The sequence below is a fragment of the Balaenoptera musculus genome, chromosome 1, assembly GCF_009873245.2.
Source record: "Balaenoptera musculus isolate JJ_BM4_2016_0621 chromosome 1, mBalMus1.pri.v3, whole genome shotgun sequence".
Classification (NCBI taxonomy): domain Eukaryota; kingdom Metazoa; phylum Chordata; class Mammalia; order Artiodactyla; family Balaenopteridae; genus Balaenoptera; species Balaenoptera musculus.
In genome coordinates, this window is record NC_045785.1 from 140,321,478 (window position 1) to 141,474,910 (window position 1,153,433).

The window sequence follows — 1,153,433 nt, forward strand, 5'->3', positions numbered from 1 at the left end:
ATTGTACTGAAGATGGCGTATGCATCCCTTATTTACTGCTGTGTAAAAAAATTACCCCTAAGACTTAGTGATGTAAAACAACAACCCCTTATTATTGCTCATGAGTCTGCAGGTCAGCTGAATAGTTCTACTGATATGAGGTAGGCTGGGCTGATCCAACCTAGGATTGCTCATATGTCTATGGTCAATTGGCAGGTCAGCTGGGTTCTGGCTTGTCTTACTACAGCCTTACTCATCTGTCTAGTGGTTAGCTGATTGTAGGCTGGGGTGATGGGGTTGACTGGGCCATGTGGTTTTCATCACTCAGCAGGCTAGCCCAGGCTTGTTCACTAGACACTAGCAGGGTTCTGAGAGGGAGAGTAGAATGGAAGTGTGTTCGGCCTCCGGCAAAACATTGCTTTCAGTGCATTCTGCGGGTGAAAATGAGAGTCACAAAGACATGAGATTCAAGGGGTGGGCAAATAGACTTCACTTCTTGGTGGAAGGAGTGGTAAAGTCACATTGTAAAAGAGTGTATTTCTAGGAGGGGTGGGAAATTATGGCCATTTTTGTGATCCACTGCAAATCATATGTATTTTTTCTATGTATTTAAATGTGTTTATATTTAGAAATAATATTTCCTATTGTTATAAAAATTAGCATAATTAATATCCTATTCAATATATGGCTTTACACATTTTTTAAAAAAATTCATAACTATTATATGTTTTTGAAATTTACTGTATCGATGAATTTAATGCATCACAACTTATCTATACCTTCTCTTGTGGATGGACACAAATTATTTCCCATTATTTTTTGTAATCACAAGCAAAGCTGCGATGAACACGCTTGTACACAATTTAGTGTGCATATATGAGAGTTTTTCTAGGTTCATTTCTGAAAAATGGATGGATTGGGTTGTACGATACATACATTTTCAATTTTATTAGATATTGTCAAACTCATGTCCAAAGTAGTTAGACCTGTTTACACACCCCATCAGGGAGTAGGACAGTTTCATTTCTCCTACATTCTTATGAATTACACTTTGTGTTGTCAGACTTATTTTTATATTTTGTGGAGCCAGTTGGAGAACATCATCATTTAAATCACATATTCATTTAGCAAGGTTAAACATATTTCATATGTCTACTGGCCAGATAAATTTCCTCTTCTGTGAATTAATTGTCTGCTCATATATTCCAACATTTAAGTTTTATTTTAAACACTAAAAGTGTTTCCATTGAGTTATTTGTCTTTTTTTATTATTTACAGTTAAAATGCATATAAATACTGGAAACCAGTCCTTTTTCAATTATATGTATCATCTTTTAGATTGTGGCATTTATTTTAACTTGGTTTATTGTGTCTTCTATTATACAGATGCTTTTAAATAGTAGTATAGTCAAATATTTCAATATTTTCATGGTTTATGGTTTTTTTAATCTTGTTTATAAAAACTTTATAAACACTTTTCCTACCAGGATGTCATAAGTATATTTTTCTGTATTTTCTTTTAAGGTTTAAAAGTTTTTCTTTTTGTTTAGTTTCTTAATCCCTCTGGAATCTACTTTATGCATGATGTAAAATGGGGATCTAATTTTATCTTTTTCCAAATAGAAAACCAATTGTCCTGGCACAAGTTATTAAATACGCAGTCTTTTCTTTCTCAATTATTTGTGATGCTCATGTGTCATATCTCAAGTTCCTATGTAGACATAGATTTATTTCTGGGCCCTTTATTCTTTTAGATTGGTCTTATTTTTCCATCTCTGTACCACTGATATGCCCTTTGAATGACTGCAGCTTTACAATAAGTTTCATATTTGGTAGGGGTAATATCCTTTCTCATTCTCCTTCAAAACTGTTTGGCTCTTCATGGCCCTTTGCTCTTTCATATTAAATTTAAGAGCAGCTTATCAAGTTAAAGGTGGAAAATTCCATGCAACAAGAAAAAACAGAACAAGGTAAGGGGGATTGAGAGTGCAGGGGGAAATTTATACTGTTAATTAGGGTGATGAAGATAGGCCTCACTGAGAAAGAAGTAGAATTTGAGGGAAGACATATAGGAGGTAAAGAATTTAGCCAGTTTTCTGGGGGAAGAGTCTTGCAGGCAGAAGGAACAGTCATTGCTAAGGTTCTGAGCCAAATATGTCTGAGAAAGAGGAAGGAGGCCAGTGAGACTGAAGCAGAGTGAACAAGGGGGAAAGTAGTAGAGTTAAGGTCAGAGTGCTTATGGGGACCAGTGAGCCACTGTAAAGATATTGGCTTTTGTTTTGTGTGTGATGGGAAGTCACTGAAGGGTTTTGAGTAGAGTTGTGACATAGTCTGACTTAAATTTTAAAAGAATCACTCTGGCTCCTGTGTTGAGAATAGAATGCAGGGAGTAGGTACAAGAGTAGGAGACCAGCCTGCTTAAAGATGGTGAAGGAGTAAGACGTGGAGATCATCTTCCTCCCCACAAATACATCAGAAATACATCTACATGTGGAACAACTCCTACGGAAAACCGACTGAACGCTGGCAGAAGACCTCAGACTTTCCCAAAGGCAAGAAACTCCCCACGTACCTGGGCAGGGCAAAAGAAAAAACAGAGACAAAAGAATAGGGATGGGGGGGCTTCCCTGGTGGTACAGTGGTTGAGGGTCTGCCTGCTGGTGTGGGGGACACGGGTTCAAGCCCTGGTCTGGGAGGATCCCACATGCCGCGGAGCAACTGGGCCCGTGAGCCATAATTACTGAGCCTGCGCGTCCGGAACCTGTGCTCTGCAACAAGAGAGGCTATGATAGTGAGAGGCCCGTGCACCACGATGAAGAGTGGCCCCCGCTTGCCACAACTAGAGAAAGCCCTCGCACAGAAATGAAGACCCAACACAGCCATAAAAAAAAACAATAATGAGAAAAAATAAATAAATAAATTAAAAAAAAAAAAAAAGAATAGGGATGGGACCTGCACCTCTGGGAAGGAGCTGTGAAGGAGGAAAAGTTTCCACACACTAGGAAGCCCCTTCGTGGGCGGAGACTGTGGGTGGCGGGGGGAGAAACTTCAGAGCCACGGAGGAGAGCGCAGCAACAGGGGTGCGGAGGGCAAAGTGGAGAGATTCCTGGAGAGGATTGGTACCGACCAGCACTCACCAGCCTGAGAGGCTTGTCTGCTCACCCGCCGGGGCCGGCGGAGGCTGGAGGCTGAGGCTCGGGCTTCGGAGGTCGGATCGCAGGGAGCGGACTGGGGTTGGCGGCGTGAACACAGCCTGAAGGGGCTAGTGCGCCACAGCTAGCCGGGAGGGAGTCCGGGAAAAGGTCTGGAGCTGCCGAAGAGGCAAGAGACTTTTTCTTGCCTCTTTGTTTCCTGGTGCGCGAGGAGAGGGGATTCAGAGCGCTGCTTAAAGGAGCTCCAGAGATGGGCGTGAGCCGCGGCTATCAGCGCGGACCCCAGAGACGGGCATGAGACGCTAAGGCTGCTGCTGCCACCACCAAGAAGCCTGTGTGCAAGCACAGGTCACTATCCACACCGCACCTCCCAGGAGCCTGTGCAGCCCGCCACTGCCAGGGTCCCGTGATCCAGGGACAATTTCCCCGGGAGAACACATGGCGCGCCTCAGGCGGGTACAACGTCATGCCGGCCTCTGCCGCCGCAGGCTCGCCCCGCATCTGTACCCCTCCCTCCCCCCGGCCTGAGTGAGCCAGAGCCCCCGAAGCAGCTGCTCCTTTAACCCCGTCCTGTCTGGGCGGGAACAGACACCCTCAGGCGACCTACACACAGAGGCAGGGCCAAATCCAAAGCTGAACTCCAGGAGCTGTGCGAACAAAGACGAGAAATGGAAATTTCTCCCAGCAGCCTCAGGACTAAATCTCCACAATCAACTTGATGTACGTTGCATCTCTGGAATACCTGAATAGACAACAAATGATCCCAAAATTGAGGCGGTGGACTTTGGGAGCAACTGTAGACTTGGGGTTTGCTTTTGGCATCTAATTTGTTTCTGGTTTTATGTTTATCCTAGTTTAGTATTTAGAGTTTATTATCATTGGTAGATTTGTTTGTTGATTTGGTTGCTCTCTTCCTCCTTTTTTAAAAAAAAATGTATTTTCCCTTTTTCTCTTTTTGTGAGTGTGTACGTGTATGCTTCTTTGTGTGATTTTTGTCTGTATAGCTTTGCTTTTAACATTTGTCCTAGGGTTCTGTCTGTCCGTTTTTTTTTTTTTTAGTATAGTTTATAATGCTTGTTATCATTGGTGGATTTGTTTTTTGGTTTGGTTGCTCTCTTCTTTCCTTCTTTCTTTCTTTTTTTTAAAAATTGCTTTAAAATTTTTTAATTTTTTATTTTAATAACTTTTATTTTATTTTCTTTCTCTCTTTCTTTCTTTCTTTCTTTCTTTCTTTCTTTCTTTCTTTCTTTCTTTCTTTCTTTCTTTCTTTCTTTCTTTTTTCTCCCTTTTCGTCTGAGCTGTGTGGCTGACATAGTATTGGTGCTCTGGCCGGGTGTCAGGCCTATGGCTCTGAGGTGGGAGAGCCGAATTCAGGACATTGGTCCACCAGAGACCTCCCAGCTCCACATAATATTAAGGGGCAAAAGCTCTCCCAGAGATCTCCCTCTCAACGCTAAGACCCAGCTCCACTCAATGACCAGCAAGCTACAGTGCTGGACACCCTATGCCAAACAACTAGCAAGACAGGAACACAACCCCACCCATTAGCAGAGAGGTTGCCTAAAGTCATAAAAAGGTCAGAGACACCCCAAAACACACCACTGGATGTGGTCCTGCCCAACAGAAAGACAAGATCCAGGCTCATCCACCAGAACACAGGCACTAGTCCCCTCCACCAGGAAGCCTACACAAGCCACTGAACCAACCTTACCCCTGGGGACAAACACTAAAAACAGTGGGAACTATGAATGTGCAGCCTGTGAAAAGGAGACCCCAAACACAGTAAGATAAGCAAAATGAGAAGACAGAGAAACACACAGCAGATGAAGGAGCAAGGTAAAAACCCACCAGACCAAACAAATGAAGAGGAAATAGGCAGTCTACCTGAAAAAGAATTCAGAGTAATGATAGTAAAGATGATCCAAAATTTTGGAAACAGAATGGAGAAAATACAAATGTTAAATGTTTAACAAGGACCTAGAAGAACTAAAGAGCAAACAAACAATGATGAACAACACAATAAATGAAATTAAAAACTCTTTACAAGGAATCAATAGCAGAATAACTGAGGCAGAAGAACAAATAAGTGACCTGGAAGATAAAATAGTGGAAATAACTACTGCAGAGCAAAATAAAGAAAAAAGAATGAAAAGAATTGAACACAGTCTAAGAGACCTCTGGTACAACATTAAACGCACCAACATTTGAATTATAGGGGTCCCAGAAGAAGAAGAGAAAAAGAAAGGGACTGAGAAAATATTTGAAGAGATTATAGTTGAAAACTTCCCTAATATGGGAAAGGAAATAGTGAATCAAGTCCAGGAAGCACAGAGAGTCCCATACAGGATAAATCCAAGGAGAAACATGCCAAGACACATATTAATCAAACTATCAGAAATTAAATACAAAGAAAATATTAAAAGCAGCAAGAGAAAAACAACAAATAACATACAAGGGAATCCCCATAAGGTTAACAGCTGATCTTTCAGCAGAAAGTCTGAAAGCCAGAAGGGAGTGGCAGGACATATTTAAAGTGATGAAAGGGAAAAACCTACAATCAAGATTACTCGACCCAGCAAGGATCTCATTCAGATTCGACAGAGAAATTAAAAACTTTACAGAGAAGCAAAAGCTAAGAGAATTCAGCACCACCAAACCAGCTTTACAACAAATGCTAAAGGAACTTCTCTAGGCAGAAAACACAAGAGAAGGAAAAGACCTGCAATAATAAACCTAAAACAATTAAGAAAGTGGTAACAGGAACATACATATCGATAATTACCTTAAATGTAAATGGATTAAATGCTCCAACCAAAAGACAGAGACTGGCTGAATGGATACAAACACAAGACCCGTATATATGCAGTCTACAAGATACCCACTTCAGGCCTAGGGGCACATACAGACTGAAAGTGAGGGGCTGGAAAAAGACATTCTATGAAAATGGAAATCAAAAGAAAGCTGCAGTAGTAATTCTCATATCAGACAAAATAGACTTTAAAATAAAACTACTACAAGAGACAAAGAAGGACACTACATAATGATCAGGGATCAATCCAAGAAGAAGATATAACAATTGTAAATATTTATGCACCCAACATAGGAGCACCTCAATACATAAGGCAAATGCTAACAGCCATAAAAGGGGAAATCAACAGTAACACAATCATAGTACGGGACTTTAACATCCCACTTTCACCAATGGACAGATCATTCAAAATGAAAAGAAACAGGGAAACACAAGCTTTAAATGATACATTAAACAAGATGGACTTAATTGATATTTATAGGACATTCCATCCAAAAACAGCAGAATTGGGCTTCCCTGGTGGCGCAGTGGTTGAGAGTCTGCCTGCCAATGCAGGGGACACGGGTTCGAGCCCTGGTCTGGGAGGATCCCACATGCCGTGGAGCGACTAGGCCCGTGAGCCACAACTACTGAGCCTGTGCGTCTGGAGCCTGTGCTCCGCAACAAGAGAGGCCACGACAGTGAGAGGCTCGCGCACCGCGATGAAGAGTGGCCCCCACTCACCGCAACTGGAGAAAGCCCTCGCACAGAAATGAAGACCCAACACAGCCAAAAATAAATAAATAAATAAATAAATAAATTTATTAAAAAAAACAAGAACAAAAAAAAAACAGCAGAATACACTTTCTTCTCAAGTGCTCATCAGAGGGAGGAACACTCCCAAACTCATTCTGTGAGGCCAGCATTTTCACAAAGAAAGAAAACTACAGGCCAGTATCACTGATGAACATAGATGCAAAAATCCTCAACAAAATAAAAGCAAACAGAATCCAACAGCACATTAAAAGGATCATATACCATGATCAAGTGGGGTTTATCCCAGGAATGCAAGGATTCTTCAGTATATGCAACAAGAGATTTTCAGTGATTTCTTGGTTCAGTGATCTCTTCAGTATATGCATTTCTTCCAGGTTGTCCATTTTATCGGCATATAGTTGCTTGTAGTAATCTCTCATGATCCTTTGTATTTCTGCAGTGTCAGTTTTTACTTCTTTTTCATTTCTAATTCTATTGATTTGAGTCTTCTCCCTTTTTTTCTTAATGAGTCTGGCTAATGGTTTATCAATTTTGTTTAACTTCTCAAAGAACCAATCAATGTGATACACTATATTAACAAATTGAAGGAGAAAAACAATATGATCATCTCAATAGATGCAGAAAAAGCTTTCAACAAAATTCAACAGTGATTTAGGATAAAAGCCCTCCAGAAAGTAGGCATAGAGGGAACTTACCTCAACATAATAAAGGCCATATATGACAAACCCACAGCCAACATCATTCTCAATGGTGAAAAACTGAAACCATTTCCACTAAGATCAGGAACAAGACAAGGTTGTCCACTCTCACCACTATTATTCAACATAGTTTTGGAAGTTTTAGCCACAGCAATCAGAGAAGAAAAAGAAATAAAAGGAATCCAAATAGGAAAAGAAGAAGTAAAGCTGTCACTGTTTACAGATGACATGATACTATACACAGAGGATCCTAAAGATGCTACCAGAAAACTACTAGAGCTAATCAATGAATTTGGTAAAGTAGCAGGATTAAAAAGATTAAAAAAAAAAAGAGTGGGAGACCAGTAATGGGGTTATTGCAGTAATCCCAGTGAGAGATGTTGTGGCTTGGACCCAGGTAGTAGCAGTATAGGTATGAGAAATAGCTGGATTCTGGATCTATTTTACAGGTAGAGTCAACAGGATTTCTTGATGGATTGGGTGTTCGGGTGTAAAGACAGATAGGAGTCAAGGATGACTCCAAGGGTTTTGGCTTGAGCAACTGGAATAAAGAATTGCTATTAACTGGTTAGGGAAGACGGTGGGAGGAACAATTTTAGGGGAAGATCAAAAATCGGTTTGGGGCATGCTGAGTTTGAGATGCCTATTAGACGTCTAGGAGGAGATGAGTCTGGAGTTCAGGGGAGAGGTTCAGGGTGGGGATATAGATTTGGGACTCATTAGTATATGTCTGGTATTTAAAATGTGGAGACCAGATGAGATCATCTAGGAAGTGAGTATAAAGACAAGTGGTTCAAAGACTGAGCTCCTTGCTAAGTCAAAGAAACACATACAAGGGACCTTTTGGGGGAAATGGAAATGTTCTAAAACTGTATTGCAATGGTGTGGTCGCGTGACTTTGTAAATTTACTAAAAATCATTGAACCGTACACTTAAAACGTGAAGTTTATGGTATGTACCTTATGCCTCAGTTTAACAGCCTTATTCATATACATTTAAAAAAAGACGTCAAAGAGATGAGAAGGCACTAGTAAAGGCTATTTGAGGAGTGGCCAGTGTTAAGGGAAAAAAGCCAGGAAATTACGGGGTTCTGGCAAACAACTCAGTATGACTTTCTTTCTTTCTGTTTGTCCTTCCTTGTATCATTTCTCTATTGTATGTTTCACAGCTAAAGTTGGATAAAAGAAATGAAAAATGGTGTTACTTGCATTTGCTTGAATACATTCTTAATCCAGGTTCATGTCCCTGTTCTGCCAGCTTTTTTTTGGATCGAGTGAAAAACTTTCAAGCTTTGCCAGATGGAATTCTCCCAGACTAAAGGAACTGATAAATATTGGAGAATAGGGGTAATGAGAAGGGGAAAAGGTGACTTCACACAGAAGAATCTTTGCTTAGGTGAGCTCCGCAGGTATATGAACAACAGTGGAGAAAGGGGTCATCCGGATGGGAGTCCTGGAGCCCTGGGCATCCGCCATAGTGGTGGTGGCATCTTTGTAAATAGAGAAGCAAAGTCCACAACAGTTTAAAATGACATTAAACAAATGTGGAAAATCCTGTGGCAATGGCTTTTCCTGCTTTTATATGAAGCCTAAGACATGTGGGTCATGCTTTGTGGCTTTGGGAACCGATAGAGTAAGAGACACTGGCAGATGCCTATCTTCTCATATAAGGGCTCCGGTAGCATTGTGCAAAGTAGTGTAGGGTTTAGTCATCGTCCCATGGAAGCCTTTGCTTCATTTAAAGGGTGTGGTGTGTTGCAAGATGCATGAAGTCACTTCTTAGAGGTGTACTTAACAAGGGAGGATTAAAGAGAAGCAAATACAGTTCTGCAGATCAGAAGAATAACTTGTGAGCAAGCACATATTTTAATTTTTTTCCTCCATGCTCAGAAATTATGAAAAATTTTGTAAAAGATTTTCAGAAATTGTGTAAAAATCTGAGGCCCAAAGAGGGAAACTGAAAAATGAACTCAATATATTGAAATATAAAAATTAGGAGGTGAGGAAGTAACCTATCATAGGTGGCAAATTAAATCGGAACAGATTCATGCTAGCCTTTTATATCTGCTACTAGATAACGTGAATCAATATGTTTCTTGAGGATGAAAATAAATGAGCTAAAGATCTCGAGTGAAATACTTGTATTTTGATAGATTGGAGCTTGGAGCATTTCGCTTTCGCTGCTCTATTAGCATGGGAGATAATATTTGTTTTAGCACATCTCATCCAAGAAGCTCAAAGCTAATATAAGTGGATTATTTTGGTTAGAAAGAAACCGTTTTTTCCCCCTAATAAACAACAGTTTATTAGATGTGGCTAATCCACAAATCACGGAAACCTTTTCAAATTAATTTGAACATGTTGCCATTTCATTTTTAACTGGTGAAGAGGACCTGCCCTCCGGAAGGAGCAGGAAAGGTGGTCCATTGGCCTCTCAGGCAGGGTCTGCTAGGGCTGGGGGTGGGCAGAAAGGAGCTGGAGGGATTAAAATGCTCGTTTCTGATAGAATGGTGCTAGTCGAAGAGAGCTGGCTCCCTTTGAAGCGCGGTGATTGCACTCCTGTTCCTGCAGCCGTGGGAGAAGGAACAGAGTGGCCGCCCAGAGATACGGCTGCTTTGTTTCCTGAGGGAACGGTGCTTCTAGTGGCACTTGACTCATAAGTGAATTTCTCTTCTATGCCAAGCCGTAGGGACAATAAATAAACTGTCCTGTTGAGTGGGCGCCTCCTGACCACGGGTGAGTCGCCTGAGACGGTCAGTGGGATCAGGCAGCATGGAGTAGCCCGGGGGATGAAGGTAACCATTGGCTCACCCAGCCATTTAAAATGTTCCGTTGAGCATCATCTAGGTGCCAGGAGTGGTAGTATGGTAGTAGGTGCTACAATATAATAATGAGCTAAGTAGACATGGATCCTGCCTCCGTTAGTTTAGTCAACTAGTGTAGAATTAGAACCTGCGCTAAGTATACTGCAAAGGAAAGGCACAGGAGTCTGCGAGAGAGCACGATGGGGTGTGGTGGGGCAGGAGCGGAGGTGGTAGGATGGTCAGGGGTATGAAAGGGAAGAGAAAGGGGGCAGAGAAATGGCCTTGCGGCCTTGCTCAGTTTTCCAGGAGGTGTGAGGCCTGCCCTGAAGGAGCCGGAGGCCAAGAGGAAGGGCCACTTCGGAGAGTGGAAGCTCACCTGGGTCAGAGCGGGGGTGGGAGTGGGGTGATGGTGGCAGGGATGGGGGTGAAACAAGGTCTTCAGAACAAAGCTAAGGCACAAATGCATCATGCACGGGGGAGGAGGGAGTGCTGCCGTCGGTGTGGCCTAGTGGATGTTAAAAAATGAAAAAAAAGCAGTTACCTGCTTATTTGTAGGCAAAAAGCCCTTAACACAGTACAGCAGTCCCCCCTTGTCCACGGTTTTGCTTTCTGCACTTTCAGTTGCCCACGGTCAACTTCGGCCCCAAAATATTACGTGGAAAATTCCAGAAATAAACAATTTATAAGTTTTAAATTGCGCACTGTTGTGAGTAGTGCAATGAACTTTCTCACCGTTTTCTTCATCCCACCCAGGATGTGGATCGTCCCTTGGTCCAGCGTATCCCACCCGTTTAGTTACCTAGGAGCTGTCTCTGTTTTCAGATCGACTGTCTCCGTATAGCAGTGCTTGTGTTCAAGTAACCTTCATTTTATTTAACAGTGGCCCCAAAGCACAAGAGGAGTGATGCTGGCAGTTTGGATATGCCAAAGAGAAATTGTAAAGTGCTTCCTTCAGGTGAAAAAATGAAAGTCCAGCTAGAAATGAATCCCAATGTCTCTCTCCCTGGACAGGGCTGGGTAAACCCAGATACGCTCTTATTCTTGTGCTATCATTTTCTTTAAGTCGTCATGAACCACCATCCTTCAGTTAGCCAGTTTACATTTACCATTAAAACAACCAAATACTTGGCTTCATGGCTCTGTAAGGCAGTTTTAAAAAGTCAAAAGTGAGCCATGACTTGAAATCATTTAAGGAAAAGGAATAAAAAGTTAATGAAGGACAAAGACCCCAGAAGGACATCCTCCATATTCATGACGGTCTTACTTTTTGTTCCTCATTTAATTCCCGTGTTTTTATTTTTGAAACAAACTTCTAAGATTTTCTTAACATTGTCTTTTTTACTTTAACTATCCACCCCCTTTTTAACCTTCCTTCCCAATTTTAATTGACTGCTATTTTTATTTATGCCTTTGGACTGCAAAACTCAATTGGGATGTTTTCTTCTTTATTATTTGAATATTGTACTGTGCTTCCATCTGTGTCTTATATTTTCTCTCTTATTTTTCATGATTTGTCTCAAATCCCCTTGATACCTCAAGCCATTCAGGACCCTCACCCATGCACCTTTCTTCCTTTTTACTTTTTGAATTACCGAATGACGTTTCACCACTCACTCCCTCTCCCTCCTCCACAGGTGGTTGTGATACCAGAGTAGAGTTCTCCATTACGGACTTCGAAGAATTCATCAGTGCTTGAGTGGCTGCTCTCCTGATGGGCCGTGGCCATCTCGTGCACTTCTCTTATTACTAAGAGACAGGGTGAGGCCACAGTCTTTCTCATATTTTATTGACAGATAAATTGAAGTGATAGAGGTTAAATAGCTTTCCCAGGAACAAACAATGGGTCAATGATAAATGTTTTGCCAATTATGTCTCCATTAGCAGTTGGTCCATTGACAATATTCTTCTCCCATAATAAATCTCAAATAAACATAATAAATACTCTTCTAAACAGAAATGACAGCTTTGTGAAGATCCAAATGCAGGCTCTTGGAAGGGTTCCCTGTTTCTCTAGTCCTCTGAAGCACCCTCTTTTTCTCACCAGGCTCAGATGTTCAACCCAACTGCTATCCAGCCCAATCTTCCTTCTAAGCTGAGATCCTGTGACCTACTTCTCCTCCCCTTTAACAAAGCAAGTCTCAGAGGTTAGAGTTTCCCAAAGATTACTGAGCGCTTAATTTGTTCCTACATGCTTTGCTTAAGGTCTCTGCTATTATCTCCAGTTTACACACGTTTAATACCATATATTTAAGGCCTGATTCAATCCCTGGAACTGTATCTCTTGGTTCTCCCTGTTCACACGTACAGAATCTCATAGAATATGTCTTTCAGTTAACGTGTTTCCAGTTTAGATGTCTTGACTGTTCTGATGGTGACATCAGTGTGGTTATATCTGGACACTGGGTATTTATGTGTGGCAAGATGGGAGTGTTGCCTAAGGATTGGATGAGGCCTTCTCTCCAAACATGTCTGGATGGTTCATTGCAGTAAATCATCTTCCTTTCACCCCAGGAAGTATCACAAAGAAATTTCCCTTTTGTGTTCACAACACTGGATCTATTTCTGCTGCATGGCATGAGGTGGTTTTACAAACTTAAAAATAGCCTCTTCTGTTTTTTCTCATTCTTCTGTTATTCCACCCCTCTGCTCTTCTTATCCTTGTTTCTTCTCTTAGCAAGTTATTGTATTTGCTGAAGGATGTAGAAGTCCCATGATGGGTGCGGGGAAGGAGGTGGGACTGTAAATTGGAAACACAGCTGCAAAATGGAGGGAGGTGAGGACAATGCTTTTCTCTAATTAGAAAAACAAAACTGTTTCAAGTTTTCAATGATCGTATGGCCATGCTTATTAATCATCATCACAACACAGATAATAGTTAACAAAGTGCCATGTGCTTTTACATGTATTAAATCCTATGCGATATTTAAGACTTTTTTTTTTTTTTAACCTTCACTTTACAGGTGAAAAAACTGAGGTTTAGAGTTTGTACAGGTTGCCCAAGGCTACACAGGCAATAAATAGTGCAGCAAGTTTCAAACCCAGGTCAGGATGACACCCAAGCCCACATTGTGCTGCTTCTCTGCATTCAAAGGTGGTGCGAGAGGTCCACTGGGAAGAACTTGTTGCTATAAAATAAAACATATATAATAAAAACACAAAATCTGTGCAACCTGATATGTTGCAGTATAAATGTAAATGGAAGCACACACAAATGGTTCTAATTAGTATCACTCTTATGCAGTCAAAGCAAGTTTTTACTGTTTCTTTCCTCATTTTGCTAGTTTTCACATATCTCCAACCACTTTTCCCAGATGCCTGGAAGGTCATTTCCTATCTTCCAGTGATATGCATGTAATGACGACATCCAAGGCTCTCTCTGTTTGGGAGGTCCTGAGTGTTGCCAGGTAGGTCCTAGTTCATCTTTTCCAAGATCAAACTGTAAATAACTATTATCTCAATCCAAATGTATTAGTTTTTCATGCTACCAGAATTTTATAGTGCAGTGATGTAGTGATTGAGAGGTTGAGCTTTGGCATTTCATAGGCCATTGTTTGCAATTCGCTCTCTGCCATTTCTCTAGTTCTGTGACCTTGGCTATGTGCTTTCTAAATTTCAGTTTTCCTGTCTGTAAAAGCGATATAACAAGAGTACTTAGTGTGGTTATTAGGATTAAATGAGCTAAAGCTGAGAAGCACCTAGTACAATCCTTGATGTAATAAACACCCAATAAATGTTAGCTGTTACTATTAAGAGTAGAATACTAGTCTCATACTTTATTATGCAGTGAGAGAAGGCAAGAAATGGCTGAATGAATCCTCTGAATTGTGTAATATTAATTCAGATTTTTTTCAGGGGCAATATTATGTTCTATAAATCCTATAATGTAATAGGAAGTATCCATTCTGAAAGGATCCTTCTGAACTAGGAGATTGAAAATATTAGTGAGCAGCTTTCAGATGGATTCAATTCGTTTTCCCTCATTTCTTTTAAGTTTTATTTCTATTTATTTTCCCCAGTTTTATTGATGCATAATTGACAAATAAAATAGTATATATTTAAAGTATACAACATGATTTTTTAATAACTGTATATTCACTTTATTTTTTGTTCAGATTAAGGTTTAATTGACAAATAAAATTGTAAGATATTTAAAGTGCACATCAGAATGATCTGATATACATTGTGAAATAATTACCACAATCAGGTTTATTAACACCTAGTCACCTCACATAGTTACCATTTTTTTGTGTGTGTGATGAGAATGCTTAAGGTTTATTCTCTTAGCAAATTTCAAGTACCCAATACAGTATTATTAACTATAGTCACCATGCTGTACGTTACATCCCCAGAATTTATTCATCTTATAACTGAAGGCTTGTACCCTTTGACAGCATCTTTCCATTTTCCCCACCCTTCTGGTAACTAAAGTTCTACTCTCTGTTTCTGTGAGTTCAAAATTTTTGTTTTTTTAGAGTCCACATATAAGTGAGAGCATACAGTATTTGACTTTCTCTGTCTTATTTCACTTAGCATAATGTCCCCTAGGTATATCCATGTTGTTGCAAATGACAAGATTTCTTACTTTTTATGGCTGAGTAATATTACATCTTATGTATGTATATTTGTATATATAGATAAATCTCTCTCTATACATGTATATCATGTTTTCTTTAGCCGTTCGTCTTCTGATGGACACTTAGGTTGCTTCCATATGCTGCCTGTTGTGAATAGTGCTGCAGTGACTGTCGGAGTGCAGGTATTTCTTTGAGATGCTGATTTTATTTCCTTTGGATGTATACCAGAGATGGAATTGCTGGATTGTATGGTAGTTTTTATACTTTTAATTTGTTGAGGAACTGTCCTACTGTTTTCCATAATGACTGTACCAATTTGCACCCTCATAAACAGAGTACCATTTTTTGGTGTGTGTGTCAAGTATTTTCATGTGAATGTAAGAGGATTTCAAACTCAGTTTTTAAATCTGACTGAGCACTGCTCTTTCTTCCCAGAGCTTAGGGTTAACATGAGGAGAAACTGTATTTTCTATTCCGGATAGTTTTTTTTTTTTTGGAGATGTTTCCAGGACTTGTTTCTGTGTTTCAGAGACAGCCACAAATGTTGTCTTTGTACCCTTACAAACCAGCAGACGTCATTTCCCAGGCCATCTCTAAACAGGGACCTGGTGTACAATTTTGATGAACAGCTAAGCTCAAGTTATTTATAAGGCATGTGGAAATATGCATGAAGCTTTAAGGATGCTGCAGAAGGCACTTAAAACACAAGACTTGATTGTCTAATGCAATGAGAAGGCTGTGCTTTAAGCAGAAAAGGGAAATCTCTCTTCAAAATTGCACTAATTGTTTTCAGTGTTCTTTTAATTTTACCATCCCAGATACTTAAAGTCTGTAAGCTCTGCCAGTCTCATACCTGAGAAGAGTTGCTATAGGGATATTTGTGTCTGGTAAAAGATTATAGGCAGATCTTGAGATTAATTGGCAGGAGGGCATAACTCATGATAAATTCTTTTGAGATGTTCGTTCAGAATTGCATTGATTATCTTAAAGTTGTTTTTATACAGGAACATGGGCAAAAGTACTCTGTAAACTGTAAAGTTATGAATAACTCTTACAATAAACGATATGAAGGTCTTAGCCTTAAATAAATGATTAAACTTATTCTGAATAATCTTAAGGAGAGTGCATAAGACTAATGAGAGAGAAAATCTAGCATGGCAGAGAGAGGAACTCTATCAGAAATGTTTTGAGGGAGAAGTGGGCTTTATTGGGAACTAGTGAGTTTCCAATTACTGAGCATGTTCAAGTGTGACCTGTGTGTCTACTTGTCACGGGTGTTACAGAGAATGTTGGCGAGACCAGCGACTTTCATTCTTACTCTCTTACACGGGTATAGTGGAGTTCTCCAGAAACTACAAGATCTGCGATTTCACAAGTGATTAAATGCAGAAGTAGATATAAGAATCCAGCTATCTTCCATTAAAGTAGACATAAAAAAGATTTGTAAAGTTGCAAAATGATGCCATCCTTCTAACTAAACAATTTTTGTTTGGGAAAATTGTTATTTTTCATAAAAATGTTATTTATGTTAACATGTATTATATTTATTAACATTATTTTTAATGAATTAACACAAATATTTTTAACACTTTTCACTTTTTATTTCTAATAAGGTAAATATAAAGAGTTATAATTCATATCCACACCAATTGTTTGAGATCCTCATATTTGTTATCTGTTGCCGTGTAACAGATCATCCCCAAACTTAATGGCTTAAAAACAACAAATATTTATTATCTCACAGTTTCTGTTGGTCTGGAATTCAGGAGCAGCTCAGCTGGGGAATTCTGAGTCTCACGAGGTTGCAGGCAAGACCACAGCTGCCGTCATTGGAAGGCTTAACTGGGACTGGAGAATCTGCTTCCAGGAAGGCTCACTCACCGGCTGTGGGCAAGAGGCCTCAGTGCCTTTTGTTATGAATCCTCACAACATTGTAGCTGGCTTCCTCCAGAATGAGTGGTCCAAGTTGGAGAGAATAAAATGGAGGGCACGGTGTCTTTTGTGACCCAGCCTCAGAAGTCAAACTTTATCATTTTGCCACATTCTCTTCATTAGAAATGATTAAGTACAGCCCACATCCAAGGGGAAGTGCATTAGGTTCCACTGATGGGATGAGTATCAGAGAATTTGCGGACATATTTTAAAACCACAACTGTCCTCTTTAAGGACCGCTGGACTGGATGATCTTAAAGGGTATTTTTAACCCCAAGTTTCCATGAGGAAGGGAAATGAGGTAAATGTTTAGGTCAGAATAAAGATCCAAGAGGCCCTCTTGAAAGGATTTCCCTTATTACCTACCTGGCAAATAGCCATAATTCTTTAAAACTAAATTTGGAAATTACTTCCTTCTGAAAATACTTAGGCCTCTTCCTCTGTACTATCTCTGTACCTATGTATATGTCTGATATTATGCTTTTCACACTGTACTGCAATTATTTTGTTTCTTATTCTCTTTTCTTATTGGACAGTGAGATTTGGAGGTCAGGGATGTTATCATATTTCTTTCTTTCTCCAGTATCTAGCACTGTGTCATACTTATTCATCTTCTGAAGTCACATTTACTCTATGTCTGTTCATTTATTCTTTCCTACTGTTCCATCTTTAGTGCCTATACTGTGTTAGGCTTTGGGACAAGATTCCTGTTCTTATGGTATATTTTACTAGGAAGACAGACAATAAATAAGTAAACAAACAAACAAGATAGTTTCAGAAAGTGACCCATGCTATGAAGAAAATAAATGCAGACTTAACTATGTGGGTTGCATGGAGTGGGGGTTACTTTAGGTGGGGTGGTCAGGGCACACTATAAGTCTACATGTCTGGCCTTCACTGGCCCAGCCTAGTGTCTGAAACTGGGATGGACCCAAGTCCCCCAGCATGGGAAAGAAGTGAACAGACCTCAGGGTTCTGGGTGTAGGGCCTTAGGACATTCAGAAAATGTCAAATGCAAGGTCCCAATGTAAAAGCAAGAAACAGATCTGAGGTGAAGAATCTGTAGGGTCAGTGTGGCCAGAAGGGGCACATCTGTCACTTGCCTCTGGCCATATCTACAGACTGAGAGAGAGTAAGCAAGGTTGCCTGGGCAGAAATGTGAACACAGCGGAGGCTGCAAATCATCCAGGGCCACATAGAGCCCACAGTAAGTAGTGGAGTTGAGCCTCAAACCCAGGCCATGGGCTCAATACAATTACATTCTTGCTGTCTCCACTAAACTCTGCGAACTTAATGGAGGGGTATGAGACTTGCCTATTTTAGAGGATCAGAGAGTACAGGTGGTGGTGTTATTGCAGTGTGTGTGGGACATGGAAGTGCAAGGCAAGGTGATGAGTATGGGAGTGCAGAGCTCATTCTAGCCTTTTGTGCTTGGGCTAGTCCCATCCCTTCAGGCCAGGTACCCTCATGTTCTTTTCCTCCCCTGTCCAAACCTGCTCTCAGGGAAAATTCCCTAGTCCAGGAAATGTTCAGCTGGTGCATAATACAGGTGTGGTCCAGCAGGTTTCTGCACAGCAGACATGCTCAGTTCCCAGAATCTACCGGGGGAAAGATTCTGAAGATTTCTCGTGACTTTGAAAATATTTTCAAAATTAAGTCTTAATATCCTACAAACAAGCAATTAACAAAGTAACAAACAAAACACCCTCTAAATCCTCAAATGTTGGCTCTTCCATGAAACCTCCCCTGAGTGGTCAACCTTCTCTCCTTTCTGTGGCCATAGCATTTTGTATATGCCTCTTTTCAAGCCCTTCTCATATTTTAAGCAATTAATTGTTTACAGGTCTCTCTCTTTTGAGGACAGGGACTGCCATTTATTCACTTTTGGTATATTTTACTTGGGTAGATGTTCAATAAACAAAAGGGGAAAAAGGAATCTAAAGCCATGCACACGAAGGTGCCATGGGCTGGTGTCTGCTTGAGACATTGTCGCTTCCCCCAGACGATATCAGTGTACTGTCACAGGAGGCTGGTTAGCTGAATGATGGCATATCTTTCTTACAAAGAATCCCTAATAAGGGAAATGCTTATGTTATAATATTAAGTAATAATAGAGCCAATTGAATTGAATGGAATGTATAATAATGCATAGGAGGAAGATCTGGAAGGAAATGAACCAAAATGTTGAAATCATAATCTCTAATTGGTAGCATTATTTATGATTTTATTTTCACCTCTCTAATTTTATGTGTTATCTGAAGTTTCTAGAATAAGTATGTGTTAATATATGTACGATAAGGAAATTTGGTCCCCCCCCCACACAGATATCTCTCAGGAAAGAGGGAGTCTCCTTACATTCTAGTCCTTCCGGTGTCCTTTGCATTATGGAATGCTCTCTCTGACATTTTTTCATCCACAAAGTCCTATCTGGGGAAGACACATTAGTTTTAAATGACCTCAAGAAATCATAAAATTTTAGATGATTATGGTGACCTTCTAAATAAAAAAAAAGAGAGCAAAGACACTTAACATGAGTTTAATGAATTCTTCCCTAGGAATAAGATCCCCAAATTGCAAGCCTTAGATGTCACTGTAAGTCAGCTTTCTGGAGGTCCCTTTACAAAGCAATAATGTAAGTGGTTACACTGTTAAGATTATGAATATACACCTGTAGGATAAATGGAAAAACAACTGTCAGTATTTTGTGAATAGGTACTTGTGGCTTGATATAAAAATTCCAATGGCAGCATCATAGTTAAAAAAACACACACATACACAACAGATTAGATGAAAGAGAAGATTATGTCTGGAAAACTGTCAGATGACTCGCAAGTGTCTCTCATGATATGGAGGACACTTGCCACTAAAGACACATATAGCAACTTTGAATCAAATACCTTAATGGATGGAAGAGTAGGAGAAAAAATACTCCTAAATTGAATGTTATTTTATATAATATGATTTTAAATATGTACACTTAATTATATTAATAAGTTGAACATTGAAATTAGATACATAACTATTTCATTTATATTCCTAAAGGCTTATATTCAAGTTAGTCAAAACCATTAAATATTTTTTTTCTCTTTGGGAAAGTGACCTTATGTTAGGGTCACTTTCTATTCCTGTACACTTTTTTTTTTTTTTTCCTGTACACTTTTTAATAAGAGAAAAATCACTGCCGCAACAGTGAGAGGCCTGCGCACCGCGATGAAGAGTGGCCCCCACTTGCCGCAACTAGAGAAAGCCCTCGCACAGAAAAGAACACCCAACACAGCCAAAAATAAATAAATAAATAAATAAATTTATAAAAAAGAAAAAAAAAAAAGAAAAGAGAGAAAAATCAAAAGCACAAACTTGTTATCCCTTCCAGGGACTCTTAAAATTTAACAGGCATTTATGCTCTTATGTAAGTAGTTAAACTTTAACGTTGAGATCCCAGTCATCAGCTGGTGGATGGGGAAGATATTTAGGGAGGCAGATGGGTCTCAGCGCCCTCAGAATTGCACAAGGCAGGACATTGACTTGAACCTGAGTGAGGCTGGCTTTGCAGGGGAAGTTTCCACCAGGGGAAACTTCTTGGAGGAGTGACTTTGGAGCTCACTCTACAAGTAGACGGAGGACATATTAGGAAGAAAGGAATAAAAAGGTATGTGTTAGTGATCTACTGCTGCATTACCAACCTCCCCCCCCCCCCAAAAAAAAACCTAAGGGCCTAAAACAACACACATTTATTTATCACTGTTCTTTGGCTTGGCAATCTGGGCAGAGCTCAGCTGGGACCGCTCAGCTCTCTCTGTTGGCACCTGTTGATGGTTTAGTTGGTCATGGAGAGCCTCATTCTCAGCTTGCAGTCTGGGGCCTGGGTAAATGGTCCTGTAATGGCTGGACTGCTGGGCCTCTTTCCCCATGTGGTCTCTTTCATCCTCACAGATGGTCTTGTTCACATGGCAGCAGTGTCCAAAGAGCATGAAAGCAGAAGCTTCAGGGCTTCTAGAAGCCAAGGCTTGGAAGTCAGAGGATGCAACTTGTGCCACAAACTATTGGTCAGAGCAAGTCACAAAGTCAGCTCAGATTCAAGGCAGTGGGGAAATAGTTTCCACTATTTAGTTTTGATGGGAGTTGCTGTAAAGAATTTGTGGCCATATTTAACTTATTGTAGGGCATCATATGGGGAGAAAGCAGCTTCTAGAAGGGAATAGAGACAAGAAAATGTAAACTGTGTAGCAGGAATTTTAGGGAGTTGAGCTTGATTAAAATAGAGGAAGCCTTTTGGTGAACAGCTCGAAATGACACCAGGTAGGCATCCTGAAGGGCCAAAGGGCTGTAAACTTAGAACCAGGACTTTGATGTGAAGGTTAGCAAATCCAGTGCATGTGCCCTCTCCACTGCCTCAAGTGATTCCTTTTAATTCATCTTCAGTATTGTTTTCACTTTAAAAGTACTTTTTGCTTTGAGATCTTAGATGACCCTGTGTCATTAAAGTGCCATGTCCAGGAATGGACTTGACCAAAGTCCTTATGGACTTTCAGAAGACAAGAGAGCACAGAGGCAGTAAAGGACAGTGGTTAAGCACCTGAGCTCTGGAGCCAGACAGACCTTGGTTCAAATCCTGTCTTTACCACTTGGAAACCATATGACATTTGATTAGTCATTTAACCATTCTGAGCCTCCGTTTCCTCCAATATCACATGGAGCTAAAATAGTACCTACCTCACAGGATGGCTGTGATGATGAGATAATATTTTTGCAGATTTACCTTAGGATCTTAAGCATTAAATATGTAAGTTCTCAGTTACTGTCAGCTGTAATTATTGCCTTTGGATTTTCACTCTTCATCCGTAAAATGAGATACTACTACTGAAATTGCAGGATATTATTCTTAAAATAGCTAATGAAACTGAGCGTAAAGAGATTTGCAAATATAAAGGGCTATGCCCGTTCCCATGGATAGTGTTCTTTATTGTGATCTGCGTCCGAAGAAGGTCTGTTTCAAACTAATTGCTTCTCTCCCCTGAAAGAAAACTGACCTCAGGACAAGCATGTCTTACACAGAGTTGATGCTTTGAAGAATAAATGCACTTATTCTCTATTTGAATGTATTATATAAGATGCATCAGGATGCTGGAGCCTGCTAACTTTTAACCACATATTTCCCCTATTTAATAAAATTTTCTATCTCCTCCTGTCTTACAGGCCCTCTGCTAGCTAGGCACTGGAGATAAAATGGTGAGCGAAATCAACCTTGTTGCTCTCAACAGCTCTGCATTAAATCAAGCCTAAGTAAAAATATACATAATTTTTTTTCTCCAGGGAATATTTACAGATAGATCCCTTAATTTTTTGTCCTCAATCCTGGGCCATTATTAATATTAATTTACTAGAAGTAATTTAACCTGGTTTAAGAAAAACAATTATTTTGATAGAAAATTCTAGAGCCAACCCTAAGTCAGACAGTCCATCTGTCTGGCAAGTAGAGTGACAGCTCCATTGACTAATAGTGTAGGGCTTCCCTGAGTCCATCACCCAGGGAAAGAGAGAACAGCTTCTAGAAGGGAATAGAGGCTGATTGGACCCCTCATAGTTTTGGTGGTACAACATATAGTAAGGGAGATCTTTAACCACAGGTACATTAAAAAAAATAATCTGTACTAATCTGAGTCAAATTAATGCCTCGCAGACCATTTTATTTGGAATTTATCCTTGGTTGTATTCATGTTTTTCACATATCTACAAATGAATACCCTTATTGACTCAATAAATAGAAAACATCATAGTCACATATAAAGGGGCTCAATTGAGGTTTTAGAAGACTTCAAACTCAAGCTCAATGTCAGTGAAACATAAACCATTTGATAGATTATGGAACTAGGTTCAGCAGAAAAATAGGCAAGGTTCTGGCTTCATTTCTGTTCCAGGAAAGTGCGTGGTACCTAATTGTGGATGGATCTTGGTCCCAAACTGGAGGTCACAGCCAGAGAAAAGTGTTCCACATCATCCTGATTATTTCATTCAGAGCATCTGGAGAAGGAACAAGAAAGATCCTGGCTTCTCCACTCTATCTCACTATCATTTAACTTTCCAAGGCTCTACTTGGAAGCATATATCCACCACTCCTCGTCTCTTTCTCCCACTTCTGATTCACCTTTGTAATGCTTCTTTAAACCATTTCCCAGAAAATAGTTGGATCAGTTACACTGTTTTATGTCATATGCTTTAATTATAATCCAAAAAGCAGGAAATGGAAAGTATTGGCATACAGCTAATTATCAGATAAAAAGGAATGTTTCTTCAAATGTGATGAATAGAATAACATGTCATCTCCTGTCAATTAACTATGAATGTGCCCATTCCAGCACTTTTAAAAAGAATCCCTCAAGAAAACTGAGAAATACATTTTTAATGGAGTCACCTGTGCCTCTGGGCCTTGAGAACTTTAACAAGGATCACTCCATGAAAAAAGTTGCTATAGGCATGTATAATAAATTAAACATGAATTTTAAATTATTCACTGAGTCTTCCTAAGGGACTGAGATGCTGTAGGGATAACGAAAATGCAATGTTAATAAGCAATCAGTAGTGGATTTTAAAATGGGCTGAAAAAGAAGGGTCCATCTAAATTTCACCTTTGCTGAAAAATGAGCTAAAAGGATAACTTCAAATTAGTAGTACTGATTAATGTAAACTTGCAGTGCAAGGCATTACTTTATTTTATGTACTAGTGCACTTTCATTGGTTCATATTTTTACATGTTTAATCATGTAAAACAATGTAGCAATAGAGCTGAGGGAGAAAATAATAATAATAACATAATAATAATAATGACAGATGCTATTTATGAGTTACTTTGATTGGACTTTTTGGTAAATTATCCCCAGGCTGTATAGGAGACAACTGAGTATAGAGAGATTAAATAGCTTGCCCATGGTCATTGAGCTAGGATTTGAACACTGGCTTTTGTGACTGTTCCTTGTGTTTCCTTCCAACTACGCTATTCTACCCAAATCCTATTGCCTCCTGAAGGTGGATTGATGAAGAGAAGTAGCTAAGGGCTCTGGTGTCAGAGTTCTTAGTTCAACTACCATCTCTTCCTCTTACTAGCTGTGTGCCCTTGGATAGTTTCTTCCTATTTAAAATAGAGAAAATAATGTAAGGGTTAAGTGGGAAAATGTATACAAAGCAATTAACCCAATGCCTGCTATTCAGTGAGAGTTCAATATGGGGTATTGTTATTGTTACTGAAAGTAAACGAAAGGAAAAAAGAATGGTGTGGTTGCCTTTGATGACAAACAGCCCCAAAGTAACGCCATATGTTCTTGCTGGGTGTGGGAGAGCAGCAAACTGCTCACTCTGTTGGGTCATCAAGCCTGGGTGATCCCAGCCTGTCTCACTCATGGTTTACTGTCCAAAGTCCCCTAATGCATCTGAGTGGATGGTGCTCGTTCCCATCCTGCACCATCTGGTGACAACGAAGGAGATGCCTCAGCTCCCTTTGGGTAGTGCATGGCAAGTTCATGGTCAGGATAGTTTCTTTCTTTTCTTTTTTTTCTCATGTCCTCCTCCTGGAGCTGAGCCAGCAGGGAACACTCCAACAGGTTTCTCCTTTTTGAAACGTCTCTTCCATCCCTGAGTTGCTAGGGCTTTTCCCTTTAAAGGAAGCCTGATTTAACACTCCTAGCTAAATCGAAGAACAACATTCTGTGGCTTTTTGAAATTCCTTTCTGAAGATGGGAGGAGAGTGTGACGGGTTGAACTGTGGGCTTTCAAAATTCATATGTTGAAGCCCTAACCTCAAAATGTAACTGTATTTGGATAAAGAGCCTTTAAAGAGGTAACTAAGGCAAAATGAAGTCATATGAGTGAGCCCTAATGCAATATGACTGGTGTTTTTATAAGAAGAGGAAGTTAGGATGGATAGATGACCATGTGAGGACATAATGAGAAGGTGACTATCTATCTGTAAGCCAAGATCTCAAGAAAACAAACCTGCCAAGTGTTGGACTTCCAGCTCCCAGAATTGTGAGAGAATTAATTTCTGTGTAAGTCACCCAGGCTGTGGTGTTCTGCAATACAGCTCTGGCAGATGAATACAGGTAGAATGGTCTTCAGGTGGTCCTGAAGCAGGATATACTGCCTCAAGTGCTCTCTGGTGAAGCCTGAGTTAGAGGAAGAGCCTTCACTGACAGGTCACTGAGGGTCTCAGTTTGTGAGGGGCAGTGGAGGGACAAGAGTGCTGGGAACTTTGAAGTCACCCTCTTGAGAGGGTCTTCCATCTTAAATATCTTTCTCCACAGGTCTGAAATTATATCATTAGCAATTTATATGGAAGTCTCTTTTTTAATATCTTAAAATTTTATTTGTCAATTATAATTCAATAAATCTGGAAAAAAAAGAATTACATTTACAAAAGGAAAGAACCAGTAAGGCAAGCAGATCCAAATACTCGGATTGCCTCATGGCTGGCATGCAGTCCTGGGGCCAGGAGTCCTTGTCCCAGGGTCAGGCAAGTCTTTTTTTTTTTTTTTGGCTGCATTGGGTCTTTGTTGCTGCATGCGGGCTTTCTCTAGTTGCGGCTAGCGGGGGCTACTCTTCGTTGTGGTGCACAGGCTTCTCATCGCAGTGGCTTCTCTTGTTGCAGAGCACGGGCTCTAGGCGCATGGGCTTCAGTAGTTGCAGCACGTGGTCTCAGTAGTTGCAGCACGTGGGCCATAGAGCGCTCAGGCTTCAGTAGTTGTGGCATGTGGGCTCAGTAGTTGTGACTCACAGGCTCTAGAGCACAGGCTCAGTTGTCGTGGCGCAAGGGCTTAGTTGCTCAGTGGCTTATGGGATCTTCCTGGACCAGGGCTCGAACCTGTATCCCCTGCATTGGCAGGCAGATTCTTAACCACTGCACCACCAGGGAAGTCCCAGGGTCAGGCAACTCTTGAAGCCTTCTTTTTTTAGTTCAACAAGCTCATGACAAAATCAGAATGCAGTAGATCACTGGGATACTATTGATAGACTATGGATGTGGGATGTGGATTTTGGAGAAGGGTTCCGGGAAAGGGGCAGTGAAGGAGAAGATGCAAAGGTACAGATCATCAAGCCCTTTCCCTCCCAGCTCTGCCCAGAGCCAACCCTTCTGACTGGGTTTACAGAAAGAACGGTGGAGTTTTGTTTCTTCCTTGGTACCTCATTCCAGGAAAGTGAGGCTCTCTGGACTGGGGGCACAAGGCTGTGGTGATTGCTTCATGGTCAATGGTTGAGATGGCTCTCCTTCAAGAACCTTCTTTTGACCTTGCAGATGCTGCAACATTTTGATCAGAAATTTCTGCTTTAAGTGTAAGGGATGTGGTACAATTGAGGAAGGAAGTATGGTGAACAATCAAAACAAAACACTGTGGCCCCAGTTCAGTAAAGCAGAACACATTCCTGCCTCTTGCCCTCAACCAAAGTGTTTAACTTTTCCCTTTTTATTCTTACTTCTGATTCTAGTGTGGTATAGTTTATAACTTTGATATTTTTATTTGTCATCATTTTGCCTTAAACATGGACACAAAGAAGACTTCAACAGCAGTAAACAGTAGTTTGTGGAAATGCGTTTGTGTTTGAAGTTTGATTAAATTTGTCCTTCAATAAGATTTCTGTTCCTACCCACACTCTCTCTCCTTCCTTCCCTGAAATCTTCCCCCCAACACCGCAGCCCATCCTCACACCCTCAGGATGTTAGCAGGTTTAAAGGAAAAGGATTTACTTTTTTAATGAGACTGCTGAAGACTGAAAAAAGCATTTAAGACTCTGCAAAATGAATTTCTAAGTATATAATTTCTGACCAGTATGGCAGATTTTGTGAGGCAGGAGACCATCCCAAAGTTTCCAGTAGGTTAGTCTCTATACTTAATGAGAGTTTTGTGTGTGAGATGTAAAATTATGAGCTGTTACTTGTCTTTTTTTTTTGCATATTTTAAATTGTAAACCATGAATAATCAGTTTCCTAACATGTATGTTCACACTCAACCTTATAGCAAAAACAAAAAACAAAAAACCAATCCTGTACCTATTAGAAAGAAAATTATTGAGTATTTATAGCATTATTTAAAATGGATGTATATTATTTCATTTTATATACCATACTTTATTTAACCAACCCCCATTTCTGGACATTTCAGTTGCCCTCATTGTCTTTGCCATTATGCTTATAGCACCCACACCTGTGACTTCATGGGGTGTTAGCTTCATTCAGGTAAAGGGGAAAAGCATGAGTCTAGTTTACAGATGGCTCTGCTGACGCCAGCTGGACATGGACTGCTGAGGTGCCAGCAGAGCCACATGCCCTGGAGGTTGGAGGTGGGAAATCCTCCCCACGGGCAGCACTTTGAGCAGTCCACCTTGTGGTCCGTTTTGCCTGGAAGGAGAGAAGACCTGAGGACTGACGGCAAGGAGGTTTAGGAAGAGTCAGGTGGATGATGCTCTTGAACTTGTGTCCCACATGAATGCTGTCCAAAGATCATCTACTCCAAAGGCGACTCTCCAGAAAAGGGTGGACATGGTGAGCTGCTCTATGGATGTCACTCAGCCTTGTCTCCAGCTATACCTGTGCTTGCCCAGTGTTTTGTGAACAAGGTCAGAGTAAGAGCTGGAGGCTGTGAATACCTGCAACAACAAATTTTCACCTTACAAAGACTGACTTGGTCATTGGCCCCTTTGAGTGTCAGGTATACTAAGCAATGTCCAGTCCTGAACATTTCATATGGTACCATATGCTAAGTGAGGCATGGAGGGATTAACCACCTGTTTGGGTCATTTCTGACCTAGCAGCACCAGTTGTGGAATACTGAACTACCAGGACCTGTATCACTTTTTGGAAACAATATCACGGCTCAGTGAATGGGGTGGCTTGGCTTTCTACAAGGATTTATCTGTTGTCCTGATTGACTCTGCTCCAGAGAGCCATCCTCTAAGCACTAGAGCACTCTGAAGAATCCATGGTGGGTTCCAACACCATTCTGTAGGTATTCTGCACTAAGTGAACTGGTGACAACCTTTGACTGGTAGGACTAAGAGTTGAGTTTTCACCATCATTTCGTGTGGGTTTGTATTCACTCTTATCTAGATCCAGCCTTGTAGGAATGAGCATGTCTTGCTATAGAGCATGGGTGACTAACTGTAATAAAGTCTTAGGGTATGCATATGCTCTTCTTCAAAGAGCAGGCTTGGAGGGCAAAGAATCAGTTGGTTTCTATGGAAGGCTTTGCTAGTTTTCTAATACACCCCATGCAATACTTGTTCCCTTGCACAATATTGACTTGTTAATCCAGGAGATGGTTAGATATTCTGTGGCTTAAATTTTTTATTGTAGTAAAATACATATACCATAAAGTTTACCATTTTAACAATTTCTAAGTGTACAATTCTGTGACATTAAGTCCATGGCTTTTTGCCTCTAAACTTGAGCCCACCTTTCCTTTCTATGGAAGCTTCATTCTCTCCAATGCCATGACCATGTTTCCTTTATGCCAAGATGCCATTAATTGTAAAACAAGCCACTATGTTAATAGCAACATTTCATTAAAAAGGTTATTCCTGGCAGGTTTCCTTGAATGTCAGTTATAAACCACATTCCTATTTCAGAAGAATTAATATGTATAAAATGCACATGACAGAATTGAGGGAATGTGTAGGTTCTCTGTGTTCTTTGGCAATGGCAGGAGTTAAAAAAAAAATGTTTCTGAGGGGAGAGACAATTTCTGTATGGCATCTATGAGGATCAAACTGGAAACCCATAGCTTATTGGGCAGTCATAGGAAAACCATGACACTGCCAGTGCAGGGGACCTCTGAAATAAAAGGAATGTTTAGGTTTGTGGAGAATAACAGGCTGTCATGACAATCTCAGAAAAAACTTTTTTGAAGACTAAATAACCACTACCACAGGAAAGGTTTTCATACTTATTGAGCATCTACTTTCTGCCAAGAACTTTACATACATTTCTCACTTTACCCTCAGTGCAATCTTGGGAGGTAGGTTTGATCCATATTTTACAGAGGAAGATAAGCAGGCTCAGACTGTTTAAATAATTTCCAAGATCTGATGCCCGGCAAGTGGTGGAACTGGGGTTTGACATTTGGACTGTATGACTCTAGTACCTGCGTCCCTCTCCTTCATACCAGTTACTTACTGGGTTCTAGCCACTCTGTAACATGACAGAAACAATGGAATTCCCTAGTCTCCTTCTAGGCTTGCAGTTTTATTATGATCTTCTGCTTTAAACCCGCATGGTGGCCATTCCTATAGAATCATTTGTTGACTGATCATGTGCTACTTTGTGATGGGTTTCTATTTTGACCCATATTCAAAACTTTGTTATTTATTTAACATTTTATATATTTTTGTCCTTTCTCTCTCATAGACTGTAAACTCTGAGAGGACACTGATTTGACTGTTGTATCTCCCACAGCATTTTACAAATATTGGTGGTCAATTACTACCTATTGATTTGATTTTAATGAATGTTAGGGAGACATTTTCTGATATAGTTGATCTGAAATAAAAGTCATTGTCAAGATCATTTAAGGCATTAAGGTGTGGTTCACGGGACTTCTGACAATTCTTACACCCACAATGTCAGAGATTCAGGGAGATTGATGAGGGAATAAATGGAATTTTAAAATTTGAGAATAGCTTTTTTGTTAAGGATTTCTAGAAAATATTTGCACTACTTTCAATCTTTGCGGTTAAAATCCCTGTAGGTTTTGATCAGCATTTTCATTATATTCATATTTTGTCCTCAATCAGATTATTGCCCACTTTCACCAGGGAAACTTCCCTTACCAAACAGACAACCTTATTATTATTATTTTACCTCTGAGCCATACCTTTTTGAATATTTCAGAAAACTAATACTGAAAAATTTTCATGCTGATATATCTATCAAGATCAAAGCAGGGCAGGAAAACATAAGCTAATTTTATTCAGAAGGCTCTATTCTCTCTTGGCCTTGGCGATTGTTTCCTGCTCAGGACACTTCCCCTGAGAGGGTGACACTGGACAGCAGCCTTGAGAGTCAGTGAGAATGGTCTCAATGAACAAGAGAAGAGATAAACAAAACTCTCTTTCACTTCATGGTAGTACTTATTTTTCATTGGAAAACACGCATAATTCAAACTACTACAATTCCCATTCTTATGCCAAATGTAATCCTGGAGGAGACTATTGCTGGCATGAGGTCTGGAGTTTGTACTGCCTCAAAGCCAGTAGCTTGTTTTTCCATCTGGGCTAGGCACAGAGTTTGCAAGCTTTTTTTTTCTGATTTATTCTCTGGTAAATTCCAGCCTTGGGTTACTATAGGATATATGCAAGGCTTTGCCCCAAGAGCTGGAAATGTACTATGGCCCTTGTTTAAAAATGTTTTGTTACTGGAAGTACAAGTAGTTCTTCTGAGGTTTGTGTGGCCACCTCAGGCTTGTGGGTTCAGTTCAGAGTTTAGATTTAGCTCTACAAGCTTTTATGGCTTGGCTACCTGAGCGGCTGGCTCTCACACTATTCCTTCCTCCAAGCTGGGAAGATCTGCTGGAGTACTTGTCTAAAGATTTCCACATTTTGCTGTGGAATAGTCATGGTGATGGCTCAAGTGTTCTTGGAGGATGTTCATATCTGGAAGGCCCCTATCTGGTCTGACACTTCTCCAGTGGTTGGCTTTTCCTGATGGAGAGGTGTTTAAGTACTCCATCTTAAGAATGTACTATCTGTTGCACTGAATTGATTTATGTAGGTTTTCTCAAAGTTTGGAGCCTGTGTTTGTTTCCTGTTGCTGCAGCAACAAATTCCACAAAGGTAAAACTCTGCAAATTTATTTTCTGGTGTTCTAGAGTTCAGAAGATCAAAAGAAGTCTTAAGAGGCTAAAATCTAGGTGTCAGCAGTCCTGGTTCTTTCTGGAGGCTTCGGGGAGAATCTGTTCCTTATCACTTCCACTTCTAGAGTACCCAAGCAGTCCCTGGATGCATCACTTCAAACTCTGCTTTCAGGGTTACCCTGTCTTTTCCTCTACTGTAGACAAATTCACTCTGCCTTCCTACTACAAGGACTCTGATTACTTTTGGGGCCCACTGGTAATCCAGAATAATCTCCCCATCTCATGATCCTTAATCACATCTGCCAAGTTGCTTTTGCCATATAACGCTCTGGGGAATTGGACGTGGACATCTTGGCGGAGGTGGGGGTGGGTGGAGGAGGGGGCACTAGTCAGCCTACCACGGAGCCTGATGCATCTGAATTTGAATCCTGGCTTGAACAGTGTTAAACTTTCTAAAGCTTAGATTGCTCATGTCTAAATGGTGATAATAATGCTCATCTCTTACTAGGTTGATGTAAGATTTTGATGAGTAAAGTAAGTAAAGCATCAAGGACCCCATATGCTTTTGGTTAATGTTAGTTTTTTTTTTTTTCCTGTCTCCTCTTATAATATCTGAAAAATTAAAGATTTCAGTTTGAAGGCAAATGAGTCTTTCAGCTTTATAATTATTGTAGCACAAAAACAAAATACTAAAAGTACTTCTGCTGAAGTGATTGTCACACAGACAAAATACTAGTGAATACCCAGTTAGGGATGCAAGTCAGCATGAAACTATAATGTAATGCAACAGAGAATGTATTATTGTGTTAGAGATGTACATATCGTAATATGAATGGAATTAGAAGCTTTCCAACTTAAATATCATATTGAGGATTTTCTCCTTTCAATGTCTACTCTGCTTTGTTTCCACAAATCAGACCACTTTGTGTCTGGGGGAAAGAGAGTGAGAGGGGAAGGCATATCATTCTTCAAATGCTAGTATGGTTTCTATTTTGGCATGGAATAAATCAAAGCAATGATAATTTGTTTAACAAATATTAATTGAGCATCTCTGATAGACAGTGGTCAAGATGTTGATAACATAAAGATGAAAAGCCGTGATTTCTACCTTTAAGTGGTTTATAATCTAATGGAGAGACAGAAAATAGATAACTCTAATAAATTAGAAAGAATTATAATTGGTATAATGGAAGCACTGGGGAAGAAGTACTTAAGTCTGCTGGAAGAATTGGGTAAGATGTGGAGGACAAGTGGTCATTCTTGAGCCAACTCTTGAGGGAGGGAAGGCATTTTCCAGGTGAATATGGGGATAGAGTAATGTAGGTAATGGAAGCTGTCTCTGAAAGTGTATGAAGGACCATAATAATACATGCTCACAGAACCGTCACTAGCTTAATGTGGTACGGGCAGATAGGTGTAGAAATTTATCTTGAGAAACAAACATCCCTGACATTGAATTCAAGGATGAATTCAGGTTCATTTTGTATACGTAACCCTGGATAACCTAATATTCATTTACTCAACAAATATTCATTGGGCAGCTACAGTATGTAGGAGAGAGTGCTCTGGGCATACAAATTTTAGAGGACTCCATTCTTGCCCTCCAAGTCCTTAGAGTCTAGTATAAGAGCTTGTGATCAGTGTGTTCAAACTAGAAATTTGAAGAGTTTGCAGTTAAATACAAGTGGATGTTTCTTGGGCTAAACCTTTATGAAAGTTGAGAGCCTTGAAAACTGGAGTTAAAATAGAACTTAAAGCCCATTTATTTTATTATCCAATGGCAGTAGTGATGACTGGCTCTTCATTGAACATTTTCATTCCCCTTTCAGAGTGAGGAGTAGTTACTGGGCGGTGGCTTCTTGGAAGTGACCAAGGACTGCATTTCCCAATTCTTCTTACATTTCAGTGGAGACATACGACTAGCTTTCACTATTGGAATCTGGCGCACATAGCTTGTTGGCTGAGGTGGTTAAGAAGCAGGTGCTTTTTCCATCTTCTCTTTCCTCCCTCATCTCTGGCTGGATTTACAAAAACAAAAAAACACACAAAACAAAAAACCCTGTATGTTTCTGAGGATGGTGTTGGTAGAGGCACAAGACAGGACTTGGTCCTTGAATCACCACTTCCAGGAAAGCTACCAGTTGACTAGAAACACTCTCATTGATTAATACAGGAGTGAGACATAATATTATATTGTTCAAAGCTACTAAAAGTTTGGTATTTATTTGTTTCAGCAACTTGTATTACCCAAGTTATCACAATAAGGGTTCTCTTATGCAACATACCACAATTCCTGGGATTGGGTCTTCATTGTATCATGGAGGGCCAATGATTTTATTTGACAAATCTAATTGTTAGACATAGCTCCCTTTTATTAAGATAAAATCCGATTAAATTCTGTCTTTTTAACCATTATTTCTGTAGCAAGGCCAGGTAAGAAAATGTGCATGTGTTTGTGGTATGAAGGGGCTTCCTTATTACATCATCGTAGAGGGAAGAGGCAAGTTTCAGAGGCCAAGTCTAGTTGGTAAACACGTTAACTGGAAAGGGATTTAAGAAAAAAAATCCAGCTGAAGACAGTGTGGTCAGAGGCAGAGACGGTCTTGAGAAGGGCTATCTAGAAGCTCAAAGTGAGCCTATGAGCCTATGAAGGTCAAGAAGACCCTCTCGTGATAAACACCATGAAGACTGAGAGTTCAACATCTAAATCCAATGATAGGCATGAGGGACTAGATGTATCTTTCCATGGATGGTGGTGGGGAGCTTGTTCTCTAAAGGAATAAGAGTAGATGAGACAGGAGCAAGAGAAAATAATTTACCCTTCTCTTTATGTCCTTCATGAGTTTTATCTTTTCCAACCTAAGCAAACTCTTTTTCTCATGTTTTTCTTATAGACTTTATAAAATTATTTTTACTTTCTTCTGGATTCATTTTAAGTATGTGTAGAATTAAATGCAGTACTTCACATGTAGCCAGTTTATTGCAGAGGTCAGCGAGAAGATTATTCTAATATCTGAATGTTATATGTATGGTAGAGTGTTAGGAGGCTGGGCTTTGAAATGAAATAGGTTGGGTTTGACTTCCCAGTTTGACTTACAAACTTGATGCTTTTGGGTAAAATACTTCTTTGAGCCTGAATTTTTGCATTTATGAAAGAAAAAATAATACTGTATCATATGACTATTGCCATGTTAACAAACCACTCAAAACTTAATGTCTAAAACAATAACCACATATTATTTCTCAAGAGACTATGGGAGGGTTGGTTGAACTTGGCTGGACTCTCATATATCTGGACTCAGTAGGTTGACCGATCTAGGATGACTTCAGCTGTGATGACTTAAATGGTCTCTTATTTTCTAGCAAGCTGGTCTACACTTGCTCGTATGGTGACTAGCAGGGTTCCAAGATGAGGAGAATGGCAGCACACAAGGCCTTGTGAGACCTGGTTCAGAGCTGGTATGATGTTACTTTGGTTGCATTCTTCTGGCCAAAGAAAATCCAGCAAAAATTCGGGGGGTGAAGGTTCCATCGCTTGATGGGGCAGAGAGGGGATGGGAAAGGAAGGAAGAGGTACAAAGTCACATTGCGATGGATGTGGATAGAGGGAAGCCACTGAAGCCAGTAATGCAACCAATCTACCACAAATACTTTCCTCCAAGAAATTTAATCAAGGGTAAACAAAATATACATATAAACTACCTAGCACCCAGTAGACAATCAATAAATTCTAGTTTTTTCCCGTTTATTCCTCTCCTTTACTTCTTTTCTGTTAATGAAGTCTGAAAGTTTATTAGTTTTCTTAGCTGCTACGTTATTATTCTTGGACTTGAAATAAATCCCAAACTAATTTTTTTTGGTATGAATCTGTCTCTCACCTTCTATATTTATATAACATGTTATATTTTCTGTTCCTCAATTTAAGGTTTAAAACTTATCTTTAAGTAAATTAAAATTTATTATGTGCATAGTAATGGTCCATATATTGTGTAAAGTGTTGTACATAATAGTGTGGTGATTAGGGGCACCCACTCAGGAAACAGACTTCCTGGTCTTGAATCCTGGCTGTGCCACTCAGTAGCTCTCTGACCTTGGGCAAGTTAACTAACCTATTTGTTGTAGAGTGGGAATAATAATAGTATATTTTATCATATGATTGTTGTGAGAATAAAATGATTTAATATTTTTCAAGCTTTTAGAATGGTGCTTGGCACATAGGAAAGTTTATATGAGTAATTGTTAAATAAATGGGTGAATAAACCAATCTCTTCTTTCACCTTCAGTTTATCACAGTTTACTGTGTGATCTCAACTCTACAGCTCAAGACATTGTTGAGTGATTTTAGCACTTTCCCCCTGAACACATAGGAAACTTATATAGTTATTAAATAAATGAATAAATGAATAAAAAATCCCTAACTTCAAGATATTGCAACAATACACTGTGTTGAAGGGATGTAACCACAAGATATTGTTGACTGATTCAAGGCTCTTCTCCCCAAGGCCTGTGTGCCTTTAGAATTCTTCTCAACACAGTATTCCAACAGCTTTTACAAATTATTCCAAGCAGATACCCAAGAAGCAAACTATTTTTCCTACCTTGTCTTCTGGGTTGTCTGACCCTGCATTCTAACTTGGCAAGATACTTTTGAGTCTTGATTCCTTTGTTTTTTTCTATTATCTCCCAGTCTGATTCATCCACAAATTTGAAAATTCTATTATCTTATTTTTGGGTAAAAATATTTAAAGATTACCATTAAACAAACTCTGTTGCACCCAATGAGGAACCACTTTCCGTGTTGGCACAATTGTGTCTTAACTATCTTGAGTGTTTGGATTATCCAGCAAATTTATAATCCACACAGGTTAACTTTCATCATTTTATCTACACAGATATTATGAGAAGCTCCAACTGTTTGCAGAAATCTGTTTACATGGTGTCCATTGCACTTTTTAGCTCACCAACCTAGCAGTTCTATCAATAAAAACAGTGCAGTTGGTTTGAAATCACCTAACTAATAGTAAAATTTTCTATTAATTATTAATAATCACAGTCCAATTTTTCACAAAAACACGTTTAAGATTTTTCTCTACGTGTTTGTCAGGGAGTGGTCTATATTTTACAGACTCTAACCTTTTTCTTCTAGTTATTCTTTTTTAATTGATTAGAATATTTGGACAGTATATTTTTCCTTTAAAATAGCTTCAAAATTACTATAGTTATACATATGCATTGTAATAAATACAGATAATATTAAGAGGGAAACAAAACTTGAAAAAAATCACTATATATAATGGAATATTATTATATATAATACTTATAATAATATATTATATAATATTATATATATATATTTGAATATTATTCAGCCATTAAAAGAAGGAAATCCTGCCATTTGTGACAACCTGGATGAACCTGAGGGTATTATGCTAAGTGAAGTAAGTTAGACAGAGAAAGAAAAATGCTGTACGATCTCACTTATATGTGGAATCTAATAAAACCAAACTTATAGAAACAGAAGATTGGTGGTTGCCAGGGACTGGGGGGTGGGGGATATAGGGAGATGTTTGTCAAAGGGTATAAACTTTTAGTTATAAGATGAATAAGTCCTGGGGATGTAATATACAGCATGGTGACTATAGTTAATAATACTGTATTGTGTACTTGAAAGTTGGTAAGAGAGTAGAGCTTAAATGTTCTCAACACACACACACACACACACACACACACGTAACTATGTGAGGTGATGGATATGTTAACTAACCTTTTTGTGATAATCGTTTTACAATGTATATTTGTATAGGATCATCACCTTGTATACCTTAAACTTACATGATGTTCTATGTCAAATATATTTCAATAAAGCTGGGGAAAAAAATCACCCAAATTTCTACTATCCCGAGTAAACTGCTATTAATATAATGGTGTTTCTTCATCCCTTCCCTTCTCTTCCCTTCCTTTCCCTTCCCTTCCCTTCCCTTCCCTTCCCTTCCCTTCCCTTCCCTTCCCTTCCCTTCTCTTCCCTTCCCTTCCCTTCTCTTCCCTTCCCTTCCTCCTTTTATGGAAAAATGCTATCCATACTGTTTCATAGCTTTTTATCACTTAACAATCAATTATTAACATATTCCTATGTTATTAAATATTCTTCCACAGCATCATTTTTGATGGTTGCATACAGCTTTGTTGTATGAACGTAACATAATTTAATTAGCAACCCTCTATTTTGGGGCACTTGTTTTCAATTTTTTATATTATAAATATTTTCATTTAGAACATTTTTATGGATAAAATTTTGTGTACAATCATGATTATTTTATTAGAATATATTACAAAAAGTAGATTTGTTGAGTCCAAAGATTCATCATTTTTAGCTTTTTAATAAATTTGTCAATCTCCCCTCTCCCTCCCAAAATATTGTTGCTGTTTGTATCATACTGTTGTCTGTTCTGGGCATTAACATTAACATTTTTTTTTTAGTGATTTTGATAGGTACAAAGTTATCTAATTGCTTTAATTTGCACTTATTTGAGTAATAGTGAGGTTTAACTTTTAAAAAATAAATATTGTCCCTTTAAATTTTCTCTTTTGTGAATTTCCTACTTATTTCCTTTGTCTGCTTTTCCATTACTGTAATCAGTTTTTCCTATTTATTTGTACGTGTGCTTTATATTTTAGTGTCAGTGACTCCTTGTCTGTCATGTATGTTACCAAACTTTTGTTCAGTTTGCCATTTGTCTTTAATTTTGATTTTGTTGTATACGTACAATTTAAAATTGTATGTAGTCAAATCTAGCTACGACTTGAAAAAATTCTTTGGCATTGTCTTCCAGTAATTTTGTATTGATATAATTAAATATTTAAACCTTCTAGAACTGATTTTTTGTGTATTACTGAAGCCAATACTTCACTGGATTGGTTTCTTATTCCCATCCTTCCACATTCATGTCAGTGAGAGCAGTCACGCTCAGGGCAGGAGGCTGAGTTGGAAATACCATTGTTCTAACTAGTGTGGCATCCACAACATACATATCAGTGAAGCCAGAGGAACATTCTGATAGAATTTGTGTTTACTCTGATCTCATCTTATTTTCTTCTGAATTTTCATCATCATTGTTTTTTTTTTTCCAGTTGAGATAACCACTGCCTTCCCTTTTTTCTGAAGTTCACTTTAGTGAGCTCAGTGGGTGCTACAAACTGGCTAAATCTAGTTTAAAAAAATCTAGCTGGGCCCACAGGCATTCCTTTCTATTATAAAGGCCTTAATATTTTTATTATTTTAGCTCAACAGCATTTTTTTTTTTGCTTATTAATATTAGTTTATGGGAAATAGGCAATTATACAAAATACAGGATCGGAACCAAAATTTGTTTTCAAAATGTGAGTTTTGAGACTTGGAGGATTTCATTCGAAACTTTCAATTATATAATTACAAAAAAAATTCATGTTTCAGGAAAACATACTTAATTTTAACATTATCACAAAGTTAGACAGTCAAGTATTTCAAAGGGAAACAAAACAGAAGCATTATTTACAAATTTAGACTACATGAGACATTGTGGAGACTCTTTTGTTAGTCAACAACACAATACATAATTTTACACACTACACTTCAAAAACGATGCATCTGTGAACAATATGATAAAGGTCATAGTGCTGAAGACTTTAAATTCAAGGTTGGTAGAGTTGAAGACTAAATTCAAGGTCACAGTCATACTAACAGACTTTAAATTCAAGGTTGTTGTGATGAAAACTCTAAATTCAAGGACAGATTGTCTAAGAAAGGACAAACAACTAGCATTCAAGCTATTTAGTCAATTAGTTCCCTGTGAGTACAAAATATATAGGAATCACTAAATGGATTAGCCTAATTGCAAATTCTGTTCATTTCTAAATAACTTATAAGTCTTTTCACAGAATCATTGTCACATATTTTCTCTCTATCCTTGTGTAGGTATTTCTGCCTCATTTTAAATCCTTATTCAAAACAATTCTCTCCCATTTCCATATTTTTATAAGTATAAAATATTTTTAAACAAAGAAATGTCTGTTCTAGACATTTCTAGAGAACTATTTTCCCACTAGAGAAAAAAAAGTTTACCATTTCCTCCTCTACCTCAAAAACACAAAGCAAACCCAAACAATCCAATTCCTAAAGGAGCATCTCATAGAACCCAGGGCCTGGCACGATATTTCATGCTAGTTTTCCTGCTATAAGCTGAGAACAATTTGATTATTTACATTATTGAGAAATTTGTTTAACAGGCTGGATTCATCCCAGGGTTTCCATCAGCAGAGGCTTGCTTAAAAAAAGACGAGAGCAGTGGCATCTTTGAATGGGAACATCAAAGATTCTCCTCCATCTCTCCTCCTCGTATTCTTCATCAGATTCATCCATATCTGCCAAATGGTCATAATCGTCTACTTCCTCCTCCTCCTCTTCTTTCTCTTGCATCTCTTCATATTCATTAGGACCCATTTCCAATCGAGCTATAGACACCCTGAGTGTTGGACATGCCATATGGAATCAGGGAATGGTGACATTAGAGATCTTGTCTTTAAAGTAAAAAAAAAAAAGGAAGATATAATATCCTTCCATATAGCATGATGTTATATATGAATATACAACTTGTGTATTCATATACCCAGCCTGGACTGATGATTGGAAATTTACCAACAACCCCAGGTCCTTGAACTTCCTCCTCATCACCTTTATTTTTTTATTTTTTTATTTAAGATTTTTAAAGTCTTTATTGAATTTGTTACACTATTGCTTCTGTTTTATGTTTTTGGTTTTTTGGCTGCAAGGCATGTGGGATCTTAGCTCCCTGACCAGGATTCGAACCTGCACCCCCTGCACTGGAAAGTGAAGTCTTAACCACTGGACCACCAGGGAAGTCCCTTCACATCACCTTTAGCATTTGTTATTCTCCAGTAGCGACTGTCTAACTGGCAAGCCTTCTCAGGAAGTGCGTCTTTTGACATTTCAGTCCTGATTCGGTATGTGAAGAAATAGTGGGGTGGGTGTACAGAGCTGAGTTCCTGCAGAAACGATGTGGAAACTGAAACTGTAATATCCCCAGTCATTGCTACACACTCTGGATCATAAACATATCTGAAAATTTGGTCTCTGATGATAGGGAAGCCACCTGATACAATATTGTTGACATAAGAAGTAAACCAGTCAGTAAAAGTAGCACCTATGATAAACATGTTAGTAGCAGCTGGACTCCGAGCCATTTGGTCTGGACATTTGGTAGTGAGGTAGGAGATAGATGGGCCCCTGGGCTGGACAGCTGGTGTTTGTCAAGTGGAGTAAAACTGAAGCTTTGTTCTCACGCAGACGCTCCAAGGACAAAGCTAGTGGCAGAAGCTGAGCTCTGCTGAAGTAAAGAGATAAGATGACCACTCCTGAGGTCAAGGAAAACTTCCCTGTCTGCACATGCGCAGGATGCCTCCTTGGGGGTCAAAAAGGGAGGGGACGCCACCCCATAATAAGTGTGGACATACCCCCCACAGGCCTCTGGGGTGGGATACATCTTAGCAAAATGTTGCGCACGCATGTTGGGGAGGGTCCTAGGGCAGGTCAGGTGTGAAGAAAGAAATAAGAAAATTGGCCAAAGGTAAACAAAAACCCAGAAGGACTGTCCTATATAAGTGATTTAAATCACCTCTTTATTGTGCTACTCATTTAGGACGCCCATACTCTTTCTCTCTGGGTGTGTATTTCTGCCTTGCTTCTGACTTAAATAAACAAGCTGCTTCTCTGCATGCTCACCCACATGTTATGCTGTATCTCTAATAATAAACTTTGTACCTGTTTTTACAATTTTTGCCTCCTTGAAATATTCTTGCTTTCAAACAGGGGAAAGAGCCAGGGCCACTTTGCTGCTAGCCTCTAGTGCCTGGTGGTCTAGCGGCTAGGATTCCTGGTTTTCAACTCAGGTGACCCGCGTTCAATTCCTGGGCAAAGAACTAAGATCTCTCTTCAGGACCACACACTACTGTCTCTCCAAGATCAGTAGAAGACTTCATTTTTGTTTCAGCCCTTCCACTGCTATGTACCAACTCAAACCATTATGTATGCAAAAAGTTAAAGGGAGAAAATATTTCAGTCCCTGTCTCTGCTGGAAGCGTCCAGCAGCTGTATAGATGTCTAACAAATCCTCAGAAAGATAGTGATTAGACAGCACCATGCTTCCCAACAAGCCAGGAACCACTAACTTCTGCCCGTTGTGGATATGATAGTAACATCGATAATCATCTGGAACTTTGCAGCCCATCTGAGCTTCTGCAGCATCTAGGTCTTCCTCTTCAGTACTCTCTTTCAGAGAGAAAACCACCTGGACATCTGGTTTCCAAATATTTCTTGAGATCATCCCAGGCCTTTGTAATAGCAGCATAATGGTCAATATATCTTCCTATATCAGAAAAGTATCAATGAAGAGGGATTTCCAACACTGGGTCTTCTGTGTTTTCTCTTCCTCAGGTATCAGCCAGTATGTTTTGCAATGTCTTCTCCACAGCGGATCGTGACTTGATAGCTGACTAAGTCTCTGACTGATATAGCAACAATTGATTAGGTCTCGGTAGTCCAAGAAGGATAAGATGAGGAGCAGGGGATTAGTGGGCAGCGATTCCAGGGTCAGGGGCGCTGACTGGTCTCCATGGCCGCCATCTTGCCTGGCCCCTTGCAGGCCTGGCTCCACCCCCACCCACCCCCCTCCCCCGGCCCCCGCGGCCACCATCCGCCTCAACAGCATTTGTAAGCTGTGCATTCTATCAATGATGGGTATCAGATGGAGGTGGCTCGTCATTAGCTCCAAAGCCCTAGAAATCTTTTTTATCTCTGAAGAGGCAACATATAAGTGAATACTGTTGTGAATACCCAAGTGAATCAGTAAGCAATTGTGATATGGCGGGATCTGCCACTGATTCCTGATATAAAATTGTGCAAGGGAAAGGAACTAACATTTATTGGGAGCCAGATACTGTACGTACATTTACATAATTAAGTCCAAACTACAGTTTTGCCGAGGTTACCTATTAGCAATCTGATTTTCAGAAGAAAAAATTGAAGCTAAGGGATTAATCAAATTGCCTAGAGTCATGTAGCTGGTACAAGGTGGAGCTGACATTGAAATAGAGCTCTTAAAACATTTAGGCCACTCAGGATCATACCTGCCTTTATCATAGTTCAGTAATCAACTGAACTCTTGGCTCAAGAATATACCTTAAATGCCAAGATCAAGTAACAAATGGATGTGGTATTGGATAATCTACCTCTATGTCCTCTGAGGTACCCAAAGTTAGAACATAGTTATTTTGTGGTCCCTTCCTCTGTACCTAGTTCAATGATGGTCAGTAAGTCTCAGGAATCTGACTGCTCCAGTACTTCTTTCTTATGTAGTCTCAGAACTTCTGATAAAAAGGAATTAATACTTACTAGCCACAGATTTATAGTTCTAGAACCACTGACTTAGATCATCTAATAATCTTACTTTTAAGTTTTAACACACATACTACTCTAATGGGAAAAAAAATTGACCTTACCAAAATTCATTGCAAGACATACTTCTTAGACAAGACAGTAATGAGGCAATGTCTGGTTCCTGTTAATAGTGAAAAATAAATGATTCATAACCCCAACAAAAGTATAGACTTTATCATAAACGTCATTACCCAATGCATTGTCAGTAGAACATGCTATGAGAAATATGAAATGAGACCTTTCTTTATACCTTAATTTAGTTGTCACTTGAATCCTTCCTGGCAGTTTAGAATCCAACCTATTTTAAAGTGGCTAGAGAAGGAGAGGTACATTACTCGCAATTGGAAAGAGTTGCCATATTTATCCAAAGTTCACACCAGGAAGGGACCAGTGTGTTGTTTGTTTTGTTCATAGTTATATAGTTTTGTCTCCATAGCAATTTGAATTTCATGCTCAGGATTAAAAGTAGTAAAGTGCCAACAAACATCAGTGTTTCTGAGAAAGCTATGTAATATTTCAAATCCAAATGTTGCAAACATTGTTCCCTTCTTCCTTGTTTGCCTTAATCTGTTTTCCCTTCTTGCGGAAACTAGCTTTTGTTTTGAAATCTGACATAGTAATAGATTGTTGCAAAGGAAAACAGGAGAAAACAAATATTGTTTTAAAATATTGCTTATATGCCTGAGTATAAAGTGTTTATTATTTTTAAGCCAAGCATTTGTTTTACTTGTTTGGAAAAATAAACTCTGTGCCACAGTGCATTGCCTGCTAGTATTTTATAGAGCCGTGTATGGCTGGTCAGTTATTTTGGGGGGTGATGGGTAGAGGATAAGAATCTCATGCAAAAGACATATATAGGGTAGCATAAAATGAAATTTACTTATCAGTAAGAGTCTGAGGGGCAGCCTGATGTAAAGGAAAAAATCCTGGATTCAGAGTCAGGAGATCTGTGCAAATGAGAGGTGGTTGTGTTGGATTTCACTTTGAAATATTCTGTGACAGGAAATGGACTTGGGAAAGGAAGGAAGAGGGACTTCTGGAGCTTCAGAGTGGGACTGTGAACATTAAACAGAAAGGATAGCTCTGGACAATACTGTGTGATGTCCTGTCCTGTGGAAAGACTATTACTTGGGGAGAACTGGGCATGTGAGTGAACCTGAGGATGTGACCTTGGAACCCTGTCTGGTTTTGGTGGGGAGTATGCTTGGTTAAGTACAACCTAATTTCTTCCTGGAATCATCCTTGCTTGTCTCTAAAGACTATGAGGCCAGTCAGGGATCTATACTCTGCTGGTGGAAGTGACTGGAACCAGAGACTCAGGTGACGTCACCTGGGAAATAAATGTAGGTTGAGAAAAGGAGAAAATCCAAGGTCACCCCGAAGTTCAGAGCTTGAGTAGAAACAGAGGAGCTCAAGAGTGAAAAGAAAAAAGTCCGGTGAGGTAAGAAGAAAATTAGGAGAGTGGGTGACATTAAGGCCAAGAGAGGAAAGTGTTTCAGGAAGTCGGAGTTGGTCAATAAAGCTACATGTTGCTAAAAGTCTCAGTAAGATGGAGGCTCAGGTGTGTCCATTAGGTTTGGCAACATCAGGTTATTGGTGACCTGACTAGAAAATGGAAGAATCAGAAGCTTGACTGGAGTGATCAAGATGAGATTGGGAGGTTTGAAAGTGGAGACAGGAGGTATAGTTATTCTTTTGAGGTTTTTGCTGTATAGAGAAGGAAAGAAATGTGGTGAAAATTAGAACGTACTTTGGGTCAAGGGAGGGTGATTTTTAAGACCAGGTAAACTACATCAGATGAGACGGATTCAGAAGAGTGGAAAAAATGGATGATGCAGGAGAGAGAAGGCAAAACTGCAAGGTAATGAGAGGATGTGGATCAGGAGGTCCCAGTGAAGCAGGTGGGCTTTTTTTTTAGAAGAAGAGACGCATCTAAGTAATGTCAGGAAGGAAGGTAGAAAGAATAGGTACAGAAGAAAGTAGATAAACAGAAAGACAAGGGGGGGCTTCCCCGGTGGCGCAGTGGTTGGGAGTCTGCCTGCCAATGCAGGAGACATGGGTTCGAGCCCTGGTCTGGGAAGATCCCACATGCCGCGGAGCGGCTGGGCCCGTGAGCCACAACTACTGAGCCTGCGCGTCTGGAGCCTGTGCTCCGCAACGGGAGAGGCCGCGATGGTGAGAGGTCCGCGCACCGCGATGAAGAGTGGCCCCCGCTTGCCGCAGCTGGAGAAAGCCCTCGCACAGAAACGAAGACCCAACACAGCCATAAATAAAAAAAAAAAAAAGAAAGAAAGACAAGGGAACACCATTTAAATTGCTTCTTATTTCTCAGGAAAATATGAGGTAGGGTCAAGGGCTAAGGTGATGTTTGAAGAGAGAGGAGGAAGTATGTAATAGTTGTCTATGAGAGTTGGAACGCAATGTACTGGGGAAGTGTAAGTAGAGTACATGTCGGGAAGTATCAGGTATCCATTTGTGACTCTGAGTCATGAATTTATTGTGGAACTAATTAGGGGTATTAAGTCGTTTTCTTTTCTTTTTTTGTGTGTGTATTAGTTTTTGCTTTATAACAAAGTGAATCAGCTATACATATACATATATCCCCATATCTCTTCTCTCTTGTGTCTCCCTCCCTCCCACCCTCCCTATCCCACCCCTTTAGGTGGTCACAAGGCACGGAGCTGATCTCCCTGTGCTATGCAGCTGCTTCCCACTAGCTATTGATTTTACATTTAGTAGTGTGTATATGTCCATGCCCCTCTCTCACTTTGTCCCAGCTTACCCTTCCCCCTCCCCGTGTCCTCAAGTCCATTCTCTAGTAGGTCTGCATCTTTATTCCTGTCCTGACCCTAGGTTCTTCATAACCTTTTTTTTTTTTTAGATTCCATATATATGTGTTAGCATACGGCATTTGTTTCTCTCTTTCTGACTTACTTCACTCTGTATGACAGACTCTAGGTCCATCCACCTCACTACAAAAAACTCAATTTCGTTTCCTTTTATGGCTGGTAATATTCCATTGTATATATGTGCCACATCTTCTTTATCCATTCATCTGTCGATGGACACTTAGGTTGCTTCCATGTCCTGGCTATTGTAAATAGAGCTGTAATGAACATTGGGGTACATTGTTTTGAATTATGGTTTTCTCAGGGTATATGCCCAGTAGTGGGATTGCTTGGTGGTATGGTAGTTCTATTTTTAGTTTTTTAAGGAACCTCCATACTGTTCTCCATAGTGGCTGTATCAATTTACATTCCCTCCAACAGTGCAAGAGGGTTCCCTTTTCTCCACACCCTCTCCAATGGCATTTTTCACAGAACTAGAACAAAAAATTTCACAATTTGTATGGAAACACAAAAGACCCTGAATAGTCAAAGCAATCTTGAGAAAGAAAAACAGAGCTGGAGGAATCAGGCTCCCTGACTTCAGACTATACTACAAAGCTACAGTAATCAAGACAGTATGGTACTGGCACAAAAACAGAAATATAGATCAATGGAACAGGATAGAAAGCCTAGAGATAAACCCATGCACATATGGTCACCTTATTTTTGATAAAGGAGGCAAGAATATACAATGGAGAAAAGACAGCCTCTTTAATAAATGGTGCTGGGAAAACTGGACAGCTACATGTAAAAGAATGAAACTAGAACACTCCCTAACACCATACACATAAATGGTTTTCTCTATCAAACTTCAGTTTCTAGAATATGGCCAGAGTTGAGTTTAATCAGATTTGATGTTCCAGGCAAGTAGGAAGGAGGGAGAGAGGGGGAGAGTGATTTTCTGGGCATGGAAGATAATGAGGACATGAAGGGTGATGAGCTGAGAAAAAAGTCATTGGTAAGTGGGGGAGTGATCAGGACATTGATATATGTGCTCTATAAGGAAGTGGAAGTGAGCGAATTGTAGTCCTATGGTATGGGCTTCAAACGAGCTGGGTATTTTAAAGAAAAAAAGGGGCAAATGAAAGCTTTGAAAGTAGCACTGGGAGCTAGGAGGACACCAACCAGCACCTGAAGTTCATGGGCTGTAAAGAAAGAAGCAAACTCTGCTTGTGTCCTTAGGAAGAATAAGATTTCAATTAGAGAAAGAAGGTGAAGGAACCATTCAGAGAAAGGGAAGACAGACTGGGGGTTCCATATGGCCCAGTGAAGAAGAGGGTAGAGGAGAATGGAGAGGGTGGACATAGGACTATGGGATCCAGACTGGAGGGCAATGGGTGGATGAATGATAGGACATTAGAGTTCTGAGAGTGGTTGAACAGAAAGGGATATAAGGCATGAGAGTTTAGTCTTGATGGTCTCTTAATAGAAGGCCCAGCAGTTCAGATCTGTCTCATAATGTAACTAGAAGGAACAGGGAACTGTGGACAAAAGATACTGTACAGGCTTCCTTGGGTTTCTGGACTCTCTTGGGGTTATTACTACTAACTAGCTGCATGCCCTAGTTTTGCATGGGCAAGTTCTCGTCTGGCTCTCACTTTATTCATGTACAAAGTGAGTCACTTCCCAGGACTCATGTGCTGTTTTCATTTTCTGAAATGGCCCTTACTTTGTTGCCAGGCTGTTGAAATCCTAGCCGTTCTTTAAGAATCTTCTCAGAAGTCATCTCTACCATTAGGCTTTTCTCAGTTTCATCACCCATTTCAACCAGATGTGAGCTTTATGTTCTCAGAATCACCGTAACACTGTCTGAACCATCCCAATGGCAGATATCAGTCTTCCAGATAATATAGTTATTTGTGTTTATCTCTCATCCTTGTCAAAAACTCCATGAGATAGGAAATGCAATACATTCTTTTTGCTCAAGTTGATGCTCAGTAAGTGATTTTCGAATGAAGTCACTTACTGAGTCAGTAAATCATACTTCTGGAGGACACAACAGTATTGAAGTAACAGAGACTATTAGAAAGAAAAAGTGAAAAATACCTTGTATGATACTTCAAATTTGCATGGGACATTTCGGTAAGTAGAAAATGCAAATTTACTATGTCTAAGAGTTGTTTGTATGCCTCTTGCTACAAACTTGAAGCAATTATGGATACAGTAAAGCTGTTAATAGAGGCTTAAGGAATCCTGTCATGTTAAATGGAAAATAACAGAGGAAGAAAGGAGGTGAAAATTCATATATTTAAAGACTATTGGAAGTACAAGAAAAGCTAACTGAAAGAAATAATATAATTCCTAGACTTTAAAAAATGTCAATGTAGAATTTGTACTAATACAAATTAGTGAAGAATTTCTCTAGGCTAATGGTTGCCTAAGAATGTATCTGTATTGGGAAGCGTATTAGTTATTGGTCTGTGAAATTGCATGACATGATTTGGAATGTGATGTTGCTTTGTCTGTTAAGCAGAGTATTTTTTTAAAAAATTATTTACAGGCTACATTTTAAAAATTGAAATATAATTGACAGTTAAAAATAGCATATGTTTAAGGCATACAGTTTGATGATTTAATATACATGTACATCAGTAAATAATCACTGTAATCAAGCTAATAACATGTCCACTGATACAGGCTACCTTTGAACCAAGGCCAAATCTATCCTTTTTTTGGAGGCTGGGTGTGGAATTCATTAGACTTAATACTGACAAAAATAGGGTGGGACTATGTAATTTTTTATACAATTTTTAAAGGTTATACTCCATTTACAGTTATTACAAAATAGTGTAAATGGATTATTTTAGTAGCTGTATTTTTGAATCCAGAGTTGAGTCACATGATCTGACAAAAAAAGTAATGTACTTATTGGAACCAATGGGACATAATGTTGGAAACTGGAAGTGTTGGGAAATTCCAGAAGTTTATGTTGTGTAACAATTCCACCACCATCACTACCACCACCACCACCACCACCAACAAAAATTTTCTGAGCCCTTACTATGTGTCAGTCTCTATTCTGTTTTACATGTTCAGTTAGAGTTCAACCAGAGACACAGAACCAGTAGGAGATATAATATATATTAAGAGATTTATTTTGAGGAATTGCCATATGCGATTGTGGGGGGTCCATAGGTTGGGTTGTTAGGAAGGACAAGCTGGAACTCTTGGGTGTGAGCTGAAGCTGCATTCCACAAACAGAATTCCCTCCTTCTCTGGGGTGAGTCAGGTCTGCTCGTAAGGCCTTTCAACTGATTAAATCTGGCCCATTCAGATTATCGAGGATAATCTCCCTTTCTTAAAATTTCTTAGTTATGGACTTTCATCACATCTACAAAATGACCTTCAGAGCAACATTTAGATCAATGTTTGCTTGAATAACTGGACACTGTAGCCCAGCTAAATTGATAGATAAAACATATATAATCTGATTTAACCCTCAAAAGAATTCCTCTGAAGCAATTCACACGAATGACAAATCTTGGAGCAAGGGTTTGAACCCAGGGATTGATGTAGGGCCCGGGGATTATATACCATGCTGGAGTGCATTGTAGCAGAGAAACTAAAGCCATACATAGTTTCTCCTCTGAAACATCTCTTGGGACAGGCCCCTTGTATTTCCTAGAGAGCAGTCAATCCCTTATAACTAGGGTTGGTGGTTGCTCTCAGGCTGTCACATGGAGGATATTATTCAACACCCAAGCTACAGTGATAAAAAGAACTTAAATTCATTAGCTCCCTGAAAAATTGCTTAGTTCCCTTAGTTTCATTCAAAGGGTCCAAGGGAAACCAAGCAGTTTGTCTTTGTCATCCTGTTTACCCCTCGATGCATTTTACTAAGACCATGAATGTAAAAATTGATATTGAGACGAGTATTAAGCTTAAGTTAAAATTTAGGTGATGACTCTAGAGGGTTTATTTTAACCTAAATCTTTCTTAGCTATAATAAGAAAGAGCAGACCATCTGGTAGAAAGAGTAGAACAAGCTGGAAATGCAACCAAACTGTGAACGGAAAGGGCAATCCAGTAACTGAAGTGCAGATGGGGGCGGGTCGGCACGCTGTGGTGACTGTCTCTGCTTGAGCCTCTGGCTGCATACGAGTCTTGGGGGTCCTGGTGGAGAGGCTAAGATTGGCTGGTGTCAGGGTGGACCCTTCAAAACCCATAGGTAGGTTTTGGAAAGTACTGTTGGTTTCCAGCCCAGTGTCCTGCTGAAGCTGCGATCTATCACCCCTGGGCTTGCCTGTGACCACGCTCTTTCTCTCTTACAGATCCCCTGCTGATTGGATTTTACCTCTCAGGAAGTGCATTCTCCTTCAGGGTCTCAGTTAGATACTCTGACAAACAACAAGGGCAACAAAAACACAAACACTTTGCTCCTGTGTCTGTGACAGACTCTGCATGCCTTACTTTGATTGCAAGCTTTCTTGAGCACTGCTCTTCCCAAAAGGGAAGAACTCCGTGAGTAGGCTGAATATTGACCCCCAAAGATAGCAGATCCTAACCTCTGGAACCTGTAAACGTTACCATAGATGGAAAAAGGGTCTTTGAAGATGCGATTAAATAAAAGATCTTGAAATGTGAGACTATTCTGTATTATCTAGGTGGGCCCTAACTCCAATCAGAAGTGTCCTTATAAGAGAGAAGGAGAGGTGACACAGAGAAGGAGAGGGTAGTGTGAACACAGAAATGGACAGGAGTGGTGCAGCCACAAGCCAAGGAATGCCAGCAGCCATGGGGAGCTGGACAGGCAAGAACAGATTCTCCTCTAGAATCTCTAGGGAAGGCTCTAGGGAAGATTGTGCTCAAGTGATACTAATTTTGGACTTCTGGCCTCCAGAACTGTGAGAGAATAAATTTCTGTTGTTTTAAACTGCCAAGCTTGTGGTATTTTGTTACAGCAACCACAGGAAACTAATACAGCACCCTAACTTTTCCTTCAGATGACTCCTAATATCTCATCATCTCCATTAAATCCTCTGTGAAAAAATAAAGAATCCTAATAGCGATTCTACCCCTCATCCAGTGCTCTATTTACTTGATCTTCAGGAGAAAACTCAAATGTTTATTGGTTTGTTGTATTGTATTTATTCTTGGTTTGTTATAAGCTAAAGAATGGAAGGGAATTTTTCATTCGCTTTGTGAAATAACCAACATAATGCTCTAGAGACACTGTTTTAATGATAAGAACATGTGGAAGACTTTAAAAGAGAAAGAATTATGAGAATAATGGTGTTTGGCCTTCCAATCAATACCCGGAAAAGGCCATCTGTCTCTTTCTTTTCTTATTGCTGCTACTGATTCCTGGCTGTTACTTATGCTGATAGAAAGGCTTCTATTGTTCATCAATTATTACAGCTCTTTTAGCTTAATGGCTTGCTTAGTATTACAATTGTCTGTATTAAATGCCTTGAATCAGTTTTTAGGCCAATGACCCAATGGTAATAACAATAATAACAACAACAATAATTATGTAAAAGTGGGCTTTATACTATTTTATGTCACTTACCACAATAACCTATAAAGGAAGTACTCCTGTAGCTGAGAAAACTGAGGTCAAAGCATTTAAGTGACTTATCCAAGGTCAGAGCTAGTAAAGGGCAGAGCTGTGTGCTTAACGATGACATGATGCAGTTTTTTAATCTTAAATCATTCAATCTCATTCAATAATGATCACAAATCAGTATCCCAGATACAGCTCAGGCACTTCAACTCACTCCACCTTGGAAAATGGTCTCCCCAGTCCCTCTTTCTACTCTCCACTTTCCAGAAAGGCTGGGACAGCGGTCTCTGAGACCTAAATCAGGTTCCAGGCATGAGGTCTAGGGCGTCTTGGGAATACGATATAATTTGTAGCAACTGGTCCAGTCCTCTCCTCACCCTCCTTTTCTCAACTCTGCTTAAACCTCTTTCCCTGAGGATTTGCATGTATCAGTGTACATTATGATCCCGCTTGGACTATTCTACAGCTGAACTTAGAGCTAGAAGAGGTCTTAAAAATATTTAGTTCAACACCTCCTTTGACAGATGAGAAAAACCACATTAAAAAAAATACAGAAGACTTTAAGAGAAACAGGATTATGAGAATAAAAAGTTAAAAAAAAAAAGACAACTCTCCTCTTTCATTAGAATGGATTTCGGATTAGAATGGCCTGCTTGTCCAGTTGCTAAAGTAAGTTAAAGTGGCAAATGTAAAGTAAGCAAGGTTATTCTATGACGTTCAGAGTTTTCTGATTATCAGTACAATCTTTTTTTGCAGATCAATGCATTTTAGCATTTTATTACAACATTTAGAGTGTACTTAGATCCTTTAATTATCCAGCTTATCTTAAAATCTTAGGCATGCTTTAGGATACAGATCTTTGGAACAGCTAATCTGTATACCAATGATTTGGTTAGGGTCTTAATTCCTAGAGAAGATAGGTTCATTTGAATTTCCAATTTAGGATATAATTTCATCTTGTTTTGTTTAAAATGTCTTAATTGGTAAAATTTGTGATAATTTGGCTTTTCTGTACTCCCAAATTAAAGAATTTACAAGAGAAGGAAAAGTCAAAGAGATGTGTTCAATATATGAGACAATATTAAAAATCAGTTCATTTTAACAGCAACATTGAGAATTTATAGTATCAGCAAATAACACTTTATTTTTCTCAAATCTGGATTTGATAGACGACTTGGCCACATCCGTTACTCTGCATGAGCACCCCTAACATGAATTCTGTCTTACAGGAAGGGAGCCACTGATTTACTGTACATTTAGAGTGGTTTATTACGTGTACAGAAAGTTTTACGTAAAAGGATGTTAATTGCAAAGGCTAGGGAATTGCCCTAGTGTTCATTAATAAGGAACTGGTTAATATAATATAAATCTATAAAATGGAACATTCCATTAAAAATGCGGTAGCTATATGTATGTATATATGTATCTGTGTATATATATGTATGTATATATATTATACATATAGGTGGTGTAATCCTCAAGACATATTTTTAAGTGAGAAATGAAAGATGGAGAAAAGTATATACAGAACACTGCTATTTGTGTTTTTAATTAAAAATTTACTTTTCATTCTGAAATAATTTTATATTTACAAACGGTTGCAAAAATGGCATGAGAATTCCTGTTTATCCTTCACCTAGTTTCCCCCAAAGTTAACACCTTACATAACTGCGGTACAATGATCAAAACTAGGAAATGATCATTGATGCAATTCTATTAACTAATCTGCAGACTTTTTGCCATTTTTTTCAGTTCTTCCGCTACTGTCCTTTAGGGTACTTTGATCTGGGGCAGCATCTCCAGTTCATCAGTCTTTGCCTTTCATGACCTTGATCCTTTTGAAGAGCAGTCATCACATATTTTGTAGAGTGTTCCTCAGATGGGTCTTTCTAATGTTTTCTTGTGATTTGACTCAGGTTACAATTTTTTGGGGGCCAGAATACTGTAGAAGTGGTGTTGTGTACTTCACTGTTCATATCTGGAGACACCTCTCCTTGCTGGAGGTGCCAACTTGATCACTTGGTTAAGGTGGGGTCTTCCAGAGTTCTCCATGGTCAAATTATTATATTTTCCTCTTTTATTAGTAAGTATCTTATGGGGAGTTAATTTGAGACTGTGCGAATATCCTGTTATTTATCATACTTTCTTGTCTACTAATTTGAGCATCCATTAGTGATTTTTGCCTGAAACAATTGTTACTGTGATGTTTCCATTTGTGTTTTTAAAAGTGACATACACACCCATGCCTGTGTCTACATAAAATATCTTGGGAATGATATATCAGAAACTGCAAAAAGTGGTTAGCTCTGGGGAAGAGAACTGGGGAAGAGGGCAGCTAGACAGCCAACTCAGGGAGATGTTTCACCATGTAACCTTTTATGCAGTGTGAATTTACCAGGTTCATATCTTATGATTTGGGGAGGGATAGTGGTAGGCTCAAATTTGTTGATTTAAAAAGTAAAATTATCTTTTCTAAAGAGTACTGTTTGCTATCAAATTAATTTATGATAAAAATTACTGGGAGAGAAGAGAAGTGAAATTCTACTTAACAAAAAGGATTTTGCTATTTTCTTAAATACAAATTAGAGACTGTTTCATAATATTACCTGAAATCATAACTACTTGGGTTTGTGATCCAGAGCTGAAGCTAGCTGGTAAATTTTATCCCTAAAATATAAACAGCATTAACATTTTACTTATTGAAACTTGTGATAGATTTTTAAACTAGGTCTGTATTGTATAATCGTCTTTTGGTATAAATATTAATTCTAAAGAAACATCAGTTCAGCAACAGAATATGGCACTCCTACTATTGAGAGAAGCCATGCTGAGCAAGCGTATTAGAATTTTATTTGTAACGTTCTGATATATATTTCTTTACACAACTAAGAAAAAAAATGCTTTAAAAATTCCAGGTCTTATATTAACTATGATTTCTTACCACAATCATTATTCTAAGAGAAGTTTTGGAACCGTTCAGAAAATTTTAGAAACACGGACTCTTCTTGAGCTCTGCTGGTCAAATATGCTATGTCTATGCTACTTGTATAACTGATGGAATACCCGTCTTCCCAGTTTGTGAGCAAAATGGGTCACATTTATATTTGTAACATGGATATCTATGCCTTTCTTCAACAGAGGGCTCCTCCTTTAACATGTGAAATTAAGTAGGAGGCTTGATCTAACAGATTTCTTGAGTTATCCACACAGAAGTCTCTTCAATGCCTTATGTGATTTCCCACCATTCCAAGTTCCTCCATGACCCCCAATGGTGATACTGTTGACTCCTGTTCTGTTTCTCTCTTGTCATCCTTGGCTGTGATGATGATCATCTCACTAAAACCACTAGAGAGCCATGAGGGGAAAGTATGTGAGTGTGTGTGTGCGTGTGTGCACACGCAGTTACTTTGTTTCTTTAACCTTCCTGAGACTTGTGTAATAGTTAAAGTAACACTGTCAAATAGATTTTTCTGTAGTAATGGGAATGTTCTATACAACTGGCACTGCCTGATACAGTTGTCACTAACCATATGTGACTAATGAACACTTGAATTGTAGCTAGTGCAACTGGGAAAATAAAATTTTAACTTTATTTAATTTTATTAAAATTTAAGTGGTCACACGTGGCTAGTAGTTACTGTAGTGGACAGCACAAATTGAAAGCATGGTTTCTGGAATCTGATTGTTGCCAGCTGTGTGATCTTGGGTCAGCCTAATTTTTCTCATCTGTTGGATGGAGGTAATTATGTACCTCCTTCCTAGGCTTGGTCTGAGGATTAAATGATATGTGTGGAGCACAATTCTTGCTTTATGAAAAGGGATCAATAACACTTAGCTGCTGTTTATTATACAGATTACCATGACTCCAATCCTTTTTATTCACAGGGGTGTTTCATCTTTTTTGAAGATTGCCTGCTCTAAGTATTTGTAAGGTCCCCTTTGATGCACACTGTGGCCAAGAATGAATGCTTTTAATGCTTCTTTGCTACCACCTTGCTGGTGGGGTTGGGAAAGGAAGTTAGTGAATGTTTCTTAGTGAACTGACCCACCTGCAGGTCTTGAAACCTCATTTGCTTCCATGGTTCCCTCTGACCCTAATGTAGACTTGCCCAGGTGTCCATGGTGAGAGAAAGGTCATATTCCCCTTCAATACTAGGCCCAGTCAGAAGAATCCCCAAACAAGGGTATTGGGGCCCCAAATGAGCACTTTAATACAACAGCTCTTTCAGTTTATACACAGACACTTTCTCCAAGGCACTTATACAGAGGACAACTTTTGACAAGTTCTGGCAGCTGCTGCATACTGTGTCCATGCCACTATGCCCATGGACTATGAAACCCTCAACCACCATGGTGAATTTCCACTTGGGATGTCTGTTTTTCTGTCTTCACACTGATGTCCTAACATCCCTGGGGGTAAGCCCTGTGACTTTCAATGGAGCGAATATGGGTCCTAGGCTTTTTAATCCCATGAGACTTCTCATCTCTAAATAATTTAGAGCAAAATGGATTAAGTGGGAGGAGAGACCGCACCTAACTCTACCTGGTAGCGTCTGAGGCCCAAATGCAAATGGCTCTACTGGGGAAAGATGAAGAGCCTTAGAGCCTTCACATCCTCTAACGTTTGACCTTTCTTGACTTAGTTCCTGAGAACCTTAGCCCCGCTCTTTTGTGATTCCTTCCACTAAGCAGTGAACTTCCCTAAACAATTACCAAAATAGGAGGGTATTCATCTCACGGTAAATTCTTCTTAACTTAGGGGTTTATTGATATCTGAATAGATTTCAAGGCAGTCCTAGAGAGAATATTTGCTTTACAGGGTAATTGTGAAATATTAAATATGAATTCACTGTGCTAGTAATAGGAATTCTGTCTGTTCAAAAGAAGGAGGTATATATGTTTCAATGACTTTTTTAAAAAAGTGGTGGTGGTATGTTTCCACCTATTGGTTTCATCTTCTCATAGACACTTAGCTTTCTGTTTAGTTCACCTCCGTATCCTTGACAACAATTATGTGCCAGCTCAGTGACTCCCACTGTGTCAAATGGCTTGACCTGACGACTTTGTGGAGTTAGATTCTCTGAGTCTGTGTTTTCACTTTGCTAATTGCTAGTTGACTGGTTTTTTGCTATTTATTTTCCTTGAGTCTCAGTTTCTTCATCTGTAAAGCTGGGAAACTGATGCAAAGTTGTTATGAGACTTGCATAGAGAGATTCATGTGTGTGCACCTAACCCAGTGTCTGACATAACAATAGGCACTAATAAATGTCTCCTCCCTTCCCTTCCCTTCCCTTCCCCTCCGTTCCTTTCCCTTCCCTCCCCTATTTCTTTGCATGGTGGATATTCTTTTCCCTTGTTTCATAGATGAAGTAATTGAGGTATAAAGAAAGATATGTGACTTACCAAAGTTCACTTTTATATTTAGGAAAGCACCAGAATTAGACTCTAGCTCCCAATCTCCTAGTCATGTTTCTGCTATTAGATCATGTCGCCTTGTGTTTGTTTAACAAAGTCCATAGATTGGAGTTGGGGGCTCAAGACCAAATGAAGAAATAGATAACAAATTTCAAACAAAAAGACAATGAGAATTTTATTAATTTATAGCAATGTTTCTTCATTGTAGACTCAGTAAAAAGCTCTAAGTTTAGTCTTACGTAAGGTTTGAGTTGAATGTGGCAAAGTTACTGCCTTAAGGAATCTACAGGTGGTAGAAATAAAAAGACAGGAATCCAAAGGATGATAATCCAATACAGTGCATCATAAGAGCCTCATGAGCCCTGTAAAGCACTAAGGGGATTCAGAGAGGTGGGAGGGGTCTTCTTGAAGGCAGCACGTTTGGGCAGGTGTAATGATCTCCTCTCCATCATCGTGGGTAGGGTTGAAGAGGACTCCGGCACTGCTCATTTTCAACTTCTTCTGCCAGTGCTACTTATTCCTTGTTTTACGTACTGTCATCATAGAAAACACCTGGATTTGGGTTCAAAGAACCCAGAACTCTTTATAAAACCAGTTGTGCAAATATTTTTGTTGCCTTGTCTCTATGTGGAACAGCTGTCCTGGAAAGTATTGCATTTGCTTCCCACATTTAATTAGTCACTAATGACCAATATGGGCTATAAATGAGTTCTTTGCCTTTGTTGATGATTCAGGTCAAGCATGGCAGATGGTTCCTTATGCTGAATTCTCCAACAAGCATCTATTACAAGAAGATGGACGCCTCAAGTTCAGTAGAACAGCCAAGAGCAAACAGTTCGCAGATGGCCAGCATTCCTGGCATGGGGATATTTCACCACAGGATGCTTCACCACAAAGTTCAGCCTTCCTTTCAAAGCTGGCCTTCCTTTCTGCTTTCTTCCTACTCCTTCCTTCCTTGCTGCCTCCTTCCTCCCTTCTTTTTCCTTTATTTTTTCTTTATTTCTTGTGTTCCTACCCAAGAGGAGTATACCAAAGAAACAGAGACTATGGTTTTGTCCCAGGTGGAATTGACAATAAATTTAAGGAGACAAAAATCTGAAACATAAAATGATTTGTGGATAGAGATAAGTGTAGGGTGAGGAAGTCCAACCTATATTCTTAGAGGTGGAGAGAATTCACAGTAAGTGATCCATCTGAGGTGGGGTTTGCCAGGAAAGTTTCTTGAAGCCAATTTGCTTACTTTCTTTCCTGCTTGCTCTAAAGCAAGTTATTTCAGGTTCTAGTCATTTGATTCCATATGCATTTTGTTCTTTATCCACATCATCAGCATATCTACATTTTTGGGGGTTTGTCATCCAACCCAAGCTGACTGATGCCTAGTGTTCTTATCTTGTTTCCTACTGTTTATATAGTGTTCAAACTTAAGGCCAATTTATGATCAGTCTTTTTATTCTCCATATATTCTTACATTGGTCTGACTACAGCTTCCCGTGGGATTACAAGAGCGATGTACAGGTGATGGTGATACCAAAAGGGCTTGTTTTGAGCACGATTTGATTCCATACTCCAAATTAAAACTTCCTATTGGCCAAACATTGCCAGGGAAATCTTTGGTAGTACAAAGGCAAAGAACAAATATTTACTGAGGACATGCTATGCTAGATACGGTGCTATGTATTTTAGACAAATCCATTCAATTATTACTCACAATGACTTCAGTTTACAAAGGAAGGAACTGAGGTTTACAGAGATAAGTCAACTTGCTTAAGATCATACAACTCGTATATGTTGGAGCTAGAATTCAAACTTAGGTCTCTCTCACTCCCAAGTCCATACCTTTTGCACTATGCTAAAAAGCTTCCTTAATATAGGGCTTGTAAAGGGTTCCCAGATACTTGGGAATGCAACAGAATCCCAGACATGCCACTGCCGCCAAAGCCACTGTCACTGCCCCAGTGGGAAGAACTGGAATCAAGGGCTCGTGGGTGCTCCAGGACATGCTGTGGAAACTGAGTGATGTGTGTGAAGATGGCTAGCGAGAGAGGAAGGTAAGTGTGTAAAAGATGCTCCTCTATCATCAGTTTTATGTTCATCTATGAACACTCTGCCCTAAAGAAGGTCTGTGTTTCCAAGGTTACGGCTCTGTAGTTCCACTGGTCTCTCACCCTGCCTACTGTTCATAGCTTTTTGGGGAGAGTACCAGTGTTGCCTCTATGGGGTCTAGGTAGTGTCATTCACCTTGTAGATCCAGAACTAATGTCCCCTCTGATTGTCTTAGGGCAGGGACCAGTCATCTGATTCAGTCTCAGTCAACTGTTATGATGTCTTATTCCCTCAAGGGTCTCATTACTTTTTTTGGCATCCAGCCTTGGACAAAGCCAATGCAGTCTGTCCCATTAGCTTTTATAACTTTAAATCTCTGTGGAAATACGTAGTAATCTTAGTTCCTTTTCCTTAGGAGGCTTTGGGTTCTTTATATATATTGCACACGTAATTTCCAGAAACCTCCATACCCACTTCTCAATGGTATGAGAGAGGGGTGGCTTGCTCTCATCTGTTAAATATTGAAGCTTGGTCTTTAGTTCACTCAAAATGTGATTTCTGTTTAATCTCAGAAGGAGAGTAACCAAATACATGCTCCTTTCTAAATGAGATGACAGTACTCTCTGTGGCCTGGTACTTCTAAAGCTCAGCCCCAGTTTCGTATCGCCTAACTTCCTCATTCTGTTACCATCCATGAACCAAAGCTGACTGGAGGTCAAAGAAAGGCAATAGCAGGAAAGCCTATTTAGAACAAGACACAGACATACGGGAGCTGAAGGAGGGAAGTGCATGAGTGATGGATGGGGGAAGGGAAGTGAGGGAGTGAATTTTTAATATAGAAGAGTTTTGATTTTGAGGCAGCTTCTTCCTTGTGACAGGGACAGATACACCAGTTGAAGCAAATGAAGCTTAAGTTTCAAGCCTCTCACTTGCATGGGACTCTTCCAAGGCCCTGGCAGAGATTCTATAAATTTTTGTCTATAATTTTATGCTTTTTTTTAAAAAGGAAATTCCCCTCCCTCACATTGTATAAACTACAGGCTCCACAAAACCTGGTTTCATTCCTGCTCTTTTAGAACGGTTCTTGCTAACACAGAGACCAATCCTAGCTTGACTAGTCAAGAATTAAGACTGAATTGGTAATTATAAACCCTGGCTGAAGGGGCCGCTTAGTGGGAAGAGGCAAGCTGGAACTTCTGGCAACCCATTTTGTTTGGGCCAGGGTTGCTAAGTAAGTTTCACTTCAAGTGTCAACCTCAGCCACAGTCATGGTAGTTGTTATGTTGAGAAGGGTTCTGAAGCCAGGTTCATGAGAGGCAAGAAATGATGGCCACTATGGATACCTACCCAATACTAGCCTTGATATGGGTTGGACTCCGTCTCCCTGGTCCAAGTGGGAAGCTGCAGTGTTACAAATATGGCTGGAAAAAATAAAGAGCAAAGGGAGGTCTTTTTCTGTGGTGTCTTTCAGAAAACACAAAAGAATTCTTTTCATCTGGCTTCATGAATCATACAAAATGTTGGGACACCTGGCAAAGAAAGAGTCTTCATAAGACATGTACTGAGGCTGGCTAATGGCTGTCCCTTGAAAGCAGAGCCGTATGCTGAACAGAAAGTGGGCTAGTGCCTTTGAGTATTTTCTGCCTCTGTCATGAGTTTGCATGTCACATGGAGACTTAGTGGTCATTTTCCATATGTGGAGTGAGGATGTCAAATGCTGTATTCTGGGCTTAGCACATTCAAAGAATCAAAAATCATGGCTCATTAAACAGTTAATAGGTTACAGCAGATTTATACCATGTACTTTTCCTAAATAGTGTGTGTTGTGGGTTGAATTATGTACCCTTCCCCCCAGCCCCCACCATCCATTCAGTATCTCAGACTATGACTGTGTTTGGAGAGATGGGCTTTAGAGAATTAATTAAATAAAAATGAGGTCATTAGGGTGGGCCCCAATCATGACTGGTGTCCTTATAAAAAGAGAAGATTAGGACACATATACACATAGAGGAAGAATGCCATGTGAACATGAAGATGGCCCTCTGCAAGCCAAGGAGAGAGGCCTCAGAAGAAATCAAACCTGCACCCTGATCTGAGATTCCTAGCCTCCAGAGCAATCAGAAGTAAATTTGTGTTGCTTAAGTCACCTAGTCTCTGATACTTTGTTATAGCAGCCCTAGAAAACTATCACGGTGTGTTTGCAACGTTCCTTTGGGATTTTGTTCTTTACCATATACTGTGAAATTTCACATATTTTTCTGTATTCTGTTGTATTCATATTTATTGAAAAGTTCTCTCCTCATTTTTCCTTTTTTTTTCCCTTTGACCATGCAAGCTCTGGGCAGAACATTTAACAGTGGTGACTTTTGCCACAAGCTAGACTGACTTGATGATATTTCTATTTAGACTGCCAGCAAGATTTATTGAGAAGCTGGTGAAAAGGAGGACAATTCAAATTAATTTCACTGAAATATACTGGAGGATGTAAATAACCCTTGGTTTGAAAATCTGGTTAGCAGTCCTGCGAGTCCCGAAAAATGTTGCTGGAGAGAAAATAGCAGAGAAGATTATAAAAGTACAGGCTTATCACAAAAGAGGCTGTTTTGATCTATATTTTGAATAACATAGTTGAGGTTAGTAATATGTTTATTTCAGAAACAAGATGATGAATTTCTGTAATTATTTGGTGTGTATCATAATCAGCTGTAGAGTCAGCAAATGATGTGCACTGTAGCCCTCAAAGGCTGAGATCACAGGGAAAAAAACGCATCTTGATTAGCCATAATTCATTAACCAGAGTTCATTTGCAATCTGCTCTTAGGAGAAAAATGTGCAACAAAAAAAACCATGCAAAGCATTTGAAAACAAATAATCAAATTTCTAGAGTGTAGAAATTCAGGCCAATCTTATATACCATGTACATCTATATCTAAATGTTTATTTAATATGAATTATTGGCTATTGGCAAGAATTAGGATACTGAAGTAATGCAAATCTTCAATCATCGAAAACTGAGTTATTTTTGTTCATTATACAGCATTTACTAAGGCAAGGAAGTAAGCTGGTTATATTAAGAAGGCATTTTCCATAGCAAGGGTAAAAACAAATGAGCTTTCCTATTTACTTGTCATCTAAGCAAGAACTTCAAAGAATAAACATCAGCCTTTAGAAACAGAGGTATTGTGTTTCCAGTTTCACTAGCAAGAGCTCTTTCATACTAGTCACTCACATATAAATTTTGACTTGTTGGCTTTCAAAACTTTCTGATATTTTTTATTAAAGACAATAGATTTTTTTAAAAAGGGTTTTCTAAGAAAATTTGACTGTCAACCCCTGGCACTCATCTGCCAGAACTGCTGGGTGGGTAGCCATCTGCAAGGAGTCTTTCACCGTGGGTGCTGTAAACCCCTGGTCTGAGCCTCCATCCTCTCTTGCCTGGACCCCTGCAGTAGCTTCCTATAGAGTCTACTGCACCTTAATCCTCTGTAGTCTGTGCTCAACACAACAACCAGCGTGTTAATTTAAAATATGTGTGTCACAAATGCTGGAGAGTGTGTGGAGAAAAGGGAACCCTCTTGTACTGTTGGTGGGAATGTAAATTGATACAGTCACTATGGAGAACAGTATGGAGGTTCCTTAAAAAACTAAAAATAGAATTACCATATGACCCAGCAATTCCACTCCTGGACACATACCCAGAGAAAACCACAATTCAAAAAGACACATGCACCCCAATGTTCATTGCAGCACTATTTACAATAGCCAGGTCATGGAAGCAACCTAAATGCCCATCGACAGACGAATGGATAAAGAAGATGTGGTACAATAGCGAGGTCATGGAAGCAACCTAAATGCCCATCGACAGACGAATGGATAAAGAAGATGTGGTACATATATACAATGGAATATTACTCAGCCATAAAAGGGAACGAAATTGGGTCATTTGTAAAGATGTGGATGGATCTAGAGACTATCGTACAGAGTGAAGTAAGTCAGAAAGAGAAAAACAAATATCGTATATTAACGCATATATGTGGAATCTAGAAAAATGGCACAGATGAACTGGTTTGCAGGGCAGAAATAGAGACACAGATGTAGAGAACAAATGTATGGACACCAAGGGGGTAAAGTGGCGGGGGTGGTGGAGGTGGGGTGATGAATTGGGAGATTGAGGTTGACACGTATACACTGATGTGTATAAAATGGATGACTAATAAGAACCTGCTGTATAAAAAATAAATAATTTAAATTAAATTTAAAAAAATAAAATATGTGTGTCATTTCATGGTTCTCCTTAGTTCAAACCCTCTATGACTTTTGATCTGTTTCAGAGTAAAAACCAAAGTCCTGACAATGGCCTCTATGGCCCTCCATGATTTGCTCTGTCCCTCTGTCCCTTCTGTCACTGGCTTGACTTGTCCTGCTCAACCCCTCTGCTCTAGCAGTGCTGACCTCTTTGTTATTTCTTAATCCTGCCAAGCCCATTCCCTCTGTCTGGAATGTTCTTTCTGCAGTTGTTTACATGACTCCTTCCTCCACACCTTTGGGTTTTTGCTCACATGTCACTCTCTCAGAGAGACTTTTCTCTCGCTTTAAAACTGCCAGCCCTCCACAGCAGCACTTCCCATTCCCTTGCCCTGATTTGTTTTTCTCTATCAGTCTTATCACCTACGATTTAGTCTCTACTTGTTTGTTTTATTGTCCTTCTTCCTCCACTAGGATAAAACCTCTGTGAAGGCAAGGACTTTAGTCTATTTTGTTCACTGCCTAGAATCCTGTTTGTCCCATAGGAGAGCCAATAAATATTAGTTTAAGGAATGAATGACGGATGAGGACTTTCCCCAGTAACTTATTTACTTATTTGTCAAAGGGGCCAGCAAGAGAACTCAGAAAGAAACTAAATGAAATTCTAACAATAGGTTAGGGCTCAATGAAATGGAATGAAATAGAGGGAAATAGCAAAGCATTTTGTCTAGTGCCATCTTGCATTCTGCGGGATTTGACAATAACATAAAAAAGCAAAAAGAGATAGACTGATATTTCCATAATAACATCTCTTTCTATATATTAAGACCATAAAAGAAACAAGTAGGCTACAAAACATTCTCTTTCAAGATAATAATATTTCTTCCATTCTTTCTTCCTATTTGTTTTTTGTTTGTTTGCCTAATCACATAAATTATAAAAATTAATGACAGAGATGGGCCATTTTCCAGAGGTTTGACAAGTGAAAAATCCACTGATGCATTTTTTCTTGTTGCTGTTGAACAGATTTTTAAATGAAGAAGTTTAATTACTTGAGTTTTATCATTGCAGGCATCTGCTAATTACAGCTGTTCCTACGAACTGGATTGGAATATACTTTTTTCCTTTCTCCTCAAATTAAAACCTGACGTAAAAAGCCATTGCTAATTTGAAGATGATGATTTCAGCAGTTCACCATTTTGGCTCCCAATTATTTAGCATCTTACAGAAAAGCACTTGCTTGACTGCTCATTGGCAAAGATAAGTGAAGCATTTAACCAATGTAAAATGATGGGATAAGATTTACATATGCTCTCAAAGTAGTAACCTACTTCCTGGGTGAGGACAACTTTCAAAATAGATGTTAAGTACCAAAATATATGATTTCCCCTTCAGATAGTGATATAGAAGTCCTGTATTTCCTCATAGTGTATATTCTGGTTTTCGTCCAGTCCCCTACCAGTTCTAGCACCTATCAAAAGCCTGGCTTGGAGAAGTAATGTTTAAAGACATCAAGGGGAAAGGAAGTAAAAGGCAGTGAGTATCTGTGCATTAATAATTTTTTCTCCATGACACAAAACACAATTTCTTACCAGTTGTGTTTCCCTTTTTGCTATGGCTGCCAGGAAGCTCCAAGTCATGTTTATTAATAATTTTAGTAACAAAATTGGCACTTGGGGCTAGCATATTTGCTTCTTCCAGGTATTCATGGCCTCCAGATATTTGTGCTTTTTCATTTACATTGCATTATTGTGTATGTCTATGGTGAGCACCTTCACATTGATTTGTAAAATATATGGATTATAAAAGAAACAGAACCTTATTTTAGTCCTAAATGGCTTCTTTGTCCTCCTTTCCCCTTTCTTCCTACCCCAATGCCAGCAGCCTGATAAAAAGTTGACATAATGAAAAATAATAAAATTACTTTGTTTAGATTGCATTATGGTCTAGGCCTATGTAACTAACAGCACTGACAATATTTAGAGGCCTTCTATTAATAACTGAATTGTATTGGATTACTTAATTATGATGAAACAACCAAACTGAAGTTTCTGCAGTCTGGAGGGAATTATTAATACATAAATAAGAATTATTAAAACATAAATAAAACAATGTCAGCAAATTGCAGTGTGACTATGATACTGTGTTCTCATGTCTGTGAATAAGAGGATCAAATGCTGGAAGTGAGCTCAATGGGCTTGTTAGAGAGGCTTGTCTGTTTTAGCAAGTTTATCCCCAGTGTCTGAAACATAGTACAGGCTCAATGAATATTTGTTGAATGACTATTGAATGAATATAATTTACCATATATGATGTTATATAAACTGTACGTATGAGATGAAGCCTCATTCAATTGTATTTCTAAGTGGAACATAGACTGAGTGGTGATGGGAGGGAGGAAATAATGGAGAAATTTCTCTCTAGAACCCACATAGTTACAATTTTAGCGTTCTTCTTTCCTTGGATAGATCTAGATTTCCATTAGGTGTTATTTTTCCTCTGCCCAAAGGATTTCCTTTAACATTTCTTGTAGGGAAGTTTTGCTGTAGATAAATTCTTTCAGCTTTTGTATGTCTCAATAAATCTTCATTTCACCTTCATTTCTGAAGGCTATTTTTACTGAATATAGAATCCTAGGTTGACAGATTTTTGTCTTTCAGTGCTTTTTAGATGTTGCCCCATTGTCTCTTGGTTTTGCTGTTTACAACAAGAAGTCTGCTGTCATTTTTATCTTTGGTCCTCTGTACTTAATGTCTTTTCACTGGTTTCTTTTAAAGATTTTCTCTTTATCATTGGTTTTAGGTGATTTGATAATGATGTGACTTGGTGTAGTTTTATTTATACTTCTTGTACTTGGAGTTTTTTTTGAGCTTCTGGATATTTTTGTATTTCTATAAATATTCTTGAGAGTTGTTCTGGGATTCAGTTAAGTTACTTGGAAACAGTTTGATCCTTTTAGTCTTGCTTTTAGGTTTTGCTAGGTGGGAGCAAAACAGTCTTTTGTCTAGGGCAGATTTTGCCCCACTATACAGGACAAATTCTTCTGATCACTCAATCCGATGTCTCATTAATTATGTGTTTTTCCACTCTAGCTGGTGGGAACAGGAACTATTTCTGGCTCTGTCTGAGCTCTGGGAATTATTCTTTCTAATCCTTTTGGGCAGTTGTTTCCCAGACCTTCGATAGTTTTCTCACACACGTGTTGATCATTACTCAGCTGAAGACTCAAGGGTGACCCTTTGCAGATCAGAGCTCTCTCTGGTATATTGCCCTGCAAATTCTAGCTTCTTTAGCCTTCCTAAACTCCCAGCTCCAGCTCCTTAACTCAGGCAAATTGTGGGTCCCAGCTGGAAAGGTTTGATCCTCCTCCATGTGTTTCTCACATCCACTCATCAGGCTAACCTGAGCATGATCTCATGGTTAAGGCCAAGGAGCATGGTTGGAAAGATAGCAAGCTAATTGGACGAAGAAGATTACATGAGTGAGCCCAGAATCAAGAGATGAAAAACTGAAGGACTGTTTACTGCAATGAGTCTGCATAACCAGTTTTATGGCCCTTGATGCATGTTGTCAACTTATTCTTTAGAAAGAATATACAATGTTACCAGCAATATATATGTATACCTGTTTTTTATACGGTCTATTCAACTTTGAGTTTTACATATTGATTTATATTTTCAGTGCTTGGTCATATACTTGATTTTTCTTCTTGAGGAAACTGGTTCTGAGTCGTTTACATCATATTACTCTTCTCTTGTTTATGAATATATATATATAGTATAATTTCTTTATTGATTATCCTTGCAAATAATCATCTAAACTCCAGAAATATTGATTAATGTAAATTTTTTCTCTCTCAGTCATTGGAATTATATGAACACTTTAGGAGATATAACCAATACTAGCCTTTATTTTAATGGGAAATTTCCATATGATAAGACCAGTTTACTTAGAGATGAGTGTGATCGAGAAACAATATGGAAGTTAGAAATGGATTTAAAAGCAAAGACATTTAGAACTGCAAGGACTAGATATTATCTAGTACAATGTCCTCTTTATAAAGATATGTACAAATAAGAAAACTGGGGCATAGAGCAGTTTAGTTACTTGTCCAAAATGAAAAACCTATTAGTGATGCAGGGTCTGGTACACAACAGGTATGTAATAAGAATTTTTTGAGTGAATAAATAAAATACAAGACTGGAATTTATGTCTCCTATGTTTGGTACTCTTAATAATATGATCATAGAGGTATAATGTCTCTAGGATTGAAAACTAGGCTCAGCTAGAGGACAGAGAGAAGCAAACTGGATCCATTTAGGGAAGCACAAACTTTCAGGGTATTAAAAAATATTTCCTCAGTAAGAGATTGTGATGGCTTTCTACAAACATCCAAGTAGAAGATGTCTTACTGTTCTCCAGAGGTGTGTGGGTCAATGAGTGAAGATGTGAATGAGGGAGAATGTCACACCCTAATGTCAGCAAAGGTGATACCAATGAGGCAGCTCCCCAAAGCCTTGGGAATGTGGAGACTTAGACTAGATTAGGGGAAAATAGTCTAAGACAGTGGTACAGTTCAGGTCTGATAAATTCAGCTGTGTGAATGATGAATAGATAGAATGCAAAAAAAGTATATCCATTCTCAATGTCAGGATGTAATTATCGTATGGAATTTGGTCTATTTTAACTTTATGATGCTTTTAACGTCTAGGATGTCAGCTCATCAGGAATGTCTAGTAAAGTTTATCCCTTTGTAAATTATCTCTTTATCAAGTGAAGTATTAGAACTTTTACTAAATGACTAATCTGGTACCAGGTACAAGCCTGAGGGTATTAACAGTGTTTCAACATAAAGTAATGAAAAAGACAATCCTCAGTTGTTAACTACTGGTTTCCCACAGATCAAGAAAGGTAATCACTCAGCACAGCCATTTAGGCTCCTGGGGACAGGATGAGACAGGGTGAGGGATTGGACACATGGTGGTTTTGCAGTAATGAATGGCCCAGCTCCCCAAGAACTGGACTAAATCTCCCGCAGTCTTGTTTAGTAAGAATTTTATGGTTGACTGACTTGAAAAATGTTTTCCGTGGTCTGTTGGTGTTAATTATCAACAGGTATTGCTGGGCATTTGCAGCTGGCCCTGACAGGAGTGCTCCGGAGAGAACCAAGACAGAACAGTCCTGGAAATTTGGCAACTGTGGTGATAAGGGAGATAGAAACTCATAGATGTGATTTGCATTTTTTAGTTCACAACAATTAAGATGGACAGGATTTTTGTATAAAGTTTATAAAGTCATGAAGAAGCATACACAATGGTGAGCTCTCCAAGGGCAGGAGTGCCTTGGTCTTTTTTCCACCTGAAGACTTTGCATTCACTATTTCCTCTGCCTGGAATGTGCATGCTTGCTTCTCGGTATTCAGGTCTTAGCTAAATGCCACCGTCTCAGAGAGGCCTTCCTTGATAACCCAGTCTAAACTAATTTCCCCTATACCCATCCACTTCACTTTCTCACACATCATTCTGCCTGATTGTCTTCACGGTATTTATCATTATCTGCAATTAAATGCTTTTGTGTTGATTGTATGTCCTATGCTGGTGTTTAAGTACCAGGAGAGAAATAATACTGTCTGTCTTGGTTGCCATGATATCTCAGAGCTCACTAAATGTTTGTTGAGTAATTGAATGGAGCAAACATAGCTTATTCAGTGAGTCATAAAATCATGTCTGAAGTAGAGTATATATCCATCAACAACCCAATCAAAAAATGGGTGGAAGACCTAAATAGACACTTCTCCGAAGAAGACATACAGATGGCCAAGAGGCACATGAAAAACTGCTCAACATCACTAATTATTAGAGAAACGCAAATCAAAACTACAATGAGGCATCACCTCACACCATTTAGAATGGGCATCATCAGAAAATCTACAAACAACAAATGCTGGAAAGGGTGTGGTGAAAAGGGAACCCTCTTGCACTGTTGGTGGGAATGTAAATTGATACAGCCACTATGGAGAACAGTATGGAGGTTCCTTAAAAAACTAAAATAGGATTACCATATGACCCAACAATCCCACTGCTGGGCATATACCCTGAGAAAACCATAATTCAAAAAGACACATGCACCCCAATGTTCATTGCAGCACTGTTTACAATAGCCAGGACATGGAAGCAACCTAAATGTCCATCAGCAGATGAATGGATAAAGGAGATGTGGTACATATATACAATGGAATATTACTCAGCCATAAAAAGGAACGTAATTGGGTCAGTTTTAGAGATGTGGACAGACCTAGAGACTGTCATACAGAGTGAAGTAAGTCAGAAAGAGAAAAACAAATATCGTATATTAACGCATATATGTGGAATCTGGAAAAGTGGTACAGATGAACCGGTTTGCAAGGCAGAAATAAAGACACACATGTAGAGAACAAATGTATGGACACCAAGGGGGGAAAGTGGGGGGTAGGATGAATTGGGAGATTGGGATTGACATATATACACTAATATGTATAAAATAGATAACTAATAAGAACCTGCTGTATAGTACAGGAAACTCCACTTTGCTGTACAGTAGAAACTAACAGAACATTGTAAAATAACTATACCCTAATTAAAAAGAATAAAAAAGAACTTTGGGTACAAAAAGTCAATGTTTTTTGATGATGGTAATAGGTAGGGTTGACTATATAATTTATCATCAACCAGCAAAGCTTTGAAAATTGAACAGGTTTTAAAAATATAATACAACTATGAAATTGAAAAAAAAGAAGTAGAGGGTATATCTTGACACTAAAAGTTAGTTTTCATGTTCATTAGAGATATTATAGAACATCTATAAGAGTTTCTACCTTGGTAATATTAGTTGGTTCACAAAGGCATGAAATATTAGTGAATGATAGATCCATTAAAGTTCATCAAAAGGCAGTAAGGATTGTGGCATGCAGCTGTAGATGTCTTTTTAAAAAAAAAATCTTTATTTATTTATTTTTGGCCACACCATACAGCTTGCAGGATCTTAGTTCCCCAGCCAGGGATCGAACCCATGCCCCCTGCAGTGGAAGCACAGAGTCCTAACCACTGGACTACCAGGGAATTCCCTGTAGATGTCTTTTACGAAATGTCCTTTGTTTTTTCCTGTCAGAAAGCAGAATACTGTACAGAGTAGTTTGTGGTCTGATCCAGAATAATGTTTTTAAAATTTTCTGTATCACATCTTTATTGGAGACCCCAGAGAGAGAACACGTCTCTCAGTTAGAGATGGGATAAGGCAGGAGGAGACTTTGGGATATGACATGGAGGGATTTCTTTTCTACCTGAGAATCTACCTAATTGTGGTGACACCTTGGGGCTCTGATCAAGCAACATTTATATGACATTAGACAATGTAAAGAAGAAGAAAGAAGAGGGAGAGAAGGAGAAGGAAACAGGCTGTGATTTCACAAGGGTTTATTATATTACCTGAAAACACACTTTATACAAAACCGAAAATAGACACTCTGTGGTCTGAGGTTTGAGCAAAGAATCAAGGAAATTTGACAAGTGCTGACTGTTGGACCCATACACTGCCCAAATTGGAACCCTGACTCATAACCTTTCTGAGCCTCAGTTTCCTCACCTGTAAAATGGGGATAATAATAGTAGCCACCTTCTAATTTTGTCATGAATGTTAAATGAGCTAATACAGTGGAAGTGCTTAGAATGGAATGGGGCCTGACACATAAATGTTAGTTTTTTGCTTTTTTACATAGAAGGAGCCAAGTAGCCAGTTACATAGGAATTGGTGGTAGAGGAGTCAAGTGTTTAATGGCACAGAAAAGGGTATTAGGAAAGAGAGTTAAGGGGAAAACAGAATAGGACTAGAGTTATTGTTCAAGAAGCCTGAGGAAGCTAACAGAGGAGGCTGAAAAACAGGTCAATTTTCAGACTGTGGAACTGCAGTTGTGGGTGGTTGGAAGCTAAAAAGCCTTTGCGCTTGAGATTATCATGCACCCAGGAGAGCCACGTGCACCTGAGTACTGGAAGTGGGATTGTAGAATGCCTACTTGGCAATACACAGTGGTTTATCCAAGCTTAGCTAAAGCTTTTATCCTCTCAAGCATCTATGTGCTTCCTTGTTTAGGAGACCATGTTGGAATTTAAGACTCAGAGTCAACAGCACTGAGCTATAAGATCAGATAGGCATCAAACACTTGGAGGCATATAAAAACACACCTTCTGGCAGTACCTGGATTATTTGCCTCAAAGCCAAATGAAGTTGCAAGCAGCTTTACTAATTACAGGGTGGGAAACTCTAGAAGTTTTCTAAAGAGCAGGGAGTGGTAAATGGAAAATAATACCACAGTAGTCATAATGACTAATTATAAGGTCTAAATGTCATTGAAATGACATTGAATGTCATAGTTTTTATTCAGCAGGTTGGATTATGGCTTCATTTTACTGTATTTAAAACAGTTCAGGTTTAATGGTGTCCTCAGTTCCCTAATTTTGTTTCCTCTATAATGTCTGAAGTTTCTCAACTGCAGATTTTCTTACCATAGAGGCATTCAGAGACTGGGGCAGCTCTACTGTGCTATAGTAGAGATGGATACTCAGTGGGTAAACTGAGAGGCTTCTCAGAATATCAGGGATTTAAGTTGGGTCTTAAGAAAGAAAAGAAACTAGCATTTATTGCATGCTAAGTGCTTAACACCTAAGCATACCGGGAACTTTATACATATCTCAGCCCTCACAGTAACACTATATATTAGGGGGGATTATCCTCATTTTACAGTGGAGAAACTGGGGGTCAGAGATATTAAGTGACTTAATAAGGTGATATTGTCAGCGTTTGAATCAGAGTTGTCTAATTCCAGAATCTGTGTTCTTCCTTCTATACATCTCCCTTCTATTACTTTCACAAATGAATACGATGAGAGGGGTGGGCAGAGATTTGTGGTGGGAGAGGAAGGAAAGGGAGACATGGAAACAGCAATTGACATAGAACAATTTGATAAAATGAATAGAAGTAGAAAAACTCATTCCTTCACAAATCTAAGTGAGCCCTTATATTATATGCAAGACACTTGTGTAAAAAAGTTAGTTGATTAGTGAGCTGGAGAACATCTGGGGGACATTGGCTGTATGGCTAGAGGGCAACGCGTGAGAGGATGGGAGACCGTTTAGGTAACTCTGGCCTGGAAAGGTAGGGGAGAAGGAAAACTTGGAGGGCCTTGGGAGTGCAAAGAACTTAGCTGTGTCCTAGGTAGCTTTTGGAATTGACTTGATCTTCTCTTGCTTTTCTGATCATAGGCAACCAGGAGTCACATGAGCTTCTCTGGGTTATTGTGGGTGATCTTGAACCCTGTAAATTTAAACTAGGGTTGACCCATACTTTGAAGGTAGATGGGTGGGTGAGTGGGTTACTTGGAGTTGATGAAGTTTGTGAGTCTCTCTCTCTGTCTCTTTTTTTAAATCATTTTGGGTCTTATGACCAATTGAATTACTCACTAAGTTCTTGATAGAAAAATAAATGGTTTTAAAATGGTTTTCAGGAAAGCAGTTGAAGAATGGTAGTAACCTCATTATTTTGCTGTTAGCACTATTAATGTCCCTTTTAACAGTCTAACATTAGATGATTGATAGTCTTCTTTGCTTCTCCTGAATCTACTGTACTCTTCCTACTTTTATTATAGCAATCATCACAGTTTAGCAAAATTATTACATATCTGTCTTCACCACTAGATTGAGATTGTTAGTTTGTAAAGGCAAGGTAAGTTTAATTGCCTCTGTCCCAGTTCAGTGCTTGGAACCTAGTAGGTGCTTAATATGAGTTTGTTGAGTTAATTTAAAAAATTACAAACCTCTCAGAGACAGTTTGGTAATAATACTGAGTAGTGCAGGACTGCCTAAGCTTCCACTATAAGTAAGTCTGCTCTAAATCCTAAGTGGCAAAATATGCACCTTGTTGTATCAGGCAAACGCTAATTATCACCTGTGGTACCCTGATTGTGCTAGATAGTCCCCAAATGTGGAAAGGCACTTGAGGCTTATCTTTTAATCAGTACTAGTATGCTGGTATGCTAGTATCATTTTTCATTTTTAGTGGAATTTTCCACTTAATGAAAGGACACCTATGAGCCTTGGAATGGGTGTTCTCACCACTGGGCAGCTCACACAGGGAACTGGCCCTTGTTTTGAACTATATGCATCCACAGCTTTGTAAACCACTGAACTGAATAAATGCACAAAGTCCTCTGATGCTGCCTTAGGAAAATAATCTTTCTCAAAGTTCAAGTTGTTTTTGTTTTTGTCTCAAAAATCTCATCTAAGGGAGTCAGCTACATGTATCCTTTTATTATAAAATATACAAGAAATTTTGCTTCTAATTTCTGGACAAAAGTCTTTTGGAAACTTACTGCCCCTTACCCCAAGCATGCCTTGCTTTTCAACTGGTAATTGAAAAGAATCCTCCTTTCTTCTGTGGAAATTTAGGGGTACTGGAGATTTAGGTGTTAGCGGCATCTCAGCGAAGAGGATAAATATTTGACCCATAGTCGGAATCCTTCTTGACGTAAAAATGGTTTTAGTGTCATGCTGACCCAACTATTTGGACTCGTAGACCAAATTCATTGTGTTGATAGAGTAGAAACCACTTAGGTAATTTCTCATCATAGTAGACCGCTACATAGATCCATTGGAAGTGACACCAAAAAATTTAGTCTTTTCCATCTCCCCCTTGAGAATAGTCAAGAACTTTGATGACTAGGTAGCTTTGGGTGGTGATTTTGTTCTTCTTTGCTTATTTAAACCATGTTACTAAACAATAAATAGCAAGCATTGGCTCTTGTCAAGTACTGTGCCGGGAAGAAAGACACAGACCATCAGAGGCTGCTTTTAAGGAACAACTTGCAATCTAGCTGAGGAGAAAGGGCATTTGAAACAGTACATATATTACAAGCATTGACAAGGCACATATGGGATGTTTGAAAACTGGAAAGAGCTATGTAAATGTAAGTTTTTAAGGCAAGACATGATGAATTGCCAAGTTGTGCTTTGAAGGATGAGGAGGACGAGGGACAGGGTAGGAAGGATATTCCCATGTGGCCTTTGGTGAGGAGACAGAAAAGCACGGCGTGACTGTGCTTAGAAAAGTGGTCAGTTTTCCTGTTTTACATAAAGCAAAGGGCTTATACAGAAAAATGTCCTCCGAATATTAATCCGTCAGCTCAGGGACTTCACACATGCAGTCACCTCTCCTTTAGAGTCATCCCCTTACCTTTTCCCACGTTTCCATCTGGCTAGGCTTTCTCATCTTCAGATTCCATCTTAGACCTCACTTTCTCTCACCAGTATTCTTGAACTGTAAACCAACACTACCTCCCTTTCAATTTCAAACGTCTTTTCTCCTCAACTAGACTGTAACTTGCAGTGTTAGGCCCTGTGTCCCCAGAGCCCCAAATATAAGTCTCTTTCCATTATAATTGACTGTTTACTCGTCTCAATGCTCACAAAGACTCTAAGCAGACTGAGGGCGACATCAAATGTATGTTCTTGACTGTTTCTGGTCCTAGACTAAGCACAGTGTCTCACACCGGCTAAGGGCCCATACCTTGCTGTCAAGTACATTCAGTGAAGAACAAAGAATTGAACAGATTCAGCCCACTGAAGGGGTAAATATTACCAGTATAAAGAGAATGGAAGGTCTTTCTCTCTTCAGAAACTTTGAGAAAATGTTTGTCAAAGGGCTGGGGATTAGGGAAATGTGGGGTGGGAGAACAGGGAAGAGAAGTGATTAGAAAGTAAGAGTGTGAGTGTCAGGAAGGAGAAAGGATATTGTGTTATAACCTGGTTCCTAGTCCCTTACCTTCTTAACAGTTTCATTTGGATGATAGCTCATTTTGTATCAGTCATCTCCCAGCCATCAGTTGTCTTGATTTAAATTATATATATTTAATGTCTAATACTCAAAGCATATTTATATCTTGTTAATTCTTGCAGTTGAATTTCCTTCCCTCTCTTCCTTTCATCCATTGACTCTCATTCACTGGTTAACTCATCTGAAGAATATTTGAGGAGCTAATTTATGCTAAGCTCATAAAAACTTTGGTAACTGGATATATCCTGTGAAACACAGTAATCCAAGTTTACATGCTTAAATTTTTTTCTCTTTGCAATTTAAGCCTGAGCAATTGTTTTCATCCATTTGGGTTTTCTTAGCAGGGTGTAAGGATTTAGATGGAAAATCCTGGCTGCCGTGACTATATTAGTAATGTAATCTGAGTCAGGCCCTTCAAGGTTTTCTATACATGGTTACAGGGTAATTTTTTTTTTTTCATTTTGGTCAAATTCTCCCCTACCCCCATCTTCTTCAGCTGTTACCAGGGAGTAAATGGCTGAGAACTCCAAGTACAAAAGATAGCTTTCACACTGCACTAATCCTTAACAATCTTTAAACAGGAAGAGTAAAGGCAAAGTGAAAAAAGGAACTTTTTCTTCCCCTCGTCATTTTCCAGTTCTATATTAGATAGAGACAAGAAAAGATTTTTACTCTGAAATCTCAGCCATTTCAGAGGCTTCCCTTAGCATTCAATGATATACAGCAAGTGTGTGGGGCTGCCGCAAAACCCCCTGGGCATCTGAGTTGGTGTTACGTGAGAGGCCGAACATCCATTCCCAAATCAGTGACTGGAATGGCATCAGTTTGCTCTTTCCTGTGTCCACTGATAAACCTCAATAAATGATACTAAAGGTTATAATAGTGATGGACCTTGTTCTAGAACTGTGTTATAATCTGGGACCTAGGAAGTCACTGGCAAAATCCAGTTAGTGACTACGGGGTGGTGGTCAGTGTTTCAAATTACCAGAAAAATCAAGTTGGCATAATTCAAAATAGTGGATTACCTGTTAAGTACAAGCACATTTTAATGGAAAGAAACCTCGAGAGAGATGTTTAAGACAATTAAGACATGCTTAATATACTTCCCATGGTCCTTCCTGATCTGGCCCTGGAACGCTCTCTCTCCTTTTGTTCTGGCTAGTTCCACTGTCTTTAGGTCTCAGTTTATGAACAATTTCTGCTGAGAAGTCTTCCCTGACTCTCTTGTGTATAGGTTCACTGCTTGTTATGCCCACATCTATTATAATACTAAATGCATTCCTTCTCTCTTCCCTCTCTCCCTCCCTTCCCTTCCCTTCCCTTCCCCTTCCTCTCTCCCTTCTTTCCTTTTCCTCTTTTACCTCCTTCTTTTCTCCTTCTCTTATAGAATCATCCATCCTGTTGAGAAGAATCTATTAACCTGGTTCTGGTTAGGACGATACTGGTGAGAGCAGTCATGCCAATTAATTTTTTCCTACTCCTTCTAGAGGAACTCAGGTTCCACTGGGATTCTTTGCTATACTTTCTGAAATATGTTAATACATGATTCTCTTGGCCATTTAAGAACTATTGTACAAAAAAGTTTTTTGAGTATGTACAGATTTCATAAATCAACAAAGTGTAAATATACTATTGCTCTAAATATAATATGAATGCATATTAATCTAGTTTTCTTCTTTTAACTCCTGCTGGAGAAAACCTTCTAATGGCCAAGTAAATTGGCCTTTTTTAAGGTATTCATCCTGTTTGACCACTTCGTGGTAGTCTTTGGTCTCAAGTTGACCTTCCTATCTAATCTGCTTTCCTGGTTCTCTTATTAATTCGAACAACAGTAGTTTGTTTGTTTCCTTCATTGCCCCTCTTCTTCCATCCACACTTTGAATGCTATATCAGCTAGGATTGTGTTTGGCTGTACATACTGAAAACCTTACAACAGTGCTTAAATTGATTCAAATTTATTTGTTATCAAGTGACAATAGATGGGAATTTATTTGCTATTAATACATCCTGGGGCAGTGCTTTTCCATCTGCTTTAATTTCTTAAACCTCTCCCAAATATAACATATATAAAGTGTATAAAATATAAATATGCCTGTTATCAAATCATACAATGAACACCTGTGTAACCATCACCGAAGTCAAGAAATAAAACGTTGTCAATATCCCCCAGAGACGTCCCATGTATCCCATTCCAATTCCTACCCCCTTTCTCCACCCCAAAGATCAACCCTCTCCTAATTTTTGTGGTAGTTGCTTCCTTACATTTCCTTAAAGTTCTACAGTGGTAAAACTGTATTATTCCTAAGTATACCAACTATAGTTGAGCTTTGCCCATTTCTGGCTCTTTTATATAAAAACCATACAAAAATGTGTTTTTGTGAGTTTGGTTTCTTTTGTTCAACATTTATTTGTAAAATGCATTCATATTGTTATATGTGGTATTCATTGCTAAATGAATTTTATTGCATGAGTATGCCCAAACTGATTAATCTAGTCTGCTTTTGATGAATATTTGGGTAGTTTCTTATTGTTGAGTATTATGAGCAGAGCTGATATGAATGTTCTCATCTGTCTCCCAAGGTGCATTTCTTTAGATATGCACAGAGGAGTTGAATCGTTGGGCTTCGTTTTTTTTGGAAATAGACGTTCTCTTCAGTGATGTGACAGAACCGGGTAGAGCTCACCCAGCACGACCCACAGAGTCACCTCCCAAACGGATTTTGTCTCAGAGCAGAAGAGTCAAAGTGAGGCTGACCCACATGTGGGTGGGATTGCAGTTGTTTGGCTCATTTAGTTGTTGAGAAAAGCAGCTGATCAGAAAGTGAGGGAGGGGTGTTAGTTAGATGCTAGTGAAGGAATCCCTCTATCTCTCGGGGATGTTGGGGATCAAAGGAGGGGCTCAGGATTGGCTCTATTTGGAGACCTCTTAGTTGTTCACCCAGGTCTAAGTAAGCCTCAGTGGTATATTAGAATCAGAAATTTGGGCAGGTGGTCCTGGAAAACTTCTCTCAGAAGGTGACATTTGAAGAGAAACCTTAATCATTTGGGGGGAAGAACATTCCAGTGAGAGAAGAGCATGTACAAGGCCCTGAAGTGAGGACACTGTTGGAGATGTTAAGGAAACACAAGATGGCCCGTGAGGCTGGAGCACAGTGGGCAGGAGGGAAGAGGGGCAAGGCTGGAGCAAGATGGGGGAGGTAGACCAGAGGCAGGGCTTGTAGGACTGTGGCCCACAGAAGGGAGTTAGTGGACCTCAGTGTGAGGAAAGGAGTATTAAGTTGGGCAGTGAACCAATCTGATTCATGTTTCAAAGAGATCACTCTGGCTGGATTGCAGTGTTGGCAGGAGTGACAGCTGGGAAACCTGTGGGAGGCTATTTCTCAGGGAGAGATGAAAGTGGCTTGAAGTAGAGGGTAGTGGTGAAGGGATGGGTTAGAGCTGGCAGGACTGAAGGCAGAAAAGTTGACTGTGTTTCTGTGGCTTGAACAACCAAGTGGAAGACAGTATCATGAACTGAGACAGGGAGGGCAAGGCTAGGAATCATTTGGGGCAAGAGGATGAGGAGGCAGTTGTAGCAAAAAAAGTTCTGTATTGACCATGTCAAGTTTGAGAGGCCTGTTAGGTATTTCAAGGAAGCATTCAGATACATGAATTTGGAGCTGAGACAAGTGTTCCTTACAAACTGTGAGCAAATCTTTGTACCTTTGGGCCCTATCACATGGCCTGGTACATGGTAGGCACTCAATACGTGTTCAGTGAATGAATTTATTTAAAAAATATACATGGAACTCTTACCCTGTGCCAGGCACTGTTCTAGGAGCTGAGAATATAGCAGTGAACAAAAATTCCTGTCTCCCTAGAACTTAAAATGAATAAATGCATGCATGCATGCATACATGAATAAATAAATGAATGAATAAATGAATGAAATGTATATCCAGGTAATAAAAGTGTTTCTTATTTTATTTTTTCTCTCTGTCTTAAAAACATCTTTGAAAATATTAATTAAAAATGGAACTCTCCAGCAGGATTAATTATAAGGATCACGTCTAGAGAGACTTACTGATAATAACCTGTTTTGCTTTCTCTTTCTCTTTTTAACTTGGTTTTCTTTACCTTTATGTGCCCGAGACCTGTGTATCGGTTGGTGATACAGTAATTGTGTTAGATGGGTGTTATTTACAGTTGCTTCGGAGTCGATTTCTAATTTTCCCTTGAAAAATGTTATTTACAGTCACCTTATTTTCACTTGCAGGTGTGAAATGGCTCTGTGACACATGAAGCGGAAGCAAAATGTCACTTCCGAGGTTTGTGATAAAATTTCTTGTTAGATTCTTCAGGTAGAGCGAGAGGCCTTTCTCAGGGCTGTGACATCCTGTGCTGCCGAGGCAGAGAAGCTGAAGGGAAAACTTGTGTGCTTTAGTGGGGAGTGCCTGTGGTCTCACCACTGTGCTAAATAGAGTTCCAAGAAGTTTGGTGTTAGTTAATATTTTGTAAATGGATTTAGCATCTTCTGAGCTTTCAGGGAGTTTGTAACTTAGAACAACCTGCAGTGATTCTTTTTGCCCAGTGAGGTATTCATTAAATAATACAAATAATTAATTCCCATAAAACATCTTTATATATTTGGATTCTTATATATTAAATATCATGTTAATTCCCAGAACGGATTATTCAGTTTTCTACACTAAGCCCTACTCGACATGATGTTAAAAACTGTTTGTTTGTTTGTTTTGGACCCTGGTTTTCCTTGATAACAAAGAGGAATATAAGTAGCAGGTGAGGTTTTGCCTCATCAACAAAGTGGATATTTCTTAGAAAGTTCATTTTCAATCAGAATTTCCCTTTTTGATTGCCTTAATCAAGGAAAAGATAGCCTCTCTAAATGAAATACCCCAATCTCACCAGAATTAGAAAAGGCAAATACCGAAAATTAAATTTCCAAAGGCCTGTACTTAAAGAGTGCTAAAACATTTACATATTAAGGGATGTGTTCCTTCATCTATATTATGTGCTTGCAAGATAATTGATAGTTGCTGATTTGGGAGAGCTTGAAAAGAACATTCATGAATGTATGTTTTTTGTTTTGTTTTGTTTTGTTTTTTTAAAGAATAGGGAAATGATTTTTTTTTTTAATTTATTTATTTATTTTTGGCTGTGTGGGTCTTCGTTTCTGTGCGAGGGCTTTCTCTAGTTGTGGCAAGTGGGGGCCACTCTTCATCGCGATGCGCGGGCCTCTCACTATCGTGGCCTCTGTTGTTGCAGAGCACAGGCTCTAGATGCGCAGGCTCAGTAGTTGTGGCTCACGGGCCTAGTTGCTCCGCGGCATGTGGGATCTTCCCAGACCAGGGCTCGAACCCGTGTTCCCTGCATTGGCAGGCAGATTCTCAACCACTGTGCCACCAGGGAAGCCCCTGAATGTATGTTTTTTGATTTAATATATGCTCTCCGAATTTTTTTCTTCCTGTCCAGTGTATTCCCTTTTGAATCTTGGGACTCCCCATACCAAGTCTTCTCCAGATTAAGATTAGGAAGCTGGTTCAGAGACATCAGAGTCTGCAAAGAGAACTCTGCTGGTGCAGCGAGCGTCCTTCCCTTCGTCCAGTACACTACACAGTGGACAGGAAAAGATGAGCTTTCAAACGTGGGTAGGTTATGAAGCGCATGTAGTCCATGCTAAAGATCTTGATTCACTTCCTGTAGGTGATGGCAAATAGTTGGAGGATTTTAGTGGAGGAAGAAGAGAATCAGGTTCGTCTTTTAGAATGTGACTGGTGGTGGTAGTGGGGAAGATGATGGTGAATGGCCTGAATCTGGGAGCAGGAAACCCGTTAGGAAGTCACTGCAGGGGATGGCTATTTTCCACTCCCACCCCAGCTTTGTGCTGAGTGTTCTCTGGACATAGGCTTAAGTCTCTGGTTCTAGCCACTAGTTTGGAGTGCAAAGAAGTTGCAACAGTTGACAGAAATAAAGATTATTCATCATCTGCCCTCTTTCCTGCAGCCCTGGTCCCATTTCCCCTCATGGTTAGTAGGAAGAAAATCTTCACAGGTGTTGCCTTTCTCTATATTTTTTCTAGGATTGGTTATCTTCCACCATTACAAAGTTTAGTGCCTTAAAAAAAAATCAGCAGAATTGGAAAATCTCACTTTGGGAGACGGCCTGGTCCTTCACAACCTGTTCCTCCAAACAAACTTGATTTGTTTGTTAAAATAGGCATGAAGAAGCTCTTCTGTGAAGCTTCCTTTTCAATCTGACGTGTACTAAAGGCTGTGTGTTTCAAGAACTTGGCTGTGATCCTCCAATAGGTGAAACTCCCCAATCCCCGCCCCCCCCAACCTTGCACTGGCTCTTGGTGCCATCACAGCTTCCTGGGGAGGGCTTTGAGGGGCATGGCCTGATACGTGAGGTGTTGAGTCTTCCCTGGGGTCAGCTGGCTCTTTTATTGGGTTGGAAAAGAGATGAAACTCTTGGTGTATGCATTTCTTAAGCATATGCATTTCTTAAGCATGTCTCTATCACTGGGGATTTGTCTTCCTATTTTAGGACTGAGTCTCATTTCAGTGTAAGTATGAGGCAGGAGATAATATTTCAAGCCAGATTTCCTCCCTAATTGTTGCTTCAAGTAAAAGGAAAATTGGGCTGGGAGTCCAGAGAGCTAAGTTTTAAATGTACTCCATTATTAATTTAAATAAAAATGAAATAACATTTTGTAGTACATAATTTTTTATGCTAATTCTTGCAGCTGACTTCATTTATTTGATTTCTCCTTTGATTTTAATATAGAGACATATCTCAGAAAATCTTCCCATCAGCCTATCCATATCTATTTTTCTTTCCACACAATGTCTCTAGCTTGAATGTCCTCAAGCTTTCGTTGACTAATTTTTTAAAAAATGGCTTGAGATCTCATCTCATCCACTGAAAAGAACTCCAGAACTGTTCCACATCTCTGAGGGGATGGAAGGTGGGTATATTAGTGAGTCTACCTTACAGCCGATAGTCTACATAAATAATGTAATGGAGAATGCTCCTGAATTTGGATCCAGATTGCCTAGAATTGAATCCCAATTCTGCTGCTTCCTCTGTGACTTTGGCCAAGTTACTTAACTTCTCTGTTCCTCATTTCCTCATCTTAAAAATAAAATAATTACAAACGAATCAATGGACAAAGGATTAATCTCCAAAATATATAAACAGCTCATGCAGCTCAATATTAAAGAAACAAACAACCCAATCCAAAAATGGGCAGAAGACCTAAATAGACATTTCTCCAAAGAAGACATACAGATGGCCAAGAAGCACATGAAAAGCTGCTCAACATCACTAATTATTAGGGAAATGCAAATCAAAACTACAATGAGGTATCACCTCACACCAGTTAGAATGGGCATCATCAGAAAATCTACAAACAACAAATGCTGAAGAGGGTGTGGAGAAAAGGGAACCCTCTTCCACTGTTGGTGGGAATGTAAATTGATACAGCCACTATGGAGAACAGTATGGAGGTTCCTTAAAAAACTAAAAATAGATTTACCATATGATCCAGCAATCCCACTACTGGGCATATACCCAGAGAAAACCATAATTCAAAAAGATACATGCACCCCAATGTTCACTGCAGCATTATTTACAATAGCCAGGTCATGGAAGCAACCTAAGTGTCCATCGACAGACAAATGGAAAGAAGATGTGGTACATACATGCAATGGAATATTACTCAGCCATAAAAAGTAACGAAATTGAGTCATTTGTTGAGACGTGGAGGGATCTAGAGACTGTCATACAGAGTAAAGTAAGTCAGAAAGAGAAAAACAAATATCATATATTAACGCATGTATGTGGAACCTAGAAAAATGGTACAGATGAACCGGTTTGCAGGGCAGAAGTTGAGACACAGATGTAGAGAACAAACATATGGACAACAAGGGGGGAAAACTGCGGTGGGGTGGGGATGGTGGTGTGCGGAATTGGGCGATTGGGATTGACATGTATACACTGATGTGTATAAAATTGATGACTAATAAGAACCTGCAGTAGAGACAAACAAACAAACAAACAAAAACAACTAATACTAAACTTTCTTTGGGTTATTTGTATGGAAATATGTTAATATAAATGTTTCAGACATTACATGAAATTTCTAAAAATCTTATATGTTCTGGTATAATGTTATAAGTCATAATTCTAGTTATTACTTTAAAATGTATATCTCAGAAATAAAAGAAATAAAATAAAATAAAATAATTATTGTCTCCACCTCATGGGCTTGTTTTGAAGGTTAAATGAGTCAATAACTTATAGGGTTGTTAGGAAGATTGAGTAAATTAATATATATATAATACTTAGCACAGTGCCTGACCTATAGTGAACATTATACAGCTGTTTATTATTCTTTCATGGCTCATTTTTCCTTTGCTCACTGGCTCCTACCCACAATCGTCTAGCCAGCTATTGCTGCCATGCCCTTTTCCACACAGTTTTGCCTCATGCCAGGCACCAGCCTTCTTCCTTCATTCTTCTGAAGGCATTGCACGAATAAGGCTGCTGTGAGTAATAACAACACTTAATAATAACAGGTAACACTTACTGAGTGCTCACCTATGCCAGCACTGTTATTAGAACTTAACATCTATTAGCTCATTTAATTCTCATACCAACTCTATGAGATAAATGTGATCATTTCCCTCATTTTACAGATGAGGAAACTGAGGCACTAATCAGTTAAATAACTTGTCCAAGGTTACACAGTTGGTAAAGAGTGAAGCTAGATTTTCGAACATCATTTACTTACCATTCTCCAGGCCCTTGTATGTACAGGGAAGTACCTTTTTTTTCTTCTTCTTCTTGTGAATGATATCCTTAGAGTGTACTCCTTTGGCAGGTCAAATTCCTCATCAGCAATAAATGAGGGGGGGTGTTGCAGGAGGAGAGGGAGGGAGTCTCAGTATGTAATGGTGAGCCTAAGGAAATATCTGGAGTATACTGAGAACCAAGTGTGTGCTGCCGTTGTCTGAAGCCCTTGACATCATTTTCTTAGGGAATTCTCATGGCCACACTCACTTTCTATTATGGTCATTTACATAGTTTTAGGAAGGCAGGGACTTGCCTTCAGGTTACACATTGCTCATGAGTTGTTAAGACAAATTTGAACGCAGGTCTATCTGGCCCCAGAACATTACAGCGCATCTTTTCACCGTACCATCCTGCCTTCCTCAGAGCTGACCCGAGCGTTTATGCCTTCAAGCATTTGATGCTGTGTGACTTTTCTTTTGGCAGTCCTCTTCCCCTCTTTTTTAAACCTCTCTGATTTAGCTTTTCTTTTCAACAGCTCAATCATATGAACACATATTTGAGTGTCTATATTGTTAACATTAAGTAGGAGTAGTTAAATGGATTAAGGATGCTTATTGAAATATTTAACCTTATCACCCCAAGGAGCTGTAAATGTGATGCCAGTAAGTATCATTAAGCTTTGTTCATCTCAATAACAGCTGTTATTATAGTATTATGAAATGTTAAAGCACAGTTTCTGCCCTTGAGATAGTCGCCTTGGGTGGGAGGAATGTATGTGTGTGTGCTGCATGCAAGTACCATTTCTCCTGATGTTCTCCCATCAGGACCCTCTCTAGGTCTACTCAAAGCAGCCACCCTGTCGAACTGCTTTGCCTGCTGTCCCAGATTATTCTGGGAATGTGTTTTAAGGATTTGTGTCAGACAATTAAGACAGTCAATAGGCTTGAATTTTTTTGTTTTTGCCTGGCTGATCAACTTAATTGCAAGGCAGTTATTGGATGCATGTTCATATCCCTGGTGGTGGGATGTTACTGGAGAACTCTGGATTGTCTACCTTTAAGCCATGTACACTCACCTGCTGGGTATCTAGAACTTGCTGGTTGACAGAATGGTCAGCTTCCAGAAAATGATGGACTATAGTCATGACTTTCATGTTAATGTGCTCTAAAGGTGACTTTCTTTAAGCTTTTTGATTAATATACTGAAAAAAAGTGTCCAGATAAAGCACTGTGTAACAAATTACTGCAAACTTTGTGGCTTAAAAAAATATCCATTTATTATCTTGGTGCTGCAGTTCAGAAGTCTGAGCAGGCTTGACTGGGTTCTGTGCTCAGTGTCTCACAAGGCTGAAATCAAGGTGTCATGAGAGATTGTACATGAGAAATATTTTCAATTCTCTGAGCTGTAGATTATATCACCATTTTAAGGACTATCTCATATGACTTGATACTTACACCAGACAATTAACTATAGAGATTTGAGAGGGTGAACATTTTGGCATTCCATTTAATTTGATACAACTGGGCTTCAGTATTTTTTTAAATTGCAGTATAGTTGATTTACAATGCTGTGACAATCTCTGCCGTACAGCAAAGTGACTCAGTTATACACATACAGACATTCTTTTTTTATATTCTTTTCCATTATGGTTTATCACAGGATATTGAATATAGTTCCCTGTGCTATACATTAGGACCTTGCTGTTTATCCATTCTAAATGTAATAGTTTGCATCTACCAACTCCAAACTCCCAGTCCGTCCTCCCCACCTGCCCCCTGGCAACCACAGGTCTGTTCTCTATGTCTATGAGTCTGTTTCTGTTTTGTAGATAGGTTCATTTTTGCCATATTTTAGATTCCACACATAAGTGCTATCATATGTTATTTGTCTTTCTCTTTCTGACTTACTTCACTTAGTATGATAATCTCTAGCTGCATCCATGTTGCTGCAAATGGCATTATTTTGTTCTTTTTTATGGTTGAGTAGTATTCCATTGTATATATGTACCACATCTTCTTTATCCATTCATCTGTCGATGGACATTTAGGTTGTTTCCATGTCTTGGCTATTGTGAACAGTGCTGCTATGAACATAGGGGTACATGTATCTTTTAGAATGATAGTTTTGTCTGGGTATATTGGGCTTCAGTATTTATTCAAGCAACACAACTTCTTCTCTTAATCAACCATTGACCATCTTTTCCCTGACTAAAACACTGTATCGGCAGTCAGCGTATCCAAGTTGGGCTTTTAGTTGTGCCACCTGAACAAATCATTTTTCTGTCTCTATTTCTTCCTCCTAAGATGACATTAATGCTACTTTTTACTCCCTAAGTATATTTCATCTTGCAAAACCTGTGCTCAGCAGATGCCCAGCAGGTGGTATACAGCTTCTTGATCCCACTTTCTTCTGAAGCCAGTGTTCATCTCAGATTTTCACACTGGGAGAAGTATGAAAAGAGGCCACCACACAAAGAGGTGACTGTGCATGCTTCACCTGTCTGTTCCATTAGTCCCCTGGTTACCTGGTGCAAGAACATGTAACATTTGTATTGTACTTTACAGTTCACAAGGAGGACGTGACCCATGCAGTATCTGCAATGGACTGAATGTTTATGTCTGCCCCAAATTTACGTGTTGAAATCCTAATCCCCAAGGCAGTGGTATCAGGTGGAGGGGGCCTTTGGGAGGTGATCAGATCATGAGAGAGAACCCTCATGAATGGGATTAGTGTCATTACAAACGAGACCTCAGAGAGATCCCTAGCCCCTTCCACTGTTTGAGGTTCCAGGGAGAAGGCGGCCGCCAATGAGGAAACAGGTTCTCACCAGATGCAAATCTGCCGGAGCCACGGTCTTGGACTTCCCAGCCTCCAGTACTGTGAGGAATAAATTTCTGTTGTTTATAAGCCTCCTTGTCTATGGTATTCTGTTATAGAAGCCCAAATGAAATAAGTGTCTTATTTGATTCTTTCCATAATTCTGTGAGGTAGATATTATTATGACTTCTATTTTACAGGTGGAGTGAGTAAGGTTCAGGAAATTAAATGACTTATTGAACTTCACATAAGAAACAGAGCCAGGACTGGCTCTCAAGTTTCTGTCTTCAAATCCTGTGCTATTTCCACCTCACCTCAGCTAAGCAATGAGAGCTGCATGTAAAACAATTTCAGATATGAGGAATGACTTCAATATTTGGTCATTCTTTATTTCTTGTGCTGTTTCAACTCTAATTTTTGGCTCTTTTAATTTTTTTTTCTCAAATGTATCTTCCCAGAATCCAAATCAGCATATTGGCATCGTCCTGCATGACTATTAGTATCGTCCTGGGGCACAGCCATGCGTGGTATGGAAGAAAGTAACTGAGAACAAAGGATTATTTATAATGTTGCCTCAAGGTCAAAAGGAGTTGTACCGTTTCCATATTGGCCTCAAATGTTTATAATTTACATGTTTTAATCCAAGTCTGAAAAGGGAGGGAATTTTATTGTAGGAGATTCTCAGGTATATGGAGATCTCTAAGATTTCTGTCTTTGAGACTCTGAGAATCCCCTTCACGGAACAATTAACATAAGAACTTACATACAAAATTTTCTGTACAAATCAAGGAATTTATTCATCCTTAGCATTATTTCTTAATTCCATTCTTAATGCAATTATTCATGTATCCATTAATTCTAGAGATAGTCAATTGAGTAGCAATGTGTAATAGTGGATAGGAGGTAGGATTCTGAGGTCAGGCTGTCTGCGTTGAAACCCAAATCCTGCCATTTATTTGCTGGGTGACCTTGGCTAGTAACTTAATCTCTCTGTGCCTCATCTGTAAAATGGGCATGATAATAGAACCTACCACTTAGGGTTGCTGTGAAGATTGATGAATTATTAAAGGCAAAACACTTGGAACCATGACTTCCTGTGCAGGTAGGACTTCTCAAAGAGCCCTCAAAGATGTCCTGCCCTAATCCCCAGAACCTGTGACCATGATGAAACATCACTGCCACAATCGTGTTATGCAGGCACCATTGACCTTAGACAGGAAGATGATCTGGTGGACCTAATCTAATCACACAGACCTCTTCAAAAGCAGAGAGCTTTCTCCAGCTGATGGCAGAAGAGGAAGTCAGGGAGATTCCAAGTGTGAGGAGGACTTAACGTGCCATTGGCAACATTGACAACGGAGCAGCCCAACTGAGGAGGAATGTGGGCATCCTTAAGGAGTTAATAGAGACCCTGGGCTGACAGCCACCAAGAAACTGGGGACCTCAGTCCTGCAGCTGCAGGGACTAAATTCAGCCAACAACAGGAATGAGCTTAGAAGTGGATTCTTCCCAGAACCTCCCAATAAGAGCCCAGCTGACTGATATCTTGACCTCAGCCTTATGATATGCTATGCAGAGAACCCAGTCAAGCATGTCTGCACTTCTGAACTACAGAACTGTGAGATAATGAACGGGTGCTTTTAGCCACTAGGCTTGTGGTAAATGGTTACGCAACAATAGAAAACTAATAGAGTTACATAGAAGTGCTTAATAAATATTAGCTCTCATTATTATATTTATTATTAGACATCTTCAGTGAAGGATGTACTGCGTGCCTCACTGGGGAAACAACGTTGAACAAGATATGGTGCAGGTCCTCAAGGAGTTTATAGTCAAGAAGATAAATCATTTCATTTTTTTCTGACACCCAGGCTCTTTGAAGATCAATCGCTACTGAATCTTGTACATATTTCTTCTTACTTTCCTTGCTTTGGTTCACTTTCATCATAAATATTCATTTTTTAGTTTTTTTCATTTTTAGCCAGTAGCTAGACTATGTTTAGCCACCAGCAGCAACTGTTTGCCATGAGGGAATTGGGACTAGGATTTATTGTTGTCTCCTGTGCATAACCATTAGGGGGTCTGGGAAGCTTCTAGGCTTGTGCTCAAATATTGTAAGTCGTACCATGGGGACAGCTGTTTCTAACAAAGGATCTATATAATCCTTTATCTCTAGAATCTACCACCTGGTGTTCTCAACAGCCCTGAGCACAGAACAATTCCCAGTTTAATCAAACTGGAATACAAAAGGAGCAGTGGGGGCCACACTGTGAGATACCCTTGAAGTTGTTCCAAGGGAAAGGGACCTTTTGTTACAAAGACACCTCATTTTAGAGTTCAGTGACCTGTGACACTTCCCCAGCTGGCAGCTCAGCAGGGACCTTCTGATACCTTCCTACACTCCAAAGCCACTTTTGGTAGGCAGAACAATGAAAGGATCATTAAGCGCTACTTGGTGGGAGGCCGGTGGGGGAAGAATGAGAACAATAATGGAACAGTGGTATTAACGAATATGCCTGCAGTGATTTTATGATTTTTATTCAAATGTGAGCTGTCTTCATTTTCTGAGTCTTTGCTTTATGATAAGGTTGGTGGGCGTTTGTGTATATTTACTACAGGTAATGGGGATAATACCATTGGACTTTTTTTTTAACATTCATTTTAAAGGTCTTTGAATTGGAGCTAGAGTGGAAAGGGGGAACCCATTTGCTGCGTGTACTAATTTTGAAGCACCCAATCCCCTTCCTGAACTGGAATCTTGTTCCTTCCTACTGAGGTTTTTCAGAAAAAAGACATGAACAATTCCCAAAGCCATTTCGATATCAAAATAAATTTTATGGAAACCTCGAGTTGTAAAGCTGGGAAGCATCTGAGTCATTTGGTCTCACCCAGCCAATGTAGGCGGGAGTCCCCATGACCACATCCCCAGGGGAGATCATGCAAGTGTTTGAACAGCAAGGCAGTCTGAAGAACAGGAGCTTAGGGGCAGGCAGAGTTGTTTTCAAATCATCATTCTATTACTTCGTGGCTATGTGATCTTGAGCCAATCATTTGGCTTCCCTAAGCCTCAGTTTTCTTATCGATAAGGGGGATAATCGTATTTAACCTTCAGTCTAATTGTGGTGATAAAAATAAACAATGTAAAGCGGCTCCTAGTAATTTCCATCCAACAGTAGTTTTAAAATTTCCATGGTTTAAGTTATTACAGGAAATGACTTAGGCAAACCGAGGTCTAATCTGGAGAGGCTGTAGGTTAGGGAAGAGGAGGGGGTGTTAGATGAAGTCCCTGAACTCCAGACCCTTATGTCCAACTACCTTCTTTTTTTTTTTTTTTTAAGTTTTTAATTAATTATTTATTTATTTTTGGCTGTGTTGGGTCTTAGTTTCTTCGCGAGGGCTTTCTCTAGTTGTGGCGAGCGGGGGCCACTCTTCATCGTGGTGCGCGGGCCTCTCACTGTCGCGGCCTCTCTTGTTGCGGAGCACAGGCTCCAGACGCGCAGGCTCAGTAGTTGTGGCTCACGGGCCTAGTTGCTCCGCGGCACGCGGGATCCTCCCAGACCAGGGCTCGAACCCGTGTCCCCTGCATTGGCAGGCAGATTCTCAACCACTGCACCACCAAGGAAGCCCTCCAACTACCTTCTTGATATTTCCTGACAGGGGTCTAATAGGCTTTTCAGACTTAATATATTCAAAACCAAGATCCTATTCTTTTTTTTTCCTCACACTTGCTCCTTGTCTTTACATCTCAATAAATGGCAACTCCATCTCTCCTTCTAGCAGTAACGGTCAAAAACTTTGAAGACATCCTTGATTCCCTCTCTTTCTCTTGCCCATTCAGTCTGTCAGGAAATTCTGTTGACTCTACCTTCAAAATATTTCTAGAATCCAACTACTTTACACGACCTCCACTGTTTCTGAATTTGGTCCAAGTCATCAGCATTTTTCAACGCAGGAGTCAGAGTGATTCTGCAAAAATGTGTCAGACTAAATCACTCTGGCTCAAAACTCTCCGACGGGCTCCCCTGTCATTAACTAAAAGTCAAAGACATTATAATGGCCTACAGCACCTGTGTGTGTCTGTAAACTGTCCCTAGTCCATGAGGAGATTAGGAGCTTGTGCCAGAATGTAAATCAACTATGTCACTGTTTAATTTGTTTTGGGATTCTCTTTTGAGAGAGTCTTTCAAGACCCCTGTCTTGTTCTGTTCTTAGTTATGCTGGTCTACTTATTGTTCTTCAAACATACCAGCCATGCTCCTGTCTCTGCACAGACTATGCTCTCTCTGCCTGGAATGCTTTCCTCCCACATGTCCCAGGCTTATTTCCTCACCGCCTTCAAGTCTTAACTCAAATATCACTTCTTCAGTGAAGTCTTCCGTGATGACCCTGGCAGTCCCTATATCCCACTTTTTAATTTTATTTTTCTCTATAACCCTATCACCTTTCAAAATCCTAATATAATTTACTCATTTGTTTTAAAATGATCATTCTTGCAACACTGGAATGTAGACTCCATGAAATGAGGAACTTTTTATACATTTTGATTTCTGTTTTACCCCTGGTATCCAGAAAAATGCTGGTAAGTAGTAAACACTTGAAATATGTTTAGAGAATAAATGAATGCATTTGAAATTAGTTAAATGGCTTGATGGAAGATATATATATATATATATATTGTTTGTTTGTTTTGTTTTGTTTTATGGGACCATATTTTTAAAGCTTTTAAAAAATTATCCAGAGGTAGTAGGGTTTGAACTATGGGTATGGCCTAAGACAGGCTTGGATGGAACTTGGAATGTCCAGGAAGGCAGTGAAAAGACATATAAATCAAAGGCTTTGTCAAACAAGCAGTAATGACGCTGAAATTTATAAGTATCAGTTTTTTTCTGAGTGTTCATTATTATTTGGTGTTATTATTACTGCCATTTTTGCCAGTTGTTAGGTAAAAGTGACATCATTTTACTGTTTTAATTTGCTTTTCTTTAACCACAAATAAGGGTGAATATTAGTTCCATATTTTTGCTCCTTCTTAAAATTTTATCTTGTGAAGTATCAGTATTTATTTTTCTTTTATTTAAGGATTGGTCTTCTAATATTTTAACAATTTATATCAATTTGTATAAAAATTTCTCTCCCTATATAAAGATACTAAACAACCTTAGGCTTTTGTATTTGCTGTACATATATTTTTGTCAGATATTTATATTTTTTATCTTTAAGGTTTACATATTCAAAGTTTTGAAATTTCATTTAGTTGAATATATTGGTCTTTTAAATTTTTAATATCTTCTGTCACTTTTGGGTTTAGAATTCAACCCTCCTTCAGACTTTTAATTTTCAAATGATTTCTGATTAAAAGTTGCAAATATAACATAGAGAGTTCCTATGCACTCTTCACTCAGCTTCTCCAAATATTAACCTCTTGTACAACCACAACCACAGTACAGTTGTCAAAAAAAAAAAAAATTGACATTGGTGGGATACTATTAACTATTGATTCTATTTGTATTTCAGTAGTTTTCCACTAGTGTTCTGTTTCCGTTCCAGGACCTAGCTCAGGATCCCACATCTCATTCAGTTGTCACCTCTCCTTGGTCCTCTCTGAGCTGTAACAGTTCCTTGGTCTCTCCTAGTCTTTCACAACACTGACACTTTTGAGGAGAACTGGTCCGTTATTTGGTAGAATGTCCCTCTATTTGGTTTGTCTGATGATCTCTCGTGAGCAGATTGAGGTTACGCATTTTTGGCAAGAATCCAGCAGACGTAATGTCAGTGCCCTTCTCAGTGCATCATAACCCAGGCTTCATGATGTATCACTAGTATGTCATTACCGGTGATATTAACCAAGATCACTTGGTTAAGGTGGTATCTGCTGGGTTTCTCTTCTGCGAAGTTACTATTTTTCCCTTTGTAATTAATAAATAGCTTGGGGGAAATATTTTGAGACATTGCAAATATCCTGTTTCTCCTCAAACTTCGCCCACTAATTTTAGCCTCTGTCTGTGGATCCTGCCTGCGGTAATTATTACTGTGGTGTTCTAATGGTGATTTTCTACTGCCCTTGTTTCTTCTACTTTTATTAATTAGAATTCTTTGGTAAGAGAGAGCTGCCTTTTCCCCTCTATTTATTTATTCATTTCACCGTGGACTCATGGATATTTATTTTATTCAGTGTGTTATAATCCAATACCATTATTATTTGTTTTGTTGCTCAGACTGTTCTGGCTCAGTACCATTGATTCATTTCTACACGCCTCCATCCTTTTGAAGCCAGAGTTATTCAAGTTCTTTTCTTTCCTCTAATATTACTATAAAAGTGCGTCTGTTTCTACTGGGTATGTGGGGGAGACGTGGACATAGGGTTGGTGAGGTCTCATGGAGGCTAAAGTGTCCTGTTGGGTCTTGAGGCCTTCCAAGACTTCTTTAGGGTGGAAGAAGACCTAGACCTAGGGAAGCTGAGTGCCCTAAGTTATATAACAGCTGTTGCTGTTTAATTCATTTGCTGTGAGCTGGGTCCCAAGTGCTGTGTTGGTTCCAGCTACGGACAACAGCAGGCCTAACATGTGTCATCTCAATGATTTTGAAATTAATACCTGATAGAAGAGCTAGGAGTCCCAACTTCTCATTTCCAGTCCAGTACTATTTTTGTGTTCTTGAGAAAGTTTCAGGCTGACTGTGGCACTTCTGAGGATATACCATCTGGTTGTCTCTCAGCTCTCTGGATTTTGTATCACAAGGAAAGATGGAAAGAGTGGTAGCCTCCTGGGAGTGTGTAAACTTTACTAAAGTGATAATTTTCATTGGGGAACAGAGTGATACTGCCAACTTAGGAGTGCTTGATGCCTCGATAAAAATGGGTGTTTGTGTCAAGAGTTGAGGGGTTGGATTACCTTCTCAGCATCCCGGCTCTCAGCTGCCTTCTTCTACTTGTCACCTGATGCAACTGGCGGAACAGCTTCTACTCCCTGTGCTCTTGTCCGTGACTAACCAGCATGTCTCTTGCTGGATTAGTCTTCGGGGATCACAGGACAGCTTGGCTTCTTCCTTCCTCAAGTACTGCTAATGCCAACTACGGAGAACTTATAATGCAATACAGATACTTGGAATCGCTGACTCACTTCACAGTGACGTCCATGCCCATGAATGTGAGTGAGCAGCATGGAACTAAAACAGTCTTTAAGGACATTACTAGACTTTTTAGACACTCCAGTCTGTCCTACATTTGTTTTAAATGTTTTGCCATATAACGGATTCAGGTTAAGTCAAGAAGAATTTTCTGATACCAAGGATTGAGATAAGTAAATGAGATATGACCCATGAGATCATATTGGTAGAAGTGGCTTAGATCAAACAAATAGCCCTTTAATCCTTTTTTGCTATGTATGTAGATTCTTTTCTTTATTATTTTCTGTTTTGGCAGTCTATCCATAATTTGAAAGATAAATTTCAGGGATGGGGGCAAGGGGAGGGATGGAGTGGGAGTTTGGGGTTAGCAGATGCAAACCAGTGTATATAGAATGGATAAACAACAAGGTCCTACCATATAGCACAGGGAACTATATTCAATATCCTGTGATAAACCATAATGGAAAAGAATATGCAAAAGGATATATATATGTGTGTGTGTGTGCATGTGTATAACTGAATCACTTTGCTGTACAGCAGAAATTAGTACAACATTGTAAACCAACTATACTTCAATTAAAAAAAGAAAGATGAATCTAATTGATTAGTAGTTTTAGATGGATATACTATCAGTTTGAGCCAGTGACACACTGTCCCAATCTGATAGTTTAGACCCTAACTCATAACTAAATGTGTAAGGCTGAAAGAAGCTCTGATGCCCATGGCAGGCAGAGAGCATGCAGTGCTGGGGGGTGAGTTTCTACATTCCCTTATCTCTAGTTGTTTATCTTTGATTCCTCCTTTTCTATAAAGAAGAATCCTACACTTAAATCCCAATTGTCTAGACAAATTTCTTTCAAACATGTTTACTAATCTTGTTACTATGTGCCAGGCACTGTGTTAAATATAGCTGGGTATACCTTCATGAACAAGATGGCCTTGACCTCATGGAGCTTAAGGTCTACAGCAGCACAGCCCAATAGAAATATAATGTGTACACATGTTGTGACTTAAAATTTTCTAATAGCTACATTAAAAAAAGATAAAAAGCAGGTAAAATAAATTTTAATAATATATTTCACTTAGCTCAATGTATCTAAAATATCATCATGCCAACATAACCAACATAAAAATTATTAATGTGATAGTTTACATTTTTTTATTGTACTAAGTCTTCAAAACTTGCTATGTGTTTTATGCTTACAGCACATCTCAATTTAGACTCACCACATGTTAATTGCTCAGCAGCCTCATATGGCTGGTGGCCACTTGACTGGGCAATGCGGGTTTACCGACACCAGATACATAATCACACAAGTAAACATTTGAATTACAATGGTAATAAGCACTTGGGAAGAGCTTGGGAATGCTAAAGGTGAGACTTGAGGGATGAGTTGGAGTGTGTGAAGCCAGGTGTGAAGGAAGATTAGAGTACTCCAGGCAAAGGCAATGGTCTGTGTGACAACTTTGAGTTGAAAAAGGAGTGAAAAGGAGGCCAGCATTCTGAAATTTGTAAGTGAGGGGGGAAATGATGGCACTAAGAACAGAAAGAGAGAAATCATCCAGAAGAAATCTATTTTCAGAGAAAAGATAAATGTGATTTTAAGATGTTGACTTTTGGGTGAAAAAAATAGAGATGTGGGATAGGAAAATGGGAGAAAGGAAGGACCAGAGATTTAGCCTTTAGAGTTGGTGGAGCTGGCAAGTTACCTCTTTTGTCAAAGTCCTAATGTCTGGACTTCTTTTCTGGGGCTGCTTGTAGGTGGGCTGGAGACCACAGCCGGGAGGGAGTGGGGTAAGTTGGTGAAATAGATCAGGAGGGGGAAGAGATAGAGAATGAACATAAAGTGTATCCTAGAGAGGGCCAAAGGTCATGAAGGGAGATTAACTCAGTGATGAAGTCTTAGGGCCAATGGGAAAAGGAATGAAAGTTTAAATCGAAGGGATGAAAGCCTGGGAGAGGTGGAATGGAATGGGGCAGCAGAAATAAGAAGAGGGGGGTCAAAGTCAGCTGGTAAAAAGTGATTGGTGGACAGTCACTTTCTTCAGGTGGCGGCCAGCAGCTTAAGTGGGTGGTGGGTGAGCCAGGTTTAAAACAGAGGTAAAAGGTCCAGTGCACACCTTAAACAACTATCATGTTACCAATACTTCTACACACTGCCAGCTGCAGAGGAAGTGACCCAGAGTCTGAAGACAGGCCCTGGAAAATGGGCTGATCCTTCTAAGGGTCATAGCAAGCTTCTATGCCTGGAGAGAAAGCTTACTTGTCTGGGCACTGTGGAAACCTGCCCCAACTGTTACCTCCCATGCTCTTATAATCTGGCAAGCAAGGTGTCTGGTGCTCTCAGCAAATCTGAAAGAGATGGCAGTGACGAAAACTGGTGTTTATCTCTCAGATGGTGAAGTCTCTCTTCCACCCATCACCAGGAGAGAAGGCAGAGCATTCCTACATCACTAGGCCTTGGGTCAAAACACACAAATTTTAAAGCTCGAACTCCATCATGAGTCTCTTAAAGCTTGCTGCATCTGTGCTGAGATCACCTGAAGAAGTCTGATTCCCGGGTTCCCGGAGCTTGTGTTTTCCACCCTGTCACCTGGAATGCTGAAACAGCAAAGCGTTCTCTTGGCTGCGTGAGAGAATGCAGCATTTGGTAAGATGGGCAATGAGCCTGTTTGAAGACCCAATCATGAGCTGGGCACCGACTGCAAATGCTGCAATTAAAAACAAAGCAAAATAAAACCATCCTACAGACCAGATGCCTTTTAGCAGGAAAAAACTGTGCTCTGTTAAAATAATGGGATGATGGTCTGCTTTGGAGGTGATCCTGGCTTTCAAGGACAGACGTTTTCTCAGTGATGTTTGTGGAAATGTTACTGTCTACTCTCTAGGTCTTAGCTCTGATAGTATTCTCCCCTCATAATTCCTGAAAGTTAAGGATGATAGGTGCATGAATATGAAGGGTAACAATGTATGGGATAGAGATCATTTCCAAGACCGGGAGAGTCATTTTTAATCTAGGCTTGTCAAAATAACTGTGCGTCTACATTTACTGATCATGCTGATTAAATAATGATTAAGGGCTGTGTTAAATCATTCTGGAACCATACAGGCTTAAACAATTTTGAGTAAATTAAAAGAAAATATGCTTAGGTGTTTGATTATAAGCCATTCTCTTGGATGACAGCGCACTCAGGTCTTTTGTGGGTGAGAAAAGGGAAAGAAAGGATAGGTGACTGAGGAGGTCAGGAGCTCCATGGGACCAGACGGCTCAGGGCTTGGAGGTCATGACAAGGAGTTTGGGTTTTATTCTAAGAGTAATAAGAAGCTAGGGGAGTGTTCCACAGAAGGAATATTCACAAGATCTGATTTGTGTTTTTAGAAGCTTACGCTGGCTGCCTTGGGGTGCAGCCATATTGGATCTGGGGGGAGAGTGAAGTTCCCATTCTAATTCTGCTCATGTAGCTGCTGAAAGGCCTGATTCCCAAGCGATGTGGCAACAAAGAGAAACAACTCAGAGGCAGGAAAAGAGCAGGCCATGCAGAGGGGAGATGCACAACTCATCTTTGTCAGCTGATTTTAGCGCAAATTTCCTTTATCACCGAGGGACATTTCAGGGTACATACAGATTCCATGCGATTCTTCTTCTCCTCCTTTGGAGTCAGTTAACAATTAAGAAGCCCCTCATTTTGCCCCTCTGCCTTGGCTAAAGGAAACCAGGGCAGGCATACTCTGGTAACCCCTCTGCAGAAGTCTGAATGCAGTAACTGCATTCTAACCGTAACAGAATTCTTCTGTTTCATCCTGACTCTCGCCCTCCAGAGCTGGACTGGACTTGCTCAGCTGATGTCTTTCTCTCTCTTTGCTTCTGAGGTTTCTGGAGAAGCAAAGTCCATTTCAGTCTGGGGGCAGACTTATCTCTATAGTTGTTGGCTGGGGTGGTTTTCCTTGAAGCTTCATGAATCCCCAGGCAGTTAACAATCTCTGGATTTTGTCCTTGGCCCTTGCCAGGCACCCTCCCCACCTTTTTTTTTTTTCACAGGCCCCTGGCTCCCTGGCCTGCTCTGCTCAGCTGAGACTTCTGTCTCTATCCACACAATCTCTTCTCTAACGAAGCCTCGGCTGATCCAGTCTGCCTTCCTCTGTTGAGCCTCCTCTCTCTTTACAAGAAGTCACCACCTAACCTTTCAGACACAGGCTAGCATGCCTCTTCCCATCAGTTTTCACATCTTGAGCCCTGGCTCCTGATACATGTGGAACAAACCTGTTTTCATGTCATATCCCAGGCCTCTATGCAATAAATTTTACAACGTTAATATTTTGAAAATTCAACTCAGTTATTTTAAAGGTTGTTTCCGTGGAGTCTTATTAACCAGATTTCTTTTAAAGTTCTTTTGTTATATTTTTATTTCAAAAATGTTACCCTCTATATACAATTTTCTAAGCATCTGGGCCCCTCAAATTTATTAATATATCTCTCTAAATATCTACTGTTTTTCTTAATGAATATTGTGATATATATATGTACATATATCTAAGATTAAATGGCTTTTATAAAAAGCACTCAGAATATTCTGAAGTGTACATTTTGAACTTTAAATTGAAATGTGACAGATTTTTTTACTTTAGTAATTACAGTTAAAAGTAATTTTAGCTCTAATATTTAAAGAAGTAGACCCTAATAACTACATCCCTTTGTACATTAGTAAAAACTGATACTCCCGTTACAGAACAAAGGTTCATTGGAATTGCCTCTTTGCCCAGCATTCTGGCTGGTTGCAAGTACATGAGGAAGGATTAAGGTAGTGAGGTAGAGTCTGTTCCTTAAGTGTCCCACGAACGCAGACTTAATGGGCTGGTAGGGGAAGAAACAACATTTGCCTTGGAAATTGTTTGGGTCAAGCTTTTGGGAACTATAAGGCCTTCTCAGAACTTAGTGAGGGTAATTCAATGATCATTCTAGGATCTTTTGTTTTTCCAGTTATAAATTCTCTTGTGGCTTAATTATATATGAAAATGTAAACAGAGAAGGGTCATTAAGCAGCCTATAATGAGGGCAAAGTGCCTGTGGATTCTCCACCTGCCTTTTGTTGGATTACATATTACTATTTCCTGGTAATGGACAATAAACTAGGTGTTCATAACCTTTTAGGACTCAAACAGAAAAGTGTTTGCATAAAATCCAATATTCATTGGCTTCAAGGTGGGCTCATATGAACATCTCCCTCCTGTCTTCCCTGACTTAGAAAAGCAGGTGCCTTTACAGTGGTCCAACCTAGAGTCTTTGTGGAATTCTATGTCTGCACTCTTTGCTTCACCTTGACCTATGGCTTTTTACAATTTATGCATCAATGGAGCTTATTATGGGAGTCTTTTCTTTTTAAAAAATTGAGAACAAAGGGAATACAGTTTAGAGGTATAATCCTTTTTTCTCTCTATTAATATTCCTCCCGTCTGTCACTGTTTCCATCAAGTTGATTTTTTCAAATTATAGGAGCATTCCACGTTCACTGTGAAAAATTAGAAAATACAGAATAGCAAAAGGAAAGAAGAGTTACCTCAAATTCTACCATGCAGAGGTGGCCAATTTGGTTTACAACAATGTCCTCATTGGGGGTGCATTGGGGTGCACACCTGTTTCTATGAACTCTTCATGGGGGTGCTGTCTACTGTGGATCTATGTATGAAAGTTACTATTACTAGAACCAGGAGAGACAAACTGTTCTTGAGATTAAGTATAACAGGATAATGAGAAAGTGGTAATACTACAGTGTCATGTGCAACCAGGGCCAAAGAAATATGGCATTGATTGCATGTTTGCTACCCTGTGGAACCACTTGCCTGTGTGAGGACAGAAGAGGTCCCTGTCAGGGCAGTAAATGGTTTATAGCTCAAACAGACTCGGACTGATTGCAGCATGACACACTGAATAACATGGGATTACTCTGGGATTGCTTAGTGCTTTTCTTCTTTAAAAAGTCTTTGAATTCTTTTAAGCAACTGGCTTCATTTATAATTTAAAAAATATCAATTGAAACAACTCTGAGCTCTACTACTAGTTATTAAATTAGCAAAAAATTAGTAACAATGGCATAATCCAGTGCTAGTGGAAGAATACAGTCGTATGTTGCTAGTGACATTTCAAGTGCTCCAGTGATTCTGGAGTACATTTTGTTCAATTTTCATAAGAGCAATAAAACTGATTTTGTGCCCTTTCACTCAGTTATCACCCATGTTATGAGATAGAGGTCAAGGAAATAATAATAATAAAAAGGAAGCCATTTATATAAAAAATGTTATAGCTTAAATTATGGGTAATCAGGAAAATCATTGTCAAGAGACTCTCCTTCTATTTTTATCATTTTCAGAAATGTGTTTCATCCACTTAGGAGAGCTCTTCTAAGTATTGTAGTCTTTGAGTGGTGACTGAGCCCAGGGCTGTAGGAGAGAAACTTCTCTTGATTAAGTGGAAGGACACAATTGGTGACTTTCTGCACAGAAAAACCTGCTTGTGGATTTCCTTTACTCCTGCCAAATTTTCCCAATATATACACTAATGTTGATTGGTAACGTAACAGAATGCAGAATTAACAGGGATCTTAGAGGACATCTTATTTAACTCACTAACTGAGGCAAGTACCTCCTCTAAGTATGTGGGCAGATGTCTGCTCATTGCTTCAGCTCACTACGTCTTGGGACAATTTGTTGGAAGCTCCATTATTTAGGAAGTTCTTCCTTATGTTGAAACAAAATCAACCTACTTGCAACTTCTACCTGTTAATTCCACTTCAGTCTTCTAAAAACATGTAAAATAAATCCGGTTTCCTTTTAAGTCTTTTTTTTTTTTCTCCCCAGGCTGAAAATAGTTCTTTTAGACTTTGCTCAGATGTTCAACATATGGTTATTTTTCTCTGGAAGGATACCAATTTGTTGATGTTCTCCTTAAAGCACTGCAGGAGAAAATGACTGCAATACCCTGTGTGTAGTCTAAACATTGCAGAGAAGGCCTAGTAGGATTGTTCATTCTTGACACCACACTTTTATGAATATTAAGACCTCATTAACTTTTATTCATGCATTTACCCATATTCTGTGTGTATACAACTAAAAGCTATTAATATCTTCATTTATGTGGTTGTTTGGGTTCTCCTCTATTCTGTAGAATTGCTTACTTGAATCTAAGTGCAGTTCTTCATCAAAATATATAAATATTTTGATGAGGAATAATTTAGAGACAGTAACAAGCACTAATCTGAATTTTTGCATATATAAATGCCCATCTAACCACCACCCAGAACAACATATAGAAATTCTACAGCACCTCAGAAGGTTCTCTCATGCCCCCTCACAGTCAACAGCTCCCCAAATGTAACCATTATTCTGACCTCTGTAACTGTAGATTAATTTTGCCTGTTTGAACTTCATATAAATGGAATTGTGGGATTCCAGTTCTCACACTGGTGTCTGTGAGATTTATTCATATTGTTGAGTAAAGCTGAAGTTTACTCTTTTTTTCTTGCTATGTTGCATTCTGTAGTATGAATTATACCACAATTTATGTATCTATTCAACTGTTTGTCTTTTTTGAATAAAGCTACCTTGACAATTCTAGTACATGTCTTTTGGAAGATACAAGTACTCACATCTGTTGGTTATATATTCAGGTGTAGAATTGATGAGTCATGGGGCATATATATGTTTTGCTCAGTATATGCTAAGTTTTGTTTGGTATACACTGACAAACAATTTCCAAAATGGTTGTACTAGTTTATATTCTCACTAGTAATGTATACGGTTTCAATTCTTCATATCTTTTCTTGCACTAACTATTGTAAGTTCTTTTAATTTTAGCCATTTTAAAGAGGTGGATGGTGTTATCTAATTGTTGTTTTATTTTGCATTTCCCTGATGACTGTATAATTTTCATGTAAAATTAATTGCATGATTCAGCTCTCTTGAATTCATTTTGGATCGCTATTTCATTATCCCAGAAGTTTGCTATTCCACCTAGCTTCTTGTTATCCACTCATTTTAGTTATGTCATTTATCCTCCAAGTCCCCATAATACAGGGATGTGTACAGAATATGGCATCAAACCCCTCTAAGTTGATATCAATGTTTTGACTGGTATCCTTGGGTAGGCCCTTCAACCAATTATGAAATCAGCCTAACTGTATGATTATCAGCCAACATTTCACCATGTTCTCAATAAAATTATCTAGAAATCTTGAAATTCAGATCCTCTTATGCCTATACAATTCTTCTTATCTATCAGTCTAGTTGGTATTCTTATTGAAAAATGAAGTAAGTTTAAGTTGGTATTCTTTGTGAATCCAGAATGGCTCCTATTAATCATTTATTCCCTCTCTGTGAGCTTACAAATTATCCTGTTGATTTCCTAATGATATATCTTCCACTTCATAAATGTAAGACAGCATTTTCAACTTCTTACTTAAAACAAAAGTATGGTTTATGATGTCTCCTTGTTTCATTCAATTGCCATGTTGAAGTTGATTTTCTTTTTTATAAATTACATCCTTCCTTAATGATTTTAACATAGCTCATTAGTTGACAAGTACATAATCAGTACTTTTTTCTTGGAGGATGGGAATTAAGAAGTATTTCACAAGGTAAGTAATCATTCATTAATTTATCTCTAAACTTGAATTTCTAATTATCTGATTTTCCTAATCCCATATATACTAAAGTACTGCTTTACTTTTGCAAATGGGCAGAATGATAGAAAAGATGGATAGTGGGAAAGATTTTTCTAGAAAAGAAGATAATTCAAAACTTAAAACCACTGTAGATCATTTAATGAAATTATCTTGGTCTATTAACTGGATCTCAGTGAGATTAAAGAGATCGTCTACTTTTAAAGTAAGAATCTGGTCTAGCCTTGAGAAATATAGAAGCAATAACAGAAATAACCAATTTATATTATAGGGCTACAGTTGCTTGTTATATTTCTTTGTGATTTAAGCAAGGAAAGTAAAGATTTCATGGAATATATTCAATTAGCTAGAGCAGATGCCTTGACTGATTGGAGAGTTTTTGGCCACTACAACCCCCAATTAGCCTTGTCTTTTATGCTTTTCACTATATTGTAATAAAATGAATCAAAGAGAAAATAGAGGTTATCTAGTTCAGTGTTTAAAAATTGCCCTTGAGGAAACTAAGACCCAATGAAACTAAATGATTTGCTTAAATTTTACCACCCAAGTAGTGGTTGAAGAAGCAGATGGACAATGTTTCTGCTCTCTCGAAGATCACATTTTAGTTGGAAGGGGACCTGGAAGAAGCAAAACACAAACACTAGAACAGAGTAGATGGTGGTAAATTTTAGACAGAGAGACTGGGATACATCACATTGTGTGGCCAGATCTTTTGCAATTTAGTTCTCTTTCTGCTTTACCAAAATTCTTCTTGAATGACTGTTTCAAAGAAATAGAAGAGATAAATGACACAGTACTTTGCATGTGTATTGAAAGTCAAAAATACAAATTTATTTTCTTTCGATTAACATATCCCCATTTGTGTGGGTTTATTTGCAGGGGGGGTCTTATTATTGTTATTGAAGTATAGTTGTTTGCAATATTGTTAGTTTCTGGTGTACAGCACAGTGATTCAGTTTTTTTTTTGTAGATTATATTCCATTTTAGGTTATTACAAGATATTGGGTATAATTCCCTGTTCTACACAGTAAATCCTTGTTGCTCCCCTTGTTTTTTAAGAAATACAAATTCATAAAATATTTCCAGAATGAAGATATATGTAGATGAAAAATATACTCAAGGAGCTCAGAAAGTCCAGCAGTGTTTCTTAGGGCAAGTGAATCATATAGTTTCATCTTTGAAACTATTTTTTCCAACATATTGATTAAAATCTTCCCAGAGGGGTTTGATGAAATGGTATGACTAACGACTAATCTAAAAAATATTCCAGTAGCTTTTCTAAGGAAGATTCGAAAAATACTCTTAGAGACCTCCTCAAATCCTAGTCAGTGTATACTTTATCTAATTTGGCTGTCCTTCTGCTTTCCTGCCAACAAACAGGGAAAACATTTAGTGTCAAGAACTACATTAAACTTCAGGGAGATTTTTTAAAAATGTCTGAGATAGATAAGATCCTGGCCCTCAGCGCTGCCGTACTCTAATTAAAGAGATAACAGTACCAAGTGGTTAGCATGTTGAGCAAGTGGTACAGATAAGAGATTTGATGGATATGCAGAGGAGGGAGAAATGCCTTTCTGCAGGAGGAAGGCTTCCTGGGAGAAGTTATGAGTTGGAATGAACTTTGAAGGATGCATGCTTTGAAAAAGAGAATGCTGTAATTATAGCAGCACTTGTGAAAGCTTTCCCAAATAAAGCTTCTGCAGGGACTGGGGCAGGGATTATTGTTCCCCAGTGACATAGATCAAAAGAGTCCATTTGTGATGAACAAGCCTGGGTGGTTGGAAGAGGTGAATAGGGTAGGGTAGAGCAAAGGAGGAGGTGAAGGATGACTTTGCAGTCTGAGTCTGGGTGACAGATGGCTTCATTCATACGACTGAGAAGTTCTGAAGGGAGAGCAGGTTTGGAGGTAAGGTCATATTTAATGTTAGCAGCAAATCTGACTCAAAATGTCCGTCAGATAGTAGGAGTGAAGGACTGGGCTAAGAGTAAGGTGATGGTAGTGTTGAGGAATCACCTATGTGAGCACTGGTCAATGAGAGGGGGGGATGTGGGCACTCTAAAGTGAAACATTGACCAAGAGCCATTGATGCCTTCCACTGGGGCATTTCTAATTGATCTCCTAGATTTAAATGATTCCTTGGAAGCTTAAAGGAGCTGACAGTTATTAAACCAGTACTCAACTCACTCAATACTCGATGTTAATGACAGCAAATGGGGCAATCTATATTAGTACACACATAGTCCTACTCCTGCTTATTGATAGGATGAAATATATATGCTATATGCCAAGTATCTATCTCATATCCTTTGTGATCTAGACCAGGGCATATTGAAGGTGGAAGGAGGCACAATTCAATCATGCCAGGACAACATGTGTAAACCAGGACTGCCCCAGGCAAAGCAGTAAGTATGGGCAGCCTACATATTGAGGAATTATAATTACAAAAAAGCATAAGGTAAAAAAGAGCAATTTTTAATGTTTTATTAGCTAAGTAACCCTGAATAACCACTCAACCTCTCTAAACCTTCATTTTCTCATCTGTAAAATTTAAAATACATTAAGTCCCCTACATAAGAAAGAGTTCTGTTCCAAGAGCTCGTTCCTAAGTCCAATTTGTTTGTAAGTCCAACGAAGTTAGCCTACGTACCCAACTAACACAATCGGCTATATAGTACTGCAATAGGTTCATAACACTTTTCACACAAATAACACATAAACAAACAAACACAAAAAATAAAGAAAACATTTTTAATCTTACAGTACAGTACCTTGAAAAGTACAGTAGTACCAGCTACATCACCGCTGCTTTTATGCTTGCTTCCAGACATTCTGGGCTTGAAATAAAGATACTGAACTACTGTACTCTATACAGTATTGTACAGTAAAGTACACAAAAACACAACCACTTGTAGAGGATGCACGCACCTGATAACGTACACAGACACGTGAACTAACAGGATTGGACTTGCGAACACATGTTCGCATCTTTGAAAGTTCTCAACTTGAAGGTTCTTATGTAGGGGACTTACTTAATACCCTTGTCCCTCTACAGTTCTTTTCAACACAGCATGCAGGGTGATCCTTCCAATATGTACACTAGTTCTGAGTACATGGATGAAAGCAGAGAGACCAGTTAGAAAACTGTTGCAATAATCCAGGTCAGAGGTGATTTTAGTTTAGACTGGAATGGTAGTAATGAAAGTTGTGAGAAGAGGTTAGATTCTGGATATAACTTGAAGAAAGAACCTACAAGACTTTTTGCTGAGAGAATGAGGGATGTTAAGGAAGAATATAAGTTTTTTGGCCTAAGTAACTGAAAGAATAAAATTACTATTCATGAGGTTGGGAAAACTGTGAGTGGAATAGATTTTGGAGGAAGATCAGGAGTTCAACTTTGGAAATTTTAAGTTTGAGATGTCAATTAAATATCCAAATAGAGGCGTTGAGTAGGATATTGAAGTCTGTAGCCTAGGAGAGAGTTTGAGCTGGAGATATACATTTGGAAGTCACCAGATGACATACGCAAGTATGTGATGGTCCAAGAGAAGAGGAGAGGTCCAAGGTCTGAGCCCTGTGCATTCTGACTGAAAGAGAAGGTAAAAGAGAAGGAAGGAAATAGCAAAGCATGTTGAAAAGGAGCAGCCAGAGTGGTAGGAGGAAAACCAAACAAACATGTCTTGGGAGAAACCAGAGGAATATTTGTTAACTTGAAGGGAATTATCAGCTCATATGAGCAGTCATCTGCTGATAGATCAAGTCAGATGAGGACTTAAAATTGATCATTGGACTTAGCAACATGGAGGTCATTGGGGAGGGGTGGGGTCAAAAGCCTGAAGTGGAAGGGTTTAAGAGAGGAAGGGAGGAAAGAAATTGGAGACAACAAACCTATACAACTCTTTTAAGAAGATTTTCTCTAACAGCGAGAAGAGAAATGAAGTGATAGTTGGAAGGGAAAGGGAAAGGAAGAGCATTTTTTCCACCAAGATGGACAAGGATCAAGTAGAAAGAAAAATGGAAAATATAGCAGTAAGCAATGAAATTTGTGGAAAATAGAGCTAGTATGCAAATTGAAGGGGATGGTCTTCGCTTGTCTAGTAATAAGAGCACATGACAGCAGATAGATGTGGAGTTGATGTGGAAAGAGGTCAAGTCCCTGGTTTGTTCTGAGTGTGAGCCTGGTCATTCCTCAAGTGAGCTAATGTCTGCCCCGTGGCTTTGCGGGAGAGAGTTGTGTGTCTACTGTGGACCTTTGAGTAAGGCTCACTAAAGTGTAGTATAGTAATACAAGTTTGGTGCTTTCAGTGTGTGAGACATTGGAAGTCTAGGGTTTTACCTCAGTTCCATGAGAATTTCTCAAAGTGAAGTTATTTCTCTGAACTTCATTTTCTTCATTTGAAGGAGAGAGAGAGAGAGAGAGACAGAGAGAGAGAGAGAGAGAGAGAGAGGGAGGGAGGGAGGGAGAGAGCACTTCTCTTCTTCTCTTTCTTTGGTCAGAAGCATTTATTACTTCTTAATCCTATGTTTCCCTCATTCTGCTTCATTAAATTCTCCAACCCTCTCTCTTTAAATTCCCCTTGTTGAGAAGGCAAAGTTAAACCACTCTTGAAAAATTTCCTTTTTGTTTGGTAGCAATGTACTTTTGTTACTGTCCAATGACACTTTGCATCGGAGGAGCATTTTTATGGCTCACAAGTACTTTCTTATAAGTTATATCATGTTTATGGTCAAGAAAGTACCTATTTAACATTTAACATATTGTGATTTGGGGAAACAGAGAGGTTAATTGACTAGCTAGTAAGTGGTAGACCTGGGCCAGAAATCAAGGTATTTCTCTAATAGTAAAGTGAGTACCTCTCACAGTATTAAATTGCAATGTTAGAATGGAGGCTTATACTTGAATATAAAGTACAAAGAAACTAAATAAAGAAAATATTCAAAATATATTCCACCATTTCTTTCTTGTTAAAAAATAAATTTTCTTTTTTTAAATTAATTTTTATTGGAGTATAGTTGATTTACAATGTTGTGTTAGTTTCTACTGTACAGCAAAGTGAATCAGTTATACATATACATATATCCACTCTTTTTTAGATTCTATTCCCATATAGGTCATTACAGAGTATTGAGTAGAGTTCCCTGCACTATACAGTAGTTTCTCATTAGTTATCTATTTTATTTATAGTAGCGTGTATATGTGAATCCCAATCTCCCAATTTATCCCTCCCTCTCTTTCCCCCTTGGTAACCATAAATTTGTTTTCTACATCTGTGACTCTATTTCTGTTTTGAAAATAGGTTCATTTGTACCCTTTTTTTAGATTCCACATATAAGCGATATCATATGATATTTGTCTTTCTCTGTCTGACTTACTCAGTACGACAAGGTCTAGGTCCATCCATGTTGCTGCAACTGGCAACAAATTATTTTCTTTATACAAATAATAGAAGAGTATATCCTTGTTTTAAAGAATTCTGACAGTACAGACAAAGCAAGTCCCCATTTACTTACCCCAGTCGCACCACCTTTCGTGGAGGTGACTACTGTTAGTTTGTATGTATCTCTCTCTTTTAAAAAGTGGCCTCTAGTGTTGTTTTATCTGGTTTGAAAAGTAGTATGTTGTCATTATAAGAAAAAAAGGAGAAAACAATCAACAACTCGTTATCTCACTAAACAGAGATAAATATTTTAGTGTATTTCCTACTAGTTTTTATCTATGCAAATATTTATAGTCATGCATATTTTACATAATTGTAATTTTAGTGCATGTACAGTTGCCCCGCTTTTAAAAAGTTTTAACATTATAAAATGGACATTTTCCCATATTGCTAATAATTTTTTGGAAACATCTAGTTTTTTAAAAAATTTTATTTATTTATTTTTGGCTGTGTTGTGTCTTCATTGCTGTGCACAGGCTTTCTCTAGTTTCGTCAAGTGGGGGCTACTCTTCATTGTGGTGCGTGGGCTTCTTATTACGGTGTCTTCACTTGTTGCAGAGCACGGGCTCTAGGCATGCGGGCTTCAGTAGCTGTGGTGCACGGGCTTAGTTGCTCCATGGCATGTGGGATCTTCCCAGAGCAGGGCTCGAACCCATGTCCGCTGCATTGGCAGGCGGATTCTTAACCACTGCACCACCAGGGAAGTCCCAAACATCTAGTTTTTAATGGCAGCATATTTCTTTAGTTAGGTGTGGTCCCATAATTTAACTATTTACTATAATATTGGAAGTTTCCAATATTTTTGCAATTATAAATACTGTTGAGATAAATTATCTCCTTTATAAGGTGAGAATGTTTCTTTTTCTCCCTAATAGTGTGCATCTTCATTTATGGACTCTACTGAGTGTTTTTGTAGGAAGAGAGACCAGGTACCATGGTGATTATTGATTCTCATTGTCTGGGTAAGTGCCTCACATCTACTGAGGCACTTATATCAAAACAATAATAGTGGGGACAATAATAATGAACATGCATCTTTGGTTACTCATTAATGCCATCTGTTCAGTAAACCATTAATGAGCTTACACTTTGACCTGTGAAAAGTGTTTTTATTTTATTTATTTTTTTGTAATTTATTTATTTATTTATTTATTTTCTCTCTCTCTCACACACACACACACACACACACACACACACACACACACACTGTATTTTATTTTTACAAGAGATAAATAGACTGACACCAATAGGAAAAGTGTTTTTAATTACACTTTTTTTTTTCTCTTTTTGCTGTTTGATTCTACCAGACTGCTGGATCCTTTGAACATGCTGTCTATTGTTTGGAGTAGCAAATGAGCTCTCTGGTTTTATGCTGACCTAAACATGATGGTAGAAAAACAACGATTAAAAACAAATATCTCTCTAAGCTTTGGGTGTTGCACTGAATATAGGATGAATGTTTTGGGGTTAAAAGTTCCTACAGTCTATTTGATTAATGAACAAAGCACAAAACTTTTCAGTAATAATCACTCGATGATTACAAATAAAACAAAAACATAAAATGATGAACCTAAATAGTAATCAAATAAATTAAAATAACTACTAAAATTAGATAACCTTTTAAACCTATGAAAGTAGCAAAGATTTTTTAAATGAAACATCCAATTTTGTCAGGATATAGAGGAATAAGCATTCGTGAAAAGCTTCTTGGCCAGTGAGGATGTAGACTGATTCCATTTGGTCAATTCGGAAAGAAATATTAATGCCTTAAAATATGCCTTCTCTTTGAGACAGTGTTTATACTTACAGAAATATATCCTAAAGAAATAATTATTACTGTGGGATTCTGGTAAAGATTAATGACAAAAAATGTTCAACAATTTTTATACTAAGAAATAAAGAGAAACAGTCTCAACATTCATTTATTCAGTCAATATGTATTTATTGAGTCCTGTTATATGCCAAATTCCATCATTCCTCAGAATCTTGGGGTACAGTGGTGAACAAGGCATGGTTTCTCTTATCAAATACCTATAGCTCAGTAGGTACATCCATTCAATGAAATGCTAGGCACCCATTTAAAAATTATGCTGTAGACGTTTGCTTCAGTTAAGATGGAGTAACAGGGTTTAGATTTACCATACTGTGTTAAACAACAAAATACGAGAGAAATTATACAAAGTAATGATATTCAGGCATTGGACAACAGTGTAGGACTGTAATCTCTGAGAGAAAGGAAGTTTTAAAAAAAGAATACTAAGATTGCACCAGATTACTACCTAGAGGAGGTTTTGGGGAGGTGGATGTCTCTGCTAGCCGTGCTTAATTGAAGAGATAGAGATCAGAGTTTAGGGAAGTCAAGGCTGCTAGAATTTTCAGAGTGGAGTACTCGGGAGGAAGAACTCCATAAAGAGAGAGCTTCATAGATTTCTAGAGGGATCCCCTTGAGTCTTCGACTGAGTGCTGATCTGTACACATGTGAAAGGAAGTTATCTGGACCTAAGGAAATAACTGCTAGAAGGAATGGGTAGAAAATATCTGGATCGCACAAAGTTAGGAAATATTCATGTTTCCAATAGCCAGAATACAAAGATTTTATAGAGTACAATCCTTAGAAAATAATCACTTTATTAGTGCAAATGAATTGGCCTTAGACTAAAGGCTACTCTGGATCTGCCCTAACAAAGCTTAAAAGCAAGACTCAAAAAATACAGCTGATTGCTAATAACTTCACTGCACACCAGAACAAAATCCACTGCTGTTTACAGAGTTCAACAACCGATGATGTAAAATTCACTCTTTCTGGCCATCAATCAAAAATTATCAGGTGTGCAAAGAAGCAGGAACATAAAACCCATAGTCAGGAGAAAAATCAGTCAATAGAAAGAGATTCAAAAATGACAGAGATGTAGAAAGTAGCAGAAAAAGGACATCAAAACAGCTATTATAAATGTATTTGACATGTTCAAAAAGGTAGAGGAAAACATGATGATGATAGAAATCGAAGATATAGAAAAAGACCTAAATGGGACTTTCAGAGATGAAAAATAAAATATCAGAAACAAGTACATTGGATGAGATTAACAGCAGATTAGATACTGCCAAAGAAGAGATCAATTTGAAGATATAGCAATAGAAGCATTCCAAAATGGAGCAAAGATACAAACAATTTTTTAAAGGAACAGAGCATCAGTGATGTGTGAACCAATATAATGCAGTCTATCACATGTGTTACTAGAAACATAGGTCCTAAAAAAGAGGTGGACAGAACAGAAAACGAATTTCTGGAAACAATGGGCAAATTTGGGGAGTTGATTGTTTACAAAGGGAAAGAAGGTAATTTTTGGGTGATGGAAATATTTTATATCATAATTGTGGTGGTGGTTACACAATTTTATTCTGATGTCAATACTCATTAAATTATACTTAAAATTGGTAAATTTTACTGCAAATCTACCTCTATAAAAATTATGGTCCTCTTCCCAAAAATGACGTGGAGAATAATAAAATGATGATGGAAGAGGTAGTAAGGTTAAGAAAAAAGCTTATAAGTTTACATTACATTTTGTTTTTGAAAAAATGCAGAAAAAGGCTGAAGAGATAAATAACAAATATTAGCCCTACAGTTTGCTGTGTAATAGGAAAAATTTTTTTAAGTAAATTATTTTTTCTTCTTTTTACTCATGTTCAGTTTCAATTTTTAATTTTTTCCCAATCAAGAACATGTATCATTAATGTACAAAAAAAGAAATTGACATTTGTTTGACTTCAAGAAACCTAGGAGTTTGGGCAATGGTCAGAACTGGCACCTGCCAATGACTCCTGGGAGAAAGGAAAATATAAATAGTGTCCTTCTGAAATGTAAAAGACAGAAACATCTTTGTAGTACATCTATTCCACAAATTAGTTGAGTATGATAATCCTGCATCATGGCTGTATAAAAGAATGCTTTTTTGTAATGTGTTTTAGTAAAACAATTCGACCAGTGAAATCTGAAAAGAGAATTTATTGGCTCTTATAACTGAAAAAGCTGGATCTAGGTTTTCAAGTGTCAAGGCTTTTCTTCTATCTCCACAGCTTTTAGCTGTTTTCCTTTTTGATGACTTTATTCTTTAGTTTCCAGATAGCTTTGATAGGTATAAGTTCATACTGTTGAGTCCATGTACAGTTTTCACTTCTGCCAACATTGCTACATTGCTCATGAACTTTATCAGCAAACACTGGAGTGGCAGTTGGAAGACAGTGTGGCTGTCATTTGGTCAATTCCTCAGTGGGATCTTTTGGTGACCATTCATATGAGCCACAGATATTCTCACAATCTGAGTCCATTCAGAGAGTTACATACCTTTCTCCAAACCTCACCTTCAATCCTGCAATGTCATTCCTTCCAAAAATTTGGACATCTGACATTAGCGCATTCCAATAAATCTGTATAGATTTAACCTCAAGCCATCAGTATTTATAGGCATACTGGACTAAGAGATCTCAAGTTTCTACTCACAGTGGGGTTTCTTTTCTTCGTTGTCCCTCAGGGACAATGCCTCTAGAACAGCAAGTACAGTTAGAGATGCTACTTGACTAAGCTGATGATAATCCACAGTTATTTTGTAAGACCCATCTTCCTGATACAGAGATCAAAAGGTAAGGTAAATGGAGATGTGATAAGAATCACGAGCCCTGCATCTTTCAAGTCTTTGATGGGTGGAACCTAGCCTTTGTGATAGCAGTGGGGAGTTCAAAGAGTTTTTACTTGTCCATTTCTATCGTAATACTCCACAGTTCAAGAGACTAATGTGTAGATTCTGCACAATTCTGGGTACACCTACTCAAGCTACACCCTCAGAACTGGGGATATGATCACAGAGTAGGTTTATGGCCACCCTGGGCCTATGAATAGGTGGGTTTATCTGTATGATGATCTCTAACTATAAATGGTGTACCACAGGATGGGTCTCCAGGAATTAGCACATTTTGAAGCCAATGTCAATAAAGATTCAAAGGACCGGATGTTTCCCTCTCCAATGCATAGTTATCTTGTCAAATGATCATGCCTCCCACAGTTTTCATAGGAAAAGTTAGAAAGGGGATGTATAATACCTGCTTTCATGTGCTTGCAGGTTTCTTCCTCAAAAGTGCCTTGCTTTCCTTCCAGGTCTATGAAATGATTCCAATCAGAGAATTGGATGAGGAGAGTGGCTGTTATAGTAGCTCAAATCAGCCCTTTGTTAGCCAGACCTAAAGTTTTTAGTTATATAAATCAAGTAGGACCTTAGTGGGCTACCCACTGTTTCAACCTGAGGGGACCCACAATTAATTAGCCACCAAAAAGGGTCATAATTGAATGTCAGACAGTTCTGCCCATTAGGTTATCTTGCATTTGTGTACCTTGCATTTAATCATTAAATACCAATACTCGGCCTCTGTGACCCCAGAATCCTGGTATTTTTCAATGAAATCAGTGGAGCCCATTTCCAATGCAGCATTTCTAGCTCACAGACAATAACTAGGTGAGGTCATATGAGACCTTCAAGCAAGGCAAGGACAGTTTTATTAAAAGGAGGATTTGAGGCTTTTTCCACTGGTAATAGACTACTCAGCTGAAGGTAGTCAGTCATCTGAATCTTCCCATATGTCCTTATTCCAAATCTTGGGGCTCTAGTCTTTTATTACTGCTGCCCTTAGTTTCACCTAAGATATTTGCCTAGGCTGTAAATTACACTTATCGAACATTGTAAATTGGCAACATCTAAGATCAATCTTTAAGTTTGTTTTGGGGCTATTACAGGCCTGCAGGAGCAAGAGGTAGGAGACTCATATAGGACCATTGTAGAAATCCCCTGATTATTGGTCTGTATTTTTAGCTTTGAAAATTTTAGCTTCTCTTTCTTTAAGCTATCAAATGTCCTTGCATTTCTTCAGTCCTTTTATACAGTAGTTTTATGCTATTGGGTCTCCCCAAACCTGGCTTCAATGAGTTCTTCATTCCAGCTGACCACCATTTGCCCTTGGCTGCCGTGGGCTACCAGAGTTTCATCCATTTACACCAACTGTGTTTTTATTCTTTTTAGCTGCAATCAGGTCAGATGATAGGTTCCAGATTGCCCCTGTTTCATTAGGCATCTGTTGCTTGTACCTCATACCTGATACAGATATCTGCTCATTTAAATTCCGTGATAGGCAGAACAATGCCTCCAAAGATGCCCCTGTCCCAATCCCTGGAACCTGTGAATGTGTTAAGTTACATGGCAGAGAAGAATTAAGGGTGCAGATGGAATTAATGTTGACAATCGGCTGAATTTAAGATAGGGAGACTAGCCTGGATTATCCAGGTGGACCCAATGTAACCCCGAGGATCCTTCAAAGTGGAAGAGGGCGGTAGAAGAAGGGAGAGAGTCAGAGGAAGATGTGTCAAGGGAAGAATAGTCAGAGAGATGCAATGTTGCTGGCTTTAAAAATGGAAGAAAGATGCCTCTGAAAGCTGGGAAAAGCAGAGAAATGGGTTCTTCTCTGGAGCCTCCAGATAGAAATGCAGCCCTGCTGATACCTTGATTTTAGGACTTCTGACTTCCAGAACTGTAAGAGAATAATTTTGTGTTAAACTACAAAGTTTGTGGTCACTTATTGTAGTAGCAGTAGAAAACTAAAGCAGATTCTTAGTTTCAAGCGCAAGAAACTAAATGGCTTTTAAGTAGAAGGGATTTATTGAAAGAGTTTTATCAGATAGCTCTCAGAATCTCCGGGAAGGGTTGGAGCACAGAGGCTCCCTGTCCGAAGCAATACCACAGTCTTCCCGAGGACATGATTCACTGAACTGTTGCAGTGCCCTTAGGGGCATAGCCACTGAGCTTGCACTGTTGATAGAAACGCTGGACGCTAGGTATCAAACACTGTTGCTAGAACTTCAGCCTCTCTCTGGAAACTGAATGTATCAGTAGATGCTATTACGCATCATCTTCTCTAGAGGATGTAGATTTTGTGCAGTCTCCACGTCTTTGGGTCATTAACATCTAATCAAAACCTGGAATCTAGATGTATGACTGTCTTGGCTTGGCTTTTATGCTTGCACCATAGCTGCAAGGGATTTTGAGAAAGTGAATATCTGGCATAGTTGACTTTTCTGCTCTGCTTCCAAGGTGGCGGATTCCTCACCTGAGAAGGCGATTCAGCTGCTGGTTAACAAAAAGAATGACTAATGTCTGCCACAGCATTTACAATCCTAGAAGAGGAGAGATTTTGTCTCCCAGGGTCTGTTTCAATCTCTGAGAAAGATTCTGATTGGCCTTGCTTGGGTCCTTTGCTGACCCCTGTAACAAATTATTGTGTAAGATGAGTAGGAGCTTCACGGATAAGCTGGTTTTTTGGTGGGGATCCTTGACTGACAGCCCTTTATGGAAAGATGTAGGTACCCAAAGGAAAAGTGGTTCAGTTATAAGACAAAAGGAAAAAGGAAAAAAAAATCACGATAAAAAGAGTTTATGACTGTAGCTAGACCCATTTGAGTTAAATCCCAGCTATACTGCTTGCTGGTTTGCAAAGTCCAATTTACTCAAATGTACCTGTATTCTACCAGAGGAGTTGAGTCCTGATTCTGGTGCCAGGTTGCCTGGTGTGTGTCCAGGTTCTGTCACTACTAACTGGGTGAGTTTTGTGTTTCAACGTCCTCATTTTTAGAATGGGTATAAGAATAGTACTTCATAGAATAGTTTTGATTAATACATGAGTTAATAAATGAGCTTAGAATAGTGCCTGGTACATAATAATTGCCATCATTAATTATTATTATTATTTTAGTACAACTCAGACACACAAAGAAAGGAACTTAAAATTATTTTTATATAACTAATCTAGTTTTCAAACTGTTATTTCTGCTAATGGGGGTGGGGTGTGGGTGTGGAGGGGAACTGAAAATTGCTATTAAGAGGTAATTTAAATAGCATCTTTTAGATACAAAAGCAATAAGTTTAAAACTCAAACTCCTTATGAAACTGTCTCCCTTCTCTCATGAGGTCTCACCCCCCCTCTCCTTTCCTTCCCTAATGTGAACTGGGTGCAGGAAGAAAATGTAGATCATCATGGCACTTGGGCGGTCTCCTGTATCTTCTCAGATGTCCATCTGACTGGTGTGGCTGGTCAGATCTTGTCCCTGGAATCTTGAGCCGGTGGCCATTGAAGTATGGCTGGGCCTGCCTAGTTTTTGACATCAAACTGTTATCTTCCCCCGAAGAATTTGGGTCCTGCCATAGCCTCCATATACAAAGTCCCTGCTCATTGTGGCCCTTCCTCCTGACTCTAGGCTGCTTGGCTTCAATTTTCCTGGAATGCCCAGAATTTCCATCTGTTTTATCTCTAAATTTTATGGTATGAGTTATCACCCTCTACCATTCCTACACTGTTAACCCTGTACCCTGTTGAAAACAGCATGTAAAATGCTAACCTTCTTTAAGGAGTTTGCTTTTTTTTTTTTTTAAGGCTATTCTTTTGAGAAATGAGGATTAAGTTCTTCTGTACTTGGATTAATTGGGTGTTTCTATTCCCACTTGCATCTCCTCCCCACGATTTTGACTCTTAGAGGCTGGTCAGGATGCCTGAATCTGAACTTCTTCCTTTTTTTTTTTCTCACTCTCTCCTGTCATCTCCAGCTCCCCCAGTGACAAAGATTTTTTTTTCTCCTTCTTCTGAGCATTGTATCATATCCTGAGTTCTTTCTGGCTTTGTTTCCCTGCTTTATCTTTCAGATCTGGTTCTTAGTATTTCAAGGAAAGCCTTCTGAGTTTGCAAAATTCCACTCCTTCTCAACAGAACCTAGTGATCAAAACTAAAAATGGAACTAAAACTGTATAATTTGCAAGTTGAAGCTGAACAATAACTTTATTTCTCCTGTGAAAGTGTTAAATGCTCTTGATTTTACTGGGTAGGGAGCAACAAGGCAATATACCAGTTTAATATTTTTAAAATATTATCCTTGTTCCACCAGCTATGCAGCAGATACTTGATAACAAGCTATTCTTATTTTATGTAAATATACTTGTTTAAATGAAGCCAGGAAATAATGCTTACCTTTATGCCTAAGTATTGGAGTTGCTTAGCAATATACTAAAGCTCTATACCATTCATTCATTCATTCACTCAACAAATATAGATTGATAGCCTATTATATTCTAGGACTTGCTTTAAGTGTTCCACAATTTCCTTTTTAGAGTTTAGGCCAAATAAGTGACATTGCTTTTAACAGTGAAATTTTCTACAAAGCACCCCCAGATTCTTCAATAAGTTAGGTGTGGCCCAAGATGGATCACGTATATACCAAATCCACCAGTTAACAAATAATAATTTTTCAATATAGTGTCCCAGTTCAATGAGGTTAAATTGCTTCTTTTGACCCCACTCAGAATTAGCTAAGTATGGGATGGATGATCAAGTTGTTGGGAGTGGCACTGAAGATCTTTCTGTCTGACCAAACCCAGCCCAGCGCTATTGCCAGTTCATGGATCTCCTGTTGGTTTCCTTCTTCTTTTCACCCAACCCTGGCCCTGAGCTCTGACATTGGCCATGGCAGCAGAGGAGCGTTAATGGCAGTGATGAGTTATACTGATTCCAAGGAGAAGGCCCTTAGCTCACTGATATTTTGGAATGGGAAGCCTGTGGTAAAATTGATGTCTGTTACTGAGGAGCAAAAGACACTATTGCAAGTAGCAGAGTCCTGACTATGTCTTTTTGACCCTCTGTTTTCTATTTTTATGTAAACATGGTATGATTAGACTTTAAATCATGAGAAGCTCATGGAGAAAGCAGGTAATTGGAAACATTTTGGTTATACTGTACATATCATGTATAGATCATATTTACCATACCTAGTTAATGAGATAATAGGTAAAGCTATAGGTAAGTTTACTATAAAAGTAAACTTCTATAACCTTATACCAGTTCTCAGTAATGATAAAAATATAACCCATTTTCCAGAGATCATATGACTCTTTTTGTACATGTCAAGTATATTTTAAAGTGTTTTGCTATATGTGAAATGGCAATTTTTCATGTGCAAAAGCAGCTTTTAGAAAGATAGGAATAGATATGTCAAGATAAAACTGAAGATGCTTGCCCATGCAGGAAAATGTCATATGTAGTCAGATTGGTTTGTAAGTGCAAAAGCTTCTTATAACTCTTGAATCCTCTGAAACGTGTTTTTTCCCTGTGTGCTAAGAAAACTCACATAGGTAGCTCACCAGTTGTGACATGCCTACTATGAGGACTATTTCCTTGGAAAATGATCTCAAGTCACCTATGCTTCTGGGACTAAGTCAAATGCCTGAGAAATTTTTTGGAACCAAGACTGAGATATTTTCCAATTTTTGAGCTGATTCTATGTAGCATATGTGTTCCTAAAAAGCTGCCTTAAACTATGTATTTGTCAATAATTTCAGTGCACTAAGGAATCTTATTATTTAGAGGAACTCCCAAGCAAGTATCCAGAGCAAAAATCATCTTGTGCTCTAACCACAACCTAATTTAGCTGTTTTATAACTTTTTAAAAAAGCAGGACATACCTGGTTTATATTTCACTTATTTAAAATAAGGTTTTGAAAATACTAGATTTGTATTTACTAATGTATAAAGTACACGGATGTTATCAGTACAGTTTGATGGGTTTTGACAGATGTACGCACCTAGGTGACGGACATCCCAATAAAGATGTAGAACATTTCCACAACTTGTAAAATTTCCTTATGTGCCTTTGCAGTCAATCCCCTTCCTCCCTCCCAACCATTGTTCTAATTTTTATTACCTCAGTTTAGTTTAGCTTCCTCTTGAACTTTCTATAAATGGAATACTCTCCGGCATCTGGATTCTTTTGCTCAAAATGTTTTTGAGATTTATTCATGTTGTTATGGGTATTAGTAGTTCATTCTTTTTTATTGCTCTGGAGCATTCCATTTAGTGATTATGCCACAATTTGTTTAACCATACTTCTATTGATGGACATTTTAGTGTCCAGTTTTCAGCTATTATGAATAAAGCTGCTATGAACATTCTTAAAAAGTCTTTGTGTGGAAACGTTTTCATTTGTCCTGGGTAAATTATTAGGAGTGGAATTATTGGGTCATAGAGTAGGGATACGTATAATTTACAAAGAACCAAAAAATGATTTTCTGAGGTGGTTGCTGCATTTTTCTCTCCTACCAGTAACGTGAGAGTTCCAATTGTTTCACATCCTTGCAAATATTTATATTGTCAGTTTTTAGCTGTTTGCGTGGTAGTTCTCATTGTGGTTCTAATTCGAATTTCCCTGATGACTAATAATGAATACTTTTTCGAGTGATTCTTGGCCATTTATGTCTTGTGTTTCCTCTTTTTTATAAGTATATTTTCAAGTTTTACATCTTTAAAAAAATTGGATCATCTTTATTATTAATTTGTGGTAGTTCTTTATATATTTTGGATATAAGTTCTTTATCAGATACATGGGTCACAAATATTTTCTCAGTTTCTGGATTTTTTATTCACTTTCTTAATATGCTTTTGATGAAGCATAATATGTTTTTAATTTTGGTGAAGTCCAATTGATTACTTTTTATTTATGGTTAGAACTTTAAAAAATCTTATCTACAAATTCTTTTTCCATCCAAGATCATAAAGATAGTCTCTTAAATTTTCTTCTGGAAGCTTTATAGTTTTAAGTTTTATGATCAATCTCTAATTTTTTGTATGGCATGAAATGGAAGTTCAGACTATGTCTTTTTGTGCATGGATATATATTTTTTTCTGGCACCATTTGTTGAAAAGACGTTCTTTCCCCATTCAATTGCACTGACACCTTTTGTCAACAGTTTTCCATTTAGCATGGATCTATTTTTGGACTCTATTCTACTCCTCTGATCTATTTGAATATCTGTACATTAATATTTTACCATCTTAATTACTGTGGTTTACAGTAAATCTTGAAATTGGGTAGCATATGTACTTTAATTTTGTTTTTCTTTTTAAAGATTGTTTTGACTATTTTCAGTCATTCTCATTTTCATATAAACTTTTAGAAATAGTCTTTTAATTTCTATTTTTAAAAAGCCTTGTAGGGTTTTTAATGTGATTACTTTATTTACTTTTTATTTCTTTTCTTTTTTTAAATTGAGTTATAGTAGATTTACAATGTTGTGTTAATTTCTGCTGTACAGCAAAGTGATTCAGTTATACATACATATATATATATATATATAATTATATATATATATATATATATATACATTCTTTTTTAATATTCTTTTCCATAATGGTTTATCATAGGATATTCAATATAGTTCTCTGTGCTATACAGTAGGACCTTGTTGTTATCCATTCTATATATAAAAGCTTACATCTGCTAACCCCATCCTCCCACTCCATCCCTCCCCCAACCCCCTCTCCTTGGCAATCACCAGTCTGTTCTCTATGTCCATGATTCTGGTTCTGTTTCATAGATAGGTTCATTTGTGTCATATTTTAGATTCCACATATAAGTGATATCATATGGTATTTGTCTTTCCGACTTACTTCACTTAGTGTGATAATCTCTAGTTGCATCCATGTTGCTGCAAATGGCATTATTTTGTTCCTTTTTATGTCTGAGTAGTATTCCATTGTATATATGTACCACATCTTCTTTATTGAATGTTATTACTTTAAATCCAGAGATAAATTTGGGGAAAAAATGCCATATTAACAAACTTGAGTCTTACAAACGCATGAACATTACGTATCTCTCTTTATTTAGGTCTTTAAGTTCTCTCAGCAATATTTTAGTTATCACTACAGAAGTCTTTCACATCTTTATTAAATTTACTCCTAAATTCTTTTATGATATTATAAATGGCAATAAAATTTTTAAATTTTTGTTTGCTTCTAGTACATAGAAATAACTGATTTTGTTATATGGACCTTGTAACCTGAAATCTTGCAAAACCATTTATTGGTTATATTAGCTTCTTTATAGATTCCTTAGGATTTTCTATGTACAAAACAATACCATCTACAAATAAAGACAATTAAAAATTTTCTTTTCTGATATTTATGCCTTTTATTTTTTTCTTGCTGTATTGCACTAAGACTTCCAGTTCAAAGTTAAATAGAAGAGCCATTATTAGGAGAAATTGTTTCTAATCTTAGGACAAATATGTTAGTCTTTCACCACTAAGTATAATGCTAGCTGTGTTTTCTATAGATGCCCTGCAAAATAATATTATCTTATATTATCTGCCACCAATTCCACACACAAAACTCTTAAAACCCTTGTAATCTCCTGAGTTATAGGGATGATGGGAACATCTTTTGTTCTAATATTTGCTCTTTGACACCAGTTCCTGACACAGAGTTCCTAAATCCCTTGGAATTTCCTGGATGATAGGAGCTTCTTTTGCTCTAATTAAGTGACGCTTGGTGGGCTCATTATCATCTGGATAATCATCCAGATAACTTCAGGATTGGTCACCAGAAAGACCAAGCCATGATTAGAAGGTTGAACTTTAGGCCTCCCCTCCAATCCTCTGAGAAGGGGAGAGGGGTTAGAGATTGAATTAATAATCCATTATGCCTACATGATGAAGCCTTTACAAAAATAAAGTGCAGTGTTTGGAGAACTTCCACATGCCAGGAGAGTGGTACATCCCAACTCCACAGGGACAGATTACTCTGAGGAAGTTTCCAGACCTCACCCTATTTACCTGTTCATCTGTATACTTTATCATATCCTTTATTATATGAACTGGTAAATGTAAGTGAGTGTTTCTCTGAGTTTTGTGAGCCATTCTAGAAAATCAATCCTGAGGAGGAGGTCATGGGAACCCCCAGTTTAGAGCTGGTCAATTAAAGGTACAGGAGTTCTGGAAGTTGCATTTGGCATTTGAAGTAGGTGCAGTCTGTGAGACTGAGACCTTACTTGTGGGATCTAACATTAACTCCAGGTAGATAGTATCAGAATTGAATTGTAGGACACCTAACTGGTGTCAGAGAATTGGTCAGTGTGGGAGAAAAACTCCACACATTTGGTGTCAGAGTGTTGGTGAGAGCAGAGGAAAGAAAATAGTAGTTTACTTCTATGCCCTTTATTAGATTTAGGACACTGTCTTTCTATTCCTAGTTTTCCAAATTAATGAATTTGAATTTTGTCATATGCTTATGCTTTTAATGAGATGCTATTATGGTGAACTACAGTGAATGACTAATCTGGCATTCACAAGAAAGCCTATTGGTTATGATACATTATACTCTTTATATATTACTAGATTTGATTAACTAATATTTTGCTAAGAATTTTTTGGGAATTCCCTGGAGGTCCAGTGGTCAGGATTCAGTGCTTTCACTGCCGGGGCTGGGTTCAGGCCCTGGTCAGGGAACTAAGATCTTTCAAGCTGCACAGCATGGCAACCCCTCCACCCCCCAAAAAAAGAATTTTTGCATTTATATTCAATAGTTATTAGTATGTACTTGTAATATCCTTGTCAGGTTTTAGTATCAGGTTTATTCTGGCCTCAAAAAACACATTGGGATATTTCTTACTCTTTTATTTTCTGAGTTTGTATAAAATTAGTATTAGTTCTTCCTTAAATGTTTGATAGAAATCACCAATGAAACCATTTAAGCCTGGAGGTTTCTTTTTGGGAAAGTTTAAGTGTTCCCACGCACAAAGTTAAATGTCTTGAAGAGTTACAGGACTATTCAAATTATTTCTATTGGTATCAGTTTTCATAATTTGTGTTTTCAGTCAATTTTTTTCATGTCATCTAAGTTGGAAAATTTATTGGCATAAAGTTTTTTGTGATATTGCCTTATTAATCTCTTAAGGTCTATAAAGTCTGTATCAATGTTCTTATTCCATTCCTGATATGGTATTTTGTGGGTTTTATTTCCTGGTCAGTCTTCACAGGATTTATCACTTAAAAAAATATCTTTTCAAAGATCTAGCTTTTGACTTTAAAATTTTTTTTTTTGACTTTAAAATTTTATCTATTGCTTATCATTTCATTGTTTTACATTCTTTTGTATTTTCTGTTTGCTACTTTGAGTTTAATTACCTTGTTTTTTCCAGCTTCTTTAAGTAGAAGCTTAGATCATTATTTTTAAATGTTTTTTCTTTTCTAATATAAGCATTCAAAGCTAGAAATTTCCCTCTAAGCACAATATAGCTACATCCCACAAATTTTGACTTCATAAATGTTTTGCTTGAGATATTTTCTAATTTACATTTAAATTACATCTTTGACTTATGGATTATTTTTAGACATAGTTTTGGTAATTTCCAGATTCTGTGGTTTTTCTATTGATAACTGATTTCTAATTTAATTCTGTTGCAGTCAGAGAAATACTGACTAAATTCTTTGAAAATTTTGAGATTTGATTTATGCCTCATCATATAGACCCTCTAGGCATTTGTTCCATGTGCATTTGAAAAAATATTTTGTGCAGTTGTTGTTGTGTTTTATAAAAATCAAGTAGACCTAGTTGGTTGATAGCATTGGTAAAATCTTCAATATCCTTATTGATCTTCTCTATTTGATACATTAAGATAATGACTGAGGGAAGAATATATACTCCAGCTCTGTCTGTAGATTTGTCTTTTTTTCCCTTCAGTTCTGTTTTCGCTTCATGTATTTTGAAGCTCTGTTAATAGGTGTTTACACATGTAAGACTGCCATATGTTCTTCATGAATTGATGCTTTTATCATTATGGAGTGTCCCTCTTTATCTCTGGTAATATACCTTGTCTTGAAGTCTACTTTGTCTGATACTAATATGGCCAGTAAGAAAATGATAGATTTTAAAATGCTTTATGTTTATTTCTCTCATCTGCCAACTTACTGTCCCTCCTATTGTCCTTTGCCAGGCAGTATTAGTACATTGGTGGGGAGTTACAGATGGTATTGGGTTTATTGCAATTTTCTTAAAATTGGGCAGTATTGAGACAAATACAGGGCAAAAGCGCAAGTAGTTTGTTGGTCTCAGCCTATATTAATAGGATGACAGGCTTTATATACATTTGGAAACATTTTTGATCTTTGTCTCCACCAAGCTAGAAGAGGTATTATTTTGCCTGAAAGAGATTAAAACTGAAAAAGTATTTTCAGGTGGTGTCAGCTTGCTAAGAATTGTAGAGTTTACTTTTCTTCCGTTGTCTTTATTTTCAATATTTTTACACAGTAGAGGAATTCTATGGCATTTTGATCTGGAAAGTTTAATAAGATTCACTGGTCGGGGATTCCAGCCTGGGAGTCAGGAGGATGGTATTTTTTTGTTTGAAATTCCAAATGTCTGACTTAAGGCAAGTCTTCTAAAAGCTATCTCCGCCTCTTCCTGCCAAAACAAAGGTAGTGATGCTTATCATAACCTAAAACTCATGGAATTTTGTAATTGGATATGACCTTATAGATTACCTGCTCCTACCTGGTAATTTTATGTATGAGGAGACTGGGACTTTGAGAGGCTGAGTGATTTACCTAAACAACATTCAACATTCAGCATGTTCATAGCAGAGCTGGAATTTGAACCCTAGACTCCTGTTACCAGTCTAATGTGTTTTTTACTCAAATGCGGTGTATTTAGAGAATATTTAGAAAGACTCCTAGATTCCAAAATAATGAGTCTATACAAAATTTGACTAATAAGAGTTAAATGATTTAAAATATTTTAAAAATGCTGTTACCTGAATTTCAAAGAGCAGTGTTTATCTTCTATAGCTGAGTTTAAATTTAAGCAATCATGTCAGAAGAGCCCCATAAATCCTTGTCAAGTACCAAATAATCTGATTTAAAGGAGATATCATTTTTCTCTTTATTTTTGTCATAATAATATCAATTTGTATAGCTTTATTTTTCACACACACACACTGTATTTTATTTTTACAAAAGATAAATAAACTGACACCAAGCATTGTAAATGGATGACCACAGCAAAAGCAACAATGATTGCAATTATCAAACACGAAACATACTCATACTATGTCATAATATTGACATTCAGTCCAGTAATCCTCCACTGTAACAGCTCCTTTACTTTGCGGTGAAAATTGATTTGTATATTTATTGCCTCTGAGTCCTTGTGGGATTTTTTTTTTAATTCAAACAGAAAGTCACAAAAATTATAATCATCCTCATCAGTTCACTCAGTCCCATGTAATTAATTTTTTTTTTTATCTTGATCTTTTGTTAGCACTTTTATGAGTTCATCAGTTTTCCATTAGAGTTCTGAAAATGCTTATTCATTCAGTTCAGCAGTCTAGTCAGTTACCAGAAACCTGTACTTGTCAGAGTCTTTTCCATGAATTCCTTGAAGATGAAACCCTTTTATAGGAACATATTTGCAAAAGCATCAGAGTACACCCAGAACTGTCTGTAAATGACAAAAGACTTAAAAATGACCACGTTTAAAGATTTGATGAAAGTTCATAATAATGCAATTGACAAGGAAATTTAGTTATTTCTAAGATATACATTTTAAAGTAATAACTAGAATTATGACTTATAACATTATACCAGAACATATAAGATTTTTAGAAATTTCATGTAATGTCTGAAACGTTTATATTAACATATTTCCATACAAATAACCCAAAGAAAGTTTAGTATTAGTTGTTTTGTTTGTTTGTTTATACTGCAGGCTCTTATTAGTCATCAATTTTATACATGTCAGTGTATACATGTCAATCCCAATCGCCCAATTCAGCACACCCACCACACCACCCCCACTGCGGTTTTCCGCCTTGGTGTCCATACAATTTGTTCTCTACATCTGTGTCCTCAACTTCTGCCCTGCAAACCGGTTCATCTGTACCATTTTTCTAGGTTCCACATACATGCGTTAATATACAAATTTGTGGTTTTTCTCTTTCTGACTTACTTCACTCTTCACTCTGTATGACAGTCTCTAGATCCATCGACGTCTCAACAAATGACTCAATTTCGTTCCTTTTTATGGCTGAGTAATATTCCATTGTATATATGTACCACTTCTTCTTTATCCATTCATCTGTCGATGGGCATTTAGGTTGCTTCCATGAGCTGCCTATTGTAAATAGTGCTGCAATGAATGTTGGGGTGCATGTGTCTTTATGAATTATGGTTTTCTCTGGGTATATGTCCAGTAGTGAGATTGCTGGATCATATGGTAATTCTATTTTAGTTTTTTAAGGAACCTCCATACTGTTCTCCATAGTGGCTGTATCAATTTACATTCCCACCAACAGTGGAAGAGGGTTCCCTTTCTCCACACCCCTTCAGCATTTGTTGTTTGTAGATTTTCTGATGATGCCCATTCTAACTGGTGTGAGGTGATACCTCATTGTAGTTTTGATTTGCATTTCCCTAATAATTAGTGATGTTGAGCAGCTTTTCATGTGCTTCTTGGCCATCCGTATGTCTTCTTTGGAGAAATGTCTATTTAGGTCTTCTGCCCATTTTTGGATTGGGGTGTTTGTTTCTTTAATATTGAGCTGCATGAGCTGTTTATATATTTTGGAGATTAATCCTTTGTCCATTGATTCATTTGCAAATATTTTCTCCCATTCTGAGGGTTGTCTTTTTGTCTTGTTTACAGTTTCCTTTGCTGTGCAAAAGCTTTGAAGTTTCATTAGGTCCCATTTGTTTATTTTTGTTTTTATTTCCATTACTCTAGGAGGTGGATCAAAAAAGAGATTGCTGTGATTTATGTCAAAGAGTGTTCTTCCTATGTTTTCCTCTAAGAGTTTTATAGTGTCCAGTCTTACATTTAGGTCTCGAATCCATTTTGAGTTTACTTTTTTTTTTTCTTTTTTTTTTTTAAATTAATTAATTAATTAATTTATTTATTTTTGGCTGTGTTGAGTCTTCATTTCTGTGCGAGGGCTTTCTCTAGTTGCGGCAAGCGGGAGCCACTCTTCATCACGGTGCGCGGGCCTCTTACTATCGTGGCCTCTCTTGCTGCAGAGCACAGGCTCCAGACGCACAGGCTCAGTAGTTGTGGCTCACGGGCCTAGTTGCTCCGTGGCATGTGGGATCTTCCCAGATCAGGGCTCGAACCCGTGTCCCCTGCATTGGCAGGCAGATTCTCAACCACTGTGCCACCAGGGAAGCCCATTGAGTTTACTTTTGTGTATGGTGTTAGGGAGTGTTTTAATTTCATTCTTTTACATGTAGCTGTCCAGTTTTCCCAGCACCACTTATTGAAGAGACTGTCTTTTCTCCATTGTATATCTTTGCCTCCTTTGTCATAGATTAGTTGACCATAGGTGCGTGGGTTAATCTCTGGGCTTTCTATCTTGTTCCATTGATCTGTGTTTTCTGTTTTTGTGCCTAGTACCATATTGTCTTGATTACTGTAGCTTTGTAGTATAGTCTGAAGTCGGGAGTCTGATTCCTCCAGCTCCATTTTTTTCCTCAAGACTGCTTGGCTATTCAGGGTCTTTTGTGTCTCCATACAAATTTTAAGATGATTTGTTCTAGCTCCGTAAAAATGCCATTGGTAATTTGATAGGGATTGCATTGAATCTGTAGATTGCTTTGGGTAGTATAGTCATTTTCACAATATTGATTTTCCAGTCCCAAGAACATGGTATATCTCTCCATCTGTTGTATCATCTTTAATTTCTTTCAATCAATGTCCTTATAGTTTTCTGCATAACAGGTCTTTTGTCTCCCTAGGTAGGTTCCTTCCTAGGTATTTTATCTTTTTGTTGCAATGGTAAATGGGCGTGTTTTCCATAATTTCTCTTTCAGATTTTTTCATCATTAGTGTATAAAGAAATTCAAGAGATTTCTGTGCATTAAGTTTGCATCCTGCAACTTTACCAAATTCATTGATTAGCTCTAGAAATTTCTGGTGGCATTTTTTAGGATTCTCTATGTATAGTATCATGTCATCTGCAAACAGTGACAGTTTTACTTTTTCTTTTCCAATTTGTATTCCTTTTATTTCTTTCTCTTCTCTGATTGCTGTGGGTTAGGACTTTCCAAAACTATGTTGAATAATAGTGGTGAGAGTGGACATCCTTGTCTCATTCCTGACCTTAGAGGAAATGGTTTCAATTTTTCCACCATTGAGAATGATGTTTGCTGTGGGTTTGTCGTATATGGCCTTTATTATGTTGAGGTAGGTTCCCTCTATGCCCACTTTCTGGAGAGTTTTTATCATAAATGGGTGTTGAATTTTGTCAGAAGCTTTTTCTGCATCTATTGAGATGATCATATGGTTTTTATTCTTCAATTTGTTAATATGGTGTATCACATTGATAGATTTGCATATATTGAAGAATCCTTGCATCCCTGGGATAAATCCCACTTGATCGTGATGTATGATCCTTTTAATGTGTTGTTGGATTCTGTTTGCTAGTATTTTGTTGAGGATTTTTGCATCTATATTCATCAGTGATATTGGTCTGTAATTTTCTTTTTTTGTAGTGTCTTTGTCTGGTTTTGGTATCAGGGTGATGGTGGCCTCATAGAATGAGTTTGGGAGTGTTCCTCCCTCTGCAATTTTTTGGAAGAGTTTGAGAAGGATGGGTGTTAGCTCTTTTCTAAATGTTTGATAGAATTCACCTGTGAAGCCATCTGGTCCTGGACTTTTGTTTGTTGGAAGATTTTTAATCACAGTTTCAATTTCATTGCTTGTGATTGGTCTGTTCATATTTTCTGTTTCTTCCTGGTTCAGTCTTTTTTTTTTTTTTACATCTTTATTGGAGTATAATTGCTTTACAATGGTGTGTTAGTTTCTGCTTTATAGCAAAGTGAATCAGTTATACATATACATATGTTCCCATATCTCTTCCCTCTTTCATCTCCCTCCCTCCCACTCTCCCTATCCCACCCCTCTAGGTGGTCACAAAGCACCGAGCTGATCTCCCTGTGCTTTGCGGTTGCTTCCCACTAGCTATCTATTTTACGTTTGGTAGTGTATATATGTCCATGCCACTCTCTCACTTTGTCACAGCTTACCCTTCCCCCTCTCCATATCCTCAAGTCCTGGTTCAGTCTTGGAAGGTTATACCTTTCTAAGAATTTGTCCATTTCTTCCAGGTTGTCCATTTTATTGGCATAGAGTTGCTTGTAGTAGTCTCTTAGGATGCGCTGTATTTCTGCGGTGTCTATTGTAACTTCTCCTTTTTCATTTCTAATTTTATTGATTTGAGTCCTCTCCCTCTTTTTCTTGATGAGTCTGGCTAATGGTTTATCAACTTTATCTTCTCAAAGAACCAGCTTTTAGTTTTATTGATCTTTGCTATTGTTTTCTTTGTTTCTATTTCATTTATTTCTGCTCAGATCTTTATGATTTCTTTCCTTCTGCTAACAATGGGTTTTGTTTGTTCTTCTTTCTCTAGTTCCTTTAGGTGTAAGGTTAGATTGTATAGCTTTTAAAGATTACAAATGTTTCATCCTCACAAATAGCAGTATAAAAATAATAGCTAGTATTTACTGATTGCTTACTATGTGTCAGGAACTCTTCTAAGAGCTTTATATCTATTAACTTTGTCCTTAAAACAGCCCTAGTGGGCTTCCCTGGTGGTTCAGTGGTTGAGAGTCTGCGTGCCGATGCAGGGGACATGGGTTCGAGCCCTGGTCTGGGAAGATCCCACATGCCACAGAGCAACTAGGCCCGTGAGCCGCAGTTACTGAGCCTGCGTGTCTGGAGCTTGTGCTCCGCAACAAGAGAGGCCGCGACAGTGAGAGGCCCGCGCACTGCGATGAAGAGTGGCCCCCACTTGCCGTAACTAGAGAAAGCCCTCGCACAGAAACGAAGACCCAACACAGCCATAAATAAATAAATAAATAAATAAATAAATGGATCATCACGTTTAAAAAAAAAAAAAGAAAAGAAAAATTTTGTAACTCAGGAACAGTCAGATGGAAGGGATGCACAAAAAACAGAACAAACAAAACAAAAACAGCCCTAGTTACTGCTATTGTACTCATTTTATAGGTGCAGAAACCAAGACACAGAGTTAAAGTAACTTACTCAAGGTCATACAGCCTTGAGGAAGAGCTGGGACTGGGCCTAGAATGGATACTTTTAGTCATGTTACTCTAGAGCTGCTTAGGTAAGCAGGGTAAAGGTACAGATTGTTCTTTATCTTTTTCCCATGAAGTTGTTTTTTTTTTTTCCCCCAGTGCTGCTATTTACCTGGAACACTTTATCCAGGTACATTTTTCCAAGGCCATATGACGCATTATACAACTTGGCACTGGCCACGTCTAAGGCGTTAGGGAAAATATTTCTCAAGGTATTAAGAAAAATCATGATAAATTTTCTTGTAATGAAAATAAAATCTTTATTTTTTGACCTTGCTGTATTTGAGACTTCAGATTACAGCAGTTAAACCTGTAGACAATACATCTTGTTTTCTACTTCACCTCTTTTTTACAGATAGGTCTTTCCTGTTACACTATTCAGTTTGTCAGACTTATTTTGGGAAAAAATTTATAATTACATATAATTCTCTTTCTATATGCTAAAAAAAAAAATCAAGAGAATGAGAAGACAAGCCACAGACTAGGAGAAAATATTTGCAAAAGACACATCTGTTAAAGAACTGTTATCTAAAATATACAAAGAAATCTTAAAACTCAATAATAAGAAAACAAACAACCCAATAAAAATATGGGCCAAAACCTCATATGAAAAGATGTTCCATATCATATGTAATCAGGGATATGCAAATTAAGTGAACAATAAGATACCACTGCACATCTATTAGAATGGCCAAAATCTGGAACTCTGATAGCACTCAATACTAAGGAGGATGTGGAGCAATAGGAACTCTCATTCATTGCTGGTGAGAATGCAAAATGGCACAGCCACTTGGAAGACAATTTGACACTTTCTTACAGAACTAAATATACTCTTACCATACAACCCACCAGTTGCATTCCTTGGTATTTATCCAAAGGAGTTGAAAACTTATGTCCACACAAAACCTGCACGTTATAGCACCTTTATTCATAATTGCTAAAACTTGGAAGTAACCAAGATGTCTTTCAATAGGTGAATGGATAAATAAACTGAGGTACACCCAGACAATAGAATATTATTCAGTGCTAAAAAGAAATATGCTATCAAGCCATGAAAAGGCTAGCAGGAAACTTAAATGCATATTACTAAGTGAAAGAAGCCAATCTGAAAAAGCTACGTACTGTATGATTCCAATAATATGACATTCTGGAAAAGACAAAACTATGGACACAGGAAAAAGATCAGTGGTTCCTAAGGGAAGGGATGAATAGGTGAAGCACAGAGGATTTTTAGGGCAGTGAAAATACTTTGTATGATACTGTAATTATGGATACATGTCATCATACATTTGTCCAAACACATAGAATGTCCAGCAACAAAGAGAACTGTAATATAAACTATGGACTTTGGGTGATTATGATGTGTCAATGTAGGTTCATCAGTTTTAACAAATGTACCACTCTAGTGGTAGATATTGATGACGAGAGAGGCTGTGCATGTGAGGGGAAAGGCAGTGTATGGGAAATCTCTCTACTTTCCTCTCAACTTTGCTGAAAATCTAAAATTGCTCCAGAAAGTCTTTTAAAAAACCAGTTATAAGTGGAACTAAATGACCCATTGGATGTAATATAGATGGAAAAAAATGAGTCTAGGGGGATGCGACTAGGTGAAAGATAGAGATTTGCAGGTGGAGATAGTGAGTTCAGTTTTGTATTTTATAATATTTATTTATTGAGCACTTACCATGAGCCAGGTACTGGTTTTTCCCATCCTATAGATGTGAAACTGAAGCTTAGAGAAGAGTCTGCAACCGAAGTCTTATTACAAGCAAGAGATAGAGCTGGGGCTTGAATCCAGATCAATCTGGTGCATTTCTTATCATCCTGCCATACTGCCTGTGAGATGCTTGTGAGACCATCCAGCATAAAATAAGTCTGGAATCCAGGATTAGGTATGAATGTGGCCGTTGAGTTGATGAACTGAAAAGAAGACAAAGGAGATGACTTGCCACTTTGGATGAATCTAGGTGAGAGAGACACTTCATGACAGGGAAGGCAAGAGGCAAGGAAGCATGCCAACATAATTGTGGTACAGGCCCAGGAATGTGTTAGTCATCTGTTATGGGTGAGTTGTTAACCATCTCCAATCAGGTGACCCACACTGAGACAAGTGTAATGGATAGGAATGTATTATTTATATTTGTCCATAGATAGCAGCTGCCTTATGCACATTGAACCTTTCACCATCCTCCAAGCCATCTTCTCTTATTTGGGGATAATGTTGTAGAAAAATACTTGAATCTGGACAAGCACTCACTGTGCACCAGTGCTGTATGGAAAAAACAACCTCAGAGTCCTGGTCTGCTGAAAGCTCAGACCCTATCCCCAGCTGGGACCAGGGCTCTGTAGCCTTGACCTTAAGATGAATAAAATAAAATGTGAAAATAAAGAAAGCATCTTTTATCTGGTTATGTTCTGTTACTTTAAAATAGTTTAGTCTTGAATGTCAGTGAAGCCCCATGACTTTTTCAGCCGCCCACCTCCCATTAAACTAACCCAAAGATAGTTTTCTTCATTTCTCTGTGCTGTTGTCATCTTATACAGAGTTTCAAGACAGTCAGAAACAGCACCCAAATCATATTTTTTCATCTATCCTATTTTTAAAGAAATTTTTTATATCCAAAATCATGTGAATTTTATTTCCAAGAAACAACCTGAAATGATAACTTCAACTTTCTTTCTGCTTTTCTTCTTGAGAAGAGCTGCCTTGGATCAGAGAGTCCTAGGTTTCACTGTAGTTCTGTCAGGGAATAGCAGTGTAACAATGGCCAAGATACTCAGATATACTGATCCTTAATTTCCTCATCTGTGAAGTGAGGACAACACCAATGCTTTAGACTGTGAAGATGCAATGAGATGTATCTTCCATGTCTAGCATGTTTCCTGGTCTACAGTAATCATCCAATACTTGCTTGTCTCTCTTGTCTTTTCTCCCTCTCTTTATAACTTATACTTCTCTTTCTTTTCCTCCTGCTGAAAGGGAGAGAACTGGGGACAGTCATTTTGTGTCTGGATAGGTCTTCAGTAGAGCATGGGAAAATTTTCCTTTGATTCTGCCTCTTACATATTTTCTTTGCGCTCCATTGCAGCCTGCCCTGGCCTCAAGCCTCCTGGTTTGAGGTTGTGCTCTACTGGGCCGTTTGCTTATTTCTCTCAAATCCTCCTTTCTGTTGCTCCACCATTCCCCTACTTTTTAGAGCAGTCTCAAGGATTAGTACATCTAAGAAGGTAAAAACAGTAAATAAGGACAGATAAAGGGGTGGGATAAAATTGTCCTTTGACACCCTCTACCACAATTCTGCATATGTCTAGAATCTAGGAGGTAAATGGGCATATCGCACAGTCTTTGCCTGGCAAAGTAGTTCTGTAGAATGGAAATCTTCAGCCTTTTCTGTGCTGAGGTAAACACCTGAATGACATTCTCGTGCTTGACATACTTCCTTGGAGGCAGAGGTGAGATGGGTTGCAGGTTATGGACAACTCTTAGAGCCTCTCGCTGTATCTTTCCTTATTCACCCCAGTTTCTCTCCTATACAAGAAATGCAAGTGAATTTGAGATGATTATGGAAACAGCCTTTAATCAATCCTTGTGTATAAGAAAAAAAGTGAATCATCTTCACTGTTTAGTACTTTTTATTAATAAGTTTACTGCCTCCTCATTCACAACTGATTGTACCCGGGGCCTCAAAACTGCAGTTGATTGGTTGCAAATTGCTGCTTTAGAAAGATCTGTTAATCATCTATAAAATCAGATGGTCCAGTCTGGTGATTTCTGAGGTTGCTTCGAGCTTTAACATTTTATGTTTTGCTCACATTGTGCCACAAAGTCCCAGATCGTACTGGTAATAGATGGCCAGGGTGCTTCTGAGAGACCTGGTGCTGTGGGTTGAGTCGTGTCCCCGAGAATATATGTTCACGTCCCCAAGTACCTGTGAATGTAATCTTATTTAGAAATAGTGTTTTTTCAGATGTAGCCAAGTTAAGATGAGGTCATACTGGGTTGGGGTGGAAGCTAATTCAATGCCTGGTGTCCTTGTAAGAAGAGGGAAACTTGGACTTGGACACAGACAGGGAGAGAACATCATGTGACAGTGGGAGCAGGGATTGGAGTGAGGCAGCTACAATCCAAGGAGCACCAAGTGTTGCTGGTCACCTCCAGAAGCTAGGAGAGAGGCCTAGAACAGATTCTCTCTTAGAGCCTCCAGAAGGAACCAACCCTACTGACACCTTAATTTCAGACTTCGAGCTCCCAGAGCAGTGAGGCAATACATTTCTGCTGTTTAGGCCACCCAGTTTGTTGTAATTTGTTATGGCAGCTCTAGGAAACGGATACACCTGACAAACTTCAGCTTTGGCTGATCCTGACCGATGTTTAAAGTTTGGCATTCTGTCATCCCTGTCATGTGCCCTGTGACTGGACATATCTCCAGCGGGCATGTGCACGAGGCATGCAAGTGGACCGTGGGCCTGTTTCTCCTGGCCTCTCCCCACGGGGAGCCTGCAGTCTGTCTGGTCTTTCTAAGGTATTTGTTTTTCAGTTTCCCTGGCAGCTGATTCCCCTGGATTCTCTTGACCAGCTCCTGCTGTGGTCTTTCTGAGAGGGTGACTTCAAACCTAGACTAGAACTGAGAAGAGATTTTAGAGAACAATTCTTGGCTTCCATTAGCTGATGTAATTTTAATTTATAATTTTCATGTCAGGGTGATCACCAGGAAATTAAAGAAAAAAAAGGCATTTTCTGATAATCTCATGACAGTGTCATTTTATGCTGATGGGGTAATTTGTCCCTTTAGAGAGAGCTATTTCTTGAGTAATAATTTTGGGTACTAAGTGACAGGCTCAGACTATTTTAGGCCTCTGTGGCCTTGTCTCATGACATGCACTTACCTTGAGGATAACGCGGGTGGCAGGTCTTGCCCGTGACTCACTCCTCATCCAGCAGTTTGCTGCACTGTTCATGTCTTTAGCAGATAGAAGCATATGACAAAGAAGCCTCGGAAGATTTGCTGCCAATGTGATTTTTATGTAAGACTGGCATGAAAGATTGTTCTTGTGCCTTACTAAGCATCTTTTCACTCATACTAGACTTCTTGGTGACAGCCCAGGAAATTCACTAGATGTGAAGAAATATGTGATAGCCAAGTATTACATTTGATAGTTTTATAAAAGTTTTCCAATTTGAAGCTGCCTCACTTAAACTAATATGGGTTTATATAAAGTTATCTTCATTTATGCTTCCTAAAATGTATACTTAACTAACTATATATTAACTTGTACTAAAAAGAGTAAAGAGATATAGACTATTTAAATTTATTTTAAAATATTTAGAAAAACCCTTCCAACACTTACAAAATACAACACATTTCAGGGTGATGACATATGCATTAAAATAATGTTCAAATCTGCCAACTGCTAGCTACCTTGTCCTCTCCTTCACCTAAAGTGACCAACATTAAAGAGTCTTTGTGTATCCCGTCTCACCTTTCCATGGCCTGGGTTGTAATTACAGCTTTTCCACAGATTCTCTGTTTCAGATCCACAGCTAAAGTGCCAAGGTTTTTCAGTGCTTAAGAGATGGAAATGCTATTTTAGTAATATTGCTTTTTGAATATACAAAGCTCTGTGAAGATAAGGGTGAAATGTCCATTGCCTATTGTGCCCAAAAAGGGTGTGCATGTTCAGATTTATAATTCTTATTATTTACCTTTTGTATATGAAGAAACTGAGATTTGGATAAGTTCAATGACTTGCTCTCAAATATTTAAAATGACAGCAAAACAGGAAGATCGCCCTGTTACAAAGGCCCACTGATTTCATATCAAGAGTTTGAGAATCTGCTCTTACAAAAATACTGGGACAAAATCATAGAGTGTAATGCAATCCTACTAATTAAAGGATTTAAAAATTTTTGGCCTATCTACAATTTAATTACTTTACTGGCTATTAGCTACAAACCTTTTAGCTCCTTAGTGGTTTTTAAAATGTGAAGAAAACCTCAAGTCAAAGAGCCCAAAGCAAAACACACTGTTTTTTCCTGATAATGACATTTTCCAGACGTGATTTTTCCTGCTGTCAGAGTGTGATAAAAGGCTTGGGTTTATAACTTGACCTAAGCCTTACCTTGGTCTTGTCCAGCAGAAATATGTGTTTCACTAAATTAACAAAGGATCTTAAGGCAGAGAGTCAAGCTAATCCCCAAAGTCAATATTTTGTCCCTATAATCTGCAGGTGTATAAGGACCACAGAAATCAGTTTAACATAATTTTCCCATTTTTCTCTGTTCAGCTTCTGAGATGCCAACTGCTGTTTTCAGTTTGTCTGGGGATTTCATCTTTCAGAGCTGTCAAGAACTTTAGTGGCTACAAGGAGAGACCCTGAAGATAAAGTTTATTGATTTATTACTGCATTCATATAAAACACTTGTGGACTCTTGAAAACCAGGAAATATAAGAATGATCTTTCTTACATTCAAAAAATGAGAATTTGTGTATGATGAAAATAATACCAAATATTAATATGGTACTTTTCAGTTCAAACAGTGCTTTCATTTCATTCCTGCAATAACCCTATATATCAGATAGCTGAGTTGTTGAGCTACAGTGACACCCAACACACACACTTACACACACACACAAACGTATATACACACAGACATACACATATATGTTCAGTTTTCTCTCACATAAAAAATACCCCAACACTACCATCTCCTCAAACTGTAACCCCCATCTCACAGTTGATTAATTTCTAAAATTCTTGAAACGGTAAAAAATGTTCCCATGACTGTCTTCAACTCCTTACTACTACTCCATTAAGTCTGTTTAATCTTTACCATTATAGAAAGCTTTTAGTTGTGAATGACTTTCTTAGTGCCAAATCCAGTGGATTTTCCTCTGTATTTATCACCCAAAGCTCTCTGTAGTTTTGGATTCTATTGATCAGCTCCATGTTTTCTCTATCTAGTCTTTTAAGTGTTCCTCACCATGGCTTCTGTGGCAATGACATTTTCTTCCCAATTCTATGGCCAGGCCCTCTCTGATGTCTTTGCTGGTTCCTCTTTCCTTTCTTCTGGAAGATGTGTACATTCCCTAAGGTTGTGCCTGTGACCCTTTCTTCTTTCAGGCTCTCCCCTCTCAGCCTCAGGCCCCCCTGAGCAATGATTTTACCTATTTCTGTTCATCCTCCTCCCCCACTTTCTACAACAGCCATCGTGTTGCACCCTGACCCCTTCCCTCTCAGCTGATGATCATGACCCTCCTATAATGAGAAAGCAGGGCTGGGAAAGCTGAATGGGAATCCCTTTGGCTTTCTGTCCGCAACAAGCTGACCTCCACCTGTACTCACGCTTACATCCTCTCCTCCAGCTTATGAGGAAGAGAGTGCCTCTCGCTGCTCAAGACCAATCCTTACTCACAATCCTACCTCTCTGTCCTTTCTGGGAATAGAACCTTGTTCTATTGATTATTTCCTCCCATTTTCAACCTCTTCCTCTTTATGTTTGGAGCCCATACACATGTTCATGTCTCTCCAGTCCTTAGAAGTGCCTGCCTTGACCCAGGGCCCTCTCTAACTACCAACCTATCTTTCTCTTTTCCAGCAGGGCCAAGCATCAATAAGTGGAGTCTAGATGTCCTTCTATTTCCTCTCCTTTAACTCTTTCTTCAATTCAGTGTTTAATGTCAGCCCTCTGCTTTTACCGAGGTTTTCAGGGACATTTAATTGGCTCACGTCACCAGGGTAACAATTTCTCAGCAGCAGTTGACACTGCCCACCACACCCCCCTTTTCAAGACGTTGCTCTCTTGGTTTCCATGAAGCCACTCTCTCCTGTTCTTTGATTATTCTTTGTTTCTTCTGAGCTCTCCTCCTTCTTTCTTATTCTTCAAATTGTTTCTCTTTTCCTTTTCCACTGCCTTCGGTCTTCCTCCTCCTCCTCCCCCCTTTTTTTCTTTTCCCCCGTTGATGCTCTCCTTTGAGCTACAAGTTTAAGTCCCATTTTTACTCCGTGATACAAATGACAGACATCGTTCACATGCCAGACACTTCCGATGGTAGTGTCTGAGTCACTGGCCTCAAAGTCTTCTTTCTTGCTCATCAGTAACACATATTAGAAGGCAGGTGATTGAGAGTGGTTGTTATCAAGATCACCTTGCATCCATTTTAATTTCTGGGAAAAAAAAAAGTAAATAATTTGCAAACTTCAGTACTTTAACCTTTACTAGTGATAGATTACTGGAAACACACCTCACGATTCATTGGAACACATTAGTGTATCATGACAACTTGATTGGGAAAGGTTGCTTTGTTAGGTGTTCAAATGATTGTTGAATCGATTTGGATTTAATATTAATGATCTTAGAATCACTTCCTGGAGAATTTTAAACCAAAAAAAATTTCCCCCCCAAAAGACTCATTAACTTATCTACCTATTTATCTTACCAAAATGTAAAATTCTTATTCTGGAAGCATACTGGATTGGAGCAACCCTGTTCTTAAATTCTTAGAATTGAGCGGTGAGAAAAAATCATTCTGGGGGGTCTTAATGGTTTTATGTATTCAGGAGTCCTATATTACAAAGAACAGTTTCTAAGGGAACTAAGATATCATTCAGGTATTAAAGAGACCCCTTTTTCTGGAACCTGCAAAGAATGAACTGAATGGAATGGCACATATTACCTTGAGGTGCTCTGATAAGTTACATCTAAAAACTTGGATAGGAAAAGATTAGAGATGTATGTGAATCAGGGCAGCTTAAGTCCTGAAATATTACATATCGTCTCATAGTGGCTTTTAAGATAACTTTGCATTTCATGACTTCAGTGATTCCAAAATCTGAATGGAGTGATAATATTCTCTAGATATTTATAGCAAGCACATTCTTTTATGTTTATTTTATAATAATTTGAAGTAAATACTCCAGTCACAGTGGACTATTAAATCTGCTTTGCCATTAATAATTAAGGCTCTGAAGGCCAAAACTTAACCTAAAAATTTACATTGACCCAGCTCATGTTTACTAATATTACCTTTTTTCCCTCTAGCTGTCCCTACCTACTTCTATTTTTAGCTTATTTCAGTAGAAGTATGCAACAACCCTCCTATAGCAAACCCACCAATTTACTTCAACAACATTAGATTAGAAGCTTTGTAAAAGGTGGGAACCATGGCTCATACTTCTATTCAAGTGCTTTTTACACAATTGACATGTAATAATTTTTAAAAGTTTTAGAAGTTTTGTCATATCAGTAAGTAAATATAGGAAATATAGATTGTAGGAAATATAGATTTCTTTGAAAGAAAAATCATTTATTATCCCATTAAGCAGAGATAATTACTATCAACAGTTTAGTGTGAACCAAAGGGTGGCAAACTTTTTGTATAAACAAATAGTAAATATTTGAGGCACATTTGGACCTTGCATTCTCTATCCCAACCACTCAACTCTGCTGTTGTGGCGTGAAAGCAGCTGTAGGCAATAGAAGACAAGAAAATCCGTAGACAATGTTTGTGACTGAGTTCCTATAAAACTTTATTTGCAGAAACAGGCTGGTTGGATTTGGCCTGCAGGCTATAGTTTGCTGACCTCTGTATACACTATCCTTTAAGCCCATATATATGTAATATGTATAATAATGTATATGTAACATATAACATATATATATGTATGTATATGGTGGTTTTTAAAAATGACATCATAAAGAGATTACTAGATATCCTTTCAAATCTTGGAGCCACTGGGGATTGTCTGTCCTATAGAGCATGGATATTTAATTGCCCCAAAGGGGGAAAATATTGGTTCTTTAGGGGTGGAAAAAAAACCCTTAACTCATAATATTTGTGGCTCTCCAAAGTTCAACTCTATCCAACAAAATCTTATTTTTTAATGTTTAATTTGGGGGAGGAGAGAGTTAGGTAAAAATGTCTAAAAAGTCTCCTTAGGAAGATAACAATACAAAAAAAAGTATTGTACAACATTGTTATATGAATCTTTGTCTTTGATTAGGATATTTTTCAAGTCTATAGTTTTTTAGATAACTGACAAATTATTGCAAATGCAAATAATTCTTGTCTATAGACTTGCAAATGAGTTTTGTACAGTGGAGAGACCATTCCCACTACTCATCACTAGGAAAAAGCCAGTTTTGTGTCCATTTGTAAATTTATCTCAATGTTCATTCACCCTATATAAATTTGTGGTTCTCTAATTGTTCCTTTGAATTGGTTGAAACACTTGCCTAGTTCCCTCATTTTATAATAATGAGTTAAATAAAAATCTTTGACAAGTGTATATTTTATATCTTATGAGAGTCATGGTTTCACCTTTTCAAAAAGATACAATTAACAATCTCCATTGGTTTGTAACAGTTCTTTTTCACTTGACAGTATATCAAAAATCTTTCCATATCATTACATATTTAAAGATTGTAAATATTCAATTAAATGAGCATGTTTAAAAAATGATCTTTTATTGTTGGAAAACAATGAACTATCACTTTATGAACAAACATAGATTCCTCTCATAAACATGCAGAATATGGAAAGTCATAAAGTGTGTCAAAAGCCTGTTGCTTAAGTTTTTGGGCATACTGCTTGTTTGCTTTCAGTTCCATGTTGACTTTTTCGAGGACGTGGGCCAGTGGACGTAGAGGCCAAGCTATTTTCATGGCTCTGTTTGTTGACAGAAGGTTGCATGTGTCCCTCCTATGAATCTAAGATCATTCTGGGGAAAGCACTGTGCCCTGGTCCTGTCAGAGGTACACACGAGATGCAGGACACTGAGTATGCTCCGATGCTTTGCTTGGCTCAAAGTACCTAGTCAAGATTCTGGTTTGGCTTGCAATTTATTTCAGGAACATGGAAAGGCCACTGTTTTTCTGGGCTTTATGTTACATTGCCAACTGTGAACCTCTTTACCCTCCTACTGCACAGACCCTAATTTCTAGCTCCCATGTAAATGTTTTATATTCTTTAAAAAGTTTAAAATTTAATCCAAAATTGGAGAAATGGATCTTCTCAGATTTTCATCTATCCTGTTTAACTCTTGTTAAGGTTGCCTCCCTCGGACCCTCCCTCTCGCTCTCTCCCTCAGCTTCTCTCCCTCTTTACAATTGCCAGGTGAGTGGGTAGCAAGTGCCAATTCTCAGAATAATGTTTTTAACTTCCTTTTAGGAAACCAAATAAATAAATGTTTTATACACAGAGGGAAAGGCAAAAGATAAGATAAAGTCAATTTTACAAAGTGGATACTAGTTATACGATCGGAGTAGTGAGACGGAAGTCACCTCATCCAATATCCTATAAAACAAGCCACTGTTATACATCTGCAGCAGTGGTATAGCTAATCTATTAATGTTGTTTTATCATTGCTAGAAAAAATATAAAATGCAGCACTTTCAAGATCAACCAGCATTTTATAAAATGGTGCCAAATTACATCAAGGCAAGAAAGATGATCTCTGATTTTTAAACTGAGGATCTCTGATTTTAAAACTTCTAAGTTTTGACTTTTGGTAAAATCTATTTAACATTTCAGGATGCAGTCCTTTGATAAATGTCTGCAGTTCCTTTAGTAATCTCTCTGCCTACAACAGCATCTAAATTAAGGACTTACTTTTTTTACATGATAATGGGTTTTATCTTTATTATATAATTGCATCTTGAAAATTCATAACAAAATGGCAATTTCAATTAAAAAATGAGCAAAAGAACTAACCACCCTAAAGTCAAAATGCATATTGCAAGAATATGCAACCTCACTAACAACACAATTGCCAATTAAAATGTGGGTGTGTGTTTTAACAACTTAACCATTTTTAGGTGTACAGTTCAGTGGCATAAAATACCTTCATATTATTGTGCAACCATCACTATCATCCGTCTCCAGGAGTTTTCATCCTCTCCTCAGCCCCTGGCCATCACCATTCTACTTTCTGTCTCAATGAATTTGACTACTCTAGGTAATTCATAGGAGTGAAATCATACATATTTGTCCTTTTGTGACAGGCATATTTTACTTAGCGTTATGGTCTTAAGGTTCATCCGTGTGGTAGTATGTGTCAGAATTTCCCTCCTTTTTAAGACTGAAAACTATTCCATTGTGTGTACTACCTTTTGCTTATTCATTCATCTGTTGATGAACACTTGAGTTACTTCCACCCTTTGGCTATTGTGAATAATACTGCTATAAACATGGGTGTACAAAAACCTATTCAAGTCACTGATTTCAATTATTTTGAATATATACCCAGAAGTGGAATTGCTGGATCATATGGTAATTCTACTTCCAACTTTTTGATGAACTGCTGTGCTGTTTTCTATACTGACTGCACCATTTTACATTCTCACTAAGAGCACAGTGAGTTCCAGTTTCTCTACATCTTTGCCAACACTTGCTATTTTCTATTTTTTGGATAGTAGCTGTCTTAATGGCTGTAAGGTGGTCTCTCAATGTGGTTTTAATTTGCATTTCCCTAATGATTAATGATGTAGAGCATCTTCCCATGCACTTATTGGGCATTTGAATCTCTTCTTTCTATTCAAGTCCTTGGCCATTTTTTTTTTTTTTTTTTTTTTTTTAAATATGTGTCTGGTGCTTTTATGGTGTGGTTTTTTTTTCTGTTTTTTGTTTTTATTTATTTATTTATTTATTTATTTATTTATTTATGGCTGTGTTGGGTCTTCGTTTCTGTGCGAGGGCTTTCTCTAGTTGCGGCAAGCGGGGGCCACTCTTCATCGCGGTGCGCGCAGGCCTCTCACTATCGCGGCCTCTCTTGTTGCAGAGCACAGGCTCCAGACGCGCAGGCTCAGCAATTGTGGCTCACGGGCCCAGTTGCTCCGCAGCATGTGGGATCTTCCCAGACCAGGGCTCGAACCCGTGTCCCCTGCATTAGCAGGCGGATTCTCAACCACTGCGCCACCAGGGAAGCCCTCCTTGGCCATTTTTAAATCAGATTGCTTGACTTTCTGTTGTTGAGTTTAAGCACTTGCATTTGTATGTACATGTGGAAGATTAAGTTCAAAGAACTGAATTTTTTTCACACAATAGCCAGATAAATCCTTGGGGTAGTTTAGAGAATTACCCAGTTGATGATTGGGAGAACTCCCTTGAAGATATAAAAATAATACATGTTTTTTGTTCGAAGATAAGATTCATTTATTTCCAGTGAGATCACCCATCTATAAAATTCATCTATCATCAACCAAAACAAGATCAGCCACTTAAAAATATATAGGTTAATTTATAACAAACTTTTATGAATATGACTAGGCGATTGTTGACTGAAATAATTCTGAAACACATCAGGTAAGTATTACCAGATGTCAAATGAAAGGCTAGTCCTTGAGTGGTAAAGAGATGAGACCTCTCAGTAATTTCAGCAAACAGTCTTTCTGAGGATGGTTTGTTAGTGTCCAAGTGAGGAATGCTAAAAGTGCCGGCTTCTCCTTAAGTTGTGGAAAAAAAGTTTGAGGATGAATTTTATAGAAATCTGAGCAGGCTTCACGGTGACCCTAGAGGCCAAACAGTTTGGCTTTATGCACAGGAGCTTAACTCATTGCTTTAAATCGAAGCTCCTCTCCATCATTCAAAGTCCACTATATTCTGGTCTCACCTTGCTCACCCAACCTAATTTCTCATTCTCTTTCCAACATCTTCTCCCCAAGCAGGCTAGCCTCCTCTTCATCCCAAACACCGTCTTGTGGCAGGTGTTTATCTCAGGGCACGAGGTATGCAAATAATGTGACTGTTTTTCTAACAGCTTGACTTTCATTTCAAGCCATTTTTCTGAAGGGCTATGAAAACTCATTTTCATTAAAATCATAGTTTTCCTCTATAAAAGTCCCAGGGGCTTAAGGTGAGCCAAGGTATCAAGTAGGGAGCCCATATTTCCTTGGAGTCCTTGGACCAGTATTTCTTTATCTCCCTCCCTCCTCTGAGCCCAGAGAATAATTTTCTAGATCTACGGTGGAGACAATTTGCTCTCACTCATTCCAGGTCTTTTCTCCATGGCCTAGTCCCTTCTCTATTAAGAGCCTGAACTTTTTTTTTTTTTTAAACATCTTTATTGGAGTGTAATTGCTCTACAATGGTGTGTTAGTTTCTGCTTTATAACAAAGTGAATCAGCCATACGTAAACATACATCCCCATATCTCATCCCTCTTGTGTCTCCCTCCCACCCTCCCTATCCCACCCTCCCTATCCTACCCCTCTAGGTGGTCACAAAGCACTGAGCTGATCTCCCTGTGCTATGCGCTGCTTCCCACTCGCTATCTATTTTACATTTGGTAGTGTATATATGTCCATGCCACTCTCTCACTTACCCTTCGCCCTCCCCGTGTCCTCAAGTCCATTCTCTACATCTGCGTCTTTATTCCTGCCCTGCCCCTAGGTTCTTCAGAATCATTTTTCTTTTTTTTTTAGATTCCATATATATGTGCTAGCATATGGTATTTGTTTTTCTCTTTCTGACTTACTTCACGCTGTATGACAGACTCTAGGTCCATCCATCTCACTACAAATAACTCAATTTTTTTTCTTTTTATGGCTGAGTAATATTCCATTGTATATATGTGCCACATCTTCTTTATCCATTCATCTGTCAATGGACACTTAGGTTGCTTCCATGTCCTGGCTATTGTAAATAGAGAAGAGCCTGAACTTTTGAAAGTCAAAAAACCAGAAGGAAACTCCTTTCTCTTTGTTGCTACATACTTTTCCCAAGGCAAGGCACATAGAGCAGCCCTGCTGACTGTATGGGGGAAAAGGTGAAGAGAGGGGAAGGAATGAAACACTAGGGGGAAAATAGTCAGTTAATATACAAAAATTTATCTCACTATACTAACTTCAATGCTTTTACATTTGCTCAGGTTGTTCTTGCTTAGAACATTCTTCCTCCTCCTTTATCGCTCTCCTGCTGTACTTTTCCTTCAAGCTTTGGCTTAAGTCTTCCCCCTTCAATGTATTTATTCTCCTTTACTACTGCTCTTATAATTTATATCACATGAATTAATATTGAATGTCTTATAATTGCTGTAGGACTGAAAGAAAAGTCACCTAGTCCAAGCCCTCATTTCAGGCTAGAATTTCTAAGGCATCCAGATGTTTCAATAGTTCTCAATGTGATTCCCCTGACCAGCAGCATCAAGTGCGAACTTGTTAAAAATGCAAATTCTCAAGTCTCTTTGTAGATCTACTGAATCAAACCCTGAGGTCAGGTCCAGAATCTGTGTTTTAACAAGCCATCCGGAGGATTCTGTTACTTACTCTGGTTTGAGAAGCACTGATTTAACCTATGTTAGCCGGCGGAAGGAGACAGTTATTAGTAGAAACGATTTCAATATTTGAATGCCTATTGAATGTACTTAAATACCTCTAATGGGTGGTATTGATGGGGCACTCATAACTTATAAAGCATCTTTGGAAAACTGACTTACATTGGTCTGAAATCTAAATCTGATGTCTTCTACCCATCGCTCAGATTTAGCTTCCTGGAGTCACAGGAAGAAATCAAATCTCCCTTCCACGTGACAGTCTTTAAAATATCTCAGTATTACTATCATTTGCCTCTCTCTGCTCCTCTCTTATCCAGTGGCATGACTTTTGAGTCCCTTTACTGTCTTGCTTGCACACAGCTGAACACAATCTTATTTGTTTACAATCCTCTTTAATGAGCTCTGCACAGAGCTGAACCCTGCTGTTCAAGGTCGGACAAACTAGAGGAGAGTGGTTATCAGTTTCTTGCTTCTAGGAATTATATTCCCATTAATGTGAGCTAATACTGCCTTAGCTGGTTTTTTGGTGGCCACATTGTTAATTCATACAAAGCATGTTGTTAACTGAAATTCTTTGCTGTTCTTCACTTCTTCTTTTAGAATTGCTTCCAGACCCCACTTCATGAATCACACAAAAGAAACTCATTTTATAATGGTGGCAAGACTTTTTTTTTTTTTTAAATCCAAATTGGAATTCTTCCTGTTGATATCCATCTGAGCCCCTAGGAACATATTCCAAATAGCTTTTGGTTGTATATACATATACTCTCACTGAAGGTAGTACTTGGCAGAAATTCCAATAAAGACTTTTCGAAGAGCTTTCCAACAATGGCAATGTCCTTGGGAGGTACAGGTAACACATAATTGGACATATACATTTGTGTGCTTGCTTCTTATGGTGACTTTGCTTCACATATTTGTTGCATCAAATATCCACCCTAATATAAGAAACCACAAAAAGAGATTTGACCTCATAAAACAGAACCCAGATGTTTGTAGATCAAAGTAATGATGCTCCTTAAAATGTTAGTAAGTAAAATATATTCAGTAAATAGTGTAAAATGTACTCAAATTGACAAGACTAACAATTCAGCCATTAAGTGAGAAAGGCATGAGCTTATTTATTCAACAAAATGTATAGAGCTCCTTATGTATAATGCGTAGGAAGAACTAATATATATTAGACTCCTGGAATATACCAGTCATTTTATGTAGAATCCCCATGAAGTAGAACTGATTATCTGGTTTTACAGGAGAGAACTGAGACTCTGAGAGGATAAGTTGTCCAAGGTCACAAAACAAGTAGCAAAATAGATACTTGAACCCAGGCCTTCAGGCTCCAAATCTTGCTCCCTTTCTACTATATTATATGAGGAATATGAAGAACAAAAAGATATAGTTTCTGTACCCAAGAAGCTCAAGGTACTTCATAGAAAAATAAGTAAATATGGATTTTTTAATTCTCTGTACAAATCAAAGAAAGCTAAGTTAAAATAAAAAATTAGTTAATTGAATAAAAAATAATTTTAAAATGGCAATGCTTAATTTTGGCAAGAGCTGAGTAAAATCAAAACTTTTCCTACAACTTGGTTAAAATTTATTTTGAAAGAAATTTAGCAATATAGATCAAGAATGATAAAAGTATGTATACCCTCTTTTATACCCTTTATTATTAATCCATTTCTGGGACTTTAGTTTAAGACAGTATTCTAAATGTTGAAAAATGGCACAAAGGTATTACTGGCGGAGTTGGAAAAAACACTTCTGTGTTTCCCCTTTACCCTCACACTGCTACCATATGCACAGTACTTCATTTCTGACACCAGGTGTGTGGGTTTTCCACACGTCAAGTAATTCTCCATGACACCAACTGGATTGCCTAAAATTCCCTTTAATTCTGACACTATCTGCCTGGAGTTAGTGTCCGATCCCACAAGTTAAAGGCTCAGGCCCACAAGACTGCCCCCAACTTCAGATGCCAATTGCAAGTCCCAGGTTGTCATGCATACTTTTCATCAATTAGCTATAAATCAGGGTTTCCATGACCCTCTTCTCTTGGGTTTGATAATTTGCTTAGCATGGCTCACAGAACTCAGGGAAACATGTTTACTGGTTTATTTTAAAGGATATAATACAGGATATGAGTGAGCAGCCAAATGAAGAGATACATAGGACAGGGTTTGGAAGGGTCCGGAGGCCAGGAGCCTCTGTCTCCATGGAGTTGAGGTGTGCCACCCTCCCAGCATGTAGATGTATTCACCAACCCAGAAGTTCTCTGCACTCCGCACTTTGGGGATTTTTATCGAGGCTTCATCACCTAAAAGTGATAGATCATTAACTCTATCTCCAGCCCCTCTCCATTATCTGGAGAGGGGGTGGGGCTGAAAGTTCCAAGCTTCTAATCATGGCTTGGTCTTTCTGGTGATCAGTCCCCATTCTGAAGCCATCCAGGAACTCACCAAGAGTCATCTCATTAGAACAAAAGACACTCCCGTCACCCAGGAAATTCCAGGCAATTTAGGAGCTTCGTGTCAGGAATCAGGGTCAAAGACCAAATATTGGAACACCAAGATTCTTTTAGTGCTCATGTCACTTAGGAAATTACAAGGGTTTTAGGAGTTCTGTGCCAAAAATTGGGGGCAGGGACGATTATATGTATTTTTTCTAGTTTTACATTAGCAGCAGTAATTTTAAAAACAGGAAAAAATAGAAACAACCTATATATCCAATTTATTACCTAAATGTTTGGGTTAAACAGTTTGGTCTGTCTGTGGAATATTATGCAACCATTAAAATAATGGTTATAAAGACTATGTAGCATTATAAAAACATGCCAATAATAAACAAACACACATTTGGGTATACAATATATCAAATACTTATGATTTATGTTATAAGAAAGATATAGCATAAAGATGAAGAAAATACATGAAATACTGATGTATTGCAGTGGAATAGTTTTAAAATGTTCTTTTGTTTCAAATTTTTTATTAATTTTATGATGAAGGGAAAAAAATCTCCAAACTTTCCTGGCATTGTTTGCTGTTGCAAGACATAATACACTCTTTTTTTTTTTTTTAAACTTGTGCTTTAGTTCCAGTAGAACTAAGTTTTTGGAAACTAGCTTTGTTTATTAAATTGTAATCAGATATTTCTAGCTCAATCTTCAATAGTTCTAGTAAGGGAAATACAACACATTTGACACTTAAGTGTAACTGTCACAACTTCTCCATTCATTGTGAATCTGTACAATTAAAAATTTGAAGACATTATGGCTCCTAGGATTAGTGGTTGAGATTGGGGATGCAAGGTCAGTCTCTTGGCTTCCAAGGAAAGTACTTCCTTTCATTGTGCCCTGAGTGTGTCTACACTGTGGGATGGAGAACAGGATTTAGAGCTTGCTATTGAGATATGAATTCTCTTTGGCTCTGGCAAGGCTGTTGGGACTTCCTTACATATTTTTGAAAGAAATATTTTGATAGGGGAATGGTTCCTTAGTTCTGCTGGGGCCTCAGCTTGGGACTTGGTGACTCTCTGGCTGTCACAGCAAGGTGGGGAGCTGAGCCAGCACAGATAGCTGGACAAGAGTTGGAGCTCACATCAGATGTAGGCAGGCATGAGCCCAAGGCCTAGGGAAGGAATAAGTAGGATGTGGGGTTGGTGGGGGATTGGGTACTGGGAATAGTACAGGGAGGAGCTGGGAACAAAGGCAAGGCCAGGGTAGAGTTCCATCCAGAGATGGAGCTGACTCAAAGCAAGAGTCAGTGCTCATGGGACCAAAGGGCGGACATAGGCTTGAACATTCAGCCTTACCAAAGAAAGCAAAGGCAAGAAACAGGAGCCACAGAAGAAGTTGGGCTGAAGCCTGAAGGAAGTCTGGTGTTGTAAATAGGAGCAAGGAAAGGGTGGAATTCTGGGGGAGACTCTTTCCAACTCCAGCTGCCTGTTATTATGGCTCACACGTTCCAGGTACAGAGAATTCAGTGTCCAGAGTGCCCTGAAGGAACTCGACAGCTTATAACCAAATGCCATGTGGGCTTCTGGATAAGCTGTCCCAACCAGCATCCTCCTTAAGATGCCACCACTGCTCCAGTGTCTGTAGCCTGGACTTAAAAGATCATTTGACTGCTGGGAAGCCCTTTCTCTCAAGAACTATGGCTTACTGAGAAAACAGGATCTCTGCCATAACTGCCCAGATAAGCAATACAGAGTTCAAATACTTCTAATGCTATTGGTAAAGCATTTGTCATTTCAAACTATTGGGGATAGATTCTGCAATCTTTACAGATGATTTTTAATCCTGGAGGATATATGTACACAGACACACATCTCATTCCTCATTTAGATATTTACAATATGTATACAGTTGACCCTTGAACAATGTGGTGGTTAGGAGTGCCAACCCTCCATGCAGCTGAAAATTCATGTATAACTTTTTTTTTTTTTTTACTAACAAGTATTTTATTTGAGTAAAACCATTATAATGGCCATTAAAATGGTTTGAAATACAATGATCACTCTGAAAGGAAGTTACAGCATCACTGGATTTACAGAAGAGGAAGCAGCAAAGGTGCACATTTGGAGGTGAACATAACATTGTAAAATCAACCCACATTAAATACCATAAAAGTAAATACAAAATGCAGCATTATTTACATATGATTGAAAAGGAAGGGAACATTGCAGAGTTAAACTTTTGTATAATGTGTGAATTTTGACCTGGTATGTTTAAGTTAGCAAAAAACCTTAGAGTTTGTATAAAATTACTGTGTGCCTTAATCCCACCTACCACTAGATCAAGACATTGAAACTGAGAATGATTCCTTCCTGATTTTACAGCTTTATTCTTGATATCCCTCTAAAAAGAGACCAAAATGATTGTGAAGATGATTCATACCTATAGAGTAATTACAAAGTACCACAGTCACATAATAACAAAAGCCAAATGAAATATACTACAACAGTTTTCCTTTCAACTACTACTGTGTACAATATGTCACAAGTAAGCATAGTTGTGCATTTAGGAGCTGATTGTACTATTTCTGTAAAATATTAAGAATGAGCACATCCGAGTTTAGGGATACTTGCTTACCTTACAAAGTAAAAGCAAGCATTTTCTATGTAAAATTTTCATTTCTGTGTAAAACAAAGAACTCCTGAAAGTCAAACAAGGAAAAAATTCACAACATTCAAAGCACTATTAAGTCATGAAATAAAGAAGAATCTGAGGTAGAAGTCAAGCGATATAATAATCCACAACCTTTTTAGGGGAGTATTTATTGATATTTCCAGCAGCCATCATATCTCTCCAGTAAGATCTAATTTTTAAAAAGTCTCAAGTTCCAAAAAATCAATCCACTCTCTACAATCAGATGTAAAACTATGACCAACAGAAAACACAACATAAACTTTTGTCATGTTAACAGAGTAAATGGTTTTACTAAAAGCTGCTGACATTTCTATCAGTAGTAGCCATAGGGAGGCCGTTGGTTGTAACCATAATGTCCATATTGATGGGGGTAGTAAGGTTCTTGTCTGTGCTGCGGGTAATTGTTACCCCAGGATCGTCCATGCCACTGATTGGATCGATTGTCACTTGTCCACCCCCGTCTGCTATCCCTACCTCTAAACTGTCTGTTATCTTGCAACCGATTGCCTCTATTTCTTTGGTTCCCACCAGCTCTGCTATTCCATTCCTCAACAATTGGAGGGGACTCAGGAGGGCGTTTTCAGGTATTCCTGGTACTCTTTGTCATCTTCTGTGAATCTTATGGCAAACATCTCTTCAAAATTTGGAACAGCTTCAGAAGTGTCAGTCCTTCTGAAATTCCCAGGGATTTGAGGCAGCTGTACTGTTTAATGTTTAGATTGTTTAGATCTCCGGCCCAGAGCACTGTCACAGGATCTCCAGACCCCTTCAGCTCTCCAAGGTAACAGGGCCACTTTCATGTATAACTTTAATGTCAGCCCTCTGTATCTGCGGTCAACATCTGCAGATTCAACCAACCAGGGATCATGTAGTACTGTGGTACATATTTATTGAAAATATAAATGGACCTGTGTGGTTCAAACCCATGCTGTTCAAGGGTAAACTGTTTGTATAAATATATTTATATATCTATATCTACATATATATGTATACACACATACATTTATAATGCCTATCTTCTTTTTTGGTTTGAAAAAGTATTTTACTTTTTATTGAAATATATTTGACAGATAACATTGTGCAAATTTAAGGTGTACAAGATGTTGATACGATACATTTGTATATTCTTATATGATTGCCACTGTAGAGATAGTTAGCACCTCTATCATGTCACTTAATTATCATTTTTTTTGTGGTGGGAATAATTAAGATCTAGTCTCTTAGTGAGTTTGCTGATTATAATACAATAATGTCTACATTCACTGTACTCTGCATTAGATCTCTATGACTTATTTATCTACTAGTTGCAAGTTTGTCCCTTTGATCAACATCTCTTCTATTCCCGCCATACCCCAGCCCCTGGCAATCACCATTCTACTCTCTTTTTCTATAAGTTCAGCTTTTCTACATTGCACATATCAGTGATATTGTACAGTTTTTATCTTTCTCTGACTTTTCTCACTTAGCATAATGTCCTCAGGTTCCATTCATGTTGTTGCAAATGGTAGGATCTCCTTCTTTCTCATGGCTGAATTTTCTGCCTATCTATCTATCTCGAATCTTCTTTAACCACTTGCCTACCTTTTTCTCTTAAAATTTTCTTATAAAATATGGTGCCTCTGGATTAAGGTCACCTTGACAATTTTTGTACTCTATACGTGTCTTTCAGCTTGTCACTGGATTTAACATAGACTAGAACATGGCATGTCTCATGGAAAGTTTTCATAGGCTCTGCCATTCTGTGGTCTCAGCCAATACTGTACTGAATTGTTGGTGGGAGCACAAAGCAAGGTGTCTAACAATCCAGGCGACCAAACAGCTCATAGACAGTGGCAAGTGTGGCCCATTACATGTGACTTTCTGCTCTAAGTCCTCTCTGCCACTAAGAAGTTATTGAGCTTCAGAGTCACTGGCTGAGTCTTGACAAAGGCTCTCCTTGACCAAACCTTAGTTAGGCTCCTTTAAACCCTTTAGGCCTTGACCTTGGTGTCTGTCCTTGTTGGGCCAGCATCACCCAGTCACAGCAAGAATCTTGCTAAGTTGGTTTAAAGAGAGCCCCCTACCCTTGATATCTGGTCATCCTCAATATAGAAAATTCCACATTCCCCAGCTTCCCCCAGGTGATATATGATCACCTTGGCTTGCCTTCAGCAAGAGTTCTATCAAGTCACTTTAGGCAGAAATCCCCCTCACCCTTGTAGATAATGTAAGTAATCCTTTCTGTAATTTTCCACCCCCTGACCTCCACCCTTGACTAGAAATCCCCACTTGTGCATGCTGTTTTGGAATTGAGCCCAGTTCTATACTGAGATCTCTTTCCCCCATTGTAACTGTTTCTGAATAAAATATAGTTTTACCACTACAGCTACCATCTAGCTCTGACTTTAACAGTCTTAGGTTTAAAAATTTCTGCCACAGTTGCCTTTTAAGCCCTTTGGCTTACATTTTGTTTGTGCAGAATTCTGTAAATTAAGATGATATAGGCATGAGTTACAGAATCACATAGACCTGTTTTGAATCCCAGCCCTTTCATCTGCTAGCTGAGTGACATTTTGCAGAATACTTTATCCGCTGCACCTCAATTTTCTTATTTGAAAAGTGGGCATAACCATACTGATCTAATAAGATTATGAGGAATAAATGAAGTAACACTTGCAAAAATGCTTAGGACAGAATAGTAACAAAATAAATGATATTATTATCATTTTGGTGGGATTGCCCAATGAGAAGAAACATTGGAATGTTTTATAGCAAGAATAACTGCTATTTAAAAGTGTTTCTTTTTTCATATTCTTTTTCATTATGGTTTATTATAGGATATTAAATATAGTTCCTTGTGCTATACAATATAGTTTATCCATTCTATATATAATACTTTGCATCTGGTAGATCCCAAAAAAGTGCATTTCTGGTTTTGGAAATATCAGGTCAGCTTGGACCAGACCTTCTTTTTCTGGAAAGAACCACTTAATGGCTTTTCTCAGAATTGCAGATATTTAGTAACAAGCTTACCTGTTTATGTAGCAATATGAAAATTCTTACATTATAATCAACAAAAAGAATATGCAATTGAGTATACAGTAGAACCAAATACTTATGATTCATGCTATAGGAAAGATATAGTATAAAGATGAAGCAAATATATGAAATGCAGATGTATTACAGTGGTGGAATAGGATTTTATTTGGTCAGACAATGGCAACCCCTCTCTATGTTCTTGGTAGATAGGGATTGCTGGTTGGTGTATGTGGGATGGGAAGAGGGAAGGCATATTTACACGGGGTGCCAAGAAACTTTTAGAAATCAAAGGGATTGAGATCCTCATCTCTTCCCTTTTGAAGTTCAATATTGTTAGAACATCTCTGACCTCATGGACCAAGGTGTTTCCAGTTGAAATCATTGACCAGGAAAGGAGACCAGGTTTCTTCCACCCAAGGAAGTTGCTGTGAAGAAGGGGAGGGTTTAGGCTTGTGACACATGTCCCAAATAAGGTCCTAGATGGTGATGGGGAAGACTGGGTTGGTGTTGCTCATCTAACCCTCAGAAAAACTCTACAAAGCGGGACCTGGTGTTTATCCCTGTTTTTCATTACAAAACTTAGAGAGGTTAAGAAATTGGCCCAAAGTAAGAGTGCCAGGAGATAACTAAGAGCTGAGACTTGAACTTGTCTGTCTCTAGGGTCCTTGCATCTCACCACTATACTCTATGTCCTATCTGAGACCTTTATATGGTTTTTCTCCTCCTCAGGTGACAAAATAAAGAAATGCTAGTTGGGGTTGAGGATTAAGACAAATACTCCAGTGAGAAAGGTACTGGTAATTAGAGAAAGAGAACCCAAAAGGGCTTTGTGGTTTCCTGGCCTCCTGCAAGAGGGTAATGATTATGTGATGTAATCCACGTTCTTGCCTGACTTCTGGAAATAAAAAAAACAAGAATTTTCAAGATGATTGCCTAAGATTAAAGGTCATTCTGTGGCCATGTTTAGTTGTTGGTTTTTTTCCTATGAAAACTTGATCTTTCCGGACCTTAATGATCTCATCAGTAAAATAAAAGGGTTGTACTAAGTCATTGTTTAAGGTACTTTTCATGCTTTAATGTTCGTGAGTGCCCGAATTTATAAGCTTTTTCTGGTATTTAACATTTGGCCTTAGCCTCTTTAGCACTATGATCAAAACTGATAGACTCAAAGTTTATGTGACAGGTAAGGAAGCCAGGACAAAGGAATTAAGGAAGGTTATGAAGCAGGGAGTCTGGTAGCAAAAGGTTTCACAGCTATTTATTAAATGGAGTTGAAAGGAAAGAATTCAGGATCTCAGAAACCAGTGGATAAAGCCGAAAAGGTTGAAGTTCAGGAAAGGCTTTCAGAGGGATTACATAGAGAAATGGATAAGATTTTGTTATGCCTTAGATGTTAGCAGGCTGCAGTTAGATTGGCCAGTGTGAGTTAGAGGAAAGGATTAGCCAACACAGGGGTGTGAGTGAGTAACAGATTGCTGTGCAGCTCCCCTATCTCACAGCTCCAGCCCCAATCTCTTGGAAGATGGCGTAGCTGCTGACACCATCACCAATAACTCTACTCGCAACTACACAAAGCTTTCTTAGTCTTAGTTCAGGTGAACCAAAGAATAGATACCAACTGAGTAAAAGAAATGTTAAAAAAAAAGTCACGAAAACACAGTTGGGAGCAGTTTTACTCTGATCTGTTTGAGAGAGTAACCACTTTCTCGTCCTCCTCTTCCTTCCTTCTTTCTTCTCATCTTCCTTCTTTTTGCTCATCTATCCACTTCTTTCTCCTTCCTTTCTCTGAAGTTCCTTTCCCTCACCTCTTCATTCTTTCTTCCCCCACTCCCAGCACTTACAACACCATGTTTAAAAGTCCATGCTGGGCATTGTGGCCAACACAAGATAAAGGAGACATAGTTCCATTTTCTCACATTGCTCTCAAGCAACAAGAGAGACAGACACAGACAAAGAATGCAGTAAACCAAATTTGTAAAAATCATCTCTCGGGTTTCTTTTCCTCACCTCCACCTTGTCTGTACAGACCCATTCCAAATCTGCTAAAGTTCTCTCCTCCTCCTCCTCTTCCCCTCCCCATCCTCCTCCCTTCTAAAGCTTGCTCTAAGGATTAGATGACTAATGGCTAATGATTTTCGCTAAGCTAGGAGAAAAAAATCTCCTAAGATTCACTGTGTCATACCAAGCAAATTCCAGACATATGACCAGTCACTAGCTGGGTCTTCCTTCTCTTTTTATTAAAACAGATACACAAAGTGTTTTAAAAAATAAGTTTCAGCATTTGGTCCTTTTATTGAGTAATGATAGTATTTCCAGGACTTTACTGAATGCTTACCATGTGCTAGGTACTTAACGTTATTTCTAATCCTTGCATTATCACTCCGCTGCTAACATCAATTCATAGATTGATAACTCAGAGAGGTTAAGTGACTAGTCTGATGTAAAACAGCCAGAAGTGGAATTAGAACATAAATCTAACTCAAAAACCCAAGCTCTTTTCACTACCTCTGTGCTTTAATGACAAAGGGGGTTGCATACAATCTTTTTACTCCTCTTCCGAAGAATTCTATTTTCAAGTACTGTTTTTCATTTATTTTGTTTTTGTCTTATTTCTTAAACTTACTCATGAGGTAAGGCATGTGTTAAACTTAGGCTAGTAGCTTTGAAATACAATTGGATTCCTTCTAGGTTATACGAGTATCTGATCTGTTTTTGTTATCAATTGGAAACTCCACTATGATATTCAATTAAAATTTTTAATAGTTAGAAAAAGTACCAGAGTGGCATAATTTTTTAAAGTTAAGACTTTAAAAGTCTTATTTCTCCAAAGAAGATATACAGATTGCCAACAAACACATGAAAGGATGCTCAACATCATTAATAATTAGAGAAATGCAAATCAAAACTACATTGAGGTATCACCTCACACTGGTCAGAATGGCCATCATCAAAAAATCTACAAACAGTAAGTGCTGGAGAGGGTGTGGAGAAAAGGAAACCCTCTTGCACTGTTGGTGGGAATGTAAATTGATACAGCCACTATGGAGAACAGTATGGAGGCTCCTCAAAAAATTAAAAATAGAACTACCATATGACCCAGCAATCCCACTACTGGGCATATACCCTGAGAAAACCATAATTCAAAAAGAGTCATGTACCACAATGTTCATTGCAGCACTATTTACAATAGCCAGGACATTGAAGCAACATAAGTGTCCACTGACAGGTGAATGGATAAAGAAGATGTGGTACATATATACAATGGAATATTATTCAGCCATGAAAAGAAATGAAATTGAGTTATTTGTAGTGAGGTGGATGGACCTAGAGACTGTCATACAGAGTGAAGTAAGTCAGAAAGAGAAAAACAAATACCGTATGCTAACACATATATATAGAATCTAAGAAAAATGGTTCTGAAGAACATAGGGGCAGGACAGGAATAAAGACACAGACATAGAGAATGGACTTGAGGACAAGGGGAGGGGGAAGGGTAAACAGGGATGAAGTGAGAGAGTGGCATGGACATATATACACTACCAAATGTAAAATAGCTAGTGGGAAGCAGCCACATAACACAGGGAGATCAGCTTGGTGCTTTGTGACCACCTAGAGGAGTGGGATAGGGAGGGTGGGAGGGAGATGCAAGAGGGAGGAGATATGGGAACACATGTATATGTATAGCTGATTCACTTTGTTATACAGCAGAAACTAACACACCGTTGTAAAGCAATTATACTCAATAAAGATGTTAAAAAAAAAGACTTTAAAAGTCTTAAATTTAATGCTTATTTATAAAAACACATGTAGTTTTATACATTAATGTTCATTGTGCAAAACACATGTGGACTTACAGGCATTAACAAAAGCCGAAGGAAATTGTAAGTCTTCTTACCGCTTGGTGTCATATACAACTTTAATGTATATTCACTTGATTTATAGAAGTTGCCAGAAAAAAAAATCTCACTTTGATATTGTATAGCTTAAAAATAACATTATGAATTTTATAACCAATTTAGTTCAAAAGACTGTAAGAGATACCTAATGGATTACTAATTTTTTGTATCTTGGCATTGATTATATCATTCCTGCTGCATTAACATTAATTTTCATTGAGAATATTTTGCCAGTATGCTTCTGTTACAACATAATAATCAATAGGGGAAAATGTAGCATTGATCTGAGATCAGTTGTAATAGATTGTGACATTAATTTGTGCTCATCCTATTATGAATTTGTATCAAATTGAACTGATGCTGGTCATGTCCATATTACAATAGAATTTCATGCCATGTCTATATGGTACCTAGATATGAGAGGCAGTGTTTAAACAGCGGTTCCTTTAACCCCTCTGGGTGTCAATGCTTTCATCTGTAGGTACAGATTATATTGCATCAAAAGAGTGAATGGCACATTGCTAACATTTGGTGTGGGTTTACTATTATAACCTATGAACCCTATTTTAGGAGTGACAATGCTATTAGTAATGTTGCCTGTAACAACTGTGCTTGAAGCTAAACCCACCAGTAGTCAGAGATATTAAACTCGTTTAAATGTGGACCTAATACAGCTTACAATCCATGAGAGAGGTTTGGAGAGGACTTTGACCATGTTTGAGGGGTGGGATCTTCTAACAGGGGAGAGCAGGGAACAACATTCTGATGTCAGTCATCAGTTAAGCTCTTAATTTTCCAGGTTTTCCAAACTGTGCATCCAGGGCATGCTCCGGGAGAAACTTCAGTGCTCCATCCCAATAAGCTTTAAAAATATTGCATAACCTACTCTCATCTTGGAGATTCACAGTATTCATTTACATAGCAAAGGCTTAGAGGTATGCAAAAAAGAATCCTGTTTTTACTTAATTCCACCTCGCTTTTCTCAAACTTATTTGTTAATGGGACCCTTTAAAAATATACCACCTTTAAATAGTCTGTATAATTAGTCCTCCATGGAACACATCTAGAGAAATGCTGATTCACAGAAAACTCAAAACTCAGCTACTTTTCCCTTTTTAAAATTTAAGAGTTTAAGGGACTTCCCTGGTGGTGCAGTGGTTAAGAATCCACCTGCCAGTGCAGGGGACACCGGTTCGAGCCCTGGTCCAGGAAGATCTCACATGCTGTGGAGCACCTAATCCCATGCGTTACAACTACTGAGCCTGCATTTTAGAGCCTGCGAGCCACAACTACTGAGCCCACGTGCCACAACTATGGAAGCCCGTGTGCCTAGAGCCTGTGCTTTGCAACAAGAGAAGCCACCACAATGAGAAGCCTGAGCACCACAACAAAGAGTAGCCCCCGCTCGCTGCAACTAGAGAAAGCCCATGCGCAGTAGAGAAGACCCAACGCAGCCAAAAAACAAAAAAAATTAATTAATTAATTAATTTTAAAAATAAATAAAATTCATGCGTTTAAGACAAATTGTGCTGACAAATAGCTTTTCCAATTTACCTTTTCATACATATTTAGTTGTAACAAAAACGTAACCATGTAGTAGGTAGTGAAATCATAAAACCCAGGTGAGGAGATCAGAAGCCATGTATCTATACATGCCAGATGTGTCTCTATTTAATACTTTCTTTTTTTTTTGGTGACTTCCTTCCTCCCTCCCTCCATCCCTTCCTTCTGTCTTCCCTCCCTCCCTCCTTCCCTCTTTCTTTCTTTCCTTCCTTCCTTCCTTCCTTTCTTCTCTCTCTCTTTCTTTCTTTTCTTTCAGTTTTATTGAGATATACTTGACATACAGCCCTGTATATGTTTAAGGTGTACAGCGTAATGATTTGACTTACATACATCATGAAATGATTATCACAGTAAGTTTAGTGAACATCTATCATCTCATATAAATACAAAATTAAAGAAATAGAAAAAAATTTTTTCCTTATGATGAGAACTCTTAGGATTTACTGTCTTAACAACTTTCAAATGTAACATACAGCAGTGTTCATTGTATTTATTATGTTGTACATCACATCCCTAGTACTTATTTATCGTATAACTGGGAGTTTGTACCTTTCATGCAGTTCCCCCTCTCCTGACCACCTGCCTCTGGTAACCACAAATCTGATCTCTTTTTCTCTGAGTTTGCTTGTTTGTTTTGAAGTATACTTGACCTACAATGCTATCTTAGTTCCTGTTATACAACATAGTGATTCAATATTTCTATACATTACAAAATGATCACTGTGATCATTCTAGTTACCATCCGTCACCATACAATGTTTTTTCATTATTGACTATATTCCCCATGCTGTACATTTCATCCCTGTGGGTCATGTATTTTAAAACTGGAAGTTTGTACCTCAATCTCTGTCACCTATTTCTTCCCTCCCCCGACTCCCTTCTCCTCTGGTAACCATCTGTTGTTTTTTTGTTTCGTTTTGTTTTTTTCCTGTAGCTATAATGCTGTTTCTGTTGTGTTGTTTATTCACTTGTTTTTTAGATTCCACATATAAGTGAAATCATACAGTATTTGTCTTTCTCTGTCTGACTTATTTCATTTAATATGATACCCTCTGGGTCTAGTCATGTTGTCACAAATGGCAAGATTTCATTATTTTTTATGGTTGAGTAATATTCCATTCTATATATATACCACATATTCTTTTTTTTTTTTTTTTTTTCACAAATAAATATATCATTTTAAATTGTGATATTATGAAGGAACAGTATGGGGCACAGGGAGAGGGAAGGGGATATAATTTAAATGAGCGTGTTGGGTGGGGAAGACCTTTCTGAGGAAGTGACTTTAATGCCTAAAGGGGGCAGGAGGGAGTTAGGGGCCGAGGGGAGAAGGAATGCTGTGTCCACATTATACCACATATTCTTTATCCATTCATCTATCAGTGGGGGCAATTAGGTTGCTTCCATATCTTGGCTATTGTAAATAATGCTGCAATGAATTGGGGTGCATATACCTTTTCCAACTAGTGTTTTTGTCTTTTTTCAGATAAATACCCAGGAGTAGAATTGCTGGATCATATGGTAGTTCTATTTTAACTTTTTGAGGCATATCCATACTATTTTCCATAGATGCTGCACCAATTTACATTCCCACCAACAGTGAACAAGGATTCCCTTTTCTCCACATCCTTGCCATCACTTTCTACTTGCTGTCTTTTTATTAATAGCCATTCTGACAGGTGTGAGGTGATATCTCATTGTGGTTTTGATTTTCATTTCCCTGATGATTAGTGATGTTGAACATCTTTTCATATGCCTGTTGGCCAGCTATATGTTTTCCTTGAAAAAATGTCTATTCACATCCTCTGCCCATTTTTAATTGGGTTGGTATTTTGTTGTTGTTCTTTTTGTTTGTTTGTTTGTTTTGTTTTTTGTTGATGTTGAGTTGTATGAATTCTTTCTGTATTTTGGATATTAACCCCTTATTGAACATATTGTTTGCAAATATCTTCTCCCATTCAGTAGACAGCCTTTTTGTTTCTTTGAGAGTTTCCTTTGCTGTGCAAAGCTTTTAGTTTGACGTAGTTCCATTTGTTTATTTTTGCTTTGTTTCCCTTGCCTGAAGAGACAGATCCAAAAAAATATTACTAAGACTGATGTCAAAGACCTTACTGCCTATGTTTTCTTCTAACAGTTTTATGGTTTCAGGTCTTAAATTCAAAATGGATTAAAGACTTAAATGTATTTTTGTGCATGGTGTGAGAGAACAGTCCATTTGATTCTTTTGCATGTAGTTGTCTGGTTTTCCCAACACCATTTAGTGAAGAGGCTGTTTTTTTCCCACTGTATATTCTTGTCTCCTTTTTCATAGATTAATTGCCCATATAAGTTTGGGTTTATTTCTGGGCTCTCTAATCTGTTCTGTTGATCTATGTATCTGTTTTTGTGCCAATACCATGCTGTTTTGATACTGTACCTTTGTAGTATAGTTTGAAATCACGGAATGTGATGCCTCCATTTTTGTTCTTCTTTCTCAAGATTGTTTTGGCTATTCATGTTTTTTTGTGGTTCCATACACATTTTAGAATTATTTGTTCTAGTTCTGTGAAAAATGCCGTTAGTATTTTGGTAGGATTGCTTTGAATTTGTAGATTGCCTTGGGTAGTATGGTCATTTTCACAATATTAATTCTTCCAATCCATGAACATGGTATATCTTTCCATCTCTTTGTGTCATCTTCAATTTCTTTCATCAGTGTCTAAGAGTTTTCTGAGTACAGATATTTACCTCCTTAGTTAGATTTATTTCTATGTATTTTATTCTTTTCGATGTGATGGTAAATAGGATTGTTTTCTTAATTTCTCTTTCTGATAATTTGTTGTTAATGTATAGAAATGCAAGATTTCTGTATGTTAATTTTGTATCATGCAACTTTACAGAATTCATTAATGAGCTCTAGTGGGGTTTTTTTTGGTGGCATCTTTAGGATTTTCTATGTATAGTATCATGTCATCTGCAAATAGTGACAGTTTTACTCCTTCCTCTCCCATTTGGATTCCTTTTATTTCTTTTCCTTGTCTGATTGCTATGGCTAGGACTTCCAATACTATACTGAATAAAAATGGCAAGAGTGGGCATCCTTGTCTTGTTTCTGATCTTAGAAGAAATGTTTCAGCTTTTCACCTTTGAGTGTGATGTTAGTCATGGGATTGTCATAGATGGCCTTTGTTATGTTGAAGTATATTCTCTCTATACCCACCTTGTGGAGAGTTTTTATTATAAATGCATGGCGAATTTTGTCAAAGCTTTTTCTGCATCCATTGAGATGATCATATGATTTTTATTCTGTAATTTGTTAATGTGGTATATCACATTGATTGATTTGCAGACATTGAACCATTGTTGTATACCTGGAATGAATTCCACTTGATCATGTGTGATCAAGAGCCGGCTTGCTAATATTCTTTTGAGGGATTTTACATCTATGTTCATAGTGAAATTGACCTGTAATTTTCTTTTTTTTTGCAGTATCTTTGCCTAGTTTTGTTATGAGGATGATGCTAGCTTGTCAGAATGACTTTGAAAGTGTACCTTCCTGTGGAACTTTTTGGAATAGTTTGAGAAGCATAGGCATTAACTCTTCTCTAAATGTTTGGTAGAATTCACCTGTGAAGCCATCTGGTCCTGGACTTTGGTTGTTGAGAGGTTCTTTTTTTTTTTTTAATTACTGATTCAATTTCACTACTGGTAATTTGTTCATATTTTCTGTTTCTTCCTGGTTCAGTCTTGGGAGACTGTACATTTCTAGGAACTTGTCCATTTCCTTCAGATTGTCCATTTGATTGGCATATAATTGTACATATTTATCTCTTATGATCCTTTGTATTTCTGTGCTGTTGGTTGTAACTTCTCCTTTTTCATTTCTAATTTTATTGATTTGAGCCCTCTTTCTTTTTTTCTAGATGTGTCTGTCTAAAAGTTTATCAATTTTGTTTAACTTTTCAAAGAACCAGCTCTTAATTTAACAGTTTTTCTATTGTCTTCTTAATCTCTATTTATTTCTGCTCTGATCTTTATGATTTCTTTCCTTATACTAACTTTGAGTTTTGTTTGTTCTTGTTTTCTAGTTCCTTTAGGTGTAAGGTTAGGTTGTTTATTTGAGATTTTTCTTGTTTCCTGAGGTAGGTTTGTATCAGTATAAATGTCCCTCTTAGAACTGCTTTTGCCCCATCCCAAAGACTTTGGATCATTGTGTTTCTGTTTTCATTTGTCTACAGGTATTTTTTAATTTCTTCAGGGATCCATTGGTTGTTTAGTGCATATCATTTAGCTTCCTTGTGTTTGTGTTTTTTGCAATTATTTTCTCGTAGTCGATTTCTTGTCTCAGTGTTGTGGAAGGAAAAGATGCTTGAGATGATTTCAATTTTCTTAAGTTTTCTGAGGCTTGTTTTGTGGCCTAGCATGTGATCCATCCTAGAGAATGTTCCATATGCACTTGAAAAGAATGTGTATTCTGCTGCTTTTGGAAGGAATGTTTATATATATATATATATATATATATATATATATATATATATATATATAAAGTTTATCTGGTCTAATATGTCATTTAAGGTTAGTGTTTTCTTATTGATTTTCTGTCTGGATGATCTATCCATTGATTTAAGTGGGCTGTTAAAGTCCCCTACTATTATTGTGTTTCTGTCAATTTCCCCCTTTATGTCTATTAATATTTGCTTTATGTATTTAGGTGCTTCTATGTTGGGTGCATATATATTTACAATTGTTGTAACTACTTCTTGGATTGATCCTTTGATCATTATGTAATGTCCTTCTTTGTCTTTTGTTATAATCTATGTTTTAAAGTCTATTTTGTCTGGTATAAGTATTGCTAACCTGGCTTTCTTTTCATTTCCATTTACATGGAATAACTTTTTCCATCCCCTCACTTTCAGTTTGTTTGTGTCTTTAGATCTGATGTGAGTCTCTTGTAGAGTCATATATGTATGTGTGTGTGTGTGTGTCTGTGTGTGTGTGTATAGTTATTTTAAGTTACTGATCTCTTAGGTTCAAACACATTTTAACAACTCTGCATTCCTCCCAACCCACATTTCCTGTTTTTAACATCATATTTTACATCTTTTTGTTTGTGTATCCCTTAACTACTTCTTGTGGTTATATATAGTTTTACTACTTTTGTCTTTTAACCTTTCTACTAGCTTTATATGTGGTTGATTTACTACCTTTACTGTATATTTGCCTTTACTAATGAGTTTTTCCCTTCATAATTTTTATATTTCTAGTTGTGGTCTTTCCTTTTTTGCTTAGGAAGTCCATTTAACATTTCTTGTAGAGCTGATTTAGTGATCCTGAACTCTTTTATCAATAGCTTTTGCTTGTCTGTGAAATTTTTGTTCTTTCCATCAAGTATGAATGAAAGACTTGCCAGGTAGTCTTTGTTGTAGGTTCTTCCCGTTCATCTCTTTAAATATATAGTACCACTCCCTTATGACCTGTAAAGTTTTTGCAGAAACGTCAGCTAATAGCTTTATAGGAGTTCCTTGTATGTAACTTGTTGCTTTTCCCTTTCTGCTTTAAAGAGTCTCTCCTTATCTTTATTTATTTCCATTTTAATTACAGTGTGTCTTGATGTGGTCCTCTTTCAGTTGATCCTGTTTAGGACTCTTCCAGCTCATGGATCCGCTCTTCTGTATTGTCTTATCTCCTGTCGATTCCTTCTAGTGTATATTCTATTTCCACTATTGCGTTCTTCATCTCTGTTTGTTACTTCTTTATATTTTCTAACTCTGTTAAAAACTTCTAACTTCTCACTCTGTTCTTTCAATCTTCTCCTGAGTTCTCTGAGCATCTTTACCTTGAACTCTTTATTGGGTAAATCACTTATCTGCATTTCACTTAGTTCTGGGATTTTATCTTGTTCCTTTGTTTGGAATATATTCTCCTGTTACCTCATTTCACCTAATTTGCTATTTTTATTTCTATGTATTTGGTAGGTTGGTTATGTTTCCCAGCCTTGGAGAAATGGCCTTTTGTAGGAGATATCCCATGCATCCCAGCAGTGCACTACTTTCTGGCCAGCAGAGCTACATGTTCTAGGGATGCCCCCTATGTGGGCAGTGTGGGTCCTTCTTTTGTGATGGACTGAGTACTGTGGGTGGTCTTGTAGGTGTGACTGGCTCCCGGTCTGGTTGGTTGCCAGGCTCTGTCTTGTGCAGAGTCTTTTGGCCACCAATGGGTAGGGCCAGGTCACTAGGCTGTTGGCTGCAGAGCTCTGGGGGCCCCAAGGATAGTGCTGGCTCACTGGTGGGTGGAGCCAGGTTCCAGGGTAGGTGGTTTCAGGACTGGGATTCCTGGATCTAGTGTCACCTTACATGTGAGTGGGGCCAGTTCCTGACATGGCTGGCTGTGTGGTCCAGGGTGTCTGCCCACTGGTGATTGGGACCAAATCCCAGGGCAGCTGACTGAGGAGCTCAAGGTGTTCCAGAGCTGGTGCTGGCTTACTGATGGGTGGGCTGAGTCCTAACATGACAGGCTACAAGGCCCAGGGGATTCTGATGCTGATGCCCACCCACTGGTGGCTGAGGCTGCTCTTGGGGTAGTGCTAACCCACTGGGGGCTAAGCTGGGTCTTATGGTTTCTGGGTGCAGGGCTCTGGGATCCCCAAAGCTAGTGCCAGTGCACTGGTGTGCAGGGCCAGATCCTGGGCCCTCTGGGGAACAGGGTTGTGTCTCAGGGTGGCAGTGGGCTCAGGCAGTCTAAGGCAGCTAGCCTGCTGGTGTGTGGGGCTGTGCCCCTGACTGGCTAGTTGCTTGGCCTGAGGCATACAAGTCCTGGTGCCAATAGGCTGGTGGATAGGACTGGGTTCAGTGCTAATAGGCTAGAGGGAAGATTCCAAAATTGTGCTTGCCAGCACCAGTGTCCTCATGGTAAAACCAACTCCCCCAAAATGGCTACCACCAGTGTCTACATTCCCAGGGTGAGTGCCAGGTGCCTCCTTCCTCTCTGAGAGGCTCTCCAAGATCAGCAGATCATTCTGACCCAGACTCCTTTCAAATTACTGCTTCCGTCCTGGGTCCTGGAGTGTGTGAGATTTTGTGTGCACCTTTTAAGAGTGGAGTCTCTATTTCCCAAATCCCTCTGGCTTTCCCAAAAGTAAGCCCTGCTGGCCAAACAGAGCCAAACAATCTGGGGAGCTCATCTTCCCCATGCAGGCTCTCTTGGCTGGGGAGCCCGATGCGGGGCTCAGACCTCTCACTTCTTGTGGAGAACCTCTGCAGTTGTAATTATCCTCCCATATGTTGGTTGCCCACCTGGGGGTATGTGTCTTGACTATACCTCCTCTCCACCCTTACACTTGTCTTACTGTGGTTCCTTCTTATATCTTTAGTTGTAAGAGATCTTTTCTACTAGTCTTCTCATCTTTCTCGTCAATAGTTGTTCTATAAATAGTTGTAATTTTGGTGTATGTATCTATGGGAGGAAGTGATCTCAGGGTCTTTCTATTCCACCATCTTGGCCACTCACCGCTAACTGATTTTTCAGAAAAACATTTTAAGACCCTGTAACCATGTTTATATTCTCATTCCAATTTCTTGAGGACAACAGAGACGAATCTGGGGAAAATTACCACAGGGGAAAAATCACATGTTACACCTGGATAAATTTGCATCCAGTAATCTAGGCTTTGGTGTTACTAAGACGTGTTCAGTAAGTATTTAGCGCTTTGTGCTAGGTATGCTCTGGAAACACATAACTGTCATGCACTTCATAATGTATGTTTTAAAAGTAATTCTTTTTCCATATTATATTAGTTATCTATTGCTGCATAATAAATTACCCCCAAATTTAGCACCATAAACAACAACCACTTATTATCCTTACATTGTGGGGGTCTAGGCTGCAGCCAAGGTGCTGACAGGAACTGCAGTCATCTTGAGGCTCGACAAGGGGAGGATCTGCTTTCAAGCTCACCCACGTGGTTGTTGGCAGGATTTAGTTCTTTGTAAGCTGCTGGACTAAAGGCCTCTGTTGCTGACTGGCTGTTAGGTGGAGGTCTCCCTCTGTCCGCTGCCACATGTGCCTTTCCATAGGGCAACTCACAGTATGGTAGCTGGCTTTCATCAGCTGAGCGAGTAAGAGAACAAGAGAGGGTGTGCAAGATAGAAGCCGGAGTCCTTTTGAAACTTCATCTCAGAAGTGACATCCTATCACTTTTGTCACATTTTGTTTGTTAGAGGCACGTCACTAGGTCCAGCCCACACTCAGGGGAGGGAATTATATCAGGACATGAATACCAGGAAGTGGGGATCATTAGGAGCCATTTTAGAAGCTGTCTATCACACACATTAAAAATTTGTGGCATGAGGGTGTTGTTGCACTAAATGGGTCTGGTACTTAAGGATATGTTGATGTTAGTCTGACTCAGAGATTATAGGTTCGTGCATTAAAATCCAATAAAATATTGAATGATGAGATGGAGAAATTTGTACTTACCTCAATTCCTTTCCAGATAAATACAGAACACTGTATTTACTTGGAAAGAATGTCTTGGTAATCTCTGGTTAGGTGGAAAAAGAGGTCTGGAAGGCAAGGGTCAGTACTTTGTGTCCAGGTTGATACCACAGAGTGGAGTTCAGAGTTCACAGCTGTGGAACTGACTGGGCTCTGAGCAGAGTCAATTAGATCTAGACATCTGAAAGACAGATGCCGATGCTGACATCTGAGTTACACTTGTTTGTGATGTGGAGAGTTAAAAATAACCTTGGAACTTTAGGTTTTTATTTAGACCTGTTGATCAAAGTACAAACTTGAATTACTTATCTATTGCTGAGAAACAAATTGCCCCCACATCTAGCAGCTTAAAACAACAAACATTTTAACCCATAGTACCTGTGGGTCTGAATTGGAGAGTGACTTAGCTAGATGGTTCTGGCTCAGGGTGTCTCATGAGGTTTGACTCAAGATGTCAGCAGGAGCTGCAATCATCTGAAGGCATGACTGGGACTGGAGGATCTTCTTCCAGGACGGCTTGCTTCCACGACTGTTGACAGGAGTTCCTCACCAAGTAGACCTCTCCATAGAACTGCTTGAGTATCCTCATGACACGTCATCTGGTTTCTCCCAGAATGAGTGACCCAAGGCAAAGAAAAAGGAGGAAGCCACAACATCTTTTATGATCTAGTTGAGGAAAATATACACTGTCACTTTTGCTATATGCTGTGCACTAGCTGTGAGTCATTAACTCCAGTCCACACTCAAGGGGATGGAAATTAAGCTTTACTTCTTAAAGAGAGGAGTATCAGAGAATTTGTGGACATATTTTAAAACCATCACAATACTCTAGATGTTTTTCTTAGCAAAACAAACCATCAAAAACAAGGCAAAACCAAGTGAACTTCCTAAATATAAATAGCCCTTGTTATTCATTAGAAGAATGCATTTAAGAAAAAATTTACCTATGTCTCCTTTCATTAACAAATAAATTATTCACAAATATTCAAAATGAATACATGCCTGAGAGTCCGAATTTCAGGATATTATATTTGAAGGTCATTTATCCAAAGAGCAAACTTTAACTTACCAACTCTGAAAAAATTGAGGAAAGGACACTAAGATAAAACTTCTAATTCAGCAGTGTTTATAACAAATAGTTAGCTTTTAAGAATTAAATGAATCTGGGCTTCCCTGGTGGCAGAGTGGTTAAGAATCTTCCTGCCAATGCAGGGGACACAGGTTCGAGCCCTGGCCCGGGAAGATCCCACATACCGCAGAGCAACTAAGCCTGTGTGCCACAACTACTAAGCCTGTGCTCTAGAGCCCGTAAGCCACAACTACTGAAGCCCGCGCACCTAGAGCCCGTGCTCTGCAACAGGAGAAGCCACCGCAATGAGAAGCCTGCGCACCGCAACGAACAGTAGCCCCCGCTCGCTGCAACTAGAGAAAGTGCATGCGCAGCAATGAAGACACAACACAGCCAAAAATAAATAAATAAAATAAATTAATTAAATTTAAAAAAGAATTAAATGAATCAAAGTGACTTACGATATGATATTTTAGCGGTCTAGATCCCAAAACTTTTTCTTCAATTGCAAAGCATCACTCTTTTGCCACAGAGCATGTAAGAATCGCTACAAATATACAGATGTAGCAAAAAAAGCAAATACAAATCCCAAACAGAATTTACAGTAATCTACTATCTTACTGTTTTTCAGGAGTTCCTAGCCTGGAGGTTGATCTTTTTGCCCTGTCTCTCAATTCCTGAGATGGAGCACAAAGGCAGAATGAATAAGAAATGCTAGGAAATGCTCAATAACATTGTCATTAAGACCCTTCCTTTCTTTTAGGGTCCACCTCTATTAGGACTGCTTCTGAATTCCTAGGTTGTCTTGAATTTGGGACACCTTCCCAGATGGGAGAGTTCATATCTTGCACAGAAAGCTTCTTTTCTTCATCCAAGCGCTTTTGAAGACATCTCCTACCCCCAGAGAGATTTGGAAATGTGGAGAGATGTTTTTGGTTATCACCATTGACTAGGAGCTGATCTTGGCTTTTAGTGGTAATATGCTCCTTACCACTAAAGGATAATCTCACAACACAAATAATTGTCTGGCCTCAAGTGCCAATAGCGTCTCCAGTTAGGAAACATTTCCTTCTCCTCTCTCGAGTTCTACCTCTAGTTTAGGTTGTAAACTCTGGGAAAGAAGGAATGTGGACCCTGTTCATCGCCCTAACCTCAGTGCCTAAAAGAGTACTTTACATGTAGTAAGTGCTCAATAAATATTTGTTGAATGACGTGCCACCCATGATTGATTGGTGGACAATAAGACAGGTATACAAAAACCTGCTGACCAAAGTTCAATTTCCTTAGGCCTTAAATTGAATGACCTGGTGTTGGGATCCTGGAAACACCTGCTTTTCAAGTAAAGTTTCTTTTAGAGCTTTGTGTATGTCAGCTTGGAGTCTGTCATTTTGGGGGATGGTTACCCTGTGTGCCATAGTTTACTGTGAATCTGGGATGTGAATATAATCTCAGAGGGCTGTGTGGAATCATGGATTTAATTTTATTTTGTGTCTCTGTATTTAGGGGAAGTTGAAATACAATACATACTTTTTCTGGTAACAGTTTAACACCAAATTTATGAAGATATTAACTTGAAATCATGGTTCCCTAGATTTCCGGGAAAAGTTTGGAAATCTTTTAATTAAGCTTTCTAGTGATGGAGTGTTTTCAGTCGTAAAGTGTTATATTCAAGGTTAAAAGGGGTAAAACAGGTTTTGAGGCTTTGGGTAGGTATAACTCTTCCTTCCAGTAAGACTTTCCAAAAAGCAAATTGGCTGTAAATGTTGGACTATGTTTCCTAAAAATAAACAAAAATTTATCAATTATCAGAAATATTGTTTACATGTAATTTATATTGTATAGAAACTACATTAAAAGATTTTCTCATCAACATTTCAAAGAAAAAATTTCCTGTTTACTTCATTTGTCCTTTCTCTTCTTTTTTCTCAATGTTAATTTTCATATTATATGAAAATTGCTCCCTTAATTAGCATTTAAAGTCTCTTCTCTGGGGATGTATTCGTTTTGCATTTCTAGCTATTTATACCATCAAGGAACAACATTTTTTGTTTTTTTCTTAAAGCATTAACTTTATCGCAAAAGAAATATTTACAAATTATTTTTTCTCGTGGCATTTAGTGTTTGTTTCACCTTCTCACCTCCTTCTGTATTTATAGTATATTCACGCATTGAGTATTTAACATTCCTTCATGATTCCACAACAGAACTTCTTTCCCCCCAGACATCTAATTAGTATTTTCTGTCACAACAGCATATTTTTTTGTGGCATAAAATTGCATACTTTTTTTGTACTGCAAGCAGCGTTTTAACTGGGGGGAGTTGACAGACTCTGTGGACCTATCTTCAAGGCTGGGTTCAGAGCAGCTATTTCCATAAACAGTCCCTGATGAATTCTAGCTTCTGGTTTCTTTTTATATATAATAACAAGATCCTTGGAAAATAATGATAGCCAAATAAAGAAAACCACTCCTCTACAGAATCACCGGTTTCCTGGGAGTGATTGCCATCATTTATAGGCTGATGTTTGTCTGGTTAAGTTGCTTTTGCCAGTGCACACAGAAGCAAATCTCATCAGAATCTGTTCTCTTAGGTATTTCTTCTCCCTCTTGATTTGCAGAATTGTTCCCTTTTAGTAACTATTTTGATGTTCTGAAGCAAGCTCAATTAACAGCGCTTTATTTTTGAGTTGGGGATAGTTGAGGCGTGTTAACGCATGTGTGTGTGGTTGCGTTGTTCTGCCCTTTCATTTCCTCTGAAACCACCTTTTGGAAATAAACCTTACATGGGGAGAGGATTTGGAGGAGGAAGGTGCATTCACAGTGTATTTATGTTTGAACCAAAAAAATTTTTCAAGGCAGAACCTGTGGTGGGATAACAGAGGATGATTCTGAGAAATGTCTGTGGGAGAGCCTTGAGTTGGAAGATGCTCTTGCTGAGATGGCCATTGGTGTATCTGTGCAATACTTTTTTTTTTTATTGAAGTATAATTGATTTACAATATGTTAATTTCTGGTGTACAGGAAAGTGATTCAGTTTTATATATATATATTCCTTTTCATATTCTTTTCCATTATGGTTTATTATAGGATATTGAATATAGTTCCCTGTGCTATACTGTAGGACCTTGTTTTTTATCTATTTCATATATCGTAATTAGTATCTGCTAATCCCAAACTCCTAATTTATCCCTCCCCCACCCCTTTTCCCCTTTGGTAACCATAAGTTTGTTTTCTATGTCTGTAATTCTGTTTCCGTTTTGTAAATAAGTTTATTTGTATCATATTTTAGATTCCACATATAAGTGATATCATATGGTATTTGTCTTTCTCTTTCTGGCTACTTCACCTAGTATGATAATCTCTGGGTCCATCCATGTTGCTGCAAATGGCATTATTTCACTATTTTTTATGGCTGAGTACTATTCCATTGTGTAAATATATCATATCTTCTTTATCCATTCATCTGTCGATGGATATTTAGGTTGCTCCCATGTGTTACTGTAAATAGTGCTGCTATGAGCACTGGATGCATGTATATTTTCGACTTATAGTTTTCTCTGGATATATGCCCAGAAGTGGGATTGCTGGATCATATGATAGCTCTGTTTTTAGTTTGAGGAACCCCCATACTGTTTTCCATAGTGGTTGCACCAGCCTACATTACATTCCCACCAACAGTGTAGATGGGTTCCCTTTTCTCCACACCCTCTCCAGCATTTATCTGTAGACTTTTTAATGATGGCCATTTTGACAAGAGTGAGGTAATACCTCATTGTAGTTTTGATTTGCATTTCTCTAATAATTAGTGATGTCAGGCATCTTTTCATGTGCCTATTGGCTATCTGTATGTCTTCTTTGAATAAATGTCTATTTAAGTCTTCTTCCCATTTTCTGAATGGGTTGTTTGTTTTTTATTATTGAGTTGTATCAGCTGTTTGTATATTTTGGTAATTAAGCCCTGTCGGTCACATCATTTGCAAATATTTTCTCCCAGTCTGTAGGTTGTCTTTTCATTTTGTTTATGGTTTCCTTTGCTGTGCAAAAGCTTATAAGTTTGATTAGGTCCCATTTGTTTATTTTTGCTTTTATTTGTATTACCTTGGGAGACTGACCTAAGAAAACATTGTTATGATTTACGTCAGAGAATCTTTTGCCTATGTCCTCATCTAGGAGTTTTATGGTGTCATGTATTATATTTAAGTCTAAGCCATTTTGAGTTTATTTTTGTGTCTGGTATGAGGGAGTGTTCTAACTTCATCGATTTAGTCTTGCCTTCTTTGTTGAAGATTAATTGACTGTAGGTGAGTGGTTTATTTCTGGGCTCTATATTCTGTTCATTGATCCATATGTCTGTTTTTGTGTCAAGCTGTTTTCATTACTGTGGCTTTGCAGTATTGTCTGAGGTCTGGGAGGGTTATGCCTCCAGCTTTGTTCTTTTTCCTTAGGACTGCTTTGACAATTCTGCATCTTTCATGGTTCCATATAAATTTTTGGACTAGGTGTTCTAGTTCTGTGAAAAGTGTCATGGGTAAATTGATAGGGATTGCATTAAATCTGTAGATTGCTTTGGATAATATGGCCATTTTAACTATATTAATTCTTCCAATCCCAGAGCATGGGATATCTTTCCATTTCTTTAAATCATCTTCATTTTCCTTTATCAATGTTTTGTAGGTCTCAGTTTATAAGCCTTTCACCTCCTTGGTCAGGTTTCTTCCTAAGTATTTTCTTTTTTTGATGTGATTTTAAAAGGGATTTTTTTTTTACTTTCCCTTTCTGATATTTCATTGTTAGTATAAAGAAATGCAACAGATTTCTTGTATCCTGCTACTTTTGTGCAATTCTTGATAAAGGCTTTTGCTGATTTTATAGGAGAAAAAACAGCACTAAGTAAAATTAAACATCTAGATTCCTATCCCTTCCTATCACTGAGGCTTGGGAAATGGGAAATATGGGAGTTGTTCTAATTTTTTTCTCAGCTAAAGTTATTTCAGAAACAAAGATTAGAGTGAACTCCTCTCTTCCCTGCTCTCTGAGGGGCTTTGGGTACAAAGTTTCAGTTATGCAAGATGAATAAGTCCTAGAGATCTACTGTACAGCAGTGTCTATAGTTAACAATACTGTATTGTACACATAAAAATTTGCTAAGAGGGTCGATTTTGTATTAATTGTTCTTATCCACACATATAAAACATAACAAATAAGATGTTGGGAGGAAACTTTTGGAGGTGATGGATAGGTTTCTGGCATAGTTTGTAGTGATGGTTTCATGGTTTTGTATTTATCTCTAAACTCACCAACTTGTATACATTAAATATGTACAGCTTTTTGTGTGTCAATCATACCTCAATAAGAGGGTTAAGGAAAAAGAAGTGGGGGTGGGATTTGAATTTGGGCCTTCTCTGTGTTGGCTGGTCTTTTTGCTATCCCCAGCTTCCCGTCTTATCATGGCTAATTCACTAGGAGTGAAACGGCAGAGAAGGTGTCCCTCTGTTATAGGAATTTTTTAGAAGAAGGAAGTCCTGATCTATCTTATACCTTCAAGTATGTCAGGTATAGCAGGTGAGTCTTCTGAGATTTATGGAGGGTAGGTGTGCCAGGGTTATAACAGTTCAGGGTGGGAGGGAACAGAGCCTTAGGTCTCTCACAGTACTGCATAAAAATGGATGTTATCTTGATTATATTAGTATTCTCACCAGTTACTAAAAGCCCTCCTGATGTTTTGGTGGCTTTGAGTGAGGGTTCTTTTCGTCCTGTACCAAGGAAGACATACCTCTCTGTAGAAATTTGGATCAAAGTTCTAGTTCTCAAATCATGGCTTCTGGATGGGTGCTTCAGGGGTCCTGTGAACATTTGATTCAAATATTATTTCCATATTTACCTTAACCATTATATTAGTAAGAGTAAATAACGCTAGCTGCCATAACAACGTTCCAAACCTTACTTGCCTAACACAGTTAAAGTTTATTATTGCTATTCCAAATCTAGTAAAATGTTCCTGGTCTGCAAGTGGCCTTCTACATGGTCCTTAAGGAGCCCAGCCTCCTTCCAATTTGGGGCCTCATCCTCTTCTCTGGATCCTCAGAGCCCTTTCTAGCCAGGAGGCTGCTGAGGAAAGGGTTGGAGGGTTGCCTGTGGCGAGTTTGCAGGTGCGGGGTCTGGGAGTGGCGCGGATCAGCTCTGTTCACATTTCACTAGGTAGATCTCACACAAATAGCTCCAAAGAAGGCTGGCAAACATGGTTGAGCTGTATACCCAGGAAGAGAAGGAAAAAGAGATGACTTTTGCTAAGAACACACCACAATCATTTTTTAAAAATCTTTTAACTCTCTGGAGACCACAGCTTCTGAAAACATTGCCAGTGTTAACTTGTTTTGGTGAAGACTTTGGGAGGAAACTTCATTTGCTCTGTTTAATGATAGAATGCCCTAAAGTTGCCAAAAAGAAAAAAAAGAAAAAAAAGCTGTTACAAAACATCCTCACCGTCGGCAGCAATTTATCTGTGGGAGCCACTGTCATCAGTCCCAAAAGTAGTTGCAAAGAAAATACGAAAAAAAATTCGATTCTAGAACTGATATGTCTGCAAGTCATATCTAAATCCAGATCACGTCCACCCAGAAAACTTCCTTGCTCTTAGTGACTAAATTTATAGCGTTGGAGAGAAATGAGATCTTATAAATTTATGTCAATAAAATATTTCTCTCATCTGTTCTAGGTATATTGAGGTTGCATGAAAGATTTATCTTTTTAAAAAGGGTTCCTTTGCTTAACAAATTAAAAACAGTGCTGTCTAGTCTCTTCCAGCTCTAACATTTATGCTATCTATTTTTATATGCCATTGAAAGGAAGACTAACTCTTGATTGCATATAAATGGTTCAATGCAAATTACTAAAGTTGTTTTCCTTAATAGGAAAGTTAAGTTACACTAGAGAAACTCTCACACAATGTGCTTCCCCAACTTGTCTTAAGTCAACTATTTCTAGAAAATCCTAGTGGCTTGAAATCTCCAGAGGTACCTACCAGCTAATAATCCATGCTAATAGTTGCCACCACTTATTTGAGATTTTACAATTGAAACAGGCTTTTGCTTGTTGAGAACCACCCTCACCTCTCTTGCATTGACTGTAATGTCAAGTCAAGGGTCTGTTAAATTAAAGAGCCACAGACCTGCCAAAGACGAGCATTGATTCTCTCTGCCCTTAGATTTCTTCTTGATTAGGTTTGGACGTCTGCTTCGGGACTTCTGGCTCTCCCACTGCCCCTTTAGTGGAGTAGCCCTCTGCCTACCTCACTCAGGGGCTGCCTGGGGTCTGAAATATACAGGCAGGCAACTCAGCCATAAATTAGATGTTGCTGAGGCTGGTGGTGCTGTGGCTTTTGTTTTCAGTGTTGCAGTTTGAGGTGAAGGTCATAATTCCTGTTCCCATGACTGCTGGCAGCAGCCGCAGGGTTGCTAAGGGAGCAGCCGCAGACCAGACTGTGATGGGAGAAATGAACTCAGGGGACCCTGCCTGCCTGACACAGATGAAGCCATTCGGAGCCGTGCCTCCACTGGGGAGTCCTTGCAGAGGGCCAGGCTCTCCTAGATCTACTGTTCCCCTCTACTGCATGGGCATAGGCGTCCTAGATGCATCGTGAAGACTTTTTTTTTTTTTTTTTTTTTAAGCTGTGTTGGGTCTTCGTTTCTGTGCGAGGGCTTTCTCTAGTTGCGGCGAGCGGGGGCCACCCTTCGTCGCGGTGCGTGGACCTCTCACTATCGCGGCCTCTCTTGTTGAGGAGCACAGGCTCCAGACGTGCAGGCTCAGTAGTTGTGGCTCACGGGCCCAGTTGCTCCGCGGCATGTGGGATCTTCCCAGACCAGGGCTCGAACCCGTGTCCCCTGCATTGGCAGGCAGATTCTCAACCACTGCACCACGAGGGAAGCCCCATAGCGAGGACTTTTGAAGAACAGAGTGTTAGCCTTACAGAACTGAGCTCTGAGGAGGTGGAGACCACACAACTTATTCCCAATTTCACCTGCGTGTAATTAGCCAGTGACTGTGATTTGCTCGGCTTGACCCCTGCTTGTACTGAAACTGGTCACATCTGTAAGATCTGCTAGGTTTGGATTGTACTCGATCTGGTACACTTGCAAAAATTCCCATTTTGGGTTTGAAAGCAGATGCGTTTAGATGAGAGACAAGAGAAGACAAAGTGGTTTCTGGATGCTGGAAAGGCCCTTGGCAGCTCTGAAATGATGTTTCCATTCAGGGCTGACTGTGTATGTCAAAGCAGATGCAGGAAAGTCCCTTAAAATTTCCCTTAAAATTACTATTATTTCAATAACATTAAAAAAATAAATGAAATGCAAAAAAATTACTATTATTTCTATTACTATTAGTCGTTAATGAGCATACAGTGTGGAGCTGGGGCAGTGACCCTCAGACGCCTATTTTCTTTAGCCACCAAGTGTGTCCTTTATATCCCCTGCATCACTCCACAGGTTAGCCTTTCCATAATTTCTAATTTTCCCTCCTGTTTATTTTCAATCTTTTTTTCTCACCCACACGTCTGCAAAGAATGACAAACTTGAAATGCCACAGGAGAAAAAGAAACGTAAAGCTATGGAATACATGTTTTACATACTCCTTGGAGAAAATATAGAAAATTCAGATAAGAAAAAAAAGGAAAATTAAACCACCCTGTTTGTTTCTCCAGATCTATGCTTCTCCATGCTGCGGAGCGCCTGGGTGGCTCACCTGCATCCAAAGGCCCCCCTTGCCTTCTGACTTCCCCTTGGGTTTTGCCAGTGTGAGTGAGGTTGGGTTATTTATTTCCTCCCTGTGGGGTTGCTGCCAGCTGGCTGTGGGCCTTGATTGAAGGGCACAGCTCCTACCAAGCAGCCCCCTTAATAGAATTCTCTCTCTACATGTTCAGGAAACCACTTCCTATCCCAGCCTGTACCAGTGTAGGCTGGTAATGGGGTCTACTCTGGGAACCTGTACCGTTCTGCACCCATATCTTGCAAAGAGTCCCTTAATAAACTTTCCTTAAATTACTTAAAGAGTTTCATCTCTTTTCTGCTGAAACCCTGGGTGGTACAATTATAATTATTACCCAGAGATAAGCGCTGATAAGCATTTTGGTATATTTCCTTAGCCACCTTCATTTATGATCCTATGTATGGGCAACAGGTTTAGTATAATTCTGTATATGCATCTTTATATCTCTTTTCCCCCATAATTACTTATGAGAGTGATCCCTTACTAGTAAAGTCTTCCATACCCTAAATCGTGATTTTTATTGGCTATATTTTTTTCCACTGTATGGGTATAACTTGAATTTATTTTAGAATTCCAGAGTTTTATGATCTATCTTCTTTTTATTCCCTCAAACTTAGTAACTCCCTATTTCTTATGTGTGTTCATTTCACTGTTTCACTTAGCAATATAGAAGATTTGACTAGATCAGTGTTTGACCACTATTTCAAGGACACACCTTTCGGGCACAATCTTAAACCAAGTTTCCTCATGGATAATTAAGCCTATTTATGTTCAATCTTTACTCACCTCTGTGGTTAAGTGACTTCTCCAAGGTCTCATTCTAGTAAATTGCAGAGCTGGAACTTGGACCCATGACTGCTGTCTCTAAATCCAGGGCTTACCTACTCCAATATGTTATGTTTACCAATTTCTAAAACACAAACTCTACCTCTAACCATGGACATCACAGTTCTAAGTTAAGGAAGAAAGCTCAATTAAAAAAAAAAAAAAGTGTGGTTCTAAAGAAATGAGCTATCAAGCCATGAAAAGACATGGAGGAATCTTAAATGCATATTTCAAAGTGAAAGAAGCCAATCTGCAAAGGCTACATACTATATGATTCCAACTATATGACATTTTGGGGGAAGGCAAAACTGTGAAGACAGTAAAAGGATCAGTGGTTGCCAGGGGTTGGGAGAGATGAATAGGTAAAGCACAGGGGATTTTAGAGCAGTGAAACTATTCCGTATGATACTACAATGGTGCATACGTGTCATTATACATTTGTCCAAACCCATAGAATGTGTACCACCAAGAGTGAACTGTATGTAAACTATGGACATTGGGTGATGATGATGTGTCAGTTCAGGTCCATCAATGGTAACATATGTATCACTCTGTTGTTAGATGGTGGTGGCAGTTGTGTATGTGTAGGGGGAAGGGGTATACGGAAATCTCTCTTTTTCCTCTAAAAACCTAAAACTACTCTAAAAAGTAAAGTCTATTTTTTAAAATGTGTTGTTCTTTTAAAATAGGCATAGTATTAGGTTTTAGTGCAAACAGATTTGCCATGTCTGACTCGTTTTCCTTTAAGAAAAACGACCAGATTTCCCCTTTTATCACAAATGTCTGCAGTAAATTGACGTTCCTATCTCTGGGGCTTTCCCCACTGGCAACCAGTTTTCCTATTGTTATTTTAAAGCAGCTTCAGCATTGGTGTCCTATATTCAGGTAATGTGGACACACAATCAATTATAAAATATATCTAGTTTTAAGGATGTTTTCCTGCTGGAGAGTTTCATACGTGAGTCTTATAGTGAAGATATAAGAGATCATTTTTATCTAAAGCCTTGGAGATTTAGAGGAATAAACTAGAAGCTTAACTTGAGACTTTCAAAATCCTAAAATCTATTCAGGCATCCATCAGACATGACAGAATGATTATATTACCTCCAGAATTAGATGTAGGACTATATGTATGTTGGATGGAATTAATCTGACTCTCAATTCCAATGTACACTAAGTATATCTTTTCTCCAATATATCAACAAGTATGTAAACTTAAAAAAGTCAGAATTCTGAAATGTTTATGCATTAACTTCTTTTTGTTGAAACAGTTTAAGGAAATATTCTTTGTTAGAAAGGGTCATAATGAACATATGTGGATAGGTTGCCCTGTTGGTTGCTTAAAAACTCACAATTGAGACCGTAATGTAAACAAGAGTCTTCATGTGCACATTTTCTGAGACTGGGTGAGTTAAGAAATGCATAAAGGATCAGTGACTAATTTGCAAGATGTGAGTCCTATTGTGTATATTGACTATTTGTACTTCTAGAGTGCCCTTTCTGTTGATCAGGGATTATGGCAATTATGTTTTGGAAATTTGATCACTTCCTGGTTTGTAAAATCAGGTTTCCCTGGGCACAGAGTTTTGTTTTTTTCCTTTTGTCTTTTGAGATAGATTCATAGGCAGCTCTTGTATTTACACGAAAGGGAGAGGAGAGAGATGGAGATGTGATAAAATTGAATTATCCGAAAATCATTTCTATTTGGATTTAGAATTCGTTGTTTTTTTATTTTTATTTTTTATAAAGTTATTTTATTTATTTATATTTGGCTGCATTGGGGCCTCATTGCTGCGTGTGGGCTTTCTCTAGTTGCGGCGAGCGGGGGCTTCTCACTGCGGTACCTTCTCTTGTTGTGGAGCACGGGCTCTGGGTGCGCAGACTCAGTAGTTGTGGCGCACGGGCTTAGTTGCTCCGCGACATGTGGGATCTTCCTGGACCAGGGATCGAACCCATGTCCCCTTCATTGGCAGGCGGATTCTTAACCACTGTGCCACCAGGGAAGTCCAAGAGTTCATTGTTTATTTTTAGATAGAAGATATACTGTCTTACCTCATTTTCCTTGGGCCAATTTAAAAATTATATTACATAAGCATACAGTGGTAAAAGGCAGCAGAGGCATTTCTGAAGCGTGCAGGGTGAGGAGAATGAGATTTAAGTTTTATGGCTATTGCCATGTTGCTCATACGTGCTTAGATAACTTAGTTCTGTGATTTTTGCTCACAGAGCTGTCTTTTTTACCAGTCATATATTAGATAAGGAATGAAATAAACAAGATTCCATTTCTGCCATCAATTTCCTATGTGCTCAGTGTAGACTGGGAGTGACCAGCTATCCTTGTTTGCCTGGGACTGAGAGGTTTCCAAGGATGTGAGGTTTTCAGTTTTAAAACCAGGAAATGTCGTTCACTTTAGCTCAAGGGAGTAACTGTGGATAGGGGATGGATGCGTGCTCCCGGTGACCTAGGCCAGGTGTATAATGTGAGGTATAGAACGCTGGGGATAGTGAACAAAAATAGTGGGTTAAGGAAAGGACAAGAGCAGAGTTAAGTAGAGAGGCTGAAGTTAACAGCCAAGTCAAAGTTTTAGGGAGTGAGGGGCGTCCTTGTGTAGAGCCAAAAGAAATTAGAACAAGCTACACCCATTCTAGGTGGTTAATGAGGATTGCTCCCCCCAGGAATTACAGAAGAGCTGGCTTCTATCACGGTCTCCTCATCTGATTCCTTCTGCTGCAGGCATGGGCGTGTCCAGACACTTACAAAGCCAGCAGAGGAAGCCAGCACTGTCCTTTAGGGCAGTAGGCTGTCTCCATCCTATCCAAGGGATAAAGTAAATATTTCATCCTAATCATGAACTCTAGTTTCTTATTTTCATTTTTAAAAAGTGCTGAGTATTTTATTTTATGATTGTACAGGAGAACTGAGTGGTACTTTATGACACTCCAAAATGCATTCCCTAAAAGTTACCCTCCTATGGATGAGATGGTCTGGTTGATGATGGTGGCCTGTGATTTTAATGTACTCTTTCTCGATGGGGAGAAGAGAGGCTCAGACTCCTTTCTGGGTCTGCATGGGTAGGATAGGATTCCTGTCCTACCCCAATGTAGTGCGCTTGCCTCTCTCCATCTGTGAGGAGGAGATGCGTTGTCCTAACCCGTGGTACTTTTTTTGAATATTAACTAATTCAAAAATTTTTTAAGTGGGAATATTTGAATGCAGAGAAAATAGGAGGAGGGAAAGAATGATGAGTCCAGGAGTGAATCCACAAAAATGTATGCTGTGAGGTTCTGTATGATGGACAAAGGCCACAAGTCTCTGTGCCCAGAGAGAAATATGGTCTATTATATGAGTCAATGTCCATAAGAAAAGAAGTACAACACTTCTTTGTACCAAAGCAAGAGGGCATTTTTTTCCAGGGGGTCTTCTTAGGGAGCACACTTTGAAATATAATGAATAACATTCTCAATAGTATCTTGATAGGAGTTTCATAGACCTGTTTCCCATAATGTTCCTCAAATAAAGGCTAATGGTATCATTCCACAGTTCAATTTAACAAAATTCCTATCTTAAATTTCTTTACAGAACAAAGTGAACTACAGATATATATATACATTTTAAAACTAAAATAAATAAAATTCATCAAAAGAGGGAAAGAACTAAATGAGACCATCTAGATATGAAGATCTCTACTGGCTTGGATCACTCCAAAGATAGATTTTAGAGTGTGCAGAGGAATGTCTGGATTTTCTATCCTTCAGGTAAGGCGCCATAATGATGTTTCCCGAGCAAGCATTTGAGGTACTGAAAGCAATGAGTTTGATGAGATTCTGCCTGACAAATACCTCCTGGAATGCACACTCCTCTGTGGCCAGTTATGTCTAGAACCCATCAGACAGAATTCCTCAGGCAAATGTTGAGAATTCAAATATGGATGCCACCTGAGTAGAGACCTTTTATGGGCCAAGGAGGGGGCCAAGGAGGGGTTGTGACAGTGCCAAAGCTCTCCTTACCATTCTGGTTCTGTTCCAACACATGGCTGAATGGAAGGGCTCTAACATTCTATATCTGTAGAGCAGTATGTTAAGAATGTAATTATGTAAAAACGTTTAAGCTCTCAGTCATGGAGAACTGAGGTCCTTTTATGGCTAGGCCGCAGATAAATCTCTTTGGCTTCATTTTGACACTGTTCTCAAAACTGCCTTAGAGGGCTTCCCTGGTGGCGCAGTGGTTGAGAATCTGCCTGCCAATGCAGGGGACACGGGTTCGAGCCCTGGTCTGGGAAGATCCCACATGCCGCGGAGCAACTGGGTCCGTGAGCCACAATTACTGAGCCTGCGCGTCTGGAGCCTGTGCTTCGCAGCAAGAGAGGCCGCGATAGTGAGAGGCCCGCGCACCGCGATGAAGAGTGGCCCCCACTTGCCACAACTAGAGAAAGCCCTCGCACAGAAACGAAGACCCAACACAGCCAAAAATAAATAAATTAATTAATTACTTAAAAAAAAAAATGAAGTTGTCTGGAAATGAGATTCCTCCTTTAAAAAAAAAAAAAAAACTGCCTTAGAATGATACCTGGAATCTCTGCTTTCCAGAACTCTCTTTCTTTTCTTTTCTTTTCTTTTTTTCTCCCTCCTTTCTTATCTCCCTCCCTGTCTCCTTCCCTCCATCCATTCTTCCTTCCTGCCTCCCCAACCCCTGCTCCTTAATTCATATCTAAATTCAAAGACTCTCTCAGAGCTTGAAAGTAAAATTCTATTTGTCTTCTCCACCTGCTTCTCAGCCTGTCAGGGGACCCACAGCTCCAATTTCTCAAAGAGTTTCCACTACTTTCCTTAGTTAAATTTTTATTTATTTATTTATTTATTTAATTTATTTTTGGCTGCATTGGCTCTTCGCTGCTGCACGCGGGCTTTCTCTAGCTGTGGCGAGCAGGGGTTACTCTTCGTTGCGGTGAGTGGGCTTCTCATTGCAGTGGCTTCTCTTGTTGCGGAGCATGGGCTCTAGGCGTGCGGGCTTCAGTGGCTGTGGTGCACGGGATTAGTTGCTCCATGGCATGTGGGATCTTCCCAGACCAGGGCTCGAACCTGTGTCCCCTGCATTGGCAGGTGGATTCTTAACCACTGCGCCACCAGGGAAGTCCTCCTTAGTTAAATTTTGACCCATATTTTCACACAGTTTTTTCTTACTAAACACGTATGAACACAAACATAACTGTTTATATAATTTATTTCAGTCCAGTTACTCTGATTCTAGATAGTCTGAAGACATCCCCAAATTCAGAATGGTTTGGGAGTGAAGTAAACTGTGTTATTATATTCTGTCTTTGACAGGTTTCAGAAGGAGAATTGGACAGTATAGGAGTTATATGCTCTTGTTCGTAGTGTTATGTCGGGATGCTAATCACATTCTATGTAATCGCCTATTGATTTTTCTAATGTTTTTTATAATCCTTGCAAGCTGTATATTTCCATTTTATTGGTGAAAAACTGATATATGGGAAAATATTTTTAGTTTGGGAGTTTTCCAGAGATAGAGATTTTTTTTAATCTTATGAGCTATGAGACATTTTCTTTACATTGCAATTTTTCAGTAACTCTTTTAGTGATACTCCCTATTTTGTGTCTAAATTTGTTAAGAGACATACTCTTAAGAGCACTGTTGACCAAATTTCTGGAGTTCTACTGATAACCTTGAAGCTGACCTCTTTTCTGTTACAGAATTTACATTTGGCAATTAATACAGCCAAAATGTCATTTTCCATATCAAACAATGTCTTTCACTTCTTTGGCATTTCTAGCTACTATTTTTTTTTTAATTATGTCTTTGGGGTAGATCCATTTATTCTGGATCTTAAATATCAAGCTTTCAACAGTTGTCCTTTTAGAGACTGTGTCACGAGGCTGAACTCTAATACTTGAAAACAGTTAGCGTTAAATACTTTACAACTGTTTGGATAGTTTATCACCTATTCTGCTTCCAGCTGGTTCTAAACATTCAGGTATTTAGTACCTGACTCTGCATCAAAATGTTCTGAAATATTTTAGTAACTAAACAAACCGTGCAATGAGGAAGAGGTTCAAACAACTTGCTTGTGGTTATGGTTGTCAAGGAAACCATTTCCTTATATAATGTTTGACAGCAGCCCTGTTTTGTTTTGTTTTGTTTTGTTTTTAATATAAAAACAAAACTTGTCTAGTAGTGTGGAGAAGTAAGTGTACAATGAAATGAGCCACAAGCCAACTGGAAGTGGTGAGAATGTACTAGATGCAAAATGCTAGATATTAACTGATATGTTGTTTGTTTGATAATATAAATATGAAACTCAAGAGGGATAATATGTTGAAAGTGTGGTAGAATGGGAGTGGGAGTAAAATATCCTCGTTGAAACAAGTTCAAGGTCCCACTATGTTCTCAAAATATACGGTGTGCATTTTTAGGGGAAGCGTTTCATTTAATGAACAGGTGATCCCATCTTTGCCAAACACAAATTCAAGGGATGGAATTTTAAACAGATTTGATTACATAATTAGTTGGAGATTTGAATGCATTGCCCAGGGATAGACTAGACTGCTAGAGGCTACAGGGGCTGCAGGAAATGGAGAGCCTATTTTGGGGGTTTGTCCAGTTTATGCTGGGTTTTGCTTCAAAGGGAAAGAGAGAGTTGTGGAACACGGTGCTGCTAAAACTCCTTATAGGGAAAAAAAAAGATCCTAGAATGTTGATAATGGATGAAGTATATTTTTTAAGCCTTGTCTCAAGGCCTATACATGTAGAACAAGACCCTAAAGAGAAGAAGATGGTGCTGGTTTGGACACTGTAGTCTTTGATTCTGAAATGTTGGGTTCCCATGTATAAATTGTCAGCGTAAAGTGTGACAAGATGATAAGAAAGGTGAATTGTAAAGTGAATGACTTTACAGAGACAAGGAGTAAATTGAGCCTCATTTGAAGCTATTCAACCTATGAAAAGGAGTATATTATTTAAGAGATATCTGACTTGAAATGTTGAGAGTCAGATGAAAGTCCAATTGGAAGAGACAATTTCCAAATAGATTCTGATGTCTAGAAGAAATTGTTTCTTTCTTGACTGAGCAATGTCTTTCCTTATTTTATAAGCTAATTATACTATGTATGTAAATTTAAAAATGAATTTATACCTCTTCACTCCTTTACCTTCGATGTATAAAAATAACTGCAGCATATGGTACAGTAAAAACACTCACTCTTTTTTCTTTACAACTTGCCACAAAGGAAATGTTTGGATGAGTTAAGATGTCCAAAGATAGGGCTGGCTCATCGTTGCTTGTGGCCTCACATTTAAGTATATCTTATTTCTAAAAGACTGTGAAATACTTATCTCACTGCCCAACACATTATTTTCATAAGTAGTTTCGTACAAAAGAATAGGAAAAGAAAACAGAATGAATATATTTTAAGGACATGATAACTGACCTAATAAAGGAGAATGCTTATAAGAAAGTAAATGGTAATGAACTGGAGGAGGAGAATAAGGTGTCATGGAATTAGCTTCAGATCCCTGTGGCATTTTAGTTTGTATAAAAAGGTCCTAACCTAGTGCTTAACATGTAGGTGAGTAATATTTCCTCTTCTATTACCATACCTCCTAGCACTGCCAACCATAATTTTCAGATTCCTTATCTTTCATATTCTCTTAGAGTTTCCATTTTCCAATTAGTCAATCTAGAGGCATGAGGATGGGGAAAAATGGTGAAATGTATGAAAATCATATATGAACTTCAGTTAAAAGGAAAGGAGAGCATGCATGTAAAGGGCTATCACATAGAAGAAGAATTTAACCTATTCTCTGTGGCTTTCACAGGTGGAACTAGGATCAATGGGCAGAAGATATATCAAAGTAGACATTAAGTTCTCAGAGTTGCTAAAAATGGTCTAGGCTGCTTTAAAGAGGACTTACCATTATTGGAGGAATACTTTACTTATTACCTACCTTGTCTTTGGGTCTCACTTTGTTGGGGGGGGGCCCTTGAGGGTTTTCACTATATCAACTATCTCCTTTCTCTCGAATGGCTTTTCCCCTTAGACTAGAATTTCTTATGTCTCTCCCTTTATCAAGCTCTTCTCCTAATTTCCTTACCATCCATTCATTCCATCTAAGTGAGAAATAGGTATCCAGTCCTATTGGTTTTATGTCCTCACTGTCTCTGAGTCTGCCCTCTTCTTTCTATTCCACTCTCCCTCCATCATAGATCTTGTCTCCCCCTTGAGATGTGATGTGAGCTCCTTGAGTGCACGTGTTGCCTTTTATTTTTTTATCCCTAGTTAGTTAGCATAAGAGCTGGGTGCTCAGTAAATGTATACTGAATGAATACATGACTGTCAATAGTTTACTTTGAAGCCACTTTTGCTTTGAGTGGCACATTGGTCTATTCATTCAGTAAGTATTTTTGAGCATCAACTATGTGCATTGGGGATATATGAATGAATAAGACATAGTAATTTTCCCTGAAAAGATCATGGTCTAGTTGAGAGGAAAGTATGTGAACAAAATTTGATTTTGCTCAGGCAATGTTTTGAAAAGAAATATATACCCAGTCAACTTAATTGGATCTCCAGAACATCAGATTCCTACCACTTTGCAGGGACCCCACAGCTAGCTTAGGCAGGTGATTTTTGAGAAGCTAGGGTCAGGTTTGGGTTTCATGGGGCTGAAGATAGCTCCTCCCAGAGGTAACAGAGGACATCAATATTTGAAAGGGTGAACTAAGCAAGTTTAGGAGGGCAAACCATTGTTCCATAGTTTTGATTCTGACCACCAGTCTCTTCTTGCTAGGGACTATCTTCCCTTAGGCTAAAGATTCTCATGTTTTTAATTTTCTTCTTGGGCCTCATCTGCTCCACATCAAACCCTTTTCCACATTGGTTCACCATCAAACTGGTCACTTAGAATTAGAGTGCACATATAGTTACAGAGCTTTTGATTTTTCAGTCTGCAATTGTTTAAAGTTCAGGCTTTCTGCTTGGCTTCACCGTTATGGTCCCCCCGTCATTTATTTTCCTATTTCCAATTTTATGAATCCAAGCAAATGTACGAAATGTTAGACATGGGAGGCTCCTCCAATGTTATATATTCTGTTAACCAGTTCATTGGAAATGCTTGTAAATGCCTATTCCTTCCCTCTACCAAAAATGCTAGTCAAAGTTTTTTCTGAAGCTTTAATGAGAGTGGTTTTATAGACCACCCTGGATTTAAGAAGGAAAAGAAAACACATTCTTGGCTGAGTGTATCTTGGAAGACTTTCCCTTATTACTGTGATACCCTTCTCTCTCTACTTATTCTGGTCTCTAACTTCTGAATGTCCTCAAGTGGTAGTCCTCCTGCAACAAAATGTGATTTTGTTATTTTATCTGTTTCATGCTCCTCCCACATAAATAGGATGGATATTACGATTTTAATAGCGGAAGAGGAGAAATATAGGAACCGTGTATATGTGCATATCTATGTATATAAATATGCATACATATGTGTGTATATGTACACGTGAAACAGAAAAGTCAAGGGATAAATGTCAGAAGAGCGAATAAAATGAATAAATAGAGAAATAAACTTGGTCTTCATTTGTGACCTCAGGTTTTCCCTTCCTTTCTTTTTGTCTCCAGTTTCCCTCCGTTTAATCTTTACTTGTCCTGACATTTGGAATGGCAGATATCTGAAATGAGCTTTGTCTCATGAACCCTGATTCCCAGCTCTGTAGCCTGTGACCAACACCGTGTGTGCAGCTGGCAACCTGTGACACACCTAAGCCATGTGATGCCATCACATCACAGTCAACTGAGGAACAGGTGAAGTCTAAAGTCTGTGAGTGGAATCATGAAAGATACCCTCAGGTTACTTTCCAAAAGCATTTGACTTTTTAAGAAATGTCTGTGTTCTGATTTTATGATCTAGCCAGTTACTCATTCACCAAAAATGTTATATGCCGGTGAGGCAAAACTTACTTTATCAAGTTATTCCACTGCTGCCTCGTAATGATTGAAGGTAGGGTGGGGTGGTATGAGAAACCACAAAATAACATGTGTTCAACTCTTTCCAGCTCATTTAAAAGTTCCAATTAGTCTAACAGGCATTTGTTTTGGTTCTTACTTTCCAACTCTTAAAATCTTCTATCCAGTGCCTATACTAATTTGGTGTTTCTCTTCCATCTTTCCCTTTCAATCAGAATTAAACAATTAAATTCTGCTATCATTTATTGTTCATCCTCTGCATATCAACCTTAGTATCTCTAGTGCTTTCTGGATTCACAGGAATGGATGTGCCCTTGAGAAAATACCACCTTCAAACCTTGTGTTCATGAAAGGCTTAAATCCAAAACTTATTTAGACCTCTCTGGCTTAAGATCACGTAGATTTTTCCTCAGTAGTTCATTCCAGAGTTGGATAGTAAAGAATTACATGCTTTAGACAATGTAATATGGCCAACTCCAGATTATTAAGAAAAAAGATTTTGGCATAGATAATCTCAAATTTAAAATATGTCAACTTGTATAATGAAAATTAAGCAGAACATTTAAGTCAGGCACAAACTAATCATCTTTCTAAGCTTATCCAGCGCTCTCTGCCAACTCTTGATTATGTTGAAGTTGCTGATCTGTTTTTCAGATTCTCTCAGGGGGTCTCCTAAGGTCATGGTCTGTTCTAGGATTCAGGTTTCTGTGCTTCAACAGAAGACCCAATTCCAGGCTGCTACTTCTAAAGAGGGTAAGGAAGAAGATCCCCCCCCCCCAAGTCCCCCGAATCGTGAGAACCTGGTGTAGGCTAGCTCTACCTTGGGTCAGATTAAGTGGCAGCTAAACTACCTGTTTTTGGAAACCTCCCTGAAAGCACTACCTTCCCTTGGTCTGAAAATCTCCTCTAGTGTATTCTATGAGAAGACTATTGTCTCCAGAAGACCATTGTGAAAACAGCCGAGGGAGGACCAGGGCTTATCATTGATATATGATATATACTGAGTTCCTGGCTCAGGGCTTGTATATATTTGTCCAGTGGATGGATATTCCTTGTAGGAGAGGAAAGGTCCTGACTAAGTTTATCTGATTAGCTAAGTAATGTGAATAGATAGTGTTTGTGACCAAAGACAGTATGACTAGAGGAAGACATTCATGATAGGCACATGGTAATGAAACGGAGGGATTGTGCTGCACATCTCCATACAGATGCTGAGAACCCCACTAGAAATACTGAATCAGGATTTTTGGAGAACAGGGCCCAGGAATATGCATTCCCCCACCTTCCCACCCCCAGACTCCACAGGATATTTAGACACAGCCACCATTGGGAATTATTCCAACAAAAGTAAGTTTCCTAGAACAGGCTTGAATGTAGTGCTTCCTGGGTATGTGGAGAGACAATGAATGCTTATTGACTGACGGACTGAATGAATTAATTAATCAGGGACTACCTAGAACTTGAGTTCTTAATTATAGTTACAGCCTTGCTGTCCCCATTGCATTCAAGCCTGGATGTCTTTACCAGCACTACCAGAGCCTCAGCTGTAATCTGGAGCATCAGGAGAAGACAGGAAGAGCAAGGAGGAGATAAGCAGAAAATGTCAACTGAAATAGCATCTTGGGATGTTTAGGGTTCCATCTAGCCTCCCCCTCCTCCCAAAAAAGAGGCAGATTGACATCCCATCTCCCCAGCTGGCTGATGGCATGTGCATGACTGAAAGTAATTAACGGCTTCTTACCAGGATCAGCCTCAGAGCAGGAAAGCTGATGATAAAATGGTGCATGTGACAGAAATGTGGTCTTGCAGGACCCCCAGAGGAGCTCCAAATCAGATCAGCTGTCCTTCATTAATCAAAAGTTGGCTGTAGCTCACTCCTCTATTTGGAATGAGTCTAACCTTCCATCATTACGGATGAGCGGCAGGTTCATGAATAAGGTTTTAGCACGAAACTGGGTACACGCTTGTTATTGTAATCTCAGCCTGTGAAAGGAAATGTCTTAAAGGCCGAATCAAGCTCATGATCTGCAGTCCCACATTTAGAGTGCGTTAGCGCCTTCTCCTTTATTCTTGGATTGCTTTCCTCTTTCTTCCCATGCAAATTGTGGCTGGTGCTCCGTGAGTGTGCACTTGTGCATTCAGCTGGAATCTCCAGCGATAAGCCAGGACTGGGGATGGTCTTCAAGGAAGAAGCACTGGCAGAGGGGAGAACTTGAGATCCGTGCCATTTCGTTGAGCACTGTGGAAGCGCTCTGCAGCAGAGAAATTCATGGAGACATATTATTAACCCCACTTTATAGGTGAAGAAACTGAGATTCCAAGATGCTGAGAAATTTGCCTAAATTTACATAGGCAATAATGTAGGGGAGTAATCAGTAGAGGGTGAGGGGTAGAGGAGTGGAGGGGAAGGCACAAAAGAAGAGAGGGTGTGAAAGGTCAGTCATAAAGCAAAGGACATTGAAAAGAATGAGGAGAAGAAGGATTAAATGAGTGCAGGGGTTTTTTCGTTTCATTTTGGGGTTTTTTTGGGTTTTTTGTTTGGTTGTTTGGTTGTTTGTTTGTTTTACTGTACCCTATTCACCTGGAGTTCAGTTATAAATCATCTGAAGTTTTGATCAGTTATCTCTATACTCATTGCTGGTTTAGAGTCTTGTCTCTAAATAACACAGTCCCAGAAGCCCAGTAGGGGAAATTCTTTGGGTAGAGCCAGCTAAGGTCTGTGCCAGATCAAACACACATAGAATTAGATCCAACCAGGGGACTAGACATTCTCTACTGCTGGTGTCAAGTCAACGTGCACTCAGTCTGGATAAAGCTGTTCCCTGACCCAGCCCCTCCCTCTTATACACTCACCAGTCAAGGATCATGCACATTCCAGGAACCATGTGTCTGTGACCTCCTCAGCCTGTCATTGCTCTGTGTCCCTTGCTTCTCACTGCAGCAAGTTGGACCCTGAGTCACATCACATGAGGCAGTCAGAAAAAATGTTCTGTTTGACAAACGTTCCTGCCACATACTATGCATGCTCTGCTATAGATAAAAGAAATGTGACAGGAAAGTACTCAAAATAGTAATGATCTATTTCTTCCTGGATTTTCTTGTACAGGTTGAACTCTAAAAGTAAGTTTAAAATAGCTGCACTTCTTATACACCTGGACTGAGATTTACTACCTGTTAAATAATCTTCAGCCATTAAGGATTTTGTGCTACACCTGTGAAATTTTAAAACTGAACAAGTCTAATAATTTCAGAAGACTAATAGTTATGCAAACATTAGAGGGGATTAGAGTTTGTTTATGGTACCTTTACAACTCCCTGGAAAGTAAATATTAAAACTGTGTTTTCAATTAGGGACCTTGTTTTCACTAACCAGGTCCTTCAAGAGACCATCAGGGAGCTGACTGTACATTTAATGAAAGTCTGTGAATTGCCATAGCTTGCATTTCTAGAGAAATTTTTGTCATCTGGGACCACAATCGTGACAAGAGACTAATATGTGTCTTAAGGTCCCAACCTTTGAATTTAACTGCATTATGATTATATTTTTTCTTTGGCAGTAGGGAAGAAAGACTCAGAAATATCTCTTCTAAGAATGACAGTTTGTATTGTGCTTTTTAAAAAAATCATGCTCGTATTGTTGATCATAATGTTCTCTGCCTATCTTCTCACAGCTGTCATCCATCCTGGAAACTACCTGCTTTGATGAGCACCAGTTAAGAGGCAAACTAGGTCAGAATTTTGACTGGGGATTGTGAAAAGCACAGCAAAAGCTGTGTAACTCAAGAAACCCTAAATAAAATTAATCCTCTATAAATAATGGCATGCAAATATACCTGGTAGCGAAATACTATAGTTGCTCTATGAGAGCATTTGAAATAGATTTTTTTTTTAATCTTCCTGGTCTCTAACCCTATATCCTTCTGAATTATTAGTGTCACTTGAAACCTTACCAGAATGTCTGTCTGCTCTCTGTAGGAATTGGTTCTCCAAAGTAATCAAATAAACTCCCTTAACTAGAAGAAGCTGGTTAACCATTATGTGGATAGAACATTGTAACCAAGATGGCACAGCTTCTCTCTGTCCACCAATGTCTGCCACCAGTAGGCCTCTGCCTTTTGACTACGACTTCCTATCCATAAATGGAGTAATCCAGCTTATTTTATTTAAGAGAGTTTGTATGATTATTTTGGAGACATTTTCAAGTGCTATGATCTGTCTCTCCATCCATCCATCCATCGATCCATCCATCCAACCAATAAATATTTACTAACCATTTAGTATGTTCAAGCCACTGGGCATATAATGGTGAGAAAGACAGGACAGACGGGGTTTCTGACTTCAGGGAGCTTATAATGGAGCAGCAAAGGAACACAATTAAAAAAGCAAATATAAATAATAGAAGAAGTGTTCTGATAGAGGAAGAATATGAGACCGTGGGAACACACCGCATAAACACGTAACCTGTGAGACGCTCTCACAGGGGAAGTGATGTCTGAGTTGAAACTTGAGGCTGAGCGGGAGGAGGTCAGCCCAAGAGCGGGCAGAGCCTTGTTCTGGCAGGAGAATTAGCCAACAGGGAGAGAGAGTCATGGGTGGTTGGGGAGCTGAAATGTTGGAGTTCAGGGAGAGGAGTAACAGGAAATGGACCTGCAGAAATAAGGAGGTGTCTACCTACCTCTCCTGAGGAGCCTTGAAAGAAATGCTAATGAGACTGGACTTCATCCTAAGACAGTTGTAGGGTTTGGAGTAGGGAAACAACACAATTAGATTTCCGTTTCACAAGGATTACCTTGGCTGCAGTGTAGGGAATAGAGGCAAGACTGAAGGCAGGGGGACCACTTGATCATCATAGTCTTGACAAAGGACAGAGGTGGCCTGGACAGTGTAGCCGTAGTAGGGAATGGAGAGGAGTAGGGAGGCAAATAACAGGATTTAGTGGCAGACACTATGTGGGAGATCAGGGACATGATAAATCCTTATGATGCTGAGCCCAGATTCTCACGGGAAAAGATGTGAGAAGCATGAAGTGCAGGGATTTTCTGGAGCTTGGAACCAATTGTCACTTGGATTCTGTGTTTGACCTTTTCTGTTTTGGACTTGAAACTCCAGGAGGATAGAAATCATGCGGTGTACTTTCTCCCTACCCAATTGGTATCATGAAAGAAATCACAGAAAAACTGGGTTTGAGTCACAGTTTTGCAATTCAGTAAATTTGAGATATCAGGCAAAATACTTAATGTCTAATCAGAGCCCACTTCAGGCCCCAGGAAGACAACAGTGAACAAGAGTGAAATCTTTTACTTTTATGAGCTCTAGCTGAGAAGACAGACAATAAGCAAATAAATAGAAAACTAGATAATTACAAATTGTGATAAGTGCTATGAAGGAAATAAAAAAGGATCATGAGATAGAGCTAAAGAATAAGAATTGGTCAGTCACTAAAGGGCTGGCGGAAAGGCATTACAAGCAGAAGGGACAGCAAGTGCAAAGCCTGCCAATGGGAAAGAGCTTGGTGGGTCAAGTAACAGGCACTCACGGAGGCAGGCCTTGTAGGCTAAGAGGAGATTACATTTTATTCTCAGAGCGAGAGAAACCATTAGCGCATTTTAAGCAAGGCAATCAGCATGTCCAGATTTACATTTTTATAGTGTCATTCTGGCTGCTAAATGGAGAATGAGTTGGAGAGGGAGAAAGTAAAGAGATCAGCTAGGAGACTATTACAGCTGTCCAGGAAAGATAAAAGTAGCTCAAATAATAATAAGTAATGGGTCTATAGCACTTACACTCTTTTAGAAATTTTTTTTCATAGATAATTTTGGGTAAGTTTTGGATAAAAAAACACTGAAAATGTTTTACTTAATTTATAAATTTCCATCACTTTATTATAAAAATACAGAAAACATGAAAAAAATTACAGAGTGTTACAGTACATACCTACCTCAAAGGTTCTAAAATAACCATTTACTAGTCTCACTTTGTCACATGTCTGTTCCTCTAATCATCCCTCTATCAGGTCATCTTATTTTTTTGATGCATTTCAAAGTAAGTGCAGGTATCAATACACAACCCATAAACACTGCAGCACGAATAAACTTAACTAGGAATCTGAATTTTTTATGATTCTTTTTTTCTTTTGTGATGAAACATACATATTTGTAATGCACAAATATAAATGTACTATTTGACACATTTGCCAAACGCATATAGCAATGTATGCCCTATTTTCTCACCTTTTCTTTTGGCATCCCAGTGACACTTTATGAGACTTTTGATATTATTCCACAGGTCCCTGAGGCTCTGTAAACTTTTTTCAATCTTTTTTGTCTCTGTTATTCAGGTTGGATAACCTATTGATCTATCTTCAAGTGCACTTTGCTTTGTCATCTTCAATCTTCTATTAATCTCATTCAGTGACTTTTAAATATTTTTAGCTTTTTATTTTTCAGTTCAAGAACTTCTTTTGATATTTTGTTACAGTTTATGTTTCTCTGCCAAATTTTCCTGCTCTTTTATTCATTATGTATTTTTCTTTGTAATATTATGCATAATTGTAATAGCTGCTTCAAAATCCTTGTCTACTAATTTGAACATCTGCATCACTTTAGGGTTATTCTCCATTGATTGCCTTTCCTCTTGAATTTGGTTTGTATTTTTCTGTTTCTTTGTATATAAAGTAATTTTGGATTGTCTCCTGGATATGTGGATAATATTTTGTGTAGACTCTGGATTCTGTTAATTTCTTCAGAAGAGTGTTGATTTTTTTCAACTTAAGTAAAATAAAAACAAGAGCTACCTGTTCCTAACCTAAAAACTCCAGTTTCTTTTGTAAGCAGTCTACATATGTTGACTGATTAATTTTCACAACCTATCAATCCTATCAGATAGGCCATTTTGTAGGTGAGGAACCTGAGGCACAGAGAAGTTAGGTAACTTGCCCTTACAGCTAGTAAGTGGAGGAGCTCCAGAGTCTGACCTTCCAATACTTCTTAAAGTGGGGTGCTAGCAGTGGATACAGAAATAGGTGCACAGATCTGAAAATTATTAAGAAGTTAGAGGACTTCCCTGGTGGCTCTGTGGTTAAGAATTCACCTGCCAATGCAGTGGACATGGGTTCAAGCCCTGGTCCGGGAAGATCCCACATACCGCAGAGCAACTAAGCCCATGTGCCCCAACTACTAAGCCTGCGCTCTAGAGCCCGCGAGCCACAACTACTGAACCCATGCGCAGCAACGAAAACCCAATGCAACCAAATAAAAAAATAATTAAAAAAAAAAAGAAGTTAGAGTCTCTCCAAGACTTGGAGAGATTATGTATGAGAGAGTGATGGAAAGAGAAGAATCTAAAAGCATTCTGGACTTTTGGCTTAAGCAATGGATAAATGGTGATAAAACTTACTGATGTAATGAAAACTGGAGGAATACCTAGATTCCATTGTTGTTGGGAGGGGTATAGTATTTTAGATTTGTTGAGTTTGAAATTTTATTAGACATTCAAATAGAGTTGTCTAGTAGGCATTTGAGAATATGAGTCTGGAGTTTGGGAGTGGGTTGATTAGGGCTGTAGATACAACTTTGGTAGGTTGTCAGCACATGGGTATCCTTTAAAGTCACTGGATTGAATGAGGTAAATAAGGCAAAAGTACAGCTAGAGAAGAGAAGATGGCTGGGGGAAAATTCCCAAGACACTTAAACACTAAGAAACTGGGAAGAATTTGGCAAAAGAAACTAAGAAAGAGCAGCTAGTAATTCTGAAGGAAATCCAGGAAAACGTAGTGTCCTGGAAGCCAGGAGAAGAGAAAGTTTTCAGAAGAAAGATGTGGTAACATGCATGAAGTACTGCTGGAATGTTTACAAAAGATAAGGACAGAAAAGTGTCTATTGGATTTAGCAAATGGAGGTCCATAGAGTAAAAAGGTCGGGCATATTGGAGTGGGTTGAAGAATCAATAGTTGAATGAGGAAGTGGAGATAGCAAGTTCTGAATCATTAGTTAATAGGTTTGTAGCGAGTCGAGATCAGAGGAATGAGGCAGAATATTTTATGCAGGCGGGACTGATACAATAGACCTGGAGACATTTATCAACATTAATCATTAACCAAATACCTGATTTAGCCAATTCTTTGGATTGTTTTGAAAATCAAATGATTTCTGCAGAACTCCTCTGTAGACTGTGAACTACTTCAAGAAAATTTTTAGGAGTATTTTTTTTAGGCTTTGTAATTTCTGTGGGTTTTCTTTTTATCTTATATAGTACATACCTTTTGATCAAGGTCCACATTGATTTAACTTCTTTTGTGTTGTGTTACATAAAAATTGATGTTTAATGAATGCCTTTTCTAAACCATTCCCTTTGAAACTTTGACTAGTTGTTTTATTCCTCTGGATTTCAGTTTTCCCATTTTGAAAAATAGATGATAAACGATGAAGAAATATATTCCTTGTCAGAGATGTCTGAACATATTGCTGAGTGGAATAAGGGTTTAAAAAATAACATATAGTGTATAATTCTGTTTTTGAAAATCTATATATATACATCAATGTATTTATCTCATTCAATTAATTTATTTCATATATCAATGTCTGGAAATATTTTTAACAGAATAACAAAATGGAATTGTGTTTACCAAAATTTAACAATATGAAATAGTAAAATGAAGAGAATAAAGAAAACAGAACTGTGCAAACATAGATAATAATATTTTATTTCATAAGGTAGGACAAATTTTATCATTTGTGAAGGGATAAGTATCAAAATCAAGATGGCTTATATGGAGTGAAATCCGGCTCAGTTTATTTGACCCTGAGCACATCAAAGACCGTATTAGTTCTGAACTTTCTACTGTTCCTATGTGAAGAAAAAGTCAGCCTGAATCCAGGTGTCTTTTGATCCTTCCTGAAACTTTCCCATTTTCTATATGCCCATCCTTCAAAAGAACCTGCCTCCGTCTATGTTTGCTAATAGTACCAGCTCCACTTCCTGACCCATTTCTATCAGTGACTTCTTTCAGTTCTGGCTTTGAATATTTTGTCAGCTGAATCCTACAGGCTTCCTTTTATTCTGTGCTTTATCGAGAGTATGCTGAGTCCCAGCTCAGTGTCAGTTTTGGAACACAGACTTCCTGCCTGGCTCTGTAGGACAAATGCTACTGTGCCAGGTTTTTTTGTTTTGTTTTGTTTTTGGTGGCTGTCTTCCACTGTATCTGCAGTGACCAATGGTAAGCATCGTGTTCTGGTGCCCCCTGATGCAGTCTGCCACTTGCCCAACTGTACCTTGGCTTACATCCCTGTGTTCCAGTGTTTTTGTGATTGTCCTTTTTGGATTAGAAGTACCTTATAGGAAATTGGTAACTCTTGCTTATTTTTGACTACTGGGAAAAGAGTCATAAGAGCCTCAATCCAAAAAAAATAAAAATACATCTTGTAATTTTTTCAGTGGTTTTCTTTGTTTTTAAAGGTTACCTGAAGGTGAAGGAGTTGAAGGACATTTTCTTGGGCTGTTTACTCTGCCTTAGGTGCCGTTTCTTCTCCTTTCTCCTCATCTAGTGCAGTTCTAACTTCAAGGTCCAGTTGAAATCTCAGCCACTCCATGAAGACTCACCACCCCTGCCTTAGGGATCTGCCCTTTCTCTGTGTTCTGGTAACACACAATGTCTACACTAGTTTTTTCAAACTTAACGTGTGCTGCCTGTCTGTCAAATATAAGCTTTGTCTTCCCAATTAGACTATCAGCTTTGTCTTTCCCTCACTGATTCTAAGTACAGGCTCTGGTATAAGAGTGCCTGGACTCCTGGCTGCATCACTGGTTAGCTGTATGACCTTGTTCAAACCATTTACCATCTCTATGCCTTAGGCGCCTTCATTGTTCAATGTGATAATAGTATCTATCTTTTAAGGTTGTTGGGAGAGTTAAATGAAATTATACACGTAACATGTTTATATAGTGTTTGGCACATAGCTAGTCTTCAATAATTGTTATATTTGTATGGTTACTGTTATTTAACTCCTGAGATTAAAAGAACTGGAGAAACAGTTATGAAACAGGCAATATTCTACAGAAATGATTTCTGCCATAGTAGAGTTTAAATTCTAAACCTTAGTAACTAATTACTCAATAATTTATTTAAATACTACTCTTTTAATAAGTACAGGGTGCTCTGAGCACCCTGGAGGGTTTGGGAAAGTTCCCCTGAGGAAGTGATAAATGAATTTAGATATGGAAAAGGAATAAGTGTGAACCAGGTGAATGTCAGGAAGAATATTCCAGGCAAAAGGAACAGCACGTGTGTGGACCCTGAGCTGGAGGAAAGCACGGAGTATGTGAGGAACTGAAAGAAGGCCAGCGCGGCCAGAACACAGTGGTCGAATGAGGAACTGGGTTTTATGTCTTGTCATTTTCCTGATATCTTGTGCCTATATATTGAAGAGCTCGATTAATACTTGTTAATGGCGTAGGCTACATGGGTAAAGCTGGTTCATCTGATTCTTTGAGGCCTCACATGAAAGCGGTTTTCTGGGTAAGTGGTGCATCAGTAAGGGTCCAATCAGGAAAATAGAAACCACATTGGACATTTCAGCAGTGAGAATTTAAAAGACGAGTTGGTTACACAGGTACTGGAGAAATGAGTAGGAAGAGGGAACACCAGAGTAAGAGAGGGGGTGACTATAAGAAGCCACTGCATCTCCAGACCAGAATCTTAAACTTCATCTTTATTGCCTCTCTCTCCCACATCCAGTCTCTCACAAAGTCCTATCTTTATAGCTCAGAGGAGCTAGAACTCAGAACCACGTGTGTGAGGAGGTGAGGGTGGAGGCAGAGGGGCTCTCTAGGTGCTGCCAGCAGGTGCTGGTACCTCGGGAGCTTGGAAAAGCTAGGAAGACTTCTCAGTTGGTGCTGGTACCTATACCTCTAAGAATGAATCGTTCACGTTAGTTCTAAGATTACTGAGATAAAGCAGGACACTGAGGCCATATGCCCATCCCAGGGTGGAGCGCCACTGCTAAGACAACAGTGATAGAACAGGAAGAGAGCAGAAAGGAGCTTACCTTCTAGGCTCCCTCTAGCGGCCGCTATTGGTGGAAAATGATAGGGGATCAACAGGCAAAGCAGAAATGTGATTTGCAGAATCCTAGCCCCAGCATCAAATAGCGTAGTGTAGAAGGGTGGATGTCAGTTTTTATCTAGGTAAGAACAAAGGAGGTGAGCCTTGATAATCGGACATCAAGGGTGACATGATTTTGCTTTGGATAGCATCTGAATCTCTAATTTCTGACCTTTAGCATATAGCAAGTTATTTTGAAAGACTGCAGACAAAAATATTCCATTAACTCTTTCTTTGGAAGTAATGAAGATGAATTCCTCTGCTAATGCAGAAACATAGAGAAAACGTCTTTTAAGTTTATGCCACTCCAGTCTCTGAAGTGGAAATGTATGTGTATATGTATGCATATATATGTATACGTATGTATATCTATACATATACATATGTATGTAATACATACATATACATACACATTCATATTTAAGTGTATGATATTTAAGTGTATATTTTAAATTATTGAAAAAGAACAAGATCTCATTCCGGGACTTAAAGCTATTGGAAACTAGCACACACATTCATTAAAATACTGAAGGTGATTACACAGGTTGCTTTCAGATACCAAAAGGTCTTGCCATCTATCAGATCTCTTGCTTGTATACTCCGGGGAAATCTCTGCTTCCCCACTTTTCCCTTGGTGGTTGACTGTAGAATCCCTGGGATTTGGAGAATCACATGTGCCTTTTCTCCCAGTCTCTGACCTAGGCTTAATTAAAGCCAATTAGGCTGATGAAGCTGAGCAGGTACCACCTAGAGACCTTTTTATTACTCCCCCTGCCCCGAGCCCCATGGTGTGGAATATTTTGTCACCTAAACCATGAACAATAGGTTATCAGTAATTTCTCAATATTTGTGAATAACAATATTCTTAAAAGTTAACCACCGTTTTGATACTAAGTTGACTGAATTCAACTTAGCAAATGGATGTTTTAGTCATCCCAAGCAGTTCTAACAAAGACTAAAAGGTGATGTTCATTGGATATTTTGGAATATTAAAAATAATGATTGGATTGCCCAATACTACTTTGAAGTACCTTAAAATACACAGTTTTAGACATAATTAAGTTTTTTCATGTGTCCTATATTAAAAGATGTGTTTGCATGGAAGGTCTATTTAATGCAAAAGTGCGACTTTTGATCAATTCCTCTTGGTCAATGACAATAATTGAATTCAGTTCTTTAGTTCCTTTATTTCAACTCCTATATTTCTCCAGAGAGTTAGTGAAATAAGTACTTAAACTGGTGTGGAAAGAATGAACTTTCCACTTAAAAGGGGCATTGAAATGTTATTTATCATTCAAATTGACTCATCCGTCTCAAACATTCATTTCCTGAAAATAATCCCTTGGTGTTGTTTGTGTAACTGAAACCTTATTATTTTATTTCACATACTTTCCCTGTTCTGATTTTCAGCGTTAGAAAGCAATAATAACCTTGATGAAAGATAATTCCTGTAGATCATTATTCCATGGCCAGTTTTAGCTGGCCATTAATCCCTCAGTAATGCCACATACTTTGATTTTGTTGCTTAAATCAACACAAACCAGAATTACTGGCAGTCACAAAGGTCTGAGAATTCAGTGTTCAACTGTAAAACAAAATGCAGCTTTTATCAGAAACACAAAATACAATAAACAGATAAATATATTTATTTCTCAAAAATATGGTCTTGTTATAGGTTCCTGAAAAATTACCCAGATAACAATTTTTAAAATAAGCTATGCATTATTTATGTGTTTGTTTCTCTGCTGGTAACAATATTTATGTGAGAAACAGGAAAAAAAAACCCATGGTGCAAACATAACATAAATCTTTGATGGGGTTTAGACCTCTTTCCATCTTTAATCTGCATGACATTTGCTGCCTCTTTACAGGATCAATTATGGGTTTGAAAGACCAGTCATCAAAAGTTACCTCATTTATTCTGGATGCTTTGCTTTCTGTTGGAATATATGGCCAAAAAGTGCTGGCTAGTGCCTTATGTTATACAGTTGCATACTTTGATATTAGTGTGTAAAAAGGTAACTTATTAACATAGTGAAGTATAAACATTGGCCTGAATTATGAAACATCATTATTATTTTTTTGTTTGTTTGTTTGTTTGGTTTTTTTCATCATTATTATTTTTAAAGTAAGTACCAAATTGAAAACAACTTTAAAGTATGTTAATAAAAACCTAGGCACATTTCCGTACCTTTGTTGATGATCCTTAGCTGTTGTCCATCCAACCTCAGCTCTAGTCTGTTTCTAGTCTGGGAAGAAGCTGCTCTTCCTTAACTTGGCCAAAGACCTTTCTGGGGCTTTCTCACTGTGCTGAGGTTTTTAGTAGCTTCACTGGCTTCACTTATATTTCTGCTACAAGATTTAACTTCCTTACAGATGCAGTCTTCCATTTGTCTTTAGCTTCCTCACTTAACACTACTTAGTTTTCTTTTTATCTAAGTTCCATGTATCAGTCTCTTACTTTCTCCTTAGTGGGGTAGAAAATTGTCCTCCAGATTCACAAGGCTGTTGTTGATGGAGAGAAATTACAGATATGATGTGCCTTTCCCAGGCAGCAGCACACCCAAGTTGACAATCACATTTCTCCCCTCAGCTACATGAAGACTTACTAGTTTCATTTGCCTCTTTTTTTTTTATCGTTTATTAAATGCTTATTAGTGTATTAAATATTTACATGCATCATCTTATTTAATTCTCCAGTAATCCGTTTCAGTTGGTATCATTGCTCTCCCCATTTTATAGGTGAGGAGACAGAGGCTTACCTACTACTAGCAAATATATCTCAACCTCTTCTTATTCTTTTTCTTTTTCTTTTTTTTAACATCTTTATTGGAGTATAATTGCTTTACAATGTTGTGTTAGTTTCTGCTTTATAACAAAGTGAATCAGCTATACATATACATATATCCCCATATCTCTTCCCTCTTGTGCCTCCCTCCCTCCCACCCTCCCTATCCCATCCCTCTAGGTGGTCACAAAGCACCGAGCTGATCTCCCTATGCTATGTGGCTGCTTCCCACTAGCTATCGGTTTTACATTTGGTGGTGTATATATGTCCTGGGACAAAGTGAGAGAGTGGCATGGACTTATATACATTTGCCTCTTCTTAAAGAAAACTACTCTGAGCTTCTTTTCTCCTTTCTTGACAAATTGCTTAGTTGAGCGTCTGTAAAATGAAATGTACATCACATCAATCCCATAGCAACCCTCATACCCAAGATCTAATATGTTTTCCTTCTGGTCTTACTGAGACCATATATTCTAAGTTAATTATCTAAGTAATATCAGAGTGTAACTTTTAAAACCACTTTGAAACTCTTCCAGAGAGCCAACAAAAGATACAAAGTGGTTTTAAGACAAACTCAAATATTGGGGAAAATATAACTATGTGTAATGGTAGTCTTGGTGGCTAGATTAAGGCAGCTCCTCCCAGTAGTTGTTGGTAGGCAGAGTTGACCTTTGGGGAAGAGGTAGGAAAATTTGCATAGGAGCTAAGGGAATTTATGGGACCGAAGAATCAAGAACCTGGCCCCCTCTCTTCTGAGTTTCAATGTTATTAGAATATCTTCAGTAGACAGAGTTGATGCTAACTGAACTCTTCCAGCAGGAAGGACTCCAAACGTTCCTAAGAAATGTGCAAAAAATTGTCGTGTCCCAATTTTAACACCAAGGTTGCATGTTGGTGGTGCATATCCACAAAATGTACAAAATGTGGATATGGTAGAAGCTACTCTTAGCCCAGCCAGAAACATGCTGGCGGTCATATTTGGATGCAATGACTGAAAATTTGATTATGAACTAAAAGAACTGCAGCAAGAGCCAGCAAAGAAATCATTACAAGTGGACAAGCATCCTGTGGGCATCCAGTGCTCAGTAGTTAAGTGATGGGGCTGCTACTGAACAATTACACTAGTGGTTTTGTTTGACCTACTGGTTCTCTCCATGTGATATTTGGAAGTAGGAATAGCCACATTGGGCTGAATAAGTAAATTTGAGTAAGTAAACTGAGTAAGTAAACTTGGATAGTTCAGAACAAGTAGTGGTTCCTAAAGGGAAATATTGAGATTCTTGCTGATGAAATAATTAGTTGGTATTACAAAGGAGATATAATTACCTTTGCATTCCAAGCTTGGAAAAGAAGGTCGTATTAGTAATGTATATTTGAAAATGTTAAGATAGTCAAAATTTATTCTGAACTTCAAAAGAATTTGTCCTACATTATGACATTTTTCATATTTGTTATAGTAAACATATTTTTGCAAAGGGATTGCCTCTCCCTTCAAAATTTGTTAATTAATGGCCCTGATTTATCTTTATCTCAACTCTTGCTTCACCCCCCATGGAGTACAGCAAAGCGCCTCATGCAAAATAGGTACTAAATTACACAACTCAATATTAAATTACAGAATGAAAGAACATTTGGAACACCCAGAATATTTTAAATACTGAAAGATTCACACATCTTTACGAGCAATATTTGTTTTATTCAAGAAAATAAATGTTTGGCCCTGAACCAAGATAGCAGAGTAGAAGGACGCGCTCTCACTCCCTCTTGCGAGAACACCAGAATCACAACTAGCTGCTGGACAATCATTGACAGGAAGACACTGGAACTTACCAAAAAACATACCCCACATCCAAAGACAAAGGAGAAGCCAAAATGAGATGGTAAGAGGGGCTCAATCACAGTAAAATCAAATCCCATAACTGTTGGGTGGGGCACTCACAGATTGGAGAACACTTATACCATAGAAGTCCACCCACTGGAGTGAAGGTTCTGAGCCCCACGTCAGGCTTCCCAACCTGGGGGTCTGGCAACAGGAGGAGGAATTCCTAGAGAATCAGACTTTGAAGGCTAGTGGGATTTGATTGTAGGACTTCGACAGGACTGGGGGAAACAGAGACTCCACTCTTGGAGGGCACACACAAAGTAGTCTGTGCATCGGGACACAGGGTAAGGAGCAGTGACACCAGGGGAGACTGAACCAGACCTACCTACTAGTGTTGGAGGGTCTCCTGCAGAGGCGGGGGGTGGCTGGGGCTCACAGTGGGGACAAGGACACTGGCAGCAGAAGTTCTGGGAAGTACTCCTTGGCTTGAGCCCTCCCAGAGTCCGCCATTAGCCCCACCAAAGAGCCCAGGTAGGCTCCAGTGTTGGGTTGCCTCAGGCCAAACAACCAACAGGGAGGGAACCCAGCCCCACCCATCAGCAGTCAAGAGGATTAAAGTTTTAGTGAGCTCTGCCCACTAGAGCAACAGTCAGCTCTAACCACCGCCAATCCCTCCTATCAGGAAACTTGCACAAGCCTTTTAGATAGCCTCATCCACCAGAGGGCAGACAGCAGAAGCAAGAAGAACTACAATCCTGCAGCCTGTGGAACAAAAACCACATTCACAGAAAGATAGACAAGATGAAAAGGCAGAGGGCTATGTACCAGAAGAAGGAACAAAATAAAACTCCAGAAAAACAACTAAATGAAGTGGAGATAGGCAATCTTCCAGAAAAAGAATTCAGAGTAATGATAGTGAAGATGATCCAGGACCTTGGAAAAACAATGGAGGCAAAGATCGAGAAGATGCAAGAAATGTTTAACAAAGACCTAGAAGAATTAAAGAACAAACAAACAGAGATGAACAATACAATAACTGAAATGAAAACTACACTAGAAGGAATCAATAGCAGAAAAACTGAGTCAGAAGAACGGGTAAGTGACCTGGAAGACAGAATGGTGGAATTCACTGCTGTGGAACAGAATAAAGAAAAAAGAATGAAAAGAAATGAACAGAGCCTAAGAGACCTCTGGGACAACATTAAACACAACAACATTCGCATTATAGGGGTCGCAGAAGGAGAAGAGAGACAGAAAGGACCAGACAAAATATTTCAAGAGATTATAGTCGAAAAATTCCCTAAGATAAGAAAGGAAATAGCCAACCAAGTCCAGGAAGCTCAGAGAGTCTCATACAGGATAGACCCAAGGAGAAACACGCCGAGACACATAGTAATCAGACTGGCAAAAATTAAAGACAAAGAAAAATTAGTGAAAGCAGCAAGGGAAAAATGACAAATAACATACAAGGGAACTCCCATAAGGTTAACAGCTGATTTCTCAGCAGAAACTCTACAAGCCAGAAGGGAGTGACATGATATATTTAAAGTGATGAAAGGGAAGAACCTACAACCAAGATTACTCTACCCAGCAAGGATCTCATTCAGATTCGACAGAGAAATAAAAACCTTTACAGACAAGCAAAAGTTAAGAGAATTCAGCACCACCAAACCAGCTCTACAACAAATGCTAAAGGAACTTCGCTAAGTGGGAAACACAAGAGAAGAAAAGGACCTACAAAAACAAACCCAAAACAATTAAGAAAATGGTCATAGGAACATACATATCGATAATTACCTTAAACGTGAATGGATTAAATGCTCCAACCAAAAGACACAGGCTTGCTGAATGGATACAAAAACAAGACCCATATATATGCTGTCTACAAGAGACCCACTTCAGACCTAGGGACACATACAGACTGAAAGTGAGGGGATGGAAAAAGATATTCCATGCAAATGGAAATCAAAAGAAAGCTGGAGTAGCAATACTCATATCAAATAAAATAGACTTTAAAATAAAGAAAGTTACACGAGACAAGGAAGGACACTACATAATGATCAAGGGATCAATCCAAGAAGAAGATAAAACAATTATAAATATATGTGCACCCAACATAAGAGCACCACAATACATAAGACAACTGCTAACAGCTCTAAAAGAGGAAATCGACAGTAACACAATAATAGTGGGGGACTTTAACACCTCACTTACACCAATGGACAGATCATCCAAAATGAAAATAAATAAGGAAACAGACACTTCAAATGACACAATAGACCAGAGAGATTTAATTGATATTTTTAGGACATTCCATCCAAAAAACAGCAGATTACACTTTCTTCTCAAGTGTGCATGGAACATGCTCCAAGGTAGATCACATCTTGGGTCACAAATCAAGCCTCAGTAAATTTAAGAAAATTGAAATCGTATCAAGCATCTTTTCTGAGCACAACGCTATGAGATTAGAAATGAATTACAGGGAAAAAAACGTAAAAACACACAAACACATGGAGGCTAAACAATACATTACTAAATAACCAAGAGATCACTGAGGAAATCAAAGAGGAAATCAAAGAATACCTAGAGACAAATGACAATGAAAACACGATGATGCAAAACCTATGGGATGCAGCAAAAGCAGTTCTAAGAGGGAAGTTTATAGCTACACAAGCTTACCTCAAGAAACAAGAAAAATCTCAAATAAACAATCTAACCTTACACCCAAAGGAACTAGAGAAAGAAGAACAAACAAAACCCAAAGTTAGCAGAAGGAAAGAAATCATAAAGATCAGAGCAGAAATAAATGAAATAGAAACAGAGAACAGTAGCAAAGATCAATAAAACTAAAAGCTGGTTCTTTGAGAAGATAAACAAAATTGATAAACCATTAGCCAGACTCATCAAGAAAAAGCGGGAGAGGACTCAAATCAATAAAATTAGAAACGAAAAAGGAGGAGTTACAACAGACACTGCAGAAATACAAAGCATCCTAAGAGACTACTACAAGCAACTCTATGCCAATAAAATGGACAACCTGGAAGAAATGGACAAATTCTTAGAAAGGTATAACCTCCCAAGACTGAACCAGGGAGAAATAGAAAATATGAACAGACCAATCACAAGTAATGAAACTGAAACTGTGATTAAAAACCTTCCAACAAACCAAAGTCCAGGACCAGATGGCTTCACAGGTGAATTCTATCAAACATTTAGAGAAGAGCTAACACCCATCCTTCTCAAACTCTTCCAAAAATTTGCAGAGGAAGGAACACTCCCAAACTAATTCTATGAGGCCACCATCACCCTGATACCAAAACCAGACAAAGATACTACAAAAGAAGAATATTACAGACCAATATCACTGATGAATATAGATGCAAAAATCCTCAACAAAATACTAGCAAACAGAATCCAACAACACATCAAAAGGATCATACACCTTGATCAAGTGGGATTTATCCCAAGGATGCAAGGATTCTTCAATATATGCAAATTAATCAGTGTGATACACCATATTAACAAATTGAAGAAGACAAACCATATGATCATCTCAATAGATGCAGAAAAAGCTTTTGACAAAATTCAACACCCATTTATGATAAAAACTCTCCAGAAAGTGGGCATAGAGGGAACCTACCTCAACATAATAAAGGCTATTTATGACAAACCCACAACAAACATCATTCTCAATGGTGAAAAACTGAAAGCATTTCCTCGAAGATCAGGAACAAGACAAGGATGCCCACTCTCATCACTATTATTCAACATGGTTTTGGAAGTCCTAGCCAAGGTAATCAGAGAAGAAAAAGAAATAAAAGGAATACAATTTCGAAAAGAAGAAGTAAAACTGTCACTGTTTGCAGATGACATGATACTATATATAGAGAATCCTAAAGATGCCACCAGAAAACTGCTAGAGCTAATCAGTGAATTTGGTAAAGTTGCAGGATACAAAATTAATGCACAGAAATTTCTTGCATTCCTATACACTAATGATGAAAAATCAGAAAGAGAAATTAAGGAAACACTCCCATTTACCACTGCAACAAAAAGAATAAAATACCTAGGAATAAACCTACCTAGGGGGACAAAAGACCTGTAGGCACAAAACTATAAGACACTGTTGAAAGAAATTAAAGATTATACCAACAGATGGAGAGACATACCATGTTCTTGGATTGGAAGAATCAATATTGTGAAAATGACTTATACTACCCAAAGCAATCTACAGATTCAATGCAATCCCTATCAAATTACCAATGGCATTTTTTATGGAAGTAGAACAAAAAATCTTAAAATTTGTATGGAGACACAAAAGAACCCAAATAACCAAAGCAGTCTTGAGGGAAAGAAACGGAGCTGGAGAAATCAGACTCCCTGACTTCAGATTATACTACAAAGCTACAGTAATCAAGACAATATTGTACTTGCACAAAAACAGAAACATAGATCAATGGAACAAGATAGAAAGCCCAGAGATAATCCCATGTACCTCTGGTCAACTAATCTATGACAAAGGATGCAAGGATATACAATGGAGAAAAAACAGTCTCTTCAATAAGTTGTGCTGGGAAAACTGGACAGTTACATGTAAAAGAATGAAATTAGAACACTCCCTAACACCATACACAAAAATAAACTCAAAATGGATTCGAGACCTAAATGTAAGACCGGACATATAAAACTCTTAGAGGAAAACATAGGAAGAACACTCTTTGACATCAATCACAGCAATCTCTTTTCTGATCCACCTCCTAGAGTAATGGAAATAAAAACAAAAATAAACAAATGGGACCTAATGAAACTTCAAAGCTTTTGCACAGCAAAGGAAACCATAAACAAGATGAAAAGACAACCCTCAGAATGGGAGAAAATATCTGCAAACGAATCAATGGACAAAGGATTAATCTCCAAAATATATAAACAGCTCATGCAGCTCAATATTAAAAAAACAAACAACCCAATCCAAAAATGGGCAGAAGACCTAAATAGACATTTCTCCAAAGAAGACATACAGATGGCCAAGAAGCACGTGAAAAGCTGTTCAACATCACTAATTATTAGAGAAATACAAATCAAAACTACAGTGAGGTATCACCTCACACCAGTTAGAATGGGCATCATCAGAAAATCTACAAACAACAAATGCTGGAGAGGGCGTGGAGAAAAGGGAACCCTCTTGCACTGTTGGTGGGAATGTAAATTGATACAGCCACTATGGAGAACAGTATGGAGGTTCCTTAAAAAACTAAAAATAGAATTACCATATGATCTAGCAATCCCACTACTGAGCATATACCCAGAGAAAACCATAATTCAAAAAGACACATGCACCACAATGCTCATTGCAGCACTATTTACAATAGGCAGGTCATGGAAGCCACCTAAATGCCCATAGACATATGAATGGATAAAGAAGATGTGATACATATATACAACGGAATATTACTCAGCCATAAAAAGGAACGAAATTGGGTCATTTGTTGAGACGTGGATGGATCTAGAGACTGTCATACAGTGTGAAGTAAGTCAGAAAGAGAAAAAACAAATATCGTATATTAATGCATATATGTGGAACCTAGAAAAATGGTACAGATGAACCGGTTTGCAGGGCAGAAATTGAGACACAGACGTAGAGAACAAATGTATGGACACCAAGGGGGGAAAGTGGCAAGGGGGTGGTGGTGGTGGTGTGATGAATTGGGTGATTGGGATTGTCATGTATACACTGATGTGTATAAAATTGATGACTAGTAAGAACCTGCTGTATAAAAAAATAAATAAAATTCAAAAAAGAAGAAAATAAATTTTTTATAGTTAAAGTTTAAAATAATGGTTATGATGTTCTAATATACAGAGAAATGATTTGAGGATATAAGTCTAAGTGAAAAGAAGAATTAGCTCTCAGCTGTGTAGCCAGAAATTCTGATTTATGTTTGGAGTTTGTTGTTATATGTTTTGGGGAAGTCTTTTTATCTCAATTCTTTAATTTTTTTGTCAGTTTTATGTGTCTTTATATATTTATATGTGTATTAAGTATATGCAGTAGATTTATTCTCAATATTTGATTTTTAAAGGTTTACATGCCATGCCACTGTCTTAAAAAGTCCATATCCTGTTTGTAATGATTAATTTTATGTGGCAACTTGGCTAGGCCATAGTACCCAGATATTTAGCCAAACATTATTCTGGATGTTTCTGTGAGGCTGTTTTTGGATGAGTTAACATCTAAATTGGTGGGATTTGACTGAAGTAGATTGTCTTCCATAATGGTCATCTATGAACCATGAAGCGGGCTCCCGCTAGACACTGAATCTGCTGGCATCCTGATCTTGGACTTCCAGCCACCAGAAGTGTGAGTAATCAATTTCTGTTATTTAAAAGTTACCCAGTCTATGGTATTCTGTTATAGCAGCCCAAGTAGACTATGATAGTATGTAAGCAAAAATGTGAAACTTCCAGCAAGTGTACATAAAAGGAGGGGTTGCACCCTTCTTCCCTTCTTTTTCTAAAAATGGTTGGAGCCTTCTTGGACAAAGAGGTGAACTTGGGAATGAAAGCCTAGTTCTTGGCATTGAAGAGCTCCAAACCAGCCCTGAACTATCTATCTCTGGATTTTTACATAAAGAAGAAATAATCTCTTAATTTGTTGATGCCACTGTTTTTTTTGGGTGTTCTATTTCTTGCAATGGAATGTAATCCCAGTTGATACATGATTATTAAGGATTTGGATGTTGATGCTCGTATTTGCTCTCAAAGTGATATTATACTTAATTTTGTAATTTAGGATTCTCTCTTGAAGAACTCAACCTTTAGAGTGGGACACACTGTTCTAGCAGATGGAACAGAAAGTTAATGTGTAGTATTGGCTAAATTTCTAATCTTGTTATTTAAGTTTCTTCATCCACACTGTAAGAAAATAGGAACAGGTATGAAAGAGTTGGTAATTATTTGACTTACCACTTCTGAACAAAAGTAAGTTTCCTTTCAAATTATATCTGTCCCGTACCATCCTTCAGATTGAAGAGTTTCTCTGGCTCATTTAGATTTTGTGTTTTCACTGTCCTAGGGAGATATAATATTGGTTTCACTTGGATTCACTTAGAATTGAATTTAAACTCACTGTGCCTAAAGTCTTGCTTTGGCGCCATTCTTTTTTTTTTTTTTTTTTTTTTTGAAGCAGAATAGGACATATTTATTTAGTGCATAGGTAGAGAGGAAGTGTAAGTAACAAATGGTTGTATCCTCTACTTCTTTTTCTTAATTAATTTTTATTGGAATATAGTTGCTTTACAATGTTGTGAGAGTTTCTGCTGTACAGCAAAGTGAATCAGCTATATATATACATACATATATCCCCTCTTTTTTTGGATTTCCTTCCCATTTTGGTCACCAAACAGTACTGAGTAGAGTTCTCTGCGCTATACAGTAAGTTCTCATTAGTTATCTATTTTATACTTAGTAGTGTATATATATCAAACCCAATCTCCCAGTTCATCCCACCACCCTCTTCCCCACCTTGGTATCCATATGTTTGTTCTCTACGTCTGTGTCTCTATTTCTGCTTTGCAAATAAGTTCATCTGTATCATATTCCTAGATTCCACATACAAGAGATATTATATGATATTTCTTTTTCCTTTTCTGACTTACTTCACTCTGTATGCCAGTCTCTAGATCCATCCACGTCTCAACAAATGACCCAATATCTTTCCGTTTTATGGCTGAATAATATTCCATTGTATATATATGCCACATCTTCTTTATCCATTTCTCTGTTGATGGACACTTAGGTTGCTTACATGTCCTGGCTATTGTAAATAGAGCTGCAATGAACATTGTGGTGCATGTGCCTTTTTGAATTATGGCTTTCTCAGAGTATATGCCCAGTAGTGGGATTGCTGGGTCATATGGTAGTTCTATTTTTAGGTTTTTAAGGAACCTCCATACTGTTCTCTATAGTGGCTCTATCAATATACATTCCCACCAACAGTGAAAGAGTGTTCCCTTTTCTCCACACCCTCTCCCACCTTTACTGTTTGTAGACTTTTTTATGATGGCCATTCTGACCAGTGTGAAGTGATACTTCATTGTAGATTTGATTTGCATTTCTCTAATAATTAATGATATTGAGCAACTTTTTATGTGTTTGTTAGCCATCTGTATGTCTTCTTTGGAGAAAAGTCTATTTAGGACTTCTGCCCATTTTTGAATTGGGCTGTTTGGTTTTTTTTGGTATTGAGCTGCATGAGCTGTTTGTATATTTTGGAGTTTAATCCCTTGTCAGTTGTTTTGTTTGCAAATATTTTCTCCCATTCTGAGGGTTGTCTTGTCTTGTTTATGGTTTCCTTTGTTGTGCAAAAGCTTTTAAGTTTCATTAGGTCCTATTTGTTTATTTTTGGTTTTATTTCCATTACTCTAGGAGGTGGGTTAAAAAAGATCTTGCTGTGATTTATGTCAAAGAATGTTCTGCCTATGTTTTCCTCTAAGAGTTTTATAGTGTCTGGCCTTACATTTAGGTCTTTAATCCATTTTGAGTTTATTTTTGTGTATGGTGTCAGGGAGTGTTCTAATTTCATTCTTTTACATGTAGCTGTCCAGTTTTCCCAGCACCACTTATTGAAGAGACTGTCTTTTCTCCATTATATTTTCTTGCCTCCTTTGTCATACATTAGGTGACAGTAGGTGCGTGGGTTTATCTCTGGGCTTTCTATTCTGTTCCATTGATCTATATTTCTGTTTTTGTGCCACTACCATACTGTCTTTATTACTGTAGCTTTGTAGTATAGTCTGAAGTCAGGCAGCATTATTCCTCCTTCTCAAGAAGGAAGGAAGGAAGGAATCTTCCTTCTCAAGATTGCTTTCGCTATACGGGGTCTTTTGTGTTTCCATACAAATTGTGAAATTTTTTGTTCTAGTTCTGTGGAAAATGCCAGTGGTAGTTTGATAGGGATTGCATTGAATCTGTAGATTGCTTTGGGTAGTAGAGTCATTTTCACAATGTTGATTCTTCCAATCCAAAACATGGTATATCTCTCCATCTGTTTGTATCATCTTTAATTTCTTTATCAGTGTCTTATAGTATTCTGCATACAGGTCTTTTGTCTCCTTAGGTAGGTTTATTCCTAGGTATTTTATTGTTTTTGTTACAGTGGTAAATGGGAGTGTTTCCTTAATTTCTCTTTCAGATTTTTCATCATTAGTGTATAGAAATGCAAGAGATTTCTGTGCATTAATTTTGTATCCTGCTACTTTACCAAATTCACTGATTAGCTCTAGCAGTTTTCTGGTGGCATCTTTAGTATTCACTATGTATAGTATCATGTCATCTGCAAACAGTGACAGTTTTACTTCTTCCTTTCCAATTTGGATTCCTTTTATTTCTTTTTCTTCTCTGATTGCCTTGGCTAGGACTTCCAGAATTATGTTGAATAATAGTGGCGAGAGTGGACATCCTTGTCTTGTTCCTGATCTTAGAGGAAATGCTTTCAGTTTTCACCACTGAGAATGACGTTTGCCGTGGGTTTGCCATACATAGCCTGTATTATGTTGAGGTAGGTTCCCTCTTTGCCCACTTTCTGGAGAGTTTTTGTCATAAATGGGTGTTGAATTTTGTCAAAAACTTTTTCTGCATCTGTTGAGTTGATCATATGGTTTTTATTCTCAATTTGTTAATATGGTGTATCACATTGATTGATTTGCATATATTGAAGAATCCTTGCATCCCTGTGATAAATCCCACTTGATCATGGGGTATGATCCTTTTAATGAGTTTTTGGATTCTGTTTGCTAATATTTTGTGGAGGGTTTTTGCATCTATGTTCATCAGTGATATTGTCCTGTAATTTTCTTTTTTTGTGATATCTTTGCCTGGTTTTGGTATCAGGGTGATGGTGGCCTCGTAGAATGAGCCTGGGAGTATTCCTCCCTCTGCAATTTTTGGGAAGAGTTTGAGAAGGATAGGTTTAACTTGTCTCTAAATGTTTGATAGAATTCACCTGTGAAGCCATTTGGTCCTGGACTTTTGTTTGTCAGAATATATTTAATCACTGTTTCAATTTTATTACTTGTGATTGGTGTGTTCATATTTTCTATTTCTTCCTGGCTCAGTCTTGGAAGTTGTACTTTTCTAATAATTTGTCCATTTCTTTCAGGTTGTCTATTTTATTGGCATAGAGTTGCTTTTAGTAGTCTCTTATGATGCTTTGTATTTCTGCAGTGTCCTTTGTAGCTTCTCCTTCTTCATTTCTAATTTTATTGATGTGAGCTCTCTCCTTTTTTTTCTTGATGAGTCTGGCTAAAGTTTTATCGATTTTGTTTATCTTCTCAAAGAATCAGCTTGTAGTTTCATTGATCTTTGCTATTGTTTTCTTAGTTTCTATTTCATTTATTTCTGCTCTGATATTTATGATTTCTTTCCTTCTACTAACTTTGGGTTTTGTTTGTTCTTTCTCTAATTGCTTTAGCTATAAGGTTAGGTTGTTTATTTGAGATTTTTCTTGTTTCTTGAGGTAGGATTATATTTCTATAAACTTCCCTCTTAGAACTGCTTTTGCTGCATGCCATAGGTTTTGCGTCATCGTGTTTTCATTGTCAATTGTTTCTAGGTATTTTTTTACTTCCTCTTTGATTTCTTCAGTGGTGCATTGGTTATTTAGTTGCATATTGTTTAGCCTCCATGTGTTTGTGTTTTTTACAGTTTTCTTCCTGTAATTGATTTCTATTCTCATAGCGCTGTGGTCAGAGAAGATGCTTGATATGATTTCAATTTTCTTAAATTTACCAAGGCTTGATTTGTGACCCAAGATGTGATCTATCCAGAAGAATGTTCTGTGTGCACTTGAGAAAAAGTGTATTCTGCTGCTTTCGGGTGGAATGTCCTATAAATATCAATTAAATCTCTCTGGTCTAATGTATCATTTAAGGCTTGTGTTTTCTTATTAATTTTCTGTCCGGATAATCTGTCAATTGGTATAAGTGCAGTGTTAAAGTCCCCCACTATTATTGTGTTACTTTCAATTTCCCCTTTTATGGCTGTTAGCATTTGCCTTATATATTGAGGTGCTCCTATGTTGGGTGCATAAATATTTATAATTGTTATATCTTCTTCTTGGATTGATCCCTTGATCATTATGTAGTGTCACTCTTTGTCTCTTGTAATTGTCTATTTTTTAATAAATTTATTGATTTTTTATTTATTTATTTTTGGCTGCATTGCTTCTTTGTTGCTGTGCATGAGCTTTGTCTAGTTGCAGCAAGCAGGGGCTACTCTTCATTGTGGTGCACAGGGGCCATTCTTCGTTGGTTTCTGCAGGCTTCTCATAGCGGTGCCTTCTCTTGTTGTGGAGCATGGGCTCTAGGCGCATGGGCTTCAGTAGTTGTGGCACACAGGCTCAGTAGTTGTGGCTCATGGGCTCTAGAGCGCAGGCTCAGTAGTTGTAGCGCACTGGCTTAGTTGCTCCATGGCATGCGGGATCTTCCCAGACCCGGGATTGAACCTGTGTCCCCTGCATTGGCAGGCGGATTCCCAACCACTGTGCCACCAGGGAAGTCCCTGTAATAGTCTTTATTTTAAAGTCTATTTTGTCTGATATGAGTATTTCTACTCCAGCTTTCTTTTGATTTCCATTTGCATGGAATATCTTTTTCCATCCCCTCACTTTCAGTCTGTATGTGTCCCTAGCTCTGAAGTGGGTCTCTTGTAGACAGCATATGTATGGATCTTGTTCTTGTATCCATTCAGCCAGTCTGTGTCTTTGGTCGGAGCATTTAATCCATTTACATTTAAGGTAATTATCAATATGTATGTTCCTATTACCATTTTCTTAATTGTTTTGGATTTGTTTTTGTAGGTCTTTTTCTTCTCTTGTGTTTTACACCTCAAGAAGTTCCTTTAGCATTTGTTGTAAAGCTGGTTTGATGGTGCTGAATTCTCTTAGCTTTTGCTTGTCTGTAAAGGTTTTTATTTCTCCATTGTATCTGAATGAGATCCTTGCTGGGTAGAGTAATCTTGGTTGTAGGTTCTTCCCTTTCATCACTTTAAATATATCCTGCCACTCCCTTCTGGCCTGCAGAGTTTCTGCTGAAAAGTCCTCTGATAACCATATGGGGATTCCCTTGTATGTTATTTGTTGCTTTTCCCTTGCTACTTTTAATATTTTTTCTTTGTATTTAATTTTTGTTAGTTTGATTAATATGTGTCTCAGCATGTTTCTCCTTGGGTTTACCCTGTATGGGACTCTCTGTGCTTCCTGAACTTGGGTGACTGTTTCCTTTCCCATATTAGGGAAGTTTTTGACTATAATCTCTTCAAATATTTTCTCAGACCCTTTCTTTTTGTCTTCTTCTTCTGGGGCCCCTATAATTTGAATGTTGGTGTGTTTAATGTTGTCCAAGAAGTCTCTGAGACTATCCTAATTTCTTGTCATTCTTTTTTCTCTATTCTGCTCCATGGCAGTTATTTCCACAATTCTATCTTCCAGCTCACTTATCTGTCCTTCTGCCTCAATTATTCTGCGATTGATTCTTTCTAGTGTATTTTTCATTTCAGTTATTGTGTTGCTCATCACTGTTTGTTTGTTCTTTAGTTCTTCCAGGTCCTTGTTAAATATTTCTTGTATCTTCTCGATCCATGCCTCCATTCTATTTTCGAGATCTTGGATCATCTTTACTCTCATTACTCTGAATTCTTTTTCAGGTAGATTGCCTTTCTCCTCTTCGTTTATTTGGTCTTGTAGGTTGTATACCTTGCTCCTTCATCTGCAACATATTTCTGTGTCTTCTTATTTTGTCTAACTTACTGTGTTTGTGGTCTACTTTCTGCAGGCTGCAGGGTCATAGTTCCTCTTGGTTCTGGTGTCTGTCCCCTGATGGATTAGGTTGGTCCAGGAGCTTGTGTAGGCTTACTGGTGGGAGGGACTGATGCCTGCACTCTGGTGGGTGGAGCTGAGTCTTGTCCCTCTGATGGGCAGGAACACATCACGTGGTGTGTTTTGGGGTGTCTGTGAGCTTAGCACGACTTTAGGCAGCCTGTCTTCTGACAGGTGGGGCTGTGTTCCTGTCTTGCTGATTGTTTGGCGGGAGGCATCCAGCACTGGATCCTGTAGGTAGTTGAGTGGAGCGAGGTCCTGGTGTTGAGATGGAGACCTCCGGGAGAGTTCATGCTGCTAAATATTCCCTGGGGCTGGGACTTCTCTGGCGGTCCAGAGAATTCTAGTCCTGGACTTCGCCCTCCCACCCCGGAGGCTCAGGCCCGACCCCAGGCTGGGAACTAAGACTCTGCCAGCTGGGTGACGTGGCAAAAAAAAAAAAAAAAAAAAAAAAAAAACCAAAAAGAAAACAGACAAAACCCAAGACAAATAGCAAAAACAGAAACAAACAGCAACAACAACAAAAAGAAGAAAAGAAAACAAAGAAAACCCAAGACAAATGGTGAAAGCAAAACCAAACAAAAACAAAGTGACAGACAAAAAGAAACAAACAAAACAAAAAACAAGAGAACAGCCAAACAACCAAAAGAACCCCAAAATGAAAACAAACAATAAAAGCAAAACTAATAAAAACAAAACAAAAAACAGAAAGCAAACTTAAAAAAAAGCAAACAGAACATAAAACAAACACACAAAAACTATCAAAAGTATATAAAAACAAAACAAAACAAAGAACAAAAGCAAGAAAAAAACAACAAAAAAGTGAAGTAAAAATAGAAAAATTTAAAGTATATTAAAAATTTTTTAAAAGAAAAGAAAAAATAAATTAAAAAAATAAAAACAACAGAACAAAACAAAACAAAAAAATAGTAGTAATAATAATCTTTTCCTGGGGCCGCAGCTATCAGTGTCTTTGCCCACACAGTGAGACACAGCCAACACCTGCCTCCCCAGGAGGCCCTCCAATACCTCTAGGTAGGTCTCTGGACCTGCTGTGGGCACTGTGGGGGCAGTTCAGACTCTGACCTGGCCCGACTCCTGCATGTACTTGCCTCCAAAGTCCATTCTGCTAAAGCTAGACCAGTCTCAGTTGTGAGAGCACTCATTGTCTATTCAGATATCCCACAGATGCAGAGTTTAACCAAGCCATCATGGGGTTTTAAACTGAGGCTTGTGCAGCTTCATGAAGAGATTTCCGTTTCTCTTCCTTATTCGCACAGCCCCTGGGGCTCAGCTTTGGCTTTGGTCCCAACTCTGCATGTGGGCCACCCTCAGGCATCTGTTCCCCACCCAGGCGGGAGGGGGTGAAAGCAGCAGCTGATTGGGGCACCCTTACTTACTCAGACCAGGGAGGGATAAGGCGGCCATAGCTGGGACACGTGCAAAGTGCCTGCAGCAGCAGAGACCAGCAGGAATTTGCAACAGACGGAACATGCTGTGCACTCTCCCAGGGACGTTGGCCCCAGATTGCGGGACCCTCGGCAGTGGCAGGCCACGCAGGCCCCTGGGAAGGTGAGGGCAGTGATCTGTGCTAGCTCACGTGACACTCAGTGGCAGTGGTGGCAGCAGTAATGGTCTGCGCCCGCCTCTGGGGTCTGAGATAGTAGTCGCGGCTCATGCCTGCCCCTGGAACTCGTGTAGGTGGTGCCCTGTTGCCTGTGAGCACACAGAGAAAGAAGCTCCTATGGTGGGCCCGCCCCTCTCCTTGCCCACCTCCCACCAATGGTCCCTTACCTCTTTGGCAGGCCCAGGCTTCTTCCCGGACTCCCTCAGTTGTGGTGCACTACACCCTATCTCCCTCAGGCTGTCTTCACGCAGCCAATCCCGGTCCTCTCCCCAGCATCTGATCTCCAAAGCCCGAGCCTCAGTACCCAGCCCCAACCTGCCCCAGTGGGTGAGGGGACAAGTGTCTTAGACTGGGGTGTGCCTGTTGGCACCGACCCTCTGTGCAGGTCTCTCTCCACTTTGCCCTCTGCACACCTGTTGCTGTGCTCTCCTCTGAGGCTCTGAAGCTCCCCCTCTGTCCCCACCAGTGAGGGGACTTCCTAGTGTGCAGAAACCTTTCCTGATTCACAGCCCCTTCCCTGAGGTGCAGGTCCCCTCCCGATTCCTTTCTCTCTCTTTTTTTTCTTTTTCTTTTGCCCTACCTAGTTACATGGAGATTTTCTTGCCCTTTTGCAAGTCTGAGATCTTCTGCCAAAGTTCAGTAGATGTTCTGTGAGAGTCGTTCCACATGTAGATGTATTTTTGATGTATCTGTGGGGAGAAGGTGAGCTCCACGTCTGACTCCTCCGCCATCTTGATCTCCTGACTTTTTTCTTTTTCTTTTTTCTTTTTTGCAATTTTTGCCGCAAACATCCATTAGCCTGGTAACCAAACAGTAAAGGCTAGATGTGGATTGGATACCCCAAAGTTGCTTGAGTTAATTGCTTCGGATAATTTCTGCTTGTTACTGGCATACTTTGGCTCTTACTGGACTTAAGTATTGTCTTTACAGATTTGGTACTGCCACTGGCCCTTTGGATTAGATGTCCATAATTGGTTTTTATGTCATTTAATTATTCATTTACCCTAGATGATATTTAGCTTATTTTTACTTTCTACCATTCATATTCTGAGTTGACTTGACTAAAAATTTCCCCTCGGTATCCTGGTTGTTCATGAAGCAGGAATAGCCAATCTGGGAAGCAGGGAGGAAGTTGGAAATATGGGGAAGGTTGGCCATTTTGTCACAAGTCTCAATTTTTCCTTTGAGAGAAGATTCATAGCTTTCATGAGATAAGGGGACATTGAAAGATAAATATGACTTTGGTGGCCATACGGAGGATGGAAATGAAGAGGCAGTATTTCAGAGAGTAATAATGGTTAGGTGGTGATTATAACAGACTGGATGAGAGATAATAAAAGCCTAAATTTAAGCACTAGCAATGATCATGGAGAGAAAAGAAATTTAAAGGACTATTTAGGGCATACAGATAAAAAGACATAGAGATCAGATGTATTGTGAAGGGGAAGTAAAAAAATCTAGAATGACCACCCCCCCATTTGTAGTTTGAGAAACCACTGTGTGATGGTCTATTTCCTGAAATGACAGAAGAGATGAACACGAGTAAATTTGGAGGAAGATGATAAATTTATCTTGGGAGCCTCTTAGTTTGAGAGCCTCTGAGCCATCTAGATGGAAATGCCTGGCAGGCATTTGAAAATACAAACCAGCCAATCAAGACAGAAATATGGATGGTAGAGATGGAAGTGGAAACCCCCAGCTGCTGAAGCCAGGAAAATGGACAAGATCACTGAGGGAGAACACAGGCCAAGAAGAGATGAATTCTTGATCAAGGATGGAGTCACAGAGAACACCGAATCATGAAGAAACAGAAGAGAGTCTTGAAAGAAAAAGTGAGAAAGAGTGGTGAGAAAGGATGGAAAAATTAGGAAGGAAAAAAAGAAACTCTGTTGTAATTTACTATCATTTCAGGAAAATAGGTTAAGCAGCTGTGGCAGACACACTGCTCTGTGTTCAAAAATCTGTTCCCATCCCGCCACACCCTAGGTTCCAGGAAGACTACATTTTCCAGTCCCCCACTGCATCCAAGTGGGACCAAGAGATTGAACACTGGCCAATGAAAAGAAGGTAGAGGTGGAAGGAATGACGTAGTCTACTTCCAAGCCAGGTCCCTAAGATATTGCAGGTGATCTGTGTGCATCTCTCTCTTACCTATCCATGTGACCAGATGGAGGGGTCATACGAGAGAGCTTCCTGATCAGAAATATTTATATCAGACTTTGCTTGAATGGGAAATAGGCCTTTATTTTGTTAACGTACTGAGACATTGAGGTTATTTATTATAGCACTCAACACACTTTGATTGATAAGACAATTTAAAAAATATTTTAAATAGGGATATGTCATTTTAAGTTATACTTTTGGTATTGCTGACACACTTTAAAAACACAGCCATCCTAACAATATGCATTTTTCAGATACTTTATTTACTGTCTTTCAGCAAGAATGTAAGTTTCAGGATCATTGGAATGGCATCACATCTTAAATTTATGTTTAAAACAGACTAATAATAGATGGAGGAGCAAAAGGTTAATACGTGCATACACTCAACGATCTTATCCTGATTATGTTATAGCCTGTCGAGAACACAAGCAAGCCTTTTCTCAACCACCCTCCTGGGGCTATCCAAACCCTTAGAGGGTAGGGCCTAAAAATCCCAAATGTCAGGGGCTCGTGACATTCCATGTGATTTCTCTAGATGGAACGTCTAAGCAATGGTTTACTACCATAACAGAAGCCTCCTGGTACCAGGATTATGAACAAAATATAATAGGTACCTGAGTGGAGAAAGTAACAAGAGCATACAAGGAACCTCTTCCAAGTCAGTCTTCTGAACTAATAGAAAAGGCCTCAAAGGCAGCCTGAGGAACTATGAGCTCCTCAGGGCTTGTGTTCAAGAAAATTAATTCAACCACAAAAAAGAATGTAGACAGCAAAATGAATAACTTTGGGATTATAACCCAAAGTATAAAATGGGTCCATACTCATATAAAAAAGTAAATAAATGGGAGGAAGAGACAAATCTCCCATAACAAGAATTCCAAATAATTTATGTAGATACTACCCCTTCAAGGAGGTGCAGTAGAACTCTCCACCCCTTAAGTGTGGACTGAGCTTAGTGGCTTGCTCTCAAAGAGTACAGAAAGGAAAGGGGAAAATAACGCTACAGTGGAGAAACCTGGCAAACACTGCCTTCGCCAGGTGAACAACACCATCAGCGGTGAGTCATGTCGACAGCCTGTACCCTTGACGCGATGTGATAAGAATGACATGTTATCTCTGCGGTCTTCCTTCCCAAACCAGTAACCCCAAGGAAATCTTGAGAAAAACATCAGACAAAACCAAAGTGATGATAGATATTCTACAAGATATCTGAGCAATACTCAAAACTGTCAAGGTCATCGAAAACAAGGAAAGTCTGAGAAACTGTCACAGCCAAGAGGAGCCTAAGGAGACATGACAACTAAGTGCAATGTATCCTGCATGGGATCCTGGAACAGGTGAAGGCCATCGCAGAAAAACTAGTGACATTTTAATAAAGCATAGTTTAGTTAATAATGATGTATCCATATTGGTTCATCAGTTGTGATGAATATATCACAGCGATCTAAGATGTTAAAAGGGGAAATGCGGTGTGGGTTACATGCACACTCTCTGTACTATTTTTGTAACTATTCTATAAAGCTAAAACTATTCTAACATAAAAAGCTTTTTTTTTAAAGGAATCTAGAAATAAATTATTTATTTCTTTTTTTAACTTTTTATTTTATATTGGAGTATAGTTGATTAACAATGTTGTGTTAGTTTCAGGTGTACAGCAAAATGATTCAGTTATACATATACACGTATCTATTCTTTTCCAAATTCTTTTCCCATTTAGGTTGTTACATAATATTGAGCAGAGTTCCCTGTGCTATACAGTAGGTCCTTGTTGGTTATCCATTTTAAATACAGCACTGTGTACATGTCAATTCCAAACTCCCTGACTATCTCTTCACCCCCACCCTTCCCCCCTGGTAACCATAAGTTCGTTCTCTAAGTCTGTGAGTCTGTTTCTGTTTTGTAAATAAGTTCATTTGTATCATTTCTTTTTAGATTCCACATATAAGCAATATCATACAATATTTCTTTGTCTGTCTGATTTACTTCACTCACTATGACAATCTCTAGGTCCATCCATGATTCAAATGGCATTAGAAATAGATCATTTATTTCTTGAAGAAGAAATCTAACCATATAATTCACAGCAAAATTGACCACAATCTTCTCTACTTCTCCAGCCCTCTGAAACTCACTGATGGACTCTCTCCCCAAATCTATATTCATCCCTCATCTCCATCTGTCTCCCTGGTCACTTTCCTGCTTATATGCCTTCTTTAAGCTCCATCTTCCTTAATACAAGATATTCCTTATCAGACAGAGCCCAGTGGAAATTTAGTTTGTCCTGTTACTACTATTTATCTTGGAGAAATTAGGTGATCCGGCTCTTGTCCTCTGCACCCCTTTTCGTCTTTGCTTCAGTTCTGGTAGAGGGCTGGGGTGAGCTATGGACGTGTTGATCATTCTCAGTCCCATTGTATGCACAGCTGACATTAATAAATTAGCAAATTAAGGGGGGAAAAGGTAAGTCTCTGTTTTAGAAAAGCTACTGCAAAGTTACTGAAGGAGGAAGTAAAATGGACCCTTAACTACCATGCTTTTCATATTTACCCCCCCAATATCATATATTTAATAAGAGTCACTGACTATTCAATTTGAAGGGAATTCAGTAAATATCCAATTCTATATTCTCAAGTTGCACATTAGAAAAATAAGGGCCAGGTGGCCTCAGTGGCCACCTCTGCATAATACCGTTAATGACTAGAGGATCCACCACTATTCATCTCTTCTTCCTTGCTTCTTTCATGTTCTTCAAACACCAAGTTCAAATTTTTGTCATGATGCAGGAGAGCTACAGTCTTTGATATGGTAATTCTTCTTTCTTCTCAAGCAAGAAACATGGAAAGAAATAAAATAGCAAATGAATATACTAAAAGGATCAGACTAGCCAAATACTATGTTATACTCTCTTTGATTTGAGGACATATCTAGAGATATGTGTCCAATAAAAGAGTTTGAATGAGCAGCAGATCAACCTGCTTGGTCAGCCAGCTGCCACTGCCTTCCAGCTCTTGGTGTTCAGATGCGTGGGGCTTCTCAGCCCCATCTCTTAGGTACGTTCCTCATTAAATACACGGCAACCATTGTTCTCCTTAAACCTTTGAGAGCTTCAGAAAGCTAACAACTTGTTTAAATACTCCTGTCTTTATCATTTTCTTCAGTAGTCATTCACTCATTTGTTCCAGTATGTGTTTGTTCATCTCCAAGTTGCCAGACACTGAGCAAGGTGCTGGAAATACAAACATGAAAAGGTATCATCCCTGAAGTCCAGGTGCATACTGTCTACTAATTTAAGTGTTGGTGAAAAGAGTCAGACAGTGTTTCATGTCAAATCTACAGAATTTTTAATTTGCTATGCTCGTTAATTAGTGAACATTATTTCATGACATATTAGGTAAAGATGTGGATGGTGTCTGTAGAAAAAACAAGCAAAGAAATTCTTAAAAACCAAAGGGTTCAAGAAAAGAAATCTAAATTGTACACTGTTTATTTTTATTTTAAGTGTGAATGTGTATACATATATATGTGTACACAACATATTTTAATTTCTATACATCAATCAACAAAAATTCAGTATTGGAATGATGTTGAAACATTATCCTGCCAATAATTATAAGTGTATCAAATCCTCTGTTTCTCTAGCTCTCTGACTTCCAGTTTATCAATACTTTGTATGTTCTTTATGCAACCATAGGATACCAGGGCTATCTCAAGGGCTAAATCAAGCCCAGACAATTTAGCCCCTATTTACAATAGAAATCAAGAAATATTTTCTCACTCAGTTACACAAAAGGTATGGGATTGAATATGCAGCCCAGGTTGTAGAAGGAGTTATTAAAGAATGAAGTCATTTTACTAACTTTACTTATGCAGAGTATAACTGTAATGCCTTGTCATAGATGCTCTCTCAAAACTCATTTCTTTAGTTCACTACCTATTGACTTTTCTCTGAAAATCCGGTGTCATTGCAGGAATTATAAATAGTAGCTCTGTTTGGCACAGTCTCTGAGACTAAATAATTTTATTGTCCCACAAAATAAGAAATACTTCAAAATAATATTACATAATTCCCACAGCTAATCAGTTGGTTCTGATGTCACACTCTGTTCACGGTTGCTTTTGAAAATTACAATTTCTTGCATAGACTTTTGTGCTAATGATTCAGTCAAGGTATAGTGAAAACTAATTTGTTTATTATCAGTCACTATTCAGAGTAAGACGCAGAAAAAAATGCTGCAGCAGCTTTCCAAACAAGCTCATTGCCTGAGATCTAAGACACATTCTATGAGAAACTCTTCACAAGAATAAAAATAACAATAGCTTTAAAAGTAGCTAACACTATGACATTGACTTTGCATGCATCAGCTTTTCTCAGCCTCAAAAAAACCCTATGAAGCAAGTATAATTATAATCCTCATTTTATACATGAGGATTTTGAAGGTCTGAGAGAGAACTTGCTTAAGCTCACACACCTTATAAATGGTGGGGCTGAAATTAAACCCAAAACATGCTGCTCTTGTAATAACTTTTAATAATTTTATCTTTCAAAAAGTATTGTTTAAACAAACAAACAAAAGATACTGTTTAGTTTTGGAACAAGTGTCTAGATTAGTCATACTTCCAAAGTTGAGTTACAAATTAGAGCTACTCATTGGCATATGCCCTAAGTTCTATTTTCAATTCTGCCATTGATCATGACATATGTAACATATGTGTACAGACACATACATATCACATCATTTACCAAGCTTTTATCTTAATATTTTAAGTTTCAAGCTGTGACTCTTCTATGTGCTAAGCTTTCCTGTTTTCCTGATTTTCTTCAGGATCTTCTCTTTACTTGGAACATTTTTTTCTTCCTTCTTTACCTAGTTAATGCCTTCTAAAACCTCCAGATTTGATCAGTTACCTCACCTGATCCCCATAAGCAGTATTTCAAACTTTCACCACTGTCTACTGAACCCTCACCTTATGTTAGTTTCTAATTGCTGCTACAACAAACTACCACAAACTCAGTGACTTAAAACAACACAAGTGCAATATCTTGCAGTTCTGGAGGTCAGAAGTCTAAAAATAAGTCTTACTGGGTTAAAATCAAGGTATCAACAAGATTGTATTCCTTCTGGAGGCTGTAGGGGAGAATATGCCTCTTTGCGTTTTCCAACTTCTAAAGACCACCTACATTCCTTGGCTTGTTGCCCCTTCCTTCATTTTCAAAGCTAACAGTATAGCATCTTCAAATCTCTCTGATTCTGACCCTCCTGCCTCCCTTGTATAAGGACCCTGTGACTTCATTGAGCCCACCTAGGTAATCCACGATAATCTCTCCATTTTAGTCAGCTGATTAGCAACCTTAATTCTATATGCTGTCTTAATTCCTCCTTGCCTTGTAAAATAACATTTTCATATGTTTCAGGGATTAAGACATGGGTATTTTTTATCTCAAAGACATATCTGTACTGTCATGTTCAGAGCAGCATTATTCACAATAGCCATGGTATGGAAACAACCTAAGTGTCACTAATGGATGAATGGATAAAGAATAGATAATGAATACTATTAGCTTTAAAAGAGAAGGAAATCATGTCATTTGTGACAACATGGAGGAAACTGGGAGGTATTATACTAAGCAAAATAAGCCAGACAGAGAAAAAAATACTGTATGGTATCACTTAGTGCAGAATGTTAAAAAAAAAAAAAAAAAGTCAAACTCATAGAAACAGAGTAAAAAAGTGGTTTCAAGAAGCTGGAGGGTGGGGGAAATAGGGAAAGGCTGGTAAAAAGAGTACAAACTTTCAGTTATAAGATGAATAAGATGAATAAGCTCTGAGGATCTAATGCATAACATGGTGACTATAGTTGATAATCTGTACTGCACAACTGAAATTTGCTAAGAGAGTAGATCTTAAATGTTCTCATTTAAAAAAAGTAAATCATGAATGTGTTAATTAATTCAATGGTGCAAATCCTTTCACAATGTATGCATATATCAAATCATCACATTGTGCACTTTAAATATCTTGCAATTGTATTTGTCATTTATACCTCAATAAATCTGGGGGCGGGGGGGAAGAAAGAAACCTCCCTTGATCCTATGACCTTCTCCAGTCACTGGCCTGTCATTCCCTTCTTGAAAGACAGTTAACATTTAGGCTTCATTTGATTGTAAATAGTCTATTTTAGGACTCTCTATTCTGTTCCATTAATATATATATGTCTATTCTTACACCAATATCATACTCTCTTTATCATTACACCTTTAGAATAAGTCCTGAAGTCAGGTAGTGAAATCCTCTAACATTTTCCTGTGTAAAATTGCTTTAGCTATTTTATATTTTCTATCCTTTGCATCTAAATATAAATTCTAGAGTCATCTTGTCAATTTCTGCCAAAAAAAAACCACACAAAAAGCAAAAAAAAAAAAAAACCTGCTGGGATTTTGATTAGGATTGCAATGAATCTGCAGATAAATTTGGAAAGAATTGACATCTTAACAATATTTAGTCTTCTAACCCATAAACATGGTAACCTTCATTTATTTAGTTTTTAAATTTCTCTCAGCAATGTTTTATAATGTTAAAGGTACAGTCTTTGCATATATTTTGTTAAATTAATCCCTAAATATTTCATATTTTAGATGTTTTGCAAATGGTACTACATTTAATATTAATTTCCAGTAGTTTCTAATATATAGATATGTTTGATTTTTGTATACTTACCTTGAGTACAGTGACCTTGCTAAACTCAGTTATTGTTTCTAGTATCTACCTTTGTAGATTCTTTAGGATTTTTCACATTGTTCCTGCTAGCTGCTATTAGACAGTTTTACTTCTTTCTTTCCAAGCTGTATGGCTTTTCTTTTTCTTGCATTATTATATTGAGAATTCTAGTACAATGCTAAATAAAAGTGAAAAAGGAGACATCTTTGTCTTGTTCTCAAACCTAGGCAGAAAGCATTTAGTCTTTCACCAGTAAGTATAAAGTTGTTCTTCACAGTGCAATTTGTTCCATAATGTTGTTTCCACAGATACCCTTTATTGGATTGAAGAAATTCCTTCCTATTCCTAGTTTGCTGAGATTAAAAAATATCGAACAGGTATGAAATTGTTCAGATGCTTTTACTACATCTATTGAGATGATCATATATTTTTAATTTTAGTTTATTAATATGGTAGGTTGAATTATTTTTGAATATTAAATCAACCTTAGACTTCTGGTAAAACCCACGTAGCCATGACGTATTACCTTTTAATGTATATCTTAATTCAATTTGTTAAAATATTAATCATGAAGGATATTGGTCTTTTAATTTTCTTTTCTTGTAACATCTATCTGATTTTGATATCAGAGTAATGTTAGCCTCATAAAATGAGTAAGAAAGTGGTCCCTCCTTTTCTGTTTCAAGAAGAGTTTGTATAGTGTTTGTATTATTTCTTCTTTAAATTTTTGATGACGTTCACCAGTGAATCCAACTAGCTCTTGTATCTTTAACTATGAATTTCATTTCCTTATTAGATAAAGGACTATTCAGAGTAAATATTTTTTTATCGTTGTTAAATGAGTGTTGATAATTTGTGCCTTTTAAGGAATTTGGTCATTTGGTCTAATTTGTAGATTTTTTGTGCATAAAATTATTTATGATATTTCCTTATTGCTCTTTAATGTGTGTAGGAGTTGTAGTGATGACCCTTTCATTCCTGATATTCCTCATTTGTATTATCTCCCTTCTTTTCCTGCTTGGTCTGGTTAGAAGTTTATCAGTTGTATATCAGTACAGTTCTTAAAGGTCATTTCTTTTCTTTATTGTTTTGCTTTCTAGATAATTGCATTCTTTTTTATTATTTCTTCCTTATTTTAGGTTTAATTTGATTTTTTTAACTGTTCTTTTAGAGTGGAAGTTTAGATAATTAATTTGGGAACTTCTTTTCTAATTCAAACATTCAAGGCTATAAATTTCCCTTTAAGAACTATTTTACCCATATTCTACATGTTTTGACATGTATTTTCATCTTTAGTCAAATCAAACCATTTTATAATTTCTGTTGTGATATTCCCTCTATCATTGGGTTATGTAGTAAGTGTTGTTTAATTTTCCAGTATTTGGGGGATATCCTAGCCATATGTTTGTTACTGATTTCAAATGTGGTCAAGGAAAAAATTTTTATGTATTTTCTCTTTAACTTATTTGGACTTGGTCAATATTGGTGAATGTTCTGTGTACATTTAAAAAGAATATGTATTCTGTGGTTATTGCTTTCTTAATATTTAGACTCATTTTATCTCTTCACATATCATTTTGCATATTTTCTGTTACTTTTCCCTCTAGTTTACTAATATTTTCTTTTTCAGAATTCAATCTGCTGCTGATCTCATCCAGTATATATTATTTTCAGATATTGTATTTTTTCATCTCTAGATGTTCATTTGAGACTTTCAGTAATTTATTTCATTTGTCTTCTCATCATGTTGAGTTTTCCTCTATCTTCTTAAACAAATTGAATATATCTATAATAGCATTTTAAACATCCTTGTCTGCTAATTCCATCATCTGTCATTTCTGGGTCTATTTCTATGAAGTGAGTTTTCTCCTGATTATAGGTCATATATTTCCGCTTCTTTGTATGCCAGGTACTTTTTGTTTAGATGCTAGACATAGTTCATTTTAAGGAGTTGGTTACTGGATTTTGTTGTATTCCTTTAAATAGTGTCAGATTTTATTCTCACATGCAGTAAAGTTAGTTTTAAATAATTAGACCTTTTCAGCACTTTCTTTTAAGGTTTGTTAGGGCACTTACAGAATAACCTGTGGTCTAGTGATAAGTTAGCTTCACTAGCAAGACAATACCCTTCTGAGGACTCTATTAAATGCCCTGTGTATTACAAAGTTTTTCCACTTTGGCCTGTGAGAACATAAACTATTTCCAGCCTTTACGAGTTCTGGGAATTGTTCAGTCTATTGCTTTCTGAAACATCTTTCCTTTGCCTTGTGTCTTTTCCTCTAATGCAGAGTTTCTTATCTGTGGCACTACTGACATTTTAGACATGATTATTTCTTGTTGTTGGGGATGTCTTGTACATTGCAGGAAGTTTTTCAGCATTCCTGACCTCTATCTACTAGGTGCCAATATCATTCTCCCAGTTATAAAAATCAAAATTGTTTCTAGACATTGCCAAATTTCCCCTGGGAGGCAAAATTGTCGCCTGTTGAGAACCACTGCTCTAGCATACTCACAAATCATTCCTTAGCCAAATACTCTCTGCAATTAACCAGAGTTCTTTTCCCATGTAACTCACACAGATGGCTGCTGTCTCACATGGGTGGGAGTGAGGAAGGGGGGGAGGGTGGGGGAGAGAGAGAGAGACAGAGACAGAGAGGGACAGAGAGAGAGGATATCTTCCTCTTATAAGGCTACAGTCCTATTGGATTAGGGCTCCATACTTATAACTTCATTCATCCATAATTATTTCCTAAAGACCGTATCTCCAGATACAATCACATTGAGGATTAGGCCTTCAACATATGAATTTGGGGAGGGACATAATTCATTCCACAGCATTCCACCATAAACCCCCCTAAATTCATGTCCTTATCCATGCAAAATATAGTTATTCCACCCTAATAGCCCCCAAAGTCTTAACTCATTCAAGCATCAACTCTAAACTCCAAAGTTTTATCTAAATGTCATTGAAGTCAGGTATGTTTGAGATTTGAAGTATGATTCATCCTGAGGCAAAATTCCCTCCAGCTGTGAACTGTAAAACCAGACATGTTATGTGCTTCCAAAATACAATGGTAGGCAGGTATAGGATGGATATTCCTGTTCCAAAAGGAAGACATCAGAAGGAAGGAAGGGATGACAGATCTCAAGCAAGTCCAAAACCTAGCAAGGCAAATACTCTTTGATCTTAATTCTCAAAAATAATCCTCTTTCATTCAATACTTTGCAAGGCCCCCACCTCTGAGGCATAAATGGGGTCATGCTGACCCCCTGAAACTGGAGAGATGGTCCTACTCTTTGAAATGGTGGAAACAGTCTTGCCCCTGAACCTGTGGTAGGAGTGACAGTGACACAATTTGGTACATAGCAATGATTTTTTTTTTTAAATTTTATTTATTTATTTATTTAATTTTGGCTGTGCTGGGTCTTCGTTTCTATGCGAGGGCTTTCTCTAGTTGTGGCGAGCGGGGGCCACTCTTCATCGCGGTGCGCGGGCCTCTCACTATCGCGGCCTCTCTTGTTGCGGAGCACAGGCTCCAGACGCGCAGGCTCAGTAGTTGTGGCTCACAGGCCCAGTTGCTCTGCGGCATGTGGGATCTTCCCAGACCAGGGCTCAAACCCGCGTCCCCTGCATTGGCAGGCAGATTCTCAACCACTGCGCCACCAGGGAAGCCCCATAGCAATGATTTTTTAGAGATACATACATAACTGACACATATTAAACAAAGTAGAGTGGATATCTGTATAACAGGCAGGAAAATGGGGATGTGGATAGGGGATGAAGAGAAAAAAAATATTAAACAAGGATGAGACCTTTCATGAAGCTGTGATAGTAGCATGCAATGAACAGAGAAATACGATTACTCCATCTTTGTGCACTTGAGATACAAAGAGGAGAAAATGAATCTAGCCTCCCTCTTTTTCACCTTGTACCTGAGTAATTAGTTCCAGCTCATAAGAATTCTCCTTGTTTGACCTTCTGCCATGGAAACTGAGAAAACAACTCCTATGAAATGTTGAGGACTTGGCTGGATTTTGACTTTTCCAGATGAGCCTCAGAAACAAGTAAATTTATTTATGGTAAGAAAGAACAACAAAATGTTGATTATTCCAAAAGGAAAAAGAGGCAAAGGGGAGATTCTGTCAACAACTCATTTGGTTATTTGGCAGGAAGTGGTAAAAGCAGTGAGGAAGGGAGAGTAGGGTTTCCATTTGTTGACTGGTTCGTTAGGGTTCTTCTTGCTCTGCATTAAGTCTGTCAGAGGCATATTTAGGTTCTAGTCTCATTCCCAGCCAGGGATGTCTTATCCTGCCTTACAGTCCTGAGCCTTGGAATGTATCAGTACCACATTAACCACTCGGGCGACAACTGACCAGAGCAATTTTCCAAGAAGCCTTAGCCCTGCCAGGAAATACTACAGCTGCAGCATCTGAGCCAGTGTGGGTGGCCTCTAGGATGCCAGAAGCCAAGTTTGAATACTCTATTTTCAAAATAAAGGACCATCTTTGTTGAATTCTAGCCTGGCATCTAGAGTGTATAAATTCTTCTAAAAACAACGAAAAATATCTGTGCTTCTGTTGGCTGGATGGAATTATGTGTGAAAAGTTCTCAGCACAATAATAAAAACTTTTCATACTTTTTTTTTCAGATGTAAGGTTCTAATCTTTTATTAACGCTTGGACTTTTAATTTTAGCATTCTAGACTAAGCTCACCATATTTGGGGATTCAGTCTTTTCAATGGCTCTCCTACAATGTGAAAATCTCTTCTTTGTTGGGTCTGAGGAATAAATTGTATCTTTGTTTCTCATTCTGAGATTAGGACATACTGATTTATTTCTGTGGCTCACAGGGGATTTAGTGTTTATTTCTTTTTTTAATTGCCACTAAGAGACTAAGCATAAACTGTTAACTTCTAACAAGAACCATAATGAAGAAGCATTAAACAAGAAGTTTAATAGCATGATATTACTTAGCAGCCATACTTATTTGTGTTTGGGGGCATATAAATGAATGTAAATATTATTTGCTAAGAAATAAACAATGATACAGAAAAAATAATGAAGTTCCTGGAGCAGGTTCAGGACAAGGCACTTTTTCTCCAAAAACCAAATTATAAATTTGCCATGCAGTTTTCTTTGCAGACTGAGAATTATGTGCCAGGCTTTTAGATTTGTGATCTAACTGTCTAATCTCCTTGCTCCTGAAAAGGAGATAGAAAACTGTGTGGTAACCGAACCAAGGTTTGGGATGCAACTGGAACTTCCAATTTTTGCTTGGATTTGAGAATTACAGCAAATTCAGAAAATAAAATGGAGACAATAGAACTGGTTTCAGAAAGAATATGATATGTTTGATTTGGGGCACATGGAGCTTAAGATGCCTGTAGAATCTTTAAGTGTCATTGTAACTGAGCCAGAGCAATTGGCTGAACAGGACAGAAGTGTCAGATAGAATTTCTATATGGGGAGTCATTGATATTGAGCTATTATTATATGTCAAAGAGTACTGCACATTTATTAATTCATTTTACAGGTGAGGAAACTAACGTCAGAAAGGTTGAATAAACTGAAGTTCCAGAGCTAAGTAAAAGGCAAGCTGGGATTCAAACCCAAACAGTTATTGAGATGTTGTACGGTTATCAATGACCTTGTTGAAACAAAAGAAATCCTAGAGGGACAGAACATATAGAAAGGATTGAATGTTTTTTAGAGTCTACCAACCTATACTTTCTATGGGTATGGAAGCAGTTAATAAGTTTGGAGCCATGGTATGACACGGTTTCAGTTGAAGAGGTATTTTATTGAGCTACTAGAAGAACAAATCTGACTTAGTTAAGAAGTATAAGGGCTCCAATATGAATTCCATGCAGTGGGTAATCTTGAAATGCATTATTGGAGAAATTTCCTAAATCAGATTGCTGGGATGAAGAAAGTAATTCTGCAACATGAACAATAATGCTTTCTCCATGCTGTTGATAACATTTGTGAGAAATGCACCTTCAACAATCTCACGGGTTCATCAAATTTCTGGATTTAGGTGAATCAGTTTTGGGGCCACACCAGCCCTTTAAATACACCTTGGATAAATGGATCCTTCCGTGACAGGTCAACAAATGTCCCTTTTCCCATTGCCAAATTTTAGTAGAAATATTTTAAATACCTTGGAGTCTAATATCTCACTTCTACCTCTATATCTTGAAGACCTCCTTCTGCCCGCACTAGGGACAGGAAACAAACCTCTGCTCCTCAGACTTTCAGATTTGTTATTTTAGTTTCCCCTTCCTTGGCACCCATGCCAATGCATTTTATGAGAACTGGCTGTACAGTGTCAGTGAGAACTTGAGGACCTATATTTGAGCCAGTAAATTTTCAAAAGTTTAGTATTCTCCATTTTGCTTGTTTTCAGATAGGATACAGACCTCTCACCATCTGAATCCTAGGCAGTAGCCTGGGCAATATTGAGCATTTCAGTGCCAAGCTAAATAAACAAAAGATCTATTTAGATACTATATCTGTTCCAGTTTTAGGAGGAATTGTTACCAATTGCTTTCAATGGTTCTTTATGTTTCTATTGCTGGTAATTATTACTTTTTGCTTACAGAAATCTTAATCATTTCTGCCAGGGATTTGAGAATGAATAGGTCTTCTTAATAATATTTCTTAATTAAATACACATAAGTAAAAGCCCAATTTAAATCACTGACACGTACAGTAATAGAAACTAAAACTATCAAGATAATAACAGAAATCAAAAGGCACAAAAGCTCCTGGCCTATGTAGCTGAAAAACTCCAGTTTAGTAGTTTCTAATGGATTCACAGTTCTTCACCTTTATGATTTTTTGACATCATGTTTAATATTTCTACTTCAGTTTTTAATTAAAGCAAAAGAATACATGCAAAATAAAAAAGCATATTTTAAAGTGGAATAGGAAGAGGTGACTTCTGAAGTGGAATCAGTATTTATCAATTAAGAGCTATGTGGGAAATTCAAGAGTTGTGAATTTAGTAGAGAAATGTACTGTATTCTTTTTTTTAAATTAATTAATGAATGAATTAATTAATTTTTGGCTGCGTTGGGTCTTCGTTTCTGTGCGAGGGCTTTCTCCAGTTGTGGCAAGTGGGGGCCACTCTTCATCGCGGTGCGCGGGCCTCTTCACTATTGTGGCCTCTCTTGTTGCGGAGCACAGGCTCCAGACGCGCAGGCTCAGCAATTGTGGCTCACGGGCCTAGTTGCTCCGCGGCATGTGGGATCTTCCCAGACCAGGGCTCGAACCCGTGTCCCCTGCATTAGCAGGCAGATTCTCAACCACTGCGCCACCAGGGAAGCCCTGTACTGTATTCTTGCCAAAATTATGAAGTAGTGATACTGTCTCACTTGCATTCCCTGTAGTTCCTCAAGACAGGTATCCATCCATCCATTATTTTCCAAAACACAGTTATTGTGGGCCTAGTATATTTCAGGTACTGTTTGAGTGCTGAGAATACAAAGACACAGATTCTTCCCTGCAGGGGGAAGGCAACTGAACCAAAAATTACAGAACAGTATTCTTTAGCTGCCCAGAGTCCCTTGTTTCAAGGTCAGATCCAGGTCTGACTCCCCAGGATAGTAAACCAGGACCTGGATCTTTCCTTTTTGTTCCTATTAATGCTATTTATAGAAGACAAATGATTTTTCTCTCATACGGAAGGTAGAACTCATTATCTCAAGAGGTGTCACAAGCTAAAAATATAAACAAACTACCCAAAACAAAAAGATTAAGATAAATTCATGTCTGATAGCTACAATTGACTCCAGATGGAAACTAGGATACCTCTAACTTCTGAAAGTGATGGCAAGAACAGCCATGTTCTTCCATGTTCCTTTGGAACCACTGTCACCAAGAAAATATGGGGTAGTATGGAAAGGGACGAGAGAAAGAAATAAATGAAGAGTTTCAAATATAGTTCAACATGCTGGGCTTCCATACTGGGAAACTTAATTGACTTTTTTTTCCAGTTGTGATCTGGGGACACTTTGAAATTACCATGTCCTTTCTTCTGGAGAGAAAAGTATACAAAAAAGAAAATAACACTTTTGAGAAAAATTGGAAGATGGCCTAACTATTGTCTGAATGATGCATAGACTTGAGTAATCTCTTTATTAGAGTCTTTATTGCCTCAAGGAAGGGAAACAAAATCTGAACTAAAGGATGAACAAAGGCATGTATTTTAACTGATAAATCTAAATGCAAAACAATGCCAACAACATAACCTTTAAAAGGTTGCTTCCTTTTAAGGCCGTAAGCTTCATAGTTGGTTGAATATGTGTCCTTTGTTGGTGTACAGCTATGCCATCTTTCCCAGACACATAGACCTCCCAACACCAGTGTGTACATTCCATCTGACTAGATTTAGAGTGCTAATGGATAAAGCTTCTGGATTTGGGACCTGGCAGGCTATTTTTCATGTTTCCTGATAAAACATTGAAAAACACCTCCAAAGTCTTCCAAAATAGGACATGTGGTAGATGCATTCAATTTTCCACTCCATTGCAACCACAATATAATATGACTAGCCATGGCACTGGAGATTGGTTTAATACCATCCCATCCTCTAGCCAATGATTTTTTTAAAAATAAACTTTATGTCCAAACAATTGTAAAACTCATGGCATGAGACCTATGGATATGATAGTGAGGTCCCAGTGAACTAAGAGTCACTGTGTAATTCCTAAGATTTAAAAAGCAAACTTTTTCCTCTGTGGAGTATAAGAGTACACGATTTGTGGATATGGGCAAACTAATGGATTTAGCAGTCTGCCTTTTTTTCCCTTGGTCAAAAATTACTCAAGTTCTGAGTGGAAAAAAGAGGCGTCAGCTGTCTCGAGTCCCTGAAGCACTGCACATGGCAGCTTCATAACCAGCATAATATCATATGCATAGCATAATAGCATAATGAGCTATCCTGGTTTCCAAATGTTATGTGGGATGCTCAGAATTTGACCCCAAATACTGTCCTTTTGGCTTTAATTCTTTCTGGACCAGATAAATGTCACGGTGAACAGGAGAATCAGAATGAAACAAACTTGCATTTCTGCCAAATAGTGAATCAATAACTGTTTGGAAAGAAACCTTTGAAGGCTATTGATTAAAGAGCCAGTAGGGGAACAATGATGTACCACTCATTAGGCAAATATTTTACCAAACTCTTAAGGGGGCTTCTCAGCCCAGATTCTTCTCCTTTCAGACAAAGCCACCATTTGGGCTTCCTTGCACAGTGTTTAATCTCTGTCCTTGAAGTTCACAAATTAACTTGCTCTGTGAATTCCTCCCTGTGACAGCCTCTGGCTGTGTTTTTACTGCCTCAACAGCTACTGGCAGGCAGCTTGTCTCCCACATTCACTACAAAGTAAACAGGAATTTGGTCCCAGGGTAATTGGCTGCTCTCAGCTTAAGAATGTAAGTTATTCATGAGCACAGTGGGCTTGCTTCTGCTTCACCTAGACTGTTTTCACTAGGGAGCCCAAGGACAAAAAGAGCTGTGAAGGTTTTGAATCTTGAGGATTATTCTTTGCAAACATGTGATAACCTGTGTTTATTTTCCCCAACATTTGCTAATCTTCCCCCACCTCTTCTACCATCTTTCATCTCATGGTGATTACCAGAAATTTACCAAGGAAACGGCCATAAAATGACATATTTCTTTCAGAAATGTAACTGATGCAATAACCACATCTGGGTGTGTTGTTGTTTTGGAGAAAGAATTTGTTTACACAACTTTTAAAATTAAATCTTCATGAGAACGTTGGGGTAAATGCCAACTGAATTTGTGAGCACCTAGATTAATGATAATTCAAAAAAACTAAGAAAGCAATGTAGAAAAAACTTACGGTTTCAAGGATAGGTGTATATATCCTTTGAAATTTGAGTTGGTGAATACTAGACTTAAAGTCTACCCGAAATTAAGATATTTAAACAAAATTTAAAAAGACAAAAAGAGTTACTCATTTATCACAGTTGGAAGAAGGCAAGAGTTCTAGGCTCCTTTAAGATAAGGCCCTTAAAAAGCTTTATTATCTTATCTGAAAGGTGCATACTTTAACACTGGATACCATGCTTTCTAAATTCCGCCATGAACGACACTACAAACAAGACTCTAGTATTTGATATTATAGCCCTAAAATCTGCTTAGCAGAGACACTAACAATTGTTTGAGAAAAAGAGAAAATTTTTAATTCCTTCAGTTTACTCAGAGTCTTGCAATGAATGTACAAAAGACAGAATATTAAATATATTATGCACCCTGAATCATTTAAATATTCATTATTATTTGCTGAAAACTTGAATGGAAAGATTTTGTGGTTTTGATATATAATTTATAAGAGTATCAATTCCTTCATATTTCAGTTCCCTATCAGAACTGAAATGTGGTACCATTTCTGTCTTTCTTGGTGTTGAGTCTGCCTTTTGATAAGCACTTGCAAATCGTGCAGAATCTTCTGAAACAGACACATGTAGATTTGCAAAGATCTATTTTTATTAGATGTGTGAGATATAATATTAGTTAACTTCAGCATGCCACTTGTAGCTTTTAAACCCAGTATATTTCAAAAGATCAAACACTTGCATTCCAGGCACTGGAGCTGTAAAGATGAATGACGTATGATTTTTGCCCTTAAGGTGTCTTCAGTCCAGTGGAGAATCTCGAAACACAAGCATTAATGATAAAATATAAGTGCAATAAAGAGGAATGTGATCAACTGCCATGGAAATACTGATGAAAAAGCAGTTCATCCTGAAAGGGAGATTGGTGAAGGCGAGTCTTGCAGAGACGGTGATATCTGAGCTTGACCTTGAAGCGTGTATTGGAGAAGGTGGAGGGAGGTGCAGGGGAGGGTGCTTCAGGAAGAGGGGCAGTGTGGACAGAGGTGTGCCGTGTGAACTTCTGGGTAACGGTGAGAGGAGAGAGCCTGAGGCAAGAGGTCTCCTGTGTGAAGGGTGTCTGTGTACATGATATAGTTTCAAAGTCCTTCTGTAGACAGTCAGGAATCTTCAGAGAAAGTAGCAATAATCAGGTCCAGATGCCATTTGGGGTTTTACATGTGAAGGATCTAAGCATTTGTTAAATGCTTATAAAGCATATACCCATCTGGTTTGTACATTTGGATGTGGACTATTGCCACAGTATGACCAATCTTATTCCTTAAAGATTGAGAAAATTCTTTGTAACTAAAACACTCTGCCTTGGGATATATGAAGAGCAGGATAAAACTAACCAGGCTTACAATGTATTTCACTACTACCAGCTTGAGCAAGATTCACCTTCTCTCTTCAGAGCAGCTGCAGGGGCATCAGAAGACCCAGATGTGAGTTCCAGGGTCTTATTGCAGCTGCCAAGCCAGCTATGCTCTCTTTGGCAAACGACTTGACTTCTTTAAGTCTCAATTGCTTTATCTATAAAATGGCAGGGTGGGTGGGGGGGGGAGAGAGATGATTACACCTACTTTTCCCAGAGCCTTATGAAATTAAATGATCTAAAAGAAGCAAATTTTTTTGAAACCATGAAGTATCACAAAAGATATGGGGTTATGGTTATACTATCAAAAGCAGAAGTCCAACTGATTATAATCATACAGTAATGACAACAATTATTTATTAAGGATTTGTTTCGTGCCAGCATTGTTCTAGTTTCTTTACCTATGTGGTCTCATTTAATCCTTATAGCCATCCTATAAGGGAGGTTTTCAAAGAGAAGGGAACTGGTTTTGGCGAGGTTAAGAATTTGTGAGCAATAGAGCCAGAAGTCAGACCCATGCCTTCCTGACTACAAGCCTAGACTCTTAAGGACAACTCCTCCATCAGTCTTTGCAAAATTTTTGCTTCTCCCTTTAAAGTCTAGGCAACTGACAAGAGATCAGCAACAAATGATAATTTCAGAGTTACTAGGCTAAAGTTTATCAGTGTTTCTTCTTACTATCTGAATTAGAAATCTAGAGATGGAAATAAAAAATGTGATCCCTTGCCCTTTATTCCAGATAAGAACACAAGGTCTTGTTGTTGACTACAAACATATGCTATGAGTTTTTGTTGCCAAAATACAACTCAGGGAAGAATATAACATGGGAGTCAATTTTTCAGGGAGGCAAAAACATACAAGTTTTAAAGTTATGTTCTCCATTTTTTTGGCCCTTTAAAGACAACATTGCTCAAGAATAGTGGAGCACACAGAAAACCTGGGATGCTCTTTCCAATACCCTATAGCAATATCTGAAGATCCATCTTCCCTTAAAGAGTGAGTAAAAAGTTTGTCACTTTCAGATCCATGAGGAAACTAAAAAAGGTACAGCTATCATTCCACAATGTTGCTGAGCATTCAAAGATGTTTTATAGATTGAGTTTTTACTCCAAGAGTGGTGAAGCTTTAAAAAGGGGTGGAATATAATGTTATATATTTGATATAGATACATTAGAAACCCCGGCTTGGTTTATTCGCAGGGTTAAATTAAACCCAGTATCTGTTATTTGTTGATGCAAGCCTTGTTGCATCTCCTGGGCATTATCTCAGTGGCTTCTAACCCATCTTTCTCTAAATGGGTGTTGGTGCTCTAGCAATGACCCTGGGGACTGGAACAGACTCAGGTCTCAACCATCCATGGTCTCTGCTCCTGGCAGTAGATGGCAGAATTGAGCTTGGCTTTTGTGATTCTTTCTTACGTGGCCTCATTGGTGAAGTTGAAGTAGTCTCAAGCTACTCCCTAAAATACCTTTATTTTTTAAGCAAAAGAAATTCAATTTGTCTCTTTTATTCTATTGGAATCTCATATATTGCATGCTGTATAATGCCTTTAAAAAAAAGCTTGTAGTAACTCTGGGGCATCTCTACCTCATTGAGAGTTTATCTACTCTAAAAGGGATACCACCCTCATTGCTGTACTTTTTCTTCTATCTAATTTAATCAAAATTTCCTATTTACTTCCCATTCTTTTAGTAAATCTTAAAATCAACACTAGGTTATTTTCTTCGTGTCCTTCAAGTCACTCAGACAACTCGACCAGTCTTAAGACTCTAAGAACTTCTCCTCCATAGTATGTGAGAACTAAAGCATACTCTATCAAAGGAAGCAGAATCCTCTTTGGATATAAGTGTGGGTTTTGAGAAAGCTAGTGTTGTAAAGAACTGATGACTTGAAGCCAAGGAGAGACCCTGAGGACAAACTATAGGAGTTGAGTGAGGAAGAATAAATGGAACTTTGTGAAAACAGGAATCTGAAAGCAGGACATTATGGTCAAGGGTGAGAGTGCCATGGAAAAAGCCAGAAGTCATTTGACTCAGTTTTGTTAGGAAAGGCTGGAAAGCAGAAAATAGATATTTTAGAAAATCTTCCTTTGGGGTAGTAGAGGGAAATGACCGAAAACTGTGTGTCCTGCAAGAGCAAAAACCAGCTGAAAGAATACCTCCATGAGAACTTCTTGAGACCACAAGGGGTTTTGCTGGGCTTAATAATCAATGTAAATTCTAGAGAGACTGTGTAAGTGGATACTTACTATTGATACTTTAGCAATTAGTAGAATTAACAGAAGGCTCTTAAATTGGTGTAGGGGTAAAACAATGGGTAGAAATAAACTGCAAAAGATCTATCTTGAATCAAACTAAAATAAATAGTCAAATGGTTTAGTTACCTATATAGTAATATACACCCTATATTTCTTCATGCCAGTAGAAAATATGAGCTTTGCAGTTTATCTGTCTGATGAAACATTATATGGAAAACCCCATGTAGGAAGGGTACTTGGGGAAGCAAATAGATGTAAGGCCCAGGTATCAAGGTGGGGATAGTCAAAGAACTAGAAAACTTTTGTTATAGGACTGTGCAAGGCCTATTTCTTCACAAAACTTAATATGACAGAATCCAAGATTATCACTTGGATTATTCCATTGCCTTCCTTCTCTTCCTTTCTTCCTTCCTCTCTCTCCTTCTTTCTCTAACAAAAAAAAAAAAAAAAAAAAGGAAAAATTACTGGCTGTTGACATGGCTTCAAATTACTTTTGAGGTTGAAGGGAACTATTTTTTTCCTGTAACCCATGTTGCATTACATAATTTAGATACATAAGTGATGCAGAGAGTAGCTCGCCATGTGGAGAAGCCGCTCGGTAGTAGTCAGAGCTACATTTACTGAAGAGAGGCTGTGGACCAAATGAGGTACACACCATTTCTAACCCTCACAATAGCCTTGGAATGGAGGTACTATTATTTCCATTTGTGTTAGTTATCTATTGCTGTGTAACACCCCACCCCACCCCCCAAAAAAAACCATAGAAGCTTAAAACAACACATGTTTATTTAATCCATAGTTTCTGTGGGTCAGAAATGCAGGCTTAGCTCGGCCCTCTGCTTCAGGGTCCCTCACAAAGCTGCGCTCAAGGAGTTGGCTGATGTAGTAGTCATCCAAGGATCAGCCAGGGGAGGGTATACTCCCACACTTCCAGGAGATCGTGCTTCTACCTCACATGGCTGTTGACAGGCCTCAGATCTTCACTGGCTATTGATCCTAACAGAGGGAGAAAGGAGAGAGAAAGATGGAATATGAATACGGGAGCACCTAATCTTGCAACTGATATCTGATCGCTTTTGCCATACGCTATATTCTAGTCATTAGATGCAATATACTAGGTTCAACCAACCCATAAAGGGAGGGGACTACACAAGGGTGTGAATACCAGGAGGCCATCACTGGGAGCTATCTTAGAGACTGCCTACCATACCATTGTACAGAAAGAAAGAAAAGAGACACAGATAAATTAATTAATGATGCGACTGGGATTCACACCCAAGTCTGTCTGATTCTGAATCCACATTCTTTCCACCACATTTTGTAGCTTTATGATGTTCAACAAATGATTGTTGCTGAAATGATTCTAACATCACAAACCGGTGCCCTAAAATAACCAGGTATTTTCCACACCCATAAACTAAACTACTAATCTTGGCCATTCATTTAACAATAGCCTACAATTGTTCTGAAGAAATGTCTGATTAGATCATCAGTATAATAGAAAATCATGCCCAGCAATGCAGAGAGTGCAGCCTAAAAGCACTGGGCTGTGACATGCCTGAAAGACATATCTAATTACTACTGTCGAATCATAGGAATGTTGGTGTGGCTTCTATCTAGATAAATGGTAATTTAGTCAAAGAGTTATTGACCCAAGTATTCAAGTAGCTAATGACTCCACAAGTTCCTGCTTGGTGGGAGATAAATCTACCAGAGAATGTCTCCTAGAAGATTATTTCTTTTATTTCCATTTTCTTCTGTTCAATTTTTGAGTACTATTCATTGTGCATTTTCTGTACCCCAAGGTTGGAGATAACTAATAAAGAAAACTCACTCTTGCATAATTCTTTCTTACTTTAAAAAAAATATATTAGATTCACTCAGGTAGACAAAAGGTCAATTTTGGGGGACTTCCCTGGTGGTCCAGTGGTTAAGACTCCGTGCTCCCAATGCAGGGGGTCTGGGTTCGATCCCTGGTCGGGGAACTAAGATCCCACGTACTGCAACTAAGCCCATGTGCCGCAACTACTGAGCTCATGTGCCCTAGAGCCCACCGCAACTAGAGAAGCCCTCGTGCCACAATGAAGAACCAGTGCGGCCAAAATAAAAATAAATAAATAAATTTATAAAAAAAATAAAAAATAAAACTATGTGCATGTATACCTTATACATATATACATAAATATTAGACAAAGGTCAGAAAGAGTAAAGTAGTAAGGGTGATTATCTAAAAATACATAAATAAATAAAAGCTTTTGGGTGCTGACCACCAGAGGGAACAGGGAATGACAGGCAACCTTATCACCACCCCTCCTCTGTCCCGAACTTTTGTTTCTCTAACATTCTGCCTCTACACTCCCAGAGGCTCTGGAGGGGGTGAGCTGCAGGAGTTGCCAGGCTCTTCTTCCCAGAAGTATTGATGGCTTGAACTCCAGACATTAATAGACTTTAAATCTTGGGAGTTTCCTGGTGGTCCAGTGGTTAGGACTTGGCGCTTTCACTGCCATGGCCCAGGTTCGATCCCTAGTCAGTCAGGGAACTAAGATACTGCAAGCTGCACGGCCAAAAAAAAAAGACTTTAAATCCTAACTGTAAAGGTTATTCTTCACATCATAAAGCTAGTCCATAGCTGTAGATTTATGCCTGGCTATAAGAAGGACTTGCTGAAACAAAATGGACATGATATTGTTTAATGTCAACTACATGGTCTCTAATTGTCTTGTAAATTTAAGCATTTTTTAATTTTTTAGGATCTAGGGATAAGAATCTTAGTAAATTGACATTTTGTATTTCACATACTTTTTCCTAACTCTTTTAGAATAAAAATGCAGCTTGGTCCTCATAATAACCCTTCAAAATTCTCCTCTCAATGTCAAACTGCAAAGAACTAGCTCTTATCAGATCCACTGAATGGTCTCTAGATCATAGAAATAGAAGAAAGGGCAAGGATTCCATGCTAATCTCCTATTCAGATCTCATCTGGAAGAGATAGCTTAAGTGTAAGTGAAAAGAAAATTAGTGCCTTTTTTTCTGATAAGTGTCAAAGTACATGAGCTCCTTGTTAACAATAAAGACCAGGGAAACAAGATAACCATCACCAGCTTGATGGCAGGTAACGGGCCCTGTGTAATTTGGCTTTCTTTGAATTTTCTTTTCACATAACTGCTTTAAAAAGCACTCCGGCAACTGTGCAACTGAATTGCCAGTGCCTTTTTATCTTGGACGAGAATGACTTCGTCTGATTCATGTGACAGTCAGGAATAATGAAGGAACACGCTAAGCATACTTAACTCCCATGAGAGCACTTTATCAAATAGCTCTACAGGTCATGATTAAGTTGGGGCCAGAGAACATCTTTTCTTCCTCTGCTGAGTGATACATTCAGTGGTATATGAGATACGGTTGTATGATGGGCAGTGGAGCTTGTAGAATTCTCAGTACTGGCCCTAATATAATTTAATCACCAAAAGTACAGAACTCCCATACTGGCTAGAGTTCTTAAAAGACCCAAGCAATTCTGGAAGAACTGGTGTCTGGTCTATCCATCTAGAAGGCACACATACATGTTGATGAGTGAATGAGAAGCACAGGTATTGTGTTAATATTATGTTTATATCCCTCACTGAAACTGCCCTAATGGCATCAAAGAATTTTAGAACTGGAAGGGAGTTTAGACATATAGTCAAAAATGGTCATGTTCATAAATAGGTCATCTAATTGATCCCAGAGTGTTTAGGTGAGCCTATCAGTCTGCTGATTAATGGTAGAGCCCAATTGGACTCAGTAGGATTCTTAGTTACTGGTACTGAAGCAAACTTTGAATGATTTAGGCAGAAAAGAAATTTATCTAGAAGACATTGGGTGGTTCACAACATCCCCAGGAAGGCTGGAGAAGGGGTTGGGAGCAGGGGATGCTGGGCAGTGGACAGGACCACATTTCGCAAGCAGTCCTGCAAGGTTGTGCCACAGCTGAGGCTGACCTCTGGACCCTGCGTGGTATATCATGCTGGCGGCACTGCCCCCCTTGGAAACTGGATTTCAGCTGGGGCTTCATCTGCCACCAACACGGTAGAAGCTCCAGGGTCTCAGCTTGTCAGGGTCATGATGCCCCAGTTTGAAATGTGATTGGGGGATTGTGTTTACCAGGGGCTTGGGGAAGTGAGTATCTAGCTTTATACAAAGGGACTCGTATAAAGCTTTAAATATATGAGGGAGGTTTAGACGATTGGAGACCAAAAAACTGACAATGTCCACTATATAAGATGTCTTGTGTTATAGTTCACCAGACCATATTAAGGTCCACTCCATAGTCTTATAATAGTTAATTCAGTATAATTTATGGAACAGTTAGAGTGTCCTGAGCCTATAACCATGAATTAGGCAATTTCTGTCTTTCAGGGTTTCACAGGTAATCAGACCTGTATAGTCATAAATTACAGTGTAGTAGGAAGAATATATTAATGCAGTGTCTTAGTCTGTTCCAGTTGCTATAACAGAATACCCTAAACTGGGTGGCTTGTACAACAAACATTTATTCTTCACAGTTCTTCAGGCTGGGAAATCCAAGATCAAGATGCAGGGTCTGCTTCCATGTTCATAGACAGCATCTTCTCACTGTGTCCTCACAAGGCGGAAGGGGACTAGGAATTCTGGAGTCTCTTTTGTAAGGGCAATAATCCCATTCATGAAGGCTCCACTCAATATGTCCCAAAGGCTCTACCTCCTAAAATCATCATATTGGGGGTTAGAATTTAACATATGAATTTGGCAGGGGACACAAACATTCAGTCTATAGCATACAGGTATGAGCAAAATGTCTAAAGAAAAGAATTTCTCCCTAATCTAGTAAATAGACAATATTCTTCCTTTTATCCAAGAAATTAAGTAATTCTAAATAATTTTGCAGGTTAAAATAAATTATATATATGTGCTATAATTATATTTGTCTGCTTGGCGGTAGTTTAGAAGTTCTTCTGACCAAAAGCCCTCAGAGAGACAGATTATGTTGTATCCTTATTGGAAATAAATTTCTTATTTTTTTCTCCACACAGAACAAACTTCACTCCTTTTTTTTTTATCTCTTCTTGTCCAACGAACATTTAAAAAATCAAAATACTGGCTTGTACTGAATTTTAATTGGTTTCAAAATATTATAAACTTGACTTTATTTTCGTTTTGAAATTCAATAATAAAGCTCAAAAGCAAATTTTATTTTTTTGTTTTTCTATACAAAAAAGTATACATAATAAAGTTTTTATCAGTTGTGGTCTCTGCTCAGACATTCTTATTTAAAACAGTTTAGAAATAAGATCAGACGTGTTTTTAATACACAGAAAGGAAAAATATTTTATTTACTCAAGACTGACACATGAGAAAATTGTGAAGGGAAGTTTGTTTTCAGGGTCACTGCTCCTGCCCCCGCCATCCCCATGCCCTTGGAAAGCCTTTTTCTCCCACCGGTGCTTCACCCCAGTGCCCTGTGTCCTGAACTTGACCACGGTTCCAGGGGTTCCTCTCCTACACAGAGGTCGCTGCTGTTGCTACCTTTTTTTTTTTTTTTCTTTAACGTCTTTATTGGAGTATAATTGCTTTACAGTGTTATGTTAGTTTCTGCTGTATAACAAAGGGAATCAGCTATACACTTACATATATCCCCATATCTCCTCCCTCTTGCGTCTCCCTCCCACCCTCCCTATCCCACCCCTCTAGGTGGTCACAAAGCACCGAGCTGATGTCCCTGTGCTATGCAGCTGCTTCCACTAGCTATCAATTTTACATTTGGTAGTGTATATATGTCCATGCTACTATTTGTAGTGAGGTGGATGGGCGTAGAGTCTGTCATACAGAGTGAAGTAAGTCAGGAAGAGAAAAACAAATATCGTATGCTAACACATATATATGGAATCTAAAAAAAAAGAAAAATGGTTCTGATGAACCTAGGGGCAGGACCGGAATAAAGACGCAGACATAGAGAATGGGCTTGAGGACACGGGGAGGGGGAAGGGTAAGCTGCTACCATTGTTTTTACTTAACAGATTCCATATTTTCTGTTCTGAATTGGGCTTAAGGTGGTATTTTGCTGAGCTGATTAAACATACTAATTTTGTAATGAATGAAAAGTGTGGTAGAGGGGCACTTCTTAAAGTAATTACGCTCAATATTCTTTCTTCTGTCTTCTGATAATAATAGTTACCACTTACTGAATGTTTTTGACAGACTGCCGAACCTTTAAAAATTCTTACACCAACCTCTATGGAAAAATAGTATCATTGGTGTTCCCATTGTACAGAATCATGAACGTTACATGACTTCTTTAAAATCACACTGATGTTGCTGGGTTTTCAATCTAGATCAGTATGATCACAAAGCAATATATTTCCATTAAAGGGTAATATTCTGAGAACTGTTTTGCTTTTCTTCAAATTCAAGGTTATTTATAATAAACTTTACAAGTGACTGTATATTCTTTTTTCTTTCCTTGAGTTTTAAGTATCCCGTTTCATTTTTTTTTCAGTAGAACTCTATTCAGTTGCTTCTTGTCTATAATTCCTTCCCTAGTTATATGTAATAGTAAATGATGAGCCAAATTTGAAGTAGCCATTGGCAGATCAATCTAGTTTTTGTAAATACACAGGGGCAAAAAAAAGCAAAAAAAAGCCCCAAAACAGCAAAAAATCCTGGCCTTTGCAATAAGTACTAGGAAGGTAGGCTGTGTATCGGTTTCCTAGGGCTGCCATAACAAATTACTACAAACTGGGTGGCTTAGAACAACAGATATTAATTCTCTCAGAATTCTGGAGGCTAGAGGTTTGAAATCGAGATGTCACCAGGGCCATGCTCCCTCTGAGGGCTCTAGGGGAGAATCCTTCCTTGCCTCTTCCTAGCTTCTGGTGGGTGAAGGCAATCCTTGGTCTTCCTTGGCTTGCAGATATATCACTGCAGTCTCTGCCTCCATTGTCACGTAGCCCTGTGTGCGTCTGTCATTCTGTCTCTTCTCCTTATAAGGACATGAGTCACATTGGATTAAGGGCCCACCCTACTCTAGTAGGACCTCTTTTACTTTTTTAATAAATTTATTTACTTATTTATTTTTGGCTGCGTTGGGTCTTTGTTGCTGTGCGCGGGCTTTCTCTAGTTGCGGTGAGCGGGGGCTACTCTTCGTTGTGGTGCGCAGGCTTCTCATTGCAGTGGCTTCTCTTGTCGCGGAGCACGGACTCTAGGTGTGCGGGCTTCAGTAGTTGTGGCCCGCGGGCTCTAGAGCGCAGGCTCAGTAGTTGTGGCGCACGGGCTTAGTTGCTCCGCGGCATGTGGGATCTTCCCAGACCAGGGATCAAACCTGTGTCCCCTGCATTGGCAGGCGGATTCTTAACCACTGTGCCACCAGGGAAGTCCCTAGGACCTCATTTTAACTTAACTGATTATATCTGCAATGGCATATGTTTTCAAATAAGCTCTGAGGTTCTGGAGGTAAGGATTTCACTGTCTTTTGCGGGGGACACAAGTCAGCCCATACCAGGCTGTAACATTTAAGCTAACATTAATTTTCCTTCTTATTATTTCTTAGGGGTTTGAGTTTGTGCTGCCATTACTTAAAAAAAAAGAAAAAGAAAAAGAAAAAAATAGCCATAAAATACAATTATCTTTATATTGGAAAAAATAAGCAAGCACTTGAAAAAATACTTCATTAGCATCTACTTGTGCCTGGAGCTAGGTATTGTGGAGGAAGATACAAGAGAAAAAAATTGTTTCAATATCACATAGCAACTGGTTAGAGATGCAGGTTCTCAGGGTCCACCCCGGACCTAAAGAATCAGAATCTGCATTTTAGCAAGTGTCCCAGGCTGCAACAAAGATCAAAACCACCAGAGCATTGACTCCAGAGCAGTGATTCTTAAACTTGGTTGCACATTAGAATCATCTGGGAATCTTCAGAAAAATCCCTATGCCCAGGATGCACCCCATACAAATTGAATAGAGATTTCTGGGACTGAGATCTAGGTAACAGCAGTAAAAACAAAAAACAAAAACAAGTCCATGTGATTCCAGTGTACAGCCATAATGTTGCTTCTCAAACTCTTAAGCACATACAAAGCACCTGGGGCTCTGGCTAAAATGCAGATTCTGATTCATTAGGGCTGAGGTGGAGCCTGAGAATCTGCATTTCCAGTCAGTTCCCAGGTGATGTTGATACAATTTTATATCTCTTGTATCTTCTGCAATGTTTAGCTCCAGGCACAAGGAGACGCTAATTAAACAAATAAATTTTTTGAAAGACAAAATTGTCCAAATATAGAATTAGTAAATATGTCAGATATGAAGGAAGAAATAGTCTTCAGCAATGTTTAATTTGTAAGTACTTCAAAGGGATTTTTTTTTTCCCCCCTCAAACTTGAAGAAGGCAAAAACACTTCAAACAAGATGTCTTTTGTTTTCTCAGGATTCTCTGCGAGAAAATAGCCTCAGTAAGAGATAACAGCTTGGGTTGTTTTCCTGTTCCTCTTACACGGTTGCTTCAAGTTTCATTATTAGGTTCCCTGGGTACAACACTCAGAGATCTTTCCCAGAGTGTATTAAGTTCCTGTGGAGTGATTATTTCATTATGACCCATGTACACAGACCAGTGGTTTGATAAATAATAGATCACCCAAAACTCCTTATTGAGGTTCATGCCACTAACGGATTGTTTTCTGTTTCATAGGAAATACATCCCAGATTTGTCAGAGAGATGTTTTTTGGGATAAAAGCTGTATGATTTCTCAGTTCCTGATCAAAGTTTAAAGCATTTGACTCGATTAAAAACAATACTTCTCTAAAACAGAATCCATTGCAAGATAATCTCAGACTTTGGTGTGATAAATTTGTTTTTAGATATTCTAGAAATGAGTATAGAACTATAAAGCTCTGTAGATGTGATTCATTCTTGCTTCCCTCCTTCTCACTGCTTCAAACCTCTAGTCTCTTCTTCTTGTTTTTTTTCTGTCCTCTTTTTAAAGGTGCTTCTTTACCTCTGCCTTAAATCAAGGATTGTGTGATTCATATAGTTTCACAGGAGATTCAAACTACACACAATAATAATCTACTCAGCCCCGTGTGTTCAAATTCACTTCCTGCTTAGCACTTGGTTCAATGCTTCCTCCCTCTCCCCTTCCATATATGCCCCCCTTCATCCCACAGGCATTCCTCCAAATTATTCTGTTTGTCTAGCTACTGACGTTCTATCTGTTCTAGGTGCTGAGCATAGGGCTAAGTATACTGTGATGAATAAATCACACCATTCCCTGAAACCTTTCTGATTTTTCCCTTTTGCTGAATTCCTCATGTACTTTAAGTACAATGTCATTTTGGATTAAATTGTTCTGTAATTTTTTTTCCTGTGAGTTATTTTTGAATTGCTAAGTAGATCAAAGGCTTGTTGAAGATTTTGCATTGTTAATATTCACAAAGAAAATGCATACCTGGACGGCTGAAGAGGCTCTGGAAAATGATAGGGCATACCTGTCCTAACTTTTAGGGTCATGGAAGGCTCATTGGAGGAGACAACATTTAAAGCTGAGTAGGGTGAGCGAGAGGTAGCTCAGCCTATGTCCCTCACATGCAGGGGATAATACAAAATAGCATAATTACCTGTCAAATTGTGCTATAGTCACAAAATTCTATAAAGTAAGAGTTCGCTGGTCTTCCCAAGGCCTTTACAGGCTATCAAAGTGCTATGAGATAGATGAGAGATGGGTGAGAGTTGGAACAGTATCTATGGCAGAGATGGCCTTAAATTGTGGGCTGACTTAGAGAGCCAGAGAGGAGGGTAGTAACACTTCAGGCTGGGAATACAGCCTGGACAGAGGCCCAGTGGTTGGTAGTCGTGCTTTATGGGCCTGCTGAGAATAGGGATTTCTTCTCAAAGGTAAAGGAGAGGGAAATTTGCCCAGTGATACATTGGGATGGCTGAAACAGGACCACAAACCAACTATCCATTTCCTAGAACACAAAATTATTTATTATGCCCAAATATCAATTTTCTTGCATCACTGAATATGCTTTCTTCACCTTTTCATTATTCCTCATTAATAATCACACAGCACTGACATCATTTATATCCAAGTTTGCAGCTTAATAGACCACGTAAGTTGTACAAAGAACAACGAAGTTATATACTGAAATAACAATGATCTTATCTTTAACTACATCATCATCTATTTGGGTCTCAGAAATGTTATAAATCATGAACATTTTATTACTCTTATTCTTTCTTTTATCTACTATCCTTTAAGTTCTTTTTATGTTTCAAGCACTGTGGTGATTTACAAATTGTAAGATAAAATGGATTTCTTAATGTCTAGCATCCCTTCCCTCTTCTTCCGAAAATAATTTTTTTTTTTCTGTTTGGAAACCAACCTTTCCTCATTCTAACTCCTTGCATCCACACCACTGCCCGTAGGCTTTGTGGTCGTAGTGGTCATGGCCTGGCTGAGCCCACGGTGACTGGTTACAAGTGGGCATGTATCCCAAGGTGGACTGAGCCATGCCAGGACCTAGGCTTTTGCTGGAGTTTTTAGAGAAGAGCTACTCTCCTTCTGGTGGGGTCATTAGGTGTAAGAGCCATTTAACCTGGAACTGACCAGGAGCACCTGCTACAACGAGAAGAGCCCCTACCTGACAGTGAGGTCAACACACATGAAAGCAGACCCAAGAGGTGAAGAGGGCACAACGGCATCCTCAAGACATGAAATTCTGAAGCCTGCCATTCCTGAAGGGAGTATTCCGTTGGGCCTCTCTATTCCGTGGCCCAAGAAATTCCTATTTGTCCTTATTAAGCTAGTTTGAGTTGGGCTTTTGTTCTTGGCCACTGGAATAGGCACGGACCTTACAATTTTTTTTTTTTTTTTAAGTAAAAATCTCCTGTTCTTAAACACCAATATCTCCAAGGATGCGTGCTGGTGAAATAATGTGAGAAATTTAAAATAGAATCGCTCTCCACCTGCCCCCATATTTTGGGAGCTTCCCTTTAAAGAAAAATATGTTTAGTACGGCAACTTAGCAAAGTGTTAGATTGTCCACGGGAAAGCAAGTCCATGAGAGTGCTTACTTTCTTGTGAGTGAGGCCCGTAATAGGACAGGAACAGCTGTGGGGTGTTGGATTGCTGTTTGGGGGTGCCCTGCACTGCTGCCAGAATTCTCCCGGTCCTCACAGGGGGGATCACAGGCTTGAGGCACTCTCCCAACACAAGCTGCAACCAACAAAGCATCCTGGCTCTTCTCATTTGCAACTGGTAAGCAAGTTCTTTTCACCACCAGGTGGGAAGCCTTCTGGTACAAAAAACAGTTTTGCTTAATTATAGTCAGGCTTGAAATTGATGAAATGGCCCCCTCTGGTGGTTAGAGAAGCTGCTGAATTCTCCTTCTTCAAGAAGCTGCCTTCAGGTAGGAGACCTAAAATGAACCTTAGAGGACTTACCTGTAGAGTCCACTGTCCCCTCATATTTACTGTGTTGGTAAAAACTGTACAAACTAGCCTGCAGTGATAACAGTACAACTTAGATGGCATCGTTTAAGAAATCCCACTTTGAATGACTTCTAAGTACTAGGATGGAGCTTCTTATATTCTGGAAGGGTTAATTTCACACTCCTTTACAAGGGGAGGCTCATAAAATAAGTATTTTCAGGAGTAGATATTAAATTTAAAAAAAAACCCTAACATGGTAGATTAATTTATCTATGTTTAGTCTCTGTCCTTTAGAAGGGCAAGATTAAAATGGAGGTACTATATTAGAAGATCCAAAAAAATGCAGGCTTATTGTAGTCCTTGAACATTTGGTCTAAATACTTCCTGGCTTGTTTTTAAATCAGGTGATATGAATGACAAGTTATAAATAATCAGAGAAACAGAGTGCCCTGCACTAGAGAGAGTTGAGCTTTGTGTTCCCTGAACATCTGTTCTAGTGTTCTCTAGGGAATGCCACCTGAAATTAGAAAGAATAGAGCTTATTATGATGTTAAGAATCATTCTGCTTCTTTTCTTTCTTAAATTTCATGGGACTTAAAGTGATTCTACAGTTATTAAAATGAACCTTTTAAATATTTTCAGAAATATTTTAACTTTTCATTTTGCTGCTGGATTGGTAGGCCCAACTCCTATAAAATTACTTATTTAGTTTGAAAAATAACTTTATAGATGTCACTGCAATGTTGAAGTCTTGATCTTTAAATCCCTTTCTGGTTCTAAAATTTTGATAAACATGTATTGTTAATGGGAGAGAGACAACTCACACCAAATAGATAATGATGACTCCTCTTTTTGTAATGTTCCTGATTCCCCTTGTATTTCTGTCCCCTCTCTTTCTGCTGGCTCTTCATCTTTAGCAAGTGCCTTAAACATTGTTCACCTTAGTGCCCTGCCTGTCCTTGATTCTCTTCTTAATATATTCACCTTCTCCCTGGGCAATTTCATCCAACCTCATGACTCTACTTAACTACCCACACATTACGGTTTCCTAAATTAGTATTGCTATCAAAACTCCAGAACTCAGCCCTGACCTCCGGACTTATACATAATACTGACTGCCAAACATCTACCTGAATGTCCCATAGGGACTCAAATTTAATATACATAGTAATTTAATATAGTAAAACTGAACTTAATCTAGTTGCTCCCAGAACCTAGTTTGAGTTCATTTCATGGCACCAAAACCTGGGAAACATGCCAGCATCTCTCCTGTCCCTCTCTTTCCTCAACCAATCATTTACCTTCTGCTAGATTATCTACTTCTTTGATGTCTCTGGTATTTGTCTTCTCCTTACTACTCCCACTGATGTTGGTCATTTAGGCATTTGCCATCTCTTACCTGAACTATTACAAGAGATTCCACTTTCAACTCAACCTATGCATTGTAACTAGAGTTACTTTTCCAAAATGCAAACTAAGTCATGTTTCTCTCCTTTGAACACCCTTCAGGGGTTTCCATTTCATAAGCATAAACTTAAATTCCTCAGAGTAACATATATGATCCTCCACATCTGGCTAAGGACTACCTTTCTGTATCTGTTGTCTATTGCCACAACAATGTTATGTAACAAACAACCACAAAATCTCAGAAACATACTTAGGAAACTTTTATTGCTATCTTGTCTGGGCTGGTATGCTGGGTGGCTCTCTTGATTTTGGCTGGAATTGCTCTTGTGTCTGGGGGTTGGCTGGCCTTGGCTGGTCTAGGATAGACTTAGCTGGAAAAACTGGGACAGCTTGGCTGGGACTATGTGTCCCTCATCCTCCAGCAGGCTAGCCTGGGCGTGGTTTATGGGGACCACAGAGGTGCAAAAGAAAGCGTAATCAGAAACAAACAAGGTTTTTTGAGGTCTAGGCTCAGAATCGGTATGCTCTCATATCTGCTAAATTTTATTGACCAACAGAGGTCATAAGACTGGCCCAGATCAGGGTTTGGGAAACAGATTCCATCTGTTTAATGAGAGGAATTACAAAGTCATTTGGTAACAGGCTTGAATACGGGGTGGGGGAAGGTGAAGAGGGGAGAATCGGAGCTTTCATTGTATTCTCCATCTTTATCTTCACTAGTCTATACCTCTACTCTGGCTGTTCTGTAGAGAATGGATGACAGTCTCCTAAATATGTTCAGCTCTTTGCACTTCTGTTTTGTTTAGCTCCTGCATATATTAAAAAAAAAAAAAACAGAGCACAGTGAAAAAAGAAAAATTAAAGGAACATAAAATTTTAAAAAGGATGTCAAAATAAAAAAATCAGTGGAAATGTTGGAAGATAAAATTGAGGCATATCCTGGAATGGAGAATAAAGAGAGAACAATAGAAAGGGACAATAGGAAAAGAATTATAAGAAGATCAGAGTCAATCTAGAATATTCAATATCTGATTAACAAGGGATCCAAATAAGAAAAGGACATTATCAAAAGTATGAGAAAAATGCAGATGCCCAGGGTTTATCGCTGGAAAGCTCTGATTCAGAAGGTCAGTAGGTTGGATTAATGAATTAATTTTGTACCTTTCTTCCAGCTTCTTTGAAGCACTAGGTATGAACCACAGACAAAGCAGAATTCTAGAACTGATGAATTATTAGAAGTTGTTTAATTTGAAAATGTGGAGGCTGATTGTGGGAAGAGGGCATAAGGATGGGGATAACTATGATTAAAACTTATTTTGAAAGTAGAAAATAGCTACACATTAGTGTTCAGTGATTACAGGAAGTGGAAACAATGCAGCTGCTAAATGAGTCCCTTAAATATTGACATGATTGATTCTGGTGTGACTTGTTTAGTAGGAAGTGGGAGAGGAAGCAAAAATAGACCAAAGCAAACATTTGCTCAAGATAAATGAAGAGAAATACATCCTCTCTGTGCTCCTCTACCCCTGTGAAAACATGACCATAAGCTTATGACAAGTTTTTTCCTTACGTTTCTATTGTTATCATTTATAAGAACATAGTAATTTATAATATACTAATTATATTATTTCTAAGTCATGGTTGTGATATAGCACATTCTAATGACTTATTTGTGCTTGTCTGTCTGACCAAATGCTAGATAAATACTTTATGTTTACATTGTCACAACTCTTCAGGGATGAAGGTTACTGCTTTCCTTCATCAGAGACTGGAAAGAAGTATTCAGCAGTAGAGTCTTTTTTAAGATTATTTTTAAAATGCAATTTCAAGGGATCTCATATTTTTTTAAATCTCATCTACTTTGTAAAAATATTTTATTGAAGTATACTTGATTTACAATGCTGTATTTAATTTCTGGTGTACAGCAAAGTGATTCAGTTATACATATATATATATATACTTTTTCATATTCTTTTCCATTATGGTTTATCACAGGATACTGAATACAGTTCATCCCAAACTCCCAATCCTTCCCTCCCTACCCCTCTCCCCCTTGGCAACCACAAGTCTGTTCTCTATATTTGTGAGTCTGTTTTTGTTTTGTAGATATGTTCATTCATGTTGTATTTTAGGTTCCACATATAAATGATATCATATGGTATTTGTCTTTCTCTTTCTGACTTACTTCACTTAGTATGATAATCTCTAGTTACAACCATGTTGCTGCAAATGGCATTATTTCATTCTTTTTTATGGCTGAGTAATATTCCACTGTATATATGTACCAAACCTTCTGTATCCATTCATCTGTTGATGGACATTTTGGTTGTTTCCATGTCTTGGCTATTGTAAATAGTGCTGCTGTGAACATAGGGGTGCATGTATCTTTTTGAATTATAGTTTTGTCTGGGTGTATGCCCAGGAGTGGGATTACTGGGTCATATGGTAATTCTATTTTTATTTTTTTAAGGAAACTCTATACTGTTTTCCACAGTGGTTGCACCAATTTACATTCCCACCAACAGTGTAACAGGGTTCAAGGTATCCCATTTTAAAGGTTATGGAACTATGTATAGACTACTACAAAGTTAGTGGAAGAAACTGAGGCAACCACTTAGGTGATTCTGAACAGATATTGTTTTTCTGAAATTTCAGATTATTGAGGCAAATTCAGCAAAATCTGACATAGTTGGATGATTGCTTAGTTCTCCACTGTGCCTTTATGTGTAATGTAGGCACCTGGAGAGTTTAAATCCCCTGCAGAGAAATCTCAAAACAAAAGAATGGAGAGCATACAAAAGAAGTTTCTTTTGTCTCTCTTTTAATGAATGAGAAAAATGTGCTACAACAATTAACTCACTCAGGCTATATGGAGTGTTAAGCAAAAGATTTTTCCATGTAAAGTAAATTAATTCATTATATCCCATCTCTACTGATTGAGAAAACATTTCTAGAGACAGGTGGAATTGGTATAAGTATGTTGAGAAAGGTCTATTCTTATTGTATTTGTCTATCCTTACTGTGCTGAATAGATGCATTTAGAATTAGATTGATTTTTTCAAAAAATTAAAATTATAGGCATTTATTGAGTGAAATAAAAATTCTTATTCTCTATTTGACCTTCTATTTTATTCTTTATTTAGACTGCACTTTTCATTTAAAACTATGTACCTAAAAATGAACTATGTATTGGTGGTAGTGTTAATACTTCTATCAAAATTTACAGTGGTAAGAAAATATATTCTATAATAAATACATTGAGTAATAAATTTTGAGAATATATTGGAAGTGCTGTCCTAATATAAATCCTGCAACTTAAGCAAAATTTCTCGCAAGCAATTGCTGTAGTAAATCAAAATATTAATTGCCCGTGTCATAAAGTTGTACTCTAGGTCATCAGAAAACTTCTTCAAGTAGATTTATTTAGCAACATCCTACCATAGCTATTCAAATGTGAAAGATTACTATGCTCTTCCAGAGATTCTCCTCATGTTTATTAACAATAACAGTTGTATGAATTAAGCCTGGACCAATAATAAGCCAATTACAGAAAGAGCCCACCAGTAGAATTCAGCAAGAACTCTGCTATTCAAGTGTACTTGAACATTTTTAAAAATTTTTTAGAGCCTATTTAAAAAATTTTTTAAGTATTATGAATTCTGATTAACTTTGACAAGTCATAGTCCCCATATCTTTCTAAATAGATTCAATACAATACTCTTGGGCAATAAACTGAAGCAAAAAGATAAGGAATAATAGTTCTTTGGGATAATAAAGACCAGCGTATATGTATTCCCTGGATTTCAGAAATCATCAAAGACAGGCTAACATTTCTTTCTAATCCTTAACTTCTTTCCCTAGAAGATCTGTCGAAACAAGTAAAATGAATGATTTTTTATTCTGTATAAATTTTAATAATTGTGCATTTTTAAGGGTCTATTTTTTCCTACCATCGCCATACTTTCTTACCTTTTCCTTCTGCTTTACTATAGTCCAAAATTGCAATGAAAAACCCGTCTCAATGAAAAATACCAATTCCAAAAATACCAAAATTCCAATACATGGTATTGGAAGCCATGTGGCAGAAGCAGAAAGAGAGTGAGGTTTATTAACATATTAACAAATATATTATCCACATATGGTTAGGAACTTTAAAAACATTGACTGATTTAATCTTTGCAACCAACCTATGAGGAAAGAATGAATTTCTCCATTTTATAGGTGAGAAAACTGAGACTCAAAGACTTTACATAAATTTCCCAACATTACATTGCAAGTAAGCAACAGAATCGTCACTGGGAACCCAAATTGCATGATTCCAAAGTCCATGCTCTTTTTATTCTACCACCTAGACCTTGGGGTCAAAACAAAATAATGCCAAACCAAGTCAATTAGAGCAGTGTTGCTCATAGCCTGTCTGTGAACTGTTTGTACCCATCTGCAGTGAGGTAAGGAGTTTGCACCAGAATGTAAATCTACACACTGCTTCCTTCGTCAAGAAACTCTTGCCTTGAAAGCAAATGTCAGCTGAACTAAAGAATGTGCTTAATGAGGTAGTTGATTTGTTTTCTGGAACAAGCCCCCTATCACAGACCAATAACACATAGTTTGGGAGTGGCAGGACTACACTTTGAGTAACACAGCTCAAAGAAGAAACCACAGTGAACTAACCAGGGTCACCAGTGAGCCCCTTTGAGGGTGGAATCAATTCGGTTGCATGCCTTGCACCTGCCTAGTTTATTACATTGTTATCCATAGCAGAAATCAAAGTACTTACTCTAAAGAAGTTCAACATTTCCTATACAAGGAGAGAGAAATGGTTCTGAAATATAGACAGAATCCTGGCTTAAATCCTGGCACTTTCTGGAGCTGTGGTATGAAGGAAAAAGCAGAGTTCATGTTTGAATTACTGGAACTTTGGTAATTGGATGGACTGGTGAAGGTGTGTCATAGTGAGGTTAATAGCATAGGCCTAGAAACTAGACAAATTTGGTTTGAATTTTAAAAGGGTCTACTTTAAAGGGCTGTTGTGAATAATGAAAAATGCTTACCACAGCCTGGCGTGCAGTGCTCAATAAATGGCACCTCTATTATTAGGATCAGCTTCCCAAGGAAGATACATAAGTGAAGTAATTTGAGCATCTTATTCACAGTACATGAAATGTCATCTTAAATTGTAATTTCTTCACATCTTAAAGCCTTTTAATCTTCCAAAAGCCAAATTTAAAATGCAAATATTCTGGACATCTTATCATCTTTGACTAGTATGACTAGAGGTCAGTTTAATTTTCTACTATGTATTTGGCAAATTTTCAAAATGACATTCATAATTATAAAAAAAAGTATCTTTCTGGAAAGGACACATCTTAGGTAAACTCATAGGAATTAGCTTCTGTCACAGTGTTTCCCAAATTGTGTTTTTTTAAAAAATAAATTTGTTTATTTATTTATTTATTTTTGGCTCTGCTGGGTCTTCGTTGCTGCACATGGGCTTTTCTCTAGTTGTGGTGAGTGGGAGCTACTCTTCATTGCAGTGCGCAGGCTTCTCACTGTGGTGGCTTCTCTTGTTGTGGAGCACAGGCTGTAAGCTCACGGGCTTCAGTAGTTGTGGCTCGTGGGCTCAGTAACTGTGGCTCACAGGCTCTAGAGTGCAGGCTCAGTAGTTGTGGCTCATGGGCTTAGTTGCTCCGAGGCATGTGGAATTCTCCTGGACCAGGGATCAAACCCATGTCCCCTGCATTGGCAGGTGGATTCTTAACCACTGCACCAGCAGGGAAGTCCCCCAAATTGTGTTTTATTTTATTATAGTGTCTGTGACATATACTTTGTTTTAGAAAACAACAAAAATGATGTATTAAAGTTGGGATATGAATATCTGGAGATATTAAAGGCTGGGAAAAATTTATTTAACCTAGAACTTCCAAACCTAATTTGATCAGAGACCACTTTTGTAAGGCAACATCTATTCCTATGCCATGGAACACATTTTGGTTTAAGACCACATAGTGGCTTAAGAGGTTTTTTTTCCAAATAATAGTTAACTGGGAAATCCAGACTTTTTAGGAACAGGACATAGCCTAGGCACTTGGAACAAGGGGACATGAGGGGGCGTCCTAAAAGGGGAGGTGGGAGGATGACAGTGACCTCTGTCCTACAGACAAAGAGCAGAGAAGAGAGATTCATGTGATTTTTAGTCTATCTCTAGTTTATTCACATATTAGCCACTGACCCGTGCTTACTTCTAAGTCGGTTAACTTATCTGGTGTTTAATTTTCTTTCAAGAACTCTAGACTATCCCAAAGGTCAATAAAAATATCTGATAGAAAGCACTTTAGTAATTTTTCTATAGTTTGAAGATTGTTACTTACAGTTCAAAGTCTCTGTCTAGTCTCTGAATTAATATTAAATTTTTTTTTTAAATAATGGGGGTTATTTTAGATGGACAGATCAACTCATGATTTCATTGCCTCCTCTCTTATGCCCACTCATTCAAACTGAATGAATCTCTAAACAATGGAAGAACTAGAGGATACCTCATGCTCAGTGGCTAACTGGAATTACTCCGTAAACCAACAATTGTATTTCACTAATGTGCTCACTGTTGACTCAGGTTATCATGGTCTTAGGGAGGGATTAACGTATTTTCACAAAACTAGGCCTGGATGTCAGGTGGTCAACTTTTGTTACGAGATGAGCTGTAGAGGATTCAGAAGCTTTATGGACTTAATAGTCATAAAGTGAGTTGGCTGACAAAGGTGGAGAAGAAAAAGAGAGCTCTAGAGGGCATTACTAACCTCTGAATAATAGGTATGCATATCACTGGACTTTTAGAAGTAGCAGGTGGTCATGAGTCACTGTGTTTAAACTTGTCCACTTTTCTGTTACATAAGGGAGGTGTTTTGGTAAAATACATGTTATATTGAAAAATAGCTATTCATCCATGATAGCAATTCCAATGATACTGCTTTGGATATAAATTATATTGATATTGTTTGTAGGCAAATTTAATACTGGTACTGTAGCAATTGTATTTCCACTTAACAACTTGGGTTTTATCCCTCCTTTTAATTCCTGGGGATGAAAAACACTTTCTGTAAAATTAAAGTCTTTTCTCTTCTTTAGACAGCATGATTATACAGAACATGAGGTCTCTTTTATACCAAGTAGGAAGTGCTTTAAGCTTGTTGGATGATGACATGTCAGCAGTTATTTTTGATGAACTTCTCAAGAATTTTAAATAGATTTGAATTAAAATTCTTTAATAATTTTCATTTAATATTTATTCTTTGGAACTGCAGTCAGCCCGGAGAAATAAAATCTTCACTCTAATAATCTTTCATCTTTCTAATTTAATTAATATATATTTGTTATCTTCAGATCTCCAAGAGAATGACCATACCTTTCCTTGGTAAAATGTCATCGGGATTAGATACCTTAATGGTAGAGTTTAGAGAAGGTGGTAGCTATTATTCAGTGCTAAAAGGTATATAGTTCACAATCAGAGAATTCAGATTCCCTATGATTTTCTAAGAAGTACTGCTCAATTTAGCAAAATTGTCACAGTTTTCCAATAATACTTCTTTTCTTGTTAGGTGTTAAACTGTATTTAGGCTTTTTTGGCTGAACAAGACAATGATTTCAAGTGGCAAAGAGGTAAGTGATGAACACACTTACTTAGTTAAATGAAAACAAAGACGTTTCAAAATGGAAAATCCAACTACCTAAGACAAAATAAGGTCTGAGGAAGCTCTAAGGTCTCGGAGGCAAAGGAAATCTCCATCTTTTCAAAAATTCCAAAGACTTGCTTTTAAGCTAAGCTTTTAAGTTAAGAATAAAGGCCAAATGCAAAACTGAAAACAAAAAGCCTGTTTTGAAATGTTTAAGAAAATATGTGGAAAAATATCTTTCAATCTGCATACTGGTTTGGAATTTTAATGTGAAACATGTATTTCTAAATATGCAGTTTTGGAAGGGAGGACGTGCAGTGGACTAGAATTTTCTAGAGCACAGACTTGGACTTTGAGGAATGGAAGACCTGTATTCTTGTCCTGGTTTTCCCTCCATGAATTTTGTCACTATGTACACATCATGTCAACTGTGTGGCCTTGGCTTCTTCACTTGTAAAGTGACAGGACGGTATTGACTATTTCATTCATCTTTAAGACAATTTTCACCCTATTATTTAAAAATTCTATGGGAATTTTTTTTTTGGCTAGTTTTTCTCTAGACCCTATTTTTCTCTAGATCCTATTTTTCTGATCATAGCTCCTTGGAGATCTAATATTTTTGCACTTAAAAATAATATATGGTATCCTTTCAATTGTCTGAAGAAACATAAAGGTTTATTGCAACTTTAGGAAGCCTCATTTTTTAATAATCCTGAAAATTTGAGGAATTGAATATCACTAGACACAGGCTAGATCATGAACTGGAGCTTTCCAACATTTTGCTCTTTGGAAAGTTGTATCACTAAAGCATTTGTGTGATGACGTTTCAGGCAACATGGCTAAAATCCTTAGAGAATAACAGAAGTGAAAAGGAATAAAGTAACTTCAAATCCCCACCATCCATCCCAATAAACACCTTATATTTCCAGAGGTTCTCACAGACTCTTTCATAGATACAGGCCTTGATCTCATCATCATTCCAGGAAAAAACAAAATGTACGTGAAATAGCTTTGTGACTTAATCATGACTCCTGAGTTAGTGCTTGCGTTAGGGAAGCCCAAGTGTGAAAAGACAATGAGGATTTCCTTCTATTCAGCAGGACAAATCAGTTTATAGAGTCAATCCATTGACGGGGAAGAGAAAACAAGCCTCCTTGACCCTGATTGAACTTCCTCAGACGTCTCCCCTCTAGGGGTGAGGAGCATCTAGCTGACAGATTCCCAGCAACACAGCCAAGGACGGAAGCGGCAGCTCCAGGAGCCCAGTGGAACAGCTCCGGGAAGGACCACGTGCACACACCCAAGTTGGCAAGGCGATGAGTGGGAAGATCATACGTGCTGCTGAGCATCAAGTGACCTTGCCGTCCCTCTAGGCTTCCTCCTCTATTACGTAACACCCTAACAAGGCTTCAACAAGAACCAAACAGCATTTATTTAGCTGTGAACTGTAAAACCACTTGAGCAATTTCTCCACTGGCAAAAGGAAATGATGGTTAGTCAATTTTTACTCGGCCTGTGGTACGGAGAGAATTATTACACAGCCAGATGGAAATCACAATTGATTGTTTCTGAATCAGGTCTTTTGCTATGACTTCCCTAAAAGTATCCAACTTGATTGCTCAGCTTCATTCCCTTTCTTTTTTGGTTTATAAGATTCAAAAAGATTTTTATGTTCGGGGAGAGTCAGGAGGACCAGGAGGGGAAATAGGGTAGTAGAAAGAAGAAAAGGAGCTAGATTATCTGTAAACTGGCCAACCAGGACAGAAGTTGATAAGAATTACTGGTTTAAAAAAGTACTCTGGGGGCTTCCCTGGTGGCGTAGTGGTTGAGAATCTGCCTGCCAATGCAGGGGACACGGGTTCGAGCCCTGGTCTGGGAAGATCCCACATGCCGCGGAGCAACTGGGCCCGTGAGCCACAATTACTGATCCTGCGCGTCTGGAGTCTGTGCTCCGCAACGAGAGGCCCGCGCACTGCGATGAAGAGTGGCCCCCACTTGCCACAACTAGAGAAAGCTCTCACACAGAAACGAAGACCCAACGCAGCCATAAATAAATAAATAAATAAGACTTAAAAAAAAAAAAGAAAAAAGAAAATACTCCTCATGGATCAGACCAGTTAAGTCAGTGTTAAAAGCAAGACAGTCATATTTATTACGTTACTCAGCAAATGTGTATTGAATGCTGTTTGTTTGCTACAACCTGGAGGGGAACTTGTGTCCAAGACACTTTCCCTCTTTTCTGAACAGGTTCAACACCTCACTTGGCCTCCCCTTGGGCTCAGCCACCAGAAAGACTCCCTGCCCCTGCCACACACTCTCCCCATGTCCTGCTGCCTCTGTACATCTTCCCAGGCTGGTGTCCTAAACTCCACTGGCTCTTCTTTTCAGTTCACTGACTTTGCTCCTGACTCTGGTTTTGGGTCCCATTCTTGTCTTCCACAATTTCCTTAAACTTGATGACTAGATTAACAACCCTGAAATACATTCTTCTTAAAACCCTGTTTTTCCTTTCTGTAACATTCTCTCACTTGTACTCATGAAGGATCTTCTCTACCACGAATGTAATAGCACACTGGCTGCTATGGACTGAATTCTGTTCCCCAAAATTGATCTGTTGAAGCTCTAATCCCTCAATGTGATAGTATTTGAAGAGGGGACCTTTGGGTAAATAGGTTTAGATGAGATCATGAGGGTGGGGTCCTCATTATGGAATTAGTGCCTTTATAAAAAGAGACAAGAGAGCTTCTTCTCGCCCCGCCCTGACTGGCATACACTGAGGAAAGACCATGTGAAGCCACAGCAAGAGGGTAGCCATCTACAACCCAAAGAGAGAGATATCACCAGACACCAACCCTGCTGGAACATTGATCTTGGAATTCCATCTCCAGATCTGTGAGAAATAAATTCCTGTTGTTTAAGCCACCCAATCTGTGGTATTTTGTTTTGGCAGCCCAAGCTGAATAAGACACTGGCACGGTGCTTGTCACATATTAGACACTTAATGTATATTTGTTGAATAAATTAATGAGTACTATTCCTGGTTCCTGAGCCATAGATTCAATTACCCTCTGCTCTCACCCTGCAGCAACGGCTCGCCCCCAGACTCATTCGCCACACCCTCCTAACTCTGGAATTCTAGCTGAACCAAGGCCCTGTCTCCTCTTACTTAAGAGAGGAGGTCAGACCTCTGCTCTCCCAATAGCATAAACAGAACATTCCTGACTGATTGCCGTCACTTGGCTCTGTTAAGTAGCTTAATATTCCCCATGTATCAGAATCAGGTAAATGTTAGCCTCTGACCACCAATATTTGTGGCAATCATTCTGGACCCTCTTCCACTTTCTAACCTACACCCACTTCTGTCTTTCCTCCATCTTCCATATATCAGTTCCATCTCCAGGTACCATTTTAATCTGATCCCTTGATTCTAGGGCATTTCTGATCTCTGATTCCTGATTTATGGCTCCCTCTTGTGGATGTTGGCTTGGGTTTGCCCCATCAGTTTTTTTTTGTTTTTTTTTTTTTTAATGCCCCATCAGTTTTATCTAGTCAGAACTGGCTCTGATCCACCCCATTCCTGAGAGGAGGAGTTCAAATAATGACAATATTATAACATATGAATATGCTGTAATAGAAATATGACTAAGGTACATTAGACATTAGGAAGGCCTAAGTCTGTCTGGGAGAGTCAGTTTAGGCTACACAGAATTATGAATTGTGAAGGAAAAGTAGGAGTTTTCCAAACAGACAAGAGGAAATGATGGTTAGATCATAGGCACAACACACTTTGGTAATCAGGCAGATGGGACTAGGAAAAAGGGAGAGTCCAAGATAGAGTTCAAGCCAGGTTTCTGGCATCAGCACCTGCGTGCCATCCTCCATATTGGAGAATTAATTGGTGGGCATTTCTCTTGGTTTAATAAACTATTTCTTCATAGATAATGGAAATTGATGCTGTAATTACTATACTGAAATATTTTAAACACATACTAGAATATATAAAGGTATTTATATTTGGATAATTAGTCAAAACATATTTTTGGCTATCATTATTAAAGGAGTTTCTCTAAAGTCTTTTATCTGGATACAACTTTGGTACGTTCTTAGAATAATAACCATATGTATGTATATTCTTCTATAACATAGGCTTTTACTATTTGACTCTGCTTCATTAGTCCATACTGATGAGATTCATTCACTTACTCATTCAATAAGAATACATTCAGCTTCCATGGGGTGTGCGCCCTGTGTGATCCTATGATAGTGAAGATCGCAATAAATTGGCTCCACTTAGTACAGGTGTACTGGAAATTTTGCAACAGCAGTCCTGGCTTATGTTTTTTATACCCCATGGCTCATTAATAGCTCTTGCAAAATATATTTTATCTTAAATTGATGGAATTAAATGTGTGGAAGAATATTTCTAGCTGTCAGACTGAGCCACCACTGAGCAAGATTTTCACAGGTTTCTGAAATATTGACACACTTCAAGCACTTAACAAAGTTAAGGTAAAAGAATGAAGTGAGTTAAGTATATATTCCTTGAGAATTACGCTTTATGTGATGTGAATTTTTCTTGACAGATGATTTGGTTTTACTCAAAGAAGGGTAAGTAACCTCCCAAGGAGAGAGGACGATCTCAAAACTAGAGTGATTTATCCATCTTACCTTATCATAAAGTGGATTTTATTATTTATACTTAATTTGGGATTGGGAGAGATTGAGTAGAGACTCATATCACCTACCCCTTACTGAAATCTGTCAGGACTTAGCAAGTTTCATATTATTAGTAGAATAAATAACATACATATATATTTTGTCTTTTAATTATTTTAAGAAAGAAATAAACCCTGGGGGAAAGACCAAAGCTGTTTTTATCCTTAGCTAACTTAATCTTTATTAAAGAGGACTAGAAACTATTTTAAATAACAAAGAATCTTATATTGTTTATCAATATGGTACATAAAATGAGCAAACAGAAATGCTAAATATTGCTATAGGGATACTAAGTTTTTTTTGTTTCAACTAGACCCCGACAAAAGAACCAACAATGAGAAAATAACTAAGTATGTGTGCATGCATGTGCGCATATGCACGGACACCCCTGCATCTTCCCCCAGTCTTTCATGGAGACCCCAAAGGAAAACAATCAATAATAGGGAGTATATGGTCCCCAGCACCATGTCTTGCACACAATAGGGGACTCAATAAATATGTGTTGAGTCAATGGTATTACATCTGCCAGATAATTTTACTTAGGACAGAAGACAGCTACCAAGTTTCGGTTTCCTTAAAACCAGTGTCACGTGCATTGAAATCTGATTTTTATTCTTTGGTTTTTCATTTGCAGAGATGATGTCTAGTGTCTATTTTTTCTGCCAGGCACTGTAATTGAAGCTGATGAAAGAATGATTAGACAGACACAGACAATTCTTGCCCTCAAGCAGCTGACTGTCTCATGGGGGTGATGCAGATAGTCATAAAATGGTGTAATGATGAGGTGAACTAAGGGGCTAGGAGAGCAAAAGGGGTCCTTGGGTTTCAGGAGTGGAGCTGGGATTGGGACTCCAGGGAAGGCTTGTTGGAGGACAGGAAGTCCAATATACCCTTACCTTTTTTTTCTTCCTTTTAAAATATCTTTGTATAATGGAAATTTTCAAACATATACAAATGTAGGGAGATAATTTAACAGTTATCTACAAATGGCCAGTTTTTTAAAAATTCATACTCTCTTCACTCCCTCTAATCCCTCACTGGACTGCTTTGAATCCAATTTCAGACCTCATATTGCTTTATTTGTAAGTATTTTAGCATGTATTTTTAAAAGATAAGGATTCTTCAATATAGTGAAAATGACTATACTACCCAAAGCAGTATACAGATTCAATGCAATCCCTATCAAATTACCAACAGCATTTTTCACAGAACTAGAACACACACAAAAAAAAAATCTTAAAATTTGTATGGAGACACAAAAGACCCTGAATAGCCAAAACAATCTTGAGAAAGAAAAACGGAACTGAAGGAATCAGGTTCCCTGACTTCAGACTATACTACAAAGCCACAGTCATCAAAACAGTATGGTACTGGCACAAAAATAGAAATATAGATCAATGGAACAGGATAGAAAGCCCAGAAATAAACCCACACATCTATGGTCAATTAATCTAAGACAAAGCAGGCAAGACTATATGATAGAGAAAAGACAATTTCTTCAATAAATGGTGCTGGGGAAACTGGACAGCTACCTGTAAAAAAATGAAATTAGAGCATTCTTTAACACCATACACAAAAATAAACTCAGAATGGATTAAAGACCTAAATGTAAGACTGGATCCTATAAAACTCTTAGACGAAAACATAGGCAGAACACTCTTTGTCATAAACCACAACAATATCTTTTTCAATCCATCTCCTAGAGTAATGGAAATAAAAACAAAAATAAACAAATGGGACTGGAAAGCTTTTGCACAGCAAAGGAAACCATAAACAAAACAAAAAGACAATCCACAGAATGGGAGAAAATATTTGCAAACAATGCAATGAACAAGGGATTAATCTCCAAAATTTACTAACAGCTTGTGCAGCTCGATATCAAAAAAAAAAAATCCATTCAAAAAATGGGCAGAAGATCTAAATAGACATTTCTCCAAAGAAGACACACAGATGGCCAAAAAGCACATGAAAAGATGCTAAAAATCACTAATTATTAGAGAAATGCAAATCAAAACTACAATGAGGTATTGCCGCACACCAGTCAGAATGGCCATCATCAAAAAAAAATGTATAAACAATAAATGCTGGAGAGGGTGTGGAGAAAAGTGTACCCTCCTACACTCTTGGTAGGAATGTAAATTGGTGCAGCCACTATGAAGAACAGTATGGAGATTCCTTAAGAAACTAAAAATAGAGCTACCATATGATCCAGCAATCCCACTCCTGGGCATATATCTGGAGAAAAACATGGTTCGAAAGATACATGCACCTTAATGTTCATTGCAGCACTGTTTACAATAGCCAAAACATGGAAGCAACCTAAATGTCCATTGATAGATGAATGAATAAAGAAGATGTGGTCCATATATACAATGGAATATTACTCAGTCATTAAAAAGAATGAAATAGAGACTTCCCTGGTGGCACAGTGGTTGAGACTCTGCACTCCCAATGCAGGGGGACGGGGTTTAATCCCTGGTCAGGGAACTAGATCCCATGTGCATGCCACAACTAAGAGTTCGCATGCCACAACTAAGAAGCCCCTCATGCCGCAACCAAGAAGCCCAAGTGCCGCAACTAAGAAGCTGGCAAGCCACGACTAAGGAGCCCACCTGCCACAACCAAGGAGCCCAAGAGCCACAACTAAGAAGCCCGCAAGCTGCAACTAAGGAGCCCACCTGCCGCAACTAAGACCCGGTGCAACAAAATTAATTAATTAATTAATATTTTTTTAAAAAAAGAATGAAATAATGCCATTTGCAGCAACATGGATGGACCTGGAGATCCATACTAAGTGAAGTAAGTCACACAGAGAAAGACAAATATCACATGATTTTGCTTATATGCAGAATCTAAAAAAATGATACAAATGAACTTATTCACAAAACAGAAACAGACTCACAGTCTTAGAGAACAAACTTATGGTTACAGGTGGGGTGGGGATAGATTGGGAGTTTGGGATTAACATGTACACACTGCTATATTTAAAATAGATAACCAAGAAGGACCTACTGTATAGCACAGGGAACTCTGCTCAATACTCTGTAGTAACCTAAATGGGAAAAGAATTTGAAAAAGAATAGATACATATATAACTGAATCCCTTTGCTGTACACCTGAAAGTAACACAACATTAATCAACTATACTCCAATATGAAACAAAAATTTTAAAAAAATTTAGAGTGCACCTTGGAAACAGTATACCTGATTTCTATAAGAGGATAAAGAGCTTGTAAGGACTTGAGATGGTAAATACAAAAGGGCATTTCTCAATATGGGATCCCTGGAACAGTGCAGAATTTTTCTCTATTTCAAGGGGAAAATATTAGTGAAATTTATATTTGCAGATATAAGAAAAAATTAAACACATCAACAGCACAGAAGGATGATATTCAAAGTGTGTATACTGATACAGAGGCAGCATTTACCAACTAACTACCACATGTATGCTCTTTTCAGTAAGTGGTTTTTGTTATATATCTTGTCATAATTTCAAATTTTTCTGTAATGATATTTAATATTTCTAAGTTTTTATACAGTTTAAGATATATGTGTATCTATTGCTGAAAATAAGTGTGTACATTTAATTTGCTTTATTATGCAGGAAAATACTATTAAATAAATGATAAATGAAAAACAAAACAAAAAAGATAAGGATTCTTGTTTTATTAAAAAAAACAAAATGACAATGTTATTATCTCACCTAAAAATTAATAATAATTATATTTTCAAATGTCCAGTCAGTTTCAAATTTCCTCTATTGTCTCATGATTTTTTAAGATGGCATGCTTGATGAAACTAAGAGCTGGTTCTTTGAAAGATAAACAAAATTGATAAACCTTTAGCTAGAGTCACCAAAAAAAAAAAAAAAAAGAAAGAAAAAGAAAAATAAAGAGAAAGGGCTCAAATAAAATCAGAAAGCAAAAAGATGTTACAACAATACCACAGAAATACAAAGGATCATAAGAGACTACAATGGACAATTATATGCCAACAAATTGGAAAGCCTATAAGAAACTGATAAATTCCTACAAGCATGCAACTTACCAAGACTGAATCATAATGAAATAGAAAGTCTTAAGAGACTGATTACTAGCAGGGAAATGGAATCAGTAATCAAAAAACTTCCAACAAATAAAAGTCCAGGACCAGGTGGCTTCAATGGTGAATTATACCAAACATTTAAATAAGAATTAATACCAATCCTTTTCAAACTCTTTCAAAAAATAGATGGGGGGAGGGACTTTTCCAAACACATTATAGGAGGCCAGCAAATCCAGAGAAGGACACTGCAAGAAAAAAAATTACAGGTCAAGATCCCTGATGAACTTAGATGCAAAAATCCTCGGGAAAGTATTAACAAACTGAATTCAACAACACATTAAAAGGATCATACATTGTGATCAAGTGGGATTTATTCCAGGGATACAAGGATAGTTCAATATCCACAAATCAGTCTATGTGATATACCACAATAACAAAATGAAGAATAAAAATCATATAACCATCTCAATAGATGCAGAAAAACCTTTTGACAAAATTCAACATCCACTTATGGTAAAAACTCCAAACAAAACAGGTATAGAGGGAATGTACTGCAACATAAGAAAGGCCATAGATGACAAGCCCACAGCTAACATTATGCTCATTGATGGATCTGACATCAAAAGCACAGGCAACAAAAGCAAAATTAAACAAGTGGGACTATAGCACTGACAAGGGGCTAATATTCAAAATACAGAAAGAACTCATATAACTCAATAGCTGAAAAACAATCTGATTTAAAATGATCTGAATAGACATTTTTCCAAAGAAGACATATAGATAGCCACAGATACATAAAACATGCTCGACTTCATTAATCATCAGGGAAATGCAAATCAAAACCACAGTGAGCTATCACTGCACACCTGTCAGAATGGCTGTTATCAAAAAGACAAGCAATAACAAGTGTTGGTGGAGAAAAGGGAACCCTTGTGCACTCTTGGTGGGAATGTAACTTGGAGCAGCTACTATGGAAAACAGAGGTTCCTCAAAAAATTAAAAATAGAATTACCATATGATCCAGCAATTCCATTCCTCTGTATGTATCTGAAGAAAACAAAAACAATAACTTGAAAAGATATATGCACCCATGTTCACTGCAGCATTGTTTACAATAGCCAAAATATGGAATCAACCTAAGTGTCCATCAACAGATGAATAAATAAAGAAAATGTGGTATATATATACACAATGGAATATTATTCAGCCATTAAAAAAATGAAATCTTGCCATTTCCAACAACCTGAATGGACATTGAGGACATTATTCTAAGTGAAATAAGTCAGAGAAAAACAAATACCATTGGATCTCTCTTCCATGTGGCATCTAAAAACAACGACAACAACAACAGCAGCAGCAAATGAATAAACAAAAACCAAGCTCATAGACAAAGAGAACAGGTTGGTAGTTTCCAGAGGCGGGGAGTGAGGGGTGGGAGAAATGGATGAACTATTCTTTTTAGTTTAAATACATTATATAAAAAACAAAACAGAACAAAGATGGCATGCTTGAAACAAGATTCAAATGGGATCCACACACTGTGTTGCGTTGAGTTCGGAGTGTGTTTGAATGGCATAAAGAAGTAGCCAAGATAATATGTGACTTAGGCAGGACTTTTCTGTGTGTTTTGTTCACTGTTTTGTAATCATTCTTGTAGTTGTTCACCGTTTTGGTCACTCCGTGCCTAGAACAGTGCTTACACATAATAGGTTCTCAACAAATATTTATTGTATAAGTGGACGAATGAAAGAATGGGTAGGGAGGCATTTCAAGCTGAGGGAGCAGCAACGAGTGTGAAGGTCTGAAGCCCTGTGAGATCACAGAGCTATCCATTTTATGTATGGCTGGAGCTTAGAATTGGGGTAACGATAGGCAATGTGGCTGAACCAATAGGGGCCAGATCATGCAGTGCTAAGCAGAGTGGTTAGAAACTTTTGGAGGACTTTCAGGAGGGGAGGGGCATGATCAGATTTGCATTTTGGAAAGGTTGTGATTTCCAGTTCTGCCTGAGAGATCAGTAGATCCTTGCAGATGGTGTCACATTCAAGACCACACCAACCTAGCAATGAAAATTATTTAAAGGGAACCTAATATTTATTGCAATGTCCCAAGAAAATTTCCTGGGGAGATTCATCGTAGGGAATGTCTTCAAATGTTCTCTCCTAAGTCTCTCTCCTGCTAAAATTTCTCTCATGCCCTGCGTTCACACAGGCTGTCTTCGATCTTTCATCTCTTAGCCTTTTCTCGTCTATTTTGTTTTCCTGTCCTCTAATATAAATCCAGGTGGACGTCAGGCCTCTCCTGTTCCCCCCGAGCCCAGCAGGCCAGATGGACATATCCTCAGCCGGATGGGAGCAGAGAGGCGGTTATACAGTAATGTCTTTTCTCTGTCATTCTTACATGACACAAACTTTTCTAGGTTCTTCAACACCTATTTGGGTGATGATGAGACCCTGACTAATGCTTATTTCCCAAAAGACTGAAAATCCTAATTATTATATTTAAAATTGTTCTCTCCTGTTTCACCAGAACAGAGCTCTGCCACATAATAGAAAATTCCAACATCAGTGCCTTCACGGTGTGTACAGTTACTTGGAATGTCACTGTTCACAAGTCTCAGAATTTTGCCTGGATTCCCCCCATGGGGTGAGAGGCACCCTGGGGCTCTTTCTTGAAGGAGCTGCTCAGCAGGAGGGGTGGCAGGCTGGGGAGGCGTCAGGCTGGAAGCTATGAGCAAACTCCCAAGAAGCTGTTTTCTGGGAGGATTCAGATTTTAGAAATGCGTAAACGTGCATCCTCCTAGTATCAAACTTGTTTCTGGGGACTGGATTGTTCTGGATAAAATTTCGAGTTGTTAGAGGCAAAATAGCGATTATCTAGTCTGGGCCAGTTACTTTATATTTGTGTAAGTATTTTATAGTCTACTAATTTGTGTAGTAGGAATGAAACCTTGATACTTATTTTAGAGTTTTATTTAAGCAACATGGGCTTCTTAGAAGAAATTTTTATAGATCAATTATGAGGTTTTATTTTTCCTTTTCTATGCAGCTGCTGCCATCTTTGCTTTTATTGGATTTCTTTTAAAAGCCTATTTTGAAACATGCTTATTTTGAAAACCTTTGAGAGAACTCACGTATTTAAAAATTCTTAATGTCACTGTGAAAGACACCAAAAATATCCTCTGATGAACTGCTACAAGGAAGGTTTCCTTACATTTTGAATCAGCACAAACTTGAATCGCTTCAATAGGATATATTATCAAAACAACTATTTGCAAACTTACTGAAATTTAATGGATTTTTCTCAAACAAATATTCAAAGAAACAGATGGGTAAAGTACCAAACTTAGAGTTTTAAAAACGTTTACGTTCCAATAAAATAAAAGAGATCATGAGTTTTACTGCTTGCTTTCCACTATCAAAAAAGTCCTTTTTCCACTTTAAAAAGATATCAGTGCTCAAACTATTCTTAGCGATTGCTTCTTAAATTTATGTTAATCCATGACACAATTCGTAAGGAAAGAATAAGAGGTGAAACAGACCAATCATAAGCCCTGTTGACATGCTAAGCAATTCTGACAATGAAGTAGAAATTCAAGTGCGTTAATAAATTGTTAGCCTCACTATTGATTGCAGCTGTTGTGTAGTTTCTCTCACAGTTTCACAGAGGATGAAAAGTACCCTGTATGAAGTTAGTGGCAAAATGGATGCTAGAACATCACGCCCTCCATCTCTCAGAGCAGTGCTTTCTCTTTCTTTTTTATATTATGTTTCCACGTGCTCTTCCTTGTTTTTGAAACGAGTACTTAAAATATATATTGATTTGTTAGTTTTGAAAGGGTCAGATAATGAAGGGACTTGTAGGACATGTTAAAGGAAGTTGTATCTTAAAGGTGATGGGGAGTTACTGATCACATTTGAATTTTAGAAAGTTTTATCTTCCAAACCTAATTATTCTTCACTTGTATAATTTGTGCCATCTCTCAATAACTACATCTCCTTATTTGTATATTATGTAGTAAATATATTTTTATATTATTTAGTAATATAAGTGATAGGCTTGCTAATTATATCATGTGGAAGTTGGTTCAGAGGTTCCTACACTTAGATTTTAGACATACTTGTAGCATATGTGTATACTTATGTCTTTGAAGTTCTCTCTTCCACCAAGAAGGAAGTAAATCGCAGAATGGTATATAGCTTCTGGCAAGAATACCATTTCAACTGCACTCTTTTGTGTGTGTGTGTACAAGAATCTTTTTTCCTGAATCTGGTACAAATTATGATTCCTAACAATGGGATTTATTTTTATAGAAAGCTCAACTTGTCTTGGAAACTACCATTAACAGCAATAAAAGCTAAGGCCAAATACTGATGCACAGTATTTCAATGGCAAGCACTCTATCTTCCCAGCTTTCAGTAAAATGCTACATGATCTGTTGAATAATGTTGTTACTGAAGATGATGGGAAGATGATGGAGAATCGTGGTCAGATACTGGACTTTCCTGAGTAATTAAGGGGTTTCACACGGACCTTATAAGTTAACAATACAAAAGAAGGTCATACTAACCTTCTTCCATCTTTTCCACTTTGGATTGTGTTCAAATTGGCAAGCCCTAGGGAAAGATAATCTTATTAATTAATCCTTAATCACTCATTTGCACTGATTAAATCAATGTAAATCTGAAACTCCTAGAGCTACCTAGAATAAAACCAGCAATGTGCTGAGGATTTTATGTACACGCTCTTCAGCGACATAGAAACACATATATTGTTTTCAATGCATAGGACAAAGAGAAGATTCTATAGCAAATATTAAACATTGGATCCATGTTCATTATAGGGGCATCAAAACTGAAGGATTCTTCACCTGGGATATTACTGGCATTTGGGCAGCACAATTCTTTGTTGTGTGGGAGGCCCCCCAAAGGCAAGAGATTTAGCATCTCTGGCCCCAGACCACAAAATGTCCATAGCACCCATGGGTCAACAATGTGACCTTCCCACCTACATTCCCAAATGCCCGGTAGAGGGGTGGTTCCATCCCATGTGGAGACGAGATGATAACCATCCTCCCTGTACACAAACCTCACCCTAAAAAGAATTCCAGAGGAAAGATCACAACCTTTTTGTCAGAGGCGAAATTCCTGACCAACCTACTTGACTGACCTCATGAATGGAGCTCTTCAGGCCACGGCATGGGTGAGGAAGGCTGAGGGTTATGTGCAATCTACTCCTTTCCCTCCCATTAGCGAGAGACTCAGCAGTGCATCCATATAGGGTGGTAACATAGCTGCCATAGAGCAGTGGTTCCTAAACTGTAGCATGCTAGGAATCACCTGGAGTGTTTATTACAGTGTAGATTTTGATCTAGTACATTTGAGCCAGGGTTCAGGACCTGCATTTTACAGAATCACTCCATATAAATGTGATTCAAGTTGCTACCTCTCTGCCCTTTCTCTTCTTTTCTTTCTTTCTTTCTTTATCTATTTTTAATTTTTTATTGAAGTATAGTTGATTTACAGTCCATGTTGTGTTAGTTTCTGGTGTATAGCAAAGTAATTCATATATATATATTATATATATATATATGAAATATATAGTAGGACCTTGCTGTTTATCTATTTTATATATAGTAGTTTATATCTGTTAATCCCAAACTCCTAATTTATCCCTCCCCCACCCCCTTTCCCCTTTGTTAATCATAAATTTGTTTTCTATGTCTGTGAGTCTGTTTGTTTTGTAAATAAGTTCATTTGTATCATATTGTAGACTCCACATATAAGTGATATCATATGGTATTTGTCTTTCTGGCTTACTTCACTTAATATGATAATCTCTAGGTTCATCCGTGTTGCTGCAAATGGCATTATTTCATTCTTTTTTATGGCTGAGTAGTATTCCATCACATATATATATATATATTATATTCCACATCTTCTTTATCCATTCTCTCTACCCTTTCTATAGATAGTTCCTTAGAAGATTTCAACTCCAGGAAGAATCTTACAGACCAACTGACAATAAAACTCCCTATAATAACAGCATGTAGGGGATGGGAAAGGTTCTTAGTGGAGGTTGAGGACTATATTAGAGGAAGAGAAAGCAGTAGTCTTGACTTTCATATGTAAGTCAAGTGGGCCAGGGTGCAGACTTATCTGAAGGGAGAAGAAATAAACAGCCTGGTCCCATGGGAGTGGCCAGTTTATGAGCCCTCCGTATCACCCTCACCAGAGAGGAACCATGTAGAAATTTATGGGGATGCCTTCAGCACAACAAATGGATGGAAATGGAGAAGTAGTGACTTCCTGAGCTGTGGTGGACAGAAAGGCTATGTTCATGGACATATCCCTCTGCCTTTACTGGGATCATTTCCAATAATAAAGGGTCCGATTAGAAAATGTGTTACTGGGATTCATCTTCACTCTTGGCTGTTATTCTATAGGGGGAAGATATTGTGTAAAACCAGTTTAAAATGGCAGCCTACTACCTGTGGTAACCTCCCATAGCTTCTCATTTACAAGGCTGGCCCCAGGCAAACTTGAGGAAGAGGTGAAGTTTGTCCTTAGTGTCCCATCCCCTCTTTCCCAACCTACTTCGGCACCCCTTCCTCTTTCGCCACCTCAGGTCCACTAAAGCAGACCCTTGGTCCTATTTTTCCAGAGACTGATCCTCAGCTAGTTGCTATGTAATCCTCATTGGTCACTTAACCAGAAAACAAATTAAAATTGTGCATTCAGATAGTTCCTGAAAAATGATAAGCCTTTACCACACAAAAGATGAAATGCAAATGGTGAGGTCAGGCACCAAGGTGACGGGCCTTTTGGGCAACCTATTGAATAGCCCTGAAATACAATGGAATATCACTCATAAGGCTGGTTATGTGACAGTGTGAATTAGAACTTCACTAAATCATGTCAGAGTATTAGAAGGGATTTTGAACGATCATGTGGTCCCTTTGTAAGCTTTTTAGGCACATCTATACTTTGACCCCCATGAGAAATGACATTTTTTTCTTCTTTGTGCAAATTTCCACTAAAGAAGGTTATAGTGAATACTTTCTCACCACGAAGTCCAATCTACCATCACTTCTCTCACTAGACTGTAACTGCCCTAAACATCACTGACTCTTGCCGCAGCTACCCCTTTGCCATCTGTTCCCCCCCTCCTCATCCCTATCCCCACATAGCTGGTAATCTGTTTGGTACACTGAAGCCCAAGTGACCTTTTAAAAATGCTAATTAGATCATGCCAATTCCCTGCTTAAAACCGTTTTGTGGCTTCCCGCTGTTGCTAGGATGAAGACCTGCATGGCCTACAAGGCCCTTCATAATCGTGACTTAGCCTGTCTCTCTTCCTAACTCTCACCTCCAGCCTCTCTAGTCTCCTTTCGTATCTCCTTGCACAGGCTGTAATAGCTCCTGTAGGCTTTCATCTGTGCTTCCCCAGCCCCACTGTCACTGTGTTATTTTAACCCATATTTTTGGTCCATTGCAGCTATCACTGTTTCTCTTTATTAATATGTTGTGTGCTTATTTGATTATTGTCCGTTTTCCCAACTAGACTATAAGCTCCATGGGATGAGGACTTGGGTCTCTTTTACTCATAAGTACATTCCCAGTATATTCCCACAGAGAGAGACCATAGTAAGTTCACAATGAATATATGCCTAATAGATGAATGAACTGTTTCTTTTGTCTACCAACCAGCTCATGCTTTGGATTGAGCCCATTTTTAATCATTGGAAGAGATGGAGAACTGCTGATCATTTTCCTCTAGTTCTCCCTTTGTTTTGGGCTGTAATAGACTATTACTCTGATGGAAATGCACAGATGCCTCATTAAGATGGAAACTAGGCAGTACAAATTAATTCTAACGTCACTAGAGTAGTTTATTAACATATGTTGTTAATTTCCTTCATTTTCTTCAATTTGTTAATTATCCCTTTGTGTTCAAACTCTAATTTGGTAACTGGAGAGGGTTAACTCCACTACTTAAGAGTTTAGGGCTCCCAGACCTTTTCCATATTAGAAAAAAAATTCTTTTGGGGGGAGGGGAGGTGTAAACAGCAGGGTAGAGAAATACAGCAGCAAGAGACGGAATAAAAAAGTAAATGTTAGAATGAGTTTTAAGATGACAATAAGAAATGAGAATTAAAAATAGGTTTCAAGAACGAACCACGGATCTTATGAGAGATTTTATTTTAAAGGAGAAATGTTTTTCTTCAGATTATATCAATCTCTTTTTATTTAATCTGAATCCAAAACAAATACATATTGTATCCTGACCAAAGTTTCCCCTGTATTAGATCTCAGAGATTATTGCCTACAAGTGAACTGTTTTTTTTTTAATAATTGTGTCTAATTTTTAAAATAAAAATAACCACTTATAGAGTACTATGTGCCAGACACCTTACATACAGTATCTCATTTGGTTCTCAGAGGCAGATATGATTATTAAACCTCATTTTACAGATAAGGAACGTATGGGTCAGGGAGGTTAAGCCATTTGCCTGGACTCACAGTTTTGGACAGATTCCAGATTCAAATCCCAAGTGTGACTGGTTCTAAACTCTGTGCTCCTGTTTTGTCTCACTTCCTCTTTAAAATGAGATCTCAACCTTTGCTAAGGTTTATGTTTTCCCCATTTGTCACAGGTAAAATCACTCAGAGCAGTGGTTTTCCAAGCGGAGGGTGGGAGGGAGGGAGATGCAAGAGGGAAGAGATATGGGAACATATGTATATGTATAACTGATTCACTTTGTTATAAAGCAGAAACTAACACACCATTGTAAAGCAATTATTCTCCAATAAAGATGTTAAAAAAAAAAAAGAAGAATCAGAGTCACCTGGTTAGAAGTGCAAATTCTCTGACCCCATCCCAGACCTACTGAATCAGTGACTGGGATGGGGATGGGATGAGCCCAGTAATTTGCATTCTAACCAGCCCTTCCTGCGATTCTGTTGCACACGAAGGTTGAGAACCACTGCCTGGAGGAATTAAGAACTGAGCAGCCCTTAGAGCTCGCTAAGGTTATAACTGATCATAAACATTATAGCCCACACATCACACTCCCTTCCCAGACACCACTCCTGGAGAATGTTTCTCACTCTTTCAGGTTCCCCAGGGAAGCAGCCAAAGCTGAAAACCTACAGATTTTGTTTGGGTTTGAAATGGTGTCACATAAGCGTACACAGGGTTAAGTAAACAGGCAACATTTGAACAAAATTTTACTTGGATGTTGTGGTGGCTTGCAAAAGGTCATTGTTCTTTTCGGTTAACATGTTCATGTTTCTCCATTTCTGCTTTCCTTCAGAACAGGAAGCGGAAGTTCTAAATACTACCATGAAGTCTGCTCTTGGTATTTCCGGACTGGCTGAGCCCAGAAAGTAGCCGGAAGAGACAAACCTTTCTTGTTAGAGTTCCAATTTAATTTCCAAATCAAGGTGCACAGGATCAAAGGTCTTTTAAGTACAGATCAGCGTCCCACACTTTGATGCTTATCTAAATAAACAGTTTGGGACTCTGTGCTACTAGTTGTAACATAGGTGACTGAGATAAAGAGATAAATCAGCCCTAAGGAATGAGGGGGAAATTCCCACCGAATAGCTGAAAGCAACAATCCTTGAGCTTGTGGTTGCCTTCCTTATTAATTTTCTAAGTGTAGGTGATCAAAACCTATAATAAATTGAAGAGTAAAAGTCTTAGAACCTGAGTAAACTAGGAGGAAAAACAATTTCCACAAATTGGTTCTTTCATTATGATAAAAAGTGGCAGAAGAACTTTAAGGAGCTACTCTGCCAAGAATTTTAGCTGCTGTTGAGACTGGTTAATTTACTTCTGTTATATAATCTCTAAAATAAGTTAAGGCATATGGAAGTAGAAGGAACAGAGTAAAAAAGATCATACCATGTTTTCTATTTATTATATAGCTTAGATTTTTGCTTTTAGTCTTTTGTTTGTTTTTATAGGAAGAATAATTGTTCATACTGCAAGAAACCAAAGGAAATTTAGATTATTTTTTAAATAATGAGACTTCTAGATGAGTAAATTTGGAAGATAATCTGTGAATCAAACAAGTACATTTGGTGTGTAATTTCGGAAACTGATAAAACCCACCCATCTAAAAAGAAGGTGAGGGGCTTCCCTGGTGGTGCAGTGGTTAAGAATCCACCTGCCAATGCAGAGGACACGGGTTCGAGCCCCAGTCTGGGAAGATCCCACATGCCATGGAGCAACTAAGTCCACGCACCACAACTACTGAGCCTGCACTCTAGAGCCCATGAGCCACAACTACTGAGCCCGTGAACCACAACTACTGAAGCCCGCACCCCTAGAGCCTATGCTCTGCAACAAAGAGAAACCACTGCAATGAGAAGCCCATGCACCTCAGCGAAGAGTAGCCCCCGCTCACCACAACTAGAGAAAGCCCGTGCACAGCAACGAAGACCCAACACAGCCAAAAATAAATAAACTTATTAAAAAATAAAAAGAAGGTGAGGGTTTTCTGCTGTCACCAGGGCTTCACTTGGTAAGTCGGTCCTACTACCATATGAAAATGAAATAAAACTAGAGGGGTCTTTGAGTCATACTCTTGGCTTAGAATCTTCAGAATCATTAGTCTAGCACTGCTATCTGTCAAGGTAAAGGGATTTAGTTATTCAATACCAGCCATAAAATATCTGGACTAAAATAATCACATTAACCCCTTGTTATATGTGCTCATGATCAAGTGATAAAACGATGGTGTTCTCCCTACTTTAGACCTAAACTTGACATTTCTAAACAATATCTCCACTTTGCCACCTGAAATTGTGCTTAGAACTTCCTGAAATACTTGCATGCCATGTATATTTCCAATCTATACAAAACAGCAGTGATACATAAGCAATGTTTTCCTTTAGCTTAAAATATTTCAAGTCAATTTCTGACAGAATCTGAGAACATGCACCACTCTAATCTTAGGTGAGAAATTCTGGATTCTAAACTGAACCCTGGTGTGAAAGCTAATCTTTGCTTTAGATCTCCACCTTGTGGTTAGATGTTTAAAATGTAAATTCCTTTGGATTTTATGATCTTGGCTTATAGATTCTTTTTAAAAGGAAGTCAGAAAGGATGTTGTCTGAAGATAAGTTAAATGAGATGACATTGTCTGAAAATAACGGAGACTTATGATTGGGTATTTAGAAATTTATAATTCAGATTTAGTTTACTCCAGCATGAGTTTTTCCTCTGAAGGACAGATTTGCCACTTTTGGTTCAACTACCTTGAGAAATTAATTTTAAGTTTCTTAAGTATTGAAGAGACATTCAGAGATCAGTTTTTGTGTTAGAGCTGGTAGAGAAGGAACCCATAAGAGACACCTCATTATTAATATCTTCCTTTGCCTTCAGTAAACTCCAACGGGTAGATTATAATGGTTCCAGAGTTTACAACCTCCGAACTCTGGGGAAAAATGTACAAAATACTCAAACATGTGGTTTAACGTGGTCCAAGAAAGCAGATAGGTGACAGCTAGGAATACTGTGATTTCATTTTCTAGGTTTCTTCGTTACCATTACAGAAAAGCTGTATGACATTCACCTGCTGTACAGCATGGCTCTGTGCAGCTTACAGACCAGGGAGTTCCAGCATGAAGTCCTGCTAAGGGTAGACCTGATGTGCTGGGATCAAGATTAGAGCTCTTTGGATTTACATGAGATTTGATTTACAGAATGTGATTAACAAAACACAATATTTTACGATACTTATTTGGTTACATATCATCCTTGACTCCTATCTTTTTGTCAGAATCTAATAGCACATGGTGACTCTACCTGAAAATCATATCTGGAATCTAATAACCTTTCCTTACTTCCATTGTTCATTGCAACCAGACATCCTATTAGAACATAAGTCAAATTCCCATCACGCCTCTGCTTAGAATCCTTCCATGACTCCCTTTCACTCAGAGGAAAAGCCCAAGTCCTCACAGTGGCCTTCAGGATTCACACTACCTGGGTGGTGTTACCTCTCCAACCTCACGTCCTCTGACTGTCACCTGCCATCCTTCTGCTGCGGCTACACGGTGGCCTCCTCGGTGGTCTGGGCACAGAAAAGGCTTTGCATTACTGCCCTGTCTGCCTGGAGTGCCCTCCCTCCAGACACCCACGAGGCGTGCTCCCTCACTCCTCATTACTTAAAATTCATGTTTCTTTCCTGGCTACCCTATTTAAAATTGCAACACTCCCCATACATCCCCAATCCCACTTCACTGCTTTATTTTACTTTCTTAGTCTTATAATGTATTTTACTTATTTATCTCGTGTATTATCCATCTCCTCCACTAGAATGTAAGCACCGTGAGTAGAGATTCTGCTTATTTTGTCAGCTTTTCTATTCCTGGTGCTCACGACAGTTCCTGGATCCAGGGTGGGTAACACTAGGTATTTCCCGAATGAATGGCTGTCTCACCCATTGGTCTTTAGTTCCTTGGGTCCACATCTTGTTCGTTTGCATCGTGGCACCCAGCACAGTGCCCAGCACTTCGATTTTTTTTTTTTTTTAAGATAGTAGTCATCTTTTCTTTTTAAAATTTATTTATTTATTTATTTATTTTTGGTTGTGTTGGGTCTTCATTTCTGTACGAGGGCTTTCTCTAGTTGCGGCAAGCGCGGGCCACTCTTCACCGCGGTGCGCGGGCCTCTCACTGTCGCAGCCTCTCTTGTTGCGGAGCACAGGCTCCAGACGCGCAGGCTCAGTAGTTGTGGCTCACGGGCCCAGTTGCTCCGTGGCATGTGGGATCTTCCCAGACCAGGGCTCGAACCCGCGTCCCCTGCATCGGCAGGCAGACTCTCAACCACTGCGCCACCAGGGAAGCCCCCACTTCGATTTTTAATACCTGTTTGGTGGATAAATGAATGACTGTTGAGGTAACTTCCTGAAAGCTCTCAACTTATTGAACATATAAACATGGAATGATTGTATTTTTTCTTATTACTGATTCCAGATGATCTCTGTTGCACTGCCCCTTAAAAAACATCTTGGCCACTTTCCTATTATTCTTGTCAATCTAATTATTGGGTCAGTCTTTGAGTAGCTACAACTGTTCATTTGAAAACTTCATTTTTAAACTTTAAAGCTTTTCTCCTCCCCTTTCCCTGACACTGTTTACCTGCTGAAAACCAAGCTATGTGGACTGTCTTACGTACTTTCTTCTTTCTCTTCCCTTTGGAACTTCCTTCTCGCTTCTCATCAGACCCTGGACTCCCACAGGTGCCCACTGCAGAGACTTAGCAGGAAGGGAGCAGAAGCTTTGCTGCCCTGACTGGTGACAGATTCTTGGTTTACAGCACTGTTACTCAGACTTTCATGTGTAGGTTCAACTCCTACTGGTTTTGATAAAAAGCAGATCCTGATTCAGAAAGTTGAGGGTGGGGCCTGAGACTCTGCATTGCTAATAACTCCCAGGTGATGCTCAGACTGCCTATCAGAAGTCACACGTGAGCAGCAAGGCACAGAGGAGTCCTCTGCTCATTCCAATTTCCCTTGTTTCTGCCTCATGCTGGAAGCCTCTGTTGATATGGTGGTCTCTGCATAGGGACTATTGGTGGCTTTTAGGGGTCACAGTTTAGCTTCTTTTTGGCCCCTTCATTGCTGCCAGGAGGAAAAGTTCTAAACTCTTTTCTACATTGGGTTGCCTAGGCAGCTCCCAGGGCTTCTACCCCTTTGCTAATCTCTGGGTACCTTCTTATGGAGTCGAGGAATGAGAAGGGTGATAGTACATACCCTCTAAGGGCCCTGGGGAACTGGGATTGGGTAGGGGGTCACCCCATCTTCCTCCTAGACATGTCACAGAACAGTCCCATCAAACCTTGCAGATGTAGCCTCCTTCTGGGATCTCCTAACATGGGAACAGATGTTAAGCGACCCTTCCTTCAGCCCCAGATTGAGGAGGAGACTGTAAAGGCAAACATGGTACAGGGGCCACTTCTCTGAGAATGCGTTGCCTCCACCCTGAGGATAGTCTCACCAAGCTTGGCTCCTGTGCTGAGATGAATGTGGACCCGTGGGCTCTGCAGCCCAGTGTGGATCCAGTGAGGAAATGATGCCCCTTTCTGTAGGCACCTGCTGTCCTTTGGGGATTTTTTCAGTGCTTTCCTCACTTGCCTTCTGGAAGAAAAACCTCCCTCTACCTCCCCACTAGAAAGTGGGGGAATAGCCCCCTTCCCCCAGACGCTTGACCCTCAAAACCATGGACGATGACCTCTTCTCTCAGTCTTCTTCTTATAGGACGTGGCAAGGCCCCATGCTATGGACTTGGCCTCCATTTGGGGCCCTTCCTTTTCTCCTCATTTCTCTCTGGCTTCAGCCTGGGCTCAAAATTTTAAACTTGGGAAGATGATAGAGGGCCCTTCCCAAGCAAGGAGCCAGGGATGGGTAGGAGGGATGGTCCATCCTCCTTGGTTCCTGCTCCAGGGATGAAGTAACAATCCCCCCCACCCCCACCTCTCACAAACTGGGCTTTTCCTCTTCTTTCACCACACCAGAGATGTGAGTTCTGCCCTTCTATCTCCAACTCAGTCTCACCTGACAAAGACCACCCCCTGACCTGGCTCAAATTCAAATCTTTACCACCACCATCATCCCACATTCATCATTTCTGCACCTCTCCAGCCAGGCTCCCCATCTGCAGTCTCACCCCCAAGATTCTGCACAGGTCAAGGCCAGTTATGTCCTATTCTTAAACCTTCCCCTTACGCAAATTTAAAATCAAGCCTAGACTTTAAAACTGCTTGTAGGGCTGTGCACGTCCTAGTTCACCCTCTCACCCTTTGGGGACTCCACGACACTCCATCAACAGAAGGCTCTGCACAAGAGAAAACTGAATATATAGATGAATTTTTTAAATTATGATGGAGTTTGGTGGTGGTAGGGCTGACCCTAAATGCTGGCAGTTCTAGGAACTTGAAATGTGGAAGTGTGAAGTGCCTTTTACCCTCAGCTCTGGACTTGAGACTTAAATTCTATTGTGGGATGATGGGAAAAACCACATTCCATATCCTAGTACAGTTGAATGAATGAATTGAAACAACCCAAGTCTCTCTCCTTCCATTTCCCTTCCTTTCCCAGGGGTGAGCCAGTAGATACAGCTTGTATAGGTAGGAAGGTAGGGTAGAAATGAAGATGAGAGGCTCCAGAGCCTTACGGTAATCTGTTAATGAGGAATGTGATGTGGTGGAGAAAGCACAAATTTTAGGTCAAAAACTACAATGAGATATCATCTCACACCGGTGAGAATGGCCATCATCAAAAAATCTACAAAGAATAAATGCTGGAGAGGGTGTGGAGAAAAGGGAACCCTCTTGCACTGTTGGTGGGAATGTAAATTATTACAGCCACTATGGAGAACAGTATGGAGGTTCCTTAAAAAACTAAAAATAGAACTACCATACGACCCAGCAATCCCACTACTGGGCATATACCCGGAGAAAACCAGAGTTCAAAAAGAGTCATGTACCAAAAAGTTCATTGCAGCTCTATTTACAATAGCCAGGACATGGAAGCAACCTAAGTGTCCATCATCGGATGAATGGATAAAGAAGATGTGGCACATATATACAATGGAATATTACTCAGCCATAAAAGGAAACGAAATTGAGTTATTTGTAGTGAGGTGGATGGAGTTAGAGTCTGTCATACAGAGTGAAGTAAGTCAGAAAGAGAAAAACAAATACAGTATGCTAACACATATATATGGAATCTAAGGCAAAAAAAAAAAAAGGGTCATGAAGAACCTAGTGGCAAGACAGGAATAAAGACACAGACCTACTAGAGAATGGACTTGAGGATATGGGGAGGGGGAAGGGTAAGATGTGACAAAGTGAGAGAGTGGCATGGACATATATACACTACCAAACATAAAATAGATAGCTAGTGGGAAGCATCTGCATAGCACAGGGAGATCAGCTCGGTGCTTTGTGACCACCTAGAGGGGTGGGATAGGGAGGGTGGGAGGGAGGGAGATGCAAGAGGGAAGAGATATGGGAACATATGTATATGTATAACTGATTCACTTTGTTATAAAGCAGAAAGTAACACACCATTGTAAAGCAATTATACTCCAATAAAGATGTTAAAAAAAAAAAAATACTTGTAGCCCTGTAATTTGAAGGCTCTGCAACTGTGGGCAAGTCACTGAACTTCCTTGACCTTGCTTCCCTGTCCAATAAATTAGGGAAATAATGTTTACTTTTGTGGTTGTTAAATTATGTATATAAATATTAAATTAAATGCTCATGTACTCAATAATCTCAGACCCATAGTGAATGCTCAATAAGAGGTAGATATTCTAGATATTCAATGGACTGTAGTATTACTGTTTTCACCCTCTTTTTATGACTTTGAAGGGTTATTTTATCCTCAAAATCTAAGTGTCCTTTGGACATAATGCCTTGAAGAAAGATTTTTTTCCCCTTCAAAACAGTAATAAGCTCTATACTAGTTGGAGAGTGGTAAATTGGAGGGAGGTATGTTATTAAATAGACATTAGTATACAGTAACTAAAGCTGAAATGTTACCAGTGTTAAGCTTAGAATAATTTACTGCTTTAGATGATGGTCACAACAAACTTTTATAAATGAATCTGTAAAATTTGGCAGTTAAAGTGAATTTCATGTTTTTTGAAATCTTAGGCATGATGCTTAAAATTTAAAAGTTGAAGCTCAAATTGACTTCTAAAAGTCCATACTGTTCATATTTTTCAGGGCTTATGAACAGTAACATACCATTTGAATTAATATTAATACTGACATTGTAAAAACATTTTAGAGGCTATTTCAGATGAAGACTTTACAGTTTGCTAAGGAAACTTCCTTCAACAATTATAGTTTAATCGTAATCCTCTGTAATTGTCATTCTGTCTCATTGTTGATGCAGATATTTTTACTTCTTTTAATACAATAAAAAGCCTTGGACAGAGATGTAGTATTTTCCATTTGCAGGGTAATAAAATATTACAATTATTACTAATCTTTACACACTCATGAGAGAATTATTGTGAAATCCAAAATTTAATTTCAGTTCTAGACAGGATATCTTGGTGTTACTCCGAGTAAGTGAGTTACTCTGAATCAAAAAGGGCATACACAGCTTTGAAGATAAATTTTTAAAAATAATTATGCAAAATTTTTCCTTCAGCTATGAAGTCTTACCAAATCATGGCTACAACAGTAAAAATAAATGCTCTCATTGAGTAAAACTGCATAGTAGTTACTATATCAGGCATTTTAAATATACTTAGCCATTTAGCCTTCAAAATATATGCTATAAGTAGTATCTGTGTCCCAATTTTACAGATAAGGAAACTGAGGCTTTGCAAGTTTAAGTGATTCTCCCAAAGTTACACAACTTGTGAGCATCAAAGCTAGGATTCATGCCCCTAAAGCCTCTTTGTAGTGCCAATAAATGAAAAATGTAGGTTTGATCTAGCTACCCTTGCAACTAGCTAGATATCTGTAAGTTGGGTAGATAATGAAAAGTAGTGCTGGAAGAAAGATCTGGTCTGCGTCCTCATTTTACAGAGGCAAAGTGACATGCCCAAGGCCAGACAACTAGTTCTTGGCAAAGCTCTGATTGGAACCCTTAAAACTTGCTTCTTATGGTGTTCTTTTCCACTCTGTTTCCTTAGACAAAACAAGATAGCAGCGTGAGTAGGTCCATTACAGGACACTGTCCTTTTCCCCTTAAGTCAAGTGAGCTGAGGCTATGCAAGTTTTCTGGCGATTATTTTCCTCATATTACTTTAGGAATGTCTTATGTAATGTGTCCTCTTGAAAGTTGTCTGTAAGTCACGAAATGAAGTTGGATGGAGTCTTAAAATTCCATTAGGCCCACTCATTCATTCTTGGATAAGGAAATCCTATCCAAGTGAGATGAATAGGTTCCTCTAAGGTCACACACCGCCAGTAGTACCAAGGCATTGCTCATTCTACAGCACTGCTTTAAGCATTTGTATTGAGAAAGAGAGAAAAAATAAAGGAAGGAAGAAAAAAGTTTAGAGCCCCGAGGAGTTTTGCTCCTAAAAGGTCTTATTATGAATTGCTTTGTACAGTGGAGAATCCTTCTATGAAGAGAATAATTCTCCCCATTTGTATCTTTTCTGTTTTTCTTATTTTAAGTTTGTTGAATTCATTGTATACCTCAACTTTTGTCCATGGAAATGTGAATCATTAGACTCAATTATTCATACAAATTTAAATTCAAGTCTGGATTGTCCACATCTTTCTTTCTTCTAAACCTTCGGTATGTGAACCTATGATAATTCACATGGCTTAAAGTAGTCATAAACTGAGGAGAAAGTTGGCTCCAAGTTCTGCCAAATGGTTTCTGTGTTGATGAGTGTTACATATTAACAAGGTGCAAAACAGCTTAAACCAACAAGCCCACTCCTTCAGAGTCTGGCGTTGTTAGTTCTGTTGGCAGGAAAACTGGAATGAAACTGTATTTTGTATGTGCGAAGCTGGCCAGACATTGTGAGTATGTGGTAACATGAGCCTTATCTCTCAGACCATTACTAAAGATTGGAATAAGCAAGAAAGGGAAGCCAATCGCAATTGCTACAGTGATTTTGAATTCATTGCAAATACAGTTGTATGAGACTTACAACTTCTGCCAACTTATCTTGCTGCGGCAAGTGGCTGCTCTGCTTGATCATGCCAATGGCCTGAACACAGGAATGCCCAGCTATAGGAAAATATGCAGAAAAACTCTGAATTGATTTAACAGATGAACTAGAAAATGATCATTCACGTTGCCAAATAATCTCTCATTATGTAAAAGATGATGGTATTTACTTTCCTAATAAGCTTTCTTGGGGCTGCTAACATAATTTTTAGAAAAGTAAAGCCATGACTCACATGAAAATATAAAATGAATGCATGTCAAAGATTTAATTCACTCATTTATTAATGCGGGAATTGGGAAGATGTTAAGACTCATTCAAAGAGCAGTTGAGGACTTAGATTCTTACAGGCAATTTAATAAAAGAATGTTAGGATATGATTGCTGGATACCCAAAAAACTGGTTAATATCCTACAGGGCAATAACCATGACCTTTGGGATTATTTGTTCCACAAAACAGACATTATTTGCATCTCTACCGGACAAAAATTCGTAAGTTTCATGGGAACATCACTAAGTCTAGGACCTTTAATCAGTAAATAGTAAATTAAACAATGACATCCCCTAGATATCGCTGGGTGGGTCTTCAACAAAAATGATCCTGACAAGACTTACCATCTACTTTTTTTCCCTTTTTCCAGTGTTGGATACTTTTCCTTAACAAGATGTTCAATTTTAAACAATTAATTGTATATTTTTAGTAATATAGACATTATATAAATATGTGTATAACTATGTGGGAAAGTATTTGAGGAAGCCTTGAAATGGGGCAGCATAGACTGTAGGCCCCCTTGGATTTACTACTACTATCTATCAAATCCTTACTGTGTACCAGGTATCACATTAGGTGTTTTATTAGCACTATGTCTAATTCTCAGATAATGACCCTAAAAATAACTCTTTTATAATATTAGATAACTTACTTGAGGTCACACAGTTAGTGAATACGAGTCATGGTCTAAACCCTCAACTACTGGGCTCCAATAAAGCTTGTGCTTTAGGGAGTTTACTCTATACTCTGCCACTTCTCACCATATCATTATGGGTGTAAGGATCTTGAAATTTTACACATTTAATTTTAAGCACAAATATGGACTCTCAATCCTTTCCTCAGTATGAAACCTAGAACTGATATTTAATGGAGATTTACTGATTGCTAGCCAGTGTGCAAGTGCTTTGCCCTGGTTGTCCAATTATCCCAACAGCTCCATGAGGGTAATTAAAAAGTACCCTTACTTTACAGTTTAAGGCAAAACACAATGATATTTAATTAAATCACCATTTGCTCTAGTTTTAAAATCTCCAGTTGTCTTATGGCATAATGTAGCTGTAAAATAGAGTCTCTTTCCCTCTCAGAGTGTATAATCCAGGAGATACTGTGTAAATGTAAGAAAATACTGACATTTATAAAACTGTGCAAATACTGAACAGAAACATAGATTAAACAGAGATATAAATCATGTGCCTTTAGTAGCTAATGCTCTGTGAACATTTCATAGAGAAAAATATGTCAGTGGTACCTTCTACCTTTTGGAAAATCATGAGCTTGCTTTATTATGGTGGTACAGAGACTAGTTCAATAATTTGGACTTTCTTACTCCTGGTCCTCAATTCAGAAAGTAGAATTATATACCCTGACATTCTTTCTTTATATTTCTTTATTTCAAAAAAATCTCGAGGCTGGAGATTTCTTGGCAGGACACAAGGCTTGAGAAGCACAAATTTGTCATATCCATATTTTATTTTTTACTTTTATTGTAGCTAATAATCCCAAATGGCTTTCATGGGATTAACTTATTACTATTCCCTTCTTATACCTCGTCAGAAGAGAATGTTGGAACTGATGGGTAGAGATATGTGGACACCTATGGTATTTTGGGAAGCTGAGCACATCTAGTTTTAAATCTATGGGGTTTAAATGAATTCACGTGTTAAATAGTTTGTCTGACCTTTCTAACCCTTTAACTGCAATTTACATTTTTATTGGCATGAAAATTTTACTGGATGGGTACGTTGAGAATCTCAAAATCAGGAGAGATCTTTCGAGATCATCATATCCAAATTCTCTTTCAATGAAGATATCTGTTTCACAACATCCTTGCCATATAATTGTCTAATAATAGGGAATTGTCTATACCTCCTTGGGCTCTCAGTGATTCATCGTGTATTAGATTCCTAGGGCTGCCATAACAAATTACCACAAGCTAGGTGGCTTAAAATAATAGAAATTTATTCTCTCACAGTTCTGGAGGTTACAAGTCTGAAATCAAGGTATTGGCAAAGCCATGTTCCCTCCAAAACCTTTAGGGGAGGATCCTTCCTTGTTTCTTCCCACTTCTGGTAGCTCCAGATGTTTCTTATTGTGGCAGCATAACTCCAATCTCTGCCTGTCTGTATCTGTCTCTTCACATGGCTGTCTTCCCCTCTTATAAGGACACCAGTCATATTGGATTAAGGGCCCACCCTCATGACCTCAACTTAATTTTGTTACATGTGCAAATACCCTATTTCCAAATAGGTTTAGGACTTCAATGTATTTTTGGCAGGGGCGGGGCTAGGGTTGGGGGGAGGGTGTTATATTTCAATCCATAACCCATAGTGTATCTGAAAGAGCTAAATGAGTACCCTGGGTAGGTCCCATTACTTGTGCTTCTGTTCTTGGCTTCTTGGCTAAGAATCTTCCACATCTATTCAGTCCTGAAGCCTAGCCCATCATTCTTTCCTTGTGACCACCTACCTGCCTGACCTGGCTCTTCAGGGAGATTCCAGACCCTCACAGATCAGACTTACCCCTGAACCAGTCTTAACTCAGCCATTCCAGGAAGCTTGTTCTATTTTTGTATAGGTTAAATTGTTAAGAGTTCTTTTTTATATTTCGTCCTAATTCTTTTCTTTTTTCTGTAGTAACACACAAAACAATATATCTATTTGAAAAAATAATGCCATGTTTTACAATGAGAAGTCTGCAACCTGGAAGAGGGCCATCACCTGACGATGCTGGCACCCTGATCTCAGACGTCCAGCCTCCAGAACTGTGAACCGTAAATTTCTGTTGTCTATTTTAAAAAGTCATATTTCTATATCACTGTAATTTACAAAGAGATTTTATATTATCACATTAAACCTCAAGAAGAATTTCTTAGAGATTAACAAAATGAGTTGTCCATGGTCACACAACCTTTGAGCTGCAAAACTTGGACTCCCCTGAAAGTCATCTGACTCCAGGGCTAGTTCGTTATATTGTGCCTTAATTATTGTAGTCCTCTTCCTTACGATGCTCTTTTAAATATTTGACCAAACATTTACATCTCCTACTTTCAGGTAATCCCATTCTCACTTATATTCCCCAGATCAACCTTTGTAAAAATTCTCCAGGAGACATATGAGAATGTTCTTGGCAGCACTATTCACAATAGCAAAAACCTGGGACAGCCTAACAGCCCCATTGACAGGAAAGTGGATGATCAACTTTGTATATTCATTCAATGGAATATTATTTAGCAGTAGAAATTATTGAACAAAAACAATAAGGATGGATATTACAAATGTAATATTAAGTGAAAAAGTTCTAAAAGAATATATTAAATATGATCTTTTTTATAAAGTAAAAATCAATTAAAATTTAAAATATACTTTTAAGCTTACTTGCAGATGAGATCTTACTAATATAAAATGAAAGGAAGGGCTGCATAAACACAGGGTACAGATGGTGGTTACTTTGAGTGTAACAGGGAAATGCAGTGATGATGACCACATTCTGGTATCCAGTTACTGTTGCTGAGTAACAAACAACGCAGAAGTTAGTGTCACAAAGCTACCATTTAATAATGTTCACAGATTCTATAGATCAGAGATTTGAATAAGAAACAATGGGGATATCTTGTGTTTGCTCCATGATGTCTGAGCCTCAACTGAGAAGACTTGAAGGATGGGACTGACTTTCTTGGCAGTTGGGACCTGGAATTATCTGGTGATGTCTAGCTGTTGATGCTGGCTAATGGTTGGACCACCTATATGTGGTCACTCCTCATGGATTCTCAGTGTGGACTAATTGAGCTTCTTCACAGCATGATGACTGGATCCCCAGAGTAAGCATCCTAAGGGAGAAAAACAGAAGTGTGTGACATTTTTATGATTTAGGCTAGTTGCATAGTGTCACATTTGCCAGACTTTACTGGTCAAGGTCATTACAGTGGTCCTCCCAGGTTCAAGAGGAAGGTATGGGGACTATCTATGTGGCCATCTGCCAGAGATATATCCTTGTGGCCTCTGTCAGAGGTGGAAGTAACTTATTGCCAAGGTTCTTATTTTCTTTTGGGGTAGTGATTCATGGGATGGTGCTACATTATTAAAAGTAGGTAAGGAGACAATGAAACATAAAAATAAATCATTAAGAACATTCATGGGCTGGTGATGAGAATGTGTCTTAAATAAAGTATTATGATTATCATACTTTGGTGCACTGCAGTCCAGTGAAACAAATACAAACAAACCTGAAGGCTACTATTTATCTACCTCATTTGGATGCCCTAGTTTTCTTAGATTTTTCTCATCTGATGTGTCTTTAGAGCTTCTCACCATCTTGGTCATTCTCTTCTCAATGCTCTCCAGTTAGTCGGCATTTCTCTTAAAGTGTCACACCAGAGGGCAAACATGGCTTCTGTCTAATGCAGGATACAGTGGACTATTTGCTCTTATGATCTGTATAGAAGACTTCTATTATTACTAAATTTTACATTAACTTTCTAGTAGCCATCTCACATCATTGGCTCATACTGATCCGTGGTCATCTGAAACCTTTGTTATTATGTTTTCATACCATAACTACCATACCATATTTTTCTTACCATTGAGTCCAGATTCTCTCATCTTACATTTTAAAATTGTTTTCATGAATCTAAAAAGTCATTTACATTTCTCTTTGTTAAAATTTTAAACATTTGGATTTCAGTCCCTTTTTCAGATCTTTGAGATAAAGTAGAATCTCCATTCTGTTATCTAGTATATTAACTTTCCTCATTAATTTTGTAATGTTCACAAATTTGATTAGTATGCTGATTATGTTTTGATCCAAGTTGATCAGGACATGGCAAAGAATAAGATCCTGGTGGATTTAGCCTGACATGATTTGTTTTTAGTGAATCCAGGCTCTCTTTCTAAGGGGTCACAATTCATCTACATATTTCTCACTTCAAGAGGAGGTAGATGTTATATTTGCCAGCCTGTGGTTTTCAGAATCTATTTGGTTTGCCATTCATTCATTCATTCATTCATGTATTCTTTCATGTTACAGATGCTGTACTAGGTGCTGACAATAAAAAAGTAAATAAGATGTAGCCTTTCACTTCAAAGACCTTATAAGTTTGTTTTTCCTGTTCCCCATTCCTTTGAAGATCAGGGATTTGCCTATCTTTGGTCTTCTGGCACAGCTCCATCATTTCTTTAAAAGTGCTGACCATGGGATCAGATTTATAAATGTTATATTAAAACAAGGATAGGGTAAGAGGGCAGGAAATTGCTACCTTACTCAGGCAAGTCTTTGTGGAGGAGGTAGAATTTCAAGAAGTCTTAAAACAGTTGATGAATTTTGTTTGAATATTGACTTAATTTTGTTAGATTGACATAATATAGAAATATAGTCGAACTCAGGACTAATTATTAACTTGTCCTGAACCAGATTGTAAATATGAACATTTTTTACTACTGTTGGAATAAATCTTAGAATGTGAGGACTAGCATGCATCTCACACTAAAACTAGTTTTCTTTAAAAAAAAAAAGTTACATTATTAAGTTTCCCACTTAAAGTTTTATTTTGATATTCTGTATGTACACATACAGGCTAGGCTAAAAATCTTCTGGAAACAGTACCTCGGGCACCGAAGAAACAAAGTTTACAATTTAATGTAGAATCAACTTTTTCTCTTCAAAGTAGTAACTTTTTACTGCCTGGTTATACTCCATTATTGTGCTAATAAATCTATAGGGTTAAGAAATTGAGATTTTACTAGAAGTGAGCCAAGTATAACTTTCCCCCAAAACTGTGTGCTATAATTGTCACTTCATTGCTAACATGGACTTCATCTTACCATTCAGTTATTCTTTACAACGAAAATTTTGACCATTATGCTGTGTTTATGTGTGTGCATTTTGCTGCTGTTTCCTTACTTGTCCATTCCTTTTCCTGTACCAAACAGTTTCTTTTTCAGAGAGGAAGAGGGAAAAAACAATAAAGATTTTCTCAGTTCCCTTTTTTTAGTGCTATTCTTTCTCTTCTCAAAGACTCTCATTTTGGCCAAATTGAAGGTGGTGAGAAACATTGGATTTGAGATGGCTTTAGTGACAGAGTGGGTTTTTTTAGGGCTTCTTAAAAGCAATAAATATTGAGAGATTCTTAAGAGAAAGGCAACAGAAGTAACTTAAAGAAGGTGGAAATGGCAAGGCGGTAGAAATTGTTGTCACATATTCAAGGATATTTCTTCAATTATTATATCAGTCAGTCCTGGGCTGACTCCTCTGCCCCCAGAGAAAGTCTACTCTTAATGTCATTTTTTCCCTTTTTTGGGGGGGAAAGAGGGTGAGGGGAAGTGGGCAGTAGAAGCAGGGCCAGGGAGGAATGTTGAAGAAAGAGGGGGAAAGAATAACGGTGTGGGTGGGATGCCTCGTATATCAGTAGGAACTTAAACGAGATTTCTTATTGAATTCCGAGTTTGAAGGCAACTGGGGGAATACATTGATGAGTTTGGCCAATACTGTATCATGTTTTGGTGTTGGGCATAGTTAGGCAAATTCAGAACTTCTGTGATCTTTTCTATTCTATGATAGAGAAGCAAGATGGACAATGGCTTTGGACTGGCTGCTTCACTTGACAAATGGGAAAGTAAGCAGAGAAAAACAGTGAATATTGGCAAATTATAATCTGTTGATTTATAAATGATTATTTATTAAAATTGGTTATGTATTTTCTTTTTGGATGCAGCATGAGCTTGTAAACCTGAAAGATGACCTTTGCCTTCCAGAAATCCTCTTCCAGAAGTTTTTACATACACTTATTGTTAATATGTTGACTAAGGTAAAATTATGGTAGAAAAGTTTCTATTTTATAACCTACACTTTACAAGTAATTCATCGTCTATTGCCTATTAACAAATAACTATTTGTACTTAAATTTCCTTTCCCATGTTTGTCCCTACTTTATTTAGTCTTTAGCTTACCCCCAGAAGTCTCCCATTGTTGATTGAAGTTTTAAGACGAGAAATAAGTATTATTGTATTTCCACTGAAAATTAATATAAAGGGGTACCTGTCTACAGTCAATCTTCTTTATTCCTTTTCTGAATAACAGACCCATCTGAAAATCCATTGAAAGTATGAGCTTTCTCTTCATCAAAATATGCAAATCCAAATTTGTATACAGTTTCAGGGGGATCCAATTCCCTTAAAGGTACAGGTATCCCAGTTGAATATACTTTATTTGGGATGTAGGACAGCAAGGGTAAGAATGAATTATACTGTTAAGGTCTAGGCATGGAGATAGATTTGATACAGGAAAAGTGACAGGAAGGTGTTACACATCTTTACACAGAATATTGCTTGATGGTGTGGGAGCGTCTTTAATTAAAATATTATGAGAACAGCTGGCCACCAGCTAGCACTGGCAACACAAGAATGTCAATAAATCCATCATAGAAGAAAACTGAAGGCACAGCTGTTTCAAATGGAGACTCTGAGTCTGTAGCCCTACAGACAAGAGCTTCAACTTTTCCATTCTGCTCACACTTGCTGTAGCATATTTAATGTTGAAATAAGCTGAGAACTTCCCCAGAATTGTTTAAAAATACCACCAAAGGCATTTAGCCTTTGTAAAACGCTGGAAAAGTAGTTAATTCCAAACAACTCACCAGATATCTTGCTGTGAGTTACCAAGAAAACAAAAACAAACAAACAAACAAAAAATGAGCTCCAGGACTCATGATTCGGGTGTCTCCCTTGACTAGGAGATCACAATCCCACTGGCAGCAGGAAAAGTCTGGGTTCCAGGATGCAGTGCCCAAAGTGGAGGGCAGGGAGCGCTGGCGAGCATGTAATGGCAACTGCTCGGGAGAACACATGAAGCAGTGCAGCCCAGGTGGGTCAGGAATGATCCCTGGACAAGTCAGAACACATGGTTTCTGGTTTTATTCCCCATATTTGGCAGCCCCCTTTTTTTCTCCTCCCAGTTTCCTTAGCTTTAAAACGGAGGCTAATGTGAAACTGAAGTGAGAGAGTATAGATTAAAGTGTTCTGGAATCTGTAATTTTCTCCACTTTTACTTAATTGGAAAACGACGGTAAGTAAAATAAATTTCCTTAGTGCCTTTTCCAATTTAGGTAGGCTCTTTTGATGTTGGTAGAAGCCCTAAAGCAGGCAAAACATGGGAGATTATGTATACATCTTCTTATTGCTGGTGGGGAAAAGAAAGGTTTGCAAATTAAATAAATAGTGTGACTATAGCACATTTTCTTTCTTCTCTTCTCAAGACGTATCTGAGCTAAATGTTCTGTGATACTGATTAAAAAGAAAAAAATGACAATTTATCTAAAAGGAAAAGGAAGAGAACTAAAATTTTGAATGCTCATTATGTGCCAGATACTTCACATACTTTATCTCATCTAACCTCTAAAGTGGCACAAGAAGAAATATGTTTCTTATTTACAGATGAGAAAACTGCAGCACAGAGAAGTTAGGTGAATTTCCTACCACACAGCTGAGTATCAAAGCTAGGATTTAAATCCAAGCGTGTTCAACTCCAAAGCATGTGTTCTTCCTACACACCATACCGGATTCTACCCGAAGCATATTATTGAGAAACAAGGCTTAATTTGATTAAACATAATAAATGTAATTGACCAATTCACTTATCTATTCAACAAGCCTGCCTTAAATATGTATTAATTATGGGACACTGTGCTAAGTGCTAGAAATACAGAGATGAAATTGAGTGCTTGCTCACAACCAAAGCTTCTTGTATCCATCTATACGCACTAAAAAAGAGAAATTCATTGAAGAATGTTGGAATCAACTTCCAAGTATGATTCAAATCTTTTTAACTAACAAGGAGCTTCTATGTCCTAATGCCTCTCAATTTATTAACATAGGATCATCTAAAACTGAGAGTTGATACAAATATCTTGAGATAGTTACGTCCCCAGATCTCATGCTGCATCTGAAGTTTGAACAGGAGCGAATTCATACACCTCGATGGTGAAAAGAGAGGCATAATTGTCTGTCACGTGGACTGACAAAGCCTACTCAAATGTCAGAGCTACCTAGTTCTCAGGAAACTGGAGAGCCTTGGCTCATTAGGTTCAGGTTCAATAAGATGAGATGAAGATACCCCTGAACCGCTATGCTGTGAGACAATGTCTTCACATGATGTGGCTAGAACTATATTTTTTAAAGTATTTATTTTGGTTGGTGCTGACTGTGCTTATCATTCTTTGCCTAGACATTTTGGACTTTGTTTCAGAAGGAATTCCAAGCATTACTTATAAGAAGCAAACTCTAATCTTTTAATGTCAAAATGTATCCCCAAAGATAGGAATAAGGTAAAATGGCAAAACGAACGCAATTCTTTTCACTTGAGGAATCTGCCAGCAGAGGGCAATATTAGTTTTCACACTTTCCTAATACCTCTACTGATCCTAAACCATTAAGTATAAAATTGCTATTTAGTAGAAATCTTAGGCAAATAATGCTAGTAACATACTAGAAGCAAAGATCAGGCAACTGTTAATTATCAAAATCTTAACATCTCTGGTAAGAGTTAAGTTTATTTATCTTGCCATGAAAACTCTAGATATTGGCTGATTATAATGTGGCTGGAGGGTTGCCATCTCTTTATGGTATTTCTCTAGTGTCTAGCATATAGAAGTTTCTCAATGACTATACATTGAATGACTTATGAACAGATAATGCTGACCAAATATATCCATGTGTGGGTTAGGGTAGAGACTGAGGGTAGGGTGAAAACTTCCCACACTGCCTTCTCATTGAGAATGTAATCATTTTTGTGCATGGTTTCTCTAAATGTTTCTGGTAGCACCTTGGAAAGTAGTTTCTGGCCATTTTGAAAATTTTAGGGTAACCTTAAATCAACTAGCTCTGCGTTAGTAGAAGACAAACACAGTTGCTGAATTTTCCATGGAAGGGTTCTGAGTTTTACTTTATTGGTAAAGATATTTGGCTAGATTGGATTTGTGAAGAGCAAGCTTTGGAAAATTAAACCATTGTTGATCAATTTCTGGTTGAACTAAATGAGCCGCTTCATAAGAACTGAAGTCAGAAAGAGTGAAACTGTGACTTTTTTAGGATGAATTTAGTTGAGAGATATGATACAAATTGTAAGTCATATGTTTGCTGGATATGTTTGTATCTTATTTTGTCAATTTTGGTGTGCAGTTATTTTATTATTATTTTTTTTTCTTTATATAAGTTGATAGCAGCAATGTTGGTAGTTTGAATTAGTTGGAGTAACACCATTTTTTTTTTTCAACATCTCTTAAATATGGTTCTAATTTTATACTCAGTTTCGGCATATAGCTAAATATTTAGCATTAAAGAATGCTCTTTGGGGATGACTGAATGAGTTTTCATGCTTCTAATAACTCATTGTACATTTGTGTTTAGAAAATCAACCCTAAGCCGTAAACTACAAGCCCAGTGGGAAGAAACCTTTGTCTGTGCAATCTTAATGTTCAGTTCCTTGGCCAGCCTATAAGTCACAGCAAAAGAAATTTGTGGAGATGTTTTAAATGTAGTACAGAAAATCCTCTATCAAGACGTCTGGGATAAGCTGCAGTGTGAGTGGAAGGATTTTGCTGAAATGTGTCTGTCAAATCTCAGCAAAGTTCTCCCACTAGAGTCATTTATGGTAGAACTTGCTTTGCCTCTGCACAAGTTCTTTCCCAGGTTAATGCAGGTCAGGTTCCATAGATAGTAACATACCTGATCTATCATCAATAAGGCATTCGTTTATCCAGGGAAGGGTTTAGGTTTATGCTGATCTAGGCTCACTCTTGTCTCACATTGACTAACGACTGTAAGGCAACAAGCTGTTATGGGGCTAGAGCTTGTCACCAAATATAGTCAAACTAAATGATACACGTGCTAATGACTTTGGGTTCATTAGCAAGCTGTTCTGATTGAAATAGCAGTTGCAATTTATTATAGATAGGACTTTTTTTTTGAAAAAGATAATCATGAATGTCTTCCACCCTTAATGTTTCAGTAACACTATAGCCTTGCTTAAGTGGCAGAGATTTGCCATACGGCAATAAGCAACAGCAGTATTTTTGCTTTAGGTACATTTTTCAATGCTTATTTATGCTATATAATGCCTTTTGTCTAATTTCCAATAGGCCCAGTAGAATTTCTTTCAGATGTTCTGTCTTTTAAGCGCAAAACATTATTCTTCTTGATAAAATACACTAATGAATTACCATGAATTATTTAATTCACTTCATTGTATGGATGACAAACGACTAATAAAAATTACTTGTATTTTTTGATGCTATCATATTCATGCCTCATTAAAAATGGTTTCGGGGCTACTTTTGCTATTTACTTATTTATTTTATTTTATAAATAACCTTTTATTTTACAACAGTTTTAGATTTATAGAAAATTTGTGAAGATAGAACAGAAAGTTTCCATAAACCCCATATCCAGTTTCCCCTATTGTTAATATCTTTCATGGGTATGGTACATTTGTTGCAACTAGTGAATCAGTATCAACTAAATATTAATTAAACTCCACCATACTGTATTCATATTTGCTAGGTTTTTTACCTAATGCTCCTTGTTTGTTCCAGGATCCCATCCAGGATACCAAATTGCACATTAGACTTCTCTAGTCTATAACAAGAAGTCTTGGGGGGATTCTTGGACAGAAAATGACAGATGCTATTCTCATCATGTCATATCAAGAATACATGCTGTCAACACGATTTATCATTGTTGATGTTGATTAACCTTGATCAGCTGGTGGAGTTAATGCTGGTTAGATTTTTCCTCTGTAAAATTATTTTCCCCCTTTATTTACTTTATTTTTGAGGAACAAGTTACCACATTTAAGGGGTGGGTATTTATCTTCCATCTCCTTGAGGCTGGTGTTTCTACATATATTATTTGGAATTCTTCTGCATGGGAGAAGAACCCCTTATTTATTTATTTATCCAATCATTTATTTGTATCCTTCTAGACTGAAGGATATTTATTTTATACTTTGGGTTATAATTTAATATTATGTTTTGTTGTTCAAATTGTTCCAGCTTAGACACTGGGAGTTTTTTCAGTTGGCTCCTGTGTCCCTCTGACATTTCCTATTTGTGTGTGTGTGTGTGCGTGTGTGTGTGTATACCTTTTTTGTTTTGTCTTGCATTTCCTTCATTTGTGGCCCAATAAGATGCTCTAAGCTCATCTTATATATTTCCTGTTCCAGCCTTAGAATCAGCCATTTCTCCAAGGAGCTCTGGTTCCTTTTACTGGAAATTGCCACTAGAAACCAAGATTTAGGCACTAAGTGTGTTCATTGCTATTGGTGTATCATTGCTATTGGTGTATCATCGCTATTGGTGTAGCCTTGTTTTTAATTAAAATTTTTCAAAAAAAATATTGATTTTAAACTAAGTGTAGGCTGGAAATAAAAATGAAAGAAAGAAGATTGATTTTTATGATATATTTCCTATTTCTTCAGAGGAACCTGGAATTATTTATCATATTTTGACTAATATGATTTGAATAAGACTAAGGTATTAAAAAAAAGTAAAGGCAGAAAACCTGGATCTAGGTAATTATTATTGAAGCTAACACCTTTACCCTTTCATGACTTTATAGAGAAAAAAAATATTTGGAAGGCTGTGACCAGCTGTAGTACTTCTGAAAACAGAACAAGAAGAAAGAGGCTTAACTTATATTAGAAGAAATGTAAGGAGAAATATTCTGATAAAGAGAGTTACTGAATGTTGGAATGTAAGATAAGAAGTTAGAATTTCTTCCTCTGTTTGAAATTAGGACAGATTCCCAGCTGTCTAAAACAGTAGGTGTTTTCTGATTTTCATAGCTCTTTTCCTCCCTGAATTCTAGGACTCCTTTACATCCATAATCAAAGCCTTAGCCTAGGAAAATCCCTATTTTGAAGACATGGAAGGGAAATCTGCAAGAAGAGAAGAAAGGATGTTTCATCCCTAAAAATATATCATAGTTAGACTAACAGTGAAAACAGAAAATGGGTTATATCTACCATCTGAACTGTACTCTAATACCTTCTCATATTCTTTCAGTATCAGGTAAATCCATATTAGAACATTGATCTTTCCCTTTCCATAAAAATAGATGTTTTATGGATGTTTCTAATAAACAGATGAGTAGCTAAATAAAATATTCACAGCTTCATACTATTCCTTTTTTTTTTTTTTCTCCAAAGCTACATCCTGCTAAATTGTCCTCACTTCTACAACTCTTTGATTAGGTATCTGGCGTTAAGTAAAGATAGATTCACATAAGCAAGATGATTTAAATAAATATTTTGGCCTTAAAATGAATAACTTTCTCTGCAGAACACTTATTTTTCCTAGAAATGTCAGGTTCAGGCTAATAATGAAATTATTTTGCATGGTGGTAATGGAGTGTATTGGAAAGAGTCCTAAAAGACCTGGGTTTAACTCCCATCTATACCATGTACTACCAATGTGATATTGGGCAAATTGCTTGCCATTCTTAGTTTAGTCTGATCATCTCTGAAATGATTATAGAAATATTTCTCTTACAAGATTATTGCGAATATTGAATGTATTCATTTTACCTATGTGCCAGGAACATGGTTAAATTACCCCTTAAATGGCAGTGGTTATTATTACTGCTGTCATTATTAGAAACATTATTGAATTCCTACTGCATGTTGAGCACAATGTGTTTATAAAATTGACTCAAATACAGCCCTTTTTCTCAAGGAATTCATGGCATCATGGGAAAAATATAAAATTAGTTTGAATTGATAAATCATGAGGGAGAAAGCTCAAAAGTAGGCTTAGGGGCAGGAAAAGCTCATTCAAAGCCAAAGACTGCTTCATGGATGATTGACAAAGCAAAAGAAATCAAGACTGTAGTATCTTTTTTTTTCTCTGAAAAGGCCAATATAGTATGTTTATTATATTATTAATAAAACTTTGAAATATACTATAAAGTAATTATATACTTCAAAGTTTGATTATTAAAATTTTCAGTTTTACTGTAAAATAATAGGGAAAATGTGGACTGAAGGCAAAAGGAAGAGAATAAAAGTGAAGAGAAGGATGAGCTGTGAGAACCAGGTCAGATGACCTAACCTCTTTGTGTGAATTTCATCTTCAATTTCCTCTTCTGTGAAATGGGGATCATTATGTTAGCTACCTCATAGTTTTGGAATGAGAATTGAAGATGATTCACTGTGTTCATACATAAAAAGTACTTAAAAGAGTGCCTGGTAAGTCCTCAATAAATATTAGCTAGTACATTTGGTGAGATAGAAAAGTGATAATTACAGGTCCAAAATATACTTCCAGCCTTACTTCAAAATTTTGTAAGACCTTGGACAAGTCACTCTCTGGGACTCAGTTTTCTCTCTGTAAACTGAAGGCCCTGGAGTAGAAAAATGATCTCTAAAATCTTTTCCAGCATTTGAATTGGGATAAAGGAGCAGAAAAGACTGGGTGTGTGAATATTGCCCTGACTTTATGGGGACAGCATCCACCTGTGAAAGAGGATGGAGGTTTGAGAAGACATCTGGAGAGAGGTCATTGAGGAGTAATGTTAATTTCTTCCATTCTTTTCAGAAAGGGAAGCTGAGGCATTCTTTGTTCAAGGCTCTCTTCTCCATTAAGCATTCAGTTAAGCTTTCAAAACTTCTCCCCAAGTAGTCTGAGGATAGCTTGTAGGTCTCTTGGTCTTTATTTTAGGAGAGGGTGGGTAGCTGTGGTCCTTATGAAGAGCTCACAATTGAAATGCAAACCAGAATCATGAGTCCTAGAGAACTGGGGCAGCCGCTGAGCCAAAAGTGGGGCTCCCTTTGGATAAGACACGTGTTCTCTCTTCCTCAGGCAGCGTACTTCCCATTCCATTACAGACAACAGGAGTTTTGCCTATATAAGGAGTAGAAGACTTGGCCCCCGTGCTTTTCCCTCTTCTGGCTGTCCCCTTGGCTGACCACAGGCTTTGTGGCTCCATTAAAAAAGTTAGAGTGTTCCATTCTCCAAAGCACACCATGACAGAGTTATTCTGTGCTTTCTTCTCTCGACATTCGTACCAAAGGAGAATAAGAATATAAACATCTGTTTTATATAAGCCAATTCCTGACTTATAACTTGATTAGTATAAGAGAATATTTGATGTGATTAATTTTCCAGTTACAGCATGATGGCTTTCTGTCCTTTTATTGCCTTCTTAAGGGAGACAAGAAAAAATAAGCAAACTTTTTTTTTTTTTTTAAGTTTCATAGCGGTGCCAAGTACAACCATTATGGTCGGTGTAGAAGTACTCTACTTTTAATTTAGTTGTAATAGCACGTTACTTACCCTGTAGAAATGTGCTAAGTAAACATAAAATAATCCTGGGCCTCATTACATAGAGAACTAGACATTTTAGGAAAGATCATTGAAGATAATGTCAAACCATCTAGTGATTTGCAGGAGGCAGTTTACAATAAAGCAGTGTATGGACACACTACTTTATAGCAATCGTCTTGAGAACTCACTCTTTTAAGGCAATGTTTTTCTGAGCTAGGCTTTATCAGGCCTAGTGTGATAAATGCTTCCAATTAGGTGATCTCTTGAAATACTTAACCAGTGAGCAGTGTCTGATCTTCTCGAGGGCAGGTCAAAGAATTTCAAGGGAGAAAACTGAATTGAAGAGAAGATTTTAGTGTTGACGTTGCTGTAAATGTGCTAGACTACTTTTTAAAACACATCACCTTTTCATATTCTCCCCCTAAAATATAACAAAGATGAGAATCTATGTAACGAGACTTTCAAGAGCTAATTTGGTGATTGTTAGCATGAAACTGGAGCTGTTCTGTAATCTACTACGTGTCACTGCAAAGCCTGCATTGTGTATTAATTTCCAGGAGGAGCTACTCCCTTCTCTACTCCTATTCCCTACCTCCTAGGATCTTCTAGGACATCCTGGAGGTTATCTAGAATAGTGTCTAGGGTAGACCAAGGAAGGATAGGTATCAGCTACCATTAAACTTACTTTTTCCTCTCATCCTTGTCTCTGTCCATAGAGACTTTAAAGGGTGTTTCTGACTTGTGCTTGTTTGGAATTACCTATGCAGATCTTTTATAAAAAGCAATGGAAAATTACCACATGCTTTTTTTTTTTTTTTTTTAGTTAATTAATTTATTTTTGGCTATGTTGGGTCTTCGTTGCTGCACGCAGGCTTTCTCTAGTTGCGGCGAGCGGGGGCTACTCTTCATTTGCGGTGCGCGAGCTTCTCATTGTGGTGGCTTCTGTTGTTGCAGAGCACGGGCTCTAGACGCACGGGCTTCAGTAGTTGTGGCACACGGGCTCAGTAGTTGTGGCTCACAGGCTCAGTAGTTGTGGCTCGCAGGCTCAGTAGTTGTGGCTCACAGCCTCTAGAGCGCAGGCTCAGTAGTTGTGGCGCATGGGTTTCGTTGCTCCGCGGCCTGTGGGATCTTCCCGGACCAGGGCTCGAACCCTTGTCCCCTGCATTGGCAGGCGGATTCTTAACCATTGTGCCACCAGGGAAGTCCCTACCACATACTTTTGATAATTTTTTTTGAAAAGTAAAACTGTCTTTATTTGCAAACAGCATAATCATATATATATAGGAAGTTCTAAGAATCTGCCTGAAAAACCACATCTTATTATTATTTTTTAAAATTTTATTTCATGTTCAGAATATTCTGATAATGTCAGTGTTTTATTAATTTATTTATTTTTGGCTGTGTTGGGTCTTCGTGTCTGTGCAAGGGTTCTCTCTAGTTGCGTCAAGCAGGGGCCACTCTTCATTGCGGTGCGCGGGCCTCTCACTATCGTGGCCTCTCTTGTTGCGGAGCACAGGCTCCAGACGCGCAGGCTCAGTAGTTGTGGCTCATGGGCCTAGTTGCTCCGCGGCATGTGGGATCTTCCCAGACCGGGGCTCGAACCCGCGTCCCCTGTATTGGCAGGCAGACTCCCAACCGCTGCGCCACCAGGGAAGCCCAACCACATCTTATTAAACTAATAACAAATTCAACAAGATTGTAGTATACAAAGTCAATATATTAAAAAGCAATGACATTTTTAAAAAATTTTTATTTTATATTGGAGTATAGTTGATTTACAATGTTGTGTTAGTTTCAGGTATACAGCAAAGTGGTTCAGTTATACATATACATGTATCTATTCTTTTTCAGATTCTTTTCCCATTTAGTTATTATAGAATATTGAGTAGAGCTCCCTGTGCTATACAGTAGGTCCTTGTTGATTATCTATTTTATATATAATAGTGTGTATATGTTAATCCCAAACTCCTAACGTATTAACAGTTTCTCCTTGTCTTATCCATTGCTATTATTTTAGTTTGGAACTTGGAGCCTGAGGGCAGCAGTGCAAAGCAGTGAAGAGCCTGGGCTTGGGAATCAGCTTGCCTGGGTCCAAATCGTGATTCTGCTGCTCACTAATAATGACCTTAGGCAAACTGCATAAACTTGCCAAGTCTCAGTTTTGCTAGATGAAGGATGTTGTTAATATTATTACTGCAGCCTACTCCTATTTTTGTCTTTTTCCCCAACTTACTTCCCTTATTACACTCATTGTCTGATTTTGCTGAAGTATTAATCTTTTTGCTCTTCAGCTTAAATTCCTTCAGTGTCTTTTCATGTCTTCAGGATATAATCAAGCTCCAACCAACTTCATGCAGGTGCAACCTGACAGCATCTTGAGCATCTTGTCTCAGGTGTCTCGTGTGCCTCTCTTGTCTCTGTCCTGGGCTTTTCTATTGACACCTTGGAGCAGGATGCCAAGGAAACAAGATCAGCACCCATATAAGTGGGACCCAAAAATTTGGGGTTTTTTAGCCTGATGGGTTAAGCCTTTGACCAATGAGGATGCTTGCTGATAGTAGGTACTTTGCCCTTTTACCTCATTCACTACTCTTTCTCCTTCACAGTCTTGAGGCACCTAACATAAGGGTTTTCAGTCAGTTCCACAGGACCCAGTAACTAGTAGCTCACAGAAGAGGCCAACTTGATAATGCACTTTTATACTGGCTCCCCCTTCTCTGCTGCTTCATTCCCCCTATCCCTCATGCCTGCACCCTGGAATCACACCCCAGCCCTTCATTTCAGGCTCTGCTTTCTGGGGAACTTCAGCTAAGACCATCGGAGAACGTTACAGCTGGAACAAATTTTAGAAATTGTTTAGTATGACTCGCTTGTGAGTGACAGAACTGAAACAATTAGTGGCTGAAGAGACTAGTTTCATAAACTAGTGTTCCTTCCAACATCATAGAGACTGTTTTTAATAACACAAGCAGGAAAAAGCCTAGGATATATTGTTATTTCTGGGCAGTACTTTGACTTAAGCGTCACTGTCTTTTTTGCCCAACCCTTCCTACCCCTGTCCTGGGCCATGCCCTCTTCCTAACCCAATTACTTTCTCCCATTTTACATTCTTGGTGTTCTCAGCTGACTGCCTGCCAAAATCTACTTTCAGGGACTCATTTATTTTAAAGTGTAAATAAGATTTCTGTCCACAGGGCTACTCTGTCCCCAGAGACCTGCATTTCAACAAAGATCAAATTTTATTGAAAAGGAGTGGGAGAGCCCATGTATGTCTCTAATGTGTTCCAAATCATTCAGTTATCAATTATATGAGACTGAAGTGGAGAGATGCACTGGGATTACGGAAGTTAATGTGTATTTCTACATATATACATATGTAAGTAGAAATGCCTTTTGAGACATTAAATATTCCTTTTCTTTGTCACCCGTCTTTCCCTGTCATGGTACCTTCTGGACCTTAAACATTAAGTTCTTAAGTGTTACCACCCACTTAGATTTCAGGATGTTAGTGAAGCTACAAAAGATCTTCTATAAATAAACAAGTAAAAAGCCTCCCTAGTTATCTGTCCCTTCCAAAGCATTGTTTCCTCAATGCATATACACATAGCTTCAAACTTTCAGTGCTGTAACTTCAAATAAATATAATGGTAATAATAATACCAAACTTTACTGAGTATTTATTGTGCCAAGTGCATTGTAAGCATGTTTTTCATTTTACTCTCAGGCAAAAAAGGACAATGATTCCACAGAGTTGGGAAACAAATGAAGCAAGTCCTATAACTGTCCCAGTTTACCATCTTCAGAGAGATTTTACAGGCCATGGTGTGTGGAGGTGGAACCAAGGTGGAGGGGGTCCCCCTTGTATATTCAGCTGAGTACTGACCAGCTTGTGCATGTGAGGAAAGAGCCACTTGAAGGAATAAAGGTGACAGTGCCCACACTCACACAGGGATGGGGATAGGTCTGTACCCACCTGCCGGATTGGAAAACCTCATGATTCAAAGAGCATTGGGTAGAGTACTCAGAAGGGTTTTTTCCCAGCAATGGGGAATTCATTCTAGACTGAATACTGTTTTGGTCTGACCTAATAAGTTTTAAAAGTGAGTCTCAAAAGGATCAAACTCTTTCCAAATAACTTTACTCTGTCCCAGAACAGAGCTCAAGAATATTTATAAAAGCACAAAAATATCTAGTATAAATTCATCATGTAAAGGCAAAATTCATAATGTCTGACATCCAATCAAAGAATATGAAGTCTGAAAGGAAGCAAGAAAATATAACCTATAATAAGGAGAAACACTGATTAATTGAAACTGATGTGTAATAGAACTGGTACAGATGTCAGAATTACCAGTCAAGGACATAAAAAGTTATTATAACTGTCTTCTAGATATTCATACACTTAAAATGAGACATAGGAGATATTAAAAAAAAAAAAAGAGATCCAAATAGAAATTCTAGAGATAAAAACTGCAATGTCTGAGATGTAAAGTACACTGGATGGGACAATTGGCAGAATAAACAGTGGAGAAGAAAAGATTAGTGAACTTGAAGAAATAACTATGAAAACTATCAAAAAATGAAACACAATGAGAAAAGAAAATACTAATTTAAAAAACTGAACAGAGCATCAGTTTACCACACAACAATTTGAAGTGGCCTCATATGTGTGAATTGGGGTCTGCAAAGGAAAGGAGGTAAATATATTTGAAGAAATAATGCCCCAAAATGTACAAATTTGATGAAAACCATACACTTACAGATGCAAGAATCTTGACAATCTGCAAGCACAAGAAATATGAGGGGAACCACATCAAGGCACACCATAATCAAATGGTTCAAGATCAGTGATAAGGAGAAAACTATTAAAAGCATCAAGAGACAAAAAGATATGGTTCATATAAAAGGACAAAAATAAATATGAGAGACATTTCTCAACTGGAAGCAATGCAAGCAAGAAGACAGTGGAGTGACATCTTTAAGGTACTGAAAGGAAAATAAAAACCTGCCAACCTAGAATCCTCTATCCAACAAAACAAACAAACAAACAACCCCAAAGCCCAAACAAAACAAAACCCCAAAACTTTCAGAAACAAAGGTGAAATAAAGAATTTTTTGAACACACAAAAGTGAAAGAACTCATCACCAGCAGAACTGCACTACAGGAAGTATTAAAGCAAATCCTACAGGGAGAAGGAAAATGACATCAGATGAAAACCTGGGTTTACACAAAGAGATGAACAGCACCAGAAATGGTAACTACATGGGTAAATATATTAATTTTAGAATTAATTAAATCTTTTAAAAAGATAATTGACTACTTTAAAAATTACATTAATACAGTGTGGGGTTTAAAATACAGTAATGTAAAATAAAATGGATGACTAACCAAAAAGGTTGGGAGGAAAGTAATGGAAGTATATTATTCTGAGGTTAAGTGGTATAATATTACTTGAAGGAAGACTGTGATAAAGATGTATACTATAAACACTATAGCAACCACTAAAATAAAATAAGAGTTATAGCTAATAAGCTAGCAATAAAGATAAATTGGAATCATAAAAAATATTCAGTACACCCAAAAGAAGTCAGAAAAACAGGAAAAAAGAAACAAAGAAGAGATGGGACATAAAGATAACAAATAGCTAGATGGTACATTTCAACCCAACCATATCCATAATCACATTGAATGTAAATAGTCTAATAGTCCAATAAAAGGCTGAGATTGTTTGCATGAAAAAAGCAAGACCCAATTGTAAGGTGACTACAAGAAACACACTTTAATATAAACACACAAATAGTTTAAAAGTGACAGGATGGAAAATGATATATCATGCTAACGCTAATCAAAAGAAAGCTGGAGTGCTATGTCAATATCAGACAAAGCATATTCCACAGCAAATAATATTACCAGGGATAATGAATGTAACTTCATAATGATAAAAATGTCAGTCAAGAGGACATAATAATCCTAAGTGTTTATGCCTCTAATTACAGGCTTCAAAATGCATGAAGCAAAACCTCATAGAACTACAAGAAGAAATAGACAAATCCACAATTACAGTCATAGATTTCAATTCCACTCACAATAACTGATAGAACAAGAAGGCAGAAATCAGTAGGATACAGAATGTTCGAGCAACACTATGAAACTTGACCTAATTGACATTTATGGAGCATTCCACCAAATAACATTCTTTTCAAGTATGCACGGAACAATTACCAAGATAGATCATTGAATCCTTATTAGGTAGGTACTGTCATTATTTCCATTTACAGCTGAATCAACGAAGGCATAAAGAAATAGGTAACTTGCTGAAGATACACAGTTATTAAGTGTCACAGCTGGGTGTTGAACCCAGATTATCTGACCCAGAAGCCTTAATCACCAGGCTCTACCACCTCCCTTGAACACCTGGAACAGCTCAGGTCTCGGTGAAATCTCCAGGATTTAGAATGCAATCCCTTTTAGATAAACAAAGGAGTAGGTTACTCAAATAGCATTTTCTAAATACTATTTAGAAAGGAAGAACCTTCCCCCTTTCCTCTCATATTCCCACTCAGTCCAAATGGCCAGGCTGCTTCCTTTAAATGACGTGACTTATAGGTATCATAAACTCAGGGTCCAGAGCCCCTGGGTATGAAAGAGAAGACAGTTGCAGACTATAAAAGGCTCAGGGGAGCTGGCTCTTCCTCAGGCTGCCTCCGTGTTGGATGGGTGGTCTGACACACATTCCAACTCAGATCAAGATGCCTGCTGGCCCCTCTTTAAATGCCAGGATCCAGACAACAGCTCCTTTTGCAGGATGTGAATATGTTTTTATTACAAAGAGGCAAGGAATCCTTAGCTTATGGTTGACTTTCTTTGTCCCCCTTCTTATCTCTGTTATTAGTACCCAAATGTGTATAATAATTACAACACGGGAAAACTTTGTAGTTTTACAGGGCGAGGTTTCCTTACTTATCAGCAAGAAAATGCCATAGAAGGGAACACCTTTTCAATGGATCTTTGGCTGAGACTTGGCACATGGGTGTTCTATGGAAGGAAGTGTGAAATGAGGATATTATTCTGCCACACCATGCTGAGGCGAGGGTTCATATTGCTCAGCAAACATGAATCTTGATAGTGAAATTTAAAAAAATTAACTTTTCTCTTCAGTATGATCTCTCTCCCCCCCGCACCCCCTTCCTTTCCCTCTCTCCCTCCTCATCCTTTGCACTGAGCTTCCACCCTGTATTCCACACCCAGCTGCTTTCCCTTCTACCATCTTTCCTAACTACAATCAGTGACTACCCAGTTCCAGCTGTCTCTCTCTCATTTCCCTCAACAGCCTTTTCCCCTTCCTCCCGTTTCTGGCCCATCCAGCTCTGTCCTCGCTCCCTTCCCCAAAGCTCCACAGTCCCTGAGGAGATCAAAGAGTGAGAATGCGGCTGCAGCCCAGCCGGGAGAACTTTCCAGCTCCCCCTCCCGGCTGGGCTGAGTTGCGGGCTGAGAGCGGGAGGCTGGGCTGGCGAGGGGGGGAGGTCTTGGCTTCTTGAGGGGGGGGAATTATGATAGAGGTGTCTGAAGCAGCGTTGTGCATCGTAGAAAAATACAGTTCCCTTTGTGCTGGTTAGCGTGGTGTCCCTCGGTTCGGGTCCTTGCCACACATTCTTGAAAGCCATTGTTTACCTTGGGGTTTTGGAGGTGAGAAGCAACGCGGGTGGGTGCGGAAGGGATACTGGGAGCGCTTCCCAGGTACTGAATTGACCCGAGAATCAGTGGAGAGAAGTCGGCCTCCAGGAGTGGGGGGGCGCACAAGAGCAAAGGAGGGGGGCGTCCACCGGCCAATCAGGAGGCGAGGCCGAGCCCGGCTTCCCCTCCCCTCCCAGCTCCCGGGCGGGAGGCGCGCAGTGGAAAGTTGGGAGCCGCGACGGCTGGTGCGGTGGAGAGCGGCGCGGCGGCGGCGGCAACGGCGGCGGCGGCGGGGAGGGCAGCGGACTCGGTGCGGCGCCGCTGGCTCGGAGCGGCCCCCGGGGCATGGGCCGGGCGCGCCGCCCGCACTCAGCCACACGCCGCCCGGGCCGCGGGCACTCGGCTGTCCCGGAGGAGGCTGCGTCCGGACAAAAGCTGCCGCATCTCTGCCCGCCCGGCCCCTGCAGGGTTTCGGGTTTGGTGCTTGTCCCCATCTGATTCTCAGCCCCCAGTTTTTTGCGAGTTCAAAGAGGTTTCGGGAGTCGAATGAATTGCCCCGAGAAGAAACCCGCTGCCTGTTGTTGAGGAGGACTCAGCACAGTGCTTAGGCGCTCAGGAAAAAAAAAAAAAAAAAAAAAAAAAAGGAAAGAAAGACAAAATGATTTCCTGGGGCACTGTCCGCACAGTATTCCTGTTCACTCTTCTTTATACTTCCCAGGCTCAGAATGCAAGCCCCCAGTCAGAGATCAGGGCTGAGGAAATTCCCGAGGGGGCCTCCACGTTGGCTTTTGTGTTTGATGTGACGGGTTCCATGTATGATGATTTAGTTCAGGTTATCGAGGGGGCTTCCAAAATTTTGGAGACGTCGTTGAAAAGACCTAAGAGACCTCTTTTCAACTTTGCTTTGGTGCCTTTCCATGATCCAGGTAAGGGAAATATTTATTCTTTGTTATTCCTTATGATTACATTGTTTCTTATGCTGTGAAATTTTGTGTGAGTTTCAAAACAATTTTTAAAAAATGTGTAGCTGAATACAGTTGTAACAAAGAATTGCTCGCCTGTATCTGGGTTTGCTCTCTGATACCTACTCAAGTCTCAGCCATGGAGACGGCTTGTTTAGGGTGATTGTACGGTGGTACCCAAACCTGGAAATGTGGAATTATGAAAATCAGAACCAGAGCAGAGACATCAAAAGCAGTTAATTAACTTAAAATTAACTTAAAATTTTTAGAACTAAAGAATGTTTAATTAAGGCAGATTGGGACATGGGTATTCAGCAACAATAGTTTAAGAGCTAACATCCAGCTTGAGAGCATACTCAAGATAACTCTCACGTAAGGGAGAGAAAAACCTGTTGTGTGAGACCCAAGGAAGCTTGTAAGCAATGACTACTAATGAATTGAAGAGATGAAAATAAGAAGAAGCCATCCATTTCTTAATTGAATCTATTCAAATTCTTTGCACCAGATCATTCTTAGTTAGGTTCACAGATGGTAATAAATGTTATGTCCATGTCTCATCCAGTAGAAATGCATGAAATTTGGTATGGCAGTGCTCTTTAAAGGTAGTTGAAGCACAATCACTTTATTTTTTGCCCTAAAGCCATGGGTTTCAGCTGATCCACTGGAATTTGATCCTCTTTACTTTTTTCTCTTTAAAGTGGCACCTTTCTGTGAGGCTCATAGGAGCCTTCATTGTCATTGCTGAGGGTAGCACTGCTGGGGGAGCCCTGGGGTTGGCTGTCTAACATCCACCTGAATTTCATTAGCACAAGTGGCTGCCCAGTTGAAGAAATAAAGCAGTGGTTTCTTAAAAGTCCTCCCCCACTGTTCTCCCACATTTCTATTGAAATCCCTCTCTTCACTGGAAGACCTTGACACGACCTCTTCACAATGAGAGTTTGATACTGAGAATCTCAAATTCTTTCCTCATGCATTTGACAAGCATATATGAGTTCAGGTTATTGCTGGGTATTAAATGTGACAGGTTTCAGCTATTAAAAAAATTGGCAGGGGGAGGAATTTAGAGGGAAATAGAACTCTGGGATTTTTGTTTGTTGTTGTTCTTTAAATGATGAAAACCATAACCGATCCTACTCTTCCGGGATATACATATATTTTAGTAATTTCTACGTTGATCAAACGTGATATGTTCTTTATATTTGAATAAAGAATTGAATGATCATTTACTGTGTTAGCTGCCTCCGTGAGATACCTCATGTGTTATAATGTTTTAATTTATTAAATGTCAAGATGCCAATTGTGATGTGGTCCAAGACTTTTGTTATTTTGGAATAGGCTAAATATGTTTCTTCTATAGGGATGAATCTGAAATCGGGTAAAAAATAAAGTAAAAAATGTTTTCTCTAACACCACAATTTGCTTTCCTCCAAAAAACTGTTATGAAATGATGTTGCTGTAAGCAGAACACAAAAATTGCCTCTAGTCATAAATGGAAACTAGATCACCATGATATTTTGATGCGATACGAAAAATTATTGGAATAAATTGTATCGTAGTGTGCCGCCTTCCAGTTGTTAACCAAATGGGGAAGTTTGTTGTAGTTGACTTTCCTATACTTTGGCAATCATGATTCAAAGTAGGGGAAAGGTGGTATGCTAATAACAAATGGCCAAGAAATTATAGCTATTTTGAGTTAAATAATATGAGAAAATGATTAACTTAAATTGGTTCCATAAAGTTAACTGTATGGGGGCTTCCCTGGTGGCGCAGTGGTTGAGAATCTGCCTGCCAATGCAGGGGACACGGGTTCGAGCCCTGGTGTGGGAAGATCCCACATGCCGCGGAGCAACTAGGCCCGTGAGCCACAATTACTGAGCCTGCGCGTCTGGAGCCTGTGCTCCGCAACAAGAGAGGCCGCGATAGTGAGAGGCCCGCGCACCGTGATGAAGAGTGGCCCCCGCTTGCCACAACTAGAGAAAGCCCTCGCACAGAAACGAAGACCCAACACAGCCATAAATAAATTAATTAATTAATTAAAAAAAAATTAAAAAAAAATTAACTGTATGTATAATTCAGCAAAAATGATTAATTCTAGTTCCATTGTGATTCAGAGTAGAGAGGCTAAGACCAAAGTGTTTTTGAAGATAAAGAGGGAAATAAAAATGAAAACATGCTAATAACCTTTAGTTAAGTTTACTAACTCACTGTAGTGGATTGTAGTATTATCTTTGTGTGTCATTTTCTGTGTGTGTGTTTGTGTACAGGCATCAGGAGTTTCTGATTCCCTTGTACTTCTGGTTGGTTATCAGTTTGGACTCACCAGTGGACAGAAAGGGCCTTGAATGGAGGTTTGCTGGCTTACTGAGTGACATTAGAAAAGTCTATCTACATTTTTGTATCTGTTATCTCAACTATAAAATGGCAGAATTGGATCTGAACATCTCTAAGGTCATGTCCAACTGTAACATTTTACGACTGTTGTCCATGTGGCGGTTTTTCACAGTCCCTGACACAACTGACAGGCAAAGAAAAGATGTGTGTAATTTAATATAATTATATTAATCACCTCGACTACTTACAGCTTTTCAAAATCCTTTGACATCTGCTTTTGCATTTAGCTAGATGAAATAATGGATAAGATCTGGGCTATAGTCTCAGGCATTCGACGAAGACCTTCAAGCCTTTACAGATGATTGCTTTGGACCTCTGCGTTACAGTTTGGGGCAAGGTGTGTGTTTTCAGGTGGGGGTAAAAATGAAAATACATGGAAAATACAGACATACAAGAGGAATAAGTCTAACAAGTTGACAAGGAGGTGATAAAATCATTCAGAAAATGTGTATGTAGGAAGCTAGTGTTAGAGGGGCAACAGCATAACCCATGGTAGGAGGAAGTACCAGAGAGGACCAGGGTCATGGCAAGTCAAGTCAACTTTTTGATGCTACCTCTGCTTAAGATGGGTTTTTCACTGCCAGAATCACATTTAATGTATTAATTTTTAACAGCTTTATTGAGATATAATTCCCTTACCATACAATCATTCTTTTAAAATGTACAGTTCTGTGGTTTATAGTATTTTCAGAGGTATATATGCAACCGTCACCTCAGTCAAGTTTGGAACATTTGCCTCACTGCACAGAGAAGCCCTGTGCCTTTTAGGTATCAGTCCTCTACCTCTCCCCTCCACTGCCACATATCGTCCTCCTCCCAGCCCTAAGCAACTACTAATTTACCTCTTGTCTCTGTGGATTTTCCTCTTCTGGACTTTCATATGAATGGAATCATATGAATCATATAATATGTGGTCTTTTTTGACTGGCTTCTTTAACTTTAGCATAATGTTTTTAAGGTTCATCCACGTTGTAGCATGAATCAGTACTTTATTAATTTTTATGGCCAAATAATATTCCATTTTATAGATATACCACATTTTGTTTATCATTTAATCTATGATGTATATTTGGGTTGTTTCCACTTTCTGGCTAGTATGAATAATGCTTCTATTAATGTAAACATTTGTGTGCATTTTTCTGTGTGAACATATGTGATATTGTGATTTGTAATACAAAATCAATATTTGGTCTTTGTCACCTTTTCTGGCACGGAGCTCTTAAAACGCTTGAAATTTCCTAAGTGAGGAGAACCATAAAGGTATCTTATGTTATGTTAACGAGGTGACTTTTGGACCCCACTGAAGGATGGGGGCCCATTGCCAGGAGACTCATCCCTGTGATTAGAGCATTGGAACTTCCAGTCCCACCCCTAACCTCTGGAGAATGTTCTGTGTGTACTTAAAAAGAATGTGTATTTTGCTGTTTCGGGCTAGAATGTTCTATAATAGTCTATTATGTCTAAGGCCAACTTTTTCTTATTGATTTTCTGTCTGGATGATCTATTTATTGATGCAAGTGGTATGTTTCAGTCCCCTAATATTATTGTATTACTGTCAGTTTGTCCCTTTATATATGTTAATATTTATGTATTTAGGTATGCCTGTGTTGGGTGCATACAAGAAGTATTATAATCCTCTTATTGGATTGATCCCTTTATCATTATGTAATACTCTTCTTTGTTTCCTGTTACAGTCTTTGTTTTAAAGCCTATTTTGTCTGATATGCGTATTGCTACTCCAACAATTCTTTTTGTTTTCTTTTTGCATGGAGTATCTTTTTTCATTCCTTCACTTTTAGTATGTGTGTTTTTAGACCTGAAGTGAGTGAGTCTCTTGCAGGCAGTGTATATATAGGTCTTTTTTTAAAAATCCATTCAGCCACCCTATGTCTTTTGATTGGAGCATTTAGTCCATTTACATTTAGAATAATTATAGGAATAATTATAATTCATAGAATAGTATTAATAATTATTATTGCAGTTTTGTTAATTGTTTTCTGGTGTTTTTGTAGTTGTCCTCTGTTCCTTTCTTTTACTCTTGTTCTCTTCCCTTGTGATTTGATGACTTGTTTTTAGTGCTGTGTTTGTATTTCTTTCTCTTTATTTTTTGTGTATTTGGTATAGGTTTTGTGTTTGTTGTTACCATGAGGTTCATATATAACAACCTATGTATATAGGAGGCTATTTTAAGTTGATGGTCATTTAAGTTCAAGTACATTCTAAAAGCACTACATTTTTACTTCCCCACCCTCAATGTTTTATACTTTTGATGTCATATTTAAATCTCTTTATTTGTGTATTGCTTAACTGATTATTTTAGATATCAATGATTTTACTATTTTTGTCTTTTAACCTTCATGCTAGTTTTATAGGTGGTTGAACCACTACCTTTGGTATGTTTGCCTTTACCAGTGAGATTTTCTGTTTCATAATTTGTTTTGTTTGGTTTGGTTTGGTTATGGGCGTTTCTTTTCCATTTAAAGAGGTCCCTTTAATACTTTTTTTTTTGTAAGGCCAGTTTAGTGGTGATGAACTCCTTTAGCTTTTGCTTTTCTGGGAAACTCTTTATCTCTCCTTCAATTATGAGTGATAACCTTACCAGGTAGAGTATTCTTGGTTGTAAGCTTTTTCTTTCAACACTTTTAATATATTGTGCCAGTTTCTTCTGGCCTATACAGTTTCTGCTGAAAATTAGCTGATGGTCTTATGGGGGTTCCCTTGTATGTAACTAGGTGTTTTTCTCTTGCTGCTTTTAAGATTCTCTCTTTAACCTTTGACATTTTAAGTATAATACGTCTTTGTGTGGGTCTGTTTGGGTTCATCTTGTTTGAGACTTTCTGTGCTTTCCAGACTTGGATGTCTGTTTCCTTTGCCATGTTAGAGAAGTTTTCAGTCATCATTTCTTCAAATAGATTTCATGTCCTTTCTCTCTCCTCCTTCTTCTAGGACTCCTATAGTGTGAATATTACTACACTTGATGTTGTCTCAGAGGTATCCTAAACTATCCTTTTATTTTTATTATTCTTTTTCTTTTTGCTGTTGTGATTGGGAGATTTCCACTACCCTGTCTTCCAGATCACTGATCTGTTCTCTTCATCCTCCATTCTACTGTTGATTCCCTTTAGTGTATTTTTCATTTCATTTATTCTTCAGTTCTGATTGGTTCTTTTTAATATTTTCTATCTCCTTGTTGAAGCTCACTGAATTCATCCATTCTTCTTCCAAGTTCGTTAAGCTTATTTATGACTATTACTTACTTTAAACTATTTATCTGGTAAATTGCTATCTCTGTTTTGTTTAGTTCTTGTCTGAGATTTTTATCTTGTTCTTTTATTTGGAAGGTATTCCTTTGTCTTCTCCTTTTGCCTAACTCTTTGTGTTTGTTTCTATATATGAAGTATATCAGCTGTGTCTCCTGGTCTTGAAAGAGTGGCCTTATATAGAAAGTGTCTTGTGGGACCCAGTGGCACAGTTTCCCTGGTCATCAGAGCCAGGTGCAGAAGAGGACGGTATATCTTGGGTAAAGTTGGTAGTTGGAAGTTTTGAGAAATAGTTGGATTCTATGTATATTTTGGAGATTAAACCAAAAGGATTTAATGATGAACTAGATGTGAGAGAAAAATAACAGAAGATAAGACAGATTCTGAGGATTTGTCTTGAGTGAATAGAAGCATAGCATAGCGATTTACTGAGATGGAGAACAAGCATGAAGCAAGTTTGAGAAAGAGTGGGAGACTGAGGCTATTATTTTGGGGTATGTTTAAGTTTGAGATGCCTTTGTTACCCAAATGGAGATATTACAAAGGCAGTTGGATATATAAGATTAGAATTCAGGGGGACAGGTCTGGGTCAGATACATAAATCTGGGATCCAAAAGCACATATAAGATGGTAATCAGGGCTGTGAGGCTAGGTAGGACCACTAAAGGACTGATTAAATGAAGAATTAATAAAGGTCTAAGGACTCAGCCTTGGAATACTCAAATGTTTAGCAGTCAGAGATGATGATAAAAGAACAAAGTAGCCTGAGAAACTGAAGATAGAAGAGTATAACTAGAAATCAAGAGAGGAAAACATTCCAAGGAAGAAGCACTAATTGTTTAGTTAAAAAGAGGACCGAGAATTGGCTAATCTACTTAGCAACGTGGAAATCATTGATGTCTCAACAAGAAATGATGGGAGTGAAAGCCTGTTTGGAGAGAATTTAAAAGAGAATGGGAGTAGAGGAATTGGAAATCTTTGGAATTATATTGCTGTTTCCAGCTACTGGAAAGGTTGTTTTGTTCATGAAGCTAATAGAACAAATATAAAATAGAACAAAATAGAAACTAGTTTTGATAAATGATTCAGCCAGTATTTTACAAAATGCCCATGTGATGTAGTAGAAAGAACGTCCAATTTGGAACAGATTTGTGTTCTCTTCCTTATTCTTGTATTTAAGCAAATCGTTTAACCTTGCCAGACTTCTGTTTCTTTATCTATAAAATCAGTGCATTGGTAGATTATTACTGAAGTCCATGGTTTTAATGATCATAATATAGTGAAAGATAAGGGACTGCAAAGAGACTCAAAGTGACAAGGACTTGATTCACTGGGAGAAATAGCAGCATTACATGTCTCTGCGCTTAAGAGTTTCATTGTAATAAAACTGAGCCCTCAGTGACTTTGTATGTTTCTCCAGGACCTACACAGTGTTAAAAAAAACTCTAGGACTTCTTTTATGAAAAGATTCTCTTAGAATATTTTTCTGAGCAATAGAATAGAAAGATTTCTACTAGGAAAATTATTGCACATTCAGACCTTGAAAACCTATACAAATTTACATGAACTAAACTTCAAGTTGAATGTTTTCAGTTTCAGTATATGTAGAAAAGGGAGCCAAGAAGCTATTAGTCTCCCTTTGCCTCTGGCACATCCTACAGGAAAAGGGTTTTCATGAGGAAATGGACTGGTCTTTTAAGTCAAAGAGAAATCTAACTAAAGGAAATGAACTAAAATTTAAGAGTGAGAGATTTTGGTTAGACAATGATAATGATAACTTTGTTTCCTAGGATGATAGACTATTTTAACCTGAGAGTGTAGATCCCATGTCACTGGTTGTTTTCTGAGGATATGGAGACGTTTTGCTCTGCACAATGAAAACTTTTAAAGTGTAGGAATCGAATTTTTTTTTTTTTTAATGGGAGGAGGAGCCAATGTAATGGCTAGTTTTTATGGGAAAGAAGAAACTTTACATCACTTTTTTTTTTTTTTTTTAACATCACATTTTGAGTGAGTTAGTGCAGGGGCTCAGTGGGCCAGCTGGTGGGGCACCAGCTTGTAATGGGTTCCACTGGGCCTCGCCTTTGTGCAGCCAGAACCAGATGACAGCACTGTTGTCTTCTTCACAGATGCAGTCCACTATCTGCTTATTGGTGATGGAGGGGACTAAATTAGGGTCTTCCTTGGTACCTGAGGCTGCCTTTGGGGCGAGCATATTGTACGGGTCCAGTCCCTTGTGTGCAGCCAGCATGACCTCCCTCTCCAGCCCAGTTGCCTGCTCGTCATCAGTAGGAACACCACCTCCAGACGCCATAGAGGGCACCATGGAGACTCCGTTGGGACCGCAGGCCGTCAGGGCCTGCACGGCCAGCGCTTCAGCTCTGCGGAGTGAACTTGAAGCCATCACGCCAGCTATAAACACCAGCGTTTGGAATCGAATTTTGATATATCAGATATGTTAAGTGCGTTAGGGATGCTTCTATTTTGAAAAATCGTCTATGACTACCACAGGATGAAGGTGTTTTTTTTTTCCTTATTAAGTTGAGGACAGCCTTTTAATTGATTGATAGTAAATCAGAATTTGGTTTTGCTTATAGCTTGTCTCTTGTCAGACAAACAGTAACCATTCTCGAGGATGTTTGTGACTGCTTATCTCTATTTATAGGTAGTAAACTCGATGTTTGTCAAGGACTGTGCTAGGTGCTTTTGATTCAAAGATAATGAGGTATAGCTTACAAGAAGTTAACAGTCTTTGGGGAGAAAGGCAGGAGAAATAACAGTATTATATGCTGTGAAACATTTTATAGTGGGGAAAAAAGCATGGAGAATTGTGTGAGCTGAGAGCATGTCCCTGATCCCGAATTCAAGAGGGTGATGGTCAGCAGAGGTTTTCTGGAAGAAGTGTTACCTGGAGAAAGTGCATGAGTAAAAGCAGTTTAATCGAAAATATTAAGGAGTTTGGATTTCATCCTGAAAGCTTTTGGGAGGCTGAAAGGATTGTAAGTGAAAAGTGACATGATTGGGTTTTCATTTTAGATCTTCATCTCTTGGATGGATTGGAGCAAGGCAGTCCTGAGAGCTGAGAGATGAAATCTGAGGCCATCATAGCAATTCAGGGAGGAAAATTGAGGGGACTTGGGCATAGGAAGAAGGGTATGGATTTCTGAGTTATTAGTAAAGTCCAAAAGACTGGACTTGGCCCTTAGAACATGGAAAAAAGGGAAATATGATTGCCTTCTGTAGATTAAAATATGAAATTGGCATACAATGAAAGAGAAAAGATATGTAAAGTTAGCTTTAAGATGCACTGTTACTCTCAGGGTGGTAGTCTTTGTTATAAGTTCCTTATACATTAACTTGTCCAAAATAAAGTCTCAACCAAAAGTGTGGGAGGTCAGCAATGAAAAAAGAGTCACAGAAACAGACTTAGACATTGTACAACCAAGTTCCTTTAAAAAAAAATTGTGGCATAATTGACATATAATATTAGTTTCAGGTGTAGAAGATAATGATTTGATATTTGTCTGTGTTGTGATATGGTCACCATGATAAGTCAAGATCTGTGATCATACATGTTACAAACTGTTCTTTTCTGTGATGAGAACTTTTAAGATTTACTCTCTTAGCATCATTCAAATATACAATACAGTATTGACTGTAGTCACCATGCTCTACATTACAATCCCATGACTTACTTATTTTATAATTGGAAGTTTGTACCTTTTGACCCCCTTCTCTCATTTTGCCCGCTGCAGCCCTTGCCCCTGACAACCACCAGTCTGTTCTCTGTATCTATTCGTTTTTTTTGTTTGTTTGTTTTAATTTATTTTATTTATTTTTGGCTGTGTTGGGGCTTCGTTGCTGTGTGTGGGCTTTCTCTAGTTGCGGTGAGCAGGGGCTGCTCTTAGTTGCTGTGCATGGGCTTCTCATTGCAGTGGCTTCTCTTGTTGCAGGTGGGCTCAGTAGCTGTGGCATGCGGGCTCAATAGCATGGGCTCAGTAGTTGTGGCTTGCGGGCTCTAGAGCACAGGCTCAGTAGTTGTGGCACATGGGCTTAGTTGCTCTGTGGCATGTGGGATCTTCCCGGACCAGGGCTTGAACCCGGGTCCCCTGCATTGGCAGGTGGATTATTAACCATTGTGCCACCAGGGAAGCCCTGTATCTATTAGTTTTTAAAAAAATTTTTTTAGACTCCACATATAAGTGAGAACATACGGTATTTGTCTTTCTCTATCTGATTTATTTCACTTAGCATAAAACCCTCAAGGTCCATCCATGTTGTCGCAAATGTCAAGATTTCCGTTTTTTTTTATGACTGAAGAATATTCCTCTGTGTGTGTGTGTGTATGCATGCCACATTTTCTTTTTTTTTTTTTTTAATTTATTTATTTATGGCTGTGTTGGGTCTTCATTTCTGTGCGAGGGCTTTCTCTAGTTGTGGCAAGTGGGGGCCACTCTTCATCGCGGTGCACGGGCCTTTCACTGTTGTGGCCTCTCTTGTTGCGGAGCACAGGCTCCAGATACGCAGGCTCAGTAGTTGTGGCTCACGGGCCTAGTTGCTCCGCGGCATGTGGGATCTTCCCAGACCAGGGCTCGAACCCGTGTCTCCTGCATTAGCAGGCAGATTCTCAACCACTGCACCACCAGGGAAGCCCCACCTTTTCTTTTTCCATTCATCCATTAACAGACACTTTGGTTGCTTCTGTATCTTGGCTATTGTAAATAATGCTGCAGTAAACATGGGGGTTCATATATCTTTCTGTGTTGGTGTTTTTGTTTTCTTTTGATAAATACCCAGAAGTGGGATTGCTGGATCATATATATGGTAGCTCTAGTTTTAATTTTTTGAGGAACCTCCATACTGTTTTCCATAGTGACCGCACCAATTTATATTTCCACCAACAGCGCACAAAGGTTCCCTTTCTCCACATCCTCACCAACGCTTTTTATTTCCTGTCTTTTTGATAATAGACATTCTGACAGGTGTGAAGTGATATTGTAGGTTTGATTTGCATTTCCCTGGTGATTAGTGATGTTGAGTACTTTTCATTTACCTGTTGACCATCTGCATGTCTTTGGAAAAATGTCTCTTCAGATCCTCTGCCCATTTTTAAATCAGATATATATATTTTTTGCCAAGTTCTATCTACGGTTTGGAGTGTTAGTTCATTCTACACTTAAATAACTAGTCCATCATGAGCAATGTTCCAACTGTGGTGATAGACTGTTTATCTTTATAAATAGGTAATGATGTCATTACATATTTGGATCATACTATTAACTCCCCTTGTTTTGGTTCCATGCTCACCAAACAGCCTCCAAATAATTTAACCTCATGAACTTTACTTATGGTGAGAGAATGCTCTGGTCAGACTGGCATATACCTCAGATTCACAGAGAGTTATATTCCTCGTTGGTAACTCATATTTTGGCACACCAGTTTTATACATCTGCCTCTACTGTTTAAAGTATTCTGACAGTGTCAAGTTAAAGTTTCTGAGTTTGCAAGTCTGAGAGCCAGATCTTGGTTAATGGTAAATTTATGAAAGTAAATGTCTCCCTGTGTGGATCTGTTTGGGTGGCCTGTCAATCTCCAGGTTCCACCCCTCAGCATTTCCAGCTGTCACTGTTAGTGTCAATAGTGCCAGGTAACTGTCCTCTCCACTTGAAACTTATATAGGTGATAGCTGAAGCCATCGGAGTGAATGAGATCATCTAAAGAGAGGATGTAGGCTGCGAGAAGAAGGAAGACAGGCAAGAACTACGGTGAACACAAGCATTTAAAAGAAGGGACATTCATAAAGGATTCTGGAAAGGAGAGGCCAGGTAAATAGGAAGAGAAACAGGAAGGAGCAGGGTTTGGAAATCTAAAAAGTTGTTAGTTTAAAGCAGGAGAAGTTGTCAACTCTATCCATTTATAAGTTACTGAAAACAAAGGCTTTTAACCAAAAGATTAAAATAAAATAGACAGTTTCATTGGAGTTGTGGAGTCAGGAGGCTGAAATGACAGGTAAGAAAATGGAGCTAATGAATGCAGTGTGTTTCTGTCATGAAACATAACATTGTGGTTTAAAGCATAGGCTCTGGAGTCTGATGCCTGGGTTGGAAGACTGGCTCCACCAGTTACTTGTTGTGTGATTTTAACTTCTTTGTGCTTCCCTTTCAGTAATTGGGGATAGTATTATCTATTCTATAAGGTTGATGTGAGGAGTGAAATACTAGATGTCCAAAACTTAGCACAATCCCTTTCACACAGTAAATTCTCAATAATCATTAGTTATTGGGATTTAGAGTTGAGAAAGGACATTTTTTTAAGGTGAGAGAGAGGAGAAATATTTAAATACTGCTAGAAAAGTCAGTAGAATAGAAGAGATAAAATATGCCAAAGGGAGAACAGATACTTTATAAAACCAGGACTTTGAGGAAGCAAGAGGAGATAGAATGCGAAGTAGAAGGATTGGCTGTTGGCAGGAGAAGACCTTTGGTTGAGTGTGATAGGAGAGAAGCAGACCGTTGATAGGTATAGTCATGGACAAGGTGGTAGGTGAGGATGCAGGATGTTGGGTGACTTCCTGTCTGATGGACTCTTTTTTTCTCAAACAGAAAGGAGGGTCATTTGTTGAGAGGAGGGAAGTGGCAGAACGGTAAGTGAGGGATTTTAGAAAAATGGTGGAGTTTTGGAGGTAGAAGGTACCTGTGGACACAGAGACAGTTTCCCAGGATGAGTTGTGGTTCAGAAGATGAATTTGTGATGCTTGAATACTGCCTACCTTTGTGATTTTCTCCAGTAGCTCTCGGCAGCCTGGGTATAATTGCTGAGTTTAATCACTTGTTTGACCTAGGACTGGGATTTCGTTGAGCAGGTGTGGCTAAAGAAATAAGATATGGTTGAGAAGAATATTGATAAGAGAGAGACTGAAGTGACAGATCATAGAGTCAAATCTGGGTGTACTGGACTGACAAGAGTTGAGATTTTGCACGTGAAGGACAATATAACAAGGAATTTGGGATTAATTGGTAAGAATAACCAGAGTGATTGATGATAGAATTCAGCTTGAGTAGAAATGAAGATTGTGGGATTGAAATCAAGGAACTTGAGTCTGCAGCGTTGAACATGTGTGTTAAAGTAACCTGGATAATAACAGAGCTTAAAATGCTGAGGAAGCCAGTGAGTCAGGCATCAAATTTTTATTTAATAAGGATTTATTGAGAAGTCTGCAGATGGGAGATGACCATGATGAAGAAGGTTAGAGGGTGTCATAGGTGGCACACACCTCAAAATGGAAGGTGTTTTCTCTGAAGGTAGAGAAATGGCAGACTGGACGTGGGTAAAATGGTGATCCACCTCCTGACCCTCATGTAGCTGGCATGTTGAAGAATGATCAGACTGCACTGGGGAGGGCTGTAGGAGAGGTGGTGCCATCCACGGAGAACCTTGTTTCAGCTCAAGTGGGAATTAGATGGGGAGTTCCTGTGAGCAGGTAGTTTGGAAGGCCACAGGATTTGTGAGGAAATAGGATGTGAATGAATGGGTCAGGAGAGAGGAAACAGGATGAGAGGAAGAGGGAAGAGGAATGGTTTGCATTTGAGGCAGTGACCACAGATGATGGTGATGTAAAGCAGGGCAGGATATGCTGGTTGCAAAGTCTGAGACTTGGATATAAATTTAAGATAACCAGTTCAGGCCCTGGGAGAGTTGGAGCCTGATGAAGTCAGGAGCCTGATGAAGTTCCTCCTGAGGGAACACTTCAGCTCACACATCTTAGCGACACAGGCTTAGTAGAATCATTTTTATTTCTAATAATAACAGCTACCATTTTATTTTTTTGAGTCATTACTATGGACCAACGCGGAACTAGTTACATTGCGTGGCTCACAAAAAAATCTAACTGGTCGATGTTAACTTTATTTTATGTAGGAGGCAACTGAGGCTTATATGAACTCTCACATTATGTACAAAATTTCCTGAAAAAGAATAGCTTTCTACAAGTTATTTTTTGCCACCTTCTTCTGTCTTGAGAAATGTGTGAAATTGAGAAGATGTGCCCAGGAAGGCATGGCGAAGGGAACACCGTGTTAGTTTGTGAGGGCTACCCACAAACTGGGGAGCTTAAACAACAGAAATTTATTGTCTCACAGTTCTGGAGGCTAGAAAGCTGAAATCAAGAAGTTGGCAGGGTTGTTTCTATCTGAGGTCTGTAGGGGAGAATCTGTTTCATGCCTCTCTCCTAGCTCCTGGTGCTTTGCTGATGATCATTGGTGTTCCTTGGCTTGTAGATGCACAGATCTCTGTCTTCATGTTCACAGGGTGGTCTCCCTGTGTGCTGTGTCAGTTTTTCCTTTTTTGATAAGGATACCAGTCATATTGAATTATTGGCTCACCCAACTCCAGTATGACCTCATCTTAACTAACTATATCTGAAACATCCTAATTTCTAAAAAAAATAAAGATCACATTCCAGGGTGTTGGGAGATAGGACTTTAATGTATGAATTTTGGGGAGGACACAATTCAACCCATATTAAGACCATCCAGTGATTTACACTGAATAAAACTCTTTAACTCTTTTGCTAAAGACTCAGTTCATTCTATAAGTTTCTAATAAAAATGTTTGCATCAGGGAGTATCATGGACTCTAAGCTCTGACCTCTTTTTGGATAGGAACAGGGTTCCCAGTGGGAGTTACAGAGAGAGGTATTAATATGTTTGGGATGCTATTTAAGTCCTTGAAATAATTTGAATTTAAAAAATTGTGAATTTTACTCTTAAATCACTTAATACTTTAGAGCATTTACTCTTAAAACATTTAATAAAGCTTTATTTGATTTTTTTTTTCCCCTTCGGAGATGTTGAGACATTTACTTTTATTTTGAAATGGGGGAAATTATACAGAAGCTAGGAATTCTGGGAATTATGTGTGTGTTCCAAAATATTTTGGGTTTGTATACCTATGGATTTCTTTTCTAGGAAACTTCAAACACACAAATTGGAGCAATTTTTCCATTAGCACTAAATCTCTGAGAGGTTCCCTTTAAGCATTGTTTTATTCTTAGGTGGGAGGAATTCCTTGAAGTTCCCAGGCTGGAAGTCACTCTGTTTACCATTGAAAATGCTTCAGGGCAACTCAGTAGCTGTTCTGGCCTAGATCAAACTGGGAGAGGCTGGTTAAATGAGACTGATTGTTGATGGGGAAGAGATAGATACATGAGATGAATATTTAATATTTCTTTTTCTTTCTTTCTTTTTTTTTTTAAACCAAGTAGAAGGTCCAGAAAATACATTATTTCATTAAGCAGTAGAGAACAAAATTCTAAAAAGATATTGTACTACTTGGAATATTAATTTTTTAGGTTCAAAGTGAAATCTGTTTTGCTTTTTGTTTAGTTCATTATTTCCTCTTCAGAGTCCTTTCCTGGAACACACAGAAAACCTCATTTTTATTGTTTCACATTCCCCAGAGAGTCTTCCCTGCTTTTCTTAGGTGAACTTGTTCACTAGCCCTTGGGTCAGGTGATCACACTTGTGCCTTGAAGTTTTCTCCTAAGCCACACCCTATGTTGGAGTGTCTCTCTGTGTGCCAGACATTTTCTCTTCTGTAATTAAAAGATTTTTCAAAATTTCACCTCTTCCAAGGAATTTTTCTGGAGTATTGGAAAAGTGTCATTCAATATGCCACCTATCAATTGTACCTTATATGGACTTAATTTGTTCCTTTGATAACTTCACTTGTTTTTTTCCCTCTTCTACCTTATAACAGATATTAAGGTATTTTTTTCCATCCTTTCTTAAATTATTTACACTCTTTAGTAGTTTTCTTCAGGAATTGTATATAAGTAGGTGTTGGTTCACAACCTCAGGAGTTCCCAGGAGAAATTTGAACCCCCCCGTATATACAGAGGGCAAGGAGAGACCAAAGAAAGAGGAAGACCACTCTGGATTCATAAGTGGCAGTTTTAATAAGAAAAGGAACTTACATACGAGACTTGTCTTGGGTAGCTACAAGATGAGTTGATTTCTACATCCACCAACTGGAGTTTATGTGGAGGCCTTAACGGGGTTCAGTCATGTATACAGTACAGAATGATCTCAAAAACACATTAGTCTCTCAAAGCTTTGCCCCTGAAGTAGCTCCTAATGTGGGAACAGTGGTCTGAACAAACGTACATTCTAAGGAGAGAAAAAGGGGTGAGGAGCCTCCAGCTCAAGGTCACGTCCTCTCAGTGACCTCCTCCAATAATAGGAAATCCTTTTGGTCTTTTTTCTTTTTTTTTTGAGAGTCTATTTATAGCACCTTAATTTTTGATTAGTAGGTAGGTAGAATTCTGTACCTAACTTAGCCCATTGAAGATATTTTATTGTTTTCTGACTTGTTGATGAGAAGTCTTCTTTCGGTTTGTCATTCCTTTTTAGGTAAGCTGTCTTTTCTTTCTGGTTATTTTAAGATTGATCTCTTTTGCCTTTCTGTTTCTGCAGTTCTTTATTGTCTAAGCTTGGATTTGATATTATTTTTCCTGCTTGGAACCTGGTTGGCCGCCCCAACCTGAGGACTTTAGTTTGTATTCATTTCTGGACAGTTCTTATCTTTCAAATATTTCTCTCTTTATTCTGTAATATCCCCTTCAAAAAAATCTTATTAAGTACATTTTGGATCTTCTCATTTGATTCTCCAAGCCTCTTTATCTTTCTTTCTTTCATAGTTTCCTTTTTTTTTCTCTCATTGCTACATTCTGGATGATTTTCTCAAATCTTTCGTAAGTTCTCTTCAACTCTTTCTAATCTACTCTTTAAGTCATCCATTCAGTTTTCAATTTCAATAACCATAATTTTTTTTTTTTTATTTCCAGAAGTTTCATTTGGTTCTTTTCAAATCTGCCTATTTTGTTTTGTGTTGTAGGCTCTTCAATATTACAGTCTCTTTAATATTGTTGTATTATTTCTACCTCTTAGAGTGGTGCAGATTCTTCCAACTGTTTGGTCTGCTGACTCTCCCTCATTGTGGTTTGTTTCCTTGTATGGTTGCTGATTGTTGACTGTGAGTGCATCCTTAGCAGGGAGTCTAGTGTACTCTGGATTGTGTACTTACTAGTGTTTCTACAGAGAGGTTTTGCATTTGATTTTGTTGAGGTCCTAAAATTAGCTTGTGGGCAAATTTTCTTTGGCTTTGGGTTCCTGCACTATGCAGTTAGTACAATTCCTACTAACCCTTATGTTTCTTGCTTAGGGTTTCAGTTTAGCCTCAGGAGATTTATTCCCCCAATTATAGACCTGAATAGATAGTAAACTTTCTTGCCAATTTTCTAGGTTAGTGTGAGGAATTTTTCCTGATCACTGTTTCACTGATAGGACTTGGCTTTAAACAGGGTACTCTGACAACTGTACTCAGTGGGCATTAAAATCTTAGCAGCCAAGCGCTGTATCAGGATCTGACACCCTCTTTTGCTGGCATGGTGACAACTGAAGTTTACTTCTGGTTTGAGTTCCTTTTTTATTTTAGGTACTTGGGAGATTTCCCTTTATTTTTATTATTTGAGCTTGGCTTTTTATTAAAAAGGAAATTTTATGTTTTATCCAGCATTTCTGTTTTGTAGGGCGAGGGTCTTGTCAACTCAGTCTGCCATGTTGCTGAAAGGTCACTTCTCATATCTTCATACTTTCCTTCTGTATTCTTTTCCTGTATCCAAATTTCTCCCATTAAAAAAGTTTTATTTATAGTAAAATATCTGCCTACAAGGAAAACTCTAGACCCAGATGATTGCTCAGGAGAGCTTTACCAGGTATTCAAGGAAAAATAATCCCAATTCTATAAAACCACTTCATGGAAAAAAAAAAAAAAAAAAAAAAGGGAACACTTTCCTTGAGGCTAGCATAACCCTGGTACCAATATCTGATAAGGCTAATACAAGAAAGAAAAATTATAGGTCAACTTCCCTCATAAATCTAGATGCAAAAATGAATATTAACAAATCCATCCAACAATATATAAAGAGGGACATCTGTAATGACCAGGTTGTTTTAATCCCAAGGCTAAGAAGATTAGTTTAACACTAGAAAATAAATAGCAATTTATCATATTAGTAAATAAAAGGAGAAAAATATGATCATCTTAATAGATGCATTTGATATAATTATATATCTATTCATTATCAAATAAGGAAACAATCAACTCTTAGAAAACTAGGAATATACAATAACTCCTTTAATCTAAAAGAAAAAAAAACCTCTTCAAAAACCACTAAAGTTATCATCATGTTTGATGGTTAAACTAAAATTTTTCCCATTGAAATTGCAACCAAGGTAAAGATGGCAATAAAGGAAGTTTAACTCTAGTGTATCCATACCAATGACTCAGTTTTTATTTCCAATGTTATTTCTTTGTACCTTCTCTTTCTTCATGATCAGTTTGTCTGTTTCAAGGAAATGGCCTCTGGTTTTTTGATCATCTCTATTTTTTTGTTTTCTACTTTATTAATTTGTGGCCCTATTTTTATTATTTCTTAGCTTCCACTTTCCCTAGTTTTGTTCTGTTGTTCCTTTTTAACTTCGAAATTTATATGTTTATTTTAACCTATCTTATTCATAATACAGACATTTAAGGCTTTTAACTTTAATTCATACTTTTTTTCTATTTAAAAAATTGTAAAGACTACGTTTGTGAATGAGCCAGTTTGGTCAATTATTATTTTCTAAATATTTTGAGTGTGTTTGAAAAACAGTATTCTCTGCTTATTGGATATGTGATTCTTTATATATAATTTAGATAAGTTTGTTAATTATATTATTTAGAGAGGCAATATAACATAGTGGTTAAGAACATAGGTTCTGGGGTAGACTGCCTGGGTTTCAAGCCTGGCTCTGCTACTTACTAGCTCTGTGAACTTGGGCATAACCTCTCTATGTTCAGTTTCTTCATCTGTAAAATAGGCATAATAATAGTACCCTTTCATAGAATTATTTTCAGGGTTAAATTAATTAATATGTAAAGTGTTTATAATAGTGCCTGGCACATATTAAGTGCTACAGAATATGTCTAAAATCCTGTTGTTCAAATCTATACTTCTAATTATTTTTATTTGCTTGCCCTATACATTTGTGATAGAGATATATGGAAATCACACACTATCATCTGTTTTTTTCTTCTTGTACTTTGGCCAGTCTTTACTCTCTTTGTTGTAACGCTATAATGTTGTGTGCATATAAAATTATTTACCTGGTGGATTTATCCATTTTGTTATTACATAGTAGTATCCTTCTTAATCCAGGACCTGTACCTGATCTAGTTGCCTCTGTGGAGATTAGAAAAAGCCACATCCTGTGGGTCAGGTAGCTTGGCTGAAGGCCAACTCAGCAGGTTGTCCAGGGTGGTTTGGAGATGTCTAGGCCAAACAGCATCAGGATTGGCCAAAACCTGGAAGGCTGTCTTTCACTGGTTTTCCAGTGGACGGTGCTGCTAAGCCTCAGGGTGCAGTGCTAGGGGAAGGCTCTAGAACTCATCCTTGGCCACTGTGAGACCATCATGTGCTGCTTTGGACATTCCTGTATGAGGCTGGGAAACCTAGAGTGAAAAGTCTCAAGTGTCACCTCATCAGCTGGCTGAGGAGATCACAGCTGCTCTGTAAACCATGTCTGGGGTTCAGGAACGGGCTGAGGACTGGCAGGCCAGGGCAGCCATGCCTGATGAGGGATCACAGGAGACTGGGAGCCCCATTATTCTCTCTGGGGCTGGTGAGGTTCCAGAGAGATGGGAATAGGAGCAAAGGGGCTCCCCATGAGTGGAGCAGAGGAGAACCAAATTTCTTATCTCCTGTGCAGCACTCAGAAAACATGGACTCTTCAGAAAATCATATCCAGAGGATGGACAGAAAATGCTCACAAATGGAGTTTTGGCAGTGGAAGTCAGTAAGTGTGGATGGCTGGGGAGGTGGAGCTGGAGAGATGCTTTAAGCCAAGAGTTTTACGGGACATCCATGGTGAAATTCTGGGAGAAGAGAGAGTTGTTAAAGGCTGTAACCAGTGCAGTTTCTTACTGTTCCCCTATGAACATTCTCCAGTCGCACTGAGAAACATTGATGTTTCCTGTGCATACCTTTACTTACCTTGTGTCTTTACTGACGCCTTTTCACAGCCCCAGAGAGATACCAGGTCAAAAAAGGACACAGGTTTTGAGTCAGATGGACCTGGATTCGAAACTGTTCTCTCCTAGTCATGGGGCCTTGGACAATTTACCTAACATATTTCTCCCTTAATTTTATCTCAGCAAAAAAAGGGAGGGGTTATAATATCTACCTCTGCAATTGTTGTGAGCATTAAATGAAGTAATTGATATAAAGTACCTAGACATAGCAGGTGACCAATAAGCATGAATTCCTTTCCACTTTTCTATCTTTCTCTACCTTTTTCTCTACCAATATTCTAAATGGTCAAGTCAGTCAATTTTACACACACACACACACACACACACACTTATTCAACATGTTTTGCTCTAACTTCAAAATACAGCCTGGACCTGTCCATTTCTCTCAGTCGCCACTACTGTCAACTGTTACCAGCATCTCTCTTAACTTTGTAATAGCTTTCCACCTGGTCTCCGTGCTGTCAGTCTTGCCTCCATCCACACAAAAGCCATGGTAGTCTTTTTAACAATGGAAATAAATCACATTTCAACAGCTTCCTACAGATTTTAAGTAAAATGTAAATTCCTTCTGGTAAATTCCTCCACCTAGGAAGCCCTATGTGATCTGCCGCCTGAGTACCTCTCTGTGCACTTTTTTTTCTTTTTTAAATAAATTTATTTATTTTTGGCTGCGTTGGGTCTTTGTTGCTGCATGCGGGCTTTCTCTAGCTGTGGCGAGCCGGGGCTACTCTTTGTTGTGGTGTGCGTGCTTTTCATTTGCAGTGGCTTCTCTTGTTGCAGAGCACCAGCTCTAGGCGTGCGGGCTTCAGTAGTTGTGGCACGCGGGCTCTAGAGCACAGGCTCAGTAGTTGTGGGTACGGGCTTAGTTGCCCCGTGGCATGTGGGATCTTCCCGGACCAGGGCTTGAACCTGTGTCCCCTGAATTGGCAGGTGGATTCTTAACCACTGCGCCACCAGGGAAGTCCCTGCCAAGAATATTTTCAATTCTCAGCTCAAATGCTAAAACTTCAGAGAGATTTTGATTGACTACATTACCCGAAGTTGCCTCCTCTTGCCTGAAATTGCTCTCCATCAGACTACCCTATTTCAATTTATTCAAAAACAATTGTCATTGCCTAAACTTATTTATATATGTATAAATCTATATGCATGTTTATTATTTTCTTCTTTGAAAGTTTGCTTCATCTGTCTTGATCACGGATGTGTTTCTTGACTCCTTAAAATAGTATCAGGTATATGGGAAAATGCCACAATATATTTGCTTAATGCATAAATGAATGAATTAATATCATTTCCTTCATGAAGCCTTTTCAGACTACTCCCACCAAAGGTAATTCTTTCTTCGTTTGAGTCTTTATTATATTTCATTTGCATTTCTCACTGTATTTATCACAAATCCTGTATTTTGGTTATTTGTGGGTGTTATCCTGTATCCTCTACTAGACCATAGACTGCTGGAGGGCAGAACTGGAGGGCAAGCATTCAATAAATATTGGTTGAATTGATGAATCAATTACAAACAATAAAATCATCCTTATTTAAAATACTGATAGAAGAGGCAGTCCTGAAAATGGCTATAGCCTGGCTCACTACCACTTCTCAATATTCTTTGACAGTTGTGGCATTTGGACCATAACTAAGCTTGTTGGAAGGTATATAGTTCACCCTTGAATAACTGCAGGGGTTAATCCATGTATAATTTACAGTTAGCCCTGGCCTTCATTATCTGCAGTTCCCCTTCATCCCCGGATTCAGCCAACCATGGGCAGTGTAGTAGTGTAGTATTTACTATTGAAAAATATCAGCGGATAAATGGACCTGCACAGTTCAAACCAGCATTGTTCAAGGGTCAACTATATACATTGTCTAGGAATGCTCTACACATGCCCCTGCCTTTTCTCAGCCCTATTAGGTTGGTACAATTCATTCATTCTTTATTCACTGATACACAGCATTTCAAGCAAATCACCAGTTTATGGCTTTATTTCCTGTTATTCTTTTAATTTTAGAGCTGTTCTGCTTTTGAAGCCAGTGGGTTATGTTTTCCATACTTGATGACATGATTTAAAAAACTTTTCCATTGTCTTCCTCCTTCTCCTTTTTCTTTTTCTCCTCCTCTTCCTGTTACTTCCCCCTGACTTATTCTTTTTTTTTTTCCCTCCTGCCTTCATCGTCTAACTCCTTCTCCTTTTTTTAAAAATTAATTTTTGACTCAACAGTTAGAGAACCAACATTTGTTAGGCATCTTTGTATGTTATTTATGAAGTAGCTGTTATTTCTGTCATTGTGTACATGAAGATCAGAGAGGTTAAAGAGCTTGTTCAAGACGCCCGCAAGTAGTGGGGGAGGGATTCAAATCCAGGTGTTTCTACTTCCAAAGTCAGGACTGTAGACTAACCCAAAAGTGTTCCTTGAAAGTGTATTAATAGGCAAAACAGAACGGAAACATTAGTGAAGGCCATGGTTGGAGGTTTAAGAGCGCAAATTGCATCTATTCCTGACAGGCTACAGCTCTATTGGAAGAAAAATGCATACATTTAAACATAGCTTGACCAGAGCCTGTTTTTTGTACTGTCTATGATTATAAACACTTGAGAGTGTTGTCCTTTCCCCTTATTTCCTTCTTGCCATATGAACACATTTTCACTGTTTTAACGTAGCAGAAATGTGAGTGTGCTGTACAGACGAGGACAATTGTGGAGGGAGCAGGTCTATGGCTGTTGAACTTTGATTCCCTCTCTGCCTTTCCTGGGATGTTCCTTGAATATTAAGACCAGAGCGTTATAATGCATTTGTTATTCTATTAGACTCTATTCTGACCGAAAAATGAAGGGTCATAAGGAGAGAAAGTCCTTTTAGATCTGTTCTACATATATTTAGAAAGGTTTAATAGAAATAATACCCTTCAAAAGAGATGATTTTAGCAGCTATCCTTTAAGATCATGATGGCACCATTTTTTTTGGTGAAGAGCAAAACTGGATACTGCTTCAATTTCAAACGCTTCAGTATTATTTTAACCTAAATTTAAATCGACTAATTTATGAACTTTTAAAGGCATAGAATATGATTTATTCATCTTTACATCTCTATCCTTTATTTTAATACATAACAGTATAGTAGGAATTCAATACATGTTTTTGAGTGAACAGATGAAATACCATTGTTTTAGTGCCCTTGATATGGACTTGTATATAACTTTGTAGTATTGTCCCATGATTTTGTTAGCATGAAACATTTTCTGTTACATGTCATGGACAATAGGATGGTGTTATGAATTTGGAAGATCTTAAACATTACAACTAATAAAACACAGAAGAGTAAACTGATACTGAATGTATTGAGTCAAGTCATTATTAACACCTATTGTCATTGTACCATAATAATGAGAAAGTAACAAATAATAGAATTCCAACTGATATTCAGAACAGATAATTTTTCTTTTCTTTAAAGCCACCTAGTTAGTGAACAAAGTTACAGTTGGGGGTGTTATATTGTCAATTTCCTCAGTTCCTGGTGGGGATAGGATATAGACTAAATGTGAGGAAATGCTCGTTCAGGTGGTGACCCAGAGCAGGGTATTTCTTATGCACATCTAGGATACCAAGTCCTGTAAATAGTCCAGGAAACAAACCGAGTCCAAACACTCAGCAAGTCTACGGATCAACTAGTTTAGTCCAGATTTCAAAACATCAAGTTAGACTATTCCAACAGCTGACTCAAGTCCAAAAGCCTCAAAGGTAATGCACAGTGGAACTTGGTGTGAGAGAAGTTGAGAAGTCATTCTAGAGCAGTTGAACCCCTCTAGTTTGTTAGTGGGGGACATGGGCTTGTAGGGATACAGTGACAGTTTCCTAAATGGAAGATTGGACTCATGACTTGGAGGTAGAGTCATTGTCTGACAATAGTTCACTTATTCATTGAATCATTAAATGTTTATTGAGTGCCTATTCTATGCCTTATACAATACTTAGTGCTTAGAATGCAATAAATGAGTCAGACAAGATCCTTTCTCTTACAGAGCTTATAATGTTTGGAAGATCATGCTATAAGAATAAGACTTATAATAATATAATTACATATAATATAATAATGTTATATTATAATTATAATAATATATTGTAATTATATTACAATATATTATTATACAATATACAATTACAATATAATATATTGTAATCATATTATTTTGTTATAATAATATATTATAACATCATATAATAGGATGTGGGAAATCCAGATTTTGTGGCAGTAATACTCATGGCTAATGCTTATTGAATAGTTACTGTACATCAGGTACTGTTCTTAGTGCTTTACATGCCTTAACAGATTTAATCCTCACAAAATAACGATATTGTTTATATTTCGTGTATGAGGAAATAGAGGCCCAGAGAAGTGATGTTTCCTACCCTGGGCCTCATAACTAGTAAATGGTAGATCTGAGATTTGAAATACAAGATTCATCTCCAGGATCCAAGCTCCTAGTCCATATACTCTCCTAGCCAACCCCCCCCGGCCTATTAATTTTTCCAGTCTTCAGTGGAAGGTGGTGGGACTGGGACAAGGAACCAGGAAACGTTCCCCCAATCTGGGGCATTGCAGTTAGACTTGGCTGAAGGGATGGAGATATAGCTGGGGAGAAAGGCTGATGGCACAGGGCAGAGGGGAAGCATGTTCAGGACTCAAAGGCAAAAAGGAGATGGTGAAATTGGAGAGCAGTCAGTCAGTCAAGGTGAGTGGTAGAGCTGTTTTTGTTGGCTGATGTGTGAGCTTCAGCTGAAGTTAGTAGGTTCATGGGGAGAGACTTTTGACTGTAGACACATAAAAACTAAAGAAGAACATGACCAGGAGAGTAAGATGGTCAAGTGAAGTCTTAGGAGAGAGATACTTGACTATTAATAAGATCATAAGTCTTACATAATTAATCTTAAAAATGCTAAATTTAAGTTTTAGCATGAGAGAAAAAATAGTGATAAATATGAAGGCATGTCTTAAAACAGTATCCACCTTTACAGTTGACTGTGTACAAAGGATAATGTCCTGGCCTGGTACCCTATTTAAACAGGCTCATAATAGGCGTTTCAGTTTTACCAGTTTTAGGGGACCAGAAGAACTTCCATGTAGAATACTCTGTGTGATTTGTACTCTAGGAAAAAAGAGGGGAAAAGTATTTTAGAATAATGATTTCCTTTTTCTAGGGGAAGACTTAACACTCTACCTTGCATTTCAATTCTGTTTGGAAAGGAATAACTGACATTATGTTTTTGAAGGGGGTTTCCTTGAGCAGTTTTATATGTCTCTGCACTTTAAAACAAATTATTGGGTTTTTTTTTTTTTTTAATGAGGTTCTAGTTTCACCAGGAAAGATTTGCAGATGTTATGTAGGACTTTCATTTACAGATGGCTGGGCACACGTGGCATTTTTGAGTGCACATCTTCTGGGTACTTGTAACTTGTGTTAAGGTGCTCGTATTTAGCTTGGACACTGTGGTTATTAAAGCAAAGTGAATGAAGTTTGTGCTTGTCTTTTTTAGGTTAATCCTGAAACTTTAGTTCCCATAGTCATGGTTCCTAGTAAATAAGAAAACTGGGGAAACTAGAAGTTGTATCAATCTGTCATTCACTAATCAGAGGAGAAGCAAATTTTACCCCTCCTAGTGATGAAGTCAGGCAGAGAGACTAACAGGACAGGACAGATGGATTTCAGCAGAATTGACTGTAGCAGAAGATAGGTAATGAAATGAATCCATTTTGACCCTAGTTCTGATAATAAAAGTGTCAACAATAACTTAAAAGAAAAACACCCCAAGAACCTGAATTGAAAGCTTTTAGTGTAGAAGAGATTTAGATGTTGGTTAAGACCACAAGATCCCAGTTGTTTTAATACTGGGGATGTTTATGCAAAACTTTTTAAGACTTTTACAGTGGTTGTTGTTTTTCCACCTGTTACTCTCCACCTCCTTCTTGTCTTCCTCAAATGATGGAAGTTTCTTCTTTGGTTAACTTATTTATCCCTTTATTTATGCTTAAAGCTGTTATAGCCCAAAGGTTAAGGAACAGGGCTAGGGGCATGAGAAGAACAGAGGAGATCTGTCCTCTGGGGAGGTTATCTAGAAAAGGGTAGCATTGAGACTGGGAGTACCTAGGCCCCCAAACCCAGGGACACTGGTAAATTGATCATGCCTGGAGCGATTCCATTTTCTGCAACAAAATGTGCGGGAGAGCTGATACCAGACATGATATCAGAAACCTGAGAACTAGTACTGGGGCAGCTAGAAGCAGGCCGACAACCACAGAGATGAATTTAGGCCTGAGGGAAAATTCCAAGGGTGAAGTGTGGAGTCAAGAGTTGGCTGGAATTACAGAGACACAAAGGCACATTCCCAAAATGAGAACTTCGTTGCTGAAAGGATCCATCTGAGGGAGGATTAGAACAATCTAGCTGAATGTAGAGACACAGAAAAGATTTTGTATAAAATGATATCCTTTACTGTTGCTCTCTCCTCCCCTGGCTGAAATCTGGCTCTTTATGTTAATTAACTTTTGGAACAAGCTAGTGGTTGCTCTTCAAGGAACTTTATAGTATCTCTTCCTAAATGCTCAGTAAAAATAAAGAGCAACATCACATTTTAATGCAGGCTCTGTCTTCTATTGTATATTGTAGAAGAAAAGGAAAGGAACTTACATTTCATAAAAATAAATACTCGGCCAAAAGCTCACATGCATTGTCTCATTGAACTCTCACAATTTTGGCTTGATGTAGGTTCTTTGTATACACATTTTACAGATGAGAAGGGTAAGGCTATGAGAGATTACTTAATTCACCTGGTCACCTGTTCTCTCTGTTGGACAGTTAGTCATGCTCTAAGTTTTATGTGCTATAATGTTTGTAACATTTTTTATTTTATAATTCAAAGTTCAAATGATATGACAGTCTCTCACAATTGAGGAATACCTGAACAAAAATGTTTATGCAAGTCGTTTATTCAGGTCAGGAAGAGAAAATGTATTCTAGGACCCAGGAGCTGGATGCCAACCCTGTGATGGGGTCCATGAGAAAAGGTCCAGCCAGTTTCCTAAATGGAAAACAAATGTCTATCATTAAGAATGGCTCGGGGCTTCCCTGGTGGCGCAGCGGTTGAGAATCTGCCTACCAATGCAGGGGACACGGGTTCGAGCCCTGGTCTGGGAAGATACCACATGCCGCGGAGCAACTAGGCCCGTGAGCCACAACTACTGAGCCTGCGCGTCTGGAACCTGTGCTCCGCAACAAGAGAGGCCGTGATAGTGAGAGGCCCGCGCACCGCGATGAAGAGTGGCCCCCGCTTGCCGCAACTGGAGAAAGCCCTTGCACAGAAACGAAGACCCAACATAGCCAAAAATAAAATAAATAAATAAATAATAATTAAAAAAAAAGAAAAAAAGAATGGCTCACAACTCTTAACTTCTTGAAACAGCTGGTGGAATCCCATAAAATGAACTCAAGAAAGATAAGTGTATATGAACATATATGCAGTATATATGTACATATAATGTGTTAGTGGACATTTTGAGATGAGAAACCTACATTTTCTACTTTGCATGGTGAAGTGGAGAATGAGGGAGAATAGAAGTGTACATGTAATGTTTCAACATTACAAATAGGTTCAGTGAAGATTTTAATAAACTCATAGATGATGGATCCACAACCAGTATTTCTGTAAGAAGTTAGGGCTGTTATGGTTAATATTTCAAGATGGTGTTTTTAAAGGAACTCCCACAGTTTCTATAGAATTATTATCTGATGCCATTTCTAGAAAGAGTTGGAATGTTGTTTTCATCCTTATTAATGTTTGCTGTGCTCGTATTTCAAGATGGTGTTTTTAAAGGAACTACTACAGTTTGTACAGAATTATTATCTGATGCCATTTCTAGAAAGAGTTGGAATGTTGTTTTCATCGTTATTAATGTTTGCTGTGCTCGTATTTCAAGATGGTGTTTTTAAAGGAACTCCCACAGTTTGTATAGAATTATTATCTGATGCCATTTCTAGAAAGAGTTGGAATGTTGTTTTCATCCTTATTAATGTTTGCTGTGCTCTTCATGTTTGTCTTATGGATTTTCTTTTGAATATCACTCTCTCAGGCAGTCTCCAAAAATTATCCCTTTTATCATATTTCCTGACTGATGGATCTGATAATAATATCAAAGCAGATAGTGTAAATATACACTTAGTAGAACTTCACCCCTGTGATGGGATCAGTTTCTTCCTGTTCCCATTCATGAAGGTCCTGCTATACTTATTGCTGACAGCCTCCAATGTTCTTAACATGTGTGAAGCACATGACATGAGAGCTCAGATATATCTGAATAGGGTCTGTATAAAAAGAGAAGTTATTGGATATAAGGGAATTTAATCACAGTATTTAGTTTTAATGAGAACTAATTGAGCAACAACATTAAATGTTTTTAAGCCTGTAATGGTATTTAGACTTGTCAGTCATGGTGTGTGCTTCATTTCCAGGCCTTTCTTAATGCATCTTCCCCATTCATAGTCACTGCTTGAAGATAGCCCTCTGCAGCCTCATTTTACTCCACTCACCCTCTCGTCTTGCTGCACCACAGCTGATTGGACCAGGGAGGGTGACCTGGTCCAACGGTAGCGAATTCATGGATTGTGATGTGGCATGGGGGCAAATGATAATTTGACTAGTCAGATTCTCTCTTGGGAATTTAAACTGGGAAAAATGGGCAGAATTAAGTATGTAATTAAGAAGTGTAATTAAGAACTAAGTATACAGTAGTCATTAATAAACTCAAAAGATTGGCAACAGAGAAGTCATAAAGTAGACAGTCATGAAGGGGGATAGTGACGACTGGTCTGTGAGTGTCATGTAAACTAAAGTTGCAAGGAAACTATGCTAGAATATTTTTAAAGGCATATGCGGGAGGGAGGGAGTCAGGGGACCAAAAGCGACTTCACAAAAGAAAATAAGATTGGACGTAGGTAAAAAGAATAAATACTGAAATATGATGTGATTAAAATAGGTGAGTGATAATGATATTAGTAATAGCTGATATTACCAAGTGCTTGCTAAATACTGGCACTATTCTAAGCATTTTACATCTTTCGTTTCATTTAATCTTCTCAACAAACCCTTTGAGGTAAGTACTGCCAGTTTCCTTATTACAGATGAGGAATCTTAGTCACCGAGACGGGAAACAAGCTTGGAGAAGGTGCGAAAATATGTCTAAATTCACAGGTGTAGTAGAGGGGCAACTAGGGTTGGGATCTAAGCAGTGCAACTCCAGAGCTTTCCTGCAATAGGGTGGTGCAAGGGTGGTCTCTGGACCAGGAACATCAGCATCACCTGGGAATTCAGTGGAAATGCAAATTCTCAGGCCCGACTTCAGAAACCCTGCAGGTGGGACACAGCGATCTGTGTTCTTAACAGCCCTCCAGGCAATTCTGAGTCTTTCTAAAGTTTGAGAACCTCTGAGGCGGAGTGAAGGCTCACAGTCTCCTACTGTCTTCAGTTCTTCCCATCTCGGCACATCGTAAAAAGCTCCTTCTCTTTCTGTGGTTTGGATTGTTCAGTTACTCCTGGGGTCCTATGCACCGGTATCCTTATAATTAGGATATAAGATATATATATATCCCGTTATATAAGATAGCTTGAGCTATTTTTGTTACTTGTAATTAGAAGATATAATTAAAATAACCACTTCAGACACATAGAATATGTTTGCTTTAATGGGGCTTATTAAATCTAGGGAGGGTTCTATTTCTGGAAACATAGTGGGCTAGGATACTCAGACCAATGCTCCCACTGAAAACCGCTAAAAAACCTGGGATGAACACATATATAATTTTAAAAGCATCAGAAAGATAAAAAATAGTAAGGAATTACCTGGCTAAAATCTTAGAGGAAAATGAGAACCCAGAAAGGTAAGTGGAACACTGAAGCCACTTTTGCTTGAGGACATGGGCAGGGATTATTCTAGGTTGCAAAACCTGGTCACTTTGAGCCCAGGGCCCACCTGTGGTAGGGAGTCTAAGGGGAAACCTCTCTGCATAAAGCTGAGATCCCAAGGCTGACCCCTCAGGATAAGGGTGAGCCAGAGGTCAAGACTCCCTGCCCTCCCACCTTTAGTGCTGAGTAGAAGACGGCACAAAAACCAAACCAAAATGAAATAAATCATTGAGAAGTTACAGCCAAACCCTTATGTTCTCAAGGATGTGCTGCTTAAATACACCTCATCTAGGAATTTTCAAGAATGCTAGGTGTGGATTTGGTTTAAGGTGGTCCTGAACTGGTTGTGCCCTGTGTGTACCTAGTAGAAGCAAATGAAGCTCCTAGGCTCCCAGGAATTCCCAGGAACATTGGGTTGGCCAAAAAGTTCTTTTGGGTTTTTCCGTAAGATGTTGTGGAAAACCCGAACGAACTTTTGGCCAACCCAATAGTTCCATGAGTGAAATGGGAAAATCACAGTAAAATTTAATCGAGCACTCATGGAAGCCAGGCACCAAGGGTAAGAACAAGCAGGAACAAGCAGCTGCCAAAATAGACACACAAGAATGTAAGGTTTTTGAATTGTCAGAGTATAAGACACAGTCCTATCTTTAAAGCAGTAAGATGAACTTGAAAATATTTTAAGGAAATAGGAAACTGCAATCCTAGCAGATTTGAGGGGAAAAAAATAGAATTTAGAGAAAAGAAAAGAATGGTAAAAAGAAAATTAAACCAAGGGACTGATAACAGAGGATTGAACTACACTATTTTATACTCTGAATAACCTTCTATATTTTTGATAAGAGTAGATTTTGTGAGATCTTATATTTTATGTGGTTAACTTTTGATTTAAATTTATTTGAAATTAATGAATAAGTGACATGTTTAATGTTTAAATTCTAACTCGTCAATACATAAAGATAATTCAAAGTGCATTAAACTTACATTAAATCTGTATTTCAGTTTCTACATTCAACTGAAGTATAGATAATGATATAGCTGTATGAGTGACCTCTCCAATAAATTAAACAATGGCCTAAATTGGTCTTACTTATCTGAATATATCATGAACACTTGTGGATTTTGAGACCAAATATTTAAGTTAAATGGTGTCAGTCTCCATTTTATTTAACAACTTGAGTATAAATAACTTTGGAAGAAAGGCAGATATGACAATAGGGTCAGTATATAAGCATGCAAGTGGAAAGTTTCTAGGTTCCACTAGCATGCAAGTGATTCAGCAGTTAACACAATCTGTGTTCCCCAGAGAATAATTTCAATTTTCAGGACTGGTAAAACGTATAATTGAGGCTTAGTGTATGGAAAGGATAGAACCACCGTTTTCTAACTGTGAGTAAATCTATCTACAAATGTTGAATGTGTAATATCCAATTCATCCCTAGAGATGCTAATTATTCTTTAATAATGTGGTAATGAGGTGAAACATACTGTGTGCCAGCAGGCGTAATAGATCATGTTTCATATCTCTCATTTAAATCAGAGCATTAATTTTCATTACAAGATAGAGTCAGTGATAGAAACGGAGGCAAACTATGGGGAAAATAAAGTTTAGCAAGTACAAACAATAAGCCACACAATAATTGGCTCTTAAAATCCTGATCTCATTTACTTGCAGCCAGACTTGTTGAAAGACGGCTATCAGAAGAAAAACAAAAATCCCCTCTGTGGTGCAATAGTAATGTTAATAGCTCTTAGCAAGAAAAAACCATAAAGTTCAAGTTAAATGCCATAAAAGATAATTCTTTTGAATGCAACATGAAGCCAGTGGGGAGGGGGGCCATAGTTTCCACTTTGGTATTATTATTCCTCAACTTTCATTTACTGAACACCCCTCATGTCAAGATATAAAGGAAGAAGTAGACTTTGTCCAGAAAGCTTACAATATGTATAACCCAGAGCCAGGGATGAATCTCATAGGTGAGAGTAAGCTGACGTCTTACATTTAATGAATGTTTTGATTTGTATTCCATCTTTCTCCTCCTCTGTCTACCTCAGTCACAGATTAGGAGAGAGGCTGGAAAAAGTAAGACCTTTCAGAGGAGATGGCTGATTTTTTTTTGACAGGAAAGCACATGTAGAAATGAGTAGATGAAAGTGGCTTAGTCCACTGTCATGACCTCTGAGAAGAGAAAAAGCACGAAAGTAGGTAGGTCAATGCTGAGAATGGTGGGATCAAGAGTGCACCATTCTTGGGCTGCATCTGCCGCTTGAATGAATGAGTAAACAAACAAAGTAAAGGATTTTGGTTTTAGTTCTATAAGTTGATGCAAAATTTAGTATATCTAAGTCTTTTAAGAAATTAGGACGTTAATCATATACTCTCAAGGTGAAAATATGGTTTAATGAAAAAAGCATAGGCTCTGGAATCAGAAGGACATGAAGACATGAATTAACCTATTTTCTCATAGAAAAGATGAAAGGAGATATAATTTGTAAAATATCTGGCACATAGCAGGTTATAATCCTGAAAGGATTAGGAAAGGATTTGTTTCTATATTATATGACAATTGTATGAACTAGGATAATTTTTTTTTTTTTTTGCAGATCTAAGTATCTATTCTTTTTTGATTCTTTCCCATTTAGGTTGTTACAGAGTAGGATAATCTTACATATTTGATTCTTGAGGGAAATTTTTACATAATACTTCCTATGATATCATGATGGCTAAGAACACTCTGTCCAAATACTTTGGGAATGAGGAGAATTTTTGCATTGAACTATAGGAATTTATAATATGTGCTAGGTGAAAGGATATCATAATTGAAGAGAAACCTTTACCCTATCCTATAAATAGAAAAGTAGCAAGGTAAAGAAGAGGAGGCTTGTTTGTTAAGGAATGTGTACAAGCAGCTGTATTAGTTAGCTTTTGCTGTGTGACAAATTATCCCCAAACTTAGTGATTTTTAAACAACAATCATTTACTAAAGTTCACAGTTCTATGGGCCGACAATTTTGGCTGAACTCAGCTGGGTAGTTCTTCTGGTCTTGGCTGCCTTCATTGATGCATCTTTGATAAGCTGCTTAGTCAGCTAGGGCCTGGCTACTCTAGGATGATTTCAGCTGGGATGATTTGCTCTGCTCCTTGTGGTCTTCCATCATCCAGGATGCTGGCTTAGGGTTCATCCAAGGGAATGAGGGGTTCCAGGAGACTGAGGGGACGTGTGAAAAGGTTCTTAAAGTCTACTGTTTGAACTGGCACACCATTACTTCTACCGTATTCTATTGGCCAAAGCAAGTAACAGAGCCAGTCTAGATTAGGGGTGGGGGAAATAGATGCTGCCTCCTGGTGGGAGGTACAGTCACATTGCAGAGGGCATGCATGTAGATAGTTGTGGCCATTTTTGCAAACTGCTACAGCAGGGAAGTGAGTTCTAGTAGATTTTATGATGAGAACGAAAGATCTTGAGAAGGAACTATAGGAGACTGATTTCACCAAACCCAACAATTTTCCCAACAGTGGTGGTTAGAAAGGCCTAGAAGGGTGATGTAGAACTTGATGGGAACTCTGTTTGTGAAGAATACTGAAGAGAGGTGCAAATGGGGATTTAAATTTTTTCAGAGAGAATATATGTTTAAGGTGTTCTATAGATAAAAGAAATTAACTTTAGAGAGAAAAGAAATTATTCGTGTTAAACTTTAAGTTAGATAAAATGTTGAAGTCAGTGGTTGGGTAATTGCAATATAGAGAAAGTCAGGTGGAGTGTATCAATGTTAAAAAAGAAGAGAAAGGGAACACAGAAAAAAAATCCAGATCCTATCCAAAAATATAAATATGACATATAGCTATCTATGATTTTTTTTTTCCTGTAGAAATGTGGTGCTTTTGTTTTATAAGGCAATAAGTTCCATTTTAGGATACCCAGATGCAAACAGGAATTTCTGGGAAATCTGATCTTTTTACCCTTGTAAACAGGATGAGTGAGGGTGGAGGGAGGAGAAGGGGTGTCTCTTCAGCCCTACAAACTGCCTCTAGTTCTGGCAGTGGGGGAAACCCTTTTTCAGAATTTATACTCTCTATGTGCCCATCACTAATATGCAGTTGCTTCCACCATGGAGCAGTCATTTAGCAGTAACTCTCACTCTATTCCAGCTGATTAAGCAGGAAACAAAAATACAAGGGACATTTAAGGGCAGGGACCTTATTAAGGCAGTGTTTATGGTCACCAGACTGTTAGTTAAGGGCAATAGGATCACACCACACCCAGCCCAGCAAAGACCATCTTACTAGCTCTTGCCTCTATCTTGGTGCCTGTGGCAGTTTTATATTATTAGGGACAAGAGCTGGATCCTGGGCTATTTCTGACAAACAGGGTTAAATAGAAATTTAAGGGACAGAGAGAACAGAGCCACATTATAGCATTATTATACAAATCTCACTTTGGATATAAGATGAACTACCGTATTTGAGAATTCTGACTCCTGGGCACCATGGTCCACAGGCTAACACAGTTAAGGTTCTCTGCAGAGAAGAGAAGCAGTCAGCAAGGTTTGGCAGATAATCACAGTTGCTTCTTCACCCTGACCAGGCAGGATAGGTGTCCAGGCTGGGGCTTCCATCAGGGTGCCAGAGCAGCTAATTTTAGATTTTTTTGAGTGAAACCTCACAAACTTCTGTCTACTAATTCATATTATTTGGGACACTGCTGATGAAGCTTATGACTGCAGTTTTGAGTTGAATTCCAAGCTCTTGGGACTTTCCAAGAAGTGAGATCAAACTGGCCAGGGCCTCCAACAGGCTATGTAGATCTTTCTCAGTGGCATTCTACCCAAACATTGGCCTTTCTGAACATGGGTGTTTTGTGCTGCTTGTGCTTGAAGGCGTGTGTAAATGGATGAAATTTATTTGTGACACAGCCTCTGTGGTTCTCTTGCCAACTTGAAATTAAACTTTTGAAAAATAACCACAGTATAGAAAGTTTAGAAGATAATGAAAATATAAAGTTTAGAAATTGCTACATTCTGGTATAGCCATTGTCTTTTCTCATATATTTAGGTAGAGCCTTTACACATATGATTTTTTAATTAATATAATTGTGACTGGGACATAAGTATCAGGTGTCTTAAGCACTTCCTCATGTTTTCACGTAGATGCTACATAGTCTTCAGAGCTAATTTCATTGAAAGAATGTAAGAAGATGTAATCAGTCTTTTACGGGGGATTTGTAGGTCACTTCTGTTTTTTCTTTTTTATAAACAAAGGTGCTTACAGACTTCCTTCTGGGTTTTGGATTATTTGCCTGGCAAAGATTCCCAAAGCAGAACCTCTGTGACAAAGAGAAGTCACATCTTTATGACTTGACACATATTGCCCCATTGCTTTTCCCGTCGATAGGCCTTTATAAATTCTGTTCTCGATATTTATCTTCTACTCAGGCATCTTGTGTACTAAGAAACATAACAACAGACCAAAAGCAATGATGCCTCTGTTAGTGACTCTCCCCAGATAGTCTCTGTTTACCCTGACTCCTTTGCTTTGTACTCAGTTTCTACTTTGGTTTGGATTAAAAACAACAACAGCAACAATAACAAAACTCAAAAAACAAAAAACCTTCCTTCTTATCTTTTGGAAATGTGGCTTGTGCTTAATTTCTTTAGTTCAGCATCTCTTGGGGCCCAAGGACACTTGTATTTGAGCCCCTGTTCTCAGAGACCCCACTCAGACCCTGTTCATCATTGAGGGTGAAGTATGAGAAGGGATTTAGGTAGTCTGTGGGAATGCACATGTGTAGAAGCCTCTCTGAATCATGCAAAGACTTGGAAATTATCATCCCTCTTAACACTTCAATGATTTTATAGGCGATTTTGCTGTATTTTTATTTGTCACACTGATTTTCAGTTTTTGACTTGTTATTTAATTATTAAACAGGTATTTATTAGCATTTTATATGGTATATACATTTTTCAGATTATTTGGCTTACTATTAGAGAAAAATTATTTTAACTGACTGGTTAGACTTAGTCCCTGAGACTTATAATAATTTTGGGCAAATACATTGAAGTCAGTTTGGTTGAGTTCCTTCATTTCAAAAGCTCTGCATTTAGAGCTGTTTTGTTACGTTCTAGGCACTGTGCCAGAAATTGTTGTTATAAGTAGAGATAATACCTCACCTTTAGTAGCCCTGATCTAGCTGGGCAGATGAATAAAGCTATAATATGATGCATTAAGTGCTCAATCAGAATTATATTTTTAATAAGTACTATGGGGATACAGCTGCGAGAGTAATTAATTTTCTCATGGGGAGAGTAGAAGTTACCAAAAAAGAAATAATGCATGAGAAGTGTGAAGGACTTGAAGACGGATTAGGAAGTGAGAGTGGAGAGGTCATTCCAGACAGAAGGACTGACACAAACAAATCACTGATATATCAAATGTCTGGTTTGAGGAACAATAAATAATCTGGAGTGGTACAGAATAAGGTAAGTAGAGGGGCTGGAGTTGAGGCTGCAGCACTGGGCAATGGATAAATCATTGTGGGCCTTGTATAGTAGGCTAAAGACTTTCAATTTGGTTTTGTGGGTGATGAGGAAGAGTCATCAAATGGTTTTAAGTTGAAGGTTGATTTGACCAGATTTATCCTTTAGAAGATAACTATCAAGACTGTAGGAAAGCCTAGGAGGCAGGAAACATAGTAAGGAGGCGACCACTGAGATATTTAGGTGACAGTGGAAATGGAGAAATGAGAACAGATCCACAAAAAGCTTCATCATCAGTATTGATAAGAACTGTTAACCACTGGATACAGGAAATAAGGAAGGTATAAGGATGATGCTAGAGTTCTTAGTTTGGGCCGTTGTTCTCATTTTGGGCCACTGCACTGAGTATCTAGACAGTGGTATGTTAATCAATATCAGAAATTCAGGAGGAGAAATATATTTTGGACATGGGAAGTAGAAAACAAGTTTGTTTTTGGACATTGCAGTGGCCACTATTGGTTGCCTAGTCAACTTTAATTTCCTATCTCCTTTCTTAAGAGATAACCTTTCCAGTACTTGTGTTCTAAGGATATATCATGGTTAGTCTAAGCCAGGAGTTCTCAGACAGTGGTGATTTTGCCTCCCAGGGGATATCTGGCAATGTCTGAAGACATTTTTGGTTGTCAAGAGTGGCAAATGCTATTGGCATGTAGTGGGTAGAGGCCACGGATGCTGCTAAACGTTCTACAATGCATAGAATAGCCCCCTACAAGAAAGAACTATCTGGCCCTAAATGTCAGTAGTTCCAAGGTTGAGAAACCCTGGTCTAAACTAAGTATGGTACTCTCATTCCATTTGCCAGTGATTGGCTTAGAAATAAACATGGATCTCTTTCATTGGGACTTCTGTAATGTTTTTCTCTTAGGGAAGTGAAACGCTTCATTTATGGATGATGTTATGTTTGAATATTACACCTAGAATTGTTGCATTTATCTTGCCATCAGCTTGAGGATAAAGCCAATGCAGAGGAGGGCAGGGCCAAAAAAAAAAGGGGAGGGGCAGAGAAAAGGATTCAGAGCCTTGATATATACCTCAGCAGTGCCTGTAGCCTGCTCTACCTCATGGGGCTGTAAATTTGCTTTTGGTCTAAGATAGAATGAGTAGAAGTTTCCTACTACTTGTAAGCTAAAGCATCCTGGTACTTCCATGTTGAGTTGCTTGTTGATGATTCAGAATGGTAGTGTTAAAATGTGATATTAGAGCTTAGGGAAAAGGTTAAGCCTGGAGTTAGAGCTGTGAAAGATTTCATATAAAGGTGATAGGCACAGTCATGGAGCTGATGATCTAATCCAAGCAGGGCTTGGAGAGCAAGAAGGAAAGCCAATAAGGGTAGAATCTTAAATTGTGAGTCTGAGAAGAGGAAGATTTAGTAAAAGAGTTGCTGAAAGGAGTCAGGAAAGCTAAGTGCCAAACCGAATGAGAGATACAGTGTGATAGAGACAACTTGCCATTTTCTGAAAAGTTGTGCTTTTTGTTCCATACTGTGGAAGAATCACTGGGCTGCAGATGCTCAGCCAGAAACTACATTTCCCAGACCCCTCTAACCTCAAGAAAGTCTAATGGGAGAGAATTTGTTATTCACAGTTTGGGGGAGTTTTGAGTGCATATCCCAGGCAGGTGAGAAAAAAGGCTATGGAGTGGAAGAGAAACACTGATAATAGAAATGGAAGATGTGATTGATAGCTTTGGAAGAGATGTGAAAAGTTGCATGTGAGTTCACTTCAAGAAGGAGTGTATACCTTTGGAAAAGAAGCATCACTAACTGTAGTTGGTCTACTGCAGGAGGGAAGATGGGAAGAATGGATACAATGTAAATCAAAGGGAGGGCAATTGAGGGGGTTCTTGGCTAAAGTCATCGATTTTTTTTTTTTTTTTTTCTGACAGTTGTCCACTGGGAATGAGGAGGGCAGAAGCAGGGAGTCTAGTGCTTGAAGTGAGTGATAAAGATTTGGAATAACTACTTGTAGGCAATGGAAAAATGGAGCAGAGGAGAAATAAATTAATGGATTGTTGAGCAGCTGAAGTTGAATCTAATAAATTTGTGATGGATCAGTTAGCATATTTATGTGATTCCCCTTGGCAATGCTCAGTGACTCTTGAAAGGAAACAGTTGTATTAATCCAAACTGGAAGATTGGAAGGAGGGGTAGAATAGAAGGTAAAATGGCAAAGGAATAATTGTAAATGCTGGTAGGAAAGTTGCTGGTATTACTGAGCATCAATCACATTGTCAGAAGAAGCACCTTCAGATAAATTCTGATGCTTAGGGTATTAAAGAACACGGTGGGAATTATGAATGGTTAGAATGCATCATTAGGCATCAAGTGATCTCTCAGGGATGAGGTTTGGGGGGGGGTGGTGGTAGGGCTTGAACGTTTATTTAAAATGAGAACAGGATAAAGTGTAATTGAAGGCAACAGATCATGTCTTGGATGTCCTGTTTCACAAATTAATAACTTTTAAAAATAGAAATGGATTTACCAAAATTCACCCACTTTGTAGATAAAGAATATGAGCTTCAGAGATGCCAAGGGCAGATGCCCAAGGTCAGGTAGCTTTTAGTGACTAAACTGAGATTATAACCTGGATATCTTTGTTTTCAGCTGAATATGCTCTTCCGGGAGCAGTTCTGGAGTAGATAAAAGAAAGACACTTTTCTTCAGTATCTTTCAGATTCTTCAGTTGAACAAATATTCCAAATGCCTCAGTTGATCTGCAGAATTGTTTTGAAAACATTTCTCTACCATACTGTAGAAGTTCTAGAAGGCTAGTCACATCTCTAGAGGCTGGCTCCCATGGTCTGGGAAGGGCAAGCTTTGCAGGGAATCTGGATGAAAGCCAGGTGAGGCATTTGCTTAGGAGTCAAGTAACAGGGTGGCAGAAAGTCACTGGAGGGAAACAAAAGGGGATTTGATGTAACTAATTGATTAGGAATGTAGCCTGAAGCATGCGAATTGGGGGAGACCTTCACAGTCCACTGGCTAAGTATGTGCTTTCTAATCAAGAGGTTAGTGTTCATGTGAGTCCTGTTTCTCTTTTGAAAGGGGCTTATTCATTGGAGAAGTTATTGGGAACATGTGTTTATTAGGCTGGGCTGGTGAAAGCCTTAACATTGTTGAAAGAGGTCAGCTGTGTTCCTCAACCTCTGCTGTGCCCTACAGTAATTGACAAGCTTGTAGGAACAGGATGGAGAGAGAAGGTGTGTTTTTCCCTGCAGGTTTTATTGACTGTTCTATATGTTGAAATGCAATACTGTAAAGTTTGGGTTTGTTTTTTAAAGTGACCCAAATCACGGCTCAGAGCATATGGTTTACTAAGTGATCAGCCATTGGTATTTCCTGTTTATATTTATTATTAGGTCTAGTTTGTTTTCATATTTAAATTCTTTGTAAACTCTAGTTTTCTTTTTAGAGTTGTTTATGAACCTTTAAATGGTCTCTTTTGTGTATTTAATAATTAGAGAGCTGAGCTGTCTTTCTGCATTTTAATTAGATAGTTTGTTTTTAGGGGCCATATGCTTTCTTCACTCTTTTGGTGGAATGTCCGTTGTTGTCATTGAATTTTCCCACATTTGGGCAAGTGAGGAACATGCCCTTGAGGAGGCGATTAACTTTCAGTATCAGTAATAATTGTATATGTTTTTCTCTCTGTTTCTCCCTCCCTCCCTCCCTCCCTCCCTCCCTTTTTCCCTCCTTGCCTCAACTCCTTCCTTTCTTCCTTCCTTCCTCACTCAATGAACATAGCCATACTATAATGTGGAGTAAATACAAGTAAATACAAATCTCTTTTTAAACAATTACATTCTCATACCTTCCTTTTTCTCTGATTAAAAAAATCTCACTAAGGATGAAGCTCATTTCATTAGGTCTCTGCTGGGGGTAAATAGTTTTGAAAGCTTGATAAAATAAATAAGATTATTTTGAGAGTGGGAAAAATACATAAGCTTTTAGCATCCACAAATACTTCACTTATTCTACGATGACAGTATGATTACATCAAAATGCTTAATATGAATGGCACATCTTCTGGTTGCCTATTTAGGATGCTTGCTTTTCTTTTATCTTGTTCCTGGTGGAATACTCACTTTTTGTAAGACTTCACAGATTTTATTTCAGTAATTTCTGTTTTCATTTGGTGAACCCCACTTTGTTGTATTACTGTTTATTGTCAAAAATAGGGTCTGCACTGCCTTTGAAAGTATGGTTTATGCATAGCCAGTTAAAAAATAAGTACGAGAGAGTGCAGTCATACTACTTGTTTTACTCTTTTGACATACCATTCAAGTGTAAATGTGAAGTCTGTAGGTCAATACAGGAAAATATTTATTATTATAGTCTTATTTTGCATAATTTTCAGTACTCAGGAATTGCTTTAAGTTCCAGTGCCTTTTCCCATCCCTCATTTCTACTTTTTCCCTTTGGATAGATAAGGACGTAGAGAGGTGGGGATGAAGAGAAGAGTATACAGGTTGGTTTCTTGCTGTCTCCTCTCCTGCCTCTGTTCTACGATGGCATCAACTCAGAGCAATTCATCTTCTGATATCTCAAAGTAGGCATTTATTGCTTGTGTTCAATAACTCACTCTCCATAATCTTATAGTTTTATTATAAAAGATTATTCAAATTCAGATGTTTGACACAGTGTTAAAGTGGGATTCCAGTATACACAATTCTGGTGCAACATGCCGTTCCTTTACATCTTATTCACGTTAGATGCAAGCAGCTCCATCAGCCTCTAATTGATTGTGATATGGCCTTGTTCAATTCTCTTTTGTCTTCACCCTATTTGAGGCCTGTTTGTCATGCCCTTTACTACTCTTCTGGGACTGGATATATTGAGTCTTCAATATGCTTTTCTTTGACAGCGTGAGGATGGAGGATAGTAGAACTTGCAAGGGATTGGCTGGCTATGGTGATTGGTGGACCAATCTCTGTTTGCATAAAGGCCAATGAAAATACGTGGGCTAGAGTTTCCTCCACCTATTTGGGAGAACTTTTTTATTTTGGGGGGTTTCAGACCTTTCTCCAGTTCATGAAGCGACAACTCTGGGTTTTGGCCATAGCCTGTTAATTCAAAGAGGTGTCAGGACTTCTATAGGGACCTCTGTGTGTTTCTCTCTGAAGCATCTCCCGTCCCCTCAGAAAATCATCTTATTTTCCCTTTTATTTTTCCTTCTGCCAATCCCTCTTTACTGATGGAAATTTAGTGGGTTGGTTTTAATAGTTCTCATTGGACAACTCAGTGGAAATTTCTGAACCTGTGAGACCCTGTGGTGGTAGGGAGGCCTTGTTCATGTGAGGGGTTTTCTATATCTTTTTCCTGGGCTGTCTACCTATCCCCTCAGCAGCTGCTTTTATTCATTTATTTTGGATTAAAAAAATAATTATAGTATAATTTACATACAGTAAAACGTACACATCTTAAGATTATGGTTTGATGAGTTTGACAGATGTTTACACCATGTAACCTTTAGGGCAATCAAGGTAGTGAACTTTTCCATTTCCCCAGAATGTTCCCTTATGCTCCTTCTCTGCCAATCATCCTACCATATAGATAACCATTTTTCTCATAACTGTCATCATGGATTAGTTTTGCATATAAGTGAAGTCAAAAGAATATGTATTCATTTGTGACTGACTTCTTTCACTCAATTTAGTGTTTTTCATGATTCAATTTCTTTTTGCATGTATGAATTCCTTTTTCATGACTAAGTAACATTCAGTTATATGATTATGCCACAATTTATTTATTCATTCTTATGTTGATGGACATTTGGGTTGCTTCTAGTTTTTGAGTATTATGAATATTTTTGTATAAGTCCTTTTGTGGACATATATTTTCATTTCTCTTGAATAAGTATCTGGAAATGCATTGTTTGGTCTAGGATTGCTTAAGCTGCTTCTTTAAAAAAAATAATTGGAGATATTAGTGGAAAACTTGGGAATTTGTCACTACTTACTGCTCTGGTATATGTAGAATGTGGTTTAGGATGAGTAAGCTACTTTCTAGAATCTTTACTTTTTCTCTCCTCTGGCAATGTTTCCTTTTTAAAAATTTTTTAAAATTGAAGTACAGTTGAATTATAATGTTGTGTTAGTTTCTGCTGTACAGCAAAGTGATTCAGTTATACATATATATATTCTTTTTCATATTCTTTTCCATTATGGTTTATCACAGGATATTGAATATAGTTTCCTGTGCTATACAGTAGGACCTTGTTGTTTATCCATCCTATATATAATAGTTTGCATCTGCTAATCCCAAACTCCCAATCCTTCCCTTCCCCACCCTCCTCCCCCTTGGCAACCACAAGTCTGTTCTCCATATCTGTGAGTCTGTTTCTGTTTCATAGATATTTTCATTTGTGTTGTATTTTAGATTCCACATATAAGTGATTTCATATGGTATTTGTCTTTCTCTTTCTGACTTAGTTCACTTAGTATGATAATCTCTAGGTCCATCCATGTAGCTGCAAATGGCATTATTTCATTCTTTTTTATGACTGACTAATATTCCATTGTATATATGTACCACATTTTCTTTATCCATTCATCTGTTGATGGACATTTAGGTTGTTTCCATGTCTTGGCTATTGTAAATAGTGCTGCTATGGATGTAGAATTATAGTTTTGTCTGGATATATGCCCAGGAGTGGGATTGCTGGGTCATATAGCAACTCTATTTTTAGTTTTTTGAGGAGCCTCCATACTGTTTTCCATAGTGGCCGCACCGATTTACATTCCCATCAACAGTGTAGGAGGGTTCCCTTTTCTTCCCTCTCCAGCATTTGTTATTTGTAGACTTTTTAATGATGGCCATTCTGACTGGTGTGAGGTGGTACCTCATTGTTGGTTTGCATTTCTCTAATAATTAGCGATGATGAATATCTTTTCATGTGTCTATTGGCCATCTGTATGTGTTCTTTGGAGAAATGTCTATTTAGGTCTTCTGCCCATTTTTCGATTGCGCTGTTTGTTTTTTTGTTTTTCAGTTGTATGAGCTGTTTTTACACTTTGGAAATTAAGCCCTTGTCAGTCGCATCATTTGCAAATATTTTCTCTCAGTCCATAGGTTGTCTTTTCCTTTTGTTTATGGTTTCTTTTGGTGTACAAAAGCTTATAAGTTTGATTAGGTCCCATTTGTTTATTTTTGCTTTTATTTCTATTACCTTGGGAGACTGACCTAAGAAAACATTGGCTGGACATGCTTCTTAAAAAGAAAGTGGCATTAAGATTGTGCCTCCTACTTTATTTGATTGCTGTGATAAATTTCTTGGTTAGTTTTAACGTATTTTTTTTCTTTCATTTGTTGGGCTTGTGGGAAGGATGATTCTGTGATCTGGCTTCAAACTGCTAGTTTTCCTTAGAAGTCCAATGTATAGCAGATAAAATATTGAAAATTGCTCAACTAATTCAGAGTTCTCCTTTCCATGCATTATATATATTTCTCAAAGCAGATATATATTTTAAAACTGAATTTGACTTTATTCTGCCATCTTCCCTCAGAAGTCCAGTAAATCTGTTTTGATGGCCAAATAGGGAAAATAGTTTTTCAGCACAACAAATGTAATGTGATTCAGTTTGTGCCTGATAGGAGACTTTCTATCCTTAAAAATCAAACACTCATTAACATGAACAAATCCTAGGACAATTCTGAGAAAGATTCATCTTCTTCAGTGGGATGTTTTAAACTACATGGGTAATTCTCTTCACTTGCAGGATTTTAAGTCATTCTATTGTGAATGTACTTGCCTTTGAAACAGCATTGCCTCTGGGATAGATGTCTGTTCTATACACTGGATGACCTTGTGCCTAGTCCTGTCTCCACTTATCAGCTATTGTTGGCAAGTGACAATTTTTTCTGTGATTGAAATCCTCCATCAGTAAAATGCTATGTGTGTATCTCAGGGAGTCCCATGCCAATAAACACAGAGATGTCTGTAAGACATTTTGAGATATTTTTGAAGAAAAATGCCTTTGTGACAATGTTGTTATTTATCTGGCTCCAAGGAGGCCACTTCTGGTTTTCAAATTGAAGGCCCAGAAATCATTTTCCCTAACATGAGGTTTTCCATGGAAATGCAGAAAACTGTATTTGGAACTTGAATTTATGTGATACGTATTCTTCCATGTTCTCTCTGCATGCCCGTTACTTTGTATTTAGCCTGATTTTTTCCCTATTAATGTTGATTATCCTTTTTTTTTTTTTCCTGTCATTTATTTCTTTGTAGGGCACTCACTGTTTGGCCAATAAGAAATAATCCTAATTTTGTTTCAAGATGAAAATGCACATAGGCAAAGGGAGGCTGGGCTTTGTATTAAAAATGGTGTCTTGGCTCTCTTTGCCTCATCTGGGATTCTCTTGCATCTTGGCTTTCTTTGGCTTCCTTGGAAATCTGTTCTACCGCTCAGTCTGATTCCAGCAGTTGTGATGTAGCGTTGTGCAAATCTTTGCTAGCTGTAAATACCCTCTTAAAGATGTATTCAACCACAGATTTTGATCTGCAAATTATTAATGCTAAAACTATTTGAAGAAGGACACATTTCCAGATACCAAGCCAACATGAAGCTTTCATATAAATCAAATATGGCAGAACCAAATTAAAACTATTGAATTTTTCCCAGTCTCTAGGTTTGGGTCGTTGTGATGGCCTAATTTCCCATTTGTGGCTAGCATCAGTATATCCTATACTATGTGTCACCCCAATGCTGCATTTGCCAACATGCATAGGGAGCCCTTTTCCCTCCAGGCTTGGCTTGTTATAAGTTAAACATGGAATGAAGGGACATGCTTTTTTGACTTGCCTCTGGCAGTATGAGATGACTTTGCTTTTCAATGTTTTCTCTTTCTCTTCCTCTTTTTAAATGTAATTTCACAAGTTAAAATACACTTCTTTAAATTTGAACCTGTGAGGTGAATGTGTGCATGTGTGTGTGGTTGGGTGTTATATGTAAGTTTTCTTGATGACAAATTTGCCTAAGAGGCAGAGAGAAAAGATGTACCTTCTGAGGTACCCCCTCTATCAGATATGAGAGGAATTAGGTTAAGACCAGGCTTGAAGGTAGCAAGAGAATGCCCTTTTCAGAAGCTGCTTTAAACTCCAACTTGGCTTGGTTTTTTACTCTGGGCTGGGAGGGTGGGAATCAACAGGCAGGTGCATGCCACACCGAATTAGAGTCTGGAGAGACTGGCAGAAGCACACCCAGGGCCCAGGGACACCGCTTGACCAAAGCACATGGTATGCTAATATTGTAAGATCTGCTGCCATGTTTTCTGAGCGCTCATAGGAAAGTGTGTTGGGGAGGGAATCACCAGGGTGGGAAGACAGAGGACAGAAAGCCTCAAAAATCCTTAACACTTCCATTGCCATTTTTCAGCTCTCCTTGTCCTTTTCTCTCTGTGACTGAAATCCTCAGCAAAATGGTAGAATATATTTTATCTGCATATCTCAGGGCAGAAGGAACAAATGCTGGAGAAGAGGTAAGGAAGGAAACTAACATCCTTTGGGCTAACGTGCATTTTCTCTTTTATTTTTATGAGATTGTTTGTTTCTTTATACCAAATTATAGGTAATAAGGCAAAGCTCTGAGAAGTCAGGTGACTTACTGAAGGCCAAATAGTAGGTAAATGGTAACTAGAATTCAGGCCCAAGTATTTGGATTCAGAGTGTGTGTTTGGACTAATATATACCAAATCTTTCTCCCACTTGCTCACCCCCAAGTACTGACATCCAAAGTAGCAAGTCTGTCCATATTAAACATCAGCTTAGCTTGCTCTCTCCTAAAGGCCATAACCCAGTGAATTACATTAAATTAATTTTAGGCTGATGGTTTGGTAAGTTTGAAATGTATGATATTGCCTTTTATTTTGATTTTTTTGTTCTTGATAGACTTTATGGACTATTGCAAAGTTTTGGCATTTCTCTAATGCCAGCAGACAGAAAGAGGACATAGCTTCATCTATGCATTTATTCAGATGCCATGATAAAATACCCAGTTCAACACATCTGTACATACATATGTAAGGCACTGTGCCCAGCCTTCCCCTCCCCTTTCTCCTTCTCCAAAAAAAAAAAAAAGACAAGAAAAAGAAAAAGAAAAAAAGAGAGACAGTGTAAATGTAAATTAATATTACATTAGAATACATGATAGTTTCTTATTATTTTTGTGGAACATGTAAAACATGTGAAACCTAAAAGAAAAGATTTAGTATTGACAGATAAATGCACAGATCAGCTTTTTAAATAATAGATGTTTTAGCTTATGCTAGTGGTTTGGTTGGAGTTATGCATATTGTTTAAATTAGTCCCATAGCCTAGAGGGGGCTTTTGCAGGAAGCCATTGTAATTTTCATCCCTTAGACACTGGTATTTTCATGAGCTGAAGTTAAGTGTCTCAAGGGATAATGGAATATCGCTAAAACATTTCCTGAGCTCTCTTGAATTGTACATTGGTATGCCCAAGTCTCCTCTCAGAAGAACAGAGCTTTTGTTTCGTTTTGTGAAAAAATGTTGCCCCCAGATGCAGTTTTTTTTAATGGATATTAAAAAATATATTCAGAAAAAAATAGTTCAAGTAATATGGTCAGTAAAAATGTTCCATACTTAGTTTGAAGAAATCATGGGGATTTGATTATTTTTATTTGCCTTTTTATACCTGTATAATAAAGCAACAAATTCAAAGTATTTGGTTAACCTAAGGTTTTCTGAAATATTATGAAATAAAGCTTTATAGGCATTTTGAGATAGAGAAATAAAACCCTTTAACTACACTTGTTTTTATTAGAAATTCCCAAAGACTTGTAAGTTACTTTTATAAAATTAAAATTCACATATAGTATTTGATATGACTAAAGCAATAAAAAGCCATCAGAAACACTGGTACCTTACTGGATATTAATGTGACTTGAAAGGCATTTATTTTATGTTCTTAGCTTCAGCAGCTGGGTGAATGGGTTTTCTGTTAGTTAAGAGAATGAACAAGGGTGTGTGAGAAAAGAGTTAGCTCTTTGGGTCTTAAGTTTGAGGTGGTTTGTGGTGCCCTCTCTAGTAATCACGGAGACACTGGCAATAGCTACAGGGAGGTTTAACAGGACATGGCATTCAGACCTCAGCATAGGTCAGGTTGCGTTTTGAAATCACCGTACTCTCACTATGACATGATAAAGCATGCCTGATTACATTAATTAGGAAGCATGTCATATACGCTGATTACTTTGTGATTTTGTGCAACAGAAATATTGTAAATGTTACACACCACAGAAATATTGTAAATTTTAACTCAATTATGCCACCAATTGTGGTGGCAATCTAAAGAATGACATATGACCTGGCTGTTTTCTCTACCATGTTTCTGAGTGGAGACCATTTGTGTGATTGTGGCCTTGTGATTATACTCGATGTACCTTGTGATGTTCTTTTAATATTTTCTAAGACTTTGTCCTGGCTATTGGCAGAGGCAATTTTATTTGCTATCTCTTAGCTCCTGTGGGCTCAGGAAGAGTCTCTGTTCCAGGGTCAGAGATAATCTCTGAGTTTACAGCTTGCTGGTGTAGTCTTTAATTCTATGCTTTCCTTTTCTTTTTTTTTTTGGTCCCATCTCTAGGCTCTACCTGCTAAGAACTATAGAGTCTGCCTGAGTCTTTCTGTTTGAGAGATCTTCAATACTTGAATATTTGTCAGATCCATATTTCCTAGAAAAATATCTGTTCTATTTCCATTCCTCTGAGACACTGTCCTTCAGTCAGTTTTGATGGGCTCTTGCAAACAGTTTCTCCTATCATTTGTGAAACACACACACACACACACACACACACACCATATCCTAGTCTCCTGATCAAAACAACAATAAGAACAAAAATTTGCGGCTACAATGCAACAGCTCTCTCATACTGCTACTTTAATATCATGCATTCCTTCATTGTCACATTTATTGAAAGCACATTTTAAATCTACTTGAAACTTCCACTTCCTAATCACCCCTTCCTGTATTCCTTGTAAAAAAAAGCTACTATTCTCCAGCGGTCGCCAACAACATGCTTGCTGCCAAAGCAAACAGTGATTTGGTCAGTCTCGCTCTCCTTCCCTTTTTTGTAGACTGTGTTGCTACTGACCGTCAGTCCTTTCTAACACACTGCCTTTGTGCTTGGCTTTCATACCACAGCGTTATCCGGACTTGTGGAAGGAGCAGGGCTTTGTGATCGCGTAGACTTGGTGGGAACCTCAGACTTGGTGTGATCCCCATTGTGCTAACCAAAAAATGCCCCACACTTTTACAGATGTCTTCTGCAGAGGTGATACTGCCTTGGGTTGAGGGGAAATGGGAGGTTATGGTTAGCTTTTTCCTCAGAGAGTCCTTCACATCGCACACGAGCCCTTACTCACTTATTTCTTTTGAGAGACTAGCGTGGTATGTAAGGTCCAGCATCATTTATTTCTATTACCTCTGTCACAAAAGGTGCACCTATTATCCTATTCATACTTTTCCAAACTTATTTTTTTCTTCACTTCCAAGCCTCTATCTTAATTAATGTGAAATTGTTGTGCTTGAGAAGCTCCTACTCATACTTTGGAATCATGCTACTCATACCAAGACCTAACCTCCTTGTCCTGTAGATATAGGAGCTGCCTCCTATGAGCGCCCTTTACCACCTGCAGAGCATTTGTCGTACTGAAATCCACTGCCTATTTTCACATCCATCTCTCTCAATACAGTCAAGGACAGAGACTTTATCTTGTTCATGCCTAGTATACTGTCTGGCATATTGTAGACCCTCAGTAAATATTTACTGTTATGTGAATAAAACAAAAAGAAAAGTATAATGAGATTCAGAAAAATTTTTAGGTAGAAAGAGCTTATATTAACTGCTTATGAACATTGTAGAGTGAGATGGGCTATGTTAAAACTTGGAATGTAGAGGGAAATTTTAATGCTCTTATCCTGACAATGAGAGTGAGTTAACAAAGGATAAACAGACTTTGAAGTAGCATCTGCTCCCATCTGAGCTTAGAAAGAATGTCTTTATAGTAAACTTATTTTTATTCAAGTAATTTTCAAAACCCCCAGTGCGAGACTGAAAAAACTATAAAGTTGAAATTAGAAACATGAAGGATTGTGATTATTCAGAAAGATTTCAAAAGATCAGAGTTGGGAAAGGAAGAAGAGTTAGGGTCTCTCTTAACAAGAGTAAGTTAAAAAAAAAGCAATGAGCTGTACCTCTTTAATGCAGAGATTTAAATGGATTTTGAGAATTATTTTTCATAGTTTCTGAACCCCATATCTTTATCATTGAGGATATTAAAAAAAATAAACCCTTATTTTAAAACTTAGCTTTTTCTCAGCACTATTTACAATAGCCAAGACATGGAAGAAACCTAAATGTCCATTGACAGGTGAATGGATAAAGAAGATATGTATACAATGGAATACTACTCAGCCATAAAAAGTATGAAATGATGCCATTTGCAGCTACATGGATGGCCCTAGAGATTATCATACTAAACAAAGTAAGTCAGAAAGAGAAAGACAAATATCATATGATATCACTTATATATGGAACCTAAAATATGACACAATTGAACTTATTTACAAAACAGAAACAGAGTCACAGACATAGAAAACAAATTTATGGTTACCAAAGGGAAGGGTTGGGGGAGGAATAAATAAGGAGTTTGGGATTAGCAGATACAAACTACTGTATATAAAATAGATAAACAACAAGGCCCTACTGTATAGGACAGGGAAGCATATTCAATATCATGTAATAAACCATAATGGAAAAGAATATGAAAAAGTATGTGTATATATATATATATATATATATGTGTATATATATATATATATATATAAGCGAACCACTTTGCTGTACACCAGAAGCTAACACAACATTGTAAATCAACTATATTTCAATTAAAAAAAAAAACCTTAGCTTTTTCTAGTTGCCAGATTATGTTCTCAAAATTCTGTTCCGTTTACTCTTATGAGCCTGTCTTCAATTCTCTGTCCAGTTACTTTATTCCAGCTATTAATAGTTGGCATAGCTGCTTTGTGTAGAAGTCTTTTTTCCCTTAGCCCACAGATAAATATTAGATGCTACTCAATGGGCATAAGTACATCTGCTCGTATTTACCTGGCCTTAATCTTCATTTTTTTGGTGCTATTTAAGGTTTTATGTGGTTCAAGAGATAAGATGCTGATTTGGTTTCCTAGTAGTGTTCTAATTTTGTCAATAAGAACTGTGCTGTAGCTAATAAACCAAATCATTGCCCAAGGATCTTATGTAGTTTTCTTATTCTAGTAGTAATGAATGCTAGAAAAGATCTTTGCCTTAGAGCACTGCAGTTAACTGTTAGTATATATAACCACTTGTTTGGAAACAAAAACTTAGTTAATGCTTAAAACCAGGTGAATTCATTTTTTCTTAATACTTTTTTGCCAATTTTATTCAGTAATTTTTGAACCATTAGCTGCCTAGGAGTATATTTGTCTTATGCATAAGAAAAAAGGAGTAATCAGAAAGACTGAATTAGTTCATATAGTAAATTGGTTCATATATTCCAATTGAATGATGCAATTTTTAACATGTCACGAAGGTTCAGGATAATCCTAAATAGCTGTGAACCCATGTAAATCCTGAGCTTGCACAGGTGATTTTGCTGTCCTTTGCTGTGGGAGATGCTTCACCCAGGTGTAGGCCAAAATGTGGTTGAAGGGTACTGATGGATAGGTGGATTAATTGAATAAGCATTTATAAAATGCCTACTGTGTTACAGGCAATGAGGGAACAGAGATGAGTAAATAGACGTGAAAAAATAGCTATAATAAAAACTCAAAAGCCATGCAGTGGAAGTATAGAAGCCATTTTAGAGGGACAACTCTGAAGGTGGTATGATGATAAAATTGCTTGGCTTTCTTGGTAAGGGACCATCACTATGCTACTAAGAGCAATTATTTTTACTTGCACGGACCATTTAACATTCATCGATTCTATAACCACAAACTGTATTCCCAATCACAATCTTGTGGTAAGTGAGATATAGAGGTAAAATTTTAATGGACTGACATAAGTCCTTCATGACTATAAGGAAAACCGTTCAAAGTGTCCTATTAGTTATTGTTGGTGGCTAAGTACTGTCATCGTTTTGAGTAGAAAATAATTTCTCCAGCATGTCAGTGCTAAGGAGCTGTTTGAATTAATGATAGATTTAGTATTTAAATGTCTTGGCTCCAAAAGGGCACGATGTCAGTATATAAATTTGACCCATTCAGTTCAGCATTTTCTTTGTGCGTTTTCTTGGTTTTTATTTCCATTATTATGGTTTAAGTAATGCTGTTATGATATCATTAAATCTCTCGAAGTGATTGTTACCTGTTAAAAGACAGACATAACTGAGAATGGTTTCCACTGGGAATTTTCCCGTTAGTCTGCAATCACATCACAATCCTCCCTGTGACTGCGCCTCCTATTAGTAGTTCATGGTTGGGGCTGCAGTGACATCACCTGCCAACCTCTGGTAGGTCACGATCACCCCCTCACACTACAGCAAACTTACTATGATTATTAACAGGAATGGATTTTAAAAAATGGGTGATCAATAGTATATTACTTTAAAGTAATTTTATAGTTATTATTAATAATACATTTTATAGCAATATTTTCAGTGTCTAGAGTTAAGAATATACGATCTAGTACATAAAAGGAGCCAGCGTTTCATTGAAAAAGTAACCTACTGATGGCTGTGATTTCAACACCTTTTTTAATGGTTTTGTCTAGATAAGTTCAGGTTGTCACAAGTTAGCAATTTATGTCAGTTCTAGCATGGTTCTGATAGATTTTACAATTCTTGACATAGTGGTACTGTATTAGTTTCCTATTGTTGCTGTAACAAATTACCACAAACTTAGTGGCTTAAAACAATAGTTATTATGTTACAGTTCTGGAGGACAGAAGTCCAGATATCAAAGTAACAGCAGGGCTGGGTTTATTCCGGAGGTTCTATGGGAGAATCCATTTCCTTGCCTTTTCCAGCTTTTAGAGGCCACTTGCCCCTTGCATCACTCCAACTTTCCTTCTGTAGTCATATCTCCTCCTTTGACTCTGACCTACTTGCCTCCCTCTTGTAAGAGCTCTGGGGAATACATAGGGCCTACCTGAAAAATCTAGGATAATCTCCCTATCTCTAGATCCTTAATCACGTCTGCAAAGTCCCTTTTGCCATTCAAGGTAACATATTTTCAGGTTCTGAGGATTAGGATATGGACATCTTTAGGGGACCATTATTCTCTCTATCACAGATGCCTTAAAATAAGAGTGTCTAAATCATTAAGAATTATTTTAACTAACATTTAAAATGCTGATTAATATCAGAAGACGATTGATATCAAATATTGAAATTGGAAATTTTCAAAACGGAATGGGGAAGCATTTTAAGAATCATTTAAGTTTCAGAGGGGGCATTTTTCAAATAATATGTGCCTCTAAGAAGATTCTTACGTACTCCACATGGGGGTTAAGGGTTGCATTCCCTTACCCTCCCCTCCGTTAAGAATCACTACGTGTAATAAGAGATACTACTAATTGGAGTGTCTTGTGCAGATGAACCATATACTGACCTAAAAAATGGTTCAGAACCAGTTAATTCAATTTTTAGGGACTATCAGAAGATTGAGCCATTAACTGTATTTAGGTAAGTAATATCCATGTATTCCAAATGCTAATAATTTCTGATTTTAATGGTGTTAATTTACCACTGCCAACGTTGTTATTTGATTTCTGTAAAACTTCTTGATAAGTAGACAGCCCTGGGAAATGTTATGATTGCCTTAATTATCCAGAGTTTAGTCTTTGTTTGATAGATCCTCTTGCCGTTTTTGGTTTCTCTTTCTAAAAGGAGAAAACTTTAAAAAATCTTGTTGAAAATAGTAGGGGTATTCTAACAAGTCTGAAATGCAACCACAATCTCAGGCCCAAATTACGTATTTAGCTATGTCTTCCTGAATGTATGCAGGGTGTTAGTTTTTAAAAAGAGTTGTAATAACAATGCCAAGATATGACTTTTGTAAGTAAAATGAAAGTAATGTCACTATATTTAGAGTAGGAATTGTTAGATTAGAACCTTAGCTTTTGGAATATTAATCAGTTTGGAAATTGTTTCCATTCTCCATTAAGATTCACTGTCTATTTCTGGAAGCAGCTAGAAATCTTTGCTTACTATTGAAGGAACAATGTATGTGTGTGTTGCATTAGAAAGAAGCGAGTATACCTGAATAGTATACGACACACTGGACTTTACAAAAAAGTCACACAGCTGAGTGTCAAATAGTAGGGTTTTAAAGGTAGGAGGGGTCATAGTTGAACTTGTGAAATTTCTTTCCCATAGTTATTGGCCACTAGCTGACAGAAGCTATAGGGCCTTTGACTTACTTAGAACATTCGGTTGCCAACCCAAATATTTCAGTCTCTTAGCTGTCCAAGAAATGTACATATTTATCTTGTTACTTCATATAATCACTGAATTCTAAAATAATAAGTTACAGAATCCTTTCAAAATATTTTCCCAAGAGAAGCCCTTTTATCTCCTAAGGAGCTGCATGTTGAGTTGGTTGTATTACAAATCATCAATTTCTGACTGTTGAAATAACCTCGTAGTAACATACTAAATTTGGTGCCCTCATGCCAAAGACTCAGCTCGTGAAAACCATGATGAGCATTTGGGTGCCAAATTCTACTTTACAGTTCTTCGCAGGAATGTATTGAGTGTGGGGATCTTGCCTCATTGCTTAAAGTTCTCAGAAAAAGATGTGATCTCTGTTTACATTGATAAGGTCATGAAGAGGAGCATGTCCAGCATATGAAAAATAAGAATTTTCTCACCTCTTTAATCCTAGAAAACAGCTCCTTAAAGAACCAAGGTCTTGGAGTTTCCCTTTTAAATTGCAGCACTGATTTCTTCCTCTTCCGGTTTTAAAAGATACGCTTATTAGCTTCGGTGAGGGTGAAGGACTGTGTCTTGTTTCTTGTCGTATCCCGAGGTCTTGCACCCAATAAGTACTCGCTAGATATCTGTTGATTGACTGAGAGAATAATGTTAGTGGTGTTTCCATAGTTATGTCAGCTTATTTTTAACTACATGTTAGAAATCATCCAATCATCTGTTTGGTCTTTAACATTTTCAAGCTCCTTCTCTGTTAAGTATGACATTATGTTATGTTATATTATATTATATTAATTTTACAGGTTGTTTTGAAGATTAGTGATAAGCACCTAATACATAGTAGATACTTATTAAATGGTAGGAAATATTATTATAAATAATTATAAATGGAATAAGTGCAACTTTGTTTCATGATTATATTGTGTTGCAGATGAATTAGATCTTCAGTAAAAATTTCCATGCGTCAAAATAATTGAATTAACCATATCTAATTTATGAATTGTTATACTACTTATGAATTGTTTATGTTAAAGAGAAAATAAATACCTACTATTGAAAACATGTTAGGCCACGTGTGAGACGTGACTATCTGATAACATCTCTTCTATTTTTGTGGAAAATAAAGCATTTTAAAAAAATATAGATTTATATGGCAGGACTTCCCTGGTGGCACAGTGGTTAATAATCTGCCTGCCAATGCAGGGGACATGGGTTTGAGCCCTGGTCCGGGAAGATCCCACATGCTGCGGAGCAACTAGCCCCTGTGCCACAACTACTGAGCCTGCGCTCTAGAGCCTGTGAGCCACAAGTACTGCTTGCGCACCTAGAGCCCGTGCTCCGCAACAAGAGAAGCCACTGCAATGAGAAGCCTGGGCACCACAGCAAAGAGTAGCCCCCGCTCACCACAACTAGAGAAAGCCCACATGCAGCAATGAAGACCCAACACAGCCAAAAATTAAAAACAAAAAAAAGATTTATATGGCAGCTAAGAAAATAAACTACATTACACAAAGCAAAAGATGAGCTGGTTTCAGCACATTTAAAAATAAAACAAAACAACAACTACATGAAAACAAACAAGCACAGTAGCACAGCACATGGTGTAACACCAGTTACACAGAAACACTTATTGTTTTCAGTTGAATTGAGTAGAACAACAACTCCTTCCTGAACAAAAATCATATACTGCAGTTATGAAAATCTTGCCTGGTTAGAGTTTGGTCAGTAATTCAGAATGATTCGTGTTAGTGATGAGTGCTGAAACAGAAAAAAGTCAGTTGGTTAAGATATAATCACTTGTGTGCTAAGAAAAAGAAATGTTCTGGAAAAGTAACAGCCAAAATGACTGGATACATTCGTCTTCCATTTCTTGCAGATCTCCAACAACTGCAGGTCGTTCTGATGGTTCAGTGCTCTGAGGTTCTAGTTTGGTCACGTATTCTTTTATTCAACAAATATTCTTTCCACAATGTCTTAGGCACTCACTTGACACTGGGATGGTTGAGAAACAAAAAACAAGATGCAGCCCTTTCCTCCTTTGGCTAACAGTCTTGTGGAATGATAGAAATTGATTAAGTAGTCAAATTAAGCAGCTGAAAATGCAACTTAGAGAGTATGATGTAGTTGGGGGATTCAGGCAAGGCTTCCCCAAGGTAAGGAAGACAGAAATAAATGCCAAGGAGGAATAGGAATTAACCAGAGAAAAGGGTAGAGGGAAGAACACTCTAGGGTAGGGACACAGAGGGAAGGTCCTATGGAATGAATGAGCAGATGAGTAAGAGAAAATAAAAGGTGTGGAGAGGATTAGGGATTGTTGGAGGAATAGGTGGAAGCCAGTCCGTGCCGGGACAACAAAGTCCACGTTTAGGGATTTCAACTTTATCCTACGAGCCATAGGAGGTCATTGGAAAGGTTTAATTGGGAGATGATATAATTAGATTTATGTCTCAGAAAAATCACTATGGCTCCCTGTGTGGAATGGATTAGAGAGAAGTTCATAGCGAATTATGAAAGAACCGTTCAGGGCTCTTTCTATAGCCTAGGTCCTCTAAGAGATAAAAGATGGTAGAGCTAGGACTAAGGTTGTGGTTGAGGAGATTTGGAAAAGTAGAAAGATTCAAGAGGTATTTAGTAGGTAAAATGGTTAGGGTTTGGTGATGGTTTAGGTAATGGAGGAGTGAGGCTGGGGGGATGAGTAATGATAAATCTGAAGGTTTTGTATTGTGCAACTGGATGAATGTAGGTACTTTTCTGGAAGAGGACCAGATGGGAGGGTAGAGATAAAATGGTAAGTTTTTCTTTTATATATTGAACTATATGTAACTTAAAGACATTTTAGTTAAATGTACATTTGTGAGTCACTGTTGGCCTAGGTTTTAACTGGAGTCACTGGCATGGATGAGATCGGCTAGGGAAAAGTATCGATGAGATGGCCAATGAATGAGACTTTAGGAACTGCAGAATCGTTATTGGCCAGGTGAGGAAGAATGAACATGCAGCTGAGAGACCCAGAATCAATGATAAAAGACGAGGGAGAAAATCAGGACAATGTGATGTCAGGGTCACCAAGGATAGAGAGTACTTCAAGAAAGAGGGAACGTTGCCAAATGCCGTTGAGAGATCTTACAAGATACGGACTGAGAAGTGCTTATTTGGTTGTGAGGAGAGCCACTGGTAACTTCACCCAGAGCTGTTTTGGTGAAGTGCTGGAGGAAGAAGCTGAATTTGGCTAAAGTTGAGGCTTCAGAGGGAGGTGAGGAAATGGTGAGCATAGCCAAATACTTTGATAAATTTTCCTACAGAAGGGAAGAGGAATATAGGGCAGCAGTGGAGGAGAATGAGGGAAACAGGAGGTAGTTTTTTGGTTTAAATTGGAGAATTTGAAAGTTCAAAAGCTAATGGGAAAGAGGGATGGCTTAGATATATACAGTAGAACATCGAATAATCCAAAAAATAAGAATCGTACTGCATATTTAGAATTAGTTTTTTCTCTTTGCTTATTAATCAGAATCTGATTGCTTATTTGCACCAGAAAAGCTGTCCTCTTTGTTAAATGCCTCCACTAAAATTAACAGAACCAAGAAAACAAGGAGGAAATTACTTTGAGGAGTAAAAATGGTGAGATAAGAAAGAAAAGGAAAGATAAATTCCTCTAAACTTACTTTAACCTTCATAAAAACCTTTAAATATGTCTACTTTAACTTTTTTATAATTATAAAGTAGTTTTATTATAAGCACTCACCATAGTAACTTAAGTCGATAGAAGCAATGATGAATGTTTATCTGTGGAATTCAGGCAATTTAAGCTGAAAGATCCATTTTTTTTTTCCAATAGCCATTTTTTTCCAGTCAGTTTTACCTTCCAGAAGGAGATGAAAAACAAATCTCTAACAGCACATGTTCTCCCAACATTTAAAGAATAAGACAAAAAAGAATGAGGTGGAAAAGTTACTTTTGATAGTTGGTACCTGCTTAGAAAGAAGGAAGTAGAGTTAAGTATAATTCTAGTTGTTTTAAAATTTCCTTATACGTCAGACATTGCTTTTGATGCCAAATTAAAAAAAAATTATGTTAAAACCTTCTTATCTTCTCCTATAGTGCCCTCTAACTTGTTGTGTAAACTTAGGTAAGTCCCTTCAATTTTGTCATCTCTAAAACAAAAGGACTGGAAGAGAAGACATCCAAGTTTCCTTCCTGATCTAGGATTCCAGGATCCAGTAAACTTTAGTCACTGCTTTTTGGCTGTCACTTGTTTCCCTCAGAATAAGTCTTCTTGGATCCTTTAGTTATCTGTCAACAAAAATAAATTCTTTATTTCTGAAATAGCCCTCTTAAAGCTCCAGATGTGTGAATTGGTACAGAAAAGGGAGGACATTTTTATCCATCGCTCACCACATTTCCTAGATCAGCTGGTTTACAGAGTGTTTACAAGTCAGTGTGTTTTTTATGTTCATTTGAAAATTGAGAGAAATGGCTAAAGAGTGCACACCCTATACTCCATGCTTTCAAGATAAATTTTTGGTAATCAAAGAATGATTGTGATCATTTCAAAAGTGAGTAACAATAATTATACATAGAGCATCACAAAAATAGCACTAACAAACCCTTTTTTGGTATAATATCTGCTTACTGAAATATTGACTACTTTGCACATTTTAGCTGCAGTCTTCATGATTTTGGTGTCTATTGAGTGTTGTCTGTTTGCTTGACAGTCTTCTGGAATGCATATTACCTAAATTCAAATGATTAGATCTTTTTCTTCTAAATACAATATCTCGAGAGTGCTTCACTGAGTAATTAAAGAAAAAGAAAGCCCAGTTTACCTCAAACTCATAGTATAACTTCACCTCCTGCAAAATCTCAGGATTGGCCATGGAACCCCACGACCCAAAGTCCTTATGAAATTTTGTTGTACTTGTGCATTAAAAAAAAAAAAAATACTTTTATGACTTTCAACTCAAAGCTTTCATGTACTTGAAGATGGGTTCTTTTACCACCAAACAGATCTCCTACCCCCACTTCTACCCATTACCTCATTATTTGTTATTCTCACCTCTGGGACATGTCAAATGTGTCCTCACTTTGACCTGATTCTGCGGAAATTCTTATTTATGTCTTAATTGTTTCCTGTCCTGACTGTAGCAGTTCCTCTTCCTAAATCCTTGCTCTCTAAATTTCAGAGGGGTCTTAGACTGTTATGACAAGACTACAGATTCTTGCTTTTGGAAAAAATGTGCATTTTATTGAAGTAATGTCTGTTGCCCTAATGATTTTTTTTTTTTAATACTATTTCCCTATTGACCTGCTTTGATTGTTTGGTTAGAAAATAGATGAGACTGGCATTTGGAAGGAAGAGCATATCTGACAGATTCTATTGGAAACTGTATCCTGAAACATTGCAATTAGATTTTTAGTGGAGAAAAATGATTATGATGGTAGATTTTTCCTTAAATTTGTGGTAGACTTTTATTCAAAGTTTACTTACCTAGCCTTAGACTGGGAGGATGAGAAAAGTATGAGAAAAAAATTCACATTTCTTCCATTCCAAAGACACTAAATATATAAACACAAAAGTTATAATTATAGTAGAATTTATAGTATTTTGTCTTATATATCCAAAGTATTTTTATTTTTATTTATTTATTTTTGAATTTTTGAATTTTATTTTATTTATTTTTTTATACAGCAGGTTCTTATTAGTCATCCATTTTATACACGTCAGTGTATACATGTCAGTCCCAATCTCCCAATTCATCACACCACAATCCCCACCCCTCCCCTGCCACTTTCCCCCCTTGGTGTCCATACGTTTGTTCTCTACATCTGTGTCTCAATTTCTGCCCTGCAAACCGGTTCATCTGTACCATTTTTCTAGGTTCTACATATATGCATTAATATGCAATATTTGTTTTGCTCTTTCTGACTTACTTCACTCTGTATGACAGTCTCTAAATCCATCCACATCTCAACAAATGACCCAATTTCGTTCCTTTTTACAGCTGAGTAATATTCCATTGTATATATGTACCACATCTTCTTTATCCATTCATCTGTCGAAGGGCATTTAGGTTGCTTCCATGACCTGGCTATTGTAAATAGTGCTGCATGTGTCTTTTTAAATTATGGTTTTCTCTGGGTATATGCCCAGTAGTGGGATTGCTGGATCATATGGTAATTCTATTTTTATATTTTAAGGAACCTCCATACTGTTCTCCATAGTGGCTGTATCAATTTACATTCCCACCAAGAGTGCAAGATGGTTCCCTTTTATCCACCCCCTCTCCAGCATTTGTTGCTTGTAGATTTTCTGAATGCCCATTCTAACTGGTGTGAGGGGATACCTCATTGTAGTTTTGATTTGCATTTCTCTATTAATTAGTGATGTTGAGCAGCTTTTCATGTGCTTCTTGGCCATCTGTATGTCCTCTTTGGAGAAATGTCTATTTAGGTCTCCCACCCATTTTGGATTGGGTTGTTTGTTTTCTTAATATTGAGCTGTATGAGCTTGTTTATATATTTTGGAGATTAATCCTTTGTCCATTGATTTGTTTGCAAATATTTTTTCCCCATTCTGAGGGCTGTCTTTTCGTCTTGTTGTAGTTTCCTTTGCTTTGCAAAAGCTTTTAAGTTTCATTAGGTCCCATTTGTTTATTTTTGTTTTTATTTCCATTACTCTAGGAGGTGATCAAAAAAGATCTTGCTGTGATTTATGTCAAAGAGTGTTCTTCCTATGTTTTCCTCTAAGAGTTTTATAGTGTCCGGTCTTACATTTAGGTCTCAAATCCATTTTGAGTTTATTTTTGTGTATGGTGTTAGGGAGTGTTCTAATTTCATTATTTTACATGTAGCTGTGCAGTTTTCCCAGCACCACTTACTGAAGAGACTGCCTTCTCTCCATATGTATATCCTTTCCTCCTTCGTCATAGATTAGTTGACCATAGGTGCCTGGGTTTATCTCTGGGCTTTCTATCCTGTTCCATTGATCTGTGTTTCTGTTTTTGTGTCAGTACCATATTGTCTTGATTACTGTAGCTTTGTAGTATAGTCTGAAGTCAGGAAGGCTGATACCTCCAGCTCCGTTTTTTCCCTCAAGACTACTTTGGCTATTCGGGGTCTTTCGTGTCTCCATACAAATTTTAAGATTTTTTGTTCTAGTTCTGTAAAAAGTGGCATTGGTAATTTGATAGAGATTGCATTGAATCTGTAGATTGCTTTGGGTAGTATAGTCATTTTCACAATATTGATTCTTCCAATCCAAGAACATGGTATATCTCTCCATCTATTTGTATCATCTTTAATTTCTTTCATCAGTGTCTTATAATTTTCTGCATACAGGTCTTTTGTCTCCTTAGGTAGGTTTATTCCTAGATATTTTATTCTTTTTGTTGCAATGGTAAATGGGAGTGTTTTCTTAATTTCTCTTTCAGATTTTTCATCATTAATGTATAGGAATGCAAGAGATTTCTGTGCATTAATTTTGTATCCTGCAACTTTACCAAATTCATTGATTACCTCTAGTAGTTTTCTGGTGGCATCTTTAGGATGCTCTATGTATAGTATCATGTCATCTGCAAACAGTGACAGTTTTACTTCTTCTTTTCCAATTTGTTTTCATTTTATTTCTTTTTCTTCTCTGATTGCCGTGGCTAGGACTTCCAAAACTATGTTGAATAATAGTGGCGAGAGTGAAAATCCTTGTTTTTTTCCTGATCTTCGAGGAAATGCTTTCAGTTTTTCACCATTGAGAATGATGTTTACTGTGGGTTTGTCGTATATGACCTTTATTATGTTGAGGTACATTCCCTCTATGCCCACTTTCTGGAGAGTTTTTATCATAGCTGGGTGTTGAATTTTGTCAAAAGCTTTTTCTGCATTTATTGAGATGCTCAGATGGTTTTTATTCTTCAATTTGTTAATATGGTGTATCACATTGATTGATTTGCATATATTGAAGAATTTTTGCATCTCTGGGATAATCCCACTTGATCATGGTGTATGATCCTTTTAATGTGTTGTTGGATTCTGTTTGCTAGTATTCTGTTGAGGATTTTTGCATCTATATTCATCAGTGATATTGTTCTGTAATTTTCTTTTTTTGTAGTGTCTTTGTCTGGTTTAGGTGTCAGGGTGATGGTGGCCTCGTAGAATGAGTTTGAGAGTGTTCCTTCCTCTGCAGTGTTTTGGAAGAGTTTGAGACGGATGAGTGTTAGCTCTTCTCTAAATGTTTGATAGAATTCACCTGTGAAGCCATCTGATCCTGGACTTTGGTTTGTTGGAAGATTTTTAATCCCAGTTTCTATTTCATTACTTGTGATTTGTCTGTTCATATTTTCTATTTCTTCCTGGTTCAGTCTTGGAAAGTTATACCTTTCTAAGAATTTGTCCATTTCTTCCAGGTTGTCCATTTTATTGGCATAGAGTTGCTTGTAGTAGTCTCTTAGGATGCTTTGTATTTCTGCAGTGTCTGTTGTAACTTCTCCTTTTTCATTTCTAATTTTATTGATTTGAGTCCTCTCCCTCTTTTTCTTGATGAATCTGGCTAATGGTTTATCAATTTTGTTTATCTTCTCAAAGAACCAGCTTTCAGTTTTATTGATCTTTGCTATTGTTTTCTTTGTTTCTATTTCTTTTATTTCTGCTCTGATCTTTATGATTTCTTTCCTTCTGCTAACTTTGGGTTTTGTTTGTTCTTCTTTCTCTAGTTCCTTTAGGTTTAAGGTTATATTGTTTATTTGAGATGTTTGTTGTTTCTTGAGGTAGGATTGTATTGCTATAAACTTCCCTCTTAGAACTGCTTTTGCTGCATCCCATAGGTTTTGCATCGTCGTGTTTTCATTGTCATTTGTCTCTAGGTATTTTTTGATTTCCTCTTTGATTTCTTCAGTGATCTCTTGGTTATTTAGTAATTTATTGTTTAGCCTCCATGTGTTTGTGTTTTTTATGTTTTTTTCCCTGTAATTCATTTCTAATCTTATAGTGTTGTGGTCAGAAAAGATGCTTGATATGATTTCAATTTTCTTAAATTTACTGAGGCTTGATTTGTGACCCAAGATGTGATTTATCCTGGAGAATGTTCCGTACGCACTTGAGAAGAAAGTGTAATCTGTTGTTTTTGGATGTTATGTCCTATAAATATGAATTAAATCTATCTGGTCTATTGTGTCATTTAAAGCTTCTGTTTCCTTATTTACTTTCATTTTGGATGATCTGTCCATTGGTGTAACTGAGGTGTTAAAGTCCCCCACTATTATTGTGTTAATAATTTTTCTTTGTCTTTAATTTTTGCCAATTTCATTACTATGTGTTTTGGCATGTTTCTCCTTGGGTTTATCCTGTATGGGACTCTCTGCACTTCCTGGACTTTGGTGGCTATTTCCTTTCCCATGTTAGGGAAGTTGTTGACTATAATCTCTTCAAATATTTTCTCGGGTCCTCTCTCTCTCTGTTTAGCTTCTGGGACCCCTATAATGTGAATATTGTTGTGTTTAATGTTGTCCCAGAGGTCTTTTAGACTGTTTTCATTTCTTTTCAATCTTTTTTCTTTATTCTGTTCCACAGCAGTGAATTCCATCATTCTGTCTTCCAGGTCACTTATCCGTTCTTTTGCCTCAGTTATTCTGCTATTGATTCCTTCTAGTGTAGTTTTCATTTCAGTTATTGTGTTGTTCATCTCTCTTTGTTTGTCCTTTATTTCTTCTATGTGTTTGTTAAACATTTCTTGCATCTTCTCGATCTTTGCTTCCATTCTTTTTCCGAGGTCCTGGATCATCTTCACTATCATTATTCTGAATTCTTTTTCTGGAAGGTTGCCTATCTCCACTTCATTTAGTTGTTTTTCTGGGGTTTTATCTTGTTCCTTCCTCTTGTACATAGCTCTCTGCCTTTTCATCTTGTCTATCTTTTGTGAATGTGGTTTTTGTTCCACAGGCTGCAGTCTTGTAGCTCTTCTTGCTTCTCCCTCTGTCCTGTCGTGGATGAGGCTATCTAAGAGGCTTATGCAAGTTTCCTGATGGGAGGGACTGGTGGTGGGTAGAGCTGACTGTTGCTCTGGTGGGCAGAGCTCAGTAAAACTTTAATCCGCTTGACTGCTGCTGGCTGGGGCTGGGTTCCCTGCCTGTTGGTTGTTTGGCCTGAGGCGACCCAACACTGGAGCCTACCCGGGCTCTTTGCTGGGGCTACTGGCAGACTCTGGGAGGGCTCACACCAAGGCTACTGCCCAGAACTTCTGCTGCTAGTGTCCTTGTCCCCACGGTGAGACACAACCACCCCCCTCCTCTGCAGGAGACCCTCCAACACCAGCAGGTAGGTCTATTCAGTCTCCTATGGTGTCACTGCTCCTCCCCTTGGGTCCCGATGCACACACTGCTTTGTGTGTGCCCTCCAAGAGTGGAGTCTCTGTTTCCCCCAGTCCTGTCAAAGTCCTGCAATCAAATCCTGCCAGTGCTCAAAGTCTGATTCTCTAGGAATTCCTCCTGCCGTTGCCAGACCCCCAGATTGGGAAGCCTGACGTGGGTGTCAGAACCCTCACTCCAGTGGGTGGACTTCTGTGGTATATGTGTTCTCCAGTTTGTAAGTCACCCACCCAGCAGTTACGGGATTTGATTTTATTGTGATTGCGCCCCTCCTACCATCTCATTGTGGCTTCTCCTTTGTCTTTGGATGTGGGGTATCTTTTTTGGTGAGTTCCAGTGTCTTCCTGTCGATGATTGTTCAGCAGTTAGTTGTGATTCTGGTGTTCTTGCAAGAGGGATTGAGAGCACTTCCTTCTACTCCGCCATCTTGAACCAATCTGCAGTATTTTTTAAATTAGTAATCCGACCCCTCACATATGCCTATAAAGTGGACAAGTAAGAGTTTTGTACTCCCCCATTCCACAGTGATCAAGTGGAGAGGCTAAAGTTAAATTTTTTACTTCTGGAATAGTAAAAATATCATTGATATCCAATAACATCTAGTTAAAAATGTTAGTTTTTGTGTGTGTGAAATGAAAGTAAATATCAAATTTGATTGACGCTTCCTAACTTTAGTGGGAATTATTATTATTATTTTTTTTTTTTAATTTTTTTAAATTTTATTTATTTATTTATTTATGGCTGCGTTGGGTCTTCGTTTCTGTGCGAGGGCTTTCTCCAGTTGTGGCGAGCGGGGGCCACTCTTCATCGCGGTGCGCGGGCCTCTCACTGTCGCGGCCTCTCTTGTTGCGGAGCACAGGCTTCGGACGCGCAGGCTCAGCAGTTGTGGCTCACGGGCCTAGTCGCTCCGTGGCATGTGGGATCTTCCCGGACCAGGGCACGAACCCGTGTCCCATGCAACGGCAGGCAGACTCCCAACCACTGCGCCACCAGGGAAGCCCTAGTGGGAATTATTGTTGAGTTTTTGTCACACGTCATTATTAACAAAAAACAAAAAAGGAACATGAGTATTTTATCTTTAGCAAAACTTATTATTTATTTTTTTAAACATCTTTATTGAAGTATAATTGCCTTACAATGGTGTGTTAGCTTCTGCTTTATAACAAAGTTAATCAGTTATACATATACAATATGTTCCCATATCTCTTCCCTCTTGCATCTCCCTCCCTCCCACCCTCCCCATCCCACCCCTCTAGGTGGTCACAAAGCACCGAGCTGATCTCCCTGTGCTATGCGGCTGCTTCCCACTAGCTATCTATTTTACATTTGGTAGTGTATATATGTCCATGACACTCTCTCACCCTGTCACATCTCACCCCACCGCCTCCCCATATCCTCAAGTCCATTCTCTAGTAGGTCTGTGTCTTTATTCCCGTCTTGCCACTAGGTTCTTCATGGCTTTTTTTTTTTCCTTAGATTCCGTATATATGTGTTAGCATACTGTATTTGTTTTTCTCTTTCTGACTTACTTCACTCTGTATGACAGACTCTAACTCCATCCACCTCATTATAAATATCTCCATTCATTTCTTTTATGGCTGAGTAATATTCCATTGTATATATGTGCCACATCTTCTTTATCCATTCATCTGTCGATGGACATTTAGGTTGCTTCCATGTCCTGGCTATTGTAAATAGAGCTGCAATGAACATTTTGGTACATGACTCTTTTTGAACTATGGTTTTCTCAGGGTATATGCCCAGTAGTGGGATTGCTGGGTCGTATGGTAGTTCTATTTGTAGTTTTTTAAGGAACCTCCATACTGTTCTCCATAGTGGCTGTATCAATTTACATTCCCACCAACAGTGCAAGAGAGTTCCCTTTCCTCCACACCCTCTCCAGCATTTATTGTTTCTGGATTTTTTGATGATGGCCATTCTGACCGGTGTGAGATGATATCTCATTGTAGTTTTGATTTGCATTTCTCTAATGATTAATGATGTTGAGAATTCTTTCATGTGTCTGTAGGCCATCTGTATATCTTCTTTGGAGAAATGTCTATTTAGGTCTTCTGCCCATTTTTGGATTGGGTTGTTCGTTTTTTTTGTTATTGAGCTGCATGAGCTGCTTGTAAATCTTGGAGATTAATCCTTTGTCAGTTGCTTCATTTGCAAATATTTTCTCCCATTCTGATGGTTGTCTTTTGGTCTTGTTTATGGTTTCCTTTGCTGTGCAAAAGCTTTTAAGTTTCATTAGGTCCCATTTGTTTATTTGTGTTCTTATTTCCATTTCTCTGGGAGCTGGGTCAAAAAGAATCTTGCTGTGATGTATGTCATAGAGTGTTCTGCCTATGTTTTCCTCTAAGAGTTTGATAGTGTCTGGTCTTACACTTAGGTCTTTAATCCATTTTGAGTTTATTTTTGTGCATGGTGTCAGGGAGTGTTCTAATTTCATACTTTTACATGTATCTGTCCAATTTTCCCAGCACCACTTATTGAAGAGGCTGTCTTTTCTCCACTGTATATGCTTGCCTCCTTTATCAAAGATAAGGTGACCATATGTGCGTGGGTTTATCTCTGGGCTTTCTATCCTGTTCCATTGATCAATATTTCTGTTTTTGTGCCAGTACCAAACTGTCTTGATTACTGTAGCTTGTAATATAGTCTGAAGTCAGGGAGCCTGATTCCCCCAGCTCCATTTTTCGTTCTCAAGATTGCTTTGGCTATTCGGGGTCTTTTGTGTTTCCATACAAATTGTGAAATTTTTTGTTCTAGTTCTGTGAAAAATGCCAGTGGTAGTTTGATAGGGATTGCATTGAATCTGTAGATTGCTTTGGGGTAGTAGAGTCATTTTCACAATGTTGATTCTTCCAATCCAGGAACATGGTATATCTTTCCATCTATTTGTATCATCTTTAATTTCTTTCATCAGTGTCTTATAATTTTCTGCATACAGGTCTTTTGTCTCCTTAGGTAGGTTTATTCCTAGATATTTTATTCTTTTGTTGCAATGGTAACGGGAGTGTTTTCTTAATTTCATTTCAGATTTTTCATTAGTGTATAGAAATGCAAGAGATTTCTGTGCATTAATTTTGTATCCTGCTACTTTACCAAATTCGTTGATTAGCTCTAGGAGTTTTCTGGTAGCATCTTTAGGATTTCTCTATGTATAGTAACATGACATCTGCAAACAGTGACAGCTTTACTTCTTCTTTTCCGATTTGGATTCCTTTATTTCTTTTTCTTCTCTGATTGCTGTGGCTAACACTTCCAAAACTATGTTGAATAATAGTGGTGAGAGTGGGCAACCTTGTCTTGTTCCTGATCTTAGTGGAAATGGTTTCAGTTTTTCACCATTGAGGACAATGTTGGCTGTGGGTTTGTCATATATGGCCTTTATTATGTTGAGGAAAGTTCCCTCTATTCCTACTTTCTGCAGGGCTTTTATCATAAATGGGTGTTGAATTTTGTCGAAAGCTTTCTCTGCATCTATTGAGATGATCATATGGTTTTTCTCCTTCAATTTGTTAATATGGTGTATCACATTGATTGATTTACGTATATTGAAGAATCCTTGCATTCCTGGGATAAACCCCACTTGATCATGGTGTATGATCCTTTTAATGTGCTGTTGGATTCTGTTTGCGAGTATTTTGTTGAGGATTTTTGCATCTATGTTCATCAGTGATATTGGCCTGTAGTTTTCTTTCTTTGTGACATCTTTGTCTGGTTTTGGTATCAGGGTGATGGTGGCCTCATAGAATGAGTTTGGGAGTGTTCCTCCCTCTGAAATATTTTGGAAGAGTTTGAGAAGTATAGGTGTTAGCTCTTCTCTAAATGTTTGATAGAATTCACCTGTAAAGCCATCTGGTCCTGGGCTTTTGTTTGTTGGAAGGTTTTTAATCACAGTTTCAATTTCAGTGCTTGTGATTGGTCTGTTCATATTTTCTATTTCTTCCTGGTTCAGTCTCGGCAGTTTGTGCATTTCTAAGAATCTGTCCATTTCTTCCAGGTTGTCCATTTTATTGGCGTAGAGTTGCTTGTAGTAATCTCTCATGATCTTTTGTATTTCTGCAGTGTCAGTGGTTACTTCTCCTTTTTCATTTCTAATTCTATTGATTTGAGTCTTCTCCCTTTTTCTCTTGATGAGTCTGGCTAATGGTTTATCAATTTTGTTTATCTTCTCAAAGAACCAGCTTTTAGTTTATTGATCTTTGCTATTGTTTCCTTCATTTCTTTTTCATTTATTTCTGACCTGATCTTTATGATTTCTTTCCTTCTGCTAGCTTTGGGGTTTTTTTGTTCTTCTTTCTCTAATTGCTTTAGGTGCAAGGTTAGGTTGTTTATTCGAGATGTTTCCTGTTTCTTGAGGTAGGCTTGTATTGCTATAAACTTCCCTCTTAGCACTGCTTTTGCTGCGTCCCATAGGTTTTGGGTCGTCGTATCTCCATTGTCATTTGTTTCTAGGTATTTTTTGATTTCCCCTTTGATTTCTTCAGTGATCACTTCGTTATTAAGTAGTGTATTGTGTAGCCTCCATGTGTTTGTATTTTTTACACATCTTTTCCTGTAATTGATATCTAGTCTCATAGCGTTGTGGTCGGAAAAGATACTTGATACGATTTCAGTTTTCTTAAATTTACCAAGGCTTGATTTGTGACCCAAGATATGATCTATCCTGGAGAATGTTCCATGCGCACTTGAGAAAAATGTGTATTCTGTTGTTTTTGGGTGGAATGTCCTATAAATATCAATTAAGTCCATCTTGTTTAATGTATCATTTAAAGCTTGTGTTTCCTTATTTATTTTCATTTTGGATGATCTGTCCATTGGTGAAAGTGGGGTGTTAAAGTCCCCTACTATGATTGTGTTGCTGTCAATTTCCCCTTTTATGGCTGTTAGTATTTGCCTTATGTATTGAGGTGCTCCTATGTTGGGTGCATAAATATTTACAATTGTTATACCTTCCTCTTGGATCGATCCCTTGATCATTATATAGTGTCCTTCTTTGTCTCTTATAATATTCTTTATTTTAAAGTCTATTTTGTCTGATATGAGAATTGCTACTCCAGCTTTCTTTTGATTTCCATTTGCATGGAATATCTTTTTCCATCCCCTCACTTTCAGTCTGTATGTGTCTCTAGGTCTGAAGTGGGTCTCTTGTAGACAGCATATATATGGGTCTTGTTTTTGTATCCATTCAGCCAGTCTGTGTCTTTTGGTGGGAGCATTTAATCCATTTACATTCAAGGCAATTATCGATATGTATGTTCCTATTCCCATTTTCTTAAATGTTTTGGGTTTGTTATTGTAGGTGTTTTCCTTCTCTTGTGTTTCTTGCCTAGAGAAGTTCCTTTAGCATTTGTTGTAAAGCTGGTTTGGTGGTGCTGAACTCTCTCAGCTTTTGCTTGTCTGTAAAGGTTTTAATTTCTCCATCACATCTGAATGAGATCCTTGCTGGGTAGAGTAATCTTGGTTGTAGGTTTTTCTCCTTCATCACTTTAAGTATATCCTGCCACTCCCTTTTGGCTTGCAGAGTTTCTGCTGAAAGATCAGCTGTTAACCTTATGGGGATTCCCTTGTGTGTTATTTGTTGTTTTTCCCTTGCTGCTTTTAATATGTTTTCTTTATATTTAATTTTTGACAGTTTGATTAATATGTGTCTTGGCGTGTTTCTCCTTGGGTTTATCCTGTATGGGACTCTCTGTGCTTCCTGGACTTGATTAACTATTTCCTTTCCCATATTAGGGAATTTTCAACTATAATCTCTTCAAATATTTTCTCAGTCCCTTTCTTTTTCTCTTCTTCTTCTGGGACCCCCTATAATTCGAATGTTGGTGCGTTTAATGTTGTCCCAGAGGTCTCTGAGACTGTCCTCAGTTCTTTTCATTCTTTTTTCTTTATCCTGCTCTGCAGTAGTTATTTCCACCATTTTATCTTCCAGGTCACTTATCCTTTCTTCTGCCTCAGTTATTCTGCTATTGATCCCATCTAGAGTATTTTTAATTTCATTTATTGTGTTTTCATCGTTGCTTGGTTCCTCTTTAGTTCTTCTACGTCCTTGTTAAATGTTTCTTGCATTTTGTCTATTCTATTTCCAAGATTTTGGATCATCCTTACTATCATTATTCTGAATTCTTTTTCAGGTAGACTACCTATTTCCTCTTCATTTGTTAGGTCTGGTGTGTTTTGACCCTGCTCCTTCATCTGCTGTGTGTTTTTCTGTCGTCTCATTTTGCTTATCTTACTGTGTTTGGGGTCTCCTTTACACAGGCTGCAGATTCGTAGTTCCCGTTGTTTTTGGTATCTGTCCCCAGTGGGTAAGGTTGGTTCAGTGGGTTGTGTAGGCTTCCTGGTGGAGGGGACTATTGCCTGTGTTCTGGTGGATGAGGTTGAATCTTGTCTTTCTGGTGGGCACGTCCACGTCTGGTGGTGTGTTTTGGGGTGTCTGTGGCCTTATGATTTTAGGCAGCCTCCCTGCTAATGGATGGGGCTGTGTTCCTGTCTTGCTAGTTGTTTGGCATAGGGTGTCCAGCCCTGTAGCTTGCTGGTCGTTGAGTGAAGCTGGGTCTTGATGTTGAGATGGAGATCTCTGAGAGATTTTTGCCGTTTGGTATTACATGGAGCTGGTAGGTCTCTTGTGGACCAGTGTCCTGAAGTTGGCTCTCCCACCTCAGAGGCACAGCCCTGATGCCTGGCTGGAGCACCAAGAGCCTTTCATCCACACAGCTCAGAATATAAGGGAGAAAAAAATAGAAAGATAAAAAGAGGATAAAATAAAATAAAATAAAGCTATTATAATAAAAAATAAGAAAAAAATTATTAAGAGTAAATGTATTCAGAAAAAAATTTTTTTAATTTTAAAAAATAGATTTATTAATTTTTTATAGTAAAAAATAAGAAAAAAATTTTTAAGAAAAAATTTATTAAGAAAAAAAATTTTTTAATTTTTTAAAATAAAAAATATGAAAAAACTTATTAAAAAAATTTTTAATTTCTAAAAATAGAAAATACGGAAAAAATTATTAAAAAAGCATATATTAGGAAAAAAAAATTTTTTTAAGAAAAAAAAAAAAAAAATAAAATGGACGGACCTAACCCTAGGACTGATGGTGAAAGCAAAGCTATACAGACAAAATCTCACCCAGAAGCATACACATATACACTCACAAAAAAAGGAAAAGGGGAAATTAATATATCCTGCTCCTAAAGTCCACCTTTTGAATTTGGGATGATTCGTTGTCTATTCAGGTATTCAACAGATGCAGGCACATCAAGTTGTTTGTGGAGCTTTAATCTGCTGCTTCTGAGGCTGCTGGGGGAGATTTCCCTTTCTCTTCTTTGTTCGTACAGCTCCCAGTGTTCAGCTTTGGATTTGCACCCGCCTCTGCATGTACGTCGCCTGAGGGCGTCCGTTCCCCGCCCAGACAGAACGGGGTTAAAGGAGCAGCTGCTTCGGGGGCTCTGGCTCACTCAGGCCGGGGGAGGGAGCGGTACGGAGGAGGCGGGGCGAGCCTGCGGCGTCAGAGGCGTCGTGACGTTGCAGCAGCCCGAGGCGCACCGTGTGTTCTCCCGGGGAAGTTGTCCCCGGATCACGGGAGCCTGGCAGTGGCGAGCTGCACCGGCTCCCGGGAGGGGCAGTGTGGAGAGTGACCTGTGCTCGCACACAGGCTTCTTGGTGGCGGCAGCAGCAGCCTTAGCGTTTCCTACCAGTCTCTGGGGTCCGCGCTGATGGCCGCGGCTCGCGCCCGTCTCTGGAGTTCGTCCAGGCGGCGCTCTGAATCCCCTCTCCTTGCGCGCCGCGAAACAAAGAGGCAAGAAAAAGTCTCTTGCCTCTTCGGTGGCTGCAGACCTCCTCTCTGGCTCCCTCCCGGCTCGCCGCAGCACGCCAACCCCTTCAGGCTGTGTTCACGCCGCCAACCCCAGACCTCTCCCTGCGATCCGACCGAAGCCCGCGCCTCAGCTCCCAGCCCCGCCTGCCCCAGCGGGTGAGCAGACAAGCCTCTCGGGCTGGTGAGCGCTGCTCGGCGCTGAGCCTCTGTGTGGGAATCTCTCCGTTTTTCCCTTTGCGCCCCTGTTGCTGTGGGATCCGCGCTGATAGCCGCGCGGCTCGCACCCGTCTCTGGATTTCGTTTAGGCAGCGCTCTGAATCCCCTCTCCTTGCGCGCCGCGAAACAAAGAGGCAAGAAAAAGTCTCTTGCCTCTTCGGCAGCTGCAGACTTTTTCCCGGACTCCCTCCCGGCTAGCACCAAAGCCTGAGCCTCAGCTCCCAGCCCCCGCCCGCCCCAGACAAGCCTCTCGGGCTGGTGAGTGCTGGTTGGTGCCGAGCCTCTGTGCGGGAGTCTCTCCGCTTTGCCCTCCGCACCCCTGTGGCTGCGCTCTCCTCCACGGCTCCGAAGCTTCCCCCCTCTGCCACCCGCAGTCTCTGCCCGCAAAGGGGCTTCCTAGTGCCTGGAAACATTTCCTCCTTCACGGCTCCCTCCCACTGGCGCAGGTCCCGTCCCTATTCTTTTGTCTCTGTTATTTCTTTTTTCTTTTACCCTACCCAAGTACGTGGGGATTTTCTTGCCTTTTGGGAGGTCTGACGTCTTCTGCCAGCGTTCAGTGGGTGTTCTGTAGGAGCAGTTCCACGTGTAGATGTATTTCTACTGTATCTGTGGGAAGGAAGGTGATCTCCGCGTCTTACTCTTCCGCCATCTTGCCCCTCCCCGAAACTTATTTTTGAAAAAAAATATTTAAACCATTTGATCTTTTGGTGAATTTATTCTGGGAAAGCAGGATTTTGCTGTGGCATATGTGGTATTTCTTTCTTTCTCTCCCTTTCTTTGTTTCAATCTCTGTCTCTGTCTCTTTACCACATATGCCTAACGCTCATCCATGGAGTACAAAAGTACTTCTGAAGATTTTTGTCAGCTCTGCCTTCTTCCCGAAATGCTCCAGCGTTTGTACAGCCAGCTCTTTAGTTGATCTTCGTGCAGGCATATAGATGCTTTACTCATTATGACTTGGTGCCACATTCATGATTGCGTCATGGCTCATATTCCATGAAAAAATTTATGGTTGAAAAAACGTAGAGCTGACTGTAGAGTGAATCTAAGCATAAACAAACTTAACATAATGATAATAATAGGTAAATTTTATTGTGAGCTTGGCACATACCATTGATCACTGTTCTAAATGCTTTCATTTATTAACTCATTTAAATGTACAATGATTCTACAGAGTAGTTTTATTATTTGGTAGGTAAGGAAACTGACACTAAGAGGTTAAATGCTCGGAAAGCTAAGAAGAGACAGAAATGAGTTTTGAACACTGTCTAACTTTAGAGTCCACATTCTTAACCATTTGGCTTTACCACCTCTGATAACTTGGGAGTGCTTTTCTCAGATTTACATACTGTGTTTCTGAGGCCTAACAGAAGTTTCATTCAGCAATATTTACCAAGCATGTCTCATGTACATTGGCATTGCTTCTTGCCTCATTTACCTATACAAACTGTCTTGCTTCTTAGAGGCTTTTAAAGTTTCAGAGTTTGAAAATTAAATATAATCCACTACGAAGATTTGTTTTCATGTAATATTATGAATAGATATGTAAAATGATCACTGTGTTTTGGTTGTGTTTACGCTATTTGACATGGCTTAATGCAGGCAATCTGTTGAGAAGGTTGAATTAATTAGTCTTGTTATGAGAGGCCTTCCCTTCTTATTTCCTGTCTTGTAAATTTTTTTCCTAACATTTCATTGATGAAACAGTTAGGGTTTTTCCTCACTGAATGAAAATACTTAAAATTATGCATTTGACTTTGAAATAACTTTAATTTCACTAGAATTTATGATTATAACAGCAGTTAGTAAGAGGATGGATGTTTGTTTGAGCTACTTATATGTTGAAGATTGTAAAATAAATAAAACAGGTTTTCTGTTAAAGTCCTTGTCCCAACTACCTAGGAACATTCAAAAACCTTGAATGATATGAAAAATTTTAATACTTCAGTGTGATTGTTTCCTGTGGAAGATTACACAGTCCTTGCAAAATAAACAGTGGCATTTTGGTACTGAAGAATCAATGTTCAGACTTTTTTCCACCTTCCCAATCCTCTACCCAATAGTTGCATGCAACATTATGGCTTGTATACATTCTGCATAGTTCACAAACAAGAAAATAGATTGCTTCTTAAAACATGAAGAATAAATACGGTTGAGAACAGCAAATTAGCACATTAGCATGCACTCGCATGCAAACATGCAGAAACACGTTCATGCATATGCACACATGCTTATGTACACTCACATACACACTCATAAACAGATTCAAACACATGCTCATGCACACTCAAATACATATGTACACTAACATACAAATACACGCATACATGTGCATACACACACATGCCTGTGCATGCTCATGTATACACTCACAAATATACACATGTGCTCATAGATACATACACACATACGCACTCATGCTCATATACACACATATTTGAAAGTAAGACTAGTTGTGGCCAAAGGGCTGTTCTTGGATGACTGTGTTTTGGTATAAGGATTCAAAAACTCCTTTAAAATAAGCTTTCCAACATTATTTATAATTTGTGAGAATGAGCCTTGCATTCTTGTCTTTAGTATCACTTCCTTCATATTTATGAATTTTATATCTCTTTACATTAGATTCTTTCCGCAAAGATTCTTTTATGACAAGAAGACTTCTTTTTTTCTCTTGTAGTTGAAAGATAAGAGATAACAAATTAGGTGGTACAACTCTTCCAGTTTTCTAAAAAGTAAACATCTTGAAACGTTATTATGTTCAGAAACAAGTGACAGAAAATTTTTCCTTTAGAAATATTTAAGACATGGACTTTTCTGATCTAATTTTTGGGTGTAGAGAGACAGTTCTGGTTTATATTGAAATTTCCAAATAATTATAAAAATAATTAATTGAATAATTACTTAAAACCAATCAAATTATCTCTAGTTTGCCTTTGTTATTGCATGTGGTATAAACTACTAATTAAATTTTTGAATGGGTTCTGATGCTTCCTACAAGATTTTCTTTTTGTGGGAATAAGCCTACAGCTGCATTTCATATTATATTTCAATCTTTGCAACTTGATCAACTGTGTGAAATAATGGAATCCTTCAAAGTACCTTCTACTTTCTCTACTTCTCAGGCATCTGAATGACATGAGAGGTTAACTGTTCCATTTTTCTTGGCAGATCAATATTTCTGTCTTTGACTGTTAATGATGTGATGGCATCCAACATGGATCTTTGGGCAACTCTTACAAGAGTCAAAAGTATTCAGAAGGGAAATAGCAACAGGCAGTATGTAATGGATTAGCTCTTTGGAATGGATAGCTATTAATTTATTCCAGACCACTTGTTCAAGGTTACTTTACCCACCCTCCTCTTTTCTGATCCAGAGCCAAAGGTTTCAAATGGTAATTACCTTTTTGTCAAATTACATTTTGACTTACCTTATGATAGCCCTTGGTATAGAATTTTTCTCCCAAAGGACATATAAGCACTGTATTAACATCTCCTTCATTCCTAACATATGTCTAAAACTAAGATAGATGCCAAGTTTATTCCTTCACAATAGTAAAAACCCCATTTTACAGACAAGGCTGGACCATAAGGCCATTTTCTGGAACACAGACTTTGGCAGTTTTCTCTAAGAATTTTAATTTTGAAATACTTTCTTTTAATAAGCTTTATTAATAAGAATATTTGAGATACTCATGATTAATAAAATATGTTCTCTTCTTTACTCCATTAACAATTGTATATATACACACACACACAATCATATGTATGTACATATTTACACACGTGATTTTATATATATATATATATATATCTCACTAGAAATTCCTAGTGTGTACATACACACACACACACACACACACACACACAGTGTCAGGTATTCCTGAAATGCCTACTATGCATCTTGTACTTGGTTGATGAACATAGGAAGATAATGTTGATGAAAAGATGATCCTTGCCCTGGTAGAGTTAACATTTCTGGAAATAATATTAAGTAGGATCTTGACATACTTCCTGATATATGGATGTTGGGATCAGCCAGGTATGAAGTACTCCAAAAGCATTTAGATCTTGTCTATACTTATCAGATTTAGTAAACTACTTTCAGTCATTAATCAATCACCACTTTGAGAGGCTTAAGATACTTTCCAAAGCAATTCAAACTCCTACCACTACCCACTAGAAACTTCAGAATGTTTGTTGCAGAATGTAGCCTGTCTTTATAGTATTATTTTTCTCCTTGGTATCAATTTTTATTTTGTATCCTGGAATTCCTTTGGCCCTATTTATTGTAAGTCTTATCTAGTGAGGAGATTGGAGGTGAGGAAATAAATTCTTGAAGAGGCAAGGCAAGCTCATCACGGAAGCTCTTTTTTAGGGATTATTGGTAATTGAAAAGTAATCTTTTGATACTTGGGTTGTAGCATTGCAAAGCACAGGAGAGTCAGACTCCTTTGAGTTTTCATCACACTCTTAAATGGAATGAAGGGGAAGACATATTTTGCAGTTAAATTATTCAACTTAGTCCGCTTTAATCTGTCATTTTTTCCATTGATTAATAAGCTCTTAGGATCTCAATAGGGGAACTGCATTATAACTGAATTTACAAAGTTTTCCTTAATAGTTGGGGCAATTTTGCACACAGAGTTTGGGACGAGATAGACAAGTGAAACTTATTCAATATAATCAGTGACTATTTTAAGTCTAAAAGGAAAAAAAAATATTTGACCTGATAAAAAGATTCAGGGGCATCACAGTAATGACTGAAAGTAAAACTCAAGTGTAAGAAAACCTGCATCAGTGTTTTACTTGTTGAGTATTCTTTTCTGATTTGGCAGTGAGTACTTAAATACAGGTAGTTTTGCATGTTATATAAATGTGAACCCAAACTGCTGTGTGTAGTAAAATGAAATATTTCATCCCACAATCTATTTACGAACAACTTTCAGTATGTTCCTAGAGAGTGACACTTGAATAAATACTTAGTGTGTATGTGTGTGTGTGTATATGTATATGTATGTCTGTTCGTACAACATGGGAAGACCATGAATTCTTCTCATAATTGATTACAATTTATAAAGTGCATGGAGAATAAGTTAAAGTTGAACAAAGAAATATTGATCAGAAAATACCAAATGTATAATCTCAATAATGGTAAATTGATAAATTCCATTTTTCAAAGTTTAACTGGGTGGTGGTTTAAGAAAAAAATATTCAGACATTTCAACATTGTTTGCTTATGGAAAACATTTGCAATTCTGTTAGCAAAGAACAGTGTCAAAAATCTAAACGTTTTTCCCTCAACATCTGCATTTGCTTATTAAAAAACACCCCACACCCCCAGTCTCTCAAACAAGTTAAGTTTGTCACGAAATGTTTTTAAGTGGCATGAAAGTCAGTCTCACGTTTTTTGTGCATCTATGAGTTTTAGTTTATTTGCTTATTTCATTTGAGTTTTTGTTTATTTCATTTCCATGTATTCTTACATTTAGGACTTAAGATAGAATTTTGAAAAAAATGCTTAAAGAAAATAATCATTTGGGGTCTTAGTCTGAGGGACAGGGTAGTTTCTCTTATATGGGCTCCACAAAGAACTATGTGTGTCCCCCTTCAAGGTGCTTCATCAACTGAATTCCACACATTTACGGAGGGCCATGAATATACCATTCTCCACATATCAGGCTACTTGAAACAGGGAAATAGGATTTTGATAGAAACGTGTGAGTGTCTGTTGATACAACTCATTTTGCTCATGGATCTGTTTTTTAAGTTATGAGACTAAAAAGAAAGAAAGGCAATGTGATCTCTCTCACTCACTCTGAAAAAAATAAATGTATATATGAACACGTATGCAGATGCCTTCATTGAATTGTTTTAACTAAAAGATTGGAAGAAAATACTGAACATACTAAACTAACCTATTAGAACTTCCTTCTTGACATTATTTTTCCATACTTTTCTTTTAAATACTTGCTCGATATTTTAAGATTGCCTCAGTTAATGAGATGAAGTAGTTTCTAGGGCATTTTCTTAAGAATTGTGATGTGAGAGAAAACTAGAGACACATTTAATAACGTTTACAAAGGTCATTTATTTTCAGTTTAAGGTAGATCCCGTCAGAGCTCTAGAATACTCAGCTTTTGGTAACCCATCAGCTAATCTCTAGGTAGTATACAGTTGTTTCAGATAGTCAACTTTAAAAAATTTATATCTGCTTAATAGTATGTTGGTATTTTTAGGGCAAGATATAAGCGATGATAACAAGGAGTGGTTGGTGGGTCGGCTGATTGCAGCTGTGTCCTCTCAAATTATTTGGCTGATTTTTTCTCAGTCAATATCTTTCCACTGAAATATTGATTTTAGTATTATATTTGACTGAAAAACATACACTCACACACTCAAACCAATGGAAAACACTTCTAGAAGAAATTGGATCATCATAAGAGCTAGCTGACATGGACAAATGAATCTAATTTTGACCAAAAAAAAAAAAAAAAAGCTGCATTGCCATATTCAGCTCCAAGAAAAATTAAACTGATTTCTTATTTGAAATGCCTTTTAGCTTTTTCACATTCTCTGGTTATCTATTGCTGTTAACAACATATAACATTGAAATCTAAGAAATGAAAATTATACTTATGATCTGCTTCCCATCACAGAGCCCACTTTGTGAATTTTTAAAGGTAAATATTTAGTGCAGACATTAGGCTTTTGAAATAGTTTTTATATTTGTACATAAAGTAAGAATAATTGAATAATTGAGGGAAAGTATTGAAAATGTTTTTTGGCAATTTTGTTTTTCACGAAATTGCTTCCTAGCTCTTAATTATCCCCGTATGAACACTTTCATGTACATACACACACATGCCTTCATTGTGCATCATGCTAAATGAGATGGGAATGCGTCCTAACTTTTTTTTAATCTAAGAGGAAATATATAGCACAAAATGATAAGATTTCCAAATTTTCAATACTGTACTTTCACAGAGATAACAATTATGAGTTTTCTCTACACAGTGTGCATGGGTACACTTTTGACATGCTTTCCTCATGAGAGCATTTTGTGATGATTTCCTCAGTGCATCTGATTGAAGTGGTAGTGACAACCTGAACTACACTGTAAAGTCCAGGTCTTCCTTGTTTCTTTCTGCTTCCCAGAGTCTAACATGGAGCTTGGCTCTTTATATGTAGATGCTCAATTAATATTTGTGAGTGAATGAATGAATGAATCAATGGATACTTAATTATGTAACTTTTGTTCATTTATTAAAATTGAAACTTGGGTACATGGAAACAGGGTAAAAGTTTAATTACTGAGGTTTTATTTGACCACCTAGTTAAAATGTGAAAATATAAGCCAGAACAGAAACTTAGTACAGGAGCAGAGTAATTTCTATTTAATTTTACTTTTGGACACATTTTAAGCGAATCAAATCCTAATTATTCTTGTAAGATATACTACTATAGGAGGGTTTAAGTCAGTTTTGAATAAACATAAATTTAGGTAGATTAGTCTACAATAGTTTTTTAACTTGGATCTAAAAGTACCTGTAAGTGGCTCTATATTCCAGTGCTGAATAACAAATAGACCCTTCTAGAGGGCTGACTCATGTGGTAGCACCAAAATCCTGGTCAATAATTTTATAAGGGATTTTTGCATATCATGGTATGATGTGCACATCTTAAATTCTGTATATAAGGTAATTTGGAGTTTAATAGAAAACTTTTTTTACTCCTTTTCATTGTTGGATTTGAACCATGAGTTTGCTATCATGAAAGCAGTCATAATTTTGCTATATTACATTTGATCTATCTTCAATGTATACTAACAAAATACACATACCAGAAGTAACTGCAGAGCCAAGTATAGACTCATCATGAAGAAAGAGTGAAGAAAGATGAGTGATAGAGAAGCTATAGTGGAATTTTAGATGTTAGTTCATGTAAGCATGTTTGGCTTACATCACTTCTACATTTATGGCATCTTGTTATTCACTGCTTAAGGCACTGCATATTTTTTTTTCTGAATGACAAACTGGAATTCTAAAAAGTAAAACAGAACAGTCAAGTTTAACCTCTAATTGGGAGAGAAATAGAACCTGACAGCTTGAAAATGGAAAAGGCCTTACTTCAAATTTGAGTCTTGTTTTCTTCCCTTAAACCAGTAATTGTATAAGCTGTCTTTTTGAAGCAGTTGTTGATAAGTCTCTGACTTAAACGTTTATTCTTCTGCCTTAAATACATGATGTTTTTCTGGAACATCTATATACTATAAAATTGAAAATCAGTGCTATAAACAAGGATGAGGGAATATTTCCCAATGTGTACTGGTTTTCACAATACAGTGAATTTTAATAGACAGTTAAAGTTGGTTTCTGAGAAATTACTCCCAGTCCTACCTGGGTGTAGTTGAAGATGACAATCTGTTTTCATGCTTCTTTTTTTATTTAAACAATCTATTCAATAGAAGGCAAATTTGGTGCTTGGCGATATTTAATCAGTTAGCTCCTAGGGACTCACTTAGCAACGAAGGCATCTATTTTATCTCTCCTACCCACTGTTTCTCAGGAGGTTATCTTTTAATTATATTGTTATACTTAGTATTTTTTGAATATTATTGTATAATTAGCATAATTTAGGGGTTGCGGAGGGTAAAAAAATCAGGATCTTTTGAAAAAGATCTTGGTAAAAAAGAGAAAAGTGAACAATGTCATTAGTTTGACAAGAAAAACATGCTTAAAACCAATGGCAAATGCAAAAGCTTTATATCTGAGTAATTTTACATTTATAATGATAGATGGATTACTCAGAAATACTAACTAGATAATTTGAAGCATAGTATCCTAAGAATGATCTAATTAACTTTTGAAACATTGTTCGACATGGACCCTAAGGAAATTAAGTAGGATGATAAATTTGTCAAGTCCTAAGCTTGAGATTTTCTAGGTAAAAAGTGGGTGTGTCAGTTGTTTACAAACTGAATAAGTTATTCTTAAGAGCCTATAGTCATCTAGGTTTCTTATAAATGGGTACCATGTTTTATCATCCGTACTTCCGAGAGCTGTGCTTACACGTTGAAGGTACTCCAGGAAGATAAGTGAATGAAAGAATGTGTTTATTCTAAATAGGAATTTGCAAATCTTTACTTTCGTTATTTAGATTATTTGCTGTGGAGGTAATTTTGGTATAGTATTAAAAGCATCAAATCAAGCAGTTTAGTGTGCTCAGTAACAAGTTAGTAACAATGTTATGCAAATATTTGTTTCCTCTGACTTTGAAAATGCATATACACTAACCCATGAAAGTAAGTATAACTGATAGTAGTGCCATTAGGCTTTGTCAGCCTGGTTGTCTATGAAAACAGCCCTTCAGTTTTGAGACTATTGCTGTTTTCACAGATTGTCACTTCTCACATTTGGCCACCTAAGACTTGCAGATGGTTGGAATTCCTTGCTAAAATATTTACTGTTTTATATTGCTGAACACCATTTGGTTTGTTTATTATAATTTCAGATGCTGCTGTATACTCCATTTCTTGGTGATAATGCTATTTTTTTAGGAATATTTTACCCATGAGACTATGTAATGAATGTACTCAGGGGTCAGAATCCAGGCAAGAATTCATGGACTACGTTTGACATGTGGAAAAATTGGGACTGGTAGAGTGGAAAGTCTTTTGCCTTAACCAAAAAAATTCCATTTTGTTTCCCTTTTAAGGAAGGGCATCTAGCATGGTCATGGGATGGTGTCACTATCTAGTCAGACTGGAAGGTTAAGGGACCCAAAAAAATAATAAATTATAGGCAGTTACTAACTCAGATTCATCAATCCATGTGCTAAGCTGACCTTGTAAAGTGGTCAGTGATATCTCCTTCTACCACTTTAATGTTTGAAAAGCAGTCTTGTATATTGACGGATGCTTGTAATATGTTTAATGGAGAGGAGTTTCCCAGACTCTTATAACCTTAGCTTGATCGCAGCTTTTAAATCTCTTAAACAGTGCTCATCCCACTGTGACTTCCCAATATACATTCAATTTATTGGTTGTAGGAAAAGAGACTGAAACAATTTATCTCTACAATGCCGATAGCAGAGAAAGTTTTAGATAACAATGGATGACGTTTGTATGATAATGTCAGCTGTATCTGATTAGCAATAAAAGCACATTGGAACATAACATGGAAAACCCCATGGTCAGTATTGGGTAACATTCTAGCAGCGAGAGTGACTCAGTACCAATGCCCCAGTGTCGGGGATGAGGCATTTAAGTACATCTTGTCTTAAGATTTTAGGAATGTCAGATGTTGCTAGGGTTAGTGCCTGGAATCGGATACCTCCATGGGTCTAGCTGAGGGGAAGCCAGGAGACAGACAGAAGTAGAAGGTGGCAAGGGCTTCATCTTTGACTATCATATGGCTTGATGGCCGACTGCAGGATGTTCTTTTTTTTTTTTTTTTTTAATATGTCTTTATTGCAGGATGTTCTTGATGCTGTGGCCTGGACCTCTTTCTAGTCTACTGCTTAGACCTCCCTCTACCCACCAGTGGAAGCTCCATGAGGGCAGGGGTTGCTGATTGTTTATTTTTCCCCTCCCACCTATGTATCTTCAGTGTCTAGAACAGAGCCTGGTACATGGTAGGATCTCAGTAAATATTTGTGAATAAATTGAATAAGAGAGTTTGCCAAGAGACGACTCTGTGCAAAGTGATTTCGTAGGTGTGACAGGAGAAATAAAGATGAATGAAAAACTCTGCTTTTCTCAGCCAGCCCAGAGCCTAGCAGGGAAGACATGTGCACATAAGACAACACAGAATATCCCTGAGGGTCCACAGTGGTGAATGAAGTCTCTGGAACTTCAGGAGTAGAACTGCAGGGCTCCCCGGGAGTAAGAGACATTCTGCTTGGTCCTCAGAGATGGGTTGGCAGCAAGAGGCAGCAGCGGAAAGGGTGCACCCAGGCTGGTGGCACAGTTGGAGCAAAGACGGGTGGAAGCATCAGAGCATGATTGCAGAGCAATAAGCAGAGAGGTTGGACCCAGGGTAGGATATGTAAGAGGACAAGGTAGGAGAGAAAGCTGAAGGGGAAGGCCGGGGCCAGATGATGGAGGGCTGGCAAAGCTATGATAAAGAAGTTCACACTTTAGGCAGTGAAGATTTTACTTAGAATTAGAGAATGTAAGGGTAAGGGTCAGTTCTCAAATCCTGAAGGTCACTAGCCACAGTTTATACCTCTTGGCATATTACACAGTTTCAGAAAATTGTTTAGATTGTTTCAGATTTAAAATCACTAAAGCCTAGGCATTATATCTAATATAATTATTGTAAAGTGGCCCAAGATGGAAGTCTACATCCAGATTTGAAACATAGGGAAGGAAGATTGAGAAAAGCCTGAAAAATCATCATTCTGTGTGGAGCACAGAAAGCTCTTTTGGCTCATAAAAGCTCAGGAGTTGGAAGACAATGGAACCAAGCTTAAATACTTTTAGTCCCTTGCAGCTACTGTTTTTTCTCTAATATTAGTGGTTTTACCTGTGTTGTTTTCTTTGGTCCTCCTGCCACCATCAGTCCGTCTCCTGCATGTGGCTAAACCCAACTTTTTCATCAAAACTCAGACCATTTGTTATTTCTTCTGTGCTTCTCCCGAAACCTTCCTTGAACTTACCCACATCTATGAGGCAAATGGACCCACATCTGCACCTGAATATATCCTCTCCTCATATTTCTTTCACTGCACAATAATCATCTTTGATTTCAAGAATGGATCAGTTAATCATTCTCTCATTCCAAGCCTTGAAGTTGATCCTTGAAGTTGATTTGATCCCTGAGGTTGATGATCTAAATTGCCCTTAAATATTTCGAATGACTGATTGAAATATCATCTTACACCAGTTTTAGTTACAGGCACACCTTGTTGATATTGTGGGTTCAGTTCCAGACCACCGCAGTAAAGCAAGTGACATGAATCTTTTGGTTTCCCAGTGCATATAAAAGTTATGTTTACACTGTACTGTAGTCTGTTAAGTGTGCAGTAGCATTATGACTAAAAATGTACATAACCTTAGTCAAAAAATACGTCATTGCTAAAAAACGCTAACCGTGATTTGAGCCTTGAGTGAGCCAGTCTTTTTGCTGGTGGAGGGTCTTGCCTCAGTGTTGATTAGGATGGTGGATGCTGAAGGTTGGGGGTAGCTGTGGCAATTTTTAAAAATAAGACAACAGTAAAGTTTGCTGCATCAATTGACTCTTTCTTTCACTTGAACTCTTAGAGGCCCTTGTAAGGTTATTAATTGGCCTAATTTAAATATTGTGTCTCAGGGAATAGGGAGGCCTGAGGAGAGGGAGAGAGACAGGGTAACGGCCGGTCAGTGGAGCAGTCAGAACACACAACATCACTGAGCCTGGTTCGTGGCACCCCAAAGCAATTACAGTAGTAACATCAAAGATCACTGATCACAGATCACCATGGTAAATATAATAATAATGAAAAAGTTTGAAATATTGTGAGAATTACCAAAATGTGACACAGAGACACAAAGTGAGCAAGTGCTGTTGGATAAATGGCATCAATAGACTTGCTGGATGCAGGTTGCCACAGACCTTCAATTTGTAAAAAAAACACAATATCTGTGAAGTGCAGTAAAGTGAAGCGCAATAAACCAAGGTACGCCTATACTAGAAAATTCCTCATTATATTGCACTGTTTATCTGTTTCTATTACTGTTGATTTAAATTCTTTTCATTCTAAATGACATGGCTATAAGAGTTTGAAGATGATTTTCCTGTTACTAAATATTCATATGAAATGGTTTCCAGATTAAGACGTCTTGTAACCTTATAGCCCTTCTCTGGATATACTTTAATTGGTCACTTTCCTGTCTTAAAATATGTAGTGGCATACAGTTCTGCAAAGGTGAATTGGGTAGGACTGAGTGTAGTGAATTCTTACCCTCCTTGATATTATACAACATCTTTATTAACCCTAAGATTTTTAGCTTTTTTGTTAGTGATTTCACATTATTGAATGATATAAAGCTAGCAATTGGCTAAAGTCTAAACACATTTTTCAGAATAATTGAAATGGTATGTGCCCAATAACTGTGGTTTTGGATGAGTAAATGAATGGCACCAGCTAACACGATTCTGTACTTTTGAAAACATGTACTGATAGAATGTAAAACTCATCCTAACTAAATCCCATCTTTAAAAACCTTCCATACACCTGAAACTAATATGATGTTTTATGTCAATTATATCTCAATTTAAAAAATAAAAACCCAAAGCAAAACCTTTCACTTGGGCTAAAATTGCCATCTCATTGAACATGAATAATTTAAGAAATTTTACCTGTTTTTTTTTTTTTTTTTTCTGAAATCAAGCTATGTTATGCAGTTCCTTGATCTATCACTATGGAAACCATGTTTTAAAAAGGAACTGCTGCTAGTTTGATATATTTTGTTTTTTATTCACATGCGGCTACATCTTTTTCTAAATATTCATGGCCATTTTAGACATTTTCTTGAATTTAAAATTAAATTTACCAGTCCATATATGCTTTTCAGTATTTGTCACTCTTTTGAAAAAAAAAATTTTTCCTATTTGTCATTTTCTGTTACATTTTCTTATGTCCATGAATTCTGAGGTATTACATCAATCTGCACCCTTGTGTATGGTCTTTAAGAAACTAAAATGTAGTTTAGTCAGAAATTGGAGAAAAATATCTTATTTAAATTGATTGATTATTCTCTTCTTGTCTTTTCAATGATTTTGTACGTACTTCTCTGATTACAATGGCTTTAAAAAAATACCTCCATATAATCATAATTATACCTCCATATAACCTTCTTAAATATTTGATTTTAGAAAATATTCTTTTGTTGTTTGGAAAGAGTTGGAGAAAGAAGCAATCTTATAAGAAATTGCCCCAAATATTTAAAAACAAGAGAAATCCAGAATAGATCAAGGAAGTATATTGAACCACTGATGTTTTCTCAATGGAAATACTCAATAAAACAATTCAATATTATGAACCCCAACCAAGATTCTGAAATGTAGTTTTATTTTCCTTTTACTAACAATGTATCATGCCATATAGCCTGTTAAACATATGTAGTAAAGCACAGGACAAGGAAATAAAAACTCAGAGAAGGAGCAGGAAGTAGATAAAGGAAGTAGCAGAAAGGAAAAATGCACAATGAAGTGTGATAAAGGGTACAAGCTGCGGCCCATTAGCCAAATATATTTGAGTCATTAGAGACACTTTGTGGGAAGTATTGATAGAATATATAGTATTTCAGTGCTTTATAGCAATATTTTCTGGTTCTGAAGTGCTTGTGATAAACTATAAGTGAAATGGATTGTCTATTGCCTTGAGCTGGGTAAAGATTCTTGCTCAGGTAGAGATTAGCACACTGATTTTTATATATAGATTTTTAGTTCTGATTTTCTAGTTCTGATTATCAGATTTCAAACTTTTAAAAACAAACATCCTTACTGATAAAAATATTGAGTACATAACTGTAATAATATACATATTAATTTATAAGCCACATGCATGTACTATTGTTCTTATAAATTATGTTAACTGAAAAACTCCAGAAAATATAAATGTTTGAGATAATTAAATATAAGCAGAGATTTCTTGCATACAGATATTCTTGTACACCCTTTTGAGATATGTGTACCTCACTGTAGAGACCACCAATGTAAAGGATTGCATTCTCTGGCATAATTTAACTAAAGATACATACATTGAGAGGAATTCTGAGGTTCGCTTCAAGTTTCGTTTTCTCTCTTTTTAAATTTATAGTAACTGTATGTCATTAGGTATTTGACATATGTTTGATCTAAGAGAAATGAATTTTCTTATGGATAGAAAGGTGTAGGGAACTCATATTCTGTCATGTGTTAGTAAAAAACTAATAGTTGTAATAAACAAGCTTAAGGGTAGCATACTGTAATCCCTACTGAGTTGCAGACAGCGGTGGGCAATTTGTTTCCCCAGAGTCGATATTTGTAATTCTTGCAACCAAACCAACTTTTTAGAATGTAATTCATTTATCAGTTTTGTGAGAGTCTGGTGACAATCATATTCTGTGTATATATGTGTGTGTGTGTGTGCGTGTGTGTGTGTGACAAGTAAGTTTCAGCCCTGGTGTGGCTCAGCGTTTTCAGCTTTTCTGAGAGCTGTGAGGCCAGTCTGATTGTATCTTATTTTCTGAGCCTAGGAAGACGCTTAGCAGCAGGGCCTGCCCATGGTCCCCTTCTGCTTGGCCAAATTGGGGAAGGCTCAGGAAAGCCAAGGAGGAGGCTAGGCAACTGGGGAGTAGTTGAGAAGGCAGAGATGATTCTGTGGGAATGAGAGATAGTGTGTCCTGGCTTGGGCTATGAAATTATTACCTGTTGATTGCTTTGCTGTATATTAAGCTTTATGTTTTTTTCTCCATGTGCCAGGAAACTAGAGCTTCAAACATATCAAAGCTAGTATTCTAGCTTCTGCTTGCTTGGTCAGCGTTTTCTTATTAACCTGAAGGACTTGATAGTGTTCAGTGTAAATTAAATCAAACGCTTCCTTACACAACTGCATTAACGTACTTGATTAAGTCCATTAGAATATCTAGGAGTGCTTTCCTGCAGCCAATAAGTGTTTTAAACTAAAGGGTTAGGTTCAAAAAAAAAAAAAAATCTGTCTTAGGTTAGCGTTAGAAATTAGTCTGTTGGTGAACCTGTTTCAGTGGCAAAGATTCAATGGCATATTGGTTGCCCGGCAAGAGTTAATACATCTAAAAAATAACATTTAACTGAAGATTTGGAAAAATAACATTTAACATTAAATAACATTTTAACTGAAGATATGGGCTTCCTCATTTATGATTTCATAATTTTAAGAATTGGTAGTGTTTTTCTTGATGGAAAATGTCTGTGTAGTGGGCAGGAATTATCCCATTTAACAGATAATGCTTCAGATTCAAGATTTTTCATTTGTTTGCTTATGAAACCAAATATGTTCCTTGTAGAAAGCTTGGAGACTGTAAAAGTATAGAGAACAACAAAATCAGCAAAATTCTAACAATCTCACTGTTAAAATTTGTCATACTTCATTTGTCTCCTGTCTTTCTTTCCCCTCCCTTCACTGTTCTCTCTTTCCTTTTTGTTTCAGTTGGAAAATATATGGGATATTTATTTTGTATTGTACTTCCTCCACCCCCCCCCCACATACATGATGAGTATTTCCAGAAGGAATTAACATTACTCCAAAACATTATTTAAAATATTACATATGGATCATTACTTATTTCATTATCTTCTGTTGGACATTAAAAGATTTTTTCCCCTTAAAAAAGGAGTGATTAGAAAAATTTTTTGGAAACAATCTGTTCTTGTGTTGAGACATTTTATGGGAAAAGGTAGTTCATTTTCTTTTATTGCATAGTCAATAGCAAAATTAAAAATCTTTATATTGACATTTTCACAAGCTTCCTGTCATATCTAAGGCAAACATGGAAAGTGTGAAAGAGTGGGCAACAAAAAAATGCTCTTAGAAATTTAAAGTGTAAATGATGTTTAATGCTAATTTCATAGCTCTAAATATTGATAGGTATTTTTGTTGTTGTTGTTGCCTCAGTTGACTACAACTTTGATGTTGCCTCATTTTACTACAGATTTCTTGCAAAGATGCTTATTTTTAAGGTTAAAATTAGTCATGAACTTCCCAGGTGCCATCTCTTGGCTTTGTGGTTTTGGCAAAATCCAACTCAGGTCTGTCTAGCAGTTCACAGGACTGAATGCCAGAAGATTAGAAGCGAAGTAAAATATCCCATTCTAGAAAAATAAACTACCTAAAGGACCTGTGTGTGTTTCCTTAAGTCTTTTTATTTCTAAATTAAGAATTGAAATTTAAACAAGAAGCAGCATTTTCAATTTAGAATTAAAGCAATCTAGACTCCTAGAAACAAGTAATTAAATTACCTCATTGATAGTGCAGTCAAGTATGTTATTGTGTTTTTATTGCTTTATAATATCTTACTTCGTCTATTTTTTTTATTCCAAACATATGTGAGCTAGAACTAACAGCAAGTAGGTTTTTGTTTGTTTGTTTAAATCACCATAAACAACATTCTATGGGGGAACTGACACCATATCTTTGATAGAAATGGGAGTAGATGTAAAACTTCTCTGTCCTCAACTGTGTGACTTAGATGATGACAGTGATATTATCATTAACTCATGGGTCCTGAGTGCTGGGCCTTATGCTTTGGTGTGTTTTATCCTCTCAACAACCCCAATTCTAAAGATGAGGAATCTGAGGCTAAAGGAGTTTAAGTAAATTGCTCAAGGTCATGCAGCTAGTAAGTGGTTGAGCAGGATTAGAGCACAGGCTGTCTCTCCTTCAAACTCCGCGTGTGTAACTGCTAGGCTTATTGACCCAGGTGAAAGAGATACTCTCTTTCTCTAGACTCCTGTGGCTTTGTTTGCACTAAACTTATCTTACACAGTCTTATTTGCACTTATTTGGTTCATTTTTTTTTTTTAATTTAAATTTTTTTAAAAATAAATTTATTTATTTATTTATTTTTGGCTGTGTTGGGTCTTCGTTTCTGTACGAGGGCTTTCTCCAGTTGTGGCGAGCGGGGGCCTCTCTTCATCGCGGTGCGCGGGCCTCTCACTGTCATGGCCTCTCCCGTTGCGGAGCACAAGCTCCAGACGCGCAAGCTCAGTAGTTGTGGCTCACGGGCTTAGTTGCTCCGCGGCATGTGGGATCTTCCCAGACCAGGGCTCGAACCCGTGTCCTCTGCATTGGCAGGCAGATTCTTAACAACTGCGCCACCAGGGAAGCCCTATTTGGTTCATTTTTTTCTTCCTACTAAATTGTAGACTTTTCAGGATCAGGGGTTGAAAAAACTGAGAACACTCAAATTGTATAACCCAATAAAATTTACCCTCTCTGCAGGGTACACAGTGCCTTCCAATAGAATGGCTTTTTGATAAGCCATGCTAATAGGTGTGAGGTGATATCTCATTGTGTTTTGATTTGCATTTCCCTGTTGATTAGTGATGTTGAGCGTCTTTTCATGTGTCTGTTGGCCATCTGTATGTCTTCTTCAGAAAATGTCTATTCAGATATTCTTCCCAGTTTTTAATAATTGTTTTTTTTGCTATTGAGTTGTATGAGTTCTTTCTATATTTTGAATATTAGCTCTGTATCAGATATTTATTGTTTTTGCTTTTGCTTTTGGTATCAGATCCAAAAAATCATTGCCAAGAATTATGTCAAGGAGCTTATCATCTTTGCTTTCTTCTAGGAATTTTATGGTTTCAGGTCTTATGTTCAAGTCTTTAATCTATTTTAAGTTAGTTTTTGTATACAGTGTAAGATAGTGGTCCAGTTTCATTTTATTTGTATGTGGTTGTCCAATTTTCTCAACGTCATTTATTGAAGAGACTCTCCCCTTTCCATTGTATATTCTTGGCTCCTTTGTTGTAAATTATTTGACCATATAAGCATAGGTTTATTTCTGGGCTCTCTGTTCCTTTGATTTATATGTCTGTTTTTATGCCACTATCATACTGTTTTATTTATTTCTTTAAAAAAAATTTTTAAAGCAAATCTTTTTTTTTTAAAGATTTTTTTGACATGGACCATTCTTTAAAGTCTTTATTGAATTTTTTACAATATTGCTTCTGTTTTATGTTTTGGTTTTTTGACCACAAGGCATGTGGGATCTTAGCTCCCTGACCAGGGATCAAACCTGCACCTCCTGCATTGGAAGGCAACGTCTTAACCACTGGACTGCCAGGGAAGTCCCACCATACTGTTTTAATTATTATAGCTTTGTAATATGACTTGAAGCCAAGGAGTGTGATGCCTCCAGCTTTCTTCTTCTTCCTCAAGATTGCTTTGGCTGTTTATGTTTTTTTTGTGTATCCATACAAATTATAGGATTGTTTGTTCTATTTCAGTGAATGACACTGGAATTTTATTAGGGATTGCATTGAATCTGTATATTACTTTGGGTAGTAATGACATTTTAACAGTATCAATATTTCTGATCCATGAGCACAAAATATCTTTCTGTTTATTTTTGTCATCTCCAATTTCTTTCATTACTATCTTGTAGTTTTCAATCTACAAGTCTTTCATCTCCTTGGTTAGATTTATTCCTAAGTATTTTATCTCTTTGATGCAATTGTAAATGAGATTTAAAAAACATTTCTCTTCTGATAATTTGTTATTAGTATAAATAAGAAACACAACAGATATTTTGCAAATTGATTTTGTGTCCTGCAACTTCACTGATTTGTTTATGAGTTCCAACAGGTTTTTGATGGAGTCTTTAGGGTTTTCTGTATATAATATAATGTCATCTGCAAACAATGAAAGCTTTACTTCTTCCTTTCCAATTTGGATACCTTTTATTTCCTTTTCTTGCCTAGTTGCTCTGCCTGGAACTTTCATTACTATGTTGAATAAAAGTGGTGGGAGTGGGCATCCTTGTCTTTTTTCTGATTTTAGAGGAAAAGCTTTCAGCTTCTCACCATTGAGTATGATGTTAGTTGTGGACTCGTCATAAATGGCCTTTATTATGTTGAGGTACGTTCCTCTATACCCGCTTTGTTGAGAGCTTTTAGTTATAAATAGCTGTTGAATTTTGTCAAATGCTTTTTCTGTATCTATTGTGGTGATTATGTGACTATGTGATTATTATTCTTCATTTTGTTAATGTGGTATATCATATTGACTGATTTGCAGGTGTTGAATCATCCTTGCATCTCTAAAATAAATACCACTTGATCATGGTGTTTAATCCTTTTAATGTATTGTTTAATTTGTTTTGCTAATATTTTGTTGAGATTTTTTCATCTGTGTTCGACAGAGATACTGGCCTGTAATTTTCTTTTTTGTGTCATTCTTGTCTGGTTTTGAAATCAGGGTAATGCTGGCCTTGTAAAATGTGTTTGGAAGAGTTTCCCCCTCTTCTGTTTTTTGGAAGAATTTGAGAAGGATTGGTATTTATTTTTCTTTGAATGTTTGGTAGAATTCACCAGTGAAGCTGTCTGGTCCTGGGCTTTTGTTTGTTGGGAGGTTTTTGATTACTGATTCAATCTCTTTGCTGGTAATCAGTCTGTTAAGATTTTCTATTTCATCATGATTCAGTCTTGATAGGTTGTATGTTTCCAGGAATTTATCCATTTCTTCTAGGTTGTCCAGTGCATTGGCATATAATTGTTTGTAATTGTCTTTTATGATCCTTTCTGGTTGCATGATACCAGTTGTAGTATCTCCTCTTTCATTTCTGATTTTATTTATTTGAGTCCTCACACTTTTTGCTTAGTGAGTCTACCTAAACATTTATCAATTTTGTTTTTTTTTTTTCAAAGAACCAACTCTTAGTTTAATTGATCTTTTCTATATTCTTTTAAGTCTTTATTTCATTTATTTCTGCTCTAATCTTTGTTATTTCCTTCCTTCTACTAACTTTGGGCTTTGTTGTTTTTGTAGTGCCTTGAGTTGTAAAGTTAGGTTGTTTATTTGAAATTTTTCTTGTTTCTTGAGGTAGGCATTTATTGCTATGAACTTCCCTCTTAGAGCTTCTTTTGCTGTAACCCATACATTTTGGTATGTTACATTTCCATTTTCATTCTTTTCAAGGCATTTTTTGATTTCTTTTTTGATTTCTTCTTTGGCCCATTGGTTGTTTATTAGCATGTTTTATCTCCACATATTTGTGAATTTTCCAGTTTTTTTCAAGTAATTAATTTCTGGTTTCATACCATTGGTATGATTTTAATAATCCTCTTAAATCTGTTAAGGCTTGTTTTGTGACCTAACATGTGATCTGTTTTGGAAAATGTTCTATGTGCACTTGAGGAGAATGTGTATTCTGTTGCTTTTGGATGGTATGTTTTGTAGACATCTGTTAATTTCATCTGGTCTAACATGTCATTCAAGGCTGATGTTTCCTTATTGATTTTTGTCTCAAAAATCTACCCATTGATGTAAGTGGGGTATTAAAGTTCTCTACAGTTATTGTATTTACAAATGTTACAGCTTCTTCTTGGATTGGCACCTTTATCATTATGTAAAACCCTTTTTTGTCTCTTATTACAGTCTTTGTTTTAGGGTTTATTTTGTCTGATAAAAGTATAGATATTCCAGCTTTCTTTTGGTTTACATTTGCATGGAATATCTTTTTTATCCCTTCACTTTTTACCTGTGTAGGTCCTTACAGCTAAAGTGTGTCTCTTGTAGGCAGCGTATGGATGAGTCAACTTGTGTCTGTAACAGTCGATTTTAAGTTGATAGCAACTTAAGTTTGTTATCATTCATCGTAATATCATAATATTATGATATATAATTATTATTATATTAGATCAGTGCAGCAGAACGGAGAAACAAGAAATTGTTCATAATGTTACTCAGATTCAGTAAATACTTACTGACAATCTACTATGTGTTAGAAACTATGCTAGCCAGTTTACACAGGTATTAGCCACACAGGAACACTGAGGAGAGGTATTTCCAAGTCTATTTTATACACACAGGCACTGAAGTTTAGAGGTTAAATAACTTGCCCAGATTCACACCATTAATAGTGTAGAACTGGTATAAAAACTCAAGTCTTAATTTGAAACACAGTGCTCTTCTATTTTGTCTTCTTCAGTGCTATCTTTAGAGGATATCTATGAAAAATTTTAAATAAAACTTTATTTTGAAAGAAGGGAAGATTTGTGCAGTGCTTTCTTTGTTTTGAATGGCAAGAAAAGTATGGTAGCAATTGCTAATTTCTATCTGTAACTGTTTGAAATAGTGAATGTGTCTGTAGTTTTCATACATGTAGCAAGTTTAAAACGTTCATGAAGTAATTTTATCAGTTATGTCCAAAATGAAGCATTTGTAATTTACTCTCAAATTGTCACCTGAATGCTTGCCTGTTTATTATTTATGTTTATTCAAAGTTTACTTTTTAGGTAGGGGTATATCAACATTCTTAATCTTTGTCAAATCCATTGGCAGGCACTTTTATAGTAATGTTTGGTCAGTTGCTTAGGGGACAAAACCAAACAGCATATTGGTTGTGTTATGTTGGGCTTTGTGGTTTTACAGTTTAGGAAGTCCAGTCCTTGTTTGATAGCATGCAACCATCTCTGTTCTAAAATTTTTCCTCCTATATGTAACCAGTGGTTTAAAAAAGTATTTGGAGGAGACTAAAGAAATTTAATTTCCAGAACAAGGAAATAATGCCATAATCTAATCAATCTGAATTCCTTTGTTCCCACAACAATTAAACATTTAAAAATTGTCTTTAGAGAAAAAGAATTTATTCATGTGTGGTTTGGAGTAAAGAATGTGGGCTTTAGAGTCAGATAGATCCAGGTTGAAATCTGGGCTCTGCTATTCATTTGTAAAATGAAGATAATAATACCTCATTTGCAAGGCTGTTTTAAGGACTACAGAATAAAATAAATATATGTGTATGCCCAGTGCCAGATACAAAGCAGATGGCTACTATTATTTCTTAGTACTTCCAACTCAATTCCTAACCATATAAAATGTGTGGATTTTGAGAATGTTCAATTGTTTGGTTTTTTTTTTAAATTTTATTTATTTATTTATTTTATTTTTGGCTGTGTTGGGTCTTTGTTGCTGCATGTGGGCTTTCTCTAGTTGTGGCGAGTAGGGGCTACTCTTCGTTGCGGTGTGTGGGCTTCTCATTGCGGTGGCTTCTCTTGTTGCAGGGCACAGGCTCTAGGTGCACGGGCTTCAGTAGTTGTGTCACATGGGCTCAGTAGTTGTGGCGCACAGGCTTAGTTGCTCCGCAGCCTGTGGGATCTTCCCAGACCAAGGCTCGAACCCATGTCCCCTGCATTGGCAGGCGGATTCTTAACCACTGCGCCACCAGGGAAGTCCGAGAATGTTCAATTGTTAAGACTAAAAATTAAAGAATTTAGGATTGGACCTCTGATTTGAATGTGGTAGTTTACAATCACATTATGGCATCCTCTTCCCAGAAATTATCCAAAAAAAGAAGGTGAAAGAGAAACAAAAATGTAAAGAACCATTTTTGGTGAAACTAGGAGACAACTAAAACCCCAGATACCCCCCAAAATGAATTTCTAGCCAAAGCTATGGACATTGTACAGTAGGATGTGGAAATGGAACAGACTGGAGACAGAATGCAGCCGATGCTCTAGAAAAGGACCATTTTTGAAGAAGGGGGACACATACTGAGGTGCAATGCTTGACCTCTGTTTTTATAACAGCACACATGGGGTGAACCAGCAGATAGCAAGGGCTTTCTCAGACCCTTTGGTTTGGTTTGGTTCTCAGCAGTGAAGATGGGTTAATCATAAGAAAATACAGGGAATAGTTCAGCAAACAGGCAGTTTCTGTTGCAGTGGAGAAAAGAATGCTGAGTTAAGAAAACTGCCACAGCTGCCATGTCCATTGGCTGAGGAAATGTAAAAAGCAAATAAATATACAAACAAAATCCTTTATCAGGAGAAAAAGTGCTATTATCCTAGAACATGTCCCTGGGTCCATCCCCACATGAATCTCCAGCAAACAGCTGGTACAGAAAAAAAGTACCAGTGTTACTACTATGATACAAAAAAGAACCAGCCCAAGATCTTTTTAAAGAAAATCACAAGGAAAATATGAGGAAGTGAAGAGGAAAACCAAAAGCTAGGTAAGGAAAGATCATGAGAAAACAAAACAAAACAAAACAAAACAATGTGGCCATGAAAGAGACAAAAATTGTTCTTGAACATTATGCCATGAATTTAAAAATAAAGCAAAACAAAACCTTAAAGAAATAAATGTCTTTCTGAAGGGTTAGTGCAACTGTAAAATACAAGAACTCAGAAAAGAGATGGTAGGTGAATAGTGAGGAGGCTCAAGAAAGAAATAGAAGAGTGAAATAAAATCATCACAGACATAAAGGTAAAGTTGGCAGGAAAATAAGAAATAACACTGCTGAAACATAGCAAAAATCTAGAGGATGGATGTGAGAAAAGTGAGCAAAAGGAAACAAATATAAAAAGAGTTCAAAAAGATTAGAGATAAAATGATAGCTATAGAATACAGGCAAAGGAAGTCAATCATGCATATTACTAGAGTTGCTAATGAATAAAACAGAAATATGGGACAAAATAAAAGATATAAATTAAATGAACTTCCATAAATTAAAAAAGACTTGCATTTACATGTTAAAAAGCATATCAAGCCCAATGGAAGTTGCCCCAGAGCCATCCCTGTAAAAACATCCACATTAAATTGCTTAACATTGAAGATAGTGAAAGAATCCTTTGGGTGGCCAAGAAAAAAGTCACTTGTAGAAGGAAAAGATTAATGTGACCTTAAGCTGTTCTATAACACGTTCAGTGCTAGAGAGTGGAGCAACATCTACAGAATCTTCAGATAAAGAGTGTGACTCAAGAATTTTATAGCCAGCAAAAATGTTGTTAAAGTACAAAGGCAATAGTAAACAATTTTGAACATGCGCAACTCAGGGAATATTGTTCCCATGAAATGTCTTCAGGAATTTTTAAGATGTCTGAAAAAACTACAGCAAAAGTACTAGCCAGGAGCACTAGATCCACGTAACTCTTTAACAGTAGAGCAAATATGGGGATTAGAGCAACAAAATAGACTATAATGTTAGTTGTGCTGACAGTAGAAATAATAAACCTTACAAAAGTGGGACAGTAGAGGGAAAGAGAATGGCAGGTAAAATAAATACGTTTATTTCAAATGCAAATTAAAAGCAAGCTAGGGTCATGATCTAGACGATATAAGGCAAGTTTTACTTTAAGTCAAATTAACCTAAAATGAAATAACAAGGACACTCTATAATGTTAAACAAGATAAAATAATACTTTATAAAGGGTTGAAGCATTCATAGTGAAGATATAACAGTGAAATATATCTAGGTACCATTCATAAAACAAAGTAATGTTAGGGGAAGAAATATAAGCAATTTAGAATGAGGAGCCTTGATTTTCTTCCATAGTTCATGACAGACCAAGTGGCCCAAACTATGTAAATTTATAAGACCTAGTTAATATAATTAATAAGATGGATCTAATTGACATATAAAACTATGTTTCCTTAAAACAGAGAATATATCTTCTTTTCAAGTGAGCATGGAATGTTAACAAAAACGAAACATTTGCAGTACTACAAGGAAAATTGCACTAATAATAATGCAGTAAAACTAGAAATTAATAAGAGAATAAAATTTAAACAATTCATCAATTAGAAAATCTTTCTCTCAAAGTCACGTCAAAAAGGAAATCCAAACTAAAATTGTTAAAATATAGAAAATAAATATAATAAAAATACAGCCTATCAGTGTCTATGATATGTAGATAAATAACTCCCACAAGAAAAAGTATACATTTGCTACTTTCAGTAGTAAGTTAGGAAGCTGGAAGAAAATAACAAAATCAATCTATGCGAAGTAAAATGATATAATTATAAAACATAAAAGCAGAAATAAATGAATTAGATAAGAGATGAATAAAAGTACTTTTTCTTTGGGAAAACTAAAATATTAGCTAATGAAATTACAAAAAATGTAGAGGGCAAAAATACATAATGTAAGAAAGGATAATAGGGAAAATACCTCAAAATGCAGAAAATTTAAGTCTTAAGAGATTTGTTTTCTAAACTCTAGATGAGTAATTTGAAAAACTGCATAAAGTGGTTAAATTTCCAGAGAGAGATAATTTACTAAAAGACTCCAAAATATGTAGAAAATAAAGACAGACTTATTAAGTTGGGGGGGGGGGCAAGGAGGGTGGAGAAATATATAGTACCCCCATCAACAAAAGCACTAGATCCTGATGATTTCACAAGGGAATTCTACTAAACCCTTTAAAACCTAATATCAGTGATATTTAAACTATTTCAGGGAACAGGAAAAGGAAATTTATCAATTTTTAAAATAATATGAGCATGATATTAACATCAAAATTTAATAAAGGTTACAATTAAAGAAAACTTTACATCATACATACTCATGCAAATAACTACACAAAAATCCTAAATAAATTGTTAACAGAATCTAGCACACATTAAAAGAATAAAACATCCTGATTAAGGGGGTTTATTTCAGGGATATAATAATGGTTCAAAACAAGGAAATCTATTAACATTACATTTAAGGAGAAAAGCACATGATTATATTCATACACATGAAAAAGCAACAAAATTTAATGTTTATAATTAACACCAAAAAGAAAAATCTCTAATGTAATTGTGATTAGATAATATTTTCTTAATATGATGAAATATATATATTTTAATCCCAAATCCAGTATCACACTTAATGTGGAAAGACTAGAAGTATTCTTGCTAATTTTAGAACCAGACAATGATGTTCATTATCACAACTATTATTTAACATTGTTCTGGAGTACTAACCAATTCAATTAGACAGAGAAAGAAATTAGAGATATAAAAATAGAAAATCATTTGCAGCTTATATGATTGTATACCGGAAAACCAAAAGAATCAGCTGAAAATTCTTACAAAGAGTAAAAAAAAAATCTGAACAGTGGTAAAAGATAAATTCATATACAAAATCAGTAGCTTTTGGATATACAAAGTTACAGACATTTAGAAGACATAATGGAAGGAAGACCCCTGATTTTCAACATCAAAAAGTATACATGAAATAGCAATAAACTTAACAAGAAACATGCAAACTTCTATATGGAAAAAACCCTATAAAAAGCTTCTAATATTCCCAAAAGAACACTTTTTTTTTTTTTTTTTAAGATTTATTGATTGATTGATTGATTGCTACGTTGGGTCTTCGTTTCTGTGCGAGGGCCTTCTCTAGCTGCGCCAAGTGGGGGCCACTCTTCATCGTGGTGCGCGGGCCTCTCACTATCGCGGCCTCTCTTGTTGCGGAGCACAGGCTCCAGACGCGCAGGCTCAGCAGTTGTGGCTCACGGGCCCAGCCGCTCCACGGCATGTGGGATCCTCCCAGACCAGGGCCCGAACCCGTGTCCCCTGCATTAGCAGGCAGACTCTCAACCACTGCGCCACCAGGGAAGCCCCCCAAAAAGAATACTTTAATAATTGGAGTAATACACCATGGAAAATCTCAGCATCTTGTCAGTTTCTCCTAATTCATTCTATAAATTTATGTGACATACACAAAAATACCTACAGGATGTTTTCGGACCTAGATAGGCTGATCTTAAATTGTTATAGAAAATATATAAGCACCAATAGCTAGGAAAATTCAGCAAAAGGAGAGTGATGATGTGGAAATTAGCCCCACCTAAGATTAAAATATTATGCCTCAGTTTTTAAGACAATTTGGTTCTGGGCATGAAGCAAAAGATTAATGGAAAAAAATGTAGAATACATACATGAATTGTAGTGGCATGTAATATCAGTAGGGAAAAATTGATTTTTCAATAAATAATGATGAACCAACAGGGTAGCCATCTGGAAGAGAAGTGGATCCATACTTCATAGCTTACACCAGCAGAAACTTCAAATGGACCATAGATGTAAATCTAAAACATAAACCTTAAAAGGACTAGAAGACATCATGGGAGAACTCTATATAACTTCAGCATGAAGAAAGTTTTCCCAACTATGATAAAAACCAAGAACCATAGGGAAAAGAGTAATACATTTTATTACTACGTAAAAGAAAACTATTTCTACATGACCAAAATTGCCACAAGAGACATCAAGGTAGAAAAAACTTTTCGCAACTCATGTCACAGACAAAACCTAATTTACTTAATATAAACACCTTTCACAGATTGACACAAAAAGAGCAACAGCCCAGTATAAAAATGGACAAAGATTATGGACATTCGTTTTGCACAAAGGAAATGAAAGAGGTCTTCCTTGATGCTGTACTATTAAGCAGCCCCTCTGCCCATTATTTGTCCCATAGCCTGCTTATTTCCATCACAACACTTATTCCAACCTGTTGCTATTTTTTTTCTCTTTGCTCGTTTACTTGTTTTATTGTCCATTTTCTCTCTCATACTGTGAAATCCATGGGGAAGGAGATCACGTCTGTGTCCTCCACTGTTGGTTCCCTTGCACTAAGAACAGTGCACTTCACAATTCTGTTCTATGCTAGTCTGTTGTATTCCATCTCAGAAATATGCCTTCTAAACTTTCTTCCTTATGACCTGTGCCAAACATATTCCGCTTTTTTACAGTAAACTTGATAGGTGAGTTGAGATTTACAGAATTAAAACATCACAAATTCACAAAGCAATTGGGCTGCAATGTGAACTGTTTTATCAGGCTTCCGGTGGTCAGCTTCAGGCATGGGGTATGATTACCTAGTAGGGACTGAAAGATGATTTATTGAATTAAAAAGTGTTAGAAGAAGAGTGTTTGCCAGAAGAGAGCTTAAATTTTTGTCCATTTATTCTTTGGCAGAGTGTATACCTTATTAATAACTTCTTTAGAGTCTTGAATTCAATTTCAATTTCTTTGAATTTTCTTTGCTTAATTCATCCACCTAACTTTATTGCTTTAATTATCGTGATGAAATTCATAGGCACCATTAGAGATAATGTATGAATGACATCATTTCTATTAATGTTCACTGTTTCTCTAATTTTTAGGATTAAATGCCATAGTTGTTTTAAGAGATTTTATAATGCTTAATATTTTTTTCTTAAATATTTTTCAGATAGCCACACTGTTTTCTGATTTTTCTAGATATCACACTTTTCATTTCCTTAATTATTACTTCTTTGCCTCTTCTAAATTTGGTCATTTATGATCTGTTTCTATTGTGGGCATTTACTTATTATAAACACATGCATATATACATACATATGTTTATATTTTCTCTGTTTTGCAAATTAAATTACAGAGTTTTGAAGATACTGTAATTTATAGTGACTATTTTAAAGTAATACTTGTATATATTGTTCAAAACTGTTGTCTAAGTATTTCTGTAACTTTACCATCATCACACAGTGAAGGTCACTGTCCAAATGATGGAGATTCAAAATGTCACAGTTGCTGTCATCAGAGCAGTTATAACCTAGCTTTGAAGACTGAATATGGAGTTAGATGAATCTGTTGCTGCATGGAAAATTATTCCAAACCTTAGTGTTGTAACATAACAAACAATTATTAAATCATACTTTTCGGGAGTCAGGAATCCCAGTAAAACGTAGCTGGGTCCTCTGATTCAGGGTCTCCCACAAGTCTACAATTAAGGCACTGAGTCTGTGGTCATTGCATGGCTTGACTGGAGAAGGTCCACTTTGTTACTCACATGGCTGTTGTCAGGATTGAGTTACTTGCTGTCTGTTGGCCAGAGGATGCCCTCTGTCCTTGCCACGTGAACCTCTCCGTAGGATAATAGGGTAGCTCACATGGGTAATTTCCATCAGAGAGCAAGAGAGTACATGCAAGACAGAGCCATAGTCTCTTTGAAACCTAATCCCAGTGGTGGGTGACATCCCATCACTTTTGCCCTGTTCTCTTCATTAGAAGCAAGTTATTAGGTTCAGCCCATTCTTAAGGAGAGGAGATTACGCAAGGGTGTGAGTATCAGGTGGTGGGGGTCATTGGAGGCCATTTTAGAGGACATTTACCACATTGGGTAAATACTTAACAGTTGAGATATGTCATTAAAAGAATTCAGAGGAGCGACCTCTAAGGATTGAAACACTCAGGAATTTGTTCCAAAAAAGTTGGGACCTGAATTAAATCTTAAAGAAAAGTTTGATAAGGGAGAGAACAGTCTCTTATATAGAAAAAATATAAACAAAGGTGTAGAGGTGGACATTTTTCTATATTACTTTGGGAAGAGTGAATAGAAAATATAACTTGACAGTAGTATTTTCTTATAACATATTAATTAGCAACCCTAAATCAGATACCTGTTTTCTCTTTTTGATAAATGCTGTTCTTATCTCAATCCTGTTTGGGTATTAATATTTTTAAGTATCAGAGAAGCGGAAATTAAATATCAAACATATTTTTGAAATGCTTGATCATGTAACTTCAGATTCTGAGATCTGATTTAATGACAAGTATGAGAAATGTTGTTCTGTTATCTCCAAAGGCCAGAAAGAGTTTTATTTGTCTAAAAGTTTGACATTTTTTATCTGATACAAGGTAAAAATATGAAGATTTTTTAGGAGGCATGGCTTGATAAGAATGTACCTTACTTAAAAAAAACAAAACAAAACACACCTTACTTAACTAATGTGATTTGAGTTGGAAATTCAAATTCATTAAATCATCTTAAGCAGTGATAAGCACAAGAAAAGTATTATGTTTTTCTAAACTCCAAGACTGAATTTGTTCCATATATTATAGTAGATTTTTATTTAACCAATCATAGTACCTAGCATAATGTATTTTACATTGTCATGAAAGTTACTGGCAGTAGCAGCAGTAGCAATAGCAGAGTTAGCGTGTTTAATCCATTCCAAGCATTGCATCATGCATGTTATCCTGATTAAACTCTCACGACAACCCAGTGGCGTAGCTATGATTATTTTCCCCACTTTATAGATGGGGAAACTGAAAGTCATTGAGATTTAGGAACTGGATAAAAATTAAAAACAAAACAAAAAAAACCATTATGTGGCAGAGCCTTGCTTCTAACCCAAGTAGTTTTGATTCCAGTGCCTGAGCTCTTAAGAAGGACAACCGACTGACTCTTCGGTCAAACATTTAGTAAATGAGGGCCATGTGAGTGGACAGTTTCCGAAATCCAATGTCACTTTTCATCTAGACTATGTAGATTTTCTGGTGGCGTCTGGATCAGCACCCATCTAAGCACTATTGTTAATCAGTTTGGTTGGGAACTTCACTTGGCCAAATCTCCCTCTCAGTGTCTCTGCTCATTTTTATTAATGGATATCTGTAAAACATATTAATTATTTTGGTTTGAGTAACGTAGTACAAAAAGGAAACAACTCCTGCGTTTTGCAGTTCAAGTTTTAAAGAGAAGGCTTGATGTAATTGGTTAATAGGAATGTTCTTCAGAGTAAAATAGAGAAGCATGGGAGCTTGGAGCAGAGGTACTGAAACTGATGGTAAGAAAGGACTGATCACTGTGATACAAGAGAAATGCCACAGAGTGTCTCTTGTCCTTGATTTGGATATGTGCCACAGCCTCTTGGTATCTATGGGGACATCCCTCTCCTTGCTAATGCAGTAGTGGGTGCACTGGTGATGTGGGAGGAGAAGAAGTGAGATGGCTCCTATACGGATGCTTTCCTCTTACCAGGTACGGGCACGATGCACGGGTTTGTCTGGAGTTGAAAATGCCTTTGGAGTCTATTCACAATGGCACATAGTAAATTAACTTCATTACCTTAGACTATAGTAACTTCCAAACCTGGGATGCTTTTAGTTACCAACTAAGGTGGATACTCTGAACTTCTTCCCAGTAGGAGACGTATTTAAATTTAAAATGCATATTCACAGTGATGATTTGGTTTCATGCTCAGTATTTACAGTTATACTGGGTATTTCCTATTTCCCATATTTTTTCTATGAAGAGAAAAAAAAGCAAAACAGAAGACACACACGTGTATATGAATAAACACACGTCACTGCAAGAGTGTGTAGAGAAGAAAGTCAGTAATAAGCAGAAGAGAAACAAAATGTGACGGTGATTGAGCTTCCGTGTTACTGGTGTGGAGAGTGTTTTATTTCATCCAATCAAAAGGAATTCTTTGTATATTCAATAAAGACTAACTAACAGTAGGAAGATGACATTGCCAAGAGTTGGGCGTTTGAAAGAAAGATGGAAGCTGGAAGTGAGAGGATTAGAAAAGAATACCATATCCAGACAATGACTGTTCTGGTTAGATTCTAAATAGTTAAAATATTTCGCCTCACAACATTAACAGATAATGTCTCAAATCAATGCTTTTCTTGTTATGTTGCCCAATGCTGAAAAATATTTTTGCCTCTTTTTTCCAGTGACCAATTTAAACCAATTAAGAACGACAGTCAGCCAGAATTTATGAGCAAAACCTCAAACTTGTCTGTGATCAAGTGAAATTCTTCTCTTTCTCCTTAAATTACAAGTACAAATAATTTGAAAAATTTGATGAAAGAAAAAAGTAATCATCACTCCACCTATTCCAAGAATCAATTTTTACTGTGGTGTGACCTTTCAGAATTTGTTTTTATGAGTATGTGTCTTTGTAGATAGTTGCAGTCAAGGTACCTATAATTCTATGTTTTGCTCTTTAATGTTATATGATAAACATTCACTTGTGTTTCTACATGGAACAGTAGTTTAATTGCTGCCTAATATTATTTAGAGAATCATGTTTATAATCATTTCTCTATTTTGACATTATTTATTGATATCCTAGTAATATCAATATCTATTTTCAGCAGCTTATAACAAAGTGGGAAATGACTTTATCACAAGGTACTTTTAAGACTTATCATACCTATAATCATATCATACACATAACTACAGTGAATTTCACAAAAGTTACAACCACTTATAATCTTAACAACAGTACCAGTATTGCAGGTTTATTATGATACTGGTTTGAGTGATAATGTTAAACAAAATCATTTTCTTTCTTACAAGATACTTCAAATTTGCTGCAGTTTACTCTCTTTTGCTATAACTAAATATGAGCGTTTGTTTCTGGTCTTTTTTTTGTTGTTGTTAACCTTCTTTTAATGAATTTACCTTTCATTTAGTGATTGGTACTTTATTATTATTATTTGTTTAAATTTGATCTCTTCAGATAGTATAGATTTTAATTTATTTTAATTGATGACATAAATGTTGGCAAATCTGGCTTTATATCTTTTTTAGATTTTAATTTTTACTTGATTTTTATATATTCATATCTGTCAGTATTTCCCCTTGTGATTTCTTCTATTACTTTGAAAAGGAGAATGTTATTTTTCTATATATATCTGATATATATTCTAATTTAGATTCAGTTAAAATAATCACAATGGTTATATTGAACCATTTAACCCTTTGGAGCTTATTTTTACTAGATACTGTAAAATATGAATTAGAGATAAATATTTTTAAAATAAATAATCTTACTTTATGCATCTTGTCTTCAGATGCTAGTTTGTATATAATTATTAATTCTTTTCCACTTATTACATATTTATTTGTATGTCAGCACTTCTATCCTCTTAGTTATTCATGCTCATGATGTCCTGTTTATAGTTTTTTTGGCCAGTTTTCATTGATATGATTGCCCATGCGCTGTTCAGAATAAATTTAAGAATATTGTTGCTAAGTATTCTAAAACATAAGCAAAAAAAATTCTTTTTGAGATTTTTAATGTATTAAATCCATAAATTAACTTGGCAGAATAACATTTTAATATTTAGCTTTCCTTTATATAACCATGGTCTTTTTTTTTTTTTTTTTTTTTTTTAATTAATTAATTTATTTATTTTTAGCTGTTGGGTCTTCGTTTCTGTGCGAGGGCTTTCTCCAGTTGCAGCAAGTGGGGGCCACTCTTCATCACGGTGCGCGGGCCTCTCACTATCGCGGCCTCTCTTGTTGCGGAGCACAGGCTCCAGACGCGCAGGCTCAGTAATTGCGGCTCACGGGCCTAGCCACTCCACGGCATGTGGGATCCTCCCAGACCAGGGCTCGAACCCGTGTCCCCTGCATTGGCAGGCAGATTCTCAACCACTGTGCCACCAGGGAAGCCCTAACCATGGTCTTTTTTCACTTAAAAAATCCTTTATGTTTTTCAATAAGAAGTACTATTTAATTCAATGTCATGATAAACCTGGAACATTCATCCTGTTGCTGGGATTATAAATGAATGGTTCCTCCTTCAACCTTCCCAAATCTGACTTGTGTGTCTCTTCTGGAAAGCTGGAGGCACCATCTGGTATCAGCCATGAAATACAAATTGTATAATTTGGGTAAATCTACATAATAGTCAAATGCTCTGATATTTGCGTCTAATATTGACATTGCACAAAATAAAGATGGATGGTAAAGTTTGCTTAATGGTTTAAGCTAGGCTACAGAGGGTTGCAAGGAGGAAGAGAAGATCCTCCTGGCATGGCACCTGCGAAGGGAGCGCCCCTGGGTAGCAGGATACCTGTGGTTCAAGTGCAGACCCACACTGGCCCCTGTGGTCCCTGAGGTCCCACCTAGGGATGCAGGCTGTCGGATTCCCCCTCCTGCCATTGGGACCCAAGCACTGTGCTCAAGCTGGAAACAGGGTCTGGTGAAGTTGAGCCAGGTATCTCCTTTGTCTCTGGCCCCATTGCCTCAACTCTTGGCAGACAGATGACCCCCAGGGATCTTTAAACCTTGGTGCTGGGAAGTGCCTGGTGTATGGGTTGGGAGTTCATTAAAAGGCTTGTCCCAGCTGAGAGGCTAAGACTTGGCCTCTAACCTTGGCCAGCACTTGCATGCCCTCATCCTAACCCTCCCCATCCTCACATCCAGGTCCTCACTGGGGCAGATGGTAGAAGCAGGGACTGGGGTGCTGGGTATGGCCGGGGGCATATGGGGGTGGGTGAACCGGGGGCATATGGGGGTGGGTGAACCGGTGGCTGAGAACCTGTCCCCAGAAGGTGATAGGGGGCAGGACCATGTATGAGATGAGGCTACAAACTTGGAGTACATGTTACATCTTCCCATTGAAATTTGCTTTACGAAACATAAATTCAGACATAAAATTATTTCAAGACAGTGACTGCAAAGCATTAAACCCCAAGGCAGGGGTTCTTCTGAGAGTAGGGCCTTGTACAACTGTATCAGTCACAAGTCCATTCAGCCACCTCTTTGTTTATAAGATACACCCAGATACTTCTGACTCTTATACTCAAGACCCCACTCTTTAAATGTATTTGCTTTCTCCTGCCTATTTGAACCAAACTCAAGGATAGAGTGCCTGTTTGTTGAATGAATGAATGAATGCAAGTATTTAGGGAAAAGCATACACATATTATAACATATATACAGACACATGAAAAGCATCTATATTTTGCCATGCCTCTGATTCTCATTGTTTGCAAATAAAGCGTTTACTTCGTAAATATGGTTTTGGACCACTGAATTGTATTTTCCCTGAAAACATGATCAAAGGACTGCATGTATTTGTTTAGTTGTGGCAACAATCAGGGCTGAAGTTAAGTGTGTTTTCCTAACATGTGGAAATTTCAGCAGTATTAATGATTCTTTTCTAAGGATTTGCAAGCATATTTTTTTCTTTTTCAAAAACATTTTACTGCTCCTTTTATAGTTTTTCTTTTCTTTATCCCCCCTGATGTCTACTTTTATTTAGAAGACTATTAATGCTAAAGAATTGTCTAAGAGAACAATTAAAACTCTGAAATGAATTCTAATATTTTTCATTTTAAAGTTTAAAACACAGTTTCCTATAAGAATATCATATCTAAATTTAAAAATGTTCTGGAAAATAGTATTAATTTTCTTCTTGTTTGCTTTCAGAGTATCTTGATCACATTGGAAAGCTTGTTAATTAAATTTTATTAAATAGCATGACTTAAAATATTATATGTTTTATTATCTAAGTATAACTTGTCAATGCTTGGATATATTTTGATGTTAAAATGCCATTTTAGTGTATGGTGTTAGGTAGTGTTCTAATTTCATTCTTTTACATGTAGCTGTCCAGTTTTCCCAGCACCACTTATTGAAGAGGCTGCCTTTTCTCCATTGTATGTTCTTGCCTCCTTTGTCGTAAATTAGGTGCCCATATGTGCAGGGGTTTATCTCTGGGCATTCTATCCTGTACCACTGATCTATATTTCTGTTTTTCTGCCAGTACCATACTGTCTTGATTACTGTAGCTTTGTGGTATAGTTTGAAATCTGGGAGTCTGATTCCTCCAACTCCGTTTTTCTTTCTCAAGATTGCTGTGGCTATTCGGGGTCTTTTGTGTTTCCATATGAATTGTAAGATTTTTGGTTCTAATTCTGTGAAGAATGCCATTGATAGTTTGATAGGGATTGCATTGAATCTGTAGATTGCTTTGGGCAGTATAGTCATTTTCACAATATTGATTCTTCCAATCCAAGAACATGGTATATTTCTCCATCTGTTTATGTCATCTTTGATTTCTTTCATCAGTGTTTTATAGTTTTCTGAGTACAAGTCTTTCGCCTCCTTAGGCAGGTTTATTCCTAGGTATTTTATTCTTTTTGTTGCAATGGTGAATGGGAGTGTTTCCTTAATTTCTCTTTCTGATTTTTCATTGTTGGTGTATAGGAATGTCAGAGATTTCTGTACATTAATTTTGTATGCTGCAACCTTACCAGATTCATTGATTAGTTCTAGTAGTTTTCTGGTGGCATCTTCAGGATTTTCTATGTATAGTATCATATCACCTGCAAACAGTGACAGTTTTACTTCTTTTCCAATTTGTATTCCGTTTATTTCTTTTTCTTCTCTGATTGTCATGGCTAGGACTTCCAAAACTATGTTGAATAAGAGTGGTGAGAGTGGACATCCTTGTCTTGTTCCTGATCCTAGTGGAAATGCTTTCAGTTTTTCACCATTGAGTATGATGCTTGCTGTGGGTTTGTCATTTATGGCCTTTATTATGTTGAGGTAGGTTCCCTTTATGCCCATTTTCTGGAGAGGTTTTATCATAAATGTTGTTGAATTTTGTTGAAAGCTTTTTCTGCATCTATTGAGATGATCATATGGTTTTTGTTCTTCAATTTGTTAATGTGTATCACATTGATTGATTTGCTTATACTGAAGAATCCTTGCGTCCCTGGGATAAATCCCACTTGATCATGGTGTATGATCCTTTTAACATGCTGTTGGATTCTGTTTGCTAGTGTTTTGCTCAGGATTTTTGCATCTATGTTCATCAGTGATACTGGTCTGTAATTTTCTTTTTTTGTGATAGCTTTTTCTGGAGTTTATCTTAAACTCCAAATGGATTAAAGACTTAAATGTAAGACCAGACACTATAAAACTGTTAGAGGAAAAAATAGGAAAAACACTCTTTGACATAAACCACAGCAAGATCTTTTTTGACCCATCTCCTAGAGTAACAGAAATAAAAACAAAAATAAACAAATGGGACTTAATTAAACTTAAAAGCTTTTGCACAGCAGAGGAAACCATAAACAAGACAAAAAGACAACCCTCAGAATGGGAGAAAATATTTGCAAATGAAACAACAGACAAAGGATTAATCTCTAAAATATACAAACAGCTCATGGAGCTCAATATCAAAAAAAAAAACAATCCAGTTAAAAAATGGGCGGAAGACCTAAATAGATATTTCACCAAGGAAGACATATAGATAGCCAAGAGGCACGTGAAAAGCTGCTCAACATCACTAATTATTAGAGAAATGCAAATCAAAACTACTATGAGGTATTACCTCATGTCGGTCAGAATGGCCATTATCAAAAAAGCTAGAAACAATAAATGCTGGAAAGGGTGTGGTGAAAAGGGAACCCTCTTGCACTGTTGGTGGGAATGTAAATTGATACAACCACTATGGAAAACAGTATGGAGGTTCCTTAAAAAACTAAAAATAGAAATACCATATGACCCAGCAATCCCACTACTGGGCATATACCCTGAGAAAACCATAATTCAAAAATAGTCATGTACCACAATGTTCACTGCAGCACTGTTTACAATAGCCAGGATACGGAATCAACCTAAATGTCCATCGACAGATGAATGGATAAAGAAGATGTGGCGCATATATACAATGGAATATTACTCAGCCATAAAAAGAAACGAAATTGAGTTATTTGTAGTGAGGTGGATGGACCTAGAGACTGTCATACAGAGTGAAGTAAGTCAGAAAGAGAAAAACAAATACCGTGTGCTAATACCTATATATGGAATCTAAAAGAAAAGAATGGTACTGATGAACCTAGTTGCAGGGCAGGAATAAAGAGGTAGACATAGAGAATGGACTTGATGACATGGGGTGGGAGGGCGAAGCTGGGGCGAAGTGAGAGTAGCATCGACGTATATACACTACTGGATGCAAAATAGTTGGCTGGTGGGAAGCAGCAGCAGAGCACAGGGAGATCGGCTTGGTGCTCTGCGGTGACCTAGAGGGGTGGGATAGAGAGGATGGGAGGGAGGCTCAAGAGGGAGGGGACATGGGGACGTGTGTATGCATATGGCTGATTCTCTTTGTTTTGCAACAGAAACTAACACAGTATGGTGAAGCAATTATACTCCAATAAAGATGTATTAAAAAAAATTGTTATCTTGGAGTTTTCATTTTCAGATCTGTATAATCAGCAACATCTTTGCTCAAAAAAAAAAAATACCATTTTTAGGATTACAGGTGAAATTGAGCGTCTGAATTTTGTTGGCCATTAAAAATCCCACGGCTGTTGTTGTAAGAATGCTTGCTGGAGCCCTGGCCAAAGTCCAGTCTAAGCAATAACATCCTACTCAGTATACCTCATGGTCCTGTGAGGACTGTCAATTATTAAGGCATTCTTCTTTGCTTCCTCCTCTAAACAGCTGTGAAACATTCCTGAATTCATGTTCATGACTTTTTCTATATCCTGTTCAGTCCAAGTGAAATGAGCCTTTCATTATACATATATTATCTGCAGTGTTGCTAAGTGCATACATTTAAGGTTATGCAACTCACTGTTAAATGAATAATCTTTTTGGAAATTAAAGCAGAATGCTATGTAATCAATATTAGATAACATGCTGTGAATGAATTCATCTTTGACTCAGTTTTATAAAACACACCAAGTACATCACTTCATGTCAAAACAATCATTAAGGGCCTTTAAGTGGTCTTGAAAATTACCTGTTCTAATGTGAGTAGGCACGTACTCAATTAAATGAGGCCTGAAATATGCTTGGCATTGGCTCAGCTCAAAGTCAGGAAACAGTTCTGTTTTTGTGGCTTAGATGCAAATCATTTAAAAATGGTGCTGGACAGCAACATTATAATTAAATGAGGAGAGAGAAATCTGGAAAGAGTGTATTGTAGATTAAACTGAAAACAGTGAAAGTAAATACAGTTATTAATCTGATTTTCTGTACCATCCCAAGGCAAGAAACATAATTTATTAATTTTCATGTAAACAATTTTAATATTTTGAATATGTATATATTTATATTAGCAACTTTGCACATAGAAGACATCATTGATTTGTGTAAAATTATTGACTAAGAGTGGAATGTTTACAAAGTGGAATGTGTTGAGATTCAGCTCATGGAAGGCATTTTGAATAGGCCATATCACAGTGCCTGGAATTTCTTTGCTCTGATGTCACCCTCTGTTAATCCAGTGTTCTCTTCAAGTCCCATACCACATCTTCTCCCTGATACCTTCACTGTGTATTTCCCTAGAGCTCGGGGGTCTTTCTCTGGACACTGAAGAAATTTGCTGTCCCTCTGCATCTATATCACTTGCCCTTCTCTGATGCTAGATTAAACTGTTTAATTTTTCATATCTTGCTGTTTTTTTAAGTTTTCAACTATATTTAAATTTCCATTATGGCAAGCCCTGTGATTTATATATTTCTTTTGTTCTTTTACAGTGCTTTGCAAATATTGATTAATTTATAATGCAGCTTAGGGGTTTTCATTTTAACTTTTCACATATTTATGTGTAACTATAAATATAAAGCCAAGAACTACATAATTTTTTTCAGAAAAGCAAGGAAATTGTGAACATTGTTATCAAATCATTCACAGACAGTACTGAGACCCCAGCAAGCAGCAGTAAATATTCCTTTTATTATCAAGGAGCCACTATGAGTAAAGAAAAACTATAAGGAGCAGAAATCTGTTAGTGGAAGGGAAAAAGGAAGTGAGGAACTAGATATCGATCTTGCCAAGTGAAGCAGTGAAAGAAAATATTACACTGTGAACTTCTTTCCACTATTTTCTCAAATTCACTCCAGCAACTCAGGTTAAGAGAACAATGGCTGAGACGTTGGAAATAAATCCAACCCATCTGATAAATCCCTAGGAAACGGGAAATAACACAATTAATGAGAAGAGGAAAGACTTTTTTAGAGTTTCAGTACAGTTAGTTTTTTAAATCAAACGTGGTGTTCTGAAGCGTGACATACTCCTTATATTTTTAATAACACGTTACCTTGATGTTCTTTTGCTTTTTAAGATAAGCTGTATGTGGAAAATTGTATCTATTGATTATCTGCATCAAGAACTTGATTAAAGAGCAAAACATTTGGTTAAAAGGGTAAACTGAAGACCTTCTCAGCTGACTAGTCAGTGCCATCGTGCTGGTCACGGAGCACGGTCTTTAGCGATAGCGTGGAGGCTCCATGGGAAAATGAAAAGAGCACAAAATAAAGGGTCTGAAGCCCTGGGCTTAACCTTTATTCTCTTTTTTTCCCTTCTCTCCCTTCTTCCCGTCTTCAAACATTTACTGAGAATCTATTATAGGTACACTGAGACAGTTCATCTCCTTGGGCTGACAGTCAAGTGAGGGAGACAAAAAAGCATTGGCAGTCACAGTATTATATGGTAGATGCCATCATGTCGCAGGCACACAGTATTGTGGTAGCCTTCAAAGGGACTGGTTGCCTTTGGCTTATCATCCAACCTTCAGTTTTTTGTATAATTATATGTATTCTAGCTTCTTCATGAGGTTGTTGTGAGGCTCAAAGGAAGCCACTATATGTTACAAAGTATTGTGACTTGTACTTGCAAATATCGATAGTTATAGGTAATAGCAGTAATTTGATAAAATACAGGGCTGTCGTGAAAACTTGGTATATAGAATCTAAAAAGAAATTGGTTTTACTAAAGAACGTTTTTGTTTTCTCTAATATGAAATCCTAGGTTTTCATTTCCTTTTTGAAATCCCCATGGTTCATTCTGAAAAAAAATTTTTTCTATGTTAATTAGTACTCCCACACTACCTTTTCCATACTTCTCTTTATGCATTTATTGTATTGTACTGTAATTACATATTAGTTTTATTTTCTCCACTAGATCCATCAGGACTTTGAGGGCAGGGTTCACGTTTGGTCATCCTTATGTTACCGGTGGCAACCATATATAGTACATGATCAGTGTGTGTTTGTTAAATAGATTAGAGAAGGAATTTTCTAGTGAGGTTTCTTTGTGTTTTTAATTATAATATCTACTAGGCAAGAGAGATAATTTTCTTTGTTCTATTAAAGATAATATCCAGGCATGTGACAATAAAGAATTCTAGATATTGTGTGCATCGAATTAGGCACTCCGAACATGGCCTGTCTTGCCCATGGTCCAGAGGAAAGAAGAAAGTTAATAGTGATGTAATCATTGACAGAATGGAGATCTTGGAAAAGAGGAAATGTTAGTGAGGTGTGGAGGTTGCTCAGTGTAGAAAGTATTTTTAGATATCTTAACCTCTTTTTTCACTACCAAAATCTTTCAAGGTCATCTTCTCTGAACCTCAAGTTTTCTTGTCTGTAGATAAGAGAATTGAACCAAATGATCTTTAATGCCCCATCTAGCTTGAGGATTCTGTTTGGAGATTGATGGTTGAATAAAATAAGATATTATCCCTGCATTCTGTTAAATGTTATTCACCTTCATTCTTCCCATGTCTTTATTATACAGACATTATCAAACAACATTAAAGCATATTGAAGAAAAGGCAAAACATTCAAGAAGATAGGACTTGAATCAGGCTTTACAGAATAAGAGGTATATGGGCAGATGAAAGACATGGGGATGGCCATGGATGTGATGAGGAAGAGCAGTAGCTTCATGCTAAGGGGGTGTGATGAAGTTGGAAGATTAGATAAATAGAGAGGGCCTGAAATGCCTTGGACAGTTCCCATTTAATTCTATAAGCAATAGAGGACCATGTTCAGGCAGGAAGAGAAGACGAAGTTGTACCTGTTGAATGTCATCAAAGGCTTGGCAGGGGATGAAACCAACGTGAGAAAAAAGGAAGAGAAGAGGAAATTGTTCATGACACAGCTGGCATAGGGCTCTGTTAAACGAAGAGAAAGACTGGAATGGACACAAGTCCTGAAAGGGAGGAGGGCTGATTTTGCCAAATGGTTATATCATTCAATTCAAAAGAGTTAGAAAAGGTGCTTACAACTGGAGGGATGTGGCAGCTCAGCGGGCCTTTACCTCTCTGGAGTATTGCTCATAACTGATAGAAGATTTATCTCAGCTGTCCAGTGTGATTTGCAAAAATGTATATTAATGAGCTTCAGGAGATATTTCCTATCTTTGTTGAAAACAGGTGGATATTTGAATCTCTCAATAACTAAATGAAGGCTAATCCGTCCTCCTATTTTAATAACGTCCCTTAATCTCCACTATTGAAGAACAGACATATATCAGGGTTATTTTAAAAATTATTATTATAGGGAATGTTCTGGCATGTCTGTACTTTTTATTTTCATGTAATTGATTTTTTTTTCTAGTATTCTTTGTATTTCTTTCTACTTCTTGAGTTTGGAATTCTAGAATTACTTCAGTATTATACCATGTAGGAACATAGACGCTTGGCTTGACAGTGCTGCTGACAATTTATATGTCAGGGTGTATCTGCCTAGCATATTCTTTGCTGTTTTGCATTCCTTTGCAAAGTATGCCTTTGTTTAATCTTGAGGGAGTGGGCTTCTCCGATTTTCCATATACTCAGGACATGACATTTACACAGGCAGTGACTGTTCTGCTCTGTATAGAATGCAGATGTTTGCACTTTCACACAGTTTCTTCAATCGCCTCTCCATTCCTTTTGCATACTGCAAGGTGTCTAATCTATGGTGAAGGATGGAGACATTTTTTTCATGTAATTTCTAAGAAAAATTACATGGCTTATGACAGGCATATCGTGCTTCCTTTCCAATTTACCTCATTTATTTCTAAAATTCTAAAAGTCTGTTTTTATATCACAGTTAGCACATTATAGAAAGCCTGGCTAATTAATTATTAGCCTTTGAAGTCGTAAAGTCCTTTTCTAGCAGTAAGCATTTGAAGCTAGATAATGTCTTATAAAAACTAAATGTTAAGTATTTTTATAATTTTGTATTGTTATCTTCATTAGATAAAATAGAAAAATTTTCATCCAGCCTAGGAATTTAAGGTGATATGTCTGTACACATGATACTCGGATGAATTTTAATACTATTACTTAAATATATGAATGTTTCCTGGGGGAAGTAATTGATACCTGTAAAGGCCAGTTTCTGCTTGTCTATTTTAAAGGTTGATTTTCTGTTTTTAGAAAATGGTCTTGGCACATTAAAATGTTTATTATAAACCTGCTGTATATATCTGTATCTATATATTTATATCTGTCTCGCTATTGTTCTATCAATCAATCAATCAATTTAACCCACACCAGTATCTGGGCTCTTTCTCTTCACCTGACTTAGATCTTGGTTTTCCAAGGAATGCAGTGGTCCCCTCACCTGTTTCCACTTGAAACAATGGTTTGTGCAGTACATTAAGGCAGTTATGAGGGTGTCAGTGACCCCAAAGGTAATTATGGTGGTCAAAGCCAGCTTAGGAGAATGGTGATAGTGATGGACAGCAACACCAGCCATGGTGAAGGAAGTGATAGGGACTTTTTTCTGAACTTTTAATAGCCTCATATCTGTGCTTCTACAAGTTCTTAAAAACCCTGTGGGATAGACAGGGAAGGGTCATTTGTTTTCTTTTTGTTTAGTATTAAATTTTTTATTTGCAGACAAATTTACAATTTATAGTTGAGAAAGCAGAATTAAAAGATGAATAAGTGATTCATTTAGACTTCAACAACAAAGTAGGTGCTCAGTTAATATCACTGACTGGTGAGAGTAAAAAGAGACCGAAACTGGGGTCTCCTGACTCTTTGTCCTGTGACATTTTTGACTACCTCTTTGCATTTTCTAAGGCTAAAAATCCACTTTTTTAGGTATGCATAATTTACAGCAAATTTTAAGGTATTCTTTGGTTGCTATAAATTGAGAAGTGGTCTTTGTTGTTTTGCCATTTCTAATTGTTAAATAACCATGTAGTGCATAGTGAAAAGACACTTGCAGACATAGTACATTAAAGTCTTTAACGCTATCGATCACTGTTTTTGACCTATGTCATTTTTATCTCCACAGAAATTGGCCCAGTAACAGTTACCACAGATCCCAAGAAGTTTCAGTATGAACTCAGAGAACTCTATGTTCAGGTGAGTTCTTGCATTCAATTTTATTTCTTTTAAGGGAAAGGAAAATCATGAACTTTTGGCTGATTTTCTTTAGTTTTAAGTCTGAAAGCAGTGATTATTGGTTTTTAAATTCTAATACCACTTTTTCTGACTTGATTTGAATGATAGCTATGGTAGTGGGACAGATTGGGTTCAAAATATCACCTTTATTTATGCATTGTTTATGGCCGCTTCCATGCAACAATGGCAGAATTCCATAGTTGTGACAGACTGTATGATGCTTTAGAGAAGAAGTTTACTGACTCCTGCTCCAGATGACTCCTTTCACTGAGAATCATAAGGAGCAGTTAATTCTTTCCCTGTAATAGTAATGGTATAATTACAGTAATCTTGATATTCTTTGCTGTAAGTCATCTTTATAAAATTTTTGACTGTAAGTATAATTTTGTTAGTAGAGAAGATGAATAATTGGTTTAAATGTTATTCTGAAAACAGGACTTGGAAATAGGGTTGATATACACCTTCTCCTCATTGCTGCTTTGAGGTCATTATTCCCAAATCCATTAATCAAAAAAGAATTGCTTCTTTGAGGCTGTTTTACTGTCCTATCCTCCAGGGATGGTCTCTGCTGCAATCACCTACAGATCTTTTGGCCACTCCTCATCATTCATTTAAACTATTGATACCCAAATCATTGGCTACCTTTCCCCTTTCGGGCTGCCATCATTCCGGGGCACTTCAGCATTGATGGGAATGACCTGTCAGAACCTTCTCCTCTCAGTTCTTTGACCTGCTATTTGTCTTCAATGACCTTGTCATTACTCCATCTCAGTCTTCTATTCTCACACACACCCTCTGGATCTTATGATCACCCCAATCTGTTCCATCTCTCAGATCACTAATTCAAGCAGCTCCACCAAGCTTGTTTTTGCAGCTACTTACACTACAACTACTCCTTCACCCTCATCAAACACTCTAGTCCATTGACCCTTATCCTGTCTCCCAGGCCATCAGATCTCTCCTTTTTCACTTTCTTCCAATCTAGCTCAGAGTCCTATCATTTCAAAAACACTCCTTTTCTTTCTCGTCCATTGCTTTTCTGTTCAAAAGGCAAAACCTCATTCCTGAATGACTGCAATTATGTCCACCAATGGCCAAGTGCTGTTGAAACCTCACAACATGGCAGGTTGCTTCCACTGTAAATACATAACCACCTATTTTCACTGGACTCTTAATACTTCCATGATCCTACTGTGTTTCTTTGGTCAATTAAATCTCCCATTCCTCTCAATGACAGTTGCAAATCTTTTCTATTCTTCTTAAACCTCTATCCCATTACCCTTTTACTACTAGCTATTTCAGCTAATGATCTACTCTGAGCAAGCTATCTCACTTACTGTTTCACACACAGGCATATATAAATGGAAGCCCTCTGCTTCCCCGTACCTAGCATGTCATCCACCTACATCTGGTATCCATCCTATCCTCATTCTCTACTTAATCACAACTCCTTAGCTTTCTCAGGATCTTAACCTGTAAAACTGTTTTTTTCTTTTTTTTTCAACTGCTTAAGGGCTCCCATTTACTTTTAAATATGTTTAAGTCTCCCCCCAAAACAAATGCATCCCAACAAATCAAACCATTATAAGCAAAACAAAATAAACAACAACAAATCTCTGTTTTTCTCAAATCCTCCTACAAATAACTTATCTCTCTCAGTTCCTTCAGTGTCAAGAATATTGTCTGTATTGACTGCCATCTTTTCTTCACATCCCTTCCCCATCTACTCCTCAGTCTATTTCGATCTAGTCGCCACACCCCTGCTCTGTCAAAGTAGCTCTAGTTGGTGATACATGATTTGTATTTTGCTAAATGCAGTGGTAACATTTCACTTGTCAGCATATTAGATTAACATCTTTGTAATTCTCGGCAATACTGGCCTCTCCCTTCTTCTTGAGACATTCTCTTCCCTTATGTATGCTCTCATTTTTTTCCCCACTTTTCCTCAGCTTCCTAGGCAGCTCATTTCTGTCCAACTGGCCATTAAGTGTTTAGGATCCTAGAAGGTTTTGAAAGTGGCCCTATTTTTTCTCTCATTTTTATATCTTCTCTTTAGGAGAAATTATCCATACCCACATAAATATGTTTCTAGCCTAGGCCTCTCCTCTGAGAAATAGACCCTTGTGTCAGGCTCTTGGATGTCACAATGGCCCTCCAAAGTGAAACTCACAAATGTTCTCTTTCCACTGCCCCAAATCTGGTCCTAAATCCTTGCTCTTTGTTCTGTGTTTGTTATCTTTGTGAATGATGCCTACAATATTCTGGTTATACTACCAAAGATCTAAGTTATCCTTACTATATCCGTTCCCTGCCTCTCCACCGCCCCCCTCCCAACCCCAATATACAAACCATGAATCAAGTCTTGGTTTTTAACTTTCTAAATAATTTTGATATCAATTGACTTTTCTCCTTTTCTATTGGCACTGTCCTAGTCCCAGTTACTGTATCTTTAGGCTAAATTAATGCAAAAAAGCTTCTAAGTGATTTTCCTTCATTTACTCTTCTTTTTATTTTTCCAGGCCTTTCTCTACTCTGACAGGCAGACAAAATAATCTCAAAATACATCTCTGAACATTTCCCCCTAATACCCTGTCCACTCACCTCCTACCCCCATCTCATCAAAGTCTTCCCAAGTTCATGAGTGACCTGAGGCCTGTCAACCTAGAGCCCTGCCTAGAGCCGCTCTCTTCCCTTGGGCCCTGAGCTCTGCCATAGGGGCCTTGCATAGAGCCTCCTCCTGTCTGTATCCCCACCTGTCTCCCCACAGGGCCTTTGCACATGCTGTTCTCCTTGCATAGGAAGTTCTTGTTCTTCATCCTGCCCTCACCTCTATGCTCCTTTAACCTAGTTTAAAATCCTATATTCAGAATCTCATCTGGAATACCACTTCCTCAGAAAATCCTGCCCTATCCTCCAGGCTTGGTCATATCTCACTGCCTCTCTCTGTCACAAACTAGTTGGCATTTCACAGTGAAGAACTATGTCTGATTTAGCTCATCAGTGAATCCCTTAGTAAAATGCCTGGCATATAGAACGTGCTGAATTTTTGATGAATGCAAAAATGAATGAACAAACTAATGAACAAACCATTATGTACAAATTAACAGAGTCCAAATTAGAGTTTGAAGTTTAATACTTTATTGGTTCACTGTAGGGTGCGTGACTTGATTTGGAATTATATACGGTATGAGCATAATTGGGGCATAGGATGAAAAAGACTCAAAAGTTTGGCATTCCAAATATGTATTCCATCGTGATTCTTTTATTGTGACTGTCTTTATTTTTAATTTGCATACTAAATTGAATTATGTTTCATAAATATCTAAATAGGTGTATATAGTTATCCCTTGACTGTTTTTCTCTTTTATTCAATTTCTTCTGATAATCTTTTTCATTAATCCTCCATTTCCTTTCTCTTAAACCATGTCATTCTTTTTCAGTCATTATCTTGATACTTACTGACAATTTACTTTTCTATCCCTTGATATAATAACTTCTTTGCCGCTTTGGATGTCCACATTCTTTGAAAAAAACTTTTACAGAAAAATTTCTATCCTGTACATGGATCATAGGAATTAGAAATTGTACTGCCCTAATTGTTTAAAATTTTTATGTTCTGGTATTTTGTCATGAGCTCCTGAGGGCAAGAGCCTTGTAGCTCTCATTGAGCCTCTGGTCCACTGCGGGATGAACTAGTGTCGGCAGTAGAGTGGACTCAAATAGCTATAAATGAATGTCATACACGGGTGGCTTCTTTTAAAAATGTATATTTAACAGTTAAACTATATCAAATATAATACAAGCTTTACTTTGGTGGTACAAAAATACTTAAAAACCTAATCATCAGTTTTCATTATATAAAGATTCAGAAGGGCCAAGTAATGGAGATTTCTAGCTGATAGAATGTTAGGAAGAGATTTACTCTATTCATTTTTTTTCTCTGCAAAAAAGAATTCAGCTGGGATATATTCTTGGAAATCTGGCCCGAATGAAAATGCCTACATTCTCAATGAGACCTGGAGCTGGCACTTCCTGATTTCCTGCCTCTCCCCTTCTTTTGTTCAGACGGATCTTCAGGGATTCTTAATCATACTCCATTGATTCTCTCCCCAGCCAACCTCTGGAATTGAACTTGATACAGACACTCTATAGGGTCATATAACATCTCTGTTCAAGAAAATAATCTTTCTTTCTCCCCTGGAATGAAAGCTGGTGTCCATTTCTCTGGAGATTTCCTCTTTACTGTCTGCATCCTATGGAATTTATTTTTGAATTGTCTTGGGATCCAAGGGGATGCTTAATTAGAACAACCAGCCAAGGAAGAAATCAAATATTTACTTTTTCTCTTCATTCAAAATCGTGCATTGTTATAGGCATTGGGAATACCACAGAAGTGTTTTTACTTTCAAAGTTTCTAGTGAATTATTCCTTTTTTAATCAATGGCAAAAAATTTCATCAAGTAAGGTTCAAATATGACAAGACACTAGGCTACATTATCGCTTAACATCTAACCTAAAGAATATATTTTGTTTTCTCTTCAGTGTTTTCTTAGAGAATATTTTATTTCATAAATCACTCTGAGAAACTAAAATTTACAAATTTCATAAAATTTTAGAATAATACTAAATTGTGTGTGTGTATAATTTCCAGACACTTCTTCAGTTCCCCTTCTACCATTTTTAGTAACTCCCCCCAAATCACTGATATAAAGAGCAACAAGGATTGCTATCTTATTAAAATTAACTTGGAATTTCTGAAAAAGAAACCTTAAAAAATATTCCTTTCACACTTTAATCGTTTTGAAAGCAAGAAAAGTAAATTCAGTGGGAAGTAAATTAAATAATTGCCCATTAACTTTTTACTAGGTTCAGCTATTTTTCCTGTAGGGATATGGAATTCACTTGAGGAAAAGCAATTTAAAAATTTCCAAGAAAAACATGACAAAAATAGCTAAACTTAAATCATTAAATTTATAACATTAATTTCATTTTCCTTCATCTTCTTTCATCTGGAATGCAGAGAAGTAACTTGAAAAGTATCTGAGCTTTCTCTCTGGGGAAAAGAAGGGAAGACAAATGATAGCAATGGTATTCAAATCACACAGGGCTTTGGGAATTAATATCCTTGTAAATATGCAGTGCGAAGTCCTGCCTCAGGTCACATTCTTTGTAAGAAACTATAAAGCTTGTTGATTTTTAGAAAATGGTATTGGCAATGGTATGCTTTCAAGCCTTTTATACAAACATTTTAAAGAACAAAAAGCATATTAGTCAAACATTTGAAGTGTAGAGAAGGAAGATATTTCTACAGTAATGGAATTACAATTTTTTCATATAGATGATTGATCCCCAGAACTGAAAAATTTCACACATAATTTAGTTTTTCTTTGAGAAGTGTTTTGATAAAATTGACCTTAATAAAAGCAAGAATAAGAGTAAAAATATGTAGAACAGCATCATGACATAGCAACAAGATAGAGTTGTGAAGATTAGGGTAAGGTCCAATTATTGTCATTCTTTAACTGAAACAGAAGAATAAACTGAGGTTAAGGGGAAAAAATGTTCTGCTGTAGTATAAGAACAGTTGATGTTAGAATTAACTGCCAACAGAGAATATGAAAAACTGTGGCCAGATAGGCAAAGACTGTTAAAACAGAGGATAATGCTGATTTATGATGTCAATTCAGTGTACATTTTATTTAATTTCAAGTATTCTAAATCATGCTACTGTGCAAAAGTGTCCTTTTTATTTCTATGTTTATAGAAGTCTTCTATATGAATTTAAAAAACAAAACTGATACATAACCAAAAAAATTAAGAAAGTAAAAAGAAAAATTGACTAGAACAAGAAAAGGGAAAGGATTATATGTTAGGATAAATATAATGTAGAGCTATAAAAGATGTGATTTTCATGTTTGGTGTTGGACATGATTCAACTGAAGAGAGCAGTTTTCATTTCCATTTAAGTTTTCTTAATATGCATTTGACTTACAAATATGCATTCGACTTACAAATGCATATATATCAGCATATATATACACTTTTACAGGAGGAATGGCATGTATTTAATTGAGGGAAGAAAGTGAGATAGAGTCCAATACATAAAATTCATAATACGTGTGAAAGCTACAAGAATAGTAGAACCAGCATCTGGCTCAAAATAAGGGCTTGATAAACGTTAGCTATTGTTACTGCTATTACTACTACTGTCTCTAGTACTCCGAGGTTCTTTTAACAGAAATAATCAAATAATTATACCATAAATGAACAACAACTATGGAACATGTGCCTTGTGAAAGATTTTGCATGTATTTTAAAGTCATCCTCTCATTTCAAACCTACACAAATATTAATCTTCCTTTTTTGCAAATGAGGAGAGTCAAGCTTTGAGATCTTAGGTAACATGTCTTACTCAGGTCACCAAACTGGCAAGGAGCAAGGCTAGTCTCAAAAGTGGAGGTATTTAATGTCAAAGCCAGTGTCCTTTTTCACTTTGCTACTTTTCTTCTAAAGATTGGTTTAAGTAACCTTATTAAGCTAATCAAATTTACGTTTATTTATATAATTTCTCTTTGTATTTTACTTCAAAGTAGGAAAGTAGAGAATTAAAGACAGATGTAGGTCTAGGGCTGGTCTCATCCTCAACGAAACAAGTTTATTTCTTAAAGATTTTGACTTCCTCTTCTACCTCCAGTCACTTTGGGTTATTGGCTCACCTAAAGTTACTGAGCAGCTAATGAGAATGATAACTGTAAATTGAAAATTACTCCCTTTGCTCAGCATGTGTTCATGCTACTTAGCGTGGTAAGCTTATTTAAGTGTAACCTCACAGTCACCTTGGAGAGACACAAGAACAAGATGCATTTTAAGAGACTGAAAGGTAGTGTTTATCCTGCAGTTGTATTTGTAGGCGGTTTTGATTATTTTTATTGTTGAAACTTCTTGGTGCCTGAATGAAGCATCTATTCAAACTTTAGTTTGCTGCTGGAGTTTTCTGCTAGGGTAATAAATTCTCTGAGGGACAAACAATCCTGTATTCCCAAGAAGTGAGGGATGGGGACTAAAATAAGTGACTGGAGGGCACCGAGTGGGAATGATTGGCTCCTTTCTAGCTGTCCATCCTGGTATTCCTATCCAGAAGCAAAGAGTTGGCTGATTTCTTAATGATCTTTTGTGTGCACTTCAAAGGACAAAGAGTATAGAAGGGTATTCTGACCGTTGCATTGCTTTTTCAAAGCAGAATACACACACACTTAGAATGGGGTGGGTGTGGATTATGATGGGACATTTCTTGATTTTCTTTTCAAAGTGTGGATGTGTGGGGATGTTCTTAAGGGTACATACATAAGTCATTGTGGAGTAAATATTGCAAATATATGTGACAGAATAACATTTAGGAAGAGGACTCCTTTGACCTATGATGACTGGATTTATTCCATTCATGCTATTAAGTCAATCAAGGGATTGCTCTGTTCCCCACAATAAGTACTATACCTGATTTTGTCAGGTTTTAGGTGATGGTAAGGATGGAGGTCAAAATGTTTTTCTTGGGAGAATGTTTCTTGATCTAAAGCCATGACTCCTAGAAAAAACCTATAAACCTCACTTTCAACAAAATGGAAAATTAAAGAGTTTCTTTAAGGAAAATTAAAGAGTTTCTTCTCAATCCAAATTGATCTGAAGCAGTTCTCAAGAAGCCATCTTTTTTTCTTCTTAGGCCTTGAAAAAGTCTCAAGAAGACTAGTAGAGTCTTGGTTTTGGTATTGACTTTGCATATTATTTGTTCAGTTATCCCTTCAGATGTTCGGATCCCTTCCAGAAACTTATCAGTACCACAGGCATGAACTAGCATCAGTTAGAGATTTGATAGCACTGGCCTTCCTCAGCAGATGATACCTGGGGCTCCTGTGGAGCAATATCTGGGAGCCTCTGTTGGTGTTCAAGGCTGATACAGGCTTTCTTGGGCAGGAGTATCCCATTACTGAATACTGGTCCAGTCACCAGCTAAGTCCCTCAGGTTTCCTTATGCAAACTTTAAACCGGGTCTCCATTCTTCTATATTCATGTTGATTTTTAAAATTCCTCATTTATCTACTCTCTCTATATATTAGTCTCCTCCTTTGAGATGACCTAGATCTTAGTTCACCAATTTTGTTTAATGACTACTTACTTGTTCTAAAAAAAAAACAAACAAACTTATCTATCTCCAACTTCTATATAAAGGTAATATTCACAAATTATAATGATTTTATTAGTAAAAATACATTCTATTAATTTTTTTCATGAAGACCTATTATAACCTACATAGTATAAATATATTTTTATCACTTTAAATAAAAAGAATCACAACATTACAACTTCTTCAATTAGTAACAAAGATAATGCCAAATGTGCTGGAAAGCATGTAAAATCCATATGTGAATGTTGGAACAGAAAGGAAGAGAAAGTGGGCAGGTAGAGTCTGAGGTAGTACAGAGGAAAGGTAGAGAAGGGTCATAGCAGAGAGAAGACAGGAAGAAAGAAAGCCTTCCCAGAGGAAGTGCAAGCAGGGTGAATGCCTAGCCCTTGAATAAGCAAATGATGATTGGCTACAAGGGCCTCCTTAGACCATGCCCCTGCCCTCTTCTGGCTCCTTCTCACTGAGCAAACAAGAGAGACATTTGAATCTCTCTCAAAGAGACATTTGGAGACCAGGAGTCCTTTCCAACCAGAGACCAAGGCAGTGTCTTAATTTGATGGGAAAAGAAAAGGTCCCAATAAAAAGGTACAGAATCCTTGAAGGAGGAGGGAATTCTCTTAAGTAGCAGAGAAGAGGAGGATTACTGAAATGGATACTGAGAATTCCAAGATATCATTTTGCAGTTTCCCATTTTTGCCTGGAGGTAACCCTGCACACTTCTATATGTCTCCTGATCATGAGAAGCTATTCGGTGGTGTTTTTGTTATGCTTGGTTGCTTCCACGCTGTTTCCCTCTTGAAAGGACCATGGTCTATTATAATTCATGTAAATTATGAAGCTTTTGAAATGTTTTAAGGTATGAAGGCACATTATTTTCTGATTTATTAATCAAGATATTGAGCGTCTGGTACATAGTCTCTTCTTTATGATTATTTAAATGGAAGTGAACTGAATATCCTCTTAAGGCTCAACATGAAATAAGTTCCAATAAATGGAAAGATCAATTTCTGAAGAGTTAGACTCCTACTACTGACAGGTGATAACCTGAAAGCCTGGAAAGGGTTGTCATTGTTAACCTTTAATATTCCTGGAATTGAGATCAGCAGTTCTTTGATGCCTTGATTTGGATTCCACCTTCTTCAGACTAGTAAAGGGCAGCATGGTGGACTGCCTGGGATGCGGTATTTTCTTTTTTTGATTATGGAGATTTGAAGTTTGGGCTCTGAAATATTCTGTCCCTCAGTACATCCCTGCTGTATTTTCTACAAGTGATGAATACCAAATGTCACTGATGCATTAGGATTCTACAGTCATTTTGATTTACTTTATACTTGATTGGGAGCAACTTTAATTAAATTCAATGTAATTTAGTGGTTTCCACATGTACATTCTGTTTTCTGGGTTATAGAATCGCACAGCTGTATTTTTAGAAAGAGAACTGAGGGTGGTAAACTTTTGTTCAGCTTGTAACTGAGTTTCATTTATAAATTTTATATGTAAAGGGAAAATTATGCAAATAAGACATCCAAAACAATGGGTGTTCCATGTGAAAGGAAAATACAGTTTGACTCTGAAACTAGGCTTAGTAGGTTGTAGTCATGTTAGAATAAGGGTAAATATTGTAATGCCAATAGACATTCTTTTGGACTCAGGCATGAGCCTACCAAAAATGTTTCATTTTTTGATTGCTTAGAATTAGGCGTAACTGGAAAACAACTGGTATAAACACTAATTCATTGAAAATAGCTGATGAGAATAGAAGAATTGAAATGGGTTGGAAGAGAAATAATAAGGCATGGGCAAGGGCCTGCTTTGAGATTAGCCCTCTTCCTTCTCTGATCCCTTGTTTGATGAGCGTTTTCCCATTAGGTTTTGGACAGAGACCTCATTTTTCTCCAACTCCTCTCAGGGTTTAAAGGTTCAGTTTCTTCCAGTACCACTCCCACACTGTCTTGTATTTAGAAAAGACAGCATGGTAATCTGTTTTATTACTCCCTTGACTGATAGCATTTCTATTCATTCTTATTTAATCTTGTTGACAGGAATTTATTTTCTGAACATAATTATCACTGTAATTCTGAGGTTACCATTTTTTTCCCTTTAATTTCAAGAGCAGTGTTTCCTGTGAAAGGGCACATACTTCTCTTTTTTCAGTAAACATTTTTTTCTATCTGAAGTGTCTTTGGCAACTTGGTAAGTTGTTGCCATCAGTAGAATTATAAAGACAAAATGATGAATGAAACTACTGATACAAATTAGTTATATTTCAGAATTCAAATAAAAAACTCTAAGTTAACAAAGTCAGGCCCTTCTTATATACCTTTAGGGAATTATGCAATTCAATGCATTATGCAACTTTATCTCCCTCACAACTTTCATTTTCATGTGTCTGTGCAGGTTTATGTGGTTTCGGGGGATGAATATACATTGCTGTGTTTGTTTTCTGTTAAATATAAAAATTGACCTCATGATGCAGGGTGGGGGGAGGGAGGTGGGGAGGGAGAAAGAGAGAGAGAGATAAGAGGGAAGAAGAGGGAGGAGGGGGAGAGGGGAGACGTGGGGGGAGTTAGTTTTATATATCACAAGAATATATATATATATACACGCACACGCGCACACACACACACACATATATATTCATATATGTATTGCTTACTTAAAGAACAACTTTTGGCACTTGTATTTTCAGGAGACTTAGCTCTGGAATTTTACTACTTGAGATGGTCCAGGCTTGAGCAAAGCTCAGACTGAATACAGCGAGTGTGTCTAGATTGTGTCAGGATTGCTTTGCACAGTCTCATTCACCCATTTACACACTATTCATTCACTTATCCATTCATTCATCAAACAACAATGGAACACTTACTAAGTTCCCGAAGGAACAATGATCTAGTGGGAGGAAGCAGATAAGTTATACGGACAAGTCAGCGAATGCTATAATAGAATGAACAATATTCTGTGGCCATCCAGAAGAAGGAGAATCTTTCTTCTGCTGCTTTTACAGTGTCCCTGACAAGCTGCTTGCAGCCACAGAAGTAGATGAGGAAATAAAATGCCACACTGCTGTTTGCGTGTCGCCAGGCAGAATTGAGTTCCTAATCCCTGCTCTTTCACGTACTGGTTGTATGATCCTGGGAAAAGGGTTTTCAAGATTTAGTGCTCTGTCAATAAAATATGCTAAAAATGCTACCTCCTCCATCAATTGATGTAAAGCATAAATAGCGGAGCATGTGTGATAATACCGTCTCAGTGCTTGGTGCACAATCGATATCCATTGAGTTAATACAAGTAGAGTGTCATCACCAACAAAGTATCAGTTAAATAAATGAGACTTTTCATAGATTCACGTTCATCTATTCCAAATTTCTTCATCATAGATGTTTTGTAGAATATTATTTTACTTATCCATTTGGTATTCAGGTCAAAACAGAAAATGTTAAGACTTTTAAAGGACTACCTTTTTTTTAAGTTTGGAACTAAAAACTTAAAACAGTTTGTTTTTATAATTTCAGTGACAATCCCATTGCACTAATTTTATAATCTGTACATGAATTTGACCCAAATTAACCTAAAGTATCTGACTTTGTTAGGCTTATTTATAAGCATGGACGTTTTGACAATGGTTCTCAGTCCTGTTCTGACAAATTTACCTTTTAGCTAAATTTAATGATCAGAAGATCAGTTAATGATTTGGGAAACACTATTAGCGAACCTGTGAGTTAAGTTTCTAAGATATTTTATATGTTTATGTAAATATATAAAAACTTTATTTATAAACTTTGTGTGTGTGTGTATGTGTATGTTTAAACAAAGTAAGTGATTTATAGATTTTTGGAGTAGATTTTAGCTTGATTCCTAAACCTTAGTAAATTAAAACAACTTGAATTTTTGTTTCTAATAACTTCTTCCAGGAAGCAAAGTTCATGGAAGACTTTTAGATCAGATCAACAGCTTTACAAATAATAGTCTAGAATGAAGCCTACATAACTAAACCAAACATATCATTCTAAAGCAGTGCTGTCCAACAAAAGTAGAATGTGAGCCACATATGTAATCTTAAAAGACAGTTGAAATTAATTTAAATAATCTAACCCATTATATCTAAAATATTATCAATTTAACATGTCATCAGGATAAAAATCAGTACTTCAGTTTTCAAATTTAAATTTTAAAATAAAATAAAACATTCAGTTCCTCAGTTTCACTAATCTTATTTCAAGTGTTCAGTAGCCACATAAGGCTAGTTAGTGGCTACTATAGTAGATAGCACATATCTGAAGTCTTCCTTTTATAGATCATTTTAATGGTTACTTATGATTTAAAATGATTAGAAAATTAAACTCAAGTATCAGAGAGGGACCTTTTATAAGGCTATAACATTATATGTTAACTTCTTTTGGAAAAAAGAAGCTTATTTTTCTTTTCAAGAACCTACATGTACAATGACATAGGCAAACTTCCAAGGATTCTAGTGGTCTTTAGAGTCTACTGCTGGGTGATGTTGAGGGATGAGCATCCCGAGGTTCTCTTAGAGTAAATTTGAATGCAAGTCAAGTGGCTCAAAGATTGTTCTCCACTCAGTAACTGGACAAGATTTATCATTCTTGCCATTCCTAACAAGTATCTCTGAAGATTGACTTAGCTGTTCTGATTTTTGGCCCACAGACAGATGACTTCTCCTAGCCCCTTGACACTAGGTGACAATGAGCAGAAAGCAATTCATCTCTCCATAGAGTTATTTACCACAGAGCATTATTGTGTACTTGGCCATTTAACAAATGCTGTGGAATGGATAACTTATATTGTGATTCCACTCAGGTGCACAATGTCAAGTGCAGGTGAGAAATTGTTTTTTGCTTAAGCTGCTGAAAATACAGTAGGAATCGAATACATTTTTGAGCAGTCCAGAATATTCATTACAGATATGTAGAGTTGGCTACAAGTAAAAATTATTCCTATCCAACATACTAAAGTTACCAATGTGCCCAGTAGCTTTTTCCCACTTTCCTAGCCCACAAATGCTCACTCAGGGGCATTTGCTGCACACGGTAATCCCTCCAAATAACTGTTATGCCAAGGAAAATATGTTTCATTATTAAAGAATAGAGCAAATTAGAGTACATCTGAAGAGGGAGGAAGTACATCTGAATGGGAGAAAAGAGAACATTTTAAAGAGGGGAAGGCATAGTATCTCAACCTTGGAAGGAAAATAATTCAATTTGACAAATATTTACTCAATAATTACTGTACGTCAGCAAATGCTATGAACTGAGTTCTCAAGGACTTAGCACACAGTTCCTGCCATCAAATAGCTTATAGAAAATGGCAGATTTTAGACATGCATACATCGGTAAGGAATGTTTGATGGTGGAGATGCAGCAGAAGAAAGATTACTTGAATGAAAGTACTAAAGGAATTAAGATGTGAAGCAAGGGGCATAATTAAAGAACAGGAAATAGCCTCAGATTAACGGAAGCAATTTTTTTCTTCGAGTTTTATTGAGATATAATTGACATACATCACTGTATTAAATTTAAGGTGTACAGCGTGATGATTTGACTTCCATACATCATGAAATGATTATCGCAATAAGTTTAGTAAGCAGTCATCATCCGATATAGATATAAAACCAAAGAAATAGAATAAAAATTTTTCCCTGTGATGAGAACTCTTAAAGTTTACTTTCTTAACCACCTTCATATACAACACACAGCAGTGTTCACTATATTTATCATGTAGTATGTTACATCCCCAGTACTTCTCTTACTTTTAACTGGAAGTTTGTACCTTTTGACTGCCTTCATCTAATTCCCCCTCCCCCTGCCTCTGGTAACCAAAATCTGATTTCTTTTTCTGTGAGTTTGTTTGTTTGTTTTTGAAGTATTATTGACCTATAACACAGTTCCTGTTACACAACATATTAATTCAATATTTCTGTACATTTCACAATGATCACCAAGGTAAGTCTAATTACCAAGGAAGCGATTTTTGAAGAGGGAGCATCAGGAGATAGAAAGCCAGAAAGATAATTTGATCCAACACAGTGGTTAGTGAAAGATTTTAACTAGGAACGTGATATAGACGGCTCTTTACTTCAGGAAATATTAAGTTTGGTGGTAGGAAGAGCAGATTAGATAGGAGGCTATACTTATAATAAAATTAATGATAAGAGTGAATTGTAGGAAGTAAAGAGGAAGGGAGGGGACAGATTCATGATGGGTGTAGAAGGAAAATGGTTTGACCACTGATTAGGTGAAGAAAGAGGGAGGAGTCAAAGATGACTCAGGTTTTGAACTGAACATCTAGGCAGATGCTACCATTAACAAAAATAGGGAAGATATGGTTGGGGAAAATACGGTGAGTTCCATAGTAGATGCACTGAATTGTAGACACCTGTAAAACGTCTAGGAGTAGATGTCTAACAAGCACTTGTAAATAGAAAATTGGAATTTGGGAGATAAGTACAGTCTGAAGATACAAGTATACAAGTTTTTGAGAACAGTATTATCTGTTAAGCTAGATCCTGTGAAAATGCACATAAGTAAAAGAGGATAGGAGATATTTACTGAAAAAATAGAAGGAACTGCTAACTCAATAAAATTTCTGGGAGTCGGTAACTGTTATCTTCTCGAAAGTTACTGCAGTGTCCAGCCGTCTACTATTAAGAAAGTGGCATAATATTTAATGGGTGTCTCAATTTTAGAAGTAATTTGTAATAGTTGGTGCTCAGTTCCAACTCATTGAATAAATGATGTTTAAAGGCTGTAAGTACTGAGTGGCATCCAGTGCAAGAAAAGATTCTTCAGGTGGTCCAGGCTAAAGTGTAAACAATTCTAGTGCTTGGTTCTTATGACCCTGATTAGATCTGTGGTGCTCAGGGTATCTGTATCAGAATCAGAGATTGTTTGGAGCCTAGGGAAAGCCCCAATAGGAGAATCAAGTAGAATCTTCAGAGTTTAGAGGTAAAACCTTATACCTTTCATCAAGTAATTATTTTTTTTTTTGAGAAAGAGCTCTTACTCACTGAGTTCTAGTGGACCGTGGAAACACGAGGCCCCCCAGGATCCCAAGCTGCCCTGCTTTTTTATTTGATTGTCTTTTCTAGGCATGAGTTCCTTAAGGACAAGATACTTTGGCTTATTCATCTTTGTGTACCTAAATCCTTGCAGGGTGTTTAGCAGTTATTCATTGCTCAAAACATATTGGTTGAAAGTCCATTTCCTTGGCCCTGTAGTTATTGACATCTAAGGAAATAATCAGACATGAGAAAAAAAAATACTATAATATATTATATATATTATAAATATAAGCATATCTATAATAGATTTGTATTTATTTATAACAGAGGAAAATTTGAAAGAGACTTAATATTTAACCATAGAGAAATGCCTGACTAAATTATGGGATGTAGACAGAATATCATACAATCATTAAAACCTGTGATTTTGAAGAACATTGATGACATGATAACATAAGTAGGATATAGCTCTAAATTTAAAATATAATGTATAAAATGGTAATTACAGCATGCTCACAGTTTTATCTATCAATTCACATGTATTGGAAGGAAATAAGTGTGACAAGAATTCCTCTTAGGGTGAGGACTATTTTTGTTTAGGAAGGTATACTGAACCTAATCGAGTAGAAAATAAAACACAGAGATCATGTGTTAGTAGTAATGATGAAGCAGAGTGAAAAGAGTGACAGAGGGGGTGTATTTTATATAAGGTGGTCATGGAAGGCTTATCTGATAAGTCACATTTGGACAGAAACTTGGGTATAGGAGATGAAACAGTGTGTTTGTTTGCTGGTGGGAATGATCCAGTAAAGAGGGAATGTTTGACAATGGAGTGGGGAGAAGGGACAGCCATAGGAGCCATGTCCTTGATTAGGCCCAGGTGAGAAGTTAGCCTAAGCTGTGAGTGTAAATGATTCCTTCACCATGAAGGCAGGGCATGTGCCTGCTGTTGCTGGAGGTTAATTGGTATCGGTGCGGAAGTTTACGAAAGTTCTCTTCTGATTGCTTCTGTCTTCTCAGTACAGTAGAAGAAAAGTCATCAAATAAGAGTGAGAAGGGATAAGGAAAGAGGGAATGTATAAAATAGTCATGTATGAGAGTGGGAGTCAATCAATATTAGTTAAAAAGCATATAACAATTTCTATTATTTTCTGTATTTTTGGTGAATTTTTATTATTTTTTTCTTTTCCTGACTCTTTTAAGTTTAATTTATTTACTTATTTTTATTGAAATACAATTGATTTACAATGTCGTGTTAGTTTCAGGTGTACAGCAAAGTGATTCCGTTATATATACATATTCATCTATTTTTTTCAGTTTCTTTTCCCATATAGGTTATTGCAAAATATTGAGTGTAGTTCCCTGGGCTATACAATAGATCCTTGTTGGTTATCTATTTTATGTATAGTAGTGTGTATATGTTAATCCCAGACTCCTAATTTATCCCTCCCCCACCCCTTTCCCCTTTGGTAACCATAAGTTTGTTTTCTGTCTGTGGGTCTAGTTCTGTTTTGTATGTAAGTTCATTTGTATCATTTTTTTTTAGATTCCACATATAAGTGATATCATATGATGTTTGTCTTTCTCTGTCTGACTTTATTCACTTAGTATGATAATCTCGAGTTCGATCCATGTCGCTGCAAATGGCATTATTTCATTCTTTTTTACGGTTAATATTCCATTGTATATACATACACACCATGTCTTCTTTATCCATTCATCTGTCGATGGACATTTAGGTTGCTGTCATGTTTTGGCTATTGTAAATAGTGGTGCAGTGAACATTGGGGTGCATGTATCTTTTTGAATTATGGTTTTCTTCGGATATGTGCCTAGGAATGGGATTGTAGGATCATATGGGTGAATTTTTAATTTATCCATAAATACACGTTTTTCTATCTCTGCATCACTTTATATCTTTTCCATCTCCTTGTAACCAAAGTGGTTAATCCAGTGGCAAACTGACAGAAAATAAAAGTGAAGACAACCGCTCAGTTCTAGAACTCCTACAGCAACTTGTAATAACTAAGGTCTCTTTTCTGCTAACGAAATAATTGACTTTTTTCTCACTGCTCCTCAACAGGGTGGTGGCGATTGTCCAGAAATGAGTATTGGAGCTATAAAAATTGCCTTGGAAATTTCTCTTCCTGGTTCTTTCATCTATGTTTTCACTGATGCACGGTCCAAGGATTATCGGCTCACTCATGAGGTGCTGCAGCTTATCCAACAGAAACAGTCACAAGTGAGTAGGAATCAACTCCCCACCACTGAATTTTCCATCTGAACACAGCTGTAAGAAATACAAGAGATTGCCTCCCCTCCCTGACTATACTATGTGTGACAAATGCCAATAATTACAACTATTGATCCATATATATGGACTCCAATATGTATGCGTCATTTAATCTAAACATGTTAAATGGATATGTGATATTTGTATATAGCATATGAATGCCTTGTTTCATAATATGGAGAAGAAATGATTAGGGTTTAATTAAGATGCTTGTTACCATCTTATCCTTATAACTGACAAAAACATAGCCCTGACAGAAAAGGCCTGTATTTCAAATATCACCTCCTGTGTGGAATCTTGTCTGAGTCAGTTACTCATTGTATCAGTTAGCTATTGCTGCATAACAAGCTGTTCTCTCAATGACTTAAAACAATAATCATTTATTTCTCACATGTTTGCAGGTTTCAGTTATGCTAGGCTATGCTTGCTCACTTGTGTATCTGGGCATAGTTTGGGTTTGGCTTATCTAGGTGATCTCTGGGGTGACTTGGCTCTGCCTTGCAGGTTTCTCAGCCTCTTTCTGAGACCAGGAAGCTAGTTTAGGCATGTTCTTCTCATGACCAAGGCAGAAACACTAGAGAGCAAGTGGAAATACCCAAGGCCTCTTGAGTGCAGGCTTAGAACCAGTAGAATGCATATCTATATCTATATATCTTCCACTTGCCTGGTAGTATGTTAATACATAGTAAGTGCTCAATAAATATATATTGATTTCTGAGAACCCTTTAAACTATCTTCTTTTTTCAAAAATCATAGGTGGTATTTGTGCTCACTGGAGATTGTGATGACAGGGGCCATATTGGATATAGAGTCTATGAAGAAATTGCCTCTACAAGTTCTGGTCAAGTGTTCCATCTGGACAAAAAACAAGTTAATGAGGTCAGTTTAATAAAGTGGGTCTACTTTATTACCAGCTACCTTACCAACATCAGTTAGGCAAACCTAATTGTGTCAGTTTTGATTTCAAAAACAAACAAACAAAATTTTCCCCCATTCCCCACAGGTCAGTAAAGTCATTAAAGCAATGTGGAGAAACATAGATTTATCTGGTATTTATCTCTAGACTGTATTATGCTATACTGATAAATTATTTAGATTTAAGCATATATTTATTTAAAATTCATTTAGTGGAACTTGAAAATTTTTGTAGTTGTTGTTGTTTAGTAAGGTCAGTTTGTATTTCTGATGTACAGCTTGTGGATAACTGGTAAAATGAGGCTTGATTTGACTTTTACTTGACTCATTTTACATTTGTTTACTGAAGTAGAATATAAAAATGAGTTATTAAGCCAAATTCTAATGAAGTTTGATCTCTAAGATTAAAAGTAAAAAACTATAACTCAGTAACTATATACTTATCTAAAAATTTTTATGATAATAAAATCTATAACTTATATGCTAAGAAAATCTTGGTACTTTCTAAAGAAGTGTTTGAGATATATTTAATTGTCATGATTATTTCTTTCTTTTTGTTACCTTGCCTTGACCTTACTTGTGATGATAAAATTTTGTTTACTTATTTATTTATTTATTTGGCTCCCACTTAAGTTTCTAGGAACATGCCAGAACAAAGATAAGATTTTACATGGGTATAATTCACATTTGATTTGATGTGGTCAGTGTATCAAAAAAATTCTATATTTTGTTTGTTTGTTTGTTTGTCATTACTGCAATTAGTATTATTTAAAATTTTTCTTAATGAACAATTTTTCAACTATTGATTGAAAGATAACAAGCATGATTGACTGTATATATATATTCACATATACTTAACACATACTCATATATATGTACATATATGTAGATGTATGTGTGTTTATGTTTTCTTTTTTTCCTCTTTCTTTGTGATCTAATATGTGGTAAATATTTAAGTTTCTGATGTGAGCTAAAAATATGGGTTTCTCTTTATAGGACAGGATTTTATATATATATGTATAAATATATATATACATATATATAAAACCTGGAGAATATTATGCTTAGTACAGTAAGACAGAGAAAAACAAATACTGTATATTTTCACTTATATGTGGAATCTAAAAAAATAAAACAAACAGATGTAACAAAACAGAAACAGACTCACAGATACAGAGAACAAATTAGTGGTTACCAGAGGGGAATGGGTGGGGGAGAGGGGCAAAATAGATGAAGGGGTTTAAAAGGTACAAACTACTAAGTATAAAATAAATAAGTTTAAGGATGTAATGGACAGCACAGGGAATATAGTCAATATACAGGTTCTATGAATTTCATGACGAACTTCCTTGTCTTGAAAGAAATGGTTCAGTAGTCCTCTTATAACTAAAGAGTTCCTATTACATCATGGTGGACCTAATAGGACATTGCAAATTTCTAGAATAAACATTTTAGCAAAAATATTTTTTATTAATATGTGATATACAAACCTGGGAGGTTACTCTAGTCCAAACGTTTTTTTTTCTTGCAAAAAACAGCCTTAGAGCGATATATGGCTTGAGTCCATATTGTGTCCACTGTAGTGATCCAGAAATGCCTGGGCGGGTCTGACAACTACTCAACTGCTGAGCCCTTAGCAGTTATTTGAATAAACATCTGCATGAGAATTTGGGAGCCTGGGAAGAGAAGAGTTGGAGCAGAGTGCAGGACTGTCTCAGGAACTGGGTTTCTTGTCCCATCCCATACACTGAGCTTGACCATGACGACCTCACACTGGCCAGAATGGACATCATCAAAAAATCTACAAACAATAAATGCTGGAGAGGGTGTGGAGAAAAGGGAACCCTCTGGCACGGTTGGTGGGAATGTAAATTGATACAGCCACTATGGAGAACAGTATGGAGGTTCCTTAAAAAACTAAAAATAGAACTACCATCTGACCCAGCAATCCCCCTATTGGGCGTGTACCCTGAGAAAACCGTAATTCAAAAAAGACACATGTACCACAATGTTCACTGCAGCACTGTTTACAATAGCCAGGACATGGAAGTAACCTAAATGTCCAACAATAGATAAATGGATAAAGAAGATGTGGTACATATATACAATGGAATATTACTCAGCCATAAAAAGGAACAAAATTAGGTCATTTGTAGAGATGTGGATGGACCTAGAGAGTGTCATACAGAGTGAAGTAAGTCAGAAAGAGAAAAACAAATATCATACATTAACGCATATATGTGGAATCTAGAAAAATAGTACAGATGAACCTACTTGTAGGGCAGGAATAGAGATGTAGATGTAGAGAATGGACATGTGGACATGGGGGGAATGGGAGGGTGAGACGAATTGGAAGATTAGGTTTGACATAAATACACTACCATGTGTAAAATAGATAGCTAGTGAGAATCTGCTGTATGGCACAGGGAGCTCGGCTCAGTGCTCTGTGATGACCTAGATGGGTGGAATGGGGGGTTGGATGGAGGTCCAAGACGAAGGGGATATAGGTATACATATAGCTGATTCACTTCATTGTACAGCAGAAACTAACACAACATTGTAAAGCAATTTTACTCCAATAAAAAAAAAGAAAGGCCACTATTTGGAGTTGCTTTTTAACCTGGAATTATGTAAGACTCTGGGGTACAGTCAGTATCATCAGCACAAAGTAGGGCATAAGTGAGGAAAAGCAACATTCTCTCTTGCATCAATGGGGATCCCATCCGCTTAGGGGGTTGTGAGGCTTTTGGGAGAAGTGGCAGTGGTGTTCAGTGTAGACAGATGGGGCATTGCTGCCAGCAGAGGATACCGTGCCCAGTGGGCAGAGTGGTTCTCAGCAGAAGGTACTAGAGAAGAGGTGAGAAGAGACATGGCCGTGGTCAGCACCTAGAGCATTTGCAAGAACAGTTGCTTGAACCTGCTGTGAGCAGTCAGGCATAACTTGGAAGTTCTCAAAACAAATGGGTAAACTTTTAGGGAGAACCATAGGATTTTTTTAGGAGTTGGGCCATAGAGCTAGAATATAAGCTCGTCTGTCCCATAAATGTAACTCTATATTCATATACTCAGAGAAAATTGATTTATGCAAAATTGAAAATACTGTTGTCGGGACTTCCCTGGTGGTCCAGTGGTTAAGAATCCGCCTGCCAATGCAGGGTACACGGGTTCGAGCCCTGGTCCGGGCAGTTCCCACATGCTGTGGAGCACTTAAGCCCGTGCGCCACACCTACTGAAGCCCACACACCTAGAGCCCGTGCTTTGCAACAAGAGAAGCCACCGCAATGAGAAGCCCGTGCACTGCAACGAAGAGTAGCCCCCGCTCACCGCAACTAGAGAAAGCCCGTGCACAGCAACAAGGACCCAATGCAGCCAAAAATAAAATAAAAATAATAAAAATAAATTAATTAAAAAAAAACACAGAAGCAGTATTGTAACAAATTCAATAAAGACTTGAAAAAGAAAATGGTCCACAGCAAAAAAAAAATCTTTAAAAAAAAAAGAAAAGAAAATACTGTTGTCTTAAATGGAGAATATGAGTCCTACAGAGGTACAGGCTTACTTATTAAACAAATGGGGTAATGCATATTTTTTGTAGTCCTAATAATTCTGACAATTACCAAATAATTTATAGGAACAATTTAAAAAATTTGGTGTGAATTACAGAAAATTTTATAGATATAGATATATAACATAAATTTAACCCACTGTAATCTTAATAGTGTTTTTCTCCCAGATCATCAGCTGATATTTTGATCTTTAACTTTAGCTAGGCAGAAAAGGACTAGCAAAAAGCATTGCTAAAATCGTCCGTTTTTATAAGCTGGAGTTTGATGCCAACAGGGATGGGCTTTAATTCATATGTCAACCGTAGCATTTCCAATCCCCCTTCCAGGTTGTTCAGGAAAGGTCATCTCATGTACTTTGTGCCACTGAGATGCAGGGAAATTTAGCTAAGGGTGTCTTGGAAAAGTTGTCTTCTAGATATTGTCCTGCATGGATGTGAATTCCAGATCTGGTACAGGCATCTTCATACAAGTCTGAAGATGAAACAAATATGAGGGGGAGTAAAGAGCTAAGAAAATCCAGAGCCTTTGGCTTAAGTCAACACGCAGACCATCCTACCTCTAAGCCTCTGAATCAGGGAAGTGATCTTTTTGTTTAAGCCAGTTAGAGTTGAGTATTAAGTTACCTAAAGATAAATGTATTCTAACTGATAAGAATTCTATATTTCTTTGTGACATGGTCTCTGTAAGTCCCAGTTTCCTTGTTTGTAAAATGAGGATAATAGAATTATACACTTCAGGAAGTTGTTATAAGGTTAAATGAGATAATGCATGTAAAATGTTCTACACAGGTCTGATACAGGGTAAGTGCCCAATAAATGTTAACTAGTATTGTTATAATCCTCATAATGTTGTTATTTTGCTTTCAAAGTGGGGAAATTGTGCCATTGTGTTTGTTAGAAACCAGGTGGCTAGTTGTCAGTTGCTGGGAAATAAATTTGAGTGGGAGAGTCCAGGAAAAGGCTGGAGAGATGGTTCTTTTTTGATGTGTGTGAAAAAAGATACTGTGAGGGCTTACTGGAATTGTATGAGTCAATATATTCTTTAAAGCCACCAAAGTAAAAGCTTTTGTTAACAAAAAGCAGAGTGACAGTGTTAAAATTGGATTTGCAAAATTTTTAGCATATAATTGAGCCATTTTTCTTTTCTCATTGTTCCAGATTCTCCTATTATATAAATATTTTAAACTCTAGAGAATATAGATGCTTTAATGATAACTGCACATTTAATAGATTTAAGAACTGTAGTGAAGCCATGCCTGTACTGAGTCCTTTCATTTTACTAGAGCGATTTTTCATCTACTGTTTCTAAAGGAATCTGTAGAGTATTATGCTTTACTCTCTTAACCTAGTTCATCAATTTCCTAACCTAGTGGGATATATTTTGTATCTACTCTCTCTTGAGATAACTTATAGTTTTTTTCTTTCTTCCTGTTCTTTTTTAAAAGAAGATCTAGGTATCTTTCATCTTTTTTTAACATAAAAGAGAAACCAAAGTAAAGAAATCATTTGGCTGAACATCAGGGGCATATAAATCATTGTATGGTATTACAGTTTGGAAATACAAGTTAAGACACATCTAAAGGATGTACTTAAACATTTCACCTTTGAAGATGAAAAGGAACTAAACAGTCTAACTCTTTCATTTCTTTGTAAACGGGGTGATTGTCAATGATCTAATTAATGCTTCCTAGGTTTAAGCAAAGTCCAAGTTTGAAATCTCAAAGTTACCCACAGATGTTATATTCTCGTGTCCAAGAACCTAACACAAAAAAATCCATTATCAAATGGATAATTCACTTGTTCTGAGTTTCCCCATCCTTTCTCTCCACCTCTCCCAACTCACGTCTTCAAACATCTCCCCTTCCAATCCCCCCCAAAAAAACCTCTCCCTGGACATCCCAGACTTGTGGATTGGTTTTATTTCCCACTTCTAAGTAATGCTGGCTAGCTGGCTATGTTATATCAGAAGGAAATTTTATCAAATAAAGAAATAATTGTCAGGAAATTTATATTTTTTGAAAGAGGTCAATGATGATATTTAGAAGTCCCATGAGAATGTATCTTAATGACTACTCTATCATACAACTTGCAGGTCTTTGGTGTAGGACGTTTTAGTTCCAGCGTTCCTTTTTTTTTTTTTTTTAAGTTGTATAGTTTGACATTTTAGATTTATTTATTTATTTTTGGCTGTTTTTGGGTCTTCGTTTCTGTGCGAGGGCTTTCTCTAGTTGCGGCAGGCGGGGGCTACTCTTCATCGCCGTGCGCGGGCCTCTCACTATCGCGGCTTCTCTTGTTGCGGAGCACAGGCTACAGACACGCAGGCTCAGTAGTTGTGGCTCACGGGCCTAGTTGCTCCGCGGCATGTGGGATCTTCCCAGACCAGGGCTCGAACCCGTGTCCCCTGCATTGGCAGGCAGATTCTCAACCACTGTGCCACCAGGGAAGCCCCAGCGTTCCTTTTTAACACCCAATGCTTTCTTCTGGAGTGGTTCCCTGTGCTACTCTGTTTGGCACCGGCATACTCCTCTCGACCGTCATTCTCTGTTAGATGTGAAAGACTCCCACGACTCTTTCCTTTCTTTGGTGATTGCCCTGTGATTAAGAAAATAATACCAGATCAGAATGATTGTGTGCTTGTTATGGCCATTCAACAAGAGATGAATTTTATTTCACTTCATTTCATTTCACTTAATCCTTACCACAGCCTATAAGGAAGACACCATGATCATCACCTTCTTTTCACAGATGAGGGAAATGAAGCATAGGGAGGCAAAGCATCTTGCTCAGGGTTAAACTGCTGCTAGCTGCTAAGTGTCTGAACATAGGGCACGTATGCATGCTTTCTCCTGAGACTGCACCCTTAACCACTGTGAGTCCTGCCTCTGATTTCGTCTTTTGTTTTCATCAGAAGATGCAGTTTTAACAATAAAGTGACACATCAGAGATTCCATCCTCATTCATTTGTTCAGCAGATGTTTGTCTACTTGACGCTAGCTACCACACTAAACACCATGGGAAAGCAAAGACCAACAAGATGCTGTCCTGATTTTCAAGGAGGCTAGAGGAGGAAAGGGGATGTAATTACACTACAGGGTGATAATAGCTGATGGAGACCACCCCAACTCCTTAACCAGCCAGAGACTTCACTCAAGAAGGGCCGTGGGTCTCTTTGAAGACCAGGGCACACACTCTGTTCCTCAGGGTCCTAACTGCTGCCTTGGCCAATGGAGTGAACAGGGGGCATCTAATGCCAGATTCTCTGGTTTTGAATCTTAGCTCCACCACTTACTAGATTCGTGACCCTTAGTTATCTACCTCCTCTGTGCTTCAATTTCTTCATTGATAGATAGGATACATATATACCAACCACATAAGATTAAGCAAATAGGGAAATTTCAGTAGTACCCAGCACATAATAAGCCTTTGAAAACATTTTATGTTTATTTTTTAATATTTTTTTTCAAGTAGCAAAACTGCAAACCCCATTCCCCCCTGTCCTTTCTATCTCTTAACAATAGACTTGGGCATCTGATCTAAATTTACTACCCTCTACCTTGTAAGGGGCTGGAAAGGCACTGAAATGCTGTCTACTTTTCTTTGAATATGTGGCAGGGTGGTAAAAGTCCAGGACATTAGGAATCTCCATTCTAAGTTCTCCTCCCTCCTAGGCAAGACTGTTCCAACCGCTGCTAAAGTCAACATGCTCTGGGAGTTTACCATCAATTTTCCTACAACAGCAAGGAGAGAGGGGAGGTCATCCCAGAATTTTTCTCTAAGAATGATTAAAGAAGCAGGATATCAGTAATCATCTGGGTAGAAAACAGATGGCCCACTCAACAGGGGCAAAAGAGAGTTTACTGAATAGCAGATTACCAAGGTGTGGGTAGGCCTAAGGACAGCCAACAGGGAATGGTGAAGCACTAAGAGTCCAGCAACAATAGAGGAGAGAGCTTGGGCCAGCACCCAGGGAGATCAAGGCTAAGGACCTCTGATAGGCAAACTGCAGGCCTGGAGGACGGAACCAGGGAAATAGATACCCAACTCCTCTTTCTTTATCCCTTTCATTTCACCCAATCTAACTGGAAGCTGGGCCACTGATCTCGGGTGACCTCAGCCTGAAGCGATTTGAAGCAGGATTTCGGTTCCCGGCCGGAGATTGAAGTCAGGCCGCGGCAGTGAGAGAGCTGAATCCTAGCCACTAGACCAGTGACCAGTGACCAGTGACAAGGCCCTGGCCCGTACAGCTTTGCAGAAAATGAATTTCCACAAAGAAACGGAAAGTAGTGAAACAAGTAAAGTGTTTATGAGGAGGAAAAAGAATACCTGTGGCTAGACGCACAGGCGGACTCAGAGAAAGAGTCGCACCCTCTTGGTAGTTTGAATCACTTATATGGGGCATTTCTTCCATGTTTCCTTTGGCCAATCATCTTGCTTTGTCTGGTTCTGAGTCCGTATTTGGTTAATCTCTGGGTCCTCCCAAGTGTGCGCGCGCATCTCTTAGCCAAGGTGGATTCTAGCGAAGAGGCCTATGGGCAGGTTGACATCACTCCCTTTTTGACCTCCAAGGAGCCTCTCTGCACATGTATGGTCGGGAAGGTTTCCTTGACCTCGAGAATGAGAAATACGTGATCTCTGTGGGCAGGGCTCAGCTCCTCCTCCTCTTCATCTTGGAGTATCTGTCCTCAGGGAACAAGCTGCTCAGCCTGGGGCCCATCTATCTCCTGCCTCGAGACCAAGGAGCCCCTAGTGAGGCAGTCCCTAAAGATCAGCATCCCTGGACACAGAGCCTAATGGAGAAGGGCAGAGAACGGATCTGGAGGGGCAAAATGAAAGTATCCAGCACAAGCAGTATTGTGCAGTAAAGACTCCAGGCTCTGGGACCATGGCTCATATCCCAGCCATGTGACATTAGATAAGTTACATAGTTTTTCTGTCTCAGTTTCCTCATCTGAAAATGGGGAGAATGACAGTACCTACCTCATAAGGTTATTGTATTTAGAACATACCAATCAATATTAAATGCTTTTATTTAGTGATACATGTTAGTCAAAACATTCCACCAACATTTGTATAATTTTTCCTAAAACAAAGAAATATATATTTACTGTCCATCTGTGTTGAGATGGCCAAAGGCAGCATGCTGTGATGAGGCCTTAGAATCAGGGAGATCTGGGTTGGAATGACTTCTGTGCCTTTAAATAGTTGGACAACTTTATGTAACTTTATATAACGTCTCTGAGGCTGTTTCTTCATGTGAAAAATGGCATACTAATTAGCTCACAGGATTGTTCTGAAGCTTAAATAAAATAAGGAATACGTATAATAAGCTGAATAGAGTCTCAGGAAAATGGAAATCAGCGAGCCTGGAGGTCCTCTGATGCCAGAGAGGACCTATGGTTTTGCTTTGATTGTAGGTCCTGGATGACCTTATTCTGTGGAGGGCTCAGTGAGCCCCACATTTACAAATAAATACCTAAGGGAGAATGGACTCAGAACTACTACAGACTGTAAGATTCTCAAACATTTACAATTTCCCTGTATTTGTCATGTTTTCTTATTTTCACATTGCAGTAAAGCCATTTAAAGGTAAAGGGTTTAACTCCTTATTTTGGGAATAATAATAACATTGATTATAGTCATAATAATATAGGTCATCCTTATAGAGTGCTTATTTTATTGCAGGCACTATGCCGAGTGCATTCCTTTAATCATCACAGACATATGGGCAATAGATAATGTTTTGAACAATAAATTATGTTATTTTTTGTTTGTTTTTCCCTAAACAAATGGAAACAAAGTACCCATGGCTTCATTTACCCATATTAGTGACCTATAAAACACTAGTAATAATAATAACATGATAAGCAGTCTACAAGAAGCCCCGAGGAGAATAAATCCCACTCTCCTGGGAGTCTTCCTGGAGTCAGCATGTGTAGCTGCAGCTACTGAGAGAGGAGAGGAAAGTAGGCAGAGTCCCTGGGTGTCCTGCATGGTAAGATGAGGGCTCATTGGCTGGGAGTAGTATCCTGGAGCTGAGAAATAGGTCCATGGAGTTCTTCTAGAGGAAGACAGAGCAGATGATCATCTTTCTGTCTGTAACATGAATTGAGACTCTAAGATAAAGAAAACATCTTTATTTTTTTTCCACTAAGGAATTTCCAATGGGAAGGGAAGAGTTGAACTCACTAGATATTTCAGAGGAAGTAACTAAAGCCGAGGAAAATGAAATGACAATCTTGTAACTGATTGGTTCAAAATACCAACAACCTGGCAACAAAAACCCTCATTGATTAGAGATTACTGAATGTATTTCTCTTGCTAGTTTCATGCTCCTTTTCATAGGGGTCAGTATTGATATTAGAAAAACTGTATGGAGGCTGATGTTAACACCGCATACATACCCTGTTCACTTGTAGGCAACTCTGTGAAATAAAAGCAAGCCTAAGTCGGTTTTGATTGTCAGTGTAGCAATATCAATAAAAAATAAAATCTGTAGAATTGTATTGATCGATTTCTAAAAAATCAAGTACTAATTACCTTAATACCAGTGAGAATAGAGTAGCATGTACCAATTTAAAAGCAGCCGTGACTCTGTCCATTCCCACAGCTTCATGGAAATTAAATGCAGTGCATCTCCCCCCGCCAAAAAAAAAAAGAAAAAAAAAGAAAAACTGTAAGCTTTGCTGGAGTACGAATTCAGCACAGCCGCTTCCTGCAATTTTGGCTAAAGGCTACTTGTGACTAGAATTCAGACCAAGAGTTTTCTGTATATGGGCTTAACGATGAGACTCTGAAACTCAGGGTTTTGAACAGTCAGTGCTCTGAAATGAGGTTTCGGCCATTTTGTTTTCCTCTATTTCAAGTGTCACTCCACACATTATTTCAAAAACATAACCTTATTGCTGACCTTGACAATAAGTAGAAATGGGTGTTTCCTCTGAAATTTGAAAATGTATCAGAGACAATTGTAACATCTAGAAAGCTTCAGGAAATGTATGAAAACAAGGCATAAGTGTTTCCACTTATCCCTTCTTTGAATTCACCTAATTAAATGTTGCAAATGAAGTGGAGAGCTTAGACCTCATACTTTAAAATAATACAGATGTCTCTACATCCACAAAAATACCAAAAAAGGAATACGTACCTTAGTTCCAGTGGAATGATTTCTTCCTCTATTACTATGCTAAGATTGACATGTCATGAGTGTGTGCTGGGAACTAATGCTCCTGTAGTTATCACTCCAGGGCACCTGGGAGTGCTTTATAGGTCACCAATATGGTTAAATGAAGCCATGTGCACTTTATGGTTCCATTTGTTTAGAAAAAAACAAAACATAACATAATTTATGGTGTAAAAAACTATTTATTGCTCATAGACCTCTGAGAAAGTGAACAGTTTTTCAAAATGACATTTAAAGTATACATAGTACATAATATTCCTTGCGAGTGGAAAAAAAAAAAGATGACTGTTCTCAATAGAATCTTATTTAGGCAAAATATACCGAGTCAAATAGAGCCCTTCTGCAATGTGAAATAGTGGGGAATAGGGAGTGTTTAAAAGGATACACTCCGTAAAAAAATGGGAATTCCATCTTTCATTTCATGGTTTCATGTACATAGTGGCTCTGGGAACTATTTGAAGTACTAGTTACAAACTGTGGCAGTACATTCTATAAGGGCCGTGGGAGTCATATCCACAAAACAAAACTCACTGCCTATGAAATGTGAGTTTCAGTATGAAAGTGTTCCAAAGACAGTCATGATATTTGACCCCTGGTATTACTTGTCTACAAAACTCAGAAAACAGAATGGATACCACTCACTAAAGCGTCTTTCTAAAATACCAAAAAAGCAAAGAGAAAGGAGAAAAGAAGCTTATATAAATGCCTGAAAAAATATTTCTTCTCTCTTTTTTTTTTTTTTAATAAATTTATTTATTTATTTATGGCTGTGTGGGTCTTCGTTGCTGTGCACGGGCTTTCTTTATTTGCGGTGAGCGGGGGCTACTCTTTGTTGTGGTGCGCGGGCTTCTCATTGTCGTGGCTTCTCTTGCTGCGGAGCACGGGCTCTAGGTGTGCAGGCTTCAGTAGTTGTGGCACGTGGGCTCAGTAGTTGTGGCTTGAGGGCTCTAGAGCTCAGGCTCAGTCGTTGTGGTGCACGGGCTTAGTTGCTCCGTGGCATGTGGGATCTTCCCGGTCCAGGACTCTAACCCGTGTCCCTTGAATTGGCAGGTGGACTCCTAACCACTGCGCCACCAGGGAAGCCCTGAAAAAATATTTTTTAAAGAAAAAAAAAATGTTATTTAAGAGCAAATGTTAGCCAGTAGGTTACATGCATTCAACAGGACCAAAATAAATAGAAAAAGAAATAAACCTGTTTACTTAGCTGACTCTGTTTTGATTAGAAGCTGAAATAATATATTAATTTTGACTATGAGATGTCAGTTTTAACTGAATCAATCAATTACTTGTATAACTAACTCTGGATTTGCAAGAGTCTTAACTATCAAAAAGTTACAGTGTCAGACTCAAAGTCTTTGAAAAATTTATTCACATCTGCACTGACTTGAAAGAAATGATCTTTTATCTCCATTTAGAAGGCTTGGTCTTTATTTTTACTGGAGTTGTGATGGAAACTAAAGGTTTGAGTTGAGAAAAAATATGTCCCAAATGCTTGATATTTAAAAGTGAAATAACTAATTAGCCTTTGAAGTCATTGACCATGATCTCTTGAAGAGTTCCTGCTGGGAACCACAAAGGAACACAAGAAAACATGAAGAAAATCTGCAGTGTTGAAGCAAATAAAATTCTATTGAGGCATTTTCAGAGAGCCTCAACAATTTGGATGTTTCCTTTCATATTTTATCTATTTAAATATTAAAGGTTCATTTTAAAGTTTTTTGTTTAGAGAAGGCATATGTCTGTGGTAAAATAGTAGGCATGATTTCTCTCTCTCTCTCTGCAAACACACACCAGAGTATATCTGATCTTATATTAATTCAGAAAGAACAAGAGAATTAACACATTTAAGAGGTTATATACCTATTGTTTCCAAAAATATTGTATTTGTGTATTGTAAAGTTTTTATATCGTTGTGAAGAAAGCAATTACAGAACAACAAAGATTTACTGTATAACACAGGGAACTATATTCAATATCTTGTAATAACTTATAATGGAAAAGAATCTGAAAAAGAATATATATATATATATTTATATTTATATATATGTTTATATATATAACTGAATCACTATGTTGTATACCTGAAATAACACATTATGAATCAACCATAGTTCAATTAAAAAAATTAATGGAAAAAAAAGAAAGCAATTATCATTTAATCATCCAATCTAGGAATTATTAAAGGCAGCAAGTTTTTTTTTTTTTGGTGAAAATTGAGTGAAATCATGTATCCAGATTATTTTGAAAAGGACCTAATCTTGAATCTTGGGAAGAAGAATTTTGGAATCTTAGTCCTTTCTTTCCCAAAAGGCTTCTGAATGTGTAGGCCAAGTGCTCCATCTGACCAAGAAATCTGTGTGTCCAGGATACCAAAAGTCAGTCTTTTGTTTATCATAGAAGGGGGGAAATAAAAAGGTCTGGCTACTACATATTTTGTCCAGATCAAGAGATACCTACTGCTAGTATTTTCCTTTAATAATGATAATTTAATAATTTGGCCCAAGGTAATTGACTGTTGCTAATCTCTAGACATAGAAGAGTTTATATAATCTTCTAATTTTCTTTTTTTAATACCTATCCAGAAGTCCTGTTATGTAATTACTATTGATCTGAAAGAAAAAAGTCATAACTTGTGGACTAAACGGATTAGATAAATATTATTTTACAGTTGCAAGAAAAGACTTGGTTAGTACCTTTGGCAGAAATAATTGTATCAATTAAAAGTGGCTTAATACCTCTGGAGGAAACATATGAATTTGTTTCTTTTTCTTTTTATAAATTTATTTATTTTATTTATTTACTTTTGGCTGCATTGGGTCTTCGTTGCTGTGCGCAGGCTTTCTCTAGTTGTGGCGAGCCGGGTCTACTCTTTGTTGTGGTGCACGGGCTTCTTATTGCGGTGGCTTCTCTTGTTGCGGAGCATGGGCTCTAGGCGCACAGGCTTCAGTAGTTGTGGTGCATGGGCTCAGTAGTTGTGGCTCGTGGGCTCTAGAGCGCAGGCTCAGTAGTTGTGGCACACGGGCTTAGTTGCTCCGCGGCATGTGGGATCTTCCTGGACCAGGGCTCAAACCCATGTCCCCTGCATTGACAGGCAGATTCTTAACCACTGCGCCAGCAGGGAAGTCCCTGAATTTGTTTCTTTGAAAGGCAGTTTAAAGGATTTCCTGTACAAAGAATGAAGAAAACTCATGATTTTACTTCTAATATTTCTATTTAATAATAAACCAACAGACAACTTTGAAATCAGTAGGCTTATTTAGTGAAGTGGTAAGCAGTTCCATGAAGATATTAGGTTGCAAATGCTATGTAAATGCCAAATATATATCATGATTTATCCTTATTTGCACTTGTTTCAGCATTAATTAGAAAAATTAGTCAGGGGCAATCTAATTTTTGCTTCTATTCTGCCGTAGCAAAGAGGAGATGAAAGAGTTAAGAGTCAAAGTAGAGGAAGTTTTATATAAGAAATTTCCTTATGATCTAGGGTAAATAAATGGAAACAGAGTCCATGCTTCATATATTTTCCAGGTTTCCTTATGCATTCCTGGAATGAACCAACTGTAATAGGGTTATAAAAGCAAAATCTTTGAGAGATGGTATGAGCTACTTTTAGAGCTCCCTTGTAACAGCTTAGACATGATTTGGCTTTGTGGCAAAAATTACAAATAGCTTTTCTCTTTCTTGCTAAAGGCCCCAGAAGAAAACTGTATTTTAAGGTCATTTATCATACAATTTAAACAGCTTTGGTGTGAAGGAAGAGAAAGGAAAAAAATTTTCAAAATCCTTGATTATAATTTTAAATAGGTGCAAATAATTAATTTACTTTTAAAATATCATTGTTGGGATATTTTATCACCTTTAACAATTATGAACTTAGGAAAAAACACATAGTCTCGTTAAACCATTTAAAATTTGAAAATTTCTTCTGGGAATAGGAAGAAAGTCCTCAGCATTAGTGAACCCATTTGTGAACATCTGCCCATTGTTCAAATAATATTTATTAAATTAATATATTAACTCAATAATTTGATAATGAATTTTAAAATTTAATAAATTAATAAAAACAAGTAATTTAAATTATTGTTACTTCAAATGATGTTCATTAACATTTTATATCTGTTAGATTACAGTTTTAAAAATACATTAATCATTTACATATATATGCATATTTCTAGAAAAATTGGAAAGGTCATACCCAAATATGTTGATGGCAATTACGGGACAGGTAATTTTAATATTTTTTTGCTTTATGTGCTTTCTTGATTTTTAAAATAATGAGTCTGTATTATTTTAAAAATAAAAGCAGTGAAGGCATTTTCACTAAAAAAAGAAAATTTCAAATGCACTCCATGTACTTACAGACCAGGTTTATAAACAAGGCTCTATGCTGTGAGCTATGGGGATGCAAGGATGAATCACACATAGACCTAGTGTCTAAAGGTGCCAGATTCTGGAATCTAAGAGGAGAGAGATCAAGTCTTGCTTATCCAAAAGCAAAATCAAGACCCAAACTTCACCTTCTAAATTTTGCTTCTTCGTTCTTCACCAGACTTCTTGAGGGATAGTTACTTCTTTTGTCCCCTCCTACCTATTTATTCTGGCATCTAATTTTCACTCTCTGTACCCAGTTAGAACTGTTCTTTTCATGTAATCCAAGACTGTAGCCTCTGTCCTCATTCTTCTTTGTAAAAGGTGACACTGCTGATCGTTTTTGCTTTTTTGTAACCCTCTTGCCCTGAGCATCCATGATATGATTGATGTTCTTTCCCAGTGGATCTCTGTTCCTTCTCTGTCTCCTTTACTGGTACTTCTTCCTCCTATTATTCTAAGTGTCTGTGTTCCAACCTTGCCTAGCCTCTGAACATACTCTTTCTCTTGATATTTTAATTTAGTCTTTTCTTTCTTTTTCTGTATCACACTTTTCCTTAGTTCATTTAGATCTCTACTTAAATGTGTCTTTCTCCTGAAAGTATTATTTAAAATAACACTCCTCATTTTCTGTTCTAGTTCCCATTATTCTACTTCATTTCTTATAGCATTTCTCTCTGCTAGAATTATATTACATACCCATTGTTTATGCCTAAAATAGTTTTGACTCATAGTGTGTGCTCAATTAATAGTTATTAAATGAATGCTTTGAATGAACAAATCTCACTGATTTTTCTTTTACTCTGTGCAGATGCTAAGTCCACATCTTCAGCCCTGACTGCTTCCCCAGCTCTCGTCCTGTATTCCAACTGCCCTTTGGTCATCTTAACCTGACTCTGCTGCCCACAGCTCTAAGTTAGAATCTCACCATTAGGTATGCTCAGTTTTAGAGCTCCCCTTTGCTCTTGATATTACCACCCTTCTTGCAGTCATCCCAGCCCAGATGGCCTGAGTCATCCTTGACACCTTCCATTCCTTTGCTGTTCACATTCAGTCAGTTATTAAAATTCTTTCCATTCTACTTTCATACTAGCCTTCCCAGTCAGTGCATGCTTTCCTCACCTCATGGCTCATTTAGTCTGTGGCCATGGGTCATTTTTACTTGTCTCTCTGTCATTCTCTTATTTATTTATATCTTCATTCTTTGCTTTATTCACTTCACTCATTTATTCATTCAGCAAACAACGTTGAGGCCTACCCTACTATATGTTAGGCTTTAAGGATTCAATTTTAAGCGAAAATAGATGTAATACACATTTTCATGGTGCAAAATGGTTTTAGAGGGAGCAACTAAGTATAAAGACTGAAGGATTTAGAGACTGTGGTGAGGAAGTAAGATGTCTGGAGCTGCCCTAGTTGATAGCCAGTCCCATGATGTGGCTCTGGGGGTTTGTGGCTGAAATGAAGTGATGATGTGGTTATAGGAGACCAGGAGTCAGCAGGGGACAAGTCATCTGTGTGAATGTGGAAATCACTGTGTTGACAAGGCTTGGGATAGAGAGAAAGACAGCAGGCCAGGTGCCAAAGTCTTCAATAAATGAGGACCATCAGCAACAGAGCAGTAAAGATGGACTGATACAGGTTTCAAAGGAGCAGGGCTTTATTCGGGGTGGGGAAATCAGTAGGGAGGAAAGAGAAAGCTGCCTCAGGTCTCTAAAATGTATGGGCTACAGGAGAATGAACAGCCTTCATTAAAGTTATTGGAGAAGAAACTAGCCTAGGTGACATACTTCCCTTGAGGTTAGGAAGTACCTTGAATTTTTGAATTTTTGGTGAAGACTGGAAGTAAGGGAGTCCATAAGTGACATGGAGTTTTTAGAAATCACAGTGGAAACTTTCGGCTAGAAGGATGAGTGAAAAGTTAATGGGAAGAAAGCGTAGAACAGAATGAGGGTGACAGAACAAAAAGAGACTGATAATTGAAGGGACTTCAATCCTAGAGGATGACTAGGTTTAATGTAGAGTGAGCCATGTGGGTTCAGTTACAATGTATTTCTTCCTATTTTTAATTGAAGTATAGTTGATGTACAGTATTATACAGGTGTACAATATAGTGATTCACAATTTTTAAAGGTTACACTGCATTGACAGTTATTATAAAACATCAACTATATTCCCCATGTTGTACAATGTATTCTTATAGCTTATTTTATACATAATAGTTTGTACCCCTTAATCCCCTCCTCCTATCTTGCCCCTCCCCTGTGCCCTCTCCCTACTGGTAACCACTCTGTTTGTTCTCTACATCTTTGATTCTGCTTCTTTTTTGTTATATTCACTAGTTTATTGTTTTTTTAGATTCCATATAGAAGTGATACTATACAATATTTGTCTTTCTCTGTCTGACTTATGTCACTTAGCATAATATCCTCCAAGTCCATACATGTTGCTGCAAATGGCAAGATTTCATTCTTTTTTATGGCTCAGTAGTTTTCCATTGTGTGTGTGTGTGTATACACACCACATCTTCTTTATCCCTTCATCTATTGATGGACACTTAGGTTGCTTCCATATCTCGGCAATTGTAAATAATACTGCTATGAACATTGGGGTGTATGTATCTTTCTGAATTAGTGTTTTTGCTTTTTTCAGATATTTACCCATGAGTGGAATTGCTGGGTTATATGGTAGTTTTATTTTTTGTTTTTTGAAAAACCTCTATCTCATTTCCACAGTGGCTGCACCGATTTACATTCCCACCAACAGTGTATGAGGGTTCCTTTTTCTCCACATCCTTGCCAACATTTGTTATTTGTGTTCTTTTTGATGATAGCCATTCTGACAGGTGTGAGGTGATATCTCACTGTGGTTTTGATTTGCGTTTCTCTGATGATTAACAACGTTGAGCATCTTTTCACGTGCCTGTTGGCCATCTACATTTCCTCTTTGGAAAAATGTCCATTCAGATCTTCTGGCCATTTTTTAATTGTTTTTTTTTGGGTTTTTTTGATGTTGAGTTGTGTGAGCTGTTCATATATGTTGGATACTAATTCCTTTTTGGTCATATCATTTGCAATATTTTCTCCTATTCAGTAGGTTGTCTTTTTGTTTTGTTGACGGTTTCCTTTGCAGTGCAAAAGCTTTTAAGTTTAATTAGGTCCCATTTGTTTATTTTTGCTTTTATTTCCTTTCCTTTAGGAGACAGATCCAAAAAATATTGCTACGATTTTTGTCAAAGATTGTTCTGCCTATGTTTTCCTCTAGGAGTTTTATTGTTTCCGGTCTTACATTTAGGTCTTTAATCCATTTTGAGTTTATTTTTGTATATGGTGTTAGAGAATGTTCTAATTTGATTCTTTTACATGTAGCTGTCCAGTTTTCCCAGCACCACTTATTGAAGAGACTGTCTTTTATCCATTTTATATTCTTGCCACCTTCGTTGAGATTAATTTACCACAAGTGTGTGGGTTTATTTCTGGGCTCTCTATTCTTTTCCATTGATCTGTGTGTCTGTTTTTGTGCCAGTACCATACTGTTTTGATTACAAAATATACTTGTTTTAGTTTCTCTGATGCATTTTGTTTTATCATCTGAGACTTTGGATGGGCTGTTCTTTCCTCCCAGAAAACTTTCCAGACTCTGTACCCATAACCATCAATCCCTCATCCTCCCTTAACCTGGCTAATTCCCATTCATCCTTCAATCTCATGCTAGAAGTGATTTCCCTCAGTGGACCTCCCTGAATCCCCAAATTTGGGCTAGGTGCCTGTCCTTTGTCCCTCTCTTATTGTATCATCATGTTGTATTATTATAACAGTGTATCTACCGTAATAGGCTATAAGCTTCACATGAGCACGAACTGCTTTTGTTTTTATATTTCTGCTGCCTGCCAGAGTGCCAAGCATATAGTAAACTAGCAGAAACTTAATATCAACAGATATTAAAATATCTGTTGACTGAATGAATGAAGAATTAAAATGGTGGAATTACATTGATATTTGGACTAGAAGAAATCCCCAGTGATTTCCACATTTACATAAAATCTCAGGTCTTCTACTCTATGCTATAGAAAATTGAAGAAGAAAGGAATTGTTTGGCTAATAGTTTCACTGCACACAGGCAGACCCTGTATCTAAATTTAGTCACATCTCTTGTAAGCAGGGATGCTGATTCTAAGTCAGAGGATGATGTCAAACCCAGGTACTCTGACTTAGTGTCCAGGGCTCTCTCTGTTATTCCTTTCTGCCAAGAGCCTGGAACTTACTTCAGTGGGATCTTGGAGGTGAGGAGAGGAAAAAATTAATTTTCCTCTATCCTTCTATGCCTCAGCTGAACCTTGTAACAAAAGACAATTTAACAAGAGAAAAACAAACCCAAGTTTATTAACATGTATACCTTATGTACACATGGGAGATACCCAGGGGAAGAATTAGTTGCTCTCCAAGATGGCTTAGAACTCAGGCCTAAATACTATTTTCAGTATAAGTCAAAAGAAGGAAAGGCTGGGGAGGCAGTTTTGGGCAGGTGACCAGGAAAAGCAAGGTTAACAAAGGTAAGGTTTGTTATGCAGATTTAAGTCAGAGGATTCTCTTGTGACTTCCAGGCATTCTTGTCTTCCTGATAAGGAGAGGGAGGCACGCTTCCAAATGGAGATTTCCTTTATAAATGTACATTTCCCTTATAAAAGTGTAGCCTCTACTGTGTTTTCAGAGCCTCTTCTGTGTCTGCTGTTTCTCAAAATAATCAGCTCAAAATAATCCTGTGCCGAAGAAGCATACGTGGAGGTGCCATATTCTGCCACCCTTCAGAAGCCCTTCTGAACCCTTCCTTAATTCTTCTGAATCAACCTGTCCATCAGCTGATGTTATTTTCTTTGTACATCACAGATTCAGTTGTTCAGATTGTTCTTGCCGGTGAATATACTTTTCCCTCTGCTTTGGGCTTCTTTATTTTCCTGATGGGATAACCAGCGCTAAAGAGTATAGCGCTAAAAAAGTAAATATGCAGAGATATCATAGTGCTGTTAGAATTTGTTACATGGATTTACTTTCTATGAGGTAATTGATATATGACAAAGATGAACTTTTTGTAGCAATATCTACGTTAGCATAGTCTGTTGTGGTGGAGAAAGTCATCGGTAATACCTAACACTTTACTCTTTTTTTTTTTTTTTCCCTTAGGTCCCTTCCAATCTTTTTTTTTTTTTTAAATCAATTGCACATTATTTATTTATTTATTTATTTATTTATTTATTTATTTATTTATTTATTTATTTATGGCTGTGTTGGGTCTTAATTTCTGTGCGAGGGCTTTCTCTAGTTGCGGCAAGTGGGGGCCCCTCTTCAGCGCAGTGCACGGGCCTCTCACTATCGCAGCCTCTCTTGTTGCGGAGCACAGGCTCCAGACACGCAGGCTTAGTAGTTGTGGCTCACGGGCCTAGTTGCTCCACGGCATGTGGGATCTTCCCAAACCAGGGCTCGAACCCGTGTCCCCTGCATTGGCAGGCAGATTCTCAACCACTGTGCCACCAGGGAAGCCCCACTTTACTCTTTTTAATGACATAATACTGTCTTACACAATATATTTAAGAAAATTACAGATAGGGAAATATCAGACAAAAAGACCAATTTGATTGTTAATAAATTTATTTCACTTTCGTATCTTCTTTAGGAAATAAATAACTTGTCTTGAATTTCCATTATTTTGTAGTAGAAGAATTGTCACAAGAATAGGTATTCTGATCCTGGCTTTCTGGATTTTTTGGTTTTTGTTTTTGCTTTTTGTCCACAGTGTTCTTCATTTTTTATTAGAAATGTATTATAAGACAATACTCAGTACATGGATTTAGACAAATGTCATTTATGAATTCAGGGTGCAATATCAAACAGAAAAAAGCTCATTTACAGAAGAGGTTTCCAAAGTAAACACAATAGAAATGCCAGTTTTTATGAAATAAAAACCAATTTGTAATTTTTCCAAACTTACCCTGAATACTTTTGCAGCCTCGAAAATATTTGGATAAGTTTTATAGTATTTGTTCATTTCACTCACTCCTTATACTTCCTCTTTTAGTTGGGGCCTGGAAGTTGAAGTTCAGAATTTCACAAAAGAACTGTTCTTTTAGAAATTTCTAGCCTAAACAGATGTAGAAAAGACTAGGACCCTAATGGAAAACCGCTCATTACGTATTTGAAGGTTTGTCAGACTGAATAACTTCGAGAGGTTTAAACTTATTTTTTCTTTAGACTATAAGTATTTAAGTGTTATTTTAAAGGACACATAAACATGCTTGGCTAGCTCTCTTGACCATAGAAGATTTTGCAAGTGTACATTGATTTTTGCAGTTGTGGAATGAAGCAAAGCTGACTCCCATGTGGAGAGACTCTGTGAGCCTCCCTTCATTGAATAAACTCTAATGAGGCATCCACAGCTTATTATTCCCTACCTGAAAGAATAATAAGCAAATTAATGTTTTTGTGCCGGTCTCAAATAAATGAATGAGTTGTTTTTTCGTTATAATTTTATTCTATGATTATGCAGCAAAGAAGTTTTAAACTGTGCTTCTTTTCTTTTCTATGTAGAAAATAGTAGAAAAGGGAGATATCCCAATTCATTTAATAAAATCAGAATTACTGTGATATCAAAACAAGGCAAAAACATTACAAGAAAGGAAATTTACAAAGAAACATTTTCTGTGACATAGACAAAAATATCTTAACAAATTGTAGCAAAAAGAATCCAGCAATATATGAAAGGGTACTACATTATGATTACGTGTGATTTATCCCAGAAATGCCAGATTGACTTAACATTAAAAAAAATCAACGTAGCTCATCATATTAACGGAATAAAAAGTAGAAAACATATGATCATCTCAATATTTAAAAAAAAGCATTTGATAAGATTCAACATATATTCATGATAACTCAGCAAATTAGAAATAGAAGAAACTTTCACAATTGATAAAGGCCATCTGTGAAAAAAATTAAATCTTGTATCATATTTAAAAAACTTTTATTTTTTAAAATTTTTATTGGAGTATAGTTGATTTACAATGTTGTGTTACTTTCTGCTGTACAGCAAAGTGAATCAGTTACACATATACATATATCCACTGTTTTTTAGATTCTGTTCCCATATAGTAAACTGTGCTTCTTGGAGCTTGTTTGGGGTAGATCTTGGGGGCTCTGCAGTGGACCGTACTCTAGTTTCTACTGGAACAGTTGTGCCTGTACCTGTTTTCTGTGTTTTTTCTGCATAAGGCTTTATTTGACATATAAGGCTGTTTAAAAAAAAAAAAAAAAAAAGTTTGAGGAGCATTGATACGGTTGTCAATTGCCACTAAAACTGAAATTATTTGGGATTCATTCATGTAAAACCACAAGTCTGGAAACCACTTCTTCCCATTTCAGAAATTAGAATATAAAGAATGGTAAAAATAACATTTAGCTTTGGAGATTGAAATATCAAATTATGTTTATTTTATGAATTTTTTTTTTCTCTGATGTCTATGTCAATGCTAGCATCAGCTTGAGTCTACAACTACAAGAAATAGTTATTTATAATGTCAACTCTTCAGTGGTTATCAAAAGAAAATTTGTGCTCATATTTGGCAAAAATCAAGGGCTAAAAAACTGTATGTTTTATAGTTGATGAGGGAGACCATTTATAAAGATGACAAAAAGTTGAGTTCTCTTTCTCCGTAGCTGCCTTTTGAATCCTTGGGCCCACTTGAATTAATCTTTCCTTTCCTCATACTCTCCTGTTTCTCTCATCTCTATTATGGTGCCAGATGGTGAGCCCCTGAGGGCAGGGGTTTTGTCTTAAACACTTTGAGCATCTTATCCTACTGTGAACTTCAATCACATGCTTTCTGAACAATGAATGAGAGAATGAATCACAGTATATACACATACACTTACATACATATATATGCATATATATTTACTACTTTACCCCATATGAACACAAAGCATGCTTATAACATATATATATATCTTTGCATTCTTATGACACTAACCATATTTCTATACATGCTGTATATTCACATAATATGTTTTAGCCAATATTACTGAGGTAGAGTTTGCATAAACTAAAGTGCAACCATATTTAGGGTACCTTTTGTTGAATTTTGGCAAATTTATACACTTGTGTAACCACCACCACAATCATGTTATAGAACATTTCCATCACCCTTAAAACTTCCCTTATGCCCCATCCCAGTCAATTCTGTTCTTTGCCTTTCAGCCTGTCAACCACTGATTTGCTTTCTGTCACCTGATTGGCTTAGTCTTCTCTAAAATTTCATGTAGATGGAAATTTTTGTGCCTAGTTTTTTCACTTAATTTAATGTTTTTTAGATTCATCTGTGCTTTTGTGTGTAACATTAGTTCATTCTTTTTTATTTAGTGCATTCTATTTCATGAATAGACCACAATTTATCCATTTCTCTGTTGTCAGACTGTTGGGTGCTTCCAGTGTTTATTTTGGTTAAAGCAGCTTTTGTCTGATCAGTCTGGGAACCTAGATCATTATTTTACTTTGAGACCTTTTTAAAATTTTTTTAAGGTAAGCATTTAATGCTATAATGTTCCTGAAAGCACTGTTTTAGCGACTCCCCAGGAATTAGAATCTATTGTGTTTTCATTTGTACTATTTAAAACATTTTCTAATTTCTTTTGTGCCTTCTTCTTTGATCCATGATTTCCTGGGTAGTATCTTGTTTAATTTTCAAATATCCATACATGGATCTTTGCACTTGAGATTGTGTATTTTTCTGTTGTTAGGTTGAGCGTTCTATAAATGTCAATTCTGTTCAATTGTTTGGTAGTGTTTTTCAGATTTATATACTTACTGATTTTGAGTCCACTTGTTCTATCAGTTATCAAAAGAGAAATGCTAAAATCTAATTGTATATTTGTCTTTTAAGTTATGTTAGGTCTTGCTTCATGTATTTTGAGGCTCTGGTATTGGGTGCATATTTATATAGAATTGTTACATGTTCTTGATGAATTGACCCTGTATCATGTTGAAGTCTCTCTTTTATTTCTGGAAATGTTTTTTATTCTGAAATCTAGTTTTTCTTATTTTAATAAAGCAATTTCAGTTTTCTTATGTTTAATGTTTATACGATAAATCTTTTTTGTTAGTCTTTTGCACTTCATCTACCAGTGTCTTCATATTTAAAGTGTGTTTCTTGTAGACAGCAAATGATTGCATCTTGCTTTTTGTATCATGAGTAATACTCCCTTTTTAAAAACTGGAGTGTTTGGACCATACATGTTTAATATAATTATCAATATGCATGGGCTTAAATATATCAGCTCATTATCTGTTTTTGTTTTTGTTCCATGTGTTCTTTGCTACATTAAAACCTTTTTTTCTGTTTTACTTTGCGTTAATTGAACATATTTTTATTGCTCCTTTAACTTCCACTGTTGACTTATTAACTACAGCTCAATGTTTTATATTTTTAGTGGTTGATTTAATGTTTAATATCAACTTTAACTTATCACAGTATACCTTCAGTAATATTACTTCACATATTATAAAAATAATGTTTACAATAGTATATTTTCATTTCTCTCCTTTCATCTATTGAGCTATTTTTGTCATTAATTTTTTTCTGCATATTTAATGAAAACCATAATATATTGCTACTAATGTACAATGTTTTAAATTGCTAATTATCTTTGAAATAAGTTTTAAAAATAGTGTTTTATAATTACCTTTAGATATGCCATCTTTGGCTCTCTTTATTACTTTGAGTAGGTCCACGTTTCAACCAGGTATTTTTTTTCCTAGTGCCCAAAGTACTTCCCTTAATATTTCTTGTGCTACAGGTTTGCTGGTGACAAATTATCTCAGCTTTTTTTTCTTTCTTTCTTTCTTTCTTTCTTTCTTTCTTTCTTTCTTTCTTTCTTTCTTTCTTTCCTTTCTTTCTTTCTCTTTCTTTCTTTCTTTCTTTCTTTCTTTCTTTCTTTCTTTCTTTCTTTCTTTCTTTCTTTCTTTCTTTCTTTCTTTCTTTCTCTTTCTCTCCTTCTCTCTTTCTCTCTTTTCTCTTTTCTTTCTTTCTCTTTTTCTCCAGAGAAGTGTTATTTTTGCCTTTGCTATTTTTACTGTATATGGAATTCTAAGTTGACTGCTTTTTTCCGTCTAACACTGACTTGCTTAGTTTTTGCTGAGAAGTCTGCAGTCATGCTTAGGTTTCTTTCTCTGTAGGTAATGTTCCCCTTTCTCTGGTTGCTAATATTTTCTCTTTATCACCTGTTTTCATCAGTTTGTTTATGTAGTTCTTTTGGTGTTTATCTTGCTTGTGTTTTGTTGAACCTTTTGGATCTGGGGATATACAGTTTTTTATCAAATTTGGAAACGTTTTGACCATTATATCTTTTTTTTAAAATTAATTAATTAATTAATTAACTTTTGGCTGTGTTGGGTCTTTGTTTCTGTGCGAGGGCTTTCTCTAGTTGCGGCAAGCGGGGGCCACTCTTCATCACGGTGCGCGGACCTCTCGCTATCGTGGCCTCTCTTGTTGTGGAGCACAGGCTCCAGACACGCAGGCTCAGTAGTTGTTGCTCACGGGCCTAGTTGCTCCGCGGCATGTGGGATCTTCCCAGACCAGGGCTCGAACCCGTGTCCCCTGCATTGGCAGGCAGACTCTCAACCACTGCGCCACCAGGGAAGCCCCATTATATCTTTATATATATTTTTCTGTTCTTGTTTTCCTTTTGGGACTTCAATTACGTATATTTTAGACCATTTGATATTAACCCACAGAATACTGAAGTTTTGTTTGTATTATTTAATAGTTTTTCTCTCTGTGTTTCATTTTGAATAGATTCTACTGCTATTTCTTTAGGTCCTCTCTACTTCTACAGTGTCTAATCCTTTGTTAATCACATGTAGTGTATTTTTCATTTCAGATATTGTATTTTTCATTTTTTAGACGTTTCATTTAGTTTTTGTTTATATTTTTCATTTCTCTTCTCATTATGTTCATGTTTTCCTTTGTATCCTTCAGCATATGGAGTATATTTGTATCTTCTGTTTTAACATCATTGTGTGCTAGTTTTATGATTTCTGTCATTTCTGGGTCTGTTTCAGTTGACCAGTTATGGTTTATGTTTTCCTGCTTCTTTGTATGTCTAGTGATTTTGAACTATAGGCTAGACATTGTTAATTTTATATCATTAAGTGTTGGATATTGTTGTTTTCATTTAAGGATTATTGGACTTTATATGACAGGGAGTTGAGTTGCTTCTGGATTAGGTTGATCCTCGAGGCTTGTATTTAAGCTCTAATAGAGTGAATGAAAAATGCCATTATTCTAGGGGTAATTTAGTCCTACATATAAGGGATGGCCCTTCTATTGTCTCCACTGATTTCACCATGAATTCAACAAGGTCTCTCTGCTCTGGCAAAAAAGAACTCATATAATTACTGGTCCTGTGTGATCTCTAGGAATTTTTATCTTACTTATCCCAAGAAAATTTCCTTTTGTGAGAAGTGGTTCTGTCTTGTCCCCATGTGGTTTACCCAGGCATACACAGATTGTTACTCAAACAAGACTCAAGAGGCCTCCTATGCAAATATCTGGATCTTTTTGTTTTCAAAACTCTCTCTTCTGTAGAATTCTTTTCTTAAAATTCTAGTTGCGGGGCTTCCCTGGTGGCGCAGTGGCTGAGAATCTGCCTGCTAATGCAGGGGACATGGGTTCGAGCCCTGGTCTGGGAAGATCCCACATACTGCGGAGCAACTGGGCCCGTGAGCCACAACTGCTGAGCCTGTGCGTCTGGAGCCTGTGCCCCGCAACGGGAGGGGCCGCGATAGTGAGAGGCCCGCGCACCGCAATGAAGAGTGGCCCCCGCTTGCCGCAACTAGAGAAAGCCCTCACACGAAACGAAGACCCAACACAGCTAAAAATAAAAATAAATAATCGGCTGTTTAAAAAAAAAAAAAAAAAAAATTCTAGTTGCTTCAGCCTCTCCAAACTCAGATCTGTGTGTCCTCAATTCAATGTCATTTCCAGGGCAGAAATTGCCTCCAGCTAGTAATCCTAGGCTTCTCTCATTTGTCATCTTTTAAGAATCACAGTCCTTTGCTATTGTTGGATTATGTTTTCTACAAAGTTATTCTCTCTATTATCTAGTAGTTTTAGTTGTTTTGGGGAGGGTAATTTCTAGCTTGGTATTCCCTGATGAAACAAAATTGGTTTGAAAGTGTCTGAAACAGGTTACTAAGCCAGTCAATAAAACATTGTATCAACTTTGGAAAGCACATACTACTTTGCAGAGAATTTTTTATAGAAGGCTCATGGGGACCAAATGGAGGAAACTGCCAAGGGCATGATACCTCAGAATCAGATAAAGCTGTTTTACTTCATCATGTCGTATAATGGTCATTTTGCAAAAAATGGCATTTGTTGTTTTAAAAGATTCAACAATATTGATTTTGCTGAGGCAGATGCAAACTACTACATATTAAGTGGTAAAATAGGCGATTTATAAATGACAGAATACCTAAAATTTTAAAATGTTGTAAAGTTCAGCATTAATGGTTAAGTAATATACACTAGTAAATCTTAAGGAATGTTTTCTAATAATCAGTGGAAAAATGCCATCCTTGAATAAGCCTATATTTTATATTTTATCTGATAGTAATCCTTGTTCATCAGAAGAACTGTGAAAAACTTGAGGAATTCCAGAGAAGCAAAAGTTACTGAAGGAATTATAAATTCAGTATATTAGAAAATATTCATTATTCTTAAGAATGTAGTTACATTACTAAGTGACTTCATAAATATATAGAGAATATAGAGAAAAGGATAGATAATATCTCAACAAATTCATACAGGGAAGAATGAGAATAACCATAGTGTACTTTAAAAAATGCATGCAGACATAAAGACCATGATTATACAGTTTTTAAAAATCATTAAGCAACATTTACCACCATCTGTCTTGATAGTTTGAGACATAATTGAAGCAGACAACTGGATAATCTGATTCCATCCTTTTCTGAAATCATGAGGTTCCATAGGTAAATAGTAAGTCTTTTATCATTAGCTATGTTAAAAACTACCTTTTTACTTTGAAGTTGTGACCAAAGTATTTCTTTTTTTCTAAATTGCCAACATGATTATACTACATGTCACTACAGTAAAGGACTGTCTTCCTATATTCAGTCCTTTCAATTAGGTCTCTTAAGGTATAGGCTTTGCTCCTATTGCTCTGTTATTAAGATTTATAAACACAAATACATGCCTATAACCAGATGAATCAGAAGATTTTGAATGAGTAGATATGAAATTCTACTTCCCAATTCCAGACACATTATCCCCTTTAATTATATCTACTCTGAGTAAAGGAGGGGCAACAGCCAGTCTTCTACCGAGCAATCCATAAAACTTCTAAGAGAAAAATTGATTCCACTTGTCTCTCTTGCTGTGTTGGTAATACTGTGCTTTTCATAGGATTATGGCTGAAGTGAATGATTACACCAAATTTAATCTAAAAGTAGTCTCTTGACAGTTTTGTAGTTATTCTATAATGACTCACCAATTGGAAATCTACCTTTTTAAGTTAAAAAAGTGTCCAAATGCTTATTGTGTACCTAAGGTCCTGTCTAAAGACAGATAATCGTTATTTGCATAACTCAGTGAAGAAGACCACACAGATTTTGCCCTGTTTCATTGAACAAAGAACTTTACTAAACATTCTAAGTCTTAATATTAGTATAAGGATTATAAACACTTGAGAGCCTGTGCTGTGCATGTTCTGTTGGAAGAAAAGTAGCTAGAGGAGAAAAAGGGATCGAGATAGACAGAGAGAGAGAGAGAGCGAGAAAGAGAAATCCAGTTATGCATTTATTAAATAGCTAATAGTCATTCATGATCTAAATGCAGTAAGCATCCAACATACGTAGTTAAGTAGGTAAATACCCAAGAGTTTGTTTAGTTAGGTGTTTAGAAATTTCAGGTCTTAAAAAGATGAAGCTTGAATGAATCTCCTTTGAAAAGGTTGGGAATATTTATTTCTCATTATAACTCTTTTTTATTCATCTCTTTTTCTTGCACAAAATATAAATCAAACTCATTTTCAAATTTCTAATCATAAGTCAAATGTCTTATAAAAAAGAAAAGCATGTAGTTTACTTTTAGGAAGTTGTACTTACTACAACATCAAACTTAGTTTTACATATGGAATGCATCATAAAGATACACTGTGGAAATTTTTGTTTAATGCATTTTCTAATGTCAGCACTCTAGTCCAAGTGTTCATCACTTCACACCTGTATTACTGCAGTAATTTCTTCTTTCTCTACTTCTAGTTTCCCCCATCCAATCCAGTAAGATAAGCCTCCTCAAATATCACTTTAATCACATCTGGTCCCTGCTCTAAAAACCGACAGTGACTGCCAATTGAATGGTATCCAAATAGTTTTTGTTGGAATTCCAACCTACTATAATCTGGCCTCACCTTGCCATCCAAATATATCTCCAGATATTTCCTAATACTCCATTCCCTACTCTAATTAGGCTATCTCTACTCTACCTCCACACACTGTTGGGTACTTTGCTGCCTCTGCACTTCTTCTTCTAAAGCTTCCTTAACCTAGAATAACCTCACCTTGCAGCTCTTAACTTCTTTCCTTTCTATCCTTCAAAGACCATTTGTTTTTTTGTCCCACTTAATAGATAACCCCTTCCCAGAGGATACCTGCCGTGTGGAGCCTTTCCTAGTCTGAGTACCCACAGTTATTACTATTTGTTTATGGTACACTTCTTATCCATTATAAGTGACACTTAAAAAAACTTAATATGTTTTTAATGGAATTTATTTTACAATCAGTGGCATGTCACAGATTGATTACAAGTGTTTTACCTTTCTAATTGGCACATAACATAGCGGTGCATCTTATAATTTATGGTATTTTAAGAGTTGAAAAATCAGTGTATATTTTATTTATTTTTTTCCCATGTATCTGATGTGTTATCCAGTGTTATTGTAAATTTTTACCTTGGAAATCTTTTTTTTTTTTTTTTTTTTTAATCTTCCCGTGAATACCCTTTAGTTTTATGTGTATAGTTGAATTTCTTGAAATTAATTAGTGAAACTTTATTTCAGTTATATTAAACTAAATAAATAAAAGCATGTGCTTGGTTAGAAAAGGGCTTTTGTGAATCATTGTTAATTTTTCTTTTATTTTAAACTCTTCACTGAAGTATTATATACATGCAGAAAAGTACACATAAACCTGCAGCTTAATACATTTTCACAACCTCAACACATCCTAGGTAACCAACACCCAGATTGAGAGGCAGTACATTACCAGGACCCCAGAAACCCTCTTCAGGCCACCTTCCAGTTACAAGGGGTACCCTTATATCCTGGCCTCAAAAAACATAGATTAGTTTGGCACATTCTGTCCTTTACATAAATGCAGTCATACAGGATGCACACTTTAATGTCTGGATTCTTTTGTTCAACATTGTTATTTGTGAGACTCAGCCACATTGTTACCCATAGTTGTAAATCATTCATCCTCTTTCATGTGTTGAGTTCAGTTTTATGAATATATCACAGTCTGTCCATTCCATTGTTGATATATATCTGGGTAATTTCCAGTTTTGATCTAATACAAATAGTACTGCTCTGAACATTCTAGGATGTTCATTTGTTGTACATATGCATTAATTTCTCTTGGTTAAATATCTAGGAGAAAGAATGTTCTGTCACAGAGTATAAATTCACCTTCAGTAGATGCCACCTGTTTTGAAAGTTGGTTCAATTTATATTCTCATCAGTAGTATGTAAGAATCCTGACTGTTCCACATTTTCACCAACACTTGGTGTTTGTCTTTTTCACTTTAGCCATTATGATGGATGTGTATGGTATCATCATCATTATTATTTTTTTGTACAGATAAGAAAATGCTTCCAGCAAAATTTTTGGATTTTCCTTCAGAAATGTGACAGTTATTGAATATAATCACTTTGGGTTGAGTTTAAGGATTCACATGAAAATAATTACTAAAGCTGTTACCATTACTCACTTTGGATATTTGCTTGGCTATGGTTCAATGCCTGTGTGACTAATAAACACTGTATTAGGGGCTGTTTCTAGTGATATCTTTCTGGTGACATTTAACTGTAATCATTTTTGTCTTTGTGAAAATTTACTGAGCATTTCGTATATCTCTAGAGTTACCTATTTGGCTCTCCTAACTCTTGAGTTTAGAATTAGTTATGCTAATTCCTGGGAGCTAGGGACAACTTAATTAACATTTTGTTGATTACCTCTTTAGATTAATATCATTTGTTATTTTTTTTTGTTTATAAATATCTCTGATTAATACCAGCATTGTTTACTGGGTAGGTAAAGTTAGTAATAAAATGTTGAGCCCCATTGATACTATAACTATTATCTACTGTGATTGTATGTTGCAAGTGAAGGCCGTGGTTTCAAATCTGTGCATTAAATCTCTAATGAACTAATATTTCTCATTGATTTTTCATGTGCTCCAAAATATTTTATGTGCTTGAAGTACTAGATAATTAGCCTGTAATTCCATTTCTCTACCCTGTGATTGCTGAGAGAAACACTGTGGTCATTTTTCTTGCCAATATTCTTTCCTATTCATTTTCCGGCCAAGACATCTTGTTTCTTACTGAATGATAAAGCTATATTTTTTAATTGTTTTGAAATCAAAGATGCTGACTTCAGTATATTTCACCCCAGAGGTTTGTACAGATTGTGTGACTAATTACCATAAAAATTAATTATGGCTCAGAAATGAGAAAGGTGTACTCACTCTATCACAATGTCCCATTTACAAAACAAGGCTTTAAAAAATAACCAAAGATCAGTGCAGTAGTTTTATGAAACCATAGTCAATTTCCAACTATTTCTTTAGTTGTCTAGAAATTCAGAGTGCTAAGTTCAACCAGTCTGTGATGGATTACATGTTAAGAGCCTCTTACTGAATGAGCATATGTAAGATCTTTCTTACATTGTCATTGGGTGAAGAATATCTAGTTTTAGGATTGCCTTTTCCACTGGGAGGCTGGACACTGATTAATTCATCTCCTACAAATTACTGCCTTTAGTTTTTGTCTCCTGGCTCCAACCTTAAGTTTCTTATTACAATCTAATTTAATAACTTAAAAATCTGCTTCAGGCCATGAACTCTAATTTCTTTTGTATTCCCAAATGTTTACCTGATGGGTGAGTACAGAGTAAGTGTTTATAAATATGTATTGAAATAAGAAAACTAAATGTGTGATGTAGAGAACAAACATATGGACACCAGGGGGGGAAAGTGGTGGGGATGGTGGTGGTGGGATGAATTGGGAGATTGGGATTGACATGTATACACTGATGTGTATACAATAGATGACCAATAAGAACCTGCTGTTTAAAAAAATAAATAAAATTCAAAAAAAAAAGAAAAAGAAAACTAAATGTGTAATAAAACTAATTATATAAATAAGTCTGTGTATAAGCACACACACAAATGCACAAATACAGAAAGAAATATCAAAATATTGAACAGTGATTATTTACAGGTAGTACAATAGTGAATATTATTAAGAGGGATTACATTCAATCTGTATATCACTTTGAATAATATGGATGTTTTACAATATTAATTCTTCAAATTCATGAACATAAAATCTTCCTTTTTTTATTTTTAGAATTTTATTTATTTTTTATACAGCAGGTTCTTATTAGTTATCCATTTTATACACTTCAGTGTATATATGTCAATCCCACTCTACCAATTCATCCCACCACCGCCCCCACCCCCCCGCCGCTTTCCCCCCTTGGTGTCCATACGTTTGTTCTCTACATCTGTGTCTCTATTTCTGCCCTGCAAACCAGTTCATCTGTACCATTTTTCTAGGTTCCACATATATGTGTTAATATACGGTATTTGTTTTTCACTTTCTGACTTACTTCACTCTGTATGACAGTCTCTAGATCCATCCACATCTCTAAAAATGAACCAATTTCATTCCTTTATATGGCTTAGTAATATTCCATTGTATATATGTACCACATCTTCTTTATCCATCATCTGTCGATGGGCATTTAGGTTGCTTCCGTGACCTGGGTATTGTAAATAGTGCTGCAATGAACATTGGGGTGCATGTGTCTTTTTGAATTATGGTTTTCTCTGGGTATATGCCCAGTAGTGGGATTGCTGGATCATATGGTAATTCTATTTTTAGTTTTTTAAAGAACCTCCATACTGTTCTCCATAGTGGCTGTATCAATTTACATTCCCACCAAGAGTGCAAGAGGGTTCCCTTTTCTCCACGCCCTCTCCAGCATTTGTTGTTTGTAGATTTTCTGATGATGCCCATTCTAACTGGTGTGAGGGGATACCTCACTGTAGTTTTGATTTGCATTTCTCTAATAATGAGTGATGTTGAGCAGCTTTTCATGTGCCTCTTGCCCATCTGTGTGTCTTCTTTGGAGAAATGTCTGTTTAGGTCTTCTGCCCATTTTTGGATTGGGTTGTTTGTTTTCTTAATATTGAGCTTCATGAGCTGTTCATATATTTTGGAGATCAATCCTTTGTTTGTTGATTTGTTTGCAAATATTTTCTTCCATTCTGAGGGTTGTCTTTTCATTTTGTTTGTAGTTTCCTTTGCTTTGCAAAAGCTTTTAAGTTTTATTAGGTCCCATTTGTTTATTTTTGTTTTTATTTCCATTACTCTAGGAGGTGGATCAAAAAATATCTTGCTGTGATTTATGTCAGAGTGTTCTTCCTATGTTTTCCTCTAAGAGTTTTATAGTGTCCAGTCTTACTTTTAGGTCTCTAATCCATTTTGAGTTTATTTTTGTGTATGGTGTTAGGGAATGTTCTAAGTTCATTCTTTTACATGTAGCTGTCCAATTTTCCCAGCATCACTTATTGAAGAGACTGTCTTTTCTCCATTGTATATCCTTGCCTCCTCTGTCATAGATTATTTGACCATAGGTGCATGGGTTTATCTCTGGGCTTTCTGTCCTGTTCCATTGATCTGTATTTCTGTTTTTGTGCCAGTACCATATTGTCTTGATTACTGTAGCTTTGTAGTATAGTCTGAAGTCAGGGAGTCTGATTCCTCTAGCTCTGTTTTTTCGCTCAAGACTGCTTTGGCTATTCGGGGTCTTTTGTGTCTCCATACAAATTTTAAGGTTTTTTGTTCCAGTTCTGTAAAAAATGCCATTGGTAATTTGATAGGGATTGCATTGCATCTGTAGATTGCTTTGGGGAGTATAGTCATTTTCACAATATTGATTCTTCCAATCCAAGAACATGGTATATCTCTCCATCTGTTGGTATCATCTTTAATTTCTTTCATCAATGTCTTATAGTTTTCTGCATACAGGTCTTTTGTGTCCCTAGGTAGGTTTTTTTTTTTTTTTTTTTTTTTTTAAATTAATTAATTAATTTATTTATTTTTGGCTATGTTGGGTCTTCATTTCTGTGTGAGGGCTTTCTCTAGTTGCGGCAAGTGGGGGCCACTCTTCATCGCGGTGCGCGGGCCTCTCACTGTCATGGCCTCTCTTGTTGCGGAGCACAGGCTCCAGACGCGCAGGCTCAGTAGTTGTGGCTCACGGGCCCAGTTGATCCATGGCATGTGGGATCCTCCCAGACCAGGGCTCGAACCCGTGTCCCCTGCATTGGCAGGCAGATTCTCAACCGCTGCGCCATCAGGGAAGCCCCCCTTAGGTAGGTTTATTCCTAGGTATTTTATTCTTTTTGTTGCAGTGGTCAATGGGAGTGTTTCCTTACTTTTTCTTTTTAATGATTTTTAATTTAATGATTTAATGATTTATTAAATTTAATGATTTTTCATCATTAGTGTTTAGGAATGCAAGAGATTTCTGTGCAATAATTTTGTATCCTGCAACTTTACCAAATCCATTGATTAGCTCTAGTAGTTTTCTGGTGGCATCCTTAGGATTCTCTATGTACAGTATCATGTCATCTGCAAACAGTGACAGTTTTACTTCTTCTTTTCCAATTTGTATTCCTTTTATTTCTTTTTCTTCTCTGCTGTGGCTAGGACTTCCAAAACTATGTTGGATAATAATGGTGAGAGTGGACATCCTTGTCTTATTCCTGATCTTAGAGGAAATGCTTTCAGTTTTTCACCTTTGAGAATGATGTTTGTTGTGGGTTTGTCATATATGGCCTTTATTATGTTGAGGTAGGTTCCCTCTATGCCCAGTTTCTGGAGGCTTTTTAACATAAATCAGTGTTGAATTTTGTCAAAAGCTTTTTCTGCATCTATTGAGATGATCATATGGTTTTTATTCTTCAGTTTGTTAATATGGTGTATCACATTGCTCGATTTGCGTATATTGAAGAATCCTTGCATCCCTGGGATAAATCCCACTTGATCATGGTTTATGATCCTTTTAATGTGTTGTTGGATTCTTTTTGCTAGTATTCTGTTGAGGATTTTTGCATCTATATTCATCAGTGATATTGGTCTGTAATTTTCTTCTCTTGTAGTATTTTTTTCTGGTTTTGGTATCAGGGTGATGGTGGCCTCATAGAATGAGTTTGGGAGTGTTCCTTCCTGTGCAGTTTTTTGGAAGAGTTTGAGAAGGATGGGTGTTAGCTCTTCTCTAAATGTTTGATAGAATTCACCCGTGAAGCCATCTGGTCCTGGACTTTTGTTTGTTGGAAGATTTTTAATTACAGTTTCAATTCCATTACCTGTGATTGGTCTGTCCATTTTTTCTGTTTCTTCCTGGTTCAGTCTTGGAAGCTTATACCTTTCTAAGAATTTGCCCATTTCTTCCAGTCTGTCCATTTTATTGGCATAGTGTTGCTTGTAGTAGTCTCTTATGATGCTTTGTATTTCTGCAGTGTCCGTTGTAACTTCTCCTTTTTCGTTTCTAATTTTATTGATTTGAGTCCTCTCCCTCTTTTTCTTGATGAGTCTGGCTAAAGGTTTATCAGTTTTGTTTATCTTCTCAAAGAACCAGCTTTTAGTTTTATTGATCTTTGCTGTTGTTTTCTTTTTTTCTATTTCATTTATTTCGCCTCTGATCTTTATGATTTCTTTCTTTCTACTAACTTTGGGTTTTGTTTTTTCTTCTTTCTCTAGTTCCTTTAGGGGTAATGTTAGATTATTTATTTGACATTTTTCTTGTTTCTTGAGGTAGGCTTGTATTGCTATAAACTTCCCTCTTAGAACTGCTGTCGCTGCATCCCATAGGTTTTGCGTCATTGTGTTTTCATTGTCATTTGTCTTAGGTATTTTTTGATTTCTTCAGTGATCTCTTGGTTATTTAGTAACGTATTGTTTAGCCTCCATGTATTTGTATTTTTTATGTTTTTTTCCCTGTAATTGATTTCTAATCTCATAGCGTTGTGGTCAGAAAAGATGCTTGATATGATTTCAATTTTCTTAAATTTACTGAGGCTTGATTTTTGACCCAAGGTGTGATCTATCCTGGAGAATATTCCATGTGCACTTGAGAAGAAAATATAATCTGCTGTTTTTGGATGGAATGTCCTAAAAATATCAGTTGAATCTCTCTGGTCTATTGTGTTATTTAAAGCTTGTGTTTCCTTATTAATTTTCTGTTTGGATGAAATGTTCATTGGTTTAAGTGAGGTGTTAGAGTGCCCCACTATTATTGTGTTACTGTCGATTTCCTCTTTTATAGTTGTTAGCAGTTGCCTTATGTACTGAGGTGCTCCTATGTTGGGTGCATATATATTTATAATTGTTATATCATCTTCTTCTTGGATTGATCCGTTGATCATTATGTAGTGTCCTTCCTTGTCTCTTGTAACATTCTTTATTTTGAAGTCTATTTTATCTGATATGAGTATTGCTACTCCAGCTTTCTTTTGATTTCCATTTGCATTTAATATCTTTTTTCCATCCCCTCACTGTCAGTCTGTATGTGTCCCTAGGTGTGAAGTGGGCCTCTTGTAGACAGCATATATATGGGTGTTATTTTTGTATCCATTCCTCAAGTTGTGTCTTTTGGTTGGAGCATTTAATCCATTCACGTTTAAGGTAATTATCAATATGTATGTTCCTATTACCATATTCTTAATTGTTATGGGTTTGTTTTTGTAGGTCCTTTTCTTCTCTTGTGTTTCCCACTTAGAGAAGTTCCTTTAACATTTGTTGTAAAGTTGGTTTGGTGGTGCTGAATTCTCTTAGCTTTTGCTTGTCTGCAAAGCTTTTGATTTCTCCATCAAATTTGAATGAAATCCTTGCCAGGTAGAGTAATCTTGGTTGTAGGTTCTTCCCTTTCATCACTTTAAATATATCATGCCACTCCATTCTGGCTTGTAGCATTTGTGCTGAGAAATCAGCTGTTAACGTTATGGGAGTTCCCTTGTATGTCATTTGTTGTTTTTCCCTTGTTGCTTTCAATAATTTTTCTTTGTCTTTAATTCTTGTCAATTTGATTACTATGTGTCTTGGCGTTTTTCTCCTTGGGTGTATCCTGCCTGGGACTCTGGGCTTCCTGGATTTGGGTGACTATTTCCTTTCCCATGTTAGGGACGTTTTCAACTATAATCTCTTCAAATATTTACTCGGGTCCTTTCTCTCTCTCTTGTCCTTCTGGGACCCCTGTAATGCGAATGTTGTTGCATTTAGTGTTGTCCCAGAGGTCTCTTAGGCTGTCTTCATTTCTTTTTATTCTTTTTTCTCTATTCTGTTCCACAGCAGTTAATTCCACCATTCTGTCTAACAGGTCACTTATCCATTCTTCTGCCTCAGTTATTCTGCTATTGATTCCTTCTAGTGTATTTTTCACTTCAGTTATTGTATTCTTCATCTCTGTTTGTTTGTTCTTTAATTCTTCTAGGTGTTTGTTCTTTAATTCTTCTAGGTCTTTGTTAAACATTTCTTGCATCTTCTCAATCTTTGCCTCCATTCTTTTTCCAAGGTCCTGGATCATCCTCACTATCATTATTCTGAATTCTTTTTCTGGAAGGTTGCCTATTTCTACTTCATTTAGTTGTTTTTCTGGGGTTTTATCTTGTTCCTTCATTTGGTACATAGCCCTCTGCCTTTTCATCTTGTCTATCTTTCTGTGAATGTAGTTTTTGTTCCACGGGCTGCAGGATTGTAGTTCTTCTTGCTTCTGCTGTCTGCCCTCTGGTGGATGAGGCTACCTAAGAGGCTTGTGGAAGTTTCCTGATGGGAGGGACTGGTGGTGGGTACAGCTGGCTGTTGCTCTGGTGGGCAGAGCTCAGTAAAACCTTAATCCTCTTAACTGCTGCTGGGTGGGACTCGGTTCCCTCCCTGTTGGTTGTTTGGCCTGAAGCGACCCAACACTGGAGCCTGCCCAACTCTTTGCTGGGGCTAATGGCAGACTCTGGGAGGGCTCAAGCCAAAGAGTTCTTCCCAGAACTTCTGCTGCCAGTGTTGTTGTCCTCACAGTGAACCACAGCCACCCCCCACCTCTGCAGGAGCCCCTCCAACAGTAGCAGGTAGGTTTGGTTCAGTCTCCTATGGGGTCACTGCTCCTTCCCCTGGGTCCCGATGTGCACAGTACTTTGTGTGTGTCCTCCAGGAGCGGAGTCTCTGTTTCCCCCAGTCCTGTCGAAGTCCTGCAATCAAATCCCGCTAGCCTTCAAAGTCTGATTCTCTAGGAATTCCTCCTCCCGTTGCCGGACCCCCAGGTTGAGATGCCTGACGTGGGGCTCAGAACCTTCACTCCAGTGGGTGGACTTCTGTGGTATAAGTGTTCTCCAGTTTGTGAGTTACCCACCCAGAAGTTATGGGATTTGATTTTGTTGTGATTGCGTCCCTCCTAGCGTCTCATTTGGCTTCTCCTTTGTCTTTGGATGTGGGGTATCTTTTTTGGTGATTTCCAGTGTCTTCCTGTCAGTGATTGTTCAGCAGTTGTGATTCCGGTGCTCTTGCAAGAGGGAGTGAGCGCACGTCCTTCTACTTCACCGTCTTGAACCAAAATCTAGTGGGTATTATTTATATTCTCCTTATATGATTGTCTCTTTTCCATTTTTTTTTACATAGCATATAGTACTGTTGCAAGAAACAGGTTTAATATAAACTTTGAAAATAAAAATGTAATATTAGTTTATCTAATTTGTATGTTTGCCTAAAACAAATAGACTGCCACATATTTCTCCAGCAAAGATGAGTTTGGGATCAGCAGAGAATTGCAATTCGGAGTCTGCAGCCATGGCAAAGCCACATGGCAGTCCCCAGAAGGAGAACGCTTTTATAGAGACAAAAAGGAAGTTGGGAGGGCTGTAGTAAACAAAGAGTCTGTGGCTTTTCACTAGCTGAAATCTTGCCAGTAAAGAGGAGGAGTCTTTCTTCTTCCTCTTGGGCTCTGCTGTCTTTACAGGGTGTGAAAGCCCTCTTCTTGTGTCCCAACTCTATTTAATTGAGGTTTCTGTTTATTAACTTTTTATGTATGTCAGATACAGAAACAGCAGGATCCTTAGAATTGCTCCCTCAAAACTCTTGGTCCAACTGAATTTCAGTGTTATATAGTTGACAGAGAAACCAGGATTCTTCTAATTCCAATATGTAAATCAGTTTAATAGTCATGAACAGAATAGTTTTGTAGTCATTCTGTTGTAGTGTAGTAATCCAAAACTAATGAGCTTACCTACTCTTTGACTTTATAGGTGCACATTAACTTGAATTTTTTTCTCATTCTTTATAATTAGTATAACTTTTATCTTTGTAGCTGATTTGAAATATGTTTTCATGTTGTTATAGTTTCCCTTTTCATCTTAGTAGTAGAAACATTTGACCTTTAATGTAATGATTCTTGAACCTTTTGAAATTTCCTTTTGTATTTCTGGTCATGGTTAAAAAGGATCATCATTCTTCTTATTTCTCATGCCAGAAATCTGAGAGTCATTCCAGACTTTCCTTCTTTTTCATGTCCATATTAAATTACCACTGAGGTTACACTGAATCTAAGATATCTTTGACTTCTATTTCTTCTTCTTCGTTCCCAGTATCATTGGTGCTTCATTATTTTTAGCCTGGTTTATTTTAACTGCCACATTGCTGATCTCTCAGGAGAATGCTACATGTCTAGCTTAGTTCGTCTTAGAGATTTTGTAGAACCTAATGGCAATTACTTAAAATGGTCCCTGATCATTTACTCAATAATCAGTCCAAGACTGTGATATAATTGCAATGTATAGCAATATTTACCAAGCAAGGAGATAGTGAAACTCACTCCTGACTGGTCTTCAGGCAGCTAAAAAAAAAAAAAAAAGAAATTGACATTGATGGTTGCCATTTGAGTGGTGTAGTAAATGGGCAAGGAAGTTGAAATTAATGTATCCTCCAAAAATGGGAGTGGAGGCAGGATTACAGTGACAGTAACAAAATTTAAATTCAGGCACTTTCTTTATTTGAATCCCTTCCAAGGCTCTGGGAAATGAACTGAAACGTGTTCAGAGAGTTAAAAATTGAAGGGGGATGTTTGCAAAGGTAAGATACTTAAACCATGATTGATTAAGACCACTGTCTCCTTCAACGTCAGCTTCCCCTCTGACACATGTGCCCTTGTATCCAGTGACACTGGGGTAATCTTGGCTGTTTTTTGGGGATGCATAGCTCTAGCAGTACTTCAAACACAAAGTACGTCATGTATGAAGTCAAAATTCTTAAAGCATCCCAGATAATAAAAATTTTTTTTTGATAAATTATATTAAAGGCTTTCTATTTTCTCTACATAAAATATTACATTTTTTTTGGTCATGGGAACAGACATTCAAAGAGTATGCAGCCAAATATGCAAGGGGGAAAATATCATAACCTCTTGTCACTTAACAATAGTAACTTTTAAAAATTAATTTCTAGATTTTGTGGGATTTACAATATTTGTCAGCTTTTAATAATTTGAAATGCATGTGAACTATTTTCTTATTACAGGTGACTGTTTTTGTACCTACTTTCATAGCTGTGAATTTGTATTTCTCTTAAAGAGGACCCCCAAATTGTATAAGCTTTAGGCCCACAGAACCTGTGTCTGTCCTTGAATAGAAGGTATTTGGGAAAACATTTATGATCTATTACCTTTTGCTGAGTCATCTCTCACTGCTCTTAGTCAGAGACCCAGAACTGTCCCCCTGCTCAAAAAACATGAATTTACTAGGGGTGAAACAGAGAGGATATGTTATCCTAGTTTATGATAGCAAATGCCAAATGCCTGTACTTTAGTTATTCACATCTGGCTTTGTAAACTATTATAGGCAGGGAACATACCTTTTCCCTTATGGATTTAGTGCAGATCCTAGTATTTGATAAAATGACTGTACTTAAATGTTTATCAACTTAGCATAAAATCTCTTTTCAGGCCATTAATCACTGTCATTTTTTCTTTGGTTGTTAATAAAGTGTGATAATTCGATTTAAAATAAATACTATATAAATAGTATATACTCTAAAGACCTTACTAGATTATTCTTTGGATGCTTTTTCTTTTTTACCTTCTCCTTCACTACCCCCACCCATTGTTGAAAATGTCTTCCTGCCTCTTTATCACATTTACTTTCCAATCTCTTCTTTTTCAGACATCTAGATTACCTTTTGGTATGCTGATGGGTCAGACTTTCTCTTTCTTAATCCATCACTTTCATTTACTTCCCAAATTTAGATTCTTGCTTTACTTTTTCTCTTTCCCCCTTGGGAGTTGCTAAGATTTGTACAGTTGTTTCCAACTACCATCTCTGGAGTGATGATTTAGTTGTGGGGCTAATAAAGTTTCACTGTAATTTAAAAGGGAGGCTGAAGATGCTTGGCAAGTACTGAATATTCACCTATATTATTTCAAGCGTTACCAGTAAAACCCAGGCTGTTATATAAATTTAAGGGTCCTTAGTAAAGATTACAGGGAATCTGGAAAGAGTTAGTGTTACTGAGATTTTTGTGCATGGTGCCAGATTTTAAAAAACTGTATAATATTGAAGTTTTACCACTCCTATAAAGTGTTTCCCAATAATTTTAGTCCACACCGATGGCTCCTCTTCTTGACTGTCTGAGGCACACATTGTTACTAGCATTTGTACCTTGTGGAACCTCTGAAATAACTGGATCTTTAAATCTTCCAATTTATCTCCTCACTAAATGCACTTAAAGCTATATTGTATGACATTTGAATATATACTTCCTAAAACTTCTTGTTTTTTGAGTACATTATTAGTTCTTAGGAGGCTATTTGGGAATATGGAAAGTATGATGAGATCTTGAGAACTTCACTTTAAAACCAACACATAATCAGAGCAAAGATATACAAAAGACTCCTTTTCGTGACTGAATGGCCCAGGGGTCAGTGAAACTTGCTTGTAGCTTGACCGAATGTGTTAAAATATCTCAATAATGTGTCAGTTAGAATGGGTACAAATCAACCTGCTAAGTCATTAAGATAAATGTTTGCAGTGCCCATCCACATTCTGTCTAAAAGTGAGGGAGCCTCCATCAGCTGAGTTAGGGTCTGTTTGGTCTTATATGGTTCCTATTAGTGATGAAAGAGTTGTAGTCTATGGACTGTGAGATTTTCCCATCTCATTGATAAGAGCAGATCTATTGTGAGATTAACTTAATCAACCAAATGCTATTGGTGTTTAATGCATCTGAATCACTTCCTCTGTCTTATTCTCAAACTCAACAAGCACATGACAGTACAGTGGGTTTACATATTAAGTGTGTGTAGGGGTGCATCTTAGACCAGGACATAATTTGAAATTTGTATATAATCAAAATTATGCCTGAAATCTTTTGAATCACTTTTAAATTCCTAGGACTTAGGCTTAGAAGCTCAAAATCTAATTTATTTCTTTACCTTCCTCCTGTCCCTCCTTTCCTCCCTCCTTCCCTCCCTTCCTCCCTTTTCTCTCTTTCTCCCCGCCACTCTCTCCCCCTCCCCTTCCTTCCCTTTTTCTCTCTTCCTTCTCCCTCTCTATTTCTCTTTTTTTTTCTTTGTCCTGGTCCAGTTGGAATATGAGATTTCTTTCAAAGGTAGGAATGAGGGGCAATGGGCACCCAAACAACTTTACCGTATATTACATTACAGTGGTTGAGAGCATGTGATTTGGAGTCCTATGCTTTTTTTGGAATCTTATATCTTATACTTACTAGCAGTGTGTTACTATAAAATTTAAGTACTTTCAGGATATAGGAAAAATTATATGAGGTAAAATTTGTAAAGTTCTTAACATGGGGCTTAGCATGTAAGTGCTATTTAAATGGCAGCCATCAAAATAACCATTCAGTTATGATTTGGAATCCAGAAGAAGTAAGTCTGCATCTTGAAGCCAGTGGAGCAGTCTTGTGGCTATAATTGTTCTGATTCCTCCTCCTTGTAAATGTATGACTTGACATTATCAATTTTTGAGATTCAGTGTATATGTGTCTGCCCCAGAGGAATAAATTCTCCACCCCAAATTATTCTATATTTAAGAGCCAGATCTTACCCCTTAGTAAATTCTTCTTGGGAACGAAGTTTGTTTTGAGGTTTTTGGGAAAGATGTTGCTAATTTTCATAACATGTATGCTATAAGGGACTGATAGGATTTTTACATGTCAAGTATAAACCAGGCAATCTTGTATTTTAGCTTTGTTCTGGTAGAAAGGGGGTGGAGGGCAGATCAGGACACATAAATACCTACTTTTCTTAGTCATTGTAAATTAAAATTTGTTTTCATACTCTGTAATACTTCAGCTCATAGATACTTCTTTTAATTATTTAAGGACTATATATAAACACTTGAAAAGAGACTGTAGTTCAGTTATGAAGTGAGGAATTCCTTCACAGTATGAATTATTTCATGCTCTAATTTATCTGTTTTAAGTAAGATGTTCAGATACTTTTAAAGAAATATTTTGTTTAGTAATATAAATGATTTTTCTAAATAAGAGATGGTACCTCTGCAAAGTTGTTTTTCAAAACCCCCCTCCTATATACTTTTGAGAATCTGGCCAAACTATGAATCTGCCTCCCATGTACTATGCCCACATAATTATATAATTTTGGAAGTAAATTTTGCTAAGAAAGCTAATTTTAAGGGTACTCAAGTAACTTAACTATGGGTTATTTTGTTACTCAGAGAGAGCCTGAGTAAAGTTTGGACTTCTTCCTGCTTTCAGTGTAGCCAGGAGTAAGACCTGAATGAGTCTACATATATTTGCATGTATGTGTATATGTATGTAGGTATATGAATGTATGTATTTATATACTCAGGTGTTTTTATAATTTCTTTTCCTTTCATAACTAGGAAGAATTTTAATGGGACACTTGAATTCACTGAGATTTTTCTATTCTAAAATAGAAAGGTAGTTAGTAGAGGGGAAAAAAAATGAAACAAACAAACGAAAAAAACCCAAGCAAACAAAAAAAGATTCAATGGGAGATACAAATGAAAAAGTCAATAGTTTGCGCCGCAGGCTCGCCCCACATCTGTACCCCTCCCTTCCCACAGCCTGAGTGAGCCAGAGCCCCCGAATCAGCTGCTCCTTTAACCCCGTCCTGTCTGAGCGAAGAACAGACGCCCCCAGGCAACCTACACGCAGAGGCGGGTCCAAATCCCAAGCTGAAACCTGGGAGCTGTGCGAACAAAGAAAAGAAAGGGAAATCTCTCCCAGCAGCCTCAGGAGCAGAGGAATAAATCTCCACAGTCAACTTGATGTACCTGCATCTGTGGAATACCTGAATAGACAACGAATCATCCCAAATTGAGGAGGTGGACTTTGGGAGCAACGATACATATATATTTTTTCCCTTTTTCTCTTTTTGTGAGTGTGTATATGTATGCTTCTGTGTGTGATTTTTTCTTTATAGCTTTACTTTTACGATTTTCCTAGGGTTCTGTCTGTCCGGTTTTTTTTTTTTCATTAGTTTTAAAAAATTTTTTCTTAATAATTATTTTTTATTTTAATAACTTTATTTTATTTTACTTTATTTTATTTTATTTTATCTTTTTTCTTTCCTTTCTTTATTTCTTTCTTCCTTCCGTTGTTTGTTCATTCGTTCCTTCCTTCCTTCCTTCCTTTCTTTCTTATTTTTCTCCCTTTTATTCTGAGCCGTGTGGATGAAAGGCTCTTGGCGTTCCAGCCAGGCATCAGGGCTGTGCCTCTGAGGTGGGAGAACCAAGTTCAGGACACTGGTCCACAAGAGACCTCCCAGCTCCACGTAATATCAAACGGCAAAAATGTCCCAGAGATCTCCATCTCAACGCCAAGACCCAGCTTCACTCAATGACCAGCAAGCTACAGTGCTAGACACCCTATGCCAAACACCTAGCAAGACAGGGACACAACCCCATCCATTAGCAGAAAGGCTGCCTAAAATCATAATAAGGCCACAGACACCCCAAAACACACCACCAGACGTGGACCTGCCCACCAGAAAGAAAAGATCCAGGCTCATCCACCAGAACACAGGCACTAGTCCCCTCCACCAGGAAGCCTACACAACCCACTGAACCAACCTTAGACACTGGGGACAGACACCATAAACAACGGGAACTACGAACCTGCAGCCTGCGAAAAGGAGACCCCAAACACAGTAAGTTAAGCAAAATGAGAAGACAGAAAAACACACAGCAGATGAAGGAGCACGGCAAAAACCCACCAGACCGAAAAAATGAAGAGGAAATAAGCAGTCTACCTGAAAAAGAATTCAGAATAATGATAGTAAAGATGATCCAGAATCTTGGAAATAGAATAGACAAAATGCAAGAAACATTTAACAAGGACGTAGAAGACCTAAAGAGGAACCAAGCAATGATGAAAAACACAATAAATGAAATTAAAAATACTCTAGAAGGGATCAATAGCAGAATAATGGAGACAGAAGAACGGATAAGTGAGCTGGAAGATAAAATAGTGGAAATAACTACTGCAGAGCAGAATAAAGAAAAAAGAATGAAAAGAATTGAGGACAGTTTCAGAGACCTCTGGGACAACATTAAACGCAGCAACATTCGAATTATAGGGGTCCCAGAAGAAGAAGAGAAAAAGAAAGGGACTGAGAAAATATTTGAAGAGATTATAGTTGAAAACTTCCCTAATATGGGAAAGGAAATAGTTAATCAAGTCCAGGAAGCACAGAGAGTCCCATACAGGATAAATCCAAGGAGAAACACGCCAAGACACATATTAATCAAACTATCAAAAATTAAATATAAAGAAAACATATTAAAAGCAGCAAGGGAAAAACAACAAATAACACACAAGGGAATCCCCATAAGGTTAACAGCTGATCTTTCAGCAGAAACTCTGCAAGCCAGAAGGGAGTGGCAGGACATATTTAAAGTGATGAAGGAGAAAAACCTACAACCAAGATTACTCTACCCAGCAAGGATCTCATTCAGATTTGATGGAGAAATTAAAACCTCTACAGACAAGCAAAAGCTAAGAGAATTTAGCACCACCAAACCAGCTTTACAACAAATGCTAAAGGAACTTCTCAAGGCAGGAAACACAAGAGAAGGAAAAGACCTACAATAACAAACCCAAAACAATTAAGAAAATGGTAATAGGAACATACATATCGATAATTACCTTAAAAGTAAATGGATTAACTGCTCCAACCAAGAGACATAGACTGGCTGAATGGATACAAAAACAAGACCCATATATATGCTGTCTACAAGAGACCCACTTCAGACCTAGGGACACATACAGACTGAAAGTGAGGGGATGGAAAAAGACATTCCATGCAAATAGAAATCAAAAGAAAGCTGGAGTAGCAATTCTCATATCAGACAAAATAGACTTTAAAATAAAGACTGTTACAAGAGACAAGGACACTACATAATGATCAAGGGATCAATCCAAGAAGAAGATATAACAATTGTAAATATTTATGCACCCAGCACAGGAGCACCTCAATACATAAGGCAAATACTAACAGCCATAAAAGGGGAAATCGACAGTAACACAATCATAGCAGGGGACTTTAACACCCCACTTTCACCAATGGACAGATCATCCAAAATGAAAATAAATAAGGAAACACAAGGTTTAAGTGATACATTAAACAAGATGGACTTAATTGATATTTATAGGACACTCCATCCAAAAACAACAGAATACACATTCTTCTCAAGTGCTCATGGAACATTCTCCAGGATAGATCATGTCTTGGGTCACAAATCAAGCCTTGGTAAATTTAAGAAAATTGAAATCGTATCAAGTATCTTTTCTGACCACAACGCTATGAGACAAGATTACAATTACAGGAAAAAAATCTGTAAAACATAAAAACACATGGAGGCTAAACAATATACTACTTAATAACCAAGAGATCACTAAGGAAATCAAAGAGGAAATCAAAAAATACCTAGAAACAAATGACAATGAAAACACGACGAACCAAAACCTTTGGGATGCAGCAAAAGCAGTTCTAAGAGGGAAGTTTATAGCAATACAATCCTACCTTAAGAAACAAGAAACATCTCAAATAAACAACCTAACCTTACACCTAAAGCAATTAGAGAAAGAAGAACAAAAAAACCCCAAAGTTAGCAGAAGGAAAGAAATCATAAAGATCAGATCATAAATAAATGAAAAACAAATAAAGGAAACGAGAGCAAAGATCAATAAAACTAAAAGCTGCTTCTTTGAGAAGATAAACAAAATTGATAAACCATTAGCCAGACTCATCAAGAGAAAAAGGGAGAAGACTCAAATCAATAGAATTAGAAATGAAAAAGGAGAAGTAACAACTGACACTGCAGAAATACAAATGATCATGTGAGATTACTACTAGCAACTCTATGCCAATAAAATGGACAACCTGGAAGAAATGGACAAATTCTTAGAAATGCACAACCTGCCGAGACTGAACCAGGAAGAAATAGAAAATATGAACAGACCAATCACAAGCACTGAAATTGAAACTGTGATTAAAAATCTTCCAACGAACAAAAGCCCGGGTCCAGATGGCTTCACAGGCGAATTCTATCAAACATTTAGAGAAGAGCTAAGACCTATCCTTCTCAAATTCTTCCAAAATATTGCAGAGGGAGGAACACTCTCCAACTTATTCTACGAGGCCACCATCACTCTGATACCAAAACCAAACAAAGATGTCACAAAGAAAGAAAATTACAGGCCGATATCGCTGATGAACATAGATGCAAAACTCCTCAACAAAATACTAGCAAACAGAATCCGACAGCACATTAAAAGGATCATACACCATGATCAAGTGGGGTTTATTCCAGGAATGCAAGGATTCTTCAATATACGCAAATCAATCAATGTGATACACCATATTAACAAATTGAAGGAGAAAAACCATATGATCATCTCAATAGATGCAGAAATGCTTTTGACAGAATTCACCCATTTATGATAAAAACCCTCCAGAAAGTAGGCATAGAGGGAACTTTCCTCAACATAATAAAGGCCATATATGACAAACCCACAGCCAACATCATCCTCAATGGTGAAAAACTGAAACCATTTTCCACTAAGATCAGGAACAAGACAAGGTTGCCCACTCTCACCGCTATTATTCAAAATAGTTTTGGAAGTTTTAACCACAGCAATCAGAAGAAAAAGAATTAAATGGAATCCAAATCGGAAAAGAAGAAGTAAAGCTGTCACTGCAGATGACATGATACTATACATAGAGAATCCTAAGGATGCTACCAGAAAACTACTAGAGCTAATCAATGAATTTGGTAAAGTAGTAGGATACAAAATTAATGCACAGAAATCTCTAGCATTCCTATACACTAATGATGAAAAATCTGAAAGTGAAATTAAGGAAACACTCGCATTTACCACTGCAACAAAAAGAATAAAATATCTAGGAATAAACCTACCTAAGGAGACAAAACACCTGTATGCAGAAAATTATAAGACAGTGATGAAAGAAATTAAAGATGATACAAATAGATGGAGAGATATACCATGTTCTTGGATTGGAAGAATCAACATTGTGAAAATGACTCTACTAACAAAAGCAATCTACAGATTCAATGCAATCCCTATCAAACTACCACTGGCATTTTTCACAGAAGTAGAACAAAAAATTTCACAATTTGTATGGAAACACAAAAGACCCCGAATAGCCACAGCAATCTTGAGAAAGAAAAACGGAGCTGGAGGAATCAGGCTTCCTGACTTCAGACTATACTATAAAGCTACAGTAATCAAGACAGTATGGTACCAGCACAAAAACAGAAATATAGATCAGTGGAACAGGATAGATAGCCCAGAGATAAACCCACGCACATATGGTCACCTTATCTGTGATAAAGGAGGCAAGAATATACAGAGTAGAAAAGACAGCCTCTTCAATAAGTGGTGCTGCGAAAACTGGACAGGTACATGTAAAAGTATGAAATTAGAACACTCCCTAACACCATACACAAAAATAAACTCAAAATGGATTAAAGACCTAAATGTAAGGCCAGACACTATCTAAACTCTTAGAGGAAAACATAGGTAGAATACTGTATGACATAAATCACAGCAAGATCCTTTTTGACCCACCTCCTAGAGCAATGGAAATAAAAACAAAAATAACAAATGGGACCTAATGAAACTTAAAAGCTTTTGCACAGTAAAGGAAACCATAAACAAGACGAAAAGACAACCCTCAGAATGGGAGAAAATATTTGCAAATGAAGCAACTGACAAAGGATTAATCTCCAAAATTTACAAGCAGCTCATGCAGCTCAATATCAAAAAAGCAAACAACCCAATCCAAAAATGGGCAGAAGACCTAAATAGACATTTCTCCAAAGAAGATATACAGATTTTCAACAAACTGATGAAAGGATGCTCACATCATTAATCATTAGAGAAATGCAAATCAAAACTACAATGAGATATCATCTCACACCAGTCAGAATGACCATCATCAAAAAATCTACAAACAATGCTGGAGAGGGTGTGGAGAAAAGAGAACCCTCTTGCACTGTTGGTGGGAATGTAAATTGATACAGCCACTATGGAGGTTCCTTTAAAAACTAAAAATAGAACTACCATACGACCCAGCATCCCACTACTGGGCATATATCCTGAGTAAACCATAATTCAAAAAGAGACATGCACCACAATGTTCATCGCAGCAGTATTTACAATAGCCAGGAGATGGAACCAACCTAAATGCCCACCAACAGATGAATGGATAAAGAAGATGTGGCACATATATACAATGGAATATTACTCAGCCATAAAAAGAAACAGAGTTGAGTTATTTGTAGTGAGGTGGATGGACCCAGAGTCTGTCATACAGAGTGAAATAAGTCAGAAAGAGAAAAACAAATACCGTATACTAACACATATATATGGAATCTAAGAAAAAAAAATTCATGAGGAACCTAGGGGCAAGATGGGAATAAAGACACAGACCTACTAGAGAATGGACTTGAGGATATGAGGAGGGGGAAGGGTAAGCTGTGAGAAAGTGAGAGTGTGGCATGGACATATATACACTATCAAACGTAAAATAGATAGCTAGTGGGAAGCAGCCGCATAGCATAGGGAGATCAACTCAGTGCTTTGTGACCACCTAGAGAGGTGGGATAGGGAGGGTGGGAGGGAGGGAGATGCAAGAGGGAAGAGATATGGGGACATATGTATATGTATAACTGATTCACTTTGTAATAAAGCAGAAACTAACACACCACTGTAAAGCAATTATAGTCCAATAAAGATGTTAAAAAAAAGTCAATAGTTTATCATTTCAGTTTTATAAGGTATAATTGATAATATAAAGTGTTAAGTGGTAACTTGTAAGATATTTAAAGTGTATATTGTGATGTGTATACCTATTGATATAATTATACATTGTGAAAGGATTCTCCTCATCTAGTTAAGTATCACATCCATCACCTCCCGTATTTATCTTTTTTTATTTTTTTTGGTAAGAACATTTAAGTTCTATTCTCAGCAAATTTCAATTATGCAATACAGTGTTATCAGCATGGTATTTATATTTGGAATCTACAAAAAAAGAAAAAAAGTCAAGCTTATTGAAACACAGAGTAGAAACGTATTTGCCAGTGGCTGGGTGGTTAGGAAAACAACGAGAGATTGGTAAAAGGATACCATCTTTTAGCTCTAAGATGAATAAGGTCCACGGATCTAATGTATAGAAGTCAATACTGTATATTTTTATTATTTTAAATAATGCATATTTTCTGCAAGATAAATTTCCTCAGTCATTTGTAGCACATTGAGCTTGTGACACATAAGAATTTTATGAAGATAAATTAATGAAATATACTTTGACACTTTATAACAGCAGGAATGATTTCACCCTTCAGAAATGTCTGAAGCGTGCTTTTATTTTTTCAGCTGCTTTGCATTAGAGAACTTGCACCATGTTGAAGGTGTGGTAGTTTTACACAAGTTTTAGGTGTTCATAGAGTTGAAGTTGATGGTCCCTTTTGTCATCAATCCTCTGTAGTGTACCCGTTGAACCCAAATTTTCTATTGCTCTTCCAGTTTCTAAGCCCTCCCCCAACCCATATTCTCTATATTGAACTCAGTAAAATTTAGTTCCACCAGAAAGCCTTTTCTTGGCAAAAACATAATAACACAGAAATTATTTCTTAATTTGCCTACCTTCAAGCACGAGCATTTATGGTCTGTTCCATGAATTACCAACCACACTTGTTTTGGGGCACTTACTGTTGGAAAAGCTCACAGTGGAATTTTCCAAATTAAGTAGGTATAAGGTACACAGAGGGTAATAAAAATGGATATTATCAGCAGAAGACCTTCTTAAGACACCTCAAAGTGTGACATTTCTGTAGTGGATTTGCTAAGATTTGCAAACTATGGACCTGGGTTTGTCAGCACTCCAAAAGTGGACCCATCCTCCTCAGGAATAGACACTCATTAGCCAAACTCACAGCAGTGTTGTATAAGATTAGAATGCTACTCATTCATCTATGATGAGAAATCTCATTGCCATAAGTCCAGAACACTTGTATTGGCATGACTAGTGCATTCACTCCCTACAGACTCACATACAGTGTTGGGGGGACCTTGTCATCTGAAGGTTGCCTGGAGTCAGAACAAGCGGAGACTTGTTCCAAGGCTTTCTTCTGGACCATTGTGTATTAACATCTAAGTTTATTTTCACAGGATGGTGTACTTCCCCCTTTGTGTAAGTTCTTGGTGGGGAGGGGCTGCGAGGAGAGCTTCATGATTTTAAATTCCATTATATCTCCAATCTGGACCTCTCAACTGAACTTCTGATCCATATATCTGACTGCCTGCTTCTTTCTTCCACCTGATGTCTAATAGACGTCTCAATTTGGCATGTCCAAGCTGAGAGCCTACATTCTCCTCCTCAGTCCATCACTCCTTTAAATCAACTTCCTGCGGTCTTCACTGTCTCAGTTAATGGCAACTGAGGTATCATCCTCAGGCTCCACTTCTGGTCTTCAGTAAACCCTGTCAACTCTGGCTTCAGTAAACATCCAAAACTGGCCACTTCTTTCTGCCCCACTATTACAACCCTGGTCTGGGTCACTATCATCTTCCACCTGGATTAACGCAGTGGCTTTATATCTGATCTCTTTGCTTCCGACCTTTAATCCCCTACAGTCTAATTTCAACACAGAGCTTAGAGTGATCTTTTTATTTTTAATAGCTACTCTATTGATTGATTGATTGATTGATTGATTGATTGATTGATTGATTGATTGATTTTTAGCTGTGTTGGGTCTTTGTTTCGTGCGAGGGCTTTCTCTAGTTGCGGCAAGCGGGGGCCACTCTTCATCGCGGTGCGCGGGCCTCTCACTATCACGGCCCCTCCCGTTGCGGGGCACAGGCTCCAGACGCGCAGGCTCAGCAGTTGTGGCTCATGGGCCCAGTTGCTCCACGCCATGTGGGATCTTCCCAGACCAGGGCTCGAACCCGTGTCCCCTGCATTAGCAGGCAGATTCTCAACCACTGCGCCACCAGGGAAGCCCTAGAGTGATCCTTTTAACACATGTCATATCATGTAACTCCTGAGCTATGAAGGTATAGCTTGAATCTACTGTCTAAATACAGGAAAATGTAGGACCACAGTACTACATATACTCTTGAAATGAAAGTGAGTAACAGAGTTAGCATGACCATGTACGTGATATATAACTGGGAGTTCTCTGAGTTAATGTCTATGCAGAATATGATGTTTCTTAAAGGGAAAGTAATAAAAATGTGCTAACTTGAAGCTTACATGTATGATTAAAACTCAACCGTAATAACAGCTGGTTAGACTTTAGACAAACAGAATTTTTTAAAGGGGGAATTGGTTAGGATTACTAAGGCATGATGATATTAGAAAGCAGAGCAACTTTTAGTCCGTTTTTTTATTGTTTTAAAATTTTCCACAGACAGTGCACCCCTTTATTATCTGCATCCAGGGTAGACTACTCCCACTGCCAGCCCTCAGTATACTCCTGGCTTGGGCTTCATTCTGAATGTAACAGGGAATCATTAAAATTTTTGAGTAGAAAAGTGCATCACAGTTTAGAACTATAAATTGATCATTTATAATATAAAATTGAGACTATAAATCTGATCTTTTGAACTTATTACTTGAAGGTAAGAGCTAGTTAATTTGTTTTTATTGTCTTTGTCTCATTTCTCCAACTAGATTGTCATGTCTTGTAAGGCAGGGAGTGTGTTTCTATTTCTTTGGTATTCTCTATAATATCATATACTATCCTTTATATTCAGTAGATGCTCAATAAATGCTTAGTGACTTCTATGCAGATTCTGAATTATGGGTTCTATGCTATACTGCAGGGTAAAAATGAACTTGAACCTGGGGGGAAAGGCTCTCTTGGTTACCCAGAAGAGTGTCTGTCTCTCTTAGCCAGATCAGAGTGGAGTGAAGCCTGCCTCTGCTATCATGTAGGGTTTACCACAAAATGGTTGTCTTGGAAATGTAGTAAGTCTTTCTCGCATCAAATTCAATATAGATTTAAAGGCTTTAATATTTTTATATAAGTTAATTCTTTTTTTTTTTAAATTTTATTTATTTATTTATTTTTGGCTGTGTTGGGTCTTCGTATCTGTGCGAGGGCTTTCTCTAGTTGCGGCGAGTGGGGGCCACTCTTCATCGCGGTGCGCGGGCCTCTCACTATCGCGGCCTCTCGTTGTGGAGCACAGGCTCCAGTCGCGCAGGCTCAGTAGTTGTGGCCCACGGGCCCAGCTGCTCTGCAGCATGTGGGATCCTCCCAGACCAGGGCTCGAACCCGTGCCCCGTGCATTAGCAGGCAGATTCTCAACCACTGCGCCACCAGGGAAGCCCCATAAGTTAATTCTTGACAATTTGCTGTTCAAGTAGTGATAATAATATACAGATAATCAAATCACTGTTTTGCAAGCCATTTCTCATTTAAAACACCTGCATTGAGTTTTTTTTCACTAGATATTATTTCTGATTCACTCTTGAAAACTGATTTTTCCTTATGATAAATTTAGAAAATAGACAAGATTATTGAAATCAAAAGGCCAGCCCTGCCTTCTTACTAGTTGTGTGACTTATGAACTTTGAGAATGTACCTTAGTTTTTCCATATGTAAGATGGAGATAACCATTCCTATGTCAAAGAGCTCTTGTGAAGATCACTGTAAAGCTCTTAAAAGTATCTGGCATGTAATAAACACTATAAAAGTGCTTTCTATTATTAATAGTAATATTACATGGATGGTTTTCTGGGTAGGCTCTGATTATTAGGTGGGTGCATTTATGCCTAACCCAGCCTTTTAAACTACTTTTGCTTTGTTGCATTCATTTACTGAACAACTTTCTACCACTACTGAGCTTGAAAAATCTTCATCCAGTGCTACTGAAAAGCATACACTGGCATTTTTTAAAAAATGGACTTAATTCTAGAGATATCTCCATTGCATTTTTAAATCCCAAGTTAGCTAACCAAATAAATCAAAACTAATTAGAGCCTAATGCTCACATTTAAGACCACACGTGCAAGTTCTTACCCTATTCAGCTCAGTATTGAAAATTTAGTGCAGAGAGAGGGCTTGTCACAAATGAACACAGGGCCCAAATGTTACCTTTTCCATACTCTTAACTCTGAGGGTAAAGATCTGATATACAATTTCTCTCTCTTTCCTCCCTCTTTCCTCTTTTCCCTCCTTCTCATACATATTTATTAGGAATTTACTATATCTCATGCATTGTGTTAGGTTGAGGGGATATAGTAGTGAACATGTCATCCATAGTTTCTGTTCTGTCTCATGGGACAGTTTAGTAGAGATGACAGATGATAAACAGCAACAACAACAAAGATACAGATATATGCATAATTACAAGTTGTATCTAACACTTTACCATATTTCCATTTTCCCACCAAAAGGACAAAAGATGTTCTGGGGAAATTCATTTGGATATAATTTTTTACATGAAAAACATCCTTCCACATGGTGTCAAAACAAATAAAATACTTAATACTTAAAATACTTCAGAAAAATATTTAACCAAGGAGGTGAAAGACCTGTATACTAAAGACTATAAGACATTGATGACATAAATTACAAATAAATGGAAAGATATTCCCTACTCATGGATTGGAAGAATTAATATTGTTAAAATGTCCATACTACCCAAAGCTATCTATAGATTCAATGCAATCCCTGTCAAAATTCCAATGGCATTTTGCACAGAACTAGAACAAACAATCATAAAGTCTGTATGGAAACACAAAAGACCCCAAATAGCCAAAGCAGTCTTGGGAAAGAACAAAGCTGGAGGCATCAAGCTGCCTGATTTCAAACTATATTACAAAGCTATAGTAATCAAAACAATTATGGTATGAACGTGAAAACAGACACATAGATCAATGGAACAGAATAGAGCCCAGAAATAAACCCACACATATATGGTCAGTTAATTTATGACAAAGGAGCCAAGAATATACGATGGGGAAAGTCTATTCAATAAATACTGTTGAGAAAACTGGAGAGCTACATGCAAAACAGTGAAACTGGACCACTATATTACACCATTCACAAAAACTAACTCAAAATGGATTAAAAACTAGAATGTGAGACCTGAAACTATAAAACTCCTAGAAGAAAACGTGAGTGATAAGCTTCTTGGCATAGGTCTTGGTGATGATTTTTTGGATTTGACACTAAAAGCAAAGGCAACAAAAGCGAAAATAAGTGGGACTACAACAAACTAAAAGGCTTCTGCACAGTAACGGGAACCATCAACAAAATGAAAAGGCAGCCTATTGAATGGGAGAAAGTAGTTGCAAATCATATATTTGATAAGGGGTTAATATTCAAAACCTAACGAACTCATACAACTCAATAGCAAAAAAACCCAAACAATCAATTAAAAAGTGGGCAAAAGATCTGAATAACCATTTTTCCAAAGAAGACATACAAATGGCCAACAAGTACATGAAAAGGTGTTCAACATCACTAATCATCAGGGAATTGCAAATCAAAACCACAATGAAATATCACCTCACACTGGTTAGAATGGCTATTATCAAAAAGACAAGAAATGACCAGTGTTGGCAAGGATGTGGAGCAAAGGGAACACTTGTGCACTGTTGGTGGGAATGTAACTTGGTACAGCCACTATGAAAAACAGTATGAAGGTTACCCCCAAAATTAAAAATGATCTTATGATCAAGCAATTCCACTTCTGGGTATTTATCTGAATAAAATGAAAACATTAACTCAAAAAATATATTCATTCTATGTTCATTGCAGCACTGTTTACAATAGCCAAGACATAGATGCAACCTAAGTGCCCACCTACAGATGAATGGATGAAGAAACTGTGGCATATATACATACACATACTGGGATATTATTCAACCATAAAAAGAAGGAAGTCTTGTCATTTTTGACAGCAGGGATGGACCTTGAGGGCATTATGCTAAGTGAAATGTCAGACCAAAGAAGACAAATACCGTATGATTTCACTTATATGTGGAATCTAAAACAAAAACAAGACTGAACTCATAAGATACAGAGAACAGATTGGTGGTTGCCAGAAGCAGGGGTTTGGTGGGGTAGGCAAAATGGGTAAAGGGTTCAAAAGGTACAGACTTCTAATTATAAAATAAGTAAGTCCTAGGGATGTAATGTACAGCCTGGTAGCTATAGTTAATAATATTGTGTTGTATATTTGAATGATGCTTAGTAAATCTTAAAAGTTCTCATCACAAGAGAGAAAAAAGTGTAACTATGTGTGGTGATGGGTGTTATTTAGATTTATTGTGGTGATCATTTTGCAATATATACAGATATCGAAGCATTATGTTGTACACCTGAAATGAATGTAATGTTACATATCAACCATATATTGATTAAAAAAAGAAAAAAGAAAAATAGCCTTCCAAACAAAGTTTTCTTCAAATTCTGTTCTTAAAGATGTATGCAAAATTGATTTCACTTCCATTTCTACGTAATACTATGTATTATATTTCATAATACATATAATGTAAGCCAGTTTTGTGTTTTGCAATAATATTTGCATTTCCTTCCTGAGTGGAATAGAAATATGAACTTATTTTTAAGTTCTGATTATTACATCGGATGCAAAATATTTAAACTAAGAGAGTGTATTCAGGAACAAAGGGGCTTATGTAAAAAATAACTACTGAGCCAGAATCAGTCTGGTTAGGTGTTTAAAAGGTACAAGAACTCTTTCAAATATCAGTTTCCCTCATTTATAAAATAAAAGAGCTGGGTTAGATGTTCTCAAAGGCCCTTTGAGGTTTAAACTGCTACAAATCATGAGAGACTATTTTTACATTACAACTTAATGTACAATTAATGGTTCCCTCGTGGGTTGAAACAGTTTTTATGTTAGTGAAAATGTACTGATTCAAAGGATCTCACATTATTCTAGTTCACTTCTTTTTGTCATTACAATATCAGTATAAGATCATTTCCAGTCTCATGAGAATATTTCTCATGGTTAGACAAAGTTTTTTTTTTTTTTTTCTTATATGTAGCAACATGAGAGGCCAGAAACCTCACTTATGGTGATTCTGTGGCTTGCAGGGATCTACTTTTACTCACATGTAGGTAATATCTGTATTTTCTAACAAAGTGAGTTGCATCTGTTTTCAATTTGATTTTTTTCTGTAAGTGGATGAAAAAAGTATCATGAGTATCTTTTCCAACAAGTAGTATCATGATACGTGGTAATCCCTTTGTGAAAGCCTCATAAATGTTGATGAATTGGAAACAGTATTAAGAATAAACCAAAAGCCTGCTTATGTTTCGTACCATTTAAACACAATTGCCTTATGAAAATGCAACTAAATAGTTTTCCATTTTCATAAGAATGCCTAGAACTTAGTGCTTTCCATCCATAACTAACAGACAACAGGATAGATTTCCAGTGATATAACCTTTCTTCATTGGGTTTGAAGGAGAGGTATATTTGAGGAGTCACCCAGAATACACTATACATTTAAGTAAATGTGTATAAAAAATTGATTTCACTTTTTTTTCTACTTAACACTATTGCATTTCATTGTTGAACTTGAGATTCTATACTATCCTTGTTTTCTAATTCTTTTCTTCCCTTACATTGAGAATTATTTATGGCCACATTTTGTGTCTTGTCCTTAAAACAAATGTTCTATTTATCTGATTTCTCTTGTCCTTTGCCTTCTTTAGTCTCTAAATCAGACATTATCCTCAAAGTTATTTATCCCCAGTCAAATTTATCAAGCGCTTTCTCAGACAATAAGTCAGTTCTTTGCACTTCCTTGAGTAAGGCAGCCATATTCTATGTTTAAGACATAAGAATGTCAACACTCTGATTATTGAAACATGTGTTCTATTTAAGGTCAGATATTAGTGATAATCAGTCTGGTTTCTATAGCCATATGGATAGATTTGATGAACAAAATGATTCATACCTTTCTGTTCAAGCATGATAGATCACTCAGAACCCATTTTTCAAAATATGGCATCTGCTTCTTTAGACAATTATCTTGATACATGCTTTATTTCATACATAAAATTCCAGGTGCTTTATAAGGTTAAACTTTGAGGAAATATATCATTTGATTTATGGAGTAATTAACTGTAATAGATTTTTTTTTTGTGCTCAGTTAGTTGATGATACCCCTACAGGTGTTACTTTGTAAAATACCACATTCAATGTATTACTCCTCTGCATAAAGTCCTTCAGGAATTTTTCATTTGGGTCTTTAGGATAAAATCCGATTGTCATAGCTTGACTTTGTGACCATACATAGTCTGCCCCTGACACAAGCTTCCAACCTCATCTTCTGCTTCTCCCTTTTCTGAGCACTTAACTGTAGCCAGTTGGATGCACTCATGTTCTTAACATATATGAGTACTTCTGTCTTTCTGTGTTTCTTCAGAACTTCTCTTCTACCTGGAATGACTTTGTGTCTCTTTTTCATTTACAGAAATCTTATCTGACTTTCATGGGTAAGTTTTTTCACTTTGCCCATGAAGTCATTATTGAAATATTCAATTAGGGGAAGAGAAGGGAATTTAGTTGGAGATGGAGGAAAACATCTGAATATCCACTATGTGGCAAGTACTGTGATGGGCACCTTATATACATTATTTCAACAAGGGCTCCCTGTTTCATGAATTCCCATAACAGTCTTTTATTTAAGAAGACATCGTTATTATCATCATTATGACCAACTTCATGGACATTAGTCCATATCCCACCTTTATTATGTGTAGAGCAGGTCGCTTGGTTCAGGGTATACAATGATAAAGGAGCTGTGGTTCTTAACCTTGGAGGAAAGGTAAGAAGATTTATTAAAAACGAATAATGCAGACTACAAAATAATGCAAAAAGAGACTAGTTCAGAGAAGAAGTGTGATTACTAAATATTGACTAAAAATACGTTCATCAACAGTACCTGGAAGAGTACTTTGAATAATAAACCTTTATTTAATGAATGAACATAATTGCCTCACATTGTTAATTTTATGATAATATGTCTTAGCCATTTTCGTCATCCTTGAGGACAAAAAAAAATGGGATCCTTTTTACAGAGAATTAAGTTATTGCACAATACTTGTTTGATTCATTGATTCGTGGCTACTACTATTGAAATTTCAAATATGTTTTTGTTTATTTTGAGTAGCTTGGCTGTAGCTTAATATCCAGCACTGTTCAGTGTTTTATGCATAATTCAAGGGAAATTGTTATGACGGGATATAGTCTTAAAGGATATACGAACCAGAGAAAGATCTGAGATGGATTAAAGCTTAGTATGATTTAGAAGTAATTGTAGTAAGTTTAACTAAGCAGTACCTGTCCAGTCATGACCTGTTTATTTAATGAGGAATTGTGTTTGCTGTTGCAGAACATTTCTGTGGACTGAAAGGTTTCCTTGTTCACAGTGAGGCATTAATACCCTATTATAACCCAGTTTCTTAATATTTTCCCAAAGCCTAGTTTTCAAGGACACACCACTTAAATTGGTGGTGAAATATTTTTCCATTTAAAAAAAATACAGTTGTTATTTTCCCATTATTTTTTACTTATTTATTTTATCATAAAAATGAATATTTTGCTGGCATGGCAATTATTTTTCAATAATTAATATACTACAATATATATTATAATATACAATATATAATTATAGTATACTCTATTACAATAATTCAATACCCAATATATTGAAATTGGATTTGATAATTTGCTAATTATCTTTTATAAATTGGACCTTGAAAGAAATCCAGAAAGAAAGAATGGAGGGGAAAAAGAATCTCAGTATCGCCATTACCATGTTTTTTATAGGTTCTTTTCATTTCTCTTGAGAAATAGAACTGTCTGTAATACCTCTGCATGTAATATCTCTGCACAACTGGTTTTTGGACACTGTAATCTCATTTTGAATATATTATTCCAAGATATAAAAATTGAAATTTGTGCATGAGTTAAACTAGCATTTTATTCTGAACCTACTATAATAAGTGGATGTAGGGAAAGTTTGTCTTTTTTTTCTTTTTTTTAATACAGCAGTGTGTACATGTCAGTCCCAAACTCCCAGTCTAACCCTCCCCCACCCCCTTCCCCCCAGTAACCACAAGTTCATTCTCTAAGTCTGTGAGTCTGTTTCTGTTTTGTAAATAAGTTAATTTGTATCATTTAAAAAAAAATTTTTAAACAAAATTCACATTTCATTTAGGTTGAAATAAACTATACAAAATTGATTTTCTTCACCAAAAATAACAGCAATATTTTCTGTATTATTCCTAGATAAACCACAAAACACTTATTTTTGTAGGTTTTCTAGGTTTTGCTTGTAAATCAAGATGAGGCTACTAGTAGATATAGTCATGGAAAAAGAAGAAAACAGACAAATCAGTTGTCAGTATCCGTGCTCTCTAATCCTGTCTTGAGCATGAAACAAGTGTTCAACATATACCCTGCCAAAAAGCTTATGAAGATGTAGGCTCAATAAAGGAATGCAAACAGCAACAACCAGATGTGGAACAACAATGGCAGGCTCTTCCATTCAAACTTTAACTTGTTCCTTTAACTTCATTTGATAAAGGCAAAATCTACACTGAAATCCTTGTTTGGCAAGCTCACACATTTCTCTTACAGTCTGATAATTTTCTTAACTGTCCCTTACAGATTTTTAACAGCATACTTAAAACTCCTACTCTTCAAAGGTCAGTCATGAGCTTCCTTGTAACGTTTTATAAAATGTATTCCTTCCCCCCATACCTCCTTAAAATTTATTTCTTCAAAGTTGATAATCTGCCTGTATCATTTCTTTAGATTCTGCATATAAGTGATATCATATGATATTTGTCTTTGTCTGTCTGACTTCCTTCACTTAGTATGATAATCTCCATGTCCATCCATGTTGCTGCAAATGGCATCATTTCACTCTTTTTTATGGCTGAGTAGTATTCCATTGCATATATACCACATCTGAGTAGTATTCCATTGTATATATACCTCCATACAGTTCTCCATAGTGGTTCTACCAATTTACATTCCCACCAACAGTGTAGGAGGGTTCCCTTGCTCCACACCCTCTCCAGCATTAACTGTAGATTTTTTGATGATGGCCATTCTGACTGGTGTGAGGTGATATCTTATTGTAGTTTTGATTTGCATTACTTTAATAATTAGCAATGTTGAGCATGTTTTCATGTGCCTCTTGGCCATCTGTGTGTCTTCTTTGGAGAAATGTCCATTTAGGTCTTCTGCCCATTTTTCCATTGGGTTGTTTGTTTTATTGATATTGAGCTGCATGAGCTGTTTGTAAATTTTGGAGAATAATCCCTTGTTGATCTTATTGTTTGCGAATATTTTCTCCCATTCTGAGGTTTGGGAAAGTTTGTCTTAACTGTGGTGGAAATAAACCTCACACTAGTACAGAAAGTGACGGAGTCATGTAATTAAGCAAAGTCAACTACTGCACCAGGAATTCGAGGTAGTATAAAGCTGTAAATGTTTTGATATCACTCACGCGTCTCTTTTTCTCTTATAGGTGTTAAAATGGGTAGAGGAAGCGGTGCAGGCTTCCAAAGTTCACCTCTTATCAACAGATCATTTGGAACAGGCTGTAAACACTTGGAAAATTCCTTTTGATCCCAGTCTAAAAGAGGTTACTGTGTCTCTGAGTGGCCCTTCTCCAATGATTGAAATTCGCAATCCTTTAGGTGAGATATATGGGACATTCATATAATAAAATAGAAAAACCATGAAAGGTAAAAGATTTTTTGTACACTTACTTGTTCAAATTAATGCTAATTTTATAAATAAATTCAATAAATTCAAAAGTGACTAGGGAAGATGTTTAAAAATTAAAACTGAATGTTTTTAGTCTTAAGTATTGTTGACTTAACATGAGATTCAAAAAGCTGAAACTCCTAATAATTTAAACAGATCACAGGTACTAACTTAACTGTAGGTAAAGTATCCAAAAGAAAAAATATTTTAATTGAACCTGAAATCATATTTTCCTCATCTTTATGTGGGGAAATACTTCACAATAACTTATTCTGTAAAATTCTGTATTTTATGTTATTTTTAAGTGAATCACATGAAAAAACTCCTTTTAAAACCACTGATTAATTTTTTTACTATATCATTTTCTTGATAAATTTTAATTTTATAGGAGACAATCATTAAAAAACAAATTCATGTTCTCAATAGAATGATGTTTTAATTTACTTTGCTTCCTCAATAATTGTATAGTATAACCCTAAGTTTTGGCTTGATTCCATTGCTGGTTGAATATTACAATAAGACTTATTGTTGAATAGTAATCTAATAAAAACAGAAACCTCATTTTTCTTAATATTTGCATTTAGAAATTTTTTTAAACCTATTGATGTTTGCAAAATATTTTTATTCCCATTGTAGCTTTAGTATGTGCTACATTTTTTTTTACCTATTTTTGAATATTTATAAATGGGGAGGGAGTAACTACCTTTCTTACTTATTTGAGTCTTAGAAAATAACTAATACCTTAAAGAAAATAGCATATGAAATTGTCCTCAAAGGCTTCATCCACACTAACAATCAAATTGAAATTTACAAGCAAGCAAAATCTGTTTTTCAAGACTTCTACAGGTTTGGTCTTAAAAATGGATTTGTCTTCAGAAATGGATTTGTCTTTTTAGGTAACATTCTTCTAATACCATCCAGGCTACCTATCCAGGAAAGATTTGTGTTTTTCATTATCTGGATACTTAAAAGTACCTGTAACCATTGCATTAAGTTTCTACTACTTTAAAAAGTCATTGATATTGATATTTTAAAAGTCATTTATAGTGATTGTAAAGCTTTTGATGCAAACATAGAATTCTTATAATTGATTTGTTTATATAACTGCAGAAGTAGTCCATAGGAGAGCGAAGAGTGAAGTGAATAAGTAAACTGTGGCTTAATTCCAAATTTGCTTTTCTTCCTAAGTTCTACCTATCATGTTACTTCATTACACTGCCTCCTTTAACTATTCCTGTGACAAGTAAAAGCCTTCAAGCTGTGCTTTGTGGAAAACTGAAGTTTTACACTTTATGCAAAGATATGCCCAGAGTTCTTACGTTAGTAACACCTTGAGTGATCTTCAAAAAGACATTTATTCTGTTTTACTGTTTTTGCCATCTGTTAAGTGTAAATGTCTCTGGGGACTGCACATAACTTCTTGGTAGCCATAATAGTTACCTAGGCTGACTTTGGAAATATGATTACAGCCTGTCATTTGTTACTCTCTCTATAAGATCAAATCAGCATAGTGAATAGGAATCTGTTACTTCAATTCCAACGTCCAGAAATGCTAAAGTTGAGTATCTTTTAGATATAAATAAAATAATGTTTTGAGCTAGAGGCACAAATGTCCATCAGGTAATTTGTACTGGAAATGTATACAGCTAATATACATAGCTGAAAGAAAGATTATGATTGTTACCATTATGTCTGTCTTTCAGGGAAGCTGATAAAAAAGGGATTTGGCCTGAATGAGCTATTAAATATTCATAACTCTGCCAAGGTGGTGAATGTTAAAGAGCCAGAGGCTGGAATATGGACGGTGAAGGTATTTTATAAAGTCTATTTGTTATTTTATTTTGGTGTTGGCATGTTTTATAAAGTGTATACAATAGTTTATTTATATCTTCTCTAGCAATCATAGAGAACGCTTTTACTAAAAAGCAATATACATGGTGCATTTGTAGGAGGTGTCTTGATCACATGAATTGATAGTGTTAAGTTTTGATGACCATGAAAGGCATCAATACCACTATAAATAGACTTAAAATTCTTGGATAGTTTTCCTATCATCAAATCTGTAGATTGGTTGTGTTAGCCACTGTCTGCTTCCAAAACAATCAGAGATGGAGCCAGTAGAGAATGATGGTTGGGGCATAGACCCCAGTATGGAACTGCCCTGGGTTTGAATCTCAACACCACCACTTAAAAGCTGCATTACATCAGAACTATAACTTCTCTGTGCCTTGCTTTCCACCTCTGTAATGTAGGATGGCAATAATAGTCCTTTCCTTCATAGAATTGTGCTGAGAATTAAATTAAGATGGTACAAATGAAGTACTTCGCATAGTTCCTGCTACAAAATAAGCTCTCAAGCACTGCTGGTTATTGGTATTTGGTGGATGTACATTCATTGTGTACTTTAACACAGAATGGTATTTGTATCCTAGAATTACATTCAGTAGTATATATTCACTCTAAGAAAGCACTGTATTTTGGCAGTATGGAGGAAAGAACATACCCTCAAAATTCAGGATGCCATAAATCTGAGATCTATTTCTGTTGCACATTATATGTGGGACCCACTCTAGTACGTGGTCTGAGTGGCTTGCCCATATTTCTCAAAATTTTCAGTGTGCTCTGGCCTATTTCCAACTCAGGTACCCGTGTTTCTGTGTCTGAGAGGCTTTTTTTATTTTAACCTGAACAGGAGAAGGCTGTTCTTCCGGAGGATGAAGCCCCTCAAAAGCAGCTTTCAGCCCCTGCAGGAATAAGCTCCAGTTGTCTATAGTGAGAGCAGGCTTAAAAGCACACCCTTTATGGGCTGCATTCTTTTTCCTGTGTTACCTGCTCTTTGCTTATTAGCAGCCGTCATACCTCCCAAATGAACAACTTACTCTAGAATCCTTCTGGGACAATTCAAATGAAGATACCCCTTACATCATTTACTCGTTCATTGTCTCAGCTTCCCTGCATAAAAAAATGGGATCAATGGGCTCATAGTTCAAATTATTTAGCTTCTGTGAAAGTATGCGGAGGTGTTACACTGTAGAGATTCGAGGTGCCATTTTTTGCACGCCAGTTTTTTTTTAAGGAATACTTATATTAACTTTACCAATTTAAAAAATGAAAGTTTTCATTGTAACTCCATTTAAATCCTAGAATATCAATTTTTTATCCTCAGAACTCTCAGCCTTATAAGGAAAATAGAAACTGTAATATGGATTTTTGAACATGGATAATATGGGATAAGGGTGTAAGTAAAAAGGCAATGTGAAATAAAATTAGTAATTTTTTATTGAATAGATCAGAAATGGTCCCATCTGCCTGTTTTATTCACCCAGTTCCTTGCACATAGTAGTTGCTCAATATTTATTGAGTGCATTAGATTGTCAAAAATGAAGTGTTTTGCTGTTATATTTTAAATAAATGTGGCCAAATTTGATGTTATGGTTATTTTTACCAACTTGCCCAAAATATGACTAGATTGAGTCTGACTTTCTGTGACCACAGTAAGAAGGAGTATAAGAAGTTCTGAGTCTCTTTATCCCCCAAACACTTTAACTTAAGCATGATCTAAGCCAGCAGTGTCCTGAGCTAGCAAGTTCACTAAGGTAAGTCATTCTTGCTCTCTGAAGAGTGACATTAAGTTGTTTATCATTGATTTTGAAATATGTACAAGTGATGCCACTCTTTTGTATTATTAGCAACTTACTGTGAAGTATTTGAATCCATTTTGCAGGTGATTTGGATTGTTAGTGTGGTATTTCCTCTAGTAAAACTCTTGCCTAGAAGAGGGATATTTTACATGTCTGATGTTTTTCCTTGTGCCTAACACACCTATTCATTCAGTCATCCATTCAATAAACATTTACTGAGCGTCTGCTTTTGGCCATGTTCCATGATACTTAATGGGCACTGAGTACATCTTAATTGATGATTAGAACAGAGAAGCACTGAGGATTAGTCTGTGAGTGAGGAGAGAGAGGATAAGATGGTGGGAACACTGTAGACAAGTTTCTAAGCTCAGTCTCCTATAATTAAGGAAACAATAAAAAGACACAGTATCTATTATCATATTACCTTAAATTTATATCTAGTCATCACCGAAAAAGCTTCTGGTCCTGATGTTACACAATTTCTAGAGTACAATTCATGGTAACTAAACAAAGCATAAGCATTACAATGCAAGTAAAGATAATAAACTTATTTTGCTCCTAAACGAAATGCCAAAATAATGTATTGGGTTGGTGCAAAGGAAATTGAGCTGAATCTACTGACATAAATATGGCTGTTGACTTTGGATCTCCCTTTTGGATGGCTAATGAATGATAACGTTTTACACGTGTGCTTTCTCAAGTGGAGAAATGTCTGAGATAAGATAGCACACCCCCGGTGCCGTCTCCTGTGCACTCTGCTATCTGGAAAGTGTCTGCTCTATCAATGGAATTAATAATGGCTTTTTGAATGTTTCACATAACAGTTTTAATCTCAAGTATGGAGCACAGCCTATCTCTTAATTGACCTTAGCCTGGTATTCAAGGACCACCTAATTGAGCCTCAACCAATCTTTCTGGTTATCTTCTACCATGTGCCTTTTCACTCTAATCTAATATGCTTTTGCAGTGTCTCTCATCCTCTCTCTTACCACATTCTCATGGTCCATGCTCTGTCTCAAGCTGTTGCTTCTTTCTAGAATGCTCTTCTCTTCTAACTTTATGTCTGATTGATAACTACCCACTAATGCTCAGCTCAAATGGCAACACTTTCATCAAGATTTTTCTGACTTTTTTCATCCAGAACATTCTCTTTTCCCTCTGGCTTTCTATTGCAATTTTTCTGCACCTCCCTTTTGCATTATTTTTCCCCTTTATATCATATTTATTTCTGTACAGATTTTGTCCTCCAATTTTGCTATAGACCAGACTTTGTCACCAATATATGCCATAGTGCCTGGGAAAGAACTGTATAAATATTCATGAATAAAAATTAATATACTTATTCTGATGATACCCAGGGAAGCAGACAGAAGCATTGGTTTAGTTCACCCACAGTTGATATACTGACACAGAACACTTTATTATGTCCATCATTTGAAATGCTATGAGAGTGGTGATTTCTTTTCTTTTGTGGTTTTCCTCTGAAACCCTGGTAATTTCTTTTCTGTGATTTATTAGGACATTTTCAGTAAACATAGGCAATGAGTCAACTCATCAGTACATTTCATATAAATGACTCGGATGTTTTAGGTTGCCTCTGATGCAGGGGAAAACATGCCAAAAAGAAGTCACTGAAATGAACTGCAAGTATTATTAGAAACAAAAGAGAAGGTTGTTTTATGGCCCTAAATTTTCATTTGTAGGGAAGCTACAAATCCTGAATCTAATTTCTGAGAAAAAATTTAAATTTTCCATTCGGGCAGCTGTATCTGTACATAGAGTATTTGAACATAACCACGGAAACTCTCAGGCCAAACTGTGTGCTCTGCTCTTTAAGGGAAACTTCCTGCAAAGACATTAAAGAACTGTCAGCACCCATTAGGTTTAGGTGGTACAGACTGTTTCTAATAGTCTAGGATTATCAATGTGATCGTGTAATTTAGCACATGCCCTGGGGTGTTTCCATTAAGTAAATTTGGATAAACTGTCCTTGTATAATCTCCTAAGTAGAGAAGGGAATGTACCCAACCACATGGTTGTATTGAGATTCTGAGACTAGTAGAAATATTCTGTTTGTAGATAGTTATTTTGGTTGCCAGAGCCTACTAATGCATTTTCTATAGGATAAGGATATTTTAGAAATCATACTCAAGTGACACAAACTTGCTAAGGAATCATAATTAAATAAGCCTCAAGTCTACAAAGGACTGCACAAGTGGAATATTATGCTGGCCTCCAATTATTCTCACCTGGTGCCTCTTTTGAATAAGCCTTCAGACTACACCAGGTGGGTTATTTAAATGGATTAGATATGGCATTAATTCAATGTTTAGGGTCCATGGAATGCTGGATAGTAGATTTTTTTCCTGGAATATTTCCCAGTTATTTTTGTCTGCCAATATCAGATTGTCAACCAAATGGAATGTTTCCTTTAAAGACATGTCTGTACTCTTGTGTTTTTGTATAAATGTGTAGAGGTGTGTGTGTGTGTGAACATATACAGAATTTACTCTTTGTTTTGGGTACATTTCTCTCCTTGTATCACATTTCTTTAAACATATAATACCTAATAAAATGATAGTATTTAAATCTAACTGGCTTTATTATATCTTTATGGCTGGCACAATGCCTAGCCCACAGTAGATTATCAATAAATATTTGATTAAAACCATAATATTCTTTAATTTGTAAAGAACAGTATGTCATATAAGAGTAAATACTTTAAAAAGAGATGGATGTCTATTTTAATTCAAGGTACACTACTTAGTATCTTTTTGACCTTGAAGAAATTACCTAAACCTCTCCAAGTATGAGAAAAATGGGGGAAAATAATACCTACTTAATATTGTCATGATTAATTTAGATGTTGGTAAAATGTTTAAACGGTTTCTGACACATGAATGGTAAAAGTAGTTAAATCCGTTATTCTTATTCTCCTGAATGTGTGTAAATTGTAAATTGTATCTATATTTTCTATCAATTCAGATACACATAAAGGTTTTATTTTTTACTTGGCTTATTTATTGTTTTATAAAACATTGAAACTCCTTAGGAGAGAGAAGTTAAAGCCAGCTCTATCAATCACACTTTAATTCAGTTTATAACAGGGCATGCTTCACATTTAGTACCAGGAGGAATTCTCCCGGCTTAATACAAGAAAGTTCATTCCTCATTAATGTCACATGTCCTGTGAGGGCTGACAGGTGTTCTACTTCACATGGTCACTCAGGAACCCAAGCTGATGGAGACACCATCATATTTTGAACACGTGGCCTCTCTTAGTGGGGAAAAGACTGGACAATGTGCATTGAATAGAAAAAAGGAAGGGATTGTGTCACTTCTCTGATGAGGATTTTTTGTGAGTGACAGACACGCTTTACTTCCTTTATAACCCATTGGCCAGAACTATTGTCATGGCCTAATGGTCTGTGGGAGCTGGCTCATAAATGGCTCGTGTAGAGTCAGTTATGCACTTTCTCTTCCCAGCTCTGTGTTCAGTGACATCCTGTTGAGAGCTTGAAGTCAGCCACTGTGGTAGTATTTACATCACAGAAATTGGCAAATACCCCAAATTAGGGCTTTCTCTTTTCAGAGAGAATTTTACCAACACTCCACTAACCTGACCCCTCCTAAATGAGAGTGTATTTAGAAATTTAGAATGGCAAATGAATAGTTAGGTGGTATTATTGTTTTCTATGTCATAGTGTCCAAATCAACTCAGAGATTATGTTATCCTAAAATGCTGTGTATAGACTTAGAAAGAGTATTGAGCTTGGAGTAATTGCCATTTAACTTCCTGTCTAAACCTAGGCAAGTAATCATTTCTTTGAGCCCCAGTTTCTTTATGGTGCTATAAAATCATTTTTGGATGTAAGAGGACTTTATGAGATAATGTGTGAACACACTTAGCATAATGTGTCTAGAAAAATTCAATGAATTCTTGATGACTCTAGCATTAGTTGGTCCTAGGGGAATCTAAGGAAAAGTGCCAATGTTAAGCATTTGGATGACTTTAGTATCATTTATTAAACCTACATGTATTAAGTGCCTATTGAGTAAGACTTTATAGATGATATATACAATATAATTATTGACTTCAAGGGCTTTCAATATAGAGAGGGCTTTCAATATTTAATAAGCCTTTATCCTTAAACTAAAAGTAGATCCATCTGCAATAGAACTGACCAGGAAGGTATCAGAGGAGCAACTAATTTTCCCTGGAGCTCTCCATGGTGCTTGCTTCATGGTATTTCAGCCTGTCCTGCTTTTTCATTCCTCATAGACTCACTCCAATTCAGAAGCCTACACTCTGGTCCACTCTGCTCCTTCTTTCCTCTTACTGCTTTGTAGATCATGGCTACCTATTAACAATAATAGAAAGCCAGTAGGTATCTAGTCTAACCACATCTTTGCCTCAGGTCTGTTCATACTACAGCAGCCTCTGTATTCCTGATTCAGATTCTTCTGCAACTTGATCAACATGACATTCTAACTCAGGATAGTAGTGTAGCTCATTATGAACCTTTACAAATTGTATGAATAAATATACTCTTTAAAATACAACTCTCAGAATTTCAAGCCAATACAAACCCAGTTCAGTGTCTAGTGCCTAGAAAATTTCCTGTTATGTTTGGAGCCATTATGCTCCAAGCATAAGATTTCCCTCTTCTTAACTACAGAAACCATGAGGTGAGGATGGCTCTGTGCCAGAGTGATACTTCTAGATATTCTGTGATGGAGAGATGCTTTTTGGAGCCAAATTCTAATTTTATTAAAACCCACAGTTTAAATCTACATGATATAAAGAGCAAATAGAAAAACATTAAATCAGTAATTTTTGTCTTACTAATTTAATTATGTATATAGAAAAATGGTGCTAAGATGGCTAAAATAATTCAGAAGGGAAGAGAGGGATAAGAAATACACAGCTGGACTTCCCCCCTGTTTAACTTTGTTACAGAATTAGCTGAATTTTCTTCGCCCCTCCAAGACCTTCTTATCATTTATTTCTCCTCCAACCCCACTCTGTCAATAACATGTGAGAATCCAAAGCCTTCTCCCAATGCTTCTGGAGTTTCCTGAAGACTTACTTTCTTTTGGTCTCCTTGCCTCCTGATTATTTGTGTGTTGATTCTAATCTTTTGTGCGTCGATGGAGGGTAAAGCTCAGCCCTTCAAAAATGTCATAGGAAATCCACTGACAAGAATCTTTTGTGAGTTTAGTAGATTTGCCTATAGATTTGGGGACATATCTTGAAGTGAGTTGTGTCCTTTTGCTCTCTCCTTGACCCCCATCCTTCTTTCTCCCCATTTTGTTTCTGCTTCTCTCCTGTGGATGGACTCAGAAATTCCATATTACTCTTCTATTATGTAGAGCAGTTGGGTATATTTCAGCTTTTAGCCCAAAACCAGCATAATACAGTTCACTGAGATGATTATGAGAAATGCATGGGGTAGCAGTAGAGGTCAGTTTCTGGAACCTCACTGAGTTTACATCCCAGGTCTGCTACCCACTGTTTATCTGTGACTTTGAGCAAGTCACTTTACCCTTCTGATCTGTGAAATGAAGATAATAATAGTATTATCTCATAGAGACTTTTGTGAGGATTAAACGTGATAATTTACATAAAAGATTTGCCTGCTGTACAGAATGCATTTTGTATATGTTGGTACTTTTCTCTTTTTTCCATTTACTGGTTTGTCTAACCATCATTATACATAAAATCTTTTTGTTCCTATGTCGATAATACTTGAAAAAAGGGAACTCAGCTAAGAAGCAGACTAAAATAATAGCTTACTTTAAGAAAACAGATTAAAATAATAAATTATTGGCACTTTCTCATGAAGAAATTTAATGTGATATATTGTGTTCCTAAAATAATGTCCAAATATTGTTGTAATTCTTTTAAGAGAATGATTCAAGAATGATAAATGCAGACATGAGTATTAGAGGTCATTTTTAAATAAGTTAGCTTAAAATTTTTCTTTGCATTATATTTTTAAACTATAATTTTGGTTTATTTGTGATGTCCCTTGCTCCCATTACTCTGATTAACCCAGAGTTGGATGTCATTGTGCATAAAAACTGACTCGCTTGGAAATATCTTTTACTTACAAACCCTTTTAAATTCTATGCAGGCATTCCTACTGTTTACAGTATAATATATAAATAAATTAAGATTTTTCTTAACTAATTACACTTCCTATTCTTAGCATTTCTCAGAGAATAGTAAAACTATGTCCTTATCTCCACCTACTTTTTTGCTATGTTATTTGGATCAAAATTAATTTATTTTCCAATAATTTTATAGAGATTGTAAAGGACTCCCTCTTCATCAACTCAGCTTTATTTTTAATGTATTATTTAGCAACAGGATAGCATATTTTCAAACACTTAGGTAATTTTTAGGTTTCTCACTTAGCTATTAAGCAACATTTTTTAAATGGACTCGTTATCAGTTGATTTGTGCACAGACACTTGGTAGATAATTAGCACTTGACAACAGTCACTAGGCGGATTGCGTGTGATATTTACCCTTGGTAGCCTCAAGAGCTGTTTTATCATAAGGGACTTTCTGAGCAGCAAGGCAACTAACAGCAATAGATGATGTCAGTGAAAAAATCTAAATCAACTCACAATATTGACCATTTCATTTCTCTTTTACAAGAAACCAGTAGACAATAGTGTCTTCAGTATAGCTCTACATTATCTAAAGCAGTTGAAATTAGACTTAGCAAGGTTTTGTATAGCCTTGTAGGAAATCCGCGACTTAAAATTGGTTTATGATTGTACTTCTTTTTTTTTCTTGTCTGTTATGTGAAATTCAGAACACATTTTCCTTTAGAAATAATGCAATAAGTGGTGGTACTGAGACTCCTACACTTACACTTACAATCCTTTGTTACCCCTATGAAATGAGCCATAGTGATAAGCAGCATAATTTATACTAAGAATACAACACTGTTTTCATGAAGATGTGTTTTTTTTCTTTTCCCTCACCTTCATTTTCCTTTCCCTCACCTTCATTTTCCTTTCCTCTGAGTTCCTGCAAGTTCTGCTCAATGAGGAATATGATTGGTAGCAACAGGGACATATCTCCTCATCCTTTCTGTCCTCATTGCCAAATAATGAGTCACAGTGATTTAGGCGAAACTGTGTGGTTTGCCGAGCCTTGGAGCTGGCTTATCTTTAACCATGACGTGGCTTAATCTAGCTGTCCACCATATTAAAATCATATATATATATATATCTTTCTAGCACCTTCTGTCATGCTATGATAACTAAATATGTGTTTCTCAGTGTTGAGATGGAGAGCCATGTTGGCATCCTGGTGTTATCCTGTGAATGCTTTCTCTTACTCCTGTATTCTGCTTCTACCTAAATGCTGGTGTCATGTAATCATTTTATTTTGAGACAAAAATCTCAGTGATCAATGTAATAAAATAATGGTGAACTCTTGTTCATAAGCCTTTAGATGGTTTTTGAAATGCATGTTCCTAAACTCCACTGACTAGAGATTCTGATTCAGTAAATCTCGGCTGGAGCTCAGAGTCCATATTTTTGCAAACAACTGAAGTGCTTTTGTGTAGGTGTAGATATAGGTGGTCCTTAAATCATATTTGGAGAGATATTGACGTAGAGGCTAACTCTGACTTACCTTGCCCTTGGGAGACAATGTAGCATGGTGGGAAAGAGCCCAGAGCCTGACTTTTGCATTAAAACCCCACCTCTGCAAGATAGGAAATTTAGGAAACCTTGTGAACTTGGGCAAACTGTTTAATAGCTTTAGTGCCTCAACCTCCTTATCTGTGCAGTGGGGATAATGACGATATCTACCTTATAGGGTTGTAATAAGGATTAAATAAGCCAATGTATTCAAAGAGTCTGGGCACAGAGGAAGTGCCCAATAAATGTTAGTGTTTTATCCTGTGACCCTAATCCAAATTATCAATATTTATTATTTATGCACATATGGGGAACTTCAGTGCTTAGCTATTCAATATCTTGTTCATCTCCCTTAGGAGGTGTTAACTGAACTACAGGCTAGTCTATGCTTTTATATACATATTTCTATGTGCCTTTTCTGTAATTCTGTCACTGCATTTACTGCATCCTCTTGAAGATTTCGCTTTCTCCACCTGACTGTCTCACTGGCCATAGACCCTTACAGGGTCAGGACCTTCTTTTAACTCATATTTGTATCTTGAGCACTGAGTGCCTTGGCTGGACACTGCTGAGCTGAGGATGCCGTTTGGCTAAAAGCTGGAGAATGGTCGGCTCTTGTGCTTGTTCTGGCTGTCTCTTCCCAGAGGCAAAGAGAAGGGAAATATTTTCCATAACAGAACCTGGATGGTATTTAGGGGAGAAGATTTAGTCATTCGTTCATTTCACAAATATTTCCTGAACATTCACCATGTGAACCAAGTCCATTCACTATGACTACACCCCTCTGTCTTTTACCACTGGGCGTGCAATATAAAACTCAACTGTACTTTAGTCCCCTGGGATATGTATTACAAAACTTGCATTGAAGTTACAGAATCACAGTTAAGTTCAAAACACCCAGATCAAAACCTCAGTGATTGGACATCAATCCTAGTTAAACACTCTGCAGTTTCCCATACTGGTTAGTGTCTAGTGTGACCTGCATCCTGGATCAACTGCTGATAGAATTTGTCACTAAACATTTTTCAGACGTCTAGCAGTGGAAGGCACTCTGTTCGCATCACCGGCCTCAGTACTATTGATTTTCGAGCTGGTTTTTCCCGAAAGCCCACCCTGGACTTCAAAAACACAGTCAGCAGACCAGTGCAAGGTTTGTATGTTCGCATTACTTCAGTTGGCATAGTAGATGTTGAAGTGCAAAATAGTTCTCAGACTGTCTGTGATTTTATAATTTTGTGGTATTCAATAAAATTGGGAAACATAGCATCTTTATTCTAAATATGATCGCACTCTTGACCTGGTAACTGTTTCTCAAAGTGTGGTCCCGAGGCCAGTGATATTGAAATCACTCAGGGAGCTTATCAAAAATTAAGATTCCTGGGGCCCACCCCAGATCTCCTGAATGAGAATCACAGAAGGTAGGGCCCAGGAATATGCACTTTAACAAGCACCTCATTGATTCCTATACTTACTAAACTTTGAAAACTGATCACCTAGATCTTGAGACTTTTTCGTTACTAGCATCTTACTTGCCTGTTGTCAAGGTGAAAATGCTGCGTGTGTGTGTGTCTGTGTGTGTGTGTGTGTGTCTGTGTGTGTAGTTAAAACATTAAAGATACCATGTAGCATTATATGTTCCACGGTGAAATTATTGTTGATTTGAAAGGTGCTTATGTTCCAAGGTGAAATTATTGTTGATTTGAAAGGTGCTTCTTCCTCTTGTTTTATTCATGCAAGAAGATTTATAGTTAAAAAGAAGGCTCAATCCTACTGTGACTTTAAATTTCTTTTTTCTGATAATTCTTTTATTTTTATTGCTGCTGTTACTGGAAGGATACAGAATAGTGAATCTTTAAAAGTATTCATATAACAAATATATAACACAATATTCATAATTCTATTCTTTCTACATATAAACATGATTAAATACCATGAAAATAATTACTTAAGGTCTAAGTTTCTCTGGTCATGAATAAACTGTCTTTTATGTAGAGAAGATTCTACAACTGGACCACAATTTGTGGCACTGTCTGTAGTACTCATACGTATGTCCTTGTTACCTGTTATTATAATTCAAAACTTATTTGATAGATAACCTCAGGTGCATGTTACTTGCACATGATGACAGATCCTTTCTCTTGTAGGAATACCTACCTATGTGCTGCTGAATACTTCTGGAATTTCCATCCCAGCTAGAGTAGATCGTCTTGAACTTCTGAGTATCTCAGGCAGCTCCCTTAAGACAATTCCTATTAAATATTATCCAGATAGAAAACCTTATGGCATATGGAATATTTCTGACTTTACACCACCAAATGAAGCTTTCTTTCTCAAAGTAACAGGCTATGATAAGGATGATTATCTCTTCCAGAGAGTATCAAGTGTTTCCTTCTCTAGTATCGTCCCAGGTAAGAAATCACTTTATTCAACACTGGAGTATTGATAGTTTAAGGGGATGATGGGGTCCTATGAGTAAGGAATGGACTCTAGGGAATTCCCTGGCAGTCCAGTGGTTGGGATTCTGGGCTTTCACTGCCGGGGGCCCCTGGTTCGATCCCTAGTCAAGGAACTAAGATCCCTCAAGCTGCACGGTGCGGCCAAAAAAAAGAAAAATAAGAAGAATAGACTCTAAAGTCAAAAATAATATCCTCACATTATTACTGGGTCACCATGTAGAAGAGCATTTATGCTTAGGTAACACAAGTTTTCCTAACCATAAAATAGCACATTCAAAGTTTCATGTTAAGTCTCACTGATTGTAGATCTGAGAATTTTGATTACTTCAATCAGTGTGAGAATTTGAACTGGGAAGTTCTCGTGCTCTTACTCCCCCTGGCATATGTGTTTAATATTTGGTTAGCAATCTGATTTGGCTAAATGTTTATATACAATTGTCGGAAACCTTTCTACTTTGTGAACAGTAGTTCCTTGCAAATAACTGGTGATGATGTTGCCTTTTTTGGTTAGTTAGTTAATTAGTAAGCTAGTTACTTATATATTTGCTATTATTTCTCAAGGCTGATGACTGGATTCTGACCAAAACTTTAGAACTGTATGTAACTTGAACCATGGACTGACAAGGATACAGAAGGATTGTTTCTAATATTGTACTTTCAGGTGGAGGGATAACAGTTTATCATTTATACATAAGGTTATGATTTGGGAAATTCAGGAACTACTCTATAGCTATTGGTTAATAGCTGTAGAAAGGAAATAATAGAACCAACCTCAGTATTTCCTCATATGCAGTATTCAAAGTTAGTTGTGTTAGCCCCTGAATTGAATGCTTAAAAAAGCTATTGGATTCTTAAAAATCAATTTTTTCATTCCTTTTTGGAAACAGTTACCCTATGAATTCAATTCTAGGATATGTGTGTTCTTTTCATAGTTTTACATTTTTGAAATTGAACTATGTTCTACAATTGATGATGTATTGTAACTTACCTGGTAGCTTTGTTTTCTATCTTGGTGGTACAAAAAGTGTTATGCCTTAAGATTAGTGGAGTCTTAGATTCAATGAGTACCTTAGTAAAGGGTCCATGGAGATAATCCAGAAATTAATAACCTTTGAACAAAGAAAGATAAAGTGATTTTTCATGATTTAGATTAACTGGAATGCAGAGAATTTACTGGAATAATTTAAGTATGAAGCTTTTGAATGGATTAACAAGCAGTACCAAATATCATTGTGACCTTCTTGCCCATGTTCTTTTTTTCCCAGATGCTCCCAAAGTTACAATGCCTGAGAAAACCCCGGGATACTACCTGCAGCCGGGCCAAATTCACTGCTCTGTTGAGAGCCTTTTGCCCTTTACCTTGAGCTTTGCTAGAAATGGAGTTACACTTGGAGTAGACCAGTACTTAAAGTGTGTAAATGTTTCCATTAGTAATAATTTATAGCACTAAATATCTAAATACAAATAGATACTTACTTTAATGTACTTTTTTCTTTAGACATTCTTATTTATTTGCTTCATAGTCTTGGAATGTAGCAGTGAGCAAAACAGACACAATTCTGAACCTTTGTGGAGCTTATATTGTAAAGGAGGAAGACAGAAACAGATAATAAATATAATATGATAATATAATAAATGCTAGACTACATTTAAGAGTTGATTCAGGTTTTATAGAATCTGAATTTTACACAGTTTAAGGGTCCCTGGATAAGACAAAGAACACAAAATTATGAATACAAAGTTAGGTACTGAACTTTGCAAGAGTCCTTGCAAATGAACGACCCTGAAACTTAAGCTTTTGTGGCTTGAGCGTAAACATGTCTCTGAATCTGATTTAAAGTGTTATGGCAAAAAGTAGAGCAGGTTAATTGGGACACGTACTACTGGTTGGTGGAGTACATGTGGTTTTGGCCAAGTTGCAATTTTAAAATTCAGAGTAGGGGCATTTGAGCAAGGACTTGAACATGGTGAGATATCCAGATCACACAGATATCCAGGGAAGAGCATTCACACACCAGGAACAGGCAATGCAAATGCACTAAGGCCAGAGTCCACCAGGCACGTGGGAAAGAAAGATGGGAAGGAAGCCAGTGTAGCTGGAGCCCAGGGAGCCAGGAGGAGAAGGGTAGAAACGAGGTGTGTGCTGGGGGTGTGGGCCAGATGGAGAAGAAGCGTGTGTGGTCACTACCGCAGCCAACAGTCAAGGGAAGTGGGCTAGAGGGCACCAACGTCCGTTGTGAAGATGGGTGAATTTTCTAGACAAGTTTAAGGAATCTAATGATAAAAATTAAGTAGGCCTTGAAAACTAGAGGATGATTTCTGGAAAACATTTTTTTTTAAACTTACTATGAAACTACATTTGGGGGAAAAACTCTAAGAATTATTTTACAAAGCTTTTACACTGGTAATTCAATATTCACATAAATAACTTGTGTAACATGTTAAATATTTGACAGTCTTAGCTTATACAATCTCCTTATGGGGTCATTTTAAGCAGAAGCTATGGCAAGAATGTTCATTATAACTTGAGAAAATTTTCCATTGTTTAAAGACTGGACTGTATTATTTCCTGCTACTTGCTTAACATACATCTTGACGATTTCCTTAGCTGCATATTTAATAATCAGCAACATAACTGACCAAGATATCAAATGATGAAGTTACATAACTGAATGATGAAATCAAACAATTCTGCTTCGTGTTTAAATAGTAACATTTTTCAAAGACACTTGAGATTCTTTCTAAGCATTAATTTATTAATTCCATACAATTCCTCTGAGGTAAACCACAAGGATTCTTTCTTTCATTTTTCCAGCTCTGTGGCCCAGAGATGTGACATGCCTTGCTGACATTTGTTAAGTTCTTTGGATGTAAGAGGCTAAAGACAAAATTGGGCATGGGTGATGCTGGATTGATACTCTAATCCCAATTCACTTGCACATCTCTGCCCTAGATTTCCTAATAACTCCAGCTGCATGACTGGATCTTTGTTATGTGAGTCGCTGTGGTCTCTAGGGGATGTAGGAGAGAATTAGTTTCCATCAGTAACAAGACACATTTCTATCTGACATGTTCCTTCCCCTGTCCCAAAGGTCATCCCTTCAAAACTTTTTATCGTGGCCATATAATCTTAATGCTAACTGATAAGGGTACATGAAAAAGAGAATTTTTCTCATGTAATATTTCATAAATAAGAGAGGAACAAGTATAACTGTAAAGAATGTTCTCTAAGCACTCCATACAGTCATTTTGTGCCTTTGAATAAATTACTTGTCCTTCTTCCTCGACTTTCTTGTTTTTAAATAAAGGGCCTTAAGACTAGAAGAATTGTCATTTTCTATTCTAAAATTTCTGCATGTCTGAGTTTTTGATGAATCCTAAAATATGCTTGGCTCTGAAGTAGGCACTGCAGAAGACATGAAAGATGTGTGTATTTCAAACTCCTACCTTCCTGGAACTTACCAGTACCTCCTAGACAATGGCATTTGTAAATTTGGGCTTAGCCTACTGCTGTTAAGCATTCAAGATACATCTTAGGTGATCAACGCAGCATAGAATAAGTCATACTCCGTTTTCTTCTGAACGTGACAGTAAGGACCACTGACACCTAATGCAGACGCAAGTGAAAGGAAACAGTATTAAGTGAATATTCTCAGTTGCTGAAATACATGGAAGGATTACCTTGCTAATTTTCTCACTTTCCTAATGACAGGAACCTGTGTCTTGACTTTCTCTTACAAACTCTAGGTTAGTGGTAAATGTACATTAAGAGTTCAGTGAATTCTTCATAGTGGTTTGGTGGTGGGTGTGGTTCATTCGGATGGGGAGAGATCTGGAGTTATTACTGTGAGGTAGCATATCTTGTACCACTTTCAGCTTCAGTGGAAGGTGTCTTGACTGCAGTGGGCTTTTCATCTCATCTGTATCTTGAATGTTTAAAAAGTTTATAAATAGCTATGGATGATTATAAGAAAAAATTATGAAAATATTTATGACATTGCAATTATATTTTAAAACAATATAATGCTTGTTTTATAGATTATTGGAATGTTTTAAACAAGGATTAAATAGCTATTACTAAGACATTTCCAAAAAATGAGAAACAATTTGAAGAGTGTTAGAGGACAAAGTATAAATATTTATTAAATGAATGAATATGTAATATAGCAAAGGAATTTATTTTACCTAAATGACAACTTTGACTATAAAACTGATAATCTTTTTCTTTACTCATTATATACATAGATTGAACCAGTTATGGTATATAACCTTATGTAGAGCTTATATATAAGAAAGTTAAAGAGAATTTATCTTTTGGGAACCAAAAAGTCTGTTTTCTGCCTTCACACTTGTAAATTACTGGTTGAGTTGCTTTGGCTAGAACCCCACTGAACATGACCAAAACCTGGAAATGAGAGGGGAAGGAGAGAGGATATAAAGAGTGTTTCTGTGCCAGTTTTGTATCTTATGTTTTGACATAGCCAGAGAATGTCTCCTAAAGAAATTTCCAGTGACCCTAACTGGACACAGACACAGGCTATAGTTCTCAACAGCAAAGTTACAGGCCTGTTCAAAAAAGAAAAAAAGAAAGACATATGAATGTGAAAATGTGGAAAAAAAAAAAAGTTGTAAAATGATCATTAGTTTTAATTAAATGAGTTTTGAGGGAAGATTAAAGATGTCTCCCTGATATTTTCTCAGTAAAAAAGTTCCACTCTTCTATCCTCTGCCTCTTTCAAGTTTTTCTCACATTTGGAAGTGAATTCTTTTTGTTTTTTTTTTTTAACATCTTTATTGGAGTATAATTGCTTTACAATGGTGTGTTATTTTCTGCTTTATAACAAAGTGAATCAGTTATACATATACATATGTTCCTATATCTCTTCCCTCTTGCGTCTCCCTCCCTCCCACCCTCCCTATCCCACCCCTCTAGGTGGTCACAAAGCACTGAGCTGATCTCCCTGTGTGGAAGTGAATTCTTTTGTTAGAGCCTATGAAGATCAATAGAAAAAAAAAAACAACAGAATTTACTGTCTTTGTTATGTTTTTTGCTCAAAGTAGCAAAGCTTAACTTTCTAATTAAAATACAAAAGGTGTATAATTTTAAGCTGTAAAGAACTCTGCATAATTTTATCAATAAAATTATGATAATAAAAGAACTCTGTATAATTTTAAGCTATAAAGAACTTTTTTTAAGCCGTTCTTTTGAATGCATAAAACAAATAGTGGAATCACTGTTTTCAGTTTGGTCTTGTTTTTGTAGTAACTAAACATGCTTCTATTTTCTTACCCCAGAGAATCGGCCAGTGTGACCTGGGATATTGAACAGGTCACTTTGTCTGATGAAGACTCCTATGAATGCATTGCCGTCAGCAGTGCAGGGACTGGACGGGCACAGACGTTCTTTGACGTGTCAGGTAATTATCCCTAATTGCTTTGCAGTTGCCTAAGTATTAATGCAGCTATGGAAATGGGATGTTTGTTAATCCAGGCTTCATTGCATATTAGCTGTGTGACCTGCCTTGGGCCAATTACTTAAGAACTCAGTGCCTTGGATCTCCTAACTATAAAATGATGACAATAAGAGTAACAGTCTCTATCTCATGGAGAAACTGTGAGGATTAAATGAGATAGTGTATGTTAAGCACTTAGAAGAGAGTCTGGCACATAGAAACACCTAATAGACATTAGCTGTTTTTATTGTTGTTGTTGTTATTATCATTATTATTATTATAGGGGCTTAATATTTTTTAATCTCCATATAGTATTTTCCTTTGAAAAAATAAAATATAAGAAAAGGGAGAGATCCATCCTGATTATAGCAATGTTTAACTTTCCCCTTCCCTCTCCCATATTTATAATGAGTGGAGTGCTTTTGTGAATGGATTCTGACATCTAAGTTGAGGACAATAAGGAAAGTATCACATTCAAAAAACATAGGACCTCAGTGGCTACAATATTGATATTAAGAAAGGCAGAAATCATGCTAATTAATTTACATTTAAATAGTATGTTTCCTATGAATAAATGGGCAAGGCTCAGATTATTTTATAAGGTAGAATATATTTTAGTGAAAAAAATTCATTTTTTCCTCTAATCTCCCAGATTAGAAACCAAAAAGACTACCATTATCAATTAGAAACCAAACAGACTACCATATATCATCATTGATCAGGACTTAAGCCACTTACTCAGCATATATCTAGAATTTATTGGAAACTTTGTTTTGACTCAGTTATTTTCTACCTGCCTCATAGCCTAGGGTTGCTGTGTGTTTAATAGTAAGCCTCTTCTGACCTAAATGTGCCTGTTGAGTTTATAACAATGTCTGAATTGTCAAATTAGTATTGATGTGCATTTTCTTTGGAAAATTTAAGACAAAAGTAGCTTTATAACTGTAGGGCTGTTTAGAAGCCTAGGATTTATGTTTGTTATCATTAAGTCCAAGCTGAACTTCAAAACAGAGGCGTGCAAGCCTGTTCTTCTTGCAGTAAATTATTCATTTTCTCTTATTCTTAGAAAAATTAAGTTCGTCTTCTGAAACAACTTAGTAAGTTGACATGCATCGTAAACTATTCATTTTTTCATCTCCAGTAATTATGAAAAGCATTGGAATCGTGTCAACATTCCTCAGCTTCTGGAGAAACAAACACTTGAGCGCTTGAGGGTTTTTTTCCCAGCAATATTAATTAAGGGAAGGACAACAGGGAAAGAGGTTTGAGTGAGTTGATTCAGACATCTTGCATAAATAACTGGAAAGTGCCAGAAAGAACTCCTGAACTGACTGCTAAGAGTTTGGCCCTGTGGTGTCAGTAACTTCCAAATATACACTCTACACGTACCCTTCTAGTATTAATCTGTGCCGGCCAAGCCATGGTATCGCTAGGAAGTTGTACTGTACCAAAGCCACTTTTCAGGAATTGTGTCCCTCTGGTTAATTATGAAAGAAAGGCAGAAGCGTAGATTGTATGGCAATGACTGTAACAGCAGAAGTAGCAAGCAAGTGCCCCTTTGGACTTGAAAGAGTGGACATTTCTTTCTGGGCTGACTTTTGTTTAATCTTCCAGCCTCAAACCTCCAGCCAGGTCCTGGCTCAGACACACTACTGTCACTACTAACCAGCACACCAGAATCAGATGTGAATTCACAGGATAGTTAGATCTTATATTTTGGACAGGAGTGTTGGGAAAACACGGCATGATGGAACGGTGTTGTTTTTGTATCACTGTGGATGGACATTTATAAAGTCAAATAGCACCCAAGAACTGTTTCAAGAAAAGTTAAAGCTCCCAGCAATATGTTACTTCATTTTTTTTTTTCCAGCATTTCCTTCTAGCCAACATTTTTAAGGATTTTTGGTTCATTGGAGATATTGGTTGTTGATGTATTGGTTTTAAATGCAAAATGGGTGTAAAAAGAATTATACCTCTTTTATTGCATATATACATATAGAAACCAATGAACAGAACTGCAGAAGCAGGAAAAAATTCTTTACAAATGATATTGTGTACTTTATGTTAATTTTCTCTACTGAATTTATTTTTTTCGCATAATGTCCCCCACCCCCAATGCACACATACACACAATACCAAAATTTTGGCTTTAAGTAAAATTGAAAAGAGAAAACTTGTCAAGGGCATGTCAGTGACAGGCAATCTTAAATTTTAGTTTCAGGATACTCTTTTAGAGCAGGATAAGACTTGGAAATAATATTATACCACCTCATCATGTTGTAGCTAAAGAAACTGAAGCCCAGAGCAGGCAGGTGCCCCATTTCTGATCAGATGGATAGGTAGTGAGAAGTAGATTCTTGGCCTCCTGACTCAGTCCAGCGATCTTTACCTAATGTCACAAGGCCTATGCTTATCATTCTTTCTCAGTTTTGAGGTTTCATCTCTGGTCCCCTGATCCTAGCCTCAGCCATTCTTTCACTTAGGAATGACTCCCCCTCATCCTCCCGGGACCAGGCTGTTTCCAGTAATTTGTTATCTTGGCCTCTTTTGCAAACTGCTGTAATTCTCCTTCATCATCTCCTCCATCACCACCAAATTTATTGATGTGTGCATAAATATTTCAGTGCATATACTATTTATTATCTGTACATATTTATGCAGTGATGGTATTGTATGTCATATTTAAAATCTCCTCTCCTCCTGGATATTAGCAGAAAGTTGGCATTTTACTTATTTGAATTTATATTTGAAGAGGAAATAGACTCTGAGGCAGATTTTGCACGCAAGAGGTTATTGCTGAGTTTTCTAGAGAAGAGCACCTGTAAGGGAGTGGAAGAAGTTAAACTGTGATGTAATCACAACAGGACCCTCAGCTGATCCTACAGGGAGTTCTGGAGCTGGGGTGACCCTGAATTGAGGCAAGAGAGCTGCATCTTTTTCCTTCATTAAGTGGTCCCTGGAAGTGGGCTGCGCTGGAAAGGTGGCCTAACCCGAGCACGTTAGCTCCCTTGGCCATGAGCTCAGTAGCCAACAAGCAGAGCAGCTAGGGATATGAGTGCCTAGGTCCTTGAGAAGGAACTAGGTGTGCACCCAGCAATCCCCTGTATGCCCATAATATGGGATTTTACATTTTCTAAAACTCCCTAGTCTAGTTGAAGAAGTTTGTTTGAAAAGAACAAAAAAAGAAGACCATACAAAATGTTTTGTGGTCTTCAAAAAGATTTTGATAGGGTGTCAACACATGTTCACAAATACTCGCCTCCGGGTCTTTGATGGTCCATACCATCTTGTATGTTAGCATCACAGAGCCTTAGTGCTACAAAGCCTTAGTGCTACAAAGCTTAGGGAAACAAACATTGTGAATAAATAGGCTTGTCTAAGGTCATGCAGCTGGTTAGGGATAAACCTAGGCAGCCTATGTTTGCCAGACTCAGCAAATAAAAACATAAGATGCCCAGTTAAATGTGTGTCAAATATTTCATGAGTCATACTTATACTAAAATGTTATTTGATGTTTATCTAAACTTCGAATTTAGCAAACCATCCTGTATTTTATCTGTCAAACCTAACCAGACTTCAGTCAGAACTTCCTAACTTTCTCATGTACTCTTTCCAATTGATTCATTAGCTGTTTTCATAAGAGGTTTTAAAAGCATAGCAGAATTGTAAAAATTAAGGATTTTTTAAATGATTTAGAATAACATATACTCCTCTAAAAATGTTTGGAAAACAAAGATAAATATAAAGGAAAATACGAAAAATATACACATTTTTCTCTCTCAGAGATAACCACTATGGTTTTGGCATATTACTTCCAGGTTTTATTTTAGGCTTATGTTATTCATCTGCACGTATATATAGTTTTGAATAACGAAGTATAAAATTGGATCTTGAATATCTGATACTCTTTCACATTTAAACTGAAACAGACACATGGGTTTCCAGCTAGTTTTTATTGCTATATTATTGCTCAATAATGGCTTGCTATGGCAGGTTATTTTAAAGCATTTGGGCAGAGTGAGCTTTACAGGGGCATTTAGATTTACAGTATTCTCAAACCTAACGAGAGCAATATGTGATTTTCTCTAGAAATGTAGTTAAATATTTAATTAGTAAGTGCCTTTTGACCACATCTGAAATGCGCATGCATTACTCAATGCCTTTTGTGTACATGGTCCTATGTGTATAATTTTTTTAAAAGTCTATGCCTTACCATTAACTTGACTTGCTTAAATCAAACATTCCTCATCTTCACTGGGAGAAATTCATCTTACTCTACTGTTGTACTGTGTCTTAATAAGATTATAATCCCCTTCAAGCTGATACCATTGTATCTTTTCCATATCTACCATACTTCATGCGCTATTTTCTTTGAAACACTAAGTAAATGGTTTTAAATTTTAAAAATCCATAAATGCTACTTTCTTCAAAATTCAAATTGAAATTTGACTCATTCTGCAATCCTGAATCAGTCAAGTCATATCATTTTGCCATGCCTCTTTGATCCTCATATATATAATTTATGGATTTGGACTTGAGTGTACTTTGGTATGTAAACATGCACTCCTACTGAAAGCATTTTTCAACTAGATGATAATTTTCTTAGGGTGACAGACATATGTATTAATGAATATGTTCTGTTGTACTGCATCTTTCCTACTAGATATTCAACACATGCTCATTAAATTTTTAAACCACCTCTATGAGTGAGCAAAATGACTTCTGGATCTTTCAATTTGAATCTTTTCATTTCACACAGAGCCCCCGCCAGTCATCCAAGTGCCTAATAATGTTACAGTCACTCCTGGAGAAAGAACACTTTTGACCTGTCTCGTCATCAGTGCAGTGGATTACAATCTAACCTGGCAGAGGAATGACAGAGATGTCAGGCTGGCAGATCCAGCAGGAATGAGGATCTTGGCCAACCTTTCCCTGGAGCTGAGGAGTGTGAAATTCAGCGATGCCGGAGAATACCACTGTGTGGTTTCCAATGAAGGAGGATCATCGTCTGCGTCAGTTTTCCTCACAGTGCAAGGTACTGTGCTTATGGTAACTTCTGAATCATGGCGTCTTTCTGTCTTCCTTTTTTGATTTCTATTCTCTTAAGTTGTCTGTCTGAGGGTATCTACGCAAACAATTACAGTTTTGAAAGATAGGATGCTTGTGGACCTTGAGGGTCTGAAGCTGACTAAACTGGAAACTAAAACATCACTAACAAATAGGTGACTTTAAAACAAACACAGCTAATCCTAGTAGTTGAAGACCTTTATTTTAAGCAAATAGAAATAGAAATTGTCTCTGGATGATTTAATGGTTTTAAATTCTCTCATTTATCCTGTGAACTTTAAAAAAAACTGTTAATAATTGATAAAAAAAGTTTTTTTCCCAATTTGAGTGCATTATTTGCATATTTAATTTACTTTTATGGTTTAATTAAGTTTTAAGATGTTTCTCATCTAGGTGAAATTTTATTGAAACTTTAGCAGAGCTGTTTTTACCTTATTTATGTTACACACACACACACACACATACACACACACACACACACACACACACACACACACACACGGTACTTACTGAAAGTAAGCTAATGGTAAGCCAAACTTGAATTGTCTATATAGACTAAATGATAGTTTCAGATAGCTGAAAACAAGTGCATTAACAATGTGGTCTAATCGCTACCATCAAATGAAGATCAGAAACTATTCCTAAGTATCTCTTTCAGTAGAATCATAATTGGCTTCTAAATGTCTCTAGAGTCTTAATGTAATGAGCAACTTACTGTTGGCAGTTTTACACAGTTTAGCTGAAAGGTTCGGTTGCTGCCTTAGCAGAATATTTCATTTCAAATCCTTGATGTGGGAGACTGATTGCATTGGAATCGGGTCTGGCTCCTTGGTTGTGGTACTAGCAACAACTTTATAACATGCCTCAAGTAACACTGTCAGATTTTTTTTTAACATGGTTATCTAAGAGAGTGACCACTGAGTTTTGGAGGCTAGCTCTTGGAATGTTATTAATGGCAAAAAAGTGAAACTGCCGTAAGACTTAATAAAATGGTTGACATCTGATTCTGGTTTTCTCGCTGGTAGTTGAGATATATTCTGCAATCCGACTGTATGGCTGTGTGTCTTTTGTTAGTTGATCTGCTGAAACCTCTGGGGGAACATTACTTTTGTAAATGATTCACTGCATTTCTACGTGGTCAACTACCTAGATCATTTGAGTCAATCCAAGTAGTAACTTGAGTTACTAGAGTTTTGGAAGTATTTTTACCAAACTGATTGTTTCAGATAGGATAAATGTTCATGGATTTCTGAAATGTGACCTTGGTTCTTTCCCTGGAGTCCCTTAGAATGGGATTGTAAAATAAAATCAGAGCCTTCCTTGTTTCCCCAGATAAACTTTTAATCCTTTAGTATTGTTTAGTCAATTTGAGCAGTGATTCGCAAACTTTCATGAATAAAGAATTATCCAAGGAACTTTTGAAAAAGCAGAAATTCTAACCCCACACGCAGAGATTCTTATTTCACAGGCCTGGTATAGGGCCTGGGGATCTGCATTTATAACAGACCTCTCAGGTGGTTTCAGGGACAACATTTTCCAAAACAGCATTTGAATCTATTCCAAAGTATGAATCCTATGATATAGAAATGCATACTTTTAAAGGAAACCCTAAACTCTCTTCTTTCTGGTAAAATAGACTCATTATTATCTAATGATTTAAGTTCTGAGGTAAGATGTTATATAATGTACAAAATATAAATACAAAAAACACATGTCATTACATGATTACTGGCTAGCCTGTATAATCTCTAGTGGTGTAAATCTGTTTAGAGGCATTATTTTATGGCCTGTCTAGTTTGTCTTGAGTTTGAGGGAACAATTTTGATGAAAAATTTGTTTTAAAAATCTAACAAAATATGTTCTAGAATTGATGGCACTGTTTAATAAAAAATAAGAGACTCTAGTTAACTGTAGCCATCTGATTATCTTATGGTTGAATACATTATTGAAAAGCAGTGGATATTTGATGAAATAAACTGCTGTACCTAGGATTATAATTCATGCAAATATGTTTGCCAACTATTGACATTGAATCATAAATTGTAAATTAATTTCATTTTTATGCAGTTAAATGTTTTAAAAAGCAAAAATAAAAAATAGTTCAAGAAAGCTTAAAAGATATAATAGTTACTTGGATTGAATACACACTTTAGGAATATTTTTCTTGCTTACAGGGGAATCAGTAGCTTAATTTATAACCTCATTTATGTTACTCTGCCTCCACAGATTTGTTTGGAAACTGTTTCTATCTGGAATACTTTTTTTTTTTAATTAATTTATTTTATTTATTTATTTTTGGCTGCGTTGGGTCTTCATTGCTGTGTGCCGGCTTTCTCTAGTTGCGGCGAGCGGGGGCTACTCTTCATTGTAGTGCACCGGCTTCTCACTGCGGTGGCTTCTCTTGTGGAGCATGGGCTCTAGGCGCGAGGGCTTCAGTAGCTATGGCACACGGGCTCAGTAGTTGTGGCTCACAGGCTCTAGAGCGCAGGCTCAGTAGTCCTGGCGCATGGGCTTAGTTGTTCTGGGGCATGTGGGATCTTCCTGGACCAGGAATCGAACTTGTGTCCCCTGCATTGGCAGGCAGATTCTTAACCACTGTGCCACCAGGGAAGTCCTGGAATACTTTTAAAAGTTAAACATCCAGGGCTTCCCTGGTGGAGCAGTGGTTGAGAATCTGCCTGCCAATGCAGGGGACACGGGTTCGAGCCCTGGTCTGGGAAGATCCCACATGCTGTGGAGCGACTAGGCCCGTGCACCACAACAACTGAGCCTGCGCGTCTGGAGCCTGTGCTTCGCACCAAGAGAGGCCACGATAGTGAGAGACCCACGCACCACGATGAAGAATGGCCCCCACTTGCCGCAACCAGAGAAAGCCGTCGCACAGAAATGAAGACCCAACACAGCCATAGATAAAATAAATAAATAAAAATAAAAAAATAAACAGGAGCTGTTGTTTTAAAAAAAAAAAAGTTAAACATCCAGATTTTACACATTTTGTTAGTAGTTAGCAAGGATTTTCTGGTTAAAAATAGTATATGTCTAGCTACTACAACCTCTTCTCATTAACAGTAAAATATCTGTAAAGACCTCAAAAAGACAAAACTGAAGAATACTAAAAACCAGTTGCAATATACAGTGGCAAAAATTTGGGGAGGAATTTTATAGGTTATATATAAAGATTCTTATTTGTATAAATAAGTATATAGTCTTCACTTATATTTTAAGTTCAATGGAATGAAAATTTCAATCAGTGGTCCATCTTTTCTTATGTTCACATGAAAGCAGGGAGGATGTATCTCTGTTCCTTCATTTCATAGTTTGCTTCAGAAAGAAAATGTTACTCTTTAGGGAGCCAGCATGCTATCTCCTTAAACCTATCAATAGCTATAACCATCTAGTTAGGAAAACAGTAGCACAAGAAGTGGACAGGCAACCTGGCACCATGTAAAAAATTGGAACCTGAGATATGTTTCTCACCAAGTGAAAATATTTGGAAGCAAGAGAAACATTGGTGGGTATGTCAGAAGGGATTTTAGAGACAAATGGTAGCAGAGGGGAGCAGCCCATCTCAGCCAGAAGGGCATCATGGGTGAGAATCAGGCAAGGAGCTATGCACATCAGACTCTTAGCTACAGAGCTGCAAAGAGGGTTCAACTAGAACAAAAGTAGACAGAGAATGAAGTTAGGTCCATTCAAACACTTTGTTGACTGACACTGAGTCTGGAGAGATGCCACATCATTTGAGGGTTAATAAACAGAAGATTGTCAAAACAGATGCAGCAGAACAGGAAAAAATAAAGCATAGGACCTAAGAAAAAAATACTGGGGAACAAAACAAGGCAGGGGGAAAGACTTAGAAGAAATTGATGCTTTGAAAGTAGTAGCTTATTCTAAAGACTGGAAAAAAAAATGTTTAGTGTCACCATTGTGTTTCAGAAAGACCTATCCTCCTTTAAGTGGGAGTATATATTTATAAAGGAAGAACTGGCTAAGATGAAAGGACAATAGCAAGTGTGATGGAAGAAATAAAAGGATTTGATGTTAAAAATGCAATATTATAATGCAGTCTGAATCAGAGATACTGAAGAACAGAATTTGTACTACATAAAATAAAATCAGGGATGTGCTGCATAAACTTGAGAAGTTCTTTCAGAATATTGAGGCAAAGGACTAAGAGTCAAATAGTATGATATTTTAAGTAGACATGAAAACAAAGAATGGAACTTTAAGGTTTATAGGTATATAACATATATAGGTACACAGCAAAGACAACTGAAACTAAAAAAATAGTCAAAGATATAATTGAAGAAAAGTGCACTAGGGAGGAAAAAAAAATTGTCCTGAGTGAGCAAATCAAGCAAGGTCAATGAAGGGAGAACTTCATCTAGACACATCCTGGCTGAAATTTCAAATTGCTAGTATGAGGGGAAAAAACTCCACAGCATACAGACTAAACCAATACATTGTAAACAGAGGGATAAAATCAGACTGGTGTCAAACTTCTCAGATATGCTAAAGGCTGGAAAGTAGTTAAAGTGGATATCTGTCATATTTTGGCTCTTAGGGTCTGAACATGTTCTGTAATTTGGAGAGGAATTCTTTACTATCTTGGAAAACAAACTTATGGTTACCAGGGGGAAGGGGGGGGCAATAAATTGGGAGATTGGGTTTGACATATACACACTACCAAATATAAAGTAGATAACTAATAAAGACCTACTGTACAGCACAGGGAACTCTACTCAATACTCTGTGGTGACCTATATGGGAAAAGAATCTAAAAAAGAGGGGCTATATGTATCTGTGTAACTGATTCACTTTGCTGTACAGCAGAAAGTAACACAACATTGTAAATCAACTCTACTTCAATAATAAAAAAGGTGGAAAACAGATGAGATCAGATAATTACCTTTCCCTAAACCCTTGCAGGTCACATTACCTAGAGTCAGCCATTCAGATATTCCCCGTGGGATTTTAGTTCTTACTAAGACCATGGACATTTAAAAGACTTCAATTTTGGCAGCATGATGGAATTTTGAGTCCAGCAGCAGCAGAAACAAATGTCCCAGTGGCCTTTTTCCATCACTCTAATTTCCCTCAGTGACTAATAGGCTCATTATCAATTTATCAGAAGAGCCTTGAAAAGAAATGCTGATGGCAGAAACTATGGCTGTTCAATCAGTCTCACTAATGAGCATGAGAGAATGTGAATGGGTTGATACGCTTATTTCATTATGAGAATTCCTCACTGTGGAGATCATGGTATAACTAGACACAGGAAACTTTTCAGAAAACTCTGCTTACCTCAAGCAGGGTTTACCACAAGACTCAGAAGTACAGCTATGCAAACAAAATAACAATCAAATAAAAGCCACACACAGTTCTGCTAGGAGGAAAAAAAACCTAAATTGATATATACAAAAATGTGATTGTTGGTGGCAATGGACCTATAAGTGACTTTTTACTTATGCTTTTCTGTACTTGAAAAAAAGTATTCAATAGAAATGAATTATCTTAAACCTTTGTGTAAATAGGATTTTAAAAGTTTTGAAAATGCTGACATTAATTTTATTGGGGAGATCAAATTATATGTGGGTAATATGTGTTCCTTCTTTGCTAAATATTCTATAAATTTGCTTTATCACTTTTATATTTAAAATAATTAAGATATAATTAAGAAAGTAAATAGGAGATAATTTAAAAATAAGGAATAATTAAGAAAAATTAGGAAATAATGCCTCTCAAAAAGTGTCAAGTGAGAAATTTTGACAGTACAAAAAATCATATTTGAAAGCTTAAAGGTCTGGAATTTTATAGGATTATATCACAGAGTAATCTGTTTTAAATCATTTCTGAACCCAAGTGAGGTAAGAGAAAAGGAGAAATGCAGAATATTAATTGATAATTAGGTTTTCTTATAACTAATAGTCCAGTAAGAGAATCATGAAAATCCCCTTAACTTTCCCCTTTGCAAGATTTTCACAGGAATAAATTTTCACTTATAGAAGTCTGTATCTATGTTTGAATAATAAAAATTGAATTTAATTAGCTCATCTATTTTCCTAGACATTTTAATACATTGAAGTCTTGCTAGTTAAGCTTTTTATTTTTGGACGTTGACCTGAGACATATGTATGTCTGTTTCAAATACTAGTGCCATCTTTGTGGATTTCATTTAGAGGAGATGAAATCATATACTTAAAACTTCTAAATCATTACTTGTTGTCAAAAGTTAATTTTATTCACTGCTTTGGTTCTTTGATGTCTCAGTGTGAATCAGCACAAATGAATAAGATGCTCTGTTAAAATACTGGGTTTTGTTGTCTATGGAATACTAGGGATCTAATAAGGAGTGAGTTGGAGGCTTTTAGATTTGAAGGAAAATATTCTAGTGAAATTTTACATCAAGTATATCCTGCAGTGATATCCACAGAATGTGTAGTTTTCCTACAGAAATGTTTGCTTCCTACTTCTTTATAGGCTGACTGTAAACTTTATGAAGAGAAAAGTTTAATATTCACTTACTTTATCTGACTAATGTCCTCTGCTGACTCCATGGTCAGGGGCAATCTTCTGTTATAATACGATTCAATTCCATGCAGTAAAATGTATAAATAAATATTATGCATTTCATTTTTTTGTCTTTCATGCAAGGCATCTATGTGGTATATAGATCTTAGACCACTTTATTTGTAGATAGAAAGAATCCTATTTCTCTAAATCTTGGAAGACAGAAACATTATTAAAATGTCTTTAAATAGAAGTTATAAGGAAGGTTAAAGAATTAGTTATTTACATTGTAAAAAGAAAAAAAGGCATGCGATGGCCTAATAAATACTTCAAGTATATGAGACATTGTTATAAAGAAGCTTGACACCAAGGACATTTTACTTTCCAGCAAAAATGGACCATTAGAAAATGTGTATTAAGCCAAGCCTGATGGATTTAAGTGAGCTAGAAAGATATCCAGATGTTGGAGAGGTTAAATGATGGGCTGTGATAACTTTCACAGTTCAGGGACTGCTGGGAAGAGAGAGAACAGACGAGGAATCAGCAAGCACTTCAATCCACTAAGTTATCCAAATGAAGCACTTCAATCCAGTAAGTTATCCTAATGAAGTACTTCAATCCACTAAGTTATCCAAATGAAGCACTTCAATCCACTAAGTTATCCAAATGAAGCACTTCAATCCACTGTTACCCATTTTAAAACTTTTGAGAATTCGTGACATACATTATGCCATCTAACCCTCACAAATTGTATGTATTTGTATCTGCGGGGTTAGTGGCTTGCCCTAGGTTACAAAGCCAGCAAGTAGCAAAGCCCAGATCTGAACTAGGTCTTTCCATCATTCTGCATAGTGTACAGAAATGCCTACACATGCTATTAGCAGGTCTAAGGTACAGGTGCGTAGAATAAAGTATAAAAAGAGAAAATAAATAAAGGGTCCTTGAGTATGAATAGGAAAGTGAGAGTACTGAAATAATTTTTTTTTTAAATAGAAAAGATACAAAGTGTCTGCAAGTTCCTGTCACATGGGTAAAGAATAGCTGGAAATCTAAATCTAAATATATAAAAAAAAAAAAGTTTGGTGAATCCGTTGACCTAAGTTCTGATGGAGCATCTGGTAACAGCCTAGAGGAAAGAGAGGACTGGGAATATGAACACAGAGACCATGTAAGATGACTAGACTGTAAGCTACATTAGGGCAGGACCCAGTTTTCTGCAGTTTGGGGTCTTTAGTGCCTGACATAATATTTAGCACATAGTTTTGTGTGCATGCATGTCTGTGGAAAGACTGAATGAAAAGCAGAGTGCTTAGCTAGGCAAAGGAACTATTGCCAAGTCTGAAAAATCCTACGTCAGAACACGTACTAAAAATTGACTTGATTCAGATTCCCTTGAAACGTTAATTAATGTTTCTTTGAGTTATTGTTTTATAAATTAATGACCCAGCTAAAAAGCAAATTCTGTTTCTAAAGATTAGATATTTGTAATACAGGAAAAACATAATGACTTACTATTTTTATACATGAGGAAGGAGCTTTGATATTTGACTATTATGAATAAAAATTGAAGTAGAGCTAATACCCAAAATAGGAGTACTTATTGCTGCATGTGCAGAAGGGTAGGATATGTTAGGAGCATTTGGTTATTGAGACTGCAAAGCTGATAGATAGCTGTTATATTGATGAGATCTTCATTTATGCTATTTCCCACTGCACTATCTAAATCATACTATGTCAGGTATATTTTTTTCCATAATAATGAAACCAATACTGAAATGTATGAAGTGCCTTGACTTAAAACACATTTTTACAAAAGGTCAGAGGTGGTATCTTGTTTGTCCATTTGTTTATACATGTATTCGTTCACTCATGTATTCACCAAAAATTTAAATGTCAGGCATTCTGCTCCTTGCTGAGGATATAAATGAGAAGAAAACAACATCCTTCCCCTCAGTAAGTCCACAGTACAAAAAAGGACATAACTAAATTTAAAAAATAAATATCTATTACCCAATGGGATAGGAACTTCACCAAGGTACTATAGGAGCCTTGAATACTGTCTCAGTAATGAGTGGAGATTGAGAAGGGCTTCACACAGGAGATGGTGTCTGAGGTATCCACTGGAATATGAGTCAGCATTTGCCAGATAGAAGTCAGGAAAGTCTTTCTAGATGGAGAACTCTACACGTGCAAAGCCATGGAAAAATGAGGGCACAGAAATGTGAGCTTGCTGAGAGTAGAGGGTCTGACTGAATTGGAAGCTTTGTCCTCACGAAGGTGTGATTTGCTTTTTCCTGTGCTGTCTTCAGTAATCTTTTCAAAATACACCTAGAAGGATCATATAGGTTTGTGGTTTTGTGATGTTGGTTCAGCAAAAGACAAGGTAATTGGGGAATAAAAAGTGTTTTTGTAGTGACGCTCCGTGGAGTTTAGGCTGGATGAAGAAAGAAGAGAGGGTTAAAGGCATGGTCTGATAGATTGGAATAAAAAAGAAGGTTCAAAGGAGTTGAGGCCATGATGAACTTGGAGAAGGGAAGTATGGGAGTCAGGAAGTGACAGCTGGAAGGATGGGAGGTTGTGACTCAAACTGGACTCCCAAAACTAAATATTCGTCCAATCCCATTGTAGGTTGCTTCCCTGATAAGATAACTAAGGTAGCAGATGAATTTGTCTAGCAAGATAAATTAATTACCAGATCTTAAAATCTTTCCTTCAAGAAGTGCTAGGTAGATCCACTTTCATATGCTTTTGATTCTATGCCTGTTGCATGATAATTTGTAAAAATAATCCCTTTTTTGTAAAATGTGCGGCCACATTTTTAAAAAGACTTATTTTTTTTTTTCAGAGCAGTTTTAGATTCACAGCAAAATTAAAACAAAGGTACAGGGATTTCCCATATGCTCCCTGCCCCAACACATGCATAATCTCTCCCATTATCAACATCTCCCACCAGAGTGGTACATTTGTTACAAGTGATGAACCTGCATTGACACATCATAATCGCCCAAAGTCCATAGTTTACATTAGAATTCATTTTTGGTGTTGTACAGTCTATGGGTTTGGACAAGTGTATAATAACATGTATCTATCATCATAGTAACCATACAGAGTATTTTCACTGCCTTAAAAATCCTCTCTTCTCTGCCTGTTCATCTGTTTTTCCCACCTTCCCAACCGCTGGAAGCCACTTATCTTATTACTATCTCCATAGTTTTACCTTTCCCAAAATGTCATATCCTTGGAATCATTCAGTAATTAGCCATTTCAGATTGGCTCCTTTCACTAAAATTCCTCCATGTCTTTTCATGGCTTGATAGCTCATTTCTTTTTAGCACTGAATAATATTCTGTTGTCTGAATGAACGTGATCAGCTTTTTATAGTCAAAAGATATTCTTGCTATAATTGATTCTGAATCAGGAGATGCAAGTAGATATATGTAAAGCTTTAATAGTATCCTTCTAATATGCCAAGAAGTAATAATGGTAATTTGCCACTTTTATCCAAGTCAAATGAGAATGTAAGTCTAAGCTTTGGCCTTCCTCTTTAGTTTGGAAATTCTCTGATTTTGGAAAATTGTTATAAAGAGGATCCACTAAAGAAAAGGCAATGTAATAGGCAATGTTAGTCATCATTTAGTTGAAGATTTTCTTTTTTAAAACTTTTTATTGGAGTTAGTTGATTTACAAGATTTTCTAACTAAGAAAAAACTAAACTTTAAAAATTCTTTCCTCTGATCAACCATATTTATTGTCTTAATCTGTTTTAGCTAATCATCCAAAGAAGCTCCTGAATTCATGACTTCTTGTTGTTATTGTTAAGGAAAGAAAACATAGCATTAAATAGAAACAATGTTAATGTATAAATAATTTTACATTAGGAATTACTTAAAATGGGTATAAAGGCAGCAAACATTTGGTATATTTACATATTCTTATATCTTATATTGGAAAAATAAAAGTTGTAAATTTTGAAGAAAAGAAATCTTGATGCATATTTGCCATTAAGATTTTGTCATTAAAATAGAATGTAGCCTAAATTTATCATTGTTTGTCTCTGAAATTATTGCCTTTCTCTCATTAACTGAATTTCATAACCACACTGGAATTTGGGTGTGGAATTTTTTTGCAAATCTAGCATGCAACTGTCAATATTTAGTCTTTGCCTGTGTGTTTTATTGCCACTGTACCTACTTACTGGTAAGTCAAAGAATTAGTGACCTTTTCTCTGAGATTTAATAGACTTGCTCTCTAGTCCAGCACTGTCCAGTAAAACTTTATATAATTATGGAAATGTTGTGTATCTGGCTGTCCCACATAATAGCTACTAGCTGTATGTGGCAATTTAGCACTTGAAATATGACTAATGCACCTAAGGAGCTTGTTTTGAAATTTGACTTAGTTTTGGAAATTTTAAATTTGAATTTAAATAGGCATGTAGCTATTGGAGACAGCTCCAGTTTTTCTGGAGAAAAAAGAAAGGCAGAAATAGCAAGAACCGAAGTCTTAGGAAACTTATTGCTACTGCCCTGTAGACTAACCACTATCGTAATTCATTTGAATTATTGCCATTCAGGAATAATTCTACCATTTTGGGAAAGTTGTAGCCAGGTCTTCATATTTCTATTGATGAGATTTCATTTGGAAATGTTGCATTTGATTCCATATCTTTGGAATTTCAGTGGCCCTTGCCTCTTTTCCCAGGCCATTGATACCTGTTTTCATTGTTTTTGATCATTTGGCTGATTGGTTAGTTTTAAGTTTTCATCCTTTGCTGTTTGGAAAGACTCCCTGGCCACTTATGCAAACTGTCTAGTAGTCCTGGAAAAACTTAAAAATATTAAAATATATTCCATTGCCATTTCTACTGATTGAAGATTTAGGAAAAATTAAGTGAGCAAGCACATCTATCCATTATAAATCATTCTTAGTGAAATTTTGTTACTCTCATTGTACAAGCTTCACACTTAAAAGTTAGTTACCATCAGAACTAGCTAGAGTTACTTTCCTAATCAGAAACTGAAGTAATGCATTTTAGAACAATGTCAATACGTTTTAAATAAGCTGATTGAGGTAAATCAGTAGGTACACATCTGTTAAAATAGGACACAGCAACTACTAATTACAATTCTCAGCAGGCTCAGTGATAGTCATTATGTAACCTTTTGAAGTTAGCTTTTTCTATAGTAAATACAGATATTTAGAAGGGTCAGAGATGCTGTAAAATATATTTTCAGGCTGTAGGATTCAATGGAACCTAGGTTCAGTAATTAAATACTAATTATTTTCCAATTTCTCATGTAGCATGGCTTGATGTTAGGCCATGCAACATTTTAAGGGAATATATTATCCACAATGAAAAATATTTTGGGGAACAGTTGTAAAACAGTTCTAATACGTTTTTAGAAATATAAGTCAATTAGGTGGTTGGGCTGAATGTAGGTTTAAACAGTCTCTAAAATGAGTATCTTTACTTAGCTTTTATGGAGAGAACTCAAGAAAAGAAACTTAATACTAAAAACTCGTTAATGGAGTATCTTTCTTCTCATCAGAGTCTTAATTCCTCATGACATAAAGTTTATCATTAGGAACATTTAGAAGCCTGGGAATCTTACATCACAGAGATCAATTGATAGCCTTGAAATACTTTTTTTCCAGAATGTAATTTAATGCCTATTTAAACAACAGCAATTGATAATCAGTTGTTCCACTAGGTTCCTTTTGGGCGCAAATCCTTTTGGAATTGGGAAGTAAAAGGTTCTAAAACTTTGTAACCCTATTTCTTTTGAACACAAGAAGTTTTTGAGATAAAAATCCTTTCATGGTTGATTCTGTTAATCTAATTTGCTTTTTGGGGTAACAAAAGCTGTAGACCAGGAAGTAGGGTACTTGAGATCTATTTTCAGGAATCATGCCTTATTTCTCTCTCTCTCTTTCTCTCTTTCTCTCTCTGTCTCTCTCTGTCTCTCTCTGTCTCTCTCTCTCTCTGTTCTTTTTCCCAGGCCACACAAACACAGTACATCAGTTTTTAAAGTTGAATTTCCCACATCCTTTTTATTTATGGACACCTATATGGGACACATTTTCTATGTGACATTGATGCTGGAATCAGCAGATGATTGGCTATGCTGATAGGGATCAGAGTGAATGATCTAATGGGAAATTTAGAGTTCAAATGGAATTATCCCAGTTGTAATGATATTTTTCGGCTGAGGCGCCTCTCACTTTCTCTATGCATGGATTAGTTCAGTTCTTCACTGCCTCTCACATCACTCCCTTTCTTGTTATCTCCATTGACACCACCCTCATCCCCCTCGTGATTCACATGCCTAAACTAAATCCATAAAAATCCTCTTTTTAGGGACTTCCTTTCTTCTGATTTTGTTGCCCCACTCTACTCCATAGTACCATCAGGTGAAATTTCCCTAAATATTGCTTTGTATCCATCTAGTCAAACCCTTTTTGTGGTTTCCTAATTACCCCAGAATAAAATTTACACCCCTCAGTCCTCCACGAGCTGACTCTTTCATAATACTTTCAACATTTGATCTTCACCCTTGATCCACATAAAACCATGTATGGATAAGCAAAAAGAAATCAAAATGTTTCCTTTCAATACAAGAAAACTGTTTACCTTAAAATAATTAGATATTCATATATTTTTCCATCATTCATGTTTCCTTAATATGGATAACTGCATACTTGAACTTGCTGTTAAGGCTTCACTTCTAATTATTGATTAAAAGTAGAGAAACTGGTAGATCATTCTTTTGTCCGTAAAATATTACTGATGCTGCTAGATTTTATATGTCAGAGTAGTATCAGGCAAATAATTTTTGGTGTCCATATATGAGGTTTGAAGCACTGTGTGATACTTATTGCCCTTTTTTTTTAAAAAAAATCATAATGCCTTGCACAGAGAGAAAAACACAGTTGTACCCAATGGATGTGTGCTCCTTAATTGCTGAATGGACCTCAAAGTAACAGTAGCAGGCTATAAGGAAAATTGGGGTCACCAACCTTGTCTTTCATGTTTCCATGTTAACTTCAATGGCTTATTTGAATCACGTCAACAATTTTAGATTTCATTATATAAGTACTTTCTTTTCCTGTTATAGCACATGCCAGCATATGACTGCTTACATTTAAAACCATATTTTACAACAAAATCTGATAATTACCTGGTGAAAAAATTTATACAGATATTATTTTTGAAGTAGTGTTTAAACTAGTTCACCCTAATTTAGGAATTCTGTCAGGTGAGTTTTGCAAAATTTTGTGAAATCGGCTAAAACAATTTATCACTTTTAAGGTGGCACAGTGGCCGCTAAATTTCCAAATGCTTGTATTGGTCAGGCTTAGGAGTAAAAATCAGAATAAGTGTAGTGGTATTTATTTACATGATGTGACCTTAAAGTTTTGTTTAAAACAGACTATCTTCCGTTGATTCCATTGACTGATCCTTTATGAGGATGATTTTTGAAGCTGAAGATGAACACAGGTGTCCTGGTTAAATTTGAGCATATTCAGTGTAGAGCTGACATTTCTTCCATAATCACATGCTGCCACATGGAACGCAAAGGGCCAGACAAAGCCTCCTTTCCTCCTTCTATGTCTGTATGAACATGAGAAGTATTAATTTGTCTTCTGTGGTGTCAGGAAAGGGTAGATGTCTGTCACTAATTAGTCTAGGTCACTAGAGAGAATTTTGCAACAAAAAAGGAAATAGTTTTCAAACTGATTGATGAAGTAAGTCCCTAATGACCAGAATTACTTCACTAAGAATGAAATTGATATTATCATAACCATATGTTCATTACATCATCATAACTCTTTTTTAACATGTGCCAGGTGACATAGGTATTGGTGTGTTTTTTTTCCATCAGTAAAACTAAATTTATCTGTTTTTATTGAAATTTCTAATACATTTTGAGTGTCTAGAAACATCTCAAATTTCAGAAGAATCGAATAATATATAATAAGTATTATTTATTACTAGGATGTGTAACCTAAATACTATATGCAAGTGTGAGAATTGTGATCAAGTTTCATGTGTAAATGTCTAGATAATACATTTGTACACATATATTGTAAATACTGTATACTTATTTTATCATTCTTTACCATATAATGGAATATAATAGCAAAAATTACATAGTGCCTACTATGTGCCAGGAATTTTTTAAGTGTTTTATGTATATTAGTTTAGCTAATCCACAATGACCCTATGAGTTAGATACCATTATTATTTTTTGTTTACACAAAGGTAAATACACTCATCTTGATCTTTTTTTAATTTAATTTAATTTTTTTTTATACAGCAGGTTCTTAATAGTTATCTATTTTATACATACTAGTGTATAGATACCATTATTATCTCCATTGAAGTATAAACCAGATATCATGGATTATTTAACCATTTTGAGCCTTAGTTTTTTTATCTGTAAAATGGCATTAATACTTCATAGGGTTATTGAGAAAAATAAATGATGGGTCTAGAGTTAGATTCTTGGCACATAGATACTCAGTAACTTCTACCCACCTTTCTATTTCAATGAACTGACTACTAGAAAGAGATTTAGTTCCTAATTGTACATAATATGTCTTTGTATACAATATTCTGTGAGATCTTTGAGGTCATAAAGTGTCAGAAATACAGTAGGTACTCAATAACTGTTTGTTTTGTGAAAGAATGAAAACCCAAAGAAGTTTGCCCAAGTACTGTAAATATACCAGTGCTGAAAAATATTTTAAATTATTGCTTAAGTAATTCAAATCATTACCATTGTCTGATTAATTTGTTGATGGTAATTAAATCACCTTGAAGAAAAAGGCCTTAGGTCTTGTCTTTGAGAGTTTCCTACCAGAGGCATAGCAGCAACAAATCAGACCCAAATGACCTGACTAACAGGAAATATGCCTCTTGCGTATGAAGGTGATGTTGGAGATTTTTAAGAGTTAGGTGAGATTTTATCTTCCTTGGTCTTTGTAGTCAGAGCAATGGCTGTTTTCATGCTCTTTTATAATGCATTTTGCAACCTTAGCATTAATGCTATGTAAAGACACCTAAGTCTTAAAGTAGTATTTTTTATTCTTAGTATCCTAATTTATGTCTAACATTTTAAAATCATTGGTGACGAATATATTCACATATTTTTCTTTCGTTATGGTTCAAATATAAAGAATGAATTAATGCCTTAATACCTAATAGAGTGCCATGTTCCCATTGCTTTGGCTAATGAACAGCAAGTTATTTATTATGGTGGTGCAGATGGTTAGTGTTGGTGGTGGTGATGATAATGGTGATGATTGTGATGCTGAAATGAGACTGAAAACCAACTGAGAATGGATTACTTTTCCTTAAAGCCTAAAATTGGACTCTGGACTTTGATGGAGTTGAACTATGGTTCTTCAATACCTTGTTCTTGCTCCATTACAACTACTTTTTAAAAACAAGTTGAGCTTTTTTCTAGGGATTAAAAGAAATCTAACAGTTGAAATAATTATAGTGAGGTCTATTATATCCTTATTTAACCTAATCAAGTAAAGTCTGAATCATTCTGATCATCTTTATTCAACTGTTATTTGGTTGAAATCCCATTATGCTTCCCTGTGTTTGTTCATGTCCTTTCTAATTTTCTTATCATCAGGAGAAATATTCTTTCCAGAGCAGTGGTAAATTTCTCACCTTCTGTGGGATGATGTCATCCCATCTGTATGTTGCACACAGACTTATTTCATGACCCTGAGCAGCACCCTATACCCAGGCGTTATTTGAGAAATGACCTCCTAGCTCTCTACATCCTGGCTTGGGTAACTGACATTTATTTTCACTTTAATATCTGAACTACAGAGCCTACCAGTGGGATTCTCACTGGGAGATTTGCCAAACCAATTCTGGCAGACGCCATTGGAAGGCATCATGTTTAGACAGAAATCCCAAGAGCTGCCGAATCTTTGCAGCAATCCTATGTCAAAATGAGGTAGACATGAAAAACCTTTTGTTTTAGGAAGGTGGGAATAAATGTAGGTATTCAAAAAATTCCGAAGAGAAACAACTGTTCAATTTTTTCCACCTCTTCCCCTGAAGGTTGTCTGCAGCATCCCCACATCATGTGTAGTACTCCAGCATTGCAGAATTGATGGACTCCAGATGCAATCACAATTTGAACTTACTGGCCATGGCCAATCTGCCCTTGACCTCACACATTTCTCTAGCCCTATGTTCACCAAGAAGAAACCATGGAATAATGAGGCTATCAACCAAGTCCACCGGCTGGAAAAACCCTTTAAACATTAACTTCAAAGGCAAACATTATTTGAAAAACACAATGTAAACAGGAGAAGAAAGAAGGGCGATTATAAGCTGCTAGCAATTAGGCACTAATTAGGTTTGTTCCGTTCTTTAGCTGCCCACTTCAGCGGCACCATTTGTATCTCTTTCAAATGTTTGGGGATTCCTCTTAGTGAAACCAAACCACAGTTTGCAGACTAACTTATAATAAAGGTACATCATAAATATATCCAGATCTAACTGACTAACTGAATTCTCAATTTCATTTATAGTAAAAACCCAGTTGAATGGAAAGCTGACACCATGTCTGTTTGGCTCATCAGTGTATCCCTATAAGTTAGCACAGAGCCAGGAACGTAATAATTGTGCAAAAAGCACATTATTGAATTAATTTATTTTTGTTAATACTCGTGACATCTATTTCAAAAATTGTGGAAATTAATTTATTTCTAGCTGATTGAGTGGGGGATATTTACACCAAGTAAATTATTTAAACTACCAGTTATAAAATAAATAAGTCACAGGTATATAATGTACAGCACAGGGAATATAGTCAATATTATAACAATTTTGTATGGGGCCTAATCTATATAAATAACTGATCACTATGTTATACACCTGAAGTTATTATAATATTATGAGTAAATTATACTTCAATAAAATAAAAAAATAGGCTTTAAAGAGAAAGAAAATGATTAAATATTTCTTTGATGGTACCTTCTTTGATGATTAATTCTTACTCTGTAGTAGTATAGATGTAAAACATAATTGATTAGACCAGATATATCAACATCCCAGCTACCCCAGAGAATTCTTGTATCCTTTTTGACGATAAATTTCTGATTTAATATTTCATTTTCAGAACTCTTTTTTCTGCCATAGAAGTGGAATGCAATAGGCACTTTGATATTTTCTAAGTTGAGGTCCTATGAATCCATGGGCATGAGGCAAATGATAGTATCACAGGATCTCCAGAGGCCGGCAGGCATAAAAATTCTCAGAGCCGGTGCTTCCCTGGTGGCGCAGTGGTTGAGAGTCTGCCTGCTAATGCAGGGGACACGGGTTCGAGCCCTGGTCTGGGAGGATCCCACGTGCCGCGGAGCAACTAAGCCCGTGAGCCACAACTACTGAGCCTGAGCGTCTGGAGCCTGTGCCCCGCAACGGGAGGGGCCGCGATAGTGAAAGGCCCGCGCACCGCGATGAAGAGCGGTCCCCGCACCGCGACGAAGAGTGGCCCCCACTTGCCGCAGCTAGAGAAAGCCCTCGCACGAACCGAAGACCCAGCACAGCCAAAAATAAATAAATAAAATTAAATAGCCTACTTTATAAAAAAAAAAAAAAAAAAAAAATTCTCAGAGCCAAGTTACCTTTTAGGAATGACCTGTATTCCATGAATGGCTTTAAGTGTCTTTCATTTACAAGTCACTGCATAACATGAAAGAGATGTTATGTACCGTGGAATATACTGGAATATGGAATAATAAGAAAGACATGGTCTCGACCTCAACAAACTTATCATCAAACAAATAAAAAGGGAAAGAGCAACTCAAAACAGGCAGCAGTCAGGACAAGATTGGCTCCAAACCTATGTTCACTAGATAGAAAGAGGCAAAAGGCCCAGTATAGAGACTTTGCCTGAAAACACGTTTATATTGAAGTTCCAGGTGAGCAGATGGAAACCAGTAGTCAGCTAGTGGGAGCAAAGTAGCCAGGGGCCCCATAGTAACCAGTGGAGATGCAGAAACACAACATTGGAATCAGATTCATTCTACTCTCAAAAGCAATTTACCTCCCGTGCTTTCATTACTTTTGGTTTCTCTCTTGCACGGATTGGACCAGATCCCTGATAGGGGTTATCCAAAGAGCTCCTCTCCAGCCAGAGCCCAAGGAGGGAGCCTGAGGCCAGTGCCATCGAGGCCCCAAGGGGGCCGCCGTACATGCATGATTTCAGCGCGGCCTTGGCCGTGGAACTCTGGCCGTGGCTGACTGCACACTGCTGCAGCTGTTGCTGCTTGTGCCGCTGAGCTGCATGGCCAAGTTCTAAGCCAAGGTCAGCCTGTACTGCGTGCTCTGCTTTATGGTCATCACCGTGGCCATGGTCACCTGCCTGCTGTGTCGCCATGGCCAGATAGTGGAGAATGTGAGCATCGTCAGTGGGCTCATCCAGCCCTTCAAGTACATATACTGCATTCACTTTGAGATTAAGGGCCGCCAGAAGCTGGAGGTGGACCACCCCTGTGTCATCATCTCTAACCACCAGAGCATCCTGGGCATCGTGGTCTCATGGAGGCCCTTCCCGAATGCAGATTGCCAAGCAGGAGCTGTTCTTCATAGGATGCATGGGCCTGATCATGTGTACCTTGGGGCATCTTCATTGGCAATGCAAATAATCAGTAAACAGTCTATAATAGGAATAGAAAAGAGTTTTATTCAAGCCAAACTGAGGACTGTAGCCCTGCAGACACAGATTCAAGAAGCACTTGAATTGTGTTCTGCCTGAACAAACAAAATGAGGGAGGCTTATATAGGCAAAACCCACAAAGTTGCATAAGTTGTTTGTCAAGAATTAGGATTAGAACCGGCAAGAAGAAAGGGTGCTTGTTAAGCAAGGATTGTTTGGGGACTGAATGGTTGCATAGTTATAAGGGGAGACCTTGAGACCATAAGGTTGCAGCAGGCAACTGGTAGCAGATGTTGTTTTGAGAACAGTTGGTGGTGTCCTTGAGTTTGATACAGTTCAGAAAACTCAAGTTCTCAGTGATGCAGGAGCGTGTCTGAAACCACACCCACAATGGCCACCTGGCTCCGTTTTGAATGGTTGAACCACAGTTACTCCATTTTTACTTTTTAAATACATTCTTTAATGGTTAAAGCCCATGTACAATGCATGCTTGACAGTACATAGACAGGCTGTTCTAATTAGCATAAAGTTCAAGCCAAATCATGTATAAGCTAGGATGAATTCCCCATACCTTAATTTGTGAAAATTTCTTGTATCATCAACTAACAAAGTACCAGGACCATGATGGCACGCGTGGGCTTGGGCGTGGTCAGAGAGAACCTTGAAGTGTGACTCTACCCTGAGGGCGTGCAGAACGACAATAGGACCTGCTGCCTTTCAAGAGAGGGGCCTTCTACCTGGTGATCTAAGGCTGGTTGCCCCTCACCTCTGTGTTATACTCTACCTTCTCCTTCTGCAACCCCAGGAGGAAGCTCTTCACCTCAGGAGTGGTCACGGTGAAGGTTCTGGATGCCACCCCCACCAGCAGCCACCCTGTGGCTGGATGTTCCCAACCTCACGGACACCAGCTGCCATGAGCTTGGGAACATCCAAGTCCCACGGACCACCTCGAGGACCACCTTCTCCCGCACGTCCAAGATACCCCGGAAAAACAGGGCCACTGCAGGGCCTGGTGCCCAGCCAGCCCAGTAGCTGAGGCCATGGGTTGGGTCAGGAGCTGAGGGCAGGACCTGGCTAGAGAATGGACAGAGGGACCCCAGCCCTGGCTGCCAAATAATACTATGTCACAGTAGTCCGGCTGCTCTCCCCCTTGCATTCAGGCCCCATCAAGTGGAAGCCCCTTTCTGTCATTGGCCTCAGACCCAGGCCCCTGATGTCCCCTCAAAGGAGAGTGTGCCAGACCCTCACCAAGCTCTGAAGGCAAAGCCTTGCCCACTGTCATGCCTGCAAGATCCAGGAGTAGGAGCAGCCCTGGGGCTCCAGATCGGCTGACAGGGCTGGGCTGGGCTGCAAGGCCTTGGGATGAATGGCCAGAGATGAGGCCCTCTGTGGTCCTGCCTGGGCCTGTGGGGTGCGGAGTCAGGTTTTGGGGGCCCAGCCACAGCCTGCATCAGTCTTTCAGGGAGAGGAGGAGCTCTGGGGGAGTGAAAGGAGCAGACCCCAGTTTTGTACACTCCTGAAAGTGCAAAAATAACTAAATAAACAAATAAATATATTTTTAAAAGTAAAGGGGTGACAGTGAGAAGCCTGCAAACCTGCTAACATCATTGACATTTCACTCTGTGTGTTTCCTTTTATCTGCAGAACCGCCCAAAGTCACTGTGATGCCCAAGAATCAGTCTTTTACAGGTGGATCTGAGGTCTCCATCATGTGTTCTGCAACAGGTTATCCCAAACCAAAGATCACCTGGACCATGAATGATATGTTTATTGTGGGTTCACACAGGTACTGGGTTTGTATCATGTTCTTTGTTTTTACTGAGTGAGAGAAGTTGGTGACATTTCTGGACAATACTAATCTGACCAAATCCCTAAGGTTAAGGGAGATTTGACCCAAATCCACAGCTTTAGATTTTCTCAATAGGCCAGGAAATGTCAGTAAAATAATAAATGATGAATGTATAAATGTATAGAGTTTGAGGTTCTTAAGTCTTGAATTCAATAGCTGCGACTAAGTGCTTCCTAATACTTTGCTTTGCAAACATAACACTGTAACAGTTGGTTTACCTTGAATAATTGAAATGGGGATAATGGACTTTCTGTGGGTAAAGTAATGTGTAGTTTTAACCCGTCTGGCTAGAGGTTTGGTCCTGAGATTTAACAGAAGAGAGAGGGAGAGACAAAGGACAGAACAGTAGCTCTAATTAAAGTGTATGCAGACATTGTTCGTAACTCCTGCTCACTGTTGCCATACTATCGTACATTCTGCTGGATGCTTTTAAAAGAAAATGAATCCTCTCATGCTCAAAGAGAGTACTGAACACGAGGGGCATAAGCAATGAAGTTTCCAGCCATCGGGCTTCCATTACTCTGGGTTTGGCAGGAGGAGAAGGGCTTAGGTGTGAGCCAGATTCTATTCCTGGTCTCTTCACAGACTCACTTGAGATGTGAGGCATTGCATCTCTCAGGTTTTCATTTTGAGGAACTGTTTAGCTTAGAAGTTCACACAGAGCAAGATTGCCTGGGTGCAAATTCCACTTCTTCCCTTTACTAACCCTGACTCCGGGCAAGTTGTATAACCTCTTTGCTCATCTGTATAACAGAGATAATAGTATCTAACTCATTGGGTTGTTAGGAAGATTTAAAACATTGATAAATGTAAAGCTACTAGAGCAGCCCTAATACATGGCAAGTACTAGATATGTGGGACCTATTGTTATTATCTTTATAACATTTCTGCTTATAAAATGATGATGTTAATCATTTCTGCAATCAGCACCACAAACATAACTCTAAAATATTTGAAAGGAAGGTGCTATAGTTCCTTGATACTATTATTAGAGTATTTTCAATTTTATTTTCTTTTTGTCTGTAGGTATAGGATGACCTCAGAAGGTACCTTATTTATCAAAAATGCAGTTCCCAAAGATGCAGGGATCTATGGTTGCCTGGCAAGTAATTCAGCTGGGATGGATAAACAGACTTCTACCCTCAGATACACTGGCAAGTATAATCAGTTTAAAAGGCAGTACAAATAGTATGAATATCATATCAAGCAATGTAAAAGTACTTTCTTGAAAATTAATATTAGGAATGAGTTATACCCAGTTGTATAATTTATTGTTTGTTTCACACATTGATTAAAGCAAATATTGTAACTAATTTAAGTTAAAAGTTCAGGGAGTGAATAGCTTTGGTAATCAACAGAAATCAAGGAAGCTTCCAGATTATGGAAGAGTTCCAGAATGTCCACAGAGTTCTATCCTTCCATGATTCATCTGTTCTTTGTAATATTTTACTTACAAATTAATAAATTCTGTATCCTTCCTAGTTTACCTCAACTTTATTTTACATTTTCCACTTATGTTCATATATATATGAATTTATATATATATGTATAAATATATTTATACATATGAAACTTTATAATATTTCTGTTATAATTAAATATTTACAACATCTCTGTCACTTATCTAGATATTACTTTTTGCTTTTCATCTTCAGTTTTTCCCCTCCAAACTCAGACATTTATTGAAGATATACTTTATGACAACTATTTTATAATACAATATTCCATAATATAGTAGAATATAATACATTCTAACATATATAATGTAATCGAATCTATTATAATACATAATTGTATATTCTAATAATATGTAATATAGAAGAGAATATTTCTTTTACTTTGGTCTTTCTTAGACAAATAAAGGACAAGGGCATTATATGCTCAGTGTCATTTTGTAAACTGTGAATAATTAATGACTAGCAATCCATCCTTTCTCTCATTTTTCTTCATCATTCATAGTAAGGTAGTAAAATTGGCAGTGGAGAGGAAGGAGTGTAAAAGAGCCACAATAAAGATTGAGAATTGTAGATGGTGTGTATAGATGAAGGAGGTAACAAAAAAGTCACAAATACTGGACCTAAAAGCCTGGGAAGAAGTCTCATTTATAGAAATGAGGAAGGCACGTGGTGAATAAGTTTAGAAGGGAAGATGGGCTCAGATTTAGAGATGACAATTAAAAACGTTCATAGAACAGCCATGTGGAGAGGGAACAAGCAGTTGGGAATGGGGGTTGAAACAGATTGTGCATCGCAGAAATGAATTTTGGTTCATTCACAAAGAAACCAAAATATTTCACCCATTTATTTAACTTAGTAATCACCCAAAGTATGTAAAATGCTGTGCTAGAGACTGTGGAATGTAAAATAAAAAATGTATGTCATGAGGTCCTTACTTTTCAAGAGTGTGATTAATGGGAGTGGATATATGTAAATAAATATAATAAGGCAGACAAATAAGTACAAAAGTGGAAGGTTGGTGGAGGGGAAGATTAATTCTGACTGGGGAATTTGCCAACACTTCTTAAAGGAGATAGGATTTAAGCTCAGCCTGGAAGAATGAGTGGGATTTGAAGAGTTGTGGCAAAGGGCATTTCAGGCAGAGGAAAAAAACTTTAGCAAAAGCAGGAAGATGGGAGGGAATAGGGCATGTTTTGGACTACCAGTGTAGCTCCATACCTTGTGATAAGTAAGGAAGTGTAATGGAGCGTGAAGTTCAAAAGAAAGCCATGCACCAGTTTATGATTTTTGAAAGCCAAACTAGGGAATTATGAAATGCAATCACCAAAGTTTTCTAGCCAAGGAGTAACATGATCTTTGAGAAATTAACTCTTGGCTTTGTTTAAAACTACCTCAATTGAAGTTAGGAAGTCCTAAAATGTTCAGTTAAGAAAAAAATACGTGCATGAACTAAAGCATTAGGCAAAGGGGTGAATCAAACAGAGCTAAGGAAAGAAACTTAGAGAATGTCTGTATTTAACATCAAAGGGAAAAATAGTTAAAAGTGGGAGATTCTACTTTTTATAGATGCAAATTTTAGCCTTAGACTACAACTGTCTCTCTGTAGATAGGCATGAATATCCTTAAAGTCACGTAGAAAATGTGCATCGATTAATTGAAATGTGCATCACCTAGAAAATGTGCATCAATTAATTTCCTAAATTTTTGGACACTGTTTCATCAGAATTATTTTTTCCTAGTATTCTTTTGGCCTTATAGATGATCTTTTCATCACACACATCTGTGTGCATATACATCATAAGAGTTTGTTTCTGTTTGTAAAAACTGAGATAGCCACAAGCACGTAAATAATAATAGGTTTTTTTTTTAATTGGTTCATTTAGTAAACATAAACAAGGTGTAAGTGGCATTGTGCTAGACGTTAATTATTTGCATGTTTGTTGTTTTCAGAAGCCCCGAAGTTGATCGTAATTCAGAGTGAGCTCTTGGTTGCCCTTGGGGATACAACAGTTATGGAATGTAAAACGTCTGGTGTTCCTCCACCTCAGGTTAAATGGTTCAAAGGTACATTTCTTAAGTATGTTCACGTCCAGTTCACTTAGTGTTGTTTTCTCTTTTAGATAAAAATGATTTGTTAAAAATTTGTTTTGGTGTGTGGCTTAGCAGCCCCATAAAATGTGTTTATGGTCTCACTAGAGACGATAGTTCAAAATTCTGCACTCTGAATTTCAGCATTTGACATCTGGTGTGGATTATAGGACCGTGAAAATCTAAGCAGGAAAACTTCGCCTTTGCTAATCCAGCTGAACATTCTCTTTATTAGTTTAGGATTGTTTCCTGTAGAAAATTGTCCAAGAATACTCAGTTAATGTTTAAAATAGCTTCACTTATTTCAGTTGACTTTGCTTAGGCTCTCACAATTAGCACGCTTTCTATAAAGTGCTCAAATAAAGACATACCTCGAAAATTACAGTTGAATGACATTTGACTGAAAGACAAACGTATTTTGTGGTCAGCTTCATCATTGCATGGCAGCTGTTTATATCAAGTATAGAAATTATCTGCCTCTATTTGTGATATAAAGATTCTACCTCTGTGATTCTGTAATAAAATAACCATAATGTGCTGCTTGTCCTTGGTGAGAATGCCCTTGGTTCCTGGTCTAGGCTCAAATGCTGACAGTAGATATCTGTATAAAATGTCCTGCTTCTGTTTTTCTCTCAGTTTTTCCAATCTATGAGAAAGAAAAGTCCCCACAAACACCCTAAGAGGGAGGTTGCTAGGATTATTGAGATGCTGTTTGCAAAATACTCTTTAATCTTCAGATGAAAAATGCTAAATAGTACAAAGCACTATTGTTATGATTCTGTTTGTTAAATCACAGACATTCCCATAGCAACAGGTTGATGTCATAATTACAAAATTGTGAATTCACCTCGGGTTCAAACTCTTAGGGAACACGAGGTGAAAAGGAAAGGCTTTATGTAGAAAACAAATATTTTTCAATAATACAAATCAACAACAGGGAGGGAAACTAGGAGATAATGTCATTTTCATAGTTTTCCATGTTAAATGATTTAGTCTTCGTGTTTTCTCTGAAAAGAAAGCATTTCTCGATTTGCTTCTTAATTAGGTTTCAGTCAACAAAAACTAATTTTCCTTATTTGAAAAACTTAAATCTTTAACTTACAAATGAAGTAGATAAAAGTTTCAAACTCACATCTTAATTAAATAAATCCAGAAAAATATCAATCAGTAGTTTATGTTAATAATAAAAAAAATCTTTAAAGTAATGGAACCTGCTGATTTCTCTGCCTGTAAATAGCTGAGTCACAGAGAGAAACTCTTTTATTCTCCCAAGTAGGTGCTACTCTCCTGAATAGTCTGTATGTCAGCTTTGGTCCCACAAATGGCTTGGGAGGTGAATGAGGAGTTAGGGAGCTGTGCAGCTACCACATGGAAGATTCTAGAATTGACTGCCTAGTAGTTTCTTTTCTCAACCAGAGACATTGGAGTTCAGTGCACCTAGTAAATCATATCCCATTTCTCTGTTCGAGTTATGCACCAACAGAGCTAGCATGTGGGCATTAAGCACTGACACATCATGTTGGAGGACCTGCTTCGATTGATGTTCATCACCAATATGCAGAGCTGCCCTGAACCCCAGTATCACTTCCTCTCCCAGTCCCAGGCAGGCAATTTATTCCATAAGCAGAATCTGGATCATAAAGAGAAAAGCCAGGGGACAAACTCTTCTACATGCAAACTGGCTCCAAAAAGGAAGGGACGAGGAGGCAGCTGGACCTTTCTGTGCCACCTCTGCTGGGGATGAGGCAACAACAAGGTTAGGAAGATCCTACCTTATGGAAACCACAGGGGGAAAGAATAGTTCTTTCTCTAACCATAAGAATAACTTTTTCTTCATAGCTTTTTTTCCAGGCAGTTCTTATTGAATAAAGTAGGTGGTCGTTTGTTTATTTTTTATTTATGGTAAGAACACACGAGCTCTACCCTCTTAACAAATTTTTAAGCAACAGTACACTATCGTTACCTCTAGGCACTGTTGTACAGCAAATCTCTAGAACTTATTCATCTTGTATGATTGAAACTTTATGCCTGTTGAACAGCAGCTCCCCATTTCCCCTGCCCTGCAGCCCTTGGCAACCATCATTCATTAATAAATTGTATTTCATTCAGACCATTTGAGAAAAGGAATTTCGTACATACAAATGCCCCCCAAAATTTTAGATTTTAGAAATGAGCAACATAGGGCTTCCCTGGTGGCGCAGTGGTTGAGAATCTGCCTGCTAATGCAGGGGACACGGGATCGAGCCCTAGTCTGGGAAGATCCCACATGCCGCAGAGCAACTAGGCCCGTGAGCCACAACTACTGAGCCTACGCTCTAGAGCCTGTGCTCCGCAACGAGAGGCCGCAATAGTGAGAGGCCCGCACACCGCGATGAAGAGTGGCCCCCACTTGCCGCAACTGGAGAAAGCCCTCGCACAGAAATGAAGACCCGACACAGCCAAAAATAAATAAATTAACTAATTAATTAATTTAAAAAAGAAATGAGCAACATAAAGTGGGTTCAAAGAAGAATCAGGGACACTATTAAAGTGTTGTATAAAGAATATTTCTGGTAAAATAGTAAAGAAATTGAATTTGTTTCTTTAGATCTGTTGTTGCTAAAGTGTAGTTGGGAATCCCTGGAGGTTCCCCACAATTCTTTTCAGGGAATCCATGAGATCAAAATTATTTTCCTGATGATACTAAGATGTTATTTGGCTTTTTCACACTCATCTCAGCTACATGATATGTGATATCCAATAAAGTGCATGCAGAAGCAAAAATGACCACTCAGCTCTCTTCTATTAAGCTAGACATTCTAGAGGTTTGCAAAAATGTGAAACAATGCCACTTTTCTCACTAAGTTTCTCTTGTTCAGGGAAATTTTTTTTTTATAAAATACATTTATGTTAAAATATCATGAGTTATTAGAAACTAAATACATATGTTTTAAAATTTTTCAGTTTCCTTTCTAAAATGTGAAGTACAAATATAATCCACATAAACAAAAATTCATTAAAGTCCCCAATAATTTTTAAGAGTATAAAAAGGTCTTGAGACAAACATTTTTGAGAATCACTAAAGAACCTTCAACAATTTAAAGGGTCTTATGTCATGGATAATGATCTCTCTGTTAGTCTTTGCATCCACAGAGGCCAGAATTGAATTTAAACTAAAGCAGAAAGAATCCTCCTTAATGGTAATGATTGTTCAATCCTAGAATAGATTGTCAGCAAAGTTTATATATTTTACTATGTATGTAAACATTCTTCTAATCTTATCTAATATTAAAAGTAAATTCTCCCTCAATCATTTTCATCGCAAGGTTCTGTATTTCTCTGTGGCTTCTCAGTAATTTGATTACTAATTGTTCAGTAGAAATCAAGAGAGATGACCAAAATGTGATCAAAATGCAAACTTGATATAACCAGTGTTTTCCAATTTATATTTTGTTTCATTGCTGCTATTCCTTAAACACTTTTATTAAAAAAAAAAAAAGCTACTAGCAAAAAGTAGCTTTTTAGTCTTTATTTCAACCTGTTATGTCCTCTGACATATACAGAAGAAATAAAGGAGAAGTAAAATCCAAAAATCTAAATGCATTTTAGTCCAAACATTTTAATGCTTGATGAACAGCTTGGTCACATTGCATCCTCCCCTAGAGGGAGGAAAGTTTATGTCAACATCATCTGCTTTTACTTATGAAAGTTTCCCAGAGGCACATAGACAAGGCTTTAGTTGCTTCTCTCATTCTCGCGTGGTATCCAGTAGCAAGCTTAAAAGGATGATTGGGGTTTTAAATGTTGGAATGCTGAAAAATACTTTATTTTTGGCATTGACAGTTGCTAATGTAATTTTTTTGTTTTTAAATTTATGGCTCCTTTGACCTCTTCTCCTCCCCAAATTATAAAAACAAAAGGAGAATTGTTTGTTGCTCTGAGTCTGTTGGTGGCTGCTTTATGTAGTGTCCTAGAGAATTGCTAGCTCTGGGGTTTTAGCCTGTTAAAAGCTGAGGGAGTTACTTCCACAGTCCTTAGTCCCAGGGCACATGGCTAAGCTAGTATATGGCATTTTGGAGAGTACCTCTTCAGACTTGACATCTGGGCATGCTGTGAAACCCTAAGGCAATGGCCCTTAAACCTCCTGGAATTTTTTAGGATCCCCACAAAGAGTTTGACATCACCCTTTACAAAAACAAACAAAAAAGATACGGACACTAGGCTGCCACTTAAACATCAGTACTAGGTAATTTTTTATGATATTTGTCATCCTGGTGAAATTCATTCTTCGATGAGGAGAAACCTTGGAGGAAGGGAAGCCTAAGGAAAGGCTAACCCAACTTAGAGATTTGTTGAGGCATTGCCTGCCTTCAAATAGAAATGGTTCTCAGGGGATCTGAGGCACTGCAGGGACAGGCAACCCAGACATAAGTCATCTTTCTTGGGTCATTCCACCCTCATACCGATGTCAAACTCAATATCTGATTCCATCCTCCACTCATTTATCCCCTGCCTGCTTCTTCCAAAAAACTCCATAATAAAAAACTCTTCCTCTAACTCCAACTTAAAGAACTTTGATGCCTAATACAGATTTAGTAGAGGTATCCTGGGAGATTTATATAACAATACTCCTCTCTGGCCATTGTCAAGAGTTCCTCATCCATTCTTTCTCTTCTCTCAGCAAGCTCTTCCCTACCCTCTCTAGCCAGCTGTGGTTCCTACTTCCCGAACCATCCTTAGAATCCTCTCAGGCAGCTCATACCTTTCACAAGACAAAATCTGACTGAGAACATTCAGCAAACCAGAAACCTGGTCATTAGCCAAACTAAGAACAGCCATAGTCTCCGAAGCATTTCCTGGGTCATTGAAATTCATCCTGCCACAAAGATGGTAGAAACCTCATTTCAACCTTCATCTTCCCATTCCCTTCTTACCTAACACAGCCACGGTGACAGCTGCCACTCTTTCCTAGTCCCCCAACATAGCTTCAGAGAGTTTGTTCTCATTTAGGTACATATACGGTAGGAAATATTTGTATATAATTCATTTAGGGCCTGACTTTTGGCTATAGATTAGCCTGTGGAATTATACAGACTAATAAATCAGCTCATTACCAAGAAACACTTCATTCTTTCATTGCATAAACATTGTTTAAGTGTCTGCATTGTGCAAGACACTTGTATTTAAAAACTTTACAATCGTTTTCTTCAGAAGTTTTGCAATCAAATCAATAGCAAACTATGTAAACATTTAACTGTTTAACGTTCTCCGCTTTGTTTTGACTTAGGGGATCTTGAGCTGAGGCCCTCACCATTTCTCATTATTGACCCTCTCTTGGGACTTTTGAAGATTCAAGAAACTCAAGATCTGGATGCTGGTGATTATACGTGTGTTGCTGTCAATGATGCCGGAAGAGCAACTGGCAAGATAACTCTGGATGTTGGCTGTAAGCATCCCGTCTCTGATAGACAAGTTTGTATTGAAATTGACCTGGTATTTTTTGACACTAATAACTTTGAAGCAGTTGGTGGAAATATTTGTCAGAATGGCAAAATTAGAGAGCATTTCAGGTTATTAATATAATAATGGTAGTTAGCATATACCAAGTTTTTTCCTATTTACCATGCACTGTGCTAAGAACTTGTATATGCATTATATCATTAAACCCTCATAACAATCTTAAGAGGAAGATACTATAATTTTCTCTGTTATATAGGTAAGGAAATGGAAGCTTAAGAAGGCTAAGCAACTTGACCAGGGTCAAGAGCTATGGAGGGACAGAGCCTGGATATTTGAATCTAGGTTGTTTGATTTCAGAGACTATAGACTTCACTGGTCTATCATCTGTTGCCAAACATTTTCCTATCAGGAGTCATCCATTTGGACACCAAATTCCTAAGTATTAACATCTGGAGGCCAAAACTTAGACTTTGGCCCTAGACCATAATTTGGAGATGTTGATGACAGCAAAGGTAGCAGATTGTTATCTTACTTTTTTTTTTTTAATTCACTAGCAATGACTCCTCTATGTATAAAACAAAGTACAAACTACAAATAAATGTCAATCACAATGTGAATGATACAGCATGTGCATGACAGCTTTAGTCGGATTACTCAAGAAGTTTGGCCCTCCCTCCTTCTTCATCTCTCCGTCTCATCTCATGTTTCTTGAAAAATAAAATTACACAGTTTGGTAACACATGAAATAAAACAGAGCTTGTTTCATGTGAAAAAGACCCTGGCAGCTTAATTTTAACAGATAAGTCAAATGTTTGCATCACTTAAATTTATAAAATATGACATTTCACTAAATTGTATTTTCATTTATGCATGATGATTTTCATGCCAAAGCTGTTTTTTTTTAACAAAAGTTAAGAACTATAAAGAAAATGCATTTTTTATTTAGAATAAAGTTAACACAAAACATTTTAGTTCTACTATCTTTGTTCTTTAAATGAAAATCATGACCCTCTAAGCTTCGTATTTTATTCCATATAAACTAAAATTTTTTTCCTGCTGGGATCTTTTATGATCCCCAAGCCCCTAGGCTGTCTGGTGAACACTCTGCATTCTTGGTGATTATGCCCCTGGGGTAGAATCAACAAAGCTGAAAGTGGCCACAAAGACCACTGTAGAATCTGTCTAGGGCACAGCAAGATGTGTTTGAACCATGACTAAACTCTGTGGTTATTAAGAGAAGTGCCTTGGAAATAAGATTGGAATCTCTGGGTGGAGGGTCTCTGAATCTACCAGCAGAGTGTAAAATACAAGAAATGCTTTTAGAAATATAAGGCCCAAATGAAGAGGGTGATTAGATACAGAATTCTTGTTTTCAAGAAATATACAAAGTTTCACTTCTCAACATTTTCTAGTTTTGCTTCTCTCTCTTTCCTGCACAGATATTTTCTATTCACCCAATGTTCTTGTAGAGTTGTCTAGCTCTAGAAGGAAGAGTGAAATAGCCCAGCAAAAAGCGAATGACACCCTCAACCCCTCCAAGATTGTAGAAAATCTAAACATCTTACATGTTTCTTTGCTTACTTACTGTCTTCTTGAAAATCTTTTTAGCTTCTGGACTTTCCAGGTTCTCTCTTCGGATTAGTGACAAACCATATAAGGGTTAGGTCTGTCTGTGCTGAAGTGACTTGGAGTAGATAGGAAACATCCTAACAAAAGTTTTATATTTATCCCTTATTCCTTGAACTGAATTTTGTTTTATCTCCACTCATATTCAAGATCTTCACTCGCAATGACCCTTTCTAAAACAATGGCTTCCTTAACTTTTATTCCAGTAATTGTCCTGATGGAACTACTTACATAAACTCTATTGTTTGCTTACTGTAACCTTGATCACTGTTAAAAGTTGCCAAATAACTTAATATTAACATCAGTGCCATTCATGTTTCTGCTATGCCTTAACTATTTCCTTATTCACCATTAGAATTCTGATCATTGTAGCTTACAAAGTTTGATTAGACCTTTTCTGTCCACATAAAGCTATTGTTACATATCCTAGCAGACAGAGGATATAACTGCCAAGCACCATGCAAATCACAGTTGCAGTGATATTTGTGATTATTGCTATTAGGTTTAAAAGCAAACAAACAAAAGAACAAGTTTTCCCTAGAATTTATATAGTGTTTAAGAGAATGAGCTCTAGAAAGGGACTGGGTTTTCTACCTGACTTTTAACAGTACCTACCTGATAGGTTGGTTGTAAAGATGAAATGAGGTATTATCGCCTATGTGCATTCAGCATGTCAGCAGTTACTGCTTTTCCTCCAAAGCTGCTTAATGAACATGTATCAAATAGGTGAATATTAACTTTACAAACTGAATGGTCACTTTGATTCTTTGAGTCTTGAAAAATAATATAGAAATGCATATATAATAGTGGTATAGCGTTTAAGATTAAGCATTGTGCTTTTAATACGATAGTCACTGTTTCAACTTGATTTTTTTTAAAAAAGGGCTTGAGACAATTTAAGTACTACTATTAGTGGTGCATAAAATTATTCATTTGAGTTCCAAAACTACTGGGCATAAATTTAAGTAGATTATGACTTAAGAAGAAAAACTTGCTTTTATCCATATCATGTAACTAGTTAGACTTTCAGATTGTTTTTGTGGGCCTATTATTTCACATAAACAATACTAGATCAAAAAATAATCATAAAAAGGCCATTTAATGTTATTCATGAGTTCTAGCTTCTTGTAGTGAGTCTCCGTTATGGACATTTCAGGTCAATGTTCAGGGAATGTTACCAATGCTTTTCAACCTTTTTTAAAAGGGTGTCATTTGGAAGAGAAGAAGATTGGCTACATCAAACAAAAAGTTGGCCTGGCAGTGACTATATTTGCAGCATTCCACACCACAGAGGGTGATGTTTTAGACTTAGACTGTGGTTTCATGTTTTGTGGTTTGGTAGAACCAAAACAGTATGTTCAGCCATTTTAGGAAAGAAAATCTCAGGTTGACTAATCTAATGCAAGAGTTGCATAGTGGGGATAGATTTAATTATCACTAAAGGAACTAGAATAATTTTATAGAATAAGTGTCAGAGCAAGATGGTCAATCTGTTTGTAACTTTTATATTTTCAAAATACTGTGTGCACACAGCCGTATCCACCTGTAAGTGACAACAGAGCTGTACCGTGCTTTAACCCTGTGCAGTCCTCAAAGTGCTTGCACACAAATATTTAGGGGATCACAGAGGATCCAGCATAATAAATCCAACAGACTGTATGCAGAAGCCAAAATTGAAACTAACATTAGATACATTAAACTCCAGAACTATGATTTAATAAATTAACTATACAATATTTATGATCATTGATAGTTTATAGTTGGGTGATTACTACATGCTAAATGATTAATAATGATTCTCTCTTTTAACAACGTGAGATAGGATATGTTATCGCCCTTTTGTTCACGGGGAAATTTAAATTGGGGGAGGTAAAATAATTTTCCAAGTTTATAGAGTAAGAAATAGTGGAGCTGCGATTTGAAACCACCTGGTGGGCTGTAGCTTCCCTAAGCTACTTCTCTAAGCAGCTCCTCTGCACAAGTTCCATATTTTGTACTATAATCACTTCTGCTTCCTTTCCCACTGGTTTTGTTAATCTGTTTACCATCCACCCAATGTAATTCACTTGGAGTCCGAATTGGCCACACTCAGGAGTAGGAAGTACTTAAAAGACTTCTTGGCTTGAGGTAGGAGCTGCTTCATTTTGATGTTTGCTTGTCATTGATGCTATCCTGGCTGCTTACCTAGTGCCTGGTACTCTCATTTGCCTTGTTTTCTGGTACCAGTACATTTATTCCCTGACCTTGTGCTTGTCTCGTGCCTGACACTCTTCCCAAAGTTTCTTCACCACTGTTGACTTCTCTCATCTTAATTGAGTTTTATGGGCACAACTTGAGCTTCACCTACCCTTTTTTTTTAAAAAATAGATCTTCACTGGAGTATAATTGCTTCACAATACTGTGTTAGTCTCTGTTGTACAACAAAGTGAATCAGCCATATGCATACACATGTCCCCATATCCCCTCCCTCTTTAGCCTCCCTCCCATCCTCCCTATCCCACCTCTCTAGGTCATTGCAAAGCACCGAGCTGATCTCCCTCCCTGTGCTATGCTGCTGCTTCCCACTAGCTAACTATTTTACATTCGGTAGTGTATATATCTCGATGCTACTCTCACTTCGCCCCAGCTTCCCCCTCCCACCCCATGTCCTCAAGTCCGTTCTCTATGTCTACATCTTTATTCCTGCCCTGCAACTAGGTTCATCAGTACCATTTTTTTTTTTTTTAGATTCCATATATATATCTATGTGTTAGCATATGGTATTTGTATTTCTCTTTCTGACTTCACTCTGTATGACCGACTCTAGGTCCAACCACCTCACTACAAATAACTCAGTTTTGTTTCTTTTTATGGCTGAGTACTATTCCGTTGTATATATGTGCCACATCTTCTTTATCCATTCATCTGTTGATGGACACTTAGGTTGCTTCCATGTCCTGGCTATTGTAAATAGAGCTGCGATGAATGTTGTGGTACACGTCTCTTTTTGAATTATGGTTTTCTCAGGGTATATGCCCAATAGTGGTATTGCTGGGTCATATGGTAGTCCTATTTTTAGTTTTTTAAGGAACCTCCATACTGTTTTCCATAGTGGTTGTATCAATTTACATTCCCACCAACAGTGCAAGAGGGTTCCCTTTTCTCCACGCCTTCTCCAGCATTTGTTGTTTGTAGATTTTCTGATGATGCCCATTCTAACTGGTGTGAGGTGATACCACATTGTAGTTTTCATTTGCGTTTCTCTAATAATTAGTGATGTTGAGCAGCTTTTCATGTGCCTCCTGGCCATCTGTATGTCTTCCTTGGTGAAATGTCTACTTAGGTCTTCCGCCCATTTTTTAACTGGATGGTTTGTTTTTTTGTTATTGAGCTCCATGAGCTGTTTGTAAATTTTGGAGATTAATCATTTGTCTGTTGTTTCATTTGTAAATATTTTCTCCTGTTCTAAGGGTTGTCTTTTTGTCTTGTTTATGGTTTCGTCTGCTGTGCAAAAGCTTTTAAGTTTAATTAAGTCCCATTTGTTTTTTTTTTGTGTTTCTATTTCCATTACTCTAGGAGGTGGGTCAAAAAAGATCTTACTGTGGTTTATGTCAAAAAGTATTTTTCCTGTGTTTTCCTCTAAGAGTTTTATAGTGTCTGGTCTTACATTTAACTCCTTGATCCATTTGGAGTTTATTTTTGTGTATGGTGTTAGGAAGTGTTCTAATTTCATTCTTTTACATGTAGCTGTCCAGTTTTCCCAGCACCCCTTACTGAAGAGGCTGTCTTTTCTCCATTGTATGTTCTTGCCTCCTTTGTTGTAAATTAGGTGCCGATATGTGTGTGGGTTTATCTCTGGGCATTCTATCTTGTACCTGATAGATCTATCAGGTACAAGATATTGATCTGTATTTCTGTTTTTGTGCCAGTACCATACTGTCTTGATTACTGTAGCTTTGTGGTATAGTTTGAAGTCAGGAAGTCTGATTCCTCCAACTCCATTTTTCTTTCTCAAGATTGCTGTGGCTCTTCGGGGTCTTTTGTGTTTCCATACAAATTGTAAAAATTTTTGTTCTAATTCTGTGAAGAATGCCATTGGTAATTTGATAGGGATTGCACTGAATCTGTAGATTGCTCTGGGTAGTATAGTCATTTTCACAATATTGATTCTTCCAATCCAAGAACATGGTATATCTCTTCATCTGTTGGTATCATCTTTAATTTCTTTCATCAGTGTCTTATAGTTTTCTGCATACAGGTCTTTTGTCTCCCTATGTAGGTTTATTCCTAGGTATTTTATTCTTTTTGTTGCAGTGGTAAATGGGAGTGTTTCCTTAATTTCTCTTTCAGATTTTTCATCATTAGTGTTTAGGAATGCAAGAGATTTCTGTGCAATAATTTAGTATCCTGCAACTTTACCAAATTCATTGATTAGCTCTAGCAGTTTTCTGGTGGCATCTTTAGGATTCTCTATGTATAGTATCATGTCATCTGCAAACAGTGACAGTTTTACTTCTTCTTTTCCAATTTGTATTCCTTTAATTTCTTTTTCTTCTCTGATTGCTGTGGCTATGGCTTCCAAAACTATGTTGAATAAGAGTGGCAAGAGTGGACATCCTTGTCTTGTTCCTGATCTTAGTGGAAATGCTTTCAGTTTTTCACCATTGAGTATGATGCTTACTGTGAGTTTGTCACATATGGCCTGTATTATGTTGCAGTGGGTTCCCTCTATGCCCATTTTCTGGAGAGTTTTTTATCGTAAATGAGTGCTGAATTTTGTCAAAAGCTTTTTCTGCATCTATTGAGATGATCATATGGTTTTTATTCCTTAATTTGTTAATGTGGTGTATCACATTGATTGATTTGTGTATATTGAAGAATCCTTGCATCCCTGGGATAAATCCCACTTGATTATGGTGTATGATCCTTTTAATGTGTTGTTGGATTCTGTTTGCTAGTATTTTGTTCAGGATTTTTGTATCTATTTTCATCAGTGATATTGGTCGATAATTTTCTTTTTTTGTGGTATCTTTTTCTGGTTTTGATATCAGGGTGATGGTGGCTTCGTAGAATGAATTTGGGAGTGTTTCTACCTCTGCAGTTTTTTGGAAGAGTTTGAGAAGGATCAGTGTTAGCTCTTCTCTAAGTGCTTGATAGAATTCACCTGTGAAGCCATCTGGTACTGGACCTTTGTTTGTTGGAAGATTTTTAATTATGGTTTCAATTTCATTACTTGTGATAGGTCTGTTTATATTTTCTAATTCTTCCTGGTTCAGTCTCGGAAAAATTGTACCTTTCCAAGAATTTGTCCATTTCTTCGTGGTTGTCCATTTTATTGGCATATAGTTGTTTGTAGTAGTCTCTTATAATCTTTTGTATTTCTGTGGTGTGAGTTGTGATTTCTCCTTTTTCATTTCTAATTTTATTGATTTGCATCCTCTCCCTTTTTGTCTTGATGAGTCTGGCTAAGAGTTTACCAATTTTGTTTATCTTCTCAAAGAAACTCCTTTTAGTTTTATTGATCTTTGCTATTGTTTTCTTAGTTTCTATTTCATTTATTTCTTCTCTGATCTTTATGAGTTCTTTCCTTCTACTGACTTTGGGTTTTCTTTGTTCTTCTTTCTCTAGTTTTTAAGTGTACGGTTATATTGTTTATTTGAGGTTTTTCTTGTTTCTTGAGGTGAGATTGAATTGCTTTCAGCTTCTTTCTTAGAACTGCTTTTGCTGTGTCCCATAGTTTTTGGGTCATCGTGTTTTCATTGTCATTTGTTTCTATGTATTTTTTTATTTCTTCTTTGATTTCTTCAGTGATCTCTTGGTTATTTAGTAATGTATTGTTTAACCTCCATGTATTTATGGTTTTTACAGTTTTTTTCCTGTAATTGGTTTCCATCTCATAGTGTTGAGGTCAGAAAAGTTGCTTGATATGATTTCAATTTTCTTAAATTTACCAACGCTTGATTTTTGACCGAAGATGTGATCCTGGAGAATGTTCTGGCTGCACTTGAGAAGAAAGTGTATTCTGCCACTTTTGGGTGGAACATTCTATAAATATCAATTAAATCTATCTGGTCTATTGTGTCATTTAAAGCTTGTGTTTCCTTATTTATTTTCTGTTTGGATGATCTGTCCATTGGTGTAAGTGGGGTGTTAAAGTCCCATACTATTATTGTGTTAACTGTCGATTTCTCCTTTCATGGTTATTAGCATTTGCCTTATGTATTGAGGTGCTCCTATGTTGGGTGCATAAACATTTATAATTGTTATATCTTCTTGGATTGATCCTTGATCATTATGTAGTGTCCCTCCTTATCTTGTATAACAGTCTTTATTTTAAAGTCTATTTTATCTGATATGAGTATTTCTATTCCAGCTTTCTTTTGATTTCCATTTGCATGGAATATCTTTTTCCATCCTTTCACTTTCAGTCTGTATGTGTCCCTAGGTCTGAAGTGGGTCTCTAGCAGACAGCATATATATGGGTCTCGTTTTTGTATCCATTCCGCCAGTCTGTGTCTTTTGGTTGGGACATTTAATCCATTTTACATTCAAGGTTATTATCAATATGTATATTCCTATTACCATTTTCTTAATTGTTTTGGGTTTGTTTTTGTGGGTCTTTTTCTTCTCTTGTATGTCCCACCTAGAGAAGTTTCTTTAGCATTTGTTGTAAACCTGATTTGGTGGTGCTGAATTATCTTAGCTTTCGCTTGTCTGAAAAGCTTTTGATTTCTCCGTTGAATCGGAATGAGATCCTTGCTGGGTAGAGTAATCTTGGTTGTAGGTTTTTCCCTTTCATCACTTTAAGTATATCCTTCCACTCCCTCTGGCCTGCAGAGCTTCTGCTGAAAAATCAGCTGATAACCTTATGGGGATTCCTTTGTATGTTATTTTTTTTTTCCCTTGCTGTTTTTAATATTTTTTCTTTGAATTTAATTTTTGTTAGTTTGATTAATATGTGTCTTGGTGTGTTTTTCCTAGGGTTTGTCCTGTATGGGACTCTCTGTGCTTCCTGGATTGGGGTGGCTATTTTCTTTCCCATGTTAGGGAGGTTTTCAACTATAATCTCTTCAAATATTTTCTCACACCCTTTCTTTTTCTCTTCTTCTTCTGGGATCCCTATAATTCGAATGTTGGTGCGTTTAGTGTCGTCCCAGAGGTCTCCAAGGTTGTCTTCAGTTCTTTTCATTCTTTTTTCTTTATTCTACTCCTCGGCAGTTATTTCCACCATTTTGTCTTCTAGCTCACTTATTCGTTCTTCTGCCTCAGTTATTCTGTTATTGATTCCTTCCAATGTTTTTTTCATTTCAGTTATTGTGTTGTTCAGCTCTGTTTGTTTGTTCTTTAGTTCTTCTAGATCTTTGTTAAACATTTCTTGTATTTTCTCAGTCCGTGCCTCCATTCTATTTCTGAGATTCTGGATCATCTTTACTATCATTACTCTGAATTCTTTTTCAGTTAGATTGCCTATTTCCTCTTCATTTATTTGGTCTTGTAGGTTTTTACCTTGCTTCTTCAGCTGTGACATATTTTTTTGCCATCTCATGTGTTTTTTTGTTTTTTTTTAAATGGGTGGGATTGTGTTCCTGTCTTACTGGTTGTTTGGCCTGAGGCTTCCAACACTGGAACTTATAGGCTGTTGGGTAGAGCTGGGTCTTGGTGCTAAGATGAGAACCTCTGTGAGACCTCACTCCGATGAATTTTCCCTAGAGTCTGAGGGAATACCCCTATTCTCTGTTAGTCCAGTGGTTCAGACTCGGAGTTCACACTGCAGGAGCTTCAGCCCGACCCCTGGCTTGTGAACCAAGATCTCACAAGCCGCATGGGGTGGCAAAAAAAAAAAAAAAAAAAAAAAAAAAAAAAAGAGAACAATAACAAAGTGAAAAATAAAGTTAGGCTAGGAAACTAACAGATATGTTAGAAAGAACATAAAAATTAAAATATAGATGAATCAACAACTGGAAGGTACATCAGTACCACAATCGTGAAAAAGAGGAGGGAAAAGGAAAAAAAAAAGAAAGAAAAAAGAAAAAAAAGGGGAGGTAAAGGCCTTGGCTGTGGAGGGTGAGACCTAAGCAAGGGTGAGGTTTGGGCGGTGGGCAGCACCTATGCTTAGGACCCACAGGGCTGGAATAGGCCCTGGGGGCTGTGGGGGACTGGGGCTTAGGCCCCGGTCTCAGAGAGTGGGGGACCTCACCTGGGAGCCCAGCAGGCTTCCTGGGCTCAAGTGGGCGGGCAAATGCCCTGCTCTCCTCTCCTGCTTCTCTGGTCTGGAGGGCCCCTCTTGCCTGCCTCTCCTGATCTCCCCGGCCTCCCCCTTATGCTCCCAGGACCAATGTGGCCAGGGGGACATGGAGGCCCTGGGGGGCAGGGGACCTGCCTGGGAGCTCAGCAGGCTCCCCAGGCCTGAGTGGGTGGGGCAGTCACCCTTAGCTTCTCTCCTGCTCCTCCCGGAGGGCCCCTCCCACCTGCCTCTCCTGATCTCCCCAGCCTCAGGGGTGCCAATCCTGTCTGGCCTCTACTTCTTCTCCCACTTCAGTCCCCCCACATACTACTGGTTCACTTGGGGGTTCCTCCTGTCTCCTCGGGTGTCAGGGCCCCTCGCCAGCTGCCGGCAGGCACCCTAGTTGTGGGGAGATGCTAACTTGGTGTCTTTCCACACGCCATCTTGACTCTGCCCCCTATCCTTTTTAAATCTAGTTTGTTCTTGGCTTTCTTACATCTGAAAATTCTCATTTTGTCTCCATTTTCACTGATGTCTATGTTCTTTATGTCATTAAGCTTGGTTTCCTCCCCAATACTTGATCAGTCCCAGGCTTCTGCATATCTTTTTGCTCTTCTGGAATTTATTTTCTGTCTTATTTCCGTATTCACCTGTTCACACTCTGAGCCTAACATATTCTGGGATTTTTATACCTCTCTGTTTCAGACAAGCAGCTGGCTCTGGAATAAATGACTAGTATCACTCCTGAGAAAAGTAACTAGACCTTACACACGTAAGATAAGCACACAATCAGCTGCTTTCTAAACTATTTTTTAAATACGTTTATTTTACCTATTATTTTTTATTAGTCAAATTCCCACATATATGTAAGAGAAATCTAAACACAGGTACATAACTTCTTTTTAAAAACATATTGCTCAGTTGTAGTATTTAACTTAATTTTATTTTATGTAGTTTCAAAAAACAAACAATGGCACTTCTGAAATTGCCATGTTTCTTCAAAAATGCAAGTTCAAATGTACTGAATCAATGTTGTTATCATCATATACACTTAATGCACACACACACACAAGGTTATTGTTGAAGTGTTTTAATATTGATTCAATCATTCACAAATATCTAGCAGCCATGTATAATGCACAAAGTACCATGTTAGTTGCTATAAAAGGTAAAAATGTGGTTACAAATATAAATTCTCTGGGGAAAGTCAAACATATAGTCTAGTAAGAGGGTGAATTTAGCCATTGCCATGAGGGTGGTGTAGAGTGAGTTCTGTGAAAGCTCAGAGAGGGAAGAAATCATATCCGTTTAGGATGGTAAGAGATGGCATTGAGGAAGGGCCTTTTGAACTGCCTTCAAGAATTGTCAGTATTTCAGTAGCCAGAGATCAACAGCAGACATCACATTTGAAAGGGGTGGTGGTAACACAGGTGCTGATTTCAGAAAGGTCAGTCCTTGACTGGAGAAGAGTAAGTTCTGATTGTCCAGAGAATAAGATTTGTGTGGAGAAATGATCGAAAATGTGGCTGTAAAGTTAAAGGAGGTCGTTTAGCCCAGGCTAATAAAGCACTAATGCTACTTGGGAGACAGCTGTACATCCAAGTCCCAGAATTCCTGTTGAGAAGGAGAGAAGTGATCTCCATACCCATTCTTACTAGCCTGATAACCAGCTTGAGTATGGGCAGTTATAAGAACCCATGGAAAAGGGAAGGCTGATAAAATGATAAAGAATTGTGACTTTGGAGTCAGATCAACCTGGTTTTCAATCCTAGTTCCACTGTTCAACTCCATGTGACACTTAGCAAATTAACTATCTCTGTCTCAGTTTTATAAAATTAGGGTAATAACAGTACCTACCTCATAGGGATATTTTGAAGATCAAATGAGGTAATTAATGAAGAGGACTTAACAGAGTCTCTGGCTCTATAAGTGATGGTTGTTGTAGTTCCTAACCATTGTTTAATCTTGACATTATCAAGGAGACATCCCTAGGGTACTTCCCCTTAGAGTCCTATACGAGCAGGTTTCATCTATTACCTCTAATAGTATCTTATGTATTTCTCCTTGCCTGATACCTCAAACATTATTACTCATAAGTTCCGTGGGACATGCTGAGAGCCTCATCTATTTGGGCTTTCTGACAGCGTCCTCCCTATATTGCATTCCTCTGTTTTCCAGGGTATGCCTGTTACCTCTGATTTTTTTCCCCCTGGCTTCTGTGGTTACCTAAATTATGTAGATAAGTGTAGACTTCTTACCTATAATTTTATAATTTCTGAATCATTTCTTAGCTCTAACATTAAGCACTCCGTATTCTCCATTTATCAAATGCTATTCTGTTACTTTAATTTGAATTATTGATTCTCGAGCTTCAATTTCTTTAACTCAAAAATGCAAAAACAAAAAATGTGAAAGATATTGAGAAGCAAGAATGTGATATACACCAAGAATATAATTTAAGATTAAATACTGTTACCTTGTTATTTGGTGATCTATTGAAGAATGAACGCTGATATAATTAGTTTATTTAAAAATTCAGCCTAAAGAAGTAAGTTTTGGAAAGTGTCAAAAATATTTCGTTGCAAGGCAGACTTATTTGTAGGAAAATTTTAAGTTTTGAGGAGTATGGCGTAAACTAAAATTGAAAACAAATTCCAAAAATGAAAGATTCCCTTTAGTTAAGGAAATCTTTATTTAAATTCCCACTCTTTCCATCTTATCACTTTAAGGAAATAGTTGAACTTCTTTGTACCTCTATTCATTTATTAAAAAAATCTATTTCAACAGCAGACAGGAATACTTAAAGCATATATTTATAATATTATATGAACCATGATTTGATTTGAATTCAATCTGTTGATAGTTTAATAGTTAATTTATATTTAATGCACATGTATACTATACCAATGACCACTTTTTTTCATTTTAAATATCTTCCAGCACCTCCAGTTTTTATACAAGAACCTGCTGATGTGTCTATGGAAATTGGCTCAAATGTGACATTACCTTGCTATGTCCAGGGTTATCCAGAACCAAAGATTAAATGGCGAAGGTTAGACAACATGCCCATCTACTCAAGACCTTTTTCAGTGAGTTCCATCAGCCAACTAAGAACAGGAGCTCTCTTTATTTCAAGTAGGTTAAAGGAAATATATTTTATACAAATATATACATATAAATTATACATTTTTTATACATAGGTGTTGCTATGTTTAAAATAGTGAATCAATCGTGCCAACATATTTTGTGTTTGTTGCGTTTCATTTTAAAGTAATACTGAACTCATATCTGGGAATTGTCATAAATGAATAACATTTTATTCAATTTTATGTCATTACTATATCATATAGACTTATGAAGCAATATGACTTCTTCATATCTCACTGTTTCTTATTGCAAATAGAGTCTCCTGGGCCTGTAGGTGGATAAGTAATCACATTTTATTGACTCTTGTACCACCTGTTGTATAGAAAGGTAAAATATTACTAGTAGTTAGTTAATGTTAATTATTTTGGGCCAAGAATACATAACCACATGCATAGGGACACTATACACTATCAAAAATGTTTGATTAAAAGCTATATCTATCTGGAGCAAAACATTTTTTAAAAAGTCAAATATGCCATCATCCCAAACTTTTACCTGTAAGCTATTAAGCATTCAGATATTTGTAAACACTTAGTACTTTTTCAAATATTGTTAAGAGTATTTGGATACTGGCACCAGAGGAGTAAAAACATTTAGATGATTAATTGACTTTTTTAATAAAATTGCATTTTTAGGGTTTTTTGTAGAAAGCCCCCAATACGTGATTTTCATGTTGATTAACAATATTAAATGTGCATTAGCCACTTAAACTTTCAATACAAATTAAACTGTCTAATTACAAGTGCTTACAGCTCTGTGCTAGGTGAAGACAGAAGTCAAATATGGGGTTCCTCGCTCAGGCATTTTACAGTCTACTGTCTGAGTGGATGGTCACAAAGGTACCTACCAGAATTACTCATTAGATTGGGTCAGATTGTGCAGGAACTGAAATGTGCAGGTGAAGAAATGTAGTTGGTGAGGTAGAAAATAGACCCCCAAGCTTCATAGGCACGAAAAGGCACGTGAAAGTACTGTTTCATAACAGCTCCCCTGCAGGATATGAGGAGACAGGAGCGAGAGGGAAGAATGGGGAGGGTCATATAGGTAGGGTGATGGTGGTGATGAGAAACAACCCAGAGGGAAACAAATGAGACCTGAAAACAAATCAGTTAGCGGAAATGAAAGAAAAGTAAAAATAAAGGAGGGCAGTGTATTCACAGATGGTTGCCCAGTTGTTCAAATTAAATCATCTAAAAGGAAACTAGTGATGAGAAACTTAGCTCTCCCTGGTATTTTGTATTTCTATAGAAATTAGCCCGAGTTGATAATATGGAGACTATCTTGGTTAGAAACAATGTATAACTTATGAACCAGGTGATTTGCTGAGCTTTCCTTGGCAAATGAATGTTTGCTAATTTTGAGAGTGAACACCGTCTGTGCTTACCAGATGCAATTCTGCAGTTATATGCATGTGGTTAACAGAGTAGAAACTTGGTCACTGCTCTTTATTTGGGATAGTATGGAACTATTCATACTGGAAGGCTGTGTTTTTCTCTGTCAACGTCTTATCAATAGATTAAACTTTGCCTATTTTAGTTAAGATAGTTGCAAAGGTGACGATCAATCCCCTATTTAAAATCTTCTCTTGACTCCCCAGTTGCTCATAAGATAAAACTTTACTGTTTTATAAGACACCAGGCTACCTCTTCATCTTCAGGCTCCTGACTATGCCCACACAGCCTGTAACCCAGCGATCCTCATCCTAATCCCCTAACACACTCTTTAATTTTAAATATTTTATAAATATCCTTTTTATTATTCTGAGAATTCTATGTATTTGATCAACCTACATAATAAAAATTATTTTAACCTGCAAAATGTAGTACAAAGGAAAACAAAGGAAAGTAATTTTTATTAAAATAATATGTATTTAAATAGATAAATACTCTGGCAATGCTCATACAATATGCATACACGTTATGTACATCACCATGAATTTGAGAGCTAAAATGTAGACTGACCCAGGAATATGGGATTGATGACTCAGAAACTCCAGTCTGGTGAAGTGATTTTCTGAAATGGTGGGCAATTATTGCAAGAGTTTCTTTCTTTCTTTCCACTTATACAGAATTAGGTTGTAGGCTCAAATAATTATAAACAAAGTCATCACATCCATGAATTTCCAGTGGGGCCTTCAAAAGTCTTGGTGAACTTGGGATATTGTTCCTTTCGTGAATCCCCCCCATGCATTGTCTCCCTAGTTTTTGCCAGTAGACTCCCCTGATCATTGGACCAATGAAAGCAATGGCCCCTGCAAACCTCCAAAACGCCCCCAGGGTGGTACTGCAGCTTTCCATTCTTTGAACACACCATGATTTTTCAAGTCATGCTCTTGCCTTTGCAGCCCATTAGGTTTGGACTGCCCTTCCTCTGTTCTACCTACTGTTTCAGGTACAGCTCAGGTATTACCTCCTATGTGAATCCTGCCCGAACTCCTCCTTATGCCATCAGTCACTTCTGTCTCTGTGTCCCCATAGCTCATTGTCTGAAGCTCAAATTAGAGCAGTCGTCACACTGTGGTATGATTGTTGCTTTCAAGGTATGTCTCCTCCCCTAGAATGGGAACTACCAGATCACAAGCATGGTGCCTGACACATAGTTAATGCTCCACAGATGATGTTGAATGAGTAAATAATCTCTTCTTTTTAGACTTATGGGCAAGTGATAAAGGAACATATATTTGTGAAGCTGAAAACCAGTTTGGAAAGATCCAGTCCCAGGCAACAGTAACAGTGACGGGACTTGGTAAGATCAATTAAGTACTTAGACACCACACTTTTTGAAAACATCAGACTCCTCTTAGTACCTCTTCTCTTGCCTGTACCATTAAAAACAAACAAACAAACAAAAACAGGTAAACATCTGATTACTACATTAGCCTTCCTTCTCCCCACCCTATTTCATATTTCATGATGTTAGAACTGGAAATAGAGCTCATCCTCTTCAAGCTCCTTATCTTCCATTTGAAGAAATGAAGGTCAATTGAATAAATTCATTTAAGTCTGAGTACACACACACACACACAGACACACAAGACACACACACATGTTAGGGTGGTGGTGTGCTTTTCTAGTTCTTTTCTTTACACTTATTATTTTAGTCCACATGGAATTATTTCTGTGTATGATATGAAGTAAGAATATAATATCTGTTATTTCCAAGTAGTAAGATATTTGTTTTAATATTTTTATGGCATGTTCTCTTCCCACTGAGTAAAATACCCATTTAGTCACATGCTAAATTTATAATCTTATGTCTATTCCTTGGAATTCTATTTATGCACTAGTCCTATATTGTTTAAATGATTACATCATTTATTGTGATTTTTAAATCTCATTAATACACTTCTATAAAATTTTCTTTATGTATCTCCCTTAATTCATCTATGTATATTTACATTTTCCAGGAAGACTCTCTTAGAGATTTTGCTTTGATTTATGTTGAATTACTTCACTGATTTCCATCTAAGAGTCCACCTCATTTTATTTGCCTGAGCTCTTATGACAGCCTACTCACTAATCTCATCCCTTCCAATTTTCCCTTGTCCAGTAAGTTCTCAGAGTGATATTTCCTGAAAATGGTTCTGATGATTCCACTCTTCTATTTATCAGTGCTTTCAGTCACTCTCCATTTGAATACATTGCAAATTTCTTGGCTTGACTTTTCTGCCCTTTCATGCCATAGACTTATTCTTTTTTACTTTCTCTACTTCTTTGCTATTACCTGTCCTCTTGCCATTCCCTCTGCTTAGAAGGGTCCTTTATCTCTATCTTCCAATTCATACCCATGTACATTTAAAAATCTTGTTCTTGAAAACTCAGTTTCTAATAGCGTAATTAGTAGTCATCTTTGCCTATAAAATAATTTGCCTTCCTTTGGATGAAACAGCACTGACAGTGCCTGTGTTCTCTCTCTGATTTAGTTGCTCCACTCATTGGAATCAGCCCTCCAGTGACCAGTGTAATTGAAGGACAGCAGCTGACTTTACCTTGTGTTCTATTGGCTGGAAATCCCATTCCAGAACGTCGGTGGATTAAGAATTCAGCCATGGTAAGAACATTTTAAATCCATGAATTCATATTCCTCTTGCGTAATATGAATTCATATTCATATATTGCCTCTTGCGTAAGAGGCAATGTATTCCAAACATTGAAATTTTAATGTAATAAATATACAAACATATATTTTTTAAGAGTACCAAAACTTTTCTTCAGTATTAACATGTTTATGCAGTTCATATTATTTTGAAATTAATATGATGGAGAAATAGTCAATGGTGTAATTTTTATAATTTTGTAACTAGTAAACTCTCTTCAGAATATGTAATAACTGAAGCAAGTATGAAGTTTTTTTCCATAGGATTTAAATATTTTATATCCTTCTTTGCAGGACATAATAAAATGTTAATATTCTCATAACATTCTTTCGTTTTATATATTAATCTTTATTGTTATCATCAAACATTCTTTTATCGTGAACTATTTTAAAATGTGGATCTATTTTGTGTCATTGGTTTTCATTGCATAACTTTTGATTATGAAGGAATGTGAAAAATTTTCACAGTTGTAAGGAATTATTCTGTAAACATGCTATCTATGGCAATAAATTTTCACCTAGTCCAGAGCATTTTTCCTTCCATTTTCCAGAGTATTTAGACTTACTCCCTTAGTGAAGTACCAATTAAAAGTGAATTGACTCCATGGGATAAGATGTAAAATTGTTCGTATATGCATAAAAACCTGAGAAAAATGAGTGCACCTCACTCAATAATAAATGCCCTTATAACATAGGATGATACTGTTTGAGCACTAAAGTACCCTATTATTGAACAAACTGCATAAATGTTACCGAGTTAGAGGGGATGATTCTTAACAGAAACCATTGTCAACCTTCTCTCATGCAGTTCCTATATCATACATTGCCCTCTAATATTATTTGTATCTGTCACTGAAAAGGGTGCATGTTGAGATTAAGTCACATTCTCTCAGCTTGAATGATGCCTGTTTGCCAGAATGAAAATGTCAAATGGCTTGCAAGTGGTAGTAAAACCTTCTTGAAAAAGAACAAATTAAGCCAAAAGTAAAAGTGAAATTTGGGTCCTTCATGATAACAAAAATTACAGAAACAGGGAATTAGTGTTGTTTCTATTTCTTTCCCTTTCCAATATGTGCATAATTCTGACAGATGTTAGTGGGTAGACTTTTTGGTGGTATATCACAGTGACATACAATTGATGCTACTCTTGGTAACATTTTATGCTCATCATTTTTCACTTAAGCGTGTTAAAATATTTTGTTATTTTATAACACATTTAATAACCCAGTTGGAGAAGAAAGCAGATCTGGTTTGGGCTTACACAATATTGCCTGTTTAATTAAAAGTCATTCTCATATGTGCACAGTCACAAAATATAAACCACTGAGAGGTCTTTATTTTTTTTAATTACTTGAAGTTATTTTCCAGCTAACTAAGACATGAATTAAAAATTAAGAACCCAATACAGAAATTATACTTTTAATAAGCTTTTCACATGCTGTGATCCAGCAATTCCACTCCTGGTATCTATCCAAGGAAAACAAAAAAACTAATTCAAAAAGACACATGTACCCCAATGTTCATAGCAGCTTTATTTACAATCCCCAAGACAGCGTAAGTGTCCATCAACAGATGAATGGGTAAAGAAGATATAGTATATAGAGACAATGGAATATTACTCAGCTATAAAAAAGAATGAAATTTTGTCATTTGCATAGCATGGTTGGACCTGGAGAGTATTAAACATAGTGAAATAAGTCAGGGAAAGACAAATACTGCATGTTTTCACTTATATGTAGAACCTAAAAAATAAAAGAAACAAATGAATATAACAAAACAGAAAGACTCAGATACAGAAAACAAACTAGTGGTCACCAGAGGGTGGTGGGCTGTGGGGAGGGGCAAAATAGGTGAAGGGGATTAAGAAGTACAACCTACTAGGTATAAAATAAATAAGTTACAAGAAGGTAATATACAGCACAGGAAATATAGTCAATGTTTAATAATAACTATGTACAGAGTATAATCTATAAAAATATCAAATTACTATGTTGTACACCTGCAACTAATATAATATTGTAAGTAAGCTATACTTCAATAAAAATTATAAATAAATAATAAGCCTTTCAAGCAACACTGAAACCATAAAGTTAAATCTAAGTGGCTGCTGTAACAATGGTAATAAAAACTAAATTCAAAAAAAATAAAATAACTTTTTTTTCCTTCAAGTTGGTCCAAAATCCTTACATCACTGTGCGCAGTGACGGGAGTCTCCATGTTGAAAGAGCTCGGCTGCAGGATGGGGGCGACTATACTTGTGTGGCCAGTAATGTTGCTGGAACCATTAGCAAAACTACCACTGTGGACGTGCATGGTAAGAGGCGCACCCATCATAATGCTTTCCAAACCATGTTCAAAGCTGGGTTCATATCTTTAAATCAAATAACTCCGTTCTTCTAGTTTTAAGAAGTAGATATCTTTTCTAATTGTTATTCTTAACAAAAAGCCTTATTTCTTGAACAATATTTACATTGTTAAGGCTTTTTTCCAGATTTCCCTTTTCTGTATATACAAAAAGACATTATTGGGAGTCACTCGCTGAGTCTCTCCAAGGGCTTTTGTAAGTGGTTTCTTAATTGATAAAAGTGAACTCAGCTCTCAAAGAGTTATGTTTAAAAGTACATTTTAATTTCAGGCAAGCTGAACTTATTGTACCATCCAAACTGCCTCTTCTTCTCTGATTGTGCAACAAGCATTTTCTTACTAATGACCCCTTTGTGTGTTTGCTAGAAATGACCTAAACTTTTCTAAAGGCCACTTCATGTGCTCCAAACAATCTTTTTGCGTGTTAAATAACTTAAAGTTCACAAATAAAAAATCCAGAAACTATCTTTTTTCCATTCGTGAGTAACCGTTACCAACTTTTTACATCTCAATAAATAACAGCTTCATAGCTTAAGAAATTGTCGTAACTTTTTTTGTATATTTCCTTTAAAGACTTTGCAACATTTGCTTTTTAAAGTGTTGTATTAAAAACTAGCTCTGTGTACAGGGATGAAAGTAGAACAGAACATTTATTTTTAGTAGTTGATTCAGCCTTTTTTAGGGCCTGGAGTGGAGAATCCAGTAATTTCCAAATTTTCCTTGTTCTGTTGAAATTTTCAGTGGATACAGGCCATCTTCTTTTTAATGTGCGCTTCTCATTGTAAATAGCCTCTTCCACCTCTTTCAGTGTTATACCAATCTTGTACCAATCTCCACCAAAATTATGTGAGATATTCTTGAAGAAATACCAAAGTAACATTAAATTAGTTGAGTAAATACGTAATGTCAAATTGGGTATAGTTGTTTAACTATTTTTTAAAGAAGATCAGTCCATACATTTTGCGGAGGGTGCTTATGGACCAGTTTGAGAATCTACGGTAGAAATGCATTCATGTCATCTCCCTTTGGCGTCTAGCAACTGCCTAGAATATTGTATTGAGAAGAATTCTGATATAAATTTTCACTTGGGTGAAAGAGTGACACGATTAGTTGTGATGTCTGCCAAATCCGAGGAGTATGGAGAAGACAAGACAAACCAATGATGTGGTTTATCAAGATGCGAAAAATTTTAACAATTAAAAGTTAAAAGGTCATTTCACAACATTGTTTCATCCATCTTAGGCCAAAATGAGTAACTGATTTACTTAATAAGATTAAGAAAAATTAACCCAGCGTTTGACATGAACTAAACCAAACAGCTATTTAGAGGACAGATTTGCCTTTGAGTTGGATGTGATGCAGTATCACAATTTCTCTATACCTCTGTATTTATGTTAATTTCATCACTCTGCCTCTCCACTTTTAAGAGTATTTATTATATCCTGAGATAAACCATAATGGAAAAGAATATTATAAAAAGAATGTATGTATATATATATATATGTGTATAACTGAGTCACTTTGCTGTACAGTAGAAATTAACACAACATTGTAAATCAAAAGCTCTCAATGAATTCTTAGAAGAATTGAATTAACGAATGCATGTATAAGTGCAAATTAAAATGACAAACTATTTAATTGTCATGTTGATTTACATAGATTGACAATCTGGAGAGAAAAACTCTTCCATACTCAAATGTCATCAGATTTGAAAAACTGTTGCCTAAATTTGCCACTTACCTTTATAGCTGTCAAACTGAATATGTATTTTAAAAAATGGCTTATTCCATGTTGCCATAAAATGACAGCAAAGTTGAAAGTTGACTATTCCATGATGATTCTGGAAATTAAATTTCTCGCTTTAGAGAGTAGCCTGACATTCTTGTCTAGGGCTGGGAATTTACTGCCAATTCTTTAAGAAGATATGATCTAAAGAATAATCCCAGCCTTAGGAAAATACAAGGATGTAGCAAAGCTCATCTAAGCCTTTCAAAAGGAAGCTTTTGCACTGAGGTCTCTGGTTTCTCTTGTTCTGGCAAACTTCTACTCCAGGGTAGCTGGGATAATTCTAGAGAAATTTGACTTAAAAACAAGAGCCACAGTGAGTGCTTGAGCTCTAGGGAACAGCTCCAGTCTCATCTTTCTGGGGGAAGGAAAGGAAATTCCTGGTATATATTGGACTTTTATTACGTTCCTTGCGCTGTGTTAGGTACTTTCACGTATGGGAGCTTTTTTTTTTTTTTTTAAAGATTTATTATTTATTTATTTAATTTATTTATTTATTTATTTTTGGCTGCGTCGGGTCTTAGTTGCGGCATGCAGGATCTTCGTTGAGGCATGCGGGATCTTTTGTTGCAGCGCACAGGCTCTTTGTTGTGGAGCGCGGGCTTCTCTCTAGTTGTGGTGTGCAGGTTTTCTCTTCTCTAGTTGTGGCGCGTGGGTTCCAGAATGCATGGGCTCTGTAGTTTGTGGCACGCAGGCTTCTCTCTAGTTGAGGCACCCGGGCTCAGTAGTTGTGGCACGTGGGCTTAGTTGCCCTGCAGCATGTGGGATCTTAGTTCCCTGATCAGGGATGGAACCCGCGTCCCCTGCATTGGAAGACGGATTCTTTAACATTGGACCACCAGGGAAGTCCCTGGGAGCTTCTTTAATCAAATTCTTTATTTTGAGGACATTGAGTATTGATAATTTTTTGTATGCAAGTTGGTTATGATGAACAGATATATACAGAATAGAATGATGAAGTCTTCCCTTTCCTTCTGCTTCCAGTCATATAATGTCAATTCTTTAGTTGCTTTCTAAAGTCAAAAGGTATGCTTTCTTAGTGAAAAATATTGACTTAGAATCTTGTATTTTAGACTTTTAAATGTAAACTCCTGAGGCCTTTCAAGCTTTACTTTTGAATTCCTTTTACGAAAATAGATTCTATTTTCAAGGTTAAATTTAGTAGCTTGCTAAGTGATTCTTGTGTATAGACAGGTATTTAATCTGTAGTGGTTAAACAGTCCATTTCTCTGGAGGTGAGGTTAAGTCAGCTCACTGCAGCTTAATGGGGTAATGGACAATGGTGAAAGATATGTTAAGTGTGTAACTGTTAGGATGTAGTTCTAGCTTGAATTTCCTGAAGATACGATTTCCTTCAGTCCTCTCTTATTTTTGTTAGGAAAATCAACTTAATTTACAACTTGATTTTAAGTTTTTATTAAATTCTTCAGATTGCAACTATTTTATTTACTTTATTACACTCCCTTACAAATTGCCATACATTTCTAACAGAAAAGGCTGTCTTTGCTAGTTTTTAGAAATATTCGTATCTCCTGAAAATGTTCAGCGTTAAACTTGTGAGGCTGAATGGAAGGACGGGTGCTCAGATTCTGCCTGTTGCTTCCTTTTCCAGTTCTGCCAACCATCCAGCATGGGCAGCAGGTACTCAGTACCATAGAAGGCATTCCAGTAACTTTACCATGCAAGGCAAGTGGAATCCCCAAACCATCTATCATCTGGTCCAAGGTAAATGACGTATCTAGAGATGTTTGTTAATAATATGTGTTGCTACAACAATATTTGAATATTTTCATACATGGAACGTGTCACTGTACCATAGAACCTTACAGAAAGGAAAACCCATACAGTCATACCTCTTAGACGGGACCTTAAAATGTCCTTAGTGCATTCAACTACTTGATGCTTAAATAGTATTAACACAACAGTGAACACTAATATAGCACATTCTTTGCGCCGGGGACTTTTCTAAGCACTTCACATGTTGTAGCAGATCCTTTTTTACTCCCTGCCGCATCCCCTAAACCCTTTTGACTTAAGCTCAGCTCTGGTGGACTGCTCCGTGCTCTCTGCCAGGGTCACTCTTCATGCATGTACCTCTCTGGTTTGGGGACTCAGGGCTTTCTCCAAAACCCCACAAGGCCACTTAGCCTGCTGAGTGGTCAGGAAGTATAAGAACATTAACTCCTGGGAGGGGGAGGTGGCCCATATAAATGTCCCACTTCTCATCTATCAGAAGAATCCTTCTGGGGTGCATCTACGTAGTTTCTCAGAGGGCCCCGAGCACACTGAGCTTATAAGCCCAGCCATGGAGGAAACCAGGGCAGTGAAACCCTTTATTAGCTTTCCTTCCTTCTTGCCTCACTCTCCAACTGTCCTCTTCAAGCCTCTGGGAATCACTTTCCAAGTAAACTTCCTGACTCCAAATCTTTATCTTGGACTCTGCTCTTCTGGAAGCCAAAATAAGACACATATATGAACTCATTTATCCCCCTTTCGTGAAGTTCTCTGGCTTTTCCTTATGTTCTTGCAGTGAGGAAAGAAGGACTTCCTTCTTCCATTTCCTGAGGAAGTCCTTTCCATCTTTCAACAGCCATGAAGATGGCATATTTTCTGTAGATTAAATCTGGTAGAGAGAAAGTAATATAAAATGATGGCATAATAATGAAATATGGTGTTTGTATATTTAGGGTCACAACCAAAGTATTTTGTCATAACATCTAATTTTATACCTCTAAAAATCTCTGAAATATAGAGAAGTTGGTTTTGACATCTGTAAATTAAATTGAAAGGTTAAGATTTCTGCCTCCTGGGCACAAAAATATGGTGGTGAAGCTGATCCCCCAAACTGCACAGTCTCTGGTACTGAGTAGAAGTTTAATGCATTTTAGGGAAATATAAAAATGAAATCGTCTTTACAGGATGGCCTTTGAGCTGGGATCATGCACAGAAGTTAAGAGTTTAGGCCCCCAAGCCTGCCTGCCTGGGTTCGAGTTCCAGTTCTACCACTGACTGACTCTTTGGCCCTGGGCAAGTTACTCTACCAAGCCCCCAGATTGAATGCTTTCATCTGTAAAACAGGGCTTGTGGTAGTTCCTACTCATAAGATTGCTGTGAGCATTAACATAATTAATTCATGTGAAGTGCTCAAAAACGGTACCTGGCTTAGCATAAACAATCATCCCATCTGCTGCTACCTCATCCCCTCCACTTTTAAGTAGCTTTGGAATGAAGGGGATCTAGTTTGGTATGAAGAAATGTCACCTTTGCATTGTTTGTTTAATTTTTCTTACAAAGAGCTTTCTTCAAATTAGCATTCTTTCAATCTAGTATTTTCCCCTTTAGAGATTTTTTTCTTCCTCTCTTCCTCTTCCAGACATTAAGTCACTCCTTTATTATCTTAAAAAACACTTTTTGCTCTGTGTTGTTTTGCAGAAAGGCGAGCGGATTTCCACCAGCAGTGCTAAGTTTTCCGCAGGGGCTGACGGAAGTCTATATGTGGTGTCCCCTGGAGGTGAGGAGAGCGGGGAGTACGTCTGCACCGCCACCAATGCAGCCGGCTACGCCAAAAGGAAAGTGCAGCTGACCGTCTATGGTGAGAGCCCTCGGGGAGGAATGTTTTTCTTTGACACTGTCTGTCTGTGCCAAAACTCACATTTCTCTCCCAAATAATGTTACTAGAGAGCTGTACCCCTAAAGTGAACTACTCTTCCAAGTTTATAGTTTTGTACAAAAATGCATTTTTCCTGCCAACCAACATCTCTACTTAGATTCTGATTTAAAGGGAGAGGAATTGTATAGCCTTTCGGAAAAATTTTATGGTGTTTTCCCAAGGAGTATGCTTATGGTACCCAACCCTCTTTAGAAACACCACTTAGTTAAAACTCCTAGCAAAGCCAAACCTCAGCTATGTCTTGGTTAGTGCTCTGCCTTGAGAGGTTACTTTTACAGATGCTAGATTCTAAAAGGGCATTTCAGCTGACCTCTGCATTGTGTTCTGAAAGAAGGAGCTAAAAAGGAAAACTTTCTAGTCATTTTCCTTTAAGCTCTCACAATGTGTGTTAATGGAAAGCTTTAGATACGTCCTGAAACTTTGGAACAAACAGCATCTTTTTGCAAATTACTGAAGAATATTAGTAGTCCACATTTTAATGTGAGTTAAAGTGTGCTTTGTTTTCAATGTACTGTTTCCGTTTCAAAACTTGTGTTTATTTTAGTAAGGCCCAGAGTGTTTGGAGATCAACGAGGACTGTCCCAGGATAAGCCTGTTGAGATCTCAGTCCTTGCAGGGGTAGAGGTGACACTTCCATGTGAAGTGAAGAGCTTACCCCCACCCATCATTACCTGGGCCAAAGAAACCCAGCTCATCTCGCCATTCTCTCCAAGGTAGGGGACCTGGGATGAATCGAAACATGTGAAACATAATCTCTTGGGACAGGTGACTGTACTTGTTCAGGTTTTCAAATGTCTCAAAAAAAAAAAAAAAAAAACCTTTTAAATTTGAGATAATTTACATGTACATTCGAGCCTACAGAAAACATATATACGTTCTAAGTCATTCTTTAATAGCAGAAATGCTAACACCCAGCTTTGACATAATTTCCCACTGGTGCATTCTACAAGGTAGTTATGAAAATGGAGTGGATTTGTATGTAGATTCTGGTTAGCACAAAGTGCATATTATAAAATTCCATTAATCCCAGAGGAGCAATAAAACACAATACATTCTCTAATATCTAGGATTTGACTTTCATTAGATGACTTTGTAAAAATCTTCTTGATTGAACTTAAACCCTTATACAAATAAAAGCCCACTGAAACAATGTATTTGATAGGCTAAGTGACATGGAAAGCAGAATGCCACAGCCCTTAAGAGCACAACCTTTGTTGCCATGCAGGTGTGAGTTTTAATTTACCTCCACCACTTAAAGCTTACCTGAAACTTTTGGCAGTTTTTTCAGTGGGCCTCTTCAAACCTCAGATTTCTTTCTTTTTTTTTTTTTTTTTAAATAAATTTATTTATTTATTTATTTTTGGCTGTGTTGGGTCTTCGTTTCTGTGCTAGGGCTTTCTCTAGTTGTGGCAAGCGGGGGTCACTCTTCATCGCGGTGCGCAGGCCTCTCACTGTCGCGGCCTCTTTTGTTACGGAGCACAGGCTCCAGACGCGCAGGCTCAGTAGTTGCGGCTCACGGGCCTAGTTGCTCCGTGGCATGTGGGATCCTCCTGGACCGGGGCACGAACCCGTGTTCCCTGCATTGGCAGGTGGATTCTCAACCACTGCGCCACCAGGGAAGCCCAGATTTCTTGTTTATAAAATGGGGATAATACCTGAAAGGATGATATAAGATAATGTACATTCCATATCCCATCTCTGGTTCTCAAAGAATGGTAGCAATTACTGTTTTAACTCAACATCATGCCAGAAGTTACTGGCGGAATAAGAATTATAGTCTCTAGCTATCGTCTCTTAGACTTGTTGATGTATAGTTATGAAGCTATAAATTCATGCCACAGTAGTTTCCCTATGACTGGTGAGAAAAAAAGTAAACAATTAAGAACTACTTTACTATTTCTTTGAAAAAATATTTGCCTCAAATATTTTTGAATAGAAGATATACCGTATTTCAGATAAAGTTGAAGTTTCATTGTTCCCCTCCTCAGTCATAATCTCTTTTCTCCCTTCCCAGGGACACAAACACTGACACAGACTTGGTGTATATCCTATGCATACATCCTTAAATAGTATAGAATATTGTTTTCTCTATTTTTAGTTTTGTTTTGTGTACTTGTTTTCAATTTACCATTGTAACATGTTCTATATTATTATTCTACTGCTTGCTTTATTGACTCAATATTTAATATATTCAGTTTATTCATTTTAACTACCATATACATATTCTACATTTTATTTATACATTTCCCTGTGTATGGACATTCATGTTCTTGTTTGTTTTGTCTTTCTACATTTTCTTCTTTTCTTTTTTTTTTTTGGCTTTAGAAACAAGGCTTTTCAGGGAATATCTTTTTATATCTCTCTTTGTATGCATATGCATGTTTCTTTGTGACTTGTACCTAGAACCCCAATTTCTAGTTAGAATGAATTACTATTTTCAGCTTTGTAGACACTGCTTAACTGCCTTCTGAAGGGGCAATCCTGATTTACCTTCCACCAACAGAATATAGGTGTACCTTTTGCCACGTTATAATCACTGCGTGGTGTTGACTGACTTAAAATTTTTTGCTGTTCGTATGGATGTGAAGTGGTGTCTTGCAACTGTCTTACTTTTCACGTGACTGAATTCTAGTGAGCCTGGAATGTTTTCCCTTGTTTGTTGGCCATTTGTGTTATCTGTGAATTGCCTCTTTAAACCTGCTGCAGCGTTCTGGTGACTTGTTTCTCTTTTTCGTATTGAATGTAGAAATTTGGTTTTTGTTCTTAATAACAATCCTTTGTTTGTTGTATGTGCTGAAAATATCTTCTCTCAGTCTACTCCTAGCCTTTCAGGTTTATGTATGGTGTCTGGTTGTACAGAATTTAAATATTTGTATGTAGCTCAAGGTGTTAATCTATCATTTCTTTAGATTTGTACTTTAGGAAGATCATAAACAGGACTCCAATGTTTTATTGCAATTTTAAAGTTTGTTTTCACATTTTGGATTTTAATACATCTGAATTTTTATTTTGTGTGTAGTATTAAGTAGTGCTCTAATTTTATTTATTTAGTTTTCCCATGTGGAGAGCCACTTGCCCAACACCATTTTTGAATAGTCAATCCTTTCCTGACTTTTTGTAACACCACCTCTGATATTGCACATTACATGTTGAGTTCTCATACATGCTTAAGTCTTTTTTTTGAAAGGGGGTTTCCATCTTTAACTGTTTATCTATTTGTCTGTCTCTGGGCCAATAGCACACTTTATTTGTCTTAGCTTATAAGAAACCTTGATAGTAAGTAGGTCTATTTGACCCCCTCCCTCTTAAAGCTATTTTAGCACAATTAACATAACATTTTTATATGTAGATCTGGTTTACCTAACTACATAAGAGGAATATATTCAGTATATATCTGAGAATTGCATACGTACCTTCTTTTGCCTTTATTTTAACATACTAAATTTTTAAATGAAGCATTTTAGAAAAAAGCAATAATGTGTTCAGAGTATATTTACAGTTTATTAAAATGTACATTTACTTTGTAAAGCTGCAACTTAGCAAAGCAGAGAGATGTACAATTATTTGACAATGTCAGGCCCTTACATTAGATTTAAATGTAAAAGAAAACTGATTTGGTATTTGTAAGAACAACAAACAGAATACACAAGACAATTTTGATAATTATTAAAATTCCTGACTTTTAAGGTGTATAGAAATGACATTATAGATGGGAGAATGGTTTGAAAAAGAACTTGCAGAGTAGTAATTTCACATTGAATTGTAACTGCATAGGGGATATTTAAATCCTCATACTTTATGGTCTACTCTCTGGTTTCTTTCTTTTAGACACACGTTCCTTCCTTCTGGTTCAATGAAGATCACTGAGACCCGCGTTTCAGATAGTGGGATGTATCTTTGCGTTGCCACAAATATTGCTGGGAACGTGACCCAGTCTGTTAAATTAAATGTCCATGGTGAGTTTTGAAATGAAGGCATATGCTATGGCATATACTGGCCACAGGGAGACCTATTGTCCCAGTTTCTTTGATAGTTAACCTCAAATTGTATAGAGAGTAATTATAGAAAAATTTTCTAAAATCTGAGACTTGTGATTTTCTTTCATTTACTCTGAAATCTTTATCTGCCATCTGTAAACAACTCTCCCCTTTTTCCTCAGATGCACAGTATTAAAATTTTGGATCTCAATTTTACTAGATGTCTATAGTCACTTATGACTATTGTTGATACACCATAAAAAAAGAAAATGTGTTTAGACCAGTGGCTTTTTGTAGAAGCGAATGTGAATGCTCAAGGAAGAACTTAATAGCATATAAATGGTCATTTTCAGTGTTTATAGAGCTCAGCCACTGAACACATTCTGCTCCTGGGATTCTTTAACTACTTTAAAACTCTCTAGGTAGTCTGCTTTCTTCTCTCAATTTGCCATAGTCTATCTATTGATAATTACTCATTCATTCAACACATGCTTAGTGACCACATACTGTAAGCCACACATTCAAATATCAGAAGAAATTTTCTCAAATAGTTTTGGCCTGATTTCACTCTCAGATCAGTCACTGCAGTAGTGTCCTCTTGACTGTGGGATATGAAATCCAATGAGAGTTCTGTCATTTACTAGCATTAGGCATATTACCTACCCTCTTTTATATTTAATTTTCTCTTTCATAAAATGATGATAATAATACAGGCATATCTTGGAGATATTACGGTTTTAGTTCCAGACCATCTCAATAAGGCAAATACGGCAATAAAGTAAGTCACACAAATTTTTTGATTTCCCAGTGCCTATAAAAATTATGCTTACACTGTACTGTAGTCCATTAAGTGTGCAATAGCATTATGTCTTTAAAAATAATGTACATACCTTAATTTAAAAATACTTTACAGCTAAAAAATGCTAACCATCATTTGACAATGCAGGGTTGCCGTAAAACTTCAATTTGTAAAAATTGTAATATCTGTGAAGTGCAATGAAGCAAAGCACAATAAAATAAAATAAAGTATGCCTGTACTATCTAACTTAAAAGTTTGTTGTAAGGGAAAACCTTTAGAATGTACTGGTTAAATATTAAGTTTTAACAAAAGGACAGAGGAATGGGGATTATTAGGGAAGTAAAGTACATAAATTCTAATCATATTCTTAGGAGTCAACTTGATTCTATAGTTCATAATGCTTGTATGTGGAACCCAATACTACTTGCCAGTGTTTTGATAAATTATCTCATTTAAATTTCTGAAGGAATGTAGATAAAGGGAAATAATAGAGGCTTTATCTTGATTTTCTTCTCTGAAATTAACAAAAGCTTTTATTAGAAATATTTCGTACTGTCTGGCTAAACCTTCCACAAAGAGAACAAAAACTAAGAATACATGGAGAAAAATGCTTTTTGTTTTACTCACTTAGATGATAGAAATTAACTGGTTTGCCATTTAAGAGGGCTTTAAACCTTAAGTTATTTATATATTATAAGAAATCTGACATCATTAAATGCTTACTTTTCCTCGAGTTTGGAATGAGGAGTTTTATATTCATTATTTCCCATAATCCTTGCAGTGTATTGGTATTGAAGAGGTTATTTTGCCTGGATTATCAAGGAAATAGGCCTCAGGAAATTTACTGAATTGCCCTAGATCACACAGCTAGTTAAGTGGCCTGAGCCTGGGTCCAAATCCTGAGATTATTCCACTTTCTCATGCTGCCTCTTGGTGAGGAGCTCTCATTTAAAGTGAGAAAAGGAGGAATTTTTTAAAAGTTGGATTATTAATACTCAGTTGTTGTTTCCAGTGCCTCCAAAGATACAGCGTGGCCCTACAGTTATGAAAGTCCAAGTTGGTCAAAGAGTGGACATTCCATGCAGCGCTCAAGGGACACCTCTTCCTGTAATCACCTGGTTTACAGGTGGAAGCGCCATGTTGGTTGATGGACTGCAGCATATTAGTCATCCAGATGGAACATTCAGCATCGACCAAGCTGTGCTCTCCGATGCTGGCATATATACATGTGTCGCTACTAACATAGCAGGCAGTGATGAGACGGAGATAACGCTACATGTCCAAGGTGATTTTTGGCCTAGGAAAATATTTGTACAGTGGGGGAAAAACCCTGGAGTCTATACAGAATATATAGTCTTGGATGGTCTTGGATCACTTTTAGAAGATTTCTATATAACTTTTATGACTCTCTAGTTAACTTTGAAAGGAGAATTATTCCAGAAAGAAATGAAACTATATGTTACAAAACTGTTTACCTTTGAAAATGGAGTTGCCCTGGATGATGTAGACAGTGGAAATAATCCTAGATAAGTGCCCCACCCGCTATTTTTGGTTTGGAAGAAATTGTGGGCAGAGTGGGTTGGAGTAGGATTTACCTCATAGTGGTAATTTGCACTCAATATTAATCCCTAGAAAGTCGAGGTCCACTGTTCCCTGTAATGATGTAGGCCTTATTTTGAGGGTTTAAATATTAATCTTTGGGGACCTCCCTGGTGGTCCAGTGGTTAGGGCTCCAAGCTTCCACTTCAGGGGGGCATGGGTTCGATCTCTGGTCAGGGAACTAAGATCCCACAGGCCACGCGTCACGGCCAAAAAAAAAAAAAAAAAAAGATGAATCTTTATTCCTTCAAGCAACAAGTGTTTATCAAGTTCCTGCCAGGTGTCTGTCATGATCTGGGCAGTGAGGAGGAAATAGTGACAAAGGTAAAACACCTGCTCTCGTGAGCAGTTCTGTAAGTAGGCAGAAAGCAAGCAAGCTAATAAACAAGAAATACAGATCGTGAGACATGCTGTGTAGAAAATTAAAACAGGGTGATGCTCCCAGCAGTTGGCTACTTTAGATTGAATTGTCATGTAGGACTTCTCTGTGGAGATAATATTTATAGTGAAATCTTGTTGACTGGAAGGAACCAGCCATGTCCAATCAGGAGGAAAAGCACTCCTGTCAGAGAGAATACCATTGCAAAGGTAGTAATAGAGAAGCAGGTGTCATACGTAGCCTCAGAAGAGTTCGATATTGCCCAAGGAAAGCCTGTGATAATGCATTTATTTTTCTAACAGAACCACCTACGCTGGAAGTTCTAGAGCCTCCGTATAACACTCCATTCCAAGAAAGAGTGGCCAATCAACGCATTGCATTTCCATGTCCTGCAAAAGGTGTGTAATACTCGGACACATGGGCATTGGCATAGTGTTGTATTGTTCCAGAATTCTATATTGAACCCCAAACATCATAAAATTCTACTTGTCAGTCCTCGTTATAACATTTGGGCATAACGGAAACTAATCCCTCTTCAAATAACAACTAGGTTGAATAGGTATTTTTCCCTCCCAGGTGTTTTATTTCCTTCACTGGAAATACCTTCTGTTCTTTCAAACTTGCCTCATCTAGCATGTTTTCCAGGTCGTTCATGCTCCTTCCTGTTCCTTCTTAGTTCATTCTATTTTTGACAAGAATTCTCTTTAAAATGTGACAGATAGGGCTATTCAAACTTTTGCATATTTATCTCAGTCAGGGGTATAAATTAGGGCAATCCCCTTGTTTGTTCTAGATACTTCTTTCCTAAAAACCTCTTTCTAGATTTATCCTCTACTGGTAATTCTGGAGCCCGGTTGTAACTTGGCTCTCTGATGCTTGTCCGAACTCCTTCTCTCCCTGAATTTCTGGGTTTTCTATCCCACCATGTTTCCTGGCAGGAGATTGTTATTCTCTCTCCTCTAGAGGATGTGAAAAAGGCACTGTCACTATCACCTTACTCTGGATGCCCAGTAGATGGTTAAGAACGTCCTTTCTTTTGCATATGCGTTCATCTGCAATGACTCAAATGAGTCTGTAACAGTTCTGGCAAAGACCAAGCAGTATTCTTTCCGTGACCTCCTGGAGGTCTCCATGCCGCTGGTAGCATTAGTGCTCCCACGTGTCACTCTTAACTCTCCTGTCCCTGGAGACAGTGGCAGTTGAAGGTCCTTAAGGCTGTCTCTGTTACTGTAGCAAGATTTTGCATCTCTTAACAGCATTAAAAGAAAGATAACGTTAACAAGATTTTCAGATATCTAAAGAATTGTCAGTAACTATTCCCAGAGCCAGTGGGGAGGGAGGCAAGGCCTGGAGAAGGATCCTTGAGAAAGGTTTAAGTTCAGCTGAGTTCTGTGGGTGCTTCCTACTGATGGAGCCCTGCCAGTGGCACTATTGCTCTGTACTCTCCACTGAATCCCTGACTCCCAAGCTGGCTTGGACTTCCCTTTTCCATTTTGAAATACCACCTCTTCCTAGTACTCTATTTTCTCCTGGGATAGAATTCTTGAGTTCATTTAAAATAGCTCGATGCCTTTTCATTTTATTTGCCATGAATTTCATCTTGACCATGGTGGTTCTACCATTTAGAAATAAAATAGAACACAATTTCTTTCTTTTGCTCGTTCATTTACTTTTTCATTTATAAACTTCACAAATATTAATTGAGAAGTTTGAGAACCACATAAAAGAATGAGTAGGGTGTGAGGAAATGATTATAACCCCCTTTTTTCCTTGACAACATGAACAACTGCAGTCCATCAGTTTTATCTTCTCTTCCTCATCAGTCAGCATCTTACTATGAGGATGACGAAATAGGCCAATATTTTTGTTTTATTTTTTCCCATAAGTATAGTCATTTAATTAGTTCATAGTCATTCATAGTCAATCACAGTCATTTTTATAATTCCTTAACTCAATTTGAGTTTAACCTAAATGACACATTCTATGTATTCCTGCCATTCTTTTGTACTTAGATATATGACCATTCTTTAATATTTTTATTATGCTTTAATATAAGATTATTAGCCATGTCTTATACAATTCTATTAATTTTATTGAATGTGCTTTTTTTATTTTTATAGGGATTAAGTAAAATGTGAAAGTACTTAGAATAGTGCCTGGCACATTGTTTGCTAAATAAATACATTCTTATTATAGAGTTTACTGTTTGTCTATTTCAAGTATGTCCTTTTGGCTCCATTATGCATTTTAAGATGGTTTTTATCACTTTCATTCATGAGTTATGTAACTTCCATTCACTCTCTTGGTCATAAATAAATTGAGGAAAGCAATTCTGCTCACTGCTTTCTCAGCTTTCTTTTCAGTATAAAAAGTCAAGAATTAATCTATTGCCCTCTGTTTAACAGAATGGGATCCCCAGAAGATGTGTGGATAGTAGAAGTTCCTCATCTCTGCTCTATTAGGCCTGTTTAAAATGTGAATTATGAAGCATCATTTCTGTACATCATTTATGTACTCTGAGCAATCTTCATGTATATTCCTCTGATAGTATCTTATTTTTGCTCTTCCTTTATTTTCATCCAAAAACTCTCCCCATTTCTAGTCCATTTAATTAATATAGCTTTTTTCCCCCACTAGCACCATGAACTCACTCAAGAAAATGTTTTGCTTTGCTTACTATCATCTGAATGTCTTGATAAAAACAACTTTGATCAAATTCTACACTACAGACCATACATCTTTTAAGACTGATCAGGAATTAGAGGCATTAAATACTGTAATCTCGTCAAAATCCCATGCCAGGAGCAATATCTTCAAAGAAGCGTAGTACCTAAGGGTACCTGTTATAATCATAACAAATTTTATTTCTCCTTAAGATATTTGATATTTAATAGTGACTTCTAATTTTGTTGTAAAATATCACAAAGCTTTAATTTCTTATTTAGGTACCCCCAAACCAACCATCAAATGGTTGTGGAATGGTAGAGAGCTGACAGCCAGAGATCCTGGTATTTCTATATTAGAAGATGGCACATTGTTGGTTATTGCTTCTGTTACGCCGTATGACAGTGGGGAGTACATTTGTGTGGCAGTCAATGAAGCTGGAACCACAGAAAGAAAATATAACCTCAAAGTCCATGGTAAATACAGATAGAAATGCTAAAATCGTATAACTGAATATGTGACACTTTCAGATTCTTTTATATATGTTATTCTTTCAGTCTAGTGTTATTTAATATTTATGTGAATAGACGTGTTATCAACCAGAAGAGTAGTGGTCTAACTGCATTTATTGATTTATTTTATATCACTGAAAGTTCAAATGGTAGAAAAAGATACATAATCAAAAGTCCCCTGGACCTAGGCTAAGCCATCTACTTGTCCTCTCTATGGGCAAGGAAAGTTGTTAGGTATGTGTGTGTGTGTATGTATCTTCCCAGAGATATTTTTATGCAAAAACGAAGAAATATGAATATATATTTCATCCTCTTTTTTTTAGATACAAAAAGCATTTATAGTAGACCGTTATATACATTACTCCACATCTTGCCTATTTCATTAAACACTCTAACTTGGGGATTATTCAATATTCCTAACTCTTATTTATGCCTACCTAGCATCCCACCGTACCATGATTTACTTAACCTTCTTCTGTTAATGATGAGCATTTGGTTTGGTACCATTTGTTTACTATTCTAAGTAAGGCTTCAATGAAATCATGTATATATGGCACTTTGCATGCATCAAAGGATATGTGCATTTTGAAATTTGATGGATATTGGCTTCCAGAAGCACTGGGCAATATTCATTCTCATCAGCAAAGTAGTCTCACATAACTTGAGACTCTAGCAGTTTGCATTTTGAGTGGTATGTGAAATAAATAGTATCTCCCTTAAATTTATCCTTAATTCAAAACTCTGAAATAATAACTAAAGTAAAAATTCAATGAGTTACTTATAAATATAGTGGTCAAGACTCTTCATTTCATAATAAAAGCTGTCTTAAGTATGACCAGCCTTTCTAGCTATCAAGTATCTCAGAATTTGCTTTCTAAAGTCCTTTGTAAAGAAACTTTGTATATAATATTTATTTAAAACTATCTAACTACAACTTCTCACTTTTTGCAGTTCCTCCAGTAATTAAAGATAAAGAACAAGTAACAAATGTGTCCGTGTTGGTCAACCAGCTGACCAGTCTCATTTGTGAAGTTGAAGGTACTCCATCTCCCATCATTATGTGGTATAAAGATGATGTCCAGGTAAATGGAGACATCCAAATATGCATAGGTCCTTGCCTCTCCCTCTGAAGTAAATCATTCAAATGTGACTTTCTTATTAATAATAGTATAAAAATTTTACTTCAAATTTTTATTAGGATTGGAAATAACACTGACCCTTTTGGCCTTAAAAGGTGACTGAAAGCAGCACTATTCAGATTGTGAGCAATGGGAAGATATTAAAGCTCTTCAAAGCCACTCCAGAGGATGCAGGAAGATATTCCTGCAAAGCAATTAATACTGCAGGCACTTCTCAAAAGTATTTTAACATCGATGTGCTAGGTAAGGAAAACATTCTTTTAAAAAACTTCAATTCAGATGCATTTCTTATATAGGACAGCATTAACTGTATTAAAGAGTAAAGAGATGAAAAATAAATTGATAGGAGAAATATCATTCATTTTATTCTATTATTATTTTTGTCTTTAATATTGGTTAATCAGAACCATGTGATATAGAAAGTTTATAGGTATTTGTTATTATCATATAGTGATGTCTAGGGGAACTTGGTACTGTCTTGTACAGAAAATACTGAATTACTGCTCTTGTTAGTTTCTCTAATGAGGTGGTCAGGAAATTCTTTGGGAAGTAACTATGCCGGATGATGCACGGTAAAATTCATTCATGTTGCTGACATCTCCTAAAGCTGCTAGGTTGTACTTGAACTGAGGAAGGTAGTAAATTCACCCTCCCCTGCATTCTAATTAATTCCTATAACTAAACAACCTCAGCCCTGATTCTAATTAAGTGGGGAGAATGCTGAGAATGGGTAGCAGCTGTAATAAATTGGGATTTAAAACATTTAAAATGTTTTAATCATAATCATAAAATTTTTGTAAGTTTAATTTGTGAAATTATATTTGCTGATCAAAGTTTACTTTGTGATAAAATGACTTCCTTCCTTTTCAATGTTTTGCTCATCGAAAGGGCATGTGATTTGTAAGTCTGGAGTGGAAGTGAGGTCTGGGAATGATGCTGCATTAAGAATTACCATTCGTAAACTGCTAAAACATAAAAGTTCTCTCTCTCATAAGTCTTCTCAAAGCCTGAAGTACTTTGAATTTCCTCTGCTAAAATTACCATTATTAGTATAGGTTATAAAAACAAAGTGATCTTTTCTATCATTAGTCTCATTGGCATTATTTCTCTTGGCACTCATTTACTCTCATGACTTTGACTGCTATCTGTGCACTGATGACTCCCACATTTTCATCTCCAGCTCAGACTTCTTCCCTGAGCTCTCAGGTGATATATCTGACCTCCTCCACAATATCTTGGCTTGAATATCTCAGTGGCATAGAAAACAGAAAGGTCTCAGTAAATGCCTGTTCTGGTCACCTTCAGTGACCCCCATCATAGTGACCAGCACTTCCATCCATCCACTTGCTTCTGCCGCAACCTGGTACTCATTCTTCCTACCTCCCTCTCCCTGACTCTGTAAATCTGTCTACATCCTGTTAAATCTGCTTCTTAATTCCATGTTAATTATAATTTAAAAGCTGAATTAATGTAATAACCTCCTAACTACTCCCCTTCATCCATTATTTGCCAGTGGAATCCGATCTTCATTCAGAAGCCAGTGTGGTCTTAAAACAAATTTGATCACAGCCCTCCCTTATTGAAACCCTTTAGTGGCTGATCATTGCTCTGAAGATTAAGATCAAACACCATAACGTGATATAAAGGGGGAGGATTCAAAGACCAGGGAAGTTTATGGGAGCTCTTTAATATGCTTTATAATTCCGAGAATAAAAACTAGTACAATCTTTTCACATTATATCTCATATACAATTTTAGCATAGGAGCCCTTTAGAAGAGACAAGGGTAATATATTTCAAACAGCACTATGGTAGAATTTAAACATTATAAGATTGTCATTGGCCATGTCATTCATTATCTAAAACGTATAGCAGTAGTAAATTTCATTATATGAGCTTCATGGCTCATTTGTATTCTCAACTCCTTTTGTACATTGATTTAATACTCCTCAAAATGAGTTCTTTACTACTGTAATTCTTCCAAGTAATTGTCTTGCTATCAAATCTTTCATGAACGTGTTCCTATGTTTAAATTTGACATTTGGGTCCGCAGATGTGATATGAAAGGGATTATTGTATGATATTTTACTTTTAACATTAAGATCTTGTTGAAATATTATAGAAGTCATTATCTTCTCTCACTCCCCACTCCTTTTGCTAAGTCATAGATTTTCATGATAAAATGTCTTTGTTCAAGTCCCACCCACCATAATAGGTACCAGCTCCCCAAGTGAAGTCTCAGTTGCCCTCAACCAGGATACCACCCTTGAATGCCAAGTCAAAGGCACTCCCTTTCCCATTATTCACTGGTTCAAAGATGGCAAGTGAGTACCTCTTCTGTATTTGTTACAAGGATCCAATTGTTTGGAAATAGAGGTGGATTTTCCCCCTCTTAATTATCTTACCACATAGAGTATTATTAAATGAACATGAAGGAAAAACAATATTGTTCAAAAATGGTCTCAAATTTATGAATTTATGAATTGTAAGACTTTAGAAATGCTGGGAATTTATTTTAGAGACACAGAGGAACTCACATTTATTATACACTAAATATACACTAAGGGCTAAGAATGAAAAATGAAAAATGCAAGATCCAAGTACAGAGATAATCTTGGCTTTACATGGAATTGTTTGAATTATTAAAAAGGAAAACTTGCTTATGACAGCAAGATGAATGCTTAAGCTAGTTTAATATATGGTCAAAAAGGAACAACCACAAAAGAGCAATTAGATGTTTCTCTTAGCCCTTGTGTATTATTATAATTTCTGAAAGCAGCTGTCTAAGACCTAAATAGCAAAGAGTAAAGGTTTGCAGTGTATAAAATAAAGGATTGTGTAAAAACTTTTTATATGTTAATAAGAAAGACAAACAACATAGAAAAATGTGTGGAGGGTATAAACAGGCAATTAAAAAGTTATATAGTTAAGCAATAAATATATTAAAAGATGCTTACCTTCAATAATTTGGAGAAGGTAAGCAAAATAATATGATTTTGTTTTTCATAGATTAGTTTGGCAAGAAAAAGTAGAGGTTTGAAAAATATCAAGTGTTGGCTTAGAGTATGGGAAGGAAATCAGGATATAGGACTCTGATGGGACAATGTAAATTAGTACTCTGAAAGGCAATTTGTTGATATCTATTAAAATTTAAATGCTCATATGCTATAATGTAGCAATTACACTTCAGGTGTCTAGGACAGGGAAGCCAGTCATCTATTCTGCAGGAAGGCTTGACTCCCTGAATACTCCCTGAAACACTGTGAAAGCAGAAAAGTGAAAACTGCTTAAAGCTTGACATTGGGAGAGAGGATAGATGACGTATGGCATTGTCTTATTATGAAACACCGGGATAGCAATTAAAAAGAGTAAGATCAAGCTATATGTACCAAAACTATCTCCATAGCTATTGTCAAGTGAAAAGTAGAACAATAATACAATACCATTATGTATAACAACTTTAGATTCCTCTAGCAATAAACTTATGGGTGAAAAATGTTTAGAAAAACATGTGGAAGAACACAAACTAAACTGACAATCATAAGAAGTCTAGAGAAAAGACTCACATTAGGGGTAATAAACCAAGGAGACCTTTTCTTATTATAATGTTTTTTTGTTTGTTTCAATTTTTGTGTTACTTGCATAATTAACAGTCAGTGAAAGTTTTAAAGTTACTTCAATTTGAGTAGCATTATCAAGTATTTCACCTCTTTAAACAGTTAAAATGCGTTAAAGTAAGGTACTTTATTCTCTTAGCTTTAGAGAACTTAAAAGAGTCATACCAAGGAATAGTATGGGATGCTACCACAGAAAATTAAATGTGTTTCCATTTAATCTTGTAGTCTGATTGGTGACTTATTAATATAGCAGTGCATCTATTTATCATGGGGCTAATTCACTGCAGCTTTTTAAAAACTGGCTATGGGTCTTCCTGAAAGATCAATGGATTTTAAAGGCATGACTCTTAGGATATCATAGACTCTAATTACCATGATGTTTTAAGTATTAAATAAAGCTGCTGCCAAACATAAAGTAAGCATTTTATAGTAGTTAGTAAATGATTCTGTATAGTAGAAGAAGACTTCCTTGACAAATATATATGAGCTGCCTCTGGGGTAAATATCTTTCAGTATTTATGATTATAAAAGCATTCATATTTATTACAATATCTACTTTTTAGGAAAATTGGCATGATCATTGTCTTTAGTAAGTAATAACCATTCATTCTATTGTAAATATTTTTCCAGGTGTTATAATATTAGTTTACAAATAATATTGCTTGGCTTGAAGCTCCTGGACACTTAGTTTTTCTTTTCTGAATGATGGTAGAAATTTTGGCTTTGTAAACCAGAAAAAAAAAGGGGGGGGATGAATGAAAGAAGTAAAGTTTTGTAGTAATATTATTCAACAATTTAAGTTTGAAATGAAGTTCAATTTAATAATTTAATGATATTCATTCAATTTAAGTTTAAGGGAAGTTTTTTCTCAAAGTGATAATTATCTACTTTCATTAGTAAAGTGGTTTAATAATTCTGTTCTTCTGAACAGAAGTACTTAATCATATCATTGTATTTTTTTTAGATTCATACTAAAAAATTCAACTTTGATTCATATTTTTAAGCTCATATGACTTAATGATTTTTGTTGTGATTAATAAAAGAGAAAACATTTAGGAAAACAAAAATGGGCCCATGGAATAAAATTTTACTTTTTCTAGGCCTTTATTTTTGGGAGACCCTAATATTGAACTTCTAGACAAAGGACAAAGTTTACATTTAAAGAATGCACGAAGAAGTGACAAGGGACGCTACCAGTGTACTGTGTTTAATGCAGCTGGCAAACAAGCCAAGGATATAAAACTGACTCTCTATCGTAAGTGTGACGTTCTTATGCTTTTTACTGTTATTATCAGTTCTCATTATACATTGAAAATCAGGGTTTGGTCTACTGTTTGCTCTTTGATTCAATACTAAGTAATTTGGAATGCTACTTACTTTAAAAGAAAAAGCCTATTTTCATGTGTTTTAGGCTATAACATTGCATCCAATTTTAATGTATTTTATCATTAAGTATGGATTTCTTCAAGGGGTCTAGTGATTTTCATATGACCTCACTTAAGAGGTCAAGTATTCCCTGATTTGTTAGTGTAACATAAATCAAATGTCTGTATCCCTAAAGGGGTTTTTAAAAAGCTCTAAAAAGAGTAGAGATGCATGAAATAGAATGAAGATGATGGTATGAGAACAACTCAATTATTCTATTCTCATTCCATCTTGGCTTTTATTCAGACGACATGGTAATATTTAAATGTTTTAGGCTGTGCTGCTATTTTCTCTCAGTTAAGTCCCCATCAGAGGTATGTAACCCTCATTTCACTAAAATTCTCAACATCCCCTGAGGAAGGTGACTGCCAAGGTCATTTATTTTTCATGCCAGGAGCCATAGGAAGGCACTTGAACATTATGTTGCAGGCACAAAGAATTACATGATAGAAAGGAATAGGGCTCATTAGGCCAGTCATGCTTATTGTGGCTCTACTTCCTGCACTATCTTCTGCTTTGTATAGCGTTTGACACTCAAGAAAAGTTTAGATACCTCAGGAATGTCACTTCCTTGTAGGATCTTCCCAAACCAAACCAATCACGTCATCACTCTCTATTACATTGTCCTAGTTTTCTTTATAGCACAGATCACTGTCTGATAGTTTAATTGCTTACTTATGGGTTTATTTACTTATTTGCTATTTCTCTCAAAGGAAGCTAAACTTCATAAAAGCAGGGCCTTGTTTTGCATGTTCTCTACTTTAATGTCTGATACACAGTAGCTCTCAAGAAATACTTGCTCAGTGAATGAATTGTCTAGTGATACACCGTTCAGTATGGTAGGCACCAGCCACACGTGACTGTTGAGCATTGGAAATGTGGCTAGTCCAAATTTAGACAAGCTGTAAGTATAAAATACACACCAGATATCAAAGACTTAATATGAAAATATAATGTAAGATACCTAAGTAATAATTTTACATTGATTACATCTGAAATAATGATATTTTAGATATATTGGACTAAGTAAAATATATTATTTTCCTGCTTTTTAATGTGGCTACTAGAACATTTTAAATTATATATGTGGTCTTAATTATAATTCTGTTGGACGGTGATGGTTTGAGTCACGGATGTAGAACACAAACTTATGGTTACCAGAGGTTAGGTGGGGAGGTGGCGGGGGGGATGATTTGGGAGACTGGGACTGACACATACATGCTACTATGTATAAAATAGATAACTAATAAGAACCTACTGTATAGCACAGGGAACTCTACTCAGTACTCTGTAATGGCCTATATGGGAAAAGAATCTAAAAAAAAAAAAACCAAAAAGTGTGGATATATGTGTATGCATAACAGATTCACTTTGCTGTACACCTGAAACTAACACAACATTGTAAATCAACTACACCCCAATAAGAATTAAAAAAACAAAAAAGGAACTTGGGCTTCTGAGGTAAGTGGACTTGGGTTCAGACCCAACTTCTGCCACTTACTAACTTTGCAACTTTGGACAAATTGCCTGACCCCTCTGAGCTTCGGTTTTCTCATCTATAAAATGGGGATAATGATAGTACCTACTTAATAATATTATTGTAAGGATCAATTGCTAGATACTTTATATTGCCCAGCTTACAGTACAAGTTCAATGAATATTATTTATTTATTATTATCTACTTAGTGATTGTATTGTCTTGCAACTTGAAATATATATAGAATCTGGCTTGATTTCTGTATAACTTCACTGAATTGCAAATTTCCCTTTTTAATGTTAGTTGTCTTTATATAAAGTTCAAATAGCTTTCTTGAATCAAAGAAATTTTATTTAATGCAGGCTTTTAAATCATTTCTCTCTATAAATGGAAGCCTGTGGAAGAAATCAATCGTGAACAGACATGTCCTCCAAAAAACAGTAATGTTACTGAAAGATTAGCTGTACGGGCATCCAAGTTAAACAAAAGTGTTATTGCTACTATTGGCCTCCTACCAGAACCAACCTTTTAAACAATAGGTACAATACTTCCCCTAAGCTGTTGCATAGTTTTCTCTACATTGTTGTATTGTTGCCAAAGAATGTGATGAATACATTTTGGTGATTCAATAAGACTCCTATTTCCATAAGAGTTGAGTTCTTTCATTTCAGATTTTCTTGTTCATTTGGTATGATGCCCTAAGGCACCGAGAAGAGAGGGCTTTGTAATGATTAAACCTTCTAAGATTGTCTGAGATGAAAGGCACTGTAACATTGTGAAGTTTTAAGTATTCAGTAATTCAGGAAATAATGCCATTTCCTCTTTAGCAAGCTTGTCTGCATCTCTGAGTGGGTAATCTTAAGCTTATTTTATTTCACTTGTGAAAATGCTTTTATTCCTAAGAATAAATGAAACAGATGCCATACTTGGGCTAACTGTGAGAAATATTTATACAGATTTCAGGTTGAGAATGTGGTTCATACTGCAGTTGATTCATTCATTTTCTTTATTTACATACTAACATGAGGAAAAAGCAGGTGGGTCCGATGCATCTGAAAGGCAGAAATGCACATTTTGCCTGAATTAGGGAAGAAATGGAGACAAAATATGATGAAAAATAAAAGAGATGGAGGGGAAATGAGGGGGGGGGGGAATGAATGTGAAAAAAAAGGAAATAAAAGAGCTTTTAATAACCTGTGGGGAGACTGTGCAAATTCATAGCTAGTAGTTCTGAGGCAAAGATTTTTAACCTGCGGTCCGTGTATAAGTTTCAGAGGTCTGAGAGTTTCCCCAAATGGTGTAAAAGTCTTTGAGTGTATATACATGGTAAATTTTAATGTGCAGTGGGTTCATAACATTTACCTGTAACACCCTTCCTCAAACAGAAGTACAGGTCTCAGAAAAGTATATATGAATTAAATTGAAACAGGAAGAAATATTTATCTGGCAGATTTAAACAGTAGATGGTTTGTTGTTCTGCTTTCAGCTGGAAATGTTCTTTGAGTAATTTTTTTCTCAATTTCATAAATACAAACTTTTAAAATGAACTCTTTTCAGTACAAGTGATATTCCTTTGTAAAGCATTCATGGAGAGTAAGGAAGGGGTTGTTTGAACCTATGTTCTTGACTTCATTTTTTTAATTTAAATTTGTTTATTTTTACTAGTTTTTATTGGAGTATGGTTGCTTTACAATGTTGTGTTAGCCTTCACTGCACAACAAAATGAATCAGCCATACATATACAGATATCCCCTCCCTTCTGGACTTCCCTCCCATTTAGGTTACCACAGTGCGTTAGGTAGAGTTCCCATCTGTTCTTGACTTCATTAATGTATCATCCAACTAATTAGGCTAGCCAGTTTATTTAGACAATTTCAGCCAAAAATTTGATATATGTTTCCAGATTACATCAATAGGCTCAAATCAAAATTAAAATTTAAAGTCTGAGTAAAATGTTCTTTCTTAAGATTTCAAAATGGTGGCTTGAATTGATATTAATTATCTATAGCAGGACTTGACAAACCTTTTTTATAAAGGGCAAGTTGGTAAATATTTTAGGCTTTGCATACTGTGAGACAAAATCAAGGACATTATGTAGGTACTTACATAACAAAATAGAAAGAAATGTCTACCAGTCGTTTATTCATGATATTCTATTTTTCTGGTAATTTTAAAAATTGTAAAATTTGTTGTAATACAGGTCTACTAATGAGAATGGATTTCTTTTGGAGGGATAACATTTTACTTAATTAGAGTTCAAAGTTAATGATTCCTGTCACCAAAATTAAATGCAGATGTTCATCTGTTAATACTGATCTGTAATGAGATTTTATGTATTTCATTTTTGAAAATGTCTTTTCATGCAGATACTGTAGATGCTGTCAAATACTAATATCATTTCACAAACACAGGATTTTAATTGTTCATATTCATTACTTGAAAGGCATTTGCAGAATTCTGTTATATTCTCTTGATATTTGACTTTTGGCCTGCCATTCTACTCCCAATTAATCAATTCCAATTGAAGGTTAGATGGAAGGCCCTCATTTTCAGAGATAAAAGAACGTAAAATGTGGAAATTGCATTTGCATCAAAGTTTGACAAACATTGTTGAAACTGAAAGTTGAGCTCAGAAAATATATTCACTGCAAAGTTGTAGGGGAATCGAGATCTGAGTTTTGTTTGACAGCATGGAAAATGTGTAGAGGAGCTTGACATTACTTGTGAGTCAAACAACAGAATGACTACTAACAGTATAGATTTTGCATTCAAGTGCTGGTTTTATCTGGTAAGTTTAGGTTGAATTTATTAAGAAACATTGTCAAGTTTATGGCAAAACTAAATTCCAAAATCATTCAGTACTCAATAATAGTGTTTGAGGACAATTCTCATTCAGAAAAAATTCAGTCTCAGTCCTAAGCTCCAAAAATTAAAATGTAACTTTACCACCATTAAGACATTAAGCTGCTATAAGGTAGAACAAGTCATTATATTCACCTTCTACTTCTGACAAAATTTCATGGAACTGCTGATATTTAAGTCCATAAGAGCAAGTAAAATACCCCATGGACAGTTCTGTTTCAATAACACATGAATATTTTACACAAGTGCTGATGAATAGTACAAGGAATAATGATAGACTTTTAGAATTTTACATTTTAATAAATTTAAAATGCAAAATTTGTAAATTTCTCTAAACCTTTTTCTGCCCCACACATATTTTTATCACCATCAGTTGTAGCACGTCTTAGCAGATCCCACTTCAGGTTGTAATAAATTAGTGCTTTTTCAACTTCTTTGAAAATATTTTTGTCTGTAGTTGTTCCATGCAGACTATTCTTAGAGACTAATTCTTCCGTTTCTTCAACGTGGCATTGACTCCTCAAATAAAAGACAGCTAAGCAGTATCAGTAATATCTGTCAATTTATCAAGAGCCAAGAATACTGTTCAGAAAAGTTGCCTTTAAAAAAAAAATGACTATTGATATTGTCAGTTTTCTCAACTCTTCAAGCAGTTTTTCTTATGGAAAGGCTGATAATCTTAAACAAATTGATTAGTTTAGGCATAATTGTTTGCTAATGCAATCATTCTTGATTTAATTAAATCACTGTTGGTAAATGGCTCTCCTTCCTTGGCTAACAAATGAGCCACTCAGAAACTTAGATGGTAGCCTTTTTGACTTTTTATCTTTGTGAAGAAATTCTGCCTAATGAGACATTCCATTTTATATTAATTTATCGGTTGTTTTTCTTTGAGTGGGATATATTGTGATGAGTGCTTAGGCTAATAGAGTTAGTGTACACTGTAGTTTTTCAAAACGGCTATAGTGTTATTAAAAAATAAACTCAGTGCTTTGCCATTGAACTTAATAACAAAATAATCCACAGTGTTCTGTGCTTTAAAAATGTTACGTTTTAAAGCTTACTTTTCTTTTTTTGTGTGTGTTTTGACCTGGGGAGTATGCACTGGTAATAAAAGTAAAGTAAAATATCACGGTATGGTGATATTTATGGCACTTGAAATGCTGTTGGCTTATAATTGTGTCACTGAAATTTATGGTGAGCTGAGCAACAGTGAGAAGCAATGAGAACACCACATTTGGTATTTATTGCAACAATTTAACTCTGCCATTGTAGAAGTGAAAGTAGCCATAGACAGTACATAAACAAATGAGCATGACCATATTCCAATAAAACTTAATAGGTGCTGAAGTTTGAATTTCATATAATTTTTACATGTCACAAAATATTATCATTATTTTGATTTTTTCCTGTCGTTTAAAAATGCAAAAACTGTGCTTGGTTCAGCATCTTGATGCCTGGCCTGTGGGCCATAATTGGCTGCCCTGATTTATATAGTAAACCACCTTATAGAAAAATTATTCCACCATCAAATTTACCTCACAATACAGGCATACCTCAGAGATATTGCAGGTTCTGTTCCAGACCACCACAATAAAGCAAATATTGCAATAAAGCGAGTCACACAAATTTTTTTTGGTTTCCCAGTGCAAATAAAAGTTATGTTTACACTATACTATAGTCTATCAAATGTACAAAAGCATTGTGTCTAAAAAAAGTACACACCTTAATTTAAAAATACTTTATCACTAAAAAATACTAACCATCATCTGAGCCTTTAGCAAGTCATAGTAGTAACATTAAAATCTCTGATCAGATATACAGATTGCCAACAAACATGAAAGAATGCTCAACATCATTAATCATTAGAGAAATGCAGATCAAAACTACAATGAGATATCATCTCACACCAGTCAGAATGGCCATCATCAAAAAATCTACAAACAATAAGTGCTGGAGAGGGTGTGGAGAAAAGGGAACCCTCTTGCACTGTTGGTGGGAATGTAAATTGATACAGCCACTATGGAGAACAGTATGGAGGTTCCTTAAAAAACTACAAATAGAACTACCATACGACCCAGCAATCCCACTACTGGGCATATACCCTGAGAAAACCATAGGTCAAAAAGTGTCATGTACCACAATGTTCATTGCAGCTCTATTTACAATAGCCAGGACCTGGAAGCAACCTAAATGTCCATCGACAGATGAATGGATAAAGAAGATGTGGCACATATATACAATGGAATATTACTCAGCCATAAAAAGAAACGAAATTGAGTTATTTGTAGTGAGGTGGATAGACCTAGAGTCTGTCATACAGAGTGAAGTAAGTTAGAAAGAGAAAAACAAATACCGTATGCTAACACATATACATGGAATCTAAAGAAAAAGGTGATGAAGAACCTAGGGGCAAGACGGGAATAAAGATGCAGACCTACCAGAGAATGGACTTGAGGACACGGGGTGGGGGGGAAGGGTAAGCTGAGACAAAGTGAGAGAGTGGCATAGACATATATACACTACCAAATGTAAAATAGATAGCTAGTGGGAAGCAGCGCATAGCACAGGGAGATCAGCTCGGTGCTTTGAGGGGTGGGATAGGAAGGGTGGGAGGGAGGGAGACGCAAGAGGGAGGCGATATGGGGATATATGTATATGTATTGCTGATTTACTTTGTTATAAAGCAGAAACTAACACACTATTGTAAAGCAATTATACTCCAATAAAGATGTTTAAAAAAAAAGATAATGATATTTTTATTAAAGAATCCATCATGATCACTAAATAAAATAAAATAAAATAAAATCTCTGATCATAGATCTCCACAACAAATATAATAATAATGAAAAAGTTTGAAATATTGATAGAAATACCAAAATGTGACAAAGACAGGAAGTGAGCCAATGCTGTTGGAAAATGGTGCCAATAGACTTGCTCAGTGCAGGCCTGCCACAGACCTTCAGTTTGTGAGAAATACAATGTGTGCAAAGCACAGTAAGGCAAAGCACAATAAAATGAAGTATGCCTGTATAGTAGATCTTGCCTTCATTTATGTGTGAGGAAAAAAGTATGTATATTCATGTTTGTCACTATGAACTAGTTCTAAGAACAATTATCAGAAAACATTAAGGAATACCACTCAGATCCAGATACTGTTTTCTAATATTCTTTTCCACTAAATAGAACCAGAGCTTCTAGGAGAAATAGTTAATTCTAAGGCTGGGGCAGGGAGTATAAAGATGAGCCTGGAGCATGTAGTAGGGCCAGAAAGTAAGGAAATACTAAAATAATATGATGTGAGTATATCAAAGGGACATAGGGCCAGTTGGAATAGCTCCCGAAGGCCATACTGGAACAATTTGAACAATAAAATAAATAATGTAGTATTGGATTATACCCAAAGTATAAAATGAATCTCCATGAGTGCATATTGATATAAATAAATAAATTGGGGAAGATAGACTAATCTCTCATACAGAAGAATTCCAGATAAATTATGTAGGTATTCCCCTCTCAAGGAAGTAGAATAGCTCTCCCCCTCATATATATGGGCTGGGAAGAGTGATTCTTTTCAAAAGGGCAAAAGAGAGTAACTTTACAGTGGAGGAACCTAGCAAAATCTACCTCAACCAGGTGGTCAAGGTCAACATCATCAGTGATAAGCTATGTTGATAGTGTGTACCCTTGATATGATTGATGAGAATGGCACTCTGTGATTGTGCTTCCAAAACCCATAACCCTAGTCCAACCATAAGGAAAACATTCTCTTCTAAAATAAAAGTTTATTTTAAAAAATTAAGGCGCTCAAATTCAGGCACATGCCATTTAATTTGTTTTAAGTTATTGCAGTGATAGCACAATCCTGGAAGGATCGTGTTCAGAGTATGTAGCAGGGCTTGAGTCAGTGGTGGTGTTTTTCCAGCAGCAGAGTCCTCATGTGGTGTGAGAGGCCAGACATGTGGTTACTGAATTATGAAAGATACACATGTAGCCAATTAGATGAGTATAATTGAGTGAATGAACTCTCTGTGGCGGTTCCAAAAAAAAAAAAAAAAAAAAGTAAGAAGAAGCAAAAGTTAAAGACTCCACAGCTATTACCAGTAGCTGGATCTGAAAGCACTTAGGCGTTTTGTATTTCCTGGGGAAATGGCATGCAGTTGTACCTCTTCTGACATTTCTCCCTTGGCCTCATTTCAAACTTATTGTATTTACTTTAAGTGGGATTTATTTTGTTTTGCTTTGTTAAACACGGCTTTCTTAGTTACTGTAATATGATCTATTGGGCTTAAATGAACCCCTGAAATGAAAACTGACTTTCTGCTTTTACTGAAATCTGAAACCCAAAAGGACAGTGATGAAGACTGTTTTGACAAAACAGGCAACTAATTATCAGTAGGTAAATCACAGACTTCCTAATTGTCTTTAATTCATATTTACTTTAATGCATTGTTTAAATATCTATAGCATTTGAGACTTTGATGCAGATGCTAAAACTTAGAAGACTTGTTTCTGTTCTGAAATCCTTTGTAGTTCCACCTAGTATTAAAGGAGGGAATGTCACCACAGAAATATCAGCACTGATCAACAGCATAATTAAACTGGAATGTGAAACACGGGGACTTCCAATGCCTGCTATTACTTGGTATAGAGACGGCCAGCCAATCATATCCAGCTCACAAGCACTTTATATTGATAAAGGACAATTTCTTCATATCCCTCGAGCACAGGTCTCTGATTCAGCAACATATAAGTGTCAAGTAACCAATGTTGCTGGGACTGCTGAAAAATCATTCCATGTGGATGTCTATGGTAAGGAAAAAAATATACGTTTTAATTATGTACTTTTCTGCCTATGCTTTCTAATCTGGCAACATGCAATTTGTTCACTAATAAATCCCTGTTGGGTTGGGTTGTCTTCGATATGCATACATTGGAATTAGAAGAATTTGTCTCATGATTTGGAAAAATATTTTAAAAAGCTAAGGTTAGCAAGAAGTGGGCCCATTCATTCAGTCAACCCTCTGCCTATGGCACTTGGGAATCTAGACCATTTGATTTTTACGGAGAAGGTAAAGTAGTTCTTAGGACTAAGCTCATTCTCTCCAATTTGTCCTTTTTAAGCCAGACACAGTATAGAGTATCCTACAATATTTAGACTAATTGCAGATAAGCTGAACCAAGAAATTCTTTCCTCAGTAGCTTACGGGGAGATGGACATATAGGTAGTTTCTATAGTCAAACTACGTGAGTTAAGAATGAAAAGAATCCCCTTTATTTCATTAGGATTTTAAAGAATTGCCTGAAATATTACTTTTTTCTACCTAGTTCCTCCAATGATTGAAGGTGACTTGGCTGTGCCTCTCAATAAGCAAGTGGTTATTGCTCATTCACTGACACTGGAATGTAAAGCTGCTGGCAACCCTCCTCCAGTTCTCACCTGGTTGAAAGACGGTGTACCCGTGAAAGTGAGCGACAACATCCGCATAGAAGCTGGTGGGAAGAAACTAGAAATCACGGGTGCCCTAGAAGTCGATAGGGGACAGTATATATGTGTGGCTACCAGTGTGGCAGGAGAAAAGGAAATCAAATACGAAGTTGACGTCTTAGGTAAATGAGGATGCTGCCACCTGTATTCTCATAGTCATAGCAAAACCTGACTAGTTTATTAAATGCTTTCGTGTTCATGGAATAATAAAACGATCTTAGAGAAGGTTCAGTGATCTGTTCAACTCTGGACTACACATTACTGAGTGGTGAATTGATCACCAGAGTCCCAAGATCTAAAACCCCACATAAATCTTCCACTTGCCCTGATAGGTACACTTGGTAAGTAGGTAGATGCCTTTTTACATCTGTGACAATATCTGATTGTAGTGAGTGACGGCATGGTCTCTTGTCATGAGCATTGTGCTAAACAACAGGAAACTTAGTCTGTGGGACTTGGGAAGTCGTCTTGTAACCTTACATCTCTGTTTCTTTATAAATTGAAGGCTTTCAACGCAGGCCCAATTTTTGAGGTTCCCTTATCTTACTCTTATGAAAATAAACAACAGAAAATATGAATCAGCTTTATGTTTTGATGGCATCATCAGCCCCATAGTGCTAGATTAACTGAGAAAAATTCACAGTGTGTCAAAAGTATATTTATTGATCGTGGCAAACGTGTATTGTAAAAGGTATTGTACAATACATTTCAAGTCTCCTTCCTGTACCAAATGACTATGATACTTATCAGCCTTCTAAGTGCAACTTAGTATTGCTTAAAAGTGATGCTATATTTTTTCTTGTAAACGTTTCTTTGTATGTTACATCCGTGTTGTTTTCTAGTGCCACCAGCTATAGAAGGAGGAGATGAAATGTCTTACTTCATTGTGATGGTTAATAACTTACTGGAGCTAGATTGTCAGGTGACGGGCTCTCCTCCACCAACTATCATGTAAGCGTTTTGGTATGTCTTCTAAATATCTCCCACTTCTTTATTTGAGTGTTTTAGAGCTATCTTGAAAGAGGTTCTGTGTCATTCAAAAGTGATTTATAAAATTATACTAATTATATCCCTCTTTTAAAAGACGTACTCTATATTCAAGGCAACTTTTGTTTGATACTCACGGGGCCCATAAATCTGCTCAATTAGAAGACTTCATCATATGCTCTTAAAAATTACATTTTCAGTTCATAGAGACAGACTATTAAGTGGTATCTGTCAGATCTTCTTGAAGCACTGAAATGTTAAATGAACAACGGAATTTAAAACAGTATGCCAGACATATTAAGGAATAGAGGAAGTTAACATGAATATATGATTACCAATACTTTTTTCTCATTCCTTCATTCACAAAGTATTTCTTGAATACTTATCTTTCATTTCCAAAGTGCTATGGGGTATGCAAAGGAACAGATACTCAACTAACTTTTGGGCTAAAATATGTTCACACATGATTATAAAACTAAATGGAAAGTGATAATTCATAATAAATTAAAAATTATAATGCTATACGATTTTAGGATTCTATTTTACAGATGTTTTAAGATTATGTGTGTTTTGTTGGTTAATATTATTTAAACATTTGAAGTGAGTGATATGTAGGGGCATTTGCCTCTTTCTGTAGCCCAGCATTAATAGAAGAATGAAGAACTGTACACATAGTTCTTGGGTTCCAATAATATGCCAGCTTCTTTGTTAAACTAGGTTTCCTTTTTCTTTTCCCTATTTACAGTTTATTTTATTAGAGTGAGCAGATGGGAAATTAGGCAAGTAAATAATTGAGAATACATAATATAAATGTATCATATATACATATATACACATATACATACATATATATAAGTATATAAGTCGAATATATGAATAAATGTAGTTGCTCCGAGATAGATAGATTGCTTTAGAAACATAGTTATTTAAGATATAGTTAGGAACATAGTTATTTAAAATATGTCTCCAGACTTCTTTTTGCCTTATTTCTGTAGGTGGCTGAAGGATGGCCAGCTAATTGATGAAAGGGATGGATTCAAGATCTTGCTAAATGGATACAAACTGGTTATTGCCCAGGCTCAAGTGTCAGACACAGGCCTTTATCGGTGTGTAGCAACAAACACTGCTGGAGACCACAAGAAGGAATTTGAAGTGACTGTTCATGGTATGCTGAAGAAGGGGCAGGAGCATTTCACTGAAAATTCATTTATGCATTGTTTCAGTATCTAATTCAGAACTTAGCTCAGTAATCTGGATAAATCTTGAGTTGTGGAAAGTAGTGCTAATTTGAGTGAGAATTTGGATGCAAATTTGAATTAGATAGTGGAAAATTTTAAGGCACTTTACTAACACAGAAGATTTAACCAAGAGGTATCATGTGAATGAACTGAGACAGAATTTAAATGGTAGGAGGTATATTCTGCATAGAATGTGAGGGTCTGAGGAATGAGATCAAAGAAGATAGAAGAGGCAGGCAGCAAATTTCAAATAAAGGGGGGATACGAGTGTTCAAAGATTCATCCAAAACAGGAGGGAGTGTGAATAAAGTCATTTCCAGAAATGGAGGCTGAGGGTGTTATGCAGGATCCAGGGCACATAAGTGCACTCATGGAACTGGCACAATAGGGTTAGAACCATTCATCTAATGACAGAAGCAACCCTCTGCCAGGGTATCAGGTGTCTCACTTGCCAGCAGACCTTGGGAAGGGAGGGACTGCAATGAGAAACTAGAGAGTGTTTGGAAGCAACAAGCAGAGGTTTCTATGAACATCAACTTCATTCTTCCCAGGCGGACTGGTTTTTTCCTGCATTTTGATGGAATACAGCTAATCCTGTTTCTCAGTCTCAATTCCAATTCTTGAGGGAGGGAATCTGGCAGGCCCAGCTTAAATCAAGTTACTCTCCTGGATTTAATCAGCCTTGCTGGGGACAGAGTCATGTGGTATAAATATGGGTACTGGAAACCCACCCCAATTTAATGAGGCAGTTCTAGAGAAAGGGCCGGTCATAGTAGACTGGGAAAACACACCAAGAGGTTGTAAACCAAACATACATGTGGATTGCAGTTGCTGTAAATACATTTCACTTTTTCTCTGGAGAATTAGAGACCCATAGTTAAGAGATCAGTAATCTCTAAAATTGCTTCAAGTTATAAGTGAAATCCATGGAATGAAATTATTCTGTTTGTTAAAATAGGCCTCTGCCCTTTTCTAAATTTTGAAGTTTCAAGTTCTTGGATACAGACTTTTAAGTGTTTGATCCCACTGATTATAGTTTTTGTTCCCTCCCTCACTTCCTTTTTTCTTCTTTCTTTCCTTTCTTCTCCTCTCTTTTTCTTAAATCTAGTTCCTCCAACAATCAAATCCTCAGGGCTTTCTGAGAGAGCTGTAGTAAGGTACAAGCCCATCACCTTGCAGTGCATAGCCAATGGCATTCCAAAGCCATCCATTACATGGTTAAAAGATGGCCAACCTGTCAACACTGCCCAAGGAAACCTCAAAGTAAGTATGAATATTATTTTGCCCAAGATGAGAAAGCTATATATGGAGCTATCATATTCTCCTTTCTTAATTATAGATTTTCCTGTTGGATAGATTTTGCAGGAAATGTACTAAAACAATATGTGTTTTCCTTAGGGTTTTTCAGAATTTAACTTAATATTTTGATTTGAAAAATGAAATTAATTAAAGACTAATAACTTTAACAATGATGTTAATTTTAACATAGTGGTTGGTATTTTTATTATTTCAATTTATGCCTGTTTTAATTATTTAAAAACTGGTATCTTATGGATGAATAGTTCATCAGTACTAAGTAAGTCAGAGTATCCTCAGTATATTCACCATTGACCAGGATTGAGGTAGAGTTATTTCTATTGATAAATAAACCTAAGTGAAATGGTTTCTTGAAAAACATAGTTTAGTTTATAAACATCATGATGGCAGAGACTCAGACTCTATGAATAAGTTCACTTGTGTATCTTTCATATTGAGTATAGTCCCTGGCATATAACTATATATCAATACATATTTGTTGAATTAATAGATAGGTAGATTGCAAACCTGCGTAATCTACATGATACAATTAAAATAATTAATAGATTTTGCTACTAAGATCAAGTTAATTGACTAATGTGGGTTTGAGCTTTGCTTGAGGTAGGTTTCAGTTAACAAGGGATGTGCCAAGTTCTTCTCCCGGCAGAAGTGATGGATATCTCTGTTCATTTATCATTCCTATTCCAAATTCGGTGGAACTAATCTCACACATTTGCGTTAGCAAAAGATTTAATATGTAGCCTTCTAACACAGAACAGGTAAACAACTGTTTACTTGGGAGACAGATATTTATCATACAATCATACAAAAGTATAATTGCAAACTGTGATGAGTAATTTTAGGAGACAGTATAGAGAGGTATAAGAACAGATAATGAGGAAAGCCTTTGAGCGTGTGTTGGTTTGCAACCCCTGGAGCTTCCCGGGTGTCATCTGAAATCGTCCCCCTATTCAGAGAGGGCAGAGAGAGATCTAAGAAAGAGGCACAGCGCTCCAGATTGGTAGGGGGCAGGTTTAATAAGCAAGGGAACTTACTTACCAGGCTTGTCTTGGATGACTGCAAGATGAGTAGATCTCCTCACGTGCCCACCAAATCTTAAAAGTTTATATAGAGGTCTTAACTGGGTTCAGTCATATATCCTGTCCAGATGGTCTCAACATCACACTACTATCTCAAGGCTGCGTCCTTGGGCAGTTTCTAGCACTGGGAAAGAAGATGGAATGCACATTCCAAAAATGGGGAGAGGATGAGGAGCCTCCAAATGCCTGAGTCCAGCTCACAGGTCATCCCTGCGGTCACATCCTCTCAGTGACCTCCTCCAACAGCGTGAGGGAGGGTAATTTATGGAGAAAGTCTTTAAGCAGAGATCTGAAGAACATATGGAGTTAAGTGGGCAAATTAATAGAAGAGAGGTGAGTAGAATCTTTCAGAGAAGATGTGCATGGGCAAACAACTGAAAGTAAAGGGGAGCACGACACCTCTTGAGAACGTGAAAGCAAGCCATTGGATTAGGGAACCAAGAGCAAGGGAGAAATGGTATTAGAGGAGACCAGAGGACAGGTAGGAGGCATTTAAGTAATGTTAATGATTTTATTTTCACTTTGCGAATTTCACAATGCGAAATTTCTGAACAGTTTTAAGAGAAGAGTGACATGATCAGGCTTATATTTTCAGCAGTTACCTAGGTCCGTTTGGAGAATGAATTGAAGGAGTCAAGAGTAGATATGTGGAAATCAATTGAACTTATTTGCATTTGTCTAGGAGAGAGAAGATAGAAATTTGGACTCACATGCTGGCAATAGAGATGAGGATACATGGATATAGTTGAGAGTTATTTATTGGTTAAATCATTAGGGCTTGATTATAGATTGTTGATGAAAGGTGAGGGAGTGGGGAATATCAAGAAAAATTAGTAGGAAGCTAATCTACACAAGTGCATAAATAGTGTTGCCATCCAGTGAGAAAGGAGACTTTGGAGGAAGATAAGTTTGAGGGGGAATAACTGTGATTTGAGTTTTAGACTTCTGGGTGTTGAGTTGACCTTGAAATAAACTAGTGGCGTTGCCAGGTAGACCATTGAATATATGGTTTTGACGCTCAAAAGATAGTTCTGGCTTGGGATATTGGCACACAGATCATATTTGAAACACATGGACGTAGATGAGTTAATCCAAGGGCAGAATAAAGAGTAAGAAGAAATAGAAAAAAAATGATCTAGTTCAGAATCTTAAGAAATTACTGCACTTAAAGGCCGTATGCGAAAGTCTAGAAGTGAACATAAGTATATGAATGTGCTGCTTAACGTGTTTAGTACAGTATGGATGAAGAATAAGCTACGTGGGAGTTTATGTGGGAGTGTATGGAGAGAAGATCATATGGGGTCAGAATGCAGTAAGCCTGGAAGGCTTTGCTGAGTTCGGATTTCATTCTGGGCAAAGTGGGGAGCCATGAATGAGCTTTGAAGGGGGACTGGTAAAAGGATCCAATTTGCATTTTAGAAATTATTCTGGCAACAGTATGCAAGGCAGATTAACAGTTCGGGAGGTTGGAGAAACTGGAATATAAATTAAGGAGCCATTATAATCCCACAGTGGCTGTGAGAATGGAGACAGGATCTGAGAAACACAGAGTGGTATAATTACTAAGAGAGTCAAAGTGGGCTCTGAAACCCAGATGACTGGTGCCATTAAGCAAGATTGGAAACACGCAATGAGAATTTGGTTTAGAAATACAGGAAAACAGCTTTGTTTTGGATTGTTCAATTTCATGTGCTAACCTGTCCAGCAGATAGCTGGAAGCTCAGGAGAAAAGTTAAGGCCAATGCTGTAAATTTAGGAGTCTGCATGGGATTCTTCATCACAGCCATGGGTTTGGATGAAAACTATCAGAAAGCTAAGTTTCCTGTTTACGGGACAGGAAGAGGAAGCAGATTCCATAAAGTAATCTACTAAGAAAGTCAGAGAATGAGAACTGAGGGAATGCTGTACCTTCAGCTCCCAGAGGGCAGAGTGACTGAAGGAGCAGGAAGTCAACAACGCCAAATGCTGTAGATGATGATGGAGAGTATGAGCTCACTGCCTAGGCTGCTGGATGCTGTGATTAGAAGTTAACTGGTAACCTCTGAATAATCATTTTCAAAAAATAACCACTGAATCACCAGTTCCAAAATGGTAGAGGCTAGCTGCAATGTGTTTAAGAGGGAAATAAGGAAAACAAGTCAAGGAAATTTATCTGCATTTCCATTACTCATATTTTATAATTTTTATTGTTTTTCTGGCCCCCATGACCATTTAATCAAAAAAGATTGTTTTAAAACTATTTATGAAGTGTTGCATAAATGTAACCATGTTTTTTTCAAATAGCTTAAATTTTCATCACATACCTCATAGTTGCAGTGCTAAAGTCTTTTATTCAGTGGAGTTTTATGACTGTACCAGCAGGCTTGCCTTAGGTAACACTGTTTTGTGTTTTCCAATGACTAAGAAAAGCTTTTCAATCACAATAGTCTATTTTCTTGTGCATGATGAAGTGATCTGGCTCTAATCTATCAAAAGATAATTAAGATACTGGCATAAAAATATAACTAGATATTACAAATTTAAATAAGTTTGTCTATTCAGCAGATGTTTTCAAGTCCAAGTATAAAGTACAAAATGCTGCCATACTTTCTGATCCCAATTAGATACAGTCTTCTGGTCGAGTTCTACAAATTGCCAAAGCCCTCATGGAAGATGCTGGCAGATACACATGTGTGGCTACCAATGCAGCTGGAGAAACACAACAGCACATTCAACTGCATGTGCATGGTAATGGCATCTTCACGTCTTAACAAGAGTATTTCTGTGGCTTTTTAAAAACATAGCGGGCCCATTTTTATTGAATTGTGGTATAAAATGAGCAAGTGTTTATTTTAATCTGTATAAAAATGTATATAGTTTTTTTTACATTATTTTCATTATACTTGCTCATATTAAGATCTTCAGTTTTCAGGTTGTCAAATAGGAAGTGCTGGAGCTCATAAATAAATAAATGCACCACCCTGTGTTTTAATTATTTGAATTCTGTCAACTGATAACTTTGTACAGATAACTTTTATTGGAAAAAAAAAAAAACAACCCAGAAGTTGCAGGGTTTTTCCTTAGCATTGTCTGTGATTATCCTGCCTGCCTGTAAGATGGATTTTGTGAGCAGAAGCTATTCTTGACTCAGGATCTTCTCTCATGTGCTTTAATAAAAAGTCTGGTTGGCTGTGGAACACTTCATGAATACTGTAGCTTCACAGTAAACTTGAAAGATTATCTGACCTTCAGTGTAAGACTTCACATCTCTAGAGGCTCATCAGAAAAGGCCAAGAATTGTAGGCTTGAGCTTTCCTAACTCAGCCAAGGATATTTGCAGAGAGCTAGCCAAGCTCTCATTGTACGTGTTGTTCATTTTCTCTAATTCACAGGATTGCTTGTTAAACTTTTATTCATTCATTCATTCCATCCATCCATGCATTCATATATTTACTCTACATTTTCTGAGCAATCTTAACCTAGAAGAACACTCCAGCACTTAGTTTAATTCCAGGTATATAGCAGGCAGTCAATAAATATTTAACAAATGAAAGAGTAAATAGTAAGTGAATGAAAAAATTTAATTTGAACGTTGAATTCTAATCTGTTTCTTTACATATTTTCTTTTATTTAAATCACCCAGTTAAAAGATTTAAATCATCAGTTCTCTAAACGTTTCCAATAAACCAGCTTATTCTTTCCCCAGTTCTTCCAATATGAACACCTGACTTACAGATGTCATACACACAAACCATGTTCCTTAAGAGGACCTTTATTTTTTCATTGAATAATTAACCTAAAGACCAATATCTGAGTGGAACCATCTTGGAATGGTCTCACTATAATTGAGGGTTGGGGGACAGGCTGACCTTGCTCTCCCTTAAGTTGCCTTGAATTTACCTTGTTCCTCGTAGGGCATTGTATGTCTTTCTAGTGTTCTTTGGCAGCTGTCTCCAGCATATACTCAGACCTCCACTTCCATCTAAGAGTGTGCTCAGGGTGGGCTTGCTCTCCTTCCCCATTTTTCTGCTCTGAGTCTCCTTCTCTCCTCCTTATACAGGCTATTTGTTCCCTCCCTTCCAACAATTTCAGTCCTTATCTGATCTCCATTGTTGGCTAAAGGAAATAGTTGAGTGGGATAGCAGCATGATGTGTTGTAGTCATCTCAGGCACTGGAGTCATGCCGACTTTAGTTTAAATTCTATGCTAAACGTGATCTGTGTAACCTTGAGCAAACGATTTAACCTCTCTGAGTATCTGACTTGCAGAGTGCTTTTGAGGTTTAGAGGTATTAGACGTAAAATATTTCCCACTTTTACTCTTTCAGGAGTTATCAAAAAGAAAGATTTGGTTTTGTTCTCTAGACTGGTTTAAATTACTTAAATGAAGACTCTGTAATGAAGAACAGAATATATGTCTCCAGAACTGGGAAGAACCAAACTTCAGTGTTTGAGGCTCTCAAACTTGTATTCATAAAAATCGTAGGTATTGCTTGTTAAAAGTACAGCTTCCTGGGCTTCCCTGGTGGCGCAGTGGTTGAGAATCTGCCTGCCAGTGCAGGGGACATGGGTTCGAGCCCTGGTCTGGGAAGATCCCACATGCCGTGCAGCAACTAGGCCCGTGAGCCACAACTACTGAGCCTGCGCGTCTGGAGCCTGTGCTCCCAACAAGAGAGGACGCGATAGTGAGAGGCCCGCGCACCGCGATGAAGAGTGGCCCCCGCTTGCCACAACTAGAGAAAGCCCTCGCACAGAAACGAAGACCCAACACAGCCAAAAATAAATAACTAAATTAATTAATTAAAAAAAAAAAAGTACAGCTTCCTGGGCCCATTCCCACATCTCCTGAAACAGCATCTCTGATGCAAGTAGTCTGTGCCATTACGTGGAGGTACGTTGGCTCAGACTGTAAAGACTGGCCTGGAGACTTGCCAGTGTAGTCAAGAATGACTGAAAACTAGAATCCATAAAAGAAATCAAGTATCCCATCAACTACCTAGCAACAACAGAATAGAATAAACAGATTCACTACCTAAGAAAACACAAGTCTATAAATGTACTGTCTGAATATGGTAACACAATGTATGTTAGCAGGAGATGCAATTAGTGTACATACTGACATGGAAAATCATCAGAGACAGGGGATGCAGGCTAGAAGATGTCTGAGTTAATGTGAAAAGAAAGAGAAATAGAAGGTTAGTCATTGTAAGGATTTATTAAAAACTACCAAATTATGGTTTTCTGAGGGTATATGACCAGTAGTGGGATTGCTGGGTCATTTGGTAGTTCTATTTTTAGTTTTTTAAGGAACCTCCATACTCTTCTCCATAGTGGCTGCATCAATTTACATTCCCACCAACAGTGTAGGAAGGTTCCCTTTTCTCCACACCCTCTCCAGCATTTATTGTTTGTAGATTTTTTGATGATGGCCATTCTGACCGGTGTGAGGTGATACCTCATTGTAGTTTCGATTTACATTTCTCTAATAGTGATGTTGAGCATCTTTTCGTGTGCCTCTTGGCCATCTGTATGTCTTTCTTGGAGAAATGTCTATTTAGGTCTTCCACCCATTTTTTGATTGGGTTGTTTGTTTTTTTGATATTGAGTTCCATGAGCTGTTTGTACATTTTGGAGATTAATCCCTTGTCAGTTGCTTCATTTGCAAATATTTTCTCTCATTCTGAGGGTTGTCTTTTCATCTAGTTTATGGGTCCAAAAAAGAGGGGATATATGTATACATATAACTGATTTGCTTTGCTGTACAGCAGAAACTAACACAACATTGTAAAGCAACTATACCCCCCCCCAAAAAAACTACCAAATTAGATGAAGAATATAAAACAATCTTCTTCATACGAATCAGCAATAGTATAGAGGTAAGATATATTAGTAGCTGAAAATGTTTCATCTAATACAATCTTGACTTGTCTGGACACCATTTCATCAACCTGAAGGGAGAATAAATGATGAAGTGAATTTCTAATCTAATACTGATAATGGTCAACTTGGAGGAAGTAGTTGGCTAAGAGCATGTGACAGGAATCTGAACAGAAAGTTGGTGTATCATCTTGGCACTCATGAGGGCAGTGTCACATTGGATGAAAATGGCTCCAAACTTGATTCTGTCCTCTTCAATACTTGTATTAATAATTTCGGTGAGAACTGGAGATGTTAAAAAAGGTATAGGAATTTCTAAGGGTTGAGAGATTTCAAAAAGACCTCAGAGGTTAAAATGACAAGTTAACCTGACGTCAAAAATTGCATAAGAATAAAGATAGAATGGCTTAAAGATACCACACACTGAAATACTTGAGGTATTAATGGCTCTCTCCAATTACTGTAGATTTGATAATTCAATTTCATAATAAAGCTAATCAATCTTAGAAGTCAGTAATAGAAGCTTATAGTAGCCCTCTTATATTCTTGCTCTCTGAATGCTTCCAAAATGTTGTATCTAATTCTGGTGCTATATATTGAGGGACATTGAAAAATCTATAGGGAAGCAACTATTATTTAATTTAGTTCATTTATCAATTTATTTAATCAAAGAAACTCAGCTTTCAGATTGTTTAGTATTTTGCTTTCCTATAAAAAAGATCGTAGAAGCTTCCATTCTTCTCAAACATGGAAAAAAGTGTTTCCAGAAGTAAGGGTGCATGTGGTCTCGTGGGCTAGAAGATGAAGTCATGATCATGAGAAGAGGAATATTCTCATGATCCCCTGGGTTTTCCAGGGGGAGTTCTGTCAATCATAAAAGGCTGAGGCTTTCAGTAGGTGGTCCTTTTGATGATCAAAGTTTCATAATTCTGGAAGTTCTAATTCTCTAGACCAAACTATGAAATTATATTTAAACCTCAGATATTTGCCAAGTGAGACAGATGTTTCCACAAACAAATGATTATTTGGGGTCTAATGGCTCAAGCATTCATTTCATCTGCACTTAATTATTTCCTAGCTGAAATCAACCATGTGAAGCGCCCAGAAGTAGAATGTTGTGGTTAAAAGCTTTGAATTTAGGCTCCTATACTCTCAAGTAATATCTGGAGGACAGTGGGCTTAGATGTTAACTTTTTAAAAGCCCCGTTTTCTCATCTGTAAAATGGGAAGGATGAAGATAATACCATAATCAGGGAAGTTGTTCTGAGGAATAAACGCAAGACTAGACATGAAAAATTTAGCCTGGTGCCTGGTTCCTAGTCATCATCTGTAAGTAGTAGCTTAATGACTGTTTCAGCCAAACACATATTTGGCTTCTGGCACTTCTCACTGTACCAACATCTTAACAAATATGTCTAAAGTCCTGCTATCTTTACTGTTGGCCAGGAACCATCTTGAGTCTGTATTAGCTGTCTGGTTAAAACATTAATAGAGCACCCTTAATTTAATTTTATTATTTTAAAGTATTTGCTTGGCTAACATCTGCTAACACCCACTTAAAAAAAGGTTTCTATAGCATTTCTGTGTTTTGCTTAATAGCTCACTTGTGGCTTAAAGGAGACTTGAGAATATTATAGGGAATTTTTTTTCTTTTTTAAAGGATAACTTCAGTTCCAGGCTCTACTATACTATTTTCTCGGTATAGATGAATTTATTATTTACTATATTATAATTTTGGTGGTTAAGGTGTATTATCTCACCCAAATCACTTTTAGATCAGTTATGTATTAATTCAAATTTAACCAGAATTTGAAATAATGAATTTACGCCTCTGAATGATTAAAATAATAGGCAAAATTTAGACCCACAATATGTCCAGAAGAAGGTATTTTGGTTTTGGCGTGATATACGCCTAGAACTTTTAGAAGAAAGGAAAAAACCAGTTAAGTTGAATGGAATTCAATCTTCTGCTTGGAGTATGCAGACATCTTCTTACTGTTAACGTAAGATATTATTACCTTACTAATTCTTCTTCTAGAACAGCGTTCACCTAAATTCAGATTTCCAAGACCATCTCTTTAATGCTAGAAGGGAATAATAGCATTTATATTTGTATTTACTTTTTAACCTAAAAAATGAACCAGCACCATTTATTGAAAAGACTAATCTTTCCCCATTGAATGGCTTGGCAGTCTTTTTGAAAACCATTTGACTGTAGATGTAAGGGTGTGTTTCTCTAATCTCAATTCTATTCCATTGCCTAAGTGTGTATCCTTATGCCAGTACCACTCTGTATTTTTTATTCCTTTTTGTCTCCCAACTTTATTGAGATGTAATTGATAAACAAAATTGTATATGTTTAAAGTATACAATGTGATGATTTGATACATGTATACTTTGTGAAATGATTACTACAATCAGGTTAATTAACACATCCATCACTTCACATAGTTACCATTTTTGTGAGTGTGTAGTGAGAACACTTAATATCTACTCTCTTAGCAATACAGTATTAGTAATAGAATAGTCACCATGCTGTACATTAGCTTCCCAGAACTTATTCATCTTATAAATGAAGGCTTGTATCCTTTGACCAGCAACTCCCCATTTCCCCCACCCCCCAGCCCCTGGTAATCACCATTCCACCAGTTTCTATGTGTTCAACTCTTTTTAAATTCCACATATAAGAGATCATATAGTATTTGTCTTTCTCTGTCTGGCTTATTTCACTTAGCATAATGTCTTATAGGTTCTCTCAGGTTGCTTCAAGTGGCAGAATTTCCTGCTTTCTCATGGCTGAAAAATATTCCATTATGTGTGTGTGTGGGTGTGTGTGTGTGTGTATACACACACCATATATATGTATATATACAACATACATCATATGTATATGTTGTATGATAATACATATAATACACACACACACACACACACACACACACACACACGAGAGAGGGGGAGAGGGGGAGAGAGAGAGAGAAAGAAAGATAACATCCTCATTATCCTTTCATCTGTCTACGGACACTTAGGTTGTTTCCATGTCTTAACTATTGTGAATAATGCTACAATGAACATAGGAGTGCAGATATGTCTTTGAGATACTGATTTTACTTCCTTCATATATACAACCAGAAATGGGATTGCTGGATCATATGGTAGTTCTATTTTTAATTTTCTGAGGAAACTTCATACTATTTTCTATTTTCTTGTTGATTTTTGTCTAATTGTTCTATTCATTATTGCAAGTGGAATATTGATATCTCCAACCTTTATTGTTGAATTGTCTTTCTCCCTTTGATTCTGCATGGTTTAGTTCCATGTATCTTGAGACTCTGTTGTTTTGTGAATATATGAGACTCTGTTGTTTTCTCATATGTTTTTTGATAAATTGATATTTTGTATCATTTTAAAATGTCCTACTTTGTTGCTAGTGACAGTTTTTCTTTCAAAATCTACTTTGTTTGATATTGGTATAGAGTCTCCATTCTTACTTGGTTACTGTTTGCATGGTATATCTTTTCCATCCTTTTACTTTCAACCTATTTGTGTCTTTGAATTTAAAGTCTGTCACTTGTAGACAACATATAGTCAGGTCGTGTTTTTATTGTCGTATTGCTTCTTAAATCCATTCTGCTAGTCTCTTCTGCCTTTTGCTTTGAGTGTTTAATACATTTACATTTAACGTAATTACTGAGATGACAGGATTTATGTCCACCATTTATATGTGTTTTTATATGTATTATGTCATTTTTGTTTTTATGTTCCTCCATTACTACCTTTTTTGTGTTAAATAGATACTTTCTTTTTTTTACTATATTTTTGAGTTCATTTTTAGTGGTTGCCCTGAGTATTACAATTAGCACCTTAATTAATAATGTTATAATTTGGATTAATACTAATTTAATTTCAATAGTATAAAAAACTTTGCTACTGTATAGGTCCCTTCCCTTCCCCTCCTTTGTGCTATTATGGTCATGCAAGTTACACCTTTACTCATCATGTGCCTATCAGTACATATTTATAATTGCTTTATGCTATTGTATTTTAATTCAGAGAGGAGAAAAAAATGTTATATGCAAAATATATAGTTTTACTGTCTTTACTATTAGTTACCTCTACCAGTGCTCTTTTTTTTTAATTAATTAATTAATTAATTAATTTTGGCTGTGTTGGGTCTTAGTCTCTGCACGCGAGCTTTAGGTGTGGTGAACGGGGGCTACTCTTCATTGCAGTGCACGGGCTTCTCGTTGCAGTGGCTTCTCTTGTTGCGGAGCACGGGTTCTAGGTGTGCGGGCTTCAGTAGTTGTGGCACTCAGGCTCAGTAGTTGTGGCTCGTGGGTTCCAGAGCACGGGCTTAGTAGTTGTGGCTCACGGGCTTAGTTGCTCTGCGGCATGTGGGATCTTTCTGGACCAGGGCTCAAACCTGTGTCCCCTGCATTGGCAGGCAGATTCTTAACCACTGTGCTACCAGGGAAGTCCCTACCCATGCTCTTTTTTTGTTTTTTTTTGAGTTTTATTTTATTTCTTTATTTTTTATACAGCAGGTTCTTATTAGTTATCTATTTTATACATATTAGTGTATATATGTCAAACCCAATTGCCCAATTTATCCCACCACCACCCACCCCTGCTTTCCCTCCTTGGTGTCCATAAGTTTGTTCCCTACATCTGTGTCTCTATTTCTGCCTTGCAATCTGGTTCATCTGTAACTTTTTTCTAGATTCCACATACATGCATTAATATATGATATTTGTTTTTCTCTATCTGACTTACTTTACTCTGTATGACACTCTCTGGGTCCATCCACATCTCTACAAATGACCCAATTTCATTCCTTTTTCTGGCCAAGTAATATTCCATTGTATATATGTACCACATCTTCTTTATCCATTTGTCTGTCAATGGGCATTTAGGTTGCTTCCATGACCCGGCTATTGTAAATAGTGCTGCAATGAACATTGGGGTACATGTGTCTTTTTGGATTATGGTTTTCTCTGGGTATATGCCCAGTAGTGGGATTGCTGGGTCAGATGGTAATGCCATTTTCAGTTTTTTAAGGAAAGTCCATACTGTCCTCCATAGTAGCTGTATCAATTTACATTCCCACTAACAGTGTAAGAGGGTTTCCTTTTCTCCACAACCTGTCCAACATTTGTTGTTTGTAGATTTTCTGATGATGCCCATTCTAACCAGTGTGAGGTGATCCCTCATTGTAGTTTTGATTTGCATTTCTCTAATAATTAGTGATGTTGAGCAGCTTTTCATGTGCCTCTTGGCCATCTGTATGTCTCCTTTGGAGAAATGTCTATTTAGGTCTTCTGCCCATTTTTGGATTGGGTTGTTTGTTTTTTTAATATGGAGCTGCATGAGCTGTTTATATATTTTGAAGATTAATCCTTTGTCCATTGACTCGTTTGCAAATGTTTTCTCCCATTCTGAGGGTTGTCTTTTCATCTTGTTTATAGTTTCCTTTGCTGTGCAAAAGCTTTTAACTTTCATTAGGTCCCATTTGTTTATTTTTGCTTTTATTTCAGTTACTTTAGGAGGTGGGTCAAAAAAGATCTTGCTGTGGTTGATGTCAAAGTGTGTTTTTCCTATGTTTTCCTCTGAGAGTTTTATAGTGTCTGGTCTAACATTTAGGTCTTTAATCCATTTTTAGTTTATTTTTTTGTATAGTGTTAGGGAGTGTTCTAATTTCATTCTTTTACATGTAGCTGCCCAGTTTTCCCAGCACTACTTATTGAAGAGGCTGTCTTTTCTCCATTGTATATCCTTGCCTCCTTTGTCAGACATTAATTGACTGTAGGTGTGTGGGTTTATCTCTGGGCTTTTTATCCTGTTCCATTGATCTATATTTCTGTTTTTGTGCCAGTACCTTATTGTCTGGATTACTGTAGCTTAGTATACTCTGAAGTCAGGGAGTTTGATTGCTCCAGCTCCATTTTTCTCAAGATTGCTTTGGCTATTTAGGGTCTTTGGTGTTTCCATACAAATTGTGAAATTTTTTGTTCTCATTCTATGAAAAATGCCATTGGTAGTTTGATAGGGATTGCACTGAATCTGTAGATTGCTTTGGGTAGTATAGTCATTTTCACAATGCTGACTCTTCCCATCCAAGAACATGTTATATCTCTCCATCTGTTTGTATCATCTTTAATTTCTTTCATCACTGTCTTATGGTTTTCTGCATACAGGTCTTTTGGTTCCTTAGGTAGGTTTATACCTAGGTATTTTATTCTTTTTGTTGCAATGGTAAATGGGATTGTTTTCTTAATTTCTCTTTCAGATTTTTCATCATTAGTGTTCAGGAATGCAAGAGATTTCTGTTCATTAATTTTGTATCCTGCTAATTTACCAAATTCATTGATTAGCTCTAGTAGTTTTCTGGTAGCATCTTCAGGATTCTCTATGTATAGTATCATGTCATCTGCAAACAGTGACAGCTTTACGTCTTCTTTTCCGATTTGGATTCATTTATTTCTTTTTCTTCTCTGATTGCTGTGGCTAAAACTTCCAAAACTGTGTTGAATAATAGTGGTGAGAGTGGCCATTCTTGTCTTGTTCCTGATTTAAGAGGAAATGGTTTCAGTTTTTCACCATCGAGAACAATGTTGGCTGTGGGTTTGTCATATATGGCCTTTATTATGTTGAGGTAAGTTCCCTCTATGCCTACTTTCTGGAGAGTTTTTATCATAAATGGGTGTTGAATTTTGTCAAAAGCTTTTTTTGCACCTATTGAGATGATCATATGGTTTTTATCCTTCAGTTTGTTAATATGGTGTATCACATTGATGTGCGTATGTTGAAGAATCCTTGCATTCTTGGGATAATCCCCACTTGATCATGGTATATGATCCTTTTAATGTGCTGTTGGATTCTGTTTGCTAGTATTTTGTTGAGGATTTTTGCATCTATCTTCATCAGTGATATTGGCCTGTAGTTTTCTTTTTTTGTGACATCTTCGGTTTTGGTATCAGGGTGATGGTGGCCTTGTAGAATGAGGTTGGGAGTGTTCCTCCCTCTCCTATATTTTGGAAGAGTTTGAGAAGGATGGGTGTTAGCTCTTCTCTAAATGTTTGACAGAATTTGCTTGTGAAGCCATCTGGTCCTGGACTTTTGTTTGTTGGAAGATTGTTAATCACACTCTCAATTTCTGTGCTGTGAATGGTCTGTTTATATTTTCTATTTCTTCCTGGTTCAGTCTTGGAAGGTTGTGCTTTTCTAAGAATTTGTCCATTTCTTCCAGGTTGTCCATTTTATTGGCATATAGTTGCTGTAGTAATCTCTCATGATCCTTTGTATTTCTGCAGTGCCAGTTGTTACTTCTTCTTTTTCATTTCTAATTCTGTTGATTTGAGTCTTCTCCCTTTTCCTCCTGGTGAGTCTGGCTAATGGTTTATCAATTTTGTTTATCTTCTCAAAGAACGAGCTTTAGTTTTATTGATCTTTGCTATCATTTCCTTCTTTTCTTTTTCATTTATTTCTGATCTGATCTTTATGATTTCTTTCCTTCTGCTAACTTTGGGGTTTTTTTGTTCTTCTTTCTTTAATTGCTTTAGGTGTAATGTTAGGTTGTTTATTTGAGATTTTTCTTGTTTCTTGAGGTAGGATTGTATTGCTATAAAGTTCCCTCTTAGAACTTCTTTTGCTGCATCCCATAGGTTTTGGGTTGTCGTGTTTTCATTGTCATTTGTTTCTATGTAGTTTTTGATTTCTTCTTTGATTTCTTCAGTATCTCTTTGTTATTTAGTAGCGCATTCTTTAGCCTCCTTGTGTTTGTGTTTCATACAGTTTTTTCCTGTAATTGATATCTACTCATAGCATTTTGGTCAGTAAAGATACTTCATACGATTTCAATTTTCTTAAATTTACCAAGGCTTGATTTGTGACCCAAGATATGATCTATCCTGGAGAATGTTCCATGAACACTTGAGAAGAAAGTGTATTCTGTTGTTTTTGGGTGGAATGTCCTATAAATATCAATTAAGTCCATCTTGTTTAATGTATCATTTAAAGCTTGTGTTTCCTTATTTATTTTCATTTGGGATGATCTGTCCATTGGTGAAAGTGTAGTGTTAAAACCCCCTACTATTATTGTGTTACTGTCAATTTCCCCTTTTATGGCTGTTAGCATTTGCCTTATGTACTGATGTGCTCCTATGTCAGGTGCATAAATATTTACAATTGTTATATCTTCTTCTTGGATTGATCCCTTGATCATTATGTAGTGTCCTTCTTTGTCTCTTGTAATAGTCTTTATTTTAAATTCTATTGTCTGGTATGAGAATTGCTACTCCAGCTTTCTTTTGATTTCCATTTGCATGGAATATCTTTTTCCATTGCCTCGCTTTCAGTCTGTATGTGTCCCTAGGTCTGAAGTGGGTCTCTTGTAGACAGCATGTATACATGTCTTGTTTTTGTATCCATTCAGCCAGTCTGTGTCTTTTGGTTGGAGCATTTAATCCATTTACATTTAAGGTAGTTATCGATATGTATGTTCCTGTTACCATTTTCTTAATTGTTTTTGTAGGTCTTTTCCTTCTCTTGTGTTTCCTGCCTAGAGAAGTTCCTTTAGCATTTGTTGTAAAGCTGGTTTGGTGGTGCTGAGTTCTCTTAGTTTTTGTTTGTCTGTAGAGGTTTTAATGTCTCCGTCTCCATATTTTCTTCATTCTGTTTCCAAGATTTTGGATCATCTTTACTATCATTACTCTGAATTCTTTTTCAGGTAGACTGCCTATTCCCTCTGCATTTGTTTGGACTGGTGGGTTCTTACCTTGCTCCTTCATCTGCTGTGTGTTTCTCTGTCTTCTCATTTTGCTTAACTTACTGTGTTTGGGGTCTCCTTTTTGCAGGCTGCACGGTCGTAGTTCCCGTTGTTTTTGGTGTCTGTCCCCAGTGGATAAGGTTGGTTTGGCGGGTTTTTTAGGCTTCCTGGTGGAGGGGACTGGTTCCTGTGTTCTGGTGGATGAAGCTGGATCTTGTCTTTCTCGTGGGTAGGACCGTGTCTGGTGGTGTGTTTTGGGGTGTCTGTGAGCTTATTATGATTTTAGGCAGCCTCTCTGCTAATGGATGGGGTTGTGTTCCTGTCTTGCTAGTTGTTTGGCATAGGGTGTCCAGCACTGGAGCTTGCTGGTCATTGAGTGGAGCTGGGTCTTAGCATTGAGACAGAGATCTCTGGGAGACCTCTCGCTGATTGATATTACGTGGGGCTGGGAGGTCTCTGGTGGTCCAATGTCCTGAACTCAGCTCTCTCTCCTTAGAGGCTCAGGCCTGACACCCAGCTGGAACACCAAGACTGTCAGCCACACGGCCATGTACGTGGAGAGTTTCTTGCCTTTTGGGAAGTCTGAGGTCTTCTGCCACCGTTCAGTAGGTGTTCTGTAGGAGTTGGTCCACATGTAGGTGTATTTTTGATGTATTTGTGGGGAGGAAGTTGATCTCCATCGTCCTACTCCTCCGCCCTCTTGAAGGTCCTTCCAGGAACCTTTTAGGTAGCACCAAACGCATTCTACTATCCAGTTTCTACTTGGCTGCTTTTTTCACTGTGGTTGCAGAGCTCTTTGCTTTCAAGCTTACTGCTGAGGTAGGGAGAGAGTGATGGGAATAGAATGAGATAAAATGTCATCAACCTTGTTGTTCTTAATTAGATTTTGCTGTTTTTCTTGAATAAGCACTTTAATTATTGCAAGCCTTTGGTTAATTTCCAGAGTTGTGAAAAAGTTGGTTTTGATAATTTTTCCAGTGTTCTTTTTTGTTTTCTAATGGAGGCATGGATTTTCAGTCTTTACTCTGCCATTCTTGCTGACATCTAATCTTTTTTTCTTTCAGTCCTTTAGTGGAATGAAAAATAGCCAGCCCACTCCACAGCTCTTTTATTTCTTATTCTTACCATGTTGTTTTATTGCAGTTGCTGCATAGTCTGTCAAAGCCTTCAGTGATCACTTTAGTCCAGAAGGCTTCAAGTTAGTATTTAAATAACAGTTTTGAAAGAATGCGCCATGGATTAATTATTTTTCCTTTCCAGTTGGAAAAGTCAGATAGCCATATTTAAAGGTCTTTTGTCCTTAAATGCCATATCATAAATCAGAATTTAGTGCAGAAAACAGAAACATTTTAGGCATTTCAAGCAGGAGGGGTTAATACATTTCATTAGATGGATACAAAGGAACTACAGGTATGAAGGAGGAGTGGAGTCTAGGCTTTGTGTTTAGGAACAACTTCCAAGAAAACAAATATGACTCACAAGAACATCTACTTTTGAGCACAGACTTTATTTTAAACTTGTCAAAAACCAGCTTTGAGTTTTATTGTCTTCTTTTGTTATTTCTTTTGCTTGTTTGTTTTCTTTGGTGTAGTCTTCTGCTTTTATTTTTATTATTTCTTTATTCCTGACTTCTTTGGCTTATTTTATTGGTCTTTTTATGGAATCTGAGTTGAATGATTGGAACATTTATTTTCATTATTTCTTAGTTTTTAATATATTAATTAGGGCTTTAAGATTTTCTTTGAGTAATGTACTGTTTAGTGACATTCCATAGGTTTTAGTTTTTAATCAATCTCATTCTAATTTATTTTTTCTACTTCTATACTTTTGATTTCCTTTTTAATAAATTTTTTCTCCATGTAGAGAACTTTATATTTTATTACTGAGTTCTCTTTTTTTTTTATTATGGTTTTATTAACTTGTGGTTATAAATGCTTTATTGACTTTTTTATGGCCTAATATATAGTCTGTTTTGAAAATATTCTGTTGGCATTTGAAAATAATACATATTCTTTGTTAACCATAAATACACTAATACATATGTGTATGTGTATATATGTAATATACATACACACATACAGTATGGATGGGTAATTTTAGTTCTCAAATTCTTTGTAACTTTATTTTTTGTTTCACTGCATAGTTAATTTCTAAGAAAGGTGTACTAAAATATAGTACTTTTCGGTTTTTCAAATTTTCTCTGCTATTTAACAGTTTTTGCCTTTTTATTCAGCGCATAAAGCATTATCATTATAGTGGATTCTTTCTGAATTGTAACAGTTCAGTCAATAGAAAGCATTATTTTTGCCTTGTATAACAGTTTGTCAGAAATTGATATCACACTTGTTCTGGTATACCTTTGTCCAGCTCTTTATTGTCAACATTTTTGCAATTGTTTTACTTTTGCTTTTTAATTTTAAAAAATACTGTTAACCCTCAAATAGTGTTAAGTCTTTCTCTATTGACCAAGAAAATGAACTGATTCACATTTATGCTCTTGATTTATATATTTGATTTTATTTCTGCCATCTTATTTAGTTCTCATCATTTTTCTTGTTCCCTTTTCTCCTTTCCCCTTTCTCTGTTTTTGCTAGATTAATGGATCAATTGTTTAATTGTATATGAGGCAGAGGTCAGGGGCTCTCATGCATTGGATAAGTTAAATTTAGCAAATCTTTAAAATGTATTTTTATATAAACCTTAAAGCAAACATATCTGTAGTATCTTTTCCAAGTAAGATAAGATCTCTAGTTTACTTGTACTTTTGTTTTTCTCCTGGCATCCCTCCTACACTCCTTGAGATAGGAGAAGATGTATGGCATTGCTGTTCTAAGTTGTCATTACTTTTACACTATGCCTCTTAGACTTTCTGAATTCCTACTTTATAAATACATTAAAAATAGAGCAGCATTATCTGTGATTATTTAAAGTTGAAAATGTAGTTTTCTGTTTTATTTTACTAACAGTTTAATTGTAACTTTCATATCAAAAGAAAAAACTCTAATAAACAAACAAAAAATGATTTTAATCCCTCTGAAATGGTTTAAGATAGTACTTACTAAGGTAAAGTCAGATATTTTGAGGAATACCCATGTCCTTCCCTGAAAGAGTTCAAATGTGTTAGATTACTTCTTGGTAAAGGCAATTCATCATCAGACCAGTCAGATTTATTGGAATTAAAAAAAATACTCCTTTAACTTTCTTTTACTGCTCTACTAATCTACAGTTCTAAGGCTTTTCCTGTCTAGGCATAGAGAAATGGATGATCTGAAAACCTATTAACATCTTTTTCCATCCTGTTCTTCAGTACTACTTAATAGTATACTTTAGTTTTATTCCAAATATATCATTGTATATAAGTGAAAGAAAGAAAGAAAGAAATGACAATTCCCAGTGAGCAAGCAATTTCAGTTTAAATATCCTATTTGTGTTTGCTAATTATCTGTTTGGGCTTCTTACAGAACCACCCAGTCTGGAGGATGCAGGGAAGATGCTGAATGAGACCGTGGTAGTGAACAACCCCATACAGCTGGAGTGTAAGGCAACTGGAAATCCCTCTCCTGGTAGGTTTGTTTGTGGACTCTGTAACTTATTAACATTTTAAGATTTCTGCGAATTGCTAAATCTGTTTATAAGCATAATATAGTAATTACTAATAAGGGAAATATTATAGAATATATTTCAAGGGTAAAACATTGATAAGGATATCATTAGGTGGATGATATTTTTGAATTTTCATTGCTTTTAACTACATGAAATAATTTACCCATTTAAACAATGTAGAAATATGTGAATAATTATCTTATTGTCCTTACTATGGCCACAAAACCCACAGTGGTATTGCATATAAATTTTTGTTGAAAAATATATTTTTATCTAGTCTCAATTGATTATCTTTATAAATCATTCATTTGATGAGACTATTATTTTGTTGATTTTCATCACCAGTAAGTTATTCATACGAATCAATAATAATATAAAAATTTTGAGGCTAACAGTATGTATAGTGTTTGGTTTTGATTAGATGCATAAACAAAATTTTATAGATGAGAGGAATATATACTACACCAAAAGAAAAAGAATCAGTTAAAAGTTTGCTATCAAACAAATACTGATATTGGATTGGCCAAAAAGTTCGTTCAGGTTTTTCTGTAAGATTGTATGACAAAACCCAAATGAACTTTTTGGCCAACCCAATACATTAGAGATAATGTAAAGAATATTATTTTTATAAGTTCACTTCAGGACTCTTATATTGGATTGGCTATTCATGTTTTTCTAAAGTTTACCTCCTCCTAAAAATCAACCTTAAAGAGATAATTAAACAGATTAAACTAAGATGATAAGCATAAGAATAAAGCAATTGTTACTGTTGTAGTTAAGCTTCGATTTAGTGTGTGTATTGAGCTTTTAAATGAGAAGTTTTAAAAAGATGGGTTTCTGTCCTCTTCCCCTTGCAGCTATTACATGGTACAAAGATAATCGTCCACTATTAGGTTCCAGTAGCATGACTTTCTTGAACAGAGGACAGATCATCAATATCGAAAGCACCCAGATCACAGATGCTGGCATATATAAATGTGTGGCCATCAACTCAGCTGGAGCTACAGAGTTATTTTATAGTCTACAGGTCCATGGTCAGTGCTACTTCTCCTAGATTCATCCTGGGGTGAAGAAGCATTCAAAATGATTAAGTGCATCTATAGAATTCTAGTGTAAATATTTAACAGAATGTATTATTGTCATCTTTACTTAAGAATGCAGTGTTCTAAAACTGATAAGCGTTTATATTTTCTGATTCCCATTAAATGCTCTATTTTCACATGCTATTGAACTTAAGTTTTCTTTAGATGAATTGTTGCAAATAGTCATCAACAGTCTTATCAGCCAATGACAATGGCCCTGTTTGTAAATATTGTCTGTCAGAATCATAGGTTTTAGTTCAAGAAATGTTTCTAAGTTATTATCTCTAATAATGCTTTTAAGAGTAGTTCATAGTTAACATACTAGAGTAGATATAGTGTAAGGAAACATACACAGATACACACAAAGCCTGGAAATCAAGAAATAAAAATGTAAAACATATTACTGTGGACACAACATATAGTTTTATTATTTTGAGATGTAATATTCCATGATGTTAACATATCTTAATTTTATTTATTTTTTTATTCCTTTTCAGTGCCCCCATCAATTTCTGGCAGCAATAACATGGTGTCAGTGGTAGTTAATAACCTGGTGAGGTTAGAATGTGAAGCCAGAGGTATCCCTGCCCCAAGTCTGACCTGGTTGAAAGATGGGAGCCCTGTCGCTAGTTTCACTAATGGGATACAGGTACTCTCTGTCATTCCTTAAGTGAAATCTACCATCTAATTATTCAATACAGGAAGTGTAAACAAGTAAAACTATTAAAGGGATTTGGAGAGCAAGGATTCACAAATGTTATCCAAACATGTACACATATACATCCATAAATACCATGGGCACACAATTGTGATTTCTAAACAATTCATTAAAAGCTCAGTATATCTAAGAGTTCCCTTATCTCATATGTAGTGCTGTATTTTGACCATTGTTTTAGATACTTTCTACTTCCCCCCCACTCTCTGCCACCACCATAAAAGATACTCTACACAAAGAAATGTTCATCAACAATAAAAACAGGAATTTTTTGGTAGACGTTATATTTAAATGTCTGGAAATAATCAGAGAACCACACAGAGTATATTTATTTCTACTAAAACATCATACAAAGAAAAATTATAAAGGCAACATTATGAGAAGTGAAATTTGAGTCTGACAAAAAAATGTAAGTACATTGCACTGACTCAAAATTTAAAATACAGAAACACATATTATCTCATTGAAAGTGTACTTCAATTTTGCTTTGCTTAGCAGAGAGCATAGTTATTCCACCATTCTACTTCTTGAAATTTTCTTGAAAATCCATTGCTTGCAGAATTTGGGATCATAGACTATCCAGAGTCCATGTCAATATTAAAGGTACAACTACATCAGTGGGATAAAAGGACAATGAATGTGACTAATTAATTTATTTGACTGCTACTGTGCTGTTAATTTTACCTTCTTACTTGTTCTCTCAAAGAAAAATTAAGAGGAGGATTAGCTCCTCTTATTCCCACTTCTTATCTTTCTCCCCTGGTGGCTTTTTCTCTTTCTGTAGTAAGTGTTGATAAAGTTGGATCTTCACTTGATCCTGTATGTAGAGAGTTGTGTTCAGTGGTTATTACCAAGTTTGGTTCTAGCCTCTGTCGTCCTCCACAGATAAGATGAGAAGGGGATTAAATGATGCTTGCCCTCTTTAAAACATCCAAGTAAAAATGCTTCTAGAGGCAAATGTTCAATTGATCAATGTCAGAAAATAATTGAAAAAGTATGTTTACGCCTACAGTTCTCAGGAGATATATTGGTTATTTAGCTTTCTATTCATCAACAGGTTCTGTCTGGGGGCCGCATCCTAGCCTTGACCAGTGCACAAATCAGTGATACGGGGAGATACACCTGTGTGGCAGTAAATGCTGCTGGGGAGAAACAAAGGGACATTGACCTCAGAGTATATGGTAAGACATTTTAATAATTATTTCTGCTCTGATACAGCTGTGTTTAAGTCCTAATATCACTGAGGAAGTTACGCAAGTTTTTGACAATAAAGAACTATGAACAATAGAAATTATCAAAATATTGCAAGGTTAGTTAAATCAGATTCACCCTTTCTGCCTTATATTTGACTTTAATTTTCCTTTATTGAAGTTCTGAGAACTAAAAATGCATACATCCAGCATGTAGGGTGTTGGTTTTATGGAGCCCTCTGAAGAACATGACTATGGAGAGATCTTTGCAATTTGGAAGACATATTCTTCTCCCTAAAACAAGGCTCTGTTCAAGTAGCTCTCTTGATCTGCTCTACTCGAAGCCTGGATTTTCTTACTTTTTAATTATATGTACAATCAGCATATTTTATAGTCAGTACTATGTCTATGAATTAAAGGATATTTGAGAAGCAAAAGTTAAACTAAACATAAACTTAGGCAAAATTCAATTATTTTTTCTTCCTACCTACGATGCAGCTGTAAGGTACAAAAGGAAAGGTCTGATTGCATCACACCAAGAGGCCCCTGGAACAAAGTTGGGGCCTCAATGGCCTCCATTCATAGATTACACTTGTCATTCCACATTTTAGTATACCTTTGCGTTTAGAACTTTTTCAGGGTTTTATTTGCATTATATTCTTGGTTCCTGGAGTAATGGATTTGTTCTGTAGTCCTCAAAGAGTATCTGTTTAATGCAGGCCTTCTCTTCTAAGTCCTACCTCACTTCCAAATAATTTACTCCTATTCAAAATATATTACTTTTTTTTTTTTTTTACCTCCAGGACATGTGGATTGACTTCCCTTTTTGAGTTTGCCAAAACAAATGTAATCATCACAAATAACTTATATAATAAGTCCTAATTTTTTAATAAAAAGGCCCCTTGTTTCAACATGGATGCCATGCATCTCTAATTAAGCTAAAAAATCCCATTTGGCATCAGTAAATTACCCAAGGCTCCTTATGCATCCCTCTTTTGTGTAGCTTCTGCAGTTGGCATGGGTCTGTATCTAGCCTCCAGCTGGTGCTCTGTGTCCGAGATAACAGAGGGTCTAAAATGCCCAACTGCAAGGAATCTAACTCCTTCCCTTAATGGGTCACTTTTATGCTTTATGAAGAACTGGAATGTTTCCAATCTAAGCTATCCTTAGAGAATGATACATCAATCTAAGTATGTGACACAATAGCCCCTTCAATCATGAGCAAGCAAGCAGAGGACTGACATCGGTATTCACCGGGTTTTAGTCAACACTGAAAATCTGGGATTGGCTCCTTCCATTTCTGCACTAGTTAGTGTCAAAAGTGGACCTGGAAGGTGATAGAGAGTTGATATTTTTCAGGAGTTATGAAGATGTGCATGACTATTTTTTATCATTTGTTAAGATACTCCCATACTACCCTTTTAGTCTGAAAACCAGAATCTTCCCTCTGTTATAAAAGTCAAGTGGCTAGCCAGCCCATACGTATGTTTTAGAATGTGCGTATGTGTTTAGTAGCTTGCTGTGTGTATATATTTTAAATGTTAAAGAAGTGCCAGATTAAAACAGGTTTTTACTGTGAAATTAGCTTCCAATCTATGCTCTACTATTAGTATTATGTCCCTCTATTCTATTCCTAAATTTGTGGTAGTAACCTTGGCAATCTTGGATCTATTTGGTACATAATGAGTCTGCAGCCTCAGAGGTAAGTGTCCGTCAGATTTACATTGTAGAGTGTGGTGGTGTAGGAGGAGCAGACATTGTGTAAAATAGCTTTCCCTACAATTACAAGAGTAGTTCATTAAAACTGTTTCTCCCTGGTATAAATTCGCAGCATGCATTACCATACTCTTAGGTGCTGAAACATGAGAATAGAGTTTTTAAATGATTTGGATTCCTGTAGAACTTTCTTAGAGATCACACACTCCCCAGTGTCTCAACAAACATAATCCTGTGGCAATTCTGACTTGTGTAATTACATTTCACAAGTATAATGCATAGGATGAGAAACAGACACAACACACCCCTTCCTAAGCAACATGACCTCAAAGCAGACTAGAGATAACATCTAAGGAAGCTGAGGATCTAAAGGGTAGAAGCTTGTTCTCTTCTCAGACTAAACAAAAAGTTGGAAACGAAAGACAGGGCAGAAAAAAATAGTTGTGCTGCGGTAATATATATCCTTGACTGTAATTAGATTTGCTTTAATTTATGTTCTTTAAGAAACAAATACTCTACTGTTTTTGTATTTTTCCTCTCAAATGAAAAAATTTGAGCTTGATTCAACTCATTTAGCTGTAAAGAAAAGTAATTGAAGGAAAAATATTTGGAAATAAATTAGCATTCTGCTTTCTTGAATTGTTTCTGACTTTTACGTCTACAAGCAGTCATAAAGAATCTATGCTCTTTTGTAAATTCTACAAATAATCTAAGATAAACATATTTTTATACAGTTGTGGTACATTTTTATCCACGGAGGACAGACTTAACCTGAAATGATTTCCAACCTGTGAAGTTCTATTTAGGACTGTCTGTGCTAAGACTGGTGAATATATCTTTTTTTCATAATATCTTAGAAGATGGCACTCATTGTGCTGATTTTGCTGAGATTATAGAAGTTTTCATCTCAAACAGACTAGTTGTATATCTTTTATCTGTTGTCTCACATGTTAAAAACAATCCCACTCTTTTCTGTCACCCGTAGATTACTTTAAGCTTTTGGAAAGCCAGATGTCTGTTGTGCTATTAAACTTAGCAGGACGGGCATCAGAGATCTCTGCCCAGAAGTTCCACTGATCTGTTCCAACCATTGTGCTTGGAGTTTCTTTTGTTAGCCTCATTTCCTTTGGGTTTAGCACAAGTCCTGCATCCAGAAACAGCTTAAGAAATACCCTCTAGTTCAAATGCCTTTCCCTGTGTAAAAGACATGGTAGCAGAGAAACCTCCTGGTTATAGAACACGGTTATATAACCTCCTGGTTAAAGTCCCTTAAGCTATAGAGACTAGCTTAAGTCCCCTGCGTTCATTGTCATTTTGCCACATGCAACAGTATCAAGCTGGAAACAATGGCCAATGGACTATCATAATGTTCCTTACCACAAAAATCTTATTTCTACCAAAGCATTTGGAAAATCCTTTAGGATTCATTTCAATGAAACTTAACCTTTCTTGTAAAAAAAAAACAAAACCAAAAAAACTACAAATATGGTATGTTTCCTACAATCCTAAATAGTTATGGGATTTAGTGAGAAATGGCTGAGGAAATTCCCCTCTGTGCTTTTTTGGAGTGGCCCTTTTATAACAGGCCTGATTTTATCATTAGTTCATGATTTTGAATTATTATAAATATAAGCCTGAAAGAGTCCTTGAGAGCTTATGGAGCCCACCGTCTAATTCTTGGCAGGGTTGTACCTCGACCATCTGAGACAAATGATTGTTTACTCTATTTTTTAATACACCCAAGGGAATGCAGTTCCCTAAACTTCTCCAAGAACATATTTCAGGATCTGACAAGCCTTATAGCCAGGGAATTCTAATTTTAATCTCATTAAAATTTCAACTCATTTCTTCTTTTCATGTAGTTGTATGCTGTACAGCTGGTCACTGTTTTAGTTTGGTCTTTAATGTATCATTTATCCCACATGGTCTTTATTCCATAGAAAGCTGACAAGGCACCGTGGAAAATCAAATTGAGCTCTAAACTGCAAGTCAGAAGACTCCTAGTTTTGCCACCAATTAGTCACGTTATTTCAAATAAGCTCTTATCTGTCCCCCATCTTATGTTTTGCAAACTGTGAGGTGGGACAGGATGATCTCTTTCAACTCTATTTTTTTATTTTGCCTCTGTGTTTATGAAATTTATTTTCTTTTGCAAAAAATATAAATAAGCATCAAAAATGTGTTTGCTTTTAATTCATTGTTATTTCCAAAATATTTCATGAGTGGTTTAATACTTTGAAAATCTTAAGTGGTGACATCTAGTTCAAGAAGTTTCTTAAGTGGGCACTTGGTGAGAACTTCCAGTTCTAAAACTTTTTTACGTGAAAAGTTAGTGAAAAAACTATTTCTGTTCAACAGGAACACATTAATCAGTGATTTATGAACACTTGATTCTGAACCAAATGATATGCAGAGGGTATGTTAGAATTACTGTGATCCTACATCTTAAAAGAACTAATAAAGTTATTCAATATATGTCCTGATGATTAATAAAGATAAGCAGTATGCTGGCCTCTTTTATCCTGAGGGAAAACCCATCTTTCACTTAGTTGCACCAAATATCATGGGAGAAGAACAGAACGTCTCTGTCCTCATTAGCCAAGCTGTGGAGTTACTATGTCAAAGTGATGCTATTCCCCCACCGACTCTGACCTGGTTAAAAGACGGCCACCCCTTGCTGAAGAAACCAGGCCTCAGTGTCACTGAAAATGGAAGTATGTTAAAGGTAAGCCTATAGATTCATTTATTGCTTCTTGTATTATTCCTAAGCTCATGGCTTTGGTATTACCACTATCAAAATAGTACCCCTATTAAACTTCACAACTATTCTACTAATTTCATCTTATAAAATTCTAGGAACCCTTTTATTAATGAGGTTTGTAATATTTTTCAGTTTTATGCTTAGTAAGGTTTAAATATTATACTTAACTGTCAATTCATGTTTGTAGCCAGAAGCCATTCAAAAATACTTTTAGGAAAATATTATAGAAATATTCTAAGGAGTGCATCATCTTCAGTCATTCAGCCAATCAGCAAATACCCATTCTAGGTGCTCTGCATAGGGATGCAAAAAAGTATGACACATTTATGCAAAATGTCTTCCAATTTTGCATAAATATATGAGAATTTAACAGCTCATGAAAAATGCAATGAGTGCTCTAAGTCTCTAAGTTAATTACCAAGTGGATGGTACAGACAGTACATTTGGGAAAGATAGCAAAAAGTGAGGCTGTGGTTGTCCAGAATAGTCTTGGAAAGCTACTTGGCTTTTTATGGGTAGATAGGACAAAAGGCCTGATTACGGGAAGCAAGTAAGCTAGTGTGACTGAAACAATTTAACAAAGTGAATTTTGGAAATAAGGTTGACTACTTTGACTTAAGTGAAATAAGAGCTAACATTGAAAGCCAACTTAAGGAATTAGGATTCAGGAAGCCAACAGGCCATTGGAATATTTATAAAATCCTCATAATAACCGTATTTAGAATTGAAAGTATGGCTACGTAGTCTGCCTACGGTTACTAAGCGGCAGAAATGGGATTTGAATACAGGAGTATAGCTTCAGAATCCATGCTGCTAACCACTACACCACATAGTTTCTTGGTAAAGGAATATTATTACTGTCAAACAAGGAGAGTCTTGGGAAATGGATAATGATTGTCAACACAAGGAAGCTAAGGCGCTTACACAAGGAGGATAGAAGTACAGGAGAGAGTGAGAGGGAGGGTGGAAGTGTATATTGGAGGCAAGAGGATGGAGTCGTCCGGAATTATGATCCTGTAACGATGGAGCTGGTGAGGAAGGAAAGTCTGGAGTCACTGATGGAGGAAAGTAGGATAAGTCAATTGAGCTATATAGGGGGAAAAAAAGCAAAAAAAAAAAGCAAAAAGCACTGCCCCTTCTCAGAGGCACACCCCAGAGTTCAAGAAAGCAGCTGGTAGAATTCTCAAACCTCAGCTCTGACTGAATGATAGAGGGAGACGATTGTATAAACCACAGGTCCCAGCCCTGCTAGGGGAGAGCTATACATGATTAGAACTCTCCTAGCAAATTTTAGTGAGTAGAGAAGTTCATTTCTTCAGAGCACAGATCCCAATAGAGTTGGGAAGCCAGGAGAGAGGTGATGGTGAAGAAATCCTAGGATCCACTGAGTCTCCACCACTGAGGCTAGCCAGGCACCCTGGAATGTTTGGGTCCATAGGAAGGAACATAGGGAGAAGACCTCATGGAAATGAAAACTTCTAGTGTACCCCTGCTCTACTAAATACTTTTAATGATAACTCCAACTCCAATGATTCTCTTTTGAATGTTTTAGCAATTGATTTCAAAGCTTTTAGCAATTCCATATTGTTTGTTGTACCTCTTAGATTATCTTATATTCTTATTTATACCTTGTTTATTATTAAACTCTTTTTTTATGTTCACATACATTATATTGAAAACTCAAGTCAGAAATAATATATTACACCATACTTCTTTGTATCTTCTACCTATAGTACCTGGTACAAGATTCTCAATAACTGCCGAAAGGTCTATGAACAAATGATAAATGAGTATTAATGTATGTTGCAGATAAATATACGGAAAGTATTTACTGGTATTCAGTTATCTAACAAGCACCAAACTGGGTATTAGGAGATTGAGACTAATTGAGTATAATACCTGGCTTGAAGAAGCTTACAAACCCAATATGGGAGAAGACATAATAAATTAATAGTATGGGTATTATTTTACTGAACAAGGACCTGGGCATGGAAAGATTGTATATTTAAAGCCCTGAATAACATATTCAGGAATTAGTTGTGATTTTTTTTGTTATTTTATCTGAATCATATTTAAAAGGCCTTTCTAGACCTTCAACCAGTAAAACTAATGAGATTCAAATAAGGTATGACATAAATGAGAATTGCTGAATCTTGATAAGTGTTGAATGTGGGTGATGGGCATATAGCCATCCATTTTACTGTTTCCTCTATTTTTTATATGTTTGAAAACCTTCAGAACAGAAATGAAAAATCAGAGATCACAAATAACATTAATAGAAAAACCCCAATTACTTACGAAATAGAAACTGTGGTTTCAAAGCATGATTTTGTTTTCAGATTGAAGATGCTCAGGTTCAAGATAGTGGTCGTTACACTTGTGAGGCAACAAATGTTGCTGGAAAAACTGAGAAAAACTATAATGTCAACATTTGGGGTAAGTGGGATCAGCCCCTGTAAAGCAAATGATACAGCTTGTGGTTTAATCTTTGATTCTTTGTGTCAGTTCTTAAAATAACCAACCACGTAACTAAAATTGATCATAATACAGACATGGACACTAATTAATATGTTTAAATGATGCTGAACTGTCCTGAATATCAGCTTATATAATTAATTCAAGAGCAACTGGACAGATTTCCTGAACCTAAACATGTTGGTCACTGTAACTTTGATGTAGAACACTTCTGCTCTCCTGCCTGATTAATATGCCTTTTAGCTTCTGCAACTGAGATCCTCTAATGATTGAGTGTTCTCCATGAACAGAGAGTGTGTTGGTCAATTGAAAATAAATCAAAAGGCTAAATTGTGTATGTGAATTATATTTGTGTGAGAGAAAGAGAACACATGCACTTGTGGGTGGGAGATGGGATTACTCCGCTGACGAATGTGCAAAGCTATTCTCGCTTGAAGTTTTACTGTTACTAATTAAGATAATTCTTAGGAATAGTCACAACTTTTATATCACTGTAGTTGTCTGTTACACTATGTTTAAAAGTGTTCCCAGTTCCTACATATTCACCTTTATTTTAAGTACTTCTTTAAATTCATTTATAACATATTAAGCTCTCTTAATTTTGATTGTATTTGTTTAAACTTTTTAATTTTTGACATAATAACCTGAAATTTACCTTTGATTATAAAAGTTAATTCAAAAACACATTTTAAAATAAAAATAGGTAGAGGAAGTAATCTAATTCCAATAGAGAATAAATATTTTATGTATAAAATGCCTTGTTAATTATAAATCATTATTATCATTTTAAAAATCTTGAGGAAAATTGTAAGAAGTATTATCATTCACCTGTAAAAGGATTTACTTTTAAACGACAAAATTTACTATGCAGTACATTTATATTTACTATATATTTGTTATGTTATCATTCACTTCTGTTCCTACCTCCTTCCATCCTTTTTCTCCCTTCATATTTCCTTTCTTTCCCTTCTCTTCCCATTTCTTTCAAATGGGGAAAATATTCATATAACTCTCAATATGGACAACACTGAGCTGAGTCTTATCAAGTAAAGGTTGAAAAAAAAAAAAAGAAAAGAAAAAGAAAAATTTGGAGTGATGATCAATTAGAAAGTGAGGTGAAGAATTCCTTTTTAAAATGCTGTATTAGAGATACCTGTAGACCGTTCATATGAAGCTGTCCTCTATGCCATCAGAATTATGAGCCTATAGCTCAGGAGAAAGAGATAACAGTTAAAAATGTGAGGTTAGAGACATGAGTATATACGTAGTAGTTGAGATCCCTTAGCGAGAATAAGAAGAATGTGTACAAAAGAGTACTGTATAGAATGACCCTCACATATCACATAAGAAGGGAGACAGAAGAAGAGACCCCCAAAATGGGAAACTGAGAAGGAACAGTCAAAGAGGGAGGAGGAAAACTGGGTAAAGCTTGTGTCATGGAAACTAAGGACAATGGTGTTCCCAGAAGAAGAACACGGACAACAAATAAGTTGGACATGGTTAGATAGATGAGTGAATGAATGAATAATGGCACACATTGCAGAGAAGCCAAATGAGACATAAAATACAAAGTGTACTTTACAACTGAGTAGACCAATGCCTCTTAAAAAGGAAAGCAGGTCGCAGTCAATGTAAGAATGAATGACAGGGGAGAGAAAGTTGAGACCTCAAAAATTATTTATAGTGTGACTCTGTGTTCTAGGTACTATGCCACATGTAGGCATAGAGAGCTTAAGAAGAAAGAAAATGACACTGGTTACTGAGTTCAGTTTGGGGCAAGTTGAGTTTGACAGTGCCTCTAAGGCATCCAAGATGAGATGTTAAGTAGTCAGATATAAAAATCCAGATCCCAGAGAGTATCTGTATTACAGGTACAGATTTGCAAGTATTTGTATTAATGGAAGCCATGGGAGTAGAGGAGGTGGAGTTTGGGTTGGAGATCATGAATTTATAGTGGTGGCAATTTGTGTAGTTGTCATTTTCTTCTGTAGAATTTTCATCTGTGGCATAGGTGATGACAGAGTAAACTATAGGATTCATCCCAAGTAAGGGTATTGCCAAATAGGAAGAGCAATGGTGCCAGGCAGTTGAAAATATTGGCAGAGGACTAGCTGAAATTACTGATCATGAAATCTAAGTTGGATAGTGAAGTTGGCAAATAAAAAAGTAAGCAGCTAGGTTGAGAGGCTTCTGAGAGATTTAAGGACTTGAGATTCAATTAGGTCATTGAATTGAGAATTGGGAATAGTTGAGTGAAAGAGCTATAAGGATAGAGCAGTTGTCAGAAAGTGGCCTATATTTATAAATTAATAGGAGAAATGTTCTAGATGGTGAAAACGGTATGGCCTCTGATGGAGAACAGGATGAGCAGATCAAGGAACTGAGTAGCCAGGTGTTTAGACGTGTGGATATTGAGTTCATACAGAATGTGGCAGGTCTTCATGTCAAGAGAAAGGATAAAAACAAGTACCAGATTGTTCAGTGAATGGAGAAAGAATGACAGGTTCACAGATGGTGATAAGAAAAAAAGAAGTAAATGGTGACATGAGCCTCAAAAGAATAGAGACTTTCATGGGGGTGCTTGAACAATGGCTGGAAGCAGCATTGGAGGTGGGGAGGATTCTCCCACTCCTCAACTCCCAGGAGCTTGGGAGAATAAGCATCTATCATGTGATAATACTGCAGCCAGAAAAGTGTCCCAAGGGAGAGTTCAACCAGCAAATGCAGACTCAGCCTCTTTGAGTAAAGTGTGGGTAGGCAGAATTCACTTTGAGGGTTCCAAGGAGAAGCTGGAGATCAATGGGGGAAGGCAGACTGTGCAGTCTAGGATAGGTAGCACGTCTGTTTCTCAGATCAAATTCCTTACCTCTGTTCTTTACTATATGTTATATGCCTGATGTCTTTCTATTCTGTTCAACATCTGAGATGTCAAAGCTGGAGAGGCACAAATGACTGGGTTAAATTTAAATTTGGTAAGTGTCATCATTTCTTTTGGTGCAAGATGTCTAAATATCTAGACTGTATCTCCTTTTTATATCACTCTGAGTATTTTGATAATTAAGTTTCTATCTGTGAAAATGGGAAGTCTGCTATTAGGTATTTATTCTAGGTCTTACAGTTGACTTTTAATGTGGTGTTGATATGTCAACCTCAAGTGCTAAATTATTTACTTGTACCATTTGAGTGGGAACCTTTTTTATTTTTACATGCAAAGTGTTAGGGAAATTTTATATTTGAGGGTAAAATAGTATTTTTCCTTTTTTTAATCTTTCAGTACCACCGAATATTTATGGTTCTGATGAACTTGCTCAATTTACAGTCATTGAAGGGCATCTTACTAGTCTATTGTGTGAATCAAGTGGTATTCCACCCCCAGATCTCATTTGGAAGAAGAAAGGTCAGTTTTCATCCTTTGACATTTATAAAATTAAATATAAATATTAAGTGAATTTATATTTTGTTTGAGAAACATGCCAACAAACTTTCTTAAGGTTTGCACGTGAAAATACTAGACAGCAGAATTGCTTTGTGTTAAATGTGCCATATGCGATACTTCTACAGTATCAACCTGAAAATTGTCAGTTTTGAGACTCACTGCTCCCAAGAAGAAATTAATTTTCTCCATTAACTCTTTTTTAATCAAATGTATTGTAGGGCAGCTATAATGATCAAGAATCCACCATTCAATGAACTATTTCTTTCTTCTTTAAAATAGGTTTAAAATTTTTCTCTTTTTTTAAAGCAAACATTCTTGCTGTATTTGTGACAGTTTTGTAATGTACGTTAAGATTGAATTCTGCAGTTGAACAGATTTTTAGTTATTCATCAACAAATACCTGTTTCCATTAAGTATCAGATCATCTAAGTTTTTAGCTGATCTAAAAAATAATTTTTGTTTTACTTAAAGATTTTATTTTGTTTGTTTTACTAAGTATGTTTTCTTTTAAATGCAATATTGATTGAAAGAAAAATTTGCAGAAGATAGTCTTCTCTTCATCTTCCTCCTCCTCCTTTTTGCATAGATTATTATACAGTGTCCTCTGCCTTTTAAGTATGTGAACTAGGAAGTAAATAAATATGTATATATACTCATTAGAGTATATACACAAAACGCCTTAATTTATGCTTCACATTCTGCCACTTGGTTTTCTTTGCAGGCTCCCCAGTGCTGGCTGATTCTGCAGGGCGAGTCAGAACTTTATCTAGAGGCAGGCAGTTGCAGATTTCAATTGCAGAAGAATCTGATGCAGGGCTCTATACCTGTGTGGCATCAAATGTTGCTGGAACAGCAAAGAAAGACTACAGTCTGCAAGTTTACAGTAAGTTATTAGTTAGCCAGGCTTTGACGCAATTTTTTTTAAAAAACCTCTCCATCCTTCCCTTTTACTTTTTCTTCATATCTTTAAGAGTCATTCAAAGTAGTATGGTTATAGTATGCAATTGTCCCTCCATATCCACAGATTCTACATCCATGGATTCAACCAAGTGCAGATTGAAAAATATTTTTAAAAAATCCAAAAAGTTACAAAAAGCAAAAATTGAATTTCCACGCACCAGACAACTGTTTACATAGCATTTACATTGTATTTACAACTATTTACACAGTATTTACATTGTATTAAGTATTATAACTAATCTAGTGATGATTTAAAGTATAAGGGAGAATGTACATAGGTTATATGCAAATACTATGCCATTTTATATAGAATGGACTTGAGCATTTTGGTATCTGAGGGCGTCCTGGAACCAGTCCCCTGTGGATACCCAGGGACAACTATACCTTTCATAAGACCCACAAATTTTAATTGTGCTGACATAATAAAGAGAGTAATTACTTATTTCTAGCTGTTATTTATTCAGTAATACAGCTGAACATCTGCATCAGCTTGCTGCTGGCAGATATATCAATGTGCCTGTAATTTTGGGGGGGCAGGATAGTGTATGTGCGGAATGGAGAAGATGGCCTTGTACCATAGGGTATATTTACAATATGTAAAAATATCTCATCGTAAAAAATATTTAATTTATATAAGATTTTAAAGTATTTAAAATATTTGCATTACCTCATTTAACCTTTACATAGCTGTGGTATGAGACAAAAATATTGCCTCAAAAATGTATGTGGAAACTTAAGCCCAGAGAGGTTTCCATGACCAGCTGAGGTCACATGGCTTGTATGTGACAGGATTGGCCCTGGAACACAGGATTACTAACGCTGGTCCATTTTCTTTCCCACACGCATGTGTATTTGAGTTGGTTTAATCTTCTTTCTTGGAATCAGTATCCACTAGGTGAATTTAGCTATAAATTTACAGAATCACTGGCCATCAGTGGCTTAAACAAATAGAGGTTTATTTTCTCACATAAGGAGAAGCCTGAGGCTGGCAGTCACTGGAGTTGGTCAGCACCTTACTCTTATCAGGACAGGAGATCTAGGATCCTCCTGGTCCTTCCTTTGTTATCTCAAGATGGTTGCTGCATTTGTAGTATCAAGTCCACATTGAAGGCAGTGTGGGAAGGGGAAGGAATGGTATCTTTCTCTTTTAGCAGGAGAGCAAAAAATTTCCCAAACCCGCCCCCTCACCTCACCCCTGCCAGCAGACCTCCATTTAGACTTTTTAGGTCTACAGTGATTCGTGAGGTCACGTCAGTTTCCAAAGAAGACTGAGAAAGTCTCAGCTTTTCCAACTCCTCTAGTGAAAGGAAGAAAGGAATTGGTAACAGACGTTAGGTCATGAGCTAGGCTGTCATATCTACTTTAAAATTAGTACTAGGAGACTTCCCTGGGTTAGAGCTACAAATGATAATTCAAATAGTTGTATAACTTCTCAAAAGCAGGGAAAGTAGCTAATGCAGTATTCTTTCCTTACTATATTGATAGCTTTATTTTAGTTATGAACCCATTTAGGTACATTGGAGAAGAATTCTACCTCTCAGTACAGCAATGCCATGTCTATTAGTCCTGGGTCTTTTCTTTAGTAGCTAATTTTTTGACATCAAAAATGAATTTAGTGTGTTTTGTCATATTATTCCTAGATATTTGTTTTTATGTTATTGTGCTTAGTAGGTTTTCTTTAATTTCATTTTGTAATGGTTGGTTTCATGAAGACCTAAATGTTTTCAGTGGGTATATTCGATTATAGCATGGTGAGTGAGCGTTATACTTTTCTGAATTTTGTGATTTTTGTTTTGCCGTAAATTTGTACTGCTTGTATGACCACAAGAAACAATAAAACATTTTCTTTCAAAAAAAGAATTTAACTTTGCCTGATGAAAATTCTTATATAAGACTTAAGGCAAACATTTCCTATTCTTTTCTTTTTTTTCCCAGTTCGACCAACTATAGCCAACAGTGGCAACCACCCTACTGAAATCACCGTAACTCGAGGGAAGAGCATTTCCTTAGAGTGTGAGGTGGAGGGTATTCCTCAACCGACAGTGACCTGGATGAAAGAGGGCCGCCCTTTGACTAAGGGAAGGGGAATGGAAGTAACGGATGAAGGTCATATCCTTCAGCTGAAGAATGTCCATGTGTCTGACACAGGCCGTTATGTGTGTGTTGCTGCGAATATAGCAGGAATGACTGACAGAAAATATGACTTAAGTGTACACAGTAAGTATAAACAGGCTCAATAGGTCTATTCACTGGCTGATATAATCTATAGCCTCCTGGATGGGAGATATAGGCCTCAAGTGTTGAGTCTTTTATTTATAGTCGATTGTTTTCTTCATTTGCACCACTTCTTTAGATCAGTCTCATAACTCATCCTACTATGCCTGACCTTCCATATCTTACCTTGCTGAAATAAGCATATATTGGATATTGTTTTAGGAAAGTACATAGTAAAGTAGATAATTATCTTCTTCAAGTACTTTTGATCCAGTGCTATCCCAAGTAATATTCCATGATTCTATGTTTTCCACATTAGCTGACTTGGCTAGTGTAAGTCTAGGTTCCTTAGAGCTTACTGACTGAGCATCAGATGGGCATAAGTTGTACTGAAGTCAGCTTTAAAATTCTAAGTAATGAGCAGTAAATGTCCATAGGAATGGACCAAACATACAGGTACTCAGGGACACCTATTTGTATGCATACAATTAGAATTGTATTTTTAAAATCTATAGAAACAATGGTAAATCTAATAGACATGGTCTTGTAACTTAAATCCAGTTAGAACATGCACAAAGTCCAGTATTAATATCTTGTAGTTTGCAGCCAATGTGTAAACCAAAGCTAAAGACTGAAAAGGAATCAGTCCTATGTATCGTTTTGTTAGATTGTGGTTTTTTCATTCTTTTTAACAGGTGCTTACTATTTCATTATTTGAATGTTTCATACTTTATTTGATCAATTCTCTAGGGAGGGGCATTTAGGTCAGTTATATTAACAAGAATTTCTGTCATAAAATTTCCTAGGCAAGACTGATGTTGGGAAATCAAGGTCTCAGAGTATGCTAAATTCCAGTTGGCTCAATCTTCCATGTACTTCAATTCTGCAAGACCATTGAAAATGGAGGGTGTCACTGGCCCTTCTCTGTGCAGAAGGAAAACATGATGGAGGGGTAACTTTCCATGGGACTAAGGAGGGACATAGAGGCACTCAAGGCCTCTGTGTAACCTTGTTTTATCTATGTTCCAGTGCTGGCTTAACCAGGTTTTAACACTGGTTCTCCTCTGACCCAGCCCTTGAACTTGTCCAGGCCTGTTGGGTCAATGTGACTTGTCACTCTATCCTCAGACTATCCTGATTCCACTCTGCTCATTGCCCAAACCCGTCTTCTCAACCCACTTTGTGTGTCTCACATTTTTGCATTCACAAGGCATATTTGACCCCGAGGAGCTGGTCACTCATGTCTTTTCTAGGCTTCTGGAACTGCCCCACCCCTGCCCCTCTTGGTTGGTCTCTAACTCTCAGCCAACTCCTTCCTCTCAACCTCTCTTATTGTTTCCCCCTGCTCTTCCAGCCTGTAGTGTTAGAATGCCCCAAGGCTCCGAAATGGGCAATACCTGCTTCTCTATCCACACTGTCTCATGGGTGATTGTGCCAATCCCACCCCCTAATGTGATTGAGCAAGGAAAACACCCAGGAATCATCCTTGACTCCTCTTTTTCTCATATCCGGTGTCACTAAGTCCCATCATCTCTACTGCTCCTATTCTAGTTGAAACCACATTTGTCTCTGTGAGCTGGATTGGGGTGAAAATAAGGAAAAAACCAGCAAGGAAACAACTAGCCCAAGGAACAAAAATGTGGTTAGTATAGGTAACATGAAAGCTGGTGTGTTTCACGAGGTTTTGAGCTTCTAATTTGTTTGATTGTTTTTAATTTTTAATACTAGAATTATTTGTTAGAAAATTCTGCCTATAAGAAAGTCATGAATCCATATTACCAGAAAAGATGAGTGACTCACAGAAAATCATTCACCACTATTAGAATAACAATATGAAAGTCATTTGGGGACTTCCCTGGTGGTCCAGTGGTAAAGAACCCACCTTCCAATGCAGCAGATGCAGGTTTGATCCCTGGTCAGGGAACTAAGATCCCACGTGCCGTGGGGCAACTAAGCCCACGCGCCACAACTACTGAGCCCGGGCACCTCAACTAGAGGAGCCCACATGCCGCAAACTACAGATCCCACGCACTCTGGAGCCCGCGCTCCACAACTACAGAGCCCACATACCCTGGAGCCCGCGCACCACAACTAGAGAGAGAAATCCCGCACGCCACAACTAGAGAGAAGCTCGCATGCTGCAACCAAGAGCCCGAGTGCTGCAACTAAGACCCAACACAGCCAAAAATAAATAAATAAAATAAATAAATTTTTTTTTTTTTTAAAGTCATATGTTGCTATTAGTGAGGAAGAAGTGACATTTTTACTTCCAGGAGTGTTGTCGTCGTCATCGTCATCATCATCATCATCATCTTATTGTTGTGATTGCTTATTTTGCTTACTGTTGACTAGAAAATGGAAGCCTTATTGTTAAGAATAAGCTGTTTAGAATTTGGTGTTTGTTACATACTAGCCACCCTCCTTTCCATTTCTTGTTTGTTTTGTTTTGTCTTACAGCACCTCCAAGCATCATAGGAAACCACAGGACACCTGAAAATATCAGTGTGGTGGAAAAAAACTCAGTGTCCCTAACTTGTGAAGCTTCAGGAATTCCCCTGCCTTCAATTGCCTGGCTTAAAGATGGGTGGCCTGTCAACTTTAGCAGTTCTCTGAGAATTCTCTCAGGTATTAGAAATTCTTGTAGCCTGGTAATCTGATTAGCTTCCTGTGGCCACAGTTTCTCCTTAATTTCTCATAACTCCATGTCTTATTTTTTCTTTATGATCTAGCTGCTTACTCTAATACCCACTGATCATATTAAGAAAAAAATTTAGGACATCAGAAGCTATATGACAATGGGGAAAATCTCTAAATATCTCTATATCCTTTTGACAAAGAAATCTTGGCACTCGCTTATTACTTAAATCATGGGGATGTCAGAGCATTCATGCTGGAATGAGTACCAACCAATGTGAAAAGTGAAGAATGAAAAGAAATACTTGAAGCCAGAGCCTAGAGTGAATAATGTTATATAACATATCTCTATAACCACAAGTTTGAATTTTTTCACAACTCTAATCTGAGTGAGATTTATATTTCCAAGATAGAATAGTTTCAAGTGAGCTAAGATTTTATCATTATTGTAAAAAAGATATTCCTCTTATTCCTTATCTAATTATGTAGGAAAATCTATTACCTTATTCTTTATGGATCAGTGTAAGTGTCGAGAGAGGTGTCTAGGGGCATGCCACAGGAATCTGCGCTTGGCCCCTTTCAGTAATAAATTGGGTACAGACTAAGAAAATAATCTCGCCAAGTTTATGGGTAATAAAAAGCTTGGATATTTAGAAGAATACCTAATGTGTTGAATGAAGGCATCCGAATTCAAACACGCCTCACTCTGGAACTTTTGAATTAAACCTAACAAAATGAAAGTTAAGTAAACTCCTGCACTCACATTCAAAAACCAATGGTGAAAATTAGGGTGAGATATAGCTTCAGAATTCTTCATATGAAAAGATCTCTGAATTGGTTTGGTTATTGAGTATGCATTAACAGTATAATGTGTTTATCATGAAAACAGATGCAATGTTTTGCCACATGAATAAAATATATTTTCACCAATAAAACAAGTAAAACACCAGTTGTATTGTGGATTTAACTTACTCATTAGGAAGACTAGAAGAAGGATTTATTGACAGTATTTTCGAAGGAGGATAACCATGGTGGCAAATGATTGCAAAGTAAACTATGCGTCCGATTCTATTTAACCTGAAAAAATAAACCCTGTGTAACTCATGACAACATAGTGAAAATTACATTTAAATACTTGCAGAGCCATGGCGTAGAAAAGATTATGTTGGTTCCGTCTAGTTCCAGAGGTTAAAAGTAATACCAGTGTATGGAATATTCTAGGGACAGATTTGGGTCTGAATACAAACAACTTTAAAAGATATTTGTATTGTTGAAAGTCAAGATGAGCTATTTTAAGAGGTAACAAGCTCCCTGCCCCTAAATTTGTTCAAAGTTTAAATTCTCACTTTTGAAGGCTTTTTCAGAAAAGATACTTTGCTAGTATTTGAATTAGGTCTAAATAGCGTAAGGTCCCTCTGTTTCTTCAAGATCTTGGTCTATAAATGATAGGGGCTTAATGAGGAATATACATTGCTATAATTATTATATCTATTGCCTATAATACTAGATTTATAACCTCAGGCAAGTTTCTTAACTTTGCTAACTTCAGTTCTTCAGTTGTAAAGTGAGGACACTAGTGGTATTTGCCTGTTAGGGGGTTTTGTAAAGATGAGTTAATATGTGTAAAGCAGCTAACACAGTGCCTGCTTATATCATAAGCGTCCAATACATGTTTGTTGTTATTTGCCATAGACAACCTGGTAAAAGATTTGGGTCTCCCTCTCCTAGGAGGCTTTCCTATGTCCTATAATGCTTTCATTTTTGAAGGACTGCCTGCCTCTGTTGATCTTAAGGAATGCATAGTGATGTCAAAGATTTCATTGCAGTTTGGTTGCCAAAAACCTGAACACATTATCTTCTTCTCTTATAATCATCCTCATATTATTGGTTTTTTTTTTAATTCTCAATTGCTGAAAAAGTAGGAACTCTTTTTAAATATAATAACTACATCAGAGCTCCTGGAAATGATAAAGGCAAGATAAAATGAGGTACTCTGGCTTATTATAGATCCACAGGAGTAGTGTTTTGGTTTTATTGTATAGTTTTGTTTTGCTTGACTAGCAGCTGGAGATCCCTGAGCGAATACATTAAATGTACTTCACCTTGTGGCGCTGCCAGAAGAGTCATTCAGTTTTACAATCTGAATATGTGTGTTGTGCAATCGATGACTGAGAATCAGATGAATGGCGTATGACTCGCTTGTTCCTTGATCGGCTGCACATTTCTGTTTCATTAAGATTAGTCCTCCTGAGACGTTAAGTCAAGCTTTTCTAAAAGAAGTACTTTGTTGAAGGCCCTATCATTGTTATGAAGTTATCTGCCAAGAACAGATAGCTGCTATAAAAATTTAATAGGTACGAGAAATGTCTCCATCTAAGTATAATTTACTGTCCAACCCTTTTTTGTCTTTCACTGCAATAAGGGAGAGGACCAGGAAACAAAGAGAAAGGAAAGATCATGAGATTTATGAGGTTGAGGTTTGCAGAGCCAGCAATGACTCATAAATGTTGTATTTTTTTAATATCTCTCAACTGGAATCATATTATGGTCTCACTAATCTGAAGTAGCAGTGAGTGCTTTTGAATCCTTTCCTAATTAACATAAGTTTTTTGACATGTTTAGGGAATTTCTGTATTCAACTTTGCTTACTTAAATTCAACTGTGGAAAAAGACTGAATTTAGGTAATCAGTTTTGTCTGTCTAAATAAGATACTACTAAGTTCCCCTTTCATTGGTTTGAGGATGAGTAGGTTGCTTATAGGAAAAGCTCAATGAGGGCTTGTGTTTATAAAAACATAAAGCAGATGGAAACTCCTGATAAATTCAGATCCAGGTGAATATTTACATAAAAATTTTATGTTTAACCATTTCAGTTTTTTTAGTTCAAATTCAGGGTACTAAGCAAAATATACCGAGTGGAAAATTATTACAAAACCTAAGAAATGATTTACACTTTTTTTTAACATCTTTATTGGAGTATAATTGCTTTACAATGGTGTGTTAGTTTCTGCTTTATAACAAAGTGAATCAGCTATACATATACATATATCCCCATATCCCCTCCCTCTTGTGTCTCCCTCCCACCCTCCCTATCCCACCCCTCTAGGTGGTCACAAAGCACCGAGCTGGTCTCCCTGTGCTATGTGGCTGCTTCCCACTAGCTATCTATTTTACATTTGGTAGTGTATATGTGTCCATGCCACTCTCTCACTTCGTCCCAGCTTACCCTTCCCCCTCCCCGTGTCCTCAAGGACTCTACTCTCTCAGTGTGTCTCTTTGTTCTCTGCCAGCTTAGTTTCAGTCTCATCTGCTGGCTCCTCTTCCTTGGTCCTTAAGAAGAGTTTTCCTCCAAATTACACCCTTCAGCATATCAGAGTTTCATTCCCAGTCTACCAGAATCTTTCTTCATTACATAGAAGTTCAAAATATAAAGAGGAACAAAATCAGTCATGCTAATGAACAAAGTGACCGTCATAAACTTTGATATAAATAGTTCTAGAATTCCATGAAACTCAATTGAAAACTGGTCGTCAGTCTTCATGGTTTCATTCATCCCTTGTATATTGATGTCATCGCAATCTGGGTAGTTGGCGTGGTCCTCTTTCTAACACTCCCATTTCATGTGTTCCACGGCAAACTGGGAATCTTTTCGTAAACATCCTGTCACAGTTGTTTTTCTAAAGCACAAATCAGATCATGACTTTTTTGTTTACGTACTTCCATAGCCTTTAGTGAACGCAATAAAGTCTAAATTCCTTAGCATAGCATTCGAAGGCCCACAGAATCTGGTCATACTCCAACTAGTCTCATCTCTCACTGTTTTCTCCACCTGTTCTGTTTTAGGTGCCACACCTCACATCTGCTTTCTACCTCTAGATCCTCATTCATACTCTACCTACAGCGGTGTCTCTTAACTCCTCTCTGTGTTAAAGAATACTTACCTTTCGAGATTATGTTCAAACAGTACCTCTGTGAAACTCCATTTCTTACTTGCCGTCACCTAGGTTTGTATTAACTTTGTTCATCCATTAAATCGGAAATTTCTTCTGAATTGTCTATTCTGCTTCATATAGCCTTAAAACGTGATATTTTTAAAAAGCTTGACATAAATGCATTTTAAAGGCCTTTGAAGTGAATTGATTAAATTTTCCTGAAATTCAGCACTACACGGCAAGCTTGTAAAGTTACAGATTTCTTTTTGCGTCACCTGGTGGTTTGCTTCTCCAGGAGGAAGGACTCTGCGGTTGATGCAGACCAGAATGGAAGATGCTGGCCAGTATACTTGTGTTGTAAGGAATGCAGCTGGTGAAGAAAGAAAAACCTTTGGGCTTTCAGTATTAGGTATTTATATAACTTACAACATCTAGACAAAATAAAATTGTCTTAAATACATTCTGGAAGCAGAGTTAAAATTTATCTGCAGCTTGAACTTACATTTATGTATTCTTTGGCCCCTGGACTGTCACTCTTGGCAAGAATTCAATGTTAGAATGGTTTGTACGTAATCAGTTGGATTAAAATGGCTGAAATGCCATGTCTTATCAGTTCACAATTGTTCAACAGTGTTCTAAGGCTCTGATAACTTGTTTAATGTGAGTGCTTATCAGAGTTATAGAGGGAGAAATAAGTGTCTGATAGATTTTGTTACTCATTGACTTGTTGACATATTTATCCAGATTTTATGATTTACATACAATAAAATTCATTATAATTGAATTTATGACATATAACTTTATAGTATATCTTAGAATTGATCAAACAATATGGTAACATTATTCTAGTAAACAAATAATAATGAGACTTTGGAGGGATTGTTTTAAAGGGTACAGCCTAATAAAAAATTTGAAAATAGATGCCTATAAATAACCATTCTGCTGTTAGAACTGTTACTTTTTCTGTCTTTTTTTTTTTTTTTTTTTTTTTTTTTTAGTACCACCTCACATTGTGGGTGAAAATACATTTGAAGATGTGAAGGTAAAAGAGAAACAGAGTGTTGCATTGACTTGTGAAGTGACAGGTAAGGGGCTCAGCTCTTGCATTTCTGCTCAACTCACTGGTTATTCACTGCCTCCACTTATCTCTTAGTTGAGAAAAATCAAGCATTTGACATTGAATTCTAGCCCAGTATAGATGGTAGAAGTATAGAAGGAAACCTTTCAGATTCTGTGGAGATAAAAAGGAAATTCCTACACTGAAAAAAGGAAGGAAGGAAGGAGAGAGGGAGTAGGGGAGGAAGGAAAGCAAGGAAGAGAGAGAGACAGAAAAAGACACATTAGTCTTTTCTTTCAACTCTGTAAATTATTCTTTCTTTTTTTTAATCCTGTTCCTACTTGTGGGTAAGATTTCCTGTCCCACCTCCTCTTATTTTTTCTTTCCTTCCCTATGTTTGTACCTTCCTTTCCTTTTTACTGTTTTCTTAAATTTTATTTCAAAGAAATAGGAATTTTGGTGAAAGTATAGCATCACTGATAGTGGGAATTACCCAAGATCAAAATTGTCACCTTTTGTAAACATGTTTGCATATTACAAAGGAAATGGAGAAGACTAAAAATAAAAATGAAAATTCTAAAACCAATTTCACCGGCTTTACCAGTGAATCATTGTGTTGCATGTAATAAAAATAAACAAATCTCTAAGAGAATGTGTTCAAGACTGTCTTTTTAGTAAAGGCACAGCCTTGCAGTTTTAATGGAACGACTAGAACAGTCCATACATTTTATAGAAAGCAAGCATTTTAAGGAAGATTCAATTAATTTCTTATTTCGTTGTTTACATGCCTTGCATGAGCAATACATTTAAGTAAGCAAGGAAATACTTTCATTTTAAGAAAAACAGTTATAAAAAGTGTCACATATACTATTACTTAACCTGTTTTCTTTTTTTTTCTTGCAATGATGTGGTAACAGCTATTGCATAGAGAACAGCTGCCTAAATTTTGTAGCATCCCATCTTGAGCCTTCCAGTTTTTTTTTTAACATTGACATTTGGTTTTTTAAGATATTTCTTTTTTATTCTTTCTTTCAGTTTCATTGAGATATAATTGACATATAATATTGCATAAGTTTAAGGTGATTATACACACACACACACACTCACACACACACACAAAATGATCACCACAATGTTTAGCTAACATCCATCACTGCACATAGCTACACAACTATTTTTCTTGTAATTAGAACTTTTAAAATCTACTCTCTTAGCAGCTTTCAATTACACAATATGGTATTGTTAACTGTAATCACAATTATCATCTTATAACTGGAACTTTGTGCCTTCCGACCACCTTCACTCATTGCCCCACCTCTAACCTCCTACCTCTATAACCACTAATGGGTTCTCAGTTTCTATGAGTTTGGTTTTATTAGATTTGATGTATAAGTGAGAACATACAGTATGTCTTTCTCTGTCTGACTTATTTCACTTAGTATAATATCCTCAAGGTTTATCTGTGTTGTCAGAAATGATAGGATTTCCTTCTTTTTTCATGGCTAGATAATATTAAATTATATATATATATAGTAAATAATATTAGTATTATATGTTGTATAGTAATATTTAGTATTTAATAATAATATTAAATTATATGTATAGTTTTATATATGTCACATTTTCTTTATCCAGTCATCTATCTATGGACACTTAGGCTGTTTCCATGTCTTGGCTATTGTGAATAATGCTGCAGTGAACATGGGAGTGCAGATGTCTCTTTGAGATAGTGATTTCCTTTTCTTCGGATATATGCCTAGAAGTAGAATTGCTGCACATATGGTAGTTCTATTTTTAGTTTTTTGAGCAACCTTGATACTGTTTTCCATAGGGGCTATACCAATTTACATTCCCTCCAAAGGTGCACAAGGGTTCCCTTTTTTCCACATCCTCATCAACCCTTGTCATCTCCTGTATTTTTGATAATAGCTATTCTAACAGGTGTGAGGTGATATCTCATTGTGGTTTTGATTTGCATTTCCTGGATGATTAGTGATGCTGAATAGCTTGTCTTGTACCTGTCGGCCATTTGAATATCTTCTTTGGAAAAATGTCTATTCAGGTCCTTTGCCATTTTTTTAATTGAATCCTTTGTGTGTGTGTGTGTGTGTGTGTGTGTGTGTGTGTGTGTGTGTGTGTGTGTGTGTGTGTGTTTGCTATTGAGTTATATGAGTTCCTTACATATTTTAGATATTAACTCCCTTATCAGATAGTGGTTTGCAAATATTTTTTCCCATTTTGTAGGTTGCCATTTAATTTTGTTGATGTTTTCTTTTGTGGTATAGAGCTTTTTAGTTGATGTAGGCCCATTTGTTTTTGCTTTTGTTGCTTATGCTTTTGGTGTCATATCACAGAAATCATTGCCAAGACCAATGTCAAGGAGATTTGTCCCTATGTTTTCTTTTTTTTTTTTAATTTCAGCTGCTTTTTAAAAAATTTTTATTATTTTATTTATTTTTTCATGTTTATTTTTAATTCATTTTTATTTTTATTTATTTATTTTATTTTTGGTTGCGTTGGGTCTTCGTTTCTGCGTGCAGGCTTTCTCTAGTTGTGTTGAGCGGGGTCTTCTCTTGTTGTGGAGCACAGGCTCTAGGTGCTCAGGCTTCAATAGTTGCAGCACACGGGCTCAGTAGTTGTGGCTCACGGGCTCTAGAATGCTGGCTCAGTAGTTGTGGCTCACGAGCTTAGCAGCTCCGCAGCATGTGGGATCTTCACGGACCAGGGATCGAACCCATGTCCCCTGCATTGGCAGGCGGATTCTTAACCACTGCGTCACCAGGGAAGTCCCTGTCCCTCTGTTTTCTTTCAGGAGTTTTATGGTTTCAGGTCTTACATTTAAGCCTTTGATACATTTCAAGTTAATTTTTGTGAGTGGTGTAAGACACGGGTCTAGTTTCCTTCTTTTGCATGTGAATATCCAATTTTCCCACTGCCATTTATTGAAGAGACTGTCTTTTTCCATTGAGTATTCTTGACCCTCTTGACTAATATTAGTTGATCGTATATGCATGGGTTTATTTCTATGCTTATGATTCTGTTCCATTGGTTTATGTGTCTTTTTTATGGCAGTACCTTACTGTTTTGATTACTGTAGCTTTGTAATGTAGTTTGAAGTCAGGACGTGTGATGCCTCCAGCTCTTCTTTCTCAGGATTGCCTTGGCTATTCAGTGTCTTTTGTGATTCCAAACAAATTTTAAGATTTTTTTTTCCATTTCTGTAAAAATTGCCATTGGAATCTTCATAGAGATTGCACTGAACCTATAAATAGCTTTGGGTAATATGGACATTTTAACAATATTAATTCTTTCAATCCATGAACACAAGATATCTTTCCATTTATTTGTGTCTTCTTTTATTTATTTCATCAACGTCTTGTAGTTTTCAACGTAGAGATCTTTCACCTCCTTGGTTAGATTTATTCATAAGTATTTTTTTTTTTGATGCTATCGCAAATGAGATTTTTTTTTAGTTTCTTTTTCAGATCATTTGTTGTTAGTGTATAAAAATGTAGTGATTTTTTTATGTTGATTTTGTATCTGAAACTTTATTGAATTTGTTGATTAAAGCAAACAGTTTTTGGGTGGAGTCTTTAGGACTTTCTATATAAATAATCATGTCATCTACAAATAGAGAGAACTTTACTTCTTCCTTTCCAATTCTGATGCCTTTTATTTCTTTTTCTTGCCTGATTGTCTGGCTAGGACTTCCAATAATGTGTTGAATAGGAATGATGAGAGTGGGCACCCTCATCTTGTTCTTGATCTTAAAAAACTTTCAATCTTTCAGTACTCAGTATGATGTTAGCTGCAGATTTGTCATATGGCCTTTATTATGTTGAGGAATGTTCCTTCTGTATACAATTTGTTGAGAGTTTTTATCATGAATAGATGTTGAATTTGGTCAAGTGCTTCTCTGCATCTATTGAGATGAGCATATGATTTTTATCTTTCATTCTATTGATATAATGTATTATATTGATTTGCGTATCTTGAACCATCCTTGCATCCCAGAGATGAATACCATTTGATCATGGTGTATGATCCTTTCAATTTGATGCTGAATTCAGTTTTCTAGTATTTTCTGAGAATTTTGTATTTATATTCATCAGGGATGTTGGCCTGTAGTTTACTTTTCTTGTGGTGTCCTTACCTGACTTGGGTGTCAGGGTAATGCTGGCCTTGTAAAATGAGTGGGAATGTTCCCATGTCAATTTTTTGAAAGAGTGAGAAGACTTGATATTAATTCTTTTTAAACATTTGGTAAAATTTATCACTGAAGCCATCTGGTCCTAGATTTTCCTTGTTGGGAGGTTTTGACTTCTGGTTTAATCTCCTTACTAGCAAATGGTCTGTTCAGATTTTCTGTTTCTTCATGATTTAGTCTTGACAGGTTGTATATTTCTAGGAATTTACTCATTTCTCCTAGGTTGTCCAGTTTGTTGGCTATAGTTGTTGAGCGTAGTCTCTTATGATTCTTTGTATTTCTGTGGTATCAGTTGTAATGTCTCCTCTTTCATTTATAATCTTATTTATTTGGGCCCTGTCTTTTTTTTTTTTCTTAGTCTAGCTAATGTTTTGTCAATTTTATCTTTTCAAAGAACCAATTCTTAGTTGTATTAATCTTTTCTATTGTTTCCTTGTACTCTATTTCATTTATTTCTGCTCTAATTTTTATTATTCTCTTCCTTCTGCTAATTTTGGACTTAGTCTGTTTTTTTCCTAGTTCCTTGAGGTGTACTGTTAGATTTTTTTTAGAGATCTTATTTCTTCTGTGATGTATGCATTTATCAGTATGAATGTCCCTCTTAAAACTGCCTATGCTCTATCCGTTAAGTTTTGGTGTGTTGTGTTTCCATTTTCATTTGTCTCAAGAAATTTTTTTTTTCCCTTTTGATATCTTCTTTGATACATTGGTTGTTCAAGAGTATGTCATTTAATTTCCATTCATTTGTGTATTTTCCAGCTTTCTTCCTGTTATTGATTTCTAGTTTCATATCATTGTGGTCATAAAAGACATTTGGTATGATTTCAGTCATTTTAGATTTACTGAGATTTGTTTTGTGGTCTAACCTATGAGCTGTCCTAGAAAATGTTCTATGTGTGCTTGAGAAGAATGTGTATTCTACTTTTGTTGGATAGAACGCTCTGTATGTGTCTGTTAGGTATAGTGGGTCTACGGTAATTTTCATATCTCTGATTTGTTATTGATTCTCTGACTGGATGACCTATCCATTGTTGAGAGTGGGGTATTAAAGTCCCCAACTATTATTTTATTGCTGCTTATTTCTCCTTTTAGCTCTGTTAGTATTTGCTTTATATATTTAGGTGCTCCAATATTGGGTGCATAAATATTTACAGTTATTATGTCTTTCTGATGGATTGACCCCTTTTTCATTGTCTCTTGCCTCTTTTGACCAATTTTAGCTTAAAGTCTAGGCTGATATAAGTATAGCTGCCCCAGCTTTCTTTTGGTTACCATGTTCTTGAAATATCTTTTTATATCCCTTTACTCTCAGTTCACATGTACCTCTAAAGCTAAAGTGAATCTCTTGTAGGCAACATACTTTTGGATCTTGCTTTTTTTTTTTCTTCATTTAGCTATTCTATGTCTTTTGATTGGAGAATTTAATCCATTACATCTAAAGTAATTATTGATAGGTAAGGACTTACTATCTCCATTTTGTTGGGATTTTTTAATTTTGTTTTGTAGATCCTTTCTTCCTTGCTTCTTATCCTTCTCTTCTTTTGTCATTTGATGACTTTCTTAGCAATATGCTTTGATTGCTTTATCATAACTTTTTGTGTAGCTATTAAAGATTTTTTTCCTTTGTGGTTACCAGAGGCTTACATAAAATATCTTATATGTATAACATCCTATTTTAAACTAATAATAACTTAACTTTGATAGCATACATAAACTTTACTTTTACTTCTCTTCCTCTCACATCTTAGGTTATTAATGTTACAATTTATATGTTTTTTTTATTTTGTGTATCTAATAACAAATTATTGTAGATACAGTTATTTTTAAAATGTTTGTTTTTTAAATTTTAAAAGTGAGTTACGTATCACCATTACAGTGTTAGAGAATATGACTTTGACTACATATTTACCATTAGCAGTGAGTTTTGCACATACATTTATGTGATTTTATGATGATAATTAGCATCCTTTTATTTCTACTTGAGAATGCCATTTTGAATCTCTTGTAAGACAGGTCTGGTGTGTGTTTTTGTTTTTGTTTGTTTCCCTCAGCTTTTGTTTGTCTGGGAAAATCTTTATCTGTCATTCATATTTTGCCAGCTATAGTATTCTTGGTGGACAGGCTTTTTTTTCAATATTTAGAATGTTTTATGCTGTTCTCTCCTAGCCTTCTAAGTTTCTTATGAGAAATCTGCCTATACTCTTATGGGGGGTTCCCTTGTATGTGATGTGTTGCTTTCTTCTTACTACATTCAAAATTTAGTTATAATGTGTTTCAGTGTAGCCCTTTTTTAGTTCAATCTATTTGGGATCTTTTGTGCCTCATGAGTCTGGAGTTTGGGGAGTTTTCAGACATTATCACTTTAAATATACTTTCTGTTCCTTTCTCATTCTCCTCTCCTTCTGGGATTTCCATAATGTGTATATTGTTTTTGTAATGGTGTCTCATAACTCCTGTAGGCTTTCTTCACTTTTCATTCTTTTTTCATTTTGATCCTCTGACTGGATAATTTCAAACGAACTATCTTCTAGTTTACTGATTCTTTCTTTTGTTTCGTCAGGTCTGAAGTTGAAGCTCTCTTTTGAATTCTTTAGTTCAGTCATTCTATTCTTTAGCTCTAGGATTCATTTGTTTGATTGTGGTTCTTTTATGATTTCTATTTCTTTGTTGAACTTCTCATTTTGTTCATGCATTGTTTTCTTCATTTTGTTTACTAAACTTGATTAAGAGTATTATTCTGAATTCACAGTTCATAGATCTCCATTTTTTAGAGTCAGTTATTGAGTTATTGGCGCTTTATTAGTTTGCTGTGAGGTGTCATGTTTACCTGATTCCTTGTATTGGTATCTGCACACTTGAGTAAATGGTCTCTGATTCCAGACTTTACAGGTTTGCTTCAGCAGAGATTGTCCTTCACTGTTCAACTCAACTTGGGATTCTGGATGGGTCAGCTGGTAGCATCGTTGGGCAGGTGGAGTTTTCTCTCAGGGTCTCTATTTGGGTGAGGCCACTGCCTCTGCCTGAGATGTGAGGTTGGGGCAGGGGGTGCCATTGTCTGGGAACAGTTGAATAGGACTGATGGTTTGGTTTTCTGCCCAAGTGCAACTGTAGAATAGGCCTGTGGTTACCTGGATTCTCTGGTCATACTTCCTAGTTGGATAGGACTGTGTGCTATACTCAGCAGTTGGGTGGGCCTGTGAATTTGCTTTCCTGCCCAGGCAGGGCCATAGAACAAGCTCCATGGCCAATACAGTTGTGCCTTAATATGATATCATCCTAATCCTCTTTCCTAACAGAGCTTGTTTTTATAGTTTTAAATTTTCAAAAAAAAAATGTTTGAGCAATTTAAAGCTTAATATTTAACAGAAGTCCCATGAAAAATATGAAAGATCTTTTTTCTCTAGGCTATAAATATTAAAGGAATAATTACTATATATTTCTATCTTTCTACCTATCTATATATCTGTGCTAGAATCCTAGTATACATATCTGCTTGTTGAATTGTTTAATTAAAGTTTTTTTTTCCTTTTTTACAGCTTTTCCTCAAAAATAAAAATCTTCTTTAAAAATTTAATATGAATACAAAGGTATTCATGAGTAATAATTTTAGTAAACATGCATGCTCCATTATTTTTTAAGTGTATTTTACTATGAAAATATTTAATTATAATAGCCTAAGGTATGGTATAAATTTAGTTAAACACAGAGACTAACATAACTATTTCACTTATAGATTTTTTAAATCATAGCATGATTATTATTATAAATTCAGTTATGTTTGCAAATTTATTTTAAAATGAATGGCTACTACATTGTTTCAGAAGTAGAATATTTTAAAAGGGAAATGAATGAAAATGCATCCTTTTAGTTACCAACTGTAGACATGTGATTATTAGCCAACTCTCAGAAATGGCTTTTTGTTATAGGGAATCCAGTGCCAGAAATTACATGGCAGAAAGATGGGCAGTTCCTCAAAGAAGATGACACCCATCATCTTATGTCTGGTGGCCGTTTTCTTCAGATTACCAATGCCCAAGTGTCACACACTGGAAGATATACATGTTTGGCTTCTAATACAGCTGGTGACAAGAGCAGAAGTTTCAGTCTTAATGTGTTGGGTAGGTATAAGCATTGCTGCAAATCTTGAAGAATCAGCCATGGCAATAGGCTAAATTCTCTTCTTTTTCTGTTTACTTAATATTTCTACCATAGAATTTCATTATTTAAGAAGGACCAGTGCTTGTGTACATTTGCTGGTTTTCTTTTATTAATTCATACATTCATTCATTATGTTTGGCATACCTACTATATTCCAGGTACTGTGTTTTGTGCAAAGCACAACTATAAACAAGATAGACATTAAATAAGCAATAGTAAAGGAAAAATAAATACTGGTCAAAAAGAAGCAGGTCAACAGAGAAAGAGGATCACTGTGAGATGTTTTATCATTTCTTTGTGGGACTCTGCCATTACTGGTAATTGCCCATACTGAAATCTCTGTTGGAGCTATGATGAAGGAGAGGAGATGCAGACAAGCACACCAAAATTGTATGCTTGCTCATGAGCGATAGTGAATTAACCCAGTCCCTTGCGAGGTTGAAGGGTTCAAACAAAACAAAACATCATTAAAATGATTTTATTTTAGAAGTGTGCTTTCCTCTGTCTTAAAACACATTTCCCCTCCTTCCCTTTGCCAACTTATATAGCAGTATTGTGAGCAGAACATCTGCTCCCGCTGGGGTTAGCAACTACCGTAGATTTTCTTTTTCTTAACACAATATGCTGCTCATCTGTCTTTATGTGTGTTTATCTGTGTCATTTGCTAACTCACTAATCCCTAAAAAATCTTAAAGGAAGACAGTTGACAGGTATTGCTGTGCAGTAAATTACCTAGACATTGCAAATTTAGATATTTTGCCATTTAATTAATAGTTATTTTTTCCCAGATAAATCCCCTCCCCTTGAAATTAATATATAATGTGTAAATTCTATTTTGTCAATGATAAGCTGTGAAGAGTCCTAGGTTAAAATGTAGACTGCAACCTCAAGTGTAGGTTTTAAATCTCACATGGTTTCCTTCTGATTTAATACAGATTAGCTTGTACATTTGAATATCAAGCCCTTTGAGAGCAATAAAAACTACACCATGAAAAAATATGGAGTAGGAATGATGAAATAACTACACATTCAGTTTCTGCAGCATTAAAATTATACTTATGTCTTGGAAATGATATTAAAATAGATTCCTAATTTCTGCTCACGTTAGAAATTTAAAATGCACCACCTAAATGTATTGTATTTGATTACTGATATCAAAACACGTTTCATTCTACTTAAATAAACTGACCTATAATTGAGGATGTAAACTTTTGCAATTTTTTATTTGTTTGTATGTTTTGGTAGTTATTGGCTAGACTGGAGGAATAGGTAGTCCCATACATAGAAACTCCCATACAGGACACAGCCCTCAGGCAGCTTACAGTCTAATTGAGTAGAAGAGATATATAGGCCAGAAATGTTAAGTCAGAATACTGGATAATGTATTAATAAGTGTCAAATAAATAGTATATATAAGTAATAATTACATAAAACTATAAACTCCCTAGGACAGAACCCTTTTTATCTTGAAAAGGATATAGCCCCAGCACCTAACATAGCAGTGAATAACAGATGCATGGATAAGTAAGAATGAGAGTTCATGAGCCAGTTGTCTCCTAACACCCCTGCCCATCAGCGTATGAAAGGCAAATGCCTCGCCCTGGATTTCCTCTCCTCTCCTGTAGCCCATTGCTTCTCTTAGAGCTCTATGTTCCTCATGCCTCCTTCCTCCTACCACTGACTCACCTCCCAGTACTGGCTCATGTCCAAATCCTATCCCTGTCGTCTGGAAACCTGATTTAACACTCTTTCTGGCTCCTTTCAGTAACTGAAATCTGACTTCCCAAGAGACATTAGCTCCCTGGGGACTCTCTCCAGTGGAGATCACTTATTCTTTACCCCAGGCATCTCAAGTCATGCTCTCTGACTATATTCCTTCCTCTGCCTCCTACCCCCTTCCTAGTTACTTATTTCTTATCATTTTCCCTCATTCATTGAAGATGAGGGATCTGAATTCAAGCCTTCTTTTCACCAACTTCATATAAAGTTGAGGCTATTCAAGTGTGCGCACTGGCAATTTCCAATCTACCCAGCCATAATTCAGTGTCTTTGCCCTTTCTTTTCCCAGAGGGTGTTATCCTTTGTGTTCACAGTTACTGCTTCTGCTTATGCCCTTGATCCTGTATCTTTCCCCCTTCTTTGGTCTGCCAGTCATGCCCACCATCTGCCTTACCTTCAGCTTTACCTTCTACCGTCTCCATCACTTCATATAGTCACCACTCCCTGTCTATACTTCTTGTCCCACTAAATATGGGCTTCTGCCCACACCATTCTTGACACTGCTGTGGTGAAGACTACCCTGTTGTTAGATCCAACAAACATTGTTCAGTCCTTATCTTAATGTTTGGATATTATGTATCACTTTCTCCTGGACACTGCTCTTCCCCAGTTATCCTTGCACCCCTTTGGTTGCTCCCTTTCTCCCTCCTTTATGGACTCTTACTTAAACTGTCTCTTAAACGTTAAGTCCCCTCACATTTTGTCCTTACTTCAGTGTTCATTTTACTCTAGATATTCTCATCAAGTAACAAAAACTTAATTCCCAGAGGTTTAATAATCATCTCTTATCAACTGGAGACTTTTTAAAATCCATACCTGCAACCCTGATCCTTCTCCCAAGGTTCAGATTTCTATATACAGTTGCCTGTTGGACATTTCTACCTGGAATTCTCACAAGCACTTAAAATTCAAGATATTCAGACTGAACAAATCATCTTCCCCTCCTAAGTGAGCAAATCTTTCCATATTTTCTATTTATTTTGCTTCACTGAAGTTTACCTAGGTTCATTCCCAAGCAATAAAATTGGAAGTTATCTTTGACGTTGGTTTCTTTACCCCTTAAATTCTATCATCAAATCCTGCCAATTGATTTCCTAAATTTTTCTTTAGTTGCTCCCTCCTCTTTATGCCTTTCTTCAGTGCTCTAGTTCAGGCCCTCACTATCTTTTATGGAACAAATGTACTTTGTCTGTCTTTCCCCTGCTTCCAACATTGACCCCCTTGAATCCATCCTCTATATATTTCCTGCTTGCCCCTCATTGTTTACACTACTCTGCTCCCAATATGCTCCCTCCTCCTAGTAGTCTCCCTTCTTTCACCTTCTGACCACCACCAGTCCTTTGAGGCTCAGTTTGAAATCTGCTCCGTTAGGAGATCTTCCCTGATGGGAGTCCACACACCACCCCACACCTCAGATTGGACTGAATGCCATGCCTCCATATATCCTGCACCAAAATTCCCAGTATTGCCCATACTACATTGTGTTATGATTCCTTTTTATGTGTCATCTCCTCCACTACTCTGTGAGCTTTTTAAGGTTCTCACTGCTTTTGCGTAGAATGAGAACACTAATCAATTGTTTCTGTAATTGTTAGGGAATGGAATTACACAAATAAGTACTATGGAAACTTAGAAATGTACAAATAAAGACATTTCTGAATATATTTCTTTGATCAAGTTTTAAATCTTTTTCAGTATCTCCTACAATTGCTGGTGTTGATAGCGATGGCATCCCTGAAGATGTCACTGTTATCCTTAACAGCCCCACATCTTTGGTCTGTGAAGCTTATTCATATCCCCCAGCCACCATCACCTGGTTTAAGAATGGAACTCCTTTAGAATCCAACCGAAATATCCGTATTCTTCCAGGTAATTAGCTTACTTCAGATGCCCAAGTTGCATTTGTGCCATCTACTTTTACAGAAGAACAGAATCATTGACTATTTTTATAAAAATACTTATGTTGTTGGTGATATTGTACTATTGCTATCTTATTTTTTAATATTTTGTATGTATGTTGTAATCTAAGTTATCTAAAATTACTTTTTGAAAGACCAATAAAGTAAATAAAAGGCAAATAAATAAATACTACAGTGTAATTAATTGCTCAAATATAATGTAGAATGCCAAAAAGAGTAGAAATTCACTTTTTGTTGAATTGACCCTTGAAGGTTAGTATTTAGATTGACAGAGTTTATTTATTCCTCTTTAATACCTGATAATATGTATGAAAACAGAAAGAATTTAAAAGTATGATCACTGGCTGTAAGAAATTTATAGAGACAATACATGTGAAAGTTAATTAACAACAGGAATCCATGAATAATCATTGGTTCTGAATAGTCATAGGTTATGATAAATGGGATAGTGACCAGTTTTAGAAGAATTCAAAAGAAGGAATGGCCACCGTAGGCTGAAGCAGTCAGGAAATGCTTTGTCATAGACAGAACTTGAACCAAACCTTAAAGAAAGTTATAGAATTTTGTTAGTTGGAAATGAGTTAGGAGAGATTTCAGATCCTTCAGGATGTCTAGTATGGGAAAGTACGAAGGAGAATGGCATATCTATGTGCAAGTAATAATAAACAGATTCCTCGCCTCCTTCTTGAGTGGAGACATTGTGTGTACATGTGTGTATGGCAGGGAAGGGGGAAGGTAGGAGATAAGATCAGGAAGGAATGTTGGAGTCATGTTTTAAATACCTGGATTTGAGAGTTTTGACTTTATACTTTAGTCAATTGAGAACCACTGAAGATTTTTAGGAAGAAAGATACCATAATAAAAATTGTGTTTTAGCAAGATCAATCTCTACTGATAGGCCAGGTAGATGAGAGGAAGAAGATGACAAAGGCAGAAGACCTATTTGTGAAGAGAGTAAAATAAGAACCTTAATTACAGTGTGTGCAGAGAGGTAGGGGAGGGTCAGTATGAGCATGAGAGTCATTACCACGGAGGACCATCGTGGACTTAGTGAATGTCTCCATCCACCAAGTAATGCCCATCTGTATTGTAGTTTGTCTATCACAAATGTCTCTTACAGAATTGGCATAGAGAAGAAGAAATGTGTTAATAGTAAGAACTAAAACCTGGTGGTTTGTGCAAACCCTGCTGCCACTGTGACTTCAGAGATTCTTTGGTATTCCATTGTTTTTCAGGAGGTAGGACTCTGCAGATCCTAAATGCACAGAAGGACAGTGCTGGGAGATACTCTTGTGTAGCCACTAATGAGGCAGGAGAGATGATAAAGCACTATGAAGTGAAGGTCTACAGTAAGTTCCGAAAGAACACTATGTTCCTAGTTTTCTCCAGGTTTTCTAACTTTTTCAATTCTGTTTTTCATTATGGGTTCATAATTATTTATATTCATCATTAAAGTTTATCATTTATCCAGCTTGCTCCATTAAGATGGAAGTTGAATTAAGCAATGTGCCCATGACTTCAATTGCTTAAAGATGTGAAAGCCCACTGAATCTGCTCTCTTCAACTTTTTGGAGAACTTGTCAGTGGCACTTCCTTAAGTTTCTCTATTTTTTTCTTGTGAATTACCCTCTTCTGAATTCTGCTGCGTATAAGTACTTGCATGCACAAAACTCTTCCTTAAATATATATGCTCTATTCAACAGCCTACGATGAGTTTGTCAGTGACTTTGGGCTAATCCACTGTACATTGACCTATTAAAAAAAACTAATGCTACCACTGATAGGCAATAAATTTCAGAATTTTGTTTTTAAAAAGGAAGAGCATCTTTTTGATTGTCTTTTATTCTTTGAATCATTCCCCTTAGTGACTAATAAAATGCATTCTATGGGTCATATTCAGACTGTGTCTGGGGACCCGGAACAACCTAACTAACTGTTCTGTGAAGGACATTAACCTCATTGGCAGTATTATAATGATGAGGGGAGAAAGGTAGTTTTCTTCACATTCTGTATATGAACACTGCCATTTCATAAGATACTAACTTGGGTCCTTGATGAAAGGAGAGCATAGAAAATGCCTAAGTTATTTCCTTGTTTTCTTATTAAGTGATCCTCACTGTGTTCCATGTCATTCCATTTAAAAGAACTAATGTTTAATACTTTAATATTCGTGTTTATGCAGTTCCACCCATAATCAGTAAAAGCGACCTCCTGGGGCCAGGTCTTTCCCCCAGAGAAGTGAAGATCAAAGTAAACAACACCCTGACCTTGGAATGTGAAGTCTATGCAATTCCTTCTGCCTCTCTCATCTGGTACAAGGATGGACAGGCCAGTCAAGTTTTTTCATTTGCTGATGGTTTTTTATAGACTAAAATGGTCAGTTAAATTAAAAAACAAAACACCCAGACACACATAACTCAGAGAATCAATGTGACCTTAAAACTAGCACAATCCCATGCTCCTAGAGTATAAAACTGCAAAAAAATTGAACCATGTTCAACAATTTTAGTATTATTTCATCACTCTAAAGTTTGAAGGACTGTTTTAATACACGTTAGCAATTGTCTTTGAAAATCCAGCCACCTTCCCACTGGGGAATGGTTTTTGTTCTCTGTGGTTTTTCAGAGTAAGTAAACTTTGTGGAGAAGAAATGCAAAGACAGTGCTGAGCCAGATTAGAATGATAGGCATAACACAGGTGCTAAGTTTATTCAGAACTTTCTCTAAACACCTTTAACTCTTTTACAAAGGGTAACATTTTTAATGTTCCAAGATGAAAAAAATAAGCTAAATGTGATGATTAAGTGCTCAATACAATTAATTGGGGGCAATGAAGAACTTTCAGTAAAAGACACATCCTTCAATTATGTAATCTGGCTTTCAGACCACACGCCTTTATTTCTCATTCAACTTATTTTCTAACATGCATGTTTTAAAAACATATGTGCTAGATTTTTTTTTAGCTGCTGTTAACACTCTGCTTAATACAGATGTGACATAGCTAAGCTGATGTTTGTCCTGTTTTACACATAATCAACCAAAAGGTCAGTCAAATTCCAGTTGTAGATGTTCAGGTCAGAGTCATGATTTAAGATGCAGAAAGATATAACTTTATTATTTCAGATCACAGATGGACTTTGCAATCCTGGCAGCCAGGAAAAAAAATATCTCTTATAAGCAAGTTTCATCTGGAAGCCATTGCAAAAGGAAAAATATGGAACTCCCACCATGTTCTGTTTACAGTTTCTTTTCTGACTACAAGCACACTTCATGGTACAATATCAACTGTATATGAGTTTGCATGGAAACAATTCCTTTCACCTTTCAAATTTTAATATTTTATTTTTAATTTTACCTAAAACCTTTTCTTTCCTTGCATTTTATACCCGTGCACACATATACGCAAGCACATACACACATAAAAATAGGATAAAGTCTAGATTTGTACTAGGAATTAGGGCTGTTTTTTTTTAAGTTTCATAATGAATAGTTAAATTAGTTTCACATCCAGACTGAAATTGATCCAATTATGATGCTTTAGTTAAATTTTTCAAGATTTGGGATTGGTCCCCTAAAATGTGACAAAAAAATACTGGTTTTTGTTTATTTTCCATATCCTTTCTTCTCATTTCTCAGATAAGAGAAATGAGTTCCAGTTCATTTCTCAGATAAGCAACACTACTTGAGTGAAACAGTGTTTCTGAGAAAAGCCACCAAAAATATTGGCAGCAGTAACCACGTAAATTTTGATAGAATCTATGTGTTTTGTTTATTCATGCTCTGAAGTTTTTCTTTGACATGGAAAGTTTAAATTATACTATTTTTATATAAGTGATATAATGTTAATAATGATACATTGCATCCCAAATTATTTACTGAGCACATAGTATTTGCCAAACACTATTTTAGGTGCAGGTGATACAGCTATGAAGGAAACAGATGAAAATCTCTGCTCATATGGAGTTTGGGGGGGAGGGGGAAACTAAACAAACAAGTAAAGCATACAGTGCCAGATAAGGTAAATGTTATGAAGAAAATTCAGTCAGGAAGAATAGCGAGTGTGAGAGGTGTGATCTCTTACACTAGGGAAGGCCTCACTGATAAGGTGATATTTGAGCAGAAACTTACAGAAACTGAAGGAAGCAGATATAAGATATCTGAGAGAAAAATATTCTAGAGAGACTAGCAAGGGGCAAAGGCCCTGAGGCATTTGGCTGGAGTGCAGTGATTAGTGGGAACACAGAGAAAGGTGAGAGCTAGGGTTAAATCATTATGCTTGTACATCAGTAGGCCTTATTCCCTTATTCGATGGAAAGCTTCTGGAAAATTTTGAACACAGGAGTGATGTGATCTGACTTAAGGCTTTAAAAAGATTACATTGGCTTCTTTACTAGTTGAAGAAGAATGGGGTCCAGAAATGAATTTATTGCCATGGTCCAGGAGATAGATGGTGATTGCTTGGATGAAGGTGGTAGCATGATGTGAGGGAAAGAGATGAGTCAAAGATGAGTCCAAGGTTTTGCATGAGATCACTAGGAGAGTGAGTTTAGGTAGAAAGAGAAGAGGTCCAAGGATCAAGCCCTGGGGTACTCCTACATTTAGAGGCTGTGGGGCAGAGAGTGATGTGTCCTTAAAGATAAGGAAAAAAAGTTTTCAAAATAAAGACCAGTTAAACTGTGTTAAATCCCACTGATCAGGTAAAATAAAGACTGAGAATTGACCAGTAAATTTAGCAACATGGATGTCACTTGTCATGTGACCTTGACAACATCAATTTTGGTCAAGTAGAGATGGTGAAAGTCTTACTGGAGGATTCAAGAAAAGATGGAAGGAAATGGAGACAGCAAAGGTAGAAAACTTTTTAAAGTCACTGGCTCTAAAGCAGAATAAAAAAATGTGGAGTTAGGCTGCAGTCTAATGAGATTTTTTTTAATGCGGAAATTATACTGTTGTGTATACATTGAAATCATCCAGTGGAAAAAAAGCAATTGATGATGACTCACATGAGAGAGGACACAGTTGCTGGAGGAATGTTCTTGAGTAGATCAGGGGATGTTCAGAATGGACAGAAACTGGTATTAACCAGTTTTGCCGGGGGAATAAGATAAAGGGAGAGGAGGCAAAGGAGTTGATTTTTTTATAGTAGTTTATACAAGGAGTGATTGCCATAATAGACCTTCTCTGGGTCAGGAGGAGAGTGAGTGATAGGGAAAAGATTGCAAGTTCAGTGAATTTTGGGTCCTCCCATGGGATCAAAATATTATGGGAGTTGGGATTCTAGAGGAAAAGAGTTAGTAAGTTAAGAGGTGGTGGTCAGAAGGTGAGAACTTGAAACTGAGATTCTGAAGAGATGTGATTATTGGTAATTATAAGTTCTAGGTATGACTCTCCTATTGAGTGGCTGAGAGAGTGTTGGGGCAAAAAAAAATAGAGAGGAGGTCAAGGAGCTGAGAGCACAAAGCATTGGATGACTGTCTATGTGGGTAATGAAATCACCAAGAATTATGAGAAGAGTATCATTGGAAGGAGTAACAGTGAGCCAGGAACTAAAATTTTCAAGGAATAAGAGGGAATTTAGTATATTCGGAAATGTTTAGAAGATTAGAAATGTCCCATTAAATGTCGGTAATGTTTTCAATAAAACATCATAATATAAATATATCTAGGTTAAATTTTCTCATTTATGAAGTAATGATGTTTCTGAATGAGCAATAGTGATTTTTAAATCAAATCAGACTATGCTAATGCCTTCAGTCTTTCATTATAAAACTCTAGCATTTGCTACAAAATAGTAAGAAAAGATACACTTTTTTACTACAATGTGGGATCAGCTGAAGTTCTTTTTCTGCAACATGGATAAATGGATATGGCACCTAAGAACATATTTCATCATAAATAATTTATAAATGCACCACCCAGAAACACCTGGCACACATGTAAACTATAGGAATTACAATTTTCAATAAATAAAGACATGATTACTCAAAAACAGTCAGCTTATTCAAAGTAAATTGTTATTGTTGTCTTGAGTATTTCACCTAAATTTTTATTTTTACTTATTAAAGAATCATAAAAACTCTCAACTGCATGATGCCCTAGCGGATTTACTGGAGTACTTAATGATAACATTATTATAATTGAATCACAGCCCCTTAAAGCAGATGATCATGTTACTATTGCTGCCAATGGACACACACTTCAAATCAGGGAGGCTCAAATATCAGACACTGGACGATACACGTGTATAGCTTCTAATATCGCAGGTGAAGATGAGCTGGATTTTGATGTGAATATACAAGGTAATACTAATATGTTTATTGTATGTAATTTAATTTATATGATCTGGCAAAGCAATGAAAAAGAGATTTGACTTGGTTTATTTTAAATAGTGTTTTTTTTCTGTTGACAATAATATAAATTCATTATTGAAAACTTGAACTCAAGAAATTAACAAAGAAGAAAATAATCCCATCATTCAGGATTACCTCAGTTATTTTTATGTGTTTCCTTCTGATATATTTTTGTAAATGTATAGTTCATTTATAAATTGGGATCACACAATACATACTTCTCTGTTACGTTAGCTTTCCCCTAACATTATATCATGAAGTTTATCAGAAAGCTAATGTAACATTATATCAGAATTTAAAGTAGTCACACTTGGAATTGAATGATGATTTAGGATCCTTCAAGCTTTGTGACTTGGGCAAGTTACCTAAATATTTTAAACCCCATTTTCTCACTTTTAGAATTAATGCCTTGTAGAATTGTGGTGAGTACTAAATAAGGTAAAGTATATAAAACTCTTAGCAAAATGCTTAAGAAATGATATTTGCTATTATTGTTGATATTATTACTCTCAACATGATTTTTAATAACTATACCTGTTTTATCAGTTGAGTATCCAAATATTTATTTAACCAGACTCCTATTGTTGAATGTCTGGGTGTGTCCAAGCTTTTACTACTCATATATAATGCTTCATTGAACATCTTTATACCTAAAACTTTTGCACATTTTTTATTTTTCATAAGTTCTTAATGATGGAAATTTTAGGTCAAGTGTTATACACTTTTGCAGTGCTTTTGATGTACAGGCAAATTACCTTCTAGAAAGTTCATACTTGTCACCCAGAAAACTTTGAGAATGTCCCATTATATTTTTTAATAGACTTATTAATCTTGGCTGCATAACTTCTTTAGTTTTCTGAATAAGACAAATCATTGGGAAATGCTCTATTGAGCCAGTATTTTTTAATGATTTCTCAAAATTAGTTTTCCCTGCTATGATCATATTCTTTAGCCATGTTTATTATAGTAGGTCCTTCCTGAGAGCAGGACATTTTATCTTCTAAATGCTAGAGCCTTTGAACAGGAATGGAGAGCAAAGCATGAGCACAGCATTCTGAGCTCCATACTTCTTGCTCTTCCACTGGAGAACCAGCTCTGACTTCTGTCTGCTACTTTTTTTAGCCAAGGGCTAAGTTGGTAGGTGTATAAGTACTTGAAAATATTTTCACATTGTCTAATTTATTACATGTACAAATCACTCTTGTGAAAATACCGCCAAGATCTTTCTTTAATGGATTGACACTGTCATTTACATGAGTCCAAAATTTCTTGTCTTTTCTCCATAGTTCCTCCAAGTTTTCACAAGCTCTGGGAAATAGGAAACATGCTGGATACTGGCAGGAGTGGTGAAGCCAAGGATGTGATCATCAACAATCCCATCTCTCTTTACTGTGAGACAAACGCTGCTCCTCCTCCTACACTGACATGGTATAAAGATGGCCACCCTCTGACCTCAAGTGATAGAGTATTGATTTTACCAGGTAAAGATTGCTAGGAACAGGGTGAAAATCTGAATCTCTGTCAAATGTGTTTCTTCTCATTTATTAGACCAGTCAAATTGATTGACTTTCTGGCCTTGTAATTTAACTGACACAGGATACTGAATGCCATTGGTATCTATGTAGCTTCAAGCTAGGAGAGTCTAGGCTGAGAATCTGACATAGGATAGAATACCTAGTTAATTTTCATATCTACTATGCGATCATTCTATCAACTTAAGAAAGTCCTTTGGCTCCCTTGTGCCTCCATTTTTCTAAATAGTGTGATGAAATAATCAGTTTTGTTTCTGTACATTATTAATGATAAATTCTAGAATATATTTGCAAGTAGTTATTACTCATAAATCAATAGTAAAGATTTTAGTTTCAAATATTTTAGTTATTACATGTTTATCGATGGAAAAGGAGATCTTTAAATTGTGGAAAAATAATATTTTCAAGGCTTCTATTTACTTTTAACAAACATTCAAATAGGCTTGTCAAAATTTATCAGATTGTACACTTAAAGCCCAGTGCCTTCCAATGTATGTAAATTTCATCTCAATTAAATAAAAAAATATCTTGGCAAAAAAAGAAGAGAGACTAGATAGAAATGACAACTACATGTGATCCTAAATTGGATCTGGGCTTGGGGAAAAATAGCTATTAAAGACAATATTGTAATAATAGTGAAATTTGAATATGGACTATGGTTCAATAGTACTTTTTTCACGATTTTACATTTTCTGATTTTGATCATTATACCTTGTTTTAATGAAATACATATTTATGAATATTTAGGGATGAAGGGTCATCGTGTCTCCAATATACTCTCAATCTTTTTCTGACTCATTTGAGAGTATTACTCATATATATAAATAAAGTTAATATGTACATTTTTATGACAGAGATCAAACAATTGGATTGAAATACAAATTATTGATAAACACAGGTAAAATTTTTAATATAATTATTGCGACTTTTCTCTAAGTTTGATATTACAGCAACATGAAAAGTTTAAAAATACACAGTTATTCTTTCAGATCATATGTATAAAGGTATACTTTATACCTTTTATATCCTTGGCTATTATTTTCTCAAATCAGTACTTGCCTCCAACAGTGTACACTTCTTTTACATGTGTTCAAAACTGTAAAGGCAAGAAGTCACCACATAGCAACATTCCACATGGAATGTGAGAGGGCCATGGAGCGACATTCCTCCCTTGCTCTGTACAAGCTATTTAGTTCTCAGGAGGTCTCATTCATATGCTGGGTCACTTTTCAATAATACAGTGTTTGTCCTAAATGTGGTATGTGGGATTCACACTGAAACACTGGATGAAGTAAGAGCCTTGAAAGGAAATGTAAGGAAGTCATTAGACCTGAAAAATTATATCTCTGTTTATGATCACTTTCACTGTAAGATTTAGAGAAGTAAAAATATGTATTGGGATATATTTTCAGGAGGGCGAGTGTTACAGATTCCCCGGGCTAAAGTAGAAGATGCTGGGAGATATATGTGTGTGGCTGTGAATGAGGCTGGAGAAGACTCCCTTCAGTATGATGTCCGTGTACTCTGTGAGTTTTTCGTTCGTTTTTTTGTTTATTATGCATTCTTTCACTCAGAAGTTTTTTGAGGAACTCATGTTTGCATGATGTTGCACTAAGCATTTTAGAGACATAATCAGAACCTGATAGCTTTCCCAGGGAGCTGCCTTAATACAAATTGAAAGCACATTAGTTAGGACTCCTGAAGTATCAAATAACAAACTAGCTTAAAAAAAAAGAGAGAGAGAGAGAGAGAGAATCACTGATTCATGAACCTGAAAAGTCCCAGAGTAGAGCTGGCTATAGTCATATCTGTCTTCTATGGCTCAAAAGAGGTCCACCAAACTTTACCTTTCTCTTTCTCTTGGCTTTGTTTTTCTCTGTTAGCATCACTCTCAGGTGGAGAATCCCTTTGGATAGCAAGTGGGCCCCTGGAAACTCTATAATCTCACATCTTCTTAGTTTCACATCCAAAGTGAAAGCTTTTCTTATCCAGTATTTACAACTGAAGTCCCAGAATTGGATTTCCATGGCTTTAACTGGCCAAGCATGACTCACATATCCATTTCTGAACCAATTACAGAGGCCAAGAGGCCTAATTAATAAGGCGTAATACATATGTCCACCCTTGGATCACAGTCATATTATGAATGCAGGGACTGAGAGTAGAAGAAGTATTGCACCTTTAAGGGAAAAGAAAAGTGATTTTACTAGAAGCAGGAATAAATAGATGCTTCCATGAGAAGGAGATGAGCTAGAGAAGTAGCAGTAGGAATGTATAGGAAGCAGTTGGTATGAAAGATTTTACAGAGAAAGTGATTAAGTGATATGAAGCATTAGGCACTTATCTGAGAGTATCAGATGACACTGAGATTTTTACCCTGGGTAATTAAGAAAATTATAGCAAGAGCAATAAAAATAGAAGATTTGGGAAAACAACATAACTTGGGAAGAAGGAAGTCAATTTTGTTTTGGACGTATTGAATTTGGCGTGATACCAAGATACTTAGGAAGATGTTGAATGAGACATTGGAAATATGGAACTACAACACAGGAGAGAGAATTGAACTAAGAATATAGAGTTGAGAGTTATCCACAAACAGGTGATATTCAAAGGCATGAGATTTCCAGCAGAAACGGTCATAGATAGCTTAGGAGAAGATAAAAAAAAAAAATCATTGTGGGATCATTTACAAGTAGGAGACAGGAAAAAGAAAATAGAGGAGAAACAATCTGAGGAGTTAATGAAAAGTAGTAAACTACCATATCACCTATTCAAGGCATAGAAAAGGTTATCAAGAAGTGGGTTTAGTATGGAATGCTAAAGTAAGTTTAAGAAAATAAAAACTGGGGGAAAAGGCCATTTGAAACTAAGAAATCATTAGTGAAATTCCGAAGATCAATTTATGTATAGTATGGTGTGATACAAAGCCACAGAACAAAAGGATAAATATCGAGCAAATAATCAGAAAGAAAAGGAAACAAATATAGAGTACTCTTAAGACATTTTGAAGAGGCAGGAAGAGATGAAATAGAGTTTTAAGAAAAGAGCTTGTTTGAAAAAACATATTTAAGAGAGATTTGAACTTGCTTATAGACCAAGGAAAATGATCCAACAGAAAGACACAAGTTAAAGTTTCAAGTATGTGTGTTGATGGGAGGAGGGGGCAAGGATTGATGGAGCAAGTTCTAGAACAGGGGAAAAATGCAATCAAGAAACCAAGAGGGGTCAACTAGCCTTTCATGGTAGTGAATTGCCGTACCTTGGAATGGTAAGAAGGGATATGTGGGAATGTGTATCAAATGTATTTAGTCCTTTCCTTAAATATGAGAAGAAGAAAGACAGTGGCAGGGCTGGTATTTGGGCCTGTGGAAAACAGAGACCCTTAGAGATTGCCACTATGGGAGGGTGTGATAGACAGTCAAACACTGAAGTTGGAGCTATTTGGCTTAGTCATAGCTTTCTGCACCCACCCTCATTAGCCCGGGTTCAGAGGTAGAAAAAACAGTTGATGTGACCTAAGGGTGGGGAGAGGGGAGCCATGGAGGCAGTGCCACAAGGTAACAAAGGTACACTTTCTGGAAGCACTGGAGGGTAAGGGTCATAGTATGTGCAGTGAGACAGAGCATCGCTGAAATGACCCACTCTGAGACCTAGTCAGAAGAAGAGGAAAAATGAGCTTGCAGGAAGGCTGATAGATTGATTGTAAGGGGGAGGAGTGGAAGGGCTAGAGTTTTCAGCACAAACAAAAAGCCAGCTTATGAAGGAAGCCTGAAAAGATGTGAAATAGAGAAAACACAAGAATTCAAAATTCATTTATTTGACAAATATCTATTGATCACTCACTGTGTGCCAGGCACTGTGCCAGGCACTGAGGATACAGCAGTGAATACCGTAGACATCAGACCTTCTTCAGGGAGCTTATGAACTTGCAAAGGGCAGAAGTGTTTATGTTGAATGGTCCAAGGTATGACAGTCTGTGGCTGGCTGAAGTGGGGTAGAGGTGAAACTAGGGTGGGATGGGTCATCAACATAGATTTGAAAGTCTGCAAGGTAGTGATAAGAAGACAATTAAAATCAGTGCTAACATCATCAAGAGCAGTGAAGGAATATCTTAGACCACCTGGCTTAATTTGACCTAAGTTTGGAAGGAGTTTAGTTTAGGACTGAGTGGAAGGATCTGATAAAGTAGCAAGATATTATAGGTTGGGAAGAACTGGAATTTGGTTAAATTGAAATGGAATTTAGGGATTGGTTGTCAAAGGGAGATGTGCATGTCTTCAGTCTGTTATTTTTAATTAGGAGGAGGTTGGAAAGCATGTTGGAGATGAATTTAGAGAAGTACGAACAAAGCAAGAAAAACAGCCCACAAAGTCTGTCTAAATTAGGAATACTTCACAGTGTTTGATGCTCACCTCCTAAGTGCCACTAAGAACAATTCTGAGAGGTGTAATCCAGCTGGAGGGCAGGTCAGAGCAAAGAGCTGTGGTGGAGGCCTCTACAGGTCAGACCTTGGGCCTGTGGTGCATCTCCTGGTAGCTCCTAATGATTCAGCTCCAGGTAAAAGTTGAAGAAAACATTGAATCTTTATGTCCCAACATTTCATTTGATTTGTTTTCATGGTATGGAGGTACTGATAGCCTCATTTAATCTGAAATTCAAGTTTATTATTTACTAATCTGCAGTTCAAGCTATATATTCTGTGTTATCTAAAGTACAGCAAAAATCATCTAATTTTGAATGTGAAAGTTTGCATTCAAAATAACACTGAAATTTTATTATGGGGCCTTGTAGCCTTGATTATTTGCTTTATAGACTTTCAATTTAGTTTTGGAGAGACCCAAATACTACAAGAAGGCATCTGCATTAAACATACATTCTTTACTGATTGATAAAGATATGGTACATTTTAAGAGAGTAAAACAAAATACCTAAGCTTTCAAAACAAAACAAAGTGATTATTCGTTTTGAAAATGAATTTCTACGTTTACAAAACCAGCCAACACATGCATTCCTGGTTTAACATTTCCATTTTTTAAAAAATTCTACAGATAGTATGTGTTTTTTCATAACTGACTAGTCTAACATCAGGTGGGCATGAACCTGGATTGATTCTATATTATTGTTTTAAATGAGAATGAATATATGTAGAAAGATCTAGAGCATGGCTTCCCAAACTCTAGCATGCATAACGATCACGTGGAGAGTTTGTTAAAACACAAACTTCTTTGGCTCTCCTAGGGATGCCAACTAAAGAAGGCTCAGTCAGACCCCAAAATCTGCATTTCTAGCCAAGCTCCCAGGTGATGCTTATCGTGGTACCACTGATACCGAGGCTGGGGAAACACACTTTGAGTAGCCCAGACAATTCCCTTGCAAATGAGACCAAACCTGTACATTTCAAATACACTTTAAAGATTTACCTGGCTTGTCTAGATGACCAAGTAGACTTAACTGTTAATTTGTGCAGATGCCACTTGCATGTGTGCTTGCAAACCCAGAGGGCACCATGGAAGGGGCTGAGAGAGAAACTAGACAAGATATATTGGGGAAGTATTGGGATTAACCTAAATGCGAAGGAAACTATGGGAGGGGTTAGTCCAGGATAGGTAAAGAAAGGGAAGAGAATAAACCCAAATTCACATAGATTTATCACCCCCTCCGAATTTATTAGTGTAAAGTGTTACTTCAGAATCATGAATTCCTCTTCAACTTTTGTTCCTCTATTATCCCAAACTTTTTTAAAGTGTCAGAAAACTAGAATAATTTAGAAAAGACCCTGTTTCCTGTCGTTATCTCTCTGTTGCAATCACTTTTTAGTGCCGCCAGTTATCCAGGGAGCAGACAGCGATCTCCCTGAAGAGGTCACCGTACTGGTGAACAAGAGCATGCTGGTGGAGTGTTTATCCAGTGGCAGCCCCACGCCGAGAAATTCCTGGCAAAAAGATGGGCAGTTCTTGCTAGAAGATGAGCATCATAAATTTCTATCTAATGGAAGAATTCTGCAGGTAAAAGTAAAAAATCTAATTTAAAAATAGCTATTTGACTTTGTATTTTATAATAATTGTCTTTTTTGCTTTTAAAAGTAGTTTGTCTTGGTTTATAAATATTGGCAAAAATAACTAATCATAAAAAGGATATATAAAATAAAATTCTTCTTACTCATTCTTTTCTCACTATCAAAGGTAACCACCGTTAAGTTTTGTGTGAATTCTTCCAGAGATTATCTGTACATTCAGCACACCACACACACACACACACACACACACACACACACACACACACACACACACACACACCCCTAAATTTACTACAATATGGCCTCTGTGATAAAAACCAAATTATTACAATTCTTTCCATTGCAGATTTCTGATGATTGAATTCTAGATGGTTTAAGATTCCCTGTAGATTAAAATTTGTCCTCTATTGGCAAAGAATTGATAATAAATAATAATGGAAACCACATAAATATCCTGAGTTGTTGTTCACTAATGGGCATGTCTATATTTTTCTTTTCAAGGGTCTTAAAAGGAAGATAGGCACTTGTAGAAATAACACCAACTCTTTTGTTAGGATGCAACTTAAGAAATTATTTCCCAAACATGAATGATGTTATATAGGCCCAAGAATCTAATCGTCAGTGTATCCAACACAGGACCTATTCCATGGAGTTCTTTATTAAAAAAAAAAAAAAAGTATGAGTTTCACTGCTTGTAAATAACCTTTAATTCTCAAAGTATCTTCTGAACACCATGACTGTTTCTTTTTGATGCTCATACAACCTCTATCTAAATACTTAAATATTTCTGTTGGCTAGGGCCAAAAGATATATAGATGGATAGAAATTTCTGTATAATAAAAAAAAAAGAAAATATAACTGCTATATTAACTAACTCTTGCTACATAAAATAAACCACTCCAAACAACTTAAAACAATAAGCATTTATTTAGCTCACAAGCTTTCTGGTTGGCTGGGTGATTCTTCTGGTCTCGGCAAGGCTTACTCAAGTGTCTGCATGCTGTGGACTGAATCCGTGGCTCTGCTGATCTTGGCTGGGCTCTTGTACGTATCTGGGACCTCAGCTGCAATAACGAGGCTGACTCTTCCCACATGATCTCTCACCCTCCAGCAGGTTAGTCCTGGTTTCCTCACACAGTGGTGGTGGCAGGGTGCACATGGTCTAGGTTTGAAATGGAAGACTGTCACACCCATCACACTCTATTGGTCAAAGCCGGTCACAAGGCCAACACAAATTCTACATCTTTACTCCACTCCCCGATGGGAGAAGATTCACAGTCACACTGCCAGGGATGTAGATAGGAAAGTGGGAGAATGATTTGGGGCTTTTCATAGCCAATATACAAGTATGTATACATTTGCCTTTTCTGATTAGGAATCTTTATAAATATTTATTTGATTGACCTGACTAATAAAAACCAGCATCAGCACTATTATGTATAAAATTTTTTTCCTATGCTGATCTGGCATTAGCTAGAAAGAGTATGTTTTGTTTATTCTCAAAAATTGACAAGTTGCTTTATAAAAAAATTTCAGTTGGAATTTCTTCATTTTTTTCCTTAGATTCTAAACACTCAAATAACAGATATCGGCAGGTATGTGTGTATTGCTGAGAACACAGCTGGAAGTGCCAAAAAATATTTTAACCTCAATGTTCATGGTAAGAGCTCAGTTCCAAAAACATCTGTTAGAGTATGCTTGGAAAAGCAGGAAACTGTATTTTAGATTATGTAGGCTTATTTTGCATTTTTTAACTTGAACAATGTGTGGAGCCTGCATTCATTCAACCTTTCCCCTTCTTTCTTTCTACCACAGCTGGTGCGATTTATAAAGTACAAATCTTTTAGGGAGTCTGTTTTTATATTATTTCAGTCCCTTAAGAAAAAATAGTTACTCCTACATATTTAAAAGTAAAAAAAAAAAAAAAAAAAATCACAATTTGAAATCCCAAAGATTACAAGTTTATATCAAGTTAGAACCAAATGTAGCTCTTCTACCCATAAAAAGTTACCCACTGGGCCTGCTTGGAACCAGTTTCTGTCCTCAATTGTAGAATTCATGTTGAGTTACACCCTCTGGTACGTAATATACTTCCTGAAGATGAAAAAGTAACTTTATAGAGTTAAATAATTCCTGAAAACCATCAGTACACCTAATTTATTTATTAGATTCTAAGTTCTCAATAAATGCTAGACACTCCATAAATACTAAGTTTTTGCTAAAAAAGCAGTTAGATGTCTGCCATAAATAGTTTTATTTTCATCATGCACAGCTGCTTCCAGAATATTGGAAATGCTGAACAATTATTATAAAAGATTTTCTTTAAACACGTGATTCATATACAAAATTCTAGCTCATTTTGGAAATAGCTGAAATTTGACATTAGTGAAAAATTTCTTCCTTCAAAAGACTTTTATTTAGCATAATGGATATTCTTTTTTGGTGTGATACGTAGGGAGTATTGATGTCTAGCAATGTTTGGTGTTTGTGTAACAGATATTTGAAGCACTCTTATCTTTTTTTATTCCCAGTGCTTAGCAAGTTTTTTTTGAGTAAATCTGACCAAAATAGAAGAAATGTGTTATGAATTCCCCGGAAGAATAAATTAAACAAATATAATCATTGTGAAAGTATACTGTACTAATCTAAGTAATCTAAAGTAATCTGTAATCTAATTTGTAATCTAATCTGTAAAGTAAAGTAGAATAAATGTTGAAACTTAAAAATGTTGATCATTTTTCCTGATTCCACAAGGCAGAATTAATTTTTCCTCCTTTATGTGATCAAAAGCATCTTGTAAATACCCCAGTTTTAGCAGTTACATATGCTACCTTGTTATCTTTATACGTCTGTATCTTCACCTCTACCCCATAACTTTATTATAAATGCTGTAGGCAAATGGTCATTTCGTACGGACCTTGGTCTTCCTAAACCTAGCCTAGAGTCATGGTAGTTGCTAAATAAATATTTGTTGTTCCTTTATTATATTTCCTTCATATCCATTTCCTCTTTGTAATGCATAGGAAAAACACCTGAAGTAGGAGCCTTGTGTGACTTGAGAGGCAGAAGCCACTCGTGTTTACTATTGAGAATTGGAGTTCAGGAGGGGGGGTTTCTCTTTTACTGGTTGACAGTGTCTTGAGCTCCTGCCTGCAGCCAGGAACCCATACTTAAATATTGGAAAATTCATGTGGGGGAGAAACAATTTAAATTGTTTTCACTTAAAACCACACCATTTGTTATCTCCCTGTACAATATCACTTGTTTCTTTTGGACCCTAACCTTCAGTCTGTGGACCTCCCAGTTTTTTTTCAACCCTCTGTGTCTTTACTTGCCTTCACATCCAGTTTAACTTTCATGGACCAGCACATCAATCACTTCTCTTAGCCCACGCCTTCTCAGCGCTCTTGCTCAATAAAGGCTCAACTCTGCATGTAACAACACAACACACTGACTGCTTGATACCGACCAGGTGCTGTGCCAGGTGTTTTATATATGTTATTTTTACTTAATTATCTCAATAACCCCAGGTGGTTGGTACTATTTTATACCTCTTTTACAGATAAAAAAGCTGAGGCTCAGTGAGATTCAGTAACACGCCCAAAGTTACACAGCTGGCAAATACAGAACCAGGATTTTAGCTCAGGTAGTCTGATTCCAGAGGCTTTAAACTTAGCTGCTTTTCTGTATTACCTCTCACTGAATTCCATACCTGCACCTACGTAGCTAACTACGGCTAGAGGAACTCTTGGTGTCAGGAATATTGGTGTTATGATAAATTCATAGATCCCGCTTGAAATGAGCCCATTATACTGCCTCTTCATGGCTCTACTCCATAGTGACTCATACCTTCTTGAATGTCAGGTGGCCCCTGTCTTAGCTCAGGCAGCCATTAACAAAATACCAGAGACTGCACGGCTTAAACAATAGGAGTTTATTTTCTCACCATTCTGGAGGCTGGAAAGTCCAAGATCAAGGTTCCAGCAGGGTTCAATTTCTGGTGAAGGCTCTTTCTCGCTTGCAGATGGCCACTTTGTCCTCACAAGGCCTTTCCACTGAGCACGCATGGACAGAGAAAGCAAGGAAGCTCTCAGGTGTCTCTTTTTATAAAGACAATAATCCTGTAGGATCAGGGCCCCATCTTTATGACCTCATTTATCTTTCGTTACTTCCTTAAAGGCCCCATCTTCAAATACAACCACACTGAGAGGGCTTTAGTATATGAATTTTGGGGGGACACAAACATTCAGTCAATCACAGTCGCCTCTCACTTTTCACTCAGTCAGTGCCCTTACCTCCTGTTTTACAGGGAAAAGAGAAGGTATATGGCTGAAACCACTTCAAATTCCTACCATCAAAATGAGAATATTAGCTGCATGTGATGCTGCCATTTCTTCCTTCCGTTACAACACAAGATGGGAGCATTCCTCTACCTTCTAAAGACTGACTTGACTCTACATCCCTGGCGACCGCCTCCTCAAAAATCTCACAATCTCCTCTCTTCCTCTCCAGTATTGAAATTCACACTTTTACTGGCTCCTTCCCAAGAGCACTTAAATTTACTCGTCTCTTGCCTCTTAAAACAAAACCAAAAACACAAACAAAAAAAACCCAAAACAACTCTCCCTTAGACCTAGTCTTTCTCTTCAGCGGCCTCCTTCTCTTTTTTCCCCATTTCAAAGCAACCTTCTCTAACAGCCATTTGTATTTACTGTCTCCTTTTCCTCACTCCTCCCACCACTGCTCACCGGATTTCACCCCAACTCCAATGAAACTGCTCACTGAATTCATGAAATGACATCAGAAGTCCAACAGGCATTTTCAGGCTTTATCTTTCTTACTTCTGAGCATTCAACATTCTTGAGCATTTGACTATCTTTTTCAAAAATTCTCTTCCTTTGGCTTTTGTGATGCCCACACCCCTTATTGATATCTTGCCTTTCCAGTCTCGCATTCCCAGTTGTCTTTGCCAGTTCCTCCTTCTCTACTTGACTATTACACTTTAGTTTTCCAAGCTCTAGACTTTATTCTTCCCACTCTTTTCCTATGTGATCTCATGAATTCCCAAATTTCAGATACCATCTATGAGCAAAATAGTTTCCAAATTTTTATTTTCAGCCAGGGCCACCTGAGGAACTCTAGACTCTTCTGTTCAAATATGTACTTCTTTTTTTTTTTTAATTTATTTATTATTTTTTTATATTTATTTTTGGCTGCGTTGGGTCTTCATTGCTGCGCGGGGGCTTTCTCTAGTTGCGGTGAGCGGGGGTGACTCTTCATTGCGGTGCACGGGCTTCTCATTGCAGTGGCTTCTCTTGTTGTGGAGCACGGGCTCTAGGCACGCGGGCTTCAGTAGTTGTGGCGTACAGGCTCAGTAGTTGTGGCTCGTGGGTTCCAGAGCACAGGCTCAGTAGTTTGCCACACGGGCTTAGTTGCTCCGCGGCATGTGGGATCTTCCCAGACCAGGGCTCGAACCCGTGTCTCCTGCATTGGCAAGCGGATTCTTAACCACTGTGCCACCAGGGAAGTCCTGTACTTCTTATTGACACAAATGCCTAATAGTCACTCTAAGACCATGTGTATATAACTGAGCTCATTACCTTTTCCCAAAAATGTGTTCCTCCTCCAGGGATCTCTGTCTCAGTAAACGGAATCACCATCTTCGCATTGTTTGAGCCAATAAAATGAATGTCATCCTTGATTCCTCCTCCTCCTTAAACCTCACCCCCAAAGCATTGAGTCCTAAATATTCTACCTACATAATATTCTGGATCCACTCACTTTCCTGTCCTTTCTGACACCATCCTAGGCATAGCACTATCATCTTTTGCACTTATTACAGCAATAATCTCCTAACTGGTCTTTCTGAGTCCCTTCTAGCCTTCTCTCCAGTTCCCTCCACTGTGGCCAGATTGATACCTTTTAAGCTAATTTTTGAGTAAACCACTCTTCTGCTTTCCTTTCCTTAGGCTGTTATTTCAGCATTCTAATGATGCCCAGAAGACCCTCTAGGATTTTATACTATTTAGTCCTTTAATCTTTGCCTTCTCCACCTTACTCCCCAGCAGCCTTGCTCTTCAGACTCTGACCATGCCAACCTTCTGGTGCCATGTTCTTTTCCCCATTTGGGCCTTTGTATGTGCCATGCCTTCTTTCTGAAAGACACATCCATTATCTGTCTTCCGCTTAGCTTATTCCTGGTCATACTTCAGCATCTTTTTTAATGTCACTTCTTCCTCCTGACCCCCAAACTAGGTTATTTCCCTGTTGTCACCCTACTCTTCTGATTGACACTCACACTCATCACACTTGTAATTACTAGGCAGTATCGGACAATGGCTAAGAACAGGGCTCTAGAGCCAGACAGCAGTCTTCCAGTTTCTTCCAGTATCTAACTGTGAAACCTTAGGCAAGATGCTAACCTTTCTCTGTCTCAGCTTGCTCATCTATAATAAATAAGAGGATAAGAACTGTATCTAACACATAAGGTTTCTGAGCCTCCAATGAAATGGTATACATGAAGCGTTTAGTTCACTGCCTGGCACAGCATAACCACTCAAAAAATGTTAGCTGTTATTTTTTGTTCAATGTCTGTCGCTATCACCAAATTATTAATTCTTTATAGATATTATCTATTGCATTTTTCATATTGTATCAGCACTTAGCACATCTGAAATACAGTAGGTATTTAATAAATATTTGATAAATGAGTGAATGAATGAATATGAAAATTGGTGGATAAAAAAACCATGTAGAGTAAAATTTAAAAAGCAATTTTGCCTTTTGATCTTTTGCTTTTGTTTTTGATGCTATTTGAAGACCTCAGTCTTAATATAAAAGAGTATAATGTAACATAGAGAGTATAACATAATAATAGAGTGTTACATTAGTTGTGTTCTTTACTTCATGTCTTACTATCTTCATTGGCCTGAGCAAAACCCACCTCTGCCTTTATTTATTAATGTTTTCATTCATTAATGTATTCACTCATTTTTATGCTCATTCCTCGCTCCTATTCCCACCCCCCACATAGAAACCATTCAAATATGTATGATGTTATTCCTTCCACATGCATGTGTTCTTGTAAAAAAATCTATTATTTCATCTGCATGTGTTTTAACATGCATAATTGGCATTGCATTATTAATCTTATGCTTTTTTACTCCACTTTTTCTCTGTACTGCTTTTGCTTTTGGAATTCTTTTTTGGTTTTGAACAATAAGCCATTGTATTGCTTATTTCTTAAATTTTCTGCTTATCTTGAAAGTCAGTGATTTACATTGTTGAAATAACCTGTATAATTTATTGATAGATACCCTAAAATAACAGGTCTACTCTATTATTTCTATAAGCAAGAAAATAAAAACTTTAAGGATATAATATTAAAGACAAGAATATTCAAATGTATTTAATAAAAAGCAGTATTAGGTGTGTGTACCTTGACAAAACCATCTTAGAAACTGGCAACTACATTTTACAAATAAAATGCAGAATAATTCTGTCTGAAAATTCTAGTATTGTTTCAATTGGGAAAAACAAAACTGATGGACATGAGTTTGATGAAGGCATTAGGGAATTCTAAGAAGAAAGGTAAATAATTAACAGTATCATTAACTCAGTGCTTTAGCAGAGTACAGTGGTTGGGCTTATATTAATAAATTGGAATATGTATTACTGATAATATCACTTTTCACTTTTAATATGTTTACTATTAATACCAATATATTTCACTCTTAATATATTTACTATTATAGTTCCTCCAAGTGTCATTGGTCCTAACCCTGAAAATCTCACTGTTGTGGTGAACAATTTCATCTCTTTGACCTGTGAGGTCTCCGGTTTTCCACCTCCTGATCTCAGCTGGCTCAAGAATGAACAGCCTATCAAGCTAAATACAAATGCTCTCATTGTGCCCGGTAAGGAACTTAGAACTCTTTATGAAGTGGGCAACACTTTCTCATTTTTCTTTATTTTTAATACAAATGGCATTTCAACTTAGTCTCTTTCCAAACTTTTGTCTTGCTGCATTTATTTGTTCACATTAAATGCCTCTCTTTAGCCATTTGGGGCCATTAGGATAAGACTGTAAAGACTTTATGATTTCAGTGGGAATGTACAGTAACAAGGTCTACTTCAAGAAATTATGAAATTTAGGAACAGAACTGCATAGCAATTACTTGGGGGTGATAGACTAGTAAATAGCGCTTTCATTGGGTAAAATCACTGGTTGTTTTCAATCGATCCTAAAGCTCCTTGAGGATAGATTAATATCAGTAGATAGACTAACAGACGGACAGCCACTTCTGCACTGTGGGGGATTTAAACCCAGAAATACTTGTTGACATATACTGACTATAGTACAATTATGGTTTGCTCACTAGAATCTATATGAAACAGTTCGATTATCCATGTTTGGTTACTGGAGAGAAAATTTTATTAATTTCTTCTTTTATAAGGAAGTAGAATAAATAGTAATGAAAGGATCAAAGGAAACTGATTAAATTCTTTCATTTTATATATGAAATGCTTCTATATGTTTCTATCTATGCTTAGATTTTCCTCTAAGGGTAAGGATATATTTTGCTATTTATCTTATTGATAAGGTAGTTATTACAACAACCTCTGTACCAAACTTCAGTTTGCATTGTATTTGCCCACAGGTGGTCGAACTTTACAAATTATCCGGGCCAAGGTATCTGATGGTGGTGAATACACTTGTATAGCTATCAACCAAGCTGGTGAAAGCAAGAAAAAAGTTTCCCTGACTGTTTATGGTTTGCTTATACTTTTTTCATAAGATTTTTTCATTTTTAAACTGGTATCAGATATTTTCTATCTGAGCATTCTATGAAAAAAAAATCCTCTGTTCTTATTTTCTTCCTTCAGTGCCCCCAAGCATTAAAGATCATGGCAGCGAATCTCTTTCTGTAGTTAATGTAAGAGAGGGCACCTCAGTGTCATTGGAGTGTGAATCGAATGCTGTCCCACCTCCAGTCATCACCTGGTATAAGAATGGGCGGATGCTAACAGAGTCTACTCAGCTGGAGATTTTGGCCGATGGACAAATGCTGCACATCACGAAAGCTGAGGTGCATCTTTTATTCTTGTTTGTGTGCCATGACTCCTTGGTGGGATTATGGAAGGGAGAATTGGAAGTTGCATATTCCCCTTACTACAGTGAAAAATTATTTCCATTTAAAAAATAACATCATCAATGCCATTATCCTCATTTTTCATTTTAAAAAAAGCAGGATTGTAGAAGGCAATTAGGACTGGGGCATTTAAGCATAAAGATGACTGATGATTTAATCTACACTCGAACGGTGTGATTGGTCATCTATAACTTAATGGAGCACATACAATAGTATCTTTTTCTTTTAGGTATCTGACACAGGCCAGTATGTATGTAGAGCTATAAATGTAGCAGGACGGGATGATAAAAATTTCCACCTCAATGTATATGGTGAGCATCTGCCTCTAATATAAGTCTTTTTCCCCCAGATATGCAAATGAAAGAAAGTATCCTGAATTAACTTAATGAGGACACATGATTTTCTTCTGTCTTTTTACAGTGCCACCCAGTATTGAAGGGCCTGAAAAAGAAGTCATTGTGGAGACAATCAGCAATCCTGTGACTTTAACATGTGATGCCACTGGAATCCCACCTCCCATGATAGCATGGTTAAAGAACCACAAACCCATAGGTAATGTAGCTGTGCATTTTTTTATAACTGTTTTCTTTTGCTCTTGATTCACTAGGTTAATAAACTAGCACATTTTCAGTATTATGCACATAGTTGTGTTTAGTTCATAAAGCCTAATGTATTGTAATATAAACTTACAAAAGGATTCTTTTTTTTTTAATTTTTATTTTTGGCTGCGTTGGGTCTTTGTTGCTGCGCGCGGGCTTTTCTCTAGTTGCGGTGAGCGGGGGCTACTCTTTGTTGCGGTGCGCGGGCTTCTCAGTGTGCTGGCTTCTCTTGTTGTGGAGCATGGGCTCTAGGCGCGCGGGCTTCAGTAGTTGTGGCTCGCGGGCTCTAGAGCACAGGCTCAGTAGTTCTGGCACAGGCTTAGTTGCTCCGCGGCCTGTGGGATCTTCCCAGACCAGGGCTCAAACCCGTGTCCCCTGCATTGGCAGGCAGATTCTTAACCACTGCACCACGAGGGAAGCCCTACAAAAGGATTCTTCATTTTACAGAGATTTTTCTCCTTTCCATTTTCAAAAAAAGGCTGTCCTTTAAAATCAAAGTACAAGGGAAAAACTTCAAAAAATACATTTGTCACATAAAGTAAGACATTTTTACAGTGACTTGTAGAGATGTTAACATAAAAGCTTTTTTATGTTTTGTTTTGCTTTGTTTCTACCTCAAGAAAATTCTGACTCACTTGAAGTTCATATTTTGTCGGGAGGTAGCAAACTCCAAATTGCCCGGTCTCAGCATTCAGACAGTGGAAACTATACCTGTATTGCATCAAATATGGAGGGAAAAGCACAGAAAAATTACATTCTTTCAATTCAAGGTATGTGTGGTACACTCTGATCTGTCTTCAGTTTCTTTATTACATTCTGTCTATAGTACAAAATAAGAGTACATCTAAATAGATCATTTATGATGGATTCAAAATATCTCTTTTTTGCATGTTTTGGGTATTTTATTTCTTTTCCAATTTATTGAGATATAAGTGATATAAAGAACCGTATAATTTAGGGTGCACAGCATAATGATTTGACTTACAAAACATCATTAGATAAACAAAAAATACTGTCAATTTTCTGTCCTACATTTGCCAGTAGATAGTATTTTCATGAAAATGGACATAAATGTGGAGAAAAGAATAGTAGAAATTTCAAAATCTGTTTTTTTTTCATGTTTCCTGAAATGTTTACCTTCCTATAGTATATATTCTATTGAATTACTTGTTTATTTAAAACTGGAATAACTTATTTTGATGCTAAGCCTATAGGTCTCTTCCTATTTATATAGATAAGTAAGATTTATCTCATGAAGAGATTAAATATGTTCTAATTGCTGGCCAAGGATTAGGTGAGCTTAAATAATCATGAATCTTATACTATTTTGGTTTGAGAATAAGGAGCATTGATTCATCCAAGAAATATTTAATTAACATCTACTATGTTCCAGCATAGAATTGAGCACTGCAGGGAGAACTTGCATCCTTTTGATTTTCAGCAAACCTTTGGGGTATTACTTTTGGCCTAATGTTTAAATTGAAATGGAAGTCTAACTTGAAACTAAGTTGAAATGCTTGCTTTTTCCAATTTTATTATAGTTACTGAAAAGAATTTCTCGTCAGTTATAAATGCAATTGTGAATATGTGTTATCTACCTGTTGCATGCTCTGTTAAAGCTAACTCCAGAAAATTGAAATTTTTTTCCCAGTTTTATTGAGATATAATTGACATATAACACTGTATTAGTTTAAGGTGTGCAACATAATGACTTGATATATGTATATATTGCAAAGTGATCACAATAAGATTAGTTAAAACCCACCTGAAATTAAAGAAAAACTGAAATTAAAGAAAAATTAAGATGTTGATGAGTAACAGTGGTTTCTCCTATTAGTGATGCTTTAAGATTTCAGAAGTAAAAAGGGAAAAACTGCTATTCAGAGATTCAGTGTCAGAAATTGCATGTTTAATTATGTTTAATGCACTAATAATAAGAGGTGCCAATCATGGGGTATGTGGTGTGACCAAACATTTTGCCAGACTTTTTATATATGCTATTATGTCTTAGGACTAGAAATTGTATATACACATAGGGCCTAGTCTGTGTTTTTCCTATATTATATACTTGTTATAGGATGTCTCATTTACATTCTTGATTCAACTTCTAAGTTGTACAAATTTGATATTATCATCTTCTGGACGACTAAAATGAGATTTGGAGATATTATATAGCAATGTGCTGGTAAATGTTTAACAGTTGACTCTGCAGACAAAAAGGTCTTGATTTGTAACCAATCGTTTGTCAGTTTCTATGGTGTAAGTATTCCCACAGTGGCCCATTTCAAGGTACGAATATGATGGCACCGAACATGGAGTAGGAAAGATGTGCAAAATTGGCTCTGGTGTGAGCTGCCTCCAGCACACCACTATAATTATTTAGAAAGAATTAAAATGTGTTTCTGTCTTATACTACTGTCAATATTTTTATTACACATTATTTCTTTTTTTAAAATCAATATTTCTTTTTGTTGAAGTATAGTTGATTTACAATGTTGTGTTAATTTCTGCTCTACAGCAAAGTGATTCAGGTATACATCTATATACATTCATTTTTTTTAAATATTCTTTTCCATTATGGTTTATCATAGGATATTGAATATAGTTCTCTGTGCTATACAGTAGGACCTTGTTGTTTATCCATTCTATAATATATATAAAAGCTTACATCTGCTAACCCCAGCAAGCCACTCCATCCCTCCCCCAACCCCCTCCTCCTTGGCAACCACCAGTCTCTTCTCTATGTCTGTGATTCTGTTCCTGTTTCATAGATAGGTTCATTTGTGTCATATTTTAGATTCCACATATAAGTGATATCATATGGTATTTGTCTTTCTGACTTACTTCACTTAGTATGATAATCTATGGTTGCATCCATGTTGCTGCAAATGGCATTATTTCATTCTTTTTTATGGCTGAGCAGTATTCCATTATATATATGTACCACATCTTCTTTAGGTTGTTTCCATGTCTTGGCTATTGTGAATTGTGCTGCTATGAACATAGGGATGCATGTATCTTTTTTTTTAATATAATTTTTTTTTTTTAAATTTTTGGTTGCATTGGGTCTTCATTGCTGCACGCGGGCTTTCTCAACTTGTGATGAGCACGGGCTACTCTTCGTTGTGGTGCTCAGGCTTCTCATTGCAGCGGCTTCTCTTGTTGCAGAGCATGGGCTCTAGGCGCGTGGACTTCAGTAGTTGCAGCACGCAGGCTCAGTGGTTGTGGCGCACAAGCTCAACAGTCATGGCTAGCGGGCTCTAGAGCGCAGGCTCAGTAGTTGTGGCGCACGGGCTTAGGTGCTCTGCGGCATGTGGGATCTTCCCAGACCAGGAATCGAACCCGTGTCCCCGGCATTGGCAGACAGATTCTTAACCACTGCGCCACCAGGGAAGTCCTGCATGTATCTTTCTGAATTATAGTTTTGTCTAGATATATGCCCAGTAGTGGGATTTCTGGATCATATGGTAATTCTATTTTTAGTTTTCTGAGGAACCTCCATACTGTTCTCCATAGTGGCTTCACCAATTTACATTTCCACCAACAGTGTAGGAGGGTTCCCTTTTCTCCACACCCTCTCTAGCATTTGTTATTTGTAGACTTTTTGATGATGGCCATTCTGACTGGTGTGAGGTGATACCTCATTGTAGTTTTGATTTGCATTTCTCTAATAATTAGTGATGTTGAATATCTGGTTCATATGCCTGTTGGCCATCTGTATGTCTTCTTTGGAGAAATGTCTGTTTAGGTCTTCTGCCCATTTTTCAATTGGGTTGCTTGTTTTTTTGTTGTTGAGTTGTATGTACATGTTATTTCTTTTTTTTAAATTAATTTTTATTGGAGTATAGTTGCTTTACAGTACTGTGTTACTTTCTACTGTACAGTAAAGTAAATCAGCTATACGTATACAAATATCCCCTCTTTTTTGGATTTCCTTCCCATTTAGGTCACCACAGAGCACTGAGTAGAGTTCCCTGAGCTATACAGTAGGTTCTCATTAGTTATCTATTTTATACATAGTATCAGTAGTTTGTATATGTCAATCCCAATTCATCCCACCCCCCCCTCTTGCCCCCCTTGGTGTCCATACATTCTCTATGTCTGTGTCTCTATTTCTGCGTTGCAAGTAAGATAATCTATACCATTTTTCTAGATTCCACATATATGCGTTAATATACAATATTTGTTTTTCTCTTTCTGACTTACTTCACTCTGTATGATAGTCTCTAGGTCCATCCACGTCTCTATAAATGACCCAATTTCATTCCTTTTCATGGCTGAGTAGTATTCCATTGTATATATGTGCCACATCTTCTTTATCCATTCCTCTGTTGATGGACATTTAGGTTGCTTCCATGTCCTGGCTATTGTAAAGAGTGCTGCAATGAACGCTGGGGTGCATGTCTTATTTTTTATTTTTTTTTAAATAAATTTATTTATTTATTTATTTATTTATTTTTGGCAGTGTTGGGTCTTCATTTCTGTGTGAGGGCTTTCTCCAGTTGCAGCAAGCAGGGGCCACTCTTCATCGCGGTGCACAGGCCTCTCACTATTGTGGCCTCTCTTCTTGCGGAGCACATGCTCTGGACGTGCAGGCTCAGTAGTTGTGGCTCATGGGCCCAGTTGCTCCGCGGCATGTGGGATCTTCCCAGACCAGGGCTCGAACCCGTGTCCCCTGCATTGGCAGGCGGATTCTCAACCACTGCACCACCAGGGAAGCCCTGCACGTCTTTTTGAATTATGGTTTTCTCTGGGTATATGCCCAGTAGTGGGATTGCTGGGTCATATGGTAGTTCTATTTTTAGTTTTTTAAGGAACCTCCATACTGTCCTCCATAGTGGCTACACCAATTTACATTTCCACCAAGAGTGCAAGGGGGTTCCCTTTTCTCCATGCCCTTTTCAGCATTTATTGTTTGTAGATTTTTTTTTTTAAACATCTTTATTGGAGTATAATTGCTGTACAATGGTGTGCTACTTTCTGCTCTGTAACAAAGTTGTAGATTTTTTAGTGATGGCCATTCTGACTGGTGTGAGGTAATACGTCACTGTAGTTTTGATTTGCATTTCTCTAATAATTAGTGATGTTGAGCATCTTTTCATGTGTTTGTTGGCCCTCTGTATGTCTTCTTTGGAGAGATGTCTGTTTAGATCTTCCGCCCATTTTTTGATTGGATTGTTTTGTTTTGTTTTTTTTGATATTGAGCTGCCTGAGCTGTTTGTGTATTTTGGAGATTAATCCTTTGTCAGTTGCTTTGTTCGCAAATATTTTCTCTTATTCTGAGGGTTGTCTTTTCATCTTGTTTATGGTTTCCTTTTCTGTGCAAAAGCTTTTAAGTACACACTATTTCTTAAATGGATCATTAAGGTGAAAAACAAAGATGGCTAGAAAAAGGGAACAGAAATGATTAAATCTTGAAACCAATAATAAACCTATCTATTGTTCAGAATAAATAATATTTAAATAGAGAAAGAATTAACCAACTTAGATACTTTTCTTAGATGTTTATGCCAAAATTTTATAAAACAGATTCTCCTGAACTGTATTAATTCTGAGCTATCTATTGAGGATTTACTCTAAGAGCGATTCCGTTTGGCCAGGAGGGGTGCCCATGAGGTAGATATGTCACCAACCACCATGAGCAAATAATTATACCAACTTACAATATAACAGGAATATTGAAGTGATTCCTCTACCTATTCCTCATTTAAAAATAATTTATGGCAATAACAAGAGTTTGATCTTGAACCACAATCTAGAAAGAATATGAAATAAAAATGGCATATTTTTCTATGATTCTGTTGCATTCATTAGAATTTATATTCTTGTGCCTTGTTAATGAAAGTCAATTATTTCTCCAAAGTTCCTCCAAATGTTGCTGGTGCTGAGATTCCAAGTGAAGTCAGTGTCCTTCTTGGGGAAAATGTTGAGCTGGTCTGCAATGCAAATGGCATTCCTACCCCACTTATTCAGTGGCTTAGAGATGGAAAGCCCATAACTAACAGTGAAACAGAAAGAATTCGGTATGTGTGAAAAGAATTTTTGCATCATTAATTGTAATGTGTTCTACAGTTTTAGAGAGTTGGACACAGATATTCTCCTTGGAGAATCACTCAAAAGTATTTGTCTGTGTGTATGTGTTCCTTATTTATCAACTCTGTGTTATAAAATCTCACATGTTCATTCCTGCAAGTGTTAGTTAACTGTTGTAGATTTTATTCCTCTAATTTCAGAACATTTATACCAAAGTCCACATCATAAAATAATTCGTTCTTCTTTCTTGCTAACATCAAACCAATTTCATCCTACAAAAGATTCATCAGTCATCTCTTAGATATGATTTTGTGTCCTGAAATCACCAAACCACCAGACATGCCATAGTGCTTGGCTCATTTTGAGAAAAGATACTATCATCATAACCTCTTCATCTCCTATAGTGATTTGTCCAAATCCCGTTTTCAGCTGACACTTCACACCACAAACCACATAGAGATGGAATGATAATGTGGTAAGGGATTCCTGCTACTTTCAACAACAAATGCCTTTTGAAGGACACTGCAGAATTCTACACTCCACTATATTATTTCATCACAAAGTCCCATAATATACACATACCAGAATAATTATAATTACTCAAAGAATTATATATACCTCAGAAGGCATTAATTAAGTGTATTGCAAACTTTATCATTTTGAACCAGCATTTTAAATTTAAGGGTTTGCAGTATATTTTCTAATCAATGAATTGAATATACATAATTTAAAGAAAAATAAATGTTATTTTCTTTGAAATCGTTTTACGTTAAAATTTACACATTTGTCCCCTTTACAAGATTGGGTAAATTGCCAAACAATGTTTTAGTTTAGAGGTACATTTTGAGTTTCAATTCTCTGGTGTGGACATTTCTGAATAGTTAAATATTTAGTTATTTATTAAATCAGCTGATATCAACCCTATTCTAAACCAAGTACTGGATAGTTGGTGGGACCTCAAGATCTATAAGATAATATTTGTACCGAGGAATTTAGGATCTATTACTTCTCCTCTCACATTAAGATCCCAAATATACTTATTCTTATATCCACTTTATTATTTGTTCCCAGCTCCACAATATGTGTAGGTTTGTAAATGGGCCAATTTGTCAGTCAAATACAGTAATTTTTCCAAAGTCAACTTACTACTTTCCTTTGGTCATAGCAACTTGCTTTTTGTTTATTCATATGGTTAAACTCATGGAATTTTAAAATCCATATTTTGAAAAAGAAAAAATAAAATAGACCCAGATAATAAAATTGTAATTCTCAATAATTATATTTAATAACATGATATAGTAGAAATGGAGTATTTACTTTTGACAGTGGGAGAATCTAATAAAATCACTATTGTAAGAATGACTGTAGATAGCAATTTAATCTCTTTGTAAAACACAGGAAGTTTTATTTGATAATCAATGGTGTGTGAAGAGACTCAATAATGCAATAATCTTAATTTAGATATCATTATAACCTAGTTGTATAGTTAGTATTCACTATTATGTAAATCAAAGGAAAAGCTTTAGCAATTTGTAGAAAAATTTCTGCAAACTATACTCATACATAAATACTAAGTTGTTGTCAGTGCTTAAATAAATTATCCTATCCTGCACCTTCTCATTAAGAGTATTAGTAAGTTGTTTATAGCTAGATTTTTCACTTTAATTTTTTACTATAACATTCTTCAATTTTTATACCAGAGTTTTTATAATTTTCATTTAATTCCAGCCTTATATTGATAACTAAGGACAAAACATTCAATCTCTGAGAAAAACATGTCTTTGCCCATGATTTGGGTAGAAAAGTTCCTAACCTGATTTTGTTCACTTCCTTTTTTCTCATAAGGAGGCAGTGGATATATGAGATCCATTACTGTGGCAATTTAGCTGGTTGCCTGAAATCTCTACCAGTTTCACTAGCTCTGACTTTAACAGGCTTCCATGTACTTAGTGGAAAAGATTTGAACTATTATATCCAAGATGAAGATGCATTTTAGGGTGACTTTTTTTAAAGAATCTAATAATCTGGAATGAGTTTTCTAGAAATAGCTCCATATATATCATCTCAGTGCCTCTGATATAATCTTTTCTATAGGGTGACTGCAGATGGCAGCACATTAAACATTTACGAAGCCCTCCCATCTGACACGGGGAAATACACATGTGTTGCTACTAATCCTGCTGGAGAAGAAGACCGAATTTTTAATGTGAACGTCTATGGTAAATACAAAATTTCACCCTCTTTTGACTATGCTGCCTTAGGAATCGATCAGAAGAAATGAAGGTCCAGTAGTAGGTGTCTGAAGCATTTAGTTCTAAAATGCGATGTCCTTGTTGTTTCCTTTTGGGATACAAGGCAGAAATATGGGTAAATGTAGTTGAAATGATTGGAACTGGTAATACACACCCCACCCCACCCCCTTCTCTCTCATTTTCTACATGACGTAGTTCCACCTGCAATTAGGGGTAATAAAGAAGAAGCAGAGAAACTAATGGCTTTGGTGGATACTTCAATAAATATTGAATGCAGAGCCACAGGGATGCCTCCACCACAGATAAACTGGCTAAAGAATGGACTTCCTCTGCCTCTCTCCTCCCATGTCCGGTTGCTGTCTGGAGGACAAGTTGTCAGGTCAGCTTTCATTGTATATGATTTGCTAGACAAAGTTACTGTGATTGTAAACTTTAACTTCATCTAAATAATGTTTTTAAAATGTCTTTCCCTAAGCTTTTACTTTTGTTTCCCTTTCAGTATTTTTTTAGAAGGGGGGGATAGCAAATATAAGTCTGGCATGGTTTATTATTCTTATTTAAATGCTCATGTTTTAGTAAGTTTGTATAAAATAGGTCTTTCATAGACATATATGTATCATATATTTTTTCAAGGACTACTATTATAGCTAAAACTTTATATGGCAAAATGATAGGAAGATGCTTACTACAATCATGTGATTTTCATGATTTTCATCATTCTCTATTAATATATATTTGAAAAATATTCACCTCTCATATTGTGTTATATTTTCAGTGGCTCTGTCGAATAAATGGCACTGGAGGCATCTATATTTTGTGATGGATGGTTATAAGCTTTATAACTAAAATTTCCCAAAATAAATCACCTTCTTTAATCTTTGTATTATCACAAATGTTGTATTTGTATATCTTGAATGGGATCAAATTATGAAGCGTTGGCTCAAACTGTTTTTCAGGATTGTGAGAGCTCAGGTGTCTGACGCTGCTGTGTATACTTGTGTGGCCTCCAACAGAGCCGGGGTGGATAATAAACATTACAGTCTTCAAGTTTTTGGTATGTCACCAGAAACAATCCTAGTACTATACTATGTGTCCAATATTAAACAACAGCCTTAATTTAAATATTGACGTATCAGAAAGGAGTGGTAAAATAGGATCTTAACTAGGGTTTCTGGAATGCCTGCTCTCCCAAGGGGTCCATATATATTGGAGCATACTGTCTGTCAACATACTTTTCTAACCTGGAATTTTGCATTCAATGAAATCTAAATTTTTAAAAATAGTATTTCAATCCAGACACAAGACCAGTCTTTTCATACAAAGAGGAAGTTAAGACTGTTTTCTAATAATGTTAGTGTCTCACTGAGAGTATTTAAAGTATGAAGGGATGTGTGCATATATACTAAATATCTCTGTGTGTATGTTAAGTAGAGTTAGAACTCAAAACATTCAATTTCTGAATTATTAAGATTTGCTAGACCAGAGTTCACAATCCCCAAGAATTTCTCAGAACAGTTAAGTAACTATTTACTATAGCCTACAAATGATTTATGTTGGATTATATACAGTTTACTCTGGAACTTATTATTATTTTATTTATTCCACATAAAGTAGCTAGAAGTACACTTCTGTAATAATATACATTTTAACAATTTAAAAGGAAAAACCTAAGATGTTAAAAAATGGCCAAATTTTAAAACACATTTAGTTTGTTCTACAAGGAAACAGTATTGAGGTCTTATTGCTAATATTTTGGAAGGTTAAAAATTAGTCTACATAACACATGCTTTTATAGTAAAGTCATCAACTAATTATATGCTATTTTAAATTCTATATTTTTATAGATCATAGAAACACTATAGAACTAATTGAACCATTTAAATTTTTTAATCTAAATTGATCTCAAATTATAATAGATATATAATTTTGTTTTGTTTTCTATACAGTACCACCAAAACTGGACAATGGGATGGGAACAGAGGAAATCACAATTGTCAAGGGTAGTTCCACCTCCATGACATGTTTTACCGATGGAACCCCAACTCCCAGGATGTCCTGGCTTAGAGATGGCCAGCCTCTGGGGCTTGATGCCCATCTGTCAATAAGCTCTCAAGAAATGGTCCTTCAGCTCATCAAAGCAGAAACCGAAGATTCAGGAAGGTACACCTGCATTGCCTCAAATGAAGCAGGAGAAGTCAGTAAACACTTTATCCTGAAGGTCCTAGGTAAGTAAAATAATTGGAAAATAAGTGATAATAAAGACAATAAGTAAGTATAATTCTTAGAATCATTGGCTATAGGACAAAATTTGTAAAAACTTCATTGTACTTCATATTTCTGTTCTGTAATTCACCTAGGTTTACTTTTAGTATCTGAAGCATGTTAAATTATTGTGTTTCTTATCTGTGTAAAAGGATGAACACTCCCACTTGTAAAACATTATTCATTGACAATGTCATACAACCAATTGATAAGTAGCTTTTTAACTTTTTTGGAGAACTGAAATCACTTCTGATGCTAGTAATTTAATGGAAAAGCATGATATTTATACTATTATGTTATTCCAAACAATCTTTAAATGACCCAGTCTGTAGATTATAGTTGTAATGGTCATTTCAAATAGTCTAGTTCTATTTACTCTTTTGTGCATTAAAATAAGTATTTTAAATAGGTACTCCAGTGTTCTACATGCAAATAAATAGTATAAAGGGAAAACATATCTTTTCCTTGAAGTAAAAAAATTTGACTTTGGAAGAGAAATGAAAATGAATGAAATGAATTATTTCAATAATCAATAATTTTTTGGAGTTTTTTGTTTTCACGATGATTGAGGTAAAACCTCAGGCTCTTTACATTTTTTCTAACAAAATGCACCCCACAAGGAAAAATAAGAATTTTGGCAAGAGTCTAGCCAAATGTTTTCAGGACATCCTATAATCTTTCTCGTGGTACCTATTACAATTTTAATTATTTGTGTAACCTTAAAAGTCTGTTTCATCCTTAGTTAAACTCTGTGATGATCAATACCCTTTTTACTTATTGTAAAAAGGGCTTAGAATGGCATTTGACACATAATATTTATATTATTATTATTATTATTATTATTATTATTATTATTATTATTATTATCTTATTACTCCCAGGGCTTAGCATGGCATTTGACACATAATATTTATCTGTTGGCTTGAACTGAATGGAACTAGGTACTTATCAGGTGGATTAAAGTGAGTTTTAACTGTAGCAGGAGACAGAACAATATCTAAATAAACAAACAGAAATACTGTGGTGTAGATGAGTATTCCATAGAATGAAAAGTAGTAGTGGAGGCAGTACACCAGAATATTTAGAGACAAAAGGCAGAAGAAAGCATGTGTTTGTAAGGAAGGATGGAATAACAAATTCCCGTATAGCAATTCACAGAATATGAGGAATATCAAGAGATGACATCTTGTACATTAATTACCTATTAATTGTTAATTATTGACTATATATTATGTGTCAGGCATGTTTCTAGTCAACATGTAACAGATAATTATTGGACACCTACTATGTGATATATGGTATGACAAGTACTTGACTGCATCACTGAATAGGAAGGATGTGGTCTCAGCCCTCAAGTTCCTGCATTGGCGGGGAACACAGATATTGAAAAAGTAATTACTTATGAGTGTGATGAGGATGATATGACGAAAATTAAATTCTGTGGGAAGGTTCAAAGAAGGTCTCTTCAAAGATACATCTAAGCCTTAAAAAGTAAGACTGTAGAGATGAGTGAGGAGATGCCTACATCTTTTACCTAGAAATGATAAACCTTGAGTTGTCTATCTGTGCTTACTGAAGCTGAGTGTAACAGCAAGAGTAGAAGACAAGACTGGAAATATACCTGGACAGAAGCCGTACTGTGAAGAGCCTCAGTTAGAGAATTCGGGCCTCATTACAAAGGCAGTAGAAGAAGCTTAAGCAGGAATATGTTACAGTCAGATTTCACTTCCCAAAAAATCCCTCTGATGACGGAGTGAAGAATGAATCGGAGAGTCTCTTAAACTCACACAGGCCTAAAAATACAGGGGCCTGGTGTAGCATGTGGCAGTGGAGAGAAAGAGAAGGAAGACTTCTGCAGGAATTCTAGAACCCAGGAGCAGAATCAGGGCCCAGTACCTTTCTGGATGTAGAACACACAAAAAGAAAAATAACACCAATGTTGTTAGAGTCACGTACAAAGAACAACCTTCCCACCTGCAGGGTTTATAAGGATATTCTCTTAAAACAGATTTGAAAACTGGCTTAACAGAAGAATGAGCAGTTTTAGCATTTCAGCATCTGTTGAAAGCTAATTCCATTAAAACCGGAAAAACTTCACTCTGATCTATATTACAATAGAAATGTGAATTTAAGTGTCCTGATTTGGTGAACCACTAATCTCAACTTAATTCTATCCACCTGGTGGGAGGTGTCATGGTGTATTAAGGGTTCTGAAAGTCCACTATGGGTAAAATACTAAAAACAAGGGAGAAGATCATGCAAAATAAAGCTAGTGGGTAAGGGAGTTGACAGGGTTCAGGCTATGAAGGGATTGTTGACCACATTAAGCATTTTGTGTTTTGTCTTGGAACAATGGGAAACCATTAAAAGTTCTGACAAGTGGAATGCCATGAGTAGAGTTGCAGTTTGAAATGACCACTCTGATTGCAAAGTGGAGAGCGGCTTGGAGTGGGTTCTGAGAGACAGTGTGTTATTAGGAATTGTGTCTGGCTGTGATTAACAGAGAGTCTAAACATGGTGACTTAAAGAACTTTTGTTTTTCTCACCGAATGAGGTGTCTGGAGATGGGCAGTAGTTGCATTGGTTCTGCAGTTCAGATCTTAACAGTTCTCCTGGCCTTTGGCCTTTATATCATAGTCAGACCGTGATCATGCATTGGCTGCTCACCCCCAGCGTCACTATAGGCAGCAATAGAGCAGAAAAAATAGGAAAGGCAAAGAACTGCCCCTTTCAGGATTTTCTTAGAATCCCCACAAAACTACCTCTAATTATATATCTCATTGGTCAGAATCTTCACATGCCACTCCATCTACTATCTACTAAAGAGGCTAGGAAATGTAGTTTTTAGCACATTGACAGCCCTAACAAAATTGAGGTCTGTTAATAAGAAAGAAACAAGTAAATGATATTGGGTAGGCAGCTACCGCCAGGAAGGAGGAGATATTAGTCCAAGTAAACGGCATTATAGCTCAGATTAGTGATGCAGGTGAGAGGAAAAGATGTATTCTAGAAATAGTTGCAGGTAGAAGTATTAAGACTTGGTGGTGGATTTGGCCATATGAGAGTGATGACAAGGAAGAAGATACCAAGGATGACTCCCAGCTTCTGGTTTATGTGACTCAACAATTGGTGGGTTCATCACGCAAATGCAGGGAATGCTGGAAAAAGACCAGGTTTTGAGGGAAAAGGTAACAGGTTCAGTCTGAATACATGATGAGTTTGAAGTTGTTTTCAAACAACCCACTGAAGATGCTTATGTGATAATTATATATATGGATCTAGAGCCCAGCAGAGAGATCTAGGCTAGAAATATAAGTTTTGGAGTCATCAGAGTATGGACAACTCCTATTCTGCTCAAAGTACAAGACATATGGACAAGATACAGAGTAAAATGGTTCGCAATCACTTAACACATGTGAGATCTGATGACTGGTATTTGAACCAGTTGGGAACATGTTGTTATTTTAAATCTAGTACTATAAGCTTTTGAGATTAAGGCCGTGCTTAAATAATCTTTGTATCCACAGTGACAGACACATAGTAAATAACCAATAAGTGAGAGGAATAAAGAATTGACTGTAGTCAAATGGAGAATCAGAGAAGTGCTTTTCCATCCAGCGTGCTATGGAAATTAAAAGGGATAGAAATTTTATAGTTTGTTGAGAGAATCAAGAAAGGACTTATGGTTTTTACAAATGAACATAATGATACTAAAGTGACCTTGAGAGTACTTGAACATGCTCAGTTAGGGGATGGTGGGACTATTGGAGATATTCCAGTAGAAGGAATAGCATTAGTAAAGTCACAGAGCAAGAAGGGACTGAACATGTTGAGGGAGAAAAGTAGTCTAGTTTGAAGTCTAGGTTACATAAAATGTATTAAAAGTAAATAATATTATAAAGAGAGATTGAGGCTATGTTGTGGAAGGCTTGGAAGCCATAATGAGGAGTTTGTATTTAATTCAATGAGCAACATGGAGACACTGACATCTTTTAACCAAGAAATCTTGGATTGATCTAAAATGCACTTAAGAAAATGTATTTTGACAGCAAAACTCAATAAGACGCATGAAAGTGAAAAAGAGTAGTCATGTGGGACCATAGTTAAGAAACTCTGACTTCTTAATTATAATGTATTAAATATATTATCTTTTTCCAGAAAGGAAAACGAGGACCAAAGATACAAACTTTTAGGAGGCAGCTTTTAATAATAACGCCAACAGATGTAGTAGACTTAGTAGTAGTTATAACTTTCTTAAAACCTTTAATTATAAAATAAAGCAGATTCAGAAACACAAAAGAAATGTAGTTTATAGATTATTTCATTGAATCCTCACAATTCTATTTGTTAAATAATAGTACTATATTTATTTTAGAGATTTGCCCAAATCCACTAACCTAATAATTGTTGGAGCTAAGATCCAAATTCAGGCTATTTGATTCCAGATCCTCTTCTGTGAACCTCTGCTCTAAACTATGTGCCTGACTTTAAACACAAACACACACACACACACACACAGCTAATCCTTGGAGCTGTCCAACAGCTATTTTTGCTGCCTCGTGAAATAGTAAGCTGGAAACGTTAATAGAAAATTTGAATGATCTATGTAAGGGAAATCTGTTTTAAAGTGATTCCTAAACTTAGGAATAGTTGGACTAAGAAACTTTACTGTTTCCTCCAAGTGTTTAGATTCCTTAACATCCTCTTGAGAAAGGTAATTTAGAAGTATAAATAACAAAAAAGGAAGTTATTTCTGCCCAGACATAACAAATGTGGTTTATACAGAAATGGTCCCCAAATATAACTGTTTTTTCTTCTGCTTAGTCATTGTTTCCTCTTAAAGTTCTGCACGGAAAAAATGATTGCAAAATTCCATAGCATTTGCCCATTGCTTTTGTAGAACCAATAGATATTTAAAAGGTGCAAAAATACACTACTATATTTAAGTAACTCTCTTTTAAAAATAGTACAAGATTACTTTAGTTTTTATAGTTTTCAAATCTTTACAGTTAAGTAAGACTGCTCTAATTATCTGAATCCCAATTGCTGAGCTATAATTACCTTTAATGGCTTGCCATTTACTTCATGATCTATCACAGGCATGATCCATCTCTTTTAAAATAGTGCCAGTAGGGACTTCCCTGGTGGCGCAGTGGTTAAGAATCCGCCTGCCAGTGTGGGGAATCTGGGTTCGAGCCCTGGTCTGGGAAGATCCCACATGCCACGGAGCAACTAAGCCCATGTGCCACAACTACTGAGCCCGCGAGCCACAACTACGGAGCCCACGGGCCACAACTACTGAAGCCCATGCGCCTAGAGCCCGTGCTCCGCAACAAGAGAAGCCACCACAATGAGAAGACCGCGCACCACAACGAAGAGTAGCCTCCGCTCACCACAACTAGAGAAAACCCGCGCGCAGCAATGATGACCCAAGGCAGCCAAAAATAAATAAATAAATAAATCTATTTTTTTAAAAAAATAGTACCAATGAAAAGATAATGCACAGACTTACATAGTGCTGGCATTTAATAAATTGTCCCTAAATAAATTGCAAAAAAAAAAATAGTTCCAGTGACAAATGATAATAACATCTAGGAATTATTTTGGTATCCTTGTTCAAATCAATTTGCATTGTACGAACATAAATTTGAGTTGAATTTTAAAGTTTTTCTAATCTGCAGTATTTTATCAAACAGCAAGTTTATTTTGTTGTTGTTTTTCATTCCTTTTAAATAGAACCACCTCATATCAATGGATCTGAAGAACCTGTAGAGATGTCAGTAATTGTTAATAATCCACTTGAACTTACCTGCATTGCTTCTGGAATCCCATCTCCTAAAATTACCTGGATGAAAGACGGACGACCCCTTCCACAGGTGGATCAGATGCAAACTCTTGGAGGAGGAGAGGTTCTTCGAATATCTAGTGCTCAGGTAAGTTCAGAGTTCATACAATTATTTTCCGGGTTAAACTTCTTACTTGCTAATCTATGAGAAATGTTGGAGAAGTTGTCTTGGAGTCTGAATATATCACAGATCTCTGTAACTTCAGCAATGGTAGATTGGGTGTATGACATGCATGATTGGGTAGACACTTAGAAAGTAACATGCCTAGAAGGAAGAAGTGAAATTATCATATTAAACACAGAAGAAAGCAAGTTACCTTCACATTAATTTTTGCAAGTTTTCACAGTTCTATAAGTGATAACATATTTCCCGAAGCCCTTATTTGTGCCATGTAGCTCTTTACAGAAATGGCAAAAAGCTATCCAACATACATATATGTGAGGCTTCAGAGAGCACTTTTGATCTCTAGAAAGAAATCTCAGACGTGAAAATCTGAAGAGACACAATTTTTCAAAAAATGATCAATTCAATAAAATTGTTCTTTTAGTTTGTGTTTAAGGAAATTAATCTGAAATGTAAATATATTAAAGAGAAGTATGTCTGGGATGTCTTATTGTAACAATATACTGTTCTACAAACAAAGGCAAACCTTATATTACAAATATGCATGTGTTCCTTAACGCCCTCATCTGTAAACTGGGGATAAAAACAGTAATAATACTGAACGTATATACTCGGGGTTTTAGAGACAGTCTAACTTGATGTGCTTAGACTGGTGCCACGGGCATGAAGTGGTGCTAAAACGAAGTTAGTATGATTGCTGTTGTTGCTGATTTTATTGTTATTATAATCATCATTTCTTTAAAAGTAGAATAATACATTATTTAATCATATTTCATGTACATTTTCACTGAGGAAACAGAAAAGAAAGGGAGCTGGAAAAGAGATCTAAGGGTTGTAAATCGTGTCAGTCTTATGTTCAGCTATGGGCTCTATCACACCCGTGACCATCATGACAATTCTGTGAGGCAGTGTCTTTATCCCCTTTCTACAAATCCAGAAACAGACACAGAAAAAGATTAAGTATTCACCTGCCAAGTACTTAACCACTGCTCGGTGATGGAGCTGGTCTCAATCCTGGGTCTGGTTCAAAAGCGTAGCCAAAGCATGGGTCCGGCGGAGCGCGGCGGCGCGCGGAGACCGCGAGGCGACCCCCTCCTCCCCCGAGAGCCGCCCCAGTCGGTGCGCGCAGCCGAGGCCGGTCCGCCTCCCTCCCAGCGATCAGCCGTCCGGAGTGCGACCAGAGGGCATGCCGGCCGGATCCACCAGGGGCGCCGCCGCCTGCGCTCGCAGGCCGCGGGTGTAGAAGAAACCACGGCCTCGCTCGGCCCGGAGCGAGGGAACGGCGGCTGCCGAGCTCAGCGGGACCATCACCCACATTAATGAGAAGCACGATCTTCAAGTTATCACGCAAGAGGGCTGTAGTGAACCAATGGTCCAAGACCTGGCCCAGGTTTTTGCAGAGGCCACAGGGGTCCCGCTGCCTTTTCAGAAACCCATATTTAAGGGAAAATCTCTGAAGGAAACGGGGACGCCGGTGTCAGCACTTGGAATACGAAATGGTTGCCGGGTCATGTTACCTGGGGAAAAGAACAGTCCAGAGGAAGAAGTTGAACTAAAGAAGTTGAAAGATTTGGAGAAGTCTGTGGAGACGATAGCTGACCAACTGGAAGAGTGGACTAAAGAGCTTTCCGGAATCCAGCAGGGTTTACTAGCCAAGGATTTGCAAGCTGAAGCTCTCTGCAAACTCGATGGGAGGGTGAAAGCCACAATCGAGCAGTTCATGAAGATCTTGGGAGAGATCGGCACACTAATTCTGCCAGAAAATTGCAAAGACAGTAGAATGAAAAGGAAGGGTTTGGTGAAAAGGATTCAGGTGTTCCCAGCCGAGTGTGGCGCAGTGGAGCAGAGCATCCCAGGAGACGGAGCGACGGCAGTCCACAGACTTGGCCCCGGCTGACTGAGGTGCGGCGGAGAAGGCTGTGCTGCCCTGAAGAACAGCTCCACCAGCTCTGGTCTCTCCGGAACAGAAGTTACGTGCTTTCCCCGGGGCAGCTGGGGACAACTGGCCGATTGCCAGTTTCCCTCCCCTTATCTCCCCCCCACCCCCACCCCCGCCAATGAACAAGTATCGTCTGGACAATCTTTAGCGCTCCTGTCGGTTTCTCGTTCTGTCTGTATATCTGTGCTGTCCAGCAGCCCACCTTGTCTGGAGAGGGCCTCCCCTGCCCAAGTCTTCCCAGCTTTTTTGACCTTTGGGTGCTTTCTTTGGGCTGGTGAGAGCTCTCATTTGTCGTTGGGGTAGTTCCGGGTTTATCAGCTATCCTGGTCTTCAGATACGTGAGGCTGTTTTGCCGTCATGATCCCATGGTCCCATCTGTGTAAACCAGAATCACCAGGAGGTTGCGTCTGGTCAGGAATGTTGGGAATGGCTCAGGACAGGTGTTTGGCACACAGGGAGTGCAAGGATCTCTCATTGTGACCTAATTCTGGAACAGCTGGCTGGGTTGTGGGTTCATAGACCCTGACTTCACCCCGCAGTGACCCTGACCAGCCACAGGTCGTGAGGTCTCAGGGGGCCGCTCCTGGACTGGGGCCTGTGGTTGATACATGGACTTCCTTGTCCCCAAGCAAATCTCTAGGAGGTTAGAACCCAGAGTTGACTAAGTCTCTGCTCGAAACCGGATCAGAACCATGGCTTAGGAGGGGCAGAGAGGGGAGACAGAATGCATAAAGCAGGCAGGTAGTGAGGGCCACTTCTCAGGAGTTCCTTCAAAGACATTTCTGTTAACCGTACCCTTCTGAGATCTACATTTCCTTCGAGTTCCTTCGAGGCTATTTTTGTCTGTTCTGTGGCCTTTTTCCCCTTCATCGTTATTTAAAAAATAAAACAGTTTATATAGACATCAGCAAGCAGAAGAGTGTTTAGACTTTTTTTTCTTTTTGGTAGATGAAGTAAGGGAAGCAAAAGCCTTCTGAGGTTCTAGTCTAGTTATGTTATAAAGTTGAGCGTGGCCCTGCGTGCCAGAACTCTTAAACGGGTCAGCTGCCGTCACCCCATTTTTTCACACAGTGCCCAGGAGACGGGCTCCCAACAGGCCACTCTGAGGCCAACCTTCTTTGGCAGAGAGGGAGTCTGTGAAGTCCCAGGCATTTAGGGCTGCGTGGGTGGGACTAGGACAAGGTGGTGGTTAGGGGTGAACAAGTGGATGAGGCTCGGGGCCCGGCCCACCCCCGCCCCAGCTTTAATCAAAGCAGTCCAGTATTTCTCTGTTTCTAGTAGTAGCCGTGTGGCCTTGGGCCACAGCAGGTTCCTGTGTGCCAGATACCATTCTGAGTTCTTGAGGTGTATTTGTCATTTAATCCTCACACAATCTAGGACATAGACAGATACTATCCCTGTTTTAGAGATGAGCTTAGGTAATTTGCTCAAGATCATAGAGTAAGTAACAAAGTCTAGAGATGAGCTTAGGTAATTTGCTCAAGATCATAGAGTAAGTAACAAAGCCAGGACACAAACTGGGCAGCTTGATTCCGAGCCCATGTTCTTAATCTCTACCGGTTTGCCTCCCAACTGACATGGGGTTGCTCACACCCTCTCATTTTCTCTTTTCCTTCTATTTATCTCCCATGTTGGCCTCTGCACTTCCCCTCTGGCCCTCTCCAGTTCATTCTCCACAGAGCAGCTGAGTGATCATGAAGTACACATCTTATCATGTCAGTCCCCTGCTGAAAAACCTCAGTGGCCCCCATTTCTCTTGGGATAAAGGCCAAGGTCCTTACCCTGCTCCCTTCTCATCTCGGGCCACTGTCCTGTTTGTTCTCTGCTGTCAGCCACTCTGGTCTAGTTCAGGCCCTCAGGTGCTCTGTGCCCTCTCCCGCCCTGGGGTCTTTGCACACACTGTTCCTGTGCTTGGTCACCTCCACGCCGTCTTTCCCATACTCCTACCCCTGTCCTAGGTGACTCCTGTTCATCCTTCAGAACGTAAATGTCTCTTCCATGGAGAAACCTCACCTACTACTATCTGAGAACATCAAGCCCTCGGGTGATATCCTGTCACAACTTGTCATGACTTTTTACAATAAACAGCATTTATCATGATCTATGATGATTTATTTGTGGGATTATTCGATTAATATTTGCCTTTAGGCTAGACTGTGAGTTCCTTGGGTTAAGGAGCTTCTTCGTCTTGTTAACAGTATATTTCAAGCACATTGTCTGGTTTACATTAGGTGCTCAATAAATTTTTGGAGAATGAAAAAAAAAAAAGCATAGCCAGTGGAACCCAGCCCAGTTCTTGTTTCTAACATCAAGGAGAACACACCTTCCATTCCCCTCTTCCCTCTGTCAAGCACTTCAATAACCCAGAGAAAACTCAGGTCCAACTGTCAAACCACATACTGAATCAAAACCCTTGAATGTTATAATCTCAACAGACCAAAAAAGAAGCAGAAAAAATTTTGTAACATAGGGAATAGCATGGAGACAGGGAAGTGTGTGCACTAGAACCATAAGTATACAGGAATCATGGTAAATAAAGCTTTAGAGGGAAATTAAGGCCACATTACACTAGGTCTTAAATGTAAGAAGGAAAAGTTATGTTATAACAAAACAAGACAAAGCTTCCATAGAGTGTTAAATGGTGATCCACACATTCTAGCTTTTGTGGAGAATACAAATGTAATACATAAGACGTTTCTCAGCCTTCAAGAAGTTTCCAGTTTTCTAAGAAAAATAAAACTACATATGACAAAATTAGGAAAACAATAAGAAAACCATTAAAAACATTATAGAATTGAAAAATTAAATACTGTCAAGTCCCAAGACTACTCTTGGTTCCTCTGGTCCTCTGTGTTTTCACAACATTTGGTACATATCTCTGTTAAAGCACTTATTACTAAATTATATCTTAGTTACCTGTGTCTTTTTTGTGTACGTATTTATAGCATGTAGTTATGCCTGCTACCTAATGGATGCTTTGCAAATTCCAATTGTGTGGTGAAGACAAGAGTTTGCTAAGACATTTTCCATCAAACCCTCATTCTGTCATTTATTCCAAAGGGAGAAAAATTCTGTTGACCAAGTAGATCTGAAAAACTTTATATACTGTACCTTCCTCTCCTTTGTGAGCCATAATGCATGTCAACAACTCTGCAAAATCTTACTCCAAAGAAACCTAACTATAATTTTTCAAACATCCTATTAACAGAACACACTTTAGGAAATGTAGCTACTAATAGTAGCTGTCAATATTCAGAAGGGTATAAGTTGTCAGGAAATGTTTCTTGGAGAAGGCAAGATCTCAAAACAATCATGAATGATGGTGCAAATTTGGCTAGGTCACGACAAGTGGAGGGGGCAATATGATTTGGGAATAAACTGAATTTGTGGAGTGAGAGTTGACTTTTAGAGGTTTGAAAGATATGAGGAGAAATTTAGAAATTATTCTCTAGGCAGTAGTGCATCACTTCCAATTCTTAATTGAAGGACAGTCATTCTTCTAAAGTCATATTTAGTAATTTTCCAAACATACTAGTCTTAAATTTTTTCAGTGGACTTTTTGCAGCCTACCAAAACGTTTTTCCATAATCTATAAAGTCAGTTTTGAATGTAAGAAGTTTAAAATTCCCAGTGTTCTAGGAGTATTCAAGTAATAAAATAAATGAAAACAGGATTTTCTACTTTTCCAGAATATATTTTTCACAGTAGTAAGATCATCTGTTTTTCAGTGTATCCTTTACACATACATAAGACATCCTCTACACAATGTCAAATATGAATGAAGACTAACACTTCCAGTGGAAACTATGTATGGAGATTTTTAAAGAAATGTTTCTGGTTTTCGTCAGAAAATAGTAGATTTTGCTGTCAGCCTGACCTATTTACAGCCAAATTACATAATATAGCTATTTTGTTTCACCATGTATATCAAAGGTAGATTAAAAATGTGGTATTAATGCGCTTTATTAAAATAACCTGATATTTTATTTACTTTTTTGGTTGGTTAGTTGATTGGTTGGTTATTGTATTTTATTTTCTTCAAGAAGACTCCAGTAGAATTTTCAGTCTGCAATTTAAATTCATAAATACTTATTTCTTCAATAAATACTGAGTAGTATCTAGTTTGTCATGTATGGTGGTAGGTCTTATATGTATCTGCCCTTTCTGAGATCATTAAATATACCTAATATGCAAACATTCTGAGATCAAATACCAAAACCCTGTTAAATCTATGTCAAATACATAGATTTACATGTAACAGAGATGTCAAGCCATGCTCAGTATCAGTATCAAATGTAACTGAGACACTTAACTGATTAAATGTATAAGTTACATTTAATCACAAATGTTAAAACCATTTATTAAATTTTATTACTGTACTCTTAACGATATCTTGCTTTGTGTGAGACTTCTATATTCATTCTAATAGATGCTTATTCTCATCACCAAAACCAGCATGTTAACATTGTGTCATTCACTTATTCGAATTTTATAGGTGGAAGATACAGGAAGATATACGTGTCTGGCATCCAGTCCTGCAGGAGATGATGATAAAGAATATTTAGTGAGAGTGCATGGTAAAGTTGTCAAAATGTCCTGCAGTCCATCATACATTAATACCTAATTAAAAGGCATAATTCATGGAACATAGAGCAACTATCTAACATATCATAAAACTATGTTTATATATTAGGAAAAATGTATTTTGCAAATCTGATGTATATATTTGATCACAGTAGTCCATTAAACTATTGTTGGGAATAGTTTAATGGATTTTTTGAGTTATTTGTTTTGTTCCTGCACAAATAATTCATATTCATTGATTTTAAATCATAGAATATAAATTATAAAAAAAATATAAATCAATCATAATCTCATCACACAAAGATAAGACCTTTTTACATATAAATATTGTCACAGAAATGTGATCATACAGCATATAGTATTTAACTTTTTATATCTTACTTAGTGGTATGGTGAACATGTTTTCATGTCAAAAAATGTATTTTTATAACATTACTTTTTAGTGATTCCATGATGTCCCATTTTGTGAATATGCCATTATTTATTTAATACATTCCTTATTTTTGGATATTTAGGCTGTTTTGTATTTTTACCAATATAAGCCACACTATTATAGACATCTTTGTACATGTGTGTTGGCCTCTTCCTTTAATTATTTTGTTTTGATAAATTTCTGTAGGTATATTTACTTGATTATATGCAAGTACCCGCGCATGCATGTACACACACACACACACACACATTTAAGGCCAAATTACTTTCTAGAAAAGTTAGGCCAATTAGACTGTGGCCGATACTATTTTGACATAGAAATGGGAATTACTCTTCATGGAGAGGAACATTAAAAGAACTTAACGGAAGATCTTTATCTCCTCATAGCCTAAACGACTAGGCAACACAAACTGTAGGGCTGGCGTAATATAGGAGTGTTCCCCTCACCCCGCCAGTCCTACACAAAAAATTAGACCTGCCACTAATTGACATGTAAATTGTGTATATGAGTCATATAAAACAGGTACATTTTTAAATTGTGATATAGTTGATTTACAATATTATATTAATTTCAGGTGTAAACCATAGTGATTGAAAATTTGTATAAATTATACTCCATTTAAAGTTATTATAAAATATTGACTGTATTCCCTTTACAATATATCCTTGTAGCTTATTTATTTTAAACATAGTAGTTTGTACCTCTTAATTCCTTACCCCTATTTTGCCCCTCCCCCTTTCTGCATATTAAGAAAAATGTATATATTTCTGTATATTATAATGGGCAGACCCTAATTTAGAAGTTTTAAAATATGATGTTCAGAGAAAATTATTACCAAGTGTAGAGCTAGACAAGGAATCCCTTCTTGGTACTTAGTTTCTTTATCTGTTAAAAGGTGATAAAATGTGATTATATTACTTATCCTGTCATTTATGTGGCCATTGGAAGAATTTCATTACTTAATATATGTGAAAGTACTGAGGAAGGTAAAAAAATTTTTACTATTTGTAATCATTGTACTATAAATTGAATGAGTAATGTTTTAAGTTTATGCTTTTTATTTCATACAGCAGAAGCAACATTCGTTGAACACCTCAGATAATCCAGATCATTTTATATCCTGTTTATTAAAAGCCTTTGGTGTATTTGTTCTCATGCCCAGTCCCCCCTAATATTGCTGGAACTGATGAGCCCCAGGATTTCACTGTGTTACGGAACAGACAAGTGACATTGGAATGCAAATCGGATGCAGTGCCCCCACCTGTAATCACTTGGCTTAAAAATGGAGAACGGTTACAGGTAAATCTTGCTAAATTCCACAGATTCATTGTGAGAAAAAAAAATCAGCAATAGAGTCCTTGCTAGGGAGATAAAACCAAACAATGTCAGATTACTAGTTACTCAACATTACAGGGGTGGGCACAGGGTCCTTTAATCAACCTTTTTCTCAGCCTTCTTTGAGTAGTTAGTAGCTAGTTATGAGGCAAAAGACAGGTATTTTGATTCATATACTCTGTAAATTGGCCCAAGTATATATCTCCTGGAGACCATAGATTAAAGTTGAATTAAAACACTCAGCTATGTCTTTTTTTTTTTATTGGAGTATGATTGCTTTACAACGTTGTGTTAGTTTCTGCTGTACAGTGAATCAGCCATATATATACATATATCCCCTTCCTCTTGGACCTCCCTCCCCCCACATCCCACCCATCTAGGTCATCACAGAGCACTGAGCTGATCTCCCTGTGCTACACAGCAGGTTCCCACTAGCTATCTATTTTACACATGGTAGTGTATTTATGTCAAACCTAATCTCCCAGTTCATCCCACCCTCCCCTTCCCGCACTGTGTCCACATGTCCGTTCTCTACATCTGCCTTTCTATTCCTGCTCTGCAAATAGGTTCATCTGTACCATTTATGTCTTTACTTGAGAGGGAAGAAACCATCAGAGTCTCAAAAGACCTGACCTTTCCTGCCAACTCCCTAGGGCAAACCTATTACTGAATTTCCCTAGTCAAAACTTGGTCCTCAGGAGTGACCCCAAGGATCTGTGCAACACCAGGAATATGGACTGGAATCTTTGAAAACACAGTTACTGGCTCTTTAAAGGTTCCCATGCTCAGGTGATACCTGTCTGCTGCCCTATAGTGTCACAGCCCAGAATCCTAAATAGGCTTTGAGGGTTCGCTCAAAGCCTTGACTTTGAATGCTCTGATTGTCCTCATCCTAGTACTTACTTATTCTTTTGTTTCTCCTTTGTTCTTCCTCATCCTGTTAGTATAACCTATTGTGGTACACTGTGCCTAAATAAAAGGAAATTGTGTCCCTAATACATAAGGCAGAAAGACTTTCGCCATCATCAAATCACACAAGTGCCAAACACAGAGAGACTAGGTTCTGAGAGTTACTTCCTTGTTAAATCATCATGCATATCACTTAACAGTCCCGTGCCTCAGTTTTTCTATTTATTGTGTGCCTATTATAATGCTAGGAACTATGATTGCCCCTGAGAATAATCTTGATCCTCAAGGAGCTCACAGACTATCTGAAAATATACAGAAGTATATCAAATGTAGAAAATTGATACCGCTGATATTCAGTAAACAATATCTTAGAGGGATATACAGCATTTTATGGAAACAGAGGGGAGAAGCAAGTAATCCAGACTGAAGGGTAAGGAATAGCCCAGGGGAGCCTCTTGGAAAGGGTGAGTTCAGTTTAAATGTTGGGTAGATGTTGGGTGAGAAAGGAGAAGGGGATTCCAAACATAGGTGATAACATGTACAAAGACATTACAGGGAAAGGAATGCTGCTGTCCCAGGAACTGCAGGTAGCTTGGTATGGTTGAAGTAGACCTTGATTAAAATCCTTTGATGATTCTCCATAGATTTCAGGATTCGGGTTAAACTGCCCAGCTTAGCTCACAAAGCCCTTCATGCTCTGACTTTTCCTCCATAGTCTTATCTCCCATGTGTGCATTTCACTGTAGACCATTAGGTGTTCAGATAGGGACTGAGTGCATGTTGATGATACAGAAATTCAGGCTAATCTCAGATATGACCAAGTGATGTCAGTACTGGGACAGACTGATTTCAACAGTTATGGGGGAAAAAATGAGTCCAGTTTTATAGATATTTTGAGTTTAAATTACCTATATATTATCCAAGTGGAGCTTCTAAGAAGCACTAAGAAATATGGGTCCATATTTCATCAAAAACATCTTTGATTTGGTGGTCCTCAATGGTGTAACCTGTTGCTGAAGCCATCGGTTTGTATGAGGTCAACCAGAAAGCACACAGTGTGAGAAGACCAGTAAATGAGAATAAAGCCTAAGGCAACATTGACAATTAAAAGGTGAGCAAAGGAAGAAGAGAAGAGTGGGACTGAGAATGAGGACTCAGAGAAATAAGATTAAATATAGGAGACATTGGTGTACTGAAAGCCAAGGAAGAGAGAGGGAGCAGTTAACAGAGTCCATGTTAAGATGCAAATTAAGTTGTATTCACTGGCTTTGGCAATACATAGACTTGATTAAAGATCTGAACAACGGTTCTTCAATAGAGTGATCAAAGTAGAAGACAGGTTACAGCTGTCTGGGGGAGTTAAAGAAGAGGAAGTGGAAATGATTGTGGACTGTTACTTAAATACAAAAGAGATTTGTATATGCTTATTTACTGAAAGAGATGGAAGATACAGGACTAAATGTGTCGAGTGGGGAAGGGCTGGGACCCTGGTGACAGGTGAAGAGACTAGCCTTGGACAGAAGCGTTGACCTTTTGCCACAGAGATGGAAAAACAGGAAGGAAGGTTGCATTCATATGCAAGAGATGAGAGGGAGAAATTGTGGCACCTGGCTTTCATTTCCTCAATGAAGTAGGAATTAAGGTCATCAGCTGAGAATGATGTTCTATCTGAGGAAAGAAATCAAATTTGGAAGAATCACTGGCAGTAAATGAGAAGAGAACCAGAGAAAATTGTAGTGAGACTGAATAAGTTAGCAGAACTTAACTGATGTTCATGGAAGAAAGACATGAGAATCAACTCAGAATTTTTTTATTAGCCTAAAATCCTGCTATACCCATATCAAAATTAAAATATGTTTTGTAGAACTTACCATGTATGTTTAAGAAATCACTTATTCTCATCAGAAGTAATAAAAGTTTACGACTAATAGCCCCTGTAGCAAGGAAAGGCCTAGAGAAAATATGTGGACTTTCAAGATAAATTGACCTGAACTGTCTATGTTAGCGTGAACAACTTTTTTCATTAGAAATATATGTTTATCTGGGACAGAACCCATATGGTAGAAAAATCTTATTTGGTTTCTTCCTGAAGTAGTTCCACTTAGGCACAATCAGAAAATATCAATCTTTGATGTTACCTGGCATTTTTTAAAGTTTATGAACAATCCCCAATTGGACATTATAACAGAGATTAGATTTCATTATATTTCAGTATTTCATTTCAATATAGGTCTCTGCATTTTCATAATTCTTGGTCCCATGCCTGGATGCAAAATAAGTGCTTAATAAATATTTGTAGACTAAAGTCATTTATTTACTTATGTTAAAAATGTTGAAGGATAATTATTTCCTATAAGTTAACCAAAGTTAATTTATTAGTCAGGAAACTTTCAGCTTTAAGTGACAGAATTCAAACTCAAAATAATTTAAATGGAAAAAAAAAGATATTTATTAGCTATAGTAATTGGTGAACTTAAGCTTTAGGCATTACTAGATCCAGAGGCTCTAACCATGTAGTCAAGCATCTCGGTCCTTTCTCTGAATCCCAACTCTGCTTATGTCTTAGATTCAGAGCAAGCTGTCCCCACATGGTGGTAAGACTGCCACCAAGCTATGTCATCCTCACTACCAGTGATTCCAGTAAAAATATGCCTTATTCCAACACTTCCAGCAGTGTCTTTCTGGGGAGCTCAAATGGGCCCAACCCGAGACAACTTTTCATCCTTGAGAGGTTCATTGTGGCCATCACTGTGAAGAACTGGAGACATTGATTGTGCTCTTGCCTTAACTACATTCATAGAAATATTTCCCAAGAGTTTTTGATACCAGGATAGCGGTGGGGGGAGCAAAGATACTGGGAGACAGGTGCACTACAGTTCACTCTAGTTACTTTTGATGATTAATATTTTATTTTATTTGTCCAACATTTTAATGGTATATTTTACTTGCTGAATCCAGGCAACACCTCGAGTAAGAATCCTATCTGGAGGGAGATACTTGCAAATTAATAATGCAGATCTAGGTGATACAGCCAATTATACCTGTGCTGCCAGCAACATTGCAGGAAAGACTACAAGAGAATTTATTCTCACTGTAAATGGTAAGAAAAATTAATCACTGTTTCGCAATTTAAAAATTTAGATAAGGGCATTTAAAGAGATGATAACATTTTTATTTTTTATGAGCATACTAAACAAATTCTTGTGCTTATTTCTTTTCATAAAGACAACATGTGATATTTGTACTATCACTATATTCAAACTAACTCAATTTCCAAAAAAAAAGATACATTTCTCTTAGAGGACAATATATGTCCAATTGTTATCCGCGTATCCTGATGTTTTGCGTCATTCAGATCAGAGCCATTGGAGAAGTTAATACACTAAATCTCTGGATGACAAGTAGCCAATTATTTAGTCACCTTTGTTGATGTTGATGTTTGATTATATATGTGCTAGACAGAGACTGTCAATGGGACTGTAATTTTCTCAAATATAAAATCTAAACACTAAAATCTGCCAAATTTCAAGAATATGATACAGACTTTTTCAAAACCGTCTGTTTGGATTTTTAATATACGAAACTTTACAAGTTGAGTGACCCAGGCAGATAATATCTCTAACACTAAAATTAAAATTCAAGTTTTCTATTCCCATATGAATTCAATGATTAATAAAATACACACACTCTGAGACTTGCATGATTAATCACAGATGTGCTTTGTTATAACAGCCGACTTTCTATCCTTTATTTAAAGTGAAGTTGTTCCAGTATTAACATTCTCTGACCATTATTTGGCCAAAGAGAAACAAGAAATATCATCTTTAATTTGTATCATACCAGAGCTGACTTTTATTCTATTCAAGCCTCTTTCATTAGAAAGCCAGATTTCATACACCACATCAGGGATTTAAAGCTTCCCCACCCATTTACTCTTCATTTTTAAGTAAATTTTTAAATAAAATCTTATCTTGAATTAGACTTTAGGAATTAAACCCCAATTCTATTTATACTAACCTGAATTAGCTGTAGGCAAAGCCATACATTTGACTCAAATCTCACTTTGTATTACCTCTTAAGATTCTTAGTTCAGGCTATGTTATTGATATAAAGGAAGTTTTCCACATGCATCTCTTGTGCAGTTCCTCCAAGCATAAAGAGTGGCCCCCAGAGTCTTGTCATTCACTTAAATAAGTCAACTGTATTGGAATGCTTTGCGGAAGGTGTGCCAACCCCAAGGATAACATGGAGAAAGGATGGAGCTGTTCTATCTGAGAATCATGCAAGGTAACAATTCTGGAAAAGGATAAAAAATACTGTAAGAACTGAAATATAAGTTTTTAAATCTTTGATCCAATGCATTATTTGGGTCTTTTCATTCTAAAATGAGTCTCTTCATCTTAAATGAGAATCAAAATATAGTATTTTAAAAGCATAATTCCTAAGGCTTATGTTCAAAATGTAATGACTATAATCTATCCAAGATCACAAGCCCATCTGCTGTGCACCTTTGCAGAATATCCTTTTTTTTTCCACCAAGGGTATTATAAACTTCTGAAGTAGGAAAAGGACTAAAAATGGATTTAACTGGGTATTTTATAATGCTCTCAGTCAAAATGTGCATAATCAGAAAGGCTGATCTGGAGGACCTCACTTGTGATCTTTCTTATAGATACTCCATCTTGGAAAATGGATTCCTTCACATCCAGTCAGCACATGTGACTGATAGTGGGAGATATTTGTGTATGGCTACCAATGCTGCTGGAACAGATCGCAGGCGAATAGATTTACAAGTCCATGGTAAATGTACTTTTATGAACAACATCCAATCTTTGGGTCAGATGTTCTTTGGTAGCCTAAACCAGTAAGGTCATAACATAAAGACCTTCATATCTAGTGCTATTTAAATGTATTACACTATATTATGAGCAGTGAAGACCCATTATGAAGCGTATCATCACAACACTGTGTAAATTCACAGAACCTTATTGTGTTCATAACTATAAAGCAAGTTAGCAATGATTAATTTCAGTTTGGCAGAGATACTTCGAATGGCATACTATTTGCTGAACGTGTTTCTTACATGGTGACTTCGTTTTAGTTCCTCCATCTATTGCTCTGGGTCCTACCAACATAACTGTAACAGTAAATGTTCAAACCACTCTGGCTTGTGAGGCTACTGGGATACCGAAACCATCAGTCAACTGGAGAAAAAATGGGCATCTTCTTAATGTGGATCAAAATCAGAATTCATACCGGTAAGGAATAATTTAACTGGAAAATCCCACCTGTTATTTAGAAACATATTTTTTAAAAGAATTAACATTTAAACTCTATCAATGGGGACAACAAATATATAAAGTATGAAGAATTCGCTAGTATGTAGAGAGCATATTATTTTTTTCTTACTATAGAATTAGTTTTTCAGCCTAAAATCTTATTTCTGAATTAGAGGTGCAACTTCTCTATCCGTAAGTCCTGTAGATAACTGTCTGAGCTCTAAAAGATTAGATTTCCATTCTGCTTTTTTTTTAGTATCTTTTGGAATTTTATAAAGACAAAAGATAAAAACATCATTTGGTATAAAAGAAAAACTAGTCTGTAGAAATAATACAAGTTTTAGTTGCAGAATAAAAATCAAATTTTATACCTTGAAATACAGCATAGGTATTTGGCAGCATGTGGAGGGAGGAAGAACAGCATTTTCTCCCAGTTTTTTGTATTCTTCCAGCTTGACTACCATTGCTCTTAATATGACATCATATTTTTTAAAGACTAACCTTTAAAAAAAAAAACTAGGAATTTCTGATGCTTTAGATAAGCATCATTTCTTGTATCTCAAGTTAATAGATATCTTGCAAAAGATTTGCCATAGTACTGAAAGCAAATGTTCTCATAGACCTACCTTAACAAATATTCGTTCTGATACATCAGGAAATATGAAACTAGGAGTGTTTCACTTGAAACTCTGTTGCTTCTCCCTCTTTCTCACCCTTTTAATCTTTTGGCATTGGGAGTTTAGTGACTTGGAAGCATATACTATGGGGAAAATGTACAATGCCCTTGAATAAAAAAGCAGGTCAAGTATGTTTCCATTGAATCAAATCATTTCCATTCATCATTGCACAGTTTGAAGTAAGAATACAGATATTCTTCTTTAGATTACTTTAATTTTTTTAGTGTGTTCAACCACTGGAAATTTAAAAGATTTATTGATTTTTCATTTTGATACATATTTTCTTTAATTTTTATTTTATATTGGAGCATAGTTGATTAACAATGTTATGTTAGTTTCAGCTGTACAGCAAAGTGATTCATTAGATTACTTTAAATAATGTATGTGTATTTACTCAACCTTCTGAACATTTGAAGTGATTCAGATCACTTTAGTTTTGAGTTGATTCAAAGTTAAGGAAAAGACTCTTTGATTTATGTACTATGCATCTCCAAGGTATCCACCACATGTAAGGAGACGTGTGAAGTAGGGAAAAGTGCAAGACAGACAGACTTGTAGTTACCCATCTGTCAGTAGAAATAATCAAATACCAATCTGCAAAGTTATTGTGAAATTTAGAGATGATTAATGTGAAGCATTTGAGATGGTGCCAGGAATGTGTTCAATGGTCAATCAACAATGGCTATCATCAGTGTGCTCATTTCACTGTATTTCACCTGGGAGAACATGGTTGATTATGTTATAAGCATTCAGAAAATTCAAGATTCCCTCTTCACACAATCATTCCACACCACTGCTTCCTGCAGATGTCATGGGTGAGGTCCTATTAACCCACTGCCATATAAACTTAAAGTCTGATGCATAAAATGATGCTCATTTTAACATGAGGAAAGAGTTCCATTTCCCTCAATTCACAAGATAGTACCATGTTGAACCAACTAGAAACATTTATGAAAATTGATATAAAGCACCTCATTACTTTGAAATCTCTCTTCTAGGCTCCTGTCTTCAGGTTCACTAGTAATTATTTCCCCTTCTGTGGATGACACTGCAACCTATGAGTGCACTGTGACAAGTGATGCGGGAGAGGATAAGAGAACTGTGGATCTCACTGTCCAAGGTAGAACTGGCTTACTATGTGGACTGAAAGTTATTACAATGATATCATTCCATCATTCCTCTACTTCACAAGAGAGCTTCCTTTTCCACTCACCAAGCATTCACTTTCAGTGTAGAAAGAGGATATATGAGGAGGCTTTGGAAATCTGTAAGGGTTGGGAACATGTAGTTTTCTTTCTTTTTGTTGTTTTTGTTTTAGTTCCACCTTCCATAGCTGATGAGCCTACTGACTTCCTAGTAACCACACACAGCCCCACCGTGATCACCTGCACGGCTTCAGGAGTTCCATTTCCCTCAATTCACTGGGCGAAAAATGGTATAAGACTGCTTCCCAGAGGAGAGGGCTATAGAATTCTGTCCTCAGGTAAGACCCAGCTCAGTGATTACACAGCTATTGGTTGGATTCGTTTTTACTGGATGGCCTTACTTGGACTTCTGTTGCACCAAAATAAAAGAATAAAGTACATCTGCATTCCTGGGCTTAGGCATCTGGGAAAAAATGCACTTAAGAGTGGGGAGGGGGAACTTGGGAAAGGGATAGAAAAAAAGTCTAAAAACAAAATAACAAATAATATCTAGGACTGATAAGAATATATTAAGCATGACCACTGGGATTTTATGTGCGTATGTACTAAACCTAAGGTTTAACAAATTTACTGGTTGCCTTTGAGTGAACCACACTTCTTTAATTGGCCAAGTAGAATGTCCATTCATTCAACAAACATTTAGTACCTAAAATAGGCTAAAAACTCCACTGAGTTTCTGAGGATATAAAACTAAGACAGGGTTCTTGCTTTTAAGGTTTCAATAATTTAGCAAGTAGGGCTGGGTGTTAAGTGCTATGATATGGATAATTTTTGAGGGTGGTAGTAACCATCATTTATAGAATTTAAGTATTGAAAATTTTATAATATTAAAGAGAAAAAAATTCACCTAAATGAAAGTATAAGTGATTCACATTTGTGTTTCTGGAAATTCATCCTGCATTGGGGAGGTACACTGGAGATAAACTAAAGTAGCAACTAACATCCTGAGGCTTTATGAGTGGGGGCATATTATTCTAAGAGAATTTGTTTATTTCTTCAGGAGAAGGGAAATAATGAAAGATTTGTTCTCAGGGTGGAACTTGGCTTTCAAAGCATAGTATTTTGGCTATCTCAGAAATCTGCATAAATGGGTAGCAATTAAAATCATAAAATATAAATTAACTACTCTTCAGCACAAAGTACTGTGCTAAGAAAACAGTTTAGAACTTTCCCAAAATGTTAAACAGTTACCATATGACCCAGCAACTCCATTCCTAGGTCTCTACCCAGAGAAATGAAAGCATATGTCCACCCAAAGACTTATATGCAAATGTTCATACAGCATCATTCACAATAGCCAAAAACATAGAAACAATGTAAATGTCCATCAACTGGTGAATGGATAAACAAAATGTGGATAATTCACAGGATGGAATTCTATTTAGCAATAAAATGGAACAAAACTATTGACACCTGCTACAACAGATGAAACTCAAAAACTATGATCACAGTAGACATCAGACACAAAAGCCTTCTGTATGATCCCATCTATATGAAATTTCCAGAAAAGGCCAATATATATAGAAATTAAATTACTGATTGCTTACACTTGGGGTTGAGAGTGAGGCGGGACTATAAGTGGGGTGAGATTTCTTTTGGCGTAATGGAAATTTTCTAAAATTAAATTGTGATAATTGCACAACTCTGTAAATATACTAAAAATCATTGTATTGTACATTTAAATCAGTGAATTTGATGGTCTGTAAGTTTTGCCTAAATACAGCTGTTAATAGTGATTTTTTAAAAAATACTGTGGTAGGTAAGCACAGGGAGTACAAGTATGGGTACAAGCCACGCACTACTGTGCTAGGGGGACAGACTCACACAAAATCAAAGAGATGTGGTTTATCAAACCAGAAAAACAGGGATGCACTGTGCATGAAAAATTTTTCCTTTTTAGGAGCAATTGAAATATTTGCCACTCAATTAAACCATGCTGGAAGATATACTTGTGTTGCCAGGAATGCAGCTGGTTCTGCACATCGACATGTGAGCCTTTATGTCCAAGGTATGAAAGGTTATTTATTCATTAAAATTTTGCTGTTGTACTTTTTTAAGTCATGTTTATTCTTGACAGCTGGTACCGTCCAGAGTCATAAACCACAGTAATATTTTGGGGATAGGAAAGCCTGATAGGTGTTCTTCAATAGATTAAAGAAAACATACAGATGACAAACCACACAAAACAACCCCTAAATTATTTGTCTTCTTGAATTTTTCTGATCTGTTTCTGATTTTAGTCTTTTCTATGGAGCTCTTCTAATGGAAACTGGCTATAGTATAACAAGACTCAAAAAATGTGATATGGCCGCTATTTGCTTTTCCCTGGGACAATGAAATCACTAATATTTTGGAATTCTGAATTCAGGCATGTTTAACCTCATGGCTACTGTAGACGTTTATGCTACTAACTAGAGCCTTTGCTTATTTCTGTTGATTGGTTCTTATAGAGCCTCCAATCATTCAGCCTCAGCCAAGTGAACTAGCCGTCATTCTAAACAATCCCATTTTATTACCATGTGAAGCAACAGGGACTCCCAGTCCTTTCATCACTTGGCAAAAGGAAGGTATCAATGTCATCACTTCAGGTACCGTTTCAATCAAGAAAATAATGGCAACTCAGTTTTATAATTCAGAAGTCGATATGATTTTTTAATGAAAATAAAAATTCTTCTCACTCTGCTTTTGTAACTATGATGTAGGTAGAAGCCATGCAATTCTTCCTCGTGGTGGCTTGCAGATCTCCAGAGCTGTCAGAGAGGATGCTGGTACTTACATGTGTGTGGCTCAGAATCCAGCTGGTACAGCCTTGGGCAAAATCAAGTTAAATGTCCAAGGTACCTAAATAATAAATCTCTATGTCTTCATTGCAAAGATGCTTATAATAGTGTATATCAAAATTCATATACCTAAAGTAATGATGCCGCCATCGTTCTTAATTAACATTCTTAGTTTATGTTATCCTATATGTTTTTCTATTAACCTTATGAAGGAAAAAAGTTAGTGCTTGGGTGTTTTGGGGCATTATTTGTATAAGAAAACTGAAGCATCTCATGATATTTTGGATTTCTGTGAACCTCTATTTGGTACTTTCGTTGTAGCACATATTTAAGGTGATTTTTAAAACTATTCTCTCTGTAATACTACTTTGTATACATTACAAAATACTGGATTGTGATATCCACTTAAAAAACAAATCATAAATGTTTTAAATTTTAAAGAATCACCAATAAGAGTCATGAAACAAAAAAATAAATCATAATTGCAATTAAACCAGCTTGATGGAAAAAAATGTTCTGAAGACAGTGGGGTTTTTTTCACATTTAACTTATATTTTCTTGATGTAATGTTCATATCTTACATGCACTGTTTTTGTGGATCAAGACGTGACCTAGAAATGGGTTCCGAGCTGCTCAGTTTGCATTGCTGATTTGAATTTCCTTGTAGTGTGATTTTCTTATGGTGAATTAATAACTGTAGTAAAGCTCACTTACCTGCAGATTGTAAATCTAATTTATTTGTATTTTTCAACACTTCTTTAACAAGTGTTTATTGGGATAATAAGTAGAAATACATTGACCATTATAGATATGATCCTTTCCTTATAGTGTGGAGAAGGAAAAAAATGAAACTACCAAATAAATGAAATTATGATAAATTCTGACATATGCTATGCAGAGGGAAAACAAAAGGCTGAGTTGGAGAATAATGGGAAAATGTGGGGACCACTTTACACTAGTGGTTAAAGTAGGCTTTAACCTACTGATGGGGGTACCATTGGAGCTGAGGGGGGTTACCATTGGAGCTGAGACCTGAATGATGAGCTAGGATGAGCCATGTAAAGGTAGCAGTGTCCAAGGAAGAGCGGGCAGCATGTGCAATGGCCCCAAGGCAGGAAAGGGTAAGAAAAGAAGCGTGCCAGTGTGGCTGACAGTAATGAACCTGGGAAGGCTGGCAAAATGTGAAGGAGGTCAGAAGAGAAAGTGGGACCAGTGCACGGAGTGCCCGAAGGACCAGAGGAGGGGTAAGATGTCCTTCTGTGTGCGATGTTGAAGCCTTTTAATGATTTAACCAAGACTCTTGTTTGGTTTTAGGAAGACCTCTTTTGCTGGTGTGTAGATAATGATTTCGAGAAATCGGACTAGATTTCGAGAAAAAGGCTAGAGCTGGAAGAACTAGTAAAGTGCTCTAGGCATCATGTGATACAGTCTGGCTGGGAGTGCGAGTGGGTGTGTGAGTTGCAGGGGAAAATGAAAAAGAAGTGGTGGATTCAAGAACTCTTTGGAGATGTAATTGCCAGGATTGCTGATTAATCAGATTGGGAGGTTAGGAAAAGAGAAGAGTTAACGCTGCTTCCTGGGCTTTGGGCCTGAGCTAGTGATGGAGATAGTGCTGTGAGGGATGCAAGGGGAGGAACTGGTTTGGGAGGAAGGAAAGCGTGATTTCTGTTTAATCATGTTAGATGTGGGAAACTATTAGAAATCTAGCAGGGATGTCAAAAAGCGTTGAATATTTATGAATTCAGAACTCAAGGGAGAAGTATAGTCTAAGATATAAATTTGGAAGTAATCAGGGTATTTCAGTCTACAAGACTGGATGAGAATTTGGACCGAAAAGAGCTTAAGGATAAAGCCCCAGGACTCTGCATTGTTAAGAGGTCTGAGAAAAGAGAGAACACTGGAAAAGAATACAAAGGAGAGGGAAGAGATGACAGAAGAAAACTAGATGGAGGCTAGGAGAGGTCAGTGTTTCAAGAAGGGAGTAGACAGCTTTTTGAATGCAAGCGAGAGGTCAGTTAGGATGATGACCAAGAAATATTCATTGGTTTTGACAACACTGAGGTCATAGAAAAGAAGTAGTGAGGGTTTTTTCCTTCACTAATTGATTAAAACTATTGATATGAAAAAAAGAAACACTTTTTTTCAAAAAAGAAAAAGAAACACTTTGAACAACTAACAGCATTTCAATATTCCAAAATGGGAAAATGTGGGGACCACTTTACACTAGTGGTTAAAGTAAGCTTTAACAACTACTTGGGGGGCGGATACTATTGGAGCTGAGGCGGGTACCACTGGAGCTGAGACCTGAATGATGAGCTAGGATGAGCCATGTAAAAGTAGCAGAGTGTCCAAGGAAGAGAGGGCAGCCTGTGCAATGGCCCCAAGGCAGGAAAGGGTAAGAAAAGCTCAGTAGAATATCCTTAGTGTAATCTATTGTAAACACTAGGAAGAGAAATCCTAATCATAAGTCCTTCCACCATTTTCTGAAGAAGTGGAAAGAGTTCTATCTATATACCGTCAACCCTTGATCAACACGGTTTGAACCGTGCAGGTCCACTTATATGTGGATTTTTTTTCAGTAGTAAATACTACATTACTGTACAATCCAAGGTTGGTTGAATCTGCAGGTGCAAAACCACAGATACAGAGGAGACAAGGATACAGAGGGCCAACTATAAATTATATTCAGATTTTCGGTAGCACACAGGGTCGTCATCCCTAACCCCTGCTTTGTTCAAGGGTTAATTGTAATTCTTTTCCATATTCTACTTCTTTATTCCTTTATTCATTAACAAAATACCTTGTTAAATATGGCCACTGTATATGAGATCATAAGCACTGTAGGAAATGCATGAATAAAAAGATCTTTGAGCAGGTGAACAATTTCCAAACCTTGAAAAGGTCTATTTTGGAAGTTTTAAGTAGCTGATGAATCACAATACATGTATGTTAAAGAAAATACCTCTGTCAACACAGTCTAAGTTTTCTAGACATGAAATCCCTCACGAGTACATGTTTATATCCTTATTTAAAATCGATTATCTTTTGTATTTGTTAACTAGATAGAGAATAATTTTCTACAGTGGGTTCAATGAATTTTCTTTTCCAACGCAAACAAGCTATAGCAATCCTTTGGTGATGATATGGTAAAGTCAGGGCTTTGTTTCTTGTCAATGTGACGTCACTTTGCTAGAGTGATACTGTAGTGTGTAAATGGTACATTCCTGCTTTTAAGATGACATTCAAACCTTGTATCTTTTAGTTCCTCCAGTCATTAGCTCCCATCCTAAGGAATATATCATTGCTGTGGATAAGCCCATCATGCTACCCTGTGAGGCAGATGGCCTCCCACCACCTGACATCACGTGGCATAAAGATGGGCACGTAATTATGGAATCAATCCGCCAGCGCATCCTCAGCTCTGGAGCTCTGCAAATAGCATTTGCTCAGCCTGGTGACGCTGGCCAGTACACGTGCACAGCAGCTAACGTGGCCGGATCAAGCAGCACGAGCACCAAGCTCACTGTCCATGGTAGGTTGTTTAGCATAAATCATTTCAGTGTGCTACATTACCATGGTAAAGAAAGAAAACCACCAGGAAGAACATACGATGAAAATCCAAACAATGTAAAGCAGTAATCCAGAGTGGAGTGTGTGTGTGCATGTGGTATGTAGGTACACTTGCCCTTCAAATATGTTTTTGGTAGGCTGTGTTTATTTGTGTGTGCACATATGTGTGTGAGAAAGAGAGATTTTATTAATAAAGCCAGGATAATTAATGTGTTGCCAATCCCCTCATATTGTGATTACTGGGATCTTTAATTTGGCTTATGAGGAGTCCATTTGTTTTGTTACTCTTCTGCTTTACTTTTCAAGTTGCAAGTCATCTTGGCTCAAAACTAATCACCATGTGACCTACATTATAAATGTAATGTGAATCTAATGAGAATTGGAGATCTATTTGATTCATTATTTTAAAGTATGTAGCAAAATATTTACAGGTATATTTGAATAATAGAAAAAATACCATATTTTCCTTTGCATTCAGACAACTAACAAAATATCTAAAGATCAGCAGTGAAATATTTTAGTTGTTATTTTGTTACTTTTTTTAATTGTATACTTTTAAGACTAAAGGTAGAATACCTATTAATATCAGTGGTAAGACACAATAAGTGAATTAAACTGTTTCCAACTACTATTTTCAGAGGTAACTCTTGTTTTAATGATGAGTTTCTACTTTTTCCTTTTTAAAAAATTTGTGAAAGCTGTTTTTTATCTTTCAGGTGTATTTGAATTTTCTACAGTTTTATACCTGCTTTCAGTTAATATAATTGAACTAATTAATACACATTAGTCCTTTAGTTTCAAGTAAATAATATTCCTTCTTTCAAGTGTTTGTAGAAAATTTACGAAAATTGACCATACACTAAACAACAAAGAAATTTTTAATAATAATTTAAAAGTATAGGCCACAATTCCTGCCCACAACACAATAAAGCTAGAAATGTGTAATGAACTTTTAATGCCAAAATCCCAACCCCAGCCAAATTAAAAAATACCATTCTAGTCAACAAGTAGGTCAAAGAATATGGTTTTATTTTCAGATTATTTAGAAAATAATAAAAATAAGGACACCACACATCAAAATGTATGGTGTGTGGCCAAAACTATAATGAAATATAAAGTCATAGCCTTAAAATTTTCATTTTGAAAAAGAATGAATTTAAGTAAATGTACTAATACTGCAACTTTGTAACCATTAGAAAAGTTGAAATATAAACCCCAAGGAAACCAGGATAAAGGAGATACTAAAAATATAGCATACATTAATGAAAAATGAATATTTATGACATACCATTCAGCAAAATAGATTTTTGGCTTTTCCATATTATCTATTGTTTATGCATATAATCATTCACATAGTCTTTGTATATTTACTAATATAATCATAAAAAAATAATTTTTGCTGAAACCAATTGTTCTAAAAAATGTCATTAAGATTGATCCATTTCTCAGCAATGTATTTGAATAATTCCAAAATTTATTGTTTTGGGAGGGGAGTGTATTTTTACTTTTTTTTTTTTTCTTATTAGTCATCCATTTTATACACATCCGTGTATACATGTCAATCCCAACCTCCCAATTCATAACACCACCACCCCCACACCCCCGTGGCTTTCCCCCCTTGGTGTCCATATGTTTTTGGTCTACCTCTGTGTCTCAGTTTCTGCTCTGCAAACTGGCTCATCAGTACCATTTTCTAGGTTCCACATATATGCGTCAATATACGATATTTGTTTTTCTCTTTCTTACTTCATTCTGTATGACAGTCTCTAGATGCATCCATGTCTCTACAAATGACCCAATTTTGTTCCTTTTTATGGCTGAGTAATAGTCCATTGTATATATATATACCACATCTTCTTTATCCATTCATCTGTCGATGGGCACTTAGGTTGCTTCCATGACCTGGCTATTGTAAATAGTGCTGCAGTGAACATTGGGGTGCATGTGTCTTTTTGAATTATGGTTTTCTCTGTGTATATGCCCAGTAGTGGGATTGCTGGGTCATACGGTAATTCTATTTTTAGTTCTTTAAGGAACCTCCATACTGTTCTCCATAGTGGCTGTATCAATTTACATTCCCACCAACAGTGCAAGAGGGTTCCCTTTTCTCCACACCTTCTCCAGCATTTGTTGTTTGTAGATTTTCTGATGATGCCCATTCTAACTGGTGTGAGGTGATCCCTCATTGTAGTGTTTTTTTTTTTTTTTCAAAACAATTTATTGCATCATATTTGGTACCTTATGTTTGACAACAAAAAGGAAATTACATCTGTAACTGCAGGAAAAAGAAGCTGGTCTGTTATTGAAAAAAAAAAATCTTGGGCCCTTTAAAAATTACAAAGTCTTGGGCTTGCCTGAAACAACTGAGCAAGAAATATATTCTTAGAAATGTAGGGCTTCAACTATTACAAACCTGTGACACTGTGGAAAAATTCCAGAGGTATCTGAACTGCAGCACTTTTTTTTCTGCATGTCGTGAACAAGGCCTGCTGAGGTTTTTAACTGTTAGTCTCTTGATCGGTCACAGAATGGTAGTCAGGAGTTCTGCTCTTTAACTCCAAGCCATGGCCTCATTGTAGTTTTAATTTGCATTTCTCTAGTAATTAGTGATGTTGAGCAGCTTTTCATGTGCTTCTTGGCCATCTGTATGTCTTCAGAGAAATGTCTATTCAGGTCGTCTGCCCATTTTTGGATTGGGTTTTTTGTTTTTTTAATATTGAACTGCATAAGCTGTTTATATATTTTGGAGATTAATCCTTTGTCTGAAAATTCATTTACAAATATTTTTCCCATTCTGAGGGTTCTCTTTTCGTCTTGTTTATGGTTTCCATTGCCGTGCAAAAGCTTTTAAGTTTCATTAGGTCCCATTTGTTTATTTTTGTTTTTATTTCCATTACTCTAGGAGGTGGATCAAAAAAGATCTTGCTGTGATTTATGTCAAAGAGTGTTCTTCCTATGTTTTCCTCTAAGAGTTTTATACTGTCTGGTGTTACAATTAAGTCTCTAATCCATTTTGAGTTTATTTTTGTGTATGGTGTTAAGGAGTGTTCTAATTTCATTCTTTTGCATGTAGCTGTCCAGTTTTCCCAGCATCACTTATTGAAGGGACTGTCTCTTCTCCATTGTATCTCCTTGCCTCCTTTGGGATAGGTTAGTTGACCATAGGTGCATGGGTTTATTTCTGGGCTTTCTATACTGTTCCATTGATCTATATTTCTGTTTTTGTGCCAGTACCATACTGTCTTGATTACTGTAGCTTTGTAGTATAGTCTGAAGTAAGGGAGTCTAATTCCTCAAGCTCCCATTTTTTTCCCTCAAGACAGCTTTGGCTATTCGGGATCTTTTGTGTCTCCATACAAATGTTAAGATTTTTTGTTCTAGTTCTGTAAAAAATGCCATTGGTAATTTGATAGGGATTGCATTGAATCTGTAGATTGCTTTGGGTAATATAGTCATTTTCACAATATTGATTCTTCCAATCCAAGAACATGGTATATCTCTCCATCTGTTGGTATCATCTTTAATATCTTTCATCAGTGTCTTATAGTTTTCTGCATACAGGTCTTTTGTCTGCCTAGGTAGGTTTATTCCTAGGTATTTTATTCTTTTTGTTGCAATAGTAAATGGGAGTGTTTCCTTAATTTCTCTTTCAGATTTGTCATCATTAGTGAATAGGAATGCAATAGATTTCTGTGCATTAATTTTGTATCCTGCAAGTTTACCAAATTCATTGATTAGCTCTAGTAGATTTCTGGTGGCATCTTTAGGATTCTCTATGTATAGTATTATGTCATCTGCAAACAGTGACAGTTTTACTTCTTTTCCAATTTGTATTACTTTTATTTCTTTTTCTTCTCTGATTGCTGTGGCTATCCAAAACTATGTTGAATAAAAGTGGTGAGAGTGGACATCCTTGTCTTTTTCCTGATCTTAGATAAAATGTTTTCAGTTTTTCACCATTGAGAATGATGTTTGCTTTGGGTTTGTCGTATATGGCCTTTATGTTGAAGTAGGTTCCCTCTATGCCCACTTTCTGGAGAGTTTTTATCATAAATGGGTGTTGAATTTTGTCAAAAGCTTTTTCTGCATCTATTGAGATGATCATATGGTTTTTCTTCTTCAATTTGTTAATATGGTGTATCACATTGATTGATTTGCATATATTGAAGAATCCCTGCATCTCTTGGATAATCTCACTTGATCACGGTGTATGATCCTTTTAATGTGTTGTTGGATTCTGTTTGCTAGTATTTTGTTGAGGATTTTTGCATCTATATTCATCAGTGATATTAGTCTGTAATATTCTTTTTTTGTAGTATCTTTGTCTAGTTTTGGTATCAGGGTGAATGTGGCCTCATAGAATGAGTTTGGGAGTGTTCCTTCCTCTGCAATTTTTTGGAAGAGTTTGAGAAGGATGGGTGTTAGCTCTTCTCTAAATGTTTGATAGAATTCACCTGTGAAGCCATCTTGTCCTCAACTTTTGTTTGTTGGAAGATTTTTAATCCCAGTTTCTATTTCATTACTTGTGATTGGTCTGTTCATATTTTCTGTTTCTTCCTGGTTCAGTCTTGGAAGGTTATACCTTTCTAAGAATTTATCCATTTCTTCCAGGTTGTCCATTTTATTGGCATAGAGTTGCTTGTAGTAGTCTCTTAGGATGCTTTGTATTTCTGCGGTGTCTGTTGTAACTTCTTTTTCATTTCTAATTTTATTGATTTGAGTCCTCTCCCTCTTTTTCTTGATGAGTCTGGCTAATGGTTTATCAATTTTGTTTATCTTCTCAAAGAACCAGCTTTTAGCTTTATTGATCTTTGCTATTGTTTTCTTTGTTTCTATTTCATTTATTTCCACTCTGATCTTTATGATTTCTTTCCTTCTGCTAACTTTGGGTTTTGTTTGTTCTTCTTTCTCTAGTCCCTTTAGGTGTAAGGTTAGATTATTTATTTGAGATGTTTCTTGTTTCTTTAGGTAGGCTTGTATAGCTATAAACTTCCCTCTTAGAACTGCTTTTGCTGCATCCCATAGGTTTTGGATCATTGTGCTTTCACTGTCATTTGTCTGTAGGTATTTTTTGATTTCCTCATTGATTTCTTCAGTGATCTCATGGTTATTTAGTAACGTATTGTTTAGCCTCCATGTGTTTGTTTTTTTTACGTTTTTTTCCCTGTAAGTGATTTCTAATCTCATAGCGTTGTGGTCAGAAAAGATGCTTGATATGATTTCAGTTTTCTTAAATTTACTGAGGCTTTATTTGTGACCCAAGATGTGATCTATCCTGGAGAATATTCCATGCGCACTTGAGAAGAAAGTGTAATCTACTGTTTTTGGATGGAAAGTCCTATGAATATCAATTAAATCTATCTGGTCTATTGTGTCATTTAAAGCTTGTGTTTCTTTATTAATTTTCTGTTTGGATGATCTGTCCATTGGTGTAAATGAGGTGTTAAAGCCCCCCACTATTATTGTGTTACTGTTGATTTCCTCTTTTAGAGCTGCTTGCAGTCGCCTTATGTATTGAGGTGCTCCTATGTTGGGTGTATATATATTTATAATTGTTATATCTTCTTCTTGGATTGATCCCTTGATCATTACATAGTGTCCTTCCTTGTCTCTTGTAATGTTCTTTATTTTAAAGTCTATTTTATCTGATATAAGTATTGCTACTCCAGCTTTCTTTTCATTTCCAGTTGCATGGAATATCTTTTTCCATCCCCTCACTTTCAGTCTGTATATGTCCCTAGGTCTGAAGTGGGTCTCTTGTAGACAGCATATATATGGGTCTTGTTTTTGTATCCATTCAGCAAGCCTGTGTCTTTTGGTTGGAGCATTTAATCCATTCACATTTAAGGAAATTATCAATATGTATGTTCCTATTACCATTATCTTAATTGTTTTCCATTTGGTTTTGTAGGTCCTTTTCTTGTGTTTCCCACTGAGAGAAGTTCCGTTAGCATTTGTTGTAGAGCTGGTTTGGTGGTGCTGAATTCTCTTAGCTCTTGCTTGTCTGTAAAACTTTTGATTTCTCCATCGAATCTGAATGAGATCCTTGCCGGGTAGAGTAATCTTGGTCTGGTTCTTCCCTTTCATCACTGTAAGTATATCATGCCACTCCCTTCTGGCTTGCAGATTTTCTGCTGAGAAATCAGCTGTTAACCTTATGGGAGTTCCCTTGTATGTTATTTGTCATTTTTCCCTTGCTGCTTTCAATAATTCTTCTTTGTCTTTAATTTTTGCCAATTTGATTACTATGTGTCTCAGCACGTTTCTCCTTGGGTTTATCCTATATGGCACTCTCTGCACTTCCTGGACTTGGGTGGCTATTTCCTTTCCCATGTTAGGGAAGTTTTCAACTATAATCTCTTCAAATATTTTCTCGGGTCCTTTCTCTCTCTCTTCTCCTTTTGGGACCCCTATAATGCGAATGTTTTGTGTTTCATGTTGTCACAGAGGTTCCTTAGGCTGTCTTCATTTCTTTTCATTCTTTTTTCTATAGTCTGTTCCACAGCAGTGAATTCCACCATTCTGCCTTCCAGGTCACTTATCCGTTCTTCTGCCTCAGTTATTCTGCTATCGATTCCTTCTAGTGTAGTTTTCATTTCAGTTATTGTATTGTTCATCTCTGTTTGTTTGTTCTTTAATTCTTCTAGGTCTTTGTTAAACATTTCTTGCATCTTCTCGATCTTTGCCTCCATTGTTTTTCCGAGGTCCTGGATCATCTTCACTATCATTATTCTGAATTCTTTTTCTGGAAGGTTGCCTATCTCCACTTCATTTAGTTGTTTTTCTGGGGTTTATCTTGTTCCTTCATCTGGTATATAGCCCTCTGCCTTTTCATCTTGTCTATCTTTCTGTGAATGTGGTTTTTGTTCCACAGGCTGCAGGGTTGTAATTCTTCTTGCCTCTGCTCTCTGCCCTCTGGTGGATGAGGCTATCTAAGAGGCCTGTGGAAGTTTCCTGATGGGAGGGACTGGTGGTGGGTAGAGCTCAATAAAACTTTAATCTGTTTGTCTGCTGATGAGTGAGGCTGGGTTCCCTCCCTGTTGGTTGTTTGGTCTGTCATGACCCAACACTGGAGCCTTACCGGGCTCTTTGGTGGGGCTAATGGCGGACTCTGGGAGGGCTCACGCCAAGGAGTACTTCCCAGAACTTCTGCTGCCAGTGTCCTTGTCCCTTGGTGAGCCACAGCTGCCCCCCACCTCTGCAGGAGACCCTCCAACACTAGCAGGTAGGTCTGGTTCAGTCTTCTATGGGGTCACTGCTCCTTCTCCTGGATCCCGATGCACACACTACTTTGTGTGTGCCCTCCAAGAGTGGAGTCTCTGTTTCCCCCTGTCCTGTCGAAGTCCTGCAATCAAATCTCGCTAGCCTTCACAGTCTGATTCTCTGGGAATTCCTCCTCCCGTTGCCGGACCCCCAGGTTGGGAAGCCTGACGTGGGGCTCAGAACCTTCACTCCAGTGGGTGGACTTCTGTGGTAAAGTTGTTCTCCAGTTTGTGAGTCACCCACCCAGTGGTTATGGCATTTGATTTTATTGTGATAGCACCCTGCCTGCCATCTCATTGCGGCTTCTCCTTTGTCTTTGCACGTGGGGTATCTTTTTTGGTGATCTTTTTTGGTGTCTTCCTGTCGATGATTGTTTAGCAGTTAGTTGTGATTCTGGTGTTCTCGCAAGAGGGAGTGAGAGCATGTCCTTCTACTCCACCATCTTGAACCAATCTCTATTTTTACTTTTTGAGCCAAGTATTCTTAATATATTTTAAGCCTTTCTTTTAGAAGTGAATATCTTAGTTCCAAGTTCACTAAAGTATTTCTTAGTACCCTGAAATAGTCAATTGACCTTTCTATATTGCCTAAATTCCATTTCAAAAAAATTTGAGGCAATGGCAGTATTTGCACAGAATTATGAAATCACTGTAAAAATTTCTCTGTGACAGTATAAAAATTGAATTAAATGTCTTCACCGGTTTTACTTGCATTTGTTGTAACACATGTGAAATACTGCAATAAATATTTTTTTCTTTAGCACTTTGTGATATTTAATATGGGGTATTTTACAGTGTTTTTAACTAGGGACTTTTATTAGTCTATCCTCACAATATCGCTGTGATACAAATCTAGCAATTCTACAACTATAGAAGCATTTTTGGTTTTAGTTGCTCTTGTTTATTTTACTTCAGTGCAATAAGCAAAAGAAACTCAAGTAAGGAAAAGTCAGGAAGTCAAATAAAATCTAAATATTTCTCACTAGTTCTATGTCATTTTTTCAGAAATTGATATTCAGCAAGTACAGATGCATTAGAATTCTTGCTAGCATCAAAAATATGGATTGCTTTCATAGTAACAAACAAGTAAATAGCTTGATAAATTTTGTTAGTATTTCTAGCAAGTTACCCTCAAGAAAGTCTATTGTGTGTTAATTTTCAGTGTGAATAAAGATATTATTGAACGCAACATCCTGAATACCTATCATTTTTAAACTCTTCATAGTACCACCTAGAATTCAAAGTACAGAAGTACATTACACGGTCAATGAGAATTCACAAGCCGTTCTTCCATGCGTGGCTGATGGAATCCCCACACCAGCAATTAACTGGAAAAAAGACAATGTTCTTTTGGCTAACTTGTTAGGAAAACACACTGTCGAACCCTATGGGGAGCTCATTCTGGAAAATGTTGTGGTAAGTTTAATAGACACGAATAGATACATTAAGCCAGATTATTAATTCACCTTTTTACATTTAGTGACTTAGCTCAGAAATGTATTTTTTAATAATGAAAGGAAAGAAGGTACTCTTATAAATTCAGGTCAAAAAATTAATTTTACACATATTTCATTTTATGTCCCCGAGAACGGTATTTAGCAGATCGTGAGAACTCATAAGTGGCCTCCTTCTAAAATTATTTTATTTTTGTGGAAATCTGTGTTTATCAGGAAAAATTCTAAGCCTCTGTTATATTCCATGTTTGTAACAATGCATGAGGATGGTTAGAAGAGTAGAGATGTAAGAATGTCTGATGTATTATTAAGCAAATACAAAAAGCAGGCTTTTTGCTCTTTTCAGGTTTTTAAATAACTCTTAGTCTTAGGGATCAGGGCAAGCTGGGGTTTTTGAATATTCTTAGGTGGTACTTCGCCAGTTTGCAAAATTGTAGCTATGGGAAGCATCTTAGTTTTTCAGTATGAGCCCACTTGAAGAGGAATCTGTATCTATGTATACCACATGACTTTTTAAAAAATTATCATGTAGTTTGAGAGTATCAACACTTGGTACTAAATATTAAACATGATTAAAATGTGAATCATATTCAGAGCTTTTGTACCTATCTTATTCCTTTTCATTACCCTTCAAAGTGCCTAAATTTCATTACAAAGTCTTCATAGAATTAAATTTGAACAAATTAAAATGATAAAATTGATCACATTCACTTCACAGTATAATTTCAGCCTTTAGCCAGACTCCTGGAATTACCAGATAAATAGCTCTAGTGATTGATAGGCTAACTCTGTCTCATGTGCTAGTAGAAATTGTGTTTATTCAAATCTAAGTTTCCATCAATTGTAAGATGCACCAATATTTTATGTGCCACTAAGAAAAAAATAGTCAAGTAAACTAGAGAAGATCATCAATTTTTAAGTTGTATCCCAAATTCAGAGATATTAAAAGTTAAAACTATGAGTTTTAGAATTGATAAAATAAGGATAAATTTGTTTGCTTGTTTGTTTGTTTAAGCTGGTAAACATCTCCAGTAGGGATTACTCCCAGGTTCAAGAATGTTGAATTAGGCCCCTTAATCACTCTTAGACCTGAAGAAATTAAATAAGAAAAGTTTAGACTTTTAGTGAGACAGTGACTCAGATACATTAAGAAATATATCAACAATAAGGTAGCTTATAAAAACTAGATGAAGGACACAAATGATAAGAAGTCTATTTGTGAATAATATGTACAATCCAGATTTTCAAAAGCTTTACTTCCATAAAATCCTTGATTTAAAACTTAAGTTGTTATAACCTGGGAATTTTAAGAATAGCTAAGTGGTGTCAGAGTGGGGAGACCTTTCCATGGAATATGATTTATTCCTGTTTGCCCTTAAAAAAATTAGTATACAACCAACCAAATTTAGATTATATCTATAATGAGTAATTACAATCTTTATGCTGCATTTCCAATCAGTTTTTTGATGCTTCAATGCAAAAATATATATATATATATTCTTAAACTTTTTAAAAAGAAGAAAAAGTCTGTAATATGGACCTTAATGCAGTCAGAAGCATTCAGTCATTAATTCAACAAATATTTATTGAGTACCTTCTCTGTGATCAACACTGATTTAGGCACTGGGAATAAATACATCAGGGAACAAAAGAATCAAAGATCCTTGCGCTCGTGGAGTTTATTTCTAGAGGAGGGAGATAGACAATAACAAATAAAAATAAACAAAGTATTGTTTCATACCAGTTGCCAAAAGAAAACAACTGGTATGAAAAGTAAAAGAAGAGCAGGGTAAAGGGGATCAGAATTTGGAGGAGTACAGGTTACATTTTTAAATAGCATAGTCAGAGTAAATGTCCTTTGGGAAGGAGACATTTTGAGCAAAATTTGAAGGAAGTGAGTTAGCTAAGCAAATATCTGGAAGAGGAGCATCCCAGGCAGAGAAAACTGGGATGCTCCTCCCCCAGATTTTGGGGGCAAAGAAATTAAGGTGGGTGCAAAGAACGCAAGAATGTAAGGTAGGAACATGTCTGATGTATTTGAGAAACAGGAGGCCAGTGAAAGCAAAGAAGAAAAAGAATGAAAAGAGGGAGAAAGAAGTCAGAGAAAAATAAAGGCCAGATACATGTAGTGTCTTGTAGGTCATAACAATTTTGCATTTTACCCTGAGTAAAATCAGAATCCATTACAGGTTTTGAGCAGGGGAACAATGTTGTCTGCTTATGTTTTTGCAATATTGCATTGGCTCCTCCTCCCCCTTCCCCCTGCTCCCCTTCCTCCTCCTCCTATTCCATGAGAATACATGGTAAGGAGGCAAGAGTAGAAACAGAAAAGACCAGTTGGGAAGATGGTCTGGAGGCAGAGGAGAGATTATAGGACTCAAAGCTGAACATTAGGTCAATCCACATCTCTGACCCAATTTCATTCCTTTTTATGGCTGAGTAATATTCCGTTGTATATATGTACCACATCTTCTTTATCCAGATAGTATGTGTAAAATGGACAACTGATGGGAACATGCTGTACAGCACAGGGAACTCACCTAGTGCACTGTGGTAACCTAAATGGGAGGGAAGTCCAAAAGGGAAGGGATATCTGTATGCATATGGCGGATTCACTTTGTTGTGCAGTTGAGGCTAACACAGAATTGTAAAGCAACCATACTCCAATAAAAAGTAATTTAAAAAAGCTGAACATTAGCAGAGAAGGGGTGAGAAGTGATTGGATTTTGCACATATTTGAAGCTAGGATTTCCTAGCTAGATTGCAAGTAGAGTCTGAAAAAGAAAAGAATAAAGGATAACTCAAATGTCTGAGAACAAAGGCATGAACAACTGGAAGAACAAAGTAACCATCAACTGAGATGGTGTGAAGGCTGCAGATAGAACAGGAAGGGGAAATGGGGAGTTCAGTTTTGGACATCTAAGCAGAGAGTTGGAATGAAAAGTTCAATGTAGTTGGAATTTGGAAGAAAGATCTGGGCTGGAGATCCTGGTACTCATCAATAGATAGATGATATTTAAAGCCGTAAGACTGGATGAGATCACCAAAGAGGTGAGTGCAGATACAGAAGAAAAGAGGACTAAGACTGAGCCCTTTCACATACCAACATAAAGACATTAATGTGGAGGGGAAGCCAGCAAAAGGAGATGGAAAAGGAGCAACCAGTGAAGTAGGAAGGAAACTAGGGGAATGGGGTATCCTGGAAGCCAAGTGGAGACATGGTTTTAAAACGAAGGAAGCCAGAATTGTGTCAAATACTGCCAATACATCTAATAAAGTCAGTGCCAAGAGCTGGATTTAGCAAGTGAAATTTTGGAATTGCAGGTGTTATTGCCCTTACTCTTGCCATTTCCTTTGATAATTTTGGTGGACTTTGGTGCCACATTACCCAGAGAGCCAACTATGCTGTCAAGATTCTAACAGCCTTTGGGACTATTTGCTCTTTATTTGTACATTGCAGTACAGCAATTGATGTTTAATAAACTTTATAATCTAAAGTTTTCTGAGATCTTATTATTATAAATTCTATAGTTCTATAAGGTATGGGCTTTTGTTTAAATTCTTATACATTTTAAATTATGTTATTTAAAAGCTAGCCAGATGGTTCAGACTACAAGATGGAAATTTAAACTGGCTTTAAAGAAGAGTGCTCCTTTGGGGACCAAGCTATGCAACTTTATGTATTATATGCAGTAGAATGTAAGATTACGTAATTTTAAGCCGTATGATTTTTCTTTCTTTAAGCCAGAGGATTCTGGCACCTATACCTGCATTGCTAAGAATGCTGCAGGTGAAGACACACACACCGTCAGCCTGACTGTGCATGTTCTCCCCACTTTCACTGAACTTCCTGGAGATGTGTCATTAAATAAAGGAGAACAGCTACGATTAAACTGTAAAGCAACTGGTATTCCATTGCCCAAGTTAACATGGACCTTCAATAACAATATTATCCCAGGTTGGTAATTTAATTCTTAAGAAGTGAATAGTACAACCATAGAGAACTCAAAACCAATCTCCTTTTTTGTTTTAAAGCCCAGGAATCCTCACCCCTGGGAGGACAAGTGTCTCTATTTGTTAGACTTTATGACCAGCATAAAGATATTGTCTGTAAAGAGAAATTGTTGCATCCCAAAATTGAGTTCTGAAGTACTGCATTTACAAATGCCTTGCTGGAAAATTAGTAATAAGCTTGAGTTTTCTCTGCTATAAAGATTTATGTTAATCACTAGAATTCACCAACTGTATCACCTTAACAATAATAGTATACCTTACTAAGGAAAAATAAACTCTAAAAAACTTAATCAGTACTCTTTTCTGAAGGTGTAGTACTAACTTAGCTATTAAAATTTTTAAAGCTTAATTTTCCACATATTCAGCAGTATGAAACTTTAAAGGATAATTTGAATGGGAGAGAACATGCAAGGTAAACATACTTAACATAATTAGATATTGGCTGGTCTAATCAAAACCTTATTTAGTATTGATTATTTTAGGATTAGCATGTTTATCTTATACTCTATTCCAAGTATTGTAAATACCTTTGTAAATATTTATATCATCATCACTTATGGAGAAGTTCAAATTATTACAAATTTAATCTTGTTGTCATTATTTATTACCTAACTAGCGTATATTTTCATGATTTCCCCTCTGAGCTGCCAGGTCAGTTGAATTATATTTTGATGTAAATTGTTTTGGAGGAAAAGTGGTGTGAGAGAAATGAAATGGAAAATGTCATATTTCTGAAAGATTTTTTGAAACCCAGAGAGACTGTGAGCCAGCTTTAGTCAACCCTTTGAGATGAAAGGTGTACTTCAAATCGAAAATTAATTTTAAAAGATGTTTGTTTTCATTATCTTCTCCTGTTCCTTCTGCTGTTTTTCATTCTTCAAACAAGTGTCTAGAGACACAGCAAATAGCTCAGGAAGAAATCCCTGGAAAAGGCTCTCTCCTCCAATGTCATAATGAGATCTCTTTGGTTCAATTACTGACCAATTCATAAATCTAACCTGCAAAATATTGAGCTGTAGTGATTATTTTCCTAGGTTACTGAGAGGCATTTATGTTGCTTTCTACCTTGTTTCCTTCAGCCCACTTTGACAGTGTAAATGGACACAGTGAACTTGTTATTGAAAGGATGTCAAAAGAAGATTCGGGTACTTATGTGTGCACTGCAGAGAACAGCGTTGGTTTTGTGAAGGCAATTGGATTTGTTTATGTGAAAGGTAGATAAAAGTGTTCTATTTTTAATTTGTAATTTATTTATGATGAATGGTTTGTGTTTTGTCTCCTTATTGTATAATAATACAATATAACTTCAGTTTATTAATCCATTTAGTCTTATTTCACAGTTATGCAAATTCATGATGTAAAAAAAATTATGAACATTCAACTCAAAAGTAGGTAAGCAGTATGTAAAGAGATCATTTGGCACAAAATGGAATCATCCACTTAGGTTATTGAAATGGACAAAATTATCTCATTGATTAGCATGAGCAATTAATTCTGGAAGATTCATGGGGCTCCAAAGTGGCTTTTCCGCTCTTCACTAAATTATCTTTTAAATAGATCAAAATCACAAAGAAATTATTGGAGCTTCCTTTTTCTTATACTCATCTTTTGTTATTTCCCCAGAACCTCCAGTCTTCAAAGGTGATTACCCTTCTAACTGGATTGAACCACTTGGTGGTAATGCAATCCTGAATTGTGAGGTGAAAGGTGATCCCGCCCCAACTATCCAGTGGAGCAGAAGAGGGATGGATATTGAAATTAGCCACAGAATTCGGCAACTTGGAAACGGCTCCCTGGCCATTTATGGCACTATAGTAAGTCACACTGGAATTGTCAGTATGCACTTTAACTGTCACAATCAATGCCTCTCTACAGGTGCCATGGATGGGAAAAGTTTCTCATGCATTCCTATTTTAATCATAAAATCTGAATCAATGGGTTCTTTTAAAAAACTGAAACAATGGTTCAAATTGATGATTTTTAGCCCTTCAAAGAAGTACAAGCAATAAAATAATTTTGCTGCTTGGTTTTCCATCATTGACCTATTGTTCAACATCAGTAGATAACTTCCTCAAATCTGTTTTAGAATGCGGAAATTGAAGAATTACAACATTGTAAATTACAAATAAATGTTAGATTTCATCACCAAGTCGATACCTATATTAGGCTTTCCAAAAGCTTCAGTAATTCAGACAGTGATTAGTACTTTAAGTTATTCTAATTTGGGGGTCAAGTGAATGAGATATTTTATCTGAAAAATTCTTAACTAGACTAAATGAGGGTAATTTGTTAACCTACTGTTGAATTAATTAATTAGTGTATACTATCCTATCACCTGCTCCAATGGGCCACTCTCAGTCTTTTCTTCTCCTTGGCTTTATTTCAACCTTAGATGTTATTGATTGTCCCTTCAATTTTGAGATGATTTCTACCTCTAGCTACACTAATGAGTCTCAGGCTTCTTCATTACTGCTTTACCCTCCTTTTCCTCTACACAAACATTACTACTTCTGAAGTCCTTGGTACTTCTCCTAATATCAATATTAATACTAATACTAATTATTTTCCACCATACAATTTCAGATTCCTAACCCTGTACCTTCAACCCTGAAACTCTTTCAAGTTCCATTTACAGTTTCCTACTAGAAATCTCTATTTGGATAATGCATTGATACCCTGATTAAACATCTAAATCAACATCTGTCTCTCTCCTCCCACCCTCCTCCACTTCCTTCAATTCAGTTCCCCTTAACTGACTTACTCTTTCTATTAACAAGACCAGAATTCTTCTGTTCACAAGACCTTAGCAAAATCTGTCTCTAATTAGTCATCAAATCTAAACTCATGTGGTCCTTATTTTCTATACCATATACGTATAAATTTGTGACTTACATTCTGTGATTTGTCATCATTAGTAAATTAGTTTCTCACTTTCTTTCCTACATTTCAAGCCTTCTAAATGGAGGCTAAGCTTAATGGTTTTTTTTAATAACCCCCATAAGAAAGAACTAGATATTCGTTGATTTGTTCTGATTATTTAATGCTTTTTAAGATATCTATAAGAATAGTGTTGGCATTTTTCTTTAATAAGATAATTTTGGATAAATGATCGTAAAAAATGTGATTTTCTGCTTAGGTTTCCTGCCAGTTATCATTCCCTGAGAGCAATGATAGGTTGTTCAGAAAAAATTTAAGCTAGGAATTTCTTTCTCTTCTTTTCTTTAAAAAAAAAATCTATTTATGTGGTTAAATATATGTAAGTTTTTCTATTTCCACTGAAATACCATCTCAAAAAAAAATTGCATATAAACAAGCATCAGGGTAATAAAAAGTGATTTGCGCTGTTCTATAGGCTCATATTTTTCTAAAACACTGCTTATTTCCGTAGAACGAAGATGCCGGTGACTATAAATGTGTAGCTACCAATGAAGCTGGGGTGGTGGAGCGCAGCATGAGTCTGACTCTGCAGAGTAAGCTGCTTAATCAAACTCTAATTAAACACTTGTTTTAAGAAATGTCCATTTAGTTGTTCATTTAACTTTCTAGCAAGTACATTAATGGTAGCTTTCAGAGTCTGTCTAACTTACTTTTCTGCTGCTGATGGAGCAGCTGTTACCAAGCATAAGACTGATATAATTTTGCAATATATTTTATCTAACACATGCAGCTCACGCTTGCAGTTGCTTGGTAGCAGAGCTTTTTGTGTTGTTTGCAATATATTCAATCGAGTACCCTTCGTATAGCTCCTCACAGTTGTTGTGATGAACTTACAAAGATATTTTCTGGCACTTTAAAAATAAGTGTTGAAAATAAAGACTAACGTAAATGAACTCAAGAGTGCTCCAGCTCGATTGCTGTCAATCTGCCGTGAAATAACTATGTGTTCTGGGCAGGATTATCATGCTCATGATGAAATCCCTCAGTATAAACCACTGGAAGACAGGTTTTCATAATTAGAAAAACATGAAAGACTCCAGTGGCTCCCTGGACAGTCCCCAGAACCACTTCAGGGGCTGACCCGAGAACAGTGTCATTAGGTTGAGAATTTAAGGAAATCAGCTTATTTTGTGAATAGCCTCAGTAATTAATGGGATGAATTTATTTACATTTTCTTTATTCACTATTGAGAGATGCTGTAGACTAGCATTTACTAACAGCTGTTTGCCAAACTACTGTTCTCTAAAACTTCAACACTGAATAGATATTTAACAGATATTTAAGACAGTGGTTTCCCCCCACCAGCTTTATTGAGGTATAATTGACAAAACTACGTATATTTAAAGGACGCAGATGTAGAGAATGGACTTGAGGACACGGGGAGCGGGAAGAGTAAGCTGGGACGAAGTGAGAGAGTGGCATGGACTTATATATACTACCAAACGTAAAATAGATAGCTAGTGGGAAGCAGCGCATAGCACAGGGAGATCAGCTCTGTGCTTTGTGACCACCTAGAGGGGTGGGATAGGGAGGGTGGGAGGGAGGGAGACGCAAGAGGGAAGAGATATGGGAACATATGTATATGTATAACTGATTCACTTTGTTATAAAGCAGAAACTAACACACCATTGTAAAGCAATTATACTCCAATAAAGATGTTGAAAAAAAAACTATGTATATTTAAAGTGTACAGTGATGATTTGATATACATGTACATTATAAGATGATTACCACAATCAAGTTAATTAACACATTCGTCACCTCACACAGTCATTGTTTTTGGTTTGTTTTTTGTGGGTTTTTTGGTGAGAATATTTAAGATCCATTCACTTAGCAGATTTCAAGTATTTCAGTATGGTACTACTAACTGTAGTCACCATGCTGTATATTAGATCCTCAGAATTTATTCGTCTTATAATCGAAAGTTTGTATGTTTTGACCAGTATCTCCCCATATCCCCCACCCTTCAGCCCCTATTCTCTGTTTTTGAGTTTGACTTTTTTTTTTTTTTTTTTTTTTTTTAAGATTCTACATGTAAGTGATTTACCACACATGATTTGTCTCTTTTTTGTCTGGCTTATTTCACTTTTAACATAATGCTGTCCAGGTCCATCCATGTTGTCACAAACGGCAGGATTCCCTTCTTTTCATGGCTGAATAATATTCGTGTGTGTCTGTGTGTGTGTGTGTGTGTGTGTGTATACAAAATAGAATAGACTATATTATATGTACCATATATGTAATATATATATATACCATATTTTCTTTATCCATTCATCCATTGAGAGACACTCAGGTTGTTTGTATGTCTTGCTAAGACAATGTTTTATTAAAATACATATCTACCAAATGATAACTTTGTGGGATGTCATTAGGAAAAAAGTAGAGTGCCATGATCAAATAAGTCTGAGAAAAAAATAGATTAAACAAAGTTTATTCATTTATTAAATATATGAAGAGCACCTACTATATGCCAAGCCCTGCTTAGGTGCACCAATTTCTTTACTGCAGATATTTCCAGAAATGTTAATATGCAGATGTGAGTTAGTTATAACTCAACAAGAGGAAAATATAATATTCTACATTTCCCCCAAAAAAATGTTATTTCCATGAAACCTTCCTCACCCCTTTGTTGGGTGAGTGTAGGTAGGTCATCTCATGATTAATCTCTCCTGGAAGAGTGTTCCACTGACAGTTTAAGAAAAGCTGCATTAGATTAGATTAGCTCATCTACATACTGACAATAAATTCATTGTAATAAATGAGGGATATAAAAAAGCCAAAAAAAATATAATTTGTTTAAAATTAAAATAAAGCACCAGAAGTAATGTCTTCATTTAGATAAAATGCTCGTATTTAACTGATCATTATGTGACTGATATAGAATTAATTCAACTTTGAAAGATGTACATATGGAATCTTATTGTTGAATTAATTTATAGCCTTATGTGCAGTTGGAAATGTTCAAATGTGGAATCTAAATTAAGATTCTAAGTTTTATTTAACACTTTCTTTGACCATAATGAATAAATGAACTTGTCTGTTCATATTATTATGTTGTTATTTAGTGTTGCGTGATTAGTCTGAGGCATTTACTTTATTCAGCAACAACAGTTTATTGAATACATAATGTAATCTGAACACTGGGAGAGAAGGAAAAGCACCAGCCCTGAAAGTTTCTGGAGTGATGTTAATGTAAACATCAAGTAAGAAGGCAATTGTATAGGATGATGTGGGCATATATATGAATAATACATTAATAACACTCACTGAGGGATTCAAACCTCATATGAAATAATTACTTTTGTAAAAGACAACATGTCAGTGGTACCTTTACATAAAATACTAGCATAGTAATATCACAATAAAACACATTTTACTTCTATTTTTGTTTTATGTTCCATCATTCCAGATACATTTCCTGGTCTATAATGTGCAGCCACTGCCTTGAATTATATGATTGCATTAACTCTCACTGAGCAAATCATTCCACCATTCAATTCAGTCTCACTAAAACACCACCGTCATCCCGACATACTCTATCAAGAATAAGCACACTCCCCTTTGCTTACCTATTCAAACATAAACCCTTCTGATTTTCTTATAAGATTTTAACCAAATGTTTAAAACCTTCATGCTACTGCTCTCCTGGGTGAATCATCCTTTCAAAACTAAACCCATCTCTATGCTATTTCCTTCTCTCCAGGGAGCCTCCTTTCTGCTGTATGTAATCTTACTCATTTTTAAAAATCCAGTCCAAGCTTCTTCTCCATGAAGTCTTTCATATTCTATCCTGACACTGTAGACCAGTATAAAGATAAACATTCTGTCAGCAGCTTTTTGCAGTTCCTTTTACATTCTTTCCAACAACTTTATTTGAACAGCTATCATCCAGTATAGATACTGTTAACCTCTTCCTCCTTCTTGAAACTCCCTTTGGTTGCCAGGATACCATTTTCTCCTGAGTTTCTTCAAGGAAGAAACTCAATTACAGGCTCATTTTCTGTCCATTTCTTAAATAATGATGTTGTAATAGTTTATGTCTTTGGATCTCTTCCTCTAATTTTAGACTCACTTCTGAAGCAATCTTATCCACTCATGAAAGACTCACAAATCTATATTTCTAGCCCATATCTCTATTCTGAGCTCTGGATATGAATATCCAACTGTGGTCTAGACATCTCCATTTGAATGTCCTACAGATATCTCAAGCTCAGCAGTTCTACATGGATGCAAATTATCATTCCTTACTCCCTCCCAACAAATCTGTTCTTTCTCCTATGTTCTACTGGATTGCCCAAAGATATACTATATTGCCCAAATCAAAACCAATAGTTTCGTAGTAGTCATCAATTCCTCCCTTTATGCCATACCATTCAATGGCTAAGTTCTATCACTCCCACCTTCTCAATAATTCTTGAATATTTTCCTTTTCCTCTTCATTTCCAGTGACATGCTTTTGTATGATCTATTGAGTCACTATTGTTTATGCTCCCAGATTACCACACATTTACCTATTGTATACTAAATTCTATTCTACCTATTCTATTACCAAATTCTGCAGGTATATTATAGCACAGCTTAATAATGGGTTATTTGTCTGTCTTATAAGTGGACTGTTAGCTCCTTGAGACTAGAAATTATATCTGTGTCCTCAGCATCTAGCACAGTGCCTGGCAAAAAGTAGTTTCTTAATATATGTTTATTAAAGAATGATGTGGGCTTCCCTGGTGGCGCAGTGGTTGAGAATCTGCCTGCCAATGCAGGGGACACGGGTTCGAGCCCTGGTCTGGGAAGATCCCACATGCCACGGAGCAACTGGGCCCGTGAGCCACAATTACTGAGCCTGCGCGTCTGGAGCCTGTGCTCCGCAACAAGAGAGGCCGCGATGGTGAGAAGCCCGCGCACCGCGATGAAGAGTGGTCCCCACTTGCCGCAACTAGAGAAAGCCCTCACACAGAAACGAAGACTCAACACAGTTATAAATAAATAAATAAAAGAACGTGAATTTCTTTAAAAAAAAAAAAAAAAAAAAAGAATGATGACCACTGGTGAAAGAATGAGTTGATAATGACTCCTTACCTCAAAAATAATGTAAGGGAAAGAATTGAATGTTCACCATGTAAAACACAGACAAAAGCAATGATAATAACAACAACAGTACTAATAATATTGTGTGCTTACCTTGTTAACAATAACAATAGTACTAATAATATTGTGTGCTTACTTTGTTGAAGAGCTGTGCTTACATCATCTTAGTCGAGTCAAACAAGATCCTGTGAACTAGGGACCATTTTTAAGGACACAGTGATTCCAAAAGGTAGTAAAGAGCAGAGACAAAATTTGAATCCAGAACAGCATGACTGCAGAGCCCATGCTCTAGGCTAGACTGCTTGGGGATTTTAAATTTTTGCCATTTACTAAATAAAACATTCTATCAATAGCCATTACAACCTTAATAGTTGAGAAGCTACAGTGTGTTAAAAAATCAGCCTAACTTTTTTTCAAAATAATGTTACTATATAATATGGCTTAAAATGTTCATATCATTCCACAAAAGCTAAGAAATACTATGTGCTTTTTTCCATAGGTCCTCCTGTTATCACTCTTGAGCCAATAGAAACTATTATTAATGCTGGTGGCAAAGTCGTCTTGAATTGTCAGGCAACTGGAGAGCCTCATCCAACCATTACATGGTCCCGTCAAGGGCACTCTATCCCCTGGGATGAGCGAATTAATGTGTTGTCCAACAACTCATTATATATCACCGCTGCTCGGAAAGAAGATACATCCGAATATGAATGTGTTGCTCGAAACTTGATGGGTTCTGTCCTTGTCCGAGTGCCTGTCATCGTCCAGGGTGAGTGTGATTCGTTCACCCAGGGACATTCATGTTGAACAGCACCTGGAGTGATCCAAATCATAAAAATCATTAAGCATCTTAGTCCAAGTCTCCTCTACCTTTAAGATACTTCCAGGGCTTCCCTGGTGGTGCAGTCGTTGAGAGTCCGCCTGCCAATGCAGGGGACACGGGTTCGAGCCCTGGTCTGGGAAGATCCCACATGCCGCGGAGCAACTGGGCCCGTGAGCCACAACTACTGAGCCTGTGCTCTGGAGCCTGTGCTCCGCAACAAGAGAGGCCGCGATAATGAGAGGCCCGCGCACCGCGATGAAGAGTGGCCCCCGCTTGCCGCAACTGGAGAAAGCCCTCGCACAGAAACGAAGACACAACACAGCCAAAAATAAATTTAAAAAAAAAACAAACAAAAAAAAAACTCCATCCCACACCACAGGCTTTAAAAAAAAAAAAAAAAAAAGAATGACTTATTTCCAAAAGGTAAATAGCATATAAATGTCTTGGTCGCTGACTCTTTCAACAGCCATGTCCTGATGAGTCAGCACTGGAGCTGGGAAGAAACTCTAGTTAACCGTTTGAAGTTCTTCTCTCATGCTTAGGTTTTAATTTTACAGTAAAGAAGAGCTTCCATAAGCAATCTCTCAGCCTTCATAGGTTCAGTGCTAGATGCAGTGCATATCTTAAATGACATCTGACTTAACAATTTTTTTACTTACAAAAACAGAGACCAAGTACAATGTTTTACTTGCAGTTCATGGTGGCTTTTCCCAGTGGTCAACCTGGAGATCCTGCAGTGTCACCTGTGGAAAAGGCATCCAAAAGAGGAGTCGTGTGTGCAACAACCCCTCTCCAGCCAATGGTGGGAAGCCTTGCCAGGGATCAGATTCAGAAATGCGGAACTGTCAACATAAGCTGTGTCCAGGTAAACCTCTTTATTCACCGGACGGGCACGTGTTCAGTAGATACTCATTTCTGTTCCCTAACTATGACTTGTCTCACTATTAGTTCATTCAACTGAAATATATCTAATGGTGTAATGTGTCACCTTTGGATAGTGGATGGTAACTGGTCAGAGTGGAGCCCTTGGGAAGAATGCACAAGGAGCTGTGGACATGGCAACCGAACCAGGACCAGAACTTGCAATAATCCATCAGCTCAACATGGTGGGCAGCCATGTGAAGGGAATGCTGTGGAAATAATCATGTGCAACATTAGACCTTGCCCAGGTGAGAATCCACCAATAAGCAAAACTTGCATCTTTCTAACTCCTACAAAGGAGTTATAATTACCTTTTCTTCTTTATTGTGAAGAGATGTTATGGCCTCAACCCTTGAACACATTCATTTTCTGTGTTCTTAGTCCTGTCTCATGGATGAACTTGTGAAGGTAGGACATTAATCAGTGTTACATCAAATACCTGATATAACTGAACATAATAAAAGGCTCTAAACTGTGGTGTATTTTTAATCATGTAGATTTAATCAAATTAATGGAATTTTAGAGATAATGTGGACCTTAGATAACAGCTAATCCAGTCATTCATTTTCACATGAAATAATTGAAGCCTAGAGAGGTTAAAGACCTGCCCAGAAACACACAGCTGGTGAGGAGTAAAATAATATTAGCTACCATTCACTAAATACCTGTCATGTGCTAGGAACCGTGCTCAGTACTTTATCTACATGTTGTTTTTTACTTTGTGAAACAACACTACAACATAGGTATTTTAGGGTTCTAGGTATCTTCACTGTAAGAACCTTTGCTGCAGGCAGTTTTGCTGCACAACTAAACAGACCATAAGACAATTTTGCTGTAAAAGATAAAATAATAAAGATAAAATAAAAGAGGGACATTTAAAAGGATATAATTAAGATGAAAAATTAAAAACAAAATTTTTAAAACATTTTGTTGTGAAAAATGAAAATACAGAAAATATTTGAATACATTTAAAATGTGTGTAAATTCATTTTATAGTTGTATTGGTGTATGTCTTAGAAAACGATGATACTTCCTTTCTCAAAGTTTATCATTAAGGATTCAGGATCTTATGTTGGACATCATAAATTCTTTTTGATATACAAAAAATCTGCTGTAAGTCTTTTCAGATATCCCTGAACTTAAAATGAACAGACGAGGGACGCTGCTATTTCTTATCAATATATGTAACATACATAACTGATCATATATATCTGGACTACATTTAAATGTTCCATCACATTCTCAGTCCTTATATGTCACCAAATCATCTAAGCCAGATTCTGTCCCAAATACCAAAATTCTGGCTACATAATGTTCTCCGCTATCAAATAGCAAACATTTTCACCATTTTCAAGAAACTTACCGGGAAGCATATAACCGTTTCCTTCTGCGGGGATAAGAGGAGCTTGATTCTTTTGCCTCCAACTTCTAATATTGTATGATAGATTTGATAAAGACAGCTTAGAGAGCAATCTGTGGTATCTGAATTAGCTAAAGAATCGATAATTAATGCTCTTGAAGACCGTTATGAATTACTAGCCGCCCCTTTTATATTTGCCATAGCCTGGTAAACTTTTGCTTTTGACAGGTGAGAGGGATGGCTGTGCTCACCAAAGGATTTGCAAACTGATATATTATCATTTTAGTATAGTATGCGATCTGGCTTTACACTCTCTTATTTCACATTTCCAGTAAGTTTTCTTATCACCGTATTTTCTATCAAGTCATTATACAGAGCTGTTATCATCCACTATTTTAAGACCCTCACATCTGCTCGTCACTGTAGCGACCATTATGAGGCCTAAGATGTATATAATATAAAAATTGGAACACTGAGTCAATGGAGAAATGAAACCACTGTCAACTAGTTGAAACCAAACCGTCAGACCTGTCGATCGTTGTTTTATCTTTCACAGCAAAATTGCCTTACAGTCAATTAGTTGGTGGCAAAACTGTTTGGGGCAAATATCCTTACAGTGAATATACTGGGTGTGGTATATTAGGGCTCTTTCAGGTTAAAGTGACAGAAATCAAACTTAAATACTAAGCTTACATAGAAAATTCTACTTTCAGGTATGATTGAATCCAGGGATTTGGCTAATGTTTTTACTAGCATGTTTTCACTAGCATGTTTTCCATCTCTCATCTCTGCTTTCTTTTCTTTGGCTTTATTCTCCATTAAACTCTTTCCATGTGGTGGGAAATAGGACTTCCGGCAGCTGGCTCACAGCGGCCTTATAATCTAAGGCCTCAGAGGAAAAAGTTCCTCTCTCTCTCTCATAATTTGTATCAGCCTCTGAGAAAGAACCCTGTTTGACTTTGTTTGGGTCCCAGGCTCACCTCTGAACTCAGGGAGTCCAGGAGAAGGATACTGATCTGAGAGCCAGCTTGGGCTACTTGCCCACCGTGTATCAAGAGGGGCAGGGTTTCTTGTTTGACAGCCTGAAAGAAATCATATGGAATAGAAGAGTGGCTGTTCATTCATTAATTCATCCTTTTAATCATTCATTAATTCATTCTTTTAATCATTCATTCATCCAACAGATACTTATTGAGCACCATTCTAACTGCTGGAGTTAGAATATCATTCAGATATTGATAAGCAGACAGGACAAACTCAAAGAGTTGAAGTGATAGAGCATAACTGGGAGAGCCACCCTAGCTGAGATGGTCTAAAAAAGGGATATTGACAAACAAAAATGAGATAGTTACCCTCTGCATTGGATATTGCATTCTATTGTACAGAAAAGGAAACTAAGATTCAGAAAGTATATGATAATTAATTCATTGAGGTTACATACCTACTAAAAAGTGAATTAAGGATTGGAACCCAGGTCTGTCTGATTCCCAAGCCAATTTGCTTAGATCCTGGGTGTCTTGATTTGCAGTTCAGAACTTCTATTACATTACAAAAATTAAATAACTGTTATGAAATCTTAAAATAAACCAAAAGCCAAGTTTCTTTAATCTTGAAAAATTAGAAATCTAATTATAATAGAATAATTTATCAAAGCAAAAAGAACCAGAAATACTGGATTAGAGCAATCTTTGTACAGTTTGTCAGCTATGATATCTAATGTCTATATAATGAAAAGGTAAATGATATTAGTAAATGTCATAAAACAAAAGTCAGGATATTTTTTCTCTTCATGTTGAGTAACTATTGGCTTACTGCTGTTTTGCTCACTCTTCTATTGGCTTACTGTTCTTCAGACTTTCTTTGGTTATCTCCCAGCCTCTATATTGATTGAATTTAGCTGTGATTTTGGCATATTGTCAGTGGTGTTCTGGATCTTACCACTGAGAGCATGTGTCTCTTCCCACTGAGAGTTTAGTGACATCATATTAGTAGGTAGATATTGACCATAGTGGGAGTGTTTCACACCACAAATATTGCAGATGCTATAAATCAGAGTTTCCCTCCCTACTCCCAGAGAGCTGGTTGTTAAACATTTGTCAGTATACCACTGCAAAATGGGCAAATAGCTAAAGATAGTCTTTTTCATCCAGGGGGGTATGTCAGCATCTTAGGGACTGAAGAGATTTTCTTTTTATACATTGTTGGATTCAACTTGCTAATATTTTGTTGAGAATTTTTACATCTACGTTCATGAGAGATATTGGCCTGTAGTTTCCTTTTCTTATAATGTCTTTGTCTGGTTTTGGTATTAGGGTAACGCTGGTCTCATAGAATGAGTTAGGAAGTAGTCTCTCTGCTTCTATCCTCTGAATGAAAGGTAGAGAATTGGTATAATTTTTTCCACAAACATTTGGTAAAATTCAGCAGTGAACCCATCTGGTACTGGTGTTTTCTGTTTTGGAAGGTTATTAATTATTGGTTCAATTTCTTTAATAGATGCCACCTCTTTTATTTCTGATATTAATAATTTGTATTCTCTCTCTCTTTTTTTCTTGGTTAGCCTGGCTAGAGGCTTATTGATTTTTATTGATCTTTCCAAAGAACCAGCTTTGGGTTTCATTGATTTTTATCTATTGATTTCCTGTTTTCATTTTCACTGATTTCTGCTCTAATTGTTACTATTTCTTTTCATCTTACTTTGGATTTAATTTGCTCTTCTTTTTTAGTTTCCTAACATAGAAATGTAGATAATTTATTTTGATCTTCTTTTCTAATATATGCATTCAATGCTATGAACTTCCCTCTAAGCATTACTTTTGCTGCATCCCACAAATTTTGCTAACTTGTGTTTTCATTTTCATTTAATTCAAAATATTTTTAATATCTCTTGAGATTTCTTCTTTGACCTAGGTATTATTTAGTAGTGTGTTGTTTAGTCTCCACATATTTGGGGATTTTGCAGCTATCTTTCTGTTATTGATTTCTAGCTTGATTCCATTGTGATCTGAGAGCAGACATTATATGATTTCTATTCTTTTAAATTTGTTAAAGTGTATTTTATGGCTCAGCATGTGTTCTACCTTGGTGAATGTTCCATGTGAGCCTGAGAAGAATGTTTATTCTGCTGTTGTTGGATGAAATAGTATACAGATGTCAACTACATCCAGTTGATTGATGTTGTTCTTGAGTTCAGTCATTTCCTTACTGATTTCCTACCTGCTGGATCTGTCCATTTCTGATAGAGGAGTATTGGAGTCTCCGTCTATTATGGGGGATTCATCCATTTCTCTTTGCAGTTCTGTTAGTTTTTGCCTCACATGGTTTAATGAGATTTTCTTTTAGTAAAAATTTGTGCTTAATCAAACTTATAGAAAAGTTGCAAGAATAGTACAAGGAACTTCTGTATACCCCTACCCAGATTCACCTATTGTGTATATTTCCTAAAACAAGAACATTCTCTTTTATAAACAGTTATCAAAATCAAGAAATTTAACATTCATACAATACTAATTAAGTCTTATTACCTAATCCACAGTTCACATTCAAATTTTATTAGTTGTCCCAGTCGTATATGCTTCATAACTCTTTTTCCCACTGCAAGATCTAGTCCAGGATCACACTTGCGTTTATGCGTCAAGTCTCTTTAGTCCCTTTCAACTGGAACAATTCCTTAGTCACTTTTTACCTTTTATGGCCTTGCTATTTTTTAAGTATACAGGCTAATCATTTTGTAAAAGAGTTTCCATTTAGATGTGTCTGATATTTCTTCATGATTAGATTCAGGTTTTGCATTTTGGCAGAAACATCACAGAAATGGTTTTGTGTCCTTCTCAGTGCATCATATGAGATAGCACATGATGTCAGAATTTGTCCCAAGCTGGTGATGTTAACTTTGTTCACTTGTTTAAAGTGGTGTCTTCCACTGTGTAGTTACTATTTTTACCTTTGTAACTAATAAGTATTTTGTAGGGAAACTTTAAGACTTCATAAACATCTTGTTTCTTATCAATCTTGAGTCTACTAGTTTTAGCATCTACTTATGATTTATTTTTGTTTTAAATCAGTTATTGCTATGATTTTACAAAACATTTATAACTCTATCATATCTTCTACATCTATTATTGGCTTCCTTTTTTTTTTTTCATTCCTTTTTTTTTGCTCTTTGGCCATGCCGTGCGCCATGTGGGATCATAGTTCCCAGTCAGGGATCGAACCCACACCCTCTGCATTGGAAGCACAGAATCTTAACCACTGGAACGCCAGGGAAGTCCCCTACTGGCTTTCTATTGTAAGAAAGAATTCTCTTTCTCTTTCTCCTTTTTTTTCAGTTATATCAGTAAGAACTCAAATATCATTTCATTCAGTGGTTTAAAATGCACTACTGTCTTCATTTATTGTGATGCACAAATTGTCCTAGATATGGTTAGTGGAGATCCCTTGAGGGATCCTAGCTTCAGTGTCCTCTTGATATGTCCCCATGATTTCATGAACGCTTCGACTTTCTGGTACGAATTGATATTTTAGGCCTATCTTGTCCTCCCCCAGTTAGAAGATATTTCTAAACTGACAATCCTCCCTCTAAAAAAGATGGGTATCTCTGGGGTAGGCCATCCTGCTGCCATTTGAGTCAATCATAAAAAATATATTGTTACAGATTACTTAAAGACTGAGCTTTTTTTAAGTGTTATTCTGAAAATCGTTGAGAACTTTGAGTGAAGAATAGCAGTACTAGCTCAGAGCTCACACTCATGTAATACTGTGTGTCTTATACTGCTCAAGGACTTTTCATCTATCAACTCATTATTCCTCATGCCCATCCTAATAAGGTAGGTTCTTTGCTTATCCACATATGGCAGATGGTGAAACTAGGCACACAGAAGCCAAGTAACTTGTCAAGAATCGTACAGCTAGTAAGGGCAGAGTGGTTATTCAGGCCCAGGGCATCTGCTCCAGAATCCCTGCTCATAAGCACCATGCTCTCCTACCTTTCCAGAATCAGAACTGCAACATAGTATAACAACCAACTCATCTATTATATTTTACTTTTTTTTTCAATGTACTAATTCCTCCATAGCTGTTTTCTTTTGTATTATTTAGATACCATGATGTTTTATGCCTTCTCTGGTTTATATTGTCTTTCCTCTTTTTTCTTGCTATCGTTCTACTCACATAAAAGAAACATTTCAACTCTACCACATTTTATGCCATGAAATTTAATTTTGGTTAGGGTTTTCTGTATTGACTTAAAAAAATTAAAAGGATCTTAAGCTGGAAACCTCTATTCATATATAATAGAAACTATACAGATAATAAATGAATAAATGTCACCTAATTGTAGTCCTCCAAAAAATGCATGTATCATAAGTCTTTATATTGTAAGAGATAAAGACTTTTGTTAACCAACAGCCTTGAAAATGGAACATATTAAAATAATTAGAATGGCAGAATTTTGAAATCCCATAGTCCATATATAAGAACCATGAGCATCAGTAATCTGAATTAATAAAGAAGTAGTCTTGAGTAATACTTGCCATTTAATTAAAGGCTTTCTTCTTTCCTTTTATGTTTAGTCAAATAATTTTTATTACAGATTCTTGTCAGCTGAAATAAATTTGTGTGACTGTGTCTAAAAAGTATAAGAATATGTAGTCAATTCAACTAGAAAACAGTTAATTAAAAGAAAATTCAAGATGTATTTTAAAATATTTTCCAAACAAAGCAACCAAATGATAATTCCATTCCTTGTTTTTCAACTTATTCTTATAGATTGTGTTAAGAGAATATTTAGACAAGACCTTACGGCCCTATGGTTCATATCTTGGTTAAACTGGGTGACCACAACAACAAACTTTTTGAGCCCTACATCTAGAAAATACCCCTCAACAGAACTATGACCTGATACTAACTTATACATAAGAGAAACCATAATGTTGATTCTCAGCCCCTGCATCTGGTAGGAAACATAATGTTGTTCCAGTCTTGTGGTCAGATGGTGTAATATGTTAGTTACCAAAAGGAAGGCCTTAATATCATTCCTTGGAAACTACTGGTCAATTTTTACTGTTGTTTAGGAAGCAGGTGAGTCTGTTATTTAGAACTCTTAATTCATGAATATTATGTAATGGGGAAAAATTTTCAAAGAGTTACAACTGTGCAAATCATCATGTTGTTGAAAAGTCCAAGTACATTTTAAATGTGAAGCTGAATCAGGCTTAAAGATGTGGCCTTGCAGTCTGGGGTCCAAGTTATCATTATGGAGACATTTGTATTGTCCATAACCGCATCTAGATTTTTTATACATCTTTGCTTCTTAGCTTCTGGTCCCTTCCACTTTCCCCAGAGCTTAGAGTACAAATACTTAGCTAGGGTTAAAAGCTCAGATTTTATTTACATATAGTAGTTTGCTTAAATTTAATTTTAATAAAATAGCCCCTTTGAATAATTTAAAGCATTTATTTTGGCATTAGGTAGCCTTCTGAATTTCCTGATAGACACTAACTCTCATGAAAATCTAACCAGGATGGGAAAGGAAGAACATCATTTGTTATGTTTCCTTTGGTTCAATTTCAATTATTTTAGATTCTGAGCTAATTGAACTCATTACTGAGTTATTTATTTGTATATTTTTGTTTTTTTAACAAACATCGTTCTGTGACTTGAAACTCTGTCTCTTGGGATGTTTGCAGTTCATGGAGCATGGAGTACTTGGCAGCCTTGGGGTACATGCAGCGTAAGTTGTGGGAAGGGTACCCAAACAAGAACAAGACTGTGCAATAACCCGCCACCATCGTTTGATGGATCCTACTGTGATGGAGCAGAAACACAGATGCAAGTTTGCCATGAAAGACACTGTCCAGGTAAGATAAATACAATGTTTGTACCCTTAATAAATTAACATCTATCTCTGATCTAGGGAATATTTCAATAAGAATCAGTGTCAATAAGAACACCACTCAACCTATCAATGCCCAGAGTTTAACTTGATCATTTTTAAGTAGTAACAGAGCACATATGTTTTTCTTTAACCCAGTTGATGGCAAGTGGGCCACTTGGACCAGTTGGAGTACCTGCACCGTGTCCTGTGGAGGAGGCGCCAGACAACGAACAAGGGACTGCTCTGATCCTGTGCCCCAGTATGGAGGCAACAAGTGTGAAGGGAGTGATGTGCAGAGTGATTTTTGCAATAGTGACTCTTGTCCAAGTGAGTGTTGGAAATAGTGAGTCAACATTATACTTTCTCAAGTTTCATTATGGACTCAAGTCCGTAAAGTTATAATATAGTCTGTTACTTGATTTGTCTACCTCTGGTTTAGGATATCAAAATGTTGCATGGTTTCTGTTTTGTCTAATACCATAGATGCCGCTGATTTATATGGGCAGGGGCTAGGGCACCCTTCCACGCTAACTGGTAATGATGTTGATTCTTTTATGGAGGCAGGCAGGTGGCTCTCTGCCTTAATTTAGTCACCAAGCTAGAATTTTAGACCATAGCAGTATTTGAATTCACTGTATCCTGAATGTTATAGCTTGACTCCTCAGAGATCTTTTCTCATTCCTATCCTCCGACTCCTGGAAAACTCTAAGGCTCAGTAAATGTAGGTTAAATGGAATTGAACAGTCACTGGAATGTATTCTGTTTCTAGTCAAACCAGCAACCAAACCACCTGCCTTTGGAATTTGCTTATTTATAGATTTGTGTGTTTCTTTTCAGTTCCTGGAGAGAGTCTTTCCGTATTTTTTGGATGAATGTCATTCTTTAGCACTTCTCCAATGGTTCTGTGTTGTAGCTCATGGTAACTGGAGTCCTTGGAGTGGCTGGGGAATGTGCAGCCGGACGTGTAATGGGGGGCAGATGCGGCGGTACCGCACATGTGATAACCCTCGTCCCTCCAATGGAGGAAGAGCTTGTGGGGGCCCAGACTCCCAGATCCAGAGATGCAACACTGACATATGTCCTGGTGAGCTTCCCGACTCCTGGCCGTAGAACAAGTAAAGCATTTCATTAGTGCTCATTGTAGTAGCCCATCATTTCAGATCTTAAAATGGAAGTTGTATAGGCAGAGTTACCCTAAGTGTAGGTTTTAAAACCTATTTGTTAATATCAACCATTCCATTCTTGTTCACAGTGGATGGAAGTTGGGGAAGCTGGCATAGTTGGAGCTGGTGTTCTGCCTCTTGTGGAGGAGGTGAAAAGACTCGAAAACGGCAATGTAACAATCCGATACCATCCAAAAGTGGTCGCCCCTGCCTAGGAGATGCTACTCAGGTATCCAGATGCAATATACAAGCATGCCCAGGTAAGCAACTAAGTTAGACTTTGGCAGGACCACATTTACAGACTTTCCACATACTAAAGAAAGGTGTCACTCTGAGCCCTCAAATTACAAAACAGTACCAACTCTGGGAGGAAGAAATAGGAAAAGTGCACTTTTTTCCCCCTCGTTGGTGCAGCTCTACACCAAAGCTCATGCTGGATTTTAGTCTCTGATTGCCCTCTTCCAGGCTCCCTTGTAAAAGGAAATAGTCTGCACAGCCGTATAGTAGTCCTGGGCTTGAGGGGTAAAAGGGCGTGGAAGAGTGGGAAAGCCAGGCTGAGATTCCAGGCGGAAAAATGAGGGTGGGGTAGAAACTGAATATCTAATAGAAATACACAACTGTAGGCTGTTCTTTCACAGATGGAAATATGGAGAACATGAGTGTAGACAGTAAAATAGGGCAAATTCAGCTCAAGGAAAAAGATTAGGGGGAGTTCAACTACCATAATTCAATCAGTCATGCAACATGGCTAGATATTGTAAGTGATGCAAAAATTCAGAAGGAACAAAGTCAGAATTCTAGAACTCATGGACCTTAAAAGGAGTTTATTGGAGTCCCAAGAAATGGTGGATAATACTAAGGGTACTTATCTCAAAGGACAGGCTTCCTAAGTGCTATAAGAAGACCAAAAAGAATATTTTCACATTGTTGAAATATTGAGATACCGTTGGACTTTCCAAAGGTTTCAGGTTGCCTTAGAAATAAAATATCCCTGAAAATCCAGAAGGCCCATTTGGCAGAGTGAGAGAAAGGAGTTACATGAAAAGATTTATAGGTTGTAGGCATGCTGAAAGGGCAAATATCTATCAGTCAGATGTTCACCATATCTTCTTAACATGTCGCTGATTACCAAGGATGTTGAGGCTCTAACATGTAGGCATGGTGATAGGTCTCATTTCAGCTGAGACATTTTGTAGCTCAACCTCTCATGGTATCAGGGCCCCGGTGACAGAAGGAAGTCCAAATAGGCAGGCAATTTGGATTACAGGGTCTGGCAGAGAGTTTGAAGGATCCCAACTAGGTAGACAGAACTAGGAGATGTCTGTCGAGCACTGAGATTCAAGTTCCTCTGTGAGACTAAAGATTCAAGGTCGAAATGGGAGGCCATGCTCCTTAGTGATGATCCAGAGAACTAAGTAAATTAGTGATCCTTCTACCCTTCTCTTGCCCTGCTTAGGACTAAGAATAAAAACAAATGTAGCCGACCAGGTCCTGACTGGCCCTCCTGTGTACTTTCCTGCATCATCTTGCTGCATGGTTCCCATCACTCACTAAGCTCGCTACTCTTGGCTTCTCAGATGTGACAAGCCACCAGCTCCCAAAAGGGTGACATATGCTGTTTCCTCTACACGGAAAGCCCTTTTCCTGCCTTCCTTGACTTAGCTAAGACCTTAACTTTCTTCAGATCTTCAATCTATTTTTACCTCCTTCTCAGACTTCCCTGAGTAGTAGATATCCTATTCATTAAGATATACATTTCATTTTTACATTTATTTGTGGAATTCTAATTAATGTTTATCTCCCCTATTCAGACATAAGTGCTATGAAGGCAGGCTTCATGTCTTTTTTATTTTCTTTCTTACCATTGTATCCTCAGTACTTGATGAACAAATGAATATAATCCAGAACATGAAGGGTGAATCAATGTGAAAAAAATGTTTCCTCTCACTAGTAAAATAATGCAAATTAAAATGGTGAAACACTTTACTTATTGACTTTTCTCAGACTGAATACAATTGTATTTCTCCCCAGTATATAATACATGATAACAATATCTGAACCACCTAGCGATTGCTTTAAAATATATTCAATTAAAAGGCATTAAATAATGAATATTTTAAAATTTAACTGTTAGCCTCTTCCCAGTACGTTTCCCTCTCTTGTCAAAGCATGTACTCCTTAACCACCAGTTCTGTGTTAGTAACCAGTAATTTTGTTGAACAATGGAAAGAAGGCATAAAATTACTGTAGAGTTACTTTTAAAAGATTGTATGATTGTTTCTCAACATAATTGTCTTGGTATGGATTTTGCAACAATGTTAAAAGTACAATATTCTTCTCAAATTTTTCTCAAGTTAAACATTTTCCAATATATTTGTAATATGAAGAGCTTGGTAAGCCCTTGATCTGAAACTCAAGACTGAACAATAACCCTTAGATACTTCACATTTATGTTGACAGTGACCTGTCACAAGACTTTGGAGCTGTTTTGTTGGCGATCCCTCCTTTCCCCTCCGTGTTCTCTTGAAGGAGGCGATAGATGAAAGAATATGTGTTTTGATGACAAGCAGATCTGTGTTCATATCCTCACTCTACTGCCTCTTAGCTGGGTAATCGTGGGAAGAGTCACTTGATTTCTCTGAACTTTATTTTCCTAGTCTGCAAACTGTGGCTATTTAAAACTACCTTATAGGATGTTTGCTGGAATTTAAAGAGTTAATGCGTATTAAGTGCTTACTGTAGCACGCATGACATGCTCAATAAACTCTCATTATTATCATCATTTCATCACCATCACCAAACACATACTTTATTTTGGCTTTGGGACCGGGTGCCGAATGAATTCTTTGGATTGTGAAATAATACTATGATGTGCGTAGATTGGAAGGATCCTAGATTTATATGGGTTGATGAGTGTTACATGAGAGTAGAATGTTTTGAAAGCTTATTTATTTCACTCTTAAATTCAGATGTCATATGATCTTTTAAATGTTTGAGAGAAGACTTGGAGCATCTTTGAATACTGGCTTTCTTTTCTCCCATGTAATGTTGATGAAATTGTTTCCTTATCCAAGAATGTTTTTTCTTCCCGCAATAGGTGGGCCCCAGCGAGCCAGAGGAAGTGTTATTGGAAGTATTAATGATGTCGAATTTGGAATTGCTTTCCTTAACGCCACGGTAACAGATAGCCCAAACTCTGATACCAGAATAATACATGCCAGAATTACCAATGTACCTCGCAGTCTCGGTAAGTCTCTTTGCTTACAAAACTTGTTAATAAGCCTCTTTTTAAAAACATATATTTTTCTTTTTCATCTATTATTAAAATTTCTAGAGGATGCGACTACTACATGATCAGTATAATAGTCCTTAGTTTTTTACCAGTGGTAAACACTTAAAGACACATGAGATACTGATATTTATTTTGTTGTTATTCAAGTTTATTTAGGATTCATCCTTTTGAATAACATGCTATGAATAATAATAATGGACTGTAAATATCTTGCTCTGATATCTTATTTATCCCTTTTTCTCTAGGTCCAGCAATGAGAAAGATAATTTCCATTCTAAATCCCATTTATTGGACAACAGCAAAGGAAATAGGAGAAGCAGTCAATGGCTTTACCCTCACCAATGCGGTCTTCAAGAGAGAAACCCAAGTGGAATTTGCAACTGGTTAGTACCAGCTGAACTTATTATTCTATTACTATTTAAAAATATGATTGCTTTAAATGTTGATGGTTAAGAAAAATACATTATATGTTCCCACAGAGAATAATTTCAAAGTTTTGTTGCCATCTTAGCATAAATGATATAAAAGCAAGTTTATATTTTCCTATAAACTTTTACTGACGTGGGTCTATAAGAGGCCATGTGTTTTCAAATAGTATAGTGATTTTTATAGTCTAAAAGCTTTTTTTCCCTCATCTTTCCTATATCTGTTCTCTTTAAATCCTTAGAGAGGGTTTTGAAGGCCAAAAAGCAGGAAGATGAGCCATTGCTAATGTTAATTAAAGGCTTTTGTCTATGAACCTGAGAGTCAATTAGGATATCTTATAGGGATTCTTTAATCAAAAAAATGGAAATAAAAACAAGCAAATCTAAACACTTTTCGCTTTATCCTTAGTCTTAATGAATACGTATTAGCAATTCATGGCCCTTTCCAAGGGTCTACAGCTTTTTGTAGACCTCCATTTCTAGCATCTTTGAAGGTGGTCAGCTCAGCAGCAGTGATCTTTAAGAAAGAAGGGCTGAGGGAGGGCATAGCTTTAATCAGCCCAGAAGACATGTGGGTCTCTGTATGTCAATCCACTTACGAAGATGCCCCTTTGCTACTTCTTATTTTTCTTTAAGCATTTTTGAAATATTTATTTATTTGGCTACGCCAGGTCTTAGTTGTGGCACATGGGATATCCTGCACGCGGCAATGAAGATCCCCTTTGCAACTTCTTAAAGCATCCGAAAGAACAAAGCCCTCGGGCCAGACTTGTGGCTATTGCCAGTCTGCCTGGTCAAGCTTTCTGTCCCTTCTCGCAGGCAAGCGATCTATTTTTGTAGAACTGCCTTTCTCTTGCTTGTGTGTTAAAAGTGTGGAATCCTTCACCTAATCATAGGCTACATTTTTGCCACATAAAAAGAGATTTTAGAATCAACTTAATTCAATCAACCTAAGTCTTTAATTTGGGGACTAAGTGCTAATTTAATTCTCTTATGATCTGTGTTTAATCAAGTTTGAAGTACAGTAACATAGCTGAACTGGTATATAAAGTAAATCTGCTCTGTGCTTACACAAACCATATATATATATATATACACATACACATATATATATATATATATATATTGCTATTGAAATGAACGAATTCTAATTCCTAGGAGAAATCTTGCGGATGACTCACGTTGCCCGGGGCTTGGATCCCGATGGAGCTTTGCTGGTAGATATCGTTGTGAGTGGCTATGTCCTGCAGCTGCAGTCACCTGCTGAAGTCACTGTGAAGGTAAAATGCTAGGATAACTTGCCTTCGCTGTTTATTGGAGTAATAATAAGAGTAGGAGTTAAAGATCGTAACAAGAGTGCAGAAAACTTGTGTAGTTTCCCTTGTTCACTTTGGGGAGTAAATGTCTAAACCACTGAAGTAAGGAATGGCTATCTGGTCTTTGTTTAAAAATCTTTAGGGACAAGTCTTTATAAGCTCTTAGTAGTTTTATTACCCTGCTTATCAGGACCAAGATCACAGCTTTGTTGATTTAAGCCATTTGTTTAACTTTCTGTAGACAAAGAGAATAGTAATTCTTGCATTAAAGTTTTTGTAGACCATCTGTAGAAGTATTCCAGAAATTAAAGAATGGTAACAATCACCCTTTCACATTTTTTCTTTTTTTTTTGACCTACAACTGAGTCCCTTATTAAACTATAACTTATGACACTAAAATTATGAAACTAAGGTATTTACAATTAAAAGGTTCAAATTTTAGTTCCTGAACACTACTGTACCATTACGATTTTATTTAGAATTATATATTTTTATCCCCTAAGCCTTTTTTTTTTTTTTATCTCATTCTACATCTCATAGTACCCTCAAGAAAAAAAATAGGATGAGCCATGCTAATCCTCAAATCTGTACTGTCCTTCTTAGGATTACACAGAGGACTACATTCAAACAGGTCCTGGGCAGCTGTATGCCTACTCAACCCGGCTGTTCACCGTTGATGGCATCAGTGTCCCATACACATGGAACCACACTGTTTTCTATGATGAGGCACAGGGAAGAATGCCTTTCTTGGTAGAAACACTTCATGCATCCTCTGTGGAATCTGACTACGACCACTTAGAAGAGACATTGGGTTTTAAAATCCATGCTTCAATTTCCAAAGGTAATTAGGTTAAAGGAAAGTACAGCTCTTTAAGCTATGCAGTCCTTTCTAAATGGGTAAAAGAATCGCGTTGACGCCATTCAAAATAAGGATATTAAGGTATAGACTGAACACGATAACATGTTTTTCATGTGTGTTGCCCATGTTTTGTAGGTAAAGTCCTGTGGTAAGGCCAATCCCACTGGCATTCTAGTACATTTAGGTTACTAATAGGCATCTTCATATGGCGTAGTGGAGTTGGTACCGTTCTAGCCTATGTACACAGAGAGGTTTAAAAATATATCCTCTGTCAACGATTTTTCTTTGGGTAATAAAGTCCATTTGTTCTTGTTCTGAATCTTATATTTGACAAGAATTTTTTTAATTCCTGAAGCATGATGTAAAGGTGTATCTGAACCTAAACTAGCCAAAAATGTTTCCATATTTTAAAAGCAGCTTTTAAAAACCGGGAGGCAGTAATTTCAGCTGTCATTTATTGTTCTTGGAAATTATAACTTTTGAACTGCTTTCCCTTGATCTCAGCAGTCTCCCTATGCTGTGTGGTGCTTTGATGTGTCTATACGCTGAGATTTCCTTTTCAGTTGTAAGAGGCAACACGACAATTAGCATTCCACATCCCGCGGGGTTTTGATGCTAGGAGATACTTGCATGTGGTTATGTTATAGGCACTAACTGTTTGAATGACTTTAGCTTTGAACTTTAGGCTCCCATGAGACACTTCAAATGATTCAGAGTGGCCTGGTGAATGTATGTGTTTTGCTTTGTGCTGGCTTTCCTAAAATAGATGCAAGTAGATTTTAACCATCATTTTGCTTATCAATCATGCTCAGCACATACACTTAAAATTCATTTTCACTGTTTACTCTTGCTTTCATCAGTTGTGCATGTGACTGTTTTCTTCTTCAGCATCTATCAGAACTGCTTCATCAAATTTGAGGTCATAGTAATGTAGGAGTATATTCACATTTTTTTGAGCTTATCACAGATTCACGAAGCCTCATAGCCAGTAGAGCCCGTAGCCCTACACCTTCTCCATCCAAATGTTGTCACCACCACCTCATTTTACTATTGTCATGCATGTTAAGGTAACTTGGACAAAAGAAAAGAGCCACTGGAATGAAGAATTATGTTTTCTTTTCCCCAATAATACTTACTTTTCAAATTTAACCTCTGTTTCTACTTCTTCCAGTACTCCATATAATTTTTAAAAAGATAACTTAGCACAAGACTTTAGTTAAAAATGAATTTATATCATCTGGGACCAGAGACATTAAAGTGATTTTTGAAAAGTCATGTACACTTTCTACCCAGTCGTGTAAGTCCTCTAAACCTGAAACTGCTTGAAGGTCTTTATGGTTTAAGAGTGTTGGGGGACTTGGGTCCCACAATAGAAGGAAACACTATAGGACATTTAAAACCCCTTACTATCCTTGGATGCTATGATTCTATGAATTACATCTGATGTAGGTGCCCATTGGTTGTTGATATTGTTCCTGTGAGTTGCAAGAGTTTTGTACCTGCAATTTCTTTGACCACCAGGGAGCAAGCTTGCATTCTTAGTTGCTTGACCAGCATGTTCCTTCTCTTTGTTGGGTCTAGACTAGACCTATGGTTACAATGCAATTAGAATTGCAGAGAGCTTGATGAAAGTTCAGATTTCTAGGTACAAAGATTTTAGTTTAGCTAGTCTAAGGTAGGGCCTTGGAGTCTGTATTTTTAACACAACCCCTAAATGATTCTATTGTAACCAGTCTTTACTCTGGCATTCGGAAACTACTAGTCAAGACAACTCACAAATATAGAAATTTTTAATAATTATATGAATTTATATCTTTAAAATTAAATGATCCTATTGTAACTGGTCTTTACTCTGGCATTTGGAAACTACTAGTCAAGACAATTCACAAATATAGAAAATTTTTTAAATTATATGAATTTATATCTTTAAAATTAAATGATTTTCAAAATATAGTTATAAAACATATTTATATTTTTACAAATTAAGCAGAAGAAGATATCAGAAACAATAAAGGAAAAGAAATTTAACTACAAATAAAATTTTTAAAGCTTCCTCATGGGAGAAAAACAAAATATATAGTTTTTCTTTGTGTATATTTAAACTTACTTGCATTACATATTATGGACAACTATGATTACCCTTAATATATATAAGAACCTTAAAAATCAATAAGAAAAAGGCAAATACCCCAATAGAAAAATACGTAGTCTGTGAACAGGAAATTCACAAAGGAAGAAATAATAATGACAAAATGAAGGTGAAAAACTGTACCTCCTTAATAAGCAAAGAAATGTAAATTAAAACAATGAGGTTCCGTTTTCCAGTTATCATTGTCAGAGATTAAAATATAGGATAACCACTCAGTATTGGAGAGGTATAGGAAACAAATACCCTCCTACACTGCCAGCGGAGATTGTAGATTTATTTGACATTTCTGGAAAACAGTATGTATCAGTAGCCTCTCAAATGTTCACATCTTTTTAGTTATCTCATTCTAGGAGTCTGCCCTAAGAAAATCACAGAAATGGCCAAGAATAAATGTCCTGAAAGAGGTAAATATGTAAATGATGGCACAGATGTATGATAAACTCTTAAACTAAATATTCCTTCAAAAGTACTCTAATGATTGCTTATTTATTCATTTAAAAATATTTATTGAGTACCTACTGTATACCACATACTGCTCTAGGTATTGACAATATAGCTATAAACAAGTGACAAAGGAGAATGTACATGACATAACAATCATTGAAAAATAGTACACAATATGATCCAAACCTGGGTTGCCCACATCACAGCGATTGTAAGGAAACCTTTATACTGGTTAAAAACACAGATTCCCAGGCTTCTTCCTTGGCAATTCTGACTGGGGTAGGGCCAAAGGGATCTATATTTTTAATAAGCTCTCCAAGAGATTTTACGGTCAGTAAAGTTTGGCAACTATTAGTCTGTAAAGGATCCTAACTTAATTTTTTGAAGTATATACTGATAGATGTGACTGCAAGGAAAAGCACCAAAATCTTGGCAGTAGTTTGTTCCAAATGACAAGGTTACAGGGAATTTTATACTTTTTAAAGTTTCTACAATTACACATTACTATAACACAAACAAATATTTTGTATTGTCTCCCTACTGTGTCAAAAAGTAAATCATAATATAATTCAAAATAACATGATTTAATTACAACAGAAAGAATAAATAAAAGGAAAATAGTTGATAACAAAATATTATGTATTTCAATATGAAAATCTTTAGACATTACCACACTGGAAGTTAAGAGAGAAGTATTTACATGGCTGAACCAATATTTAGAGCCCCAGGGTGATTTTTTTAAAAAACATTGAGTAATTCTTGGTAATGTTCTGAATAAAACAATGTACAATCAACCATCCATTTATATGACAGTTGCATTTCTGGAAAGTTCATTGTATATTTTAATCACACAAAAAAACCGTTTAATATGTGGAAGATGGGTTCTAGCCTTAGATAATTACAAACAGCTTTCTCGCTTCCACGACAGTCTTTCAGGGCAAGGGACACATCTTCATCTTGCATCGTTATCCCACACATTGCAATATTTAAAACCTTCCCCAGGGTCTTCCCCACTCCCTAAATTTAAATAGGCTTCCCTATTAAATCATGTCATCACCATGACAACCAAAGTCTCTCCCAAAAACCTTCCCAGATGCCACCCCATGGAAGATACCTCCCCATTTAGAACCAGAAATCTAAAGCTTCTATCAGATAATAATTTATGTTTATGTTACACATTTTTCCACAGCTATGTCCCCAACACAGTGCTGTACACAACATACTGGCTGCATTAAGGAATGTTTATTTGTATAGTAAATAAAAATGAAGCATGAATTATAATCACCACCTGAATTGTATTCTTGAGTTCAGTGGTTGAAAGTCACACAGACTTGCATCTAAATCCTTGCTCCAGATTATATTAGCACTTTGACTTTAGGCAGTTTACATGTCCTCAGTCTCAGATTCTTCATCTGAAAATTGGTTATGATGGGAGTAGGGCAGTTCTGAGGTTTAAATGAAATACAGCACATGAAGCTCACAGTACTGTAGGACACTCAACAATCATTTAGCAACATGCTCTGGACGTTTCTATCCCATCCATGCTGTCCGCATTCCCTTGAAGGTGCAGGAAGGCTTGGATGCTCTCAGGGTCATTTTTACACTCAGGGTGGAAATGGATCATGAACCTCTCTGCTTTCGCTTCATGGTTTAAAGCAATTTGATTGCCTAGAAATAGCAAGTAGGGCTCTAGCTTTCTAGTCAAGGAAATACTTTCATTGGAGCGTGTTTCTTCCACCCTCCAAATATATAAATGTACAGAAGAGTTTTGAACAGTTTCATGTTCTCAGCAGGGCTTAAATAATATTGTAATTGAGACTCTCCAAAGTAGAATGAATCTGAAAAATTAATGAATGCCCAGACTCCCTCTATGAAGAGCACCTAAAACAATAATAAAAATAAACAATTTCATGCATTTAGAATCGAAGGAAAATCTAAGATAATTTCTAAGAGATTGAATATGAACTGAACATAAAACTTCCCTTGAGAGAAATCTACTATACCTATTATATCAATGATTGTCTTTTAAGGTGTGTGTGTGTGTGTGTGTGTGTGTGTGTGTGTGTGTGAGATTACTTTGTTAACTTGAAAAATGTTTCATTTAAGTTTTTGCATCTCAATAATGTTTGAAAAATATTTGCTAAACTGCTTACACCAGTCAAAACAGAGTTACTTTCCAAGGAGATTCCCTAACCTATTTATTCTTGTTAATATTTTTTTTTCTGACATCTAACTTAAATCTATTCTATTGCTATAATGATAGACCTGTTTCTTCTTGCTTTGACTACCAGGAAGGAAAACACTTGATTACACCTAGGAGGACTTAGACCCAGATTCTTCACAGTACAAATGGAGGAGATCTACAAAAGGAGAGGGTTTCTTCACTAGAGTTTGTTTTTCACTGGCATAAGTTATTTTAAGTGGCTTCAAAATAGCAATCCTACTTCTAGAACAAACAGAATAAGTAAATGGCTGGAAGAATAGGACTTTGCCTGTGGTTATGCCTGGCATTCATATTGATTTGGATCCTTTTTCATTATCAAAGAGTAATTAATTTCCTTTTGATTAATGTAAACAACTTAAACAGAAAATCTGCTTCCAGTGGCTGCTTGCCAACAATCTCTGTATTATGATTCATTTAGTTCTTGGTTGAGAAACAGTAAAATTTTTCCATTCTGCTTGTTTTCACCTATTGCATTTGCTGTGTCATGTGTTCCATCCTTGGCATATGCTCCCAGAGAAGATGGTCCTGGGGAGAAACAAGATCCTAATGTTCTAACAAGCCAGTTAATTTTGCTTTTCTCTCTATGGTAGGAGATCGCAGTAATCAGTGCCCCTCTGGGTTTGCCTTAGATTCAGTTGGACCCTTTTGTGCTGGTAAGGATGGGAATAAAGTATTCATTTTTATTTTTATTAAGCTGTTAATGCTACCATTTAATGAACATTTACTGTCATTTTGCTAGATATTTAAGAATCACAACAGTCCTATAAATGTCCCATTTTACAGGTGAAGAAATTGAGATGTGAAGAAGTTGACTGCCTAAGATCACTCAGCTATCTAGTGGCAGAGCTAGATTTGAATTTAAGATAGATACAAAGCCCGTGCTCTTCCGATTAGTCCACAATCAAGTGTGTCAAGGATCATGATCAAGTAAAGGGGTAGAGGGAACACAGGGACAAAACACTGGACTTCGTCTGGCCACCTGATTGCCATGAATGTGGAACAGCAGTAATTCAACTCTAAGTCACCTAACCTTAGAATTGCTTAATCGTAGGATAGGGCTGGATTGTGGGTGGAGGACTAATGACTAAACCAGCCTTGTGCCATCCAAGTACCAGTGCAAGAGGGTCACAGATAAGTAAATAGCTAAGTAAATGACTTGAGGAGCTCAAGTTAGCATACATAGTGCCTTGCTTTTCTTTTTTTTTTTTAAATAAATTTATTTATTTATTTATTTTATTTTTGGCTGCGTTGGGTCTTTGTTGCTGCACGCGGTCCTTCTCTAGTTGCAGCGAGTGGGGGCTACTGTTCATTGCGGTGCACGAGCTTCTCATTGCGGTGGCTTCTCTTGTTGCGGAGCACGGGCTCTAGGCTCAGTAGTTGTGGCGCACGGGCTTAGTTGCTCCACAGCATGTGGGATCTTCCTGGACCAGGGCTCAAACCCCTGTCCCCTGCATTGGCAGGCAGATTCTTAACAACTGAGCCACCAGGGAAGCCCCACAGTGCCTTTCTTTTTGCCGGTAGGCAATGTGATGTAGTATAGTGGTAAAAAGGTAGTCTTTAGAAACTACACTGCCCAGGTTCAGATCCCAGCTCTGCGAATAATGACCTATGTGACCTTGAGCAATTTACTTAACCTCTTTGTTCCTCAGTTTTATCATGCAAATGAGGATAGGAATAAAAATACTTATCTCCTAGGAATGTTGAGGAATGAGTTAACGTAGGTAAAAAGCATTTAGATCACAATAAATTGTCATTATATCTTAGCTGTCATCATTGTTGTTTTAGAATTAATCTAACCATTTATTCACTCTCAGAGATAATTTGAGGACCCCAAATTAATTTTTATTTCATGTTTCCATCCTGTGGCACTTAGAGCATTTCCTGTTACATTTGATTCATTCATTGGCCTCTATAAGCAACTCTTTTCACCAACTTAATAACTCCTTGAAAGTAGGCCTTCTTCACACTAATTGGGTCTTTTCGTTTCTTCTTTCAGATGAAGATGAATGTGCAGCAGGGAATCCCTGCTCCCATATCTGTCACAATGCCATGGGAACTTATTATTGCTCCTGCCCAAAAGGCCTCACTATAGCTGTGGATGGAAGAACTTGTCAAGGTAGTCACAAAGCTAAGTCTAATCAACACATTTAAGCAGTGGACATGGCAATCTCTCTCCTAGGAAAAGCGTGGTAGACCAGTGCTCTTCTTTCCTACTCTTTCTGCCCCCACCTTCATTAAGTTGAAAAAGTAAGGAAGAGGGAATACTGCTCACACACTGCCTTCATATGGTGTGCTCTGTGGGCAGGAATGCCTGTAGTGACTCACTCAATCCCCACAACACAATGAGAAGAGGCAGGCAGGACTATTACCATACTCCTTTTACAGGGATAAAAGTAGGAAGGAAGAGGTTATAAAGAAATTTAGTAAATTGCACAATCGTGGTAGCACTTTGGGAACGTTAAAGAAAAGCACACTTTTCTATCAGATTCTAGGTATGCTTCAAAGTTAGAACTTGTATAAGAGCCTAGTTGTATAATAAATTAAAAATGATGAAAAGAAGAAAGGATTTATCCCTCTATGCCCAAGGAGACCCCCTTCTAAATGCAAAAGAGAAAGAGAGCAGGGGCATAGGAGGGCATAGGGGTAACTTTTATGGAATGTCCAGTATGGATTGGGCACCTCATAAACATTATTTAATTTTCAAAGCAATGCTGAGAGGTGGATATTATTATCCTCATTTTACACATGAAAAAACTGAGATGTCAGAAAGGAGAAGTACCTTTTTTCAGCCACCTAATTTATAAGTGGTCTGTTGGATGGCTTGGTCTGTGAAGATATCACACTGTCCTGCTATGAGCTTGTCAGCTACTCAACCCACCTGAAATGACACACCCCCAAAATTCACCATTTGTGCTCTTGTATATTTCAAGTGTCATTCATTGCTTTTCTTATCCCCGTTTCACAACAGGTTCTTTGGTTGGTTTTCTTCAGTTCCCCCTAGTTGAATGACTCACTTTGTTGCAGATATTGATGAGTGTGCTTTGAGTGGACACACTTGCCATGCTGGTCAGGATTGTGACAATACCATTGGATCCTATCACTGTGTGGTCCGCTGTGGAATTGGCTTTCGAAGAACCAGTGATGGCCTGAGTTGTCAAGGTATACAAATGGAGGCCCTTGCTTTATCTTCATTGTATTACAAATTAAAACCCCTGCCTTTTGAATCACTTAGAGTAAACTCTCTTTAATAGATTGAGCTTCTTAGTAAAATGTTTAAATGTAATATGCCATGGCTATTTTAAGTATTTGTAACAAAGTGGTTTTGAATAAAACTTGCCTGTAATATTTGAGAGAAGAGATCATACAGCATGATCTTAATAGAATCTATTTAATAAAACTCCATTTCATAAGACTATGAATATTTATTGCAGGACTTTTTAAATAGAACTTATTATTTTAGAGCAGTTTTAGATTCACAGCAAATTTGAGTAGAACATAAAGAGATTTTCCATATTCTCCCTGCCCCAACTCATGCACAGCCTCCCCTGCTACCAACATCCTGCACCAGACTGGTACATTTTTTTTTTTTTTTTAACCAAGGATAAACCTACATTAACACATAATTACCACCCAAAGTCCATTGTTTACATTAGGATTCATTCCTGGTGTTGTATATTCTATGGGTTTAGACAAATGAATAACGTCATATAACTTCCATTATAGTATCATACACAATAGTTTCCTTGCCCTAAAAATCTTCTGTGTTCCACCTAGTCATCCTTTCCTCCCCCAACCTCCAGAAACCACTCATCTTTTTTTATATATATATATAAATTTATTTATTTTTTGGCTGCGCCAGGCTTTCTCTAGTTGTGGCAAGTGGAGGCTACTCTTTGTTGCAGTGCAGTGGCTTCTGTTTGTTTCCGAGCTTGGGCTCCAGGCATGCAGGCTTCAGTAGTTGTAGCGCGCAGGCTCAGCAGTTGTGGCACACGGGCTTAGTTGCTCCATGGCATGTGGGATCTTCCCGGACCAGGGCTCGCACCCGTGTCCCCTGCGCTGGCAGGTGGATTCTTAACAACTGCGCCACCAGGGATGCCCCTCATCTTTTTATTTTCTCTCTAGCTTTACCTTTTCCAGAATGTCACGTAGTTGGAATGATGCAGTATGTAGCCTTTTCAGATTGGCTTCTTTCACTTAGTAATATACATTTAAGATTCTTCTATGTCTTTTCATGGCTTGATAGCTTATTTCTTTTTAGTGCTGAAAAATAATCCATTGTATGAATGTACCACAGTTTATATATCCATTCTACTGAAGGACATCTTGGCACTTACAAATTTTAGCAATTATGAATAAAGCTGCTATCAGGATTTTCCAGAGGAAGAAACACTGGATACAAAATGAAATTCTTATCAATAGTAGAAAGAATGAATGAATTATGGTACATCTATACCATGAACCACTATGCTGCCATTATAAAGAATGGAATGAAGCTCAACTGTTTGGCTTAGACAAACAGCCAACAACTGTTTGGCTTAGAATTTCCATGAGACGTTGTTGAGTGAGAACACAAAGATATAAAAGAGTGTATACAACTTGTGTAGAAAAGATTATGTGACTGGAAAACAAACAATAACCAAAGAAAAAGGAAATGGATTTATATATTTAGGGAGAGATATAGGTTTACATAAAAGAGATATGTTATTATTTATATTAGATTGTTAATGTAAGTTGGCTTTGGTGGACAAGGGGAGGACAAGGGAAGCCAAGTGAAAGAAGAAGAAAAAACTGCACTAAGAAAATCTTTTCAAAGTATATGATCACAGATCAGGGAGGAGACAAGATGGCAGAGTGGAAGGACTTGAGCTCACGTCCTCTCATGAAAACACCAAAATCATGACTAACTGCTGAAGAAACATCAACAAATATGACCTACCAAAAGAACCTACCAAAAACGATATTCTGCATCCAAAGACAAAGAAGAAACCACAACAGGATGATAGAAGGGGTGCTTCCGTGATATAATCAAACCCCATACCCACTGAGTGGGTGACTCACAAACTGGAAAATAATTATATCACAGAGGTTCTCCCACAGGAGTGAGAGTTCTGAGCTCCCCATCAGGCTCCCCAGCCTGGGGGTCTGGCATTGGGAGGAGTAGCCCCCAGAACATTTGGCTTTGAAGGCCTTTGGGGCTTGAGTGCAGGAGTTCCACAGGACTGAGGGAAACAGAGATTCCACTCTTGAAGGGTGCACATAAGTTTTCACATGCACTGGGACCCAGGGCAAAGCAGTGACTACAGAGGACCCTGAGCCAGACCTACCTGCAGGTCTTGGAGGATCTCCCAGGGAGGTGAGGGTCAGCTGTGGCTCACTGTGGGGGCAAGGACACTGGAGGCAAAGACCCCAGGGAATATTCATCAATGTGAGCTCTCCCAGAGGACTTGGCAGCAAGAACTGGCCCCACCTAACAGCCTGTAGGCTCCAGTGCTGGGACACCTCAAGCCAAACAACCAGCAAGACGGGAACACAGCCCCACCCATCAGCAGACAGGCTGCCTAAAGTCATCCTGAATCCACAGCCACCTTTAAACACACCCCTTGACATGGCCCTGCCCAGAGGGACAAGACCCAGCTCCACCACCAGTGGGCAGGCACCAGTCCCTCCCATTAGGAAGCCTGCACAAGCCTCTGGACCAACCTCACCCACCAAGGAGCAGACACCAGAAGCAAGAAGAACTACAGTACTGAAGCCTGAGAAAAGGAGACCACAAACTCAGAAAGTTAGACAAAATGAGGTGGAAGAGAAATATATTCCAGACAAAGGAGCAAGATAAAACCCCAGAAGAACAACTAAGTGAAGTGGAGATAGGCAATCTGCCTTAAAAAGACTTCAGAGTAATGAGAGTAAAGATGATCCAAGATCTCAGAAGAACAATGGAGGCACAGACTGAGATAAAAGAAATGTTTAGCAAAGAGCTAGAAGATTTAAAGAACAAATGAACAGAGTTGAACAATACAATAACTGAAATGAAAAATACACTGGAAGGAATCAATAGCAGAATAAATGAGGCAGAAGAACGAATAAGTGAGCTGGAAGAGAGATGAGTGGAAATCACTGCTGCAGAACAGAATAAAGAAAAAAGAATGAAAAGAAATGAGGACAGTTTAAGAGACCTCTGGGACAACATTAAACACACCAACATTCACGTTAAAGGGGTCCCAGAAGGAGAAGAGAGAGAAAGGGCCTGAGAAAATATTTGAAGAAATAATAGCCAAAAACTTCCCTAACACGGGAAAGGAAACACTCACTCAAGTCCAGGAAGCACAGAGTCCCATACAAGATAAACCCAAGGAGGAACACACCAAGACACATATTAATCAACTTGACAAAAATTAAAGACAAAGAGAAAATATTAAAAGCAACAAAGAACATACAAGGGAATCCCCATACAGTTATCAGCTGATGTTTTAGCAGAAACTCTGCAAGCCAGAAGGGAGTGGCCCGATATATTTAAAGTGATGAAAGGGAAAAACCTACAGCCAAGAATACTCTACCCAGCAAGGCTCTTGTTCAGATTCAATGGAGAAATCAAAAGCTTTACAGACAAGCAAAAGTTAAGAGAATTTAGCACCACCAAACCAGCTTTACAACAAATGCTAAAGGAACTTCTTTAGGCAGAAAAGAAACAAAAAAATTATGAATGGGAAAGCTCACCAGTAAAGGCAAACATTCTGTAAAGGTAGCAAATCATCTACACACAAATATGACATCAAAACCAGCAATCGTGAGGAGAGTACAAATGCAGTACATTAGAAATGCATTTGAAATTCAGAGACCAGCAACTTAAAATAATCTTGTATATATATAGATTGCTATATCAAAACCTCATGGTAACCACAAACCAAAAATCTACAATAGATACACACACAAAAAAGAAAAAGCAATCCAAACACAACTCTAAGATAGTCATCCAATCACAACAGAAGAGAACAAAAGAGAAATGAAGGAAAAAGATGTACAAAAACAAATCCAAAACAATTAACAAAATGGCAATAAGAACATTAATATCGATAATTACCTTAAATGTAAATGTATTAAATGCTCCAACCAAAACACATAGATTGGCTTAATGGATACAAAAGCAAGACCCATACATATGCTGTCTACAAGAGACCCACTTCAGACCTAGGGACACGTACAGACTGAAAGTGAGAGGTTGGAAAAAGGTATTCCAGGAAAATAGAAATCAAAAGAAAACTAGAGCAGCAATACTCATATCAGACAAAATAGACTTTAAAATAAAGACTGTTATAAGAGATGAAGAAGGATACTGCATAATGATCAAGGGATCAATACAAGAAGAAGATATAACAATTGTAAATATATATGCACCCAACATAGGAGCACCTCAATATATAAGACAAATGCTAACAGCTATAAATGGAGAAATTGACAGTAGCACAATAATAGTGGGGGACTCTAACACCCCCCTTGCCTCAATGGACAGATCATTCAGGCAGAAAATCAATAAGGAAACACAGCCCTTAAATGACACATTAGACAAGATGGACTTAATTAATATTTAAGCACTCCATCCAAAATCAGCAGATTACACATTCGACAAGATGGACTTAATTAATATTTAAGCACTCCATCCAAAATCAGCAGATTACACATTCTTTTCAAGTTCACATGGAACATACTCCACAATAGATCACATGCTGGGCCAGAAAGCAAACCTCAGTAAATTTAAGAAAACTGAAATTAAGCATCTTTTACAACCACAACGCTATGAGATTAGACATCAACTACAAGAAAAAAAAACTGCTAAAAACAGAAACACCTGGAGGCTAGATAATATGTTACTAAACAACCAATGGATCACTGAAGAAATCAAAGAGGAAATCAAAAAATACCTAGAGACAAATGAAAACAAAAACACAAAAATCCAACAACTTTGGGATGCAGCAAAAGCAGTTTACGAGGGAAGTTTATAGCAATATAATGTTACCTCAGGAAACAAGAAAAATCTCAAATAAACAACCTAAACTTACACCTAAAGCATCTAGAAAAAGAAGAACAAACAAAAGCCAAAGTTAGTAGAAGGAAAGAAATCATAAAGATCAGAGCAGAAATACATGAAATAGAGATGAAGAAAACAATAGAAAAGATCAAAGAAACTAAAAGCTGGTTCTTTGAAAAGATGAACAAAATTGATAAACCTTTAGACAGACTCATCAAGAAAAAAAAGGGAAAGGGCCCAAATCAATAAAATTAGAAATGAAAAAGGAGAAGTTACAATGGGCACCACAGAAATACAAAGGATCCTGAGAGACTACTACAAGCAACTATATGCCAATAAAATGGACAACCTACAAGAAACAGACACATTCATAGGAAGGTACCATCTCCCAAGACTGAATCAGGAAGAAATATGAAATATGAACAGAACAATCCCAAGTACTGAAGTTGAAACTGTGATTTAAAAACTTCCAACAAACAGAAGTCCAGAACCAGATGGCTTCAGAAGCAAATTCTGTCAAACATTTAGAGAAGAGTTAACACCTATCCTTTGGAAATTGTTTCAAAAAATTGCAGAGGAAGGAACCCTCCCAAACTCATTCTACAAGGCCAGCATCACCCTGATACCAAAACCAGATAAAGATACTACAAAAAAAGAAAATTACAGGCCAATATCACTGATGTACATAGACGCAAAAATCCTCAACAAAACACTAGCAGACTGAATTCAACAATACATTAAAAGGATCATACACCACAATCAATTGGGATTTATCCCAGGGATACAAGGATTTTTCAGTATGCACAAATCAATCAGTATGATACACCACAGTAACAAATTGAAGAATAAAAGCCATATGATCATCTCCATAGATGCAGGAAAAATTTGACAAAATTCAACACCCCTTTATGATAAAAATGCTCCAGAAAGGGGGCATAGAGAGAACCTACCTCAACATAAAAAGGTCATATATGACAAACCCACAGCTAACATCATACTCAGTGGTGAAACTGAAAGCATTCCTCTAAGGTCAGGAACAAGACAAGGATGTCCACTCTCGCCACTTTTATCCAATATACTTTTAGAAGTCCTAGCCATGGCAATCAGAGAAGAAAAAGAAGTAAAAGGAATCCAAATTGGAAAAGGAAAAGTAAAACTGTTACTGTTTGCAGGTAACGTGATACTATACAGAGAAAATCCTAAAGATTTTGCTACCAGAAAGCTACTAGAGCTCAATGAATTTGGTAAAGTTGCAGGATACAAAATTAATACACAGAAATCTGTTGCATTTCTATACACTAACAATGAAAGATCAGAAAAAGAAATTAAGGAAACAGTCTCATTTACCATCGCATCAAAAAGAATTAAATACCTATGAATAAGCATACCTAAGGAGGCAAAAGACCTGTACTCTGAAAACTATAAAATGCTGATGAAAGAAATTGAAGATGGCACAAACAGATGGAAAGATATACTGTGGTCTTGGATTGGAAGAATCAATACTGTCAAAATGACTATACTACTCAGAGCTATCTACAGACTCAATGCAATCCCTATCAAATTACCAATGGCATTTTTCCCAGAAGTAGAGCAAAAAATTTTTTTAATTTGTATGGAAACACAAAAGTCCCTGAATAGCCAAAGTAATCATGAGAAAGAAAAACAGAGCTGGAGGAATCAGGCTCCCTAACTTCAAACTATACCACAAAGCTACAGTAATCAAAACAGTATAGTACTGGCACAAAAACAGAAATATGGGTCAATGGAACAGGATAGAAAGCCCAGAAATAAACCCACACAACCTATGGTCAATTAATCTATGACAAAGGAGGCAGGACTATGCAATGGAAAAAAAACAGTCTCTTCAATAAGTGGTGCTGGGAAAACTGGACAGCTACATGTAAAATAATGAAATTAAAACATTCTCTAACACCATACACAAAAATGAACTCAAAATGGATTCAAGATCTAAATGTAGGACCAGATACTATAAAACTCTTAAGAGGAAAACATAGGAAGAACACTCTTTGACATAGATCGCAGCAACATCTTTTTGGATCCACCTCCTAGAGTAATGAAAATAAAAACAAAAATAAACAAATAGGACCTAATTAAACTTAAAAGTTTTGCACAGCAAAGGAAATCATAAACAAAATGAAAACACAACCCACAGAATGGGAGAAAATATTTGCAAAAAAAGTGACCGACAAGGGATAAACCTCAAAATATACAAACAGCTCATGCAGCTCAATATGAAAAAACAAACAACCTAATCAAAACATGGGCAGAAGATCTAAATATACATTTCTCTAAAGAAGACATACAGATAGCCAAAAAGCACATGAAAAGATGCTAAATATCACTAATTATTAGAGTAATGCAAAGCAAAACTCCAATGAGGTATCACCTCATGCCAGTCAGGATGGCCACCATTAAAAAGTCTACAAATAATAAATGCTAGAGACGATGTGGAGAAAAGGGAACCCTCCTACACTGTTGGTAGGAATGTAAACTGGTACAACCACTATGGAAAACAGTATGTATGGAGAAACCATACATATATCCAGAGAAAACCATACTTCGAAAAGATGCATGCACCCCCATGTTCATTTCAGCACTATTTACAATAGCCAAGATATGGAATGGCTAAATGTCCATTGACAGAGAAATGGATAAAGAAGATGTGGCACGTATATACAATGGAATATTACTCAGCCATAAAAAAGAATGAAATAATGCCATTTGCAGCAACATGGATGGACCTAGAGATTATCATACTAAGTGAAGTAAGTCAGAAAGAGAAAGATAAATAGTATATGATATCACTTATATGTGGAATCTAAAAAGATGATACAAATGAACTTATTTGCAGAACAAACAGACTCACAGACTTTGAAAACAAACTTATGGTTACCAAAGGTGGGGGGAGGGATATATTAGGAGTTTGGGATTAACATATACACACTAATATATATAAAATAGGTAATTGACAAAGACCTACTGTATAGCACAGGGAACTCTACTCAGTATTCTGTAATAACCTATGTGGGAAAAGAATCTGAAAAAGAATGGATATATGTATATGTGCAACTGAACCACTTGACTGTACACCTGAAACTAACACAACATTGTAAATCAACTGTAGCCCAATATAAAATAAAAATTAAATTTAAAAAATATGTTATCACATTTGTGCATTTGTGTGACGTACAGATTTTGAAAGATTAAATTATAAGATCTGAAATAGAAAACAAGAACAAAATAAGACATTGGAAATCTCAAACTTGGGAATGTAAGATTAGAACATGAAGAGCCTAAAATATGGTGAGATTGTTCTTTTGAGGGTTTGTAATAGAACAATAGAAAAGTGGCAGGAGCTTGAGGTGAGTAGAGACCTGAGAGAGGGATTTTGTTGGGATAGGAAAGATTTGATTATGTCTACAGGGTTGTGGGAAAGATGACAGTAAGGAGAAGGGCGTTAAAAATACAGAAGAGATAAATAAATTTATTAAAAAAAAATACAGAAGAGGAGGGAATGATCAGTGGACCACAGTCATAGTGATGAGGAAGGAGGAGATGGGCTGCAGAGATCAAAAACTCAAATAGAGGAACTCTTCTTAAATGGAAGGAGTGGTCTCCCTTTCTCTGGAATGAAAGAAAGGAAAGGGGAGAAGTTACAAAATACAGGCAACTGCACACAAGTTTGGGGAATTCATGCCTGCAGGTTTTTTTTCCATTGCACTATGACCCAGATGGTGTTTGGGAAGATTAATTTGGCAGTGACTACAGATGAGGAGAAAAGTTAAAGTTGCTGCAGTCATTCGAGTGCAAGGTGATAAACACCCGCATCAGACTAATAGCAGCAAAAATTGGGAAGAAGGGTCAAATTGCAAAAGTTGTTGCAGAAGACTTAACTTTTTTATTATTATTATTATTATTCTACCTTCAGTACTCCAGTCTGTCAGCAACACTCCAGGAATAAAAGTTCCTAGAAACTGGAATGGGAGCCATGTGGTAAATAAAATAGTTAAAGTAGAGAAGTTTTGCATCAACATAGTTCTGAATCATCAGCAAACTTCTACCTTGTAGTAGTGTTGAAGAGAATAACCCTCTCCAGCAGTTAATTCTATCAATTATCTAGCAGATCCTTTGAGAGCACTTCAATAGGATTCTTTTTAGGAAAGATCTTAAACATAATGATCACTAAAATATTTAACATTTGGGGTAAATTAACCCAAGTTTTCTAACAGCATGTAAAGCAAGTTTTGTTTTCTTTAACAGATATTAATGAATGTCAAGAATCCAGCCCCTGTCACCACCGCTGTTTCAATGCCATAGGAAGTTTTCACTGTGGATGTGAACCTGGGTATCACCTCAAAGGCAGAAAATGCGTGGGTAAGGAGAGGACTATGAATTCAAAGCAGTGACAACTTTGTAACTTTTTTTTTTTAATTTTTGAATTTTATTTTATTTATTTTTTTATACAGCAGGTTCTTATTAGTCATCAGTTTTATACACATCAGTGTATACATGTCAATCCCAATCTCCCAATTCATTACACCACCACCACCACCACCCCGCCGCTTTCCCCACTTGGTGTCCATACGTTTGTTCTCTACATCTGCGTCTCTATTTCTGCCCTGCAAACTGGTTCATCTGTACCATGTTTCTAGGTTCCACATATATGCGTTAATATACGATATTTGTTTTTCTCTTTCTGACTTACTTCACTCTGTATGACAGTCTCTAGATCCATCCACGTCTCAACAAATGACTCAATTTCATTCCTTTTTATGGCTGAGTAATATTCCATTCTTTATATATACCACAACTTCTTTATCCATTCATCTGTCGATCGGCATTTAGGTTGCTTCCATGACCTGGCTATTGTAAATAGTGCTGCAATGAACATTGGGCTGCATGTGTCTTTTTGAATTCTGGTTTTCTCTGGGTATATGCCCAGTAGTGGGATTGCTAGATCATATGGTAATTCTATTTTTAGTTTTTTAAGGAACCTCCATACTGTCCTCCATAGTGGCTGTATCAATTTACATTCCCACCAACAGTGCAAGAGGGTCCCTTTTTCTCCACACCCTCTCCAGCATTTGTTGTTTGTAGATTTTCTGATGATGCCCATTCTAACTGGTGTGAAGTGATACCTCACTGTAGTTTTGATTTGCATTTCTCTAATAATGAGTGATGTTGAGCAGCTTTTCATCTGCTTCTAGGCCATCTGTATGTCTTCTTTGGAGAAATGTCTATTTAGGTCTTCTGCCCATTTTTGGATTGGGTTGTTTGTTTTTTTAATATTGACTTGCATGAGCTGTTTGTACATTTTACAGATTAATCCTTTGTCCACTGATTCGTTTACAAATATTTTCTCCCATTCTGAAGGTTCTCTTTACATCTTGTTTATGGTTTCCTTTTCTGTGCAAAAGCTTTTAAGTTTCATTAGGTCCCATTTGTTTATTTTTGTTTTTATTTCCATTACCCTAGGAGGTGGATCAAAAAAGATCTTGCTGTGATTTATGTCAAAGAGTGTTCTTCCTATGTTTTCCTCTAAGAGTTTTATAGTGTCCGGTCTTACATTTAGGTCTCAAATCCATTTTGAGTTTAATTTTGTGGATGGTGTTAGGGAGTGTTCTAATTTCATTCTTTCACATGTAGCTGTCCAGTTTTCCCAGCACCACTTATTGAGGAGACTGTCTTTTCTCCATTGTATATCCTTGCCTTCTTTGTCATAGATTAGTTGACCATAGGTGTGTGGGTTTACCTCTGGGCTTTCTATCTTGTTCCATTGATTTATGTTTCTGTTTTTGTGCCATTACCATATTGTCTTCATTACTGTAGCTTTACACTATAGTCTGAAGTCATGGAGTCTGATTCCTCAAGCTCCGTTTTTTGCCCTCAAGACTGCTTTGGCTATTCGGGGTCTTTTGTGTCTCCATACAAATTTTAACATATTTTGTTCTAGTTCTGTAAAAAATGCCCTTGGTAATTTGATAGGGATTGCATTGAATCTGTAGATTGCTTTGGGTAATATAGTCATTTTCACAATATTGATTCTTCCAATCCAAGAACATGGTATATCTCTCCATCTGTTGGTATCATCTTTAATTTCTTTCATCAATGTCTTATAGTTTTCTGCATACAGGTCTTTTGTCTCCCTAGGTTTATTCCTAGGTATTTTATTCTTTTCGTTGCAATGGTAAATGGGAGTGTTTCCTTAATTTCTCTTTCAGATTTTTCATCATTAGTGTATAGGAATGCAAGAGATTTCTGTGCAATAATTTAGTATCCTGCAACTTTACCAAATTCATTGATTAGCTCTAGTAGTTTTCTGGTGGCATCTTTAGGATTCTCTATGTATAGTATCATGTCATCTGCAGACAGTGACAGTTTTACTTCTTCTTTTCCAATATGTATTCCTTTTATTTCTTTTTCTTCTCTCATTGCCATGGCTAGGACTTCCAAAACTATGTTGAATAATAGTGGTGAGAATGGGCAACATTGTCTCATTCCTGATCTTAGAGAAAATGCTTTCAGTTTTTCACCATTGAGAATGATGTTTGCTGTGGCTTTGTCATATATGACCTTTATTATGTTGAGGTAGGTGCCGTCTATGTGCACTCTGGAGTTTTTATCATAAATGGGTGTTGAATTTTGTCAAAAGCTTTTTCTGCATCTATTGAGATGATCATATGGTTTGTCTGCTTCAATTTGTTAATATGGTGTATCACATTGATTGATTTGCGTATATTGAAGAATCCTTGCATCCCTGGGATAAATCCCACTTGGTCATGGTGTATGATCCTTTTCATATGTTGTTGGATTCTGTTTCCTAGTATTTTGTTGAGGATTTTTGCATCTATATTCATCAGTGATATTGGTCTGTAATTTTCTTTTTTTGTAGTATCTTTGTCTGGTTTTGGTATCAGGGTGATGGTGGCCTCATAGAATGAGTTTGGGAGTGTTCCTTGCTCTGCAAATTTTTGGAAGAGTTTGAGAAGGATGGGTGTTAGCTCTTCTCTAAATGTTTGATAGAATTCACCTGTGAAGCCATGTGGTCCTGGACTTTTGTTTGTTGGAAGATTTTTAATCACAGTTTCAATTTCATTACTTGTCATTGTTCTGTTCATATTTTCTATTTCTTCCAGGTTCAGTCTTGGAAGGTTATACCTTTCTAAGAATTTGTCCATTTCTTCCAGGTTGTCCTTTTTATTGGCATAGAGTTGCTTGTAGTAGTCTCTTAGGATGCTTTGTATTTCTGCAGTGTCTGTTGTAACTTCTTCTTTTTCATTTCTAATTTTATTGGTTTGATTCCTGTCCCTCTTTTTCTTGATGAGTCTGGCTAATGGTTTATCAATTTTGTTTATCTTTTCAAAGAACCAGCTTTTAGTTTTTTGATCTTTGTTATTGTTTTCTTTGTTTCTATTTCATTTATTTCTGCTCAGATCTTTATGATTTCTTTCCTTCTGCTAACAATGGGTTTTGTTTGTTCTTCTTTCTCTAGTTCCTTTAGGTGTAAGGTTAGATTGTTTATTTGAGATTTTTCTTGTTTCTTAATGTAGGATTATGTAGCTATAAACTTCCCTCTTAGAACTGCTTTTGCTGCATCCCATAGGTTTTGGATCATCGTGTTTTCATTGTCATTTGTCTCTAGGTATTTTCTGATTTCCTCTTTGATTTCTTCAGTGATCTCTTGGTTATTTAGTAACGTATTGTTTAGCCTCCATGTGTTTGTGTTTTTTACGTTTTTTTCCTTGTAATTGATTTCTAGCGTTGTGGTCAGAAAAGATGTTTCATATGATTTCAATTTTCTTAAATTTACTGAAGCTTGGTTTATGACCCAAGATGTGATCTATCCTGGAGAATGTTCCATGTACACTTGAGAAGAAAGTGTAATCTGCTGTTTTTGGATGGAATGTCTTATAAATATCAATTAAATCTATCTGGTCTATTGTGTCATTTAAAGCTTCTGTTTCCTTATTTATTTTCATTTTGGATGATCTGTCCATTGGTGTAAGTGAGGTGTTAAAGTCCCCCACTATTATTGTGTTACTGTCGATTTCCTCTTTTATAGCTGTTAGCAGTTGCCTTATGTATTGAGGTGCTCCTATGTTGGGTGTATATATATTTATAATTGTTATATGTTCTTCTTAGATTGATCCCTTGATCATTATGTAGTGTCCTTCCTTGTCTCTTGTAACATTCTTTATTTTAAAGTCTATTTTATCTGATATGAGTATTGCTACTCCAGCTTTCTTTTGATTTCCATTTGCATGGAATATCTTTTTCCATCCCCTCACTTTCAGTCTGATTGTGTTCCTAAGTCTGAAGTGGGTCTTCTGTAGACAGCATATATATGCCTCTTGTTTTTGCATCCATTCAGCGAGCCTGTGTCTTTTGGTTGGAGCATTTAATCCATTCACATTTAAGGTAATTATCAATATGTATGTTCCTATGACCATTTTCTTAATTGTTTTGGGTTTGTTTTTGTAGGTCCTTTTCTTCTCTTGTGTTTCCCGCTTAGAGAAGTTCCTTTAGCATTTGTTGTTGAGCTGGTTTGATGGTGCTGAATTCTCTTAGCTTTTGCTTGTCTGTAAAGCTTTTGATTTCTCCTTCGAATCTGAATGAGATCCTTGCCGGGTAGAGTAATCTTGATTGTAGGTTCTTCCCTTTCATCACTGTAATTATATCAGGCCACTCCCTTCTGGCTTGTAGAGTTTCTGCTGAGAAATCAGCTGTTAACCTTATGGGAGTTCCCTTGTATGCTGTTTGTTGTTTTCCCTTGTTGCTTTTAATAATTTTTCTTTGTCTTTAATTCTTGTCAATTTGATTACTATGTGTCTCAGAGTGTTTCTCCTTGGGTTTATCCTGTATGGGACTCTCTGTGCTTCCTGGACTTGGGTGGCTATTTCCTTTCCCATGTTAGGGAAACTTTCGACTATAATGTCTTCAAATATTTTCTCTGGTCCTTTCTCTCTCTCTTTTCCTTCTGGGACCCCTACAATGCATATGTTGTTGCGTTTAATGTTGTCACAAAGGTCTCTTAGGCTGTCTTCATTTCTTTTCATTCTTTTTTCTTTATTCTGTTCCACAGCAGTGAATTCCACCATTCTGTCTTCCAGGTCACTTATCCGTTCTTCTGACTCAGTTATTCTGCTATTGATTCCTTCTAGTGTAGTTTTCATTTCAGTTATTGTGTTGTTCATCTCTGTTTGTTTGTTCTTTAATTCTTCTAGGTCTTTGTTAAACATTTCTTGCATCTTCTTGATCTTTGCCTCCATTCTTATTCCGAGGTCCTGGATCATCTTCACTATCAGTATTCTGAATTCTTTTTCTGGAAGGTTGCCTATCTCCACTTTATTTAGTTCTGTTTCTGGGGTTTTATCTTGTTCCTTCATCTGGTTCATAGCCCTCTGCCTTTTCATCTTGTCTATCTTTCTGTGAATGTGGTTTTTGTTCCACAGGCTGCAGGATTGTAGTTCTTCTTGCTTCTGGTGGATGAGGCTATCTAAGAGGCTAATGCAAATTTCCTGATAGGAGGGACTGGTGGTGGGTAGAGCTGACTGTTGCTCTGGTGGGCAGAGCTCAGTAAAATTTTAATCTGCTTGACTGCTGATGGGTGGGGCTGGGTTCCCTCTCTGTTGGTTGTTTGGCCCGAGGCAACCCAACACTGGAGCCTACCTGGGCTCTTTGGTGGGGCTAATGGCAGCCTCTGGGAGGACTCACGCCAAGGAGTACTTCCCAGAACTTCTGCCGCCAGTGTCCTTGTCCCCACGGTGAGCCACAGCTTTCCCCTGCCTCTGCAGGATACCCCCCAACACTAGCAGGTAGGTCTGGTTCAGTCTCCCGTGTGGTCACTGCGCCTTCCCCTGGGTCCCGATGTGCACACTACTTTGTGTGTGCCCTCCAAGAGTGGAATCTCTGTTTCCCCCAGTTCTGTCGAAGTCCTGCAATCAAATCCCAGTAGCCTTCAAAGTCTGATTCTCTAGGAATTCCTCCTCTTGTTGCTGGACCCCCAGGTTGGGAATCCTGACGTGGGGATCAGAACCTTCACTCCAGTGGGTGGACTTCTGTGGTATAAGTGTTCTCCAGTCTGTGAGTCACCCACCCAGCAGTTATGGGATTTGATTTTACTGTGATTGCACCCCTCCTACCCACTCATTGTGGCTTCTCCTTTGTCTTTGGATGTGGGGTATCTTTTTTGGTGAGTTCCAGTGTCTTCCTGTTGATGACTGTCCAGCAGCTAGTTGTGATTCTGGTGTTCTCACAAGAGGGAGTGATAGCACATCCTTCTACTCCGCCATCTTGGTTCCAATCTCCCTTTGTAACTTCTTAATGGTGCCTTATCTAATCCATGTGCTGTGTCCTGGGCTGGATTGTAATACCACGCATCATGTATGTGATCCATGCAAAAATGAAATGGAAGCAAATGCTATACATTACAGGTTTCATCTTCTAATTACATAACCATTTTTTTAAACATTTCCCCTATTATATTAACAATTTTTTTCACAAAATCATAATGTATATGTATATATATATACTTATATATAATGTATAAATATATAATTTTTCTTTTTCTAGGAGGAGGAAGTGGTTTGTATGGCTACCAGCTATGTGAAGTAATATTTTGTTTTTTATTTTTATCATAACGTTTTAGAATAAAGTACGTTACATAACTTGATTGATTTAAACACTTTAACCTTACACCATGATTATATAATCATCTATATTAGTTTATGATATCCTTAAAATCTGAAGGTATAATTTTTATGTAAAGTCGGAAGAAATCACTTTCTCAATCTGCATTACCTTTGTCCTTTTATCAAGATGTAAATGAGTGTAGACAGAATGTATGCAGACCAGATCAGCACTGCAAGAACACCCGCGGTGGCTATAAATGCATTGATCTTTGTCCAAACGGAATGACCAAGGCAGAAAACGGAACCTGCATTGGTGAGTGTCTGGCTATCTCAGTGACTGAGATTCATTTACCATCAACAAGCCAAATAAGGCATCCATTCTTAAAACTAATGATTAGAATAAATTTAATCTAACAAGGAAATATCTTTTTCTATAGGTTTTTACTCCCAACTTCTAGTATTGTTGAGCTCTGGGGTCCCAGGGTCACGGCTGTACCAGGAAATGAAAGCTCACCAGGGAGACATAGCCCATTTTGAGCTCCCATCAGTTACACAATTGGTTTATATAGTTTATCCACATACATTAATATTATGTCATATAATTTCTAATATGAAATTTAGCATATATACTAAGAATTTCATTGGAAGGGTTAAGAAAAAAATTATGTTTGTAGAGATTTATTAAAAGTTCAAAATATAATTATTTTAAAACTAAATATTCTTTAAATGTCAAATCAATTACCAGGCAATAAAGTAAATTATATTTCTCCCTAAGTTTGTTCTTTGTGTGCCTATTCTGTACCAGTCTGCCATAGTTAGCAGAACTATGAACTGCACAATGTACAAAACTGAAACTGATAGCATTCCTGCTCTCATGTACTTACAATCAACTGGGATAGATTGGCCAACTCCACTCCCCTCACCAAAAGAAAAAAAAAAAAAAAACTATTATTCAAGTTGGGATGAAATATCATAAAAGAGGTACAAATAAAATTGTACCAGAGTACTCGAACTAATGATCATATCTAATAGGAGTGACTATCAGCAGTGTCATAGAAGTGATCACATTTAAATATAGTCTTGAATGGAATGTTAATAGATGGAGGTGGTAGAAAAAGGAAAGATAAATAGCCCTGTATGAGGGGGAAAGAGCTGGATTTAGAGAAAACATGTTAAAATTCATCCTCCCTTCTTGACAGCTATCTGACCTTGAACAAGTCTTAAGATGACACAGAAATTTGAGTTTAAGTTTCTCATTTTAAAAAATGGGACATTTTAAGAATTTCATACTGAAGTATTTATTAATAAAGTTACAATCTGTCTTGGATTTGTTTCAAAATAATATAAGAGTGAGGGGAGGGTGTAGATATAAATGAGGGAGTATTGACCACTTGTTGATACTAGTTGAGGTAAATGGAAATTTAGTATAATTAAAAAAAATAGTAAGGGGGGTGGACTATCAGATTTCAAAGACTCCTCAGCAATATGGATATAGGTAAATATTTTTCTTAATTCCTAAGAATAGTAGCCAACTCACAGCATCATATGCAGTTATGTGTAACTAAGTATTTTTAAGAATATTGATTCTGTAATTATGTATAAGATTAATTAGAAATGAGAGAAGCTGAAATATCAGAAGATGTTTAAGAAGCTACAGCAAAAATATAGCTAAATGAGGAAATGGAAAGTGGGGATATATGGGTTTGTTTGAAGGAAGTAGAATTACCCAGTCTTGGAAACAGAATAGGTTTAAAGATAACTCTGAGGTTCACAGCCAGGTTGACTGGGGATAAAAGAATACTGTTATTATAAATCAGGGAGTAGTGATAAGATACTGGAGACATGTTGAGTTTGAAGTACTAGTAAAACTTGGCGTTGGAGATGAGCAGCCAACAGCTAGAAATTTGGGACTGTGGATAAGTAGCAATGTGGAAATGTTGCTGTTAAGTCCACATCAGCAAGCTCACTAGAGTCACTAATATAAATAGGATGGCCAAAAAAGGAGGGATATAGGGAAGGGGGGAAAGCTGAGAAGAAAACTCTTCCCGTAGTAGGGGGCAAGAAGAGGAAAAGGGGCCCGTTAACAAGTGGCAGAGCTGGGACTTGAACCCAGGTTTTCTGACTCCAGGTCTCAACCACGTGGTGAGAAATGCAACGTTCTAAGCAATTAAAATGTTCATTTTAAATATAGTGACTTGCCGCATGGCACAGGGAGATCAGCTCAGTGCTTTGTGACCACCTGGAGGGGTGAGATAGGGAGGGTGGGAGGGAGATGCAAGAGGGAGGGGATATGGGGATATATGTATATGTATAGCTGATTCACTTTGTTATAAAGCAGAAACTAACACAACATTGTAAAGCAATTATACTCCAATAAAGATGTTAAACAATAAATAAATAAATAAATAAATATAATGACTTTAGGTTTTGAAATAGGAAATGTTATTGCTTTTTATTGCCCTCCATGTCTCTAGATATTGATGAGTGTAGAGATGGGACCCATCAGTGCAGATATAACCAGATATGTGAGAATATGAGAGGCAGCTATCATTGTGTATGTCCAAGAGGTTACCGGTCTCAAGGAATTGGAAGACCCTGTATGGGTAAGTTAACAGGAACTCTTATTGAGTAATAAAGGCTGGGTAACTATTTTACCAGCTTGGTTAGGACCACTCTATCCTCAAATACTTTCTTGCTACAATTAGATTTGTAAGTTGGCTTAAGTAGTCCATTACATAAGTTGAATTACTTCTTAGAGACTTCATATTGAACTCAATTTACACTGACTTTCAAGTGATAATAATAACTACTTACGGGGTGCTTACTATGCACTATACATATCAAAGTGAGGCTGTGGTATAATTACCACGACAACTTAATTATGAAGATTAGCTCATTGATTATCTCTCTATGCATGTGATGTAAATGTTTGCATAGATACATTTTATTTGAATATGAAGTATATCTGTATGTACTATGAAGGTTTACTTATGAAGGATTAAAATGTGAACACACAATTTAAGTGAATTGATAATTATTACTTTATCTATCATGTTTTGTGCATACTATATGCCATTCCCTGTGCTAAGAATCTCATTTAATTCTCCCAATTGCCTATTTGTTTGCATCTTAGTTATAGTTGAATGTAAAGTAAGGCAGGTAACGATAGTAGAAGATGTCTATAAGAAGGTAACCATATGCTTTTTTTTAATTAATACATTTACAATCAAGAAACTGACCTATAAAATTATATTTCACCTTAGAATATTTACATTTACATGCAGAAAAAAAATTGTGTGAGCTTTTAAATACTGGCCTTTGGTTTGCATGCTATTATATCAATACTTTTAAAATTGGATGCCTTGGTTGTCTATTTAATTCTTTATAGCAAATACTTCCGTAAAGACTTAGTTCTGTCTTTATGTAGTCCCTAGCATAGTACTTTGCGCATAGAAAATGTTTAATGTAGTATCATTATTATGAATGCTTTTAAAATAAATACTTTTTAATAGCAGGAATATATATCATTTTAGTCTTCTATTTAGATATTGTAATTTGTATATAACTTAACATTTTGATCAGTCATTACAGTGACCTAGCAGAATGAAATGTGTTTATTTGTTCACTAATTTGACTTGAAGCTGAATGTCAGAAATTGGGCTGGGGGATAAGTCAGTGAAGAAGGTAGGGCCATTGCCTTAAAGAGATTTAAAATGTTAATTTTAACTTTTGCCTACTAAAATAATTTTTAAAGCACAATTTACTACTTTTATTCTACTTATTCATATTGTTTTCTTTCATGCCACTATGGTAATGAATTAAAGAATTTGGTTTTGATCTCTGGTCTTTATTCACTTTTTCAATTTACAAGAAGAGTTAGGAGTACATACTCTGTGTTGACGTAGGAATAGAAAAAAAAATAACTTTAATTTTTGAACTTTGAGTTTATCTCAGGAAGAATGATTCTGTATCTTCATTTCCTTCTTTTTAATTTTTTTAAGAAAATGTGCTTGACCTGATTATTCATTAATAATTATTGATGCAAAAGAAACAAAGGAAAATAAAACTATTTGTAGGTGTACATTGTACATTCTTGCATCTGAAACTTGTAATTATATAAAAGATAAGAAGCACTAGTGATCAATATTGTAATTAAATGCAAACTAGAGATCTGACTGCATTCTTCACTCCACCAACAAAATTAAGATCTATATGTTAGCTTTGAACTCTAGTTTTTCTGGATTCAAGACCACATTTTCCATTATGACCCTATATGATTCTACTGTACATGTGAAACAATCTTCAGAGAGAGTCATAGAATCTATATATTCATAGCTGAATGAAGAAAGCTTTTTCAAAAGTTCACAACAGCTGAGAAATTACTGTATTCCCTGCTTTGGAGGGTAACATAATGTCTTCAGTTTGTTTCACAGACTGATTCTTTATTCCTGTGTTTTCTGTGTGTATATGTGTGTATGTTTTTTTTTCTCTTTTTTATGTATCATGGCACACGAGCAGACATTAATGAATGTGAACAAGTGCCTAAGCCTTGTGCATATCAGTGCTCCAACACCCCCGGCAGCTTCAAGTGTATCTGTCCACCAGGACAACATTTATTAGGGGACGGGAAATCTTGCGCTGGATTGGAGAGGCTGCCAAATTATGGCACTCAGTACAATAGCTATAACCTTGCACGGTTCTCCCCCGTGAGAAACAACTATCAACCTCAACAGCATTACAGACAGTACTCACATCTCTACAGCTCCTACTCAGAGTATAGGAACAGCAGAACGTCTCTCTCCAAGACTAGAAGGACTATTAGAAAAACTTGCCCTGCAGGCTCTGAGGCGAGCCATGACACATGTGTAGGTAAATGTCAGCCATATTCCATTTCCTTTCTGTGGGCTCACTTCATGGACCAGAGTCTAAGCATATATACAGCACCTGTGAGAGTTTGGGTGTAGTGAACTACAGCTGATCTCAAATCTGGGATGACCCAAGTTTCAAGACATTTACTCTGGCACCTAAAACTATTACCAGTTTTATCAAATGATGTATTTACATGTGTACATTCTGATAATGTATTGTTTTGTATTGTCAGTTTCTCTTTTTTGATCACCCCTGAAAGTGTTACTAAATTTAATGCTATATAGAAATAAAATTCAGTGGCATCCAGAATATGGTTTTTAAAAAAAGAATATGCATCTTGCCACCATAATATAATACTATCAGATTATGGCTTTATGTGATGGGTGCCAAAGCAGTGGGTTAAAAGTGAAACTCTCAGCTACTGTGTCGACTGCTTGTTCTGTCTGCAACCAGCACTGCCCTGACTGTTGTTACACACTCCCCATGGAACCTCTCAGTTCAATTATTTTGTATATATGTAAGTCACTGAAAAGATAATGTAAGCCAGGACAAAACTAATTTGTTTCCATTGTTCTAACATATGTGCTTTCAGTATCTTTACCTAAACTCAAGTCTGTAATTTAACTTGTTTGCAAAAGTGAAGTGTAATTTGCAACTCAAAAATTGAGACCTTGTCTTCAGTTAAGTTGCAAACAATTCCATCTGTCATTCATTTAATTCAATTTGCTGTGAGTATCCAGTTTGCATGTCACTGAGCTATGCACCAAGGGGAATTAGCAAACACAAATTAGCCCCACAGTTTGTCAGAAGAAATGAGAAAGCAAAGAAGAAAGGGAGGAGGGAGGCAAGAGGGGAGGGAAGAAAGAAATTCTGTTTAAATTTGAAGACCCCTATGCTAACCTCATGTTCTTGAATTTTTCTTAAGCATTCCACACGTTGCTTATTCTCTCCCAGATACGCTCTCTGTTAAACATTTTTTAGATATTTAAAAGAAATATTTTCTGACTTCAGTTTTTGTCATTTCTTTTTCTACCCTTCTCCAAGCCCTGTTCCTGCATCGTTATCTTCTTAGACATGCTTCCTTAGTCACTCTTAGGCGGACTCAGCTTCTCACATTATCTCCACTCAGCTGGGCCTTCAGACCCTCTGGATCCTTACTCTTTAACCTTTATTCTCTAGGCCCAGGTGTTCCCAGAACTTTTCTGTCTGGCTGTCTTGAAGTACCTAAAGCGTAATATGATGCACATGGAATCTCCTCCCTGTGATCAGCTTCCTAGAACTGTGGACAGTGCTAGTTTCTTTTACTCCTTGAACTTGAAACATTCATGGGTTCATTAACAACTCTGAACATTTTGCCCCATATGGTCAAACACTACTTAATTACTAAACCTGTGGACTCCACTGTCCTTGGGAGTATGTCAAACATTGCTCTCAGCCTGCTCCAAACCATTCTTACTGGTTTTTTTCCACCGGCAATTTTGGTAATTTTTCATGCCCACAATTTTTACCTCTTTGTTAGTGAAACTTTTCACTATTTTATTGACAGAATTAACATCTGACATTTTGTCTTTCAGTGTTTCTTCTGAATAGTCATTCCCACTGAAGGGTTTTCATATCCTATTAAAATTCCATTCTCTACCTTCATCTTAGACAACTCTTCTACCTTTACTCTCCTGCTCCAAAAATCCTTGTTTATGCTCTGATAAATGAGTGAAACGGTATTTCCCACACCATCTAGTCGATTTCTTCTAGATCATCTGAAGGTCCAAGTCATTTGAAGAAAGAGTCCCTGATTAATAACCAGTTCTCCATTTCTTTATCACAATCTGTGCCCTGTAGTTTCATCACAGTAGTCTTATGAATGTTTTCTGTGTCTTTGTGTTTATATTACACTAATGTTTATATGAATTACCTTCCCGAAACCATCTACTATGTGAGGCAGCTACTATTTCAGAGTGAGAACCAATCTTGGAGACTCTAAAGTAAATTTCTATAACTAGTCTATGACTGGATATTTAAGTTTTATTTGGGGGTAATAAATAGGCTTAGACATTTAGAAATATTTCTTAAAATATGGTGAGTATTTTCTGGCGTTGGTACTAATAAGGAAATTTACACTAAGATTGCAGACAGCTTTGGAATTATGTAACAAGCAACCTGCAGTAAACACCAAATGCCTTTAATTAACCATCTAGGATAGACAGCTTACAAAAGATTCAGATTAACCATGGAATTTTGTTAGACTTGGGCTAAGATTTAGCTTTTTAGGGAATTGATTCCAAAGCTTAATAGAGAAAACGAACGTTGCATTGCTTCTCTGAACACCAAAATCACACTTGGGGCCACTTTAAAATTCATACTCTGGAAAGTGTGATGTCCACTACTTGGAGTTCAACGTCATTTACATTTCTGTTGTTATCTTAGGTTAAAGCCGATTATAAAGGGAAAAAGTAAAAATATATCAAAAGTTCTGCAATGAGTGCTTTGGTTAACCAAACTGGGGCAAAAACAGTGACAAATATTTGATGAGCATTTGTCATTAACAGATTTTGAGTCATTGCAATTATCATCTGAGCATATGCGCAATGAACAGGTCCTTTTGCTGAGTCATCTCCAGGGTTTCACTTTGTCTTCCCTTTACTTCCAGCCCTCAGCACTCCTGCTCCCATTTCATACCACGTTCTCTTCCTTCTAACACTGGTTGGCACATTTTGATATTAGGCAAAGCACAACTGAGACAAGAAATCTGAGGTTTCTCAAATCCTATCTCTCATTCTGAAAGCAAATATCAATTAATTTTTTACTATCTATTCCCACTCTTTTTATTGCTGTTTTCTTGACTTTGTTTAGTAATAGCAGGTAGCTTAGCTCTTTATAATTTATACAATGTTTTTCATATATTACGTGTTTGAACCTTCCAACAAGCCTGTGAAGTAGGGAGATTGTATCAGTGGCTCCTGTTGGCAGAAGAATCAACTGAGATCCTGAGAAGTTAGGTGACTGGCCCAAAGTAACATAGCAACTATATGTATATCTAGTTGTCATTAGTACTTTACAATTGTATGAAGTTGGATGAATATTCCTATCACAAAGATAAAACCGCCTCCACTTAATGATATCTGCATATGGGAAAGCTACAGGCATGGCTGTTGGAGAGAGAGGGGCTGCTAAACTTTAAATAAAACAGAAACGAGTATTTCTTTTCCCAATTAATCTCAATAGAAACTTTATCTTTTAGGTAAATTCTACTGTGTTCTGTCAAGAGTTTAGTACCTTGGTGGTTTAGGATCCTGTACAGGTCTGTTTCATCTGTCATTACAATCTTAATTACTTAACTAATATTGCAATTGGCCAGTTTGGGGCTTCAGCTCATATATGCTTATACACAGAAGAGATGTTCATATTTTATAATACAGGACAGTTTATATTGTACTCCATTAAAAACTTACTGATATGAAACAGCTTTGAACATTTTTAAGCACAAGTATAAAATCAAGTTTTCTGTTGTATGTCAACAACTTGTTTATAGTTGATTCTGTCACAGTTTCTGCCTTTGTTTTGCATGGTTACACACACTGCTTTTTTTCTGCACAGATATTGATGAATGTGAAAATAGAGACACCTGCCAGCATGAGTGTAAAAATACCTTTGGGAGCTATCAGTGTATCTGCCCACCTGGCTATCAGCTCATGCTCAATGGAAAGACATGTCAAGGTGAGAAAATGTTGGGACATTTATTGCTACAACTTAACCTAAAACCAGTATAGGATAGTGTGAGAAATGTCTTTTTTTTGAATAATTTTTCTTCTAGTTGCTTCCTCTCCTCTCACATTCCCATGGGTCAGACTTATCTATAATCCTTGCTTTTGCAAGCAGGAGAAAGCAATTAAGCAAAGGAAGAGTTGAGAAACACTTTTGGTATGGTCTTACTAGAAGGAGCAAGAATGCCTAAGCCACCTCATATCACACATATATATATATATTTAAAACTAAATGGAAATAGACCTCTTCAAACATGTTTTCACAGTTCAGCTAAGAAGAAAGGAGAAATGAGAAGAGTTCTCAGTAAACGTACCTCAGTATTAAGCATTATTTTATACTTTGTCTTAGTGATCAGTGGGTAATTGATTAATCCACTCATTCTTTGAGTCAAATGATGAGTAACAATCATGTGACAGAGTTGCAGGATACAGGAGGTTAAAACAGATGAATAATGTACACTCTCTTCCCTTTATGATCTTAGAGTCTAGTGGAGACAAACATGCAAATAAGTGCATAATCAACATACAAGGTTGTAGGTGTTATAACTTTTAGATAATGTGTAGTGATGGTAGAAAGAAAATCAATTTCAATAGCAAAATTGTTACACAAAAATGTGAAAGGAGCATTGTATATTGATGACGTGTAGTATGTTGTAACATGTCCTTGATCAAAAGAATATGAACTTGTATAAATCGTTAAAATCTTCTAAGAAACCACCTCAATTCCATGGACAAAATCTAAGAATATTAATAAGCCTCTGAATTTTATCAGTTTCTGTCATGTATAAAAGACTTCCCTTCACAAAAAACTTGCTAGGATGCAGCTCATGTAAATGTGTTCCAGAAACCAAGACCAGGATGCACAATGGCTTCACCTGAGTTACCATGAGCTTCCACACGCTTACTCAACCCATTCACCCATCACACTCCCTGAGAGCCCCCACTGATCATGTGGGCTGAAGAAGGAAAATGAACTCAATAATAACCTTTACTCCCAGCCATCACTCAAACATTTATGAAGAACTTACCCTGTGAGGAACATCTTACTAAGTTTTGAAATACTGGAAGAACATATTTACATTATAGTTTTATATTTTTCCAAAACAACTATTACCTCATTTTAATCAGCAGTATAGTTTTGTCAAGAACAATAATGTGTACCCATTCTACAGATGATAAAGCTAATTCTCAGAGTGATTATGTGAGTCTCAATGTCCTAGAACCATCAAGAGCCAGGGTAGGACTTGATCACAGATCTCACAATGTCAGGAATGGTCCTTTGTCTCTCCTGTGATGCTGTGAACACCAGGGTCATTGTATTGTGGGAGCAGACAGAGGTTAGAGCACTTACGTTGTCCATATTTTATAACTTCTCCAGCTCTTCAATCCAAGAATCCTTCTGAAGAGGTGGCAGTGCACAACACTAACATTACACTCCCTACAGGTGCACCAGGCACCAAGGAAGGTAGGGGGTAGATACTGAAGCATTTGGAATAACCAGCCAACTAACTGCAAACTCCTTAGCCAGATTTTTTTAATATAAATTTATTTATTTTATTTATTTTTGGCTGCATTGGGTCTTCGTTGCTGCACACGGGCTTTCTCTAGTTGTGGCGAGTGGGGGCTACTCTTCGTTGTGGTGCACGGGCTTCTCATTGCAGTGGCTTCTCTTGTTACGGAGCATGGGCTCTTGGCACGTGGGCTTCAGTAGTTGTAGCATGTGGGCTCAGTAGTTGTGGCTTGCAGGCTCTAGAGCACAGGCTCAGTAGTTGTGGCACATGGGCTTATATGATCCGTGGCATGTGGGATCTTCCCGGACTGGGGTTCAAACCCGTGTCCCCTGCATTGGCAGGTGGATTCCTAACCACTGCGCCACCAGGGAAGCCCCTTTAGCCAGATTTTTAAGGGTTATATTATGTCATATTCTCATTAGAGGATTTTTTTCCTCTCTAAATTATTCCAGTTTGTTTTTTTTAGTTGCCCTTGTCACTCATTCAGTTCAAAACATTTTTCAGCTTTCACTTGTACTCCAGAGAGTGGAAAATAATGTGCACAAATCAGAAACAGGTGTCATTTAAAATGTTTGCAATTTAAATGAGTTACATATTTTTGTGGTTTTAAAAAAAGACATGAGGGACTTCCCTGGTGGCACAGTGGTTAAGAATCCACCTGCCAATGCAGGGAATATGGGTTTGATCCCTGGTCCAGGAGGATCCCACATGCTGTGGAGCAACTAAGCCCGTGTGCTACAACTACTGAGCCTGCAGTCTAGAGCCCGAGAGCCACAGCTGCTGAGCCCACGTGCCACAACTACTGAAGCCTGCGTGCCTAGAGCCCATGCTCTGTGACAAGAGAAGCCACCTCAATGAGAAGCCTGCGCACTTCAACAAAGAGTAGCTCCCACTCAACACAACTAGAGAAAGCCTGCGTGGAGAAACGAAGACCCAATGCAGCCAAAAATTAATTAATTAATTAATTATTTATTTTAAAAGTTGTCTAAGAAAAGACATGAGAGACAACAATTATGATCTTTAAAGAAGTCTTTACTCTAAAGAATAACTTGGAGTCTTTATAGCTTTAGAAAGTGTTTGAGGCATTTATGAGGAACAAAATGCTACTTTTCATTCACAGATAAATTTTTGAAGCTTTATACATTAGTGATAGAAATGTCAGTAATAAAAGGGATATTAAAGTGACTTTGACATTGAATGAGGACAAAGACTAGTCTAAAGTGGAAGTCACCAGACTGCAAAATGAAAAACAAAAAACATGCCAATCATAATTTGCCCCAGAAGCAGAGAGGAGAAACTAAAAAATCCATATGCTAATTTTAAGCACCATTAATCTCATTCTAAAACTGTAAGAATGCTACATGTTGGCATTGCATTCAAAATGAGTGTTCTAATCTATCCAAGTTTTTAAGAAGCAATTCATAATGTTTGTCAAGAATCTGAATTACTCTACACCCTCTATAAGACAAATGTTTCAAGTATGCTTATCCTAAATTACTTTTTTAATGTATCCAGAGCACTTGGTTAAATGCATTCATATGTTCTAAAGCTATTATTGTGAAAGTTTTTCAGCTCATCTTGGTATTCTTTTCTTGTAGCAATAATATTTATGTTATGAAATCCCTATACTTTAATTTTTAATCATAATAATTTTCTCATAATGTTTTATAAAAACCAGACATCACCACACTGTCAGTTAACAGAAGACAGTCTGATTTCTCCATCTTTTCTAGCTTCTTTTTTTTAAGACCAATGAGTAAAGTGAATGAACAGAGTGACTAGAGTGAATGCCTACAGGATACTTACTCCTGAGGAGATAGCAGTAGACAGAAGACAAAGGAGAGCTACTACCTTCCCCAAAGCTCAAATGCTTTATGAAAGCTCTTCTATAGGAAGTGTACATTATTATGGAGCTAGAGACAAACACTTTGTATATTAGATTCTCATATCTCTGATAGATTTATTTGCAGCTGATGAAAATCTGTGATAAGGTAACTGTTCTTATTATGCCTGGATGTGTGTCCAGATTCTGACCTCCAATCACCATTTTCATGGACCCTAGAAGCCCACTGGCCTCCATGTTTCTGCATGAGTTCACTCTAAAAATTAAAGCTAAAATGAAATTTGGAGTATGGATGGGAAGGGAATTTTTTTTTATGGAGAGAAAAGAAGATAAGATTAATTGAATTTCTTTCACATTTTCCTAAAGGGCTTTTTACTTCATTCTGAGACAATCTCATTTTGTCAAGGAGATGGAGCACTTCTGGCAGATAAAATCATAATTAGAAATTGGTTTGCAGAGACAAAAGGCAAGATTTAAGTGAAATAAAACATGTTTCACTCTGTTCCATTCCTGGAGGAAAACTAGTCCTAATATAAAATGAGTAATAGAAAGCACATTATGTCATTATCAGCACATCTAAGTAACTAAAAAGTCAAGTAAGTGATTTACTCCATATCATTCTAGCTTAATATCTTTTGACGTTGTGCAGACTATTGTTAAGTTTAAAGTAACTAATTACATTGTATGTCATTTCCTTAAGAAATGGAATATATTTAGAACCAAATCTAAAAATGCTCATTTTTGACACAGAAATGCAAATGGCAAATAATTTAAAAATTTAACATTTATTCTCCACGATTTATATACTGTCTCTTGGAATATCTTCTCGCCTTTTTTTTTATAGTAATATTCCAAGTTATTTACAAGTTCATGAAAGAACTTCACGAATTTAACCCAAGATCAATATAAATACTATCATGCAGATACCAAGTCACTACTATGAAATGACATAATAGTTACACATACCCATTGCTTGTGGCACCAATTCCATGACTGAAGTACATTTGACCGTTAGAACCTCTCTCTCCAAAAAGCTGATTTGGGTCCAATTATACATCAGAATCTATGTTTATTCAAATACTAAAGAAGAAAATGTTACAAGTGGCTCTGTGCAGCCCATTGACTTAAACTTTCTCTAAAATTAGTCTTCATACTTTTTGTTTACCTACTCCAAAAAGAAATTTGAAAACCTTATACTTCACTCATACTTGTAAAAATCAACCTCCAAAGTTTCTTACCATGTTTAAATAGTTACAGAGAATGTGAGTTCTGGCATTGTTATTTGGTGTTTACGTGCTTTCAATGTATTTTCATCAAAACTTTGGAACTGCACACTTAACTCAGTTACTGGAGGATGACCACCATATAATTTAAAAGTGTGTACTCATTGTAAAGCCAACCAGACTGTCAGAAAAATGTCTAAAGTCATTTTTCTGTTCAACTAAAAGTGTTAGTAGGTGTTCCTATGACAGCCAACTCACTTCTGAAATCTAATATAAAATGGAGAGCTAAGACCATTGATTTGTAGCCATGATGAAATAAGGCCTGCCACTATCAACATATGCCACCAATTCTCTTACGTTTCCTATGTGCCTGGAAGCATTGTATACCCTGTATCATAAAGAGATTTGCAATTAGTGGAAACATTTTCCTGTAAAGCAGAAGAAGGATGTAAGAGGGAAGAGTTTGGGAAAGGAGAACTCCAGGCCATAGGAAATTCTCAAGCAGATTGATTTTAGGAAGGAGAACTTACTTAGGGAAAATCAAAATCTGAATGGAGAGCAGGACAAGATGGTGGAGTAGATGGATCTTGAGCTCACATCCTCTCACAAGCACAACAAAATCACAACTAACTGCTCAACAACCATTGATTTAAAAAAAGACTGGAACCTACCAAAAAAGATAGTCTACATCCAAAGACATTAAGAACCCCAATGAGACGGTACAAGGGGCTCACTCGCAATATAATCAAACCCCATGACCCCCAGGTGGGCAACCCACAAACTGGAGAACAGTTATATCACAGAAGTTCTCCCACAGGAGTGAGTCTGAACCCCATGTCAGGCTCCCAGCCTGGGGGTCTGGCATTGGGAGAAGGAGCCCCCAGAGCACTTGATGTTGAAGGCCAGCGGGACTTGAGTCCAGGAGCTCCACAGGAGTAGGGGAAACAGAGACCCACTCTTGTAGGGTGCATACAAGGTCTTGTGTACACCATGACCCAGGGCAAAAGCAGTGACTTCATTAGGAGCCTGGGCCAGACCTACCTGCTGGTCCTGGAGGATTTCCTGGGGAGGTGGGGGAGCAGCTGTGGCTCACTGTGGGGACAAGGACACCAGTGGCAGAGGTACCGGGGGTTATTTATTAGCATGAGCTCCCCTAGAGGCTGCCATCTTGGTACCATGATCTGGCCCCACCCAACAGCCTGTAGGCCCCAGTGCTGGACTCCTCAGGCCAAACAAGCAACAGGGCAGGAACACAGCCCCACACATCAGCAGACAGGCTGCATAAGGACTTCCTGAGCCCACAGCCACCTCTAGACATGCCCTTTGACATGGCCCTACCCACCAGAGGGTCAAGACCCAGCTCCACCCACCAGAAGCAAGAAAACTACAGTCTGGCAGCCTTTACTACAGTAAAGGTGGGAAATCATCCATATTCAAATATGATATCTAACCCAGTAATCGTGAGAGGAGAGTAAAAATGCAGGATACTTGAAGTGCACTTGAAATTAAGAGACCAACAACTTAAAACAATCATGTATATATATAGACAGCTATATGAAAACCTAATGGCAAATGCAAACCAAAAATCTGTAATAGATATACACACACAAACAAACAAAAAAATGGAATCCAAACACAACTTTGAAGATAGTCATCAAATCACAAGAGAAGAGAACAAAAGAGAAAGGGAAGAAAAAACACCTATGAAAACAAATCCAAAAGAATTAACAAAATGGCAGTCAGAACATACATATAAATAATTACCTTAAATGTAAATGGATTAAATGCTCTAACCAAAAGACATGTTTACAAACGGATGAATTGATAGAAAAACAAGACTGGTATATATAGAGTCTACAAGAGACCACTTCAGATATAGGGACACATACAGACTGAAAGTGAGGGAATGGAAAAAGGTATTCCATGCAAATGGAAATCAAAAGAAAGCTGCAATAGCAATACTCATATCAGACAAAAGAGACTTTAAAATAAAGACTGCTACAAGAGACAAAGAAGAACACCACGTAATGATCAAGGGATCAATCTAAGAAGAAGAGATAACAATTGTAACTATATTGGGTTGGCCAAAAAGTTCTTTCAGGTTTTTCCTTAAGATGTTACAGAAAAACCCGAACGAACTTTTTGGCCAACCCAATATATGCACCCAACATAGGAGCACCATAATATGTGAGGCAATTATTAACGGACATAAAAGGAGAAATTGACAGTAGCATAGTAATAGCGGGGAACTTTAACACCCCATTTATATCAATGGACAGATCATCCAGACAGAAAATCAGTAAGGAAACACAGCGCTAAAGTGACACATTAGACCAGATGGACTTAACTGATGTTTATAGAGCATTCCATCCAAAAGCAGCAGAATACACATTCAAGTTCACATGGAACATACTCCAGGACTGATCACATTCTGGGCCACAAAGCAAGCCTCAGTAAATTTAAGAAAATTGAAGTCATAATCAAGCATCTTTTCTGACCACAATGCTATGAGATTAGGAATCAACTACAAGAAAAAAACTGCAAAAAACACAAACACATGGAGGCTAAACAGTATGCTACTAAACAAATGGATCACTGAAGAAATCAAAGAGGAAATCAGAAAATACCAATCAAAAAATGGGCAGAAGCTCTAAATAGACATTTTTCCAAAGAAGACATACAGATGGCCAAAAGGCACATGAAAAGATGCTCATGCCTAATGATTAGAGAAATGCAAATCAAAACTACAATGAGGTATCATCTCACACTGATCAGAATGGACCTCATCAAAAAGTCTAGAAATAATAAATGCTGGAGAGGGTGTGGATAAAACAGAACCCTTCTACACTGTTGGTTGGAATGTAAATTGATACAGCCACTATGGAGAACAGCACGGAGGTACCTTAAGAAGCTAAAAGTAGAGCTACCGTATGATCCTGCTACTTTACTCCTGGGCATATATCCAGAGGAAACCATAATTCGAAAATATACATGCACCCCAATGTTCAGTGCAGCACTATTTACAATAGCCAAGATATGGAAGCAATCTAAATGTCCATCGACAGAGGAATGGATAAGGACAATGTGGTATATATATACAATGGAATGTTACTCAGCTATAAAAAGAATGAAATGATGCCATTTGCAACAACATAGATGGACCTAGAGATTATCATACTAAATGAAGTCAGAGAATGACAAATATCATATGATATCACTTATATGTGGAATCTAAAAAAAAAAAATTGAACTTCTATACAAAACAGAAATAGACTAATAGACATAGAAAACAAACTTATGGTTACCAAAGGGGAAAAGGGGGGAGGGCTAAATTAGGAGTTTGGGATTAACATATACACACTACTATATATAAAATAGATAACCAGCAAGGACCTACTATATAGCACAGGGAATTATACTCAACATTTTGTAATAACCTATAAGGGAGAAGAATCTGAAAAAGAATATATATACATATATATATGTATGTATAACTGAATCACTTTGCTGTACATCTGAAACTAACACAACATTGTAAATCAACTGTACTTTACTAAAAAAATTTTTTTAAATCTGAATGGAAATTGATTCCCAAAATATTTGCCTGCTCTCATACTGCTGGGAATTTTCATGCACTACCAGGGGAACACAGATAGCACAGTTTGAAACTATTGCTCTAAAATATGATTCTTAACTTTGGGGTCTCAATCCTTTAAATTGTGTTGAACTCTATGATAAATTTTCTGGAAGGAGGGTCCAATCTCAGCCTTGCTTTATCTCTCTTGCTTACTCATGCATGTGTACCTACACACTCGCGCACAGAAACATTTTCATTCACAGATCTCCTGATGCTCAAATATGGACCTCAAGTTAAGAATCATGGCTTAAAAACACTGATTTTCAGAAAGCTCAAAAATAAGTTTCTTTTAGCTTCATCTTGATGCTTCTTAATTTTGGTGATTTAAGAGTGTTTTTATTTAACAACTTTGTATAGAAAACAACAAAATAAAGAGCATTTCATTTGCATGTCCCCCCAGTATCCTAGGGAGAGATACTTTAGGGAAAGCATCCCACCTATAACAACTGAGGCTGGCTTCTACACAGTTCAGATTTGATCAAACTTGGATTATGGTTCTTGATTCTGTTTTTTTTTTTTTCTTTATTCCATCTCTCTCCACAAGATCTGAATGACCTGTACAGTCTCCCCTAAATTTATAACTTCTTTAATTTCCACTACCCTGCTTCCCACTCAACAATTTGAACTTACAAAAGAAAATACTAGGGAAGGATCAAGGATCACTCATGTTTTAAAGAGATTCTTCACTTTACAGAAAGGTTCACAAGTGTCCTTTAAATTTTTAGCTTGTTTTTAGTGAACTTAAAGTATTATTGGCTTTACAAAACTCAAATGCATTCTGTTTCCTAAATATAAAGAACAGGTTTCTTAGTAGCTTCCCTTCTACTTTTATAGCTCGTATTTTTCAATGTCTTTTCACGTATGTTTAAAAAAAACTTAGAGCAGTCTGGGAAATAGCACACCAGGAATCAGGATCCCCACTTGGTGGGTGAAGAAGCTTAAGTGCAGCTACCAAGTTCATTCATGGCGAGGAGAAAGCTAGCCCTCAACGTTCCAGTCCGGTATCCACAATGCCTGCCCTGATGGTGTGTTCTGACCCGAGTTGCTGATGCTGCATGTTCCTTGTGCTATTGTAGATGTTGATGAGTGTCTGCAGCAGAATGTGCACTGTGGGCCGAATCGCATGTGCTTCAATATGAGGGGAAGTTACCAGTGCATCCAGACGCCCTGTCCGCCCGACTACCAACGGGATCCTGTGTCAGGGTATGTCTTGCCTTCTCTTCCCAGACATGCTTTTGAACATCCTTCTTCCTCTCTCTCCTTGACCAACAACCCCTGTCTGCAGTCATGTTTCACTCACAGGACGTCAATAGCCCCCCAGGGGACAGAGAGTGACGGTGTGTTCCTTCTTCAGTGAACTGGCAAAAAAAATGAGCTCATCCTGCAGCAGCCACTGCAGCTGAAACCATCACTTTGAGCTGCAGGGTTCCTTGGAGCAAGTCTCCCCAGCATGTAATCCACCAGGCAACATCTAGAATTCCGCCTCAGCAGGAAGCATTTTATAGGGTGATAGAGCCTGCTTTTCTTTGAAATTGTCTCATTTCCGTTGGTGTTGCCTCAGGGTTTTCAGGGCTCTCAGCCGTTAGAGCGCTCCAAGAAGTATCATGGCTGTTATGGTGATGAGTCAACATGACTCCATGAGAGCGTGGAGGAGAGCAAAGATGAGTCAGTGGTCTGTCCATTCACAACTCATCTTGCTTACATATCCTGCTGCCTGAAACACTGTCTTTTCTGGGTTCTGAATAAACCACTCTTCTATTTTCTCCCTCCCCTTACAGAAATGTTGTATTCTGTTTAGGTACCAAGTTAGTGGGGTGCTTGGAAAATGAGATAATGGCCATCATGAATAGGATCCACTAATAAGGTGGTCTGAAACCAAATGCTGGTTGGATCTCACACTTTGTTTTCCTCTCAGTGGTGACTACCATGTTACTGTAACATGGTCAAGTGCGGACTGGCCAGGATCCATCAAAAACCTATTTGTAATCTGTCTGAGGGTAATAGGAAGGAAAGGGAAAAAATTAAAAGTGCAGACTTAGGATACTTTTAAAAATACTATGACTGAAGAATCCCTATCTTCAGAACATGGTCCTTTGTACTTTCTTTTTTTTTTTTAGTTTTACTCTTTATTACCAGTGATTTCTGGCAGACAATTTAAAAGTCATGACGACTCAAGAACAACCACTGTGGGCCCTGGAAAAAGAAAATATAGTATTTTTAATCTAAAATCATGTGGAAGGCAAATACAGAAGGAAGTTTTTTTTCAGGAGTCCTAATTGACCTTTTATTATTTTTAGAAAAGTAAACCAAATATCAATATATTCTATTTCTGCTTTCAAATAGTCTTAGGGTAGATGTTAAAATTTTTAAATCATTTATATTCCTCTCTTTAAGAAGTCCTTGTTTCCAATATATGTGCAGATGCTTCTCTTTCCAAAACTGACTTTTCATTTTAAATACAATCTTGTGGTACTCATACTTTCTTCAGTGGTTCAAAAGCTTCTGATTTTAATAGAGCTGAGAGAGAGATATATGACTCTAGACCAGCACATTCTCATCACCATCTGGCATCTGGTTTCCGTTAATGACACAGAACATGGGGTGAGCCTTAGTGCTTTGCAGTCAGACTGTCTCCTGCCTTTAATGCCCAAAAGTTGTCATGCATCACGATCACCTGCATCATGCTTTCTCCTGCTTCCAAGACAAGATAACTGTATACATTTCATGTGTTTGTTGTCCTTAGGTTCTGCCTCAAGAACTGTCCACCCAATGATTTGGAATGTGCCTTGAGCCCGTATGCCTTGGAATACAAACTTGTCTCCCTCCCATTTGGAATAGACGCCAATCAGGATTTGATCCGGCTGGTTGCATACACACAGGATGGAGTGATGCATCCCAGGACAACTTTCCTCATGATAGATGAGGAACAGACTGTTCCTTTTGCCTTAAGGGATGAAAACCTTAAAGGAGTGGTGTACACAACACGACCACTACGAGAACCAGAGACCTACCGCATGAGGGTTCAAGCCTTATCCTACAGTGCCAACGGGACCATTGAATATCAGACCACATTCATAGTTTATATAGCTGTGTCTGCCTATCCATACTAAGCAGCTCTCCAAAGCCTAATCCACATAATTAAACTGCATATATCATGGGAATCAAGTTCTCTTCCAGATTACTGTCTCCTGAACAGTTGCAATCTTGGCAACTTGAAAATGGTGCTGTGCTCTTTTGTGTGCCTTCCTTGGTACTGCTGAGGTATTTTCATGATCCCACCATGGTCATATCTTTTGGTAAGGTCTAGAAAAGTCCCTTAGTATTTTCTTTATTTATTACACTGGAGCAGTTACTTTGCAAAGATTATTCTGAACATCTAACAGGACCCATCAGTGATGTGTTTATAGTAACATAGTAGCTAAGATAATTTCCTGTAAAAAAAGAAAAAAAAAAAAAAGCCAAGTGGATTTGAGCATTTAACCATTTTTAGAATAATAAAACTGGTTGCTATGTGTTTTGATCAAAGCTTACCAAGTAACTTATGAAGATGCTTTTTTATGTATTAATACTTTATAATAGGACTTACATACTTATGTTCACTTAGGAAAGAAAGAAATACCACTCATTGTAGAAATATAGTACAGCTTCTAGAAAGTTTTGATACCAAATGATGCTCACCTTGATTGAACATCCAAAATAAGGAGATTATTTTCAGTGACTTTCTGGAACCAGCTGAACCAGTTAGGATAGTAGGAAAAAAGTATTTTTGTCCTCAATGATTATTTATGGCATGGATCTTTGCTCTAACATTTTTGACATGGCCTTCCATTCAGTTAGCGCCATAACTTTTTTTTTTAATTTTTTTTTTAAGTCTTTATTGAATTTGTTACAATACTGCTTCTGTTTTATGTCTTGGTTTTTTGGCCATGAGACATGTGGGATCTTAGCTCCCCGACCAGGGATTGAACCCACACCCCCTGCATTGGAAGGCGAAGTCCTAACCACTGGACTGCCAGGGAAGTCCCATCTCCATAACTTTTACATTCTAGACTTTTAAAATTTTCCTGTCAATTGGAAACAATTTTTTTTAAATACCAGTGGGACAGTTTTGTTTTTCTTGAAAATCTTGTATGTTCAAATTAGCATAAACGTTAAACGTCAATACACTGTAAATGGTGGTAACAGACTCTGGAAGCAATTGCCAGGATGTATTCTATTTTTATGAAGTGTACATATATTTCCTTAGTGTGTATTTTCTATATAATATCTTGATGGACTCTTTTATAAAGTTATTTTATAAAAAAAAACATTGTTACAGTAAAACCCGCCTAAATAAAATTTTCACATCCTTTTTCTTAACTTTTTTTAAAACCTAAAATTTGTTTCCTTATAGCTAAAGTATTAAAGTTTATAGACACACATACATATATGTGTATGTCATACATATCATAATTTAATCATCACAACTCTTGAGATAGTATTAGTCACATTTTTTATGTCAGGATCCTAGGATTCAGATAACTTATGTAACTCCCTTAAGACAACACAGCTAATTAGTCACAAAAATGTCATACCTTCTACTTCCCATGACTCCAAGTTAAACAGTATCTCCATTTCATGACAGTTTTCTCACCTAGCTAAACAGTTTTATATCACATGAAGTGACTTCATCTACCTGTGATTGGTAGGTAATAAGCTAGCAAAGGTCTGATCATGGCCTATGATTGATTGAAGAATGTTTACCTAGCTCACATTATTCAAAGAAACCTGGAAAAATCATGTAGTCCACAGCCAGGCAGTCAGGAGGGTGATTATCTAAATCAATGTTTGCCAAAGAATATTCTACAGAACAATAGCCCAGTTAAGGTACTTTGAGTCAACTGAGTTCCAATATCAAGAAGTTTGTGAAACACTATACATCATGTCCTCCTATTAAATATTTACTATGAGTACTGATACTTAAATAATCTTAGAAATCCAGTAGTAAACAAATTTAAATTGTTCAAGTCCACAATTACCAAAATATTTAATCACAAACATTTGCCCCCAATGTATTGTAATATATCACTGAACATTTGGAGAATGCTGGTTTAATATAATCAAGATATCTGCTCAACTCCTTAGTCCTTAGAAAGGATACTTTACAGCCTACTTTGGTAAACAATTCCAGCACGTGACCTTGACCATTGAGCTTCTTCTTAATTAAACCACGCTGACTTTAACACCCCACTTACGTCAATGGAGAGATCATCCAGACAGAAAATCAATAAGAAAACACAGGGGCTTCCTTGGTGGCGCAGTGGTTGAGAGTCTGCCTGCCAATGCAGGGGACACGGGTTCGAGCCCTGGTCTGGGAGGATCCCACATGCCGCGGAGCAACTAGGCCCGTGAGCCACAACTGCTGAGCCTGCGCGTCTGGAGCCTGTGCTCTGCAACAAGAGAGGCCTCGATGGTGAGAGGCCCGCGCACCGTGATGAGGAGTGGCCCCCACTTGCCGCAGCTAGAGAAAGCCCTCGCACAGAAACGAAGACCCAACACAGCCATAAATTAATTAATTAATTAATTAATTAATTAAGGAAACACAGGCCTTAAATGATACGTTAGACCAGATAGACTTGATATTTATAGAGCATTCCATGGAAAAGCAGAATACACATTTTTTTCAAGTGCACATGGAACATTCTCCAGGATAGATCACATACTGGGCCAGAAAGCAAACCTCGGTAAAGTTAAGAAAATTGATATCTTATCAAGCATCTTTTCCGACCACAACGCTATTAGACATCAACTACAGTAAGTCCCCTACATGCAAATGAGTTCAATTCCAAGAGCATGTCCATAAGTCCAATTTGTTTGTAAGTCCAACAAAGTTAGCCTAGGTACCCAACTAACACAATCAGCTACATAGTACTGTACTGTAACAGGTTTATAATACTTTTCTTACAAATAATACATTAAAACACAAAAAACACTTTTAATCTTACAGTACCTTTGAAAGTACAGTAATACAGTACAACAGATGGCATACAGGGGCCAGCATCGAGTGAACAGGCAAGGAGAGTTACTGACTGGAGGCAGGAGAGGAGGTGGGAGATGGTAGAGCTGAAGGATCATCAGCAATAGGAGACGGAGAGCAAGGGCAAGCTGCAATTTCACTCACGCCTGACATCAATGGTACAGGTTTTGGTTCCTTGCTGGATTCAATTTATCTACCCTCTTGAAAAAAACCATCCAGTGATGTCTGGGTAGTAGCTCTTTTTTTCTCGTCACAGATGACATGGTAGCCCTGGTTTGCCTTCTGGATGGCTGCTGCAACCTTCATGTACTGTTCTACATTTGGGTCCTGTGCCTCAAAAACTAACAGTGCCTCCTCAAATAAAGAAAATTCCCTTGCCATTTCCTGCATTGTGAATCTCTTCGGTTCTTCAGTTACTTCTTCCTCTTGTCCCTCTTCATCCTTTCTCTGGGCCTCCAATTCCTGGCACTTCTTAGCAGGACCAGCTACATCACTGCTGCTTTTACGCTTGCGTCCGGACATCCCAGGCTTGAAATAAAGATACTGTGCTACTGTACTCTATACAGCACTGTACAGTAAAGTACACAAAAACACAACCACTTGTAGAGGAAGCACGCACATGACAATGTACACCAGACATGTGAACTAACTTACATGATTGGACATACAAATGCACGTTCACATCTTTGAAAGTTCACAACTTGAAGGTTCACATATAGGGGACTTACTGTACAAGAGAAAATATTGCAAAAAACACAAACACATGGAGGCTAAACAATGTGCTACTGAACAAGCAATTGATCACTGAATAAATCAAAAAGGAAATCAAAAGATATCTAGAGACAAATGAAAAAGACAATGATCCAAAATCCTATGGGACACAGCAAAAGTGGTTCTAAGAGGGAGGTTTATAGTGATACAAGCTTACCCCCAGGAAACAAGAAAAATCTCAAACAACCTAACCTTACACCTAAATCAGCTAGAGAAAGAAGAACAAACAAAACCCAAAGTTAGTAGAAGGAAAGAAATCATAAAGATCAGAGCAGAAATAAGTGAAATAGAGACTAAAAAACAATAGAAAAGAGCAATGAAACTAAAAGCAGGTTCTTTGAAAAGATAAACAAAATTGATAAACCTTTAGCCAGACTCATCAAAAAAAAGGAGATGGCCTAAATCAGTAAAATCAGAATTGAAAAAGGAGAAGTTAGAACCAACACCACAGAAATACAAAGGACCATAAGAGACTACTACAAACAACTATATGCCAATAAAATGGACAACCTAGAAGAAACGGACAAATTCTTACGAATGTACAATCTCCCAAGACTGAATTAGGAAGAAATAGGAAATATGCACAGACCAATCACAAGCACTGAAGTTGAAACTGTGATTTAAAAACTTCCAACAACTGGGGCTTCCCTAGTGGCACAGTCGTTAAGAATCCGCCTGCCAATGCAGGGGACACGGGTTCAAGCCCTGGTCCAGGAAGATCCCACATGCCGCAGAGCAACTAAGCCCGTGCACCACAACTACTGAGCCTGCACTCTAGAGCCCGCAAGCCACAACTACTGAGCCTGTGCACCTAGAGCCCATGCTCCTCAACAAGAGAAGCCCGCGCACCACAACGAAGAGTAGCCCCCGCTCGCCACAACAAGAGAAAGCCCGCGCAGAGCAACAAAGACCAAATGCAGCCAAATAAATGAACAAAAATAATTTTAAAAAATAAAATAAAAACTTCCAACAAACAAAAGTCCAGGACCAGATGGCTTCACAGGTGAATTCTATCAACAATTAGATGAGAGTTGACACCCAACCTTCTCAAACTATTACAAAAAATTGCAGAGAAAAGAACATCTCCAAATTCATTCTATGAGGTCACCATCACCCTGATAACCAGACAAAGATACCACAAAAAAGAAAATTACAGGCCAATATCACTGATGAACATAGATGCAAAAATCCTCAACATGATACTAGCAAACCAAATCCAACAATACATTAAAAGAATCATACACCATGATCAAGTGGGATTTATCCCAGGGATGCAAGGATTTTTTAATATCTGCAAATCATTGTGATATACCACATTAATAAATTGAAGAATAAAAGCCATATGATGCAGAAAAAGATTTTTATAAAATTCAACATCCACTTATGATAAAAAAACTCTCCAGAAAGTGAGCATAGAGGAAACCTACCTCAGCATAAAGACCATATATGAGAAACCCACAGCTAACATCGTATGCAGTGGTGAAAAGCTGAAAACATTTCCTCTAAGGTCAGGAACAAGACAAGGATGTCCACGCTCACCACTTTTATTCAACATAGTTTTGGAAATCCTAGCCACAGCAATCAGAGAAGAAAAAGAAATGAAAGGAATTCAAATTGGAAAAGAAGAAGTAGAACTGTCACTGTTTGCAGATGACATGATACTATACATAGAAAATCCTAAAGATGCTACCAAAAAACTACTAGAGCTCTTCAATGAATTTGGTAAAATTGCAGGATACAAAATTAATACACAGAAATCTGTTGCATTTCTATACACTAACAATGAAAGATCAGAAAGAGAAATTGAGGAAACAGTCCCATTTACCATCGCATCAAAAAGAATAAAATACCTAGGAATAAACCTACCTAAGGAGGCAAAAGACCTATACTCCAAAAACTATAAGATGCTGATGAAAGAAATCAAAGATGATACAAACAAATCAAAAGATATGCTGTGTTCTCAGATTGGATCACTACTGTCAAGATGACTATACTACCCGAAATAATCTACAGATTCAATGCAATCCCCATCAAATTACCAATGGCATTTACCACAGAACTAGAACAATAATTCTGAAATTTGTATGGAAGCACAAAAGACCCCAAATAGCCAAAGCAATCTTGAGACAGAAAAACAGCTGGAGGAATCAGGGTCCCTTACTTTAGACTATACTACAAAGCTACAGTCATCAAACAGTATGGTACTGGCACAAAAGCAGAAATATAAATTAATGGAACAGGATGGAAAGCCCAGAAATAAACCCATGCACCTATAGTTAATCTATGACAAAGGAGGCAAGAATATTCAGTGGAGAAAAGACAGTCTCTTCAATAAGTGGTGCTGGGAATACTGGACAGCCACATGTAAAAGAGTGAAATTAGAATATTCTCCAACACCATACTCAAAAATAAACTCAAAATGGAATAAAGACCTAAATGTGAAACTGGATAATATAAAACTCCTAGAGGAAAACATAGGCAGAACACACTTTGATATAAATCACAGCAATATCGTTTTGGATCCATCTCCTAGAGTAATGGAAATAAAAACAAAAGTAAACAAATAGGACCTAGCTAAACTTAAAAGCTATTGCACAGCAAAGAAAGCAAACAAAATGAAAAGACAACTTACAGAATGGGAGAAAATATTTGCAAATGCTACGACCAACAAGGGATTAATCTCCAAAATATACAGACAGCTCATACAACTCAGTATGGGAACAACCCAATCAAAAAATGGACAGAAGATCTAAATATACATTTCTCTAAAGAAGACATACAGATGGCCAAAAAGCACATGAAAAGATGCTAAATAGCACTAATTATTAGAGTAACGCAAACCAAAACTCCAATGACGTATCACCTCACACCAGTCAGAATGGCCATCTTCAACAAATCTACAAATAATAGAAGCTGGAGAGTGTGTGGAGAAAAAGGAACCCTCCTACACTGTTGGTGAGAATGTAAATTGGTGCAGCCACTATGGAAAACAGTGTGGAGGTTCCTTAAAAAACTAAAAATAGAGCTGCCATATGATTCACCAATCCCACTCCTGGACATATATCCAGAGAAAACCATAATTCTAAAAGACTCATGCACCCCAATGTTCATTGCAGCACTGTTTCCCATAGTCAAGACATGGAAGCAACCTAAATGTCCATCAACAGATGAATGGATAAAAAGGATGTGGTGTGTGTGTGTGTGTGTGTGTGTGTATATATATATATATATCTATATATATATATAGATATATATATATATAGATATATATATATAAAGTGGAATATTAATCAGCCTTAAAAAAGAATAAAATAATGCCAGTTGCAGCAACATGAATGAACCTAGAGATTATCATACTAAGTAAGCCAGAGAGAGAAAGTCAAATATCATATGACATCGCTTACATGTGACATCTAAAAAAATGACACAAATGAACTTATATACAAATAGACCCACAGACATAGAAAAACTTATGGCTACCAAAGGGGAAAGGGAGGAGGAATAAATTAGGAGGTTGGGATTAACATATACACACCACTATATATAAAATAGATAATTGACAAGGACCTACTGTAGAGCACAGGGAACTCTACTCAATACTCTGTAATAACCTATAGAGGAAAAGAATCTGAAAAAGAATGGATATATGTATATGTGTAACTGAACCACTTTGTCGTACACCTGAAACTAACGCATTGTAAATCAACTATACTTCAATTAACAAATAAATAGTGCAGTGAGCCCCAAAAAACAAAACAAAACGAACAGTTAAGTGACTCCATGTGGCCGTGGTGGTGGGCAGGCCTAGTATTCCTTGTGTTCCTCACTATCATGCACTTATTCTGCTGCTTTTCAGAACCCCCCCCCCTTGATAAACATTTGCCCCTGCTGGGTCTGAAAAAAAATATGTAAAATGATGTCAAAAGCCATGATACTCGTGATACTTGCAGTTCAGAAAGAATGGAAAATCATGCTTCAGTAAACATCTAAAATAGTGCCCCAGGGAGAAAAACTAGTTAATTGTCGGGTCTGCCATAAAAATCCTGGCTTACAACAAGATTTACAGGTACAAATATGTTCAAACAACGAGTTTGATCAATTCAAACACAGGGAAAATCCCCCTCTCCACCAATTCGAGCACACTGGGCAATACCCCCGTCAGGTCCAATACCTTGCCTATGTTTGACTCCTTTTAAAAGGGTTACATACCTTTTCCATTAATCATGGTTACTTTTGTTATTCAGAAAACCAGTCATGCTTCTAATGCCACTACACCTCTAATGGTTCTCTTGGGTATAATGAGCCTCTCTGGAACAACCCCTGGCCACCAGATGCTAATATCACCAGTGTTTTGGAACCCAGACCGAAACTGCATTCCCACAAATGCCTCTACTCTGTGTGCTTATAATGAAGACCAGACCCAAGGTGCCTACTGGATAGGGATGGAATGGACTAAAAGTTGGGCTAGAAATTGTCAGGCTCTATGGCAACAATAGGTGAAATCCTCTTACTTTACCATCTCATCTAAGCCAAGGGCATGGAGTACTCCCAGACTTCATGATTTTGAATATACTAATGGGCCCCTGTCTCCGCATTGTGTTCATGACTTGTCCCTTCCATGGATCTGGACGGCTGCTTCCTTGTTAAATTCTTCTATTCCCATATCTCTTACTGAACCTTCAGGATATATCTGGTTATGTAGCGCTCCCTAGAATGAGGGCCCAAAGACAAGGACACGCCAGTGAATGTTTGGCCCCTATGTAACTGCTTATCCTTATATCAATAATGTGTGGCACAAGGAAGCTTGTACATTAGGACACTTGGTCCCATTCATAGTCACAATATGTAATACTCAACACCATCCTAGGGGGCCCATCAGATTAATGTCGGCAGGAATAGGAATGGCAGGGGAATTGGTAGCTCCACAGGGAGGCTTTGCCTACTATGAGGTAACCCTAGAAAATCTAACCAACACTTTGGAGAGCCTAGCCATGACCACTGAAAGTGCCCTAAATTGACTTTCAACTTCTTTAAGCTCGCTGGCCAATGTAGTTAGGAGAATAGATTGGCCTTGGATTACTTGCTGACTGAGCAGGGTGGTGTTTGTGCGGTCATAAACAAAACCTGCTGTACCCATGTTAATAATTTGGTCCAGATTGAGATGACATCAAAAAGATTTATGAACAAGCGTCATGGTTACACCACTACAACCAGGGGTCAGGCCCTAACGCCATGTGGTCCATGATTTAGAGCACCCTCCCTAGGCATACTTGGTTCCTGCCCCTCCTGGACCCAATAAGGGTCATACTCCTCCTCCTCCTCTTTGGACCCTTCGTCTTTAACCTCTTGGTTAAGTTCGTGTCTTCCAGTTTACAACAGTTCCACTCAAAACGATGGCTATGTGAGGATTCCAACCCCTAAAATCCTGACCTAAAGCAAGAAACTGTCCTACCCTTGGGACCCCAGACCAGGCATCCAGAGATTTTCACTCTCTGATAGGCAGGGTCAACACCACTGCTCAGCCCTGAAGCAGCTACTGAAGATGGACCATTGCCTCTCTGCTTCCCATAAGAATAGGAGTAAAATCTTCAAGGGAGGAATGAGTTAGGAGGGAAAGGGGCAGGACACGAACACTAGATATTGAAGAAGGGGTGCAGCAGTTGGGAAGCAGTAAAGACTGGCTGGAACCAGCTGAAACCAAGGGGCCTTTGAGAATAGTCCAGGCATTGACATTTAGCTCATTATAACCTTCATTGTAATACTAAAAATCACTACCCCTTACACAATGACAGTTCCGAGGAAGACCAAAAAAGGCCAAAAAGTGGGCAGTGGCCCAATTCCTGGGAAATCCCCACCCTACCCCAAAATAGCAAGAATATTCCTCCCACTGTGAAATTACTTAGCCCATAAACACCTATGACCCCATGCCCTGGGGTCGCTCTCACTTTGAGACAGCCTGCATTCTGCCTATGGAATGTGTATCTCTCTAAATAAACTCGCTTTCCCTTTACTCTCGCTTGCTCTTGAATTCCTTCCTGCTCAGATCCAAGAACCCTCACTTGGTGGTCCGTCCTAAGGGCTCCTGCAGGTCCCAGGATGTGACATTTCCCTCTCCTGCAACAGCATGTCTCCCGTAATGGCTATTACTATGAATGTGCTGCAGCTCGGTGTCCGAGAACGCCTTAGGAATCAAAACAATAGTGCACTATATTTCCAGCCCGGCGAGGTGTGATCCAAGTCAGACCCCACTCTGGCCCTCTCTCTGGCCTTTGCTGAATACACTGGCTCGTATTCTAGCAAGTCAATCTGTCGGAGAAGTGTTCGTCTTGACTCAGAGGATATAGTTTTAGATTAAGTGCCCCAGCATCCCTTATTTAATGGGATTCCTATTGGCCATGTGTTTTTGGCCTTCCCTGGGGTGCAGTTAGCACACACTCTGGTCTTACCTTCTCCTAGACCTCTGGGGGAAAGAGCTCTGTCTCCTTTCCTGGGGTTTTCATTAGCGCCATCTGTAGGCTTAAAGTGTGTTCTGGTGAGACTCTGATGTCAAGCTGTTCCGGTGAACAACTTCAGGGTGAGGTCCATCAGACTGTTCATCAGCTCATTCCTCACTGTCAGTTTCACCTGGGGGTCCTGTGGGGAATTAGGTGCCTCAAGTTAAAGGGAGCCCCTGGGCCACTTCATTCATCAGAGTGGCCCTCTCTTTCTATCATATGAGAGGCTCTCATCTCGGTTTTTTTTTCTCATGTTTTACTCTAGGGCAATGTTTTCCAATGTTCTTCCTCCTTACGGTAGCACATTGTACCTTCCCCAGTAGTGGCTTTCCTCTCTTGGGACAATGCCAATGCCAAAAAAGTGGCATTTCATTTCATTTTGCATCTTCATTCTTCTGTTGTTGTTCCCTGTTCAACACTTTAAAAGCAACATCTACCCATTGAGAAGTGTTCATTCCAAATGCATCATCTAATCTTTGCAACTTTCTCCTGATATCTGAGGCACTTTGCCCCCCAAAAGTTCAAGCTTACCATTCTAATATTTTCAGGGGCCTTGGGATCTGCGTTAGTATAATGTCTGCAGGCCTGATAAATCTTTTCCAAAAATTTTCTCCGAATTTTTGGAAGGGTCTTCATTTGGTTTTTTGCTGATTTTCTTGAATTTTGCTCAAACTCTTTGCTTTCGTTCCCCTTTTCAGGGGAACTTTTTCAGGGAAAACCCTGCCAAGATGCACCAATAAGCAGTGCCCTAATAAGGGTGTTCCTCCCTCATTGGGGTCCCAGTTTGGTTCAGCTGTGGGTACTGCCTAGTGGGCTTCATGTGTAGAGGATCCTCCTTATAAAGGAGGGTTGCAGTCTTTCCAGTTAAACAAGTCTGAGAAACCCAGCTTGCTGGTCATTTGCGTTTAGCCCCGCTATGAGATAAGGGCATAAGGGAAATTGCCCTGCCCTGGGAGTAACTCCTGGCCCAAAAAGGATGCCCTGTCAGGTCTTAGAATGGCGATACCAGACCAAGTCACTGTGCCCCACGAACTAACACAGGATTTTCTAAGTGGTCCCTGTAAGGAGGGGCAGTCCTGAGCCCCAGTGTCGGGAACTGGGGTTGAATAGAAGCAGATGGTGGGGGAGGGGTGGATATATTGGAGCAGCTGAGACAGCTAGCCCAGGTGGAGGAGTTAAGGTTTGAAGCAATCTATTCTCACTCTCATTCTCTTCCTTATTTTCCCTGATGTAATAGCACAAATGCTTGCATATTAAAGAATTCCATCATTCTTCTCCGCTTCTTCGAGAAGGGCCACCATAAAACCATAGATAGCAGTTGATCACATCCAGCGATTAAAAGGATGCCTTTTTGCCTTGACATCAACCAACTGAGCGGAATTCTGGGCTGGGGCTTTTGGTGATTTTAGGAACCAAGTGAAACCTTTCTCTTCTCCCTGTAAATATCCCACAGACAGGTCATTTTTTTTTTTTTTAATTCCTTTCCTCTATTTGACACGTGTAAAAGTTTTAAATATCAGAAAACTGATTTGGCTGTAAATGGAGAAAGAAATGAAAAACCCAAAGGTCAAACAGAAAATCCTAAATAAACCCTCAAGTTTGGTCTTGGGTTTTACATATACCAATGACACAGGAGACCACAAAGGATATAATTAACACAGCAAGGGCAGCAGTACATGGTGCACAGGGTCCCAAGATAACCCTGCCTAAACCCCTTGTGGAGGTCCTGACAGGTACTGTGACCACACATTGTTACAATAAAAGAGCATCTTCTTCTCACTCATGAGTTCATGGCTGGAATCAAATCACTTATCCAAAATTCACCTCAGAGAACTTTCTTTAGCAATAGTTGAGACAGTCCCCATTTTTATAGACAGAAATTCAAGACAAACAAAACACAAATGGCACACACAAATGTAGCATCCATAGAAACATGACCCAGGTCACAAATCAGGTAAACGTCCAACAACTCTTTTCTCTCTCCAGTGGGGTACCCCACTCAAATACAAAACAAATTGGCTTATTCCAGGGGGAAAAAAGCCCCAGACAGAGAAGAAATAAAGTTTCTGGCTGTACACACCGGAGCGACTTACCCTAATGTATGGAGCCCGTTAGATCCCAAATATTGATTCCTTGATCCAATTTCCAAGCACTGGGGCAGCTGGTGCCCCTTTGGGGAATTTTGAAGGGCAGGTAGGTCCTCAGGACAAGTGATCCTGGCAACTGCTGGGGCCTGACCTGAAAATTCCCCAACAGGCTGGCTGACCACGAGCAGCAAGGTTCCTGGCTGGCTTCTCACAATTTGTTACCAAGTCCAAGCTCATACTGCTTGATACACAACAGGCCAAAAAGTCGAAAGATGAGTTTCTGGGGCAAGGAATAGCGACTTTATTCAGAAAGCCAGCAGACAAAGAAGGTGGTAGACTAGTGTCCCATATAACCATCTTGCCTGAGTGAGAATTCAGGCTTCTTTTATACTAAAAGGGGAGGGAGTAAAGCCAAACATTTCCTGGTTCCGGTCAGCCTCCAGAGGGGATGTGTTCATTTCTTCCTGCCTGCAGTCATTCACAGGTGGGCCTGGTCAGGATGTTTCAGGTGAGCTAAATGATGGTATTTTAGCTTAATGCTCATTACCTGGGAAGCAGGGCTCCCAGAGATGGGCCATTATGTATAATTTAAGCTTACAGGCAACACCCCTTTAGTGATTAACTTGTAATAGAGTACATAGTTTCTTCCCTATTACAACCCTAGTGGTTGAGCAGAGTTTGACAGTGATATCAATTATCAAGCTTGAAAATTTCCTTAGGATGACAAGACAGGGTGTTGAAGCCCTCCATGGCATCTAGCAAAGCTGTAAGGAGCAAGTCCACATCTTGTATGTTGCTATTACAGTCATAATAGCATAAAAGGGAAGGTCTCCAAGGGCAGGAAACCAAGGGGCAAGTGAGAAATCTAATAGGTAATAGTAGACTCACATATTTACAATTCCTTATATGTCATAGGAAGTCTACCTACGATATAATTAAGTAATCTGATGTTAACGTAGAAAGAAGTATTATCTACACCAGTGGTCAGCAAACTTCTTCTGTAAAGGGAAAAGTAGTTAATATTTTAGGCTCTATAGGCCATATGGTTTCTCTTGCTACTAGTCAACTCTGCTGTTTTGTCACAAAAGCAGCCACAGATAGTATGTATACATGTGTTCCACTATCACTTTATTTACAAAATCAGGCTGGGTTTGGCCTGTGGGACATAGTTGAACCTATGCTCTACACAATGAGTATAATTCTTTTTATCATTCAGCCTAATCCAAGCTCAAAGTACAGACAATAGGCAATGGCTCTGATCAAGTTTTGTAACAGGAGTCTGCATGTGCAATCCTACCGCATCTCTCTAACCCATTCTCAATCTTTACATTACCCCAGCCCGTAGACTTAGCTGTTAAGTTAGCAATCACGTTCAAGCCTCACACTCCCTTCATAAACACAGCCATGCCCAGAAGAACATGCTTTGCAGGGCTAGATAACAGCACACTCACCAGAACTTATTTTACATTTCAATCCGTCTGGGTGAGCAAGGTAGGGAGGAGATATGACACTCCCTTCCAAGACCCTTTGTCAAACGGACTACTTGCTGTTGTCTCATGATCAACTCAAATTTATAATCCAACATATGGTTAACCCAAACCCTGTCCACATATTCCCTGTTCCCTAGCAACATTCAAGTTACTACAGTGGTCATGTGACTCCATTCTGTCCAATAAAATGTAAGCAGAAGTCACTTGGTGGGATTTTGGGGAAATTGCTTTAAAAGGGAGGGTCTTGTTAATCACAAACCCCTAATTTAGGATAAATTAGGAGTTTACATAAACACACTACTATATATAAAATTGATAACCAACAAGGACCTACAGTATAGCACAGGGAACTATACTCAATATTTTGTAATACTCTATAAGGGAAAAGAATCTGAAAAATGTATATATAACTGAATCACTTTGCTCTACCTGAAACTAACACAACATTGTAAATCAATCATACTTCAATTTAAGTAATTAATTAATTAAAAAGAATAAAAGAAGCAAAAGAAGCCAGGCACACCTAAAAAAAGACATCTCTACCCCTCCAAAACAAAACAAATAACAGGAAAGTTTTGGTGGCATGCTAGTTTGGCTTTTTGCCGATTTCCATCTTTCCATGCTCAGAACGTGGAGAGAAATGTAGCAGCCAATTTGCAACAATGAGGCAACAATTCTGAGGATGAAGACCTACATACTAAGGGCGGAGAAAGAAGGAAAGAGCTGAGACCTTATGTGACATTGTTGAACCACCCTATAAGCACTGGAATAACTTCTGGTTGTATGAGGGCGATAAACCCCTTGCTTATTCAATCCCTTGTTTGTTGCATTGTCTATACATTCATGCCTAGGGCATGACCCTCCAAATCTTATCCTTCCCTAGTCTTCCACAACTAAGTTAATGGTACTAACATTCAACCAGTTACTCCAGCTGAAACCCTGGGATTCACTCATAATGTCTCACTCACCCAAACTCCCCAAATTCAATTCATGAAATGATAACTCTCCACCTCTACTGTTATTACCCTAGGTGCTATAGACTGAATGTTTGTATCTCCCCCAAATTCATATGTTGAAACCTAACCCCCAGTGTGATGGTATTTGCAGGTGGGGACTTTGGGAGATGATTAGGTTCTGAGTACTCCACCTCATGAATAGAATTTGTGCCCTTATAAAAGAGACCCCAGGGAGATCCCTAGCCCCTTCTACCATGTGAGGACACAGCAAAATCACAGCCATCTCTAAGCCAGAAAGCAGGCCTTCAGCAGACACCTAATCTGCCAATGCCTTGACCTCGGACTTCCCAGACTCTAGAACTGTGAGAAATAAAGTTCTGTTGTTTATAACCCACCCAGGCTATGATATTCTGTTAAAGCAGCCAGAACTGACTAAGACACTAAGCAAGACCACCATCATCTCACACAATACACTCCTTACTGGTTCATTCTCCACTTCTCTGCTATACTCCATTTTCTACCAGACGGATCTTTTAAAAACATCAGACCGTGTCATTCCATCAATGACTTTCCATTCTTTTCTTTCATGGCTAAAACTCTTATATGATCTGGTTCCTCCCTACTGTGTCAGCTTAGGTAAGCTGGAACTACATATCCTTTCTCTGCACTGTTCAGAGTGTGTCCATAAGAGACATTTCTTACAAGACTTGGGAGGCAGAAGTGAAGATACAGTCAACTGCTTTTACACTTTGAAGGTCAGTGCAGGGGTCCCAGGTACTGTGGCAACTCATGTACATTGTCACTATAGTCTGGCTTCCCTTGCTGGTGTGAGATAGTCATTGGTGCAGGTCAGCTATTCTACCTCTCAATGGATCTCCTTCTACAACTCTGGGTCACATAAGTATTTATCTCTGTGTCAAAGAGCCCCATCTCTTCCTGCAAGAGACCCACACCATCAAAGCCAGAAGATTGGAAATGAGAGACTAACACCGCTTCCAGTCTGTCCTCATGGGTTCCAACTCATATTCGTGGATTTCAGTTTTGCCTTGCTCTCCCTTGCACATCCATCTTCCCAAGTCCCTGCTCTGCTGACATCAAACTCTCACCCCAGAGACAATGTTTTATAGAGACTTTATAGTGATATTAATTCACACTCCAATTGCAAAAGCTCAAACACACAGACACACACACACACACACAATCTCCTAGTGATGAAGTCTCTGTGATAGAACCTGACTGATACAGAATTTTTTTTTAATATCTTTATTGGAGTATAATTACTTTACAATGTTGTGTTAGTTTCTGCTGTAGAACAAAGTGAATCAGCTATATGTATACATATATCCCCATATCCCCTCCCTCTTGAGCCTCCCTCCCACCATCCCTATCCCACCCCTCTAGGTCATCACAAAGCATCGAGCTGATCTTCCTGTGCTATGCAGCTGCTTCCCACTAGCCATCCATTTTACATTTGGTAGTGTATATATGTCAGTGCTATCCTCACTTTGTCCCAGCTTCCCCTTCCCCACCCCATGTCCTCAAGTCTGTTCTCTACATCTGCATCTTTATTACTGCCCTGCTACTAGGTTCATCAGTACTGTTTTTTAGATTCTATATGTATGCATTAGCATACGGAATTTGTTTTTCTCTTTCTGATTTACTTAACTCTGTATGACAGACTCGAGGTCCATCCACCTCATAACAAACAACTCGATTTCATTCCTTTTTATGGCTGAGTAATATTCCACTGTATATATGTGCCACATCCATTCATCTGTCGAACCCTCCTGCCCTGTTGGTGGGAATGTAAATTGATACAGCCACTAAGAAGAACAGTATGGAGGTTCCTTAAAAAACTAAAAATAGAACTACCATATGACCCAGCCATCCCACTACTGGGCATATACCTTGAGAAAACCATAATTCAAAAAGAGTCATGTACCACAATGTTCATTGCAGCTCTATTTACAATAGCCAGGACATGGAAGCAACCTAAGTGTCCATCGACAGATGAATGGATAAAGATGATACAGACTTTAAATGGATTCTCTGAATTCGTTCTGAGTTAACTTGAATTGGTGTGTGATCTAGTCAGATTTACTAGCATTAATAAGCTGCCTCAAGTGGTACAGTGGACACTGATAGTTCATGGGAGGCAGTGCCAAAATGGTACTCAGATTGTCTCCAATAGACATTTCTATCAAGTGTTTATGGAAGGCAAGCCTTTGAACAGTCAAGTATTTACTCCCACAGATTATTTTGGTGAAAACAGAAAATATGTTGCTTGCTTGCTTCTTAGTGCACTGGAGAATGAGGAGAAAGAAAATAATGAGTTCAGGGCTTTAAATTCCCAACTAAGGTTCTGCAAAATGATATAAAATTGAATGATGAGGGCTTCCCTGGTGGTGCAGTGGTTAAGAATCTGCCTGCCAATGCAGGGGACACAGGTTCGCGCCCTGGTCCAGGAAGATCCCACATGCCGCGGAGCAACTAAGCCTGTGTGCTACAACTACTGAGCCTGTGCTCTAAGCCCATGAGCCACAACAACTGAGTCCGTGTGCCACAACTACTGAAGCCCACGTGCCTAGAGCCTGTGCTCCACAACAAGAATAGCCACCACAATGAGAAGCCCACGCACCACAACGAAGAGTAGCTCCCACTCGCTGCAACTAGAGAAAGCCTGCGCACAGCAACGAAGACCCAACGCAGCCAAAAATAAAACAAATAAAAATTTTAAAAAGACTTTATTAAAAAAAAAATTGAATGATGACGAAAAAGAAACCTTGATCTCCTATAACTGCAGAGCCAATTTCTCCAAAAACCAAAACAAAGATCTAGCTCTGAGAGTGCTTAGATTACGGTACAAACTTAACTCCCAATCTCTTATGTTAAAGTTAGAGCACTGATTGAAAAAGAAGTGTGATCCTAAAACTTGGGATGGAAGCATATGAGCAGATTTTGATGAAGCTAGAAAACTTGAACCCCAAATCTGATGTGTCTTTTCCACCAATAGAGACAGTGCTTCCTCTGAGGAAATTAGTCTTCTTTGTCTAAATAGCCCGTAATGGTCTCTCCTAAAGCCCTTACAAGAGACTCTGAGCCTCCTCAGATATTTTGATGCAGTTAAGGGTTTACAGGCTTTGAAGAGAGGAGAAACATTGTCAAACTCAACAAATGTTTGATGTGTGGAGTGATAATTGGCATTACAAATGGATACATCATTGTCATTGTGAAGACAAGAAGTTAGGAGTTCATACTAGACAGCCTCTGCTTTTTCTGTGAAATAGATGTTAAAACAGAGGAATTGGGGGTTTGAGAAGAAGAGTCAAGTTGTGGACTAGCAGCCAAGAAGAATCAGAATCACAGGGACCTGCACTAAAATTGGCAAATGTTGTTAAGAGCATAATAGAGATCATCAGAAAACTTGAATATTTATGGACAACAGTACAGTTAACGCTGTGTCAGCAGCTGAAATGGAGTGGAGAATGTAGATGATTCAATTTGTCCACAATCCGAGCTTTTCTGAGCAGGTAAAGTGCTGGAAAGTTGGGGCAGTGGAGTTGATGGTGTTACTGAGAGCGATGTCTAAAGAAATGGATGTGGACTGTAGGCCAGAGAGAAAAAAAAAGTGGAACCAAGAAATGAATAATCAGACCAAAAAAGCAAGGAAAATTTAAAGGCATGAAGATTAATTTGCTCATTTGAAAACTATTTCTCTTTTCAACAGCTTTATTGGAAGTATAATTTATAAACCATAAATTTTACCCATTGTAAGTGTAAAATTTAATCATGTTTAATAAATTTACAGAGTTGTGCAACTATCATGACAATCTAATTTTAGAATGTTTCCATCACTCCAAAAAGATCCCTCATATCCATTTGCAGATATTCCCTAATTTTACCTCTAACACTATACAACCAGTAATTAATTTTCTGTCTCTATAAATTTGCCTTTTCTAGACATTTCATATGAATGGAATTATACAGTATGTTGTCTTTTGCATCTGGCTCATTCTACTTAGCACAACATTCCTGAGGTTCATCCATACTGTCAGTATTTCATTCCTTTTTATTGTTGAATAGTATTCCATTGTGTGAATATGCCACTTTTATTTACCTGTGACTCAGTTTCCTGATTTTGGCTATTATGAGTAATACTGCCATGAAAATTCATACGTAAGTCTTTGTGCAGACATATATTTTCATTTCTCTTGCATAGATACCTTGAACACCCAAGAACCTAACAATTTTACTCCTGGGTATCTATGCAAGAGATGTCTACACAAAGACTTAACACGTAAATTTATGTTTAAGTTTCTAAGAAATTGTCAACCTGTTTTTCAAAGTGGCTGCAACGCTTATATTCTGATCAGTAATATATGAAGATTCTAGTTTCTCCACATCCACACCAACACTAGTTATTATCTATTCTAGTGGGTATGGAGTGGTATCTCCAATAGTGTGATTTATAAGAAATATATATTTGATCAATCAGGTCATTCTCATATATATTTGGTCTTTGTCCACAGTTCCTGGCTCAAAGCTTCCCACACCCTTGGAATTTCCTAAGTGCTGAGAGTCATAAAAGTGTCTTTTGTTATGTGAATGAGGTGACTTTTGGAAGCACCTAAGGATGGAGGCTGTTTGCCAGGAGCATTAACCTTGTGATTAGAAGGTTGGAACTTTCAGTCCCACTCCCTGATTTCCAGGGAGGGGAGAGAAGCTTGAGGTTGAATTAATCACCATTGGTCAATGATTTGCTCAACTAAGACTAAATGAGGCCTCCATAAAAACCACCAAAAGACAGCTTCTCGGCCTTTTTTGGAGAGTTTTCACGTTGGGGAACCAGAAAGCCTCTGCATGCCACTACATTCTATGAGGAACAGAGCTCCTTTGTTCAGAACCTTGCTCTGTGTATCTCTTCATCTGGCTGTTGTTTTGCATTCTTTATTATTCTTTTATAATAAATTGATAATCTAGTGAGTAAATGAGTTTTTCTGAGTTCTGTGAGACACTATAACAAATTAATTGAACCCAAGGATGGGGTTGTGGGAACATCTGATATCCAAATTGTCAGAAGCACGGGTAACAACCTGGGCTTGCAACTGGCATCTGAAGTGGAGGGTGGTCTTGTGGGACTGAGCCCTTTAACTGTGGAATCTAATTCTATCTGCAGGTATATAGAACTTTTTTTTAGTTGTCTATTTTACACATATTTGTGTATATATGTCAATCCCAATCTCCCAGTTCATCCCACCACCACACCCCCCCCACTTTCTCCACTTGGTGTCCATACGTTTGTTCTCTACATCTGTGTCTCTGTTTCTGCCTTGCACACTGGTTCATCTGTAATATTTTTCTAGATTCCACATATATGCATTAATATACAATATTTGTTTTTCTCTTTCTGACTTACTTCACTCTGTATGACAGTCTCTAGATCCATCCACGTCTCTACAAATGACCCAATTTCATTCCTTTTTATGGCTGAGTAATATTCCATTGTATATATGTATCACATCTTCTTTATCCATTCATCTGTCAATGGGCATTGAACTTGCTTCCATGTCCTGGCTATTGTAAATAGTGCTGCAATGAACATTGGGATCCATGTGTCTTTTTGAATTATGGTTTTCTCTGGGTATATGCCCAGTAGTGGGATTGCTGGGTCATATGGTAATTCTGTTTGTAGATTTTTAAGGACAACCCATACTGTTCTCCATAGTGGCTGTATCAATTTACATTCCCACCAAACAGGGCAAGAGGGTTCCCTTTTCTCCACACCCTCTCCAGCATTTTTGGTTTGTAGATTTTCTGATGATGCCCATTCTAACTGGTGTGAGGTGATACCTCTTTGTAGTTTTGATTTGCATTTCTCTAATAATTAGTGATGTTGAGCAGCTTTTCATCTGCTTCTTGGCCATCTGTATGTCTTCTTTGGAGAAATGTCTATTTAGGTCTTCTGCCCATGTTTGGATTGGGTTGTTTGTTTTTTTAATATGGAGCTGCATGAGCTGTTTATATATTTTGGAGATTAATCCTTTGTCTGTTGATTCGTTGGCAAATATATTCTCCCATTCTGAGGGTTGTCTTTTCATCTTGTTTATAGTTTCCTTTGCTGTGCAAAAGCTTTGAAGTTTCATTAGGTCCCATTTGTTTATTTTTGTTTTTATTTCCATTACTCTAGGAAGTGGGTCAAAAAAGATCTTGCTGTGATTTATGTCAAAGAGTGTTCTTCCTATGTTTTCCTCTAAGAGTTTTATAGTGTCCAGTCTTATATTTAGGTCTCTAATCCATTTTGAGTTTATTTTTGTGTATGGTGTTAGGGAGTATTCTAATTTCATTCTTTTACATGTAGCTGTCCAGTTTTCCCAGCACCACTTATTGAAGAGACTGTCTTTTCTCCACTGTATATCTTTGCCTCCTTTGTCATAGATTAGTTGACCATAGGTGCGTGGGTTTATCTCTGGGCTTTCTATCTTGTTCCATTGATCTATGTTTCTGTTTTTGTGCCAGTACCATATTGTCTCCATTACTGTAGCTTTGTAGTATAGTCTGAAGTCAGGGAGTCTGATTCCTCCAGCTCCGTTTTTTTCCCTCAAGACTGCTTTGGCTATTCTTTTGTGTCTCCATACAAATTTTAAGATTTTTTTGTTCCAGTTCTGTAAAAAAATGTCATTGGTAATTTGATAGGGATTGCACTGAATCTGTAGATTGCTTTGGGTAGTATAATCATTTTCACAATATTGATTCTTCCAATCCAAGAGCATGGTATATCTCTCCATCTGTTTGTGTCATCTTTGATTTCTTTCATCAGTGTCTTATACTTTTCTGAGTACAGGACTTTTACCTCCTTAGGTAGGTTTATTCCTAGGTATTTTATTCTTTTTGTTGCAATAGTGAATGGAATTGTTTCCTTAATTTCTCTTTCTGATCTTTCATTGTTAGGGCATAGGAATGCAAGAGATTTCTGTGCATTAATTTTGTATCCTGCAACTTTACCACACTCATTGATTAGCTCTAGTAGTTTTCAGGTGGCATCTTCAGGATTCTCTATGTATAGTATCATGTCATCTGCAGACAGTGACAGTTTTACTTCTTCTTTTCCAATTTGTATTCCTTTTATTTCTTTTTCTTCTCTGATTGCCGTGGCTAGGACTTCCAAAACTATGTTGAATAATAGTGGTGAGAGTGGACATACTTGCCTTGTTCCTGATCTCAGAGGAAATGCTTTCAGTTTTTCACCATTAAGAATGATGTTTGCTGTGGGTTTGTCATATATGGCCTTTATTATCTTGAGGTAGGTTCCCTCTATGCCCACTTTCTGGAGAGTCTTTATCATAAATGAGTGTTGAATTTTGTCAAAAGCTTTTTCTACATCTATTGAGATGATCATATGGTTTTTCTTCTTCAATTTGTTAATATGGTGTATCACGTTGATTGATTTGTGTATACTGAAGAATCCTTGCATTCCTGGGATAAATCCCACTTGATCATGGTGTATGATTCTTTTAATGTGCTGCTGGATTCTGTTTGCTAGTATTTTGTTGAGGATTTTTGCATCTTCTTCATCAGAGATATTACTCTATAATTTTCTTTTTTAGTAGTAAGTTTGTCTGGTTTTGGTATCAGGGTGATGGTGGCCTTGTAGCATGAGTTTGGAAGTGTTCCTTCCTCTGCAATTTTTTGGAAGAGTTTGAGAAGGATGGGTGTTAGCTCTTCTCTAAATGTTTGATAGAATTCGCCTGTTAAGCTATCTGGTCCTGGACTTTTGTTTGTTGCAACATTTTAAATCACAGTTTCAATTTCATTACTTGGGATTGGTCTGTTCATATTTTCTGTTTCTTCCTGGTTCAGTCTTGGAAGGTTATACCTATCTAAGAATTTGTCCATTTCTTCCAGATTGTCCATTTTATTGGCATAGAGCTGCTTGTAGTAGTCTCTTATGATGCTTTGTATTTCTTTGGTGTCGGTTGCAACTTCTCCTTTTTATTTCTTTTTTTTTTAATTAAAAATATTTTTTTTTTTGCCTGCAGTGGTCTTCATTGCTGTGTGTGGGCTTTCTCTAGTTGCAGCATACAGGGGCTAATCTTTGTTGTGGTGCATGGGCTTCTCATTGTGGTGGTTTCTCTTGTTTCAGAGCACAGGCTCTAGGCATGTAGGCTTCGGTAGTTGTGGCACACAGGCTCAATAGTTGTGGCTCACAGGCTATAGAGCACAGGCTCATTAGTTATGGCACACGGGCTTAGTTGCTCTGTGGCATGTGGGATCTTCCTGGACCAGGGATCAAACCCGTGTCCTCGGCATTGGCAGGCAGATTCTTAACCACTGTGCCATCAGGGTTTTATTGATTTGAGTCCTCTTGCTCTTTTTCTTGATGAGACTGGCTAAAGGTTTATCAATTTTGTTTATCTTCTCAAAGAACCAGCTTTTAGATTTATTGACCTTTGCTTCATTCTCTTTGTTTCTATTTCATTTATTTCTGCTCTGATCTTTATGATTTCTTTCCTTCTGCTAACTTTGTGTTTTCTTTGTTCTTCTTTCTCTAGTTCCTTCAGGTGTAAGGATAGATTGTTTTTTTGAGATTTTTCTTGTTTCTTGAGGTAGGATTGTATTGCTATAACCTTCCGTCTTAGAAATGCTTTTTCTTCATCCCATAGGTTTTGTATCGTTGTGTTTTCATTGTCATTTGTCTCTAGGTATTTTTTGATTTCCTCTTTGATTTCTTCAGTGACCTCTTGGTTATTTAGTAACATATTGTTTAGCCTCCATGTGTTTGTGTTTTTTACATTTTTTCCCTGTAATTGATTTCTAATCTCATAGCATTGTGGTCAGAAAAGATGCTTGATATGATTTCAATTTTCTTAAATTTACTGAGGCTTGATTCCTGACCCAAGATGTGATCTATCCTGGAGAATGTTCCATGCACACTTGAGAAGAATGTGTAATTTGCTGTTTTCAGATGGAATGTCCTATAAATATCAATTAAATCTATCTGGTCTATTATGTCATTTAAAGCTTCTGTTTCCTTATTAATTTTCTGTTTGGATGATCTGTCCATTGTTGTAAGTGAGCTGTTAAACTCCACCACTTTTACTGTGTTACTGTCAATTTCCTCTTTTATCACTATTAGCATTCACCTTATGTATTGAGGTGCTCCTATGTTGGGTGCATATATATTTATAATTGTTATATATTCTTCTTGGATTGATCCCTTGATCATTATATAGTGTCCTTCCTTGTCTCTTGTAACATTCTTTATTTTAAAGTCTATTTTATCTGACATGAGTATTGTTACTCCAGGTTTCTTTTGATTTCCATTTGCATGGACTATCTTTTTCCATATCCTCACTTTCAGTCTGTATGTGTCCCTAGATCTGAAGTGGGTCTCTTGTAGACAGCATATATATGGGTCTTGTTTTTGTATCCATTCAATGAGACTGTGTCTTTTGGTTGGAGAATTTAATCCATTCACATTTAAGGTGATTATTGATATGTATGTTCCTATGACCATTTTCTTAATTGTTTTGGGTTTGTTTTTGTAGGTCCTTTTCTTCTCTTGTGTTTCCCACTTAGAGAAGTTCCTTTAGCATTTGTTCTAGAGCTGGTTTGGTGGTGCTGTATTCTCTTAGCTTCCACTTGTCTGTAAACCTTTTGATTTCTCCGTCGAATGTGAATATCATTTCTGGGTAGAGCAATCTTGGTTGTAGTTTCTTCCCTTTCATCACTTTAAAAACAATGTGCTACTCCCTTCTGGCTTGTAGAGTTCTGCTGAGAAATAAGCTGTTAACCTTATGGGAGTTCCCTTGTATGCTGTTTGTTGTTTTTCCCTTGTTGCTTTTAATAATTTTTCTTTGTCTTTAATTCTTGTCAATTTGATTACTATGTGTTTCAGAGTGTTTCTCCTTGGGTTTATCCTGTATGGGACTCTCTGTGCTTCCTGGACTTGGGTGGCTATTTCCTTTCCCATGTTAGGGAAGTTTTTGACTAAAATCTCTTCAAATATTTTCTCGGGTAATTTCTCTCTCTCTACTCCTTCTGGGACCACTATAATGCGAATGTTGGTGCATTTAATATTGTTCCAGAGGTCTCTTAGGCTGTCTTCACTTCTTTTCATTCTTTTTTCTTTATTCTGTTCCATGCCAGTGATTTCCACCATTCTGACTTCCAGGTCACTTACCGTTCTTCTGCCTCAGTTATCCTGCTATTGATTTCTTCTATTGTATTTTTCATTTCATTTATTGTATTGTTCATCTTTGTTTGTTTGTTCTTTAATTCTTCTAGGTGTTTGTTCTTTAATTCTTCTGGGTCTTTTTTAAACGTTTCTTGCATCTTCTCAGTCTTTGTCCCCATTCTTTTTCTGAGGTCCTGGATCATCTTCACTCTCATTATTCTGAATTTTTTTTCTGAGGTCCTGGTTCATCTTTACTATCATTATTCTGAATTCTTTTTCTGGAAGGTTGCCTATCTCCACTTCATTTAATTGTTTTTCTGGGGTTCTATCTTGTTCCTTCATCTGGTATATAGTCCTATGCCTTTTCATTTTGTCTATCTTTCTGTGAATGTGATTCTCATTCCACAGGCTGCAGGATTGTAGTTCTTTTTGCTTCTGCTGTCTGTCCTCTGGTGGATGAGGCTATCTAAGAGGCTTGTGCAAGCTTCCTGATGGGAGGGACTGGTGGTGGCTAGAGCTGGGTGTTGCTCTGGTGGGCAGACCTCAGTAAAACTTTAATAGCTCACCTGCTGATGGGTGGGACTGAGTTCCCACCCTGTTGGTTGTTTGGTCTGAGGCAACCCAGAACTGGAGCCTAGAGACTCTTTGGTGGGGCTAATGGTGGACTCCAGGAGCGCTCACACCAAAGAGTACTTCTGAGAACTTCTGCTGCCAGTGTCTTTGTCCCCACGGTGAGCCACAGCTTTCCCCTGCCTCTGCAGGAGACCTTCCACCACTAGCAGGTAGGTCTGGTGCAGTTTCCTATGGGGTCACTGCTCCTTCCCCTGGGGTCCTGGTGCGCACACTACTTTGTGTGTGTCCTCCAGGAGTGGAGTCTCTGTTTCCCCCAGTCCTGTCGAAGTCCTGCAATCAAATCCCACTAGCCTTCAAAGTCGGATTCTCTGGGAATTCTTCCTCCTGTTGCCAGACCCCCAGGTTGGGAAGCCTGATATGGGGCTCAGAACCTTCACTCCATTGGGTGGAGTTCTGTGGTATAATTGTTCTCCAGTTTGTGAGTCACCCACTCAGCAGTTATGGGATTTGATTTTATTGTGATTGCACCCCTCCTACTGTTTCAATGTGGCTTCTCCTTTGTCTTTGGATATTGGGTTTCTTTTTTGGTGAGTTCCAGTGTCTTCCTGTCAATGATTGTTAAGCAGTTAGTTGTGATTCTATTGCTCTCACAAGAGGGAGTGAGCACACATCCTTCTACTCCACCATCTTGAATCAATCTCCCAGGTATATAGAATTGAATTGAATTCTCAGACACCCTGCTGGAGTCCAAGTACTGCTTGTTGGTGTAGGGATGCCTCCATGAACATACCTTGGAGATGGGTCCAGAAATCCTTTTGTAGTATCTCATTTTAATTTGCCTTTCCCAACGAATTATGAGCATTTTTTTCATGTGCTTATTTGTTACTTGGATATCTTCTTTGGCAAGATAGCTATTCAAATATTTTGCCCATTTTAAATTGGGTTGTCTAATTAATGTATTGCAGGAGTTCTTTATATATGTTAGATATCTGATTTGGAAATATTTTTCCCAGTCTGTCGCTTATCTTTTCATTTTTAAAATACTGTCTTTTGAAGTGCAAAAATGCTATTTTTTGTGAAGTTCAATTTATTAATTTTTTCTTAATGGATCATGCATTTAGTGCTGTAGCTGAGAAATCTTTGTCTAAACTAAGGTCTCAAAAATTTTCTCCTTTGTTTTCTTCTGAAACTTTAGATTTTTAGATCTTACATTTAGGTTTATGAAAAAGTGATTTAATTTTGTGTATGCTATGAGGTAAAGATCTAAATTCATCTTGTTGTCTAAGGATATCCAGTTGTCCCAGCACCATTTTTGAATAAGCTCCTCTTTCCCATTGAATTGCCCTGGTATTACTGTCAAAAATTAATTGACCAAAAATTGATTACTGACACTTTATAGTAAGTTTTGTAAACAGGAAGTGCAAGTCCTCTAATTTTTTGTTCCTTTTCAAGAATATTTTAGCTATATTGGGTCCCTTGCATTTGCACATAAATTTTAGTATCAGCTTGTCAATTTCTTCAAAAGAGCCTGTGAGATTTTGGTAGAGATTATATTAAAGCTATAGATAAATTTGGGGGATTAAAATTATTCCTGTATCATAGAAAAATGGTTGCAAAATAGATACTGGAGTCAGATGACCCGAATTCACCTCTAGTTCTATTTCCCACAGCATAATCTTGGACAAGTTTATGTCTCTAAACTTCAATTTCCTCATCTTTAAAATGGGGGTATTAATAATACCTGCTTCAAGATAGCCTCATCCACCAGAGGGCAGACAGCAGAAGCAAGAAGAACTACAATCCTGCAACCTGTGGAACAAAAACCACATTCACAGAAAGATAGACAAGATGAAAAGGCAGAGAGCTATGTACCAGATGAAGGAACAAGATAAAACCCCAGAAACACAACTAAATGAAGTGGAGATAGGCAACCTTCCAGAAAAAGAATTCAGAATAATGATAGTGAAGATGATCCAGGACCTCGGAAAAACAATGGAGGCAAAGATCAAGAAGATACAAGAAACGTTTAACAAAGACCTAGAAGAATTAAAGGACAAACAAACAGAGATGAACAACACAATAACTGAAATGAAAACTACACTAGAAGGAATCAATAGCAGAATAACTGAGGCAGAAGAACGGATAAGTGACCTGGAAGACAGAATGGTGGAATTCACTGCTGCGGAACAGACTAAAGAAAAAAAAATGAAAAGAATTGAAGACAGCCTAAGAGACCTCTGGCACAACATTAAATGCAACAACATTCACATTATAGAGGTCCCAAAAGGAGAAGAGAGAGAGAAAGGACCAGAGAAAATATTTGAAGAGATTTTAGTCGAAAACTTCCCTAACATGGGAAAAGAAATAGCCACCCAAGTCCAGGAAGTGCAGAGAGTCCCATACAGGATAAACACAAGGAGAAACACGCCGAGACACATAGTAATCAAATTGGCAAAAATTAAAGACAAAGAAAAATTATTGAAAGCAGCAAGGGAAAAATAACAAATAATATACAAGGGAACTCTCATAAGCTTAACAGCTGATTTCTCAGCAGAAACTCTCCAAGCCAGAATGGAGTGGCATGATAAACTTAAAGTGATGAAAGGGAAGAAACTACAACCAAGATTACTCTACCCAGCAAGGATCTCATTCAGATTTGAAGGAGAAATCAAAAGGTTTACAGACAAGCAAAAGCTAAGAGAATTCAGCACCACCAAACCAGCTCTAGAACAAATGCTAAAGGAACTTCTCTAAGTGGGAAACACAAGACAAGAAAAGGACCTAAAAAACAAACCCAAAACAATTGAGAAAATGGTCATAGGAACATACATATCGATAATTACCTTAAACGTGAATGGATTAAATGCTCCAACCAAAAGACACAGGCTTGCTGAATGGATACAAAAACAAGACCCATATATATGTTGTCTACAAGAGACCCACTTCAGACCTAGGGACACATACAGACTGAAAGTGAGGGGATGGAAAAAGATATTCCATGCAAATGGAAATCAAAAGAAAGCTGGAGTAGGTATACTCATATCATCAGATAAAATAGACTTTAAAATAAAGAATGTTACAAGAGACAAGGAAGGACACTACATGATGATCAAGGGATCAATCCTAGAAGAAGATATAACAGTTATAAATATATATGCACCCAACATAGGCAGATAGATTTAATTGATAGTTATAAGACATTCCATCCAAAAACAGCAGATTACACTTTCTTCTCAAGTGTGCACGCAACATTCTCCAGGATAGATCACATCTTGAGTCTCAAATCAAGCCTCAGTAAATTTAAGAAAATTGAAATCATAACAAGCATCATTTCTGACCACAACGCTATGAGATTAGAAATCAATTACAGGGAAAAAAAAGTAAAAAACACAAACACATGGAGGCTAAACAATACGTTACTAAATAACCAAAAGATCACTGAAGAAATCAAAGAGGAAATCAAAAAATACCTAGAGACAAATGACAATGAAAACACGATGATCCGAAACTTATGGGATGCAGCAAAAGCAGTTCTAAAGGGGAAGTTTATAGCTATACAAGCCTACCGCAAGAAACAAGAAAAACCTCAAGTAAACAATCTAAACTTACACCTAAAGGAACTAGAGAAAGAAGAACAAACAAAACCCAAAGTTAGCAGAAGGAAAGAAATCATAAAGATCAGAGTGGAAATAAATGAAATAGAAACAAAGAAAACAATAGCAAAGATCAATAAAACTAAAAGCTGGTTCTTTGAGAAGATAAACAAAATTGATAAACCATTAGCCAGACTTATCAAGAAAAAGAGGGCAAGGACTCAAATCAATAACATTAGAAATGAAAAAGGAGAAGTTACAACAGACATCGTAGAAATACACAGCGTCATAGGAGACTACTATGAGCAACTCTATGCCAATAAAATGGACGACCTGGAAGAAATGGACAAATTCTTAGATAGGTATAACCTTCCAAGACTGAACCAGGAAGAAATAGAAATTATGAACAGACCAATCACAAGTAATGAAATTGAAACTGTGATTAAAAATCTTCCAACAAACCAAAGTCCAGGACCAGATGGCTTCACAGGCGAATTCTATCAAACATTTAGAGAAGAGCTAACACCCATGCTTCTCAAACACTTCCACAAAATTGCAGAGGAAGGAACACACCCAAACTCATTCTATGAGGCCACCATCACCCTGACACCAAAACCAGACAAACTTACTACTAAAAAAGAAAATTACAGACCAATATCACTCACGAATATAGACGCAAATATCCTCAATAAAATACTAGCAAACAGAATCCAACAGCACATTAAAAGGATCATACACCCTGATAAAGTGGGATCTATCCCAGTGATGCAAGGATTTTTCAATATACGCAAATCAATCAATGTAATACACAATAGTAACAAATTGAAGAAGAAAAACCATATGATCATCTCAATAGATGTAGAAAAAGCTTTTGACAAAATTCAACACCCATTTATGATAAAAACTCTCCAGAAAGTGGGTATAGAGGGAACCTACCTCAAGATAATAAAGGCCATATACGACAAAGCCAAAGCAAACATCATTCTCAATGGTGAGAAAGTGATAGCATTTCCTCGAAGATCAGGAACAAGACAAGGATATCCACTTTCACCAGTATTATTCAACATAGTTTTGGAAGTCCTAGTCACGGCAATCAGAGAAGAAAAAGAAATAAAAGGAATACAAATTGGAAAAGAAGAAGTAAAACTGTCACTGTTTGCAGATGACATGATACTATATAGAGAGAATCCTAAAAATGTCACCAGAAAACTACTAGAGCTAATCAATGAATTTGGTAAAATTGCAGGATACAAAATTAATGCACAGAAATCTCTTGCACTCCTATACACTAATGATGAAAAATCTGAAAGAGAAATTAAAGAAACACTCTCATTTACCATTGCAACAAAAAGAATAAAATACCTAGGAATAAACCTACCTAGGGAGACAAAAGACCTGTATGCAGAAAACTTTAAGACCCTGATGTAAGAAATTAAAGATGATACCAACAGGGCTTCCCTGGTGGTGCAGTGGTTGAGAATCTGCCTGCCAATGCAGGGGACACGGGTTCGAGCCCTGGTCTGGGAGGATCCCACTTGCCGCAGAGCGACTAGGCCCGTGAGCCACAACTACTGAGCCTGCGCATCTGGAGCCTGTGCTCCCAGCAAGAGAGGCCACGATAGTGAGAAGCCTGCGCACCACGATGAAGAGTGGCCCCTGCTTGCCGCAACTAGAGAAAGCCCTCGCACAGAAACGAAGACCCAACACAGCCAAAAATTAATTAATTAATTAATTAATTTTAAAAAAATGATGATACCAACAGATGGAGAGATATACCATGTTCTTGCACTGGAAGAATCTATATTGTGAAAATGACTATACTACCCAAAGCAATCTACAGATTCAATGCAATCCCTATCAAATTTCCAATGGCATTTTTTAAGGAACTAGAACAAAAAAATCTTAAAATTTGTATGGAGACACAAAAGACCCCGAATAGCCAAAGCAGTCTTGAGGGAAAAAAATGGAGCTGGAGGAATCAGACTCCCTGACTTCAGACTATACTACAAAGCTACAGTAATCAAGACAATATGGTACTGGCACAAAAACAGAAACATAGATCAATGGAACAAGATAGAAAGCCCAGAGATAAACTCACGCACCTATGGTCCACTAATCTATGACAAAGGAGGCAAGGATATACAATGGAGAAAAGACAGCCTCTTCAATAAGTGGTGCTGGGAAAACTGGACAGCAACATGTAAAAGAATGAAATTAGAACACTCCCTGGCATCATACACAAAAATAACTCAAAATGGATTTGAGACCTAAATGTAAGACCGGACACTATAAAACTCTTAGAGGGAAACATAGGAAGAGCACTCTTTGACATAAATCACAGCAAGATCTTTTTTGATCCACATCCTAGAGTAATGGAAATAAAAACAAAAATTAACAAACGGGACCTAATGAAACTTCAAAGCTTTTGCACAGCAAAGGAAACCATAAACAAGATGAAAAGACAACCCTCAGAATGGGAGAAAATATTTGCAAATGAATCAACGGACAAAGGATTAATCTCCAAAATATATAAACAGCTCATGCAGCTCAATATTAAAGAGACAAAGAACCCAATCCAAAAATGGGCAGAAGACCTAAATAGACATTTCTCTAAAGAAGACATACAGATGGCCGAGAAGCAGATGAAAAGCTGCTCAACATCACTCATTATTAGAGAAATGCAAATCAAAACTACAATGAGGTATCACCTCACACCAGTTAGAATGGGCATCATCAGAAAATCTACAAACAACAAATGCTGGAGAGGGTGTGGAGAAAAGGGAACCCTCTTGCACTGTTGGTGGAAATGTAAATTGATACAGTCACTATGGAGAACAGTATGGAGGTTCCTTAAAAAACTAAAAGTAAAATTACCATATGATCCAGCAATCCCACCACTGGGCATATACCCAGAGCAAACCATAATTCAAAAAGACACATGCACCCCAATGTTCATTGCAGCACTATTTACAGTAGCCAGGTCATGGAAGCAACCTAAATGCCCATCAACAGACGAATTAATAAAGAAGATGTGGTACATATATACAATGGAATATTACTGAGCCATAAAAAGGAACGAAATTGGGTCATTTGTTGAGACGTGGATGGATCTAGAGACTGTCATACAGAGTGAAGTAAGTCAGAAAGAGAAAAACAAATATTGTATATTATCGCATGTATGTGGAACCTAGAAAAACGGTACAGATGAACCAGTTTCCAGGGCAGAAGTTGAGACACAGATGTAGAGAACAAACATATGGACACCAAGGGGGGAAAACCATGGGGGTGTGGGGATGGTGGTGTGCTGAATTGGACGATTGGGATTGACATGTATACACTGATGTGTATAAAATTGATGACTAATAAGAATCTGCTGTATAAAAAAATGAATAAAATTAAATTTAAAAATTCAATAATAATAATAATAATAATACCTGCTTCTACTTTTTCAGAATCAATAGATACATTTCCTATTAAGCCCATAGCACAGTGTTTCTTGTTAGCTATGATTATCATATTGGCATTTATTATTCTATGCCAGGAACTATGTAGGCAACTAAAGATACAAAGAGTTACAGGTTGAAGAAGTCTTTCTGCAAGAGAATGAGATTGCCTGGGATCCTCTGCTTTTGTTGCTTTGAGTGGGTATAGGATAGTAAGGTAGCATGGGTGTTGATGGGGAACAAGGAGGATGAAGCCTAGTAGGAAGACTGTGAAAAGGAAGAAGTATTGACTCCACCAGCTGCCTTTAAAAAGTTAAAGACTTCCCACGATTTTACATTCATTCAACCAACACACAAACTACCTACTCACTATTCTCAAGGAAAAATTGATCAAGAAGGCATTTTGTTTTATCTCCCTCTCCTGTTGAGACTTGTTTTTCTCATCACGACTAATGACCATTCTTACTCGATTTCACAGAGTAATAATGTGCCCATAGGTGGATGTGTGTGTGTTAGAGGAGGGGTGTTATTTCTCTTAAGCCCAAGGAGAAGCCCTCTGTTTTTGCCGCTCTAAGAATGTTCCCAATGATAATAATGGACTTTGATCCAATGGGACAAAGTCTACGTGATTTTTCTGGTGCTAGGAGGCTACCCTTGCACCCTGAGCCACTTTGTTCTATCCTATTCGTTTTCAGCACCCAGACGGCCTGATTTCAAGCTTGTAATCCACACTATCCTGATTTTCCCAGTTTCCTCCACCTCCGAGACAGACAGCAGGATGGAGCTCATCGTGCTCTGGCCCAGGCTACCCAGTAAAGCGGTTCCATGTGTGGAGACAATGCCTGACATGCCCCTTTGGCTGCAGGTTGTTCCAACTCTGTAGGGACACTGAAAGAATGTATCAACAGACTTGCCCAGGTATCTAAAACACATTTGCAAAATGTCAAGTGACCCTTGATTAACTGCAGCGTCCCAGGGGTCCTTGGAGGGGAGAAGCTGAAGCCAAGTTTTCAGTGTGTATTCACCTCTCCACTGAGTCAGAAAGCTCACTGCCAAGCTGGGGCAGCAGTAGAACATGTAACTGGTCAGAACAAATGTAGTTTCCCAATCACAGTCCTCTGCCAAGATTCTGTTTCAAATTCTCTATTCTCAGAGGAACAGCCTGGGAATTTGGAAGTTCTTCACAGAAGTTTCTGGATGAGCTCCTCCCTCCCCATTTCTACCACCTCAAGCCTCATGCTGGCCATGAGACATCTTAGTTGCATCAGCTTACTTCCATCTTTGTAGGTTCTCCCTCCTTTCACATCAGTCTGCACTCAGTAGCAGAATCACCTCTACTAGGATTTGTCTCCCACCTTGGAACCTGCAGTAATACTTGCTCGTGATGTAGAGTTGGTATTAAGCCAACAACCATGATTCTCAACCATTTGCCACCCAATTACAGTCGGTTTACATGGAGAGATATACAAAGTTAAGATGACACTATAGGCCCTTCTTGAACTGGAACACTTGTTTACACTATGAGTAGGTCCAAGGACCTCACCAAAATCAGACTAAGGGATATTTTGGGCTTCTTTTTCCTGGGCATTTCCAGGGAAGGGGTAGCTCCCATAGATGCATGGGAGATAGACTATAGAATTCAAGAGAGACTGTGAATCCCAAGGGAGAAAGTTCAAAGAAAGAAAGAGAACACACCAAATAGAAGCCCAAGCTTTTAACCCTTCTGTTCCTTCCATTAAATGTGTCACTCCTTAACTCCACCATAGAGGTCCAGTATAATCACTGACAAGGTGGCTGTTTTTTGTCATCAGACAAAAGAATTGTCTTTACAATAAAGAACTTCCAAAGTGAAAAATGAGAAATTGTACATGAAGCAAGTTTAACAAATATTCTGTAAAAGAAAAAAAAAGAAATATAGAAAATTTGGATGGCCACTTGTATCTCTTAATTCATGTATCTTGGTCAGCTTCTCCACGAGTTTACCTAATTGTTTATATACTTTATACTTCTTATAGTATACATTTTTAAATGTGAAAAAAATCATTGACATCCTGGCTTCTTCACGTGGTTATTGTTCTGTGCACACATGCCCTGTTGTTTCTGTGTGTTCAAAATGCATGTTATAAGGACACCAGTCAGATTGGATTAAGGTCTGCTCTACTGGCCTCATTTTAACTCAGTCACCTTTTCAAAGGCCCTCTCAGGACTTCCCTTGTGGCACAGTGGTTAAGAATCCACCTAACAATGCAGGGGACACGGATTCGAGCCCTGGTCTGGGAAGATCCCACATGCCGTGGAGCAACTAAGCCCGTGCGCCACAACTACTGAGCCCACGTGCCACAACTACTGAAGCCCATGCGCCTTGAGCCCGTGTTCCACAACAAGAGAAGCTACCGCAGTTAGAAGCCTGTGCACCACAACGAAGAGTAGCCCCCGCTCACCACAACTAAAGAAAGCCAGCGTGCAGCAGTGAACACCCAACGCAGCCAAAAATAAATAAATTAATTAATTAATTAAAAAAATAGAGGCCCTCTCTCCTAGTACAGTCACACTCTGAGGTATTGGAGGTTAGAACTTTGATAAATGAATATGGGGGGACATAATTCAGTCCATAATCATACTATATGGTAATTATCTGTTTACACAATTCTTGTAAGTGCATACTAATGCATTTTTTAATAAATATATCTCCTGCACTCAGCACAGCATAAAGTAGGATTGATGAACTTTTGATAAATGTATGGGTGAATGTACATATGCCTAACCCCATTGTGGTCAGTAAGGAAAGTTTTTGTTTTGTTTTTTAAATTTTATTTATTTATTTTTGGCTGCATCGGGTCTTAGTTGTGGCATGCAGGTTTTCTCTAGATGCAGCGAGCAGGGGCTACTCTTTGTTGCAGTGCATGGGCTTCTCACTGTGGTGGCTTCTCTTGTTGTGGAGCACAGGCTCTAGGTGCATGGACTTCAGTAGTTGTGGCATGCGGGCTCAGTAGTTGTGGCACACGTGCTTTGCTGCTCTGCGGCACGTGGGATCTTCCCGGGCCAGGGCTCGAACCCGTGTACCCTGCACTGGCAGGCGGATTCTTAACCACTGCGGCACCAGGAAAGCCCAGTAAGGAAAGTTTACTGATTTGCCTGGTTTTAGGTGGAAGGAAAAAAACTATATTAAGCATTAACTTAAAGATCCTTGAAAGTTGCTCAGAAACTCTTTAGGATGGCATCTTTGTCTCCAAAATCAAAGGTCCCTGAAGTTATGGCTAATGGGATTAAAGCTGCCAATTTTCTGCCATGCCATATTATATTCACTTCATGCTTCACACTCACTTCCATGTAGATTACAGTATCAGAACTGTTTAAAGAGTTAACAATTAAGTGGAACAAGCAGGAGCCTGGGAGTACAGAGTAAGACCAAATGAAGTATTTAGTGAGAGGTGGAGAAGAGTGGTTACTAAATGGATTAGCTGTCTTGATGTCAAGGAGACCAAATGAGATGAAAGAAATTGGCCAGAACATAGAACCATCTGGATGGCAAATGAAAAATCAGTCATTTTCCCAGATGTTTGGTCTACACAAAACCTCACTCCCCAATATCTGAAAGCATTCAGAAGGGTGGATGAATGCTTCATCTTTCCCCTGGGTTTCTCTTGTGTGATGAGGCACAGTCAAGGCTCAGACTCCCAGTAAGCACAGGGCTGGAAAAACAGTGATTTCCTAATGCCAAATGATCACAGCTGCCAACAGGGCAAGGTTTTGTGTATATCCTATGGCATTTCCAGGATATGGACAATAGCCTTAGAAGCAGTAGTAAAAGATGTGTGATGAGACATATGTGCCTGCCTGTGTACTACATACATCAGAATATGTATCAAGTGTGATGTAGGACTGGAAATAGATCCATGACAGAGGCTGAACTCCGCAAAGCAGCCTATCCTTTTGGGATAGAGAAACTTGGTAAAAGAGAGTATGTCACGTTCCAAGGAAATAAAACAGCTTCCTGGAGTCACCGTAGAGAATGAGCATGTGAAAGAAGTTCTGTGGACCCAGTAGGAAAGGAAGAGGATGTTTCACAGATATGGCTTTCATCTTGTCCTCCTTTGAAAGCAAAACTTTTTATGTGGTATCTTTGAAGGTTAGTGGTTTGGGAATTTAAGGGGCATTCTTTAAGTGACTTGACTATTGAATACAGGAGAGAGTAAAAAGAGATGAAGTATAATTACTCTGTGGTGACAGTATTAAATACCACACATAGGACTGTGCTACCTCATCTCAGCATAGACGTCTTTCCCACATGAAAATACTGCATGATAAGTGATATGAAAGTGATAATCACAGAAAACAATTAGGGCACATGCAGGGTCATTAAACCAGGACGAAGTGGTCCCCGAAGAATGTAACAGCTAGGCGAAAATCTGAATCACAGCAACGTTAGCTAACCCTTATTAGGCCAGACACAGTTCTACATGAGTTACATATATTACCTAAATTGGTTAATGAATACTTTAATAATCCCTTGAGGTAGGGACTGTAATTTATTCCTAGATTATAGTGAGTCAGTGGATAAAGGCCATTTTCTAAAGAGATCATCAGTTTTGTAGAGGCTCAGAGGTGAGTGAGTAGTTCAGTGTGGCTAAAAGGCTGGAGAATTAAGCAGATGCCAAAATATGAATGGTCCCATAAAGCCCTTTAAGGAGTTTTGACTTTATTTCCAGAGTAATGTTAAACAGAATGTTTTGAGAGACCCAGAAAGGCTAGACTCAATGAAACCCACCCTGGGAAGTTGGTCCTTGTCCCAAACTGAGGCATGTTAACAAGAGGAAATTTAGGAATGGATTGTTTCATCCTTTGCTAAAGTTCATTTATTTTCCATAAAGCAAGAGTGAATGCCCTTATTCTAGGTGGTGAAGTCGAACGAGTTTTAGTCTTGTCTTTCTTAAATGAGATGTACCAGATACTTAGCAAGGAGGCCGGGAAGTCAAAGGTGGAATTACTGGCACCAGAAGACCAGTACTCTCTGTCTTAGAAATGCGGTTCCCTCAAAATTTTGAGGTTGCCCAACCACTGCTTCCCTGGAAAAGCCTGAATCTGGTCATTAAAAGGTAAACAGCGTCCTTGCTGCAGCTGATACATGGGGTGTTTGTCTTCATGATAATTCTTATCCCTGGTGTGAGGTCAAAGGTACCAACAATTGTGGAAAATTATAGAAGGAAATAGAGCACTTCGGCAGCATTTGGAAAGCCATTACAATAGGCAGGCAAAATTCCAAAGTACTTGTTATCAAGTAAGATTAAAAGCAAGGATAAAATTTATTAAATTGACATTATCAAGCTAAGTAGTGTTCCATCCTGTTTGCAGTTTTTAATTGTGAAATAAACCACAACACAAAATATCTGATTGCACTCTAGGAAAATGGTTCTCCAAAAAAGTAGAAGTATACATGGAGCGGGGGGAAGGAGAGAGAGAGAGAGAGAGAGAATATATTGAGAGACAGAGAGAATGCTTTATTGCCTCATAGCACAAAAACTATCATTCAAAACAGATGAGAATGAACAAGAAGTAATGCTTCTATCGATCCACTCAGCTTCCTGCCTTCAGGGTATTATTCCACAGACAAAAGGTAAAAAAATGGAGACACTTTAATCTTTCTCACACCTCAGGAGCTTCGTTTCTATACACTGACTTTTGAGTACCAATGGCTACATCTGGTTTCTGAGCAAATGAAGCTGAGCTTCCTTAGCCTCCAGTTAGAACAGGCACACGCATCTGTCCTCAATTGACACACACTCAGCTAAAATGTTGCAGCACTGGCTGGCCTTTTGTCATTGCTCTCTTGACAGCAAAATCACTATCATCTGGCTCAGTTGGAGCAAAGAAGGACACGCATTTGATATAGGGCTGTTGCTTCACAGTATCACACTTCGTTATTATTACCTCTTTGGCAACATGGTATGGAGATGAAAAATAGGCATCTTTGATATGCAACAGAAACAATGACCAGACCTACAGACTGAACTTGACTGTTGGCCTGGTAGGCTCTTTCAAACTGCTGCTTCCGCAGTTCTTCCATTCTGTTGCAGGTTGCTTCAGATGTTGGTTTTGAGGAAAGCTTGAGATGTGAGCCAAAAACAACAAGAGAACGATTGTTGATATGTCTGCTCCAATAGAGAAATGAGGATGTACCAAATAAGGAGGCAGTTTATCTGCAGATCCCAGTAGGCCAAAGAGTAGGGCTTGTTTCAGGCTGTCCTAATCTCTGTCCCTAATCAAAGACCTCTGTTTCAGAAATGTTGGCTACCACAGTTTGTTCACACATACTATTACTTTTCAAGCTGGCAAGTTTAGAGGTCATTTTACACGTGAGAAAGCCGAGGGCAGAAAGGATGACTGCTATGGATAAGGTCAAGTTGTTTAGGTCCTACCTTAAGCTGGATGCCACTCAATAGGGCATTTCCCAACCTTTTCATTTTTGGTTACACTTATAAATCAAAATTTGCCTTAGTCACCTGAGTATGGAAAATGGAAATAATCCTAATAAAAATATGGGAAAGAGTTTGGAGGTAGTAGGAGTTGTGGGTGTGGACATATAATATAGAATAGAATAAGAAATAGACTATAAAATATGGAGCAGAATAAAGTAAGAAAGAGATAAAGAAAAAGAAGAAATAGGGTGCTTGTTGCAGATTGAATTTTGTCCCTCAAAAATATAATGTTGAAGTCTTAACTCTTTGTACCTGTGAAAGTGACCTTATTTGAAAATAGGGGTTTTGCAGATGCAATCAAGTTAAAATGAGGTCATTAGGGTGGGCTCTAATCTGGTGACTGGTGTTTTTATAAGAAGAGGAAAGTGCCATGTGAAGAGACAGACACACAGGGAGAATGTCAAAGGATGACAGAGGCAGAGATTGGAGTGATACAGCTGCAAGTCAATGAACAAAAAGGATCGACAGCCACCAACAGTAGCCAGGAAGAGGCAAGGAAATGTCCTCCCCTACAGGTTTTAGAGCCCTTTCGACACCTGGATTTGGGACTGCAAGCCTCCAGAACTGTGAAAGAATGAATTCCTGTTGTTTTGTCACCCACTTTGTGGTCCTTTCTTACAGCAGCCCTGGGAGACTAATATGGGGCACACGAGGAGAAGCCTGCACCTGACGTCATCCAACTGTACCCTGATGTGAAGTAGAATTAAGGGGCTTCACTCCTCAGCTCAAAGGCCTAACATGGTCAGTATATTTACCCTTTGGAAAATCAAAACAATCTTTGCTTATGTTCAGCTTTTCAGCATCTCTCTACTTCTTCACAGTGGGACAGAGATCTCTGAAGCCAACTTGATGATTTCCTTTGCCAGTTGTGTCAGTAGCCTAGGATTTAATCTTCCAGTTCTAGAGACTGGAACTCATTGAAGGCAGCCAGGTGAATCTCAACCCATGCTTACACTGTAGTGTCATCCTGACGATGTTCTATCTTCTTCAACCTGAAGTTTAATCTTATCAATAGACAGAACCGAAACCAATTAGATCTGGAGAAGTTCCATTTCCCCAAGCTAACCATGTGGACTTGTGTCAGTTTTTTGCCGAAAGCACACCTCTGCCTATCTGGTGGGGTATCTTGCATCGTGTGTAGTACTGCTGGTACACACAGTACCTTATTCAGTCCTTCCCCCCAAAGTCAAAGTAAAAAGGACTCACCTCTTGCCATCCTCCTATCTGGGACTTTACATAGGGCACAAGTGACACAAAGCAACCCAGTGGGGAAGGGATGGTTGGATTTTTTGAGGCAACTTTGCATTTATGCTTTGTCAACTGCTACATCCTGCTGCTTTTTTCTGCTAAGGTGTGATTACTATACTTCTTCCTTCTTACTTCTGATTTTTCTTCATCATAAATAGTTGTTTCTTTTACATACTTTTAAAGTATATCTTTGTCACCTAAGAATGATTTCTATAAGTGGAATTGCTGTGTCAAAAATCATGATAACGCCTGAGGTTACGGAGAAAATCTCCAAATTGTTCTGAGAACACATACCAATTTACACTCCCAGGTGGAAAACATTTGATTTTGTCAACTTTGAAATACATTTTTACTCTTATAAAATTATAAGCTGTACATTTTATGGTAAACTTACCTATTTGTAAATCTACCTATAAACCAGACAAGGATAATTTTACAGCCGATGTGTTTCTCCAACTCTAATTCTTGTTAGAGTTCTCTTTTAAGACCTTGTGGTTTTTTCTATATGCCAGTGTACCTTAGCATTTGTCCAACAGGTAACACATAGTTACGTGCATAATAAAAATTTAAATAAATGAATATGAATTAACGTCTGAATGAGAGACCAGTTTGAGGAAAAGAAATAAGAAACATTGCAGAGAACATTATCAGTGGTTTTTTTTTCACGACAGATATGTCCTTAGTAAGTAATAGGACAAACAATTCAAAAGAAGAAAGAGTACACTATGAAAATTTTGCCAAATATTATTATTCTTTAATCTTTACTTTTGAATGAGTGATTTGTTAGCATTATTAACAAAGTACAAACAAAACCACAGACAACAGATACAGTGAAAAGTAAGTTTTCTTCCCATGTCTATGCCTGAATCTCCTACTTTCCTTCCCAGAGGCAACTATGATTACAGCCAAACAACATTTTTAAATGCTATTAATTAACTAAGAGGCATTCCCCAAATTCCATCCATCAATGGACACCATTCCTATAGATAAAAGCGTGCTTTGCAAAGCATTCCACAATTTTTGTTTTTACCCTTGGATGAAGACACAGTGTGGAGGGCTCTGTTATGATGAGTGACATCTGGAGACCAACATTACTTCTCACATGACCCTGGGAAAAGAAGCAAACATCTGTGGAGTGTCTGCCTTGCCTTCCCAAAGAGGGTCTGAGCACATATGTGTGTTCTGAGAGTGACATCCACTGGTGTATAATCATAACTGCATGTGCCAGGGCTTCGAAGATCTGCAAACAGGAAATCCTTAACTTAAACATTATATCAGGCATGGTGCTTCTCAGACATCCATCCATGGAATTCTCCTAAGTTTCCAAACATAGCAACCAGCTTTACTTACTTTGAATCTCAGAAGAGAAGATATAATAACCAGTAGGTCTAGATGTGCTGCATCAACAATAAAGATGTGCTTCTGGACATTCATTCATTTGTCTCACATATAATACTGAGCATGAACTACATGCCTATAATTGAATGCCACACAGTGCTAGGAACAATGATGAAAAAGACGCAACCACATCCTCAAGGGTGTCTTCAAATTGGAAAAAAAAGATGCACAGATAACAACTGGACATGGAAATACATGGCAAGTCATGCATTCATCTGTGACCTTGTTTGGTCTTGATATATTATTTTAACTTAGCCCTCACAACAATTCTAGAATAAGCAGAATTTTATGTATGGGAAACCCAAGGCTCAGAGAGGTTAAGTGACCTGCCCGCAGTTGCACAACAATAAAAGTCTGAATCCAGTTTGGCTTGATTCCAAAACCCAAGCTTTGACTACCACCCAATGCAATCCATCAGCTTAGCTCATAAATCAAAGACAAAGCATACTGCTTATTCCAGGCTTTCTAGCCTGTATCTTATTTTATGTTATAAAAGGATGTATCTATCATAGATTCAGTAGAGAATTTCTATTCCTATAAAATTATCCCTCCATAAAACTATTATCAGACATAGTAAGATTGTAAATATATAAGAAAAGAAATCTTGACAGTCATCAAAATTGGTAAGCCATTTTCTTCTTTATGTTCAGATTCTTGTTAAATTTCCTTCCAGCTCACCTATTAGCAGACTAGTTGCATCAATATGGGTCCTTAGTTTGTAACTCCTTGTGAGCTACATTTTTCTAGGGAAAGAAATTCTGGCTTATATACTCTTGGGCACCAAAACAAATCCCAGTTGTATCAGTCATGGTTTGATCAGAGAAGCAAAATCACTAGAAAGTTATGCATGTAATAGGAGATTATATTGTAGAGATTTGATCTCACAAAATGATGGGAGCTGGTTAAGTAGTTTACTTTCTGCTGTTGTTTCTGTATCTCTTGCTGGGCCTGAGGGCAGCAGGGCAAGAAATCAGGAAGGAAGAAAGGTGGTTGTGAAATGGTGGAGAGCAATGACAAATTGGAACACATAGGACAAGCTGGAAACCATGTTGGTCTCTTATAGGCTCCAAGTCTCCAACTTCAATGATGCGAGTAACCTACAAAAGGAGCTGGCACTCTTCATAATGGAGCTAGACATGCATTTTCCCAGGAGTAGGAGCTGAAGGATGAGAGGTGGGAGCTGGAGGTGTTGAGCTGTTGTCCCATGTCGACAAGACAAGCCAACAGATACAGAACTATGTGTGCAAGCTGCACCAACTGTCTGAGTGTAAAAATAATATGGCTGCTGCTTATTTACACCATGCAAATCACGTGCAACGTGTTTCTTATGACCCACACTGGCCTAAAACTATGGAAAATACTGGGAAACCTAGTTCCAACTTAGGTAAGTTGACACAAGACAATGCAAAGCACAATACACAATTATTTTGCACAATGTTTTATGTAAATATGAGTTATTTCTGTCTCTAAAGCATTACTAAGGCTGATCTTTGGTTACTTAACTAAATTACATGTCAATTCCAATCTGATGGCCAGACAATAACTAAGAAAATAGGCTCCCAGTCATGAGGAGTAACGGCATAAATACTGTGTTTGACCTAATGAAAGTAGCTTGTAGGAATCAAGAAAATGGAAAATGATCAAGACAGTTTGGTACTGGCACAAAAACAGAAATATAGATCAATGGAACAGGATAGAAAGCCCAGAGATAAACCCACACACATATGGTCACCTTATCTTTGATAAAGGAGGCAAGCATATACAGTGGAGAAAAGACAGCCTCTTCAATAAGTGGTGCTGGGAAAATTGGACAGGTACATGTAAAAGTATGAAATTAGAACACTCCCTGACACCATGCACAAAAATAAACTCAAAATGGATTAAAGACCTAAATGTAAGGGCAGACACTATCAAACTCTTAGAGGAAAACATAGGCAGAACACTCTATGACATACATCACAGCAAGATTCTTTTTGACCCAGCTCCCAGAGAAATGGAAATAAGAACACAAATAAACAAATGGGACCTAATGAAACTTAAAAGCTTTTGCACAGCAAAGGAAACCATAAACAAGACCAAAAGACAACCCTCAGAATGGGAGAAAATATTTGCAAATGAAGCAACTGACAAAGGATTAATCTCCAAGATTTACAAGCAGCTCATGCAGCTCAATAACAAAAAAACGAACAACCCAATCCAAAAATGGGCAGAAGACCTAAATAGACATTTCTCCAAAGAAGATATACAGATGGCCTACAGACACATGAAAGAATGCTCAACATCATTAATCATTAGAGAAATGCAAATCAAAACTACAGTGAGATATCATCTCACACCGGTCAGAATGGCCATCATCAAAAAATCTAGAAACAATAAATGCTGGAGAGGGTGTGGAGGAAAGGGAACACTCTTGCACTGTTGGTGGGAATGTAAATTGATACAGCCACTATGGAGAACAGTATGGAGGTTCCTTAAAAAACTACAAATAGAACTACCATACGACCCAGCAATCCCACTACTGGGCATATACCCTGAGAAAACCATAGGTCAAAAAGAGTCATGTACCAAAATGTTCATTGCAGCTCTGTTTACAATAGCCAGGACATGGAAGCAACCTAAGTGTCCATCATCAGATGAATGGATAAAGAAGATGTGGCACATATATACAATGGAATATAACTCAGCCATAAAAAGAAATGAAATGGAGGTATTTGTAATGAGGTGGATGGAGTTAGAGTCTGTCATACAGAGTGAAGTAAGTCAGAAAGAGAAAAACAAATACAGTATGCTAACACATATATACGGAATCTAAGGAAAAAAAAAAAAGACCATGAAGAACCTAGTGGCAAGACGGGAATAAAGACACAGACCTACTAGAGAATGGACTTGAGGATATGGGGAGGGGGTGGGGTGAGATGTGACAGGGTAAGAGAGTGTCATGGACATATATACACTACCAAATGTAAAATAGATAGCTAGTGGGAAGCAGCCGCATAGCACAGGGAGATCAGCTCGGTGCTTTGTGACCACCTAGAGGGGTGGGATGGGGAGGGTGGGAGGGAGGGAGATGCAAGAGGGAAGAGAAATGGGAACATATTGTATATGTATAACTGATTCACTTTGTTATAAAGCAGAAGCTAACACACCATTGTAAGGCAATTATACTTCAGTAAAGATGTTTAAAAAAAAAAAAAGAAAATGGAAAATGGACATAAAAGCTATAAACAACAAGGTCCTACTGTATAGCACAGTTATCCTGTGATAAACCATAATGGAAAAGAATATGAAAAATAATGTATATGTATGTATAACTGAATCACTTTGCTATACAGCAGAAATTAACACAACATTGAAAACCAACTATACATCAATAAAATTTTAAAAAGCCATATGCATTCTGAGAAAAACCAACATTCTTAAACAATCTCAATATCCACTCGAATTCCTTCTATGTCATCATCCCCAGGAAGCAAGTATCACTTTGGTGAAAGCGGCAGGAGTCCCATGTCAGAGACCTAGACTTTTTAATACAACCATTGACGACATGAGATTCAGTCTGCTCATGACTTTATGCAGCTGGAATCTGAGACTACACCCTCCAGTTACACATAGTGTGATTCTGTATACATGGCGGTTGCCCACAGAGCTTCCCACCCACGCACCTTTGGCATTACTGAAATAACAACCAAAGCTTATGATCCTGGAGGCTTCAGAAGTTCTTCAAGGGGTTGCTGCTCAACAGGGTTGCATTTAAGACAGGCTCTAACAGCAGTGGAATGTGTCTCTGGTCCTTACACTGCAGTCTCACGTTCAACCATTTCCAAAAATCTCTCCAGACTTGATGGATCCAACAGCAATGCTTAATTGATTAACCAAAAGCAGCTTAATTCTGATAAAGATAACGTTAATCCACGCGCAATGGATTAATGCAGTTTAACATGGAATTAAATGCTAGCTACAGTCTTCTCTCCTAATAGACAATTAAAATTGTGAGTTTACTGAATTCTTATTATATTTGATTTATAATGTTAGCTTTCAGAATAAAGCACATGACAGATCAAAAAATAGTCTCTGCTTGCAAATAGGTGATTATTTAAGGTAACCAGATACCATATTTTTTTAATTGATGTATAGCTGATTTTCAATGCTGTGCCAATCTCTGCTGTACAGCAAAGTGACTGAGTTATACACATATATATGTTATTTTTTCATATTCTTTTCCATTATGGCTTATCACAGGATATTGAATATAGTTCCCTGTGCTATACATTGGGACCTTGTTGTTTATCCATTCTAAATGTAATAGTTTGCATCTACCAACCCCAAACTCCCAATCCTTCCCTCCCCCACCACCCCTTGGTAACCACAAGTCTGTTCTCTATGCCTATGAGTCTGTTTCTGTTTTGTAGATAGGTTCATTTGTGTCATATTTTAGATTCCACATATAAGTGATCCAGATATCATACTTTTTTTTTAAAATTTATTTTTGGCTGTGTTGGGTCTTCATTGTGGTGCATAGGCTTCTCATTGCAGTGGCTTCTCTTGTTGTGAAGCATGGGGTCTAGGGGCATGGGCTTCAGTAGTTGCGGCACACAGGCTCAGTAGTTGTGGCTCGCGGGCTCTAGAGCACAGGCTCAGTAGTTGTGGCACATGGGCTTAGTTGCTCTGCGGCATGTGAGATCTTCCCGGACTAGGGCTCGAACCCGTGTCCCCTGCATTGGCAGGCGGATTCTTAACCCCTGGGCCACCAGGGAAGTCCCCAGATATCATACTTTTAAATACTGTATGCTTAAGTGAGTAGGAGACCTAAAAGTAGCAAAGGAAAATCTCTGTTAAATCTCATTAAGATACATTGAAACCTGCCATAGGTTGTGAATTATTATGATTTAATTAGGCTGATGGCAATAATTGCCCTTTGAATACTCCAAGTTGAGACACTCTGGATATTTGACCCTTATGAGCTAATCATAATTGCTTTGGAATCTGATCAGAGTATTGAGTCACGTTATTTTTAGAATTCAAGTATACAGTATATGCACAATATATGAGACTAAATAAATCAGTATTTTGCATTCCATATTGAAAACTATTACAAGGGAAAATAAATTCTTAAAAATAAAACTATTATTTAGGATAAGCAGTTTGGTATGAAGGGATTATTAAATACCAGAATGCTGATCATGAAAATACAAGGTGTTGCTGTATTTGGTCAACAGAAATTTCTTTGCAGCAAGTCTGTGCTTGCGTGACAAACAAAAACAGCAGTCTTCCAGTGAAATTATAGTAAAAAGAAACCATATTGCATGAATAATGCTACAGCATTGATCAAAACTCATGCCTTCATGCCTAAAAGGCATTAAAAATATGGGGACTTAGAATAAGAAAGCCCTAAAAAAAATGACCACCCAATCCAAAACATTGGAAAATCTAAGAGAGGAGCCCAGAAAAATGATATTATGGGAGATTCCATATCAAGAAGAGTCAATGCATGTATGCGGTAGGTGTCCTTGTAGATTCATTTAATGGTAGATGGCTTAGTTTCCCCTTGGGAGGTGAATACAAAATTCTTCACAAATAGCACAGATCTAAGTAGAGCCTTGCTGCTTATCTCTGCTGAGAAAGAACTGTACGAACAAGACTTTCCTCTGACTGGCTCAGTGGGACATAACCGTGTTCATGTTTGTTTTTTACTTTATAAATTTATTTGTTTATTTATTTTTGGCTGAGTTGGGTCTTTGCTGCTGCGAGCAGGCTTTCTCTAGTTGCAGCAAGCGGGGGCTACTCTTCGTTGTGGTGTGCAGGCTTCTCATTGTGGTGGCTTCTCTTGTTGTGGAGCACAGGCTCTAGGCATGCAGGCTTCAGTAGTTGTGGTTTGTGGGCTCTAGAGCTCAGGCTCAGTAGCTGTGGCACATGGGCTTAGTAGCTCCACCGCATGTGGGATCTTCCCAGACCAGGGCTTGAACCCGTGTCCCCTGCATTGACAGGCGGATTCTTAACCACTGCACCACCAGGGAAGCCCCCATGTTCATGTTTATTTAAACCACACTTTGTAGTTTTGATAGAGGAAGTGAAACTCATATTTATGAAGTGCTTAGTCTATGCCAGCACCAAGTTATGTATTTGTCTCATAGTTTTCTTATAAAAAAGTTATTTACTTTTTTTATAATAATTATCTCTATTTACCTGTGAGGAAGTTGAAGCTCAAAGAGGGGAAATAACGGCAACCTAAGTATCCATAAACAGATGAATGGAGAGAGTAGAGAGCAGAAGCAAGAAGAACTACAATCCTGCAGCCTGTGGAACAAAAACCACATTCACAAAAAGATAGACAAGATGAAAAGGCAGAGGGCTAGGTACCAGATGAAGGAACAAGATAAAACCCCAGAAAAACAACTAAATGAAGTGGAGATAGGCAACCTTCCAGAAAAAGAATTCAGAATAATGATAGTGAAGATGATCCAGGACCTCAGAAAAACAATGGAGGCAAAGATCGAGAAGATACAAGAAATGGTTAACAAAGACCTAGAAGAATTAAAGAACAAACAAACAGAGATGAACAATACAATAACTGAAATGAAAACTACCCTAGAAGGAATCAATAGCAGAATAACTGAGGCAGAAGAACGGATAAGTGACCTGGAAGACAGAATGGTGGAATTCACTGCTGCAGAACAGAATAAAGAAAAAAGAATGAAAAGAACTGAAGACAGCCTAAGAGACCTCTGGGACAACATTAAATGCAACAACATTCACATTATAGGGGTCCCAGAAGGAGAAGAGAGAGAGAAAGGACCAGAGAAAATATTTGAAGAGATTATAGTCGAAAACTTCCCTAACATGGGAAAGGAAATAGCCACCCAAATCCAGGAAGCGCAGTGAGTCCCATACAGGATAAACCCAAGGAGAAAAATTATGAGACACATAGTAATCAAATTGGCAAAATTTAAAGACAAAGAAAAATTATTGAAAGCAGCAAGGGAAAAATGACAAATAACATACAAGGGAACTCCCATAAGGTTAACAGTTGATTTCTCAGCAGAAACTCTGCAAGCCAGAAGGGAGTGGTCTGATATAATTAAAGTGATGAAAGGGAAGAACCTACAATGAGGATTACTCTACCTGGCAAGGATCTCATTCAGATTCGATGCAGAAATCAAAAGATTTACAGACAAGCAAAAGCTAAGAGAGTTCAGCTCCACCAAACCAGCTCTACAATAAATGCTAAAGGAACTTCTCTAAGTGGGAAACACAAGTGAAGAAAAGGATCTACAAAAACAAACCCAAAACAATTAAGAAAATGGTCATAGGAACATACATATCGATAATTACCTTAATCGTGAATGGATTAAATGCTCCAATGAAAAGACACAGGCTTGCTGAATGGATACAAAAACAAGACCCATATATATGCTGTCTACAAGAGAACCACTTCAGACCTAGGGACACATACAGACTGAAAGTGATGGGATGGAAAAAGATATTCCATGCAAATGGAAATCAAAAGAAAGCTGGAGTAGCTATACTCATATCAGATAAAATAGACTTTAAAATAAAGAATGTTACAAGAGACAAGGAAGGACACTACATAATGATCAACGGATCAATTGAAGAAGATACAACAATTATAAATATATATGCACCCAACATAGGAGCACCTCAATACAGAAGGCAACTGCTAACAAATATAAAAGAGGAAATCGACAGTAACACAGTAATACTGCAGGACTTTAACACCTCACACCAATGGAGAGATCATCCAAAATGAAAATAAATAAGGAAACAGAAGTTTTAAATGACACAATAGACCAGTAGATTTAATTGATATTTATAGGACATTCCATCCGAAAACAGCAGATTACACTTTCTTCTCAAGTGCGCATGGAACATTCTCCAGGATAGATCACATCTTGGGTCACAAATCAAGCCTCAGTAAACTTAAGAAAATTGAAATCATATCAAGCATCTTTTCTGACCACAATGCTATGAGATTATAAATCAATTACAGGGAACAAAACATAAAAAAAAACACATGGAGGCTAAACAATAAGTTACTAAATAACCATGAGATCACTCTAGAAATCAAAGAGGAAATCAAAAAATACCTAGAGACAAATGACAACCAAAACAAGACGATCCAAAACCTATGGGATGCAGAAAAAGCAGTTCTAAGAGGGAAGTTTATAGCTATACAAGCCTACCTAAAGAAACAAGAAAAATCTCAAATAAACAGTCTAACCTTACACCTAAAGGATCTAGAGAAAGAAGAACAAACAAAACCCAAAGTTAGCAGAAGGAAAGTAATCATAAAGATCAGAGCAGTAATAAATGAAATAGAAACAAAGAAAACAATAGCAAAGATCAATAAAGCTAAAAGCTGGTTCTTTGAGAAGATAAACAAAATTGATAAACCATTAGCCAGACTCACCAAGAAAAAGAGGGAGAGGACTCAAAACAATAAAATTAGAAATGAAAAAGGAGAAGTTACAACAGACAGCACAGAAATACAAAGCATCATAGGAGACTACTACAAGCAACTCTATGCCAATAAAATGGACAACCTGGAAGAAATGGACAAATTCTTAGAAAGGTATAACCTTCCAAGACTGAACCAGGAAGAAACAGAAAATATGAACAGACCAATCACAAGCAATGAAATTGAAACTGTGATTAAAAATCTTCCAACAAACAAAAGTCCAGGATCAGATGGCTTCACAGGTGAATTCTATCAAACATTTAGAGAGGAGCTAACACTCATCCTTCTCAAACTCTTCCAAAAAATTGCAGAGGAAGGAATACTCCCAAACTCATTCTATGAGGCCACCATCACCCTGATACCAAAACCAGACAAAGATACTAAAAAAAAAAAAGATACAAAAAAAAAAATGACAGACCAATATCACTGATGAATAAAGATGCAAAATTCCTCAACAAAATACTAGAAAACAGAATCCAACAACACATTAAAAGGATCATACACCATGATCAAGTGGGGTTAATCCCAGGGATGCAAGGATTCTTCAATATATGCACATCAATCAATGTGATACACCATATTAACAAACTGAAGAAGAAAAACCATATGATAATCTCAATAGATGCAGAAAAACCTTTTGACAAAATTCAACACCAATTTATGATAAAAACTCTCCAGAAAGTGGGCATAGAGGGAACCTACCTCAACATAATAAAGGCCATATATGACAAACCCACAGCAAACATCATTCTCAATAGTGAAAAACTGAAAGCATTTCCTCTAAGATCAGGAACAAGACAAGGATGTCCACTCTCACCAGTATTATTCAACATAGTTTTGGAAGTCCTAGCCACAGCAATCAGAGAAGAAAAAGAAATAAAAGGAATACAAATTGGAAAAGAAGAAGTAAAACTGTCACTGTCTGCAGATGACATGATACTATACATAGAGAATCCTAACCATGCCACCAGAACACTACTAGAGCTAATCAATGAATTTGGTAAAGTTGCAGGGTACAAAATTAATGCATAGAAATCTCTTGCATTCCTATGCACTAACAATGAAAGATCAGAAAGAGAAGTTAAGGAAACAATCCCATTCACCACTGCAACACAAAGAATAAAATACCTAGGAATAAACCTACCAAGGGAAACAAAAGACCTGTATGCAGAAAACTATAAGACATTGGTGAAAGAAATTAAAGATGATACCAACAGATAGAGAGATATACCATGTTCTTGGATTGGAAGACTCAATATTGTGAAAATGACTCTACTACCCAAAGCAATCTACAGATTCAATGCAATCCCTATCAAACTACCAATGGCATTTTTCACAGAACTAGAGCAAAAAATTTCACAATTTGTATGGAAACACAAAAGACCCTGAATAGCCAAAGCAGTCTTGAGGGAAAAAAATGGAGCTGGAGGAATCAGACTCCCTGACTTCAGACTATACTACAAAGCTACAGTAATGGAGACAATATGGTACTGGCACAAAAACAGAAACATAGATCAATGGAACAAGATAGAAAACCCAGAGATAAACCCACGCACCTATGGTCAACTAATCTGTGACAAACGAGGCAAGGATATACAATGGAGAAAAGACAGTCTCTTCAATAAGTGGTGCTGGGAAAACTGGACAGCTACATGTAAAAGAATGGAATTAGAACACTCCCTAACACCATACACAAAAATAAACTCAAAATGGATTAGAGACCTAAATGTAAGACTGGACACTATAAAACTCTTAGAGGAAAACATAGGAAGAACACTCTTTGACATAAATCACAGCAAGATCTTTTTTGATCCACCTCCTAGAGTAATGGAAATAAAAACAAAAATAAACAAATGGGACCTAATGAAACTTCAAAGCTTTTGCACAGCAAAGGAAACCATAAACAAGATGAAAAGACAACCCTCAGAATGGGAGAAAATATTCGCAAATGAATCAACAGACAAAGGTTTAATCTCCAAAATATATAAATAGCTCATGCAGCTCAATATTAAAAAAACAAACAACCCAATCCAAAAATGGGCAGAAGACCTAAATAGACATTTCTCCAAAGAAGACATACAGATAGCCTAGAAGCAGATGAAAAGCTGCTCAACATCACTCATTATTAGAGAAATGCAAATCAAAACTACAATGAGGGATCACCTCACACCAGTTAGTATGGGCATCATCAGAAAATCTACAAACAACAAATGCTGGAGAGGGTGTGGAGAAAAGGGAACCCTCTTGCACTGTTAGTGGGGATGTAAATTGATACAGCCACTATGGAGAACAGTATGGAGGTTCCTTAAAAAACTAAAAATAGAATTACCATATGACCCAGCAATCCCACTACTGGGCATATACCCAGAGAAAACCATAATTCAAAAAGACACATGCACCCCAATGTTCACTGCAACACTATTTACAGTAGCCAGGTCATGGAAGCAACCTAAATGCCCATCGACAGAAGAATGGATAAAGAAGATGTGGTACATATATACAATGGAATATTACTCAGCCATAAAAAGGAACGAAATTGAGTCATTTGTTGAGATGTGGATGGATCTAGAGACTGTCATACAGAGTGAAGTAAGTCAGAAAGAGAAAAACAAATATCATATATTAACGCATGTATGTGGAACCTAGAAAAATGGTACAGATGAACCAGTTTCCAAGGCAGAAGTTGAGACACAGATGTAGAGAACAAACGTATGGACACCAAGGTGGGAAAACCGTGGTGGGGTGGGGATGGTGGTGTGCTGAATTGCGCGATTGGTATTGACATGTATACACTGTTGTGTATAAAACTGATGATTAATAAGAACCTGCAGTATAAACAAACAAACAAACCAACCAAGAAAACAAGTAATACTAAACTTGCTTTGGGTGATTTGTATGGAAATATGTTAATATAAATGTTTCAGACATTACATGAAATTTCTAAAAATCTTATATGTTCTGGTATAATGTTATAAGTCATAATTCTAGCTATTACTTTAAAATGTATATCTCAGACATAACTAAATTTCCTTGTCAATTACATTATTATGAACTTTCATCAAATCTTTAACCGTGGTCATTTTTAAGTCTTCTTTCATTTACAGACAGTTCTAGGTGTACTCTGATGCTTTCGCAAAAATTTTCCTATAAACGTGTTTCATCTTCAAGGAATTCAAGGAAAAGACTCTGACAAGTACAGGTTTCTGGTAACTGACTATACTGCTGAACTGAATGAATAAGCATTTTCAGAACTCTAATGGAAAACTGATGAATTCATAAAAGTACTAACAAAAGATCAAGATAAAAAAAAATTAATTACATGGGACTGAGTGAACTGATGAGGATGATTATAATTTTTGTGACTTTCTGTTTGAATAAAAAAAAAAATCCCACAAGGACTCAGAGGCAAAAAATATACAAATCAATTTTCACTGCAAAGTAAAGGAGCTGTTACAGTGGAGGATTACTGCACTGAATGTCAATATTATGACATAGTATGAGTGTGTTTTGTGTTTGGTAATTGCAATCATTGTTGCTTTTGTTGTGGTCATCCATTTACAATTCTTGATGTCAGTTTATTTATCTCTTGTAAAAATAAAATACAGTGTATGTGTGTGAATTGTGAAAAAAAAAAAGAAAGAAAAAGTATTCACTGGTGTAGGTGGGGTGATATTTGCATAATTACTCATGTAGATTTGATTGTATATTTATTTTATTATTTTGATTAAACAATGCTACTGAAGAAAAATTAATGATCTTTCTTAAAATGTTAATATGTGTGATGTGTATTTAAGATACTCATGTAACTTCTAAATGGCACTTGTGGATTGTGAAAATAAAAACTTTAAATTACTCCAGAAAAAAAAGCACACAAGAAAAACAGATGCATGGATGAAGAAGTTGTGATTATATATATATATATATATAATGGAATACTACTCAGCCATAAAAAAGAACTAAAATTTGCCATTTGCAACAACATGAATGCACTTGGAAGGCATTATGCTAAGTGAAATTAGTCAGAAAAAGAAAGACAAATACTGTATGATATCACTTATACATGGAATCTAAAAAATACAACAGACTAGTAAATAAAACAAAAAAGAAGCCGACTCATAGATATAAAGAACAAACACATGGTTACAAATGGGGAGTGGAAGTGGGGAATAGAAGGGTGAGAGTGACAGGTATAATCTATTGGGTGTAAGATAAGCTCAAGGATGTATTGTATAATGTGCAGAATGTAGTAAATATTCTGTAATAACTGTAAATGGAAAGTAAAGATGCTACCAGAAAACTACTAGAGCTCATCAATGAATGCGGTAAAGTTGAAGGATACAAAATTAATACAAAGAAATCTCTTGCATACCTATACACTAGCAGTGAAAGATCAGAAAGAGAAATTAAGGAAACAAGCCCATGTACCATCGCATCAAAAAGAATAAAATACCTAGGAATAATCCTACCTAAGGAGGCAAATACCTGCACTCTGAAAAGTATAAGATGCTGATGAAAGAAATTGAAGAAGACACAAACAGAAAGATATACCATGTTCTTGGATTGGAAGAATCAATATTGTCAGAATGACCATAATACCCAAGACAATCTACAGATTCAATGCAATCCCTATGAAACTACCAATGGCACTTTTCACAGAAATAGAACAAAGAAATCTTTAAATTTGTATAGAAACACAAAAGACCCGAATAGCCAAAACAATCCTGAGAAAGAAAAATGGAGCCAGAGGAATCAGGCTCCCTGACTTCAGACTATACTACAAAGCTACAATAATCAAGACAGTATGGTACTGGCACAAAAACAGAAATATAGATTAATGGAATAGGATAGAAAGCCCAGAAATAAAGCCATACACCCATGGTCAATTAATCTACAACAAAGGAGGCAAGAATATATAAGAGAGAAAAGGCAGTCTTCAATAAGTTGTGCTGGGAAAACTGGAAAACCACATGTAAAAAATGAAATTAGAGCTTCCCTGGTGGCACAGTGGTTGAGAATCTGCCTGCCAATGCAGGGGACACGGGTTTGAGCCCTGGTCTGGGAAGATCCCACATGCCGCGGAGCAACTGGGCCCGTGAGCCACAACTACTGAGCCTGCGTGTCTGGAGCCTGTTCTCCACAACAACAGAGGCCGCGATAGTGAGAGGCCCACGCACCGTGATGAAGAGTGGCCCCCACTCGTCACAACTAGAGAAAGCCCTTGCACAGAAACGAAGACCCAACACAGCAAAAATAAATAAATAAATAAATTTATTTTTAAAAAAAATGAAATTAGAACATTCTCTAACACCTTATACAAAAACTCAAAATGAATTAAAGACCTCAATGTAAGACCAGATGGTAATAAAACTCTTAGAGGAAAACATAGGCAGAACACACTTTGACATAAATCACAGCAATATCTTTTTGTATCCACCTCCTGGAGTAGTGGAAATAAAACCAAAAAGAAACAAATGGGACCTAATTAAACTTAAAAGCTTTTGCACAGCAAAGGAAACCATAAACAAAAAGACAACCCACAGAATGGGAGAAAATATTTGCAAACCATGCGACCGACAAGGGATTAATCTCCAAAATTTGCAAAGAGCTCATGCAGCTCATTATCACAAAAACAACCCAATCAAAAAATGTGCAGAAGATCTAAATAGACATTTCTCCAAAGAAAACATGCAGATGGCCAAAAAGCACATGAAAAGCTGCTCAACATCACTAATTACTAGAGAAATGCAAATCAAAACTACAATGAGGTATCACTTCACACCAGTCAGAATGGCCATCATCAAAAATCTACAAGCAATAAATGCTGAACAGGGTGTGGAGAAAAGGGAACCCTCCTACACTGTTGGTGGGAATGTAAATTGGTACAGCCACTATGCAGAACAGTATGGAGGTTCCTTAAAAAACTAAAAATAGAGCTACCATATGATCCAGCAATCCCATTCCTGGGCATATATCCAGAGAAAACCATAATTCAAAAAGATTTCTTTCAAGAAATGAACATGCACCCCGATGTTCACTGCAGCACTATTCACAATAGCCAAGCCATGGAAACAACCTAAATGTCTATCGACAGAGGAATGGATAAAGAAGACGTGGTACATATATACAATGAAATATTACTCAGCCATAAAAAAGAATGAAATAATGCCATTTGCAGCAATATGGATGGATCTAGAGATTATCATACTAAGTGAAGTAAGAAAGAGAAAGGCAAATATCATATGATATCACTTATCTGTGGCATCTAAAAAAATGATACAAATGAACTTATTTACAGAACAGAAACAGATTCAAAGGCTTCGAAAACAAATTTATGGTCACCGAAGTGGAAATGTTGGGGTAGGAGGGATAAATTAGGAGTTTGGGATTAAGATATATACCCTACTATATATAAAATAGATAATCAACAAGGACCTACTGTATAGCACAAGGAACCCTACTCAATATTCTGTAATAACCTATATGGGAAAAGAATCTGAAAAGAAATAGATATATGTATATGTGTAACTGAATCACTTTGCTGTACACCTGAAACTAATACAATACTGTAACTCAACTGTATTCCAATATAAAATAAAAATTAAATTAAAAAACCATGGAGGGGGCTTCCCTGGTGGCGCAGTGGTTGAGAATCTGCCTGCCAATGCAGGGGACACGGTTTCGAGCCCTGGTCTGGGAAGATCCCACATGCCGCAGAGCAACTGGGCCTGTGAGCCACAACTACTGAGCCTGCGTGTCTGGAGCTTGTGCTCCGCAACAACAGAGGCCGCGATAGTGAAAGGCCCGCGCACCACGATGAAGAGTGGCCCCCGCTCGCCGCAACTAGAGAAAGCCCTCGCACAGAAACGAAGACCCAACACAGCATAAATAAATAAATTAAAAAAAAAAAAACAAAAAAACCATGGAGGGCTTCCCTGGTGGCACAGTGGTTAAGAATCCACCTGCCAATGCAGGGGACACGGGTTCGATCCCTGGTCTGGGAAGATCCCACATGCCGCAGAGCAACTAAGCCCATGCGCAACAACTACTGAGCCTGCGCTCTAGAGCCCGTGAGCCACAACTACTGAAGCCCGCGTGCCACAGCTACTGAAGCCCGTGCGCCTAAAGCCCATGCTCCGCAACAAGAGAAGCCACCGCAATGAGAAGCCTGTGCACTGCAACGAAAGAGTAGCCCCGCTCGCCACAACTAGAGAAAGCCCGTGCACAGCAACAAAGATCCAATGCAGCCAAAAATAAATAAATAAATAAATTTATTTAAAATAAAACAAAAAACCATGGAGAATATAGCCAATATTCTGTAATAACTGTGAATGGAAAGTGAGCTTTAAAAATCATATAAAAATTTAAGCATGAAAAAAATTTTAATAAAATAAAAAAATTAAATTAATTCAAGGTTATAAAACAAAAGAGGTGAAATAACTGTTTTAGAGTTGGTTAGTGCAAGAGCTGGATGGGAATCCAAGTTGTTCCAACTCCAGATCCACATGCAGGACACCATTTTGCTTCTGACAACAGCCGCACACTGCCCACCAGCACTGGCTTTGCCCAGGTACTTCCTCGGTCTCAGCCCTTTGATACCAGCTCTCTGCTATAGAGCCCAGCTCAACTGCCCTAGAGATTTTGGAATCCCTAGACCTCTGTCAACTCTCCCCTCCCCAGGTCTTTTATTGTATTTTATTTTGTCCAGGGCAGGAGGGCGAGTGTGGGGGGAGTAGGAATTCTTCACCAAGTTTCTCTCATAGACACTCCCTCTATTCTCAAAGCTGCCAGAATTCCTCTTAGAGCCTCTTCAATGGGAATTTTGGGGAAACAAAAACAAAAATACAGGGAGCCATGCCACAAACCTCCTCTGAAGAAAAAAGCCCAGAATCAGCTCCCTTTTCAAATGGGGGAAATAAAAGGAAAGGGAGAAAACTAAGAGGAAAAATAAATCTAAATTATAATTCCAAAAATTTATACTGCCACCTACAAAAGTGCTGAACATAGCGCAGTGACCTGCTCAAATATGCTTTTTAGTACCATTGTTTTAGCTGTGGTGAAGAGACTAGGGTGGGATAAAAAGGAATACGAAGAGATCGGTGAGCAGATCACTGCAGTAATCCTGACAAGAGTAGATAGATGGCAAGCGGTTATAAAGAGCAATGGCAGTGGAGATGGAGAAATAGCGAACATATTTGAAAGGTAAGACCCAAAGACATCATTATAGAATGGTGGGCGTCAGAGAAGGAAGGTGTCAACAACAACACTCTTTCTATGTATGTGTGTTTAGATCTTTAGTCCTCACAGCAACCCTGATATAGAGATACTATTAAAGTAACTAAAGAATCTAGAGAATGTGTAAGAGTGGTGTTGTAATAAAGCACTATATTGTCTCAGCTATGAGTGTTTGACCAAAGCACTTCCCTCCAGAACCCATCATCAAAAAGCAATATTCTTAAAAAAAAAAAAAAAAAGCAATATTCTTAGTCTTTGTTAGATAACAACAAATTCAGACCTATTAAGGAGAGACTTTATTATGAAAGAGATTATTGCAAGGTGGGAGGTGGAGGGACTGTTGTAGTGAGAGCACTGTGACCCTAAGATCTGCAAAAGTCTTAAGAGTTAGGCAAAGTGATAGTCATAAACAGGGTTGGGAAGAACCAAGTGTGGGGAGGCAGGATGAAAGGGTGGCATGATCAGATAGTAGATTAGAGAGTGTTTCACCCTGAGTCTGGTGCATTCTCAGAAGAGGCTGTGTGCCAACTTGAGTGAGGGGCAAGGTTCAGGCACTTAGGGGAAGGAGAGAAGTGCAAAATCATTTGCTAACAAGTATTTTGTTCCCATTGATCAATAGGGACAAGTAGTTCAGCTAAATACTTATGAGACAAAGAATGGGAATTTGAAGGGACTGTGTCTGGCCTTGTCATAGGTAAACAAACGGGGGATCCATGAGTCTTATCTAAGTCATAAGAAGAAAGGTGATATTTTGCAGTAAGACATTTTCCAGAACACAAAGGTAGAGGGGATTTCTTAACCTTCACCGTTTTCCAGGATCAGTTAAAATTTAACATTGTCATCCTTTATGACTCTTAGTGTTGACACAGCTTAGCAGTTAGCTGGTGTGTGAAGACAAGGATTAATACCTCTGCTCAAAAATATCAATTAGAAAAGTTTACATTGTGTGTTTATCAAGTGAGTTTTACAGTTCTCTTGGTATAGTTTGTCTACATTTCTAGTTAAGTTTTCTGTATATATTTTATGCCTTTTGCTATTATTAAAGAAACTTTAATGTTTTAAAATAGTTTCTATCTAGTTGTTGTCTGTATATATGAAAACCATAAAAATAGAAGTAGATAGACAAATTTGATCCACGTTAAAAAAATTCTTTTATATTAAAAAAAATATCAATTAGGCACAGGCTCTGAATGCTCGCATTAGACAGTCATTCGACTAGGTTATGGTTTGACATTGTCTCTTAGACACTCCTTTTTAAATGCACATATTCTTGGAAAACTATTGAACTTAAAACTCTTGATTGTCTTTAATGGGATACCAGAAGGGAAAGAAGCAAAGATTTTCACAAGATCTACTTGGAGCTGAGCACATTCATTTTATTCATTTATTTGTTCATTCATGCAACAATATTTAATGACCCTCTACCACATGCCAGGTGCTTTCCTACACCACAGGGATTCAGCCATGAAAAACAATGCAACAATGAAAAGAACACCCTGCTCCCTTGGAGCCTTCAGCTAGTGGGAGAGCTAGTCAAGTAAGTATAAATACATGAATTACATAATTTCTTTTCATGATGAGAGTTATGAAGACAATAAAATAATGCTAAAGAAATAGACAATGATGGGTGAATGACTCCTATTTTGTATAGAAAAGTCCAAGGGGCTTCCCTGGTGGTACAGTGGTTAAGAATCTGCCTGCCAAGGCGGGGGACACGGGTTCGAGCCCTGGTCCGGGAAGATCCCACATGCCGCAGAGCAATTAAGCTCGTGCGCCACAACTACTGAGCCTGCACTCTAGAGCCCATGAGCCACAACTACTGAGCCCGCAGGCCACAACTACTGAAGCCCGCAAGCCTACAGCCTGTGCTCCACAACAGGAGAAGCCACCACAATGAGAAGCCCGCACACCGCAGCGAAGAATAGCCCTCACTCGTTGCAACTAGATAAAGCCCATGTGCAGCAACAGAGACCCAATGCAGCCAAAAATAAATAAAATTAAATAAATTAATTTTTTTAAAAAGTCTAAGAAGGCCACTCAGAAGAGAAATTTTAAACAGAGATCTGAATGGTAGGAAAGAGGAAGTCATGCAAAGATATGCAGAAGAATATCCAAGTAAAGTGTTGCGAAGACCAAGCTCGGACTGCTTGCCACACGAGAGGCCAATAAATTGAGAAACAAGTTGTTGGGGCAAGGAATAGTGACTTTATTCAGAAAGCCAGCAGACCAAGAAGATGGTAGACTCATGTCTCAAAGAACCATCTTGCCTCAGTTAGAATTCAAGTTTCTTTTATACTAAAAGGGGAGGGAGTAAAGCCAAACATTTCCTGGTTCTGGTCACCTTCCAGAGGGGATGTCTTAATTTCATTCTTCCTACAGTCATTCAAATGTGGGCCTAGTCAGGATGTTTCCTGTGTGCTAAAGAATGGTATTTTAGCTTAATGCTTATTACCTGGGAGGCAGGGCTCCCAGAGATGGGCCATTATGTATAATTTAAGCTTATAGGCAACATCCCTTTAGTGATTAACTTGTAATAGAGAACAAAGATTCTTCTCTATTACAAATCCCCACTGTCAATGTCCATTCCATAATCTTGTGGGGAAAGGGATGAAGACTGCTCTAGCTACTTCCTACTGAACAGGGGTGATGAATATTCCTTAGAGCAGGGGTCCCCAACCCCCAGGTCACAGACCAGTACCGGTCCGTGGCCTGCTAGGAACCGGGCCGCACAGCAGGATGTGAGTAGCAGGCAAGCAAGCAAAGCTTCAGCTGTATTTACAGCTGCTCCCCATGGCTCGCATTACTGCCTGAGCTCTGCTTCCTGTCAGGTCAGCGGTGCCATTAGATTCTCATAGGAGTGTGAACCCTACTGTGAACTGCACATGCAAGGAATCTAAGTTGCGCGCTCCTTATGAGAATGTAACGCCTGATGATCTGAGGTGGAGCTGAGGCAGTGATGTTACCACTGGGGAGCAGTTACAATTACAGATTGTCATTAGCAGAGAGGTTTGACTGCACAGAGACCATAATAAATCAATTGCTTGCAGACTCATATCAAAACCCTATCAGTGAGTGGCAAGTGACAATTAAGCTGCATCTGGTGGCAGGCTTTATAGTGGCGAGTGAGTTGATGTACTTCAATTGTACAGCTGCATCTAGTGGCAGCCTTTAAGTCAGAATCTGACACTTATTTTAGTCCACACATGGCCTGCCCATTATTTTATTTACCATTTCCATCTGCACCTCTTTCCTGCCCTGTGCACTGTCTCAGTCACAGTTTTGGTAAGTCCACAAGCTAATCCTAGCCAAAATGAGAAAAAAATCAAAAGGTGCTGGAGAGCTTCTTTGAAAACAGGGAAAGACTCAATGATGAGACAGCAGAAGACTCTAAGACTGCCAACAAAAAGAAAGCTGCATTTAAAAGAAAATACCAAAAAAATAAAAAATAAAAGTTTAACACCCCCCCCCCACAAAAAGAAAGAAAATACCAAGGGACTTCCCTGTTGGTCCAGTGATAAATAATCTACATTCCAATGCAAGGGATGTGGGTTCAATCCTGGTCTGGGAACTAAGATCCCACATGCTATGGGGCAAAAACTCCATGCACCCCAACTACTGAGCTCATGCACACCAACTAGAGAGCCTGTGTGCCACAAACTACAGAGCCCACGTGCTCTGGAAGCCCCACATCACAGCTACAGAGCCCACGTGCCCTGGAGCCTGCGTGCCACAACTAGAGAGAGAAAACCTGCACACCACAACTAGGGAGAAGCCTACGCGCCGCAACTAGAGAGAAACCCAAGCACCACAACTAGAGAGAAAACCAAGCAGACTGCACGCCGTGATGAATAAAAAGGTCCCACATGCCTCAACAAAGATCCTGTGTGCTGCAACTAAGACCTGACACAGCCAGAAAAAATAAGGAAAATAAATAAATATTTTAAAAAAATAAAAAGAAAAGAAAATACCAAGAGTCCTACCTAAATTACGGGTTCATTGCAACAGGTGATTCACATTCTCCAAGCCCGCTTTGAATAATACGTGGCGACCAGCTATCCAACGAAGCCATGAAACCTTCAAAACTGCTTCGCCACATGGAAACCAAGCACCCTGCATTAAAAGACAAGCCTCTGGAATTTTTCAAAAGAAAAAAATGTTAACACGAAGAACAGAAGCAATTATTAAAGGCCATCACTTCATCAAATGTGACTGCACTGAGAGCATGATTCTTAGTGGCTAACTGCATTGCTAAAGCTAAGAAGCCCTTTACTATTGGTGAAGAGTTGATCCTGCCTGCTGCTAAGGACATTTGTTGTGAACTTTTAGGAGAGGCTGCAGTTCAAAAGGTGGTATGCATTCCTCCTTCAGCTAGCACCAGAACTAGAGGAATTAATGAAATACCAGAGGATATTGAGGCACAATTGTTAGAGAGGATTAATGAGTCACCGTGGTACGCAATCCAGGTTGACAAGTCTACCAATGTTGACAACAAGGCAACAGTGCTTGTTTTTGTGTGATATATTTTTCAGGAGGATGTGCATGAGGATATGTTATGTGAACTTTTGTTGCCAACCAACACCACAGCTGTAGAACTATTCAAGTCTTTGAATGATTACATATCAGGAAAACTGAATTGGTCATTTTGTGTCGGTATATGCATGGATGGAGCAGCTGCCATGACTGGACGACTTTCTGGTTTCACTACTCGGGTCGAAGAGGTTGCTTCTGAATGTGAGTCTACGCACTGTGTCATCCATAGAGAAATGCTGGCTAGCCGAAAAATGTCACCTGAACTTAACAGCGTTTTGCAGGATGTGATTAAAATTATCAACCACATTAAAGTATTTGCCCTTAACTCACGTCTGTTTGCGCAGCCCTGTGAGGAGATGGACATAGAGCACACACGTCTTCTCTTACACACAGAAGTGAGATGGCTTTCTAAAGGTAGATCACTGGCCAGAGTTTTTGAGTTATGAGAGCTGCTCTAGAGATTTCTTTTAGAAAGAGTCACCACTGGCAACATATTTCAGTGGCACAGAATGGGTCGCAAAATTTGCTTACTTGTGTGACATATTCAACCTGCTCAACGAACTCAATCTGTCACTTCAAGGGAAAACGACAACTGTGTTCAAGTCGGCAGATAAAGTGGCTGCATTCAAAGCCAAACTAGAATTCTGGGGACGACAGGTGAACATTGGCATTTTTGACATGTTTCAAACATTAGCAGAGATTTTGAAAGAGACTGAGCCAGGGCCTTCTTTCTCCCAGCTGATGCATGATCACCTATTTCAGCTTTCAAAAGAGTTTGAGCATTACTTCCCAAGAAGTAAGACCCCCAAACTGGGAAGGAATGGATACACGGCCCCTTTGTGAATAAGCCAGGTGAATTGACTTTGTCCGTGCTCGAAAAGGATCAACTGCTTGAGATTGCAAATGACGGTGCCCTTAAAAGTATATTTGAGATAACTTCAAATCTCCATACATTCTGGATTAAAGTCAAGACAGGATATCCTGAGATTGCCACAAAAGCCCTGAAAAGCCTGCTTCCATTTCCAACATCCTATCTTTGTGAAGCAGCGTTTTCTGCAGTGACAGCAACCAAAAGATTACAGAGTAGACTAGACAAACAAAACACTTCGGGTGTCAGTCTCCTATCACTCCCAGATGGGACCATCTAGTTGCAGGAAAACAAGCTTGGGGCTCCCACTGATTCTGCATTATGGTGAGTTGTATAATTATTTCATTATATATTACAATGTACTAATAATAGGAATAAAGTGCACAATAAATGTAATGCGTTAGAATCATTCTGAAACCATCCTCCTCCCCAGTCCGTGGAAAAATTGTCTTCCACAAAACCAGTCCCTGGTGCCGAAAAGGTTGGGGACCGCTGCCTTAGAGACTTTAGTCAGTAGTAAAATCCACTTTCCTTTTCTATCTACAGCTATTTGAACCTGATAAAAACCCTTAGCACTTTGTTGTCTAATTTGTAACTGAACTTGGGGTTTTAGTTCCAGTTCCCAATACATATAAGTGGCACAGGAATTTAGTATTTGGACAAAATTAAGCAAGTAGGTTGATCTGACCCTTCTCCAGCTATAATGAAATCACCATTTACTTCAGTTGGATAGGCAGACCTGTTGGAGGCAAACTCATGTATATATACGTTATATATGTTATAATATATATATATGTATGTATATATGTTATTATAGTGCCCAAAGTTTTAACATAATCGTCAACTGCTAGGTCTTTTAGAGAATTTATAGATTCTCTTGCCTGGGCAGACACCTGGAGTGGCCTATCATACAATATTTCAAAGGGGCTTAATTTAAGCCTGCTCTGGGAGCCATGGATCTGTAACAGAACAACTGACAAGGCCTTATCCCAAGTTAAATTAGTATTCATTTTCTCAGTTTTTCTGTTGATTGTGGTCTCCAGGATGAATGTAATTCCAATGCCTTAATCCAAATCACGGGATAACTTCCTTAAGACGGGCTTTAACCAATTAAAAGGTACTGATGTTAAAAACTTAAAACTGGCACACACAAAACAAGTGGTCCACAAAACGTTCTCCTTTCCTTCTGAAGGCTTTACGATGCATTGTTATCATTAACCAGTCTTACTATTAAACTTAAATGACCAGTTGAGACAAACAGTTCTGAGACCATTACTTCACAACTGATTAACACTGGAGTGGCAGGTATTGGGGATAATATTCATTTAGCCTTCTGAGCTTTCTGGGCAAGGCAAACTTGGTGACTTTGCCAGCTCCAGCTGCCTTCTTGTCTACTGCTTTGAAGATACCCACAGCAACAGTCAGTCATGTCAAGAACAGAAAAACGACCCAGAAGAAAATAGTCAGAAGCTCTCAACATATATGGGCTTTCCAGGAACCATACCAACAATGGCAGCATCACCAGATTTCAAGAAATTGGGGTCATCTTTCAGCTTTATCCCAGGATGACGATCAATCTTCTCCTTCAGCTCAGCAAACTTGGCAAGCAATGTGAGCTGTGTGACAATCCAGCGCAGGGACATATCCAGCACCGATTTGGCCTGGATTGTTCAAGATAGTCACCTGAGCTGTGAAGCCAGCTGCTTCCAACGGTGGGTCATTTTTGCTGTCACCAGCCATGTTGCCATGATGAACGTCTTTGACAGCCACCTTCTTGACACTGAAGCCCACATTGTCCCCAGGAAGGGCTTTACTCAAAGCATCATGGTGCATTTCAACAGACTTTACTTCAGTTGTAAAGTTGACTGGTACAAAGGTGACCACCATGCCAGGTTTTGAGAACACCAGCCTCCACTAGACCCACAGGGATAGTACCAATACCACCAATTATGTAGACACCCTGGAGGGGCAGACGCAAGGGCTGGTCAGTTGGACGAGTTGGTGGCAAGATGCAATAAAGAACTTCAAGCAGCATAATTCCACTGGCATTGTCATCTTTATGGGTGGCTTTCCATCCCTTGAACAAGGCATGTTAGCACTTGGCTCCAGCATGTCGTCACCATTCCAGCCAGGAATTGGCGCAAATACTGTGTCAGGGTTGTAACCAATTTTCTTAATGTAGGTGTTGACTTCCTTAACAATTCCCTGATATCCCTTCCAGCTGTAGAGTAGCTCAGTGGAACCCATTTTGTTGTTAACTCCATCAATTAGTTGTTTTACACCCAGAGTGTTAGCCAGAAGGGCACGCTCATGGATTTGCCCATTCTTGGAGATACCTACTTCAAATTCATCAACACCAGTAGCAACAATCAGGACAGCACAGTCAGCCTGAGATGTACCTATAATCATGTTTTTGATCAGGTCTCTGTGTCCTGGGGCATCAATGATGGTCACATAGTACTTGCTGGTCTCCAATTTCTACAGGGAGATTGGAATGGTGAAATCATACTCATGTTCAGCTTTCAGTTTGTCCAAGACCCAGGCATACTCTTCAGAGTCTTTCTGCCCAGGTGGGATATGCTTCCACACATCCTGAAAAAAGTGTCCACAATCATTAACAGGTATCTGAAATTTCTTACAGCTCAAGACATTTGCATCCAGTCCTCAGTGGTGCAAGTTTCTCTGTATTGGGTCCCCATCTGGGGAGGTTCAACAGCAGCCTTTGCGTTATTTTTAGCACAAATCATGCAATTCTGAGTGACTCGCTGGATAGTCTTTTGTAGGTTAGGCCCCATGATATGTTTGAGTCCATTGTAAGGTGGCATCTCTCCCATAATGGGTACGATTACGAATGTGCTGCAGCACAGTGTGTCAGATCACCTCAGGGATCGAACCAACTGTGCACTACATTCCCAGCCTGGCAAGGTGTGATCTAAGTGAAATCAGCTCTTGGCTTCTTTGTCCTTTCTGAATACACTGGCTGGTATTTAGACAATATTAAAATATTTAAATATTTAAATCAATCTGTGGGAGAAGCGATCCTCTTGCCTCAGAACATATGGTTTTAGATTAGGTGTCCCAGCCTTCTCTTTTAATGGGATTCCTATTGGCCATGTGTTTTTGGCCTTCCCTGGGGTGCAGTTAGCACATACTCTGGTCTTCCCTTTTCCTAGACCTCTGGGGGAAAGAGCTCTGTCTCTTTTCCTGGGGTTTTCATGAGCATCACCTGTAGGCTTAAAGTGTGTTCTGGTGGGACTCTGATGTCAAGCTGGTCTAGTGAAAAACTTCAGGGTGAGGTCCATCAAACTGTTCATCAGCTCATTCCTCACTCAATTTCACCCAGGCAGGGCTCCTGTAGGGGATAGGCACCTCAAGTCCAAGGGAGCCCCTGGGCCTCTTCATTCAGAGTGTTTCTATCTTTCTACCATATATGAGAGGCTCTCATCTTTTATTGTTTTTCTTCTTATGTTTTAGACTAGGGCAATCTGTTTTCCAATGTTCTTCTTCCTTACAGTAAGTGCATTGTTCCTCTTCAGTGGTGGCTTCCCTCTCTTCAGGTCACTGGGAATCCAATGTCACTGCCAAAAAAGTGACATTTCATTTCATTTTGCATCTTCTTTCTTCTGTTGTTGTTCCCTGCTCAACACTTTAAAAGCAAATCTGCCCATTGAGAAGGGTTCATTCCAAATGTATCATCTAATCTTTGCAACTTTCTCCTGATACCTGAGGCACTTTGCCCAAAAATGATCAAATTTACCATTCTAATGTTTTCAGGGTCCCTGGAATCTGCATTAGTATAATGTCTGTAGGCCTGATAAATCTCTTCCAAAAATTTGGAGGTGTCTTCATTTGCTTTTTTTTGCTGAATTTCTTGAATTTTGTTCAAAATGTATTGCTTTGGTCCTCCTTTCAAAGCCCTGTCAAGATGCACCAAAAAGCACTGCCCTAATAAGTGTGTTTCTCCCTCATTGGGGTCCCAATTTGGTTCAGCTGTGGGTACTGCTAAGTAGGCTTCAAGTGTAGAGGATCCTCCTTGTAAATGAGGGTTGCGATCTTTCCAATTAAGTCTGAGAAACCGAACTGGCTGGTCATCTGCATTTAAGCCCCCTATGAGATAAGGGCATAAGGGAAATTTCCCTGCCCTGGGAGTGACTCCTGGCCCAAACTGAGTGCCTGTCAGGTCTTAGATGGTGATATCAGACCAAGACCCTGTGCCCAAGGAACTAACACAGGTTTTCTAAGTGGTCCCTGTAAGGAAGGGCAGTCCTGAGCCTTAGTGTTGGGACTGGGGACGGATAAGAATGAAAGGTGGAGGGAGGGGTGGATATATCGGAGTGACTGGAACAGCTAGTTCAGGTGGAGGAGTTAAAGTCTGAAGCAACATATCCTCACTCTCGTCCCCTTTTCTTATTTTCCCTGATGTGATAGCACAAATGCTTATACATAAAGAATTCCATCATTCTTCCCCTCTTCTTCACAGACTAGCCACCATAAAACCATAGATAGCAATTGATCATGTCCAACCATTAAAAGGATGCCTTTTTGCCTTGACATCTACCAACTGGGCTGAATTCTGGGCTGGGGCTTTTGGTGATTTTAGGAATCGAGTGGAACCTTTCTCTTCTCCCTGTAAATATCCCACAGACAGGTTTTTTTTTTTTCTTTCTATTCCTTTCCTTCATTTGACATCAGTAAAAGTTTTAAATATCACAAAATTTATTTGGCTGTAAATGGAGAAACAGTACCCAACAAAATGAAACAAAAAATCCAAGGGACAACCAAAATCCTAAATAAACCCCCAAGTTTGGTCTCAGGGTTTTACATATGCCAACAACACAGGAGATCGCAAACAACGTAATTGACACAGCAAGGGTAGCAGTACATGGTGCACAGGGTCCCAAAATAACCCTGCATAAACCCCTTGTGGAGATCCTGATAGGTACCGGACCACACATTTTTACAATAAAATAACATTTTCTCACTCATGGGTTCACGGCTATAATCAGATCACTTACCCAAAATGCAACTCAGAGGACTTTCTTTAGGGATAGTTGAAATATTCCCCATTTTTAAAGACAAATTCAAGACAAAACACAAATGAGACACACAAATGCTAGCATCCAAAGAAACAAACTAACCAGTTCACAAATCGGCTAAAGTCTAACAACTCTTTCCTCTCTCCAACAGGGTACCCCACTCAAATACAAAACAAATTGGCTTATTCCAGAGAAAAAGCCCCAAATGGAGAGGAAATAAAGTTCTGGCTGTACACACCAGAGTGACTTACCCTACTATATGGAGACCATTGGAGCCAAATGTCGATTCCTTGATCCAACTGCCAAGCACTGGGGCAGCAGGTGTTGCTTCGGGGTATTTTGAAGGGCAGGTCCTCAGAATAAGTGGTCCCAGCAGCTGCTAAGGCCTAGCCCAAAAATTCCCAAGTGGAGCTGGCTGGCCATGAGCAGTAAGGCTCCTAGCTGGCGCCTCAAAATTTGTTACCAAGTCCAAGCTTGTACTGCTTGCTGCAATACAGGCCAATAAATCAAGAGAAGAGTTATTGGAGCAAAGAATATTGACTTTATTCAGAAAGCCAGCAGACCAAGAAGATGGTGGGCTAGTGTCCGAAAGAACCATCTTGCCTGAGTGAGCATTCAGGCTTCTTTTATACTAAAAGGGGAGGGAGTAAAGCCAAACATTTCCTGGTTCCGGTCAGCCTCCAGAGGGGATGTGTTAATTTCAGCCTTCCTGCAGTTATGCACAGGTGGACCTGGTCAGGATGTTTCCTGTGAGCTAAACAAAGGTATTTTAAGTTAATGCTCATTACCTGGGTGGCAGGGTTCCCAGAGATGGGCCATTATGTATAATTTAAGCTCACAGGCAACATCCCCTTAGAGATTAACTTGTAATAGAATACAAAGAGTCTTCCCTATTAAAAGTCACAGACATGTGTAAGGGCCTTGAGGCACCAAGGGGCTGAGCAATTTGATGAAAAGCAGGAACACATGTGCGGGGAGCAGAGCAAGATAGGGAAATGGGGAAAGAGCAGTAGGTAGAAGTAGATCAAGAGCCTTTCTTTCTTTTTTTCTTCTAATTCTCACAATTACTCACTCTACATGTAGTGGAAAAATCTGAGATTCTGAAAGTTTCAGTGTATTTCCTAGCGTCATACAGCAAATAAGGGCAGAACTGCAATCTGATTGGTCAGTCTATCATCGCCAATTAGAAGGAACAGGAAAAGGCAAGTAGAGTCCACTTGGCCAACTTCACATTCCTGCCTACAGCTTGCCTAAAGGTCCCTGTCCTATCAGTCTCAGGGTCATCAACGTGCATTGTGATTTAACTATAACTTGGGCTCTTGAACTCATTTTTTAGACTCTAGGCCAGTTTTCAGGAGCAGGGCTTAATAGTTTATAGTAGAACTTCTCACTCATAATCCTTTAGGGCTTCTGCAAGATTCGGTTTGGCTATTATAAAGACTCCTCAGGTTGGCTTGAGGCACAGTTGTAACATAAAGAATATCTCCCCTTTTTTTGAGAAGTTCTTCCCACCCCTAGCAAGCCTGATCCTTTCCCTCTGGATACTCAACTTCCAAACCCAGCATGTCAGTCCTCTTGTCAATTATAGTAGAGGTTTACTCACACCTATGTGTCAACTAAAGTGTTAGCTAAATTGTATAAGAAGATTTAAGAAATACCAACCCAGCAGGCATTTACCTTCCAAAAGGGAACTCACTGAGACAGAAAGCCAAATTGTGTTTGACTACCTTATCTCTAAAATAAGGTCTTGGGGAATTATTGACTGTAATTTGACCAACCTCTTCACCAAGGAGATTTAGACAGAATTTTATTATTATTATTATTTTTAGTAACCACTCTTCCAGCCATATTTCCCACCACTCACCCCCCTGTTCTGGTACAAAACCTGGGCATGAGACCTAGCTTTGACACTTTATCACCGTGTGACCTTGGGTCAGTCACTGGTTATGTTAGTTCAGGACCCCCAGAAGCAGATGTTCACACAGGATTAAATGAGCAAGGATTGTGTCAGGGAAACATTTGTGAGAGATAACAGGGGGAATGGGGAAGGCTGGAAGAGCTGTCAGACCACGGTGCAAACCTGACCCCTAGTGACAGATAGAAGGAGGGAAGGAAGTGATTGGCAGTCTAAGGAGAGCTCAGCAAGGCCGTCAGACATCCTCAAGTCAAAGTCAGCTGTCAGAGGAGTCCTGCGTCTCTCAGGAATGGATCTGCCAGTATCCCTGATGAACTGGCCACTGGCCACTGAGAAAACAGGGCTCTGGTGGAAGCAAATGCCAAAGCAGTTTTTTTTACAACAAAGCTGGAGTTATTTGGAGTTCTACAAGGTGCATTCTTGTGGCTTCCACACTGAACTTCTCTGAATCAGCTTCCTTGTCTTTCGAATGGGGTAGTACCAAAATCACATGTCAGTGAAATGCCAAGATATCTGCATTGTCTGTTAAAGATAACTCTACTATTAAATTTTTAATTTAATTTTTAACATCACTATTTAATTTTTCCTTACATAATTTTGCAAGGAAAGAAATAAACTTTTTCTAACTCCAAGAGAACATGATGGCCTTTTATAAGGTTAAGTATAAGAAAATCAATTATTATGATAGGATTCATGAGTAAATGCAGTCTTCTCAAACAATGAATATAATTTCTTAATTAAAACAAGTATCATAGACTCTAAGTTAAGGATTATTGTAGTTAGAGTAGATGATTCCCACAGGGATCTTATAAACAAACCACACAATTTTATAATGACAAGGTACGGGATAAGTATAGATATGATAAGAAAGTTTCTTCACCCCTTCAGGCCCTGTGTTTATATATTCAAACTACCAGACTGGTGAATAGTCTCATCTTCTTTCTTATATTTAGTATAAAAAGGAAGTTAAGGTTACTTAGTGCTCTATATTCTGAAAGCGCTGTGTTAATAGCTCAACTGTTCTAACAACTCCCTTAAAGTTCCTTCTGTTGGAGCCTGGGCCCTCTGGGTACATATTAATTTTAATCAAGACAGAAACAGATATTTTGGGCCTATCATAATTTATCTTCATAGTCTGTTTTCATAATTAAACGAAATCATACATGTAAAGCATTTAGCATAGCACCTGATGCATAGTAGGTACTTGGTTCCTTGTAGTTATTATGATGAGTTGTGTTACCCTTTTTCTGCAGCATCCATTGGCTTTTGCTGGTTCCTTTCCGGGATGTCATTTGGCTCCTTTTCTGCAAGTCCAAATCCTGCTTAAGTCCAGCACAAATGCTGCTGCCTATAGGAAGCCCTTCCCCATCTTTATCCCAAAGCACGTTAGTAGACTTATATTACATGCTTTTCCCCTCCTTTATGTTACAGTTTTATGTGTTATACCTTTTGTTGAACAGTAACCAGTAAGTGCTTTGAGGGAAGGATTTTTGTTTTATTTATTTTTATTTTCTCAGCAATGCCAGAGTAATTATTTCATAGAAGTTCAAGGAATGTTGATTCATTATAATTAAGAGGTAAAAAAATGTTGACGGAGGGCAATAGCACACAGGATGAGCATGAGCAAAGCAAGGAAGAGCAAGGGAGAAGTTCAATGATTGCTTGGGAAAGGGAAATGGCATTTGGAAGAAGAGAAGCTTTTGTGACTTTAGGCATCGTCCTCTTTCCTTCCTTTCCTCCAAAACTGATTAAAGTCCAACTATGTTCCAGGTGCTGAGGACGAAAAAAGGAAGAATAGGGCTTCCCTGGTGGCTCAATGGTTAAGAATTTGCCTGCCAATGCAGGGGACATGGGTTCGAGCCCTGGTCCGGGAAGATCCCACATGCCGCGGAGCAACTAAGCCCGTGCACCACAACTACTGAGCCTGCACTCTAGAGCCCGCGTGCCACAACTACTGAAGCCCGTGCTCCTAGAGCCCGTGCTCCGCAACAAGAGAAGCCACCGCAATGAGAAGCCCACGCACCGCAGCGAAGAGTAGCCCTACTTGCTGCAACTAGAGAAAGCCCGTGCGCAGCAATGAAGACCCAACTCATCCAAAAATAAATTTATTTTTTAAAAAGGAAGAATATTAGCTACTGCTTATTGAGTTGCATCTTGTATACCAAGCAACTTCCATAGATCTTCGTGTTAGCCTCCCAAGAAGAGCATTATTAAGTCACAACTGAGAAAGCTAAAGGTGTGAAAAGTTCAAACATTTATCCAGGGTGATACTGTCAGTAAGTGACAGAGCTGGGACTGAAGCCCAGGTTTGCCTCACTTGCCCATGCTGTGCTGCTTTCCATGTTGATAGATGCTTAAGTACCAACTTGCTTCTCCCTACCAGCAAATTATGCAGCTACTTATAAAAGAAAACTGAAAGTCAAGAATGGAAAAGAAATCACCATGTTCATTTCAAAACATTCCATGTACTTCTGTTAAGTCATTTGCTGCTAAAGGATCCTCGCATTTGCCAAACTCAGACAGCTTTGTATCTGGTTCCCTTTCTCTGGATTCTTCAATCAAAACAAATGATTTTGAAAATCTTCGACCAATAAAATGTTCAAAGACGATTCTGAAACCCATTGCCTCTGGGAATCTAGACTGGTTTTGCTTCTCTCTAATAGCCTGTGATTTGACAAAGCAGATGTTGGGGAGCCAAGAGAAGATGAAAATCTTTGGGATTTGGGTGTGTTCAGAAAAACACATTTGCAGCAGACTGAGATTGTCTCAGTTTATGTCATTGGGTTGGGTCTGACTATGGACAAACGCCTTTCACTGGCTCACTAGTGTGTTGGGTTTCCAATCCCTGAATGTCTCAGGACAGTGAAATCCTGGTGGAAAAAAGGAGAAAGCTCCCTGGAGCTTCAATGTACAAAGAACAAAACAGGGACGTGAAGGAGAGCCAGAAATTCATGTCTCGTCCAGAGAAGACCAAAATATGCCTCAACATTCAGAATGTATTACCTCAGTCTAATCATCTCATGAAGCAAATATTGAGCTACGTGGGGGAAGGAAGGGATGGGCTACAAAGAGAATGGAAAGCAAGGTTCTGTACTCTTCTATAAAGGGACATGGCTATCCTTGTAAAGTAAATGCTACATGGCTACTCTCATGCAGCTGAAGGATATTTATACGTGACCAACAGGGCTTTCTCCTCGGGAGGAACAAAGAACAATTAAAAATGTCCCTAATTGCAGTTTCATTGCTCCTTTTTGCAGCTCTTAAAACAAATATGACAACATCCCAGAAACATAACACGGTGGAAAAAGTGACTTGGGGTAAAGACAAACCAGCAACTAAATCTGACTTTGACATTAAGTTTGTCCTTGGACAGGCAAGCTAATCTCTCTGATCCTCAGGTTCTGCTGGTGTAAAATGGTGAATATAATACCTAGCTTGAAGGATTATTATGAGGAGTAAAGAAAACAATGTAGTAAAATGTTCTGGCACAGTACCTATGACATAATAGGTATTTAATAGAACTTTTATATGGTCATAATCAATGATGAAGTAAAAGCAAATATCAATTTTTTTTCTATCTGACACCAAATGATAAGTCTGATGTATTTTCAACGAACTTGGGAAATTGTCCAATTGATTGAAATGATCAAATTCATCAGTTGCTTTGCTATTCTTTTATTTATTTATTTATTTATTTATTTATTTATTTATGGCTGTGTTGGGTCTTCGTTTCTGTGCGAGGGCTTTCTCTAGTTGCGGCAAGTGGGGGCCACTCTTCGTCGCGGTGCGTGGGCCTCTCACTATTGCGGCCTCTCTTGTTGCGCAGCACAGGCTCCAGACGCGCAGGCTCAGCAATTGTGGCTCACGGGCCTAGTCGCTCCGCAGCATGTGGGATCTTCCCAGACCAGGTCTCGAACCCGTGTCCCCTGCATTGGCAGGCAGATTCTCAACCACTGTGCCACCAGGGAAGCCCTGCTTTGCTATTCTGACCCAGCTGCTATGGTTTGAATGTTTGTGTCCATCCCCACCCCAAATTTATATGTTGAAATCTTAATACCCAATATGCTGGTATTAAGAGGTAGGGCCTTTGAAAGGTGATTAGGTCATGAGAGTGGAGCCCTCATTAAAGGGATGAGTACTCTTATAAAAGAGACCCACAGAGCTCTCAAGACCCTTCTGCCATGTGAGGATACAATGAGAAGTCTGAGACTGGACAGGCGATCCATATCCAATCATGCTGGCACCCTGATCTCAGACTTCCAGCCTCCAGAACTGTGAGAAATCAATTTCTGTTGTCTATCAACTACCTAGTCTGTGGCATTTTGTTATAGCAGCCCAAATGGAATAAGACACCGGCCTTTTAGTTACTTTGTCTGCATTCTTCCTTGATGCTTTTTTTTTTTAATTTAAAAAAAGTTTAGGTAAAAATAAGAGAAATAATACAATTTAGAATTCCTGCCAGTCACATCCCTCTGCCTTCAAATATCCATAGTTTTGACAGCATCCAGGAGGAGCTTCAGGGCATCTTTAAAATAATGTACTCTCCCTCAGCCTCATCCCCCAGCCCATCCCCTCCATTGCCCTGTTATAACTCAAGATAGTCTTGTACCCTAGTATAGTTGGATTTCCTCACACTCAGCTCAGGAGGATTTGAAAGATGTTACTGCCATGCTAGTAAACCAGCTACTTTACAGGATTCTGTCCTAAGACTGGCAGACAAAACTGATGAAAAATCGCAGAAAACTGGAGGTGACATATCACACAGGATAAAAAAGTTAGTCGACATCCATGAGTCTAATGTTTTTGAAAAGCTGCTGTGGTAGGTGGAAAAATGACCCCCCAAATGCCCATGTCCTAATCCCCTGGAACTTGTGAATATTTAACCTTACCTGTGAATATACATTATGTAAGAAACTTTACAGATGTGATTAAGTTAAGAATCATGAGATAGGGAGATTATCCTGGATTATCCAGGTAGGCTCATTGTAAACACAAAATCTTTAAAAGAGGGAGGCAGAAACAGTTGGAGATTGAAACATACAATGCTGATGACTTTGAAGATGGAAGAAGAGGCCAAGAGCCAAGGAAAGTAGGAAGCTTCTAGAAGCTGGAAAAGGCAAGGGAACGAGTTTTTACCCTAGAGCCTCCAGAATGAATGCAGGCCTGAAAATGCCTGAATTTTAGCCCAGTGAAACCCATTTCAGATTTCTGACCTCCAAAGCTGTCAGATAATAAATTTGTGTTATTTTAAGCCACTCAATTTACAGTAATTTGTTATAGAACCAATAGGAAACTAAAACAGCTACTAGATTTCATATTTTCAGCATAAAATGAATGCCTCTATAGGGGTGTCAAATTTAACACATAAAAATACAGAGTACACTGTTAAATTTTTTTTTAATTAATTAATTTATTTATGGCTGTGTTGGGTCTTCGTTGCTGCGCGCGGGCTTTCTTTTTAGTTGCAGTGAGCGGGGGCTACTCTTTGTTGCAGCGTGCAGACCTCTCATTGCGGTGGCTTCTCTTGTTGCGGATCACGGGCTCTAGGTGTGTGAGCTTCAGTAGTTGGGGTTTGCGGGCTCTAGCGCGCAGGCTCAGTAGTTGTGGCACACGGGCTTAGTTGCTCCACGGCATGTGGGATCTTCCCGGACCAGGGCTCGAACCCGTGTCCCCTGCATTGGCAGGCAGATTCTTAACCACTGTGCCACTGGGGAAGCCCCTACACTGTTAAATTTAAATTTCAGGTAAACAACATGTAATATCTTAGTATAAATATGTCCCATTCAATATTTGGGACATACTAAAAACATTCTTTTTTTTTTATCTGAAATTTGTTTAGTTGAGCATCCTGTATTTTACCTTTTTAACCCTAGATCTATAAGTTAACTATCCTCTAGGGTAAGAATACTTTACTGTTTTCATCTTAAGCCTACTTCCATGTTTTGAGGTCTCAGTTCACCTAGATTTGATTAAGTTAAAATTTATCTCATCTAGTTTCATTAAAATATTACAGGTTAGGGCTATATGTTTTTTCCATATTTTTATAAAGAAATTCCAATTATATTCACATGGAAAATTCTTGGTGCCTAACACCTGGAATCTAGACCTCATCAGAAAAACACATTTTTTTTTTTTTTTTAGTGTGAGGTGCCTATGGAAGAGGGCAACTAGAATTGAAATATGCTAAGTGTGAACTCTGGTTTCATGACAGACAAGAATAATGCACTCTCTTATGTTTTTAGTACATGTGATGTCTCTCCTTAGATGTCTCATAGACACCTCAAACAAGTCCACAATTAAGCTCATTGTCTCTGCTTCCCACCTCTCCCAGATCTACCTCCTTTCTTCCCTATTTGAGGGAATGGCATCACCATCCACCCATTTACCCAAGTTATTCTGGAGCCTTACCTGTCTTACTATCTCACCAGCACATTTTGTAACACTATATTCTTAATATTTCTCAAATACATACCTTCCATTCCATCCCCACCACCATTGTCCTGGGTTAGGCTTGTGTTTATCATTTCCTACCTGGGCTTTTTGCCTCCAGTCTCCCTCTGGGGTGAGACATCTAGGCTGATCCATTATCCACATCCACACTCTTTCCTGAGTGACCTTCCTGAAACAGATCTGATCATTTCACTCGCCTGATGTAAAGCTTGAAATGGCTCCCCAGTGCCTTCATTATACATTCCAAACCCTAATTATGGGACAAAAGATGTTTCTTGTCCCAACTCTTGTCCTGTTTCTCTCTGTTTGTCTCTCTCCACCACTGCATTCGTATCACAGGTTTTGGTTAAGTAGAAATACTTCACTGAACTCCACTCCCTTCATCACATCTCCATTCCTTTGTATATTCTATTACCACTGCAGAAATGTCCTTGCTTCACTTATTTATTTAGCTAACTGCTATTCATACTCAAAATTTAATTCAGGTTTTTTCTCTTTCCCAGTAGCCTTCCCTGATTCCCCTCTGAAATCTGAGTTTAAATCTTCTTTACTCAAAAATCTAAGATCAAGAGGACCTTCAACATGGTGGAGGGCTAAGACGTGGAGTTCACCTTCCTCCCCACAAATACATCAGAAATACATCTACATGTGGAACAACTCCTACGGAACACCTACTGAACGCTGGCAGAAGACCACAGACCTCCCAAAAGGCAAGAAACTCCCCACATACCTGGGTAGGGCAAAAGAAAAAAGGAAAAAAAGAGACAAAAGAATAGGGACAGTACCTGCACCTCTGGGAGGGAGCTGTGAAGGAGGAAAAGTTTCCACACACTAGGAAGCCCCTTCACTGGCAGGGACGGGGATGGGGTGGGGGGGAAGCTTCAGAGCCACGGAGGAGAGCGCAGCCACAGGGGTGCGGAGGGCAAAGCGGAGAGATTCCTGCACAGAGGATCGGCGCCGAGCAGCACTCACCAGCCCGAGAGGCTTGTCTGCTCACCCGCTGGGGTGGGCGGGGCTGGGAGCTGAGGTTCGGGCTTCAGTCGGATCGCAGGGAGAGGACTAGGGTTGGCGGCGTGAACACAGCCTGAAGGGGGCTAGTGCGCCACAGCTAGCTGGGAGGGAGTCCAGGAAACAGTCTGGACCTGCCGAAGAGGCAAGAGACTTTTTCTTCCCTCTTTGTTTCCTGGTGCGTGAGGAGAGGGGATTAAGAGCGCTGCCTAAACGAACTCCAGAGACGGGTGCGAGCCGCGGCTATCAGCGCGGACCCCAGAGACGGGCAGGAGACGCTAAGGCTGCTGCTGCTGCCACCAAGAAGCCTGTGTGCGAGCACAGGTCACTCTCCACACCGCCCCTCCTGGGAGCCTGTGCAGCCCGCCACTACCAGGATCCCGTGACCCAGGGACAACTTCCCCGGGAGAACTCACGGTGGGCCTCAGGTTGCTGCAACGTCACGCCGGCCTCTGCCGCCGCAGGCTCGCCCCGCCTCCTCCGTACCCCTCCCTCCCCCCGGCCTGAGCAAGCCAGAGCCCCCGAAGCAGCTGCTCCTTTAACGCCCTCCTGTCTCAGTGAAGAAAAGACGCCCTCAAGTGACCTACACGCAGAGGCGGGGCCAAATCCAAAGCTGAACCCCGGCAGCTGTGCGAACAAAGAAGAGAAAGGGAAATTCCTCCCAGCAGCCTCAGTAGCAGCGGATTAAATCTCCACAGTCAACCTGATGTGCCTGCATCTGTGGAATACCTGAATAGACAACGTATCATCCCAAATTGAGGCAGTGGACTTTGGGAGCAACTGTAGACTTGGGGTTTGCTGTATGTGACTGACTAGCTTGTGATTTATATCTTTATCTTAATTTAGTATTTAGAATTTATTATCATTGGTAGATTTGTTTATTGAATTGGTTGCTCTCTTCCTTTATATATATATATATATATATATATATATATATACACTTTTTTTTCTTCTCTCTTTTTTGCAGTGTATGCGTCTTTGTGTGATTCTGTCCCATCTGTCCTTTTTTTTTAGCATACTTTTTAGCACTTGTTATCATTGGTGGATTTTTTTATTGGTTTGGTTGCTGCCTTCTTTTTTATCTTTTAATTACTTTTTAATATTTTATTTTAATAATTTTTTTAATTTTTAATTTTAATAACTTTATTTTATATTTTTCTTTCTTTTTCTTTTTTTTTTTTTTTTTTTTTTCTTCTGAGCCATGTGGATGACAGGGTCTTGGTGCTCCGGCCAGGTGTCAGGCCTGAGCCTCTAAGGTGGGAGAGCCGATTTCAGAACATTGGTCCACCAGACACCTCCCGGCCCCTTGTAATATCAATCAGCGAGAGCTCTCCCAGATATCTCCATCTCAACACTAAGACCCAGCTCCACTCAACAACCAGCAAGCTCCAGTGCTAGACACCCCATGCCAAACAAATAGCAAGACAGGAACACAACCCCACCCATTAGCAGAGAGGCTGATTAAAATCATAATAAGTTCACAGACACCCCAAAACACACCACAGGATGTGGTCCTGCCCACCAGAAAGACAAGATCCAGCCTCATCCATCAGAAGACAGGCATCAGTCCCCTCCACCAGGAAGCCTACACAACCCACTGAACCGACCTTACCCACTGGGGGCAGACATCATAAAAAATGGGAACTACAAACTTGCAGCCTGTGAAAAGGAGACCCCAAACACAGTAAATTAAGCAAAATGAGAAGACAGAGAAATACACAGCAGATGAAGAAGAAAGGTAAAAACCCACCAGACCAAACAAATGAAGAGGAAATAGGCAGTCTACCTGAAAAAGAATTCAGAGTAATGATAGTAAAGATGATCCAAAATCTTGGAAATAGAATGGAGAAAATACAAGAAACGTTTTAAAAGGACCTAGAAGAACTAAAGAGCAAACAAACAATGATGAACAACATAATAAATGAAATTAAAAATTATCTAGACGGGATCAATAGCAGAATAACTGAGGCAGGAGAACGGATAAGTGACCTGGAAGATAAAATAGTGGAAATAACTCCTGCAGAGCAGAATAAAGAAAAAAGAATGAAAAGAATTGAGGACAGTTTCAGAGACGTCTGCGACAACATTAAACGCACCAACATTAGAATTATAGTGGTTCCAGAAGAAGAAGAGAAAAAGAAAGGGGCTGAGAAAATATTTGAAGAGATGATAGTTGAAAACTTCCCTAGTATGGGAAAGGAAATAGTCAATCAAGTCTAGGAAGTGCAGAAAGTCCCATACAGGATAAATCCAAGGAGAAACACACCAAGACACATATTAATCAAACTATCAAAAATAAATGCAAAGAAAAACTACTAAAAGCAGCAAGGGAAAAGCAATAAATCACATACAAGGGAATCCCCATATGGTTTACAGCTGATCTTTCAGCAGAAACTCTGCAGGCCAGAAGGGTTGGCAGGACATATATAAAGTGATGAAAGGGAAAAACCTACAAGCAAGATTACTCTACCCAGCAAGGATCTCATTCAGATTGGACAGAGAAATTAAAACCTTTACAAACAAGCAAAAGCTAAGAGAATTCAGCACCACCAAACCAGCTTTACAACAAATGCTAAAGGAACTTCTCTAGGCTAGAAACACAAGAGAAGGAAAAGGCCTACAATAACAAACCCAAAACAATTAAGAAAATGGTAATAGGAACATACATATTGATAACTACCTTAAATGTAAATGGATTAACTGCTCCAACCAGAAGACATAGACTGGCTGAATGGATACAAAAACAAGACCCATATATATGCTGCCTACAAGAGACCCACATCAGACCAAGGGACACGTACAGGCTGAAAGTGAGGGGATGGAAAAAGATATTCCATGCAAATGGAAATCAAAAGAAAGCTGGAGTAGCAATTCTCATATCAGACAGAATAGACATTAAAATAAAGACAATTACAAGAGACAAAGAAGGACACTACATAATGACCAAGGGATCAATCCAAGAAGAAGACATAACAATTGTAAATATTTATGTACCCATTATAGGAACACCTCAATATATAAGGCAAATGCTAATAGCCATAAAAGGGGAAATCCACGGTAACACAATCATAATAGGAGACTTTACACCCCACTTTCACCAATGGACAGATCATCCAAAATGAAAATAAATAAGGAAACACAAGCTTTAAATGACACATTAAACAAGATGGACTTAATTGATATTTATAGGACATTCCATCCAAAAACAACAGAATACACTTTCTTCTCAAGTGCTCATGAAACATTCTCCAGGGTGGATCATATCTTGGGTCACAAATCAAGCCTTGGTAAATTTAAAATTGAAATCATATCAAGTAACTTTTCTGACCATAACGTTATAAGACTAGATATCAATTACAGGAAAAAAACTGTAAAAAATACAAATACATGGAGGCTAAACAATACGCTACTAAATAACCAAGAGATCACTGAAGAAATCAAAGAGGAAATCAAAAAGTACGTAGAAACAAAGGACAACGAAAACACGATGACCCAAAACCCACAGGTTTCAGCAAAAGCAGTTCTAAGAGGGAAGTTAATAGCAATACAATCCTACCTCAAGAAACAAGACAAATCTCAAATAAACAACCTAACCTTACACCTAAAGCAATTAGAGAAAGAACAAAAAACCCACAAAGTTAGCAGAAGGAAAGAAATCATAAAAATCAGATCAGAAATAAATGAAAAAGAAATGAAGGAAACAATAGCAAAGATCAATAAAACTAAAAGCTTGTTCTTTGAGAAGATAAACAAAATTGATAAATCATTAGCCAGACTCATCAAGAAAAAAAGGGAAACACTCAAATCAACAGAATTAGAAATAAAAAAGGAGAGGTAACAACTGACACTGCAGAAATACAAAGGAACATGAGAGATTACTACAAGCAACTATATGCGAATAAAATGGACAACCTGGAAGAAATGGACAAATTCTTAGAAAAGCACAACCTTTTGAGACTGAACCAGGAAGAAACAGAAAATATGAACAGACCAATCACAAAAACTGAAATTGAAACTGTGGTTAAAAATCTTCTAACAAACAAAAGCCCAGGACCAGACGGCTTCACAGGGGAATTCTCTCAAACATTTAGAGAAGATCTAACACCTATCCTTCTCAAACTCTTCCAAAATATAACAGAGGGAGGAACACTCCCAAACTCATTCTACGAGGTCACCATCACCCTGATACCAAAACCAGACAAAGATGTCACAAAGAAAGAAAACTACAGGCCAATATCACTGATGAACATAGATGCAAAAATACTCAACAAAATACTAGCAAACAGAATCCAACAGCACATTAAAAGGATCATACACCATGATCAAGTGGGGTTTATTGCAGGAATGCAAGGATTCTTCAATATACGCAAATCAATCAATATGATACACCATATTAACAAATTGAAGGAGAAAATCCATATGATCATCTCAATAGATGCAGAAAAACTTTTGACAAAATTCAACACCATTTATGATAAAAACCCTCCAGAAAGTAGGCATAGAGGGAACTTACCTCAACATAATAAATGCCATATATGACAAACCCACAGCCAACATCATTCTCAATGGTGAAAAATTGAAACCATTTCCACCAAGATCAGGAACAAGACAAGGTTGCCCACTCTCACCACTATTATTCAACATAGTTTTGGAAGTTTTAGCCACAGGAATCAGAGAAGAAAAAGAAATAAAAGGAATCCAAATAGGAAAAGAAGAAGTAAAATTGTCACTGTTTGCAGATGACATGACACTATACATAGAGAATCCTAGAGACACTACCAGAAAACTACTAGAGCTAATCAATGAATTTGGTAAAGTAGCAGGATACAAAATTAATGCACAGAAATCTCTTGCATTCCTATACACTAATGATGAAAAATCTGAAAAAGATATTAAGGAAACACTCCCATTTACCACTGCAACAAAAAGAATAAAATACCTAGGAATAAACCTACTTAAGGAAACAAAAGACCTGTATGCAGAAAACTATAAGACACTGATGAAAGAAATTAAAGATGATACCAACAGATGGAGAGACATACCATGTTCTTGGATTGGAAGAACCAACATTGTGAAAATGACTATACTATCCAAAGCAACCTACAGATTCAATGCAATCCCTATCAAACTACCAATGGCATTTTTCACAGAACTAGAACAAAAAAATTTCATAATTTGTATGGAAATATAAAAGACCCTGAATAGCCAAAGCAATCTTGAGAAAGAAAACGGAGCTGGAGGAATCAGGCGCCCTGACTTCAGACTATACTACAAAGCTACAGTAATCAAGACAGTATGGTACTGGCACAAAAACAGAAATACAGATCAATGGAACAGGATCGAAAGCCCAGAGATAAACCCACGCACATATGGTCACCTTATCTTTGATAAAGGAGGCAAGAATACACAATGTAGTAAAGAGAGCCTCTTCAATAAGTGGTGCTGGGAAAACTGGACAGCAACATGTAAAAGAATGAAATTAGAACACTTCCTAACACCATACAAAAAAATAGACTCAAAACCAATTAAAGACCTAAATGTAAGGCCAGACACTGTCAAACTCTTAGAGGAAAACATAGGCAGAACACTCTATGACATAAATCACAGCAAGATTCTTTTTGACACACCTCCTAGAGTAATGGAAATAAAAACAAAAATAAACACATGGGACCTAATGAAACTTCAAAGCTTTTGCACAGCAAAGGAAACCATAAACAAGATGAAAAGACAACCCTCAGAATGGGAGAAAATATTTGCAAACGAAGAAACTGACAGAGGATTAATCTCCAAAATATACAAGCAGCTCATGCAGCTCAATATCAAAAAAACAAACAACTCAATCCAAAAATGGGCAGAAGATATAAATAGACATTTCTCCAAAGAAGATATACAGATTGCCAACAAACACATGAAAGGATGCTCCACATCACTAATCATTAGAGAAATGCAAATCAAAACTACAGTGAGGTATCACCTCACACCGGTCAAAATGGCCATCATCAAAAAGTCTACAAACAGTAAATGCTGGAGAGGGTGTGGAGAAAAGGGGACCCTCTTGTACTGTTGGTGGGAATGTAAATTGATACAGCCACTATGGAGAACAGTATGGAGGTTCCTTAAAAAACTAAAAATAGAGCTACCATATGACCCAGCAATCCCACCAGTGGGCATATGCCCTGAGAATACCATAATTCATAAAGAGTCATGTACCACAATGTTCATTGCAGCACTATTTATAATAGCCATGACACAGAAGCAACCTAAGTGTCCATTGACAGATGAATGGATAAAGAAGATGTGACACATATATACAATGGAATATTACTGAGCCATAAAAAGAAACAGAATTGAGTTATTTGTATTGAGGTGGATGGACTTAGAGTCAGTCATACAGAGTGACGCAAGTCAGAAAGAGAAAAACAAACACTGTATGCTAACGCATATATATGTGGAATCTAAAAAAAAGGAAAAGAAAAAAATGGTTCTGAAGAACCTAGGGTCAGGACCGGAATATAGACATACACGTAGAGATGGACTTGAGGACACAGGGAGGGGGAAGCGTAAGTTGGGATGAAGTGAGAGAGTGGCATGGACATATATACACTACCAAATGTAAAATAGATAGCTAGTGGGAAGCAGCCGCATAGCACAGGGAGATCAGTTTGGTGCTTTGTGACCACCTAGAGGGGTGGGATAGGGAGGGTGGGAGGGAGATGCAAGATGGAGGGTATATGGGGATGTATGGATACGTAGAACTGATTCACTTTGTGATAAAACAGAAACTAACACACCATTGTATAGCAATTATACTCCAATAAAGATGTTAAAAATAAATAAATAAATAAAGACTATTGGGGAAAATAATTAATTAATTAATTAATTAAATAAGACTATTGGGAATAGATAATTGGTCAAAGTGATAGATAATATTTAATGGAAGTTTTTTTGAGAATAATTAGTTTTTATATGAAGATATATTAAACTTTAGTTCCAAAAAAAAGAATTTATGGATTGAATTTAGCTTATTTGTTGTAAACTTGAATAGTTTTGTTGTTGTTGTTAATGAAAGGACTATTTTCTTAGAAAATTGCAATAATTGATTTTATAACAGTGAATTCTAAACTGGAGCTAAATCTAGAAAAGTTAACACAGATTTATCTTGAAGTTTCAAGGGGAAAAAAGTGGTTGATTGGAACTTCACTTATGTTTTTGAGCAGAACAATGTTGAAAGAAACACATTTTGAATAGAAAACTTTATCAGGCTCTTTCATATTTCAAGCGTAATTGTAACTTGATAGAGAATGTTCCATTTGTCTTCATTTGTTTAGGTGATATTACACTAAAAGGCAGTATTTGGATTGTAGAACGTAGCTAGTGAGAACATAAGCAATGTAAATTTAAGAAGAAATTAGCTTTTCCATATGAAATAAAATAAAGGATCGAATAAATTCAAAACAAAATCTAAGATCTTTTAAATCAACTTTGGTAATTGGTAGTCAGTCATCTCATCACAGCAACACTGCTTCCATAGTTTGTGTTCATGACCTCTACTTCAACAGTGTATTTAGGGATCACATTATAAATTTGAGGTTTATCAAAGAACATAATTTCTTCTGCATTTCCTATGGACTAAATTCATAATTTTCTCTTCTTTAATGAATTAAATATCATGGAATTTAAAAGCTCCTATTGAAAGTCGGAAGGTTTTGACAAATATGAGCACCTGAGTAATACTTCTTCACTATAAATTAATCGATCACACCAAATCTTCCCAATTTTGCATAATCTATAATCTGTTCTAGGATATTTAGCAGTTCACACTTTCAGTAAATATTTTGGCTTCAGTGGGCAACCTTTTGGATATATAATACTTTTTCATTTTAATATTGCATCATAAGTTAGTTTTTGTTTTAAGTTCAAGTAAAAATTAGGACTTAAATTAAAATTCAAACCAGAGATTGTGCTACCAGTATAAACAATTTACGCAAGATTACAATGCAGTAAACTGATAGATTTGATAAGAAGCTGTTTGTACACTCAGAACTATATCACACCTTATTCACTGCCTAATGCCTAGAAAGTTTCACTGATATCAATTATAAGATACTTTTATATTTTAGAAACATTAAAATGTAAAAAGAGATACACGTTATAGACTCAAGGAGCACAGTTTTATTTGTATTTCTTTCTTTCCCATTAAACTATGTTTTCCTATTTACATGTTTTGTGTCTTTATCCTCATATCCTCAGATATTTGATGAATATTGAAAATGAACAAATGAATGAATGAATGACAATGTTCAGGAAATCTATAACATTTAAATCTCTGCTATACCCAGTACTTCCCTTTAAGGAAATCATTGAGAGGCAATTTTTTATACAGATGGTCTTGTGCTCTGCTAACTGGTAGGGTTAATGATTGGTGCTAACACCCAAGGAAGTTCAATAAGCCATGAGGTAACAGAGAAGGAAACATAGCCCAATACTGGGTGGGAACAAGTATTGATGACTCAGTGAGACCCTTTCTTCAGTGCATTCAGAAAAAACAGTGGGAATGATAGACTTCCACTCATCGGGGGAACAGAAAATGGCTGGATCAGTAGACATGCCATTTTATCTTCAATGGTGATGGACCATCATTCCAGTTCTTTAGGAGTCCTGCTGTATATTCCATCCTGTCACAGAGAGAGACACCAAAAGTTTGTGCTGTTTCTGAGATAGTTTCCGGTCTTCCTTATTTGGTCTTCTATCTTTAAGAAGTAAACATAATTCTAACTTCAGGTAATATATAATCTTTACTTCATTTTTCTGTTGTAGATTAAATTATTAACAAGCATATGTTTGCTCTCTCTTCTCCCCATCTCCACGAGAGGAGTACACTTCCTTACTCCATAGATGTTGGGATTGGTCATATGACTTGCTTTGACCAATGAAATATGAGGGAAGTGAAACTGGGCCAGGTTTGAATCTAGGCCTTAAGAAAAATCATATGTTTCTGTTCACTCCTTTTGCATTTCTGCCTTTCTCCACGAGGAGAACATGTTGCTGGCCCAAAGAAGGATGAGGGACACATGCAACAGACCTGTATCCAACTCACAGAATAGAGCCAAGCCTAGCCTAGGTCAGATAAAGTCAGCCCACCCGCCAACACATAATAGAGAAAAGCTCATGTGTTAAGCCACTGACATTTTGTGGTGGTTTGTTGTGAAGTTATAGCTAAAACATCCTCTGAATCAGATTAACGTCTTCCTTTTCCCTGAATGGAGAAAATGTCAAACTGAGTCATTACTGATGTCACCTTCACAAAGATCTCAGGGGTCTTACATAGGCACAGAGCATTAGGGACTCTGATTATTAGTCCATATAAGTCACTGCTAGTAAACAATTGTCTATGAAAGCATGGCCCCTCAAAGATGGGTGACTTCACTGGTCCAATGCCTTATTTATGGGCTAGGATCTTTATCAAGGCTGAAACCCCGACTCTTGGGGTCCAACCTCCTTAGGTATGGTAGAGATTGACGATATTCTCCTTTTCCTCCTGGGAGCACAAATAGGTTATTTTCCTCCAAACTCTGTTAAAATTACATGTAGCCATGTAACCAAATTCCAGCCAAGTGGAAGTGATATATGGGCAGACCTCATTTTATTGTACTTTGCTTTATTGCACCTCACAGATATTGCATTTTTTATGTGTAACTCCCATGAGAGCTTCCATATTCTTTTCCTTTTATGGCTGGATGGGAATGAATATAGCCCTCAGGACAACCTTGGAGGTCAAATGGCAAAGATGTTGAATCCATAAAGTGGAAGAAACCCATGTACCCTGATCACCCCTTTGAGAAGAGTTGTTTGATCAGTAGGGTAACCAACTGTTCTAGTTTGCCCAGAACATTCCCAGTTTTAACACTGACAATCTCTCATCTCTGGATCCCCCTCCATCATAGGTAAACCAGGACAGTTGGTCACTTTACCAACCAGGAGCCTCTTCACTGGCATGTTACCTAAGCTAGAGACAAGCTTTTATTGTGATAAGCCACTGAAATGTGGGGATTTATTTGTTACAGCAGCTAGTGTTACTAAGACCAACATGTCAACATGCATGGTGGTGTGTCATATTTAGTAATTTGGAAGAAAGTAAGGACAAAGACATGTAAAATCCTTATAACTGCTTAGCATGTCTGAAATTTTGCCCAACTTTTTAACTTGATTTTTATTAAATCATGGTCCTGATGTTGTATCTATACTGGGTGAGTCATGATTTATAGGTGTAACTAGAAGTTTGAATTTATTGGAAGAATGAATAGACATTCTATATTTATAGAAAATGAATCAAATCCATACTTTTGAACCTCAGTCTGGTATCTACTCTATTTTCCCAGTGATGATATGTTACTATTCAAAGTAAACTTTTCCTTCCCATCACCCCTCACATGCATAAATATATATACAGCCACATACATACATACGGCTGTAAACATATGATATCTGGGGTATCTGTTCACACTGGCTTCTCCCTATCTATTTCCAAAATGCAAATGCTTGAGCCTACACTTGTGGTAATAGCAGATTATCTAGAAATCAAAACTATCATCCTCCAGATTCCTACCTCCAGATATTCCCCTCATGTTTAAGAGTCTGGAGAGAGAGACCAATCCATCTCAGACCTCTCTTGATGTATGCAATTATGGTAGACAGTCACTGATTCTGATGAGAAATTAGCCTTGGTGAATCATGCCTTGAAGTTCATAAAGTAATGCAAAGCCCCAATCTTAAATAAAAGCCACAGCCAGTGGGGCAACATAGTTCCCCACAGAAGCCAATCGCTTTATGGCAGTCTATTCATACCTCAGTGTTATGCTCAGTGAAAAGCTCCCAGACAAGATGCCCAGGGTCCTATTGATGGAAGTTCTTTTAGTTTCCAGTTTTCCTGCAGGTGTGTAGTTGTAGAAATTTGGCCTGTGATAGAACCAAGCTGCATAACAATAGTGGAGTCACTTTGGCAGAAGACACAAGGCAATCCAGAATGAGTCTTAGGATGGAAGATGCTGGGAAGAAACACATTCTTTGTACCAACAAGTCTTTTCACACATGTTGGATCTAAAGCCAGGGGTAAAGATAGAATCCTCTGCTAGAGCTGCTCCTATGGGTGCCAGGATAGGGCTCTTTCCCAACAATGCCTTGGGGAAAGAAAATCTCTAGCACCATGGACCCTCTGTCCATACTGCATCTGAATACTAACACTTGATGTATCCTCTGTCAATAAGTTCACTTAGTTCACCTACACAGACACTTCCCTGAACCTGAACAAGTCATCCCAAGAGAATTAGTCAGCCTTAGATCTAATGTTTCTACCTCTCAGAGTTGAATCCCAATTTTTAAAAACTCTCAAAATACAATAGATTTAATTTCACTCTCTTCCTAGAACTAAGAGGGCTATCCTTAGCTGCTCCAAGGTGACTTCTGTCTTGCCTTAGCTTAGTGGTGAAGACCTCTCTGGTGCCTACCACCTGCCACTACACTTAGAGAAATAAAAGCATGTACACAGATCTGTATGGGCTGAAAGTGTATGGTAAGTATATGGATTATCCATGGCGATTATTTGGAAGGGCACTGTTTGTTGTTTACGTAGGTACTTGGTTTGCCTGAAGTACCTCAGCATTTTAAAGAAAAGAAAATTCAAGACAGTTAAACTGTTCCATCGGGTCAAGACAGCCACCCACTTTTGAGCAGGACTGAAAGGACAGCAGGGATGAGTAACTTCAAGTGGAGAAGCAGAGCTGGTGATATCCAGGCAGAAGCAGGACAAGAGGATCTCGGGAGGAGAGGGGTGTGTGACTCACTGGGGAGGCATCACACGTCTGATCCCTGACACCTTCTCACCCTAGGGTTGAGGGGGCCGTTCCCAATGAGGAGATGTGCAAGCAACTCCCAGGAGAGCCTCAGTGAAATGACCCCTCAGGTCACAGGTACACGCAGGAGCAGCAGAACCTATGAGTGGCTGTTGCCAACAGAAAGCAATGGGCCCTGGTGATCTGCAAGTGACCTTGAGGTTTCCCCAAGGGCAGACAGAAGAAAAGGCAGAAACAGACTATTTTCAACTAAGTTGCACAGAACAATCTGTAAATTTTGATATAAATATTCTTTAGTTATTTGAGCTGGGTATCTGGAAGTAAAAGTCGAGTACAGGTAATGAATTAAAAGCATGAGCTCCAGAAACACACAGCCTGGGTTACCTCTGGTGTGGAGCTGGATAGGATACTTGAGCTCCAAGGGTCTCAATTCCCTCATCTGTAAAAAGGGAAGAATAATAGTTCCTAATCAGCTATCATTATCACCATCATCATCATCATCATCATCATCATGATTAGACATCTATGTGCAATGATATCTATTTTCCAGGTTTCTAGGTCAGGGAGTCCACATGGCTTAAGAGGAAACAACACGAACAAATTAATACCTGGAAGATAGCTTATACATTCAGGCATCCTTAGCATGGGACGGTACAATCACAGCCTAATGAAGATGTGGACACTTAGCAGCTACAGCACAATACTCATTCCCATTGAAAGGCAAGGGTGAGTAAATGTGTGTAATAGATCTGAACAAAATGAGTGAGTTGCCATGCACATGGAGAGGATGAAAAGGAGGCAGGCAAGAAGTAGAAAAAATACACGTAGAAATTCAGTCAGGCTCTTGATTACATTGTGACATTCCACTTATATTTTTGAAGCCCTCATACCTTGATTTCTAATACCTGTCCTCTCCAGAGCCCTTCCCAGTGTCCTGTTTTCACAAGAACTACTTTGTTGTAGACTGATCCCAAATACAGGGCTAGTCAATAACTCTAACCATTCCTTGTGCAATGTATGTATTTAAATAGTTAAAGGAATAAACCGCCTTCATGACCTCATTCATGACCCAGGAGCTTTCCCCAGGACCCCTCAGTCACACCACATCCTGTGGGCTCCTGTAGAAGTCTTGCTGTTTGGCAAAAATCATCACAGGGTACAAGCTCATGTGTAATTTTAAAATCATCTTCCTCATCTGTCATAAAGTAAAAAATGTTCCTCAACGTGCTGAAATCTGCTAGATGACAGTAGAGATTAGGGAGGGAAGGAGCTTGAATTTTCACAAAATAAGCCTCTAAAATTCAAGTCTTTAAACGAAGAAACCATATATGAATAAAGGAAGCCTTCTTGATCGAAATCCTTTTTCCAATCTTGGCTTTATATGGACCCAGGGAATGGCCTTTTGTTTACATTCACTTCATCACCATGAATAGGTGGCTACATGTTTTATCATCATCCTTTAAGAAGTTACTTGTATATGTCTCTGATATGTTGCCCTGAAAAGCATCCTCTAATTGTAAGGCCAAAGACACTAACAGTTTTTACCACTATCACCAACCCAGCCACTGATTTATTTAATATAGTTAAGGCTTCAATTATCCCGTAAGAGCCAAAGAATATTTGCTTTCCTCTACATGGCTTCTTCTGTCACCTCAAGAGATCCACTGGGCCCTCAAGGAATACATTTTCTCTCCAGCTCAAATGTTTCACCACATGTTTTTGTTATGATTGGCTAAGTATGTGGTGACTACTATTTAATTAGGGCAAGATTTAACCTCCTAAAAGAAGATGTGGCTCATGTTTTCAAGAACTGACCAACTTGAGAATGCCCTCCCAAACATAAGCCAAGGAAACCATGATTCTTTTAGTGAAACAGATTTCCAGTCTTGTAAGGAGGGAGTAATTTTAATATTCCCTAGTGATATGTGGGCACAAATACACATTTCAAAACCTCAGAACATCTGTTTTTGAAAATAAAGAAAAATGCGTGTTTCTCTATTATATGTCTGTGTGTTTCCAGCCGACAAGATTTCATCATGGGTATATTTAGCTGTGACTCCTAATTCAGGACATTTGATTAAAATGTGTCAAATAAATTGCTCACCATAATTTTCAACCTAATGAGAATTCCCTCCAGACACATTTTTATAATTGTCTACATTTGTTTCATTTCTTCTCAGAATTATTTTCTTTGCTTTGCACATTCTATTTTATACTATTTTACTTTATACTTCTATTTTATACTTCTTCATAAGTGATGGAGGTATATTTTATGCCCCCTTTTGCATTATATGTAGCAGAATTATGACAACCAAATACCTTCTCCAGGGACGACTCTCTTCAGAATTGGTACTAGTATGAGTATTTTTTATGCCATAAAGTAAATGAATAATAATAGCAAAGTATTATTTTATATTATATAAAATATAATGTTTATTTGTATTTCACATTGTTATATAGTACTTACTCTGAGGTAGGTATTATTCTAAGTGCTTAACATTTATTAACTCATTTAATCCTTAAACCAGCCCCGTGAAAAAAGATACTAGAGTGGTCTCTGACTTACGATGGTTTGACTTACAATTTTTCAACTTTATGATAGTGTGAAAGTGATATGCATTTAGTGGAAACCATACGGATAATGATCTCCACTGTACAGATGAGGGATTTGAAACAAAGAGAAGTTAATAACCTGCCCCAACCAGCTAATAAGCAGCAGAGCCGGTTTTCAAGCACAAACAAGTCTCACATTGAGAGATCAATTTTCTTAACCACCAAGCTGAGCTGCCTTGCTGAAAGGAGATCACTTTACACCATTGCCACAAAGATATATCAAATATACAAAAATGCACTTGTCATTCCCCTGTTGACAAACTTCTGATACTTTCCCACTGATCCAGCTGTGCACGTATTATACTTTTTACACATTCAACTCATTGTGTATTAACGTTTATGTAACTCTCCACACAAGAATCATAAATTCTACAAGGACAAAAACGATGGTTTATTACTGTCTGTTTGGTTTAAAATTTTTTTTTGCCTCAGTCTCTAACACCCTTCCTTAACTCTATAGGACTCGTTAAATGTATGTACAGTGAAAGAAAAGGACTGCACGTGGGGACCAGGCAGCTGTTGCTAGCTGAGCCCCACAGTGAGGTGAGCAGCTAAATGTGAACAATCCTAAGAGTATAAGAGAGTTCAGTTAGGTTCCAAGGAGAAGCAAACACATTTATCCCAAAGGCCAAAGGGATCATTTGGTTGGAAAAAAAATAGTTAAGAAAATAATGGTGTAAGATTGGGCACCTCAATACACTCAAGATCATTCACTCCTCTCATGCACAGCAAAAGCTGGAAAGAAAGTTAGACGTTAAATAACCTAAACTTGCCTTTTACAGATGAAGAAACTTAGGCCCAAAGAGGTAAACTGACTTGTCTAGTTCCACTTGACTGGCTAGAGGTAAAACCAAGTCAATCAAATTCCCCCGACCTCCCTCCAGTGCTCTTTCTATTATATCACACAGCTACTCTTCAATCTGCTCTGTTTACCTGAAACTGCAGTTTCAGCTCCTGGTTTCTTGCTTAACTCAGACTAAATAAGAATTCATTGTCTCAAGGACTTACTGCCACCCAGATCATCTATTTAAATTGGAATCTGGGGTGGAATCAAGGCATCAATATTTTTTTTACATTAAAAAAATTTTCAAGCATATACAAATATAGTTTAATAGCCAAGAATCACTCTGTTTCATCAACTATCAACTCATCAGTTATCAATATTGCTTCATCATGGCTTTTTCCCCCACCTCCAGGTGATTATAAAGCAAATTCCATACATCATGTTATTTTATCTATAAATATTTTGATACGTATCTCTAAAAAATAAGGACTCTTTAAAAACTAAACCACAATATCATTATTGCACCTTAAAATATTAATCCTAATTCCTTCATATTGACAGATATCCAGACAGTGTTATCTAATGATTATTATTTCACTAATGTTTTAAACAGAATCCAAAGATCTATACCTTGCATTCAGAGGATATAGTTTCTTAGTCACTCCTAATTTACAGGTGCTCCTTCCATCATCCTCTCTCCTTTTCTTTTAAATCGTTCTTTGAAGAAAAAAGTTTGTTTTCTGTAAAGTTTCCCATAGTCTGTATTTTGCTGATTATATTCCTGTAATGTTTTTTACTGTGTTTCTCTGCCCCCTGTGTTTCCAATTTATCAGAAATTAGATAAATAAATTTATTTGGCTTCAGCTTCAATTCTTTGCAAGAATACTTCATAAGTAGTGGTACATATATAGTGTTCGGATGTCTCTTTTTGTGATGCTGGCTACTAACAATCATTGCCTAGATCCACTAATTCACTCAGGTTGCAAAATGGGAAATGCTAATTTTACCATTCTTTCCACGATCACTAGCTGGAATCCTCTTATAAAGAGAATTTTTTTCTTATCAACTGTGTAGTTACTTTGAGGAATATTTCATATAGGAGAAGCAAGAAAGTGCTTCTTTCCCTTTATTTACTTCTTTCCAAATAAAGAGTTGTTTTACTAACAACTTCCAAAGGTGACAATTAAGAGTTTTTGTTTTATTTCATCTTTTAGCATAATTATTAACTTGTGGATGTAAACATATTTGATGTGCATTAATTGCAACTAGTATCCTTAAAATACCATCTTTAGGTTAGTTCATGCTTCTTTTTGATATGACCATAGTGGTATTTGATAGTAGTACTATCTTGCTTTCCAGAACGATAAGATGTTCCAGTCTAACAGCCACATGTAAATCAATGAAGTTAGAACACACCTTCACACCATACACAAAAATAAACTCAAAATGGATTAAAGACTTAAGTAGACACGACACCATAAAACTCCTAGAAGAGAACGTAGGCAAAACATTCTCTAACATAAATCGTACCAATGTTTTCTTAGGTCAGTCTCCCAAGGCAATAGAAATAAAAGCAAAAAGAAACAAATGGAACCTAATCAAACTTATAAGTTTTTGTGCAAAGGAAACCACAAACAAAATGAAAAGACAACCTACAGACTGGGAGAAAATATTTGCAAACAATGTGACTGACAAGGGCTTAATTTCCAAAATATACAAACAGCTCACACAGCTCAACCATGCAAAATCCAATTGAAAAACGGGCAGAAGACATAAACAGACATTTCTCCAAAGAATACAAACAGATGGCCAAAGGCACATGAAAAGTTACTCCACATTGCTAATTATTAGAGAAATGCAAATCAAAACTACAATGAGGGCTTTCTTCTGTCCCGCGGTTGTGTGCCTCGAGGAGGGAGTCGCTTTGGTTGTCGTGCATTGCAGCGTGTCCTTGACGCTGACATCCAAAACAGACACAGTGTTACCTATGATGTGCAAACACCAAAAAACAGACAAAAACTCTCCAAGCAAAAGCTGATCCTAGATGTCGTCCCGGTTTGACGCACACGGCACCAAACTGTTTGATTTAATTTCGAATGAGATTGTTCTTGCAACGAGATGTTAATAAGACAAAATCAAGCTGTGTGGATGAAAGGCTCTTGCTGCTCCAGCCAGGCATCAGGGCTGTGCCTCTGAGGTGGGAGAGCCAACTTCAGGACACTGGTCCACAAGAAACCTCCCAGCTCCATGTAATACCAAACGGCGAAAATGTCTCAGAGATCTCCATCTCAACATCAAGACCCAGCTTCACTCAACGACCAGCAAGCTACAGTGCTGGACACCCTATGCCAAACAACTAGCAAGACAGGAACACAGCCCCATCCATTAGCAGAGAGGCTGCCTAAAATCATAATAAGGCCACAGACACCCCAAAACACATCACCAGACGTGGACATGCCCACCAGAAAGACAAGATCCAGCCTCATCCACCAGAACACAGGCACTAGTCCCCCCCACCAGGAAGCCTACACAACCCACTGAACCAACCTTAGCCACTGGGGACAGATGCCAAAAACAACGGGAACTACAAACCTGCAGCCTGTGAAAAGGAGACCCCAAACACAGTAAGATAAGCAAAATGAGAAGACAGAAAAACACACAGCAGATGAAGGAGCAGGGGCAAAACACACCAGACCTAACAAATGAAGAGGAAATAGGCAGTGTACCTGAAAAAGAATTCAGAATAATGATAGTAAAGATGATCCAAAATCTTGGAAATAGAATAGACAAAATGCAAGAAACATTTAACAAAGACGTAGAAGAACTAAAGAGGAACCAAGTAACAATGAAAAACACAATAAATGAAATTAAAAATACTCTAGAAGGGATCAATAGCAGAATAACTGAGGCAGAAGAACAGGTAAGTGACCTGGAAGATAAAATAGTGGAAATAACTACTGCAGACCAGAATAAAGAAAAATGAATGAAAAGAACTGAGGACAGTCTCAGAGACCTCTGGGACAACATTAAATGCACCAACATTCGAATTATACGGGTCCCAGAAGAAGAAGACAGAAAGAAAGGGACTGAGAAAGTATTTGAAGAGATTATAGTTGAAAACTTCCCTAATATGGGAAAGGAAATAGTTAATCAAGTCCTGGAAGCACAGAGAGTCCCATACAGGATAAACCCAAGGAGAAACATGCCGAGACACATATTAATCAAACTATCAAAAATTAAATATAAAGAAAACATATTAAAAGCAGCAAGGGAAAAACAACAAATAACACACAAGGGAATCCCCATAAGGTTAACAGCTGATCTTTCAGCAGAAACTGTGCAAGCCAGAAGGGAGTGGAAGGATATACTTAAAGTGATGAAGGAGAAAAACCTACAACCAAGATTACTCTACCCAGCAAGGATCTCATTCAGATTTGATGGAGAAATTAAAACCTTTACAGACAAGCAAAAGCTGAGAGAGTTCAGCACCACCAAACCAGCTTTACAACAAATGCTAAAGGAACTTCTCTAGGCAAGAAACACAAGAGAAGGAAAACACCTACAATAACAAACCCAAAACATTTAAGAAAATGGGAATAAGAACATACATATCGATAATTACCTTAAATGTAAATGGATTAAATGCTCCCACCAAAAGACACAGACTGGCTGAATCGATACAAAAACAAGACCCGTATATATGTTGTCTACAAGAGACCCACTTCAGACCTAGGGACACATACAGACTGAAAGTGAGAGGATGGAAAAAGATATTCCATGCAAATGGAAATCAAAAGAAAGCTGGAGTAGCAATTCTCATATCAGACAAAAGAGACTTTAAAATAAAGACCATTACAAGAGACAAGGAAGGACACTATATAATGATCAAGGGATCAATCCAAAAAGAAGATATAACAATTGTAAATATTTATGCACCCAACATAGGAGCACCTCAATACATAAGGCAAATACTAACAGCCATAAAAGGGGAAATAGACAGTAACACAATCATAGTAGGGGACTTTAACACCCCACTTTCACCAATGGACAGATCATCCAAAATGAAAATAAATAAGGAAACACAAGCTTTAAATAATACATTAAACAAGATGGACTTAATTGATATTTATAGGACATTCCACCCAAAAACAACAGAATACACATTTTTCTGAAGTGCTCATGGAACATTCTCCAGGATAGATCATATCTTGGGTCACAAATCAAGCTGTGGTAAATTTAAGAAAATTGAAATCATATCAAGTATCTTTTCCGACCACAAGGCTATGAGACTAGATATCAATTACAGGAAAAGATCTGTAAAAAATACAACACATGGAGGCTACACAATACACTACTTATTAACGAAGTGATCACTGAAGAAATCAAAGAGGAAATCAAAAAATACCTAGAAACAAATGACAATGGAGACACGACAACCCAAAACCTATGGGATGCAGCAAAGGCAGTTCTAAGAGGGAAGTTTATAGCAATACAAGCCTACATCAAGAAACAGGAAACATCTCAAATAAACAACCTAACCTTGCACCTAAAGCAATTAGAGAAAGAAGAACAAAAAACCCCCAAAGTTAGCAGAAGGAAAGAAATCATAAAGATCAGATCAGAAATAAATGAAAAAGAAATGAAGGAGACAATAGCAAAGATCAATAAAACTAAAAGCTAGTTCTTTGAGAAGATAAACAAAATTGATAAACCATTAGCCAGACTCATCAAGAAAAAAAGGGAGAAGACTCAAATCAATAGAATTAGAAATGAAAAAGGAGAAGTAACAACTGACACTGCAGAAATACAAACGATCATGAGAGATTACTACAAGCAACTCTATGCCAATAAAATGGACAACCTGGAAGAAATGGACAAATTCTTAGAAAAGCACAACCTTTTGAGACTGAACCAGGAAGAAATAGAAAATATGAACAGACCAATCACAAGCACTGAAATTGAAACTGTGATTAAAAATCTTCCAACAAACAAAAGCCCAGGTCCAGATGGCTTCACAGGCGAATTCTATCAAACATTTAGAGAAGAGCTAAGACCTATCCTTCTCAAATTCTTCCAAAATATTGCAGAGGGAGGAACACTTCCCAACTTATTTTACGAGGCCACCATCACTCTGATACCAAAACCAGACAAAGATGTCACAAAGAAAGAAAACTACAGGCCAATATCACTGATGAACATAGATGCAAAACTCCTCAACGAAATACTAGCAAACAGAATCCAACAGCACATTAAAAGGATCATACACCATGATCAAGTGGGGTTTATTCCAGGAATGCAAGGATTCTTCAATATACGCAAATCAATCAACGTGATACATCATATTAACAAATTGAAGGAGAAAAACCATATGATTATCTCAATAGATTCAGAGAAATCTTTCGACAAAATTCAACGCCCATTTATGATAAAAACCCTGCAGAAAGTAGGCATAGAGGGAACTTACCTCAACATAATAAAGGCCATATATGACAAACCCACAGCCAACATTGTCCTCAATGGTGAAAAACTGAAACCATTTCCACTAAGATCAGGAACAAGACAAGGTTGCCCACTCTCACCACTATTATTCAACATAGTTTTGGAAGTGTTAGCCACAGCAATCAGAGAAGAAAAAGAAATAAAAGGAATCCAAATTGGAAAAGAAGAAGTAAAGCTGTCACTGTTTGCAGATGACATGATACTATACATAGAGAATCCTAAAGATGCTACCAGAAAACTACTAGAACTAATCAATCAATGAATTTGGTAAAGTAGAAGGATACAAAATTAATGCACAGAAATCTCTTGCATTCCTATACACTAATGATGAAAAATCTGAAAGTGAAATTAAGAAAACACTCCCATTTACCATTGCAACAAAAAGAATAAAATGTCTAGGAATAAACCTACCTAAGGAGACAAAAGACCTGTATGCAGAAAATTATAAGACACTGATGAAAGAAATTAAAGATGATACAAATAGATGGAGAGATATACCATGTTCTTGGATTGGAAGAATCAACATTGTGAAAATGACTCTACTACACAAAGCAATGTACAGATTCAATGCAATCCCTATCAAACTACCACTGGCATTTTTCACAGAACTAGAACAAAAAATTTCACAATTTGTATGGAAACACAAAAGACCCCGAATAGCCAAAGCAATCTTGAAAGCAAAAAATGGAGCTGGAGGAATCAGGCTCCCTGACTTCAGACTATATTACAAAGCGACAGTAATCAAGACAGTTTGGTACTGGTACAAAAACAGAAACATAGATCAAAGGAACAGGATAGAAAGCCCAGAGATAAACCCACACACATATGGTCAACTTATCTTTGATAAAGGAGGCAAGCATATACAGTGGAGAAAAGACAGCCTCTTCAATAAGTGGTGCTGGGAAAACTGGACAGGTACATGTAAAAGAATGAAATTAGAACACTCCCTAACACCATACACAAAAATAAACTCAAAATGGATTAAAGACCTAAATGTAAGGCCAGACACTATCAAACTCTTAGAGGAAAACATAGGCAGAACACTCTATGACATAAATCACAGCAAGATCCTTTTTGACCCACCTCCTAGAGAAATGGAAATAAAAACACAAATAAACAAATGGGACCTAATGAAACTTTAAACCTTTTGCACAGCAAAGGAAACCATAAACAAGACCAAAAGACAACCCTCAGAATGGGAGAAAATATTTACAAATGAAACAACTGACAAAGGATTAATCTCCAAGATTTACAAGCAGCTCATGCAGCTCAATGTCAAAAAAACAAACAACCCAATCCAAAAATGGGCAGAAGACCTAAATAGACATTTCTTCAAAGAAGATATACAGATTGCCAACAGACACATGAAAGGATGCTCTACATCATTAATCATTAGAGAAATGCAAATCAAAACTACAATGAGATATCACCTCACACCGGTCAGAATGGCCATCATCAAAAAATCTAGAAACAATAAATGCTGGAGAGAGTGTGGAGAAAAGGGAACACTCTTGCACTGTTGGTGGGAATGTAAATTGATACAGCCACTATGGAGAACAGTATGGAGGGGCCTTAAAAAACTAAAAATAGAACTACCATACGACCCAGTAATCCCACTACTGGGCATATACCCTGAGAAAACCATAATTCAAAAAGAATCATGTACCAAAATGTTCATTGCAGCTCTATTTACAATAGCCAGGACATGGAAGCAACCTAAGTGTCCATCATCAGATGAATGGATAAAGAAGATGTGGCACATATATACAATGGAATATTACTCATCTGTAAAAAGAAACGAAATGGAGGTATTTGTAGTGAGGTGGATGGAGTTAGAGTCTGTCATACAGAGTGAAGTAAGTCAGAAAGAGAAAAACAAATACAGTATGCTAACACATATATATGGAATCTAAGGAAAAAAAAAAAAAGGTCATGAAGAACCTAGTGGCAAGACGGGAATAAAGACACAGACCTACTAGAGAATGGACCTGAGGATATGGGGAGGGGGAGGGGTAAGATGTGACAGGGTGAGAGAGTGGCATGGACATATATACACTACCAAATGTAAAATAGATAACTAGTGGGAAGCAGCCACATAGCACAGGGAGATCAGCTCAGTGCTTTGTGACCACCTAGGGGGTGGGATAGGGCGGGTAGGAGGGAGGGAGACGCAAGAGGGAAGAGATATGGGAACATATGTATATGTATAACTGATTCACTTTGTTATAAAGCAGAAACTAACACACCATTGTAAAGCAATTATACTCCAATAAATATGTTAAAAACAAAAAACAAAAAAAAAACAAAACAAAAAACTACAATGAGGTACCACTTCACACCTGTCAGAATAGCCATCATTAAAAAGTCTACAAATAATAAATGTTGGAGAAGGTGTGGAGAAAAGGGAACCCTCTTACACTGTTGGTGGAAATATAAATTGGTACAGCCACTATGGAAAACTGTATGAAAGTTCTTCAGAAAACAAAAAATAGAGTTGCCATATGACCCAGCAATCCCACTCCTGGGCATATATCCAGACAAAACTATAATTCAAATAGATACATGCACCCCAATGTTCATAGCAGCACTATTCACAATAGCCAAGACATGGAAACAACCTAAATGTCCATCAACAGATGAATGGATAAAGAAGATGTGGTATATATATATACAATGCAATACTACTCAGCCATTAAAAAAGAATGAAATAATGCCACTTGCAGCAACATGAATGAACCTAGAGTTTATCATACTAACTGAAGTAAGTCAGAAAGAGAAAGACAAATACCGTATGATATCACTTATATGTGGAATCTAAAATATGACACAAATGAACTTATCTATGAAACGGAAACAGACCCACAGACATAGAGAACAGATCTGTGGTTGCCAAAGTGGGGGGGGGGAATGGGTGGATTGGGAGTTTGGGGTTAGCAGATGCAAACTATTATATATAGAATAGATAAATAACAAGGTCCTACCATATAGCACAGAGAACTATAATCAATATCCTGTGATAAACCATAATGGAAAAGAATATAAAAAAGAATGTATATATATATAATATGTATAATGTATATGTAACATAATATATATTAATCACTTTGCTGTCCAGTAGAAATTAACACAGCATCGTAAATCAACTATATTCCAATAAAAAATAAATATAAAAATTAAAAAATTAAATTAGAAGAATGAAAGTATACTTAAATCTTCAGCCTTAAGAGTGTTTATCAAAAACAATAGTAAAAAACACTTGTTAAAAAAAAAAAAGTTCCAGTCTCATTTTGTACATTTTTTGCCCCAGAGCTAGAATCGGCCATTTTTTTCAAGAAGTCCTGGTAACTTTTAAAGGGAAGGGGTATTTAGAAGCCTTTTAGCACTAATGATGTTCAGTATTACTGGGTTGGCCTTTGTTTCAGGACTTTTCAGTGAACAGAACTAGATAACACATATTTTTAAGATGAAATTCGTCATGAATACATACTTTCAATTCCAGTTTAAATTAGACTATGGGATATTTATTTAACACCATTAATCTTAATTTATATCTTCTTTCTCCCATAAAAATATTCTTATTCTAAACAACACCAACATAAATAGCCCATTAAGTTTATCTCACAACTGTATGTATAGCAATATCAATACTACCAACAATAATATGATTATTGTTTTAAGATGTTTCTGCAATTTTTTTTGTTCTTAAAGTATATCATACTAGGGATCCATGGACAAATTACTGTGTGACAAAGTCATTTGAAATAGTCTTTCCCTGTTTGGTTATGTCACTAACTCAATACACGACACTCAATTGTTTTCACTTATTTTTTATATTAAGTGATTGATATTTTAATTTATGCTTATAAGTATATGATATATTTACATGATCCAAGGGCAAATCTACCCTTATAGTCACATAAGTCTTGATTGTATTCCTGTTCCATCTACCCTATTCCCTCAAACTCCCTATTGGTAAATACATTTTTTAAATTTAATGGTTTACCCTATCATATACTTAACGTTAGCACCTATATTTACATATAATCATATTTCTTCTCTTTCTTAAATAAATGGATCAAATATGAGAAAGCGCAAGAAGTAGCTTAAATAAGATACAGGGACTTCCCTGGTGGTCCAGTGGTTAAGAATCCACCTTACAATGCAGGGGACGTGGGTTTGATACCCGGTCAGGGAACAAAGATCCCACATGCCACAGAGCAACTAAGCCCGTGCACCACAACTACCGAGCCTGCACGCCACAACTAGAAAGAAGCTCACACGCCACAATGAAAGATCCCGAGTGTCGCAACTAAGACCCATGCAGCCATAAATAAATAGATCGATAGGTAGGTAGGTAGGTTGGTAGGTAGGTAGTTAGATAGATAGATAGATAGATAGATAGATAGACAGATATTAAGATACAAAGTTGATTTCTCTCTCTCATTTAAAAGCGCATAAATGACCTGGCACGGTCGCTCTGCTCCACAGAACCCTCAGGGATCCAGCTCCTGGATGCCAGCTCACTGTTCTGATGTCATAAGGGGACAGTCTTCATGCTCACAGCCCAGGATGGTGTTATCCATGTTCCAAGCAGGAAGGTGTAAGAAGGGTGAAGAAAAGAGGCAAAGATTGCACATCAACTATCTCTTTAAAAAGATTCCTGTGAAAGTGCTACAGGACACTTCAACTTACATCCCATTGGCCAGAACAAAGTAACATAGCCACTCCCACTGCAAAGAGAAATGCATATTTATTTTGAATGGCCATGTGCTGCAGCTAAGAAAAAGGAAAATGGGGAGATGGGATTTTAGAAAGCAAGTAGCAATTTCTGCTACACCTTTTCCTCCTACATCAAATGGTTGTTTTGTGGCTCAAATAAGCAGCAAATATGAAGGATTTTCATAAACTATAAAATATTAAATGTGAAATGTTCTTAATATTATTAACTATACTCTGCTTCTAATAAACTAATAAATTTAATTTTAGGTTTCCCAACTTTCTGTAATTTTAATAAATGTCTTCCTGAAAGTATGCCTTTAAAGAAAAATCACTCCAATGATGAGACTTTCCTAAATTTTGGAAAACAGAGGAACTTTCTTAAACCTATAATCTACCAAAAGAAACCCTACACTAGATATTATATTCAGTGGTGAAATATTAAAAGCATTCCCTTAAAACTCAGAAACAAGTTAAGAATGCCACTATCACCGATTCTTTTTAACATTGTTCTGTAAGTCCTATTCAGCTCAATAAGACAAGGGAAAGGGGAAAAAAACCTGTGTAAGGATTATAAAGAAGGAAACAAAGGAGTCATTATTCACAGATAATAGTCAACATATAAAACCAGAAGAATACACAGATAAATTAGAGATAATAAGAGAGTTTATCAAAGTTTCCAAATATCAATAGGCAAAAATTCGTGGTAATTCTATGCACTAATAATAATTAGAATACTCTATATAAAAGTTGGCAAATATAATATCAATAGATAAAAATTAAAGATAATTCCATATACCGGTAATAATGAGAATATACTATTTTTTAAAAAATACTATATTTGATAGCATGTGGGATCTACCCTTCTTTATCTTGCTTTGTAATGCTGCATCTGGATCCTGTAAACATTTCTCCTTTGCCTGCTGGCACAATGTTAGGATTTGTCAGTAGAGGACACTACTGGGACACTGCAAGGTGTAACAGGAAAGAGCTTCTCTTCCTGGTTTTGGTGTACCTTCCTTCTATCCCTACAGTCTGGCTGTCAGTGGTGTGCAAAAGACTCAGTAGTGCCCACATTTTGCTGATATCCCAGGGAGTGACTTTCTTGTCAGTGATGTATGGGAGACGCAGTGTTGCACACCCACAAACAAATTTATCTGACACCTCAGCAGATAGATTCCTGTTGCCAAGTACTGGCACCCTAATAGCCTGCTCACCAGTTCAGGCTTTAGCTTCTTTTTGAACTTCGCCAGCATCCAGTGAGCCACAGACACTCTCTCTTCAATGAGAGCTGAATCTCAGCCACAGGAGGAGAGCTTTTCCAAATGTATTCTTCCTTAGAAATTTTCCTTCAGTCCTAGAAGCAGTAACTACTGCCTACATTTGCTATTTCTGTATTATTTAGAGTTCTCTTTTTAGAAGCTAATCACCTTTTTCTAGTTAGTAATTCTTTAAATTTTCTTTGATTAAATTACAGGTATGATTTCTTTTACATGAATCGTGACTGATGGGTTGCAACAAAAATAAAATAAAATCCAGTAATTAATTAAGATCTTAAAATGTGTTAAGATCTTTCTGGAAGAGAAAGAAAAATTTTATTCAAAGATAATTTTAAATTTTTAAATAGAGTACCCACTGTATAGCACAGGGAACTATACTCAATATTTTGTAATAATCTATAAGGGAAGAGAATCTGAATAAGAATATATATAACTGAATCACTGTGCTGTACACCTGAAACTAACACAAAATTGTAAATCAACTATACTTCAATAAAATAAAAGCAAAAAATAAAAATTTAAGTAAATGAAGAGAGACATACCATGCTCATGGATAGACAGTTTCAATATCTCATCAGTTTTCCCCCAAATAATCTATGGATTTAATATAATTATAGGCAAAATATCAATGTATATAAATATATTAGATACAATTAAGTAAAATAAATAAATGCCATTTAAATAGACACAAAAATGTATATAAAATAAATATTCATAAATACATACTATCCATAAATACATGATCAAATGAGGACAGATGATACTTGAATAACTTGGATTTGAACTGCATGGGTCCATTTATACATGGATTTTTTTCAATAAATATTTTGGAAATTTGTGACAATTTGAAGTAACACACAGATGAATTGTGAATTCAAAAAAATTAAGAAAAAGCTCCATATGTCGTAAATGCATAAAATTATGTAGATACTAGTCTATTATTTACTACCATAAAATATACACAAAACTATTACAAAAAGCTAAAATGTATCAAAACTTATGCACACAAGCACAAACCATAGATGTCTCCATTCAAAGTCAAGAGAAAGCTTAACAAACTTAAAGATGCAGTACTAAATCATAACTGCATAAAATTAACTGTTGTACATATTGTGCTACTGTAATAATTTCATGGCCACCTCCTGTTGCTGTTGCAGTGAGCTTAAGTGTTGTATCTGCTTAAAATGCCATGTGTCATTAATCATCTCTGTGTGAGCAGTTCGTCTCTCCAGTAAATTACATATCACAATAAAAAGTGATCTCTCAGAGTTTGTATGTATTTTTTCATTGTGTTTAGTGCAATACCGTAGACCTTGAATAACACCAGGGGACTAATACAAAATGCCACTAGGGGTGCTGGAAGTGCTCCTTCTAAGAAGCAGAAAAAAGTCATGACATTACAAAAAAGAAGTTGAGCTGCTTGATATGTACCGTAATTGAGGTCAGCAGCTGTGGTTGCCATCCACTTCAAGGTAAGTGAATCCAGCCTAAGGACGACTGTAAAAAAAGAAAAGGAAATTTGTGAAACCATTACTGCAGCTATGCCAGCAGGCATGAAAACCTTGCACGTTTTGCAAAATACCTTTTTATCACATACTGAAAATGCAGCTTTTTTTTTTTAATCTGATAAGACGTGTTTATATTTACATGGCACATTTAAAGCAATGGCTACGTTGGTCATACATATTAGAAACCATAAAAAAAAGTTAAGAACTAAAATATACATCATACACTTGTATATATATATTTTTTACACAAAGGTAAAAAGGCTTATAAAAAAAATCAATGCAACAGGGTCTTTAGTATACAGGTAAAGAATGAATTATGCTTCAGGCACTTTAATTTGTTAATGTGAGCAAATAGCTTGGTGGTTTGGGGATGACTGAAAATTGAGCCTTAACTTCAGATTAATTTGTGAGAATCAGGAAAATTCTTTCAACTGCATCACATCCTCTCAGACCAGGGCTAGAAAGGGGATTTCAGGTTTCTCTGAGCCTCCTCAGTTACCCCTAAAGTAGAACTTCTTAAAATTGTGTCACCACCACTTGTAAAAATTTAGCAATATCCGAAGAAAATGCTAATGAAGAAATTTTGCTCATTATTTTGCGAACCAAATAGCCTCTTCAAAACAAACCAGTGTTCTCCCGGACACAGTCCAGTTGAGAAACAATAAGGTTGTGGTAAATAAAACTTTAAAATTTTATTTATTTTTTTTTGGCTGTATTGGGTCATTGTTGCTGCATCCCGGGCTTTCTCTAGTTGCAGCGAGCAGGGGCTACTCTTCATTGTGGTGTGCGGGCTTCTCATTGCAGTGGCTTCTCTTGTTGCGGAGCAGAGCTCTAGGCGCATGGGCTCAGTAGTTTTCGTGCGGGCTCAGTAGTTGTGGCTCACGGGCTCTAGAGCTCAGGCTCAGTAGTTGTGGCACACGGGTTTAGTTGCTCCGCAACATGTGGGATCTTCCCAGGCCAGGGCTCGAACCCGTGTCCTCTGCATTGGCAGGAGGATTCTTAACCACTGCACCACCAGGGAAGTCTGGTTGTAGTAAACAAAACTTACAGGAGATTTTTTTCCCCCCCAGTGGCTATTTTTTATTAACTGGGGGAATTTTTAAATGTCATCAACTTGAAGAGTGGTGGGTTGCATTTTGTTCATGGGTTTGTGTTTTTGTTTTCATTTTGGACTCAATTTCACGTCACCAAATTCTTCGTTTATACTTGGGGAAGAAAATCAAGGCCTTGTGTAAAAACTCTTCCGATGCCTAAGTGTCTTTCTCCTGCAACTCCAAACCCAAACTTGCTACTTTGGGTGCACGGATGGTTAGGTCAGCAGGCTGGGTCCACCTGTCGCCTTTCCATGTAGGAGGCTTCTAATTAGCGGGAAAAGAGATTTTTCTAATATATTGCAAGGAATAGCCAAATCTTCCTGCAGAAAGAAGAAAAGTGAAGAGCGGTTACCTGTACCTAGCATAGTACAATCAGAAGGCCGTAGAAACCATAGGGGACAGGCTTGTCAGTGCTGGCTCTTCTTCCTGCCACGATCTTCCTGTGATTATTGCCAGCTGAGCGCATGGCCTCATTCCTCTCTCCCCACTCCCCGCATCCCTTCTCTATTGCACACAGGACATCAGTCTCCAAGGAAAGGGACTTTTTTTCTAGTCTGCCAATCATATTGGGAAAGTGCTAGCCACGCTTACCTTCCTGGGAATGTTTTCAGCTCATCTGAGAGTACTTTGTGTTTCTTTATCAGATCATCGATGAAAATGCAGCTTTTATATAGGTGCAGGATTGCTATAAGAAAGGCGTATCTATAGACTCTACTGTGCTTTCAGAAAAAGCGAAGTCATTACATGATAACTTAAAGCAAAAGGAAAGTGAAAGGTCTAAAGCTGGAGAATTTAATGCCAGCAAAGGAAGGTTTGATAATTTTAGAGAGAGATTTGGCTTTAAAATGTCACGATATCAGGAGAAGCAGATTCTGCCAACCAAGAGACAGCAGATGAGTTCCCAGATGTCACTAAAAAAATCATGGAGGAGAAAGATTATCTGCCTGAACAGGTTTTTAATCAGAGGAAATTGCCTTATTCTGGGGAGGTGGGGGGAAGCCACAAAGGATATTTTATCACTAAAGAAGAGAAGCAAGCATCAGGATTTAAAGGCAGGAAGAGATAGGCTAACTCTACTGTTTTGTGCAAATGCAGTCAAGGTTTATGATTAGGACTTCCCTTACCTATAAAGCTGTTAATCCTGAGCCTTGAAGAGAAAAGATAAACACCAGCTGCCAGTTTTTTGATTGTACAAGAAGATTTGGACAATGAGAACACTTTTTCTGGATTGGTTGCATTGATGCTTTGTACTTGAAGTCAGGAGGTACCTTGTCAGTAAGGGACAGTTTTTTACAGTTTTATAAAAATTTTACAATGATTCTTTCACTAGTATATAGACTAGGCTACCAGGAAGCAATCATATTAATTATACTAGGCTACAATAAAGCAATTGTATTGCTGCTTCTTTGTTATCAATGCGTATATTGGTTATACCTGTAAATAAATATGAATTTCTTTTTCACACTGTCTTTTCAATTCTGATATCTAGTATTAGTAACACATAAAACATCTATAGTATTTGTATCACATAAGACAATATTGATGTAGGTACTGAGGGACAGATAGTTCATCTTGTGAACAGATCACGTAAACTTACGGTATCGATAAAAACAATACAGTGCTATAAATATATTTTCTTTATGATTTTCTTAACATTTTCTTTTCTCTAGCTTGCTTTATTGTAAGAAAATAGTATATAATACATATAGCATACAAAATATGTGTTAATTGACTGTTTATGTTATTGGTAAGACTTCTAGTCAACAGTAGGCTATTAGTAGTTGAGTTTGGGGGAAGTCAAAAGTTATTCATAGATTTTTGACTGTGTGGGGTTTGGAGCTTCTAAGCCCTGTGATGTTCAAAGGCCAGCTGTAAATAAATGAGGGAACAGAGACAAATTTTCCATGCAGAATATTTCAAAATAACTTATGTAGATACTCCCTCCTCAAGAAAGTAGAGTATAACTTCTCACTCCTTTAGGGCAGGTTCTACTTAGGGACTTATTTCCAAAGAATGTGAAAAACGGGGGGGAAAGTAACTTTACAGTGGAGAAACCTGGCAAACACTACCTTAGCCAGGTGGTCAAGGTTAACTCTAAGGACTTGTCATGTTGATACCATATACTCTTGATACGATGTGTGAAGAATGGCACTTCACCTCTATGATCTTCCTCCCAAAACTAATAACCTCTCAGTTAAATCATGAGAAAAACATCAAACCAAACTAATTTGAGGACATTCTACAAAAATACCTGAACAGTGCTCTCCAAAACTATCAAGGTCATTAAAACAAGTAAGATCTGAGAAACTGTCACATTTAAACTCACAGAGGAGATTAAGTAAGCCATGATTACTAAATGTAATGTGGTATCCTAGAAGGAATTCTAGACCAGAAAAAGGACATTAGAAAAAAAACTAATAAAATCTGAATAAAATATGAAGTTTACTTAATAATAATAACAATGTATCAATATTGATTCATTAGTTATGATTTAGTAATTCAAAATGTTAATAATAAAGGAAACTAGGTGTAGGATATGTGGGAACTTTTCCATACTCCCTTTTACATGAACTTTTCTGTAAGCCTAAAATTATTCTAAATTTAAAAGTCTAGTTAGAATATTATTAAAGTAAAACTTTAAAATGTTATTAATGTAGTTTTTCATGAAACTCTTCAAGCTGATATCAAAATGTAAGTAAAAGAACAAAGTATTTATGAATAATGTTCAAAACACTTATGAAGAAAAAGAAGGCAGTAGGACAAATAGCAAAACTTTATGTTAAAGCTTCGTAGTAATTAAGATGGTATGGTGTTACTACAGAGATAGGAAAGACTCATAAATTATGGAAACAAGGTATGATAGAGTTAGCTCTGTAGGTCAGACAGAAAAAGACAGATTGATCAATAACTGGTGCTGAGATAATTTGTTATTCATACAGGAAAAAATAAAGTTCAATCCATGCTTCACACCACACACAAAAATAAATGCCAAATGCGTTAAGGATTTCAATGTGAAAAGTCAAAACTTTAACTTATTTGGAAGAAAACTTAATACCTTTAAGACCTTAAGAAAGGGAAGGATTTCTAAAATGCACACAAAAGCACAACCCAAAATAAGAAAACATTTATATATTCTAATTCACTAAAGTTAGAAACTTCTATTCATTCAGAGACACCATAAATAGACTGAAAAGTTAATCCATAAACAGAGAAAAGATATACACAGTAGACAGAACAAACATAGGATTAGTATTCAGAATACATTTATATCAACAAGAAAAATAGAAACAGACCAATAGTCAAATGGACAAAAGAAATGTTTGCAGTAGAGGAAAAGTATGAAAAGATAATCAACTTCATTTGTACTCAGGGAAATGAAAAGTAAAATTACCATAATTTGTTATTTCCTACCCACCAGATTGGCAAAAAATAAAAAGTTTGACAATGCCAAGTACTGGCAAAGTTGGGAAGCAATGAGAATTTTCATGCTGTTCCACATGTACATTGTACAATCACTTTGGAAAACAATTGGGGATTCCTCTATAAAGCTAAAGATGCATAAATCCTACACCCAGCTCTTTCATCCTAAACACATACTCACTCTTGCTCCTATAAAAGAATACATATACACATTATAATTATAAGAATACATATAAAACTTTATCAATTAAAATAACTAAATAATGGAAATAATTCAATTTTTCATCTAAATTATAATGAATAAATTAATTGTGAGATATTGGTGTGATGGAATGTTATGTAGAATTGAAAAAAATAAGTAAATAGTAGCTACATATAGCAACACAGATGACTCTCCAAAGAGATTGTTAAATTATGAAAATAAGTGACAGGAGCATACATAAAACATAATTTTATTAAATAGTCTTAAAAAGATAAATTAAGCAAAATATTTTTAGGGAAAAATTTATTTTGGTAACACTACAAAGAAAATAAAGAAATTCAAGATAGTGGTTATCTCTGTAGGGAGGAAAGTAGATAGGTTGGGATGGGATATACAGGAATCTTAAAAATCTTAGGAGTTCTATTCTATAAACTGAATTATGGCTACACAAGGGTCTAGTTTATTATTACTATTTATGATTTTCTTAAGAGTGCACATTTAAATTACATATATATTTTTGGGTGCAATATGTTTAATAATATTTTAGTTAGATGCACAATGTAAATCAATGAGGAAAAACCTTTGAATGAATATTCAGCCACACTAGTGGTCAAATCACTGAAAATTAAAACAATGAAAAAGAAGTTTGTCTATTGAATTCACAAATAAACAATTAAATATACATATTTTTACATACAAAACAAAAGGATAATAAATCAGGTACCCATGTTCAGTTTATTAGGTACTAACCATTATATTTCTAGGAAATAATTTGGCAGCATATATCAACAGCCTTAAAAATGTTTTTATAATTTGGTGTAATTCATCTTCTACTTTTCAAAGAAACATCCAGAAAGACTATGTATTGATGTTCATCATGATGTCTCTTATAAATTCAAAAAATGTAAGCAACTTAATGTCTTAATTAAATATAAACAAATAAATTATAGTACACTCATGAAGTGAAATATGCAAACATTAAAAATATATCTTCAAATTCTAATAATGTGAGAAAATGCTTATATGAAGTTATGAGAGGAAAAATCAAGATTCTAAACAGCTTATACAATATCCAGGTATGTCTTAAAAGCCTTAAAGTTAATTTTCTTTGATGCTTTAATTCATCTTTTAGGCATCTATTACAAAGTGTCTGAAAATATTAACTCATCTTTGGAGGGAATATTTTAGAATATTAATAGTGATTATCTCTGGAAACAAAAATTATAGGGGCTCCTGGGAGTTTTCTTACACATTTTTTTATGCTCTACACTTTTCTGTGCCTTTCAAAAATCTCACGAGAATGCAAATTTTATACAAAAAGACGTCATTAATATTTTTTTAATTCATTCAATAAATATGCATTTAATATCTGCTCGTCTAGACAGTGAGGATTTGTTTGTGAACAGGACTGACACCATCCCTTCTCCCTCAGACCTTACATTCAAGGAGAGGAGACAGAAAATAAACAAGAAAAAAAAAGCCCTGCTGGTTTGGATGTGGGGTGAGACAGGAAGAGCGGACTCAAGATGGTCTGAGCAGCTGAAAATATGGTGTCATTTACTGAGAGAGGGAGAAAGTGTTCCAAGTTTGTCAAGTGCATTGAGAGGTTACTGATCAAGAAATACATGTGAAATACATATATAAAGAACAAGTGTCAGCGGGATTGACACTTGGTTGAATACACTGGAAAGCTAACTCCCCATTTCTCTCCAAGTCATAAAAAAAAGAAAACTTTGTTTTTATTATGAAAATTTCAGTGTAATGAGTTAAGCACTTTTTATCAGAGGAAAAAAAATCGAAAATTAAAGGATCTCCAGATTCTATAGCTCTTTGCAGCTTCAGGTTTGAATTTCTTAATTTGCCTGAGATGCTAAGAGAATTCGGTGTGGAAGCTTTTGAGAGGCATTTTATAAGATCCCTTCACCAGATTCATTTTTCACTATTTGCCTAAATTTTTATGAGGGTCCAAGCATTCTCTAATTATAACCATTATCTGTACTTCAGTGGTGAAGACTAATCAATCTCTTTTTTGCTTCTATGATTTTCACTTCTAGTGATTTTCACAAGATCACTTCAATTTAAGAACTATGGGGGCTTCCCTGGTGGTGCAGTGGTTAAGAATCCTCCTGCCAATGCAGGGGACAGGGGTTTGAGCCCTGGTCCAGGAAGATCCCACATGCCGCGGAGCAACTAAGCCCATGTGCCATGACTACTGAGCCTGCACTCTAGAGTCTGTGAGCCACAACTACTGAGCCTGTGTGCCACAACTACTGAAGCCCAGTGCCTAGAACCCATGCTCTGCAACAAGAGAAGCCACCACAATGAGAAGCCTGAGCACTGCAACAAAGAGTAGCCCTCTCCGAGGAACCCGCCTGCCACAACTAAGACCCAGCACAACCAAATAAATAAATTAAAAAAAAAAAAAAAAAAAAGAGTAGCCTTCGCTCGCTGCAACCAGAGAAAAGCCTGCATGCAGCAATGAAGACCCAACGCAGCCAAAAAAATAAAATAAAATAATAAAACAAATAAATTTATAAAAAATTTAAGAACTATGATGTCATCTCCAAATGTCTTAATGTCACACACACCTCATATTTTAACAGTTACAAGTAGATTCATATGATATTATTATATGGCAACTTAGGTAATTGTGGCTTATCAAGCATCAAATAGTCAAATTATTTTACACATTCACACACCTGAGAAAATAACCTGCACTTCTTAAATTAAATAGAGAAAAATTTCAATATCATATTATGTGACAACCAAAGTCATAGGAGGGTCTCTACAATTTCATCCCTACAATCTTCTCCCTTCTTTTCCTAGAATGCCCTTCCCCATCCCCATCTGAACTATTGTTATTATTCTTTCTATTGTTACTCCTCTTTCACAGTACACTTTAGGAGATCCCTTCATCTAATGGGCCTAACTGACCCCCTGTTCCCCCCGACTGTGTTAAGTGCTGCCATATCCATAGGAGATCTCCTTGTGCTCACCTCTCTCATAGCTGCATAGAATTTGTTTACTTATTTTCATCAATTATTGATTATCAAAGTCCAAGACACTGTGCTAAGGACTAGGGATATGGAGGTAAAGAAAATAATCTCGGGCTTCCCTGGTGGCGCAGTGGTTGAGAGTCTGCCTGCCAATGCAGGGGACACGGGTTCGAGCCCTGGTCTGGGAAGATCCCACATGCCGCGGAGCAACTAGGCTCGTGAGCCACAGTTTCTGAGCCTGCGCGTCTGGAGCCTGTGCTCCACAGCGAGAGAGGCCGCGACAGTGAGAGGCCCGTGCACCGCGATGAGGAGTGGCCCCCGCTCACCGCAACTGGAGAGAGCTCTTGCACAGAAACGAAGACCCAGCACAGCCATAAATAAATTAATTAATTAATTTAAAAAAAAAAAGAAAATAATCTCTATCTGAAAACCCCTTGAAGAAACAGAAATTTTATAGTTCATGCTCACTATTTTTTAATCATATTAATAAATAAATTAATTTGGAACCTAGATAGATGCAGTATTATCAGAGTTAGCCATAAAAAAATAACTTTGGTGGTTATAATATCCTCTGTGATTAGGTCAACAGAGCATAAAGTAGATTTCAAAAGTTGAGAACATTTCCTTGGGTCCATTGACCTAAACTCTTGAAGGAATTAAAACAGCACTTTTAATTAAGAGAAATGAAAAGCAGTCAGAATATAAAGATATGAGCTTTTGATAAAAGTTGAAAATGCTTTTAAAGCAATGAAGCGGTCCTTTTTTTCAGGCCATAAGCATGTTTTGTTTTGTTTTGTTTTGTTTTCACATTTTTGTATGTGTGCAATGCTTTTAAAATCAGTGACATATTGGGACTTCCCTGCTGGCGCAGTGGTTAAGAATTCGCCTGCCAATGCAGGGGATGTGGGTTCGAGCCCTAGTCTGGGAAGATCCCACATGCCACAGAGCAACTAAGCCCGTGTGCCACAACTACTGAGTCTACGCTCTAGAGTCTGCGAGCCACAACTACGGAGCCCGTGTACCACAAATACTGAAGCCCACATGCCTAGAGCTCATGCTCCACAACAAGAGAAGCCACCGCAATGAGAAGCCCGCACACCACAACGAAAGAGTAGCTCCCGCACGACGCAACTAGAGAAAGTCTGCGTGCAACAACGAAGACCCAATGCAACCAAAAATAAATAAAATTAAATAAAATTAAAAAATTTTTAAAAACTCAGTGACATATTGTGTAAAAAACTTGTAATTAAGAAATCAGAAACTTAGGTTTTAATGCAATCATCATCATCACACCTTTGGGGGAGGTTCTTAGTATCTCTTAGTTTGGGCCCCCGCATGTGCAAATGGGTCAAAGATATTTGTCCTTTTGTCTCAAAAGACTGTTATGAGGTTCAGTTGAGTGATCATAGATTGGAAGTTTATCAAAACTTAAAAATGATAAGAGAAATGTACTTTGTTGGGGGTAGAGTTCTGTCATTGCTATCTACGGTAGGCAGACTAATGCGCCCTGCAAAAGATATAGAAGTCCTAATCCTCAGAACCTGTGACTATGTTACCTTATATGGCAAAAGGAACTTTGCAGATGTGATTGGGTTAAGAATCTTGAGATGGAGAAATGATCCAGGTGGTGAAAGAGACTCTCCTTGATCAAACTCTGGTCAGGCTCCTCTGAGCCCTCTTCTCGACTAGGCCTCAACCATGGCCTGTGAAGTCTTGAACAAACACTAACATAGTTTCTAACAGCTCAAGTGTGCACCTAGGGAAGATACTAGCCCCTCCTTAAAGTGCCTGCCAGAGAAAACTCAAGGCTGCCAAAAGAATTTACTGTTTGTCCCAGCCGACCTCTGAAGGTAGGGACCCTGTCTCCCAATCTCTGTGGGAAAGTAAGAGCCTAACTATGATGAACACCAGCTAGCACACCCAGGTGGGTTTTACATGAACCAATCCTCACTTCCTGCTTTTTATAGTTTTTCATTTTCCTGACTCTGCTCAAGCCATTGCCACTCCCTACTCTCTCATTCTCCCTTTAAAATACCCAATCACCTCTGCACAAATCAGAATTGAGCTCAGCTTTTTCCCCTATTCTCAGTAGTCACTGAATAAAATCTGTTTTTATCACTTTAACTAATGCCTGACTGCATTTATCTTTGACGGTGAGCCAATATAAAATCACAAGGGTCCTTATAAGAAGGAGGCCGGACCGTCAGAGAGGGAGAAGGAGATGTGACAACAGAAGCAGGGGTACTGATGCAGCTGAGAGCCAAGGAATGTGGGCAGCCTCTAAAAACTGGAAAAGGCAAGGAAAGGATTCTTCCTTCAGAAGAAATGCAATCCTGCCGACACCTTGATTTTAGTCCCCTTTGAAACTATAAGACCTCTGACCTTCAAAACTGTAAGATAATAAATTTGTGTTATTTTAATCCACTAAGTTTGTGGTAACTTGTTAGAACAGCAATAGGAAACTCATATACCATCCATGTTACATGATCAGCCCAACAAGAGTGTGTTAATGTCATCAGACCACATGAGAGAGTATTAAATCAATCATCTGTATGGACTTTGTTGACCAAGGAAGATCAAGAACTTATAGCAAACTGAAAATCAACACAGTTTTAAGGAATATATCTTCAAATAGGTCCATGATTCAAAATCAAATATCTTTGGGAGTTCCCTGTGGTTAAGTGGAGTCCAGTGGTTAAGACTCAGTGCTTTCACTGCTGAGGACACGGGTTCAGTCCTTGGTCAGGGAACTAAGATCCCAAAAGCTTCACTGTGTGGGCAAAAAAAAAAATCAAATATCTTTCTTTGGGAAAGTGCAATACAGGCTGAATACCAGAGCCTTTACAAAAGACTGAGTAGATCTTCTTGCCAAATATTTAAGGGTTAAATCATGATCATTTTCCTCAACACTTTTAACAAGGCTGATTCATCTTTACTGAAACTGATTCATTTCACAATTTCTAAGGGAACTTTCTGACTTATATGATAATGCACTCTTAATTAGCTCTGCTCATAGGGGCAATATAATAAAATGATATACTCTAGACCCAATACCAGCTTCTTACAAAACCTTTAAAGTGTTGCTTCTGTTTTCTTGGTAAGCTTGCTTACAGGAGGGAAAGAATGATGGACTATTTTTCCAGAAACCACATAGAAAGACCAGGCAGGCAACGATCAGCAACTACATGTAGTCTCTATGCTGGAGGTCAGATGTGATTTTTATTTGGTCATTTATTTTCCCTCTCTTGAGTTTACAGTGATTAAAGATATTTGTATTTCAAGGTGTTTTTGTTGTTGTTCATTTGTTTGCAATCCTGAGAGGCAAAAATATAACCAATGCCACCATCAGTTCCTTTCATGTTTTCTAACTTACTGATTTGTTAAGTTTCCATTGTTAATGTCTTTCTTAGTTAATATTATTTAGAATAAGCATCTAGTCCAAGTTTGCCCAGTTGTGAAGATGGCCGTTAATATTCCCATTTATCTCACATATCTCTAATACTCTTAAATGTATACTTTATAATCTTTCAATACTTCTGGCCTCAATCAATTTCTTCAAGATACGTGTAATACAAATAATTGTGCCTATTTCTATTCTGCTGCATTTTTGCCTGCCATATCTGGGGAAAATAACTGGAAAGTGACTTATTTTCAGGACTCTTTCTGATGTTCATCTAGGTTCAGGGATATTAACAATTCAAACTGGATGAACACTTGCAGCAAGGGAAATGGAAATTATATTTTTCTGGGAACTCCTGTTTTGTCACCATTAAATCATACTATGAAACAGTTTCAGTTTGGAAAGGTTCCATCTCTGCTCCATCAACCCTGTGGCTCCAACTGGGGATTTTCCTTCAAACCATAAACTTCCTTCAGCTTAGTTTAAATTTAAATTAACTTCATCAGGAAAGTAGGTAAAGAAAAATATTATGTTTCAACTGTAAGTTTGGAAGGGACTCTGTTGCTGTGCCCCTTTGTAATGGCAAAACTGCATTGATGCAAACAACCTTTCTTTTAACACATGTGCATGATACACATGGTTGAGAAAAAAGAAACCGATTATGGCCTGAGATCCATTTATAATGAAGTAATGTCTCTAAAATTACCATTGACATTCTACCTTCTTTGGTGGCAAGTCTTGCAAAAGCAACAGCTAAATGAATAAATTTGTTACTTCAATTTGTGGAGGATTATAACAGGTATTTCTACTCATGAGGGCCTTAATGTTTCATAAATTGAGAGCTACTTTCTAAATTAATTAAAGAGGACCCAGTAGGAGAAATGCAGAGCTAGCTGACTTAATTGGGGAGCCTTGGGATGTAACAACAAGTCTCTAGAAGTTAAATTTCATATGACTCTTCCTTTGAAGAAATGCAAACTGATCTTCTAGAGAGTCAAATTAATTTGGTTATCTATCATGGTTTGGGAGAGTGAGGCGCTGGATAACAACTTATTATTACTAAGAAAGAATTATAACTATGCCATACCTAGCTTGACAATTTTATGCAAGGACTTTAAGTATAATAAAATATAATTAATTTTCAAAAATTATATGGTATGGATTTGTGCTTCTGGGAATGGCAGACCAAGGCTTCCACTGAAGACAGCTAGAAAATCTAGATGAAAAAAACTTTTTTAATGACTTGATGGAATGTTAGAGCTAATAAAATGGGGAAGAATTACTGAGCCAGAAGCCAGTGGAGGACATAGGCCTGGGAAGGAAGTCTGGAGTTTGGGGTCACTTTTCCCCTGGGGATGTTTGCCAATCCTGGAGAACTCCTTTACCCACCCCAGAAGCAGAGGCTGAGGTTGAATGGTGCTTTAACAGCCTCACAAGGAAACAGAAAATGAGGTCCAGAACCTACCAAAAGTGTGTCTGATGAGCCTTCTTTCTTTAATTTCAAGAAAAGAGAATTGCACTCTAGGAGCAGGGGTGAACTAGAAGTTGACGGCCCAGAAAATGAAGAAAATGTGTCTCAGCGTCAATTATCTCAATGCCTAGAGCTGGAATAATATGAAGGACCCGAATAGAAGCAAATTTAAATCCACCCTGGAGGAAGTTTACATCTTCCTAGGATTCCAATTTCAATCTTGGCATAATCAAAAATAACCAGGCACATAAAGGAAACACATAACATGAATAAAAACTGGAAGAAGAAAAACCAGACCTGTGGAAGCTTCAGACAGTGAAGTTAACAGACATGGACTCCTAATTGTTGAAAAAGGAAAAAAGTTTGCTCTCTGGCTTATTCAGGTGAGAAAGGGAAAGGATTCTGAAATATCAAGTTGCTGAAGCATCTCTGTTTCCAGACTAGCCAATCCAGATTGTGTTCCCTCTACCCTAATCTCTCCTTAGAACCACTCAACACAAGCCCAGACCTTATGGGAAGCTCTTCCCCACTCCCCCTTTCTGACACACCCCATGGTTCCTTCCAAGTGCATTCTCTTTGCTGTAGCCAAAGGAATAAAAACCCTAATTTTAACTACAAGTATATTTCCTGTAGTCTTTGCCTGGTGGCTTTGACACAATTCAGCCAAAGATTTAGTACCATTTCCCTCCGTGAGGGATAGGAAAGCTCTGATATGACTTTCTAGCAATTGTAGACATAATAACCTAAGAGTAAGAGTGTGAAATATGAATTTTCTTGAGTAGTGTGAGCCATCTAAATGATGGAGGAACCCAGAGAAAACCATAATTCAAAAAGATACATGCACCTCAATGTTCATTGCAGCTCTATTTACAATAGCCAGGACGTGGAAGCAACCTGAATGTCCATCAACAAAGGGATGGATAAAGAAGATGTGGTACATATATATAATGCAATATTGCTCAGCCATAAAAAGGAACGAAATTGGGTCATTTACAGAAACGTGGATGGACCGAGAGACTGTCATATAGAGTGAAGTAAGTCAGAAAGGGAAAAACAAATATCGTATATTAACGCATATATGTGGAATCTAGAAAAATGGTATAGATGATTTTATTTGCAAAGCAGAAATAGAGACACAGACATAGAGAACAAACAGAACAAACGTATGGATACCAAGGAGAAGGGGGGGTGGGATGAATTGGGAGATTGGGGTTGACATATATACACTATTGATACTATGTATAAAATAGATAACTAAAGAGAACATACTGTATAGCACAGGGAACTCTACTCAATGCTCTGTGGTGACCTAAATGGGAAGAAAATCCAAAAACTAGGGGATATATATATATGTATAGCTGATTCCATTTGCTGTACAGCAGAAACTAACACAACATTGTAAAGCAACTATACTTCAATACAAATTAATAAAAAATAAAAAAATAAATAAATGATGGAGAAAAGCCTTAGACATTTAGTGTCTACTAATCACATATCTGAAGAAGTTAATAACAATATAATTCAAAGATTCTTAAAGCTGTAATACTAATCAGTTCCTAGAAGGAACCAAAAAAAATGACATAGACATCATGGTTTAGATCACCTAACACCAGATGATATAATCCTTCAAGTTTTATATAATTTTATTTTACTTCACTTTTTAAAAGTTGTAATTTAGCAACTTTTGTTTATGATAAGCTTTGCCTTGGTAACCAGTTCATAATTTACTTATATGAATACTGAAAGGTAATATTATTTGATTTTCTTTGACTTTACTTTTGAACGCTTATCCACTTGAGTGTCAGAGACAACATTTTCAACAGTGTCTGGGCCAATGAAATAAAAGTCTCTGGGACTGAACCCAGGTATTGGAACATTTTTTTTTTTTTTAAAGAAATTCACGTTCTTTTATTTATTTATTTATGACTGTGTTGAGTCTTCGTTTCTGTGCGAGGGCTTTCTCCAGCTGCGGCAAGTGGGGACCACTCTTCATCGCGGTGCGCGGGCCTCTCACCATCGCGGCCTCTCTTGCTGCGGAGCACAGGCTCCAGACGCGCAGGCTCAGCAATTGTGGCTCACGGGCCCAGTTGCTCCGTGGCATGTGGGATCTTCCCAGACCAGGGCTCGAACCCGTGTCCCCTGCATTGGCAGGCAGATTCTCAACCACTGCGCCACCAGGGAAGCCCTGGAACATTTTTAACTTCCAGGTGATCTGAAGTTCATCCAGTATTGAGAATCACAAGTTTACACCTCTATATCTTAAAACAAATACAAAAAGAACACCTTGTTTAGGATAATGAAGGACATTTTTTCAGGTTAAAGTATACTGTTGTGTAAATTAACTAAGTAATTGAAACAAGGTTTAAGTTGCAATGATAATAAAAGTTCTTTTCATAACCAAGAGGAAGGTGCCATGTAGTTCAGACTTTCCACTATATTTTTTCATTCTACAAAGATTTATTGAATGACTACTGTAAGCCAAGCCTTAGGCACTGGAAGCAAGAGTGAACCAAAGAGACATGGTCCCTCAAGGACCTATGGTCTAGAGAAAGAGCCAGACATTAACTAAACAGTCATATAAATAAGTATTTAAGAATGATCTGTGACAAATGCTATGCTATGAAGAAACAGTACAGAGTGCTCCGAGAGAACACATGGGAGGCTCCCGTCTCAGTCTGAAATAGTAGGGAAGTTTGAGTTTGAGTTGAAATGTTTGAGTTGGGAAATTCAAAAGATGGGCAAGTATATCCCAGAAAAAAAGAAAAAGCATGTGCAATGTCTCTAAGAAGAGAAGTGATGTAGGGCAATGCTTCTCGAAGTTGAATTGAAAAAGAATTTTGGGGGGGGGGGGGAGTCTTATTAAAAAGCAATAGATCCAAAGTTGAACCTGGCATTTTCATTGCTAACAAGTTCCCAGGTGATACTTTTGGTCCTCAGGTCACATTTTGAGTATCAAGAGAAGAACATTCAAGAAACTGAATGACTTTTAGGGTGTCTGGACCACAGAGAGTCAGGGAGAAATGAGGCAGGAGCCACATTACACTGTAGGGTAAAAAATGTCATTGAGTGCTAACAGTCTGCCACTCGATTCACTTTGTTTTGCTGGATTGATGAGCATTATCATCTAAAATTAGCAGTTTATTTTCCTTTTTTTCCAATCTGTATAACTCATTGCATTTCTTACAACCTCCAATACAATGTTGAATAGTCGAGAAGAGAGCGCCTTTTTTCTTCTCCCTGACTTTAATGGGGATGCTTCTAAAGTTTCACCAATACGTATATTTGTTTTAGTCTTTCTTGCATATGCTTTTTCCAGCCAAGGAAAATTTCCTTTATTCCTTGTTTGTTAAGTGTGAGTGTGTGTCTTTACTTGTGAATAGGTGTTGGATTTTATCAAATGACTTTCAACATCTATTAAGATATCAAATGGTCTTCCCCATTTAATATAACTTAGTAAATTATAATAATAATTTTCTAATGTAGAACCATCCTTACATTTCTAAGAAAAATCTAACATAAAAATCTAGGCCATAAAGTATTTTTCTTTTAACTCATTGCAGTATTCAATTTATTAATGTTTCACTTACGTTTGTATTCATAAATAAAATTGGCTTCAAATTTTCTTTTGCAGTTTCTGTCCAATTTTGGTACAGTGTTTATCCTAGCTTCATAAAATGAACTGAATAGCTTCCTATCTTTACCAAGATTCTGGGACATTTGTATAAATGAAAGTTGCTTCTTGAAGATAAGCAAAGCTTGCCCAAAATCTGTAGGAATCTAGGGCCTTTTAGAGATATATCTTACTACTATATAAGTTTCTTATATGAATCTTGGTCTATTCGGGTTTTTTTTCTTTTTTACTATTTGATGAGTTGATGTTAGGAATTAAACATTAAATAAAATATAAATTAAATTATATTTTATAAACTGTTGGCATAATGTTGTAGGTAGTATTCTCATAATTTTAAAGCATCTCTTCAGTATCTGAGGTCAGTCTCATTTTCCTTCCTTGATGTTGCTTATTTGTGGATTCTCCTTCTTACTTGGTTATTTTGATACTCTTTCCTACCTTTTTAGTCTTAATATTAGGCTTGGTTTTATGGAGGAACTTTTCTTATTTCTTTAGTTCTGTTTCCTATTTCATCAATTTCTTCTTTTTCATTTCTTTGGTTATTCTCTCTTTGGATTTTTTTTTTTTTTACTTTATCTGGTTTCTTGAATTGAAATATTACTTAATTTAATTTTGAGCTTCACTGTTTTCAAATAACAGTTAGTTTGGTTTCATTACACTAAATATCTCCTATAAATACTACTTTAACCACATGCTACAGGTCTTATTATATAGTGCATTCTTTCACTTATTGACTTAGTGAATACTTACTGAGCACTTACAGAGTTCCAAAAACTGTTCTAATTGCTAAAAATACAACAGTGAATGAACTAGATAGTTCTTCCCCTCATGAAACTTACATTCAACTCTTATTTTAGATGGATTGAACAGAAAATGCCCCTCTCACGAGGTAAAGTTGAACAAGAATGAGAAAAAATCCAAACAAGTATCCAAAAGGAAATCAGAATAGGCATAAACAGTAAGTAAAAACAGTAAGCACAACAGTAAGTAACTTGCTGCAGAGGAAGGAAGTGGGTGTGGGAACAGCAGAGAGTAAAGAGGAAAGTTGAAGGACAGGAAACCAGATGGGACCTGCAAGGCCATGGTTAATATTTCTAGGTTTTATTATAATTGTGATATGAAACCAATGGAAAGTTTTGAGCAAGGAAGTGACATGATCTGACTCAAGTTTTAAAAGTATCTTCCTGGTAGAAAAGACAGTCTCTTCAGTAAGTGGTACTGGGAAAACCGAACAGCCACATGTAAAGGAGTGAAATTAGAACAATCTCTAACACCATACACAAAAATAAACTCAAAACGGATTAAAGACCTAAATGTAAGACTGGATACTATAAAACTCCTAGAGGAAAACACAGGCAGGACACTCTTTGACATAAACTGCAGCAATATCTATTTGGATCCATCTCCTAAAGCAAAGGAAATAAAAGCAAAAATAAACAAATGGGACATAATTAAATTTAAAAGCTTTTGCACATCGAAGGAAACCATAAACAAAATGAAAAGACAACCCACAGAAAGGGAGAAAGTATTTCCAAACAATATGACTGACAAGGGATTAATCTCCAAAATATACGAACATCTCATACAGCTCAACATTGAACAAACAACCCAAGCTAAAACTGGGCAGAAGATCTAAATAGACTTTTCTCCAAAGAAGACATACAGATGGCTAAAAAGCACATGAAAGGTTGCTCCACATCACTAATTATTAGAGAAATGCAAATCAAAACTACAATGAGGTATCACCTCACACCTGTTAGAATAGACATCATCCGAAAATCTACAAACAACAAATGCTGGAGAGGGTGTGGAGAAAAGGGAGCCCTCCTACACTGTTGGTGGAAATGTAAATTGGTGCAGCCACTATGGAAAACAGTATGGAGGTTCCTCAGAAAATGAAAAATAGAGTTGCCATATGATCCAGCAATCCCACTCCAGGGCATATATCTGGACAAAACTATAAATCAAAAACATACATGCATCCCTATGTTCATAGCAGCACTATTCACAATAGCCAAGACATGGAAACAACCTAAATGTCCATCAACATATGAATAGATAAAGAAGATGTGGTACATATATACAATGGAATACTACTCAGTCATAAAAAAGAATGAAATAATGCCATTTGCAGCAACATGGATACAACTAGAGATTACCATACTAAATGAAATAAGTCAGAAAGAGAAAGACAAATACCGTATGATATCACTTATATGTGGAATCTAAAATATGACACAAATGAACTTATCTATGAAACAGAAACAGAATCATGGACATAGAATACAGACTGGTGGTTGCCAAGGGGGAGGGGGTTGGGGGAGGGATTAAGTGGAAGGTTGGTGTTAGCAGCTGTAAGCTTTTATACATAGAATGGGTAGACAACAAGGTCCTACTGTATAGAACAGAGAACTATATTCAGTATCCTATGGTAAACTATAATGGAAAGAACATTAAAAAAAGAATGTATGTATATGTATAACTGAATTGCTTTGCTTTACAGCAGAAATTAACACAGCATTGTAAATCAACTATACTTCAATTAAAAAAATATTAAAACTGAAAAAAAACCCCACTAAAAATAGAGCTACCATATGATCCTGCAATCCCACTCCTGGGCATATATCCAGAGAAAACCATAATTTGAAAAAATACATGCACCCCATTGTTCATTGCAGCACGATTTACAATAGCCAAGACGTGAAGCAACCTAAATGTCGATTGACAGATAAATGGATAAAGAAGATGTGGTATATATAGATAATGGGATACTACTCAGCCATAAAAAAGAGTGAAATAATGCCATTTGCAGCAACATGAGTTGACCTAGAGATTATCATACTAAGTGAAGTAAGTCAGACAGCAAAAGACAAGTATCATATGATATCACTTATATGTGGAATATAAAAAATAACACAAATGAACTTGTTTACAAAACAGAAACATACTCACAGACAAAGAAAACAAACATATGGTTACCAAAGGGGAAATGTGGGGAGGAAGGATAAATTAGGAGTTTGGGATTAACATATACACACTACTGTATATAAAATAGGTAACAAGAACCTACTTATAGTACAGGGAACTATACTCAATATTTTGTAGTAACCTATAAGGGAAAATATTCTGAAAAAGAATATATATATATTATATATATATATATTATATATATATATATATATATAATATATATATATATAAACTGAATCATTTTGCTGTACACCTGAAATTAATGCATTATAAATCAACTATACTTCAATAAAAATTATATTAATTAATTAAAAATAAAAAATTTTTTTAAAGAGCAAAATAAATAAATACATACTTACATACATCATAATAAATAAAGTATGGATAATGGATTAGAGTGAACAAGAGTTTTTCAGTCCTGAGGTGTTTTTAATTTACACTTTGGATTGTATTTCAACTTTAAAGCCATTTAGCAAATAGATTCTCTTTTCTATCACAGTATGTTTCATATGCTTTATCTACCTGATTTGTAGATTCCTGTGAAAAGTGTATGAGTGCTCCCTCTGTGACTTGATGATGCATTGTTATATTTCCATTAGTTACTACTTAACATATTTTGAGGTGACACTGTGATATTGCTATATAACAATTCATGGCCTTCTTGGTAGATTATTCTATTTCCCATTAAGATTCTCTCTCCTTGTTCCTTTTTTTTTGCATTAAATAATGTTTTGTTTATAATCCTTAACCTGTCATCTTGTGACTGTTATTTGCCTGGTATTCTCTCCTCACTCCCTCATTACTCTCTCTCTCTCTCTCTCTTTTTTCAATCTTTTAAGGTTATTTTTCTTAAGGAGCCAGGCTACACTTGGAACATTTATTTGTTCATTTCTGATTACCACATCTTAGCACATGGATAATTTGAGGAATATCTAGGTAAGGACAATAAGGATTGTGAAGGATCTGGAAACCATAGGGCATGAATAAGCTTATAACTGTAGTGCACAAAAAGAAAACCTACAGGGAAGATAATAGTTGCCTTGACACATCACAAGGTCCTGTGAATATGTTATTGGAACCTGGAATTTGAGAACTAGAAGAGTTATTCTCCTTGTCCAAGTTCTTCATTCTGCAGACCAGAAAAGTTAGCTCAGGGAGATGAAAACCCTGACTTAAAGTCACAGGGCAGTTAGCTGCTGAGTTGAAGATACAATACTGAGCTTCTGATTCAAGCTAGTCATGTTATTTATAGCTATAGGAAGGCTGACCTAGTGTCCGTAAGTAAGAAATTTTTAATAGTTAGAGTGCTTTGAAACTGGAATGGACTGTTACGGTGTGAATCGTGTCCCTCAAAAAGATATGTTGAAGTCTTAATCCTTAGTACCTGTAAATGTGACTTTATTTGTAAATAGAGTCTTTGTAAATGTAATCAATTTAAGATGTGTTCATACTGGATTAGAGTGTCCATATAAGACGGAAATTTGGACACAGTTACACAGGGAAGATGACGTGTGAAGACAGAGACAGAGATTGGAGTGATGTATCTACAAACCAAGGGGCACCAGGGATTGCCAGCAAACACCAGAAACTAGATTCGTTGGTGATAATACGGAGAGATTGGAACCCTCATACATTGCTGCCAGGAATGTAAAATTGTTTAGCCTCCGGAAAACAGTTGATTCTTCAAAAAATTAATCATATAATTTCTACCTGACCCTGAAATTCTATTCCTAGCTGTATATCTAAAAGTATTCAAAACAGGTACTCAAAAAAGTACATGCACACACATGTTCATAGCAGCACTATGCATAATAGCCAAAAAGTAGAAACAACCCAAAGGTCCATCAACAGAAAAACAAGTTGAGATATACACATACAATGGAATATTATTCAGGAATGAAGTACTGATACATGCTACAACATGGATGAACTTCAAAAACATTATGCTATGTGAAAGAAGCCAGATACACATATTGTGTAAAAGATCACATATTGTGTGATTTCATTTATATGAGATACACAGAACAGATAAATCCATAGAGAGAATGAAGATTGGTAGTTGCCAGGGGCTGGGGACAGTGGGGAGAAAGGAGGAACTGCTTAGTAGGTAAAGGGTTTTACTTTAGACTAATGGAAATTCTTTGGAACTAGATAGAAGTGATGGTTGTACATTTTGAATGAACTAAATGTTGCTGAATTTTTCACTTTGAAATGGTTAATTGCATGTTATGTTAACTTCACCTCAATAAATAATTTTTTTACGTGGTGACGGACTTCCACTTCCATTTCCAGACTAGATGGAGTAGACACACTTTCCCCATTCCTCCTACTAAATAAATTCCTCCCCAGGATGTTATATATAAAACAAATTAGGAATGACATATATACACTACCATGCATAAATAGATAGCTAATGGGAACACGCTATAAAACACAGGAAGCTCAGCTCGGTGCTCTGTGACGACCTAGATGGGTGGGATGGGTGGGGGGTGGGAGGGAGGTCCAAGAGGGAGGGGATATATGTATATGTATAGCTGACTCACTTCATTGTACAGCAGAAACTAACACAACATTGTAAAGCAATCATACTCCAATTAAAAAAAAAAACAAAAAACAAACATGATGAGACTCTGAAACATAGAGAGAAAAAGTCAGACTGTCTAGGGACCTTGGGATCTGAGAAGCAACATGGTGATATATTCCTTGGGTTTTCTTTTTGCTTGATATATCTTAAACTGGATAATGGAAAAGCCAGAAACTTGGAAACCCCAGTAGTACAGACCAAAAGAAAAAAAAAAGAAAAAGCCCAAAGAAAAGACTTCTCTCTCCATCCAAAGGACCAAGAAAGAAACAGCCTGGCAAGACAAAAGCTTTTCAACGATAATTGCCCTAAACTAGCGATACAGCACAGAAAAAAAATGCAGCTTCCACACTGACCCCCATCAACAAAGGCTGGGTGGGGAGCCTAGATTCCCATCCAACCAGAGGTAAAGAGGGGTCCCTCCCCTCCCTGTTGAGGTGGTGTCAGAGAAGGCCTAATGGAGAGTCAGGGCTTTCACTACTATGTGGTAGTAACAAGGCCACCCCAAACAGTGCCAATGGAGGCCATGTGGGGAACAGGAATGAGACACCCCTGCCCTTCTCAGCCAAGGTGATATCAATGGAAGCTTAGTGTGGCTGGAATGCTCATTCTCACCCAGCTGTAAAGAGGAGCACATCCCCCACCCTGCATGTCAATGGAAACTGGACTTCCACCTCCATTTAGTAGTAATAAAGCAGCATCCCACTTACCCCACTAGAATGATGTCAAAGAAACCTGCTAAACAAACTAACGGTTACCAGTGGAGAGATGGGATTAAGAGGTACAAACTATTATGTATAAAATAAGCTACAAGAATATATTGTACAACACAGGAAATATAGCCAATATTTTACAATAACTATAAATGGAGTATGACCTTTAAAGATTGTGAATCACTATATTGTACACTTGCAACTTATATAATATCATACATCAAGTAGAACTCAATAAAAAGAAGAAGGCTACTAAAGCAAAACATTTAAGTATGATTCAGAGTCTCATGACAGAATATAAAAATTCCAGGTTCAAACAAAAATGCCTTGTCATACTAAGATCTAGGAAAATCTCAACTTGAATCAACAGACACCAAAACCAAGATGATGTAGATAGATGCTAGTATCATCTGACAAAGATTTTAAAACAGCCAAATGAAGAACCAAATGGAAACTTTAGAACTAAAAAATATAATAACCTTAATAAAAAACCAAATGAATAAGCTCAACAACAGAATGGAGGGGGTAGAGGAAAGAATCAGAAAACCTGAAGATAGAACAATAGAAATTACCCAATCTGAACAACAGAGTAAACAGACTGACAAAAAGTGAACACAGCCTTAGGGACCTGTGGGACAATAAACTATAACAAAAGATCTAACATTTGTGTAATAAAAGTCCAGAAGGAGAGGAGAAAGAAAAGGATTGAAGATATTTGAAAAAATAATAACTGAAAATTTCTTAAATTCCACAAAAGACATAAACATACAGCTTCAAGAAACTAAATGAACCTCAAACAAGATAAATCCCCACCCCAAAAAAACCCAACATAGTATAATATCTTCAGGACATAGGGCTTGGTAAAGAGTTATTAGACATGACACCGAAAACATGATCCATAAAAGACATTAGTGACAAATTGGATTTTACCAAAATTTTAAATATTTGCTCTGTGAAAAACTTCTGTTAAGGGGATAAAAATACAAGCTAAAGACTGGGAGAAAATATTTGCAAACCATTTATACTACAAATGACATATTTAGAATATATAAAGAACTCTTACAATCCAACAGCAAAAAATAAACAATCCATTAGAAAATGGGCCAAAGAAATGAAGAGATATTTCATTGAAGACGATATACATATGGCAAGTAAGCACATGAAAAGATGCTCAAAATCATTAGATATTAGAGAAATACAAATTATAACTACAGAGAGATATTATTATATACACATAATTTTATTATAATAGCAAAAGATTTTAAATAGTGACAATACCAAATGCTGATGAAAATGAAGAAAAACTGGATCACTCATACTTTGCTGGTGGGAATTTAAATGGTACAACTACTTTGGAAAATAGTTTGGTGGTTCCTTAAAAAACTAAACACACACCCACCATATGACCCATCAATCATGTTTCTGGACATTTGCTCTAAAAAAATGGAAAAATGATCACAAAAATCTTTCACACTATTGTTAATTGAATCTTTATTTGTAATATCCCAAAACTGAAACAACCCAGATGCACTGCAACAGGTGGATAATCAAACTGTAGTACATCATACCATGGAATATTCCATATTCCTTTTTTCAGCAAGAAAAAGAAATGACTATTGATATACACAACTTCTATGAATCTCCAGGGAATTATGCTGAGTGGGAAAAATAAGTCCATCTTAAAGAGGCATATGCCACATGACTTCATTTATATAATATTCTTGAAATATTATATGTATTATATAAAATTATAGAGATGGAAAACAGATTAGTATTTGTCAGAGGTTAGAGATAGTGGGGAATGAGGGATGTGACAATGAAAGGGAAGCACAAAAGAGACATTTGGGGTGACAGAATTATTCTGTATCTTGATCGTGTTGGTGGTTACACAAATCTACACATGTGATAAAATGACATGAATGTTCATTGTACCAATATCAATTTCCTGGTTTGGGTATTGTTGTGTTTATAATATAATACTATTATAATAGTACTATTGTACTATAATTACATAAATTATAACCCATAGGGGAAACCGGATATAGGGTACATGGTCTTCCCTGTATAGTCTTTATAACTTCCTCTGATCTATAATTATTTTAAAAAACTGGTGGCTATAATTCGACAGCCTTTAATTTAGAGGAACTTTGCTTTAGTCGTGTTTTCTAATGATTTAGCATGACCCTCTGGGACATTTGGTAGAAATTTAAAGGAATTACCACTAGATGACACCATAGATTGCACAACCAAACCATCAGAATATTCCCTAAGAGTTTGAAATTTATTTAAGCCTCTATTGTTTTTAAAAACATGGACTTGTAAGCATATAAAAGATGGAATTTACAATCAGACAAAACATTACTTTCCGTTGATCTTAGATCTCTCTTTATGTCTTCAACCTTATAGATGGTTTTTGTTTTTAAAGTTTTGGTTCAACTAAAAAAGCTTTTATTAAAAACAAACAACTTTAGGTACTTCTTGGAAGCACTAAAGTTATTTTGTGACCATGATGAAGAGTAGAGATGGTGGAAATATCACTAAAGAACTCGAGATATGTAAATCCTGTGAGTTAGGTACCAAATCTGTGAGCTAAGCTACAACCAAACTTCAGATCAAAAGGATCTGCATGGGTCTCCCCAGTTCTCTAAGTGTCTAGGAGGGCTTTCAGGCCAAGCAAACCCACACCCATATTTTTCTGAAGGTGAACCTGTTTTGCCTGGTCTTGGAGTGCAAGAGGGGTCATGTGAGGTGACAAATACATTTCAACCTCAGAAACCTTTGTTCTTGTTGTTACCTTTTCCTGGAATAATCCTTTTTCAGATGTCTTATATGGCCCCACTCCACTCCCTTTACACAAGTCTCTAAAATGTCACTTACTCAGAGATGTCTTCCCTGAGCCACCCTATCATATTTAGCAAACTGCCCCCTGCCACATACACCGTATTTCTTTAGCCATGCCATCTGATTTCTTTTATTCTTCCTAGTACCTGCCTGACATTGTGGCATATTTTTTCCCAAGGTAGGAACTTAAGTCCATTTTATTCAATACTCCTGTCTACCTAGATCAGTTCAAACACATGTTTGTGAGATAAATGAACAATTAAGAGAGATATATAGCAGGGCTTATAGAGCACACACAATAAATACTGGTTTCTAGAGCTGCTGAGTCTTCTACTTTGCTAGCCAGCCTGTTCCTGGTATCCTCTTCTGACATCTAAAAATCTACAAGCAAAACATGGCTGTTTGAAGCTCCTAACAGTTCAGTACTTAAAATCTGATGGCTTTCCAATGAATTTTTTAAATTAAGCCATATATTCTAAAAACCATATTTTTAAAGGGCAGAAAATATCATAAAACAGAGTAATTAGTTGTCAGCCAATACATGTAAATTATAAAAAATTACAACTTTAATTAAATTTTATATTGTGTTTTACTTTCTGCCAGTAAAAACTAAAACATGTGGCTTTGGCTGGTTCTTATGAAAAACTAACAAGGTTTCTTAACCATAAAATAAGTATAAATCAGCAGTAATATTATTTTTTCTTCTCACGGAGGTAGCATTATAAAATGATACTCCATAATACCAACATAAAAAATTAGTACTCATGCTTAACTACTACCTCCTCATCAGTAGTTTTTTACTGTATGTTGAGAAAGTTGTAATTTCAATCATATGACTTTTTTATCTCCTTTATTCAGGTCATATGTTCTCTGAAAAGGTGAACTAGCTAAAAAGAAAAAAGAGAACATGATTCATATTCAAACAAAACCTGTTCACAATTCTACAATTCAAAAAAGTTCTGAAAAATTTAAAGTTTTATATAGTCTATAAAATATGACCTGAGAAGCATATTTGGTATAACAGAATAAGAAATTCTGAAAATCAGCTCCTCCATAAAGGCAATGAGAATATTGGCAAAAAGTGTCAAATCAACTTTTTCAGAATTCTGAGAAATAGCCAAAACTCACAATAATACAAGGAGCATTTATGAAGAACTGTTACAACTCAATATTTAAAAGACAAATAACCCAATTTAAAATGGGCAAAAGATTTGAATAAATATCTCTCCAAGAAGATTGTAGAAATTACCAATAAGTACATGAAAAGTGTTTGACATCATTAGCCATCAGGGAAATAAAAATCAAGACTGCAATGAAAACCACTTCACAGCCACTGGGATAGCAATCAAAAAGATGGACAAGGCAAGGTTGAGGAGAAATTGGAATCATTATACATTGCTGATGAGAATGTAAAATGGCGCAGACATTTTGGAAAAAAGTTTTTCAGTTCCTCAAAAATTTAAACAGAATTATCATATGACACAGCAGTTCCACTCATAGGTATATACCATATTTTCACACAAAAAAATTTGTGCCTGATTGTTCATAAGAGTATTATTCATTATAACCAAAAAGTAAAGAACCCAAATATCCATCAACTGATGAATGGATAAACAAAATGTGATATATCCATACAATGGAATACTATGCAGCAACGAAAAGGAGTGAAGTACTGATATATGCTATAATATGGATAAACCTTAAAAACATTATGCTAAGTTAAAGAAGGCAGACACAAAAGGCCACATATTGTATAATTCTGATTATATGAAGTGTCCAGAATAGGCAAATCCATAGGGACAGAATGTAGATTAGTGGTTGCCAGGGGAAAGGGGAGGGAGAAATGGGAAGTGATGAATATATTCTAAAATTAGAGAGTGATGATGGTTGCACAGCTCTATGAATATATTAGAAACCTCTGAACTGTACACTTTAAAATGATGGATTTTATGGTATGTGAATTATATCTCAGTAAAGTTGTTTTTAAAAGTAAAAATATGGCAAACTCATCTGATAGCAAAATCTAACTACTATAAAATTGTTCATTGTCTTTCTTTATGCCACTTAGTGTAACTATTCATACATTTTTCTGCAGAAATATTACTGCATTTCTTTATCAACTGCTGTCCTGGGCCCTGCTACAGGTGTTACATATTATGAAATGTGTTTGCTCTTTACCATTCTAAAGTGATAGCAGTTCTGAATACTTATGGACAGGTTCCAGGGATTTTTGAATAACAACCATGAACCTAGATTATTATTCATAACCACTTGCATAATGACAAATACTGAATTTCAGTTTTGGTTTCCCTCTTGTAGCCCAAGACTACAGTGAACAGATACATGTTTAATTAAAAGGCTACTATGGGGTTACTTGGCCTGAAAGCATTCTTAGACACTTAGAACAAAAAGGGACTATCTATGATCTATGCAGATACCTCTGACCTAAAGTTGGTTTGTAAACTATGTTTGGTTCTTAATTCACAGAATTCACAGCTCTCAGAGGTTTTTGTTGATATATCTACCACCTCCCATCTTCTATCACAGCCACAAAGAAACTTTAGCACCTCCAGGAAGTGCTTAGAAGTGGTTTTTTTTTTTTCCTAAACATTTTTTTAATGGGACCAAAAGCTTAAAAGAAAAACAAAAATAAACAACAAAGCCAAATAAACACATACCTGTACAATGTACACTTTCTGATACAAAGATCTCCACCATCATCTGTAAGAAGACTAAGGTTTCTCTTAGTGAATCACCCGTGGGATGAAACATGAATCAATGGAATACCATAAGTCAATGTTTCTTTCCTGTTAGAAGCACAGATCGTGAGTACTACACACGTCAATGCTGTAATAAAACAACCTGTGTGTCCCTGGAGAACCTCGGTGGATTATTAGTAGTTCTCGGTCTAAACTTTTGAAAATACTTGACTGTGTTTAATGACAACAACAAAAATTCCAACAAAGTAAGAGCTAATTTTTAGTTTGCCTCTTGCTGGGAGTTGAAAGATACAAAGGACCCCTGAAAATATATTTAAACCAAAATGGTTCGAGTACCATATACCTAGGCCAGTGGTCCCCAAAGTGGTCCCTGGACGAGCACTACAGCATCAGTATCACCTGCACACTTGTTAGATATACATGTTCTTGGGCCCCACCACAGACTGACTGAATCAGGAACTCCAGTCAGGGTGGGCAGTATTTTGGATTCACAAGCCTTCCAGGTGATTCTGATACATGCTGAAATTTGAGAACTACAAAATGTCCATGTGGAATATGGAATGTCCCCACATATTCCAAGATATTTTGGAAAGTGCTTTATATAACGTTCCCCTTTTAGAAAGTCATGCTGCACATTAACTGCATATTAAAGGCTTGGAGTAGCCTATAGTAAGGGAAACATGAAAGCACAGGAACCCAGGGGACTAATACAGGGCATTACAGTGCCTTTGGGGGCAGTCTGTTGCCTTCCTGGAGGTATAACTCCAGTGTGCAGAGACCAAATATGTTTTTCCTTTAAGCACTACAATAAAAACTATTTTAAATTATTTTTATTTTTATTTGCGCTCTTGTTTTGCCTTGCTCGGCTGCTATTGGTCTTTATGTAAGCACGTCTGCCTGCCTGTAATGGGCTATGGTAAATTGCTCTGGTTCCCAGAGGGACCCCACATGGTTTGTCAACCTCTCCCTGTAGGAGGGTTTGGTTTTAGACTGTTTTTTCCATAAAAGAAAAGCAGGGATGCGAGTCAAGTTGCGAAGACTCAGAAGCTGGCACAGTTGGGGGTTTCTTAGCAATACTCTAAAAAGGCCAAAGGAAGTCAAGAGTGGAACATTCTCTCTCATTCTTTGTATGATATTCTTTATTTATTTATTTTTGTACATCAAATTCACCCTTTGCCCTTTAAACATCTGTTTAAAATTAAGAAAGCAATTTATTATTGAAGAATATGATAGCCATAGTGCCTTTTTAAAAAAACACATACTCTTTCACCTCTAGGCTTGAAACCTCAGTCTCAAAATGATCTGGAAGAAATAAGCAATTCTGCTTTCATTATTGGCATTACAATTGTGCTTTATTAAACAAAAAATTCTACTTTCTGTTCTCAGCAAAAGTATAGATCACCAAGATATATATTCTGTGCATTAGCCTTATTCTTCTCTTAGTTTTTTCTTTGCATCAACCTTCTCTTACTTCTACTTTACATTGTATTTTTTATCATGTGTTTTTACCAAGCTGCTTTACTTTTTCTAGAAGTAATCTATAAATAAAAGTGAATTTGTATTCCCTCTTTCATTCTTATGTGTAAAGAATAACCAAGTTCTGTTTTTTCCTTTAGCATTCTTTACACCTTAGCAAATATTTTTTGAGCATCCACTGTGTCTGCCCTGTGGCAGGAACCATAGGTACACAGAATTAAATCCCTTTTATCCCCAAAGTACTAGTAAAACTATTAGGCAGAAACACCATGCAATTATGGAACAATTCAAATAACAGTCCCAGACAGTGGTGAAGTGAAGAAAGGAATGTGATGAACAACATTATCAAAATGACTTGCAACCAGATTACATAGACAAATTTAGAAAGCTGCCTACATTTTTTCCTTCTCTATTTATGATATAAATTGGAAATAAGATGAAAAATTGAGAAATACTTTGGGTTTTTTTTCTATTAACAATCATTTTATTTTACTTGCTTTTATTTATATTTTTTTAAACATCTTATTGGAGTATAATTGCTTTACAATGCTGTGTTAGTTCCTGCTGTATAACAAAGTGAATCAGCTATATGTATACATATATCCCCATATCCCCTCCCTCTTGTGTCTCCCTCCCACTCTTCCTATCCCACCCCTCTAGGTGGTCACAAAGAACCGAGCTGATCTCCCTGTGCTATACAGCTGCTTCTCACTAGCTATCTATTTTACATTTGGTAGTGTACATATGTCAATGCTACTCTCTCACTTCGTCCCAGCTTACTCTTCCCCCTCCCCGTGTCCTCAAGTCCATTCTCTACGTCTGTGTCTTTATTCCTGTCCTGCCCCTAGGTTCATCAGAATCATTTTTTTTTCAGATTCCATATATATGTGTTAGCATACGGTATTTGTTTTTCTCCTTCTGACTTACTTCACTCTGTATGACAGATTCTAGGTCCATCCACCTCACTACAAATAACTCAGTTTCATTTCTTTTTATAGCTGAGTAATATTCCATTGTATATATGTGCCACATCTTCTTTATTCTTTCATCTGTCAATGGGCACTTAGGTTGCTTCCATGTCCTGGCTATTATAAATAGTGCTGCAATGAACATTGTGGTACATGTCTCTTTTTTTTTTTTTTTTTTTTTCAAATATACGCTAGTTTGTTTGTTTATTTATTTATTTATTTACGGCTGTGTTGGGTCTTCGTTTCTGTGCGAGGGCTTTCTCTAGTTGCGGCAAGCGGGGGCCACTCTTCATCGCGGTGCGCGTGCCTCTCACTGTCATGGCCTCTCCTGTTGCGGAGCACAGGCTCCAGACGCGCAGGCTCAGCAATTGTGGCTCACGGGCCCAGTTGCTCCGCGGCATGCGGGATCTTCCCAGACCAGGGCTCGAACCCGTGTCCCCTGAACTGGCAGGCAGATTCTCAACCACTGCGCCACCAGGGAAGCCCCATGTCTCTTTTTGAATTATGGTTTTCTCAGGGTATATGCCCAGCAGTGGGATGCTGGGTCGTATGGTAGTTCTATTTTTAGTTTTTTAAGGACCCTCCACACTATTCTCCATAGTGGCTGTATCAATTTACATTCCCACCAACAGTGCAAGAGGGTTCCCTTTTCTCCACACCCTCTCCAGCATTTATTGTTTGTAGATTTTTATGATGGCCATTCTGACTGGTGTGAGGTGATACCTCATTATAGTTTTGATTTGCATTTCTCTAATGATTAGTGATGTTGAGCATCCATTCATGTGTTTGTTGGCAATCTGTATATCTTCTTTGGAGAAATGTCTGTTTAGGTCTTCTGCCTATTTTTGGATTGGGTTGTTTGTTTTTTTGACATTGAGCTGCATGAGCTGCTTCTATATATTGGAGATTAATCCTTTATCAGTTGCTTCATTTGCAAATATTTTCTCCCATTCTGAGGGTTGTCTTTTCATCTTGGTTATGTTTTCCTTTGCTGTGCAAAAGCTTTTAAGTTTCATTAGGTCCCATTTGTTTATTTTTGTTTTTATTTCCATTTCTCTAGGAGGTGGGTCAAAAAGGATCTTGCTGTGATTTATGTCAAAGAGTGTTCTTCCTATGTTTTCCTCTAAGAGTTTTATAGTATCTGGCCTTACATTTAGGTCTTTAATCCATTTTGAGTTTAATTTTGTGGATGGTGTTAGGGAGTGTTCTAATTTCATTCTGTTACATGTAGCTGTCCAGTTTTCCCAGCACCACTTATTGAAGAGGCTGTCTTTTCTCCATTGTATATTCTTGCCTCCTTTATCAAAGATAAGGTGACCATATGTGTGTGGGTTAATCTCTGGGCTTTCTATCCTGTTCCAATCTGTATTTCTGTTTTTGTGCCAGTACCATACTCTCTTGATTACTGTAGCTTTGTAGTATAGTCTGAAGTCAGGGAGCCTGATTCCTCCAGCTCCGTTTTTCTTTCTCAAGATTGCTTTGGCTATTCAGGGTACTTTGTTTAAATTTACTATTTTACTGGCTCAAAATTAGTGCCATCCAAATAAAGGCTCAATATCTATAATATATAAATAGCTCTTTAAAAATCCAGGAGAAAAGAGTAAAAAATCCAGTTGAAGGGTTTTTAAAAAATATATAGGGGCTTCCCTGGTGGTGCAGTGGTTGAGAATCTGCCTGCTAATGCAGGGGACACGGGTTCGAGTCCTGGTCTGGGAAGATCCCACGTGCCGCGGAGCGGCTGGGCCCGTGAGCCACAATTACTGAGCCTGCGCGTCTGGAGCCTGTGCTCCGCAACAGGAGAGGCCGTGATAGTGAGAGGCCCGCGCACTGCGATGAGGAGTGGCCCCCGCTTGCCACGCTAGAGAAAACCGTCGCACAGAAACGAAGACCCAACGCAGCCATAAATAAATAAATAAATTAATTAATTAAAAAAAAATATATATATGAACACACAATTCACACACACATACACACAAAGATGTAATAATGGCTCTTAAACATAGGGAATGATGTTCATCCTCACTTGTAATTGGGAGAAATGCAAATTAAAACTATGCTTAAATACTACTTGTCTTCTATGTACTGGCAAAAAAGAAAAATTAAAAGGATGGCAATGCATTTTGGTGGTAGGCTGTGGGGAAATAGACACTCTCATACATCACTGGTGGAATGTTTTAAGGGAAATTTGGCAAATTCTAACAAAACAACATATGCACTTAATTTTTGACCTGGTAATCCCACTCTGGCAATTTAGCCTGAAGATGTACCTCCAACTATACAAAAATATTAGACACAAGGTTATTCATTGCAGTGTTACCCATAATTTTAAAATACTTAAATCTCCCTGGACTTCCCTGGTGGCAAAGTGGTTAAGAATCTGCTTGCCAATGCATGGGACACGGGTTTGAGTCCTGGTCTGGGAAGATCCCATGTGCTGTGGAGCAACTAAACCCATGAGCCACAACTACTGAGCCTGCACTCTAGAGCCTGTGAGCCACAACTACTGGAGCCCACATGCCTAGAGCCTGTGCTCCACAGCAAGAGAATCCACTGCAATGAGAAGCCCACACACTGCAATGAAGAGTAGCCCCCACTCGCCGCAACTAGAGAAAGCCCGTGCCCAGCAATGAAGACCCAAAGCAGCCAAAAAGAAATAAATAAATTTATAAAAAATAAAATAAAATACTTAAAGCCCCCTAAATGCTTATACAGAGAAGAGTAGTTGAATAAACAATGGTACATCTGTACAGTGGAGTACTACACAACTGTAGGAAAAGAATAAGTATGATCTCTGTAAACCGATATGGAATAGTTTCCAAAATAACTGTTAAATAAAAAATCAAAGTGCAAATGAGTATCTATAATATGAGGGAGGGGAACATAAGAAAATATATGTATCTGCTACATTGTGCAAAACAAACAAATAAGCAAACAAAAAACACAGGAGAGATAAATCAGAAACTCATAAGATTATTTACCTAAGAGGAATGAGGGTAAACATGGTGGGAAAATGGGGAAAAGGGAATAGGCTGAGGGAAATTACATAATGAATAATATAATTCCAGTGAAGTTGGATGGGGAACAAACCAAACTATACTAAGTAACTTTGGATAATAGTCTATTTACACTATATACTCCAAGGTTAAAGACAAGAAGAACTATGCACAAATATACTACTCAGTAGATTTGTTTTTCATAGGGATATTTGTTAGCACATGAAACTATTTTATGTGTATTCCAGGACTAAACAAATAAGTAAATATATTGTGGACAATGAGAGCCAGGTTTCTCACTGTTGGAGTAAGCTGTTACAAATTTTAAAAGGGTGAATACTGTGTTGTTGGACTGGAATTAGAGGTATCACAGTATGAACTCGAGGTTTTAATATGCATGCAGATGGATAGACATAAAAATAGATATAGAGTGTACGAGTGTGTATTTCCTTTTTTATGGCTCTGTCCTCAGGGCCTAGAAGCAAGAATATCCCAGCAACAAGGAGCACACCTAGTGCTCAGATTTGATTTCTAAATAACATCCACCTGCTGGGGGGTTGGGGGGAAGGAACTAAGGCTCCTTGGAGAAGTGGCTGATTCCAGTGCTGCAGGAAACATCTTGTAGTGCCAGAAAGTAGGAAGCGCTCTAAGAAATGATGGGGATATGTCTAATGGACATGGGACTTGGTAAGACTCCCGATGGCTAAATCTGGGACACTTTAAACAATAAAATAAATAATGATGCAATAGATTATAACCCATTCAATAAAATACCAATCCGTAAGTCCATTCTGAATAAATAAATAGGAAAACTCTTCCTTTTAGTAGGATTCCAACTAATAAATGTAGAAGAAATGAAGAAATTGAAAATTATTGTTTGCCAATACCACCTTAATAATTGTTTTAGACAGAAGTCACCAAGGGATGCTAACATGAGTGGATGAGAGTATAATGAGAAACAGAATATGCAGTCTTAAATTATCTCCTCACAAGATATTTATTAATTACAAAGATTAAAAAAAAGTAACTTGGGGCTTCCCTGGTGGCGCAGTGGTTGAGAGTCTGCCTGCTAATGCAGGGGACATGGGTTCGAGCCCTGGTTCTGGGAGGATCCCACATGCCACGGAGCAGCTGGGCCCGTGAGCCACAACTACTGAGCCTGCGCGTCTGGAGCCTGTGCTCCGCAACGAGAGGCCGCGATAGTGAGAGGCCCGCGCATCGCGATGAAGAGTGGCCCCCGCTCGCCGCAACTAGAGAAAGCCCTCGCACAGAGACGAAGACCCAACACAGCCAAAAATAAAGAAATAAATAAATTATTTTTTTAAAAAAAGTAACTTTACAGTGGAAAATCTGGTAGATACCACCTTTGCCAAGTGACCAAATAGATAAAATCTGCCTCCTGATAAGATATATGGGGAAGACAACATCACTTCTGTAGTACTCTTGATAAAAATGCATAATCTGAACTTAATCATGAAGAAAAATCAGACTAACCCAAATTTAGGGGAATTTGACACGATAACAGGCCAGTACTCTTCAAAACTGTCAATGTCACTGAAACCTAGTACCCCTAAAATCAAATTTCCCTGCCAAGTTTATGATTAACCTCTCTATCCAAAACTTTATTCCATTTCTTGTTTCATACTTGTTCAAGATTGAGGAGTATCAAGAAAATGGAGGGTTGAAACTGAGCAGAACACTGAGGGGCCCTCCTGGGTACAAAGACCCCTCCATGTCCCCTGTTTCTTATTTGTAGAAAAAGGCTTTAGTCTCCTAGGCCTTCCCTGAGTTCCAGAGAGCAGAGTCAAGCAGTTACTAATTAGGGAAGTAATGGAATGCAGAAACAAAGGGAGCAATTAAACAAGATAGCTTGAACAATAGTTCAGCAATAAAACAGTCCAAGTTCCTTCTCAAGAGATATGTATAAAAATGTGACATATATTTTTGAGCTGTTCTGCAGAAACTAAGACCAAGTGGAGGATGGTGACTAACTGCTGACCACAAGTAAGTAGACCCCAGACTGGGTGGAACCAGAAGACTGATGATTAAGATTCCTGAAACATTATCCTATTACCTCACCACCAACCAATTAGAAGAAAGCCTGTGAGCTGCAATTCTTATCCCAAATGTTGCCTTTAAAAACCCTTCCCTGAAAGCCACTGGGGAGTTTGGGTCTTTTGAGCACGAGCTGCTCATTCTCCTTGTTTGGCGCCCCACAAATTAATGCTGAACTTTCCTTCATCACAGCCCAGTGGCAGTAGATTGGCTTTGCTGCACGGCGGGCAAGCGGACCCAAGTGATGTTCAGTAACATCACTAAAAAAAAAAAATTGATGAAATCTTCCAAAATATGGGAGAATGAGGATACATGACATCTAAATGCAATGTATGATGTTGGATTGGACCTTGGGCTAGGAAAGGACATTAGTGGAACAATGAAATAAAGTGTGTAAAGTATAAATTAGATATAGTATTGTCATAGTATTTCTTGATTTTGAAATTGTGGTGGTGTAAGATGTTTACATTAAGGAAATCTAGGTGAAATATATATGAGAAATCTTTATGTCATTTTGCAATTTTTTGTGTCTGAAATTATTTAAAGTGAAAAGTTAAAAATAGTAGTTTTAAAGTGGTACCCTTTTTATTGATAGTTCTCTTTCAATAGTATGTTATGTAAATATATATTTTTCCCTCAATAGAGCTTTTTATTTTCAATTCAAAGATGCAAGTTACAACTATTTTAATTTTTTTCTGAGTTGCCTTCATGAAAAGAGAACCAAAGAAAAGAAAAAACATACCTTTTTTTTTTTTTTTTATAGATTTATTTTATTTATTTATTTTTGGCTGTGTTGGGTCTTCATTGCTGCGCGCGGGCTTTTTCTAGTTGCAGTGAGTGGGGGCTACTCTTTGTTGCGGTGCGCGGGCTTCTCATTGCAGTGGATTCTCTTGTTGTGGAGCACAGGCTCAGTAGTTGTGGCGCACGGGCTTAGTTGCTCCACAACATGTGGGATCTTCCTGGACCAGGGCTCAAACCTGTGTCCCCTGCATTGGCAGGCAGATTCTTAACCACTGCACCACCAGGGAAGCCCCCAAAAATGCCATTGTTAAAGTCAATGAGCAATAAGTATAGCGGTCCATAGGCCAGAACAGAATTCTGCAGATAAAATACAGCATATATTTCTTTTCCTTATGCATTATAATACAGAAGTTGTAGATTTTAAGTTAATATCAATGGCAGCCTCAAAGAGAAAATAAGTGAAAATTAAAATAACATGTAGCCTGCAGCATGAAAAATAGAAGGGTGGGGCCATTTCAGCTATTTATTTTGATGATAGTGGTAGATGCATTCATTTAATCATTCAACAAATTTCTAGGCACTGAGGCCTGAAAGAGAACAGGAATAAAGAAGACATAAGCACTGTTCTCAAGAAGCTCACAGTGGGGGGGGGGTTGTGTATCTGTGTGTGTGTGTGTGTGTGTGTGTGTGTGTTGGGGTGTTGCAGGAGAGGGTACACTGAGGAGTAAAGTGCAATCACTGAATAACATTGGAACACACAGGGCTATTACAGGCTGTAGAGGAAGCAACCTACCAGATGTCTTTGTAGGGAGGCAAAATTTCCCACCCTAAAATGAGTCTCTTTATCATGAGGATTAATTTAGGCTGATTACTTTTAAGAAACAGAAGACTCAGGAAGATTTTCTTGTGACCTCCTCCTTAACTGCCTGAAAGAATTTAGATAAAGAGCCTGTTCCTGGAATAGAGTTATCATCAGAAATATCTGTAAAGAACATGGGCTAGGTGTGGTGGGGGAAACTCAGCAGGGCCTAGAGGACAGAGTCCACTCTGTGTCCCATTGTCTCTGCCTTGCCCAGCAAACATTTGCTTACCAAACATTTCCTTTTCCATCTCTATGTGAATTGCTTTCCTCTGCTTTAAAGTCCTAAACCACTAACTCCAACATCCTTTTTTTTTTTTTTTTGAGTGTGGGCCCTGTTTTGATACGGTAACTTCTAGGTACTACTTTGTGGTCAGAAATTAGAAGACCTTCAAAATCAGGGCAAGAATTTGCAACTTTATTCAGGTTGAAGTTTTCAAAAGGCAATTGATGGAATCTGATGAACGCTTCAGGATACCTAAATCTCTACTTCTTGTTTTTTTATACATCTTTATTGGAGTATAATTGCTTCACAATGCTATGTTAGTTTCTGTTGTACAACAAAGTGAATCAGCCATATGCATACACATGTCCCCATATCCCCTCCCTCTTGAACCTCCCTCCCACCCTCCCTATTCCACCCCTTTAAGTCATTGCAAAACACCCAGCTGATCTCCCTGTGCTATGCGGCTGCTTCCCACTAGCTAGCTATTTGACATTCGGTAGTGTATATATGTCCATGCCACTCTCTCACTTCGCCCCAGCTTACCCTTCCCCCTCCCCGTGTCCTCAAGTCCATTCTCTATGTCTGCGTCTTAGAAAATGGGCGGAAGACCTAAATAGACATTTCTCCAAAGAAGATATACAGATGGCCAAGAGGCACATGAAAAGATGCTCAACATCACTAATTATTAGAGAAATGCAAATCAAAACTACAGTGAGGTATCACCTCACACCAGTCAGAATGGCCATCATCAAAAAATGTAGAAACAGTAAATGCTGGAGAGGGTGTGGTGTAAAGCGAACCCTCCTGCACTGTTGGTGGGAATGTAAATTGATACAGCCACTATGGAGAACAGTATGGAGGTTCCTTAAGAAACTAAAAATCAAGGCTTCTTTGGTGTCGCAGTGGTTGAGAATCTGCCTGCCAATGCAGGGGACACGGGTTCGAGCCCTGGTCTGGGAAGATCCCACATGCCACGGAGCAACTAGGCCTGTGAGCCACAGCTACTGAGCCTGCGCGTCTGGAGCCTGTGCTCCACAACAAGAGAGGCCCGTGCACTGTGAGGAAGAGTGGCCCCCACTTGCCGCAGCTAGAGAAAGCCCTCACACAGAAACGAAGACCCAACACAGCCATAAATAATTAATTAATTAATTAATTTTAAAAAAAAAGAAACTAAAAATAGAACTACCATACAACCCAGCAACACCACTACTGGGCATATACCCAGAGAAAACCATAATTCAAAAAGAGTCATGTACCACAATGTTCACTGCAGCTCTATTTACAATAGCCAGGACATGGAAGCAACCTAAGTGTCCATCGACAGATGAATGGATAAAGAAGATGTGGCACATATATACAATGGAATATTACCCAGCCATAAAAAGAAACGAAATTGAGTTATTTGTAGTGAGGTGGATGGACCTAGAATCTGTCATACAGAGTGAAGTAAGTCAGAAAGAGAAAAACAAATATCATATGCTAATGCATATATATGGAATTTAAAAAGACGCCAACATCCTCTTTTATCTTTAGCTGGGGATGGTATTTTTTGACGAGTTACTCAGTTCTCCTGGGTCCCTCCCATGTACACATGTTATTAAACTTTTGTTTTACTTTCTCTTGTTAATTTATCTCATGTCAATTTAATTCTTAGACCAGTCAGAGAAACCTAGAGGTTCTTCCTCCCTAACATCTTCCACGTAGAAAGAACATCTAAGTGGAGACTAAAAAGGTTAGAATTTCTAACCATATTTCTTTGAATCCCCTCAGATTGCCATTTCTTTCATTACAACCAGTTGCCTCCTTGAATCTCTGTCCAACTCAGCAGTCATGGGGAAAGTTAGAAAGATCTTTTTTTTACCAGCTCTGAGAAGGAAAACAACATGTACAAAGAAAAATGGAATTGAGAAAGAACATGGGTAAATGAAGAAACTATAAAATGTTCAGTATGGTCCATGTAGAATGACGAGGGGAGTCGACAGAGGTCAGGCTGGAAGGTAAACAAAAGCCAGCACATGAAGGACTCATATTCTATACTGAGTTTTTGTACATTATCCTGAGGACAAAGAGGCATGGTTCTGTTTTTGGAACCTCTGTCAGAGGGTCCTTCTGACTATACTGTCCCAAAGAGAACAGAGATCATCCCAACTTGCTGGGTCCTATGGAAAGCTCTGTTGATTACATGATATATTCAAAGATGGAGACCAAAGGAGATTGTCTTTGGGAAGATTTTTCTGCTTAGAACACTAGTATCCAACTCTGTCCCCAGGCTTCTTTCCCTTCCAGTTAGAAACTGGCTTTGCCTCTGAATCCAGGGATTTATGGCAAGTAAATATCCTCCATAGCCTCACAAAAATAATGGTGATTAATACTTTTTTAAAAATGTAATGGGATTTCTGGTTTCGAGGTCTGTGTGTAAGGAGCTTGGAGTCACTCTAACAAGTAAAAAGCTAAAGAGACTGAAAAATCAATGACTCTTCTTAGATCCATAAGGGAAGTGAGGCCACAGGGCAAAGGCTACCCCTAAATTTGGGGAACACAGAGAATCACAACTTACCAGAGCAGAAACCTGCAAACTGAAACCTCCGTGGGAACAAATACCCTGCTAGGAAAACCAGAACAGTAATTGATAAATTGCTGGAGGCTCAGATTTGACAAGTCTGAGAGTGAAAAACTCCAGGGGGATCCAATTATAGGGGGCCACCACTACATTTTGGGGACTTTCACCTCCAGGAGCTTGACCAGGTTCTCACAGTGAGTGCTGGAGAAAAATATCCTCTTGCTTCCTGCAGTGGGAAGGGAAAAGGAACCATTTTGAAAAACACTAGAGCACTCTAGTTCTTCTTAACAAGATCTGCCCTTAGGAGAAACTAATTAACCATACTTAACCTGCTGGGGTTTTATCAGAGGCTAATTGAGCCAGGGGAAGGGAAATACCCAACTCCAGCCCACTCTAGCCTTCCAGTTTCACATAAGTGTGGGGGAGGGGAGGTGATGGAGGGTGCAGGAGAGGAGGTGAATCAGAGTAACACTTGTGAAGTTCACAGTCAAGAGGTGTAGGCTCACTGAAACACTGAGACCTAATCATAGGACTACAGAATGCTTCCCCTGCCCCCATACCTCACCATCACATTAGTAAAGGCTTATTTACAGCAGTTTCTTTTACCAAGTACATCATGTCTGGGTATAAGCAAAAATTGCAAGATATAGTAAAAAAGCAAAAAACACAGTTTGAAGATACAGAGCAAGCAGAACCAGATATGGCTGGAATATCAGACCAGGGATTTAAGACAGCTATGATTAATATACTAAGCGCATAAAGCAGGCAGCAGGCAAAAATAGATGTGCAATTTAAGCAGAGAAAAGGAAATCCTAAGAAAGAACCAAAAAGAAGTGTTAGAGATTTTAAAATACTGTAACAATCATGAAGAATGCCTTTGATGGGCTTATTAGTAGTCTGGATATGGCTAAAGAAAGAATCTCTGGGACTTCCCTGGTGGCGCAGTGGTTAAGAATCCACCTGCCAATGCAAGGGACACAGGTTTGAGCCCTGGTCTGGGAAGATCCCACATACCGTGGAGCAACTAAGCCCGTGCGCCACAACTACTGAGCCTGCGCTCTACAGCCCGCGAGCCACAACTACTGAGCCCACGTGCCACAACTACTGAAGCCCGTGTGCCTAGAGCCTGTGCTCCACAACAAAGAGTAACCCCCGCTCACGGCAACTAGAGAAAGCCCACACACAGCAGCGAAGACCCAACTCAGCCAAAAATAAATAAATAAATTTATTAAAAAAAAAAAAGAAAAGAAAGAATCTCTGAGCTCAAGGATGTATCAATGGAATCCTCAAAAACCGAAAAGGAAAAAGAATAAAGACTGAGAAAAATAGAATAGGACTGTAAAATAACTACAAAAGATGTAACATATATATAGTGGGAATACCAGGAGGAGAAGAAAGAGAGAAAGGAACAGAAGAAAAATTTGAAACAATAGTGACTGAGAATGTTGTTGAACCCAACTTTGTGTGCCCGATGCACAGTGAGGCCAAACAAACCGAAATGTCAGAGTTTGGAGCAGAAAAAGGTTTATTGCAAGGGCCAAGCAAGGAGCACGAGCAGCTCATGCTCAAAAAAAAGCCCAAACTCTCTGATGGGTTTGAGGGAAGTATTTTTAAAGGCAAACTTGGGGGTAGGGCTGCAGGGTGTGTGGCTTTCTTCTGATTGATTGGTGGTGAGGTAACAGGGTGGTGTCCCAGGAATCTCAATCAGCAGCCTTTTGGTTCCAACCAGTCTGGAGTCCATGTGCTTATGCTCAGCCTGAAGTTACCATCCTCCAGCTGGGTGGGGGCCCCAGCACCTGTAGAAGAGCTCTGAGATATATATCAGATGACTGTGCACACCCCCGAGGAGGAATCGGGGTGCTGCCCCATCTCTGCCCTGCTGTTTCTTGACTGCCTTCCCTTTGTTTCTGTATCCTGTCACTTCCCTAATTAGTACCTGTTTGAATCTGTTCTTTGAAACCCAGAAAAGGTCTGGGAGGATGAAGCTGTTTTCCTACAAACAGCAGGGTATGCAGAAAGGCTTTTGTGTCTAGAAGGACCCCACAGGGTTCTGCTCAGTTTTAAGAATTTTCCCAACTTAATTTCAGACACCAAACTGAAGATTCAGAAAGCTCATAGAATGCCAAGCAGGATAAGTACCCCTGCTAACTACTCCTAGGCATATTGTATTTTTTTTTTTAATCCTGAAAGAAGCAGGGCGGGTGGGGAAACCTTACCTATAGATGAAAAAAGATAAGAATTATAGCTGACTCCTCCTCAGAAACCATCCAAACAACATAGCAGAGTGTTTTAAAGCGTCAAGAGGAAAAAAACGTAATGCACTGTGGAATGGTGTAATTTATTTTTTATTTTATTTTATTTTTTTCAACATCTTTATTGGAGTATAATTGCTTTACAATGGTGTGTTAGTTTCTGCTTTATAAAACAGTGAATCAGCCTAAGTGTCCATCGACAGAGGAATGGATAAAGAAAATGTGGCACATATATACAATGGAATATTAGCCATAAAAAGAAACGACACTGAGTTATTTGTAGTGAGGTGGATGGACCTAGAGACTGTCATACAGAGTGAAGTAAGTCAGAATGAGAAAAATAAATACCGTATGCTAACGCATATATATGGAATCCAAAAACAAACAAAAAAAAGTTAGGAATGGTGTAATTTAAATGGCTCACCACAATATTTTGAGGTCTCCAAACTGGAGAAGTTCAGGATTGATGTGAGGGGCCAAGCTGGAAAGGCCTGACACGCCTCACAATTTGATACAAGGGATTTTTCCATTTGGTCTCTTTTTATCAGTTGCCAGGGGCACTTCATAAAATTACTCACCAGATATGGGAAGGTCTTTCAGTTTTATCTGAAGGGTGTGTTCTACTTCACTGGAAGAAAAATCAGTTTACATTTTACCGGTTTTTTAAGATTTCTGTATTAGTCAGTCTATGCTAAGTGTTATACAACAAACAAAACAAAAACCTAACCTCCCAAGTCTCTGTAACACAATTAAGTTTATTTCTTCTTCGTGGCACAATCTAATGTAGGGAATAGGAGAGGGGGACCTCCAATCCACAGTCATCATTCAAGGATCCAGGCTTCTTCCACGTGGTAGCTTGCCATCGTCGAGAGCCTTGGAGTCTTCAGCGTTGGGCCAAATGAAAGATACATTTCACTTCTGCCCATGAGCCATTACAGCCACGTGGTTCCACCTAACTGTAAACGATGCAGATAAATGCAATCCAGCTCTGTGCCCAGTTTCTCTTCCTTAATTTCCATGTGAAGACTAAAATTAACTGGCTCTATATTTCTGATTTATTCCAGTATTTTTTTTGTGACAGTCGTTGCCATAGTTTTCCCTTCCCAGCTCTGGTTGTAGGCGGTCATTTGGATATTAACTGGATATCGTCATGACTTTTAGATACATATCATAAACACCTGAATATATTTGCTTTCTCATAAATTGTTTATTGTTCATATTAATTTAATATGGCAGACAAGAAAATGAGTGGTGTTTACAAAACCTATTTTAACGTATCTCCTATGTCTTTTTAAAAATTTTGTAGCAGAGAATTCACTGAAGCAGTGGAATTACATGCTACTTTACAGAAACAATTATGTGACTCAAGAGACTCTTGTTATAATAAACCATAAATTTAGCCTTAAACTTTCTAGTTATCAGTATGAATAGTAAAGGGTTATTTGATCTTACACGGATCCTAATGATTTATCGTCATAATCATTTCATAAAATACTTTGGAATGTAGGCAGAATGGAGAAGAGAACCAGTGAGTTGGTAGGAGTTACTGAACACAAATCCCTTTTTGACTTCCTGTGAAATTGTCATGGAAGTTCACAAATTTATAAAAATGCTCTACGCATAGATTGTATTTTTTGTGAATGAAACATTGAAGGAGTAGAGCTTCATATTTGACCCAGGCAGTTGATGGGGGTTGGGGGTTTGGATGGGGTTCAAGAATAGGGAGAGTCTAGATGAGATTCTGTGACAAAACTGTACAATGTACCCGTGAACTCTTCTGATTCCAACGTGCCTTGTTTTATGATTATATAAGTTAACAGCCCTAATAATCAGAAACCTACTCAAGTGGGCTCCTAGCTCTCTGCTTAATGATAAATTGGTTAGAAGCTAGACATGGTTCCTTTTCCCAAAGTTTAAAATCAAGGTGTAGGGAATTCCCTGGCAGTTCAGTGGTTAGGACTCCACCCTTTCACTTCTGAGGGTTCAATCCCTGGTCAGGGAACTAAGACCCTGCAGGTTGCACAGCGTGGCCAAAAAAAAAAAAAATCAAGGTATGAACTTTGCTTATTAAATCACTCAAAGCAGCTTTGATAAAGCTTGACACTGTAATTGCAGTTATGAGTTTCCATTCTTTTTAGAAAAATACAGTTTTCTTTAATTAAACATTTGTTAATGTCAAAAAAAACAAGTCAAGGAAAAGTATGAAAAAATATCCAGGTCACATATAAGAGAGAAAATAGTCCCAGTCCTGAGCTGGGGCAGATTTTATTGATATATCTGATGTAATTAGCTGCTCCTTCTGAGAAGAAATTAGAATTCTACTTGGTAGATTTTAATGAGTTTAAAAGCCACTTCTGTGAACCCCACCCTTTGTCTCTCAGCCCTGGGAGAAACTCTCAAAGAGTCAAATGATCTTAGACTATAGTCCTTCATTTTCTTATCTAAGTATAAGTGTTTAAGCTCTCTACTTTACTATCAAATGTCTCTACCAGACGATAAATCATTCACTTGGTTTTCTCAGAGAACTTTTCCCTTGTAGCAGGCTTGCAATAAAATGTTGACTCCTTTTAATGATTTCATCTGAGAAATTTCTTTACAGATATTTTTCAGGGGATTTTGTGATTTTTTTAAAAATTCAAATTCAACTGAGAGATGTAACACTTAAATCTTCATCAGCTTCATTGTTGAATTTATTCATTTCCTTTCCAAAGTCTTGCTTTTGATAGGATGGCTTTGATAGGAAGCCATAGCCTCAGGACATTGATGCCTGAGGGGAGGACAGGGGGGCATCTCAATGGGAGAAAATATTAGATTCAAAAGTTAGCATAATTATAACAGGGAAGAGCCAAATCTGACCACATGTTGGCTCTATTTCTTTAACTTTTGCTTCCCGTTGCTTTTGTTCACTAAAAGGATACTGTCTATACGTAATGGCCTGCCTCGGGGAACCCTGCCCCTCTGCCTGAATGTTAAACCAAAATGCCTTTGTTCAAGGAAACATCCGGACCCCATCCATCTGTGGATGGCTGCAAGAAAGAAGAAATTTACACATCCCCTGCCGGAGGCTGGCCATTCCAGGGGATATTTGCAAAATTTATGGCCGTTTTACTTTACTTCCTCACCTCCTCCCCCTCTCTGTTCTATAAAAGAAACTGACATCCAGACCCCGATAAGATGGTTTTTCGGAGACACTAGTCTGCCATCTTCTCGGTCTGCTGGCTTTCCCAATAAAGTCATATTCCTCGCCTCAGCACCTCGTCTCCGATTCACTGGCCTGCCCTGGGGTGAGCAGGGTGAGGTTGGACTCAGTAACATAATTAGAAAGCCAAGAGAGACCCAGGACGCAAACTGATGTGTGGTATAAGACAGTTGCCCTCCAGCTCTCTGACTCTAAACTCTAAAAGCCAAGGATGAGATAGTATATTGTCTCTCCATTTTATAGAAGGCTACTTATTTAATGCAACTTAACTTTTGGGGGAAAAAATGTAAATTTCTCTGTGCATCAGTTGTTTCAGGATATTATTTGCTAATTCCCTATGGACCGTAGGAGGACTGACTAGGAAGAATGATTTAACTCTAACATCTGCTCTCTAAATGGAATAGACTTGCCTCAGCTATCTTGACGTGAACTATAAAATGTACATTTTTGAAAATATATAGATTTTTAAAAATATAAGATAACTCATCAATGTTATAAAAATTTCTTTCTTTATATATTTTTCATTAGATGACTTTTAGTGGTACCACACCTCTTGTACTGCCTCAGGGAACCCTGCCCCTCTGCCTGAATGTTAAACCAAAGTGCCTTTGTTCAAACACTCAACTCCAGCACATCTGGATTTTTCTGGTGCTGCGCATTCACCGCACCTGCAATATCTGTCGCTATTGCCGTTGCCATTATGAATAATGGAAAATGTATTAATTAAAACATGATATTTTGAGGCACCAGCCTCACAAAGTATCGAGGAGAAAGAAAAGATACCACTGCTGACTTCCCAGTTCTCCAAACACAGCACTTTTGTCTGTTGAGGAAGGCTGTAAGTGGTAAGTATTCCAGGGCGTCTGGTCGGGTGTCCACCCAATGGCACTCTACCTCATCAGGCCTCAGTGTGTCCTCACGTCCTTTCCTTGGTCAGCTCTGTCCCATGCTTATCCCCAGGTTGCCACCACATCTAAAATATCCCCTGACTGCTGTTGTTCCTGGATGTTCAGAGGGGCTGGGTTGTCAACCCACCTCCAACCTACCCCCCTGGAGAGCAATTATCTTCCCAGATCCAAGTCTCAAGTAATGACTCATTCTTTCCTTCTTTAAACCCCCTCACCGATCATTCCTTTTTATTATGTTCTACAATTCTCTGCTGATACTTCTTCACTAACACTAGCAGTTCTGAAATTGACTGCTTTTAGGGAAAATATACTTTTCTACTGAGATTTTTCTGAGATTTCTTTTAAGATTTCTCCTATATAACTTTACTCCCCCTTCCTTTAGTTTTCATGAGATTCAGTCAATAACCCCACATACGCCGGTCAGTCTGTCGGATTCCTAGGGTGAACACATTGGTCGTCACAGAAAGCTCAGCAACAGCTGAAAATAATTAGCACTAGCAGCTTCTAAAGAGAAATCTTCTGAAGGAGTGAATGGTTGGGAGCGTTGCCAATGGCAGGACGCTTGGACCAGCGATTAGGTCACTCCCACTGAGTCTTTGATTCATAGGTTTACTTCCTGTAAGACGCTTTACAAAATTATTGTTGAACCCAAGTTTCCTTGATGCAATGAAAGAGAAAAGGATGATCAGGTGAAATTCCAAGAGCAAAGGGAGAGAAATAGTAGCTCAAACCAGAAGATATAATGTGACGCATTACCCAAAAGTTGCTGTAGTTTGTTGACTAATTTCCCATGATCCCGTCAGTGAGTCACTCTGGCTGTCAGACTTCATTCCGGTTCATAACAGTGCATCACTTCTAAGAATTACCATCAAGGAGGAAGGAACTGGCCATAATCCATGAAGAGCAAAGAGCTACTCTTACCTTTTCCATTCTATATTTGAAAACGTTCACTTGTTTTTGAAGTGTTTTCTTTATATCATGATTCACTATTGTTCAATGGTAAGATATAAACAAAAGGGGCTTCCCTGGTGGCGCAGTGGTTGAGAATCTGCCTGCCAATGCAGGGGACACGGGTTCGAGCCCTGGTCTGGGAAGATCCCACATGCCACGGAGCAACTGGGCCCGTGAGCCACAATTACTGAGCCTGCGCGTCTGGAGCCTGTGCTCCGCAACAAGAGAGGCCGCGATAGTGAGAGGCCCGCGCACCGCGATGAAGAGTGGCCCCCGCTTGCCACAACTAGAGAAAGCCCTCGCACAGAAACGAAGACCCAACACAGCCATAAATAAATAAATAAATAAATAAAAGAAAGGCAAGTAACAAAAAAAAAAAAAAAAAGATATAAACAAAAAAACCACACTGTTATCTTTCCTGTCCTAGACACCTCAGCCCAGGACTCTGGAATTACAACATGAGACAGACCAAGAATTAGCCCCACCAGGACTCTGTGTCTGACAGAGGCCCCAGGGAAGGCCCCAGTGAGCCTCAGGGAAGCCTCAGTGAGCCCCAGGCTCCCTGGGCCCCAGGGAGGCCCCAGTGGCAGGGATCTGCCCCGCTGTTCTCCATGTCAGTCTTCAGGTCAGATATGTTCTCTCAAACACTTTGATTAGCTCTAACTATTCCTTAATTCATTGGAGCTATTCAGGCTGTCAACCCATACCCCTCCTCGTGACTCTCAGCCTCTGAAGCCTCTGAAAGCAACTCTGATGAGGAGGTGCCTTTTCCTAATATTTTACGTATTAGACATCATCTGGTTATTCAGTTTTTTTAGAGGTCAAGTGTGAGAGTAGTCCACATGTAGCTTCTGGTTTTACCCAGTGCCAACCATGACTATGGTCAACAAATCCACTGATATCAAAAGTTTTTGTGAACATTGTGGGATTTGTTAAAGATTGTGTAAGGAACAGGGAAAGGAGGAGTGACATTGCACACCACACAGCACATGACAATAAATCTTCATTAGTCCGTTGCTGTTGTTTTAAATTTCCCATTGGAGATACTTTCCTCTCTCTCCCTTTTCCCTCCAACCCAGCACTCACTCCCTCTGCTTCCTTCTACCTTTACTATGCAGAGTTCCTGGGTGCTGGCCAGCTTTTACTTTGCTAAGGGTTTATTAAAATCTTATTTCAGGACTTCCTTGGTAGTCCAGTGGCTAAGACTATGTTCTCCCAATGCAGGGGGCCTGGGTTCAATCCCTGGTCAGGGAACTAGATCCCACATGCCGCAACTAAAGATCTTGCATGAGCAATGAAGATCCCATGTGCCGCAGCTAAGACCTGGTGCAGCCTAAATAAATAAATATTTTTTAAAAAATCTTATTTCAACCAACCAGTCTCTCTCAGGAAAGCAACATCGGAGTACAATTTGAGTTGTTGCTTTAAAATGTGATTTTTCCAGATCATTGCATTACACAATCTGTAGTTTCTTGACTTTCCCGTGTCAAACTAATTTTTTAGATCCAAAAACAGAGCCACAAAATAGTTCAATTGGTTTCTCAAAAGTTTTAAACAATCCCAATTTTAGTTTTACTGGCATTCAGATAAATTGCTCTGTTTTTTCCCCCTTTGGTATTCCTACCTGCCTTCTACTATATCAGGATAGATGGTTCTGTGCAAGACTGCGTCAACTATTTACGTCTAAGTTTATCTTTTTTGGCGCTTTACTTCTTTTCTCCTTAAGTCTCCCACATTCCTTTTCTACAGGAAGCATGGAAGAGATAAAAGGTGACGGGAAAGATATTAGTTTTTGGCTGCTCACCTCAACTTTGACCTTCAGCATTCATCAGCTAACTTTCATGTCTAGCCATATACTTTAAGATGAGAAAAAAAAGGAAAGAAAGGAAAAGAACCAAAGGAGAGAGCAGTTTCTGTTTTCAATGCTGTGGAGGGCTGATTGTTAAGTTTTCTGAGTTCTGGGGTCATTCAATGGAAGTTTCCTTCAGAAGTCACTTGTTTCCCAGCACTGTTCCTTACCTTACTGGGTCACATCCATCATTTGTCTCATTTCTACAAATGCCTGTTGTCATACAGAAGAATAACCAGGAGTGTATCTAAGTACCAACTCATTTGCCTTGTTGGAATGGGAAAAAAGAATTTTTAAAATGCCTGTTATACTGATGATACTTCTACAGTTTCACGAAACTCAACTTGATATTTCATGAAACACATCTTATGTGCAACTCCTTTGCTGGTGCTGGGGATACAAATGTGTATGAGACAATTTCCTTTCTTTGATGAATTTACAATAGACGGCAAGATAATTTGACAATAGTTATCAAGAGTCATAAAGATGTTATTACTCCCAACAATTTATTTTAAAGGTAAGATCCAATATAAACTACATGATAAAAGGAGTTTATTGCAGCATGAATCATAACCAAAGGAACTGGAAACAACTTGTATAGAGGTCAGTAACAAAGTATAGTTAAGTAAAGATTAAAATAAAATATTGTCATTTAAAATAATAATTGTGAAGACGAAATAGGAAGATTAACCATAAGGATATACCACTGACATTTACTAAGTTCAATTTCATTATGGAGGCATGCTCAATTTCATTTTTATAGTTAATCAGACAGATTTAAGGATAAATACACCCTAAGAAGTATAGTATCAATATATAGGGTCAGGGAGTTTATAGAAATTAGGACAAGGAGAGGCTATCTCTTTTAAACAGACAAGAATTATACACTGGCCACTGAGAGAGGAGACTCCATAATATATTACAAAAAAGTTTTGGGGGCTTCCCTGGTGGCGCAGTGGTTGAGAGTCTGCCTGCCAATGCAGGGGACACGGGTTCGAGCCCTGGTTTGGGAGGATCCCACATGCCGCGGAGCAACTGGGCCCGTGACCACAATTACTGAGCCTGCGCGTCTGGAGCCTGTGCTCCGCAACAAGAGAGGCCGCGATAGTGAGAGGCCCGCGCACCGCGATGAAGAGTGGCCCCCGCTTGCCACAACTAGAGAAAGCCCTCGCACAGAAACGAAGACCCAACACAGCCATAAATAAATTAATTAATTAAAAAAAAAAGTTTCCTCATTAAAAAAAAAAAAGTTTTGGGGGAACAGTTGACTATAGGCTGCATGATATAACATTTTTCTTTGGGATCCAAAGTTTAAGTTTACGCAGCTGAAGCTTAGGCTGTTTCTATGACTGCTTCTTCTAACCTCCAAAAATACAAAAACATTCAAGTTATCTATATTTTCTATATAGAGCCCCCAAGTTGTCTTTAATAGAAGAAAAAAGCTAAGTATACATTTTTATTACAAAATAGCCTAAAAGTCTTATAACAGAGGAATAGTTCAGTAAAATTAAATTATGATACCTCAAGTACCTGGAGTATTATAGAAGAATTAACATGACAATTATGAAGAAAATATAAATGTGTTTGCCAATTCAATAAGTTAAAACATAAGAATAAAAATTATTATTGATTTTAAATACATTTGTAAAATTTTAATGGCATAGGGACAAATTCTTGCAGAGCATATGTAAGCATGTAAATAGTTGTATTATGGGTGGTAAAATTGTACGTGAATATTTTTTCTTTTATTAATTAAAATATTTTTATAATTAAATAAAAAAGTAAATCAAAAGCTGAGACTTAGTTGTCATTTTCTACTGAATTCATCACCTATGATGTCATCTATGATGACAGCCCACCTAGGAAGGAGGAAGCCACATCTATCTTTGAAACTGGAATAAGTTTTTAAAGACCCAAAGCTTCTTTGGGTCCTTACAGTAGTTCAGTGTTAGAACTTGGAATGTAATATTAAAAGAAATCGACTTCTATAATTTTTAGACAAATGTAGGCTGGAATCCAGCTCCTTCCAATCACAGGAAAAGCTACTGAAATGCTAGTACTCGATTTCCTTACTTGGAAAGAGAATAATAAGACCGACTTTTTTATTTGTCTTGTTTTGTTTTTGCTTATGTTTGTTTTGCTGTAAGAAGAATAAGTGCCTGGTATCTATCTGGTACACAGTAAACGTGGATGGGAGCTGGTGGGAGTGTTGGCCAAAGCCTGACCGCACTCGGGGGGACATTGACCTTGAGTTCACCTCCATAAAGGGCACAGCTCCTCCTGATACTACTTCAAGGAGGGCTTGAGGGAACAAAAAGATCTGGCCTCCACCAACACCCCTGCCGTAAATGTTGCCTTTGCGGAAAGAGCAGAGTACAAATAGAAGGATAAATAAACAACCATTCTTCTCCTCTCCATCCCTTCACTCTTGCAGACTAGTTGACACATACAAAGAAGCCAAGACTCTCCTTCCCAGCCCAAGGGAGAGGTAGGACAGGTGCTAATATTAGCTGTAACGCTTATTCATAAATTCATTCAACCAACATCTATGGAGCCACCAGAGATGTAAAGATCCTCTGGTGCTGGGTTTCATAAGGGATCAGCAAAAAGGGTCAAGAGAGAAAAAATGCTGAGCTTTATTTTAAGCTTCTGACTGTGTTTTCCATATCAAGCTTAATAAAAGCCTCATTGGGGCAATTCATCGCAAATGTCCTGCTTCTTAATTCTTTTGACAGAAACTAGCTACCATGGCAGACAAAGGGATTTTGCAAGGATTATTATGCAATGTCGTACAATCAGCCAAAACTGTATTATGCTCAGTATCTTTGAAGAGCCTGGCGTTCCTGCTTTGGAATGACTCAATGAAATGTCCTCCACGGTGTCTCTTGGGAGACTTACCTCCTGTCCCACGTATGTGTGGTCCTTCAACCACACCCAAACTTTGCTCCCACTCTCTGAATTTCCCAATCTCAAGTATTTGTCACACTGAGTTATTAAAGCACCCTGATTCACTTTCACTCACTTAAATAGTTATGTGGAAATTACTCATGTTGTTGGCTCCTGGAAAATAAATTTGTAATGATTTTTTCTGAGCTGTCATATAATATGCTTCCTTGACATCTGGAATCCAAGTGCGGTAGAGTGGAGTGATCACAATGCTATAGTGGTAACAGTTAGAAGACAGAGATATGATGGCAAAGTAGCCATTAGAAGAAAGACAATAAACTTGAGTTAAATTCAACAAGCAGATATAGAGTATCAATCAGGTACAAAAAGAATCTATGCTAGCTACGAAAAAGGCTACAAAATGAGCAAGATGTAATCACTCTGGAACCTTCAGAAGCTTATGACTTAGTGGAAAATGGATATTGACAAGTATGAAATGCCTTATAGATTACAAATAAAGTTATATAGCAGTACAAAGTAAGCAGTTATTAACCCTGGATTTGACAGCATATGGGTCATAGAATTCGTTAACATCTTGGGCTTTGTAGCCAGACAGGCCTGGGTTAAAATACTAACTTTACCATTTACTGGCTTTCTAGTTTTTCGATCTTAAGCAGATTACTTAATCTTCTGTGTCTCAACTATCTCAAAGATAAAATGGGTTTAATTATAATAATTATCTCATCAGATCACTGGGAAGGTCAATTAAGCCATGCATATGTGCCACGTAGCCTTCTGCGAGAAGGGGGAAAAGAGGACTTTTAGGTCAAGTGATTTCCTGTTAGGAAAGCAGAGTGGAAGTTGTACATACCCATCTACTGACATTTCACTGGAGAAAATGTAGTCACCTGGTCACACACAACTGAAGGGGGAGCTGGGCAATGGAATCTCTAGTTGGACAGCTAGAAAAAGGTAGAAAAGATCCGGAGCAATTATCAGATGGCCACGATCTCCAAAAGCAAATGCAATAATTCTTATCTGATGGTCAGACTTTTGATCCACATCCAGAAAAAAAGCCGCAGCTCTGTGAAAATGCCATGAACAGAGCAGGTGAGAACCAAATCCTCATCTCTATTCCATAGGAGAGGAGAGATGTTGCACTTCTAGAGTACACTAATTTGACATTTTGAGCGAAATTAGGGCAATAGAGAGGAAGCTTTCATCTGTGGTTTTCCCCTGGTGGCCTTCAGTTTTTCCTAGGCTGCTGTTGGAAGAAAATGAAACATATCAAAGGTGGGGAAAGGCAGAGAGAAACCAATCAGTACAGACACACTGGCTACAGGGCAAAGAGACAGCTCACAGCAGGGATGGAGACAGGGCATGCCAAGCAGAAGGGTACGTGGGTCTGGGATAATTTAATACAGTGAAAATATCCCTAAACACACTTGAATGTTCTCTGAAAGCATCATTGTGCTGCTGCCAAGCACAGAAACTGATGTTCATGAGGGTGAACTGGGTGAAGAACACCCCTAGAAGATGGGTATAGGATCCAATATTATTTACATTTTCTCCACCTCTCTTTATCCTCCTCCCTATCTCTCCTGCACCAAAGACCAATCCTGAGATAATTTCTATCCCAATTAAATGAGATTTAAGCGAACATTAAGAAAATACATTTAATGAGAAAAGAAATCTCAAAGGTGGAACCTGTAATCTAATGGAACAATTTCTGTGTGGTCAACAAGGAAGGTTAAATGGCCCAATATTCACAGAATCAAGCATTTAGTACAATTCATAAAGATATATTTAGTAGATAAAATTAAAATGCTGCCATGCTTTAAAGGCAAACTTTACTTACCCAGATAGCCTCATTACCCAATAGAATTATGCAAATCAGGTTAAACCTCATGAACTTGATATTTAATAAAGTTTCTCATTTTTTTCATACTTTAGTATGCAGAGAAAACACGTTTGATGACAATGAGAATGTCTCAATGGATATGTTTAAAATTATTATTGGTCATAATTGTGTGTGTGGGTGTTGTTTTACTTGTCAGTTTTCCAAGCCTAGAAGATGAACTTAACAAGAGTTACTAGAGCAGATTTTTCAATCACTTTTAAAATGTCACTTGCCGTCATTCTAATGAATTTGTCCAAAGAAGGAAAATGATATTACAGATAGCTCTAAAAACAATAATCAGAAATCAATTTATGTTTTAAGAATATGGGTCTGTGTGTATATCTGTATCTGATATTCTTGGTATTCCCAGCATTTCAAACAAATAATAAGAAAACACTGTGTCTGACTTGAACAAATTACTAAGCTTCTAGCGTCCCCTTCTGGACCTCAGGAAAGCTAAGAATTAAGAGAATTCAATTCCATCCAAAAGGATCTTCTGTATATCTACTAAGTATCGATTAGTGATTTTAAGTAAGATAACTCATACTCTTTAGCTGGCTTCACCCCCAAACGGAGAGTCTGCCATAAAGATACAGAGCAAGAAGTCATCTGGGTCTCAGGAACAAGGAGTAACCAAGACCTAGAAAGCTCTCAGAACACTCTCTGCCTCTCTCTGCGTGACTGCTTCGTTTATTTGCATGTCTTTATTCTGAAGGACTTTCTCTACTTCTTTCGACCATAGACAAACTGGTAATCTCTGGATTGCAATTCCAAATTTCCAGGACAGGGAAACATATTAGCCCAGTTTATTTCAGGTTTCTACTGCCAACCCTGCCAGCTGAGGCTGATGTGGCAAAATCCCATATACGAAAGCAGCTAAAAGGGAAATATCCCTAAAGTTAGGGAGGTAGTTCCCAGAGAAAGGAGATTATTTAGAGGTGGTCAAATAGTCTCTAAATTGTCCTTATACATTATATATTTAGCCTGGAATAAGAATTTTGGGAACAAAAGAGATGTTTATATTATAATCCCTGTCTTTACAAAGGTTACAATCTCATAAGCCCACATGTAATCATGAAGGAGTAAAATTTAGTACTGTGTTTAAGTACTGAAGTGATGGCTTTGATCGAAAGGGAGCTGAATATAGTGGAAACATGATGAAACCTCCTTTATGTATCCTTAGATGGGTCACAGATTCTTGATTTGTGGCTCTTCATCTTATCTGTAAAATATGGATGATTACATTTAACTTAAAGGCATTTTTTTGGTGATAATTAAGTGCGGCACCTACCAAACATAGTAAACAGCAGAATCCAGGTTAAAACAGTTTGGTTCAACAAGCTTGTATTAAACACATCCTTGGTGAAGCACTAGACTAGATGCTGGCAAAAGAATTAAACATAGGTGTTTGTTGTCCTTCGGAAACTCACAGACTGTTGGAGGAGGAGTGGGGGGGAGTGGAGAGGAGACAGATGAACAGTTAATTCAATAATGATTCTGGATGTGGTTTGGATTGATCTGACAAGGTTTCGGGGGGTGCTAGGACATAAACTGGGTCTTATGGAGGTAGATAGGACTTGAACAGGAACGCTGCATATCAAACTGGGTAAAACCTTGAGCTAGTTGACCCAGCTCGGCAAGGTTGACAGTTCACATTTTCTCTGTGGCAAGGAAGTTAATTAGTAAGTAAAAAGACCTTTTCCAAACAATGCTGGGCTTAAATAAAGGGGCTAAGGGAGATATCAATGCAATTTTTAAGCAGGTTTTTACATAGTAAAGGAAGTTATAAAATCCACAGTGTACATCATCTACCAATAGGTAGAATCGAAAGCATATTTTCTGCGCTCAGTGAAAATGAAAATACTCAAGAAACGCACATTAGAATTAATAGTATAAGTTCAGAAAATTTATGCCACAAACTGACACTAGATAAGTTTCAAAATCACTCTTTGCTGGATTAACTGGGGGAAAAAAAAAAAAGAAAGAAAGAAATGATACCAGCATTTGACTATTTTAAAGTTGCTGCACTAGTCAAAGCCTGCCAGAGCAATTTACCATCTCAGAACAATTTGTTCACTTCACTTAGAAATCAGAACTGTGTTTGGGCCAACAAATCTAAATTTACTTGTAGTAGTCATTTTTCTTAATGGAAGTGTTTTCCAGATGTTGCCTAAGTCTAGTCGTCTGGGACCTCTTCCAATAAATGAGGAAAGTTTGATTTCATAGGTTGTCACTGTTGATTTTGTCTAACCTTTGGACTAATTTGTTCATCCCAATATATTTGCCCTGATATATAAGACTTCCAGGACATTGGAGAAATTCATCTCTCCTTTTACGGGTAAGTGTCAAAGTTAACTTGCTTCATGGAACTAAATGTGTTTTCAGTTCAATAGGGATATACCTTATTAAAGGTGTTTGAGAAGATTTATAAGGATAGTGGTTGGAAAGTTTTGAAAAGGATCACATTTATGCAATACACCTGCTGGAAGCTTATAAATTTATTTTGAGAGTTAAGGGAAAGTTGGAACGATAACTCTTGTTTGTTAAATTAAATTTTACTGAAGCTGGTTATTTTTTTTTTTTTCCCAAGATAGGATTTAAACCCTGCACTGTATGTACATGCTGTAATTTGAATAGAGTTTTAAGATAAGCCTGTTTTCTATTTGGGGAGATTCTAAAGTATTAAAATGGTCAGTAACATGACTGGGATGGTGATTTGATTATTTTTTTCTGTATAAGATGAAATCTAATGGTCAAATATTTACAATGAATTAAGGCTGGTTACTTTTATTTTTTTTTATTTATTTTTATTATTTTTTTTTATTTTTATTTTTTGGTTACTTTTAAAAGTCTTGTTTCAAGAATGAGATGGGTTTTGTCATTAAATTGCATTTTAAAAATTACTGAAACACTGTATGTAACACAGGCATAAATTAGTGGTGAGATTCAGGAGCAGTTTTCTGATGCTTTTTTTCTTTTCAGCGAGGGCTCAGTACCCGAAAACAACTATGGAGAGGAAAATACTTCCCATTTACTTGTTGTTGCTGCTTTCTGTTTTCTTGATTCAGCAAGTTTCTTCTCAAGGTACCTTAACCATCAAAAATACTTTTATTTAACAGCTATTGCTAATCATTCAGTTCTGACTTTTATGACAACAAAAGAAATAGATTTCTAAAAACATATATTTGTTTGAGTTTAATACATAATAAAACCTTAAAATTATGTATAGAATATATAGCATATTTATAAGCATTTTGTATTATGAAGTTTTTCAAGAAGTTTTGAGTTTTTCTATAGAATAATTTTTGTACTCATTATTCCTATAGTTCTCCCAAAGGTTTAAAAAAATATAGACACTTACACAATAAAACTATGCTAAAATGATACAATATCAGATTAACTGAAATGAACAATATGTATATAGCATATAATTTTTTTCCTACATGTTTACAAAGAAATTTAATCTTTTACATCAAATAAATTATGGCATCATGTCGATACAGCTATATTACAATGAACATTTACAATGTTTCAAATGACATTTTATTAATCTTGAAAATGTGCCTTCTTTCTTATAAGGACTGTTCATCCAGATATAAATTTACAGAGGTAGGAATGTCATTTTATATTATAATATTGAACCATTCACAGCCCTCCAAAAACAGAGTTAGTCCTGGATGAACAGTTCTTGTTATTCATTTTTAGAGAATGTTAAGGTACATTCAGTGTAATCACCTTAACAGAAGTCTCTAGCATCACAAGGTAAATTACTTAACAATAACACCAAGCTTTGGATTTTTGTTTCCTTTTCATTTTTTTTTTTGTTTGTTTCAAGTTATTGGTTTTTTTTAAATTAATTTTTATTGGAGTATGGTTGCTTTACAATGTCCTTTTCTTTTTTTTTTTTTTTTCTTTGATAAGCAAAATCTGAGAGAAGAAAAATCAAGGTGCATGATTGTTATGGCATTGTTTACATTTCCAGTAAAACACTTAAATAAGCCTGAGCATGGGAGATAGCTGCCTGCCATGGACATAGTTTCAGAATCACTTAGATAAGGTGAAAGCAAATATAAATATTTAATCAGGAATGATGAATACCAGGGTGTATCCAAACCCTCTGCTCTCTCAGAATAATATCACAAGGTTCATAACACTGGGTGCATTTCCTAAGCTACATCTCCTCTGTGATACAATTGGCTGTTCACTAGAACAATTTTACTCTCCTTTAAATAAATGAAATTAAAATTAGTTGTTAAAATCATCATCAGTAAAAGTAGGACAGCCATTAAATCTATGGAAATAAATTTTCCTGTAAAGATGATTGACTTCCTATTTCAGAAATCTGCTAGTTATAAAAGAATAACCTTTTGATGTTGTCTTGTCTGCTTTTCTTGCCTTCTCAGCCTCTTCCCATTCTTTTTTCTTTATATGTATGTATTTATATAATACACTATATATGATATGCATTTTTGTATGTATTGTGCACATGTGTATGTAAAAAGTTCTGAAAGTTGTCCTGATGTTTACTGTTTTATTTGCATATTAAGACTTTAACTTTCCTGGACTCATTATTTTGCGTAATTTTTCAGTGTGCTTCAGCGTCCCTCTATGGATTTAGGACATTGCACCTGCCAGTTTCTATTCCAGAGATGGATTCAGTTGTTACATTTCTGAGGTTATCTCTCAGGGAGGTTTTCAAGGTGTTTTCTAAATGACTTAAAAAATATATTTAAGGATAATTATGCTTTTGTTTTTGTTTTGTTTTACCCAAAATAACTCTGTTCATGACCTTTATTCAAGTCCAGATGCTTTTCAAGAGTCACCTATTTGGTACTCTCTTTAGTGGTGGTCGTAAGCATCTGACTTCCCCAACATTGATAGTGCTCAGTTATCCCCACCCGTGAAAGGAGCAGGAGCCTAGGAAAGTTTGTGCTGGCATGACTAGCTTGCTGTGAATGTATGATCAGGAATGAGAGGCAATGTGATTAGGAAAAGTCTGGGCATCAGAATCAAATATATCAGAGTTCAAATTCTAGGTGGGCTGTTTACTTAGGATGACCAGATAATTTACTATGCAAATCAGGACACTTCTAACAGTGAAAGAGGTCACTATGAATGATTTTTTTTAAAATTTATTTATGGCTGCGTTGGGTCTTTGTTGCTGTGCCCAGGCTTTCTCTAGTTTTGTCGAGTGGGGGCTACTCTTGGTTGTGGTGCGTGGGCTTCTCATTGTGGTGGCTTTTCTTGTTGTGGAGCACGGGCTTTAGGCGCGCAGGCTTCAGTAGTTGTGGCGCACGGGCTTAGTTGCTCCGCGGCATGTGGGATCTTCCCGGACCAGGGCTCGAACCCGTGTCCCCTGCATTGGCAGGAGGATTCTTAACCACTGCGCCACCAGGGAAGTCCACTATGAATGATTAATGGGTGTTAATTGACCTGTAATACATATATACTGGAGTTATTAAGTAGCTGGGTGCCCTTGAGCAAGTTATTAAAATTTCTGTGTTTCAGCTTTCTTATCTCTAAAAATGAGACTACTAATACTCTCCTGGCAACGTTTCATAAGCATTGGAGATAATGTGTGACTCAGTGCCCAGCACAGAGATGCTCAGTAAATGGCAACTAGTCATCATCCTAGTAGCAGTATCAGTAGAGCTGTAGCTGCCAACCCTCCTCCAGGAATACCACGCTCTTTTGTGCAAAGCCATTACTCACCCTGATTTTCAAAAGTGCATTTATCTTCTCAGTCTAGTAACAAATAAAATGGCCCATCAAGGTCACCTAGGAGACCAGGCCCACCTAGGGTCACCTGGACCCATTGCTAACCATCATTCCCAACCTTTCCAATTGATAAACTTCTGCCTCACCAAGCAGCTTTGTCCTCCTCCCTAGATTTCTTCCTTTTTACAAAGTGGTTTGGCCCTGTTTACACTAGTATTGTATAATTTTAGATTTATCAAGCTGTGCAGGGAGATGTGGGGAAGGGTATTCTAGAGATGCCATCTGCAACTGTGATTATAACTGTCAACACTACATGGAGTGCTGCCCTGACTTCAAGAAAGTCTGCACTGTAGGTAAGTCCTGAGAGCTGGTGTCTCCTCTGTCAAGCACATGTCCTGTGAGAGTCCCCTTGTACCCCTTGCAGTGCTGTTGTCACACTATTTCACTTCTCTGTGCTGAAGTGCCTTTCCCTTCCCTCGCGTAAATGCTGCAGTGTGCTGTGCCTGAGGGTGGTGTCAAAGCTTGTGATCACTGGGGGAGGTTAAGGGGAGCCTGGAAGTCTGTCACTTGCACAAGGTTATTGACTAGTGCCAAGTATCATGTCTTGTTTTAAATAGAGACAATACTATGACTCGGGAATCATTAAGTAAATCGTAATGAGTAATTCTTTGCTATTAACCAGGGAGGTAATTGCTTAGGGATGGAGCCCTTCAATAGCTTCATCAAAAAATTCATGGACATAAAATAATCTTGCTTACTGTTTAACTTTTTGGTATTAATATGTTTCTAAATTACCTGAAAAAGGCACTTTAAAAGTGTTTAATAATGAGTGTATAATGATGAATTTCAGTTACATCCCAAAGGGTATGAATTTTAAATTATGATACTTCATTTAAACATACTTTGGACCATTTTCTTGTTAATGTGCAAATATTTCATATTTAATTTATGAAAGTTATAATTAAAAGTGGCTCAAAGTTATATTTGCTTCAGAATTTGCATGTGAAGTTGATAAATATATTGTTGTACAATTTGTTTGTTGTGTAAGGTAATTATTTCAGACAGGCCTGGGTAAATCATCGTGGCTTTAACCAAGGCTTTTTTGGAAATGAGTAGGCTTCTTATATAGTCCATATCATGGGATTAGGCTGAAATCTTTCAACTCTACACCATGCCCAGTTTGTCATAACAACGGTTTCTGTATTATAAATGATTTTTGAGCCTAAACAGTGACCTAGTTATATTAAGCCAGCTCTTTAGAATATATTGTTGTAGAATATGCACGCTCAATTGACAAAAATCTACTTAAAAAGTAGCAGTATCAAAAGGAGAGAATAGTGGGAATTCATATGAAGTGTACTTACCTCTTTAGACATTTCCCAATTTTCCACTGTCCATACATGAAATGACTCAGACAGCATTGGGGTGTCTCCTGGAGCCTTGAAGGGCAAGAAAATTTTCCTTAGTCACCATATTTCTTTCTTGACCAGGGCTGTCTCCACTTGGGAAACCATCTATCTTCCAAATTCCAAATAAAAGACTTAGCTATGCACTTTTGGAACTCTAGTCATCTATATGGTGGGAAATGGCTATCAATACATGGGTGTGACTGATTGTGTAACCAGTAATCCATAATGTTTTGTTTTGCTCTGGGTAGAGTTTTCCTGTAAAGGCCGCTGCTTCGAGTCCTTTACAAGAGGGAGGGCGTGTGACTGTGACTCAGAATGTAAGAAGTACGGCAAGTGTTGCTTCGATTATGACAGTTTTTGTGAAAAAGGTAAGCATCCCAGTACCAATCAGTGCCTCTCAGTACAGCCAGACCTGGGCACCTATCTTAGCTTCACTGATAATGTCTTAACATGCGGTCCAACTCACGTCTTGATTTTACTAACATATATGCTATTTCTATTTCATATTAATTTTGTTTCACCAAGATGAATTAGAGAAGGAATGCTTCTTGTAAAGCACTCCCTGGCTCAGCCAGGCTCCAGGAGTGCAAGTGATTGCAGGTTGAGTAACGGAGAGGATAGGGGCTGGGCATACATGCTTTTCTCCTCCAGGTGTGGTTCCATTTCAGGTTAAATCAACAGTAAGCAGCTCATTTGATGATTTCTTGTCTAATCCTATGGTGCTGACCCCACAAAGTCAACTGTCCTTTGAGCTATCTGTGCTTTTGCTCTCAATGTTTTTGAGTGTATATTTGAGGACAGAATCAACACATCCAGCTTCTCTGAACTAGTAAATTTGAGTCAGCTTAAAGCACTAAGTTGATAGGCAAACCAAGAAGCTAACTGTCCGTTGTATTTCCCTTCTGATTTCTACAGTACCCTCAATGGTCTCTATCTAAATGCCTGTGTGTGAAGGAGTCAATGAAAAGAGGTAGTTCCATTTTAAAATCCTCTTCTCTGGTTATAGGTCCTGAAGGAGTACTCTGAGAGCATAATAAAACCCTCCAGATTTACCAAAAAAAAAAAAAAAAAAGACTTTAAACAATGTACTTAAATAATGAATTCCTTTCTTTTACCAAATGTTTGTTCTTAAATCCTACTCTGTTAAAACAAGAATATCTATGGGGGTAAAAGTGAAAATTAGCATTGCTTGCATAATCTTATTTTATTTAAACAAGGCTGCACCTTCTGCTTCTTTCAAACAGTGGAGAAATAGGGTGGAAAACTATTAATCAGCATAGTTAAGGAATATTTCTTAACTCTTCAATGTTTTCATTGGAAAGCATTCCAAAAATAATGGAGACACGCCCCCTGTAATCAAAATCGCAGAGTTCAGAGTTCCTGCAGCTTTCAGAAGGACATATGAGTGCTCCATATTTACTCATCGCTCTGATAATTGTTTTGGCTGTGAGACAAAAAACTAAGAATTTATTTTGGGCAGAGGATGGATGGGGAGGGAAGATGGTTAGAGAATGACAAAGCATTGAGAGAACATGTTAATAAAGACGATAGTTTATGCTACCAAGTGGTGGGTCAGATTACTTGACGTTTTTGTAAAACTCAAGGATAAAAAATTGATGAAGGTAGTGCATCATTTACAGAATTCACAGAGATAGTCAGGGTCCAACTGAAAATGAAGGCATCAACTAGATCTTCAGTACTTCATTTTTATTTATTTTCTTTTAAATTTTTAAATTTATTTTACTTATTTTTTTATATACCAGGTTCTTATTAGTCATCCATTTTATACATATTAGTGTATATATGTCAATCCCAATCTCTCAATTCATCACACCACCATCCCCCCCCCCACAGCTTCCCCCCCTTGGTGTCCATACATTTGTTCTCTACATCTGTGTTTCAATTACTGCCCTGAAAACCAGTTTATTTGTACCATTTTTCTAGGTTCCACATATATGTGTTAATATACGATATTTATTTTTCTTTCTGACTTATTCACTCTGTATGACAGTCTCTAGATCCATCCACGTCTCTACAAATGACCCAATTTTGATCCTTTTTATGGCTGAGAAATATTCCATTGTATATATGTACCATAAATTCTTTATCCATTCATCTGTCGATGGGCATTTAGGTTGCTTCCATGACCTGGCTATTGTAAAAGGTGCTGCAATGAACATTGGGGTGCACGTGTCTTTTTGAATTATGGTTTTCTCTGGGTATATGCCCAGTAGTGGGATTACTGGGTCATATGGTAATTCTATTTTTAGTTTTTTAAGGAACCTCCATACTGTTCTCCATAGTGGCTGTATCAATTTACATTCCCACTAACAGTGCAAGAGGGTTCCCTTTTCTCCACACTCTCTCCAACATTTATTGTTTGTAGATTTTTTGATGAGGGCCATTCTGACTGGTGTGAGGTGATACCTCACTGTAGTTTTGATTTGCATTTCTCTAATAATTAGTGATGTTGAGCATCTTTTCATGTGCTTCTTGGACATCTGTATGTCTTCTTTGGAGAAGTGTCTATTTAGGTCTTCTGCCCATTTTTGGATTGGGCTGTTTGCTTTTTTAATATTGAGCTGCATGAGCTGTTTATATATTTTGGAGATTAATCCTTTGTCCGTTGATTTGTTTGCAAATATTTTCTCCCATTCTGAGGGTTGTCTTTTCGTCTTGTTTACGGTTTCCTTCACTGTGCAAAAGCTTTGAAGTTTCATTAGGTCCCATTTGTTTATTTTTGTTTTTATTTCCATTACCCTAGGAGGTGGATCAAAAAAGATCTTGCTGTGATTTATGTCAAAGGGTGTTCTTCCTATGTTTTCCTCTAAGAGTTTTAAAGTGTCCGGTCTTACATTTAGGTCTCGAATCCATTTTGAGTTTATTTTTGTGTATAGTGTTAGGGAGTGTTCTAATTTCATTCTTTTACATGTAGCTGTCCAGTTTTCCCAGCACCACTTATTGAGGAGACTGTCTTTTCTCCATTGTATATCCTTGCCTCCTTTGCCATAGATTAGTTGACCATAGGTGCATGGGTTTACCTCCTGGCTTTCTATCTTGTTCCATTGATCTATGTTTCTGTTTTTGTGCCAGTACCATATTGTCTTCATTACTGTAGCTTTGTAGTATAGTCTGAAGTCAGGGAGTCTGATTCCTCCAGCTCCGTTTTTTTCCCTCAAGACTGCTTTGGCTATTCGGGGTCTTTTGTGTCTCCATACAAATTTTAAGATTTTTTGTTCTAGTTCCGTAAAAAATGTCATTGGTAATTTGATAGGGATTGCATTGAATCTGTAGATTGCTTTGGGTAGTAGAGTCATTTTCACAATATTGATTCTTCCAATCCAAGAACATGGTATATCTCTCCATCTGTTGGTATCATGTTTAATTTCTTACCTCAGTGTCTTATAGTTTTCTGCATACAGGACTTTTGTCTCCCTAGGTAGGTTTATTCCTAGGTATTTTATTCTTTTCGTTGCAATGGTAAATGGGAGTGTTTCCATAATTTCTCTTTCTGATTTTTCATCATTAGTGTAGAGGAAAGCAAGAGATTTCTGTGCATTAATTTTGTATCCTGCAACTTTACCTTATTCATTGATTAGCTCTAATAGTTTTCTGGTGGCATTTTTAGGGTTCTCTAGGTATAGTATCATGTCATCTGCAAACAGTGACAGTTTTACTTCTTCTTTTCCAATTTGTATTCCTTTTATTTCTTTTTCTTCTCTGATTGCCATGGCTAGGACTTCCAAAACTATGTGGAATAAGAGTGGTGAGAGTGGACATCCTTGTCATGTTCCTGATCTTAGAGGAAATGCTTTCAGTTTTTCACCATTGAGAATGATGTTTGCTGCGGCTTTGTCATACATGGCCTTTATTATGTTGAGGTAGGTTCCCTCTATGCCCACTTTCTGGAGAGTTTTTATCATAAATCGGTGTTGAATTTTGTCAAAAGCTTTTTCTGCATCTACTGAGATGATCATATGCTTTTTATTCTTCAATTTCTTAATATGGTGTATCACATTGATTGATTTGCATATATTGAGGAATCCTTGCATCCCTGGGATAAATCCCACTTGATCACGGTGTATGATCCTTTTAATGTGTTGTTGGATTCTGTTTGCTAGAATTTTGTTGAGGATTTTTTCATCTATATTCATGAGTGATATTGGTCTGTAATTTTCTTCTTTTGTAGTATCTTTGTCTAGTTTTGGTATCAGGGTGATGGTGGCCTCATAGAATGAGTTTGGGACTGTTCCTTCCTCTGCAATTTTTTGGAAGAGTTTGAGAAGGATGGGTGTTAGCTCTTCTCTAAATGTTTGATAGAATTCACCTGTGAAGCAATCTGGTCCTGGACTTTTGTTTGTTGGAAGATTTTTAATCACAGTTTCAATTTCATTACTTGTGATTGGGCTGTTCATATTTTCTATTTCTTCCTGGTTCAGTCTTGGAAGGTTATACCTTTCTAAGAATTTGTCCATTTCTTCCAGGTTGTCCATTTTATTGGCATAGAGTTGCTTGTAGTAGTGTCTTAGGATGCTTTGTATTTCTGTGGTGTCTGTTGTAACTTCTCCTTTTTCATTTCTAATTTTATTGATTTGAGTCCTCTCCCTCTTTTTCTTGATGAGTCTGGCTAATGGTTTATCAATTTTGTTTATCTTTTCAAAGAACCAGCTTTTAGTTTTTTGATCTTTGTTATTGTTTTCTTTGTTTCTATTTCATGTATTTCTGCTCTGATCTTTATGATTTCTTTCCTTCTGCTAACTTTGGGTTTTGTTTGTTCTTCTTTCTCTAGTTCCTTTGGGTGTAAGGTTAGATTGTTTATTTGAGATTTTTCTTGTTTCTTGAGGTAGGCTTGTATTGCTACACTCTTCCCTCTTAGAACTGCTTTTGCTGCATCCCATAGGTTTTGGATCGTCATGTTTTCATTGTCATTTGTCTCTAGGTATTTTTTGATTTCCTCTTTGATTTCTTCAGTGATCTCTTGGTTATTTAGTAACGTATTGTTTAGCCTCCATGTGTTTGTGTTTTTTACGTTTTTTCCCCTGTAATTCATTTCTAATCTCATAGCGTTGTGGTCAGAAAAGATGCTTGATATGATTTCAATTTTCTTAAATTTACTGAGGCTTGATTTGTGACCCAAGATGTGATCTACCCTGGAGGATGTTCCATGCACACTTGAGAAGAAAGTGTAATCTGCTGTTTTTGGATGGAATGTCCTATAAATATCAATTAAATCCATCTGGTCTATTGTGTCGTTTAAAGCTTATGTTTCCTTATTTATTTTCATTTTGGATGATCTGGCCATTGGTGTAAGTGAGGTGTTAAAGTCCCCCATTATTATTGTGTTACTGTCGATTTCCTCTTTTACAGCTGTTAGCAGTTTCCTTATGTATTGAGGTGCTCCTATATTGGGTGCATATATATTTATAATTGTTATATCTTCTTCTTGGATTGATACCTTGGTCATTATGTAGTGTCCTTTCTTGTCTTTTGTAACATTCATTTTAAAGTCTATTTTATCTGATATGAGAATTGCTACTCCAGCTTTCTTTTGATTTCCATTTGCATGGACTATCTTTTTCCATCCCCTCACACTCAGTCTGTATGTGTCCCTAGGTCTGAAGTGGGTCTCTTGTAGACAGCATATATATGGGTCTTGTTTTTGTATCCATTCAGCAAGCCTGTGTCTTTGGTTGGAGCATTTAACCCATTCACGTTTAAGGTAATTATCAATATGTATGCTTCTATGACCATTTTCTTAATTGTTTTGGGTTTGTTTTTGTAGGTCCTTTTCTTCTCTTGTGTTTCCCACTTAGAGAATTTCCTTTAGCATTTGTTGTAGAGCTGGTTTGGTGGTGCTGAATTCTCTCAGCTTTTGCTTGTCTGTAAAGCTTTTGATTTCTCCATCGAATCTGAATGAGATCCTTGTCGGGTACAGTAATCTTGGTTGTAGGTTCTTCCCTTTCATCACTTTAAGTATATCATGCCACTCCCTTCTGGCTTGTAGAGTTCCTGCTGAGAAATCAGCTGTTAACCTTATGGGAGTTACCTTGTATGTTATTTGTTGTATTTCCCTTGCTGCTTTCAATAATTGTTTTTTGTCTTTAATTTTTGCCAGTTTGATTACTATGTGTTTCGGCGTGTTTCTCCTGTATGGGACTCACTGCGCTTCCGGGACTTGGGTGGCTATTTCCTTTCCCATGTTAGGGAAGTTTTCAACTATAATCTCTTCAAATATTTTCTCCGGTTCTTTCTCTCTCTCTTCTCCTTCTGGGACCCCTATAATGCGAATGTTGTTGCATTTAATGTTGTCCCAGAGGTCTCTTAGGCTGTCTTCATTTCTTTTCATTCTTTTTTCTTTAGTCTGTTCCACAGCAGTGAATTACACCATTTTGTCTTCCAGGTCACTTATCCGTTCTTCTGCCTCAGTTATTCTGCTATTGATTCCTTCTAGTGTAGTTTTCATTTCAGTTATTGTATTGTTCATCTCTGTTTGTTTGTTCTTTAAATCTTCTAGGTCTTTTTTAAACATTTCCTGCATCTTCTCGATCTTTGCCTCCATTCTTATTCCGAGATCCTGGATCATCTTCACTATCATTATTCTGAATTCTTTTTCTGCAAGGTTGCCTATCTCCACTTCATTTAGTTGTTTTTCTGGGGTCTTATCTTGTTCCTTCATCTGGTACATAGCCCTCTGACTTTTCATCTTGTCTATCTTTTTGTGAATGTGGTTTTTGTTCCACAGGCTGCAGGATTATAGCTCTTATTACTTCATTTAAAAAAAATAACAATCAAACTATCTTGCGACTCACCACTTAGTCTTTTTTTTTAACCAATTAATTAATTTTTGGCTGCATTGGGTCTTCATTGCTGCATGCAGGCTTTCTCTAGTTGTGGTGAGCAGGGGCTACTCTTTGTTGCAGTGCACACGCTTCTCATTGCAGTGGCTTCTCTTGTTGCAGAGCACAGGCTCTAGGTGTGCGGGCTTCAGTCATTCTGCCACACGGGCTCAGTAGTTGTGGTGCATGGGCTTAGTTGCTCCACAGCATGTGGAATATTCCTGGACCAGCGCTCGAACCTGTGTCTCCTCCATTGGCAGGCAGATTCTTTACCACTGTGCCACCAGGGAACACTTAATTGTTTTAAGATTGCTATAGATATCTCTTGTAGGCATCTATATATCTCAAAGTCATAACATTTCAAGAATTGAAGCAGTCAAGCACCTCTGAATGTGGGTGAGAAAACAATCCAAGAAGTTAAATAGTTTGCTCAAGATCACTAGCTAGAATGTTGTAAAACTGTTTCTTGAGTTGAGGTACCTGGTGTTTTTGTGTGGTGGGAGGAGAAAGAGGGAAATGTATGGTGGTCAGTTCATGCAGATTACAGAAACAGAGTTCTGAGGAGAAGTTTGGTAAGAGCAGGAGGATTTATCACCACTGTCCTCTACACAGAGTGCTTCCCCCCACCCTGTTCTCTGCTTTCTTATCTTTCAGAAGTCCCTCTTCTTTTCTTCTGGTTCCTAATGGTCAAAACATGTTCCATGTAGGTTAAAAAGATACACATCAAACCACTAAGCTGTTTATCTTGGAGAAGGGCAATACATTTTGAGGAAACCATAATGTGAAGATGTGAAATTCTTCCACGAGTTAATATTTATGTAGAACTTTTGTAATTAAAAGAAAGAAAAAAAGAAAGGTAAATTGGTATCATTTGATTTAAAGGAATATGAAAACAGGAAAATGTAATTTTTATATTTAGCTTCTCGAGAGCACAAACATCTGTCAACCACATGCAGTGATTATTTTGATATCACAGAAGGCTGGCACAAAGTATAGAGCTCATAAAGTATTTTTTAGGCAGGCAAATACCTTCAGAAATCATCTAGAAGAAACATCTCAGTTTGCAGGCAAGAGGGGTTCAAGAGGGTTTGCCCATTTGCCCAAGGTCACAACAATAGACCCTTGTAGGTCTAGAATTGGAAGTCTTCTGACTCCTGAGCCTTTGCTCCCCATCATAATTTACAATTTGAGAACCAATTTTTTTTTTTGTAGCAATGCATCTTCAGATAGCTTGGAGTAGTTGGTGTTGGGCTAAGAGCCTGTCTATACAGGTTTTCACCAGCATTTACTCTTGAAGTAAAGGCATCAGTGCCTTTCACAGAGTTGCTGATGAATATGAACAAGAAGTTAACCGACCCATCTTGCTTGGTCTCAGTGCACAGTCCTGCATCACCACCACCTTCAAAGTCTGCACCTCCACCTCCAGGAGCATCTCAGACCATCAAATCAACAACCAAACCTTCACCCAAATCATCAAGCAAGAAGACTAAGAAAGTTATAGAATCAGAGGAAATAACAGAAGGTAGGAAGATGACAGATGTAACAAAAGGAGGTTTCTGAGATGAAATAACCTGTAGGTGGACTTTTATGAGACTCCTCATAGTACAGGGTGATCTTCTGAGTCATTAAAGGCTCATCACACTGCTTGTTTTAGGGCAGAGTTTAAGCCAAAGTATAAATGCTCAGTTATTTATTTTCCCTATTTACCAAACTCAGTATGGGACTAGGTTAAAATAATCAGAAGAAACAAGTCTTATTGTTGAAAAAAAAAAAAAAAGCCATGATTTTCTTTGCAGAACAATTTGATTCTGTAAGATATGGGGAAGTTGAGAGAAAGTTATATAGTTATACTGCTAGTTATCTGTGACAAGCTCAGGTGCCTTGCTTTTAACTGACATTTACAAGAGCCATTGCTCATAGTACTGATAAAACAAAAGCAGAACACAGACATTTGTAGATAAATAAACAGCATTTCTTGTTGTATTTGAACTGGCAGTTCTTTTTTGCTTTAAATCACAGTTGGTGTGATCAACTTTTTAATTTGATTTATAGAACATTCTGTTTCTGAAAATCAAGAGTCTTCCTCCTCCTCTTCCTCTTCAACTTTTCGGAAAATCAAGTTTTCCAAAAATTCAGCTGCTTAATAGAGAATTAAAGAAGAAACCCAAAGGTTTGAGCATTGATAAAGATCAGTGGCTATATCAATGCCATCTTAACAATAATGACCTAAAAGTAAGGCGTGTGGGTAGAATGATTTGAGGACATTTCAATATTTGGGGGGGTATGTAACTTCATAAAAATTACTTTAGAAGATACCAGTGAAAATTTCCTAAAGGAAATTAGTGCCAAGCAGCTAGGAAACCACTCTATAAAGCAAAGGAAGAAGATACTATAGAAGCAACTGTAGAACCACAGGATGGCACCAGAGATGACTATTAATAGTTTTCTATTTCAAGTCCTGTCTACCTGATATCATTTCTTTCTTCTCTTTCCTCTATCTTGTGTTTTCATTTCTCCTTACCCAGATTTATTTTATTTATTTAACTTTTATATACTTCCTTAAGTGTTTTAAAATGTTAATCCATTAAATTCTCATACATTTCTGAGAAAGGCAATATTATTACCCACATTTTACAGATCCTCTTTATTATTTTCCTAATAAATTATCCATCATATCTGGCTGATTTTTCTGTAGTAGAGAAACTACAGAATTGGCTATTACCTCCTGAAAAGAGATTCCCTTTGTTCTGCTTTTTTATTATTTCCTGAATTTCTAAAATACATTCTCATTCTCCAGGAAATACTGGATTTTGGATACTGGAGTTTTGAAGAACTCATTTCCTGGGTGGTTATTTCCCTGAAGCCTTCTTTCCAGCTGAATAGCCAGATATTTAATCTTTGAGTCATCCAGAGAGTCTTGCACACAACAAAAGTGTTTGCTAAATGGAGCTCATCTCAGTGATGTGCCTCTTGGGCTCTGTATGTCACCTATGGGGTAGCTGCTATGGGAAATCCTGTTAAACAGGGTCCTTTTGCTGCCATGGCATCCTAATCTCCTCTCTGTATCCCGAGACTGCTGAGTTTATACAGGCAGAGGAAAGAAAGCAGTTAAAAGCCATGTGCACAGAAGCAGGACTAAGCAAGAACCATGGGGGTGACTGGAACAGATTCCTTGGATGTAGTTATAGAGGCCTCTGAGGGAACTGGCACAGTGAGTCTAAAAGATGTTGGAACTAGGTTTCCAGTAGGAAGGAAGTGGCACTGAGCAATAAGGAATAAGAAGAGTTGAGAAAGTGACGGGCAAAGAACATTGACATAAAGAGTAGAATTACTGTTATTGATCATATTGATCATTTCAAAGTTGCCACTTGCTTCCATGTATTAATTCTATTGAGTTTTACTTGTGTTTTTCACCCCTTATCCCATTCATTCCCTAAAATAGCCCAATAAGATAGGTTGAGTATTTATCATTTTACAGTAAGTTAATAGACACGTTAGAAATGAGCAATTTGCCTAGAGACAACACAGCTAGTCAATAAGGATGGCATCTTTATGTCACTATTAAAGAAAAAAAACTATACAAAAATAAAAGATGTATATTTTTTTCACTAGTAAAAGACAACAAGAAGAAAAGAACCCCTAAAAAGAAACCTACCCCAGAACCACCAGTAATAGATGAAGCTGGAAATGGACCAGACAATGGTGATTTCAAGCTCACCCCAACTCCTGACATTCCCACCACTCAACGTAATAAAGTTACCACAACTCCCAAGATTACAATAGTAAAACCGATACTATCTAAACCCAGTATTCCACCTAATTCTGACACAACTAAAGAGACGCCTTTGACAGCCAATAAGGAGACAATAGATGAAACTAAAGAGACTTCTACAACAAATAAACAGACTTCAACTACTGCAAAAGAGAGGACTACTTCAGCTAAAGAGACACAAAATGCAGAGAAAACATCTACTAAAGATTTTGCACCCACATCTGAAGTTCCTGCTACATCTACACTCAAAGCTGAAACTATAAGCAAATCCCCTGCTCTCACCTCTCCCAAGGAGCCAGCTCCCACCACCAAGGAATCTACACCCATCATCCCCAAAGAGCCAGCTCCCACCACCAAGGAATCTACAACCACCATCACCAAAGAGCCAGCTCCCACCACCCCCAAGGAGCAAGCTCCCACCACCAAGGAATCTACAACCACCACCACCAAAGAGCCAGCTCCCACCACCCCCAAGGAGCAAGCTCCCACCACCAAGGAATCTACAACCACCACCACCACAGAGCCAGCTCCCACCACCAAGGAATCTACAACCACCACCACCAAAGAGCCAGCTCCCACCACCAAGGAATCTACAACCACCACCACCAAAGAGCCAGCTCCCACCACCCCCAAGGACCAAGCTCCCACCACCAAGGAATCTACAACCACCACCACCAAAGAGCCAGCTCCCACCACCCCCAAGGAGCAAGCTCCCACCACCAAGGAATCTACAACCACCACCACCAAAGAGCCAGCTCCCACCACCCCCAAGGAGCAAGCTCCCACCACCAAGGAATCTACAACCACCACCACCACAGAGCCAGCTCCCACCACCCCCAAAGAGCCAGCTCCCACCACCAAGGAATCTACAACCACCACCACCAAAGAGCCAGCTCCCACCACCCCCAAGGAGCAAGCTCCCACCACCAAGGAATCTACAACCACCACCACCACAGAGCCAGCTCCCACCACCCCCAAAGAGCCAGCTCCCACCACCAAGGAATCTACAACCACCACCACCAAAGAGCCAGCTCCCACCACCCCCAAGGACCAAGCTCCCACCACCAAGGAATCTACAACCACCACCACCAAAGAGCCAGCTCCCACCACCAAGGAATCTACACCCACCACCACCACAGAGCCAGCTCCCACCACCAAGGAATCTACACCCACCACCACCACAGAGCCAGCTCCCAACACCCCCAAAGAGCCAGCTCCCACCACCAAGGAATCTACAACCACCACCACCAAAGAGCCAGCTCCCACCACCAAGGAATCTACAACCACCACCTCTAAAGAGCCAGCTCCCACCACCCCCAAGGAGCAAGCTCCCACCACCAAGGAATCTACAACCACCATCACCAAAGAGCCAGCTCCCACCACTCCCAAGGAGCAAGCTCCCACCACCACCAAGGAGCAAGCTCCCACCACCCCCAAAGAGCCAGCTCCCACCACCACCAAGGCGCCTGCTCCCACCGCCCCCAAGGAGCCAGCTTCTGCCACCCCCAAGGAACCTACTCCAAGTTCTCCTAATACACCTGCTCCAACCACCTCAGAGGCCTCTACTTCAACTACCACCATGGAGCCTCCCACTACTCCCAAGGGCCCTGCTGAATCATCTCCTGAGTTTCCTGTAGAACCCACACCAAAGACTCTTGAAAAGAGTCCCAAGGAGCCTTCTGTACCTACAACCAAGGCTCCTAAAGTGACCAAACCTGAAATGACTACAACAGCTAAAGACAGGGCCACAGAAAAAGACACAACTGATACCATGACATCATCCAAAATTACTCTTAAAGCAACAACTCTTGCACCCAAAGTAATGACAGCAACAAAAAAGACAACTGAAGAGACTACAAGCAAACCTGAACCAACAACAGCTATACCAAAAGGTACAGCTACTAACTCTCAAGTGACAACTCCTAAACCCCAAAAGCCAACCAAAGCACCCAAAAAGCTCACTTGTACCAAAAAGCCAAAAACACCTAGAGTGAGAAAACCAAAGACTACACCAACTCCCCCAAAGATGACATCAGCAAACCCTACCTCTTTAGCAGAAGCCAAGCTCCAAACCACCACCAGCCCTAACCAAACTCCCAACTCAGAAATAATCGAAGTAAGTCCAAAGAATGAAGATGCAGATGCTACTGAAGGAGAAAAACCTCACATGATTCCTAGGCCCCCTGTGTTAACTCCTATAGTTATTCCAGGCACTGATTTCATAGGGAGAGGACCCAGTCAAGGCATTGGCATCAACCCCATGTTTTCAGGTAATATGAATCAGTTACTTTCATGTTTAAAATTGGCAATGTTAACTTAAATCTTTCTGAACCAGGACGCCCTGATTTAGTATTATTCTATTGATATATATTATTTAGAACCCTGAACTTGTGAAGTTTTACATCTTCTCTACAGGTAAGCAGAGGGGTAATCACAGTAAGTTTATTTCGTTATTTGGAAAATCAAGTAATAACCTAGGATTGCAAAAATCTGCAATATTCTTTTCCAAACCAATTCCACAGGGCAATCAGAATTGAGAAACAGAATTTCACATTGAGATCGAATATCCAATACTTGTCTAATTTACATGAAGATCAGGTACCCTGACCCATTCCAGTCCATAATTTATTTTTATATAACACTTTCTGAATAATATCACCTTTAAGTAAAACAACTGTGAAATATGTCACTTCTTTTTCACCTCTGAAATACATGTACTTCAAACTATACTCTTCAAGAGCTTAGGAAAGGGCAAACAGAGGAAATAGAACCCAGTGGGAGGATTTGAAAAGAACGGGAACACTTTTCTCATTTTTATATTGGCTTAATTTGTGTTAATTTGTTTTAGATGAGACTAATTTATGCAATGGTAGGCCAGTAGATGGACTGACTGCTTTGCGCAATGGGACACTAGTTGCATTTCGAGGTGAGTTTTGCACACATTTGTTTTTCTGCCCCTTGTTTTTTTCTTGGTGTTTACGAAAGCGAGAGCCATAGGAGAGTACAATTTTGGGCTGCGCTTCCTGGAGGGAAACCTGATTGATGAACTTACCTCACACAATATTATAAGGACCTGAGGGTAAATACCAAAATATTGGATTAACAAAATTAGACATAGTAAAGTAACAAACAAAATAAAGTTATTTAATTATAACTCCTTAATTCTAACAGGTAAAGAAATTGAGAGATAAGTGATTTTCTGTAAATCACAAAGCCAGAAGGCTCTTTCTAGAGAAGCTGGGAAACTAATATATTTTAAGTTATGCTAAATTTCAGACTTGAGAAATATCTACTGTCAGAAATGTTCAAATACTACCTTCTGTATTAGTACTCAAAATTCTGAGTAAACATCATAGAATGCTTGTTAACACATTCAATCTGCTTCTTTATGATAAACTGTTCTTAAAAGATTTCATTTTGATTTCTTCTGGGATAGGTTTTAGTCTTCATTCAGCTTGTAGGCTGATCATCACTTTCAATTTTAGGTCATTATTTCTGGATGCTAAATGCATTCAGTCCACCATCTCCACCTCGTAGAATTACTGAAGTTTGGGGCATTCCCTCCCCCATTGATACTGTTTTTACTAGATGCAACTGTGAAGGAAAAACTTTCTTCTTTAAGGTAAGAAAAGTATCTTTGTGAGAGAAATCAGCAAATAGTTATTCTTTATTATGACAATTTAACCTCCAGTTCAGAAGGGTCTCCATATTTTAATAAAGTATCATTAAAATTTAATAAATAGTTAACACTCAATTTGGTAACATTGTCAACTTATTCAAATACTTAACTAAGTTAAAACTTTCTCCCTATACTTAAATCTAAGAATGAGTTCCTAACCTTTTTTTTTTCCTTTTTAACCTTTTAAAAAAGCTGTTCACATCATTTCCTCTTTTTAATTACCAGGATTCTCAGTACTGGCGTTTCACCAATGATATAAAAGATGCAGGGTATCCCAAACTAATTCCCAAAGGATTTGGAGGACTAAATGGAAAAATAGTGGCAGCTCTCTCAATAGCTAAATACAAGAACAGACCTGAATCTGTGTATTTTTTCAAGAGAGGTATGTGTTACATAATTGACAAAATTAAAAAACTTTTAAGAAGTCATCTGCCAAGAAAATTTTATTCAATATTTCCATTTATTATACGGTTTACTGTCAAAAGATATCTTTAATGGCTAGAATCAAGTATTTTCAATTAAAAAATAAAAATTAAGGGCAGTAAGAAGTATTTAGCTCTCTTAACATGCAAATCACAATTTCATGAGTTTTCAGGACATTGATATATAGAATGTCATTTATTTTCAAAGTTAAATATATAAATATGCAATCTGTTGGCTTTATTCACAAGTACTTCGAGATTTAGTAATTATTTTTATAATACCTTGACTAATAATAACCATTATTAATGTCCGGACATACTTTATGAAAAACATTGTTTCCTCTACCTTGTAAAAGCTCTTTTCCATCTCTTTTGGGAATTAAAATTAATTTTCATATTGTATGTGATTTTCTAATTCATCATAGGTGGCAGCATTCAGCAGTATACTTATAAACAGGAACCCACCCAAAAGTGTACTAGAAGAAAGCTTGCGATAAATTATTCAGTGTATGGAGAAACGACACAGGTTAGGAGACATCGATTTGAACGTGCTATAGAAACTTCTCAAACACACACCATCAGAATTCACTATTCACCCATCAGAGTCACTTATCAAGACAAAGGTAATATTTTTTACTGTGTTAAAAATTCTTACACATGAAGTAGATGTAATAGTTTCTTATAGAGTATGGCTTATTAAATATAAATACTGACCATATAACCCTAATACTTATTAATGCAAAACATCAATTTGCTTCAATGAATGACCAAAGATCAATACTTTTTTCTTTGTGGCTAAGAAAGGCAATTTATTCAGGCTTGTTAATTATAATGCCATTAACCAATAACATTAAATCCAAATCTGTAACCCTCAAAACAGTCCTAAAAGGTAGATATTTGTACCATATCAGAGATAGCAAAAGCTGAGGCATTGAAGTTAACTCACCCAAGGTAACAGAGCTACTGAGTGACCAAACTGGGATTAAAACCCAGGTCTGTCTGACTCGAACAGCTGCTCTTTCCAATACAGTACATTGCCTTTCAATCTGATACCTTTAAAGTGTCATCTGCAGGTTTCCTCCATAATGAAGTTAAAGTGAGTACACTATGGAGAGGACTTCCAAATGTGGTTACTTCAGCTGTATCACTGCCCAACATCAGAAAACCTGATGGCTACGATTACTATGCCTTTTCTAAAGGTAAGTTATTAAGTAAAGTCTTAATAGCTTTCTGAAGATGGGATCTAATCTCTGAAACATGAATAAATTCAAAGCAAAAACAAGTGTTCAGTGGTGACTAAAGGTGAGAAATTAAATTATATCACTTATTCTAATTATTCTGAAGAAGAGAAAGTTTAGATTTTTGCTTTACTTTCAATTAAATTGAATGGATTGCAATTCATTTCTGCCCTATCATTCACGAGATTAAAGCCTATTACGACGAAACATCCAATTAATTGAGTAAAACTGCTACTGAAAACAGTATTTTACTTCTATTATCTGTGGCATTTAACAGAGGTCTTGTTTGCCACGAAGTTGTACTGATTTACATCATTACACAGTCTGTAAGATCAGAAAGAAGTTGCTGAGAAACTAATTTTATTAACGAAATTATATTACCTGGGATATTTTTCCTTGAAAAATCCATAAAAATATAAGTTATTCTGCCTATATAAATGACATCAGAATGTATTTTTTTAAAGAATAAAACCCAAATGAATTATTTTTTAAACTAACTCGGTTTTCTCAAATTCTTACTTTGAAAAAGCAGAGTTAAACCTAATTTTATTGAAAGATGGTGAAAGATCAGTCAAGGCAATTGTTTTTCTCCTTGTCAGAAAGTTCAAATTAATTAATACATTTCTGATATTAAAATGATAAATACTGTCTTCGAGTATAATAATAAATATAAACTATTTTTAAGTTCAAGTGTTTTGTTTTCTTTTTAATTGAAAAAATGACTTCTCTTCTGTTTAGATCAATACTATAACATCGATGTGACAACTAGAACAGCAAGAGCCATTACTACTCGTTCTGGACGGACCTTATCTAATGTCTGGTACAACTGTCCTTAGACTGATGGGCAAAGGAAGAATCGACTAATTAAAATGAAGAAAAGAATGATAAACTTTGACACTGAAATACATTTTATTAATAAAGAATGTTGATATAAGCATACCAATTTAAATACAAAAATGTTTTTCAACTCAACAATCATTACACTAAAACAGATCTGACTATCTTATTCACAGTTATTATAGTTTATAGAACATTTAATTAATATTTCCTCTATTTATTCCTCCTCTCCCTCCCATTGCATGGCTCACACCTATAAGAGAAAAAAAGAATTAAACTGAATGCATCTTTTAAAAAGTTAGCTCAAAACTAGAGTATTCACTTACCCTAGTTCATTATAAAAATTTTCAAGATCAAGTGTGTAGGCATGTAGACAAAAAACTGTTAGATATGTCACATCTTCAATGGAACTTACAACAATCAGATTAATGTTTTATTACATGAATGCAATCACTAACAGTTACACTGGAAAACAGATATTGAAATTTTACATTTTTTTTTACTAGCTAAACAAGTCACAAAGCTTTATTCTGCTGTATAAAAAGTATAACAACAATAGGCAAAGATGTAACAAGTAGTTACATCTACATAGCACTATAACATTTTAGCTTTTCCAGATTACACCATGAATTTAAGGAAGAAATGAATAAAAATAAAATGTAAGCACATATTCATGATATACCTATGGCATACAAACTTGTCTGCAAGATGTTTACAGGTTAGTAAACATCACATGCTCAATGTGTACTTATTTAATCAACCCTTGGAACGTTTTTAAAAAACTAGATACACATTGGAGGCTTAAGGATTAGAAAACTCATTCCATTTATTACTATCCCACATCCTATCACGTGATCAATATGTTAGAAATTTACCTCTCTGTCTGTTAAATTGACGACCACGGACACCTTGTCTCAATGTTGTCTGAAGTCTTACTCGTCTGAAAGGCTTTGGCTGACTACTGCTGGTATCTAAGAAAAGCATTAATATACAAGAAAGCAAGTTAATAAACAAGAAAGCAGTTATAGTGACAAAAACTAATTACTAAATGAATGCATGGATAAAATGCAGAGGTGTCCACTGCTTTCAATATTTAAATGTTTTTTTAACAAGGGACATTTAACAAACAGAAAAGGTAAAAAGTTTAAAAAAATGTTCTTTTTGACTTTTTTCATTCATTCACTCTACTAATTTAATAATAAATATGTACTTGGTGCCTATCCATTTATCAGACACTGTGCTAGGGGTTGGGGAATACAATGGGAAACAAAATACCACATCCCTCAGGAAACAACAGTCCATTACAATATAACATGAGTCATATCTGACTCTTCTCTTTTCCAGATGCCCCCAATCCAATCATTAGCAAATCTTGCATGCTCTAATTTAAATATATATCCCAAATCTGACTACTTCTCACAACCTTGACTCTACCATCCTGTCTAAAACATCATCATCTTTACCTTGAATTACTGCAATATCCTCCAAACTTTCTCTTTGTTTCTGTCCATTACTCACTTTCAGTCTCTTCTCTACACAGCAGCAAAACTGATACTGTTAAGTCTTTAAAGCAGATCATGTTACCACTCTGTTTGAAGCCCTCCAAAAACCTGCTCCATCCATGAAAGCCAAAGAAATTACAATGGTCTGCTAGATCTTTCCTCCCCCACCCTGTGACCTCCTGCTAGTCTCTCTCTGTCCTGACTGTGCTCCAGCCACACAGGTCTCCTTGCTGACCCTGAACACATCACACTGCTGCTTTATGGACTTTGCATCTACTATTTCTCTCATCCTGGAACACCTTCCCCTGAAGAGTTGCACAGCTTCGCTCCCTTACCTCTTTCAGGTCTTTCCTTAAATACCATTTTCTTAGTAACATTTTTGTGAAATTGCCTGGCACTCGGTGGGCACTTAAGTATTTGCTGACCAAATGGATAATTGCTTAGATGGGGAGGTTTAGTGTTTTATGTTATCAAATAAATTTAAAAACACCCTAATTTCATATTATACTGTAAAAGGGAACAAGAACCATATTTTCTTATGCAAGCTCTGGTAAGATATAGCTACTACCAATTCCCCTGTTGAGGAAAGACAATTCTCATGGGACATCAGGATATAACTGGGGGCAAAGAACTTCAGTTATTATATTATTAATAATATTACTGTTTTACTAGTAACTATGACAGCTACAATTTTTGGGGGCCTTCTTACTGTGTGTAAAGCATTGAGTTATATAATTTACATACATTATTTTTAATCTTGACGGCAAGATGAGTTATGAATGCCCATATTTCACAATGAAATGAGCAGAGATTTAAAGTTACTAGCTGTTAAAAGGCAGATACAGGATCTGAACCTGGGGATGTTGGCTATAGGTTGATGTGTCACAGAAAAGCGGCTGAAAGGGAGAAGAGATCTTGAGATAGGAAAAGTTCCATGATTGAAAAAAGTAGTAAATAAGCAGGTCTTCCATAAAACCTGAAGGTTCCATGACAGAGTTTGAGGATTACTGCTATAAACAATTTAATATGAAAACAATCAGAGAGGATGACTGAGTATATATTTCTTCAATAATAAAAGTAATTCCCTACCTAAAAACTTTGAGATAGATAAGCTAGTGTAGTATACTGTTTAAGAGTGGAGTCTCTGGAGTTGAACTTCTTGAGTTTGCATCCTGGCTTGCCCATTATTTACTCACTATGTGACTTGGGAGAAATTTTTCAACCTTTTGTGACTCAGTTTCCATTACTATGAAATGGGTATGCGTGCTTACCACGTTGGGTTGGTGTGAGAATTAAATAAGTAAATACAGGTAAAGGGCTTAGAATACTGTCTGATATACAGTAAGTGCTCAATGAATGTTACTTATTTTTTAAAAAGTCCTGCAGAATTGATTTTTATTGCCAGAAAGATACATAAAATAGCCCTTTTCAAAGTTAACTTCAAAAACGTGAAAAACCAAACTTTAAAACTATTTATATCAGTAAATTTCAATTTTTTTTTGGTTGTTGTTGAAGCAACAGGCCTGCCAACCCTCAACCCTCCATACCAAATCTCACGTAGAACCTAATATGTAGAAGAAATAAAAAAGGAGCTGCTCTGGTTTAAACACAGGCAGGAGGCCTGGAGTACTACTACTCCTTAGCTTCTCTCCTAATAACCCATCCCTCACAGCCCCTATAGCACCTCTAATGTAACCAATTCCCTTTAATATAAACCAAGTTCCTTTTAATAACATAAAATTTCCCTTTTAAATGAAGCATTTTAAAAGTCAAGGAAAAAAGAATTATCAATTGTAGCTAACAGAGCAGGATCTTTTGCAAACAAGTTTGATGTATAAAAGCTGTACTGTAGCCAAGAGCAGGAACTTACCTGCAGAAGAACTGGAAGGAGGGTCCTGGCTGGTGGAAGGAAGATCTGACTCATCAGACGCCTGAACCGGCTCTTCTTCCTGCTGGCTATCAATTTCGAGGCCTGCTTCTGAACTAATACTAAGAAAGAAAAACACAAATTGATTAGAAAATACAAAACTGATCCTAGAACGTATCCTAAATTTTTCCCAAACTTTTTTTTTCCGATAGTCTACCATTTAAATAACCCAGAGCTCCCCTCCAACTCAAAACTGCAGTCTCTGATATTGGTAACCATACATTTTTTTAAAAGGCAGGGGAAAAGAGAGCTCAAGCTCCTTTTTCCTCACTCCTTTTCTCACTAGGACATGTTCCAATTTGAATTTTTGTTTTTTCCTCTTTTTTGCTGTTGTTGTTTTTTCTTTTTGACAAAAGATGTTCACATTCTTGATATTCACAAGAGATATATTATCCAGATTTTGATATATCGCAAAACAACTTTCTAGGAAAGCAGAGCACTAAAATAATTCACAACAGTTACAACTATTAATAATATACCACTATTTCACCATGGGCTCTAGCCCAGATGAGACAGGCTAGGGTAGGTGAATTCCTGGCTCAAAGCTATAACTCCATCTCTCTCTCTCTCTCCCATTCAAGAAAGTACATCAAAAAGCAAGTGAGGGGCTTCCCTGGTGGCGCAGTGGTTGAGAATCTGCCTGCCAATGCAGGGGACATGGGTTCGAGCCCTGGTCTGGGAAGATCCCACGTGCTGCGGAGCAGCTGGGCCCGTGAGCCACAATTGCTGAGCCTGCGCGTCTGGAGCCTGTGCTCCGCAACAAGAGAGGCCGCGATAGTGAGAGGCCCGCGCACCGCGATGAAGAGTGGCCCCTGCTCGCCGCAACTAGAGAAAGCCCTCGCACAGAAACGAAGACCCAACACAGCCATAAATAAATAAATAAATACTTTAAAAAAAAAAAAAAAAAAAAGCAAGTGAGGGAGATAAGAGTACAAGAATAACTTGAATCAGTTCCAGTTTTTATCATATGCAAACTTTAGTGCACTTATTAATAACAATGTACCTGAAAGATACCTCTCATGACTCTGCTAAAGTTGAGAAGAACTGGCGAAGTGCAGCCTACGCAAGTTATTTTAACATGTTCAGAGTCTGAGCTTTCTCATTTGTAAAATGGAGATAATACTTTGCAGGGATACTGTGTGGTTTAGAAATGACATATATAAAGGGACCTGCATACATGGTATGGAATTAAAGGCAGCTAGTATTTTCAGCAGGATCTGTAACTTTCCCCAAATTAAGCAGCACTGTGTTAGAGGCATAATAATAGACCTGCCTTTTTTCTTATATACTAGAGTTGGCCTGTAATTACACTAAGAAAATGTTGCTAAATAAAACAAAACCTCTGAGCTCTACCGAGGAAATCTGGGTTCTACTTCTAGCTATGCTTCTGACTACGAAGCAGTCCAACTTTTGTTATTTTATGAAGAATCAGGTTCCACCTTGAAAGTTAAACTTCTCCAAGACCACTGTCCAATGGTTCTTCCCATTAAATTACTCCACCTCCTTTGGTTTAAAAAAGCCCAGATGATTTGTTATGAAATACTTCTTTTGTTAACCTTTGTTTATAACTGATGTGCTAAAAACAGTCAGGTCTTGAAGATTTCTGATTTTTAACAAGTTAGTGTTTCAGACCAAGTTCTAAATGCACGTAAATAAAAAATAGGTGAGGTTTGCTTGAGAGCCCACTACTAAATGGAAAATTGAGTCATTTCCTAATATTTCCTAATTTTCACAGAAAGCCTTCTTTCTTGGGGAAAAGTTCAAGCAGCGACATTAATGGAAGGGTGATTCTAAAGAATACTTTGTTCTAGAATGCATCATGCAATTTTCAAGGAGATAACCTTTTAAAAAATTATTTGTCTTCTGTAATAACAATGTCTTAAGTCTTAAAATATGTTATTTTGTGCAAAAATTAGTTTTCCAAAATATATGGCTTGGTTTACTTTTGTAACAGGATGTTATTGAAAATACAGCTCAAGAGACTGTTGCTTCCTGGCTTAAAAAAAAAAAAATTGTAAAAGTCTGACAAGTTTAAGCAAGCAAAAATTACACGGTAAACATTTACCCTTCAGATTCTGCCTCCACAAATACTTCATCTCCATCATCACCTGTTGCTGTTTCATTCGTTGTGGATAAAGTGCCAGTGGATGTTGTCACCATTGGAACAGACTGAGAAGCATGCTCTGAGGCATCAGAGGTGGTACTCTCAGTAAATACAGTCACTTGAAAAAATGAAAGACCAGAAAAGCAATGAAAACTTTAACAACTTTGTGGTTTCTCTAATTTTTAGCTAGAAGATATATCACAGGTTTCCATTTTACCATTATAACACATAATCTATTGATCTGCCTTTGATACCTACCTGGGGCTGCAACTTGCAGAGGAGTAGTGGGAACACTTCGGCCACCCGACTCCTCTTCGTGAGCTAGGAAGAGGGGTGTTTCATACATTCCCAAACCTAAAGACAATTCTGAATATTAATGATTGAAAGAACAAAATATTGTCAATATCCCAGACATCTAAAAGAAAAAAACTAATCAGTGGAGACACACAACTTTGTTGAAGCCCACAATTAGCCCATCAAGCAAAATTCAATCCCTCAAAAATGTAAATACAATTTAAATGTATCCTTTAAGCTCCCTAACACTAATTTAAGTAACGCTAAATAAAAAACAGCTAAAGTGCTCTTATAAGTTTCGTGCAAGCTAACTTTACTGAGTGCCCAACTATGAACTAGGTACTGTGTTTGAATCTACTCTACACCAAAACAGTAAGGTATTATTAGTCTCCTTTTCGCTAAAGAAACTGAATTTCAAAAAGGTTAATTAACTTTCCCAAAGTTACTAGTAAAGTGGTAGCATTCCAATTTAAGCCTAGATCTGACTTCCAAGTCTTGCAAGTGTCCTATAATAAAGCCACATAAAATTGTGAATTCCTCTGAAGTCAACTCACAATTTCATATTGGTAGAGGGAAGCAGTGTTAGACCTCAGATCCTAAACCACCAGGGACTAAGATGTATTGCATGACTTACACGAGGGCTGCATATTAATCTTTGTTTTGGGCTTATTATTAAAACAGTATGCATTCCCTATTCACTTACAAAATGCCATAATAGCTTCCCAGAAATATAGCGGGTTCTATGAATGCCAACTAATGATTAAAAGGTAATTAATTCCAGAAATAGCACAATTCATGTCCAAATAACCAACTGTTATTACTTAAGTTAGGGGTCATTTTATTCCACGTATTTTTAACACTTTTTCTTATTTCTAATGTTAATGGAAAATATCTAACTAGTTTTATACACTTAACTAGGAATGTCAAATGTCAAACTAAACAAAAAATATGCTGTATTCCTTCCAACAACTTTAAAATGGCTGGTAGTACCTAGGTATATTTATTAGCACAACAGATATTCCTGATACTATACTAAAAGCCAAAAGAGATACAAATGTAAAAGCTAGTCATTATGCCCAAAGAACTGAAAATTTTGTTGGAAAGACTAATATGTAAGGCAGTGCTTAATAAGTAGTAAATATATTATAGCTTTTTCCATAAATTAGGATAAGGTTTATTTAGAGATAAACTTTTTTATATTAATATTTGCTCACTTAAAAAAAAAATCATGTCAGAACAGCTTATTAGCAAAATACATGCAAATCCAGGAGAGCTAAGCTTTTTTTAGCGATTTACCCCCTTGAGAAGCAAGCTGGCCAAGATCAGAGTGACTAGAGCTCGTCTGTGGCATATCTTCAGGCGGCCCAAAACGGAATCTGGGAACACCAGCAACCTGTGGGGAACTAAACAGACAGAAATTCATTTAAGATGACACTTAAAGTTACCTTGTTTAAACTGCAATGATGGAAAGACTATAGGAAGAAGGAAGAATAAGCATAAACAAAGAAGAAAGAAAACAGTTTGAAAATAAAGTTGATAAAGGAATTCTCACTTATGAGGAATAAGGAAGAATAAGCATAAACAAAGAAGAAAGAAAACAGTTTGAAAATAAAGTTGATAAAGGAATTCTCACTTATGAAAATATTTTCAAAATATCAGTTGTCAAGAACTTAGCAATAATATAAATCATGTGATTCGTATTATGTGATCTATATATACATGATTTATACATACATGATTTATACATAAATAGCTTTCAGCTGTTCTGAAATACACCTCACATTTCTTGAATCTGCTAGAAATCTCTATGTAGACATATTGAAAGCAACATAAACTGAACATGAAATGTAACAAAAAAAGAATAAAGTCATGAAAAAAGGTTTGTCTCAGTTTTCAATGTTTAGTCATAGATAAATCAGGTCACCTCTCGAGCCCATTTCTTATCGGAAAGAATTCACTAGGTGGCTCCCAAGGTCTAGAAAAAAACTTTAGTATTAGATGGCTAGAAATCTGTTTTCTTGCTGCCCTAATAACACTACCATCCATCTTTCTGCCCATAATCCAGGATATAAAATAGCATTATCTCACTCTTTGCCCACTCCTTACCCTAACCTTTCTTGGTTAGTCAGCTACTGATGTTTATGGATTCTACCTCAGTAGTAACTCTTGAATCTATTTTCTTTTCTGTTTCACACTATTGCTTTAGTTAAGGACAGTCTCTTTCAGGTGAATTTTTTTTTTTTTAAGATTTATTGATTGATTGATTGCTATGTTGGGTCGTTTCTGTGCTAGGGCTCTCTCCAGCTGCGGCAAGCGGGGGCCACTCTTCATCATGGTGCGCGGGCCTCTCACCACCGCGGCCTCTCCTGTTGCGGAGCACAGGCTCCAGACACGCAGGCTCAGTAGTTGTGGCTCACGGGCCCAGCTGCTCCGCAGCATGTGGGATCCTCCCAGACCAGGGCTCAAACCCGTGTCCCCTGCATTAGCAGGCAGATTCTCAACCACTGCGCCACCAGGGAAGCCCTCAGGTGAATTTTTAAACCTGTCTCCATAAGTTATTCTTCTATTAGAAGGACCTTAAATTCTTCTGAGCTATGTGAAAATGTTGTTGATTGGCTGGTACTCAGCAGTTCTTTAGGAGTGAGTCTGTTTCTGATTGGCTAACTTCTGGAAGGGTGGGGCTGACACTGATCAGTTGGCTTGTAAAATTGTGTTAGCTGAGGTGAGTTGTGGTTAACTGAGCAAGTTTAAAACTGGTTCTGATGGCCATATGTTACCACATACTACAGAAAAATCAATCATTCCCTAAATTTGTAGAAACATTTTTATTCTATTCTTCAGGTACATCCTGTCATGCAACTGATACTTCAGCCACAATTAAACATGTGCACTTCCACGTGGAAAGCCTTTTTAATCTCTAAAAAGAGTGGTATAGCACAAGCATTAAAATAGGTTCTAGAGCCAGACTGGTTTGAAATAAAAAAGCTGTCACTTCCTAGCTGTCTGACCCCTGGCAAATTTGTTAGCATCTCTGTGCTTCCTTATCTGTAAATGAAATAATAGTATCTATCCTCATAGTTACGAAGATTAAATAAACTGATTCATGGGAATGCTCAGTAAGTTTTAGGTATTTTTTTCCAAGACTCAATTTAATGTTGTCCCCATTAAGTCCTCTCAGATTCTCTTCCCCTAAGTGTTAGAATAAATCACTCCTTCGTTCATATAAACAAAGTCTATTGCTTATGCCTCTATTCTCCTAGATTGTTTAGGTTATCGTTAGTTGTGCATATGCTTAGCTTTCACAACAGTATTTTCCATCATGATCACTGTAATTACCAATACCTTCACCAACATCTATAAAGCATTTATTATGTGCCTGGTGATATTACAAACATGCTAACATAAATTCATTTAATTCTCACAACTTAAGAGGTAAGAACTATTGTATTATTATTATTCTCATTAATAAAATGAAGATACTCAGAAACAAAGAACCCAGTAACTTGACATAGCTAGTAAGCAGTAGAGCTAGGTTCCAACCCAGGCATTCTCACTCTAAAGTCCATGCTCTTAACCATTGTTATACTGCCTTTAAATTTCAAATTCCTGATGGAAGCAACTGTACTTCATTCACCTCTATGTGATTTTCCCCAACACTACACCCTCAACCCTCCTACCCTCAACTGCTTAGTACATAGCATAGGACTTAACAAATAATGAATCAATCAAAGGTAATCAAGTTAACAGGGAAACAGGAAGAATTTGATTAGTCACAAAGTATGTTTCCCTCTCGCTGACTTACTGAATTGCTTCAGCAAATCCATCAGTACGATGTGGCACAACAAGAGTTGGGGTACTTGGAACTGTTCTATCTTCATCATCAAAAAAATGCTGCTGCTAAAAAGACAGAAAACAAGTACTAAACAGGCCTGACAGGAGCATACGTATGGACTATACAAATAACTGCTGAACAAATGAATCACTTTTACACGACAGGTAGGTACTTACCATGCCACCTATTCCTGGAGTCAACTGAAGCCCACGTCCTACAGACTGCCTCCGGGTCATCTGGATTCTCTATGTCAAGAAAGGAATTTCATTTGTTTTAAGGAACTAGGCAATGAAAGAAACACCAAACATTAAAAGATATGGCTTATTATACGCTGGTAATAAAATAACTGAAATGTTAGCAGATAATGTAATCACTGGGATTTTTCTTAGGAAAAACTGCTACTAATCTTGTACCAGTACTAAAGAAATCCATTTTGTAAACAACGACGTGTTTTTAATTATATAGACCATAATATTAACCAATAGACAAATATTTTATTAGCCAGTAGATAATATTAACCAATATGTAAAACCAAACTCTCATCCTATCTTATTTGTAGGTTCCTATCTAATTTAGTTCCTATCTCCTTAATTTAAGTGTTAGTAAGTATCCTTTGATCTTAAAGTTTAATTATCCTTTGGAGTTCAAACAGCAGTACTGACTACTTGTAAACTGTTTCCCAATTTAGACAATTCTAAATTGATAGAATCGGTATATTTTGCAGGATCCATAAACAATCCTGTAAGACTTTATATTTTCAGAAGATGAGGTTGTCTTCATCAGTGGTATTTTAGTAGAATCTACACTTGACAGTGTTTAGTACACTACAGAGTAAGACTCAAGCTACATGATTAATAGAGCCTTTGTACTTTTCCTGCTATTTCTTCAAGAGCTTCTGATAAGAGATGTCCAATCCTACTACAAAGAGCGTTACATGTAAAGGGTTATGCACACTTTCATGAACTTTAAAAGTGAATGTTAATATATGTGATTGCAAAAAAATAAGAGGAAAAGAAGTTCTGTTAAGCAGAACAGAAATTTCCTTTTTTTTTTAAAAAAAAAAACGTGCACCTTAGAGAAAGAAACCTTCAAAACAAATGGTGGTCAGCTGCTGAAATACATTTTATTTTAATTAAAATCCAAGAAAATTTTCTTTAACCTGTAAAAACAGCGAGGAGACTTTTATTTTCTATGAATATAATCATCTCACTTTATACACAACTTTAATAAGCCTTGCCTTTCCAAAGTTCACTTCCTCTATGAAGTAAATTACTGCCATATTTCAGGGAAAAGAATTCAGAGATTAGTTTCAGCTCAAAAATTTTACAAAAATATACCAAACATTAGAAAGTTCACTTAATTTCTGGGGAAAAACAAAGTAATTGCTAATGGAAAGAAAGGGAGAAAAAAAACCAACATTTTTTTCAAGTAAAATTTTCAGAATGACTAGTATTTTTAATACCTGAACTGGTGGTCCTAGCTCTTGAGGTGGAGCATGAATGGTCAGTCTTGGGGGAAGTGGGTGTGGTGGGCGTCTTGGTGACTGAGGTGCTCGAGGGGTCTGTCTTTCAGATGCTGATGATGGCTGTTGTTCTCTAGAAATCTCCTGGGAAAAAGAGGACTCTGCAGTACCAGTATTTCCTTCACCTATAGGAAGAGAGAAGCTTATTTTGAACTATTATGTTTACCACAAAGTAACTTGGACAATCCCTAGAAGTATAAATCTTACCACTAGGAATATTCACCTAATATTTTCAGAAAAAAAGTAGTGAGGTGTGGTAGACCCAGAGATATTGGGTGTGCAGTTAACAGTGGTATGGCCTTAGCAACTCCCTTCTATTTATTTGGTTGGTTAATGGAACAAAAATGTAATGTACAAGAAACATTTTTCTGAAGATAATGGACATAAAGCACCTAGCTTAACACATGATAAAATAAACATTTAATAAATTTTGGCTCATATTATTAAAATAGGCAAATTACCTAAAGATCAGACCACTACAGTTATTAGTATTACACTCAAACAGGGTGAAGGAGATTGGTAAAAAGCCTTACAATAACTTTCATATTCTGGTTTTCCTAAATTTTGAATGTCAATGGCCCTTCAGATGTCTAGGTCTTCTACATACAAAGTAAAACAACAAAAGTGAAAAGCTGAATAGGATATCAATTTAGTAGTTTAAAAGTCTGAGGTCTAGAATCAGATTCCAGCTCTAACACTTTTTTTTTTTAAACATCTTTTTTGGAGTAGAATTGATTTACAATGGTGTGTTAGTTTCTGCTTTACAACAAAGTGAATCAGTTATACATATACATATATCCCCACATCTCTTCCCTCTTGCATCTCCCTCCCTCCCACCCTCCCTATCCCACCCTTCTAGCTGGTCACAAAGCACAGAGCTGATCTCCCTGTGCTATGCGACTGCTTCCCACTAGCTATCTATTTTACATTTGGTAGTGTATATATGTCCATATATACACTACCACTGTCTCACTTTGTCCCAGCTTACCCTTCCCTCTCCCCGTGTCCTAAAGTCCATTCTCTAGTAGGTCTGAGTCTTTATTCCAGTCTTGCCCCTAGGTTCTTCATGACCTTTTTTTTTTTTAATTCCATATATATGTGTTAGCATATGGTATTTGTTTTTCTCTTTCTGACTTGCTTCACTCTGTATGACAGACTCTAGGTCCATCCACCTCACTACAAATAACTCAATTTCGTTTCTTTTTATGGCTGAGTAATGTTCCATCGTATATATGTGCCACATCTTCTTTACCCATTCATCTGTCGATGGACACTTAGGTTGCTTCCATGTCTTGGCTATTGTAAATAGCCAGCTCTAACACTTAATAGCTATGTGATCTTGGTTATATCACTTTGCTTCTGCTTCTCAGATTCTTCACTGGTACCTGAATCTGATAGGCTTATTTTAAGAATTAAATAATTCAGTACAAGTATAGTTGCTCAGAAAAAGCACTTATTTTGTAATTACTAGCAATGTACCAAATCCATCCACTAACTTAAAATTATCTAGACTACTAGGCATATTTTTGCTTGATTGTAAAAAAGAAAAGAAAGTCTCCAACAAGTATTCAATGAACATCTGTTATATGTTTTGTATCTAGGAAAAATGGCTATGAACACCCACCCTCACAAGACTTAGCTTTTAGTGATATTACCTAAAGAGGCAAAAAATTTCCCTCTATAACCCAGTTATGTGACACAAAAAAGGTGTTTCTTAAATCCATAAAATGTTTTAGAAAGTATAAATTATTATAATTAATCTCTCTCCTTAGCTCATCTCCCTTAAAAAGCAACACTATCTTCATTATATGGTTCAGTATTCATTAGTTTATTTTTCTCTTAAACAATTAAAAGTTGAAAAGATTGCCTGCCTGCCTTTGCTTTAATTCAAATGAGCATAAAATTTGCACTTTTAAATACACAGGCCTACACAGAAACTCAGATATACTGTTTTCCCACTAGTCTACATATATAAAGTTTTTATTATATTACTATTAATGATTCTGGCTCAGTATCTGTTAAAACCAGAATGGCATACCAGACGATCACCAATTCTTTAAAAAACATTTTAAAACAATTCTAAAATAAAATTATTTTCTATAAATCCCATAATTCTTTACTGCCTACAACAGTTCAGCTGACCTCCAGGACTCATCCTTTCAAGAATTAACAAAAGGTATGCTATATTGATGAAAAAATCTTTTATTCATTGGAAAACTGGACAACACTGCAAAACTCCTACACCCACAAATCTTGAAACATGTAGCTTGATTAGACTGACCTCTTCTGGTTGTGAACTGCCATTACTATTAGAAGTCCCTGACTTAATTTTCCACTTAAGAGCAGCAGCAACACACGGCATTTATAATGCTTTATAGATTTAAAATTTTTGAATATTACAGCAGACCAATGAGGTAGAAAAAATAGTATAATGACTACATTTTAGATATAAACATAGTAGACTTTATGAGAATAATAATGACAAAGCAAGAACAAGAGCCTATCTTTTGCTTGCCAGTTTACTAACCAAGTTTTATTACCTATGTGATAATTAAGTGCAGTCTTAGTTTAGAGAACGTCAGGTTAAAATATTAAATTAATTAAATCAAAATATTAAAAGTGTTCAATTAAAAAGAGACTAAAAAAACAAAACAAAACATAACGAAAGAAAAACAAAACCAAATCTCACCACTGTTTTGAGAATCAGCTGCTCTCTGATTACTTTCACCTCCACCCATACTTTCTTCTGTTTCTGTACCTGGATCAGTCCCATCACCACCCTAAAAACAAAATATGAATGCTAAATGCAAATAAATCAAGTAGTTATCTTAAAAAATAATTAACCAAACCAAATCACAGTAGAAACAAACAAAAACCCAAAGATAAGAAAAGCTGTAGCGTTCTGAGAATACAAGCCTTTTTATATTCTTGAAAAACAATACTAAGCAAGTTCTTAAAGAAAACTGATGGTCAAAATTCTAGCCAGTTACCTCAGCATCATCAGCTTCATACCCATCGTTGCCATCTGCACTACCAGTGCCTTCATTACTATCTTCACCCTCGTCTCCCATCCCTGTGTCATCTTCATCATCATCGTCTTCTTCTTCATCTTCTTCATAATCCTAGTTAAAAACTCCCCAAGTATAAATAAAGATCTAGGACATGGTACACATGTTCTGCATATCTTGATACCATGGTTAGAAATTTAAGTGACTCATTATTGACCAGGATACAGGAGTTGTCCTGAGAGTTGTATGGGATTACTTCAGTGGCAACAAGTATCAAAACTGTGAAGCTTACTGGAATTAGTACAGTAATAATCAACTCTGAATTCTAACTATTCGTATGAGATCAATTCAAAGATTAAAGCTCCCAGATGTCCACAGAATGTCAAGTGGTCCACTTTAATTCTAAATTTAAAATGTGGCATTGAATAAGAAAATGGTGAAATTATACTATGCTATAAGCTTTTAAAAAACATTGATTAATAAAAGAATCTAAAAATGAGGAGCTGTCAATATAGGATTAACTCCCAAAATAAAATGCAAAGTTTCACTTAGAATATGTTTTAATTATCATGACACCTCAATTTCTTTTGAAAAGAACTATAAGGGCTCCACAAGAAAAAAAAAACCTTATTTCCAGAAACCACAGTGCTTACAATTAAATCTATAGTCACTTATCAGTGAGATTTAAGTTTAATTAATCTAACAAATTTACCAAATCCTAAAGGACTCAGTAATCATTAAAAAAAAAATGAGATTTTCCATCACTTATTCTATGCAAAATGTTAAGTTCATAACTAATCAGGATAAAAGAAAAGCATAATAATCTATTTAAAGTGACAGGGAATCAGAATTTACTGGTTGATGCATTAGAATTCCCAAGGATTTCAGCATTTCATCCAGCAGTTTAAAACAATAAATGATTTCAAATCCAAATTTACCTCATGTTCCCCATCATTTTCATCATCCTCCTCCTCTTCATCATCACTGTCAATTACGATGACATCATCTCCTTTGCCTTGACCATCTTGTGATGATGTTGTTTGTTGATCTGATTGAAGAGGTCCAAGGTCTATTTGTAGAGACTGAGAGGTTTCTTCACTGTCTTCCATTGGTGTATAATCTCCCTGGGTGACTCCCTTTAAAAGCAAAAGATAAATGAATAAACAAACAAATAAATAAAGTCAATTATACTTAAAACTATCAGTGACATACTGTAGATATAAGTAAAGGGTAAAGAATACTTATGGACTACCAGAATTTTATTTTTAAAAATACGGTTTTGAAAGCAGAATTAATTTAAAATAAATGCTTTGGGTTTCTTTACAGTCTTCCTATAGAAGAATTATTATAAATCCCACTGGGTAATACTCCAATAAAAAAGAGAGAAAATACTTTATATAGACACACAGGTATATATGTGTCAAATCTACCAGTGTGGTACTGTAGATGAGTATTGTCCATCAGAAGTATAATGTGAGCCACAATACATTTCCCATACGGAATTTAAAATTTTTTAGCAGTCACATAAAAAAAAAAAAAAAGCAGGGCTTCCCTGGTGGCGCAGTGGTTGAGAATCTGCCTGCCGATGCAGGGAACACGGGTTCGTGCCCTGGTCTGGGAAGATCCCACATGCCACGGAGCAACTGGGCCCGTGAGCCACAACTACTGAGCCTGCGCGTCTGCAGCTTGTGCTCCGCAACAAGAGAGGCCGCGATAGTGAGAGGCCCGCGCACCGCGATGAAGAGCGGCCCCCGCTTGCCGCAACTGGAGAAAGCCCTCGCACAGAAACTAAGACCCAACACAGCCATAAATAAATAAATAAATAAATAATAATTTAAAAAAAAAAAAAAAAAAAAAGCAGGTGAGATCAATTTTAACAATAATCTTAATATAGCCAAAAATTATTTCAACATGTAACCTATATAAAAGTTATTAATCCTACATTTTAAAATTTGTAATAAGTCTTCAAAATCCAATGTATATTTCACACTTAAGAACACGTCAGTTAGGACTAGCCATATTTCAAGCGCTCAACAGCCAACGTGGTTAGTTAACAGTGCGGACCAAAGGCAGAAAAAAGACTATCCATGGAACTGCAACATATGATTTTAAAAAAGACAAAAAATTTTCCCCAAATCAGAAATACTGTGTAAAACACACTAAAACAAACTATTATAATTGTCTTTTTACAAAAATACTTCTCCCCCTCTCAAAACTCTATCTTAAGCCTTTAAACTGCATTAAAGATATACTAGACGTAAAAATAATTCTTCCCTTAATCTATTTCCTCACAATTCCATTTTTTTAGCTACTGAAATAAACTGCAATTTAACTTTATTTTTGATATTTACTATAAAAAGTTAAACGTTTACTTTTTATTTTAGTTCAGCACTCAGCAATATCTGGTTTTTTTTGGCCATGCCACGCAGCAAGTGGGATCTTAGTTCCGTGACCAGGGATCAAACCTATGCCCCCTGCAGTGGGAGCAAGGAGCCCTAACCACTGGACTGCCAGGGAATTCCAAAAGCTGTTTTTTTATACAAGCCAGAAACAATGTCTTATGAACTAAATCATTCATAAAGATGTTTACTGTAATGGAAAAAATGAGTAAGTCATGGTATAATTAAAAACATAACAAACTAACATGCTTATTTCAAGAAAAGCAACACTTAGAACATCTGCTTCATTGTCAGAAAATTAGAAAAATGAACTGTTACACTTTCACACACTAAGTAGACAGTGCTAGAAGACAAAATGGAAAGCCCAATGGCACTTTTGAGTCACAGACAATTTTGCCAATCTCAAGAAAAAGCTTTGCACAAAAGATTTCAGTATAATTTAACCAAGTCTGGCAATAACACAGAAATTCACATCTTATTTCAAAATTGTTATTATGCTCTTCAGGTATGACCCGCTCTGAAATATACACAAAATCGATGTCATTTAGAGTATTACATATTCATCTGGGAGGTTTAGTTTTCTGTTCTTAGCCAAGGAAAACTGAAAAAATTAACTTACAAAATTAATGCATCTAAGAAACTAAAATTTACTTGCAATCTATGGTTACTTATGATTAGCCTGAAACAATTCCTTTATTTTATACAGATAAAATAATTTTAGAATAAAATGATCCTAAAAATTTATCCAGACAGAAAGTACTGTTTCAAGCTTAACAAGACAAATGGAAACCAGACAGCCTGAGTTCAAACCCTAGCTCCAATGCTATGAAAACCCGGGTGCATGACTTAGCTGGGCATTGGTTTCTTCACCTGTAAAACAGGGTTGTTGCAAGATTTCTTATGAGGATTAAGTCAGTTAATAAATGCAAATATTTTAGAACCACACTTGGCATATAATAATGAGTTGTATTAACTAATATTATAATATTACTATAAATATGAATTACTATAAATTATGAACTCTCAATTCGTAGGGCGGAGGAATGGAAGAAAAGTAATAATTTGAGTGCCTAATACGTGGCAGGCACTATTTTAGGTACTCTACAAAACTAAAAATTATGTTATCTTATGAGAAAATTGAGGCTTAGAGAGAATTAATGTCTTGCTTACAGTCACACAGCGTCTAAGTGGTGCAGTTAAGGACAGAAGCCAGAGCTTTGTAACTTCAGAGTCTATGCATTCCCATTAGTTAGGCTGCCTCTGGAGAAGCCTCAATGAGAGTTCAAAAGATGAAGAGGTATACAAATGCGTTTCCTTTCACAGATTATTTTAATTCAGTAAGGGAAGCAATAGAGGGAGCAACAAAGGATACCAAGTGGGGCACTTCCAGATGAACTCCAGCCTCAACCAGCTCATCCTTCCAAATAAAAGAGTGGGTAATCTTTACTCATGACAACCTTAGCTTGGAAAATCTGTGCTAACTATAAACAAAAACATTTCTTTAATAAAGTTTAGAAGGCAGGATACTAATTAGAAGTAAAGCAGAAATTGCACTGGCAACTCTAACAATATTTCATTAAATATAAAAGCAGCAAATTGAAAACAGAAGTCCAAATAATATTTCAATTTGTCAAAGCTCATTTCATTCACTATAAGCAATAATTTGTTTACTTTAAGTATGTTTTACTTACTTCTCCAATGGAATCTTGAGAATCTTGGTTGTATACTTGAGTCTCTACCTCTCCATCAGTACTTTCTTCTGCCATAACTTCTTCCTGAATCATGACATACAAGTGTGGTAACCATATCAGTTCACTAGATGAAGCATCACCTGTTCAGTGAGTTCTCCCAATAAAACAAAACTCAAAGCTGTAATTTTATGAAGCTGTACATCAGAAATGTTCACTTATATTTACTTATAAAATATAAACAATCACATTCCTCTTTGGTATATATAAAATAAGGTTCATGAACATTAATTAAATACATGCAAGTGAAATTAATTTAGTAGTCTCAATGCTTGATAATAAAACAATTCATTACAACTTATCTTCAACAAAAGAAAATAAAGGAATACCATTTTGGTCAATCAGAGAAAAAGCTGGCAGGTACCAGTTTAAAATTCCCATGAGACTATAACTTCCTTATTCTTTAAATTAAAAACAAAATTGAAATGGAATTCATCCTACGTTTTTGTAACTGTGTTCTTAAAATTGAAATGGGAACTAATTCAATTAAACATACTCAAAGAATATAAAACAGTGTTGGCAACAGCAACAATACCTGGGTTTTCAGTGGAAATTTTACAGTAAGTTCAACAAGAGAGTTTTCTGGATTTAGACCCCAAAAGGTCCATTCTCTTAATAATGCTGTAACTGAAAGAATATCTTGGTTCTATTGGTAGAAGTAAAAGTAAACAGAAAGATCTTTACACACCTCAGTTCCTACAGGTGTAACACTTTTCAACTTCTTTGGAAGAGGCATTTCCACTGTATCGTCAGAGATCTGGTCTGATGCTTCTATGGTGCTATCTTCTTCCTCTTCACGTGTACGCTTCGGCAAAGAAGAACTTGGGGTAGCTGAAACTTTGAAATTACATAATTTAAATCTCGAATTAGAGCGTGATAATCACTCAATTTAGACAAAGTTAATTTAAAAAATATCTTGGTCATTTAACTAAAAAAAAAAACAGGTAAAAATTTGGACAGAACAACATAATTTGTTCCTGCTCATCTATGTGTAAACAAAGAGCAATTTACGCTCTGAATCAATGGTCTTAACCTTTGATTAATAAAGCCAATTAACTTCTACAACAATACATCTCACTCACTGTGACTGTACTGATATAGAATTGCTACTCACAAAGCTTATACAGGGCCATCTTATAATTTATAAAACCCAGGACTCCTTGGATAAAAAAATTTTCCTTATATGTTTAGACTTGAAAATTCTTACTTGACGTTCTTTTAGATACCTCTTAGTTCTCAGGACTTGTATTAAGTTACAGCTGACCCTTGAACAACTCAGGGGTTAGGGGTGCTGGCCCTCCATATCAGCCATTCCTTCGTGTCTGCAGATTCAACCAACTGAGGATGTATAGTACTGTAGTGTTTACTATTGAAAAACATCCACATTTAAGTGGACCACGAAGTTCAAACCTGTGTTGTTCAAGGGTCAACTGTACATAAAATAAGTTTCAGGTTGTATCACCTTTAAAATTAGTCAAAAAATAACTGGAAAGGAAGAAAGATCTTAATGACAAAAACGAGTGACCTAAAATAGAATTCAGCAGTAAACATAAAATAAGATGTTAGGAATATCGTCATCCATTTTCATACCTGGTAGGAAACAAGTAGGTACAAAGAACATTCAAAATATGTATTATACTCAAGAAACTATAAATGCACAGGTCTACTCTAACCTCATTTTAAAATTAATCGTACCAGTGCCAAACACTGCCGTGGAAGTAGAAGGCCGCTCAACTGGTGAACTCTGAACCACCTCCACAATGTTTGGGGATAGCTCTTGATTTGTAGGCTCAATCTGAGGATGACTCTGTTGAGTGGGTTGCACAAAAGCTGTAGCCTGTGTTTGTTGCTGAACAGTTAAAATGGGTTGAGGGATAGAAGGCTGGACGTTAGGACTAGTAGAACGAACAGATCCACTTGTGCTTCCGAAAACTGGAACATGTTCCACAGGCCCTTCTGATTGCATGGCTGAAAAATAATTAAAACATTTAATATATTAAGTTTTCTATTCTTACCAAAGCCAGAATTGTCCTTCCCTATTCTCTTACAGGTGACATTTTGCATAGTTATTTATGTACATACCTCTTCCACTCACTAGACAAAAAACACTGAGGGTAAAAATAATGTATTACGCATTTTTGAATTGCCTATGTGACAGACATAGAGTGTGCAGTAAACTGTTGGCTGAATTAAATAAATAAACTGTTTTTGCATCTATTATTCTATGTAAATGATGACCAAATAAAATGATATTAAGAAACTCAAAGTCAAATTATAAGTTTTTATTAAGTATCATTTTGTTTTCAACTAATACAAAATGACTTTAATTGGTAATATATCTCATAATTATTTTACTGAATGTAGTTCAAATAAAATATTCTGTCCTTTCATAGCATATATATATTTTATATATTTCTAAACACTTAATTTACTGAATTCTAACACTTGTTAAGACAAGAATCTAAGAAAATTGTATTTAGTAACTTTTACTGACACCTATCTTGGGGTTGGGTAAAGCGATTAAACAATGAGAAACAAATTCCCACCCTTGAGGAGCTCAATCTAGCGGAATAAAAAAACATGTATTCAACTGAATAAAATGTGGTTGTAATTGTTGTAATGAGTAAGAAAGTGACATGGGAAGAAAGTGCAGAAAGCAATTACAAGGTCAGACAGTTTATCAGGGAAGAAGTTGATGCTTGGGTTGAACCAGTGATTTAATATGGTTTTCTAAAGTGGATTTCATATCATCTTTCTTAGTTAATAGAGGTAAAAAAATTTGGTCCTGGAAAAGCATGCCATATACTTAATAGGGGTGTATTTCCCTCCTTCTTTAGCTTCAAAACACAAAAAGCAAAAAGGAAGGGAGGGAGGAAATATGCTACATTAACAAGTATCCCAGGAGGCATACACCTGAAAATATTAAATGCCCACTTGTACATGATGTCTGACTGTAGCTTTAGTGGAAGCCTCATTTATCCTTGAAGTTACTGTCATCTTCTTGTAATAAATCTAAGTAAACAGTTCAACCAGACCTGTTATTATTTTACTTACCTTCTTGTGATTCCACTTGTGTAGTGGGCATCACTGTAGCTGTTGGGGTAGTAGTAGGATTTGTAACAGTTGCAGGTGTAACCATTGGGCGGATACTAGCCCTGGGTGTTGACTTATTCCCAGCCATAGCTGCAGCTGTCACTTTACTTGGAGTAGACACAACAGGAGTTGGCTTGATATTGGCTGTTGGTGGGTCTGAGGTGCTGGCACTTACAGAGGGGAAAATGCAAGAATAATAAATCATAAAAGATTACTACAAATATTCCTTATAAAGTACATATACTCTATCAAAAGCAAAGCACATATGCTTCCTGAAGTGAGTGTCTAATAATTATGACCTTAATATGCATTCAGACCTTATTAACTCTGTTTTCCTAACACTGCTTTGGGTAGACTTTTGGCAGATTAGAAAAAAAATTAAAGAGACAGTTGAGTATAGTTCTACATTTTTTGTTCACTAAATATTACAAAACTCTTATTGAAGAGGTTTTGAACTTAAGCATTAAAAACTGTGCAGGAAATGTTCTGCAGTGGTGCATCCTGACAATGTAGAAAGTATTCAACTGTGCTCAGCCTTTTATCCTTGTATCATATAACATCACAGGGAACATCAGTAGCCTATCTTAGAAATCAATCACAAACTAAAAGATGAAAGACACTTTCTCTGTCACAAAGCTCTACCTATCTGATAGGACTGAAAGTATACTGAAAACAAGAGTTCTGGAAAAAAAAATCTCAGCAACTACATGATGCAGTTTTGCACAGGATAAATGGCTCTTTAGTTACATATTTTTATAATACAGATTTTTTCTGCCCAAAGATCACTAGATCCTTCCTGTATTTTAAAAGAAAAACAGGGAACAGACTGTAAACAGACTGTCAAAGAACAAAACTCACATTCCTCTTTCACCAGAAGTTGGAGCTGTTTTCAACGTGATCTGTCTCTGCTGTTCTGGGACCTATAAAAAGAAAACTTTGGATTACTGTACCTATCCCACAAGAGTCCACTAAACAATGCCATCAAAATATTTTACTTGTTAATTCTCTCTATATACCTGGTTTAGTCAAAATTCAGTCTGACAAAGGCTCCTAAATCACCAGACATCTTCAAGTAAAATGCACAGGGCAAAAATGATTTGTCACTTAAACCAAATTAGCTAATTACCTTATTAGTAGGTTCTTGAGGCTCATCTCTCTGCTCAAGGTGTCTCTCTTGATGCTCCCTGAGTTCTCTTTCCAAGCGACTAATTCGACCTTCATACTGGGACTTAAGAGCAGTCATACGAACATCCAGTTCATCTTTCTGCTGATCTAAGGCTCCATTCCTTTGTTTAAGCTCCTCATTTTCTTTAGTTAGCTGATCTTTTACACCTACAGAAGTAACCACATGATTCTATTAATATCATAATCAAACACTGGAAATAAAACGCATTTATGTGCGTAATAAGTACTCAAAAGTCGTATCAGATTCTATTCCTGAACTTTAACATCCACAATAATTCTGATATACATCTCAATAAGTAAAGTTCTAAACCTATCTGTATTTGCTTTATTACTCCAATATAAAGTATACTCCAAAATAAAACATTTTACTTTTCCTAAGATCTCAAAAAGACAAAGGATCTACCATAAACTAGTCAGCAGGAGCCCTTTTATATGGCCTTTAATATTTTAATATATTAGGAATTATAAAATTTTCATTTCATATAACCTACAGCATATACTCAAGAATAATTAAGTAACTTCTTTTATGAAATAAGTTGCCAGGGGCACTATCTTAGAGATCATTTAAAAAGCTGCATATAATAAAACTCAACTGATTTGGCATTTTATTTACCTACGAGCAGACTGGTAAGCAAGGTGCAGTAAGGCCCTGAGCATTGTAGCACTGGGCTCCTCATAAATTTGACATGATATTCTCCCTGAAGGGCTAAAGGGGCCCTCCGTGAAGTGAGGCACAGAAAACTCACTTGGCTGGTAAGATCTAATGCTGTCTAGGAATTTACAGAAGGCTTCTGGACAGTATACTGTGGACCCAAAGGATCACCATCAAAAGGTAGTAACAGTTACACAGTAAAGCAGAAGGATGGCTGTACTCCCTATCTACTATCTACTACCAGTTAACAATTAAGAAAGATTTCATAAATAAAGGACATCCTCATCACTTGAAAATTAAAATTGCTGTAATTTGTGTCTAATTAAATAAACCTAAATATCTAAAGCACACACGCACATACACAGAAGTCACTTTATAGTACAGTCACTTTTTTCTTTCCTATTTAATTTTAAGCCTGTATCAAGTAACCAACTTTCACCATCAAGTTTAAATCTTAAAGTATACAGAAACTTACCAGCTAAGTGTGCAATTTTTGATTTTGCTGCTACAATAGCCTTTCTTGTTTTTTCTTCCTTTTCAGTTATCTGCTGTCGGAGCTGCTCCTCCTGTGTGGTTCTATCTTGAAGGTCCTGACGAAGTCGTGAAAGTTCAGATTGAAGCTGCACAGTCTGTTCCTGGAGATTTCTTGCTTCCACCTCTTTTTCAGATAATGCCTTTTAAAGGAAGACAAAGTATTCACTATGTAATTCAACAAAATCAATATAACTGTATGCCCTACAGACTTAAAATGTAAAACTTATTAATTTGCTTATTTAGAGTAAATGGAAGTATAAATATAAAATGGTGGTCAAACCAAGCAAGTGAACACTTAAAGATGATTAGGTATTATTTACATACACAAGTCATTCAAAGTAAAAGGATAAAATATATACCTTTCCATATAAGAGAAAGTATCAGTGTTTAACACATCTTTCTCTTTTCAAAATTCCTTTTTATGACTGAGTAAAATTCCATTGTACTTCTTTAGCTTTTCAACAAGAAAACAATTCCTTCAACACCTTCCACTACTCTTCCGCTCATACCTTCTGCAGATTCTCCACCTGACTCTCGAGTGATTTTGACTTTGTTTCAGCTTGATTAAGGGTTTCTTTGAGCTCCTGCATTTCCTGGACTGAGACATGCTGTTCCTGATGGTCTCCAGAAGACTGAGCTGAGGTCTCCATGACCTAAGATGACAAAGAGTAATAATATACTTGCACATTTATACTCAATAATTCTGCAAATTCATCTAAGAAAATAATCATAAGTATGTAAAGAAATTTATTTTTAAGGGTATTCATAAATAAATCTTCTATGGAACAACTTTAATGTCCAAAAGTAAGCTATTAGTTAAACAGGTTAGGGCTTTCCATACCACTAGGTATTAACCAGCTAATCAAAATGATGATGCATTATTTGACATAGAATTATTTGGAAAAACAAATCACTCATATGTAAACGAAAGCATACTAAAGTGCTAACAATGGTTAACTGAGAGGTAAGAATTTTGAAATTTTTTCTTTATATGTTTTTTCATCTAACGTAGTAAATACACAATAAAGTCAATATACAAGTTCTTTACCACTGGGAATTAAAAACAAAATTCAGATCCAAAGTAAAACAAGGATTTAAAAATTCTTTTTGGTAGGTGGTTAACACAGACTACTTATTTAAAACTATAACACAACCTGATCAATTATAAAGAACTAGCATTTTTTGATATACACAATTTCAATCAGCAATGAGTTACAAGAACATAGTTTTGCAAAGGAGCAATATTTGAAATTGGGAAACTGAATTAAAATACCTAGCATTTACTACTATTTCTATATGAATTTATAGTTCATTTTGGGACATACTAAAGAGCAAATCTTAAACCAAATAAAGATATCACATATAAACTTACCCTTGTTTAGAATCTAAAAACCAATAATTAAAAATTATGAATAAGGTTTTTGTAAGTCATCCAAATATTTATATATATATCCAAATATATATCCATATATCCACTCATATATCCAAATATATATATAAAAACTGTGTAAATTGTGTAGATCAAAACTGTGTATATCAAAAAATGATAATATATATATGAAGAATACATAAAAAGAAAACTGCTTCAAAATACCTTATCTTGTTGTGCTTTAAGTTCTTCATATTGAGTTTTGTACCTACGTCCAATTTTCTTGACTTGAGTAATAGTTTTAACTTTTTCTTGAATATCAATTATTTTGGCATCTAAGTCCTTCTGGATGCTTTCCTTTTCAGTTCTTACTTTATTTAAATCTTCCTTTAGACTCTGGATTAAGTTCTGGCTGTTAGTCAAAGATGCATTTGATCTAAGCAAAAAAAATGGGGTAAAGGAGAAAGACTAAATATTTGGAACTTTCCAAATTTTAAAATCCTTTAAGTTACATTTTTATTGTGTTGCTTTAGTCTGTTTTTTATTTAGAAAATTCTAAGAAAACCATACACACACTTCAAAAGATAATTCCTTAACTTATGAACCTGTGGTCCTTTAGAAAGATCTGATTTACTTATTATATGTCATACATGCCCATTTTAGAGATGAGAAAAACTGAGCTACAAGTGGTCAAGTAACATGCACACTTTTACTCTGCATTGGTACACAGAGTTTAATCCACATCTGCCTGATAGCAAAATCTACACGCTTTCCACTCTACTGGGTGCTGAGTAAGTACATTAGGCTTTATAGGCCACATACAGTGTTTGTTACATGTTCCTCTTCCTCCTTTTCTACATCACTTAAAAAATGTAAAAATCATTCTTAGCTTCCAGCTGTACAAAAAAAGACCTGTGGATTATAGTGTGCCAACCCCTGTACTTTTATCATGAACCGAACTTGAAATCAGATGACCCGAATTAGGAACATGGGTTTAACCGCTACTAACCTTATAAGCTTGGGTACCTTTCTGAATCTTAGCTTCCTCATTTTAAAATTAAGTAATATCTCTCCTACTGAAAATGCCAGACTACTGTTATGAAAAAAATAAGAGAATAAATATGACAAAAATTTGTAAGCTATCAAGTATCACATAAATAGGGGCTATGACAGGGACAAAGGACATTGAAGCTTAAAACAGGTAAACCAGAAACATTAATTTTAATATTACATTTATCTTTAAAAGGCAATACTTCACTATAAGTTCATTTAAAAACTTTCTTTATTAAAAACTTTCAAAATAGATTCATGAATATATGTTAACCAAAAATAAAATAAAAGAAAAATCTACTTGCAAAAGTCATTTTGACTATTTAAAAAAGTTTGCTTTAGATTCATACCAACTATGTAGTTTTTCAAAAAGTAATAAAATATTAAGAAATAATGCATATATGAAGGCATAAAACTAAATTACTGCTTGCTTGGCTCTATAAGGTAATAAAAGGAAAGCCACATGTAAGGGCTCCAGCACTTTCCATTCTTTCTAAAATCAGGAAGCACCTAGGGGGTCACATAAAGAATAGAAACAAACTTCTTTAAGATTTCAAGAATTGTATACAACTTAAGGTTTCTTCCACATACCTTGCAATTTCAGCTTTAAGCCTTCCAATTTCTTCAGTCAATTGTTGAATACGCTTAGCATGAACTTCCTTTTCAGAAAGGAGCTTTCGATATTCTTCTGTATCTGGATCTTTCTGTTGACTCACTAGATGCTAGAACAGCAAAAATGTATAATATGGTTTTATAGGTTTTATGAAACTAATGTGCTATAATAAAATATCAGAGTATCTAATTGTGTTTACATTTGCTACTTGCATACATAATGATCAAGCACCAAACTACAAGAAAATAAGATCAAAGCTTTAGTTCCTTTGTTTAGCTAAGATGTTTAGCCAAAATGGAAGGGGAAAATAAAATGTCATTCACTATTATTTTTCATAGCTGCAAAGGAACATTTCAGAGCCATTACAATGGAGCCAAAAAAGGGATCTAAAGAATCTACAAGCTTTTAATATTAATATTAAATACCTAATTTCATTAAAGTGACATATACAAGGGAAGAAAATGTCATAATGCATTACAATCTAAACAAAAATATGAAAATAATCCTAAATGTAACTGATTCCATTAACTAGGAAAGAAGGCATCATAATTTAACAGGAATATATCTAGATTTGGGAAGATTATCCTCCTTTCTTGATTTTTCAGATTGCTTGATTAAAAAAAAAGAATAAATGTGCTCTAAAATTCTATCGTCCTCTTCAGATATGAGTGGTTCCCTAGAGCATTTTCCAGGTGCTAGGTGCTGTGTGAACTGCTTCATTTATTGTTTAATTTTTGTAACATGAAGAGGGGTATTATGTCCTCATTTTCACAAATAAGGAAAATTGGCTCAGAAAGGTTAATGTCCTCATTTTCACAAATCACATAACTAGTATGTGGTAAGGCCAATTCCCAACCTTTTGTTTGAATACAGAGCTAGCATTTCTTTTTTTTTTTTAACATCTTTATTGAAGTATAATTGCTTTACAATAGTGTGTTAGTTTCTGCTTTAAAACAAAGTGAATCAGCTATACATATACATACATCCGCATATCTCCTCCCTCTTGCATCTCCCTCCTACCCTCCCTATCCCACCCCTTTAGGTGATCACAAAGCACCGAGCTGATCTCCCTGTCCTATACAGCTGCTTCCCACTAGCTATTGATTTTACATTTAGTAGTGTATATATGTCCACGCCACTCTCACATCGTCCCAGCTTACCCTTCCCTCTCCTTGTTTCCTCAAGTCCATTCTCTACGTCTGTGTCTTTATTTCTGTCCTGCCCCTAGGTTCTTCAGAACCATTTACATGTGTTAGCATACAATATTTGTTTTTCTCTTTCTGACTTACTTCACTCTGTATGACAGACTCTAGGTCCATCCACCTCACTACAAATAACTCAATTTTGTTTCTTTTTATGGCTGAGTAATATTCCATTGTATATATGTGCCACATCTTCTTTATCCATTCATCTGTCGATGGACACTTAGGTTGTTTCCATGTCCTGGCTATTGTAAATAGAGCTGCAATGAACATTGTGGTACATGACTCTTTTTGAATTATGGTTTTCTCAGGGTATATGCCCAGTAGTGGGATTGCTGGGTCATATGGTAGTTCTATTTTTAGTTTCTTAAGGAATCTCCATACTGTTTTCCATAGTGGCTGTATCAGTTTACATTCCCACCAACAGTGCAAGAGGGTTCCCTTTTCTCCACACCCTCTCCAGCATTTATTGTTTGTAGATTTTTTGATGAGGGCCATTCTGACTGGTGTGAGGTGATACCTCATTGTAGTTTTGATTTGCATTTCTCTAATGATTAGAGATGTTGAGCATCCTTTCATGTGTTTGTTGGCAATCTGTATATCTTCTTTGGAGAAATGTCTATTTAGGTCTTCTGCCCATTTTTGGATTAGGTTGTTATTTTTTGATAATTGAGCTGCATGAGCTGCTTGTATATTTTGGAGATTAATCCTTTGTCAGTTGCTTCGTTTGCAAATATTTTCTCCCATTTTGAGGGTTGTCTTTTTGTCTTGTTTATGGTTTCCTTTGCTGTGCAAAAGCTTTTAAGTTTCATTAGGTCCCATTTGTTTATTTTTGTTTTTATTTCCATTTCTCTAGGAGGTAGGTCAAAAAGGATCTCGCTGTGATTTATCTCATAGAGTGTTCTGCCTATGTTTTCCTCTAAGAGTTTAATAGTGTCTGGCCTTACATTTAGGTCTTTAATCCATTTTGAGTTTATTTTTGTGTATGGTGTTAGGGAGTGTTCTAATTTCATTCCTTTACATGTAGCTGTCCAGTTTTCCCAGCACCACTTATTGAAGGGGCCGTCTTTTCTCCATTATATTCTTGCCTCCTTCATCAAAGATAAGGTGACCATACGTGCATGGGTTTATCTCTGGGCTTTCTATCCTGTTCCATTGATCTGTATTTCTCTTTTGGTGCCACTACCATACTGTCTTGATTACTGTAGCTTTGTAGTATAGTCTGAAGTCAGTGAGCCTGATTCCTCCAGCTCTGTTTTTCTTTCTCAAGATTACTTTGGCTGTTTGGGGTCTTTTGTGTTTCCATACAAATTGTGAAATTTTTTGTTCTAGTTCTGTGAAAAATGCCATTGGTAGTTTGATAGGGATTGCATTGAATCTGTAGATTGCTTTGGGTAGTATAGTCATTTTCACAATGTTGATTCTTCCAGTCTAAGAACATGGTATATCTCTCCATCTGTTTGTAACATCTTTAATTTCTTTCATCAGTGTCTTATAGTTTTCTGCATACAGATCTTTTGTCTCCTTAGGTAGGTTTATTCCTAGGTATTTTAGTCTTTTTGTTGCCGTGGTATATGGGAGTGTTTCCTTAATTTCTGTTTCAGATTTTTCATCATTAGTGTACAGGAATGCAAGAGATTTCTGTGCATTAATTTTGCATCCTGCTACCTTCCTAAATTCATTGATTAGAGCTGGCATTTCTAACCATACTATGCTATATGGTTTTGTCCCTCCTAAAAAGGTAGCAGTCAGTGAACAAGTCTTCTTAAAGTGATTCAGTAAACTACATGAATCCATTTTTCATGTACCAAAGCATTTTAGAGATAAAGCAAAAGCCGAAATTTGGAATCCAAGTAAATAAATTAGCTGTTTTTAAAAATATACAAAACCTAACCAAAACTTTAAAAACTGAGTTATAAGTTTAATGCCTGTCACATATGTACAGGTTACACGTTAGACTTTTACTGATAAACACATAATACTTTCCACTAGCTCATCATACATTTTTATCCCCTTAAATTTTACCCTATTATTTTAAACCAACATGTTTCCATATTTTGGAATGGGTTTAACTGCACTTACCTGGTTACGTGCTTTCCAACGTTTGACATCTTCTTCTAATAACTTCTTCTCTGCTTGCAACATACCGCTTTTCTCACTCAGCTCAGCATTTGCTTCTTGTAAGGGTAAAATATCTAACTCCAGTTTCCTCACCTGAAAATAGTTCCAGTATTTTTTTTAATACCTGATGTGAGAATTTATTTAAAATACTATTAAAAATAATGTGCCTCTACTCTTCATTAGTACGTTACAAACCTTGGCTTGCATCTGTTGTAGATCCTGTTCTAGCCTTTCCTTTTCTTCCCTCAGAATCTTATTGGTCTCCATAACTACATTCATTGTTTCGGTTTTCTTCATCAGTTCCTCATGCTGGGCCATTGTTTTTGCAGTTACCTAAAGGTTTCAAACATGTATACAGCAACATATAACAATAGATTAAGACCTACCTTTTCCTACCAGTTCTAATCTTTCCTACAAAAGTAAAAAGGATTTAAATGTCAACTTTTAAAACAAATTCTTAGAAGTCTTACATGTTTTTCTGTGATTCATGCTAATTACAGAGTTTAAACAAATACTAGAAATTAAAAGATGAAAGTAAAAAGATACTACAAATCCTGCTGACAAATAGTTTTTACATTAGATAAGAACATCAATCCAGATCTCTTTCTCTATCTATTCTTTTTCTTCCTACACTGAATTAAATAGTTCTAAAACAATGTTATTTTGATCCTCAGTTTTTTCCCCCTTTTTCAGAAACTCTTTTTTTTTTTTAATTTTTTATTTTTTTAATGCTATTCTTGTCTGCTTACATTCTTTTTATTTATGTATGTATGTATGGCTGTGTTGGGTCTTCGTTTCTGTGCGAGGGCTTTCTCTAGTTGTGGCAAGCGGGGGCCACTCTTCATCGCGGTGCAGGGGCCACTCTTCATCGTGGTGCGCGGGCCTCTCACCATCGCGGCCTCTCATTGCCGAGCACAGGCTCCAGACGCGCAGGCTCAGTAATTGTGGCTCAGGGGCCGAGTTGCTCCGCGGCATGTGGGATCTTCCCAGACCAGGGCTCGAACCCACGTCCCCTGCATTGGCAGGCAGATTCTCAACCACTGCGCCAACCAGGGAAGCCCCAGAAACTCTTTTTCATTTCACTCAGTTGTTTCATCACTTTGGTTCTGAGCAATTTTACTGAATATTTGTTCATTTGTGAAGAACTTTTCTTCTGTTCTCATTGAGTATAATTATCCATCTTTTGCACACGTTACTTTATTCCTTCACCATTTTTAAATCTATGGTTCATGACTGCCATGCTACACTGTTCATCTTTGGTAGACATTCTATTATTTTTGACATAATGTATGTTACTTCTTGACTCTCCTCTGACTGTATGTAAGAGTTGGTTGAGCTGGGCATTTTCTAGTATTATTTGCCTTTCTACAGCCCAAAGGAACAGCAAAGAAAGCAGAAGAGACTGAGAGAATATACAATCTTCGTTAGAAACCCCGATTCTGCTCTTTTCCTCCAAGTGTTAACTCCATTGAATTAGAGGGTCTGTTTATTATTTCCATAATGAGATATGTTTGAATTTGGGTTGTTTTCTCAATAGGATATAACTCTGGAATTTTAAATTTCTGTCTGAAAATGTAAATCCCATACATCTAATTGTTCAATTATTCACTTTCCCTTGTTTCAATGGTTTCTCTCTAGCAGCCATTCCAACTATCAGTTAAAAGAAGATCAATGATTCAAGGTCTTAATTTCCTTCCTTCCAGATGTGGAGTTATATTACTGCTCTCCTCAGAATGAGGTTATGCAATAGTAAGCCTTTGGGTGGTAGTGTGGACTAAGGAGTTAATAAGCTTATGCTGTGATCACATATTCACTAAGCATCTTTTTTTCTCCTTTGGTCAATTGTTTTGACTACATTTTGCACCTCTGATGAGAAAGGAATATTCTGTAGCAGTTTCAACCTACCTTTTTTTCTAGAATGACTATCAATCTATAATGAAAACTACAGTAATAAATTAAGATAACTGAAATTTATTAAGCACTCACTGTGCACCAGACATGATTCTAAATGCTTCATGTGCACTAACTCAATCCTCATTATCACCCCAATATTACAGACAAGGAAGTTTAAGAGCAAGGAAGTTAAACAATGTATCCAAGGCACACATCTCATGGTGTGAAGCTAGAATCTGAAACCAGTCAGTCTGGTTACCATTAGTCTCTCACCACTGTATTGTGCCAGTGTTTAATGATGTTTAATGAATTTACGTGTTTAAAAAGAATGCTTATTTCAAACTAAATTTTATGTTATTAGAAACTGAAATGAGCTCATCTCTTGATTTAACAAGTGCTTTCTTAAACCTTAGGATACATACCTGAACTTTCTCCCTTTCAGCATTTAGACTATCCTGCAGTTCCTGCAGCTCTCTTTCTAAAAGTTCAACCCTTTGCCGATAGCGCAGACTCTCAACCTGAGCCACTTCAAACCTAGTTTCAGCAATTTCTTTTTCTCGTCGTATAAATCTACAAGAATATGTAAGATTTTACTTGAATAGAAAAATGCCAACAACATGACATTTCAAAACTTGGATAATTTTTAAGATGACAAAAATCATTCACTTTAAAAACTATTTTTATACAATGTTTTCATTAAAAAATAATGGGAGATATATTTTATTACAGACAGTGGCTTCTACCTTTAAAATAATCCGAAAGGCATTTAATTTTCTAAAGAACCCACTCAAGTTCTTACTATTAGATTCAACTTGAACTAATTTATTTAAATTGGCATATATCTAAATGTCAAAAGTGATCACTAATTGGGTGATAGTGGGTTTGTTGACTAATAAGAGACAAAATGAGCTTTATACCTAAATATCATATAACTCCCACTTGTCTAATTTATACATTTATAGTGTCACTTCATAATTGTTGTTAACTACAGAAGTAATAAAGCATTAAGAATATATTGGATTTACCTGAGAATTTCTAAAATTTGTTCTGAAGATTTTCCTTCTTCACTGAGAGATACATTCAATGGACCTTGTACACCTTCCTTCATAGAAGCAACGACTTTGTCACTTAATTTTTCAATCTGATCATGAAGTAATCTGTTTTGTTTTTCTAGATCTTCACAGCGAGACACACTCTTGGAAACTTCATCCTATAAGCCAAGAGTCTATCATAATAGCAGATTTTCCAATGTACATTAAAAAAAACCAAAACTTTCAATTCTCCAAACATTCGATTATGATGTACAATAATACCTTTAACATTCTCTCTCTTTCCTCCCAAGATGCTTTACACTCCAACAACTGTGATTCTGCTTTCTGGGCTGTTTCTTCCAAGTGCTGACGCACTGACATCATTTTGGAAACCTGTTCCTTGGCAGCTTGTAGAGCTTCAACATCAGCAGCATGTAGCATCAATTCTCTCTCATACTTATTCTGAGCTTCCACAGCTATTTTAGCCTGAAAGGAATTATTTCCCCATCAACACAGATGATTAAAAACCCATAAAGCTAGTCTTTGAAAAGACGCACATTGTATTATTTAAAGTAATAAAAGTGAAGACAATCTCTAAATGTACCAAAATAGGAGAATGATTAAAAATCACACTGTAGTGGGAAGCAGCCGCACAGCACAGGGAGATCAGCTTGGTGCTTTGTGACCACCTAGAGGGGTCGGATAGGGAGGGTGGGAGAGAGGGAGATGCAAGAGGGAAGAGATATGGGGACATATGTATATGTATAACTGATTCACTTTGTTATAAAGCAGAACTAACACACCATTGTAAAGCAATTATACTCCAATAAAGATGTTAAAAAATTAAAAAAAAAAATCACACTGTATCTATTTAATGAAATATTAAACATCTGTTCAAAATGAAACTTAAGAAGATGATATAGTAACTCGGAACAGTCTTTATGAAAAAAAGACTAAATATAACTGAGTTACATAAAATACATATATACACACACAAAGTGAATGAAGGGAAATGAAAATAATCTATTTGAATACTGAATTATGGATACATTCTTTGATTCTAATTTCCAATGTTATGCTGTTTGGCAATAAGCCAAAGACAATTCATTTTTGTCTAATTTACCTTCAATTTGAAGCACTTTCCCCTGTATTCCATTTTTAAAGTAATCCTGATATATATACATGTTATGTATATAAGCACTATGTAACCAATAAACAATAGTAACCCAATGAATAGCTATTAATATACCACCAAACATAAAAATGAGAATGTTTCCAATATCCTTACATGTCTTTCTTTCCCATTCTACCATTTCAATAATCCCCATTTTCCTGAATTGTTTTACCATTTCTTGTTCATAAAAAATTATAAAAAGCAGTATCACATATATGTGTGTGCATGTTGTATGCATACTTAAATAATGTGGTTTTGTACTTTTAAAGCTTATAAACAGTGGTGTATAGAAATCTGTGTAAGCTCAGTAATGCATTAAAAAGGTATTAAAATTGTTTTGTTGAGAAAAGTATCTCTATCTTGTCTGTAGTACAGCTTTACAACCAGAATTAGTGAAGGACTATAATAGTGAAAGAATGTTTTCAAGTGAAAGCAAGTACACATTTAATCTCCGACTCCTATTTTTCTATATTTTCCCCATTTATCAGCATTGTTTTGTTAATGGATATTGCTCTACAGGTATCTCCTACTTGTTGAAAGTTTGCTTTATGCCACTTTGCTTTTATGAAAAACCTACATTAGCATCTGTTTTTGCTAACCAAAAGAAATCCAAAGAGCATTTTTGCTTTTACAAAAAAGGAGAAAAGTGAAAACAGTGTTCAGAGTTTGTTTTGCAGGAGCCATGATAGAGGCTGTGCACACCCCGAATAGCAAGAGAGGCACTGCCAAGCTCCCTCCCTGAGAACTACACTCAGCATCTCAACATCAAGCTGTCATAGCTTTGAACTGTGTCTGTGAGCACCTGTGCTTTATCTCAATTTATTTTGTGCTTCCATTAGCAAGATGTGTCCTAAGATAATTGTTTCTTCACTTTATGCCATTTCAGTTTACACACGGCTTCATAGGAACTTTCTACTTTTGGACAGCAGGGGAAACCTGTGTTTACTTTTAGCCTTCATCTATACTTTTCAACTGATGTTATTCCAAGTTCCACAAGAGTGGAAATAACCTGCATTTTTTTAAGATTCACCAATCCCCAAAATGCATTAATATACTCCAAGAACTGTTCCCTAAGATCAAAGCTCACTTCTCAATAACTGGCTCTAAGAGTGACACTTACTTGTTCCTGACAGTCCCGTCTGGCTTGCTGTTCATTAGTCAAAGCTGTGCTTGCTCTCTGAAGAGCTTCTTGTACTTCACTCTGAACACTATTGAGTGTTTTCTTTAACTCAGATAACTAAATCAGAAGAACAAGATTAAAACCAGAGTTAATTGCAAACTTACTTTAAAAATACTGAAGATAGATTTTTCAAAATACAAGTAGCCCAAAGACTTCTTACTAAATTTAAAATAGTCATAACCTGATATAATCTACTGGACAAATTTTGCAGGTCTATGTTGACCCCATATTACTATGTGCAAAAGTCAATTTTTAGGCAGAGGCTTCTAAAAAGCAGCACTGATACCTAGTACCATAAAGTAGTCTTAAATATCCAAAAGGAAACATGTACAGATGTACAGAGTAGAGTAAAACATAAAACTAAAATTGTTGGGTATGTGTTCATTCAATATCTGTTGAGATGAACTGAATAGTAACTAATGAGCTGGTTAAAAGAATTTAAATTCTTACCATAGAAAAAGTGATTGATACGGTAATAACTTAATTTACCTGTTGTTCCATGCTCTCTATGGCTTTTCTCTTGTCATCCTGAAGTTCCTGTTTTTCCTTCTCTACTTCCATTAACTTCTTTTCCAGCTGTGTCTGAAACTCAGCGGACTCTTTTAAGCGAACTTCAATATTCTTATGTACTTCTTCTGTCACCTTCACCATCAACCAAACAGTAGGATACAAAGAATATACACATTTAAAATTATACAGTTACTTTCCCCAAATCTAAACTAAATTTTAAAAATACTAAAGTTAATGTTTGCCTCGTATTTTTTTTTAAAATCCATCAAATTCTGATTAAAGAGTTCAAAAACATCACTTAAAACTATGCATAATTTACCTCTCTACCTGTTTACTGGTCATTTTTCTCTTTTGAAGTGAAATTTCCAATTTTCATTTTCCCCTCAATCTTCATATCCACTTGCCAAATCTGTCCATTCTACCACTGAAAGGGGTTTTCCTCCCCACATATTTTGATTTCCATGATGCCAGCCACGAAAGGATCTTTTAAAACTGTGGCCCTAGTCTATTGCTATAGCCTCCAAAACAAACTTCATACCCTCCAATCTATTACGTTAATCTTTCTAATTAAAGCACATTCTGGTTATGACATGTTGGGAAAAAATCAATGCCTCAGTAATCTTACAACATATAATTTAGTATGACTTGAAAACCTTTCACATTTGGCTCTTGACTACGTTTATAATTATATTCCTCACTATTTCACTTCATAAACGCAATACACTAACTAGCCTTTTTATCTTGGCTGATGGTGCCTTCTACGTGGAATAACTTCCTACCTTTAACTCTCCCAATGATGCTTTCTTTCAAGGCTGGACACAAATGCCTTCTCTCCTGTGAAGTTATGCATACTCAAAAGACAAATAATTTCACCTACCTCCCACTCACACCAACATCTCATCTATACCTTTTCTACAGCAATACACTTCCCATGTTTCACAAATTTTGTGTGATCTTTTTGTTTGTTTTATTTGGCTTATTAGACTCAAGCACTCTTAAGAGGTAAGTGCAATGATGTCAGTCGAATCCATACTTTTACACAGTGCCTTACACATAGCAACAACCTAACTTTAAAAAAAAAAGTTAATAAGTGCATGCAAACCGATTTCAAAATTGTATATACCTGTTTTTCCTTGTTGAGGGACTCTTCCAAACTGGTAACCATTGCACGATACTGTTCCACATTATTAGTGCTTGTTTTGAGTCTTTCCTTCAAGTCATTCACCTGCTCTTCTGCCTGCCTTAGCTGACTCAGAAGGTCATCCACATCTTCTTTGTTGCTAGGCTGACCTAAAAGATTTAACAGCTTTCTTAAAATTAACATTTTAAAAGATATTAGAGATGACTGTTATCAATCCTGACTGTGAAGTTAGGATTAAGGCTGAAATAAGTAATTAACTATCTAGAAAGTATATTTCAACCCATACTGAATACCAAAATAAAAACAGGTTACTGTCAGTATGTTATTTCTTCAAAAGAACTCCGCTGTTACAAATATTTAAAAAAAAAAAAGATACTTAAAAAGAGAATACAAAATATTTCCACTAAACTGAGACAGCTACTTGCAGAAATTACCATTCTTAAGTTATTTAAACGTTGTTTATTCCAAAACACTACACCTTAATCATTTAGCGCAATTTTCATTCTAAAATTCATGGAAAAGGAAGAAACTGCAGATTAGAAAAAATGTTTTCATATCATATGATAACAAGAAAGAAGTATTGGATAATTATATATATATTATATATATCACATATACACATATATACTTATGTTTTAAATTTCTCTTCTATTAAGAAATAAAACCACGTAGAAAGATTATCTGGACACAATGGCTTTGCATTTGAAATAATGTATTGACAAAGAGAAGCAAAACCTAATGAGACAAATTTTTTACCTGCGGCTATCAATGACCAAAGATTAGAAATATTGCTCTAAAAGAGACCAAGCCAATCAATTATTTCTGTAAGTGAGCCATGTCATTACAAATTCAACAAGTAACCTCATCTCGAAAGGGAGAGTTAAAAATTCAAATATTAACCCTCCACAAGAGAAACATTCTTAAAGTATCAGTAAAATGGTTTCAATAATTGGAAAACTAAGAGCATATCTTGGTCAGCTGCCATATGTACAACTATTCTGAATCTTCCAAGTTTGCAAATTTATTAATTTAAGTGGAAAACTGAGCTTTACTATATGAATAGTAAAGGTTTTTTGTTTTTTAAATCTTTTGCTAGTATCCACAAAGAATAGGCTATTTATCTACAGGATATGTTATAAACCTAAAGAGGTACTTTTTATCAGCCTACTTAATTATTTACCTTTACCAGTTCTCTGTGAGGACTGAGAAGCAAGCTGGACTTCCACATTACTGAGGTGCTGTTTCAATGTAGCAATTTCCTTTTGAGCATTTTTTAACAGTTCTTTTGTGTTAAGATGAAGATTAGTCTCACTATCCAGCTGTCTCTTTGTATCTAAAAGTTGAACCTATAAGAAAAAATACATTAACCCTACAAACACTTACCTTTAAGTTCTTAAGTAACTAGAGGTTCAAGTTATCTTTTTACAGAACTTTAAAACTCTGGCTAAAACAGGGTAACAGAGATGAGATTTACCTCCCCATCTGAAACAACCAAAATCAAAACAACAAACACCAACCAAAAAACCCCAGACAAAACACATTAAAACAACTGTGATACCTGAGTCAGGAAACAAAAGAGGTGAACCCTACAATTTCCCAGCTTATTGATTTAAGAGTGTCCAGGCTAAGGCATAGGGAAAGGGAAATGAGGCCCACAGGATTCCTGAATTGAGAACATAGAACTGAGAGTAGAAGGCGGCTAGTTTGAGTTCATAAGACAGACTATCAGAAAGAAGAGAGCTGCACAGAGTACTGTGATTTGCACAAGATCCCTCTTGAATATTCAGCAAAACTGTGATCAGTGCATGCCTATGAAATTACCCTAGACAGGGTAAAGAATCACCCAAAGAGACTGGAATGAAGACTCTCTGGTGCTCAGAGACAGATATTAGGAATAAATAATGCCTGTTTCCAGCAGCCTGACTGAAAAAGCTCTTAATTCACTGGACACTGGGACTAGTAGTCAGGAAGATACTGCCTTGGTAGCAGTGAATAATTAGTTCTAAACTGAGCACTGCTTTGGGCCTGCCTAATAAATCGTAAAAAATATATTCAATAGAATCAAACTACTTTCAATGAACTTTACTGCATTCCAGAACAAAGCTCAAGATTTATAGAAATACAGAAATATCCAGCACCCAATAGGATAAAACCCAATCAAAAATTACTAAGCATACAAAAAGGCAAGAAAAACTTAAGAGTCTGTTAAGAGATCTCTTCAAAACTATGCTTCAACATGAGATGACAATTTATCTACACACCAGCTTAATTTTTAAACATAAACATTCTATAGAAATTCAGAACACATACTCACATCTAGATTTCTAGTAAGTGTATGCCTTAGTTCCACCTCATTTTCCAACTTCTTCTTTAGATGGGATATCTCATGTTCCAGTTTTTCTATCTGGCTACTAAGCCTTTGTTTGGTTTCTGTTTCAGATCGTTCCAATATTCCCTAAGGTAAAAAAAGATTTTGGTTATACTTAAGAAAAAAGTAAACCCCCCCACCAAAAAAAAAAAAAAAACCAAACGCAATAGAAAATTATGGGAATACAACTCATTTCTACATGAAGAGGTTAAGATCTAAAACATTTACCAAGAAGGTATTTCGACATTTTCCATACTAAAACATCTATTTAATAGGGAAAATAAAAACCATATTACCAATGGCCATTCAGATTTCTTGAAGTTTTAAAGAATATAAACCAAAGATTTAATCTTGTAAACAATTAAACTGTACAGGACTCTATAAATATAGACCTGAGGATTAAAACTGCCAATTGCATGGCTTCAGTCAGTTCTCTTTAAATGTTTTATTTAGAATACTGACGTCTTAATAAACTTCAAATTCAATGATCATAATGCATGACGAAAATGACGTGAATTTTCTCATTAAGAAACCTGAGAAAATACAATGTCAAAATTGTTCAAATTTAACTTAATTTTTCTACATGTCCTTTTTTATTTGGTTACCTGAATTGTTTGCAGATTAGTTAGCAGCAAGTTTTGCCCTCTTTGTTCAGCCAACAAAGATTCTCTTTGCTGAGAAAGACGAACTTCTGAAAGTTTAAGCATTTCCTTTTCCTTTTTCAAATTTTCTGCTCTTACCTTGAGGCAAATACAAGTTAAAGAAAAAATGTTGAAAAACAATGTGTCAAATGTAATAACACAGTTATAAAATTAAAATGATTCTTCATTACTACATATTTCTTAATGTTAGAAACGAACAGTAGAGACTACATCTCTTCACTATATAAGGAAATACAACTCTTAGTTTCACGTATTGAAATATGAAGCAAATATTGGAAATACTAATGGATCAAAGGAAAAAAATCTTGCAATTACCACAAATACTTACACTATCTTTGCTCTAACAAATCAGACTTTAAAACAAACAATAAAAAAATCTAAAATGCCAGAGCGTAAGAGGCAAAACTGAAAAATTGTGCTATAGTCATACCTGCATACTATTAAATTATGCAAGTTTTGGAATCTAAGCTTGGTTTCTAAGTATCTGTTTGAAAGTGCTGACTGATCTATTTAAACTTTTTTTCCCCATAAAGAGTACACTCTGAGTTTCAGGGGATATAGGAGGGTTCGCTGAAAATCAATATCCTCAAATATTCATATTTTCAGGATGAGTCAAAAACTATCAATCATAAAGCTTACTCCATCAGTTTGAAAAAGTGCTGCTGTCTAGTCTCCACAAAGGAGTGGGTACAAGACAAAAAAGAAAGAATATAGCCAACAGAATTAGAAAAGCTAGGTTTTTAAGTCCCAACCAACCCATCTCTCATGATGGCCCCAAAACAGGCAAACTACTTAGCTTCTGAGTCTGTTTCTTGATAGGCCAAATGGGGGACAACTGTACCTAGTTCATAAGTAATGATTAAAATGCTGTGAGAGACAACTTTATAAAAAGTAAAACATTGTATGAAAATTTATCTTCAAAGAATTTAGAATTTAGTTGACAGTACTGTCAATTTCTGATTGACATTTATATTCATCATTCATTTCATCAATTATATTTCATTCATTGAAATTCAGAAATATAATTCAATGCTACTGAAATTTTTATATTGTCCTTTATTAGAAATAAGAATGGATAAAATATTCACCCACTGCCTTTGTTGTAACTAGAGCAACAGTGACTTACAAATTTATTTTGAAATGGAAAATCTGTAAGACAATCTTAGTCCAGACAAACAAACTTCTTTCCCTCTCCAGTTTTATTAGAAACAATCACCCAACTGATCTGATGGACAAGTGGATGCCTGGAAACTATTTGATAAAGACATGTAATTCACAAACCTCAAGTATCTACATTACACCAACCAGTAAAAGCAAAGTAATAATTAAAAAACAAGTGTCAAATGCAACTTATAACGCAAGTGAGATGCCGGAAATTGGTCTCACTTCTGCAACAGCTAGCTTTTCATTAGCTCCTCTCAAATCTTGTGTCATTGTGTTGATGATCTGTTCCTGCTTTTGAGTTGCTGCAGTGAGTTTCTGATTTCTCTCATGCAGGGATGTTATTTCTCGACGATATCCTTCAACATTATCTTGTAGCATTTCATAACTTATATGAAAAAAAAAAATTCCATAAGCAACTGAAGTACTATATCCTAGCTTAGTTCCTTGATTTTCACAAGAACTTAATTTTACATGATTAATAATATGAAAACAGCAGCTTATGTAATAATGTAAAAATCTTCATTCTTTTTTCTAAATTCCACATTTAGCAGTCAAATTCAAATTCTAATTAAGCACAGTATTTCATGCTGAATTAATTTTTTAATCTTACTCATTTACAAGTATTTTAATCATATTCAAAATAATGCCATATAATGTTGATACACGAGACACCCACCACAATACAGTATGCAATTTAAGATATTCACTCATGGTTAGTGATGGATTTTTGCCAATCCTTTTTTTTCTCTCTAAAATTCTTCATGTTATTTTCTTATGTGCTTGAAAGCTTAGAAAATGGCTGGCTAGAGCTATCAACATAGGAAAAAAAAAGGTGCTTTTACTGGGATATCAAACTGTTGGAATGTACAGAGACAACTGCTTGTCACATACTTACAAAAACAGTTTGACCATGTAGTATACAAAGAAATAAGTTTTTTCCTAACTTGATAAACTAACAAGTATTCAATGGCTCTGGTAATAACTATGGAATGAAATTTACCATTATTCCTTTGTAAGTGACCAAGAAAGTGAATTTTCCCAAATTAACTCTCTAGAGCCTGCTTCTCTTCTACCTAGACTAGAAAAGGCTGAATGAAATTTGCTCACAGTTCTCTTATCCTCCTTACTTAAAGTAATTAAGTCCTATGGAAACAGTATCTTCTTTAATCTCAGGAAGGAAAAATAGCAACATTCCTTACATGAACTTCAACTTAACTAAATAACTACCTGGACTCCTTAGCAATATCCAGGATAATCATTAACCAAAAATAAAAAATGAACCCCTGTACATCTCATCCTGGATCAGAATCCACCAAAAAAAGTAACACTATCGCAAATTAACACTTGAATTTGATTCAACTGAAAACTAAGTATACTGTTTAGACTTAATTTTTGAAAAGAAAATTTACCGTTTAGAAGCAAAATCTAGCTGGGTAGAAATTTTGGTATTTTGTGATCGCAAATCTGTGACTTGCTCCTGAAGTTTCTCAAGCTGCTCATTCTGCATTTTTTCATTATCTGCCTTTTCTTTTCTGTAGTTCTCAAAAATTTCCTGCAACTAAATATTGGAGAAATTATTAGAAGATGATAGTCCATATTCTCAAAAAACCTGACCCAAGATAAAGCTGTAAAGGTGGGGTCTTTACCTGTTTAAGGGCAGCCTTGGCTTCTATAGCCTCTGCTGACTCAATTACAGGTACTGGAGTAGGAGTGGAAACAGCCTGTGATGTACTTGAACGTTTTGGAGTTGACACAAGAGAACTATCATCTAAGCTTGAACCTTCAGAAACGTAAAAAGAATGATGTAACATTTCTTCACAAAATACATCATTACCAAAAATCAACAAGTCGACTCATTTAAATGAAATCATAAGATTATAGAAATTATGAAACAAAGAACCTACTAAACAACTTATTAAAGTTATGACTTCTAGTTAAATAAAGGTAATTTTTGCAGATTAAATGTTAAAACATAACCAGAATAAACACTGTAATTCATTGCCTCTCAGATGCATATTTTTCAACAATGATCAGCATTTTTCTTACCTAAAATAATGTATTTTAGAATTGATGATGTGTGATGATCACTCATATGTGGTAGTCAAATTTGAAGTTATCACTATTAAAGTAGATACTAGTTATATTGCAAAATCCATTCCCTAATATACATTTCAGAAATATTTCCCAAAAATACTTGGAAATTTTTAAGATAACGTATAAAAACCTGCCTTGTAAAGGAATGGTAACTCCTGTTGTCTGTGACAACAAAATACGGTACATATCACGCTGACGAACTATGGAATCGACAAGCTGCATTTGATGTCGCCGTGATTCACGGAGTTGTTCCACTTCAACGAGGGCGCTCTCAAGTTTGAGGTGAATCTCAGTTATTCTGCAGGAAAAGAAATCAGTCTATGTCACAGGACTGAGATTGAGAGGCACTTATAATTTCTATTGCAAATTGACTAAGCATTTAATCGCCTATCGTTAAGCACAGTATTTTCATCTCTCTTATCCTTTCTTTCTTCTGCTATTTTTTTTTTTTTTAAATTATTTATTTATTTATGGCTGTGTTGGGTCTTCGTTTCTTTGCGAGGGCTTTCTCTAGTTGCGGCGAGCGGGGGCCAACTCTTCATCGCGGTGCGCGGGCCTCTCACTCTCACTGTCGCTGTCGCGGCCTCTCTTGTTGCGGAGCACAGGCTCCAGACGCGCAGGCTCAGTAGTTGTGGCTCACGGGCCCAGCCGCTCTGCGGCATGTGGGATCCCCCCAGACCAGGGCTTGAACCCGTGTCCCCTGCATTGGCAGGCAGACTCTCAACCACTGCGCCACCAGGGAAGCCCCTCTTCTGCTATTTTAAGAATCACTTTTAAAACCCCCACCATATAGGACACAGACACTCACCAACGTCATCTGAAAAATTTGTTTGCAAAAATTAAACCAATTCCACTGAGTCCAAACTCCAGTCTTCTTGCTTTCAGAGCCATTCTTCCTCCTCTAGTACCAAAACCATTTTTTCAAAAAAAATTCTTTACTGTAATTCCTTAAATATCTTCTTCATGAAGCCTGGCCTGTTCCCTAAAATCTAGGCTGGGTCTCATACCCTATGCTCCCATGGATAGGCTTATCTATTACAGCACTAATCACACTGAACTAAAATTATCTATTTATTGATCTTATTATCTATCTTATCTATTATCAGTCTCATCCACAAACTGAGGTCCCTGAGAGTAGAATTTTTTTTTTTGGTATTGTTGCTCAGTTGTTTTTTTTTTCTCCTAAATCACTATATTTCCAATATCCAGCACTGTTAGGGGCACATAAAAGGTTTCAATAAATGTTTGAATAAACCAAAGTAGTCTATTGCTTACTTGGATGAAGTTGCTTCTTGTTCTTCTCTTTCTCTGGTTTCCCCAAGTTCCCGAAGGGCCACTAAGAGACGTTGATTTTGCTGTTGAAGCTCTTCAATGTTTCTGTAAGATACTAGGTGCTGTGATATTACTTCAGATGAACTACTTATATCAGCAGAGCTTACTTCCTCATCACGGATTACATGGTTACCCCTCGCTTCTTCAAGTTCCATCAGAAGCACTCTAATCTAAAAAAGGGTTTTAATATGTTATCAAATAGTATTGGCTTTGATTCTGGAAATGTTTAGAAGTAAAAATTTTCAAATGACAATGTTACTTTATCAACACTGTCAACTTAGTATTAAATTATCTTGAAAAACAAAACATCAAGCTTATCATTTTAGATATTAAGGCCTAAATAAAGAAAATTGAAAAAATTTATTTTTCATTTCTATGGACGTACATAATGAAAACTACTATTTTTTAAAAAACAGATTCCAAAAGCATGGTTCCATTTTTCTAAAACAATGACCAAATAAAACACACAGAAATATATACCCATTTTGTGTGTGTGTGTGTGTGTGTGTATGCTTGCACTTGCATGCTTATGTATGTATTATGTGGTGGGGCAGAAGAGGAGCATGGAAAATAGATGTTAATTTCATTCATGTGAAATTTTGATCTATGTTTGTGTGTATGTGTGTATACCCACACACAAAAATTAGGGTAAAATATATGAACAAAACAGACCTACATTTCCAAACCTGTTCAGTTAAAAAAAAAAAAGTGGTAGGGTAATGCATTTATAGATGCATATACAAAATGCATGATTTTATTTTAGTAAAAACAAAGAATGTTTACATATGTTTACATAAGCTCCTGTGTATCTGTACGTGTAAGAAGGCGTGAAAGAATAACACCATTCTGTTAACTCTGGGACTTGGGCAGGGGGAAGAAAACTTTTATTTATCTTTGAGTTACTTCATTTATTACAACCAGTACCTTCGATTTGAAAATTTATCAAACACGTAAAGAAAAGAAAAGGGGGAGCAGCTACGGGAAAACAATGACTAGGCTGCAATCCTGCTAGAGTGGTTTTCTTAGTTGATGAGAATTTCATATGTGCTAGTTCTATCTTACATACCTGCAAACAGATTCAAACACTACTAGGCAGTCAGTTCAGGGAAAAAATATAGGAAAAGAAACAAAAAATTCTTACCTGTTGTGAAAGATCTTTTATTTGTACTTCCATTCTTTGATTGTCTCTTTCAAGCACAGATGAATGTTTATTGGCTTTATCTGTGTCCTCCTGCAATCGCTGAATCTCCTTTAAAATGAAAAGTCAAATGAAGATTCTGTATTTCCTTCTAAGATCTATATAAATAGCAGTTACACAAACAACAAAAATATACAGTGCTCAAATACCACAGTAATCAACTTATATATAAAAAATATTCTATATAATATACTAGCCTCTAAAGAGAAATTTCTTAAAAATATGAATACATGTATTTCTTAATATCTCAAATATTGCTCATTATAACGTTCATCACTGTATGATAATGATGAGGAATTCCCAAGTTAACTGTGAACTACAATGTTACAGCCACAGCAAATTCATAGTGTATTATCAAATGATATCAGAGAAACACTCTCAAAAAGCTTCGTTACTAAGACAAAAACAAAGGACTGCATTACAACGATAATCATTATTATACTATCTGGAAATAAATGTTAAAAGTAAAAAATGTTGGGTAAGATGCATAAAAGACTTGGTTCTATTAAAAATGCATCAGGAATTAATTCTAAAGAAGCAGCAGCCAATGTCACAAGGCTGTTAAAAAAAGGAAAGAAATTACAGCATATTGCAGTGCTCTGTAAAGTTTAGCATCACAATATCATTAGGGATTTAGGGGCACAGTTTTAAGAAGCTTGATGTAAGCACAAAATATCTTTGACACCTTATGTTTTATCTCAAATTCATGCAAACTTTGCTTCTTAATGTATTGTTTTCACATAATAATGTTTTACACACTCTTCGAGTGAAAGATGGCTCATATTTTTCCTGGTGTTTAAAGTACCTTTGAGCACAGTGCCCTCAGGGAACATGGATAAACCAATTTCAGTTGACAAAATGAAGCAGGCAAATATTCATGAAAGGTGGTAACGACACAAATCTACTGAGTTCAAACTGGGATAAATTAAGATGCCAAGGAAGGAAGTAATTTGGTTATAAAACTCTAAGAATCTAACAAATAAGCACCACAGAATCTAGACTGGACATAATGTATGTTATGGACAGAAGATTCAACTATGAAAAACATACAGAAATTATGTTTAAAGTCTTTGGCAGTTATGAAAAAAGTCTGTATTTATTACTGTACCTGTACGTTAGTGATGAATTAACAAATAGGTTTTTCCCACAATGAACAGCTGCTATTATCTGATTTTTAAGTCCCTCTACTTTACTACCTGATTCAGACAATAAGCTCCAGGCAAAATGCTCACTCTCAACAGTGAGAAAGTCAAGTAGATCCAAAAGACCTCTTTTTAAACCACATCAAAGGGGCAGGGGTGTGTCTAAAACCCAATATCCTGTCAAGGCAAGACTGCTAGACATCATTTGATTCAGGAGAAAGAGACCATTAGACACAATACACCCTGATTTAAACTGATATCTGAATTGTAATAACAACAGCAACAAAAGTTTAAGTTGAATTAAGGATACAATTTATTTATACAATATATTTATACTCTCAAAAAAAAAAAGGAAAAAGAAATTTATCAGTTTAGATACAAGTTGATTTAACTGATTTTCCCCAATAAAACTTGCTTAATAAATCTTGAAGATTTCTCACTAATAATAGTTGTATCCTAAAAACAACATTATCAGCATATAAATACTCTTTTTAAACCATTATCTATTAAAAAGGACTCTTAAGAGGTAAAGAATATTTACAAGCTTCCTTGGTACTTCTAATATGCAAAGGAACAGTAATAAAATAATGTATATAAAGATTTGCCAAACTGTGAAACGATATTTAAAAAAAGGAATTCTTTTCAATGGTAAGTCAAACAATATCATTTCTAGACAGAATATCAGAATTGCCTGACAAAAAATGACTATTGCTAAATTTAGAAAGGTTCTATTAACAAAGAGAGATTGTTATTTTAACCTGAAGAGTAGCCCAGGGACATCTGGCTATTTATCATCCACTAGAGAACCCTACAGAAATCATCCCAAATGTCTTAAAAAATGCTAAAGGTTTTCAGTGTTAGCTGAATAAAGATAAAACATTTTGCAATTACAGATGTTTAATAATGTAATGACAAGTTTTAAAATATATAATTCCCTATCACTGAAAAAGTGGTTAGCCTTTTAACTTAAATTCTTTAATTCTAAGAAAGAACTACCCTATCTAGTAAATGATTTCTCATATGTATTTTTTCTACAATTAAAGTTTAGGAATGGAACCAACCTTCATAGCTTGTTCAAGCTTAACAGATAAACTTGCCACAGCTTTCTGTGCACGTTCATACTCCTCACGTTGGCGTTTCAAAATTGGTGCTTTGGCTTCAACTTCTTTCACTATTTCATCTAGATACTTATTAATTCTTTTGTTCTCTAGTTTCTCCAAAAGCAGCTGATCCTGAGTTTCCACATAAGCATTATACAGCTGAAAGAAGAGGGTTCATTTCAAATCTAAGCATAACAGATATATACAGTCTGTCTAGCTTCTTTATAAACATTCATTAGCAATTACACAAGATGGAAATGTTTACTGTATGTTACACAGAACCAGGAACCAAGAAAGCCTTTCCTGGGGACTTCCCTGGTGGCACAGTGGTTAGGACTCCACACTCCCAATACAGGGGGCCCAGATTCGATCCCTGGTCAGGGGACCAAGAGTTTGCATGCCACAACTAAGGAGCCCGCGAGGCACAACTAAAAACAAACAAATAAACAAAAAAAGTAAGAAAGCCTTTCCTAAAATGATCCGTTAATCTAGGCAACTTTAAGAATAATTTTTCTGGGGCATAAGTGTCAGAGAGATGTGAACACCTTTGCTGAAGGAAAATAACAAGATTTAATACCATTTTTACCTCAGTTAGCTTCATGCCAGGTTTCACTATCTTAGCTACGGCTGCTGCAGTAGGAGACATGGCTGCAAGCTCTTCTTCAGACAAGATGGCCCCTGTGCCAACACACAGAAATCAAGTATATTTTTGTAAAATTTCAAAGTAAAGCCACTAATATTTCTTACAAGTAAAAGTGATACCTACTGTACATTACATATAAGTTCCTATGAAGACTATAAAATATGACAAGTAGTCATGTAACACAATTCTAAAAATCATGCAGTAATTATAGTTAAAACTATTCTGGAAATTGACACACAATTATGTGTGATCAAATGGTACTTACACCTGACAATACAATAAAGATACAGATAAAGTAATGCTGAACTAAAAATAAATAAATTGTAATGCTATAACTTAATGAGTTTCCTACATCACAACATGACAAACACTATTAGTGAAGTTAAGTGAGGACTATGTAGGGAAGTTCTAGTATTTCAAAGCTTTAATAAGCATCTATTAATCCATACCTTTACGTTTTGTGGCAGAAAGCAGGTCATTTGCATTCTCTAATTCCTTCTCTAATTTCCCTATTTTCTCAAGCATTTCTTTTTCCATTTGATCTTTAGATTCCTCTACTTCTAGAAGATGATCTTGTATTGCTTTATTGGCTAAAAACATTTTTAGAGACAGAATAATCAAGCACATAATTAAAATCTTTGAGTTACAGAATGTAACAGAATAGTCAGCAGACAATATTAAATTCTACAGAGGCTGTGGTTGACAGTTATTACCCACTGGAAGCTCTTGATGTACGTATAATTCCTGAGGTGTCCTGGCCTAGTGAATCTATTTCTCCTTTTGATGGCCCTTTTATAAGAGGGGAAAATAGGGGAACTCAAATTATAAAAAAGTGTCTCTTTGGTTTTAATCTGATCTTAGATGTCTAGAACATAGGAAATGCCTGGAAAAGATCATACATAAATAACTTACATTAAAAAAAAGCAGGAATATATGAAATCATAGACTTTAAAATACATTATAACTTAAAAAGGCTTATTTATGGATTAAGAGAGTACCGAAACTATAAACCTATATGTATTTATCAAAGGAAATGCTTCAAAAATGGAAGAAAAATTTCCTATTACAAATCAGAATATATAAGGTTATCAAATGAAAGAAACAGAAAAATATTAGTTACTTATATTTTCAAATATTTGCTGAAAATAGAATTTAAAATTTCTTGACCTAAGGATCTTTCTTCTACATCCAATTTTGTCCCTAATAAGGTATCTGACCTCTAAATCCAAAAATCTACAGAAGGGTAAAGAAAACAGTACCCTCTCTCTAAATACAAAATAATCTTCCCATAATTGGAAAGTCTTACCTTCTCCAGCTTCCTTCAAAAGTTTGTGTAATTCATCCACTGCTCGGGTCAGTTCATTGCTCTTTGCCTCTGAATCATCAGCAGCACTCTGAAATTTAATCTTAAAGAAGTTACCCAACATCCAATAATGCAACATTAGGACACTACAACATATGGTATGGTACCTACCTTGTAAAGGTTAGAGAGTTTTATGTGAGCATTTAATTCATTGTGGAATTTCTCTTCCATACTGGCCTGCTGTTCCTTGGCCTGAGGGGGAAAAAAAAAAGCCAACACTAAAAACCCAATTACAACAGTCTGATTTGAACTGAATTTAGAATGCTTATCAAATGCCAAGATAAAAAATTCAGTTTTGAAAGTAAAGAGATGAAGATTAAAGCACTAAAATTAAAATCAGTTGTCATTATAGAGATAAGTTATCTTAAGGATAAAATGTTAATGATATTTTTATCTTAAAGTAGAATATTTAAATGTCATTAAAATTAACCATACTCATTTTTAGACAGTACCTTGGATATAGTATGTAACTGATTCTAGCAATTTTAGCCTAGTTACATCATATGAAAGTGCCCTGGCCATTTTGTGGTGCCAGGAATGGTTCAAAACATGAAATCATTTTATAAATCAATAGCTTCCTGTTATAATATTTTTGTAAAAGAGACATTTTAAACTGGTCAACTACACCTCTTTCAGTTTGGTCAACAGATCCTCTACATGCTTTTGAAGATTCTCATTTGATGTTTTCAAGCCATTCATCTGTTCTTCCATTCTAGAAACCTAGAAACAAAAAAGTAGAGTTGGGTGGGGGGAAGGATGTTGTATTAACTGAAATTAATTTGGTATAAAGTTTAGCTGCCAAGTACCAGGCCTGAGTGAGCCAGAGCCCCCTAATCAGCTGCTACTTTAACCCTGTCCTGTCTGGGTGGGGAACAGACGCCCTCAGGCGACCTACATGCAGAGGCGGGTCCAAATCCAAAGCTGAACCCCAGGAGCTGTGCGAACAAAGAAGAGAAAGGGAAATTTCTCCCAGCAGCCTCAGGAGCAGCAGATTAAATCTCCACAGTCAACTTGATGTACCCTGCATCTGTGGAATACCTGAATAGACAACGAATCGTCCCAAAATTGAGGCAGTGGACTTTGGGAGTAATTGTAGACTTGGGGTTTGATTTCTGCATCTAATTTGTTTCTGGTTTTATGTTTATCTTAGTTTAGTATTTAGAGCTTATTATCATTGGTAGATTTGTTTACTGATTTGGTCGCTCTCTCCCTTTTTTTTTAAAAAAAATACGTGTATTTTTTCCCTTTTTCTCTTTTTGTGAGTGTGTGTGTATGCTTCTTTTGTGATTCTGTCTGTATAGCTTTGCTTTTGCCAGTTATCCTAGGGTTCTGTCTATTTTCTTTCTTTTTTTTTTTGTATAGTTTTTAGCACTTGTTATCATTGGTGGAATTGTTTATTGGTTTTGTTGCTCTCTTCTTTCTTTATTTTTTTATTTTTAATATTTTTTTATTATTTATTTTAATAACTTTATTTAATTAAATTAATTAATTAAATTTTCTTTCTTTCTTCCTTTCTTTTTTTTCTCCCTTTTCTTCTGAGCTGTGTGGATGATAGGGTCTTGGTGCTCCGGCCGGGTGTCAGGCGTGAGCCTCCGAGGTGGGAGAACCGAGTTCAGGACATTGGTCCACCAGAGACCTCCCAGCCCCACGTAATATCAAATGGTGAAAGCTCTCCCAGAGATCCATCTCAATGCTAAGACCCAGCTCCACTCAACAACCAGCAAGCTCCAGTGCTGGACACCCCATGCCAAACAACTAGTAAGAGAGAAACACAACCCCACCCATTAGCAGAGAGGCTGCCTAAAATCATAATAAGCTCACAGACACCCCAAAACATACCACCAGACACGGTCCTGCCCACCAGAAAGACAAGATCCAGCCTCATCCACCAGAACACAGACACCAGTCCACTCCACCAGGAAGCCCACACAACCTACAGAACCAACATTACACACTAGGGGCAGACACCAAAAACAACAGGAATTACAAACCTGCAGCCTGCGAAAAGGATACCACAAACACAGTAAGTTAAGCAAAATGAGAACACAGAGAAACACAGGGTAGATGAAGGAGCAAGGTAAAAACCCACCAGACCAAACAAATGAAGAGGAAATAGGCAGTCTACCTGAAAACGAATTCAGAGTAATGATAGTAAAGATGATCCAAAATCTTCAAAATAGAATGGAGAAAATACAAGAAACGTCTCACAAGGACCAAGAAGAACTAAAGAGCAAACAATAATGAACAACACAATAAATGAAATTTAAAATTCTCTGTAAGGAATCAATAGCAGAATAACTGAGGCAAAAGTATGGATAAGTGACCTGGAAGATAAAATAGTGGAAATAACTACCACAGAGCAGAAAAAAGAAAAAAGAATGAAAAGAATTGAGGACAGTCTCAGAGACGTATGGGACAACATTAAATGCACCAACATTCAAATTATAGGGGTCCCAGAAGAAGAGATAAAGAAAAGGACTGAGAAAATATTTAAAGAGATGATAGTTGAAAACTGCCCTAACATGGGAAAGGAAATATTGAATAAACTCCAGGAAGCACAGAGAGTCCCATACAGGATAAATCCAAAGAGAACCACGCCAAAACACATACTAATCAAACTATCAAAAACTAAATACAAAGAAAAAATATTAAAAGCAGCAAGAGAAAAGCAACAAATAACATACAAGGGAATCCCCATAAGGTTAACAACCGATTTCTCAGCAGAAACTCTGCAAACCAAAGGGTGTGGCAGGACCTATTTAAAGCGATGAAAGGGAAAAACCTACAACCAAGATTACCCTACCCAGCAAGGATCTCATTCAGATTCAGGGGAGAAATTAAAACCTTTACAGACAAGCAAAAGCTAAGAGAATTCAGCACCACCAAACCAGCTTTACAACAAATGCTAAAGGAACTTCTATAGGCAGGAAACACAAAAGAAGGAAAAGACCTACAATAAAAAACCCAAAACAATTAAGAAAATGGTAACAGGAACATACATATCGATAATTACCTTAAATGTAAATGGATTAAATGCTCCAACCAAAAGACCCAGACTGGCTGAATGAACACAGAAACAAGACCCATATATATGCTGTCTACAAGAGACCCACTTCAGACCTAGGGACACATACAGACTGAAAGTGAGGGGATGGAAAAAGATATTCCATGCAAATGGAAATCAAAAGAAAGCTGGAGTAACAATTCTCATATCAGACAAAATAAACTTTAAAATAAAGCCTATTATAAGAGACATCGAAGGGCACTACATAATGATCAAGGGATCAACCCAAGAAGAAGATATAACAATTGTAAATATTTATGCACCCAACATAGGAGCACCTACATACATAAGGCAAATACTAACAGCCATAAAAGGGGAAACTGACAGTAACACAATCATAGCAGGGGACGTTAACACCCCACTTTCACCAATGGACAGATCATCCAAAATGAAAATAAATAAGGAAATACAAGCTTTAAATGATACATTAAACATGATAGACTTAATTGATATTTATAGGACAGTCCATCCAAAAACAACAGAATACTTTCTTCTCAAGTGCTCATGGAACATTCTCCAGGATAGATCATATATTGGGTCACAAATCAAGCCTTGGTAAATTTAAGAAAACTGAAATCATATCAAGTATCTTTTCCGACCACACGCTATGAGACTAGGTATCAATTATAGAAAAAAATCTGTTAAAAATACAAAAACATGGAGGCTAAACAATACACTGCTAAATAACCAAGAGATCACTGAATAAATGAAAGAGGAAATCAAAAAATACCTAGAAACAAATGACAATGAAAACATGACAACCCAAAACCTATGGCATGCGGCAAAAGCAGTTGTAAGAGGGAAGTTTATAGCAATACAATCCTACCTCAAGAAACAAGAAACACATCAAATAAACAACCTAACCTTACAACTAAAGCAATTAGAGAAAGAAGAACAAAACAATGCCAAAGTTAGCAGAAGGAAAGAAATCATAAAGATCAAATTAGAAATAAATGAAGAAAACGATAGCAAAGATTAATAAAACTAAAAGCTGGTTCTTTGAGAAGATAAAGAAAATTGACAAACCATTAGCCAGACTCATCAAGATAAAAAGCGAGAAAACTCAAATCAATAGAATTAGAAATGAAAAAGGAGAAGTAACAACTGACACTGTAGAAATACAATGGATCATGAGAGATTACTACAAGCAACTATATGCCAATAAAATGGACAATCTGGAAGAAATGGAAAAATTCTTAGAAAAGCACAACCTTCTGAGCCTGAACCAGGAAGAAAGAGAAAATATAAATGGACCAATCACAAGCACTGAAATTGAAACTGTGATTAAAAATCTTCCAGCAAACAAAAGCCCCGGACCAGACGGCTTCACAGGTGAATTCTATCAAACATTTAGAGAAGAGCTAACACCTATCCTTCTCAAACTCTTCCAAAATATAGCAGTGGGACGAACACTACCAAACTTATTCTACGAGGCCATCATCACCCTGATGTCAAAAGATGTCACAAAAAAAGAAAACTACAGGCCAACATCACTGATGAACATAGATGTAAAAATCCTCAACAAAATACTAGCAAACAGAATGCAACAGCACATTAAAAGGATCATATGGGCTTCCCTGGTGGTGCAGCGGTTGAGAATCCGCCTGCCAATGGAGGGGACATGGGCTCGAGCCCTGGTCTGGGAAGATTCCACATGCCGCGGAGCGGCTAGGCCCGTGAGCCACAACTACTGAGCCTGTGCATCTGGAGCCTGTGCTCCGCAACAAGAGAGGCCACGATAGTGAAAGGCCCGCGCAACGCGATGAAGAGTGGCCCCCGCTTGCTGCAACTGGAGAAAGCCCTAGCACAGAAACGAAGACCCAACACAGCCAAAAATAAATAAATAAATAAATAAGCTCATTTAAAAAAAAAAAAGGATCATACACCATGATCAAGTCGGGTTTATCCCAGGAATGCAAGGATTCTTCAATATAAGTAAATCAATCGATATGATACACCATATTAACAAACGGAAGGAGAAAAAACGTATGATCATCTCACTAGATGCAGAAAAAGCTTTCAACAAAATTAACACCCATTTATGATAAAAACCCTCCAAAAAGCAGGCATAGAGGGAACTTACCTCAATAAAATAATGGCCATATATGACAAACCCACAGCCAACATCATCCTCAATGGTGGAAAACTGAAACCATTTCCAGTAAGATCAGGACCAAGCAAGGTTGCCCACCCTCACCACTATTATTCAACATAGTTTTGGAAGTTTTAGCCACAGCAATCAGAGAAGAAAAAGAAATAAAAGGAATCCAAATCGGAAAAGAAGAAGTAAAGCTGTCATTGTTTGCAGATGACATGATACTATACATAGAGAATCCTAAAGATGCTAGCAGAAAACTACTAGAGCTAATCAATGAATTTGGTAAAGTTGCAGAATACAAAATTACTTCACAGAAATCTCTTGCATTCCTATACACTAATGATGAAAAATCTGAAAGTGAAATTAAGGAAACATTCCCATTTACCACTGCAACAAAAACAATAAAATACCTAGGAATAAACCTACCTAAGGAGACAAAAGACCTGTATGCAGAAAACTATAAGACACCGATGAAAGAAATTAAAGATGATACAAACAGATGGAGAGATATACCATGTTCTTGGACTGGAAGAATCAACATTGTGAAAACGACAATACTACCCAAAGCAATCTACAGATTCAATGTAATCCCTATCAAACTACTAATGGCATTTTTCACAAAACTAGAACAAAAAATTTCACAATTTGTATGGAAACACAAAAGACCCTGAATAGCCAAAGCAATCTTGTGAAAGAAAAACGGAACTAGAGGAATCAGGCTCTGTGACTTCAGACTATACTACAAAGCTACAGTAATCAAGACAGTATGGTAGTGGCACAAAAAGAGAAATACAGATCAATGGAACAGGATAGAAAGCCCAGAGATAAACCCATGCACGTATGGTCACCTTATCTTTGATGAAGGAGGCAAGAATATAATGGAGAAAAGACGGCCCCTTCAATAAGTGGTGCTGGGAAAACTGGACAGCTACATGTAAAAGAATGAAATTAGAACACTCCGTAACACCATACACAAAAATAAACTCAAAATGGATCAAAGACCTAAATGTAAGGCCAGACACTATTAAACTCTTAGAGGAAAACATAGGCAGAACACTCTATGAGATAAATCACAGCAAGATCCTTTTTGACCTACCTCCTAGAGAAATGGAAATAAAAACAAAAATAAACAAATGGGACCTAATGAAACTTAAAAGCTTTTGTACAGCAAAGGAAACCATACACAAGACAAAAAGACAACCCTCAAAATGGGAGAAAATATCTGCAAACAAAGAAATGGACAAATGATTAATCTCCAAAATATACAAGCAGCTCATGCAGCTCAATACTAAAAAAACAAACAACCCAATCCAAAAATAGGCAGATGACCTAAATAGACATTTCTCCAAAGAAGATATACAGATTGCCAACAAACACATGAAAGGATGCTCAACATCTTTAATCATTAGAGAAATGCAGATCAAAACTACAATGAGTTATCACCTCACACCAGTCAGAATGGCCATCATCAAAAAATCCACAAACAATAAATGCTGGAGAGGGTGTGGAGAAAAGGGAACCCTCTTGCACTGTTGGTGGGAATGTAAACTGATACAGCCAGTATGGAGAACAGTATGGAGGTTCCTGAAAAAACTAAAAATAGAACTAACATATGACCCTGCAATCCCACTACTGGGCATATACCCTGAGAAAACCATAATTCAAAAAGAGTCATGTACTACAATGTTCACTGCAGCTCTATTTACAGTAGCCAGGACATGGAAGCAAACTAAGTGTCCATCGACAGATGAATGGATAAAGAAGATGTGGCACATATATACAATGGACTATTACTCAGCCATATAAAGAAATGAAATTGAGTTATTTGTAGTGAGGTGGATGGACCTAGAGTCAGTCATACAGAGTGAAGCAAGTGAGAAAGAGAAAAACAAATACCGTATGCTAACACATATATATGGAATCTAAAAAAAAAAAAAAAAAAAGAAAATATGGTTCTGAAGAACCTAGGGGCAGGACAGGAATAAAGATGCAGACGTAGAGAATAGACTTGAGGATACGGGGAGGGGGAAGGGTAAGCTGGGACGAAGTGAGAGAGTGGCATGGACATATATACACTACCAAATGTAAAATAGATAGCTAGTGGGAAGCAGGCGCATAACACAGGGAGATCAGCTCGGTGCTTTGTGACCACCTAGAGGGGTGGGATAGGGAGGGTGGGAGGGAGATGCAAGAGGGAGGAGATATGGGGATATGTGTATAAGTATAGCTGATTCACTTTGTTATACAGCAGAAACCAACACACCATTATAAAGCAATTATACTCCAATAAAGATGTTAAAAATAAATAAATAAATAAAATTTAGCTGCCAAGTAAAAGCAAAATAATCCCCCACACCCAGAAAAGCATTTTACATAAAATATGAATGTTTAAGAAAATGAAAAATAATAGCTCACAGAACAACATGTTTAGATTTAGCTCAGAGAAACTCACCACCACTTCTTAAACATGTATCTTAGAAAAGACACACCATAAGACAGTAGATAGTATGAAAATTCATCCAAGGATATGTAAGTTCTTTATTTAAATGCAAGTCAGAAAGAGAAAACAAATATCGTATATTAACGCATACATGTGGAATCTAGAAAAATGGTACAGATGAACCTATTTGTAGGGCAGGAATAAAGACGCAGACATAGAGAACGGATGTGTGGACACAGCGGGGGTGGGGGAAGGGGAGGGTGGATGAACTGGGAGATTAGGTTTGACATAAATACACTACCATGTGTAAAAAAGACAGCTAGTGGGAACCTGCTGTATAGCTCAGGGAGCTCAGCTCAGTGCTCTGTGATAATCTAGATGGGTGGGATGGGGGGTGGGAGGGAGGTCCAAGAGGAAGGGGATATATGTATACATATAGCTGATTCACTTCATTGTACAGTAGAAACACAGCATTGTAAATCAATTATAATCTGATTAAAGAAATGTAATTGGTTAATTTCTTAGGCCAAATGTTCATGAGTTATGTCCTCCACATTGACCCCTAATCTTACAATATATTTAGTTTGGTACTCCACTGAATAAATTTGTGTAAGCTGGCACACAAATGTAAATTATAAGTAACATAAAGATACAATTTTACTAAGTTACCTCCTCTTTTTTGTTTTCAAGATTACATTTAAGCTCGAGAATTTCATTTCCTTTATCTCTGCCGAGAGCCAGAAGTTCATCAGTTTTGGTCTTCAACTCTGTATTCAGCCAAGTATTCTGATTATGTAACAACTCTTTTTCTTGCTCCAAGCGTTTTTCTCGATACTAAGGAAATCCAAGAAAAAAAGGTTTACAGTTAAATATAACATACGGTTATTCAAAAGCTTTTGTGTGTAGCTAAGGTACACAAGCAGAACTTTTACAACAGAAATAAGTATTTGCATGGACTCTTAACAGAAAAGAGAATCAGGTAAGAACAATATGAAACAAACATCATATAAGCAAAACAGTTCAATTAAAACTGTCTTAAAACTTAATTCCCTGATATTAAAAAAATGTAGCTTTTAATTCCTTTATAGATAACTTGCTTATATTTAACATTTAATTTAGGTGAGTTTTAATCAAAAGTTGTATTTTGTGCATTAGAAATTGTTTGTTTCTCACCTTAACAGAAACCTCAGAAGCTTGAAGTTCATCCAATTTTAACTGAAGCTCACCCTTTGTTGCATTGCTTTCTTTAAGTTTTTCATTTAGACGTTTAACATCCTCTAGAAGGGTCAGAAGAGAATGTGAAAATGACTAATGAATGGTCAGAGGAACCAAACATCAAAAATGCATCTCTAGGAATACAAATATTTATATAAGTAGTTCTCAACTCTTCTATTTTAACTTGTTTCTGCCACACTTAATCACAAATTTAAACAAATAGATGATGAAGCCAAATTCACGCATCCAACCAAACATGTAAATTATACTGGCTATCTTATTTTAAATGCAGTATCTAAAGCTAAATATACAACATTAACATTAATTTTCCTCATATTAACCAAAGGTCTATTAAAATTTCACAAATTAGTCATTTCTTAAGGTAAAAAGCAATGATACACATCAAAACCTTACATTCAAAACAGCAGGAATATACATGCTTAATTTTTTTTGTATTCCTTACATGAAGGTTTTTATGAAAAAATTTAATTTTACCTACCCATTAGCTGATCAAAATCATCAACAAATACTTTGAATTAATTTTTCTGAGAATAGAATAGTTACTAATTGACTATTATTGTACAGTAACATAAGTATTTGAGAATTCTTCCTTCAGTAGAAATAAAAATTCTGAAAAATCTTATAAAAAGGAACCAAAGGGAACTGGATACCATTAAACTGCTTAAGAGTCACATTCACTTGAATACATCAACTGTATTACATATTATATTCTATGTCTAAATATCTTATATTTCTTGCTTCCTAATTCTTTCAGCCTGTGCTTTTAAATATGGGCTCTCCTTTTAGGTTCTTATATTGAGTGCTTGTGGACAGCTTACACCAGCAAGGGTGTCTGTATAAAACGAAGGAGTTCAAGCCTCTACAACTGAACATCTAAACAGTTTCCAATTTGATACTATAAATAATACTGTAGTACATAAACCTTGGTCCAAATTCTTTCAGATGTTTTTCATTTGTGTACTTGTCTATAGACACCTCTTTAATTGCTCAGAATGATCTAGAGATAAATGAGTAGGAGAAACAACAGGATATTACTCTGAACTCTATTCTGAGCTATGACAAACACCAGCTAATAGAAATGGACTGGGGATTAAATCTTAGCACTGTCAGAAGAGAAAGGAAAGAGTGAAGTTAGAGACTAAGGTCCTTGTTCATACCTGTCAAATATTCAAGTTCTTGAGATAGTCTCTCATTGGTTCTAATTAAGTCTCTTTTCTCAGCTTCTAATTCTTCCTTTGTCCTTGTAAACTGGCTCTGTCATATAAAGGAGTAAGCATAAAACATTTAAATAAGAAAATCAAGTTGATCAAATATATAGAAATGAACATGGAATTGGCACCTTAGTTAACATTAGCAGTGGTTTAAAAATGGTTGGTTTTCTTACTTATGGCTTATACATCAAAATGTTTAAAAACTACCCATAATCTCAACACTTCTGTTCATATTTTGGGTTTTTTTTTTTTTTTAATTTTATTTATTTATTTATGGCTGTGTTGGATCTTCGTTTCTGTGCAAGGGCTTTCTCCAGTTGCGGCAAGCGGGGGCCACTCTTCATCGCGGTACGCGGGCCTCTCACTATTGCAGCCTCTCCTGCTGCGGAGCACAGGCTCCAGACGCGCAGGCTCAGTAATTGTGGCTCGTGGGCCCATTTGCTCCGCGGCATGTGGGATCTTCCCAGACCAGGGCTCGAACCCGTGTCCCCTGCACTGGCAGGCAGATTCCCAACCATTGCGCCACCAGGGAAGCCCCCATATTTTGGGTTTTTAAAAATTATTCTTCCTAGACTCACAAAAAAATTTCCCATGTCACTTTTTAATCACCTGGAAGTGTCATATAATTATATAATTACTTCAACAAGCCTTTATAAGAAACTTAACTTACTTCTAATTTTTGCTGTTATAAAATAAAACTTAAATGAATATCACTGCATCTTGGTTCAAATTATTTCTCAAGAAAGATCCCCAGAAACAGAATTATTTAAAACTCTTAATATATTTTGTCAAATTGCTTTGCAGCAAGACAACGGCAATTTATAGGCTTTTCTTTAAGTCATAATTGCCAATCTCAAGCCACTTATGCCAGAAGTGAAGATTATGCTTAAAAAAAAAAAAAAGGAGAAAAAAAAAATCAGTGTTAACATAGGGAGGTGAAAAATAATTACCTTGTTGCATTATCTGCATTTTTCTGATTACAAGTGATGTAGAATAATATTTCATATTGCTATTGGCTATTTGTACAGCTTCCTGTCTGGTTTAAAAACCTTTGCCCATTTCCCCCTTTGAATAATTTTTCTTATAATTTGAAAAGCAGTCACGTATTAAGAATATATATAGTCATATTTTTATTGAGAAAATACTTTCTATGATTTATTTGCTTTTTAATTCTTTTTATGTAGAAAATTTTAAATTTCTATTGGATCAAGTCTATCACTCTTTCCCACTATAAGTGTCTTCCATATATCAAATATCTTTTAACCTCAAATCAAACACAAATTTTTAAAAAGCAATGGCAAGAGTCTAAAGGTCTATCTGATCAAAGAATCACTGGGTATGACCACTTTATTAAACAAACTGGCCCGCAATTCTTGTAATCATATTCAATCTGTTATTCTTAATCACTACTCTAAGGAAATGATTACCAATGTGGATTCACACATATCCCCAACTGTACCACAATACTGGAAATAATGCCTAGGCAATAGTAAGCATTAAATAGATAATTTCTAAAAGAATGGAAGGAAGATAGGTAGGTCAGTGGGTGAGTGGGTGGATAGACAGACAGATGGATCTATGAATATCTACCCTACTTACAGATTTATGGCACTTTACTTATAATGCAAAAGAAAATTTTTTTAATTCATGACTTAAGAGCTACACAGCTAAAAGCAAGTGTGTTTTTATATCAAGAACTTACCTATTCTAATAAGTAAAAGGAATATCCAATCAATCATTAAAACATAAAATCCTATTAAGGAATTTATGTATATACATTTTTGTTAGTAGCTTCTCCTAATTGAACATATTTCATCTTCCCACTGACTAAATAACCAATAAGCACAATCAGAATAGAAAACTTCCTCAAGTATCAGGTTTACAAGTAGCTTTATTCACAGGAATAACTTTTACCTGAATGGCAATATTGCGATCCTGAGCCACTTCAAGTTCTTTGTTTTTCTCAGTTAGCGCCTTCAGTTGACTGTCTGGATAAAAGGAATTTTATGAACACACGTACATAAGCTTAAAATTTGCGATGACAGTTTGTATTCAACGGCCACCCATACACATTTTGAAATTAAGAAACTGAGTTTCAGAAAGGTTGAGCTGCACAACACTGCGTTCCAAATTCGTGAGTACAACCCAAATTTACTGTATTTCTAGTACAAATTTTTAAATATGCTATCCTGTCTTCAAAATCATATTTGTGATCATTTTAGACAACATTTTTAGGAAAAAGTATATGCAATTACCAATTTCCTTATTTTTCAATGACATCTTCTAAGTCAATCATAAAAAAGTGAATTAATTGTATTTGCAAATTTAAAAATTAAGTGAAAAAAGACAAAATCAAGAGAATAAATAATAACATTTAAACTACATGAAATGTATGCAGAGTAAATCACAATAATGGATAACTGTAATTCAGCTGGTTTACCACGTTAAAAAGAGCTATGCTTGATACTGAATTTTCAGTCCCACAATCTCCACTCATAATGGGCTATCTCCCCTATAGTTTCTCTTCTAAACATATTCCAATAATTAGGAAGAGTATACTTTCTGAAACTTTCTTCCACTGAAACACGTCTATGTTATGTGCTGGTAATTTAATGAACAAATACATTATTATTACTTCCAAGTTAAACAATTCGTTTATTAAAAGAAAAACAAAAAACCTGCTAAATTTGTCCAAATTTTCTATGTCGTTTTAATGTTATTTACTGCTTCCAAACTAAAAAAATACAAAAATATAAACTGTACACCCCAGGAAGGCATGTCTATCTAGGTTTATCCCCATCTTCTCCTCCCTCTCCCTTTTCCAGATCTCATAAAAGAAGCTGGGATCACAGTCATTTTCTTGAAATTTTTTAGCACTATTGCTCTACAAACCTTTTCTTTTAATGCCAAGACAAAACTATGTACAGGTGATAAATCAGATGTAGCTACTCAAGTATTCATACCCTCATTACACATGTATATATACCATCATATGTATACGTCACATGTTTTAAAAATGAGATGTGCCAAAATTAGTTGAAAAGGGTTTCGACTCAAACATACAGCCGATGGGCATGGACTTGGTTAAGAAAGAAGACTAATGTTTCAGCCATTCTCTTGATTATTAGCTTCTTGCATTCCCAATGAAATTAAAATCCAGCTATACCTAATAACAAATATTATGTCCTACTCTATAAAGATCTTCCTGACATTCACTTTTTTCTCTGTAAACAAGGCACATAAAAACACATCATCCTCCCAAGAAATGTCAGGACCTTTAAGATCTTGTGTACTTTCTAGGACTTAATGATGTAAGAAAATTAATTAAGAAGAAAAATAGCTGTTCATCTTTCAATGGAATTAGGCCTTAAAGAGAAAATTACATCCTGAGGTTCATAAGTAGTTATAAATATCATAACAAGAGTTAAAACATAAATATAATAATGGAACTAATAGACTTTAATTTTTCAACAACATAAAAATAATTAAGTCACTCTCTTTACTTTTTCAGTTGGATAATGCTTTAGCCTTTTCAAAATGCTTTCATATATACCTCATTTGACCTGTACAGCTGTTTAAGTAGACAGACAAGTGGTTCTAGCCATTTTATAAACAATAATCAAACACTGTTATGATTTACATATGACATAAGAGTTTTTCTTTTTTTTTTAACTTTTTTTTCCCCCAATTATTAATTTATTTATTTATGGCTGTGTTGGGTCTTCGTTTCTGTGCGAGGGCTTTCTCTAGTTGTGGCAAGCGGGGGCCACTCTTCATCGCAGCATGCAGGCCTCTCGCTATCACGGCCTCTCTTGTTGCGGAGCAGAGGCTCCAGACGTGCAGGCTCAGTAATTGTGGCTCACGGGCCTAGTTGCTCCGTGGCATGTGGGATCTTCCCAGACCAGGGCTCGAACCCGTGTCCCCTGCATTGGCAGGCAGATTCTCAACCACTGCGCCACCAGGGAAGCCCGACATAAGAGTTTTTAATAGCAGTCAGAATTAGAACCCATGCCTCCTGACCATTAAAGCCCTGTCCTCTTTCAAAGTCTTTACCACTGACTGAAAAAAAATCACACTGAAAGAAAAAAACATAATATTACCAGAAATGAAAACAAGGACAATCACTATTTCCATATATAGTAAATAAATGTTTCCAAAGCATACAAAGGAGTATCTGAAGATCTCAATACTCCAATATTAGAAAGATATAATTAAATACTTACTGAGCTTCTCCAGCTCAAGCCGCAAGCTTTGGCACTCTCGGGTTTCATTCACAAGTCTCTCCTGACTGTGGGACAGCCTCTTCTCTACCTCAAAGTACTGTTGTTCTACAGATGATCAGAGGAAAAAAAAAAAAAAAATCAAACATACATGTACACACTGTCAATACCGCTACTTATTTTTGATAACCTTGATTTTAAAATTTAAGACATAGTATTGGAACCCACACTGCAAATAAGAGAGAATTTGAGTAAAGATAAATAGATCAAGTACAGAAAAGGACTTTAATCCAACATTTCCAACCGACATATGTAAAATGACAAAAGAAAATAAGGCCTGAGAGGGTTTTAACAAATTATTTTTCTGCCTATTCCACAAGATTATGAGATTCTTCAAGGCAGGCAACATGTCTCATTTATCATAGTATTTCCCCCACACATCAGTAGACTTCTTAGCATAAAGCAGACCCAAAAAATATATTTATTAAATGGAGAAAAAATTATTTAGGTTAAAAACTGCTTTGCTTTAAAAAGGTTTGTCTTAAGATAGCCAAAATAATGCCTGAACATATAAAATTACTAAATTTATGTAAAAATAAACATGTTAACTTTCCAAGGGAAGCGACCGATAGTGTACTGTTCAGCACATTAGAAGCACATAGAAGACGCTCAATATTTATTGTGTAAATTAACACATAGAATGCAGTGTACTATATTCAGTGTTGGGATTCAGAGAATTAATTTTCAACATCAATTCTGCTTGGTAATTTTATTTATTTTTTTAAAATGAAAACTTCTTCAGAATTTTCAATCCACTTAGCAAAAACCAGTTACCAGTCCCGCACCGCCCCCCCACCAAAAAAACCTGGTAAACCAAGACACACAACCTGGTAAACAAAGACACACAACAGACGGTTTGTATTTTACTAATGGTAATTACTATGCTCTTAATCTTTCTTCAACGATATTCAAGTCACCATTGTGAGGAACTTTCTTATCTGAGGGTCTACTACTACAGGTATTTATAAGGTCTTAATATATTTTCTATCAAACTCCAACTTTTAGAAAGAAGTCGGATACATTAAACATTTACTGCACGTGCACTGTGTTTCCAGCGCTGTCTTATGCACCTACTCGTTTTTGTGAACACAAAACGCACCAGAGCGAGACAGACTCAGAACAAGTGCAGAAAGTTATCATTAAAGACATAGGCCTTTGAAGGCAGATGACTAGAAAACAGAGCAGAAATTACTATCATTTAACGTGCAACATACAGACAGGGTACTCTAGGCTTAGAAGAGTTAGGAGTCGCAGACCCCTAGCCCGGTGTAAACAGACCCAAATCTTCACAATTTCTGTTTGCCGGACGTTAGGCGTCCCTAAATGAGACCACCCTAATTACAAAGAAAACAGGAACTCAATGTAGATTCACATTTTAAAAACAAACAAACAGGCTCCTTCGTATCAAACTGTGAAGGAAGCAGTTACGAGAAGGCCTATGGTGTCCACGGAGCCGGAGAAGCGATGCTAGCAGTGAAGCCGTGGACGGGGCGAGCTTGCAAGGGGAGGAGACCAGCCATCACTGGGGTCGCGCCCAGAAACAAGGGCGGGAAGAGCGTCGCACTTACCGCTCTCCACCTTAAATTTCTCGTGCCGCCCCTTGAGGCCATCGATCTCGGACTGCTGGTCAGCAAGGAACTTCTCAAGTTTGTTCTGGACCGACTTAGGCAGCTTGTTCAGTTCTGTGCGCTCCAGGACTTGCTGCAACACCGCCGCCATGTCGATCGGGCCGGGGACCGCGGCGGCGGCGGCGGCAGCGGCCGACGGAGCAGAAACGGAGAAGAAAGGCGAAGACCAAGAGGACCCAGAAGCGTGGGCTGCTGCCTCCGCCACCTCGCTCGGTGGCTCGCGCGCGCCCGCCCGACGGAGACTCCCACGGCGGGACCCTGGGAAATCGAGTCCCGCGTTAACCGCTGCACCGGACGCGCCGCAGCGCCCGCGTCCGCAGTGCGCGCGCAACCACCGGAAGCTGTGCACCCTGGGAATACGAGTTCAGAGGCAGCCTCTGACCCCTGTCGTGCACTCCGCTTTCCGGCCCCCTTTTCCACCCGCTTCTAGCCGCCTAGGCTTCTGGGAAACGTAGTTTTTCCCAATCCCTTCCGTGAGCCCAATTCCGCACCACCAAGTCCGCTTCCTCCTTTCTCCCCGCCCCCCGGCTCTCCTTGCCTGTCGCGCGACCACTTATCCGCGAGGTGGCGCCACATAATACCCGTTAACCTACGTTCCTCCCTGAAGAGGAGAGCGACCTTACCGTCATAGCTCCGGGATGCCATGGGTCGTCCTCTTTGGCGGCTTTTAGACACTGGGCCGCTAGAGGGCATCGGTCCCAGCAGGGCCGGCCGGCAGACGCCGGGCTACCGCCACGCTCTTAATGGCGCCCGGAAGGGGGCGGGGTGGCGACCGCAGTCGCTTTGGCTGAGGCGCTGCGGTGAAAGCAGGGGGCCAGCGTGCGTCATCAATCTGAGCCACCTGACTCCAGAGACCACGGGTGTGGAGTAGGAAGTGAGGTGCGGGAAGTTCGTCGCTTTCTGATGAATTCATTGACTGTGGAATTGGGACCGGAGACGAATCTGGTCCCTGGAGGCTGGTACTTGCACTCTAAACACCTTTCTCAGGTGGTCTGACAGTTCGACTGAGTTGTCTGCCACGCGTGCACAGTCTGAGTACAGGTGAGTCAGCCTGAGGGTGGAATCCGTGTGTGTGTGTGTGATGTGTGTGCACTCGGGCACAGAGAACTGCCTTTTCAAGGAGGACAGAAAGGGATAGAGTGTAGGAAACATATGGACGGTCACTCCTGTACGACACACTCAAGTCCAGTTGTGAGACTTATCTTACTTAGATTTTTTGGTTTTTTGGTGGCGGAGTTGGTAACAGTGATTTAATAGGAATTTAAGGAGCTCGGTTTATTTTCCAGGAAGAGGATTTTAAAAAACCAAGAGGAGTTTGAGTGTAGCCTTTATTTGTGTTTTAAGGTAACGTTACAGAAAATGTTGCCTTGTGTTTATATTGTTAAAATTGAAAAACTGTTGGAACGGAAGTTGTTAAACACGTTCCTTCTTAAAAACCACTTCTCACCCTGCCACCATAACAGAGCTACTTGTTTCCAAATTGTAGTTCTGTGACTTCTAAGCTGAATCCGTAGATTATTTCATGTTTGATTACTCTTCTAAAAGAATTTGTTAAATTCTTTATTGAAAATAAAGCATTCCTAATGTCATCCTCCCTACAATTCCCACAGTAGCAGACCTTTGAGACTAGCAGTAAGGAGCTTAAGGTTGTTTCTTTCCCCCAAAATATTTTATATAAGCACTTTAATTAAGGTTGCTTGTATGTGCAGTACTGTATTATGTCCTAGGGCCACAATATTATCATCATTGATCTACCATTTGGAAAACGCAGATGTTCTGTACTTGGACTTCGAGAATCCTAAAATTAGGTTTTCCGACCTGCTATGATCCAAATTCTTTATTTTGTAGACTAGGAAACCAGAGTCCAGGGAAGTTGAGTGGTCTCAAGTCAGCGTTTGGACAACTTGCAAAGCTTCTGCTGATACACAGCATTTCAGGAAAAATTGAACTGTGTAAGAGAAGATCTACATTTTTATTAGTGTCCTTTATAAAGTATGGTTAGCTACATTTCAAAGTTTTGAAGGAGCACTAAAGAAAAAAAATATACGACAGTCAACCAGATTTCATAACCCAAAGATTTTCATCTTTCTGTTGCATTCAGTTTCTTACACATTAATGTGACTAGTAGATGACACCTTGGAAAAAGTAAGATTAGAAAGTTACATATCATAACCTTGGAGTCACTGTTAACTGCTATTTCTTGTAAGAATTAAGAATTATTTAGGGCAGAAGGAAAAGGAGTAGAATAGCATGATGAAGTAGAAGAAAGTTTAATACACAGAAATGCATACCTTAGGGTGGTAAAAGTGGAAGGCCCTTAACTTTTTAGAGGCATTAATGATTTAGACAGGCAGTCCTAGACTTCACCAAAAAAAAAAAGTGCAAACCTGAGAGCTAAGAAGAAATTTAATGCATTTTGAGACAAAACCAAACAGGAACTTTGGAAAAAGACCATCTAATAGGCCATTTCAAACTGGAAGCAATTCTCTGGGCTTTAGTTTTAGAGTAATGTAAATCATTGTGACTGGCAGTTTATTTTACTGATGTCAGATAAGCCACCTCAGCACATCTAGAGTTGCCTGGACTTTGTTGTCCTGAATAAGATTGGAATTTTTTTTGCAGGACCTAAGTGACTATTACCGCTATTCAGAATGCTGCAGCTGTGTTTCTTCAGTCTCTCTGTGGCTATTTTATAGCTTTTTGGAATCATGTCTTTACATTTGTTTCTCCCACACTGAATGTGAACTCCTTGAGATCATCATTTATTATTTCCTACCTCTTTTATTCAGCATCTTTGATTTTAAGCTACAGAAACTCAAATCAAAGGAGCATGAGCCAGTAAGAGGAATATGCTGATTTTCATCCCAAAACTGGCGAGAGGGCAGAACAGGAGTCCCTCTTAGTGAAAGTTTAATTGAGAGACTGGGTATGACTCCTTAGTATGAGCACAGTATTTAAGAATCCTATTTAAGAAATGGATTTTAGAGCCAGACTGCCTGAAGTTAAATCCTACCTTTGCCACTTACCAGATTTGTCACTTGGGCAAGTTATGTTACCTTTTTTCGTTTCAGTTTCTAAATCTGTAAAACAAGGGTGTATATATATCCCCTACCTCATGGGGGTTTTTCTGAATATTAAATGTTACCATATGTTAAGTACTTAGAACAATGCCTTACACAAAATGGAAGCGCTACAAATGTTTGTTATTACTGTATTGCTATTTGTCTACTTCCATCATTCCAGCTGTACTCTGAGTTCCTCAAGGGCAGAGGCCAAGTATTATTCATCTTCGTGCCATCCCACTTGGCACAATTTCTTGTGCATAGTGGTTCTTTATAGTGTGCTTACTGAATACATGAATTTGATTCCCTTTACCTCCCATTGAGCAACTCAGAAATTATCATCTTTTCTGTTTTAGAAATGAGTACAGTGAGGCTCAGCAGTAAATTACCAAAGATGATACAACTAAGGAGTAATAGATCTGAATGAGAAATCAGGTGTGTTGGCTACTAGTAGTTTAGTGTTCTCTTCTTTATCTGAGGTATGAGAGTAAGTTTTATCGCTCATGTCAACTCTGGTTGATTGGTAGTCATTTCCTGCAACACTCTGTTGAGAATTCTGAAGCTACATTCAACCTTTGCAAGAAAGAATACCCTATTGAATAAGCAATCACTGTAAGGTATGGGGTAGTATCAGGGTAGTACAACTTCTCTCTTTATACTACCCCCATGAGGAAAACATTGCAAATTATATTTTTTGCCTAAAAATGTTCTGTATTTTTTCTTGTAATTTAGGAGGTTGAATTAGTTCTTAATAATGGGAAGAACCTACATTGTAGAAGAGACTGTCGGCCAGTATCTTTCAAACATCAGTCTCCAAGGAAAAGCTTTTGTCTCTGGTCTTTTAATAGGACAGGTATGTATCTTTTCCTATGCATTTACTGATAAAGCAAATTTGTTGATTTAAAGTTAAAATATGCTATTTAACAATAAATTCAAGTTAGGGGATGGAGGGATGGAATGAAAAAGAAGAATGTAGCCCAGGTTTGCCCAAGTCAGAACACATTCCCTTTTGACAATGTAAAAGTAACTTATAAGGTAGAAACTGCAAAATTAGAATTCTACTGACCAGATTATTCACGTTTTATTGTCTTTCCAAAGTGACTTTTGCACCCCTTTAATCTTTAATTCCGGGTTGTCCAATTCTTTACAAAGGTAGCTTTTTACAATTTTATTTCTAGTTTGTCTTATTTCAGACTTGTAGCAAATATAGGTCATATATTTTATTGTATATTATCGTACCCATTTATTGAATTTTTTTTTAATATTGATTCAGTGGAGATTGAGGGAAAGGGACTGGGAGAAATTTGGAAATTACACAAATTTTATTTCCCTCTTAGAGTTAAGGCTCAAAAATCAAACCAAAATGGAATGGATATTTGGACAGTTACTTTAAAAAGCATAAGCACCCACTGATTTATTATAATTGAAGGGAGAATGTGTTAATCAGGGACTTCCCTGGTGGCGCAGTGGTTGAGAATCTGCCTGCCAATGCAGGGGACGTGGGTTCGAGCCCTGGTCTGGGAAGATCCCACATGCCGCGGAGCAACTAGGCCCGTGAGCCACAATTACTGAGCCTGCGCGTCTGGAGCCTGTGCTCCGCAACAAGAGAGGCCACAATAGTGAGAGGCCCGCGCACCGCGATGAGGAGTGGCCCCCACTTGCTGCAGCTGGAGAAAGCCCTCGCACAGAAACGAAGACCCAACACAGCCATAAAATAAAAATAAATAAATAAGCAAATATGGTTAAGAAAAATATATTAAAAAAAAAAAGAATGTGTTAATCAGCAGGGAGGACTTGTCAGCAGTACACAGAAATGAAAAAAGAAGAGTCACACAAACAAACTGGCTACATACATCTAAGCACTATTTAGGGGAGAGTGTACTCTGGTCCAAAGATTAATTTTGAGGCCTAATAGCAAATAAAATCCTACTGGGGGCAGTTTTCTTTCTGGATATTTTAACATGATGGCTTAGAACCTTCAAATTGGATAATTAACTTGTTCTGATTCTATCCACATTCCCAAGCTACTTTCTCTTATAATTTGATGCCCTATGTTGCCTACTTATAAAGAATGCACCACGCAGAGGACTTGCATGTTCACATCCCTTCATGGTATTCTAGTTTTAGCATCATTCTGAATGATCTTAGGTAATGTCAGCGTAGCCCTGAGAGACAGGTAGGTACATTCTCAGAGTTTTCACAAATCCAATTTCTTAACTTGTAAGACAGAGGGCAGACCCTGCACTGTTCACCCAGGTAATACCACCCTCTGAGGCTTCTCATTAGACAGCCAGACGACCTCTCCTGGCAACAATCTGAACTTCTTTTACATTCAGGTTACTTAACATCTAGTATGGGGTTCTTTTTGCTAGGAACAGAAGTGATCAGTAAAGGTGAAAGGTCAGGGAGAAATACCCTCTTCCAAACCTGCCTTACAGCACATAGGCTGTTTCTAGAGCTCAGCAAAATCACCATCTTACGTATAAGTCTCCCACAATTTAGGGAGAATTCCAATCTCTCTTCATGCTGCCTTTTCATTCCTTTCAGTATTCTACATGCTTCTTCTTTCTCTTTGTTCCAGGATTCATCACTTTTCTTTCCTTCCGCTCAAGCTTTCAGGCTTGCCTGTCTCCTACTCCCAGAGTCAGTTTCTTTTTCTTTTCAAAATCATAGATTTTATGAAAAGAAAGAGCTTTCTTAATCAGCACCTACCTTTTCCTTGTGTGCATTTCAATGTAACTTTCTGGAAATAACTTTTATTGAAATAATTTCTCTTCCTTTATTTTCTGTTCCAGGATGACACTAACGATTAGAATTTCAGGTCATGTGTGAGGATAACATTGTGCTAACTTGTATTTTTACTCTTTCTTTATAGGAAATTTTCACTGTAATGAGACTGAGCTATTAAATTTTCCCTAAATTTATCTTTAGGTTTCCCACTTCTGGTTAGCATTTAATTGCTATTAAAACTGAGGAACATAAATCTAATATCACTTCACCTTTGTTTTTCTGTGGACACACATGAACACGTTCCCCACTATCATTGTTTTTATGAAAGTAAGATGCACAAGGTCATTTGTTGCTTTATTTTATTGGGTTTTTATATTTGTTGAACTGTCTAATCTGTTCCAGTAAGCCATTTTTTTTTTTAAACATCTTTATTGAAGTATAATTGCCTTACAATGGTGTGTTAGCTTCTGCTTTATAACAAAGTGAATCAGTTATACATATACAATATGTTCCCATTTCTCTTCCCTCTTGCATCTCCCTCCCTCCCACCCTCCCCATCCCACCCCTCTAGGTGGTCACAAAGCACCGAGCTGATCTTCCTGTGCTATGCGGCTGCTTCCCACTAGCTATCTATTTTACATTTGGTAGTGTATATATGTCCATGCCACTCTCTCACTTTGTCCCAGCTTACCCTTCCCCCTCCCCATATCCTCAAGTCTGTTCTCTAGTAGGTCTGCGTCTTTATTCCCATCTTGCCACTAGGTTCTTCATGGCCTTTTTTTTTTTTTTTCCTTAGATTCCGTATATATGTGTTAGCATACTGTATTTGTTTTTCTCTTTCTGACTTACTTCACTCTGTATGACAGACTCTAACTCCATCCACCTCATTACAAATACCTCCATTTCATTTCTTTTTATGGCTGAGTAATATTCCATTGTATATATGTGCCACATCTTCTTTATCCATTCATCTGTCGATGGACATTTAGGTTGCTTCCATGACCTGGCTATTGTAAAAGGTGCTGCAATGAACATTGGGGTGCACGTGTCTTTTTGAATTATGGTTTTCTCTGGGTATATGCCCAGTAGTGGGATTGCTGGGTCGTATGGTAGTTCTATTTGTAGTTTTTTAAGGAACCTCCATACTGTTCTCCATAGTGGCTGTATCAATTTACATTCCCACCAACAGTGCAAGAGTGTTCCCTTTCCTCCACACCCTCTCCAGCATTTATTGTTTCTAGATTTTTTGATGATGGCCATTCTGACTGGTGTGAGATGATATCTCATTGTAGTTTTGATTTGCATTTCTCTAATGATTAATGATGTTGAGCATTCTTTCATGTGTCTGTAGGCCATCTGTATATCTTCTTTGGAGAAATGTCTATTTAGGTCTTCTGCCCATTTTTGGATTGGGTTGTTCGTTTTTTTGTTATTGAGCTGCATGAGCTGCTTGTAAATCTTGGAGATTAATCCTTTGTCAGTTGCTTCATTTGCAAATATTTTCTCCCATTCTGATGGTTGTCTTTTGGTCTTGTTTATGGTTTCCTTTGCTGTGCAAAAGCTTTTAAGTTTCATTAGGTCCCATTTGTTTATTTGTGTTCTTATTTCCATTTCTCTGGGAGCTGGGTCAAAAAGAATCTTGCTGTGATGTATGTCATAGAGTGTTCTGCCTATGTTTTCCTCTAAGAGTTTGATAGTGTCTGCCCTTACACTTAGGTCTTTAATCCATTTTGAGTTTATTTTTGTGCATGGTGTCAGGGAGTGTTCTAATTTCATACTTTTACATGTACCTGTCCAATTTTCCCAGCACCACTTATTGAAGAGGCTGTCTTTTCTCCACTGTATATGCTTGCCTCCTTTATCAAAGATAAGGTGACCATATGTGTGTGGGTTTATCTCTGGGCTTTCTATCCTGTTCCATTGATCTATATTTCTGTTTTTGTGCCAGTACCAAACTGTCTCGATTACTGAAGCTTTGTAATAGAGTCTGAAGTCAGGGAGCCTGATTCCCCCAGCTCCATTTTTCGTTCTCAAGATTGCTTTGGCTATTCGGGGTCTTTTGTGTTTCCATACAAATTGTGAAATTTTTTGTTCTAGTTCTGTGAAAAATGCCAGTGGTAGTTTGATAGGGATTGCATTGAATCTGTAGATTGCTTTGGGTAGTAGAGTCATTTTCACAATGTTGATTCTTCCAATCCAGGAACATGGTATATCTCTCCATCTATTTGTATCATCTTTAATTTCTTTCATCAGTGTCTTATAATTTTCTGCATACAGGTCTTTTGTCTCCTTAGGTAGGTTTATTCCTAGATATTTTATTCTTTTTGTTGCAATGGTAAACGGGAGTGTTTTCTTAATTTCACTTTCAGATTTTTCGTCATTAGTGTATAGAAATGCAAGAGATTTCTGTGCATTAATTTTGTATCCTGCTACTTTACCAAATTCATTGATTAGCTCTAGGAGTTTTCTGGTAGCATCTTTAGGATTCTCTATGTATAGTATCATGTCATCTGCAAATAGTGACAGCTTTACTTCTTCTTTTCCGATTTGGATTCCTTTTATTTCTTTGTCTTCTCTGATTGCTGTGGCTAACACTTCCAAAACTATGTTGAATAATAGTGGTGAGAGTGGGCAACCTTGTCTTGTTCCTGATCTTAGTGGAAATGGTTTCAGTTTTTCACCATTGAGGACAATGTTGGCTGTGGGTTTGTCATATATGGCCTTTATTATGTTAAGGAAAGTTCCCTCTATGCCTACTTTCTGCAGGGCTTTTATCATAAATGGGTGTTGAATTTTGTCGAAAGCTTTCTCTGCATCTATTGAGATGATCATATGGTTTTTCTCCTTCAATTTGTTAATATGGTGTATCACATTGATTGATTTGCGTATATTGAAGAATCCTTGCATTCCTGGGATAAACCCCACTTGATCATGGTGTATGATCCTTTTAATGTGCTGTTGGATTCTGTTTGCTAGTATTTTGTTGAGGATTTTTGCATCTGTGTTCATCAGTGATATTGGCCTGTAGTTTTCTTTCTTTGTGACATCTTTGTCTGGTTTTGGTATCAGGGTGATGGTGGCCTCGTAGAATGAGTTTGGGAGTGTTCCTCCCTCTGCAATATTTTGGAAGAGTTTGAGAAGGATAGGTGTTAGCTCTTCTCTAAATGTTTGATAGAATTCACCTGTGAAGCCATCTCAGTAAGCCATTTTTAAGGACCACTGCATGATTCACATTCAGGTTGCCCAAATAAACAAGGAGCTGGTATTAAATATATTAAAAGATAAATAACATGTGAGGAAAATGTTGTAAGGCTATCCATGAAAATTGTTTACTCTGTAGATTCTGGTATAATACAGGTATAAACAATTTAAGCTGCTATAAATATTGCTCAGTTTTTGCATGTCATAAGGGCTTTGCATTCCTCAGTCAGTTATCACCCTAATAAGCTTTTCTAATTTGTTTTTAAGTGTTCTTCACAAAAGGATTACGTGATTCTTGCCACTAGAACGCCACCCAAAGAGGAACAAGATGAGAGCTCCAAACATTCCAAAGCTAAGTTGGATAACTTGGATGAAGAATGGGCCACAGAACATGCCAACCAGGTCATCATGTTTGTTTCTTTATATAGTTAAGTTTGTGTTTATTGACTAACAAAATAAAAGTACGTTATCCTCAGGTTACTAGACTAGGATTTCAGAGTACTCGTTCTTAAGTTTTCAAAACTTGGGTAGTATATCAAAAATAGAAGTATTTTCTGCTCTGTTTCATCCATGAGTATATTTTTTATTTATTGATTACTTGCATCTAGTTTTTAAAAAAGCATTTTCTTACTTGAAGTTAAGTAATCCACCCAAGATTAGTGTAATAGGTAGTGAAACTGGGATTTGAACCCAGGCGGTGTGACTTGAAAGCCTTTGATCTTGTACACTATGCTTTTCCATTGTTAACTTTTATCTGTTGTGTTTTTTAACCTATATCCTGTTATTGGTCATTTACCTTATTTCCAATTTTTCCTTATTTTAAAATAATATTAGTTATTGGTAACATTGTTGCTGGTCAGATTGTTTTAAAGACTTAAACCAGGTACTGAGGAAATAAAATGATGGTTAAATTTTTCTTTAATGTCCTTAGAATTTATATTTTAAGCAAAGTGAAAGACATTATTACCAAAACAAATTGTAAGAGAAGTGAATAAAAATAGGACAGTACTATAGGAATATAGAGTGGGGAATGATTAAATATCTGTCAAAGGTTGGATTCAAACAGCTTCACAGAAGGCTCTGAACTTGAAAGATGAATAGGACTTTGCTAGTAGAAGTCAGGGAGCACATTGAATGCACAAAGGACAGTGGATAAATGACCCAAAGGCATGAAATTTAAAGGTATGTTAGAATAGCACACAATTGGGTATAATTGAAGCATGGTGTATATAAAAGAATGCTTTTAGACATAAGACTGTATGGGGCCAGTTTATGGATGGTTTTGAAGTGTCATTCTAGGAAGGAAGGAGTTCTTTTGGAGCCAGTAGCTCTATGGTAGACTTTCAGAGCTCCCTATTTTGAGAAGGATTGAGAAATAATCCTGCCAATAATTGAGAAAGTAATTGCAGTGCCTTGGTACAGTGTAAATGGAGAGTAGAGGGATTGGAGAGAGAGAGAGGAGAAAATATACAGTTACAGTAATAGTTCAAAAAAAGGTGACATGAGGGCTTCCCTGGTGGCGCAGTGGTTGAGAATCTGCCTGCCAATGCAGGGGACACGGGTTCGAGCCCTGGTCTGGGAAGATCCCACATGCCGCGGAGCGACAAGGCCCGTGAGCCACAACTACTGAGCCTGCGCGTCTGGAGCCTGTGCTCCGCAACTAGAGAGGCCGCGATAGTGAGAGGCCCGCGCACCGCGATGAAGAGTGGACCCCGCTCGCCGCAGCTGGAGAAAGCCCTCGCACAGAAACGAAGACCCAACACAGCCAAAAATAAATAAAATAAAATTAATTAATTAAAAAAAAAAAAGGTGACATGAGCTAGTGACTAGACTCTAAGCTTCCTGAGGACAGGGTCACGGCTCTTTTGTTTATGGCTGTATCCTTAGTGCCAAGCATAGTGTTCCCATGGTTTATGATGAGAACTCCAAAATATTGGATAAGTGAATGGATAAATAAGCAAACTAAAGCAGTGGGCTAAAACCTCATTGCCAAAACATTTCAGAGAAAGAGCTAGTATTAAGATGATTCAGTGACCAAGTAGATTGGCAGTAAAAAGAGATTGTGAGAGAGTTGCTAAAAATTATTGAGATTTTGTTTTTAGCCTGGGTCTAGGAAGATGACGTTGCCATTACACGAAGAGGAAACAGATTTGGGGTGAGTCAGAGGGAATGATGAGTAAATTCACTTAAAAGTAGTTATTGAATGGATTATATCATCCAATAAAGTATGTTAAATTAGGTAAAAATAAAATAATTTCCTTCTACAATTATCTTTAAATCTTCAAACACACACACATGTTTATCTGCATTTGTGATGGGGGGTAGTATGTAGTTATATTTTTGAAAAATGCAACAAATATTTAATACCAACTTCTAATGAAATATTAAATATTTTAAACTTAAATTTCCAATGGTTTGTAAATAACTTTCTACTCTAATTTTGCTTTTGGCCTTCTGTAAAATTACATACCTATATCTATATCTATGTCTAGTCTATATACATCTATACACACAAACATAAAACTTATGTAGTAAAATAGATAATCTTTTTGCCTCTAGAAAGAAATGGTTAATTTTATTTGTTGATGATTTTGAAAAGATGTGCAAGTTCCCCATGCTAAGTATGAAAGCTTTATTCCTTATTTATGTATGTCAAGCTTGTGTCACTGTAGTAAATAGAATTTATGAAATCAGAGGGAACCACCAGCAGACATAATGCAAATATATTAGGGGTTAGACCATGGTATCTAATTTTCTGAAGACTTAACTTTGTGATCAGTTTGCTCATATATTAAGTACATAAAAGGTAACCAGAGCACTATGAGTATAAATGGTAGAAAGGAATACATGTGGCACTAGGAACTAGCCACAATGATGTGGAAGGAAAATCACAGATATTATGCAGGACAAACTGGTAGGATGTGTCAAAATCCTTAAAAATATGTATGACCCTTTAACCTAGTTACCCACCTCAGGAGATTTATTATAAGCAAATAATCCTGTGAACACAGAAACTTGCTAGGATTTTTAACCAATATTATTTTAAGGTACAGAAAAATTGGAAATAATATTAAATGCCCAATATCAATAAGAAGGCTTTAAAAATTGAGGTAAATCTAAACAATAGGAAACAATGGAGTTTCAAGTTGGACCCCCTCTGCTCAAATCCCAGACTCTGCTGAATATTATAGGGATACAAAGGTAGTTGAGAATTAACTTCTTCCATTAAGGAGCTCCCAGATCAACTAGTAAGGTTCAGACATAACCATAGTACACGTTCATGTGATAAGCTCCTTGGGAAAACTACACTGAGGTCCTGCAGGAGTTTGGAGATCAAAGGATCAGGGAAGGCAGCTTCCTCAAGCTGACTTCGAGGTATTCAGTAGAGTTCAGACATGTAGACGTGTAAGAGAAAGTCTTTTCAGGCTGAGTGAGCAGCCTGAGTAAAGGTATAGAGTTAGAAAGCCTAGCCATATATGTGGAGAACAGTGAGAAGTTTGCGATTGATGCTTGAATATTTCGTGGGCAGTAGTATCAAATGAGGCTCTGAATATCAGATCAGCCAGATTTTAGAGAGTCTGCAACACCAGTCTAAGATAAAAATTTGTATTTTATTTAGCTGATAGTGGAAGCCATTGAAAAATTTAGGAGATATTTTAGTTTTCGCTCTTAGGAGAAAGGAGTTTATTTATTGATGTAGCTAAAGAGTGTCATTACTAAATGGTTTTATTTATAAAGTAGTTTTAAGGTAAAAAGTTAAGAACACTCTAGGAAGATTGTGTGCATAATAACACCCCATTCGTCTTGGTTTTCACCCATTTTGGCTGTGTTGGGTCTTTGTTGCTGTGCACGGGCTTTCTCTAGTTGCGACGAGCGGGGGCTACACTTCATTGTGGTGCGCAGGCTTCTCATTGCGGTGGCTTCTCTTGTTGCAGAGCACGGCCTCTAGGCGCGCGGGCTTCAGTAGTTGTGGCACGCGGGCTCAGTAATTGTGGCTTGTAGGCTCTAGAGCGCAGGCTCAGTGGTAGTGGCGCACAGGCTTAGTAGCTCTGTGGCATGTGGGATCTTCCCAGACCAGGACTCGAACCAGTGTCCCCTGAATTGGCAGGCGGATTCTTAACCACTGTGCCACTGGGGAAGTCCCCACTTCTCAATATTTTAACCAGTTTTTTCAAAGCCCCTACTTCAATGCTTTGCATATAGTTGGTACTAGGTAGGCATTTGCTGATTTAATATTTAGCTTCTCAAACACAAAAGATTGCATATGATGTCAAATGCTTTTGTTAGCTAATACTATATTTCTGTTTTTAGGTATCCAGAATGCTACCAGGGGGACTTTTAGTTCTTGGAGTATTTATTATTACAACTTTAGAAATGGGAAATGAATTTCAAAATATCCTACATAGAGTAAGTCTGAAATATCAGGAATTCTTAAAGTTATATCTTAATTGATTATACTTGTATACAGTGATCCTAGGCATATTTAGATTAATTCTCTATGCTGGGATTATGTTGAAACAGCTTTTTCCACTCCATTGCTTGGTGTCTTGAGTGTAATACATGTCAGTATTTATATTTTCAACCAAAGCTACATATTTTTAAAATAGTCGTTATTTTAAAGATAATTTTTTACTATTGTGAAACAAGTTATAATGGTTTAACAATTTTTCTTGTGCAGTAGCAGTATTCTGCTAGACCTTCCATTTAGTTCCAAGTGATTGCTGTAATATGAAATTAATAGGTTTTGCAATTCTTCACCTCTTCAATTCTCTCAGGATCCTGAGAGTAAGACATAAAATAACGACAGTCAGATACTTATTCTTTATTTCTGGACCGAGTATCTATTATGAATCCCCTGCTTTTTGTTTAATTCCTATGTCAGTTATTTGGGTAACATGGTTTACAAGTAAATGTGAGGGTCCACAAGCTGTTTCCCCTTAAGCCCAAACCTAAAGCAAACTCTGTGCAGCCAGTTTTCATCTCTTTTAGTACTTAAGATCCAAATAAGCCTTCAAAAGTTATTTTCCACCCCAAGAGAGAAGGAGACCTCATTATCTTGAGAAGTGCAAAACCCCACAGAATCCCCCCAAACCTTTTTCTAGTAAAAAAGTGTACAGCTAAGAATCCAGGTGCTACAGATTCTTCCAGTTTTGTAACATTCTCTCCCATCAAATATCCCACCTTCAAACCTTTGATATTTGTACTTATGGAGGTAAGGGAAGAAAATGGTGATAATCCCTCCCCTGGCAAGTTATTCAACCTTCTGCCATTTTTACCATTTTAAATAAATGTACCTCTTTCACAATCGTTCATCCTATTTGGCATTTTGAAATGTAATCTATATCCATGTGTATTTGATAGCATTGGCTGTGCATCCTCTTGTGGTTGGGTTGAATGTGGGCTCAGTGCTAGAGAGATGCAGTAGATCCTCCTTCCTCTTGCTTTTTGTATCTCTTTCGTTCCTAAGAAGCATGTAAAATTTTAGAAATGCCCTATTTCAGAAATTGTAGCATTTTAATTATCTAACTTTGTTTCCATTGACCTGCACTGAGGGACAGTATATGAAGTAACCTTATAAAACTTGTCATTGTCTCCCATAAGGTCATTGCTAAGAACTTTGTTTGTTATATTACATAATATTGTCTTTGAAGAAATTTCTTTTGATATCATTATTAAGAAAGTTATGCCTCTTCTGATCAATTGTTTAGCTTCTGGACCGTGCGAATTAGGGAACTGATTGGGTTTCTCTGTGCACATTATTTTTAGAAAGCTTAGAGCCAAATTTATGAACCCTCTCCCCATATCAAGTATGCATTTTTATAATTCTTACATGTGGCATAGATTTTTGTCACTATTTCTGATGTTTTTTCACTTAGAATTTATGTTATTACTATATTTTATGTGCCCTTATGTATTACCTTACATCTTTTGTGACATTTAAATAAGAAATGCCAAATGGGTGACACGCTCCATTTTTATAGGTTAAAAATCACTTGTCACTTCTCATTCTACTTAAAGTCTTTATTCTGTACTTCACTTAAATGTTAGTTGCCCCAAATCATGTTCAGTTGATCGTTAATGACAGTGAATTATATTTTTTTATTTAATACCTAATTTTTGTATATCCCTAAACATGGAATCTAAATGGTTAATAATCAGTTTCACTCTTTCTTTTGAGAAAAAGGAAATTTAATGATAGCATCGTGGAATTTTAAAGCTAGATGGATGCTTAAGGATATTATAATTGTCTTTTTCTGCACTCTCTTTCTTATTTTATTTTGCATTCAGTTGATGTGTTTTCCTCTCTTTCAGCTAGTATTTGCTGTGGAAAAATCTATGAATAAAAAGAGACTGTGGAATTTCACAGACGAGGAGGTCTCAGAACGAGTGACACTTCACTTTTGCTCTTCTACAAAAAAGTATCTTTTATTTAGGTGTTTATGTTCTAAAGTATATGATACCAAAATAATGTTCCTGCAGGTTTTTTCCCCAAACATTTATTTAAGTCATCATTTAAAAAATAGGCTTAATTTGTACGTTTTTCTGTAAATAACACATAATTCGGACTGCCAATAATAATGGTAAGAATGGTTGTTAATCAGGTGTCAGGGTTGTAAAGAGTTTGAGAGAGGTGGCAAGGACTGGGCATTCTGAACTCTTCCCCAGCTCTCCACCCCTGTACGTTAAAATACACTAGGGCCCCTACAGAAAGGTACAGCTTAGGCAAAGTAATGCTTTTATTTTGTTTACCTCCAGTTCCTATAGATAAAATGTTCAATGCAAAGCACAGGTGCACCGAGCTGGTAATTTTTATATCTTTGGCCAAGATCAAGTGACACTAAAAGCCAATTATAGGGCCTTCTTGGCTTCTTTCCTCTACATATTACCAGGGCAAGTACCTCCCAAGCATGAGGCAGCCTCACCAAGGGAGTGAAGCAATGCAAGGGCCCAATAAATTAGGACCTGCAAAAAGACAAAATTCAAAAAGGGATCATTCCTGTAGAAGGTGGGCTGTTAACTCCTTTGGTATTTAACTAGAAAGTTTCATGTACAGACCCTTTGACCCAATAAACATTCCCAGGCTTGACTTCATTCAAAACAGCACTCCTATTTGTTAAAAAGGGTCTGTATTTGAGGACAGTTTTGTAAGAGCTATCATTCTGTTCATTGTGATTATCAGGATTTATAAACAGTAGGAAATAGTTTAAAGTACCACAAGTATTATAGTCAGAGGAATTTATATATATATAAGTATATGTATTTACACAAACATATACATACATATATATGTGTATACATATCTTTAAGTGTCATGCCATGAAGTGGTATGATTTTGTAAAAACTCTTGGATGCGTATACTTTATTTTTATTTTTTGACGGTTTATTTTCTTTTGATTATCAAGAATTGCTTTCTTATTTTTTATTTTTTTGGTTATTTCTATCCTTAATTAATAAAGAATATTTTGTCGAACTTATGATATCCACAATCCAAAGGTAAGAAAAACTGCTCCTTAAAGATTTTTCTGTGTTGCAAACTATTTTTAAATAAAATTCAATTTTTAGTTTTAATAATTTTCAGTGCTATCTCTTCCTATTAATGTCCACAACCACCTGTAGTTTTTTATTTTGAAATATGATTAATTTCGCTACAGACAAGGACAATTTATATATTTTTTTTATTGTTAAAATATTTTTGTTAAGCTGTCCCTACCTTGTTTATGTGTCTGGTATTATATTTGAGAGGCTAGCAGTAAAAGTGTCTAGACTTGTGGGAGCCACAGTGCCCAGTAAACAAGCTGTCTGTACTCAGCAGAATCCAGACTAACATTTTGCCAAGGTGTCTAAAAAGCAATGTGAGGGACTTCCCTGGTGGTCCAGTGGTTAAGACTCTATGCTTCTACTGCAGGGGGGCACGGGTTTGATCCCTGGTCTGGGAACTAAGATCCCACAGGCCATGCAGTGTGGCCAAAAAAAAAAAAAAAAAAAAAGAAGCAGTGTGAAAAAGTAATGCAGTATTCTGTTAGCAAGGATAGGACAGAAAGGAAAATGTCTGGCACTTAGTATTTGCTCAGTGATTATTTACTGTCCATCAGAAGCTTCAGAATTGACACTGTTGAAGCTACAGATGGGAACTACAGGACCAGAGGACTTGTCAGAATTTTAAGCAAGCCTTTCACTGGGCGAGGGAGTTGCCAAGATTGCCTGGGATATGCTGAAGAATACTGAACTTTTAATGCATGCTTTATTTTTATTTAGTTCTAACCTATTACCCTTTGATGAAGGAATTTGGCCAAATATATTAGATAACAGCTTGTATAAGTTACTGGGTTGTACATTTTATGATGTTTTATTGCTCCGTGTGTTTTACGTAAATCACATATTTTATGTTTTTCCCCCTTTGCTAAAGAGTTCTGCAAAACCAGCAGATTGGAAGTATCAAAATGGACTATCAGCTTCATGGCTTTCTTTAGAGTGTACAGTATATATTAATATTCATGTCCCACTGTCTACTACTTCTGTCAGCTATACTCTGGAGAAAAATACAAAGGTATCAGGGTAAAATGAATTTTCTTTAGTGATTGCTGAATAGATGATCTGCCTTTATTCTGGTTGTCTGTGCCATTCATTTTATAATCCTCAAAAATTGCATTCTAATTATAATAATATTGTTATGGGTAACTAATTTGTTGCTCTGCCCAGATTAAAAAATTAGAGGTGGGACATTGTTATCATACTAATGTATTTAGCATAATAAGTGCTCCATAAATATTTGTTAATTAACATGTAATTATGTACATTGTAAAATATAATTATGTAAGAAGATGTACTCTTTGGTCTTCTTGCTTTCTCTTCATCTTTAGTTTTTTAAAAAATTTATTTTATTGAAATATAGTTGATTTACAATGTTGTGTTAATTTCTACTGTACAGCAAAGTGATTCATATATTCTTTTTCATATTCTTTTCGATTATGGGTTATCACAGGATATTGAATATAGATTGAGAGTTTGGGAATAACAGATGCAAACTGTTACATATAGAATGGATAAACAACAAGGTCCTACTGTATAGCACAGGGAACTATCTTCATCTTTAGTTTTGCTTTCCACCTTCCAGTTCTTTTTTGTATTTCTGTACCATTTTGTTCATAACTTATTTCTCTTCTTTTTTCCTATTGAAGGAGGTAAATGGAGCTTGCTTATTTTTTCTTCTTTAATACTGCTTTATATATTTGTTTGAGGCTCTTTCTCTTTTCTCACTTTTTTTAAGATAACAGGAATTATTGAATTTTATTTGACTGTGGTTATTAAGTCTCCTAGGTCTGTGACATAAATGTTAGTTTGGGAAAAAGATTAGAAAAACTATTATTAAATATGGGTAAAGTGCCAAAAATTGGGGATACACTTTTTTGTTGTTTATGATATTGAATTTAAATGCCACATTGCTGATACTTAGGGATTTTTAATATTTCAGTATACTAGGTAGAAAAAAGTCGACTCGAGGGAGTTTGAGATGGCATTATATTTGAATGATATCCATGTTGTGTTTCTTTTAAGAATGGACTTATACATTGGGCCAAGCAAATAGAAAATAGTATTTATTTGATTAATGGACAAGTTAAAGATGAAGATTGTGACCTATTAGAAGGACAGGTGAGTTAAGAGAAAATCATCTTTCTTATGAAATTATTTGTGCTTAAGGAAAAATAAAAGATGACTTATCTTTAGTTCTTTAGGCCTTGCCTTCATGAAAACAATTCATCTACTTTTTATTTCTAAGGTCTTTTAAACTAAAGCGCAAATGTTTTTCTCAGAAAATGATACGAGATTATTTCTTAAATCATAGGAATTTTGAAACCTAAAGGAGAGAGCGTCATCTAAATAACATCTAATTTCTACAGTGTAAACTGCTTGCTTAAAACTAAAGTCATGTTCTGCCCTAATAACAGTTTAAAAACTAAATTTGGCCATTTTATAAGAGGGGTCTATATGGGCTTCTAAAATATCTTCGATTTGAAGAGGAACTTTGGTGATCTCTCCCTTTAGAGCAGGGATCAGTGAACTTAATGTAAAAAACCAAACAGTAAATATTTTAGGCTTTGCAGGCCATGTGTTCTGTCTTACAACTATTCAGCTCTGCTGTTGTAGCATGAAAGCAGCCATAGACAATATGTAAATGACTGATCTTGGTTGTGTTCCAGTAAAGCCTTATTTACGAAGACTGGTGGCAGTCTGAATTTGACCCATAGGCCATAGTTTGCCGATCCTTGCTTTAGGGGAATAAAAGTAGGAGATTAATGGTTTTTAAGAGTGCACGTTAATTGATGTAGACTACACAAAGTTACACATCTATAGAAAAAGCTAAAATAAGACAAATAATAAGACCTGTTTTCCCTCTGAGTTACTCAGTGTATGTCGGATAGTCCCTAAATTGTCTTTTATGTTCCACTCCAACCTCAACAATCTAATTTTTTAAATTTTTGTGTTGTTTCAGAAAAAATCTTCTAGAGGAAATACTCAAGCAGCTAATCATTCTTTTGATGTCAGAGTGCTAACACAGTTGGTAAATATTTTAACATACTCCTTATCTAAAATTAAAATACAGTATTTCTTAGAATAAGCTTAATGAAATTGTTTCTGTTTTTATGGTTATTGTTAGAGAGTCAAAGAATTTTAGAGACGTAAAGGACTATAAAAAATGTTCAGTTCTAAGAAAGTTATTCCCAAGATACATTATTTTAATAAAATCTATTTGGGTCTATTGTCTCAAGCCTATTAAAATTTTAACATCAAGTAGATAGCAATTAGGAAAAAATGTATATATGTATACATACACATATATATGTACACACATATACATGTGTATGGTATTTGGTGTTGTAAGTTTTATGAGCAAAGTTGCAATTCTTAACTTAAAAATAAGTGTGCACAGATGTGCCAAGAGTTGTTATATACCTAATTTGAAGCAGATTTATACCTCTGATTTGACAAAACCCACACAGTATTAGCAAGGTTTATGTTTTTAGATGGTTGTTTTAAATTACACATCTCTTTTCAGGAATTTAAAGTTGCATAATTATTCCTAAAAGTATGCATACTTTTGATTTTAATCCTGCTGGAAATTATCCTAGAGGCCAGATAGGGTATAAAGAACATCCATGTTTTTAGAAAACTTTTCATTTCAATATACTGAAAATGTTGAAACAGGGAAATACTACCAGGACTTATATATTTTTTTAACTGAATAAAATAGACTCAAAAGCAGTTTGTCATATGAGGATGCTTTAATTTCTTCTTTTCCTTTTCTGTGTTTAGCAATAGAACATTACTAAATTGTTGTTGGACTTACGCCACTAAACATTTCTCAGTTTCTCTTCTCAGTATCTTAAAAGTACTTTCAGTCTTTAGTTTTCCTCCTCCTTTTTGATTTTAGAAGTGTTCTTTATTTTAAGGCTATTCTTCTACCTATACGCTTTTTACTAGTTATGCTTATGTGACCTCTCGGTTTATTAAACAATTAAGTTAAAATTATTTTAGTTATAAAATTGCAGTTAGAAGATGTGTAGCGGGTGGGAATATAGAGAGAAGAGTAGAAGATAATATCATGAGATAATTTATTATAATTAATAGTATATGGTATCATATATTTTTGTCAATAATTCCACTGGTCAGCCAGCTGGAAACTTTAAAATGACCGATATATAATAAGTAGTCAATAAGTATTTGATGCCACTTTCCTCCCAGTCACCCTTCATCAAGTCTTGTTGATTTTTTCTTTGCAGCATAGCTCCTCTTTTATTTTCCTTATAGTCCCAGTGCCATTAGCCTTACAACATAATTATTTTACCTAGTTTATCACAAGTAACTCTTAACTAGTTTCTCTCCATCTATTCATTCTTGTCCAAAGTGATTCATTCTCCGAAATCCTGATACCTTTGTTTTTTATATCTATTGGAATATCTTCCGTATTTCTGATCTATCCTGTATATTACCTCAGATTATCCTTTCTGAATCACAGTTTGCATTCATTCACTGTTCATTTACTTACTAGTTTTTTTTTTCAGTTAGTATTTATTAAGTGTGTATAAGGGTTAGACACCGATTGTGTTACTTTCCTTGCTTAAAATTCCTTAATTGCTCTATATTGACTAGTTAGAAAAGTCTAATTCAAGGCTTTTCATGGCCTCAACATGCCTTTCCATTATTTTCTAACTTACTATTCTTTCTATGCCTTCAAAGTTCTGTGTGTTTCCCGAGCTGTCTGTCTTACCAGTGCCATTTTTTTCCCTTATCATCCAGACTGTCAAACTCCTATTCTATACATGAAGATCTAGCCCAAATGTTACCATTTCGGTAAGGTTTCATTTGGTCGCCATAACCAGAGGGGTCTTTCCTTTTCCAAAATATCATGTCAGCATCACAGAAGTTCCTCCACTTATGAATAGGTTAGATTCCCAAAGTAGCTAGTTTGTTCCTAAGTCCAAAGAAACCAAGGCGAGTTGACCTGTATAGAGCCCAGATACATTTCCACTGAAAAGGAGTGAAGCAGTCCTTTTATTCTTTAAAAGGTCTTCTCCTTGGTATGTGTGTGTGTGTGTGTGTGTGTGTGTGTGTGTGTGTGTATAGTCTTTTATATATATAGTCTAGTCCATTTGGAAAATAATGTTCTAATTTATGCATATATAATATATATGCTGTAAATGTGTTATATAATATGTATTGTAAATTAGATATTAAGTATGTAAAATAGAGCATTATTTTTCTATAGTAAAGTTCTGTTGAGTGGATGAGGGAAGCCCATTACTCCTCCTCTGCTCCACTTATTGATATATCAGTGATCTCCACAAGTATCATAAGAAGCTTATTCCAAATAGAGTATCAGCATCGTCACCCTTTTGCTTGGTTTGATGATTGACATTTTTGCATGGACCTGGAATCTTCTGGACTATTTATTTGGTCTGTGACAAATTTTTTACCAAGACCTTGACTGTGTTTAAGTTTAAATTCTTAAAAAAAATTTAGCCTTTGCCTGAATTACATTAGACGTTGACTATTCATGCTCTTTCAGTGGCTACATATTCAAGTCTTTTGATTTCTTCACCATTTGTCCTCATCACTTCCTGACTGTTTCTTACTGCCTAGGCACATGGTTAGTTAGCACTGGTCACGGGTTGTATGATTTGTTTCTGTTCTTCAGAATTGACCCTATTGTTGAATATTTATTTCAGGTACACTTAGAACATATATTTTTACCATGTCTATTTTTTTTTTTAATCATAATTTTTGGTTCCAGTGTGATTTTATGGGCCTCTAGTAGTACTTTCAAAGTTTCGATCCTCTCCTTGTTTTGGCACTTATTGAAATGATAAGGTTAAAAATGTCTGTGAAAAAGCTCAAAACCATGCATAAACTAACCCTACTTAGATTAAATAAGAATGGGTCTGTGAGGTGAAAATGACAATCACTGGTATCATTTTCTGGTGACAGGCATAGTTGACTTGCTTTTTTTCTGCTGTGAAGCTTATAACATTACCTTCAGTTTATAAAAGTTATGAGTTAAAAATGTATAAATAAATGAGTGTCTATATGTTGCTTGTAATTTTATCATATTTATCACATCCTGCTTTGTATTCCAGTTATTTTTGTGCAGATCTTGCATAGTGTACCTTCTCTTACTAGATCATATCTTCTTTTTACATCTTTTCATCTTAATAGTACTTATCTGCGTAATCTGCAAATAATGTATGTTTAATGAACGTATTGAATGAATATTGGTACTTTACATGGTTATATTAGTAAGAAAAAAATTAGATGTAGTGTATTTAATTTCAGAGTATGTTCAAAATACTCAGAAAATAACATGTAACTTATAAGGAGAAATATGAAGGCCTTTTAAAAATTTATGGGGAATATTTTCAGACACCTGGTCCAGTTAAAAATTCCTTCTTGCTTCATGAAATGACTCACATATATAATGTTTAAATGTTTCACATAATTAATAGTCATTGGCTATTAGAATCTAAACAGATTTTGTCTTTCAGCTTCTGAATTCAGACCACAGATCCACAGCCACAGTCCAGATCTGCAGTGGCTCTGTAAACCTTAAGGGTGCTGTGAAATGCAGAGCTTATGTTCATAGCAATAAACCCAAGGTTAAAGATGCTGTACAGGTAAAAAAAAAAAAAAAAAAAAAAAAAAAGGAATAACTGGTATATGAAAAACTGAAGCATGTTAACATAATTATTCAAAAATCTTAAAATTTTACCTTTTTTCAATCTCAAATTTCATAATTATTCATTTGATTTTAACTGATAAAAGTCCAGTCTGTTGGGCAGTCCAAATATACCGGTAATTGGTCCCAAGATTTTCATATGTAGAATGTCTATTTTTATACCTTTTTGAAGTGATTATACAAGTGTATTAAGTGTTCCACAGTTGTAACATATTAGAATATTTGAAATCATTTCTTCTGAGGGAAATTGAACTTTTTAAATAACAGGAAAAGTACACCTACAAAGAATTACTAGGTATTGTTCTATAATCAGTATAATTTAGAAATTTAAAAAATGATGACTGGCACTTTTGTCATAGTTATGCATTTTCTAATTTGGACCACTAGCATTATTTGTTCAGATGCAAAATTTTGTTCATTTATTTGGTTTAAATTTACTGTTTAGATGAAGTCTGGGTAAATTTGCTGTTAAACTGTTAATGTATAGATAAGCCTGTTACATAAATGGACAAATGGAATGACGTACTAGTTATTTTAGTGGACATGATTATACAGGGAAGTCATTTATGTGGGGGGTTTTGGTAATAAAATAATGCAAATTTAAAGAAATGGATTTTATTTCTTATTGTGGTTTGTTTTGGTTTTCCATAGGCCATGAAAAGAGATATATTGAATACAGTTGCTGATCGTTGTGAAATACTATTTGAGGATCTGCTTTTGAATGAGATTCCAGAAAAAAAAGTTATGAGTATAATATTTAGTACTTTTTTTGCATGTGTTCAATTAATATATTAGCATGTCAAGATATAATAGATAATATCATCTTTTTAACTGCATATATCTTTTTTAAAACAATGTGTCATCATTTACTTTTCTTATTGAATGAAAATTTTCAGTTGCCACCTAAAAAAAAGTTTTTGAACACCTTGTAATAGTAAATCTGTCAACATTTAATAATTTCAGGGAGGATTTAAAAAGAAAAATTTTGTGTGAATTTTTGACAGAATAGATAAGCTGTCTTACCTTTTTTTTTTATTTTTTTTTTTAGTTATTTCTGAGATATACATTTTAAAGAAATAACTAGAATTATGACTTATAAATTATACCGGAACATATAAGATTTTTAGAAATTTCATGTAATGTCTGAAACATTTATATTAACATATTTCCATACAAATAACCCAAAGAAAGTGTAGTATTAGTTTTTTTGTTTGTTTGGTTGGTTGGTTGGTTGGTTTTTTATACTACAGGTTCTTATTAGTCATCAATTTTATACACATCAGTGTATACATGTCAATCTCAATTGCCCAGTTCAGTACACCACCATCCCCACCCCGCCGCGGTTTTCCACCCTTGGTGTCCATACGTTTGTTCTCTACATCTGTGTCTCAACTTCTGCCCTGCAAACCGGTTCATCTGTACCATTTTTCTAAGTTCCACATACATGCGTTAATATATGATATTTCTTTTTCTCTTTCTGACTTACTTCACTCTGTATGACAGTCTCTAGATCCATCCGCGTCTCAACAAATGACTCAGTTTCGTTCCTTTTTATGGCTGAGTAATATTCCATTGTATATATGTACCACAACTTCTTTATCCATTCGTCTGTCGATGGGCATTTAGGTTGCTTCCATGACATGGCTATTGTAAATAGTGCTGCAGTGAACATTGGGGTGCATGTGTCTTTTGAATTATGGTTTTCTCTGGGTATATGCCCAGTAGTGGGATTGCTGGATCATATGGTAATTCTATTTTTAGTTTTTTAAGGAACCTCCATACTGTTCTCCATAGTGGCTGTATCAATTTACATTCCCACCAACAGTGCAAGAGGGTTCCCTTTTCTCCACACCCTCTCCAGCATTTGTTGTTTGTAGATTTTCTGATGATGCCCATTCTAACTGGTGTGAGGTGATACCTCATTGTACTTTTGATTTGCATTTCTTTAATAATTAGTGATGTTGAGCAGCTTTTCATGTGCTTCTTGGCCATCTGTATGTCTTCTTTGTAGAAATGTCTATTTAGGTCTTCTGCCCATTTTTGGATTGGGTTGTTTGTTTCTTTAATATTGAGCTGCATGAGCTGTTTATATATTTTGGAGATTAATCCTTTGCCCATTGATTTGTTTGCGAATATTTTCTCCCATTCTGAGGGTTGTCCTTTCGTCTTGTTTATGGTTTCCTTTGCTGTGCAAAAGCTTTTAAGTTTCATTAGGTCCCATTTGTTTATTTTTGTTTTTATTTCCATTACTCCAGGAGGTGGATCAAAAAAGATCTTGCTGTGATTTATGTCAAAGAGTGTTCTTCCTATGTTTTCCTCTAAGAGTTTTATAGTGTCCAGTCTTACATTTAGGTCTCGAATCCATTTTGAGTTTATTTTTGTGTATGGTGTTAGGGAGTGTTCTAATTTCATTCTTTTACGTGTAGCTGTCCAGTTTTCCCAGCACCACTTATTGAAGAGACTGTCTGTGTTACCATTTTAAAGCCATTAATTTATTAGTGTTGACCATTATATATAATAGAGTCTTTAATAGGTGTATATGCAATTGATCTTTCTTTTTCTTTCCAAGTTTTTTTTTTGTGTGTGTACTAGTTTATATACTTCTCATCTATTCTCTAACAGACTTTACTAGATTTAAAAAAGGCTGAGTCATGGTGTCTTAACCTTTTATAACTATTCCATCTTTTGAGAAACATGAACAATTTATACCTTTTCAGTAATTTGTATTAGAAAAAATTTTTTTTTTTTTTTTTTTGGCTGTGTTGGGTCTTCGGTTCGTGCGAGGGCTTTCTCTAGTTGCGGCAAGTGGGGACCACTGTTCATCGCGGTGCGGGGACCGCTCTTCATCGCGGTGCGCGGGCCTTTCACTATCGCGGCCCCTCCCGTTGCGGGGCACAGGCTCCAGACGCGCATGCTCAGTAGTTGTGGCTCACGGGCCCAGCCGCTCTGCAGCATGTGGGATCTTCCCAGACCAGGGCTCGAACCCGTGTCCCCTGCATTAGCAGGCAGACTCTCAACCACTGCGCCACCAGGGAAGCCCAGAAAAAATTTTTTTTACTCAAAAAAAAATTATAATATTGAGTATGCTTTTTTTTAAATTTATTTTTATTTATTTATTTGTTTATTTATTTTTGGCTGTGTTGGGTCTTCATTTCTGTGTGAGGGCTTTCTCTAGTTGTGGCAAGTGGGGCCCACTCTTCATCGCGGTGCGCGGGCCTCTCACTATCGTGGCCTCTCTTGTTGCGGAGCACAGGCTTCAGACGCGCAGGCTCAGTAGTTGTGGCTCACGGGCCCATTTGCTCCGTGGCATGTGGGATCTTCCCAGACCAGGGTTCGAACCCATGTCCCCTGCGTTGGCAGGCAGACTCTCAACCACTGCGCCACCAGGGAAGCCCTGAGTATGCTTTTTGAAGCTACACATTTATCTGCCTTTCTACTATTCAGGTGGATTTGCAATTCACGGTTGAATATGTACTAATTGAAACATACATATTAGCTTGTTAAGGGAATATGTTTATTTTTATAGGAGAAAAGCATAGCTCCTGTGTATAACTAACTTCTTTTAGTTATAATAGCCAGTATATCAGGTTTGGTGGACTGATTATAATCTTTTTTCTATTCCTAGTATGATAGATACCTGGAATTTCCAGATTTAACATCTGTCTTTCATGTACTTCACAAATAACCCTGAAGTTATTATTAGTGGAATAACCCATCCACTAATAATGTATAGTTTTGCTGAGACATGAATTTGAATTTTACATGCAGCAATTGGGTTGAGAGTTTTGTTTTGGGAAGTATGTAAAACCTGGTCACTTAGCCACCCAATTAGTCTAGCAGTCTCATCTCTGTGGCTTTCTTTTTGCTACTTGACTTTGTGTGTGTGATAACTCATGGTATTAAACACTACTTCACTTTCTGAGTAACAGTATGTGTTACAACTGAACTGTGAATTTGAGGATTTTCTGGGACATGGGGATATATCCACCAATAATGCCAAAGATCTGCCTTATCACACACATTAGTTAAGTATTCCTTTCCATTACAAATACTTCATAAAAAGGGTATCAAATGACTGCTCTAGTATTCTATTAAGTGAGTTAGTATTTTGAAATTTTTGCTGATGTCCAATCAGTAAAATTAATTACTTCTAATAGCAGTTGTTTATACATTAAATTTGATATATTAGAAGTTAATGTTATCATCCAATCTTACATTTTTACAAAATGAAAGAATATTTTCACTGATAATTGAGTAGCCTTTGAGCTTGTGGGAAGAGAGAATAGGCAGTGTAGTTTGGTGGAAAGAGCAAAGACTGAAGTTCTTGGGTTCTGTGTCTACTCTAACACTACTGGAGTGACTTCAGGCGAATAATTTAGCCTGTCTAAGCATCCACTGTCTTATGTGAAAAACAGGGATTATAGTAGCTATTTTTCGAGCCTGTGAGATGAAAGAAGATGATGTTTTTAAAGTCCCTAATACAGGTTGGTAGGCCAAGCCCTCATCAAGTAGTAGTGACTATTAAGTTGGAGGTACTGAAGGAAGAGAATTATTTAATGATGGTTGTATTTAAACTTTCTTAACTTTAAGTTTTGTGCAATGTAGCCTTATATTTCAAAAATGAACCAAGTATAAGTATACATTTTTTGAACTGTAGTAAGAGGATAATTATTCCAGCAACATGTTAGTAGATTTTAAGATATCAAGATAAAAAAATATATTGCAAGTATAGTAATACGAACATGTAAATTTTGAAGTTGAGTATATATACACCCAATTGTTAGATCTTAAATTTAGTCCTCATTTTACTTAGCTTATCTTTCTTTTTTTTTTTTTTTTTTAAAGGAAGAAATGACTGTCTTTATTCTCAGGTGACATGATTGTGTACACACAAAATCCAAAAGAATCTTTAAAAATAAAACTACTAGGACTAATAAGTGAATTTACCAAGGTCCCAGAATATAAGGTCAATATATATAACTCAATTATATTTCTCTATAGTAAGAAAAAACTGGAAATTTTTTAAAAATTAAATACCATTTATAATAGCATTCAAATAACCATAAAATACTTAGAGATAAATCTAACAAAATATATATAAGATCTATGTACTGAAAACTACAAAACACTGCCAAGACAAATTAGAAAAGACCTAATAATTGGAGAAAGATGCCATGCTCATGGATTGGAAGACTCAATGTTATTAAGACGTCAACTTTTTCCTAATTGATCTATAGATTCAACATAATGCAGGTCAAAATCCCAGCAGGACATTTTTTTTTTTATTCCCTATTCATCATTTTACTGGAAGTCCTTGGTAGTGCAATAAGGAAACAAAATATATACAGATAGGGAAGGAAAAAATAAAACTTTTCAGATAACATGATTGTCTATCTAGAAAAGTCACAAAAAGGATACGAAAAACTCTTTAACTAATAAGTGATCTAGCAAGTTCACAGCGTACAAGGTAATTTATAAAAGTCAGTGTTTTCCTATATATGGAAATGAACAATTGGAATTTGCAATGAATAAATAACATATACAATACAATAGGGCCCCGAAAATGAAACACTTATGTATAAATCTAATAAATATACATAGAAATTGTATATGGAAAACTATAAAACTCTGATGTAAGAAATCAAAGATCTAAATGAATGGATAGATAGTTCTTGTTCATGGATTGAGAGACTCAATATAGTTAAGATGTCAATTCTTTCCTACTTGATCATAGATTCAATGAAATTCCTATCGAAATCTCAGCAAGTTACTTTATGGATATCAACTAAATGATTCTAAAGTTTGTATGAAGGGGCACAAGACCTAGAATAGCTAACACAATATTATTATTTTTTTTGAATTTTTGAATTTTATTTTATTTATGTTTTTATACAGCAGGTTCTTATTAGTTATCTATTTTGTACATATTAATGTGTATATGTCAATCCCAATCTCCCAATTCATCCCACCACCACCACCCCTCCCCCGCCACTTCCCCCCTTGGTGTCCATACGTTTGTTCTCTACATCTGTGTCTCAATTTCTGCCCTGCAAACCAGTTCATCTGTACCATTTTTCTAGGTTCCACATATATGCATTAATATACGATATTTGTTTTGCTTATGCTTCTTATATAGTGGTAAAATCTTGTAGGTTTGTAATATGGTAAAATCTAGAATGTATGCCATGAAATTAACCTGAACTAGAATATTTTTTGCATGCATAAGGAAGTCTGCAAAGGGCATATTAACATTACATTCTTAATCTTTAAAGTAAACGTAGTTTTTTAATTCTGGCTATCCAGATGAAAGAACTTAATACTTCAGGTGACAGTAAAAAAATAAATAAATAAATAAAATAAGAACTCCAGTCAGTCCCTTTACTTATTCTGGTCTTCCCCTTTTCCTTCCCTTAACAAGTATTCCAGACTTTCTTCATTATTCTCTATCCGCCTGCATTCAGTCCTGCCCAACTTACTCTCAGTAGATGACATACTCATTGTGAAAACTGAGGTCATCAGCTATGAAATCTCTTACCTTCTTCCATCCCTACATCCACATCCATCCATACTGCCTGTCCTCTCAGAACATTTATATTCCTCTTTGCCTGTAGTCATGGTTCCACTGTCTGGATTGCGCTTCTCATCCCTTCATGCAAATGTCTGTTTGTCTTTCAAGAGTCAGCTCAGATATTGCCTATTCTACAAAATTTTCTATAATATTCCAGTATGAGTTAGGATTCTATACTTAACCAGCAAAATCTCAATTCTTATCATATTGGCTTAACTTTAAATTTTTTTCTCTGTTTTGAACTTATTTAAATAATTTTGAACTAAATACTCTGCTATGGGACTACGCCTAAAGGATTGTTTTTTTGAGTACTTTTTAAGATGTATGGTTTTTTTTAAAGCTTTCCTCTCCCATTTTAAACCTCAGACCAGCTAGAAAACTTGGTCTTATTTAGATAATAAATGTTTAATTTAACTTTAACTTGAAAATTGTAAGCACTTTTTTTTTAATGAGTAATATAAGTTCATTGCAACCAATTCTTTAACATTTGATTTTATAAGCAAGCATATTTGTCTCTTTTTCAGGCAAACCTAGAATTAATGCAGTTTGAAATTGTTTTAAAATTTTGCATGCCAATTACACTTAGGCCACCTTTGAAAGTTTTGAACTTAACCTGTTTTAAGAAACTATGGCCCAAAATAAAATACTATATTCCCAATATCAATGTGTGGACAGTTTACATGCTGTAAGACAAATTGCAGTAATATAATTTTACAGCTAGGAGGCAGTCTGGTTAAAGAGTAAAATTCTCCCAGTTCTCATTTGAAAACAATATATTAAGCAGGATCTGGCAGGACTACATATTTAAGTCATGACATTTCCTATGACACTTAAGGCATTCTTCATTGTCATCTGTTTGTAGTTATATAAAGCTACCACTTGTTTCTTGACAAGGAAAGGTAGGTTACTGTTAAAGTGAGCCCTGGTTTTCTACTTGGTCTGTACATTGGTAGCTTTTGAAATCATATCCATTGCTGAAAAAAGTCATTCTTTACACAAAATCTCTATCTTGTTACTTGCATCAGAGTCATGGTTTTGAGCCAAACAATAATTATGTGTTTATGTTAGAAATTGAGCGAAATGTGTGTGTTGAAAGAAGAATGAAATATTCATTATTTACTTAGGTCCAGATTATTTTTTCTAAAAATGACTTAAGGCTATTTACAAAAAGGCATTACAAGTTAAGAAGGTAAAGTAGGTATTAATAATGAGAACGAGGCAAAGGGAAAATGAAAAAGAAAGCAAGATGGAGTTGGTGGTGAGGTTAGTACAGAAAATGTGTATCTTAATGTCCTACACATGCTTGATTAGGGGGCTACATCATGTAAGATGAAGTCAGTGGTGAGATTAGTACAGAAATGAATGCTATCACGACCTATACACTTGATGTAGGTGAGCCACTAATTTGGCTCTGTAAACTTGCATGAAAAAGGGAAAAATTGTTCAGAAAATTCAGTACTTGTAAGGTTAAAACAAACAAGAAAAACAACTTCTGAGACCAGGGGCAAAATTATCTCCTAGGTATTCCTTCATAGGACAGTGGATAATATAAGAATGTATAATCAACAATGTCTTCACATTGAAGGCAGAGGTGAGTTTATATTTCATGGGAGTATCATTTATGTCCCTTGCAGAGGCCTTAGGTATTGAGTTAAAGAATTCAGTAAGCAATTTTGTGCGAGATAAATTAGAAAATGAAAAGACCTTTTAAGGTTTTATTTCTTTTGGCATATGCTTTCATATACTTATACAGTATTTATCACTGATACCAGTGACAGACCTGTCTAAATATTGATATTGTTTCTTCTCCTTTTAGATTCTGAAAAAGAGTTCCACATCCTCCCTCACCGAGTTTTTGTCCCCATTCCGGGATCCACTGTAATGTTATGTGATTATAAATTTGGTGATGAGTCAGCTGAAGAAATAAGAGACCATTTTATAGAGATGTTAGATCATATGATTCAAATAGAAGATTTGGAAATTGCAGAGGAAATAAACACAGGTAATTATATGAGGTTATTTAAGAACCAGATTAGACTATAGCTGAGGTTACCTATGGGACATCTAGTTTAAGTATCATGTCTTCAGATTTCCTTAAAGCTAGTTCTGTTTGATACTTTCGAGGCATTTAAAAATGTGTCTTTTTTTCTACACAGTATATAAACATGCAGTGTTTTCCTGGAAAATTGTATCAAAATTTAAGATACTTTAGATTTTTCCAAGCCTAGCAAGTAGATCTTTATAAAACAAGTTCAGTCTTAAACAGGTAGAAATATATAGCTTTAAGGGATTTCTTTTGTTATAAGAGAAGTTTTCTCAAAATCTGTTATTTTAATTATTTGGTTAAGCATCAAGTTGCAGAAGTTTTTTTAAACACTCTATTAAACATCTCCATACTATTTGCTGTTATTTTCCTATCCCCTTCATTATAATTGGGATACTAAGCTAAAATGGGCAGTTCCAAAAATTAGATCAAGATTATTTTTACAGAGCATAGATTTGCCATACTATGTAATTGTGTAACACATATTCTTCCCCTAACCATTATTTTTATATTTCATCTTACATTTTAAAAGGTTTTTTTTGTTTTGCTTTGCTTTGCTTTGTTTTTGTTTCTAGTGAGAGTAGGATATGAAAGCGTGTCTATAAATGTGTATGACAGTCTTCCTGAAACATTTTAAAAATATGTGGTAAAGGTAGTTATTTGCAAGTATCCATAAATATTGAGTATCTAGCCATTTATCAGTCTTGAAATTTCTGATATCATAGTAGAAAGTCTTTAGGTTACTTCTGAATATAAATGTTTATGAAATTTGAATATAACCATTTTTAAGTCCTTTTTCTAATTCTAATTTCTTAGTTATTCTTCTGTTGCTTAACTAATTCTTATTCCCCACAAGAGTAGAGTGATTGAGTCATGTTGTTTCTATGGTGAATCAAGTAAGTATTTGGTTGGTGAATTTCAAATCTGTCAGTAAAGCCTCAGGTTAGTTGGAGATCACCAGGCTTGTTTTTTCAACAACTCCAAGTTCATATTAATCATGTGGAATAGTAAGTTTGTTTTAAAGGGGAAAAAAAAAAACCCTCGAAATTGCTCAGTAAAAGATGTTAAAGCTGCAGCTATGTTTCAGTCCTCTGAAAACTAATATTTTTAAAGGTATAGCTATAGCATATTCTCTAAGTGATAGATTTTGGAGTAGACTGGTAGAAATGTTTGCTACTTTGTGAAATATGTTTTTCCAGATTAGCGACTATGCTATTTCTGCCAACCAATCTTAGAGTCATGAGGGCAGAGATTTTTGTTTGCTTTTGTTTACTTCTGTCACTAGTGCCTAACAGTAGTTCTTGACCAACTCTATTGTTGATAACTTGAATTAGTTTTACGTGGGATCATTAGAGTTGACCTGGTTCATCCTCTTTCTTATAATACTGAAATCTATGGGTATTTAGACTTTTTTCTTCGTTATTCTGAATTCCAGTCTGCCTTCCTGAAACCTCTACTTTTTCAGTAATCTGGAGCAATTAAACATGAGTACAGTTGACACTTGAACAGTACAGGAGCTAGGGGCACTGACTTCCATGTGGTCGAAAATTCATGTATAATTTTGCAGTTGGCCCTCCATATCCACAGTTCTACATCCACAGATTCAGCCAACCGTGGATTGTGTAGTACTGTAGTATGTATTTATTGAAAAAAATCCAAGTATAAGTAGACCTGTGCATTTCAAACCCATGTTGTTCAAGTGTCAACTGTACTGCTTCTTTATTGAGGCGTTGCTGTAAGTTTAAATTGAGGGCAGTTGTCATGTTCTAAATATTTCAAAGCCAAATACTCCCATATACCTTTAACTGTTCTCATTATTACAGTTTCTAGACCTCATTTTTCCTTACCACCTTGTTTACCTTTCTTTAGGTTAGGAATTTTTAACCTGTGGTGTCCAAAATTTTTGGGTCATAGTTGGCTATCAGGAGATCCCTAAACCGCTTGAACATAATTGTATAATTTTTTTCTGGGGGAAAGATCTATAGCTTTCAAAGGGTTGGTGACCTAAGAAGGATTAAAAACTGCTTTTTAAAATATCAGTATAGTCTGGCTTGCCTTTCTTGAAATATGTTACCCTGAATTGAACCTAATACTCCAATAATATTAGCTATTGTTTTTATCGAACCTGCTATGTGCCGGGCACCGTTTTAAGAGCCTTACAGATGCTAAATCATTTAGTCCTTATAAGAACCCTATAATGGGGCTTCCCTGGTGGCGCAGTGGTTGAGAATCTGCCTGCCAATGCAGGGGACCCGGGTTCAAGCCCTGGTCTGGGAAGATCCCACATGCCGCGGAGCAACTAGGCCCGTGAGCCACAATTACTGAGCCTGCGCGTCTGGAGCCTGTGCTCCGCAACAAGAGAGGCCATGATAGTGAAGGGCCCGCGCACCGTGATGAAGAGTGGCCCCCACTTGCCACAACTAGAGAAAGCCCTCACACAGAAACGAAGACCCAACACAGCCAAAAATAAATAAATAAATAAATAATTTTAAAAAAAGAAAAAAAAAAAAAGAACCCTATAATGATTATTATACTATTGTTAGCTCAGTTTTCCCAATAAGAGAATTGAGGCTCAGAAAGGTCAAGTAATTTTTTCAGGGTTACATAGCTAATAAATGGTGGAGCTGGAATTTAAACTTAGGCAGTTTGGTTTTAGAGTCTGTGCTTTTTTTCCGACAGTCTTGTTTTACTGCCTTTCTGTGACACTTAACCAGGTCAGACTATAGGGTTATTACTTTCCATGATCTAGGTACTTATTTTAGCCTAGCCCTCTTAATTCCATCATTTAAAACAATTTTTTTAACTTAAATAAATGATGTTACATCATCCTCATTTAATTTCATCTTATGTCAGTGTAATTTCTCACTTGTTGGCTAGAAGCTTGGATCTGTTATGATATATAGTTTTCATATTCTTTTGAATTATTTGTCACACTTTTAGTGCATATTACATTGCTGAATTAAGTATGACTAAGGGAAGCACTGTATGCAAAACTTGGCCCATTCACAACTTTTTAAAAATCAGATATAGGGCTTCCCTGGTGGCGCAGTGGTTGGGAGTCTGCCTGCTAATGCAGAGGACACGGGTTCGAGCCCTGGTCTGGGAAGATTCCCACATGCCGCGGATCGGCTGGGCCCGTGAGCCACAATTACTGAGCTTGCAAGTCTGGAGCCTGTGCTCTGCAACAAGAGAGGCCGCGATAGTGAGAGGCCTGCGCACCGTGATGAAGAGTGGCCCGCACTTGCCACAACTAGAGAAAGCCCTCACACAGAAACGAAGACCCAACACAGCCATAAATAAATAAATTAAAAAAAAAAAAACTTATAAAAAAAAATCAGATATAAAAGAATAGGAAGAGAGAGATTTCATTTAGATTTTTTTAAGACTACCATCTGTCTGAAATATTTTTATCTTGTTTAATTTTATGTCATATTTTAAACATAAGCATTTATAGACTAGTTTGTATTTTATTCAGTACTTTATAAGTTATACTTTAAAAATAGTTATAGTTATTAATATCAATTAATAACAGATTAATATCCATTGTTTAAATTGCTAAGACAGGTTAAAATAAAAATCCAAGTAGCTTTCACCACTGTAATACATTCCTAAGGAGGCAACTATGGCAGCCTTGCTTGACAGCCTCCCCCAAATAAAACTAAAACCTAATAAATTAAAACCCGTATGAAACAATTTTATATTGCATTTCAGCAAACATTTATTGATTTTTCCATAAGAGTCACAAGGAAAGGGACTTTTCCTTTCTTGCTCACTGCTGTCATTTCTAGCACTTTCCTAAGAACCTAGCCTTAACACATTGTAGGTAATCAGTAAATATTTGTTGACTGAACAAATTATTGATTTTGTCAGTCCTAGGGTTTGGGGACCAAAATTCAATAAGATACTGATCCTGTCTTCAAGGAGCTAAATAGAATTTTTTTTAACCTGTGTAGATACTTTTATGTGCCCAGACTAGGTGAGTTCCTCCATTATACTTAATCATAGTTTTTTGCTGCTTTTTTGCATTAGTTTCCATTCTTGTAATTATTGAACTCATCAGTTGCATGTTTAATATTAATCTTTCATATTAGACTGCAAGTTTCTCGAGAGTATTTATTTCTCTGTCTGAATTCCATGCCTAAAACATAATAGGCATTCATAAATATTTGTTCCTAACTGACTTGACATATACTGAATTGGTCATTTTTAGGAAACTATAGCACAACTTTTTTTAATACTTATTTTATGCTTGAAAAATTGTAAGCTTATGCCTAGCGAGATATAAGGTTTTTAAAGTTTGTGTAGTGCACTACACTGAACATGATGAAGATTCTAAAAGGATATAATGATCAGAGCTCTATGGCTCAATAGTTCAGAACATTTTAAGGGATATAGAACATTAAAAACATATGACAACATGTAACACTAATTGTTGCCCCGTAAATATTCCAGTTTATAGCATTTAATATGTCTATTTGTTAGATGTTTATTAAGCATTTGCTCTGTTCAAGGTAGTGTTATAGATGACAAGTCAATGGCCAGATTCCTTTCCTCAAGAAGCCTATAATCTGACTTGGAAGATAGAATTGTATGCATTATTAATTATTGCAGGGCATGTAGTAAGTTCCAAAGAGTAACTAAGAACTCAAGAACATCAAGATTAATGATCATAATTTTAGGGTCTCTAGTGATTTGGCTAATAATTCAATCAGAAAAAATATTTTGATGGTAGGTTAGCAATAACCTGTAATCTATAGTAAGAAAGGTTTGACATTAGTATTTTCAAATTTTAGTAAATTCTTTCCATTTTTTCTTTCTTTATTATTACTATTATATTTCACTTTAACTAGAGGTTAGTTCCATAATAGGGGAATGAACAGAGAATTATCAGAACATTTAGCACAGGCGTTATCCCTGGAGGTGATTGAGAGAAAGCTTCTCAGAGCAGGTAACATTTGAGTTCATTTTCAAGGATGAATACAGTAAAAGTAACTCTAAGCTGTTTAGGAATTGAACATTGGCATCAGATTTATTGTGGCCAAGAATAAGACTTGTCTAGAATTATATTATTTTTGCTTCATTAAGTATTTGTTGAATTAGAAGGAATGATATAGTTATTTAGTAGTAAAATAACACATTCCAAATTATGGGATAGGGTAAAAACATAAACATTTTAATAGAAAAATTAAGTGCTTTTACATATACATTCTGTTGGTTTAGAATTATGTTCACTTTTGCATTTATTCTTTCATTTATTCAAAAATATTAGATGCATAATTTTACCAAGATGTTTTAGCTGGCTGAGTCCAGGTCTTCCACTTACAGCTGTGTAACCTTGAACAAGTCCTCTCTGAACCCCAAATTCTTTTGGTGTTGGTACTAGAATTTAGTAAAAATATTAGGGAAAATACTTTCTAAACAGAAAGAGATATAGAAATGTAAGGTGGTATTTACTAGGGTTATTATAAAACTTTTAAATAATGGACCTTCTGAATTATAATGAAAAACATTAAAGTATAAGAGTAATGCTATGTAGTGTGCATAGATTTTGCTAATTATTTGAAATTAGGGTTTCCAGGTAAAATAAACCATGAAAAGTGGAGTTCAAATGTTCAAATTCAAACTTGAAATCAATTACTGTACATTTAGGATTGTTAAACTTGTTATAAGTATCTAGCTTTATTTTCCAAGTATTTGATGTTATTATTTGCTTGATTATTTAATTATTTCTGTTCTGTAATGTAGTTGCCAAGTAGTTGCTGTGTTTAAAATACGTATTTTGCCAAGTAAGTATTTTAAAATAACATACTTTGAAATGACTTAAGGGATGAAGAACAATTTGTTTGTCAAAATGACTCACTTAAGGTGAGGGATAACTATGGCTTTAAAATTTCTTAAATGTATTAGTCATCTCCTGGTAGATATTAACTTAATAATTCAGATGTACTTTATCCACAGTATCAGCAAATTTGGAGACACACCTTTAAAATCTGGTGAAACCCATCTTTGCCAATTCTGTCTTGATATCAGAGGTGAAGTTAATTTTCATTGCTTGGTTAAACATTGATAATTTAATTATAAAGAAAAAAAAGTAATGCTGAAGATGTATTTTAATGGCTGTCTAGTGAAACCTCGTTAACTTAGGATTTAGGGATCTGGAAGATGACACCTAACTAAGGAGTTCAAGTGCTAATATTTCATTTTAAGCTTCTAAATAGTCCTACCTATCAGCAGCTTGGAATGAAATTGAATATATATACAACTTAGCGTGCATTCATCATGGCCCTTGTCTTCTCCTTTGTTGACAGTTGCTTAAGAAAGGTTGCTTTCTTACATGAATAATTTGAGATTTGTCTGCAGTTAAAATTACCTGGTTTTAAGGAATGGTTAAGATCTAATTTCCTATTGAATCACATGTTATTTGCATTTAAAGTTCAGATGACGTTAAGGTATTGGTAAAAATGACAGTATCTGAGATTTGAATTAAGTTCTACGTGGCCCCACCAAAAACAGACACAAACAAATTGTTATGGTAGGATTTATTCATCCTTGAAAAATGCTCTGCTTCAGTAAAATTGTCTCAGCTTTGTATCAAATCAATATGATTTTGAATGACAGATTTTAAAATGGAAATAGCAGAGCAATGGAATGTCTTTTTTTAATAGAAGTAAATTGTTTATACAGCGGACTTGACCTCTTAGAGCATGCTCTTCTTCACAAATAACAAATCAGTATTAAATATGTGAGTAATATGTCATGACAAATAAAACCATTTTTGTGCTCTTTATCTATAGGTACTCAAGTAAAAAAGTAAAAAATTTCCTGTCGCAAATAAGTATAATTCATGCTTCATCCATTATTTTTGTTTTTATCTGAGATAAGGATTTTAGTGGCCCAAAGAAAAAGCTTTTTAGCAGTGATATTTGCTAAAAGAAAAAGCCAAAGTTCTGTGTGTGTGTGAGTGTATGTTTTTAAAATGAATAAAATTATACTCTCCATTCAACTTTTAGACATATGGATGAAGTTAGGGGAAATTTTAAGCTGGTAGTCTAGAAGTAAAGTGTTACGGCCCCTGAGAAAACTGGATGCTGTAGAAATATGGAAGACTGAATAATTCTGGAGACAGTTCATGAGAATTTGTTGGCCTTTGTGACTAGTTTGATATGGGAGTAGAACAAAAGAGAAAAACGTTTTGTGTTTGTTTTTAAAGTACTTTAGTCATATGCTCAAAGAGGGAAAAAAAGAACAGTTTTGCCCTTGATTCTAATGAGGTGGCTACTAAGGATTATTTCTCAAAATGACAAACTTTTCTTCAGGGGAAGTTGATGAGAAGCAGGCAAATGTTTTTTCATCCATTTCGGTACCACAGATAATTATTTCAGTAAGTTATGCATCATCCTTGTGAGCACATCTGCATGTGCCAGTATGTTGGGATACAAAGATGTCTATAAAAGATATTTTAAATCCAAGCAATAAGCTATTTTACTTTGAATTTAAACAGTAGTATTTACTGTGTCACTCTGTGGTTCTCTTCTCTTCTTTGTAAATAAAGGGATCAACGTGAAGTTCAGTTGACCCTTGAACAACATGGGGGTTAGGGACACTGACCCTCGCGCAGTCGAAAATCCACATACAGCTTCAGTTGGCTTTCCATATGGGCAGTTCCCCATCCATGGATTCAGCTAACCATGGATCATATAGTATGTATTTAGTGAAAAAAAATTTGCGTATAAGTAAGTGGATCCACGCAGTTCAAACCCATGTTGTTTAAGGATCAACTGCAGTTGTTTTCATACATAGTTCCCTCGAGTTCTATAGAACAGCACTCTGTTGTCACCTCTTAGGGGAAGGAGGGAATCTGGCTCCAGGAGCCCTTCATCCCTGCTTCAACCAGAGTAATTCTGCTTTCATCAATTTTACATACTGGGATTTTCTGTCAGATTTTCTAGCACTAATTAAAAAAAAGAAAACCATTGGTCTATGTGATCCCTAAGGATGTTTTCAGTTCAGACACTTTTAGTCAGTGTTAAATAAATTCAGCTTGGCTAACCTACACAAATTATTGTCACCATAATGAAGTAGAAAGAGAACTTGTATTTGAATCCTCATTCTGTTGCCTATGACCCTCAAATATGCACTTCATGTCCCAGGTTTTATTTTCCAACTATAAATGAGATAATGTACTTACTTTGCTTAACATTGAATTGTTTTAAGGTCAAACTTATGGTCCCAATTTGCTTATGTAATTCAGGTAATTCAAGAGTCAGCAAACTTTTTCTGTATAGGGCTAACTAGTAAATATTTTAGGTTTTGCAGGGCACGTAAGGTCTGACCCATGGGCTGCACTTTGGCCCATGGCTACAGTTTGCTGATCCCTACTTTTATTATTACTGATTACTTAAAATTATTAATTGCCAAAACCATCAATAAGAATATTATAAATTAATCCCAATTAAGAGCAAAATTTACCCTGTTCTATCTAGTTTGATTTTTGGTATCATTTATCTCCACTACCATATAGTAATCAGATTATAATTTGTGGGAGTCATTCAAAACTGGCTCTGTGGCTCCTTGGTTTTGATCAGTTATAAAAGTACATAAATTATTTTTTTTTAAGATAGAAGCTGAGGTCATTGCATTGAATCGTTCTTTTCTTTTTTTAAAATTTTATTTATTTTTGGCTACATTGGGTCTTCATTGCTGGGCGCAGGCTTTCTCTAGTTGTGGAGAGTGGGGGCTACTCTTCGTTGTGGTGCGCAGGCTTCTCGTTACGGTGGCTTCTCTTGTTGCAGAGCACGGGCTGTAGCTGCGCGTGCCTCAGTAGTTGTGGCACGTGGGCTCAGTAGTTGTGGCTCACGGGCTCTAGAGTGCAGGCTCAGTAGTTGTGACACACAGGGCTAGTTGCTTTGCGGCATGTGGGATCTTCCTGGCCCAGGGCTTGAACCCGTGTCCTCTGCATTGTCAGGTGGATTCTTAACCACTGTGCCACCAGGGAAGTCCCCATAAAGTATTTTAAAAAGTACATCAGTTTGATATATAGTCCATGAAATTTAATTCGCCTGCACTTGATAAAGAGCAAGTTTAAAAAGTCAAGTTGAAAAAAAAAAAAAAAGTTAAGTTGAAGGAAAATGGAGCTCACTGTATGTTTTTTATAATGTTCTTTAAAACTCATTTTTAAGCGGTAATTCTCATTTTATTTAGGATTTATTTTTATTATCCTCTTGCAGCCTGTGTAAGTTCCTCTATGAATACTGAAGCTTCATTGGACAACACAGATGATGAACCACCAAAACAGCCAATTAAAACAATAGTGTTGAAAATTCAGCAAAACATAGGTATTATATTTCTTCTATAACATTGAAAAGATGGTATTTTGGATTTGAGTTTTCTTCTTTAAAATTATTTTCATTTCATTTCTTAAAAGAGCTAGATTAAGCTAGTATTTATTCAGTATTATGGAAAGTGGTACGCCCTAAGAGATAGAAAGATTTATAAATAAAGCGTTGTCTCAAGTGCCCTAAAAGATGACACTTCCTATTAAATGTTTTGGTGTTTTTAGAAGAAAAACATGTTGAGTTTTGGGAATCAATTAGTATAGTAGGGCCAGTGTTTTCCAAACTGGTGTTCCCAGGATTGCTATTGTGGAAGATTTTGATAGGTGCTCTATGAAAAAAGTCAAATTCAAGTCTGGAAATTCTAATGCATTTTAGTATTTTAAAGGCTCCAAGAAGTGTGACAGTCACTTTAACATTTTTCAGACTTATTGATCAAAGAACATGTAGACTGTTGTTTAGTTGAATGCCAATTTGAGAAATGCTTTATAAGCATTAAGATTTTTGACTGACTGAGAGAAGCCAGAAACTTTGGTTATTTTTCATGTCACTTACTCATAAGTTAATTACCTAAATTCTTTGTACCTAAGTGTGTGTGTGTGTGTGTGTGTGTGTCTGGACTACTATGGTCAGTTTTGTTTTTGTTGTTGTTTTTTAACTTAAAATACTCAGGAAAAAAAAGTAAAAGTTACCAACCCAAGCTTAATAATTCTTAGATTTTAGTTTCTGTAGTTTTCAATAGCTATATAAATGACTTCACATGGTAATTATTGAGGACTCCTGCCCATTGGAGATGTCCTTTTGGATTAAGCTAAGTAGCATGAGACAGCTGAAATGTCAGTATAAATATTTATAGAAGCCTTTTTAAGTATGTATTAGTTTGTCTCTTAGATGTGTGTGAGTGCACTCATGTGTATAAGAAAGATACGTTTTTATTTTAAGGTGTTACGAAGGTGGTGAAGTATGTGATTACCAGTCCAACTTTGTAAAATATAATTTTCAACCTATTGCTATATTTTCCTCTAAGACTTTGCTGGCTTTTCATGCCTGTATATGTGTGTGTGTAAGTATATGTATTTGTGTGTGTGTGTTGTTGTTGTTGTTTAGGCCCATCAGTTACCAGCATTGCAAAGCCTAGAATCACTTAAGCCTTTCTTTTGCTCATTCCATTTCCATTTGTTTTGTGTTTGTTTTACTTTTAGGTGTGATTGCAGCATTTGCAGTTGCAGCCCTTGCTGCGGGTATCTCCTTTCATTACTTCAGTGATTAGGGTGAGGCACAAAGAGCTTCCTGATCATCCAGAGAACACTGACCAACAATTATGAATAATAATGAGGCAAACAATCCATCTGCATCTAAGACAATAGCAGTCAGATCTGCTGCCATAATGCCTATTAGGTGTGTTTCTGACTAAAATGAAATCACCAGCTGCCTTGTTTAGCCCTGCTTATTATTATTATAGGCGGCTCAGGCTTCCAAGAATAAAGTTAATGAATCTAGATGGAAGTTGCATGTAACAAATCATTATTATCTATTTCTTAAAATGTTCAAAATGATGGTTTATTTTCATAGATTTTAGTCCTGTTGACCTGAACCACATATTGATCAGGACATTGGAAATTTGAATAGTCAGGGTTGACTGAATATCTTAGTAATAGAACAATAGGAGAAATTTCTACAAAGTGGGGCAAAAACTTATTGGATAAGTTCATAGTTTAGGACCTCTCTATACTCAGTTCCGAAATACTGATTGAGTTCCAACTGAGGGGTAGGAAACCTCTCCAGACCTCTTGAATCAGCAAGGATTGTCATAAATCATGAGCTTTCTCTGGTTAGTATATCATAACCTAATATATTAAATAAGACTTTTGCTTCCAGTAATATATTAGGTACTGCAAAACAACTAGATCCTGAATAAAATCTCCTTTTGAATACATTAATAGGCTCAAAGAAAGTAGGGGAAATCTCCAAGAACTACACCTCTATTTTTTCTCCCTGACAAAATGAACACATTTTGATCTGGAAATTGTGAAAACTATATTAAGCATAAGGTTGACAGTGATTGCGTGGGTGACAAATACCAATTGCAGCACCGCCATATGCAGTTTTCCTTAGACCGGAAACAAGGAGATATATCTGAATCTGAGATGTCCCATCCAGGACAGCTGAAGTGGGCCTCAGTTTGTAATACCCTATAGTTCCTGGCAGAAACAAGATATAGGCCCCAGATTCCCATAGATTAAGATAAGCAATATTATTCATAGCTGGAGATCACCAGGTGCAAGTTGAAACTAGCTAGCTTGAGAAAGAACCTGTAGATATAAACTTTGGACTCAATTTTCCAAGGTCTTATCATCAGCATACATGAGGATGGAACCACAGACAGATCTGAAAAAGAAACAAGTGGAACTGCTTGATGAGAAATACGTTACTTGCAATTTAAAAAAAAAAAAATCCCTTAGACATGTTGAATATCATATTAGACTCAGCTGAAGAGACAATACATAAACTGGAAGCTAGATATAAAGAAATTATCCACTGTGCAGCAAGGAGAAACAAGGTGCTAGAAAATATAAATATTAAGGAAAAGATAAGAGATACAGAAGGAAGAATTAGGAATACTAGAAGTACCAGCAGAAGAGAATAGAGAGGATGGAGGAGTGGCAATATTTGAAGAGATTACAGAATTTTCCACATTTGTTGGAAAAACACGAATTCATAAGTTCAGGAAGCACAATGTATCCCAAGCATATATAGATAAAATGCAAGCCTAAACCCAGTGTAGTATAGCTGTGAGATACCAAACAGAGGATTCTTAAGGCAATCAAAGGGGGAAAAATATTATCAGTGAAGGCAAGACAGATACTTCAGAAAGCTGCTCAATAGCAACAATGTACTCCAAAGGTGGTAGAATAGTGCCTTCACAATTCTGAGAAAAACAAATTATCATCTTGGAATTTGTATGAAGCAAAACTGAAATAAAGACATATTCAAGTGAAAAACAGATTTTACCATCAGTGGAACTTCTTTAAAGAAATTGCAAAAGGATTATCTTCAAGAAGGAAAATGATTCCAAAAGGATGATCTGAAATTGAAGAACTAGTAAGCAAATAAATGAAAAACATGTAAATCAAAAGTGTTGTTTGTATAAAACAATCGTAATGAAAGAAGTGTTTATAAGAAGCAAGATTGTAACTAAATAAAACTAAATAAACGTTTTATGCAACATTAATGTGGACTTTTAAAATAGGATATAATTGAAAAACTGGACAGTAGTTTATAAGATGGGGGGGTGATTAGAATTAAAGTGTTCTGAAGTATTTTATTATTCAGAAAATGGGTTAAGGTACTGTTTAACATTGAAATTATGTTAAATATGTGTAGTAAAATTTCAAGTGTAACTGCTAAATAATAGATATGGGATGAATCATTCCAAAGAAAAAAGTTAAAAATATGGAATAAGAAGACAATACCTCAATACAAAAAAAGGGAAAGAAATTAGGGTGGGGGAAGTACAAAATTAGTAAGATAAATAGTAACAAGTCAAATAATTAAAATAACTGTGAATAGGCTAAACCCAGTTAAAAACATTGATTCAGTTTTTTAAAAATCAGCTATAGGCTGATATGGGATTTTTTAAAGGACGAAAAAACTGCACTAGGCAAATAGCAAAAGAAAACTTACATAGCTTTGGTGCTATCAACTCAAAATTAGACTTTATGATAGTATTATTAAAGATGGAGAAGGCCACTAAATAATGGTAAAAGGATCAATTTATTAGGAATATATACAATTTTAGATTTGTATATGCTTTATAAAATGGCCTCAAAATGTATAAACTCTAGGGCTGAATGAACAAATTGAACAGGTGATTTTAACAGCTCTCAATTACTAATAAATCAACCAGACAAAAAATGAATGAAAACACAGTTTTGAATAATGCAATTAACAATGTTGATTCGATGAACATATTTAGAATAATCAACAGAATATTCTTAAGCATTGTGTATTAGCAAAAATTGACCATGTATTAGGCATGAAGTAAGTTACAATAAGTTTCAAAAAATTAGTATTAAATGAATAATCAGAAATAACTTAGGTTAATTTTTTTTAATCATGGTTTTACAAGTTTAAAAAAACTTCATAGATGAAAAAAAAAACATACTTAGAACCTAATTATAAATACTACATTTGGAAAAATTGGGTGATGCAGCAGAAAGAGTGCTTAGAGGGAAATGGTTTTAAATGCTTAAATTAAAGGCTAAGTGTATAACTTAGGAAAAGAACAACAGAATAAACACAGTATAGAAGCAAGGAGACAGAGGAAAGGGAAGAAATCAATGAATTAGAAAACATAGAATCACAATGTCAAAGTTGTTTTCATGACAAAACAAATTGGCATATTTGAACAAGAAGAAAACAGGGCTAAAGTAAACAATATAAAGATTGAAAAAGGGGTCCTAACCCACAGCAGAGATGAAAATGATAAGAGACTACCAGGAGCATCTTAATGTAGTTGAAAACAGACAAAATAGACCAAGGTCTAGAAAAGTACCATTTCCTTAGATTGGCTGAAGAAGAAATAGACAAGCTACATGGACTTAATAGTATTGAATAGAAAATACTTTTAGAAGTTTTGATAAAGAACATCTAGCTCATATTTACAGATGTTTTACTCTTTCAAGGACCATACTGTTTCAACATATTATACAAACTCTTCCAAAGAATATATAATGAGGGAATACTCTTCAGCTCATTTTATGAGGCCTGTATAACTTTTATTGATACTAAAACCAGAGATATATGGTAGGAGAAAAGAAAATTACAGACTAATAGCACTTATTAACACAAATCTGAAAGTCAAAAGCATTATTGATAAACTGAATTCAACATTATGTAAAAAAGGATAATGCATCATGATGAAGTTGCATACATTAAAAATCAGGAACATGACAAGGATACCTATTATCACTACTTCTATTCATCATTGTCCAGTAAAAAAATGAGCAAAAGAAACCAGGTATTTTAAGGGGGTGTGACTTAAACACCCCCTTAAACACATGGAACACATGAAAAGATGTTTAATTTCAAGTGATCAACTAATTAAGACCACAATGAATAATACTTCATCTGACAGATTGAAAAATTAAGAAATATGCAATACCAAGAAGAAGATGTACATCAAGAAGATATCTAAAGGTGGGGTTGTAAACTAATAAACTTTGGAAAGCAATTTGGCATTATAAGGTTAAGCATCCATGTACTCTAAAACCTAACCATTCTACTTCTACATACATACCTTAGAGAAATTCTTGCATATGTGCACAAGAGTACGTGTGTGGGAATGTTCAAGGCAGCCCTGTTTGTAACCACCCAAATGTTCGCTGACAAGAGAATAAAAAATAAATTGTGGGTTTTGTAATTTTATTTGGCAGTGAGAATGACCTGAGAATAAAGTGATGATTAAATAAAGCAAGTGTTAGAAGCCTACATGCAGTTTTATAAAGCTTAAAAACAAGCAAATCTAAACTATATTATGTTGGAATACATATATTTGTGTAAACTTTTTTTTGTTTTTTTTTTTAAGTAAAGGATCATGTAAAAATTCATGATTACGATTTCAGAGTGAGAGTGATGGCAGGATAGGAAGGCAAGAAGGAACAAATGAACAAATGAAACAGTATTGGTGATGTTTTAGTTCTTGAGTTGAAATGAGTTTGTTTTTAATTGATGTATAGTTGATTTGCAGTGCTGTGCTAATTTCTGCTGTAAAGCAGAGTGACTCAGTTATACACATATATACATTCTTTTTTTTATATTCTTTTCCATTATGGTTTATCCCAGGAGATTGGATATAGTTCCCTGTACTATACAGTAGGACCTTGTTGTTTATCCATTCTAAATATAATAGTTTGCATCAACTAACCCCAAACTCCCAGTCCATCCCTCTCTCTCCCCCGCCCCTTGGCAACCACATCTGTTCTCTATATCTGTGAGTCTGCTTCTGTTTTGTAGATAAGTTCATTTGTGCCATATTTTAGACTCCATATATAAGTGATATCATGTGGTATTTGTCTTTCTGTTTCTGACTGACTTAGTATGATAATCTCTAGTTGCATCCATGTTGCTGCAAGTGGCATTATTTCATTTCTTTTTACGGCTGAGTATTATTCCATTGTATATATATACCACATCTTCTTTATCCATTCATCTGTCAGACATTTAGGTTGCTTCCATGTCTTGGCTATTTTGAGTAGTGCTGCTTTGAACATAGGGGTGCATCTATCTTTTTGAATTATTGTTTTGTCTAGGTATATGCCCAGGAGTGGGATTGCTGGATCATATGGTAACTCTACTTTTAGCTTTCTGAGGAACTTCATACTGTTTTCCATAGTGGCTGCACCAACTTACATTCCCACCAACCGTGTAGGAGAGTTCCCTTTTCTCCACAGTCTGTCCAGCATTTGTTATTTGTAGAATTTTTAATGATGGCCATTCTAATCAGTGTGAGGTAGTACCTCATTGTAGTTTTGATGTGCATTAATAGTTAGGGATGTTGAGCATCTTTTCATGTGCCTACTGGCCATCTGTATGTCTTCTTCGGAGAAAAGACTATTAAGGTCTGCCCATTTTTTGATTGGGTTGTTTGTTTTTTTGTTGAGTTGTATGAGCTGTTGGTATATTTTGGAGATTAAGCCCTTGTCGGTTGCATCATTTGCAAATATCTTCTCCCATTCTGTAGGTTGTCTTTTCATTTTTTTAATGGTTTCCTTTGCTGCACAAAAGCTTGTAAGTTTGATTAGGTTCCATTTGTTTCTTTTTTGAAACGAGTTTCTTGATCATTTTATTTACTTCATGACATTTACGTATGTGTTATTTTGGTTGTCTGTTACTAAAAAACTACCCCCAAACTTAATTGAAACAACAACCATTTCATTTTTCTAATAATTCTGAGTTGACAGGAATCAGTTGGCTGATTCTGCTCTACATGGTGTTGTCTAGAGCTACAATTTTCTAGGAACTTGATTGGGCTTGAAACATCCAAGACAGCTCATTCACATGGTTGACAGTTGATGCTGGCTGTTTGCTGGGAACTCAGCTATCACACCTCAGTTCTCTCCATGTGTCTTGTGGTTCTTCTATCATGGTGGCTGGACTTCTTCCTGTCATGATGGCTGGGAGCCAAGAAGTAGCATCCCAAGTGTGAGAATTCCAAGAAGAGAAAAGTAGAGGCTGTGGGTTCTCTTGAAGCCCTGGCTTGGAAGTCTCAGAACATCATTTTCACTACATTGTATTGGTCAAACTAATCTACAGGACCAGCCTAGATCAAAGGGGACAGGGAAGGAGAACCTTTACCTCTCAATGGTTATGCATATGCAAGAAGAAAAGGGCTTGATGGAAGCCATCTTTGGAAATTAGTTACCATAATATACCCCGGGTTATAGCAGTTCATGTTCCTGACATGTGGAAAATGCATTCACCACCTCCCTAGACACCTTAAAGTCTCATCTCGTGTCATCAGATTCAGGCTCAGGGCTCATAATTTTGTCATCTAAATTGGTTTCAGGTACACATGGGCAACCTTTACTGCAGTTGCTCTCAATCTAATGACGCATGAACTAAAGAACCAAGTTTTCTTCCCCATACTCATCCAGCATACAATGTCAAGACAGGTAATAGCCACTCTTGTTCAAAAAGAGGGAAAATTGGAGGTACAATGCAGTGAATGCTCCATAGCAATTCTGAACTCCAGTGGGACACATGTCTAATTCGTCATGATTCTACGAGCAGAGAATGTATGTCAATTAGAACCTAATTCTTCTTGAGAGTGGTCCTTATCTCTTGGCTCTTCCATACAAGATTTTGGCTCTACTCTGAGTCATTTTCCATGAGAAATGGCTTATATTTGAAGCTGAGTAGCTTTCTCAACCTGCTTTCTATTGAAGCAGGTTGAGAAAGGTTCAAGACCCAGAAGCATCCTTTTATTTTGAGCTGTCTCTCCCTTTTAGACTAAACTGATGTAATTCCTTTTAAAATATCATGTATTTACTATGAATCAAATTATCCATTCCATTAGACAAAAGGCACACCCACAAATGTTCAAGACGGACCTCTCTCTTTCTACTTTGAGCAGAGAGTCAGGGTGCTGAAGGACAATACCCTTAAAAATCTTAGATACCCATTGTCTAGCTAAGAGGAGTACAGTCTTTGCTCATAAGATTCTAAGTCTTTTTGTGTAGCTAAGAGATCTATGAGGCACTGGCTTAAATATTTCTGAAGTCTTAAAGATTATTACAGCTGCACCCTTGATCCTAACTTACCCTGATGCTCTGTTTCACTAGCAATTCCCTGTATTTGATCTCTGCCCATAGGGCATTTCCTTCTTGAGAACCTTTTGCTGTCTGGAAAAGGTGTTCTGGGTCCTTTATATTTTTTATAAATTTTTCTCCAAAACCCAACTGTTTCTGATTTAGTTCATCTCTCTCTTCTCATATTTGATCTTAGCCAGCTAGAAGAAGTCAGTTGGCATTTTCAGTATTCTGCCTGGAAATCTCCTCAGCCAGATCCACAAGTTTATTAGGTTACTTCTTCCCCTTAGCAATTTCCACAAGTTTATTCTACCTTTTGCATTACTGTAGGTGAAAGTGTTGCCTTTCACAACAACAGTTGCCTTTTTTTTAAAAGCAAGTTTTTTTTTAAAATTTTTATTTATTTATTTATTTATGGCTGTGTTAGGTCTTCGTTTCTGTGCGAGGGCTTTCTCCAGTTGCAGCAAGCGGGGACCACTCTTCATCGTGGAGCACGGGCCTCTCACCATCGCGGCCTCTCCCGTGGCGGAGCACAGGCTCCAGACGCGCAGGCTCAGCTATTGTGGCTCACGGGCCCAGCCGCTCCGCGGCACGTGGGATCTTCCCAGACCAGGGCTCGAACCCGGGTCCCCTGCATTGGCAGGCAGATTCTCAACCACTGCGCCACCAGGGAAGCCCAACAGTTGCCTTTTAATGACAATTTCCTCATTGTTATTCTACCACCACTGTTTCCTGAAGGTTGTACAGCCATCTCCTTCTCAGTTCCAAAGTTAAAGCTACATGTTTTGGTTTTGGCCCAATAGAATCCTATTTCTAGGTACCAATCAACATCTATTGGTTATCTCTGGCTTCATAACAACCTCAAAATTGTTGGCATTAAACTACCATGTTTTTGTGAGTAGACTGGCTAAGCTGAAAGGTTCTTCTGCTCCACATGACGTTGGCCAGGGCTTCAATTACCTAAGAACTGTGACATCCAAAATACCTGATCCACATGGTTGGCAGTTTATCTGTTTCTCCTCCACATGACCTCTCCATAGGTCTTAGGCTTCTTACAGCATGGTGGTTGAATTCCAAAAAAAGAGCCCCAAAAATCAATGTTCAAAGAGGAAGTAGGTAGAAATTGTTAACTTCTTAAGGTCAGCGTTCAAAAGTCCTGGAATGTCATTCCTCCGTATTCTATTGGTCAGAGCAAACAGGACCAGCCTAGTTTCCATGGGAGGGGAAAAAGCACATTTCTCAGGGGATGAGTAGCACATGCATACAGAGAGGGAAAGAGTTGATGGCATTCATCACTGAAGACTAACTACACATATATATTCTTTAGTATATGTCAAACTTTAAAAATGATCAAGGGGCTTCGCTGGTGGTGCAGTGGTTGAGAATCCGCCTGCCAATGCAGGGGACACGGGTTTGATCCCTGATCTGGGAAGATCCCACATGCCATGGAGCAACTGAACCCATACACCACAACTACAGAGCCTGCGTGCCGCAACTACTGAAGCCCACGTGCCTAGAGCCCATGCTCCACAACAAGAGAAGCCACCTCAATGAGAAGCCCGCTCACCACAACAAAGAGTAAACCCCGCTCACCGCAACTAGAGAAAGCCCACACACAGCAATGAAGACCCAACTCAGCCAAAAATAAATACATAAAAATAAATAAATTTATTTTTAATAAATAAACAAATAAATAAGTAAAATAATAAAAATGATCAAAAATGCAGGAGAAATGGGAGACTATTAAAGAAGTTCCCAGAGAAATAATTACTATTACCTAAAAGCATAATCCAAATATTATATTTACCATAGTCTGCCTTTTACTAAAATGCCTCTGTCTTTCTTCTTTCTGTTGTGACATTTTGGTGAAAATATAAAATATCTTTCCCTTTTACTTATTCCTATAACGCTCAAATGCCAACTGGTTCAAAACCGTATTACCATAATTGTTGGGGATCATCAAGCTCTATTAAAATGCTTGTTATGTTTGTTGACTATTATCTAAAGGATTTGTCTAAATATAAATTAGCCAAAATATCTAGTAAATTTTTCTTGATTTCTCATTTTAACCTAATAAGTAATTATATTGGGAATATCAAATATGGTATTAAATATTCACTAAAGGTAGTCAATGAGTTCTCATATAATTCATAACCTCTTAAAAGGTAAATTAATATTTTAATGGGTTTTGATTAATTGATTAAAGACAGGAGAAAAAACTGGAGCTAGAAATGACAGTTATTTTTCTTGGCTTTTGCCATTTCTAAAGTGTTTTCACATACATTATCTCACTGGATTTTTACAACACTCTTCTGTTGTAAGCAGAGCAAGAATTTGTTGAATGGATCCAAATTTGATGGATACAATCGAAGTACACATTGATTTTTTTTTAAACACCTTTATTGGAGTATAATTGCTTTACAATGTTGTGTTAGTTGCTGCTGTATAACAAAGTGAATAAGCTATATATATACATATATCCCCATATGCCCTCCCTCTTGCCTCTCTCTCACACCCTCCCTATTCCCCTCTAGGTGGTCACAAAGCACCGAGCTGATCTCCCTGTGCTATGCGGCTGCTTCCTACTAGCTGTCTATTTTACATTTGGTAGTGTATATATGTCCATGCCACTCTCTCACTTCGTCCCAGCTTACCCTTCCCTCTCCCCGTGTCCTCAAGTCCATTCTCTATGTCTGCGTCTTTATTCTTGTCCTGCCCCTAGGTTTATCAGAACCTTTTTTTTTTTTTTTCAGATTCCATATATATGTGTTAGCATACTGTATTTGTTTTTCTCTTTCTGACTTACTTCACTCTGTATGACAGACTCTAGGTCCATCCACCTCACTACAAATAACTCAATTTTGTTTCTGTTTATGGCTGAGTAATATTCCATTGTATATATGTGCCACATCTTCTTTATACATTCATCTGTTGATGGATACCTAGGTTGCTTCCATGTCCTGGCTATTGTAAATAGTGCTGCAATGAACATTGTGGTACATGACTATTTTTGAATTATGGGTTTCTCAGGGTATATGCCCAGTAGTGGGGTTGCTGGGTCATATGGTAGTTCTATTTGTAGTTTTTTAAGGAACCTCCATACTGTTCTCCATAGTGGCTGTATCAATTTACATCCCACCAACAGTGCAAGAGGGTTCCTTTTTCTCCACACCCTCTCCAGCATTTATTGTTTGTAGATTTTTTTGATGATCGCCATTCTGACTGGTGTGAGGTGATACCTCATTGTAGTTTTGATTTGCATCTCTCTAATGATTAGTGATGTTGAGCATTCTTTCATGTGTTTGTTGGCAATCTGTATATCTTCTTTGGAGAAAGGTCTATTTAGATCTTCTGCCCATTTTTGGATTGGGTTTTTTTTTTTTTTCAGCTGCATGAGCTGCTTGTATATTTTGGAGATTAATCCTTTGTCCATTTCTTCATTTGCAAATATTTTCTCACATTTTGAGTGTTGTCTTTTCGTCTTGTTTATGGTTTCCTTTGCTGTGCAAAAGCTTTGAAGTTTCATCAGGTCCCATTTGTTTATTTTTGTTTTTATTTCCCTTTCTCTAGGAGGTGGGTCAAAAAGTATCTTGCTGTGATTTATGTCAAAGAGTGTTCTTCCTATGTTTTCCTCTAAGAGTTTTATAGTGTCTGGCCTTACATTTAGGTCTTTAATCCATTTTGAGTTTATTTTTATGTATGGTGTTAGGGAGTATTCTAATTTCATTCTTTTACATGTAGCTGTCTAGTTTTCCCAGCACCACTTACTGAAGAGGCTGTATTTTCTCCATTGTATATTCTTGCATCCATTATCAAAGATAAGATGACCATATGTGTGTGGGTTTAGCGCTGGGCTTTCTCTCCTGTTCCATTGATCTACATTTCTGTTTTTGTGCCACTACCATACTGTCTTGATTACTGTAGCTTTGTAGTATGGTCTGAAGTCACAGAGCCTGTTTCCTCCAGCTCCGTTTTTCTTTCTCAAGATTGCTTTGAGAAAGCAAAGCAATTTGGGGTCTTACGTTTTGTGCAAATTGTGAAATTTTTTGTTCTACTTCTGTGAAAAATGCCATTGGTATTTTGATAGGGATTGCATTGAATCTGTAGATTGCTTTGGGTAGTAGAGTCATTTTCACAATGTTGATTCTTCCAATCCAAGAACATGGTATATCTCTCCATCTGTTTGTATCATCTTTAATTACTTTCATCAGTGTCTTATAGTTTTCTGCATACAGGTCTTTTGTCTCCTTAGGTAGGTTTATTCCTAGATATTTTATTATTTTTGTTGCAATGGTAAATAGGAGTGTTTCCTTAATATCTCTTTCAGATTTTTCATCATTAGTGTATAGGAATGCAAGAGATTTCTGTGCATTAGTTTTGTATCCTGCTACTTTACCAAATTCATTGACTAGCTCTAGTAGTTTTCTGGTGGCATCTTTAGGATTCTCTATGTATAGTATCATGTCATCTGCAAACAGTGACAGCTTTACTTCTTCTTCTCCGTTTTGGATTCCTTTTCTGTTTCTTCTCTGGTTGCTGTGGCTAAAACTTTCAAAACTATGATGAATAATAGTGGTGAGAGTGGGCATCCTTGTCTTGTTGCTGATTTTAGAGGAAATGGTTTCAGTTTTTCACCATTGAGAACAATGTTGGCTGTGAGTTTGTCATGTATGGCCTTTATTATGTTGAGGTAAGTTCCCGCTATGCCTACTTTCTGGAGAGTTTTTGTCATAGATGGGTGTTGAATTTTGTCAAAACGTTTTCCTGCATCTATTGAGATTATCATATGGTTTTTGGTCTGTAGTTTTCTTTTTTTGTGACATCTTTGATTTTGGTATCAGGGTGTTGGTGGCCTTGTAGAATAAGTTTGGGAGTGTTCCTCCCTCTGCTATATTTTGGAAGAGTTTGAGAAGGATAGGTGTTAGCTCGTCTCTAAATATTTGATAGAATTTGCCTGTGAAGCCATCTGGTCCTGAGCTTTTGTTTGTTGGAAGATTTTTTTTTTTTTTTTTTTGATGGCTAAGTTCTCTGAATTTTTATTACAACGGGTCATCAGCAGTAACAGGGCTGGGGGAGAGACACACGAGACTCATTTGCCCTTCAGGTAGATCTTGGGGGTCTGCCAGCCTGCGGGGGCTTCCTTCAGGCCCGCCTTCCGCCAGATGCACCTCAGGTCTCTCTCGAACCTCATCTGCTTCCGTTTCAGGCGTCCCTCCCTGACCTTCCACCGCAGGAACCGGGTCCTCTTGACCAGCTTGCGGTACTTGTGATGATTCATCTTCTGCCGGCGGATCTTGAGCACGTTCTTGCACTGTATCTGGAGCGCATCCCAGAGTTCCTTACCCCCCTGCATGACCCCTTCCCCCCCCCGGCTGGGCAGACACTCATAGACTTGGGCTGGAGACACAGTCCTTGGGGCCCCAGCGTCCAGTCTGGGCAGGAGGTAGCGAACGGTCAGCCAGCTCTCCAAGGGGCTGATAGACATCTTCCTGGGGACCAGCATCTCCTCAAGCTCCATGTGGCCCCGCCTGTCAGGAAGGGAGGCAACCCCACTTGGGCCTATTGGTTGCATGCTATAGCGAGGCCTGCAGGCATGCCTGCCCAACACCCCGCAGACAGGCCAAGGCCCACTGCAACCTGCCCGGGGAACAGCCCTGAGCAGCTGGGAGGTCAGGCGCACCATGAACATGGTCTGTGCTTGGCGGCGGCCCCAGGCACTCAGCGGAGCGCGCGGGTGGTGTCGACGCTCGGGTCTTAGGTCCCGAGCCCCAGACGGCCGCGGCCGCCATCCCTGGAGCCCGCACGCCACGGCCTCACACCGACTCTTCCCAGACGCAACCGGGAGACTCAACTGACCATTCTGCCGCAGCTGTTGGAAGGTTTTTAATCACAGTCTCAATTTCAGTGCTTGTGATTAGTCTGTTTATATTTTCTATTTCTTCCTGGTTCAGTCTCAGAAGGTTGTGCTTTTCTAAGAATTTGTCCATTTCTTCTAGGTTGTCCATTTAATTGACATATAGTTGCTTGTAGTAATCCCTCATGATTCTTTGTATTTCTGCAGGATCAGTTTTTACTTCTCCTTTTAATTTCTAATTATGTTGATTTGAGTCTTCTCCCTTTTTTTCTTGATGAGTCTGGCTAGTGGTTTATCAATTTTGTTTATTTTCTCAAAGAACCAATTTTTATTTTTATTGATCTTTGCTATTTATTCCTTCATTTCTTTTTCATTTATTTCTGTTCTGATCTTTATGATTTCTTTCCTTCTGCTAACTTCAGGGTGTTTTTGTTCTTCTTTCTCTAATTGCTTTACGTGTAAAGTTAGGTTGTTTATTTGAGGTTTTTCTTGTTTCTTGAGGTAGGATTTTATTGCTATAAACTTCCCTGTTAGAACTGCTTTTGCTGCATCCCATAGGTTTTGGGTCATTGTGTTTTAATTGTCATTTGTTTCTAGGTATATTTTAATTTCCTATTTGATTTCTTCAGTGATCTCTTGGCTATTTAGTAGTGTATTGTTTAGCCTCCTTGTGTTTGTATTTTTTACAGTTTTTTTTTCCTGTAATTGATATCTAGTCTCATAGCATTGTGGTCAAAAAAGATACTTGATACGATTTCAGTTTTCTTAAATTTACCAAGACTTGATTTGTGACCCAAGATATGATCTATCCTGGAGAATGTTCCATGAGCACTTGCGAAGAAAGTGTATTCTGTTGTTTTTGGATGGAATGTCCTAGAAATATCAATTAAGTCCATCTTGTTTAATATGTCATTTAAAGCTTGTGTTTCCTTATTTATTTTCATTTTGGATGATCTGTCCATTGGTGAAAGTGGGGTGTTAAATCCCCTACTATGATTGTCTTACTGTCGATTTCCCCTTTTATGGCTGTTAGCATTTGCCTTATGTATGGAGGTGCTCCTATGTTGGGTGCATAAATATTTACAATTGTTGTATCTTCTTCTTGGTTTGATCCCTTGATCATTATGTAGTGTCCCTCTTTGTCTCTTGTAATAGTCTTTATTTTAAAGTCTATTTTGTCTGATATGAGAATTGCTACTCCAGCTTTCTTTTGATTTCCATTTGCATAGAATATCTTTTTCCATCCCCTCACTTTCAGTCTGTAGGTGTCTCTAGGTCTGAATTGGGTATCTTGTAGACAGCATATGTACAGGTCTTTTTTTTTTTTTTATCCATTCAGCCAGTTTATGTCTTTTGGTTGGAGCATTTAATCCATTTACATTTAAGGTAATTACTGATATGTATGGTCCTATTACCATTTTCTAAATTGTTTGGAGTTTGTTTTTGTAGGTCTTTTCCTTCTCTTGTTTCCTGCCTAGAGAAGTTCCTTTAGCATTTGTTGTAAAGCGGGTTTGGTGGTGCTAAATTCTCTTAACTTTTGCTTGTCTGTAACGGTTTTAATTTCTCCATCGAATCTGAATGAGATCCTTGCCGGGTAGAGTAATCTTGGTTGTAGGTTTTTCCCTTTCATCACTCTGAATATGTCCTGCCACTCCCTTCTGGCTTGCAGAATTTCTTCTGAATGCTCAGCTGGTAACCTTATCAGGATTCCCTTGTATGTTATTTGTTGCTTTTCCCTTGCTGCTTTTAATATTTTTTCTTTGTATTTAATTTTTGATAGTTTGATTAGTATGTGTTGGCATGTTTCTCCTTGGATTGATCCTGTATGGGACTCTGTGCTTCCTGGACTTGATTGAATATTTCCTTTCCCATAATAGGGCAGTTTTCAACTATAATCCCTTCAAATATTTTCTCAGACCATTTCTTTTTCTCTTCTTCTTCTGGGACCCTTAAAATTTGAATGCTGGTGTGTTTAATCTTGTCCCCGGTGTCTCTGAGACTGTCCTCAATTCTTTTCATTCTTTTTTCTTTATTCTGCTCTGCTGTAGTTATTTCCACTATTTTATCTTCCAGGTCACTTTATCCATTCTTCTGCCTCCGTTATTCTGCTATTGATTCCTTCTAGAGAATTTTTAATTTCATTTATTGTGTTGTTCATCATTGTTCGTTTGCTCTTTAGTTCTTCTAGGTCCTTGTTAAACCTTTCTTGTGTTTTCTCCATTCTCTTTCCAAGATTTTGGATCATCTTTACTATCATTACTCTGAATTCTTTTTCAGGTAGACTGCCTCTTTCCTTTTCATTTGTTTGGTTTGGTGGGTTTTTACCTTGCTCCTTCATCTGCTGCATATTTCTCTGTCTTCTCATTTTGCTTAACTTACTGTGTTTTGGGTCTCCTTTTTGCAGGCTGAAAGTTCATAGTTTTCATTGTTTTTGGTGTCTGCCCCCAGTGGGTAAGTTTAGGTCAGTGGGTTGTGTATGCTTCCTGGTGGGGGGGACTGGTGCCTGTGTTCTGGTGTGTTGGGCTGGATCTTATCTTTCTGGTGGACAGGTCTGCGCCCAGTGGTGTGTTTTGGGGTGTCTGTGAGCTTAGTATTATTTTAGGCAGCCTCTCTGCTAATGGATGGGTTTGTGTTCCTGTCCTGCTAGTTGTTTGGCATGGGGCATCCAGCACTGGAGCTTGCTGGTTGTTGAGTGGAGCTGGGTCTTAGCATTGAGACAGAGATCTCTGGGAGAGCTCTCACCGATTGATATTACGTGGGGCTAGGAGGTGTTTGGTGGTCCAATGTCCTGAACTCAGCTCTCCCACCTCAGAGGCTCAGGCCTGACATCAGGCTGGAGCACCAAGACCCTGTCAACCACACAGCTCAGAAGAAAAGTGAGAAAAAAAGAAAGGAAAAAAAATTTTTTGAATAAAATAAAATAATTAAAATAGAAAATTTATTAAAATAAAAAAACAAAAAAGTAATTTAAAAAAAGAGAGCAACCAAACCAATAAACAAATCCACCTATGATAACAAGCGCTAAAAACTATACTAAGATAAACATAAAAATCAGAAACAAGTTAGTCGCAGACAGCAAATCCCAAGTCTACAGTTGCTCCCAAAGTCTACCGCCTCAATTTTGTGATGATTTGTTGTCTGTTCAGGTATTCCACAGATGCAGGGTACCTCAGGTTGATTGTGGCAATTTAATCTGCTGCTCCTGAGGCTGCATGGAGAAAAATCCCTTTTTCTTCTTTGTTTTCACAGCTCCTGGCATTCAGCTTTGGTTTTGGCCCCACCTCTGCGTGTAGGTTGTCCTCAGGCTTCTGTTCCTGCCCAGACAGGATGGGGTAAAGCAGCGGCTGACTGGGGGGCTCTGGCTCACTCATGCCGGGGGGAGGGAGGGGTACAGTAGTTATAATTGGAATGCAGGGCGAGCCTGCAGCAGCAGAGGCCAGCATGACGTTACAACAGCCTGAGTCATGCTGTGTGTTCTCCCGGGGAAGTTGTCCCTGGATCACGGGACCCTGGCAGTGGTGGGCTGCACAGGCTCCTGTGGTGGGGGGAGGGGTGGGGCATGTGGATAGTGACCTGTGCTTGCACACAGGCTTCTTGGTGGCTGCAGCAGCAGCGTTAGCGTTTCATTCCTGTCTCTGGTGTCCAAGCTGAAAGCCGTGTCTCTGGAGCTCGTTTAGGTGGTGCTGTGCCTTCTGTGGTCAGACGGGAAAGGAATCCCCTCTCCTCACACACCCTGAAACAATGGTCTCTTGCCTCTGAGGCAGGTCCAGACTTTTTCCCAGACTCCCTCCTGGCTAGCTGTGGGGCACTAGCCCTCTTCAGGCTGTGTTCACCCAGCCAACCCCAGTCCTTTCCCTGGGATCCAACATCTGAAGCCCGAGCCTCAGCTCCCAGCCCCCGCCCACCCCGGCGGGTGAGCAGACAAGCCTCTCAGGCCAGTGAGTGCTGGTCGGCACTGATCCTCTGTGCGGGAGTCTCTCCGCTTTGCCCTCTGCACCCCTGTTGCTGTGCTCTCCTCCATGGCTCTGAAGCTTCCCCCCTGCCCACACCCCATCTCTGCCAGTGAAGGGGCTTCCTAGTGTGTGGAAACTTTTCCTCCTTCACAGCTCCCTCCCAGAGGTGCAGGTCCCATCCTTATTCTTTTGTCTGGTTTTTTTTTTTTTTGCACTACCCAGGTACGTGGGGGAGTTTCTTGCCTTTTGGGAAGTCTGAGGTCTTCTGCCAGCATTCAGTAGGTGTTCTGTAGCAGTTGTTACACATGTAGATGTATTTTTTTATGTATTTGTGGGGAGGAAGGTGATCTCCATGTCTTACTCCTCTGCCATCTTGAAGGTCCCCACACATTGATTATTATATGTTGTATCCAAGGACATATAGTTATGAAGAGTAGACATTTGGGTAACTATTACCTATCTCAATAATCAGATTATTCCTTATTTTTTCATCTTTGTAAAAATATTTTGTAAATATTTTACATAATTAGCCCCATCAAATAAAAGTAGAGTTTATACTGTACTGTGGAACTACTTAAATTCTGATCCCAAAATAACCCTGTACAAAAATTTTTAATTAGAAAGGCTTACCTTTTAGGAAAAGATTTTTCTTTTGTGTGTGCATTTGTGTGTGTATGTGAATTTGTGTTTTTTAAAAATTCTTATTGAAATATAGTTGATTTACAATGTCGTTTTAGTTTCAGCTATACAGCAAAGTGATTCAGTTATATATGCATGCACACACACACACACACACACACACACACACGTATATAGTTCTTTTTCAGAACATTTTCCAGGTTATTACAAGATATTGAGTATAGTTTCCTGTGCTATATACAGTAAATCCTTTTTGCTTATCTATTTCATGTATAGTGGTGCATATCTGTTAATCCCATACTCCTAACTTATTCCTACCCGTATATATATATATTCTTTTTAGGAAAAGATTTTTCAATCCATTTGTTCAGTTTGTTAAGGAGATCTTATGTTTACAGAATTGTGAAGGGAAACTTGATGATAGGGATGAAGGTACTTTAATCAGCTCAGATTCTATTTTAGTCAAATCCAATTTAGTTGTAGATGCGCCTGATGCCTGTCCCCATGATTAAAATTCTGAATGTCAATAAACTAAGATGCTGACTGCAATATCTATATCTAAACAAAAATTATGTCATTTAAAAAATATTTCTGTGCTTTCAAGTTAGTACTACTGAAAATAATTTTCTAGATTTTAATTATAAATGAAATAATAGTTGTTGATAATGGAGAGTTGAGTTGTATCCCTAGGTCTTTCAATTAGGAAACAAAACCTTGGGAAATCACTTAATTCCTTTGATCTTTAGGTTGAAACAAATTCTAACATTAAACTAACTCTCATTATGTAGTGCTTTACAGTTTACAAAGTATTTTCATTTTTATCATACTTTAACAATTCAGAAATTGAGGTTCAGGAAAGTAATTTGCTAAACATAGTAGTGGGGCATATACATATTCAGGGGAAAGATACTGATGAAAGGGAGGGATTGAATATGAAGAAGCAAGAGGGATGACTATACAGAAGAAAACATGAAAGTAAGATTCCTGAAAAGGTGGGAGGGGATAGTCTCTAAAGCATTGGCCTTGAGAGAAGGAACATCTATAATATAATAGCTCAGAGAGAGAAGAAAATAAGTGCATGTGTGTATGGACTTATAGGTTCAGTAGTGGAAAGTTAAAGATAATTTTATCTGATGGCTTCAGATCTCTATGAAGTTGGCAAGGTCATCTACTGTGAGTGAAGAAAGAGGAGCATAAAGAAGACTTCAAAGACTTGTTGCAAATAATGGGAGGTCAATTCGAACAAACAAACATAGCAGGATTACCAGACAGTGCTAAAGCCCCATTTGAGTTTAGTAATAATAAATGAATGAACTTATATTATTTTGCCCCCAGTAGTCTTTGACTTCTCAGATTTAAGAATAGAAAAAGTAAATAGCAGCATTTGAGGGTCTCGTCCAACAGATAAGCTGAAAGCAAAGAAAGGCTAATAAATGTAAGATATTGCCAATACTGTTATTTAAAGGATATTATTTAAAGGATGAACTATGAAATCTAAACTGAATAAAAAATTGAAGAGAGAGAAAGGGGAGAGAACACCATGAGAGAGAAAGAAAGAGAATGTTCTGGTGAATTGTAAGTGCATCAGTGCCATGGAGATCGAGAAAAAATAAAAGACTTAAAATTTTGATAGTTGAGGGACATCCCTGGCAGTCCAGTGGTTAAGACTCCACACTTCCACTGCAGGGGGCACAGACAGGTTCAATCCCTGGTTGGGGAACTAAGATCCCGCATGTAGTTGACAGGTAAATATGGAGACATGATTGTGATCATAAACAAGAATGCTTGGAATAGTGATTTGGGAAGAAACACATAGATGATAGCAAATGAAGTAGTGGCTGATGTAAAGTAGGTTATTGGAGGTCAAGAGATGAGGAGGTCAAGGAACAGAGTCCAGATTATGGAAGGGTGGTCTGTTAGAATAATGATAATACCCAACATGATAATAGAACTTGAAGCATAAGAGAAGGCTGTGTGAATTGAGTATCAAAAGTTTGATAAATGAGGGAGAGTGATTAGAATATCACTAATTGACAATTCCAAGGATGGAGGAAAAGTGATACAGACAAACAGCATGAGCCTTTTAAAAAGCACATAAGATTTTTTACAGAAGCAAGTGGGAACAATGATCTACAGTGTAAATGCTGTTTGGATTTTGAAAGAATAAACAATCACCACTTGAAAGCAATAAAGGGAACGGGTACTTTCTTTTAAGAACTAGGTTTTACTTATGGCAAAGATGTAGAAGGAATGCTTAAAGAAAAGGTTGAAAATAAAGGGAAGTGTGCTGCTTTTAGAGGGGAAGTGTAAGTGAATGGGGATAATGGTACAGTAGAGTATTATGGCAAACAGCAAGTTGGGAGTGGGCAAGCAGTAGTGAATGGGAAGAGGTTGGGGAGCTTTCACTTTGGATGTTGACTGTGTTGAATGAAAGGTTGAGAATCATGGCAGATTTAATCTCAGTTTCCTAAAATGTAATCTGTCTAATAGTGACATAATTTATTAACTTTTGAAAATCTTCTTTGTGTGCTAGCTGGGAAAAAATGGTTAATTCACTAATTCTTGGTTGCAGTGTTTTATATGTCCCTTAGATCAAGCTTATTAATTATGTGGTAAATATCTACATCGATAATTTTTTGTTATTTGATCTATTAAAGATTGAAAGAACTGAACTGAAATATCTGATGGTGGATTAGTCACTTTCTCCCTGCATTTTATTTTATTAAAAATTTTTAATTAAAAAAATTTTTTTTGGCTGCACCATATGGGCTCTTAGTTCCCAAGCCAGGGATTGAACCCACACCCGCTGCACTGGAAGCATGGAGTCTTAGTCACTGGACCATCAAGGAAGTTCCTCTCCCTGTATTTTATTAATTTGTACTGTGTATATTTTATGACATTTTATTAGGTATGTGTAAGTTTAAAATTGATAGATTTTCCTGGTGAAATGTACCATATTATCATTATGTGATGACCATTTCTATAATAATGCTTTTTCTCTTTAAACTTATTTTGTCTGATATTAATTTAGTGATTCATGCTTTAAAAAATTATTTTTGTGTTATAACTTTTCCATTATTTTACTTCCAACTTTTGGGTCCTGATGTTTTTTTCCATTTTGTTGAATTTTATTTTATTTTTTTATACAGCAGGTTCTTATTAGTTATCCATTTTGTACATATTAGTGTATATATGTCAATCCCAATCTCCCAGTTCATCCCACCACCACCCCACCCCACCCCACTATCCCCCTTGGTGTCCATACGTTTGTTCTCTACATCTATGTCTCCATTTCTGCCTTGCAAACCAGTTCATTGGTACCATTTTTCTAGATTCCTCATATATGCGTTAATATTCGATATTTGTTTTCCCTTTCTGACTTACTTCACTCTGTATGACACTCTCTAGGTCCATTCACGTCTCTACAAAAGACACAGTTTTGTTCCTTTTTATGGCTGAGTAATATTCCATTGTATATATGTACCACATCTTCTTTATCCGTTCGTCTGTTGATGGGCATTTAGGTGCTACCATGACCTGGCTATTGTAAATAGTGCTGCAATGAATATTGGGGTGCATGGGTTTTTTTGAATTTCGGTTTTCTCTGGGTATATGCCCAGTAGTGGGATTGCTGGGTCATATGGTAATTCTATTTTTAGTTTTTTAAGGAACCTCCATACTGTTCTCCATAGTGGCTGTATAAATTTACATGCCCACCAACAGTGCAAGCGGGTTCCCTTTTCTCCACACCCTCTCCAGCATTTGTTGTTTGTAAATTTTCTGATGATGCCCATTCTAACTGGTGTGAGGTGATCCCTCATTGTAGTTTTGATTTGCATTTCTCTAATAATTAGTGATGTTGAGCAGCTTTTCATGTGCCTCTTGGCCATCTGTATATCTTCTTTGGAGAAATGTCTATTTAGGTCTTCTGCCCATTTTTTGATTGGATTGTTTGTTTTTTTTAATATTGAGCTGCATGAGCTGTTTATATATTTTGGAGATTAATCCTTTGTTCACTGATTCATTTGCAAATATTTTCTCCCATTCTGAGGGTAGTCTTTTCCTCTTGTTTATAGTTTCCTTTGCTGTGCAAAAGCTTTTAAGTCTCATTAGGTCCCATTTGTTTATTTTTGTTTTTATTACCATTACTCTAGGAGGTGGGTCAAAAAGGATCTTGCTGTGATTTATGTCAAAGAGTGTTCTTCCTATGTTTTCCTCTAAGAGTTTTATAGTGTCCGGTCTTACATTTAGGTCTTTAATCCATTTTGAGTTTATTTTTGTGTATGGTATTAGGGAGTGTTCTAATTTCATTCTTTACATGTAGCTGTCTAGTTTTCCCAGCACCACTTATTGAAGAGATTGTCTTTTCTCCATTGTATATCCTTGCCTCCTTTGTCATAGATTAGTTGACCATAGGTGCGTGGGTTTATCTCTGGGATTTCTATCCTAATCCAATGGGATTTCCATTTATCTATATTTCTGTTTTTGTGCCAGTACCATACTGTCTTGATTACTGTAGATTTGTAGTAAGTCTGAAGTCAGGGAGTCTGATTCTTTCAGCTCCATTTTTTCCCCTCAAGATTGCTTTGGCTATTCAGGGTCTTTTGTGTCTCCATACAAATTTTAAGATTTTTTGTTTTAGTTCTGTAAAAAATGCCATTGCTAATTTGATAGAGATTGCATTGAATCTGTAGATTGCTTTGAGTAGTATAGTCATTTTCACAATATTGATTCTTCCAATCCAAGAACATGGTATATCTCTCCATCTGTTTGTGTCATCTTTGATTTCTTTCATCAGTGTCTTATAGTTTTCTGAGTACAGGTCTTTTGTCTCCTTAGGTAGGTTTATCCCTAGGTACTTTATTCTTTTTGTTGCAGTGGTGAATGGGATTGTTTCCTTAATCTCTCTTTCTGGTCTTTAGTTGTTAATGTATAGGAATGCAAGAGATTTCTGTTCATTAATTTTGTATTCTGCCACTTTACCAAATTCATTCATTTGCTCTAGTAGTTTTCTGGTGGCATCTTTAGGATTCTCTATGTATAGTACCATGTCATCTGTAAACAGTGACACTTTCACTTCTTCTTTTCCAATTTGTATTTCTTTTATTTCTTTTGCTTCTCTGATTGCTGTGGCTAGGACTTCCAAAACTATGTTGAAATAATAGTGGTGAGAGTGGACATCCTTGTTTTGTTCCTGATCTTAGAGGAAATGCTTTCAGTTTTTCACTATTGAGAATGATGTTTGCTGTGGGTTTTGTCATATACGGCCTTTATTATGTTGAGGTAGGTTCCCTCTATGCCCACTTTCTGGAGAGATTTTATCATAAATCAGTGTTGAATTTTGTCAAAAGCTTTTTCTGCATCTATTGAGATGATCTTATGGTTTTTATTATTCAGTGTTTTAATATGGTGTATCACATTGATTGATTTGTGTATATTGAGGAATCCTTGCATCCCTGGGATAAATTACACTTGATCATGGTGTATGATCCTTTTAATCTGCTGTTGGAATCTGTTTGCTAGTATTTTGTTGAGGATTTTTGCATCTGTATTCATCAGTGATAGTGGTCTGTAATTTTCTTGTTTTGTAATATCTTTGTCTGTTTTTGGTATCGGGGTGATGGTGGTCTTGTAGAATGGGTTTGGGAGAGTTCCTTCCTCTGCAATTTTTTGGAAGAGTTTGAGAAGGATGGGTGTTAGCTCTTCTCTAAATGTTTGATAGAATTCCCCTGTGAAGCCATCTGGTCCTGGACTTTTGTTTGTTGGAAGATTTTTAATCCCAGTTTCAATTTCATTACTTGTGATTGGTCTGTTCATATTTTCTATTTCTTCCTGGTTCAGTCTTGGAAGGTTATACCTTTCTAAAAATTTGTCCATTTCTTCCAGGTTGTCCATTTTATTGGCATAGAGTTGCTTGTAGTAGTCTCTTAGGATGCTTTGTATTTCTGCGGTGTCCATTGTAACTTCTCCTTTTTCATTTCTACTTTTATTGATTTGAGTCTTCTCCCTCTTTTTCTTGATGAGTCTGGCTATTGGTTTATCAATTTTGTTTATCTTCTCAAAGAACCAGCTTTTAGTTTTTTTGATCTTTGCTATTGTTTTCTTTGTTTCTATTTCATTTATTTCTGCTCTGATCTTCATGATTTCTTTCCTTCTGCTAACTTTGGGTTTTGTTTGTTCTTCTTTCTCTAGTTCCTTTAGGTGTAAGGTTAGATTGTTTATTTGAGATTTTTCTTGTTTCTGGAGGTAAGCTTGTATAGCTATAAACTTCCCTCTTAGAACTGCTTTTGTTGCATCCCATAGCTTTTGGATCATCATGTTTTCATTGTCATTTGTCTGTAGGTATTTTTTGATTTTCTCTTTGATTTCTTCAGTGGTCTCTTGGTTATTTAGTAACGTATTGTTTAGCCTCCATGTGTTTGTGTTTTTTACATGTTTTTCCCTGTAATTGATTTCTAGTCTCATAACATTGTGGTCAGAAGAGATGCTGGGTATGATTTCAATTTTCTTAAATTTACTGAGGCTTGATTTGTGACCCAAGATGTGATCTATCCTGGAGAATGTTCCATGCACACTTGAGAAGAAAGTGTAATCTGCTGTTTTTGGATGGACTGTCCTATAAATATCAATTAAATCTATCTGATCTATTGTGTCATTTAAAGCTTGTGTTTTGTTATTAATTTTCTGTTTACATGATCTGTCCATTGGTGTAAGTGAGGTGTTAAATTCCCCCACTATTATTGTGTTACTGTCGATTTCCTGTCTTATAGCTGTTAGCAGTTGCCTTATGTATTGAGGTGCTCCTACGTTGGGTGCATATATATTTATAATTGTTATATGTTCTTCTTGGATTGATCCCTTGATCATTATGTAGTGTCCTTCCTTGTCTCTTGAAACATTCTTTATTTTAAGGTCTATTTTATCTGATATGAGTATTGCTACTCCAGCTTTCTTTTGATTTCCATTTGCATGGAATATCTTTTTCCATCCCCTCACTTTCTTATAGACAGCATATATATGGGTCTCGTTTTTGTATCCATTCAGCGAGCCTGTGTCTTTTGGTTGGAGCATTTAATCCATTCACATTTACGGTGATTATCAATATGTATGTTCCTATCACCATTTATTTAATTGTTTTGGGTTTGTTTTTCTAGGTACTTTTCTTCTCTTGTGTTTCCCACTTGGAGAAATTCCTTCAGCATTTGTTGTAGAGCTTGTTTGGTGGTGCTGAATTCTCTTTGCTTTTGCTTGTCTCTAACGCTTTTGATTTCTCCATCAAATCTGAATGAGATCCTTGCTGGGTAGAGTAATCTTGCCCAGGAAGATTAAATATATCATGCCACTCCCTTCTGGCTTGCAAAGTTTCTGCTGAGAAATCAGCTGTTAACCTTATGGGAGTTCCCTTCTATGTTATTTGTTGTTTTTCCCTTGTTGAATTTAATAATTTTTCTTTGTCTTTAATTTTTGCCTATTTGATTACTATGTGTCTCTGCCTGTTTCTCCTTGGGTTTATCCTGCCTGTGACTCTCTGTGCTTCCTGGACTTGGGTGGCTATTCCTTTCCCATGTTAGAGAAGTTTTTGACTATAATCTCTTCAAATATTTTCTCGGGTCCTTTCACTCTCTCTTCTCCTTCTGGGACCCCTATAATGTGAATGTCATTGCATTTAATGTTGTCCCAGAGGTCTCTTAGGCTGTCTTCATTTCTTTTCATTCTTTTTTCTTTATTCTGTTCCACAGCAGTGAATTCCACCATTCTGTCTTCCAGGTCGCTTATCCATTCTTCTGCCTCAGTTATTCTGCTATTGATTCCTTCTAGTGTATTTTTCATTTCAGTTGTTGTATTGTTCATCTCTGTTTGTTTGTTCCTTAATTCTTCTAGGTGTTTGTTCTTCAATTCTTCTAGGTCTTTGTTAAACATTTCTTGCCTCTTCTCTATCTTTGCCTCCATTCTTTTTCTGAGGTCCTGGATTATCTTCACTATCATTATTCTGAATTCTTTTTCTGGAAGGTTGCCTATCTCCACTTCATTTAGTTGTTTTTCTGGGGTTTTATCTTGTTCCTTCACCTGGTACAGAGTCCTCTGCCTTTCATTTTGTCTATCTTTTTGTGAATGTGGTTTTCTTTCCACAGGCTGCAGGATTGTAGTTCTTCTTGCTTCTGTGTCATTATGTTTTAAATGTATTTCTTTTGAACAGCAAGTACCTTGATTTTTAAAGTCTAATTTGAGAATATGTGCCTTTTAACTAGTGAGTTTAAATCATTTATGTTTTTGTAACTATTGTTATGTTCGGAACTCTTTCTACTTTAAATGTTCACTTTGCCACTTAGAAGATAATGCTCGTTTCAAATGGATAGCAATTCACTGCTATTCACCTCAGGAAAAGTCAAATCAGGTTTAAAATTCCTTCCCATTCCCCCACCAAAACAAAAGCTACAACAAAATTATTTATAAATCCCTCTTCTCCTTAAACACTCAAAGTAGGAAAATGATGGGCAAAAATGGCATCTGTATTTTTAATAAAAGATAAATATACTGTAAAGCCATGGTTTTATTCTTCTAAACTTCTTGGGACTTATGTAGCTTGTTATGTAAGCCTCTGTAATTCAAGTTGCCTAGCCAGTTGAATTTCATGTGTGATTATCATTGCCTGTTGAAAGTGCATTAATTTGTTAGAACAGGAACAGTGTAGGGGAGTTAATTATATGTTGTCAGCAATGAATAAATGTCAACGTTTAAAAATGAATTATTATTTTTGAGATACCATGATTAAATCAAACTAGTATGTGTTCAGGGATTGGGAGTGGGGATGGACACTCTGAGAAATAAAATAGCCTAGGGTGAAACACCTGGTTTTGTGAAAACTAATTTTTGAAGCATTATCTTACATACTATGGCAAAATAAAAGAGCCCTGAAAGATATAAGGACTTTGACACTCGTTATAACTGAGAACCTCAAGTAAAGATAAAATGCAATGTTTTCTCTAAATGCTATTGCCCAAATAAGGAAAACCTATAATTGAAAACTGAGATTAGTGTATACTTAACCTTGTTCTCTCTGCCCAGGACCATGGCCACTGCATTAGTTGTTGGAGTTGTGAGACTTACTGAAGCTTTGTCTGGATTCCAGGTAACTTTTGTTTTGTTTTGTTTTCTGTAGAATTGCCATATGGACTTGAATATATTAAAACATATTTTCTAATCTTACAGAATCCTAATTTTGGTTGTTCCTGTATTCTTTGTACTGATGACTGCTTTGTGAGGAGTATGATGTAATGTGAATAGTGTAGGCACTAGGCATTAAGTTCAAACTCTACATCTTAGTACCTTTATAAACCTGGACAAATGAACTAACCACAAACACTTCAATTCCTCCATCCTCTGTGTTAGTTAACTTGATTGGTGGTGGGGGAGATCCTCTCACAGTGTATATGTATATCAAATCATCATGTTGTATACTTTAGATGTCTTACAATTTTGTCAATTATACCCCAAATAAGCTGAAAAAAAATTGTCTCTGTCCTTGAGCAGGATGTATTAAAAACATTGCTCTGCCTATCTCATAGAGGAATTGTGAGAATCAAATGAAGTAATGTATGTGAAATTCTTATAGATATTATAACACATTATAAAAATGTTAGCTATGTTATTTGGAATCTCCAAAGCTACTATTGCATAGCATGGATAGTATTGCCTTCACATGAATTCTTTAGTAATCACAACTTACATGGTGTTTTTGCCTTTATATTTGTTTCAGTAATTTAATATTTAATTTGTTTGTGAGGTGCTTTACTTTCATAACAGGATATACAAACAGCTGCCCATGACAAATGTAGTTGTTCTTAAATAACTTCTCAAATTTTCTTGCTAAAGGCACAAGGGTTATTGAAACAACATATATATACCAAATTTTTTCAAGTAAAATTGCTGTAAAAAATAATAACTTTTGTCATAAAACCTGCAGGTCTTTATCTAAATTTGTGTCAATACCATAGTAGTCTTTATAATCTTTTTAGGCTTCAAACATTCAGTTAGGGATCAAACGCTTGAAAGTTGACTAAATCATTGCTGTTAAGTATTTTTTTAATTAAAAAAAATTTTAAATTGAGGTATAGTTGATTTACAATATTACATTAGTTTCAGGTATACAACATAGTGTTTCACACTTTTTATAGAATATACTCCATTAAAAGTTATTAGAAAATAATGGCTAAAATTCCCAGTGCTGTACAATATATTCTTGTTCCTTATCTATTTTTACATAATGGTTTATATCTCTTAATCCCATATCCCTATCTTGCTCCTCCCCTCTTCCCTTTCCCCACTGGTAATCACTAATTTGTTCTCTGTATCTGTGAGTTTGTTTCTTTTTTGTTATATTCATTTGTTTGTTTTATTTTTTAGATTCCACATATAAGTGATATCATGTAGTATTTGTCTTTCTCTGTCTGACTTATTTCACTAAGCATAATATCCTGCAGGTTCATCCATGTTGTTGCAAATGGCAAAACTTCATTCTCTTTTATGGTTGAGTAGTATTTCACTGTATATATCTTAATCTTCTTTATCTATTCATATGTTGATGGATACTTAGGTTGCTTCCATATCTTGGTAATTGTAAATAATGCTTCTATGAACACTGGGGTGCCCATAACTTTTCAAATTAGTGTTTTCATTTTCTTTGGCTATATACACCAGGAGTGGAATTATTGAATCATATTGTAGTTCTATTTTTGAGGAACCTCCATACTGTTTTCCACAGTGACTATACCATTTACATTCCCATCAACAGTGTACAGTGTAGCAGGTTCCCTTTTCTCCATATCGTTGCCAACATTTATTATTTGTGGTCTTTTTGATGATAGCCATTCTGCCAGGTGTGCGGTAACATCTCATTATGGTTTTGACTTGCATTTGTCTGATGATTAGTGATACTGAGCATCTTTTCATGTGCCTGTTGGCCATCTCTATATCTCTTTTGGCAAAATATGTATTCAGGTCTTCTGCCCATTTTTTAATCAGGTTGTTTGTTTCTGTTTTTGGATATTGAGTTGTGTGGACTGTTTATATATTTTGGATAGTAACCCCTTTAATGGGACATCTGTTTGTGTCATCTTCAATCTCTTTCATCAGTGTCTTAATTTTTTAGTATTGGTCTTTTACATCCTTAGGTAGGTTTATTCCTAGGTATTTTGTTCTTTTTGATGTGATTGCAAATGGGATTGTTTCCTTAATTTCTCTTTTTGATAGTTGTTAGTTGTTTCTCTTTTTTTGTTGTTAGTGTATAGAAATGCAACAGATTTCTGTATATTAATTTTGTGTCCTGCAACTTTACCGATTGATGAGCTTTAGTAGTTTTTTGGTGGTGTCTTTAGGATTTTCCAAGTACAGTATCATGTCATCTGCAAACAGTGACAGTTTTACTTCTTCCTTTCCAATCTAGATTCATTTTATTTCTTTTTCTGGTCTGATTGTTGTGGCTAGGTCTTCCAATACTATGTTGAATTAAATTGACTAGAATGAGCACACTTGTCTTTTTCCTGATCTTAGAGGAAATGCTGTCAGCTTTTCACCATTAAATATGAGGTTAGTTGTGGGCTTATCATATATGGCTTTTATTATGTTGAGGTATGTTCCCTCTATGCCCACTTTCTGGAAATGGATCTTGAATTTTACCAAAAGCTTTTTCTGCATTTATTCAAATGATTATATGGTTTTTATTCTTCAATTTGTTATTGTGGTGTATCACATTGATTAATTTGTGGATATTGAAGCATCCTTTCTTTTTAAAAAATTTTTTTTTAAAATTTATTTTATTTATTTATTTATTTTTGGCTGTGTTGGGTCTTCATTGTTGCACGCAGGCTTTCTCTAGTTTTGGCGGGTGGGTGCTACTCTTTGTTGAGGTGTGCAGACTTCTCATTGCAGTAGCTTCTCGTTGCAGAGCACGGGCTCTAGGTGTGCAGGCTTCAGTAGTTGTGGCACATGGGCTCAGTAGTTGTGGCTCACAGGCTCTAGAGTGCAGGCTCAGTAGTTGTGGCACACGGGCTTAGTTGCTCCACGGCATGTGGGATCTTCCCAGACCAGGACTCGAACCTGTGTCCCCTGCATTGACAGGCAGATTCTTAACCACTGTGCCGCCAGGGAAGCCCTGAAGCATCCTTTCATCATTGGAGTAAATCCCACTTGGTCAAGTTTTATGATCCTTTTAATGTCTTATTGGATTCAGTTTGTAATATTTTGTTGAGGAGTTTTGCATCTATGTTCATCAGTGATATTGGCCTGTAATTTTCTTTGTGATATCTTTGTTTGGTTTTGGTATTAGGGTGATAGCTTCATAGGGTGAGTTCAGAAGTGTTCCTTCCCCTGCAATTTTTTAGAACAGTTTGGTAGAATTCATCTGTGAAGCCATATGGTCCTAGGCTTTCGTTTGTTGGGAGTTTTAAAATTACTGATTCAATTTCATTACTGGTAATTGTTCTGTTCATATCTTCTATTTCTTCCTGGTTCAGTCTTGGGAGACTGTACATTTCTAGGAATTTTTCCATTTCTTCTAGGATGTCCATTTTATTGGCATATAGTTCTCATAGTAGTCTCCTATGATCCTTTGTATTTCTGTGGTTTCCATTCTAACTTCTCCTTTTTCATTTCTGATTTTACTGATTTTGGTCCTCTCTGTTTTTTCCTTGATGAGTCTGGCTAGTGGTTTATCAGTTTTGTTTATTATAAGAGCCAGTTCTTAGTTTCATTGATCTTTTCTATTGTTCTTTTAGTCTCTATTTTATTTATTCCTGTTCTGATTCTTTATTATTTCTTGCCTTCTACCAACTTAGGGTTTTGTTTGTTTTTCTTTTGCTAGTTCCTTTAGATGTAAGGTTAGGTTGTTTATTTGAGATTTTTCTTGTTTCCTGAGGTAAACATGTGTCACCATAAACTTCCCTCTTAGAACTGCTTTTGCTTTGTCCCATAGATTTTTGATTGTTGTATTTATGTTTTCATTTGTCTCCAGGTATTTTAAAAATTCTTCAACAATCTATTGATTGTTTAGTAGCATATTATTTAGCCTCCACGTGTTTGTGGTTTTTGAAGTTTTTTTCTTGTAGTTGATTTCTAGTCTCATAGATATATGGTCAGAAAAGATACTTGATACGATTTCACTTTTTAAAAATTTACCATGACTTGTTTTGTGGCCTAGCATGTGATATATCCTGGAGAATATCCCATGAGTACTTGAAGAGAATGTGTATTCTGCTGCTTTGAATGGCATATTCTATATATATCTATTAAGTCCATTAGTCTAATGTGTCATTTAAGGCCAGTGTTCTCTAATTGATTTTCTGGCTGGATGATTTGTCCATTGTTGTAAGAGGGGTGTTAACCTGGGAGGAAAGGATTTGAATTTGAGAGTGGTCACCAGCATTCAATGAAGCCAAAAATCAAGATGAGGATTATAGAGTCTAGTGTGTTTGGTGCTAGGTGGCTGTGTTTTATATCCCCCATTTGCCCCTTAAGAACGACTTTCTATCCTTCTCCAACCTGCTTTGTGCCCAGGGAAAGTTGACCTAATACACATCAACAATGTTCTTTTGCCCTCTGGCTTCTGGTTGGGTTTGGACAATGGGAGGCACTGAAGAGAGATAAGAGAACAGAAAGAGAGATAACTCCTGTTATTTATTTTGATATCTCTCTCCCTCCTAGGTCATAGATTGGCAGGGGCAGTGTTCTCTCCCAACAACTAAAGCTCCTGTTGGGCAGCACTTTCCTATAACTATGTCTCTCTGGTTTCCTCAAGGCCTGGAGGTAGTAGTCACTTTCACCTGTTGCTAGCCCTGTGGTGCTTTACCATCCCCTGTTAGTTTCCTGCCCACATTCTTGTATACACAGTCTCTTCATTATACTCCCTTCAATCATACCTTTTCTGTTTGTGCTGTTTCTTGCCAGAAACCTGCCTGACACAGAGGTCATTGTTAATCTTTGTTAGAATCACTTTTAGTGGAGTGGTTGAGGAAGAGAGGTGAAGTAAATGGAAAGAAAGAAAGAAAAATATTAAGGACATGGATTTTTTTTTCAAGAGTGTGGGAGTGAAGGGAAGGAGAATGCTAGAGAGCATCATAGCTAGTGAGAATTCTGAAGAACTAGAGAAAAAAATTTTAATGAGAGATGTAGACTTAATTTTAGGTTGTGAATAAGAAGTTAATATAGAAGGAGAAGAAAAATTGTATAATATAAGCAAAAAAGTTGTGAAATTTGAATGTGATATAATCTGATTAAAATCACAGATGGCAGGATTAGCCTTGTACAGAGAGACATCTTTGAGAACAATGAAATGGTGAATAGAGGATTAATATATGTGGGGTAAATAATTAGGGAACTTCTTGCTGAGGAGGCTCAGTTTCTTCTGTGATGTTGAAGGCAATGTCATTTTTTTCAGAGGGGGGAGGATTTGTGAGAGGAAGACTGACAGGGAATGATAAAGGATGAAATGGTGGCTGTGGGAAATGGAAGAGGGAATTGTTTGCTGGATAACCTATGGACTGTAGTTGAAATGTCCAGAAATTTGGGGATTTAAAAGAGAAGTGCTTTGGAAGAATAAGAGGATGAAATACGGAGTGTGCTAACAGGAAGGTGGTTGATGTCATCTGCCAAGTGTCTAAGCTACATGGGAAGGACAGAAACCATGAAAATGGAGATAGTGTTAAAAAGACAAGGTTGAGAAATTTGAGATCTTAAAGAATGTGCATTGGGAGTAAAGGGCTGAGAGAGCTTGAGGGGTAGATGCCTATCATCAGAGAATGGTATATTGAAATTGAAGATTTTTAAAAGAGTAGTGAAAGTAAGGGAGGAACTGAATAGATATGACAGTGTGTTAGCTAATCAGAGAGGCATGAGTGGATGACAATTTCTTCACTGAAATTCTATATCAGCTGGATTCCAGAATATAAGACCTTAGACAGTAATAAACAAAATAAAGATAAATCCCTATCTTTTTAAATTTCAGAAACGTGTGCTCCTAATTGCAAGTCCTGATATGACTATATCTTACCCATTTTAATTACCACCCTCTATTATCTAACATAATTCTATGCATGTATTAGATACTCAAATATTTGTAGAGTATTTGAAAAAAAGAACAAAGAAAAACACATCAAATTTTCATTATAAGATAATAGCTTACTAGATATATTTGAGCAGCTAGGTATATGATCGTAATTATATTCTGCAATAAATTCAGTATAAAACTCCTCAAAATTCTGTAGATTTCTTTCTTATTTGTATGTTAATGTTTGTTTGGCACTTCTGTTTTCAGAACTAATTTAATTTGTATTTATTGTGGTATCTACAGTCAATTTGAAATGGCAGGTTTTTTTAAGGATCTTTCTCTTTCAATTCAAATATATAGATTTAAAAAATAAGTTCCTTATATAGAGGAATGTGAGTGATGTGTTTGGGATAGATAATCGCATTCAAACTTCTTCATAAATGAGCCTCTATTTATGTAAGCATATCTTTAAGATCTTATATTTATGTACTATATTACCATTTTACTTCATATATAACTGTTAGTAATTATAACAGTAATAATAACATTGGGTATTGTTTATTATGTGACAGGTGCTGTTCTAAGTAGTTTACACGATTTACTCATTTTTTCCAAAATGTGCTCTTATTATTCTTATTTCACAGATGAAGAAACAGGTATAGAGAGGTTAACTAACTTGCCTAAGATCACAAAATTAGTGAGTAGATTCAAACCTAGGAAGTCTGGCACTGGTGCTCAGGATATTAACTACCACTACTAATATAGACATAGATTTAGATACAAATGTAGATGCATTTATCATCTGCTTGCTTAAATGTCTGTTTTCTTTACCTTGAGCTCCCTAAGATCAAGGACATTGCATGGCACATTGCAGCTTATCAATAAATATTGTAAACTAATGAAAAATCTTCTCACTTTCCAAGATAATTTTGCTGTTTCCTACAGATTTTCCTATTATATTTATATTACTTTTCAACTAACACTCTTGGCTTTTCTTTCAAGTCTATTCCAGTTATTATTTGGGTGGTTTGTTATGAGACATGTTATGACATTTTAAATCTCTACATCTAAAACTTCATTCTTTTGCTGAGACAAAAATTATCTCTTCCTCTCCTCCTGCCAAATATCACAGCAGATTAAGTGTTTACATGAGGGGAGTTTGTAGTCCAGGATTTCTGCAGCAGCGGGCTTCAAATATTCTAGTCAAATCCTGCCTTTTTCCGACTCTTCCTGATGAGTGTTACCATCAAAGCTTCACTCTGGCATCTATTAGTCACTGAGTGCTTATTTTGAGAATGGTTGCTATCATCACTACTCCCTTTACATAGGTGCCACCTAGTTACTTTTGTTTTGGCAATTATGGGTTAAATACATTCCAGAGTTTAGTCCTGCTTAAGCTTGCTAGCTCTCTATTTTAAATTAATGCACAGTGGGTCATTTCTTACAAGAGTAAAGCTTTCATTAAACAGGAATCTTTCAAAGCACTCATTTTTATTCTTTTCTATAGATGAGAGACTTCTTTCACCATTAAGTGATGCTTTTCTCCCTCTGCCCTACAAAGCTACACTACACTGCAGTTAATAATGACTGATGATTGAAAAGAACTTATACTTTAATCTTAAAATATTGTTCTCTTTGGAGATACATGTTTGACTATCCTTCCCCACTGCCTTGTGATCATCTTTTTAAGTATTTACTTCCAGTCCATGGAATTAATATCACCCTAAAAGACCAGTTCCACTAAGGAGTTTTTAAATGATAAATATCACATATAAGGATCTTGTTCTTTGCTATGGTTTTTAAGTCCAGTAATTCCCTAACAGAGAACACTGTAAGGGATTAATAAATTCATTAGCAGTTACTCAATAGGAGAAAACATGTGGAACTCTTTTTAAAATCGCCTCATTTTACATATAATTACCCTTCAGTCTCCCTCCTAGCATTCATCAATTTAGAAATAGGCCATAGGGTATTTAAAATGCCTTTCCCAATTGATAAAGAGGAATAGAAGGTGGAATTTTAGATTCATAAGCAGAAACTACCTATTGCAGTAACTACATGTTAAGGACTGGTCAATGTAAGCTGGTCACAGTTAGGAATTCTATCTCACCCATATTTGAATCACCAATATCTAGTATAATTGCAGACCTTCTTTTTCTTTCACATTCTTCTTTTCCTTTTTTCTTCCCTTCCTCCAGTTGAGACATAGGATTTTGGGGTCTAGGAGAGAGGTAGAGCTGGAAATGTGAGTTTGAAAGCAGTCTGAATATAAATGGTATTTAAGACTATAGACAGGAGGGAGTTACCTAGGGTGAATGTTTAGAGAAGTTAGAGAAGGAGACTTAGAAGAATAGTCAGTAGGATAGAAGCAGGATGTGTTCAAAGAAGCCAAAAAAGTGACTTAAAAATAGGGGAGGTGGTCAGCTCTGACACATGCTTATAGGAGATAGAATAAAATAAGGAATAATGCTGAGTCTAAACTCATACTCTTCACTGTACAGCAGGCCAATAAATCGAGAGACGAGTTGTTGGGGCAAGGAATAGCAACTTTATTCAGAAAGCCAGCAGACCAAGATGGTGGACTAATGTCCCAAAGAACCATCTCACCTGAGTTAGAATTCAGATTTGTTTTATACTAAAAGGGGAAGGGGTGTGGTAGATTGTTGCAAACTTCTTGGTGCCATAATCCTTTGTTCTTGCATCTGTCCATGTAAGTCTGGTCACAGTGTTCCTATAAACCTCCAACAAGACAAATGTTATACTCAATTCTGCAACTTTATATCTCTAGATGAATGGAAAAGTGTTATACCTTTAAAGGTCAACACCTTGAGAATGGGCTATCCTGTGTATTTCAGGCTATAAGCAACATTATTTTAGTGATTAACTTGCAACAAAAACAGTATAATACAAAGGTTAAAGTAAAAGAAATAGATCCAATATGGAGTCAGATTTGTCCTTCCCTATTACAATAAGACTTATAAGGAATAAACTTAAGTTTGACAAGGTGATTACAACTGTAATTAGAGTGCTTGGGACAAAGGCCTGATTGGAGTGGGGTGAAAAAAATTAGAAATGAGGAATAAAGATGATGACTTTAGACACTTCTATCAAGAGACATGACTTTATTTAAAAATTTTAAAAAAATATTTATTTTATTCACTTATTTATTATTTTTGGCTCTGTTGGGTCTTAGTCGCGACACACAGGATCTTCGTTGCAGCGCGCGGGCTCTTTGTTGTGGTGCGCGGGCTTCTGTCTAGTTGTGGCGTGCGGGTTTTCCCTTCTCTTGTGGCGCGGACTCCAGAGTGCATGAGCTCTGTAGGTTGCGGCACGTGGGCTCTCTCGTTGAGGCGCGAGAGCTCAGTAGTTGTGGCGTGTGTGCTTAGTTGCCCCGTGGCATGTGGGATCTTAGTTCCCCAACCAGGGATCGAACCCTCGTCCCCTGCATTGGGAGGTGGATTCTTTACCACTGGACCACCAGGAAGTCCCCCAAGAGATGTGATTTTAAAGGGAAGCAGAGAAGTGAAGAATAGCTGGAAATTTTAAATTATAAGGGGCATATTTTAAATAGTGGACAATTTAAAAACTCATTTGTAAGCCAATATGAATAATACAGCATAGAGAAAGTGAGAAATAGATGATGCAGATAGAGGGGAAATAATTTCAGGAATAAAATTACTGTGTGGGTGAGCATAGGATCCATAGCACAGTTTGATCAGTCGGGCTGAGCTTCATGAGCTTCTTCCATTTTAACATTAATGGAAACAGTGTTTACATGCAGGTGCATATTTTAGATTGGTAATGGAAAGGTGAGGTAGGGCTCATCTGATAATTTCTGTTTTCTCAATGAAATATGGGCAAGGTGAAGTGTTTGGCATGGGGTAAAAATGTTTTAAGGAAAGAAGAGAAGCCATAAAATAGTCGTTTAGGAGAATGGAGACTAGAATTTGTGACAAATGTCTGGTTTCAACATTGGTTCACCAGAAGAAAATGTGCAAACCTGTTTTAAGCACACTTGTCTCTGAGAACCCACACTTGGTTACTTATCAAGCACCATGTCTTCAAAGATAAGCTATATCACTTTGGCTCTCATTCACTGTCATTTTCCACTCTGATTCAGACACCTAGAAATTTCTTTTATCTTGCTCTTCAGCTCATTCGTGTGTTTAAAAACATTTTTCAAATTATATTTTATTTTGCATTTCCATGTGTTTTGTGTAGGAGGAGAGTTTTCCAAATGTTTTCAAGAGATATGGAAGTAGAACTTCTACTTCTCTGAATTTGTTTCATCATTTATGAAATGGGAGTAATATCTACTTGCAGAATTGTGGTTATTAGAAATGATATATATAAATATAAATATTGGCCCATAAAAGCAATCATAAATAATAGTTGTAATTATTATTACCACTAAATATTATTTTGTCTAAAGAATAAAAAGACCTTGCTTCTACCCTGCTTTTTTTCCTAGATAAAGTTAGCTTCTGAAACTCTGAAACTGTATTTTTAAACAATTACTTTTAAAACAATTTTAATGTGCCACAATGTTTCTAAGTTTCTAATGTATTAGTTTGGTTGGAATATAAGATATCTTACTGAATGATAAGTTTTTGTATTTTGAGTTATATAATGTTTTAGGGCCTTGATAATGTAATATTTGAGAAAGAATAGACTTTAAATAGGAAATGTATTTTCTTATGAGACTTTATTATTACACAAGCAAAAAAATTACATTAAAAATATAATTTGAAAAACCCAGTAATAACAATGAGGAAAAAACATGGAGTAAAAAAGCCAACATATAACTTGAAAGGGATTTTTGAAAACTGTCACAATATTATCCATATCCTCTTTGTCTACTAAAATATTACTGAAGACTACAATGTTTTGAAGTAAGCATTATATCAATTTGAGTAACTAATACTAAGAAATGCTAATCATATAATTTTAGTGTCAGTCTGGGTTTTTTTTTTCCCGAATTAGAACAGCCATTGCTACACTTGGTGTTCTCTAAAGGAATATAAATACTACCAAAATCAATGTTCAATGCTTAAAGGAGAAATATGCGACACTGACATAGTGAATCTTTATTCCATATCTTCTTCCGTGTTGCTGTGCTCTAGGACATGCATTTCTGTTTCAGGTAATAACCCATATTCATTCAGGAAAGATTCCACATCCCCAGTAAAAAATTCTTCGGCAAACTGTTCAGCAACACTAATGAAATTGCTTATGAGTTCCCCACCTTTGTAGACGAGCAGTGTGGGGAGTACATCTGAGGAAAAGCGGTCCCCAGCGCCTGTATTAGAAGCTTTTATTTTACAAAACTTGACCGTAGGGTATTCGGCTGCAAGGCATATTAAGCTACTGTTTAGAGCATCACAACCCTTAATACCATCTTCATAAATGTGAACAATGATTGTGATTATTTTCTGCTCCTTTTCAATGGTTTCCAGGAATTGCTCCCCAGATTCCAGCTCATAGACAAACCCATATCTAGGCCCGAAACTCAGCTTCTGGTGCATATCCTGCATACACTGCCTACGGTATTTACGAAGGCAATTTTCATCTTCTTTTTCTCTGTGGATTAGCTCATATTCTTGAACGCTCATCTGGAAATAGATGAAAGAAATGGTAGAGATCATTCAGTCAGAAATTTATATTCCTTATAATACCAAACCCATTCTCAACTTAAAGAGTTTGCGTTGGCTGTCCCCCCCTACCTCCTGAGATGGCCTTCTCCTTCACCTCATTTGTTCAAATGTCAACTTCTTTATTATTCTACCTAAAAGTGTCCCTGCCCCAGGCTTTCTGTTCTTTATGCTGGTTTATTTTTCTTTGTAGCAATAAACATTACTTGATATTATAGTATATGTTTATTTGTTTCATTGTTTAATATTAGTTTTTCTAACTTTTATGCTGTATGGGGGCAGAATTTAGTGTCTGGCACACAATAGGGGTTCAGTAATTATTTCATGATTAAATACATGCATAAGTATTGCTAAATATAGTTGAGCTATGAGATGGTCATGAAATGTGCCACTTTGGGTGAAAAAAATCCAGCAAGGTCTACTCTAGAGTGACTTTCATAAAAGTGTATACACATGCGCATGCATGCACAAGTGCCTGTACACGCACTTAAATGTGTTTCCAACAAATGCCTTTGGACATTATTGTCTCCTCCACAAAAATTGTGAAAAAGATTTTTTCTTATCACTTACTAATTTTTTTGGAACATGTAGGATGGAATTTAAGAAAGACAGCTTTTACTACTATTTGGAGTTCACCAGATTAGCCAAAAGACCAGCAGCATCACCATTACCTGAGAAGTTTTGGGAAGTGCAAATTTGGGGATGCCATCCCAGATCTACTGAATCAGACTCTGTAAGTGTGAGGCTGAGTGAGACATGTTTAAACAAGCCCTCTAGGTGATTCATATGCACTGGTTTTACACACACACACAGAAGATATAAAGGAGTGATGATGGGACATAGTGTGACTAAGAGATGTGGAGCAGCCCAGAGCCAGGGAAGTTGGACGACTCCCAAATTTATGGAAAATCTACTATGTCTTAGACAATTTACATAGATTATTTTTCTTAATCTTCACAGTAAACCTATCAGTTAGTTTTTTTACAGAAGATACTGAGATTAAGTGGAAGTATTTGGTGCTCTCATTATTTCCTTCTCTTGTTTCTTCCTCCTATATTTGTTTTTCTAATGTCCTCATTCTTCTTATTATTGTTTTCTGCTTTAAAATTATCGTTCCAACTTAATTTGTTTTAATCCTAAACATTGTTAAATGTTTTATGTAATTTTTAAGTTGCTACCATAGTTCTGCTAATTTAACAGGCTGAACCACAAAATACTGATTTACATATGCATTTGAGCATTCTTATGAGATCTTGTTCCATTCACATCTTCAGGCAAATAGATATTTAGGCATTCAGATACATTTCTAAAGCTTAACCTTAATACAATATTTTTAATCATTATAATGTCTCACATTTGTATAGCATTTTACATGTTTCAAAATACATTCTCATTTATTTTCTCTTCACATCCCTTTAACACAAGTGGAGGAGGTATTGTTATAGTTCCTCAGATAGGAAAATTTAATTGTCTCATCCACATCACATAGTGACTCAGTGAAGGAACCAAAATCTGAAAACGAGATCTTTTTTTTTTTTCCACTTCCCTCACAAACATTTTATTGCATTAATTTTTTTTTTTGGCTGCTCCATGTTTTAGTTGCAGCATGAGCACTTCTTAGTTGCAGCACGCATGCGGGATCTAGTTCCCTGAACCCAGGCCCCCTGTATTGGGAGCACAGTCTTACCCACTGGACCACCAGGGAAGTCCCTGAAAATGAGATCTTAGATTTGAAGATTTTTTACAATGGCCAGAAGCCTAGAACCAAGAATATTTCTGATGCACAGACTGTCTGTTGAGAATCAATATACAACAATCAATATACAACAACTCATATATGCTGGTTTGGAGATAAATAAACCACGAAAGTGATTTTTACCCACAATGAAAATCACCTTATGGTTTCTTTTAGTATTTCTTTAGTATTGCTGTTGTTTTTATATAAATAATATGTGCTAATTATAAAGATTCAAAACTGAACTAAAAGCTAAAGGAAGGAAGTAATAAATACTGAAATTTTACCACTCTGATACTCTAAGATAATCTCCATCAAGATTTTAGAGATCATCTTTTCATGTTTCACTTTTTAATGTATGTATGACATACACATTATATAATAAGAAATAAGTGAGAATTTTTTAAAATGCTGCTCTTGAAAAAATCATGGATATATTTTTTTCATAGTGTGGCTTATTCTGCTTACCTTCTTCCTCCTCCTTGGAAAGGAGGTTGAGAACTGTCAACCAATCTCACCCTTCCAATTAACCAATATTGTCAATTTGGTGAGTGTCTTTCCATACTTTTCTACATACATGCTCATATAATCATAGAAGCATAAACACATATACAGTGTTTGTTTTCCATTGCTCTAGAGAATGAGATCATATAACTTAAAATTCTCTGTATCTTGCTTTCTCATGTTGTGGAACTACCTCTAAGTCAACTCATGTATTTGTAACTCATTCTTTTAACAGTTGCCATGTATTTCTTAGTATGGGATGACTTTATAGGCATAGGCGTTTACTGCATTTCCTTTTATTTTTGCTAATACAAACAATACTATAATAAAAACACCCTGTAGATTATTTATTTTTGATTTCTTCTTATCTTACCTTTCTACTGAATCTTTCTTTTGAGTCTTTGTCATCTCTACTCTGAGGAGAAGACATTTGTCTGAGAATCTCCTTCTTGCTGGGTGGGAATGAATTACTATCTTCACTCTCCAATTTAAACTTTCTCCAATCATTTATTACTCCTTTGGGTCCTGGAATAAAATTTAAAACAAACTGTTTTCCTTTTTACTTTCAAAAGGACTATTTACACAATTGATATTTGTATAAGTATTGCCATGGGAATAGACTTGCTATCTTCTATATCAGAAAAATTATCTTATTTGGGCTAGAAATTTCTGACTGCCTTGCTCATAGAAATGTTCTCCCACATTAATCTTGTTAAGTGGGTTTTGACTAAGAATCTTTCTATAACATCTGTGTTAATGAAAATACAAATTATGCACTTTGAGCTATTGGAAAAAATTGTGGGTAAAGGTATTAAAAGATTAGAGTATAGAGAGGAAACTAGAATTTTAGAAAAATAGTACTGTCATTAAATAAGAAAGAAACTTCAGCAATAAACCAAAACTGGAAGCACACTATTAACAAAGGAAACTAGGATTTGGGGGGAAACAGATTGAAATGTTATCAAGATCCAGAGAACAATAATGACAATAGCACTTAAAAGACAACCAGTAAGAGGGAGGCCTGACTTCAATTAAAACTAAAATGGCATTAAGAAATTTATTATATAACCATTCAATTCCTTCTAAGATCCTAAGAATCTTTTTACAAATATAGAAAAGATGGAATTTTCAGATTTAAGAATATTAATTAAATCAAGGATGATCCAACTGAAGTTCTGATGTTCAGTTGCCCTGATAAATAATAACAGTGTTTGGAAGAAGGTCTAAATTCTTGAAAATATGGAGTTTTAAATATCCTTCACTAAAACTTAGCTATATCCATATTTTAATGTATTAGTACGTAGATGTATTCTCTCTCCCACATATTTCCTAATAATTTTTATTTATATAATAATAATATACAATTTTAATATAAATTTATTTATATTAATTATGTTCAGACAATCGATGTTTTTTTTTTTTTTTTTTTTTTTTTTTTTTTTTTTTTTTCACACACACACACACTGTATTTTATTTTTACAAGACATAAATAGACTGACACCAAGCATTGTACATGGATGACCACAACAAAAGCAACAATGATTGCAATTACCAAACATGAAACACACTCATACTATGTCATAATATTGACATTCAGTCCAGTAATCCTCCACTGTAACAGCTCCTTTACTTTGCAGTGAAAATTGATTTGTATATTCTTTGCCTCTGAGTCCTTGTGGGATTTTTTTTTTTTTTTAAATTCAGACAGAAAGTCACAAATGTTTTTTTACTTACTTGTGTAGTCTTCGTTTTCCAGATGTATCTTCTGCATATACAAAATATGCATGTGTATAGCATGCGTTTATGTGTGAAGAAAAGAGAATCCCTTTTTTTCTCTTTTTTTACAAATGGTAGTATATTATGCACACTTCTGTTCACTTTTCTTTTTTTACTTCATAATATATCTTAGAGATTTTTTTCACATATATACATAAACATCCTTTTTAAAAAATGGCGGCATGGTATTCTACTGTGTAGATATTAATTTACTTAGTTTCTTATTGATGTAAATGGTTGCTCCACATTTTTTCTCTGACATATGATTCTGAGTGAAGAATCCTGCACATACATCTTTTTTCCTCTCTGTGCAGGTCTACATATAGGTAATGGTAGTAAAATTGCTTGGTCAAAAAGCATATATATTTCTAATTTTAATATTGCTAAACTACCTTTAAAGAGGTTGTACCAATTTACACTGCTACCAGTAATGTATGAATATGCCTCTTTCCAAAGTGTGATATTAAACTTTTTTACTTTTACAAACCATGTGAAAAAAATGTATTTCACTATATAGTTCTAACTTTGTAAGTGCCTATAAAATTTTTTTTCTAAATAGTCTATTCTATATTTTGCCCATTTCTCCGTTTGGTTTTATTCTTATTGATTTGTAGAAATTTTAGTATATATTAGGAAATTCACCCTTTGTCAGTTAGTTGCAAATGTTTTTCCTCAATTTGTTAAATTTTTTTTGGATTTTGCTCCTGGTGACTTTTACCAGATAGCAGACATTTGCTTCCCCACTTTCCTTCCTCCTCCTCTCCCTCCTTTCCTTCCTTCCTTCCTTCCTTTCCTCATTTCTATAGCTGAATTTATCAATCTTCCTTTATGGTTTCTTGGTTTTGTGTCATACTTAGAAGGTATTCCAAACACTGCCACTATGAAATTAGTTTTCATGCATTTTTATTTAGTACTCATATGAATTCATTCAAACTCAAATCGACATCTAATTAAAACTGTTCTAAAACTATTTGATTTCACATTAATTTATCCAGTCAAATATTTTTTAGATGATTCCATCAACCCATTCAAAGGTATTACTTAAATTTCATACTGAATAGTGGCAATAAGAACATTAGAGATCTCCAGATCTAATTTTAATTTTATAATTATTCTTTTCTTTTAACTTTGCTTACCTGTGTGTGTGGCCTGTCCTTCAGAGTCT

The 1,153,433-nt window shown here is 37.1% G+C and overlaps 7 protein-coding genes and 4 pseudogenes across 18 annotated transcripts in view; 4 read left to right on the top strand and 7 right to left on the bottom strand.

Moving 5' to 3' along the window:
• Positions 1 to 38,804: 38,804 nt before the first annotated feature.
• Positions 38,805 to 41,210, bottom strand: LOC118880565 (annotated as a pseudogene).
• A 108,224-nt stretch (positions 41,211 to 149,434) lies between these two features.
• On the bottom strand, positions 149,435 to 163,352 carry LOC118880628 (annotated as a pseudogene).
• Positions 163,353 to 310,964: 147,612 nt separating this feature from the next.
• HMCN1 (hemicentin 1) lies at positions 310,965 to 817,737 on the top strand. 3 transcript variants are annotated; one of them, XM_036867831.1, is made up of 107 exons: positions 310,965 to 311,555; positions 427,730 to 427,800; positions 445,120 to 445,278; positions 446,086 to 446,208; positions 508,812 to 508,983; positions 510,757 to 510,863; positions 521,389 to 521,509; positions 522,504 to 522,767; positions 524,081 to 524,225; positions 528,111 to 528,232; positions 533,028 to 533,303; positions 554,182 to 554,323; positions 555,413 to 555,540; positions 557,794 to 557,907; positions 563,198 to 563,356; positions 576,140 to 576,334; positions 578,996 to 579,091; positions 580,269 to 580,396; positions 582,611 to 582,755; positions 586,203 to 586,315; positions 588,023 to 588,182; positions 588,805 to 588,973; positions 592,089 to 592,216; positions 594,049 to 594,321; positions 595,317 to 595,412; positions 597,960 to 598,154; positions 599,142 to 599,272; positions 599,425 to 599,572; positions 601,526 to 601,652; positions 604,046 to 604,200; positions 613,243 to 613,521; positions 614,038 to 614,319; positions 615,040 to 615,148; positions 616,180 to 616,349; positions 617,531 to 617,685; positions 621,422 to 621,545; positions 636,899 to 637,000; positions 637,898 to 638,074; positions 638,620 to 638,771; positions 639,895 to 640,018; positions 644,293 to 644,468; positions 646,844 to 646,940; positions 650,254 to 650,376; positions 651,137 to 651,298; positions 653,311 to 653,592; positions 656,047 to 656,214; positions 660,451 to 660,564; positions 661,154 to 661,240; positions 669,346 to 669,537; positions 673,052 to 673,225; positions 674,511 to 674,624; positions 675,458 to 675,603; positions 679,423 to 679,573; positions 680,911 to 681,105; positions 682,569 to 682,682; positions 686,974 to 687,161; positions 688,736 to 688,832; positions 694,927 to 695,088; positions 695,833 to 695,946; positions 696,059 to 696,261; positions 696,554 to 696,635; positions 696,745 to 696,876; positions 697,544 to 697,693; positions 702,787 to 702,946; positions 705,051 to 705,175; positions 705,404 to 705,587; positions 706,165 to 706,262; positions 707,155 to 707,433; positions 713,207 to 713,403; positions 719,874 to 719,955; positions 721,558 to 721,694; positions 725,598 to 725,739; positions 726,782 to 726,926; positions 727,312 to 727,439; positions 727,741 to 727,897; positions 729,594 to 729,715; positions 729,914 to 730,078; positions 731,701 to 731,808; positions 732,251 to 732,388; positions 732,503 to 732,637; positions 735,843 to 736,112; positions 744,638 to 744,828; positions 748,611 to 748,824; positions 749,960 to 750,094; positions 750,504 to 750,694; positions 752,269 to 752,350; positions 757,408 to 757,677; positions 758,426 to 758,596; positions 758,730 to 758,900; positions 766,699 to 766,869; positions 767,043 to 767,213; positions 767,800 to 767,970; positions 768,139 to 768,309; positions 771,147 to 771,296; positions 771,587 to 771,724; positions 772,925 to 773,046; positions 773,686 to 773,923; positions 779,349 to 779,411; positions 780,755 to 780,874; positions 781,783 to 781,917; positions 791,066 to 791,179; positions 797,624 to 797,749; positions 799,911 to 800,039; positions 801,955 to 802,305; positions 805,900 to 806,019; positions 815,357 to 815,483; positions 817,024 to 817,737. In XM_036867831.1, the coding sequence occupies exons 1-107, from the start codon at positions 311,288 to 311,290 to the stop codon at positions 817,388 to 817,390; spliced, it is 16,908 nt and encodes a 5,635-aa protein (XP_036723726.1). In that variant the 5' UTR covers positions 310,965 to 311,287; the 3' UTR covers positions 817,391 to 817,737. The 3 variants fall into 3 exon arrangements, with proteins under 3 accessions (XP_036723726.1, XP_036723735.1, XP_036723741.1); XM_036867840.1 differs by lacking the exon at positions 801,955 to 802,305; XM_036867846.1 differs by lacking the exons at positions 799,911 to 800,039; positions 801,955 to 802,305.
• LOC118903139 lies at positions 319,271 to 319,646 on the bottom strand (annotated as a pseudogene).
• On the top strand, positions 714,753 to 715,336 carry LOC118903131 (BAG family molecular chaperone regulator 1-like). Its single transcript, XM_036867857.1, has one exon. The coding sequence runs from the start codon at positions 714,809 to 714,811 to the stop codon at positions 715,334 to 715,336; it is 528 nt and encodes a 175-aa protein (XP_036723752.1). The 5' UTR covers positions 714,753 to 714,808.
• Positions 817,738 to 882,423: 64,686 nt separating the features above from the next.
• On the bottom strand, positions 882,424 to 883,658 carry LOC118902434 (annotated as a pseudogene).
• A 96,274-nt stretch (positions 883,659 to 979,932) lies between these two features.
• On the top strand, positions 979,933 to 1,001,663 carry PRG4 (proteoglycan 4). 7 transcript variants are annotated; one of them, XM_036846009.1, is made up of 12 exons: positions 979,933 to 979,960; positions 980,605 to 980,706; positions 983,571 to 983,693; positions 984,998 to 985,117; positions 992,961 to 993,107; positions 995,198 to 997,627; positions 998,206 to 998,283; positions 998,843 to 998,979; positions 999,262 to 999,418; positions 999,884 to 1,000,081; positions 1,000,520 to 1,000,657; positions 1,001,435 to 1,001,663. In XM_036846009.1, the coding sequence occupies exons 2-12, from the start codon at positions 980,631 to 980,633 to the stop codon at positions 1,001,530 to 1,001,532; spliced, it is 3,702 nt and encodes a 1,233-aa protein (XP_036701904.1). In that variant the 5' UTR covers positions 979,933 to 979,960; positions 980,605 to 980,630; the 3' UTR covers positions 1,001,533 to 1,001,663. The 7 variants fall into 7 exon arrangements, with proteins under 7 accessions (XP_036701904.1, XP_036701915.1, XP_036701910.1 ...); XM_036846015.1 differs by having other exon boundaries at positions 979,934 to 979,960; positions 1,000,532 to 1,000,657; XM_036846020.1 differs by lacking the exon at positions 983,571 to 983,693.
• On the bottom strand, positions 1,001,587 to 1,068,385 carry TPR (translocated promoter region, nuclear basket protein). Of its 3 annotated transcripts, none has more exons than XM_036845986.1 (52): positions 1,068,264 to 1,068,385; positions 1,067,581 to 1,067,898; positions 1,065,956 to 1,066,060; positions 1,063,647 to 1,063,720; positions 1,061,679 to 1,061,775; positions 1,060,459 to 1,060,562; positions 1,059,955 to 1,060,119; positions 1,052,311 to 1,052,403; positions 1,051,795 to 1,051,875; positions 1,051,627 to 1,051,714; positions 1,050,770 to 1,050,910; positions 1,050,264 to 1,050,355; positions 1,049,639 to 1,049,836; positions 1,047,379 to 1,047,486; positions 1,046,181 to 1,046,407; positions 1,045,040 to 1,045,203; positions 1,044,458 to 1,044,591; positions 1,044,221 to 1,044,369; positions 1,043,034 to 1,043,196; positions 1,041,591 to 1,041,725; positions 1,040,932 to 1,041,072; positions 1,039,798 to 1,039,963; positions 1,038,600 to 1,038,766; positions 1,037,456 to 1,037,608; positions 1,036,907 to 1,037,023; positions 1,034,895 to 1,035,098; positions 1,034,607 to 1,034,791; positions 1,034,004 to 1,034,151; positions 1,031,884 to 1,032,021; positions 1,031,650 to 1,031,781; positions 1,028,344 to 1,028,474; positions 1,026,928 to 1,027,138; positions 1,025,843 to 1,025,986; positions 1,025,275 to 1,025,473; positions 1,024,089 to 1,024,294; positions 1,023,821 to 1,023,882; positions 1,022,924 to 1,023,132; positions 1,021,565 to 1,021,837; positions 1,020,558 to 1,020,706; positions 1,019,813 to 1,019,896; positions 1,016,661 to 1,016,858; positions 1,015,705 to 1,015,836; positions 1,015,404 to 1,015,494; positions 1,012,655 to 1,012,839; positions 1,011,369 to 1,011,437; positions 1,011,163 to 1,011,254; positions 1,008,657 to 1,008,763; positions 1,007,325 to 1,007,432; positions 1,007,028 to 1,007,184; positions 1,004,906 to 1,005,024; positions 1,002,409 to 1,002,504; positions 1,001,587 to 1,001,786 (listed from the first exon to the last, which is right to left on the bottom strand). In XM_036845986.1, exons 1-52 carry the CDS (start codon positions 1,068,331 to 1,068,333, stop codon positions 1,001,731 to 1,001,733), a joined length of 7,335 nt encoding a protein of 2,444 aa, XP_036701881.1. In that variant the 5' UTR covers positions 1,068,334 to 1,068,385; the 3' UTR covers positions 1,001,587 to 1,001,730. The 3 variants fall into 3 exon arrangements, with proteins under 3 accessions (XP_036701881.1, XP_036701890.1, XP_036701872.1); XM_036845995.1 differs by having other exon boundaries at positions 1,007,325 to 1,007,420; positions 1,011,163 to 1,011,257; XM_036845977.1 differs by having other exon boundaries at positions 1,011,163 to 1,011,257.
• A 101-nt stretch (positions 1,068,386 to 1,068,486) lies between these two features.
• On the top strand, positions 1,068,487 to 1,111,341 carry ODR4 (odr-4 GPCR localization factor homolog). 2 transcript variants are annotated; one of them, XM_036869693.1, is made up of 14 exons: positions 1,068,487 to 1,068,681; positions 1,071,435 to 1,071,555; positions 1,076,901 to 1,077,035; positions 1,080,945 to 1,081,040; positions 1,082,922 to 1,083,052; positions 1,084,091 to 1,084,127; positions 1,085,041 to 1,085,181; positions 1,086,189 to 1,086,284; positions 1,087,126 to 1,087,194; positions 1,090,673 to 1,090,801; positions 1,091,515 to 1,091,605; positions 1,099,248 to 1,099,433; positions 1,108,703 to 1,108,810; positions 1,110,010 to 1,111,341. In XM_036869693.1, the coding sequence occupies exons 2-14, from the start codon at positions 1,071,457 to 1,071,459 to the stop codon at positions 1,110,075 to 1,110,077; spliced, it is 1,386 nt and encodes a 461-aa protein (XP_036725588.1). In that variant the 5' UTR covers positions 1,068,487 to 1,068,681; positions 1,071,435 to 1,071,456; the 3' UTR covers positions 1,110,078 to 1,111,341. The 2 variants fall into 2 exon arrangements, with proteins under 2 accessions (XP_036725588.1, XP_036725596.1); XM_036869701.1 differs by having other exon boundaries at positions 1,082,946 to 1,083,052.
• Positions 1,111,342 to 1,122,136: 10,795 nt separating this feature from the next.
• On the bottom strand, positions 1,122,137 to 1,122,897 carry LOC118904339 (aurora kinase A-interacting protein-like). Its single transcript, XM_036870286.1, has one exon. It carries the CDS (start codon positions 1,122,803 to 1,122,805, stop codon positions 1,122,206 to 1,122,208), a length of 600 nt encoding a protein of 199 aa, XP_036726181.1. The 5' UTR covers positions 1,122,806 to 1,122,897; the 3' UTR covers positions 1,122,137 to 1,122,205.
• Positions 1,122,898 to 1,147,434: 24,537 nt separating this feature from the next.
• PDC (phosducin) overlaps positions 1,147,435 to 1,153,433 on the bottom strand; it is a 6,031-nt gene continuing 32 nt past the window's right edge. The window contains exons 1-3 of the mRNA XM_036824595.1: positions 1,153,405 to 1,153,433; positions 1,150,866 to 1,151,017; positions 1,147,435 to 1,148,214 (exon numbers count right to left, since the gene is read on the bottom strand). The exon at positions 1,153,405 to 1,153,433 is cut by the window's right edge and continues 32 nt beyond it. Coding sequence (XP_036680490.1) covers positions 1,147,690 to 1,148,214; positions 1,150,866 to 1,151,017; positions 1,153,405 to 1,153,433 — 706 coding nt within the window. The 3' untranslated portion in view covers positions 1,147,435 to 1,147,689. The remainder of the gene's footprint in view (positions 1,148,215 to 1,150,865; positions 1,151,018 to 1,153,404) is intronic.

Coding starts and splice junctions, on each gene's coding strand:
- LOC118903131 (XM_036867857.1), top strand. CDS start 714,809: ATGGTCCAAGACCTGGCCCAGGTTTTTGCAGAGGCCACAGGGGTCCCG.
- LOC118904339 (XM_036870286.1), bottom strand. CDS start 1,122,805: ATGTTCATGGTGCGCCTGACCTCCCAGCTGCTCAGGGCTGTTCCCCGG.
- HMCN1 (XM_036867831.1), top strand. CDS start 311,288: ATGATTTCCTGGGGCACTGTCCGCACAGTATTCCTGTTCACTCTTCTT. Junction 311,556..427,729: donor GGTGCCTTTCCATGATCCAG/GTAAGGGAAATA, acceptor TTATCTCCACAG/AAATTGGCCCAGTAACAGTT. Junction 750,695..752,268: donor TGGCCATTTATGGCACTATA/GTAAGTCACACT, acceptor TTATTTCCGTAG/AACGAAGATGCCGGTGACTA.
- ODR4 (XM_036869693.1), top strand. CDS start 1,071,457: ATGGGAAGAACCTACATTGTAGAAGAGACTGTCGGCCAGTATCTTTCA. Junction 1,090,802..1,091,514: donor AGGTTAAAGATGCTGTACAG/GTAAAAAAAAAA, acceptor GGTTTTCCATAG/GCCATGAAAAGAGATATATT. Junction 1,108,811..1,110,009: donor GAAAATTCAGCAAAACATAG/GTATTATATTTC, acceptor TTTTACTTTTAG/GTGTGATTGCAGCATTTGCA.
- PRG4 (XM_036846009.1), top strand. CDS start 980,631: ATGGAGAGGAAAATACTTCCCATTTACTTGTTGTTGCTGCTTTCTGTT. Junction 998,284..998,842: donor GACACTAGTTGCATTTCGAG/GTGAGTTTTGCA, acceptor TTTCAATTTTAG/GTCATTATTTCTGGATGCTA. Junction 1,000,658..1,001,434: donor TTACTATGCCTTTTCTAAAG/GTAAGTTATTAA, acceptor TCTTCTGTTTAG/ATCAATACTATAACATCGAT.
- TPR (XM_036845977.1), bottom strand. CDS start 1,068,333: ATGCCCTCTAGCGGCCCAGTGTCTAAAAGCCGCCAAAGAGGACGACCC. Junction 1,046,408..1,047,378: donor TAAAAGATCTTTCACAACAG/GTAAGAATTTTT, acceptor ACCCTTTTTTAG/ATTAGAGTGCTTCTGATGGA. Junction 1,044,370..1,044,457: donor CCAAGGCTGCCCTTAAACAG/GTAAAGACCCCA, acceptor TCCAATATTTAG/TTGCAGGAAATTTTTGAGAA.